Genomic DNA, 1,153,433 nt, shown 5'->3' with positions numbered 1-1,153,433 from the left:
TAAATGCATCAGGCGTGAGCGATTTCTTTTCACGTTATATTCTTCCTGGATTCATGGCGGCATCGAGAATCTTAAGTAGAGCGCGTTGGCGTCTTTTCCTTTCGCTTCGTGAAAAAATGAATATAATTATAAAATAAATGTATATAATTGTAGAATATAATTATAAATGTATATAATTGATAAATAAATGTTATAAAAATTTAGGACTCGGATAGAAGAACGACTTAATATTTTTCATATATTAAAAATAATTTTGTAGATTTTATGTATTTTTGTTTAAGGTTAATTTATTTGTTATTGTGTGATAATTTATTTATTAATTTATTTTCTATGTAATTTAAAAAACAAACTACTGTCGTTCTTTTCAGTATTTCTGAAACTTCTATAACATCCCCCTTTGTTGTAGAGTAGGCGTGTTCTCGATGACAATCATCTTGGAAAATAATAATTTACTAACGAAGACGATTAGACATTTTCCCTCGCGGCACTGTGCCATGCATATACAATCATCATGTTATCACAAATGCGAGAGCGACCAAGGAAAAATGGCTGGAAAATCTTTACCGTGGAAATTACCCATCCATGCATAATACAATGTTTCCCGAAGACATAATTATATATACGTGTGTATCTCAGAAGCGATAATTAAGTTTATACAGTGCGCCTTAAGTGAAAATCAATTGCATCTTTATGAGTGATATATTTAATAATATATATATATATATATATATATATATATATATATATATATAAATAATACAAATATAAAAAATTATAATGGGATAAAAAACTTTTATAAATTTTTAATAAAATAATAATTCTTATTTAGCGAAAGAATCTGTGATATTTGTTAATATTTTTAAAGTTTGTTTTAAGGATGCATATGTCATATATCAAAACATTGACAAAAGAAAACAAAACAAACATTGACAAAAGAAACAAAATAAAATTTCTACTAATTTTCTGCATATCTTTGCAAAATCTGAACACAATTCTCTTAACGGTTTGTTAAATTATTTAAGCTTAAAGTTAGTATTGATTAGAAAAAATCGTGTATTGTAGCACTTATTGATAAGAAAAAAAAAAAAAAAATTGCCGTTAAACAAATTAAAAATTTTCATATATTAAGAAAACTTTAACAAATATTTGTGCAAAAGTTGATTTAGATCTACTTACTCGTTTATTTATTAAAACTTGTGTACTAAAAATATTAAAAAATATCTCTCTCTCTCTCTCTCTTTCTGCAAATTATTTGTTTTTTCTGTTCCGTTCAGTTGATTTCAGGAGTCACGATCAAAAGCATTTGTCAAAAATTAGAAAAAGTATAAATTACAACTATTTTCTTTTACGAAAACGTCAAAAATCATTTCATTTTAATGATATTTTAATTTTTTTATAATCCAGATTCATTTATTTAATTTTTTAAACAGTATAAACGTAAGAAATGTTCTCTTAATTTTGACAGTTTTTTGCTACTATTGTACAGCTAAAAATCTCTAAAAAAATCTCTAAAAAAGTCTCTAAAAAAATCTCTAAAATTCTCTAAGACACCCTACTTAGTTATCAGAGTATGATGATACAAATACAGATATACAGATATGATGCGAGAACCTGCACGGTGAACCCGTACATCGGCATGCCGATTGCGGCCGACACGAACGGTAGCTTTTAATCATCGATTAGAAGCGGTCGTTATATACGCGATATGCGTAATTGAGCTACCGCCGCGCCTGTAAATCGCTCGCATCTTTTCTTCTCTCTTGCAAACGAGATCTTTCTCGAAGCGACGAGCGCTTGCAGAGAGCCCGTAGATTCGCGCGCAAAATAATCGAGCCACCTGTGTTCGTTGACACGCGTAGCGTACGTGTAATGGACGCGTCATTGAATTCTTTTAAATTATATTAAAAAAAATATATATAATATAAACAATAAATTATATATAATATTTAAATACTCACGCGCATCGTTGATAATAAAAAGACAATTAAAATGCGAATAAAACGTTTGTATGAATAATCAATAAATACATAAACAGCTGTTTACTGTCAAACTTTCACGTGACGTTATGGTACGCACGTGCGAAAATACACGCGAGAAGATTCGATATTTGAAAATCCACGATCCGAGATAGCCGTGTGGAATAACGCGTGTCGATTATACGCCTCGTCGAGAATTCAAAATTTCAACAACCACGAGCCGTGGTGACGGCCGACGAGCGGCAATAATTATACGGCCGATGAGAGAGGGGGGGGGAGGGGGCGAGGGGGAGATGCGTACGATTTGGGATGAGCTGCGCAAATACTGCGTGGGAGATAACAGGCGCGCCGGGATACTCGCCTAAATTAACCCTCTATTAATCCGACAAGAGCGAGGGCTCGCGCTCGGGACATCGTAAATTATCACCTACGACCCCCCTTGTTTGTGTGACGCCGTATATACGCCGGCGCGTGTGACTGGCCGACTTCCATTTTTACGCCGTTTAATTGAATCCTATTGTTTGCAGGCCTCGGTAATATAATTTACCCGCGCTCGACGACGCGAGCTTTATTACTGCGAATCGTTTAACTAGCGCGAAATAAATCTCAAGTGTTCTCTTTGGGGGCCCAACGCGTGTGAATTAAAATATCTTATATTTTTTTTTTACGGGGGAAAAGAATTTATGTATATCAATAATTTGAATATTACTCCACGTATTCAAGTTTTAATAATTCAGCTTACTTAATATTACGTAACATTTTCATAAATAATTAAGTGTGATTAATAAAAATATACTTTTTTATTTATTAGCGAGAATGTTTTTAGAAATTTTTAGAATTTTAAGATCATGATGTGTGTAAATTTGTGACAGATCTATTAAATAAATTGAATTTTTGATGCAAAAAAATTATAGTATTTTGTATTTAATACTAAATTTATATTACTTATATTATTTATTTAATACTAAATTGTTTGGAATACTAATAATTTTGTTTATAATCGAAGCCATAAAAAATACAGTATTTCGAAAAAATGATTGAATTAAATCTGAATTAAAAATCGATATAACCTATAAACTAAAGAAAAATTATTATGCTGATAAAATTATAAATGAAAAAGTGTAAAAGCGAATTTAAGATATTTTTAAAAATTGACAAAATTGCATTTTATAATTGCAAATAATACCTTTAATAACAATAATACAATATAATATAGAATAATACTTTCAAGCAGCGCAATTAAAAATAAAAGAAAAAAATCATCATGAATAATTATAAAAGACACTTATATTAAAGACATAAATAGTATATCCTATGTTTCGGAAATAAAAATACTATATTATTTTATTTATGAATTTATTTTATTATATTATATTTATTTATTATATTATTATATTTTTGAAGCAAGGACGATACATTATCTCTGGGGAATTTTGCTTTATCCTAGGTAATGTAATATTCAAAGTGAAAAATCGTTCCATTTCTTACGCGGATAAGCTGAAATTAACAGTCGCACTTATAATTATTCTCGCACGTAAACAGACTGAATAATAAGTAAACCTGCCGGATGATTATTATGTGTAATTTTCATTAGTAAGAAACGCGCGTTATCCCGCGAGGAGAACGCACAACGTACATTTAACTCATTCGTCATTCAAATTGGTAGTTATTATCATTTGGCGTTTATACTGGCACGGACCATCTGATGTGGGTTAATCGTACAATTTACTCGAAATTACATATCCACTTAAATTTTCGTTGATGCAAACATAGTTAGCGCGAATCTTAAATGTGCAAAGAAATACGAAAATTCGAAAATTATTTGTTTGACAATAAATAAAAAAGAAAAAAGAAAATTTATTATCCTCACCCTGTATTATAAATCGTTTTCCAATGATTCATTGTATTTATTTGTACGTATATTCTGGCATCGCCATCAAGTAACAATCAAATCGCTCGGGATAAATATTCCTCCTCGAGTCTCGTCATGTCGAGAAAATCGACTCTCGAGAAGAGTTTCGGAGCTCTCGACTCGAACATTCCTCCGTGACGGCGATCGGCGTCCTTCGTGACTGCAAATAATAACACTCACGCGGGGATCGTATTAGGGGGTGGCTATCTAATTACAGACATACAAATGAGCACGGCGGGCCGTCTCGTCCCGAGCGTTCCACTCGCGGCTGCTAGCGCCTGCGATGTGGCATCAGGAGTCTCTCTCTCTCTCTCTCTCTCTCTCTCGCCGCCGCCGCGATAGTGGGGCAGGGGGGAGGGAAGGAGGGGCCCGTGGTTCGCGTCGATGGCAGAGGGGTCCGAGGGGGAAACCCCTCCCCTCCCCTCCCTCCCTTGTCCGACGAGGTGGCTCGCGCGGCGCGGGGAACGCGACAGGGCCCGCTGCCGATCCGGGACCACCCAAGACGAAATTCACTATAGTTTCTTCGCCGCGCTTACGATATTCATTTCAGACTCTCTCCCAAGCCTCCCTCTCTCCCTCTCTCTCTCTCTATTTATCTCCTCTTCCTCCCCGTGGCCGGTTGTTTCGTCCGAGACAGCTCCCGCTGTCTCTGTCTCTCTCTCCCCGGCAGTGCCGCAGTCGCGGGAATTGAACGCATAACGTAATTTGGAAGTCGATCGATCAATTTATAAACCTCAGTGATTGTTTATATAAATGTGTTTTTTTTTCCTCAGCTTACAAAGCATTTGAAATCTTAATGTATTTCCTTTCTTTCTACTTTTATTCAAAATTTATATTAAATTTACTTTTAGGTATTTCTTTTTGTTTAAAAATCTTCGTTGTCAATTATTATTGTTTATCCGGAAACGGAGTAATTGTTCAAGAAAATTTACGATGATTTTTAACTGGACTACCGGAAGAGGATATTTTATAAAATATCGATTCGGGAATAAAATCTAAGCTCGTTGCTCAATTTTTTTTTGTGCGAAATCAAAGCCAGATCTCTCTTGATCGAAGATCACAATCGAGCCTACTCTCTCTTCTATTTTATAAATGATCTTCTGAAAAAGTGATAAGAACCAAGATCTGTCTCGATGATAACGATGTCCGTCGCGGGAGTGAATTATCTCAAGCAGTGCTTCTCGCGCGAAAAAAAAAAAAAAACAGGTAGCGAGGGGCGGACGCATTAAAATACACGACATGTATATATGGCGGACGACAGTTTGACAAAAATTCGCGCGCGCAAGTAAATCGCCGAAAGGAAAGTGCCTGGAGAGAGGAACGAGAAGGAAGGAGGCGTCCGGGAAAAGTCGCGGCTAAAGTCGAGGCGGGCGAGCCAAACGACCTGAAATACGATTATGGACGAATCGCGTGATTAATACGTACTGGCTGGCCGCGAACACAGCTGCGGACACGCGTGTCACACATACTGGCACGCGCGTGTAATCCGATGAAAAGGAGAATCTTCCTCTCCTACCGATCGCCAGCGCGTTCTCAAGAGAGATATTTCATTCCCGCGATGTCTCCCGTTCGCGAATCCGGCCGTCGTCCCCCGAGGGTTGTCAGCCTTCGAGGCGAAAAAGGGGAAAAAGAGAGAGAGAGAGAGAGAGAGAGAGAGAGAGAGAGAGAGAGCGCCGCGCGGCAATCACGCGAACAGCTCTCGCGCCAATCGTACACGACCGGAGGCCCGCCACGATCTGCAATTCTATGATTAAAATTTACGGACTGAAGATTCCTTGGAATTGGAGAATCGGTCAGTTACCTCCGCTGGCGAAGAAGCCGGTAACTTGGATAAATTCGTTCGACCTTTATCTCTCGAATACCATCGTGAATGCCGCAATGAATGAATTCTTATGGGGTAGAAATTTGACGAAATTAATTCGACGATACGAGTTGCACGCTTCGAATGCTTCTGATAAGGATAGTTCGATAGTATATGCAAGATATAAATTTTCATAAAGTTTTGCATGTACCGTTTAAAAATATGGCGCATGACAGTTTGCGTGAAAAATCGATTGTGCATTAAGGATGTGTGACATGTGTGAAAGATTGGAAATTTTAAGCAAAGGTATGAAAATTTTATAGATTGTTCTACTATTTCTACTGAGTATCTTTGCAAAACCTAGGCACAATTTTCTTAAATTGTTTGGAAATTATTTAAGTTTAAATTTAGTATTAATTCTTATGAAAAATTGCGTATTGTAGCAGTTTATTCAGAAATTTGACAAGGAAAAAACATTGCCAACAAGATAAAAATTTTCATATATATTAAGAAATCTTTAATAAATATTTGTGCAACCTGATTTAGATCTGTTTACTTATTTAAAAGTTATTTACTAAAAATTGTAGAAAAATATTATCTCTTTCTCTCTCTCTCTCTCTCTCTCTCTCTGCAAATTATTCACTTTTTTTGTTTAATGCAATTGATTTTGCAAGATTCACGATCAAAAGTTTTCGTCATAAATTAGAAAAAATACTAAAATGCTAAAAAAAAGTATGAAAATAAAGAAAAAAATACTAAAATTAATTACAACTATTTTCTTTTACGAAGATGTCAAAAATCATATTATTTCGTCACACTCAAATTCTTTATATAATCCAAATTTATTAATTTATTTAATTTTTTCAAAAAACAATAAGAAATATAAAGGTATGAGACGTTCTTTAATTTTGACAGTTTTTTTGCTGCTATTTATTTCCTATTCTCGTTCGTCTCTTACTTTTGAACGCCGTCTCTCTCTCTCTCTCTCTCTCTCTCTCCGATCGAACCTCATTACGAGTAATCGCAATATCGGGACACGCATCTCCCGTCGAAGGATCGATACTCCGGTTCGATCCAGCCTCGATGCTCTCAGCTTAACAAGGACAAAACGGGTGCGAGCGAGGCCCCATAACTTTATCCGACGACCGTTGAAGACGATGTCGACAACAACGCCAACAACAACAACAACAGGCCCTTGTCTTTGTCCGGATCCGTATAGCAGAATCTCTTGATATTCTCGTCTCCGTGCAGTCGCCGCGCAGGCTGCCGATGGTTGGCCGTTTTCATCCACTTGCCCCTTGTCGGCCTTACCATCTCTCCCTCCCCTGCCCTCTTTTTAGCCACGCGATGGAGGGGGGGGGAGGGGAGGGGGAGGGGATGGAGGGGGAAAGTGGTCTCGAACGAACGGGAGGGAGAAGGGTCCTGATCTAAGGTCCGGCCTCGCTCGCCTCGTCCCGGGCTTAGATCGGGCCCCGGAACATCCAAGAGGCGCCGCCCATTTTTTTATTCCACCCATCAAAGGAAAACCAGCCGATTCCAGTTTGCCGCGTCGCGTCGAACACACGGCGACCGCGGAATTTCGCGGGGTCGCAAATGCGGGGACAACGTCTTCTAGCCGGATTCTGTCATCGTGCTGACGCTCACTCGCGCAGGAATGTGAGGAAGGTCCCATCGCGCACAAAATTCCTCATCCCGTGCTTCGGGGATCCTAGAGTCTAAACGAGATTTCGGGCGCCGAATGCGTAAAGGAGTCGGTCGTCGCGAATTTTTTTTTCCCTAAATGTTCCTCTCTCTTCTCTCATGATAATGCAATCGTCATTGCTGAGACTAAGATGGCGAAAGAAATTACAAGTTGCTCATGCGTTGTCCGATTATGTGTGAAATTCCGGTTTGATTATATTTTTCTTTTGCAAATTATTAATTTTGAAATTTGTCGAATCCCTTAATATAAATATTAATATTTTTTAAATATAATACTGATGTTTATGTAATAGTAACGATGCAACAATATTGGATTTATGATTTGGATATTATCTATATTTATTATTAAAATTTTATTTTTTATTGACAAAAGATTAAGAAATAGTATTAAAAAACATGAATGTACCTTTTTAACATTTAATCATTAATTTAAAATTATGATATAATTCAGTTATATTTAATATATAATCAAATTATGATAAATATAATGTATTATTTGAATCTTCATTAAATTATGCAATATATATTTTGCATATATTTAATATATACATATTATTATATATTTATAATGCATTTATTTTTTTCATTTTTATGAGATCTGATAAAACTAGAATTTATTAAAAAAAAACATTAAAATAAATTGTAACATATTTGTCTATATTAAAAAATTAAAAAAATTAAAAATTAAAAATAAAAAAAACATTAAAATAAATTGTAACATAATTATCTATATTAAAAATTCAAAACGACAAGATCTGAAGGAGATGACGGTTGGATCTTAATATTGGATTTATGATTTGGAAATGATCTAAATTTATTATTAAAATTTTATTTTTTATTGACAAAAGATTAAGAAATAGTATTAAAAAACATGAATGTACCTTTTTAACATTTAATCATGAATTTAAAATTATGATATAATTCACTTATATTTAATATATAATCAAATTATATATATAATAAATATAATGTATTATTTGAATCTTCATTAAATTATGCAATATATATTTTGCATATATTTAATATATACATATTATAATATATTTATAATGCATTTATTTTTTCATTTTATGAGATATGATAAAACTAGAATTTATTAAAAAAAAAACATTAAAATAAATTGTAATATATTTGTCCATATTAAAAAATTTAAAAAAATTAAAAATTAAAAATAAAAAAAAACATTAAAATAAATTGTAACATAATTATCTATATTAAAAAATTAAAATCGACAAGATCTGAAGGAGATGACGGTTGGATCTTAATATTGGATTTATGTTTTGGAAATGATCTAAATTTATTATTAAAATTTTATTTTTTTATTAACAAAAGATTAAGAGATAGTAATAAAAAAACATGATTGTATTTTTTTAACGTTTAATCATTAATATAAAATTATGATAAAATTCGCTTATATTATTGTAATCCAATTATAATAAATATAATGTATTATTTAAATCTTCATTAAATTATGCTCTACATATTTTGCATATATTTATTATAATATATTTATAATGTATTAATTTTTTTATTTCTATAAGATCTGATAAAGCTGCTAAAATTGATTTTTAAAAAAACACAAAAATAAATCATAGCATTATTGTCTATATTAAAAAATTAAAAATGACAAGATCTGAGGAAGATGACGGTTGGACCCTAAGATTGTTTCATCAAGCTGGACAATGGATCGATTAGCATTCTTTTTGTATACCTGATCGAGGCGGTGCGCCTGCTGGCTAGTAATAATCCTTACCTACGAAAACGCGTCTATAAATGTATCGCCCGCCTATCTGTCCACATCGGCAAGAGATAATTATTTTCCTTTGTGCCTGCTTTACGATGGGATACCTTACGGTGAGACCACGCGGAGAGAGGCCGAAACCAGTATCGTTCTTTAGATTAGATTGACCGAAATGATATTCCAAGGCCAACAAAAATTTTTTTCTGTTCTGATCAAGTCCTTAAAATTTGAAGAAAAAATATTTAATTGAAATATTAAATCAAATAATAACAATATAGCTTATCTATTTTTAAACACGGCAAAAAAGCTGTATGCAATCTAATGCTTCGTGTTATTAAAGTAACTATTTGTAATTGGAAATATACTTTACTTTCGTCTATTATTCAAATAGGCTTCATAAAGATTGATTTGCATCTTGTTCTGATCACGCTCTATTATTATCGATGCTGGATTTCTACCAGTGCCAGGAGAGATGTCGCAATTTTCTGTCGATTCTTCCGACTTGTTTAATAACGGCGTGGCATTTGCCCGAGACAGGCGAGCTGTCGTATCGGTAATTCAACAATGATTTATGCGATTTTACGCGCTCCTTTATTATTGGCGACCGCTTCGCGTATTTATGGTCGGTGAAGTTTTCGGATAATGGTAGCATTAGAAAGCCGCATATACCTAAGGGTCGCTTAGGTATTCGCCAATGCTTGCCTTATGGCAAATATATACGAGTCTCGAGGCCTCGGAGACGATGAGTCCATAAAATAGAGGAGAGAAAGGGCGAGAGAGAGAGAGAGAGAGAGAGAGAGAGAGAGAGAGCGCCGAACATAGAAAAGGGGCAACGAGAGGAGGGTGAGACGGGAAGGACTGAAAAGGGAGGAGATAGGGAAGACGGGTGCACATCTGCCGCTTTGCTATAAGGTGATACCAGAAAACCGCTCTCGGCTCTCGATGGCGGCCCGTAGATCGATCCTGCCCTATACGAAACGAGAACGCCTTCCACGGCGTGCGGTGCGCCGCAATTCGTGCCAAGAAACGACCACTGACGCAGGAGGATTTTGTCCCCGCGAAAAATAGTGCTCTTTCTCGTCAGCACAATGATTCAGAATTTCCTTTCTGCGCATTATTATGATGTATTTGACGAGTTTGTATCGCGGACACACGCCATAAAAATTCATCCTTTTCACTCTGACAGCACACAATATTTATAAAATATTTTGTCACAATTATTTGAATGTTTTATAAACATTTATCAAAATATTTTATAAATATGTTTTTAGATTTATCAGAAATGTGATAAAATATTTATAAAAATATTGAGAAAGTATTTACAAAGTATTACTATAAATATTTATTTTTTTCTTCCCATAAATATTATATAAAATATTTAGTCTATATTTTAATAATATATCAAATAAGATTTGTATAATTTCTCTTCTTAATGTATATGAAATCTGTATAAAATATTTATATAATATTTCAAAAAATAAATAGTAAGAAATATATTTTAATATTTATCATAAATATTGTGTGCTGTCTGAGCATCCCTGACATTAACAAATTATTTAAAAAAATATAGAGTAATGAGAAAATATATTCCAATGAAAATGAGAATCCATGGATATTTCTGTGTGATAACGCGTCAAAATATCCCAATATATTCTGTACGTTTTCTTCCAAGATCTCTCTCGAAGGATTCGCCGCGTCGTTAAGTTTTGATGTAGTCGTGAGTGTCCATCGCACGATAAAAAGGATACCGGTCCGCGAACGATCGTTTTTAAGGCGGATCGGCGCCGTTGCACTTTGTAAACGTGTTTCTTCGATGATAATCGCGAGTTCGAAAATTCCATGCCACTCTCCTCTCATCTCGTAAACAAACCGTTAAACGACTAACCAGGCAATTAGGAGAACTACCTGTCGGCAGTACGTGCGCGGAAACTCGAACTCGTCTCGATTTCGCAGGTGAATAAATTACCTGTCAACGTTTCAAGCTTGACACATCCCGCTTTCGCTGCCGCAGATTGCGCGCCAGCTTTACTTGTATGTACATACGCGATCTCCCAGAAATCGGTATTTTTCTCAGCTGTAAATAATAGTCAAAGACAGCGCACAATGTTTACAAAATATGTATATATTTATGAAATTAAATATATTATAATTGAATATATTTATAAAATATTTATAATTATTTGAATTTTTATAAATATTTATCAAAATATTTTATAAATATTTTTATATCTTGAATTTAATAGATCATAAAGATTTATCATTTAAAGAAATTTAACAGATCATAAAACTTTATCATTTAAAGAAATATCATAAAAATATTTATAAAAGTATTGAGGAATATTTACAAAATATTATTGTAAATATTTATTTTTTACTTATTATAAATATTATATAAAATATCATAAATAATATGCCTGGGACTAAGAAAAATTGCTGATCCTTTTCCCTATTGACACTCTATAGATTATAAGAATTAAAAAGATAAATGATTTTGACGATTAAGTTTTAAGGAGATTAAATAAATAAATATACATATAAATATTATTTTCAATTAATTATATACATAAATAAAATTTACCTTAGTCAACCTTTAATTGGAGAGGATATCAATTAATAAAATAAATCTAACATTAAAAAATTAAAAAGAATATTCTACTAAATATTTATCAAGATCGATTTTAAATTTATTCCGTATTTTATGGGAAAAAAAATTGACGATTCTTTGAGACACACTGTACTTGCGCGCGTGTGCTGTACATCCGTCGCCAAGATTGTGCAACCTGAAGAGTGTCAGCGGGTTCGTCGAGGTTCGTTAACTCTCAATTTTGCGGCAGGCCGCACGAGTCGATCCGATCGTTTCGTTCGACTTCTCTCGTCGTTACGTGCGTACGAGCGACGATATTTGCAAGCGCGTTTCAGACCTCGAAAAAAATTTACTCCGCAGACGCGCAGTTAACGTCCCAGCGATAAATTATAGCCGCGGTTTACCCCAGCGATATTCACTGAATGAAAATTAATATTAGCTCTATTGTTGCACTTGCTTTTATATATATATATATATATATATATATATATATATATATATATATATATAAAAATGAAAGATTGATATGGATCTACAGCTTGCTTACAATTTTGACTTTCAAAAAATTTGAAACTTAAAGTTTTTTAAATGCAATACAGATAATAAATATATATTTAAGTATAAAGCATGATTATATAATTCAACATAATCTATAATAATTATATATGTCTTTTATATTTGTTTTCTATAAATCGAAACTTAACCGCATAATTCATGGAAATCTAATCGAGAAATTTAATTTTCTCGAGGATACATATAATTTGCATTGCTTACCAATATTATTGTTTTTCCAAAAATAAAATAATTTATCAAATTTATTGAATGTACAGAATATTTTACGTTAAAGGCACCTCACACTTTTACGATATCCAGCCACATTTTTATGCAAAAATAAAAGATATAAATGCAATTGAAACTATGGTGCCACAATAATAAGCCATTTTAAAAACTATTGTTTTTATAATTATTCATAAATATTTTATTCATAAATATTTTTTCATTATTATTTTATAAATATTTTCTATTTGTATATGGAACGATATTGTTTCAGACATCAAAAAAAATTTTTTTTTATATATAAAAACGCATTAACAATTATCAATTGTATATTGTAACTTTTCTTTATAATGTATCAAATTTATCTTATTTTATAATTCATCTATCTTTATTAATTTGGCTTTACATCACTTAAAATTATATTAAAATAACATGAGATTTAATAAATATTCGCGGATGCTTAAGGACGGGAAATAATTTTTTCTATAAATTATTTTAGAGTCAATTTTTTTACTCGTTAGTTGTGTTAAAAGAGATTTGATTTTAAAATATATACATTTTATGTATCATATCAAAAATAATTTAAATGCAAACAATGCGACGCGTATAGAGAATGTAATAGATAACAATATATTAATATATCAAATGTAAAATATTATAAAAGCGTGAAAATAAAATGTTTATAATTCACAATGATGTTGGTGGAAATTTTTTATCTCTTTTGGATCTCATGTCATTCATTATAAATATCTCACCTGAAATAAGGATTATACAGCAATGGCTGCAAGCAATAAAAAGTTACGGCCTTTAAAAATATATTAATTAACAATATTAACATAAATTTTCAATTTACGCTAATGAAGTTCGTTCATTTTTTTAAATAAAGTTTTTTTATAGCTTCATACTCACATCATATATTTTAACTTCGGACGAAATACACTCAAAGTTCTTTTTATTAGAATACTTAATTGTCGTAGAACAAAATTTAATTATTTATAAATTTTTGCATCAAAGTTACGCAAAAAAAAACACCTTTTAATTAATAATTTAATAAATATTATTGTTGGACCAGCATCACATCTAAATCAGTCACATGATTTTTATAGCGACTACATCAATAAAATACACAGATAGGATAATAAATATTTATATCGGTATGAAAATATGCCATTAAAATTATATTGAAAATTGTATTGAAAAAATTATATCTAAAAATCTAAAAATGGCAAAATTCTTGCCATTGAAAAAAAAAAATGAAATATGCATAAATATAAATTTCCAGGCAAGAAATCGTGACACGTGTCTGTTCTTTGACCATATTTTTGCGGTGAGTTGCATTTAACATCGTTCGTATAAAATGTGAGATACTACACTTGCGTGATGAATTAATGACGATATCAGCAATTTTAATTAAAATTCCGAATTTATTGAAATAACAGACGCGCGCGTACTCCAGCTATTAGAATTTCTCGTAAAATATATCATAAATGGGAGGTCGAAAAATTTTTTCATACGCAAAATACATTATCTTCCATTACTGTACGCTTTTTTTTTCTCGACAACGACGGTGACGTTTAAAAACCTGTCGCTTTGCAATATACATTCCGCGCAATATGTATGTTGTCCATGAATACTAAATTCAACAGATAATGATGTTGTGCATCATTCTGCGATAATTATACGTCGCAAACGAATTTAACAGTGTAACGTTTGTACTTTGTTGAGTGTCGACGATCATAAAAAGCGCTTGCATTTTAATCGAATGATGGAAATAAAAACGGTGGGAAAACTGAAAAATCTCGATCGTGCGTCCAGAGCAAATAAAGGCGACAAAATGAATTCGCGACGAGCAAAAGAGGAAGGGGAAAAAAAGGGGAGGGGGGGAGGGGGGCGAACGATTAAGAGAGTAAAAATAAGAAAACATGACGCACTCGCGTGCCGGAATCGACCATATTTCGACGGACAAAAACTAATGACTTTCACGCTAACCACTTAGAATTAAATAAGGCAAAATGGCGCGAGCAATTATTAGGAGCGAGATTTTGCGCGCTTTTTTTCTGGCCGTATTAGCATAAAATTTGCGTGAGAAATGGCGAGCGTGTGTCTTAAACATAAAATATAATTAAATAAATAATTATATAATTACCAATAGCCGAAAATAGCAGAAACATTTTCAAAATAGCTTCATTCTGTATCGTGCGATAATTATTTGACACTTTTATTTTGTGTCACCTTTTACACGGAAAGATAAAGAAAAATATTACAAAACCTTTTTGTAATAAAGGGAGAATGTGCGAAAGGAAAAATAAGATGATAATATTTCAGCTCAGAATTTAGAGGCGTCATGTTAGATAAAAATTTACTTGAATATCGCCAATTCTCCTCAATCCTGAAGCCCTCAATATGAAATGACTTTATATCCGTGTTGTGGGTGCTCGACAATCAGTTGTTCGGGACGTCACGATGGCTATGGTACGCGCGGATGATCCAGACAAGTCGGAGGATTTCCAAGGAAGACGAGTCACGCGACAGCTTGACAGACAGACATTAACGATCCACGATTGATCCGCGTGATTGCCATCGCCCGATCACGCATACCGTTGTTGTATCGGCTTCTTGTGGACTCGCGCGGGGCAAGATTCGAAATTCGAAACAATCCTCTCATCGTCATTATCTTCTCGCGTCTTCATGCTTTATATGTTATAATAGATAGAGAATATTAAAAAAGAATGAGAGATATTCATTACACATTATAGAAAATGTCAGCTCATTCTAAGCCTCAAGAGCGTAGAATTTTTTTCGGATGGTTGGAAGGGGAGGGAGGGAGGGAGGAGGGACGTGACATAAAATGTCACTCGGATTGATTTAAATTTATGCTTCGATATTTATACATCTTTTACGTGTTTTTTTAGTATCTTACATTATTAATATATAATAGAATTATGATTATGAGTTTTTTTTTATTTTCCAGGGAGTGGTCCTCCTTGCCCTCCCCCTTTCCCCCCCCCCTTGTCATGCTAAGATTGTTTTAAGCAGAGTGTATAAAAGTCAAGAAATATATAGCATTTTTAAAGGGAATTTTTCTTTTGGCGAGAATATCGATCAATGCTTTTTAAATTAAATTTAACAAAAAGATAGAAGGGAGAAAAGTAGAAATATTTAAGCGATATTTTTTTTTTTTTTCCCCCAATAATTCGAATCGCCATAAGCATTGCACGTATATAATGAACCTGCTTTAAATGCCGATTACCGGAATAACGCTAATACGTTGCGATTACGCAATGTATAATTACACGCCGCCGACAAAGAGGATATCATCTCGGGTAATTGCTATTGCAATAAATTACACATATTACAATTTCAGGCTCCATTATGTCTCCCATTATGCGCCGCAATTTTAGTCGGTTATAATTGTGCTGCCGGCGTCGTTAAGATATTCAAACTCATTATATTTTTATACCCGTGAACCCGCTCCAAATCCTTCGACCGATTCCTCTACGTCGACTTGAAACTTTACGATAGATCTAGGCGTATTTTTTTTTTTTCTACCAAATTCATCCGGAATCGCATTTGTTTCCAAAATCGATACACTTATTTGAGAATAAAAAGATACGCGAAAAATATCGATTGATCTTCTCCATGATCTTAATTAGCATTATGAAAATATGAATTTAAAATCTTATAGAAAGAAAAGGAATATACGGCGATCGTATTAAAGCGCGCCTGTCAAATTATCGAAGCGCCGAAGAAATCCTCGAAGAAATTCATTTCCATCATCGTCGCTCTTAGCGAGGTGATCCCGCGGGATGAGACGGAATCCTCCTCGCGCGAATCTTCGTCCTGCGAACGGGCCCCTTGGTCCGCTGCACGCATGCGCGCGCGCATACACACGCGTGTCTCGAATGGCGCGCACCTCGCATGGTGGTTTCCACACGCGTAATCACCTGTCTCGTCCATCATAAGGCCCGCGTACCCGGTTAGATGTAATATGCCGCGGCCCACGCAAAACCCGTCCGACATCCCAACGTTTCAACACACGCCCACGAACGGGTCGGCTCGCTTTCAAAATGTCGTAAGTCAAATTGCCCTCGAGTGCACCGTTTCATCATTCGGACGCGGGTGCGCGTTACATTGCGCTGCGCGCCAGTGCCACGCATCGCAGCATCGGGGGCCTGATTCGCGCGTGGGCGTGCGGCCAAGTGTATTATATGTACACACGTGACAGGCATATCCGCGATATCAAATGTACGAGATTGCTGATTAGCCGCCGCAATACAACTCGCGAAGTTGATATTTCTAGCATCGAGAAGGAGAATCGCTCGGGTTTCATGGCGCGCTTAGAGTCGATTAAGGATGTATCATGTGTCAAAAACATTGACAGAAGCATGGAAATTTCGTAGACTGTTCTATTTTTTTTTTTTTTTTTTTTTGAGTATTCTATGCAAAATCTGAGACAATTTTTTTAACGGAAATTATTTAAAATTAGTATTGATTCTTATGGGGAAAAAATCGCATATTATAGCTATTGACATATTTGACAAGAAAAGAAACATTGCCAACAAAATAAAAATTTTCACATATATTAGAAAGCTCTAATAAATATTTATGTTAAACTTGATATAGATTCACTTACTCGTTTAAAAGTTATTTACTAAAAATTGTAGAAAAATATCTGTCTCTCTCTTCTTACTTATTTTTTTGTTTCTTGATTTCAGGAAGTATTCACAATTAAAAGCTTTTCGTCATAAATTAGGACAAATATTAATTACAATTACTATTTTCTTTTACGAAAACGTTAAATACTATATTATTTTCTGATACTTTAATTTTTTTATATAATCCAAATTTATTTATTTGATTTTTCAAACAGTATAGATGTAAGAAATATGTTTTTTTTTTAACTTTGACAATTTTTTATTTATATAGATGTTTCTCATTAAATATATTTATTTAATTAAACTTCTTTATTTCTTCCAGAAAATTTATTATATTTGTAATTTAAACAATTAAATTAATGCTATTCCACTCTTAAAAAAGACATGTTAAATCGATACTCGCAAGTATTGTTGCTTTTTTTCTGTCATGGCTGCGTATTTGACAATTCAAATATTATATATATATATATATATATATATATATATATATATATATATATATATATAGTAGACGAGCATAATTTTATGCTCATTTATGACATGACAGTTTTTTCATGCATCGTTTCAATAAATTGCAAAATTTGACATACGAATAATTTGACTGAAAGTCAAATTTAATAATTGATTGTGAAGTAATAATATTTAATGGTAATAAAATAAAATTAAATAAAATTATAAAAATATAATTTTATTTTATTTTATTTTATTACAATTAAATATTATGACTTCACAATCAATTATTAAATTTGATTGATAATTTGACTTTCAGTCAAATTATTCAAATTATACGACACATAAATGTTTTATTATTTATTTTAATATAAATTATATATTATAAATATTATATATTTTTATAAGATTAAATAAAATTATTACTTCAAACAATGATTAAATTTGATTAATAACTTGGCATTAGATTGACTAAAGTAAAATTATATTAAAACGATGCATGACAAACTGTCAAAGCTTTCATTGCTATGATAATAAAGATGGATGGGCTATAAAAAATTATGACAAATTGGCGCAATATCACATTAATTATAAATATTTTATATAAGAAATAAAATTATTAACGTCTATTAAATAAATTAAATGAAATTTCTATTGAAAAAAATATTAAATACAAAATAATATAAAAATATAAAATATTTTTGTTTTAATTTATATTTTAAATTATATTTCTAATGTATTTTAATATATATTTAAAAAGTCTATTAAAAGTTATTTGATTGCATTTATTCTAGCCCATCCATTTTGAGGCAACGGATTTATTTACAATCTACAATCTACATTTGCATCTACAATATCTACGGATCCGTCACCTCAAAATAAAATAAAATTTATCACTCACCGGCACTGATGCGCAACAGCGGAGATTTGATCTTGAGGCTACGTTGTCTGCAACACACAAATATAAAATCCAAATTATAGCAAGGTTTAAAATAATTATTAATATTTAAAAAAATTATTATTGTGCGCATCGAATTTTATATCCGATGCGTATAATAATAAGAAGATATATAAATATGAAATTATTTTATAAATTCTAAAAAAGAAAATTATTTTAAATAAAAACTTTTATAGTATGAGTCTCTCTTGTTTAAACTATTCAAACAATGATCGAATTGAATTAATGCGTGTACGGGATTTATAATAATTAATATAAAAATAATAATACTCACCCTTGGGTTGCTCCGCCGATGTCCGATGCCTCTCCTAGGCCTCCTCCTTCTCTCAGGTTGATTCACACGCGTGATATTTTAAACGACACTCCCGCACTTTCGGCATGATCGAACCCCGTTTGACACGAAAATCGTATTGCGAGTCGACAAGTACTACTTTATTGCTCGAGCGTTGTTGTATGAATGATAACAAGGCTATAAGTCGTAAGACGTTAACAGCGCGCTAATGTTTACATCGCCAAGGCCGAATACAATGTTATTGTTTTCGCGGTCGAAAATATGTTGCGTATATACGGTGTGGAATATTAAATAATACAAGTATTTTAAACTATGGATTAATTATTTAATAAACGATTAGTATATCATGGAGCTTATTATTATGTTAATTATTATTCGAACCTGCAATTTGACTATTTTATTACGCGTTCTCAAGCCGAATCATATTTAAATTATCAAAAAATCGAATAATCGATAAAATATCGGATGAAATATAATTATAAATCAAGTATTTTTAAAGAAATAATTATTGTTTATAAAGAGAGAAAAAGAGAAAGGGAGAGAAAGATCGCGATAAAAGAATAATTTATAATTTTCATTCTAATCATTTTGATTCTTGATTAAAACGTCACGCAAAATACGCGCATCGAAATTTATCCATTATGATATAATTACGTGTATAATTATTCAAAATTTAAAGTGTATGAAAGATAATTAATTATTTATGATATCAAATTATTTCCCGATACTTGTCATGATTAAATAGAAAAATTTTGTGGAGTGTTTCGCCTTCCTTACTGCTCGAGTGTCGCCGTGAGAATAATAAAGCCGTAAGCCATAACACTGGCGCGCTAAATGTTTACATCGTCAAGGCCGTATATTATGTTATGTTTTGATTATTCATTGCCGAAATATTTTCCGTACTATGACGTATATACAAACGGAATATTAAATTATACATGTATTTTAAATTATAAATCAATTATTAAATTATCAATTAATATATCACGGAGTTTATTATATACTGGCAATATTGTTACCTCTTTTTCGCGATGCTGATTGGTTATCTCGACGATGCACTGAACATTATTTTATATTAATAAAAGCTTGTCATAACTGACAATGAGCGACACATTTGATAGTCTAAATATTAAGTGTGTGTGTAATTTTTATTTAATTTATTTTGAAAAAGTAGAAAACTAGAATTAATATGTAAGTAATTATATACACATGCACAGAAAATAAATGGCGCGCGCGTTTATAATGTTCTAGTAATTTAAAATTAGTTTGGTAGAATTGATCTTTATTTAAGAAGCCAAGAATGTATATTTTATACCATTAAGAAATGTATATCCAAATGAATGTGATTAATCAACCATCGCGCAGACAGTACATTTAGTCTGACATTCAACCTCGGAAATGTAACTTGCCCAATTAACATAGATTAGACCATATCAGAGAAGCGTGGAATTGTAAGGGAGACCTGAGATCTGGCTTTACCAGAAATATGATACGTATCGTATATCTAAAGAGACACCGACGCCACGCTTCATTAAGTATATTCAAGAGTGCTACCTCGGTTAGAACGATCTAACGACTAGTAGTAGCTAATCATCTACGATCTGACATTGCATAATCGCATTGCATACGATATTTTAAGGAAGAAGAAATGTAAAAATGCATGATAACAAAGTTGAGATTATATAAAATCAATAAACATATAAATGATGTATAGAAAAGTATGATATTAAAGGAATATAAATTGCAGATGGAAAGAGCAGTAAAAAAATGAGTTTTGTTACTTTCTCACATTTTTTGAAGCCCATCTTGTCAAGAGCCTTTTAATAATCTTGTGATGATAAATGCACTCGATTGCATTCTTTGCAACAAAAAATTTTAGTAGCAATGCGTAGGAAAAATAGAGTTTATAAAAATCTAGCGATTAATAGTAGCTCACGCTAATCACCTACAATCTGACATTGCATAATCGCATTGCTTACGATATTTTAAGGAAGAAGAAATGTAAAAATGCATGATAACAAAGCAAAATAACGATAACCATATAAATAATATATAATAAATGCACTCGATATTGCATCTTTTGTAACAGAATTTCAGTAGCAACGGTGCGTAGAAAAAGCAGAGAGCTTATATAGCCTTCCTTCTACTTATCCGCTACCCTCCTATGTAAAATACATCGCGTTACACTAGCGTCGCGCGTTTTTCACCCCAACGTACAATCTTCCATCTGCCCAACGGGGATTAATCTTTCATGTTAAATAACTTCGTAATTCTTTTGCTTCGCTACGACATCGAACGTGGAAATAACCGTTATTTTTTTTCTTTTCCCCCCGGTTGAACCTTTCGTACAATTGAAACGCTGTATATCCAGCGGATATTCGGAGAGAGAGAGAGAGAGAGAGAGAGAGAGAGAGAGGGAGAGAGAGCGAGAGAGATTCCACGGACGCCCACGGACGCGTATGTAAAACGGCGTTGAATCGCGCCGTTGCGGCGCCTAAAACGTCCAAGTCCCGCAATAAATTGTCGCCGAGGTATCAATAACCTCGATATCGCGCCTCTTTAAACGGCCGGTTGATAGTCGCGCCGCATCTCCCGGTTCTCGGACTCGTCGCCGCCGGCCGTACAGGCGCGTTTGAATAACGATCCGTGACGAATTCGACGGACAAGCCCCACCTGAAAGCCGTCTCTTACACCAGCTGGCATTTATCCGACAGCGGTGCTCCATTTACATGAGACGTGATCATAGATACACAGGGATGTGTGAGGGAGGGGGTGGAAGGGGGTTGAGGGGGGGGGAGGGGGGGCGGCGTACATTGACGGGGGAGAGATGTAACCGGTCGGTGGAAGAGCGTGAAAATTTCGAAACTCCGGTGTAAACATCGCGGGTGGGCCCCTACCTCCCCTTCCTCGGATCTCTCTCTCTCTCTCTCTCTCTCTCTCTCTCTCTTTTTCCTTTTCTTTCCTCAGCCGGGAATACACCTTCATTGTTTTCATGGCGAGTTATATCGAGTCCGGCGGAGCGCGCGCGCTCAGCGCAATTCATCAAAGCCGAAGCCGAGGAGGGGTAGAAGTCGTTTCGAGTATCGATACCGTAACTAAGGATTATGCCGATAACGATCGCCGCCACGATACGCGCTTCGACCGCTACGTAATTAATTGCGCCGACGTCTTTATAGCGATACGCGCGTATATTCTACGGCCGGTTCTCTGCCGTCGGACTTTCGTGCCAACGGCGGCTCGCCGAGCAATTTAGCGTGATCTATCGGTGAAACGGCCGGGTAGGCATTCCTATCCTCTTTGAATATCGCGCTATCTATAATGTGATAATTATTGATATTACTCCGCGATTTTTAGCAATTTTATCGGAATACGTCATTTTTGCAAGATGTAGTTTAATATATTGTATAATTTATTTATTTTATTGTATAATATATTATATATTGTTTGTTTATATTATTTATATTGTATAATATATTATATATATATATATATATATATATATATATATATATATTATTTATTGTATAATATATTATTTATAATATATTGTATATTAATATATATAAATATATATGAATATATAATATATTGTATATTAATTTATAATATATAATATATATTGTATAATTTATTTATAATATATTATTTATATTATTATAATATATAATTTATTTATAATAAAGAGCTGTTTGGATAAAAAATTTTCAATATGCCTCACATTAAGTTCTTGTATTTATTGCTTCCTTATAGAGGAAGCTTTGTTTTCGTGAAAATTTTTTTTTTTTTAATTTTAATGTCAATGTATTCAGAATGTTCTAAAACGTCGAAAAAACGAAATATTTTTACAAAATATTCGTATGTGTGTATGTAGGAAAAGGACGTGGTTGCTCCAACTTCCGCAAATTTTGAGATATCGATCTAAATCTTTTTACACGAATAGAAATATCATTAAAGGATGGTTGGCATTGAATTTGATGAGAAATTCGTGCGAGAGTTTATTTATTATAAAATTTTGACTTTTTCAACAAATGCCTGTGCATGCTTTAATTTCCACAAATTTTGAGATATCGGGCTAATTATTTTTACACGAGTAGAATATCATTAAAGGATCGTTGGCATTGAATTTGATGAGAATATCTTCATTTTTTATAAAATTTTGAATTTTCCTTAGAAAAAGAAAAGGAAAAAAAAAATCATTCATTATACCGATGCGAGACCTAAAGTAATTATCATCAATTTTTTAAATAATCCGTATTAATCGGAATGCTGTCGGTATTCGCCCTTATGGAGGAAGCAGTCGCGATGAGCTCCGGCTCCGGATCGATGTATAAAAACCATTTCCGCAAATAAAAACGTATAATTCCACCATAATTGTACGCGTCACTTTTAAAACTACGCCACGCGTTACGCCCATATCCGGCCTCCCGTTTCCGGTCGCGAGAAGCACCGGATTTCGCAGAGATGAGTCGCGGTGGAGTGTGGAGGGGGGAGGCGGGGGGAGGGCGAGTGCGCTCTCGGAGAGCGAGTGAAAAAAAAAAAAAAAGAAAATAGAGCCCAAATGCAAACATACGTATACGGCGGCCAGCCGGCAGATCTGCACGGGTAAATATCGCTCCGAACACGCCCGTCGCAATTACACGAGTGCCTGCAAGTATAATGAGGCGTGCGTTTCATTGTGATTTATGCAACGGCTGGGCCCCCGCCGTTCGTGTGTGTGTGTGTGTGTGTGTGTGTGTGTATACGTACGTGTGTCGTACGTTGGAAAGAACGAATCTCGCCAGCGGTAAATTCACGGTTAAAATAAGCGCGCGCGCGAAATTGAAGTGCGGCCGAAAACAAACGTTGTTCGATTGCCGATAAACGACTACATTGATTTTACGTTCGCACTTTCTTTGGCTTGTTGAGATTGAAACAAATTGCCGGATAAGATCCATTCATCGATTTTTTTTTTTTGCGAAGGCACGTTGCATCTCTTGTCAAGAAGAATTTATAATTTATTTTTATTTATTTTAATTAATTAATTTATTTATTTATTTTAATTAATTTATTTTCATTAATTAATTTATTTATTTATTTTTATTAAGTAATTAATTTATTTATTTTTATTAATTATTTAATTATTTTATTTTTATTTATTAATTAATTTAATTTTTGATTTATTTATTATAATTATTTAATTAATTTTTATTTATAATATTTTTATCGCACTCTTGGTTGAAATTGTACTCTAAACAGTGGCATAATTCAAGTTTTCCAAATTACCAAAATGTTCCTAGAGAATAAGCTGCTTCTGAAAGGAGACCTTAAGATTTTATTACGAAACAAGGTCTTGTTAAAATAGGGAATCCTCCATTAAGATTTCTTCAATCTCTATGATAAGGACCACCTATGAATACGAGTATTGAAGACTCGACTTTTTTGAGAAAGAAATTATTTTCAACTTGATATCCTGCTGTGCGATATTAATCTTTATTGACTGTAATAAAATATAAATCACACCACTATTATTATAGAGAGCAACAATACTTGGTGATTTCGCAAGAGATCAAAGAAATATAGCGGTATACATATCATGTGTATCCCTTGAATATGTATATATATTCATGTATCATACCATAATTAAATGTAAATTTGCCGTCCCCTTGTCTTGATTGATTGGCAAATGTCTTATAATGGGACGGCTAGGAAGGTCAATTCCGCTGGTCGCGCCTTAAATATGCAATCTCGTGGATCATGATGGTCGGCTGTCGAACGAGGAGGTTTCGCATTACCGGTGATTTCGTTGGTATAAGGCAATGATCGCGACGCGAAGAGAGATATTAGCCCTAAATGATTGTAAATATCAATGCGTAATAAATAACGCTGAATAGGCGAGATTATAGGTGGCCGACCGATGGAGTTTAGCGGTAATTTTTGTACACACTACGACCCCGGGTCGTAATACTCTGTTATTAATACTTATTCCTTTCGCTCATGCGCGTCGAAATAATAATATTTTTCAGCTGAGCCCGTAAAATTGCATCCACGCGAGATCTTCTCCGAAGGATGCACTCGCGCGCCTAGGAATTGTTGCGTACTGGAACGCAAGAGTAATGAAAATTATATATTATTCAGTACTTTGACGTAATTTCTCGGCCGCGTGTAATAGACGCCGGCAATACGTAGAGCTTTCGATCAATAGCGTTTCATCCTCTGCAAAAGTATTATAATGAATAGCGAGGCAAAGGCTTATCTACCTTTTAAACTTTTATAATGGAAGAGATGTGGAAAATTACGTAAGAAAATTCTTTAACAGTCGAGCGACTAGCAGCTGACATTTTTCGGCATCACGAGACTATACGAGACTGATAATGTAAATAACAATTACGAACGCGACGCCCCAATCGAATAGTTTAGCTAAACAGCTGATATAGACATGTAATAGGTATAAAATGATGAATTGATAGTAGACAGCTTTCATAAATCCGCAATATTATCTTACATCGCGTCGTTAATCGTGCTGAATCGGCTCACAGATACAGGCGCAACATTCCATTCCACGTATGTATTTTAAACGATAAATTGATCGACCTAAACAACTCGTCAAAATGCTGACGCATGACCTGCCCGACATGACAGGCGTCATGGACTTTGCGTGTCCCGCTCTCAGCCGGTTTAATACTATTCGGTTACATGTATTATTCAATCAGCCAATAAAAAGGAAGACACGCGATTTATGCAATCTACCACGGGTGAAAGCTGAGGGACCTTAACGTGGGTGGACACACCGCACGTGAATCATCTTCTTTCTGAAATTATGAGTAAAGACGTTTGAGTATCTATAATAAAGAAATGTCGACAAAATAAATTTCTTAAGGGGAATAAATTGGGAAAAATAAGTTTCTTGAAAAATTAAATTAATTAAATTAAATATATGCTTAAAAATTAATTTAAATAAATTGGGAAAAATAAGTTTCTTGAAAAATTAAATTAATTAAATTAAATATATGCTTAAAAATTAATTTTAATAAATTGGGAAAAATAAGTTTCTTGAAAAATTAAATTCATTAAATTAAATATATGCTTAAAAATTAATTTAAATAAATTGGGAAAAATAAGTTTCTTGAAAAATTAAATTAAATATATGCTTAAAAATTAATTTAAATAAATAGGGAAAAATAAGTTTCTTGAAAAAATAAATTAATTAAATTAAATATATGCTTAAAAATTAATTTAAATAAATTGGGAAAAATAAGTTTCTTGAAAAATTAAATTAAATATATGCTTAAAAATTAATTTAAATAAATAGGGAAAAATAAGTTTCTTGAAAAAATAAATTAATTAAATTAAATATATGCTTAAAAATTTAAATTTAAATAAATAGGAGTTTATTGAAATAAATTTAATCAAAGGAAATTAAATGTACTTGGTAAAGATGGAAAATTTACATTTAGAAAAGGATCATAAGTCATACTTTTTTTTTTACAGGAATTAACTTAATTATGCAAAATCGTGATATATGGATTTTTAATTAATTTTTAAAATTATATTTTTATAAAATGTATTTCTTTTTTAATTAACACATTTTTAGTTTCCATTCGATAAAAATTTATAACAAAACAGCATTAAGATGTTTATAACAAATACATTATGCGCTTGGGAAGACTGAATTAAGATTTTTTATCACACGCAATTGTCCAAGCGATTATTCATAAAACCCACAAAAAATATCCTAATCAAATTTGACAATCAGCGTATTAGTCTCGTTGTCAGCTGGATGTCTTTGATTGTTAATAAGCGTCGTAATAACGAGTTCTTTACATCCAGATTATATGCGCGGCTTGGTAGAGAACTGGCTTACAAGCGTTATAAAGCAATAAAAGTCCACTCGCCTTCTGTATACGCAATGATACATCGCTATTTAGCGCCCACGTAGACTACATAAGACTTAGACACCAAATAATCAATCATCAAAGAGCAATTATTTAGATAAAATTAACATCTTATTTTGAAAACTTATATATATATATATTTTTTTTTTAAACTCTTGTCTCTTTACTTCCAATTTATATTTTTAATCAAGATTTATATATAATTTAAACGACAATATTTTAATAAACGTTGTTTGCTAATGCTTGAAGTTTCTGATAAATAAAATTGATGAAAACAGATTCCAACTTAATAATAAGTAACAATCTTAAATATACATAGATCATGAAAAGCTTAAAATTCTCGAGCCATTTCGCTTACACTAGACGTGGTTGAAGTGTCGCTAATGCCAGGATCGGCCATTGTTAGATCGTACGAATCGTACGAACTCGGCTCACCGAAAACCATGCTCTCCTTTTTACAAGCTCTCGCGCTACATTCCATTAAGGTACTATCGCATTTTTTCAAATCGCATTTGAATCCTAATGCTCGCCTCCTCTTGAAACCTTTGTAGAAGGACTTCATCCTTGCCAAGCTTTGTTTCGTCGTTCTCCCGAGAAACGGCAACACATTCTGTCAAAAGATACCGTTTATTGAGATTCTTCGATTCGCGCAAGATTATTTCAGAGGCGACGAAGGGGCAGTGGAATAAGACCTGCAATTTTTCTGACGTTCCTTTTATTGTTGTTTTTACTCGATCGGTCAGCTCTCCCGCGGTCTTTCTATCGGATTTCCTTTCACGACACGATGATTCACGCAATATTTGCGATTTGCAATCCGATGTTTGAGCTCTGAAATATATATATATATATATATATATATATATATATATATATATATAAAATATTATAAAAGACAGTGCGGTCAGGCCGCATCTTCAAATTAATTGTATAAAGATAATTTCTTGCTTGTTAATGTGTACACATAATATTTCCTATATTTTTATGATCTATCAAAATAATATATGATTATTTTATATATAATTTATATTTAGAAACATTTTCTTATATTTAATGTTATTATTATTATTATTATTATTTTATATACTATTTATATTTTGTTTATATTTTATATTTTTATTATTATTTTATATTATTATATTATATTATTATTCTATATTATTATATTATATATTATTTTATATTTTATATTATATATATATATATATATATATATATATATATATATAATTAAAAATTAAAAGTAATTAATGAATTATATTATTAATTGCTTAAAATATGTCGTTTATCTGAATCTTAGTTTAATTAATTATTTGTGTGTTGTTACAATTATAAAATTTGAAAAAAGACAATATCATTTAAAGAAAGATTAAAAATTAAGTATTGGCAAAATCATCAATCACCAATTTAACTATTGTATATACCTATCTTCTTTCTCTCTATAATGCACGCATGATTTCGAACATCCCTTTTTAGAAGAGAACTTAATCTTCTCGACAGGCTTGCACGATCCTAAACATTGCTTGTTCTCAATTATCGATATACTTTTCTTTCGCCTGAGAAACGTTTCGGATGATTTAAAATTCAAGACATAAACGGAGTCATTGAAAGTTGTCAACTTCTCCTCTTTCCTTTCCATTCTAAACTTCACGATATTTTTATAGATTATTCCTATTATTCCGGCTTATTCCGACAATTTTGTCTTCGATCGTTTGAATGTCTCGCTTCATCGATTGTAAATACATCATCTTTTTGAAGCTTTCGATCATTCCGATCTACTCTATAGTCCGATCTGATTTTTAATGTTGTCTTCGTTGTCCTTTTTAATCGGGTAATTGTGCTTGCAAAGTTCTTGGTGTCTAGCTCATACTTTTACACGAGGTGCTCGGAGTCGAAAGCGAAGATCTCAGTATCGCTCGTTCGCGAAGAATCACAAAGGTTTTCGAGTCCATTTTTAATCCGCGATAACTAGCAGGAGCTGGACTCCTCGCTATTATAAGGATTTTCTCCATTTTACGTGTCTGAATTTAAAATTTAAGAAAAAAAAAATTGGTTTTCTGGCATTTATGTACACGTAAGTTTACAGGATACGCAATGATTAATAAATGATGAATAAAAATGAACGAAGTGATAACCTAATTTAATGTCATATGATTGTTCACCTTGTTATCATTATTCGACGAACGTCTACATACATTCCAAAGCCTTTTTTTGAAATTTCTACAGAACCTAACAACACTGCGATACGCGGTCGAAATTATGAAATATTTTACTTATGGTAAAGTCGCTTTGTAAACGCAGACATGAAATCAACAAGCTGAATTTGAAAGTTGAACATTGCAAGTCTCGATAAGTACAATCGATACATCTATAATATCTGATAGCATCGAGAAGTCACACAAAATGCAGAAATATATAATTGTTATATATTTTACGTAAAAATCTTCGTACAATATCAGTAAAAAGTGCTTAAATCTTTGAATAAAATGTTAATCAATCCCTGCTTTTAGTCCTCGCCATTTTTGTTGGCAATTTTTGAATGTGACTAAGGCCTTTTTCAATGATTGTTTTCGTTTTGGGTTTATGATTTGCCATATTTTTGGATGAAATCTCCTGAAAAAAAAAAAAAAACAGCAAGAAAACAATAATCGACAAATAGCAGAAAATACGATTTGTGTAAATGAGATAAAAGTTTGATTTACCCTGCTTAAATTCACATTTGATTCGAAATCGGCAGTGGCAGCCTTCCTGCTTCCAGTATTCTCGCTGCTAAATGTTTCTCGGGGCTTTAATCTGTCGTCGAACGTTGTTTGTGTATTTTGGCCGTACCACATTTCTCTCGGTGGCGTGACTGAGAATGACACAAGTATCAATTTAATTAGACCAATTTAATTAGATAGATTATTAGATGGCATTGCATTATTATTAGGAATTTTTTAATATTAATAATAATTTTCAATTTTAATTATATATTCTTTTTCTTTTTCAATATTCGCGTTTTACTATTTGATTTGTCGGTCCCCTTTTTCTTATCTTGAAATTGAATTTTGTCACATGTTTCTTTGGATCTAGATGATCTGCTTGGTGTTTTTCCCTCGTCGCTTCTACTTTCCTGCTCTTCTATCCAAAATTCAGGGTCCAAAACACTACTCTGTTTACTTGCAACAGTTCTTTTAGCGTGTCGTTCAGTCGACTCGTGTCCATCGGTACTAAAAAAAAGAAAATGTTAATTATCCTTTTCCAAACATCTTTTCCAGAACATTTATGTGTTAAAATTTAATGGATTCTACAATCATATAATTTTATATCAATATAATTTTTGAATATAATTTCTTCAAAATCTGTCAAGAGGAATTAATGGCAATATAAGTTACGTTAATTTAATAATACATTTATTAAGCTATTTAAAAAATCGCACAAATAATTTGAAAAGAAAAGAAAGAAAAAATTTACCTTGCAATCTTGATCATCGTTGATTTTACATCGAGACTGTAATGTGGAACTATATAAACATCTGAGTATTCTTCCGTATGCTTCTTCCAAGGATCTGTAGATCTATCCAATTCTCTGGAGGAAGTTCTGAAATTGGAATCGGTGACGTCACTTCTCTTTTGCGATTTCAGTATCACAAAATGACGTGGAAGCTACGAAAAATTAGAAATGTTTATTATAAATGCATACTTCATTTTTAAAACACAGCAATTTGAAGACAGTACATTTTATTTGATTTTTAATTTACAAAGTTCTCGGCGAAAGTGAGAGATTAAAAGAAATCTTCGTACCTGCTCGGCCCCTTCCTCCAGCAATATTAACGTAACCGATGACCCGTCTAAAACCCCATGGAGATGCGGCAATTTTTGTTGGCAACAGTCAGTGGGACGCGCCTTTAGAAGTTTCCACCAAGAATTTTCACTTTCCAAAAATGTCTTTATCTTTCTCATTTCCCATAAACACTTGTCTACTGTTTCGTGAACGTTTCTCAAATCAGTTAGCCCGTCATTCGCCGATGGCTCCAGCACATCTTCCTCTTGAAGCCTTCTCTAAATTTTAATATTACAACGAATATATATCGTGCACGCCAAGTTATCCATCGTTTCATATTTATTCAAGGCGCTCGCGTTATTAATAAATTATCACTTTGTCACGCTTTGAGACATCGATATCCTGAACAATTCTCCTCGAATCCTGAATCTTCTTTACAACGTCATCGTAGACACGCGAATCATATTCGGATCGCAAATCCGTACCGACTTTCGCATTAGATCTCCTTGCCTCACAGCACTGCCTTCGTCTCCTGACAGGCAATTTATAAAGATTTTTCGAAGTGCGTGAGTTAATGGCATACGGCGAACTAAGACCAGTACAAAGCTTGCACGGAAGTTCCTTCGAAAAATTAAATATTACTTTTGGCGGAATACACACATCGTCCGAGATATTCTTGTAATGTAATCACATATTTCGAGCAATAAAAAATTTTTATCTGCCGATCTAATCTATGTCTAAAGCGGCATAACATTTACGCGGTTGCATCAATTATAATTTGCACGTTAATTCAAAAAAAATTTTTTAATGTGGAATAAATTACGTACCATTCAGGTTAGAAATTTTTTATATTTTTTTTTTTTTTTTCAATATTTTTTTTCAGTTTCAATGCGTTTTATAAGGCATCGCCATCTTATATTCTTAAGTTACATGATATTTGAGCTTGCATGTTTTGTTATCTTTTTATCGGAAATTTATTAATGTTACATTATTTTAAAATTTGAAGTATGGTATATTAAAAAAATCTGGACAGGTGAGATGGTGTAATTGTTTTTGTAAGAGAGAGAAACTTCAAGCGGTTATTGTGAAATGATAAATTATTTTAAAAAAATTCGGAATGAATATGTCATTTTATTAAAATAAATATACATATTAATCTCTACAAAATTTTAAAATTCATTTGCATTTAAATACACACACGCTTACGGATTACGAGATATAAATTTAGCTCTGGCCGTGCGGGAGTTAATTATAGATTCTTATCGATTAAATTCACTTTTCATTTTTACGAACAATAAAGATAAAAAGATAACATTGCCTTCCGTCTCGCGTAAGGATCTTCAGCCATATACGCTCACTCTAATCCGGATAATCTCTTTGAAAAATAAATCAGCTGACTCATACTGAAAAATGAATCAACATTTGTACTACTAACGACGCAAAGTTTGTCTTGTGAAAATTGCCTTTTGTATCCATCTCAATGTCAAGAATCTCAAAGAGCGTTTCTTTTCGCAACACAATGTAGATGCCCACCGTGCATGATAATAACTCTTAATCCTGCTTATTCGTTTTTTACGGACAACATAATATAATACCACGCTCAACAAATTACCCAGTATTTTGCTAACAGAGTTCTCAGACTTCTCCAAATTCTCTAGCTTTTCTATAATACAACGTATCTCTGAATATATTTCGATTTTAATAGATTATATCAAATATTTAAGGCAACGTTCTAAAAAAAAATTGAAGCTTTATAATACAATCTATCTTTACAATCTATCCTTAGGGGATGCATCGCAATTCCATGTTCCACGAAGTGAAAATGCGGGTTAGGTTAGGTTAGATTAGGTTAGGTTAGATTAGGTTAGGTTAGGTTTAAGTTGTGGGTGAAAAAGTCGGGTATTGAAGAGGCAAGCTTGTAAACGCTTCGTTTACGCGACAGCTCAGAAATCGGGCGCGTTCTCCCTTAAAATCTTACGCGACCCGCATAATTGCATTGTGACGAGAGGCGCAAGTCGGATTCACAATGGGTGAAAATAAGAAAGTCAACGAGAGATCGTCAGCGGGATAAAATCAGGAACTTTCCGAAGAAAGAGAAAGTGTCGGCCGTCCATTCATCTGCAAAGGAGCGTGGCGCGCGGCGGCTATTGACCATCGTATAAATAGGATCTACCTTGCCTACAAGCGCAGGTAAGTCGCGGCTTGCAATATAGCGCCGAAATTGGATCATTCAGGTGCAAAGTAGGGTAAACCCACAATTCTTTTCTAATCTTAATATTCCACTCGATTCTCTCCGTCCACCCCGGTGTGTCTGTGTGTGTGTGTGCGTGTCGACCTCCTTCAAGAACGGATTTTCGCTGCACTGCACCGTGAAATTCATCTCATGATCTCGTTTCCCTCCCGCCGTCGCCCTGACCCTAAACTCGGCCGTGCGTGTAATTAAGTGGTAGAAGAAAATTTTTCACGGTATACATACTTATCCTGTATCCCTCAAGCCGAAGATCGCGCAATTATCTTTACGTTATTACTTCGAAATTGTAATAATCTATATATGTATAAAAAGATAAGGTGTCTGCCACGTAAGACATTAATAACATCTCCGTATTATTGTATCGCAAGGAGCGTATCCACGACGAATGTGGCCGTGCCTTTCAAGAACTTATATCCCCTTGCATTTTTAAACCCACTTTCATCCACGATTTTCTTTCTTTTAAGAATCTTCGGGGGGAGGGGGGGAGGGGGAGCGAAATAAAAGAAAGTATGACCGCGTTAAGGAAGTTTCACGGCAGGCACGTATGTAAGGGGCGAGGAATGTGAGGCGCGCGCGCGCGATAAAATTCAGCTCGTAAATCTTCGTCGAGTGGATTGTTTGCGGACGTGGCTCCGGTGGAAATGCTCCATCCCGAAATTGGGTTATTCAAGTGCAAAGCAGAGCGTCGATGGCGGACGAGAACGATTCTTCAACGTCCCCCTCCGCTCCGAAGTATTTTTTCTTTTTTTTTTTCCGTAAAAAAAAAAAAAGATACGGATTTCTCGGCGACCGTGAAAATTGAGGGGTTTAGGCGAGTTCATGAATTTCCATGTAAAACGTTTCTCTTTTCAGAACTGGTGTATCTTGCGTTAATATCGTATTGTAGCGCATAAAACGACGTGACCATTCGTATTCTTCTAGATTTTTTACGAGCATGCCTCGAGTGTCAGATGTGCTGCGCGATATCGCCCAAATAATTTTTAAAAATCTTTGAGTACAGCTACGTTCTATACGAGTCGTCCTAAAATCATGAAGCCACTTGTACAACATTTTGTGTACATATTCAGCAAAATTGCTTTTTTTTTTCACACAGTCATTATACTTTGCATCTGACACGCGTTGCATTTTCCTGTATATTGTTTATACCATAAACGAAAAAAAATTATAAAAATGACTGCTTTTTAATTAAATAGTTCTAATCATTGATGAGTAAAATGTATAATGATTATCACAATATATTACACTCTACGAAAAATAAATGGAAATTATTACGTGAACCCGTTTGGTATCGTCATGTCGTCCTTCTTTGTAGTTTCTTTGTAGAAAAAAGGAAAAAAGATCCAACTTTCCGTCGTAAATTTGAATCGAATTGAATTGTTGGCAAACACACATTGTGTTGTCAATCGCGTTTGCATGTTTGCGGGGAAAAAAACCTGACCAGACTTTCGAGATCAGAGCGCAAAGGAAGACCACCTAGCGTACTACTATAGAATGCGGTGACTGTAAAGAGGCTTCTCCACAACCATTTGTCGCGATATATGAAAGATTTCGTCGATTTTCTAACCGAGTTAACAGGTAAACCAAGAGCCAGATAAATGCACTGCGGGATTTTTATATACTGGCTATACATTGTATACATGCTGGACAAAGCAAAAAAACCGATCGTCTCTTATATCAGAAAGCGAAAAGTCGGTCAAAAAGTCAAAATGGACTAATTGTTGCCTTTGTTGTAGTTTTTTTACGCCTCCTCTTTCAGAAACTTTTCTCCATAACTAGAATAATATTCGGGAGAAAAAAAAGAAGAATTTTCTCTATCATTTTTTGGTTTCGTTTCATATTTTTCCTCGGCAGTGAAAGTTTCGTGTATCGTTTAAAAATTTTATAATCAGCAAAATTAATTCAAACAATGTAAGAAGTCAAAATAAATCAAAAATAAATTCTCTTTTTAGCTAAAATAAATATAACATAAAACATTAATTATCATTTTTTCTATATTTCAAAGAAACATGTGATGAAATATTCAAAGAACTTTTTATAATAGATACGATATTATACAGGGTGAGTTTTTTTAAATTGAGACACAATTTTAAATATCTCGAAAATAACGCATTTTTAAAAGAAAAGTTTAAAACAAAATTTGTTTGGTTTTAGAGCAAACAATAGCATTATTTATTTCTGATTCGGTGGATATTTTCAAGGTCAATTATTTTTTTTAATGAAATCTCCTATTTATATATTCTTTATTGAGATTTTTTCAAAACATTATAATAAAGTATTTTTTCATTAAGTATTTTATATCTGACATATTTTGATATAAAAAATAAAATATCTTGTAAAATATTTAGTTTTCGATAATCTTGCCGTAATACTTTTCTATATATAATAATAAGACAAATCAATTGATATAAAAAACACAAATAATTGTTTAAAAAAATACATTGTAAATAAATTACTTACTTTCTTAAAACAATTATTTTTTTTATATCAATTGATTTGTCTCATTATTTTGTACATAAAAGTGTTATGATATAATTTAAAAAATTCACCCTGTATATAAATATTTTATGATATATCTCAATACACACACACACACACCATAAATCTGAGCTTGAAATAAGTGTAAACTTGAATGCTCTGAAAGAAGACAAATTTTTTCAGGGCAGCAATAAAGATATTTGTATCTGATTTTTCTTCTTTGATACGAAATAAAACGAATTTATGAGCAGATGACTTCCTTCCGTGCATCCCGTGAGTTTGAATAGAGGCGACGCGGATTTCCAAATTGCCTTTTTAATGTAGCCGCTTTTACAATGCCGCCATTTCCTTTTCTCCTTTTTACACGGGACACCCGAATTATATGCGTCACGCTCCGTGTGTTCGAATACGTGCTGCTTGACACCCTTTCACGGCTTTTCCAAGAGATCCTCTCGCGCATCAAAATGGAGGACCTCCTACGGATTTATTCGAGACAAAGTTGGTATATCGATCGCAGGTGATTCGCGAGATACACGTGAAAAGTGAAAAACTTGCGATGACACGAGCATCGCTATTTCATGCTAAGGCTAGTACGACTTGGGTGGTCGCGTGAAATATGTCGCCGCTATTGAAACATGATTTTAGCATGAGTGCATAGAAGCACGGCATTATTCGTATCATTTGTATTCGCGCGTTTTACGAACACACGTGCAAAGTATATATGCAGGCTCCCATAAGTAAGGTTTACATGCGCGAGAAAAGAATGAAAACAGATCCCGTCGCAGCTGTCTGACTATCATCTTTCGTTGAATTAATTACTGTGTATAATTCCTATTTATAAATTGAACTACAATTTTTCTAATAATTAAATTTCACATACAAGACGTTATATAACCTACTTTTAGTATTAATTTTTAAAAATTATTTAATAATCAATAATTTTCATTTGTAATATATTTTTCTAATATTAATTAAAAAAAATCATTTAATAATCAATACAATCAACTTCAAGATTAATTTAAAAAATTATTTGAATAATAATAATCTGCAAATAAGGGGAGAGCAAACAGACATGTGTTAGGAAACTGTCAAAGAGTATCATATCTTTTAACAAGATCTCTTTGTGCCGTGTATAAAATCTGATCACCCTGTTCGTAGGTCACGACGCGAATGATTTTGGGCGATGCTGTACGAGTGTCATCGCACCCTATGCAATCGTCCAAGCATTAAGATCGCTCAAAGTCAATCGGGTCGCACCCGGTAGACAAGAAAAGCGTGCGCATTCTGGGTGGCCACTTCGCCGCATTGTTACGTTACTTAATATTATGCGGACCACGCAGCTGTACGAGCTGTTGTTCCCCAATTGGGCTAGCACGAAAAAAAAAAAGCATCGGCGAGAAAAATCGCCAAAAGAAGGCGAGCACACCATAAATGTCTTCTCAAAGCTTAAGCCGTATCCATATCGGGTAAAACTCTCGTAAAGAGGCGAGTTTGTTCTTAATCAGGACTAATATCGGCAATTAATTTTATCATAATCAATGCAGTTTTGTTGTAGTCGTTACGTGTAATCAGCGCAACTGATAACATTATAATTTTATTTATGCAAAGAGAAAACACATAATTATTGCTATTTGGACAGTCATATTTATTTTGGATTTATTATTTTCGGTCTTTAAATAAGATAATGATTTGACTGAGATCGAGTGTTAAATTTAGAACAATCTGGGATCAATTTTAAGACACGTATCCTGTAAATCGAAGAAAACGATTCCAAGAGATTTGAGCTTCTTCGCCTTAAATGGGGTATCGCTAGATCAGGGCCACCCTGAACGCCAAAAAGTCTTTGACTTCTGCGGTGCGTTTCATCCCAACACGACGAATGCATAGATCATCGGGTGTCGCTCTGTTTATACCACAAACGTCCAAATAACGTCGCCGACTATTCGGGATCTATTAAGTGCGGGTCTTCTCAAAAGATCTATATGGACGGAAGGGAAAAAAGGGGGCGCGCGCTCGAATATACCTGAATCCAGCGCGTTCTAAACCGCCGGCCATTGATGTCACCGCGCTATATAGCCGGTGTCTCGTCTCTTGTTGTCTAAATATTTGAGCCAGGATACAATTTTCGTGGATCGCCGCATATAAGATCTGTTACGGATCGAGGTGCGATATAACACGCGCTTTTATTGTCAGCTTCCGCAAGCAGATGTCAAACTTGGAGGCATTAAATATTTATGACTGATGTATTACGGGGGTCTTGTTTTAGATTATATGCAGTTCATTTAAAAGGTATATAAAATAAATAAGAAAAAAAAAACATATTTATTTTCCATTAACATTAGGTCATCATATTAGTTTTATTTTACATAAAGTTCCTTTAAATCAAACATATAGATGAAATTTCTTACGCAAGATACGATTTACATTCAGCGATAAAACAAATGCCAATTTCCAAATATTCGGCCATTTTAAAAACGTTTGAATCAAAAATAAAAAAAAAAAAAACGATTGTCAAGGGGCAAAGAGAGAAATGGGCCAAGCTATACCTGGTTTCCGAAACCTAGATCGAGACTGTCAACCATTAATGTTACCGCAGAGAGTTCCGACAATGTCTTTGCACTCCGCACCATCCGGGGTGTGCCTACAACGTGGCGCATAGTTACACGCTGCCCTCCTGCCCTCGAGAGAAAGAGAGAGAGAGCCCCTATTGATATCTATCTGGCGACACCGTAACATCCTTCTCTTGATCCGCCGAACGAAATCCTCTCGAAGGCCGGGCCGGGTCTTTTTCCACAACCGGTTCGACTCGGCGAACGCTCGCTCCTCGTCACCAAGAACCGCCATCAGTACGTCTCATTTTTGGATTGTCTTGTCCTTCAATCCCTATCTCTCGGTGACGTTATTATCAGATGTATCAGTTATGCGAGGAGAAACATATTTTATTTTTAATAAATAAATTCAAAAATTCGATTTTTCTCATCTAACAGCCACAGATTTTTAGCTCGCGTGCTTTTCTCGACGTGACAATTTCAATACGCGACTGAAGGAGGCATCCAAGAAGCGAAGCGCTAATATCGCTTGCACTTATCACCCTCGAGATCGAAACATCCTCGTCCATGAGATGATCTATCCGCTCGTAACATGCGTCACGCACACGCACAATCCCTCGCACGCTTGTTCTCCAATGCGACGGCCGATCAATCCCCCTCCTTTGGACGCTATGTATTCATTATCGCATGCTGGGGCGTACACTTCTAATGATTAGCAATTGTTTGGTCACGCCCTGGCAACGGCAATTGCGAGAAGCAGCGACTTGTTTATCGAGTTCGCATTAGTACAGAGTGCTGTTGCATTTATTCGTCACAAGAGATAAATATAAATATTGAAAAATAATTCAATGCTTGTAATACGTTCGCGGATATATAAAAGTGAGCGTATGATATTGACAATACGATCTGTGCATAGTGACAAGGAAAACTCTGATAAATTAAGATTAATGAAGATTAAGATAAATTTAGGATTGAAGATACTAATTTTATCTCCTGGCAATTTTTTGAAGGCGTATGTAGAGATATCGGAATATAGGAGTGATTAAAACGTGGCGCTTAAAAATGTATGTGCCATGTGTCAAAACATTGACAGAAGTATGAAAATTTTGTAGCCTGTTCTAGTTCTTCTAAATATCTATGCAAAACCTGAGCAAACCTTTTCTTAACGATTTGGAAATTATTTAGGTTTAAAGTTAGTATTGATTCTTATGGAAAATTGCGTAATATAGCATTTATTGATAAATTTAACGAGGAAAAGATATTGCCAACGAAATAAAAATTTTCACATATATTAGGAAAATTCTAAATATTTATGCCAAACTTGATTTAGATCCACTTACTTATTTAAAAGTTGTTTACTAAAAATTAAAATATTATCTCCTTTTCTCTCTCACTTTTTGCAAATTACTTTTCTTTTTTTGTTTCTTGCAGTTGATTTCAAGGAGTATTTACGAGCAAAAGTTTTTGTTACAAATTAAAAAAAAATTATAACTACTTTCTTTTACGAAGATGTTAAAAACCATATTATTCTAAATTTAATTATCTTAATTCTTATCAAATTATCCTAATTCTAATTATCTTAATTCCTCTTGATACTTCATTCTTTTTAGAATCCGGATTTAGTTGTTTGGCTTTTCAAGCAATATAATAAAAACGTAATAAAATAGACATAAGAAATATTTTTTTTTTTAATTTTGTATTCTAATCATACAGTTTATTGATTCCCTGCTCCTCTCCTCCTCCTCCTCCTCCTACCCTCCATTCATCATAAACAGTCGTTAATCGCGCAACGTCGTTGATCTTTCGACGAGAAATACGCTCATTAAGGTATTAACAATCCTTTTCGAACAAGAAATGCGAGCGTTACAGATCGATTCCGCAGTCGCTTCCCGGTCACTTAATTTGCTCGGAATTAGTCTTGTAATGAGAACTTGCGAAAGTATATATGCCGGCGAACAGAAACACTCGTCGATATTAACGATCCATTATTTCGCAATAATGAATATAAATCATTACAATCATTTATAGGCGTGCGTCCAATTCCATTGCGTTAAAGAAACTTTTTATTATCTTAACTTTTTATCATCTGTTTTTTATTTATTTAATATTATTAATTATAAAACTTGCGCTTCCTAATTATTGTAATAATTACTCGCTTTTCGTCCTCATTCCTTTTTATTTCCGGACGAATACAAACGAGTTCAGGTTTCTTCAAGCTTGAGGAGCGACGTCAGGATCGACCACGAGGGTGCAGCAGTGACAGGAGTCGATTCCTCCAGCCTCGAACGAGGCATGGAGACGAGCGATTGGGAAAGCGACAGATGTGTTTTCTTTCTGTCGCCGAAGGGAGGGAAGAGAAAAGGCCTCCATCGCCGGGGGTGATGGCGGGGGGGGAGAGGAAGAGGGGGTGGGGGAGGCAGAGGGGGAGACCATACATCAGCGGTCCCGTGTACTCGCTTTCCCACGCGACGCGCATTATGCGAGCGAGGAATTCTCCCTGCCGTTTATCGGCTGTACGGATACCTAATGTCATCACTTTTCCCTGGCCGACGAAATCGAAGGGTGGAGCGTTTCACCGCCAAAGGCGGCGATGCGATGGTGATGCGACGAAAGCGTTTCTACTCCCTCCCTGATCATGCGACACTTACCGCGAGAAAAGTTGTAGACTCGCGGATAATCGAATTTGTCAGAAATTAATTGAATTATAAAATTATTGTTTTTTTTTTCACGCAACCGTCTGATATATTCTAGATTCTAAAATTTAAATTAAAAATTTGTATATTGTTTCTTTATGATTTTATGCCACTCACGAAGCACCTCCTCAGAGCAAAGGGATTTTTCAATTTTGGCTTCCTTATAGAGGAAATCTTTGTGAACGAGACAGAATGATGGAGAAGTATGCAAGTTTCTAATTTGCTTTTTTTTATTTTTATATAATCGTCATGGAAAATTAGAGCTCACAGTATAAAGATAGACAATAAATAAAGTAATTTAATTTAGAGCGTGCAGACATTTTTCAAAAAATTCAAAATTTTATAAAAAATGAACCTTTTCACCGATCCTCGTCAAATTCAATGCCAACTATCCTTTAAGGATACTATATTTATTTAAGAAAAATTTAGTCCGATATCTCAAAATTTGCAAAAGTTAGAGCTGGCATAAAGACATTTTTGGAAAAATTAAAAAACTGCCTTAAAACATTGTATAAATTTTTATAAAAATAACAGTAAATAAAAATGTTGCACTATTTACTTGTGTGCCAAATTGCAGCTTAAGCAATTCTTGAATTATATACATTTGAATTTTCCATCAATCCGTATATACATATGGGAGATTTAAAAAAAAAATGTAATTTTTCGACATTTTGAAATATTTTGAACTCATTGGCGTAGAAAATTAAAAAAAAAGAAAAATTCACGAGAACAAAGCTTCTCTATGAAAAGGCAATAATTTAACTTTTGCATCATTTTATTCTTGCAACATAAACATCACTTTTTTGTCTAAAGTCAAGAGAGTCGAATTTTTATGAAAAATCTTTTTTCAAAATAAATAAGAATATAATAAATAAATAATAATAATAAATTAAATATAAGATAATAAATAAAGTATAAGACGGGAAGCAAATGAAGAATATTTTTACTCGGCATCGAGTAAAGATTTCAATGCTTCTTAGTGATCTCGAGTGAAATCTTGTCAGTATTTTAATCGGTGACATTTAATTGAAAAGAACGCCGGAATCATTATCCTAGACCCGGTACCAATCACAGTCTTCCATCAAGGGTGTGTTTCGCGGGATCGACTTTTCTCCCTCGAGAAGCGCCCATGTAGGTCGCTTCTAAAGATTCAGAAAGGTCGCCGCCGCTAATACTTAAAGCGCCTTTGGGTTTCGTTACGGGTATAATGGCGCCCGCGTTTGTCAAAACACGTCAAAACACAATCCCGGCCACGAAATCATCCCGCCGGCATCCAGTCACGCCCTGCGATACATCCACGTCCCCGTGGATCGTTTAGGCGGGCTTCAGGTATATATATCGAGAAAGAAAGAGAGAGAGAGAGAGAGAGAGAGAGAGAGAATAAAAATCGCCTTGTTCGCGCGCGCGTACGACCCTTGTTGCCGAGTCATTCGGGCAACATTATTCTCCTACGAATTCGGAAAGTAAAAATCCTCGCGCTCGCTCCGTAATGATTCAGCTCGATGTCGACGAAGCTCACGTTGCTGTCCGCCTTCTACGATTAGATTCGTGACAACAGAGCGAGCGCGAGCTGTACGGCCACGATGATCGAGAGATCAATCTCATGTACAATCTGTGTATATAATGACGTCGCGACATTGGTTAGAATATTATTGACATGATATGAATAATATTATCTTCTTCTTATTGAGAAAATTATTTTTAAAAGCATTGAAATTCTCTGAAAAATATAAAAATCATTTTTTTTTAATATAAAATAAAAATTAGTTTAAATTGTATTAGTAAAAAGAATATCTTCGTGGATCCTTTATGTGTGTAAAAAAATTTGAAAAACGTCATCTCTTCAAAAAGTTTATCGATAAACTTTCTGAAAAATATAAAAATATATTTTTTTTTAATATAAAATAAAAAGTAGTTTAAATTGTATTAGTAAAAAGAATATCTTCGTGGATCCTTTATGTGTGTAAAAAATTTGAAAACGTCATCTCTTCAAAAAGTTTATCGATAAACTTTCTGAAAAATATAAAAATATATTTTTTTTTAATATAAAATAAAAAGTAGTTTAAATTGTATTAGTAAAAAGAATATCTTCGTGGATCCTTTATGTGTGTAAAAAAATTTGAAAAACGTCATCTCTTCAAAAAGTTTATCGATAAACTTTCTGAAAAATATAAAAATATATTTTTTTTTAATATAAAATAAAAAGTAGTTTAAATTGTATTAGTAAAAAGAATATCTTCGTGGCTCCTTTATGTGTGTAAAAAAATTTGAAAAAGTCATCTCTTCAAAAAGTTTATCGATATAAAAAATATAGCTTCGAAGAAAATTAAACATAAATTTAATTTCTTTTTATCATTTACACTAGATAATTGATCCCTCCCTGAAGTAATTATTAACACACTGGTAATTATACGTGTAGATTGATAACGAGCCATAATTCAGTAAAAGAACACACAATGTGTACTCAATATGGAGTAAAGAAATTTCAAAGGCGGTGATTAATCGTCAATAATTAATTTACTCTAAGATAATGCAGGCAAAGCCGTATCAACTTGTCCAGATTGGCATCGTCGGGCGCATTAATATTAACAAGATTCATGAAATCGCAACTTCACGCGTCGCTCGAAAGGGGAGAGAAAGTTAAAGAGCGAACGCGAATTTACAACGGACCGGTTTGCATGCTTAATTACGGGCGAAGCGCGTTAATGATAATCGCGGGGCTCAATCGGGCTGTAACTTATAAGTTTATAACGCGGCTCGCGCAATTTGACGTAATCCCTCCTCGCGTGGTTCCACGACAACAAGCCGTGTTGGCCGCGCGTTCCAGCCGCGCGCACACACGCACGTGGGATCTTGACTTTATTTATGCAACGACACTCGCGTGTCGTCTTATCGGCCGATTAGGAGGAGCGTTATTAGGTGACAGGAGATCGCGTGGTTAAGCGGCATGGTAGTCCGGCATCCAGTAATGTCCAGCAGTCACGTTACCTTCGTCGAGGGGGGGGAGAGGGGGGGGAGGGGACCGGGAAAATTCACGAGGAATCGAGCGCTCGTTATTCACCGACGAGAGGCTCGGCTCGGCGAAAAATCACGAGCCTGATAAGGATGAAGGACCGCTTCGACGAAAGGATATGTCGTTTTCATTCCGAAACTAACGGACCTCGACGTCGTCGGCGAGCTTTTCCTTCGGGAAGAAACGAGAATATACCGCTCCTACCTTAATCGCGCGTTTAATTACTCGGCTACCGTTGCACGCAGCTACCGGTCGAGAGGTAAAAGCCTTCCTCGCGATAACTTGCGCCGCGATCGTGAAACGCGATACGGATCCACCGCCGCTCGAGTGTAAAAGGGCGAAAGAGGAGTTGGTTTCCCGCGCCCTGATTGTGATAAGAGCCTTTCGCGCCCCTGTGTTCCCAGTAGATTCAGCTCTAAAACGTACATACGTATTAAGCTCGACGTCTACAAAGGCCTTACGAGAAAGATTAATCGGCGCGTCCGAGAAGCACGTGAGCCGGAATGACAAACAAGACATCTGCCGATCGAGCAATTTCAGATTCAATTACAAAGATCTCGATTAATCAAACTAATCAAAGAGAGATCGGACAATAATTAGTGTGTTAAGATAAAAATTCGTACAGAAACAGAGCGAGCATTTATAACAAACGATGAAAAAGATATTTTTTATATTATATATACTAAAAAAAAAATGTTAATTTGACTAAATCCGTTCAATTAATTATAATTTTTTAATTGAAATCTATTTAAATATTTCAGTCATACACAACATATTAAATCTAATACGATATATATTTGACTTAACTATTTAAATATTTCAATTAAAAAATGGTAATTAATTAAGTGGATTTAATCAAATTAACAATTAAAAAAAAAAATTATTTAATAAAAAAAAATTCTCAAGATGCCTTCTCATCCTCGCTTAAGGTCGAATATTCTCCCTATGAGATTACAATCCGTGAAAAAAATTTATTTCATAAAGAAATGTCATAAGTCCACGGTAATATCGTACAATCTAAAATATGATAAGCTTTTATACAGATATTTTATTTATAATCAACGTCAAATTAAGCTTTAAAGAAAGAATTTAATCAAAATTTTATCGAAATTTTCTGAAATAATTCCCAACAGACATAAATGTTTTTTCTTTCTAATGGAAGCACGTAGATTCTATTTGGCACCGAATGCATCACAATTCGACGGTAAAAATGACGCGAAGGAAAGGAACAGAAGAGCGACGGCGTGATCAATACGCTAACGAGCCGAGCCGGTGCACTGAACACACACACACACACACACACACATATATATATATTGTTATGGCATGTTAACATTTCCGCGAGCAATCTCAGCGGTGAGAAAAGTGACCGCGTTTTATCGCCGCTTTTTTTCTCCCTCTCGACATAATAACTTGGCTGAGGCGCGCCTTGATTAGAAGAGGCGGAAGTCCGCGAAATGGCCTGCCGATGGTTTCTATGCCGCGACACTTAAACGTGGTTACATTAGAGAAATAGCGCGACTAATTGCTTTTTATTTGACACTTATTGGAAGATTTGTACAAAACGAGTGATACGACGGGGCTTCGCAGAAGCCATAAGGCTTTTATGCCTCCAGCGCTTTCTTGTTATTAGCGAATGCCATTTCATCGCGTGACACATCGATGGATCGCTCTCATATTTTTATATTTTTATATACTTTATATACTTTTATATATTTTAAATATTTTTTATTTTTTTATTTATATTTTTCGCAATAGCTTCTTTCTACAAAAATTATTATATACTATCAGAGATTTTATTTATAAATCATATAGATTTTTTTCTATTCTATATATATATATATATATATATATATATATATATATATATATATATATATTGTAGAAATTTTGTATTCAATTGCAATTAAAAAATAATTTCAAAAAGTACAAGTAACAAATGATAACAATTTATTATCTTTATAATTAAATTGTACAGCCTTATTGAAATTTCCTCTTAATTAATGATTGTAATACAGGCGATAAAATCAGACGGGAAAAAAAATGCATTTCTCAGAAGATAATTATATCAGATACGGTCAACATGTTTCGTATAATTAAGCGACGTAATTCATACGGCTGTGGCCACACGACTCGTCTCTTTGCAATTTGCAGCCGGCAATTTCACCAATTTCTCATAAGTCCCCTTAAATGCCGCAATATCTTACACTGTACAACGTACTCTCCGACGCACATACCGGAATCTGTACACTTCTCTTCTGTGCCGGACAAGACGGTCAGAATTCTCCGCCGAGTCACCAATAAAAGGACATCTGTCTCACCAAGTCCATTCGTCGCGCTAAACGTCACAAATGGCACGCGTTCCATCTGCCAACAATGACATGATGGATGCGTCCCGGTAGAATAAGCGCTTTAAGCCCATAAAAATATGTTACACGGACGTATCAGTAGCATTTCTAATGTAGCTACCTGAAAGAATTTATTCAAATGACATATTTATAATATTTAATAGATTTTTATTTATTTTGTAAAATATATATATAAAAAAAAAGTGATATATTATTTTTCATTATTTTTTTATTATTATATTATATTTATTATACGATATATGATGATTTTATTTGCCAAGCAAAATTATAGCAACATTTTTAATTCGAGTGATAATTAACGTTGTCCGAAAATTATTATACAAAATAATATTATAATGAAAAAAAAAAAACGTACAAAATCAATTATATAAAACATTGCAAAAAATATATCGTGAGAGAAAATACGTGTGAAATATTATATCTAATCGTTCTTACATGTTTCTGAATATAACGGGGCATTAAACTGCCTGCGCGTGTCTGAAATCGCGCTGTCATTAAACGGCATGCAAATTTCTCGTTCTTAGGCTGGAATTGCGAGAAAATCGACGCGCGAGCCAACGTAGTATGGCGACGAAATTCACGCGTCGGCCATGAGCGGCGGGGAGGGAGAGGGGTGGAGGGGAGGGGGCGTGAGTATGTGTACACACGGGGAAATTTGATTTTGTTGTCGGCTTACAATACTCAATTACATCCCCCCCCCCTCGCCCACCCCCAGATGGACCGAGACGCAACATCTGCCGTGGAGAATCCGCCCTATCTTCCCCACGCAGACCGTCCGCCACCGCTAAACTGCTCGTTTCTCCCTTGAGGGATGGCGAGACGAGGCGAATTCACGTTGGGCTTTAGGGCACGAAGTGACGGTGTATTCATCATTATCGGCGTCGACGAGGTCCTCCATTACGTGTACTCGCGGTGAAATTTCGGCGACTCAATCTCCCAATAATTTCGAAATTTTATTATCCATATATTATTTACGCTTAAATTTCCAGTAATGAAACATCGAATTAATAATATACAAATAATATACAAATTTTCATCGCACATTTTTTATCAACCTGTTTCTCTCCTTATTTATATTTTACACATTTTTACGATATTCTATACATTTTTACACATTAATTTTCATTTATTTATTCCATTAATTTTTTTATGACAACCGTATGATGACGTCCCTCCCCCCCCCCTCCCCATCCCCGGCAAGGTCGTTCCTTACGTTACTCGACGATCGGTACGAAAAACAAAAAGGAAGCGGACGAGAAGAAGGAAGCATCTCGGCGATTTAGCCGTCGAAGTGATACGTCTATGTTTAAGAAACGATTATGCGTGGGCAAGGGAAGGGGAAGGGGAGAAGGGCGGGAGGGGGAAGGGAAGGAAAGAGAAAGAGAGAGGCTGCCGAGAGCGTATGCCTAACGCAGTGAGGCGCCGTGGAAGTGTTGATCCCATAACAAACTCTCAATCCGGCCTGCGTAAAAGCTTCATTTAGCCGGCGCGGATGTAGCAGCAACAGCAGCATCATCTCGTTGCATCGCCGCGGCATCGTGCAAGGCTCGTCAAGGTGGTGCTTGGTGGAATCTTTCCCCCGTCCGGGGTGATCGGATTTGATGGGCCGATCGTTACGGGGATATAATTACTTGACGGAGAGCCGAAGGCGCGCACATGCACTCCGCTGAATACATATAAGCACGTGCCGGCACTTATGCAAACATGTACGTGTATGTTCGACGGTATTTCTGAATATATAGGCGCATTATTATTTTGCGCGGGATACGTATATTTGTTTTATAATGGCGCAGATACATAGATGTGCTTGTTTGCAAAATTAGATGTTAATTCGATTAGACTTGACTCTGTCAATTATTTTAATTAATATCATAATATTAATACAATAAATTTCTTTTGAGGATTGGAAGGTCCCAGCAATATATTTAACTTTGATTCTGAACAAAATTCCATCAATATATCATATTATCGCACTTACAGCCTGATAAAATCTATCGAAATAAATTATTTGTAAAAGGAATTACGAGAAATTATTATTTACTTCTCTCTTCCCTAGTATTGGAAGAAATTTATTTTTTAATCACGTTACACGATACAGAAACGTAAATGCTCATAATTACGTGAGGTGTGCAAACACATATACGCTCAAACGCACACGTGTGTTAACACGCATATGCGTGCCACGTAGACGGTCTCTCGGGCCCACATAACCGGCTCTCTTCGCCCTTCCAGAAGCCTCCCCTCCCCCCCCCCCTCCCCCTCCCCGCTCTTCGTTCCCACCGACCTTACCGCTCCTGCTCCCCTTCTGCCGTTTTCTTTTTATCCAGTCACCCAGTACACGGGAGGAAACATGGCCGCATGCCTCCTCACGTGGACCAAACAATGGCGGACGCACGGGCCCCAGTCCGTTATTTGCCCGCTCGATGAAGTAGAGCTTCGGCTACACAATGCTGTAAGTTCTCTTTTTTTCTTTTCTCTCTATATATACCGGCCTTCCTCTTTCTCCTTTGCACATTCTCTCTCTCTCTTTATTGGCTCCCCTTTCGTTGACTCGTTGCCTTATATACCATCTGTTGCTGAATTTCGAATGCTTGGCAATGAATTCTTCAATATTTCACATTCGATGATCGAACGAAATCAATTGTGTCTGATTGTTTATCCTTAATTATCGAAATAAAGTAATTATTATTTGAGAAGGAAAGATGATATAAATATTTAATATATACTCATTTGGTGCATGTAAGAAGACATATGAATTTAAATATATTTAACTGTCATAAATATATATCTTTATCTAAAAAATATTTTATTACCTGCTTTTTATTTATTCTACACTTATCTAACGCAAATCATTTGTGATATCGATTTTTTATTTTTATATTTTTGCATCATAACTTATGTTAATATTATTTTAGATAAAATACTTCAAAATTCGTGAAGTAAATAATGTTTTTACACAAATTGCAATCCACTTTCGTGGATAAAAAAATTTGAGTAAACTGTTTTGTGACGTTTGAAGATAATCAATTTACCCGCGGTTCGTATCAGATAATGGCGGACGTCACAGGATCCAGTCTGTCTGCCAACTCGTGTTTCCATAGAACTCGAGTCGCATAATGTGGCAAACCGTTTCTCTCTTCTTCCTTTCTTTTCCGCTCATTCTCTCATCCTTTTCTTTTTATTCCTGGCCTTCTGTATTCGCGGGGTGCCGACTATCACGAAGAACTCAGACTCGCACAGGCGCGAGTTAAGTGAGACGTGGAACTTATAAGAAACGACAGGACGAAGCAGAGCTCAGAGAGAGAAATTATGTCACGCGGTTTCTATAATTGAGAAAAGATTGTAAAATTTTTAGTACGTATTTCTGACTTTTTCTTAGCTTACTCTCTCTTTTGCGCGCAACTTTATTTAATGTCATTAATTCCTTGTTGTTTTGCAAATATGTATTAGCGTTAATATAATATATTAAAATAAATTCTATACAAATTCGTGTAAAATGTAGCTGGTATTTCGATATTTTCGCACCAATAAACTGTAAGAATTTTAACGTCATTGAAAAATATTTGTATATCTTGCTAACTTTTGTCGTAAAAAAGCAATAACAAAGCTCATCGAAGAGGATTTAATTCGCTATTTATTCATTAGCGTACCCGCTAATTTGATGATTAAATAATTTCCACCAGCTCGTTTAATTTAATCGATCACTGCTGGCCTCGTCGAATTGACGAGAATAACAGAGCGAAATATGTCACGGAACGCGCGATCGTTACGTAATGGCACGATGACAGGTGCGTCGCACACGTGTTTTATTGCATTCGGATAAGATCAGCGGTCGCCGCATATAACTTATACGAGCAATAAGTCGTTACAATTTAGATGACGATCTCGCAGCCCACGGCGAACCGAGCTACGTTCGCGGTGTGTTTGTCGCGATCGTACTTTCACACCTTCAATTATATTTATATCGCCGATCGCTCGTACAACCCTCGTTTCAGGGTGTTTAACGCAGCGTATCTAACGATTAGTTGGACTATCATTGCGCCGGTTAGCATGGCTACCTGCGTTTAATCCATTTCTCGAGTCCTCCAATTTTAATTGAAGAGTTATTCCCCGTGAGAAATATGGAAAAATAATACATTATCAGACACAAGCGCATCGCGTGAAATGTTCCCTTTATGTGTCTTATCTGATAAATGCGCAATTTACGCGGCAATTTTTTCTTATAGAACGAGGATAGATAATAATATAAAAATAATATTATAATAATTAAAATATAATAATAATAATATAATAATAATTATAAAATAAAAAATAATAATAATTATAAATGATAATTATAAATAATAATAATAATAATAATAAATAATAATAAAATAATAATAATAATAATAAATAATGATAAATAATATAAAAAATAAAGTTTTATGTGTGTGAAAGTATCAATTACCGACTTAGAAAAAAAGCTCTCAAGGTTTTGACTTTATAAATGTGTTATAGACTTGAATTGTTCCTTTATCATATTATCATAAATTAAATTCAGTTTTCAAGGGGCTTATTCTCTTCCGGCATAGACAGCAACAGACAAAAATTACGAAGCATGATTTATCGGAATATCGTGCCCCTTGCACGCGATTAAACGAAAGATACAGGCTGTCGCGTGAAATATTCACGAAGGCATATTCGGAGATGATGCTTATTCCAATATCCGATATAAATCTTGACGCCCGCGGTATATTAATATATTCCACGGCTATGTGGTTATTTTATAGGTGGCTTCAAGAAGGAGAACGTGAATTTTTTTTTATCCAACCGATGGACCGTACCGGCCCCCTCGTGAGAGCCCTCATCATGGTTTAGTTCCTACTTAACTCGGATTATATATGTAAACGCGACCAAATCGTTAACTATCTTACCTGTATTCTCTACACAGCCTACGGTTCAAAAGAAATTTAAAACCATGGAATGTGGCCGGATCGCCGTTAATAGCCTGCGAAGAATCATAATTCTTCGAGACTGTATTATTTGTATTAGCTATTTCTTGAAAGCAACTCGCTGAAATTAACTAGAAGATAGAATCGTCGAATTTCTTATCTGGAATCAGGCATTTCCGGAAATTTTTACGAAAACATTTCTAAGAAAAACTGCAACGATATGGTTGTAAGAATTATAGTTGAAATTTTTTAAATAAGTTGTGAGTGAAAAAAAAAAAGATTTTTACATCAAAAATGTAAAAATTAAAAAAAATTAAAAATAATTATATTTATTATTTATGTAAAAAACTAAAGAAAACATCAAAAATGTAAAAATTAAATTTTTAGTACACGTAAAAAAAATACTAGATAAATTTTTAATGAAAAAGGCATGTATAAAAAAATTTAATTCGATTTAACTAAGCCTGTATATATCATTAAATGATATCATTTTATTTTTCACTTCAAAATGACACATGTTCTGTTCTATAAATTATCCCTTCAATCGTAAGTTGACGCTTCACGTTCTCTCTCAATGAAGACCGAAGGGAACCGACGATGTTTGAATATCTGTCAATTTAAAATTGGACAGCAATACATGAAAAAAAAAAAAAATGTCCCCTCACCCCTCGCGAAGGGTGAAAATGGTGGGAGTGAAAAAAGCTGCTCGGTCCGCGCGCCGTACGACAGAGAGAGAGAGAGAGGGAGAGAATTGGACCAATCGGTGGGCCCGATGGGTTCCAGGACGCGGGGCACTATTAATCCCCGGAGAGGATTTGCCATGGAGTTTTTGCGTTCGTGATCCGAAGCCGGGGTGGCGGGTTTGCGGTTGAGGCTGCGGTTTGATTTATCTCCAACCGCTTCTCACGCAACCGCGATAACTCACCGGCCCTTAATTTCTATTTTTCGCCTCCCCCTCCCCCTCCACCGCTCGTCCCTTCTCGACCATCGTCACCCTCTCCCCTCCCCCTCATGCTCCTTCTGCTTCTTCATCGCGATCGCCGAGGTGGTGCTCGAGCTGGTTTGCGTTTACTCGATGCTGCTTACGTACAAGCGACCTCGATCCAATCGACCGACATGAATTAATCGTACCGCAGATTCTCTGCCCCCTCGCCCGCCCCTCTAATCACAGAATGCAACGATGGATCTCGCGGTAATGATATAGATTGACCCCCTCATTAATTTCCCCGTAAAGTTCAGCAATCGCGATACATGTTAGATAATTTCTGAACAATTGCATTCACAAGAACTCGCGGAGTAAAAAAATTTTAACTTCAAGAATTGCTCTTAGTCGCTGAGGTTGCTTTATATTTAAAAAATAAAGAGTGTCTTGCGATATAAGCGAGTAGGAGAGATACGAGACGGCGCGGATCCTTCTAATTATCTCTCAGACGAATAAAGAAGAATTAGATCCTGTAATTTTCTCTTCTATTGGACCCGCTATGGGAAAAGGAGCAGAAATTCCTACCGCAGAAAGTGGCGGCAAATGGAAAATCACCGGACGCGTTGCGTTATAGATTCTATATAACCGGAAGTTTCCACCATTTATTTTCCCCGGAAAATGAGAAATTGACGGATCGTGGATGGGGCGGCGATGGCGCCGCCGGAAAGAATGAGAGAAAATGCGAGCGGCGCGTTGGCGCTCAATGGAGGTGAATCGGTATACAGAGGGTAGAGGAAGAAGGGAAAAAAAAAGAAAAAGAGGAGCGGGGATATAAGTGAGAACTCGCAAATGACGATACGATGACGATGCGCGCGAGCTGTCGGTCATAAGGGAAATGAATAACGAGATGCCAGCAGCCATTTCGACGCCGCTCGCGTTGCCAGCAGGATGTTATCGATTATACGACGCGCGCTCATGGCCGATCGATCAGGAAACACGCTGAAATTCGATGTTCTGCTTACGTCCACTTGTCGGTTGCATTATATAAATTATTTAGATAGTAATTAACCATAATTATTAAGTAACAATCGAATAATAAATTCTTTTTGAATAATTAAATATTCAGAGATATATTTTTTTTTTTTTTAGAATAACCGATCAGATCTTTTTGTAATGAGATAAAGTAACCCTGTCAGATTTGCGATATTGTACGGAGATCGATATCTTTCGTTTAATACATTCATCGCAACAATCTGCTTGAAACCTCACCATCATCAATCTTATCGCCAGTGATTGCGTATTTCACTAACTTAATTTAAGAACCGGGCATTGTCGATGGGAAAATTGGTAGCATTAAAGCCGTCCGTGCTTGACATATTGCGCTCTCAAACTCCGCATTCATATGTTGAATTATGCCCGTTCGACAAAGAAACATAATTCGTAGATGAGAGAGAGCTGGCTGCTCTCCTCGGAACTCGAGGGACCTCGCCTAACTAGTTCTGGTTTCCAGGACCTTCAGGCAATTCGATCCTACGTAATTGCCTTCTCGGCTTCTCCTTGACCGGGACTTGGACTCCGACAACGTATCCAATGATTTTATCACGTCATTTTCTACGCTTAAATGACTCGATTCTTTGCTTTTCTTTATGCGAAACTTCTTTATGCGCCATCCTTCTTCTCATCCAACCTGGTCAGGGTACCGAGAATCGAATCGGCAATCATGATCAAGGAAATTTAAAATACAAAAAGATTATATTAAGATTACTTAATTCTTGGTGGCAAAATGATATAATAAAAGTGCCATACATAACACTGTTTTTCAGACTGTTAATACACGTCATTTTTAATATTTTAAAATTAATTAAGCTTGTGATAGCCAAGACGAATCATTTGTTTGAAATCGATTCAATCATGACGTTCGTATAATATTTATTCGATACACTCACGTGATTATGGGAACACAATTTGCACATGTGTGCCAAGCTTTATCTCTTTCAATTTGTCACTCTCGACATGACAGAGCCCAATTATTATCTCCAATTAAAGAGATCATGACGTAAAACAAAATTTCACTGCTAATTGCCCGAAAGAAACGAAAACCACGCTATCAATCTTTACAGCCGTCATCTAGCGAGGTACATCTTCAATCAAGTGCCACCTGAATTCACGTTTCTTGTCGCCCTCTTTCTTCTACATCGATCGCCAACCAAGACATCGATCATTTTATGCGGCAAATTATAAATTTTTCTTATTACTGTATGTACTACATACAATATTTGTAACCTAACCTAACTTTTACATTAAAAAATTTAAATACAGCGAAAATAAAATTTCTGTCACGCCTTGTAAGGCCTCTCTTTTAATTCGAGCATAAATCAACTTACAAGAGAGTACGCAGAGGTCCGTAAGAACATTTTATTTGAAAAATCACGGAGGTGTGTCGACGGATATTGCCACGCTATTAGAATAAACAGTTATCGATTAGAAAATGTAATCGCGGCGGAGGATCTTGGCGAGCGAGAAAGCGATTTCGGGAGGAGGTGGAGCCTGGCTGGCCAGGGTGTGGCCCTCGAAATACCCCTCGAGGGTAGTTAGCACATGTAGGAAACACGGTAGAGGGGGCTGAAAATGATTTAGGTTTCTCGGATGTTGCGGGGAGAGGGGTCCGGAAGAGGGGGAGAGAGAGAGGGGGGGGGCAGATGGTGGTGGTTAGGTTATTCGACGACGGGGGTTGGTTTCCAATATGAGCCAGCTGACGCCTCGCACGCGGATCATCGCTGATACCTATGTTCCATTTCGATGGAAAGCGAGTTTATGCCCTACGTTTTTGCTGCTGCGCCGGAAAAAAAAAAAACAACGATCTCTCGCACTTGATACCAGATTCGGGCCGCAATAACGCGGCGGCCAAGAGGCCCGGAATGAAAAATTGGTTCCTGAGGGAAACACGAGGCGAATTTTGTGTATGCTGCTCCCATATAATTCTAGAAATTCTATTGTCCAACAGTCATCTCGTAAATATCTGTTCAGGATGTTTTCAGTCTCGCGAAATTTCTTAATCAATTTGGAGATGACTTTTTTCTCACCAAAAGACTGTACTTCGTGTATCGCAAGTTTTAATTTAAAGATTTCTGTTAATCCCTTGATGATGTTATTAGGAGAACAGTGGGTGAAAAAATTAATTAATGCATAATTAAATATAATAAATATATAAATATATATAAATATATATAAATATAATAAATAAATAAATAAAAAGTGCATAACTCTTGAAAATTTGCAGTTTGGGAAACAAAATTTCAGTATTGAAAATTAGAAAATTATTTATTTCTATTACATTTACTTTTTAATTATTTATTTCTATTACATATGTAATAACTCTTATTTTTATCTAACGCAAATCTTGTTCTTCGTGTAAGTTGTGATTTTTAATTTTAATTTATGCATTACTATTTTTTATGCTTTGATGCATATCTCGTCCTATAAAAAGAAATTAGTAACTTAGTTTATTCTTCGAAGAGAAAAGTACGTAAAAAAAAGCAACAGTAACGTACAAAGCAAGACAAGTACAATGATATACCGGACACCACCGCAATTTTTCAAACTCATCTCTCTGCCCTTGCGAAATCGTCGGAACCGTGTCTCGCTCGAGCTGTCCAAATATTTCTGGTATAAGAACGAGCGGGACTGAATGGGACGCGCGTGTCATGCCAGCGGGACGTGGCGGAGTCTCTCTCGATCCTCGAGAGAGGCACCCATAGAGCGCCCTTCGGGACGACAATAAAAGGATCCGCTCGGACAAGCGGCCGAGAAACACGGCTACCGCCTACTCGATCGTTTGTAACGCCGGCATTGTCCTTGCCGCGATCGCTGTCGACCGCGTCACCGCAATGGTAACAAAGCACGCCAGCCGGGCTCGACAATGCGCGAGATTTGTCCGAACGACCATCACGATGGCGAACGCGTTGTAGAGAGCGATCCACGTGCGTTTGCACAGCTTTGAGTCCCCCGTGATCGCGGAGCGATCTTCTGCCAGGTTGGAAGAATCTGCGATTCTTTCATGTGATTCTTCTGCATGCATTATTTGTCGCCGCATGTGTACAGAGATACTTTACGATATCACATTGTGTATTACTTATGGTGGATTTATTTTTATCTTTTTTTTTTCAACACACATTTGCATCTAGTTCTACTTTTTCAAAGATTTATATTGAATCGCCTTTTAAGCAACCTTATGGCGCGTTTCCATTTCACATTTGATTTTGTAAAATCGCTGATCACAATGTGATGCGTTCCCATCGGAAATTACTCTGTCTTTATCTTTTATATGATGTCTTTTGACACACATACACATTTACAATTTAAGTCTTTATGATCCTCGTGTATATATGCGTCGTCTTCATTTTCCGTCGATGATCGCAATACACGTGCACGTCTCCACATCCGCTTCTCTCTTTCTCAACCTTTCTGACATCTCTTCTTTGGCTCTTCTTGACTTTCGTGCGAAAACACGCGAGAGATTGAAACTCCGGCTTAAAAAGCTACACACAATGAGACAGGCGGCGCGAGTCGGCCAACAAGGCCGGTTTCCAACACCTGGCAGCCCTGGAGCAATTCGCCTTAGAAATCGGAGATACAAATTGTCCGAGGGTGGAGTGAAAGAAGTGTGTGTCGTGTAGCTGGGGAAAAACCACAAATCACCTACCCTCCTGCCGTCTATATACATTCTGCCGTCTTGCCGCGAGAGTGAATCCAAAATGGCGATAACGAGCTCCTTCTTGCCTTCGACAAGCTGCTGTTGCACCGGTGAAAGTCAATGATCCTATGTCGTCCCACCGTCTTCCCATTGTCAGTTAACACGCTATAATGAAGCCCGCGTGAGGGCTTAAACGTCCATTTATTCCACGATTGTGTCGCTCTTGCGAATTTCGAACGTCAAACACGATTACGAGTTTGTTTCCCTTAAAATTGAAGCGAGAGATTTCTATGGAAGTCTTCTTTACATTTTCTTACAATTTTACGTATCTTTCGTACCCTCTGCCAACTTTTGCTTATCAATTTTTATTCATATTTTTTTCACACACAAATTCTCCGGCTTCACGCAAGGTGTTTGTACAGATGAATAGGCAACGTTGCTCGGCTAGCGCCGAAATTAATTACGAACCGTAACGATAACGCGCTTCCTCCGCGTTGGCTTATCCCCTTCGGATGCTAGCAACGATTACTCCGTTTCGCTCGACTGACTTAATTACGACGCTCGTACCGTACCGCGCGTCATATTTCTCACCGCAACTTGTTCGCCAAACGGACGAGGCCAATTATTAGATAGTATGTTAATGGGACGGACATACACACGCGCGTTTACGAGGTAATATATTAATAGGCTGAACGCGCGAGGCAATTATTTTCGCGTTATTATTCCTTGCGTGCCTCCACCTCCGCCCCCTCGCGCCCTCGCCTACATAGTAATTCGATTCCCTTCGCTTTAACGCGCGATTTCTCCTTTCGCGCCAAATTGAACGTCGCCTCGTTACTTCGCGAGCGAAGTCGAATTCCGCTCCGCGGAATAATAATCGTACATCCCTCGCTTTATGCCCGCATCGCCTGCCATTCAAGCCCCTCTCACAAGCGAGATCTCGAAACCGTTACATCCTTGGCACGCCAATTAGCACTATGGCCACAGCGGATATTTATTTCAATCTTCGTCGAGTATCGCCGTATTTGCGATATATCTTTCCCAGAAATTGCCGGATTTGTCTCCAGCAGCTTCCCGGATGACGTCGAAATTTTTGCGATCACGAAAACCGCGTTTTATGAAACTCGATCTGTAAAGTTAATATTTAACTTAATTTTTTTTTTTTTTAATCGACTGGAATGAGAATCAATCTTTAAAGCTTGACATTATAATTATAATTATAATAATAGAGTAAAATTTAATCCTATTTTATTTGTATATTGGATTTTATTTTTGTTACTTATGTTCTTAATGAAGTTTAGACTTAGATTTAAATAAATCAAATTATAAATTATTCTATTAAATATAACATAAATAAAAATTTAACCTGAATAAATATTCAGATGGCATGAATTATGAATTAATAAATGTAAAATAAAATTGTAAGGGCATGTATTTGTGAAAAAAATTCGAATTGAAAAAGCATTTTACTTTGTAAAGTTATTTTGAATTATTATATATTAAATTCGATATTAGATTTGATATATATTAAATTATTATATATTTAATTATTATCTATACAACAAATACGGCGCAGGGATCTTTGCTTGATCATGATACTTGTTTCTCTTATTTTATATATCTATGAAAATAAAATGAAACAAATTTTATGAATCAGCCAATCACGTCGATCGAGATCCACCGAAACGTTTCATCGATCGCATCCCAAATCGATCCCGATCGTTAAATTGATATCGCGATCGAGAAGAAATTAAGCTTGTCGCTCGGGCTGACACTGCTTCGAGTAACGATCGCGAGCACGTACAGAGAGAGAGAGCCGATTAGCACTAAGGCCGTGTTATATTCCCGCGGGCAAGGAAGCACGAAACGGACGATCGTACCCGAGGACATAATTTACGCCGAGAAAGGGCGGGTAGCGACAGCATTAGTAGCTAAGTAGGACCCTACGTTATCCTATATCCCCGCGAGGATTGCGCCTTTGTGTATATACGACAGAGAGAGAGAGAGAGAGAGAGAGAGAGAAAGAGAGAGAAAAGACAGAGACTCGGACGATCCTCTTCAAGGAGATTCCTATCTACCGCTGGCACCCGCCAAGTTGGAGAACACCGAGAACCATTCAGATTATAATCTTCCTTCCTATAACCAACCGAGCCGGGTCTTTAACGTGAAAAGGAGTCGCCCCGGCGAGAGATGCTGCGTTCGTTGTTGCTGTTGTGTCCTTGTGGTACCGCCGTGACTTACGCACCAGCGACACCTCCTAGCCTATCGTCCGCTATTATGCGCAGATGAACAGACTGTTATCATTTTGTCGAGCGACATCCCTCGGCATCCTTTTCTGAATTTGCGAGAATTCTGTACGCACGGTGTTCCACAAATATATATTTTCCAAAACGCGAGATTTATACGATATGTCAAAAGACACTCAATTGATATTAAAGAGAAATTTTTCCTTCTTAAGTAATTAATTTCTTTCATCCATCTTAATCTTAATAAAAATTTAATCTGCGATTTAAATTTGTCAAAGTCGCGTTATAAATAATATTAAGATGAGAAAAAAATCGGTTGAAAAATATACAGATAAGTATTGGGACACCCCGTATATACGAACATGTGTAAATATGAAACAACGATTTCACGAGGCCGCGTGCTCGATATATAAGGAGTGCTTCTGAAAAAAAATCATATCTCGGTCCAGTATTGTCGGCAATCATAACAACGGAGAATAACACCGGGAGAACCATCCAGATTACGATCTGGCCCCTTAACAAGGCGCGACTTTAACGAGAGGAGAAATCGATTCGGATTGCGTTGCCGTTGTCCCGAACGCGCTCGCGCATCCGTAAACGAGATGCGGAGATTATTACGATCTCGTGAGAGAAGTAGCCCTCTTGTAGCATCCGGTTCTGCATTGGATGTGTGTGCGTGTGTGTGTGTGTGCGTGTATCTATGTGTGAGTCAACCTAACTCTTTCGTCGTGAGGCGAGTATTAGGTTGCACTTTTTATGATTATTGATTGACAGATGTTTGAAATTTATTAAGATTATTATTGCAATATATAATTAGCATTTTTATTACTATTTTATTATTATTTTATTGTTTTTTTTTATTTTATTGGCATTTTTATTTCTATTGATCGCTGTGTTTAATAATTAATTATTATTAATTAGTCATTAATTTTATTTATGATAACAAATTTGGAGAATAAAAATCCTACTGACATTATCGATACCTGGCGCTCTCGAAGCTTGTAAGCGCGCGAGATTAACGTAAGATAGTCAACGTTAAGCACATTCATCGATCAACAGCGAGCGTTACAACCTCATCGATGTAAGCTGTAAACGCGAATGTCGGGAGGACGCAGCGTAGGCAGGTATCCGAATATATTAAAGGAACCGTCGGGGACATTAGGTGGCCGGGCCGGTGTAGTCGAGAGATGCAACGCGTCCCACCAATTAATTAGACCCAAAATGGCCACCGGCGAACGATGGACCACCATTTTATCTCAGGTATACCACCAGGCGGATTCGACGTTAAGCGTCGAATGTAGTCGCTCGTAAAGTAGAGATAAGTCGCCGCCTACCAGAAAGGATCGCCGAAACGGCAGCAGCTGCGCCTGGCAGATATTATGGCGCCGAAAGGGGGCCGGTGGAGGATAAATCCCGACGCAGATTAGATCACACCGGTCTCAAGTTTCCAACATTCGGGAACCGGGCTTTAACATTTAAACTTTCCGATATCTGCTGCCCGATGCCAGCACCCTTTTACGATAATATTGTGCGCATCCACCATTTCTCGAAGCCTACTTCCGGTAAGTGGCTAAATCCATATGTAAATAATATAATTTTATTAATTTTCCCCCATCTCTGTTTTTTATACAACATATAGCTTCTTTCATTAGTAAGTTCCGAAGAATATTTTTGATGATTTGATAAATAAATAAAAAAATTAAAAAGAAATAAAAAATAAAATTATTAAAATTATAAATAATAATTTTAATAATTAAAATGTATCACAAAGCTGTTAAATTTATTAATTTATCTTATATACGGATGCCTTAAAATAATTAATCAAAAATTGTTTAAAAAAAATTTTTTAAATTAAAAATAAAAAGATAAAGTACCTATTGAGTGCCTTTCCTAAGCCAGCTCTCACCCTTAACTGGCTGATAAGCTCTTAAGAAATTCGTAGCGTTTTGTAAGAACTTTATCGGTGAAGTTTAGAATCGACCGATCCCGATAATTAATCGCAAAAATTTTATATCACAAATGAAAACGTCATTACGAAATAATAGAAAAATACAGAGACACAATTATACGTATTTGTTATTAATTACATGTAATTGTAGCCTAGTTGCAACGCGATAAAATGACGATTTCATTTTATCATGCAGCACTAAATCATCCAAACTTAATTGTTATACGCGTCGCAGAAGTAAAGCGATCTTAAAATTTCAAGAAACTAACAAACAAGAACGAAATCGCATCCGCGATTATAACATTTCTTAGAAGAATCAATGTCCTTCTCAATTTTTCGCTCACAAGCCTTATTAAGGACGACTAATCCTCGCTTCTCGTTCACCTATGAAAGAATCGAAGGTATTTTTCAATTATCTCTTTTGTTATTACTTTTCGATACTGCACAACATACGTGAGATATACGACATATGATACGAACCCCGTATGGCCGGAAAGGGTTAAATCGACGCGACCCCACACCAGAGCACGTAGAACAAATTATTCCCGGGCCGATTTCGATGACGCGGCCGCGCATTAACGCTCTCCGCTCCGTTAAAGGGAGGCATTACCGGGCACTTTATGTACCCACCTCGACCTGGAGCACGCATTCCTGGAGCCCAGAAACGGCACGCACGATGCGGACGCGCGAGGGGAGTTTTATGACGAGCAACGAAAGGGGATGATGGCCTGTGTGCGTGCGTGCGTGTGTGTGTATACACGCGCGCGTTAATCACCGCCATGCTCGCCGTATTCGGCCAACTCGAAACAGCTCATCGAATCCGCGACGCGGGAGAGGCGCGAATTCTCCCGGTCCCCGCGCGCTCGTAATTATCGCCAATTACGGGCGCGGCGGACGATTAAAAGCGATTATCGCATGCGCATGCGCGGCCGTACATGCGATACGGCCGTGCGTTTTTCTCGCATCTCGCGATGCGGCATCGCATCGCACGATAAATGCGTCGTGATCCATAAAGCGAGGATTCCTTGTGCTGGTCTCCTCTCCTCTCCTCTCCTCTCCTCTCCTCTCCTCTCCTCTCCTCTCCTCCATTTGCGACGCGAATCAAGAGAGGAGTTGAAGTCAAACGATCATAACAAATTAATCTTGAATAATTGATTAAGGGGAGGAACCATTGTAATAGCTGATAAAAAAAAGTTATTTTTAATGATTTTTTTCTGGTAAATAATTTTTTTTTTAATCACGTTATTAACATTACATAATTTAAACTGTCTTTTGTGAAATTTTTGTTAAAAGATATTAATATTTATAGCTACAAATAGAGCCTATTGCGAGCAGTCTTAAAACAAAAACGGGCGCATTGAAAGCTCTGAAACAAGAAAAAAAAACAAATATTTTCTTAAAATGTGAGACAATAGCTTCAGTTTCACGTATGAAATTTTTGATTGAATAATTTGTTTTTTTTTTGTCATATTAGAAAACAGATCAATGTCATCAATTTTGGAATCAATTTTTTCTTCAAAAATCCATTTTGTAACAAATAATTTTGTATTTAAAGCCATACGTGGAGGTATTGTCTTATATATTAAGAAAATATTTTTGTTTTTTTTTTTTTTGCTTCCATTGGCCCGCTACACATATGCCTTTTTTTAAGGCGACTCACACTATTGGATATTGTAGCTATAAATATTAATATTTTTTTAACAAAAATTTTTCAAAAAGTTTCAAATTCAAATTATATACTTCGTGATGTTAATAAAGTGATTTGGAAAAAATCAATTATTTACCAGAAAAGAAATTCTTAAAAACAGCCTTTTTTGTCAGCTGTTACAATGGTTTCCCTTTGTAACGGCTCTTTCATTTTTTTCATTTTCTTTCCTCAACTTCTAAAGACATCAAATACATTTGCAATAATTTGAATAATTAATAAATAATCATATAGCTCTCTTATAGCTATCATGTAGCTTCTATAAATAATGTTATATGTCATATATAAGTACAAATAACGTAATTTTCACCGAAGATTTGCGTAGACGGAATCGAGATAGAGACGCAAGCGCGCTGAATGAGAAATATGTAGATTCTGTTGGTTTTGTCCTTCGACGACTTACAAGATAATTAGTGTCCATAACCGGAAAATTGCTAGCGGCCGCGGTATGCCGCGCATGCTTATCGAAATGCAGCGCGAACAAGAATTTCCTCCCGACTCCTACTGATAGTTATCGCTAATTACAATACGCTGAAAAAAAAAAACAAAAACCGAAAATTAAAATAGTGTTGTACGCGCAATTAAAATCCGTCGTGAGGGATCTATAAAGTAAATAAAATATTAAATTTATCTTATCAATTAAGGTGCACAGTTCCGACAATGCGTGCAAGGAAAAAATGCGAGCGCATAATGCGAAACGTAATGGAATAATAGCGGAAAACATGAATCCAGAAGATCTAGATATCTAGACTCTCTCTCTCTATTATAGGTTTACGCGCCGCAGAGAGATTCAATTAAGATACAAGCAATTATTCTAGCTACTATTAAGGAGCTACCGCTACACTAGTTCATTAATTACAAAGCATGTAATATGATAAACTCTATGTGTGATTCCGTTCTGCTTGATTTTTTTACAAAAAAAAATCTTGTTCTGCATTCAAATACACAGCAGATTACATATGATACTTTGCATGTATTTGAAACCAGAGATATTAATTATATACGTATTGATTAGATAAAGTATTAGTTAAATTATGCATATTGATTAAATAAAATATTAAAAGATATTAATAAAAGATTTATTGTTATGTATGTAGAAATATTAATTGATTATATATATAAAGAGAAATATTTTGATATTTGATATATTAAATTAGCGTTTTTAATATAATATCTTAATTACTGTTGCATTTTTTGTCATGACGTATATGTATATCAATTATATCGTACGTTTAATGTCTATTCATTAATTAGACAGTATATAAGAAAACATTAATTTTGTTGCAACGTAGCCAATCAGAGCATGTCATAATTATTCTTACAGTACTAATTGCTATTGGAAATGTAACATTGATAGGAAATTTTGTTCACGGAATGCACACATATATTGCATAAATACAATATAATATACATATGATTTAAATAGATTTTTTAAAATATATGAGATAAATTGGAAATTTTTTCTATTTTTTTATGTCATTAGATAGTTTTTTTTATATCATTAGATAACTTATTTTTATTTAATATCATGAACTTCTTTATTTCAGATAAAGTTTCATGAATTATTCAAAATCTTACAAATCAACTTAAATTGATTGAAATTAATAATTATTATAAAATATTTGTATTTCTGTTCTTAAATTGGAAAGTTAGTGTTAACCAACGGTTCTTTCGGTTAAGGTCCTATCTAAAACTACTTCCATCTCAACTGTCATCGCTAAAGTTTATCGATATCTTACATAAATGCATATTGAGCATGCACAAATGCACAAAATGACAAACCGTCGATTGTAAAAAGCCGCATGACATTTAGTGGAACATTATGCTCTGATTGACCAGTAAATACATCATGAAAGCGAAGGACACGTGTTATGCACGTGTTAACGTATAAATTTGCCACACACAGCCATACTTTTCGCATAATTTTCTTACGTCGATAGGAGCGCTGATGCTTCACTGAATATCTACAGTTTTATGTAATTGAAGCATATTAACTTGCAACGGGAGGAAACGAAATCAAAAGTAGATTGCGTGCTTCTGTAGACTTTCTATATAGGCTGAATTTAATAACGTCTGGAAACAGAAAAGAGGGAAAGTACGCGCGAGCGCGTGCAGTGGCCACGAAGAGAGGAAAAAAAAAAAGAGTATTATCTCGGGCGAAAGAGAAAAAATATTATATTGATATTGAAAATTTTCGGAAACTTAAATCTTGTCTCAGTCTTGATTGGATCTTCATAACAAAAATCTCGTCTTGTATTGCCTCGTCTCGATTTTAGTAACAATTCTTTATTTAATATTGAATAATTATTTAAAATAATATTTAACAATATATAATCTTTATATAATACATAATAATTTAAGATAATTATTACTATTTATGTCATTTGTTTACTTGCCAATATTATTTATTTTGTTTGCATTGCATTAATTGTTTTTAAATTTGTTAATATAAATAATTTTTATTTATTAAATAAAATCTTTTAAATCTGTAATATATTTTAATATTTATTTAAATAAATATCTATTTAAATATTTTTAGCTTTTTTTAAAATATCCAATAATCTTGACAAGACCAATAATCTTGACGATCTTAGTCTTGCTATTGTCTTGAAGAATTAATTAAAAAACTTGTATTGATCTTGCTTCGAATTTCGAGACAAGACAATATCAAGACTAGTCGTGATATCTCGTGCAATCTTACGCAAGATCGAACCTCGCAAGACAGGAAACCTCGAGGGTGGTAATTTCACCATTAAAAGGGATAAGGTAATAATGCAATTATGCGCGTCCGCCACGATTCTTAGTAGGAGGCAATATTTTAATCCCAAATTGAATCTAATGATCCCGGTAATTCGGCCGGCTTATTATTCCTTCAGGCAACGGCGAGATGAAGTAGTGCGGACAGCGCAGATGGAAATAAAGATACTTGACAAAAAGTTACTCTCTCTCTCTCTCTCTCTCTCTCTCTCTCTCTCTCTCTCTCTCTCTCTCTCTCTCTCTCTCTCTCGAGATTTTAATATATTATAATATATCTTGAGAAATGTGTCCGTGACGTATGCAGCGATTGGCGTTGCTTGAGAGAAGAGAAAAGCGTCTCTCGGTCTCATACGATCCGGCCACAAGCCGAGAAAGCTTCCTCTCGTATACTCATTTCGGTGAGGCCTTGAGGGCGTGACGAGACGCGAGGTGAGGCCGCCTCGAAAAGAAATGAAAAAAAAAGAAAAAAGGACTGATTACAGATACCCACGCGCAGCACTCAATTCAGATAATGGAATGACTTGATCGTACCACCGCCTTCATCTTCGCGCGCGTACATTCGTCCAGCACCAGCCGCCAAGGCCGCTTACCTTGACGGAATAAATTGACGCGTAGGGTGCGTCACCTCCGATTTTAATAATAAAGCAACAGCGGGCATCCGGCTCTCGAGTCTGCCCTCCACATCTCTTTCTCTCTCACTCCCAAGTGCATCGACTTAATCGGAGGATTTAATAGGACAATGATTAATTACGTTTATTAATTACGATTAATTAATTAGGATTTTCTTTTTGCAGTAATGATGGAAGATTGCTAAATAATAAGTGAATTTTTAATGGTAGAGGATAGTAAGTAAAATAAGGATTAAAAATTAAATCATACTTTTAAAAAATTGGGATGAAATAACTATGATAGTAGTTTATAGTTATTTAATAAATAAGGATAAAGAGCAATATAAAATTTTAAAACAATAAGTTCAAGGCGATCAGACAAAAAATAATTCCTACGGTATTTTTATTCGATTTCTATCGGAATAATATAAATATGATAAAAATAATATTCTATTCGACCTCTGTAAATGTAAATAATAATAACGCAAAGTAAACGATAAGGAGCAATATGTTTATCAACATTAACGTCAAGATTTGTCAGTGTAGGATACGTCAATCTAGATTCTAGAATATCAAGATTATAACGGTTGTATAAAATTGTGGGGCCTTAATTAGGTACGCGATGCGGCTAGTTGGCGCCAAATTGCGTGCACCTTTCACGCGAACGAGCGAAGCCGTCTCTCGTTCAATCATTCCGAGATGAATCACCCTGGCGAACTCTCCTGAGAAGACAAGACATTCGCCTCTCTAACAGGCCACTCTCCTTACCTTCTCTCGTCTCTCGTTCTACCTCGACTACGGCAAAAGGAACGGTAAAAACAAAACGGCGTCGTCATAACAAACAGGACGGATTACATACCCAGTAAGAACCGAGTCGCTTATCCACCTATAATTTCGAGACGCAAGCGATCATGCGTGGCAATCGACATTAAACGAACATCCGCGTATTTGCATCTAGAGAAGCTAATGGCTGCCTACTTTTTGCGTGATAAACAAAAAAAATAATTAATAAATATAAATATAAATATAAATATAAATATAAATATAAATATAATATTAAAACACGATTTTATTATTAAATTTCAAATATAAAATAAAATATAAAATATACGATAAATGTAATAAAAATAAAATTATATTAACAAATTTAAAATCATCTTGTCTGGTGGTATTAATTTGACGCGAATATAAAAATACAAAAATGATTTCTCGTACTTGCAGATAAAAAGTAACGCAGACGCGATGGATGCTACAGCTAAGGAGCACGCGGCTAAGCCGCAATATGGCGAGCGAAAAACGATCTAGCCCGACTCAACTGCATAATCACTACACCTTTCTTTTACACGTTTCTCGCACGGCCTGCGGCGGCCTTGTACCTCTTGGTGCTCTTCACGGCCCCTAAGTGCTTCCCTTACCCACCACCTATCCGTCTCTGCCTTCGTCTATCTTCCTGTACCTTCTTCGCCTCGCGCCTATAAGCTCCATTCGTTCTCGCCCTTTCTCAAAGCGCCTTAACACAGGAGACGCTCTTCCTCTCAAATTACGCGGGGCGTCTTTCTCTTAATTTATTCGATCCTTTATTCTTTACATATATCACTTCAGCCCTCTCTCAACCTCTACATTCCTCGGATCTTCTCGCTGACTACCATATCATCTACCAATCGTTATCCGATAATATTCTTATTTCTTTTCTAACAGAAACTATTAGAAAATAAGAGTTGTTAGCGTCAAAAATTTTCTGCATTTATTAATACAATGTCACAATATTTAAAAGAATATAGTTGAATATAATCATTATATTTTAAGTATAATTTTTAACAAATTTTTATATATCGTTATATAAATAAATATCATAATAATATTAATCATAATTAATTATTTGATATATGTATATGTATTGTATATATAATCAATAATAAATAATATACAATAAATAATATATATATATATATATATATATATATATATATAATAATATATAATATATATAATATTTAATAAATAAATATAAAATGTTTTATTAGATTATATATTATTTCAGACTTTTACTGGTCAAAAATTAATTACAACTAACTAAATTAATAAAAAATAACATGTTATAAGAAAAATATTCAAAAATGTTAAAATATATAATAAATTTACTCTTTGTTGAATTTGTTATACAATTTTTTATATCTCTTTATATTCTCTTTTTATCAGCGACGCAGAGTTCCGTGATCTCACTATGCTAATTAATTTAAACACAATCTCTCCACTATCTGTAAAAGTGCCTAATTTCTCGTCCTATATATACCACACGTCCGTTCGCAAATGAAACTACTCGAAAACCATCGTCGATTAAGATTATCCATTTAATTCTGTTATTTCATCCAGCACGGCCCGATCTCCGCCTTATCTCGCCGAATACCTCACTTGCCCTTCACCGCATAAGAGAGTATTGCCTTCGCCCCCTATCTCCCCGCCCGTTTATCTCTCGCGCATTCCCTTCTATACTTCCCTCCGTTTATCTATTCGCTCTTGCCACGCTTGCCCTTCGTAACCCCAAGCGATTCTCTTTCTCCGACTATCTGTCTCTGTCTCCCGCGATACGCTTCGCGCACCACGGGTCTCATACTTGCCCTACGCGTATATGTATATCGCTCTTATCGTATCTCCGCATCCAATCGATTACATAATCAATGCACTATACTACGTTCCACTTGGTGCTCGGTTTATCTCGATATCTCTCGTCGCAGCGACGTATCTTTTTTATTACTTCTCTAGTTTGAAATATACTCCTCTCGACATTCTTCCTTTATTCTTTAAACTTTATCCTCATCTATCGTCATTCACTTGTCTTCGGCCTGTACACTGCGCTTAGGCCGCGGTCGAAACCTCTATTCCACCCTTTTCTCCTTTCAAGCATGCTCAGATTCCTCTCCCTCACGCCTTCCCATACAAGTCTTCTCAAATCGTCTCCCCTCTGTCCACTCTTTTTTTATATATCCCTCCTCACGATCGCCCCCCTTAGCCGCGCCTCGTTTCCTAAATCCTATACCTATCGGACTTCTATTCTATTTAGATCCCTAGTACATGCTCGGGGGGTGGGGGGGGGTGGTCCCCCCGCAGCATCATCCTTCTATCTTCGATCCTCCACGAATCTTCGTCTTAGTTTCAACTCGTTTTCCTCTCTCGCTTTCTCCTCTGCTTTCTTTCGGCCCCCCCCCCTCTCTCTCTCTCTCTCTCTTTCTTCTTGTCCCTCTCTCGCCGTCTTGTTTTCACACACACACACACACGCCGGCGTCTTCGACTCTCTCTCCTTCGCGCACCGCCTTTCTCCGTCGCGGTACGAACCGGCAGAGCCGCGCCGCTGGCGGCACGGAAAAAAGGCGGCCCTAAAAGAACTTCATATTTTTTATGCTCTGACAGCGACTTGGGTGGTCCAAAATGGCCGCCAATGATGTAATATAGTGCTCTCTCGCCGCGAAAAGCTCTCCTTCTCCCACCCTTTCTCTCTCTCTCTCTCTCTCTCTCTCTCTCGTCTCTCACAACGCGCCAGCATATATAGAGGTAAATCCACCACATCCCCCTCCCTCCGCTGAAGGAACGTTTGAACGGATTCCCTCCGAACCACTCTCTCTCTCTCTCTCCCCCACATACACACCTAAACTCTTAACTCTCTACTCTCTCTTCTAACTGCGCGTGTTTGTCGGATCCCATTGCCAGACTCTCCCGGGGCATGTAATTACTCGAGGCACGATGTCTTTCGGCTCTCTTTCGCTCCTCGACCTGTATTTCTTACCACTCCCCGTGTGTCCGCGTATGTGGGAAAACTGCGGGACGGCGACGTATAAATTTGTTGCCGTGTATGGCGGTTGACAACGGCGTCGGGACCCCATGAGATGCGCTCTCTCTCTCTCTCTCTCTCTCTCTCTCTCTCTCTCTCTCTCTCTCTCGTACGCGTGTAATTTACAAAGCTCGGAGCTACCTGCCCGAATCGATGGTCGAGCGAGAGCGAGGACCCTCTCTCTTATCGCTATGTTGTAAGTCGTGGAAATCCGAAAGGTAATTTAATCTCTCGCGCGCACGCAAATTAGAATATTCACGTCGGAATACTTTCTTCATTTTACGCGCGTGCCAAGTCGCAAAATATAATTAGCTTTGAATTTTAATTTTTTTTTTTTTTAATTCTTAAAATAATATTTATATCGCTATTATAGCTTATATATATATATATATATATATATATATATATATATATATTTTTTAATTCTTAAAATAATATTTATATCGCTATTATAGCTTTTATATATATATATATATATATATATATATATATATATATATAAGCTATAATAGCGATATAAATATTATTTTAAGAATTTAAAAAAAAATTAAAAATTAAAAATATATATATATATATATATATATATATATATATATATATATATACAATACACTTGCTACTATATCATAAATATTACTAGTTAAATGCTTAATTGCTTTAATTAAATAATTAAACGAACAGTGTATCAAGCATTATCACGAGTCTTGCTTTAACGATCTGTAACAGGCCAAACTGTTAACGTCGAAAATCCGTCAATCTTTGACATATCATCTTCGAACGATCGTACAGCGTGCATCTTCTACCCTATCCTGACCTATTACCGTTCGCATCATTAATTTTTCATTCGTACATGACGACGACTCAATAGAGTCGTTCGCGATGAACTGGAGACACAATGCCACCATAAATAGCCTCGACGAAAGTGCCGAATTTTCCTTCGGGGCTTATCGCTATTATTACGATCACGAATCGCCCCGGAGCGACAGACTGTAATTGCCGGACGTGCGAGAAGACCTAATGGCGCCGCCGAGGCGTACAAACTGGATATTGATAACGCAACACAGATATGTTAATCTAGGATCTATAGCAGATGTCATACTTTTCGTTGTCTAAATTGACAGTTCATCAATTTTAGATGCCCGCGTATAGATACCGCTATAACTTAGTTGAGACATAATAATATAATTTATTTCGAGAGACTATTAAAATAAATATTATAATATAATAAAAAATGAAATCTTATCTCAGCTAATTGAATTAAATACAATTAACAAACTGTAGAAAAATTAGCTATGTATTATCAGTAATTTAAATAGAATGCTGAATTAGATATAGAAATAGGTGCAGTAAATTGATAAACATAATGTAGCGATCAATTCTACAGCTGTATTGAGATTTGACATTTGAAAATCTTAACTATTAACCTTATACGCTATTTTACGAAAAAAAAACGTTTCTATAGAGTCTTCTTCTGCGAACAGTTTGGTAAGGTAGAAAAGAAAAGTTTGACCTAGTCTTCCTATAGTCTAAAAGAAAGATAGTTATTCTTTGGTGATATTTTTTTTTGTGCATGGATAAATATAATAGATGAAAGACGCCGCCTGTTTTGAACGGATAATATTTTAAAAGGTCAGTGAGATAATTATCTCGTTTTTCGCAAGAAACGGCGGGACTTAAATATTGTGATGCTCGTTATATTAGACATTTCCTGGGGCGGACGTTCACAAACAATTCGAAGGATAAAAGGTAAGTCCGACAAGGTCCACACGGTACATTACGCAGAAATCTGTAAAATATACGTTATATAATGTCTGCGATAATATGCATACAAACGTTTTCTTATTCAAGATAATATTACCTTGAATGCAAAAAATACTGTCATCTATTTACATTTACAATTTTGTTGATACAAGATATTGCATGATGCAATATCTTGTATCATCAAAATTGTAATTTTTGTAGAGGAAAAAGAGAATTTTTTTTTTAATTTGCGATATATATATCCCTTGTGATATTATATTCTGAACTGCTATTTTATTTTTGCTATTATAATGGCACAAAGTTTTAACATGAAGATAACATATATGTATATCAGTCAATGCCAATTGTACGCATGAAAATTTACTTTCATAAAAGTAAATATAAAAATAGAATTTTTTATAATCATTCACTTGAGAAATCGTCCACATTTAATTATTGCGAACATCCAAGAAAAAAATTTCTATGTATGTGTCCTTAAATTCATCATATTACAAATCAATCTACCTTGTGAAAAGAGGCATTTTCGAGATAATTACCAGAAGAAATAAGTTATATATCCAATTCCAACGAACGAACACTATCATTTGCGGTAATTCACTAATTTATCCGCCCATCCTGTTTTCTGCGACCTTCCAAAGATCATTGACGTTTCGTTGAAGGAGCAAGTGTCTTATCTGTGTTTATATCTGCGGTGGAAAATTTCGAGAAAAAACGCGGAATAGAAACCAATATCCCGAGATCGTCGCAGTTATATGCTAAAATAAGAGGATTTTAAGAAAATGGACAATTCGCACGAATGATGCTCTTCAAACATGCACATATATGTGCTAAAAGCAGTTATGAAATTATTAATCTAAAAATTAAGTAATCTAAAAATTTGCAGCTGAATAAAAGTAGCCTTTAGAGAATTCTATCCATTATATAACGCGATCTCTACATAACATCTCTACACGTTGTCTACCGGCGTAATAATGCATAATAATAAGCGTTTCGCGTTCGCGTGCACACATCGCGCGCGTTGCACAATCGGCAGGCACCCCCTTCCGGAACTCTGAGGCGCGTAAAAATGTAATAATGGAATAGTATAGTTTATTGCCTGTGTCAAGATCGTATCTTGTTCGTTATTGTTCGAGAAGTTCTTTGTAGAACGGCAGCCGAGCAAGGAGCGGAAGAATGAGGTGCCGCGACTCCTTGAACATGGCCGATGACGGTCTCTCTGTAAGGGCGAAATTATTCTCGCTTGGAAAAGCGAAAATTTTACCTCCTTTGTTCCTCTCGCGTAATTTTGTACCCTCACTACGAGATATGCTTTCGCAATTTGACATATGTCCTGCGATATTTTCTGCATTTTGAGCGCGATATACTTCTGAGAGATGTCTAGTCTCTGGAAAAAACATAAAAAATCTGTAAACAGGGATTCTTTTATACCTTAAGAAATCAGAGAATTTTCAAGGAATTTTATTAAGAAATTAATTATCAGAAAAAATTTTTTTTAATTCTTTTTTTGATTATTTTGCTTTTATATTGTAAATTGTAAGTAGTAGACAATCCATTAATAAATTAAGTGATGAATTATAAATTTAAAATATATTTTAAATATATATCTATCTCTTTCTATTTATATATGTATATTCAATTTTTATCAATTTTAACAAATGTTTTAAATATTTTAAATACGAATACATATTCTTTATTTTAATTTTTAATTAAAAAAATGAGAAAAGTTATGCAAATTAAAAATTTTTATCTTGAGGGTTCATGGAATTCTCGTGAAATTTTATTAAGATTCAAGGAATTCCTTTTTTTAATTCTCTCTTTAATGATTTTGCTATTGTAAGCAATTTGTCAATAAATTAAGTGGTGAATTATAAGTTTAAAATATATTTTAAATATATATCTATCTCTCTCTGTTTATATATATATATATATATATATATATATATATATATATATATATTCAATCTAACAAAAAATATTGAACATACATTCTTTATTTTAATTTTTAGTTATAAAAAAATGAAAAAGATTATGCAAGTTAAAAATTTTTATCTTAATAACTATTCAGTTTTTTTCGATACATTTGTAAAATTAGCATGTGAAACTTTATGTTTTTCCTTTATGTGAATATAAAGCGTTAGAAAACGTGTATCAAAAAATCCTTGAATATTCTCTTGGAATTTTCAACAAAAATACTTGAAAAATAGGGGAATCTTTTTATAAGATTTGAGTAGATATCCTGGCTAAGAAAAATCACAGCTAAATTATGGCCGATTGAAATTATCAGTCAGCCCGTAGTCGCACGCGAGACACGTTTACTTACCGGTCCAATTACTACGTCATTAAATTGATACGCGCACCACGGGATTATAATGGTCGTTATCGCTCCTTCCCGCTTCATCCCCGATTCGGCCATAAAGCAGATTCCGTCATCAAAAACGCATCATTTACCGCAGTCGCATCTCTAGTATAATTTTCTCGTTATAATGCAATGATTAAATCCGGCGTCCAATCTCGTCGAATCTACCTCGCTGTCGTTTCCGACAGATATTCATCTGCAATGTCGAGAAACAGAAAAAGAACGAAAGCCAGCCACGCGATACACATTCCGAATAATGATGCGGACAATGATATTATTACGCTCGGGCTTGCTCCTAATGCATCGCAGACTCTCGTCGAACGATGCATCCTCGACTCGATCGAAAGACAGATGTTGACACGCGAAATCGCGATATACGGCTAACGATAGTATATTACTATCACTACTTCTTGCTCTTTCCCTCGCGAGTGCATGGGAATCCATCTGATCGGGCGCAGAAAAATATCATTTCGCAAAAAAAAAAAAAAAATAACGTTCTCAAACTATCAATTTAATATTTTGTCTCTCTCTCCAATCTCGAAAGATGCCTCATCGATCTTACGATGAGCAATCGGGATGCGGATAATTGATCGTGCAGTCGCCCTATACTTTCGTAGCTGATGATGCAGCGGATGATTCTTACACTTGATACACAGGATCTCTCAAATAATCTTGTCTGCTTATTTGTTAGAAACTCTTTGACGAAGTTGGAAAAAATATGACCAGAAACACCTTCTTTTTTTTTTGCGATATACCTTTCAATGTGGAATATCTCGATAATGAAGCCGTAAATTAAAATTTTTCCTGCAAAGTGCATCTGAAACGAGATGAAGGATATAAAATTTGATCACCCTGTACATACTGTAATAATATATCAGCTGCCTTCACTGATCATTAGCGATTATATCCTGTACGCTAAAGCGCAAGCGAGTAATTTTAATCGTGCATATCGTGCATAGAATTTATCACGCGCCTTATGTTTCCCTTTTTTTTTTTTAAATGAGATCTAGATCAATCTCTTCCGATCTGCATCCCGATCTTTCTGATCGAGCCACCGTCTTCATTACCATAATGCACGAAGATAACAGTGCACTATTAACCGTGAGAAATTGAATCGATTTGCCTAATAACAAGGTGCTAAATAAGGGCCGCATTGATTATTATTGCATTGCTAATCGATCGTAGCATACTCGGCGCATTAATAATTTCCGTGTCGCATAAGACAGGACTTATCACCTCGTAATAATGAGATTAAACAAATTTCCTTCATTACAGATAGCGCAAGTTTCACACACTTGAAGTGCAAGTATGCAAAATAACTCGTTCTCTGTAAAAAAAAAAAATTTCCTCCATTTAGTTTTATCTACGTCACATAAAAATGTGGAAATTTTTACCGCGTATTTTTCTCAAACAAACGACTAAAAATACAAGTGCGAAGAGAAAGAGAGAAAGAGAGTAGAGAAAATTCAGATAGTAAAATTTTAACAGCGCGGAATGCTCGTTACGTGTCGCGCGCGTAATCGGCTCGCGCTTATCACTATCCGAATTACAATCGCTCGTTATCACGCCAACACGCGGCAAGCAATTTTTCTCGCACGCGCGACCGCACGATGCAATTTACGATTAATGCAACATTTTTTTCGCAGCTGTGCACGTATTCGCCAGCGATCGTTTTCATCATCGTAGCATGTGCCTCCCTCCTCCTCCTCCTGCTTCTCCTCTCCGAGATAAGAGAGGCTGCGCAAAGTATTATATCTTTTTCACGGACATCAAGTTGCACTTTCAGTATAATTTTGTCATTAACTTTCTTCTTCTCTTCGTTCTTTGCGTACCCTTTTTGCCTCCCATCGCGTCACTTTTATTGAAAAGTTGACGGTAGGCAAAAATAACACAGGGAAGGAAGAGTAATAAAAATTTTTTAGCTGAAACTATTTTTCTTGAGAAATCTGTATGTATACAAAATTGCTTTATACAAAAAATTGCGCAAACTATCGCGCGCGATAATTCAAAATTTTTCGAATTTTCTCAGAATAAGAAAAAAAAAAAATCACAGCTCGACACTTCAAAGGTCCACGCTCTTATATATCTTTGTCTCATATTCAAAGAGATTGACAAATAATTCCGAACAGGATTATCCCGCGACACAGGGTCGAAGCTTAAGTCTTTTCTCATTAAATCTCATAGAACCGCCCCTGACAAGGCAGAGACAAGAAAGACGAGAAGCTGGCCAAGCGACGATGGAGAAGAACGAGGACCGCGGGTCCAGCGATGATAATGATTCCGACGATGATAGACGGCTCGTTATTACTATACGCGTTCGCGCGAAGTGTGGAGAGAGAGGGATGGTGGGAAGGGGAGGAAGAGGACAGGACGGCCGGCGCTGTTCGTGTTTTAGAGCTGGGAGCGATTGGTCGACGCCATTACTCACACCGTTTGCGCCTGCCACATGGTCCGATAGGTCTCTCTTCTCATTCTTACCTTCTCTTCTCCTTCCTCTCCCTCCATTCCTCTCTTCACGCTCGCTTCTGTCCACCTCTCTTTTTAACCCCTTCGCCCTCTCTCTTTCCTACCTTTCCACCGTTCCCTTCTCTCTTCGATTCTTTTTCTCTCGCACGATATTCCTGTTTACTTCTTCTTCTTCTATCCTTTATGCCCTCCGGTTCTGACTTTCAAGCAGAGATCTGACGGCTGTATCGTACCTCTGTTTCTCTCTCTCTCTCTCTTTATCTTATCTCTTCTCCTTAGGGTGCGTATTTTATTTGGCGCGCCCTTCAATTACCTCGTACGCAATTCGAATGAAGAAGAACAATTGCTATATTAGATGCACGCTGGGTGGGTGTGTTAATACATTTTACTCGTGACGCTCGCAGCCGCTTGATGTAGCGATTTATTATTTTCTCCAACGCATATATATAAGCAGAGATACAAGCCTGTTGCGCCGATAGACGAGTCTTTCATTTCTCCATGCACGTTCGAGAAACATCAGTTTATTAAAATCAAATTTGTACCCAATTATGTATACCTACAAATATTTATAAGAAAGTTATAATGAATGTAAGAATGTTAATTTCAGAATAAAATGTAAAATGAAATTGCGATATGTTTAATTAAAATAATTAAATTCGTTAAATTATTAATAATACGCACACCGATAAATCGTTAAATCTTCCTAGAAATGAAGAAAATAAAAACTTGTGATTTTTGTATGAATCTATTAAAATTGTATCAAATTTTTTCTCGATGAAAAGTGAAACGTTCAGAAAATTTAGCTATAAATTTACGCAGATCAAAGAGCTACATTAAGGATCTATATGTCATATGTCAAAACATTTACAAAAGCATGAAGATTTCGAAGATTGTTTTGCTATTTCTTCTGTGCAAAATCTTGAAAAAATCCAAATCCAAAAATCATGTATTGTAGCACTTATTAATAAAATTCTCGTTGTTTTTTTGATTTTTTACAGTTGATATTCACGATCAAAAAAAGGAATAAATTAGGAAAAATATTAATGACAATTATTTTCTTTTACGATGACGTTAAAAATCATATTATTTAGTGATACTTTAATTCTTTTTATAATCCGGATTTATTTATTTGCGTTTTCAAACAGTATAAACGTAGGAAATGTTTCTTTTTTTTAATTTTGACTAAATTTTTTTGCTATTGTACAACCAAAACATCCCCTTACGTAGAACGTTTCACCTAACACGAACAGCCTCAAAGAATATCGATTCGAGATCGGGAGTTTCTCTCGTCGCATTGGCCGGCTTCATTACGATGTCGGTGTTTGTTTGAGGCATGATACGACATGACGGTCGGTTTGTACGCGACATTATGAAGATGTCCCCGACGTACGGCGAAACGGCGACGACGGCGGCGTGCGAGGCATTTACCAATACATTTCTACGCTTGCCTGTGTACGTGCACGCGGCGATACAAGATGCACACGGACGTGCCGACGCGAAATCGCACGCGTGTGCGTGCACACCGACGTTGCACGCATTATTTGATGGCACTGACATACGTCTTCGCTGTCAGCCGATCGTTAAGGAAACAATCAGAGTCGCTCGAACGGATCTCGGCCAAGTTGGTCCTCTTCCTATCTTCCTCTCTCTCTCTCTCTCTCTCTCTCTCTCTCTCTCTCTCTCTCTCTCTCTCTCTCTCTCTCTCTCTCTCTCTTTTTCTTTCTTATGCCGTTTATATATAGACGCGCTCGAATGATCGATATCCATTGTCAATATCTTGATGCGAACTATAAGCAATATATTTGTCGGTATATCTTACTTATGAAAAAACATCTTATGAAATGTGGTAGTGATAAAGAGTCAATACGGTGTTCTCTCGTTTGTCAAAGATATGAAATCAAATTGCGATTTTGTACTCACTCTTTTGTAGTCACTCGAATATGTAGTCACTCGCGCATATGTGTGAAAGGAATCGAAGGGACCTCTGATGAAATCTGGAAAGAGACGGGCGACGATCACTTTCGGAAAACGCAAATCCTGCAAATCGACAAAACTTTCGGTTACACTCGATATATCTCAATGATTTGGTGATTTGAAGATTCCCAGATTTGATTTTCCAATACGATCGTGTATCCCATCGCACATTGCGAGATGACGAGACCGTTTACATATGATCCCAGGTGCTCTCGCGGAACCGCTTCTTTATTACGTGTCAATATTGCGAACGTTTCACGCGGGCAATAATGCGCCGTAAGATCCATGCCAGATGTCACCGGATAGCGGGTCATATACGAGACCGAGACCTCAAATATTAGAGAAGAATCCCGGACGTGGGGGGCGCGTCTCTCCTACGCGGCTAATATCGCGCTATCCGACATCGTTCTCCTCGGCCTCGCCCTCGCGCTCTTCCATCCCGCGGATATTCGGCGACGACACGTGCGCGAAACGGCTTATAAAACTTTTCACGAACATTGCCCTGCCGCGGTGTGAGATCACCCTAACCGCGTTTATTTTTTTTCACGATCACATTAGAGTACCGTAGTAAGTGCTATATGCGATATCAGCAAGATACGCGTTATATCTATGATCGAAATGTCGCAAAAATATTTATAATAAAATGTTTCTATGTATGTAAAAATATATACATAAAAAGAGAGAGAGAGAGAGAAAAAAAAATCCTCTTTGTTTCGAAAATATAATTATGATACCTTAGCATTAGAATGTATTGTAAAATTAAAGCTTATTATAAATGTGTAACATATCTCACTCTCTCTTTCTCTCTTAAGCCAACTGTAAAATAAAAAAAAATATAAATCTCTAATAATATATTACTATATGATATTGTATAAAATATTACAACACACCTGCACAATAATTATATTATAACACAATAAAATATAAATATATTAAGTTATAACATATAATATATTAATTAAAACAAATTATAATAAATCATAAAATAAAATGTCAATACATTTTGTGATAAGAGAGGATAAGATTACAATTTTTTTTAAATCAAGTTCTTAATTTATACAAATTCATAATATTTTGTATCGTGTTTGCTTTTATCTATTTTTAAGTGTACAAAAAGATTTACCTCTCAAGGTACAGGGTGAGAGTCCAGAATCGAATCCAAATCTGCGAACTATAGATAAGTCCTTTCTACGAACCACTCACACAACCTTTCTCTCGCCCTTTGACGACACGGAGCTTGAAAATGTAGAGAAAATGCTGCTCGTGCTGCTATCTCATGGCAACTACGTGTATTATTCCGCTTAAAATGTATATGCCTGAAATAATGATAAAATTTCTTTTAAGTATATTTTATGTCATTTATATATTAATTTCAAAATTACGGTTATCGCAAAAATAATCATTTTTGTCATATTACTTGTCTAATCTTATTGATAGTGTAAATATGTCAGTTGCCAATTTGATTCATATATTATTATAATGCTAATTTCATAATAAACTATATTATCAACAGATGATTTCTTTTATCGAATAAACATTTATATCTTTTCTCTATTAAACGCACTTGCAATTTTTAATATTTTAATATTCAAGAAATATTTTATACGTATATCCAACCTATATTTTTTATTTATTTAAAGTTTTTATTAAAACTATTGTAAAATATTTATTAAAAATATTGAATTATGAATTAGACACTTGTAATATTAAAAATCAATTATAAAATATACTAAAAAATAATAATACTAACAAAAAATTATATATATTATATATAATATTCATATTTGATTATACACATATATGTGCAATTGCAGCACTGCTCGATAGCTTCTTTATAAAGCCTTATAAAGCCTATAAAATGGCGATCCGTTGTGATTGGACCATGGCTTGTACATATAATGATCTTAATGTATTTATTTTTCTTTTCTTTTACACGAATTTTGTATATACATGTGAATTGAATTTCTCGAGACAATTACAAGTGTATCCAGTTTTCTCGATGTCATAATCTCTTTTTCAATCGAATAAAAGGAAGAATGGCATTTTCTGTGATGATGTGCGTACGATAAAATTATGATCTCGGAACGTCAATTACTCGCAGTACAGCCTACTTCTAAACAATTTCATCACATTGTCAATTCCTGAAATAAGAAAAAGAAAAAATATTTATTCTCATTTTCTTGTGTGTTCATTGAACATAGTTTAGCAATAAAAACTGTCAGTCTGCCAAGATATTCAACATAATTTTCATTCTGATAGAAATATATAAGCGAAACCTTTGAAGCACAATCATCATATCATATAATTATGTATAGAAATATTAAAGCATGTGAGATATAAATGCATACTTTATAACTTACCATAATAGCATTGACAATGTCATTTTGATTATTTTTAAGAGCTTTAATAGCTTTCCCTCGTGATACATTAGCTTGACACATAACCAAATCAACGTCTTTCTCCTCTACACCTGTTTCATCCACTTCTTCTTCCGATTCTTCTTGTATAGGAGCAACAACCTTGTATAACAAAATGAAGAAATAACATTATACAATATTGCATACTCTGGCTGTGTTTTGATATTATTATATGTATTGAAAATCTATAGTTTATGTCACATTCGTTATAGATTTTCAATACTGGCAGTAATATTGAAATACAGCTTCTCTTTTTCTGATTAATTTTTTCCAAATAAATGTATCTCAATTATAATTAAACATATCTTACCGTAGTACTGCCACCAGCTTCAGTCGCTGGTATAACTGGTGGTTCCTTGAATTTCTCAGCTGCTGCAACCTGAGCTTGCTGGCTGAGATCTTCAATCTGAAGATGAAAAAATTGGTTGCAATGTAAAACCTATATTACTTGAGATTAATACAAATACAAATAATTATTAAATATCAGTCTGCCAAGGTATTTGTCAACATTTGTTTTCTGTTTAACAATATGTGAAACCGTTAAATCATCACAAAATAAATATATAATGTTTATTATTAAATAATAAGCCCGTAGGTTAAATTTCTTACCTTGGCTTCACCAAATACTATATATGTATCCGAAGCTGGATTTTTCAAAACATCTGGTTTATTTATAACAAATAGAATGTTCTTTGATTTGCGAATAGTCACTCTATTGACTCCTTGTACCTATGCACACATAAGAAAAATAAAATTATTATATATGCAAAAAAGTATATTTGTTAGAATATTGAATATTTTAATAATTGATATACCGGTTTCAATCCTAATTTGCTCATAAGCTTCCTGGCCTTTTTTTCACCGCGACTCTGCTTAGCCTTAGATACCATATCAATGGGAAGTCCAGTGACAGTTGTGCCAGGAAACCCGACAGTGCCAGGAGTACCTGCATCTTCTAATTCTGGTATAGTATCATCTGAATCTGAATCAGTCGCTGAGCCGATACCTACCAACTCTACCTTGGTAGGCTCTGAACTAGCCGCCTTGTCAAGTTCTGTTAACTCTGGCATATTTACTGGCCTATAAATGGAAAAATAAATGTATCATTAATTATAATTTCTACCTAAACAGAAGAGTTAAACTTAGTATAAAAAATATACGGAGCCCTTAAAATCTATCCACGTGCCGATATAATCATGTCTTATCTAAGGCATGTCTAAGTGATTTTCGAATAAAGGTATATTTATTCAAGAAATTACACATTTAATTTTTCATGGAAAAAAATATCGCATATGGACAATCATCGTGAATTTTTCGCACGATTATTATCACAGAAATCGGATGGTAATTATGGCGTCCGACAAAGCTACCCGAAAAATAGTTCGCTAACACGATAATTCTAATTTTTACACAACTATCATAATATGTTACAGCGTATCGATATCGACTACGGATCTCACGCTGTCGCTAAAAATCGTAACCGAAATGACTCTGCAGAAAGATTCTACATCGTTATGTATAAAAGGTAAAAATTCACAAATATGGGGTTTGTCGTTAAAACATCGATGCAACTCGTGTCGATAGCAGTGACAATAAGGTGTATCATGCGATACTATTAGTGCGGATATCAAGATCAATACCTGATCTGGCGATATACGAATGTTTTTCGTAAGATTATACAGTGATGGCGAAAAAATCGTCAGATTTACCTCAAGCTACAGTCCGCCGACGAACGAATATTATTTTTATCGCATAAAATGAGGTCGATTTACACGTGCGTCTCTGCGAATACAGCCTTACTTTTTTGAGAACGCCATCGAACGATCATTCTTATGGCTCTTACACATTGCTGCGGACTGGTTTTTTGCGCATGCGTGCGGCACATATTGAAATAAAAGAATTACTCAATATATTATTTATCTATTTTAATAATTCAAGTATGGAAGAAAATATGATTCTTATATAATTCTTAGAAACGTGACGAGAAAACCAAACAAAATACTTTTTTAGTCTGACCAAACACTCTTCAAATCGATATAACGCAAAAGCGGAAAATCTCGACCGGATATCCGGTTATTGACTAGTAACATATCCCGCGCGATAAAAAAAAATGTCAGCCAATCATTTTCTGTTGTTTACAATTAAAAGAAGCGGGAAAATTAAATAGATAGGTAATAAATACATATATAGGGATTTCATAAAAATATTTTTATGTGTGATAAATTCAATTACAAAAATTGAGTATTGCGTCACGTCTCTATTTTATCAGATTCATTTTCATTTAATTCCTTAGATTCTGATTCTGGAGAGTCAGACGTTTCGCCTGGTCTTTCAACTACTTCAATATCCGAATCTATAAAATAAAAAAAATACAAATGTTATATTTATATTTATATTAATATATTGTTTATACTGATATTGTTTATCTATGTGTAGTTTTTTTTTTTTTTGCTTATATTTTACTGGAAATAAAGTGAAATAAAATTGTTCAAATACATATAGATATAAAAAATGTATGGATATAAAAATCGTACGAGCCTTAAACACAAATTTTAAATTTCTCAGGCTAATAAAAGTTAGATGCAATGAATGCCCTTTGGCTTTTATTAAATTGCAAAATTTAAAAATATCATACCTGTATCTGATTGTGTACTTGTTTCCAATTCAGCAAGTTTTATTGGCTCTTTATCTGTATTAGAAGTGGGTTCGGATGTATTCCAAGTTACAGCACAACTATCAAACTCTAATTTTGGAGCAAAAGGTTTCTGTTTTCTTGCAGGATTCCAAAAACCACAATAGCAACATCTGAATGCTGTAAAAATATATGTAATTTTTATAGTGTAATGTAATTTTAATAATATATTGCTTATATTAGAGAGCTATATTTTAGAGAGAAAATCTCTATTCTTTTGAAAAGAAGCATTTTACTAACCGATATATTCAAACTCTTCTTTCAAAGCCATTCCATTATGTGAATTGCATTGTCGACAAATTAAAGCATAACGATTTGAAGGACCATCACCTACTAAATAATCCACCAAACGATCAATCATAGTCCTTTCTTGTGGTAACACAGGTCGTGGTAATGGTAATCCTAAATTATAAATGCATTCATTTATTATTTCTATATAATTAATGAGTTTATAACATATGTGCCTAAAGCATATATGAGTAAAATACAAATTTTGTAAATATGATTACATATTGCATTTACTTACGGAAACCTATGGAGGTGGGATTAATTATTCTAGCATTAGATGAAAAAGAAGTATTTAGAGATTGATTAATTGGTCTAACATTGAGGGTCACTACACCAGGACTAGTTACACCAATTCGTGCATTGTGAGTTGATATGGGCCTTCTTCTTAATTCTGAAGATCCAGACACAGGAGATACAGCCTGTGTTATAGGACGCCGAGGTGTTTCAATCGGCGTTGACAACTTTGGAGTAAGCTACAAACAGAATTATTAATTTCATATCTTTTATATATCACATGTTATTATATATATTCATACATAAATAGTATATATTTTTTTAGGGTAAAACTATCTTTGAAACTGTCTTTTGCAATTGTCATCTTATTTTACTCTTACTTCAGACATCTTATATATTACAAGTTTTGACAAATACAAACCATTGGACTTAACTGTAAAGAAAAAAAATATAAAAAATAATGGTATAAAATTATACTTGAAGGAAAGTGGAAACTTGGAAGGAAACTTGGAAGAAAAGAATAATACAAAATAATATAAATTATGTAGTTTTTTCTAACTTATTTTAAAAACTTTATTTATTATTTAGTATTATCATTGAATAAGTTGAATTGATTGACCTCAAACATGATTTAGCTGATATTTCAAATAACAATATATAACAATAACATGTAAGTCTACTTACAGGCGTCATGTTTAATTCGTCTGGTGCAAACTTTAATAATATTTCTTTAGCTTTCTTATAAGTTTCTGTTTCAGTAACTTCATTTAATATTTTCTTTTTCTCTGAGACAATCGTAGATAGTTTTTCCTGATTGTTAGTAATTTTACAATTATAGTACCATGAAACAATTTTCTTTATTACAAATATTCTAAAAAAAGAAAAATGTATATTTGATTGTAATTTTCTCTATATAATCTATATTAAATAAAAATATCTCGTAATTAAATTTTACAACATAACTTACAAAATTGGAAAAGATAGTAATAGTGTTATAAAAAAGAGCTGATTGTATAATGTAGCAGGAAAGAACCAGAAATAAAAGATGAATGCTATCATGATACAAAGAACAACTCCATAAATGATGATAGTTCCCACTATCTTTTTATGTCTCCGTTCCATAATCTGTGCATACTGTTGGGTCTCTTTAATTTGCTATAAAAAAAAAAAAAAATGCTGTTTTACGATGCTATTTCATAATATTACATATACACATAACAAGATTAAGATAATACTTACTGCATCGAGATCTTCTAAAATTTCAATTGTTGTCTTCTTTTTCTGAAAATTATAAATATTATCTCACAATGTATATTACAATTTATCATGTATACTTATCATAAAAGTATTTTTCTACTTATCGTAAAAGTATTTTTTTCACATAGGATGTTCACCAAATTATGGCACAATGACCAAAGGCATTTGTTTTTTTGTGAAAGAAATGATATAATTATACAGACTAAATTTTTTTACAGTGCATTTTCAATAAAATATTAAACTGAACATATAACGTACGTATAGTGTACAAATAAAAATTATAAAATTGATAACTTGTGCAATTATAAAATATAAAATGGTAATTTATTTTAATAATTGATCTTAAATAATGTTATTATCTATAAAATTTATATTTTTATATTTAAGTATATTTGATAGACCTTTAGTTGCAATTAATATTTGTGACTAAATTTAAATAATAAGAAATAAGAATAACAATCCAATATTTAATAAATATGTTGTAAAAATTTAAATCCGATTTTTCAATTTATACATCATATTAATATTCATGCATTCGTTTCTTTGGTGACATGTCTGAATCAGAACAAAGTTCTTCATTGAATGTTAATGTTTAGTTTTTACAGACTCACTACAGAATAAATTTAACAATCAATTTTTGTTTACTCATGAAAAATGGCGGTAACCAAGACATTACATTGTATGACGAAACTTCAAGGACGAGAGAGAGAAAGATTTACAAGATTTTTAAGCAAACAAAATATATATTTTCATTCATATATAAATAAGCGATTACGATCTTTTTTCGTTCGCAGCGACGTTTAAATAAATTCTTATTTCGCGCCAAGTCTAACACAGCCTTTTGTGCCTGTCGTCATCCGGCATAAACGGATGCTATAAATAGACATGAATGACATTTAAAAATATTACTCAGCGATCGTCTATCACGGTTACATCCGCAAAAAGTTAAGCCTGCGGGAAATAAATAAGATGCCCTTGTCTGACGTGTACATTTAACGAATTTATGATACTAACCTCAAAAGGACACGAAATGTCAAGAGAGAACAACAATCCTTTAGGACACGGTACTCACCCGAAATCTCGGCAGGATTATCCCCATTTTAAATGATGTTACGGCGAAGACGGGCGAGAAGGTATCCTCGAAGATCGTCGATCGCACACGCGTCGCCTCGCACCGAATCCGTCATAAAAAGGATCCCTCCAATATTGTTTTAAAATAGCCCTCGTCCTATATGCCTCGTCGAGCCGGCTGTTCCGCTCGATTACGCTCCAAATTTAAATCCCGCCGCGCGTTTTTATCCCGATATTTATAGCACGGATCGCGCCTATGAAATCGTCCGGCGCGTAGTCGCCCGATCAACAATCGCTGTAACGCTCGGCGCGAAAAAACAAGGTACGAGAAGCACGGTGCTCCGACCTATCTGTCACCTGCCTGTTCACGTTTGGAAGTTCTCAGCGAACTACAGGCTGTCGGCTGTAGACGCATTCGATATTCGATCGTGCTCCGCTCCGATTCGTATGTACGTGCATACATACACTACTACCGCATACAGAGGCGAATGTTTTTAATTATGGTAGTAGATATTAAAATGTGATAGAGATAGATGACAAAATGTAAGCAAATAAAAAGCGTATTTTAATAAATCCGTAAATTCCGTATTTCTGATTTTCTTAATTTATAGGCAGCACGGACACGCACCAAGTGGCGATTTAATCGACAGTATCGAAAAGTGAATATAATGGCGCTACCATATAGAGGAAACGTCAACGTCCCACGAGGAACGTCCACATGGCCTGTCGCGCGTAGGTCACTGTCTCTTTTCAAGGCTTCTCATTCTGACAATAAATAAAAAAAATTTATTTATTGTTGAACGCAACGTTATTTTGAAAGTGAATATTTTTTACAAACACTCCAGTTATGAGTTTTTCTGTATACGATTCATGCGTAGCCTTGTGCAATAACGAACGCGTGATAATACACAATATTGATAATAGCACAGAAAATGTAATAGTCTTGCCCGATCTGGATAAAAACAAGAAAATAGACGTGCACAACAATGTGGATATTGAAACTTATCATATGATAACGTCTGTTACATTCTCGAAGGATGGAAGATACTTTGCGGTGTGCACAAACCGCAAGCAGTTGTGCTTGTACGAAACAAGGAACTCGAGGCTTCTGTCCAATCGAACGCTCGCCAGAGCCGCGAGCAAAGTGAGATTCTCTCCGTACAATGATATTGTAGTTGCTGATAAGGCTGGAGATGCTTACCTGTTTTCCACCAGCTCACCAATGGAAAATGGAGTTTTGATCTTGGGCCACTTGTCAATGCTACTCGATGTACTCGTTACAGAGGATATGAAATATATCTTGACAACCGACAGAGATGAAAAGATCAGAGTCTCCATGTTCCCAAATTGCTACAACATTATATCTTACTGTTTGGGCCATACAACATTTGTGACTAATATCTCAGAATTACCTCACAAGAAGAGTATCTTAATATCGTGCGGCGGTGATGGAGTTTTTAAATTGTGGGATTATAGGCATGGAAATGAACTGATGTCTGTAAACTTTTGCGATAAAATATCAAAATGTGACATTGAGAAATTTAATCAAGATCTTCATGACAATCATTATGACGAATCTGTAGATATATTGCCTGTTAAGCATTTGAGAGTATCTTATCTTAGTAAGATGGAATCTTTAGTTATAATAAGCTTTTATAGTAGTAAAGTACTATTAGTTTATAACATTACTAGTAACAATGAAACACAGTTTGAAGCAAATTATTTGGAATCTCTAATTATTGAGGCTGAACCTATGGAATGTCTTTTAAACAAACAAGATTTATGGATATTAATAGATGCAGGATTACAAATATATAAATTTGAAAACAATAGATTTATAAGTCATAGTGCTCTGAATCACAAGATGAAACATCTTAATAAATCCTGGGAAACTCTGAAAAATAGTATTGTTAAACAAAATTTGTTTCCAATTTTATATAAAAGAAAATATGACAATGTACAAGAATATTTAGAAAGGAAAAAAATTCGACTTGCTAGCAATATTGAATAGATTATATCTCATCATTACAAATGTTATAAATACAATGTGTATTAAATATTTCATAAAATATATTAACATTGCAATGATTGAAGCCAGAAATAAAAATATATATTTTATATTAATAATTTTGTGTATTTGTGTTACTATTTGTATCATACAAAATTCACCAATGTTAATATTAAGTAAACTTTTGCAGAAATAAAATTTTATCGAGAAAGGGAGAGCAATATAGCAAATAATGAATAACGTGGATTATATTGAAATTAATAAACATCTAATGTCACTTTTGAGAAATAAAATAGTAAATCAATTTGTATTGAATTACACAGGCTTATAATCTAGTTTGGATTCGAGTTTCTTATTATCAGAAACCTTTCTGACTGCTTTCATAAAATCTTCTTGTATTACATATTCTCTTTCTAATCGTATCGCAAACAGCCCAGCCTCTGTACACACATTTCTCAAATCAGCACCATTGAATCCATCCGATAGTTTGACCACTGCCTCATAATCTATATATTTATAAATAATATAACATATATTTATATTTTGAATATTACAAAATATGTAAAATAGTAAAACTTGCAGCTGACAAATTTCTTACCGATTTCACCATGTTTTGCAATTGGCAAGGCATGTATCTTTAAAATCTCTAGACGAGCTTGTTCATTAGGTAACGGTATTTCAATTTTCCTATCCAATCTTCCTGGCCGTAATAACGCGGGATCTAAAGTATCAGGTCTATTTGTCGCCATTATCATTTTAACTTGACCCAAAGAATCAAACCCATCCATTTGATTTAACAATTCCATCAAAGTTCTCTGGATTTCTCGATCAGCACTTGTTCCTTCCGAAAATCTACGGCCACCTATATATATGTAGAAACAAATATTAATATATATCCATATAAAATTTTTTCAATTTGGATATCTCCTTGTTAATTGTAAGTCTTATATGTACCCACCAATGGCGTCAATTTCGTCCATAAATATAATACAAGGCTGATGATCACGAGCATAATTAAACATCTCTCTAATTAATCTAGCAGATTCTCCGATATATTTATCAACAATAGCACTTGAAACAACTTTCAAGAAATTTGCATCTAATTGACTGGCAACGGCTCTTGCTAATAATGTTTTTCCAGTACCAGGAGGACCATATAACAAGCATCCTTTGGGAGGAGTGATGCCGACTCTTTGGAAAAGTTCAGGATTTAATAACGGCAATTCAATAACCTCACGTAATTCGCGTATTTGTTCACTCAAGCCACCAATTGCAGAATACGTCACATCACCAGGATCTTCGTGAGACATATTGTAAACTAGAGGATCAACCTAGAAAAAACAGCAACACAACAATAGAGTAAATTTTCAAGTTAAAAAAAGAATTAATTTTTTTTATTTAAAGATTAATTAGAAAATTTCTCTTTACCTCACGTGGTAAATAGCGCATGATTGTAAGAGTTGTCATATCTAAAGCAACTCTAGTTCCAGATTTTAATTTATTTTTATCCAACTGACGCCGACATCCAACAACATAACGTGGACCATTTGTGGCTTTTACAATGACTAAAAATAATTGTTCATTATCTTTAATTAATTATTTCATCATTTTTCGCTTCATATATTATAATTTGTAATTTATCTACATATTTAGTATAAAATATATCTGTTCATAACATTAAATACAATTTCTTTTTTCTATTAGATATGAATGATGTTATTGCAATAAAGCTCAAAGTATTCATCATTAACATTAAATGTTTAATCAAAATACAGATTCTTACTTTTAAGTAAGTTTTTTTTTTACTTACATTTTTCTTCCGTAAGTTGTTTTAATACTTCCCCAACAATCTACAAAATTGAAAACTCATGAAATAGAATAAAGATAACGATGAATTATTGATTGTTGTATTTTTGTTAAAGAAAAGGAAAAATGACAATACTTGTCCAACACTTTGCAATGCCTTTAAGTCATTTTCGGACTTGTCATATTGCTTTGTTAAATCTTTAAGATGTTCTCTCACTAGAAAAATATAAAATATAATATAATATATATAAATATATTTTTATAATCATATAATCATATTCTTTTTAAACTTGTAAAAAATATAATGTGATCAAGAAGTATATTAATATATTGATATCACAATAAAAAGAATGTATCTATAAAATCGAATAAGAAAGGTTCAATGGCAGGAAAGAAAATGAGGTTATAAATCTCGAATGTAATAAATATATAAAAATAATTATATATAAAATTCACGATATCAATTTACTTTCTTTGAGACGCGACTCGACTTCCTTGTGTTCTAGAAGCTTTTTTCTGTAATCTTGAAGAGCTTTTTCTCTAACAGAATCCACGGCGACCGACATCTTTACTTATTTTGCTGTCTAACTGTCATCGAAATAAAAAGGCAAAGATAGGACGCAGACTAGAGAGAAATTTTGCTGCGTCTTCCAAGAGGACGCAAGTGCACCGAATAAATTTACATGAGTTGTTCAAACTATGCAGTGGAGTTGACGATCTTCCATGACGTATTGTCGATGGTAGATAGCGGAAATTTTCAGTCGCCGCGGTCAGCGGAGCGGACGATCTCGTCTATTGTTATAGCGTGTTGTATGACAGACCGAACTGTCACCAACTGTCACATCATTGTAGTGCATTGTTGAATCCTTGCCGCGCGTAACAGAAAGACATCGTCGCGCAACAATGGCGATGGGCAAGGGTTTTCGCGTCTACGAGAAGCTAGACTCTCCTAAGCCGCACTCGATCATACTCGAACAACGAAATCGCAAGGAGACGCTGCTGTTCGAATCGCAAGCGGTCGCGGTCCTTTGTAAGTAAAAACGCTGAGATGATACTTTCGGATGCCCCGCGCCCCGTTGATGTCAGTCTGTACGCTTGGATTATTCCACAGCAGCATTTAACAAAATACATAGATTAAAAATTCAATAATTACATTGATATATAATTTATAGCTCCTGAAGAACATGAATTCCTCAAGCCGAAGTACACAAAATTGTTGGATGCGTATGGATGCCTGGGTGTTCTGCAGCTAAACGCAGGAGAGAATACACTGTTGTATCTTGTTCTGGTTACTGGATGCTTCTCCGTGGGAAAAATAGGAGAGTCGGAGGTTTTTCGAATAACACAGTCGGGTTTTGTACCGCTGTTCTACAGTCAGGGGACAGAGGATCGTGTGTCCGAAGTCAGAAAGGTTCTGAATTCAGGAACGTTTTACTTCTCCTGGTCTTCCGGACAGCAGGATTCACTCGATATCACTCTATGTGCTCAAAGAAGATGTAAATCGACAACTACAGATAATAGGTTCTTCTGGTTAGTACACATCATTTTTTTAATTATTATATATATATATATATATATATATATATATATATATATATATATTATATATATATATATATATAATTATATGTAATTATATATAATAATATAAAAATAATATATAATTATATAAAATAATAATATGTAATTATACATATATAATAATAATAATATATAATTTATGAAAATATATAATTATTAAAATACATATAATAATTATATCAATTTTTTTAATAAAAATCTTCATAATTTTCATAATTTTCAAAATTAATTTTCATAATTTTCATAATTTTCAAAAATTTTCATAATTTAGATATGATTTTTATACTATTATTCAAAATTTTATATCATTATACAAAATAGAGACAAAAGAATAAAATTTAATATAGTAAATTATATTATATTTACAGGAATCGAATGTTACATATTCATCTATTAAGATACGGTGTAGATACAAGTCAGTGGTTATTAAAAGCAATGTGTGGTAGTGTAGAGATTAGGACTGTCTATGTTGGACACAGACAAGCTCGAGCAGTGCTTATGTCTAGATTAAGTTGCGAACGCGCTGGTACTAGGTAAGATTGCTTTCCTTTATTTAATGAAAAAAATGTAAGCTATATTTATCTTCTTACTTGTTAATGTCAGGAAATATATTTATGATAAGCTATATCTATATATCTTGATAAGCTATCTCGCGAAATAACATATGGCTAATATACATAATCGCATGCACATATTGCAAGTGTTATAAAACAAGATTGCTAGCACATATGGCCTGATTAAATACGGCATTTCGTGCTACTCGACTATTCGGTTGTTTCTACTAAAATCGTATCAAAATTATCATTTTGTTTAGATTCAATGTTAGAGGAACCAATGATGATGGACATGTGGCGAATTTTGTGGAGACAGAGCAAGTAATCTACATAGACAACGAAGTAACGTCTTACGTTCAGACGAGGGGTTCAGTACCGCTGTTTTGGGAACAACCTGGTGTACAAGTCGGTTCCCACAAAATAAAAATTTCACGCGGTTTCGAGACCTCCGCGCCCGCTTTCGATAGGCATTTAAAGATGATCAAGAAACGATACGGCAAGCAGGTAATCGTCAATCTTCTTGGCTCTAGTCTAATCGGCAGTAAGGAAGGGGAAGCGATGTTGAGTCAGTTATTTCAAACCCATCACAATATGTCGGAGCACAAGGATGTTCCACACATTTTATTCGATTATCATCAAGAATGCCGCGGTGGAAACATGAAAAATCTCTCAAAGCTGAAGGCGAAGGTGGAAAAATACTTGGAATCGTTCTCTATGTTCTACGCGGCCGGTAATACTGTGATTCTCGAGCAAACCGGCACTATCAGGACCAACTGTTTGGATTGCTTGGATAGAACCAATTGCGTGCAAACATTCTTTGCGCTCGAGATGCTGGGTAAGCAGATGAGCATGTTAAAACTGATGGAGAAACAGCAGATGGTGTCAAGATTCGAAGAGGTGTTTCGCCAGATGTGGATTAACAACGGCAACGAGGTCAGCAAAATATACGCGGGCACTGGTGCCATCCAAGGCAGTTCTAAACTGATGGACGGCGCGAGATCGGCAGCTAGAACGATACAAAATAATTTACTAGATTCCAATAAGCAGGAAGCGATCGATATTTTATTATTAGGTTCGACATTAAACACAGAACTTGCTGATAGGGCACGTTTGTTATTACCTTCCAACATGTTACATGCTGCGCCAAATCTTCTACGAGAGATGTGCAAGCGCTACAACGAATACGTGGTTACAATGAATCTTAGAGTGAGCGTCGGTACTTATAATGTTAATGGAGGGAAACACTTTAGAAGTGTAGTTTACAAGGATGTATCTCTATCTGATTGGTTATTCCTTGGATCGCGTAAATCATGTAAGTATTGTCTTGCTGTGAATCATTGTAAAGTACTTAAGAAAAAACATGATATCGCAAAGATCTTTTTTTTATAATTAAATCTTTAATAATTTCTTTCTCCAGCCTTAGTATCCTTAGAGGAAGACAATGCAGAGAATGATGTTCCTGTGGATATATTTGCGATTGGTTTCGAGGAGATTGTCGATCTGAACGCCAGTAATATCATGGCCGCCAGTTCGGACAACGCGAAAGCTTGGGCCGACGAACTGCAGAAGGTTTTATCCAAAAACACAGAGTACGTTCTCGTGACATATCAACAACTAGTCGGCGTCTGTCTATATCTCTTTATACGACCTGTGCATGCGCCATATCTGCGAGACGTGGCGGTAGATTGCGTGAAAACGGGATTGGGAGGCGCAACCGGTAATAAAGGCGCTGCGGCAATTAGATGTGTGCTTTACTCCACATCCTTTTGCTTTGTATGCGCGCACTTCGCCGCTGGCCAGTCACAGGTGAACGAACGTAATGCCGATTATGCCGAGATCACAAGAAAGATAGCGTTTCCCATGGGCAGAACTCTGAATACACATGATTATGTGTTTTGGTGCGGTGATTTCAATTACAGAGTCGACATGGATAAAGACGAGATGAAGGAACTGATTAAACGGAAGGAATTGGATCAAATATTGCAATACGACCAATTAAAGGTACTGTATCATATTAAGTTAATTTAAAAAATTCATTCTCTTATTTACTAATGTCAGACTTATGTAGGAATAAAAAAACAAATTTTTTGATTAATTTTATATTTAAAGATGTGTAATTTCTAATAAATATATACTTATGAGATTTCCAATTTTAAGGTTCAACAAGAGCAGGGTAATGTTTTCAAGAATTTCTTGGAGGGACCTATCAATTTTGATCCTACATATAAATATGATCTGTTCTCGGATGATTATGACACTAGTGAGAAGTGTCGTCAACCCGCATGGACGGATAGAGTTCTCTGGAAACGTAGGAAACAAGTACCTGATATTGGTTAGTTTTTCTCTACAGTATTACATCCTACTTATATTTAATATATCAAATATAATTATATTTATCAATTATATTTATCAAATATAATTATATTTATCAATCATATTTTAGATTCGCCTACAGATTGGAATCCGGGAAAGCTTATTTATTACGGTAGAGCGGAATTGAAACAGAGCGATCATCGCCCGGTAATCGCAACGATTGACATAGACGTACATTGTGTTGATCCCGAGAAACGCGAACGTGTGTTCAAGGAGGTGATACAGGATCTAGGTCCGCCCGATAGCACAATAATAGTCAAGGCGGTGGAAGATATCGAAGACATGGATAGCGTGTTCGACAACAATCTCATGTTTGCTTTGATACAGGATCTGTCTCATATCGGCGAGGCGATCCTGGTCCGTTACGTCGGTGAGACCATCTGGGTAACGTTCAGGGACGGTCAGTGCGCCCTGTCCGCGGCGAAGAAGGGTATGACGCAGGTATGTGGCCAGACATTGAAACTGTCGCTGAAATCGCCCGATTGGGTAAAACTGATTGAGAAAGAGATCGAGATCTGCAGCAATAGCACGATAGCGCAATTCACGGCGAATTCGCCGTTGCAAAGTCCCATGCAACGATTGGAACAATTGGAGATGGCCGAACGATCATCTCCCAGCAGAGGCAGTCCCGGCAATGGCATGATTCCACCCCCGAGGCCGGCGCCACCGGGACGACCATCTCAACCACCGAAGAGTCCTGCTCATGAACGAAAGCAGGGACCGCGTGCGGGTGTCTTCAGTGTAGTTCCCAATCAGTTCCCACTTCCCATGACGCAACCGGCCGCAGATAAAACGGCAGAGGATCAACATGACGAGAGATTGTCGCCTGATTCGGTCATCTATGAAGAAATACTGGACGGATCGCCCAGCTATCCTATACCAAATCGGCCGCCGCCGCCGTTACCGCGCATGGACGGACCGCAAGAACCATCAAACAGACCTTCGCCTAGCTCGATACCTCCCCCCTTGCCGCATAGACAAGCCCCACCTCCTCCGCAACATCCACCGCCGAGCCTACCTCCGAATGTTCCGCCACCTGTTCCAGCGAGAACCACCGGCGGGCCGCCCATTCCGGCCAGAAATCCTCAATAAGAAATGGATGCAAGATATATTCTCGACACCAAGTATCCGGTACATTTATTTAGCATTAATCTAATACACGTGATTATTTATGAAATTAATAACGAGAGTCAACATAATTGACGATGAAACCTCGCTTCCAAACTGAGTTTCAGATTCGCGATAGATAGGATACTTAGAAATTTGTTCTGTGATTATTCTAAGAATGGAATCATCAAATCGGAAGTAATTATTTTTGATCTCCGATAATGCGAGCATAATTAATTGATAGATTTGTATTTATAAAGGCCATTCTTGAGCTTGCCAAATCAATATTCCGTATACTCGTATTTTTCTTGTTAGTGGTAACATATTAATCCTCCATATTATACATATTAATCCTGTTGAGTATCATTTCACATTGATGATGCAGGAAGCTGTTGTTTTTTCACTCCGAATGTTTAACTAGAGCAGATAACTGTTGTGTTTCAAAGATCCAATTGATATATCTTGTTGATGTGACACAGAGATTTAATATGTATGTTCGTAATCTGCGTTTTGAAAACGTTATCAAATTGGATATCAGGAAATTAGTAATAATCCATCAAGTTTAAATGGCAAGATACTTGCGGTAATAATGTTATAGCTGTCGCTGCTTGTATCATATATTGATATAATTTAAAATGTAGTTCTTGATGTTAGTACTGCTTCTACTATATAAAGTTTTAGGAGTTTCTTCGCTGTATCTTAATAGTTTAAGGGTATCAAGGAAACTCCAAGAAGCTTTTAATTTTACAAATAATTATATATAGCACGACAGAAGAATATACTCAAACGCAGCAGTATTTTCATAAGTAAAATGTATATACAAGGTGTCCGGTAATGACGGTAATTACTTCTCGTGTGCAGAACGATAACGTGATTCCTAGTCGTGCGACGCAGTTTTGGGAAGAGCACTCTACAAATGATAACGATTACGTACCAGCAGTAAATAAAGATGGATTCTCGCATCTGACTGTATATCAGTAGACTGTCTCTTCTCACTGTGCGCTTATACTCAAATTGGCCGATCTTTTTTAATTAATTTTTCAATTACAAAAATCATAAAATGGTAAAGATTTTTTCCTCAATTTAACTTGTTTTACCTGTATATGAGGATACGATTTTTATCGGATACCCTATATATATTTCTTATAATCATTCACCTGCATGGATTGCTCTTTTTTTTTCACAGAGATGCTAGAATGATTATCTTAAAGGCGGCTAATTTAGATATAATCTAAGATCCTCTTATGCATAATTTTATTTATTTTTCTCCTAATTTTAAAGTTCCTACATTTTGCATTCCATGAACATTTCGAAAGCGTCCGTCCCGATGGGTCCAACATACCCACCTAATTACATTTCTTTCCTTAAATCCTTTCGATTATTTTTTCAGGAGACATAATATCATGTTTTTTATTGTACGATACATAAATGTCCTATTTTGACTGTCGTGTTACACATAATGAACAACGAATGCGAATGCAAATTAAACAGAAGATAAGAGCAAAAGTTGCTATCCATGATATCATAACTCACAGGAAAATACTTACGATGTGACAGTCGAAATGTTAATTATTATAAATTGTATATATTAACTATATATTATTTTCTCTCTTAATTTCCATTATTTTCAGCATACTTACGTAAAGGTGGCTCTAATAGCGGGAAAATGGACGTATACATATGTGTAAAAAAAAAATTAGAATAACAAAAATGGTATAGTGATATATGTAATGAAAATTCTTTCTTACATACACTAATCTATAATATAAATTTAGTCACACAGCACCTCAACTGTACGCGTTTCTTTCACATTCATGTATAGTTGATGCGTTTTATTAGTTAGATCAATCCTCATCTAATACACAAGATGTGAAAAATTGAACATGTATATATGTATTGAACGATCTACGAATAATAAAGAGATCATACGGGAAGAAAGAAAACCCTTAATCTTAAAAAAATTTATTTATTGATCTAAAACTGTATAAAGAGATTTGATTTGAACTTGCACTAATACTAATATTGTCATTTCATCGGTTCAACAAATCGAGGAATAAGAATAATCTCGGTTTTATTACTTATTAATACAAGTATAAAAAACGAACCTTGTACAAAAAAAAATTGTTTCTCAAATTGATAAATATATACTGTAAAAAAAGAAACACAGAGAGCCGTGTCTGTCGTTAAGATATTGAATTTCTGTTTGTCATAATGCAAATGGATATGAGCAGAAATATGGAAATGCATTCCCATTTAGCATATAGTTGTTTTTAGTGTATGTAATAAATTATATACAAGAAGTATTACTAAATTAATAGAGCTATTTAGAGTGCTCGGTTAGTATAGTTAAATACATTTAGCAAAAATAAAGTAGCACTTTATCTGCTCTTCTTAATCGGAAGTAAATGTATGTATATTTATATATTTAACATTATTGCCTCAACTTTTTTTCTGCACATTGTCACACATAATTATATTTATAGGAAAATCGTGCATATTAATAAGATTAATTAATATAATTTATATAATTAATTTCATCTATAATATATATATATATATATATCTTCAAAGCAAACTTTGTTTTCGCGTTTCTCAACAAATTAAGATTATTAAGATATTTTGAAAAGATACACTTTCACACACTGACTTGTTGCAAAAATAAAAAATTTTTTGAAGGTATAATTAAATAATCACATTGCATACTATTTGATTTCCTAAAAATATAATTATTACAGTGTTTTAAACAGTGCGTAAAAAAACGTTCTTGGCGATAACGTGAAATGCTTCACCTTGACATTTGATTCCCGAGTATTGTGAATAATTTGTTTGCAATTTAAGAATACTTTGTTATATCTAATCGCCGAATGTAGAACCAATAAATTAAGAAATAGCATATGCCTATTAGAAATCTCGACAATTTACGAATTTTGTACAAAGGACAGTTCATTAAAAACTAAAGAATCGAATAAAAAAGTTACGTCATACTGCAATAGAATATTTCAAAAGCCTAATGTGTGAATAAAATAATCGAATTATGATCGAATATGTATTCGTATTTAAACGTTAACGCTTATAAACGATACGCGGTACACTTTCAGAATTTTCGATCAGTCTCTTTGTCATTCCCCTATGTTTTTGTAAAGATCTATGAATCGTCAACACGTGTTGAGATATACGCTTTCTGTTTTTCCAACAGTTTTCTCTGATCGAGTATTTGTATATTTATTTGAATACTTAGCTTAATAAACCGCAATTACTCAGGTTGTTCTTGATTATCACGTCTGTTACAGCATCAAACACGAATTGTATGTTGGACGTATCTGTGGCGCACGTAAAGTGCGTATAAATCTGCTTCTGATCCTTTCTCTTGTTCAGATTCTCGAATTTCATCTGAATGTAGGAAGCGCACTCTTCATATGTGTTGGCACCCTTGTACTCCGGGAAGCAGATGGTTAGCGGACTTTTAGTAATTTTCTCCTCGAACAGATCTTTCTTGTTCAGAAACAGTATGATTGACGTTTCGACGAACCATTTGCTGTTGCAAATCGAATCGAATAGCTTCATCGACTCTATCATACGATTCATTTCTTCATCCTCCGCCAGCACTAGGTCGTAACCACTCAGAGCGACGCAGAAAATAATCGCAGTCACCCCCTCGAAACAGTGTATCCACTTTTTTCTCTCGGACCGTTGACCACCGACATCGAACATTCTGTGAAAAAAAAAAAAAAAATACATTATAAAGTAACTATTACATTATATTGATTTTTTTTTTTAAATTTCTAATTAAAAATATTGTATAATTTTAATGAATATCTTTTGTTGCGTAAAAAAGTATATCTATCAAGAAGCGATAACTCTTTATATATGTATATTAAAATGTATATTAAAACGTAATGCTTTTTGCAAAAACTTTTTGTATGCGTTTAGAAATGATTCAATGAATGACTCAATATCATCAATTAACATAATACTAGATTAAGACATTATTATGTAAATATCTTTGAGTAATAAATAAAATACATGTCGAACATACTTGAAGTGTAAACCCTTGAAGGAAAAATGCGTCTCCACGATTCCCGTAGTCTTGACACGCGTTCGCAGAACATCCTGCTGCGTCGGGATGTAATTGTGTTGCGATATGCGGTCAAGTGCGTTAAGATAGTACGCTGCCGAATCGTTGAGCAAGTATTCTCTGTTACGCGTGAAACAGAGCTGCACTCCCGCGTCCTGCCATAATCGCTTCATTAATAGCGCTAGATCCCCAGTTAGTTCACCTTCCTCTGCCGCCGATGCGAGGGTGAAAAATTGTCGCGCCATATCCTGCAACGCAAATACAAGGCCGATATTACCTAATGTCAGTGGGGCACAAGTAAAGTGCCATTGATAATAAGCAATGTTGTTGAGTGTTGATGCAAAAAAATTTATCACCTCCCTGTTAAATTCTATTTCAAATAAAACTAAAGATGAGTTTTTCGAAAAAAGCAATTATAAATTTACTTTCTAGATGTGAAAAAAAAATTAATTGGAAACTATGTGCAATATCAATTTCAAAATTTTATTCTTTTGATGTATACAATAAATTTTTTTGCACCAATTTAATAGAAAGATATACTTTACCGCTTTATTGGGATCAGCAAAATCGATCCTAAGCTCCCCCATAGCTCTTATTATTGTCATTAGACTCTGTATTGTATTGCTGTATACTACTTTTGTATATTGTTCACATTCCTCTCTACTGTAACCCGTCTCGTGAATAATTTTCATTTGTTTCACTATCGTAGACTTGCCAGACTCGCCAGCACCTTGAATTTTAACACATTAAATTTGTTACATATTAAATCAGTGATCATTGCAAATTTATATATATATATATATATATATATATATATATATATATATAATGATAATAATTATTGGATCAAATATAAATGGGATTGTCATTCTAGTAAGAGTGACATATGATCAAGAAAGTTGCAAGCCTTCCTTGACATAATAATTAAAATTATTACCACGTACAATATTAATATTTATTTGACATACAACTGACAGCTATTTTTTAATCAATGTAAATCTATGCAAATACGCTCGTACTTGAGAGATTCTGTTAGTCGTACAAACGAATTTAATTAACCGATTAATCATCGACTTTTTCATTGTAAAATTTCGTTCGATTGATCCACGATCCGGCCAGTCATTCTGTCAGAGACCATTTGTTCTCGTTCGTGGAAGAACAATATTTTTTTCCTTAAGTGAGACGAAGATATGTGTATTGTGTCTCTCGGAGAGACGTAATCTCGTGATTCACACACGCGGCCGATGATTCAAGTTTCCCGTAACATTGCACGCGTTCTATTCATCCGCACGTTCTCGATCAAAACTTGTCAAAAATTTTGAAATTCTTCGATTGACAGTATTAAGCAATATTAAATTACTCATTATTGTCACTATACAATATCGAATGATTAAATATATGATATTTAGTGATTAATAAGTATTGAAGTAATTTTAAATATCTGAAATGTGCTAAAAAATATATGAAATCTTTAATTCAATCTAAAACTATATTATATATTGAATATATTTATATATTTCAAATAGTTCAAATAATTCGCATTTTTTCGAATCCATGGCATCAAATAAATTTAATGGATTCAAAAAATATATGATCCAATAAAATAAAATATCCAATTTTTTAATATTTTAAAACAATATTTTAATACAAAATATATAGATATATACCTAATTTTATGACTCTCTCTAATTAATAGGATGAGTAATAGATTTGGAATGTTCCGTAACTTTTTTTTTTTTAGAAAACTCTCTCTCTCTCTCTCGGGGAAAAACAATTAAATCGCAGTTGTGATGAACAAAATAATGTTTTATAAGCATAAAAACATGACACACGCATACACATAGGAAATTAGGCAATTATTTTGTACTAACTTCTTTTGATTAAAATATTCTTATAAAAGTTAATTTTTTTTTTTCAATTGGTATTTTTGCTATTTTTGATATCACATTATTTTCGTGGGATATATTTGAGACAATTAAAATAATTTGTAGAACAAATTTTTACGGTTTAAAATCACACTATTTTCTGCAAATTAAAATAACTGATTTGTAGATCTTCAAATAGAAGACGTGAAACATGACACGTACATTGCGAGAAGAAGCGCTCGCGAAAAAGGAGACCGCGGAATTCATGTAATCGCGAAAGCGTATTATCCGAAAGACACCGTGTCATCACGTCAAACGTTAGGAAAGCGCGCTCTTCGCCTGAATTAGGGCCATCTGCTCTTATAAACCGTTCGTAGCTCCTTTTTCCTGTACAAACACGAGTCTGCGATTCGGGAAAAGTTAGTTCTTTCCTTTCCACAGAATTCTTGTGTGCGGAGTGAAATAAATTCAGCCATTTTTGGAAAGAAAAAAAAAGAGAAGAGATATAAAAGATATTACTAAATTAAGTAGGATCTAGTCGCGGAAGAAACACCGAATCTCCCGAAGCGATCTCGCGTGCCATCAACGTACACACCGTTTGCGGTCTCTATGATTGCATCGAGAAAGGAGATATTAAAAACGTTATCTATTTCATGAGAGAATAGGAAGCCAAGAATTTATTCAATATATAATAAACGTCAAGGAATATTTATGTACATTTATATGAAGCGAATATTAAATAATAGGCTCTAAAATAATAAATGTCTAACTTACAGGTACACTATATTACTCTCTACTTTAAACGAAAGAAGGATACATCTGCGATTGTCTTTTGTAAGAGGAAAAGCCGACAATATAAGCCAAGAGGAATGAACTAATCACGGTTTACGCGGCGCCTTCGGGAGCGTTCGGCGAGCGTATATCCAATACACGATACGAGGCGAGGTGCGAGTAGAAAGAGAGAAAAGGAAAGAAAGAAAGAGAGAGAGAGAGAGATAGAGATCGCCATCAAGTAGGGGATGCAAATTTGCCATCGTCTTGCGAGAACCGGAACCGAAAAAGCGGGATCGCGCGTCGCATCCGTTCTCGTGCACGAGTCTCGAGCGAGACGGGCACGAGATATTCCGAATTCCAAAAGGAAAGGGGCATTTACCGAGTAGCAGGAGCTTGACCTCGCTGGCGGTTCGCTCGCCATCAGCTCGGAGGTCCTTGTCGATCTTTTTGGACCGTTCGGCGGCCTCCTTCTCGCCGGTGGTGCTCACGGCGCAGCCCATCCCGCGCCCTTCTCGCCGGTGACGAATCCTCTCAGCACGTCGTGACGACGATAAAACGATGATGACGCGACGATGGTGTTGATGATGGTGGGTCGGTCGTCGCGAGATCCGTCAACCGATCCGTCACGCACACCGATTCACGAGCACCATGCACAACGTATTCCACACCACCGTACAGTTGAAGCAAACCACCGCCGCCGCCGCCGCCTCCTACTCCTCTTGACACTTGTTGCACGGACGACGTCGTGTGGGAACCGCCCGCACGCGGTCGCGCTCGCATACACGTACGCGAGAACGCCCGACGATCTCACACACACACGATACACTTACACATGCACATACGCGCGCGCGCGCGCGCGCGTGCGTGCGTGCTGTCGTCGCGCACGCAGCTGTGCGGATGCGTTCTCGCGGCGTCAAATTCTCGACGCGTCGACGCGTTCACGAGGAGAAGCGATGTTCCGTCGAACGGAGTGTCGAGAATGCTAGGATGACGCGGAGAAGAGAATCTGGCGTTCCGGATAAACTGACCGCTCTCCGCTTCGACGATAGCGGCGTGCGAGCGATGAATCGTTCGGCGCTAGCGCGTGGTAATTAAAGCCGCCAACTAGGTCGCGCGAGTAGCTATTGTCGAATCGGACCGCGGCTGTGATTCGTCATTGCGTAGCGTTACATTCACCGCGCGGCCAATCGAAACGCTCGACGCCAGCTGACGCGCATGCGCGCGCTCCCGCACATTGCTCGCATCTGTCATTATACGGAATGAAGATTGATATTCGTGCGATCTACGTTTTGTTTCGATCGATGGCGATGTTCGAATATATTGATTAGAATGCAGGAGAAGTTTGAAGGAGAATCTGTCGCATTTTATAAGCGGATTAAATAGTTCTTTCTCTCTCACCTTTTCTTAGGTTCTTTCAGATTATTGGTATTTATTTTTATGACATTTATGATTTTTAGTTCTCTAACAATAACATATATGTCCAAAAGATGTTCTTTGGATGTTCTCTGGATGTCTTTTTGACATGTGTGTTGTTATTTAGTTTTACATTGAAATTCAGAGCACAAACCAGATGATTTTTCTTTAAAGAATATATATTATATATTATATAGTATGAAAAAGGCTCATGGTAAAAGGAAGATCTAATTAGTATCTATACCTGTGAAGAAAATTGAAATTTTATTATACTACTAATTAAATAAATTGTTTTCTATTTATATTTACTAAGTTATGTTGACACATACACAGTTATATATGATTACATTTATAATAGTCACAATTCTTTTCATATACAATATATTTCAAGACAATTTTAAAAGTAACAGAGAGTAGTATAATAATAATTTTTTTCTAATTCACATACAATTCTTAATTCATATAAAAAAATGTAAAAATATATAAAACATATAAAAGAAAAATCAGAAAAGAAACAAAAACGAAGAGATCAAAATAAGTGACACTAGTAATAATCAGAAACTATTGATATATAGTGTTCAAATTAAAATTAAAATAATATAAATTATAACAAATATAAAAATCAAGGTATTGAAAAGATTTACAATTGATTATTAAAGAAAAAATAGCGCAATAAAATCGCATTTTTTAAATTTCTTGATTTAAAATTTTTAACTAATTGACTATTTTTATATGAAATTAAGACTTTGTTTTTCTAAATGTTTAGCCAAACAAAAATATATAGAGTGATTTGAATGTCAATATTCCGATGACATATTTTGTGATTGATCGTAAAACTCGAAATCTATTATATCGAAAAACACTGTAATTTATCAAACAATAAACTTGCAATAATTATATCTGTCCGTTTCATATCTATGCTTTCTTAACACAATGGGACATATATATAAGCTGAAAATATTGTTAATTGTGATTATATTATCTCATCAGTCATTAAAATTATAAATAAATATAATATATAAAAAATTATATATGTTTACAATATAAATAATTATAGATAATAAATAGATATGTGCATGTTATAATTATTCTTCGTAAGTTTTATTGATTGATTAATAATCTTTTTATTTTACTTATTTATTTTTGTGTTTAAATTGAAGAGATTAGCATACATTAATATTTGTAGCTCTATCTCATATTATTGATTTATCTGTGTGTATATTTAGCATATTTACATCTATATATACCATATTCATATTCATTCTTTGTATACAATGTGATAAGAAGGTCATTCAAATATCGCAGGCTGTTTCCGAAATCTCTCAATATTCGCACGGCCTTTGCTGGTGAATGGTGGTACGGTAATTGAAATCACAAAACCATGAAACTCTTTTTTCTATTTGTGAGTATATTATCTTTTCTAATATGAATACAGTGAACGATAAAATGTAAAGAAATTTACATTCTTTTAATATATCTATTATGTTGTAGGTGGCAAGCTATATCTTTATCCAGTTCTTTTCTGTAGACGCGACAAATGTGGACGAATATCTGTACGAGAAATTGCGACAATCTAAGATAGAATTTATTAAAATTCACATTCAAGAAACATCGCCGGGTAAGTTTGTAATAAATTTAATTTAGGATAAATAGGGTTAATTAAAATAGGATTAATTTAATAGAATATATTTTCAAGAAATTTTTCTCAAAATCAATTGTATTAAAAATCTTTTTTTTTTCTTTGATAATTTATTTTTATATATATATAGGCAAATTAAATATCTAATACAATAGTATTATTTAATAATTTTTTTAATAATAGCGATAAGATATCAAACAATCTCTTTGCAGTGCAGGAAACATTGTATAAAGTACAATGGGATAGATCATGGCGAGTGCCTTTAACGAGCGAGCATCGGCCATTTGTGATAAATATGTTCGATGAGATTTTCATCCTCGATGACAATCGCGTGATGGCACCTTTTCTTAACAAGACCTCTTGGAACGAAACTTACGAGGCGTTTCACCAGGTTGATTGGATCGGGGAGCATTCCGCCGTTAAATTTGTCAGGGTACTTCCAAATCATTTTTAATAATAATATCAATATCGATATATAACTTCAATTTTTATATATCACATCTCTTGTAGAAAATATTTTTTGATAATTATTTTCTATATATTTATTATTTTTATATTTTATTCGTACATATTTCCATATCTATATAATATGTATATATTACATTTATAATATTTTTTTAAAATTAATTTATAATAATTAAAATAACAAGTCGTCCTAATTGCAGAGCATTGTGTGGAAGGATACCATCTATTTATTACTATGTTACGAGTCCGATTTGTGTAATCTTTATACAGCAATGCAGAAAGACACGTTACGATTCCGCCATACCATCAGACACAGAGGGATCCCCGTGGACGCTAAATTTTTCACACAGGATAATCATCTCCATCTGGTCATCGCCAATTATGCTGGCAAATTTTCTGTGCCATCAATGTGAGTCTCCTACATAGCTTAATTAATTTCAATATAATATATTATATATACAAATTCTTCGTTTGTAACTGTTTTATATTTTTATATTTTTTACATGTAACTGTTTTATATGATAGCAAATGTATACACCTCGAGATTAAATTCTTTTTGGATTTTTAATTATTTTTTTTTTCATAATCTTCTATTGAATATAGTATCTATCGATGGAGTGGTACGTACATGGACGTAGTCGACGAAGTGATGACAACTGGCACAATATCGGTTACCGCGTTTGAGCAACGGCGATCGACGATTATCGTGTTCGCACAGTACGATGCCGACAACCCGCGGGTCGGTTCCGAGGTGTACGAGTTCAAAGACAGTAACATCGCGAGGATACAATTTTTGTCTACCATCCGACCGGTTTCGATGCATCACTATGTCCATAGCGGCTTCAACTTCGTCTTAATGATAAATGAGTTAGGGCTAAACGTTCTCTGCTGGGATGGTATACTTCTCTTGAAAATATAAATTTTTTTTTATTATTTTAAATAAAACATTAATTGAAACATATTATTATTAATTCTAGGACAGGAACTGTTGAATTGGTTTAGTCTTTCCGAGATTAATCCTCATAGCTTGATGAGTATCTTCTATGTAGACGGTGATACTTTTATAGTTGTGGCACATGATGTAAGTATTAACAGATTAATCAATCATTTTTTTCAAATATAAAAGTGAAAAGTGATAATATTGTAACAAATATGTTCACAGAATATCATCCAGTTATATAAATTTCATAGTACATCAGATTGGAAAAGTGAAAACATTAAACGATTCAAAGATAACCAAAAGATAATCGATATGATGGTATCGATAAATAATTATACAATGACTGTAACATTGATTATTGAGGAAAAGAATGTATACTGGGTGGAACAGTGGCAGGCTGAAATGACTTCTTTACCAAGCGGTAAATAACTGTAATTGCTAATTTTTTCTTTCATGAAAAAGCAACTAATATAAAAATAAACTTACATTATCCATTTTATATTATTTTAATATTTTTTTATTTATTTTTTGTAGAATTAAGAATGTTGAAATTTTTTTCTTAAGATTTATTCGTTAATTAATCTTTTTATAGTTATGAGTCTATACATACACATTAAACAACTTATTAAAAATTTTAATGCCTTATATCTTATATTTACATTGTTGTAAACATCTCAAGTTTAAAGATTTATGGAAGAAAAATTCGAAAAACAATAGAAAAAATTTTTAAATAAAATATTTCTATTGTAGATAACGCTGTAGAAGATGTTGATGCAACAAGAAGATGCTTGTCGGATCTGATCGAAATGTTGCAAGCAAGAATGCCGGCTATAAAGGAAGCCGAGGCTTCTTGGAAATTTCTTTTACCGTCCGCGCAGAACTTGACGATTTCGGAGCCAGTAAAGTTTGAAAATTTAAATTTGCAATCCGGTACAGTGGAGAGCATCGAGGTTGTGACTAAAGAAGACATTTTATCACCATATCAGATTGAAATATCTCTGGACAAACTTAATCGCAGTATCCACGATGTCGTAATACAAGGACTATTGAAATGGCAAAAAGAAAAGACTACAATTGCGTTGAAAACATCGGAAGACACAATTATCATCGACGATGCATATATAGAAGAGTTGGAGATCGATCAGGTTCACGTAGATTTCATAAACGACGTGAAGATGCAATCAGAGAAGATAATTATCTCGGAAGACAATCAGAATTTTACATATCCGTTGCGAGGGGAAAATATCATTATACACGAACTTGAAGTTGAATCTCTCTGTGGAATGCCATTCCAATGTAAGTTGAAGTAAAAACTGAACAATTTCTATAATTTATCTTCTATGTATATTTTTTTATATTTTTCTGTTCTAATATGTAAATGATGCGTTGCAGATTGGATGTTACAAAAGGATGAAGGAATCAGATTTACTGCTGCAAATAGCTCCATCGAATATTCAAACGACACTGTTATATTGCATTCCGATTTGACAGTACCAAAGTTGAAAATAAAAAGCTTGAACGGGACAATCGTCGATCAATTGATCGATGATTTATTTCGCATTAATCATACTCAGAAAATTCAAGGTTGAATATAACAACTTGTTATTCTATGCTATCATTTAATGATGTAGAAATTAATTAAAAATATGTATTGACAGAGCTTTTATTTATTTTTTTGCAGGTACAATCACATATAAAAATTCGTTGGATATTATGAATCTTACGACGGAGATATTGAATGGTATTTCTACCGATAAGCTTATGACAACGACAACGAATCAGACCTTTGATGATTTCTATATACAAGTTTTGCAAATTGACAATCTGTTTGCTGAAACAGTTAACGGGATACCAATTGAAGAAGCTGCACGAAAATCTCGCGAAAATATTATTAAGGGTAATTTATGAAATAATTTGATACATTAATTATTATATAATTTACATAATTATTTTAATAATTGATAAATTTAAATTGTTATACTTTATCTTATACTATATCACAATTATTTATACATATATATTTTATATTAATATTAATATAAAAATTATTTTTTTTATTAAAATATACTGTATGCATTTATTAGAATAATTGTATAATTAATTTTTTTTCTAATATCAAAATTTTTTTTATTTTGTTTAATGACAAATATTTATGTAATATTCCGTTTAATATTTTACTACAAAATTTCGTTTTATTAAAGGCAAGTTAAAATTGGCAAATCTTCACGTCACCGAGAATTTCACGATTGACGTGAACACATCTATGGTGAAAATGTTCGACGAACGGTTTCTTCATATTTACGAAAACGTCACAATATTGGGTGATTTACATCTTCGGAACATCAAAATTGAAAATACAGCTGCGCTCTTTGTAGAAGATGTTCTAGTAAATGTAAACGACATGTTTAACAACTTCTGGACGAAATCCAGCAATCAGACAATCTCGAAAAAGATTGCTTTGGAAAACGGTCTCACCATCGACAAACTTAATGCAAAGTACCTCAACGGTTTTGCGGAAAGCGACTTCCTGTACACCACAATGGAGGAGATATCGAGCGAATTTACTAATTTACGCTTCGAAAATCTCCATGTTGACGAGTTCTTCCCTGAAGACGGTCCGAACGACAATCTCTTTCAGGTTGAATCAAATCAATTAATTATTCGGAAACAATTGCATTTACAAAGTCTTCAAGCGGAAGATATCATTACTTTAGCTTTCAACGGCATCGACGTGGACGACATCATGAACGGAGTTCGAGCAAATATCTCGGATACCGCAAAACTTCCTGCCATTAAAGCGCGCCGCGTATTCGTCGACAATCTCGATGTCCACCTTCTCAATAATCGCGAGATCCTCTTCGAAGACGGGCTTCGCATCAACGATGATCATCAGATAGCGACCTTAAAGACACCGCAATTCAATGTACAAAAGTTAGAAGTGGAAAGGTTGAATGGAACCGAGTTGAATTTTCTGACGCAATTAAAAGATCTGACGGATTCTGACTTGAGTAGAATCGTCATTGATGGAGACTTGACGGTGGAGAATCTGACAGTCGGCCAAGTGGACGGACAATCAATCGAGAGTTTCTTAGAAGAATTAGGGCAAAGCGATATTGTGATAACATCGGAAAAGAGCATCGAAAACTTGATCGTAGAGAACATAACATTGAAGTTTCTTCATGGTCAAAATTTTGATGAGCTATTTGCCAGTATTCTCTCGAAATCGGGGAAACAAACAATACCAGGACACTTTTCAGCTCACCTTATCACTTCAGATAACGTCACAGTCGACTTCATCAATAAACAGAACGCTTCACAGCTTATGTGGGTGGACGAGCCTTTAACGATCACAGGCAACGTGACGTTCTCCGATTTATTTGTCGAAGGCGACGTGATTAGTTCGAAGTTGAATGGACGTGACGTGCACGAGGTAAAAATAAAAATCATTCCATAATCTTAGACACATAAAATATTTATTAACAGTTTTAGTAACCATTTTTATTAATTTTTATATTTTTTCTATGAAAAATAATTTTATATTTTTATTTATTTATTTATTTATTTTTTTTTTGTTATAGTTATACGACAGTTTATTATACATTCCCGTGAAAAATATCGATTTCCTGAAGGTAGATGAAATTTCCTGGGAAACACCCTTGACTAGTCCTACCTCTATATCTTACTTATTGAAAAACGCTGTGACCAAGACTGAAGACCAAAATATCACGGGCAAAGTGATCTTTATGAAAGACGTTCGCGCGTGGGCGGTCACCGGCGCGTTTAACGAGATCAACGAGATTGGACGCATAATATCGGACACCGTGATCGACAACGGGAAAGAAATTGAGATCAACGGAAAGAAATTCTTTGAGAATGATTTCGTCGCGGATAAATTGTTGGTGAACGGTGACTTGGGCATTGCCAAGGTCAACGATGTAGATATTCTCAAGTTTAATGATTCGGTCGCTAGAAAGGATCGCGAGGAAACGATTGTCGGTCCATTGACATTCCTCAAAGACGTGACAATCGAGAAACTCCACGTGAACGATGCCGATCTCAATGCGTCCATCAGCGGCGCTGCACGTTCCGACGACGCTATGCCGGATAATATCTTCTTCGAGGAGCTTGTAGTGATGAACGACGTAAATCTAAAAAATTTGAATGGGATAGACTTCAACAAGTTTGCGAATGATCGTGTCACTCTCACCGGAAATCACAGTATTTTGTGCGACTTGAAATTTAATGGTGTCATCACAGTAACAGGTGTGAAACAGTTATACAAGTTAATTTAATTAATATAAGAGTCAGAGTTCTCTCAATAAGAGATAAAAAAAGTAATGATCAATAATTATTTAAATTATCTATCCATTTGAAGCAAGATTAATTTAATAGCATTATGTCGTTATTTTAGTTTGTAATTTAAAGTTTTGATAAATTTTAATAAATTTTTATATAATCTTATACAACTTCATTATATTTTATGTTATAATAATTTTGTTTATAGGATTAAAAATATGAGTTTATAATTTAAAGAATATGAATTTAAAGAAATGATGCAAAAAATATTTTTATAAGTGCTTTATCCTAGAATTTTACAATATAATTATTTTAATCATTATTTTAAAAAGAAGGATTAAAAAATATTTTAATGTCAAATTTGATAAAAAACATTCACATTTTTTTTTCTACATGATGTTTCAGGTAATGCACAGGTAAGGAAAATCAATGGGATTCAATCATCCGAGTTTGTCCTCAATAATGTTAATGAGATGCAAATGATATATGGCACGAAAACTTTTGAAAAGGATTTGATAATCGAAGGAAATGTTACTGCGCCACGAGTCAATGATATCGAAATAATAAAGGAATATAACGACGGTGTACAAAACGATGAAGATGTTGATATCTTTGGAAACCTTGTTAGTATAACATTAACAGAATCTTTTCATTTCTATCAGGATACAAAAAATTTATAAGGCGAGAATTTACAAAGACGAGAAAGAAATCGAAATTAATACAAGCTATAGTGATTTAACGCAAATGTTAAATATTATAAAATTAATTTTAATATATGCTTGAATTATCTTTTCCACTAGATTTTTAAGGCAAACGTTCGGATTCAAAATATGAATATTTCCGGTTTGGTGAATGGCATAAACTTGCGTTCCATTATTAGCGATTCCCAAGAGATGGTGAATAAGACTCTTCAAAGTCTAGAGGAAAGCTGGAGGAGAATCGAACAGAATATCGAGTATAGTTCATTAATGTCCGAAACCTTGCGCAATATCTTCTTTTATTTGGAGACGGAAAAGGATCTGAAGATACCTGGGACCAACGTCAGCAAGATCGACATAGTGTACTTCAACGAAAACACGATAAGATTGAACATGTACAGCGAACAGCCCGGAGGATTTTGCGGGCTACCAGACAATTGTTCGTGTGCGTATCAGTTTGTGGTAGAAATCGTTGATAGAAATGTGCGAAAATGGCAAGTGAATCCCGGAGAAATCGTAAGGAATTTTCACGATCCAAGCGGTATTTTTGGCGTTAATGTAATAACGAACGCCATTTCGAGCAGTGAGAAATGCACCTCGACGAGAACCAAGGAAGAATACACTACAATTTCCTTGATGAAGACTGAAGATTCTAAAGAGATTCACGAAGAGGTTTTTGATAAAATAGAGGGACACTTGAAAGATGCCAGCATTTTTAAACACGATGGTACGCACATTATGTTAAAAGAATCCATCGTTTAAATTAAAATAAAAAAAATAAGATAGTTAATGTAAGATTGCAAATATTAATATAAAATTTAATTTACAGATAATGTGTATATAATTTTGGCGATTTACTATGATAAAACACGCATGACGCATCGTACAAATTCTTTGCTTTATAGACTACATATAACACAGAGAAATGCAACATTAGTTCAAGAAATTCCTACGAACGGTGCCTGGACCATCCAGATTTTCAAAATCAATCACGAAGTATTCCTTCTTATCGGCTGCTTTAGCGAATCTTCGGAATCTTCGTTATACAAATTTAATCCATCAACTCAAAAGGTAATAATTATTGAGAAAATCAAGAACTAGAAAACAATCTGCATATAATTTCTTGTAGAATATAAAAAACTAATCTCTATTTTTTTTATAGTTTGAACAGCTGAGGACATTCGCAAGCAGAAGTCGTTACGTAAAGAATCTATCGCAAGGAAAGGATCATTTTATCCTATTGGATAATCCTGATATGAACGCCGTGAACATTTACAAATATGATCCCACATCTGGCAACTTTTCCAATTATCAAAATATTTTTCATGTCCGTCAGATTAATGGAATCGAATGCTTCTACACCGATGGTACGAATTTCAAAGTGATGATAATTTAATTAATTACAAGCCACATTGTGTGTATATTTTTATTATAATCCTGTAACGATTGTAAAATTAACAGTCCATGATTTATAATTGACGGTTATTACAATTAAGATTTTATTTTTTATTTATTTGTCATTTCCATTTTATAAAGTTTATTCTTTTTACAATTATTTTTTCTTACAGATTTTGGCAACAGCGATGTGTTTGTGATTGTCACAACACAAGGTGGACGATTTTATGTTTACGAATATATGTTTGCCGGGGTAAGCTTATAAATTATTATATTTTTTTCTATATGTTGATTCTTATTTTCTTATACGTGAATATAAATAAAAAAAGAAACTTTTTGATGATTTTTATAAAATAAAATATTTTAAAGTATATAATTTGAAGATACATGTACTATATGCGTGTGATTTCACGATTATTTTCAGAAATTTCAAGTAAAACTGCAACACACTGTGGATAATTTACGAACGATGATGCCGTTTTACCATATGGATCGTCATTATATCTTGATTGGCACACATGACAACAATATAATCTTTCGAATTGTAAAACAAGGTCCACATTAATCCTACAAAGAGATCATCATAAAAATGAATTTTGTATATATTATAATTTTGCTTATATATATATATATATATATATATATATATATATATATATATGCGCACGCATGGATATTTTTATATATTTCGGTATATATTAAGACTCGATACAAGTATATTTATTACGCCGTTGAACCGATAGTCAAGAAAAATACGGTGATATTTATTATTATTATTATTATATATTCTATTTTTTTCTATTATTACTTATTTCTATTATTGATTGTTATTGTTTCTCATTAATGCATTTATTGCATTACATATTGTTATATTATTTATTATGTCATGCGAATAATATTAATGGAGTTATTTGCGAATAAAATTTGCACAAAGCAAAATTTAATTACCATAAAATATTTTGTATATCTCACAATTTCTCTCTTATTGATATCTAACACTCTGTGTATCAAATTATATTTAATGTTCTTTCTATTTTTTGTGTATTAACTGTTTAAAATAAAATTTAAAAAGGCGATTTTCGCGAGCACTTGCGCACTGACAACTTACGAATTTCAAATCATTGTCATTCTATGTCTATTAATTGTCATTAGACGCATTTTGTAATATATGCAAAAGCATGAAAAACGTATTACGAATTACGAATATATATATCAGAAAATTTCTGGAAGATTCGATTGATATTTGTTTTATATATTCTAGCTGTGATTCGACAAAATAAAAAATGGCAAAATTCGATAAAATTTAACGGCAAAAAAACGTATTTTGCTTGCAAACGACATAATAATTATATATAATTTTACATTTTTTTATTAATATATATTTTCTATGAATATATTCTCTCTCAAGTAGATAATATTTTTGAAAATGTGTTCTTTAAAATTTTTTAAAAATATCTTTAAGAATATTAAAATAATGGGTTAAATTCACTTTTAATCAGAGGTTTATATTAACATTTGCTATTTTAAACAAGTATTTTATGTAAAATAAATAAGTAATTAATAAGAAATAAATAAGTAATTAATAAGAATTAAATAAATATTATTTTTACAATCAGGTGTACACTTAATGAACAATAAATATTAAAAATACATTTAAAAAATATTATCTGGTCATGGGATCATTTTTTCAAAAGCAACGAGAACACGTTCGCACACCGGAAGTCATTTGAAGTTTATCCCGCCGGTGGTGCGCGAACTGAACCGAAGTTGCAACTTCGGAACAGACTTCAAAGTGCTACGTGCGCGCGAGCGAAGGAACTCTTCTCCGTCTCTGTTTCACTCTGTACACATTCGGCTTCGTTCCTGCTGAGTTAGCCGATCGAGAAAAAGGTGCGACCCTTTTCGCCTTTTCTCGCGATCGCCTAATCGTGAACGTTTCATCACCGCTCTCTCACGTTCCTTCCCGTCAGCTGTCACAAGAGCGCGACGTCCACGAGGATTAGCACAGATTAGCAGAGTTCGATGTTGTTAGAACATCGTAACGCGTTTACAAAATGTGATATCATCGCGATTCGGAAGAATAATCGAGTCACTAGAAAACTTATCCGCGCGATAAAAGAATCTACTTTTAGCTCTTTAAGAACGTTCGGCAAAATTTTTTGGTTATGTCAACCGATGAGAGATAAATTAAATAATTGTGCCTACATCATCTTCTGGATTTTTCTAAGCCATTGCTTCCGGCAAATAACAACGGCATAACAAATAGTGAGACACTTTGACGTGTCTCGATTAGCATTTTTGCGATTTAATTTTGTTTAAGGAGAATACAATAATAAAACTCTAAGTAGATGAATGTCAATAATAAAAGAGGGCCAGATGCATGATGAAGGAGCAAATAAAGAAATTAATAAAATTCTAATTAATTATAGGCATTATTTATTAAATTATTTTTTTTTTATTTTTTTTCTGCTTTATTTCCGTTAATTAGATGATTATGATGCTGCACTTGATAAGACATTGCATTCTCACAACAAACTGTTTCTTCTTATTTGCAGAAGTAAATATTTCCTTATTGAGCACTGATGGCTGTCAAAGGATTAATTTCGGCGATTGTTCAGTTTTTGACTGATCAATTGCAAGATGGGGACATAACTGCTGACTCCCGTGAAAGTTTAGAAGTGGCAATCCAGTGTCTGGAAAGTGCTTACAATGTGCAAGCTTCTGATGCTCCGGCAAATTTTAATCTATATCAAGTTTATAAGAATACTGTGGAGAACGCAGCGTCTAATTTAGGCCCAGAAGCTACAGCAGAATCAAAGGCTGAGGCGGAAAGATTGAAAAATGAAGGCAATGCACTTATGAAACAAGAAAAACATCACGAAGCACTTGCTAACTATACAAAGTATTTTTACATAATTTCTCTACTTTTATAATCTGTAAAATATTCTTCTATTTTGATTAAATCTACTTTTGTTTACAGAGCAATACAATTGGATGGTCGCAATGCAGTATATTATTGCAATAGAGCTGCTGTTCACAGCAAACTTGGCAATCATGCCTTAGCCATTAAAGATTGTCACACAGCACTTTCCATCGATCCCTCATATAGTAAGGCATATGGTCGGTTAGGCTTAGCATATTCTAGTTTGGAGAGGCATAAAGAAGCTAAGGAAAGTTATGAAAAAGCTTTAGCAATGGAACCAGATAATGAAAGTTATCGAAACAATTTACAATTAGCGGAAGAGAAATTGGCTCAATTAGGTGTCAATCAGAATCTGCCTAATATGCCTGGTGGTATGGATTTGAGTGCTCTTCTAAGCAATCCTGCTCTAATGAATATGGCACGTCAAATGTTATCCGACCCAACTATGCAGAATATGATGTGTAATCTTATGTCCGGCAATGTGGAGGAAGGTGGTCGTATGGAAGTACTCATAGAAGCGTAAGTGTATTATTTATTATCATTTTATATTTGATAAAATTAAAGAGTAATCTTAATATTCAATTTTCTCGATAGCTCGATACATTCATGTACCTTGACTTATATACTTGTGCATATGTACATAAATATTTCAGAGGTCAACAATTGGCACAGCAAATGCAGAATGCGAATCCTGAATTAATTGAATCGCTAAGACGACAAATGGGCGGCAATCCGAACGATCCAGAACCACCGCAGCAAAATTAAAATATACGACTGATTATATCATAGGATTTGAACATTTTATGAACATCATTTTATTTCTCACTCGTTACGAGACAGTGCATCGTATCGTTTTTTAAAATATCACGAGGTGAGACTTATGGCTTCAATGGCAATTATTCTGTCATCATGTTTAAAGCAAAACTAACACGAAATACCATAGAATTCTTTTCATAAATTAGTAATCAATTACGGGTGCAAAATCATGTTTCTGGGCTTTTCCTCTTCTGTTTCTCTCATTTTTCTCTCTTCTTTTTTTTTCTCTCCTTCCTCCCTTTTCTCATTCTATGTAATATTTTTTATGCATACAAGAATTGATGGAATGCGACAAAATATTTTTGTCGCATTTTGACAATTTGAATAATTGTAAGCAACTTACTCCAATTTACTATATTACTCAGAATATTGTTTCTCAGATCGCATTTGAATGCTGAATTGCACTTACAAATTTATATATGCAATTTATATAATGCAATTGTTTACTATATGTCCTGATTAAGTGATTGAAAATTTGATTAATACAAAATATATGTATATTTTATTGATATACTTTTGAATTTTCTCTATATGCATATTATATATAACAGAGAATTGTCAATATTTTATGCGATCATTATATATATATATATATATATATATATATATATATATATATATATAAAAATTGTTTATTGAAATCTTTAATCTTCGTCTTCAAACAGAATCTTATGTTCATAGTTTTGAGTATTTTGAACATACTGGTTTCTCAATACATATTAAAAATAAAGCAATGTGCTAATTATAAAAAATAAATTGTAATAAAAATTGCATGATAAAGAGCATTATTTGAAGATATTTCTTTTTAATTATTTAATTTCTTCTATTTGATAATTGGAACATTATTATTCATACACGTATACAAACTCTGAAATATTATTAATAAGCAATTAAAAAGAAATTAAGAACAAATCGAAGTGTGAACAAATAAAAAATTTCTTCTATTCGATAATCGGAACATTATTATTTACACAAACGTATATACATTCTGAAAGATTATTAATAAGCAATTAAAAAGAAATCAAGAAAAAATCGAAGCGAATAGAATTGAAACAAATAGAAAAATATCTGATAAATATTTATTTCTGACAAAAATTGCCGATTATAATCCTTGATTGTACTTTTCAGAAGCAAATATTACATATACCTATTTTTTTCTTTTTATTGTGAAAAGTGTTTTCGACATAAATACGTTTGATTTTGCAATGTTAGAAAGTTTTTCCGACTCTTAATTTATCGGCATCTTTGTAATGTTAGATGAACATGTTCGCTATGCGATGATAATCAATAGATATAGTTCCTCTCTGCGAGCAGGATACGTAAATTCCATTAACGATCGCATTCCCTGTATTTCGCGGGATCGGGCATAAGCGCTCGCCAATTCCGCGTGCGTCATATGGTGACATCATTCTTATTTGGCACGTACTTACGTACCACATATATATACATACATGTATACGTTCTTACATATTCGCTCTCGAATACGCACACGCAAACAGTATATTGCAATCTATATTCGTGATTTGCATACTCGAGTATGTTATCTACGATTAAAACCAGATCACGTTCGCGCATACTTTAAGATCAGCTGACTGTCATAAAGTTCATTCAAGAATGAAAGGCAGTTTATAAAATGAGCGATTTAAAAAAAACTTGACAGTTTATTTGTCATATCAATAATTTCAGATTATTTGCACATTGATTTATTAGTTCGAATTCTTAATCGTACAAACATTGCAGGAATTTATTTCTTAAATTTTTATATTCTATTTTCTATAATCTGGAACTTAAAAAAATTATATGTGTATAGTATAATACTTAATAATAATTCAAATATATTATATTATCTCGAATGCGAATCTAACTTATCCTGATAAAAGAACTTTATCATGCTTAATGCTGAATGCACAACGAAGAATACGGCTATAAATGTCAGAATGTCTCGTGTCCTTGAACTTCTTAATTAAAAAAAAATATAAGTCCAGATTATTTATTTTGTTAATAATTGGAGAATATTTTGACAATGGTATTTATTCTATCTAGTCAATAAGTTGTTTAATAACATGTGGATACTATAAACATGCATTGCGACACGATGTGAAATAAATTAAAATAAATGAAAATATTCCACATCGTGTGCACAAAAATAAATATAATATGTGTATATTTTTGAAGTTTTGTAATTTTCTGCAATGTGTGTGCGTGTGTATGTGATATTCATCCATTCATTATATATTACCGAACTTTTCGTAAAGACAAAAAGTTAATATCTATAAATATACACGTGTATATATTTTGTATTTTATAAAATTTTATTCAGCATTTTTTTTATCATTATTAAGTTTCATTATTAAGTTTCATTATTGTCTATTATTATTTTACATACAGCAAAATTATTTTTTCCCGGTATATATCGTCATTAAAATTAAATTTTATATTAATATGTCAAAACAAATTAACAGACTACTTCCATGCAAGCCGGTCGAACATTTTTGTTCCTCTAAATCGGACAAATTTCACATCTCTCCGCGCGTCGCAATAATGGTAGGCATTCGCACACGCATATAGAGAAACGGCGTGGCCGTTATTTACATATTTTCCAACCCTTTCCGCCGCACACATCCGCCCACAAACAGAGGTGGTGGTGGCGGCGACAGATACGTGCGAGGAAGCGCGTTTGCGGGTGCGCAAACCTCTTTACAGGTCCATGACGTGCGGCGCATGATTCGCCGGTTTCACAGCGTATATAGCAGCACTGAAATAAGATAATTTGCCGGGCGCCGGCAAAATTTCTGAATCGATCTCCTAATAAACCCAATACGCAGCGAACTCACGTGCCGCGCTTCTCCATACGATCGATGATTATAGCTTTACCACCTGTCCGCCGAGGCATTTACGAGATAATTTATGTGAGCGGCGAGATCGATGTAATATTCGTTATCTTTTGCAGTTTTTTTTTTCTTTTTCTTTCTTTATGATATCTGTATTTCGGGTGGGAATGTGCAAACGGGATGTATACAAAAAGAAAGAAAGAAAATTTATAATTTATATTGAGATGAAATGGTGTCTCAAGGATGTATATATGTCATATGTTCATATGTCAAAACATTGACAGAAGCATGAAAATTTCGTATTTTTCTAGTATTTCTTCTGAGTGCAAATTTGAACAATTCTCTTAACGATTTAGAAATTATTCAAGTTTAAAGTTAGTATTGATTTTTATGGAAAATTGCATATTGTAGTACTTATTGACAAATTTGACAAGGTAAAAACATTGCCAACAAAATAATTTTTACATATATTAAGAAAACTAATAAATATTTGTGCAAACTTTGATTTAGATTCACTTAAAAGAAACTTACTAAAAATTATAGAAAATATCTTTTTCTCTCTCTTTCTGCAAATTTTTTTTTTTTTTTTTTTGCTGAATTAATTTCAGGGGATATTCACAATCAAAGCTTTTAAATAAATTATAAATGAGGAAAAGTAATAATTACAATTACTTTCTTTTACAAAGACATTAAAAATCATGTTATTTTGTAATACTTTAATTCTTTTTATAATCCGGATTTATTTATTTGATTTTTTAAACAGTATAAACATAAGTAATATGTTGTTTTTTTTATATTTTGAAGTATTTTTTGCTACTATTGTACAACCAAAACATCCTTAATATTTGTTTCTACATGAATGTTGTTTATTTTCGTTGGATACAGATAATGAGATACTATAAATTCCTTTGTACGATCGATCGGAACCGTTCTACGACGCGAAAGTTACGTTATCACGAGGATTATTAATATTGATGTATCGCGAAATCAATGTGTGTCCATTCGATCTAATCAATTTATGAATGCCGACCCAGTTTGACAGCGGATGAACCAGAGACGCGGGCAAGTCACGCGACTTTCGGACCCCGGCATTTCGACGTTCTCGGTGCATTCCTGAGATGTGTGTCCGTAAAGCATCTCTCGCCCTACCATCGCGACCGAACGCCGCACATTCGACCAATGTGGAAAGATTATGGGACAAACCCGCGCGTGTGCAATAGCGCCTAAGTAGCGTATATGCTTCACCGTAATAAGGGTATCGTACTTTTCACGGCAAAAAAATCTTGAAAAAAGCAAAATATATATATATATATATTAATGTAAACGCATTGTTTATTTATTTTTCTTCCAAAAACGTTATACAGATTATAATTTCCTATATAATTTTTAAAAGAAATTACATTGAGAAATAAAACGCTTGTGCATGCACTTGTCTCTATAGATATGTAGTTTTATATTTTTAATCAATGCGAATAGTATAAAAATAAATTTTCAAAAAGTTAGTTTCTTATTTTTGAAACACCCTATGTATCAAATTAATACTTATATACTATTTAATACTATTTAAGATTATTTTATATATCATTATACATGTAAGAAGCTTTTCAACAAGAAAGCATAGACACTATTAAATAGAGAATTTTTAAAAACTCTAAAATTTTTCTATTTGACAGCTAATCATATGATTTTGTATTTACGTGTGTTTCTTGCTGGAAGACTTCCATAAATATTAAAACATTAGCAATAAAAAAAAAATCTATATATATTACCAAAAACGTCCTATGTGACATCTAAGCACGAGTCTGCGGAAATCGGTCACGTGGGAAACGAGACGTCACTCGCGCATGCGCAGAACGGTCCCGCCGGTGGGATTTGTCCCACGATCGTTCTACACTGCACTCAACAGATCGAGGTGTGGCCATCGAGGGCAGCCATTTTCTTGACTTTCTGTCGCTTAAGATTTCAGGTAAATACGCAATTATATTTTAAGTTAGCGCCGGCCGGAGTGGTGCGAGGGTGCGTGGTGCGCTGTGCGTGCGGGCGTCGCGTGAGTGTCCGGGCACGTAGGGATCCCGCCGGGACATCGGGCCGGGTACGGTGCTAAAAGAGGGAAAAAAGGAGCCTGCTCCTCCTCCGCGAGCTGAGGGAGTGAGGGAGAAAGAGTGAGAGAGAGAGAGAGAAGTGTATGTGTGCGCGCTTGTTGTGTGTGTGTGTGTGTGTGTGTGCGAAGCGGGGAGATAGGTAGGCGAAGGAGAGCGAGAACGGGTCGCGCGAGGAGACTTCGAGGGAGTGTCATGCGTCGCGAATCTCGTCCGCACGGCATCACCGCGCTCTGAAGGCTCGCGACGGTTATCTCGTATCCGCGTCGTTCGTGCGCATTCTACGTGACTCGTGCTAGTCTACGTCGTCGTCCTCTTCGTCTTATCGTCGCAGCCGCTGTCGCGAAGCTCAGCAATCCGCACGACGGATCTTTTGGAATGCTTTCGGGCTCTACCTGACACTACGTGGCCGTTTAGTTCAGTAAGTAAACGTCTCTCTCTCTCTCTCTCTATATATATATATATATATATATATATATATATATGTATGTATGTATGTATATATATATATCACATATCAGACACACACAGGCGTATCTCTCCGCTCTCGCGACGATTCCCTTGCGTTACGCACCACGCACTTCTCATGCCGCTGCTTCCACCTTCCTTACCCTTTCTTTCCCCTTCGACAAGTCTGCCCTTTTCGGCTGCAATAAAAACGTTACATTCCCCTGCTTCGTAATGACGTTATACATCCGGACGACGGTGGAGGAAAGAAAGGGGAAGGAGGGAAAAAAAAATGGAAGTGCGGTTAAAAAAAGGAATTAATTTCATCGCGCTCGCTTTTCATCTCGCTTTAATATCGCACGGGTGAGAGATGCACTTTCGGAATTTTGCCGGAAAAAGCCGCGATCACCCTCGGCGCATTTTCCGTTCATTCCCGAAATTACGGCGGATCCATGATCGATGATAGCTCGCTCGCTCGCTCGTGACAGCGCTCGTTCCGCAGGAGCCGGATGTCTCGCTCGACGACATTTATCTCCCGCCCTGCGTAAACAAATTCTGGGGAGAATACGTGCGCGCTTTTGACGTGTGACGCGATTGTGCGCGACGTGTCCAAGCATCGTCGGGAGCAGCGCCGATCCCGGGTGTCCGGGTCTCCTTTCAGCTGCATTCAACTTTTCACTTTCTACGCCTAAAATACTCGGGATTGAGAATTGAGTGCATTAAATTTGTGATCGATATTCATAATAACGGACGAGACGGAGAGAAAAAGGAAAAAGATTAGAGGAAAAATATAACAGCTAAAAAAAAAAACTTCCAACGACATGACGTTATCAACGATGATTTTGACGTTTATTAATTTTCAGTTGCACTCTCTACACTTTGTTTCTTTCTCTTTTTATTTTTTATTTATTTATTTATTTATTTTTTTTGCGAAGCATGTAGCATTTTAAAAGAATCGAATATCTTCTGCGATATCGATAGCGTCTTTAGAGAACTCACGTCATCGTTAGCGTCTCCTGAGCACTCGCGTCATCGATGGCGTCCTGAGTATCCGCCACGCACTCTCTCTCTCTCTCTCTCTCTCTCTCTCTCTCTCTCTCTCTCTCACGCTCCCCGACCTTGGCCGATGCGCACTATCTTCGTCGTGAAGGAAAGCATAGGTTAGTTTAGCCAAGACGTACTCTGGTCTGTTCATTTTAGTCGCACTCTCTAAACTTTGTTTCTTCTCGCCCCTTTCAAAGTCCAAGTAAACATTTTAAACGCAGAAAGCGTAAAAAAGAGTGTACTTAAGACTCTTAGGTCTTTTCTTTTTAATTCTACATTCTAATTTTCCACAAGTTTTCTCTCTTTTCCATTTTCCTCTTCAACCAAAATATCTCATTGTTCTTTCGAGCGCGACTAAAAGGAACGTATCTTTTAGTTTGACATTTCTATCATCGCGGAAAAACGACTCATCGACCGGGTTAGGAGTTTATCAGAAGTGACTGCCATCGATCGATCGTGTTCATCATCTTCGGGAATTCTATATTTAACAGAAGATACACAATAGGGAATTAATTTAGCTCGATGTATAATTTTTTTATTCTCTTGATATCTACTCTATTTATTTTCTTTTTTCTCCAATAAATTGTATATAGGATCCAAATACATATAAATCATAAAACAAAGGACTCGTTCCTGCGTGTCAGGGATTCGCGATATCGACGACATTGTCGTCTGTTGCTCGAATATTTTGGCCAGTTTTGTTTGTACGACTTCTGTGTATTGGAGCAGGAATAATACTTGGTCTTTGTGTCATTGCGAAAGGATTCTCTATGGCAATTTTTGTACACCTTATAGATGATATTCCATGTCGATGCTTTTTTTTATCTTTATGCGACTTTGCTGAATATCATTACAATTTCTTATAATGAGCTATTGTTGGGAATAGGAATATGTAAAGGAATGAATTTTCGCATCAGAAAGCTTTCTCTTTCGTTGCTGTCAATTTATGTAGTACTTTCTTCTCGATTCTAGAATCAATGAGATCTTTTCTGCTGTGGGCAATTGTATTTCAAATTGTTATAAACATTTAAAGCCACATTAGAATAGCCTCTGAACTTCTGTACAACATATTGTTGTGTTTGTACAGCTTGTATGACATTTTGGATTTATGCCTGTCAGATGGTTCTTCTAATGTGGATACATACAGTGTTTGATATTGCATGTCTAACAAATAATATACGGGCTTTTGTTTCTTTTCTCTTTTTTTTTTTTCTGCATGTAATCTCGACAGATTATTATTTTATCCTAATGCATAAGGTAAAGTCTTTGATATATAACTTGAAGGATAACTTCTTGTTAGATGTATGCCCTTATATAAATGCGGTCCAAATGTAAGTGTAATTTTATATATTAGTCCATGTGGTATGATGATGTGATAACTGTTTTTATGGATAAAATATTAAAAAGACCCTACCTTATGTAGCCACACAAATTCCGTATATTTTGATTTAGATATGTATATAAGGTCATCGAATGCGATGAGAATCATACTTAATCATTGACAATTCTGTTGAAAAAAATAGCATATATATATATTTCTTTTATGTTAAAAGGGAAGAGTTAAGAAATGGAAAAAATATTGCAAAAATTTTATATAATGAAGGAGATATTTTCAAGCTTTAATTATATATTTATAGAAACTTTGTTTTATAAGTTATAAAACAGATAACATATATATGTATATATATATATATGTATATGTATATGTGTATATATATGTGTATATATATATATATATATATATATATATATATATATATATATATATTGATATTTGTTGTGTGGTATATTGCATTCATCTCGCAGCTTCCTACCTACATCTAACATATAAAATGTCCACTTAAAACAGAGACGCTGAAAGAAAGACTAAAAACATGGGATGCAATGCGGGCCGATGCCTCGGTCCAGACGATACGGGGTACCCTGGATCAGGTACGACCCAGTCAATATCCTTTAAAACTTCAGCCCTCGTAGGTCCTGCTTTATAAACCGAGTAGATCACAGGATTTAGAAATTTCTCTTATTACTTATACAATACTCGCTTTACGAGAGTAGCTTTGGAATTATAGAAATAAATTAGAGTATGATAAATCGAAGTAGCCAAAGGGGACACTGTACTTTATTCTGTGCAGGGAAAAGGATTATTTCATATGCTGAAAGATTAGCTCGAAGTAAACAGGCTACGAAAAAGCTCTTTTTGAAAAAAAAAAAAAAAAAAGAAAATTGAATAGCCTACGAGGTTTGAAAATAAGAAATTATTTATATTGCGTTCTCCCAAAAAAGGGAGAGATGTATATAATGACTTACACGGTCTCTCTCTTTCTCGAAGGTTTACCCTGATTTCTTCTTCCTAACTCTGTCCTGATGAAGAACGCTTCTTAGCCTCATCCGTCACTTCTTTCGTATATTTGTATCATACACGCTTTTGTGAATCTGTTGAACTTAAAAAAGAAAAAAAAGTTTGCCCTGCTCTCCACTCAATTATAATTTATCGATGCTGCAAGAGAAGCAAGTTTAGTACTGATGTCAATACTAACTCTTCGATTTTTTTTCCAGCTATCTTTTGCATTCCCGGCGTATTTCATTACGTTTTATAATATAATTCATTGTATATGTCGCAGTCTCATCACACCGCATGCTTTTAGTTTGGATAATTTGGTAGTGTTCTTCATGCACAATGTCGCATTGACTGAAATTCTTTATCGATATCAATTTAATATTACTTTTTAGGTGATAAGATACGCTATATATCTGTATATGTATACGCTGACATTTAAAATATACGTTTTGAAAGATTAGAATTTGCAGAATAGAATTTATCTTCTGTATCTATAATAGTTTAAGACTATTTTTATTGTAGATAACATTAGTAAGATTACATCTCTTATGTAGGAGGAAAATGTATTATACAGTATATAGTATGTGTGTGTACTTTGTATAAATGAGTCACGATTAGTGAGAAACGCGATAAAAGCACGGCTACCGGATATTATCGTCTTAAACGTTGTGGTACGATGTGATATCAAAATTAATTATATAAAAAAAGAATTTATATGACTAACTCTCTCCATGTAAAGTAGGTAAGTTAGCTTGGTAGAGAAAATGTTTATTTTTTTGGAAACTATAAATTGTTATTTTGTGAAATATTCTCGAGGCATTATCTCTTTCGAAATTTTAAGATAAAACAAATTGATAAATTGAAAACAAAGTATACCTGTTTGAGAGAAAGCTATACATTTGACCAAAATTTTATATATGATACGATAAAAAGAATTGAAAAATTTTAGCACATTGATTTGATTGCAATTGTGAAATGCATCACTAACTTATAACAAATGTAAAACACATGCTTTTCATATTAATTAATCAATCGTATTTACATACATCTTAAAAGTGATAAATGTTCTAAACAAGCAAACAATGCCAATTGTACATCAGCTCACCAATTTACTTATCGATTACTTAGAAATAACGTGTATTCTTTTGATTTTTAGGATTCATGGCAGCCATCAGGAAGAAATTGGTTATCGTGGGTGACGGTGCTTGCGGAAAAACATGTCTTCTCATAGTATTCAGCAAAGACCAATTTCCTGAAGTATATGTACCCACGGTATTCGAGAATTATGTTGCAGACATCGAAGTGGATGGTAAACAGGTGCATGTTTTCTTCAAATTTTTCTTATTCTTTTTGTTGAGAAATTTTTTTTTTACACTTTAACAAACGACGATATTTATTTTGTGAACAGGTGGAACTGGCTCTTTGGGACACAGCTGGACAAGAAGATTATGATAGGTTGCGTCCGTTGTCGTATCCAGACACGGACGTCATCTTAATGTGCTTTTCCATCGACAGTCCCGATTCCCTGGAGAACATTCCCGAGAAGTGGACACCAGAAGTAAAGCACTTCTGTCCGAATGTGCCCATTATCCTTGTGGGTAATAAAAAAGACTTGCGTAATGATCCTAATACCATCAAGGAGTTGAGTAAGATGAAACAGGAACCCGTTAAGCCCGAGGAGGGTAGAGCCATGGCGGAAAAGATCAACGCTTTTGCCTACCTTGAATGTTCTGCTAAAAGCAAGGAAGGTGTAAGGGAAGTCTTTGAAACGGCAACCCGAGCTGCGTTACAAGTATGTTTTAATTAATAATATAATGTGTTATGCTTGTAACAAAAATTCTTAAAGAATAGTAATCTTTAAATTCAGTTGTGCGAGTTAACATAAGAGAAACGTTCATTGCGAGAAAAAATATTAAGTAAAATAATAACATTAATGTCGTAAAATTTCAGGTAAAGAAGAAGAAGAAGGGCAGATGTAGGCTCCTTTAAGATGTTTATCCCAAGTAAACCCGATGTAACACGGGCGAAATAAAGGAATTGCGGAACTAGCTGCAACAAAGCTAGTCGTAATGTCGCAGATCCCGCGGAAACCATCTTTAATTATTTTACATAATAAAATATACAACAACAAAAAAAATGAAAAAAGGTGCAACCGCGTCAAACCAGAACATTATTATTAATATTAATATTATTAATATTATTATAATTATTATTATATGCATTCTACATCTTTTTTTTTTTTTTTATCGTAGTAGCTCTTTATTTTGGTAATAAACAAAATGAAAGAAAAATCGATCGAGTTGAGAAAAAATATAGATAAGAAACGGAGAATACAAAACAGTGTAACACACGAAACGCAATTAAAAAACAATGTAGGAATCCAAAAAGGCGATTTGAGAATTCTGAATTTTTTTTGCATCAAAGTTTTATTAAAATCGTCGCGTTATTGGCTCGTGAACGAAAAAAAAAGAGAAGAGTAACGGACATTTATTATATTATAAACGCGCATAGATAGACCAGAGCAGGTAACTTTACTCTTTAAGATACCAATTAGATTAAATGTGTGTATTATTATATATTTTATTATTATTATTTGAGTTATATTGTATCACGGTGACACACTAACACAACGGATTATAACAGCGGCTATATAATATATTTATATATTTCGGGGAACGCGTTTTCTTTGTGTCTGACCACGCCGTAACTGGATTTGCGGCTTGCGCATTTTTTTATACATATGCATACGCCATTGATATCTTTAGCGTATAATGTACTCTTAATCGGAGATTATCGGTCGTACATAATTATCTCGTAACGATATGTCCCGAATTGATTTTACCGTGTGTGCCACAATTATATTGAGTCAAGCTTACTTCGCGAAATTGACACAGATTTCCAACCTTGTTGTTTTCGCCACAAGTTCTTCCTGTTTCGCTTGTGCTACTCTTTACGTCGAAGTGAAAAAAAAATTGATGTGTTACTCGTCCTCTTGTGTAGAGATCCGTCTAATCTGTGTAAGATTCATAATAAAAATTGTGTTACAAAGACGTGATGTTGAATTAACGGCCGCGTAACGCTTCTCTCGGCCACTAGTTCAACGTTACTTGACTGCGGAATTGTGTTCACTAAGTTCTCTCTTTGTTTCTCTCGAACGCGCGTTTAGCGGTAGTATAGAGATCTTGTTATATTACACGCTTTTAACTGGAACTTTTCAAAATCGCGTAATAGAAAAAGAAAAAAAAGAAGCTTAGCGACGAAAACTTAAGATACTTCCGCCACGAGCGAACGCGCGCATGATGGATTCGTGGAAAGCAAAGAAAAAAGGAAAAACAGATGGCAAGAAGAGAGAAAGGGAGATGTATATTAAGCAATTAAGCGTGCCTGTGAATTAATGAGTGCTTTGGGAAACACTCGGATATACGCTCTCCACTCCTCCTGTGCAAGTTCGCGCGTCGCTCGAAAGTGTTCTTTTTATAATGAGTTTCGTGGATATATACCGCGCGTTATATAAATATATATATACATACATTACTTATATAATTGTATCAATTATGCACCCGATATTGTATATACATATGATATAAACTCTTTACCGTTCTCTCATAATAGACACGCGCGTCGATCGAGATTCGAATACCATTTTTCCAGAACATATATATATATATATATATATATATATATATATATATATATATATATATATAAACATATATATACACATACACACTTTACTCTTGCATGGCATAAACAGAGAGCAATAAGCAAAAGTTACGAGAATGATCCTGATCGTTTAGATAGATGCGAGTTCTCCAACATTATAAAATATGATAAATACGTATTTGCATACACAATATGAATGAGTCGCGTTTTACTTCTTCGATTGAAGCTAACGCTGAAAAGAATACGCATGTATCTTGTATCCCCGTACACGTACATACACACGACACATACAAATGAAATACTTTTTCTTAATGGGCCCCGTGAAAAGCTCGAGTTATCGATAACGCGGTTTTAATCGCCGTAAGTTAACTATCTTCTTCACATAAGTAGACATATTTTGAGACTCGAACGTGATTAATGGGGTTTGTATACGCGAAGAAAACAAAAAAAAAGATTTATCAGCAGTTCCGATGAATAAACCAATTTTTTATCATCAAAGAAAAGAGATCGTCGATCTTGACTTCCGAAAAATTTCTACCAATTCACATACACTCTCCTCCCTCTTTCTCTCTACAACTACTAACTAGCTTTTGTATGTAACTTCTGTATTGTATGATTAACCTATGAACGCTATAACAAATTGTAACTAACAATAAACATTTCTTATGAAGATGTATAATCGGTACTACTGTTGGATGACACCCGCGAAAATGGGACACGCGTTTATTCGCGTTAATTTCTAATATTTTTTTTTATATAGTATATTAATATACATTATGATACTTCTAAAAATTTATATATCATAAGTGGGTAATATGGTTTATACATGATTGTGTTAGGGGAAGAAGTCTTACGAAAGTTTTGTACAAAACAATTTATTTTGACTCGTATAAACAGAAATCGCTGCACACATCTCTTAGTATATAATCGAAACGCTAGATTGGAATGGAGTGTATGTGTGTGTGTGTATTTCATATATATATATATATATATATATATATATATATATATATATATATATATATATATATATTTTGTAATAAATGAAAGATGAAGATGTTTGAATAGACAGTATTTTATATATAAAGATAAAGAATTATATGCGGATATATATCTATATTTATATCTTTATAATTCTTTGTTCATGAAGCACATTATAGAAAAAAATTTGGAATTATTTCTGTAAGCCGCATTATGTCGTTATACAATCGTTACAAATTAATACATGACAAATATGTAAAATTAATACATACTAGACAATTCTAAATACTAGAAATACTCCTTATATGACGAATATTCTTCATCTATCACTTATTGCAAAATACGCGATGCGGGTACGCATTATATCTGCACTCACAGCGTTATTTTTTTCTATGTTTATGCACATTTGCGCGTTCTTAACTGTACTCGTGTATTATATGAGGAAAACTCACGGATCGTCGATCCGATTGAATTGAATCATTCTGAAACGAGCTTCGCGATCGTTTTTTCCATAATGTCTTATAGCTCGTCGATTCTAGACTTGCGCTCATTGCCCTTACGATCATAGCCCTTGAGCTCATCAGTGGCATGTTTGGCAATGTAGTTGACGAAATCATCGAGTTGGCGACCGCCTTCATATTTGACCGGGCTGTCCTTGGCGTCTTTGGGCACCCAGAAGAGGGTCGGGAAACCACGTACCTCGTACGGAGCCGGTACGTCATTTGCCGTCGCGTCAAACTTGACAATCTCGACATCCTCGTCCGCTAGCTTATCACCCAACTCGTCAAATATCGGCGCCAATTTCTTGCAGTGACCACACCAGGGTGCATAGAACTCAATCAGCGTGTCTTTGCCATTGTTGGTGACCACATCATCAAAGTTTTTGGCTACTGCGACTTTTACGTTGCCCGTATTGCTCTCCGGGATCGGTTCGGATTTAAGATACGGCTCCAGAGCGCCGGCCTGCAAATCCTTCAGGAACGCTTCAAACGTCTCCACTGAGAATTCGCCCTGAAGAACAAATTTTTGATTTTTGGCATCTCGTGCTAGAACAACTGGCTTATCGCCTTTTGTGTAGTCGATACCAAAGTCGTTCAATTCGTGCTGGAAGTCATCCTTGGAAGCTATGGCGAAGGAGTATTCGGGGAAGTCCTTGGCGACTTTGATGATTCTGTTGCGCCAATAATTTGTGCCCTTGGCATTCTTCACATAATCCACGTTGTAATAGGCGATCACTAGAGGATTTTTGAAATCTTGTGCATTGTCGCGAGTGCGTACGCCAGCGATACCGTAGCTGTAACAAAGTTGGCATTATAAGACAAATCCAAAATCATGAAACTTTGATAAAAAAACAATACTCACTAGTTCTTGGTGACAAAGTCGTTTACATCATTGATAGAGTCGCCACCCTCATATATTATACTTTTATCTTCGAATTTATTGTGGAGTATCTTTGGACGATATAAAACAATATTATTTCTGAAACACAAAATATTTTAGTTAATTATATAATTTTAGTTAAGTATATTTGAGTTACAATTTATTCTTTTTCTGCAAACAAGCACACAGAGAAATTTTATACTCTTTTATATCTTTTATAAACACATACTTATGGGACACCTTGTCTAAAATTTCTTTTGTCGATGTGTGAGCAAATCTGACTTTTTCCCTGAGTTTTTTGGAAACAGTATGGAATGCTGCGGCCAATGGAGAATCATCCTCTTCGAAATAACCTACCACACTGACATCGTCAGCGTCCAAAAACGTCTTGTGAGCCTTTTCACTAGTCAATTCTGTGGATGCTGGTCCCACTTGAGACTGAAACAAATATAACCAGACACATAGAAAAATTGTGCTACTGTATCTAACAAATGTAATGAAAATTCCATAAAATATTACCTTCATGTATTTAACAATGCCGGCTGCATCTCTGGGGCCATTATAATCTGACCTGAACTCGTTACGTTCGAAAATCTTGAGAGTTGGATAACCACTGACAGAAAACTTGTTGCAAGTTTCCTTTCCAGATTCTGTACAATCCACCTTAGCGAGAGTGATCGGTGGCTCGTTGCCTATGAGCAATTCTGCAGCCTTGGCGAAGTCTGGCTTCAACCGTTTACAATGCCCGCACCTAATAATAAATTAACTTAATTAATTTAAGCTTTTTTGAACAAACTTTATTTAGATATTTGTTGCCAGGGTTATTTTATATAAATCTAAGATTTAAATAAATATGAGCTACAGTTTTCTAAATAAAATAAATAAATAAATGCTTTTTAAGCTATATTTTTTATGCCATCTTCATTCAAGCCAAAATAAATTCAGATGATGTAAGCAATTCCCTTCTAGATTTTTCTTTTTATAAATAATCTATTAAAATAATTATGTGCTCATTAAAGAAGAAAAAAGAAAAGGAAAATTGAATAAATTAGAAAAAAAGGAGAAACTTATGAAGAAAAAAAATAATTAAAAAAGCAGGCTACATGCTTTAATCTTCTCTTATCAGATATCAAAAAGAGATAAAAATCACATTTGGCAAACTTTAAATTGTTCAAGATTGGAATTCAGACTCGATAATCTGAAACGTCATCAAATCTATCGAAAAATATCATATGCCGGCATTCAACGACGTCGACATCTCAGCGCGATTTTCGGCTGTAAAAAGATATCTCTTCGCCCAACAGATAAAAGATCCGATTGCTTTACTTTCTCTCTCTTTTTCGACATGAATGATAACGTAAAAATACAAGTAAATTCCATTATGATAATCGCCGGATGCTTGGATAAAGAATTATCCAAGCATCCGGCGATTAAAGATCATGCTTTTCACTTGCATTTTCGGTAATTTTTTATAAATATTTTTTTTCTCTCTCTCTCTCTCTCTCTACCAATACTTCATTTTATCTTATATGCAGAATTTCAAGCAATAGGAAAATGTAAGATTGCGCGATTAAAGAAGAAGAGAAGCCCGACGAGGGAGAAACGTCTATCTCACCATGGTGCGTAAAACATGACGAGTGTGTTCTCGTGGCGCTCGAGCTCGCTCTCGAAGATCTCGTCGGTGAGCTCCAGGACATCCTTCTCGTCGGCGTAGACGCCGAAGAGTACCAGCGACAAAATAGTCAAACACTTTAGCAGCATCTTCGCGGCAACTCTTGAGCCTGTGATCTCGTGCGGGTCGTAAGTAAACTCTGTCTCTGTCGGAGCGGTGCGTTTCGTCGATCGCAGACGTGGCTCTTTCACGGCCAGCGGTTAAAGAGACGCGGCCCGCGAAGTGCTGTCGCTTGCCGATTGGCTGGCCGGTCTCCCGTTCGCGTGCTCGCGTGTACCCGTTGTCCGGAAAGCAAGCGCACCGTCTCGCATCTCCGAATGTCATTACTCCGCCAGAGATTCTCCCGTGATGAAAACTTTTGACATTTGATATCAATATCGATATTCGGATTCGAAGCTTGATTTCGATTGTAAATAGAAATCTACAATGAATTGGATCGATTCGAGATGAATCTTTTGTTTCTTATAAAGATTTTTTTAACTTATTTTTAATTTTTTAATTAAGTGACAGAACGCACTATATCGAGGATCAAAGTGTCAGGATAAATGAACGGAGAAGATTAAAATCTGCGGAAAAATGATTACTGGATTGTTTTCAGAGCAAATTTAAGTTTCGCTGTTTATGACATATGTGTGTTTTCTGGTACACCCTATATATTGATTTGACGGCACAGATGCCATCTCAAGGCGACTAGAAGACAATGTTCTTGATGTGATTGGAGGGGTGAAGATCTTTCTACAATGAAAGAAATATATATTCCGTTAGCTTATGTCAATTATGTCCTCAATGAGCTAAACAATATTTTTGAAAATGTTTTTAAAAACATTTTCAAAAACATTAAAATAATGAGTTAAGTCCCTTTTTAATCGTTAAAAAAAAATGTTAGCATCCAATGAACAGACAATATTTTATAAATGTATTTTTAATATTTATTATTTATTAATTGTATTGTTTATACAATTAAGGAATAATAAAAATATTAAAAATACGTTTAAAAAATATTGTCTGTTCACTAAATGTTAATATATAAACTTTTTTTTAATGATTAAAAGCGGACTTTTAACTCATTATTTTAATGTTTTTAAAAACATTTTTTAAACATTGTTTAAAACATTTAAAAAAATATTGTCTGCTCATTGAATCATGAAATTTGTTTTATGCGATTTTGCATTTATAATATAATGTTCCTTTTAATCTATTAAAAAGACGCTTCCCATATTTTCTTTATCGTTTTTAATTGAAAAATTTTTAAAAGTTGATATTATTTTTTCAGTTTCTTCAATTTCACTCAAAAGCATTGACGATAAATTACAAATCAATAAAATATTGTAATATTTATCCTATAATGAAAAATATAAGATAAAATAATAATTAAGTAATATATATATATATATATATATATATATATATATATATATATATATATAAAACATAATCACATCTGGCGTTTCATCTTATAATAATTATTATAATAATATAATTGTAATGTCATGGCTGAAGAAAACTCGTAATCTTTTTACTCTAGGAAACTTTTAATAGTCAAAAGTCCCTTTCCGTTCATATACAAGTCTGATATAAGACTATCGATACAACAAAGACAGGTTCCGTCCATTTACACGTTTTGTGTGTTTTTCATATATATATAATTTATATATATATTTATATATATATAATTATATTTATATATGTATATTGATTATTTACAAAAATCGTTACATGTATATAAATGACGACATTTATAAACGCGTAATTTAGGAAAGATGGAAAACGCATTTGTGAAGAGGTAGGAGGGTGAGGGGAAAGGGCGAGGGCAAGGGCGAAGGAGGGCACGTTAGAAATTTCAAATTGAGAAATTAGTGAACTTCAATGTAGCCGGCGATTCAGATGCATTAGCTCCAATACTTTGCGAGCAACACTGATATTCTTCCTTTATTTTATGAGATATAGACAGTTGGAATTAAATCGGCGATAATCATTAGATTCTGAACTCCAAGAGACTGCGTGTATGTAAATCTGTTCTTTTCATCCGCACTACATTATATTTTGTCCTCTACTTGCATTCGAAACGAAATAAATATATATATTTATTAAAAAAAAAAAAGAAAAGAAAAGATATTGCGGAAAAGTATGGAAAGAGTGCGGATAGAAGGAACAGAATCCCGAAATATTCGAAACCGGAAAACTTGCAAGATATTTACAGATTTTTTAGTAAAGTAGAAATTGGCAATTTTATATATCCTTGGTCATATTTGTCAGTTATTTTCAATACACTTATATATCTTATACACAATTAAATTAAATATTATTTACGTATAAAATACTTCAATTCACATTTATATCAAAGATTCTTACAAAACTTTCGATCCAATTTCAATCCTTTTTTCGATTGATTAGAAAAAGAGATTGATTAGGAAAATGCTGTTGCGAGATATATATCTAACATATTCTTTTTCTCATTGACGAGTCTCATTAGCTTGCATTGAATCATTAATACTTAATATTTAATCGTTATCAAATCTGTATTATTCTCAGTTCATACTTCAAACGCATTCACACTGTCAGTTTAATTTACATTCCCATGAAGAAATGTAGTTTTTCGCAGAAGAGAGATAAGGCCAGAAAAGGATTTTCATAAATCTACAGGTGCATCAAATAATTTGAATATAAAATAATATATATTATTATAAAAGAAAATATACACAAAAATATATAATACTGTATAAATATGTTTGTATTTTTTTATTGTATTTCGTTATGGAAACGTCAAAGTATAAAATATCGCAAAATGCGGCTAAATTAGTGTGTGGACGTGCTGATACAAATCAGCATAAATATTTCGACCCGCAAACAGCTAAAATTGAGATCCTACTTTATACTTTATCAGTTAAACGAAAATTTTTATCGCTATAATATCAATTAATAATTTAAAAATACTTTTCCTACATTTCTTCACGATTCATCGCCCCGATATTTCAGAGATGCTCGCATAGTATACCGAGTTTACGGAAATGACGGACTTTCGAAGTTGGACGAAGCTCGCGAAGAACAATAATGATGAATAAAGGAAGAGACAGATAGAAAAAAAAAAGAAGAGAAATGTGATGCGCGAAACGCAAGGAAAGCGGAGCTTATATAATACACATCATCCCGATGCAACTGTACAACTATAATACATTCGTACATCAGCCGATGTTAAAAAAAAAATAAAAAGGTCCATTCGCCTACATTCTTATCACAGGCTGCGATAATGTGTAAGAATTTTTGTATTCAACGGGAGGGTGGGGGAGAGGTCGGTCGCGGCGTCGGACCGTCCTCAGACAGTGAGAAGAGATAAGCGGAAACCTTAACGGACGTATCGTAGAAAAGTGATCTTTCTTCTTAGGCTCTTCGCGAGAGAAAAGACGCTCGATGGATACGTGCCCGAGGACGATATATGGACGTGATGGTGACGATGGCGACGATAAAGATGATAATAATGCTGTTGCGCGAAGGGCGAATCTCGTTACAGAACTTGATAATCGTTCGCTCTCTATACATGCTCGTCATCGAGTACTTTCTCGAGTACTTACTCGCTAGATTCGTTTCTTTGCTATTGCTTACCCGTTACATTGTGTATACGATGAGATCATAATTGAAAAATTCGGTGTAATAGTATTGGTGTAATAATATTCAAATCGTATTTCTTTGGCAACTTATAAAAAAAACATAACTTTTAATATAAATTTATATTATATATTATATAAATCATTTTAATATTTTTTTATTACACAGCGCGATAATCAGTATCCTTTAAAAAAAGTTTGAGAAAGGTAAAAGTAAGTTTTAATTTATAAAAGTAGATAAGTACTACTTTAATTTAACTCTTCCAATTTTAGGACTCGTTTTTATTTTTCGTTTTTAAAAAAATAGCTTGTGTATGTAAACCACACTATTGCATTGAATCTTTCAATTGGTCGCAATGTATAATTCGCGCTAAATCCTTGAACAAACGATAGTTATATGAAAAATGATTGTAAATAGTTGAAAAGAGTATATTATACGAAATACACCCAAGAAATTTGTGAATAAAGAAATTGAGATTGCACCAATTTCGGTTAACAAATCTATTTTGTTTATCTATATATTTCTCTATAAGAAGCTCTAGTAATATCATAGACAGATAGACAATCCAGCTACTCATTAATGCTGATATATGCAACATTTAAAGATGAAAGAAAAAAAATGAAAGAATTGGTGCAAGCAATTCTCAATGTATAACAAACGTGATCTTATACATAAGAAAAACTTCTTTCGATGGAAACTTTATAAGTGCTTTAACTCAATTATCCCGATTTGATTTATATATAAAGTAGACAAAGATAGCAAGAGTATCGGAATATCTCCTCTGAACGAGCGCTCCCAAGTGCTTCGACACACGCTATCTCAGCATCGCCGACGTCACGTCGTTTTATTACGCGATTTTTCGATCGCTCGAGATCCCGTAAAACATCGCACATCTTATCCTCTTCCTATTAAGAACATTATACAATTATGTACGTACGAATGTATAAAATCTGTTTTACGACTAAATGGGAATGTACGATCCGTTTTCTCTCTCTCTCTCTCTCTCTTTCTCGTCACACGCGCGCGCACGACGATCGTAGAAATATCGTTACAATGTTTCCTTACAAAATAACGTGTTCGCGAGATACGCATTTTTCTTAAAGAGTTCGTAAATCGAAGAAATCTCTCTCTTTCCTGCTCTATTGAAATTTACTCGGACTCGCTTCGATCAAAATGCGTCTCTCGCGAGACCAAACATCAAAGTTCCTTAAGGGAATGTTTGCGGTTAATCTTGCGGATTACAAAAGTGTATTATTTCGCTTCTTCTTTTCTCTTATTCATAGTGGCTCCAACATTCAGAGAAGCGATATTAAGTATCTCTTTCTCGGCGATTCACCATGAATACTCGCTTGTTGGTGCTTAAACGACGCGCTTACTTTCGAATGTTGAGCCGCCGAAAGGCATTATATCTGTCATTATGATTTTTAACATTGAATTATGGCACACCTATAAAAAAATGTCCCACTAAATCCATCATATTTGTACAAATTCAAGTACAAATTTAAAGGACAAATAAATCGACGAATTTAAAAGTACGTTTCTAATTAAATATAAAGTTGGATTTTTTTTCTTTTAGTACATTTCTTTCTTTAATTAAACTTGTTTATCCTGAACTTCACGCGCTAATGAATACTTTCTGTGTTTTTGCGAAAATGCAAACGATATAAAATATCAGCTCTAGCGAGAAATGGATTGCTTTCATTCTAAAAAAAAAAAAAAAAAATTTTATGAAAATTTAATGTTCTTCGTTACGAATTTCGTATCTTAAATCGTTAGTTCTATATACATATTTGCTTTAAGAAACCTTAGTATTTCACGTTTGTAATTCTAAATATTTCTTAATAGTTATTTCGATTCGATTTTTATACGTGTATATATTGTGTGCGCAAAATTCTGTCGAAATATTCTCTCTTATATCTCCATCCGTGCTTTCCTTTGCATTATCGCTATTTATCAAGACATGTTGTGGAATTACATGTAACACGCTTTTTCGTAAGTGTCTCTTTCTCATTTTTACCTTTTTAGATGGAATAGAGAAGATATATGGATTGTATCATCGTTTAAGTTTGTTCGGTTCTGCCACGATAAAGATTATTCAAAAATTCCTATATGATAATCTACATCAATAGAAATGCAAAAGTAATAAACACGCTCGAGAGGCGATTTGTGCATTTGTGCCAAAAAGAAAACATATTAAAAACTTTTTTTGATATCGTTGCTATATGAGATATATATATATATATATATGTATAGATTATTCGACGATATACAAATCTCGTTAACATTTCGTGTTTTTTCGTAAATGAGCTCTGGATACACCCTCCTTTAAATATTAATAACAACCTCTTTAACGAGGCTATATGTTAGTGTTATCAACACTTTATGATATTTTCATTCTTTGCAATGTGAACAAGAAAATAGAAGAAAGAGAGAAGAAAGAGAGAACTGAAAGAGAGAAAGGCAAATAAAAGAAAAAAAAGCAACATTGATCTTACCTTCTTAACTATATAAAGCTAATCGTCATTATCAAATATCGAGAATCTTATATCCCTAATACAATATCAATAAATACATCGCTCTGAATACATCCAACATGATACATGCATACTGTTATGACACACATGGATTGACTCTTATTACTCTTGCGTTATTAGCTGATCCACGCACGCGAACAATCGTCTTAGGACCATCGAGTGATCATTCCGCAAAGAAAGATCTTGCGTGTCACACATTCCAAAAATGAACAAGTATGAAATGACTAAACATAAATAGAGACTTTGTTTGATCGTCTATGCGCCTTATGTAGGACCTTGTGTAATATTACAAGTGTGTGCTAAAGCGAAGTTTAATATCGATACAAATTATATTGAGACTAATCGTTTACGTCTATTATCGTAATCGGCGACAACGTATAAAAAAAACGAAATCGAGTTACCCCACGAGACGGATGCGCCGCTTCTATCGCTGTTGTCCGCGAGAAAAACTGCAGTCCCGTTGCACTATGCACTGCGTAGCAGCGTGTTTGATCACTACACCATCACAACGGCATCTTCGCCACAGAACAGGAAAGGATACTGATCGATCATCGTCTGAACCACGTCTTCCAGATATGGCCTCATAGCTTCGAATCTGCCAAGGTCGTTAAATTCGATCGGTAGTAACGTAGGCCACCAGCAGATCGCCAGGTTCTTACTATCCATACTGTTAAGTTTACAGTTCTCTGCAACTCTAAATCGCATAAATTTAGATTAGAATAAAAAAAAGAAGGGAGGATGTATAGACAATAAATTTATAAAAAATATTTATTATTTTTACGTTACTTACTTCACAAAATGTTGGAAAATAAACTTGAGAACATCGAAATTAACTGGATTTAATTTCTTGAGCATCAGACGCAGGGCTAACAATCTGCCACTTCGATCTGCAATCGTATCAAATTTTAGAGCTTATGTTAATCTCAAGAATTTGAAAATATTTCGTTCAGTTATCTATGATCTATAAAATAAAAATACTAACCTTCCATGTTCATGCAAGTAGCTGACATAGGTTTGCTAATACCTCGTGCACCTGATATAAATAAAACATACATTCTTAAAAGTATTTTGCTTTTTATTAATTTCACTATAATTAAAATTTAATGACATAAAATAGGCATCTAAAGACTTTAAAAAAGAATTCAAATCACGAGATTCTATTCTACAACTGCTAAATTCGTTTCATGTTAACTTACCTGATATATCTTCAAGTTCACTCATACGTTCTTTGTCAATGAGTGGTGGTAGCCTCTTGGAGAAGAAATCTTTCAAAGCTGTAGCAACAGCATTTACAGGAATATCCAAAGAATGTATGTCGACATTACCATCTATATGAGAAAATGGGAAACATTGATTTATATTATCCATCAAACAAGATTTATGAAAAAAAAAATAAATTATATACTACAAAAGAAAGCGACATTGAACATTGCAATAAGTTTTAATGAATGATGTACCTTCTTCAAACTTTTGAAAAAGCAATTCTACGTGTGCGCGATTACCGGGCACCCTATATATCCCTTCCGAATCCAATCCCTCGTCCTCGATAAATCGCACGCACTTCTCTAGAAATAAGGGTATCCGATTCGTTTCGCTCTGCGCAAAATCCTCGATTAAAGGTTGCTGCGATTGACCCGAGATCGGTGTCCCACCTGGACCTTTGGTCTGTTTTATCTTCTCCTGTTTTTTTTTCTCTCTCTCTTTTTCCTTTTCGGCGTGCTTTTTAAGCTTCTCCTCCTTTTGCCTTCTCTTCTCTAATTTTTCGTCCTCTTTTGCTTTTTGCTTGTCTTTCTTTCTGGCTAACTTGTCGCCGTCTTTTGACTTATTCAATATACCAAACTAAAAAACGAACAAAACAAGACATAATTATACATATGTACTTCTCAACATTCATTTGTATTATGCGCGTTAAATACTTACACTAGGGGAATTAATTTCCCGTGGTGAGGAGACATCCAGACTTGATTCATCATCTGGAATACCAAACGTATTTTCACTCCTTTGCTTGGCTAAAATAACAGTTTCATGCAACTTAGCAAAAGAATTGAACACTGCAACTTAATAGAAAACTTTCTGATATATGTTATGTTTAAAAAATGAGAAAACCAAAATTGTTATTTCAATCAAGAAGCCTCAGATTAAGTCAAAATCAGTCTTTAATCGCACATGCATATGCAAAATATTGCTAAATTGTTGAATTATATTTTCTCTTTTTAAATTTAAATATATATTACATTGTTACATAATTAAGAAATTATATTATAATTACATTATAACAAATCAAAAAAATTTTTTATTTGTCGCATTTATATAAATTCTCATTAAACTAAAATCTGATTACTTACAGGAGGCGCTGAACATTTCCTGTGGCATATGTTTTACGTTAAACGGATGCTGCAAATATTGTTGTTGCAATGAATTTCCAGAGAATCTCTTCCGCAAACTAACGGCAGCATATTTATATTGTTTCGATCTAGATCGCGAAGTATGCTCTGGATCACTCGATTCGGAAGTATCGGGCGTTTCGCTAGATACTGAAAAGATGAAGATATCGTTAAATATATCATCAATTTATGCACGTCGAAGTCTATATAATTATTTGCTAAAAAAGAAAGAAAAAAAAGCAAACAAATTTTTACCTCTATCCGCTGAATCGACGCGCCAGTTTTTATCGTCTTTTATATTGTAATTCAAGCCGACTATACCGTCTCCGCTTCCCATGCTGGCCAATGACGGTACTTTGGGCGTAGCGACCGGTATTGCAGTGCGTTTTTTGCGTATTCTTTTATGCGACAAAGACTTCTTACTCGTTTTGTTCAAGACGTCAGTCGCCCTTTGCCTTTCCAAAGAGCTCCATTCCGAATCAGAATCGCTATATGCTATGTTTACAAATGATAATTAATATAAATAATATTTATATACAAACAACACATCTTCATCTTTATCTCCAAAAGACACATTATCATAAGAAAAAAAAAACATCTTACATGGCTGTCCCTTTTCACGTCGGTGGCGCAATTTAGATTTGTTGTTGCCAATAGAATCCTGCACCAGAGCGTACATATAATCGCCGTCGTAGGCAGAATACATACTCGGAACGACGTCTTTCACTTGCGCATATTCGGAGCCGAGATCTACCAGTTCCGGTGTGGCAAGAGGAGCGTGGCCCATCGTCAGTTTCGGGCCGTGTTCGTCTTTCTCACCGATCGTCATTCTGGCTATCGCGTCTGTTACATTGGAAAAATCTTTCAAATTGATTTTTCCGGGTTGTTTCAACGTTTGACTATTTCCCTTCGGTCGCGGCTTAATCTGGGAAATGTATCTTCGACCTGTCGTGAAGGCTCTATGTGGATAACTATTGGTAACTCCATCTTGATGCATAAACGTATCCTTTACCCAACCTGAAGAAAAAAAGAAAAGTTTATAACTTGGAACAAATTTTAAAAAGTCACATTATGCGACGTTGTATTTTGCAATGAATTAATTTCCAGTTACTAACCAGATAGTTTGTTCGTGATATCTTCATTCTTCATTAGATCTCTTTCCCTCTCCTCTCGATAGAAATCAACTTGGCTATAAATGTCACTATCGTCGCTCGGCGTGGCTCTATGATCGGCAAATTGTTCAGTTAAACCGGTGTCACCCAGATCACCGTCAGGCGTCAACTGCTCGTATGATTCGGAGCCGCTTCTAAAAGTTACAGACATACTGCTTCACATTAGACTTTTAAGTCACAAAGAAATCCACAGATATTAAGTAGATCAATTCGCTTTATTCGCTAAAAAGATGTTTCTAGAATAGTTACCCGTCATCCGGCGTTTGAAGATGATAGCTCTCGTGTCGCGGTGGCGGCATCGGATGTAAAGCCGAATACTCTAAGGTACCTTCTCCGCTATCATTCAAATTCCCCGGCTCCTCCATATTAAATGCCTGCTCGATCTCCGGTTTCTTTTCCCATACCACTTTGAAGAAGGGCGTGTAAAATGCGGCTGCAAAATATAAAACAATTAAAAAAATTAAATTTGCCAGAAATATGTCAAAATAAAGTTTCGAATTTCTCACTTTTCTGTTGGCAGCTAGATGCAGATGTCATAAAATGTGCTTCCAATTTATCTGCGATAGCGTTTCCTTCCGTGATAAGTAGATGACTTAAGTCGTTGCTAAAGAAAGCATTCGCACCTCCAGTATCAGTCACAGCCATTATTTGTATCGGTAGATTTGGTATGTTTGTGGAAAAGGCACTGTAAAATAAAGAAAACATATTTGTAAAATGAAATAAAATACTATTTTCTTTTAAGTACGCCAACAATGCGGTGCGAGTCATCGGTATATACTTTAGAGTTGCGAGAGAAGCTTTCCTCTTTGTAGAATAAACGAGTATAAAACCGTGCACTAATTCGTCTCTGAATGCATTGGCTCCATGAAAACTCGAGATAATGACTTCGACTCGACGTTTGCATTCTCCCAGAAACGTCTCCAAAACTATAGATCTATCTCCACTGAGAAAGCAGCATTGATGATTCAATAAAGGACCAAGAACGTTCTCAACAGAATAAGGATCACCACAGAACATACACATTATTATCCTAAAATTAAATGCAAAATAAAATATGCAATTATAAATTAATCATGAAAGGTAAACGCCATAATTATTAATTTACCTGATATCAGGCTCTAAGCATTCAATAACACTCTGATATATGTTTAAAAAACCAGCTCTGTGATTTATGGATTGTATAAGTTGCTGCAAAGCATCCTTTACCAACGAAGTGGGAAATCTTTTGTGCTTTTCTTGTTCCAGTTCGTCTATGCACACATCGATAAATGGACACTGCAAACTGAACATGCCAAATTGATAAGAAATTGATAAGAATATCACCTGCACAGATTTCAATTCGATTATAATTATTACACTGAATATACCTATCAGCAAGATTCTGTCCTTCTTCTCTGAGCTTTATGGCTTCTATTTCATCGATACCGGCTTCTGGCACAAACATTATTACAATGGGCAATCCTTGAAATGGTAGCCTGTCCTCTTGCTCTAGATTCGACAACAAAGTTTTCTCTAAAGAGGATCGAATGTATTCAAATGAATCCTCATTTGAATAGATACAAAAAGATCCTAGAACACACACAAGATATATCGTTATCTAGAAAACTTCACTTATAAATCACATCAAACATAAACTGACACTTAAAGAAATATTTACCATGTGGCATGAAATCGGATGTGGTGAAAGAGTTATGCGGTAGTCCCACATCACCGTCTATAATGCGATATCCGAGAGTGTATAACTGACAATCTATCTCTACTTCGTCATCCTCCGTTTGTGCCCTTATTTCACGAGCAAATTCTTCGCTCAGTCCATTACTTCCGAGTATGACTAAATTTAATTGATTGTTATCCGACGTTAACTGCCATTGACTACTGTGATTCCATGAGGAAGGTCTGTTAGAACGGTTTTCAGATTTGCGTTACGAAATAATTCCATACAACTGTATCAATTCTCTCCATTGATATAATGACATTGATTTCTTACCTATGAGCTTTTGTTCCGAGTATCCTTTCTATTAGTGCGTCCATACAATTTGGATAAGCGGGGCAGTGCTCCCTGATGGGACAATGCACAAATCCCAAATGTTGAAATAACATTAATTTTCGATCTTGATCTAATCTATCTAGCGCTTTATATCTGGAAAAAGTTATATTATAAATATATTTATGATATTATTTTCATCTATAAAATATCGTATTTCAGAAATTTAATTTTTATTTTGGATATAATGTATATTCAGTATGATACTACATACCTAAAATCGTCCACTAAAGCGTCCGTAATTTCCTTTATATCGTCTTGCGTAATAGTTCCAGATGGAGCTATACTCTTAAAGTGATAAAATAAATCTGCATGTTCCAACAATAATTCCTGTAACACATCCCAAAATACTTATTGCACATATTCTTTGTACATTAAAAGTACATTAATGACTATTATTTACAAAAAAAATACCTGGAAATTGTGTTTTGCTTTTTCAATAATTTCCTTTTGATGCTGATCATAAATTTCTTGACAATCATGATGAGAAAGCTCTTCAAAACATTCTCTACCCATAAATAAAACTCGAACTTCAGATAAATGTTTTCCAGGCGTAACATAACCAGTTTCTTCCAATAATTGCTTAAATTGTTTCTTCCATCTAACAGAAATCAATTACATTTGATGTAAAAAAGAAGTTTGTTCAAACAATGTTCCATATTGCAAAATAATAATTGAATAAAAACACAATTTTAAGTGACTATAATATTTAATTATTGTTAATAACATTTCGTTATTCTGAAAGTTTGCAATATATTTAATATTAATCATTCTTATTCTAATTATTGCAATATTAATACAATGTGTTATATTTCACTACATCTTAAAAATATTTCATTAAATTTTATCAAACTATTTCATTTTAATTCATGCATTGTAAGTAAATTATTGACTTATTAGACGCCAACAAATACCTCAATTGATTTTATACAATATATAAGCACATATTATTATGTAAAGATTAGCACAACATGAACATTGAACAGATATTATTATTTCTGTTTCAATGTTTTATATGTTCTACATTATAGACAAAAAAAGCAAGTAAAAAAAATAAGCATATATTACCTTTTCGGAAGTCTGCACAAAGAAACACCACCCAAAATAAAGCAAAGCATTAGTGAATTGCATATGAATATTACCTTCTAGAATATCGAATGGAACAATACAGATTTAGCTACTACAATTAGCTATATCAGTTCTATATGAAAAATATATGTGAGAAAGATTCGCTCTTTTCTGCAATATTTATTTGTTGAAGTGATTCGCAATTCGGTTCTGCATCAGAATACTTACTCTAGTCGCCGTTGCTCTTGTTGCAAGGCATTTATGTGATTTTTAAATACGGTCTCCGCCTCGGGGGTCTCCAGCACGTCATAAGGTATTTTTGTGCCGGTGTTGTCAAAGTCACAATCGATCCACGGTATATCCTCAGGACACTCGTAGAAGTACTGATCGAAATCGGGATGCGCCTTTATATATTGTTGTACCGCCGACCATTCCCTGCAAAGTATCATTTCCATTAATTCGCACGATTTACAAGGCGAAATTCGCGCAAAAAACTTACTCGTTAATTAAATTCGATATATCCGGACAAATCTCGTGAAGTATATCCGGCAACATGTCCAAGTAGCCCTGTATCTTCTTTGCTATCTGCTCGTCCTTCAGTTTCTTAATATGCCTTCTGAATAGCCTCTGCGTCGCTTCGATACCGAACAATTCTACGAAAGTGGTGAATTCTTTGAATTGCGCGAGTTTCTTCGAAGCCTGCGACCATAAAGCGCGATAATCGGTCACATGTATCCGGATCAATCTTTGCAACGATTCCGTCGACGCGTCCAACAATTCCTTGCGGGCTCTGGCTGCCTCCGCGAACGGTATTAGTTTGCTGCGCATCTTCGTCTTGTCAATCAATTGTGCCAAGATCATAAAAGCCAGATCCACGTTGATGTTCTCGTGCGCCGATGTCTCAATGATCAAAATCGATCCCTTATACTCCTTTCGCATTATCAGTTTCTCGGCTTCCTTGACGAACTGCTCATTCGCGTCGTCATTCTTAGTCGTCACCAGCACCACTGGTTTCTTCGTCTTCATCAAATTATTCAAGATATTCGCCACAATCTCGACTTGCTTCTCTATCGCCCGATTCGGTACGAGACTCACATCAAACACGCACAGAAAGCCGTCGATATTCAGTTTACCATCGGGCAGGACCTTCTGCTCATATTCTTTCTCTATTCCTAACTGATTTTTGCAAATATACATGAGTTTCTCGGCGCTTGTGATTTTCGTGGCCGCACATCTCTTCGCATACGGCTCCATTTTACCGCCTTTAAACGGCTGAAACGATGCATCATCTATAAATTCCGTGTGCTCGATGACTTGAAACTGAAACTCCGTTCCATCCTCCGCCAGTTTCATCACCTCGCCCCAATACAGGAAGTGATCGTTGTTCACCACACGCCCGCTGAAGTCAGACTGCAATAGAATTGTATTTGATGTTCTTATTAAAATGTCTCATCGATTGACAACCAACAAATTTTGTGTAGAATTGCTTCAATTACCTGCGATAATACTGAAATGTGTTCCACATTGTAGTCGTCGCTCATGGAACGCATGAAGCGATTGCACAGGCACGATTTGCCGACGCCGACTTGTCCCTTGTCCTTTTCTGTGCCAGACAATCCGACCACCGCGACATTAATGCTTTTAGCATTGTCACTCTTTCTCGCCATGTTTGGTACGCAATGATTCGCTTACAGCAATTGTCAAAATAAATTCTCCCTCCTTTACGAATTTGCTCAAGACATAGTGAATGGCATGTTTACCAAAAAAAATTTGCAACTAGTACAAATTTATCTTTACACCTTTGGTCATTTTACTTCAAATCTAGAACTTTGTGTGGTAGAAAATTAGTTCAACCTCCCTTTGGTAACATCTCTGGATGATTTTAATCACAATTTGCTTGCTCGCATCGCTGAATATTAGATTTATGTACAAATATTCGATTGATCCTCTTCAAAATTCTCATTCGTGCAAATATCTCTACTCTAGTGTAATAAAGTTCTTATGGGGTAGAGATGCAATTTTTATATAAGTTATTCGATATAAATAACACAAAGCTTTTCAAGATCCTTAAACACTATCTATCATTATGCGTAGCAATTATAGTTTAGCACAGCTGTGAGCAATGGTTCTTTGGAATGGCACTGTGTATCTGAAAAAAAAAAAAAAAAAAAAATTGCAGAAAAAGATACATAAATTGAAAACGTAATTGATTTATAAATTATAATTTATGAGGTCTATAATTCTGCTTAGTATACAGTATACTATCGTAGATTTACAGCGCGACATGTGTCTCTTAAAATATAACTATGAATCATGCATTACGCTGAAAGAGATATTCACAATAGCTCTGTCTCATACTAATTGCATCAATAAGCATCAACAAAGGACAGACTTGTAAAAAGGTCAGAGCATAAGTCCCCCGAATAATTCAATCCACTTGAAATCGATAATAAGAAATAAATTATGAGCATTAAATTATGGTTAGAGCCTTATTTCCACGATTCTCAAACAGCGATCGTAAATCTTGCCATATATATCTCGTTTTAGATGCGTCAAACGTTTTATGCTAGCCTTACTTGTGCTTTACATCGCAAGAAACTCGGATTTCTTCAGCAGGGGCGGAATCGTCCCTGCGTGGTATACCCGGCTGTCTCGTCGTGACTATACTTTTCTACACTTTCGGTAAGTTTAGAACGGAGATGGATATATGTGCTTTAATCTGTGGAAAGAGCGAGAGAAAATAAATAAAGTGTAGAAAGTGCAATTAAAGCGAACGGAGTCAAGTTTGCTCCTTTCTATGCTTCCGCAAAATTCCAAATAAAAGCTTGGCATATACCGTTTCTTTTATATTATTCATGCATTGGAAGGAAATAGGAGAGGGCACAAAAATTGGAGGAAGAAAAGTGCGACTGAGAAAGGTAGATTTAACGAAAGCGGAAACGCGACGCCGAAAAAAAAAAATTCAGCGAAACCCCAATCCAGCATTTGATTGACACGATTATAATTTTCGATTTTAAGCTCCTTTTAATTGTTCGAGTTAGATTTTATGCACGAGACGTGTATATAATATACAGAAAAAGATAGAAATTAAAATACCAAAAATAGAAATTAAAAATATCAAAATTAAAAACGATCGAAGGAAATATCACGTTTGTTGGTTCCCGCACCTTCTTATACTTCCGGAAACGAAAATGTACATTTGTAAAAGAAACGGAACGAACGCAAAATCTTGGTCGGCACGCGACGTGTCCGAGTGACAGCCACGGGTTTAGATCGATATGTATCGTATACAACCGCGCTTAGGTCTCGACGCTGGAGACTCTGCCTCGGAGACGAGGGGAAAGACGAATAGCACGAGGGATCGTTCATCGTCGTCGCCGCTGCTGCCGTACAAGACACGAGGGGATGAAACACGATGGGTTACCTGAGTGAAGGGAAGCGCTGTCGGTGGGCTGTCTCCTCTCGGGGGGGGAAAGGGGGCGCTGACTCGATTCCCCGTCGCCGGAATACGGGCCGTGTCGTCCGGTCGTGTATGTGTATGATTCGGCGAACAGGATCCGCGTACACCTCCTTCTCGGCGAGCGTATCCCCGTTCGTTCTCGGCTCCGCTCGGCTCGGCGCGCCGCGAGCTGACGTTGGGCGACGCGACGTGACGTGACGTGACGTTTCGTTGACGCGCGCGACCCGTGACCGTGAAACGTCGCTACCTCCACGCTCACGCGGCACCGCGACTCATCGACGCGACGGCTGGCACACGGTCTCCCCGGGGGGGGGCAGCGCGAGATCCCAGGTGTGTAAATAACTTCACGTTAAACACCGAGTGTCGCCCCGTACAGGAGCCATCTTGCTGGGTGGGCACACGCAGTGTCGGCAGAGACCGATGTTTTTCGCACGGTTAGTGTACGCTGTCATTCAGGTCCGGATATTTTTAGCGAAGGAGGTAGGGAGTGATGTGAAATGGAAAAGCGAAAATATTCTTTCGAGATTTTAGATGGATATATTCTGCGTTTTTTTTATCTTTTAGTTTTTTATACTGATAACTCAAATTTCAGCTTTCGTGGAAAATCTCTTCGAGGAAGCAAGTGTTTCGTTATATAAATATACTTGGTAATAATTCATTCGCTTGTTACTTGAATTTTTCGCGTATCGTTCCTTCTTTTCAAGATAAAAATATATCATTTTTTGCGTGAAACTTTTACATGTATATCGACCTGATGCTGAGAACAGCATCGAGGAAAGCTACGAGCCTGATCAGCGCGCGCGAGGCGACACCTGGCGGTCGATCGGCAAGTCTCGCGGACGTGCATTCGAAAAATGGCCGACAGCGGGGATGGTGTGAACAGCACGTCGTCCGGGAAAGAAACGAGAAACACACTTGCCGATGGCCCGGTCACCGATCCGGCGTCCAGCATGAAGGTAAATCGAGTCAGGCTTTAATGTGACATGAGACGTTGGATCGTCTTGCGCGCTCGGGACGACATTCGTGCTAATCTAACAGCTGTATGCCGTAACTGTTGTATTTGCCGCCGTATTTCTTACGATGGAGTTTTTGGTGAGCTCGGAGACCCGCGAAATATCGTCGTCAACTGTGTTCCCTGAGTGTCGAGCGTTGCTCGTTTCGAAAAAAAACGAGAAAATTAAATGTTCGTTTCTTTCTTTTTTTATTTATATTGGTTTTCCTCTCTTTTCTCTCTCTCTCTTTTTCTCCCTCTTCCTCTCACTCTGTCAATCTCTTTATCAGTTCCTCACCTGTATTTCTATTGTGCATCACGTCTTGCCCAACCCATCAAAGTCTTGTGATCACAAATGGTTGTTACGTAATTGGACACATTGTATTAATTGACATGTTCATTGATGAATGGGCGTTGGTTGAAAACGACTTAAGTGTCTATTTGTATACCATGAGGATACCATGGGACTCCTGTTTGCAGCTGACTGGATTAAAAAAAATTGTTCAAGCTTTATTTTTTTAATTTTTTTTTATTATGTATGATTTATTAAGTGAATTGATTGAGATAATAAGACACTTTACTTTATCATAGGCAAATAAACAGAAATCTGACACAAGTTTGCTTAATGTACAAGAAGGACAGCATCAAGATTGTTTAGCATATTTTTTAATTAAAAATTATATTTTATATTCTTTTTTTTATGCAAATATACCTTTCAGACACACTTATATAAGAAGCTGTTATTATTAATATATTAAAATAACAATAGCAACTTGAACGAGTGAATGCATGCATTTAAACACATAGTGCCTATGACTTGGCATTAACAATGCTTATATATTATTTTACATATAGAGCATTATTCACACAGTAGTCCGTAGGTTCGGTACCAATCACTCATGCATTGCTCATAAGCCTAGACACACCATTTAGACGTGGCACAATTAGCACCACGTGAATTGAATGTAAAAAAAATAGCATCTCAGAAGCACAACACAATGGGATCCATATTTTTTAAAATAGTTCTCTTGATTGTGCTTGAAACGAGTGCTTTGGCTGATTAAATGGCAAAATTATAAAAAAAAAAAACAAGAAAATAGATTTACAAGCATCATTCTTAATTAATTTAATTTAAAAAACATTTTATATCATAATGTCTCTTATTAATATCTCTTTAATATTATTTTAATTGTTATATTCTGATTTATATATGAATTTCATTTTTCAAAAATGTTATTCGCTGCAAGATAATTATGTGAGATGCAAAAACGAGATGTACAAAAATTGAGAATCGACGAAAAATTCCTATACATATTTTGTGTATAATCTGTACAATTTTTTTGGGAGTTTTGTACCAAACTACGGACTGTATTGCGTATACTTGATGCATCTGAATCATGATATGATGGTTGTTGTGATTTCAGAGCCTAGAGGCATCAAATAATGCCTTTCACGGCGCGAGAACAAAATTAGTAAGTAAGAGTATATATGTGTATAAAACATGCAAAGTAAACTTGTACCCAATATTCATGCCATCCTTGCTATTCTTCCTCAGGACTTGGCTTTATATATGGCTTAATACATTTATCTCCTCTCGCCATATAATTGTCATACGTGCTGGTCAGAATTTATCATTCTCGCTTATCAATTAGATAATACAGACTAATATAATGAGACGATTATATAAATATTAATAAACATAATTACAATTTTTTATATATTGTCAGGATCTTTTTCATACTTTCCCCTGAAATGTATTTTTATATTCAAGAAATGTGAAAAGATTTACATCGCATACGATGTAGTAATACATGAAAAAAATTCTTTTGAAATATAAATCGTCTATGTATATATTGATCTGTGAATGCATAATGCAATAAGCTACAGCTTTCACTCTTCAGTTTGTAGTTTATCGATATATTGCGGGCCCTTTTAGAAAAGAGGCACACATTTACAGTGAGGATTTGAATTAACTGTATTTTTCAATTTTTTAGGATTCGAAATCTGGAGCGCTAAAGAAGTCCAGCCGTTACCGGAGCCGCTCCTTGTCGGCCAGCAGCACCGATAGTTACAGTTCTGGTACGAACGTGTTCGTGATAGTTACATGATAATGCTTTTTCGTTTGTATTTCGCTTTTTGAAAAAAGAATAGAGCTTTTTTTGTTCTATTCTTGTAACTAACTATTATTTTTATTCTTGTAATTAAATTCTTAACTTTAATTTTTATTTCTATTGCAATTATCACGAGCATTGAAACATTTAAAGTGTTAGGCTGGTATTTATAGTCCATTCTTATACTCAAAATAGTTTTAAGTATGGTCTTAAGATGCTGTGCGATTATTTCATTAATTGAATGGGATCTTGAGATGACTCAAGAATATGAAACCATCCTTAGATTCCACATTATTATTCCATAGTACTGTATATATTTGTAGCTTTATTTTGTGCTTAGAATTAGCAACAGTTGTAATCTCAAATAACGCAGGCAATTGCATTAGCTGCTTCATTAGGATATTCTGCACTGGCACTTTGATGTGATACTAATAATCAATGTTTTTCGGCATTTTGTGCTACCTTAGCCTCTTATACAGGAAGTTCATCTGATGAAGACGACGTTTCGCCGCGCGAGAAGATCCAGAAGACGGAGAAGGGCTTCACAGATTTCTGTGTTCGCAACATCAATCAGCATGCTTTCGGTCGCAGAGAGATCGAGATCGCCGAGCAGGAAATGCCAGGAATCATGGCGCTGCGGAAACGCGCAGCGGACGACAAGGTGTATCTCTTCTCTTTCATAATGATAATGGAAAGATCATTTTTTATTATCAATTTTACATTCGATTTAATTTTAATACTCTGCCTATAGCCATTGAAAAACGCCAAGATTGTGGGATGCACTCACATTAACGCGCAGACTGCCGTTCTGGTTGAGACACTAGTGGAACTGGGCGCACAGGTGCGGTGGGCGGCGTGCAACATTTATTCTACACAAAATGAAGTGGCTGCTGCGTTGGCGCACGCTGGATATCCGGTGTTTGCATGGCGTGGTGAAACGGAGGAGGATTTTTGGTGGTGCATCGACAAGTGCGTAGCAGCTGAGAATTGGCAGCCTAACATGATACTGGACGATGGCGGTGACGCTACCCACTTGATGCTCAAGAAATATAACGCTATGTTCAAAATGATTCAAGGTTTATCCCGTTCTATTATGTTTGTTTTAATGTTACAATTTATCATAGTTTTGCTTAGGAAAAATTCTTAACTTTAAAAAATAATTTAGCAATATAATAATCGTATCAATAGAAAAATAAAAATAGAAATTTTTAAGGAAAATGAAAAATATGATGTGAATGAATAAATGATAGAATGGTGAGAGAATGTGTTCTTGTAGGAATTGTCGAAGAGAGCGTAACAGGTGTACATAGATTATATCAATTGTCAAAGGCAGGTAAATTGTCTGTTCCCGCGATGAATGTGAATGACAGTGTGACCAAGACAAAATTCGATAATCTGTATAGCTGCCGCGAGAGCATCATTGATAGGTGAGTTATATAAGTGAGTTATATAAGACGTTTCGAGAAAACCATCTGGAACTTGTTTATTTTAAATGATGTTTATCAGTTTTCAGTTCTTATAAAAAATTTATTACTTACAGTTTGAAAAGATCCACAGATATCATGTTTGGCGGTAAACAAGTTGTAATATGCGGTTACGGAGAGGTTGGGAAAGGGTGTTGCCAAGCTCTCAAAGGTTTAGGTTGCATTGTATACATTACCGAGATCGATCCCATATGTGCTCTGCAAGCCAGGTAAGGAAGGCAAGCTTGGATAAGCAAATTAATTTTTGCATTCGTCCGTCGAACAGAATCACACATATGTTGTTACATTACAGCATGGACGGCTTTAGAGTGATGAAACTCAATGAAGTCATACGAAATGTAGACATTGTCATTACAGCGACGGGCAATAAGAACGTGGTCACGCGTGAACACATGGACAAAATGAAAAACGGATGCGTCGTGTGCAACATGGGTCACAGCAACACGGAGATAGACGTTGTATGTCCCACTTTATCTACTTTATTCGGTGCGCGTAATTTCGCGACCGAGAGTTATAGCGACTCTCGATTTTCTCGAGCGATCGATTCGATATGACGATTCGGCGCTCAAGGGAGATCGAGAGGATTAAGTCCCCTTAAATATGTTCTTGACAGAACAGTTTACGTACGCCCGATTTGACTTGGGAAAAAGTGAGATCGCAAGTGGATCACGTTATTTGGCCGGATGGTAAGCGTATAATACTGTTGGCGGAGGGTCGTTTAGTAAACTTGTCATGCTCGAGTATTCCATCCTTCGTGGTGTCGATTACTGCCGCTACGCAAGCGTTAGCCCTCATCGAACTGTTTAATGCGCCACCGGGACGATACAAGAGCGACGTTTATCTGCTGCCTAAGAAGATGGGTGCGTACAGTAATCATAGTACAGCAACAACATATCAAATTAATTTTTTACGTCGTATCCGTAGGTAAAACAAAAATATATATAATTTCTAAATTTTTATTTACTAAAATAGTTTATCATTGGCTTCAGTATACTTTTTTTCCTCAATTCCTCAACATTTCTAAAATATTTAAATGGCTTGAGAAAATAAAAAAACAACAAAGCGTTTTACACACCAATTTAATAATTTATCTCTTGTTTATCTCATATTTACTACGTTTCTATCAATTTATTTATCAATTGTATCATAATATATTATAATGCTAAATCATAATGTCGATTTATACAGATGAGTACGTCGCGTCACTGCATTTACCCACGTTTGACGCGCATCTAACGGAACTGACGGACGAGCAGGCAAAATACATGGGCCTCAACAAGGCTGGTCCGTTTAAGCCTAATTACTATCGGTTAGTATCAAGCCACAAGTTCTGTCACGATTAATTGATTGTGTGTGTTTTATCTGTGTTATCTACCTATCTGTGGATCTGTTTCAGCTACTAAAAACCAATGGACGAGTAATGTGGCATTGACTTAGCACATGCGACACTCACTCAGCATTTGACACACTTTCACAAGTATTAAAACAAAAAAAAAGAACTACCCTTCCCCTTGACTTTGTATCGAAGTTGGCTTTCTTTTTACCTCATTGACGTCCATTCTCTGTTGTCATAAAATCGATAAAAGATTTTTATTTATGGTTCAACCTTCGTCGAGATATCCGCGCGACTTGATTCCGTTGTCATCGTGCTAATCACCCGCAAGGAATGCGTTAATAATGTCATGAACATATTGATCCAAGCAGTTACCCAATAATCAATATTAGAAATCATTATCGGGGCTGGGCAAAGTATATTTGAAGAAAGCATAAAATATATAAGCTAGTTTCAACATCTTGATATCTTATATATTTTTTAAAAGTGTGTGCTTCAAATAATGTATCTCTTGAAAATACTCTGTCCAGTCCTAAAATTTAGGTTTGAATTTATGTATCTGATTAATTTTTAGTTTTCTTTCTGAAAATGTACGAGTGTACAGTGCATTCGTCGAGATGAATGGAGAGAAAAAAAAAGAAATGTTTTGAAAAATTATCAGACGGTGCACGTCAACAAAACTATGTGTGCAAATCGTTGGACGAATATTGTAGATACAAATTCTGTATAATTTGCAAGCTGGTGCGATAAATAAAATTGCATCTGTCCGTTAGATTTTACTTCCAGTAAACTGTAGCATTATAGTTTGTAAATGATACAAATGTTTTTAATAGTATATATACATATATATATATATATATATATATATATATATATATATATATGTATATGTATATACATATATAACACATGCATAGGCAGAAAGATCGAGAGCATTAACAGAAAAATAATTATAAAATAAGATTCAATAAAAGTTTATTGTTTTATTCAATTTTTTCTAGTGAGTTGATAGCATTTTTAAATAAAATATCTCTGAATGTTTGTATTCTGTCTTGAACATCTTCTGTACGTGTTATATATAAATTTATATACATATATACGCGTATCTATTCTTTAGCAGTGAATATTACTGCATATTAGTCAATGAATTTATTGTGTCCTTATATTATAGTGATGAATTTACACATACGGATGTATGTGTGTATATACGTGAGTGCGTGCGCGCGCGCGTATGAGCCTGCCTCGTGAGAAACGATAAACCATCCGCTACTATTTATACATCATTCTTTCTTCGAGAAAAAGATGCCGAAATGCCATATTTTGTAGGCAAATAATCCAAAAACTCCATGTATATAATTATTTACGAAAGGAGAGTATACTAACACACGCGAAAAATAGGCGATAAATTATCATATAGATTATAGTCTGTTAATCATTGTTACCTTTGCCTTGCGTGCAACACAAGAATTTGCATACTCCACGTTTATTAGAAAAAATAAACGCCTATCACATTTAGAAGGAATTGACTGTATACATTATTTGTTCTTTTTTGAAATCGCACCCACCTTTAATAGCAATTGCAAACCAAAATCACAGCTTCATATATTGACAATATATATTAGCCGAAGAAATGTACACAAATAATATATATTAAATTATTAGATAATTAAATATATATTAGATTTTATATCCTTCATGAAAAGGACGATTTCGTCTCGATTCATACTTATTTCATCCTGATAAATCAGGATCAAAATGAATCGGCATCGTCGCAGAAGCGATCGAAATAAATTTATTATACAGATTTTCATAAATAATGTTGTAAATTTTCATAAATGTTTAATATATAATCGCGAAAAGGGAGATTATATATAATTGTTTATAATTTTCATAATGAAATATAATAGTTAAAAAAAGCAGAACCTGTATAACGAAAAGGAACTGTGTAGATGAGAATAAGTTTAGGATAAAAAGAGAGAATCTCTCAATATAGAGTAATGTTTCTACGAGATCAGGAGAGTCTCTGTTGTAAATATGTATGCATGTAACATATATATATATATATATATATATATATATATATATATATATATATATATATCATAGAAATATATAAAACTGCGCTGACTCGGCATTTTTCTTTGAACACGGAAATAAATTGACATTAAAAATATTATTCTTTATTATTACTAGAAGGGACTCGTACGAAACTCATATCGATAAGTTGGAATGAGAACCATCACCATATGTTATATTCGAAAAAAAAAAATAAATATAATATCCATATATACCTATATGTATATGGACACAGTTTGATTTATTCGTTTTTTAGATTCTTGTAATGAAAAATATTTAATACAATTGAAAAATATTTAATATAAATGAAAAATATTTAGTACATAACATGATGATCAATATTTTAACATATAGTTTAAAATTATGACAGTGCTTTTTTGAAAAATTGGCATTTGCTATATATATCTTTTTTTATTTTAACTTATTGGGTATGTTCAGTATACATGCACGCACGCACACACATACACACGTACATACATACATACACATACAGTTTGAAAAGATCTATATATTACACTTATAATATTAACAAATATTTAATAACTTATGTAAATAATTGAAACATATGTGAAATAAATAGACGAGTGTTTATACGACCAAACTGGCAATTTATTGTTTGATTGTTCTATCACGACGTTTGGTCCTTTAAAAGATACAGAGAATTTAAACAACATATACGATAGATTAATAAAGGTCGTTTAGTCGTTCTCAGTATTCCAAATATAGTGACACAATGTTAGTTTGACATTTCGATTTTTCTGTTTCTACTTTTTAACTATAACGCAGGCACATAATTCCGTTTATTTCATTTGTAACGTGACTATCATTATTTATAATATTGTTATTTTAGTTCACTTGATAAGGACCAAAACCATATGATCGAAACGTCGTGATTGAACAACCAAACAATAAATTGCCAGTTTGGTTGTATAAACACTCGTCTATTAATTTATCTATTGCGACATTTTAAAATTAAACATAAGAATATGTGAAATATTTGAATAAAATATTTGTACAATTCAAAATCAAGCAATTTGCAGTTTTCTGGTTCCAAGTATTAATAGTATAATTACATTTGACATGTCTGATAGATTGGTCATTAGACTAATTAGATTAGAAAATTTATTATATTATTATAAGAGAAAAGTATTATATTTATTAGCTTAGTAAGCAACAAGGAAAATATTTTCAAGTATAATATTAGTAATTAAATTAAATATGCAAACACGAGTTAATTTTAATTATATATCAATATTATTATCGAATATCAAGTAGGAATAATTGACCGGCATATAGCACAGAATAAGTATAATATATAGTGCAGTTTGTTTACAAATTTACACAAGATATGAAATTTGAAATTGAAAAAAATATCACTTCAGGAGCAAGTGGTTCTCGTAAAGCGTCAGAAATAATTAAAATGATAAAAGTGTCGCAATGTTGAATTCTAATATCAGAACAATAATGGTCTCCACATTTTGTTGAAATTCTTAATACTTTTATAAAAATGAAGGCAGAAATAAAGAATATGTATTATATGTTAACGTATGATGTTTCTGAACCTTTTTTCCTCATCAGATATAATTATTTTTTAATTTATAAATGCACACACATACGAATTATAGGGTCAACAAATATCAGTTTTTTTACACAGGAAAGATACATATAATTTAGGAAGAAATATACAATATATATATTTCGATATAAATGTTATATATTTCAGCTTAATGATTATAAACTAATAGCTCTTCCCTCTAACGCATCGACAATGTTCATTGTTAATTACAGAAAACTTGTCCTGCGTGTTCAGCGCGATCCATGTGTGAGTATTGAAAAAAAAAAAATAAAAATGATAGCTTTGGGCTCGTCTCTGAGAACGAATAACGAATGGCAAGGCTCGACGGCATGGCATTATACAATGGCAAATATAACAGTATTAATTAATAATACGGCGATTTATACAATTACGGTAGAGAAGCGAGAAAAAAAAATTGTGTATGCTATATAAATAATAAAATATAAAAAAGAGAGAAAAAGCGGCAAAAATATTTTACAATATTCTGTACAAAATCTATCCTGGGATAAGTAACGATTTAGCGCCGATATTATAATTAACAACGTCATTGATTGTACAAAGTAGTGTATCTGATATGTGTATTAATAAAATAGCGGATTGCACAGAATCTTAGGATAATTCATGAATTAACATCAACAATGGTACGAATAAATTGTATCAACGATTCGGTAAATTAGTTCTACAAATTAATTCGACAAATTATTTTATCCTAAAATTGAACACTAAAACTAAAGAAGAGCTCGGATATAAAAAGATCATATATATATATATATATATATATATATATATATATATATATATATATATGTTCGCATCGCATGCTATATAAGCAATGTATTTGTAATTGACAGTGTATTTGCATGTATGTAGGTGTGTACAGAATTATATTACACGTAAAATCGCAATCTATAATATGTACATAAATTGATTACGAATTTCGTCATAAATCATTAATCGTTGTAGTCAGTATATGATTACAAGTTGAAAATTTATCTCTTGTTTATCCGCATTACATGAATAAAGGTGGATCATATCATTAAATTTAAAAGAGAAGAAAGAATCAATAAATTATCGCCTGTGTACGTACATAGTGCATGCGAAATTTAAAGACGGCCGAATAATTCGAAAATAAAGCACATTTGCGAGAACAATGATTCAAATAAAAGTTAAATGTTTCAAATAAAATTTATAAAAGTGATCGAATGATGATATTTATTTTGCTTTTGGATCACTTTGTAAAGATCACTTAAAAGTCACTTCGAATTTTTTTAAATAGAAGCCGCCATTTATTATATCTATATTATATTCTTATTAAATCATCTTTAGTAAAAAAACTTATGCTACCACTGATATTAGCATGATTTACATTTCCTCTTGTATGTCTTGTATGTATGTGTGTCTGTGACGTGTAGTAGTGTGTATGTGTCGTGTAGAGATCAGGATCTTTGTCATCCCTACTATTTAATGACTCCGAATTCTCTCCACAAGTATATCAGTCACGCTAACAATAAACTAGTATTATACCATCATTTCCGTGGCTCATAATTTAGGAAGTTCTTCGCAAAATAAAATTTGATCATATCATTTTGAAAAGATCTGATATCAGCTACAAGAATATAATATATAAAAAATGAGTTTTTATCTAAAAAATTTGAGGTGATCTTTATAAATAATTTTTTCTAATCTAAAATTAAAATAAACACTATTCGATCAATTTAAACGCTATATCATTTATTTGAAACATTGTTTTCACAAGTGTTTAATTTTCGAGATATTCGGCTATTTTAAGAAATTCATATTTTATTTCGGCTATTTTTTAGTCTCTCTTTGTATATACACCTTACTGCAGATATGCATCTCGCACTTTATAAGCAATGTATTTGTATTTGCCATTTATTTACGTGTGTGTAAGTAGGCATAGAATTATATTACACGTAAAATTGCGGTCAGTAATATGTACAAAAATTGATAAAAGTTCTTGTCATAAATCATCACTAACTAAGATTATAGTTAATTGCGTGCTCGTTAATTATAAAATTATAAAATTTAACCACCATTTATGCGCGTTACATGAATAAAGATTACATATGAATAAAAATAATGATTGTTACATTCAAAAGAATCAAAAACAGAAAAGAGCAAATTATCATCTTAACAAATATGCTTTTGCTACACATGTAATTTTATCATTTAATTTCGTCATGATTATATCGCTCATTCAATTTAATTTGTGGCAACCTCCCTCATCTCTGTTATTTACTAACTAATAAATTGTAACGTAAATGTAATAGAATATACATTAAATAATCAACATAAGGATCGTTTGATTATATTTAAAAAAAAAAAAAAAAAAAACATGAAATAGTCTCTGCATGCAATTAGATTCTATCAGGTAAATCTGGTAAATTGATGGGGATATACTAATCAACAATACATAATAATAATTCTAATTTATATAAATGGCCGATAGAATCTTTATGCAATGTACTTAAATCTATATCTCTTCCTAAAATCTCGTTTCATACGTTACAATCACGGTATACAATGTAGTATATCTTTTTCATTTACAAATATGTAACAAAAATAGATAATCACATATATGTGTATGTATGTATGTATGTATATGTATATATATATATATATATATATATATATATATATATATATATATATATTAGACAATATTCTTAAAAAATTATGAGGAAATATATTTTGCTACATCAATTTATGAAATTTTTATCTTTATAGCACAAAATTCATTATTTCGACGCATGAGCAAGATTTAATCGACAATATGTTTTCGTTCAAGTGTTCCATCGATCAAGCAGTATATGAGATGTTTTACAAAAATAATGAGAATGAAATTCTTATGTTCAAAATGGCAGCTTAGAAGTAGAGGAGCCATTAATATTGGAGGGATTACAGATATAAAGGTAAACTTAATTCAGTCAGTTCTGTGCTATCATAGCATCGAGATCACATTTATTGTATAAAGTTGTGATCTAGTACCTCGTCACAAACAAAATGCAGATTTTTATTAACTATAAAAAGTTATAAAAATAAACAATTTTGATATAATAATTAATAAAAATTTGTAATATATGATATTAATAATATTTAATAATTATTATTAATATTTAATTATTAAAAATTTTTATTAATAATGATATTAATAATATTCAATAATTAAAGTTTTTAAGAAATTCAATGTTTAAATTTCTAAAAATTAAATAATTTTGTACAACAAATGATGTTGATGATGAGGACTATGAGGGCACAGAACTGATTGAAATAGGTTTGCCTGTATTTGTACGCCCTTCAACACGGCTCCTTTATCTGCATCTCGGACATAAGAATTTTCATTACTTTTGAGAGACATCTCATATTACTGTACCGTCAATTGTACTGCGCTATCGTTTTGTTAAATATTTTAAGTATATTAAGAATTTCCTCATTTGACAATCTTAAACAGTGTACAAGATATACATAATGCATTAAAATTCTTACGTGTATTATGTATACGGATTTCGCGTAAAATATGAATTTCGAATACAATATTATATCTCGTTTTAGTTGCACTTTTTACAACTTGTGTCTTTTTCTTGATCAAAATTGATACAATATCGTTGATTTCTTTATCTAGTTTATCTATAACAAAATTATTATAATACATGTGCATATAGCTATTTATCTCGTGATAATGATTCTTACTCGTAGATATGTACAAAGTGTACCACAGAATCTCGAACTCGCTGAAAAATTATGCTTATTTAAATTCTTCAAATATTTTTTTTTTGCGATTAATGTACACGTATCCGCGATGTCTATGCATATGCAGTTATTTCATCTTAAGCTGCAAAAAAGTACAACTAAAAGCAAACGGATCTATGCGTCATGTGTAACATTGCAACAAGCCATTTCTATCAACTCCAATTTACAATTCTTCATTATGTTTATACAAACTTAATATCGTTATAGACTAAGTAGCCATTTTACATAATGCATTAAATATTTAAGTGGCATGTCTCTTATATAGTAATAATAATAATGTAAGAATAAGCTCATTTTTAATTGGGAAACTTCGCTAATATACAATCGCGAAATTTCGTAAGTATCATTTCGCAAGAACAAACAAGATAATTTCATTTCTCTTCATCTCAAAATTGCAACAAAATCTGACCAAACGGCAGAAATTGTTTGAACTTGCAAAATAACCATAGTAAATCAAAGTAACACCTTCAAAATGATCCAGGCCTTTCCATTTTGCATAATTTAGAATATTATAATTCTTATAGCAAATTTTTTACGGACGTAACTTCGGTGGTTGCTATCTCTTAATTAAACTATATATGTATGTTACCTCTATCTCATTAGATTTACATTATCTCTTTTTTCTTTTATTAAAATTTGTCATTGTTAAAAATTGAAATATTACCGCTTACAAAATCTCATTCTATAACAACGATAGACAAATATCCGACAATTTTTCGGCAAAGCTTTTTTTCTGATAAATTCTTTTACGCTCAGCAAAGATCTCAGCATGATGCTGTTATAAAAAGATACTATTCGTACATGCTGGATCAAAATAAATCTTGATTAAAAGATTATTCATTACTTCTTTTCATTCAGCGATGTGAAATTAACGGAGAAAAAAAAAACAAAAACAAAAAAACTCAAGAACAAAACAAAAAAAAATAATTAATTGACAAGTTTGTTTCTTCGCGTATATTATCTGATAAAAATTCTGTAAATCTCAAAATCTGTGAAATGAACGCTGAAAAATTGCGGATTGTAAAAAAAGGTTTCAAAGGAGATTGAAAGGTTTGCGAGCGAAACAAACTCGTTTCACTGACTAGCTTAAAGTACGTGTATACGTGTGTACACTATACACGAATATATTCCTCCAGTCCCGATATAATATGAGAGTGAGACCAATTGCCGTTTGTGCATCATTCACACAATTAACTTATATGCCCGAATATACACGAGTTATATAGGTACTTTGTTTGATGTCTCACACACAATTAAGCGCGTTATTCGGGATCATTGCAAAGCATGGACGTCCTTGTTAACTTTTTTTTAAAGAGATCAAATATCTTTTCGTCTTTCGAGCACATGATATTAAAACAAATTTTAAAAGCACTTATCCCCCATTTTGTCTCATTCTAAATTGGGAACAATAAAAACGTTTTATAAAATTAATAATATATTAGGAAATCACTAGTAGTATGAGTGTATATTAATATATTTTATGTTCTAACGGGGGTTTAGAATAATTTACAGCTGCCTTGCAGCTTACTTTGTGACGCCCATGAAATGCAACACTGGTATGCGCTTCTTATCATTCTTATTTTATCATCCCTGATCCTGTCCTTGCTTTTATACTGTACATATTATAATATATTGCTATTATAAAAGTTTCTTATCCTATTGTATACAATTTTACTTGTGATTGATATTTATGATAATGAGAATCGAAGGCAACAACAAATAAATCATATATACGAGCGAGGGAATTGAATCCGTTTTTGAACACACTCAACACTTGTAGATGAAAAAAAAACTTCATCGAAGTCTTTCGCGATGTGTGCGTCTGAATTAAAAAAAATGGAAAATTTATATAAAAAAAAATTTGATGTTACTTTTGTCGTTGTAGTTGCGCGTATTAATTTCAAACGTATCACTTTTGCTTCTTTTTTGAGCAATCATAATTCTATAACACAAAATAAATGAAAATATCTGCAAGTGATGATGCATTGTAGATGTTTCATTAACAGCAGCATCGAGAGATCGTTCGGAAGAATATTTTTTTACATTTGTTGTTTTCATAGTGGCGATGATGGACGCAATAAAGTTTGAGTTTAATCATCGATAAAAACAACGTTAACCCTTAATTATTTGTATGTAAATAATTTTTGCTGGGTTAAAGTCTTAAATATTTGTATACACAAGATGTAATCAAAGAGGAGCACTATCTCAATAGAGAAGCACTAACTTGGGATAAGGGGAATAAGAAATCTAATTCTTAGAAATAGATTCCAATATATGTATAGAAAAATACTTTGCTAGATAATTTTATCTTGAAATTACTTTTAAAATACAGATCATATATTTCTTGCATATTTTGTTATATTTTTGTACATAATTGTCTTAGATAATAACTTTAAGGAAGAATTTCTTCAAACATTTAAGTTTATTGGAACTTTTTTAGCGAGAAATGAATTTCCTAATTGTACTCAAGCATCCATGAGATACTATTAAAGACCGTTGACTTTAGATAAATTTTCGTGACTACAAAGTGGGTCCAGTAGGCCTGGAGAATATTGTTTATTGTTTATTTTTTTTTTATGACATTACCGGCCTTTTCGACTGCATTAAAGATAATTGTACGAGTTATTTAAATTCATTCAATTATTTTAGTTCATTCAGTTATTATTTTATTATCAAAAATGTATTAATCTTTTATGTAACTGCTTCAAGAACGACAAAAATAAACATTTAAATAAACATTTCATTGTATTAAATTACTGTTTTACCGAAAATACAAAGATTTTTTTAATGTAGCGTGCAGCTAATTTTTTTTGAGTCACAATTCTCGGTTTAAAATCATCGGTCTTTAATATCTTGTTGATGTCTCAAGCCAGCGTTCTCTTATTTGATAATATCTCATCTTCATTAATCTCGATCTCGATGCAAGAAAAGAACATATCATTTCAAAACAATGATATTATGAATCTACAGAGGATTTAATTTCCTCCAAATATTATTTTCTTTGGATTGCATTAAATTCGCTTCCCAACATCCTCCTTAACTTCTTTTATAATTGCAAAAGAAGTCATTGCTATCATCGCATGCATTTTAACATGCATGCAATATTGCAGTCTCCTTTTGTCGTATAATCTTATGTGCAAATATCTTATCTTATTAAATCTTATCTTACTATTGTAACTTATTTCGTTCACCTACGTAGTTGACAAAATCATCTTTACAAGAAAAAAGAAGGAAACAAAGGTGCATCCTTTTCTTCATTTCACTGCATCGCACTTGGTACAACCGTCACTTTGCTATACTGCTCATCGGACTGATTAGTTGTGTTTTTTATATTGGGGTCAGCGATGACAACATAGTCAGAGTTCTCTTTGTGCTTTGTAAGAATTGGTTGTATAATTCGCCTTGCAATCGGCGCGGGATCTTCGTTAACCTCCATCTCTTGGATCTCCTTAACGGATGAAAGCTCTATATTCTCTTGTGGTTGCTGTAACATCTCATGCATGGAACTCACAGATGATTTAGAGAAGCTTTCACTTGGCGAGGCGAGAGACATTTTCAAAGTTTCATCATTATGCTCCTTACAATGAGTCATCAAAGATTTCGATGTCTTAGGGAGTGCCAATCTTTCATCACTGACATGTGGATTCTTCGAGGTCAATGTCGAGGTAGGGTCAGTTGACGAGACAGGCAATGTCGGACTCACGAATGACGATACAAACGACTCATTGGAAGAATTCGGGAAAGATGTCGACGCAAAAGAACTACTAATGTTACTCTTCTCGGGCTGCTCGATTGAGCCTAATAGAGTGAACGGTTCAGAGTGCACTATGTCTATCAGATTAGGCTGAAAAAACGATTTGGACTTCATTTTCTTGTCGAAATCAGCAAGATATGCCATTAACGCAGCTTTCTCGGATTTGTTCGATTCCATGAAAGTGCTCAGCTTATCCAAATTAAAAGCGTTAATTTTCGATGGCATTTCCTTTTTGTTCATAAAAGGTGTACACAGATTATGCTTCATTTCCTGTTTGTTCGATATCAAGGTGTCATGTACGGTTTCTGTACTCTCTATACCATCGTCGCCATCTTCTTCAGATGTGGTTTGTAAGGGCGCTCGCATATCACGTATACCAATAACGCTGTAAGCACCGATAGAGTTGATAATAGTATTCTCTCGCAACGTAGGGCTCGGATTACCCGACAAATCGGAAGATTGCATGCTGATGTGACTGGTACTTGGCCATGTCTGTGGCGTCATTGTGTTGCCTGTACTGTCTGCCAAATTTGGAACGGATCGCGCTAAAGATATAATCTCATTGAGATTTGAGTCGCCGAGTTTAACTGGAACATACGATTCCCTACTGCGAGACGTAGTCTCCGATCCTCGTGAAACAGTCCTTTGTCGCAGACTGGCAGAATTCGACTCCCAGGTTGACAGAGTATCAAGCAGCTTATCGGGTGACACTGGCACTGGATCTACCTCAGTACCGCTATCGCTGGAAATTTGAAATTCGGTCGTTGTGAGCGATGAGGTGACAGATTCCTGGCCGCTCGAACAGCCGCTCGAATCAGCAGATGGCTGTCGTGTATGTGGTGCGTCTTTGCGAAGCAGCTTCTGTGCAATGAACAAAATCGTCATATTATAATTTTGAATATAATTTTTGTATTCGTAACATCAATCAACATAGTACAAAACAATCTTTCTCACCATGTTTGGAGTGAGACCAGGCGGTAATTTTACTTCGATATCTTGCATATCTTGATATTTCAACCACATTCTACGAGAAAAAAAGAGAGAGTATATAATATAAAGTATATTAGTTAGTATCAGTTAATCTTTTAAACTATAAAATTAAAACAGCTAATTAAATATAAAAATTCTTGTAATTTTTAAAAATTATAACTATACAATTATATAACATTGTGTTTTAAAAAAATTGCAATTTTTTTACCTCTTCGTCGCACATATGCAGCACAAACTGAGCGCTACTGCGCCGACAACTCCAACAACCCATATAGTTATTGTTGCTGCTTGTGTTAGTCCTGTTACGCAAAAAATATTTATTCATAATAAGAATAATCTTATAGAATAATATCCACACCAAGAATGTGAGTTTGCTACTATTGCATTCACTAAATTAAAATAAAACAAAAAATCACGATAGCAAGAAAAATATATACTTCGTTAAAAATGATAAGAATAAAAGTTAAACGTTAAATAATCTGGACAATGAGTAATATTGATAAATTATTGAAATAAAAAAAAAAATTTGATACAATTTCTGATTCAAATCTTTTGTTATTTCAATATTTCAGTTAAACATCATGCGATCACAATTTATATCCGAAAATGAATATATTGACCATTTTTTTTTGTTATTTTAAAAAATTATTTAATTTTATAAACATATAATTCTCGCTCGTTAAATAAATTTTATCTTTATTTTATTCGCATGTTGCTAATGTATGCATTGTGTATCTGAGTATCGCAAGTATCGCAAATGTAATCAATTTTATAAGAAAGCACACATACAAACATTTATTTATATATATTTATATAACATTTATTTATATATATTTATATAACAATATGAATAGTCAAAATTTTGCCTTCTTGACAAATAAAATACTTACCATTATTGTAACAATTTCCCTCTCCTGTTTCAGACCAAGGTCCTATCAAATGTTCATTATTGGGACCAATGTTAACGGCTCTAACTCGAAACTTGTTCAGTCCCTCTTGACTCGTCTTGCAATCAGGGATGGATAATTGTGCTTCTGCAATACAAATAACAGCAATATATTAAATATTTAATATTCTTCCTTCCATATTTTTTTCATTTTTCTCCTTTTGCACTGATTTTTCATTATTTCATCACACATTTACACCCATAAAAAATAACGGAAAAAAAAAATTGTATAGAAAGCAAAATAAAAGAGATTTAATTAAGTTAAATAATGAGTGTTTAATAGAAATAATTCTCTCTTAACTTAATTTAATTTAGTTTAGCCATAAATTCTTTTAGCCGCAAATCTTACCCATTTTAGTAACATTATATATTTCGCCAGAAGTATTCTCTATCTCGTAATAAGCTATCGGACCAGCAGGATGTTGTAGTGGACTCCATGTGACAATCACTTGGCTGGAGTTCATGAAGCGCACTTTTGGTATGCCAATCTTATCGGGAATACCAATCTTCGTACGCTGTGTTATCATCGATGATTTCTTGCTACACGCCACAGTACAGGCGGTAACGCTAATGTTATAGTCAGTGTATGCCAACAAGCTCGTCAATTTAGTAATACTCTTCCCTTCTTCCACTTTTTTCATGAGACCATTATAGTAAACTTCGTAATATCTGAGCACGCCGTTCATCGCTTCCGGTGACTGCCATGTAATAAACATCGTCGTGTTGGTGACATTCATGGCTTTTACGTTCAAAGGCGAAGAACTAGGTGCCGCCTCAAGAGTAGTGTTATATAAGGGCTCACTCGGCTGACTCTCGCCATTCTTGGTCACTGTTGTGACTTCCAGCATATACGTAGTGTAGGGCGTCAAGTTTTTGACAATACCGCTTATCATGGGTGGATAGGATTTGATGGTGACGTTGAGCTTGGGTCCCTTGCACTTGGTATCTAATGGTGACACGATGGGACAGTAATAAATCTTGAATCCTTCGACGATCCCAATGCGATCTGAACAGTCAAGCTTCCATCCGACTTCGATGAAATCCGATCCGATACGATTAATCCATACGGATTTCATTTTGCCAAGGACCTTTGTATGAATCACCGTGCAAGACGACCATATCATGCCACTGCTGCCCTTATTCGTGTTAGCGGAAATCGCGAATTGGTATACTTTGTCCGGATCTACGGTTATATTGTAAACTGTAGTATTGCTAGATACATGCGTCCAGTTCAAGTAACCCTATAAGTAAATACATATCGTTTTAATTCGTGCGCAAAGTTATTCTGTAAATAAATATTATAACAAAGAAAACAGATACACACTGTACACTGATAAGGACGATCGCGTTCGTTATCACACCAAAAGATGGTATAATTTACGATATTTTTATGCACGATTGGCGGCTTCCAAGACAATTCGTATAGTCCTCCTTCGAAAGCCATTTTCGTGAACGCTATCGGTTCATGAGGCACTGCGAGAGAAATGTTTCATGTTAACTATTTGATATACATTTAAATTTTACTTTTATCATCTAGCCTTCTTGATATACTTACTCTCATCTCGACTAGGTATTACTATTTCCGTATAATTCTTATTAATGCCAACCGTATTCATCGAGGTAATCTTAAATCGGTAGTTATTGAAGCTAAGCCCTTTAAACTTGGCATATGCCTTGGTCGTCTCAATCGGTTCGATAGTTATTTTATGACCATTCTCTTCCACATAATTGATCTGATATTTAAAATTATCACCATTTTCTAAGTATTGCGGTATCATTTGCCAATACAAATATATGTCCCTGTTCCCATTGTTCTCAACAATTTCGAAGCTACCAATATCGGTTCGCGGAGGAAAGCTAGGTACTAAAAAAGAAAATAATAAAATAAAACAAATATGTTATTTAATTATTATCTATTTATTATAATTATTATATGTTAAAATATATTCATTATTATAATATAAATATAAATAAAATGAAAGTAAACCGAAATTAATAGACTCTCTTCCTTTATAAATCTACTTACATATTGGTAATGTCCTGAATGTAATAACACTGGGCTCACTATACATATTCTCTCCTATGGCCTTGGCGCTTTTTAAATAAACGCGAACATCGTACACGGTATTAGCATATTTCAATCCGGTAAGATTGAAAGATCTTTTACTCAAACGAGGATCCGTATCAATAATGATAACCTATAGATGAAATATTGCTCAATCAAGATTACTGTTATTTCTTAAACTACACATAATTACAATAAACCAATGAATTGAAAAGATAGAAAATAAAGAAAGATAGAATATACCGCTGATGGTGTAATAAATTGATCGTACCTCCCAATCTTTCTTATAATCCCACTGATTCTGATACATAATTTTATGATTTATACCAGGTGGAAAACTTTGCAACGGGAAAGGAAGTTCCCAATACAATGTTGCACTATTCGACGTTTTATTTATCACCGAAAGGTTCACTGGTTTCGCCGGAATAACTGAAAATAGTAAAATAGTTTTACTCTTAGATATCAAAAATGCATACTTATATTTCTAATTAATTATTACATATAACATTATTCTATCACATAAAAAGAAATAGTACAATGGTTAATAAAAGATTTACAAACCTTGAGCAAAATGATCGATTCTATGTACGTCGCTTATATTGCCAAATTGATTATGAACAAACATTATAAACGTAAAATTTTCGTACGTTTGCCTGTACATTGGACTGCTATATTGAGTCCAAGAGCATGAATTTTTCTTCGTATTTTCTGCTGGACAAGGATAATATCTTCGCACTCCTCTCCTACCTCCATTGAATTTAAACATTAAATCATGACTTGTCTGGACATAGTTTTTCTCTGTTTCCCATGTGCATGTAATATTCTCCCAATTATAGGATGTACAAGTAAAGTTGCTTGGCACTTTAGGTTCATCTGCCAAACAAATAAAATAAAATAAGTCACATAAAAAAAGAAATATATATCTCTTATAATTACATAATCAGTTCTTAAATATATCCTTCAGTATGTGTATATACTTTAATATATCTTCGTTAATAGATCTTGCCGATTATCATTATTGAAATTCGCATTCACAAATATTCATGACTTGTTTTTGTATATCAGTCCTATCAGAAGTCCTATTAGTTACTTCTCTCTATATAAATCAATTTTTATCGTTTCTATATTTATACAGATACATTGTATATACAATAAATACAATTTGATGCAATATATACAAAATATATTACATGAAAGAATTATAACTTTTTAAATAAATATATAAATCAATGTGTAATTTATCTGCATTTATGTCGAACATTGCTTTTTTAAACGAATAGAAATAGCTCAATATACAAATTCTATAAAATAAGGAATTTTTTTTAAGAATTGAATAACTCTTAATATTATACAATGTCTCCTTTTTAGTCGATTATCCTTATCGTCGATGATAGCAAAATGATTTCTAAGACATATATATGTCAAATGGTTTACTCATAATTTTGATGAAAAGAGAATCAATGCACTGTATTGTTTCCACAAAACATCATCGAATGTCGTGCTCTGATAAGGTTGGACGTATGCATACTTTTACTATAGCAATGAAAAAATTTATATTTCAGATACATATAATGATTGTAAATAACACAATTTCTATATTTTCTTCATGAGAAAATTTCTCAGATTACATATCAAGTAAATGATAAAATATATTTTCTTTTATAGAAATGGAACAAAAATAAGATAAAGATAGTTTTTTAGATAGTATATAACCGGATGATTGATAGTATAACTAAAAAGGAAACAATTCTTCTTAAAAAAATAGATAACTCGAAAATATATGAAAAAGATAATTTACAAATCTTACTTACATCCAATTACAACTTTATTGAGACAAACACCTACGTCCTTGTTGGATAGATTCAATTGGCAATAATACATATTATCACCAGGTGGTGGTAGTTCATTATACAACATTATTGTTGTTCTATTGATTACAGTAATATATTCTGGTTCCATTTTTTTATCATTGCGAAAGAAGATGAGGTTCGAAGAGTTTTTACCCGGAAAATGTTTATTTACGTATGTTTCATTTAATACACACATAATTCGCAATGGATTACCATATTTGATAATGATGTCACCTCGCGGTACTGTCCCTATGACGAAAAATAAAGTAACATTTATTAAATATTCCAAAATATTTTTGAAACATTAAACATTATAAACAATAATGTTTACAATGTTTACTTACTTAATAGTAGATTAACGCGAGAATAAGTGAGCTCTTTAAAAAAATATGTATGATATAACTTTAATAAATTTATAGGTCATTCTACATATAATATATAAATAATATTATCACATATTATACCACTTTTATAACATTATAACATTATAAAATGTAAAAATATATTAAAGAGAGATGATATATGTTATATACTTCAATCATATGATAAGTTAAGTATCAAATATATTGCTGGCGTTAAATATATAGATGTATGCATTTAGTTTGAAACTATTGTTAGAATTTTATAAAGAAAGATAAGAAACTTTATTTTATTTATAATTCTAGCACACTAGACACGCATGCGGAAGAGGCCGAAAGCAAATAGTTTATATGTTATCTCTATTTTATAATGCACACGTGTAAATTGTAAATACAAAATACAAATGTATGCACTGCCTTGAAATATGTATGTATTATATATTTGCATATAACATGATAAAACAAAAAAAAATTATCTTTAAAATAATATAAGTTGATAAGTTACTATTCGTGTGTCGCATTATTTCATCAATTAAACTCTTATATGTACAAAAGTATACAGACAATATATATGATTTATCTCCTATTTATGAGTTATACAAAATCCAAAAATACAAAATTATTTAAACTAATAAAAAAATTTTTTTTCACAATACTTGAAAGTTATCTGTCAAGTTATATGGAGGATTTACCGTGTTATAGGTGGCAATTTAATTATAAAAATAAAATAAAAGTATCGTAGCTATACAAAAAATTTATCTTATTTCAATGAAACTCACATCCTGGTGTTTCGATTCCAACGGCGCATTCGTTGGCTGTATTTACCATCAGAAACAGACAACTCAATATAATATATATCCATATCCATCTAATTCCCCATGAACAGTCTTGTTTTCGTGCAATCGATAATCGAAATACTTTATTGAAACAGTAATTCATTGTCGAAGATATACACAAGTAAAGGTATCTTCTCGCACTCTTCTTCTTCTGTATATGATTTTGATTTCGGTGATTTATTATACAATTACAATTACATGTAGGACGATCATTCTCTTCACTCGACGAGCACTGATCAACTGGACAGGCACTAAGAGACGGCAAAGTGTTTTGCGACAAGCGAGCCGCGTTACTTGTTTCGTTTTCTGAAGTCGTCGTGATGATTTCCTTGTTTTCAAACAAATCGACACTATCGGTCCTAGATGCAATACAATTGTCGTTGTACATCACGAAATTGCCGAGCGGAAACGGCAATCTTGACATACTAGACACACTCGACGCACATCGGCATCCAACACGCCTCGACGCACTGTCTTGTCCGTGGGATAAACATTGATTCATTTTATCAGGCATCCCTCTCATAGGGCGTCCATTGGAGGTATTAAAGAATATTTTGTAGTTTCACTGAAAAATAAAAGAAACTCGATTAGAATAAATCTTAAAATCTCATGTATATCAAACATTATTAATCGTGACTAAATCAGTCTAACTCCCTTTTTAAACATTTGATATTTTAAAATTTAATAATTTATCGACAACAAGGGAAGATCTTTCAAACGAAAGATGATAAAAATCTTTTGATTATAATTAATTCCAAAAATCTTATACTGAAGTTTCAAATAAAAAATATAAAGTTCACATCAAGTTGTTTATATATACATCTACAACGAAATTAACGAAGTGCAGGAAGGAAGGACAGTCGCGATGGATGTGACTCGTATTCGAGCTATGGTACAACTAAACTTGCCAGTCTAGGAAACACATGAGGAATGGGGATGAGCATGAGGGAAAGCATACATTCGTTCATTAGCGAATTTATGAAATCGTGACACATGAAGAAGCGACATTGTTGAGTTCCGATAAATCGTTATTACATCCCATGGTGTATCAATGATAATATAAATATATAGCATCCATCTCTCTCTCTCTCTCTCTCTCAACGATTGACATTTTTATGTGAAAAAAAAGAGATTAAAGAGCAGGTCGTTAAAATAATTCCTCAAAGCCTTTAAAGAATAATCATCAGATTTAATAAAAATTTTTAATTTTTTCCATTATATATCTTTGGAAATAATATATATCCTTCAAACTAGTATTCTCTATTGAAGTAAAAAGTATGTTTTGTCAATCTTTAAACTTTAACAAGATAGTTTGTGAAAAGTTTTTTTTTTTCAATCGCTTATGACTAGAAAATTATTGATTCCTCGACATTTTCGCTAACAATAAAAGAAAATCGTCTTCAAATTTGCTCGAAATCATTAAAAACTAAATTATACATGCTTGCATAAGACACTGCAATAGAAAACAAGATTTTCGCAAATATGCAAATGGCTATTTACAGATAGGTGTTATTAATGACGGAAGAATACAGCAGGAAAACTCAGCATTTTATTTCTTTCCAATTCCGTTTTTTTTCCTCTTTCGTACTATATATAAATAATAAAATAATACGGAAGAATTTTCTGTTGGCATAAAAATCTGTTGGTTAATAGTAATCTCTTTTCAAACGTCCCGTAGAAATTACGCAACACATTGTTGGTGTCGCATAATCTACCTACTAAATTTCCAAAGTTTCGTGTCATCGAATAATTTATTCTAACAGAATAATTCAAACTTCAATTTTAATGGGAAAATTAGGCACACCGCAAAAACGATTCTACGAAGATTAATTGTTTAATTATGTATGTGTGGAAGTTCGGATATTCGCTTTAAATAATTGCTCTTGTGAAATTTGTAAGACGTATTAATCTTTTAATACAGAGTTTTGTAAGAAAAGAGGATGTGAAATAAAACTTTATTCTCGAACTATTGCAAACCACGAAACAATATTTATTTCGAGTTACACCCTTTGAATCTCGCGTCTTCGTGACCCAGCTCTGTCCATAATAATAATAGCGTTCCGAATTGAAGCCGAGTTTAACCGCTATCATGTTAAGGAATATCGAAATTGTATGCTATGACCGTTTTATTTTTTAATAGCATAAAAATTATTTTATTCAATATAAAAGTTTCAAAAGATAATTGTCTTAAGAAAAATTGCAATTCTTATTATAATAAATTAAAGTTATGTCAGGACATAATAAAAATTCAGAATTAATTTTATAATCCAGATATAATTTTAATTTATGAAATTATTAATATGTCGCGACATAATATTAATTCATCAAATTATTATTATATCAAAATATAAATTTATTGAATTATTATTATGTCAGAATTATTATGTCATGATAATGATAATAATATAAATTAATTTATCTTCTGATATAATAATAATGTGATGAATTAAAATTATGTCGCGACATAATAATAATTCCATAAATTAAAATTATGTCTAAACATAAAGATAATTCCGAATTTTTATTATATCTTTTTAATTTCAATTTATTAATCGCAATTTTTTTTAAGATAATTGTTTCTTGAAACTTTTATATCGAAATAATTTTTATGCTGTTAAAAAGTAAAACGATATCATGTCACAGTATATGTTGTAAACCAGAAGTCACGGTCTTGAAATCGATAAAACAATAAAAAAAGGAACAAATTCTCTTGATAACTTATATTTTTAGCCTGAGTAGAATGTATGCTCCTTCGAGGTGAATTTCTCGCGATGATTTTTGCTCGCGAGGGAATCCAACGACGATCACGTAACGTAGAGACGAACAATCGATATCCTATCGTGAAAACAACAATCGAGTGTCTTATTTGCGGAGTTCGAAGCACAGCGAAATCAGAGAACGGTATCGCCGGTTTGTCGCCGGCGCGCTTTATCTCGCCGATAAATCGATCGTCCCCGCTCGCTGCTTCCTCGCGACCGGTTTTATCCGTTCTTCGCAGCTGTTGATCTGCAATGGCATCGACAAATCGTAGAATAATAGGGAAACTGATAAGGAGCGGAGAGGCTCCTTTTAATCACGTCGCGCCCGCCTTGTGATTGCGTCTCCGATTCGCATGTACGCTTTGCTTAAAATGACAATATTTTGTTGTTACGGTTGTTACTTCGTACGAAATATTGTCATTCGATCATGCCGTACAAACGTAAATTTTAAGGATATTCATTGCGATTTTCGTAATTAAATATATTCAAGGAAAGCCATGAAAACCGTGAAAATCATGTTTGTCAAAAAAGAATCATTGAATTTAATTATAAATAAAAATCTCTCGATACTGCTTCGATATTTTTTTTTATTTTCAATTTTCTATTTTCAATTTTTCTTTATATATTAATATGATGGCAACAAAATAGAAAAATTAAAAATGTATATATAATTTAGAATATTTGTTGTCATCTCATATATTAATATGTACATATTAAATTATATATACATTTTCAATTTTTCTATTTGCCATCTCATATTAATATATAAATAGAAAAATTTAAAATAAAAAATAGAAAATTAAAAACGGAAAAATGTATATATAATACATAATATATATATCTTCAATTTTCTATTTTTTATTTTCAATTATTAAAATATTATTAAAATTTTCTATTTTCTATTTATATATTAATATAAGATGGCAATAAATATTATAAAAAGAGACAAGTAAAAAGTTACTATCCTCGATTCTCAAATCGTCGCTTTAATTGTAAGAAATTCTCTGGTCATGCCATCCACTTTTTAAAAAATAATAATGCAAAATTATGCAACGTTTTGAAAGTATCTTTGCGTGCACATGTAACACATGCTGACAATAATGGCGTTGATAAGAAAATTATAAGGAAGACTCCGTGCGTACATTTATAATTAATTTTTATTATCATCAAACTTATTGACACTCGTGATTGATAATATTGCCTTACGATCCTGCCCTCAAGTTGAACGGGCCGTTGACGTATTTCACACAAACTTAAGCTGATAAGAGCCTGCTGTTGTCGCGTGCGTTAAAAATGCATATTTTTAGCGAATCTATCTCTCTCTGTTTACAACGAGACACCGTGTATACACGGACATGTAATACGTGCGTTACCAAATATGCAGATCTCGAAACGGAAATGTATTTACCGGAAGTATTCGGATTTCTCGGAAAGATGTGAGAAAGTCGCACACGTTATACATGCATGCGTGCATAAGTTTATAAAATCGAGCAGGCAGGTCAGCTGAGAGAGAAGCGCGGAGTCGTCGCTCGCGGCGGATTCCGCTTTCCGAGGAACGCGGCGCCGCGGCCGTCGTCGTCGTCGTCGCCGCGTATTTATATCTCCGCGCGCGCGCGCGCGCGGAATGACAGATCTCTTTAAAAAAAACGACCAAGACGTGAGTTTCGCGGGAATACGCTCTTCCGTGGCTGGGCTCGCTTAACAATACCCTGAGGATACGAAGTACATACGCATATCGAAACAACCGATAAAAAATAATACACCGTACTGTTATCGATGCTTGTTTGTTCGCAAGTATCTTTTTCTTTAATCGATTTAATATTAGAGACGATGATATCTACGTATGAATCTCTTTTAAGGATATTTTGACTACATAATAATAGCAAAAAACTAAATTCAAAATTTAAAAAACAACATATTTTTTAGTTTAAAAAATCGAATAAATAAATTTAAATAATAAAAAGAATTAAGGTATCAGAAAGTAATATGATTTTTTCTTTGTAAAAAGAAAAAATAGTAATTAAGATTTTTCCTAATTTATAATAAAAAAAATTTTGATCGATTATCTCCTAAAATCAACTGCAAGAAACAACAAAAAAAAACGAGTAATTTGCAGAAAGAGAGATAATATTTTTCTGCAATTTTTAGTAAATATATATGTGAAAATTTTTATTTCGTTGATAATGATTTTTCCTTGTCAAATTTGCCAAGAAGTGCAACAATACGCGATTTTCCATAAGAATCAATATTAACTTTAAACTCAAATAATTTCCAAACTGTTATTGAATCGCGCTCGAGATTTTGCACAGATACTCGGAAGAAATAATAGAATAATCTACGAAATTTTCATGCTTTTGTAAATATTTTGACATATGACGCGTACATCCTTAAACAAGTGTAACATCGGTACTGTTGCAACATTTTACCATCCAGGATTTTCATTGGCATTGTCGAGAGAGGATTAAGAAGTAGGAAGTTTGTTTTCGCGATTGCTTCGGTGCCCTTATAAAGCACCTATATATCGATAACTCTCCTCATCGATCAGAAAATCGGTCACTGGGTATAATATACCGGACTTATGTACTATCTCAACGCGAAGCTCTACACTTTTCTCAAAGCGAGGCATTAATTATTGACGCCAGCAATTGCTGAAAATGCTTAATGATCATTTAGTGGCATATTACGCTTCCCTGAATACCGACGACTCGTTAGAAATCATCATATTTCCTTCAATGCGATAGTTGTTCCTAAATGATTTTAGGATCCTAAGAATCACTACAGATAAAACGCCTATTGCGATCGTATTTTTCTTTGAATACACTGATACCGAGTAACGATAGTTAGATATTGGATGATTCGAGTGACAACAAGATAGGATACAAGAGCGTGGATTGAGTTTTAAGACTTAGAAAATTGGTGGCCGTCAATCTCTTATCACGATAACGATGATATTATATAACGATAATATGACATAATAATATAATATGATATGATTATATATATCTCATCGCACATACATATATATTGTGAAGTGTCTGTGTTGTCTGTCGGCAGACGAAAAAACGAGTAATCTATCGCGTAAGACGCCCCCCGGTCTATCACGGATGTACACTCTCTCGCTACGTACAAGCTAATAGCGATAAATCGCCGTCCGATTTTCATCCCGTGTTTACAATCCGCGTGTATTGCTTGCATACCAAGCGAGACGAAACCCGTGTTTAAGTCGGACTGCCACCTAGAAATTCATCCGAGAAGATTGTTTCTCAAAAAGAATTTATAAACATATATGTATATAAATTTAAAAGCGATCGCGTAGTAACGATCATAATACAAATATTGCAGTCGCAGAAATATTTTATCAAGCAAAACAATAAAATTATTGTTTTTTAAATTTAAAACGTTAGGGATACATTAATTTGACTAACATATATTTAGCAGCGTTTTTTTTTTTTTAATTAAAAATTTTTTATACTCAAGTATATTTTACTATTTTAAAAAATATGTCTGCATGATTTTGCAGAAAAAAAGGTGTAATCTTTCCTTTAATTTTTTGTGTGTAAAAATTTCCCTGATTTTCTATTTTGTTCAAAATTACAAGTAACGACAATGCTTTTTTGGAGCAATTTTCTAAAATAAATTTTTTTTATTTTACGCGTTTTCTAATGCTTTACATTCACATAAAAAAAAAACAACAAAAAAAAAAACAAAGCTATTTAAGTTTCATATGCTAAATTTACAAATGTGAACTGGAAGAAAAACTGAATAGTTTTCGTTAGGATAAAAATTTTTAATCTACATATTTTTTTTTTTCATTTTTTATTACTAAAAGTTAAAATAAAAAATATGTATTGCATATTCGATATTTTTCTAAGACATTGAATGTATAAACAAAGATTATGTATATATTTTAAACGCATAAAATTTACTTGACTTATTGATCGCTTTACAATATAACAGCAAAATTATCAACGACAGAATTATTTTAAAAATTCCACAAATTCCAATAAAAGTCAATTAGAATTCCATTTCTTAAAAAAAAAAAAAATCCCTGGAAATTCCACATTTTTCCAGGAAATAAATCAAGATTTTAAGGCATCCTAAACAATACATTTTCAAATAATCAACAATAAAATTAACGTAGAATTACAAAATAAAGCCAAGCATAAAGCATTGCATAAAATTGCAATTCTATAAAATGTGTAGCCTGGACCGCGGTAAAAAGTTGGGACCTGAACCCCCTTAAAGTTTCCTCTTTTATCCGAGGTCCGGGACTCAACCCTCGCCTCCTCGAAATTCGAGGAGAATTAGCGATCCTATTTTTAGTCTTTTTTGCCTAAGCTATACAATTGACGAAGGCATTCGAAAATCGTTGCTTTTCGAAGGATTATATACATCTCGGTTATGTATATTGGAATACGAAAACGTTCGATTTGTGAAACACGATCGCCACGAAGAAGTTTCGAAGGAATATCCCAACGAAGATCCCAACGAAACCCAAGGAGGACGCGGCATATCCCCGCTAGTTCGAGCCCATTTTGCTCGATCTATACAAATCCCAAACTTTCATTCGAGGCACGAAGAGGCTCGATGCGCAAAACACACGAAAAGTTTCGAAACGCTCCTTTGCATACCGAGAGAGAGAGAGAGAGAGAGAAACGAAAGGAACAGCGCGCGGTTCCTTTCGATGTTCCAAACACACCTCGACATTTTACGAGCGGGACGTCATATCTTGTTCTCGGCGAAGGTCGCCGTGCATCTTGCCTCGGTGAAGATTTTAAATCTTTCGGTTTTACGCGCATTGCCATGCGACACGCGTGATTCGAAAAGTTTCGAGCTTGTACAGAATAATCTTACCCATCCTCGGAATGCAGTTAGCTTGTTTACACGCTGTTTAAGTAGAAGCGAGAGATTTGAGGGATTCAAGCGCGATTGCGCGACTACTATATATTTTTGATAAAATTATTAAAAAAAAATTAAAATAAAATTTTACTTCTTTCTTTTGAAAATTAGACTCTTACAAGATGTAATATATGGCTAGAAAATTGACCACTGATTTACAATTTGTAAAACGTTATTAGTTTCTTTCTTTTTACATTATCGATAATTTAACGGAACGTTCGTGTCCTGCTCTAAAAATAGTTTGGGAAACCTCGGGTCAAGATATCTTTAGAGGAATCTTTACCTATCTTATGCCAATGTGAAAAAAGGGTGTGATTAGCGTGGAAAATAGTATTTCCTGTTTACCCTGGGAGAGCCCTAGCGTTTTATGATTTTGGAATCTACAAAGAAGGAATCTCGAATTCGTTGATTTTGGTATAAAAATCCAAGAAAAAGAAGGAAAAATCTTCGAATCTTTGGTTCGAACAATAGCAGATAGATCAATGATACTAATCATTACTTCTCTTTATTTTTAATTTATGTTTATGGTACTATTACCTTTATCATTACTTTTCTTTATTCTCTTTAAGAAAAATAATATATTATAACTTCTAGGGTATTAAATAAAAAGGAAGCCTTTTTATGCAAAAATGTAATTTTAATGATAATTTTTTATGTTGTAATAATTATATTACTGCATTCGAATTTTTTATATTTTATAGTAATGTAATCATTCATGCTACATTTTCTGGAAAAATAATAACTTTATATTCTTTAAAAAAAAAAAAAATACATTCGAAATGTAATATATTTTTCATAATACGCTCATCTTCTTTTTCAAATTGTTTTTTAAAAGACTTTTTAGGCAAAAAATTAACATTTAATCTATCTTATTTTCTATTCCTGTTATTTACTTTTTTAATAAAATATTTATATTTTGATATTATTTAATAATTTATTAAATGTGTATTAATTACTTACCAAAAAATAGAGGAATATTAACATTTAAAAAAATGTTATTTTTTAGTAGCAATATTTAAACAATATTCAATATTCAGGAATTAAACAAGGAATGAAAAGTATTGCAAACAACGTAGTTAAAACAAATTTTATTATTTTGCATTCGCCATTTTCGATTTACATGTGAGAATTTACATTTTTCATAGAAATTTATTAGATAATATATTATTAAATAATATAAAAGCTGTTCCAATAAGGCTTTAGTCTACATTCTCGCTATTTATAGATACAGGTCAGCTCCGTATTAAAATTTATCCAAATATGGTCTTCTAAAAAAAAAAAAAAAAGAGAGAGAGAGAGAGAATAATACAAAAAAATAAAAACAAAAAAGGAACCGCATGCATCGTTAGCAAACTTGGGAACGCGAGCAATGATTAATGGCACCTTGCATAATATCAAGCTTTTTAAATATACATAACACAAGGAAACAAAATGAAGTATATGTGACCCGAGTGTATAAAAATCCTTCCTTCCATTTTCTTTCGTTCAAAAATTTTCCTTTGCCTGAAGATTCGCGACCGAAAATTGATCTGGCAACTCAACAATATGCAGCTTTCGACCGCAGGCCCTCAGCGAGGTTCTTTAAGAGCGGCAAACATGCCGCTTGAAAAGTACCTCGGTTTTCGATTTACAAACGAGCGAGAAAGAGAGAGAGAGAGAGAGAAGAAGAAAGAATATCCAAGTCAAAGACACGCACACGGACTCACTCGTAAATAACGTACGCAAAATAAGGGATTCAGGCTGCATTTGTTCCAAGGGATTCGATAAATAGAAAGAACATGCGACTTTTAAAAGCTTTTTATTAGCGCGATTTTAACTTTAATTATACAGGGTGTTTCAAAAGTGAAGTTTAATCGCTCGGAAGGTGATTGGGAACTCAAATGTAAGAGGAAAAGTTGGGATTAATATAGATCCGAAAATGCATTGTTTTCGAGTTATCGCCATTTTTATGTTGAAATTTCAAACTGCCTTGCTTTCAAATTTTTTTGTCGAAAGAGGAGATGGCTTTTGTGAGTTTTATAACATAATTGCAAATAAAAATTGTGCACTGCTTTAGCACTAGCTAGAATAAAGAAAAAACATAATAAAAAATACAAATAAAATAAAATATAAATACAAATAAAAAAATAAAATAAATAAAATAAAATAAAATAAATATAAAATCATTTTTCCTTTCAATTTTGACAAAGAAATTCGAAGGCAAAGCAAAAATGAAATTTCAACATAAAAATGGCGGGAATCGAACCTATATTCAAACCAAATTTTTTTTCCGTTTTTTAGTCCCCAATCCAAAAACCTCCCGAGCGATTGACCTCCACTTTTTAAACACCCTCTATTTCTCCAAAAAAATTTGCTCTTTAGAATCAAATGTTACGGATGATTCAAATTTCGATTATATTAAATAATTATATTAAATTTCGTTTATATGTGCGATTCAAGTTTCTTTCACACAATATATAAACGCACACATTCACTCGCGCGTGTTTGCACTCGTGTTGCATCTATCAACAGAGGGTCAGCGGAGACCAATAAAACTCGAAGAAGAAGAATCCCCCAACATTTTTATAGCATCGAAAGAAAGCGATAATCCTAAACGTATGACGTATACATAAATACAGCGGAATCATTCTCACGAACGCAGACACGGACACACACATATATATACGTACACGTACATGAGCGCGGCGAAACTAAACAATTCACGCGAGCGCATTAAATTAGAATGGACCGACAAAGATTTAATACGTGCTATTTAATACGTCTTTCGTGTAACGGAAAAGAAAGAAAGAAAGAAAGAAAAAAAAATAGCGAGAATTAAACTCCAAATTTATTGCTCCAAAAATCCGCGATGAAGGAACGATGGTTTCGCTCGCGTTGTCGCGAGGAGGAGAGGTAAGGAAGGGCATAAAAGTGAAAAAGCACGAATTATCATTGTGCATTTCCGGCCCATATTCAGTATTTCTCACATTCACGCAAACGTCAGGGAGGAATGTGTCAATAACAATGTCAGTGGAGTTTTCATTACTTACATACGATGTAGTTTCGATGCCCGAGATCTCTCATCGCCAACCGAAGCCAATGCACGAATGCACAAAACTGTTGGGCGATTCGCGCACGCGAACCCGTCTCGGGTATCGGGAATATCCTAGGCAACTGTGGCGAGCGCGCTCGCGCATGACAGGGAAAAACAGAGACGGAGGGAAGAGGAGCGGTCGGCTATATAAAGAGAGAGAAAGAGAGAGAAGGAATGCGAACCGCACGCAACGGGCCCGAGCCTGGAGCGCCGACCAATCATTAGCGCGTTCGCACTTCGCACAGTATCCCGCACGCACACCAACTCAGCGACCGGATCCGGATCGAGAATGCGACACGGCGATCTTACCACCGCGGTTAGGTTTTATCCCCGCTAACACGCGCGCACGAATCTCGCTGCTAACCGCGGCGACTCGTGCTCTGAAAGATCATCCACCGAGACACGCCGCCACTTCATATCGCGAGACGGAGAAAAAATGTTCTTGTTTACGTTTCGGCCAAGATCGCGCGGCACGACGAAGACCTCACGACGACGACGACGACGACACAACAACACTATACGCGATGCGCGCATTCTAAGGGAAACACATATGTGTGTACGCGAGATCAATCGCCAGTGTTGTAAACCTGACGGGGAACGACCACACGACCGATGCACAAAAGGAAGATGGCGCCGTGGCCCCGTGGCGGGGGTGGGAGGGAGGGAGGGGGAGAGGCGACGGCGGGCGGGGAGGCCAGCGCGTCGAGATCACATATCGCCGCGACACTCGCGTACATCAGATTCGTGCGTGGTCGAGTCTGTCGGGCCTCCTCTCCATTCTACGACGCCGGGTTTCTCGTCCCGTCCCCAAACTTCCGCTACGTTTTCAGCTTCCTCTCGCTCTCAACGCGCACGATCGTCGCGATCGCGATCCCGGGAGATCCGTGCAATTGCAAGCCGATCAAGCGACTGACTGACGTCACGTTGGTTGATACGTCAAGCGCTGCATTGTGCATTCTTGAAAACAAAACCGCGTGAATCTTCTTCTCGCCACCGCCAGGTGGCGCTCGGGTGGCGCCCTTTTCAAAAGCGATCTTTCCTTCTTGACGAAAGCTTCAGTTTCAGACGTAAGAATTTATAATACATTTAAATAATATTTACTCAATATTATTTAATATTTACTGGCGTATCTATATTTTTCTTCAAATTATTTTTTGCTTTAAATTCTCGTTAAGTAATAAATAAAATCGTTAATTAATTAATAAAAACCAAAGAAATTAATTTAACTGGAGTTTGATCGAAGCGACCTTTAATCTCGAATCAGCGCACGCGACAAAATTACGTGACTAATATTACTAATATCTAAAGAAAATGTTTTGCGATAAATCATTTACGAGGAATAGACAATGATCAATGACGAATGCGCGTTTGTTTCGCGAAAAATGAATGTCAATAATTGACACATTAATGCCAACGTGTTAATAAAATGCAATAATCGATCTCGGTTGTGATTAACGGGAAAAATCCGACACGCGGTATTTTCAACGAATCATGATCTTAAATAAATGTATCGATAACCTTATTTGCTTTACGATTCCGCGGAAAATACGTCGTCTTGCAATGCGGAAATGTTTAGTAAGATTGTAGGCTAACTAGATTGACATCATTATGATAAATCCTTCTATGGGAAATTGAAAGGCTGTTTGTTTCTGTTTTACTTCGATAGTGCCATATTTCAAGAAAAAGTATCGATATGTCTCGTATAAGAGCGCATATATCATATATGTACAGTGTATTATATTTCTCATTCTTTTATAGCAAAATATTTTTTTATAGAGCGTAAAATATTTTTTTCGTATATTTTTAACATATTATTTATTATATATAAATATTTATTATTTTTTATATATTTTTTATAGAACAGAAAGAGCGCTGATTTTGTTGAATTAATCTTATTGTTAGATTAACACATATAAAATATAAAATTTTTGATATTAAATATATTTTTAATACTTAAATAAATAAATATATATATATATATATATATATATATATATATTTTACTTATAAAAATTTTCTATTAATTTTCTATTTAATAAAAATTTAATAGAAAATTAATAGAAAATTTTTTTAATAGAAAATTACCTATATAATAAATAATATTTCGCAAAAGAGAATATTTCATTATTTTTCTAGTTGTATTTGTAATTTAATTTATAAAAAATCAGAGTGCTATATATCCTATCGCACATTGTGAATTCAGTGTTAAGGAATCTTGAATTAATTTTGACAATGAGATATATATACATATAAAAATAAATATAAAAATATAAAAAATATATGCTTTCTTGATTATATATATATATATATTTTTTTTTTAATTTTTTGAGAAGTAGCATTTATTTTATCTCAGTATATTTCAACAACAATATATATAATTGGTAGTATATTATACTCACTTAGTAACAATATCAGTTTTTTTTTTACTTCGGATTACTCAACGACGATTATTAAAAATGTAACGGACATATACAGAGAAAATTCAGTTTACATATGTGTGAATTATACAATAAATATATGAAGCTCGTCAAAAAAACCTGTTCGATCCAGTTAACTTGTATCAATCGTACAATGTATATATATAAAATAATTTTTATACGTGCGATTAAATCTTAATGAATAGTGCTATCTTTACTACTCGAGACAATAAACAATGTTCGTAGAAACACTGCAGTGCTTTTTTCAATTAATCCTTAAATTATTCAATATAAATGCATATATTTGCGAGAAATAGTCTATAACTCATGGTATATCGCGTTAGAAAATACGAAAAGTACAATGTACCTGCAGTTTTGGCAAGAGTAAAGCTAAAACGAGTAGTAAAGAAGACTCGGATTTTTCGGCAAATAAATTTCGAACCGGGAAAACAATGATTGACGCGTTATTGCTTCTTATAGTAGCCTTATAAATTATCAACATTATCTTTTAGAAAAACAAATATGTACACATTTATATTAAACTTATTATATCCTACATGCTATACAAATATTTTATATATATATATAATTATAAAAAATAAACGCGATGATTATAAATCTATATATAAAATGGATACTATATGATCCGATTAAATGCGTTTGCTGTTGCTTATCACCTATACATTGTTTAATTGTTCGTTTAAGTTATATATATATATATATATATATATATATATATATATATATATATATAATGATAAACATATCATTTATAAATATACATATATATGTATATGTGTATATAATATATACATTCATATACATACGTATACAGTACGTCGCGTTCTTTTTTTCTTATACACCCCAATCCTGAGATCTAGAAATATAATCTAGTATTTACCTTTCCTTTTTTTGTCGCAGTACATCTTGCTAGACAATCTCTACAATCTCTCATTTACTTTACAAGTAAAAAAATATATATGTTGTTCTCTTTCATAAATATCGAAAAAAGACAGGAAGAACGAAGAAGAAATTTTTTATTAAATTTCTTCTCCATTATAATTTTGCTCCGTTCATCGCTCGAAAAAGAGAAGATTGATTAAGTAATTATAATAATAATAAATTTGTTAATATTGATCTCCCATCACACACTGTACCTCAAAACAAAATGGCTGATAAGTGCATTTACTTCTTTGGTTGTACGAGTCCTTAATTTTAATTACTGACATACATGTACATTTCATATAAGTGGTAATAAATATTTAGGAAAAAGAGAAAATAAGATAATGATAGAATAAAATCTTGATAGTAATTCAAAACAATAGAATCAGATAAAAATAATTAAATAATTGTTAATTCTTTTTTGTATACTTTTTGCCAAAAAGCGTAATATCATCATCAAGGCCACAATTAAGTCACTATATAAAAAAAGTTCACAAAATGGTATTTATGATAGGAGTCTAAGTTTTAAAAGTCTATGTTTGAAACATTGTTGAGAAGAGCAGATAATAAATTTATATATATATATATATATATATATATATATATATATATATATATATAGATATAATTGCCAGTCTACAATATCACCTCGACAGCATATGGATATACAACTGTCCCTTGTGTTATGTTTCTATATAACATATCATATTCTGAGATTCTTTATATCAATGCTACTTGCATTAATAAATAGATAGTACTTGCAATTTTATACTCTTGACACTTTACACACTCTATGCCATTTTACATACATCTCTATATGCTAGTATAAATCATTCATGATTTATACTATATTCACATTTTTGTATAAATTAATAATTTTTCTTTAAAAAAAAAATTACAGCAGTCTACGCTTAAAAGCGTTTCCGAGTAAATGCATTCTGAAAGGATTACTCTCTCCGTAAAATAAACTTTATTGTTCTTATAAGATATTAACTTATTTCATACAATTCGCGAGAGATGTAAAAACACGTCTAAAAGCGCTTAAGAGTATCTATTTTTGGATGAACAGCAGTTCAATGAAATGGAAAATCGAACTTTCTGACGTTTTTTGGAGGGCACACCCCTCTCGGGTAATTTCGATAAATGCTTGCCCTCATCGTTCGGTCGAATACTTATTTGGTCGATTGTGAGATTACTCTATAATGAATTTCAATGTACGTTTATAATCACTTTTGAAGGCTGTGATATTTGCTTAATAATTTTCATTAAATATGGAACACACGTGTAACAAGGCACAATACTTTCAAAGCTATCACACATGTTAGGATGAATTACATTTACTCTGCAATTAGAGCAATAAAAAAAAAACTAGGTTAGCACCAGCCTAATTTTGTTAGGATGAGCAAGTACGATTGTCCTTATATTAAAACTTTTGCAAGCTGCGTAATGATAGCTGCAAGAAAAAAAGTCATCTGTGTGTTCCTTATCAAATATCATTTCTCTCACTAGAGAATATTTAAGACATTTATCTGCATGCACAATAATTAAAGAAATTTTTTTATCGTTGCCGCGCATTACTTATCTTTGAAAGTCATCATTTGGTGTTATTAAATTTAGCTTAGTGCTATTTTTAAACAAAATCAAGTAGACATTTTCGTTCATGACAAAATTTACATTAAGTCCATGACTACATCACTGAAAACAAGTAAAAATATCACACAATATATTAATTGTAAAAATGAGAGTAATAGTATAATTTTCACAAATAATATGCCTCTCGTATTTTATTTCTATCGATTTAGGAATTGCATAAGACTTTGTAAGAATTTATGCGATATAATATATCCTTCTCATTGATATATCGATATCAAACATATTACTATTTTCATTATAATATCGAATTATTACAGCAATTGGAATTATCTATCCGAGATTCTTTTTTTCTTGTATTGTCTTCGATTTTTTTTTTCCACTTAGCATAGTACCTAATGTTATATACCCTGAAGCTCTCTGTCTTCCAGATCATCAAAAAAATTCTATGTAATACTAATGTTAGCATTAGTATCATCAAAAGAAGGGAAAAAATGTCGTTAAGTTAAAATTAATATGTTATTATCAAAAGGTTAATTGTCTATATATTCATATCGTAGAGATGCGGAGGAGCACCTACCACTGAAGGCATTTGGCAGCCACGTCGTACTAACAGACGAACAGATGGTCCACCGTTACGTATAATTTCAATCGCTTCTGTATGCGTCATGTTTTTGGTATTAATACCGTTTATCTCGATTATCTGATCTCCAACCTAAAAGTAATATATAGATTTGCTTATAATATATTTATAGCTTATATTTATAATCTTTTGATATAATGGAATTACTTACTCTAAGCCGATTGTCAATAGACGCTGGTCCATTCTCAGCGATCTGTAAGACAAATAACGGCATGTTTTGAAACTCGCGACCACCTCGTATGCTGAAGCCAAAACCTCGGGTACCCCGAGTAAGTTCTACAGCATGATACTGGCCCCCATCTCCGTCTCCTGTAAGTTCATCCTGCAAAAAAAAATTAAATAATCTATGATTATTCACTCTATTATAATGGTAAATAAAAAAATATTATTTTTTCATATTTGTATATTTTGCTAAATTACAAAGTCAAGACAGCTTACCTTTTGAGAAAGAGATGTATTGCTACAGCAATCATCAAGCGGATATCCAATCGTCAATGTAACAGAATAACCAGAATCTTTGATTAAATTGACAATGTCCTTATGGCAAACATTCGTAATATCGATGTGATTGACAGCGAGAATATGATCTCCGACGTTTAATCTCCCGCATCTTTCAGCGGGCGAGCCTTCAATTATCCTGCCAATCGTGGAGCCGGCTTTATTAACGGACGAGATTATCACAAAACCGAATCCTTCATTCTCCATTCGAGTGACGGTAACATCATATGGATACTGAAGATTCATCTGCCGACTGTAAGAGGATTGAAGATTTTCTTGAAGATGTTCCTGCGTATTGATTCGACGTCGTATTCCTAGAGTTACTCGTCCGTTTTGCGCCGCTGCTATCATTAACTGCACCACGTGATGATGAGAAGAATTCATGACGCTTTCCCCGTCGACGGACATGATTAGATCGCCAGTATTGAGTCTGCTATCAAGATCGGCCGCTCCACCGGGAACTATATGACCCACCGAAACCTGCTGGCCGTGATATTTTTAACGTTTCTGCTTTCATTAGTGCTGTGATGGCTTTTGCAATGCATGAAAATAAGATCTTTAAAAATATCATAAGGATTAATATGGATCATTAAAAAACCAACCTGAGATCCTTCTTCTGTACCACCCACTATTCTGAATCCAAATCCAGTATCTTGTCTGACTAAAGTTACTAGAGTTTCTATCCATTCTATATCAGGAACCATTGGACAGACCAATTCGCTTGGGTATTGAGGATACCTATAATTAATATCATGAATAAAATGAATTTAATATAATATATAATAATAAATATTTATTTATTTTTATGTATGTAGTTTTTGGAATATATTTAACGATCTTCAAACATATATTTTACCTATCTAAATGATTATAATACGAATGATGAAACAATATACGTACCGAGGTATAGAACTGGAATGTGGCTGTTCGTGTTCAAAACTGGTTGTTTCTTTTCTCTTATCCCAGATTTCACCGGTATCAACGTTTTGCTCCTGTCCAATGGAATACATACTATAATCCTCGTTATATTGGGAATGCGATTGAACAGGATAAACATCCTTGTAATAATCGGAATGCAAATATCCATTTTGCTTGAGCATATTGTCGTGATGCGAGATGTCGATGGAATATACATCATTGTTGATATTCAATTTATCATTTGCAATCCAGTCGCGTTTCGACACATTCCTAACGGAATCGTCGTCGAGATTCATCACCGTGAAATTGTCTGTCAAGTTGGCCGTGATGTTGGCTTTGTACGGATCCGAGTAATACATTCCGTGTGAATAATCAGCATATTTATAATGATTATCTAGCGGATTCAATTCGTTCTCTCCCTGCTCGTCATTCCAGTTCGATCTGCTCGCGCTAGTTGGAGATTTAGGATGAGTCCTGGTGTCGATCAAGGGCGTTTTTGGTCTACTAGGTATTATCGTCTTTGATTGAGTGCTATAAATATCTGCGGTGGGCGTCTTACTTCTGAAAAAGTCTTGCATATTCTTCTCTTTCTTCTCTTTCGTCGACTTTGTTGTCGTTCGTTGAACGTGTATCAAAGCCTCCTCGTTGCGGGGGCAATTCTTCAATACTTGCACTACTTCCGAGTGGCACATATTTCTGACATTGATCTCATTTATATTAACCAGTATATCGCCCTCCATTAAATTCTTGCAACGTTGACGATCCAAGATCTTCTTGACTTTCTGACCGTGGGCAGAATCTGCTATCGTAAATCCAAATCCCATAGCTCCCTTCACGATAGCAATGCTGAGAAATTCCGGCTTGGAAGACACCGGCGAGTTTTTACAGTCGTTCAAATCGCTGCTCTCTGATAGCAGAATGTCTGTGCTGTTCGGTCTCTTAATCGTGTTGATTTTATCCGAAATGCAGAGATCGGGCATCGAATTAACCGACGTTGTGGCAAGATTCTCGCCGTTTTGAAGATTGTGCACTGGCAAGAATGTGGAATCCAGAAAATTGAAACGTCCATTATCTTGAAGAGACGAGTTTAGATCCATGTACATCGCGGGATCTTCTGTTAAAAGAAAAGATCAGAGTTAATAGTATTTAATTCTTCGATGAAAAAAATTTATTAATTATTCTTAGCTCTTGCTTTACCTGGCGCATTGACGGCGATCGTTGTTACCACTTCCGTATTAGGATCGTTGGGGTCGAAAGGCAACGGATAACCTCGACACACTTCCAAACTTACTGTTTCGCCGCTACCGATAGACTTGAATACATTCACCATTTCGTTATGGGTAAATCCTAGCACGCAGGTGTCATTAACATATACTAACACGTCTCCTGAAATAATAAATACAATTGTGAAGACAGAAGCACGGAAGCGGAAGTGAATCACGCGCTTGAGAATTTTAGCGGTATCTAGAAAAAAAATTACCGGTTTGTAGTTTCCCATCCAACCATGCTGGACCGTTTGGCACGACGCTTTTAATTTGCAGAAATTCTTCCACGGTGTCATCACCACCGACAATGGTAAATCCCAAGCCCCGTGAACTCTTTATCAAGGCAGTACGTATCCTCTGACCTTTGAGTTTGTCGGGATTTCTGGTGAAGTTGGGACTCTTCCTCTCGAGCATGTTCTGTTGCGCTCTCTTCGCTTGCAAGACCGGATTTTCGTATTGTGTTCTACGATTTACGTGATCGATAAAATATGTACCGTAAAGAGTGTCGTCGATTTTTTCCCAACCGTAGGGTAATTCGTCATCGAGACATTCTTCCAAAGATCTCTTTTGAAATTTCGACAGACGTGGATCTAGCCAATGAGATGTGCCCGTGTTGTGGCTGTGATATAATTTATAAAAATATTTTTATATTTTAATCGGGACAAAAATAAATAAATAATAAAAATAAAAGACAATATTAATATTTAAAAAAATTATATTGCGTACACATGAGCATGTTTTTGTACTATATATATATATATATATATATATATATATTAATATATATTAATGGGATATATCTGTAATTCTTATAAATATTAATACAATTAATATACACAAAATAAGAAGAGTTTATCAAGATTATTCATAAGAATTACTTATTTTTTTATTCTTCTTATTATCTATATAATATAAAGTATACAATAGCAATATATGTATATAAATATGTATACATACTCTATAAAATAAACTTCTCCTGTGTCCGTGTACGCCTTCTCCCAATTAGTTGGTAACGGACCTAATTGATCCTCGTTGGCTGGAGTACGATTTCGAATGGTTTGTTCTTGGTCGGAGGTTCCTGTACTTTGTTCCGATCCCGTATTATACAAATACGTCGGTGGAATTCTTGCTCCCTCGTTTTCACCGATCATCAATATTTCTTTATCAAGACTCTCCCCTTTAACATGAAGTATTTTCACGTGAAAAATTTCGCAACTTTTTGTTACTTCAGTACTTCGAAAATGATTACTGTACCATCATTAGGATTGTCGATAGACGCTGCGTCGTCAGTTTTGCTAGCCATCTCGAAGCCTTCACGTTTGTCTTACAATCCTGAATAAAAATTTACGATGCATGAATATTTAAATATTGATGGAGAAATACATTAATATTTCAAGCACAGAAAATTTATTTCAAGATTAATAAATTTATGAAAAGATTCAAATATCAAATGCATTATTCAAACTCGGATCAATATTTGTTGAAGTTGTTGAAAAAGAAAAATACATTTTCGATCAATAAATCTACGCTGTCATGTTCTCCACGCAATAATCGCGCTCTTATATACACAGGGTGTTTTAAAAGTAGAGATCAATCGCTTGATGATCGCTCGAGTTTTGTATTTATTTATTTTATTAATTTTTTTCTATTTACTTATTTTTTTTATTTTACTTGTATTTTTTTTATCGTGGTCTTTTTTTATCTTAGATAGTGCTAAAGCAGCCCACAACTTACATTACATTATAAAATTCATAAAAAAGATCTCTTCTTTCAATTTTAATAAAAAAATTCAAAGCAATTTAAAAGTTCAACATAAAAATGACAATAACTAGAAAACAATGCATTTCCGGATCTATATGCATACCAACTTTTTTTTTTTGGATCAATCTCACATTACTCAGGATTTAAGAAAAACAATAAAAAACAATACAAATAAAATAAAAAATAAATAAATACAAAAAAATAAATAAAATAAATACAAAACCCGAGCGATCGACCTCCACTTTTGAGACACCCTGTACATTATACAAAAAAACACACGTAACAATCGTCCAACGCGTCGCGTAATTAAGAAGAATCTCGTCATTACGAGGCACAACAGCCGTGCCGTGCATGCATGTATCATACACCCATGATATATCACGTTGCGCGCGTCACGGACTTGCGATCTCGCTCGCCGGTGTTGTAGCTCTGACAGCTTAGAATGAAAAGACGCGAGAACACAAAAATGAAACGACTTAATTCAGGACCGCGTCTGTTTTCTCTCTAACAATAAGTCGCGTCTTCAATAATGTAGCCTGTCCCTGCACACGTTTTGTTCCGCTCGCCGCATATTAAAATGAGAGATAGCCAGTGCATCCAGATTTCAGAGTTGCAGCGGAGAAAGAAAGACAGAAGAATGCGAAAGATACGATCGAAACGAACGGATCTTTCTTTGAAACCCGAACCTCCCCCCCCCATCCTGCTCTTGTTTCGACAAATTTTTTAATCGCTTGCAATCTCGTTGAACGACGAGAGACTCGAGAGAGACGGACAGGTGTCCGCGAGCGCAATTACATAAAGCGAGGTAAGAGGAACGCCAGTGCGAGAGATCGCGGAGGTGAGAGAGGAGCTGAAAAAGAGAGAGAGAGAGAGAGGGGGGGGAGGAGAGGGAGAGAAAGAGAGAGGGTAAAACGCGCACGGCGCGGACGGGCCGCACGAACGTTGAATGCATTCTTACGAATGCATTCACCCGTGCGCGGCGCGCGCGACCGTTTACATATGACTCGCGTCATTAGGTCCATTCGTCTCGGAGTCTGGAGTACTTTCCTAGAGTACTTTCTACAATTTCATGCGAAGGAGCAGGGAAGGGAAAGAAACGAGGCGTACGCGAGACGAGGATCTAATCGGAACGCTCGTCCGGTATTCGTTTCAGCTGTCTTCTCCTGCGCTTCCTGCATTTAAGTGAGCGCGTGGCTTCGCAGGTTTCAGAGAGAGAGAGAGAGAGAGAGAGAACGGAGCTGCAGAGAAAAAAGGCTTGTCGGATGCAGCTTTCTAGCCGTACGTAACGTAAATAATGCTATGCGGGAGGCGGCTTCACATCGCTCTTTCTCTCTCTCTTTCTTGTTTTCTCTTCCTCATGGTACTCCCGCATCGACGTGGCCAGGCACATGCACAATCCGAACGATGGAAACAATGGCACGCGATCTCGCGTTTTTTCCTCCCGATTCGCATTCAAGATGCTCGATCGCATTTTCGTGACCGTTATTATAGGCTACAAAATGATGCATCGACGGCGGACCGTTGTAAGGGAAAATCTCGAGATACTGGATGTTTGTCATAGAGAGAGATGGAAAGTGAGCAATTCAAGAAGCAGAAAAAGAGAGAGAGAGAGAGAGAGAGAGAGAGAGAGAGAGATGCGCGTATGCATGGCGTGCGCTTTTCCTGCGTTTTCTCTCGCGGCTCTACGACGTAAGGGACGGGATTATTACTCACGTTGCGTTCCTTGCATGATGACGCGTTCGCCAGCACACGTAACCGTCATGATCCCAGTGGCGATGTGGGCAGACAGGCGGGTAATATCCGTCGGCTTTCAATCACTCGCGGATCGCGAAAACTCTCATCGCCCAACGGGGCGATGATAGCGCGGTCGCTCGTGACAGGTAGAGAAAGAGAGAGAGAGAGAGAGAACGCGCGCACACACCACTCGCTCGTACAACATCGACTACATTAGGACCACGGCGCACCGCGCCGCTCGCACAACAGATGTATGTACTGTACGTGCGTACGAGGCATTCGGAGGCAGAGGCATTTAACCGACTGCCACTGCCGTACGTCGCCGCAGCAGCTCACGCGATCGGAGCCACGTGACCGCGTCAGCGCGGGAAATTTGAAATCGGCGCGCAGCATCCGTGCGTAATAGCGTTTTCGAATGAAGCAAGGTTTGATCATTCTTATATTGTGCCCTACGCACAATGGGAAAAATATTAGGAATAGAAATAAATATTAAAAAGAGCAATTTGGAATTATTTTACTTTCGAATAAGAGAATGGAATAGATTAAAACTAATAAATTAAAAATTAGGAATAAAGCCAGCATCTCGTTATCATATTTGATTATAAGTTTATATAAATTTTTTTTTTTATTATTTTAACGTGGAATACACTCTTTGTCCAAGTTTTTATAAACATCTTGTATATTACATTCAATAAAAAAATAAGAGGTTTTGAATTCTGATTAATACAAATAATATATTAATACAAATAATATGAAGTACATCCAATCTGACGCTATTTTGACTTTAAAGCACAAGATTCTTTGCTCTGATTTATTTTATTGATATATTTAATCTAATAATCAAAATATTTCTAGTACCCAGGACGGAATTTGTAATGTGTTATGATGTTATATTAATCATTTTAAAGCGATTAAATTTGCTTCACTCGAAATAATATAGAATAGCGTATAGCGAGTAATATACTTGACTCTATATTAGATTTCTTTACAACGAGAAACGACATAAACATATACATATATTTCGTATTTTCTTCTATTAGAATTAAACTCTTTTTCAAAAAGTCAAATAATGCACTTATAATTGGTATCATTAATGGTTTCTTGGAGTTGTTATTTTCAGCTAGTGGATGTCGTGTCTGAATATTCGTGGAATTTTGTATGGAATTAAGGTAATAATGACGCCAAGTATGCTTTACATCATTTATAAGAAAATTCTTTTAGCTATTCATTCCCAGAAATAATCATCTTAATTACATACATACAAAGAAGTAGTTTGAAACGGCGCACAATTCACGTCTAGAAAAGGACACTTCCAAACATGAAAAAAGATTTTTTTTCATCTATTCATAAGCATTAGCAGACGTAAATATTTTTTCCATAAATTGTGTATGTACAAAAAAAAATAGATTTCATAATTGATTGAAAAATTATCCAGTCTCATTATACAATATAAACATTTGATTCTATTTCTATCACTCTAACATTAAAGCTGAACGAAATTGTAGTCGTCGAGGATCTTGTAGCGGTCCTGCCGATAGTGCACCAGGTCGTCCAGGAAGCGCATGCTGCTCTCGTTGTGGAGTTTCGTCAGCACGGACGGTAGCGGGGCGACGCCCGCGATGCTCGCCAGGTCATCGTAATAGTGACCTTGCTCGGGGCCCATCATGTGAAAGTGTCTCTTCTGCAGGCCCCTCTCGACGCGTCTCGCCGCTTCCTCGGCCTCGGAGCGCAGCATATCCGCTCTCGCGGGAAACTGCCTCTCGCCGTGCCAATGTCGTAGGACGAATCGCACCTTGAAATTGCAAGTAATCGCATTGTCATTATATTTACCGCGCATAGTCACGCCGTGGTCGTCGACCACGCGATCGTGGCTTTCTAGCATTTTTCTGTCGCGTATGCGCGACCGCGTTTCTTCGTCAGCCATCACGCTGAAGAAGGCAATTTTATACGCTCCGAATGACCTGTGCGCTTGGAATGCTATTACACTTAAACGGATTATATGTGACTCTCGTGTATTTCTTTTATTTTCCGATATATATTTTTAAATATCGATTTAAAATATTATAAAGCACATTTCTCACGATATCCAGTGAATATAATATAACAGCGATTAGAGATAAAATTAAAAAGATACCATGACAAAGATGTTATTTAAATGTACTTTAAATTGTAGGTAAAAAGAGATAAGAATATTTTATACCTGCAAATCAAACATACTGAAGGCGCAAACGTAGAACGGAAGACCCACCAGTGCCAGAGTCGGGTTTTCTATGGACACCAGATGCTTCCAAAGGGGTGTGACCATGTTGGAATCCGTCCGAACTCCGCAGGATTCGGCGAGAAAAGGAAAACTATATTTGTATCCTGTCGAAAAGGAAACATGTACTTTAATCATCTCGTTACACGAGAACGAGGCTCATGAGGAAGATTATACCTGTACAATAGAAGACGACATCGACCTGCTCTTTCGTATCGTCTGCAAAAACCGCCTCGTGCTCCGTCAGTTGCACCACGTCAGCTTTCTAAAGAGAGATAACGCGGTCGTTAAGAAGTATCTTCAAGTTTTGTTTGATTTTACTATTTTCTCTCTGAGCTCGCGTGACGCTTTTACCTGTACGACATTCTTGGGGAACACGGTGAGTATCGTCTCGGTCAAGTGATGACTCAGAATTACGCGATTCGCGTTCTTGGATATTTCCAACGCCAAATCCATACCTGGATCGGAGGACAAAGAAACGCATTTTAATTGTAACGCAAGTAACTTTATCGAAGGTATTTTTATCCAATAATTCTATAGATAAAAATCAAATATTTACGCAAGAATATATATATATATATATATATAATTTTATTTATCATTAAAACCTTAATAAAATTAAAACAAAAATTATTAGAAAAAAAATGTTTTATGATTAAAAAAATTTCTTCACGATTATTCTCACATTAATAATTACACGCTAGAGGATTGCAAAGAAAAAAATAAATGCTAAAAAATTTGTATTAAAAAAATAAGCGAACTATTTCGTATTAATGTTGTGTGTACCGGAAGGACCAGCTCCCAAAACGACGACAGTCTTGCCGTCGAAGATCTCGGGGACCCGGTAATCGTGGCTGTGCATCTGCTTGCCTGCGAAAACATCATGACCGGATATCTTCGGGATCCTGGGCTCGAAATAATGACCGTTGCACACCATGATTGCGTCAAACGCCTCGGTCACGATCGCGTCCCTCTGCAAATCCCTGACCTTGACCGACCACTTCCGATCCCCCACGGCCGGTTCCACCAGTTCTACATGATGCAGCAGCTGCGACATAGAATATTTATAACAATATGTATGTAGCAAAATTTAATTTGTTTTATTAATTTGCAAGCTTCGCGAGCATTGCTTTTGATCGACAATTTTATTTTAATAATGTATTTTTGCGTAAATTAATTTTTAATGTGTAATTCGTATTAAATATATATATGTATATATATATATATATATATATATATATATATATTAATACGAATTACACATTAAATATTATTAATTATATTTTAATATATATATATATATATATATATATATATATATATATATATATATATATATATATTAAAATATAATTAATATAGACGCGATTTTTTACGCTGCATGATTAATGCAATTTTATACACTCACCCGAATGTAAGGACGTAGTTTAAAGTGATCGCAATATGCGTTTAGAAAATCCAGTATCTCTGTTCGCGACAGATAGCTCTCGGGTCTTTCCGATATCGGAAAATCCGGATAGCCCATTACTTCTTTCGGCAGATTAGTCCTAACATAAGTGATATAGTAATTTTTAGAAATCAAATCAAATAATCTCTATAATGTATTTAAACATTTATATATAATAAGTATAAAATTTTTATCTAGGATTTACTGCGTTAGGAAGTGAAGATTGATACTAAATCTCTATACAAGATTAAAATACTAATTATGATGGATTTATAATTAAAATTCGCTTTCTGTGCAGGACTGAAAATTGTCTTGAAAGAAAACGAGAGTTGTGCCTGCATTCGTACCTGAGGCTTTTGTACATGCTAGTATGAATCGGTAAACCGTATCTATCGGAACCAGTTTCCTCTCGATAGACCCAAGTCCCGCCGATTTGATCCGTTTTCTCGTAGCATATTACTTGGTCGTCGTAAGTACCGGAAATGCATTGATGAAGCGCAGCGAGTCCTGCGGCTCCGGCACCGATCACAGCAATTTTCATGATCGTTCAAATTTCACAGAACTCAGCGAAAATGATCGATAAACTATTTTGTAAGTTAATAAGGAAGACGATAATAATATTTATTTTATAATAAATCCCTAACAATACACACGTTCAAAAAACGGCCAGAGACCATCCAAAGGATGTTTTAAATTCTCTGCATGACCTCTGGAAATTTTTTAAACGTGTTGTTTTTAGGTATCTTGGACCTGTAACGCTTATATTATCATATCATTCTTGACCAATCGGAAAGCAACTTTTTAATAAAATTAAATTAATGTTGAATATTAATATCTTTTTTTTATTTATATACAGAAAGATCTCCATACTGGCTGAGAATGATAAAAGTTATCTGTTTACTTGCAATTTAGTTCGCGAGAAGCCATTCTTTCAATTATTTTAATTGGAATGAGTATTATTTTGCTAATTGATCGCATGAAAATTGTTACAGTAGTTTAAAAGAGCTGTATAGTTGCGAAAGAGGTCACACTTATATATATAACTATTCCTGTTTGAAATTGTATAATTCAGAATAAACGATTCGTTCATGTAACTTTTTCTTTTTCAAGATCGCAGCTCGGTTGCAGCGACTCAGATTATTTTAGTTTCGCAGAAACTACTGATTAGATTCACAATAAATTATGATAGATTCGATCGAAGATCGAGCATTCAGTCTTTCTTTATCCTAATATAAAAGCATATTCATATATATTTTATTAAATTTAAATCTATCTGCTTAAAACTTTTCACACTTAATTTTTTTATCAAATTGGTTGTAATAACACATTGAATTTACAAGAAATAGATATGTTCTATATCACGTTTGATTAAATGTGATAAGACGAGATAAAGATAAGACGTCACAATGTTGATCAAATTTAAAATAACTTTCGATAAAATACAGTATAATTACACTTTACTCATGCAAACGGGAAAAACACAAAGTACTCGCACCAACGAAATCCAATGGAATGAGTAATGTATGTATCACAACTGAAGCAGAATATAAAATGATCGAATGGAGTTCGTTAAAGTGATCGTATTAAGGGAAGGAGAAATGCAAGGCTAATACCGATAACGAGGTCATCATGTATTCCACGCGTTTACCAAATAAATGCAAAGCTTGACCTTCAACCTTTTTTTTACAAATTTGCTTTACTATCTTGGAGTCATTATCAATACATTTTTTTTAGTTTTACTTTAGACTTTAAAAAGATTGATATATATAAAGGAAAAATATCAACAACATAACAATTGAAATTATATATACTATATGAATATACTTAATTTTATATACAGTGAAAAACGTGTATTAATATATTTTATTATATAAAATACGATTCATTTTATTATACAGATTATAAATATATACATTACAAAAGTGTACTTAACTTATAAAGATATTTCGTAAAATCTTCATGGATCGACAATAATTAATTGAATAAATGAATCTAAGTTCCATCATGTCGCTTTCAGGTTTGGTACATAATTGTTTCATTGTTAAATAAAAATGTGTTTCGAAATGGAAGTTCTTTTTATGAATATAAAAGATTGCTCACCATCGCCCCTTTTTTTCCGATTCCCATTTATTCTTGTACAACATATATAACTGCATTGCCGCTCTCGCGTCTTCCACAGAACTGTGTTCGCCCACCTGTATCTCTCTACCTAACAATTCATGTGCAAGTTTTTTCAAGCTGGGAGTATTTCCCTTTGATATTTGACGAAAAGGTTTATATTTCGAGGTGTCTCGCCAATATCTTCGCGGATGCGACAAGAACAATACGTTAAGATCATGCTTCAATGCATGGCCCACGAGAATTCGACCCTTTAACATATCTGCTACTTCCTTCTGTACAGTGCTAAAGTCTTCTGCATCTTGCAAATGTTCTGGTCGAATTCCACTTACTGCTGTTCTGTAATCTACAACTTTCTCTCTTGGCTTAACATATTTATCATATAAGCAAAAACCATGCTTATTTACAATTGATATTCGAGCTAGCATGCTCTCCGTGCCATCACCAATTCCAACCATCTCGCAATCCATAGCAATATGTTTCGTCAAAGTCTTATTCTCTTTATTCTTGATATCATTGTATGTTTCAGTGTTCTCTTCTGTTCGATTCTGCAATTGACATAAATATCAAGAAGTATATTAATAAATATACATACATATATATATAAATGCAATATTTTAAATATTTACCTTATGTAACGAAGCAACATGTCGTTTTTTAGGTTTTGGATACCTATTTTGTAGAGTATGACCCTCTTCTATGTTTGGTTTAGCAAACAAATTCTTGTACGTCTCCCAATTAGATCCAGACGCTTTACGTTCAGTGCATGGAACAACTTGTTTTATAGTTTTGTTCTTCTTCTTAGGTCCCGTACCAGTTGACATATTATTGTTCATTCTAAACAGATGTTTCCTTTTTATCACATTTTAATTTTTTTCTAACGAGCATTGATAGCTTATGATTTATAATATAAAATAAGATATTTAATATAAAAAAATATGTCCATATTTATTGTTTCTCTAATAACCTAACCTCTCCCACATATCTTATATTTTCTCCGATATTTTCATTATTTCATACTTATATATATCTAATAATGTATATATAAAAGCATATAAAAAAATACGTTTTCAAAGAAAGCACATGAATTTATTACTAATACTAATACTATAACTTAACATACATAATATTGTCATTCATAATTGATAGTGATAATCTTCAATATCTTCAGAGATCTTTATAAAATATATATTATAAAAATGCGCGTATAAATATAAAAGAGTTATATTTATATATGAAACACTGATCACAGGTGGCAAATCGACTCATACCTGATTAGCAACCAATAAATAATAATACACACGAAGATTACATAAAGCATATTATTCCATATGAAAGGTTTGTTGCTTTCTATTCTCTATTATAACTGAACTTACTGCACTAATGTGCATTAAAAATGAGATATATATATATATATATAGAAGTTAGAGAGAAAGAGAGAGGAAACTCAAAAAGTGCAAGAAGTTCAGTCACAAAGAATAAACTTCATATGTACCGTAAGATGTCGCGTGAATGCCGTTTGACAACCGCTTGTGCAGTGAAATCAAATGCGGCGCGTGCGGTACAGTCGGTTGCTCATAAAGTTTTAATTATATTATTTTTTTTTTAAACAATTCGCGATAAAGCATGAACGATGATTGCAACACAAGTATCAAAGAAACGTTTCAGGAACCGCGGAAAAGGTTTTGGCTGGTGAGTCGGCATATGTTTCGCGAAATGACATCTTTCGCGGCTAATGTAACCGACATTCGAATATCAAAATATCATTAATGTTAATCCGAGCAAATTTCTCTTTTTTTTTTTCAATTTTCCAGGCTTTGCTATTGAAATTATACTAACGTCATATACGTTGCAGCGCATTCACGTTTATTCGGCCTACCATTGTTCAATTTGTACACTGATCGACAATAAAATTGTTTTTGTTGAACATAATGTTTAAATGTTATTTATGTATCGCATTGTGCAATAGAGATCAAGAAAACGACCAAAGAGCGACGCAATGAGCATCAGCTCAATGGACATATCCATGGAATCTGATATAGGAAAGAAGAAAAAGCGCCGCAGGATTACAGAGGTTGCTAGCAGTATTTTTTCCTCTTCCATAGTAGGAAGTAAACTGGGAAACACTCTGCACAGATCTTTCACGACCCAACCAAACTCATCGGATTTATCAATTATTGAAGATGAAGTAGAAACTGGAACATTACGTAGAAAGTAATTGTCTGACACTTAAATATCTCGGTTTAGAAATTAAATTTGTTTCTCAAAATATATATGCTAATTTCAGATTGAATAATGTTGCTGAGAGTTGCAACAATTTAACAATCAGGAGTTGGATGTTGGATGTTGCACAGTTACATGGTAAAGAGCGCTTAAACAGTATATTAAGTCGAAGTGAAATTAAAAGACAGGAAGCTATTTATGAATTATACTGTGGTGAAAATGTCCTACTAAATGAGCTCTATGTGCTAAAAAATTTTTATTATGAACCAATGTTGTCTACTGAAATTTTTACATCTGAAGAGTTATATACCCTTTTTGGTGATCTTACAAATCTTATTGAAATACACAGTAACTTAAGGGATGAGTTACTTGAACTCAGAGATAAATCTGGATTTACAAAAACTATCGGTCCAACATTATTGAATTGGGTCAGTTTTTTTTTTATTAATATTTTATAAATATATATTATGTATATGATATTTTATAATTTCCTTATTTTCGCAGTTGTCTACGTTGAAAAAACCGTATCTGGAAAGATGCAGAACATTAGTTTGGGCGAGATATTTACTGGATGAGAAGAAATATAGTAATAAAAGATTCCAATCATTTCTGAAAAAACGATTAGAGTTACCACATTCTGTCGACTTGTGGACTTATTTAGATGTGCCACGTTCAAGGATCGTCAAATATCCATTATTGGTGAAGGAGATTTTAAAACATACTCTTAATAGTGATGCAGATTATTTATTGCTGAAAGAAGCAAGTAGTGTCCTTTCCGATTTGCTAAAAGATATTGATTGGATCATGGGTGATGCTGAATGCAAGGTCGCACAATCGAAAATAAATGCAAAAATCGAGTATGATCCTGACAAGTGCATCGTCAATGCCATAGAGTTAATCATTGAAGGTCAGCTTAAAGACACACGTGGAATAGTAAGTTCTATTTTACACTTTATTATCGATATAACATAACAAATTCATTTAAATATGTTAACATTAATATTTTTGTAGAAATATTACTGCTTTCTTTTCGACACATGTTTCGCAATAACTCGTTCTACACGGCGTGCTATCAAAAAATACAATCTGTTCTTTCCCGTCATACCTAAAGAACAAATATATGTACAAACAGACGATAAAAATAATGCGGAAATTGGTTTTAAAGTCCGAGAACATTCTTTCATGATGGAAGATGAACATAAAAAACGGCATTGGATTGATGCGTTCAACAAATTGTACTCTAGAATGAGTATTCCGGATAAAGTGTTTAACACTGACGAGAAAGAGAACTTGTTGAATAACACAGAATTATCAGAGTCGAATAATCGCGTTACACGGACATCAATGTCTAGGAGAACTTCCACAAGCAGTATAAACGATAATCATTTTTCCTTTTCTATAAGGAAAAGTTTGCTCAAACAAAAGCGCAACAGTATCGGCTATATATAATAAAAGCTCATTTGCGAATTTTTGTATTTTTGATAAGAAGCACATTCGTTAATATATTATACAAAAATGATGAAATATTTCTAATTAGTACAAAAAAGTTAGGGCAACAAAAATTATTCTTATTAATGTTGTAATTTTACTTTACAAAATCCTTAGCACTTTAAGTTTAAAGGAATTTTTAGTAATTACTAAAAATTTTTGAAACATTATGGCAGCACATTCCGTAATATGTACAATAAATGTGATGATATAAATTTAGAGAGATTTGATTTATAATTTTTGTACTTACATATAAAACAGTTAATATATTACATTCATAATCCGAGTTCATCTTGTGCTAAAAATGAATTAATTTATATATATATCACAGAAATTGATCCTAATTTTCAAGGAATTTAATCTACATTGATATTTTTTTCCACTTGAATAATAAGTTTCATTAAAGAAGAGTAGCTTACACACATATACGTAAGACATACATGCTAAATAAAGCATAGCTTAAATATAATGTACAATAATATATACATATACACACACAAATGTTATCAACTTTAAAATATAAGATATAAATCGGTTTTCCTATATTTATAATTATGCGTTTATTTTATATTAGCATATATTTAAATGGTAAATGGAATTTATATATATATTTTGCAATAAATTCTAACAAAATGTGAAGTAGTTTTATTCATGTCAACATTATTCTCATATATTGTACAAAGAGAACAGATTTATGGTTTAGCGGGCTTCATTGAATTTCCATCGGGATAACGTTTCTTGAAGGCTTTGATGAGTTGCGGATCGATTAAATGAACACCGTCAACTTGATTACCTAGAGTGATCCAGTTAGGTTGCACATTGTGCGGTCGACCGAACAATTCAATCTTTCTTGTGCCGGGACTCATGCGTTCGATAATGCCGTAAATCTCGTCGGGCTTGTGACTAGTGGCGCGAACTTCGGCGACGATCACGTCGCTGTCCAACCCTCGATTGATACGAGGATTGCCCTTCATGCCAACTAAACAATGTTCTTTACCATGATTCAGCCAATGGCCCGTTCTACCGGTCCGTATTATTCTTTGCAACTGATTGGTTTTCACCCAAATGATCTCGTCAACTCTCTCGTAACCCCACAACTGTAGGCATTCCCTTCCCAATTCCATGGCTCTGCCAGTTACCCATAAAAACAAGAGTCCTTCATCCTGAAGCGCTGGAATTCCTAATTGTCTCATCTCATCATCTGACATAGTGCCATAAGGTAATTCCATATGAATATCCCATGGTGGATCAGCCATGATTACAGCAAATTTGCCAAGAACTGTCATATCGAGATAACGTAAGTCACACTGAATCCATTGTGGTGGATACAGAGTCAATTCGCTGCCTACATTGCTGCTCGTACTGCTACCGTTTTTATTATCCAAGTTCAGCGTCTTGTTGGGCGCGCTATTGTTTAGACTATCGGAGTCATTGGTTTCCTTTGGTTGAGCTGTAGGACCATCCACCTCATAGTGAACATATCTGCATGAAATAAAAAAGTGATAAAAAAACTTAGTTTTTAAATACAGAGATATTCAGAGAAGTACATTGCGCAGTTTAGCTAATATCTAAATTTATAAAATCTAGATTAATATATGTTGTATATTTATTTGTATGAGAAATGAACAGATTTAATCATATATGGATTTAATCATATATAGATTATAGTGCTTCTTGGATTCTTACTTGCATGTGTCCATGTGAAAGCAGGTATTTAGAAAGCTACAGTCGCCCAAAGATTCATCCGTGTGACTCTGTATGATCTTCTTAAAGTGCAGCTTTTTGCACTTCTCTGCAAATCCCGGACCGCCGTTCAATTTTACACAGTCAACTCTTGTACCGTGCGGACAGAACTCCATGACTTGAGCGCCTCCCTGAGAGCGAAATCGTTCAGCGAGCGATTTCTCTTTCGAAGTCTGCTTTGACAATAAGTCCAAGATCTGCTCGCCAACTTTTTTGCTCTCCTTCTCTCTGATAGTCGGCATCGAAATTAAGGACATGATGTCTTCAGTATTCTTCTTTTCTATCTTTGCTTGCTTTTCTAGAGGTACATGGTCGTTTGGATCGGACGTAGATGTTTCTACGCTTTCGGGATTTTCTGTGTCGTCAGATTGGGATTGACATGACGATTGGGATTCTGTTACAGATAACACTGTATATCCAAAAACTCCATTCTCTGTAACTTCTTTGATCCTATAAATATATATGTGTGCTTCATATTAAATAAATTACAGGATAAGATTATACATATTACATCAAATGATATAATAAATTGTTACTAACTTGACTATATCTTGGGCAGCCAGTTTTTCTAGAATCTTATGAATGTCGGAGGAAGATACATCGGCATTGAGATTTTTGCGTAGCTGATCTATCAAGTCTGCAGACGTTATCGGTAGATTAGGCAGGCATTCATGCAAGATGCAAAGTACATCTCTCTCATATTCGCTATGATCAGAGCGCGAAGATGCATTAGCATCTGCAACAGATTTATACAATAAAATTGCGAATAAATTTTTTTCTATAAAATTTGTAATGCAAATGGTATTCTTCAATACCAGGACACGCTGATTCCGCTGTCAGGGTGGATGAAACTGGCGTTGAAGTGAGCGTATATAATTCATGGCGTTCGCGTTTCCTCTTCTGTAGCTTCTCGCGATAGCTGTTCCTCTTTATTTTGATCGCTTGTATCTCCTCAAATGCATCCGACATGGTTTACGTAGATTGAACGTAAAAACATACTTTAAATATGCAGACAAAGCAATTATAATTTTGTTGATAAGACGGAGTTGAAGGTTAAACGAAGTAGGAGATCTGGTTCTCCAGTTTTCTTAATATCTTATTAATTAGATTATTATTATCATTTAATGTAATATTATACACTTTATAGTTTTATAATTTTTTAATGTTTCACATATGTTAACATTTATATTTAACTGTCACATTATGTTCTTACATATTTGTATACATACATATACACATACAAGACTTGACACTACTAACAGTACTAACCTAACTTTATTTGACTTTACGTATTTCGTAAAGCTAGATTAGCTTGTAGCACGTGTGTGAGTAGCAAACTGCGTGTACAATTTCTGCGTGTACAATTTTTAACATAACGACTATTTTTCATTCTTTATCACATAATTTTCATTTGCTCACATCAGCTCATATTTGTGTCTAATAAAATCCAAAAATAGGTGGCCGATGTATCCTGGTGTATTTAAATCAATTTAAATTAACCTCAAAATGGAAGACACTAAATCATTTTTCTTATCGGTTACTCAACGTATTTTTAGTAACTGGACAGCTTTAAAGGTGAGCTCACATAATCTTTCTAATCTCATGTTAACGTTAATAGAATAATTTTTTTGTATCAAAAGCAGAGTCTTTTCGTTTAGTTGCACTTTTTATGCGGTGCTTATTTTTGTTTTCATTCTATCAATTTTAAATATAAAATTCTTTGATTTTTAAAAGTTAATTTTTTTAAAAAATATAGAGTAGAAAACAATTATTACTTTATTTAATTTAAGCATGAAAAATGTATTGCACCATATAGCTGAAGAATAATTTTATAATCTTATAATAAAATTTTATCTATTTTTTAGTTGGCGGTAGAACATGGTATGGGTTCAGTAGAAAAAGCAATAGAATTTTGTCCATATACAACGGAAGTACTCTATATGAATGGTTAGTTGTTTTTACTATTTCTTATTACACAAGAGTAATATTATAAATTATATTTCATTGTATTTTTTTTGTAGAGGGATTGACCAGTGATCAGATTGCTGCCGAATTAGAGGATTATATGGATGAACAACTTAATACAATATTGGAAGATAACAGCACTGTACAAGTAGCAGAGGAATTGTTAAGGTTTTATCGATATTGCATAGAGGGCAATGAATCTACAGCAAAAACAGAACTCGAGAAATTACCACCGCTACAACCTTGGCTTATCTGTGAACGACCTATTCGATCTACTCGTTCTTTGCCAGTACAACAAGATAGCAGTTCGGATGAGGATATGGATGTAGATAAAAATGAACAAGAAGACGATGGATGGACAGTGGTTACAAACAGGCGAAGCAGATAACTCTCAACTTTGTATAAAAGATATCTTTACTTAGTGCTTTTCTTCTTCACACATGTGTACATGTATGTAAATATATATACAATATATATGCATACATATATTACAATGTAACATGAGTGCACTCATTCCACAACTTACAAATTCCAGCACTATAAAATAATCTAGAAAAATGTTTACCTAAGCAGCCTTTTGAAGCATTGTTAAATATCATTTAGCAAGAGCGTCTTCTATATCTACAAAAGAAAAATAAAAGTTATTTTTGTTCTTGAAAAAAAAAAAAAAAAAAAAGAATATGCTTAATAATATATTGATATTTTAAAGATATTACTTTTTTCGTTTTGGGACAGACAGACAGTAAAATAACCGTTTTGGTATATATCTTGATTCTTTTTCGTGCTAATTTGCTTTCTCGCCGGGTCCCGCCAAACTCAATATTACGGGTAGAAATAGCAATCCGTGAAACAAACCAAATAGTACTACTGATGTGAAGAGCTGGAACAAATACAAGATTATTGTATTTCAATTTCTTTTGCAGCAATTATATTTTTAATAGAGAGCATTATGATTTATACCCTGAAGAAAGTCATGAAAACGTAAGCTTGGCTGAAACCTAGCAGGACGAAGGCGAAGAATGTGCTCAGGCCACCGTTCAACACTGCTGGTCCGATAACGTTGAGCGTTGTCAATGCTCGTTCTATGAAATAAGAAATAATATAATAGTTTTCAATCTAATGAGCATTATTGAATATTATAATCCTCTTTACAAAAAATATCACAATCAAGAAATATCAATTATCTTATTCAATGTTAAAAGATTGAAATAATATCTACTTAGCAATAAATTTTTAATCATATAATCTTTAATCAACTTGAATAAAAGTTTTTATTTTAATTTAAATTGGTAAAAAAATCTTGTGGAATAAAAATATATTTTTGTTCTCAATCCATATACATTTCTAATATGATTACTAGTGACCTTGTTTGCTGCCGCTCGAGCGTATAAACTCCAGACCGATATGTGCGGCGTAATCAACTGCTAATCCTGCACAAAGCAGGATCATAATAGTCGACGAGATTTCAACGGTCAATCCCAGGAAGTACATCGAACCCAGAAGGTCGATAAGTGTGAATAATACGCAACACATTACCCAAAACGACGTCAGTAAGTTTCTAAGTAGCACCAATGTTACTATTCCTACCGCCATTATCTCCAGGCTCAAGTTCCTAATTAATTCTTCACCGATGATCTGCGCAAATTTATTAATTATTGACATATTTGATTGATGAGATAAAAAATTTCATTTACCTTATTCGATGTCCATGTTACGTAATCTAATGAATAAATCGCGATGTGCTCATATCCCTGAGTAAAGTTCACGCATTTCACGGCGTCTCTCAATGATTGCATAGCTTTTATTTGATCGGATGTCGTGCCTACGGGAACGTATTGCACTGAAATCTGCGAGGTCTGAAATCATCATGCATTTTTCCGTGAATGAGAAAAAAATGTTTTACACTTGAAGGCATATAGAATGTTTTTTTTTTACGTACTGTAATGTTATAATCATTGAATGGCAATTTGTCAAATTTTATATCCTGAATATATGCTTGGCCCTTTACCGTAAACAGGAGATATTCCGTGAGAGTATTGTAATATTCATCTTTATCCTCAATATATTGTGCTGATGAAAGATAATATTATATTAATAAACAACATATTTATAATAAAAGTATATATAGCTATACTTTACTAAGGCAAAATTTATAGTTCAGTTTCTTTTCGCACGATTATATTCTTTCTTATCTAGATTTTGATAATTAGATCGCATATCGCATATCGCATATTATGCTATCGTCTCACTATGTATCAATTACCTTTGCCGGTAGTTCTCAACCATTCTTGGTACGCCATGAACCATGGGTCGAGAGTACGATTGTTGACGTACGGATTTTGTTTAAGAATGTCCACCAGCTGAAAGAGCGCTTGATGATCCTCGTAATAGTCCACGCCCGTCAAATATATGTTTATATGTTTACCGTACTTGGGAAAGTGTTCCTTCAATTTATTGTGAAACTGTATGGGGTAAGATTCCTGATTCAGGTATGCGAGCGGATCAAAGTTCTGGCTCAACTGAAATATCGCCCATACGTTGAGGGACAACAAGGAAGCGGTAACTAATAGAATGATCGTTTTCACGGACGTTTTCATCACACAAGGTCCGATGTACTTCTCGAAGATGAGCCGCTGAAAGTTCCGTTTACTGCATTCGTTTGGTCGCCAATTGGTACGCGGCTGGCAACAACAACCGTCCTTTTTCGCTGCCAATCGTCTCTCGTCGTACACCAGACAGCTGACGAAGAATGTGATCTCGTAGATATAAAGAAATAGTATACCCATCGCGGCAAACATGCAGAAGGACCTCAAGAACGGCATCACCGTCGTCATGCCGATAGCGAAGGCTACCATGTTGGTCAAAGATGTCACGGTGATGGACATACCTGCAAACGTAAACAAAAGTATCAATTGAATTATGGGATATTCTATTTTAATATTAATGATAAATTCTATCATTTCTTGTATAAGCTTCTCATATTTTTATTTGGATATATATTTTTAATTCAACAGGCAATACGCATTATTTCTGTTGCGTATTATTTCTGTCCTCTTTAATACTAAGCTTGCCGAGTACTCCGTCGCACCTGATACTTGAATACACTTTGCGATACGAGTGGAAATATCTGAAGACTTGTCCGTCTCCGATATAGTGTCGAGACTCTGCATGATGACGAACATGTCATCGACGCCGATGCCAAGTAACAGGAATGGCAGAATTGGATGCACGGGTCCGTAGAAAAACCCTATGTAGTAACACACCCCGTAGGATGACAGAAGAGCCTGACCGACTACGGAGATGCCCATGAAAGAAAGATATATCCGTTGTTGCATCGCATTGCACCGACCAATCATCACGATCACGTAGATTGTGATCAGCGACATGCCGCAAAATAATACGGTCATGTTGCTGTTGATCACCTCGTGCAGCATGTCCTGATAGCTGCGCAGCGTCACCGCGTAGATCTCCATGCCCGCCGGTAGAGTACGATTCGAATGTAGTACTCTTTCGATGAACTCGATCTCCCATTCCGGTGAGTGCGGATTACTTTTCTTCAGCAACCAGTACATTAACGTCGCCTTCGCGCTCTTTACCTTCCCATTCGCGTCGTATTCAACACCCGCCAGTAATGGCGCAATATTGGACAATACGTCTTTGGTATTCCTGCATAAAGTGAATTAAAATATGAGGAATAAATAAAAAAAATGTATGTATGAGCGCTCTTAACTATGTAGCGTATTTCATCCAAATAAAATTTTAAAAAGTGCGAAATTAATTGAATCAATATTAAAAGCTATGTAATTGTATAAAAATAAGAAACTTTTAAATAATAAAATATTTTTTTTCTCAAAAATGTAAAAGGCATTAATTTACAATGTATTATATAATTAGTGTATATTAAATTTTATCTTGGAACGATTCAATTGTATCAATTTTGTTATGTAAAGATTCAGGAACTCACTTATTTTGCAAAGTCATGGTGATGTCATTTAGTATTTGTGGCTTCGTTAAATTATCAATTTTTTTTTTACCATCCTTCTGCCATAACTTCAAGAGCGATTTATGAATACAAGGCTCTTTTGTCATTGTATTATTTATAATAGGCAGATATTCTTCGGGAAACTCAGATTTATCCATAGTTTCCCATTTATCGTCTTCTTGGAACCACGTAAAGTATCTATAATATAATGCAAATGTTTCATTAAGTTCATCCAAAATAATCTTCATATTTTGATGTATGTAAAAACATACTTACCCAGCGCACACATCTTCCCAAGTGTTATTCTTTACAACTATGCTTTTCACATCTTTCTCGATGTCTTGAATCTACAATTAAGTAAGCAATCATTATGATAAAAATGTGATCGAAACAATATACTTTATAGCATGCCTTTATCAAGAACATCTATTTAAAAAAAAAAAATTACTTAAATAAATATTAAAAAAATATATACATGTATACAAACGGAAGGATCATAAGCATCAATGTTAATTAGATTAACTATATACATTACATAAAAAATGATTTTGATGTAATATAGCTAATCTTATTTTAAAAAACATATATGAATAGATTAAAGAGACGATCCTTTGATAGCAAATGAGATGACTGATCAATTTTTAAACATTCTAAAAGCATAATAAAGACTGTGCTTTGTTGCAGAAATTTTATAAACAAATATGATAATAATTGTTTTAACTACGCGGAAAGAATTGTGCATTAATATGAAAAAGAACCTTCGTTGATACTCGTATAATTCATGATCGCCTATGTACCGATCGCAGCACTTCGGGCTCCAGCACATTAGGGGCAACGATGATGATGCTTTCGTGCCTGAGATCGTCCCGAAAATGCTCCTTTACCCAGGCAGCATCCTTGCGAATTACAGAATCCATTGGCATGTAGAGCTCAACTTCGTCAATCTCCTCCTTCCAGAGTAACATTCCCAAGCCACAAACGAGATTTAGGCAAAGGGATATGATTAGCCAAAGCCATGGCTTTGTGGCTATACTAAGTCCGATCCTGAAGAAGATATATGAAAACAAAGATAAAAAAAATAGAAGATAAAATCAAATAAAAAGTAATATAAACAATTCAACTATATTAAACTTATACTTAACTTATACATAGCTTATGTAAAAATTAAATATATAAAAAAGTGAGAGAATAACTAAATAAATAAAAATTAATTCGATAAAGCATCGACTTTGTCACATTCGTCAAAAAGATTGTCATTAAAATTGAATGCAACGCCTGTCTCAGGCAACTTATATTAAATTATATAAATTCAATCCGTGATCATATGATCGTGAGAGACAATGGTAATCGATAGAGGTCGGAGGCAATGATCTCCGAATCAAATAAGAAACAAAAATACAATCGTCCCATTGTCAGGATTGATATATTAGCTCACATGTGCAATTCAATTATCGATATTTTGTTATTTCTACTATCGGTGCATATAATATATGCGTCGTTTGTATGTTCCTGGCTCATTATTTTTTTTTCCAATGATTATAAAAAGAGTATATATTTTTATTAATAAAAATATATACATATTTAAAAGTTGACAAAATCTTACACAGCGTGGACACAAATCATTTTTTTTTTATTTTAAAGTAATAGCTAATAAGACATTTGTAAACACTGTATTTATTTTGAAATTCTTAGCGAAACTAAACGGCAATCTCAAAACGTACTGACAATGACACAATAACAAACAAATGTAAACAAAAAAAATGTAAACACACATGTAGGATATAAAGAAAAGATGATGATAAATAAGTACGAAAATTATGATATTTCAGAATCGCATATCTCAGAAAGAAACCGTCGAAAAATTCAAAGCGTTTAATTATTTATTGTTAGGAATGTGCTCTCTACAATATATATCAAAAGGAAAATGGTCCGCGAGCTGTGTTAAGTTTTTGTCAACTTTTACCTATATTTATAAAAATCAAAATAATGATCAAAAATTCCAATTAAATTATGTATAATTTATATATAGATATTCATTTAATTTATATAGATAATTTAATTTATATATAGATATCATATTTTTATTAATTTTCAAAAAATATTTTTCGAACCTTTTAAAATTAGACCTTTTAGAGTTTAAAAAATTTTCAAAGACTTCGAAATCTGTTTCTAGTTATGCGATTAATTACTAATTAGATGTATTCAAGATAATTTCAAGGCCACACGCAAACAGATTTTCTCGAGATGAGACTTAACTTTTTTCTTCTCAAGTCAACTATCATTGAAGCCACTTAAACTACTAATTAATCGTTACGTAGAGACCAAGAAAAAAAGCTATTTTGCACGAGAGTCGACAGAGTTGTTTAGATTGTTTTGCATTGCTTTATAAATGAAATCTTTGATGTTCTAAAATATCCTAACATCAAAAAAAACTTCGCACAAGAAGAGTTATGTAAGGGGACATACGTTAAAAATTAACAGTTTCAGTAATCCTACACAGAAGTGCTGTAAATGCAAAGAAAAAGATTAGATATTAATATAAAAAAGTAAAAATACAAATACAAAATACAAAATATAATATTAAAGAAGAATACTTGATAAGTATTTATAACAGATTATTAGAAAGTGGAATTATGTGAATATTGAGGACAGTTGTTAAGACAATGATACTGCAGTACACCCTCATAAATATATTAATCTGATAAATATTTACAAGTTAGCTTAAAAAAAAGCGGAAACGATTTATATAAAAATTAATAAATTCTAATATTTCATAAAATAATATTGTTTAGAAACATTTCTATGTACATAAAAATTGTTATTTGTATATAATTATATAATCTCCTTGCTCATTTAATTACATTTCTTCTCACATTTAAAATTTTGTAATCATATATATAATTTTCACTACACGTGTACAATTTTATTGTTTAAATAATGTTTCTTTAGGAATTCAAGAAATATAGCAATATTAGTGTCAGATTTCGAAAAGTTAAGTTCTAAAGAAATGATTAAAGAATTTTCACGAGATTTTTTTACAAAATAATTTACTTAATGGAATTTTATTTCTGTGGAATTTGTTTGATTGACAAGAACGTGAATAATCAAGCGCAACAATCTTACTGTGCTATTGCGAAAATTGGCTGAAACCAACTTACTAACCTAGTAACAGTTAATATACATGACTGTACCATCTATTTCTTCCATTTGAGATTGATTATCCCAATGACTCGAGAAAGAGATTTGTAATGTCATAATGTGGAAAAGCATTTGAGTCTTTGACAATCACATATAATCATAATATATTAGATATGATTTACGAATTGAAATAATTTTTCTGATATTTTTTAAATATAATGAAATATGATATATTCAGATAAATAATAAAAAAGAGAGAAAAAGAATTATATCAAGTTGTAATTATAAGATATTACACAATATTGTGCGCGATATGTGTTATATATCAATATTGTGGTAATATAATAAAACTTAATTGTGTGATTTAATTATAAATTTATAAATACATATATAAAAATATATATGAATAATGTAAATGATTTAATTATACAAGATCTAAAAAATATTTTGTAAATAAATATTTTAACAAGTATTGCAGCCAATTCATTCTTTGTCTTTCAGATTTTCTCCGAATCACAGATTGATAAGATATCGGGATTGCACCTGGTCATTTTAAAGATGATCGATAACGCAGTAGATATATAACGCATATTCAAATTAGTGTTTGCATTGCGTATCTTAATACTCGTAGATAATTTAATGTTTCTTTTCTCGAACAAAACAAGTTAAAAAAAATATTAGAATAAAATTGTAGGTAAATGAGCCATTTCTTGTAGCGTATAACTTAAAAGATTAAAAAAGTTTTCTTCTCGTTTCTCTGTGCGTATTGTATAAAACGATAGAACTCTATAATACAAAGAAGTTCTCTTATCTAAAACGATCTATTTGACTGGCGTGCCGTCATTTTTCATTCATGAATTCTTCTACTGATCTGAAGAGTTGATCTTGACAAATAAGCGTATAATTTAAAAGATTTAAAAAATTTTCTTCACGTTTCCCTGTGTGTATAGAACAATAGAACTCTATAATATAAAGAAGTTCTCTTATCCAGGACAATCTATTTGACTGGCGTCATTTATCATTCATGAATTCTTCTACCGATCTGAAGAGTTGATCTTTTTGCAAAGTTTGCAATTTTCAACATAAAAATTTTTTTGTCTAATAAATTTTTAAATTATATAATAAATATATAATAAATTTTTAAATTATATAATATTTAACATAAAGTTTACTTGGAATTATAAATGTGAAAATTCTACTACTATTCTCTCTCTCTCTCTCTTTCTCTTCTCTTCACTTCTATTGTATTTATACTTTCCGTATTCTAGTTCTTTGTTCTTTCTTTCTCTGAAACTAAGAAAGAGAGAAAGAACCTTAAATATATATTTATTTCATTCAAGCTACAGATAACGAGCAGGTAGTACATTCAACTTAGAATTCTTTTCAAGACTACTCTTCTTAGTTCCGCTACATCACCAGTCTTTGAACTCTCGAAAAGGAGTAGGTACTCAGTAGCACGCATCCAAACATCGAAGGAAAGAAACGAGAGGGATTAAGGATCGAGAGTGTAGCCAAAGAGAACAAAACTCTTAAACTCCGATGTTTTGTAAACAAACGTGGAGACCGATAAACAACACGTCCTTGCCTACGAACGGTAGTTAAGAATCGAGCGGGGAACCCTCTTTCCCAACCGCGCTATTGCGGGCTTCCGGGGCGGAGGTGGGAAAAAGGGGACCCGACTATGCGTACTTCCGCACACTCACCGGTAAAATATTCGATCGGCGTTCAAGTGAAAGTCAAGCAGCAACTCCTTGCAGCGGCTCCACGTGACGATGGTTGTTGCACTCTGTTCGTTGTCAGCTGTGGCTGTAGCTGTCGTCGGCCGACCGCCGTCATCGCACGTCTCCATTTCGGCGATGCTCTCGCTACCCGCGTCCGATTGTTAACTGACGCTCTCGCGGTCGCGGTCGCTCTTTGTGTTGCCGACTGACTGACTGGTTAGCTAACTCGCTCCCGAGCGAGCTAGAGCAGTAGCGTCGAATGACGAATCCGGGATTGAGCGGCGGGATTATACGCCGTGCACGTGCATTACGTTGACATACGCAACTGACAGTACATTGACGACATCGTGACAGCGATATCTCTGTCAATGTTTTGCGACTTAATGATATCTTCTTGTCGGTATTTAATTTATATTTACAAATTGTGTATAATAGGGTTCTCTTTAAATATCCGTCGTACTCCTTCTCTAATTATAATATTGCAAGCGATATACATTCTTCGCTAATTTAAGGTACTGTCGGAATCACAGGCTTACGTAATTATTTGAAGAGATGTCTTATTTAGACGCTCTCGTTTTTCAGTCGTCTGGTCATAAACATACTAGAACAGTTTCTGAAACAAATGGAAGATTTCGATTCAGTTTCAATAACATAAACATATATACATATGCCACACCGCTGCACATAATCAAGCATTATGTCAAACACTAATATACATATGTAAAACTATTCCCCTGCTCGACAGCTATTAGACTTCAAAATTAACCGATGTCTAGTTCTCTATTGTCATTATTGCTTAATAGCTGATTCACATATGCAGACACGGTGGCTCATTTCGTGCGCAAGTGACATAAAATCCGAGAGAGCCTTGTACTTATTTGTGATCGTTGAAAAGTTTAGAATGTATTTCAAGTAAAACGTAATAAACTTTTATATTAATTTCTTAGACCTTATATATATATATTTTTTTTTATATAATTTTAAGATTACTACTATTGCTTATATTATGGAAAATCCGAATGTCGAAAAATCTAAACATTGAAAATCTAAATATCAGTGAAATTGTACAATGACATATGTGCAATGGTGTATGTAAGATATGAATATTCGCCAGATAGACGCAAGTACATGTGCACCGAGATGTGCACTTACTGTTGCTTCCGAATATGCGAAGAGAATGGCGGAAGAGCTCTTGGTACAAGTGCACTGAATGAGAGTACATAAATGAGTGAGTAAAATGTTAGAGTCTTGGCACAAGGAAGTCCTCTAATGCGATGCAAATTCTCATTGTTCTAGACATAATATTGACGTCAAGTTACATCAAAATGATTACTTTTACTATCTAGAATGATATAAGAATAAATACGAACAAAGAAAATATTTATAATTCCCAAATTATGATGGTTTTCTCTTATTATCAGTAGAAAATATAAAATATGACGGTTGGAATAGAATAAAATATTTTTAAATTTAATCAAAATTAAAAGTCACGTTTTTTTACATTTTAATAAAATTCCGATTTTATTTAAATTTTGAAAATTTAATTTTTTTATTTTTTAAACTTACCTTATTTGAATGATTAAATTATGAATCCATTTATTATAATTGTTTTTGTTGGCTTTTTTCAGCTACTTTAAAATAAAATAAGTACGTTCAATTTTTTTTCTGGTGTACAAAATATAACTTTAATATTCCATCGCAAATGTTTAGTTTCAATTTAATGCCAAAATATAGAAAGCATCTCATTGAGTGCATATGCTCCACAGCAGGGTCAAATGTTATCTTTTACGAGAATTATTTACGAGGATTATTACTTTTTATTAGAAATTTTTTTTCTTATGAAACGTATAATTAGATTAAATAAACAGCATGTGCGAAAATAAAGACGCGTATCTGAATAAGTCAATTTTACAAAAATAGATAAATATCGCGTTCAATTTGAATAAAAAATTGCGTATTGCGCGATATCTTACGTTTACAGGATATTAATAATTTTATATAGAGATTGTTGCCATATATACATATATCTGATGTTACGCGTGTGTAGCGATTTAGAGAAATATAATTGAAGGAAATATCTTCTTTAAACGGATAAATCACTTTAAGCACTAATGAAACGCAAATGTCAGGTCTATTCGTTTTAGTTACATTTTCTATGTTTATAAAAAAATTGAACGTATATATCAAAGCAGAATTAAAATGAGCCAAAGAAAGCAGCTTAAAATGAGCGAACCTATCTGTAGCGGTTTGATTGATTTAACCGCCCGAAATAATCGCCTGTGGAAAGTTCGCGACCCTGTCACCGTTTTCTCGTACACTCGCATGGTTAGATGTGTCTGAAGCCACATGATGCTGTTGCATAAGAGTCTGATGCACTAACGAACAGCTGTTTGCGTGCGAATGCACCGACGTGTCCGCGATTGCGCGCACTGTTGCGACGATGATTAATCATTTGCGGTACACCCACACCGAGATTACCTTCGGAAACAATGGAAATAGACTTCTCTCTCACGCTTTCCTTTACAGACCGACTCTCAACTCATAATTTGTATTCAGCAGTATAATCCTATAAAGCATAATTAATAATACAAATATTATTGTTAGTCAAAAGATTGATTTCTATCTTGATTATGATTATGATTAATTTAATTTATTCTCTCTTTGGATGAAAGAATCGGATCCTAATTTGGAATTAATTTATTATTTAAGTATGATATTTATATATAATTTATAATTAAGTTAGAATCTTAGATTTAATTAAATTATTGTTAATTAAAAGATTGATTATAATTAATTTCATTCTCTCTCCGGGGGATAATCTAATATTAATTTGGAACTAATTTAAACTTATTATTCAAGTTTGATATTTATATATAATTTATAATTAATTATAATTAATTTATAGTTAATTTATAATTCACTTAGAATTTCAGATTTAACTTAATAGTTAATCAAAAGATTGGTTATAATTAATTTTATTCTCTCTCCGGGTGAGAAATCTAATTCTAATTCGGAACTAATTTAAACTTATTATTTAAATTTGATATTTATATTAATTATTTATATTTATATTTATGTTAATTATTTATAATTTATAATTATATAATTAAAAGGTAAAATCTCAGATTTAATCTAATGATTCACATAATTAGAATTAATTAATTATGTTTGTGATAAAATGTTTTTGGGCAATAATAAGATGAATGTGGCAGAATGTGTAAAGTAACACACGTGGATAGTTTATGTTATCGCGTATCTGCACTTATAATTATAAATTATCTGATAATTTGATTATGATAAATACGCGGTCATATCTCGAAGCTGCTTTTGTATCTATGATGTAAATACATATTTATAGAGAAGCGATGAAAGACGCGTTACAAAAGTGATGATACGCTCCAGATGAATGTGAATGAATACAGGATCATGATCCTAAAGTTCGAAGTCTTATATGATAATGTTATCTATTATCAAATTTTGTCAACACGTTGTCGCTCCGCAAAAATAAAATCTGTAATATTTATCGCATTAGTTGTAACTGTTGAAAGAAATTACCTCGGAATAATAATAAAAGCAATATCCGTCCGAAAGATTAAATTCATGGTCAAATGTTATTGTATTCGGCATTAAAAAATGCAATTAATAATGAGTTAATTCGCTCACAAAACCGGACAAACAAGTTTTCATCTAACAATGAATCCAACATCGATGACGAATACGCATCCACTTTTTCCGTTACGCTCGTTACTTGATACCAAAGAGTGTGTCTTTCAGTGTGAAGTTGAGCGCATCTGGACATCTGGAATCTGGAATTTGGACTTTGAATGAACGCGCGGTTTGAATCATAGATATGTAATAAATATAGACTAGCGTATCTCATCTTAAGGTCAGGTCTACAATAGCTGCAGTAAGCCTGAAGTTTAGCCTTCTACTTTCAGCTCTAAAATATGACATATAATTTTCAGGCATTGACGTTAAAGAGCTGTATGCAGTTGACACTTGACAAAAAAAAAGAAAAAGAAAAAAGTGACATATAATTATATAATATAAGTGACATAATTTTCGGCCAGAAATATTTCCTGCATTGCCTGAAGTTCTAATCTTTAAGCGACTTGGTCAGATCCGACCTCTTAAAGCTTATGACTTAAAACTTTCGATATAATTCTAAAGGTTAAAGGCTTACTATACACCTATTGTAGACCTAGCCTAATTCTAAGCAATGCGTGTGGCATAATTAGAATGATGCTCACGAATGTATATAAATAACTTACGTCCATGATCCCTCCTTCCTATTCTTATATATGAGAGGATAAGCTACATTTTCATTCGTTGACAGCTTTCTTTCTCTTCCTGAATTTCGATCACGTAGCGCTTTTAATCGAAATTACAAGTACAGTCGCAGTCTATATTTACTGTGTCTATGGTTCCCAAATCAAGTTGCACCAATTATCACCTGACGTATAGACAAATTCTCTATAGAAGCAGCCAGAAGAAGAAGTTGCCACCAATTCTGGCGTAATCTCTGACGCATGCGCAGCAGATCTAGATATCCATGCTTAAAAGCCTCAGCTCTGATATTTCGGCAATCTGTAAGTATCGAGATACACGTGTAAAGTATATTTAAACATAAAATTAAATAATAAAGAGAGTATATAATAATATCGAGCGCGGCTCAATATAAAAATATAGTAAATATAATTTTAAATATTTTAATCAGCAATAGCGCTGCGCACAACATCGAGAAAGAAAAAACGCGCTATATTCGAGTATCTCGTGGAACACGCGCGCTGAAGTTTGCGCGGGAAGGTACTTCTAGAACACATCTCTTCTAGAATATATATCTGGAGGCGATGTGCGCCTGTCGAATCGAGGCTAGACGATGAGCATCGCACGATTAGCGAACGGTAATTTTAACGTTTTCTTCCTGCTGCCTTTGTGTCAAGTCGATTTTCAACTGCACTCTCGGCCTGAATATGTAATTCATCTTACATTAAATTTGCACCCTTTCAGGAAATATAATTTCACATATCATTACGAGAACCACCAGGCGCCTCCGGGCGTGGCAAGAGGATTATGACTTCTTATCATATAGCGAGCGCAAAAAGTCGCTCTATATGCAGATTGCTCATCGCTTATCTGGTGTATGGTACTCGCTACACGCGCGTGCGAGAAGAGAACCGGAATTAAATTATCGTCCAACAAGAAAAACAAATGTCTTTATTCCTGCTCTGCGCACTTTGCAAGAAAAAGACGCCTTTATCGAGTAAACGTCTATCGGGTAAAAATCTTATTTAGCGATGCGTGCAATATAATTGCATAGAATTTCAACACTGCATAAGAGGAGATAAGGATACCCAAAAGTTTTGAAAAATTTAAATAAAGGTTTTAGGGCAAGGTTCTTTGATCGCAGTTCTTAATAATAATATGAATAGTATTTTAGAGTGATTTATTAAAAAGTAAAAAATATATTAAAAATTATTTATTGAATTAAGCTTCAGAAAAAAATATACGTCACTAAATCATATTCTTCACTCGATTAAAATTTTTTTTTTTTTGCTGCATCTTTTTTTTGACATTTAAAATGCTCTTTACAACATGTTGCACTCATCCTCAGATTATAAGTGGTTTCTGTTTTCAATATTTCTGAACTCGGATATGAAAACATTCAAAGAGATATATTATTTGGATAAAATTTCAGTTTAAAAGAATTTCTGTAGATCGTGGGATCCAGCCTTATTCAAGATACTTGTAATACTTTGATATCGGCAATCTACGCGGATAATATACCATAGATTTCTATACTAAAAAATTCTATTGGTTTGACCTCTGCATCGGTGACGGTAATTCGCATTTGTCCCTGTTTGCAGCGTTTATAGAGGCTAAACAATTTGCCGGATCCACCTGGGCCTATTGACTTCAGGAGGGGAGTCAAAAAGACGAATCAAGCTCGAGCCCCTAAGTAGGTCTTTAGCCGTTCAAAGACCGTTATCTGGCTCGCGACCTTCGGCAAACAATCCGTCTGCGGTCGTTTGTCCTCGTGCAACAACGGCACCGCCGTTGCCCGGATCTCGCGACACACTGCGCTCGTCCAGCTTCCCATATATCAGTTGGAGCGAACTGATCCAGAAGATATCGATTACGTCTCGTTGATTCGAAGGATCATGACCGCGCAGATCAGCTTGCACAAGAAAGTTTGCATAGTTCAATTAATAATTATTAGATTTGAACTTTATTTTTATTCCACTGATACTGCGCTCGCCTATCTGCATCATGCTAATTTGCAGTAATAATTAGAAAAATTTAATTCACCAGAGATAACTAATCTTAATATTGTATAAATACAAATCTCTAATTTAATTCTATTAAATTTCTAGATAAAATCTAATTAGATTAAAATCTAATGATTAAAGGATTTTTTGTGGAAATAGTATAGTATAATCAATTTTAAAATTTAATTTAGAGATCAATGTTTTGAAAATTTTCTTTCTGAAAAAATAAATCAATTAAACATTACCTGATTTTAGAAGATTATATATATATGTATATATATATATATATATATATATATATATATATATATATATAAATCTTCTAAAATCGAGATAATGTTTAATTGATTTATTTTTCAGAAAGAAAATTCTCAAACATTGATCTCTAAATTAAATTTTAAAATTGATTATACTATACTATTTCCACACTAAATCCTTTAATCATTAGATTTTAATCTAATTAGATTTTATCTAGAAATTTAATAGAATTAAATTAGAGATTTGTATTTATACAATATTAAGATTAGTTATCTCTGGTGAATTAAATTTCTATTATAATTATATATATATATATATATATATATATATATATATATATAATTAATATTGTTATTGAAATATTAAATTAATAATATTCAACTTTTACAAACAATATTTTTTTATTTTCTTATTTTCTATTTATCTATTTTTTTCTGAAAAAAGAGAAAGAAAAGGAACTCTTATTATAAAAAAGAAAAAATATGAATATAGTCTTCGCCTTCGCACATCATTTGCATATATATCTATAAGATCTAAAGATTCATCTCCCACGCGCGGATTCCTGTTCACTTTTCGTAATCTTTTTCCGGAAATCCCGGCCAACCGGTCGTCCTTCGACAGATTTGACAGAACCGAATTCTTTCAGCTAAATCGATGACTTGTCGCCGGTTCCTTCGTTCCAGTGCAATATATATAACAGGTCCGTAACAAAACCGGCCGGGAAGTCGCCGGTTTCTTCGTTCAAGCGAATGTGACCAGGTAATTGACGAGGTAAACCGGCCGAAGGTGTCAAGGTAGGGAGTTCACTCCCGAAGCGAAGTGAATGCCTTTCCCAGTAGCTTCGTCTCGACATTTCAGTGTTCCTGGTGCTGCACCGACCGATGGAACTTGTCGTCTCCTCGCGCGCGCGGTCGCGATCAAGAAATCTAAACTTAGAGAAATACCGGTAGATCGGCGAGATCAAGTTCAACGATCGACGAGCTGATCGATCGCGTGATCGGTTAATCGCATCGTCGATCCGAAATTGCTACCGTGAGTAATATGTTCGCGAGGCGATTTATTGCCTCGAATAAATGTCAAATATTAATTCAGAAACGTCAAAATAAATCGGATACTCGCTTGCATCTAATTTATTACGCATTTATGGCCTTTGATATTCGATGTAATAATTGATGCTGGATATCGTCCATCTAGCCTAATTAAAATGGTCATTAAAGTGTAATCAGAGTTTAAAGTCCGTTGTGCAAACATTTCACGTGTAAAGTTCGTGAATTGGAATTTTATTAAAGAAATATTCGGATTAATCTTTTGTAATTATAATTCAGAATATTTGAATAATTTCGGAAAGTATTTTGCGTTTGAACTAGTGGCATTAAGGTAACATTATACTGCTGAATACAGTGTAAAAAATATGTGCTAAATAAATATCTTTTCTAGTATTATCTAATATTATAAATCTGATCATGAAATTGTGAAATTTTCTGTCACTTTCTAGAAATAAATAAAAAATTATAATAAAAATTAATTTCTAATTTAGCAACATACAATGCAATAAAAAGTGATCATAAACGCACTCTCTATGCGACTAATATACATATTGTATGCACGCTGAACAATATATTGAAATTGTAATATATGTAAAAATTTTCTTAAGATGAAAAGATTCTTTTCAGATCATTAAACAATATTAATCTTTTATAGTCGGAATAGTTCAATCTCTTTGGAAAACTATTACTGTGATTTATTATTAAGCAAAATTGTTAGTTATCATAATAGCGAAGTAGATTTAAAAGTAGAATAAATAATAAACATGCAATCGTTTTACAGTCATAATTACTATTGAGCTATAATAGAAAATTTGATCAGCTTGTTACTTTTTTCTCTGTTAATAATATTTTTCTCATGGAGTTTTCTCGTGGATAAATTTAAATAATGAGATAATAAATCATATATGAAGATAAACAGATTAAAGAAAAAGATTTAATAATATTTTAGATATTTTTAATATCATATAAATAAATCATATAATATATAATTATATATTAATATATATTTAATATATCATATAATATATATGTATATATATGATATACTAAAAATATCTAAAATATATATATATATATATATATATATATATACACATAACATAAACGAAATATTAAATATGTTCCTGTGACTATTGCTATGATTTATTATTAAGCAAAATTGTTAGTTGTCATCGACGTAGATTTAAAAGTAGGATGAATAATAAACATGCAGTTGTGATTTAGAGATGCGACCGAATTTGAGGTCAGTCGTAATAATTCAAATGGCTGGGTGCAGTGAATATTCGTCGAATACTGAATTCTCAATGGAATTAACGGTTTTAGAAAGCCGTGAAACAACTGATTGAACAGGAATCGTGCATAAAATTTAAAAACAATTTGCATGAGAAATTAATTTCCGAATGAATATTTGCGCGCATAAAAAGTTATTTTTCTCTCACGTTATTTGTATCAAATGTAAATGTCAAATTGAAATATCAATGCGCGGCAAAATCAATGAACATGTATAAAGTAGATATAATGTTAAATTTTTGCAATACGATCAAAGAAAACATAATTCACTCGACATTTGAATAATCAGTCTTTTTAAAAATTACGGACTATTTTTTATTTTTCTTTTTTTTTATTTTTCCATCATTGAAGTGATTATTAACCGAGTTTAGAATTAGTAACTAGAACTGAACGAGTTGACAGAAAATTTCACACGTATAATGGCTTTACTCAATTAATGAATAATTGTGAATGTGTCGTGTGAGCCAACTTTTAATTGTCGCTTCGCCTACATAATTCAAAACACTGGATATAAATAATTGAAATTTTTATTTATCAAATTTGATTATCCTGTCGTTATTGAACTTTATTACAGCCAGTATGTGAATTAATTCTTAAAAGAATTATATCATTAAATCGTCGTAGAATAAATAAAAGATAGATTAAAAAAAATGTAATTGTGTATAATCCGTGCCAATAATAATGGTTAATTGTTTGTGAGATTCAGAGAAATCGAACGAAGAGAAAATTGTCGAATTAGAAAAGAAATCTTTTGCTTACTCTATTAAAGAATAAAAAATATTTATCGCGTGAAGTGCAGCATCACGCTCTCTAGCATGATGCAGCGCATCATGCTACGTACGTACGCACTTTCCAGCAAATTGTCTAGTAACTTTAAATAATGTCTCTTTCTCTCTCTCTCTCTCTCTTTCTTCTTGAGGTGTTAGCCAGCACGCACGTGGTTAGCACGCTCGTCACTCTCTCCCGGAACGAGGCTTTTCCCTTGCATTTCGGGGTCACGCTTTAACATACAAATACTTTCAATGCGATGAACCTTCCTATCTTTCTGACCCAATAATTCGATTCTTTTAAGAAATGTAGTCCAATAGATATAAAACATCAATTCCATGACTATCTTTTTGACAATATCTCTTTATAAATTCTGTGTCAAATATATTTTAATTTTCTAATTAATATGTCAATAGGTTTTTAAAATTATGCCAATAGAAGTCTCATAGAGAAATCTTGCAAATTTTTTAGCTGAAAATATGATAATGTATAAATCAGAATAATTAAATATTTGCAAATTATAAAAATCTTTTCTGCTCTTAAAATGTTTATTGGCTTTACCTTGACTGACGAAAGTATTACGCTGTCACTGCGAGCGCGAACGTGTAACAAATTTTAATGAGCATTGTCGCTACATTTATATTTCGCTCCTATTTATTTGATTATGAGGTCGCAGCTGTTAAATCCAATCGCTGAATGAGATACTGCAAAAAATGATAAAGAAGCCATTATTCCGCTCACATTCGTTCTATTGCAATGAACAAGAGCAAAGAAGAGTTCACGTAAGAGAGCACGAATATCTAGACAATCGCGATTACGTGCGCGGAGCCTGCAACCTCCTGTGAACATTTTTCTTCTCTTCTCTCCGTTACAACACGCTAAAAATCCCACGCATTCGTTCCGCTGGAATAGCGGGAGTTCGACTATGAGCTCTTACCGAGGCTGTAGTCATTAAAATTCGTTACGAGAAATTACATCCATCATAGAACGAAAACTTGCTGAGATAGAACCTAATTAGAGATAATTCTTATGTCTGCAGTAAATAAGAAACTATTGTTTTATATAAACTTATTACTTTATATATATATTTTTTACTATTTTTAAATTAAATTTATTTTTAAGCTTATTTTTTTTAATTAAATTTATCTTAAACTTAAATAAAATTATGTTTCTTGTTCAGAATCATGATCAGACTCGCGATTCTCATCCTTGCGATTAATCTGGCGAATGGCCAGCTCAACTACGAGGGAAACCCGTTCACGGAATACACCGAGTACATTGCCGAAGAGAGCAATCTTTCTGAAAAGTCTGCCAGGAAGAATGACGCCTCATTCGATCTCTCGAACTCCGAAATATCATCGTCTTCCCAGAAGCTGTATCCGATCGTAGAGTCTGAAATAGACAAGCGTCTACAAGTGACTGAACCGGATAATCTTCTCACAGAGAAATCGCAAAAACAAACTTCCTTTTCGGTCCAGGCCTATCGATCGAACGACACGGGTGTGCCTTCTGCTCGGCAATTACAGATTTCTTCTGATCAAAATTCAGCAGAGATCGCGTTGAACACGTTCCTGAACTCCAAAACACCCGAAGAGTCCCGCTTGTCTCTCGAGCACTATCTCCGCAGCCAACACTCCCCGAACGCTCAATCCCGATCCTCGAACGTAATCATCAGTCAGAATAAAAAAGCGATCGAACCAACGCTCGATGCTCAACGCTCATTGAACTCCCAAGTCGCACAACAACAGTCATTGATGGGTCCTCAGGTAAATCAGCAACTGACGTCGCAAGTAAATCAGGGACAGCTGACGTCGCAGGATCAGCTGATACCGCAAAATCAGATGGTATCGCAAAACCAGCTGGTGCCGCAAAACCAGTTGGTGCCGCAAAACCAGCTGGTGCCGCAAAACCAGCTTGTGTCGCAGGGCCAACTGTTACCGCCCACCGGACAGGTTTACGACTACGTGGGACAACCGCCTCCAATTCAGCCGGTAATCAGAGCACCTGCGGGAGTCATTATGGGACAGGGAATGATACAGCCAGTACCGTTTATGCCCGGTTTTCACACCAGGAACGATATGATAACGCCAACGATGTGGCGAGAGAGGATGAGGAGAATTCGCGGGCAGCCGTTCCCTTTTGCGCAACCTAGACTGGCACCAGGATTGTATAAAGGAGCGATCGCAGGTAAGTCTAAAAAAGAAAATATATGATAGTGCTTTTGAGCGAAGACAACCTTGAATGCGAGACAGAATAACAATTTTTTGCGAGTTGATTCAAGATAAAAAAAATTCATCTTCTTGACAAAGAGTTTAACTCGTGCTTTTGTCTGAAAAATAACACAGTTCTTCACTCGCATAAAAATATCGCTGTTCAAACTTGTTTTGTGTTTAACATTACTTGTCTCTTTTAATAATCGATATTTTATTAACAATAAGAAAAAACATTGAACTGAGATCATCAATTAACTAAGTATTTCAATTCATCAAAATTCTGCGAATGATAAGGTCGTGTCTTGAAATTATTATATCTTAGAACAGAAAAGTTTTCATTTAAATTATTTACACAATGTAGGATTTTAATTACTTTAACTATAAAATATTTTTTATATTTAATTATAAATATAAAAAATAGCTTTTATAGGAGAAATAATTTTAAAATTCTTATAGAGAAATATTCAATTATTTGGTTTGCATAACAGATAATAGTGTTAATAAATAGTTTTAATAAATAGTTTGAGCTGTGAAATTCATGAATATCGATTTGATGGAAGTAATATGACTTTTATAGCTATAATGCTATGCGGATGTATATTATATCGTATGACATCTGGACATATGTTTAACTTTATGCGAAAATTATATCATGAATAAACTTTCCATCAGAAACATCTTTTTTAACTCGATCTACGTTTGCGAATTTATGAATTGTACTGAATATATAACTAACTATTATCTAGATATATGACTGTCTTTCCCTCTTATAATCATTTACGAGCTATCGCATATATCATATATTCCAGCATCTAAAAAAAGATAAATTCTTAAGAATAACAGAAGACTCATACAATGAATAATTTTACGATAACAAATTGACAATTCTTCCTTTCAAAGATCACCTATGACGCATATTTTTCTTGTACTCAACAGTTGAATAGCATTAAATGTACATTTGCATTGCAAAAATAGGCGCGGATACAGAATATATTTAATACATCACAATAAATTGTATAAATCTTCTTCTACTAATAAATAATCTATTGGTGATATCTTCTGGATATCTATCTTCTAGTTCCCTTCAAGCACAAGGCTCCGATCGAGGTGATTTACACGAAGCCACCGGGTCTTCATCGAGGTCCGCCTATCATCAGTAATCCACCGATTCCTTACGAGGATGCGAGCGCCTGGTTCCCCGACACCGATCATCCGCCGTCTCACAAGGATATCTACTATTCGCAGCTGTATGCGCAGTCCTACGATCCTCATTATTACAATTACATTGCCACGACCGGGAAGATACGACCGTATCTCTACGGCAAATTAGGTAAGCGTGAAGAGGAGAAGGACGATGGCATCTGGTCGGAATTGTATCGCGGCTTTACGAAGCACGGTCTGAAGAACATCATGACGCCGACTTTCTTGTTGAGCATGACGTTACCAGTCGTGACTCTAATGCTCTCCGCCCTCGTGCAAAAACGATCTCTCGGGCGATCGGACGGGGCGAGGGAGTTGGACCAGGACGCTCTACAAGAATATCTCGAGAGGTTGCAGAGGGCGATGGAGTGTTACGCCCGTAGGACCTCGCAAGACACGAAATTAGACGGATGTTAGAATTAAAAATGCATTCTAATGCTGAAGGAGCCGTTGGACGGAATGATGGCGCGACTTAAACGAGATAAAATAATCCGGTCTAATGTCAATGTTGATAAGAGTTGGATTAATTATTTAATTATTTTAAATAAAAAACGAGGGTAATAATCTTAAATTATTTTAATATTCAAACAGAATGTAGTATGTCATAGTGAATGTAATAATCTTTGATTACTCTTTTATTACGAATAAGACTATTTATTATCGACATTGATACTAAGACCGGACAATTTTTTCGCATAATATTACTGTGTTTCTGTTTCATTCGACGGCTCGAATGTGGCCATTTGATTCTAAGATTTATTTATGAAAATCTATCCTATTAAAATAAAAATCGAATAGCCACATTTTGCAATAAATATATGGTGAGAGTATGGATTATTGGTGCTTAAATCGCAATAAAGAAAATTAATATCGCGCGTGCTTTGTGAAGGTAAAATTCTTTTAAGCGGCCATGCTGACTAACAGGTGTGATAGTTGCAGCCTATCATTTTCTGATACGTCACATCTAGATATTATTAGAAACAATTTATGAGAGATTGCCGTTCAATTCTTAATATCATGAATTTCTAGAAGTTGCATAGAAACATAATTTATATGTGTCAAAGACATCTTGAAATGGTAAGAGTTTGTAAATGACAGTGCGAGAGATAAGGAATTAATTATGTTACTAAATTATAAGGTACAAGTCATATAAAATGTAAAATGTAAAAATGCATTTAAAATCAATAATTTTATAAGCGAAGAAAAAGGATTCGTACAAACAAATTTAATTTCTATCCAAAGGAACGATCTTGTTTCCGATAATTCGCGCGGAAAATACATTGTTTTTTTCCGCACGAATTATACTACACTCTCGCGAACACAGGCCTAATGATACGCACAATGTATTATTAGTATTATAAGAGCGGCGTCTCTCTTCTGTCTGTCGCAAGTCGTTGCTAAAGAAAAAAAAACTGCTAAAACAATTCTTCGATACTTGCACAATACTGCGCAGCTTAAATTTAGGAGAATTAAATATCACAAGGCAAGTCTCTCAAAGATTTGCATGAATATATCGTGTATATACATGCATATAACGTATATATGTAAAAATATAATATATATATTGACGTTTAACTAAAGCCGGTATATATACCCGATGTATATTGTTTACTGTTCCTAGCACAATAAATATTCCCACATACTTCGTCAATTCGAGTAAAAAAATCAAGCGTGAAAGTCTCTCTCTTTTCATTTTGGATATGACAGAGTGAAATCGTGTGAGAAAACTTTCACGTATCTTATTGTCAGTCATCTGTTTCGCACAAAGGATACAGAAGGAAAAAAAAATTGATTATTATTCTCTAACATAATATTAACCTTTTTAGCCTTTATTTAAAAATCAATGATCAATATAAATTATTTATAGAAAATAAGAAAATATTAAAGAAGAATTTATTTTCAAGGAGAATTTATTCTCAAGGTCCGTTCTACAATAATATGCGACGTTAAATGCAAAGCAAGACTGGCTTCGAATTCTAATCTTGCAATCCACGTCTCTTATTACGTATAGGCCCCGTCGCCTAATTTACGGATTCATTAATATATGTTCAGGCTAACGTAATTGACCTTGTCGTCAAATTGCTAATCCGGCATAGTTTGCTGGAATTGTCGGTACGTGCATGCGAATTGTTGGAAATGTACTATATGGACAAAGCATAGAGTTATATTATGTTAAAATATCGTATGCAGTAAATTGCATTAAGAAAAAGTTCGCTAAAAGGCTTACAATAAAAATGCAGGGTTATTTAATTTTTCTGCGCACATATATCGTGAAATAGTATCCTTTTGGCTTGCAAATCGTAGACTTTCTTGTCAATTATATAATAGTGCAGCTATATCAAATTCATATTTCATTGTTATTTTTATTATATTAGTTAATACAGAATGAATAAGATGTAGATAATAAAATAATATATAATAATTAATATATATATATATATATATATATATATATATTAAAAATTTTATTTCTACATATAATATAAATAATATAATAAAAATAAAAAGTTTTTATAAGAAAGATTATAGAATAAATTATTTCAATATTATTTAAAAAGTTGTGCTCACGCAATTTAGAAAGTAATATTATTAATTAGATCGACATATTTTCAGGATCAGCCGGTTTTGCCGGTTGTGTCAGATCTGTTATTATGATAGTTTCACAGTACAGTGACCCGATCTGAAATATTAAAAAACCTGCCCGAGTGCAGAAATCATTTAATAAAATGTAGGTCACATATTAACGGTATCTGTTTGTAATTTTAAATGTACAAAATTATTAAATGGAAAAAAAACCTTAATGTATAGTATTTATTTCATGTTTTTTTTATATTTAATATTATTGTCAAGAAATTATATATATATATATATATATATATATATATATATATATATAAATTGATAAAATTATAATTATCATTTTTTAAATCCCTAAGAAAGTGATCAATATTCCTAGAAGATTCACTAAAAAAACATCTCATGTAACATTTATTAATTAATAAGCCTTACTTTGTAAATTATTTAATCTGATATTTTCCGGTTATTACTATGTTTCAAAAACACAAAGTTCCGGACAGAAAAATTTCTTGGAAATGATTTTGGATGTTAATAGATTGAATCAACCCTCGTGTTCGATCGAATTTTGGATCGATGACTGATATCAAGTTGGAGAACGAGCTTACTTATGTCGCACAGGCTTGTTGCTAGATTGATTGCAATCGAATTATTTAATCGAACATTTAATGGCTCAGCTCAAAGGTCATGAGACTCAGCTGTTTGTGTTCTCTTGCAGCATAAATAATCACATGCCATTATCAGATCCGCTGTCCTTGAGTCGCTAAGTCGAATATGTGATCTGTGCTATATATATATATATATATATATATATATATATATATATATATATATATAAAATGATATATAGATAAAATAATAGTTGACATAAAATCGAGAGAGAGAGAGAGAGAGATAAAAAGAGAGTGTGCCTTTAATAAAGGAATGAGGACGAGAAATAAATAAACGTGCCATTTATTAAAATAAATTCTAATTTGCTCCATAAAATTTATAGACGCTACATCAAAAAAATTCTACATTTGATATATTATAGGAAGGATTATATTATAGGAGACACAGTGTATTAGTATTGCCTTCGATGAAACACATTTTTTTTATATAACTACTTTTATGATATATACAATAGCATGTACTTTAATATGATATATCTTTTTGCTGCTAGCTAAGTGTTGGCAGCGGAGGCAGAGCTTTTATTGGCATGTGATCGTGTTGCAACTTCGATCATTGCACGATACAATCATTGCGAATAAATGATAAGCCAATTTGTTCGATTTGAATTTAAGTTTTATTTACATAATTGGTCAGTCTTTATTTTGATGAACATTGATGCATTAATTGGTATGATTAAATCTTTGATTTTATCGCTATGCCAAAATCGCTCTGTACAAACGACAAATACAAAATATAATATAATGTGCGCTTTAGATTGGTGTGTCGATAATTTTCATGCAATTGCTTAAACATAAAAAGTTTCAATGCGCACAAATAGTATCTCAAGAAAAAGAATCTCAATTTACAGACGATTTTCAGCGAAAATGCCGAAGAATATTAAAAATTATCTGTAAATTTTAAGATATCTTAAAGAGAAAAAAATGAATAAATTAAAAAAACGATTGACAAGAATATATTCCATGGAATTAGATTCCTAATCTCAAAATTGGGAGAGCCAATCTTAAAATTTTTTAAAGAACTTTTTAGAAAATTTATTGGAATTTTTAGCCAGTGTTTTCCCGACTCCAAAAATTAAAATCGTATGTTCACGTAGAATGAATTCTCGTCAATTGTTTCGAAATTTATTCATCTTCGTTGATTTATTTTTGCAACCCAGATGATTATTTGAGCCTTGGCCTATTCGTAACAACATTAAAGCAAATCTTTAAGCGGATTGCATTCGGTTAACGAGCTGCATTTCAAGAGACTAGACATATGTATATATATATATATATATATATATATATATATATATATATATATATATAATGCAGCAGTTGCAAATTTTAGGAGCAATCAAATCAATATTATGCTTATATCCATTAAGGGAACGTTGTGCATATCACTTTGTATATTTTACATTGCTTTCGACTAAGCAAGGCGCATTTTAATACAAGACAATTTTGCACTTTGCACATAAAATACATTCAGCTTAGTTCACCTACGATGTAGCTACGATATATAATTGTCTAACGTGTATTTAGAAGTGATTAACGTGCAGCGCGTTACGTCGTCTAATAAAATCTTAGTGTTAAACAATTATAAAGTTATGTTCAAAGCATGTGCATCATACTTGAACAAAATTTTACTTGAGTGAACATACTGAAAGTTATAATAAAAATTCTCTTTATACATGTTTGTTGTCTCTCAATATATATACACAATACACAATAATATATGGCAATTTATATATATTTTTTTAATTATTCTACCTACAATATATATATATATATATATATATATATATATATATATATATATATATATTAATCTGAATCTTGCAAAAGTATTCTTTTCCAAAATCTTGATATTCTGATTGATAATTTATTACACGCATGTCTTTAATCTTTATCCCAATTCTTTTCATCAATTGATATAGTCTGATTAATATAATTTGCTAAATAGATTAGTTTTGAGGATCGTTTTTTCATTAAAGAGTCAGTTTAAAAGAATTAAAAAATATCGAAAAAAGAGCAAATTAAATATATTATGCTTTCATAACATATTATAGCCTCTCCTGCTATTTTCTGTTACTCTGCTTTGGAACATTGTCTAGTGATGTAAGCTAGTACTTTCTAAAGAATTATTTATTATAATACTCACGTCATTTTATGCATTCCTTCTTTTTTTTCCTCCTTGTCTTCTAAAGATGTAAAGGCTAGTGATATCTAACTACTTTGTGTATGCTAAATTATTTAAACTTTTCTTCTTCAAACGCAAGATTGACAGCATGTCCAACATCCTTCACGATAAACGCCGGCTTACACAGGCCATCGTCGACCGGCAAGAAATCTCTAGGGCTATGATCAGTTCTGAATTTGGAGTCTGGCTGATACACGCCGGTCTCGACTAAAATACTAATGCAGGCCTTTGCGTTGGGACTCTTCATGTTCTTGCCAAGAAGTTTTTCCAGACTGCGGGACTTAGTACCTTCTCCAGATTCATAACGGGATAAATATTTGTCGTATAAATTCGCGCCAAAGATGTCGGTATTGACATTGTCACTGTAAGAAACCAAATGCAAATTACTTTTTCACGACATGTTATAAGTTAAATATATTCATAAATTATATTTTTATCTTAAACACATACCCAATAGCATAAATCGTATCGATGTTTTCGATGCCAATGCTTTTGGCGTGATTTACGAGCATTTGATTGGCATGATAATATGTAATCTCACTAGGTTTTCCGACTAGAGCAGTATATGTCATGTCTTTGCCTGTGACCTTCTTGTATAAACTTTCGAGGCACAATAAGAAAGCACCATGACCGTATCGGGGAATTGGCGCCTCCGATGCCCATAACAAATCCATGTTGCATGCCAACACTGGAATGTGCGGATAAGGAATAGTAGTAGGCAATCCTGTGGGCATCCCATTGGTAATTAGGAGGTCTACCATTAATTGCAACGACGTTTCCCAATTTATCGGTTCACTCAGAAGCACGATCCCCTCAATTCGTGGAAAATTTGGATCAACTGGACCACAAATTGGATTTCTCTTCTTCATATTTATATAATCTAAGCTTGGAAAATTCTTTACTAATTCCTCCATAGTTGTTGTCTTCTCGAAACCCAATTCTCGGGCTATATCCGATATTGGACCTTGACCCGATAAGAGAACTTGTTTATTGTGAAGATAATTGAACATTTGCAATGGTGAATGTGCCAACACAACTTGAGATTCCGCGACTTCAAAATCTATCCATTTTGACAGATCTGCTGCTTTCTGACTGCGCAGAGAATTTCCGCTGTTAGTGACAAACAATGTAGGGATGCGAAATTTCCCATTTTCTCCTTGAAGCCGCTTGAAACACTCTTTTACTGGTGGCAATACTTGTTTTCCACGTACTATCACACCGTCAATGTCAAAAATTAGACCAAATTTTGGCTTTGTACTTAAATGCTGTGCAAACAGAAAAAAATAAATGTATGTTATTCTTAATATTATTTAATTAATATTATTTATACAAAGTTTTTTGAATATAATACACAAAAGATACAGAAAATTTTATAATTATATTTATAAAACCAAATTATTTATGATAAATATGCATAATAAATCACACTTCATTGATTTTATTGCCACTTATATTAAATACATTAATATAAGGAAAGTTGCTCTTATTAAATTCCTGTAAAAATCAAATATGAAACAGCATTGATTTAAGAGATATAAGAAATTGAAGTTTGACAGTAAAGTTTGTATAATAATCGTCATAATAATCTATTATTTTTTACCAAAAAAGTTTGTAAACAAACTTACTTGTTTGTTTACAACTTTTATGCTTGGAAGAAAAATAGGTGTGAAACCAATTGTTCACAAAATATTTATGATACCATGTAGCTATCCTTCAAATAAAGTAAACAAAAATTTTTTCTAATTAGAAGACAACAAATAAATTATTAATATAGCAAATACAAACTTTACTGTTTCTAATATCAGTTCATAATACCTAAAGAAAAGCTTTAACATTGTCAAACTTTAATTTATTACATCTCTTAAACCAATGTCTAGTTGATTTATGCAGGGAATTACTTAGAATCTCTTTTACAACATACCTAAGTGGCAAGATGATATTATGTACATTTACTTTATTTATATTTATCTCTTGAACTGAAAGATATAAAAATATCTTTAATTTAAAGATACGATAAAAAGATTAGTTTTTCATCATAGAAGAAATACACACAGTGTTGGAACTTTATAATATTTATGTAAAAAAAGAATTAAGCAACAAATATTTTCCTACATTGTTATTTGTCCATATTTGTCTATAATAAGCAAAAAAAAATTGATGGGTTTGCAAATAGGAAAAAAAACGAGATCTCTAATGAATATTTCAGAAGTGTGTAACACTTCCATGCATTGCATATATAAAACTAAAAATAACAATGACAAAGTTATGAAACTCCCCCGAAGTATTATATAAAACGCGCATAATATAATAACGTTCTGGCGATACATATACAGTGTGTGCGTGATGGGAATAAATAAAGAGAAACGAGCAAGAGGTCATGAACAAAGGGAGAACTTGTCAAAAAAATAAAACGTCATTGTCGAATGATATTTAGAGATGTAAAAGAAGAAATGGTAATAAAAAAGTCCTACTCACTCTGACTCCGGTGAACTTCGTCCCAACGTCCAACCGCAGTAAGATATTGGCGATCGCCATGTTTTTATTTTTATTTAATTGAACGAAGCGAGGCGAGGCGACTTAACTTGCGCGTGATCTAGTCACGACCTCAAAACGCTCGCGAGCCGCCTGTCGCGGCTCGATTATACATAATGATGTGCTTTGAGGTTATATTGACCCCGCCGCACACATCTCATCGTTTGTTCGCACGTGCCGTAAGATGACACGACGCATGGAGACACACTGACACAGGCGTAGAGGGGAGTCTAGAGAAAATCATCGCCAAGCGATCTCTATCCATAGACTAGAAAATACATGACAGCAATGAGGGTGCGTTAAAAAATCCTACCCGTGGGATAGAGAAGCTTCCAACTGACCAATCAGGGCAGGAAATCTTTTATTCTGATTGGTCAATTAAACTCTACTTTATCTTACGTTTTCGAACGCATCCTGGTGGAGTCTAATTTAGAGTTTTGATTTTTGATATAGGTAAGGACTGTGCCATGAGTTGAAAATTGAAAAGCCATTTGACTTCGCTTTACACGATAGGAACGTCCACATTGATATAGTACTGTACATTCGTCGACCGGCAATTGCGCTAAAATGTTTATCAAGCCGTTCAAAATCAAGTCCAATTATCAGTTGAAAGGAACTGAAAGGTTTGTGGAATTTTTCGGTTCCATAGTTTTTAATATGTTCCAATGTGTTTAAGTTTTTATAGTACATCCTGTATATCTATCAGATCCTGCAAACCAAAAAATATTTATTTTTTTTTTTTTAATAGAATTTTAAATTGTATAGAATTTTAAATATTTTATACAAATAACGAAAAATAAGATTAACTGTTAAATTAACTGTAATATCTTAAGTTTGATTTGTTTACATAGTACATATTTAATATTTAACTATATATATTTAATATTTAAATATATTAAACTACAGTATATTCAAATATAAAATAAATAAGATATAATTATTGTCATATTTGTTATTTCTAGAAAAAAATTATGCGAGGAGGTATTGGCAGCATATCCGAGCTTGCTGGAAGGTATACAATCGCTGTTGCCTAAAAAGGAATCCATCAGCCTTATGAAAGTAGTAACACATAGTGGGCAGATAGGCAGAATATACTGTGTTGCAAAAACCCCCATGTTTTTTCAATTAGATTCATATAATGTGTTATTTCCCACGATTTATACATTATGGCACCATCCATGTTTGATAAATACTTTCACTATGCATTCGGGAGTTTTAGCCAAATTAGTAAGTGGTGCAGATCTCATGTTGCCTGGATTGGTTCTCAAGGAGCCAGTAACATTGTATACTTTTGGTAAATTGCCAAAAGGTTCTCTAGTATCCATTAACACTGAAGAAAACAAGGTTTGGATTTTTATTTTCTTGCCAATCGAATATTTAATCGAATATTAAAATATTGATAAGAGAAGGAGAATGTTCTTTGTGTAGGCTGCAGTTGCTGTAGGTATCACAGCGCTTTCCAGTGAAGATATGTATATGGCTGCTGGACATGGGAAATGCGTAGAAGTTTTTCATGTCATTGGCGATATGCTTTGTCAATTAGGCAAGCCACCTCTAAAGCCTGATTTGGGATCACCAAACGATAATCTTATGAGCATGTCAGAAAATACTGAATCGAATAATCAACAGACAATCATGGATCAAGCCAAAGTACTACCCATTAAATTGGAACAGCTTGATATCGGCGAAGATTCAAACGATGTCACCGAAGACGAAACTATTTCTAAGGTAAATATGTCGGCGAGTTTCTTGACGCAAAGAGATGAAAACAAAATAATTGCTTTTATTATATTTAGGAATATTTGGAAGAAACAGAAAATGTAGAAATGGAAAATGAACAAAGTTCACACACACTCGAATCAGAAGTAGTAGATCCAGTCCAAGAGATGGATCAATTACTGGAATATTGTTTTCTGAAAGCGTGCAAAACGACGATAAAGTCTAGCGATCTGCCGATGCTGTCGTCCAATTTCTTTAAAAATCATTTACTGGTTGCTTGTCCACCAGGTAAAAATGTCGATGTGAAGAAGTCTCGATACAAAAAATTATCGGTTTTTCTGGCGGAAATGAAAACTAAAGGAATAATCAATACATCCATCACGAAAGGTGTTGAGTCTTTATTGTCGATCAAGGTAATATTTTTATTTTAGCTTTTTTTATAATTGGAAAGTTATTTAAAAATTATTTTAAGTCAATATTTTTAAATAATTTTATCACATGTTGAAAAACTCTATACTTTTAGAAATAGTCTTTTGATTAATGTGTTTGATTAGAATAGCATGAAATTGTAATAGGTTCCATTCTTTCACTCTTCAGTTCGATCATCCGCTTGTGAAGCAATTGATCGTTAACGAAGAACCGGTTGTGGCTGAACCAGTGGTTTTGAATAGCGCCGTCGTGTCAGAATGTTACAGAGTGACCGCTGACGTTCTACCAATTCTGTCGAAATTTGGTTACGAGTAAGTACGATAGGCATGCCGCTTGCCGAGTAATACCATCTTACATTTGCGATGCAGTGTAATTGCTAAAAAGATGATTTTCTGTGTAATAACAAGTCGCTGAAATTATTAAACTGTCGTATATTTGTATACATAAACGTTCACTTTACACCGAATGCATGAAATCAATGCATTGATTGCAGAAAGGGCGATGTGATGAAACGAGCTGACATCAGAAAATGTTTTACCGAATACGCGAAAGCGGAGGATCTGCAGAATGGAAAGTAAGACGATGATGCTTCACTTGTATAAGCTTGATCTAACTTCTTATACTGATGTGGCTTCTTTGGATTTCTAGAACGTTAAAACTGAATCCCCAACTAGCAGGCATCATGCGAACCAAGGCTCATCAGGAGACAGTGACGATGGAGGACGGAATAAATAAGTTTATCGGACGTATGACGCACATGCACGAGGTCACTCTAGCGGGGAATACTTTGTTGCACACAGGAAAACTGGAACCGATTGACATGAGGGTGACAGTGCGATCAGGCGGGAAAAAGGTAAAAGCAACAATTTGAGATATGGAAATTATTCTTTTCTGATCGTATAAATCGCAGGTGACGTTGGTTAACAACCTGGAAACATTCGGAATCAATTTGAAGGAATTCAGTAAAGAATGCCAGAACATTGGGGCGAGCGCGACAATCACCGATGATCCCGGCAAAAAGACGCCTAGTGTTCTTGTTCAGGGAAATCAAATTTTATATGTATACAAATTACTTACAGGTGAGTCACTTCGGTTTTAATCTCTAATATCTTATAGTTTCGCGAATAAAATATGTAATTTGTTACTTGCAGAGAAATATCAAATTAAAAAGAATTATATAAGAGGTTTAGAATTCGCTCCAAAAAAGAAAAAATAATATCTTTGTTTAAACAAAAAGATATTCTTATAAATTCTGTAAATATAAATCAGGCTGTTCTTTCTTAATATTATCGCGCAGAGATGACAAACGCGTGATGCTCGTGCTCTTCATGTTTATGATTGTTCAATAATCAATAATGAAGTTATTCTTCGTTTTGATTTTTTGACTGAGATTTTCTCATAAATATGAATATTTAATTTGGACGAAATAATTTTAATCAAAGATTACAGAAAATCGCTGCCACCATAATATATCACGGAAACATTTTCTAAGAAATATTATAGGCGATTAGAAACTTGACGATATTTATCGTCATTCTAACAGAAAGACATACGTTATAAAATAATTATTAAATTATTAATAAATAATTATTAAATAAAAGAAACTTGCAGACAGTATGAATTCTCTCTCTTGTTATTAGCATATTATTCCGACCTTTCCGTTTCCTGTCATAATATAAAGCAAATAGAAAAGAGAAAATACCAATGTGTCGAAGAATAGGTAACGTTCGTGCGAGAGATGACAGGCGATCAATGTTTGTTAATATAATTTATTATATATCGAGGTTTCAACATGGAAAAGTACAAATATTGCAATATAGGGAGGGCCCGCGAGCTCTCCTCGGGTGGGAGGGAGGGAAAGGGGGGAAGGGGGAGGGGCAGGAGAGGGTTTCGATTGCACAGAAGGGAGAGGCGACGCACGTAAAGGGGATGTGTTCCTTGCGGGATACGGGGATTTTGCGTTCGGGTAAAAACCGAGAGCGAACCGCGTATACGTGTATAATGTATATATAATGTATATGTATATATAATCATATTTTTCACATATATATTTATATATCTTTATATCGCATTTTTTTTTTTACTTTTGCCTTAAATTTATCTCTTTTTTTTCTCCCTTTTTTTTCTCGAGGTGCGATGCCCGACGGACGTCGCGGAAAGGAGGATGTCCGTCGGGATTTTTTTCTCTTTCTTTCTTTCGGATAAAAGGAAGGTTCCCTCCTCTCCACGGCCCCCGCATATATTTAATACTCGTTTTGTTCTTCAATTTTTTCTCTTTTTTTTTTCTACCTGTACGCACAGGCGCGTCACGAAGAGTCGCGACGCGCGCGTGCGTGTCTCGTGACAGTAATTATTTTTTTTCCCCCCCTCGCTTTCTCTCTTCCTCTTCCTTCCTCTCAACATAATTGCCATCGTTAGCCTTATCATTATCGTCGCCTTGCGCCTTCTCTTAACTAACTGCCTCGCCGCAGACGTACGATCGATCGAGACATAGCGATCTATCTCGCGGATTGTCGTGCGCGTTTCGCCGAAGCCATGGATCATCATTACGTGTCATCGCAATGACAGTGTATAAAGAAAACTTTCTAAATACGAATTACAAGAGAAAATTGTGTCATCTTACGCGACTTACGAGTCTTCTCTCGATTTAATTACTTATCTTGCCACATGATGACTATTCAACTACGATGACAATGTCCCTTTCAATTCGTACCATTCGCGATTTATTCAATTCTGCGCCGACTTCTGAACTTGACACTTTAGCTCGCACTCATTGCTAATCCTTTCGTTCCTAAAGAACCCGATACTTCTCTTATCAATTATATTTTAATCACGATGCTTCGTGATTGACGCGGCCGTAATGATTGACGGATTCGACGAACGGCGCACGGAAAAATTCGTCTAAATCGTCGATTAAGCCTAAAACGCGCGCGCATTTTACTCGTCGACCAGGATTATGTCATCAGTCTTCTCAGTTTAAAGCATCGAACGACACGGACTTATTCCGATCGCCCTGTTCTCCTAGCGCGATTCTCGCGCTCCCGATCGACAAGAATCGCGGATCCGCGAGAATCGCAGCGAAGGCTCGATAATTTCCTAATCCGAACGACGCTATGATTCGATCGTTATCGATATTACTCGGGCAATCTCTCCTCTCTACGTCTGCGGAGGAAATCTCCATACTCGCCCTTTCTCTCTCTCTCTCTCTCTCTCTCTCACGCATCTCTATCACGTTTCCTTTTCTCTCTCTCTCTTTCATTTCACCTCGCATTCTCTCATGGGATACAACATATTGTACTACTTGCCGTTGTTGCCATAGTAAATAATCATCTCCGTATCAATTCGCCTAAGTTTGTCATCACTATAATCTCTCTTTTGTTCTCTATCACTCATTCATTCTTTCTCTCTCTCTCTCGTTTTCTTGCTCGCTCGGTCTCATTTGCCTTCTGAATTTTCGTAATTTTTTTTTTCTTTATGCAACACATAATGCGACTAGGTAGTACAGATTAATTAATAATTAATATCGTGTTAGTTATACAATAATAACGTATGACTAGACAATGCAAGATAATAATTATATCGTAAATAGTAATAATCATATTATGTGGATCGCAATTTATATCAACAATGTGGTGGCGCGCACGTGTTTCGAATAATGGTAATACGTCTAATTACCGTTTTTCCGTGTATGTATTTGCCCTTTGTGTGTGTGTGCGTGTTCCCGTGTGCGTGACTATTTCCTTCCCGCTTCCTACATACGAGATGTAATGTATGTGTGTGCAAGATAATATGTGTACGTGTGTGTTCCTCTTTCCCCTCGAATATCAAGTGTGGTCCATTGTTCTGTTCCCCTCGTATGCTACATCGTGAATGTGGGATTAAAGAAGAGGGAGTTGAAATGAAAAGATTATGGAAAAGATTTCGCAAAAGAAATTTCGAATAAGTGGAAGGGAAGGATTCCCGAATTCGAAATCTGCGGCTGACGCGTAATCGTAAAAAGGATCCCTTTCTTTCGTCCTGCTCTCACGATGCAACATTCAGTTTATACGTATATTTGTTTACATGTATATAGTCCGCATGTGGAAGCTTTCTGCGCGTTTATAGTTAACGTCGGTATCCCGATTAATCTCCTTAAGAGGTATGCGAATAAATGCGTCTATCGCGCGATAACGTGCGATTTCCGTCGAGAGAAATATTAATAAACTGTAAATACACGTTTATAATCCTTGCGCGCGATCCTACGTATACACCTCTACGGAAATAATGAAATCATTAATATATATCCCGATGAGAGAGATAAATGAATTATAGTATCAGCTGCGCGCGACACAATATCCCGCGAATAATCGACGCTCGTTAATCAATTATCGCGTTCGTCGCACGCCCCAATTATCTCGCAGGATAATAAGATATACGCAATGATGCAATAATAATATTCATACGATTGCATAATGTCGTTTACTAATAATATAATACGTAATAGTGTGACAATAATAATAGCAATAATAAGAAGGATAATAACACCAATATGTACGTGTGTATACAAAGTTCTGTCGAAGATACAATACGATAATATCTTTCTTTCTTTCCTTCCTTCTCTCCTTCTCTGTCATCACAATCTCAATTTCAATTACTCGTTTTTCCTATACATTGCTATACGTAATGGGAAAGTTTGTTTTCACGATTGCACAGGTAAATTAAAATCCTCGAAGGTGTAACGAGGAAAAAAGATTCGAGGCTCTCTCCGGGAGATCCTGAAAATCTATTCCTCGAGAGATTAAAAAAAAAATGTATCTGGAGAGAAACTCTTTCTTATCCTCATCGTTGAACGTCATGTAATGTCGACGCCCTTCGATGAATTTTACGGGAAATCATCGACGGACATCAATCTGCTCAGAGCTGAATTCAGGGTGCGATTTTGGAATCCAAAAATCGTGGATAAAAAAAAAAAAAAAAATTGACTGAAAGGATCTTTAGAGAAGGCGAGACTCTTCCGTAATATCCTCCTCTATCTTATCGCGAGATGTTCCACCAAGTGACTCAACACGTCCGGAGACGTATCGTTGTTTATCGGTTCTTTAATTATATATATATACAATATATATATACAAATAAAATATACAATATTTGTATATGTGTGTATATATATAAAATATACTAGTTGTGTGTAAAGATTTCCCGGGATGGCGCCCACGGGAATTTCGTTTAACCCATATTAATCCGATCTTGTCGCGTGACTTGCAACGTTCATTAAATTAATTATTTCAATTTATTTATTATTATAATTAATCTAGATATCTCCAGATTATTAAGGGTTAAGCTCTCCGTAAGTTTACAGATACTTTGAATCTCGTTCGATGATTAATCTCTGACGGTTTTATCAACAAGTTGAAAATACCGTATGTCACTGACTTTACAAACTATAGAATTAACAATGCAAAATGCTCCTTTTAGTCTGCGCGACGATCTCTTGCACAATATACAGAAGCATATTTTTTATATTCCCCTTTCGTTGAGCTATGATGTCGCGAAGCTAATTGCAGTAGTAAAATCGTGATACGGTCAGACATATTTGATAAGCCGTTCGCTTCCGTCCCGATTAAATCAAATCGATCTCCCCTCGTTCGTTTTTGCTTCGTGCGAGGCCTAAGGAGTAAAACCTATTTTTGAGAATCAATCTTGGTCATTAACGCTTTATTCTTATTTTCCGATTATCAAAAATTTCCTCATGCATCATTACTCACTAAATAACTTCATCAATCACACGTAACATCGACTTTTTCGACAAGTTTATCGATACTTGTTACTGTTTCAAAATTGATATCGAATCAATGGAACAATTCTCTTTAATTCTAAATCCTAATCCTTATTCTCTTCATCCTCGGTTCGTTTATTATAATCATTACGCCTTTTTTTTTTTCTTTTTTTTTTGATCACCCGTTAAACATCGAATATCGCAAAATTGGAAATGCTTAGGTCTTCGCGATACTATCGCTATTATTATCACTTGGAGTTTTTATGCAGTCCTTAGTGCGAATTGTCCGATTAGATTGGAAGCATCAAGAATTCACGCGAGATCCTCTTCCCCTCCCCTCCTTTTCGAAGATATAATCTCTCCCCTTCCTTATCTCCGTGGTCCAAAGCATCGATTGTTATTAATCAATTTAATGTGCAAATTTAATTTATCCTTTAATATGACGAAACGAAATGCTTCGTATTTTAAAATATAAGATTATATGCGATTAAATTAAAATTAAATTAGAGATAAAATTTAGCGATAAAATTTATAATTTTTTATCAAATTAATTTTTTTATGACTTTAGTAGATCTCGAATTGAACAATTTGTATAATGATTAATTTTCGTAATTAATTTTAAAGGTACAACATCAATTTTTTAAGAGAAACGATCTCATAATTGGAATGGAAAGAAATAAAATTTTACAATAATTTTGTGTGACGTTTACAGCAGAATAGATTAAATCCTATCGATTATTGAACAAAGACTCTCCGATCGATCCTTGTTCATTTTGTTTGCTCACTCGCGTTATCCTTTTTCTCGATATTATGCATGTCGCATAATACCTAACGTTATCGTTATCCTTATTATAATGTATAGCTATCGCGATTCCTCTTCCTTAATACCGCTCTTATTCGGTTACAGTAAATATCGCTATTAATATAATACCGTATAAACCCGTCATAAAATACATTACTTTATTTAGATCCGTGTGTATCTCTCTCTCTCTCTCTCTCTCTCTCTCTTTCTCGCTTACGGCATCTACAACGTTATCGTTTCGCTTTTTTTTCGCTATATACGTCGATTAATAGTTACTAGGAGTTGCGATAAGAGCATACCTAGCATCCAGCGGCGATCCTTCTCCCTCGATGCGTAAAAATCGAATAACCGCTTGATTCTTTTGCCTAATTGCCTAATTAATATCGAGGCATAGAATTTCTTTTGCATGCTGATGAAGAATTGGCATCGATCGATCGTTAAGTCGACTGATCAGCTGTTAGGACATTGCCAAATAAATTTCAATGAAAAATATCCAAAAAAAGGAATAATTATACGATTTATTGAAATTCACTCATAATCGAGATCATGAATAATTCTATTTAAATATAAGTTACACAAAAAGCATTAATTCATTTGTAAGTATACGATAAGTGTACGTCGGTAGAAACAATCGCGCGGAAAACACGTAATTAAGGAAACAATTAATTCTCATCGTAATCCGTTTATCGACTCGGGTCAAACAGCGGAAAAATAATGTCGTATTAAAGTCTCTTTAATCTTAACTGTTCGGCCTAAGTTCGTCCGTCACTAAACGAACGATCAATTATCGCCATGTGAATTTAAACTTTGTTTTTCGCAACAGTCTATTTCTCCCAGTACAGCGAGAGCCTTTCAGCAAAATTGATTTCAAATTATTTTTAATTATCATTATATATACCATCGAGATATATAAAGGATGTCCCAAAATTCTTCTTTAATTTTTTGCAATTATGTTTATATTTAGTATTTTTACTCAATATTATTTAACGATGAAATTTAAAAGATATATCTTAATAAAACTCTATAAATTTTTAAAATACACGCACACACACACACACACACACACACACACATATATATATATATATATATATATATATATATATATATACATATATATATATATATATTTATATGTACTGAAAAAGATAAAAAATTATATATAAATTTTTAAATCATTAACATTCAAAGAAATTATTGTAATTCAAGAAAACTCGACGAAAATCGATGAAAATCAGTGTTAAATTAAAAAAAAAAATAGTCTTGTTATTAGCGTGTCATTCGTCTTTCGGAATACCTTGTATATATCTCTTATCACATTATTCATTACATTGTGATATCTCACATATGTCGCGCCAATAAACAGACTGAGACGCAAGAAACTTTCCAGCGCACGTTCTGGAGCGATTAATTAGTCACGTAAAGCGACTAATTAAGCGGATGTTTAAGATCGATAAGCGAATCTATCGAGATGTTCATCGTACGTATTTTGCATATGTGCGTGATTAATCCATCCGTATTCTTGTCTCACATTAATCCTCAACTGATAACGCGGATTTTTTTTTATTTTTGTAAGCATTGCAATCAACATTAAAAATCTTCAAGGTATTTTCATAATTATTTCCGAAGAGAGGGTTGCTTTATACATTTTCTAATTTCTGTTAAAATATTATAAAATATTGTTAATCAATTATTTAATTGATGATTCACCAAAATTATTGGAAAAACTTAAACATATTGTGCGTTGCTCTCTTCGTCACGAGTCAAGGATTAACATCGTGGATAATCGTATGTGCAAATTGATCAGATGATCAAAGAATGGATAAATTTAGAAAAACAAAATTGACATTGGAATTTCCTTCATGACCATCCGTTTATAATTCGTTCGTGTGCGTGATTAACTTTCCACGTTTCTTCGTCTTCCGTTACGACTGATCGATGAAAATGTCGATGTTTTTAAGAGAAGAGTATTGAATATTAAATTTCAAAGAAAAATTAACATAAAAAATTCATTTTTTTTTTTTATAGATATTAAGAGAAATAATGGATATTAAGAAAAATAAATTTTCTGTGGAATTTTAACGGATATCATTTTACACACCTTAAATTAATTGATTTTTTTAACGACTAAAAGACATTGATTCAATTATGGAAGAATAATGAATTGTGCTATGATTCGAATAATATTTTCCCATGAACATTTTTCCATATCATGTCTATAATTTTCGTGTGTTGGCACTCATTTTCCTTCATTGATTGATAATTTGCAATTACAGAAAAGAGTAAGATATTATAGAATTTAATAGAAAGAATATTAAACGGAACCTATTATTTTACAGTGTGCGTGTTTAATTCCTTCCATTCTCTTCTCGATTATGTATCCATCGATTGATCGACATCGAACTGTCGGTTGCAACAAAATAACGAAACAAATCTTCACGTGAAAATGATTAAAAGTGCTGTGCGTGATTAAAGCCGACGATCTTTGATACTTTATTAATAACTCGATACTTACTAACGAAAACGAAAATGAGCAGATTGCACAAAAGTCTAAATTATTCAAGGAATCGTATATATTTCGTCCAAAGTTGCATAAACAGGTCATTTGTCTATTTACAGTTACGATTACCGTCGTATAGATGTAATTTACGAACAATCTTGAATTCTTCGGCGAGAAACAGTCTTATCGCTATCTCGCTTTCGCTCGCAAGATCGTGCGATCGAAAGTAAACAAAATTTTACTCTGTGCGTCTCGATCAATTTCTTTTTTCTATAATTTAGCGAAAAAGAAAAGTGTCTTTTTCTTTCTCTCTCTCTGACTCTCCCCCTGATTCATGCTAACCATAATCTCGCTCACGATTCATTTGTATGCTCCTCTTTGCTTCCTTACTCATTTCTTTTTTTTTTTTTTTCTTATAACATGGTTCGCCTCTGTTCGTCTATGTCGCGATTGGAAATATCCAAAACGGTAGTATTGCACTGCGTTAGCCTGCCTGACAATAATTTCTATGAACACTTATACATACAATGTTATATAATATCGTAATGGTAAAGTCGCTGGTAATCGTAATAGTAACACGAGGTCGTTGTGACGAAAACGACGACGACTACAACGACGGCTCGTCAATGTATACATCGGAAAATATCGATCGTGTCGACTATCTGTTTACACTGGTAACTGTCGGCTTGTTTATCTGGACGTTCTCCTTGAAACGTAACTCGCTCGTTGAAAAGTCAACTTTCATTTCAGTTATAGGCTTTCAATATTTTGGAATTCCGCCTGGCATCTGCATAAAATTAAACTGATATGCACTGATTGCATAAAACACTTGCTAGTGTTTTATGCAAATTAATAATCGTTGTGGATTAAATAAAAAAAGACGCTACTTAATTTAATAAAATTTAAAATCAAATAAATATATTATATATATTTATTATATACATAATTTATTTTCATTATTTAATATAATATAAATAGTTAATTATTTAATATAATATATTCAATATAAATTAATAGATAAATTAAATAAAGATTAAATAAATTGATTATAAATTATATATTTGAATTTAGAATTAAATTAGCTTTTCGATATTTATTTAAAATTAATATTAAAGGTGACAGATATAACTTTGTTACGTTTGATCAAGGAGGACTTCCTCGATTCTACTCTTCTTCCGGACAATGCCATTTTTACTCGAAAAGAAGAAATGTTTTTATCTTAACACTGGTGATATTCGTCTAACTTTCATTCGAACCCGTGTCGAAATATATGCGTTCTTTGTTATAAAGAGGATATCTTTGGCGGTAGTACGGTATATAATTCGAAATCGATAATCAAAAGCGCGTATATATATGTACATGTGTATATATATACGATATTTTCGCGCGGTTTTTTTTTTTTACGCAGAGGATTAATTGCACGCGTTATGGAATGTGCAATAATGTGTGTGTGAACGTCTCGTCTATTTCTCTCGAGCGTTATACGAATAAAATTAATTCAAATAATAGCAATATTATTCTGATAGAAACAATGTGAGAAATATGTGAGTAGTCATTAAAAAAAAAAAAAAAAATAGAAAAATAAAATCGTTTCAAATTACAATTACGATAATTAATCTGTTTGGAAAATCGTTTGCGGAATAAATAACTAAAATAAATAAATAAAAAAATGGAATCCGAGATCGTAGACGAGAGAAGGAAGTCTTTTATGTCGCGCGCAAAAATCCTCAGGATTCGGATGGAATGTTTCGATAGATCGATATTGGCCTCTGATCTTACTTATACAAGCACCTCGCAAATATCCCGTCGAAAAATTAGATACATCAATCCCATCCTTTCTAATGAGTCCTATAACTTTCGAAGTACTCTCTATATATTTTTTCTCGCGATAGTGAAGCGATTGATTTTCGGTGAAAACGCCGAAATAATCGCAACCTCGCAATTCGATCTTTCTCTTTTTAACGCGATTATACGAATTACAACGTTCCTTTGGAACCATTTTTCTTTTAATTATTATTCTATAATTCGCGATACACATGAGCTATTTGAATGAAAATAGGATCCGTTATCGATTCTCGCCGGTAGAATAAGATCTTAGTAGAGAATGCGAGATGAGCAATATATGCGTTCATTAAAAAAAAAAAAAAATGTCTCGATGAAAAATTCTAATCCGCGCAAATGATATACGAATACTATTTTCACCCATGCCTAGCGCGTCGGGAATCCAAGCGAGTATCTTGAGGACAATTATTCTACGCATACATCTCGAAGTAATAGAAATCCGTATGTTTTCAGCGTAATATTTAACGGTAAACGTGTAAACTCTTCGCTTTATAATTTATCGATTATCACGCGTAGCGTGATTGAACGGACTAGAGAACAGTCCGTGTTCAACGTTAAATCGTACGCTTCGATTGGGAACAAAGGATCGCTGCCGGGCTTCCTCGAAGTGCTCATGAGAACGTTCGTGAAGGAAGATTATCTTTAATTGGCTTTCAATTCTCGCGTTCACGCCAATAATAAGCATTCTGCTTCGAGTAACCTCGTCCACTCCCACGACTATGTGAATCGAAGTAAACCAGGACAAGCTAATCCCTTAATTTAAATCAGCCTGCCTAGAAGACAGAGTGATCGAGCATAATTTTAATTATCCTTGCAGCAACGCGATAAATCTCGTTTCGTTCGAAAAAGAAAGTTTCCTTCAAAAGAGACTTTTCTCTGACATCTGTCAAAGCAGTTCTCCCGCCATTTATTCCAGCGAGTCGGCCGAGATCGGCAGGAAAGCGAAGCGAAACTTTCATTTTACAGTTTTCTTTTTCCTCCCTCCAATAAAGCTTCCTTCGAATTCCATAGTCGACGAATATGAGTCGCTACGCGTAAGTAAACACATTGATTGTGAGTATGAGTAACCATCTCTTGTCGCACGAGCGCTTAACTAGAAACGTGAATTACGAAAATCGGTCGTTATGATACGAGATTCGGTAACAGTCTTATCGATGAGCGAGCGAATCTCGACGTCATCGTGATTCGGAAAGAAGACGATGCGATCGCATCGATTACTGATCGAGATGATCGCGCGATTAAAGAGTGACATAATAACGATATATGTCAGCTGATCGTTGTCACACGCACATGCGGGCTTGTCTTTCGTCATTAGCGACAGAACGATTGCGATCCTGCGAAATATATTGAATATTAGCAGCGTAATTTGCGAAATTACAATAATTTTGTCAAAATAGGGAGTGTTTACGACAAAAGCATACACACACAGCGGCGGCAAATTATGGCTGTTGCGTAAAAACGATTTAATTAGACCGCAGGGACGTGTGAAAACTGTGAGGAAATGTTTTTCGTCACGGAGGAGGACCCGACTTTTTTAAATAGAAGATTATAAATCGGAAGAACTCCCTCCCCCCTTCCCCCCCCCCCTTTTCTCCTCTTCTAACCCCGTGATGCACTGTGAAACTTGTCCCATTAAACGTACAACGAAAATCTTCGGGACACTCATTAGAGAATCATTTATTTTCGTTTACCTCGAAATTATTCGTGTTAATATCCGCGCGCTTGACTTTCCGTCTTGTAAATTTGTGTGCTTTTTTTTTTCCCGTTAAAGTTTAATAATTACATTTATATTTTTATACTGTTTATTTGTACGCGTGTGTCTGTCTGTGTATGTGTGGGTATGTCAGCGTGTCATATATATTGTGTCATTCTCGCCTCTTTGATGCCTTCTTTCGCTTGCGCTTCTCTTAATAGCCGTCAATCGTTTCTCTAGATTCTCTCCCGCGCTCTCTCATCCTCGCGCAATTGATTTTTGTTCTGTTTTTAGTATCACTATAGAGTTATCGTAATTAAATATTTATACACCCATTGACAGACTAGCTACCACGTTTTTTTGTCGTTTAAATATAGTTTCATAGATATTCAATTAATTTAATTAATTAATTAGTTATTATAAGTTATGAGATAATTAATAATTAGAATAATATATCAAAACATGTACAGAAGATTATAGATTACTTCTCTTTTCTCTCTTTCTCCCTCTCTCTCTCTCTCTCTCTCTCTCTCTCTCTCTCTCTCTTTCTCTCTCAACTCTTTTTATCCTTATGCTCTCTGTTTCATTCTCTAGACTGATGTGTTTCCTTCCTTCCGCTCTAATCTGTCTCTATTTTTCCCTTTTTTTGTTACAGAGTAGTTATCAGTTTTGTGGATCGTTGTGGCTCGCCTCGGAATAATTTCTCGAGTACTTTAAATATTTTCTATCTCATTCTCGCTCATTCTTTCGCTCGCTCGCATTCGCTCTCTCCCTCTCTCTCTCTCTCTCTCTTTCTCTCTCTCTCTCTCTCTCGCTCTCACTTGCACTCTTTTATTTGCATAATATCTGTTTTTTCTATCTCTCTCTCTCTCTCTCTCTCTTTCTTCCATTTCTTCGTCCGCATTTTTTTTAAATTAGTTAGTTTAGACAGTACATAAATACTTTTCATTTTTTTCTTAGTTAGGCCTACGATGAGCTAGAGTTGCTTTTGCTGTTTTTCCATCATGACGCCGTTCCCATCTCACGTTTCGCCGCGTCACACGCGCACGTTTCCGCATATACGCATGTCAGAAGTGCGTGCGTGCGTGCGCGCACGCCCGAGTTCGTACAAAAGTCACGCACCGTCCCTACTCCATTTCGCATTATCCAATTTTCAATTACCTACCCCTTTCGCAATATCGTATTGCCGATGCCGCAAGTGCCGCTTGCATGCTTTACGCAAAAAATCATTATAAAAATTTAATTAAATAAATAATTAAATTTATCAATCGCGTCATAAAATAAATTGCTATTTCATTTCAAAATAATTAATAGAAGATCAGGTTGTCGCACATTATAACTTGTAACATGAATGTGCAATTATCGAAACTTTTACGAGAATAGAAATTAAATCGGAATTGAGGGGTGTTAAAAAAAAATGCAAAAGGCGCTCGCGGGATCCACAAAGATGATGATTAAAGTTCGTGGATTATATATAATTCTCATTCTTTGATTAAATGAGAATTATCTCTCGAACGATAAGAGGGTGCCTGGATCGGAAGAAAACTGTCCCCTTTAGGGCGAGCGATGTTTATTCGATCATTAATGACGATATAATGATGGTACAATTACTCGAATGATATCTTACTCTCTCTTTCCCTTATATACGTTACATCTGTTTTTTTTTTCTTTTTTTCTTTTTTTTTTTTCTTTTTCGTAATACGAGGGAGGACGATTAATGATGAATCATGACGATGGGTGAATGAATCAATGACTGTGAGTCTTGTAATAAATTTATTATGCCGCATTTAATGTATGAAATGGAATAATGATTACGAATGTGTGTATGCGTGTATGTGTTTGTGATGATGTGTGAATGATTTGATGAAACATATCGTGGCATTTCGATGAGAATACATAATGGCGCGATGAGATGATCAATGGGTGAAAATCGAATCGACGAATGAATCTTTAAGCGGAAGTCTGAAATGATGAATGCCACGATTATGATGGATGACGATGCGATATTAATGACAATGATTTATGGACAATTTCGTGATTTACAACTAACAAACAAGTCGCCGTCCACATAATGACGACGTATTGTGCGTATTTTAGCATACAGCGACGCTACTTTGTTTGACATATTGGAAACAGTTTCGCTGAAAATCCTCGGACGAATTTTCCATCGCACACGCGCGCCTTCTCGGGTTGAAAATTACGACGGCCTTGAATTTTCAGCAAAACCATTCGCAAAACGATCCCATTACTGGAATCCCATCTCTATGACCGATTAATGTGGTGAAAAAAAAAAAAAAAAAGTCGGTTTCGTTGTCATTCGAAAAATTTCATTCTCAGCTTCGGGCGACTAATTTCGTCAATGACTGCCGCGATTGCGCTTAATTACATACGATTGGTTTCCATTAGGTTTAAATCATTCGGGCTGTCTTTTCGACGAGGCGCCAGTTCGCGAGAAAAGCTAATGTTTTTGACTACAGCACCACTTTTGAATTTTTCCCCGGAGCCACACCTCGACGAAATACTTTATATTGCACAATGTGAGGCGAATAAACATCGCGCCCGCTTCATTTCGATTAATCTCCCAAAATTTATGTATCGTGAAATATCAGCAATGAGATATGAAGAAAATTATGAAAAGATTAATGCGGCGAGTGATTAATGCGGCAGATAATTCAAATAATTATTATTTAATTTTTAATAATTATTAATAATTATATTCAAGCGAAGAGAGAAAATTAAGCAGAATCCTCTTTCATGAAATCCAACATCCGCGCATTGCTAATATTTCCAGGACGATCTAAGTACGAGGGTAAGAAGAAATTTATGTCATTAAAAATTTCGTATTTCTTGTATCAAAGAATATGAAGATTCTCAACGAAATTAATGGAACTCCCGAGAAACGGGCCCCTTAAATCTCACGAGCACGTAAACTCGAATCACACGATTTTCGGGGCTCTCGATACTATCCGTTTCCTTCGTCACCGCACCACCGTCGTCTTCCGGTCGGTTTGCCTTCCATCCGGCCAAGCCACCTCTCATCCCTCACTGCCGTTCTCTCCGCGAACAAATCCGCGCTACTCCCAAAGGATCCGTCGTCGAAGTGATCCCGAGGATCCGCTCCTAGAATCGCGCGCATCCCTCGGGGATTCCCCCGTCGACGACAGCAAATCCGGCCACTTCTTCGCTGACGAATCGAGCACAATAGGAAGTTCCCGCGAAACCGTACTTCACGAATACCCCGAAGAAGTCACGCCCAAGTTCAGTTCAATCGGGATACGTTAAAGTCGCATGGCGACAAAATCGTGCGAATCCAGGACGAAATCTATGAGATGAGACTCGGGACTTTGCAACGCGGCTTTACACTTCGGCGTGCGCATTTTATTCGGATACGATGCCGCGAGAACGTCCTAATAATAATCGCCATTAATCTTGCGATATTAATCTTCCGCCTATCCTGCCAATTTCCATCATCGCGCATCCGACAGACTAATTTTCCAACACGCGTTTTTCCGTTTCTCTCGCAATCTCTGCCCTTTCTTCCTTCCCTTCCTTCTCCTCTTTCTTTCTCTCTTCTTCTTCTTCTTCTTCTTTTTTTTACGAGTATAAGAGGGTACGAGCGCTAGTTAGTAGTACAATAATATCGATAATGCGACTAATGGTTAAATGTAAATCGTTTAATAAATGTAATATCGTTCGTCCATCGCAGAAATCAGTTAGAAACCGCGAATGTACCGATCTACTTCGAGGCTCTCGTCTCTTTCGAGATGTTGCAGGATATCCTTGATCCTGTGGTCGGGAAAGTCCTCGCGTCCTACGAGCGTGTCTGTGCGATCGACGAGATGCATGAGAGATTCGATCAAACTGCATTAAGAAATATGCAGAGCATGTATATCATTATCAAATCTTTTTACTAATTTTGGGACAAGAAAAAATCTTTAAAAAAGAAGTTTTTAACACAGACAGAAACTTGTTATATAAATTAAAAATTTGATAATCATGCAAATTAAAATCTTAAAATTAATTTTCAATTGAAAAAAATCTCCCTCACGATTCCTCCCTCAACAATCGCACAGATGAGGCTCGCGCGCGTTGCGTGTGTGTGGTAGTATACGTACTGTGTGTATGCGTGTCTGATTCCGCGTGTGTGTGTTTTTTTTTTACTTCCCCTTCTCCGAAGTCATCGGTAATTATCATACTCATTATCATCATCATCATCATAGCGATATAACTAACAACGATTATTGAGACATAAATACAATACACATAATGTATATCTAACGTAATAATCGTATGTAATATATTATATTTAAGTAGATTAGCGTGCTCATTCTCTCTTTCTCTCCCTCTCTTTCTCTCGCACTTTCTCTCTCGAACTCTCGCCTCTATCTCCTCTCACGTCCTTCACGCCAACGATAGTAAAATCTCATCCGAATCGTTGCGAGCGAGTCTGCGTCTCCCCTAAAAAAACGGGGTAGGGCTCGCACCACTTTTTCGATCGCCGCCCTTTTTTCCCGTCAAACGTATTTTCGCTTCCTTCTCAATCGCCTTGGTCCTCGCATCCGATCTCCCTCTTTATATCTTATGCCTTATATGTATCTCGAGCGCCTCTCTCTTAGACGATCGATCAAGATCGAGAAAGACGCCTTTCAGATTTTAATCACAAAAGTACTCGTCGATACTTAAAACGGATAAGTCGCTTGTTTATCCTCTCTGAATTATGTGATCGCGAAAGATACGCAAGTAACTTACTGCTTGACATCTTACTGGATTTGCCACAAGTTCGAATTCTTTTTATCCGATGTGAATCGTTCTCCAACGAGGATCCGTGAACCATATAATGCGTTTCATAACTTCGATGATCGTATCCGAACATTGCCCTTTCGTCAAGCATATTGAATCGATTTATAGAATTAATTTATCGAAGAACTACGTCCCCTCGCGAAGGATCGATATCGCGTACTATGAATATGTAACGAAACTATATTTATTTTTACAGTATCGTGACACTGAACTCGATCTGATTTTTTTCCACTTTATATGTCATCGAGTCATTCTTCTACAGTGCAATTATTTCGGTCGCGGGTCTTTTTGGAGAACATACATACTCCAGAAATATTAAATAGGATATTAATGACTAGATTAAAATTTGAAATTTATATACATATAATAATCTCTAATGCTAGCGTCCAATTATGCGCGTATTCGCGATTTGTTTATAATTCATAAATAGTATAAATGGAAGATTCATCTAACTCAACCAATTTCTTTATACTATTCACAATACACGCATAGTCTGACGCCAGCATTGTACGCATTATCGTGTGAACGCCGCCAAAGTTTCTAAAATATAAATTTTTCTTTCGTTCTGAAAAAGATGCCTGACGCGATTGTTTCTAATAATTATAATAAACAATTCGCGGCTCGCAAATGATCTGGTCGCATCATGGCGGTGTTCGCGAGATTCTACTAAATAGTAATTGCTATAATAATAAAGACGCTACGAACCAGGATCCATAAGCGTGACGCGTGCATCGAGATCGAGCGGCTCGTCGATTACATCGCTAATTAAATCAGTCTGTAACTCGTGGAATGCCGGAAAGAAGAGATCGTGGAATGTCGATGAGAGTGGGGTGGAGGGATAAATCGGTGATATAACGGGAGATGGGGGGGATCCGGTGAATGTGTATGGCAACTGAAACATTTTTAATAGAAATAAAACAAACGACTTGTTTGAACCAAACACAAATCAGTTTAATCCTTAAATAAAACATAATAGTTATGTTATTTAATAATTTTAATTAAATAAATAAATAAATAGTTGGTAAGTATAGTAGTATGGTGGTAACAGCAAGTAGTAGCAATGTAATAGTTATAGAGCGGGTGGTAGAAAGTGGCGACAGTAGAGCGATGTTAAAGTGAGCAAGTGAAGAGTGACTGTAAAGTATAATATCTTTATAGCCTCTTCTCTACAAGAATTAATTAAGTAATGAGGCGTTAGAGGTTACACGTAGTTACTAGACAAGAGACACAGAAGATATACACGATCATTAGTAATAATAATAATTAATAATAATAATAATAATAATAATAATAATAATAATAATAATAATAATAATGAGAGACGATGACGATAGCGATAATAATATAGTAACCAGAATAATAAGTCTAATCATAATACGGTAATAATGAGAGAAGGAGAAGAATAATTGTTATAATGGCATATATATATATATATATATATATATATATATATATATGTATGTATATATATGTGTATAATCGTACACAATATGAGAAAAACGTCCGGAAAAATGGACGCCTCGCTGATATCGAGAGGATGCTGCGAGAGGATGTGTGAAGGATACGATTCATCTCTCACGTATCCATGCTCGTATTATATAGCTACCGGCCATATGCACATTTTTAAATGGCATTAACGCATGTTCGTCAGCATTCGTCATTTAATTCTAGTGGCGACTTATATGCGCGACAAACACACAAAGTGTATCTCAAATCGCTTATAAAACTCACTGTTCGCTTCTTTTAAATAACGCAAATTAAATCGAAAAACTACTTCGTACTATTCGTACAAACATTACCGCAATATATTTGCAACACATCCATATAATAGCGTTGTAATAATCAGAAGTGATGAGGAGGAGACCAATCGTCGTTTCGAACATCCTCTGATCAGCGAGTTACTAAGTTTGCGTGTATGCGACGACGTTTAAATGCTTGTCGACGCTTCAATTTGCACTAATGTTCGAGATCCTGCCGCCTCTCGCCGAGACCCGGCGTCCTTCATCGAGCAAGGATTCGCGCGCGAATCGACGACGGCTGTGAATAAATAAAGCAATATCTTAGAAAAAAAAAACCACAATGCTCGCGTGTGGGAGCCGCGAGAGAGACTTTTTCTGAGAAGGGGGTAGAGGGGTAAACAGCATCCTCCGCACCCTCCCTCGCATCTTCCCCGACTCCCGGACTAGACACAAAAAGGTACACATAAATAGAGAACAATATACATGTATTAACGCGCCCCGTTTTGGTTTCTTTGACTAAATCTAGCCCTTAATCGAGTGTCGCCTCGCTTGCAATTAAGTACATGCGATCCGCGATATTCTCACGCTTGCTGTTTCGCGCATTCAGAGATCCGTCAATCGCTTAAAAGTCATTTCGTGAAAATCACGATCGCGGTCAAGAACTATCTAACAACTGTGAAAAATCGCTTGCGGGAAAAGCGGGTATAGGAAATCGCTTTGGAAAAATAATCTCTTTACGGTCAGTGATTATCCACGTGATTGTGCGTGGAAACATATCATTGGATCAAAGAGAGTCATTTTGGGAAAACGGATTTCAGCTATTCACAGTTGTAGAGAATGTCCTTGAGATGCGCACAGAATGAGAATTAAAGTACTTTAATAAGAGTAGATAGAATCGCTTTAAGATACAATTCTGTCTAGATCATCCGTTCATAATAAATCTATTCACGATGAAAATAGACTGGATCAATGATTACGCTGCGCTAAACAAACGTGAGTAACCCGCTCTTGTGTCGTTTCACTTAACCGCACTCGTCATCGCGTTCGCCTCCAATTTCCCCATCGTTCGCTGCTAAGCATTTATCCTCTTTTGCGCGAAGAGAGCACGTAATATCGCGCACCAACGACGCGTCAGTTTGCATATAGACTAGATGCGTAGTTTTTTTAATCTGACCTCAGATCATATGTTGACCGATTCTGTCGTTAATCCGTGTATCACATACTCGTGTGCACCATCCTCGAAGAATATCTGCAGAATATCTTTCCCCTTTAGATTTCAAGAGTCCGAAGAAAATTAAATCCACGCGCAAATATATAATTGTTTCTTCGATAATATTGATTCTCACACTACTTTACAGGATAGAAACGAAATGACGAATGTCGTAAGTGTATGTATATATATATATATATATATATATATATATATATATATATATATGTATAAGTGTATATGTTTTTTTTTTCTTCTATTTTAAAGAACATTACCATTTGCATTGATGATCAATTGCATAATGTCTACATTTTCCATCGAAACGTGCAATACTGATCGACGACTAAAATCAAACGTGATGCTGCGATTATGCGCTTCAATATTTGTATCTGACATATCATAAATGTAAAAGTTATAAATATACGCGAAGATTAAAGAAGTATTTTTTTTCTTTAATTTTCAATTGCTCTTAATTTCTATCAAAAAGACGAGAAACCCGTTCTTGAAAGATCCATCGCGTTCGCGCACAAGAATCTCTCAGAGATTGTAAAAGGATCGATAGCCGTGAAGCTGCGAAACGTCGTAAAAAACATCCTCTAGGACGGTGCACCTTTGCGGAGATTTGTCGAGGGTTAGAGAATTCGATTCTGCGAAAGAGCCTTTTTACTACCTAATAAGTACGTTTTATAAAAAGAAAAGAAAAAAAAAAATAGAAGAAAAGGAAAGCGACACGTTTCGCGCGTATCATCGGCACGTATGAGCGGCGATGGACACTACCTGAATACTGACTAGCACAAGTGTTTTACATAGTTATTAGCACGCGGTATCGCTTCGCGATCTCTTCTCGGAACCGTGCTTTTCGCATATTCTATCGATCACTCCTTGTCATCCTCGGGGAGCACATTACATACAGCCCCGGCCTAGAAATAAATACGTCTCTCAATGTTCTCGTCACAAACGGGGGCGGGGGTAACATCTCTTTTAATTAAACTAGGCTTACCTTAAAGTTATACATACAAATCGTGTTCCTTCGAACTCTGTGAGTGCGAGCCCTGCCCCAATATCTTATATATATATATCATCTCTTTCTACTGTTCTTTCGATTCCGCATGCTATCGTCGTCGGTACACCCACCTGCCCGCGTTTTACACCCTCAAATCCTCGATCTTTTTCACGCGATTAATTCAGCAGTCAATTAATTGATATCTTTGCGAGCCTCGATAACAATCAGACCCGTTTCTCGCTCTTACGGATTTCAGAAATAAATCGATTCTAATCTCTTTTCCTTTCCTTCGTTAGTACTTTCTCTATATTCCTCATCTGTCTCTCTCTCTCTCTCTCTCTCTTTAGTTCTCATCCACACGACGCTAATACTCTCTAAAACTTATACATAAAACGAGTATGTATAACCACCTACTACTAAGCACTGTGTGTGAGTGTTTCTCTGAGGTTTCATTCTTTTATACTCCCCCTCTATCTTTCTCTCTCTCTCTCTCTCTCTCTTTCGCTCTCTCTCATCCATTCACTTTCTTTCATATTTCGTTCGCGACCAGGAAGCGCGAGGTGCTGTCACGTGATCCACGTGTTCCCCGCGACGAGTCTTATCTCACGTAAGCGCGTCTCGAGAAGTCCGAAATATGTTCGTTTACGACAGCCCGCCATTTAATACCGCGCATTTTATTGATCGTTCTTCTAAGTGTACGTATACGTGTATGTGTGTGTGTGTGTGTGTATGCTTGTGTGTTTGTGACGAGTAGTTCAGTCTCACAGCCCGATATCGTCGTGACTAATCCGGTCATGGATGTACGTTAAGTAAAAAAAAGAAAAAAAAAAGAAAAAAAAATTGGCCAAAGTGCCCAGCGGTGGCATTCGACGCATCGTCAAATGTCATAATATAAGGAAAGTCATTTCTCTCTCTCTCTTTCTCTCTCTTCCTTTCGCATCTCGCTCTCTGCATTTCCTCTTTCCTCGAGCTATCCTTTTTTTTTTTTTTGTATCTTGTCCCCCCCTTTTTACGCACGCGGACACCACGTGGTCCACACAAGCGCCCTCGCGTACATATACATATAAATCGACAAATATGTATATACAGGACCCGCGACCGGTCACTGTGCGAGAGCCACGTAAGACTTAACACGTGCCTCGTCTCGCACCCTTCCGTCCCTCCTTTTTTTACTGTTTTCTCATCTTATCCTCCCGAATATCCTCGCGAGTCAAATAATTAGAGGACTTTATGTCTCAAAGTGACTAGGAATAAAATTTCCTATTCTCGCGGCGTCTATATGGATGATCGTAGAGAAAAACACGAGCAGGCAAAAGCGCGGCTTCGATCTCTCTCATCCTCTTTGTCAAATTTCCTTCAATTTTAAGAGTGTCAATAAAGTACACCGAGGATGTCTTTCGCTCTCGCTTTCCTCGATCGCGACCAAGCGCAAGCACAGAAACGCGACAGAGAAGAAGCGCGGGAGGATGCAGCGAGCGTAGCGAGGAACGGAAGGATAATGAGAGGACTCGAGACGGTCATTAATATTGTACCTTTTTTCCTACCCTTCCTCTATTTCCCTTCGAGCTTTCTACACGCACAGTTCCACGGTTATGTATCGGACAGTCGAACGATTCTACCCACTTTTTCCTAATTATCTCTCGCGCGACCTTTCTCTTTCCTCCCTTCCTTCATAATCCCTTTTCTCTTCATTCATTTTCACACGTATACGCTTTGTTTCTTTCATCCTTTCTCTCTCTCTCTCTCTCTCTCTCTCTCATACGCACATACACACTCCTCGCAACTACGCTTTCTCGCTCTGTTGGAGCTTTTTGCTGCCGGCCTGACGATTGTTGTTGGGCTTGCTCTTCAGAGAGGTCTGCTTGGCTTGCGCGTGCTGACGTTGCTGTTGCTGCTGCGTTGCCGGATTCGCCGCACCCGAGACGGCCATCTCGATCGCCCGAGTGAGATCGTGTATGCGCGACGGTAGACGTTGAAGGAACGGCTGCCGTTGGGCCTTGGTTCCTCCATGAAAGATGCCACTGCCGCCGCCGATGTGACTGTTGATGTTGTTATTGCCACCGATAACGCCCCCCGGTATCTGGCCGGGTCCCCGCTTGTTGTAAAGATGACCCGCCGGTATCGGCATCGGCAGCTGTACCACCGCCGCAGTACGTAGCAGCCGATGGCGACGATGATGGTACGGCGCCGCTACCGCTGCCGCATCAGCTGCCGCGGCCGCAGCCGCAGCCATCGCCGCCGCTGCCGCCTGTTGCTCGTCCTACGCCGCCTTGCTCTTGTTCGTCTTGAAGCTGACCTGGAGCACGCGGTTGCCCAGAGTGTAGCCGTTCAGGCTCTGTATGGCCACCACCGCCTCCTCGTAATTGGTCATCGTCACAAAGCCGAAGCCCTTGCACTTGTTCGTCTGCAGGTCCCGTATGACCTTTACCGATTGGACGGCGCCGAACGGCCCAAACAGCTGCCAGAGCACGTTCTCCTCCGTCTCGGGCGCGAGGTTGTACACAAAGATGCACCAGCCGGCGCCGTTCATCGTGTTACCGGGCAGCATCGAGTTCGCGAGGAGGTCGCCCGCCAGCGGACTGTACCTGGAACACGGTGGCCGGGCCGATGATTAAACGGACATTGTCGCGGCCCGGTGGCGGCTGACAATGAAACGGCCGCGGAGGCGACGAAGGTGGCCGAACGAACGATGCTAAAACGTGATTATTCTTCGAATAATATTTATTCATAATAATATCAAAATCGAAAACGAATTGGTCGGTCTCTCGCGGATCGAAAATATAAAAGTGCATTTCCTAGCTATAATAATTTATTATTAGTATAAGTTATATCATCAGAAATGTTTCCTTCTTTTTTACAGAGACCTTTATATTTATAACAGGGAAAAATATTTAAGATTAGAATTTAACGCGAATAAAGACATTTTAATATATAATAATATGTGATTTAAATATTTTTATAATAATACTTTTAAATGTTTTGCTTTATATTAGTGTTCACGTTTCATGAAAAAGGCACGCTTGAGCACCGTTCAGTTCAAGTTATAAATATACTTGCTGGAAATGTAACTTCTTTTCTGAACAAAAGATATATAAGAGAGATTTACATTATACGCTACTCGCACAGTATATCGCAATCCCAATGAAATTAAATGTGTGAAGATGCGAATATATCGACAGAAACATTTACTTCGCGTCTTATATTCGATATTTATATTTACATAAATAGTACTTTCGCAGACATTTACATATGATACTAGTATAAAAAGATGAAAAATTGTATGTAAGATTGCGTGACAATTGATTTCATATTTTCTATAATTTACATGAGAGATAATGATAGCATATGAGAAATAGGATAACGTGCAAATCTCGTTTATACATGAATGTCTAGAAAGACATGCGTTTTATATATAAAATACTGAAGTATTTGTTTTAGTTGTATGTTTACTATAGAAAATTGAAAATAAATTAATGTATGAATATAAAAAAATTAAAAATAAATATTTTTCCAATTTTATATTTACTTATTTCTCTAAAGGAAATATACTTAATTACTTTAATACTAAATTTTAATATTATTGTATTTTACGTACAAAAGAAGACAATGTTATAAAAAGAGAGCGACATTTATTTCAGATTATTTCGAAAATTACATTTTATCGTACTTTATTTTATATCGAACACTGAGCAATCATATGCAAATTTCTATGTGCGGGTATAATAAATTTGTGCTATAAGAAATAGGAAAAATGAAAAAAAAAAAAAAAAAACATTAAGAAAAATGCAGACGAACTTAATGACGATTTGTTTAAACTTATAAAAATAGAAGAAGAAACACAAAAATTAAGTAGCAACATTACACAAAATCGAAGAAATGTCACTCATTCATATTTTGCATAGAGAAACAAAAATTATACAAGTACATCGCGTTAACCAAATATCGATTCTCTAATCAACCATAATTAAATTTTTTTTTTAACCATGCATTTTTATAAATAAAATATAATATATTCAGTGGAAAAAAAAAGCAATATTGGACAAAGGTATATTTATTTCACATTCATGCATTCACATGCGCGGGATCACATTATTAATGAACGTGTTTCTTGCAACGCAAGCCAGTTCCTTGGATGACATTCTACAGTAAAAATTAACGTTAATTCATCATCAATGTGCGACAGTATTATTCAATAAATAAATGAGATTTTAGAAAAGAGGGATTAAAGTTTATACGTCCCACACGTGGGCGCTCATAAAAATTATAAGATATTTACAGTTGTAAAAAGTATCTACGTACCTACTTGACGTCACAAGCCGCGTTAAAACAGGGCACATCTCGGTGAGTACTCAGTATAATGCCGAGGCCACAGTAATTACGTATGCATTCGTCATGAACGTTTGTTTTGCTTGTTAACACGTTATCGCGAAGTAAACATGTATTTTTTTTTTACGTACGTGTACGCAAAATTGTGTGCATTGGTTGGTTTTACGACCGCGTGCACATGTTTGATTTAAATTCTGTGTGTGAATGTAAGTTGTGCGAATGTGTGTGTGTGTGTGTGTGTGTGGTGTAGAGGATTGGAAAAAAAAAAAAAAAAAAAAGAAAAAAAAAACAAACGACAGGACCATAAGGACGAGGAAATGAGGACAGTAACATCACGTTGCTTGCGTGTAAATTCATCCCGTTATTCATGAAGCATATGTACATATATGTACACTTGCATAAGTATCTGCATCCGATTTCTCTATTTAATATTATTATCTACAGAAATTCATATTTACTCTCGAAGATGAAATCGCGCTTATATTTACGAAACTTGTTCGTGAAGAGAATGATTTTTTCCATAAAAATATCAAGAAATTTTCTTTTTCATTACATTAGTATTTTTAGATTACAAGATTTTTAAAAAGTTAATGTAAAATCTATATTCTCTGATTATCATTAAAAAGGTATGCCAATTCGACAATATGTAATTACGTTTTCTCTCAAAGTTATTTATAAATGATATAGAAAAACAATAAAATTCTAAATAATCTATAGCTATATAGTCATTGCAAATACTGCGGCGGCAAATACTGCTGCAGTTCAATCATTACCAAAGAATTGCACTATATAAATAGATAAAAGAACGAGGGGAACCAAGGAGACTTGGTTGCGAAACTCAAGAAAACGTGATGTCAATATATCTACCATTGTGTTTGCAGCTGAATCGAACAGAAGTCAAAGCAAAAAGGCGTGAAAAATGCATAAGTGATGGAAAATACAAAGAATATTGGGATCCCGTTACGAAATTATGATTGCATGAAAGAAACAAATCTGAATATATCTCGAAAAATTTTCCACGTAAAAAACACACAAGACCGAACAAAGATGATTTAAAAAAATTTAAGCAATAATCATTAATAATTATAAAAAATTCGAATTTCGATTACTTCGTTACTTCGCTTTAATAATAAAATAATTGCACCTTAAATATATTAAATTCGTAACGAGTCGAAGATGGAGAAGATAGTAAAGAGAGAGAAAGATAGAACAAAGCCACACAACATAAAATGTAAATGAAAATCAGGATTGGAAAACGTAGTGGTAGTAACGAAAAAAATACTGACCTCTGTAAGCCTTTGTTAATGGCAAGCATGGCCTTGCCAGTGCTAAAACAAAAACACAAAAAGAACAACGTAAGAAGAGAGATACTCCGGGATCGAGCCAAAGTCGGGGGATAAGTCGGGCGCTTCCTGTGCCATCGTATTTCATTTTTCTATTCCTACATAGCGGTGCATTTTTACTCTGAATGAAACACAATGGGGAAGATACGATGCGGGACAATAGAAAAGCGAAGTGACTTGCGATAAACACCTATTCTACCGATAAGAATCTGCTTTGGTGCAAAATTAATTCCGCGATATTAGAAAAAAAAAATAATATACAATCTTATGGAATAAAAGTAATATTAAAATGTATAAATATTATAGTAACATTTTTTAAATTAAATCCAATTTATGTTATATACAATTTTTAATAAATAATGTTTACGCGATCAGACTTAAAAAAAAAAAAATAAGTTTGTTTAAATAATATCTAAAACGAAAAAGATTTAAAGATTAATTTTTCACATAATATCTACGGTGAAATTAAAATAGAATTCATCCTTTATCAAACCACTTCGATTCTCTGTCGGGAAAGGAAGCCAAGGGATTATTGTTTGTCGCGGCAATAAGATAAGTATTGTTCAGATCAAACTTAAATCGTATTTTCCAAACATCAAGATGAAAAAATAATGCTAGAAGAAATATGATAAGCTCGAAAGCGTTACCACAATTTTCAAGACATTTACAGAATGTGTTCAATTCATGTGTTGTCTTAACAAATTAAAAAGATGTTACAAAAGCGGAGATATTAAAGTTTGTTAAGAAAGAAGGAAGAGCATTTAATGTTAAGTCTAACGCTTTAGATCTAATCGTAATAAGCGAGAAAATGATACATTTTATATGTATTGTAAAAATTGTGGGAAATTAGCTTCGCTCTACTCAAATCTAAAATCGTCAACGTTTTGTTTAACATTGACAATCTAACAACTGTTCCCGCACGCACTTTGTGCCAGAAGAGAAACAGGATAATAAGAGAGAAAGCGATAGCAAAGCGTAGCTACACTCGGTTAACGCTTTGCACTTGATAAAAGAACCAAACGATCAATGTCTGTCGCGTTAAGTCGTACGAATGTGAAGAATTTCGGTAACACTGTAGTAGCTCGAGTCTGACATACAAACGGACCTAGCGTGTGCGATCAATGAAGATGTGCAATGCGTGTATATCGTTTTTCTTCGCAACGAAATTATGCTCAATAGATATATAAATATACTATATATAAGTAGACATCGGTAGCGAGCATCGTGACTTATGCGTATTGTACGGAAGGCTCGAAACGAAAGAGAGATGTAACTTGTGAGTGTCATTACAGTCTTTGATTTTTTTTTTTCTATGATTGACATTTGTCGTCAATATCAAATGGTTAATATAAAAATCTCTACAGCGATCTTGTAACACACATATATAAAATATATATATAATTATTAATTTATCAAAACAAGTAATATAAGCTTGACGACAAGTATTGATGCAGAATGTAAGACTGTTGTGCGTGTCTTGCTCCTCCGTGTTTCCAGAATGGCCAAGAATCAGCTTCGTTTTCAAATCAAACTTGCATTATTGCATTATTTCTCCGCATTCGATGCTTCGATCGGATATTATTGGATTGTACATATTTGCCTCGTGAGATCTACTGATCGCTGGCCTTGCAAAAGAGAGAAATAAAAGTGGGATAGAAAATAGCACAAATCAAGAATCGTATAATCAATTAAAGAAACGTAACTGCCGAGTGTAAATAACAAAGGGGAGCCGGGCAATGTTTTTTATTACGCGCGCAAATGTTATCGAAGATGGATATATTATTTGGTAAGGCGATTAGAGTGCCTCCCATCCCATCGGCCTCAACAAGCTTTCGTTTCATCGATATGCAAGTTTGATAGAAATGTATCGATCGCGCGAGACGGAAAGGCCTTTTTAAACGGAATTAATAAACAATCCTTTGCTCCGAAACACTTTATACTTTTTCGCGAACTTTTGCTCGTCCATCTTTCATCCTCCGCCTTGAAATTTTGTTACTCTAGTTGTAAGTAAAAATTAAAAATAATACTAGTATTTATGTATTTTGAGCGATAAATAATCTTGATAGAAAAAATATATTCTGTACAATTATTATTTCGTAAAACGTGGCGTTTTCTCATATAACTCAATAAAGACAATATCGAACTTAAGGATCACCGTGTAAGTAACACAAAAGTCTAATAATTTCGGCGAAATCATAGAGCGTGCTCATCAATCACAACTTAAAATAAGGGACAGACATGTTAATGCGCACATAATTAGAATTGTCGCAGGAGGAGCTTTGTGCCAAATAACTCGTACGATGTAGAGATAACGTTGATTGTTTACAATCGATTGATCGTTCAATCGGCAAGGGTATCTGTTATTAATATACTTTGGTTTCAATCAACTCGCTTTGATCCATTAATAAACAATTAAAAAGTAATATAATAGAATAGACTTTTATTATTATATAATTAATTTATTAATTAATATAAAGATTGTAAATTATTTTAAATATTATCATATATCTCATATATATATATATATATATATATATATATATATATATATATATATATGTCATCTATGAAAATTTTCAAACCAAAGCGACTCATAATATTGCATCGTGCATTTTCTGTCAGTTATTTTTCCTCATGTCATGTTAAAAATAACAAAAAACTATATTATGTTTTATGATGCTAGGTTATTATCAGAATAACAAAGTTTCTAAGCGAGTTTATATATGAACGACCGATCGATCTATAATCGAGTATTTGTGTTTGCGTGGTGTCTGTGTGGCGTGTGTCAAGAGAGAGAAAATAGAAGGAAAAGACAAGTAGCGTCCAATAGATATAGATAGATAAATAGATAAGTAATGAAATAAATGGGAAATTGGATAGATAAATGGATGAATAAGGATAGATCCACGGACAAGTAGGTAAGTAGCTCAATCTATATAGAGAGAATTCAATAATCTATAACTAAAAAAGAATCATCAGACAAACCAATCGATAGAGGAACAGAAGCGAATGAAAAGAAAGAAAAGCGAGAAGACGATGCGCGATCAACGCGGTATTTAATCCAGATATAATACATTCGTGCTAGACTTTACCGATCCAGATAACATCGATATACCGTATTAGCAACCGCATTAATTGATCGCACAGAGTAATCCTTAACGAAAATCTAACGAAAGATGTAAAAATAGAATGGGGTAGAAAGAGAGTAAGAGATAGAGAGCAGAGAGACAGAGAGAGTTAGAGAGATAGAGAGAATCCTTGGGTAGAGCGAGTAGAGGCGAGTAGGTACCTGGATAGTGGCGACAGTGGAATGTACCTGAAGCGGCCGGTCGGATGGTGGATCGGCCCGCCGAAGCGCCGCGTGGCCTGTGGTGCGAGATAAGCGGCCAACGGCGGTATCGCCTTGTTGTTGTTGCTGGGATTGTTGGCGAACTTGACGGTGATTGGCTCGGACGAGCCCTTCGGTATGGTGCCGTTCAGCTCCTGGATCGCCCGCTCGGCCTCGACGCGCTGGTCGAACCTTATGAAGCCGACGCCCTTCGACAGGCCTATCCGAGAGAGGTCGGCGGGACACACAAGATCATACTGATTATTGCGAGATGACGTTTGACATTTAACTTGACAGTTGACTTGAATCGCGCCGGATGCTTTCCGCCGCATCCCATCTCTGTCGTATTTTTCTTTTTTTCCTTTAATGCGAGATTAGGATGATATCGTGAAAGAAAAACAGCGAAGATAAAAAGCTATGATATTTAGAGCCTAATTGATTCTGAATACTTTTGATTCGTGACTGTCATATCCTCGCGATATCATCTCTGCGTTATGTTTATTCTCTTTTAATTTATACGATACTATTAATGTGTCTTCAGTTAGTTCAGTTCTTATACAATGCAATAGTTATCACTCCATTGCACCTGTGAGACTCTCTATAATGTTATTGATATATGCAGAGTGAAATGCGTAAAACGTGATGGGTGAATACTTTGAAAATATTGATAAGAATATGTTCCAAACAAAATTGAAGTTTTTAAAGAAATTTTCCTTTCAAATATATTAATTTTTTTTCTACGTAAAATTAGTTATAAGAGAATTTTATAAAGTCAACTGATAATTTTTAAATAAAACTATACTTTTAAATAAAAATATACTTTTTAATAAGTGCAATTTGTTCAATAAGTAAATACAATTGCTACAATCATTTAATGCAAATAAATAAATAAAAAAAGAGTGTGATATTCCTAAAAAGTTATTCTTAATTATAAAATTCACTTAGCGGCTTTACATAAAAAAAAAATAAATAATAAAAATAAAAATAAAATAAAATAAAATAAAAACAAATACCTAAAAGATATAAAATACTTCACTTTTCCCTAATAACATATTTTCATATCATCAATATTTTTAAAAACTTTCATTTGTCACGCTTCCTGCATTTTCCTCTGAATATGACATGAATAACATCATTCATCTCACAAATTGTACTGCATGTCCTCGTGTATTCGCATATCGTTAATCGCGCAGCGATAAAATGCGGATACAATAGCTTATCACTTGTAAAAGTTAAAAAAAAAATATGTTATTTGCGTGCCTTTGCAGGCGCGCGCGAGAAATGCCAATAGTTTATTTAATCGTTAAGTATAAATCAATTTATTTGCAAATTGTATACACGCGCATCACACATACGCGCGCACGCACGCACACGCATACACATACAACACGCAAAGCGAGTGGTTCGGTGCGCGCAGATTCGTTTCTTTACAAACACACTGACAATTATTGTCGTGTGGACGTCTTTTTGTCTTTCTTTCGAATCTCTACTTTGCTGTTGTATCTCATCATCGCGATAAAGGGTAGACAGAAACGGAAAAAAAAGAATGAGAAAGTGAGAGAGAAAAAAAAAAGAGTGATACAGAGAGAGAGAGAAAGAGCGAGTATATTCGATTGTGGACGTATAGATATAATCGAGAAATCGTAATAGCAAATCATAATCATAACGAATGACAAAAAGCGTAAAGAAACAAAAATGGCGCTCGGAGGGAACATTTGGATGCGCGCGTCTTCCGTCATTGCACGACGAGAGTGAAAGACGCATCTTTCTCTCCGTCATCTCTCCCGATATTTGACGGTCGTGAAACTTCTTTCCAAAACGCATTTTGCAAAACGCATCGTTTCAGAGATTTTGTATTTCCAGTTTCATGAAATTTACACTTCAAATTTCGAAGTCGTTCGCCCGAAATGCCGCTAAAATTGGCTAAAGTTTGACGCTATTAATTTTGACGTCGTTGTTAATATAAGCAGACATGCTTATTATTTTATTTAAGACACGATGTTTACCCTGCGCGTGTTATAAATCGATTTTCGATTCCGATGTACCGCGTTTGTGCTTTGTGTTTCATTAACGACGACGATGACGATGACATTGACAAAGTGTATGACGTGAGGAAAAAGAAAAAAAAAGAAAAAAGAATCGAGATCGCGCAGACGAGAGACGCACGCATCGCAGATCGGAAGAAACGGCTGCTTGTCATTTTTTTTAGCTAGAAGGACGTAATGAGGGAAAAGAAAAAAGAGATTTGTGAATTACGTACCGGGCAAATTGTCTCCGCCGCCGGTCACAAACTGTCGTACTAAAAAGAAACGGAAAAAATCATATCTCGTTAAAATTCAACTGGCAGCACTACACGCGATTCGCTCGCCCCTGATTCGTCGACGGTTTGGGGGATAAAACGTGTTCGCGGTAAGACGAGGTGACGAGATTAACGTAAGAGACGCAACAGAAGCAAAATAAGAGCAACAATAATCGCGTTCGAATGTAAGAAAAAAAAAAAAGCAACATCCACGACTTGAACTAAAATATTTAATTCTTCTCTCAAAATTTTTTTACAATAAACCAAATATTGCACAATTATTTATTTCCAATAATGTGTGAAATGCAAGAGCTTCGATAAATTAATCTAAATAATTTACACATTTAATAAATCGATAAGAAGTATCACAAATGTTTTTTTTTTTTTTTCTACACATATATTTATGTGGATAATATAAAAAATATAAAACTAATATGTCGCAAAATTAAAAAGATTTAATAAACAAAAATAAGAAACTCTAGACATTAAGAAACTCAATACATTAATAAACAGATCTCTGTTATTCTACTTTGACTATATTAAGTAACGCTTTGTTTATCGTTGCTAGATCGGTATAAGTTGCTTTCGCAACTAATTCGCCTTCGTGCCTTGAATAAAGAAAACGCGATATCGTTTTAAATAAAATAAACATGGAGCGAATAAGGGGCGAGCGGACTGCGTGTAAATTACGCTATTTCTCATCTCCTTAATCATATAAAAAGCATGAGTGTCAAAGAGGGAAAAATTTGATGTATCGCGCATGTTCACTTTTTGCTGGAGGGAAACGAAAGCGAAATGTTTATCTAACGTAAGTCTGGGAGATGATGGAGCAAGCCTGGTGGTCCGGATAATAAATTAACAATGATAATGCGTCAGAACAATCGACGCAGGTAAAATAAAAAAAAAAAACGTGTCGGGATGTGAGGATAGAAGAATGAAAAGTGAGCACGATGAGGAAGCGCGAAATTAAGATCGAGGTGGTGGCCATGAGGCTTCGTTCGTGCAATCTGGACTGGCCAGAGAGGGGCGTTTGTCACAGATAAATTAAAAAAAAAAAAAACGCAAATGAAATATAATATAATGAATATCCAGCGCGGGAAGGATCAACTAAAAGCGAAAGACGACGGGAGGGTGGACACTTGATTCGGTATTCATCGATAGATATGCCTCCCCTCGAGAACGAAGTTGCGTGTACATATATGCGAAGCTGTATACTCGTGAAATTGTTGGTTTGTGCTCTTCGAATGAGGAAACGTGAGAAAAAGTGTGTATACAGGCGAAAGAAAACATAATGAAGTGAAACTGATACGGTTGCGGTTTCATTCACTTGTTCTTTGAATATTTTTATCGTATCGCTATAACACACATTTCATCGAATTATTTACTCGCACTTTCGTTGTCATTTTCGTTTATGGCGCACCGACCCACCCTAAATAATTCTAACCCCATGGCCTACACACCTGTGATCTGGACACAGTTTTATTTAAAATCATCGATGTACAGTTTTTATATATATATATATATTTTTTTTTTTTCGCTGCCTTAAATTGTAGGTACATCGATTTTATTCTTGTGCAAAAATTTATGCCTCAGCGCGAATAGAAACAAGTGACAGAAGTCGAAGTTAAATCATGATAAAAAAAAATCCGGTACAAGAGAATTCAGACAAATCACAGAAAAATTTCAAATGATAATTATGTGCGACAATCCGTCCAACTTTCGTTATTCGCGTCGTCGGAAAAATTGACAAGCGATCAATCGATTCGTAACGGAAATCCACTGTGAAAAGCTCTCGCGAAGAAAATCGACAGACGGACTTGCATGGGGCTTACCGGTGATGTTGTCGCACAGTATTCGCGACGTGATAATTCTGCCGTAAGGGCTGAAGAGATTCTCCAGATCCTGCTGCGCCATATTCTTCGGCAAGCCGCTGACGTACAAATTCGCACCTTTGATCGCCTCGCTGCTCGGTCTCGCATACGATACCTAAAAAAGAAACAAATGCATCCGGAAATATAATCTCTTTATAGTTTCGACAAATATTAATCGCGAATTTAACTGATATTAACCGAACGATATTAACTGATAAGAGATAAATGCTATTAAAATGATTTGAATCTTAGGGTAAGAACGAAAAAAATGTGCCTGCGCGATAATCATCTCTTTATTCTTGTTCGCGCGCGATAAAACCGAATCCAGGCCAATCTATTTATGTTGCTGCATTGCCGTCTTACACTTTCGCATAGATGCATTTAGCATTCTAGAAATTGGACAGATTGCTTTGCAAACCAGTCAACTATTAAAAAATAGACTATTGATTTCAAATATACTGATAAAATTAATGTTGAATTCGAAATTCGATTAAGAGATCTCTATATAACTCTTTTTTGTATTGTAAATTAAGAAATAATTATGATTTTAATCTTTGAAGAAATATAATGGGAAACCTCTTATGCATTATTACAAGGATTAGGGATAAATAAAAGAACGTGTACTTAGGACTGCATTAAAGACTCTACTCACCTTGATGGTTTTGTTCTGTAAACGAAGACCATTGAGCGTGTTTATAGCCTTTTCGGCATCTTCAGGCCGGTGGTAGTTGACGAAACCGTAACCCAAACTCTGACCTGCAAACAGAGACACGTGACTCGATAAATTTATCGTATACATTTCGCCACATCGGATTTATCTTAGACAAATAGAGTGATCGAGCTATGCGCGTGTACGTGATTCGCGACAAAGAAGCGACGGAAACATTTCATCGCCGACAATATATCTCGATAGCTTTGGCTCTTAATGCGATCAAATGTTTCTCTCGATGTTGCCAATGGATTTCAAAGTCCGCTCGTTCGTATCCGCACGTCCATCTATTAGCTGGAATAGAATCGCATTGAAGAAATAGTTGAACGTGTAATGTCGACTTTAATTTCCTCGATACGTGCCGGAATTAATTTTATGAATGGCGTGGTGGCAAATATATCAACGAGTAGTTGGCGAAATGCCTGAAACACGCTGCGAGAATACAGTGAATTATTTTTTGGCTTTATTCTGCGAGCAGAGAATAATATCAGTTTTTCTCATCCTTCTCTAATATCTTCATGCTAAGATTAAGTTTTAACTAACTTTAAAAATTCAATTCGTCACATTGCTTGCATTCTACTAAAATATCAAATCTGAGAAAGAGCTCTCTTCCTACATTTAAATTTGTATATAAATTTTGCTCATTACAATGATATTATTCTGAATTGCGTTCTCGACGGGATATAAACAACGAAAAGTAGAATACAATTACAGTTTTTTCAGCAAAAAAATTGTCCCGAATGTGATCAAACGACACGTTTAGTGCGAGGTAACAAGCGACGAGGCACGGTACTGCGATTCCGTGATGGCGAGGTCGAGCATAAAGCGGCAAATCTTCAAACCAAACGCCGCCCCCGTTCTCTTCGCGGCGGCTCGAAATAGCGTCGCAACGTCTATACACGTGCTCGTCGTTGCCACTGCACGGAATATACCCGGCATGCACGTACGGATCCGAATTATGCTAAGATATGCATACCCGATATGACGGATCAATACGAATAGGCTGCGCAAAATACTGTAATCAAAAATTTATAGAATAACATTATATAAGCAAAATGATTTAATTTATCTGCACAGTACTCGAGGATAAAATACGGAAAGATATTTTATAGAGGAAAAGAATCAATCCTCCAAGTTATAAGCTAAAAATATTAGTCGTCGAGTTTTCATTTTTTTAATAAAATCATTTTTTATACAATATTTTGCGACATCCTTTTACCACTTAAAGTCTTAAATTTATGTCCCTTTACAATTTTAAGTCGGCCTATTCAAACTTAATTAAATGAATAAAATGTAACGGAGTTTTTTGGTTTAGAAAATCACCAGGAACCGTCGATTTTGAGAATGATGCAAATTCAGTATTCAAAATTTTGTTAATATCGATACGTCGCGTACATTTAATCAGAACTCGCAACATTTCAAAATTAAATTTACATCATCCTTAAAATAGACGATATGTTTGCCGACTCGAGTCTAAAGACTTAATGCGAAAAGACAGGATGTAATAAGAGAGTGCTGCTGATCTCTTACCGCTAAGCTTATCACGGATTAGCTTGCAACTCTCGACTTCGCCTATACTGGAGAACAGAGAACGAATCTCATCCTGAGTCATGCTCTGCGGCAAATAATTTACTATGAGATTCGTCTTCGACTCCTCCTGCGAGGTCTGTCCGAGGGTAGATCCTCCGTTTTGTTGTACGACTGTGTCCATTCCGTTCGCCATCATTGCAATCCTCTAACGAATCGTCTCTAACTATGTACGAAATCTGCAAGTAAAACACATTACATTAGACTCGCAATCTAAATAAATAATCGTCATCGGAATTATAATAATATTAACAACTCACATACACGCACACATTTGTATATTAAAACATATATTTCCATGAGTAAATATTATTACATTGTGAATTTCCTGGATAATTATGATATCATTGGGTCTGCATATTTTATATTAAGACATTAAAAAAAAATTCCAACAAGTTTCACTTTCAAAATACCGAAACGCCGAATACGAGTTTATCGCAAAACGAATATGGAAGAAATTATATAGCACCGATGTAAACACGAAATATCGAAGGACGTAAAAACACATAACATGAAAACAATGATGCACAAGACGTTCTTTGACATTTGAAAGTCTAAGCGGCCTCGAGTTTTTGTATAATCTATTCGCGTGAACTCGATACAAGAACAAGTGCCTTTATTGTATAAAGCACAACCTGCGATTGGCATCAGTCGAGGGTAAAAACTGACGCAAATTGTCTTAACTTTGATAGTTATAATAAAACAATAAACTATCAAACAAGTTTTTCTCATATATGTAAGTACTGTGTAATAATTAACATACATGAAAATAAACTATATTGCAATGAATAAACGTCAATCTCGTCGATTGATTAATTTAAATATTTTTATATCGATTTTTCTAAGAAAGCGAGCCTGCGTTTACTTACTTTTTTATTTTTATAATTAATAAATTGATTGAAAGAATACTTTTAATATTATTGCAATGAAGAACGTATGAAAATTATATAAGTTTTACTTTGTTAATAACCGGAAAAATCCGATTTTTAAAGCTGCAAATATTGTGAAGAAGGAAATGGAACTGAAAAAATTTGTAAAACTCGAAATTCAATAGTGTAAATCTGGACGATGACTTTTCAAACACCCAAGTATAAAAGGAACAAGAGCTACGGTTGGGAGAACTTTTGGGGTAACGTCCGATACGAACTCTGGTAATTTAAAGGGGCCGACGACCCCCGTTGTCATTTAAAGGGCCGGAGGAGACCCTTTCCAAACTACGAAGCACACCGAGTGCTATGAAAACCTACATACATGGTGTCCAAAGCAGATTGTTATAAAAGGTGATCCTGAAAATTTTTCGTTAACAAAATTCTGATTAGAAACTAATCTAACAATCTAATTAATGCGGTAACGAATGGCAGAATCATTAATTTTTTTTTTTAACCACAACCCCTCGCTCACCAGCACGTAAAATAAAAGCGGGAAATGCTGCACCACCCGCTGCATTTCTAAATGAATTATGAATTCGAGTGGCAGTCGGCCATCTAGAACCTTATTACCATCTAAAAACAATTAATTCCGAATTATATCTCTAATTAAAATCGCGTCGCTAGAATGCGACTTCGCAACGAAACTATATTAACATAAAAATGTCGAGACAAATATCTTTAACAAAACTCGAGCACGTAATTATGCATCTGGAAAAATCTAATTCCCTTAATTAACTTGTCAACTAGAGATACACGTGCTCGATAAAATTCTCCATGGAAAAAAAAAAAAGTTTGCAAACACGAAAATTATGCAAAGAATAACAATAAATAATTTCAGTCATAAAAAAAAATTATTGACGACTTAAATTCAAGATCAGATGATCCGATCAGCTTTTTCAAGCGGTACACCCGGTACACGCGCACACAACAGAGCGCAAAGGGAGAAATTAGAGCGAAAGAGAGAAAGATAGATAGAGCGAGGAAGGGGAATTACTGTGGTGGCTATTGTAGGGTAACGCTATGGTGTTCATGGTTAAGGCGAGTACACATACGCGCACATACACAGAGCTACAGCGACACATTTATCAGTTGGCACGAGCCACTGGCGTATATTTTAATTCCCTCGCTCCTTTTTTTTTTACGTTCCCTTCTCTACACGCGTCTCTCCATTCTCCTCTCCCCCTTTCCTTCCTGCGTAACGATCAGCTGTCCTTAAAGTCTCCCTTTCTGTCACTCGTGGTAGCAGCCACCCCAAAGCGACTTGTCCGCAATGTCGTGAGGTAACGGATAGCTTTTATTATGCGCGTTGCGGAGAGTAACCGGCCCTCGAGTTTCCAAAACGAACTCAATATGCGCTATCATACATGGAAATACAATTTGTATGTATGTATGGAACAGTGATATGTCATGCTTCCCTCGTGTGACGCATTGAACGCAATGACGGTTAGCGGTTTGATGTGTCTTATTAATTTGCATATAAGTCTTAACTTAAAAGTACTTAACTTATATGTATCTCGTCGATATAGAAATAATTAAACGAATATATGTACATAAAAAATTTGCTTACATGCATTTTAATAAATGTATGCAGTTGATAATCAATAAACAATTTAGTATTGTATTATTAAAATTGTATTATTAAAACATACTTTCACTTGGATTTAAAAATAAAAAGATGAGCCTACATGTATGTATTTTTTTTTATTTTTATAATAAATTTTTATTGAAGAAATGCTATTTTCAATTTTATTTGGATAAAAAAAAAAAAAGATATGGAAATTGTATAAATACAAGAGATTTAGATTATTAAAAAAAATGATTCACAATCACAAACATTGTGATAAATGGATCTAATTGAAAAAATTGATAACATTCGAGAGATTCGATCATTATAAAGTCAGACGCGATGACTTTGCAAATACAATGTGGCACAAAAGAAATAATACAATTCAATTTTCACGCATTGATAAATAATCTCAAATTATTTCAACATTCGTTGTACGAATAAGATACGAGAAAGATAAACTGTTAGACCTTATTTTTTTATATTCTTCCGATAAATTTGAAACACATGGTATAAAATTGATGAAGTTACGAATGTAAGAAGGTTGGTTATTTTTTATACGTTACAGAAATGACTTTACGAAAGAATTAGTATCTCATATATTCGGCGAATAATAAAAAGTCGCGCCGATTATCCCTCTCTCCCTCCCTCCCTCCCTCTCTCTCTCTCTCTCTCTCGTTCGCGTCCCCTTTGTTTACGAACGCAGGCGATAAAAGCGCCGCTCGCAAAGGCAGAAAAGTCGCGGTGCGCTTATCGTAAGCCGGCATCTTCCTCGGTATCGATCCGCGCTCGGCACGTTCGCCATCGCGATATATTTTCGGATCCGACAATACCGGAGGCATAAAAGAGAGCCGCCGAGCTGGCCGGATTATATTTTCGCGAGTCGAGAAAGTATCGCGCGACACCCATCCAACTTTTTTCAGACACATCTCCGCTGTCATTATCGGATGACAATGGATGGCGGCTACGCACGCGTGCACGCGCAAAAGTACACGCAAGGAGAGAAAGGGGAGGGGGAGGGGGGGGGGAGGAAGCAGGCAGCAGTCGTAAAACTTCGAATATAACGCGCACCCTATAAAAGGACTGTCGAGCAAGAGAGATCAAGAATTTTAAATTGAAATATATTTTCATGATTTAAAGAATAGTTTGAATAATAGAGAACAATTTTATGTAACTTTTTAATAAAATCTCGTTATAATAATTTTGATCTGTCACGATAAGTTATTGATACTTTAATTCGAAGTAGTTGAAAAAATTCAGCGAATCGAAGTTGTGTTATATTTATATGCCTCATCTCCAAATTCCTTTGTTTAATTAAAAATTAAAAATTACACACTACACATACGTGTGTGTGATTAATTATACTTATATATTGATATTTTGTCAGATATTTCACAAGTATAATGAGGCATGACATTTAAAAAATCACGCAATAATAAATAAGATTTTTGCGAATCATAAATTGAAGTGAACGAAGGGAGAAAAACTGGATGGACGATGAGTTATTTCGAAACAGCCCGGGACTATCGATCTGGCGAAATCGATACAACGGAAATACTGTTTTATTCTGGTAAATGCTACCTTGTTATTTCAATTTAGCAATCGTCCCTATCGCATGGCAAGAGATAGCAACATCCGATTATTCATAAGAATTTTATAACTGCCCTCGATTTCGACTTTACATCCAACATTAGCTTTTCCTTCCAAATATCACTATTAATTCGAATTACTCGACAATTAATAATAATCGAAATACAACAATCATATAATTATCAATTAAACGCGATCCAATTAAGATTCCAGGAAACCAAGCATATGCGACGAACCATCGAAAATATTCCGACTTACGGGGAAAAGTTGCCCTTCGCGAGGGCTCCTCTCCTCGACAGCGGTCGATGGAGAAAGAAAAAAAAAAAAAAATAAAAAATACTTTACCGAGGCCGAGAATGTCATCGTCGTGGCGGCCCACGACAAGGACGGGCATTGCGCCTAAAGCCTAGTCGACGGGCGACCTCGCGGGTTAAAGTTCGATTAGCACGTATACGTCGCGAGATACGATCTTCGGCCGGTGGCCAGGTGGCCATGGCGACGGATCGTGAAAATCGCGTGGCCGGGGCCGATCAATACGAGCGCCGCGGCTCCTCGTCGGTCCCTGTGCCTCGCGCTTGCTTTCTCTCTCTCTCTCTCTCCCGTTGCTCTACGAGAACCCCCTTCCTGCCATCGCCCCTGCGCGTTTCAGAGAGTGACCCCTCCCGCGCGTACGCCCGCAAAAAAGCGGCTCGGCTCGGCTCGGCTCGTATACGCAAGTACGAGCCGCGCGCGTAAACGCAGACGGCGAGTTTGCGAGAGTTGCGTCGAGAGGGGTATATCAGCGCGGAAAGAACCACGTACGAACGCACGCAACGTAGGCAGATGGGTATTAAATGAGGGGTTGAGAGGAAAACGAGACACGATGACACGTGCTTTCGCGACACCAATCCCGAGAATGCGACAAGTGTATTATCTCTTCCTTTGACGAATCGATACTAATTCTCTCTCTCTCTCTCTTCGCAATAATCGATACATTCCCGGGGGTTCAGATGCGCTTTCGCGTCGTCCATCTATATGTCTACTAAACGCTAACTTTTTCGCAGATCATTTTTCCTTTGATACCTGTTAGTGTCTTCTATTCTCCCTCTCTCTCTCTCTTTCTCTCTCTCTCTCTCTTTCTTTCTCTCTATGACGTGCGCCTGTCACTTGTTCTTCCTCTCCTTGTCACACGCGAAACCGAGCACCGTGCGAGCTAGTCAGCCCCTTACGCGAGCCTCCGGCTCCTTTCTTCGTTTTATCGCTCCCACCACCGTCAATGTGTGCACTGTTATCACGCTACTGCTCTCGCACCACCGCCCGGAACAGAAGGGGAAATCAATGAAAGAAAAGTACGCCGCGAGCCCTCGTAAATCGGCATTTATGCACACCGCCTGATCGTCCTCGGTGCACTTCGACGTGACGGGCGACGATCGCGTATCGACATCGACGGCGGCGGCGGCGACGGTGGCTGCTTTCGGCGTGAGAGGCCTGACGCGACGAGATAATGGGGGAGGTGTTGGGGATGGAGGGGGCTGAGGGGGAGAAGAGGAGGAGGAAGGACGCGAATTCGGATCGGAGCTCCGGCGTGCAAATATAAACGCGTGCGACGCGCGCGCGTTTTGTTCGGGGACGGAAGGGTTGCGCGTGAAGATGGCCGAGAGAAATTAAAGTTTGAAACACTAGACTAAGGAAACGGAAAGAACGACGCGAAACGGGCGGAGGCTGCGTAGAGACTGGACGCTCGCCTCGCTTCGAAGCGGCTTCGGCTCACGGCTCGCGAACGCTCGGCCGTCATCGGCCGACCTCGGCCGCGCTCGGCGCCACTCGGCTCCGCTCGGCTCGGCTCGCGCGTCAACTGCGCCCGCAGATGCGACGCGACGCCGCGAGAGCGTATTACGGACCCTTTTTTCGCCCGTGATTCTCCCCTGCGAGCACGAGACGCGGGCTTGCTAATCGAAATGCATGTATTAATTACTTGGAAGTACAAAGGAATACCCGAAGTATTTTTGAATTCTTTTGATTTATCGATTACGAGGAATATTCGCGGGTCCCGGCTCGGCTTGAACTTTGCGAGCATCCACACATTGCTGATAACGATGCTTATACGAATTGTCAAAGTAATTCGCGAAAATCATGTCTCGTTTGTTTGCATATATGGATTATTTCACGCGATTTTGACAGATCGATCGCGAATTACGTTGAAGCAAACTCGATGATAAAAATTGTGCGCATCAAAAAAATATAAAAATTTCTTTTTATTATTACCGTTAAGGCCTGTGTAAACGTGATAAGATTCATACTAAAATTCTCAATAGAAAGATAAAACACATATATACGTAGGTATAACACTGCAGATATACCCGGGCATTACATATGCAAACGGAAATTGAGAATTTCTTTAACATGCAAAGTTTGCATTTAATTGCAAATCTTTTCGATCCAGTTTCATCAACCCAGTTCTGCACGAAAGGATGGTGTACACTTCAATCCCCAACTGCGCTTTCTCTTACCGGCCCTTCAGGGTTTTTGACCCCCTCCCCTCCACCCTCCCGACCCACCCTACGGTATCGCATCGAGATAAGGGTCTCCCTCTTGTCTTTAACACCGTCCGTACTTGATCAAGCTCGCAAAAAAACCGCACAACTTTTACACGATATCATGCCAGAAAAAAAGATTATCCTAGATACATATCAGAAAATAAAGTATGTTAGGAAAAAAATCCTTTTAATTGATAATATCTTTTTAACCGCAAATTTATATTAATAATTTACATATAAATTTGTTTGAAAGATTAATTGTATAAAACGTATGTAAAATAATTAAACAAAATATGAATATTAATATTAATTATATAAAATATCAATTATATAAAATAATTATAAAATAATTTTTATATAATTAAAAAAAAAAAAAAACAGAAAAGTGTGGAATTGCCGTTTGATAAAGATAATTTTATGGACTTTTTTCTTGTTCACGAACGTTGTGCAGGGATCCATTAATTGCAACTACGTCGCTGCGAGCTTCATGACCACTTTGTGGTTGTACATCCGGATAAAAATAAAATTTGTTCAGCAGGAGAGTTACCATTCGTCTCGCTCGCATGCGAGAGCGCGTAATCGTGGGAAACGAATCGAAGTAGCTGCATCCCTGACCTTAGATCGAGCCGGTCGGTCTCCAAACGATTACAGCCCAAAATTATACGACTCTGACGAAACGGAGCGAGTAAGACTTGGCGGCCGTGCCAATAAACGATGATACGTATGCGTTAATGTTTTCGTGAAATTTATTCGTGCTACGCGGAGCTCAACGAACGCGAATCGGCACGAGCGAAAATCGGAATATGTGCTTTCGGAAAATATCTCGTGACACGACATTGCAGGATCAATTGTGTAAATAGAGAATGGTTTTATCCTAAATATAGGGCAAGGGAGTTGGAGAGCAACGAGATTGAGAACGGTCGAATGAGCACTCGAATCGCGCCTTCAGGAAATTCGCAAAGATAATCTACGTTGTGGACCGTGACAATGAGATTTCTTCGAATTTATCGGGCACTTTTGTAATCGCGATCACGGAAAAGAATGGGAAGAAATCTCTCGAATCGCGCCCATGACCATACCTAATGCTGAGCGTCGTCACCGGGGAATCTATATAGCGTTTGGTCAAGATGGAGAACAAAAGGGGATAAAGTTTAGACTAGGGCACGGTTACTAACAGATGCCAGACATATGCAGAAAAGAAGCAATGTACATCTATTATTACACGCGCATGCAAATTCCCCTCGAAATAAAAAGCTTGTCTCTTTTTAAACCGTTCAATGGCAACTAACTTAAAAAGAGAGAGAGAGAGAGACCCAATCCTTTATCCCGACAGTCACGCTATTAATAATTGTTAAATATCGAAGAAATGTTCGATTAAATTTTTTAATCGAACATTTATTAAATTAACCGAAGAATTTCTTAAATTTTTTATGTGATTGACAACACTTTTTATATTCAATAAAGATAAAACATCTGATCATACGATGCTTATTTGAATTCACTAGCTATTGATACGCACTGCAGTCTACAGCTACACGTTATAATAAAATAGTCAAGCAAATATTAAATCAGTATGAGATAAATACTAGGATTATTCAAAGGGATACTAAAAAATGCGAAAAATACGCCGGTCACGTGGCGGATCCGTGAATCATTCCTGTCGACAAACGCAGACCTCACCCTCTTTAGTTTAGTCACAATCCAGCTGTCGAAGCTACGTTTTTCGGGGGTAGACCCTCGGCATCATCGATCTGGCACGGCGGGCACGAGTATAATTCTATACGGGGTTATATACCTCGGGAACAATAATTCCGTCCGGCAACTTTTTCTGGGGTCATCGAACCTTTAACAAGATTCCGTCGATACCTCTGGCTCGAAATCGATTTGGCCTTACATCAGGCAGGACAAAGTTATTTAGAAGTACCGAGAACACACTGGCGTGTGAATATAGTATCACGCAAAATGTTTATTGATTTAATAACGAGATAGTTTAGCTTCTATTTCTGTAAACATAAGAATTACCTTTCCGAGAATAATATTTAAATATTTCTATGCAATTCATATTTTAGGCCTAAAAATATTTTTATTTCCATAACTTTTAACATTTACAAGCATCGAGTTCCACAAAGTAAACCATAGGATAAACATTATGGATCGGTAAAGATATTTTAGTCGCGTTGATATCGATCGAAAGATTATAAAAATATGAATACATAATAAGAGTAGCCTGCTGCGTGTGCAGAAAAAAAAATAATTACTACATTCTTGCGATTAGATGAGAATTTTTTTTGACTTAATGATGTGAGTAGTACGTTTATAGATAATAACTAGCGAAGAAGTTTTAACATCGATGATTAGAAAATATTTAGAGTATTTAGATACCGTACAAGTTCTATAATAGCATGTTAAGAGAGCAAACAGTCTTTTAGCTTTGACTCGCTTTGACATCATTTTTCTTTTACTCTCCACAAATCCTGCATAATAAATATAAAGCAGTTAAATATTTATGAACTGAAATTATTTTAATGAAGAATGAGAATAAATTTTTTTCGACGTTTGTGTATTTAGATTTAAATTTTTAAACTGTATTTTTAACTTTGAAATTAAAACTCTGCGCTCTGAAATATTAAAGAACTTTTTTGCATTTTTTTTTTCTCAGAGAAAGTTCATTAATTCATGCAACGCCAAGAACATCTGGTTAATTTCTCGTTAAATTATCATTTTTTTGCGCAAAAGAAATCGTCGCTAAAGCATGAAGTGTGCTTTAATTAAAACCGCAATATATTCAGGAGTAATTTTATGTAATTAATCACGAACACGATTTGGCACTTATAATGATGGACGACTTAATATAAAAATTATTGATAATTAAGTTTAATTTCAATTAAGTTTAAATTTAATATTGTATATCTCATATCCTGTAACAGATCTGCATAAATTGACGAAAAGACTATATTATTCCTTTCTCTTTACTTATCCGTAATTCAAAATTCACGGAGTTAAATTCAGCGTGTAATCGATCCAGGATATATCAGACGTGATAAATTAATTTTTCAATAATCATGCAAAATTCATCGGAAAGCAAACAAGTTTTGCGAGCGATTGCGTAAAATCATTTATATATTTTCATGTCTCGAGTAACGCACGATTACGTGGTCGTCGTAGACCCGCGACATGTCATATCGTATCAGATATATACATACGCACTCACATATATGCGCGTACATCACGTATGCGTACGTGCGCGTTTCTGCAAGGCAATATTGTACACATACAATGTGTGGGAAGCGTCAAAGAGAGATAGATAGATAGATAGATAGATAGATAGAGAGAGAGAGAGAGGGAGGCGCGGAGAAGCTCCATTGATTGGTCGGTGGCACGGTGGAACATTGCAGCTATCCTAGGGGTATATGAACCCCGATATACGCTCTTCTCTCTCTCTCTCTCTCTCTCTCTCTCCGTCATCCCCTTTCTCGCCCCCTTTTTCCTCTCTCTCTCTCTCTCTCTCTTTCTCTCACTCTCTCGTACTCGTCTCTTGTTTACCCTCGCTACGATTTTACCCCCCGTGGTAAAACGCAGGCGCATCACATGGACCCAGGAACGATCAATACGAGGTTCCCCAACCAGACCTAGTCTTTCTCTCTCTCTCTCTCTCTCTCTCGTTTTCTCTCTTTCTGTCTGCCTGCCCTCCGTTTCTATTTCCGTCTCTTTCTCCGCCTCTCGTGATTCTCGCCACCATCTTCTAGCCACCCTTTGCAAAATCGCGGCCAATCTTTGATATTTCAATGCTCGTCCGAAAATTCGAACGGCGTGAAAACGAAGCCAAATTTATTATCAATCGTGATGTTTCTCCTGCATTTTTCATTCATTCACCTTGCCCTTTGCACTATCTTTTTTTTAACTCAATTATTAAATTATTAAATAGTTTTTGATTACCTAATAGCTTGGTAAAAAAAAAAAAGGAAGCGATATCAAATCGATCTTCACCGGCTTTATCATCTAACTCTCCCCCGGCTCACGCACCATTGTAATCGAGGCCGTCGCGGACGGAAGTGTCCCTCTCGAGACATCCTGCTTGTCCTCGACAAGGACCCGCAGTGCCGGTCCCCGCTCCATCCCGGATCTGCTTGACGCTTCATCATGCATCGCGAAAGCTCGACGTCCTCTGAGCTATTTCAATTTGTCGTTTTTCGGTCGGGGGGTAGGTTGCGGGATCGATAAGGGGTTGGATGGAGAAAGAGAGAAGCAGGAAGTTGTACGCGTATATGTGTTTATGCGTATTAGGGTTGCGTGTGCTTGCGTCTGTGTGTATGTATGTGTTCGTATGTGTATTGCGACGTGGTGCTCCCGCGACAGTCGCTTTCTGGTGCCACGCCCAGAGGGAGAGAGAACGATCTGGTGCACACACAATATTGCGCCGTGGTAAGCGTCAGCTGCTGGACGCGATGGTCATGGCGACTGATCGACGTTAAATGCAACAACTTTGCCTCGTTTAATAAGTTTTTATCTCGAACGCGCTCCTTGCATGAGATCACGCAATTGCTTTCTACACGGCGAGGTTCGCGTTATAATGAAATATCATGACGTAAGAATGACATTTTAAGTATTTAATGACACTTCTCGATCGACGCAAGAAATTATAATTTTGATAAAATAATAAACATTGATATAAATTTCTGTTATATTTTATTCTATAAATTTGTAATATCATTACGAGACTAATTTATTCTAAAAGCATTAATTGTAATTAATTATGAAACAAAAAATTATGATTCTAATGGCAATATACATATATAATTTTACCTTAATCTATATTTTTGTTATTCTCATGAAATATATTTTTCTAACAAGTACACAATTTCCATTTTAATTCAGTCTGCAATATATTTATAATATTAAAAAATTTTCCGCGATTTTAATTTATATTTTATATTTGTGTTATAATATTTATAAAAAAGTTCGGAAAGCAAATACGTAATAAAAATTGCGAAGCACGGGAGCACCACAGGGAATCTTTGGAAAGGTCAACCTAAGTGGTACCGGAAGTCTCCTCACACGAGGAAACCCAGTGCAGAAGACGAACTTATACGTAAAGATTGACAGCCGATCAGTGTACGATGAACGTACGCAGATCCGCTGATGAATAGTCAATAATTATAACGGCAATAATAACAACAATAATATAACAAGATAATAATAACGATAATGAGATAAAGATTTATGAAAAATCACAGAAAGAAAGAAAGTAAAGAAACAAATGAACATACCGGTTAACGATGAAAATCAGTGGTTGGAGGATGCCGATATCTGGGCGCAGAACGGAACGACGATGGGTTTTATTTAATTACTTTTATTTTCTCTCTATTTATGCGTGTCCCTCTCTCGATATTGATCTCTTTTTAGCTCGGTCACGATTTCAAACGTGCGTGTGCGTGTTTTTTTTCCGTCGTAATCTTTGTACAATTTTCTCTTATTTTCTTTCTTTTTTTCAACAAATTTCTCTATTACAATTACGCGAGACTTGAAACATCCGAACCGAGGATCGCGCGACGATCAATCATCTGGAAGCCAGTTTTCGATCATCGAACGAGAATCCCGACATTGAATATCGCGAAAACGCGCGTAGATCGGATAAGCGCGAGCACTTAATATAACTCGCGACAGGAAATAAATAAATCTCGCGCGCGATTCCGCAACACACCCAGTGTCTCTCTCTCTCTCTCTCTCTCTCTCTCTCTCTCTCTCTCGCTCACTCTCTCTCTCACACACTCCCACTCCGATCAACTAAAACGTTTTCCTATTTGTCCCTCTCTCTCTCTCTCTCTCTCTCTCTCTCTCGCTCTCTTTTCTTTCTTTGCCGATGTCTCTTCTGCCGATTAAAGAATCTTCCAGCTGACGATCTTGTGGCTCGAATCCCTAACGTAATCAACTCCCATTTGATTCTCCGTTCACGACCGAATTCGTCTTCGAGATATCGCGACGCGTCGATCGGAGAGATCGTCGATCGAGATGGATGAATGATTCGGGACACGAAAAAGTGCTCTTTGCGGCGGGACGAGTCGGGAATACGAGATGGCGGAGAACACAGGGTCGAGGATAAAATGAAATTATAAGATTGGAAGAACGCGGAAGTCACTCCTCTGCTCTATCTTCGATAAGCCGATTTCCTCCGATGAACTTATCTTCTCGCAGAACGCTCACGGGATCTTTGCCTGGCTCTTCGCGCGAATTTTTCTCGCGACGTTGTCACCCCGGTAATGACAAACAGCGACGAGATCGAGACACGTGAACGGGAACAAAGCAGTAGGGGACAACTGAATCGTTTAGAGGACAGCAATAACGGCGACGATGACAGCGACGACTGTGCTTTTTACGATTACGAACGATATACCGAACCGAGTGTTTTCTTCTTTTTCTTTCTTTATGCCGAATTGAAGGGTCAGAAAAATTAGGAGATATGCAAGCAAATAGTAAGAATGTTGCGGGTATAACGGTGTCTACAACGCAATGCCTTTATGTGGTGCGGTAACTAAACTGACGAGGCCGGCCACCGATGCTGATGGCTGCACCCTCTGGACACCCGCCGCCGCCCCCACCGTCTCTCGATTCGTCGGTGAAAGGAGGGGGGAGGGGGAAAAGGGGGGAGGGATAGGCTCGGGGTAAAAAAAATCGCAAAAAAGCTCGGCCGAGGGAGATTGGTAGCGCGATGTACGCAGACGCCGTCGTTGCTGTTCAGCAAAAGATGAAGGAGAAACACCGGGAGGGATGTGTGTGTGTGTGTGTGAGCAGTTAGAGAGAAGAGGAGAGACGGATCGGGGACGGATTCGAAGACGGAAGAAGTGCCAGGGGATGGCGACGCAGAGGAGTCGGTGATGACGGTAAAAAGGTGGAAATTCGCGCAGACGTAATAGGCGGCCCTGCACCCTTCGCATACCGACCGTCGGGGGGTTGCTCGGGGATTGGTACTGGTGTGCGTTACTTCGATGCACATATTTCCCAAACCGCGCGCTGCAGCTGTGGAGAGAATTTTTTCAGTCATTATGCGCGCGCGACATCCCCGTGATAATTGACGTGTTGGGAAAGAGAGGAGAGCTATTGATTAAAATGATCGGCCCCGGGAATTACGGGAAACAACTCTCCCCCTCCCCCTTCCTACCCCCTCCTCCCTCTCTCTTCGTGTCGGTCATTGCACGAATAAGTGCAGTTATACGGGGAAGGATAACTGTTCCATCGATCGGTTTCATTCCGATGCCTCTCGGAAACGATCTTTAATTCGGGTCGACGTACCTAGTAATATTTTCTAGAAGGTCTTAATTTAGATCCTTGAGCGCAATGCGGTTAACTCTAAGCCGTGTCCTACGAGAATTAATATTATTTGATTTATATGCTAGATGGAAGAATGGGAAGGAAGCAGCTTATCACCAAACTTTTCTGGAGAGGAGTGTACTATCGAGGGAATATATGAGTAATTTAGAAATATAAATAATCTTCAAATAACACCGTCGCGTTTGTTTACGGGGATCGATCGACAATTATAGGAAAATATGAGCCGACGTAGAAGCGGGATATTGCACATTCGGATGATATTTCGCAGGTCTCGAATATCTTCAGTGCAAGAATAGAAAAAGGTCGAGAAGAAATAAAGAAAAAAATGTAAACAAAAAAAACTGAACAAAAAATTAATCGAAAGATGGCGATAAAATGTTAAACGAGAACGATAAAGTTCTAAATTAAAAGAGAAATGAAAAAAATTGTAGAAGATATAGAAAAGAGGGAGAAACATCAATCTTCTTCTCTCTCTAGCTCTCAAGAGAAAGAGAAAGAGAGAGAGAGAGAGAAAGGAAAGAGACAGACAGAGAAAGAGAGAGAGGGAAAAGAGGGTCTCTAAGATAATAGCTACCAACTTTCAAGCTGCCATCGACAGCGGTGGATTAAAAAGGGGAGATATAGATAGGGGCTATACATGGGAGCAAGAAGAGCGCAAAAACTTCATTCGTTTTACTTTCAAGCAGATGAACTTTTAAAGTGTAATGCAGTTTTAGCTGCAGCATCCATCATCACGGGCTCATCCCGATCGATCGGCGTGCATTACGACGTCTGATCTTCGCGGCAAGTTGCCATGATTAATATCGCGAGTGCACATGAACTTTTGAACAATTGTACATCGCCTCGATTATGGAGGGGCCAAAAGAGAAAGGGGAAAGATACGGACAGGGGTGAGAATAGTAGTGGTCGGCGGAAGTACGCACGCGCCAAATGGGGTTCGTGAAATGGAGAGGGGTTGATAGCGAAAGACAGAGAGAAAGAAGGAGAGAGAGAGAGAGAGAGGATTGATGAAGGAACGGATAGCGCAAGCGCCGGCCGGTCAGAGGGTGGAAAAGCTCGCTCGTTCCCTCGGCAAATGGCTTTTCGGTAACGCGAACGCGGCCAAATTTCATCATACGATGTGAATCCCATATTCCGTTTGATCAAATGAAATTGCGCTTCTCAAAGCCTTATCGCTTATGGCGACTTCACTGACACTCTCGATCATGAGAAATAAATATTGTATGAAATACTGCAAAAAAGATGTCGAATCTTTTCTATCTTTATTCCATTTACTATAAAAAATTAATATGAAAATTAAATAGTATTATATAGAATATGTCTAAAAGAATCATACAAAAAAAAAATATTAATCTAATTGTAGGCAAATACAGGGCGTGTCACTTCATAAAATTGTATTAATTAACAATAGTATAAAATATAATTACAAATATAAAATTATAATAATATTAATAATTAACAGATTATGTCCATTAATTAAATCTATTGCGTCAAAGCTGCGATTACATGTGTTTCTCTTCCATTTTATTTATGTGAAAACTGTACTGTGCGTTATCAAGTTAATATCAAATATGTGGTTTGAATTCAATATAAAAGCACGACGTGTGTATTAAAAAATCACATGTCATGAATGACGAACGCGCTTATCTCGCAACAGCAATCTCATCTGCGATCAGCAACCGTGAAGTCCGTGAACAATAGTGCTAATATGTAAGGTCTACCGAAATCGATTTTTTAGATGCGTAGGCTTATTTTCTTTTGTGCTGTCACTCACGACGTTCGTTAACGATAACCTTGTGGCAAACGATTTTTTAATGAGTCATGTCATGGATAGAAATGAGAATCGATAAATATCGAACGCGATGATATGTACTAATTGGTTTCGTCAGCATCACATTCTATGTACATTTTTTATTACGAAATACGAGAGATAGACGAACGATGCGTGGAGCAGAGAAGTCGCCATGGCAGAACAAAGAGAAAGGGAGAAAGGAAGAGAGTCACAGGGGAGAGGCAGAAAGGAATAAGGGAGACAAGGGGTGTAATCTAATGGTAAATAGCACGTATGCATATAAGGGTCAGTCGAAGTGCGTCCCAGTGGCGTAGGAAACTGAATTACTGATTACCAACATATCGAAAATAGGCGATTCTTGTAAAGGTCTCGGCTAAACGTCTTATGACATGATAAAAAATATAGAGATATAATAAATACGATATAAGAATAGTCCAGAAGAGGAGAATCTCTTAATTCGATGCTAATAAGAATTTCAGTATTTTATAATGAAAGAGAAAAATATTATAATATATTTCAAAATATTACATGTTGATAATTTATATTATTAAAATTATGATTTAACATATACAATATTACACATTTCAAAAGAGAGAGAGCTTTTGTGTAGCTAATTTATGTTATTATAAAATAATAATTTTATTATTATATTTTATTATTATATTTTATGCACACGCGCTTTTAAATTATGCAAAAAATCTGGCGATGAATTTAACATTTGATGCAGTTGCTCTTTCATGCGTGCACGCTATATTCTGTATTACATTAAATAATTAATTATTCGTTTTACAATTTGCGGACTTATTCATATATTAAGAGAATAATCCATGTAAAAAATCTCGACATATTTATAAACGTCAGCTGAAAATAAATAATGAGCCGATCGCGAGCAAAAAATTGCTTATTCTTGTACGTTTCAATCTCTCTTAATTAATTTTGCTGCAATTATAATTTCGGGAAATAATTCACCAATTATCGTTATACGTTACAATCGTGACGTCTGTATTGACAGATACCGTCGTGTCGGCGCTCATAAAACTTGTCGATCGCCAGCGATCGATTGGCACTGGTCGCGCCCACTCCGCGTGTCTTAATTCACCAAAAGGAGTCTAGACACCTTCCAGAGGAGGTCGCATAAATTCCAGTGAGAGAACGGCGTGGCGGATAATTTACGGGGCGCGCTTGTCCTCTTTGTGCTTCCGAGTGCTTCCTGGGGAAACCGGCGCGCCCATTCCACCCCGGGCGCGCCCCCTACCTACGCCACTGGGAGGGTAGACCGAGGGGTGCCCAGCGTCAGACGGGGCCGCCGGCCGGGGTTTGGACGGTGGGAAAAAGGGGGTTGGGGGAATTCGGGGGGGCTCTTTCGAATATCGATCTCCCCGCGCGTTCTCCCAGTCATTCACTCTCTCTTCCGTGCAGCGCCATGTCCCTCTTACCACCCGTTTTGCGCGCACCCAACACTCTCCCGGAGAGTGGAAGGGGCCGCGAAAGGATGGGGAGGAGAGAGAGAGAGGAGGGAGCGCTCCGAGGGGAGCTTCACCCGGCGGTCCCAGCCAAAGCCCGGAGGAGGAGGAGGAGGGCATTCACCAGGGAATGCGCCGCCACCAACTACCGTCACTACTACTACTACTACTACCACCACTATTACCACCACTAACCGACATCTAGAAAAATGTCCTCGGGAAATTGGTTTATCGGAACCCGCAGCAGGAATTACCCTTTTCCCCACTTCCCCTTCTACTTCGCTTCTCCATCTAATTTGCATCCTATCTTTGGAAATTCGTTACATCGTAGCTTCCTTCACAGTTGTCTAAATTCGCAGAGAAAATGAGAACAAAGTAAAAAGATTCAGTTGACATATTAAAGCGCGTTTTGGATTTTTCGAGAGCCTTGTAAAAATATCAGTACCTTAAGTAAATCTTTATCCGCTTGATTTTGTTATAAATTATTTTTTTTATTATTACTTATGATAATTATAAGTTTCTTCCTTCCTCCATAATAACTAATTCAAAAATTCTTTCCTAAATATTTTATATGACACGTTAAATGCAAAATGTGATGTATTGTCTTATCTCTTTATTATACGAATTTATCAATAATAACTATTTTCTATTATTCTATCTATAATTCGATATATGCTATTCTTGAACTCATATTGACGTGAGTAACAAAAAATCACCGTTGTTCTCCTTATGTTCTCTTACTTTGCCAAATTTACGCGTAATTCCTTGCAAGGGAGAACGTCCTATACGTCTTAATTCATTTATCAAGCGCAAATTTGTCGCACGGCAAATGGAGGAGTGAATAAGCGTCGTCAACATCTCGTTTCTGAAATTATTCGCGGAAATGTCACCACGAAACGCTCGAAGAGAATCGCTACCCTTTGTCCATCCCCCCCCCCTTCACCCCGCCACCCTTTTCCGTCGTTTCGCAACCCGGATCATCATCCCTCTTCCGGAACAAAGCCTGGCCCGGGATAGGTAGATGCTTGCACACCTTACGGCACACACACACACACACACACATACACACGCACACATGATGCATGCGCATTTAGCGGATGTACGAGAAGTTTCGTGGACTTTAAAGCGAGGCGCGTGCTGAACAAAGATTATATATGTATCTTTTTTGTCCTTTATGGCGTTTCTGACTTTCGTGATGATTAAATTTTACGCGCGCAAATTATATATCTACCCCATTTCTGTCTTATCCAGACGTTACATAAGCACGCCAACTTGCGAAATTACGAATAGGTCGTACGAGCGATGAGAGTACGAATCGGAAATGACGTGACTGGCTGCTAACTAGCGTCCGATTTAACGGCTGTAAAATGGTAATTTTCAGGGCTAAGTAAAGAGCTGATTAATATTCTAATTGGATGCTGATTAATAAGGATTACGCGCAGAAAGTAAAAAGCCTTCTCATTTATAAATTTTTTTAAATAAAATTATTTTGAAGAAAATTATGTTCCAGTTGATCTTATTATAGATATATGATTATTTCACAAATTTTGTCACTCAGTTTTTTTTTTTTTTTGTTTTTGTTTAAGAGACAAAGCTAAATCCTATTCTCAAAATACTACTCTTTAAACATTCAGATTGTTTGAGTTTTCAAGTTATTTGCGAGGCAGATAATTTTCTGTTTTCTTAAATAAAATTTGAAAATATACCTTATAAAAAAAGAGAATGTGCGTTAGATCGCGAATTAAATCTGCTTGAACTTTCACCTTGTATATTTAAGCAAGTTTATTTCATCTACAAGCTTATCTGGAACATTGCAGTGCAAGATAATCGCCTTGCTCGAGACGCGTATACATATCGATTCAACAAACCAAGGAAACCAGGATGGACTGGGCGATTAAGTCGCCCAGTATACAAAGTCGCGGCCTGCGTGGTCCAGTCAGAGACAATTCCCATCAAGTCCCGCCGACATGTCCGACGAAGAAACTGGTACGTACATATATGTACATATTGTATACATGCATTCTTCATACATCGTCCTCGAATGGACTCGCGCGAAACCTTGTTTGTGATTGCGCTATCGCCGATCTAGCTGCAGTCACGCGGAACGTGCCCGTTCTCGATGAATCTCGCGATCCGTCAAATCGATCGAAAGGGATCACGCAAGGATCAACACGCGCTCGCCCATTGCACCCTGACATTTCCCATCTCGCAACCATCGCATCGACGGTTCGAAACTCCGTCTGGAAAAGCGGCGTCACGTACGCGAACACCGCTTGTCAATCACTCGGTCGGACAAGTTGAGGTTGCCTTTAGGAACATCAACAATTGACGTTTCTTTGACCTGTCTCTCACACACGCCAAAGTAAAAGCCGAAAGTTTCGTCAGTTAATCGAACGCGCTTTACATGATGTGTACGCAAATTATGCCGCGAGTCGCAAAAGCGTATCTTGAAGTCATATTTTGGTAAGTAAGTGAAGTTCTATTTTATTCTTATTATTATATTTTTATTCTTTTCGTGATATTGATTTTCTGAATTAGCAATGACTGTTGAAACAAACGACGATGTTTGCTCTTGAATTTGAAATTACGTTTCTTGGTCACAATTAATTATTTACTACGGATTAATTGTTGCGAGATAAACTGTGTCACTAAAAGTGATTCATATCACATGACGTAAGATAATCTAATTCCTTGAGAATTCCATGACTCTATTTACGGACTAAAATAACATTTATTGAATTTTAACTCGATTCTATGACACAATAATTAAAATAGCTTGAATTGAATGCGAAAGATGATTCTTGTTATTTTTTTCAAATAGAAATTGTCGGAAATTTTGGCGTGAGCTCGTCGATGTATTTTTGTGATGATTGTATGACCGTACTTTTTTTTCCAGTTTTATTTGATTATATAAACTTGAATACATTTTAAACTTTTCGCAATATTTGTGTTAATCGCTATTCGGATTTTTCTTTTAAGAATTTTACGATACTATTCTTTGAATAAAATCGCAATAAAAGGCGGTCATTTATCCCGGTAAATTAAAAAAAAGTTATACTTCATCTTTTTTAATATGTTTTTAATAAGTAAAAAGTGTGTCGACAAAAATATTACAGCGCTTAATTTTTGTAAATAATTTATATTAATATAAGTATGAAATATAAGTAAAGCAATAATCAATTTATATTTTATTAATATAAATTTCTAAATGCAATTATAAATATTATTGAAAATAATTGAGTCACAGTTGAACTAGTTATAAATAATTATAATCTAATTTATTGAAACTTGTCATTGTTTTGAGATTTTTAAATTCCATATATACGAGAATCTTATAAGTTCCCTAAAGTTATTTTTTCAATTTTATAAATAGTGAAAGATATATTTTTAATTAAAATAAAATTTTATTATCGATTCTTCAAAATTTAATATTCTTTGTGGAGAAAATTAAATCATTTAAAAATATTATTAATAGAAAAATTATATATATATATATATATATATATTTATTTATTTATTGGAATTATTTGCAGGATATGTTGATGAATTAAAACAAAATCTCTTCAAAATGTCATGAATGTTCTGATGTTACCTCGAATATTGCACGTGACGCTGTAAGACGTTATTATTCGATAAATCATGTATTCAATGTCTCTTAAAAAAAAATACGATGTGTAACTTTTTATTTCCGTACGCTGAATCATTGATAACCTGGCTATATCTTGATGTAAAGTCAGTACACCTTTCTTGTTTGTGGCAGAGAATATATAGTACTTTTAGTCACAAAGCGCGACATTTATATTGTCGAGTCTTGGATGCGATGAAAATAGATATCGAGTGATCTGAATTTAGATCTGTATTGCCGTACAGAACGGGGCTGTGTATTTCTATGATAAGAAGTGCGATAAAGGAAGCCGATTCCCGGTAGAACTTTGTCTTGTATATTACATAGGCAATGACGGAAATATCGCGGATGTCGTCATTTTCCCCTTCTTATATTTTAGCTTCTGTATAGGCAATATTTTTTTCCTTGATTGTAAAAATTCACAGAGACAATTTTTTTCCTTTTTTTTTAGATCATGATAATCATATATTTCTTTGAACAAATGACTTAAAATAATTTAACTGAATTGTGAAAAAAGAAAATTGTATTATTTAACGACATTAATAATATATTATTAATTTTTCCATAATTATTAACATATCTTATTAAAAAATCAAAATCCATCAAATAATTATACAGATATTATGACGTGTAAGAAGTTTTATTCGAATACGTAATTCTTTTTCTAATAAAAAATTTTATTCGATAAAACTTTGTATAAGTAACGTAATAACAAAAAGTTTTAAATAACTTCCTCAATATCATGGTCTCTAATCTACAGTTAATCAGCTTATAGGCATCAGGCTAACGTGAGTATCACCTTATTCTATTTGCCAATGTTCTATAAAACTATCGCGATTTTCGCCAAGTCTCTCAATCACGCTCTCCTCTAATCTCAGTTCATCTCTAATCGAATCAATGAGAGAGTCATGCTAGAATTCTTGCAGGGATCTCGTGACCGCAAATGAGTTTTCCCGGTTTATAATCGAAGCTTCCAATCGTGGGCGAAAGAAGTGGGCAACGTGGGAGGAGGGAGAGAAGGGGGGGGGAGGGGGCTGTCGAGAGATCGCACGTACGAGATCTTTGACAGCCACGCGAATTCCCTGCGAGCCGATTCCCCATTTCTCTTGCACGGAGTTCGTTCGTTCGTTCACGCGAGACTCGCGAAACTGGGAGATCCTTCACGAAGGTGTGCCGAATTGCTGGGGAATCCGCTTTTATCACGTAGGCGGTAACACACCTACCGACCTAGTGTAAAGCCGGTCGTCTCGCATGAAGCCGTCAGTGCTTCATCGTGTCTTCCGCCCGATAGGTCAGAGTGTGTCGTTTGCTTTATGCTTGCTCTAGTCGACCGTTCGAGAGACTCGACCGTCATTCGTCAATGGTGACGGACCACGTCGTTCCATCGATAGATCATTTCGAATCGTTTGGGAAGTCATGGCCTTCTCTTCCGAAGGACGGGATCCTCTGGAGCACACTAGTCTTTATCAGCGCGCGGGTCAGATATCTTTGCCGTTCCACTTTATGAATCATCACACGTTTCGATATTTTACTATGAAATTTGTATTTTAAAAATCGCAAGTCGATAACGGCGATTAATCGATACGCCCGTGAGACGATAACGCGTTATTATCAACGTTATCATCGTTTTTTTTTTTTTGTTTTCATGCGAATTATCCCGAATATATCGTTATATCCTATGTTTATCTTTTCGTTTAACTTAATTTGCCGAACCGATACTCTTGCAGAAAGCGAGGATAGCGATGCCGAGGGTGGTCTAGGTAACGTGAACAAGATGGTGATGCGACCACCTGGACATAGTGGCAAAGCTAAGAAGGGCCACATCTGTTTCGACGCCACCTTCGAGACCGGCAATCTCGGTAGAGTGGACTTGATCTCCGAATTCGAGTACGACCTCTTCATCAGACCTGACACCTGCGGACCTAGATTACGCCTGTGGTTCAATTTCACCGTAGATAATGTAAAGGCGGATCAACGAGTGATCTTCAACATCGTGAATATTTCGAAGAGCGCGAATCTCTTTCGGCAGGGAATGACGCCGTTAATAAAGAGCAGCAGTAGACCGAAATGGCAAAGGATACCGCGGAAACAGGTAAAATTTTGTCAATAATTCATTGTCCCTATGGCTGTGATTTATAAATTTTACGTTGTTGTATATAAAAAAATCTTCAAGTTCAAGCATCGACAAAGAATAATGCTTTGATTCATGAAGCTGAGCGATGAATAAAAATTCTTATATTAATTAAAAGTTTAAAGGAATGTCAATTTTAATAATCAATTTTCTCGTCGATCATATGACTAATAAATTATATGTGAAGTTCGCGATTATACAATATGCAGATGCATATTTACATCGCGCGATTGATATAGATGTTCCAATTGATTGGCAATATTGTCGATTGAAATATAGAGAAACTGTGTCAGAGCGAGTTCCAATATCAAATTACTTCATCAAGCACCTGTAGTCTTTTAAATTAGAATTATTGACATCGTAAATCGATCAATGATTGCTATCGCTGACTGACGTGATTGATTACCATTATAAATTTAATCTCAATATTTTTATATAAAAATATTATGTGAATAATATTATCATAATCTAATCTTAAAATAAATTTTTATTTCTCACCTAAAAATAAATTAGCACACAAATAAATTAGCATTTAATTATGCCTTATACACGAATTTTATTTCTCGTGTCAAATTAACCGACACCTCTAAGTGTGCCACAACGCGACTCATACAAACGATTCTAAAGCCAACTATAAATTATTATATCTTAAAATAATGCAAAGTGACACTCTATTTGCAAAGATAAATGTGATTAATTACTTTTATAAATAACAATTAACAAAAATTTTTGCTTACCGTATGCTTGCTCCGCTTGATATCTCTTCTGACGTTTTCCTCTTTCTTGTTTGTAACTCGTTACTCTTTCACGGCATTTACATTACATTCATTCGCGAAAACACTATTAATTACGATCTCGCGCGCATTAATCATCAATTGCGACAATCCTATTATTTTACAAACTACTCCTACTGTTAATCGCACATGACATGTACTTTATTTTAAATTGCGACGGAAAAATACGAAAATGACAGTTATATAGTACGCTCGGCGTATTGGAATTTACGATAATTGATAATAATTAAGATATATAATTAAATGTAACTGTATTAATCAAACGCGTAGCGTTTGTCGCTCGATTTGGAATTGAGTTGTTTTTTCTCTGAGATATTTTGTTAATAATAAAGAAACTCAAGAATCCGTAACTTTATTGCACAATAAATGCGAGTTAATGGCTAGTTAAAACATAATAATAGCGGAAATTAATTAATTACGTGAATTGATAAGCAATTGATAATAGTTGTAATAATCAATATGTTCGTATTTGATATCTTTTAATACTCATATTTTTCGTCACAATTTTTAGAGATAATACGATGACATGTAGGAAATGCTTCGTGAAGTTGTCTGTTCGGTTTGACATTTCTCGCGTGAATGACAACAAGATTACAGTATGTAAATAACAGTGCGCTATACGCCGCCAACTATTAGCGCGCTATTATTTACATATTTATGGAGGGGGGATCTTGTCATATGCGATGAGACACGAGCGATGTGAAGCGCGTTATTATTTATATATTTGTAGAGGGGAAATCTTATTATTCTTACGACGAGATTCGAGCAAAAGAATATTATCATCGTATTATCTCTCAAAAGGCGATCATATATTCCTGGACTATTAAAACAATTACAGATTATTATCATATTCACGTGATTGATTAACTTCTTCTATTATCGTATCTCAATTAGCCTTAACTCGTGTAATGTCGCGCGTTATTAGAATGAAATTGGCGAAATTTTTCAATTTTTCAGTCAATAATGAATATCGCAAACGTATACAAAACGGATTTGAGCGTTATCGTGACGCGTTTATTAATTTATATGTTTAGTTTTATTTATATTATAATAAGAGATAGTAAAATTATTATAAAATATGTGCATATATTATCCGTTAGCAACAGAAATAACGTTGTGTAAATTTTCAATGATGAGCGAATCATAATTCTGCTATTTTTGCGTTCTTTTCCATCGCGATATAAAATAAAGAGCGCGTCATTTATGATTAATGTTGGAAATGCTACGTAAAATAATCGCGCGATTATTGTATTTTGATAAGTAATGCGTGCACGATTATAAATTAATATTGTTTTCACAAATAAGTGTCGTATGAGTACTCTGAAAGAATAGCAAAGGGCAAACAAGAGAAAAGGAAAATTCGGAGCCAGGAAACATCAAACGGCGACGAAACAACCATGGGGTAAACATTTTTGTTTATTATTTTATTATTTATAAAATTAATTGTCCATTTTTACCTTCGAGATAATGTCTTATTTTACATCATTTCGAAATGTAAGAATTAACTTAAAAAGAGATAGCGTAAAAACTGACTAATAACAGATTACTTTTAGACAGTCGTTTATCTGTGAATCAAACGAACAGTAGATAAATAATTGTGTGCTTTGAAGTCTCCTTTAATTTATAGAGAAATTAGATATGAATAAAAACATAATTAAATGCTAATTTATTGTTAATTTATTTCTCTAATACTACGTTTATTGCTGACGAAATAAATTTAAAAAGTAATAAAAAATGCTCCAATGCCAATCATATCGTTAGATGACTAAATTATGTTAATATAATTAATTGATTCTTCGATTTTGATATTAAAATATTTCGCCAATTAATTACTCTCGAGACATAATGCTGAATTTATTGCTCATCATTAAATTAAATAAATGACGATCAGGGATTATGAGGATCCTTTATAATAATTTGCTCCGTATAGAAGTGAAATATATTAAAACAATTAATTGTTGTCTATTTTGGGCAAAAAAAGTTTAAATTTTAATTTTTATACAATAAGCTAGAACCACATGTTTAGTCTGTTTTTTTTTTAGTTAAATAATAAACAATAAATTTGACATTATTTCGGAAAAAAATAATTCGAGAAACATTTTAATATTAAAGTCAAAGAAATAATTAATTCATATTAACGTTTACTCTGATAATGAAGCATTTTTGATTATTTTTTTAAAATTAAACATAATTATAATTTATTAAATAGACATTCAAAATTATAAATCCCTAATATAATAATTTTAGGTTTTATATAAATCATTTTGCATAATTCATTTCAATCTATTTCTTCATGTTACAGGTATTCTATTACAGATCTGCGCAGCATCAGAATCATTACGTATTAAGCTTCGCTTTCGCGTTCGATCGCGAAGATGAGGTCTACCAGTTCGCCCTAACATATCCATATTCGTACACTCGTTATTTGGGACATCTCGACAACTTGTGCAGCAGATTGTTATATACAAAGAGGGAAACGTTGGCCGAGTCGATCCAAAAGAGGAATGTAGAACTCGTGACTATAGCCTCCGACCTCGAAGACACGGAACGACCTAGAAAGGTGGTCGTCATTCTCGCCAGAGTTCATCCCGGCGAATCGCCGTCTTCGTTCGTGTGTCAGGGATTGATGGATTTTTTGGTCAGCGCGCATCCTATCGCTCAGATTCTAAGAGAGTATGTGATCTTCAAGATAGTGCCGATGTTAAATCCTGATGGTGTCTTTTTTGGAAATTACAGGTACGAACAGATCCGAATATTCCCGAGAAATAATCGACTTTTAATCATATCCGTTTTTAGTAACTATTTTAATAATTCGATATAACTGTATTTTAATATATAATATATTATATAACTATATTTTAATATTATATTATATAACAGTATTTTAATAATTTAATGAGATAAATTAAACGTTAAATTAGAAACCGATTAAATAATTTTATATATATATATAACTGGTACTTGATATATTTTATAACCGGACAAATAATTTTGTTTAAATTAATTTTGAAATAATAATATTATTTATATATATGTATTTCCAATTGTAAGTAAAACACGTGTTTATTTTTTATAAAGACTGTATAGCAGAACAATAATACATATAAAACTTAATTATTTGACATATTAAGGTCCACCGTGATGGGATTAGATCTGAATCGATCCTGGAATCATATCTCCGAGTGGATTCATCCTACTCTCCTCGCGACCAGATCGATGTTAAAGTCTCTCGATAAGAATTCGCACACACCATTAGATTGCGTATTGGATCTGCACGCGCATAACAATGCCACGGGTGTCTTTGTCTACGGGAATACGTATGAGGATGTCTACAGGTAACTCTAATCTTGTTTAACGGTGAGTCGAGTAGTATTAGATATTCCGTTAAGTCGAATTCGCGACAAAACTATATTATTCTAACGAGAAAATAGAAAATTAATGAATCAATCGAGCTTGTAATCCAATCTGACTCATGGCTGCCAGCCTCTCAGGTACGAGAGGCATATCGTCTTGCCGAAATTATTAGCTCAGCACGCGGAGGATTATGAACTAGGCAACACCATGTACAATCAAGATCAGAACAAAGCCGGAACCGCTCGACGTTATTTGTGCTCGATCCTGAAAGAGCACGTAAACTGTTACAGCATAGAAGTCTCCATGTATGGTTACAATAAAAAAGGGATACCCGATATAATGCCGTACACCGAAGAAGGATGTATCCTTCACACGTAATCATAGACCTTATCATTATAAAAATACAAAATATGAGAACTATTTATTGCGCAAACGAATGTTAAAAAGAATTGTTTTTTTAAGTTTCGTTAAACCTTATTAAGGACTTCATACATGAAAGTAGTAATTATACGCGATTTATACGTCAAAGTTTGGCATCAATACGGACCTGCTGATATCTAATTAGGAAAATTTAAAGCCTTGACTATCAGAATGGAATACAGATTATAGACTCGGTCGAAATTTGGCTCGCGTTTTTCTGGAATATTACAAGCTTACTGGACTTATCCCGTCGGGGCTTCCCGATCAGCCATCGAATAGGCGAACGCGACAATCTCGGCAGAGACATCGATTTCCAAGAGAGCCTAGACCGAAAACAGTGAGAACTCCAGCGACCTTACATCTCGCCAGCATTTATGAGTAATTCTTTCAATCTTTTCACATTTATATATATATATATATATATATATATATGTAGTAATGTAGAAAAAAGATATAAAGAATGACGATTTGTTTTAACATTAATTTATCACAATAATCAACTCTCTTATCTTTCAAATATGTGTATGAACAATCAGGATAAACAATCGGGAACCAAACATTTTTGTGATTGATGTAAGACAAGATGGAGAGCTTTTTCCAAGCAAAAAGATCTTCATCATTTATGTATAAAAGTCAGTTTAAATTCAAGAAAGAACGACGCATGTATTGCTTATCGAGATGCATTACAAATCGGCTAATCTCGGGTGGAATCGTCAGGTACTTTCGGGAGGAAGCTGAGCCGCTCCCGAGCTCTCGTTACCGATCGATGAGCGGTACGCGGATGGGACAGCAGCCCGGAACTGGAATCGCGAATGAAACTGGAACGGGCGTCGGCGGCGGGTGCAGGGGCCGGAGCTACAGGTTCCGCAGCCCCGGGGCACCGCTCGACAAGGTGCAGGCCCTGACGGAGCGGCCTGCCGCCGAGCCGCGGCTCACCATTATCGATTTCAATCAGCTGACGCGGGGTGGTTTGGAGCTCGCAGCCATCAAGAACAGATCGACGGTCTCACGCAAAAGCGTCAAGTCGCGCAGATAACGATCGTCTCGCCTCGGACTTAGTCGTTTGTAAGAAGATATCCTCACGGCGCGATGAACCGCGAGTTAAAAGTCCTCCGACCACTCGGATACTTTTATCTTCTAGAGATGGGAGTGATTAGGAAATTATCTTTATATCTTAATAATGACGATATATTGGTTTAGATTATAGATATAATTAGTTGAAAAAAATGAATCATTGCATCGATTCACTTTTAGTTACTTTTAGTGACGAAAATGGAATTGCTAGAGTACCGAGAATGCATCTCGGAGACTATCCATCTAATAATGATTATTATTATTAACTCTCGATTCTTTTATATCGAGAATTTTGAATCTAATAATATTAACAAAACACATAAATATAGTGTTTATCTCCCGTATTACACAACATTTATTTAAATGCATGTGAACAATCAAATTTTCAACTTTCTCTTATATTATATTATATTACATTATATATACTCTTACCTCTCTTCCTAATAATAAATAATTGTTCTAATTGTTAGATTTTATCAATGAAATTTTATGTATATATATATATATATATATATATATATATATATATATATATATATTTCTATCTTACTGCATGTCTACAATTTCTAGCAATATATCTGTTATATTTCTTACAGTTTATAACATTGTTGTTAATATTATATTGTGTAATAATAACACTTTACTTCTATGTTTCAAAAATAAATGAAATAATAAAATAACGGTAATGATATTGAATATCAAATAAAACATCAAGAGAGCATGCTGTTATCGGTACCATTTCCGAATTGCATCTAGAACTACTTTAGACACAGACCTGTAATATAATTACATATGTTGTAATAAATCGCCACACAATTATGAACTTTATTACATTATAAATTTGTAAAATTTCAATACAATTTCACATTATTAAATAATATCTTGTTTTATTATTATTATTATTATTATTCATATCAGATAATTAAATGAATTCATTATTTCAAAATAGAATAGAAAAATTTCATTCACGGTCACAATAAATTAATAATTTTTCAATTTACATAATTTTTTGACCTTATAACTGATTTAGTATAAGTGTTCACGTATCGGAAAAAAAAAAATCGAGACACAAAATAAGACTGGTTCTATGGAGACACTTTGCTTGTCAATCCAAATCTTTATCAACACACACGTGGCAATCGATCTTACGCTCCGGATGCTTTTCGGAAACGATCGCGATGTTCCGCCAATGCCCGGCGATTGACAGTGATTGCACATACCTGAGAGAATGCGACAATTACGTTTCCTAAAACTCAACGAATCCGCGCTCGATGCACGCGCGCATTGGATGGACAGAAGACGCAGGTACTACGCGACGGCCCGTTACACCTGGCCGGATACGGACCTAAGGATACTCCGGATACTGGACGCGGGTGTGTCCGTGCATTTATAAACGACAACGACGGGAAGGTCGGTATACTAATCGTGCTTGCGAATTCAACCACGAACAACGAACAAACGAATTTACCGTGTGCGTGTATACATGGATGTGTGTGTATGTGTGTATGTGAGACGTAGGTACGTTGTGCGTGAGAGAGCGGCTCCCTGCGTGACGGTGTGTGCGTGCGTGTTTTTCGGATATGTGTGTATATAAATATATATATATATATATATATATATAATATATATATATATATATATATATATATATGTATATATATGTACGTGTGTGTGCCGATATTTTGCGATTATATATTATACGTGTATATGTCAATCAATCGGAACTGAAGAGGAACTAAAACGGAAAGAAATGAAACTATAGCGAAAGAAGGGAGCAGACAAGCGGCCAGTAGCTCTTCTACCCCTGGGCTCGAGACGGAACTGGCCCGTGGGCCGTTCCGGCGGGCTCGCCAGACCCCCATCTACGCGATCCCCCTTCACTCTCCCCCCCCACCCCTCTCTGTGACCCTCTTCTTTCGCCGCCAACAACCACCACCGCCGCTCGCCCCCTTTCACCCTCCTTCTCCACCCCTTCCTCGATTGGCGCCCTCGTTTTCGCGCTCTTGCCGCCAGGAGTGCGTTTCCCTCCCTTCCGTGCATCCCCCTCGAGCTGGGCTGGGTACTTCAGGGTTGGACGAAAGCAGGGCGGTGGTCGTTGAACCAGCGGTTGATGTCTGCGTCGTGTCGGTTGCGCAGCAGCAAAACGTCCCTTACTACCGTCAATGTTGCACGTCCCCGCCAATCCCCTGCTCGTCCCCTCGTCGACTCTGTGCACGGGGGGGTTGCAACCCCCCCGTGCACCCTGTCGCTACAGCGCAGCTCTCGGACGGTTTCCCAGGAGAAGCGACTAACCTCCGCGAACCCGGGCGAAGGGAGAACGGAGTGACGATCGGGATGAAAATGCGATGGGAGAGGAGGCATAGGAGGGACGGATCTGTGCAACGGAGTCGACGTGTACGCGGCGCCAGTGAATTAATATCGGGATTCGCCGGGGCCGAAATGATTTAATTCCGGATTTTAATCCGGGCTTTTATCTGCGCCTCGATACCAGATTATACAATCGTCGGCTCTTTCTTTTTCGCCCTTTCTTTTATCTGCCGCCCACGGGAACGTTGCCAAGAACCGGCGACTGAGCTTCTCTCATATTTTTTTACTTTCTCTTATAAGGTTTAAGTATTTTATTGCCTCTGCGAGAGAAAAACATTATAACGGGATTGCTAATTACTCGCGTCCATCTTATCCTTGTCTTAATATTAGTTTAAACTTAATTTGTTGCTTTATTTTATGATATTTTATTGTTAATTGCTAATTTAAAAAACATTGTAAATAGTAGATTTTCATTCTGTTCTATTTTTATGCATTAAACAGAAATAAATACGATAATTTAATTAAAATGAAAGACACTTCCGTATCTAAATGCGAAAGATAATTAATAATGAAATAATCCCAGAGATCTTTTCATTGTTTCCTGCCAGAGCATTGAAATAATCAAAAATAATGTAATTTCAGATAGATAAAACGTAAGAAATTAATGACTTTTTTTCTATCTTTTTACCGAAATATAATAATAAAAAAATAAGAAAAAAGAGGGAAAAATCTCAAGACTTTAGAAAAAAAGTGCTAAAAAAGATAAAAAGTGACAGATTAGACTTATTGAGAGGAAAAGAATCGAATTTTTTTGAATGTCGACGATTGGCTACGTGATCAGCTCCCCTTTTAAGGGATATTTTCTTAGATCAATAGAGACTCTAATCCCATTACTCGTTCTTTTTTTTTAAAAGCTTATATAATTATACTTCCATGCTTTAAGCTGTTAATAAAATGAATAAGGCTATTTATGTAAAATTTAAATTTATCTGTACAGTAAAACAAAATTATTGTTGTTTTATAATATTAAAATTTTTTATAGAATCAATACTCACTTAAAAAAAATTTTTCCCTTTTTTATTAAAAATTTTTATATTATGTTGAATAAGAGAAAGAGAAGCAATCTATCCCTTATCTTCATTATGTATTCACTCGCCAGATATATACTGATACATATACTGATATACATACTTATATATATTGCACATTGTGTGTATGTATGTGTGCACGCGCATGTATATTCTTTAAATTAAATATTTTTTAAAAAGATATTAAATATGCAATATAATTTATACATTAATAATATGTATATATATATATATATATATATATATATATATATATATATATATATTAATTACATATACAAAATATTGTTTGCGCGCGCGCATAATATTGGTATATATACGTATACATATACGTATATTTACGAAAAGGAAGATCGATGAACTTTTATGCAGCGACGAGCAGTTTATGAACAATGTGCTGCCATCTAACGTAGTCTTTCAATATCACGTACACTTAAATATCATTTTTCTCTCTCTCTCTCTCTAAGAGAATTCCGTAACAAATGATAACAAATTTTTATAAAATAATAAATCATCATAGAAATATATTATATAGAATAATAAAAAATTTAATAAGTTTTTGATTGAAAACGCGCCATTTTTAATAGCGCATTATTTCGATATGTTCGAATAAAGTGCTTTTAGTATTATTTGGTTATATGGTTTATTTATTAACATATTTTTTACTGTGTTAGAGGCGGATGTGCGCCCAACGTAATCGTAAAGAGGAAATATGCCAAAATATTGTATTTAATACGCGAAATCTGTTGTCATGGTTTTTTTCGTTGATGTTTTATGTTATACTCGCAAAAACAGCGTAATATATATATATATATATATATATATATATATATACATATTATAGGCATTTATAAAAAAATTTACTTACCAGATTCCAGTACATCGCGCTTCATTCAAAACGACGAATACAGCATTACTACATCCCTTTTTTCGTTGAGGAAACACTATTTTAAAGCAATATCTTACACTCTCTTTTTCAGCAGATTATATTCCTCCGTAGTTTCAATTTCACCTCCCTATTTGATCCACATTTTATCTTCGAAACAAGGCTTCGACCAATCCGTCCCACCAGCCGATGACGCCAAGCGCGCCGCGATGCGCGCATGCGCCCCATCGATAGCCGTTATCGGCGCGAAGTTGGCGTTGATCGCACACGCGACTCCGCGCGGACAGTTGCGAAAGCTTCAGTAGCTCGCCATGTTTTTTACTGAGTGGAGTGTGTAGAAGAGAGGCCGGGGTGAAAATCATCTCTCGAGGCATGCAGGTACGTTGAAGAATTTTGGATTTATCATTGTTATGATTGAGATGATCGTGTCGAGATTCGTACGTTAGCGCGACCCGTTGCGATTGCCGTTCGCGAGTGCTCGATAACGTCGCGTTTCGTAACGTCGTCACATCGCACGGGCTCATGCCGTTCCGGGCAAGAGGTATGACTCAGGCAAAATTCTATAGCGCAATCGACAAGGTTATTTGCATTACACATATCCGATCCTTTGCCAACAGCTCGCGGACACGCAATTGCATCGCCCGCCTAAATTTGCGCTCGTTTTTTTCTCTCTCTCTCTCTCTCTCTTTCTCTTTCCCTCGTTCGCTCGCTCGGTCTCTCTCTCTCTCTCGCTCTTTCTGCGCGTCGTATATTCGCAAACCTCATGGCGAGATAACTCCGAAGAGATCGATGTATATATTGCGTTTTGTTGCACACGTCTGCATATCTATAGATAAATAGTACGTCTCTTTGACAATGATCACAATGGTCTCGGACATGCGTAACATCGCGATGTACGATTCTATTTACATATGCGCTGTATGACTTCTGGACCTTGGTCTTTGTTTCTCCGTCTTCTCGATGCACGCGTTGGCAAAATTTATTATTATTCTGTGCACTGTGGTGTACACACTGCAGGTTGTCTATATATGACTACTCTGACGTATTTCTTTAAATAGATACAAATAAATATTTAACAATATGTTAAATATAGTAAAATAGCATATTTTATATAGAATATATTGCAGAAATTTACAATGATGTGGATAATGATCTAATGTGAAAATATATAAATAAACTTATGTGTAGAGAGATATTTGTGAATCACTTCTATAACTATAATTTAATTTCTTTGATTGCATTTATATAACAAACTGTCAAATCATAGAAATTAATTGTTTCTGCGAAAAGTATAACTGTACTAGATAAAAAATATTATAAAAATTTTTTCAAGATCAACAAAATAATATTATTTGGACTTTGTATACAATACTAAAAAAATATTAATTATAAATGAAACAATATGTTTTTTCTAAGTCAATATTTATATCATTTTTATTTCTTAACTTTCAGTGTCAAAATGGGAAGGAGACTATACATGTTATCCTTCACTAAGACCTGCCAGCCTCACTTCAATGATATATCCACCACCCATGCACAAGAACTAAATAATTTTTGAACAACGTAACAAATTCTAAGAAACGTTAATAATATTTCTGGACAATTAAGAAACTTAATGTGAGAAATTTATAACAAGAAGTGAAGAAAAAGGTTGGATAAGTCACGTTGATAAATCCAAGCGTTGTGGTGGTGGATTCTATAAAATTGAAAAATTAAAGGACAATAATAAAATACCTTACTGTACATACGTGAGTTTAAATTTACATAAATTTTAAATATCCTTGTTGACTTTATGGCTTTTTGTTATGAAGCCATGACATAAAATATAATCCATGAATAATGAATATAATTTTTTAGGAGAGAAGATGATCACCCTGGAGGTAGTGGAGTTGGTTAGAGTTTCTGGGTCTAGGAGGAGATTCATTAAGAGGGAATGAGGAATCCGGCATTGCATTTGGTCGGGATAGCGGCGTCCCCTGGAGGAGGTGAAGTCTTTGGTTCGCGGGCCGAGGAGGAGTTGCGCCGGTGGCTCGAGGCACGCCTGGACGCATTAGGGATTGACCCTGTTGCGTACTCGCGATTTGTGCTCAGCCTATTGCGCCGCCCCGACTCGGCCCTAAGTCCTCCAGAAGAGGCAATTGAGCTAGGTAGAGGCACAGGACGTCGCATACGTGCCCGATCTAAAGCAAAGCTGCCAACACATGGTGACGGGGAGCAACGACGAGCTGTTGTGCAATGTCTGACAAGTGCCGCTGATGATGTGAGTTTTAAATAATAATAATTTTTGTTAAGAATATATAAATCTCTAATTTTCGTTTTCTAAAGTGATTTATTATGTTTTATCTGCGTATAAGAAAAATATTTTTTCTGCATACAGAAATACGGAGTGGAAACGCTGGTTGATGAGTTGTGCATAAAACTAAAAGAATTGGAAGGAGGAAGCTCGCATAATGAAAATGAAGAATCTAAGAAATCTAATAGCGAACCCAAAACAAATTTAGAAGCACTCACACCTCGTGACAGAGCTCTTAGATACTACGCAGCATTCCCAGCCTTGCAAACTGTATCCATCAAAAAGTTTTCTCCGCAGAAAAATTTTGCCAAAAGCAACAATAATAAAAACAACGGAATTAATTTGCACAATAATAAAAATAAAAGCGCTTGCAATAAAAAAAATAAAATGTCTATTGTAAGTATAACGTTTTTCTATTTGTTTAGCGTTTGTAATGTTTAGCGTTTTATATAATTATCAATATAGTCAATTATTATTTTTTTCCCTTTTTTCTTTTTTAGAGCATTGAATCACAAAGATCAGAAGATAAAGAAAGTTTTGGATTTGCTAAATCAATGGAACGAGAAAGAGAAAAGGAACGTGAATTGGAACTCGATCAATTAAGATTAGCGCAGTTAAAGGCAAAGTTTAATGAAAACTTAGAGGCACTTTGGAATTCAGTACCAGGCAATGCACAGGACACAGCTTCGATATGGGCAGCTCCAACACTTTCCATTCCTTCTGGACCTCTATGGCCAACAGACACTACCAAGACAATCTTTACTTTACCTACTTCAAATAACGATTACGCTACTGACACACCAAATCAAGACTCAATTGTTGACGAATCACCGCTTATCCCCTGGGATATAGATCTAATCAGCATTAAAGATAATGCAGATGAATACAGCAATAAAAATAAAGCAGGTCAGACATAAATACAGCTATTAAAAAATTTTGTTTTTCTATTAGCAAAGATTTTTATATACTAATGTAATCATTATAGAATACAATATAAATTGGTCGGATTCAGTTACGGATGGACCCTGGTGCTGGAGAGGAATTGATAGCAACTTAGCTACAGGCTTGTATTGTCACAATCCTCAGACAGGTAGTTGCTTCTTTCCAATGGCATCATGTAAAACTCCAATTGGAACTTGCAAACAGTCTCGTTCGAGTTTGAAGGTAAACAACCTTCCCGAACCAGACGAAGATTTATTGACTTCCATGCGTACTCACTTTCGTCCGATAAAGGACGATGGTCACTGGGCAGATGGAACAACATTTCCCGTGAACAATACAGTAGAACGAGTTGCCTATCGTAGATCCGAATCAGGAAATTTGCTGTATCTTCCTGGCGGAGAAAGCCCTTATATGGAGTACCGGGAGAGCGATGCGGTGATGCCGCCAGTGTCTACGAATTTAACGTTGAAGTTTCGAGTGCGTCAATGCGATAAAGGCGTCCAAACTGAGCCCGTACGATCTCCGGTCAAACGTCGCATTCTTTCCGAACAGGATCATTTTCGCTATTCTCCGATCGGAGCTGAAGATGCTGTTATACATGAACAAGAAAATCTCGAAAAAGATTCCTTTGGTTTGGATCAACTTGGCTGGGTGCAGTCAAGTGTACCTCTGCACAATGATAGAAAAAGGTAATGAATTTAGCTATAAGACACATCATATATGCATTGCAAAAACGTCTCAGTTACATGACAATTGTAACATCGCGTTGTAATTGCAAATATTGATAAGGAGGAGGCGGTTTTAGAGATTAGATAATTTTTTTTTATTATTAAGTGAGTGTGGAATCAATATTGCCAAACTGGAATACGAAACTTGCAATACAACATATAATCATTACAATCCAATTGGCTAATAACAAAAAATTGTTATTTATATATAATTTATATCTATTGTGAAAGATAAATATTGATGTACATGTGATTGTCCTAGATAATTAAGAAATTTTAATAGATAGAATAAGTTAATCTAATCTAAACATGCAATTATAATAAGTACAATATTTATCATTGGAAAATATTTGAATGAGTTTTGATCCTTCAAAAAACCTGGAATAATTTTTTTTTTTAGAATAGGATCACATGCCAAAAAAAAACGAGCAAAGAGTTATAGCAGTGATTTTTCTGCGAATAATTGTTCTGAATTCAGTTGCAATACCAAAATATTGATAATGGATTTGGATAAAAGTTTTACGGACAATTTAGTTTTGTCACACTATAATTGTATCTAATTATATAAATAATATCTTTTTTCTAATAGAAGGCACAGTAGCAGCTTTGGGTGTCAGCCACTGACGACTTTGCGCCCGTTGACCTTGTGAACTGGATAATGTAAGCTGCTAAATAATTCTATATGACTGGAGATTTGAGGTTTAGCTATATATACTTTTTTTCGCAAGATAAAGAAGTGAATGATAGGTGCGTGAATGGGGGTCCTCTTGGCATGTGGAATTTGTTATGCATGTAACCAAGAAGGCACGAGTAAACCCCATCGTCACTCGTAATAAGCAACATGCAATCGAATACAAAACGAAACGCGAGGATATTAATTATTAATTTAGATAGTTATTATTAACCCTCTTTGTGAGATGAGTAAAAAGGAAAGAAGTAAAATGAGAAAAAAAGAAGTGTATACCTTATACACGGTGTCTCACGTTGCAAAAACGTTGAAGACATAGTCTACGTGATTTAAGTTGTAGGTTGTTGATTATACTTTGTGATTTTTGAGGAGAGAATTTAGTACGCTGATTTTCTAGAAAATTGTAGCAAGCAATTTTGTTTCTCGCCCGACGTGCAGGCCAAGAGTATACTTATTCAATTCTTATTGAAAAAAGGGAAAAAAACGGATATTAAAGTTGGGAATCAGACAAATTCGAGAGAATAGTTGAGTACTTATTTTGAAAACTGCACGTTTTGCAAATCGGGTATTTAATTAAAGTGCTGTTCTATTTTCTTGTTGTTTTTCGTAATTATTAATGGATTATCTTCTTAATCTCATATTCTCCTAATTATAATTTAACTCCCTAGAAGATTAATCCTTCCCCCCCCATCTCCATCCTCTTTTTCCTCTCCCCATCTTCCAAATCTCCTTGTATCCAATGCTTTCCCTGTGCTCACCCTAAGAAAATCGAATAACTGAGAATGTACATGTAAAAAAAAAACGTGTAATTTGAAAACACATGCTTACCTCGCGAAAAAGGTACGCAAGAAAAAGAAAAAAAAATACAAGAAATGTTACTAGCATGCAAATGCCTTAGGATGGAATGTTGGAAGATGTTAATGTCGAAAAGAAATGTATAACTTATAATTGATTTTGTCTTTGAGAGAAATAATTATAAGAAGGATATGCAAAAATCGAATGATGAAAGATGCCAATGAATGAAATGTGTCACTTATAATTGACCCTTTAACTTCGAGAAATGGTGTAAAAAGATGTGCAAATAAGAAAAAAACGGAAGCAAAAATATCTTTGCACGAAATAATGTATGGAAAAGGACAAAATAAAGGCATTGCGAACATTACACATAAATCTAAATTTTTCCATCTCTTCACAAATTTATTTATTCAAAAATTCCGAGTTATGTCCTCTCCTTTTATCCGGACAAATTAACTAAAGCCACAAACACATGTATAACATGATACATGCTAAGAGCATGCAAATTGAACTACAAAATTACCATATGTATATTACAATAACCGCTTCACTAACTGACACATCAATATGAAGATTATTCATGAATCTGAAAAGTATCGTATTGAAAATCTTATAGAAAATTAACACATTGTCTAAAAATAATTTCATATTTCTTTGTGCGATAACTTTATACTTATTTTTTTATATTTCACTTGTATATCCCGAGTAACGAAACTTAAAATCTCGATCTAAATTGCACTGGTTTATTTCCATGTGTGGGAGCAGGATATAAATTGAATTTTATCGGCTTGATTGTCTTCATCATCTTAGTTTTGGGAGACGTATCTTTACGTAATTCCCTAACTTTTGTACGATAACGATAATACCAATACTCGAATGCTAGTGTGAAGCAAGCAAAGACGATGCCCACGAAAATTACGAGAAACACACCGCCAATATTGTGAATACTGATACCGTCGCTCTGATCATTTTCTAAATCGCAGTTTTTTTGCGCAGGATTATGTTTCCACCATCTGTCCTTTAACTTTTCCAATCTTCTTTTATTCAATAATATGAGGATTCTGCAAGAAAGATCGATTTTAGAAAAAGACTGTTCTTCATGAAAGAAGATAAATACATTTCCGTATACACGTACGCGTTATTAAATTGATCCTTCAATGGTGATCCTTGTTGGACAGCTATAGCGTACGGTTTCCTCGAAAATTCTTCCCCGACTTGAATCAAATCGCAATTCGTCAAAATGAGATACTTGATGGTTGAGGCATCTCCGATGAAAGCGAATTCGTTATTCGCGTACGGACCCTCGCGTCGAACTCGCTTCAGAGCGTCGTCGATATTGCTCGGGAAGCCAGCCTCTTTCATGGCTTGAAACATTTTCGTATACTTATCGCTAACAGGATAATCCCACACGGCTAGTTTTGCCCTTTCCACATCCGATAAACTATCATTCAGGCTCATATCTTTCCAAATACTGCAAAAAATTGAAATAAGTTCAATAGAATTTTGGGCGCTCATGAAGCTAACGAGAGAGAGAGAGAAAGAAATGACAAGCTACGAGATGAAAAGATCGTTTACTCGTAAAAGCGATTCTCGATGTTTGCCATCCTCTGGAAATAGATGTACGCCGGCGAGTTTAGTGTAGGCGCGTACTGTATCTTGTACTGTTTGCTAAGATCCTCCAAAGTTTCAATGGGTATTTCCAGTCTGGACACTGTGAGGAAAGCCGCCAGGTTCGCTGTGTAGGATGCGATGATGATGAATCCGAAGAGCCACCATGTAGCCGCCACCAATCTGCCGGATAAATTTTTCGGCGCCTCGCCGCCGCCCTGAGGAGTCAGAGAAGTCATGCAGAACCAGAAGCACTCCCTGAGATTGAACTCTCTCTTCTCGTCGTCGTCCTTGTACTTCTCGCGATTGTTCTGGTAGCTGTAGGGCGACCAACGATCGAACGCCCACATGAGGAAACTGGTGAAGAAGTAAGCGGCCAATATACAGAGCCAAACGTCTCTCTCCAGCACAGTGAGAAACTTGAAGAGCGACGTCGTCGTCTTTGTCTTCTGCATCATGATCGTTAGACCAACCAGATCGTAATAAGGCACGGTGAAGTCCACGATCTTCTCTCGCTCTGCCATCACCCATAACGATCCCAGACCGATATCTGCCCGCTTATCTATCAGTTCCCTTATCATACCATTCCAGCTGCCGTTCTCGTTCAGTGACCCATACTGTCGGTCCTCCACCTCGCGCACATCATATTCAAATGGCACAGTCTCGCGGATTGCATTCAGTAGGTCGATGCAGAAACCATACCAACGGTCAGTCTCGTTGTCGTACATTATAAAAGGCGGGTGCTGAACGACAACCACCCTATAGCTTGTCACCGCGCTTTTGTTCATGATCTCGTCGTTGGTAATCTTTATGGAAAGACGTAAGAGTTGTAATTTCTCCCTCGTGTGCGTGGACAATCGACGATAACGTTGATTCACATACAGGATGGACAATATCGTATCTGGTCAGCGCCGGCGCCGATGTGTGAAGAGAAGGTGGTGCGAAGCGAGTGAAACTAAATACGCAAATAAGGACGACGGGGGAGAGGGTGCGAACTTGTGTGCTTTCGTGACGCGATATGTGAGTAAATATAAGTGCATGTGACCATCCATTCTCTGACCACCTTGAACTTTTTCCAGGGCAGATAAGCGATCGTCGTTAGACGACATCGATGGCGAGGCAAGATACGCGATGTGGTATTAATAAAGGAAGAGCTTACGTAAAAAGACATCTCTTTTTTTCTCTAACGTAAGTGTATCTCATTTAATGGATATTATCGCGTTTGCATTTATTAATGCGCAATCCCTTTGAGAAGAGTGATAATACGAAACACATGCAAATATTTTACTTGAGCGTTTCTGTGTATATGTAAACGTTTAGTATTTATGAACGTTCATTATTACGCTACACTTTGATGCAGTTCGAACATTTTTCGCAAGTGAGCAGACGCTTGATATAGAAGTTTAAATACACTACAATATCGTTTTAATGCAATTTCAATTCAATACGGCGATCAAATTGGCTTTTTTTTGCGAAATAATTCTTTGCGAATGAATTCATGGTATATGGAAAAGGATAATACAATACGGACAAAAAAATATGAACGATCGATCGGCATAAATGCCGCTTGGTCAGTCACGATGGTCAAGTGTGATCAATAATCCTTGTATATGGCACTCGAGAGAAATGGAAGAAAAATCGAAAAGGCCACACGCGATATTGAAAATATCCTCGTATTTTTTTTTTTTTTTAGTCGAAAAAAAAATTTAGAATATATCGTATGTGTGCATGCAAACGTATAATCCCTTCGCTCAATTAATATCGAATCGAATGAAGGAAAAATATATATATAAATATTAATATTATAATAAATTAACGATTAACACATGTTTCTCTATACATATCAGCTACTCTCAAGCTTGGACTTGCCTGCAAGGGCATCTCGATGCCGGCCTGCCATTCTCCACTCTGTATCTTGGACGAAATCTTTTCCTGCTCGATGTTCACTATGTACATGACCATCTTAAAGTCCGCACCGTGCTCCCCGTTTTTCTTACCCCAATGAATACCGGCGTATGTCGGCGTTATATTCTTCGAGGTCGCCATCAGTTTAGCCAAAAAATCCAGACCTCTCGTCGGTGTGTTCGTCTCATTGTAGATGTTGCAATCGATTTGACGGGGTTCTAAAGGCCAGTCACCGTTATCCAAAGCCGATTTCATCGCGCTGACTCCCAATAAGGTCAAGTCGTAATAGAAAGCGGATGTGATGAGCGGTTTTGGGAGTATTGTCCTCGCGACAGGCTCCGCCTGGCTTTGATTGCCCATCATTGGCGATTGCGGCTTCAGGAACAATATGGTGATATTCTCGCATGGACAGCTCGGCCATAATTCGTCATTCAAGCTCAAAACGAACCAGGCATACTTCCGTCCGGTGAAGCTCAACGACATCCCAGCGTCCAATACCATATCGATGGATTTTTCGTCGCCCATTAAAAAGTAATTAACCACATCCAGATTTCGCAATCTCGACAATTGCTTCATAACTAACTCGGTCGAGTTTTGCAGACTGCTGATGACGTGTCTAGTCGGCACATTCAACAACAAACTCTTATACTTGTGATTCATGATGAAATTCTGATCGAAGAGAATGCCGGCATTAGTAATGTTCATTTGGATCGCCAGCTGCCGAATCACCTCGGGCACAAGATCGCCCGGCGTCATTACCTAAAGTAAAATTCCAAACAGCACGGAACTTAAAAAGATATCTAAAAAATATTTTAAGGATTTTTTTCTAAGAAGCTGAAAAAAATTTCACAGATTTCAAACGAATTGATCGGGTCTTTTTGAACTGGACTTTATATGTATTTCTGAAACTATAAAACAAGATACGTAAAATTATAATACTAACAAAACACAGGAATATACTATACATCTGAACACTTTAAATATATTAATGAACACATTATATTCTTTGCTATAGATTTTTTGTGCGCGCAGCTAAATACATTCTAGTACCTGAATCAAGTAATTTTTCTGATCAAGATCCAGATTTCGCCAATAGCGGATATCACCCTCTTGGCCATATTGGGCAGATAAAGTTGGGATTCCCATAGCAGCAGTGAATGAACTTGACGCTTCGGCGCCCAAGCCGATTTTCGTTACATCCAGGACCAGATCTGGAACGGCGGAGCCGCCTTTGCTGACAGCCGAGCCCCAGACATCGCATATGGTATCGAGGCTCTCGCTGTAATCACTCTCGTTGATCTGCACGGACCACACATTGCCTAGGTGACCCGGATATCTTTCTCTCAAAGCCTTCAAGGCGGCGGTCACGCTCACGTTGGCCGCTTTGTTCTTTGCGCCATTAATTATAACTAATTGGGGAAAAAGCATCGCGCCCCAATGTGGCATGCAAAAAAAAAAAGAAAAAGGATGAAGCCGAGTCAGGCTTAATTAATCTTAAGAAGTAACACCCTTTTAGGGTGCCGGACTGCCTTAAATAACTTATTAATGAGAAGTTACATTCACGCTTCGAGACAAAAGCAATTATCCCGCAATTAATCATTCCAAAAGCTTAATGGAACGGTTTAAGAAGCTGTTTCTATTTTCGTAAAAATGGAAGTTCTCTGTATGTACTCAGTATCTATTAATGACATTACTAGTGACATTTTTTTCTACATGATAAATGTGCCGTTATAACAATATGTCATGATATCACATCGATCATAAGTATCGTTATCGAGTTACACAAAAAATATTCCAATCAAAACTTTCACGGATGGAAACCTACAAAGATTCACCGGTCTTGATCGCGTCGGTTTCTGTTTATCGCCTCCGCTCGACGCATCTCCTACTCCGTGGACCGTACAAATCGTCATTATAACGTACAGCATCATAAAAGTCTTCGCGAAGCGATGATCGAAAATCATGATTATGATCAAGTATTCTCCGACTTGAAAATTAAAAGCTTCGAACAATCGCCGCGGGATTCGACGTTTCCAAGAATAAGCGAAAATATAATCAGCTTAGTCTATCGAAGATATTTTCAGCAACACGGATTAAAACTTGGAGTTGCATATATCACTTATGTCAACTCTTTCGTTCGTTCTCGCCAAGGATATCGAAAACGCATCGAGAGGAAAAATGCGCCAAAGTTAGTCGCTTCAAAAAAGTGCTTGGCACGCTTAATTCCCCACTTGATTAACTGCAACTGTGTTTATATCGAGCTTAATAATCGTCAGTTCGATCTCGAAGCCGGCATCAAAGTATAGAAGTAGGACGCCGGGTCGGCAATACGGCCTTCACGGTCCAGTTATACGAATCGAGAATGAAAGCGGTGACCATTGTTATGCAGCATCGTCGGGACGCTTCCTCCCGAAATGATCTTTCCTCGAATTTATCATACACGTCCGAAAATTCCAAAACGGATATTGCGCGGTCAGCTGTCTACTGGCCACAAGGTTCGCAGGCGTTTCGCTCCGAGGTGTCCTGCGGTTTATTTGTGTTTGCCCATCGGTTGCCGCGGGGATGACCTCAATCAATCGTCCTAGCGCATGTGATCGGTAACACCTGTCATCTCTTGCTTTAACAAAAATTTGACAGGTGTATATCTGGATTTCCACGTGCGTTTGTCGCGACAAACTTTCGAGAATCGAGAACACGCGAGCGATATAATTACGAGCCAAATCATCGCTTGTTTTACAAATCTTATCAATAATTCATTGCCGTAGGGAATATTCTTTTAATGTCTATATTAGTCATTTCGAATCTTTGAAGTATTTACTGAAAGTAAAATCTTGATAACTAAAATGTTATACAGCCGAGTTGCTGTATAAAAGAAAAGTGCAATTATTATGTGCTAATTGGAATAATCAAATTATAATTAACTTATTATATTAATTATGTTTTCGATTCTGGATGTTTATTTAAGCATATTAGCAACGATGGAATTAATACAGTTGAATCAGGTCGGGAAATTGTATTCGCTCAAGTCAAATTGATCGATGTCAATGATTTGCACGCGATGAAAGAGTGATCGCTCGTGTGCGAAAAAAGGTACGAATGCTAGAGGATTTGCATTTACGCACTGCTTGCCGGGTCGGTGCAATCGATCACTTCCATTTCATTTATTCGGTGTTTTTCTCAAATCGACTCAGCGAAAAGAGCTCTGTTTAGTCAGTTAAGTGCGCTTTGATTAGCCTTCATTCTTTTCATTCACTTTCCATATATGAATCTTTGAATCGCAATAATATCGGTGATCTTAAAAAACGGGACGCACTAAAATTTAGAAAAAATTATAGCCTTAGAAATAAAAGCAGAAAAAGCAAAAGAAGAAGCAATTAACGTCACCTAAATAAATCGTGATCGTTATTTTGATGTGCATTTAATTGATGGTTTTATATGTATAGATATATGTATATGAGAAAAAATATAGATTAGAAAACTTCTGAGATGAAAAAGCAGGAGATGTCACGAGGAGAAGCACGAAGAAAGTTTTTATGTGTATTTAGGATTGAATCGAAATACGGCGAATATTACGCGACATCGTATTCCATTTCCATTAGTGTAAGTGCCATCGAAATAAATCTCTGTTAAAATGATTTATAATTCATCAATGTGCATTTTTGCTCAAATACTTAGTTTATATATATATATACATATCATAAACTGGGATTACTTTACAGGATGGACGACTTTACTCTGCCATACACATTTTCTTTCCATTTTAACAGCATCTTTTAAAGATGAATCAAATTTTTAGAAGATTACTGACGTACCACGTGATATTTTTCATAAAACAAATATACATATATTATATTATTTGCACATATAATTTTTTTCGATTTTCTTGACAATTAGAAAACTTTTGAGACCGGCTGTTATATTAAATCACGTCACGCGAACTTATATCAATCGAAACGATTACCAAGCAATTCTTACACGTAAAGCGACCGGTTGAAAAAAGAAATGTTTATATATAAAACTACATTCCGTGGTCCAGTAATTCATAATTGCACGATAGGAACTGAACTCCGTCCTTGACACACATGCTACCGTGATTAACGAGTAAGCGGGGATTAAAAATCTTAAGAAACATATAATTTAAGCACAATCACTTCGTCAAGGCGTCAGATACACGCACAGATATCGCGTGTGACAGCACTATCGAACGATATGTTATTACAAGGTGATTATTATTATTTTTGTCATTAAAATTGGAGATTATCTTGGATAAGAAGTAAATATTACGATCGAATTTATACTTTACATATCTATTTATGGATATAATTAACATGGCAGACATTAATTTTTGCTCGCTCGTTTTGATGGATATTTAAGAACACACTAAAAACATTTTACATGTGTTGAATCAAAATATAATTATATGTGATTATATTATATATATTATTTATAAATTTATTATTATATTATATATTATTTATAATATATATTATATTATGTATATTATTACATGTATATGATTGATTATATGTATTAACGCAAAATTATATATTTTTCTTATGCGAGCTTTTTAACATCTGGATGTCGTTTTTCAAGGAATATAATAATAATAATAATAATAATTAAAAATTATATTAGTCGGTAAAAAGAGAAATTGCAAAAATAAAAAATACGCTAAATAAAAAAAAAAAAAGATTGTTGTTTGAAAAAAAAATTTTTATTTATTTTATTTTTTTTTTATTTAGATTTTGCCAAATCACGGTTTATTAACACAAAGTATTTAATTGATATAGCCTATATAAATAAAATTTCAGATTAATTTTTGGTACATTTTTTTGGCTTTCTGAATGTTGGCGGATTTTTTCTTTATCGCGTTATAAATCTTCGTGTTATCTTCGACCATGCAGTTAATCCATTCCTTTTATAAACCAACACGCTTTCATACACAAACTCATTTGTCTCTACAGACTATAAAATTTTTACGACTATTTTCAAGACTGTCTGACTGAGAGTATCTCTACTATAATTGATTTGCTCTTTTGCTGCAAAATGAGAGATAAAAAAGTTACTTAGGTCTTTTACGAGATTAGTACTTAAATTGGTAATTACGCGCGCGCACCGTTCACTCTCTTATCAATTTTATAAATCGTATGAACTTTTAATTGTTCCCGCGCGTGAGGGATGCAAATACGTTCTATAATCGCCTTAATGACGGTGCTAATAAGGATTACATAAATATGAAAGCAAAGCTTATCCTCTGAATTTTACACGTCAGTATGTCAGCGCGAGACTTCGTAAATAGAATGATTTTCGGTTGTGAAATAGTTCATTAAATTCGCCAAATATTAACATTAATGCTTTTAAACCAATCATCATAGAATACATGTATAATTTAGCTTTGTGTCATATCAAACAATAATTTATTAGAACGAAATATGGGACGCGTACGTTCTATTTCGAAGCAATTTAATACAGCGCGGATAACTTGATCAATCGTGTATACATATTATGCATAATTTAGATAAATTGATTATTTTCTTCCTCGTTTTTGCCGAATAATAACACTAATTATACTAGAAATATGCCATTAAATACGAGCAAGTTATTCTCTCGTAAATAAAAAACATATAATTTTCGTAACACAAATGCATAAAAGAATAATCTCACGGCAGATCTTGTAGGTTCACAATCACCACTGTTGTTTCTTATCAGGGTCCCCCCATAATTTTTTGTCGAGAGATTTTCTCTGTCCGCCGAAAATATTGACTCGGCATGGCCTGTGTAAATTTCATCGTGCCGCTATATCCCTCCATTCGCCTCTGCCAGTCTTATATCGATTCTCTTCTAGGAATCATAAAAATTCATCGCCTCTTAATCGAAATAGTATTATACTTTTCTACAGGGTTATTGAAATCTATATACTATTAATCAACGATGAAATAAATTGTTGGCTAGCAATTTAGCATTTATCATCTCAAGATTATCGTTTCCAAGAGACGATTGATAAGAGATATGGGAACATATACACGACAAGATTTGCGTAGTACAATAGTTTCCGCGAACAAGACTCATCTCGGTTATCTATTATTCAAAGGATATCATCTTTGTGTCTGAACAAACGCTCGCTTATTGTTAAGCTTATCTGCTACATCCGGCAAAGGGACATCTTTGATAATAACTCGCCCTTGACGAATTACCAGCATGGTTCACGGGTCTTTCTGAAAGATAAACAGATCCATATGCTACCAATCAGTCCCAACCTATGTACATATTTGCGAAAACCATTGTACACTGACACGAGCATGTGAACATGAAAAGTTTTCAATATATATACCGACCTATATTTGATAGTCGCAATCCTGATCGATATCGGATTAAATCAAAAATACTTTCTTAAGCTGATAAAACGCACAAATCCGTCTCATCCAGATATCTCTTGGACATGTTTCTGTAGGATAAACTGATATGTCGGGATCGATGTGAAATGCGATAGCGAAATTCAATCAGTTACGCTGATCGAAGACTGTACGATTTTCACATCACAATTGTGGTATTATTATCCTTGTATAAGAATACGATGTAATCTACTTAGCAAGAGGATCTTCAGGAATGTAGGTCTTGCATAAATGAAGATATCAGGAGCTGTTACTAGACACGAAGATATAATATCAATTATATTGATAATTACCAAATAAATTTCGCGTTAAAACATAATTTGAAAATTTTACAGAGAAACTTGCCAGTCTCTTTTAATCGAATTGAAAAAGATATGATATATCGAATTAATATATTTGTCATCAAGAACATCAAGTACATCACCCATTAATGGCTTCATGACGATGTTTGTTCTGTGTAGGTTTTTTGTCGTATCACTTTATTCGACGCAATTGAAGTCTTTGTCGCTAGCTTCTTCTACGACAAAGTCGAAATTCGAGATCTTCACCGTCGTGTTTAGAAGATCGATATGGTGGCCGTAACAGATATTGCCACTACTGTTGTACGAACGACGCATTGAAAGACGTTTCTACGTGATACCGCGGTCTCATAGTAACATTCATCTTGCGAGCTTTCAAGCCGTTAATTACATTGCGAACATTCGCATGAGATATCTGCTGCGAGACTCTGGTGAGACTTGCAATTTCATACGATCCATCCGGATAATTGTATTTGAGTTAATTCCTATTCATACAGATCTCTATTAAAACTGATCAGCGATGCATACCAATTTATAGGTAGACAATGACATATTTTTTAATAAATAATAACATTCTATACGTGTATGTGTACGTGTAGAAAACCTTTCTTTAAATTAAAATATCCAGCTTTAGAAAAATTTGATTATTGATTTTTTTTTTTTTTTTGATAAAGAGTTTCAAACATAAGACGATATATGAATGAGCTGATTTACTGATAAATAATTCAGAATAAAGACAACAATTTTATTACACACGCCTTATAAATTGCAGAGCAGATACGTCGCACTAATGTCTACATTTGAATTGGTATCAAAAATATAAATTTATGCGGAATGTGAGACTCCCAAGGAAGTAGGTCAATTTTAGAACGTGATTAATGCAGCCGTTATTTAAAGCCGCTTCGCGAGTTGATCATTATAATGCGCATCACTGATAAAAAGCAAAAGTTCTTTCTCATGTTAAAAATTACCAAAATCATAATAAAACGTGCGAGACACACTGATACCGCGAAATTTTTTCCCAACTTTTCATCGCGTATTTTCGCGAAATAATACGCAAAATGAACCGTGGAAAATGAAGACATGTTAGTCGTAGAAAGTTTCACTTTCAGAGTAGGTAGCAACACGAATCTCCACAGAATAGTGATCCTTGCGAGCATCGCTTGTGTTTCGGTTGCCTCGGGGATGATATCGGCTTATCTATACTATTCTTTTTTTTTTTTACAAAGTATCCCGTTTTCCACAATACTTGATGCTATAGATACGCGCACTTTCCAATAGGAGTATCTATTTCTAGTACGTATTTCCGCAAATTGGACCACGAATATGTACATATATGTTTCCTGTAATACATGCAAATTAGTTTGACACATTGCAAAAGAAATCGTAAAAATTTTGCCGATATTCTGCATAGATGATCGTTGAATTTTTTACTCGATTCCATACAATTCGTGGTAATTTTTACGCATCTGACAGATCTGTGTCTGGGAAATTTTTTCTGAAAAATTAATTTAAATATTGTATTACATTAAAGAGTTAAATAGCAATGATAAAATAAATGCTAAAAATGTATCATTTAATTTTTAATTATATTTATTTCAAATTTGCACACAAACGCGACTAGAGATTTCAAGATTTTTCATTTCCATTATGAATTTAAAACACCGACATCGAGTAAAAAAAGCAAAAGGTATTGTTGCTTGAGAGTAGATTGCATTAGAAATATAACGATTGAGAAATATGGAGAAATTTAAGTTCTAGGTCGTAAGATAGCGAAATTATGCTTATTGTGTGTGAATTATTATAAAGGCGTATAAGCTGAAAATCAGATCTAGTAGACGTTAAAAGTCAAAGCATGGGCAATGTCGTGGCTAATTGCATTAATATCTCGCGTGTATCATATATATAACGATATATGTATATTTCATACCGACAATTCAACGCGATTTTATTTGTGCATTTATATAAGAGTCGAGTCGAATCTCGCGAAATCTCGTAAACGTCTCACAAATCAGGGTTTGCACAGAATTCATTTTTTATAAAAGATAATTATATAAATCTCTGTTTTACCGGACTATAAATTTACAGAATTGCGATAAATAGAGATCGTAGATTGAATTTTCTTCAATTTAGAGCAATCTCTAGAGAAAGAATAATGACGTACTATTAATGTAAATTTTTAGTTTCAGTCCCTTTATTTTACACCAGCTCGCTCGACTGCAGCTAATTTTTTCATTTAATTTTGATTCAGCATTTTACAATTAAATTTTACAAGTATAATTTAGTGTATAAAAGAAACACATTACAATATTCATTACACGAATAATATTGTCGCGCTTGTAATATAATTCATTTTTGTGTAATAAATTTAATTGAACTTGTTATAAAGTTTTGTGCGATCTTCTTCGAGTTTACATAGTAAAACTGGTTTATTGAATATATTAATGAGACCGGGAAATTGCGAACTCTTAATTACTTACTGAGAAACTTGTCGATCACTTCATGTTGACTTTAATTAATTATGAAATTCTGTCTTTGAGTTTAGTGAACCGAGAAGAACAATTATTGAGGATGAAGAATTTTTCGTCGCGATCGAAACATCATGACGTCATCCCATTCATTTTAAAACGTAATTACTTTCAAATGATACGTAATTACTGAATACGTGTCGACATGTTGTACTAAATATTTAAAATTTATCCAGATATGGATACAGGATGGAAACGAAAATATTGCGCGCAAAATAATTTACGAATTTAAGAATTCATAATTCAGTCTAACTGGCATAAATAAGAAGCAACGCGTTGAGCATCGAACTTTTCATGCAAAACAGCAATAAAGAGAGCTTTAAATTTCTTATATAACGTGATAAAGAGAGGTATCGCGGATATTAAATATTCAATATCGGACTCGACTCGATTTAGGATTCCTAAATCGTGATTTGCATAATTCAGACTACTTTATAAAGTCTGTTATTCGAACAGGATGCTGTTGCATGTCGATTCGCGGCGCTTTCTTTATCTATTAGCGTAATTAATTATGCTAATTTTAAGAACAAAATTTTTTAAAAAATTTTTATAATTATTTAGAAAAAAAAAAAAATTATTGTTAAATCTTATAGTTACGATTTACTAATTATTCATCAGCGATTTTTCACGCAGTTAAGCAACACGTTCATTGTAATTATGAAAAATTATGATCGAGATCGCATGCATATGGACATAGAATAAAATTCAGAAGACGCCTTTCATTTAGGAAATAATCATAATAATTAATTCCTATCTCGCCCCGCGAGCACTCAGCGGTTGCTTCTGATAACGAATAGGCGGAAATCCATTAAAGAAAATTCTTCCGAGCAATTATTCGCTCGATAAAAGCGTATTTATCCGTAATAAAATCGTCGGCGATGATGAAAGGTGATACCAGCTGCGGTAAAATTTGCATGCGGACTCTCCTTTGAATTCGCAGTTATATAGAACGAACCCGGAGAAAATATAATGCACGAGATCGGCTCCTGTATCTCCCGAAGCTGTTTTCACAGATAACGTTTACGCAAGCATCGCGCTCTCTCATCCCGTATCGCTATGCGACGCGAAAGCTCCTTTAGTCCCTCTCACGGCTCATAAATCGCGCGAGGAAGCAAGAAGTCAGAGCAATTAACATAAAATGTTCGACTTATAACCAGATCGATTTGCATGCCGTCTTGCTCGCGTGTCCGCGGAAATAAATCCTCGAGGACACAAGCATGCGAGTCCGAAAGAGGCACGTCCTATCTAATTGCGAAATTTTTCGCGGATTTTTACGTAAGCTGGCTCTCGGGGGCGATGCATTTCCAGATATAGGAAATTATTTGATAGGGAAAATTATTAACGACGATAAGCAACGCGACATCGCGTTCATGCATATGAAAGCATCTACGTGCACGCGCGTATGTTTCTCTTGATGAAACAAGTTAGATTGTCGATTATACGAGTACGTATGTGTTCCAACGCGCCTCGTCAACTCGAAATGAATTCTTTAAAACGCACGAAAAGCTAATGCAAAAAGAGTTTACTGCACCACCTCGGTGATATTTAAATTTTATGCACGTACACGTGCGCAGATAATATCGTAAAGTTCATATATCTTTACTTGACTATTTAGCTATGTTTTACCGGAATTTATGATTACGATATACATCTCATGCTCATATCTTTTGCGCAACTATTTTTTTTTTTTTGTTTTGTTTTTGTTTTATCGAGGAAATTGACATTCTGCAACATCCGGGCGATATATCTGGCTGCCGGAAAAATCATCGGGATATAAATTCAAAATAAAAAAATATGTAAGCATTTCCGCCTTTATTCGTGATAAGAATTTAAGCTAATTTTTATCCGCTTGGGCTTTTATTCTTCAAATTTTTTCATTCTAATATAATCATAACAACTAAACGCGTGTGCAGTGAATAACGATATATGGGGAGAAATTTAAATTATGTCAACATACTTCTTGTGCAAAGTGCATACATCCGCGAAATCTGAAAAATATTTTTTTTTAGGATATTAAAAGAACGCTCTTTGCGCCAAGTCCATTTTGCACTCGCAGCTCTACGTGTTATTTTTCGTTTTACGTTGTATATGTATGTAAATTAAATTTTTCAAATCCGGTAAAACACACTTTACGAAAAGCCCTCTAGTACGTTCTGTCATTGATGTTATTTCAGTATGTGGATTATGCATGACCATGTAGAGAGAACTGCCATGTAACACGAACAATGCGCGAAACACTTGGCTCTTGTATCACAATGCTATTGCGGACGATTTGCGATTGCATTTTCAACGTCGCGTGTAAAATATACTTCGCATTTTGTGGTCCGCTATAAGAGCGATTAAAAAAAAACAAGAGCGAATGCACCTTCAAGTCGCCAGCATCCAAACTTGCATTTATACGCGAAGTAGAATATTTTATATTTATTATTTTTTTATAATAATTATTATTTTATATTTATTTTATATTTCGAAGAAAGAATTATCTCTGTATAATTTACATTTATAACCCGCATTCCGCATAATAAATAAAAGTACGAGATACTCAAAATAAATAGAAAGAATGAACGCTTTATTGAAAATTCACCCCTTTTTGTGAATTGAAATATTAATATTTTATTATCTTAAAATAAAGTTTTTATTCCCTAAGTCTAGACTATACAAGATAATCCATAATTTTACGATACAATTGACAAGAGATTAATTCTTCATAAAAAAAGGTAAGTTAAACTTGCAGAATAAAATTTATAAATTTTATTTTTTTAATTAAATTATTTTAGAAAATTTTAAATGGAAATATTGTATCTCATTTTAATTTATATATCCTATGTTAAAGTGCGCATTGGACATTATAAACAGAAGAATAAATTCTGCAATTTTGATTGATTTTTTTCATGAAGAATCATACAATCTCTTGCCGATTGTATCACGAATTACGAACCACTCTATATATATTAATAATCAGTCGCAAACTCTTTAACCGTTGTAGAAATATTTTGTTTCAAAAAGTTATTATCAATAGAGTTAAAAGTTATTGTCAATACAGTCATTGACAATAAAATATAGTTACAGTTATTGTTTATAATCTTATTAGCTATAGTTGGAGTTATTGTTTTAAAAGTTATTGTCAACACAGTTGGATGCTCGTCGCCACGATCATTTGATACTTAAGTTACGTTTATGGCTGTCGCATTTCAAATAAAGCTATAATCAATTCGCATTCAGAAAAGAGATGAGGATTGCAAACGAAAATGTACATTTTTCTAATTTTTAGTATCTTTTGATTGAATAAAACATGACGTCATTTCTCGATGTGCGTTCTCTGTGTTGAATATTTCTGCAACAAGAAGGGAGTACACTTTCACATCTGATAATAATAGTTAGGGACCTAAATTTTAGTTTAGGCATCAAAAAAGTCTTCACAAAAAAAGGGGTGAAAATAGGGGCATCACTTTTTGTAAATCAATAATAAGTTTTGCTAGGTATATATATTTCAGGTATATACCCATACATACACACATACATGTACATCTTATATACATGTATATATGCATATACTGGTTTTATATTTTTCTTTTCTACTACTTGATCGTAGAAACAAAAAAATTCTGAAGGAGTCCACAGTGAACATTGCGTAAAGTCCATAACACCATACAACATTATTTATTTCAATATTTCATTAGTATTCGTACATTCATATCTCACACATAATATCTCGTTAAAATTAACGACAAAGTCTATCGCACACCTATACGAGAGAATTAATACATTTTCCATAGTATGCAAAGAATGCATAATGAAAATTAAAAAAAAAATATCGGCTCAATCGTCGGCATCAATTCTTCTACAGTGGCCGGAAGTTGATTTTATCGCGGTGTCATAAAATCGACCAAAGTTATACATTCAGCGCGAGTTACAATATATATTTTCTAAACGATTTATTCGACACTTGCGCAGAGATTTCGCGTAATCATAATCGTCGCCGATTCGAAATAAAATCTATCTTTTTTCTCGTTAAATCGTTTCATCGGGATATAGATGGAGTCGATCGACACACTTACCACACTCTCGCACACTGATCACTCACTGTGTATACACAACGTACATCAATCTTGTCCTTTTTGTTCATTAATTGATTTTACATCCACACATTCAAGCGACAGACTCACGTGAACGCTCGTTCGATCTGCGCCCCCGAATGCGGGCGGAGCTCCTTCCCAGATTTTTTTTTCCCTCCGTAATTCTCGTTGCGAGATCTTTTTCTCCAACGCGAGAGTGATTCTGAAAGTCAGTGTCACAACTAGTAAATTTTCTATTGGCTGCATCGCGCGTCTTTCGTGTCTGCTTTTTACTAAATCAAACAAATATCGTATACACATTTATCTTAACGCTGATATTTATGGAATCAACAAATATCTATGGAATGTAAATATAATTCTAAAGAATAAGAACGCTGTAATAAAAGGAGAGTTATACAAACATGCCTCGTGAAAGCTTTAAAGCTTGCCACTTTGACATTCGTGACATTGATAGAACTTCCCCTTCCCCCCGATAAAAAAATATTTCAGAACAATTGTTTAGAACGCAAGATAGAAATTTAATAATTTGCTTCACTTACAAAAACTCTTCATATATTGTACGGATAATATTTTCTTTACTTATACGACAGTCTTCTCTCCAAAGGAAAATTTCTTCCTAAAAATCTTTGTATGTAGATTTCGCGGATACTGACAGCTGTATGTAAACAATCTGGATCTGTCATTTATGAGAAAGAGAACATTTAATGAAAGTAGCGTGGCGATTTCATTGACATTGATTTTCATTAAATTACTCTCTAATATCGAAATAGCGGATACGCTTTGTGAAATACCGAGCATGCTATATCGAACTATGTATTTATTTGTTTCTCTCGGTGTATACGCGTAATCCTAGATATTGTAACCGGTATCTATTTCCCGTTTCCGTTTGAATTCAAAAATATATTCCTCTCATACACGCCCTTCCTCTCCCGAGCGCATTTCCGTGCCCTATAATAAAATATGATTTCCTTCTCTGCAGTATCACGTATCATAAAACACGCCCGTATTTTTTTTCATCTGTAAAATACACAACGTGAAAGATTCGAATCTCGCCTCCTTTTACATCAAACGAAAGATCATGATAAATACACTATATATATTTAAAATATTAATAATATTGAAAATCAGTTTTATTAATATACGACTAAAATCACAATAAATAAAACAAACTATAGCATCACATCATTTTCAAATGAAAAGTTACGTTCCATAAATTTTCCTTCAAAAATAGAACCCTATTTCTGGATTTGCAAACACGAAAGAAGTTTGAATTCGCGAGAAAAATATCTCTGAACTAGGGAAGGAAAACTCCGCCAGCAATTCCATGCCACGCGCAGAAACGAGAATATCTGTATTGCTATACTTGTAAATCACAACCAACGGAGTATCAGTTTATCAACTAGGTGTGTTGTGTATATATATATATATATATATATATATATATATATATACTTTTTTATTTATCATACGTATCTAGAATTGTAATCTTTATATCGAGCGACCAGGCCCGATCACAATGCAGGATTCTCAAGCGTCACGGATCGTTTCGCAGCGCCCAAAATGTCATCTGGCGAATTATTTTTTTTTTCACGTCTTTTTCATTTAAAAAAAAAAAATTGCACTGGATTTAGAATTTTCAAATGGAAGGAGATTAAAGGGAGCCGCGCGCCGATTCGCGAAACGCTCACCGAGAATCGAACTGCTGATACGTATATTATAGTGTAATATGCGATATAATATATAATATATAATATAATATCATAAACTATATATATACCCATATGAAATTCCTACCCAAGTCATCCGAATAGTTCAACGTTACCTTCTGGAGGAGAAAAATGAGAAGATCGCAGGTATTGCAAAGAGAAAGAGAAAACCATAATAAAGTTTCCTTATGCTGAAGCAAAATACGAATACTTTGGCACTTATTCATATCTTTGCGAAAGTAATATTAAACGAATTTTTCATCACAAGCTCAATATAAATTCCATTTTATATTTTATGTAGAAGATAATATCGAGATAATTGTATATCAATGTATAACACACAGGACTGTCGTTTCTACGACGATAAAGGTCCTGTCATTTTATTTAAAAGGGTTTGTTTACATTTGTATACGCCATTTTACGGGCTAGATTTTACATCAAAGGACATGAGCTATAAATTCCATTTAAATAAAATTAGTGCGAAGCGAGCACCGGCGTTTTTTCAGAGGGAAAAATTTATGTATATTTTATGCAAATGAGATTCTCATGTGGCAGCTTGCAGGAAATGTAATTCAGCATCTTAACCGTGTAAATTCAAAACTAGCTTTTTACAAAACGCGAGTTGCAAAGGAAAAAGCTCTAATACTCATCTAAAATTGATCCAGCCTCAAGACATTGGTCTTCCTCTTTTTCTCTTTTCTTCTCCCTCTCTCTCTCTCTCTCTCTCTCTCTCTCTCTCTCTCTCTCTCCTTCTTGGGTAGGAAACAACATTGCATTAAAGAGTATAACTCGAGTAAAGAAGTGTTCCCTATCTTAGTAATTAAAAATCTTATGTCGTTCGTAGCACGGCTACGAACGTGTTCTCACAACCTTATCACAACCTTATTATAGAGTGCCCTGGTGACGAGATCGAACTATCATCGGGTCGTCCGATGATCTAATTTTTTTTTTTTTTTTCCTTCACCCTACCAATTCACCGTTTAATCCATCGTTTGGCGCGGCACTCGAGGAGATGGCGGTTTTTCGCCGCCTGTTCCCTCGTGTTTTTTTATCGTTAAAGATACTTTAAATTGTATTCTGGTCATATAAATAGTACTTCGCGAATGTATGTTACGTATGCGTAAGTGTACGTGTATATGCATGCGCGTGTGTATCTGTGACTCTATACAGGATATCTCGAAATCACCGATACATATTTTATTGACGAAGCGACGAAGTCGCAAGAGCGGATGGCTCGCTTGGGAGTTTTACTCTCGAAAGCGGCTCTTAATAGTAAAAAATGCCTCGACAAAGACGATCCGAGAGTCACTTCCAATTTCGTATTCATCGAAGGATTCTCAAACGAATGTGTAGCCTGTTTTACGAAATGATGATAAAAAGCATCAACCTCGCCGATGTTCAATGAATAATACAAAATGCCATTCTATTATCTTGTCGTTAAGCAAGAAGAATTGTAAATCAGATTTAGCGATCGTTGGATACGAAACGATGATTGTACATTCGAGAAAAGCCAATTATAAATAAATTGAGCGGCTCTCGTTGAAACTGATAGCGGTGATTTTCCGGCAGACCGTGTAGAGACACGTGACTGGTGTATATGATTTAAAGTGTCATTTTAATGACTATAATTCGCGGTCGTGATTGAGCGCGGGGGGGTGGGGGGGGCGAATCACGACCGTCCCGACGATAATGACGAACGATGCCTCTTACGTTTGTTTCCTTACACGCTACACGCTCCGCGATTGAGATAGAGAGACTTATGGGCTGAGTAATTAATTATTCACAACCGTAATACTTGTTAACGATCGATAGGCACGCACGTGTCTACCGATCGAGTCTACTTAAAATGTACGCACGATTATTTCTCCGTTGTCGTTGGTAAGAAAAGCACGTCCCGATTTTTCTCCCACGCGCGTTCCGCCAAACCGACATATTATCCAAAGGAGGGTTTTTCAACCTCATCCGGGGTCGGAAATCCCTCCCCTCCCTCCTCCCCTCCCCTCCCTGGACATCGCCGATTGTCGCGCGAGGGATGAAGGAAAGAGGGTGGCTTCTCGCGAGATCGGCGAGAACGCGAGTCTCTCCCGCGAGACTCATGACCTCAATTCCGGTCTACAAATCCGGTAGTGAGCATTGTTGACCGTGATAGATCGTACTTTTATTACGTTTTCTCGAGAGTGCTAAATTCAATATCATTAATCATTTTCTAACGGCTGTAGATTAATCTCTGAAACCGCGCGAGATGAGAGATTCGTGGTGTGAAGCTGATGGAGCCTCTCGCGATGATGTTAGGGGAAGATGGGGTAGCCGGCCAACACAAGGGGGGAGGGGGGGCATAATTTCCTTTATTGCACCCGCGAAAAATTTCGCTTCGCAACTTTGTTGCCCTCGGCAACTCTTCAGGGACGAATTAGCGCTGGCCCGGCTGCCAATCTTGATTGCGATGCACCGCCTGCATCTCTCGGATGAAGCTACATCCATTTCCTCCCTCAACATTCTTCTTGAAATTCTTGATAAATTTTCGCGAAACTTATATAGATAAGTGCACGTTGCTCTGTTAGAATTTTCACGGCAATCCGTTATGTCAGTTGAAGGAATTCAGATTCCTGGCGTTTTAGTTTTTGTTCGAAATTTAAATTTACTTTGAAAGTCGCGTAATTCAAATTAAAAAATTTTCTTTGGGTCCACGATATTAGGAGTCTAGATTAATCCTATCAATTTTAACAATTTTCGCGTAAACAAAAATCATTCATTTTTCCCTGTCATTCTTGAATATGACAGAACGAGAATTAATGAAACTTGCGCGCAAATTTCTCTCTTTTTCGACATGAAAAACAGAGATTTCTTCTACGCATTGCTCTCATTAACACGAATATTGCTGCTCGCGCTAAGATCGATATCTTAATTAAACGCTTAGTTAAAAATAAATTACCGCCTCGACTCAAGTTTCGTAGGATCGGTTCGTAACTTGTCGTGAAAGGATAATAATTCCATCAATTTACGATCCGGTAACTTACTTGCTCCGGGTTCTCTCGTTTCATCGTCGTCTTTGTGCTGACTGCGTTTAAGTTTTTACCGCATAATATAACGAGCTGTGCGGGCAAACAAGCAATCTCGAGGTAAGCGAGGCGTCAAAATTTCCGTTAATTGCGACGTGCGGCTACGCGCAAATAATACGCTTCTCCCTGGACGAAGAACTTATTTAATGACTCTCGACTTGATTAGCGGACGAAAGTCCCGCGGGTACAGAGCGGCGACTCCTATCAATCGATCACCGCGAGATTCCGCTTCGCTTGCTGTCACTGGAGCAAGAGATTCGAGAGATCGGCCAGTCGCGAGGATGCTCCGCGTCGACAAATCCTAAGAACCTCAGCGCATTCGCAGCAGTCGCCTGAACGCTCTTCTATAATCGAGATTGAAGATCGTATATATGAGGGGATTGAGAGCGCTATTGACATAACCGAGCCACGTGATGAAGTACACCATCCGATCCGATGGGCAACAGGCCGGACAGAACGGCACGATGACGTACATGAGGAAGAATGGCAGCCAGCAGACAACGAATACGCCCATGATGACGCCCAGGGTCCTCGCCGCGCGTCTCTCCTTGGACAACGAGATCCGCTGTCGTTCCTCGATGAACTGGTAGACGGTCGCCGAGGTGGCCACAGCATCACCGGCACCGGCGGCACGTCTGGTAGACGCGGTGGTTCCGCTACCGCCTATCGTTACCTCGGTAGGCTCGTCGTCGATCAGCGACGGCTTCGCCTGCAAACGGGGCGTCGAGCGCTCGTTGTGATTTGTCTCCGAGCTGACCGATTCCTCGGCGTCGTCGGTCTCGCGGTGTCTCGTGGACTGCACCGGGCCCAGCCTGCTCTGTCGAGCTCGTTCCCGCAGTCTCCTGCGCGTCGCCAGGAAGATCTCCAGATAGACAAGGCTCATCAACAGCAATGGTATGAAGAACGAGCCCAGGGACGAGTATACGACGTAGCCCTGGCGTCTGGTGAGTTGGCAGGGCGTACCTGGTTCCAGTTCCTCCGGCCAGTCGTTCCAGCCGGCTAAGGGCGGCGAACTGATAGCACCCGAGAGGATCCACACGCCGGCGATCGTGCCGAGAACTCGCTTGAGGGTGCGCTTTTGAGCATAGTTGATTGGATCGGTGATCGCCCAGTAACGGTCCATCGCGATCGCGCAGAGATTGAGGATGCTGGCGGTGCAACAGAGCACGTCGCACGTCAGCCACAGTTTGCATAGATGAATGCCGAAGATCCACTTGCCCAGTAGCAGGTAGGTTACGTTAAATGGCATCACGAGTATCGCCACCGCGAGATCGGCCACTGCCAGCGAGACGATAAAGAAATTCTGGACGATCCGTAGCGGCCTGTACGTGAACACGCTCAGGATCACCAGCATGTTGCCGAACACTGTCGCGACTATGAGAAAGCTCAAGGTCAACGTGGCCACCACGGCCTCCCACGTCGGCAGATTCGAGCCTGTCTCCTCTTCCGGGACACTGCAGCCCCCCACCTCGTAATCGTCGGACATCGTTCCGCCAGACTCTCCGCTTGAATTCATGTCGTCCAGGATACCCTCTGCGAATCAAATCGTTCTGTATAATGTCATTGTTGTTGGTAAGTCTATTTCTCTCTTTTTCTCTATCTCTCTTCTTTTGCTTCCTCATAGAGGAAGCTTTGCTTTTGTGGATTTTTTTTTTTTTCAAATTTTCATGCTAATGTTCTAAAACGTCGAAAAAACATATTTTTACAAATTGTCCATATGTGTATATGTACGTGTGCACAAAAAGGACGTGGTTGCTCTTATCTTCCATAAACTTTGAGATAACAGGCTAAATTTTTTTTATACGAATAGAGTTAAAGGTTGGTTGATATTGTACTTGGCTAGGATCGGTGAAAGGGTTTATTTTTTATAAAATTTTGAATTTTTTTTTTCAATAAATGTCTGTGCATGCTTTAACTTCCACAAATTTTGAGATATCAGTCTAAATATTTTTATATGAATAAAATATCATTAAAGGATGGTTGGTATTGAATTTGATGGGAATTGATGAGAGTTTATTTTTTGTGAAATTTTAAATTTAAAAAGAAATGTGGTTGCTCCAACTTTCGCAAATTTTGAGATATCGGGCTAAATATTTTTACATGAGATATTTTTACTGATATTAAAGAGAAGGAAGTGGAAGGAATTTGCACAATTTTCTACTTATTTTTTTCTTTCATTCGTTGAACGGCACCAATGTTTATAAAAGGGCGCTCGTTAACTTTGATATTAAAGAGCTCTGATATAACGTGATTAATTTAAATATGCAAAAGTTAATTTGACTTTCAAACGCACACAAAAACGTATATTTAGTTTGTATATGAAATTTAAGTAGCATTCAATATGCAAAATATAAATTCCGACTGTACTTTTCTAGTAATAGGTACGATTGCGAACTAAAACAGCGAAACGTCATCTCAAACAAAAATTAATACGAACTTTGTGTTTCTTCGTTGAAATTTTCACCTTGCGGAAATGTATTCGCCAATCCAATTTACTTATGTCAACCAAACTTTTCAGCGTCAATCTATAAGGCTGATCGAAGAGAGTTAGGTTTAGCCAGACCATGTCGAATCGCTAAAAAGACACATACCGCGCGAGCGTGTATGTGTAAAAGGGTTTGAAAAGTTTCGGGAAGATTGCAATTTCCCCGAGTTGTCGAATCACTTGCGATGTATCGATCAAGATACATTTCAAAAAAATATCATCAGAGATGACTAGAGCAAACACTTTAAATTTGCGCATCTCAGTCTATATTATTTTATAATTCACTTCAAATACTTTTTAAATAGAGTCTACATTATTTGTTTTATAATTATACTTCAAATACTTTTTAAATAAAAAATTCAAACTTTACCGTCGAATAATTTTTGTAGATTTTTCATTCAATTTATCTGAAATTATAAATTTTTTTTTCAAACAGCGTTTAAACCGACTAATTAAAAACGGGCTCCGGAGTCAAAGGGTTAAGCAATTATAATTATTCACATGCATATTCAATAAAAACCAGACGTTATACAGCTAACTGCTTTGAAAACAACGAGTAAAATTATTAACGTCGCTAATAAATCGCAACGTCAAGCGTGGCAGCGACGCTTTTTCCTGACGTTATAAATTATCGAGTCGCAGATTGCGGCGCATATACATTCGGCTACACGCAGCAGGTATTATTTTCTGCACGAGAGAGGCCGCAAGAAGGGTCCCAAAGCGCGGAAAATGTTTCCATTTTCGTGCGCCACGACTTTGTCACGCTCTCCTCGGCTCGACTGGAAACCTCGCCGATAAAAGTATACGGTTTAACGACACACGCGCGTAAATTTTCTCTCGAGAAGAGAAACGTGATGAACGTCCCGTGAGACGGTGAAGTAGGATTTTCCGCAACGAAAAGGATTAGGATTGATGAATCACATCAATGAATAGGATTCTGGGCACTCTCGCGCGGTTTTCCGCGCCGTTTGAGGACGACGATATCGCGCCGTCCGAGAAATCCGAATCCTCGCGAATCCTTTACGACTGGAATTTCTTTTTCTTTCTCTATCGAGGAGAGATTACGCTCGACGCGCAACGCAAGGCGGAGATATTTTTCACGCCTTTCGTCCTCTTTCATTTCCGCAATTATCACGTGGAGATTCGCGAAAACATCGCTCCCTACGTTTTGTTTGCCACTCGTCATGTCAAAACCGTTCGGGTACTTCATCATCCTCGGCCCTTCTATCTTTCTCTCTCTATCTCTCTCTCTCTCTCGTCTTGTCCGCGCCGACTAATCTGAAGCACGAGAGAACTGTCAAACTTCAATTATTACACATGTTCAGCTAGAAGGCAAATATTGATTTACTTAATGCCGAAGGGCTGATGAGAGCATCGCCAAGTACCCGGGAGTACTCTTCAGAGGGGCATGCAAAAGGAGTAGTCAGCTCGGCGAATCAGTGAACCGCAAAGTGAAAAAAAAAAAAAAAGATATCGCGCGCGTTGAGATGTTAATCGATGGAAAAACCACGGCCAAATTAACGCTAAAAGCTCTCGTAGGAATTCAGTTGATGAAATATTCACAGACTGAAGCTACCGTATCGAGCCGCTGGTATTTGATTAAAGCAATCAGGGAACTTTCATAATACCTAACATCCGTTTGAAATCGACTTTGTTAAGCTCATCCGACTCGACCGCGCTGATTTCGTCGTGCTTCGAGCGCGTACACAGGAAGGTTCTGCATTCCGAAGGCTCGATGTTTGTGTAAAGAGAAGGCATCGAGATTGATTCTAAAAATCGACGATAACGCGTGCCACTTACCCGCGAAGCTGGATACACGATTGATTAGATTGAATTCTTAAGCGCGGAGGTTATTAATAACGCAGCGAATTGCGGTTAACACACACGATACAGCAACCTTTGTATATCACGTTTCAGTTGTCTCGCATGCAAATCTTCATGTAGAAACACACACACATACATCATCTCTCTCTCCTCGCATGCAACGCGTTTATAAACTTTCAAGAAAATCACCGCGCGTGTAACATTGAAACTACTCATAATAATTAATGCGCAAAAATCATTAATCACGCGACTAGGACGCGACGAGGATGGCCGGAGTTGGAGAACAATGCATATTCTGTCGCGAAGTATTTCGAGTTGAACCACGACGCAATTTCGCTCGTAACAACTCGGTGAGTTTCACCGAGTTACAAGTTTGCATTAAAAAAAACAGAAAAAAAAGAAGAATAGAGAGCTCCCTCCTCGTCACCGCAACATCGTCCATGAGTGAACGCGCGCCCTAAAATTCGATTATAACTCCATCATTATCCGAGTTTCACGTTCAACCGGATTATAAGCTAAACAGAAAATTTAGGAAATTGCAGCAGCGTCGAAATTCTCCCGAAAAACATCGCACAGTTCGCGCAAATATGTTTTATCAGAATTTTTAGGGTGTGTTTTTTAAAGGGAGGAACAAACAGCTGAAAAAAAATCTATTTTTAACGATTTTTTTTCTGGTAAATAATTTATTTCTTTCTTTTTTTAAATCACATTATTAATGTCACGAAGTACATAGATTGAACTAACTTTTGTGAAATTTTTTTTTGTTAAAAAATATTAATATTGATAGCAATAATAGCTTATATTGTGAGTAATTTAAAAAAAAAAAATGGGCGCATTCGTAACGGGGCAAAGAAACAAAAAAAAACAAACATTTTCTTAAAATATAAGACAATAAGCTTTAGTTGCACGTATGGAATTTTTGATTGAATAATTTGTTTTTTTGCAATGTTAAAAAACAGAGATCAATGTCTCACTAATTTTTATACTTTTTCCTTCAAAAGTCCGCTATTTTGCAACAAATGATTTTTTATTCAAATCCATACGTGCAACTAAAGCTATTGTCTTACATTTTAAGAAAATGTTTGTTCTTTTTTATTCAGAGCTTTTATTGGCACGCTATGCACGTTTTTTTAAAGTGACACTATTGGCTATTGTAGTTATAATATTTCTCAACAAAAATTTTACAAGATGTAGTTCAAATTATATACTTTGTGATGCTAATAAAGTGATTTTAAAATCAATTATTTACCAGAAAAAAATTCTTAAAAATAAGTATTTTTACAGTGGTTCCCCCTCTTAAGGACGAATCTGTCCGTCGTCGTGTCTATCGCGCCGATAATAAATTGCTGTCCTTAAAATTCTGCGAGGCGTGGATTACAAATGGGGTTGCACACTTTTCGTCAGTATCACGTGGGATAAATTTCGCGAAATCGATAAATTCTGTTTTACGTGCCGCAGCCTGGATACGATGTAACGTTACGTGACGGTGGCGAACTTTCTTATGCGCTTTTGCACACGAATCAGAAGTGGCTGGCGACAATCTCGCATTCTCAACCGGCACATTACACATTTCTATCGCCTTTTAGAATCAATTATGCGCACTGTTTCGTCGAAATTGCATTATGGAAAATTGCACGATGGAAAATTTTATCAATATAATTCTTTTAAACGCGCGACTTTCCAATGTAGGACGTTCCAATTCCTTTAATTTTACAAGTTTCTTAATTTTTCGATACGTCAAACGTTATTCTACTTTTGTACTTTGCAATAATAATATTAGTAATAAATTGAAAACCCTGGGAAAGGAAAACATTTAATTTCAAGAGAAACAGATCCATCTGACTCGCTCATGTTGTCTGGTGTAACTTCACTACAGGATTTTAGTTTGCTTAAGCTTATAACTAGAATATCCCAATTAAAGTACGTCAACTGCAGTGACTCTAGCAGTTGCTTCCGAGTTTTCATTAGAACAGAAAGTTCCCATCGACTTCAATTCTAAAATCCGGTTTAAATGGCGCATGGCTTTTTTGTTACATTGCAATATTTACTGCTCGACTTTATTGAGATATAAGCCTGTTAATTCGCACATTATAACAATTTATTATGATTTCCTCTTGAACATTCAACGCTAAAAGCGCATTTCCTTGAACGTTAAAAAACCGTAGTTTCCTCCTCTTAATATTCTCCTTAAGGCAAATATAAAGTAATGTTGCCTGCATAAAACTGACTCCTCATTATTTCGAGCACCGACACGAGAAGTAATCCATGTATATAACATCGATTGATCTCGTTTAACGTGAGACAATAACAAGAAGATAATACTGTTAGAATTACACGCTTCGCATTAGCATGCACCGTTCACTTCATTAGTTGATCCTACTGTAACTCATAACGTTTCGAGTACAGAGCAGCGGAATGCCATGCCTCTGTCTCTCGATGGCAATCGATGAGGCGTAATTGGCATGAACGCGAAAGGGCACTTGTCGAATATTCGGAACCTATCCTGACTGATTAATCACAAACCGGGTCAGCTGGCTTTTAAATCGCTTGCGTAATCATAAAATTATTTCAGTCTCAATCAATACACGATTCGATTTGCAGCAACAATATCTAAAGAATATTTATCATAACGAGAAGCGGGAAGAAAAAGAGAGAGAGAGATTATATTCCCTGAATAATTGCAATCATTGTAAATCAAGTGTGAAAATATTTGGCAAATCCAAATAAAGTAAGGCGGAAAGGGCAAACAACTTTGAAGGAATAAACAGAAAATCGGCTTGGCCGTTTCTAGCCATACGAGATATCACGCTATGTAATGGCCGATGCACGATGCAAGAAAATCACCCTCGATTGTATTCGCTGCAAATAAAATTAAGGTACAATTGGCTTTGGAAGTAAGCCAGAAATCGGAAGAAAGTTCCGGCAAAGTATTCTGAAATAATTGAATTTCCACGGCAAAGTCGTGGCCTTAATTCTTTGCCTGCGAATCGTCTATCGTTATTTTTTTTTTTTTTTCCATCGAATGATTTTTCGATTGTTACGCAATCTGTTATGCAATCTCCTCGCAACAACGGCAAATCACTTACTATCGAGTCCAGCGCTATACGCGTCCGGTCGTTCATGCGAAACCGTCAGAGACACATCGGACGTCACATTTTGATCCCCTGCCTCGCTTTACGACGATCGATCAGCTGATTTCAGCAAGGATCACGGGTCAAGTCGATCATCGGCTCCCCGGATTACACCGCCTGCAATGAAAAGCACACAAACCATTATACTGTGAAACTTATCCTAAAATTTCACGCGAGATAAAAAATTCCCATGTAATTCGAAAGGAATAGATTTTCGATAAAAGCGAATGATAATCTTTCACCTCCGATAATATCGGAGAAATTGAAATAAAATCCTATAAATTATAAACATTAATCCTAATTTATTATATCCTCTGTTATGTCAAGCGTCACTGATTTTTACATTACCGTTGGTTTATATGCACGCGACAAATAAAAATAGAGTTGCGTTCGTACCGCGACACTCGCATTGAACAAATGCAATAAAATGGAACGCGTAAATACACGGCAAATCGCGCCGCATCGAAAAGTTTACTTCCACCTTTTTTTCCGCCCCGAAGTGGGTTTTATCGCGGTGAGGGAAAATTTAATTCGAGAGTTAACCCAGTTTCAGAAGAATGTGCGCGAGAAGATCTGTCCATATATATACATAGATACGCATTTGTAAAGTGAGATGCTTTGCAGCAGCAAACTTATAACAACCGTGAAAGCAGACGCGACAAATAGTACAGACCGATCGCGTTCAGGGAGAGAGAGAGAGATTGCTTCGCAAGGATGTCGTTTTGCGAATTTCAAGCTAACGCGAAGTGATAAAAGTTTTCGCGCGAATCCGGCGAAGTAGTAAAATCTTTCGCGCAATCTTGTATATAATCGCTGTTATGGCGGGAAGAAGAAAGCTTCTCGCAAATTCGAGTGCTATAAATTAAACGGAGAAAATGATTTTAGAGAACAATGTGTTTTAAAGCGCATTGTAAAAATTATATTTGACTTTTTTAATTTTTCAAATTACAATACGCATTTTATTCGTAATGTTTGCCAACGTCCTTTTCCTCTCTTTTATCAGCAAGCATTATTCATTTATTTATTCATTTATTTATTCATCAGCGCTTTAATAATATTATATAAAAAAATTATAACAAAACTATTCAAATAATAAATAAAATTGTTTTCAGAAATAATAAGGAAAATTCATGCCAGAATTTATTATCATGCCAGCGTACTAAATAAATTTTTACGCTATTCACAGTGCTATAATCGCGAATGGGGTAATGAAAAAAAAAAAAAGGATCAGATGACAAATGTACATTACGTAATATTTTTTAATTAAAGTAATGAGTATAATCATTGCTCGTTATTTGAAGAGAAAAGTTATTACGATTTGCAGAAAATATATACTCTCTCTGTACACGAAGATCTTTCTATGCGTGACAATACGTCGCCTTAAGCAGTTAAATCGACGTTATGGCACGTTCTATATTTCGTCTGCAGCAAATTTCCACTTTGAAAAATGTTCGATTTTTCGAAAAGAGGACAAACGTCTACGCGCATAAAGATCGAGGAAACAAAGAGAGAGATTTAAATCGCACGACACGGGATGGCACTGTCACTGCCAAGTTTCTGTTGCGAAATGAATTTCGACCCTACAACTTGACAAAGTAGAGAGACGCACTTATAACAGATGTCGAATATCCTTGAGAAAAGTGCCGTGACGTGTAGTCGACAATGAGAGATAAAATATATCGTGCAAAGTATTATTTGACGATAAGTTTTGAAATACGTCTTGAGTGAGATTTAAATTTAATTCACGACATAGTCTATTTCCCATAAAAATTCTTATACAATTAAAATTATAAAAATCTATTAATATATAAATATTAATATAAAAAAAAAAATTATAAAAATATATTATATAAAAAAATATCTTGAATCGAAAAAAAAGAGAAGGTAAGGATACTTTGCGAACAGGAAAAAAAAAACATAGATAGAATAGGAGGGAATCTTGATGAAGAAACATTAAACAAACATAAGGAAGAAAAATAAATAATAAAAAAAATGTAATGTATTGCAAAAAAAAAAAAAGAGAACACGGAAAGGTGTTTCTCGAAAAATATATATATCTGTATTGTTCCCGTCGTAAATTCGCATTCTATTTATTATTCCAGCAAGATTTCGCATTTACTACTCACGAAACTGGCAGATCGATTCCTACGGGATTCATTTCTCAGTCGAATTTGCTCGTAAATGTACACAAGAGATCGCAAACTAGCGATTGACTTGACTGAAATTTATGATACCCGACAATTTCATGAAATAATCGTCTTCGACTGTTCATGCGAAATGCAGATATTTATAACTTTACCATTAAATGAGAAAAATAAATGAATTGTGCCATAAAATGCGGGCGTCTTTCATACTTAATCTTTGGAACAAGCTTTTAAACTTGAAGACAAGTACTTTTCTATCACTTTTAAATAGCCAATTCTCGGCTGTTTCGGCTTTAAAGCTTTACTAGGTATTCTAATCGTTTCACTTTACGCGGCATGCTAGTTTGATGGAGTAGTTGTAATCTGATAACTGTTTCGCCTTAATCACTTCATTATCTGACATGCGCAACCTGCAATAGATATCCTTAATTTTGAATAAATTCAAACAACACTTTGTCTTCATTCCTTGTTATATAATATTAATATACAGTGCATTACACATATGCAGTCTTTTAGAAATAATTTAAATTCTACGACGAAAATATAAATCCAAAGATCTGGAAAAGATTCGGAGCTATACAAAATGAAGCATAATACATTCTTAGGAAGTTCACCGTACGGCCATTCTATGCATACGTCGTCGAATATATTTCACATTTCACAGAACGAGTTTTACGCAATAAGAAGGAGAATTGAACGTGATATTATCTCGTGCCGCACACACATATAACCGTGCTCTATCGCATGTATTTCCCTTGCCGGATTTCGCTGATGGATCCCTCTTGTAGGGAAATTGCTGTTCACTCTAAGGAAGCTTATTTCGCTATCTTTTCGGTACAAAGATTGTAACGCTATAAGCAGCTGCTGCTTGAAAGCCTCGTAATTTTCATAAATTGAAATTCCGAACGTATATGTATAAACCGAATTAAGCAACCACCAGAAATACATGCACGCTTCATTCGGCTTACATATCCGTTCGGAATTTTAATTATTCATTCAATATATATATATATATATATATATATATATATATATTGAATTAATAATTAAAATATATAAAATATATATATATTGAATATATATATATATATATATATATATATATATATATATATATACGCATATACACACACTTTCTCAACTTGTAGTCAACTGAAGGCCAACAAAAATGTAATCTTGCCGGTTTAACGTTTTTGGCTGCAATTATAGTAAGTACTCGCATAATATCAAAAGCAGCTTTTAAGTAGCGCAACGTTATACGTGCCACACTAATTTGCATATTTTCATCGAACATTCTCCTTCAGTTATTCCCAAGCTTTAACGTTCCTAGTTGTAAATTACTTTTCGATTATTTTTTTTTATTGAAATCGCGAAATTTTATCTTTATAATTCAAACCGATAGGTCTCGACATATTCCTCGTGCTCGATATATTATATCAATCTTTGAAATGTCCTTCTTCGAACTGTGGTCTAAAATTATATGCAAATATCTTGGCTGAATTAGAGCGCTTAGTGTGTTCGAGGTATAAGCTTTGACATAATTAAATTTTGAGATGAGAAATATAAATATAATACGAAAGAAGGGAAAAGCATTATATGAAGCAAATCAAATTTTTTTTTCTACGCGAAAAGCAGAAAGAAAATATAGTACATAATACGAAACTTTTAAAATATAAATGTAACTCGTGCACTTTTGTAATATACAAATTTTCCTATTGACTATGCTTGCTTTCAAATGTCTCTGTGAGTGAGTCCCGGTTCGATTTTTAAATTCTCTATCTTGAGAATTCGAAATGTGTACCGTAAAAGGTCGGCAGTTCGGCTTCATGAAAATGAGAACAATCGGCAAGAGGAGCAAAAGGGATTCTCGTTTTCGATACATTTCTTAGTTACAAGGTTCTCTCAATTTTATAACGTTTGCAGCAATACAGGCAGCGCAAGCGGACGCATTGCCTGCATTTCTTCTATGTTTTTATCTTTAGTTCTTCGTATCTATGACCGCTATCAACCCACTTTTTATAATACCTACAACTTCCATGCTGATGATACTTACAAAGATACAGTTGTTGCAAATACAGCGTTCAATGTTATCGCGAAAATTTATATAACGTGCAAGTTACAAATGTCTTTCTGCATTTTGGATTAGTATAATTTTCAGTTAATTGCGTATTAACTTTGTCTACACAGCTTAGATTTTATGGATTTACTAATCGTTTCAATGCCTCAACGACTGATCACTGGTACATTCATTTAATATATATATATATATATAGAGCATTCCGGGGAGAATTAAAAATATCCTCCCCCCTCCCCCAATCAATTTTTCTTCTTCTTCTTTTGTCATTTTTCTGTCATTTAATTATGCTTGAGAATGTAACAAATGTACTAAAGTAATGAAGATGTAATAAAGATCATATTTTTTCGAATAAAGAAATATTTTACCGTTAACATTACTGAAAGACAAAGATGGGACGGAAATGCGTGGATAAATTAAACGAGCAATTAGGATCCCTCGTCAATCGCTGATATCGAGACAGAGACACCGCAAAGTGCCCTATCAAAGACCAATTCGAGGTCCATTATCACAATGGACAGGCTAAAAGTTCGATTGACACGCAGCCTATATATATATATATATATATATATATATATATATATATATATATATATATAAAGAATCAGGTGACGGGTATTCGATACGATGAAAGTTTTTATTTCAAAGAACTGTCGTTACGTTAAACGTCTTTGAATGTCTTTTACCGATGAATAATGGCGATGTATTCATATTATGTTACTACGTTGAAAATTGAACATTACGCAAACCTCAATATTTATCGAAAATTTAAATCATATTTACTGAGAATGAAACCAAATATCATCGAATTGTTTGGACACGCAAGTTTCAACGTTATTCGTTATGTAAAGACGATTAAAAATCGACCGAGTAAATCTATACTTTCATGAAATTTCTAGCTATGCACGTCGTTTCAACATCTCCGATTCATTTCAGTCCAAAGAATTTATGTTTCGATCGAAGTAATATTTCTCGATAAAAGTATTGCCAAAAAAAGTTTAGTTTGCTTTCTCTCTCCGTGTTAGAATTTATTCAGCGTAAGTTATAACGAGTTTATTCGTTAAAGTTAAAGAAAAAGAAAAGTTGCTTGTGTAATTGAAATAATTATTTGTCTTTTTGCAATAAGTTCAAGCTACGTTCCAACTTCCTTATAACCGACAATTTTATTTCAATATTTCAATATTTTAATAAAATTTATATATATATATATATTGCAAAATTCCTTTATTAATATTCATTGCAGAAATGAAAAAAATGACACGCTGACATTTATCGAGTGATTATATTTACAAATAATAAAATGTGATGTCATTTTGAAAGCGCGGGCTGAGATACGTGGGACGTCTCAATTTAAAATGATATAATCCTATTTGGTGTATTTTTAACACATAGAAAGAGAGAGAGAGAGAGAGAGAGAAAGAGCAATATTTAAATTAAGCTCATTCCACATTTCAATGTATACAAATCCGCATGTAAAGAAAGAAATCACAAGTTTTTTTCTCTACTGACATTTTCACGTCGCGATAGTTAATGAAAGCGTAAACCATGTGAATGCAATTTAAAATTGCCGAAGAGTTATATAAGACTTTTATGATTTTTTTTTTTTTACATAAAATCTCGCATCCTGTTGAATGTGTTTATTGTTGAGAGTGTTTATTGATGTCCTTCGTGCATCGAATTTCTATCTCTTACGTGTGAGTTTTTTCTAATCTTTTTCTAAACTCTTGAATAAAGCGTCGATCGATATCAAGGCAAATAACGAAATTTATCGGCACGGGTAGCAATAACAATAGAAGCGCGTGATAGGGCGGATAAACCTCTTAATATCGAGAGAAAGACACGCATTAATAGCTCGTCCATCATCGCATCATACACGGTAATTTTCATTTATCAACGGTACTGACCGATATACACACGTACTAGAAGATTATTCCGTGCAGAAGAGATACCGCACGAGTGTACAATGAACGGACAACTTGCTTCCGGTCAATCTATTACTGCCGTCCTATATATTGCGCATCGTTACCTTCAATAATTTTGAAAGAACATCGTCTAATCGATTACGATATCCAACCATCCCACAAGCATAGTTACCGAAAAAAAGGTTCAAAAAAATTACACGCAAAAACTTATAAAAGCATCCAGCGCTTTATTCATTTAATTTAGATAAAAGATAATGTAATCTTGTAATTCCTTGATGCATTTTCCGTAAATCTTTTCTACGTAAGTATTGAATTCCTTTTCCGACACACAAATTAACAATGAAATGAAATATTTAATAAACCTTCGTGGAATACATTTTTGCCGGATAAAAAAACAGATTTAGATTAAATTGCGCAATTATTCGTTAATAAAGCTCTCAATAAAAAAAAAAAACACCTGATATTTTTAATTATTACATCGCGCGCCAAAAGAAATTATTTATAGCCGACATACAGATATTTCGAATGCAATTTCTGATTATTTTTTTTTTTTTTAGCTTATAGATTTAATTTCGCAGAAACAAAGTATCCTCGCGATCCGATTTATCTACTTTGATTTGCAGGGATTCATTTTCCGTTGATAAAAAATAATAATTTTCTTCCAATATCGAGAAAAAAAAAGAACACGACTTAAGATCTTTCGCGATGCAAGCATCGACGCGATTTCCTCGATCGAAAACAATCCCGATATCGCGGGGCATCGGAGCGATTTTAAAGAACGAGTCGTCGAGCGATATTTACGCGTCTCCGACGGGTGCTCCTACACGATCAGTTATTTATAAAGCCATTCACGATAATCAATACCCTATGCCTCTTTCCTGCGGCGAAAATTCACTAACGTGCCAGCGCACGTCCAGCATCTCCGTCATCACCGAGCGCGCTCTGTCATTGTAATGGACCTAAAAACCGCCGCAATCGAATTACGACACATACATATATATATATATATAGGGACGGATAATCTCGATCGCGCGTGAACAATTTTTTTGCAAGAGAGTAGAGATATTTAATTGGAGCGCGTCCTCGCACACATATATATACCACCTACGCGTATTTGTAAACAATTGTAAATAACTGCTTGTTGCTTGCATTGAGAAAGAATGACGAGGCTTATGATAACAAGTATTTTGCAAACAGGCATAAACGGAATAAAGAAGATCCCTGCAAGATAAATAAAAGATTTGTTCTCGCAAATAAATACAATGAAGTTGAAATCAATTTAAATTTTGAATTGCCCTTTGTAGATTTTTCTTTTTTTTACTCTTGTAATCAATAATTTAAATGGATAAATTACGGATTGTACATGAAATATATTATGGATTACAGATAAAATTTTGCGCAAAAATGACAAATATTAAGCGCTGCAAATTAATATTATCTATATACTATAAATATAGATACGCTATAAATTTCACATATTTATTTGAAATCTTTCCCGATTTATTTAAACCATAATTTTCTTTGAAAATTCAAAATGATTTTCAATTATTATCCGATTACAGGATTAAAATATGTAACATTTAAATGATGTAACATTTAAATGATTTAAATGTAAAGGAGAGCTATAAAAGAGATATATATATATATATATATATATATATATATATATATATATAAATATTTAAATGTTAAAAAGAAAGAAGAGCTCTACTCTCGATATAGCACGTTTCTCGTCCCTCGATTTCTCTCATAAAAATATTAACAAATATTTGAACGGCGCCGTGCGACTGATAGAAGATACCACGGACCAAAGTGCCTGGCTGAAGATACGCTCTAATCACTTCTCTCGAGGAACATCTTAGCGCGATAATCATCGCGTAAAAGCTCTCACGAGACGCGTAATGTTTCTCGCAGCCTCCCCCCGCCCCCTGCCCCGAGTGTATGCCCAAAACACGCGTACTCCCCTAACATTTGCCTTAACATTTGCCGAATCATACGAATACGGAGAAATTCGCGATGAAACATTTGATTTGATCCGAGGAGGATTTGTTTTCCGCCGGCAAATAGTAAATCATCTGACGTTGATATCAAAGATGTCAAAAGAAAGATGTTTATAAATAATCTAGAAGGGATACTTCCGGGAATACCTAAATCGAATTGTAGATTTTCAGAACATTATATGGCGAGGAGCTTGAAGATTAAAGAAAACTAAAGTCGAGGGCAGACCGATTCTCGATCATCTTCATCATTTTCCGGAGAGAAAACATTCTCTTTCCTTTCCTAGCAAAGTAGATATATTAATTTATTAAAGTCGCGGATATGGACCGCCGACAACGAGATCGCAGCATCCCCCGGGGAAATTATGTGGCAAATTACGAAGGAATGAGGACCCATTTTCCCTCGTTATTCCCTACCTATACACCCCGGGACAGCCTCTCGCGTATTACGAGCAAGAGATACGGAAGCTCGCGGCGGAACTCGCGGGAATACGCGATACGCGCGTTCTATTTCGCGAGACGCGGACGGTTTTCCTCGATCGACGACGAGGAATATCGAGGATCGTAGAAGGAATTTCGCCGAGAGACCGGACGGCCGCGTGAGACATCCGTGAAACTTTCGCGGAGCACGCATCATGGAAGAAGAGATGTTTCCTCTCGTATTTAGTCACCGTATATGCGGAATATCTCCGTCCCTGACAACGGACGGTAGGTTGACGCAACCAAACGAGGACCGAGGCTCTTCTCGGGAGCATTAAACGCAAATTCTTGCTTCACGTATATACTCTCGTAAAAGTAATACAATGCACCCCGAAGGCAATTGCGTTCCGCGCACGCGAGACCCCGCGCTCGTGGTCTCACCCCGCGAGAGATCGAGTCTCTCGCGCGAGAAACCGCGGCTCGTCGCGGCGACGACCTTCTTACGCGGAGGCTGACGCCTCCGCTCGCTAAAGAGAATATAGATAATCCCTTTCTCTCTCGCGTACCTGAGATCGGTCGATCGGTGGCGCAGGGCGCGGCGGCATGATCCCGTCGCAGCGCGGCGCCGTTCGACGAGCACTGAGCAGCTATTCTGCGCCACCCAGTTGCGTCGATGTCGAGAGGAGACGCGCGTGCTCTATATATATCTCGCTCTCGCTCTCTCTCTCTCTCTCTCTCTCTCTCTCTCTCTGTCTCTCTCGCCACCCCTTCGTCTCACTCGCGCCGCGCGCCGTCGCGCCTTCTTTCTCTCGTCCGCTGTCCGCAGCCTCTCTTGGTCCCTTACTCCCTTACTCCCGCCGATGCTCTCCCACGCTTTCCCGTGACAACGACGACTGACGACGCCGCCACCCGTTGCCCGATGCCTGCTCCTCGTTTGAGCACCACGTCGCTCTGCGCAAGCCTCCGTCGAACGCTCCGCGAAGCTCTCTCTCTCTCTCTCTCTCTCTTGCTCTCCGGGGGTTGAGAGAGAGGGAGATCCGGCGGAAAGGGCAAAAACGAGATAGTTAAAGAGACCAGCGCACGTCGAAGAGGATGCTGCGCTCGCGGAAAGGGAGGGTTGAAAGAAAGGGGTGGCGTTTTGTAAAATACCCCGCGCGCCCCTCCGCTGCTTGACACCTGTCACTCCCTCCTTCTCTCTCATTCTCTCTATCCCTCCTTCTCTTTTTCTCCCTTTCTTCTGTATTCCGCCGCGCGATATCATTCCACGCTGCCGGTGCGGAGACTTCTTGTCGGATGTCATTAACCTCACGCCCGGTCGTCCGATCGTTCTTTTTTTTCTCCCCCTCGATGGCTGGCTTTTTGTTCGTCGATGTATCGCGCCGCGGTTTAAACAACGATCGCGAACATCGAGATCATTCGGTAACGTTACTCAGAAATGTCAGCGATGCCATTCTTCACGTTGAAGACTGCGCCCGAGCTTTACTCTTATCTGGGCTTTTAATTACACGGTGGCAGACACGGCGGGAGCCTAAATAAAGATGCATTATCTTTATTGCGGAATATGTAAATGATGCATAGGTCGTGCTAGAAGTAAGATTAATATATACGAAGCTTCTGGCCACTTTAAAATAGATTTATCATAAATGAAAGTATAATTAGACGCTCTCGTCTCTCTTCCGCGACTTTTTACAAGTCAACATTGAGATTAAATATTCCCCTGCGCGGCTAATATTTAAATTAAAATACCGTGTTGAGATAAAAACCTGTTTGAAATTAGTCTATATTGTGAGTGCCAGGAGCATTTGCGCTACGATAATATTTTTAATTTCGCTTACATCAACGATGTAATAAGATCTATTTTGTGCCGTGTCAAGAACTTTCTGATTACCGTATTCATATTTAAGAACGATTCATATCGCTATATCAATACTCCATAAAAATCCAGGCTATTTATCTCAGGAAATTTGTAAATCATTTTTAAAAAAATTTTTTCAGAGAACATGATACAAAATAAGATTCATATTTCAAAAGAGAATATAAAATTATCTTATGTCTTTATAGCTTGTATCCTTGGCTAATATACATGGCATGCCTGACAATCTTCATTATCTAACAGACGTCGTCTAATACAGACAAATCGATACGGACCAAGTAAACTATCGAAGGTATTCAAATGCTGCAATATCAATCGAGACAGATCGCCGACAATAACGAATAGATAGTTCCGCGCATACAATACGTTTGATGTGTATGTATAATGAGAAGGATGCTCTATACACAACTGCATATTAGCATGCGAGATATATTGCCGTGTAATATGATTTATAATCTATCGTAAATTCGTTGAAAAGTACGGTAACATACATGCACACAATGCGCGACTTGTATTACACACATGTATCGCGTTTCTTTTTTTGAATAAGAAAAATGTGCATGCGAGAATTCTATTTTTGTGGCGGACAAAAATATTACGGCCATTCATCTTAAAAATCATCGTTTCATTTATTCGCTGCGAAGAGAGAAAATCTGATTGGAGAGAAATATCTCTCTGACAGAAAAGTCTATGTAATACCGATAAGCTGTTAGGTCAGACAATATGCTGCAGTCTGGCAAAATGCAAGTTTGTTCATTGGCCATTAGCGTGTGTTTGTTAATAAATAAATAACGGAGATTTGCGTGAAAATTTGTTCGGGAATTATGTTATGTTTGCAGAAGAACGCGGTTCAAGGGATTTTATCGGGCAGCGTTGTTGAAGTATACCACCATTGTATATTTTATCTATGAACTTTCATTCGGTGTGTGTGTAAGCTGCTTGTGACAAACGGGATCCGAAAGAGGATTATTTATAAATTAAGCGTAGAAAAAAAAAGAAATAGCTTTTTCAATTATTTGCTTGTCAGGCAGTTTTCTGACAGGTCTCGTCACCAGATTGATTTCTTTGATAAAGGATTTCTACTCCTCGTGTTCAGAGCGAATTTAATTCTTCTCTGTCCATCTTGCAAATACTAATTTACTAACTAGATGTCTAGTTAGATAATGTCGAAACATTCTGTAAGACCAGTGTGATGTTATCAACATTTTTGATAAAACAATCAAGAATTAAAAGAGAAAATATATATAAAAGATTATTATCCAGAAAAAAAAGAATAATACTTTTATTTCATATATTTGATAATTTTCTATTATTTATAATAAAAATTTATAAATTTTTATTTATTATTTTTACCACACATCACTTGTATTTATTATAAAGTGCACCGTCATTATAAGTTTACGTACAGAAGATAAGTTCTATCTAAGTTTCTAAATGTATCGAAGAGGAAATGTGTTCTTATCTGGAAATAACCAAAGTTTTTCATCTTCCAATTTTTATCGCTGTTTAATGATTTTTCCATGAGAAAAATTCTGATCTTGTAAATAAATAAGTGGAAACTTGTTTGCGATCGGCAGAATGTGTAATACTATCAAAATAATCACTTCGTAAAGAAGAACAAAGTTTCATCTGCATATCCGGAGAGCATAAAAAGTAAACAAACTTTGAATAAATCATGATGTTTGTATTGATGCACGAGTAATATACATAAAACATGTATATACGATCTATCACGTTATGCATGATGTAATAACACGGTGTCGGTTAGGAATCTGAATCTTGATAAGAGTGTTAAAAGACGAATATCGGACTATCTTTGTTGCGATATACATATACATATATATATATATATATATTTCGAATGCGATAAATCTTTCTGTATCTTGATTTAAATCGCTTTGGATTCCGTGATGATTAGCAATATTTTTTTTAATTGACGTCATTTAGCACTGCATAGAAACGATCACATGCGTATAACATATTTTGATCGTATGTTACACATGCGTAAAGATCGCCTTATCGTGCAACGATCAATCGGTTATCGGATACGAATCGACTCGCTTACGTCGTGGCGCAGCGTTGAAAAAAAATGGGTGACATTATCAGCTGTTTTGTTTGTTTGATTTGCAATTTTTAAAGTCAAAGTTCGTCGACTATCCGAGCTCAAAGGCGATTATCACGCGTGTAAACTTGCGCGGACTTTGCGTAGCCTTGAGGGATCGCAACCGGGAAATGTCACGAAAACGATATAATGCAAGATCGAACGTATATGCAATGTCACTTGACTGCGTCAATGCTTGATCTCCGCGGAAGACATTCCTCCCTCTGGTCCTCTCCCGACTTGCTCCGCTTCATCGCTCCGTTTACCCGTCAGAGTCTCTAATCAAGCCGCGATAACGATGTCTTCCAAAGTGATTTTACGTAGAAAACAGCAGTAGTGTGTCGTTGACCATCGTTACGGCCGCTCTGTCTCGGTGACAAAGTACGAGATCAATCGCGAATCTCATCTCCGTGATTTATTTCTTTTGTTTTTATCACCCTCTCTATTTCGATTCAATCAGAAAAATCGCCAATTCAATCACACTACTCGACGTTGCAATCAACATTTTTCTCCCAATTGGTGGTGATTCATATCTGCCTTCCGCGATAAATAAGCATTCCTCCTCGTGTGTGACCTGATGTCTCTCGGGATAATCGAGAGTCGCAAGAAGTATTCGATGAGCGTCATCGAAGTGTGATATCGAACGCAAGCGACGAGGATCTTCCGGCAAGTAGCAAACGACCGATTAAGGTGTTCCTTGCAGAAGAGACCGCATCATGTACTCGATCTTGTTATTAGCGAGCACCGCCCGATACGGGCATTTATCACGGAGATTGTCTTCGTCGTTCGCCAAACTACGTTTGTCACAGCTAACAGTACGTAGAGAGTATTATACATATGTACGTGTGACTTTGCACTTGTATGCATTTTCGTATTTATTTATCGTCGAAGAGGGTACATTGATAACATTGTAGGCGAATGTGCGACCGGCCGTAAATCTGGAAAATTGTGATAACGTCATCTTACGTGAAATATACACGAAGATGTTAATTAACAAACTTTATATAGATTGATTACTATGTTTAAAGATTTTTTTTCTAGTAAACTACTTTTTTTATTAACATCACAAAGTACATAATTTAAATTACTAACGTTTTAAAAATTTTAAAAATTAAAAAGTTTTAATTAAAAAATATTAATATTTGTAGCTACAATAGCCAATAGTGTGAGCCACTTTAAAAAAACAGGCGCACGCATAGCAAACGAAAGCTCTGAAACAAATAAAAAAAAACTAATATTTTCAAATCTTAAAATATAAAACTTCAGTTGCACGTATGGAAAAAAAAAATTATTTCTTAAATGGCGTAACTCTTGAAAAAAAGAACTCAATATTGGTGAGAAATTGATTTCTGCTTTTTAACACTACAAAAAAAAACAAATTATTTAATCGAAAATTCTACAAGTGCAATTGAAGCTATTGTCTCATATTTTAAGAAAATTTTTGAGTATTTTTTTTTTGTTTGAGAGCTTTTGTTGCCTCGCATGCGCCCGTATTTTTAAGGCTCACAATATTAACTATTGTAGCTATAAATATTAATATTTTTTAACGAAAATTTTTACAAAAAGTAATTCAAACTATATACTTTGTGATGTTAATAACCTGATTTGAAAAAAAAAACACAATTATTTACCGGAAAAAAATTCTTAAATATAGCTCTTTTTTAGCCGCTACATTCCCTTTTTTGTCAATTATCACCCGATATATCCGTCATCTTTTTAAGATCATAAAATATACGACGCAATTTCGAGATAAGGAGAATATAATACAAATCGACGTGTAATTCCATTGTTATTGTACTAATGATACAAATGTGCAACAGACAATTATCTGTTAATGAAACTTCGTGGTATCTAATAGTTTGTGCATTCGCTATCGACAAACGCGTATGCAAGCTTCGAGCTATCTCGAAAGATAAATGATTCATATAATACATATGATTTATGTACAAATAGTTTATAAAAAATGCATTGTAATACAGGTATCGATACGTCATGCAAGTACATTACACAGACCGCTGATAATGCAATACGTGCACCGCGGCGATAACTATCAATATTGAGTAATTAAATATTGATCATATATATCAAAATTAGATATTCAAATTGGATAATATCCTATTGAATGATACGTTATAAAATATATATATTGTCAAAATTACAATTGTAAAAGATAGAAACAAAGAAAAACTGGAAAAACGCAAAATAAAAATATGTTTGATAAAAATATTCGTACCACATCCCGATCATAATTTTTCTACAACATATAATAATTATATTTCACGCAAAAGTAAATACCGGGGGTATCGATCACAAGGAAAGTTTTTCTGTTTAGAAAAAGTCTAAATAATGTGTGCAAAATCGATGATAATAATAATAAATTAGAGGCATAATATCTTTTTTCCGGTTGGAAATATAATGAAAAGATTGTTTTATAATTAATAGATATATATAGATTCTATATAAATATAATTAAATTTTTTAAAATAAGGATAATAATTATCTAATTTGTTTGATTGCCTATAGGCTTAATAATAAAATGCATAATTATTCCTTTCGGTTCATTATAGACACGCAATTGTTCCTTTGTATTGTTGCTGTGATGAGAATATTTTTCTGACTACAACTGTGTGATACGATTATGGAACTATGTGAAAACTTCTGCGAAAGTTTGTTTGTGTGCTCACCAATTTCCGTAAATGGAATATTGCGTATCGGCAAATGCACATGTGGAAAAATGCACTCTGCCAAGCTCTCTACAGCCGAGAACTGATAAATAAAAATAGAACACATTTCTTTCCCTCCCTCTCTCTCTCTCTCTCTCTCTCTCTCTCTCTCTCTCTCTTTTTCTCGGAGGAAAGATAAGAGGGTTACGATATGATTTACAATGCGCAATCAGTAATCGCACAACGGAAAACGATTGCGAAAGCCGAAGCTTGTGTCACGAGTAATCCGAAATTGTATTTGTTATAGAGAAATGACGTTTTGTCTGAACGCGAAAAATGCATAAACGATCTCGGTTGTCACCTTTCTCTTGTCCATATATACTATCAAATTAATTTCGCCTTATCAACTATATTCGAGTGGCAAGAAAATAAATGATACGAAACGCGACACAGCTAGATCATAAAGATCGATAGATATTTCTGATACGAACATTATCACTGGTTAATATACGATAAATTTATTAAAATAACTTAATAATGTGTAAAATTATTTTGTTGTGCACGCGCACGATCACACGATGTGAGAAAAAGATACTGAAATAAATTTCAATACAGAGTGATCCATTTAAATCGAGCATCTTGAATATCTCACTTGTTTTTGACGATACGAAAAAATGTTTAAGAAAAAATTGCATCATTCGAGAGAGCAATTATGATGATAGAAAAAAATGTCATTTCTTGATCTTCAAATCTTTTAAAAAATAATCTTGAAAAAATCTTTTTTTGTCACCATAATTGTTTCTTTGAATGATGCGACTTTTTTCTTAGATATTTTTTTGTATCATCAAAAACAAGTGAGATATTTAAGATGCTCGATTTAAGTGGACCACCCTGTATATATCTTAATTAATCCTATCGTAAAAACTTTTGGATAACGTATGATAAGTCTATCAAATATATCTGTTTCTTAAGGAGATACAACTACGATAAGCTTCAACATTCAATTCAACAAAGTTCTTGAATTAATTAAAATTTGGGTTCGTAATATCATAAAAGATATATATAAAGTGTCCAAAATAAAATTTATTTTAGATTGTATATATTGCATGTGAAAACATTTTACAGACAATTAATTAGTAGCATCCTGAAGTACAGAGATAAGACACGACGATAATTCTACGCTCAAATAGCAGGTGGAAAAAAAATAAAATCCTACACGTCATTTATCTTGCTTGATATAAAACGATTGGAAAAAGAAAGACCAGTTGGCTCACAAAGTAGCAATATAATTTTTAATATTCTCTCGCGAAGTAACTCAGAATTCTGTTAAAGATTTATGGTATATATAAATATATTGAAATAAACGATCCACTTGTATAAACATGAGAGAGAGAGAGAGAGAGCAGATTGCTTCGCTCCAATACAGATATTAAATTCTACTTGCGTCTACGTGTACCGTTATAAATTCATAACTTCTTGCAAAGATTCAGAAACTCTCCTTCAATATTGCCCAAATCCTTTTGCATGAATATTAAATTTAATAATTCAGTAATATATTTATTTAATAAACATTTGTCGGATATTTAATATGACAGATCTGTTGTGAAATGTGACAGATAATTCATTCGAAGCTTTACTTCATTTTCTTGTAATCATTTTTCTCATTTTTTTTTTTTTTGCGATTTTATCTCTGACCTGTAAACGATTTTTCAAGATGGTTAAAGATGCGTCGCAAAAGTACGTGCGAAGACAGCTGCAAACCTCGGAGAAGCCACGCAGCCAGCAGACCTTTACGGAGCGCTCCGAATTACAGTACGCCCGTCGACTAGTCATCAAGCTCGGCAGCGCTGTTATAACGCGGGAGGACGAGCACGGCCTGGCTCTCGGTCGTCTCGCATCTATCGTGGAGCAGGTAGCCGAGTGCCAGATCGACGGACGCGAGTGCATCATGGTGACCAGCGGTGCGGTTGCCTTTGGCAAGCAGAAGCTCACTCAGGAGCTTTTAATGTCTATGTCGATGAGAGAGACCCTCAGTCCTACGGATCACACACGGGAACACGCAGGTACATCTTCCCTATTTCTCTCTCTCTCTCTCATCCCTTTCTCGAGATTTTATTTACATTAATCGATATCTTCATTCCTCGCCAGTGGAACTTTATAAGATATAATTACTCTCTTGCATATAAACATATATAAATAATTATACATTAATTATATTATTATATTAAAGATATTTAATTTTTTGTTATATATATTGTGTATTTATCCAAATAGGATAGAATCCTCTATATAATTATTTTTCGTATTATAAAAAAATATGTTATATAAAATTTTGAAAGAAAATAAAAAATATATATATAATATAATATTTTATATAATATATTTTTTTATAATACGAAAAATAATTATATAGAGGATTCTATCCTATTTGGATAGATTGGTTCGGGACAATAATTTTCCCTTACGTCTATATTTTTTCAATTTCATCGGCAGTTTGATATGATGCTGAATCATAATCATATAAGAACACATTCCATCTATCTAGACGCTACAGATTCCCGTGCTCAAAGGCTATTGATCACAAGTCCCTAAATTCAACTTGACCTATTTCGTAAGTAATAAACCGTCCTTGGTTGCTTCCACAAGATACGTTCAGTGTTGAGCGCGATAATTAGCACGGTATATATTATATTCCTATGCCAGGTTTCACATACTCTTCTTCGTCTACATCAAAGGCAATATCAAGAATGCGATTCAATAGAGACGTACGCTTTAATTAATACCTTCATGCGCGACGGAAGGTAAGAGGCGAAGTTCGTATGTAAATACGAACCGAACGCAGCTGAACCGCGATTAACATAATTGAACCCGGAATATGATGATCTTGTAGCGAAGCGGTAATTTGCGTTAATACCCTTTGAAAGATTTCCGGTCGAATAACGTTTCTAATAGCGCTCTCGTAATTCTAATTAAGATCGGATATATGCCGCGGATCATGTATAAAGAAATTATGCGCCGTGAATTTTAAAAATATATAATAATTATCCATGCAATTTTCGCCGGAGGTATAAATCAATAGCACAGGATAAAATATACAGCACGCATATAACTTTAACTACGTATTACTGTCAGTATGGTTCGCCTGAAATAGAAACAGATCATTTTTTATATTTTATGACATGTAACGTTGTTATAAAATAGCTTTTTCAAACAGCATTAATGCGATGATAACAGCATAATAGTAGAGATTATTTGATATTACATACATATAATGCATTAGCTTTAATGCATGCTGACATCGAAAAAGATTTTTATTCGTTATTGATCTACTTGTAAAAATAAGAAATATTAATTGAAAAAAAAAAAAAATGAGAGATGTAATAAAATGTCATTGTAGATAAGATGCGATATAAAAAATTAATTATTTATATATGGAAAAACGAATACTTTTCGTGGCAATATTTAATATAAATCGATTTTGTGAAGATAATAGTATTTTTAATTTGAAATAAAATTTTCTCTTTATTGATATAATGCGAACAAAAATTCTTTTATTGATATTATAATCAGGATTATTTTTTACTAATGATTCATTAATTTAATATGGTAATAACACGTTCAAAGAAAAAAATAATAGCAAATCATTCTCCGACTTTACATTTTATTATTTTTTCAATCAGTTATTAAAGAATTAATTATAATTATTAAAGAAAAATGTGAAATATACAGTCTTGAGCGCAAGTAAAAAGCATACCGTCTAACCATTGAAGAGTCATTCTTTCTTTTGAATAAATTTAAAAAAGTCTGGATCCCAGGATGCAATCGATTGTTCGTAAATTTTTAACTCCGACGAAGCACCTAAATGGAAGATGTCAATGTTTCGACAGCAGCTCCGAATATCCGTCCAGGCAACCTGTCAAGTCGGCAATATTCGGTCTGTCTATATGGGTTGAGCCAACAGCTCTACCCGGCTACGAATTCCTGCGGGATTCTATTTGTCCGAGAAATCACGTCGAGTATAGATCTTCCTATCAAAGCGTGCGTCAGTAAACAATTCTCTTCAATCTACCTTATTCAGTTATCTGTCGTTTACTATTCTCTTGACGTAGCGTCAAGTCTCCCCAAAAGCAATCTTTAAATATATTCCAAAAACGATCCTCGTCGCGCCGCAAGTCACGACTCCCTGTTTTCCCCTCGAGACATCTTCTCCTCCGAAGTAAAGCGTCTTACTCGATTCTGTATTGAAGGAACCATGCTGGAACCCAGAGCGGCCGCTGCGGTGGGCCAGTCGGGTCTCATGTCCCTCTACGACGCGATGTTCGCGCAATACGGAGTCAAGATCGCCCAGGTGCTGGTGACCAAGCCCGACTTTTACAACGAGGAGACCCGTAAGAACCTCTTCAGCACCTTGAGCGAGCTGATCAGCCTGAACATCGTGCCGATCATCAATACGAACGACGCGGTGTCGCAGCCGCCGCATATCGATGACGAAGTCGCCGGCGGTAGTGGTAGACGAGGTATATCCCTCAAGGACAACGATTCCCTGGCGGCGATGTTGGCGGCCGAGATTCAGGCGGACCTGCTGGTTCTCATGACCGACGTCGATGGGATCTACAACCTGCCGCCTTGGCAGGACGGCGCGAAGATGCTGCACACCTTCAGCTCCGATCATAGAAGTACCATCAAGTTCGGGGAGAAGTCGAAGGTGGGCACCGGCGGCATGAGCTCCAAGGTCAACGCCGCTCTCTGGGCGATGGATCGCGGCGTCGCGGTTGTCATCTGCAAGGGCACCCAAGAAAAAGCCATTAAGAGTATCATAACCGGCAGAAAAATCGGAACGTTTTTCACGCAGACCGCCGTCTCGACCACTCCCATCGAGGTGATCGCTGAAAATGGTAACTTTTAAATGTTAAAATTTCCTTGATGGAGAGGAATTTCGAGAGGATTTTATAATACATACAATATGTATAATACATACAGACAGACAATTTCCGTAATAAGTTTTCTCGGTGTTGCGTAGTTCGTTGCCTGATTATAATCTCTCCGCTTTGTGTAATTAATGTTTATTAGTTTTACTAGTTTAAGTTTTACTTTATAATGATTTATCTCTAAAATGCGCGGTAAGCTATCGAAATGCTGGCTGCATTAGCGCACATATAACTCCGGAATAAATGTAACCACTAGCCGAATGCTTTGCATATATTGCTAATCCTCTTTCGGCATTAAAAGTTTTATTTATTCGCTATATGTTTATTCATACTGTACCAGAATATTATTATGACACGCACCACATTTGAGATTTTATAAAACAAAATCGTCATCAGAAACGCGCATGGCAGATAAAAAAAAAAAAATATTTGAATATCACGATCGCGGATTCTAAAAGAAAGACTAATCTACTTCGAAATCCCACTCGCATATTAAGTCACGATTTATTGTCTATCATTGATAGCGGCTGGACAATTTCGCATTCATAAACTCGCGAATAAAATTGCAGCTCGCCTCGGCAGTAGAGTATTGCAGGCGTTACGCCCGGAGGAACGTGCCGAATGTATCAAAACTCTAGCGGACTTGTTGGAGTCGAGACAATCCGACATCCTCGCGGCGAACGCGCTGGATCTGGAAGCCGCGAGCAAGAAGAACCTCGCCAAGGCGCTGCTCTCGCGTCTGTCCCTGACGTCGGCGAAACTCAAGTCCCTGAGTTCCGGTCTGCACCAGATCGCGGAAGATTCGCTCAACAACGTGGGTCGTGTGCTACGTAGAACGAAACTGGCCGAGGGCCTGGAATTGCAGCAGATAACGGTGCCCATCGGCGTGCTGCTGGTGATCTTCGAGTCCAGACCGGACAGTCTGCCCCAGGTGGCCGCTTTGGCCATGTCCAGCGCCAACGGACTCCTTCTGAAAGGTGGCAAGGAGGCCGCTCATAGCAACAGGTACCTGATGAAGCTGGTGAAGGAAGCGCTCGAAAAATTCGACGCCTCCAACGCTATTTCGCTCGTGTCTACGAGGGAGGACGTGGGTGATCTTCTCTCGATGGAGAAGCACATTGATCTCATCATACCTCGCGGTAGCTCGGATCTCGTCCGCACGATCCAGGAGCAATCCAAGCACATACCCGTGCTGGGACACGCCGAGGGTGTCTGTCATGTTTATGTTGACAAGGACGCGGATCTGGCGAAGGCTTTGAAGATCATCAGGGACTCCAAGTGCGATTATCCGGCCGCGTGCAATGCGATGGAGACCTTGCTGATACACGAGAGTCTCATGAGCGGCAACTTCTTTAATGACGTATGCAACATGCTACACAAAGAAGAAGTGAGTTAGTTTTATATCCTGCAATGATATATAAAAAAGAAAAAAAATCTAATATTATTTATTTCGGAACGATTAATTTCTAACTTTTAGCTCTTAGTTTTTTTGAAAAGAATCTTTTTTTTGATTAAATCAAAAGGATCTGCCGGTAGTAACTCCGCAATTTAAAGGAGATTAAGAATTAAGGGCAATGTTTTTTACTTTCTCCCTGTTTCGTGCCGCGCTGCTGCAACTTCGCGTTTGTAGATAAAAGTTTTGTCGCAAGACTTTCGCTGGGATATCGTAAAAAGTCAAAAGTTTCTACTCAAGTTACGCCGAGAAGTATTTATATATTGGCTTCTTCGGCACGAAGCAGAAAAGAGATTCTTTTCCTCTCGTAAAAAAAAAAAAAAAAAATTACGCGTCTTATGAATTTTCATGACACATATATTAATGCATTTTATTAATTTACATTAATTCTAATCTAATATTTTTTCACAAATTATTTGCTCTTTCAATCAATACTCTTTTCTTGTCATGACGATCAAAACTTTACGTCACGTTACATACAAGTACACCTTTCAGGTGAAAATCAATTCTGGCCCAAAGATAAGAGAGCTATTGACTTTCGGTCCACCTGCCGCCAAAAGCATGCGAACCGAGTATGGCTCACTCGAATGCACCATAGAGGTGGTCTCCGACATCGATGACGCTATCAACCACATTCATAAATACGGCAGCAATCATACCGATGTCATTGTGACCGAGGACCCTAACACAGCCACGCACTTCCAGAGGGAGGTGGACAGTGCGTGTGTGTTCCACAATGCCAGCACTAGGTTTGCGGACGGCTACAGATTCGGTCTTGGAGCAGAGGTGAGATATTTTCTAATTGAGAAAATTTTAATTAAAAATTAAAAAATTTTATTAATAATAAATACAGTTTTAATTCGCATTTATCGCCAAGTTTATCATGAAATCGTGCTCTTTTTATAATGTGAACCGTACAATTTCTCTAATATATGTTCTTACAAAATATATCTTGCGCTCATGTATATGAGTTGCAAATTATAAATGACATAATTTTTCACCTTTTCATATTTCTTTAAAGGTCGGTATTTCGACGACACGTATCCATGCACGCGGTCCGGTTGGGGTGGACGGATTATTGACGACGAAGTGGATTTTGAAAGGGGATGGACACGTGGTGGCGGATTTTGCTGAAGGAGGCAGTGGAACCTACCTTCATCAACCTTTACCTCTTACCGAATCAGCGTGACTCGATCGCTTTTTTGTTATCTCGAGATCGCTTTGTTATCTCGAGATTGTTAGATGATACAAAAAATAATTTTTTTAACATTTTCTGGCCGTCACTGGCCATATCAAATTATGAAGTGAGACATCATACAAATTTTCTATTGCGAAAAAATGTCAAAATAAATTAGTTTCTTTTTTCTAATATGCCGTTTAGATAGATATATTGTTAAAGATTAACAAATATCTATAAAATAAAAACTGTCTATTATTTTTCTAAAGGCACACATAAATTAAGATATCAAGTGTGTATTTGTTAATATGTAGAATAACAAAAAATCTTGGGTATATCTTACCAATATTATCGAATGTTACAATGATAATATAAAAAAACTAATTTATTTTTTGAAATGTATTTATATATAAAAAATGTTTATAGTGCAAGACAAAAAATTGCATTTAATTTCTCGCTTCTGTCATAATTTATAATCTGATTATACTACAGGATTATATCACAGGACATTCTTTTTGGGAAAAGTACGATATACATATATCAAATGTTGAAAAATATAATACATATAAATCAGAATACCACATAATGGACTATAGCTATATTTAAATCAAAAATAAAAATTATAACTTTTTTCCGATTACTGCCGATACATAATGTATCAGTAATCAAAATTGAAATTTTAATTGTGTCGGTATCGCTTATTGACAAGAAAAATATAACACAATAAGAATATGTAGTTATATCATTTAAAATATAAATGTAATTACTAGTCTCTTTTAAGATAATAAATCTTAGACTCCTTTCCTTCCTGATATTAATAAATTGACATTTAATAAATTATTATAATTATTTTAATTTCTTTAAAAAATATGTTATATTTTATTTTTATAGATAAACATATTCTGTGAAATATCAAAACTTGAATGCAATTTGAAAATAAAGAAAAAGTGAATTACATTTCTCAAAGAGAAATTTTGTCGGTATAACAGCGTAAAATCTACAATGAAAGTTTTAAAGGATGCTGTTTCAGAATTTCATTGAAAGTTTGTTAATAACATAAGAGTAGCGCGCGAAGTCTTCCTCTTTTGATACTCTCGTCTTGAAATGTACTCTACAAACCTCGGCATGAGAGTTCGGATTCTGTAGTTAACATGTTCGTGACTCTGTCGAGGACGGTATAAACATCGACAGTGCTCCTATTGAACGGGCAGCTGCCCCAGTTATAAATAACGTCAAAAGTTTATACGCGATTATAAGACCTATTTCACGGCAGACATATTTTTGAAATGCGCAGTACAAGCGTCAAGAATATTTCCAATTGTAATTTCAAGTATGTTGCATATTTACAAGTGAAAATAAAGTTTTCCCAACATAAGCAATATATTATTACTTTTCTAAAAAAATTAATTTTTATTAAAACTATTGTATACAAAATTGTATGATTACACAATGAATGAGTGCAAAGTGAATTCCACAAAATTGCTATAATTAAATGCTCAATAAATAAAATGATTTTGTTTTATATAAGTATATTATATTATACTTCGTTACATTATATTAATAAGAAACGCCAAAATAGATTTTTATAAACTACTTGACACAATCTTAGGAGGAGAATTCTCTCAGTCGATTTATTCTGGAGCCCATAATCTAAAAGTTCTATCGTACGAAGTGGTCGCGATATACTTATGATCGGGAGACACATCGACGGACATGACTTTTCCATCATGACCTGGTAACACCTTGAGCGGTTGCCACGTTTTATTGGACCAGATTTTGGCTGTGTTGTCGTAAGATGCGGTAACTAAATATTGTCCTTCTATTCTCTGGTATTTCACATCGGACAATAAGTTGGTATGCGCCGGTATAGTGTATATGCAGGTCCTCTTTCGCAAGTCCCATATCTTGCAAGTGTTATCCTCACTCGCCGTCGCTATATGAAAACCATTCGGCGAGAAATCGACACCATAGATGGATGTTAGATGACCCTCCATAAACATTATGCATCTACCGGTACGCAAATCCCATACCCTACCGAAAGAATCGTGACTGCCTGTAGCGCAAACGCTTCCGTCGCACTGAAAACTAAATAAAAATATATAATAAAGATCGATTTGATATACAAGAAAAATCAATTAAGTCAATCATATATAAGAGAAAATATACCTAATACAATGTACAGCTCTAGAGTGACCTTCTTGATGAAGTACCTCTGCTTGCTGCTCTAAATCCCACAATCGCCAAGATGCGTCGTAGCAACACGTGCCAAGAAATCGTCCGGACGGATGAAACGCTATCCTGGAAACTCTATGAGGCTCGTGTCCTTCTACTTCCGCCAGTGGTTCTTTGCCATTTCCTCCGCTCCACAGTTTCACAGTACCTAATTGTAATATTTATATCAATAAAACGTCTCTCTTATCTGATAATCTTTTATGTAATTTATTACAATATACATACCATCTGCTGCGCAAGATGCCAGCATGCAAGTCTGTCCTGCATTATCACCTATCACATCTTCGGTTATCGTAGCTTTTGGATGAAAAACAATACAGCCAACATTACAAGTATGTCCTTTTAAAGTGCGCAACAGAGTACAGTCAGGTACAGACCATAATTTGCACAAGCCAGACCATGATGCAGTAGCAAGAATCTTTGAATTAGGGCTAAACTGGCAAAAAGAAATCGGCCTCGTGTCCGCGAATTGAGAGCGATAACCGCTCAATGCTTGCAACTTCTTCAAAAGTTCTTGTCTCTTCGCTGTACGAGTCGCAGTTGGTAATTCTAAATCTTTTCTCGCCTCGTTCAATCGCGCCTTTGCTCTGGGCAATGAATATGCTGTAAATATATAAATATATAAGTTGTATAATGTTTATAAAATCTATAAATAATAATATAGCACAGTTTATACATTTTAATTTTTTTAGAGAAAATTAAAACAACTCACATGCTATCCACGATCGTGCAATTCGCAAAGATTCTGGGCCCTCATGATACCAAGTTGTCTCCGTATCCTTTTCAACTGTATGAAGTGGCTTCTCCTCTTCTTCGTGCTTCTTTTTTATAGCGTCCTCTCCTACACTGGCTAACAATTCTCTTAATCTTGTTCTTCTATCCGCAGGACCTTCGCCAAAGAGACAAATTGGTTCACCCAATTGTCTCAAGTGTTTCTTCACCTCGGAATCATCCGTAGAAACATTAATCTGTCTGGCCTTTTTCCTACGTTCAAATTCTTCCAGCAATGCCTGACGATCTTTGGACATTTCATCCTCCAGTTCCATATACTCGTTTGAAATGTGCACATTGCCAGCCAAGTTGGAAGCACTGATGATATCATTCGCATTTGTAATATCTTTCTCCTCGTCTGTGGTTTCGATAGCAACTTGCAAAGCTGCAAGCCGTGCACGTTCCGCCTCTTCCAGGGAGCCATAATGAACGGTCTTCTGTTTCTTTACATAAACCAGATCCTCGTCGTCGGACATTTTTTTAAGGTTAAGAATAGCCTACGATCTTTCCGTTATATTCAGAATCCGTTTTATTAATATGGATTATTATTAAACAGTTAAATTAAAATTTTAATTTTTTTTTACAAGCGATGGAACATCACGAGAAACAAAGAAGTTGACTGAATATATCGTAACGAGAGAAATATTCTTACACAAATAAAAAGCACTCTGTCCTTGCACAAATAAAAACATAACCTCTATGAAGCATGTATCTTATTATACACTCCGACAACTTTTTATATATGTATGATCGAAATTTTATCACTTAAAGCTATAATTATATTTGCAATATTTATATTATATGCTTTTAATATAAAAATGTTTACGTAAGTTTTTTGAAAAATATACACATGGCACACATTACCGTTAATTCTGCTTATCCCCAAGTATCGATCGATTTCGAAGGCACATTTAATTATGAACCGGAAATTACCTGAGAGATCGCCTTGTAAGCGAATATATTTAACAAATAAAATAGAAAACATTGACAGAGAATGTAATATTAAAATTATTTTATAAACGTATTGAAAAATTATAAATGGACTAAAAACCTTTCTACTTTTTTTTACTATAAATATAATATACGTTGTTTCAAATTTAGGATATGAAAAACTGATATTAAAATTTTTTAATTATGTCCAATATGTGTTAAAATTTATACAAAATTTACTTATATAAATATATTAAAGCTTTCCATTTTATTTATCACATATTCATATTATTCATACTTGCATTTCTTTCGTAATGATTATTAAAAAAATACTAATGATACTCTATTCTTTTATACAACTTGTATACTAATATTTTCAGAATTAATTTTATCATTTAAAAAAAAAAATAGTAAATAAGATTCTCAAAAGCATCGAAAGGGCAGAAAAAAATAAAATATTAGAAAGCAATTTTAATCGATTTTGCATTAATATGTTATCAAAAAATGAAATTCTTCTTTTACAGATATTTTGTTAGCAAATCAAAGGGCAATTTTCACGATACGACAACTTCCAATGTTATATTATTGTTGGCCCTGAAAAGGGCCGTTTACGCAATACGTTCACTTTGAACTGGTGTACTTGGTGACCGCCTTTGTTCCTTCGCTAACAGCGTGCTTAGCCAACTCGCCGGGCAGAAGGAGCCTTACAGCAGTTTGAATCTCACGAGATGTAATCGTGGAACGTTTGTTGTAATGAGCCAATCGCGACGCTTCGGCCGCGATGCGCTCGAAGACATCGTTAACAAAGCTGTTCATGATGCTCATAGCCTTGCTGGAGATCCCAGTGTCGGGATGAACCTGCTTCAACACCTTATAGATGTAGATAGCATAGCTCTCCTTCCTCTTCCTCTTCTTCTTTTTATCGGTTTTGCTGATGTTCTTCTGCGCCTTCCCGGCCTTCTTCACGGCCTTACCGCTAGCTTTCGGTGGCATAGTCGATCCTTCGTACGCCTGTATCGAAGCGAGCTCAGAGACGGAATGATTTTCACGATCCCCTACACGCGCGCTTATATAGCGACAAGCGGCAGTTGGAGCGCACCAATCACCTGCGAGCACGCTGACTCCTGCTCAGCTGCAGTGCCATTGGTCGACACTCGAGCTGTCAAATGATGCACGTTGTATCGCTGTAAAATTCTTTTCCCATCCAGTAGAATTATGGAGAATATTATTTTAATTACAGTTTTATATTAATGCATTATAGTAAGATAAAATTATATCTCATTATATATATATATATATATAATAAATATCAAACAGTGACTGTTAAATTTTTTGAAGATTCTATGAGAGAGAGAGTACTAGTATCGTTATTTTATATGCAATTAATGCAATGTTAGTTAATATAATGTAATTAAATTTATGCCAATTTCCTGTTTATTACAATTTATCACGCAAGAAGAGTTTAGGGAAAATCAGACTTATGAATAAACATAGCGATAATCCGGTATACATAATACACTATATCACGCTAACTTATAATTAGACAAGTGAAATTTTCCATACTCTATTTTTTTCTTCATACTTTGCAATGCTTATCGAAAATAAATATAGATATGTATATTTTTTATACTTATAGTTAGTGAATACTCATCTTTTTACTCTTTCTTTCTTTTCCTCTAAACAAATAAAAAGCTTTAGCAATTTCTTTATTAATAAGAATGTAAATTATATTTTTATATATATCGTTGACAATTGTTTCATATTGATTGACTCAAATATTATCATAAAAAATAATTCTTTATCGTCTAGTGTGCAACATGTACTGTACGTCAGTTAAGGAACAAAAGGAGCGCTCTGATTGGTCAACGTCGACGTGGAGGGGAGGAGCTAGATCCGTCCACTATAAAAGGGCGCTGCGGAAGGACCCCATCGTCATTCGATCTGTTCTTTCGTCTGTGTGTACTTTGATCATACATAGAATCTCAAGATGACTGGTCGTGGTAAGGGAGGAAAGGGATTGGGAAAAGGAGGTGCGAAGCGGCACAGGAAGGTTCTTCGTGATAACATCCAGGGTATCACCAAGCCGGCCATTCGTCGTTTGGCGCGACGTGGCGGTGTGAAGCGTATTTCCGGCTTAATCTACGAAGAAACTCGCGGTGTCTTGAAGGTGTTCCTCGAGAACGTGATCCGCGATGCTGTCACCTACACTGAGCACGCCAAGAGGAAGACCGTAACTGCCATGGATGTCGTATACGCCCTGAAACGACAAGGCAGAACTCTGTACGGTTTTGGAGGTTAAGAACTGTGGATCGCTACAACATTATCAATCGGCCCTTTTCAGGGCCACAAATGACTCAAACGTTTGGTACAATTTCTATTCGCTACATATTTCCTTTCCCATTAATATAAAGTAAATTATATGATGTATCATTGGAGTGTTCATTCCCTGAAAAAAACAAAATCTAGAACTATGAAAAATTTCTTATTAAAATTCTCTAATAATTTTGCTCTTATACTGTAATCAATGTACAATGTGAATTGTGTTTAAAATATATATCTCTCAATTTATATATATTCAATAATAAACTGTTAAATATGCAATATACATATTCTTTATTTTATTTTTTAATGATAAAAATTTTATACAAGTTAATTTTTATTTTGACAAACTAGTCAATTTTTTTGCAGTACATTTGTAAATCTAGCACTTAAAATTTAAGTAGCTGTATTTTTCCTTCGTATGAGAAAAAAGCATTAGAAAACGCGTGCGATAAAAAGTCATTTATAAAAAACATTAAAATATTCTTTTTACCTGAAATTTTGAACAAAAAGAATATCTGGAGGACTAGGGAATTTCTTTATAAGATTTGGGTAGATTACTCGTTTATACTAAAATTGATAAAAAAAATTACTAAAAAGAATAAATGTTTAACTATACATGTAAAAATAAAAAGTACTCGATAAATTGTATTTGTTTGCGATGTTAATGTTTCAATTCACTATATATTTGCATATCAAGAAATCAGATTTGCAATTTATCTAAAGAGAAAGATATTTGTCAATGGAACAAAGTATAAAATGAAGAAATAATTTCCACTTTTGGAAGTTAAACTTTTTGCACTTAATAAAGACAAATGTCTCTTAGAGTATTTAGAGAATTCACAAAATTTATCCTATTTTTCTCTTTATAAAACAATTATCTTCATTTTAATATTGCTATTGTTTTTAAAAGAATACTAACTTTACAAAAAATAATATTTAATTTACAACTAATATATCGATAACTGCATATATATACAGCATATACACAATACTGTAATATATTTGAAGCTGGCCTAAGCATATTCAAGTAAAGTTAATAAACATTGAAACACGTGTATGAAGTAATTAAATGATTAAAAATTTCTACAAATTCTTTGTAGGTTATGAGAAGGTTAGAAGCCTCGAATGACACTCTACAGATAAAACAGTCTGCAATCAATAATGACGTGTACGATTATCTTACATATCAAGATTCAAAATTATTAGAATTAAATAAGAATTTTTAATATGTAATAAATAAATAAATAATATATATATATATATATATATATATATATATATATTAAATCAGTATTTTTATTTAATACGGTAATAAATATCATTTGTAAAAATATTAGGATGTTCTGGATGTACAATAGTAACAAAATTTTGTCAAAATTAAAAAAAAAAATGTTTCTTACGTTTATACTGTTTAAAAAATTAAAAAAAAATTCGCGTTACGAAAAAAATTAAAGTATCACAAAATAATATGGATTTTGATGTCTTCGTAAAAGAAAATAGTTGTAATTAATATTTTTCCTAATTTATGGCAAAAACTTTTGATCATGAATATCCTCTGAAATCAACTGCGAAAAACAATGAAAAACGAATAATTTGCAGAAAGAGAAAAAGAGACAGATAATATTTTTCTACAATTTTTAATAAATAACTTTTAAACGAATTAGTGGAGCTAAATCAAATTTTGCACAAATATTTATTAGAATTTCCTTAATATATGTGAAAAATTTTATTTTATTGGTATTTTTTCTTTGTCAAATTTGTCAATAAGTGCTACATAAGCGATTTTCCATAAGAATCAATAGTAACTTCAAATTTAAATAACTTTCAAACCATTAAGAGAATTGTGCTTAGTTTTTGCACAAATATTCAGAAGAAATAGTAGAATAATCTATGAAATTTTAATGCTTTTGTTAACATTTCGATATATGTCACATACATCCTTAATAAATGTGTTTCTCTAAAACATTGAGGGCAGTAAAGAACAAAGATTATTCACATACAAATATCATTTATTTTATAAACCAATTTTAAATACTTTTTTCTCTTTAATTGAATATTTTTTTAAAAAATTGTTAAATTTTGTAGCGATTAAATATTTCATAAAAAAATGCAAGGGGTTCTGTCATTTAAAAATTTAAACTAATAATGAAATACTGCAGAAATATTCATGAAATAAAAAAAATATTCAAGCGAAACTGAGATATGATCCTTCGAATAATCGATTGGTGGCCCTGAAAAGGGCCGGTGTTAAAATTTTTAAGCACGCTCTCCACGAATACGACGTGCCAGTTGGATATCTTTAGGCATGATGGTGACTCGTTTGGCGTGAATGGCGCACAGGTTAGTGTCTTCGAAGAGACCGACGAGATACGCCTCGCTAGCCTCCTGCAACGCCATAACAGCAGAGCTTTGGAAACGAAGATCGGTCTTAAAGTCCTGCGCAATCTCACGAACGAGACGCTGGAACGGCAATTTACGAATCAGCAGTTCAGTGCTCTTCTGGTAGCGACGAATCTCACGAAGAGCCACGGTACCGGGCCTGTAACGATGAGGCTTCTTCACGCCACCTGTGGCAGGCGCACTCTTGCGCGCCGCCTTGGTCGCCAGCTGTTTTCGCGGAGCCTTGCCTCCGGTAGATTTACGGGCAGTTTGTTTCGTACGAGCCATTATGCGATCCAATAGGTATCAACACGCTGGTCAGCAGAATAGTGCCGGTAGGGTGCCTTCCGCCTGCTTTTATAGACCCAGCGTACAGACAACTCGACGGTGATTGGTTGCAGGACCGGTGGTGGGGAGAGAAAACGCGGCGCTCTGCGAGCTCAGTCAGTGGTCGGTGGCGAAGATGCTATTCTCCACTGGGTGCTTCGACAAACAACATGCTTTGCGTAGCGTATTGCGTATGAGATATAGAAAAAAAAAAGTTTTTCTGTTATCCTGTAATGTAAAAACGATTGCAAATTACAAATATAGATAAGAAAATTTGCTTCAAAGATATGTACGAAGTATGTATATATGTATAAAAAAAGCATATTTCCTTTATAGTGAAAAATAAATATTTGTAATCTTCATAAACCTATTAAAATTCTAACGGAAGTCGTTGTGAGAGATAATTAATTTCATTCAAATCGAGATTTCGTTTGAACATTGAGTTATTCGTATACATATAACACGTATGATTCAAGTTCGAAGAAGTTTCGAAGATAAATGAGATCAAATATTCAACATGGCTAAAATTACAGTCAACAAGTCAGTCTCAAATAATATCTTCTCATTTTAAATATGTGAATACTAAAGCTTGATTCACAATTTATTGCAAATATTCGTTTATGCCATAATGCTACGTAAATTAGCTTCCCGAAGTTAAATGTAACTGCGTAATCATTAAAAAATATTAAATATTAATATTAGTTTTAATATTAAAAATGCAGGAATTAGGAGCAAATGTCACATTTAATGTCAAACGTGAGGAAATATGAAGGAATGTCATTATGCGGCTAAAATCAAGTTTCCTAATAATGATGTAGATGTAAAATATTTTCTATAATTGACGATATCTATTGTAGAGGTTATGCAACAAAATATTTTATTCCACACGAATATCAGAATAAATTATTGAGTCATAGTAATGTTTTTTAATATATATTATAAGCAATACATATAAATCATTTTTTAATGTATACTCAAGTTTTACTTATTGCTTCAAAAAAAAAAATTAAAAAATTGCTCTAATTTAAATATGAAACTTAGGATTGCAAAATGTAATACGTACTGCACTTCTGTTAAAAGACATTGCCAACTTTTTATTTTCTTTTTTATTTTCCATGAATTAATCAATTAAATAATTAGAAAGCAATAATAATAATCCACTACAACGTCTTTAGGGTCGAAAGAAAATATCGATCATGCATGTTATTACGTACTTACAGTATAGGAATATACTTTGAGATGTATATTGTTCAAGAGATTACAAATAATTCATATTAAAAATCGTCACTCTTTGCAATTGCATAACATGATATCAAGAGACTAGTATTAATGATTACCATATATGTATTATGCATTAAGAGATTATAGAAGTATTTTAAACAAACTAACCTACAAAAAGGAAATCAATGAATTACGGCTTCTAATATTATTTTATTTTCGAAACTGATCTTTTTTTTCTATCAAGTATCTATATGCATGTTATATCTATATTTTTTCCTGCATCAATACATCATACAGTCTCTTTTAAATAATATGTATATACGAAATATTAACTCGTAAAACTTTGGAAACGTGACATTATATCTAACTTTTAAGTCGAAGTTTGGTTATGCGATTAATACAGACAAATTAATTACTATAATAATATTATATATAATAAACAATATAATTATATAATAAAATTTGTAATAAAAATTAATTATATAATAAACAATATATATATATATATATATATATATATATATATATATATAAATATTGCGATTTTATATTAATTGAAACATTGACAGCACGGTTAAAATTGGAAAGTGGCACAGAAACCTCGTTACTCCCAAAATGACATTAATTATTTGTAGATAAAGAGACGATATTATTTTAGATCAACAAAGAACATTAGGATTATGGTAAAGATAGCGTAGTAAGATAAGGCGGAATTAGGTGGCGTTTTCTTTGCAACTTTCTTTGTAAACGGGTTTTTCTAGTTTTTATGATAAAAGTTTAAATTATATATTCGTAAATAAATATAAAACGTCGCGTTATCTCAAGTTAAGCGCCTTTCACGCGACTACGAGTCTTCCGTTAACTTGGAGTCACATGGCTTTTGAGTGATACGCATAATTTGTGCGTACCTAGGGATTAATTATAAATATTCATTGTACGAAAACAATGAAATGATACTTTGAAATGCAGAAACATATCCATGAAAACACTATTTTGATAATGTTAAATTAGATATACCGTTGGAAAAAAGAAATATTTAACTGACAGGTTACAGATAAGCCTTTAAAACGTCGCTGCGACATAAAAATTTATATGAGAGGTATTTATTTTTCGCCTTCAATTTTGTCGACGGATTTTACGAACGAGAATCGAATTACATTGTCGATTGGCTTAGTTTTAGGATACAAAAGAAGCCATCATTTATGAAATCGACAATATTTCAATCGCAGTTCGAGTCTCACGTTCTCCCGAGATGAGTTCGAGGATGAGAGAAGTGAACCCTGGCATCAATTTCCATGGAGATTTAAGAATTTTAAGAAGACAGCTATATATATACATGTATATATATATATATATATATATATATATATATATATATATATATATCATGGTGGTTCGTGCTTTATCTAATGTTATTTTTCATTAGTACCACTCGTTATATATATTTATTTCGTTATCCTGTCCCCTAGATGATTTATTATAACAGCAACGTGTAAATGCACGGATGCAATCGAACGCTTTACAAGGGATCGTCTGGCGCATATAGAGTTTTTTTCGTGGAAATTTCACGATTATGCGTATAATATTACGACGTAACGATATCCGCACTCCTCCCGATCGATAATGACATTTTACACTATTCCATAAAATTGTCTGCAAATGTACTTTGTAATCGGTATTCACATTGTGTTGCGCCGACGCTTGTATTCTGCCACCCACGAAAGTTGGAATATTCAGCGTGAATCTGCTATCACGTACGAAGTAAAGAGCTTCGAGCAGCTAGCACAGCTATCACGACGTTTCGTTAACCGCCCAAACGCGCCGTTCGTCGATAATTGTATTGTTTATTAACTTATTTGGCTAGTTGAATCGACTCTCCCGAATGGATCAGCTGCTCGCGTCGCACGGAACCGAAGAAAAATCGATTTATATCGCGCGGAAGTGCGCCGAGACGCCCGTCAAACGAAACTAGCTACTCGCTTCTACGTTCCCGCTCATCCACCCAACGACCTTTATTGTGCAAAATATTGTTTAAACAACGAACAATTACCGAGGGCTCTTTCATTCCCAGCGGCATGTTACTCGCAACATTGGGAGGGCCTCTCTCCATGGTCCGCGCTCACAGTACAAGTAGCGCGTCGAACGACAGTTCGTGAATAGCGTCATCTGTGAGCGTTTAGAACGAAAGTTTATATTTGTACTCTTCGTCTACGAAGTACAATCTTCTCTCTCTCCATCTATCTATCTATCTATCTATCTCTCTCTCTCTCTCTCTCTCTATCGCATATATCGCCATGGAGGATAAGAACGCGTCCGGTAATACCGCAGCTGTGGAGAACGCAGCTTCTACTCCGGCAGCGAAGAAAGCAGCGAAATCCAAAGCGAAGACTCAGCGGCCGAAGTCGACGCATCCGCCGACCGCGGAGATGGTCACGTCCGCCATCAAGGAGCTGAAAGATCGCAAGGGCTCGTCCGTGTTGGCCATCAAGAAGTACATCGTTACGAATTACAAGGTCGACGGCGAGAAGTTCGCCCCCTTCATCAAGAGATACCTGAAGGCGGCGGTCACATCCGGCGCCGTGGTGCAGACTAAGGGAAAGGGCGCATCGGGCTCGTTTAAGCTTGCCACCGCCAAGCCCAGTCCGAAGAGCAAGGTGGTGAAGCGCGTTGTGAAGGAACGGACGACGGCCACGAAGAAGGCCGCCGAGAAGAAGGTCGCGAAGAAGGCGCCGGCTGCGAAAAAAGTGACGGAGGCTAAGAAAACAGCCGAGAAGAAGCCGGCGGCGCCGAAGAAGACCGCCAAAACAGCGGCGGCGAAGAAGGTAGAGGCCGCGGCGGCTAAGCAAAAGGCCGCCGCGCAGACGAAGAATCTTTCCAAGACCAAGAAGGCTACGAAAGCCCCGGCTGCCAAGACAAAGACGCCCAAGCCGAAAACCACCAAGGCGGCGGCTACCAAGAGCGCTAAAGCAGCAAAGAAATAATTTTCTGACACTGCTTCTGCTTCTGATATACAAACTGGCCCTTTTCAGGGCCCCAAACGATCATACGTTGAAACAAACCTCACTATGTTATCTATTATAACCTTACTTTTCCCTTCCTTCTATTTTGAAAAAAATATTTTTTTTAGAGAAAAATATCAAGATATCTTGCCAATTAGTAATATTAAAGTTATATTATTATATCAACTGATTTGCGCAGCTTTAAGAAAGAAAAATCATTTTTTAAATTAATCATTTTTATGTTCTGAAGTAGCAGTTTTTCGACGATTAATGAACAGTTTCAGCTTGTATAAATATTTATAAAACAATATTTTTCAATTAGAGTTTCTCAACCATAACCAAATAGGCTTCAAAAAATCACGTTCTTAAGTTTTCGATCGAACTTTTTTTAAATAATGTACGGGTGAGACGTTTAGTCAAAATTATGAAATTTATTATTATATTTCTTAGTATTTCAGATGGTTACTATTTGAATGCTTTCTAGCCTCCGAAAACGTGGGGCACCAAGATATTCAATTGCAAGTAATGGACATATTCGAACTTGTCCATTACTTGATATCACTGGCAATAGACACATGTAAGTATCCGCGTATCTAATTAACCATTAACTTATCTTACTCAAACAGAAAAAGTGCCTTAAATGGCACTTGCCTTTTACGGTCTTGTACGTTACATACATATTTTTTCTTTGCTCTTTGTATTTTACTTTTTGTTTGTATCTCATATTTCCGTACGCTTATATAAATATTATATTTATTAAAAAAAATAACCTCTCTTTCACGCAGGAATACGATTTAATTGTTCGATATAAATCGTTTATTGGATAAATACTTGCAAATATTCACACAAATATCGACAGCAATATTTTTCTATGATTATCTTAAAGCCTTTCGACAATTAGAAAAATATTTTCTTAAATTTCCCCCAGACGCGTGTGTTCGGCTAGGCATGTGTAAGTTCAACAATGCACTGAGGAATCGGGTAGCAAATCCGCAGATAGTTTTCTCTTTTGAGAAACAGAGATTTCTCATCATTTATGATATCGATAAGGCGTCAAGAAAGCTTAAAAAGTAAACTGCTCATGCAATATGTACCGTTAAGTGCAATAAGTGGCGGATATAACGAGCAGTCTTATATGCCGACAAGAATAAAACAAAAAAAAGATAGTAACAAACAAAATGTCATGCGATTCGCAATCTTTTTCGAGAAAAGATTGGAATGACAAATCGATTTTTCAAGCTTACTTTTCAAAAATATTGAATAAAATAAGATTTTGGACTTGCATTTTTTCAGATTAAGATCGCAGAAGATTCCTCGAATAGTGTACAAATGTTTACATCATTCTTATATATTCGTGTTAGTTTTTGTCTGTTCTTATATAGTGTCAGAGATCTTCTTTCTTGTACATTCTAAAAACATGAATGTAAAAATTATCCAAACATTATTTAGGACTTCCTTGCATAGGTAGTTTAGGTTAGCCTAAACTCGGATGTTGAATCTTCCTGAATGATCATTCGTTGTATGAGGTCTGCTTTTTTCTAAGATTTTATTGATCTACGTAATGTAATGTAGATGTAAAAAAGATTAAATCTAACCTAGGTTGTTAATTATTATAACTATGTAATAGTCCATATTAATAATTGATATATTATGTTTCTTCTCTTTTCGTTATGCGAGAAGTTCAAGTGTCAAAAAATTTCAGAGATATCTATAAGTGCAATGTATACATGACAGATGACAGATGATAAAATAATATCTTAATAAATGGAGAATTTTAGGTTAGGTATTGATTATTTTTAATAATCAATTTGCATTTATATAAAACCGAGCTGCATACATACAGTAGAATATCACATTATATATATATGTATATATATATATATATTAAATATTTTATCACACATTCACGCATGTCGGTAAAATCGTTTCTTTTTATACTCAGCTGATAAAAGAACGTAAGAGAATAAGGGAGAGATTAATGTAAAAAATATTTAATTAAAAATTTAATCAGAGTTGTATTAATATGTTTCAACATAATATCGGCTTTATTATGACTCTAAATATGTTTGAATGATAAATTTATTCATCGCAACGATTGGTGCTTGTCAATAATGTTGCACCGCGATTGTACCGATATTCCTTTTACTTTCGTATTTTGTATATTTTCGCATAGAGGACAGTGCACGGTCGAAAAGACACTGAATTGTATCAATAATACGAATTTACAAAAGTTGCTGTCTACTTTTCATCACGCTCATAATGCGGAGTAAAAGCTTATCATGCTTAATGAATGAACGAATCAATGAATAGACAGAGAGAGAGAGAGAGAGAGAGCGTCCTAGCCAAGCCTCATCAAGACTGATGTAAGAGACACAATCGAATAAATAATGCTCTTCGAAATTAATTTCCAATCAATTTATTAACTCATACATAAAAACTGATTGATTATTATTTTATGAAAATATCTTGGATTTTTAAAGCTCTTTTTATTCAAGGAAAGAAAAAAATACTTCTACGAAATTTATTTCATACTTATATGTTTTGTCAGTTTTTTTTGTCTCCTCGTAAAAAAAGAGCTTTAAATCCAAGATATTTTCATGAAATAATAATTAATCAATTCTTATGCATGCGTCAATTAATACAAATACTCTTTCCTTCTCTGTCTCTCTCAAAGAGAATAAATAAATTACGATAAAAAATTAAAAACAAAATATTTATTTCGGAAAAAAACTGACTAAATAAAAATACACGACATAAACCGAGCCTATAAAGCGCAATAAATATGTATTTAAAGGAGACATCGAGTGACGCGTTCCTGAGACAAAGTTTTCGGATACGGCTCGTAGATGTTTTTTTGCTAAGAATTTACTCTCGTGTACCATCTGTCAGTCATATGCGCACAAATCTGACATATTGCCGAAGCGCTACACGCGTCCAATTATTATTCTTCTTCAGCAAATAAGTAAAATCACATCCGAAGGTCATCTCACAAGAGCGATGAACTTCTCTCTCCCTCCCCTCCTTTTTTATTCCCTCTTTCTCTCTCCCTCTCCTTCTCCCTTCTCTCTTTCTTTCTCCCTCTCCCTCTCCTTCTCCCTTCTCTCTCCTTTTCTCTTTCCTTCTCCCTCTTCCTCTCCTCTCTCTCTCTCCTCTCTCTCTCTCTCTCTCTCTCTTGTCGGAGAAACGAATGCGCGGTCAGTTAAATCGCTCCATGTGTTCATCGCGAGATACGCAAATGATGCGCGTACGTGTCAGTAAGTCCGTTTACGACTTCTGTTTATAATGCGCGATATCGGGTATTGTCGGCTAAAACATATGTATAATTGGATTCTTCTGGCATATATCTTTTGTCGGAGTTTTTTTCGCGCCAATCATCGGAGCAGTCTTTGTATACCTGTTGGCATTCCGTCAGGCGATAATTGCGAGCGTGTAATATCATTCGTCTCGGATTTATCTCTGCATGTAATGCTCGCGCGCGCATAGACGTACAAATCGAAGCGGGCTGTAAATTTGAAAACAATTATGCCGAGTATGCAATTTCTATTTTTTTTTTCTTATCTTCCTCGTATCTAGAATTTTCTCGACAAACTTGGCGGAAAAATGTAATATTTGAAATTCGAAGTCTTCAGAGATTGGTAATTTTGAGAAACGAGAGCGCGAGATGCATCCTTTTTTATATATCAAACGATTTTCTAATGAATACTGCCAAAAAAATTGCATCATTCAATCTTCATTTAAATATGTGTAAAAATAATTTCCCTTCTCTTTCCTCTATCAAATATTTTATAAATATAAAACGTAAAAATTGTATGCGTGGAGAATCATCACGAGAATGACATTTCGATTTGGGAATTTGGCATAGATACAAATTCGAATGGGCCTTGACCGCAATTACGCAGGACTCGAATTGCGATTTCTTTCATAACACCTTTTTATTTTTTTTTTCTCTTCGCGCATTGTCAGAAATAATCGATCATATTTGTGCGGAAAAAAAAAAAATGATAAAATTTTCCACTCCGATATCAAATATGTTTCTTTGTTCAACGTTCACAAGCGTACGTCAGTGCGCTCTAAATGCCACTCCCTGCCAGCTGGCCAGGCTCTTTGTTCGCCCCTTCGTTGAGCAAGAGAGCGCCGCAGAAGCGGGCGCTAGCGAAAACCCGTCAATGCCATCGGGTTGACACGTGTGCGTGTAAGTAACCGGGTGATTTAACGCGGCCGCCTAGCCGGTATTACACGCCACTGTTGCCGGTCTTAAAAGAACCGGAGGAAAGGGAAAGCCCGCCCGGAGATTGTCCGCGAACTTTAACGCTCTCAGTCCACGTAAAGCGAGCGCGCGTCTGCTCATGTCGCGCGCGGATCGGCCAAGTCAGCTGTGATTTTGCACTGCCACGCTACGCGAAATAAAATAAAGAAAAGAAAAGAAAAGAAAAAAAAACAAAAAAAAACAACCAAGTGCGTGCATGCGGGCGTGCGTACGTATGCCAAGGAATTGGCTGCGGCACGCGGCGCTTGTTCCATGTCCAGTTGTCATATTTGACGCGTAAACGACGATGCGTCGCGACGCGAGAGGATAAAGCGCTTTATCTCGACGAATCCTGATGACGCGATGCAGCCTGCTGCGAGTGTCCTGAAGCCGTTGTGATAGCGGAAGGTAGGGTGGAGGTGCATAAAAGCACACTTATCGCACACGTCTGGTGTTGCATCTCGTCGCCGATTGATCTGCCTGACGTTAATCCCGCGGTTAATTGCAATTCTTTTCTTCGGCCAATAATTTTGCGGGGAAAAGAATTTGTTGAATAAAGTTGAATTTTTGATAATGTTACTAAGCGTGATCTCTCCAGATTCTTTCTAAATATATTTTCGATTCACGTATAATTTTCGATTTAATTATATTTTATATACTTGTAAATTTTCGAAATTTACGAAATTCACGATATTTTTTATTATTATTATGTGCATTGCCGCCTGTACATTATCGTGAATAAATGCAGATGGCTTTTGTCACGACTGTGCGATTATTCTTATCGTGCAAAATTATATTATTTGATATTTCTAGCAGGTAACACATACAGTCTTATAACAAACTCGAGGCAAGTAAAAGGCGATTTGACGTAACCGCTTGATGACAATAAGAATGTTACTCCACATCCGTGATGTAATCTAATATTGTATATATAAACACGTTGTTTGTTCTTTGCAGAAAAATAAATTTACAATTATATGTAATGCGAATATATTATATTCTAAAATTTTTTTTTTATTTTGTTTAACGCAATTTTATGATGGATAATTATATATATATAAACAATAATAGATAATACAATGATTAGAGTATAGAGAGGACAATGTCGTATTTACTTAAATTGCTCTCATCGAATTAAATATACATTATCAGTTTATGCGCTCTAGTTTTTTCCGAAGAAGTTGCTGGCTTACGTAAATTTACGATTACTGCGCAAGGAGCAAGCTACTTATCTCGTTACGCTTGATCATTGACATTACGTTGCGCATTTAGATTGCGTTACATGATGACGCCGCGCTGAATACTAGGTATTATACAGCTCTTACGCAAACGTGAAAATTTCACTTTCCTCGATGCACGTCGAACGACCATCTGCAATATTACATGTGTACATACGTCACAGAGATCGGAATCATTTTTCGCATCCAATATTTTCCCATTCTCTTCATTTTACTTTCTCTCTCTCTCTTTCTCTTTTTTTTTTCAACATAGTTTTGCCTTCTTTGATTCGCGTTGTTACGCAAATTTGTACAACATTCCTGTCATAAGGTGAATTTACCACACTATCTTCGATACAAGGACAATCGTGTAGTTTCGCCAGAATAAGAGAGGGAAAGGAAGGAATATGGAGGTCGCGCAAACTCGTGAGGAAAGAGTATATCTCTCTGACGAATCAATATACGTGATTTTATTGGATTTATTAGGATCCAGATAGCACAAACCTATTCTATAAACATTTTATAATTATATACTCTTTAGTGAATATTTGAATATTCTAATAAAGGGAAAAAAATGATTTATGTATTTGCAAAGAACTTGAAAATGAGATCGTTTTAAATACAATATGTTCCAAGAAGATTTATGAAATATTTTTTTTTAACACGAGAATATTCTACGAAGATTCAAAAATAATTCTCTAAGAATATCCTCAAAATAATAAGTATAATATTTGAGGTCAAATAGAATAGTTAAAGAATATATTGTGCTATCTGGGAAACAGTGTGCAATAGCTCTTCAAGCTGTATTAATGTTGTTGACTTTTCTATTTGATATTCGTTGCTTTTATTTGAGATGAAAAAAATTAAAGAACAGAAAAATGTACCAATAGATTATTATGTATACTTCATTCTGTTTGAAAAAGATTTTAACACACGGTTACTTCAGAATTAATATTTTTGAGCGGCTTTAGTACATTGCTGTCACGTAATACGTAATACAACTTTGTTGCATAATCAATAATCGATAAGTAGTGCATCCTCAGGATTGATATAATCAATATTGGCTAGCACCATTTTCTGCTTTAAATAGATAATGTTATCAATTTTGTGTCACAATGCTGCGCAAAATTTGCATTACAAATGTACAGACGCGTTTTAATTAACATATATAGTTGCTTTAATATTATGAAAATATAAGCACATCTCGTATGCATTATGCAACATCGTATAACTTATTTGTATGTTTACCTTGGAACTTAAACGAGACATTAACAACGAAAAATGACGTTTCGAGGCGCGATGTTACATTACACTTTTTAAATATTAAGTTTACTTGAGTTCTCTTGTCTCTCTTCTTTTTTTTTTAATGTCTATCATCGAAAAGATTATTAAAAAAATTCTTCTCTGTGTTTTCAGGCCGCGCATCACACAGCCTAAACAACCTAACGACCATGGTCGGGAAGTGTTTTATTTTCTCAAAACCGGAAAACTCGCGAGTGCCTTGCTTCCACTCGTATTCTCATACGTTCGAGCTCTTGACCGGTGGAGGATCATAATGCTAGAGCCGGTTCTGGGAACGTTGTCGATCTGGTGGTTGGTGGTGTACGCCAACATTCTACTGCTGATGTCGCCCTTGGTGCTGCTGATGATCGTCTTCCTCCCGAATTTCCCGATTCTGCTGCTGCGGAGAATCTGTTACATACCCATCGAGTCGATCTGACCGAGACATCGATCGACATATCACATTTACAATACGATTATATACTTTTTGTATTATCGCGTACAGTAATACTGTCGAGAATATAATCAAACTGAGTAATATAGATAGTAATATGTAAGAGCGGTTTAGACTTAAGTCGTTTATATAGCGTCGGTTTTAAGCATAGCGCGGAGAATGTATACGTGATTATTATGGCTAAGAATATTTATGACGCATGTTACGGTTTTGCTGATATGGATCAAGTTTCTTTGCTTATGATCGCGCTTTCCACGTCGTAATCAGATGTAAAAGTGCGTTGTTATTATGTATAGTGTAATGCGTTCGTTAAGCTAAGTGTCACCAGCTATGCGCTGGACCAGTGAGGACCTCTTACTTCCACGTATGTACGCTGAGCCTCAAATGTATCGATTTACCGAACTATAATACGATGTCGCTGAATTCGAATGAGAGACTTTTTTTTTCTGCCCCACCTGCCGAATACGCGCGCGTGGAATTCTGAATTCTCTTATTGCGCGATTTACGCAAAAATTCTTTCGCAATCGCCGGCGTTTTGTCTCCCATTCGCCTTTCGCATGCGCAAATACGTAACGGAATATATTCATTATATATAAACGAGAGAAATTACAATTTCGGAGTTTTATTCGAGAATACGCACACGTATATATACACGTTAATATTTGATAGAAAGTGTTAGACATAAATAAATTTTATCCGAGCGTAAACAGTATTATATAAAGTTACAATACAATAAAAATTCGTATTTATTTGTATTTATTTCGTATTCTCTTTCTCCTGGCACAACATGTTATGTCAGGAGAGAGAAAATTGCGTAATAATATTTTACATTTTTAAACATTAATTAGACTTATATATCTTGCGTTATGTGTGCGTATATTTTATCTTGCATCAAAGATAAGCGCATAGCAACTAAATATCCGTAGTTGGAAAGTGAATTTAAAAAATAAAATACCAAGGCAAACCACTCTGTTTTCCTGGCAAGATTGATGCATTTTATTATCGGATTATTTATGGATTTATAAGTGACAGAATGCGCAAATGTCAGCTGTAAAGACTGATGATTAATATATGTCACCTTGTTCTCTGGTCGTCGAACGTTTCGTCGCTAGGATAACAGCTCAGATTGATGTGTCAGAAATGATTGACAAATATCCATATGTAGGATAAAATAAAAGGATTTTATTTTTTTACTTGTATACGCTCAAAATTTGATCGATAGTGATTGATTGATAAATTCCATATTATTTGACATTACGTGAATATCGTATCTACATATGTATCGTATAATACCGTTATAATCGCGACATCTGTCAGATTACAACTTTTAAAATTTTATTCGTAATGTATATGAAGACAATTAGGCTCTACTCTTGCTATAATTTTTAGCGTAGCGATACATTCGAGATCAAAAGTGTTAACGACACACATACTATAATTACGGCTTATTGACAGTATTATATAAGAATAGTATGCCTATTCTTCAAGTATCGAATCATCTGCGCGTGCCTACATAATTTTAAAGGCGACGCGCAATTTTCCTGGACGTACTTTATCTTTCTAAAGAAATCATTCGCGATGGTTCAATGCACTCGATGAACTGTTGAAGGAGATGCGTTGCAAACCGCTGTCCTTCTACAGTTCTACCGGTATAATATAGGCTGGTCTCCCAAGTTGGACATTATAGTACGGATCGGAGAGTACTTTCGCCGAGAATCGTTCGTAGTGGGGGAGCCGGGACTTGAACCCTGGAACCCCATGGGCCATATATACTACATGCTCATGCAGTGCTCTTGCTACTTGTGGTGTCAGCTTCTCGGAGATCCCCACAAGGAAACGCGCAGGAGAGAAGCTGATAACAACGCGACGCAACGGTGAGTACAAGCGAGTACACTCCGCTTAAATGGACCGCCCGTAATTTTGACGAAGGTGAACGCGAATAGTGGACTTTAAATAGGTGTAGGAAGCGATACGTGCGATGTAATGCTAAATGCTGATGAGTCACATGGTGCAACGTGGTTATCGCGTGATCTCGCTTACTCACTCGCTAAATTGATAAACTAAGTACTAAGTCAATTGTTTTTTTTTTCAACTTTTCGTTTGCTATCTATTTCCTGTTTGCGCGGAAAGATTTTTTTCTCAGAACACACATATATATATACATTTCTAATTCGATATATGTCTCGAATATAAATTTACGTATATGTTATTCGAAAAGTTTCTATTATAATGCAAAAAGTGGCAAAAGAACCAGAAGTTGATGAAATATTTATGTTTGATTTTTTCGCAGAGTATTAATTTTTCATCTGTCATTAAAAATTATGCGCATCCTCAGATTTATGTTGATTACAAAATATTGATTGCAAATTTATACACATACACACACACACACACACACACACACACACACACACACACACACACACACACACACACATATATATATATATATATATATTCATAATGTGTGTGTAGCAGGATTAGAATTTATAACATCTTTACTCTAGTTGAATTCAATATCATTTGGTACACCGTGTCGCGGCCTTACAATGCACTATTACAGCCGTTACTCTGGGAGCTTGAACTTAAAACACGATAGGAATCCGCTACAGACGCTATAACTCGAGTACACACCCTATGAACACGACCGGGATAATATTCTATGCACGTGTTTCGACTCGTTTATATGCGCCGTTTCATGCAAGTTGCTTGCGCCAGCGTTCCCTTTCCAGAAACCGATAACGTCAGCTGTTTCTTTGTAGAAAAAAATCTTATCTTCATCCTGGTGTTGTTCTTCAATTTGCATATTTTTAATTATTTTTTTTTTTTATTAGAAAGCAATAAGACATCGATCTCTAATTCTGCGTTTCTTGAGATAAAGAGATTCTTATCGTGAAGTTTTCATCATAAATTCGCTTCACTTTTTTTTTTTTGCTGATATTAAAATAATTTTGTCAAAATTAACGCAAACCCTTGTTTTAGATGAAGCTGCTGATCACGTGCGCGCTCATGACCATCGCGGTCGCCGCCCCGGGTCTCCTCAAGGTGCCGAAAGTGTACAACGCCGTGATCACGAGCAATCAGAATTTGTCGCCGTCACGTGCATTCCCGGTGATACAACCGATCATCCATCGAACCGCCGTCGGTTACGTGCCGCCGTTCTATTATACCGAAATAGCGTCTCATTTCGCCGGACCGGAAGTGGTGCGTTATCCGGCGCTCGGTATCGCCGGGAACGACCAGGCCTCGTCCTCGACGTCGCGTCTGGCCGAGTCGACCAGTTTTGGCGTGGGAAAGGAACGCGACGAAGATCGCAAGACCGAGAGCGACGAGTCGAAGAACAGCGATCCGCCGAAGAACTCCCCGAAGAAGGATGAGCAAGTGCCATTGAGCTTCTACCCAAACTATCAGTCCTTTTATTACGAGCCGTACATCTATACGTACAACGGCTTTAATCCGCACCTTGTGCCCGGCACTTATTACGTCGATTATCAGCCTTACGGATCCCTGGAACCGATCCCGGCCACTACGCCGGGGAACATCGATTCCGATCATCTGTTGCCGAGCTTCCACGACGAGAAGAGGGATCGGACGAGGAACGGTAAAGAGAAAATACCGAATGTACCGCCTCCGCCTCTTCCGACATCCGTGCCGAAGAAATCTTGAGCCGTAAAGTTGAGAGTATTCCTGAATCGTGATAAGACGGAGGGAGAAATTTTGCGAAATTTACGAACGTTACGTAAACGCGATTAGCTATGTCAATATTTAAACGATCATCGTTTTTCTTCCCTTTTTTATCTTTTTTTTTTTTTTAAGTTAAAGAGGTCTTTGTTGTTACGTATTAAAGAATAATTAATATGTGGGATGTCGCATTGAAATAGTTGTGCAATCAATTGATATTTAATATATTAGTCACGCTATTGTATTGAACTTTGACTAATTAATCTTGAATTTTTTTCACATGACGCACGTTGTCCGACAGAGTTGGAGAGTTTTATCTGTGTTAATGTTATCGTCTATACCTTATGTTAATGTTGAATTAATAATAGAATAATTAGAGATTATTTTTATAATATATTTACATAATTATCTTTTTTTTATATATAGAGAGATAAAGAATGAGAGAGAGAGAGAGAGAGAGAGAGAGAAAATTTGAATTTTTTGTGATGTATTTTACGTACATGTTTTAGCTTACAATTAGTCTTTTTATTTGTGCTTTGAAATTACTCGCTTATTATCATATAGTAAGAATACAAGATTAAATCTTACCGACATTATATACAACATATTAATATATATATTTTTTTTATTAAAAAAAATATAATTTTTTAAGATTTTTTATATGACTGGTGTAGAGTTGTTATTTGGCGAGAGATGAGCTTATTATTTCGTGTCTCAACTAGTTATCGCAACTCTGATCAATCTTTTTGACACCCCAAACCTTTATTATATAGGAAAATCCTTCATTCTCGTAACCTTTTAGCCTAATTTTCACGAATTCGTGACCACGTCCGCCGGAATCTAACGTCACCATCGCTCTAGTTTCATTATATCGCAACACCTCCACGCAGGTGATACAGACAGGACCTTGAATGATTACTTCAAAAAGCGTATCGAGATTCGAGGGACCCTTCAACCCTAGAAGCAAGTTATGTTGATACACGATCTTCCCTTCGCACGTTCCCCAATTTTGATAGTCGCCAGTGGAATTCTGGAAAAATATAATATAATATATAATATATAATAAATTATTATATATATATTTAAAAAATCAATTATGGGATATAATGACAATTTTCTTTTTCAAATCACTAAAAGTGTTAAAGTTTCATAAAGTTGAGGGCTTGCAAAAATTCTGTAAAATTATTGATTAACTTACGTTATTATTCGTGCGATTGGACTTCTGCTCTGTTTCCTGGGTGCAATTTATAGCGTGTTTGGTGTGTGCTTTAGGCTCAAATGTACCAGACAACGACACGTTGGTGCACGGTGTGGGTGTGACGTAATAATCCAAAGCGTTTCTCTCGATGTTATCATTATTTCTTGTTTGCGACGAATTCGCGTCGAATTTGAAACGCAGGTTGACCCTCGGCGCGATATCTCGTCGAATCTCCGGCTCGAACGATATCCCGTTGTTCCACGATCCGTTGCTGTACATCGGCTGGATCCTTATGTACGGATAGCGAAGGGTCGCGCTGTCTTTCGAATCCTTAAACTCGTGTCCGAGATTAAGGAGAGTGGCGTTCCTCGTCACCGGCCGATGCTGCGACGCAACGTCGTTACGTTTCGATTCCGAGATGCTGCTCGTTCGATTAGCGTATCGCGCGTTTATCTCACGCTGTCGCGCGTAGTATCTTTCCATGACGGCTCTACGCTCCGCGTAATAATCGCTCGCGTTTCTTCGCGCGGTATAATCGTCGTCGTGGCTTCTTCTCGTTCTGCTCAAATAATTCGACGGAATCCTGATTCGCGTGCGATTCGATAATGCGAAAAACTCATTATCCTCGCGATTCTCACGTATCACTTTTACGAGCGTAGGTTTGGCGCTGGACCGCTGTTGATGCCAAACTTCCGTCGTGGGCCTGCTTCGTGACTTTACAGACGCCGAGATACTTGCGAGGAGAACGAGCACCGCGATTATCCATAGCGCTCCACGACAAACGATCATCCTCGTGTCATCGATGTCAATGCAATGGCGCGGTTACGAGGAGATCGGTGCGCTGATGCACCGACTCTGAAAACGTCTCCTCCATCTTTGATTCCGCTCTCTATCGCGGATTCTCGGGGTGAGGGACCTCGGCGTTCCTTTGTAAGCAAGATAAATCCGTTTATCGGCTTCAAGTTATTGTCGTTACCACCCCGCTATGATACCGAATCATAATTCGATTCTTTTGTTCTTCAAATATAGCTCCTCTATTTTCTCTCACAAGCAGATCTTTACGAATAATACTATGCGCAAAATTTGCAGAAAGGAAAATGACGCGTTTGATAACAATTCCAAGACAATTGTCATAATTAATTTTCAAATGACAATTCGAGACATGTAGAGATGACGGCAATGAGAATAAAGTAAAATTATTATAAGTCTTGATTTATTATCGCACTTTATTTTTACATATAAAATTTTTAACTTTATATTTTTTATTTTATTATGTATAAAAAATTATATATAATTATTTAATACAATATTGTGTATGTGTATGTATGTATATATATATATATATATATATATATATATATAAAATTACCGTTCAAAGGTTTAGAAGCAGTCATACTTTTTAATTAAACAAAAATAATAATAAATAATAAAAATAATAATAAAAATTAATAATGTATAATAATACATATCTAATCCTTTGATTATAATAAAAAATCTGCAAACTTGACATTTGATAATTAACAATTCCTAACTGCTCCCAAACTTTTGGACAGTAGTGTACATATAAGAAAAAATATTTAACGTCTTGAAATTTATCACGCAAAATAATATATAATATATAAGACGAAATAAGGAAGTAGACACGATCACGTATCGTTCAATAATTAAACCTTCATTCGTTCCACGTTTGTATGAGCTATGTACGTGATGAGCAAAATAATTTCCCTCATATCGCTTCCACAGTTATGGAATCGTCATCCTGCTCGTCGTTTCCCGGTTTCTTTGTTTCTGTATCGACTGTGTCGACTTTTGTATCTAATTTCTCGATGCCGTCGTAATCATCATCGTCGGAAGGTCGTTGCGTGGCTGTTGGTGGAAGTGCTGGAGGAAGCACTCCTGGATGCGATGGTGGTAGCATGGGATAAATCTGTCAAAGTACAAATTGCTGTAATACAATTCATACCTAGTTGTAGCGATTTTTCTAAAACAGTAATTACCGGATTTAATGGAATCCGAAGATCGTATATCGGCGTCCCGTAATAAAAATTGTAAGCAGGAACGTAAGAAATTTCCGGTTTACCGCTGACGTGAACAGTGCTCGGTATACCTCCTGCGTTTGTATAGATCTAAAAAAAAAAAATTAACAACATGGACGACGTCAGTTGTTGTATAAATATTTCACATGTATATATACATTGTAAACATAATAGGGAGAATGCGTATCTTGATACGTAGCGAGATAGTGTGCGTTGACTTCGGGTACGGAATATATGTCATTGTTATCGATTATAGTCGACCATAACGGTTTCGATATCGCTACTCCAACCATCAGAGCGAGGAAAATTACGAACGATGCTAAATCCTGTAAAAACATTAAGATTGAGAATTAATCGTGTAAATTATATTAATATTTTTAATATTTTTTTTTTTAAGTTTAAATTGGAAGAAATTGAGAAAAATATTAAATTAGAGAGAGAGAGAGAGAGAGAGAGAGAGTGAGAGAAAGAGAGATTAGTGTTTACCATTCTAGTTTTTTTAACTGATATCATCGGAGTATATGTTTGTTTACCATTTTATCATTTCCCAAAGGCATGAACAAAGAATGCGCAGCGCATATTCGGCTTTTTGGGAAAATGATGTTGTCTGCGACAACCCGGTTTCAAAGTTTCACGAGAGTTGCATGCGAATGATCGCCGAGTTGGAAACAAAATGAAATTACCTTCCCCGAAAACATCACGATGAAGTAGTACATGATAACGATCTTCGATCAAAATATATCGCGACTTTCTAAGAGATATAAAGCTGCGATATATCGAAGAGTTTAATCTCTTCTTGCATTATTCGCAATTTTTATAATAATAATTAAATAATCTCTTTAATTAAATAATAATTAAATAATTATATAATTATATAACAATAATTAAATAATATCTTTAATTAAATAATAATTAAATAATTAAATAATTATATAATAATAATTAAATAATCATATAATAATAATTAAATAATCTCTTTAATCCTAAATAAAAATAGAACCACAGACAAAGACAGATATTTAAGAATCACACTGTCATTGAGAGAAAATAAATAAAGAGCATTCCGTTGTCTGTTATTCGAATGTCAAATGAACACTAGAGATGACGAGCAATATGCAGATGAACGAGGAACGTCAAAACAATCTCGTTCCGAGTGAATCACGCCGGCAGACTCACCCGCATCATCGCTCGTCCGCAGATCACCGATAGTCCCAGAACGTAATCCGTACTAACTCGAATTTCAGCCCTACCTGCGATTTATATATTCCTACCTGGAGAGCAAAGTCTTTCCCCACCTCGTCGAACATCATCCGCGGATTGTTTTTTACCTCCTACGGACACTTGCTCCTTGCGTATCGTCTCCTCCGCCGATCGTAGTAAAATACGACGTACCGCTGTTCTTTTTTTAACGCGGAACTCGCAGCGCGATTCACAAACGAGAGCTAGCGAGAGGTGACTGGTCGGCTTCAAAGAGGCGATAGGAATCTTTTTTCAAGAGATGAATTCCATATCGGCGAGTACAGTACCTAAACTTGTTATTGTTGTCCCATTTTTTTAAAATTTAATTATTTTTTTAAATTTTAATATATATTTTTAGAGTTTATATAAGGAAGGCTTAAAGAAATTTTTAATTTGTTTTTTTCTGATTTTTGATTTCCAAAAAAGAAGTGAAAATCTTGATCAGGGCTCCTGTCTATTCAGAGCCGGAGCTGGACGGTGACCAATTTTTGCTGACGACGAATTCTTTCGTGTTCGTCCTATCGGAAGAATTCCATATACACGATCGACAAGATCGATAAATATAAAATCCTGCAAAAGCCCATCGTGCAAGTTTCTCAGCGATCGATAAAGTATCATATATATCACAATCGCTGTGTAATCTTACAACATCTTTGGCGAAGGGGAAGTTGTAGGACTGCGAACGGAGTACCGTAGCTCCGGAGTACTCCGGATGAGTGAAGTGGCGCGAACCGGTTAAGATCGACGGTTTCCCGCTTAGAATCATGAATAAAGGGCGTGGCGAATGGAGAGGATGTTTTGCGACGTAGTCGAATTTGAATTTCTAATGTTCGCCATCGGGGTCACGTCGCCCTTTTTATTGGCTTCACGCCCGACACAATCTCGATCGATGGTTATTAAGATCATAGCGCGCAGAAACATGACGTTCGAGCTGCGTGGGTGTAATACCGCCAAACAACAGTCACCTTGATAGCGGTCAAAATTTATATCAGATCGTCGTTGATCAGATAAATGCACAATGGCCGCTAAATGAAGTTAATATGCAATTTTGGATAGCAAATATTTTGATGAGGATCGTGGATAACGCGGGGAGTCCCTGAAAAACACAGCGACAATATAATCTGGACGGTTACGACAAATTGTCATTGATCAGAAAAATAAATAATGGATGAAAAAATGGCTATTGTATTAAGATGCAAGTTTGCATGGATTTAAATAAATTTTTCTAAACGATTCTAAGTACGTTTTAATTTAGATGAAACTTTTGTGAATATTTTTTATCTCGTCATAAAAAATTGAGTGCTGTTTCACATTTTGTCTTCCATCTTAAAATTTTTAACCTTCTCAATAATGACTTTACATCATAAATATTTCTCTGACAACTTGTCATATAAATGTCAGATTGCGTTATCGTTAAATGTTACATGCAATACAGGATTTTAGATCTTAATCCTATATTATCTTTATTTCGCGTCGCGTAAAAATATCTGATTTATTTCTGAATTATGAAAGATTTTGTATTCGATTTTCATTCAGTTTATCGATAGTTTTGAAAGTCCATTCATCGTCAAGTCAGGTTAACAAGCAAAGAATTTGCAAACGTTCGTGTTTTAAGAGATTGCAATTTATACAATACTGGTAATTAATAATAATTTATATTATACTCTAATTAATCTTTATATGGGATAAACAAGGATTAACGTTGTATTTGCAATTTAGACGAAGAATAGGTTATCAATCATCAACAGATTTTCATCTATTATACACACGACAAAGTTTATTGCCCGAAAGTTTGAATAATATTGCATATTTATTCCAGGATTATCAAGTTTCTCGCATCGACTCTGAGTTTGAAATCTCGCAGGATAATCGCGATGAGAGAAGAGCGTGGACCAGCTTGAACCACAGCGCCCTTTAAGCAATCGATAGGGAGCCTCGTGAGTAGTCGACTACCCTCGTGGAACTTCGCACGTTCGCTAATCAATCCGTTCTTCGCGCTTATCAACAAGTGCCGCATACAAAATCGGCACGCCGATGCTGTTCGGTTAGTCGTCGTGGGGGTTGTCCGGGGTCATGTAACGTGTCGACAGTCAGTGGTGCCAGGATCGTCGACCACGACGGCGCGTTTGTAGGAGATGAAGCCTTAAAAAAGCGAGTCAGATCGCGACAGATCGTTCTATTGGATCTTCGGCGATCCTTCGACGATCTCTATTTCTCATCTCTCACTTAATCGATAGCTTTCCGTATCAATAAAGCTCCGTGTTGTTTCGTGACGAATGCCTTCACACGCCGACGAACGTGCCGCACATGGACAAATACGTGCTAGCGTGACAGCCGCGCACGCGACTTCCTCCTCCAGCGAGTCGCTATTTCCTAGGAGATTTCCTCGCCTAATAATTAAGTGAATCCCCAGTTTCTTCCTCGGTGTCTTAATAGCACCGAATAGTCATGCACATTTTATGTTTCGAGAAGAGAAATTTTTTTGGTTGTAAATTAATTCTTCATACTGTCAAATTTGACATTTGCGAAAAATCAGTGTTTTAATTTAGCGATGCTCTGGCAGACTTTTGACACATTTCATCTAGTTATATTTATATTTGCTATAAATCGTCTCGTACATCACAACAAAAGTGGAGTCCGCTCATTTTTTACGCTATTTCGGTTACTAAAGTGATTTTTCTCGAATCTCAAGGAGCGTCGCTTATAGTCGAATAAACCTTCATCAAGCGAGTTTACTTCGAGCGGATAGTTTGTTTTGGATTTAATCTTGATATTACCTCATCTCTATATAATTCTGTCAGATGAAATTTTGCAATGTGTTTGCAGTGTTCACCTGTTCGTAGCGATTTATTTTAATATCCTTTTGCGTTCTAGCGGAACTGATGACGTTTAGAAAGACTAGATAAAGACGCGGAACGTAGAAGTATTTCTCGGATTTTGGCAAACGAAAAACGATCTCATAATCTCTGACGATACTTGGTGAATAAACAATTATCTTTTCGAAATCTCGTGTTAAATCTTGATGTTGCGGAATTTCAAAATCTAGATGTTCCATCAGATAATATTTTATTTTGAAAATTCTGGAAATATACATCTATCTTCTGCTATGTTCCAGGAAAATTAATTTTTAAACACGAAAATGTTTTATTGTATTATGAAAAATGCAAACTTTTTTTTCTAATAGAATGGTTCAACTACTGTTGGGAAATTTGTTTTTTTTTTTTTAAATATGCCAATTAAAATTCTTGCGTTAAATATTTAATTAACACATTTATGTGTTAATTTCATATATTGCTGTTAATTGAATTTAACTCAAATGTTAAATTATTAAAACAATTAAAAAATAAGTGTAAAAATAATACAATATATTTTTAATTTTGCATGATAGATATGTTCCGTAATAGTGACAAGATTTATCTGTCAAAATTTTATTTTATTTACTTAATTTTATTTCACTTTGCTTAATTTAATTTTACTTCTTTTTATTATTATAGAAGTGAACGTGATTACAGATCGTCAATAATATTTTTCCAAGTTAATTTTATTATTAAAAATTTGTGAATTTTACACAAAATTTATTTCAAATTACTAGTTTGCATTCGTTTGTATTGAAATACTATTAATATCATCATATTTATCATATCAATATTATGTTGAATTAAAACAAAAATTTGTGTGGATCGTTTGAAATATATCAACGATGTTAAATTAACAGGTTAAATTTAAGTCAAATTTTTCAACAGTGTTCTATCGTTCTCTTTGAAGAAGTAAGAAAAGTTCTGCACTGTCTTATCACAAAATTTGCATTGCCGCGCATCGGTCGATGATGACGCCGATGTGCTGGAAGACGTGAGGGTGCTATCGCGGATGGGAGAAAGGGAGGGCGCGATTTTCGGAAAGCGCGGTCACGTCGCTAAAAATAGACGGGATCCTCGTGTGTGCGTGTGCGCTGGATGCTTTTAAACATAGTTTTGGCAGACAGAAACGTCAAATCGCCTCGGAGTAGCAAAGCGCGAGAATCGTTCGTTTCGCAAATTTCGCGAAGAGAGCGTCTGTTCCCCGCCGAAACACGATTATCGTCTCAAAAGAATCTCGGAAGATCCCGTGTAAATTTCGTTCTTTCGTCCTTTTTTAAGACACTCGCGATATCAAGTCTCGATCCGTTAATTAAAGGGAAGAGTATGAATGGTGTATCGAAGAAGTTTGACAAGGAGAATCAGAGGCCGATGGCGACAATGCAACCAGACGATAAGAACACAGCCGACGTGCAGCAGGAAGAGTAAAGAGCATAGAGGACAGAATCGTGTGTTTCGTGTGTATGTGTGTACATGAGTGTTTGTCGTCTCTGTCGTTTCGCGTTTCCGGTCATCGTTGTCGCTGCGATTACACGCGGTCTCGTTTGCTGACACGTGGTCGATACGAATATTTCGTTCGAGATATTTATTTCGATATATTTCTCTGACAACCTGCTAAATTTACATGTAAAATCAAAGGCTTTTAATTTTTATCCCTTGATATCAATGAAAATCGTTAAAGTAAAACTTACCTGCTTGCAAGAAAGTTGGGAAACTTAAATAGCAGAAAAATTGATTAATAGCTTCATTTATTCTAATTATAAAATATATCTGATTATATGCTAGTTTAAGTACTTTTAGCCAACTTTTTTTTCTCGTGCGTAATAAATCAAGATAAATAATAATCCTGCACGTATATATTTGCGTGCATGTGCTGAATTTATCTTATTCGATATTTTTTCGTTCAAGTTCCTTCGGCTTGACATATCGTCGGCGTGGCGATTTATTGTTATATGCTTCGAAACGGTATTTACATCCCAATTAAGCTGATAGCATTACTGGATGCGAATATCAAGTATTTGCAGTAATTGTTTACCACTGAAGGAGCTTATAGAATGATGTTCATTAATTATTTCGCTTAATGAGCTAAAGCAAAAATTTTTTAATCATTGCGGCTTTTCTTGTTAACGCGTCGATGCAATAATTCACACATTTTGCTTTAATTCTTTGAGGATATATGCATCTTAAATTACACGCTCTATAAATTGCAAAAAAAAAAGAAACATATAACTCGAAATTTTGTATTTTGTGCTGACAATAAATATTTTTTTATATTAGCAATTTTTTGTTCTTATTTTTGTATCTGCCTATTCAAGAAGAAAATTAAAGCAGCTTCGCGTCAAATATTTCGCATGATGTCTCTTGCTTTTAGTTGCTTAATATTTTATATGTAATTAGTGTCAACTGTATGCAATAAAACTGTGTCATCTGAGTTTATGACGAGTAGACGAGTAAAGTCACAGAATATAGAAATATATAATTTCAAAAGATACTTTTAACATCATCTCACATCACATATGATTAAATTGAATATTTTTTAATATGACAACGTTGCCAATTAATAAGCGGTTGGACGCCTAATTATTCGATAATAAGATTCCTCGAGCTGTTTATCGTGAGATCGCGGCGGATTATTTCGGAATGTCGCATTTTACCTAATTACGTTAATTACCCTTGGCTCCGATGCGCCGGTTTTCCAATGGTTGACTTTAATTCCCGCGACATTGACTTACGGCGACCAGCTGATTGCACAAATCGTGATTAATAGTATTTCCTGACTGTTACTGTTGGCGGAAAGCCAATGTCAGGAGATTCATTGATGCGGCAAACAGCTCGTCGCATTGCTGACAATGCGCAAGGAAACATCATTGTCTCGCCTTGTAACGAAAATTGTTGCTTTTACCTCTACCTATATTGATAGATTTTAAAACGAGTTAGATATAATATTGATGGAAATTTTGCAAGCCATTTTTTGAAGTACGAGAAAGTAATCGTTGATCATTCTTTTCAGGTATCAATCGTATGAAATGTTAGCTCGCAGTCTCTAATCCTTGCGTCTCATTCATCATCGTAGACAAGAGTCTCGCTTTTGCAAGTTTGACATTGTTTATTTCGCAGTAGACCAACACCCGCGAGAAAACGATGGCTTGTCATTAGTTTCTGCATCGTAGCTCGATCGACCAGCTCGTTTCTGCTTACTGGGGAGAGTAAATGACAATTTCTCGTTGTTTTGCGGTGCGGTTCAGTGTGATGTCAGCGGGTAATAAAAGTGCGGACGAGGCTGTGAACGATGCGCTGTTGGAGAAGCTGCGAACTCACGCGGCTAAACCGCAGGAGGCAGGCGACGCGCTCAGGGTGATCGCGGCCAAGATTCACGCACGTGTCACCTCGTCAGGTACGTTACTCTAGAAAATCTCTCCGCGTCAGATGTGGTATAATTCTGTCTCTCTCTCTCTCTCTCTCTCTCTCTCTCTCTCTCCCTGGGGGGGAATTCTCTTGTGCCAATTTGCGTTTTCTTCTTGTACGCTCTGGCACTTAATGTGGCAATAACACGAGTTTCTTGATCGCTCCTCGGTTGCCGAATAATATTTCGTGAATTTTATTTCGTCAACAGAAAAGATACACGCTTTTTTATGATAATGCCAGATCTCGATTTCGATTATATCGAATGCAATTTCCCCTCTCATTAGCGTTTCGCATCGCGTGTCGTCTCCCTTAACGTTGCCGTATACGATAAGCGTATGCGAATTGCGCGCGAACCGCGGCAATAAAGTTTTAAACGGATCGGAGGGAGAGATTGGACACTTCAGGGAGGAATTCGTGACGGTATATCATTACTCTCGGCATGAGCACGCGAAATCACGGATGGAACTTGCGCGATCTATCATTCTCCGTGTGATCGCGAAGAAACGATTTCCTTCCCTATCCGCGTTATTATTGTAAGTCCACTGGTGTAAAAGTTAAATTAAACGAACATGAGACTATATAAAATTTTTAGCAAAGCGCCAAATATCTATGTCAGAGAGATTTGCGGAAATCAACAAATATGTTACACAATAAAATTGTATTAATAAAATGATTGCGTATGCATGCGATCGTTTTTGCAGTTTTTGCTTTTTCATACAGAAAGCTTTGTTTTCAAATTTTGATGCCAATGTGTTCAGAATGTCCTAAAACGTCAAAAAGAAATATTTTTACTAAATGTATGTGTGTATGTATGTGTATATATGAGCACAAAAAAAACGTGGTTTGCTCTAACTGCCATAAATTTTGAGATAACGGGCTAAATTTTTTTATGCGAATGGAATATTATTAAAGGTTAGTTGATATTGTACTCGGTAAAAGAGTTTATTTTTTATAAAATTTTAAATTTTTTAAAAATAAGGCTGTTGTTGCACTAAGTTCCGCAAATTTTGAGATGTTGGTCTAAATATTTTTATATGAACAGAATATCATTAAAGGACGATTGGACGTATTGAACTTGATGAGAATTTATGAAAGGATTTATTTTTTATAAAATTTTGAATTAAAAAAATTTAATTGCTCTACCTTCCGCAAATTTTGAGATATCGGCCTAAATATTTTTACACGAGATATTTTTACTGATATTATAAAGGGAAGAAAATAAAATTATGAGGAAGCAAATTTCTAATTTGCACAATTTTTTATTTGTTTTCAATATTATTAATTATCTGTTTACTTTCACTATTTGTACTCTAATTAATATTCTTATTACGTTATCGCGTATGTTTATCAAATGTTGATTCGCGCCAATCAGTTCATCTGGATCTTTGAGCAACTTGCGAACAGGTGTGCAAACAGAGTAGTCGGACGCTTTACCGTTCGTTTTTTTTTAGAGTAGGAGAACCGCCTGTTAATCGATTGCGTAATGGCTTTCGGCTGATGGCAGAACGGTTGGCCGTCGTCCAGAGAACCTACGACTCCGAATGATACACACTCGGAATCGCGCCGAGCGCATTGAAGACGCGCCAATTTGATAAGGGCTGGCAAACCTTTCTGGCTGATATTTCCGCGGCATTTACTGCAGTCGGATTTTAGTTTGCACATTGTACGTTACTGCAGTTAAAGTTTCGCGACATAATTTTGGACAACTTTATATTAGGCGTTCTAACTGAATCTTCGTAGGTCACGCTTCTATATTTCTATTATGACATTAGAAGCGAAGATTCGTATTATTTTGTACGCTCGCAGTGCAAATATGTAACGATATTTGCACTGCGAGCATAAGAGCATTGATTTAACGTCATGTAAATTTTATAAACATTGTTCGTGACATTGATTTCAATTGGCGCTACGTCAAGTTTGGTGTAAGAATACCCAAGTGTCGTGCCAATGTATCCCTGAATTCTTAAGGAATATATTATCATATGTTTGTCAAGGCCGATCTTGACAAGTCAATATCACATCTGGCGCTAAATTACTATACTATAAATTACGATTTATAAATTTGATATAAAGGGAAAGATGCTATATATGTTATAAATTTATTTATCTCTTTACTCGCGTATTTTCCAGATCGGCGAATACGCGAGCGTACATTGGAAAAGCTCTGGCGCAAGAATTCCGGTACGATGGAATCGTTTATTATGACACTGGAGGTAAACAATTTTTAATTTAAATAATCCTTTGTATGTGTGACAAGTCTTTACTATACATTCTACGCTCTCGTTTAATTGTAACAGTTATCTTATCGGCGCTATGGATAAGCTACGAGCCTCTCGCGTGTTAATAGCTGTCGATCAATATGTATATATATATATGTGTGTGTGTGTGTGTGTGTGTGTGTGTGTGTTTGAGGAAGAAAATTACGAGATTACGGTCATTCTTGGCCGGCACATTATATTGACACAGTGTGGAGCAAATTAAGAGTTTATGTAACCGCGACAATTAGCACTGTCGAAATAGTGTGATCGCATCACGCGACACGCTTGGGAAAGCTGCAAATCAAGGCTGATAAAACTAGATATCCGCTTGTTTCAGTTCCCGACAAGTGTCGGCGCGCATGTAGATTAGAAAATAATTGCTCGCGTGCTATTTAGACAACTCCTTTGTAATTACTCGCCGCTATTATTGCAGCAGGGTTTTCATCTTCGTTACACTAGTGTAAACAAGAGAGAAGAAAGAATTAGTGTACGTATATGAATTAGAAAAAATAATGAAGATAATCTTGAACTTTTGTTTCAGAACTGTAAGGATCACGTTGTCAATTGCAGTATCACCGGTATACTTCGCGAATGCATATCACCTCGAGTGTTCAAAAGCAAATCTAAGGAGAAGGCGAGCAAGAACAAGAACACTACAAGTAATGTTTATTGTGGGAAAATTTGTTTTCACTCGCTATTTTATTGAAAATCTTCGCGTATGTTCATTCTTTGGGATCGTCTATTCTCTTTTTTATTTTTTTTTTTTTTGACAGGAACCAGTAGTCGCATGGCGGTCATTCAACTGATCAACTTAGGTGTCACGCAAGTCCTAGTTAAACATTTAATTACTCTGCATCATGCAGACACTATCACGAGCGAAGTACTCACTCAAGACATTCTCTGGATTTTGGGCCAGGTGATTCTTTCACGCATATTTCTTTTTAATTTTATTTTTGCAATCACACAGAGACGATTATATTGCTTATCGCTCTTTCGCTACTTTTGCAGAAAGATATATTTTTGACACGGTTACATAAATGCACAACAAAACTTTTATTGATCATACTGCGTATATTCTCTATCTCTATTAACAATATTTTTTCAATTGCAATTTTTCTCGTATAAAAAGCATTCGTTTCAATTGCTTTATATCATTACATTTCTTTTTGACGCGTTATTTTTTTTTTTTTATTTCGCAAAATCATGAAAAGATTTGTAAAATATAAAGCAACAAAAAATAAATAATATATTGTCGAGATTTTGCAATCTTTTTCAGGTGGCTCCGAGGGACCAGAAATTTGTGTCAAAAATAAAATTGCTCAACTCCGTAAAAGTGTTCCATGCGTTATTAAAACAGCATTACAACAACAGCAGGACATTATTGTCGCTACTGTTGATTGTCAAAACTCTTGCTAAAAACTGTAAGCAACCATTTCTTCAATGTATAATTCCTTTATGCATTCGAGGACAATATAAGCTGTTATTTCTTCGGCAGCTTTTTCCTTACAAATGCTAGTGAAAGACGGCATTACTAGCACCTTGGAGAAAACGTTCGTCAGTGTCGGTTATACGCCACACTTGAAGTTGAAGATATTGTTAGAATGTTTCAAACATTTAACAATTAATAGTACGTACGTTTGCATATAATAACATATATTATTTTTTTTTCCCTCCTAATTAGATTGTGCCTTCTTCCGTGACATTCGATTGTGACATTTTACTTGCAGAACTTTGCTGCAGCAAATTCGTTAAAATCGGAATGGTATATCTGCTAATGCGTATCTTCGAAAGGTGGGACAAATTCGACGGGCAGATGCGACTGAAGATTTGTAATCACGCTCTTAATACGCTTCAGCATCTCTGTGTTATAAGTAGGCTTACTAGTGCGAACTCTTCGTAGAAAATTCTGACGTTTCTTAAAGAGAAAGAGAAAAATACTAATTGCGTATTATATTTAGATCTATTGTCCTCACTAACGTACTCTCAAAAGCGTGTTTTCTTTGTCCCATTACCTTCTAGAAGCTGGAAGGAAGGCTATCAAGTCGAACAATGGCCTACTGCTACTGTATCGGTTTTGTACAAACTGTCCTGAGGACAAGGCTTATGACTGCCTGCTGTCGCGTATCTGTGGGATAATCAATCAGTGTCTGGAGAAGAGGGAGCTGCCGGTACCCGAAATGTCGCCCGCGAGGTGAATGAAACGTTCGAGGTCATTTTGACCAGTTTATCGAATGATAATTGAAATACGTTTGTTATTATTTTGTATATATATTCTGCAATGCCTACGCAAAAAGTGCCTTATTTTTTAATACTGATTTTATTATATTATTATTATATATTTATTATATTATTATTATTAAATATTAATTTAAATTCTGATTTTATTATATATTATTATTATTTTCGCAAAATTATATTAATTGATTAAAATTGATAAAGAGTCATGTGTATTAACGTTGTATCAAATATGTTTTTTTTTTGCTTGTATTTTCTCCCTTTTTTAATATTATTATGAAAATAATATTTGGCGATTTGCATAAGAGGGATAATGGTAGTCTCGTTACGCAATATTAATGGACTTAAGACTAATGCGTTTTGAAATGGCATGACGGTGTCTTGTTTACGTTATGACGATCATTGGCGGGCTAAATTTTCGATCAGTTTTTTTTGCATGCAGATTCGTTTTGCCCGAAGCGAATGTCAGAGCGAACAGCGCTGAAAGCGGTAGCGACATCGACAGCCAGGTGTGTATGCTTTTTTGCAACAAAACGTTACGAGACTGAATTAAAATATGCGTTCGTTAATGTAGCGTGTATTTTATTACGCTTAACAATTTTTGCTTTGTTTATAAAATCATATGCTGTTTCTTTCAATTATTTTACATGATGATAATAATAATAAATATACGTGAATATTTTGATTTTCGGGCAGGCGAACAGCGTGGCTTCCATCGGTAGATTGTACAGCGATCTCGATTCTGGTGATGACGAGGAGAGCCATGACTCTAGAAATATGGTAGATAATGCGATTCACGTGGGCGATCAGGTGGACGAGAGTAAATTCTTCGCTGGGGTCTTTACTACAAGGAGATCCGAAGAGGACCTCGTTGGGTATGTAAAAAATTATTTTCTCAAACGCGTGGATTCCAGTATATAAATATTCTTTTATTCTCTTATCAGATACCATACGTTCTTCAAGGAATTGGGCGGTTTGCAATCACAATTACGTATCGGGCCATCAAACGTTAAACTGGCCGATCTTTGCTCGGCAGAAGATAATCGAATCAACTCTCAGCTCACGAAGAACGGAAAGGCTTCGATCAAAGAATTTTCGAAATTTAACGGTGCGACGAGGGTTCGATCAAGCGACACGCACGCTTTGAAGATCTTACGAGACGTATCGAGAAACGTCACGGATCGACAAGCGTACTGCGCCGTGGCGAGCAAGGTGAGAAGCATTATCGGTTTCGTCAAGGTCGCCTATCCGGACCTCATCGGTGGCGACGGTTTGGGGAAAGCCGAGCCGCTCAATGCCAAGGATAGAAAAGTTTGTCGTGCGAAACTGCTGACCTGCGTGGAGAGGGGCCTTCACGCCTCTACGACAATTCAAGAAGTCGTCTACGATCTCGACGCTCTCGCGAACGCCGCTTCCCAGCGAACGTCGAACGATGAGCGGCTTTTCGGCAACTGGGACGAGAGCAGGATCACCGGCAAGCGCAACTCGATGGACGCGAGGCAGTTGCAGTTCGAGTCTAGATTCGAAAGCGGAAATCTAAGGAAAGCTATTCAGGTATAGTCCGGTTCGCTACTCACGCTTTATGTAATCGATTATGCTCGTGTTACGCAAGATTTCTGGTAGCTTCGCGTAGGACGGATCATTCCAGGATGTAGAAATCCTGGAATCTTTAATTTTATTATTTTATTTTTGATAATATTATTTTTTTCCGCCTTCCAATTGTTATTCTTGTACGCAGATAAACCAACGAGAGTACGACCTCATCCTCACGCCGGATGTCAACAGCGGTTCCAGGCATCAGTGGTTCTACTTCGAGGTCTCCGGCATGGAGGCGAACGTGCCGTACACGTTCAATATAATCAATTGCGAGAAGGCAAATTCGCAATTCAATTTCGGTATGAAACCGATATTGTTTAGCGTCACGGAAGCGCTATGCGGCAAACCGGGTTGGGTGAGAACCGGCGTCGACATCTGCTACTATCGGAACTGTTACCAACGACCTGCCAAAGGGAAGGCGTATCTCACAACATCCTTCACGGTCACGTTCCCGCACATGTACGACGTCTGTTATCTGGCATATCATTTTCCATACACGTACAGTCGGCTGATAACCAACATCTGGAAGTGGACGAGGAGCGTCTCCACGAAAAACATGTACTTTCGCGCGGAGACGCTCTGCGAGACCTTGAATGGCAATGAGAATCCCGTACTCACCATCACGTCACCAGATTCCCAGACCAATCCTATACAAGTGAGGATTCCATTCTCCCTCGAATAATGTAAATTTTGTTGTAAATCGTTCTATTCTTGCAATAAATATTTAAAATCGCGTGTATCGACCTATTTCCAGAATCGAAAGATGATCTTCTTAACGTCCAGAGTGCATCCTGGTGAAAGTAACGCGTCTTGGGTGATGCATGGAACCATGGAGGCCCTTCTAAGCAACAGCCAATACGCCAGCAGTCTACGTGACGATTATGTGTTCAAAATAATTCCTATGCTAAATATAGAAGGAGTCGTGAACGGCTGGTGAGTTAACGATTACATATTTCGTCGCTTTTTTTTTATCAAACGAAAATCATGGCGGAATATTTCGAACTCTTGCTTAAGTCTAGAAATTTCTAACTTAAGAATGGAACGGTGTAAGGGAACACGTGGCCGCGCGCCACGTCGTAAGATTGTAATTGTATCTTTATTAAAGTTTAGTTATACAAGTCGCACATTCGCGCCGCTGTACGCATAATTAATGTGGAAGTGACTTACCGTAGCAATTAGAGAACAACATTTCATGTTGATAAAATTACGCCAATCATCATACGTCCGAATGACCGAAACGTTAAAAGATTGACAATCGTGATCCTTTTAATATCCATCGTTCCAAGAATATCGAGGACTGTTGGATTATCGAACGTTTCGTCTTGCAGACGTATAGATATACGTTAAATATGATGATGATTATTTCCTTACGAAGATATAAGACGCTGGCGGACGCGCCGGTAATTTAATGTCAATAGTAAAATCTGGGGGCCACGTGTTTTTTTTTTTCTGAGTTTTTATATTGATATTGAACGTAACAATTAATTGTTAGAAATGACAGAATCTAAACAATGAATAAATTGAGACAATGATAAAACAGATTCGTCCGCCGGCGTCATCGGTGATTCAGGATGAAACTAAATAATCGTGTAAATGCCCTTGCGAAAATGTACAGCTTGTCGAGTAACGTCGGCAGGAGAATAGTTCGTTCTTTCGATTGACACCAATCATGGCTTCCATCTTTCCCACAGCTTTGACAATATTATCATTTTCGAGCCGTGTTCGTTTCAAAGCGCCGAATAATTCTAACGGATGATCCGAAATCATTCATCTCTACCTGCCGCCGACCGAGAAAGCTGGTATAAATCATGCCTCTCTTTCTCTGATCCAAAATTATCGAGCATTGTACCAGGGATATACATCTTAAGTTAGAGCTATACGGCGAGCGACGACAACGGCGGCGACAGCTCGCCGTCCGTGTCACGAAACGAACTCGTGAGATATACATATATATATATATATATATATACCTAGTTCCTCAAGAATGTCGATTTGTGTGTATGCATGTGTATGTGTGCGTATGTGTATTTGTCACTTATTACGACGCTAGATAACGCGACGTTGTCTAGGAAGGAATTGAAGCGTTACTTGGACGGAGGGTCTAATACTTTGCCGTTGGTGCGCACTTTGATGTTGTACCTATAGGCCGGTTCCGCCTCTGGCAGGATCGTGCTGCTGTCGTCGTCCTGATCCTTCATCATCGTCGAGTCCGCCGCCGGCTGGTCGTTGACGTAATCCTGCATGCTGTCGTACGGTCCGATCGTGTGGGCGTCCTGGAGACCGTTGTTGGGCAGCTCGGTCTCCGCGGCCAGGTCGCTGTAATCGGGCGATTCGCGATGCTCCATTCTTATCTCTGACGAAGAGGAGGGGACGACAGGACGGGACGCCGATGGCCGCAGAATCTCGCGGGTCTCGAGACCGTCGAAGACGCTGTCCTTGCGCGCTTGGGACGCGTGCTCGGTGAACAGGCTCGCGATATCCGGGATGTGTTCCGGTCGAGTGTCGTCCACGTCGTCGTCGACGACCGAGCGCTCGTGGTCGTCGTCGAACAGCGAAGACGTTGCCGACGTCGCCGTTCCAACAGCCTGTTGCTGCTGCTGCTGATTGCCAGATGCGGAAGCGGCCGTAGTGATCAGCCTGCTGACGACCGGGTCCTCTAATAGTTTCTCGCCAGCTTCCGGTGATGTCGTCTGCTCGTCCTGGTCGTCGATATCCGAATGGTTATCGTCGACGTTGATGTTGTCTTCGCGATCACTCGTTTGGTCGTCGCTGGCTGGCGCCGAGGTGGTCGTGATGTAGGGCCTGTGATTTCTGAAATAGCAAGGAACTCGTTTAGAGAATGATCGTCGTCACCTTGTAATTTACTGGAATTGAGAAAATCTTCGTGTGAATCTCTTAGGAATATTTACAATATCAAATTAGCACGTTGTTAATATTATCTTTACTCAAGCGTTATATTAACAAGGGATAGAAAAGCTTCACTGTTGCCGATAGATTACAATGATTATATGTAAGCCTTTTTACATAACTGTTCATCAGCATCGAGAGAGTGGAACCATACTTTTTGCGCATACGTGCGTGTATGTGTGTGTGTAAGAAGTATATATCGTTTGGAAGTACTGTGTGTCAAGAAGCGAAATAATGGCTACTGAAAATAAGCTAAAGGCATTTGCATAGAATTTCGTATCAACTGAGCTATTCTCAACCATTACACTCTTATTCCAAAGCTATTAGTTGCGTAAAAGAAGGACTGGCTCATACCAAAGATCTCGTTAGCGTTTCGATCGCCATGTAATGATCGTTTTCCACTCTATCGTAAACTGCGAAAGTAAAAAACACCTGTCGTTTCAAGCTTTTATATCTCTCACTAGACTGCAGGGAGGAAAAAAAAAATTTACCCCGCCGATCAAGTATCGCAGCTCGTTTCGCGTTCTCGTAAATTCGATGCTAAAAAGGAAATAGTCAAGTTTTAATCTTTAAGCTAGATCGGAATTACAACGATACAGTCGAGACGATACAAGCACGTAAATACATATTTGCATGTAATAAAAAATTTAGCATCTGCATATATTTCAGTAGCACGACGAATAAACACATTTGATTATCGCGACGCATTTGCATATCTTATCGTCGGAGGATGGTTTACTTCTTGTCGGTGCTAAAGCGAGAGTCATCCTAAGTACATCGGCATTCCCGAGAACCCCTTTTCTCCCATTTTTCCCTTCTCCCTCTCTCTCTCTCTCTCTTTCTCTCTCTTCCTTTCGTGTGTATTTTTGCGACAAGTATTATCTCACCTCTTACCCCTGAGTCGCGGAGACTGGAATGCTGCCGTAGTTGTAGTAGTAACATCTTGTTTGCTCGCAGATAAAGTCCTTCACGAGGGTGCAGTCCTGCGCCTCCCAGGCTAACGTAGGCGCAGCCATCGCGACGCATCCGTCCGCGCTGCCGCTGTCGCCGCTGAAACGGGGAAACTAGCTTTTTGCAATTTAAACGAGACATAATATGTGACATTGTCGTTAGCTATTCCATGCACGAGCTTCCGAGTGTTAAAGCAGATTGCGGTAGATTGCGGAAAAACAGCTGACAATGAGATAATCATTACTCATGATCGCGACACGGTTGAGTTAACCGTATACGATGTCTTCTCGCGATTGGGAAAAGCTTTTTTTATTAAATTTTGTTAAATAAATTGCTTTATTTTTTCGAAAATGCGTGATACAATCAATCAATATTTTTTTCAATGACAGATGCTTATAATGCTTTATTAATTGTCTGCAGATATATTATCGAATTTTTTAGACTTAATAATTAATATAAAGTATAAAGCAACATAATTAAAATGACGTACTTGTATACTTTTCAATTTTGTATTTTTGATGGATTTGTGGTAATAATAGTTGAATATAATTTATTTGCTGAGAAATTAAAAAACGTTCAAGTTTCTCATTAATTTTTATAATATTTAATATTTGATATTACTTTGATACGTCGATTGATATATCTACTGAATTCTTCTTGAGACAAAAAAAAAAAGATTATTATCAAAAATTTATTAAAGATGTTACCTTTCACGCGCCACTCTCTGAGGTTCGGTGCCGGGTGGCACATCGGCGGGTCTGTTGCCAGGTCGCTTCAGCATGTAGTCGAAGGTGACGTTGAACGGCAATCCCGTGCTCATCCACAAAAACATGTCGGTGCCCAATTTGTTGCCGGAGGTCCAAAAGTCGTATTTCGTATAACCGGCGTTTTTCAGATATTGCGTCATCGTGTCGGCCTTCTCCTTCGTTTCGAAGGACGCCAATTGAAGGCCCAGCGAACGGCAATACTGATACGCCAGGAAGTAATTGAGTTCCGGACTGTAGGGATTCATCCGCGAGACGAAATACTGTATGCCATCCAGCTGAATCGTTGTGATTCTCTGGGCTGTAAACATGTTTACAAGATTTTAATACGTTAAGAGCTCTCTATTTGCATCATATTTTATTTTAAGTCACGTTGAAGTCGTACTACATCAAGGCATTCAATTGTATGGCGCGTGCGAAATTAGGACACTCTAGTTGATATAATTCTCAGGCTAATTCGCGTGACAATTTTACTGCACATATGTGGACTATTCACGTGCCAGACTATTAAATTAACGCAACGAAAACAGAGAAATATTATAATATATATACATTTTTGTGAAAAAAAAAAAAAAATTAATTTTAGACACAAAATATATACTCACATTTTATCATACAATATATTTTACATTTTTATATTTTTACATTTGCGCGTGTTTCAATTATATATTTTTTATATTTTTTCTAATCTTTAAAATTATATATTTCACATTATTTAATATTTTATTTAAAAACATGTCTTCCTTTCTTACGTAGAACATTTTATCGAGCACGTGTCTGTCGTTGAACAAGGCCACAAATGGCAGTGGGGATGCGGGAAAATGCGTTATGTGAATTCTAATGTAGCTGGTATCCCATTTTAGTATCATCGTAGTGCGTGTCGATCAAGAATCCCGTTACGATTAATAAAAACGTTCGCATGTCATTCAATGCAAGACTCGATCGTTATAAGGGAACAATAGAGCATCGAGATTATTGCAACTTAGAGATTTTTAGATAATTTGTATACAGTAGTGATCTATCTGCCTTTTTTTAGGGACGATAAATATTCCGATTATATAACGCGCAAGAGAGTCATTTAAATTTATATGCTAAGAAGCGTGTCATTTATATCACACTCTTGTGCGATACAATAGCGATGTAAAACGTGGCAAGTGGCACGAAATTAAAACGATTATTTTAGCGTCGCGTTCATGCCCGTCTCGTAATACGATTTTAATTTCACTCTAAATGCGTACCCCGACGCGGCGCGTTTTTTTTAACCGGTTTTACAATGACTCGAAGTTTTATGAGAAGGACAGTGTTCACGAGATGTATCGAGTTCATTGAACCGCCACGGTTATTTGGTTTAACTGTATTTATGAATTATGAAGTGCCTCCCGAGATAGCCGAATAGATGTACGAGTGTCGCAACTAATGCAAGTCCCCCTCATTGTTTCTAAGTCGCGATTGTTCTCCGCTCTGCTACTTTATGGCTGTGAGGACTATCGAGATCGTAAGAGTAATTTTTTAAATTCAAATTTGAAAATATAATTTTTTTAAAAAAGAACGACGATAACGCGCGCGTAATGATGATGTCTGAAATCAGTGAACCGAGAGAGATATCTCTTTAATTTCACATACGCCAGAGAGTTATGAAATTGAAGGCTTTAGTACAAAAAGACGACGAATTTATATCATCGTTGTTGGAGAAAAATTCAAAGAAGATTTAATGATTGAAAAATCGAGATAAGAAATCAAAAGGCCAAACATAAATGAAGAAGTGCAATGCGAAGGAAAATGAAAAGAATGGGAAAAAAAATCCATATTATTACTCGTTAAATTTTCAAAAGGACGAGATAAGCTCGCGATATTTTTATTTGCACCATTTCGTAGAACTTTGATTAAAAATCTCTCGATACCAAGGGCGTAGGGCAGTTTGGCGTGCACGCAAATTGCATGGTTTATACGGCGGAGGCAAGACCGGAACGAGATGGCCGATCGGCAAAAGTCTAGTCACGGCTGCGGATACTTCGTAAGAGGCGCATCCGGGGCAAAAACGTTCCGGATCGTGAAGTTGAACGTGCAGGTGGTGGTAAATGACCCGAAGGCCTTGAGACGTCTGCCGCCGGTGTGTGAGCGCGCGAAAGAAGAGGCGACTAGTCGCTTTAACTACAGCTTCGTTCACGTAATGCGTTCCCGGCCGCCGACTTAATGATCTTTCATGAGATCCCACTCACGCAAGAAACGAGATCGCGTACATAAACGGAGCTCGAGCCTCGGAAAACGATCTCGATAAACCGTGAATCCGTGTATAATTCCCTTCTTTCTTTTTTATTCTTAATAACTGTACGGATATCGTCATCTATAAGACCATTTTGAGAAATCGTTTTTACTTATAAACATTCCTATATTTATATCTTTATGTATATATATATATATACAGATCATACATAAATATAATAAAATTTATCTTCTTCAAAAAAATTATCGTTTTCTTTTGCAATTTAAAGATAACATAATTTTTCAAATTTTGAAGATATTTGTGTAGGCTCTATACATATATATATATATATAAATTTCATTATATAAAATAGAATTTTAAAAGGAAAGAAGAGAGACTTTGTCAGAGCATAATACATGCAGTATGTCATTTGCCAGACCCATCGGTTATTTCCGGTTGAAACTTCAAATGCGTCGGCAGTTGGTGCACAGTTTTCTTTAATGACAGGAAAGTGCAAGGCTGAGAAACGTCAAATAATATAGAAAGATTTTGAAGTACATGTTAAATGAGAAAAATATAAATATCAGAGCCACGCGCATCTCGAGTCAAGTGGAAAGAACAACAAGTCGAATCAAACTTTTAGTGAAAAAAATTAAAAATATGATACAATAATATATTAATATTCTCTCTAATAGTCTTAAAAAACGTATCTCTCTTGTTTGACATAAATGAATTTACAGTAAAGTTTTATATAGAGGAATAAACAAAATATTTAATCCAACTGAAGAGAATATTTATAACACAAATATTTAAAAATCCGAAATTTTTTTCTCGACTTTACAATTTCATCTCCTTCTCGCAAACAGGATAAATTTTCCTCAGCGCTAGAATATGAATTTTACGCAGCAGTGACGAACGTTGCTACGCGCAACATTTAGATGGACGGTCAGAAAGCTGCGTAGGAGACACTGACGATCGAACGGAAGGGTGCATCAACGTGATGAGATTAACAGAACAATCATTTCATAATAATGAAGATGCGTATGTCACACGGGTGTTGAAGTCAGCACAACCGAAACGTGGCATTGTGTCGCGATTTGTAAAGGGTTACTAACCTGAGGCGAAGGCCGCCACGACGAAGAGCAACAGGACGATCTTCATGTTGGCGTGCCGATTGTACTAATGATCAAGCAGTCAGTCGTTTCCGTTTCCGATTCTCGTCTCCCTCTCCCTCTCTCTTTCTCTCTCTCTCTCTCTCTTAGAATACACCGGATGTTAGTGTTAGGGTCGCGTTCTCGGACTGGCCTCGCGCCGCGCCGTGAGCCCCCTTAAGAGTCTTCTGCCCGGATCCCGGAGGAGGGGGTCGTTGAAGATGATTCACTGGCTAACCTAGAGCAGGAGAGCACCAACGCGCGAAGGGGACGGCGGCGAAAGCAGCGGATGACAACGATGACGACGACGACGACGACGATGACACAGAGACAAATCGAAAAGTGATCGACTGGCGTTGCGGAAAAAAAAAGAATCGCGGGTTGCAAGGTCGAAGGAAGGAGATGCGATGAAAAGTCTACAACGAATCTGAAAATATATATTGTGATCGATGACGCCAGCACGCTTGATTTGGCATGGGTCGCCCTCCCCCTTCCTCCCCCTTTCCATTCTCGACTACGAAGATGATGTGCAAAATCGAGGATACATATTAGAGCCTGAAGAGAGGATACTTCTCCTCGCGGCCGTAAAGTGTTTGAAGAGATAATCTGTGTGTTTGATGGCCATTGTCGACAGATGAAAAGATTTTTAGATGAAAGTATTTTTAGGCACTCTCGACCTGACGTTTTTATCCGATTAAATATTTAGATTTACTTTCGCGGTATAATAAATTTTAATTTAATTTTCACAGTAAAATTTTAACTTGATAAATTTTAAATTAATCATATTCACAAATAATTTCATCTTTGTTATGAATGAATACATCGAGCAATATATATTATACATTCTCATTCGGGAATAAATTATCGCGCGATCGAGAGAGATCATCTATCATGAAATAATTATTTTTCCAATAAGAATCACGGTTGTTTGCTCCACTTGTCTTGGAAGCCTGTTAGCATTGTTTTATATATATATCTTGCGTTGACGCGATTTTAAATTAACAAATAACATGTGATTGCATCGAGTTAATTACATTAACTAGCGAAGTCGTCGAATGAATAATGTTTGCCCACTTATAATTCATTTGCTAGTGGCGTATCGCGTGGATGTGAAATAGTGGAAGGACGAGTAATGGCAAAAATCATCGTCCTTATCCGCGTATCGATCAATGTAACATTTATGTTGATCCCATTAATAATATCCACGCGCGCGAACCCGGTTCTCACTTTGTGCCGACACCGTAAGTTCTCTCTCTCTCTCTCTCTCTCTTTTTCTCTCTGCCTCTCTTGCCGCCTTTTTTCGTTCGCGGTGCGGAATTTTACTTCGCCGCGTCTTCACGGTTCTCCGTGGATTTGTATCGACGGCGAGCGGCAAAAAGACGCCGGTTTCAAGGCAGACTTCATTTCTGAGCGTCTTCTCTCTCTCTCTCTCTCGGAGGCATCTTCGCGAACGCCCCGATTATCATCCACCCCTAAAAATCGCCTCGCACCATTCGTCAGCGAAACAACACGCACGATCGTGCCACTTAAATTCAACGCTAATTGCGACAAATCGCGTACCTTTGAAAAGAAAATCTGTAAATTATACCCTCTTGAACGTATAGTACTCGGCTCGCATACATTATGTTTCTATGCCTCGAGTTTTTAACGAATAATCAACGGATCATCTGACGAAGAAGACTCGGAGAGATTGTCAAGATCTACGTGATCTCGCAAAAGTGATTTATCTAACGAAGCTTATAGATTTTACTATAGAATCGCGCGAGCGAAGCATCTCGGTGGTCGAGGTTTTCGACACGCTTCACTCTTGTAGAAGAAGCGACTATGAATTTTCTGCCAGCGTTGAACCGGTTCGCTTCTTTCGAGGCCTTTGGCGCCGTCTATTCTTACGGCGCTTCTTCTCGCGCTCGATTTCTCTCTCGCGGGAGCGCATCGTCATCTTGCAAATGCATCTTCCCGCGAGATCAGATGAAATTCTCGCGCACGCTTCGCAAGATATCGGCCGTGCGGCGCGTGCGAGGACTACCGGGGTGCGTCTCAATTAAGCTTTACGCTCGTGATTAATGACGCGAGATCGTATCGTCGAGATGGTCGCCGTCGTTCGCAAACGGGGCGTATCGACGACTTATCGAGTATTTCACTAGCATCCATTCGCATATATATATATATATAATGTCTCGTCGATGCTTTTGCCGCGTACATTTCGCCATTATCTCGGATTATCTCTGACATTTTGTAATCTTGAATGAAAGCAGCGATATTTCATCGTTTGCGCACGACGTGTATCTTTTTTCTCGATCAAATGAAATTTCTAAATATATTTCGAAGATTTCTTTCGTGTACTGTTACAATTATTTTTTCCGATCGAAGTTTATTAATTCGCAGATATTTTGATGCGTACTGGACCAATGATGCTGTATCGCCGTTATCGAAATGCGCGGCTCTCGAGTGGCTTATCGATAACGTGAGTCGCGAAAGGGCTCCCAAGGTAGACTTCCTTTTTTATCCTCGTGTGTTCTCTCCGTTCGAGCGATCTCCGCGCGGACAATCGATCCTTCTCTCGTCCGCTCTTGATCGTTTGATTACGATACGGGAAACCGGTACAAGGGAAGGCTACATATGTATCCCTTGTCTCCCTTGTCCCCTATACGGTATTATCTTTCTCATTTTCTCTCTTTCTCGCGAGATACTGCCCGGTGGCAGAAGGCAGAATCGCCTGCTGGATCAATGATCGGATACGCGATGTGTTATTTCTGGCGTACACGACGCGCCGTGAGCAAAAAGCGCCTCGCGTGACATCCAAGACCTACCGCACCACGGAAACCATCCTCTTCTCCAGGTCTCACCAGGCGCAGCATCCGCCTGTTGTATCCTTTGCCGCACCGCGAGCTTAATGACAGGGTAGCATAAACCGTGCCGGTTACCTTCGCGGACACGATTCGAGAATGCAGATGAATCGGCCGGACGCGGGCAGCGGAGTGGCCAAGGAGGCATTTTGCGGTCGCTGTGTATTGCGGCTTCTTTTAAATTAAATGCATTTTAATGTAAGACGCGATTCAATAATCTTTCTATCAAAGATTTGCTGCTTGATTTATTTTAAAAATGGATTTACGCTCTTAATACATTATTTATTAAGTCATTTTGACATAAATCAGCTGATTAATTTGCTCACGATGAGATTCTTTAATCTTGTTTTTTTATATCAAATTGTATTATATTAATTATATTGTATTGATAGATATACTTTTTAATAATATAAAAAATTATTTTTTTATCTTTAATAACATAAAAAAATGTTATAAGAAAATAATTTATTCAATGGTTGCAAAATAGATTAAGGTAGAATTCGGTTTAAAGAATGTTTGAATTAAAGAATAAAAAAAAACATTCTTAAATTTTTGTACATAGGGAGAATGCGACCCGAACTTGTACTTCGCTGCAAAAGTCACGTTTCGTCGGTTACCTTGGTATAGGTCAGTTTAACAGGTTGAGTTCCCATCGCGGTATTCCCATGGGAATGCAACGCGTCCGTTCGAGTACACTTATTGTTAGATCCGGCGACGCTTACAGAGCGTCTTCTCCTCGCGAATCTCTCTATGTGGTAGTGGACAAGAGACGAAAGAAGAAGCTTCGATGCGCTGGATAAACAAGCGATCCTCCAGCAGCAGCATCACCACAGCCGTTGTCTCTTCGTCCTTTCGTTCTCTCTTACCGCCACTTTTTCTCCCTTTCTCGTTTTGTTTTCTTCTTCCTCTTCTTCTTCTTCTTCCTCCCTTCTTTTGCTTGATCCGTTCCACGCGAGGGAGAGACGCTAGGGAACAACTTCTCACAGCCGCGCCGAGGGACTTGGTCCTTTTTTTCTAAAACAAAAGCAAAGACCGGGGGTTCCAGCCGCGGTGGCCAGCAACGGCCAGCAAGCGACCATCGTCGGCCGCGCGACGAGGAGGAGGAAGCGTGGAAAGTGACGGAGCAGGAGATGCGAGAGGGAGGATGCCACAGGGGGATTCTTGCCGAGGTCTATTTCAGGCTCTCTGCCAGCAATCGCGCTATGTAAGGCCCTCTTCTTTCCTTCCCTCGCTCACTCCTCCTCCTCTCATCCTTTTTTCCGCTCTGCCTCTACCCTCCCTCCCCCACCTCCCCCACCGCCCTCTCGCTCTTGCCCCGGTGCCCCTACGTCTCCACCGTCCGGCTCTCTTCTTCTCCTTTTTCTCTGTGTACGGAACTCTCGGTTTTAGCTCGCGAACCGAGCGTCTCGGACCGAGACGATCCGAGGAGCCGTACTGCCCCGAAGGCTTCGACGATGCTCGTTCCTCCATTTTGATACCTCTAGGACAGTGATCCTCATGCGACCGCTTCTCGAATATATATTAAAATTTATTTATTCGATCAAGATATATCTGGAATCAATTCCAGGTAGCAAACTAACGCGAAAGGCATATTTCGTATAAAATTAAAATTAATCGACAATTTTATTACATTTTACATTCTACATTTCACGTTATTTATTTATAATATTTACAATATATCGTCTTTTAAATTAGCAGGATACGTTTTGATTTAATGTTCGTTTCTTAAAAATCGTGAAGCAACGTCGAAGAAGACCCGACACGATCGGATGGGGTACCGACGCGTAACTATTTATAGAATTCGGCTCTATCCCGAAAGAATCCAATTATAAGTGCGCAGGAGTGGTCGAGCGACTTCGTAAGGGCCGTACGACCTTGCATACTTTTTTATGGCTCACTCTTTTGGAGCCATAATTCAGTTAGTACCAGGGCAGCTTATTGACTTGCTCCTTTTTCGAGGAAAGTCTTAAAAACAGTGTTTCTCACCGACAAGTGTACAATTGCTGTGACATACAGATCATTTTATCTATTTGTCAAATTATTTAGTGATAATATATCTGGAAGCTTTTAATTTTTTTACCAAATACAATTTCAAGTAAACATAATTACAAAATTATTTTGATTTCTATGCCAATAAACAACCAGAGCTTTCAAAGTGATTATAATCGTAAAACAGCATTTCGAGTCTTGTTTTTTTTTTTTTTGCTAATTACATTTGTCTAATCAATTATGCTTTACGACGTAGAATGGTATGTGAAGATCCGAAGTTGAGAACACACCGCCGATCGTTTCTCCGCAGCGCTCATCGATTACGTACGCGGCTTATTATGTAGTCGCTGTGGTCCTGTGAATATATATTTAGATAGTTTCTGGCGGAAAGGGGGATATATATATGTATAAAATTATAGCGGGTGTGCGCGGAATACATAATAGGCGCGATATCCTCGAAAGCATTGTATCAAGCTGTGCGCGTACCGGATTCTCTTCTTACTCTCAGCCCGTATATCTTGCTCGCAATTAATGACGAAATGACTCGAATGACCGCCGCGTAATAACAACGAGCGCGATGATTGCGGATCGTTAGGGACGTCATCCTGTGTAGCATTGTCACGGCCGGTTTTACTCACTCCCTTGTTGCGGTTACGTGCCTCGGGGAAGGGCCCTAAGAGGACGACCTAGAACCTGAAACCGTGAACTCTCGTCCGTCCGATTACGGGGTCGAGGTGAAGAGGTCTTGACACGATCGGACAGCTCGGTACGGTGAAGAGAGGCCGAAGCGTTTTCGAGAAAAACGTTTCTCCGTATGTAGCACGAGGTATTCACGCCTTCTGACCTACGCGACTGTAAAAACAATGCGTTATTATGTTCATGTATACATACACAACATAGATACACAACAAAATGTACGTTGTGACATATGAGTTTGAAAAGTAAATGTATCATAAAGTCAACTTTTTAACAAATTTTTAACTTTACGTCACATTATAATAAGATATAGAATAATGGAAAGTATAGAAAGGAAGGAAAAGAAGGAAAGAAGAATAAAAATAGAGGAGTTTAAATACAATGAAATATATAAAAACGTAATGACGGAAGAATTACGAGCATATTTGAGAGGAAGAAGAGGAAGGAAGGATAGAAATCTGATAGCAAGATTTAGATGTAAAAACGAAATGAAGGGAAATCAACACTGGAGGAAGGAGGAAGAAAGAAAATGTAGAGTATGCTGAGAAAGAATAAAAAATAAGATACATGTGCTAAGAAATAAAAGAATGAGAAAAGACTAAAGATAAAATGCCAATAAAAGAGCTCTTAAAGAGGGTTGAAAAAGGCTGTGAATTAATGAAAAGGATAAATAAAATTAGGAAGGAGATAGAAGAAGAAAAAGGAGACCAATGTGGAGGAAGAAATAATATAAAGAAAATAGATGAAGATTATCATAGCAAATAAACTGTTGTGGAGAATGTTGAATATTTAATATTTTATGTGCATCAGATAATTTAGAAAACTATTTTAGACTCTGTTAGACTTTATTTATTTTAGAATTTGTTATTCGCGTATTTTATTTTAATTTTAATTTTAATTTTAATTTTAATCTTTAAATTTTTAATTTTTGATTTTTAAATTTTAATTCCCAATTTATTGGGAAAACACTTAATAGAAACACGCAAAGACAAAATAACAAATGTAAAAACTGTGCGACCGGAAATTGCACCGTATATTACTCGACCGCTCTAAAAAAATTAATCGTAGAGGATCGTGTATTAGAAGAAATTCTATGTTACGACGGACAAGTTACAGCCACTTAAGCCTTGCGTCTCTCGAGTTAAAAAGACTAGGATGAGGGATAATAAAAGTCGCTGGTCGATATCGTCGAATCATTTCATCGATCCATAAATCTTCATTAATATGATCATACCGGCCGATCCGCTTCTGGAATAATTTATCCAGGGCTCTCGCCATCTGCAATAGAAAAATTCTCAGTCTCATTCGCATCGGGTCCATATATTCATAAAACGTCTTTTCTTATCAGCGTGTTAAACCTCGTAGGACATTCTCGATGCTGTGAGTGGCTTTTGCGAGCAAGAACACGCAAGAAAGTCGCGTTTTGTTCCCGCGAGAGGAAATCGCGCGTTATTCCAACCGGAGAGACGAGCGTCTTCGAAGAAACGATCTCACGAGAGCGAGAGAGAGAAAGATAGAGAAAGAGAGAGAAGCATAGAAGAAGCGAATGGATTTGCTCGCCCTTTGCCGTCCGTGGAAAAAGGGTCGGCTCGGAGACCTTGGGTCTCCAGGAGGAATGCAAATCGAGACCGGTCACGAATATTCTAATGTGCAGTTAGTCGGCTACAACCTCGCCGTGGCGAGGGAATCGTCATTCGTTTCCTCCCATCGGCGCAGCAGCCACGATTGCACCCCGGGTACTCGCGCATCCAGAACAACTGGCGATTAGATACTTTGCGTGCCACCGAATGAGCCGTTCCGGCTCATTCGAAACGCAAATGACGGTGTCGAATCTCGTAACGATGACGATATTTTTAGCCTCCTGCCGGACAAACAGGTTGTCGTTCTTTAGACTCGCAACGCGATTTCCGAGATGTTGATTAAGCTAGATGTATCGGGGAATGACCGGTTGGCAAACATCGTTGTAGATTGTTGAACTTCTCCGCTAAATTCAAAACGGTATATTTGTCGCGTATCTACGTTCTTTTGCTTCCTCATAGAGGAAGCTTTGTTTTCGTGAAAATTTTTTTTTCCTTAAATTTTGATGCCAATGTGTTCGGAACGTTTTAAAACGTCAAAATAACATATTTACAAAATGTCCGTATGTACGTGCACAAAAACGACGTGGTTGCTCTAACTGTCGTAAATTTTAAGATAAACTTTTTTATATGACTAGAGTATTATTAAAGGTTGGTTGATATTGTACTTGGCTAGGATTCGGCGAAGGGTTTTTTCTTATAAAATTTTGAATTTTTCAAAAAAGGGTGTTATTGCTCTAAGTTCCGCAAATTTTTAGATATCCATCTAAATATTTTTATATGAATAGAGAGTATCGTTAAAAGATGGTTGGTATTAAATTTGAACTAATGAGAAGATTCATTTTTTATGAAATTTTGAATTTTTCCAAAATAGGTTGCTCTAATATTTTTACATGAATAAAGTATCATTAAAGAATGATTTGTATTAAATCTGAACGTCTTTTAGAAATAAAATTATGAGGAAGCAATGTGCAAGTTTCTAATTGGCACAATTTTTTAATCATCAAACAATATTTAGAATTTTCAATGATTTCGATAATTTTTCTATTAAATGTAATTTGATGATGATATAAATAAAGCGCTCTTTTACATAACGCATAATTTGTAACGTACACTAGCTTCTTACACGAGCTTCTTTGTGCATAGCGATGGCAGCGATGCATTACGAAAGGACGCTACCAGGCTCATGTATTCGCGATATTCAGAGACGTGGAAAAGACGTAGCCGAGATGAAAGGGAAAAAAAAAAAAAAACATCCAACTACGAGATGGTTGCACGATCGAACCTCGGGATAACCCCGGGAAGAAAATGCCTCCAGGCTCGTAGAAGACGGGACGGAGATAGATGCGAGGGGACGCGGATGGTAGTAAAGTTCACGGAAGAAATACGCGATGCACACGTGGAGGAAGGGCCTTAAGGAAAGCAGAAGTTCCCATAACACCAGGAGAGAGAATTTCGCTTTACGATCGCAAGAACGTACCCTTCCGAGTCCTCGCGCATTCCCGCTCTCATCTCTTCCTCGATTTCTTTGTCGGTTATTCCAAGAATTCTCTCGCTAAGATCCGATATCTGACGGTTGTTGGTTCGAGAAGCTGTTTTTATTTTTCTACTAGAGATTTATGTCTCATTTGTGTGGAGATAACGAGCGGACTTAAGTCGACGAACAGGATAGATTAATAAAGATTTAACGATTATTGGTTATCATTTATCATATCTCGGTGATAAAAATCTCGACCTTTACATGAATAGCCTACACTTGTAATTGATTAAAGCGTGTAAAGGCAATCGCGACAATCAATTGAATCTTCGATCAATTTCAAATTAGATAAACACGATAATCTTAATTATGTTATATATGAGAGGATTCGGCGCGTGTGTGTGCCTTTGCTTATTCCGAAAAGTTTATTCGCGATATATTACGTACGAGCGGTAATCCTTTGACACGAAGCGCATGTCCGAGGCGAGTCGGTCGGTTGCATATAATTTGTACAGAATCTCACGAGAGGTGAGAGAAGTTAGCAGTCAAGGCTTCTTCCTCGCAAAGTCATTGACATTGGCGGATGGCACGAAGAGAGAGACTGATGCTGCCCATTACATCGAATGGTTAATAAAACAGCGACACTCTCATTGTACAGACATTCAATTATCGTTTCCAAACATATGACTCATCCTCGTGAGTTCTTTCTACATTGGAGAACCTCTTTACCCCCTCAATAAGAATTGAAGAGGAGAATTCTAATATTCAGAAATACTTTCGAATTAAAATGAGCTCTTCACGGAGCAGTCATTTTTATTTTTATCTTATGTAATCAATTACATAGAAATTTAAATTTAAATTTACTATTATGTTCATATCCTATATATGTATGTATATGATATATGTACATAATAGTAAATTTAAATTTAAATTTCTATGTAATTGATGTAATTATATAAAATAAAAATAAAAATGACTGCTTCATGGAGAGCTCATTTTAATTATAAATAAATAAATAAATATATATAATAAAATATTATATATTATAATATATAATATTTTGCAATTTTTAAATAATATTTGAAATTAATATTTGAAATTTTTAGATAAACAACTTTATTCCGTACAGACAGAGACTTGTTTTGTGGATGTAATGCTCGCCGTCAGATGTTGAATGTTCTTAATAACATTACCTGACGAAGCGCGTCTCCTCGCGATTTCATTTCGCTGCGCGTTCTGAGACAACCAATCGTTTTTTTGGCGTTGCACGATAAAATATATTATCTCGAATGACTGTCCTCTTTCGCCGGCTTCTGCGAACGCGGCGCGCCGGTGAACGTCCTCTCTTTCCCTCCCGACGGGATTGTCATCAGGTGTATGTACGTCAGCGTTAGCTGTCACTCTCGCCATGCGTGCTCATTTAAATCGCGTTATATATAAATAAATATATACATATAATTGCTCCATTAAATGTCAAAGATGCACGTGGAGAAATTTTTGAATAATTTCTCGGAATTTCTTTCTCGTTCGAGGAAGGCTTTAAGCATTCAATACACAATTATTTCAAAATTCTCAAACTTGACTTTTCTCATTGGCCATCTTTATGCTGAGGAGAAGAAAGAAACGAGTCTGCTTAATATTCCGTGTAGATCGAGATATTAGTGCGGGACGATATGTGCGGTGTCAAGACAATAGCCATAACTCAAGCGACCGTCTTCATCGGTTGTCACCTGCCATGCCCCACTATTAGCTATGCGCGACGCGAAGGCGTCACTTCCTCCGACTCCGGCTTCCGGCCGCCGGAAACGTCCTTCTAACCGCGGCTGAATCCTTAAATGAAAACGATCTCTCGCGGGTCCCGCCCCTCTTCGATCGCAAACGATATATTGAGATGAATAGTTAAGTGCATTATTGCATAATTTACCTATCGTACACACATCTATACATATAGATGGACACATTTTATAAATAGATTCCGGGAAATCACCGGATATCGTAAACCTGAGAAGATGTCTTAGGAAATTGGTCAATAAATAATGCTCGCAAATTACTTGTCTCGGGGGGGACGCATAAATATCTCGAAGCTTGCTGCGTAAACTTTCGCAGACATTAAAATTATTTCATCGTTTGAAACGTACATGCATTCTTCGCCGTCTAGAAGAATATCGAGATGCAACGGAAGAACCGCAGAAGCGAGCTGAAAAAAGAGCTCGTTATATGATATCAGATCTGTTACATCAGCTAAAAAGCTAGTTTGGAATTTCCGGACTCGCATAAGATAACGAAACGTGATACGTTTATGGTACCGCGCGAGCGAACATCATTCCTGATAATTTCAGCATTTTAAAGGTTCGCGATCGCACCATTCACGACAAGATATCCAAGCTGGAATCTAAATGTTCTGTCTCTTTATGTATATAAGATTCTTCGATATATGTGTCGTCTGATTTTTAATCATCCTAACGTACGGCTTTCGTTGTCGACAGCAATCGTTACGGTCTGACGAACGAAGACCTGAATCGACGCTGGAGCAATCCCAATCAGGTGTACCACCCGGTGATCTATCACACCAAGGGCCTGATGGAGTACTGCGCCAGGGTGCTTCAGAGGCCGCCCCACGTTTTCGTCGACTACCACGGCCACTCGCGAAGGAAGAACGTGTTTCTGTTCGGTTGTTCAAGGTCGGGTTCCTGGAGCGCCGCTGACAGAACGAAACCGGACCAGCCGGTGCAGTATTTGGTAAGGGAATCGACGGAAGAGGGAATCGGCTACAGGCGATATATTTTTAGATTCTCCGTTCGCGTGCGGATCATTTATCTTGCATTTACTGGTCCGATCCAGTGGACGTTTATCACTTTCAGCGATTGTCCTTCGCAGCGCGAGCTTTCGATTTACGCGATTCATTTCGTCTCGCCCCGAGAACGCCCCAATAAACGATACCGCGAAAGAAAAATTTTCCTTCTCTCAAGACGTCGGGATTTTTATCAGAATTACCGAATGCGACCTCGTAATAATCCTCTCGCGCATTCCTTTTGTATCAGATGTTACCGCATCTCATGCAGAGGACCTCGCCGGCTTTCGCTCTGCCACTCTGTTCCTTCAAGGTTGAGAGGAATAAAGAATCCACTGCCAGAGTCGCCGTGTGGCGGCAGTTGGGTGTCTCGAGGTAGGACTATATTCCGATTCGCGATTCTTTAGCAACGTCGAAGTTATTCTTCGAGGCAGTCTTTGAAAAACGCATTTCATATGAAAGATCTTTTTTCGGAATTTAAATTATAGTTTACGATCAACATTAAAATTACTAGCTTGATGGAACATTTTTGTTCATATTTATATAAAAAAGCTAATATAATATTTATATATATATATATATATATATATATATATATATATATATATATATATAATATTGTATAGAAAAGCTAATTTTATATTTTTAATAAAAAATGCAATTATATGAATATTACAAAAAAACTGTCAGTTTTAATGATTAATGTTTCATTCAAACAGAAGTTACACGATGGAGAGCAGTTTTTGTGGATGCGATCAAGGCATATTGGCCGGTTTGCATCTCGATACAGGACATCTTAAAGCCATTGGGACAGATTTCTGTCAAGCTCTATCCATGATGAAAGACGGCGGTGACAATTGGACTGTCGGAAAGTACGTGAAACTTTATCTCGCTTTATCTTTGTAAGAGTAAATCTAATTAAATATAAATTCGTCACGATTGATGAAATACTTCTAAAGCTTGCTAAAAAAAGAACATTTGATAAGAGATAAAAGGGTTTAATATCTTGCGGTGAAAAAAGGAAAAGCATCTCCGAGGAGCATATTGTTAGTTTGCGAGCTATTTTTTGAGATCTAAATTTTACTCAATTGTTGATTAAGATGAGAGATTCTACAGATTGATGTTATTAAACGTAGCTCGACGGAGCAGGCCTGTTGCCCGAGAAAGTGCATCTTACGAAAATCGCGGAAGATTTCAAAATGTATTCAGGATAAACACGCTATACATCATACTACGGCACTATCTTAGCAAACGAGATAATTAAACAATTGTGATTTTAAGGCAAGATTTATGTATGATTTGTGTACGTGTGCCAATTTAACGCTTTCACTAAATTGTTTCATGTTATCACTGGCTTGCGTTATTATCAATGTCGAACTAACTTGCCTATACTGACGATAACAATTTAAGCAAAGAGATTTGTCATTTTTTAAGTGTATGGTCGAATAATCATTGAACATATGAATGTACTTATTGGTTTTTAAGTCAACGCACAACGTTTGCTCGTTCAGTCTATCGTTTAATATCGTTACGTTCAATATCGTTTTAATTTTGTTTCTTTTTAGAATTTCTATGGAAGGACATCTCCTCGAGGAGACAGGCTGCATAGACGATGAAGAATGTTCTGATAGCGGATCTAATGAATCCGATTTTCAAACTTAGGAGGTTCCGCGCTTTAGTCAAGGATCAGAGAATTAAGAAATTCATTATTCAATTGTTCGCACATAAACTTAAAAGTTAACATAAAAATTATATAAATTTCCGTTCTAATAATATAGCACCAAGTGTGTTGCACTTTATCAAGAGATACATATCTTAAACAATGTTCATTTAAAACTAGTAATAAAGTTTAACCTTTATGAAAATACTATGTCGCATATTTGTGTGTATTTTAGAAATTGAATATATTTCGAAAATTGAATTTTACTGTATAAATAAAATTATCCATTCGTTATAGATTTAATACGCGTGAGAGGGCTACTTAAGTTAGTTATACATGGCTGCGTATAATTATTTAGCTAAAAAAAATAAAATTTGAATAAGAATTTGATATATATTATTAAAAAAATTATCATTTAAATAATAATAAAACATAAAGTTTTATATATTTGAGAAATTTAAACATGAAAAAGGCAGATATTAAACGATATCAAAGTTAAGATAAGGGAGTTGTATCCACATTCCCTCATATTGTACCTCGCTCTATACTTTGTACACTTAACGTATATAAATATAGCAAATAAATGTTATTGAACTGTTATTACCTGAAAATTTACGAGACCCTGACTTGATTATCTGCATTCATATACGGATTACGATATCTCAAGTTCTTGATAAGGCCTTGTATATCAATATTAGTATTGCAAATTTTATAACGAAAATAATCAGAACAATAATCACAATGAAAGAATTTAGAAAATCAATAAATTGTTTTTTAATAATTTAGAAAATAAAAATCTAATTTATGTACTAGTGTAATAGTTTCAGAATCTATTTTATTTTGTTTAAATGTGCTGAGTAATATTGGCATAAATAGTTATCTTGCATTACGTAATATGCAATTTTAAAGTAATTATAAATACAATTACAAAAAAAATATTGCAACATAATATTACCAATAAATTAATTTTAATCAAAACTCAAAATTAGATGACAGGAAAAATATAAATTACAATTTGATTTTATATTTCTATATTGCAGGGATTCATGATGAGATCGCTTTCTCTATCTGAAGCATTTTCTTTTTTAATTATTTCTCAAGCAAATTAGAAAATTTTTGATATAAGAATACACCTTGTAATTAAGCATAATCAGTCATGTAATGCTCATATAGTATACTTATATATGTCATTTTAAGATCGAACACGGTCATCGTCATCAGAAATCGGCGATACATTGCAAAGAGCAAATATATTACAAAACGACATTTTGATATTGTCGTCTTATAAAAGTTGGGAATGAATGTATTTTATTACAAATAACGATTTAATAAAGTATGTAAAATTTGATAATAGAGGATTTTTTTTTAATGTTTCGCTCGCAGATTAAATTATTTAATGGCAATGTTTCGTCGATAAAACTACAATAAAAATTGTGCCCTGTATAATATTAATTGACTGAATCGAGATTATATTGTACATGCAAAAAATTGCGCGCTACGTATGTGAATTAATTAATTAAAGCATTGAAAATAGGATTCGTTATAATTGCAAATTCTTTGTGAGACTCTAGCTATTTTAAGCAAAGATCGCAACGATCTTTTATAACATTATTGTCTGTTTCATTAATGATGCCCATGTAATCATCATTTCTACCTCGCTGAAAAGGCCTAATTGCTTTATTATAAGTCTATAAAACTGATGCTTAGCCAAACTTGGTTGCATACAAACTAAGAAATCTCCACTGTCTTCTAAATACTTGTGCACATTTATAAGTAAAAGTCGCATCAGTAAATCAATATGAAATTATAGCTCTATTGCTATCATTTAAAGATATAAATAATTTTTGTTTTAGAATTTGATTAACGACCAATTAAATATTGACTAATTCAACGATAATACAATTACATATAAAAAATGTAAAGACTAAAGAAACAGTATGAGAATATTTTCCATCATCATCAGCCATAATCATATCTTAAGATTAACACGTACTTGCTGGCGGAATAAGAATTTCCGATTTATCTACATTTACGCACATTTCATCTAAGTAACCGCTAATTCTCTATTGAACATGTGAATTTCGATAAAATAACTCAATATTATAGGATTACATTGATTTTTCACTCCGACTTGCAAAAAATAATCGGCGAACAAAAAGATCTTTATTCGATGCCATGCCATTTCTTCAGCTGCAGTTTCATTTGTTCGTATGTCACCCAGAGTACGATATTCCAGGAAACTAGGCGCGAGAAACTCGGCACGAAACCCTTGTAGAATGCGGATGGGCCCTCCTGGACGAAGGTCCTGATGGCACAGTCTATCGCGCCCTTGTACTCGCCGGCTGCGCTGTTCATGTAACGCGTCTTCACTACATCCACAGGACTCGCTGCCAGAGTGGTGCAAAGTCCCGCGGCCGTTGCGGCCGTCAAGTGACACGGTATCCCGTCGTGGAGATAGCCGCTGACCAGAATGAGATCCTTGATGACATCGTAACAGACTATCTCCGCCACATTCACGATAGCGTTCCGCGAGATGTTCGGCATGGTTCCTGACGAGATAGCGTTTCAATTATTTCAGCGATATAAAAAGATATGCTTAAAGGCTATTTCGAATAATTCTAATAGACATGAAATGAAGAGAGAAATTTAGCAAAATTCTGCAAAGCGCGGGCCCGTATGACGATTATTTCTCACCTTTCCAAAGGCCTCTCGCGCCTTCCACGCTAGCGATATTCTTATAAGCCTGCAGAGTGGAGGTATACCTCACCGTCGATCGCCCATTATTTCCAGCTTGCAAGCGGACCTTAACAACGTCGGTCGGCTGAGCCAGCAGCACCGCCAAAGCACCCGTTGTGATTCCTGCAGCAATCCGCACGCCAATGTCTATCGATGTGCAGCTTCTACTATTACCTGCTGAAATATAAAAACGAACGATGAAGAGCTATGGCGCTGTCATGGAGAGGATTCGATGGATAGATTAAAAATTAATAACAGGATAGGACGGACGCGGGTTGCGCGTCGGCCGCTTCTTATTGATTCATTAAATGTTCTTCAATTATAAATAATTTTTTTTTAACGAGATGTCCCTATTGTTCTTAAATTTATATTTTCTTAAAGTTTTGCCATTAATTAACAAATAGAATGTATTCATCGAAAAAAACTGTCACGTCGCGATCAAAATAAAACTCTTTAATGTAATCAAGACACTAATTAAAACTAATAATAAATAAATTTCGAAAAAAATATGAAAAAAATGTGATACCATGATTTAATTTTAAACTTGATATTAAAAATCCGTTTTCTTTCACTTATCGAAAGCATTGTCTCATCTGTACATGCCCAATTTACATATAAAATGTATATAAATGATGAGATTATTATCAAATAAATATATAAAGTTTACAAATTTACATTCAAGAAAAATTCTTATCGACAATTACGCGAGTCCAAACCAATTATCGCTTAAAATTATAAGAGAAAATAATGTTCAGATATGTACGCGTGATATTGAACATGCACAAATTGTAAATAATCCGTAGAATTCTGCGAGTTTATTTTAGCAAACATTTTAACAAAAATCATCAAAGATACCGTAAAAAACATGTATAAAGATTAAAAATCAATAAATATATTAAATCGAGCCAAAATCGGAAAAAGTTTCAGCGATTCGTAAAAAAGACGGAGAAACTATCTTTGAAATTATTACATCCAAATAAATATATTTTACAAGTTTACGGTATTTTTTATTCGAACGTCATTTTGACGAATCGAAACTTTTGCCGAACGCAAATGGAGTGAAATGCATAAATATGTAATAATCTCACACTTTTATCCAATACAGCGAGTTACAAAAGACGTTCGGATCCCCATTTGATATATAAAGTATTCCTTCATTGTTAATCTATTATTAATCTATTTTAACTTTCTCATTCCCATTTCCTTACTGTTAATTATCTTTCGCTTTACCTCCTTTGCTTTCTCTCTCAGCCTCGAAAATGATGAAGATGAAGAAGGACAGTTTTGACAATCCCAGCCGAGGCGATCCAATTCGCGCATGGAACTTGTTGAAAACTTTCACCGTGATAAAACGAGCGGCCGATATGATAATTCACCATTCGTGAATATGTGTGTCTCTGTTTATATGTATGTCAGTGTTCGACGACATTTGAATAAATGAACAATTTATTCGGTATTTAAATTTGCTAATACTTAATTCTTATCATTTTGTCATCATTAATAACTTTTAATATATAATATAAAGTATATATATATATATATAAAGTTCGTTTTTGTGTGAATTTGCTTTATTTATTTTGAAGACTTTCTCACAAATGTAAAAATCTCTGCGATTGTTATACATATAATAGCAAATATTTAATCAAATATAACTTTCATCATTGCAACTTTTTTTTTGTAATTTCGTCCAACACTGTAATAGGTGTATGCATTATATATGTGTACATGTGTGTTCAAATATGTGCCTGTGTATGTGTGTGTGTGTGTGTGTGTGTGTGTGTGTGTGTGTGTGTGTGTATACACGATATACGTGTAATATTATGCAAGTGGGATCCTAACGCGCGGCTACTTTCGTATATCGCAGAAGTTATATTAATGAAAAAGTTAGGAGTTTTACTCGATGTACCGTCGAAGAATCCAGCGTAGAGTGACTTCACGCTGTCGTAGAGGCCCAATCGTATGCTGGCGAAACACATCTGTCTCTGGAGTCCCGCGGACAGACCTCCGTACAGGCTCCTGTAACCACCCTCGCTCAAGCTCACCGCCCTCACAATTCACCTCAAGCGCATATCCCCAGGACATCTTTCTTTATATATTTCTCTCTCTCTCTCTCTCTTGCTCTCTGTTTCACTATCCTATGTCCTTTTTTTGCATTATTTGCCTTTTATGTATAAATATCGCGTATTTCTTTTTTATCTCCCCCTTTTACCCCTTTTTTTCATCATTGGCGCAATTTTGCTCCGCTTTTCTTTTATAAGGATTATATAATATTTCTATATATCGAATGCGCTTTGGCGAAAATCAATATTATTTGTTAGTGAAGTATAAATTGGAGACGCGCGAGAGAAAAGAGAAGCGGCCCGAGAGCCGAGAAATAAACGGAAGAGAGCGTGCATTATTGTCAGCTGATCATAAATTGTAAAATTGTTGTATGACAAGATTCAAGAAGAGGAACCGGTGATTAGAAAAGTAAATTACTAGATAATGTAAACGATATAAAATCAAAAAGAGAAGCTGAGACAAAAAAGAGAGAAACTGCGTGAGAACTTAAGAGAAACATATGATGTAAGAGAGATAAGAGCAGATTGTCTCTCCCGGCTATTTCATCAGTGACGGTTACTGAAACGTAGACACGTAGAAAAATTTTGTGATATTTCACGTGTTGTATAAAAATATTTATACAAAATGTCACGTATTTCATATTATATCATGACTCGAATTATGCTACAAAAATTAATAAAAAGGAGTTTATAAATATCTTATAAAAGAAAGGCAGTAAAAAATTAATTCGTCAATTTTCGCGAATACGATAATCACGAGATATAAAGGAGAGACAGTCCACGTGTGAAAAAAAATAAATAAATAAGAATAATAAAACGGTAAAAAAAATTCGATAAGAGTATCATCGACAAGGCTTGCTGCATTTATTTCATTATATATTTTTCATTTTACTTTCTCGTAGAATTACTGATAAATTTCTGAAAGCTGATTGCATTGTTTCAACTATCTTATTAAATTTCTTTATATAGGTGAGAATCGGAAGCACTTGTCCATGACATCTGATTGAAAGGTAAAATTGAAAATCATATTTATCCGGAAATTGACTTTCTAGATAAACTTCCCAGAATTAGCGAAAAGCATCATTATGCATGTGCCAGATATCGAGCAAAATTTCGATAAAAAGAACGATCATCAATTATCGCGATCATTTTACATCGATTCTTCTTTTACTGATCTATAGAAGATGAAGTATAAACTATTGAATAATCGACAGATTTACATTTACGTCATAAGGCTTAAACAAAGGCATTCTACCTGACATGGCAAACTTGCATCATAAATATATAATTTTACTGGAATCATAGATTTAAAAAAAAAAAAAAAAATTAATGTGACAAAAACAAGTTGCTTTTTATATTTTAATCGAATATTTAGTTTGTAGCTATTGAAATTTGACTAGATATTTAATATTAATTTTTAAATTAATTTTTATGCACATACTTTCTCTTATATTTTTAACACATACATATATTTTATATCCATTCTTAATTCAATGTTAATCAAATGATATATCCATTCTTAATTCAACGTTAATCAAATGACGAAAGGATCGATCAGCTCAATCTGGCACACGCCGGAACAAGAAGTCTGGTTAATAATAGTGGTCTGTGTGTTACGAAGTACCACATTATTATTTCAGAGAGATTGATACTTGAATGTAAAATAATTATTATATCAACGAGCAACAGCTCTATCAGCGGTTTCAATTTAAATGGAATCATCGCAGGCAAGAAACTTATATTTATAAATCCATGTATATATACATACATAAGTAACGCGATATTTTATACAAACGTTAATAGATTAAATGGTGTTTACCTACCATCGCGTCTCTTAAACTATCTTTAGGATAATGAACGTACCTTACGCCTTCGAATCTAACGAGGTTCCCGATGGTCTGGAACAATCCCGGCTGGCTCGCTCTTACTGCAAAAACCGGACCTTCCGCTGACGCCAGCAATAAAGCTTGTCCTGCCCCCGCAATCTTAAAAAAAATTATGGTTTCAATCGTGGAAGAGTGAAAGAGATTTTATGGAAAAACAAAAAACATGAATGATAGCGAGAATTATTTCTGCTTACCTGCATTCTGACTTTGGCGGTATCCAACGGAAAGGTAGCTAAATCGGCGATGCAGGCCGCCGTGCCGGCGGTAAATAACTTCAAGCCAAGTGAAAAATCTTCCGACGTTCCTTGCTTCATGATGCTTTCGATTTTTTTCTTTCTCTCCCTTTTATTATCGCTGATGTGTGTAAGTTAAAAGGTGCACGGTACGTGTAGGACGGTGCAAGATTCTTGGATAACTTTTCCCTCGCGTGACAAGATACCGCAAGCTTGCTCGTCTTCCTCCAGCAGAAAACTCCTTTCGTTTTCGTTACAGACAAAAGATACTATGTACACTATATACAAGGTCCTCCAGAGGACGACAGGAACCTTCAGATGTTCATGAACGGTGGTTTTAAAGATACGGTTCCCTGAAGTGATCGGGATAAGCGTGGAGTCCTCCCGATCGCGAGCACTCGTGTTTAATTTCCTGATAGTGAACTTCTTTATACATACTATTCTCCTGTGAACAGAAGCGATGCGAGAAAACGCCGGTATAGTATTCCGATACAAAAGTCAATCGCGGATCGATGCGATCGAATCGAGCGCTGCTACTTTTATTCTACAAACGGATATCGTGTCGGTCTTTAATAAAATAAAACGATCGATAAGCGCGAAAATATATTGCATATAACGTAATCAGCTGAAAGTAGCAGACTCGATTGCTCGTTATCAAGACTCATCGATCGTTGATTAGCATCGAAAATCCATTGCAAATTCGTTCATTTTCGAATCGCGAACGAAGTACGCGCGACAATCTTGGATTATCTAGATAAGAATAATTAAGTTAATATCGTACTGTAATGTTAAACACGATCGATTAATCGGTTTCCATTTGTTATGATGGTACTTGTCTCACGACTCAATACATTTCTCACAAAATTATAGAAGCGAACATGACGCCGCGTCGAAGGTATCTCTGTTTCTGCGCACGAAAAAGTTCCGGTACACCATCGGACACTAAAATAGAACGCCGAGGATGAAAAGAGAACTACGGTCGACTTGGTCGTTCGCCAATAGGAGACAGGCTTTATTTGTAATGATTGTAATGATCACCTAATGTTTTTTTTTTTTTTTAAATAAATATGTTGTGGTTTATATCATCTCGGCCTTCAAGTGTTTGAATAAATGTTACGTAAGCGATCGGAACTTGAATCATTTTATACGAAAAAAAAATCGTAATGATAACAATTGTATACTTTATATTTGGGAGATACTAAATAAGTGGGATAAGGTGACGCGTCCAGAGTTCAAAGAACGCTTCAAAAAGCAATTCGCAGACTTTGCTCGATCGTTTTATTTTGCGTTTATCGAGTCATGCGACTGATTTGTTATTGAACTTAAGTAATCAATTATGCAATGACACGCGTTGTCTACATACAGTTGTATACATACAGTTTGTCGCATTCCATCAATTAAAGAAATTGTCGTCGGACTTTGAGCCTCCGCATTGTTTTAGAAGGTAAACTTGAAATTAATACGATGTTGTTTAGTATCAATAACGGTGCTCCATTTCCTCGTTCGACTTTGATGCTTGTGATAAGTTAATTAGATCATTCAATTGAGTACGACGTTGCTAAAGTATGTAGATATCTATGCGATTACATTAATCACCTGTGAAAGTTCTAGTACGTAGTCCAAAATAATCATCGTGCTTCTCAGAATTTACAAACACAAGCTCGACGCAAAGGAATGAATGTCATCGGTGTTCTTAAAGAGCATAGTACAAAGTCCACGTTTGAAATATTTTCTCGCCGTGCAAATTTGCGTCAATGCCGTGCCTCCGCAACGTCACGTGAATTTTATTACAACGCTTCTATTATAACGAAATTTAATCTATATTATTCTTAAATTCAAATTTGCAGAAATTAAAATTTTTTTTACATCTCAAGGTTATCTTTATCATAAAACTTAAATTTTGCACAATTTTTTTTATGTCGTTAAAATAGAATGCAATAGAAAACAAATTTAATAAAAAATTATTTTCCTCTAATTATAAAGTATAAAAAAATAATCGTTTCCTTGTTATTCTTCTTTCAAAAAGACAGGATAGTCTTGGTAACTCGGAACTTTACGCAATATCCTTGCGAGAATACGTCGATGCGAAATGAAAGGTATGTATTGATTGTTCCCGTCATTGTGACAAAAAAGCACAGAACACGCGCGTGAAAAAGATTTTAAAATATTATCGGCTATTTTTCAACGTAACAATATCACCGATATTAATAAAAAAATATCTCTCTCTCTTTCCGTTAATCTTAAAAAAAATTTTTAATTGTATTAATTAATATAATTAATAATAATGTAATAATTAATATAATTACTTAATTTTTTTTCGAATTAGCCACCATAAAATTATCATTTATTGATACAGATTTCGACGCGATTTAACACAGATGATACATTCGCAGTATGTCAAGTTGGAGCTTTCGCATTATTTTTCCGAGAATCTCGAAGACTATCGCAGGAAATCGAACCACCGCGACGTCTAGTCACGCGAATTGACATATGACTCATATGCGATGAAGTAAAATAAAAATGGCAATCGAGTTGCACGCAGAAGATATCACTCCTGGTATTTGATATATACTTCTCAGTGTGGGTGTTTAAAAAATCAATGTGGCGAATTCTCATCAGTCCCGGATAATGCAGACACGCATACTATATGCGTTCTTCCATAAAACATGCTTAGCTTCGCCGACAAATCGGCGCCGTTTCGTTTATCGCAGCGCGACTTCCATTTCGTTAAATTGCTCGCAATATTGCCTATACCAGAATGTGTGTGTATGTGTGTATAATACGTATGTATGCGAACGATGCCGGCTTGCGTGAGAAAATTCTTCGATTGCACTGCGCAATTGCAGTCCGCACAACGCATGCTCGACGAGTCGATTTTTCCCTGTTATAACGTCGGTCAATGATAATTATAATTAGTTAAATAATATATCATTATGTCTATTTCGTAGCCGTTATTATGATCTAGAAAGAGAAACGTATTCTTGAAAAGAGAAAGTTAAATTGATCGGTATTGCTGACTTCGAAAATACTACGAGTCACATTTTTCGAAAATTTCTTATGGTTCTTTAATCGCGAAAACGATCAAGTATTAAAGAAACAATATCGTACTAATCATAAAAATGAATTTTTCTTTAAATGTTGCAGAATCTAATGTATTTCATTTACAAAGTTAATTATTGGTTCTCTTTTATCGTTATACAGTCGAAAAAATCATAAATTAGTTGAATCGTATAAGAAATTAATAATTAATAACAAAACTGTATGTATACATCGCATATGAGTTTGTGATCAGCTGTCGCATCTCACGAATTCGACATGATAAATAATGTCATGAAGCGTCATTTACAATCCAAATGTCACCGGACATTGATTTTTTGCCAAGTGGACAAGCCCTAATACGAAACAAAGAATGTCACGCGATATATGTATATCATTGTCACTGATAATCGTATCTACCTTTACACTATGACCGACGTATCATAAGCGACCTTGAAAGAATTATATGAAATGTAACGAATTAATTAAAATATTTCAAAATATTGAGAAGACCAGTCTCAGCATGTACAGAACATTTAATAAATAACATATTCAGAATATTTAATAAATAGTAATATCTTTAGAAGCACAAAAAAAAAAGAAAGAGAAGATCGTTTGGTTTTCGAGGAGAAAAGTAAAATATAAATGGAAATATGAAAGTAGATGTAGGTATAAATGTCACTTCGTGATATAAATTATTTGATATAATTATTTATAATATATATTTTATAAACAATGATATAAATTATAAAATAAAAAAGGGAAGAAAGAAAAATTGCAGATCACTTACCAAGTGTACAGTGAGTGAGTAACAACACAACTGAAAGGAATTTCGAGAAAGCACCGTTTATACCGACTTGCCGACCAATGGCGGAAGTTCAAAGTCGAAATCGTCCAATGAGTAGTCGTCCATGGCGTCATCTTCCACCAAGGAACAATCTAGCTTACAGAAATCGATAATTTCTATAAGCGCGGCTACAGTCATATGACCGGGTGGATGTGCGCTCTTCGCGGCAATAAGCCCGCATCCCTTTATTAGGGTGTCGAGAGTGTTGCAACATTGTGAAGTTTGGTTGCGTAAAAATTGAATCTTAAATCAAAACAAACAGTTGCAAAAAATTAAGAAGATAGATGTATTTTTCTCATTTATTTCATATTAAATATTTTTAATAAGCTTAATTACCTCAAGGTGCATCATTTATACTGTGATATACAATATATATTTATTCCTAATCGAATTTATACCTGCATTGAATATTTTGACATTTCGTGACGTCCAACTTGCACATTTCTCGCTTCATTCGGTGACATAATGTCTGCTGATGATATACAAGTTCTTGTGTAATAAATAGCGTTATGTCAGTTTTAACAGATAAAAATAGTACAAGAACATTTCAATTCGATTAATTATTTTGTTTCATCTTTTTGCCATTTTCTTATTCTTTACACATAACAACGTAAACTCGCTTTTTTTTTATCGAAGAAGTGAAAAATGTGTATCTAGAAAAATTATTAAATATTTGAAACAAATTTGTCATCATACAAAAAATAGTTGATTAGGAATTAATTCATTTAGAGACAAGTGTTCACATATATGTATACTATATATGGCAATGATAGAAGTCGTATAGGTATATGATAATTTTCATTTAAGAACTACTTATCGGCTGGTATCTTTTAATACGCATTACGGTGATTTTTGTACTTTGACTTTTTGGGATATCTCGTGAAACTTATTAATGTTATACTGCTTTGTCATTCTGAAAGAATGTAAAGAATTCAAATATGAAAAAAAAAATTTTCAAATTTCATTATATTGTAATGTAATGATAAAATAAAATTTAAACATTTTTATATTTGCTGTATACACAACTCAGACAATATCGACAAAATTTAGATATATAAATATATAATAATTCATAAATAAACAAGACATATGTAATTTAAACGTTGGAATTATAAATGAGATACTATAAAATCACAACAAAAGAAATACTATACTGTGCAATATGAAAATTTTTCTAAAATTTTCAGAATAATTTTTGCGAGAAAAAGAAAGGGAGAAAAAAACCATAGACATAGGAAGATGTATTCCTATGTATGTGTTGTATTCACATGCATTTGTTCATGTATGTATGTATGTATGTATGTATATATATATATATATATATATATATATATATATATATATATATCGTTCATATGTCCTATGTCTATGAAATAAAACTTGATTGAATTTAGCAGATTATCATAGATCGTGGCATCTCTTTATGACTGATCACGATTCAAGTATCAACAAATGGCGATAATTATCGCCATGTGGCCCTCGCCATGTGTTTGGCCATCGTTATGTACGTCGTCACCGGGGCATTCAGTATAATCCAACAGTTTTTCTCGACGGTCAGCGTGTTCCTATTAACTTTGCTAGGTAGAGCAATTTTGTTAATTGGTCACATGACAGGAGATATTCCCAGAAGACGTCGAATTGTCAATGAAAGACAGGAATCGTATACCGATTCAGAGGAAGATCGCGTCACTATGAATAGAGCATCCTTTAAGTCGAGGCATTCCTTCGAACAAGATCTGTCATCGTAAAAACGAATCGATCCAAAAGACGTCTGTCTCTGTTTAATACGTATCAACATCTCAATCAGCGTTATTTCAAGTAATATTACATAATTCAAATTTGTATGCCAGTATGTGTATATGTGCGATATAAATTCTTTTACTTATCATCATTACAATTATATTACTTCTAATATCGTAAATATTTTCTTCACATACAGATATTGATTGTATGAAACATTACGCAAGAAATGGACCGAAAATATTGTGTATATCCATATTTCAAAAATACAAGAATATAAATTATATACTCTAAACATGCATTTTTTTTAAATGTTGGTGCAAAAATTTAACTGTCAACATAGAAAATTATACTAAATAAATAATTGCAAAAATTTAAAATTTTGATGTAATAACATAAAATTGCGAGATATTACAAATAGTTATGTTTAGAGTGCACCATAAAAAATTTATAATTAATATTTCAACTGCATTTATCGGTAAACTATCGCTTGTCTTTTTCTTGATTGATAATTTATACAGATCAAAAACAGTGTATGTTTGGATTATTCATTTTAGCCATGATGCCAATCTTAAAACAAATTTTATACTCTTGTACTAATTTGTGTTTTATATAATATTTTTCAAATATTAATGTACAAAAATATAACTAACTTAAACTTACAATAGAAAATTATGAATTTTTATTAAATACATTAAATGATTAAAGCCTTATTCATATTCATCATTTTTTTGGCTTGCTTGGGTGATATTCATTAAAATAGCTGTATATATTCTTATAATATATTCTTAAAATGTAAATATAATATTAGTTTTTTAATATCATGTGAACACTTTGGATAATATAAAGTCTTAGCTATGAGAATATAAATGGACGGAGTACATTAATTATGTCATAAAAGATAGATATATATATATATATATATATATATATATATATATATATATAATATAATATAAATCTAATTCTTATATATGGACGGAATCATATAATATATAAGTTCGAGATTATATCTACTAGTAAATATCTCATTGTGCTGTAGCAAGTAAAAATCTATATAACTTATTATATATCATTATCATATTGATTAATTTGTTTCTTGTAAAACTTTAAAAAAAGCAATATAACCACAAAAAAATTGCATATAATTCTTTCAAATTCTTTGTTATCAACTAATCTATATACAAAGTTGTTAGTGATCTTTGTTAATCGCAATTATTTTGTTTCATTGTATATATATAAAAGCAACAAAAAGAAAAAAAAAATATATATATATATATATATATATATATATATAAAACGATGGTTAAAAAAGTATTTGTGTACTCTATCCTTTAGAATAATTTAAAAAAATATATATATATATATATAAGAAATTTTTTTTTACCAGAATACATTTCATTTGCATTAAATAGAAAATAAAGCATTTTATAATATATTTCTTCTTTGTATAAAATTATCTCAAGAAAAAAAGAAAAAAGATAGAGTACCCAAAAAAAATACCATTTTTATCCATTCTATATAAAATTATTTTATGTATAGATTATATATATAATGTTTACTTAACAGGCAAAGTAGATACTACACTATGAGGCGTTGTTGGTCGAGAACCAGCAATAGAATGTGTCGTTGATGCATTTAGAGACTGCATTGTACCAATCTAAAAAATAATAAAATTTCAAATAACTTGGCAACTCATAACGATCCTTTGTCATATATAATATAATTACAATGCATTTAATATGATAAAGTAAATATATCATACCCGCAAATGAGCAAGATCTTCTAATCTTGTTAAATCGCGTAATTCAAGATATAAAGAATACACGATAAGCCAACCATATGCAGAAATGCAAATAAATATTGTCCATAGGAAACATATCAAGATATTATAGGCAAATATCATATCATTTACAATGCTAAAAAATATAAAAGCAAATAATCTGAAAAGAGTGAATACAGCGAAACTATATAGCCATGGTATTATTTTCTTTTCATGTTCTTTCCGCAGAGCTGTGATTAACATCAAAGAAGTTACAAAGACGACTATTCCACCCAACATGGAGAACAATGCAAATACGATCAACGCATTACGAACTGAAAAAAAATAGATCAATAATACATATTTCTATGAACTATTCTATGAAATATTTCTATGAACTAACTCTGACTATTTGAACAACTTTTGAAATTATTTCTGTTTATATACTGTTATATCATGTTTAAAATTAGAAATTATATTTACCATGCTGATTGCCCACATAAACAAATTCATATGATATAATATAATATCCATAATGTGTGGAACCAGGCGCAGCTTGTGACAAACAGTAGATATCAAAAATAGCTGTACACACTGTGAAAAAGGCTAGACACTGAAAAAATATTTCATATTTTTTAAACATTTTTCAAAACAAATGTTATCTTCATTAAATACATACCAATGAAAATATAGCGGTAAACATAGCACCTCTTTGAATATCGAGTATAAAAGCATGTGTTAGTCTCGTTTTCTGATACCATGGAATTTTTACGCTGCGTACAGACCTTGATGATCTGAGATTTGCACTGCTGCGAGTAGTTACATGAGAATAAACAGATGGTGTTCCCATGCTGGGAGACTTCTTTCCATAATGCATCTTGACTCACTTGCAAACAAAATCAAGGCCAATTAATCAAGTATCACATATAAGATATTCATTGATTCAATAATTTATTTATACTTACAAGTTATAGAGATGTATAAACAACAATGCGACGAGTTTCTTTATAAGTTGTGCGTGTGTGTTATCGATGATATGTATTTAATAATATATAATTCTTCTGGAATACACACATATACACGCACACATCAAATAAATAGAACAGCAAATATTGCAAATGCTCAAGCTTGCTTCTGCATGGGTTCATATATTTCATTAATAATTACATTACGCCCATAAATGCAATAATAACGATTAAATAACAGTGATATAAATTTAATTAAAAAATTTATATGGATATGATATATACTCGCAATAAAATTTCAGGGATTAGAAATTTACAATTTCTGATATTGCACGAAACGCTTACAAATTATATACACATATTTCCATATGTATGTATTCACTTATTCAACTTGCATTACTGTAGTATATTGTAAAACTTTCGTGTAAAATCACACACGCAATGGACACGCCTTGTCAAATATTCAAAACGTTGTTACATCTATAGTATAGTTGTGTATGTATCACCACCACTCGCTTGTATGCAATCATTTCTGAGCAAGGCTAAAGAGCATTAAATAGAATGGAAAGTCTATCGTTTAATATTACCTTGACACTCCAGCCATTCGTTGCTACGGATTAATCGTACATCGACCAATCACGTTGCGAGTAACGCGTTACTTTTCAGTTCTGGAAGAATCTCGACATTCGCGGTAATAGCCGTAATGACGCTATCTCGATTGTCGCATTCATTTTCGGAATATATACAAGCCGAGGGGTGAATGCGACAAATATAAATAATGTAGTGTGCATCTAGTGTGTATTCTAGTTAAAAAGTCGTTTAATAATTAATGATTTATCTATATGTGCCGTAACGTCGCGTACCGTACGTTGCGAATCATGCTCGCTCGATAAAAAATTGTGCCTTAAAAAATTCGTGACATTTCAATCGCTCGAGTTGAGTGAAAGACAGGGGTTTGTTGTTACCTGTGAAAGAGGACAATAGGGTAAGGACTCGCAGTTTCTCGGTGTTTGTAACCAAAAGAATTGACGCAACCTATTATCCGAGAGAGAAAGAGTACTCGGTGATGTTTTATGAAATGTCAGTTTCCACCATGACAAGACTATACGCGCTAGTGTTGTGAGTACTATTGTGATATGAATGTCAATCCAGTTTGAGGTTAAACCCCACAACACTCCATGTATCTCTCATTTTATCCCGCCTACATTGGACAATAGAATCAAATGTGCTAAGGCCAGCCCCTAACTTGTCTACCCTTTATGCCAGAGGAATGGTATGATGATGCAGACTGTTGGCAAATAGTTCTTGTACATTGTGGTGATCCATTTTGGTGCATCGTCTATATGCATTGATGTGTGTATACCATTTGTGTGTTATGTTCCAATCTGAGTGAATAGAGAACGTAGAATCATGTAAGTGTACGTCCATCTATGTAGCAACTAATATAAATTAATATAACATCCCCTCACATATATAAAAAAAATTTTAAACAATATTAAGAATATATAATAAAGAATAGAGACTTTGTAGCAGTGTTATTTGTAACAATGTATGTGTTTCTTACAGGGCAGATCGGGATTATGATATGGGTCCTGCAACAGAAATGATGGTAAATGATTTTGATGATGAACGAACATTGGATGAAGAAGAAGCGTTAGAAGGTAGTGAAGATTCTCACAACGAGTTGTCCAATTTGCAAAAGGTATATCTCCGCTGATATCTAAGACTGTGCACTTTGCATATATGTATACACATTTGTCACTCTGTAACAAAGTTCTGATCCCGACTATTCTAGGATCAAGCCTGAGAAATGAAAAAATCGAGCCCATAAATAATTACAATTATGATAAGTTTCTGCAACACTTTGGACTCAAAGTGCGTTCTCGTAGTGAGATTCCATGTTTAGCCAGTAAAATATGCTTGATGTAATAATGATCTATTTTTCTCTGTCTCCTCGTGTAAGGAAGGTGACATGCCACTGAAAGATCTACTTGCCATGTACGGGTACGGTGATCCCTCGACGGAGAACTCGAACAGTTCCGATCATATGTTACTGCCATCTGGAAGTGGTGATCCTGAGACCGAGGAGCGTTACTCGGATAAAGGTGACAACGATGCGGACGACGACGATGATGACGACGAGGCCGATGCGGCTAGCAACGAGCCGGATCTCAAGCAATTCTATACAGAAATGCTGGTGAAAGGAAAAGATAAGGCATCATCATTATCAGGATCAACAATGAAAAGCAATAACAGTGATGGAGTAGGCAGCAGGGACAACAGAAAGCGTAGGATCGACGATGACGAAGATGATGATGAAGATGCCGAAGCTGAAGAATGCTCGATGACTGGCACGCGAAGTGGAAACGGAAAGAAAACTAGATCGTCGCCTACGATAGTGAACGCTAATGCCGTTACATGCGACGGTATAGTTAATTTAGGTACAGCCAGTGCTGCTGACAGTATTGTCGAAGAAAGTAGCGCCAGTGGTGCGATTGATGGTCCAGAAGATAGGATAGTCAGTGCGGGAATAGGCAGTGGCAGTTCGAGATTATTACGAAGTGTTTCGAGGCCGCAAAGCGAGGAAGAAGAGGACGATTGCGACTACAGTCCGGATGAAGAAGAGTGGAAGAAGACAATCATGGTTGGCACTGACTACCAAGCAGCAATTCCAGAAGGCCTGTGTCGTTACGACGATGCGTTGCCGTACGAGAATGAAGATAAGATGTTGTGGGATCCCAGTCATATATCCGAAGAAGATACGGAAGAGTTTTTGGAACGCGCGCAACTTCCGGTCGTAAAGGGTGGCTCATTACCGGCTGGATCTCATATTAGAGATGACGAGCAGGCCTTGTATCTTCTACTGCAATGCGGTTACAATCTCGATGAAGCATTGCGAAGACGTCGAATGAATGTACTTCCTCCTACGGATGCAGTGAGTCTTTGGTCAGAAGAGGAATGTCATAATTTTGAATCCGGATTGCGCACTTATGGGAAAGATTTTCATCTTATACAAAAGAATAAGGTACATAATAATCAAAACTTAATGTTTTCACAACAGAATTGAATGACAAATTATTACTATCATTGTATCTATAGTAAAATGCTACGAATATTATTTTTTTGTATATAAAGGAAAAAAGACATGAAATGAATAATATTTATCACATCACACAAAATTAAATCATTCGTACAAATTATTATAAATTATTTAGAAATTATTGAGATACTTTATTGAGTGATTAATGATGAGTTGTATTACAAGTGACTTATAGTAAGAGAATTTTTTGTTTTGTTTGTAGGTGAGAACGAGATCTGTCGGAGAGTTAGTGCAATTTTATTACTTGTGGAAGAAAACGGAGCGGCATGATATATTTACGTACAAAGCTCGATTAGAAAAGAAAAAGTATGCTCTGCATCCTGGTATCACGTGAGTATTTTCTTTATCATAATGGAGCTTTATACCAAAACACAGAAAATTTTATAATGAAAATCACATATGATTGCAATTTATTAAAAAAATTGAGCCTGATACAATAATATTTGATAGTACACCAATTAATACACTTTACAATGTAATAGTTTTTGTTAATCCAATTATTGCAAGCATGAATGACAGAACTATTAAATCGCAAGCAGGGACTATATGGACCGATTCCTCGAGGAACAAGAGGGAGTGCGAGACCGTAGCAGTTCGCCTAACGTCCACTGTTTGCTGTATGGTGACGCCAAACGACAAAGATCTAGCACCAACGTGATTAATAATGACGAATCCAAATCGACAGAACCTTGGGATGGAAACGCAGTCGACCCGTTGGCAGAGATCAATGGTCCAACGGCGCCGCCACCACCACCACCTCCACCGCCACCGCCCTTGGTAACATCGGCCGCAGTTACCATATCTTCGTCCATGTGCAATTCCAGCGCTTTAACTACACCGACATATTGTTCGTCGACAATTCGTCATCCAGATTGTCCTTCGTCCGAATCGGGTTGTGCGCTAGCAGAACGCTGGAGCGATCTAGCGTCTCGAAATCAGCCTACCTCCTCAGTCATCACGACGATAACGATCAGTACTACCACAGCTACTATGTCTACAACAATGGTTACAGGCCTCGGCTCGACAAATACAGTTACTACTTGTTCTACCGCCTCTGCCCCTGCGGTTTCCAATAATTACTATCATCAGCGAGTAACATCATCTAGAAGCAATGATTCCCACGATACACCCTCACCTGAGAACATTTTACCTCATTTGCCCCCTTAGCGTCTAATCCGACCTTCAGGTGTTCAGCCTGAAAGGCGGCGGATGTCTTTACGCGGTGTGCCTAACTCGGCACTCACATCATCACTCACATCGCTAATGTCTTAACGCATAATAATATTCATTAATATCAAGGATTATATTTTTATACTATATCGTAATTATTCATTGTCCTTAGCACATGAGTGCGTAATGTTATATATAGTGATGCGGAAGTCGGAGGAATGTGCATTTGCGAGGAAAAGAGACTAAAGTATATATATATATTATATATATATATTATATATAAGATTCAAGATAAAAATTAAACATAATTAAACTGAGCGAAAAACGGGAATTACTGTAGCTTTCTCTATTTTTCTTCTTCCCGTTTCTGAAGAAATATTTCTAGAAAAAAGATGTATTTCAATTGAAATTAATATCTCGGTTGAAAATGTAATAGTTATTCACAGTCAGTGGATTGACAGAGAACTGAAACGGCATCACATGCACCATTATTGTAATTAATGTGTAATTCACAATTTATCCAAAGCACATCTCTGTCTTTGGATTGGCAATAAATTTGTAAAAGACGAAATCTCGTGAAACTTGTCAGTTCAAACCAAAATAAATAAAAAATAATAAATGTTTAAATGATAAAATTTAAATGAAAGTCAATAAAAACAGTTGTTATTATTTTCATGTAAAGGATACGCGTAAATAGCTAGATCCTTAATAAATAGATAGATCCTAATAATTCGTTTTGTCCTTCGTTAAGTAGTTGGCTGTGTATAAAATCGTATATTTTGTATTTTGCACATTTTTCTTAGAAACTATTTAAGAAAAACATGAAGTATTTCTAATTTACTGAATATACACATTACATTATGTTTAATCATTCATAAATAGTGATATAAAAACACAGGCTAAATTAGAAAAAAAAAATAGATTTAATATGATGTTTTTTATGTTTCTTTAATTTTTTTTCCTCTTCCTTTCCCTTTAAATATTAGATATAGACTATTTTAATACGATTATAATTCTCACATTGCGTTGTGCACAGTAGAAAAATAATATATTTATACGATACATATATGATTGGTTAGTACCAATTAGTTGTGACATGCATACAAATGTTCAATTATACATATATATATATATCACACAATTTGCACATTTTGTACAATTTTGTACCAAATTTAAAAAAATGATACATGATACAAAACACAGTCATAAATATTAGAATATATGTTCATTTTCACTTTATATATTGGAATGTTAAGAGAGATAAACTCTATTCCAAAGTGATAATCTATATATTAAGATCTAATTATAAAACAGTTTCACAAACTTTAGCGAAATTGTGCCGAGTCCAACGATTCGACAACTGTCTTGAGCAGTTTCCCCATCAACGGTAAGAATTGCACGCTGCTAACATTCGTTTTGAAAACACCAGTTGTAAGGATACTATCATCAAGTCTTTTCTCCGGTGTCTCGGTTTGAATTACTTCCATTGAAGAGTCTTCGTGATCGGGTGAGCACACTGGCGCTTTGTCAAGGGTACTGTCCTTCTGGAGTCTTGCCGGTAAATTCATTTGTGTTAGATCACTGGTATCCTGAATTGTCCTGGAGCTCCGTGTATCCACGTCTATTAAGGAACCCTTCACCTGCCAGATATCTGGTGTGCCGCGGTGCTCGAGAAAATCGAAGAAAACCCCCAGCTCCGTAGCAGTCTCTCGCGCTATAAGTTGACGATCTCGCAACGCAAGTCTAGGACTCTTTACACCTTCCAATGCCTGAGACAATATCAGAATAAGATTGATTTCCAATGCCAGACGTGTATTGTTCTCGTCCATGGACTCGAACCACGGATCGCAGAACCGATGATTTCTTGCTATGATTGGACTACCGTTGCCGCCGGTGCCGCTGCTCTTCGCGACGTGTCTACCAGTCGCCAAAGCGGTCGCTCTCGAAAGAATAGTGTTTTCACATATCAACGGATCGTACGGACGACGTACGAGTCTTGGACTGCTAAGTAATGGTACGGTGACATCCAGGCCACTTACGGGGTACCCCAGAAATTCTCCGGAACCGATGTTAGATGTCGACGTTCTGGAAATTGAGCTCGAAGCGTGAATGATTCTTCGTAAATCCTTGCTCGTGTGCATACGCCGGAGATTGTCTGGTGCAGCACGTTCCCATTCCTTCTTCGCGGAATCCGTTTTATCTTCGCGTCCAGTTGCGTGCGGGATTAAAGACGCGGGCAACGAAGTAACGGGTTGTGAGCGGGAGTGAAGAGCCTGTGTGAATAACTGCGTTGAACTGATGATTGTGCCGTAGGTGAGCCGAGGACCGGAACTCATGCTCATCTGCGGTGGGCCGAAGTTCATTTCGGCCATCGGCGTATACCAATAATCCTGAGTATATATTGTGTCCACAAGGGTGTTCAATTTTGGAGAGAAATGGACAAAAGTTAGCGCACAGGTCGTGTTTATGACAATCAATTTGTTCACGAGAAGCTTCAATTCGCCACTAGGCAATCGATTGTCGCAGGACTCAAGCTCCTCGGCGCTTTCCACGCTGATGCCATCAATGATAAACTTAAGTATCCGTGGTCTTAACAACAAGTTTACCGTACTGTCGTACACCAGATATGTGCATTTGATTAGAGTTTCACGGACACTTGGCTGGATCGCGTTCCAAACATATGTTTGCGTAGCTATAGCATGTATAAGAGCAATCAGCGATTGTATCAGATCAGCGGCCAACAAATCGGCAGTGTGTCTCAGTAAAGTGGAGACAACCATTAACTGATGTTCATGAGAGTTTAAGAAAAGGATTACATGATTGATGTACACCATGTGCGTCTCGCTAGTCACCAAACCTATTACGAACTCCAAGCCCAGGGTATACAGCGGCCACCAATCCTGGCAACGCCATCGACCGTTCACCGAATCGTCGTACAATGAGTCGAGCATACTGTTGGCGATGTCTTCTGGCGGGATCAGACTGAGCCAGAGTTTTGCGATATCGTTGTCGCTGATAGGGTGCGGACAATACGGCGAACGCGATATGACACCCAGCAAACTCAAAGCTGCTATACTGAATTTAAGATAAGGATACTTTTGTAGCGTGTAACCGACACATGCCATCAATTCAGGTACCATTTGACGCAGCTGTACGCAACTGGCTCGTAAACGATGCTTGAAATTTGCATTACGTTCGACATACGATCGTAACAACTGCGTCACCATGCACACAGCTAATGTCGCCGGTAAACTTTCCCGTATACCACGGAGGGTCTCCGCGCTGAAATAGTCAGCTTTTTTCTGCGGATCTTTCTGCTCGGTCTTAATGAGATCGATAGAGATTTGTTGTTTTCGACGTTCTAGCTGAAAGGCAGCTTCCTTCAGTTCTTCCAATTCGCAAATAGCGATCGTGCAGGAATGCGCCAAAAGGTACTCTAGGCTCGCTGAATCTTCGGCTAAGGTACTTTTCACCAATTGTACGCATCCAAGTAGTAACGAGATCATCGTTTGGCGCAGGGCCTTTCCGAAGCCACGGTAAGTCTGCGCTATCTCTTGCGTGAGCTGTGACAGCCTAGTTTTGAAAATCCTCGAGTCGCCAACGCACATCTGTTTCCAAGAAGTGATGCATCTCAAAGATAAAGAGGCCAGTAACATAGGAATTTTACCGCTACTGGTATCATTAGATTCTTTCACTCGCTCCAATAAAGAATCCAGAGCCAGCTGAGTCAGAAGATGCGCCTGCGTTACGTTAATTGGATAATGTTTAGCCGTTCGATCATCAGTGAGCATGACAATAAAATGATACCAAGACTCTAAATTAATCTCATATAACGGATCGATGGTTTTGTCCTGTTTTATATGCTCTTCTTTAGTACTCTCATTTTCGCCGTTTGCAACATCGAGAACATATATGGCTAATTTCTTCCAATGATCTTTAGTTTTGTCCAAAAGTTCTTTTAGATTTTTTGAGAAATTATCTTCGAGTAATGGACTTTTATATAATTCTAACGTAATTACATCTAACAATTGGGAATAACCTTTTACACCCGGTACCAGAGGTTTGAAAAGCGGCGCGAATAGATGGCTCCAAAATTTCTCTCGCTTCCGGAAGAAATTGACGAGAATTTCGTTTCTGTAATACCACATGGCACGTAATACCGCCATTGTGCTGTCGTATAATTTGTCGCACACAATGCCACTTTCTTTGTACATTCGTTCTAAATACGAATCCAAGAATTGACTGCAGCCCTCCGTAAGAAACTCATCGGCTGGACGCGGGAAAATTCTCTTGCGTTCCGCTTGATGCATAATGTTGAAGAGGGCTTCCGTCAAACCGGGCTGTTTTTCCAGGCATACGGCGACCAATTCCAGAATAGCAACTTTTACTTCAATCGCGCATGTCGGTAGCGTCAATCGAAATGCGAAAGTTTCTCGTATAGAGGTACCATCCATCCCCATACAAACGAGTAAAGACATAGAAAATTCTTCCGCAAACTTCTTCAGTAATCTAACCGCCATTTTTTGCAATGAAGGACTAAACCAAACATATAAATAATTAACAATGGTCGGTACTATGAGAAGTCCATTAGGTACTCTTGGAGAGGAATACAAAGCAATCTCGAGAGGTGATCTATCACTCAATTCGAGACCCAAAGACTTTCTAAACATTAAGAGGCGATTGACTATCGACAAGGCTAATTCTACAGTTTTGGTAGTCTTGAATCCTTTTCCACTAATCCAATCAGTCTCCGTAATCATTTTATTGTGTAATGTGCGTTCGCCTGTTCGGAGTAGTTTCAACAATGCGTGACGTGGCTCCAAGTAGAGCAGACTATATACTACAACAAGTTGCAACTCATTGCGGATATCATTCTTGGATAGAGTAGATTCTAGAGCCCGATGAATGCAGTACATGCTTTTCAGCCATAAATCAATTCTTTCAGCGTTGGATTTAAAATACCATGAGTCCAACTTAGGTAAAACAGCTTGTAAGAGAAACACCATACCCGGTATCTCAATGGTATACATAGCCTCTTTACTGTGCTTGAAGATTAGATAATTGTATAAGGTATCTAAAAATGCGCGTAGAATAGGGTAAGTGTGTTCGATAGTTTCTATTCCTGAAAGCCACGACGCAATAAGACCACCGTCGAAGGAGATTGCTTCAGCGAAGTCTACCGGTTTCTGATACCAATTATTGAATTTCGGGTAAATACCCAATCGCATACGTGAGAGAATATCTTCGGGATATCTTAAAACCAATTTCGATGAGATACCGATGCACACGGCGACAATTTTGTATAAATTTGTTGGTAGAACCGGATATGAAAATCGGTTAATGATTTCGAAACTCAGCTCTGTGGGAATGACAATGCTTGATGGTATTTCAATGTCTTTGGCTAATAATGCTTCCAATAGTTTGAGACCATGACAAACATTTTCCGGTAAATCTATCTTCACCACGCTGATATTCGCAATTCCGCCATCGGCTTGAGAAAATAACTGTTCTATTTTGTGATGTAAGGCATTCCAGTAACTCGCTTTTGTACGAAATAAAACCACTTCTTTCTCCGTAGATAACACGGCAATGTTTTCACGTGCACAATTACTGGGTATAGTAAACGAGTTCTTCTGAATTATACAATCCGCTTTGTATGGCTGTAATGATTTACTATGATCTCTTTGACGGGGAAGCTCTATAGTCACTGTTTGTAGATTATCCAATTCCAATGCAATCTAAAATAAAAAACAATAATTGTAGCATGTAATATTAAATATTTAATATATAATGAATTGAATATATATTAATATCATATTACCTTCTTGGCACTTGTAATGGTCGTGGATGCAAGACCAATAGCTATACTGGTTAAAGGTTCAAACTTATAGGGATATAATTCTACAGCAACTTTATAAATCGGCCATAAACCATCGTTTGGTTCATTCCAAAATCTAGTTGCACATTCTGGGAATTTGATTGTAGCAGCCATGGCGTCGAAAATACCATTTAAAGCACTTAGCCGATCTTCATCGATAAAAGCGCATAGTAAAGTGAGAAGATTATAAACGCTGCTTCGCACAATTTCAGCATAATAAGTCTCTTCTTGAAAGATTTCGCAGTTCATTAAATCTTGTAAATAATGAAACACATCGAGTTGTATGGCTTTAACACCAAATGGTCTGAAGCGATTTAATGTGTCTATATTATCCGGGTCAATCGCATAATTTGCTAACATCCAAGATAGAAGCAATGGTCCATCTTGTGGTGAATTTTCACGAATGCATTTATGTTCAAAGATTTCTTGCATACTGCTTCTGATGCCATCTATCCAATCTTCCATAGCAGCACTGAAACAATACATATATAGTAAGAAAATAAAAACACATACAAATAAGATTATTTATATTAAAATAATTTAAAATATAAAATCATGTATATGTATATATATATATAAAATCATGTATATATATATATATATATATATATATATATATATATATAATATATATAAAATCATATATATATATATATATATATATATATATACATATATATACATAAAATCATATATATATATTTTTTTCTTTAATAATAAAAAATTTTCTATTATTAATTTAATGTTAACTTACTGCTTTCTCACATCCAATGCTACAAGTAATAATCCTACTTGACTATATTGTATCTCTTCAATTTTTTTAATGATAGCTTCCTTATCTTCGTAACTTTTTGTACTTGCTAATCGTCTAGGTTCACCCTAAAAAATTTTATTAATATGTATTTGAATAAAATTTGTTCTTAATATAAAATATAAAGTATAAAATAATAATATAAAATTTTTAAAGGTATGCATCTTACCCCAATGCTTCCATAGAACTTAACAAAATCATAATCAGCAATATGTACATCATGCACAATCACAGTTAATATATGAAGCAGCTCTCGCATTTCAATCAACGTGCTATTATATAATCTATGCAAATAATCTTCAGTACAGAATTGCGAACGTGTAGGTGGGTTTACAAATTTCAATGCTTTTATTTGCTTTAGTATAGATTCAAGTAGTTTGCCCATCAAGATTTCATCAAAAAATTTTGCAAATTCCTTGTGATAAGGATGTCTTTCATTATCTTTATATTCAATCATAAGTTTGAGACATTTTATTAAGGTCACTCTCTCAGAGTAATAAAAGTTCCAAATATCATCAATTAAACTTTTTATAGAAGTGAGATCAGTAAGCTGTGTTGCAAAAGTCTCTGCGCAATTTCTATATTCGTATGACACAAAATTGCATACGAGATCCCAGGTAATTGTGGCATCTAAGTTCTAATTAATAAATTAAAGATATTAACATTAATATATTCAAAATATATTAAAAGAAAAATTACTTAACTCATATATTTGCAAGAATAGAATAATATATACTTACAATAAGTGGAGCAAGTTTACTAATCAAATCATACATCTGTTGAAGAGGAGGTGGATCTCTTTTAGAGACGCTTTGCAATGATGCATCTGTATATGGCTTAAAAAACTGAAGACCTTCCTTGAGTAAAACAGTTCCATTCTTTATTTCATCTTCGACAGTCTCTTTTGCACAATAGCATGTTGTGCCAGATATTATGGACCATAAATCTTTGCTGCAACTTTTTATTAATCATTGTAACAGAGTAATTGCTTCACATAAATTAATGAGACTTTATGGATTGTTACAAAAAAGGTAATATTGAAACAAAGTAATATTAAAATAATATTATGACAGATATTTCTGTTCTTTCCAAATATAAAATACATTTCTTTTTTAGATCAAATAACCGTGCAAAATTATAGAAAATATAAAAACTATTGTTATTATATACTTACGGCAAGTTGCCCATTGGAGACACTTCCATGTTAAAAATATTCTTTGGAAATATATATCGTTTATAGTACGCTTATAATATAAACGAATAAACTACATGTATATTTTCAAGCAATTTCTATTTCACAATTCTAATGAGATTATTTGTCATAAATACACAAATATTTCTGCTCTCGATAACCCTACTTTCGGTATTGGCGGGTAATGTCAGATATTTGTATAAAACCGGTAACCATATACGTTAGAGGTAAGAGCCATTTTGCAAAAGTTAGTAAACCACGCGCAGTTATCTACATTACCAATAGAAAATTAAATGACAAAATAATGCAACATATTATATGAAGATGTCACTATTGAAAGCTGAAAAAACTGGATTAACGGATATTTTTGAATTCAGTCGGTTCTCGCGCCACGTAACGATAGGATCTCGCCATAAATATCCGTAGATTAATTTATTTTACGAGGTAAGTTTAGCCATAATTAGCCATAATATTTTTATTTTTGCAACAGATTCCAACATATATCTTTAACGATAACGATAAGCTGATATAATTGTCGTGTATTCGTAAACGATTATCGTTTCTAATCATGTTTTCTCAAAGTCTGCAAAAGAGAAAATGGCACTGAAATCTTACTTTTTGTATTTTTACTAATTTGTATTACATGCTTTCAGTCGTTTCTTCACTGCGGATATTCGCTTTCATCTTCGACGACGATGTTCTTCGATGACGAGCGCACCATGTCTGTTAATGAGATGGAGATTTGCAGTATGGGATTTTAACGAGACAGAAAGCAAAGGAGCACTTTGCCATACAAACGGCCAGCAAGGCCGTTAAGAGTTAAAGCGATCATAGGCAACTAAAAGCAGATAATCACAGGTAATGCAAACACAAATAAATATGAAAATAGGCGAGAAAAAATAATATTGATTCTTTAAAATATCAGTGGATCATTAATTAGATGATTATATAAGAAGAAAATTTTTTAGAGAGTATTATATCTTAAAATATTATTAAATTATTGATATTATTTTCATGTGTTATTTAAAAAATCTTCATGAGTCTTCTTTCATTACTCGCTATTAACAATAAGATTAGAAGCTATAAAGTGTTTTATTTTTGTCGTTTATATTTTAATGACAAATATTTTTGACCATTTTATATAATTTATTAAATTAAAATATTTTGTCTTTGTTAGAATTTAATGAATTTACGATATTAAATATAAAAAAATTAATGAAATTTGCATGCAATATCAGTTTAAAATCGATCGATCAAAATACTCTTAATATTTATAGTTACTCATAATTACAATTTTCACTTTTTCATAATTTTTAGATTATTCTTTTTTTTTGTTAGATGTCCTTAAATCTTAAATCATAGCTTACAATTATATATACAACTTATATATTACAAGTAAATTATTATAGTAATAATTAAAAATATTGTCAAAAACATCTGAAGAGAGAGAATCACACACAATCAATAATAATTTAAATAAGAAATTAAATAATAAATAATAAATTAAATAATAATATTAATTTTTTTTATGAGTAGAAATTATAATCTAATTCATATCTTTTCCTTTTATACATTACACCTAATACTACGTATATTGTTTTGAAAAAGGAAGATCTCGATGATCAATGACCATCATTCAGTAAGCATTAGGGACGAGTTATGGCGCGTACACGCGCGCGAGAAAAATTGTTCGCGAGAGCGCAAGGTGAAGAGGGCGAACACCACCGTCACAGGTTTCGTCGCGGGCATTTATCACACTTAGGATCCGCGACTCGGCCAGAAGAACGTTGACAACCGGTCTCATCCGCGAGATATTACCCGGTATTAGACGACGTGTAAAGCGCGACTCGCGCGAAAATGCTATGAGCGAGGATGTACACCGTGTTTTGCACGCGTGTTCTCGCACAACGGGCGCTTCTTCGTTGGATAACATCTGCCGTGTAATTCTCACGCATTCGCTGTCAACAATTTGTGATATAGAAATCCGCAACACATTCTCAGAGTATTCCTTTTTTTTGTTAGACATCCTTAAATCATAGTTTACGACTTATATGTATATTACAAGTATAATTTTGTCGAAAATATCTGAAGAATCACAATCAATGATAATTTCAATAATAATTTGATATTAATTTTTTGTTTTTATAAGAAATTCTAATCTAATACATTTTTTTAAATATCTTTGTCTAATTTATAATTAAAGTAATGTTAATTTGCAATATAATCAATATATATAAATAAATTGAAAATTATAATATCATCATATTATATTATGATATTATAATAGATATTATTATCTAGCATATTTTTTTGTTATTTGTATATAATTTGTAATATATATATATATATATATATATATATATATATATATATATATATATATATTATAACTTACAAAAAACAAAAGACTGTATTTATTTAAATCATTGTAACATATAATTCTTTAGATATTTTTAACAGAAGTATAGAAAAAGATATATTAGGGAAAGATTTAAAAAAAAATGAAGTTGAAATATATTAATGCAGACCAATTGTTGGCGATTGTTAATAGTTGCGACGCTATTGTTACAGCGTTCCGGTATAGTACATATAACAACAATACCGACGGTACAATATAACGAACGGATAAATTCGCGAGACACAATCGCACAGCGTTGCGTTAATTAACTCTTTACAACACCACCAATTAAAAATCATAAACTGGGCAGGCACAGTCGCGGAAAGTTTACCTGCGGCGTTAGAGCGCCGACGCAGTCGCGTCGCGTCGCGGCGCCGCTTCGGCTTCGGCATCGGAGTCGGAGACGCTGATCGTCGTTGCGGCCGCGGCCAGTGCACGTTCATCTCGAACGCGGAACGCATCGTGTGTATTACATTTCGTTACCGAGTGTTTCATCGAGCGATCCTGTCGTGTGCACGATGTCGGTACGGCGTACGTGACGAGGGGGAGATCGGTCGCGATTCTATTATGCGAGCCAGCGTTGCGTCGAGGGGAAAAGTTTTCGCGGAATGATCGAATCTTCTCGTTCCTCGATACCCGGCAATTTTTTCTTTCCCTTGATACTGCTCGAATAATTTTACGCGTCTCCTTCCCTCCGAATTATTCCGATTGCTTATACTAATCCTAAGTTTGTCGGAATATTTTTGCGCGAATATCGAATGCAAATTTGCGTCGACGAGTGATCTTTCGAGTCGCAACTGGTTCGATATATGCTAACTGTATATTTCGATCTGTAACGCAGTTCTGTAATACAGGTGATACGCTACCTCTTTAAAAGTGCAATAGCTTGTTTGTTACAGATTTAATTAACGCGAACGAACGAATGAATGAACGAATGTCATTCCGATTTCTTAAAGAGAGCTTAAAGGAATCCAGGTTTATCTAACTAAACGCGACTTTTCTTCGGAGATGCGTATCTTCACAAAGGTCCTATTCACACTTGTTGCTATTAAAATTCAGTTTTAGAAATCTCCAACCGAAAGAGAAGATGACATCTCTTTCTGATGCAAAACAAAATATCTAGCAAGCAACTTTGAATATTTCCCATTCTAGTCATATTCACATGTAATAGCATAATCTTATGTCGACTCCCATTCGCTATCGATGTACATATATATGTAAAAAACACGCGTATAATATTACATATAATAATACATATAAATAGACGTGCGCCCTCCTTGCATCTACGCAAGGTTCAAGACATTTTCGCGCTTTCGTCGGCGCAATACCTACGGCAATATCTACCTGCATCGCGTATTTACACGGCAATGCGGATGTTCGAGATATCTCCCTGCCAGGATATATGTATCCGAGTAATTTGGGCACGCCGCAAGTTTACCCGATGCTCGACAACTTTTTGATGTGTCCCACTTCATGACTCTATCCTCTGGGATAAACTGTCCACGGTTGATACATACACTTCGCAGTGCGCTATTATAGTTTTTGCGCTAGTATAGTTTTTCGACGAGCCATTCTCCGTCCAAGAGTTGATCGGGTTTACGCATCTCTCGTTTAAATGTCATCCAAGAAGCTTGATACGGTGTTTCCTGTCTACGGATCTTTTAAATAATTTTATTTACCGCAGACATTAATGTTATGGAGATACATAACATATATTTATAGTTTGTAATATTTTGCTATATATATATATATATATATATATATATATATATATATATATATATATATATATGTGTGTGTGTGTCTGTGTGTGTGTGCACGCGATATACACACTTTTTCAATTAAATATACATCTTATTAAAAACCATTCTCCTTTATACAGATATATTTTTCCACGTTTACAAATCTCATTTGGCATACACGATTTTGCAAGATTCTCGTTGAGACGTAAAGAAAAATGAGAAATGTCTTAAGGAAGCTCTGATTTATTTCTGATTTTAAGGATACGAAGCTATTTCTCTTCTCCATTTGCTTTTAAAGCGCATCTAATTTGTATCCGCATTGTTTGCGAACATTTTATTTTCACACATACAATACAAAATTGGGATTAATTTTTACCGTCTGACACGACGCTATTAAGCAATTTACTGCAAAATTGCGAACACATCAAACGCTTTTGTTACATTATTTCTGTCTTTTTTTTTTCGCACAGTTTAATCTCCCTTGAATCCTGAACTTATCATTATTAGCGCCGGATATTTTCGGCGAGATTTACTTCCGCCAGCGCGATTGTTATCCTTTCCATCCGGACGATTATTCTGCCCGCAAAATGGACGTGCGCGATATTCCAGCGAACTGCAAGCGATAAAATGTAGATCGACACATCTCTCTTTACGTTTCTCGGGACATTATTCAACGGCTGCGATCACGTGCGTCCCCTCGTGACTGTCTTCCTCTTCTGCCAGTGAACATCTCCTTATCGCGCGCGTGTGACGAATCGAGAATCGAACGAATTCGTATCGTCAAACGTCTCGCAAAGTGAAGGACATCCTTGAGCGCGATGAACATCCCCGCCTCGTTTGGCTTGTAATTGTGCGAGATCGAGGATATTGTAAGACCGAGAAGAGGGAGAGGAGAGAAAGGAGAGGGCAGAGGAAAACCGCCGACAGGGCGGCCGTCGAGAGGGACGAGAGCAAAATGAGGGCTCCGTTGCTCCTCTTGGGCGGCATTGTTGTACTGTCGCTCGCGGTGGCGAGAGCTCTCGTGTGTGTGCTCGCCGCTGGAGTGCGACGTTCTCACCGACGAGGACTGCCCCGGAGGCCTCACCTGGGATCCCTGCAGGTACAGACACCTGCGTTTACCTATGACACCGCCCGGTGGGAGCTCAAAGCAAAGCGCGGCTCGATACCGGCGATGTAGCCGTTCGGAATGTAGCCATTTGTGAGCGTTTCCTATTCCTGCCGAGGAATCCTTTAACCTGGGCAGGATAACGCGGCGGAAACACGGGTTTAATATTCTCACCCGGTGATTTTGTATCTATAGGCTACCTATTTCGCAATATGCGAAAAAGCTGAGCGCGCGCGGGAGGAAATTTATCGTCGCGAGAAATGGTTTAATAAAGTTTGAGAGGAAAAATACACGTATAGGGAATTTCGTTACGCAACTCGCATACGATATTTGCATAATAATTGCCGCTACATCTTCTTCACCGCAAGGATGATCCATATATCCCTTGTGCCGCGCGAAAGCGTAATTTTCAATTCGCCTCTCTAAAGCCTCGGACTCTTTGTGCTCCCCTCTCCGTTGTAGCGGTTCTGTTCTAGCTACGCCTTGTAATTAGTTCCGAGTATAGCGAGCAATTAAAACACACGGCTACAATAAGGCCCGCTACCTGCGCCTTTTTTTTTCTTCTCTCTCCGCGCGGCAAAAAAATGCCGTCCTTTGTTGTTCGTCCACCTTTGTACAACGCGAATTACGTTTTCGCGTTAGCGAAAGTCATTGGTGGAAAAATCGCATAGACAGGTATAAGGGGGGTGGGGGGGGGAGAACGGGTGAATCCGCGAGATAAACCGCGCATCGGGAAAGGAATTGAATGCGTTTAAAGAGCGGCGTAGCGTTCAATCGGAAATATTCTGTTTTGCGATAGCGTTTATCATCGACATGTTCGATGATATCTATACGGTCGACATGCGAGATCTATGCCCTTGGATCTATTTTCGCCCGTTCATGCAGACAGACGCACGACCGATTGTTACGATTATTTTCTACACACACACATACATACGTAGTTCATATACCGTGAAATTCGAATAGGGGATGAACGCACACCTGAGTTTCAAATACTTGGGCGCTGTATTTCATTTGGCTCGAGCAAACAACCTGGTGCAAAACAGGTCATCCGCGCTTGTTAATGCCGGTGCGTTAAGAATAATATATAACGAAGTTAATAAATAACTAGACGCGCGAAAGAAAGATTTAAAAAAAAATTCTGTATTCGAGGAAATAACTTGCGCCAAGATCGTAAAGCTGTATAGTTATCGCTGAGTTTCATTATAGCATATCGTAGCAGTTTATCTTGCATTCATTTCATGAATTATCTACTTTGCGAAGAAATATAACGTTATAATATCTTGTTAATTATTATTATGGAAGTCGCGTTTATGTCGTAAAATATATACAATCGTATCGTATGATAATGTTACATAATAAAGTGCGTCGTGCAAACCGCAGTCTCGCAAATATTATAGCCTTTTTAATGTTTAAGAGTGAGAGAAAGCACCAGAGATACATCGTCTTTAATAAATATATTTGCGAGAATAATACCGAAAAAGAAAATAAATTCCGCTTCGAGCGAGGGCGTATCGATGAGTGCAGATCGATGGCGATTTTATTTCAGTTTACGATAACAATGGATTGCAAAATCAGATTGACGATCACGTCTATGCGCGAGTATGAGTATTTATATATGTAGAGCAAAGAGAGAAAAAAAAACAGCGTATGCGTATGCTATTAATACACAAAATTTGAATTTCACATTTGTTGCGCAAAAATGAAATCTGCCAACTAGATTTCTTCCGTTAAAATATACGTGAATGCGTGCCGCGTGTATGTGAACATATATATATACACACATATAAAATGATATAATACACATAAAAAAAAAAACTTAATCTCTACATCTGGGGATCAAGTTCTTTCAAACACTTAACTTATGTACGAAGCTATCGCGTGTATCGTAAAAGTGATAATATCTTTATACAGAGATACATGTATCCATGTAGGTCAATCTTGATTATAGATATCTCTGTTAGATACTTATATGTGTACTTAGAAGGCAGCTTCGATGACTCAACGACTTCATCCACACACATACACACACACACACACACGCACGCACAGTTCGGCCAGGTATATATTTTGTACAATACGCAATTAGAAAGCCTTTCATCTTGCCTATATTCACGAGTTAGGTGAATAAGACAGGTCTTTAAACCTGTGGCTGCTCGAAGCGTTAGAAATGTGCGGTGAGATCGAGATTCATTTTCTTCCTTTTCTCTTTCGATTCTTTACGATCAAGAAAGTTACTCGTAAGATGAACAATTTCAACGTAATTGCTTTTCAAGTGCGAGACAAAGATTGATGCTCGTGCGGGAATCGAATAAGAATCGCGTCGGCGATTGAGAAGCGTGAATTGAGATCGAGCTGTGAATTATGCGTTAGATTAAATCTTTGAATAAGGGACGTGAAACATTTCGCTTGGGAAATAGATACGGGGATAGATATACTTATACATTATCGGTAACTGTTTCCTTACGGTCTTTTAGAGACGGACGGTTTGCTTGCACCATCGCAAAGGCGGATTCTTTACGAAATTCATACGAGACCTCGAGAAATCTTCATGCGCAATCTTATGCGAAAGCTTATCTACCAAACGTTCCGTTTCTCAAACTCTCTCTCTCTCTCTCTCTCTCTCTTTCTGTATCAGTAGCGTTATTTCGCTTCGTATTTCTACAGTATTTCACGGTACACACGATAATACAGTCACACACGCGCCTCGATATGTACGATATGCTGATTCGAAAATGTTGGAATTGAATTTCAAAGGGAAGCGACGCGCCCGTTTGCGGAAATAGAGAAAGAATTCTTTCGGAGTAGCTTCGGACAGTTATAGCATCTTTCCCGAGGGCCCTTTGCGAATTCAATAGGTGTAGCTAACGTTTATTGCGTGGAATTTCCGGAAGGAAAGTTTTTATACGAAAGAGTCCCGGCGATCGGCCATCGAAACGGTATCGACGCGATAGCGGAGGATAAAGTCCGGGTGTAGTTTCAATGACGGCGCGGTAGTTCGAGGGAAGAAAAGTTATACGCGAGTCGAGTTCTCCCGCACGTACAGCAAGAATATTGCTTTATGCAAATTTTTTCCAGTATCCCGAGACGAGACGTGTCGTCGCGGTAACAGGCAATAAATACCGTGGATCGTGTCGACGACACGTCGGTGAATTGCTATCATCATTATGAACGACGTTGACATTATTACTTTTTTACGCGTGTCCATTTCGCGTCATTTCGTTTGTAAGTATATATATATATATATATTATATATATATATATATATATATATATATATATATATATATATATATACACAAGCGATATCGAGCGCGATATAAAAGAGGGAGAGGACGAATCTCGTGTAATTTTTGCGGACGCAAAACTGTGTGACAGTGCTATTATGTATGCGTAACGCGTTTCAATGTGAAATCTCTCGCGTTTCTCGTAAACTTTCAGTGAAACATTAAACACCGGTTTCAAATCATTTGGAATCTGAATCTCATCACCCCTCATTGCTTTCATTGCAGCTGCGACCGGTTCAATGGCACGATCGGACTAGCAAATCTCATCGAATGTAATCTTATCGTCGACTCACGACAGAAAAGACCGCTTTATTACAACTACGGTGAATTGCTGTAGAAGTATATTTTTATTTCCCACCTTTCCAATCTTAAAGAAAAATCCGATCGCATTCTCGATTTTAAATAAATCGAATAATACAGTTTGATGCATTTTATGATATCTTTTTCGAAGAGATTGTCATTGACATTGTATTAATCAAGCAATAAAATATTAATAAAATATTTTTTCCCGCATTCGAGCAACAATCTCTATATTTTTCTTTATTAGAGATATCGAGATTATGTATTTTAAATTTATAATAAGTAAAAATATTTGCTTTGTATTTTTTCAATCTTAAAGAAATTAAATTTTCAAATCGTCAAAGGGAAACTATATAACATGTATTTAAAATATTATTTTTGCAATTATTATATGGAAACAATGGTGTCTTTTTTTACCAAACATTGCGATTGGATTTAAAACTCATGCTTGTTGGAAACCGGCAATATACCGTTGCTTGCATTCTTCCATTAAATAATAACGGTATATGAAAGGATACGCGGTGTACGGAACGGAAATCCTACACGTTCAGCTACGTATTAAAAATTTATCGGAAAATATTTAGCATGCAACACCATTATTGGCCGCGGCTGTTGCGAATTAGAAATCGCCAGTTGAAAAAAAATTATCCTCCTTTTGACGTGCGCAGAGATAAATGCATTAGCTGCGAGCGCTTCATTTTTCAAATCTACTTCGGTGACATTAGTCAATGTAAGAAATCAATATAAGATAAATTTGCATTGTTTTCTTAAACAAAATATGCAACCATATTTTCTAAATCGATCATACATTTTTTTAAACATTATGCAAATCGAAAATCAATTACGTTTACTTACGTTCGATGACGTACAATTTTATTTCATCGCCATGTATTATCTCTTAACCCTTTGATCTGGTTATATTATTTTCTTCCCCACGAGCTTACGTTCTTGTGTCACATAAAAATGCGCAGAACTGAAAGGTATATTAAGGGAAGTAGATTGTTTAGCGCAAAAGCGACAACGAACATGGAAGGCTCGCTTCTTCGTCCGCGCTACCGAGACAACGTAATAAAATTCTTGGTCGCAGTTGACAATTTTCCGCGAGATTATTTTCCGCGCGATGCACCGCAGGCTGCGCCTTGAAATTCCTCCCATACTTTTTTCCACCGCAACTCCGTAAGACTGCTCCGCATTGTTGAGCATACTACGCGCCAAAGTGATATGCATTCGCATTAATATCGTAGCTTCTCCAATCTCTTATATCTCGATCCAAGCCAAGTTTCTTCGGGATAAAAATGCAAGTGTCATCGCGACAATTTACACATCGGATTGTAAATTCTACAACGGTGTACAAGCGCTGATTCTAAAGTTTCGTACAGATAAAAATTTCCAGTAAATAAATGTTTCATATAATTATAAATATTTTTCATTAATATTATATATTAATTATTTAATTAATAAATTATAATTAATTATTAAGTTACTTAAAATATTACATTAACGGAAGGTAGTTAATATTATTTGTGTTACTGCAGTTTATTCCTAGGAAGATTTTGAAGCGCTTATCAAATATTAATAACTGCTAAACTTTTGAGCCACACGTAAAACTGATAATTACAGCTGATATTTACATTAAAAGTATCTTGTGAATATTTTTCTCAGCGTAAAAAATGTGTGTGCATTTCTCTCCAGATATGTATTTATAATATATTTATAAAATCTGTTTTATTTTTTTTTGTACGTTCACACGGGGTATACTCCGGGATTTTTCGCTAAATTATTGCAAGACATTTTTATTCGTTGACAAAGCTGATAATATGGCATTAGATCATTTCGAAGTTCATGTCATTGTTCTCCAACATGTAACCGTTGTTTGAAAATGGACACAGACAAAATCATACCTTCTCGTTTTGCGAGCGTAAACAAAGATATAAGACCGCTTATAAGAAGCGCTTTATATCTTTTAAAGCGTTCGTATCCCTCTCGTCGCCCGCAGGATTTCTGAGAAGAAAACAAATGGTCGCATTCGAATCGAAGCAATCTGCTTGGCTGCGATGCACATGTATCCACCGTCGCTTGTTCGTTTCGACTACCTTATCGTTTTATAACAATTTCCCGCGCAGGTCGTTTTTCGCCAATAAAAAAAAAAAGAGAGAGAAAACAACAGATTGAGAGGCCAGGCATGCGAGAGCTGAATATATTCCTCTATATATTTTGCCGGCGAGCGACAACAACAACAAGGAGAAAGAAAGAGCTAATAATACCATTTGTTTATTTAGAATAGAGACATTTTTTTGTTTTTATTGTTAATACGTTCGAAATACAAATTGTTATAGGAATAACAATGAAATTAAAGATCTTTCTAGATAAAAATATGTATATATAATCTTACCACAACGCATGATACGCAGCTAATTATAACTTTCCACTCGAGTGATTTTATTGGCCTCAAGTTTCTCGTCGCGTAAACTAACTTTATTTGTGTATCGAGCGTATGGCTATATTTTTTCTCTATATATATATATTTATATTATAAAATGATTGAGCGTAAGTTTTTTATGTGTTTACAGGTGTTGCAAAGTATGTGCGCGTGTCGAAGGCGAACCTTGCGGCGGTCTCTTCGGTTTTTCGGGCAGCTGCGCCGTCGGTCTGCAATGTGTAATCACGAATCTACTACCCCGCAGTCGAGAAATGGACGAGGGCGTGTGCACGAGTGAGTATTTACGTGAGCATTTTGATTTAAATTGAAATTTTTGAAAACGACCAAAACAAAATGGATCCTGTGTAAATTTAATCACTTATGTTGTTCGGTCGAGCGCGCGTTTCGAGTTCTTTCAATCGATGCGATTGCAATGCCGATAGAAATGCTAATAGGGACGCACGTCGATGCGATCCCTTTACTGCACTTTTCTCCTTAGCGTACTCTAATACCAATCGTATCAATAAAATGTGGGAGATTGTTCTATTCTTTATCTTAAAATTAAATTACGTTATAAAAGTTTCTTTAAAAGACGCCTATATAATGTTTAATCTTATTATATTTTCATTAAATTTAAAATGATTTTAAATATTTATATTTTTGTGAGATTCACAAGAGATTTCTATTTTTTTTAACAACGATAAAGCTAATTTTGTTACAATTCCCGGAATAACGAGGATTACTCGTATATTTTTCTGTGTTATATTCGCGCTAAATATATAGAAATAATGCGACGATTGTTTTGTCACGAGTAAAATGCAACGCATTTAATAAGCGTAAAATCGACAATAAATCTTTGTGTAAAATGTTTCCGTCGTAACATACGCACACACGTTGATACGATTATATCGAGAGCGTTATTTCACTGTCCCTTTCGGTTTATACTCTGTGTGGAATTATATGCCATTCGGAGATAATTGGACAGCTTGGCATTAGAGAGAAACTAATCATGAGTGACAAATGACAGTTATGCAGTTGGTATTTCAACATTTTTATCCGCGTGAACGATTTAACAGCACGCAAGCATTGATTAACTCATTAGCATACACTGTTTTGCATTTAATAATCGATAGTATAACCGAGAGGATAATAATAAATATCTAAGAGATGCGCCGCGCGTGTATCGAAAATTTATATATAAATTATTCTACATAAAATGGAAAAGTCATAAAAAAGAGAGAATATATATATGTATATATTAAAATCTCGTTAATCTCGTAATATCGGGTTACATATCTATAATTTTCATCGAGCGCGATACCTTTTTTTTTTTTTATCTTTTCCAATGTATGACAAGGTCAAGTAAGATAGAGGCTATTAGTTATCTGGAGTAGCATAATGATAAAATCAATAATTACACTGAAATAACGAGAAAATGCAATATTTATTTAACGGTTTTTTTTTTACTATACTATTTAAGTTGATGTTTTTGCATAGTAATATCAATTCAAAGCAACTTCGAAACTACGAAATACCGTGGTGTTAATATTTCACGATATGCAAACCACGCTTACAATTTATATGAAACAAGCAGCAGCATGAGCATAATACACTGTGCGGTATCACATGTGTTTATATGTGTTAAAGATGTACTAAGACCGATCGGCAAAGGCACTTTAAATCGGCGAAGTCGTTTTTATCCGCGTGATTTTTCTCCGCTTGCTCGAATTAAAAAAATATTACGGCGGTCGCGGAGAAAAAGATTGCACCGTCGTAGTTTTCTGAAACTCTACTGTTGGGACTCTCCAAATGGAAAAGTTAGTTTTAGGCAAAGTCATGTTTGCGTGAACACATTACTTTTCACTTAGGAATTTTTCGCCGCGCCTTGTACGTGCCAAGTATTTGGCACGTATTTCTGCCCCGAGAATACCGGTTCATTGTATGCGTATTCGTTCGAATTTTTGCGAACACGTGCGCAAATCATTTAAAGAGATTTTTCTTCTTATTTTAAATATTTAATTGTAGTGATTATTTAATTATAAAAATATGATATATATTCACTTTTTTATCGTTTGCAAAAATATTACGCTAAAGCTCGCGATTAAATTAATTACGACAGTAATCCATTGCGAAAATTCTTTCTTTACGATCTTTTTTTCCTTTCTGTAACTAGTGATAAATTAACTTTCCTTCGTGTCACATGGCTGAAATAGATAAGCCACGTGAAGCGCTTTAATATCGGTCGTGCGTTTTGATCAACGCATTGATATTTATCGCTACAGGAAATAAAAGAAAAATCGAGAATGAAAACTACATATTTTAACTTTGAAACTTCATACGTTTATTTGTACGCGTTTAAAGGAGTTTGAATGCGATGAAACATCCGGTATACTTTTTAGAGAAGTTCTCTCTACGACTTTTTACACGGATTATTACTCGAAAACTTTTAGCTCTCGTTATGTATATGAGAACTTGGGTCGGCCAATTTTTTTAACGATCCTTTGATTCGATTTCCGTTTTATCAAATAATTAATTATAATTACTTCGTAAGAAGATGTTTGCATTTTTCAATTCATTATCGACTCGCAGATGCGCGTTTTCTTTAGGCGCGATCGTTATTCACAATCTGTTTCACTGCGAATCTGCGTAACTCCTCTCTTTCCCCTTTACCCGCTGTCTCTCGATGTCCTTTGGCTCTTTTGAAAAAGTTTTTAACGCTTCGAATAGAATCGTGTCGGCGGATCTGAAAGTGAACGATCCCGCACCACTCGCGAATCTAATTTAGCGATTTTTCAACTTGTTATAACTCGTATTTTCCAAACTTTAGCCAAACGACGATTTTAGAAACTGGAAGAGGAACTAATTAAGGACCATTGAAATTTGCAAAATACTTTGCGAAAAAAATATTCTTCGGTCTCAAAGACTGAACTTTTCAGTCCGATAACTTTGTTCTAAGAACAAGGTTTAACTATTGTTCAAATTCAAAGCAATTCAGGAATTCAAATATCGAGTTTCTTACTCTCGAAAATTTGATCAAACAATTATGTAAACAAATTAGGGAAACACATCGCGCAATTAATCTCTATGTATACAAATAATAATACACAGCCGTATAGAAAATAATCAATAATAAATCAAAATTAGTGTCGCAATTTTACGATTATAGTCTATTTCTAAATTAATTAATATCATTCTTAGCCGTTCAAAAATATAGATTATCACACATTCTGCGTGTAATCTTTCTGTTTGTTTACGACATTTTAAAATAACTGCAATAATTGTCAGAAACGAGACGGAAAAATTCCCAAACGGCAATGCTCTATGAGTGCGTTTACAATTTCGGATTTTATTAACAGGCTCGAGAGAGCGTTGGGGGTTGCCGTTTCCCCGTATGGCGACGTGCCAATTCGGTCGCGCGCGCAACAATCATCACAAATTTTCGCTCGACCAGGACGATCCCCCGTCGGACGATCCTTTAAATTGACGAGCGGCTCGAAATACGAAATATCGTCAATATTTGGACTGCATTAACAACGCGCGGACGGGATATACATACATCCCTTTCGCGCGATGCGCTTTGCGATCACGCGCCGCGCCGCACCGCGTCCGTCCGTCCCGCATTTCGCGCCGAAATATACGACGACGTGCCTAGATTTATCGACCAGCATGGGAACAAGTGTAGCTGTTTAACGGGAGGGGAAGGGGGGAGGGTACGAGGTAGGGATTTGACTTGGAAATTTCCATGGATCATCTCGATTTCCAAAATTTCGAGCCACTGCACTGGGCTGCATCGCGTACATACAAGCGCGTTTTTTCTTTTTTTTTTCGCGTCAAGCGATAAAGCTTTTGTTCCGCGTTAGGAGGGAAGCGAGATGGGGATAGACGCGGAGGGGGGAGGGGGAGAGGGATAATTCGTTTCGCGGCGTTTACGCTTCAATGATGGTGCCGGGGCGCGTGAAAATGGACGCACTTGTGTGTTTCGAGAGTGATACAGCTGACATTTATGATACTTCACGTTCGCGTATTTTCATTGAATGCTACAATATATCGCTGCGAATTAATTATATTTATTTGATGCCAGGCCGCTCTTTTGATGTGACGTTGTTGTTTGAATGGCTGCCGCATAAAAGCTATCTATGCGTCGGCTTTAATAATTTTTCAATTGGATAAATTCTGAGAGAGAAAGTGAGAGAGAGAGAGAGAGAGAGAGAGAAGCCTCGTATTATTATTCTGTCAAGGTTGAAGTACGTAATATTACTCTACGCGCATAATATTATCGTAATTAGTTTGATTATAGACACGATACGTTACATCCATTAAAGCGCGTTTATTTTGCAAAAGGCACGCACAAACATAATTACATTATATTCTCTTTGGCGATATCTTTACTTATGCGCTTTACTTATCCGTTAGGCAAATTTCGGAAGCAATTTGCAAAATAGTTCCACTCTCGCAAGGCCATAGTTCTAATAATATATTCACCTCTATTCCGGTTAATATGTACCATATAATACGACGTCATTATAGTGCTTGATGGCTGTGTTCGCACAGAATCAGTACTGTAAAATTAGTTGCGCTGTTCTCTTGTCTCAAAGCAAGAGAAATTCTCCCTATTTCATGCGCAGAAAGATAGTAAAGGGTCGCTTTACTGTCGCGGAACTCAAACTCGAAACTGTCTTCAACTCGACACTTCCGACGAACTTCGACACCGGCATTTTCGAACGCTTCAATAATAACTGCTCCTGCACATTATCTTCTCATTATTATCTTATCTTAGCGGACGGTAATTGAGTTAACCCGATCCGATTTTCTGTGTACTTCTATATGACATTCGGGTCTCTCGTTGATACTCTCGCCCGTTTTATTTCTTGAATGAAAAGTTTTCCAATCTGCGTTATATTTCAGCATCTTGCTCTCATTATTAGTTTTGCTTCATCTCGTTGAAACAACGGAGAGGAAATAATGAATCCACAGGAAAAAAAATTAAAATAATTATAAACTTTACAAACGTCGAGAGCACTCTCCTATTTAGATCGTATTATGAAACTTAATGCGTCAATCATAAAATTACGCGGTGCGAATGAGGTCAAAGTTTTTCAACTTCAAAAGAATAGAATCAGGGATTCCGGCAAATTCCTCCTATTCTTATTTAGTTCTCACGAACAGGACATGCTTTCGCACTCAAATTTTGTTCACGTTACGAGCTGCAGGGACCTGGCTTTAAGGACGAACTCGTGTACGTGTCTTTGGAAAATGAAATTGCTTTCGATTTCGCTCTCGCTTCTCGTGATTTCGCGCCGCGGGAATAGATTAGTCGACCTGCCAGTGAGTTCGCATGCAGCAAAATCGGCTTAAGTCGTGGCGTGGACGGTTCGTTCGGCTGGAAATTGCTCCAGACTTTGCGGAATAAATGACAGGTGAAAACGATGATCTGGGAGCTGTGCATTTTCACTTACAATCTGCCGACACATTCTACGAAATCTGCATTTATATGATGTTGCATTGTTTGCCTTATCATTTATTCATTGACCGATGATTTTTTGCCGACAAGAATTGCTCGTGTGATATCTCCGGTACATTATTGTATTTACGTGTAATATAAAAGAGCAGATTTTTTTCTTTCAGTAATTATGCTTGAGTAATTACGCTTTTTTCTACGGTATAATTAAATACTTTTTTTACGATATAATTTAGATTAGGTTTGTTTAATTAATATTGAATAAGCTACGTGGAATATTAAAGAGCAATTGTATGATGTGTAATTACACATGTGTAATCACAAAAATCTATAGAGCTTTGTTATTATTTATGTATGTTGCTAATAATTATTTTTATGTGATAACAAAAATCAAATTTTCATGTTTTTACAATTTAATGTATAATTTAATATAATTATAATATTGCTATTTACATATACATATAATTGTACATATAATACAGTACAATAATTGTCTCTACAATATTTATTCACTATTTTTATCTGGATTTTTTTCATTTGTGTTATTCATTTTCAGTTTGAAAAATTTACAGTTTCAAAAATTCTTTTTTCATGATTTGTTTGAGCATACTATATATGAGTAATATAATTAATATTTACTTGGTAACGCATCAATAATATTTATAAATCATAACGAGTTAAATTCTCAGCTCTCTTTTCATTTCCCATCACGAAGTGTGTTTGCAACTTTTCTTTATCTAGAGATTCTTTGACCAATTTGCAACTGAAATTATTACATCAGACCGCGACATAGCTGTTGTAGTTAAATTAACAATGAAATACTTTATTAAATTAATTTTTATGGCAGAGAAAAAGAAAGAAAACGCACGTATTACAAACAACGAACGAAATGCGGGACAGACGAGAAACTTTGTTACTCGTCTTGTGTAGTTATTCATGAGAAAGCAGAGCGAAGAGAAGCGCAGTTGATTCAGCCGTGTGACTCGTTACAATACGGTACACCGAACCAATCCACGTAAAAGAAAAAACGTTAGAAAAAACGTTATCATTCGTTGTATGTACGTATGTTGTGTGATCGTGCAGTCGACGAATCAAGCGGGCCAGGGAATTTCAAAAACGGACGTCAATCAGACTGGGTCACCAAACTGTCAACGGGTTAATAGTTTTGCCGGTGACGGACGCCGGTAGTCGCAACAACATGGTGATTGGTGGTGATCGATTTCTTCGTGCATCGACGACGAGCGCATCTAGGCGAGTAATCCCTATACACGTAGGCACGAAAAATATATCCCTTGGATAGAGAGAAAGAGAGGTGGAGTGTGTATGTGTGTAAATTGATTCGCTTTGATACGCCAGCCAGTCCTTTCTTAGATCTTTCGCGCAGCAATGGACTCGACGATGCTGCATCGTGTCATCCAGACATGGCAAATCGTGAAGTGACTTTTCTGATTCGATCGCACGATAAAACATTGCGGGCGTAAAGGTCGTGATTACGTGATTTCGATGGAAATGCATTGACGTCACTTTGAATATAAATCGATTCATCATGAATTGCGTTTGTATACAGGGTGTATCAGATGTCTCCGATGTTTATATCATATATCTTATACAGAATGTTTACGGCTTTTTTGTGAATTTTTCAAAGTACTACATTTATGATATCATATCAATGAAATAAGTATATTTATAATATTATATGAATAAAGTAAATTGTACATATGATAAAGAAAAATTGAGAACCTATGTTGAGAGATATTTATTTAAGTTGCAAAACGCGATCATGCGTAGGTTTATAAATAAGAAAATATTTTCCGTTACACTTAAAATATGAGCTTAACACATGATATGGTCTCTGTATATTATAAAATTTTTCTCTCGTGACACGTGAGTTGAAATACGCAAGGCTGTTGTTACCGCGCTATCATCACCGTAAAGCAAAATTATTTTTGCACACATAAACATCGTGTATCGTGCGAGGTAAAGAATATTAAGAAATCAATAAAATCTACATAAAAATATGGATGACGCAATATTTCCATTACATTAAGATTTAGATTTTGAAAGTGAAACGCTGTTACATTTAAAAAAACTAAGAAAGATCAAGAAGCGTGATCCTCGCTATCGCGGAAGATCGCATTCGGGGAGTTGATATTCCACGAAAATTTTTAATCAATTTCCATCCATAACCGCATCTCAAACAGAGCTGTTCGCAAACACGTACGCAGACACCTACACGCACCCTCGTACACCTGCTCGACTTAAGCCAATGCATATGCACGGTTGCCGCTCCACGTTAGGAGTCAGGATGTTCAGTATTCATGGAACATCGTTGCTCGAACGTGGCGAGTTGGTAGGGTACAAATTAGTTTAGCCCCCTTCGCGTATTTGCGTTGCATCCCCGCCACGGTGACGGCAGCAACGGAGGCGTATAAAAATATTCCCGCATGTATCGGAAGCTTCCGCGTCAGGTACACCGAGCGCGAACATCCCGGGCGCATCTTAACTCCCGATCCGACACCTTTCCCTCCCCTTCACGTCGCCCCCCTCTCCCTCTCCCTCTCCCTCTCTCCCCCCCCCCTCCCGCTATCGCGCGCACGGCGAAGTTTTCGGATGCTCTGCGGCGCTTAGAAGAAATTTCGCACTGCCGCTGGAACGGAGGCGAACGCGGCGACAGTTTTGCCGATAACGCGTTTATAGGATAACGATAACGTGGTAGAGTTTGACAGGACTTTGCGTACATTGCTTTAATGCTTTCAGTGAATTTTGGAACGTGATATGTTCGAAGCGAGAGGAAGGGAGAGAAAGAGAGACAGAGAGAGAGAGAGAGAGAGAGAGCAAATTCTATTTCCCGCAAAATGTTTGCAAATATAATTCATTCATTTTCATTTGGCGTGTAGTGTTTTACTGAAAATTTGACTCAGTCGGCAGTTAACAAATTACCGTAATATGTTGACTGCTTTGTGTGCGGAATGCATACGAAGAAATTTAACGCGATGCCCGCGAACATGGAGGCGAGCTATTTAATATGCATATTTCATAATTATCATGTCGCGAAAGTAGGTTATTTGACTTGCGTGCACGCATGTCGGATACATCCATTGCACAATTGTAAATATGTCTAGTGAATTGTTTGACACTCGGCAATGAACAAGATTATTATGGGATATTTTCCGTGGGAACGATCGTCCAAGTGCCACGTGCGAATATATTTACATAATATACGCATATTGCGAGAGACGTTGACAATACATCCATTCGATTAATATAAAATTTGTATTTGACGTGATTTCATAATTTCCGTTACAAATGCGATATACCGGAATATTGCTTGATTAGTCAATAATATCATTATTAGCTTTTGCAACATTTAATTGATTACTGTCGAAAGGATTAGAGACATTTATCAATTCATTTCAATGCAATTAAATCGTTTAAGAAATTAATCATCTTTAATTACACGTCCCATCAGTATTTTAATACTGCAACAAATCTTAATTAATCCGTTTATTATAAATATTATAAATAACTTAATTAATCCATTGTTTAATTATTATTTGTTTTTGTATCGTTTCGCTTATTTCTCGAATCGCGTATATGTGTATTTCGTTTCTATCGGAATTTATTTGTACATGCAAAGCACGCCGCTTTATATCCGCTTATACTTACAGATTGCTCGACGTCAGTCAGTATCCGTTTCTGATATGAATCAACATTTATTAAATGTCGATTTCTATAACATTTATCTTAAAATGAAAGCGTAATTTATTTTAATTATAATGCCCTGAAATCATATTGATTGCACGAAAATTTCACATTTAACTTAAATGATAATTCCTGCAATAAAAATAAAAAAAAAAGAAAAGGGGATAATTTTAAATGACATTTAACATTGCGTTAACATTAAAGCCGTCTTCGTTATCAATTTTTTTTCTTCGCTTGTTTTATAGAGATATTTTTAGTAATTAGACCGGACAGCGCCGTGAAATTCTTGTAAAAATTTTAAAATACACAAATGATTGTTCAAATATTTATCAAATATTTATATGCGACACGACACTCATATAAGTATAAATTGCTGCATCTTTAACTCTCGGTATGTAATTTTTCGAACGCAGATAGTAACTGGGGGATTTGCTAAAGAAAACTGTGTGTATCGTGATGTTTAAATGCAAATGACGGTTTATCATAATCATAGCGCAATATACGGAAGTCACTCGTAATGCATTTCGCTGCATTCAATGAAGGAAACTCCATGACAAAAAGGGTGTTATTGAAAGAGCTGCCTTATAATTTATGCGATATCGGAGTCGAAATTCTATAAAAAATGATTTAAGCTTTAAATCCTTAATTGTGTAAGGGCTCGATAGAATAATTTCGTTCAAACTTAAATTGTAAATTTCGTCAAGTTACATATATAAATCCGAAGAAAACACTTTTTTACTTACCTGCTTTTTGATTCGGTTATACATATTTCTCTGCTGAGTCCCCCTCTTTGTTTATCTCTGAACAATAATGTGAAATGCCATTTCGTTTGGTTTTGAATTCGTACGTATACTTGACGAGGTCTTGAGATCGAGGATTACACCGATACATCGTTGAAGAAATAGGCTTCCTTTTCGGGACGATGTATTTGCAGAAAAGCCCCTCTCCTCAGTCGCTAAAAGCCGAAATGTTATTTCTCTCCCCGCTTCCCTCACGGAACAATTTCCTGAACACCGCGCGCGCTCGCTCGGCCGACAAGCGGTGAGACTTCGAGGGGAAGCAATCATTATCCTATGAAAGAACGCGGGGGAGGTCCATTGAGACGCGACAAGGTAGCTTCCAAGGATGCTATCGTCGAGAAATAGGAGAAAGGAAGACACGGGGAAAAAAGAGAGGGGAAACGACGGAGGTATCTGAACATTTACGGGCCATTTCCTCTCTCTCTCTCGTCCGCCCGTCTCCTCATAATGACGTTATTGCCTTCTCGAAGGGGGGGAGGGGGGAGGGGGCGGGCGAGGGTTGAATGGCGGAGAGCTCTATCTTCGAGTCGCTAACCGCTGTCATTATTGGTTTTCGCTCGGTGCACTAGGCATGTAAATTCGCGGGAGTCAACATCGCGGTAAATGTCGCGATCTGTTTCACATCTTTTCGTGACAAATACGACGATCGGCTAGACGACGTACTTTATGGCATCGGCAAATTCTGCGTCCCGAAATGAATTCTTGTTCACGCGAGGAAAAAGTTCTCACATTTTTCACAAGTCGAGAACGATACGCGCAATTTGAATAACGGACGGCTCCCCGTTTCCTCAATTTCATCTTTAGCTTCTTGATATTGAAGGTTTATTGAATAAATTATGGTGTGCTAAAATATGTCACTCATACCTTTTGAGGCAATTTCTGTACGTGCAACAGTTTTTTTTTTTTTATATTTTTATATAAAATGGTGTGAGGAAAAGGTGAGATAAATTTTCTAATTTAAAATATGAATATTTCTATTCGATAAAGTTTTTATTTAATGCTTTTGAAAGAACGTTATGATTAAAAGAAATTGAAATTTTCAGCGGTGAATAGCGCTCTTATCAAAATGCGAAAATCAATATTATAAGACTGTGCTTAAGTTTCGCCCGTTATATTAAAATTTTAAATGCAACGATGAGGGAGCGAGTCAAAATTGTTTTTTTTTTACACTTTTCACCTTAAACATACAAAAGCTTTAATTTATTAATATAGCTATCATGCTTATACTCGGACTTTTGCAATATAAATAATACATTGAAGAGAATAATAAAGGAAAAAAATCGAATCACTTTGATACTTTTAATATGTTTCATCATTCTATCGCGCTTAAAAGATATTAAATCTCTATAACACACACTGTTACCATTATATGAAAGTTGAAATGAATAGTGAATGACTAGTGAATGAACTAAAATGAATTGTTCGCTCTTCATCAAAGGACCAGGTGCTTTATTTTTTGTTTGCTTTGATATATACGCATCAACGTTTCCCATTTTTTTTTATGAGAATATTCAATTACAACTAATAAAACAATGTGTCATTTTGTGTTTCATTATCTGGAAAATATATTTTCATCAAAGGAATTTTCATTTCGGTCGCGAGGACTGAAATTTAGATTGACATAGGTCAGAGAAGACTCGTATATAACGCGCATTTTGAATTTTTTACAACATCATGAATGCATATGAAGTTGCTATCCGCACAAATATGAAATTACATCTCTGACAATACATTATACATTATACTAAAAAAAATCTTTTTTTCCAACGCATCTACATTTGTCAGCCAATGCATTTCGCATAGAAAGCAAAATTTGCGTCGCGTTTACAGTGACGGATTAAAAATGAAATTACGTATAGCTGCAGTGAAAATCTCCTGAAATATCGACGTGGCAGCGCTATCTCGACGAGCCACACGTATATAAGGGTGCGTATGTACGTGTATGTATCGCTTACCGAATGGCGAGGTAATATCGGTAGCGATTAGCGAACGCGAGCGCGTGGATTTATAAGCGTCGTCGACTCTCGAAAGCAAACTCTCCGCGAAACAACAGGCACTCGCATAATAAATTAGTAACATATATTACGTCACGAGGGTCATTGTGTAATATTTACGCTGTCCTGTGTGCAGTACTTGTCGCTTGCAAACCTTCTCGCGCGTCTGTAGATTCAGTGAAGTGGATTCACTGCCCCCCGGGCAGGAAAATGTGCCAACTTTTACTTGGGCGTTAAACGGTTCTAATGCAAATCGCCAGGATACAGGAAATGCGTGTAAAAGCTCGACGATACTACGAGTGGTCGTATTTTTCTTCTGCACCGCGCGCTTTTATCTGGATGATATGAAAAAGTTTGTGTGTTTGTGTGCGCGCGCGTTTTCCGTTTTCAGATACTCTTATCTAAATGCTGATATTTTTAGCTCACTGGAGTTTGTAATAATTTTCATCTATATGCGTTCTTTTACGTTATCTTTTGCAAATGATAATTTAAGGGCAAGATAATTGGGGCCATTTCAGGATAAAGAGGGAAAGGTAAATTAATTTCTAAAATATAAACATGTTATATATTAAAGCTTTTATGTATTATATAAAGAATGATTTTCTGCTATTAAAATATTTATATGTATTGCATATAAATGCTATAGAGTGTGTATACATATAATAATAATCCATACGTAATAATTGTTATTATTAATACATTTTAAAAATATAAACATCTTTAGATATATATTTTTGATATTCGGAACAAAAATAACACAGAAGATATAATTTTAATATTCGGATATTATTTTAAAATGTAACAAGGGAATCAGGCGAGCTTTTAATTTGCTTATAATTTACAATAATAATTATTTTCATAAGAGTATGATAAAAAATGCGAACACGTGAGATCTTCAAACGTCATTCTTCTTAAGCGAAGATATTTTCCGTTAATATCCATAAATTCGAAAAATTGCTGCAATATAATTTCATCTTTTTATTATATCATGGTTGAATTTATGTGACATATATTCATATATGGAATACTCATTTAGTTCAGATCGTCTACGTATTCTCACATGATATACGTTATTGGCGCCATAAAAAGATACATCCGTGTAAAAAATGTATGATAAAACAACGCAAAAACTTTGCTGTCGTTTCTCGACGAGGAAATGATGGTTATTTCAAATATTTCAACTCACGTCAAAATTGATCCTTCTTAATTCCTACTTCGGCTGTCTCATTTCTTTATTTTTATTTTTTTTTTTTTTTCACGACGACGCTCGCGGAAACGAAGATTGCTACCGCGTCGTCGATCGATCGAGTGTGATGTCACGCGATTGCAAAAATGCAATGGCTATATTAAAATTATCATTCCTGCCGGAGATGAGAGTATGGACGTAATCCGACTCGAGGCTATCAGGATGAAAATCTGATTAGCGCCGTCGTGAGATTGTCGTTAATTGAGACGATTTTCGCGCAAAGCATCGCGTCGTTTAAAGATCTTTTCACGATACAAGTCGAGTACAACAGGAGGCTTGTAAACGGATCGTAAAAGAGCGCGAAATGACATGCGCGCGTAGATATTTCCTCGACTAGGGAGACGAGTTCGTTTATATCGCGCGGTGAATTAAGGAGCAAGAATTTTATTTCTGTTTTTCTCTGCGGTAGAGACGATAAACATGATTGCAGAAAGTAAACTTGGTTTTACTGGGCGAAGGAATCGTGTCACGCTACCCCTTCGCGATATGAAGAGACGAATCGACGATGTTATGTTTTGCGAGCAAGTCCCGCAACTTTTCCTATTAAATTGTATCTCGCGTGGAATTGTGCCAATTGTAAGCGGAGAGTGCTAATGGTGTGACGTCACGAGACTCGGTAATATAACTTCTGAGAGAGTGAGTTTAATCGTCTAATGTCATGTAAGAAGAGGGAGCTAAAATCACCCTCGCGCACACGTGTTTAAGCGATAAGGCGCGAGACAAACAAAATACTGCAGTTATCTCAATTGTGGTATGTTAATGGCATTACACAAGATATGTCAAATGTCACGTCTTTCTTGTACACAACATTGCACGGAGATTATAAGCAATTTCGCTTTTTATGCGCGCGTTCATCAAGAAATATATGTGTAATTATTTGCATTCCAGAAATGTCGCGAGTCGCGAGACGAAAAGTACATACACTCATTAAAACGATGATAATTCTTATAAAAGCCTTCATCGTTATTAATACACGCTATTAATAAACGCCGTTATTAATACACGATCGATCGAGGCAATCTTGGGAACATCAAACTCTAGAATGCAGGAAAGAGCTGTTCCATAGGAAGTTGCACCGAAAGATGTTGACCTAAAAACCAGCATGGCTCATAACGAGTAAAATACCAACTTTGCGCCAAAAGGCCGTTGGAGCTGCCATGTAATAAATGCGCCGGTGCTCACAAATATACATATATATGTATACATACATACATACATACATACATACATATATATATATATATATATATATATATGTATATTGTATTTGTATATGTATATATGTATGTATGTATTGGAAGAAACTTGCGCGCGACTCGTAAAGCACAAACGCTCTAGGCATTCTGCTCTGACCCTCTCCTCCATTGTGCGCCTCCGTGCTTTTATACTGTGAGAATTTCTCTCCTCTCTCTCTCTCTTCTTTTTTCTTTCCTTCTTCTCTTTCATACATCCAGCGGTAATTGTCGTGTGTAAAGGAAAAAGTCGTGCACGCGGCCGCTTTTACGCGTGTTTCCCTATCGTAATCTCGCTATCTCTCCATTTCGGAGTAGATTCGCCGGAGAAAAAAATCTCGGCGCACATACCGCTACCGGTATAGGAAGAGTGACGTACATATTTACGTGTGCGTGCTCATGGTGCATGTATGGAGCGCAAGCACGCTCTCAACATGTTTTATGCAGCATTACAGAGGGCTCTCTTAAAATAAAGGTTTCTATCGCAGTTTTCTCTAAACTAATCATTTTGCTATAAAAGGATAGCTGTAGTGCAGAGTTTACATAATATTCGTTGAAGATTGAAAAATAATTTTTCATTAATAAAGATAAACTTCAGAATAATATTTTAACTTAAGGGGTTACATACATTTGACAGGCCTAAAATTAGATTAAAATTTAACAAATTTTTATTATGGATTAAAATTATGTTTTATTAAATAATGAAAGTATATATGTCTTGTAAAGTAATCTTTAGATATCTCGCCAAAGTTTCAATAAAAAATATCAAAAATTAATATTTCCTGACAGCTATTTTCCCGAACTGTATTTGTAAAAAACGGATACCAGAGATATCTCTGCCCCCTCTCATTCGAGACAGAAAACAAAAATTTTCCATTAAACTGGATGAATAAAACTAGAGCTTTTTATAGGATATTTTCGATTTATGGCTTAGTTTTTTTTTTATAAATAAAAAAGAGACCTATTTTTAGGTCGAAAACCACATTTTTCGCTATGAATCGCTACCATGCTTTTTTGCAAAATCAATATTTTTTAAATCGGCTATGACAAGCACTAGTCTTATTCATTTAGTTTAAGAGAAAATTTTTGTTTTTTATTTTAGACGAGAGGGGACGGAGTTATCTCTCTGGTACCTTAAACGCCGTTTTTAAAAATACTGTTTGGAAAAATAGCTGTCAGATCTTCATTTATGACATCTTTTATTAAAATTTTGAGGAAATATTTTCAAAAGACTGCTCTGTAGACAAGATATGTATTTTCCTTTTTTAATAAAACATAATTTTACCCACAAAAAAACTTGTTAATTTCGATCTAATTTTAGGTCAAATGCATGTGTAACTCCTTAATTTAAGAAAGAAGACGAATTTTCTGAGCGTATAAAAAATATATATTTTACTGAGGAGAATGTGTTTATATGTTGCGAATATTTTTTTAATATTTAAAAAAACGATGAAAAAATTTATAGTAAAAGATACACCTTTTGGTTTAAAAGAGCAACACAATTGTCACGTTTCATCTTGTATTTGTCGATCTCACGATGCAATATTCAATTGAACGAGTAGTACGAGATGGACATACACATTTGCGGTATCGGACGGTGTGCTTCGCTGAAATATTCATAAACAAAGCGATGGCTTGCGGTAAATCTGTTCGGCGTGTACCTCGATACTACCGGTGTTTATCGTCGCTTCCACAATTGGCGAGATTTGTTACGGTTCACGGGGAAATGCATTAATTAATTAGCCCGGATGCATGAGAATTGATCGGCGATTGGTGCCGAGCTGGACTAAAAACGCGTCGCATATGACGAGAATCGATCATGTGCGCTTGTAGTTTCGTACAAATTAGTTATCTAAATTTAATAACATAATAATACGCAAAGTTCATATAATAATTTTATTTTTTTTTAATTCAAGGTTTATATAATATAAAGAGAATTTAACAAAAGGCATTATTGATATAATCTCGGAATAATTTTAACGAAAGCCAATAATGTCAAATTTCATTTTATTAACGTTATATTATTTAGTTTATATACGTATAAGGGATTAAGAGCAGAGAAAGAGAGAGAGAGAGAGAGAAATTTATTTTATATATATTTTCAAATATAATGTATTGGTCATGTTAAATAAATTCTTTATTATGTCTTACATTTCAAGTTATTATTAATCACGTAAGAATAATTAAACAATTGCGAGCAAATTAATTTACTCAGCATAAATCCGTTTTTACAGCAAATACAATTATCTGTGTTTTTATTCGTAATTCTGGACGCACATAATTTTATTCTGTGTCAAAAAAGAGATAAAAAGAAAAGAAACACTAAAAGGCGACGAAAGAGCGCGAAGAGAAATCACTAACTTCGCTCTGTAATGTATTACATCAAGGTAGACCGGCTTTAAAATTTTATTCTTGTCGCTAACATGCGATAACATTAAGTGAGGCCAATTTCGAGCGAGATGCAAGACGAGGTTCCTCAAGCCAAGTTTCGATCGGTGTGTACGCACGATACGAGCACCCGGCTTAATTGACGATGTCGAAACGATGCCGTAAACCCCTGTCGACGATTTACGAGTCGTTGCAAGTCGAATATTCGATTTCCGTGGATGTAAAATTCGCGAAGGTCGCGAGGAGAGGAAAATGGACGACTTTCGCAAGCGACAAAGCTCATTTTCAATGGATGAAATGGACCGACGAGGGGAGAGCCGGTTCCAGAACCGGAGTATATAGATGTTTTACGCGGGACACATAATAGCCTGATATAAACGGCAGTTTCCGGGCAACACGTTTTGGCACCTTACATAAAGATACCTTATATAGATCCCTTATATAGGGATACACAACACACTCACGTCCCCTATTAATCTCATATGAATCTAGACGCGTCCTTCGCCGAACTTATTGTTAGTGTGCGTGACTGCTGGAGAGAAGTGTGCGAACGTGAAACGATTATCACGTGTCGCAACACTTTACGAGTATCTTTAGTTCTTTTCTTTCGTCGAACTTTCGCCGAGAAAAAAATAAACTTCGTGTAAATCCGGTAAGACCACCTTCTCCAGCGTGGACGATCATTTAGAGGTATTTGCGTAAGATTCTACTACTTTTACAAGGCCAGCTCGAGAGATTGGATAAAATCTCGAGTCGCTCCAGACGAAAGCCCACCGTGTAGTCGGGATTAACGCGAGTACGTGACTCGGGCGTGATCGAGTCTCGGCGAAGGTGTAGCTTAGCACACTGCGTATTTTTCGGTGGACGATTGTTGCCGCTGAGAGCTGTCCGACTCCGCGCATTGGCAGAGGGTTATATACACTGTTAGCAGTTACGGCGAACGCCACTTTCTCAATGTCAAGCAACAAATCTCCGAGAACTAGCCGTTTAAGTAGGTAGGTGGGTGGGTGGATAGAGTGAATCGCGTTCTCTACAAACACATTCGCTACCACGCACATCGATGTCCACGTCCACGTGTGTACGTGTGTACATTGACAATGACTATATACGCATAGATCACGGTTCCTCCTCACGTACACCCACAATACATGAAACCGTAGAAGCTCCAATATACAGCCAGCCGCCGGGCTACAGACCGAATACGTGAGCGCGATCGAATAGTAGCTATTCCGAGAGAGGAAAAAATGTGTAAGTATCCTTATTTCGCGTGACAAGACCACCATCACCACCACCATCACCACTACCAGCGCAAAATATATGCACGCGGCTAGCTACGCCGACGGCGTATCGAAACCCATTATCGTTGTACACCTCGTCGTCTTGCGGGGAGTCTATAAACGAGCCGGAGAGAGAGAGTCGAGTAAATGTCGCGCGATAAATAACCGTCGCGATGCAAGGCAATGTTCTCTCCGCGATTGTACGCGGGAGGGTAAAGTAAAGTCAAGTAAGTCGGGGTGGATTTTGTCGGCGGCTGTGCGATAAGACGCGCGCCGCTACGGATTGAAAAATTGAACCGACCCGGGAGGGCGCATAAATTCGGGGACGCGCAACAACCTTCCGGCACGCGCGCTCGCGAAGATAACGCATTCGCGCGGAGCGAGTTGATGCATCGTGAAATAGGCGATATAACGCCTAAAAATCAGCTGTAACCTTGTTCGCCCTTGTGCGATTTGTTATCGTCATTTTTATTATTCCGACAATGATAGTGAGTGCAGGAAAAATGATACGCGATTCACGATGAACATTGTATATGCACGAATGTGCATGCGAGAATTTGCGTTAATTTTTTGACAGATGTATATTGCATATCCTGAACGGTCTACATGAATTTTTCTGTTAATTTGACGTAATATGGATATATTATAAATGATGACAATAATATTATATTAATATTTTAACAGAAAATGAATGCAAATTTAATAATAATTTGAAATGAATTTTGTGTAAATTAACTTACAGCTAGGAAAAAAGTTATTGATAATCACTTTTATATTTATATAATAAAATCAATACTTTTTTCTCCTATTAGAATAAACTTGACGTTAAATTTTAACAGATAAATCCTGTTATTAATACTGACAATAATACGGAACATATCTATTGTGTAAAATTAAAAATATCTGCACATTATATTTTTATTCAGTTGTTTTAATAATTTAACATTTGAGTTTAATTAATACAACGGCAGTCTGTTAAATGAATGCATGAGTGAAATATTTGATACAAAAATTTTAATTGGCATATTTTTTAACAAGAAAAGATGAATTTTCCATCTGTTCAATTAGTTTGCACGGGGTTTCATTAGCCAAAATCCATCAAGATAAATGTTTAGAGAGAATGAAACGAGAGATCTTTATATTCTTTGATAATTACTTCCTAGTGTAGGATCGATTATATTGTCGTTTTCGGTTCAGTTGAGATGCCGCGGCTTTTTAATCACGCGCACAGACGAGCGAATAACACACGCGTAACGCGAATTGTTAAGCTAAATAGTCACGTTCTTGACGTACACATACACGTAGCTCGAGATAAAAATGGATATACGAGGGGATATAAAACCGGAAGTCGGAAGAGAAGCCCCAGTGGTTTATTTTGCCGTTGCGAACCGCAAAATACCGGGCCCACCATGTTACCGCTGGTGCATTACGTCGTATCCCGCGGGGCGATGCTGCAACCGTTGGAAAATCTATAAATGCGCCGCGGACTCGCGTGTGCATCGCGCCGCATATTCTGTTTTAAGCTAAGGATTCGTTTTACATCCCGCAGGCAGTATATACGGCGGTATACGCGGATACGCGGTGTATAAAATATATATATATATATCTTAGTTGAAGCTAAAGGAATCTCCTTTGCCTCGAATTGAGCTCTCCTCGGTTCGGTGACGAGACGAGACAAACGTACGTACGTCGTCTGCATGCCAAAATTGCTAAAAAAGAATCCGTGTTTAATCTCTAAAAATATTTTCTTTCCCGCACACAGCGGCACACGCGCGAGACATAATACGGTCGCATTGTTTTGTTAGGAATGTTAATTAAAAAATTTTATTCTCAGGTACATACTCGACAATTGTTGTTACATAGATTTTTTTAATGAAATACTCGACCCTTTTTTTTTTTCTCAGATTGCCTCTCTACGTCACGGTGAAAACGGTGCTCGCGTATTTAATTGCTCTCAGTTTCTAAAGTTTCGCGATTAAAAGGGAAATTAATACTACGGTTGAATAGAGAAGGAGAACTTTAAACTACTCGTCAAAATATATATCAACATTTATCTAGAATTTCATATAATTTAATTACTTCCTCCTACAAACGTACATGTTTGGTTTTTAATTCTATTCCATCAAATATACTCAATTAAATAAATCTATATTTCATGTAAATGCAGGTAAAGTGATATATTAAATAATATTAAATTTAGTGATGCAACTTAGTGATTAAAAAGTTCTGGAAAAAAGATAGAAGTTTCGTAAACACAGTACTTTTCTTTTTGAGCAACTGACGCACATTACATTCTAGCATTGTTCGCGATATATGATTCACGTGTGTGTGTGTGTGTGTGTGCGTGCGCAATCGATTGGCTGTTTTATTTCACGCGAATCGTTGGTGCTCCAAGCTGTGCCGTATATACACCGACCTGTATTGCGTTTTCGTGTGCGTGTGTGCGATACAGTCGATTCGTGAGTTGGTGTGGGACATGGGATGCGACGTGACGCATATGTTACAGCAACAGCGTGCACGCGCGATAGAAAAGAGAGAAGGAGGAGTAGTCCGCGTGTGCATCCGGATGGATTGCCGAGATAAATCTGATAGGACGCTGATAGGCCAGTGGCAAAACGGGACAAACTGCAATTTTTGTCGTGAAAGCGCTGTAAAAGCGTATAGGATTCAGTCGGATATGGCTGCGAGTGGAAAAAAAAAAAATGCGTGCAATCTTTGCACGAATGTACTCCCGTGCATCGAATATCAAGGACAATATTTGAAATTTACGGAATATTATCTAATCCACTCTCTTTCCTGTTTTCTAAACTATATGCAAGTTAGTTGGTTTTGTGTGAGCGTGTGTATGTATTACGGGCTGCTGAAGCGTTGGAGAATAAAAAATATAGTATGATTAAAAATAAATAACGAGTTGTATTCTCTTCAGTAAAATAATCTGAAAACATATTTATTGTGACAGGCATATATCAGAAATGTAGTGATGATAAAGTAGCATTTTGTACAAAAATGTGACACAGTTGAGAAATGCTTGGAATTTTTTATTCCGACATCCGTTCAAAATCGGAGAAATAAAATGCAAGAAATAAAAATGTTTATATAGTCATATGCGTATACACACACATGAACACAACGAGTATAGAATTATATAACAAATCAATATGTGACCTATTTCGCAAAATAATTGTATCAGATGTCTCACATTAATTACGCTCTATATTAATTCCAATTACAAATCCATAATTTTTTTATCGTTTTACATTGTTATATTAAATATTACTGTTTTTTAATTATGCAATGATTATTAAAATAATTACTGATTAAAAGACCCGTAACAGGTGGATAAATATCAGCTTGTGGAAAGGTTCATTACATTGATTGTCAATCAATGTAACCGAACGGAGTGTCTTGTTGTGGCATTTTTTGCTTGACCACGCGATAATGAAAGTCTCGTGAAATCGGATAGAAATCACTGAAATTCGATAACGCTGTCGGAAAATCGATGAATGGCTATAATGATAGGGATTAGCGTGGGCAGTTACCATTTAATGACGATTTCGCGATGGGCGAATCTCGCATAACTACACTCGTAGGTAAACCTCGATTTCGACCAGTTAATTAGGATGCAACGCTGCAGTTTCCCAGAGAGGATCTCGACAACCGCATTCGCGAAAATCCTGCTGAATGTTGATATCCGAATGAATGCTAATTTGCCGAAATTCTCGGATATCGAGCTTTTAACATTTAAAAAATTCTCAAGGTGAAAGTGGAGAATATATTAGTATTATATTTATTTATATTATATTTATTTCTATTAATCATTAAGGGGAGGGAACCAGTGTAACAGCTGATAAAAAGCTTTTTTTTACGATCTTTTTGCTGGTAAATAATTATTTTTTCTTTACGTTATTAACATCACAAAGTACATATTGAACTACCTTTTGTGAAATTTTTATTAAAAAATTATAATAATATTAATTTATTAAAAAAGCGCATTCGTAACGGGGCAATGAAGGCTCTGAAACAAAAAAATCAAACATTTTCTTAAAATATAAGACAATAGCTTCAGTTGTATGTATGGAATTTTTGATTGAATAATTTGTTTTTTTTTTTGTAATTTTAAAAAACAGAGACCAATGTCTCATTAATTTTGATACTTTTTTTCTTCAAAAGTCCGCCATTTTGTGCGCCTCGAAATTTACCGTATAAGAAATGTGGAAATAAAATACACGTTACTCGCGCGATAGTGTCTTTTGTCACCTTTTTTTTTTTTTATCTCTGTCAAAACGGCATAAATTGTTCAGTCGCTTTCAAGCGCGTTTACAACGTTTGCGTAAAAAAATTGAAAAAGAAACTTGGCGTAGAGAAAAATATCGCGCTTCACATTATGCTTGGTGCTGTGTTCACATCGAGACGAAATGAATATCTGCCTGCAAAATGTATTTGCAAGCTGATAGTACCAGAGACACCAGAGAAGATAAAGCATAACCGCTCTGTGTACCGAAACTTTGAGCAAAAATTCTATTGGCAGGAATAGCTGCTGGAATTATATAGAAGAAGACAATCACGAATGTAAATACGAGTATGTTGAAATATAAAATCCCGAATGTTTGTTTGTTTGTGCTTTCGTGAATGTCATTTTTCGAGTTATAACAACTGTATCGCTTTACGGATTAGACAGAACGTGCGTGTCGTACGATTATATAAAATTTATTTATCAATTAAAGAAACCTGTAATTTTTTAATCTAAAATATAAAGATATTTTATATATCATTTTAATCATATAATCATATACATAACATTATATTTTAATCACCTAATAAATAACTACTACGTTAATGCTTACACTCTATGTTACGTGATTGCAATACATAGACATATAAATGTGCACATATTGAGCAGGCCTTTAATATTCCATTATCATTTAACAGGGGCAGATTGATTTTGAGTTTGCCAAAGCTGCGCTTCCATTTGTTATAGAGCTACTCTCCCAGTTTACTTTTGTAAGCCGATACGATACACTCAAAGCTTATGTAGTATCTATTCTATCGTGAAAATAATTCTGTAAATATTGATCACTCGACGCAATGCGCGATGCAATGACGCTATCATTGCGTTTGAGAGAAAATGAAACCGCACGGGCGAACACTTGTGAGTACTTGAGAGAGCGTAAGCATGCACTGTCAAAGGTATATATATATATATATATATATATATATATATATATATATATACATACAGATGAGAGATATACCGTTTTCATCGACACAACGAGGTCGTGTCGTATCCATTAAACGTACCATAATTTTCTCAAGTGTCATACATTACGCATGCTGCAGAAACAACTGCGACCCACACCAGAGTTTCTCTCTCTCTCTCTCTCTCTCTCTCTCTCTCTTTGTCCTTCTATCTCTCTTTTTTTTACTTTTTTTTTTACTCGCTTTGCTCTCGCGCTTGGAAAAACAGACTACCCTTTTTTCTCGACTAAAGCACACAAGCGCGCATATGGCGTTATATTGAGACAGATTTATTTTTTATTTGTAGAAAAGTATTTTAAAATTATTAAAAGTGCAACATTTTTTTCTTCACAATAGTGTGACTTGAATGCGTCTTGAAATAATTTGCACTCCCTTGTTATTCCATTTTTAAGTTAGATAGAAAAATCGCCGAGAAGAGAAGAGTGTCAAGTTATTTTTCATCGACATAGTATTTTATTAATAAAAACAAAATTATAATTTCGAAAAAAGTTTAGATAATACATGGAGTGTGTTGTATTTCTTCAAGGTTTTTTTATTGTTCAAATTTATTAGATTATTTCGGAAGTTACGGAACTCGTGGCATTTGAGGACACTCGGGATCCAATTTAACGAGATAGACCTCAGACAAATACCGAAATGCGGGGACGTCACGGGGTCAAGCAATCTCGAGATCCATCGTTGTTCCCGATCGCGAACGCACTCGAACGACTTCCATCGACTTTATGTTCCACGTTGCGACACGAGAAAATATTGAAGCCGAATAGTGGCGTTTTAGGACTACTCGCATTCGACCCGTGCATCTTTTATTCTTCTTTCAAGACTTCGATGATACGGGATGCACTTGTTCTTTCGGGTAGATGAGGAGATCTAGAAATAATAAAAAGATATTCTTATCAGAGTACAGTTATACGGACGCTGTTTTTACGATTCGATTCGACGTGATCGTTAAGGGAAAATTGCGCAATCTTATTACGTGTACATACACACGTGTAAGAAGCGTAAAACTAAAGAAAGTCACATCGACAGATCCGGTTTTTGGGTTAACTTAAAACATAGCTTCAAGCGCAAATACAAGTTTTACTTGTACATGAAGATTCGAAAAAAAATTATATATATATATTTTTTTTTCATTTTTATCAATCTATATACAATCTATTACAGTGTAAACAATATACATACTTTTATTATTTTCACGTAAGAAATGCTATTATATACATTATTATACATGCAAAAAAAAAAAACAAGTGTACTCGGGCAGGAAAGTAAATCATCGTCATTCGAAGGAGCGCATTCTGCCGCGTCATTTTTCCGCGTTACGTTATGCAGATGAAGTTTGTAAAAAATCTAGGCATGTACCCCGGTAACTTTGCCTTCTTTCGACAGCACATGATTCCTTACTGTCGCCCTTAATACATCCGGGTTGGTTGATTAAGCCGCTCCTCTTGTCGAAGTTATTTACCGGTGACGGGATGGCGAACATCATTATTTTTCGTAACTTTATTTACTTTGGAAATCTGCATTTCGCCGCACGCCACGTGAAACGTCATTGTGCTCTAAATGGCCCTCTGCAGCAGCCCTATAACTTGCGTGTCACTCGCGTGTAATGAGCGTATAAAATGTCATTTCATTATACTGTACGCTTGTCGTTGCGGCAGTATTTCAGCAACGGGTTTCTTGCGGCAGCTTAACCGATTTGAAGCATATCGCGTGTATATCAGAGTGTAATTATCGAAAATTAATGCAAAATAGATCTGCATAAAATGCGCATTTATTTAGCAATCAATGTTATTTTCCCCCAATCATCACAGATTTATTAATTAATGCGTTGATTATTTTGCAGTTAAAAAAAAGAGTTACTGGGCTAATGTTATTTACATTAAGTCTGAATATATCGCCCTTAAATATTCCCGTTCTAATGAATTCACATATATTGCAGTAATAATAATTAATATATATTATGTATATATTGTTCTAAGTCAATGAAATTTCAGGATCTTATAGGAAATTGAAACAAAATTATAATTAATTAATACTTTCTTTGGAAGAAAAAATTTCCCATAAACATAGGTCCGAAAACGCTTCGTTAAAAAGCCTCAAAAAATTACGTTTTTTTTGGTGATTTTTAAAAATAATTTTGAAAACTCTATTCATTTGAAAAAAAGTAATAAATAATAAAGAAATATAAGAAATAAATAAGAAAGAAGTAACTTTGAAAAAAGTGATAAATAAAAAAGAAATAAATGTGCTGAGTAATTAAATAACACATTCTAAACTTACATCAATTTTACTTAATTTTGAAGCGTTTAAAAGAAAATAAGCTCAACGAAAAAAGCAGTAAAGAACCACTTTTTCTGATGATCTTTGTGTAAACATTATATTTGTAGTGAAAATATTGCAAATGCAAATTAAAAATGTTTTTATTACTTAAATTTTGATCATAACTAATTACTTACAGAGAGCTTTATTAGCTATAACTTTTTAACGAAGCCTTTTCCGGATCTATGTTTACCGAAACCGTTTTTTGTTTCAAATTCAATTTCCTATAAGACTCTGGAGTTTTATTGACCAAACATGAAACATCCTATATAAATTTATTTATTTATTTATTTACCTCTCAATTATATAAAATAAATTGAGCTTATTAATCAGATTAAGAGAGAGTCGGATCATTTAAAATTTTTAAAAATTGAGTTTTTAAAAGGCAGTATGTTTAAAATAGAAACAATAATAAAAAAATAATATTAGAATTCATTAAATTTATTAAGACTTTTTATGCGCGCACATCGACACGAAAGTAATCGGTTAGAAGTCTATTTTATACGTAAACATTCCTATGAATGTATAATTTCCTCAAAGAAAATTTAGAGAGAGAAATGTAAGTGTCTCACTCAGCACACATTGACGATTTAACGAAGTGGCTAGCGATTTAACGGATTACTAACGCCGGGACAAGAGATCAAGCACACCTCCACGTAAGCCGATTGCATAGAACAACCGTAATGCATTCTGACTTCTCGAATTTCGTCGTTATTCCGGAAAGATCGACAGCGTAATGTACGGAAAAGCGGAAATGTGCATTCCGTCACGGCCAATTGATCCTCGCGTGCACAATCCATTAGCTCGAATTGAATTTGCATAAAAAGTGACGATTTGGTTTTTATTAAAATTATATTTTTCACGAAGAGAAGAATTAATTAAATTCTTAAAAAAAAAAAAAAAAAATGAACAAATAATTAGATAATTTCATATTTATGAAATTATGAATATATTCTTGTGCAAAAAATTTTTATCTCCGATATTTAATCGATTGTTTACCTAATCTAAATGTTTGTACATGGTATAAATTAAATACCGACTTTCTGATATTTTTCGTGTAACATAGTTAAAAATTCTTGGCATGATAATATTTATAAAGTTGCCAGCGCGATAGAAAAGACTACGTGATCGAATTAACAATAAGTCTATAAAATACAATTACAAATTCTCTCTCTCTCTCTCTCGAATATTTAAAACAAATTTGACTGATACGAACCATACTGGTATTTCTAAGGTATTATCCTGAGAAAGAAGCGTAATTCCGCGGTGAACCTGACCGAGTCCGGTCGCTTTAACGGTTCATCCTTGAAATACTTCCTCGCGCGACACCATCCTCGATTTTCTTAATCGAATACCGTCGCGGTTCGGTTGCGTTCTCGGCTTGCGAGAATTCGCAGCGTATATCTGACCCCGCGCTAGTGGGCAATTAGACGGGAGCGCATTCCCAGCCATTAGCTCGAAATGAATTCGTATTTAGCACGGCCCAGAGGGCAAACCGATCGGCAAATTCGATTTTCTTCGCGCGCAGGTCGTCTGTGGATTATTAAACTTATCGATCGAAACGCGGCACGGTCCGAAGGTGTGGGTGGCAGCGGCGCGGGAAGGTCATCGTGGCCACGGAGAGATCAGGTTATCACGATAGGTCGTAATCGCCCTTCGTGTCCAACAACTCGACCTCGATTTACCATCCGGTTGGTTGATCGTCCCGTCGTTTCCGTTTCTGCCCGTTCTATTGCATTTATCTTCTCTTGTTTTTTTTTTTTTTTTTCTTCCGCGAAGTTATTTTGAGCGAACGGTGAAAATTAACTGCTGCTGCCCTTTCTCTTTTAAAGTACTGACGACGTTCACGCTTAAATGCTTTTTCTCTCTTCTTCTTTCTTCGTATTTTTCTTCTTCTTTTCCTCGGTCATGTCTCTCGGTTATTGGTAAGCGACTAGTACAGCGAACGCAATTGAATTTGCTTTTGTCGTCCCGGGTACACACCACGTCTCATTAGGCGACCGCATTATACTCCCTCGGGTATATCAACGGAGCTCTCCCTCCTGATCCGACGACGACGACGACGAGCGATGTGTGCACGATGTCCGGTGATGTTGACGATCTTGTAATTGCGCCGTTATATCGATGCTCCATTTGCTCCACCGACCAATTCGTCACGAATGCTCAAATGATTAAGGAATTTTTCCCGCGTTATTGTGCTTTACAAATTCCTATATATATATAAACTCGCACACATTGCTTCGCTCATGTTGCGTAAAATTTCTCTCTCGCAATTGCTCGCGTAGTTATATAAATCATGAACTATAATATACAACGCGGTGTATAACGTAGGCGAAGAGGATTTTTTTTTCTGGACGAGACGTGGCTCTCGCGCCAATCAATGTTATGCAAATATTTCGAGTATTATTCATCGGCGATCGATGCCGGTTTTTCAATTTCACCGTTTGATGCGCGCAATAATAATCTGCCGATGACAGTGCATCACGCTATCATGATGTGAAATTAATTCGATCGTTTGGCATTCCGCGATAAACGCGCTTATACGCGCCGATAACAAACATCGCGCGTAAACACGTTGTTTATATCTTCACTTACGCATGCCGAAAATCACGTCGTTCGTCAAGATTTAATCGCGCGCGAAAAGAGAAGTTATGCGATAGCATAGGCCGATAATAAAGTTGCACAGTCACTGTTGCACATTAATTAATAAGATCGATTTAGTCGGCACAAAACGATCGCGCGATGTTTTATCCGTCGATTTCTACGATCTCAAGTTTACGAATGTTTCAAATTAATTTATTACAATTATTCCTGTAAATATTAATAATTAAAATATCAATAATGCAATAGCAATAATAATCAAAATCATGTTAATCTTTTTTTATTTGTTTTTAATTATCTTCTCTCTCGTATCGAGATTTTGATCCTCTTTTTTGCTTGTCCATGTAGTCAGATATATCAATAGATTGATCCCGAAAATATAGAAACCCAAACAATAGAGTTTGTAATTTATAATTAAAATATACACACACACACGTAAAAATAAAGCGATTTAGTCCGAGAATTAAGAAAGAAAAATGAAGAATCTACATTCATATGCTATTCGGTGTGATTAAATTTTTCAAAGATATCGGGCAGATGGATGAGCCATTGTCTAATAAATAATAAAGTTGCATAGTCACTATTGCATATTAATTAATTATTTCGATTTAATTGGCACAGAACGATCGCGCAATGTTTTATTCGTCGGTTTCTACGATTTCAAATTATATTTTATGTACGTTTCAAATTAATTTATTAAAAATTATTTCTGTCAATATTAATAATTAAAATCAATAATGCAATAGCAATAATAATTAAAATCCTGTTAATTTTCTTTATTTATTTTTAATCATCTTTTCTCTCACATCAAAATTCCGATCCGCTTCTTTGACTCGTCCATGTAGCCAGATATATCAATAGATTGGTACCAAAAATACAGAAACCCAAATAATAGAATTTATAATTTCTAATTAAAATATACACACATTAAAAATAAAGCGATTCAAGTTTAACAACAATCCCAAAAAAAAAAAATGAATTTATATTCACGGTGCTATCCGGTGTGATTAAATTTTGCAGAGATCCCGGGCAGATGGAGGAGGCATTGTCCGCACGGGCCGATGATGTCGGGTCCCGGCTGCAACCTGGTCGGCGAGGGAACCGCGGCGGCCGAGACCGGAAATGCAGCGACCGCCGGCAAATGCGTTTGCGGTCCGTCGGTGCCGTGGTGCCCGGGTGAGCCGCGGCCCTACATGTACACGACGCGGCACGAGTGCAAGCTCAATTTGGAGGCGAAAATTGCTTACGGTAGGACGCATTCATTCCATATGCTGCGAGAGATGTACGCCGCGTGATACACGGTGATGCTGGGGTCTGGCGCGCGCGTGCACGCGAGATGCGATCCGCGAGAGGCGAGCGGACGCTGCGGCGGCGGCGGCGCGATAATAATGCGCGTCAAAGCGCACTAATGGCTAAATTAATTTCACGCCCGATTCGTCAAATGGGGCGTGAATTACATGCATGTATCGGAAGGGAATGGCTCGTAATGTGCGTGTAACGCGGAGTTATCAATTTTAATTATCCCCCTCTGCGTCGGTATCACGGGGAGGGCTTGTGTAATGGGTGAGAGTTTGTGTGTATATCGCGCGTAACGATTCGTTCCGATCCATTGCGTCCCTTTGGAAGCCGCGGAGATTGATGATTCAGCTATTAGACGGAATAATTTTATATATCGGTAAAGATAAAAATTTGATATCTCAACTTTTACGTTTATAATTATGCGATGGAAGTGATAAAAATTTTAGCCTCTTTTTTTTTTATAGAATCGTAAAAAAGTGACTACTATAATTGGATCTCATAGGCGAAGGCTTCATGCTTCTGAAAACGGAGAAAATGTTTTATAGTCATCATCCATTTCCTCGATTATTGCGCCGGGGAAAACGATGGCGGTCTGTACATCCGGTGTTTACCGTGTTCTCAAGTATCCGCGACCGCATAAATTCCTCGGCCCTTGTTCCTCCTCCTGAATGGACAGTATTCATATCGTATTGATAAATTCATGAACTGATCGAAAATATCCTCGGCAAACGTCGCTCGTGAGTTATGTCAATGTACAATATGCAAAGGTCAATGTTTATTTGCCATTATGCTTTCCCTCTCTCAGAATATTGCCACAAAGTTGCCGTTTGCTCCATCATGTTGTTTATCTATCTGTATCGAGCACCGCATCTTGCGATAAAAATCGCTCATGTGACAGAGACAAAATCGATTTCGCGTAAAAGGGAAGGGCGACGACGTGTCAAGGAATTTATATTACGAAATGTCATTGTCGTTGTGATTTCCGAATGAGTCAGAGATAGAGATCGTTCACGCATTGCGCCGTGTGTGAATATATATATATATATATATATCTTGTACCACCGCTTGTAATAACCAAATAAAATTTTCATGAATATTATTATCAAGTAAACATTTATCCAGCTCGTGAACAAAAGTTAGCCGCCTGTTTTAAACTCGAACTGCTGTCGCTTTTAACATATCGCGAACGATTTATTGAACACACATCGCGATTCTATTGACGCGTTTCTTTAATTACGGCAAATAATTATGATCGGTTATTTATTTCGTTATTGATAATTTTTTATTTTAGTACAGATTATATTTGTTAAGAGAGAACTTTGTCTCTTCTTTTTTTTTTACGAATATTTCTTGCATGACATCACTTTTTAAAAACGTTTAATTGAAGCTTGACTTATCTACTTGGGAGATGGATTTTATTGTTTATTGTTTTTGTGTGCTACAAATAAAATATGAAAGGTTGGTCGCGATTAGGAAGAAAGGAGTTGAGAATTCATAATCAATATGCGGACTATGTAGTCTTATTGTCCGATATTAATCGTTGTATTTTTATCATCGATTGTTACTACAGAGGAACGTGCCTTTTCGCTGCCTTTGTGCTGTCGTCTTTCCTCTCGTCAGCGAGCAGACAACGTCCGAGCGCGGATGAAAAAGAGAAACAGTAGCGAGACGAATGAAATACGCGCGAAACTATGTCGGGCGTGCAAACGACGGCTCGGTGTTAATGAAAAGAAAACACAAATAGTGATGAAGGTGAGGACAACGGCTAAGAAAAATGGGAAAGCCAGACTGAAGGGGATACAGACGGTATAGCGGTGATGAGAAAAGGACATAGCTAGGAGCGCGCCACGTTCATTCGTTCCTTCATTATCGGCTCTGTCGTTTCTGATTAGAACGCATAAAAACAACCACGTGAGGGAGAAGATTGTGTTACTTGGAATGACTTTTTTTTTTTTATAGATTTCTCAATTTATTATACAACACGAGTTCTAGAAACGTCATTCATCTTATAAGAATTAATTGAACTTTTTTACGTAGTCAATTATTTTTCGCGCCCGCATCATTCAATTATATTATTAATATTAAATTTCTTGAATTAACGAATATATTTGTAGTCTCTTAAATTGGTAACATCAATATATTTATCATCGGGAAATAATTAATATTGGCATCACAAATATTATTAAATTAATAATCAAAAATAGATTATTCATCTGTATATTATTTCATTGGAAGTGTAATTATATTTTGGATTTGTACTTTACGTATATGTATTGCATTAATATATATATTGTATTTGACGTATAGCATATAGCAAACGATTGTCAGGCGTATATTCGATTCTTTTTATTTTCCGATGGATAGTTTTGTTCATTTCGAAAGAAATGAACTATGTGTACAAACGACTCCATAACAGTTATGATTAGAGCTCTCATCTAGCTGCTGAGAATCAATAGTTAACTCGTTCTCCCTTCGAGTGCAACTTCCAGAAGTCCATCTCGGCACAGTGCGGTGTTCAACGTGTAACGAGGTTGTTGGCGAGCGAGTAACAAAAGTAGTTACCCCGACCGGCGCAGAAAGTTAAATTCGATTCGTTGAGAAAAGTTTAATCGCGTACGTTCTATAAGGGCAGACGGATTGTTCCTTTGCCGGGTGAGTTAAGTACACGAGTAAAATACCTAAGTCCAAAAGACGAACAAAGGAAGCAGCGAACCGAGTTCGTTTCGGTGTACCGAGGCATACGCGAATGGCACTTTCTAAATTAGAATCATGAATTGTCGCGCAATATACTTTATTCTACATTTCAACAGGCGCGCGTTAAATTTAAATTAATAAATAATCATTGATTGTATGACAGTAATTATTGCAGTAATTATTGTCGCGATTTTTTATTTCTCGCCACTTAAGGGAATTTGTCTTAATTATTGTAACGTGCTAAAATTATTACGTACTTAATTATCAAAAAGAAAAGAAAACTTTTAAGATTAAAAATAAATATTAGAGCGATTGTATTTAATTAAAATGGAAAATCGTCAAACTCACGTCTACTTGATATTTAATCGACATAAAAGTTTGCTTTATTGCTTCGCACGTTAAATAATAATTATTTTTCATGATTAATATTTCACGATTTTTGCAAGTATTTTTACAATAGACGTCATCTGATACATAAAATGGATTTGAATAGAAATATTTTGGCGATATCGCCTCTCGCAATGAAATAAACTGCTGTCTGAAACGTGCCGCGAATTGCATTGAACCTCATTGAAAGTAATTATTTTCCGGTTAATTGAGTGCAATGCCCGATATTGTTCTCTGACCGAAATAAAAAAAAAATCATTGATTCTTATAGCGGACATATTATACTGCGTAAATGCAATACATTTAGAGGGAAAAGCGTGAAATATCACAGAGGCAATAACAGATGCGTGTGTATGTTCGTACATGATCAAGCCACATATTACGTTTCTATTATTATTATATCGATAAAATACTTTAGTAGAACGGTAATTTTTCCGCATGTGAATTTATTCCAGAAAAATAAGATAAATATATAGTCAGATATTATTATAATAACTTGTTAAAATAATTTAATTATTGCTTTTCCTTACTAAATTTGAATTTCCTTAAGTGCACTAGTTTTCAAAAATAAAGAAAATTGTGAAAAGCGAAAATAAAAGCAATTAAAAAATAATTTTATCCTTTGAGTCTTTCTAATTTTTGCGGAAATAAAAGTCTATTATTTTATCAATAGAGACATCAAAGCTTCCTTCTCTCTCTTTCTCTTTATAAAAAAAAAACTTTTTTTTTACGAAAGTATTGATTTGTGTAAACAGTTTTGCACAAGTATCAACAAAAAATTTTTTTTTAATACTTTTATCGTTTAAAATTAAACAATATATATATATATATATATATATATATATATATGTATTTTTTAAATATAATTTTTTGCATATTGTTATTATAATAAACACAATAATAATAATACGCTTCCAGAAATGATTAACAAGTTGATTTATATTCAGCAAATGTTCCGCAAACATCTCTTATTCATTCGTTAGAATCTGCGAGTAACAATGGGTTCATAATGAAGCTGCCTTCGATGTAATGTGTCTACGTGTACATGTATGTGTATATATATATGTATATATATATATATATATATATATATACATATGTTGCTAAAATTGGTCGTTGCCGAGGCCGACCTGTCATTAGCAGAAATTAATTCGTTTAATAACGCGTATGACGCGAATTTACGCTCGGTTAGAAGTTTGACGTCGACATCGACTTTGCAACACCTTCAATTTCAGTTGCTGTTAGGCCATTATGCCCGATTCATTTTATATCGTGGCCTAAGCAACTCTAGCCGTTCGGGCGTCCCCATGGCAAACTTATTCGACGCGCTAATTTACGGAATATGAAGCAAATTGCAAATCGCATTGCGAGAACTAATAAAACTTTGCTGATGCTTAGCGAGCGTAAATTAGCGCCACATGACAAGAATTCGTTCGAGTGGATTTTCACTTTGCGGGTGGCGATGTCGGGAACGTTCAAAGCATCTGGTTAATAAGTTAAATCTCTAATTACTAAAACAGCAAAAGGATTTTACGTATCGTCGAGAATACGGTGAAACACTGTAGGTAATTATTATTCATTCTTTAAAACAGAAAAAGCTTTAATTGGTTTTCTATACATTAAACTTTAAACAATGGCTGTTACGCACGAGTTGTTTTTTCTTACAATTTATTAGAACGAAAATAATAGCGAAGAGATATTTTGAACTTTATAATTTTAGTATCCAAAATCATTAATAAACTCTTACACACGCCCTTTCATTTTATCTATAAAACTAATGATATCTCGTTAAAGTGATATCGAGTTAAAAATTAATATATTTTTTTATTTTTAACAGTAAAAACAATTTACACATACTCTGTGATTTAGCCTTTTTCATTTCTTTCGGAGAAAGAAAACACGATTGAGATTATTTTAATACTTAAAAAAAAAAAAAAAGAAAGCAGAAGCAGTTTTCTTTCTCACGCGGCGAGAATGCAAAGGTGCATTTTATCGCTTCACTGCTTCATTTCCGGACACGAAATATATTTTGGTCCGTTCGCCATATGTCGAAGAACGTAACATTGAAGGAAAGCGTTTATGAAACATTCCGGGACATCCCTCGATCCTTTATACCCGTGGCAATTTTGTAGCTTCGTCTTCGTTCATAGATACTCCTCTCACGTCTTGAATCCAATCGCTTTTTACTCTCTCGTAGTATAGCGAAACAACGCAAAGTCATATTGTGTCAGAAGTGGCTGGCTCGGCAAGGTCTTAAGAAAAACCTTTGGATCTTTACTTTACTACGTGTAGAATTTCGAAGGGCGCGCCAACGCTTTCTTTGAGAAAGCCCGGCCACGGTTGATTTTGCGCGCAAATTCTTCTTTGCGTTATGTAAAATAATCTTTATGATATATTCAAAGCGACGACTAAGAATAGCGTGACACAAGTATTCCGACAATCGATGCAAATTTGATACAAAAATTAAAAAAAAAAAAAATCAGTGTTATACGTATAACAGTTCTCTAATTTATTAGAAGAAAAGGAAGGGGAGAGAAAAAAGAGAACGAATTAAGTATGCAAGTCAAAAGGTATACGAGTATACAGAGAGAATTGATTTTGTTCAGAAAATACGGTTATATTTGCGGTGATTCTTGCAGATGAATCGAATCACGATGTGAAATTACTTTCTCAGAATTTTCTTCTTATGATAAGCTCATGGATTTCTGATATACGGATTTCTGGGATATGTTAGTGAACTAAAAACAGCCTGCTTGGAATACCTATTATTAGATATTCTTTAGGGACATGATACATCTATCTTTATTTGACCGAGTTTTCGGTCACTAGAGTCGCACGATCGTGAGAAAACGATCCCAGCCTGGTTTAGACATTAGACCACGCAATCGTGTCGATATAAACACGAGGTCAGACGTGATGGAGTGACGTATCACCAATCATTTTCATACGCGGTCAAGTCCAATCAAAAAATGTCAGACGTCGTGTCCGCTTGACGATTTAATTGCGAGGAATGGATGTGCGATATTTTTTTATACGGATATCAGTTTGGTCGCGCAGTGTCTTAGGATGTTTAGCGCACTTTAACTTAATAATTGGGTCATTACACAAACGACCTATTGATTCAACTTAATCCCCGGGGGAGATCCTCGAGAGCAGCCACCGTAAGATAAATTACAAAGTTATTTTGGAAACAAAGATGAGATCGTTAGAGCTATTTCGTTAGAGCTTCTCGTTTACAAATTAGTGACACGTGCGAGAATATATAGTAAAATCAGCACACGATACAAGTATAATTAGCAACATCGACGCGTGTGAGTAATCTTAACGTAAACAACTTGTAGAAAACAGGACAATATTAGCTGACACTTTCTTGTTATGTTGTGTGCGTATATATATATATATATATATATATATATATATATATATATATATATGTGATCGTATTTTGTAATCTATTAAAGTAACCTGAAATAACGTAAATGTGGGCGTAGTTTAAAAAAAAGCAGACTAAGATTAATGATAAATTCAAATTTATGATTTTAATAATTTTGCAATTTATATAAAGATGCACCAGTTTCTATAATAGAAACATTTTGCATTCAGTTCGTTATGGCAAATTTAGTTTTCAGATGAAAATTTCAAGTTACAGAAATACTGCATTTTTCTAAATAATTGAACTTTTTTGTATTATTGAATATTCTTTTTATAATTTACATACACAAATGTATCTACAAATAAATATATAAAATACGATCAATGTAAGAAGAACGGAAAGAAAGAAGAATGTGTCATAAGAGTGTTATAAATTTCTAAGGAAAATTGTCAGCGTCGATTTAATGTTTGTCACAATGGTTGATTAAGAAAAAGAGCAGTTACGGCGGGCTAAATATCATAGCGAGCAAGATTATTTCGCGGATTTGCTTGCACTTTTGGGTAATCCGATATTTGGCCGGAACACTCGCGTCGATGTTGTGCAAAATTTACTCGCCATATTAACTGCCCGGCGGCAAGCCATTCGGATATTTGTATAACAAACGTTCGTGGTCGCGCGAAATATTGAATTGCTCACCCCTAAGCAAATTCATAATCTATAACGCGTCGGTGGTGTCCGTAATGGCGACGATATTTAATAAGGCGAGGACATTTATAGAGCTGGCCGAGTCATTTATCAGTGCATAAATACGGTCGAGGAAAAACGAGCGTGAAATACTTTCTTGGCGAGGAATATTTTCAGGTTCTGAGGTGCCATAAACTTTTAGGCATTATTTCTTTTTATCGAACTAAATGCAGCGTCAAAAGATGCAATAATGTCTAACAATAAATCAATTTAAATATATATCGATATATCTTGGCGCAAGTATATTTTGACATTAGAATTCTAGAGTTAAATATATAAATGATTATTTTCAATACACTCACATACACAATTAAATTTGTCTTTTTCTCTGTATTAATTTTTATTCTACATTTCAATTTACTTTGGGCATATTAATATCTTTTCTTTTTTCATTTTTCTTATAATTCCATTACTCTTTATTCATTATTAAATGATTTTGCAATTTTGATTAATTGATTAATGCAATCTCTTATGAGAATTCATCTTTGAATTAATACCAATTACTTCGCTGCATGATATGCGATTTGTTATTTTAATAGGTCTAAATCGCATTTATGTCGCTGATCATTACGGAGGACGTAATTACAAACTGAATTACTTTACTTATTAGGAGTTCTCGATGAGAACAGAGTCGCTCGGGCATCTGCGATCGCGAAATAATGGCCGCTTTCGCCAAGAGCGCAAGTTTAATCAAATGAAGTGTTTTGCAAGTAGCCGTTAATTAATTCATGCTCAATATCCATCTCTACCAAGGAGTGATCACCGCAGCTGATAAACTTCCAACTTCTGTTTCAGATGACCTCTTTAATTCTGGAGACACGCCGAACAGCGCTACCATTGAGGGTGAGTTACTTTCAACCAATTTCGAAAGTTTTCGCGAACGGGCGGCTTTAATTGAGTGTGTTTAGTATTCATCCGCTATCGTGTTTAAGGGATTAAAGGGAAATTATACGAGCTCGCGTTCCACTACGCAAACTACGCGCCACTCTTCCTTTGATACTGTATCGTGGCTTGAACAGTGTTCAGCTCGTAGCATTAATACGTGCTCGCCGTTAACAAGTGTTACTAACTCGAAACTTTCAGCAGTAGACAAATATGCAGCTGTCATGTTGCTATTGATCGGCAAAAAGAATCCGACGGAATAGCGCGAAGATTACCTCTATTAACTTTGATACCCTTGATCAAACGAGAAATAATGCCGCTACATTATACACTCGCTTTGAAAGCAACCACTATATCCATTAACGTAATGTTCCATCGATCAAACTTTATCGTATAGCATCGCTTCATTCATTTTTCATAAATGCTAATAATAATTCGTCATTGTCCTCGATCTCGTTACAGACAAATGTAATTACATATGATAAAAATACTTGATGAAATTCATCAGAAAAATATACTCCAATTTGACCGATGTTTAACTGACCGTATGTACCGGCTTATACATTACGCAAATTAGTGAAAAATTACTTCCGTCAACGAAAAATTCTCATGCATCTCTCTTTAATTCTCGCGTTATCTCTACGAAATAATTGAGCGAATTTTTGCTGAAATTTTTTCGAAAATCTTTCATTTGTCTCGCGCACAATAGATCCGTCAAAAGTGTATACGTAAAAAATTTTAAAAGTTATGAAAAATTACTATTGATTATTTAAATATTAAAATTATATTATTGAGTAATTTTTCATCGTTAATTTGGGAAGATTTGTGGAATGTTAGAGATACTTATAATCCAAATTTGCCTTCGCGACTCAGAGAATAATGTCGAGATAATATCGCGATTAAAGAGAAATTCTTCGCGTCACTTTCCGCGATATCAGTATAATGCTCACGCCGCTACTAATTACACGTCTTATCGGCGTCACGCATCTACCACGTTCTTCGAGCCCGCTAGGTGCAAGCGGATAACAGCGGCCACTTCCGCTAATGTAACGGCGAGGTAGTCACACAACGCGATTCGGGGCATCGAATTGAATTATCTCGCAGAGATCGGGGAAAGGATTCGCGGGTGGGTCAAGCAGTCGGCACTCGAGATGCACGGAATGGGGGAGGTCTAATTTAATCTGGTAGGCGAGAGTATATCTCTCCTCTTTCTCCCTCCCATCCTTTGCGTAAACTCTACCTCTATATGCAAAATAGGAGGAAAAGTAGCGTAGGAACTTTCCTTTGTACACGACTAACAGTTTGCTTCTTTCGCGCGGCGCGAATAAGAAATGGCAGGAAAGGAGGGCAAATTTTTGGCGAAGCGGCGAAATGGCTGTAACAAAAGGGGGATCCGCGGCGTATTTGCGGCGAAACTTTTCACAGGGAATTTCCGACACGGCGAGGCGTGTTAAAAAATTACACTTTAACGTATGTACCGTGAAATTGAAGTGGCAAGATCGTTTTCCATTTTTTTACTCGGGTTTCGCATTGCGCCACTGCTCGCCGGTTTCGCGTTATACACTTGTCTGTCTCTTTCCAGCTATTATTTATCATTGGAATTACAAAGAGCTCTATCGATCGTATCGACAAATTTCAGAAATAAACAACAGTTTGACGGCCGAGAAGAAAAGTGGCTTGATTATTATCGAATTTATAAAGTTTTAAAAAATGTCTTAATTCATTTTTTTTTTTAACTCAAAAAGAGTTTAATCGACGGTTTTTTTTTAATTTCTCTCTTTTTTTCTCTTCTCTTTAAGATTAATTTTTTTTTTAAATTTCTTAAAGAAAGGAATGAACGGACCTTTGATTGTTGTGACTGCATTCTTCAATTCTTTCATTTAACGATTCTTATATTCGCAGTGAAAAAGGAAAAAGAATTGTCATATATATTCACCGCTGCAAATCGCGCCCGCCGGTATTGTTTCAAAGGCAACAGGACAATTACATTATTCCGCATAGTTGCGAGGAATTTAATTTGTCGGATAGCCCTTCGCAAGGATACGAGTGATAAAAACTTCTCTCCGACTGCGTAGTGCCGTCGTGGTTACCGTCGGACGGCTGTCTCCAACGTGTTTTCGCGGAGAGAGTTTTCATGGGGTGGTTGCGAAGGGGAGTAACAAAGAGTAATCGCGCGTGGCAAAGTTCGTCGGCGCGATCGTATATTGCTGTGGAACGACGTTTACAACTAAAGCCAATGTGAGAAGGCATATGGCAAAATACGTACTTCATTAAATTCAACGGATCCGTGAGTGGAATTCCTCGAGGCAACTCTTCCCTCGATCGTTCGATTTTTTTCTCGACATTGAAGATTACGATCGCACCATATAATACATCAGTGATAATGAAAAATATAAACGAAACGGACGAATCTTTTTATTTAAGTGTTAGTTAATTATTTTTAAGCCGCTATTTAGATTATAAGGGTATAACTGCAGATATTGTTGAATACTTTATAATGCGAATAGTTGCTCGTGTCGCCTCTCAATTTAAAATTGTCTTGCCACGAGCATGTTTTGCTGGTGCTTCTAGATATACGCGATATCGTAATCTCAATAAAGTTAATAAAAACTTTAATGCAAAATTTGCATATTTTTATAGCAAAAGTTGCGTGCCGTAAAAGAGCGAAACATGGGATAAGCTTGTCCTTTCCATACTTCCATGCACGAAATGCATTACTCTAAACGATATAAATAAAATAAGTGATTAAGAGGACATATCAGTAGAAATTTTACACGCTTTAATATAATAAAAATATGTTGTAATGAACGGGCAGATTCCATAAATTCTCCTTTTGAATGCCGAGACGGCTCGTGGCTTGCACATCATCCTATTGAAAATGTTCCCCTTGAATAGAGTTTTGCCCTGCTTCGTAATAATGCGGTATCACTTTCCTCTCACTTGCTTCCGGACAATGTGCTTCCTATAATAGGGAAGCCATCGAGACTTGTGCCTTCTTTTCCCGTGCCATCGCTGAAAAATTGCTCCCCAACATTCGTCGACTCCGTTAATCCTTTCGATATGTCAAGTTTTTATTTACTAGACTAAAAATCTGATTATTTCTGTGCAATTATAGAAATGTTTAGGAATCCTTGAGAAAATTTTCAGGAGTAATTTTAAATGCTTTATAAAACGTGAAAACCAGACAATTGATGTAAAATTTGTAAAATGTGTAATGTCGATGTGCAAACATCGAGAAAACTAAATTTATCGAAACACCTAATATTTTAATATTATAAACGTTTAATATTTTAATACAAATTAAAGAAAAAAATTTATATGAGTATTTCGCGCAAATTCCTGTAATATTTTCTTCTTCTTTTTTTTTTTTTAATATTGTAACAAGTTTCGCGGGTGCTATTAGACAGAGCTCCGATTACCAGTGTAAGTCTTTTCCGAGCAGAGGAAAAATAACAGGGACTTGACTTGACTTTGTGAATTATTATAGCATCGGATGAGTAGAGATAGCTCTCACTCAGACGACCAATAATTGATATTATTATCTAAAGCTTCAGAGTTTTCTTAAGAAGAGGAATGACACGCGCATGTGTTCCGTTCCGTACACAAAAAAGGGAACATTAATGGAACTTGAACAAGTCTAGAATAATTCTCCTTCATTGTCTAATGATTAGGCATATTTGATATTTTTTTGCAACTTGAGAGATGAAGTGAAAGCATTAACGCACGAAGCGAAAACGTGACAAAAGCGATGAACAATATATATATATATATATATATATCTTCTCGAATTACAAAAGTCTACGAGATGTGCCTTTCACGAACTTTTCTCGAGGATCTCGGATATCTTCGAAGGGCGCGTCTTGTTGTGGTTTCCTTTTGATTTCAGTTTCTAACCGGCGTCTATCAGAAGCGTTATTTTGAAGCTTTTCTTTCGCCCATGATTCTTTCTCCTCTCTCTCCCCCCGGGCGTTGCTCTACGCCGTGTTATTAAATAAACTTGCTCGTTGTCTCTCTCTCCTTGGAAAAGAGATTTTCCTGCAAATACTGCGACGTGCCGGCAATGTGCAAACATTGGCGAACTTTAATATTGTCCGCGCGGGCACATAATATAATATATTTTATTAAAGTGTGCACTGTGGGAAATACCGCGCCGTTATGTAGACTCCGTCTCGAGAAGTCGACAGTTCGGATGTACGCGTTTTTATTTCAAGCGACGAAAAGTTTTAATAAAATTATCCGCGTGGCCAATGATATTAGTTAGAAATTTTCTAACTCGATTGATATTACGATGTAAGGTGAATTTTTATTAATTTGCGGCCTCCTATATCGTATATATTTTTGAATCAAAGTCAGTAGTTTCTTTGATAAAACATGGAATTAATTTCTTTAGAGAATTAAGAGCTTCTATGAGAATACGTTTCATATATATATAAACGTTTGTAATTAAAGCATTAATTAATAAAGATAATTTAATTATATAATAAAGATAATTTAATTAAATAAAGGTAATGAGAGCATGACGATAATTTAGATTAATTTCTTCATGCAGACATCCCGCCGCCATTTCCGTTTCCGAGAGAGGCAGAGGATAATTCGGGTCGAATGTAATAAGAGATGTAGAGCGTAAGTTGTTGGTTGTAACGTTTATAGCGTATGCTCTCGCCGAGCATCTTCGGGATTTATGTTTTACCTATTGCGGCGACGAAAGCGAGTAATCCGCAAGGAAGAGAGGGGAGAAGGAAACGCGGACGGAAAATGGCATCCGTGCGTACGGACCCCGAGCATATTTGCTTCGATAAAACGGATACGTTGTCTCGTGGCAATGTCTCTGTTTATTCGCGCCAACCGTGCTTGTGGAGGAAAAGACGCGATAGGGCGAAAGAAACTCGGTATCTCTTCGATATAGGGAAATAGAAATGAACAAAGTAACAAGACGCCCGGGGCCACGTCGTCTTCTCCAGGATAGAAAATGCTACATTCGCTTTTTGGTTTTTTTTTACGAAAGAGAGAAGAAGAAGAGAGAGAGAGAGAGAGAAACGTCACAGATAGTGGTTTATAAAAATGATATTCCATCCTTTTCCCCCGCGCGATTTCTGGCAATGAGATTAAGTCGGCTTGTCGATGCGCGTCAGACAGATATTTGTCAAGAGGAGGCGTTTCATCGAAATAAAATGCTCTGCGCTTCTCTCAACGTCGAAATGCCGCGTTGACATTTGAGCGCGATAGGCGTCGGCAATAGATACAAAAATCGATATGAAAATAAAGGCTTGTCGCAGATTTATTGCATTTGCAAATTTTTTATTTGTCAACGTGAGGTATAAATAAAAATTGATGGCAACGTAAGGTTAATTTTCGCCATGCAAAATATTTGTCCTCGCGACACAACAAATATTATTTTTGAGATACGTTTTTAATAGACACGATTAATACGGACCGTTAATAAACACATTTAATAGACACGTTTACGAATGAATGTAAAATCGAATATGGATGCATAACCATCTCAATTGATTGAATTTTTTTAACAGATTCAGCGTTTCGTATCCGATATTTGGCATAGAATAAAGATCTTAAACAAGTCGGCTGTAAAATTTGATTTGACTGAATTAATTTTGTTTTTTTTTTATTTCAATGTTACGAGTGGAATCGCGAAACTCCAGCTGACATTTTAAAGAGCGATCCAAGGAGTGTGGTCGGGGTCGAGATTAAACGTGGATTAATTTATTGTCCCCTCCCTTTTCTTGATAGAAACTATTTCCTTACAAGAATTGATTTCATTAGAAGCTTGTTCCCGCTTTAAGTGGATTGTTAAAGTTTACGGTGATTCAAGGGACGCAGCACGTCACCGGCCGTGTATTAATTTACCGCCTACATAGAAACTGCTTTCGCAAAAGAATTAATTTTGTCCGTAATTTAAAATTTTCCCGAACTTAAAGAATCTCTACGAAGGCGAGAGCGATATATACTACAGTCGCTTATGCTTGAAATCTCGCTCCATTTTCACGAGAAAGCTTACAATAAAAAAAAAAACGCTCGAACGCAGTTACAGCGACTCGTTTACTTAAAGATAGCGTGCCACAATGTACGACGATTATGCCCATTTATAATTTAAGTTGGAACTCTTGTATATAAAAAACTTTTATATATAAAAAATATTAAAAAAAAAAAAAAATATTAAATTGAAGACATTAACAAATAAAGTTTTTATCCCAAAAGTCGTTATAATTCCAAGCGAACTGTAACTGATAAGTAGAGTTTCCTTCATTATAAAGTTGTTTGAATTGAAACTTATTCAACTTATTTAACTGATTCGAGTTGTGAAACTTCAGTGAGTATTCGCGGAAAATAATCCAAGAAGCGCATTTAGCGGCGTTGACCGCGTCGTTCCGGGCAGCTCGAGGAAAATTTCGCAGTTTCCTAGAGGCACTTCAATTGTCCGGAAAGAGGGCAGGTCGACATCGCCCCCCATCAGACGCATTATGCAGCAAATCCGTTTGTTAAAAATTTGCCGTTTCCGTTCGACTTAATCGCCAAACAAAGTTTGTTTTGCGCCTAGAGACGAGGAGGAGGATTTCGTGGATTTCGCGAAATTTCCGTGATGTTAATCCTTTCCGGGATATATTAACGAGCGCTGTCACGCTCGCGAAACGAAGATACCGAAGAATGTTACCTCAAACGTGAGATAAGCGACAAGTCACAATCGAGGATATATAATTACGCTGTTTAAGACGTTGATTAAATAATTTCGAGGAGGGATTAAGGTCTTAACGCAGTCTCAACGCGAGTAACTTTTGTCTTTAGGACGTGTACGTAGACAGACATGTTTCAATGTTGAGACATTTTAACAGGACGATATAAGTTATTCACGGTATCTGTCTTTGCCATCTGATTTTCGTTTGCGGAGAGCAGTTGAATTAGTAATCAAGTTTGTATTATTAACACATTAATAACAACGACGTCGTCCGATAGGAAACTCCCATAGACAGCCGACAATGTATGTAGTTCCTCATCTTACGTCGTAACGCGTACGTAACGTTCATCGTAAACGTTATTAATCCATAATGTTTATATTTTGTCCGCGTTATATAAATTACAATGGAATATTCGCGGCAAGAGCGCATAACAATATCAATTAAAATCTTATCCGAAAACATTTCTTCACGACAAGTGCGTCGATCGAGCCTCGCGACGTGTTATCTTTTCTTTGCGCGCACGCTGGAATTTTCTTAACATTATTCTATGTTTATCATTCTATCTTCCTCTCCTCCTCATTTCTCATTCTGCTTTTCCTTTCGACGTGGTTTGCGAGTAATAGCAAGAGAAGCGACGAGGCCATTCCATTCCTGTAACTTCAGAGCAAACGTAAAATTATACGCTTGGGTCCCCGTTCGCTGGTTTAGATGGCTGGTTGGTTGACCCAAGTTCTCGACTTGCTTCCATCAAGCATGGGTGGAGAGCATTGCGCCACTTTGCCAACTGTTGTAATAATTCCCGGTTATGGGCTACCTTGCCCTCCGTCGCCGCCGTGATTTTCGTCACGTGGCATGCCACTTGACAAAAATAGTCGCAAAAAATCTGGCAGACTGTCGCTCTCTCGTCTCGAGATTTGATCATTGCTTCTTCTCAACTGCAATTTCTCGCCAACCGTAACGTAACGTCGCTCTTACGTCGGTTACAGATATTCGTCATCTTCTCACTGTTATCGTTGCAAGTGCGATAACATTTTACGCCTGTGTGCTTTTATTGAAAATTGTAAGGAACGAGTAGTGTGCGCTCTTATATCTTATATTTAATTAAATTATAGTGAAAAATTTTATTATCGTCGTATATATGAATTTTTTATCGAAGTGTCGATACCGAGACGGATTTTTTTTATATATCCTGTCCGACTTTGATATTCTCAAATAATCATGACTTTTATATTATCGAAAGCGATATCCAGCGGAATTAGAACTTTTTGAAAAGCATTCTGTCGCGAACGAGGGTTTCAGAATTGATGTCCTATTCTCGTATGATCTAGACTGCATTGGCATTAGATTCTAAAGCTTATTTCTGTAAATACATTAGAGGAAGTTCGATGCGCATCCGTAGAACGGTACTGATAATTCGATTAATTGATTCATTTAGTAACAGCCGATGCTTCGCCCGTAAGCACATTGAATTAGCACGCATATTTGTCCCTTTTAATACAATTACACGGTCTCATTAAATGCAACAATGCTTGACCAATGTAGCGTTATGAATATCTAATTTCTGTTTCACTTAAAAATTTATTGCACTGGAAATGGAATCCTGCCTTTGACAGAATTGTATAATATATCGAATGCACTTTGCGCTTGATTAAAATATTAGAATTGTAAGCTGCGCTCTGAATTCTCGGATTTCCAATTAGCTAAAATAGCGCATACTAAAGTAAAAGCAAGTTTATTTTTTGAAGAAAACTGGAGAAGGAAAATCGCAGAGGATGAAATTTTATGAAGAAATTTGCCGGGTAATCTTGCCTCGGTAAGGCGTAAAAAAAAAAAGAAATCCGAGATTTCTGGATCTGCGGCACGTTTCTCTAATTACGACGCTCCTGCGAAACGATCTTCAATACCCGATCGTTTTATGTCATTAACGACCGTAAGAGAATCGGCTTGCGGCAAGGAATTCAAGTTAGATGGGAATACGGAATTCGATCTTGGGAACGTTCTGCCGCATTTGATCAATCGTAAATTCGCCTCAGAGTGCGGAGGAAGACCGAACGATTACTTTTGAGATTAGTATAATGAATTAATTATTGGGATAATGAAATGGGAATGATTGCGTTAATAAGGGATCTCGCGAATTAAAGTACTTATATCTTCGTATAAAATATTGTGCAATAATTGTAGTCACTGAGTGAATTTTGGCAAATTATCTACGTACATGTACATATAACTAATTAAAAAATTTTTTACGCATGATAATATTATTTTTTAATAATTTTTTTAAATACATATTTGTGTCGTATCGGTAAATTACTAAATTTGGTTATGACAGATCCAATTGTATTATTAGAGATTCCAATATTTTTCAATTTTCATATTAATAAATTTAAAGAATTTTATTACAATAAATTTTTTCATTTCAGTTCAAACAAATACATTTAAACATAAAATATTAGTATGAACCGTCTTTCGTCTTCTGGCTAGAAAGGCAGCCATCGTGACTTAAATCTCGCATTAGGACTAACGGCACTAACGATCGGAAGGGAACGGGAACGGAAATCAGAGCTCGAGACGATGGGATAAAATTCGATCACAAGTCACGAAACGCGGCCCCTCCTACAGCGAGATCTGTAGTTCGTCCTTGAATCGGCAAGGGATAAAAGAGCAATCAATCTGACCTCCGATGTGCCTCGAATCTGCCTCTACTCTTTCTCTCTCTCTCATCGTTCGCTTACTACGGTCGGCTGCGGTAGTAGTTCTCGCGATTTCTTCAAAAATCTCGGTGAGAGTCGTGAGAAAACGAGTTTCGCTTCTCGGGGTTGCCCGGACACGTCGCGCGAACAAATTTCTATTGTATATCGACAATAGCTCCGGCGGGCCGTACGTCGCGGACATAAATAACGCAGGAGCCAAGCCGGGGTGGGGGTGGAGGTAGGGGAGGGGTTAGGGGGAACCCGCAGACACCCTGCGCTACCCTTCTTCCATATTCGGAAATTCAATTTTGATAACGCTTGCCAGAAGGTAAGACTCGGGATGGCCGATTTATATCTTCCCTCTGGTCGCCCTCTATCATCGCGCGAGTCCCTTTCCCCCGCGCGTTCTTTCGCAGTTTGTATCCCCGTCCTCTCGCTCGCCCCTCACACGCTCCTTTTCTACTTCTCTCGCATTTCTCTTGTATAATCGTCGATGATTTGCGGCCTGAAAGATCCGATATACGGCGCGCTGAAAGCTGTTACTTTTATGTCCGCGCTATCGGTAAGCGTTAGCGAAATTGAGCCATTTGAGCGGAATAGTGGCGATTCAGTGAAAATAAAGCTTCGCCATTTATCAGCCTTCATGCACAAAGTTTGACATAATTTTATGTTTGTTTTTTTTTTTTTATACCATAAAAAATTAATATGCAGTATAAGAGTTGTTGAAATTATTAGAAAAAATTTTTTAAAAATATATGTGTATATAAATACGGGATTTTCAAATATAATTATTACTATACATCGAGAAACAATGCATTGATTTTATGTAACAATGATATATACCATCACAAGCATCATTAATACCTTCGCCAAGTGACTAGATAGTATTAGATTCCTAATTCCCACCGAGGATCCTCTTGGAGGAGCTTTTACGCATTTTCGTTGCTTTCCTTTTGTTTTTCTTTCTTTTTCTTTTTTTTTTTGTCCGTTTTTCTCGTGAGTAACCTTCTTCGATTTCTCGTTTACACTCCGCGGGAAAGCCGGCAATTTGCCGAGAGCCCGGGGGATCTCGGTAGCAAAGCTTGTTTTATTAACCCTGAAGAACTACGGAGCGGAGATTTACCGCGATGGTAGCGGACAGTCGGACGTCGATAAAATTTGTTTCTCGCCATTAATCCGGGTAAAGAGTTACGTCAATTCCTTCGATAGATTTGCGCGGATTTACGTTCCGCGAGGATAATTGGAAAATATTTTTCCTACCGCGTGCGCATTTCGCGTAGAGTTCAAGGGCGGCCGCATTTTTTTCGTCTGCGCGCGAGGAACAGGACGTTTTTATTGATTCCAATTCGGAGAGCAAAAAGAAAAAAGAAAAATACGAGAGAGCCAGTCGGAAAATTGCCACAGGGGTTATATTTGAATAACGATATCTAAGCGTTGCTCGAGTTTTCGGCGAAATTTTGATAGGTTAGCGAATAGTACGCAAAATAATGATTGTTCGTTATTTTTAGATTGTAATAAGAATTAAGTTTGTGCTCTAAGAAATGAAATTTGCTTATATATATAATATATATTCTCACAAACAACACACGTATAGAAAAAAATGAGTACTTGTCTCAAATATTTAAATATAAATATTGGAAGCAAATTGCATTAATTAAAATTTAATTAAAAAAAAAAAAATAATAATATTAGAAAAGTAAAAACGCGCGTATACATGGCGCGTTATTTCGCTTTAGAAACGCCGCGCATTATTCCGGCATTCGTTTAGACAGTCTCATGAATGTTGCATCGAACGCTTACGCGCCGAATCAACGTACAATACCGTATACCGTGTATACCGTCCGAATTTAATTCGCCGGTAGAGTTTAACCAACTGAATCGGCGCGACCGGCATGACAAACGACGGGCCACACAAATCACGTACGTACTCATTACTGCGACGTAATGTCCGACACTTTCAATACATTGACGTTGTTATTCAATCGCGTCGTCGTCGTCGTCGTCGTGGTACACCGAGCAGATACCCACGGCAGACTTGTCCGAGTGAGTACGATGAGCCGCGGCGCGGTTCATACCGCTTGACAAACGTGATCAACATGATTAATATTCTGCCGGGAGCCATTTTTATCGCCCGCTGCACTCGAGTTGAGCGAGCGAGCGAGCGAGCGAGTTTTATTTAGCGCTCGCGAGAACCTTGTCAGCTGACGATTCAACATGTATAGTATATATCACAACTTGTCACGTATATATATATATTACGTCAACGTTGCGCATTCGCTTTTAAATATTCACCCTGCCGCTCGTAAATCGCAAACGAGATCCGAACGTCGTTAACGGTCGCATCACAGATAAACGCGCATGCGATAATATTCAGGTGGGATTGTGTGATAAAGCTTGAGCGACTCTAGCATGATTAACGTTTAAATAAGCTCGTTCACTATTCGCGAGTCGCTATACGAGTGAAATACGAGGCGCCGCCAGTTTAAGTCTTACCTGAAAAGCGCGGGTGGGGGAGGGGAGGGGAGGGGGAAGGGATATTAAGTGCAACGCGTATATAAGGTCTTGCGCCGTCGCTCGTTTATAAGAGAGCGGTAGGGATGAAGTTTGTTAGGTACTAGCCACTGGTAATATTTACAACCGACATATACACACGCATACAATAAAAGCGGCGATTACGGCGCGGTCGTAATTCGTACCTAAAAGTAGCGCGAGCCATTTAATATATTCCGTACGCGTTGCTCGTTTGTCATTTAACGAGGCTAACGCGCAGCGCTGCGCGATGCATCGCGTATACAGCCGCGACTAAAAAATCAGTTCCTGGACGATGGATAGCAAAGATTATGAAAAAAAAAAAGAAAAGGAAATCGAGGACGCGACCGCGCGGCAATCTATCTATTGATGCACATCTCGACGTTGCATGCCTTACGTAAACGCTCGACGCTAATGCACTATGCGGTGCATTCGCCTTTGGTGCCACAGGAAGTATCCCCCCCCTCTCTTTTCCATCTCTGTATTTCTCTCTCTCTCTCTCTCTCTTTCTTTTTCACGTTCGTCTCTTCTATTTGCTCATTCCATGCAGCCTCCGCATATGAACATATTTAACGCTTGTTCCAAAAGCTAACAATAAGTCTCTTGTACTCTCTATACTAATTGCATAATATTAACTGAAGATCTTTATATATTTTAAGAATAGTATTGTCTGCGTGTACATATGTGTGTGTGTAACAATATAGTGTAAATAGAATTATTTGTCAAATAAGAATTATTATGAATCATTTTGTTTGTATCTTATAAATTTTTACTTACTCGAGAAAAATGGACTTATCTAATTGTAGAAGGTCATATATACATATATAATTAAATGAGAAATTTGGCGCGATATAATTTTAACTTATATAATTATTACATTCGGCTAGATCTGATTATATATAAAAACAGATCTATAATCGAATATGATTATATAAAGATATAAGATCAGGTGAAATTGCGGATAATATTATATGTGATAATATAAAAATATATATATATTATCAGATCTTTTCATAATTATATTTCTCACATCTGATGATATTGTACCATTTTTTCTCGGATAAGTATAAAATTGTTTTTTTTACTTTTTGTTATCAATTTTACATAATCATCATTACTATGGTCAATATTTTTAATTGACAAGGAACGGATCCTAACATATGAAATCAATTTTCTCTCTCTCTCTCTCTCTCTACCTCGGTCTCTCTGCCTTTCCTTTCTATCTTATTTGCCGTACATCATATATAGCTCGCGTACACATCGTTAAATATGAAACATACAAGCGGAGATAGAGACTTTGCAGCAATTTTCATGTACACGTAAAGAGCACAATCTTCGTTGTCATACAACGCATTTTCTCGTGTCATCTGCTTATCGCAGATATAGATTAAGATGACTATTTTATAACCGATTTTGTCGCTTAAATGTGTCGCGTAAATACATAAAAAGATTTTTGCGCGATAGGATTCGAATTCTATTCTCCGATATAAATCTGCCGATAAAATATATCTAATTTGTCTAATTCTAATTTACATGAGATATTTTGCATGTCGGAAATCAATCTGTTGCATTATTTAAAGAAAATTGCATATTTGATGCAAGGAGATTATATAAAATATTCTTTAAATCTATGTGTAATGTTTCATTTTAAAAATGAATTGTTTGAGCTTCAAATTTGATGAGAATTTTTTTCAAAATGATATTTATATATGATCACATTTTCAATTAAAGATTTTCTCATAAAATTAACAATTAGACGCACAATTTTAATTTTCAAGATATTTGTAAATATTCGAAAAATGCAACATATTATGATTTCTATAAGAACTAATAAGAACTTTTTAAATTGGAGAATCATCAAATGATCCGTTCTGACACAACATTTTGTTTTAATATAACAAAAAAAGGAAGAGCATAGACACATAGGATTGCATTATTAATTATAATAAATGACGTTTATAATATCGTCTGAATACTATAATATTTTTTCTCTCCGAGACTTTTGTAAATACATATGAATTAATATCTTGATTGAAATGTATTTTCTTCTCATAGCAGCTCCTGACAAAAGAGCAAAAAGAAGTTTCCAACAACGTAATAACAAAGCCATCGGTGTGGGTGTCTTTTACTTTGTTGAATTTGCATCGCGGGCTTTCCCGGAGATTCTCGAATATGAATAATAATTCACTAGCGGCTAGAAAGATCTCCGTGCGACCTTTTTTTTTTCGAATTTTCTCGCATTGTCGATTCTCGGGTTTGCACGAACTCGGGCGTGGGGTATGTTTACGGGGACATTTAATCGTTCACCGTGTAAATAACATCGCAGGACGACGTAATTCTACCGCAAAAAACGGCTTTGCCTTTTAACATTCCAATCGTCCGTTTATCTTTCTCTTTTTAATTTTTTTATCTGTATGTACATAGTATACATGCATAGCATGTATAAAATATATGTATTTATGAGATCGAGTAAGGTAATTGAAAATGTCAGAAAACTTTAGTATTAACATTATTTATCGAATAAATTAACCTATTTTTTCCTTTTTATTTTTCAATTTATTTTCTCTCTCTTTCGGAGGATAAATTAATTGTAATTGCGATATTCCGCATCAATATAAATGTTTGCTTGTAAACATTAAAATTATTTTATTTATGTGAACAATCGATTTATCTTTTGAATTATTACTTTTTGTGGAGAATTTTTCCAATTATCTATGTATAAATATTCACAGATTAACGACCTGTGCCTGTATAATTTATGATTTAAGACGATACTTTATCATCTGCTATCGCAAGAAAATCTCAGATGATACTCGCATTGTGGTCAAGAGGGATTAGTGTTGAAACGAAATGAGCTTTGGCCTTTCTCTCTCAGTCTTTCTCGTGATCCTTATTCGCTCCATCGCGAAAACACATTCCTCGTTTCCCTTGATTCCCGTTCACCGCCGCGAGTTTTCGCATACGTTTTCGCGTGAATTTTCATTTGAATAGTTAAACGCTTGCGCTCGGTCATTTAGCCACGGCATAAACCACCGTGATTTAAGCGACGATCAGGTCGGACAGATATGTTACGCCAATTTAAACGGCAGAGGTAGAGGTAGTTCGCGAAGAACGGCCTGGTAGCGGAAAATTAAATGTGAGTATGATTTTAGGCGGGCAATTTATATGTAAATGACATTGCTTTCTCTCTCTCTCTCTCATTTCGCTCCGTTTCATTTCTCTCTCACCTATCCGTTAATATTTCCTGCACCCTCTCGGTTCTCGGCATACCATCCATGCCGAATATTTAATAATGCCCATTGTTTCGCCGATAACGCCCGCTTACTATGGCTCGAAAACACAGGTCAGTCCCGGGATATCCTGCGAGGCCCGACGGCATTTAAAGCACGAGATTTCGCCTGGATTTTCCACGAGGGTATAAATGGCTGCCGACCTCTTACCCGCCAACAGCAGCAGCAGCATCCGATTTCCGAGATGGGCGCGAGAGCCAAGCGGGAGGGTGGGAGGACTAAAATAGCGTGGGTCATGAATAAAGGGCTCGCACGAGAAGGCTTTGACTCCGCTACGAGCATCTATCAGACGCGGAAGAATAGCAACGCGCGAGATCCGTCGCGCTTACAACATACATACCTCGCACGCTCGCGCATCGTCTTTGTTAACCTCGGGGTCGCGGTTAAAGCGCCGGATAAAATTGCGGATTATAGGAGCCGCCGCACCGTCCGCCCGCGCCACTCGTCTTCGATACGGCGGGGGATCGCGCGTATTGTTCCCGCGCAGTCAATAAATTATTCCCATATGCTCCGCGGTAAGGGAAATGAGCGAGGGAGAAAGAAAAACATCGTCCATTTATCTCTAATCCATTCACGCTTCGAACAAGCGCTTGTCGACGTCAATCTGCTTATCGATACTTATATTACGTATATATTTATGTATCTGGAATAAGTTGTCGCATTGCTGGATAAGCGATTTTGCCAGATGTTAATCGGCGAGGCCACACAAGTGTAAGTCTATAATATGTAATGAAATTTAAATCATTTGCTAATTCGATTATGATATTAGAAAAAAACAGCTGCGTCAAAACATTAATCCGTGATTCGCGATGCTTGTAGGATATTTTATAATCAATCATCACGTGTATTAAAAAAAAAAATTAGCGATGAATTATTTCCATGTTTACTCAGCAACTACTTTGCTCACAGATGCGGAATTTCATTATTATCGCAAAAGTAAAAGAGAGAGACAGAGAGAGAGAGAGAGAGAGAGAGAGGAGAAAGGACTGTATTAATGTCAGAATCATGTGTACAACCATGCAAGCTTTTGAAAGACATAAGGCAGTGTTTATGCGATAGAAACAGAGGGCGGTCGACTACGGAGATAGCGCCCAAGGCTTTTCCGTTAATGAGATTGCTCAGCGCAACGAGAAAGTGGCATTAACGACCGCACGACAACTGAATTTATCGTCGACCATTCATTTGATACGCGAAAGAACTGGTACAGTGCGATACGTCGTAATGCGATTCAAGACGATTTGATGCTGGTTACCGCGAAATGTATTTACCGCGAGCACAAATAAATGAAAAAAAAAAGAATATATATATGTATACATATTATAGAGGATTATATCATTACACTTATATATAGGATTATATATTTTCAGAAACATCAACTGGAAATAAATATGTATACATATTTGATAGATATTATTTTTTAAATATAATTTCTAGATAGCTTGTTCGGATGTTGAAAATTGAGATTTTATCAATGGCTATGGAAATCCGCTGGATTCACCGTATAATGTTTGCAAATCGCGAAATATTCGAAAATTATTACAATCTCCGTCTGGTTACGCCGGCGGCCTGTGGTCGCCTGGTTTTATGCACGCCCGCAGCTGAAATTAATTGCATTCGCGAAAGTTGATTATGTCTATTTAAATAGCCATGATCGTGGGCGTACGAGCGTAGAGAGCGGTCGACATCGTGATATTCGCTGTATCCTAAAACACCGGCCGGTTTGAAGACTCGCGCGCGCTCAGTTTCCCATTAATTAAGTAAAATTACATTTCGTGTCCTATCCGTGCGTTTGTTTATTTGTTTGCTTCTCGTTTTATCCATGTTTGACCGCGAAACAGGAATTAATTATTATTAATTCCGCACCGGATGTCATCTGCTCCGCTTACCGCATACTCTTTCTGTCGCAAATACTTGAATCCATAAAATCATATGAGTTGCGCACGATACGGTATGATAGTAATAATTTCTACGTTTATTGGAATCGCGACAATTGCCCTTTATTAGTAAATTAGACTACATAATTGTAACCGCGCAAATCAATATGATTTTGAAACGATCAATGCACGAGCCATTTAACTACACTAAAGATGACATTATGTAAAATTAATAAGCTTTTGCGAAATTGCGATTCGTATGCTGCTAGCTTGATTACGCATTAAGGAAATTCATTTCATCGCATGGCTAATTTTCAACGCCGTGCATAATAAACCACGCGAACGTATTCTTTGTTAAAATGAAGATATGTCACAACACGTGCTATTTTTAATTAATTCTGGTCACTGTTATCAAGTGACGTATCACAAAGAATCACAGCGAACGCGGTAGAAAGGCAACGTTACGCGTGATGTATTTTTAATAAAATCTGTTACTCTCTTTATCATATGTAATTACTATATTATTTTGATGGCGCGAAAGCAACTCGTACATTCGTAACAATTTTTACATCTTCGTTATATACAAAATGTCTCTGAACCGTGAGATAATATTTTCATTAGTTTTACTCTTCGTTGAATTTGGGACGGATTGTGGAAAAATCGATTTCAAATTGGTCAAAAAATTTTTTCGAAAAAATGCCCAGAATGTTATCTGTGTTGTCACTTTGCAATAATTGCGTAGTCGGATCTCAATTTAATAAAAATGCGTTTAAACGCATTTTTAGAGCAAAAGCAACCGTTTTATTTTTATTATTTTAAAGGGCGAAATATTTCTGACGCAAGGTCGGCGAGCGACAATTATTCGCGTTACCGAGGACACGTGGATGCTGTAATACGTTATTTCAAAAGCTTTAACAAAGGTTTAGCAAAGCGTGTTACACACGTACCGTGCACAAAGATGGGTCGCGAGCGAGCGACAGTTGAAGGGCGTTTTATTTTAGTCCGGCATCCGCGAGGGTGCCTTTTCGCCCAGGCGCTCTTGCGTTCTAATAAGACGTAGGATTATGCCGCGCTTTGTATCGGACGAACATGATGCCATTCTGTGTTACAGCTATGCACTTATCTCGATTTATCCTCGCACTTAATTTACAAGCCCGGTTGCGTAGCAGGTCATGTTTCCTTTCAGACTTGCTTCGCCTATAATTCACTTCATCCTTTCATGATTTAACGTGACCTCCGCTTCGCATAAATTCTACACGATCAACTTATATCGTCTAATGATGTCCACGTAGGTCTCCACGTAGGTACGATGTGTGCATGTATCGAGTTTTCTTGCATCGCGCTTCTAAGACTTTCGTGTCGTCGACAGATAGAACGGAGAAGCTGACAGAGACGCTGGAAAATAGAGAGAGAGAGAGAGAGAGAGAGAGGAAAGAGGAAGAGAGACGAGCGAGAAAATGCGCGCGATCCGCCTTTGAAAATCCCCCTATAATTAAATTGTCTTTTATATTCAGACGAGGGCTGAAAATGAAGCTGGTCCGGGATAAACCTGCCGAGCCGTTCTGCCGGTTCTGCCTCTTTTTCTCTTCGCGTCTCCGTGCGTGTCTCTCTCTCTCTCTCTCTCTCTCTCTCTCCCTCTCTCTTCTTCGTCTCCACCTCTCTCCGATACTTTTCTCTCAATCTCCATTCACTCACCCCTAGTCTTTCCCCCCACCTTCCTGTTTCCCTTTTTCTCGTAGATCCGGAGGGCAACGACACATTCTCCTCGACGGCTGCCTCCGTTTTTCCATACTCCATTACACCCTTCTCACGCAAAGTGACGATCCGTCCTTCCACCATCGATCTCTCCATTTTTTCACAACGCCCTCCACACCTCCTCACCGCGTTTCGGGACTTTTCGAATCAGGTAAACTCCGTCGAGATTTCGCCCTTTCCCGGCGTTTCTTCCTCGTGCGATCGCGCACGGGGGGACTCCTTCCATTATTTTATATACATACATACATGTGTACATATACGTTGTGCAAAATATGTATGTGTGTGTGTATATATATTTCCACCATCTTGTCGACTACCTCGTTTGACTTGCAAATGTAATCACTAAGAGCACCCATTCGACCTGATCCTATTTCTATGAGCCGGGGACCGTACTCGCTAACCTGGTTCCTAGATCCCGATGAGAAATATGTACGGCACCGTGAAGCACCAAGCACCCACGGTCAATCGATTCTCCAGCATAATCGTCGATTTCTACTCGTTTCTTCGGGGAAAAACGATGTCTCTCCGATTAATACTGGGAATCGTTTATATTGTTTCGCCGATTCTAAATTTGTCGCGGAATCCACGAGAGCTCGGGTACATAAACTCTCCCGTATATACACCGGCGACAATTACAATTTGATTTCGCCCGTAGCGTTGTAATTTCCTCTATTTCCATATAACTTCCTAAACAATAATCATCCACTCCCGTTACTGCATTCGCCAGAGCGCAGCATGCGTGCTCCACTTTGATTTCGAAATATTACGTTTCATCGTGCAAATCTACACATGTATATTAATATCGGACGCGAATAACGCATACGTTTGTATACCCACGGGCCTTTATCCGCATTAAAAATGCTCTATTGATTAGCGCAAACTAATTACGTGCAATTAATTAACGGTAGTACACATTGTAACGATGATTACGAGAGTGGCAAGTGGGGGAGAAGAGCGGGAAAGAGCAATCGGTGTATTTAGTGTCACGTCGCGTCGCGATATCCGAGAGAAACTTTCACGCGGCTATTAAAGTCTGCCGGTTATCCTTTTATTATCCTCGCTAACTCTGCATTATGGCGGTAGTGACTCGCGATCCCTTAGTAAGGAAGGGCAACCGCTAGCAGCAGCGAAATTTATTTTATACGAGCGAGCGTTATTTGTCCACCAGTCGTGCAAGTGTTTCGCGAGCAAACGTCCTTATCGGGCCGTCTCGTGTGTACGTAAATATTTCAGATTCCTTTCGCCCCGCGAGAGAATCCTTCTACGTCGGACTTGGCTGCCAGCGATTATACGTAAGTCGTAAATAACGGGATATACGCCTTTCTTTACCCGTCCGAGAGAGTACACTTGTTCAGAGGTACACTTGGAAAACCCGTCCGACGATAGGTTCGTTTGCAAGGGGAGTGCTACCCTCGCCATTACCCCATTCGAGGGTCAAATTTATTGTTACCCGCTCGAAATCGTTCTCGAGAGTCATTCGACCGCATTTCTAACGATCTCCATCGCGTTGTAAAACGTAAGTGGTCGTTCGCGTCATTAGATATACTCTAGAGCGGCACATGTGACCTAAGCTGAAAGGAATTAAAAGCTCATTTTAATCGGGAAATTGCTTGAACGATTGCTCAAAGAAATGTGCGACGAGTTTTCGCAATTTTTTTTTTTTTTTTTAACAATGTTGTCATTTAAGTAAAATTCTTCTACAGGAATTAAGGGAGGAAACCGGTGTAAAAAAACTATTTAAAAAAATTTTTTTCTGGTTAATAATTGACTTTTTTCAAATCACTTTATTAGCGGCGCACATAATTTAAACTACTTTTTGTGAAATTTTCGTTAAAAAATATTAATATTTGTAGCTACAATAGCCTATAGGGTGAGTCGCTTTAAAAAAAACGGTCGCACGCGAGTCAATGGAAGCTCTGAAGCCAAAAAACCAAACATTTTCTTAAAATATAAGACAATAGCTTTAGTTGCACGTATGGATTTGAATAAAAAGTTATTTGTTACAAAATGGCGGATTTTTGAAGAAAAAAGTATCAAAATTAGTGAGACATTGATTTCTGTTTTTTAACATTACAAATGAACAAATTATTCAATCAAAAATTTCATACCTGCTATTGAAGATATTGTCTTATATTTTTAAAAAATGTTTGGTTTTTTTGTTTCAGAACTTTTATTGCCCCGTTACGAACGCGTCTGTTTTCTTTTTTTTAAGACTACTCACAATATAGGCTATTGTAGCTAAAGATATTATTTTTTAACGAAAATTTTATAAAAGGTAATTCAATCTATGTACTTTGTAATGTTAATAACGTGATTTGAAAAAAAAAATTGTTTATCAGAAAAAAAATCGTTAAAAATAGTTTTATTTTCAACCGTTACATTGGTTTCCTCCCCTTAATGCAGTTTCTCGCGTTTAACGTGATTAATAGATTGAGTGTACATTAAAAATCTAATATTCTTTTTTATATTTGATTAATCATCTGAAAATTGTTTCGACATTGATATAATCATATAATCATTTTACACGCAACCAAGGATACGATAAAATTTCGTTAGCCACTTGTAGTAGTTATTTTAAGACTATCACGAAACGTCACGCGCGTTACCAATGTTAACACCATTAACTCCAGATAGAACATTAATCGATGTAGTTTGACAGTGGGACATTCCTAGCGACGTAGACTTAATATATCCCATCGGTAAAGCGCGGCTGTTAATCTTAGAAATGGAGAGGCTCGCGAGAAAAGTAATGGCTTCTCCGGCCAGCGGGATCGCTATTGTTGACTAAAAAAGAAGGCGACCGGTCGGTGCGGAACAGAGCCGATAGCTCCTCGTGGTACGCAATCGCTCTCGGTGGCGGGGAAAATGGGAGCAATCCGAAGGAGGACGAGTGACGAATAGCCCGTGCCCGAGTTCTTTGGACGCGGTCCATTGCCGAAGTTGCCGCGCTTGTTAAGCCGTTCCGAGCGTGCACTTTGCGTGCCTCCGCGTAGTTTCACGCCCCGTTACGAGCGCGCCGTCGCGCTCCAATGCGACTGCCAATTCGCGGTACGTCCGAAACCGGGGCCACCGTCATCATGCCGTGGTATAAACGAGCAGCCGCGTCGTAAACGAGACGGGAATTTCGCAACACACGACACGCAATTCGTCCCTTTTACGCTCCGACATTTCGCCGCGTTTCGTCCCCCATTCAATTTCGTTTTGCCCACGCGTGTCGGGCAAAACTGCCGAGGTAAAACGCGACCATGCGTATCGCTCGATGTATTCGCAAAATTTTTCAAAATGTTTTGGATGACTTTTTCTCTCCATTATATATGTATAATAGAAAAAAATTCTTTTAGGAAAAAAAAAGTCAATTTCAAACGTATTATAACAGTTCAATTTGAGATTTGGATTAAGAGATAAATAAATTCATTAAAAAAAATTTGAGATCTTGCATATTTTAGTTTAAAAGTTTATGAGTAAAAAAGAGCAATACATATATATAAAACATGTTTGTTTTATGCAATTATTCATATTACAACAATATCTCTGTAAGTGTCATGTTAGAAATGGAGATTAATTAACGATGCCGAAAAAAGATCACTTAATGAAAGGCACACAAGGATTTCTTGCTCGCGGAATTCAACAATATGCATTTTTTGCCATTTCCCCTGATAGCTTAACGCTCTCGAGTGGAACGTGACGGGCAGCAATATGCTTGCGTGATAGCAGCTAGTCCATTATGCACGTTTATAAATGCAAATGGGTTAAAGATGGCCATGAACGCGCATGAGGGACGTAAAGGTGAATATACGTATATGCGTTCCTAAACATTTCAACGGCAATTTCTCGGCCCTTTTTGCGTATCTAACGGCACGAATGATGAATGTGCATTTAGATTACAGTATACACTCCACATAGTTGAAATTTTCATACGATAATCATAAAGTGATTATATAATAATACATTTTGCTTTACACATGGGATTTTTTAATTGGCGAAATTTTTATGCTTAACGGATGTTCATCGGAGATAATTTTTTTTTTTAATATAATGTATAAAGTATATATCATATGCTGCTCGTGGAATAAATATTTTGAAGTGCGTTATATCGCAGTATCATATATATTTCCTTTTACCATTATTAATTAACATCGAATTAACATCCTTCGAAATCATTCTGAATTCTTTGAATATTTCGCAATGCAAATTTCGCAATAATATTTCGATGAATTAAACGTCTCGACGTGTTCGCAAACACAACGTTAATAGTCACCATATAACCGAGTGCGGTAAATTCTGTATGCACGTAATTATATAAAATAAATCTGCATTCCTCGATCGTGACGATTAAAGCCGAGTTTTTTTTCGCGAATAAATCTGGTCAGTGCGGGTGGATTTACTGCGCGTAATAGATTCGTCACCGACAAGGTAACGCTCTTTCGTGTCACTGTTCTTCGTCACGTCGACGTCCGTGTCGACGAATCGAGAGAGCAATACGTTATACGTATCGTGCTGGAGAGAGAGAGAGAGAGAGAGAGAGTCGGGGTCTCTCACTGATCCGGAAAACAAGACAATCCACTCGGAAGTTTTAACCGTATGTGGAGCGAAGGAAAGTATGAGCGCGCGAGCGCGATACAGAACTACTCTCATTCCCATTTTCTGTACTCTACTGTGCGCGTGGATCCCGGGATCTCCTAGATCCCTCGCAAGGAGATTCGGCGAACGCTCATGGTCGATCGCCTGCGTCACGTGCCGCGAGAATCAATGAGTTCTACGTGTACGTATCTCTCTGATCGAATGCAAAAGAAAGGGGGAGCGCTCAGCTGCTCGGCGACTTTCTCGCCCTAAAGACACATCTCGACGTGTGGGTCGTCTTTCGCGACGTTTAAACGGACGCGTGTGTCTCTACGGAGTCTTTGCTCGCGGGGCTTTCTCCTATCGGGCGAGTATTTAGCTAATAGCTGCGTCGCTTTTAGCCCCCATCCTCAACGTCTCTCGTTCGATATTTCACGGATGTCAAAGCGAATTTCACGTTGGCTTGCTTATCGATCCGCTGAATTCCAGCGACTACGAATTCTATCGCGACGCCCGTCTATGCTGGCTACTTTTGTGTCCGAGATTAAGTCTTCGTCTAATTTTTTTTTCTTACTCCTTTCATTTATTTATTTATTTTTTTTTTAATTGTAAGAACGATTTGTACATTGTTCATTTTCATAAGCTATTTTATATTTACTCGCGCGTATGTTCATACGTCTGTCAGATATATTCGCGGTGTAATCCTTCTGTTGGTTTCACTGGAATAGGATGCTCAAATAAATTTGGCTTGGAAACAGTGAGTTCTAGAGACCAAGAAAATATTCCACGCTCGCTCGGAGAGTAACGTTTATTACAATTGTTTTGTGTACCTCCTCAAGGAATAGCCTCGCTTCTCCGTAATCCGTTTTACGAAGTTTTCGGTTGACATCACCAGAGAATGCACTACACTATGTTGCACGACTTAGAAAATAAACCCATGCGTATCACGTAATTTTATAAAATTTTTTGATATAAATGACATAGAAAGAATTTTTAACGAAGCGAAATATATATATGAATTTAAAATACTAGCGATAATATTCGCGATATGCAAACGTAAATGTATTTTAATGGGAAATGCAAGCCGAGATTTAAATAAAAAATGTATGTAATAATATGAAAAATAAACAAAGAATCTCGTATTTCATCCGTTTTTCCAGTTTACAAAACTTTTGTCGGTTTGATTGAAATCAGAGGCAACACTGTTTCTTCATATTTGCATATTTGCACATCTTAGTTATTTTCGAACGTTATTAATTTACTCGGCTGTTAAAAAAATATGGATAATAATACGATATATTTTAAATCGATAAAAATTAATCATCACGCATTTCTTCTTTTCATAAGCATATATGTTAATCACATACATTGATTGATATATTTTTCTAATCCCTGAATAGTCATAATGTAATATATCGCAACAATAACAATTTTAATAAAACAATTTTTATTCGATTGATAAATACGACGATTTATTGGGGCGATATTGCGTGACACATTTGGCTTTAAATCCTATTTTTTATACTATACTGTCGACCAGATAGGGAGACTCATATCAAACGCGATAATTATATCTGAGTTTGCAAATATAATAAATAACGTTTCCTTTCCATTACATATGAGGGAGGGGGTTGGAAGAAAAACATTAAATTGAAAATAATATTCGGAATACTAAAATGGAGAACGTTTTTGCCAAGTCTGCGATGTCTACCAAGCGTCAAAAAAAGCCTCTCGTCATCTCGCGTGACGCTCTTCTCGCCGGATGAACGAATGAGGGACAAAAGAATGTTTCATGCGCGAGAATGATCTCGAAACTTTATATGGGCAAGATACAACGTCGGCAGCAATCGATGATATCGCGGTTCGTCTCTCATTCTCGCTCGCCTAAATTTGTAGCTGCAGAGAGAGAGAGAGAGAGAGAGAGAGAGAGAGAGAGGGCCGCGTTGCGGTTTTAGAAATTGCAAAGTGAGATACTGGCCTCTCAACGCACTATCTGGCTTCGGCTTTGTAAATCAACCCGTATTCGCGAGTGTCCTTTGCATCACGATGCAACCGCACATCGGCCGATTCTACGGCCGACCATCACCAGCAGCGGCTTTGCGTTTCCAGCGTGCGCGCGAGTGCGCCGAGTGCATCTATATACGCGCGTACGTTGCGTAAGCGGAATGCAAACTTGTGGTCAAAATTCCCAATGATTTCGGCACGATTTCTTGCGCACATGTTGAGGGAGAACTAAAAATACGCGTTACGACGAGTCGTCGAAATCCATCGCCCTTTCTCTTTTCGCGCTTAAATGACAGTGTAAGAGTATATTTAAAAAAAAATATCATAATTTAATTTAATCTTGACGTCGCTATGCAATTGATTGCCCGCTCGGACCGATACTTACGGTAGTTAATAAATTGACAGTTTTTTGCCCGATTAATCGGGGAACGGCAGTTTTACGTAATGGAAATATAATTGCAGGTTGTCCCGAGATAAATTACAACGATTTGTGTGGTTACGCTATAAAGTTAGTCCTTGGGAATTGGCGGTAACCGCGCGAGGGATCGAGATTAAATTACAAAATGTTGCTGCGCGGATTAGAACTCGTTCCGCATGACGCGATCAAGGCTCGCGAACCGTATCTGCGTAACCTTTGTTGTGAGCGGAATCGCGCATGAGTTCATAAACAAGCGCATTCTAAAACATACCTACATAATTGCACGTAAATTGTATAGCGCGGATTAATTAGTTCTCAATTAGCCGTTTATTTGACATTTGTTAGCTGCCATGATTTAAAACGTGAAATTTTACTCGAGAAAAATAATAGTATCTCTCTCTCTCTCTCTCTCTCTCTCTCTCTCTCTCTTTGAAGTGTCTTGTATACACGTAGACAGAAAAGCAGCCGGCGTTTCCAGGAAGTACGATGACTTAGAATCGATGTTAGAATTCAGTTTGGGATCTTGTTGCCTCGTATTGATCCCATCTGCCTCTCTCTCTTTCTCTCTCTCTCTCTCTCTCTCTCTCTCTCTCCTTCTCTCTCTGATCCCCTCGTTCTTCGTTCGGATGGTACGCAAGACTTAGCGAGGCTTAGCGAGAGTATCGAGTCGAGTTGCTCTCGTAAGTTTAGTAGACCCAGTGCATTTGGATTGATAGGAGATTATCATAAATTGCGCATTCCCGGAAACTCTATATCGTGAATCACGCTTTCGCGTTCATACGCGAATCATTTCATGTATCGGATATATTGCTATATTGCGGATAATACATTCGTATATTTATCGACTTTTCGCTTGCCCTAAATCGGAAATAAAATCGTTCCATTAGTTGAATAGTATTTTAAGAGACACTTTATATTTGGATTGAATTTTTTTTTTTATTTTACGACATTGTAAATGCGGTAGACACGTATTCAATTACCCGAATGACAAAATATCACACATGTGACAAGTTGACAAAGTTAATGACAGATGACTATTCTTCTGAGAAACGAACTAATATTTATTCGTTGACTAAAGCATCGACATGGCTATTTTTTTTTTTTCCACCGAGAAACGGGGACGGATATATTTCTGAATAAGTCAATATATTAGCGTGAAACTGTGAATATAAAATGTGCAAATTTGAAGTATCTTAGAGATATGTGAACGATTTATATACCTTCCAACGGATTTACGTCACTCGCGGGTGCGATAACCTCAAGAATATGTCAAGCGTGACACATACGATTACGATGTAGCACGTACGTTTCTCTCTCCGCCTTCATGTATATGTTAATTAACCGTATACAAATAAAGGCTCGGCCAGACTCCAAAATCATATGTTTTGGGAAACGTTCGCTTCTCCATCGCGTTCCTCGGATAGGAGTCTATCATTAGCGGAGAAACATCCGGTACCATCGGGACACTCGATATAGAAGCTGATTGCTTCATGCGGACGGAGATTCGTCCTGAGTCACGATTCGGATCGATAGTAGGTGGTTATTTATTCTCTAGAGCGGCGTAGGTTGGCCTCCTTTTACATTACGACGTGCTACGTCGCACTTCCACGTGGAACTACGCGTCGAGATCGGACGTATTGGCTGAGAAAAACGTGTTTCTCGCATGAATACGAATCGTCGAAATGCATAGCGCACGTGCTTTTGACGAATGGATCGAGTAAAGATCAGAGATTATTGAGCCTGTTCCTTTTAGCTGCTGCGCTTTCGCCGCACATTTTCTACATGTAGGATAAAATATTCAGCCTTTCGGATGGAGGAGAAAGGAGGATTGTAGCAAAAGTACAGAATGAAGGCGAAAGGTACAGGCTTATTATGAGAAATTTTTTTCTTTAATATATTTTCCAGCTTGGTTATAGCTTTCGCTAGCAAACTCTAGTTGAGAGAATTTTATAATAAAAATTATTACAAATATGTAGATATATGATAAATTATTACAGATACATAGATATAATATTTATATTCTTTTTCTGTAAAGATTTTCCGAAATATTAGAATATGGGGCGCGACGTGGCGGAAAATCTGGAAGCCGCCGGTTCGTAGGATTTCGAGACAGTACGTTCATTAGTCCGGGGACTCGACGTGGGTACTCGTCGGCGAAATACGAGTCTCGGCTGCCTCTCATAGTAATATCACGTCGACGCGCTCGTATCGTGTAACGTGTTACGTTTCGTCGCGTAATACGCTCCGGAGTTGCATTATGCGCGCTAGCGCCCGCGCGCACATCCACAGACGCCGCGGAGTTTGCGATAGTATTGCAATATGCCGTGAATCCTGACGAACCACCCAAGATGAGATTGGCATACGAAAGGAAGCTCAGATATTCTTTTAGAGATATGACGGACTCTATTAAGAGAAAGATCTACCATCTAAATCTCGCGTTTATTCGTCATTACGTGGATGACAAATAATTGATAGCGTTCTCCTGATATAAGTACACAATGCGAAAATTAAAGCGAAAAAAATTGACACTAGGACATTAGTAAAAAGAAAAAGGCGTATAGCGTATTATTTTGCGCGGAGACATGCTGATGCTTTTTCATAACGTTAATAAATGCGCTCGTATACTCGACAAATCATTCGCGAAAACATCAACTCCGAAAACCATGTAATTATGACGCGTTCAAATATGTATTTAACTGTAGTACACACGTATTTCCTTCGTAGTATTTCAACGTCGCGTCGCAAAGCCAAGCATTTCCCTCTCGTGCTTGTCATTTGGTGCGCCGAATTTGGGAAATTCCACGCCAGCTCTCTCTCCCTCTCTCTCACTCTTTAATTTGTCATTAAATAGGCATCACTTCTCACTCGCAAGTATATATAGACCGTGATGTTCCAACAGATTCGAGAGTTATTATTGCTCTCTCTCTCTCTCTCTCTCTTTCTCTATATATCGTTGCTTTTGCCGCTACAGGTCGAGATAATTTTCTGCGAGCAAACGTCGCATCTTTGGAAAACTCTGACGTGCGTTATCTTACGAGTGACGTCCAGGATGGGCGGTTAGACCCTTATGTGAATGTGGCGGTGACAGGATCTTCTCTCTCCTTCTCTCTTTTTTTTTGTGTCGGTTATAGATTCGAGCACTTCTTGCCGTGGCGATTCCTCGAAAGCGGAGTAACAGTGTGGTGGGATCTCTCGCAATAAGGCGTCTCGTCAAACTTTTTTCTAATATCCAGTCGCACGGATTCGCCTTGAGCTTAAAGCTTTGATTAAATAAACTTTTTTTATTCATACTTTAAATATACGACGCTGAAAAGCGCGTGTTTCAGTTCTACTGCTAAAAGTTTAATTCAAAATCATATTATTTACCATTATTTGATATAATATTTTATATATTAGTTGATATAATATTTTACGTTGGACGATATCTAGATCATTTGATAAAGCTACTTTTCGATGGAAAATTAAATTAATTGAATTTTAATATTAATTAAATATTAATATGATTTATACGCGAAAAAAGGTTAACGATTTTTTGAATTTTATTATTTATTTTATTTTATTTATTAAAAAGAGAGAGAGAGAGAGAAACGAAATATTTTTCACCAGCAATTTTTCCTCTCGCATGAAAACCTCTTTGTAAGCTCATCGGATAAGAGATGGACGGAAGAAAATGCCGAGGATAACCTGGGAGGGTCAAGTGTGGCATATAGCTTCTCGCCGGAAATTGTTCCGGTCTTCCCGATCCGATCGACCATAGAAATCCTACAACAATATCAATAAAACGGCGGATTGTTGTGTCAGGTGGCGTTCGTTTCAAGTGACGATCGTAACTTGACCTTTACATCGCGCGGGAGATTGTGTAAACAAATCGACGTAAGAACGGAATCAATTGAATCCGTTGACCTTTAGTCGTTACCGTCGCCTGCTTCTGTTGATCTATCATTCTCTTTCTTCTTATCTCACTACACGCAGAATTCGTAATTCAAATCGAGAAACGACGCATCTTAATACAAAGTCAGATAAATGTTAAAAAAAAAAAATAATAAAAACATTCAACGATAACAGAAGGAAAGAAGGGAGGGAAGGGTCTCATGAATCGAAGGAAGGATAGCGAGTCGTCGCTGATGTGTCAGAGATCTTTCACGAGGGGGAACGCGAATTTATTGTGGCATTGACCAAGATCATATGTCGCGAGGCTTGCCAAATTCGCGCGCGCGCGCTCGCGTGAAGTAATGAATGTGAAATCGCGAAGCGCAACGCGATATAGGACGGAAATAGGACCGCTGTGTACGAATTGTCAGGGTCGTCGAGCTCAGATGCATCAGATGCATCAGGACGTGAGTCACGCGACGGGCGACACGCGCGAAGTTTCGTCTCCCGTGTTAACTTGCGCGTTAATTTACACTTAGCGACGCGTGTGACAGGATGCCTCGTGGCTAATGGGATATCGATACTCACGCGCTTCCCTTCCGTAAGAAAGTTCGTTGCGCTAATAAGTTAATGCACATCCACAAGGATAATGATTAATATGTATTATAAAAAGATATATTGGCTGGAAAGTTGCGCTATCGATATTCCACGTGATATCGATACTCTACAACGAGTGACTCATGAAATACAGTGGCCACATCCTTATTCATGAGAACGTAAGATAGCCTGGGCTAGAGAGCTCAGATAAATTTTTTTTTCTAGCTGACCACACAAGAATATTAGATGAATGCCTTTCGCGCAATTCCATTACGTAACTTCATGATTGTTTGCTTGCTCTTTTGCTTTTTTCAGAATTGTAATCAGAGTTGCTTGCACTAATGATATAAATAAACAAAGATAAAACAATGCTAAATTAAGTTTTAATAATTTAGAAATTTAAAGATTAAATTTTTTTTTTTAATTTAATAATTTAGAAAGATTAGATATAAAAAAGATTATATATATATTTTCCATATTTTTATTAATAAATTTTAATAAATTTAATAAATTTTATTAAAATTAATATTAATATTTAACATATATTTTATTTTTTAATAAAATTTAATTAATATACAAAAGAAATATTTTATAAAAATTTTGATTTTTATATTCAATATCATGAGAATTTTAAGAGAGAAAATATATTTTGTATTTTAAAATATTTCCTATCAGAACAAATATATATATAATAAAACAATGCAATTAGTTTCTATAATTATGATGAATTATTATTAATCATATTTTATTTAAAGAGCATTAATAAGCATTCATGCGGAAACTCATACTCATAGCTCTCTCCAGCATATTTATTAGATAAATTGTATTCAAATTAATTTTCTATATCAGTATAATATCAACAAATTATAACGAGCAATGTATAATTATCGTGCACGATAGTTGAAATATTTACACACAAGCCCGGATATGACACATCAGAGTTATAACATACATCAAAGCGTTCAGAAATATTCGCAAAATTGGCACGGCGCTCACCGCGAAACGTCTTATTCTCGACGCCTCAAAGATCGTATCGCATCATCATTCGCCTCGCGAAGGTATGTAAACAGAATCTCATTTCGGTATCTCGACACGCCGGCCTTTTCACACGACTCGCCGTATGTTTTCTGCGAAATTGCTCGAAGATCCCGGAAAAGCGTAGGTAGATAGGAAGTGCTCGGCCGATCGAAGGCGTTTGTTACGTTTGTTAGAACTCGTCGTTGCGCGAGCTTGTCGACGAAAAGGAGAGAGAGAGCGAAGGATAGAGAAAGAAGAAGGAAAGAAAAGCAAAGAGGGGAACCGTTTCTTCGCGAACGATTCGACGATTCAAAGGCAACTTTCAACGGCGTCAAATCAATGTTTTTCACGAACGATTCGAAGCGGCATCGTCCAGGGCCAGGTAGCGTCTGAGCGGCCCGGTGGCTGCTCCTTCGGTGCGTACATACGCGTCGTGTGCCGCCGGGGGAAGGCAGTCTCACTCGTATAAAACCGACGGGCTAGTCGCGCCTCGAGTCAGTCTCGGCTCGCGCCTCGCGTGAGTGCTTGGCGATTGCTCGTCGCGCGCGCGAGTGAACGGAGCGATAAGGGGAGAGGAATCGTGTTGCGCGAATCGCGATTAGCGCGACGCGTTAAACCACGACGTGTCCGATCGGACGTTGAGACGAATAATTCGATATAAGCGTCATCGAGTGCGTGCGTTTCGTTTCTTCGAAAAAATTCTCGGCTGAAAAAGGGCACGTTCGAAGAGACGAAGGGCCCTTTACAGTCCCGTCTAGCCTGCGTGTTCGATCGGAAGAGGCTCGGGTGAGGGCCTGGACGGTGGTGTGTGGTGGGCCTGCAAGAGAAGAGGAATCTCTCGGTTGTTGTATGCGTATATTTCGCGAGATGTTTTAGCCGGCGGTGCGCAGTAAGTATCAACGGAAAACACGACGCGTCGACGTTGCCGGTGCCGAGAGCGAAGAGAGATCCGAGGAGGCGGGGGGGGGGAGGTTTACATACGTAAAGTGCCCGAAAATTGCGCACGTGCAATATCGTCGTCGTTTTTACGCGGCTCATCGATGACAGCCGCGCGTGATACGCGCGTCGGCGACTCGGCTAATTTCGAAGTGGTAAAAAAAAATGCGAACGGGCCAAGTGAGCCCCGAGAGCCTTGTATCGTGTTACATAACTGCTGTTTTGTTGTGCTATATTTATTTACGTACGCTGATCGTCGAGTGAAATAAAATCGAATTCTTCGCGCGATTTTATTTCGCGGCGATTTGTGGCGAGAAAATATATCTCTCGTCGTTAACGTCAAACTGCAAGTATATATAAAACTAAAACTCTCTTAATACGCAGTTTTCCGAAAAGGTACACGCTGTATTTGTACATTGTAGTTCTACAAAAGATTCATCGTCGTCACTTCATCGATCTCTCAAATGACGTTCACGTCACGATAATATGGTAAGAATGCGGAGAGTACTTCGGATATTTATCTATCTTTATTATTCTGCGTATATATATATATATATATGTCGCGTGCCGTTTCGTTCACGTATTTTGTGCGATATCACCGACGACCACGTGCGGTTTGTCGCTCGCACACTCGGTTTGATATTGTTGGCCCGTCTTACGTAGCTCTGGTAGCGCTTCAACTGACAGCGCCGGTGTCCATCTGTTAGTCCGCTGTCAGACGCGAGAGATCGATTGATCGTGAGACGTCGTCCTCATCAACAGTGGGCGAAAGTAATTGCGTTCCACGAGATAACACTTTTGCGCGAGCGCAAGAGATAAAGCTAATCTTTCCGGGATCTTTTGCCCGTGTCGTTTTAAAGTCTAGCAAATGGAAAGGCAATAGTAGTCGCGAGATATTGCCAATCTGCCATCACTCCCGATACTCTCAATATTTTGCCCGAAGGGAAATTATCTCGTCTTTCTCTGCTCGTCTTTCGGAATGGCAGTCTATCGGGAAACTTCCTCGAAGCGATTACTCGATTAAGCGCTACGCGACACGCGTTGCGTGTATTTTGTATCTCAAAGAGAGAGAGCCACGTTATCACGAGCCGTCATATTATCTCCAAAGTGTTTTATAAACATTTCGGTAAAATGCGTACCAATTAATAATTATAAAACTTTATAAGAGACAGTGATTGCGAGGCAGAGATATTTAATGTTTTTTTTTTTGTTTTTTTTTTGCAATTCTTACGTGCAATTGATACGCGAAGAATCGAGGAATAAAATTTGTCTTACACAAACGATAAAACATAACAGCTTAAAATAAATAAACAATAATAACGTATTAGTTTTTACAATATTTGAGACGTTATATCAAGAAAAAAAATTTCCTTAATTATTCCGTGATTTACATCCGATCGTTGCCCCTCTCTCTCTCTCTCTCTCTCCTTCGCTTCAATGTCTCTTTTGCTCTCTCCCGTTTTCACATCGATCGATCCGGAACTGGAATTTGGGATGACCTTGGGGACCGCGCGCGTCCGCTTCTCGCGCTTATCGCGTCGCAGCGAGATGTTTATTTTTCGCGAGGTGCTAACTGCGAGAACGCGGCGGCGCCGTGTGTGTTACGTCTATTCATCGATACGCGTGTGCGTGTGCGCTTGTAGCACGCGGCTTTTCGAAGGCGCTCGGTCGACGACGTTATAGGAGAATTCGAGGTGGCCGTGAAAGACGCCATCGGCGCGCGAAGCCACAGGTGGCGGTCAGAATTGACTCTGGAAACGCGGAAGAGGAAAATGGGGCGCGCGCGATATCCCGGAGCCTCCTTTCGGTCTCTTTCGTGCGGCAGCACGAATAGGGCAATAATATCGCCGTTTTTATATGTATACGTCTGCTGAGCGATTTTTACGATCTGTTAAATTTATGCCAAACACGCGCAACGCAGCGGCTCTCAAACGCAGTTAAGCTTAACCGTTCGTCTCGTGCGCGAGACCGTTTTCGCCCGAATATGTCTCGTCTGTCTTTTTCATAATATATACCGAGGACGGTAAAGCATTGGAGATACGTGGGTTTTTGCGATAAATGATTGTATATTACTTTATTTTTTATCTTACAATTTTTATGGAACTTTTTACGAGTTACAAAGAATCACGCAATTGCGTTTTCTTTTTCTTTTTAAGATTAATAATTTAATAAAACAAAATCACGTAAAATAATTTAAAAACATTATATAACGAAATGGTGGTATTGCTGAAGAGGAAGGGAAGTTTTAAGCAGGTTATAAGGGCAAAACGGAAGGATGAATGAAAATAGAGCACACGTGCAAGGCATCGCATATATTTCGGATACGATGAAAGGCAAAGGTACGAAAACACAAATAAATTTTATGAAGTAACCGCTATGACCGGAGATTGTTTACAACCATTATAATTAAGCGTACGACGTAGGATGAGAGTAACGATAAAATGATGTAAGCGCGTCTGAAATACTTCGTTATCAATTTCGTCGCAGTCAGCACATGGCATATATTTAATTTTGCTCCGGTGTCATCATTCTTTTGACAAATATCAAGATTATCCGAATCAACGATTAAATTCCCCAGGAATTTGCGGAAATCGCATTTTATTTTATTAATTTTTATGTGCCACATAAAAAATAATTGTAATAAAATAAAATTAAGTAAAATTAAATTAATTATAATCAAAGAAATTAATTCTAATAAAATTTTATATATTCTTTGATTAATTTTTTTATAATATTAAGTATATATATATATATATATATAGTTTTGATACACGCGAAAGATTAGAGTATGTCGAGTAATTTTCTCATCTTTATAATCTTAAGTGAATCTGACACTAGCGCAAGGCACACTATTGTGTATCATGTATGTATATAAATCAGCTGACAGTGAGCGAATTATGCGCCGTCACGTTCTTGGAATTGGACGGAACAATTAGAACATCGATGCTGATGTAATTTTAATAATAATGGGCCGCCACAAGCCGACGCCGCTTCGCGGAATGTCTTTAGAAGAAATACACAATGAGGTTTAGAATTCTTTTTCATTCTGTGTTAATTTTATCTAGCGGAATTTTGCAATCTCTCTCTCTCTCTCTCTCTCTCTTTTATTCTTCTACGCGATTTTTCTTTTTCCGTGTAATTTGAGTTTCCTTGTATTGATTCGCTTAACATTTAATCCGCAAACCGGATATCGCGTTTAATCGAAGAATATCAAGGATTGTCATTGCTTAAACATCGCTATTGGAAACGGCAATTCTTGTGCTTTACACGATAAATTAAGTGTGAGTATTCAAACGAAACGCGTGGTACGTCGCTTTTACGTAATTGAAGGCGTCGATCATTATTGAATTTATGACGCGACGCAATAACAATAAATTCAATCGTTTATTCACGACGAGAACACCGTGCAAATTTTCCGTTTCTTCCCTATTTGCATTAACTGAAAATAGCTTGCTGCTTTGATGAGCCTTTACATCATGATGCGCAACGAGATGTAGAAGATTAAAGAGAGAGAGAGAGAGAGAAAGAGAGAGATGGTGGGAAAGGGCAAGGTGAGCAGATGGAGCGAGAGTATCCGAAGCTTCCCATAGCCCCTTTCTGTGAACGTCCCATGAACAAAGCGTTGGTCGCAAACGGAGAATGGTCGGAGAATGCTCGGCGATAATTGGAGCGTTTATGCTGGTCGCCTTCTCGAAATAGTAAAGGTCGATCGTTACAATGGCGTTTTGATCCTGTCGGATGCTGTGTATTGCGGTAGACACACACACACACACACACACACACACACACACTCTCTCTCGTTAATGTTAGCTTAGGTCGGAGGTAACGTGGGTGGCATCGCGAGTTAAATTATTCGCGACGTAGATTTATGGGATCTGGCAAACGAATTGTCTCAGCTGTTTGCTTGTATCGATTCGCTTTTTTCCATTCGTCGAAAAAGACTCGATCTAACGAAATTCCGACAATAAAGAGGAGATAACAATCTTTTACATTTTGAAACGCTTCTGCGAATAGTATTTATTTATTTCGAGAAGAAAAATTTCAATTCAATTTTTGCAATGTATATTTTATATTAATATTTATTTAAATTTCTATGACAAATAGAAATATACGTTTGCGTTCAACAAATATAAACATTTATACATACCAATCGATACGACATATCAACAGTCTATCAACATCTATTCGATTGAAATAGTTTTAGTGACCGTAGCTTATCGCTGACCCTGAATTCTATCTTAGGTAGGTTAATCTCGAACCAAGAGAAACAGCTCAGTTTCAGAATTGATTCGCATTTCCATCCGTTACGTAAAAGGCAGCGCTTGCGTTTTACCGCGTAGACTCTTCGATCGAAGTACACGGTTAGATTTACGCGTTGAAAGTTAGTATGTGTCATAAATCAAACGACCACCGGCATTCGGTGGCTAATCGGCGGACAGACCAGATTTCCATACATCGGATATCTTATCGGGCCCCGACGCACTTTCGAGAATGGACCTTATCGCGATTCGCGCTATCGCGATACAGATTGGCCTTTCGCGTTTGCAACGCGAGTCGGTGGCAACGTAATACGCGATCGCTAGGAGGATTGTTTTATCGTTTAAATAAACAATCACCGGATGCATAGTTTTCGCGAATCACCGAGAGTTCGACAACCCGATGATTAACCAGTGACTCGTTAATGAGGAATTTACGCGCAAGCATCCGCGCAATAACGTCTGCGAATTTCTGCGTGAAAAATAATATTAAAAAACAGGCGGTCTTCTTGTCAGAAGTATTGAGGGGAAAAAAATTAAATTTTTCTCTTTGCGTGTTTTTAATTAAATTACTGATTAAATTTAAACTTCTTTTTTTTTCGAACGTATTTAATTTTAAAAAAAAGTTTCTCTGACTAAATGTAAAATATTTTAAAGTTAACATTGCTCTTTTCTATTAAAAACAAATTGAAACGTGTTACAACGCAGACATCAAAACTGATTTCCGAACGTCAATTATGAGAAAATTTATTTTAAAAATTAATAATTAAATGCTCGAATTGATGATCAAGTTTCAAGGCGAGAAAATTCTCTCTGCAAATTTGAATTTAGATAATTTATGTATGATGCAATATATATATATATATATATTCACGCTTTGCTTTTGCCTATTTTCGAGAGAGCATCACATATTAATTCTGCAAGAACGCAACCAATAGCGTACTTTTTTTTTACGACTCGATTGTACGTAGGGTTGCCAAATTTGAAAATTCCGAATAAAGGACATGAAGCAGTTTTAGCAAAAAAAAAAAAATCATTGAATGGACAGATGAAAATAAAAATGAATAAACATTGCAGGCATAATTATTAATTTATTTAAAATTATATCTATTAACAAGATATTTACGTAACATTGCTCGACGAAAAAAAAAGGAGGAAACATTTTTGCCGAAATTGGAGAATAAATAGCGTCTTTCAGAGGACAGAAAAAATTTTACTAAATTAGAGGACTGCCCTCTCGATTGGAGGATGACTGGCAGCCCTAATCGTACGCGAGTTAATATACAAGAAAAATGTGCATGTTTCCGAGAGTGCGGTGAGAAGAAGGAATAAATAATAATTTCGTCCGGCAGATAAATGCGCTGGCTGTGTTTCGTATCGAGTTTGCACGCAACTTTCGCGGGAGCAACGAAAAGAGATGTGAGACACGGAAGGAAGGAAGAAGGCGAAAAGACATTCGCTCGGCGAAATAAAAAGTATCGACGTGTTTGCGCGCTCTCGACTCTTGTATTCATAACTCACACTTTGTCAGCTTCTCGCAGTTTCGTTGTGTGCGGGATACGGAAACTAAAGAAAAAAAAAGAAAAAGAAGGAGGAGGAAAACGGCACCACGCTCTCTATATTCGTCAAACGAACGTGTGTATATACGGTATTGGGAATTCTTGATAATCCGAGTTGCAGACGTGATCGACGATACTCGGTAATGTAAGAACGTGAAAGGTAGATATGCTTGTCGATCGAGAGACCTGATGCGAATGACGAGTGCGTTCGCTTACCGTTCTTTGAAAGATCAACTCTGTGTATATTTTATTGCTACCGGAATCACGGAGAAAAAAAAAGAAAGTATTTCTTATCAATTTCATTTTTTGAAAGGAAATGGCCGGATATAAAATCGTTAAAATTTGCACATTGAATTCTTTTATCTAGAATTTTTTTTGATTATTATATATATATTTTACCATTATATGTATTACCAATTTTTTTATGAATTTTTTTTCTAATCAAAACGTTCAGAAATCAGTTTCAATGCCTATGTCATGATTCATGTTAAATTTATTTTTAGGGAGAATTTTTGTTCGAGACTTTATTATATCAATTTAAGAAAATTTATAACATTATTTATCCTTTCATCACATTTACGATATAAAAGACTGCTGTAATCGCATCAATAGTATTCATTCCAAATTCGTTGAAAGATCCACGTATAAAGGACGTATGTGTGTGTAATCTCTATGGCGTACCGCATACATTCCGGAAATAGATCGTTCATAAATCCGCAAAGCGGAGGCGTTGAGGTTTCGTTTTATCTACATCTGTCGGCGGAATATATTTCCGTGCCAGTAGGTTTTTTCATCAAACGATGCGCGAATATCGAGAGGCCGACGAGCGCGCCGCGCGGTCCTATCGCGCGGTTCGAAACAAATTAGGGAGAAGACCGAGTGCGCGCGCGCGCAGCGATAAAGCCATCCCGATGATACCGCCGGATGCTGATTGACGCGCGCGCGCTTGATGTTATCCGAACCTTTGACGGCGGGCGTCTACCGTGGAAATGGCGCAATTTTTTCCGCCACTTTCTTGCGCGCGGTAAACAGATCACGTTTCACAGCTGACATTTGCTCCTCTCGGTCGCGATCGCGGTTCAACGCATCCACTATACGGTTTCGGTTAAACAAGCAAGCCATTTGATTTTCTCCCTTTTGCATGCCCGCATGTTTCTCTTTTTCCGTATTGTGTTTGGTTTTTTCTCCCCTTTTATCCAACCGTGAATCAGAGAGAGAGAGAGAGAGAGAGAGAGAGAGAGTGAATCGGATTAGGAATTTTCCGCCATTCCGGATTTTTGTTGTCAACCTTATCGCTCGATTAATATACGCACGCGTATTGTTTGAGTTTTATATTTTTGCGGAAAAATTGAGTCGGTTTATCGGATTTTCCATCGCGTGATAATGACGCAGTAATAATTAACTTGATAATTAGAGGAAACTGTATAGCACAGTAAATAGCTATATTTTGCACGCGCATCGATTTCAAATCGAAAATGCACAAAACGAATTGATCGAGCTCTTGCATAAATCTGATCGCGATGCGTAGCGAATTGGAATTTACAAATTGGATTATTGCGTTTTTCGGCAATAAAAGAGAGAGAGAGAGAAAAAGCGCGGAGATAAAAATGTCCACAAACGTTCGGGCTTGTCGTTTGGTCTTCAGGTGGCAATCAACGGTATGTCACGTGCAGAGGTATTTTCGATGACAAGCTCGAACCAAACGGCGTGCGTGACGCACAGCTGATATCGGGCAAAGTTTAGAAATGCGGGTTTGTTAGGCACCCCTCGAATGTGAAATGCGAAACTCGGTGACTCGTATGACGGCCCGAAGCGCCATCACTTTACAGGATACGCAAGCACCATAGCTCGTGAACGATCGATGCGAATCAATAATTCAACTTCGTCGACGATCGAAATTCTTTCCTTCTCATGTATTTTGTGTAACTGAGAGAGAGCACCTCTTCCTTCGAAAAAATCACGGCTGGAAAAATTGCGCTAACCAGGCGTGAGCCTAAAATCATGTTTTTCATGGAAACAAGACAAGCAAGTTATAACAAAAGACGTTCATCTACGAATATATTAAAATATAAATTTATTGAAATATATATTAAAATATATATTTATGGTAATAATAAATATATACAATTAAAATATATATTTATGGTAACAAGATTTAATTTATCGAAAATACTTGTCGCGGCTAAAATCTGGCAAGCTCTTTGCTTGAGCAGACGGTCATAAATTGGACTTTGCTACATACGGTCGTTTTAAATCACGTAGTAGCGGTTCTCTCTTGAGGAGTATGATTTCAAGCACGTGTGCAAATCCGTCCGCGAAGCACGACGCCCCGCGCTTATACAAAAGCTAATGCTGCAGCATCTCGGGGCTGATGCAGCCGAGGGGATTACCGGATGAAATGGATCAGTCGTACGCGGAGACGACTCTCCGTGATCGCGTTTTAAAGAGTCTTCTTATGGAGATTAAAACGGGCCGTGGAGTAGATGTGGGCGCGCAAAGATTTGTTATTGCACTTAGGCGCCAACTAATTTTTTATTCATGACACCGCAAGTCGCGTCTCGAGCACGAACCGAGAAAAGGGCTGACGAGCGCGAAAGGGGAATATCCGATCGCAAGTGTGGGGTCGTTTAATTTGTAAAAGTTGCGAAACTGCAGACTTTGCGAAACGAGATGATCAGATGAGCAGAAAGAATCGTGCGGTAATGACTTTGTACCGATCGATTCATAAATTAATGTGTTTCATCTCTCTCTCTCTCTCTCTTATGGCTTTCTCTTTAAAATTCATAGTGATTTTATTTTGTAATAATATTTCTTATATGCATTTCTTTTTTATGATTTTTATGACATAAATAGTAAAGGATAGATTTTTGTATTATATGTGAATATAATATGACGAACGTATGAATATTTTTTTATTAAAAATTTCATATTTAATATCGCGATATTTTATATTCAACAAAGTTAATTGTAGAATGAAATTTTTCATTTATTACTTTTATTTAATTCGAGGATTAAACACGATGATTTTCATCCGCGGCATTTTTTGCTGTCACAAAGAGCTTCTCGTGTCAGAGCTCTCTGGTTTATTTCGACGATAAGCCCGTTTTCCTCTCGTCGATGATAAGAGCCTCGCTATATATTTCGCGCGAACGACGAAATTAGCTTCGTTTTTGCCGGCGTAATAACATACTTTCGCGACAACTCGAAGCGAGTCGGAGGTGTATATGTGTCGTGGAGGAGAGAACGTCGCGGGCCTGAAGATTTATTTCAACGACGTCATGCCCGATAACGCGGACGGGGAAGAATCTTCGCGCTCGGGTGCATTCCATTTCTTTCGCTACCTTCCTTTTTTCCTTTCTCTCGCTCTCCCTCTCTTTTCTCTTTCTTCTCCTTTCCCCCTCCCCCCTCCCATCTCTCTCCGCTTTTGCTATCGTTCGCTTCTTTCGAGCCGGCGAGTGGGCTGACACTTTTCATCCCCTTGCGAAATAGGTAGAATGCACCTAATATTTCTCTTTGATTAAGACGAATGCGCGACCCTCGCGTCGAACATTCCGGCTTTTCACCGTTTTACGGCGCGCTTCCGACGTCCTGTCAGCCGTCGAGCACGGTAAATGCGCCCGCATTGCCGTAACTTATCGCCGGCTTTTAATATCCCTCGTGCGGATTATCGCCGCTCTTCGCCCTCTCCGCCTTTCTTAATTCCGTTAACAAATTTCCGGCGCTCCCGATCGCGGCCCCGGTCGCGGTCCAAGCCGCACCAGATGATACACGATGGAATTCTCGCCGGTTTCGAGACCACTAATGGCGTCATATACTTCGTATCTTTCATCGGCTTAGCTCGCTCTCGCGGCTTTTATCGCGGCGCCGCCCCGATAGCGATGCATTCTCTGAGACTATACACACGGTTTATCAGTCATTATTGAAAACGCAATACACATATTATGTTAATACGCGGCGCTATCGTAAATTCAGATGATTATCTTTATTTTTGTATTTCTCTTTTTTTTTTTTGCGCAGCATTTTGCTGTGCGTTCAATTGAAAACATCGATAATATTCTTCTTTAAATTGAAAATTTTACAACAGTATGACATTTTGAAATAGAGAATAGCAGTATTATCAGTGAATAGCAGTGGTTGAAATAGCGTAAAGGTCCTATTGGTTACGCAGCGTCAGTACGGCATGTCGAAAATTTAATATTGGAATTTAATATTTCGCCATCAGGTATACGCTTCATAAAAAAAATTTCCATTTTGCGGCGCTGAAAATGCGAAGCGTCGTCGTGCACCCGCAATATTATCGAATATATCGAATTAATTTTCTCGCCATATGGGATAAATTTGGTACAATGTAAATTTATAATCTTGTTTTTTCTCTCTTCTAACAAAATTTATATACTGTGATAATCTGAGCATTAAAATAACATAGTTTTGATGAAATTAATAATATCGTTTGTCTGTCTTATCCGACAAAAATTAATAATAAAGAAAAAAAAATGCGCCATTTAGTTATGCGAAAATTTTCATATCTCTCTCGCTTTACGATCTACGTTTGAATCTCGATCTCGCTCGAGATAATTGCGATCGATTGACGCATCACGCTGCGCGATATGGGAGCTCAAGGACACGTAGTTTTGCCAGACCGATCGATTCGACGAAACGAGAGGACGTCGATCGATTCGATTATTTGAGCCGCACGCTCGACGAAGATCGTCGAATTGCGCAGGATTTTCTGGACAAAGCAGGAAAAATCGCGACGATTATTTTAATCGATGGAACCTACCCGTCGTCGACAGTGAATCGCGATGCGCCGATTTTAATCAGCGAGAGGTGCGGTAGCTAGCTAATCGTCGATTCGTCGAAGCGACGAACGATTCCGCGGTTGGTTTGTACGTCACCGCTAGCTTCCAATCGAATGGACTGACTCGATTAATGTTAATTAAGTGCGTATGTGCTATCATCCCGGTCTCTCTGTGCATATCGAGTAGCAAAGGGCGATTTACTGGCGGGGCAGTGCGCTCCGGAATTTTGTGAAAAATTTATGCCCTTCTCTTTTCGAGGCTTTCGCTTCATACAACAGATTAAAATCGAGATATACCTAAGAGAAAAATATGTTTTTTTTTTTATCCTGGTCGATATTGTGTATACTATTTTTACGTTACAGTGAAAAAAAAAAGTTATTAATTTGACTAAATCCGCTCTACTAATTATTATTTTTTGATTGAAAAATTTAAATATTTAAGTCAAATATATGTCATGTTAGATTTAATATATGTTGTATTTTTTTAATATGTCGTATTTTTTTCTCAGTGTAATGTAATGTAAAAATAGTTTATATATAAAGACGATTATGGTGTTGAAATAAATTTATTAGACGAGAGTTTACATGTAATGACTTAACTTATTATTAAGAAAGTTAAATTTAGATGCTAAACTGTGTTATTAAGAGAGTTAAATTGATGGATCATTAATTATTTATAAAAACATCTTAAATTTGTATAACATTGCATATTTGTGCAAAATTTAGTGGCACAGTTAAAAATATATCTTTTGAGATTAATTGAAAAGTTAAGACTGCACAAGTTTAATTGTTAACAATATCGTTACGCTGTTTAATGACCTCCTTTACGATGTTTTGTAATTTGCTTGATGTTAAATTAGTGATCAACTCTCTCTCTCTCTTCCTCTTTTTCTTTCGCAAAAAAATAGTCGTCCAATTACTCATGAAATTCATGAATAGCTCGCGTTTAAGTCGACTCACTTTCCGAATGAAACGTCATTAATCATTCGTAATAAAGCTCGATGCATTCTATTTATACAAATTGATACAGGTCTTGAATTTAATATAAGTATGTCATGAGAACGCAAACTTTATTCAGAGTGGTTACCAAAATTGTCGATAAACGAGGAAAAGAGATGGACACTAAAAATTGTATTTCAATCTCACTTTATCGTCTATTTACATTAAACTTTATAGAGAACAGTTTCTTTTATACTATGTAATTGTTCATATATATATATATATATATATATATATATATATATATATATTATTTATTTATTTAAAAAAAAAATATATATATATATTAAAATATATTTTACCATAAAAAGTTTTGAACTATATCAATATTCGAAGTTCACTCTTGGACGATGCTGCTATTCGATGTCTCATAAAGTTCTTTAAAAGTCGCATTCGCCTGATTGTTTCGAATGGGACGCGTATATGGACTCGTCGCTTGGTGATATTCCGGAGCGTGCTGTGGAGAGTACATCTACGTAACGAGGTCACTTAATCCCATCGAGACTTTGCGATCGCGTCGACCGAGTAAGATATCGATCTATACTCATGTAGATGCGATTATCTAAATTTCCAATTAGCGCTCGAGCTTGTACAACTGCGGAGCTTATCGCGGCAGCGCAATCAAAATTCAATGAAGCGCGTGATGGGCGATCCGGCAGATACCCGATCTTGCTTTCACGATGCAGCACAAGCGGCGTTTGTTCTCTAAAAGAAATTCTCCCGCATGTGCGCGCACACACACACACACACACACACACACACACACACACACACGAGAGGAACGAAACAACGGGGGTAGGAGGGATTTGGGGGGTGACCGTCATATAAGGGAAATACACTTCCACTTGGGAGAGGAGAAGCGACCGTATCTTACAGAACCTCGGTAAAGGCAAGATGATACCGCGTGAGGTGTGTTACCGACACGGTATAAATTCATACGGATGAATATCTTAGATATAATCCACCGGCTGTGCGTATACACAGGTCGGCATTTATTTCGCGGCTTACGCGTGTGCGCAGTAGGAGGACCACGGATGCGATTTCTAAACAATGGATGGATCGTTTGTGGCGAATTTTCACATCGTTTTACCGCGAAGACGACGGAAATATTTTGTGGTGCGATATCATTTTGAAATCGTTAATAGTAATATTAAAAGCCTGGGCGTCCGCAAGAGGGGGAAGGGGCAAGGAGGGGCACCTTCCCTCCCCCCTAAAAAGTGAAAAAAAAATCATAATTCTTATTAATATTAAAAGATGTATATATATCAAAGCATATATTTAAATCAATCTGAATAACATTTTATGCCTCTCTCCTGAAAAAAATTCTGCGGACGCCTTTGATTAAAAACTAATATTTGACAGCTTTATTTAATTAAATTTAACATACAAAGGACGTTAAAGAGGGGAACGAGAAAAAAAGGAGAAAAATTGTATATCTAATTATTTTCAAATAAAATAATATTTGAGATCTAAAACAAAGTAAATGGCGATTTGATCGATCCAACGTTCTCCTCTAAGGATGATCCCGCGCGTGCAGAATGCAATTCCCGCAATTGCCTCCGTCCTTTTTCCCCCGACCTCGAGATGGATACCCGTTATATCGTAGGTTATATCCACTGCCGAGGCAGTAAGAGGGCGAGACTGTATCCTGCAGTCTCGACGGTCACGAGTTCATACCCCCAAGTGCCATAAGTATCTCCTATCTGGCAAATGTATCTAGCTGTTTAGCGGACGTGCTTAGACACCATCCTAGCCCAGTTCGCTTAGCGAGAGAACGAGCGGGAGTATCGGCTATCTCCTTGCTCCGAGAATTGATAGAGAGCATAATCTTGATTTTGCTCTCTATCTCTCTTTTTCGCTCTCTCTATCTTTTTTTTTTTTTTTCTTTCTATTATGAATCGTTTAAGCTCTATCCTGAGCCTCGCGCAGTCAATTTGTTTGTAAATTGCGAGGCGATCTAATAATAATATTTGGTTTAAGAGAATTGCGCTGTCTCTCACTCTTCGATAAATATTAGAGCTCGAGGCGTGCATCGTTAGTGAGCGTCATCTCGCTTGTCTAACTAACATGAGTGTCTTTGAAATCCATTCTTACTGCTTGCAAGTGTATTTCGCGAAATTTATCGTGCGAAGAGAAAATTGTAAAAATTAATTTTCTCGTTAAATGTGATTTTGTCGAGATGTGGGATTTATAAGTAACTCTTTCTCTCTCTGAAGAACCTTGATCCGTATTTCGCGCGCAATATTCGCAGATATTCCGTACACAAAGCGCTATAGTCACGGATGACAATTGCGTCGGGAACAATGTCCGTTTCGTACAATTCAGGATTTTACACGTACGAGTTAATTTTTATGCAGTCGAGCGAAGAGTGTCGGCTGTGCAAATTGACTCGACGACAGGCGCGTTTACCTGTCGGAAATAGGATTCAAGTGTCGCGGATCCACGTCGGGTCCATCCTCTCGTTGTCGATTCCCTCTCTTGTTTCTCCGCTAGAGTTTAGTGTCTCTTTTCTTGTTGCATGCAGGTATCAAAGGGAGCATTATGTGTGAAAGGAAGAGAAAGAGAACGAGGGAGATCTCGTCTCCCTCGTTCGCGCTTTTTTCCACCTTCGATTCTGTGTGTCGCGACGCAAAGAGGATCTCGCGCCGCGTTTGAGTAAAAACGCGCGCGCGCTCATCACGTGCTCGTGCGATATGTCGCCGTGCATTCGTGTGCATGCGTGCAAGAGCGTTTACGTAGGCTAATATAATACGGGTGGTGATGTCAACGAAAGCGGGCGCTGGCTATGAGGTGGCCTCACTATTTATTTTATTTTATTCCGAATGCCACTTGTACCACGCGTGCGCAAAAAAAAACCATTGCTTTTTCGGTAAAATTGTTACACCGTCCGTCGCCATTCGCAGGCGACAGTGTATCGCAATCCTATGAAACGGCCGGATTACATGCATGCAGATACGAGGACTTGCCGCTTCGCATGTTACAGATTATAAACACCATTGGAGGCGAAAATAGACTCTGCGATGTGTATTTTTAACTTTCGAAAAGTTTATCGCACTCTTTCGGTAGGAAATATTGTATATAACAGCGCGAATATAAAAGATTAAGTTGCGAAAGAAAATTGACAGAAATCCATAAATCTTATCTTTCTTCCTTATCTTTAAAAAACTGTGTGATTAATAGGAAAGTTTTTACTCTTAATTAAATACCGTAAAATCTTAAAATTATTTTATCAGCAGTAATTTAACAATAATTATATACATTATTATAATTTATGATCTGCGATTATTTTGTTAAAAATAAATTTACATTCACCGATACGATGTGCAAAGGTAGAGTTGTTAATACGCAACATTGTAACTTGTAAAATATAAATGTTTTGAGATTATGTATATAGCAGTGTCCAAAACTTAATATTTCAAAAAATAATTATTGCGCATAATAAAATTTTTGATTTGTCCTTCAAACAAATTTAATAATTAATAAATATTTAATAAAAAAGTTACATAATTTGCGAAAAAGGGCTATTTAATAAATATAAACTGTTATAAAAGATATGATGAATAAAAATGTATACTTTTTTTATAAATAATATAATTATAATTTTATATCTTATTTTAAATATTTTTGTATAAAATTTATTTTATACAAAAATTATAAAATTTATTTTATATACATTTTATTATAGTGATAAGAAAAATTAATTATCACAAAGATAAACAATTCATTTCATAATTAGAAAATAATAAATTAAATAAGTTATAAATTTCTCACTTTATGTTGCTTCGTCGATGCCTGATGCCATCTTGGATCTCCTTCTTTTCTCTCGTTGATCCTTTGTTGCTCATTGACGGCACTCACACTGGGAAAACATGATTAATTATACTCGCGTACTTATTAATTAGCAGAATGCTATCATTGCGCGCCACTTTACACGGCACTCCCAATGTTATCGCACGCAATGTGCACTTTATTACATTGCGACAAGAGAACAATTTGTGAAAACGATATGTGCTTGAAATCACGCGATTAAATTTCTGCTGTATTCGTCACGACAGTCTAATATTTATACATTCGCATTTTTCAGCATTTTTATTATTTCTTTTAATACAAGAGTATATAATTAAAAATATTTATATTTTATAATATATTTGAAAATATAGATTTGTATCGACCATTTCTCGACAATAGATTTAGGAGATCAAATCAATATTGCAAAATACGAAGTTTAATTTTAACGATGTTATAAACATGGACTTTATGCGATGTGCAATTAATAAACATTAGAATATATGCGGATTATAATTTCTTATTAAACGCATTACAATGTTAATCGATTCATATCTATATCAGCAACGTTCTATTAGTGACCGAGAAACATGAAAATGACATCGATTTTACTATGATACTGCGCGATACGAGTCGAGTTAATGACTAGTTTGATCAGAAAATACATAATCGAGATTCAAATGTTGCGAGCAAAGTACATTTCCAATATACAAATCCCGAGAAATACATGTATTGTTAAGAATCAATCGGTACTGTTATGACTTTTCGTTACTTTGCATCGAATAGCCGCCGTATTATTATGCGTCGTTTATCGAGAGTTTATCAATTTTATGATCTAATAATTGCTAATTATAATATTCATAGAAAATTATCATATTTTACGTTTCGACATTTGAATCGCCTTACATTATAATATATCACCTACCTTCTCGTACGAATTGCGCTGCGAATGACACAAGGTCGTGGCCATGTCAACTATAACGTGCTGTATATAAAGTCATGTGTCAAATATCCTCATTTCTCGTCGCGAAATACTTCATATATTACGAAATAAAATAAATTGGAATATTCTCTATTTCTTGTCTCTTAATTTAATTGTTAACGGTTGATATATATATATCACATTTTTTTTCTCTTGAATCTCTCGATCTTGCGATTCGTATGCATTACTGATTCTCAATTCGAAAATGATTGAAAAGTCGCATTTAAATTAGTGAAAAATTTAAAGTATGAAACGAAATGTATTTTGTAAATTTTAAACTTTAAAATATTTAAAGAAATAATTATCATATGAAATAAATATTGCAATGAAACAATAATTTATTATTCCCATTCTCTGTCATATTTTAATTTCTTTTTGAAATGAGAGAGAGAGAGAGAGAGAGAGAGAATATATTGCGAGGAAAATATCTGCTTTGATAAATAATTGTCGTAATTATTTTCTACAAGAGAGGGAGAGAATTAAAGATTATCAGCATACACGATTAATTAATTCGATTGATAAACTCAATGTATATCGAAGCGGCGTATATCAAAGAGAGCAGATAATTTTCGCGATGGTATTCATTTGGTGCAGAAATGAAAGTGACACGGAATATGAATTAAACATTATTGTTTTATTGCTACATTTGCGGCGTTAATTATTTCTTTAAGTATGTTTGAAATCAAATATATTTTGTTTCCAATTGTTTATCCGTGCAGTTAGAATTTATTAATTATATATTAATTGTTATATTGGGAATGCGTTGTTATAACACGAATCGCAAGAACAATTAAAGTAACATAAGTCGTGATGAGATATACATCCATCATTTATTAATAATAATCAAACAATTGAAAAATCAAGAAGTACATTTTGTAGACATTTGTTTCTCGTAATTTTTTCTGTTTTAATTTAAATGTTCGTAATTTATTATGTTATACACATTCCGTGAGGGGATGGGGAGGGGATGTCAACACGTTGTTCGGCACTTGTGGCACGTAGCACGTAGCACGCTGTTTACATACCGCGTGACCTTGCTATCATTCACGCGGCGGGACTCGGGCAAGACAGTCGTGATGTGTGAGTCGCTCCGTGCGTATTATCATATTGCTCTTAAAACGCGATCATTCTCTAGAATCATAACAATTAACGATTATCCGTTTACATAATCGATAAATTCTCGTTATGTACGTACGTAGAGCATCGCAGCTATTCGACTCAAGTAATAGAAAGTTATTAATATTTCGAAGGCTATTCGAAATAATATACTCGCGATATGGAATGTTGATTATATGTATATTCGCTGATAGTTTATCGCGTCTTTATTAGTCATTAACTCGACTTAAGTAATACTATTCTCAATATTAGAGTGAAGCGGATATCATTTTTGTTTTTTGATTACAAAATATCACGAATAGTTCAGCTCAAAACTGAATAAGAAAATACAATCGTAATTGATTCCATGTCTTTAATATCTAATCGTATTTTACATAAATTTTTTACATTATACATTTTACGTAAAACGTGTATTTTGCGAGATTTAATTGACTTAATCTATTGTGCGTTCAATCGGATTTATTTTTTTTTGTTATTTATATATCTCTATTCATTTATATGTTATAACGCGAAATAATAACATTGCTTTAAAATGCGAGTGATATATTTTTTGAAGCAGCATTGCCGCGACATGTGATTTTAACTAATTTTTGACTGTCGAGTAAATTATAATTTTCACATTGTTCTTCGATCGCAATATAAGAAAGTGCGTATCGCTTATCAACGATTAATGAGGAGTGCCTTATAAAGTATCTCGTAATCATCGTATTTGGCTGATTAGTGTGCGTGCGATTGTAATAATCGTGTTTTCGCGAGTGAGTGTCAGTGCCATCGATAAGCAAAGATCGTGAAGAGAGAAAGAGGCTCGGGGTGGCATCAGGTGACAGCGGAGCAACTGTGGGGTGAGTAAAAATTTGTTTATTATTTAATTTATTTATTAACTTGTTATGAAATGGCTTCATTATCTTTGCGGCAAGAAATTTTTTATTACTATATAATGATATAAGATAGATTTTCGAATTATATAATAAAATATTTATAATAATTTATGTACATATATATATTTTAAAATTAAATAAAATTTTTCTAATTGTTTTATTATTATCTTATTTTATAAAAACTTGCATTTAATAAAGACTCTTTTGGTAATTATGCAATTTTTTATTAAATATTTGTTTGAAAAGTGCGAATAAAAAATTAATTTTTTGCGCAATAAATTTTTAAAATATTAATTATTTTGGACACTATATACATAATTTGAAAATATTTGTATTTTACAGATCACAACGTTATATACTACAACTCCGCTGTTACGCATCGTACCGGTGAGTGTTAAATTAATAAATTTTATTTCATAGATTCGAAGTGTAATCGAATTTAAAGAAGATTATATATATTTATAATTCTCATAAAAACAAGCCAGTATAAATAAGTCCTTGTTTTTGCTACTGAATTTATTGCGCGTAAACTTGTTGCGATGTGTGATTTCGTTTTTTGGCTATTAAACGAATTGAGCCAAAAACTTTTTATAATATTAGCAACAGTGCTTTTATAAGCACTTTATAATGGGATCATCAATGGCATTATCTCTGTTAATCATATTTTTTCATCTATTAAATCTCTCTGTTAGACAATCGTATATTCGAATGGCTATTGTGGGTTGATACACTAAATTATTTATTTTTATTTATTTTTAACATGTGATAAAACATTAAATGTATATTAATATAATAAATATAATTATATATTCACCTAACTTCCGTAGAATGAAATCGATATCCTTTGCAGAAAATTGTTCGGTATTAAATTAAAAATTTTTTTTTACGCGAAAGCTACATTGCCAATCTGATGTTTTCGTTAATGGAACAGAATTAAATGCTGCTTCCCCGTGTAATACATTTTCGGTTAAATATAGTCATACACATACATGTAACGAGTAAATGCAGCTGAATCTTTTGCATAACGGGCGACATATTACAATCTTTAGGAGCATCTTGACTGGCGAGATAAATTGAAATTTATCGCTCGAAATGAGGAAATTTTCTGAAAGGGAGAAACGGGAGCAGGTTCGCGTACGGAAGCCTTTCACGTGTCGTTATGTAGAAGATGCGTGCAAATACACGCAAAGGAAGGAAAAGAATGCCGCTTTCTTGCGTGCGTCCTGAAAGATATGTATTGCGCGCGACGGCGTTTTTATAAAAGCCGTGGACGCGATATGCGTGACGGCCGGCGGCGCGTTTCAATCATTTTCCCACGAGCATAAATTTCCGCGCGCACGAAAGCTTTATTCGGACGCTGGCGACTCGCTCCATCTTCTTTCAATTTTATTATCTTCCGTTAGTTTCCGATCCTGGCGGGACATGCGATGCGACGCGTTCTCAGACTTCTATCGAGTCCTTTTTAATGACTAAAAATAAATTTACGCGTTTACAAATTTATTTATAATATTATTATTTATTATTTTTTCTATTTATTTATTATATTATTCTTTTCACAAAATATAAAATACCAAGAAAAAGAAATTTCTTTTAAGATACGAAACAAAAGTACAGTCTAAATAATTAAATAAATAGCTAATCTAATCTCGCTATATATAAACAGAATATTTGCCTTCAATTATTTTCGAGGGATTATATTACGCGACTTTATCGATAGTCCTCTTCTATTATAAACGCAGCTTGCGCACGTAATTGATCTCGACTAGCCGATTTTCCCTCGGAATGCCAATACGAGCGCATTGGACGGCAACGTGCGGTCGTTGCTAATCTCGGGTTGCTGAACGGACGCACGTACATCGGTATCTTGTCGGGACAACAACGGCAATCCGCTACGGATCTTTGCGTGGACGAGCTTTCTAGAACGTACACATCGGGTCTACACTATCCTATCCCGTAGCGTCTAATGGCTCCGTCCCCAACCTTCCTCGCGTGGAAACTCGATGAATTTCGAAACAGTTGGATGTGTCGCGTCGCCACCGCTCGCTCTTCGACTTGCCGCTAAACTTCGGCACTTCCTCCTCCGTCGCAATAGTAATTGTCATGCGGTTCTCCTGCAGAAGTCCGCGGCGTTTAACGTTTTAAGTCATCGGGAACAATCTGTTGATGGAATTAATGGATGATCTTGCCGTCTCGAGAAGTGCCCCGTTACGTAAAATAATTCCCTTTAGCATTTTAATCGAGCAAATTAAATTGATTTCATTCAAATAATAATCAGATCATAATTTGAAGCGATTTATATACCTAGTAGATTAATTGAACGATCCGAAATACGAACGTAGCTCTGAGAACTTGAAATTTCGCGAGATTTCGTGAAATTGACTTCTTTTCCAGGTCACCTTTGTTGCATGAAACGTGAACGGATGCGACTCTCATTTGCATTACAGTTTAGAGAACGGACCGCGTTGATTAATGATCCCGTCCGGTACCTCTTCTCGCGCATATACAGGTGCTCGTACAGATCGTTTGAAAGGTACCGTTCTCGTGTCAGGCTAACTTAAGGCGCGTTCGCGTTTCGCTGAATTAATATGTCGGTATTAATTTCTTTTCGACCGCGTGTATCTATTGTTTGAAATTATATACGTGCTGTCAACTTCTGATAAATGCGTCTCTATCGCGCTAAAACAGAGCGTAGCTACTGCACAGAATGGATAAATTGCGAATGGCTCGCGTGGGTCAGAAAAAATCTCGACTGACACTAATGCGGATTAATCGCCAGGACGAAAAAATCTCACCTGCCTGTTGAAAAAAAAAAAAGAAAACCAAAATAGTGCCTGCATACATTTTATATTTCTGTATCTTATTGATTACTCACTCGTCGACATTTAAATGCTAATTAAAATTCTTAATAAGAGACATCGATGTGTATTAATAAGCATTAATGCGCGCTTGGAATGTACTTTCATTATCTTCATCGTTGGTTCACGCGATAACAAGATCTGTTTAATTGTTCTCGCGTGGCGCGTCGACCACGATCGTAAATAATTCGAGGAATCTTTTACCTGCCCTTGATATACGCGACCCAATTTCAGGTGTTACCTACTCGATAAGACGTTCACGTTTAAAAAGTGCACCTGAATCACCGGGAGGGATGCTTACTCGACTGACATCGTATATCGTTTCTCGCGATAGGGCACGCTTAGAGAGAGTTATAAAGATAAACTGCAGATATAAAGATAAAGAGAAGGAAGAGAGAGAGAGAGTTTTGGTCTCTCTTGTTTATTACCCGTCGTGAAAGAGAAGGAGGAGGGGGGGAGTGGATCACCGTTAATGCGTCAAAGAAATCCGTCTTAGATTCCACGGTCGATTGTAACTCCGGCTCCTGCAAGATAACGTTATAGGCCAACGTCGGAGGTATAATTACGATGATTTATCGATTGGTATACGAGCCATTCGTACTACGCGAGCCGAGCACGACGTGCGGGATGTCTCATATTAATCATAGAACACAAAAGCCCCTTCAACTTCGCGAAAGAGTTTACCTGAAGCGCTGCAGGCGGCTTGGCGTAGCAAAACTTGCTTGTAACTTTGTTTTCCCGACTCGAATTGTTGGTACGGCGAAGAGGCGAGTTTCCCGCATCCTCTTGCAGTATTTTCCATATAATTTTGTCTCTTGATTATAAATATTTGTCCTTTGAAATTATGAGTCAATATGCGTTAAGTACACATAGGATATAACCGCGCTCCTAATCGTTAAGAATTCATGACGTTTAATTTGAAAATTTTCCGAGATTACGCACCAACGTGGAACGTAAAATTTTCTTATAAAAATAAATATTTATTAAATATTTATAAGTTATAAATATTTATTTATATATACTATATATTTTTTCTTGTAAAAAAAATATAACAAAAGCTTTAAAAAATTAAAAAAAAAAATTGGACGAGCAAATTTTACGGAATAACTCATTGCTTTTATATACACGGTACGTAAATAAAATTTTTTTCATCGCGTTGCTCAGTCACGTAATGCGAAACCCGCGATCTTGGACATGTCGCGGATTTTTGATGGTAAAAAAAATAGAATTACACGCGCAAGAGCATATATTTCGCGGATTATCCATGCACGCGGAGATATCCGATCAGGTCGATAAAGTTTCCAATCGCGGCCCGTTATACGAGTCCGCCTTTCGTCACGATCGCCGTGTAGCCCGGATTAAATCGAATTCGCCGCTCGTGGCATCGTAAAGCCTCTGATCTAGGCTCCGTTTTGCTTGCGATGAATAGGAGAAACAACATTCGATTGCCGTGCACGAGCGCGACTACCATAAAAGGATCGATCTTTTCACCTCGGTCGGTTGATTGCGTGTAAAGATTATTCTACTTCCGTCTAGAGGGCTTGACGTCAATGGCAAATAATAGAAGGATGTTGAAATATTTGCATGATAACATTACGTTAGTCCTTTTTTCTATCATCGACAAATAAATCTATTATCGGGCACTTAATATAAAAGTATTTCTATCTCAAATGTGTATTTATAATTTTATTTAGAAATGATTACGCCATTTGACTTTGGAAAAATTATATAAGTTATTATATTTTTTAATACATAAATGCAGCGCGATATTTTATGGAAATGGGGGAGCAGGGAAGAATAGAATAGAACAATGTTAAAGATCTTGATATAACGTTCTCTATTAGAAGCGTTCTAATTATCAAGACTCGTAGAACCTATTCATTCTACGATTGTTCTACGATATCTTTGGAATGACGAATCGCCTGAGATTTGATGTAATACTTCGCGGTCGTGCGATACGAAGGCAAGCACGTAGCAGATAGTGAATTCACGATCTCTCGGAAGGGTTTCGGGTAGTTCTCTCGATTTCGAGATAGCGATCGTAGTTCGAGAGCTGTAATAGGTCGGTCTAATCGGGCGCTTCTGCAACCTTGTAACTCGGGCACCGGCAATATCGATGCCTCGCATAACCCAAGGTATCGAGGCGCGTCTATATTTATTAGACCGTGTGCTCCAACTTTGTTAGGCAACAACAACGCTGGATACCGAACGGAGAAGGAGCGGTGGTTCCCAGGCTGCGAAGTAGGCAGAAAGAGGGGGAAGGATAGTGGAGAAGAGAGATAGAGACGAGCGAAGAGGAGGAAGATCGGCCGCGAATCCAGGTTGCGTCGAACGGAATTACCGGCTATCGAATATTTTAATTACCAGAGCAGAGCGATAATTTTGTTCATCAAGGTCTATCCTTCGCCTCCGCGAGAATCGTTCTTTCATTCCCGCGGGGAAGGGACGGGGAATAGCTTCGCGATCGGCTCGGGATGACAATAGGAGAAGGCGCCGAGCGTTAATCAGCTGCTGAACAGCTGATCGGAAGTGTCTAAGTTTACTTGAAAAGTATTCCAGCTCGCGTCCTCCATTGATCGCGAGTGTCGAACGAACCGAAAGTAACGCCGAGTGTAGCGCTCTGAATGTAGCGCTTCGAGCCGAGTGTGACAGTTCGCGTCGCGCTGTCGTGTAGTGACAAACGAGTCTTGACGGCGGTAGGTCATTAATGCTAGTCTCGCCGGCGCAGACGCATAATTAGCCGCGAGTCGTGTCGCATTGTTAAACGAAAGAGGAAGGTCACTCTTTTACGCGTACTTTTGAAAGGAGTAACTGTTTTCTATCCCGCGGCCTCCTTGCAGGTTAGGTTAGGTTAAGCGACGAGGTATCGCGCGATTCGTTTCGCGCGCTTTTGATGTTGATGAATTCGATGTTATTTACGAACGTCGACACGTTATCTCGAAGGACAGATCAAAATGCAAAAAAAAGGAGAAGTGAAATAAGTAGAGATATATAACATCAAATCGAATATTCGTCTCTATTTTTATTCATGAAGCAGATTTCAATCGCGAGTGCGTGAATTTGTAACTGTGTAACTCGCGCTGGTGCAACGGAAAAGGCAATAGACTGCTAACGACGTAACAAGTTCATTACATTGATTGTGTCCGCGCTTTTGTCATTCCGACGTTTTCCATCGTCGCGACAGTGTCTGTAACTATTCGCGCCTTCTGGAAAGAGAAAGAGAGAGAAAGAGAAAATCAGCTGGGGAGAAGAAGAGGAAGAATAACGCATTTACGTTCGCGCGCGTAAAGTGATAAATACTGACGTTGTCAATGGCGATCGTATAATGGAAATTTATTGAGAGGGAGGAAGAGAGAAGAAGAGAAGACCCGCCATATATACGATTCTGTTTCGAAACGCCGATTATGACATGACAAGAGGAAAAGTTGTATATATATATACAAGTCGGCAAATGTGTGTTGCGTGATCCCGAAGGCGAGGAAGATACCATGAGGTCGTTACGAGTAATGGTCCTGCTGCTCTCCTGCTGCATCATCGGTAAGTCGATCATTCTGTTGTTTATTGCCGATCGATCGACGATGAATCGATCCGATATCCTTATCGCGAACTAAAACGACGGTCGCTCGTCGTCGCTGCGCGTCGTTTTGTTCGTTCGCCGAACGATGATGCCGTTGAGAGATTGCTTCTTCGTTCCATTATTGCGAGATTAATTGAATTGGTTGTCTGGAAACGATAACACGCATAGTGGAAATTAAATTTTACGCGCCGCGAGAGAACGATTTATTCTGGGATGAGAATAGAAAAAGTTGGATTTATTTGTCCGATCTATGTATGAATAAAATATTGTCCATCTCGCTCTACGTATATATCGTTTAATAACATTTCCAACTGGCATGAGAATTGTTTGAAAATGTTTTCAAAGTGTGTATGTGTGTGTGTGTGCGTGTGTGTGTGTGTATATATACTCGCGAAACTATAGCAGATATTCATACATTCTCCATCGCAGTCACACGTATACGTCGTATTCCGAAGCGGTTTGACTTTTGCTCTTTGCCTCTTAGAAGACTATTCGCGCGAGCGAATAAATTAAACAGGTATCGCTATACATGTTTGTAACGACGATACGTGGATGCGGTTTTTCTGCGCAAAGACGGAGACCCGCACTAGGCAAGATTAATTGCGCGTTTGCAGTGTATCGCGACCGCGAATGCTTTTTAAAAAATTAACCCGTGATTTATGTGCTACGCTCCGCCGATCTCCCGAGTGTGTCACAATCCTTTTATGGTTTTTCCACCATCGCATCGTCGTGTACACTTTCTTGCCGATGAAACGAAACTGAAGAAATCTGTCGGTGCTTTTTGAAGAATTCATCTCTATTCCCATAGACGCGCGAGGTCTATTTATATAATTGTTTCGTATTATTGTTTATAGATCGAAAAATCCTTTACGGGCGATGATTTATTCGATATGTCATCGTTGTTTGTAGACGGGACGTCAGAACGTATTTTCATTCTGTATTCAAGTACATTGTATAATCAGTATTATTCATAGTACGCTCTGCTCGGTTCGCGATTATGTCAGTTACACTGGTCGTTATTCGGCGTTTTACGAGCGTAACTCCCTCGACGATATAACGGGATGCAACTGAAAAAGTGCACATGGGACATTATATCATATTGTTGAACAATTTTGTCTTTATTAAGCGGAGCTGCTAAAAAGAGAGAGAGAGAGAGAAGCGAAAAGTTAATTTAATTCTTTTATGATCGAAAAGCGTGGCCAAACAAGCCATGTCGAGCTAATATTAAACTCACGACAGCATGGCAAAGGAAAAATATAATGTAATTGAATAAAACGTAAAAGGGACAAATAAATCCTTTGCGCGAGATAATCGCGAGTGTATCGAAAAGTAGGTCAGACAGAAGAAAGCGCGCGCGCGCGCATAGTCGCGAGATAAAAATCTTGGTACTTTTTAAAACAAGCAGAAATACATATAACGGATGACAAAAGTCGCACTAGCTCACTCTGCGTAATGACTACGTGACGCGAATTTTCTCTCGTTACGCGTTTCGTAACTATCGAGTCGGATAAAATGGGTCACGATGATCCAAACGGAACACAATCGTATAACGAACGTTACATGAACTCTCTGTCTCTCTCTCTCTCTCTTTCTTGTCTCCTCGTGCGATCTGGCCGCCTGCTTTTTCTTACTCGAGTTACGTCCAATACAGTTTCGTTGTTACGCGCGAAAGTTAGTCGCGCGACAAAAAAGAAAAGCTCGCGACGAAAGATATATAAAATCCATTCGGTTCGTGCCGATTCTTTGTCTTTTCTCGCTTCGATTAGATCGTTACGCTCCCGCGAGCAGTATCGGCCGATTCGATAAGATCTAAAAGAAGGTGGAAAAAAAGAAAAGGTGAACGGTCGATTGGAGCACCAGGAAGAGAACCGTGCAGAGGCTTCGAAGTACGAAACGAAATACCGTGCGAGTACGTCGCTAATTAACAGCGCGAAGCATGCAAAGCCTTCTCTCTCTGTCTCTCTTCCTTTTTTCTTAGGCTTATTAGTCGTATGTGTGTATCGCGTCGAGCTCGCTCGACTCTCGGCGTCGAATGCATCGATGACTGGTTTTTCGTGTCGAAGCACGGAGGGGAAAAGAGAGAGAGGGGGGGAAAAAAAAGATTACTAAATAAAAAGTGTCGTTTTGGCAAACGCGTCTCTCACCGTTGCGCGAGCGTTATTTAGCTGTTCTTTGAGATCCTTCTGCATTTATTTAAAAGAAAAGTTTTCGCCGAGAGAGAAGTACGGTAAACTCGGCGACTCGTTAAATACGGCCAAGGTCTGCCCGGGTAGAAGGATGCGTGCGTACTTTTTGCCCTCTTTCAGTATCAAGTGTACACGCGGAGGAAAAAAAAAATGGGCATTTTAATATATATATATACGGCAGGTGGTACAGTTTTGATCTTTTTTTCTTTTAGCGCGAAAGACACACGAGAGGATATAAATTGACAGGACTTATATAATACATTTGAGAGTTGCGTATATATTTTTATTATATTTGTGACTCGTCTTATTTCAATACTTGTTTTTTAAATTGCGACATTTGTACCTGTAATCCGATATTTATTTATTTTTTTTCACCTTGTTAGCGCGCACACACACGTGATTTACATTCCATCTTGTTTTCTCGAACCCGTCCACATTCCGCTTTCGTGGAATTCACAATGGAATTAACATGCTAATGCTACATAGTTACTGACTCTTGCATTTCTTTTGTCTCGTGATTCTCGTCCAGTCCCCGAGCGTAATAGCCGTCCACCTCCGTCGATGAAAACAGAGCTGACGAGTAGGAACGGGAACAAAGTCCTCTCTCCGGTGTACGATGACGTATATGCGAACGTGGCGCGGGGGGAGGGGGGAGGGGGGACAGGAGCGAGAGCGCGCGCGGCTCGATAACGCCGAGCGAGCCCTGGCGCGCGATCTCGGATTTCGCTTTCGTTCGCACAAGCCTGCGAAGATGGAAACGGGAGATCGTCGAGGAAACGCTGAGACGCTTGCGTTTAATCAGGGAACGGCACTTGAAATCCCTCGAGAGATTTTCTCCGCGCTGCTGTAAACAGGACTGCGGAGCCTGGGATTCGATACATCGTCGTCGTCGTCGTCGTCATTTCGCCCGCGACACTTTTTTTCGAATTAGACTCGCTTGTACGATCGGAAGCGAACGGAGGCGAAAGCCGGTTCCTTCGCTCCTCGATGATCATCGTGAAGAAATGATCGTGCGATAACGCGTTTTAATCGAGATGTTATCATTGGGACGAGAATGACGATCGTTTCGCTTTTTTTATCCATGTCAGCCGCGTTCGGGTACGATTCATATTTTTTTATTTATTTTTTTTTACTTTGGATTACTTATCCGCGAGTGAAAAATGTAAATTTGTTGCAATCTTGCAGAGCCTGCTAATGAAATGTTTCAATGAACGTCGAAATGTATCGTTCTTATTTATCCGGCCTACCTCCTTCTTATTCTTATTGGACTTGATTAGGCGCACATATATATATATATATATATATATATATGTACACATATCCGCGCGAAAGTAATGCGTGGCACGTTGAAATAATGTTGAAACAACGTAACGAAATGCGAGAATAATCCGAGGTAATGTATGCATAAACGCTGGAATAACATGTAAATTGCGAGGCACGAGACGCGCGCGCAGCATCTTGGGGGCGCATCGAGCAACCTTAAATACATACATTGCCGCATCGCGCCGTCACGCTAAATACGTTCTGGTAGTTACAGATGCGCCGCTATTAAGCTGCGCAAAACCTCGCGAATGTTAAATGCGTTCGCCGTATTATCTTTTCTGTCTCGTTAAACAGCCTCGCCTCGGAATAAGTCCGAATTGTAAACGCGGTGTGTTCGTGAAAGTTATTAAATCGCTTTCCGGAAATCCAGTGCACGTTTGCAAAATTGGTCGTAAACCTCAGCATTTTCGAGAACGCCGGCTCTGAAAAGATGTCTCATTCCATTCATTACATAAATTTCTTGTCTCATGTGAGCGCAAAATGTTTTTATCTTAACGAAGTAGACGCGTCGAGCCGGAAAATCATAATTGCGTCATTTAATTTCGTAAAGATCCGGATCGGCGACTTATATTACGCGTGTCATAATTCAGGTATGGCGAAACTTTCGTGGCGTGGGTTCGTACGGATTGCCCGTGTCGGGACCGTGAATCAATTTACGATGAGAATAAAAGGATATTTGCGCGGCGGGGGGTGGGATTGAGGGGGGAGGGGAAGAAGAATGGACACGGGTGATGGTGGGTGGGCGGCCCTGCAGAAACGTGCCAAGTCGATCCGCTTCTCTCTCTCGAGAGGCGCTGAAACTTTCTCGAGCGAAGTACGAAGAACGGCTGGGCGAGAGGAAGGATCGTAGCTCATGTGAAATCGCGTAAAATCGCGCGTAAGGAGAAAAGTTCGATCGCTATTCCGCTATGAATGAATTTTGCTGCCCGTTGTAATTCTCGAGCGAGTTGCTCGTCCCGCGACGAAAAGTCGCGATACTCCGCGCGATTTGCAGCCATTGTTCTGACCCCTCTCGCCGCTTCACGATTTATAGATTTGTGTCCTTTTTCTTTTTTCTACGTCCGGAAATGTTTGCGCTTGTTATGACAACTTTGTACAGATAAGATACATTTATTCCCGATAAAATACATATTTTTTGCGATATTTAATGGCGAGGCAAAAAATTTTGCATTTTGACCAGAGCAAAATATTTTTATCTCTGTTCACGTGTCCCTTTGATTACTCGAACTCGATTTTTTCGCTTCTCTCTCTCTCACGCAAAACTTTGTATTTAAAATATATTTTACAAAAAAATGGGAAAATATAAAAAAAGTGCGATTCAAACAGCATATGTATATATAACAAAATCGAATTGCAAAAAATGTACGTGAGTGTATTTAAATTTAATACGATTGGCTGGTATCAATAAATATCGGATGTTATCGTATTAAAAGATCGTAATATTGATATATAAATAAATTTAGTACCTATAAAAAGATTTATACAGCTAAAATGCGCGCTAATTAAGCGTGATGCAAAAAAAAAAAAGAAAATCAAATCAATTATATGTAGCACGCTTATTTGCACGTGCACGTTCGAAACTATTCAATCTGTAGCGAATATACGATATATGCATGTTCTTAATGTACTATCGCATCGGAAGGCAGGGACGGTCGTATATCCAAGTTGCCAGTTGCTCTCATTGTCAAGTATGATACGATAATTAGCGGATAAGCGCGAAATTGGATTAATGTGCGTCGCTTGTACAATGAGGGCGAATCTTGGTCGAACTCGGTATCTTAATAGCTTCGAGTGTCAGGCGCACCTATTAGTATGAAGTTTCGTGTGCACCCCGGAGTGCATGCTGTTGCATTATGTTCGCGAAGCCGTTTAATTGTCGCGGTTTCGAGTTTCTCCGCTCGCGCTACGAAATAAAGCAACGAGCACGATCGAACATTCACAATGTGTGCATAAAACATCGTCACGCAATGCTCGGATAATACAATATAACGCGCGTGTTATTGATTCGGTTATTATTAGTGCGCGCTAGCCAATTTGTTATGAATTTGTTCTCTGCAAAATAATTATTTCTTTTCGCTTCGATAAATTTTTACAAGAGAGATTTATTTTTAAGGTTAAATTTATTTTTTTATTTTTTTTTTTTTTTTTAGTTGAATAAAATAAAAATCTGTATTGTAATATTCAGAAAGAATTTTTCAGTTTTATAAATAATGCAGTGTTTTGTAGATCTCGCAGGCTACAAAAAATGCATTTTTGTTAAAATATTCGACGAGCGAGAATATTCTACCATCGCTTTTTGAAATACGCATATACATTTCGCGCATTATATACATTTCACGAGACGCGGATTACTGTTTAATACCTTAAAAACTTTACAAGCTATAGTTATGAAGCGTTGCAAACTCGTTTACGTCAGCCAACGCGATGCTTTAATAATTACTTGCAAGTGCGACGATGTTTTTCATATTCAAGTCCGGTTGCACCGGCTTGAGCTGGTATATGCAAGCAGAGAAACGTTATTTAAATTCAACTATTGATCATATATAAACTGTGCAATTATATTTATGATTAAAATGAATATATTGCATGATCGCTAATGCACCATTATTGATTGTAATATAAACATTTAATGAATATATTTATTTTATAAATATATTTGTTAAAAATTGAAATTAATTTTATTGTAAATAATAGCAATGAATTAGACTACATTTTACTCTCATTGTATTCACTATCGTCTACATTGAAAGAAACTAGTACAAATGAAAACTACATAAAAACTAAATGATTCAACATTGGAAATTCCTGAAACATGTGCAGAGCAATCTCCGAGTTTTTGTTTCATTACAATAGATTCTGTGTAACGTATAATTAATTTAAATGCCTTGAAAGTACGTGCAAAGTATGCATTCACTATTATCATAAATTAGGAAATTATTTGACTTATAATTAAAACATAAGATTTTACATTAAATTTGTTTGATATAAATAAATATTTATTTCTCTGAATGACATTAAAATGCGCGCTTAATAGAATCGCTTTTATTTCTGCCATTTAATTATAATTAAATCATACATTGCATATAATTATAAGTAAACCCGTTACGTAAGTAACATATGTATATACAATTGTAGGGAATATTCGTGAGAAGCAATGAACCATAATTCTTTATAAACACAATTTCGCGCGTTGTGTTGTCTATTTCGCTTGCGTGAAATCTGACTCTGATTTTTAAACGCCGATTGCGTCGTTTAGAGCCGATCGCATTTGCAATTCCACGAGGAATTTGTAATGGGCGGTTATCGTTACCGTGGAAGGCCACGAAAAACATAGCCGAGTTTCTCGAGTTGATTTCTGACGAGTGCGATAGAGAGAGAGAGAGAGAGACGCCCTTTCACACACTCGTACGCAGCGCGAGTCGCGTGCGATTGAGTAACTCAATCAGCGTTAAATCGTCGAGGAGATCGTATCTCTTAATTAAGCGGCCATAAAAATCGTCGTGCGCGCCGAGTCACAGATTTTGTGCGGACTGAACGCGCTCTTGCGAGCGCGTACGGTGCATTTTAAGTGCCTCGGCTCTTGTCGCTTTTTAAATTCTCGCGACGCCGCGTGTTCTCTTCATTATTGACTACGCGGTTACGTAGATTCGGTCGCATGCGATTGGAATATATGATCGCACATATGAAATCTCGAAGAAGACATATACGTTCCAAATGGAATCAAACACACTTCTATTCAGTGCCAGCATTTGTCAAAGATATCGAATACTTTTGAAATCTCTGTTCCTGATAAATGAAATTTTTAATAAATGGTATTGTTTCTATTCTCTACCATCAATATGTTAATTTATACAGGGTATCTATTTCCTAAAAAAACATGGAAAACTCTTAGACAATTTTTTTGTATCTGCAGAAATTAGAGAATTTTTATAGAATTTTAATGGGACTCGGGGAATTAAAAAAAAATCTCTCTTTAATAATTAATAATTTTGTTCTTATACCATAAGCAGTGTGCAATCCATCGATAAGTCAAGTTGAGAATTATGTATTTAAAATATATTATAAATATATATTTATCTGTCTTTGTTTATATATATTTAATGTTTTAAAATATTGAATATACAGTGCATATTTTTTATTTTAATTTTTAGTGATAAACGAAAATGTTTTGTAAATTAAAAATTTTTATCTTATAACGAAAGTTATTTAGTTTTTTCTCAGTACATTTGTAGATCTAGCATTTGAAAATGGTTTTATCTGTTTCGTTTGTATAAGTGAAAATGCATAGAATAAAAAAATTTATTTTAAAAAATTGGATTTCAAAAAATCTTTATTATATACAATATTCTCTTTATCTGAAATTTTGAACAAAAATATCGAGGAAGATATTTTTGTTTAAAAGGAAGATTAGGGAATTTTTTCAGCGAATTTTTTTACAAGATTTGATTAGACACTCTCTTATAAAATTTCCATAACATAATTAATAAATAATAAAGACAAACCAAAATATCAATGCTATTTATGCTATCGAAAATTACAAAGGATTTGTAACAAATTGAGCCTGAATAGCACAAATATCTAATTAAATCCAGTTTTGCGATATAAAATCTCACATCAGAGATTTTAACTAAAGATTATCTAGAATCTAGACATTTAATATCGACAGTCGTAAAGCTGTGACAGCTGTAGCTTTTCAATTTTCAAAGAATCTGTGGTTAAGGGAAACTGCGATAGCTCGGATTAGTTTTCGCCTGAATCACGCTCAACTAACAAACGCCGCTTCCTGTGCGATGACAATGCAAATCTGCAGATGGTTCTTATTATCCGAATACGTGTCATCGGATGATACGATCGAACGCGGAGAGGCAGCTGCGTCGGTTGCACTTGATTCTCGTATATACGAAGTCGCAGAGGTCTGTCATTTGCCGAAAACGGTGCCGTCATCCTCTTCCCCTTTCCCGCACGTGTGCCACGTGATCGCGTCTATTTCACGTTTAAAACGTACGTCAGCAGGCGCGTCCATTAAATCTTGACCTGCTTGTTAGGGCGACTGCTGCCATTGTCGTTGCACCGTCGCGATGCTCACGTAAGCTCTGTTACTCACTGTAACATGCCGCGAAAATTGTGTTTCGCACAAACCCTTTTATGAGTTTATAAACGCGAGATGTGCAGAGATGGAGTTTGCGCTGTCGCGCCCGTGCATGATTTAAATTGACCGAGTTTGCTCACCCTGCACGATTTCCAAGTGGCGTCCGCGACTTCGATAGCGATTTTTTTTTTTTTTTCTTTTTTTATACACGCTTTTAGTTTGCACTTTTAAGCTGCAGGCGGTTAGAAAGAATGTTAACTCTGCAATATAATAGCAGACATGTATTTCGAATGTCTAGCAAGAATCTTGACATCGAGAACTTTGATGTACAAGAACTCTCTATAATTTATATTATATAATACATAAGAATATGCACGTCGAAAGGAATTGAGTTCTAAGATGAAAGTTTTAATGTAAAATTTTTACTAATTTTAAATAATTTTATATAATTTGTATTATATTCTGATAGTCTAGGATTATCTTTATGAGTGATAAATTAATTATTTATAAATTTATGATATAAATATATATAAATTTTTATACAGATTTTGTTAGAGAAAGTTAAAAAAGACCTACTCTTTACACACGATTGCGACTGTCAAAGAAATAGAGAAAACCTTGAGAGAATACTTATTGTTAATAGAATTTCAATGATCCATTCTTTCGTAAGATCAATTGCCAATCGCTTGGCAATTGATCTTACGAAAGAATGAATCATTGAAATTTCTATTAATCAGGATTAATAAAAAAAAAAATCAGGATAAATTTCAACTACGATTATCCATGTATGTATCGCGTTCATTTTTACGGACGATTGATACGATTTTATGGATGACTTTTTTTTAATCTTCATTTCTCTAGAGATAAAGTTTCGAATAGGCAATTGCGCGACACTTTGGAATTTCTACGTGTATTCCCGCGACTCGGAAACTTTGAAAGCGATTACGTGTATGGACGGGCGCTATGCATACACGAAGAGTCGCCGGAGCGTCGGTTTTATTGCGAGCAGTCGACGAAAGATAAAGAACTGGCGGGGAAAATGCGAAAAGTTTCGCGCGATGTCGAGCACGTGGTGATAAAAAAAATCGCGAATTATTCGCGAAAATATTCGACTATATATATATATATATATATTGCGTTGGCATTTTTGCCGATCTTTCGACGAAACGAGACTTTGCTTGCGGCGCTATAAAATCGTCTGACCGAGAGCTCGAATCAGTCTCGTAATTCTCGGCTTCCGTCGCGTTCCGTCAAAACGGCCGCGGTGGAGCCCACGAGATTACACGAGTCGTTTGTTTCGAGAACAATGTAATACTAGGTTTACGTCTCTCTGACGTTTATTGCATGGCACTGCTGTCTGACGCGCGTACAGTAGTGTGAATGTAATATAATATCCGAAAGAGAAATTCTTTAGAACATTTACATTCGCTTTCTTGAGATCCGACACAAAAGTAATGTAATAAATTCGATGCAAAAATGTATCCGTAAGCCTTCTCTACACTGCATCAATTTAATTTATATTTTAATGAAATTTCTAACGTTAATTTCTGGATATTTTGCTTTAAATCTGTAGGCATGTTTATTTCGGAATAAATATATTATGGGATATGCTTTATAATTCATATATAGCATTGAATTGGGTTTTAATAAAAAAGTAATGAATTTTTATTTTACTAAGATTTATTATACAATATATGACACAAAAGAGAGAGAGCGTGAGTTTAGATGAAAAATATCTCGGTAAACAGAATTGATAATTCTGTAAATTGTTGCAGAGCGAAGGACGATTATGTAAAGTGTAGTTTTAATCGCGCTTTCGCGGCCTCTATTTATTGTCAACAATATGATCGTACGTTATACACATGACTCAATTAGCTCTGTTTACAAATTGCGCGGAATTGGGACAGCTCTCGGCAAATTTGCATATATTATGTGTTAACGTCTATCGTATCACGCGCTTTTTATGTTTATTTAATCGAAATTTGCATATCGCGCATCCACGCTCATTTGACGCAATTGCGATTAATTGTCGACCGATTGATCGCATCGTACACAGAGTTTCACCGCGCCTGTCGGCGAAATCCCGTTTAAGGTTCTCTCTCGACCTTGTTAACACCTGTGTGGTCTTAATCAAACGCGTCGCGCGCGCGCCGTTAGGATCGTGTATTGTCGATCGCGGTGAGAAGGAAACGAAAGTGAAATGCCGACGACTTTTCACGACACGCTCCGCACCACACGTGACACGATCTATCGGTCGTTCGTGTTCCCTCGACGAAGAAGGCTGCGCAAGGAAACTTGCTATTATGCTGTCGCGAACGTGGAATGCGGACGACGGAATGCGAGTACGAGCCGACTATGCGCTTCTTCTTACTCTTCACCTCCTTTCGGTATCGCGAGAGAGTTAGAAGTTAGTTGTCGTGATTGTCATTGATGATTGAATCACATTTACGTACATGCTAATATATACGAGGCATATATGCTATTACAGTAATTCAGTTTCATAAATAAATCAACGATAACAGATTTAAATTTGAAAAACCTTTTGTTCTTAATTACATTCTTGTTTTACGAAACACAAATATATATATTATTTATAAAATATGTATGTATCATTTATCGTACATATTTTCGGCTGATTAAAACATTACAACAGAAACGATAAATACTGTTGTTTTTGCTGTCACTGATAAAAGCGACATGCGTTTATTTACGATTAAAAAAAGAACATATGTTTTCGTCATAATTTCTATAAATGAATTATATATATTAATATTTTTTATACATAACAATCTCTCTCTCTCTCTCTTGTATATATTTAATATAAAACAGAAATTTATTGGAGAGCGAAAATCTTTTTTTTTATTTATTCCTATTAATTCATTATATATAGGCAATTTATTATATAGCACTCTAAATAAAACATCTTTTCAGTAATTGTGTGATAAATAAACAACTTTGATATCTCGCTCATTACGTTTGTATTCATTTAGCTTATGCTATGCGTTCGCTCGAGCGGGATCAGGGCTCGAAATGAAAATTGGTGCACATTTTCGGTTCATTAAAATATTTGATTACTCCTTTCGGACCGACCTGACGTTTATCAAGTTCTAAATTGATAGCCGGGACTGGCAACGAACGAATGCACGAACGAACGAGGTGTACTACTTAACACGTCTCCTTTATTCGCTCGAAAGGTCAATCCCAGGATACATTTAGATGCACTTTCTCGAATAAGAGAGATTGCACAGTATTTTGTGGCTTGGAGATATTCGCGCGACAGACTAGAGTGACATTTTAAAAAGAGCAAATTATATCACTTTGCACATGAATAAAGATTGCGATATTTCGTCAAAAATTCTCGATCATATTGAAGCACGTTAATCTATTTGGCGATTAATAACGCGAACAAAATCCAGCAGGATTGAGATTCATTTCCATAAAGATGAAACACTAACAGTAAGTGGGACAAAACGGCGCGTTAATCAGGTCGTGGAAACAGTTTTTTTTTCGTGAAATATATTCCACGTCATTCTGTATATCGGAGAGAAGATTGAATGGAGGAAGAATGGTAGATAGATAACGGCGTTTATCTCACGTTCGATTGAAATGTTTTTATCGATAATGCGTGTAACGCGTATGATATAATATATATACGATACATAGTAAGCATTTGCATCTGTTTATACGCTCGCGCCGAGTATATTTAACTCTAAATGTAGCTATTCCTATCGCGCTTACACGTCGACTACATTGACTGCATTTCATGCTACGTAAATGCGATTCAGGATTGGACGGCCGCGTTTATGGTTAAACGCGGTCGTCGAATAGGGAGGGATGGGTGCGCGCGAGAATACGGACTTTATTTTCCCAAAATATTCGCATAAACGCCGGAAGAATATTATCTGTTAATGAGTTAGCCGGAGCGCAAGGAGATTCGGATTTTGGAGAAAGGATTTTGCGCATGCACGACTCAGCTCTAATGCCATGGCGTTAAAGGCTTAACTGCTAATTACACTGGGAGCTCAAAATCTGATTATCGCGCTCGTTGATGAGTAATCCATGCGTCGCTTTAGAGGATGATGATGTGCGCGCGCGCGCGAGCGTACTCGGCGAAAACGCCGTCATTCTCGCTCGCGTTTCGTCCGATTAAAACGCAACTGTCGAGGCATCAAAGGAAACCGGTATACCCGGTGCACGCTGGTATTGTCGTATATGCAAATTGATTCATCTGCATATTCTGTAGCGATGCTTGGATAAACACGCCAGCGAGATCCAGCGTATTACTGTATCATTAATTCTTTTCGCAGACGTAAGCGCTTTTCCTCTAATGGAATAAATTTGTTAAACAAGAGAGAGAGAGAAGAGCAGAATATTATATATAAAATCATAGAATATGGTTTCATAGATCTCTTCTTGTGTACTCATTATGTTATGCGAAGATTGAATTAATGTCAAGGAACGTAATAACATCGAAAGTTTCGTGCTTTTGAATGACTTTAATATGAAAGCTTGGCGCATATAAAATGAAAGAGAAATGTGTATGCGTATGATGACACACACACACACACACACACACACACACGCGCGCGCGCGCGCGCGAATGCGTACGAATAATACACTGGGTAGGCTTGTAGCAAATCCCTCGGCGGGCGCCTCTCACATAAATAAACCTCAGCCTTGACACCTGATTCTCTCTCGCGGACACCATTCTGTCAGTCACAGTGAAGCGATCCATCATCCGCGATGCGAATGTATGGGTGCAACCGAAGCGACTTTAAGTAACACCATCCGGCAAGGGACACTCGTATCGGAATTAAAATTCCTATTCAAGCGGCACTTGAACATTGAACACGCAAGATCATGTTTAATTTTTAATTTGCACTGTCGTTTTTAAATCGCGAAATTAAAAAAAAAAAAATGTATTTACGTTGATATTTTTGGATGGATCTTTTCGACGCATTTCATCTCGGAAAGGAGGTCGTTTTACATTTACATCGAACTTGGCTGCCTTTGTTAAGCAGCGCATATCTCGATGTGAACGTACTTATATTCTTGGTACTTGACGATATTCAGTTAATCCTAGAATTCTTTGAAGTTTTCTAAAGAACGTATAGTTGGCGCGGCGTACGAGAGGAAAGAAAGTTTCCCCAGTTAAGAAAAGAGGCGAAGGACTTAGAAGCGAAAAGAGTGTGGACTAGAATAGGATCGTGCAGGGGCGCTCAAAAGGAGAGAGGCGGATAAATCGGAGTAGCGACTTAACGACCGAAAGGAACGATAGGCGTTACCGCCTATCGTCTCGCGCGAGAATTGGTTTCTCGTCCTCTGTCCCGGAGCACGATAGCATCTCGGCTATGGAGATCATCTTCGTCACTGGTCTGTCCACTTTTTTTCCGTCCCCTTCTCTCTTTCTCTCTCTCTCCCCCTCTCTCTCTCTCCTTCCTTCGCTCTCTAATATCCATTACCATTAATCGACAGCGTTGATCTGTCATTCGCTAACGGTTTTTCAATGCTACGCGACGAACTCGAGGACTCGCGATCGTATCTGCGTGCTTATATGGCTATAGAATTCTTGATACAAAATAAATGTTGTATTCGTTAGTCAAATATTTGAGTAACATAATTTAAGATGCGAATGGACGATATAGTTTTTTTTTTCTTTTATCAGCAGATGTTTATTAAATATTATTTAAACGAAGGGGATTCATAGCTCGGGGCCATATATATCTTCTCGTTTTATCTTTGGCCCGATGCTTTTTTGTACGAAATATACGTTACATCGCATTTGTACCACGTCGCTCACTAACGTATCATTTGCTACCCGCTCGCACGCCGAGGTAAAGGTTAATACCGAGCGATTTATCGCGCCAAGTAAACGTCACGGTGCATTACCGTGTCGTACGAAGATAAATGCATGAAAGCGACTTATTTAATAGTAAAACGCACCGCGGCACACATGTCGCGCGCGACTCGTACAAACCGAGATATACAAGACGAGGGGATTTGGAAAGAGCGTTTCGCAGCGCGCGCGCTTGCATCGGGAAAGCGATGAAATGAAGAAAATAAAAAAAAAAAAAAAGTATAATAGAAACGCAAACGCGACGTAAATCGGAAGTGGACCTAACGGAGGGAGGAAAATCGATCCGTCTCGCCAATCGCCGGATCGGACGTGAATAGTCATCCCCTTACATTCGTTCGTCCCGTCCCTATCGAGGTGGACACATCTGACTGATAGAGATATCATCTGTTCGCGCGATTCTCTGTCAGAGAATAGTCAGTCAACGGGACCTCGGCAGGAAATTCACGCTCGCGCGCAACGAACTGTCTCGTCTCCGCGATTCGAGCGTGGCGATAAAGTTTTGCCTCTCTCCCCCACCCCCAAGGCGCTCGTTTGCCCTTTCTCCTTGTGAGAGGATATCTTTCTGTCCGTCTTCTCTCTATTTCAAGCAGATCTGTCCTGGCATTGCTGCTATCGACACATTCCGTACATGCACACTATCCCTTCAGTCCATTCTACCGCTTCCATTGAAATGCGGCACAAACGTAATCTCGCGGCGCTGCAATTACGCGCGACAATAGGACTTACTGAGATGATTGATGGATTTAAGCAAAATATATTTTTCATGCGTGGTGAGAAAAGAATAATTAATAAAGCATTAGTGCTGCAGTCGTTTTTCTTATCGTAGAAATAATACGTTAATTATTATTGTCGTTAAACATGTTTTGTGTACAGGTTGCAAGCTTCTTGTAAAATTAGCTTTTTCATAATAAAAATTTAGTCTTTTATTTAGTTTTTTTATTAAATGTCGAATTTTTTTTAGAACAGCATTTTATAAAAAGTTTAGACTTTTTGCGAACCAGCAGTCTGTGACATATGTATATAATATTAATTATTTTGTATTATACTACATGATTAATTTTTTGAATATCTTTATATTCGGCATTTTTCATTCATATTAATAAATACGAATAAAAATATATCGCGTATTTTATCTTTTGTGCTCACATTACATTCAGGATTTCATTTTGCTCTATAGAAAATGTAACGGAAAGGCTGGATGTACTTGAGTATTATAAACATTTAACAAACTTGGAGAAACAAGCGGTACATTTCACGCATTTAAATCGCGGATTTAAACTTCTCGGACAGTTGCTCGCATCTGCCTGTCTCTCTTCCCCCCTCCCCCCTTCTTCCCTTTTCTTATCACCGAGCTCTTTCAATGAAGCGACTCTCGATAATTCCCGCTATTTCGCTTCGCGCGTCTTCACCATTCGATCGACCTTTTATCGGCGTAGGAACGGACGAGAAAACGACGACAACGAGACGATGTTCCCGGTTCTCTCGCGTAAATAGAGATACTTTGAGAGAGTAACAGAGAGAGAGAGAGAGAGAGAGAGAGAGAGAGAGGGAGGATGTGAATGAGAGGGTTTTCGAGGTCAGACGATGGTGGAACGCGTATTGAATATCGCGGAAGCGAGGCGAAGGAATGTCGATGGCATTTAGTATCCATCCAGGGCCGGTATTACCGCGGCCAGGGATGCTGACCGCGTTGGCGCCGGAAATCGGAATATCGATGCCGATTACGTCGATGATATGTAACGCGCGTGTACAGTTTACATTTACTTGTTTACGAATTTCGAGTCTCGAAATGGCCAGATGGATTACGAGGACGATTAACACTCGCGAAGAATCTACGATTGAAGCAGAAACTTTTATCGCGTGGATTCTTCTTACATATTGTTGTGTCCTGCCTTTGAGTTTAAAGATATATTATTTTCAGCTCTTACGACCTTAAAGATTGAAAATTAGAGAAAAATTGCATAGGAAGAGATATATGTATATCGGATCTTTTGAACTGGATAATATTCAGGTTTGCACATTTATCACATGATATAATCATAGTTGTGACGTTAGAAAAATATCGCCAACCTATCGCGGCAATTTTTGAAACGCCACAATGATTTATCGCGTGCATATGAATATCAGCATGAGACGGCAAAATTCGTCGTACGACATTGCGAGCCGTGGTTAGGGTATTAAAAATTATATTCTTGCAACGATTTTATTCAAATCTCGCTTGTTGCCGCGAATTATTATTAATAATAATTTATGCAATCTCTATGCAATTATTAGTTCGTTAAGGGATACGAAGAAGGGAAGAGTACGATGAATAAAATATCGCATGCAATTTAATCATCGAGTTTCGATGCTCAAATCGCGGCCAATCTTTTCGTCCTCGTCCCTTTTTAATCTCGTTAAAATCATCTCTTTTAATCCTATGTAAAAAATGAATCGAGATATGCGATATCCATTTATCTATGCGCAAATGCGATTAGACACATTTGATTTACAGAATAATCGGGATCGATTTACGGAATAATCACGTATAACAAACACGATCATTCTGATCGACGATTACCTGTGACGAACGTGCGTTTATTCACTTAATCATGTTACCTTATCCGACGAGTTTGCACTAATGACGGCAATTACACATGCGTAACGAGTTGCCATCGTCTTACACGCAAACCTGTGATTAGGAAATGTATCATAGTCATGCAGAATTACATAGAGAGATCACGACTGTATCTATTATTATACGTATTGAAACCTTCCGTTGTGTAAAGCTCAGCATAATTGTATGATACGATAGATGGATCGTTCATCAATTATTAGCTTCGCGTCAAATAGTGACACGTTCGAAATCCAGTAAGCCTGATATTATAACAATTCTCTTGAAAGATCAAATCAAATTGATAAAGTAAATATCCTTAACAATTGTCGCATTTCGGTCCAAAATTATTTCGCGGACGAATAATGAGACGAACGATATTTTTTTTTTTTTTTCGCCGATAGAACCGTTAATTATCAACGATTTCTTTGCAGAACGGGACGAGAATCGCTTGGTATATATTAATTTTTACGCTATTTTTCTTTCTTTCTAACTATGATAACGTTCGGAGAAAATGGCGAGAGTGCATTGTTGCACCAACAGCAACTCTCCGCAAAATTCCGCTCTCGCAGACGGTTGTCTATATACAAACACATATGTGTATATATGTGTGTATCTACGTCTGTCCCACACATTTACGCGCACGTGCAGCAATATATGTCATATGTGTGTGTGTGTGTGGCGTTGAATTCGCTTTATATACATGATGAATGCAATTTCGGAGACGTACTCTTTCATTTCCGCAACGTCGCGGTCAGTTGTGATGGACTTCTAAACATTTGTTACCGCCATCGAATGCGACAAATATGAACCGTCCGCAGTGCGGTGAGATCTATTTCTTTCTTTTTTTTTTTTTTATTAGTTACACGAATGATTGCGCGGGATGTTTTTCAAACGCGGTTGTCTTCATTAAATTTTATTTTACATTTAATTAATAATGTAACGTGAGATGTAAGAATTCAAAAATTTTTTTTTTTTTTTTTAATTTTGTCATCTCTCTTTCTCATTCGCGCGCTTTATATCACAATACGCGCTGTTAAAGTAACAACAATCGGATCCTTGAGATATTATTACTTTACGGTATTAATTTATGCGCGAATTCCTAGAGCGAAGTTTGGCTAAACTTACTTAGCTGCCGGATTTGTCTCGGCGCGGATGATGATAACACACCTTCAATCTCAACGGCTAATGTAATTCTTGCGAATAAATTTGAGGGACATGTTGTGATAGGAAATGTGTGGTAGCGTGTGAAATTAATTCGTGGCTTCTTCAAAATTAGCATATGTTAATTTATTCGATTCTGCATGTTTTTGTAACGTGACTGATTGTGCATTCCTGCAACAGCTAGCGTGACGCCGCCGGGTCGTAAGAAATAAATGCATATTCGAGCGAGTGATAAAATATTTCTTTTCCCCATGTCGTATGTAATTCCTTTCTTCATGAATGCCCCTCTCCCTTTATTCTCCTTTATATCACACCGCGTATCTGGTCACCAACCCACTAACCGCCACTTATTGATTTCCATCATTATCGGGATTATGGACCTCGTCCATGATGCATCGACGTTAATAATATAGATGGCCGATAGCGACCGCGTTCGATGGTTACGCTCGCGACCCGAAAAGTAATCGCGTTAACGCGGCTTAACAAAATATATCGCTAGAACGAGTCATCGAACGTGAACGAGATAAAACCGGATAGAGCCGTCCATTGTCAAAAGGGGATACTAATTCATCGATTGATTTTCCACTCCGCTTGCGCAATAAAGTCCATTTTATTTCGCGCATCGCCGACGCGGCGCATCGAGCACAGCGAGCCATCGCGCCGATTTACAATTTCAATATAAAAGGATCGGCTATGTGCCATGTGTGTACATGATCACTAAAAAGTTTGCTTTATCCTGCAGCACAAACTTTTTATATAAATATACATATTTAGAAATTTAAAAATGCTGTAAAATTTTATTGAGGATATTAATATTTTGATAACGCTCTTCTGCGATCTTTAGTATCTTACATCCGCTTTAATAGATTGAAATCCTTGACGCTTACAGTTAGGTGCAAAGGTTAAGAGTTCGATATTGCGAATGAAACAATGATGGAAAATAAATAATACATCATTTATCAATTATCGACAATCGTGAGTACAACAACCAAAGTACATGCAAACGCGCGCGCGCACGTGTCGAGTCTGAATTAAAGTTGACACTTGTCGCGCTGAATTAGTGGGTCAAGGCTCGTGCTCTTTGCATCGTGCTGGAGTTACGAAGTCTGAGCATTCGTCAATAGATGCTTGGGAATAATGAATCGCTCAAGATCACGATCACAAAGTATACAATTCGTTACATGTATCGGAATATTATTGCCTATTAATAATTATAGAATTTTAATTAAACTTTTGTTTTACGAGCGATAATTTCAGATTAAAGATCTTGTTATTTTTGACCTGCTATCGATAGTGAAAAAATAATAATGTAAATATGTTTTTTAAAAATTATAAAATTTTATAAATGTCAAATAGACATAATAAACAAATGGAATAGCCATTTCAAGTCTGATGTACGGGGGATGAAAATATCACCCGAATATACCGACCGTCAACGTTCGCAATCATGTGCTACTTGATATGAAAATATCGAAAAATGCCATATAACTTTAAAGCTCTCGATGTTTTGAGCAGGATATTATTTATGAATTTCTTTTCTACATCTTTATTACCTTCATTTGGAAATAAAATCCAAAGCTTTGAGGTTGATGCAAATATAATTGTGGTTATTGTTGTTATTACCAATTTCAATTGTTTTTAGTCGTTATGTGAGATTTTTATTGTTTATCGATTATTTTCGACTAAAACGGGAAAATATTTGTTTCACAAGAATACTTATCGCAATATGTGATTTTTCCAGTTTTTAAATATTGTAAATATTGTATTCAAATTATGTTTCCGTAAAATTAATAAATATTTTAAATTATAAATACATATACAGAGAGAGAGAGAGAGAGAGAGAGAATCGATTGTTATTATTCCAAAATTTATCACATATATATTTTTGTTTAGAAAAGATTCTTTATATTCTTTGCTTTAGAAATGAAAAAAATTGCCGGATAGAAAAGTTTTATTTTCTCAAGTCTAGTAATTCAGACACAACTGTCAGCGAATGTCTTCGCGAAGCGTTTACATTTTCGTTACGGTACACGACCATCAACTTGACTTTCATAAGTCGGAGTCATCTCACGGGTGTTAAATATCCCATCTTAACTTTTCTATACAAGTTCTCTTTCCGCAATCGGACTTTGCATTTTCCTCTCGAAGTAATTTGCATTTCACTTTAAAAATTTTTCTTTTTCCATTTTTCAAATTTACTTGGCTAAAAAATTTAGATTACTCTTTAATACATACGTACTTTTCTTGTTTTTTTTTTTTTTTTTTTTAATTTTAAATCTAGATTTCTAGATTTCTATAATTTCTAGATTTTTATTATAAAAATTATTCAATTATATGAAATTTATAAATATAATGCATATTAATATAAAAATAAAATCTACGAAATTGCGATATGATTATAGCTATACATGTGGCTATTTCTTTTGCTAGTAAATCGAAATGGGTTGTTCCGCTCTCACGATTACGGTTCATCATTGAGCTGTTAAGTAGATTACCGGAGAGTGTGGGGGAATTTAGAATTTCTTTTGCCACGGGGTGCATTATAGCGACGAGTGTATATTCCAACATTCTACATAAAATACAGCTCGCGCTTTAACCCCGCGCGCGAGGTGTCGGCCCAAATTCTCACGCGAGCTGGCATGTGAACTTTACTACCTCATTCAGTTACAATCACACACACACGTGCGTATCGAAATTTACAGATATTCATAAATATTCGTTATTTTTTATCTGTATAACATTCCTAGATCACTTCGTCAAAATAAAGGAAAGGAAACTTTTTATTTTTTGTACATAAGAAAAGCAGTTATTTAGATACATTTATTATTATTAGATACCTGGGCCACAATTATTTTGCATCGCATCTTTGTTAAGAGGTAACGATTATAAATCGTATCATCGTGTGTCGCGTCTCTTGCGAATTTGAGTGAGAAAAAAAAAGAATTATTTGACAATTCTCAATTCGCGATAAATTCAGATATATTTAACGAATGATAATTAATCGTTGAATAAAACATAGCGAAATAGTTCGCGTCGAGTTAATCGTTAATGTATGAGAATAATAATAGGGGCGGGACACGCTACGTGCACCGCCACGGGGGTTGTTAACATCGGCACGACCGCCATTAGGCTGTGTAGAGACGTGTGACAGAAACGCGCGCCGCGCAGCTCGGAAACGGCGGCCGCGAAACTGCTGCATTATGCATCGCGTGTGCGTGTTTCGTCGACGAAACGCGGGGCATTAAGCTAAGGGAGGATCCGGATAATATCAGGCGTCATGATGTGCTGCCGCATCTCTCCCTATATCGCTGGCCCGTTTCGCCAATTTTTCATTCGCCTTTTTAAGTGACACCTGTTGTCGATGACTTTTCCCGGCCCGGTGTAGCCGGCAAATATCGGCCAATCAAATTACTCGCGCGTGGTATTCAAGTTTGATTCAGTTTCCGGCTGAGCAGTTTGCGAAGAAGTAAAAGTTCGCTTTGCGGAAAGTCGGGGAGGCGAGCGAACGAAAAAATATGACGAGTTCGACTAACCGGAGCGGAGGATAGAAAGGGTGAGAGGGCGCAGAGAGGTGGTGGAGGAGGGGGGGGGGAGAAAGAGCATTCGCATAATCGTCGTGGGAAAATTCTTGTGAAAAGCCGCGCGCACTTAACTCCGTGATTAGCTCAACTCTTTGAACCGGTTAGAATATTCTCTCTCCTTCTCTTTCTTGGTTAGACGGATCTGTTCTTTATCTTGATTTGCCAAGTAGTGCAAGATACCAAGTCATTATTCTACTTTCCCTTTCTACGCTTTTTTTTTTATATATATATAAATCTTATAAAATTTTGCTTCTTAGCTTTTCTACTCCAATTCTTTTATTCGAAAAGTATCTCTGAATGAGAACGATATTATTTTAGCAAGAAATCTTTCAATATCTCGTCTCCCATTTTTGATAAAATATATTTCAGGAAATGGCAGAGAGTTGTGATTCCATTATTGAACTTTTATAATCTTTATAATCCGACGTTCTTTAAAATATATGGACATTTTCAATCATAGAATACATATTAGCAGATTTAGTAAGTAACTGACATTCTTATTGTTAGAGTCGCCTGTTATATGCACTGTTTTTGCAAATCTCGCGCAACGGAATATTGATTTATTGATTGACATATATATATATATATCAATACATATACAATATATATACTCGGTGAATCAGGAAAGAGGCAAATATTTTGGGAGACGATAGTATGGGTCATTATATATATATATATATATATATATATATATATATATATATAATTATATACACGAGAAAAATTGATCGCATTTTGAATTCTTCTGGATAACCATGTATAAAATTTTTTTTACTATGACCCGTATTATCGTCTCTTGAAATATTTCTCTTTCCTCCTGACTTACCCTATATGTATATATATATATATATATATATATATATATATATATATATATATACATACATATACATATAGGGTAAGTCAGGAGGAAAAGGAAATATTTTAAGAGACGATACTACGGGTCATTGTAAAAAAAATTTATATATATATATTGACGAAATATTGATTGAATGACGTATATTCTGCGTGACTATGAAATATCACTTTTCGATTCCAAGAGTCGATACTTTTGTATCATATTAAATGTTCTCTATCGACATTACTCTGTGCGACGGGATTGACAATAAAAGCCGCGTATTCGCGATACCAATCGAAAAAATATATAACTAAACCGTTCTTTCTCTTTTTTCAATAAATATCAATTTTTATTCAATAAAAGAGAATATTCATCTTTGCGTTTGTGGAGAACTTTTGAAAAGTTCGCTCGGAGACGCTCCTTATAGTTCATGCGAAAACGAGAGAGAATATTGGCGTAAGGCGTAATGCGCTAAGTTTCCACACAGTGATTTTCCCCAAAACTTTCATGCAGGTTCTGTATCACTAATTGACCTCATTTCATCGGTACCTTCCGGACGACCGGTCAGAGTTGAAGATGGGGCGGGGAGGGGGAGGGAAAGCGATGGGCAGACGTTGCGGGCATATCGTGTCGACGTCACGAGCTTTGCGCAGCCGGTTTCTCATTACATCATTCCATTATCCTATTGCCGTACGACGTTCACTCCTCTAATCTGATCCGAGGCGTGTCGCAGTCAAGACTATTCACGTTTGTCTATCCGCGGTTGTCAAGGATAGATATCTCCACTTGTCATCGTCGATCCGTTAACAGTGGCTTAACGAGAAATACTTGTGCCATGTCGCCATCAATTCTCCACAGGTGCAACGAAATTATCGAAGACTTGTTCATTTTCGATAAGCGAATAATCACAAGGAGAATATCGTGTTTCGCTTGTCAGTTGTCTTATTATTTTGTTAATTTTTTCATATATATTTATTGTATATGCGCTCTCTCTCTCCCCCTCTGTCATTAACTCCTGCCATGTTGTCTTGTCTTTCTCAATGCTATTCATATCTGCTTTTATTGCGTCGTTCGTTTTGCGGCTAGCTATATTTTTTAGGAACGTCGCAGTAAAACTCGCGATTAATAAAATGGAATTTTGTTTATGTAATTCAAGCTGTTATTAAAAGCCGATTTGAAACTTCCTGCACAATAGTGGATGGTTTGGAACTTTCTCGATAACAGACATTAAAACTGTACGAGTTTCGCAAAAATGGCAATTTTTCAATAAAATGTTTCCATTATTTTTTTCCCAATAAAATTCATATTTCTTTACGTAAATATAATATCGTTTTGATTCGCGGCGAATAGAGAAGAGATTAATTTGTAAAAATTCGGATATCGACTCTTTGCTGCATATAATTAATGAAGTAATTTCATTTTAAACCCGACACGTGAAGGAAGAAAAAAGAGGACAGATAGCTCTCAACGTATATCTAGCATTGCGGTGCGCAAAGGTGATTCGCAACCGCAATAATTTTCTCAGGTTCTGCACAAGTGGCAGTAAACACGAAAGTAAGATTTATTATATTATTACGTCGCCACAAACTTAGTTTCTCAAAAAAATTTTGGTTTACCGTGTTATACATATCTTATGTGCGTTTTTTTTTTAATAATTTTTAATTTTTTAAAACATTTTTTATAACGCGATTATTCTAATCTTTTTTTTTACGAAAGTTGCAATGCTAATTTAATTTGTTCACGGAGATATTTTTGCGCAGCGCACTAGAAGACTAAAGTATCATCAAATCCATGATACAACTACAAAAAAAAGCTTCAAAAATCTGACAGAATAAAGAGAGAAAAATAGCACGACATATTGTCATACTCGGTATGACAATATATTTGCGATGCTAGAAATTGCAAATTTTATAAAATATATGTCAACGTAATATAATGCAATTTTTTACATCGTTATACAATTAGCTGAATTGTAGCTTTAATATCTTACATGTACCGATGTTATTATAACAGACTCAATATGGCTAATTCAATCAGAGTTTGCAAACTCGCAATATATTTCGCAAATTTTGAAAATGACAACTGAAACAATAAACTCTAAAAGCCGCACGTCCATTATTTATCTACGTGAAAATAATACAATTTTGCTTTCCATGTGTGTTTATGCAGTACTAGTATAAAAAAATTATATTTTTTTTTTACTTCGTGAAACTAGTGCGCAGCTTTATTAAATCGCAAACATCAAGCATTAGTCATATTAATGCAATTTATTCAATTTTTAGTTTGTTCTCTTCAAACTGATAGCTTCAGTATTTTATCTACGTGGTGATAGATCGCGATGTTTATTCTGCAAATATCCCTTCGCGGACATCGCCGATTGTTCGAGCGAAGCCCTTCTTCCCGAAATAGGTGGCATTCGGTGATGAAAATCCAAACGGAGGCAACGTTTGGCCGACAATACTTTGGCGGTTGGTCTCGCGCGTATCTCGGAGCGGCAGTGGAAGTATCGCCGCAAGAGGCACGTCGAATATTCCGCTTGCGATAGGATTTCTGGCAAACGGCCTACGTCGAATCTTCCTGACGCTCGTGTTGTAGAGCGTGTGTTTGCGAGTCACGAGACACGAAAGCTTTACTCGTGTTGCTCGCCCCGCGCGGATTTTCCATTACGAATAACCGAGATAGAATCTTTGAACACAAATCCCTCTTCACACACGTACACTTTCGCTGCATATTAGATGGCTGATTTTGAAAAACACTGCAAAAGCTATTGAAAAAATACATTGATATTGTTGACATTACTTTTATTAAATTGTTGCAAATTAATTTGATTAAATTATTTGTTTGTCACATGCAGTTACGCTATTAAAGGCTAATCATAATAAAGTATAATAATAATTATTAATACATGTATATATATATATATATATATATATATATATATATTATTGAAATAATAATTTTATATAAATATTATATAAAATATATTTTATAAAAATGTATAATGATAATATTAAAAGATAATAATTTACAATCAATTTCAGAGGTTTAATATTAATGGCATCGCATTCTTCATATTTTTCACGTTATCGTTATCGTAATAATCAGAAAACGTTATCGTTAATAGTTCCTTGATTTTCAAGACGAGGAGCGTTGGCTGTGTTAAGGGAATCAGATTAGATGGTTGAAACGCCACACACGTGAGATATCGCGTGCAACGCTTTCCGATGCTCGGAATTTCTCTCGCGTGTCACGGGAAACACAATAGAAAGATCGGGTGTTTCTCGTCGCCGAGAGGAAGAAAGAGTGCGGGGGAGAGAAAGATTGCGCTGGGCGGCCACGCGATGACACAGTCCGCGAAGGATTTTTCCGGCGCCTTTTCCCCGGACGCTTATTTTTTAGCCTCTCTCGCATCGGACGCGATAAGCCGTCATCGTACAAAGGGAGGGTAGGGGGAGAAAGAGAGGATTGCCGCGTCGACGAAGAGGAAATGGGCATGTCAAAAACGGGAAATTAAACAGAAGACGGATAAACAGCCGACCCAAGATTAATGCCTTGTACGTGCGCCGCGCACACGGCCACTTTTGTCCCAACGGAAAAGCGACACTCGCATTCCGCGCGTGTACACGCGTGACGATTCGCCGCGACGCGATTCGCCAAGATTGGATTCGCGCGCGGAAGGTCCCCGCGGGTGCGATTGTGCGATCCCGAAAAGAAACAACACGGGGGACTTGCATAGCGAAGGCGAACGTCATCGCAAGCGAATGTGGATATATACATGTATATTTAAAAAATTCAAACACAAATTTAATTGAAAAACAATTGCAGCATTATTTTTTGAAAGCTTCTGAATTGTAAACGAATTAATTTATTAATCTTTAGAAAAGATAACAATATAAAAAGTTAGTTGTTCAATATAGTCGTTCTGCAAAGACATACAAAATGTAACTTGTGTAAACTGAAATTAATTTTTAAAAAATCGAAAATTGTATTTTGACATGTTAATATATTTGTTAATTAATAATAATAATCGGTAGTGTTTGACTGAATACAAATGAATATGTATATTAGTAGTTCTGGGCAAAATGTATTATAATAGAAAAATGTAAAGAATAGAGTGATTGGAAAATTAATGGAAATACAATAATAAAATAATGACATATCTCCTACAAAGATAAATCTCGCTTTATATATAGAAAAATGAAATTTTTATAAGCTGAAATTAAGTTAAATTAATTTAAAAAAAAAATCGAAAATTGAATTTCTTGACAATCGTTAATATATTTGGCAATTAATAATAATAATTGGTAATATTAGAACGAATATAAATATATTATTAGTTCTGAGCAGAAAAATGTAAAATATAGAGTGATGGGAAAATTAATGGAAATATAACGGGCGTCCAAAAGGGCCAAGAATAACATACATATACGGCGTACAGTACATAATGTAGTACGAATACAGGTGTGCGAGAGTGGCCAGGAACTGGCGAACGACCCGGCAAGATTGAATTTGCAAAGAGCTCTCACGGGCCAAGCGCATAATTCTTTGCTCTTGGGAAGTGAAATTTCTCGTCGTGAACTTAACTGTTAAGGAACTTTTAGCCGCTGGTATTATTTCGTGTTCGCCAGACGGTCCGTGTTATTCTCCCTTTTTTCTTTTTCTTTCTTTCTTTCTTTCTTTTTTTTTAATTACCGCCCTCGCGCAATGACTGAAAGCTAACAAGAGGACAGGTGATAAAGAGAGAAGAGAAAAAGAATGGATCTCGCGAGGGGATGGGACATAATTTTCTCGTAGCAAGTATAACTGGCTCTCGTTCGCTAAAAGTATTATAACATTGCAGCGGTGAGTTTTCCCGCAACCTTCTATTTTAAATTAGGAAACTTTTCACAATGATTTTTCGTAGTTCCGCCCCAGATGTGTGACCGAATTTAGCTGCGTTTTAATTGAACATATACATATATGCTGAAGGAAAAATGGAATTAGATATTCTACAGGATTTTCAAAACTATTCGCGTTTTTCATTATTATACATATACATGTAAAAAGTTTTCTCTAAAACAATTGGTTCCAATTGTTATACTTGAAATAAATAAGCCACTTTCTTCGCGCTCCGTTTCGAATACCGGTCGGTTACCGTTTAACACTCGTTTTCTCACCGCTAAAAATGTTGTTCACTCGTTTGATATACACGAAAAGACGGAATATACGGAGGAGGGGGACGATCAAGCTACCCGATGACATCGCTGATGATTAATAACCGACGCGCGCGACGCACGTGAGGAACCGTACGTGCTTCCGATTCCGCACGTGCAGCGAAGAGAGGATCATCTCTCTCGTAAGGTCCACGACGTGCCTCGTCGCGCGAAGTCGAGGTCGCGGCTAGCGGTTTTCGGCGGCAACCGGTTCTTCTCCACCGTGGTGGTGGCGGCGGCGATTCCACCTTGAACGTGACGTCATCCTGCCTGCGAGCGATTTTAAGGATGTCGAAGGACGAGCCGCGGTGCGCGACGGGCAGGTGAAAACGTTTCGTCGTCGTCGAACGTAAACACGAACGAAACTTTCTCTCGGCGATGGAGAAGCGAGAAAAAAAAAAAAAAGAAAGAAAGAAAACCCTCGCTCGCAATTCTTCGCGATGCGAGTCGGCTCGTTAAAGAGGGACGAGTAGCGATAACTCGGCACTCACGAACCAACCATCGCCGCATTTATCTCATTTATTCCGTCCTTGGCGCGTATATGTGATGGGTCTTTTTTAACCCGAGAATGGTAATGCGTGTATTTATAGCGTAAATCGCGTAACGCGCGTATGCTTGTACAGACCCTCACCTATATATTTTCGACATTTTTGTTATTGGAGGTTTGAAGACGCGAATAAATTTTGCAATACTTTGGTACGAGAATAGGATTTGATAATGAAAACTTTGAGATTTTTATTAGATCATTCAACGGAACCATAAAATAATTAAACATAAAAGGTTTATAGATTCAACTTTTTTCAAATTTTTACAATATCGAGAATTCGATATTTCAATCACATTTACATTGTTATGCCCGTTCGATTTTACGCTTGTGTCAGTTTTTGATCCAAGAGTGTTTAAACACGAAGGCTCACCTGATTCGGTTACCTTGTAACCGCTCGTGTTAACAAGATCCTCTGGAAGCTCCTCGTATTCAAATCGTGTGCTTTATGCATTATTTATCGGATCTATCGACTACTTTGATGGAGAAGATGGTCAAGGCGGAGAGTGTCGATTCCCCGTACGTCAACTTTTCTCGTCTAAGGATTCGAAGATACCGAAAGTTTCCCAATGGGGCTTCGATATACGCTCTTGTACGCGTGAACTTTGTCAATTTCCATCCGATATCGCACGCCACAGAATATTGATATTCTTTCTCGCACAGATCGCATACGTTCGTCGAAATCTTTTATGAAGAATCGAAGAATTGGCGGTGCGCGAAATAAATTCTGTAATCTAAATAAAAAGTGCTCGCTTTAAATACGGAATTGTATCTAAAATTTATCCTCTTTCTACTTGAAATTTTTCACTCGCCATGATAATTTAATCGCGAATTTCGAATAGTGGTAATGGATGATGCTAAAGCGCTGGGAGCTGGATATTCTGCAGTCATTTTGTCGCGGATACGCGGTTCGTTAGCGCTCGCTCGCTCGCTCTTGTCTCCGATGCATTCCGCTATGCTTTGGTTCTCATGATCTTTCGAGTAGATAGAATGCCGTCGCGCTGCCACCGACAAGCTAGAATGAGAGCATCCTACGTCAAAAGTATAAGATGCATTACGTACGTCAGGTAGCTAGAGACCAATCGATCGATGATGCCTCGTTGAGCGGAAAGTGGATTGCGATTATGGGGCAATTCCCCGGCGCTTATACCTGGATACTGGTTATATCTACTTAGCTAATAACACGCTTAACATTTATATTAAGGCTCGACATCGCCGACTGGCCGCCGAGTTAAATAAAAGGCATCGTACTCGGCAATCACGCGAGTGCTCGTACCTTGAAAGCTTTTCTCGAAGAGAGAGGTAATGCATGGGATACCGATCTATGTTTCGCGTGATGATGATGATGAAAATACCGCTCGAATTGATTTGCGTCGCATTACTGGAAATTAAGAGCCACGAGGAGGAATGAATAAAATCGGAGCATTATAGGAAATTAAAAATAAAACTATGTATCTTGTATTAAATAAGATTTATCGCGCGCACAAATAAAGTTGATATAAATATATTTAAAGAAAAATTGTATTTAAATATTTTAAAGAGCATTCAAGGCGCATATAGGCGTACATAGGCGTACATAGGCGTGCGCATTTCTTTCTCGAGGAAAATTGAGAATACAACGTTGCGCTTCCAAGAACTCTCGTTGCCCCAGAAAGATCCATGAATGCGGGTACGCGCGTTACGCGAGGAAAAATTAAACGTAATTACACTCTGTTTGCCGGAAGGGGTTTGCCGCACGACCACCATGCAAGTAACAGTTTCATCAAACTCTTCGTGAAATAGCCGGTGTTTCTCTAACCGCTCGCTTCTCGTGCAGCGAGCGAGGAGAGATAATAGTTCTCCGCACGCTTAATGGACTTTGAAATTATTATTCCAACAATGCCTCGGCAGTTGATTGTCGAACCATAACATTGAGTTTATGCAATTCGAATGTACGTGTGCACCTTGCATTTATATTATTTATTCATTTTTACCGCAACTTATTATATGAGACAAGAAGTTCTCGCGACGACACTCTTGTCGCACGATGTTTTTCGCAAAAACGCGCGCGCGCGCGCGCGAGAGAGACTCGATCAGGTCGCGCTCGTTTCGTTAATTAACGACGCGAAGCGGCACTTCCGCTTAAATCAATCATTGGTTCGCGTGCGTGGCGATTAACAGCCTAATTAAAACGAACCGGTTGCGTGCTATCGTCGTGAAAATCTCTCGCGGCCTCTCGCTCCTTAACGTTCTCCCGCCGCGTGAACTTATTCGACCCGGCTATCCATTTTAATTACGCGCGCTTAAAGTGCACCGAAAGATAAATGAGAGTCACGAAAGAGGGACAAGAACGGTCGAGAGGACACGTACGCGAACAGGATCCTCGAATCGTTCTCGAATACGGAGAGGCCGAGTAGAAATACGGAGGATTGCGTAAGGACGAAAGAGGACGAAAAGAGGAAATTCAAAGTACGAACCGAGAGAGAAAGAGAGAGAGAAGGGATACGATAGGGGAATATATTAACAACGAAGTATTAGCTATACGTCCGATATCAATTACGAATTAATAATTACATTGGTAGATCCAATTACAAGATTTTAATTACGCGCTAATTAATGGATCTAATGTAACTGCGAGAATTTAACCGCTCGGCGGCTGGCCGAATTCGCAGAAAATTCGATCGACCGACGTTCCTGCCCGATTTGCGTTAGCTCGCGCAAAGTTAACGAGAGAGTTACGGAGGAGGAGAATGAAATACGAGAGTAATTAGTCGTGCTCGTCACTGACCGCAGCACAGGCGCTCGACCTTCTTACGTTACGTCGTGCAAGTTTAATATTAAGCGCGGACGAGAGTTTCGAGCGAGAAGGAAGCGTGTTGTACGAAAAACGACGGAAGCGGAACAGGCGGGAGAGAGAGAGAGAGAGAGAGAGAGAGAGAGAGAGAGAGAGAGAGAGAGAGAGAGAGAGAGAGCGGGGGCAGGTGGTGCGGATGCACTGGGAGGTGTATAACAAGGATTCCTGAAATTCCGGTGCCCCCTCGGGGCCGTCGACGCCCAAAATGAATTTTCTAATTAAGATTCAGTCCCGTTGGCTTAGTGGTTTGCGCGCCGCCTCGCACCGCAGCTCCCTGCCTCCTCCCTCCCCTCCCCCGTCCTTCACCCCGGCCCCGTCTATGAGATAATGCTCCCTCGACCATTTTCTAATGAGAGTAAATTATGCCGGCGCTGTGCTACGCCGACACATTGATACATATGCATGAATAATGTGCTCCGTCGAATTTTGACAGCTCGTGGATGACTTGATTGCAAGTCCTGCGCTTCGATTTGAATCCGGGAAAGATTTACGATGGGATAGATCCTTTATACACATACATTTTGTTTTATGTCTGAAATATTTTGATGCTTACAAAAGTTTTTCATTAAACGCGTGCGCCTTTACGGTGTGAAATATTTTTTGCATTTTATAAATGTTTTTTTGTCCAAATTTTTTTTGTTCCTTTACTGCGCATCATTATCTTTCGTTTTTGGCACGATATAATTTATTACTTCATATAACGCGATGCATAAAATAAAATAAATTTTGACAAAAGTGCGATGAGAAAGATCGATAGAATATTTTTTCCACTTCGCGAAATTTATGCGCTCGTATCGTTGGTCGTAAAAGGCAAAGAAATGAAATGAAATAAAATAAATTACGGTATATATTGTTCGTGCGTTTTTTATTCAAATCAGCGCGATGGCATTTCGCGATAGAATGCCAGTGGACTAAAGTTATTTATTGCATAATCGCGCACGGTAATTAGAACGATTCATTCGGCCAATTAGTCACGTTTCTAGATGCGAGTTTACAGCGTTTTGCATTTCCAGGAGATTAATGCGCAATAGTAACGGATTTCTTTCTCTTAACCATTCTTGTACATATAAATAACATTTAATTGCCGGACACAGATGCGACTGCGAGATTAAAATGAACTGACAGGAGACGCACTGCTCGCTACTACATTCCCGGAAGAGAGAACGGAGACAGAAAGAGAAAGAGAGAGAGAGAGAGAGAGAGAGAGAGAGAGAGAGGGAATGAGAGGAACAGTCGCGCATTGCAAATATTGAAGAAACGAGGCCAGGCGTATCTCGTCCGCGTCGATGAGATACTCTGGCAATTCGCCGTTTGTCTTCTTTGCCGTTTATATTCCGACTACAATTTCTCTAATTATACTCGAGAAAATACTTCTTTGTGTTTGTACCGAACAAGCACTCGTAAAGTCATCGCGGGGATGATAAACAACGGGCGATCGTCGACGACAGTTTCTGCTGCTCTACGACAAAAATGAATGACTTGGTGGATCGCATTCCCAAAACACGCATATATCATTTCAGGAAACGTTATTAAAGACGTCGCAGATTATATGATTATCGGCGCTCTGTGTTTCGATATAGATGCACAACAGGCAGTCGATCGGCAAACGAAAATCTGTGTCGCGCGGAATCTGTACGCGAGGAAAATCAGGAAAATTTTCCCGATGCTAAAGTACGAGGAAATCGCGGAGCGTCGAGGGGGATAGAGGGAACGAAAGCTGTGGCGCGATCGAATCCGAACCATAAGCTGGCGAAACGAGCAGTGCAATGTTTCATCGCGCATCCTTTTTCCGGTCCAGGGATCCGGCTTAATCTCCGTTTGCGAATGCGCATATAATCTCGAGTGTTACACACGGTCGTTTGCTTTTAGGACCGCACGCTTGGAACGCGATCGGCCGTTCGTTTTCGCGGATGCCGCCTGTTATTTTGTACAAATCACCACTGATTAAATATTTATTCGCGATGAAGAGTGTGAGGAAGAGAGATAGATAGATCGATAGACAGAGGGCTTCGCGTTATTATGTTCGGTGGGAAACGCGGGAAACCTATGGCGGACAGGGCTGTACATTCAGTTTCTTCGCCATTGTAATTGATTCGTTATCGGAGCGCGCGAGCGACGAAGCGTTTATTTTTGAGAACGGCGATTGATGGACGATTGGAGGTAGGAGAGGAGATTGGTGCTGGCAGCAGGTGGCTATCGTTGTCGTGTTAACGAAGCTAATGTACGGACGGATTATCGGACGCTGTATATCGCTGCGGCAACACGATCCCGTTAATAGTGTCGGGAAAAGTTGATTAACCCCGTCGACTCGTGCGTCGCGCCGGGACAGAATTCCGCCGCCTGCGGTTTTGCACGCACACCGAACATAAATTGTCCTGATCGAAGTGTGTCGTGAAATTTATTTGCGCGAGCTGATTAATTTTCATGCATAATATTTCCAAAAAAGAAGGAAAGAAATGAGCAAAATGAAAGAGAAAGATATGAGAGGCATCTTCCATCAATTTTATTATCGTTGGCGAAGAATTTGTTTTGCAATCGATGCGGGGATTATAACCGCGATATTTGACGTAAATAAAATATATTCCTTTTTATCTTTACGTCTGTCCAAAGCGTCCTTTTATAGCGGAAAACTTATTCAGAACTCAGAGAAAATAATGCGCGAGAAGAGAGGCGCCGAGAGATGAGATTCTCGCTTTTGGAAATTCTTTTTCGAGATCAATGCGATAATGCGGCGTCAGCTCCTATTCGCGTCCTCGCCACTTTGATGTGAGAAACGTGCGTTTTTCATTCCAGTCTCGGTCTAATCTCGGATTTTCTACACGGCGGCATTTTTTTTTCCTCTCCTCCTTGGCGTGCGTGGCTCGGAAAAAGGCGACGAAGGGCGGTTAAGCGGGATTATTCTCATCGATGGTTACGGCTTATGTACGCCAGACGTCATTAGCCGCGACACAAAAAGCGTGCTGCCGCCGCGGCTAATACCGAATTCTACTCGTCTCTCTCTCTCTCTCTCTCTCTCTCTCTCTCTCTCTCTCTCTTTATGGAACCCCGGGGCTGCTACATCGCTTCGATGAAGCGAGACTCGCGTGCCATTAAAGTCATCATTGATTCATGCTTTCCTTTCACATTTTTCGCCTCAAAATTCACAAGTGTCTCGCAAACAACGTTATATAGATTATTGCTATGCAAGCTCCTTCTATTCTATGCATGCTACGGAGTTTATTCCAACAGAGAATTGAAAAAGAGTCGAGAATATAGATTTCTTTCTCTTTCTTTAATATATAAGTATTTTATAAAACGAACGTATATATTATTTTGATAGAAATAGAGGTAGGGAAGGTGGTTTTTCATTTTACGTTGTTTAATTTATCGTTGAATATATATATTAGAGAGGAGCCGACAACTGCCTTAACGGCGACGCAATTCTCCTCGCGCGTACAAACTTAATTGAAGAGAACCGATCGAGAGTCTCGGTCTGCTTACCTTCTCACACCCGGACTATCCGTCTAGCATCCTGATACACCGTCGGATTACGAAGTCTCGTGTAATTCCGGCGCCCGTCAGACTAATCCGAAAGTAATTCCACGGTCTGATTCCAAGTCTGATAACTATAGCTAGCCTAATGAATCTCCTTCGATAATTGTAAATCTGTTGCATACCCGACGAGGGAGTTGGAACATAACACTTATCGCATTGTCCGCGACAAGAGTCGCGCGCGATCGATCGATCGTCTCGATCATCAAATTTACCAGGCGATAAAGCGATTCAAATTCGATGCGCGAGCAATTTTACCAATTTAACTTAACTACCGTTTTCTATATAAGCATTGACGTATTTATGGACAAGCTTCTTGCGGCATCGAACTTCCTTCGCGAAAATACACGAAGAGAAAAATACTATTACGACTGATTAATTATACGAAATACTAAAAAAGAAATTCAAAGTAAGCAGATATTTTTTATAAACATAATGATTACATTCACGAGAAAAATAAATGTATACTGGAAGATACATGATTAATTGCCGTATATTAGAAAAGAATTTAAGAGAAAGACTTTTTTTAAAATTTTTTAAAAATATACATATAACACTTTTTTCTATATCATTTTGTATTTTGATATGTCTATGATATTTCTTTGATATCTTGATGTACGCAACATCAAGATATCGATGTTTAAACGTCATCGGGGAGCTGGTCAGTCGTGTGTTGTAATATTTTCGCACTGATGCCACCGATATGATGATAGAAATTCCGACTGCGAGGCGTGGAACCGTGACGTTTGAGAACGTGGCGGCGGCCGGCCTCTCGCAAGGTAAAATCTAGCTCAGCTGATCGGCTCCGAGCACTTGTGGCGTACGTACATACGTACGTATGCGATGTCTATTAATGGACGCGCGATTAAAACGGGTGGTTACGCGAGCATGCTGGACGAAAATAGATGCCAAGAAACATGCAAACCACTCCCTCGTCCTTCTGTCTGTGTGTTCTCTTCGTCTGTGTTGCCTCTCTCGCGAAACCGACGCGAACTGCGTCAACGGGCGCCAATTATTCTTCTCTGCATATCGGAATTATGTGCGTTTCACAATGTATTATATATTGTATTTTCAATTTATCGGGAAAGCCGATACGTTTCTAGAGAGAGAGAATAAACACGCGCCGAAAGGAAATAGCTTGCGATCTGGAACATGTGCATTTCTCTCTCTTTATCACGTTTTATCTCGATAATTATCATAAGCTTTTATACATATATATCCATAATAATAACTGAATCAAAATTGTAAAGATATGTTACTACGATCGGTTTTAGTTTATATTTGAACGAAAATCATCTTTTACATTAAAAAGATATCCAACATAATTTCCGAACGGAATCGTTGTCACGTCTCATGAGATCGAGTGTCTCGAGAGTCGACGATGCCTAAAGTGATGTCGTAATAATTATATTATTTTGTGAAAAAGGAAAAGAAGAGAAAGAGAGAGGGAGAGGGAGAGGGAGAGAGAGAGAGAGAGAGTGAAGCGGCGTCTTAATGCTCGAATAAATAAATACACTAGCCATTTCCGATGCGACGCAATATTCGAACCCCTCGCGTTGTCATATATTTTCGGTTTGCTCGTTAAAGTCACGCGGCTCTATTTTTGCTTCTTCAAGCTAACCCGCCGTCTCAGTGTCGTTCCGCTACATTTTACAGTGCCTCCCCGGCGTACTTCCGGTAGTCGTGCCGATTAAAATTACAGCTGCGCTACATATCATTCCTTGTTATTAGGATTTTTTTTTTTTTTTTTAATTGACAAATCTGGTCGTATAATCGGCTTTCAACGATTGATCCGCTTCAGTGCTTTATCCGATTGTTGAAACCGCTCGATGTGATTGTGTTTAATTAGCTGAAATCTGTGCTCCGATTTATTCGCGACTGCACATTTGTCGATGCGCGCCTCGACATCATGTTCGATCCATCTTCGTTAAGAGAGGAAATCTCTGTATGTTTTGAGACAATTTCAGTTGTGTAAGAAAGACAACTGGATATTGCTTGTGTCAACATTTTATCCGACGAAACGAGTTTTACCGGTATTTCTCTCGCTGAAAGCGGTAATGAAGTAAACTCTGCGATCTCTTAAAAGTTGACTTTTGTTCCGATCGCTTTGATTATTATTTACATCGGCATTTCAATTTTAATTGTTAATCAAATAAGCGTTTCCCACGGATCTCTCTATTCCAAATAGCACGATTCCGATTTCAGAATAAATTAACAGAAACCGATAACTTATCCGTCTGAATGTTTGCGCTGTATTTCGCAATTTCGAATAGTTCATCACACGCTTCGAAGTTCTCCAATTGCTGATAGAAGGGCCGCTGAAAAGGGAGATGAAAAGTTCGAGACGGAAACTCCACTGGTCTGGCGTTAATAAAAGACCGGGCGAACTTGGACAAAGGGAAAAGGTGGCACGGGGGGGGGGGGGGGGGAGGGATAGCGTAAGGACTGATCTGGCTTTAACGAGCCTGTCTCGTCGGTTCCACGGAATCGATGCCGCGAAAGTTTTATTCCTTCGTCGAAAGCCACTTCCTTGGACTTTCGACGAAGGAACCTAGGCCGGGGAAGACCCCGGAAAGACGGGGTCTCCCTTCCGTACCACTGTTGTCGCTTCCATATCCGGTTTCTGAAATTCGATTTGCGAATTCCTTTCTTCGGGGGCTCGCATCTTTTCTCGGCGACGGCGTTATTACCGCGGGCAAAATCTGTTACGCGTCGTCTCGATAAATCGGAGATTAGGCAGTTGCGGGAGCGCGTTCGGTTTGATAGGATGACGAGATTGGAAGGGAGGAAAGCAATATTAAACTCACCGCGGATTACCTTGGCGAATAAATTTCGCGCGACTTTTTCTCGAGGATATATTGTAGGATATAAAAGTATTTTATACATCCTTCTTATCTCATGAATGAATTTTCTTGGGAAATAAAATAATAACGATGTTCGATTTAAATCAGAAAGAATGATGAGGTTTTTTTTTTTTATAGATTTTGCGAGAAGCGCGCAAAGGAAATTATTTAGTATTTGCAAACTTCTTTACATCTATAGCAATCTCGTGATGAATTGAGAGAAGTTCTGGTGGATTTTTATTAAAAGGTTGTTGGAGGAATCTTCTATGAGAGAAAATAGCGTCAACAAAGTTTCAATTAATTTAATTGAAATAAACAATTATTTAAATACCGAAATGAGTTAATTATTTTCAGTATACACGGTAGCAGAAAATAACGCGCAACGTTATAAATTTAAAAGAATAAATTTAAAAGTATGACCTCTCTCTTTCTCATCGATTATTTATATTTTAATTTATACGAATGAAGGGGAAATGTTATATAAATTAACTGTTATCATACACACACACACACACAGACATCGAAGCATGTTCCTGAAATCTCTTGCGCTTCGCTCCTTTACATTACTTCCTTTTTCGCGTCTATAAAAATAAAAAACTGGCTGCCTATAATTCCGTAAACGAGTTCGTTTTACCATCAACTAACTTTATTCTCGAGCGAATTCGATCTTTTTTTTTTTTCCTCTCTCGTGCTTTCAGGCAGCCTTTCTTTTTTTTTTTCCTCTCCCAAGTAGATGCAGAATGTTTACGCGAGGACGCAACGAGCTAACTAGATACCCTTCAGATGATAAAAGAGCTTTGACAGTAGGTCGCACGGCTACGGAAAAATAGAGATGAAAGGCATTCTCCGCGCCTATTGTAAAGTATTACCGGTAACATTCACGACAGCGTTGTACTTCTTTGGTACTCATTATGCATGACGTAACAACTTGCACGATGCGCGTTTTATTATTTTCGCATCAATTTGCGCGTGGATGAAGCTACGGAAAGATTTTCTTTCCCGACTCCCAAGAAAACGATCGCGAAAACTTTGTATATGCTTCGTGGATGCCGAAATGGCTGCTTCGTATGTCGAAGATAATTAAAGCAACAATCCAGCGATAAGGGGAAGCTTTTTCGAACTTGTTGCTTTGTTGCTCGCGAAACTTTGCCAATTAATGTAATGAGATGCCGCGCGCGACTTGTCGAATTTTAATCGCGTTCAAGATAAATCGTCTCTGCACGAGTGTTTACATCACGGCATGACTTACTTCAGCAATAAATCCACTCAGGCGTGGAGCATCACAGCGTAGAATGGGACGATTTCCGCTATCGGATTCCGCTCCGCTAAATACACCCCAACGTGTTTCTAATTTCTCTGCCGCGCATTACGTGTTCGCGCGGATGCGAACTCGCGCCATCCTAGTAATTCCATTATATTTCCAATACGGTTCATAGTATCTCTCATAAGGCCACATATCTCAACGTTCACAAACTTGGAAGTTGTAATTGCAGTTCGTGGAAATTACTTGAAGTCATAAATATCACTCGACCAGAATGTAGCGTTGTTGCGCGAGACACCACATATTAGCTTACGGTCCGATATTTATCGCGCGTGAGAAACTTGGATCGATTATCACCGAACAAGCAATTACTCAGATTCTCTTCGGCGATCCAACCGCCGAATCTTCTTGAAAAATGCGAAATCTTCCTTTCTACAAACTGCGCGTATTGCGTTCTCTCACTTACTTAAAGATAGAGTGTGATGAAAGGAAATAGTCTCTCGTTCATATTTATTTTTTATATCAACGTCTTTCACACACACACACATACACACACATACCTTTCGAAAAATATACTTTCAGGCATTCTCGACAAATTTATCGCCATGTAATGAAAGTACAACATCATTTATGACAAGATTTATGACAAAAGATATTAAGGAACACGACTTCTTACGCCGTTACATCATTTTACATCGTTTTTAAATTATAGGACGATTATGAAGTCGCTTTAAAGTGAAATTTTAATGTAACGGGACAGTGTATTGTGCCTTTGTGGGCACTCTTTGCCGAGTGCAGCCATTACTGCACGGTGTCGGTGTATACATATTACATAATGTATCAAACTTTGATGAGTTATTTACTCTCATCATCATTTTTTATTATTTATCGCATGAAAAAGTGAGTTGCATGATAAAAAAAGATAGAGCTTGCATTTTTAGAGTTGAAAGTTTGCTCGTGATTGTCAGCGAAGCTTTAATCAGTCCATGCAGATCAACAAACTGTTCATACTCTTATGAAATGGAAAAGCTATTTTAGCATTATTTTTTTAAATACATTTGTTTGTTTATCTCAATAAGATTATTTTATTTTACAACCATTGACGCTTTTAACGCTTACAGTTAATGCAACTAATTAAGTTACAATTATAATATTCGTTAGTCAATGAGAGAAGAGAATTGTCATTTGATATGACTTTGTAGATGATTCTAAAATTAAGGAGAACACAATATATTTGTTAAACGTACTTTTATAATTTAGAAACTCACATCGCAAAAAGTGATAAGATGAAGAATGTGTTTTGTTCACTTTGATCGTATTTGCGAAAAATGACAGTTAAAAGTAAAGGATATTATTTCAATATTTCATTTGCTGAAACACGCGAGATTCTCACAAAGACAAAAAAAGCCACGTGATCACAGGATATGTTAAAGTTATTTCCATCGACATTTCCATCGAGCTCGATATAAATGTCGCAAATGTACAATGGCGGAGTGAGGTAATAAATTTTTATTTGTATTTATCACAAGAGTGAAACTTAAACGTTCTCGACCTCGACAATTTTAAATTATGATTAAAATGTTATCCATTTTTTACGCGAACATCTCGTTCAATATCGACAACTAATACACAATTGTCAGAGATAAATTGTAAGATTGTCAAAAATTAAAATCGAAAAAGAATATTTTATGTACTCTGCTATATTTCACCTCTTCATTTATTAATGAGAGATATCAATGTTACTATACTGGTATTATACGTGAATGATTTAGTGAAGTACGTGAGAGCTTTGATATTAAATAGATCAAAGCGATCTATTTGGTCGAATGCGAATTCTACACGAGCCCTTTGTCGCATCCCGGTGTGCTATTGATAGTGATTTTGCGGTTAATTTTAGATGGTACTATAATGAGCAGTGATATTCGCGAGATCGCGCTATCGATATTGCATTGGAAGATCAATCGAGGGAAGAATACTTGGTCGAGTTTGCATCAAGAGCGCAATATACACGAGATAAACATCTGCATCAATGTTATTAATACGGCATTAAAGTATCCGCACCGCGGAATATCGATTACGCGTCAATCGACCAAGAGTCGACATTTCCATATTTATGATATGCCCTGCGTGCATATAAAGCCGTGTAATTAATTAGCGCCAAGTTGGGGCGCGCGCCGTGTATAATGTTTGTAACGACGCAAATGTTTATGACAGGAATCGCGCCACGGAGATCCAGGAGAAAGGGGATAACGAGCTAAACAGCGCGCGACTAATTAAATTGTCGCCGCGGGCGGATATCGTTTTTTTATTTTCCGGACGAACACGCGGGCAAAGAAACTCGGTCGCGATAGAGGCACAACAGCGTATTGATCTGTCATCGCGTGCGCGATAAAAAATAATCGAAATTATTTAGTTCCATTTTCCAAATCGGCTTTCTCGTACCGGCACCATCTCTGTTATATCTTCCGGCGAGGGAGGTCTTTAAACGCGCACGCGCGCCGATTTAATCCGTCTATCAAAAGCTTTAACGAGCAATCGGTGGGACTTCCTCGTCCCTGGTCGTAATTAACTCACGGATTGGTAGCTTTCCATCCGAGAGAGGAGCGCGCACACACTCCCGTCCTTTCCCTCGCAATAATTGTGCTGTTGGTTAACTCGTCTCTGGGAGTAGAGAATCGTCCTCCCGAGACGGGATTAATGTTGATGTTCACTTGGAAACTTCAATTATATATATATATAATATGATACCGAATAATCCTGGTATATCAAACTGATACCGTCAATGACATCGCGTGTGATAAGGATAGAAAAGTGGTTGTTACATGTGTGTATAAAAATTTGCAATATAAAACATTCGAGGGGAGATTGCGATTGTATTGCGGATAGTCGTGTGCGGGACGCCTCGGGATTAGTATAAATAAATCGTATCTTCATATCTTTTTTTTTCTCTCTTTTTTTTCTCCCTGAGAGTATACACTGGAATAGCAGTAACTAACGCGAAATACATCAATGCCGAGGAACATATCGACATCCTCTTGCATTGATCGACTTTTTGCACTCGTGTGTGTTACACGTGTAAACAGTGTCGAGAGAAGTACTTTTAACATACGTTTAAGGTAGTCTCTTAACTAACGGCAAATGGACGATGCTTCAGCGGGAATTTGTTTCGATGCTTGTACATCTCGTTCAATTGCGAGAGGAAGGCACGTGGGAACTTGTACACCCTTTAAATACTACTATCGCTCTCGAGCTTTCAGCAAAAAAAAAAAAAAATCTTATTTGCGGAGGCAGAGATCGAGATATTAGACAATGAAATCACATCACACACGGTTTTCTATAAAATTCTAAAATCAGTAGATTACTTAAATTAAGTAAATATATTGTAGTACACTATGTTAAAATAATAATTAAAATTTCTCATATTTTAAATTTTACCCAGTCGTTTTTCAAAGTAAGTTTTTGCAAGTGAAAGATTAATTTCACCTTTCTCTCTTGATGAAGTAATGGAGGAAAATTTAAATCTCTTTTTTTCTTTTATTGTGTTTTTCTCTCTTAAAATTCGTTTATTTTTTAATAGATATATTAAATTTTTATTAATAGGAAAATTTACATCTTTATTTTCATTATAAAATTTCGCTATGTTAAATATTTTACATGTTTGAAACGAGCTTCTACCATATTTTCATTATCTGCTATTCTCGCGATGTGATACACAAAACTCAAAATATAATTTTACATTAATTAAATGCATAATAATATTAATTAGAAGAAATTAAAAAATAATTTTAACAATAATATTATTTGAAGAAATTAATTTCTTCTTAATCATGTGCATCCTTTTACGGCGATAACGTAAATAATCAGCCATACGAAATGACAGAATTTGATTTATAATGATCGCCGTGTTCATTTGGCGCACTCAGCCGAAGCGTCATTTTTAACGTCGAAGCGTTATTCTTCGTGAAAAGTATATTATATTATGTTTAAGCAACGAGAGAATCGATAACAGCCGTTTAAGTGGCGATCGATTTTCGATGCACGTCCATCTTTGAGTCTCGATACTCGCGCCTACCTATATCTACGTACCTTTTAATGCCTCGGTTCTCCTCGACGAAGCCGAGTTTAATCCGACTATTAGATACTTAGGGAGACTGTCGGCTTTTCCCGGACGAAAGTCAACCAGGGGATCGATAGATTTAACTCTTTGCCATTCCGTCTTTTCAAAGATCCCCCCTCCCCTTTTTATCTTTTTATCTCTTTCCTTCTCTCTGCCTCTCTTTCGTTCGTCGTAGTCTCGTAATTGGCACATGTTTGGATCGATGATGGCTTGTTCTAAAAACAAAAGCGACTCTTGCAATGATGTTTCTTTCCCCGATTTCCGCAAGATACTGTCTGCTGAATCGTTATCTCGAATTCGTTGATATTGATGATGAATTGGAAAGCTTGTATTGTAATCAATTTTTTCGAAGGAAAAAATTTCTAGAAATCCGGGAAAAAAATGTAGATGACAAACTGATTTATGTTCGTTGTATTTGTTGACGATTGTCACCGAGCTCGTCGTTTCATAAATGTACTGATTTTATTAGTTACGGGATTATCTGGTTTTCGCAGATTTTCGACTATAACTATGATTGTAATTTGAAAATGAATGAAATTGCGTGCTCATGTTTCTCGCAATAATCGGTCGAAAGGAATCCAGAAATCCAGGAAAATTTAAAAATGGACGAAACTATTAAAAATGCGCAGAAAAGCGCGATTTAATGATCATCGCAAGGCGCGCACCGCTCGATAACCGAGACGCGATTATAAAAAAATTCTTGCCTTGCGAGAGAGAGAGAGAGAGAGAGAGAGGGAGAGAGAGCGCCTCGCATTTGCGAACGGTATGAAAATTGCAAGCGTATCCGCGGAACGTATCCCGCGAATTCCTCCTGCCGTGTTACGCAACCGCTACAGTTCTATTCCCTTCCAATAATCTGACGGGGCGAGCTCAATGGAATTCCAACGATTTCGCTGGACGTCGTTGTGCGATATAACGACGTGCGGGATTTGCCGAACGAATGCTAGAAAAATGCTGGAAAAGAGCAAGCGAACGAGAGAGGGAGAGAGAAGAAAGGGAGAGAGAAGAAAGGGAGAAAGAGAGAGAGAGAGAGAAAGAACGAACGAGAAGCGTATAATTTTTCACAAGCGTCGCGCGATCATCGATTTCCGATGACATTATATCGGCGATGTGATTTTTTAATTAAATCAGTCGCGTCATTGCATTTGAAATACATGTTGTGTGCTCGACAAAAAAGAGAGAGAGAGAGAAAAAAAAGAAAACAGGTAGATCTTGATCGCCGATAGTTCGTCGGCGGACAGAAAATTAAACAGAAATCCGTCAGTAGAAATAAAATTCGCCCGCGGCTGCTCGATTTGCAGCGTTATGTCATTTACAGAAGGAAGAGAGGAGCGAGCGTAAAAAAATTGTATTGTACTGGCGTAGAAAAAACTGGGATACATTTCTATAAAAACTTAAAGCGGAATATGTGACGATTTCTCCTGCAACGTATCGGATAACATACACTACTACATAGTTAATATCGATTTCCAAATACCTTGTGTCTTTTGCGGTCGGACTTTGAACGAAAAATGGAGAACAATATTTTTATTTTTATTGCGACGTACATCAGCAATATTTTAAACTCGCGTAAACTTCACATAGGAGAGAAGACCATGTATTCCAAAAATGTTTATATTTGACGATGATTTCAGCAGTATTGTTTTTTTTTTTTTTTTTTTTTCTTTTTACTCGTTTCAGTAACGAAAAGCAACGGTTATATTCCGAAGAGAAAACGACAGCCAGAAAATGAATTTTGCTCGAAGGCCGGTGTTCTCTTGAAGTTCGTTACGGTTTACACAGTTAAATCATATCTAATGACCTAACCGGTAATAATAATTATATGTTTAGGTCGCGTAGCTCGAGTTGTCGAGTTTGTTGCCAGATGGTTCGGTTTGAGAAGCGCGCAGTAACGGTTTATCGCGATTCGCCTAATAAAATGCATTAATGCATTTACCAGCTGCGCATTTGCTTACTGATTTGTATTTAATCGTGAAAAATGCAACGACATTCATAAATTGCGTAATTCAATTTACGCTATTGCATCATGTATCATGCGCTTTTATTCGAGTCTCGATAATGCACTGAGTAACAAATATTTCTCCACAATTTTTAGAGGAATTAGAAATATATTTTGCAAGAAAATTTCTGGCATTTTATCTTTTTGCAGAAATATTTTCCAATATTTTTTTCCAAGCGTATTTCATTTTTTTTTTAAATTTATGATAATTTAATTATCAGTAACCTAAGTAAATTAACTAGTTTTTCTTATTATAAGTTATAACTGAAATGTAAGCAGCTTGAAATTTTTGGGAAACTCATGATTGACGATTGATATTAAATTTGCATAGAGAGAGAGAGAGAGAGAGAGAGAGAGAGAGAGAGTTAACTTCACACATAGTATATATTATAAATTAATACGAAAATATTGTGACCTAAGTTAACTAAAGCGTTCGTTAAGATTTAGAGTTTTGAAATTTGCAACAACTTTGGAATTATGTCGTGAAAGCAAACTATTAAGCTTCGATAATTTTATCGTGTTTGCGAAAAGGTGCTCGATTTTTTTTTTTATGAAATTCAATTCGTTTAGCTCTCTCAGTTATATTTATATATGCCGGCACGCGCGTGGCACAGCGTGACACGTAATATATATGTAGTATATATATATATATATATATATATATTTTAACTGGACACGCTTTCAATAGGCAGGTTAAAGTCGTTTATATGCGTTATATGCGTATGCTATTTTTAATTGCAACATCGCGAACCGATTACGACACACACTTGGTGATTTACATATGATCGTGCGCGCGCGCGCGCACGCGACACATCATCGTTCAAAAGTTGGCTTTAAATAGGATTGCGCAACGTTCCGCCGCAAGCACGGAGGCAATTCCGGATTCTTTCCTCAATTACCGGAGCTTTAGATCCCGCGGACGATTAGGCGCTCCGATGTTCTTATCGCGTGACTCCGTGCGGCACTTTTGCATAAGGCGAGGACGAACGGATCCCGGCAATCCTGATGGGATAAGGATAGAAATCCATTCAAACTCAATATATATATATATATATATATATATATATATTTATTTATTTATTATATGTTTTCTTGTATAAAAACCTATTTGATTGTCTTAACTGGAACGCCAACATTACCGGCCCGCTTGTCTAAGCGATCACGTGCGAATTTCTCTCAGTCCTTGTACTATTAATTATTCTCTTATCGATTTTTAACGAACGCCGCGGCACGTGATAATTACTTCGCTTATACCGGGCGGGTAACGATACGAGGTTCAATGTCCCTCGAACCTATAATTTCGTCGTTAGAGATCGCAACAATGTTAAACGAAGAGAAAAGCGAACATTAAACAAGTGAGAGAGGGGGAATTAGGGCGAGAATTATATCTTGCCTGGGAATTTTCCGTCCTGCATGATCGAACATCGTTTGCGCGACGGACATCTCGACGTATGATTCGCCGAATGATCGATGATCCCGTGGTAGGTAGTCGTCTGAAATGTGTATAGGGGGACTGTCGCGTAGAAAAGATATATATATCCTTTGCGGCGACTGTATCGCTCGCGAGGAAAATCAAAACTATGGACTGTGTCCACAATTTTCCCGTCAGAATCACACCGTCGCGAAATATGAGGTTCATTCTCGCGTGCAGATTCGCGCTGTCACACGCTGTGTACACCGCATGATATGTTGACCGAAAATCCGATATCAACTCGTGTTAAATTGAAACCATCGAGCGCAGAAAATTATGACGATTATATTATCGTTTTATTGTTGTGTGAGAAATACGTAAAATATAATTATTATTTTTGAATATTCATAATAATAATGATTGCTGTAATTATACATAGATATAGATATATTAGAATATTAGAATAAATTATTAACGAAAAGCGGAACGCACTCTCCTCTCTCTCCTCCTTTTTTCTTCGCCATTATATAGTTTATGATATGAAATAGGGAGAGGGTCAAATATAAATAATTTCTCATATATATTTACGTAATTTAACGATATTAATATCACTTGTTAATTTTCTAAAATATAACAATTGTGAGACTGCGTGCGTCGAATCATAAACTACAATTATCACGTTTTCTTTGCTCTACTGTTTTTTTCAACTTCAGATTAGATGGTTTTATTTTTCCAGACATTTCCGCGGAAAAGATAGAGGAGACTCGGTGGCAAAAATCGTTTCGGACACTACGTCGACCTACGCATTATCGAAATCTGCGTGTTGAAAATTGAATTCTTGCGAATGCAAGAGCAAATTTGCGCGCTCTCTGGCAAGCTGCTTGCCACTTTATTTTGCCTCACCCGAATGAGAGCAGCGTTCGTTCGTTCGTTCATTCGTTCGTTTCATCGTCACCGTATGCAAACGCGGCAGAGCGCAAAACCCTCTTAAAAGGCGCAACGAACCTTTTCACGAGCAGTTTATTCCCGCCATGAATTTTTACCAAGCGCTGGTGCTATTAATTTAGAAAAGTGTCGCGCGCATCTTCTCCTCATTCGTGCCATAAAAAAAGCGTTTTTAGATGCGCCTCAGTCTCGATCGATTTTTACGCAATTCGCTTACCTCGTCTAATTGCGTTTGCGAACTTATTTTCGCTCGTGCGCTTGTATGTTGTCACGTTGCGTAGACATGTGCAAGGTCTTAGAATGCGTATGTCACGATTTATGCGCGGCATTACGCTGTCAAGCCGCGACATTTTTCACGCCACTCAAGTTGATTAAAAGCAGGTACATAGCAGTGTAACAGGCTACGGTTTCAAGAGAGGATAATTCCCCATTATAGTTGTCAGGATTTTCCCGATATGGTAATTATTTTCTTACGCGAGAGGATAATCAATATAATTAACATAATTGAGGCTATAAAAACAGCGTATTTATAGAAAATGATGGGGAAGTCCAGTCAAACGCAAATATCGACGCGACACGATTGATGATCGGTATCGAGCAATCGGTTGCCGAAGCATGCGTCGCACAATCCGATGTTTGTTTTCTCTTTGTTTTCCAGCGATAAACCTGTCCGCGGCGCATCCAATCCACTCATTCTATAAACATGAAAATATCGAACATGACATTTGACGCACACACGCTGCGTCAGGATAGAAATCCATCTCTGAATTCGAATTGCCGCGGCCGAAACTTTCGCTTCGGGGCTTTACACATTTTTCCCTATTTTTTGTTAATTTTCCGCATCGAGTGGTCCCACTCGATCAACCGTTTATCAATCCGTTTCATTGTGATCCATGTTACTTCACACGTAGTATTCGGGCGATCGTGGTGCATAAAAGAACTCCGCTACACAACAGGATCATTCTCGATTGATCTCTACGAATTTTTCATAGCATAATTCCACAACAGTTTCAGATCAACAGAAAAACTCGTAGATTAAATCATAAACTTTTCGCAAAATAAATATTGTTAAAAGTATTTAAATCATAATTTTTTAAAGATTAATTGCTTAACTAAAATATTTAAAATATTAACATTTCAGCAATACTAAAAAAAAAATTCAATGGCGACACAAGTTTGGGTTGATCGTCTTTTTCGAAAAAAAAAAAAAACAATTGCTTCAAATTTCTTTCGTCTTATTAATTACATATGTACGCGTAATCGTATTGACGATACTCATTCCTGAGATAATTCGGTTTAGCTACGTGCAAATGAAAATAAGAAAGAGACGGTGTCAGGGAGACCGGCAGCAATTGACAAGCGAGAAAAAAGACGAGACAAAGGGGAGCAAGCGGCGGAAAAGCGGGTAAAGCGTGCGAGAAACGATCGTACTGTTTCACGAATGTAGGGCCATTTTATGCACACTGTTCCGTAGAATAAGTTCCAAGGGCTTGCAGAAGCTTGCAGAATGCAAGTTTCGACGGTACCAAGGGATTTCGAAACGATAAAAAGGGATTGGCTGGAAAAGGGGACGGGGGTCTCGACTCATCGAAATGATTGTGCCGATACAAAGTTAAAGAGGATGGAATGAATATATGTATGTACAAAATTTTATATATTTCAGTATCTTAAATTTATCGAATACGAACGCGCAGTTAGATTGTGATATTTTTATAATTTTATGGATCGCTATATATTTATCTTTTTATGTTGGATATATGATTTGTTTAATATTATTCTGTGATAAAAATGAATCTTCTTCAATATCCTATTTTTTCAGTTTCCTTCCGTTACCTTATTCTTATATAAGGAAACTTACATTTTTTATTCATTTCGTACAGCTTATTGCGACATAAATTTAAGATGTTAATGTGAAGGCATCGTGTATGAGTATTATCTTTTATCGATGAATAAAATTGTATTTTTTATTTTTTATTTCTCATCGCGATATTTTTTCATTATTGATGCGATACATGCAGTTACAGGTAAATTTCCTAATAAACACGATTATATTTTCGTGATAATTGAGAGCTAGTCATGTCACGTAATCTATTATTATCAGAAACACTACGAGTAAAAGTGAGTTCGTTTTAAACAATAGGAAACGCAATCCCAAAGATATGAGACATAATCACGAACAAGCACGAGAGAAGTCATTTATATTTGGATGATTCGTGCAAAGAATGCGCGCAAGAATTTAAACACTTGCGTGTGAAACGAAAGGAAAGAAAATGACCATCGTCGTGAATTTTGTTTCTGCGGGCGATGCACATTGCGCATTCCGCGTGCGTTAGGCCTGCGTGACGCACTCGCCGAAATGCGCCAGCCCCTCCCCGTTCATTCATCCTCGCGCACGCATATATGCGTGACTCGCTCGCGCGATTCGTTCCATTCATCACCTCCGTAATATGCGATCGGCGATAACGCGAGCGAGAGATTTTCCGCGCGTGTATAACGGAATGTGGCCGCTATAATCGATGCGGTGTCGATAGTTCACGCGTCACTCATCGTGAAAATATTCTCGAGCATGGTAGCTGTGTGTGTGTTGTCGGAGGCTGCGGCGGCGATAAGTTGATTTATGGAACGGCTTACGGACGGCCGGCATGTTTTTCATCGCGCGACACACGCTCGTCGGACGTATGCTTATTTATTTATTGTATTATTGTTGCGCGCAAACCCATTCTGACATCTTTATATTTCGATAGGAGCTTATATCCCCGCATAGGAATGCGAAGCGGAGCGACATTAAGATGATTTATCGCTTTCATTTTGGGTATCATTTTTCTCGGAAGAAAGGCGTGCCGTCGTCGAATTATGTCAAAGTCTCGGATTCTATAGCATTTGATCTGCGCCACGAGCTACCGTTTCCAATCGAACAGGTAGCCTCCGTCGTTGATAGAGAGCGCGCCGAGTAAGCCGATTTGCCGTTTTTATTTTTATTCAAGCGGGTTTTATTCCAATCGATTCTCGCAATTCCCCTGAGCTCTCATATAAGGATGCCTCTTCCTGCGGGGGATATTATTTTACCGGTAATTGCGCTGATCGATAGCGCCGTGCAATATCGATGGCTCGAGGTTATTCTTTGTTTAAGAGTTAATTTACGGAGAGCAGAACTAGACCGTACGAGGCCGCGAGAGGAAATGTGGCGATCGAACAGGTTGGCGCGATTAAAATAGAACGGGGACAACCGTCACGAGAGCGAAACTTTGCTTAGGTGCCTATAGATAAAATTGGGAATCGTGCGCAGATATATTTCTGGCACTCGAATTCTCTCTTTCTCCTCTCTCTCTGCCAAAATAACATTTAAAATTCGAAGCAGCTCTACAAGACACACGCAGTTTTCGGAGATGATGAAAAGTAGTATACATATAATATGTATAAACGCCAAAACATGTTCTATCGAATTTTTTTGTTTTTTTTTTTTTTGTTTAATCATGACTCTTTACTCTCGTCAGAATTTAAGAATTTTCTGCGATATTATAATCGCTCGCCTAAAATTAGCTAATGACGCATTTTATGCTATCACGCTATGACTCGGAGGATTCTTCGTTGATAGATTCGATACGTTGAAGAGCACGTTCTGCATCTGAATCTGTGCTGTGTCAATGTAGCAAAGTCAATCCTCCGAAACATCTCTGATCGTGGCAACGCGTCGGCGCAATTCTTCTCGATAAAGGACAAGCGATCGTTTCTCCTCGCGAAAGAATTCTAGGCACGCGGCGGGCGATTTCGACTCGCGTGTATCGCGCAGTCGAAATGAAAAATCGCAGCAGTCGCTTTATCTAGATTGCACGAGCGACAAAACTTTGTTTCGCGCGTATATGCACCGACCACGTAGAACCCGGGGATCGTATAGCTCCGCGAAGCTAATCATGAGGATTTACTGACGGTCGGGACTTCTCGAACGTGACCCAAGCAAATGGCGCACGGCTCGTTTTGGAGGAAAGGGCGCGTTCGCGCAAAATTAGAGCTCGCGGCATGTCTGCGAATTCTCGAGAACGGAAGGCGACTCGAATTGTCGATTATTTCCGCGCTCAATTAATTGCCCGTCGAGCGACGAAACCGAAGCTTCGTCGCTTTGTTTACCGTCGTGGAAAGCGGAAAGCAAAGCTGCCTGATCGAAATGGCGCGATTACATTGCGTTCGCGTATGTACACATTTATATATAACGTGTATGTATGTATTTTGTTTATAGAGAAATATTGTAAATTAACACGTAAACCGCGTGTAAATAATAAATCCTTTCATATATTTTATATGAATCAACAAAATATATTGGCCATTATTGCGACGAGAGAGAGAGAGAGAGAGAGAGAGAGACATATATTATTTATTATATTTAATTGTGAAATAATATACGATTGTTTGCACTTTATTAATTTTCGTTTGGGCTATGATATCGTCTCGGGCCAGTTTACACTCGCGTTGTAATGCGGTTAAAATTAAATATACAGTAAAATACAGTAAAATCAGATCGAGCCAGTAGTCTCATTTTGTTAATGCTATTCAGATCGTAACACGCACGAGTGAAATATAATATTCGATGTTGCTTTCGATAAATGCTCAAGTTATAAATCGACAAGCTACAAGTGCATCGATACTTTTTCAATTTCAATATCGCTACGCGCTATTACGTTATAACGCTTTAAACGTTAATACGTCCAGGGCGCTTATAAATACGGAGCGCCGATAATCGATTGTACGTTTATTGGTTGTACCGATAATCCAGATTGCCCTTAATCCGTGTTCGGATGTTCGGAAATACGCGCGCGAGGGAGAGTATCCCGATTGTAAGTAATATTTTACTGTGATCATGGTTATCCTTTATATCATTTTCCAACTGAAAACACGAACGCGTGTGCAAAAATATGGAAAGGTACCACAATGCCTATGTTATCCCCGTTCCCGGGGATTAATTACGTCTTCAAAGAAGAGATTGAATCTCAATTTAATATAGTCGGTAAAGTTTTAATACAAAAAGTCATGGCGTCAAAGGGCGCTCGTTGCCGCATCACGTAACTTATTAATTCGAGTCGAGAGAGATGCATTGGAAAAATGCGAGATTAAATCTGTCGTTCTAATTCACTCTTTCTTTCACATTGCGCGATTACGTACAAAAGGTTATTTAAATTTCGATTAATCGAATGAAATACCCGCGATTCGAAAAAAAAAAGTTTATAAATAAATTAATGAATTTAAAGAGTTGCGGCTGCGCAAAAATATTTTCTTAAATTGAGCCAATGAAAATATTTCATTGATTAAAGACAAAATTTCACCGCAGATTAAGAAAAAACTCTGCTTCTACGTTTTATGTTCCATTGATTATAGCAGTAATATTTCACTGAAAATTAATAATAATCATATATATTTGCAGATAGAGTTTTTAAAGCTTCTTTTATTTATTTTTGACTTTTATTTTTTGGAATAAGTCCCTATATATTGTAGAAATAAGAGAAACACTAATATTATTCAAATCTGAATACATATATATATTACAATTTTTTATTTTTGAATTGTAATAAACGCATAAAAATTAAATAAGACTTTTGGTCAAGTATATATATATGAGCTAAATTTAAAATATTATATTTTATTATAAATTTAGCTCATAATATTCTAATTAAAATTGTTTTTTTTTTTTTTTAAACAACCATTTCAGTGTGATTTTATTGATTTGCAGTGCTATATTTATAAATGAAAACATCAGTTACTATTTATATTGTAGTGATAATATATTGATTTAAGAGAGTGCGATCATTGTTTCGAAGGCCATTTTGATATTGAAAAGTGAATGCTGAAAGAGAATATAAAGATTTATAAAGAATACAAACAGCGTTTTTGCTTATATTACGCGATTATCGAGATAGAGATGCGCGATTATCTCGCGTTTATCAAGATAGTTGCGGGATGATTTAAAGGAATTCAAAGGAAACGATGTTTATTCAATTAAATTAAATTTATTCGTGTCATGATGTGCGAGCCATGATTTCAAGATAGGTCTTTTCTTTTCGAACGTACGAAGATTTTAATGATATTTATTGGCGTGAAATATTTATTATGTTTTCCGCAGATGTTTATGCACGTAGAAAGATCTCGTTCACTATTTTATCACTTGCCGCCGATGCGTTGTGCGATTCTAATCTAGATCTAGACCGCGAATAAAGCGCACGGGGAAAACGTGCAATAATACATACGTCGCGTGAATTAACCGAATAAATCACGGGGCGCGATGACACCAATTATTTATACGACAAGCCGCAGCGCGTCCGCGATGACTTTCCTCGAACCTTCGCGCATCATAAATGTTTAATTTGCATTTAATGTCGCGGTTACGAAGCTGTATTTGCGCAGTTGCACTAAACAACCTGGAGCCCGTTCAAAATATTACCGTTTGTGGCTGCGCATTGCAGCAGTGAGTGAGTAAACAGTGCGAAATAAATCGCACCGCCGACGAAATTTATTACCGATTGCTGCTCGAGATCTCGTCGAAAAGAATTGCGAAAATATAGAGACGGTGTATAAAATTGATATAGTTGAGATCTCTCGGATTAAAAATTCTTACAATATTAAATCGTATATGTATTTTTTTTCATTTTTTCAATCTCGGCATTTGCGAGTTGAAACAAAAACGCGAGTCCGACAATTGACAGTTACATACACAAGCTAGTGTTTGCACTCGAAATTATATTTAACATGAGTAAACAAATTTTGTACGTTGTTTTCCGTGTTCTGAAAAAGAATTCGTCGCACCACCTGGTCCCGCCGCGGTTTTGGACCCGGCATTCCGTAAATAATCGTCGGCGCCAAAATTCACCGATGACTCGGCGCATCCCCGGCCGCCCACGCGCGCCGTCCGCGCTAATCGGCTACGCAAATACACAGAGCCGACGCGTAATCCCCGCGCGAGTAGACTCTGGTATTTTAATTGACGGATTCTGCGGACCGCACGCACGCGCGCGCATCACGCGCCGGTCGGGCTACTCGAAACCATTTTGCGTTATCATAGTCGAGCACTTTCTTCCGAGAATGAAGCCACACGCGCGTGAATCACCGCGCCGGCACGCGGCGCGGTGATGTCAATCTTTGCTCAGCTGACTGACGTGATCGGCGGGGGCCTCACCTTCTCGTCGTCGGCGCTTCGTACGGTACGCGATCTTTCCTCTCCGACCTCGCATTCTTTCGCGTTCGGTGTAAACGGGATGAGGGGGCGCGACGACTGTATAAACGATGCATCTCCTCTCACGCGCGCGTCACACCCTGATGCGTTATCATGTCACTTCGAATCTGTCCGTGTCGCGAAATTCTTGAAATTTATGACCGACTTTATCCGCGATGTTGATGTTTCGCTGGAGTTATCATCCTTTTAGTATCATTTTGCACGATGCATTCTTTGCGACAATATTTTTCAACCTGTATTTTAAAGAATATTTAAATGCATTCGCGAAAAGCAGGCCAAGAGACCGTTTTACGTAGAGAACTTTTATCGTTTCACCAATTCAACTATTTATTATCCCGCGAATGGGCAACATAAAGTTGCGATAGGGAATCGATATCTATATGTTTCTCTGATAAAAGATGCAATGCACTTTTTTTTTTTATCGGAGTCGCTCGTTTTAAGCTCGAAAGTTCGAAATTTCGTGTATACCGTATATTTTTCAATGCATTATTATTTGGGGCAGCTGTTTGAGTTACATTTCTGTGATATTTCTTTCCGCCGTTTCGACGCCAGCCACTTGAAAATTCGCCTTGCAATATCGCGCGATTGCATCTTTGATTATCGAATAAATAAATTTACCAGACGCGTCGCCCAGTTTTTCACGTCAAGTATTTTTCTCAAACGTAATGCTCGTATATATGTTCGCGTAATACAGCTGCACGCGTCGATTATAATTGTACCCCCCATGATGGGCGAATTCCACGACGCCTGAATCATCGAAATAAAATATCATCGATCTCCATTCGAACGTCAATCTCCACGACTCCATTAACAAAGAAGAGCCATATTCTTATTTGAGAGCCGTGACGCATCGGCGATGAATTATACGCGGAACACACGAGCAGAGACGTTACACTTGCATTCATAGGAATGCGATAAGACATGTGACTTTTGATACGATCTCGGCAACAGAGTTTCTTATTTAACTCAAATCTTTCATCTTCTCTCGGTGTCGCGCGTATAACGATACAAATCCGCAAAAGGATCGCGAATGGAAAATTAAAATTTAGGTGCTTACGAATTAAGGGAATGCAGAATTGAAAGTTAAGATGCGTGGATTTCAAATTTGAGGTTTAAGAACCCTAACTTAAGCTCACAGATTCATGCATATGCGCTATTGTTGAATTGCAAATTTTATTTATATGTCGGCGCTTATTTATTTTCCTCTTATTTTTGCTCTCGCCCTCGCGTCCCACACTTTTTTCCCGAACAAAGTATCGAAGCAATAAAGTTCTGGAGAGCTACGATCGCCGAGATTAATATCCCACGCTCGTCTCAGCGGCGTTTGCAGTTGCGACTAATTGGCAGCCGGTATTACACACAGGCGCGACGGCTTCACTATCGTTGAATCGCTTGCGTAACGACGTTAAATCATTGCACGTTGCGATCGAATGCACGCATGGCAGACGAAAAAAAGAAGGAAAAAGAAACGAAGAAAGGCGAGAGGTGAAAGAGAGAGAGAGAGAGAGGAATAAAGCACGCGAGATTGATCGCGGGGAATGATGCGGGGGCATACGTTGCATTAATTCTAGCCCGGCACTACCGCGTAGACATTTCGATAAATCTCGATCTCGTTCTGCACCGAGACGGAAATGCAACCCACGTGTATCTACGTGTCGCTCGATTTCAACTTGCTTCGATTGCACTCGCGGCGATTTAACGCACGATATATCGTCCCTACGTGTTATTCTGTGGATATAAGGTTATCCGTGTAAAGTACATAGAGTGACGACAAATATGTTACATATGTAAAACTGATGGATATTGAAATCGCGGAATAAAGGAACGTCATTTGCGAAATTGGCGCGCTCTGTTTCGGAGAAATAAGTTTTGATATTCATTGCACGCTATTTTGACATTTTAGCGTTGGCTATAATTACTTTGTAAGAAAAAAAAAAAAAAATATTTCTACATCACAGATTTTATTATACGCGTTTTATTAAACGCTCAGATTTTGCTCTGACTTTACAGATAAATCGATGATAATTTTCATAATTTTTCTCGACTTTAATGCAATAGCCGTCAGAGTAAATTAATCTAAACGGCCAACGGCTCTCGCGCGTACATACACGCTCCCATTTTAAACGTAAATTCACGAAGCATCTCGCGCAAACGAAACGCGAGCTCTTTTGTACGAGCGGAATACACTCGGAAAGTTGCGAACTGTTTCCGCGCGTTTATACGTTTTTCGTGTAAGAGTCTATTATACGTACAAGCGACGGCATGCCTTCTGCAGAGGTCATATGCCGGTCGCGCACACGCTGCTTTTTAATTACGGCCAACTTGAAAGCACGATTGCGTGTTCCGGGAAACACGCGGCGATTGCTTTTACGAGAATATGCCTCGACTTTACGATTTCGCCTATCGTTCTTTGGCAAAACGATTTCCGCGTCAAATACCCACGGATTTTATAGATTGAAGTTAATTTAGACCATCCATAATTCGCGACAGGTTATATATAGATATTTTTTATTAAAAATTTATTCTGCATCTTTATTGTTACAAAACTCTAACTCTTCAACGTGCAATGTAATAATTTTTTTTATTTTGAAATAATAATGTTATTTTTTATCATGTTACATTTTTATTTAATTAATGAAAAAATGCCGACTAAACTTTCAATTAAAACTTATTGATTGAATTAAATAATAAATTAACTGCTCATTAATGATATCAAAGATACAAAATTTTTAATAGAATTCTATATAATTTCATATACCTATATATCTTGTAATATAAAAAATATGTAAAACTTATACATGTATTAGAATATATATGAAATAAAATTAGATTTTTATTTTAAATTCTGTCGCAAAATCATCTAAAATGAGCTTTGTGTTGTCGACAATACTGTATGTTGTTCGAAAATTTTTTCTGATATTTAATTACGATATATGTTTGTGTGTTTTTTCTCTTGTAGAGAATTTTTATATAACATTTTTAAGGAAGCTAACTCTTGCTATAAACTCTTTGATTTTTTTTTGTCGACAAAACCGACAATAAATTCATCGCGCATCGTTCTACAAAATTACAAACGACAATGTAATTAATGGGAGATTCGATTTTTCTTTCTCCGCAAAACTTCATACGCCACGCTTCGGCGGCTTGACGTCGTCGAAAATTCACGTTCTCGCTCAATGGACAGTTTTCGCGATCGAGCGCTTTAATTAAACCGTCGTCGCGGTGGTGGTGGTGGCGCGCGAAAACTTGGGGCAACTTGGGGCGAAAAGTGCAAGGACGCAGAGAGAGAGAGAGAGAGAGAGAGAGATTGTAATACGATTTAATAATTTATTCCAGGCACGTCGTTCGGCGAGTCGGCAGCGGCGGCGCGGAGCGATTGGGAGCAGATGGGCGAGGGAAAAGAATCGAGACGGAACGGCGACTGGAAGGACGACGAGAGGACCACGGGCGGCACGCGGTTCACCAGCTGGACAGGTAAGAGGGAAAACCTGTTGAATTAATGTCACCCCTCTCCCTCTGCGGCGTCTCGCGTTCCCTCCCCCTCTCGCCCCTCTGTTTCACCGTCTATTTCTAATTCGCGCGGCGCGCCTCATGTATACAATCTATCCGATACAATACTTATTAATTTTGACGTGCAATTGAAACGGCGTGATTAACGGATCGAGAACGACCGTTGATGCGTATTATCCCGATGGACTTTGGTATGTTACTCTCTCTCTTTTGCGGTGTTCCCTCTGTAATTACCGTGTTCGCCGATCGGGCATGTACGACATTTCCGCCGATCAACGTGTACGTTGTCCGTAATTGAAATTGATCGGGAATTAACGTCGCGCTTTAAGCGACGCTCTCTCCGGAATAAAAATCCGGAATAAAAATCCGGCACAGACGTGATGTTCGGGAAATACCGAAAAGATTTAAAATGGTGTGTGTGTGTTTGTCTCTAAAATTAATTGAATGTACTTGGATTCATCGTCGCGTGACTCGATATACTGCTGACAATGTAAATTTAAAGAACAGCGTATTGTTTACTTTGAAACAAACATAAGCGCGCTAGAAAACAAATATTTCTTCGGAAATAATATCGTAGAGAGATATATAATCTCACATCAGAAATATATAATATTTATTGTTTAACTTGGCGAGAGCAGGTAATTGCCAGATCGAGGAAGGAAATGCGAGTATTGCATCTCGTTAATTTAATCAGCTGTTTTGGCAAGGATGCCGCGGACGAGGTGTGCATCTTTGAAATTTTCAATAGCGCTATCAGCGCGAACTTTACGAGCAAACTATATATAAAAGGCCTTGGCTTTCTCCCGATATAAGCGCGAACAATGGTAACTTGTTTCCAAGTCGATAAAGCTCACGTATCTATACACGGTGCAAGGATAATACGCCCTGTCAAACAGGTATCTCACCGTGGGACGCGTTGTTTGCGTGAGCGCGGCAGATTTATACGGGTTGAGCATCGTTAGCGATTGGCGTATCGGTCCTATCTAACCACAGAATAACTAAAATTCTGTGGGCGCGCATAACTTATCGAGGAACTTTATACACGCGATCGAGAGAGCGAAGCTCCGAGATATATCAACTTTATATAAATATTCCAATCATTAATAATATCCGTAATATTGTACATTATTCGCTCTAAAGTAGTACGGCCCTATTAATGATCGGCTCTTCATCGATAAATCAGATTGCATCATATTTAAATAACAGGCAGCTTAAATGACGACTGTTATTAATATTAATTGTACTAATTAGAGAACTAATTGCGGCGCCTATTTACGTAATGATCGTGAGTAAACGTTAAAATGTGATAAATAATATTGAATTCGTCATCCGTTAAGCGCGTGTTGCGTTCTCCTGTGTTCAAAATATGAAACCGCATATTGGAGATGTTATAACATGGAAATATATGCTTCGATCGCGCCAGGTGTTTAATATAGGGTAAGCGATCGGGAGGCATAACGACATAATCCGCCGCTGTGGCCGTGGTATCGCGCGTACTGCTCGGCCTCTTCCAAGTTTCGCGCCTAACTTTAGTTAAATGAGAGTTGGATCAGCGACACCGATCCGGTAACTCACGCAAAATCGTTTAATTCGAGCGGTCGCGCTAACGATAATATTTGACTTTATACCGACAGTTATGAACAAACAGCTGCATTCAATTTTAAGCGGCGATTATTTGAGCTTCTCCCCGGAACGGTGGCGTTTCTCCCGTTCCTTTCTTCGACATATCGTAATTCGCCTTCCTCGAACATCCTCGCCCGGACATCTCTCTCCCAATTTTTCGATACCGTCGGCGTTTTTTTTTTTTTTTAAACCCGCATTCCAATTTGAATTTATCATCAGTAGCCTGCAACGAACGGGCCGAGCGAAACGACCGTCGTTGCGAATCGCGAAATATGAGAGATACGGGCATATGCGAAAGATATTTCGCGACAAAATAAAATTCCGTCTCTTCCATGGAATATTACTCGCGAATTATTTATCGCGCATCGAAATTTTACGCTATCGTTGATCCGTTGAAACGTTTGAACGCGGGTCGTATCGTGTGGGTGTCGCTCGAACTTTTGTCGCGTAGAATATACGCTTATCCAATTACTTTATTCGCCTGATGACTGGGCGAAGATCTTTCTTTTCGCTTCATCCCGCGAACGAAATTTTTTTACGCACTCATCATCGGATGTGCGCATTGTTTTTTTCGCGTACATGTTTTTCAATCTTTCTTTCTCTTTCTCGCCGTATCTCTCTCTCTCTCTCTCTCTCTCTCTATCTATCTATCTATCTCTGGAGATTATATTTTCGCCTCCGTGAGATAAGCGCTATCTTTTCAAGCGCCTGGAATGCTGATATGTACCTCAGCGCGATGGAATGTGATCTTATCGTCGTGCCAACTAACAAATCTTCCGCAGTACGATTAATATGTACAGTTGCGGTGCGCATTTGAGAAAGCGTGAGAGAGAGAGAGAGAGAGAGAGAGAGGGGAGGGGGGGAAGGGAGAGGGAAAACAAAAAATAGCGAGAGAGATTGTTGTTCGCGTTGAACGATTGCCGTGCAAATATTTAACGAAATATACATTATTCTTTCTCCTTGCCTCGTCCGGTATTTGACGTAGTCCCGGCGGATGGATTTTCCCTATTGCATTAAGAAATCACGCGAGAATATAAAAGGGACGGTAAAAATTGCGAAAGAGGAGATGACAGAAAGAATAACATTGGCTCCGCAATATTGTCTCATTAAACATGACAATATACGTATATAACGTTTGATTATCGAAAACTTTTTTTTCGTTGTTACGGAGCTTACGCAAGCTTGCGCGAGCACGGATATGACGTCGTTATTGTTACAGCGAAAACCATTATTGTTTGTTGTTCGAGTTTTACGCAAAAGTGCATCCTGAAAATATATATCCTGTATTTTTCATATAAATATATGCATTTTTCGCCGATGCGCCGATAATAATCATATAGTATTTATAAATTATGTATTAAATTTTAACTGATTCATTCAAGCAAAAATAATTTGTGATTTATATAGATTGATGGGGATTGATGTAATTTTTATTTCAATCCTTTTTTTTTTCATTTGACTGGCAAACGAGTTTACACTTACAAAAATAATTCCGCATCAAAGTATTGGAAATTTATTTAAAAATCAATGATATATAAAAAATGCATGACATATTAAAAAATATGTATAATATTATCTTCTTTTTTATAAATTGCGATGCTGATGAGATTTTATTTTATATAACACGTGCTGATTTAGCTGACCGTTTTGTAGATGCTGTTTCTTTATTTTATTTTTAATATCCAACGGATTCTAAGAGTACATTATGAAGAATATATTATGAAAATATGCGTTCGGAAAACTAGTTTAAAGTCGCGTCGGCCGCGGACTTTGTGCCTTCATTAAGGCATACTTGCGATAAGACGCGCGAATTAATCGTTGTATCGTGATTCGGAACGCCAAATGATCAATCGCGAATAAATCGAACGATTGTCTAGCTATTTTCAAAGTATTTAAAATGACGTAATTTATCTTGCGATAAAAAAATAACTTACGTATCTCAAATTTGAGCGATATCAATCGGAATGTATTTGAGAATTTAATTAAATTTTTAAATAACACATTTTTCTTTGCAGTGAAGTTTCAACGAGTCGCTATAATAAACAACAATAAACAACAAATGAGTCGCACGGACAAAAATCTGTAAAATCTTTTCGGGTGAGTGAAGCGAACTCACTTTCTTCTTTCGTGTCGAAAATCGTTTGCGAAGAACCACGTTCGTGTCTCTATTTATTATGTATCGATATTTCAATTAAGAACGCCGATATGTATCGACTCGGCTAGCGGGTAGAAAATTGTCCGGCCGTCTTTTGCGCCGGGTAAAACACCGATAAAATTAATAATTGACGTTAATTAATATCGAGGGTCGCGCGCGCAACACGGCCTTCTCACGGGACGGTGCATCGCCATTAAAGTAAGTTTCAATTACGAAGCGAGTTGTGCCGTTGCGTCACATCTCGTATATACATATATGCGTCGCTTTTCGTCCCGGGTCGCCAATTAAATTTGTCTCTTCCCGTCGTCGATCGGCCGTTAATCTCCTCGCGCAACGACGTCTCGGGGCGGTGACATTAATCACTTTTACTCGCCGGCAACCGTCGTCGTCGTGGTGCGATAGTTGTCGCATTAACACGCGAAAGTTGACGCGCGGTGATTTGTCTTAATTAACGATTATTTCATGGATTTGATTGCGTTATCGCGCCGAGCGTGACAGTCGCGCATTAAAACCGCTACCGGAACCGCGTCGTACATTCGAGTTTGTTCGCGGAAATCGCTCAATTAGTCAAGTCGCCTCGCGTGCGTCGCATTTACGCACTTTGTGCTTGCTTTCACGAAAACGCGACGCTCTCGAGAAGATTGGCCGTATCGTCCGATTTAATCACGTTATAGATCTCTGCGACACTTGTTGGTATCTGCGGAATTTAGGTTTGTAACAACACTTATCATTATCATTTATCAACATTGGCTCGACGCGTTTAATTTCGCGCCCGCGCAACTATTTTTTTCACGGCATCAAACGGACGAATATCTCCTTCGAAGCGCAACAGTCGCATTCGTTACGCGTTACACGGGTTATAATCGTTACGGAATCATCGCGAGTCATCGCGATATTTCATTGCGGTTAATTATAGTTGCGCTCGCGAAACGCTTCGCGCTCTCGCGCGCGTTAATCATAACAGATATAAACTCAGAGTGGGGATCATTCTCGGCACGCGCGTTGCAGTTTTTAAATAAACTCTGCTTCATTATAACATAGATTACGTGGAAATGCAGAAGTCGCTGTGTAACGCTGTAATATCCGTTGAATCGGCCGTGCAAATAATGTTTTATTCCAGATTATAATCAGCTGACGAGAATTGCGCGAAGTAAACTTTTCCGGTCTGTACTATAATATTTATATACATATATATATATATATATATATATATATATATATATATATATATTTGGGATAAAATGGTCGAAAGGAATGATTTTTCAGCGCAAAAAAATAAAATGTGAGTTTATCAGAGCGTTGAATCAAAATATTAGCCAGAGATTTTTTTAACGAGTTTATGTAGTAAATATCTGGCTATTAAGAAACTTATTAACTGTGGAGAAAAAGAGGAGAAGGAATGTTAAGCAAGTTATTGATTCGAATTTTTACGTCTTTGCATTCCGCGAAACTATTTTCTTCAAATAAAAATGAGATAATTTTTTAAATCGAGTTTCGTTACTTTGTTAAATATGATCGTGTATGGTCGTTTTCTTCATTTACCGAAATTTTTGTGATGCTGCTGTTTCTTTTGCGTGCTGCACACACACGCGTAATCGAGACACGCAGATAAACGGAAAAACCGCCTTTGTTTACATCGAATGTTTGTACATCCGAATATAAAGATAATAAAAAGAAAAAAGAAAAAATTGTTTGCGGGAATGTAATTTTATATCTCTCAAAGAAAACCACGCTTCTGTCCGAGCATCCTGACATAAAGCAACACATTGTCGTATGCGAGGTCGCGTATCATACATATATATACACACACACATTCACATACATATATATACGCTCGGTAGCGCGCGCACGTGAAAAGTGTCGCGCGTGTCAGCCACATGGGACGTAAAATGAGGAGGCGAGATCAGCTGGCCGTACGATAAATGTCATAATACGTCTGCGGCCATTGTGCGTTAACATTAAGCTGGACGGGACGACAGGGCGACGAGGTCGCCGAGGCGAAATATTACAAGACTCGTATTGCGCGCATATAAAAGCTCACCGTTCCCTCCGCATTCTTTCGCCGTGGAATTTTGTTAAATGTGAAGGAGAGAATTTCAGAAAATTTGCGGAAAAAGACATATATAAATGTAGCTTGACGAAATTAAAGTAGATAACGGTAAAAGTGTACACGTGAAGGGAGAGATGTTGAAAAAGATTAAGTTTGCACACAAACTTGTTATACTTCGTAGTGTAATCAAGCGTGAATTCGTGCTTGTCGATTAGATTAGCGCGGGTTAGAACTCTGACATTATTCTCGCGGCTGCGAGAGAGAGATTCAGCTATCCTAATTTTGCAGTCGCAATTAGAAGTCAACCGTGGAAACTTCGACGCCGACCGAAATCAAGGAAGCGGCGTCTTACCACAAAAATAAACCGCCATTAATTACGAGCTAATGAGAGATCGCGGGTGGCGGGAAAAGTTTACGGAAGGTCGCCCACTTTCAGCAATTTGCGATCTGAATTCGTCGACTTTTCCAACGTCTCGCCTCTCCACGGCAAAATTACGTAGCAATAATCTCGAGCTTCCCCGAGCTGTCTGCTAATTGCGCTACTCGTTCCAAGTTTTATCGGCGATAATCTCTCGTTATCGGTATCTCAAGTATAATTTGGTAACTTGGACAGGTTTGAAATATTTACAATGAGGAAGATAACATAGTTATAGTAACTTTCATTTTTACATTTTAATATTTTATTTAAGTAAAACAAAATTACTTAATTTTTGTAATAAAAAGATGCTAATATATAAGAAATTTATTTATTACCTTGGGAAAAAAAAAACAGATAGATCGTGAAAACGAGTTTCTTAATAGAACTAGATAAGTGAAGTCAAGTAAACATGAGATCGACAAGCTGATGAATGTTCTGGTTATTCGCACAAAAAAAAAAATAAATTGCACGGCAAACTGAAAAGAAAAAAAAAATCATTTCTATCATTAATCATTGCTCGGATCTGATCGCGGGAGCACGCAAGCTGAAACAGATTGTTGTGCAACAAAGCGACAGACGTTCGGCCGGCTAATGGCAAAACGGGTTAACCGATCTCAGGGACTACTCGTTATCGCCGTCTCGTAAATTGCCTCGTTACGACTGCATTTGTAATCGTGCGTTATCGTCGGTGTCGCTCGCGCGCGAGCGAGCGAGCGAGCGAGAATCCACGGGCGTGAGACAAACGTCTATTAATAGGCGGGTGCGCAGCTCGCCCAATTCGAATATGAATCAAGAATACGTCGATAACGGCCAGCTGACTCTCTCTCTTTCTCTTTCTCTTGGAACGGAAAGAGAGAGAGAGAGAGAAAGAGAGGAAAAGAGAGAATCTCTCACTCGAGAGAAAACTTTTTCCGGAACGCAGATACATAGTATCCGATGCACTTTTTTTTGCACTCGATCGAAAATACGATACCTGCCTGTGCCATACTTTTCGCAAAAACATAATTTACATTTTCCGTGATTTGCAACGATGGATAGCAAACGCGTATATTCTCTCTTTATTAATGTGCATTTTACTTTTTTATGGAGCCGCCGAGTTGACTCTTTCCGCGATATAAAGCTCTTTTATGTCTGTTTACTGCGGTTTAGTACCATTTCTCTCTCTCTCTCTCTCTCTCTTTCTCTCCTCGTGTTTTGCATTTCTGTAGAAAATGAGAAAGTAACAGGATGAGTTAATATCCCGGCTCTGTTAGTTCGGTAAACTCGATGAGACGCGCCTGTCACATTTCAATGATCCACGCCGTCAATTTTATATTTTAGGATAGATCTCGACGAGAAGAGTGTCTCGTGACACTCGTGTGTTTCATAATCCACACACACACACATAGAGAGCGCGGAGATGAAATTTCAGTGAATAACGTTTTTATCCGACTGTGTCGTGAAGTAATTCTTTGTGATTCATCGGCCGTATCGTCTCTCTTAATATTGACCGTGGCAAAATAGCGAACAAGTACCGGTTATCAATATAAACGTTGACGCGGCGGCATGCCAACGTGTGCGTCACGTTTGTCTGTTTATCGCGGCGTTACTCCAATCTCAGCTCCGAGAAGTTTTATCGCGGTTGAAAAGACGCCGCAAAGCGCGCTTCGATTTTTCAACTAATTTAAAGTGCTCGTAAGTACACCCTCGAAAGTTTCCTTCGCTCTATTAAAAACGCTCGCTCCTCCGGCCGTTTGCTCCAATTTCGCGACTACCGTATATCCGCTTTTAAGCGAAAGCGAGACGAGCTCTAAAGGACCGGCTAGGCACCGTTGGGCAAATGTTTTATTAGAACACGGCGCTGCACACTCTCGGAGATTTACATACATTATAATAAGCAAACAGAACGCGCGCGCGAGTGTAATGTCGTTTGTATGTTTTCAGCATACCTAATTAGCGGGGAGTAAAAGCTGCTCGCGCAATCTGTTCAAGTCTTTACCGCCACCGCTAATTGAGAAATCACCTTTGAACCTCGAATAGTACGCTTCCTGGAAACGTCTTAGGCGATCAAAGAGGACGCTATGCCTTCTCGAATTTGAGTCATCAATATTGATCCGCGCGTCAAGTATTTTTCTAGCTTTAAAAATCTCTCTTTATTCTTTTCTCTTTCTCGGAATAGAATATTTTTCATTCATAAAAAAATTACAAGGTTTGTTGATTTTGCTATTAAAAGAGTTTGATATTTTTTTTTTAAATTATAATTAAGATTCTTTGAAAATTGAGATCCCAAAGTGCCTACGACGCGATATCGATTTGACAGATTCTTCGATTACATACGACTTTGTCATATATTTCCTTTGTAAAACGATAATTTCCTTCGCGCAAAATTATACTCGACGGACTTTGTGTCAACAGGTGGAGGAGAGAGTGAAAGCTCGAAACAGCGTAAATCGGCATTTTCGCTGACGGCAAATGATTTATCACGGATCGTTTGTGCGCGACCGGCCATTAAATCTTCCACCTTCGATAGGTGGCATACCGACGCGTGACAGATGGCAAAGGGGACGAGAGTCTAGCTCTCGCAATAAAACGCGCGCGCGAGGTCGAGGCGCGTCATCGTAACCCGACTTAGGATAGAAATTAACCGACGCGCAGGCAGCGGGCCTTCATACATACATCTCGTCCTTTTTCGCGTAACATCCGCGAGAAGTACACGTTTCTTCTGGAGAGACGCTCTCATTGTCAGATGCGCCACTTGAAATGCTCGCTCACCCTCTGGGAGCGCGCGCCGATGACTCGCTGCTGTCTCACCGTGATTTCCAAGTATAGTCATTGACGCGATGCCGTACGTAGGCTAAAACGCGACGCCGTCACTCGGCATGCCTTTCGAGCGACGATGATCTCGTTTGTTCTGCCGGATGGCAATTTATCGACGTTAAGCCCATACGTGTGCCGCTCGTTTGAAGAGCCCGTCTTTTTTTGTCGCTTCGAAAAAGAGCGACCGCTCTCCCTCAATCGCTCTTAAATGCGGAGAAGCGCTTGTCATTTTTCATTACCGCGTCGCGTCACGCGCCATAAGTCGCGCTCATCACGGATGGTTAAATCCAGGCAACAATTATGGGATTGTTTTGTCATTGATCGCGGTCCGGTCGGGGAACATTAAAGGGAGTTTCGTTAGGACGTGCCGCCCGTGGACTAGTTCATTAACGGTTTATTAACTCATTAGTGCGTGATGGTTGTTATGGGAAACTTGAGTGTTTCTCTGTTTTTTTGTTTTTTTAATTTATTATTATTGATAAATTTGTTATTATAGCTAGTATGTCTATTTCGATCTACTTTTTTTATATAAATAATTTGCATATAGTTTTTAAATATTCCATTTTATTTATTTTAATATTCTATTATAATATTCTATTTTAATTATAATATAATTTATTATATAATTTATATATAATATTATATAAATATATATAATTATATATTTATTATATAATTTTAATTATAATATTCTATTTTAATATTCTATTATAAATTTATATAAATTGAAAACATACAGAATATATTTCATAAAGTCAAGTTTCATTTATATAGTAAGGAATAAAAATTGCGATACGAATTAAAGAGAAAAATATATAAAAAATATACAATATGCGGAAAAATCGCTGCAAACGATGTATCGGATTTGGTAAACGTATTTTGTTGACAATTTAAGGTCGATTTAATCTATACGAAACGTGAATAACTTTTTCCATTTGAATACGATTGACAGACGACGATGCACTTCGTGAATCGAATTTATCGGGCCGATTAAACTTATTCGCAAATATACTCAACGTTTCGATGACAATCATAATAATTGACGAATTGTGACGCGAAAGTTTGCATACCGTACGGAATATGAAACATATACTTTCCTCTACTGGCTCTCGCTGTATTTGTGTATCACTCTCTTTAAAGCAACAATTCTTACGAGCTTTCATTCGAACTTTTATCATCGCAAAAAGCTTCTCATCTCCGGACATATATATATATATATATATAAAAGAGGAAAGGAAGAAAACTCATCGCCGAAATTTTTCCGGTCCACCGAAGCTGCGTCTGCCGTCAAGAGCCTCGATTAAAAGCGATTCCGCTGGCTTATGAAGCGCATCGACTTCCATCCCGTGATATACGATTCTCGAGTGCGGAAAATGGACTTCTCTCTTCTCTTTTATACGACATTTGCCGAAGAGTAATCGAGAATGAGAGAGAAAGAGGGATCCGGGGCTGGATTCCAATTCTTTTTCTCCGTCGCTATTCGAAGCGCCGCGCGCGACCGCGGAGCCGTGAAATGACCGTAATTAAAATAGATGTAATCACTCGGCCGCACGATAGCCACGTGAGAAGGTGCGCCACCAGCGCGCTACGTGGGCATTATCCAATGCACCAGTGCTTTGTTCGCGCATAGCGGACCGCTTGTTAGCACAAGACCCGGGAAACAATTTCGTTTTATCCATTCAAGCAGTTTTGTTATTCCCCGCGCTCCATTGCTTTCGTATTCGCCGAGTAATATTTTAACGTCGTTACTGTAACAAAGTTAAACTTTTGCACGCTTCTTGAATTTGCTGCATTACAACCTTAAAATTAATAACTGCATGTAACATCATCGAGTGGTAAATAATGATTGATTACTCATTCACTCCATTAGATTAATGTTGCTAGATTAATTTCCAAAGAAAGAGAAGGAAGGAGGAAATATATGTCGTAATAATTCTAATAATATTTTTAGTAATCTGTTTTATTTTGTCAGGGAGAGAAAATTTTTTTTTTAACGTTTGAGCGAACTATTGGCGATTCCCGATCAACTATGTATGTCTGTAGTCACACGCGAGCGTGCGACTGGCCGTCGTGTTTTACGATAGCAACTTTCGGCGGGCTGGTTTGGGGAGTCGGTCGGACCCAAGACAGAAGGGAGAAAGGTGAATTACCATGCAGGTACCTTCAGGGTGGCCGAGAATATTCTTCGTGATTTATTGGCGACGTAAATCCGTGGCAAAAGGAAGGGTGCGAAGGAAAGACGAACTGTGAGATCGAAATGGTAAAAGAGGGAACAGCAATGGGGATGGGGAGAGCAAAGTGGGTAAGGCGGTCGACGGGTAAGAGACTGAGAAGGGGAGGGAGAAGAGGAGAGGAGACAGGAAATCTTTTACTGGAGGACCTGCTTCCTCTTTGCGCTCGCTACAGAAAGGGGACCATTATGAGGATCCACTGGGGAAAAGATTCACGATCGTTCCGCGAATGTATATTGTTAAAATGCAGGCGAGTGCGGCGCATTCACGAAAAAGGGACGAAAATGCGAAGATTGGTGGAGAATGAGGAAACGCGTTTTCTATGCGTTTCAATATTTCCAAATAAGTAGAGTAATTCTAAAAGCGCGGAAAGACAGCTGTTGATAAAAGGATTTTTAATTAAAACGCAACGTGACTGATATCATGTGACGTGTAAATGCGAGGCAAACAAACAATGTGTTAATAATATTTTAAAAAGATGCAATATTGCATATATTTGCAATTTTATATTTTATACTAATTATATATTAATCAATTATATAACGAGATTGAATAAAGTCACAAGTAATGCTTAGATACAACGTGTACTTTTTTCTAATCGACCCTCAACATTGCTGAAAATGTTGTTGATGGCCCATCAGGATTGTCGTAATTTAGGATCCGAAAACCGTTACGGGTAAACGTTCTCCGCGCCAGGGAAAAATGGCGGAAACTCGAAGAAGAGTTACGTCCAGTATCTGCGACCGCCGAACGAAGGACGAAGCCGTTGTCGCTGTAACGGAGAGTGACTGTGAAGCTCGAGAAAGTAATCTGTCCCACTTTTCACCCTTAACCAGCCTAGTTGACTAGGGTCTTTTGAGAAAGAATTTACGGTGCCCCGTAGAGATACGCTCCGCGTCTCGCAACGTGATTGAAATCAAGTATATATAAAAGTGATAAAAGAATCCACGACGTAATTTGATTTTGCAGATTTACGTCGCAATACGATATATTTTGACACATTATTAAAGAGATAGTATTTATCAATTATTTTATATTAATTATGGAGAAAGGTATATTGATATTTTAGATTAATTATATTTGAGATTAGTTACATAATTATAATTATAATTTTCGACGAACATATATAGTCCTTCTGACAATGTGATGTACATAACCAGCGTTTTAATTTAAACGCGACTCATTATAGCGGGCCTTTTATGGGTCGCGCGCCATTCCTGCTATTATTATTCGCGAATTTCGTGTCATCTTTAGCGACGCGTTTTATATATTGCTTGTAGACGCTGCACTTTGTTGACGCTACAACTACGGTTAGTTGTGTCTGAAAGCATGAACCTCTCTTATCACCCCATCTCTTGCATATCCGCTTATTACACGTTGTCAAGGGCATTAATATGTCTCGCTGAAAATGACACGAGAACGTCTCGTTTGTGTGTTTGCATTTTTGTTCGCTTGTTGTAAAATTTAAATATTTTCTTTTGTCGAAGAATATTGCGATAAATGGGAAATCTGGAGTCGCTATAAAGTTATTATAGAGGAAGAATTTTTTTATTACCTTTCATGAAATACGAGTTTCAAATTTATCCATCATATGTTTTTCTTACGAAGTAAGTTGCTTTAAGTGCTTACGGGCAATGGCAATCTGACAGGCTGATATTGGAACCTCTCTTATATAAGTAACATTGAGGAAAATAACGTGGTCGTATGTAAGCATAGCAAATCGATTTAATAAGGGAGGAAGCAATGTTCTGCATAATCGATTATTCATGGATCTTTAATGATACCGATTACCTTTTTGCGACGTCTGAAACGCTTAGTGCTCTTCGGAACTGGTTTCTTTTTTTTCCAAAGAATATAACATGTTTCACTAGCGCGCGTATCAAATGATCGCTCGAGATTATACCGTCGAAGATTATAGTACAATAATACGCGCATCTCTCAGAATTAGAAAATCTTGTTAAATAAACTATAAAAAATTTTCTAAAAATCCATACAGATTTTTGTCTGGAATTTTCAGATCTTGGTGTCCGAAAGTAATTTCAGACAATCTGTCTTAATCATCAGCATCGTTTTTCTGAAAGTTCAGCAGAGTGTGTTTGCAAAAAAACTGCAGACACTTTATCTGAAGTTTCAGTTAATTTTTTTAGAGTGTAGAAGGGGAGATTATTAATTATATTTTATAATAACACATCATATTATAAACATTTTAGAAAAGATATCTTTTCTTTTTTTTAATAAATATTGATCGATGAAGATAAAATTTTTGTTTGGTTACGTACTTGACGCGATACTTGAGTGCATCGTGTCAGTTGCATGTTGCATGACGAATCGCGGTTCGTTATGTTCGCGAGAAATGAGAGGCGCAGAAAACGAGTCGTGCAGAAAACTCGTCGCAAGTGTTTTTCACGCTCGACAGCGGCCCGGACTGAGCCGCTTCCTCGTCGGACAACTCGTAACGATAACAAGCTGCCTTGAAACAAGCGCGGTCATTCGCCATAAGTAAGAAAAATCGAGCGAGGTTATAAGCTTCCACGCGCGAGTATGTACAAATTGCCAGTCGCAATGTCTCGTAAATACGACATATGCACCGAGTAATGAACAGCTGTAAAAGCTGTTTAAAGCTATAGATCTTTTATTCTTTTTTAAAAACTGACAATGAATAATGTTTAGTGAGTTTCGTTGATATTCTCGTTTAAAATTACTTTAAACGAACATCTTCAAACGAGCAATGTCGATTTTGCATTTACATTTATTTTACAAAATTAAAATTTACGCATGAAATGTTAAATTTTAAATATTATATTTATATAATATAAATAAAAGAATTATATGATAAAATTATAAATGATTCAAATATGTGTTTTTAAGCGAGAGAGAGAGAGAGAGAGAGAGAGAGAGAGAGAGAAATTATCATTATGACAAGTGAAACCAGGATAATTATTTACAATTGGATAGAATATAAAGGCTGTCAATCGATACTTATTTTTGAACGAAAGACTGCAATATTGATATAAAAATTTTGTATAAAATTTAATATAAAAGTTATATTAAATATTTCACTTTAAAAATAAATATTGATTGACAGTCTGGTTTTATTCTACCCAATTGTAAATAGCTATCTGACACACTGGCTGTTAGCAGTCTAGATATAATATAAAAGTCTGTGGTCCTGAAATATTCACGTATGTAATATACGTGGAACGGCTTCATTTATTTCACGGTGAAACGATTTTCCTTTCTTACAACGGCATTAAATTCTTGTAATACCTTGCGCGAACGTTCGCGAGCGTCGCAAAACGTTTAACGAAGAATTGCGGGAAGTGCGCGGCGCGCGGCTGGAACATTGTTCCGCCAGAAACTTCACCGATGTCTTCCCAGGGACGAGTTCCAGGGGTTTGGCCGACTTCCGGCCACGATCGCCCGTGAGTCCTTGTTCACGCGGAATCCACCTCCGTCCGTATTCCGCCGGATTCACGAGACCGGTGGGATATCGTCGACGGCGCGAACGGGGTCATGGGGGGCGCGCGAGGATTTTCACGATAACGAATTAGTTACGGCGTAGTTGTTAAACTCGGATGATAATTTTATCACACCCGGTAGGTGGACTTTAAAATTACGCTTCAAACGCGCGAGTGAAATATGCCCGTTTTTCGGAAAATAATCGCTTTCATTACAGGCGCGTTCAATTTGCCGAAAACGCACGTCTGAATTCAGTTGATGAGAAAAAAATTTATATCGCGATATAATTTCAATGATCAAGCTCAGTAGAGCGTTTCAAGCGATTTTTAATTATAATGTTCTTTAAATGCTATTTTTTTTTAAACTGATATTTACATCTTTTTTTCTCTATTTAAATTATATGAGCGCGTAATCCGAGATTCTTTTTCCGATGGCAAAAATTGTAGAAGAGATTGACGATGTCGCCGTACCAACCATTCGTCAATTTGTAATCCATTTGCCATCCATTTGAAATATTAAAAATTCTTTGCGACTATTGTTATTAATGATTCCCGGCTGTTAACTGTATATTCCTGGACAGATTTATTTTATCAATGTTTCTTTTTTAAATAACACTCTGGAGTTTTGCAATTTTATAAATGCGGTTATTTTTACGTCATATTTCTCTTTTTCTCTTGCGAGTAAATAAGTACATGCACATCATTAAGGGATATTGTATTATGCCACATACGCGACGTACACAATGAGCTTATAGCTCTCTTTTTCACTTGCATACACAACGAATATGTGAAAAGTAATCTGGGAAAGATCTTGCCGATTCCGCTTTATGCTAGAATCTCCTTTGATTACTCTTTTTCTTCTTCTTCTTCTGGATATACATGTGAGCAAGCACAGTGTATAGCCGAGCAGTATAATCCTAGCTTTTTTCCCCACGTTTTCTTTCATTTATGCATTGTTGGAAAAATGTGTTGAAATTAGATTTCCCTCACGTGAAGCACGTTTGTAGAAAACGTTCGCGATCCTAGTGCAAGTATCTAGTGCAGTGGTTTTCCGGATTATAACGATCGCGTATACCCATCAACGTCACGATACGAAACGATGATTGCTGCCTAAATTGCAAGCTTGAGGCACGCCCGGAAGAAAGCGTGGTAGCTTAATTCTCAAGTCTCAGCAAATTTTGATGGTGTTGCCAAACGGAGAGATGGAAGGAGGAGGAGGAGAGAAAGAGACAGTGAAGGAAGAGAAAGGAGGAGGGGGAGGGGGAGTTAAACCAGTAACTTGGATGGGCTCGTAAAGCTGGCAGTACATAGTGACTCGCTGTTTCGACGAGAATTGTTTACACCCGTGACGTTCAGTCCCCCGGCGCACTCGTGGGCCGGAGAATATTGTACCCTGGAGCAAATCTTCGGGATACATAATGACCCCCTGTTCTTTTAACCTGGCCCGGAGAAATTACCACCTCAGGTACACCAGAAGAGGGATTTAACGAGCGAACGCGAAAGGAGCGCCTCGTAAAAAAGCAGGGTGACAGCTTGATGGCTCGCTGTCTCACGACGTGACATGGCCGATAATCACATTTATATATCGAATTTTGATCCGCAAAAGTTGTTTAGATACGATACCATAGCTTTATATGTACTTGTTAAAGACGAGTTCTCTAAATGAAACGACGAATCAAGCGCACTCTAAGACTTGCTGCAAAATTTCGTGTAATATTACTTCCACAATTTAGGATAGTTTGATGGTCATATATATATGTATATGTTTGAAATTCATGATTAAAATTTTTTAATTTTTTTATGCGCAATATTTAGCATTATGAATATTGTTAGCTATATGAATATTACTATATGATTTCTGTGAGCATTTAATTCGTTCTTGTCCTTTTTTTAATAATAGAATAATATTATAAATATTATTCTATCTATATATTTATTGTTATAATTAAAATATAATAATATTATTATTATTATTATATTATATTCTATTATTAATAATAACAATATTAAAAATAATATTATAAATATTATTCTATTCGGCTTTTCTTCAACGAGTTTATATAAAGCGAGCGTCTTTCGCTGCTCCAATATCAATGCGCGATTTTCAATAGAAACAATGGAAATTATGCGACTATCGGGTTAACTTCCGGCGACACAACTCGCCGCCGAGTACTTCTCGCGACGGTAAATATTGGTCCAGGACATAATGAGATTCATTCGGCGGCTTGGCGTTTTGTAAACTTCGATTGAATATTTGATGAGGGGGAACGATCCGGCGTCAGTCGCACCGCGCCACGATAAAAATGATTCACGCGATCGCGAATTCAATATCTCGAGAAGTCATCGTCGTCGTCGTCGTCGTCGTCGACGCCGTTTCTCGGTCGCGAAGAAATCCCACGGTTATTCACTTTTCGAAAATTCATGGATTCCGACGAACGACCGTCTGGCTTGAGCTTTACTTTTGTGAAAATCTTCGCCGCTTAAAATCCAGTCCTTTCCAGCAACGATCGATGCGCCGGATATCTTTCAATCTATCAGCTTAAAAGGATAAAGTTTGCGAATCCGATCGCCCGATAATCGCACACAACGTTACAAACATATTTGTTTAAATTACAGGAAAAACCTGGAGTTTGGTCAATTTTATTTATTTTTTAATTTATCTCGAATTTGTTGTTAATTTGAGAGAACATTATCTATGCGGGAGAAGTCCTTAAATTTTAACCGATTATGAATATAATTTCGCAGATTGCGGATTGTGTGTACGAGAAATTGAACAACATAGTGAATTTATCTCTCGGCAAAGTTACGCGGAATAACTTACAATCATAGAGTCCGCAGTATGAAGGCCAAGACTTACGATTGAAAGACAGAGAGAGAGAGAGAGAGAGAGAGAGAGAGGACAAGTCGGTCGACTCTGTTGTAACTTAAACAAGAGGAGCACAGTTTATCGAAGTTCAAATCGTAAATGGAATAGAGTTGATCTCCTCCGTGGCCAAACTTACTTTAGATAGTTTGCTTGTTAGGCGACATTAAGTAATCAATTTTGTTGCACAAGCGATGTCTTCTTTATGTCGATTGGGAAACGTCTAATTAATTAACTCACTCGTTTTAAAATATCTCTCCTCTCTCTACCTTATCAAAGTATAGAACAATCTCAGAAAGTTTGTTCACTCGAATTCTTGCAAATTGCTGTCGTTTTCCTATTACAACAATCGCTTCATCGATAAATTCGTGACTTATATTTCGTTTGTCGCGAAACTTTTACGTCAAAAAGTTCGATGACGTTCCATTCCCATCCCACTTCTTTGTACTTTCTTGTAATTATATTGAAACACTTAGCAAGTAAACATTAAATTGAAGAAAATTATGAGAGTCAACTCGAACGTGGCGTGGTCTCTTAATTAAATTTATAATTACGCAAACGCGAATATGCTTTCTGTCGCTCTTAATTACTTGAAAATGTTTCAGAAACTTTATTGAAATCGCAGACGTGAGAATAATACGTGGTTTAATTTATCGCGTAGATATTTGTCAATTTGTTTAATTTTATACATCGCCCAGGAACATTTGTTCGAGAAGTAACGAACTAGTATAGTTAACATCAACGCGGATAGTTTTCCAATTTTGACAGAACATAGAACGCAATTTTTCCTCCCTTTTTTGTTGACCTATTTCGCAAAAATCAGGATGCCCGACTTATCCTTCGCTTTCCCCTTTGACCTGCGAACTCGCGTACGAAATACCAGTAATTCGTCATTCGTACATTTCCCCTCGACATAACGTACCGAGCAGCATCTGCCGTTGATTAATTCATTAATCTGCTTTTATCTGCCGAATCCATCTCGCGGTACAGCGAAATTTCGAGGTCCAATTTGGTAGCTCAACTTTCGCAGGTGCGCGGTGAGGAAGAAGGAGGAGAAGGAAGAGCAATAAGAGAAGTAGAGGCAAGAGAGGAGAAGAGGATGAGAGTGGGAGGGGGACGGGGGGGGTTTCTGAACACGGAAGACACCGACGGGTGTATCGCCATTTGTTGGCTTGTAACATTACGGGCGCAAATGGGTTTGGAAAGGCCGAGACGTGCGCGCCGTCGATGAAGCGAAATTAGGGGGACCAGAGGTCGAGGCGGGGTTTATGTGCAGCGGCAAGAGAGAAGAGAGAAACACAAGAGAATGGCGCGACACCTTCCTCTCCTTGACGATCCACGACGAAAAGCCGTCCGGCCTCTCAGGAGGCGCATCGTCGACAAGTTTAGTGGGCGACGGTGGTACGTGTCAGCGCGATTTCACGATCCCATAGAGCTCTTCCTTCCTTCTTCCCCTTCCTCTCTTTCTCTCTTTCTTTCTCTCTCTTTATTTCCCTCGTTCGTGCCCTGATTTGCAAGTTAGTTTTATTTTAGTTGACTGTCCTTAACTCGCGAAGCAGGTTTGACACCTGTATACGGAGAAATAAAGCGCTTGTTACGGACTGGATGTAGGTAGACAGATGGAGATTGATTCGAAATCCTAGGACGTGTAATCTCCTAATAGATGTTACGAAATTGACTGATTATTTAGCGGTACAACAGCGTTCTCTCATGAGTTTACTCGTGGTAGTTTAATCTTGCCGAAACTAGGTAGATCTCTCTTAAATTATATGCATTATCGAGCGAAAGATATTATTTAATCGTGTAATTAAAAGGAATTGGATTGTAATATAATTCACATGTCGTTTAATCCTTTGTATCAGGTCGCATTGATGTTGAAGCATTTATGCGAGATTGTTGTTCGGCTGTACAGGATTTTTTTGTCTCCAATCTTTTGTTTTATTCCGTGCGAAAAATTACAGAGTGAATTTTCCAACTATTGTCTGTTTAGGCAAACGGGTATTTTTGTTGAATTCTGCGTGCAATGGTCGATTTTGCACAACCACGGTCTGTGTTAAAGCGTGTTAAATAAATAACGGGTCAGTCACGCAAATACCGTCTATATCTCGAGCTTTATTAATAAATGGGTCGAACATTGATTGTATTTTGCAGCGAAAATTTCGCCTCAAGCCCATAACGATAGTTGAATTATTACTCTTGATCCGATAATTGAAGTCAGTTAGGCGCAAATTCTCCATAAATGAGATGAACGTACGAAATGAGAATCATTCCGCTTCCTCTTCGCACGACCTTCTCCTTAACTCTGACCTGACCCGAATCTCAAGATTTCGAAATCGTCGAGGGGGACATTCGGGGTATTTTCCCCCGGAGACAGAGGGCAAAGGGCGTTGCCGATGAGGACGGCAAACTGACGCATCGCGCGCAAGAGAGGTCGAAAAATTTAACATTACGATTCCTACCGTCGGCAATACTCGACTGTTATACGAGATAGAGGAGGTAGAGAACGCGCGCATTTCCATATATAAACGGCAGGATTCAGCCCGAGTCCTCTTTTCTCTCCCCTGGGTCCTGGCTAGGCTCCAACGTGGATCGTGGGTGGTCGTCGTTCGTGTGTTTGTGCGCGCGTGTCGTAGTCAGCAATTTGAACTATCCGCTTTTACTCTTCGCTAGAACACCCTATCCCCCCCCCCCACGCGTTTGTACACACCCGTAATCATACGCGCACGGTTACACTTTTGAATCTACATCGATAGAGAGAAAGATATGCACGGAAGGCGAACGTGTCGACCCGCGGCTACATATAAAGAGAGCGTCTCTTCGAGATTAGCGAGAGAACGGAATTACAGGGACGTATGTGGAGAATGATACAGAGCGAGTCATTTAGAACGTAATGTAGGAATTGAGATAGCAATGTTTCTGGCATATTATTGTAGAAAAGAAACAAATAAATCGTATTTTATATGCGACTATACACACACACATACACAAATATACATATATAAGAATTTTATACTTTATTAATGGTTGTATAAAAATATTGTAATTTCCTTCTCCAGATCCTTTTCCAATTACATAATGTCAAATATAATGGAATATAATAATCCATTTCGTGGAACAGCCTCGATCTATGCACGACCATCGATGAATAAACACAATAATGTGTACGCCGCTATTGGCTGTGCGGTTATAATCGCACATATGCAGTGTTTGAGATAGGCAAGATGCACCTGCGTTAGGCTCGCACTTATCTGACTGCAGGTGCGCTAATTAAACGATAAAGTACGATAAGCCATCGAACTTTAACAATATTACCGGGCTATAACCTTTGCTTCGGCACAATGCACCATATTGTACAATTTTACTGCATCATTTTCCCGCCAATTTATGGCAATGTCATCTCATTGAAAGAGTACAAAGAGAACAATGCATAATGTGTGCATGCTTTCTATATTATTACATCTATATATTTGTAATGAAAATATGACACATGCAGAATGCCATTTATCATAACTTTTTAATATGTAACGTTAAATTGCATTATTTACAACGTAGTGAATATTGAAATTAAGCTTTTAATTATAGCAGTAATATATTGGGTTACAAAATATATATGTACCTATATAATATTTTCGAAATAATGCAGCGCACACATTGTTCATTCGTGTGCTCTTACCTATGAAAATAATTTAATAATAAAAGTAATTTACCGAAATTTACCGTCTGATTTCCAACATCAAACAGCTCGCTAATTAATCTCTCATCGCGCTTTCGCTGATGTCGAAGCCAGACGAAATCGTTAACTTGTTATTAACGATATTATACATTTATGTATATCGCTTTCGGAAGGAGAGGGGGGGAAGGGAGGGAAATTTTATCGCACGCGAATTAGATTCTTGGGTTGGGCGAATGCGCACATTTATAAGTTTCCGCGCTATTACTGAAACGCGGCACTTTTACATCGGTCGCCGCGCTATTAATTAACCGACGAAGCCCGATAACGCCGGGAACAGCTGATTTTTTGACAGCATGCCTCGATTTGACGAGTTTTAGCATTTGATTTTGCGGTTCCGAGCCATCAATATGTGTTAATATCCGATCATGTTTCCGCTTATCAGCAACCGGCGATTATTAATCATCGGTTAGACTCGTTACAACCGGAATCTCTATGCCGGAATTACGTCATGTCAGCGGACCCACCTACACGGGATCGCGCTGTCTCGTAGACAGCGTCAGCGCTTCTGTTTTTCGGTAATTGATAAAAGTTAACTTTGCACGATCGCGATAACGACCCATTGAGGCGTTAGGAAATTAGCGCTCATTAGCGAAACATGGAGGGCGACAATGTAATTATCGGGTCGGGTCATAATTAGTAATAAATCTTGACGACCCGCCGCATTTATCGCCGCTCGACCGCGAGCGTGACGGAGTCGGCAGCGAGTCAGTAGTGAAAGTCGATTTATCGTCGGCCTTGAAAGAACGTCCGGAGGATAACGTCTTATTTCGCGTTTGTTGTCGCTGTTGTTGAAAATTCGATGTTACGATATTTCATGATATTATTAATTAATTAAAAATAAATTACGCGCCGGATTTCTCTTAATTATCATTTCTCCACAGACATTACGATACCAGCTATACCTTTAGTGACTATGACTATACGACTTAATTAAATGCATTATATAACGAAATATATTATTAAATATCAAAATAAAAATTAAATATAGGTGTCATATATATATATATATATATATATATATATATATATATATATATATATGTCAAATAAACGTGTTAAAAAAATAGAGACGTTTTATCATAAAAGAATGCGAATTATTTTCATATTCCGATACGAGAGAGATTGAAATTCCAATTATATATATTCTCGCTTCCCATGTCTATTCTTGCGCATATAGTCAATATCCTGGGAGAACATATTACATATTATATACATTCGGATCGATTTCCGAATAAATCTAACTTTTCTTCGTAGCTTGTGCTTCGCGCATGATTTAGATATCTCGGGCACGACAATTTCTTTCCGTTGAATTTGTATTCAGGCGATTTAATACCATACATCGTAATGTATTTCTCCTAGCGATTTTGCGCGAATAATAAAGTCGTAGTTGTGAAATCCATTTTATAACTGAAATGCGCGCAACGTTTTAAGCGTCATAAGCGTTTAAATTATGACTTTTGCGACAAAGGAGAGCTAAATAGCAAACGATATTATCGATAAGATTATATTTTATCGCGCGAATGCGTGGATGTAGCGTTCTCGAGATTTTTTCACGTTATTATTGAAAATTCTAAAGGATTCTTGCTCGTAAATAAAATCTTTTTTTCGCCGAAAGAATTAATGGCGTCTTTTATAGAAAACGTATAAATCATTAAATAGGATGAAAAATGAAAAAAAAATCTAATTCATTATCATATAGCTTATATTGGAAAGATTTTACATTATAATCCAATTTTTATACAGATACTTGTTTTGGCATCAGGTTGATATTTTATCTTTATTATGCGAATTAGTATTGTACACATTCTATATGTATATTATCAAGAGACACGGTAGTGTCTCGCGCCAAGTCTGGAGAGAAGTATTATATACGACGATATATTAAATTAATATGCGTGAGCTGGAAACGGCGAGCTTATTAATTTTACATCACCGTGTCTCTCTAGGATGTGATTTATATTTAAGAATTTACAACCAAATGTAATTTTATGGAAAATTGCGGCTTTCGCACAGTCTAAACTATGCTATATTAAAAGCAAATATTATATATGCATACAGATCTAAATTCTACATTGTCTTATGAACGATTCGTCGATAATGTTTATCAGATAAACGAATTGAAATTATAAATATTTTAAGAATATTTAAACAAATATTTTTTTATTATTAAATATATTATTGATATTATTAAATATGTTATTGAAATATATTATAAATATATTATTGAGATGAAATATGTGAGAAATAACTAGGATTTTAAATTTTCATGAACATTTTATTTAGCCAAGGAAAACTTTATCCTAACAAAACTGATCATGTAATTAAAGCTAATTGCATTAATTAATAATTCTGTGACTTAATTTAACCGAGTTCCATGCCTGTCTTTAATGCAAATCTGGTTTAAGCAATCTCTCAGGCATCTTACGTCTCATGCATAAAAATGACGTTGTCGCTTTTGCAGACACAACCGGGGAATCTAGAATTATCGTATAAAACATTTATGGTTATCAAAAAGCCGACATCAATTTCAAATTAATCAGCTCGCTTTAAAGTAACTTATTTATCTCCTCAAAAACTGCTATGCATTTTTAGCAATATAACGCGCTGCTTTTGAAAAATTTTGTAACATTTTTACTCGGCGAAATATTGTCTCTCTTTCTCGTATAAACCTACACGCAATTCAAAGATGATAACGCCACGATTCTTCCAGAATCACTATGCGGAACGACTCTTAAAAAAGGGCAAACTATTGTCGAACCATTGTCACGTAAAATAATTTTATCGGATCTCTATTCGTATCTGTCAGATACACGCCCATGAAGTTTCTAACCGAACGATTGCGCGATCACAAAGATTTTTCTCCTGCGGCGCCGGATTTATCCGCGAACACGCGGTTGAAATTGATTCGTTCTGTCGATGCTAATAACGGCATATGACAGTCGATAGTTTTAGCCTCCATTTTTATCTTTATTTCATGTCACACAAAATACCTAATGAATTTGATTTTAGTTTTAACGATTTGAAAATGCGATACGTCTTTTTTTTTTAAATTCTCATACATCTCTCTTAATAATTGGACGTTTTGCAATCGACAGTGATTGCGAAATTAATTAATATTATTAATATTCCGCGATTTAATTCTCGTTTTAAATCATATACATTTAATCTGCAAATGACAAGGTAATTGTCATGAATTATTATGAAAATATTATACGTGCGTTTGTCTTTTTCGATCCTTAAATGCTGAGGTGCTTTAGCAGCACACGATGTGTTCTCCGAACGCTGCGATTTTCGCGACACAGCATGCGCTTTTCGCTTTTTCCTCACGTATGTGCTTTCATTGATTTGGATGCTAGTACAGCCTGCTGCCCCACTCGGTAATCCGCCGCCACTCGATCGTGCGTGCTCATAATAATGGCGATCCTGACATTTACCAGCGATTTTATAACACGCGCACGTTCGCGCGAACGACTGTCGACGGTTTGCCGGTTTAAATGGAACAAACGTACGCGCATCTATTTGACGATAATTGTGTATGGATTGACAAGTCGAGTGCGTTGCTCCAATTGATTCGCCGTGCCGTTTCAACGATCATTTAATTTGATAACGGATTGCGGTGCCTGGCATTACACGCGAGCCGCACGCATTTTCGTAGACGACAGAGTTGACAGCGCGTCGAAAATGTTATAAAATATGGAAAGCGTAAATTGAAATGGATTAAAAACGCATTCACTGGTGAACCATCAACATTTACTTTTTTTGTCACTTGTATGATCAATTGTCATGTTTACCTATTCGATTATTACTCTACAACTGTCAATATTAATTTTTTGAATGTGAAAGAGAAATAAACTGTTTTATTGCATTATTATATAGACGGGAACGTATCGAATATCTCATCGTCGATTTTAAAAAACAAGGAAGAAATTATAAATCTATGCGCTAGAGAATTGTTGTTAGTGAAAAGAAATTGTGGATTTATGCACAAGAGATCTTGGCATGCACAAGAGATAATTTCTTTAGTCGTTTTATAGCGATGCATTATCGCACAACACGTAAAAACCTACGTAAAAACAAACGTGGCGACAGATAATTCCGTCAGACAGCTGATGACTGGGCGACGACTAGCAAGCGTGTTGAAACCTCATTTTCGGGGAAATTCGCGTGAAAAATGGTAGGTTCACTGACAGGCGCGTATAACCGCGGAAATAATGGAGGTGAAACCGCGGCGTAATTCCGTATGCCGCAAAAATGTTCATAAATATTATGCGACATTACATTCACGCCATCGGAGATCTGATTAACGCGTTTATCGCGTTAACCCTCAAACGGAACATTGGAATAATTTGCAGATACATATTTTACGAAATGAGATGAAAATTTCAAGCTCGCTTTAAACGATCTCTGTAAATTGATGATAAAAAATTCAAGATAGAATTATATTTATAATTCTATTTACACACTTAATTGTTGTACAATACACGGAGAAGACACACATTTGAAGAAATAGAATATACAAAGGAAATAAATTTTCTCGCAAATCATAGATCGTTTAAAGTGAGTTTAATCTCGTGTATCATTTCCTTCTCTTAAATTATAAAGCATTTTATTTCTTTCGTATGGAATTTCCAACTTATATAGGGCAGAGATACTCACTCAACGGTATTTAACGGTAAATTATACATTATTTTCTATGAATGTAGGAGGATCAAGGCGGCAACGTGTCGTGTAATGGAGACACGGAGCTCGGTACTTATTAATACGACTCTGATACATAGCCGTGTCCGCGTACGTGGATATTGGCCGCGCCTCGGCGAACCCTTAATGACATTTCTCGAGTTGCTCGCGGCAATTCGCTCGGTTGATCGTGACGCTGTGTCACGAAGGATGTACGACACACCTTAATAGATGTAGGCTTAATACGTCTCTAGCGGCGCAATCGTCTCATCCCAGCGTTATACGCATCTCCGTGTATCGGTGTCGCTTACACACACACATACACATATATTCCGTTCGTCAAATGCAAATTCTATGCGTCTGTTTGTTACACGCTTTCCGGATAGTTATCTGCGACACGTTACAACGTAAACGAGTGCACCAAATTATTGCTACTACTTGTCGACGTTATATGCATAGGGTGAACAAAATATACTCACAGGGATAAAACAAAAAAATTATGATTTTAAAAAAGGATTATTTATAATTTCAAGCTTAGACAAAAATAGCGCAGCGACCATCAAATATTCTTCGTTCCAAGTTAGCGAAGAGAATTTAATTCCAAGCTGACGAAACGGTTAATCAAGCGCGGCAGCTAATTCGCCCTAGACGTTTAGCCGGAAACGATACGGCAGTTCGCCGAGAGGGGAAGGGGGAATTAATAGATATCGGTTTAACACATCCTAGACGTGGGGCGAAACCGGACTTGATTATCCCCATGCGAGGTTCGTGTGTATAGGTACGTGCACATTGGGCGCGCGCACACACTCGGAAATCGGAAGTACCGTACCTATATACATGCGTGCGATATACGGGCCCAGCGAAATCGTGAGACGGAGTTAAATCCTTGTTAAGCCGAGATTAACGGGACACCCGGTAACATCGGTAACGGGGGTTAGGTCGTTCCAGAGGGACTTCAAAATTCTCTCCGTATCGCTCTCCCTCTTTTTCTCACCCCGTGTACATTGATCTCACCCTTCCTCTGTGTCTACCTCTGTTCTGCACAAGGCTGATTATAAGGCCAGTAATTAACAGGCGAACCGTAGAACGAGAGAGTTCCCTTGCGTCCCTTGTCCCATCCTTCCTCCCTTTCCCTCGCCTCTTCTTTTCTCCGCGATGTTTTTGTTATTTTATTTTCTTCCTTCCGTTCGATGTGACGCAATGTGGACGACATTGTCATCCCTCTCGTTCCTTTTGTTATCGCATTGTTCGAAATGCATCTCCCTGCTCAACCATATTTTATAATTACGCGGAAAGAATTGTCATACAGCTAATGATTTAATCATGTATATTAAATATTTTTTTGAAGAAAGAAATTTTTTTGACATTATTAATAAGATAATTAATAAGCCATTTTTTTCTGGTGTACATTCTACATTAATTCCGTAAAAAAATATCAATGTACATTTCCTTTGGATTTTGTACGTATTGATAAACAACGAGCCGACAAAGGGAACGATTATTCGCCTCCCACGAGGCTCCTTAATGGCCGTGATCCGTGCTGCTGATTTCCAAATGCGAAACAGTCGCAACGTTTGTGTCTGTAATTCTCATTCGCGTGTTACGCCATCGCGCCGGATACGACGCCGAATGCGTCTATCCGATCTTCTTCGAGGATTTTACGAGCGCGCGTAAAGACACCTACGTGCGTGTGATCGGCGTCATGGGCGACTCCTCGTAAACCACCCACGCGATGATCCGACCGATGGAGTCGTTCGGAGGTACCCGAGGTCGTGTAACCGGCGTGTAAATTATCGGTTATCGATCCTCCCCGGCAAATTAGCCGGTAAGCCGCTTAAGTGTGTCCGTAGCTCAGGTAAGACGCGGCGGGCTCTCGTCGGCGAGGTGGTTGCCTCAAGGACGCGCGCGAGTCGCTTTGAAACTTTTAACGGCGTCATCAATACGTATGTATGCGCATCGCCAGAGTGATTCTGCGACAATCGAGGAAAGTGTGATCGCCAAGCCATTCCCAGTCTCTTAACTCCTAGGAGAATTCAATTGATGCAGCTATGATTATTTTTGTGTCGCGGTTAAAAGGGAATCTCTATGATATTGTCACGTTCTCATTGTCACGTAATTTCACGCTGCTTCTTAATGTGATAAAGAAATAATCTTTTTTACGGATTAATAATTTTTTATTTATACGATGTCACTCTCTGAAGTGGTCAACAATAGATAACAACGATAGATGTATAACTAGAAAAAATATTATAGAATTATACAAGTCATACATAATTCGTTTATTTTCAGAGCCGCATACTCGTTTTCAGAACAGAAATATTTATGATCTAATAATCTGGGCACGAAGGAATATACAGTTAATGACTTCATTCGTTTGCTATTTATTCTAGATTGATAACCGGATTATTGAGGCACTGCGTCTATGACTGGCTTATAACGAGGCGATCTACGTCATCGCGTTATCGCGCGATAGGGCTGCAACATGCTCCATGTCATGCGTGAAGAATCTAGATAATAATAGTTCTAACAGCTGCGGATAATTCGATGCATTCAATCGTAGGCGAAGGACGGCTCTTTAAAAAATAAAAAAAAAAAAAAACATATGTATAATCGAGGACAGTTATCGGACGTTGACTCGGTGTTAGTGTTACTCTTAGACATTGGGCCTATTATATGAGAAATGATAGGGCTGCGAGATATGACATAACGTTTGAGAACATCAGATCGTAAATTAATAGTAAGTGACCGGCATAATCGTAAATCATGGTTTTAAATATAAGTTAAGAGAGTTAACACATCATACTTTTGGACAAGTATAGCCGCTGGAATTTTTTTCAAAGATGTAATTTTTTTTTTAGCATAATCTTTACTTAGAGAATAATTAACTGCGATACAATATTAATTTTATATTTATATGCTATGTAATGTATAAAGATTCCTTGAAAAGTATATATTACGTGATGTAGGTTGCACGTGACAGATGTTACCAGTGAACTGTCATTTAAATGCAGTTCTTAGAAGCAGCGTTGGCATTTAGTGTCGCGAACAGTACAGCAGTATATTCTTGCCGTAGATATAGATCACACCGGCGATCGCGTAAGAAGCTAGTTCTATTTTGTCCGCTCGCCTAAGAGAGCGACGTAACTCGGTCGTCAATTAGTAACAGATCCAGTTGCTTTAAAGTGGCGGTACGTTTCATCGGTATTTACGAGGTCCAGTAGTCGCCGTTAATTGTGATATGGTCAATGATCCCATTGCGCGAGCAATGATTGCGCAATGTTTCTCGAACCAACATTCGGATTTGGGAGTCGCATTCTTGCGACTGGAAGCGCCGAATAGTTGGCGACGAGTTCCCGGAATATCTCTTATTTTACGATTGATCTCGCTGCGACGGAATTTGAATTTCCGAAAAATTTCCATTCCCTTACAATTGTTCCGATCACGATTCGCGGAGCAATTTTCTTCGCGACGATATTGTCTGTCCGGGATCACGCAATCTTGTCGCGAGTATGCGATATTCACTGAATATTGAATTTTGTCAGTTTGCGATCTTTTTGAACTTTACGCGCCGCTTAGCATTACCAAGTGATATCCGCTTCTAAGTGATTTTGAAGTATTTTTGCACGATAAAAAGCAGGAAAGAGACGAATTTTCGGAAAAATTTCCGCATTTACAATTTCCTCTCTTCCTTTCACATCGTAGAGAGAAATTGGAAATCGGTTAAACTACGATTACTTGATGCTTAGGTCAAGACAGGTTCATCGGTGGTATCTCGGGCAATTTTCAGCCGATCGGCGTTCTCTTCAACTACCGTAAGTGATAACATTGTTACGCGAAGTAATAAAAAAAAATCGCGGCGTCTTTCCCTACAAAGAAAGAAAGAGACAGAGAGAGAAAGAGAGAAAGAGAGAGAGAGAGTGAGAAAGACTTTCCCGAAGGTGGTTGGCCACATGCCAGAGTCGGCTATTTCTTCTCTAGCGACACACTGACCCTGGACACATAGCCGAGTCCTAGTTTCTTGGACTTCCTCCGACGGTGCACGATGAATGGACCCGGGTCCGTTCTCGTCGAACTGTTTTCCACTCCCGTGTCGTTTCTACTACGTAGTAACAGGCCCGAATCTGCAGTCCAATATATCATTTTCCCCATGGATCTTTACGGACATCGAGTAATGTCCAGTTGGATCATTGCATCCGACTTTTGCGAGAAAATAATTTTATCAATAATTAATCCCCAAGATATAGCTTGGACATTTCTTGAATTATTTAAACTACGATTATATTGCGAGAATGTTTGTTATCTTGAAATTTCATTAGTTTTATTTTAGAGCCAATAGGTTTATTAAAAGAAGCACTAAATTAAAAAAATTTATATTAAAAAAAGTATTAAATTTTAAAGTTCATATATTTTTCACGCAAAAAAGGATGAGAGAATGGCTGCATTTTCGCATTTCAGATACGGATAATAAATTACTTTTATCTCGTAACAAATTTATTAATACATTCTCGAATAGTTTAAATATATGGTTATTCTTGAATCACGTTCGATGCCATCGCTATTCGCCGGTTGTCCCAATTCATCGAATTCGCGCGCGGTACTTGCGTTAAAATAGCTCCCCCATTGTGTACTCATTGCTCAAACTATGTTTCCACGCTCTTATTGTATCCGCATGCAGCGTGAATCCAAGCACGCGCCGAACGGACGAGTAGCTTCGGAATGCACCGTCGGGCTTTATTAACGTCTCGATCGGATTTGCATCTATTTTCGCGCGATGTTGTTGCAGCCGCGCAAACACAATCGGGTCGAACGAAGACCCAATTTTTCGATCCGTATGTATATTTTTTCGACGCCAAGAGACGTGTTTCGCGCTGGGTCGAGAGGATAAACGTCTTTTATTTTCGAACCGCGAACTCCTCCCGGCTTTTTATTCCGAGCTGTTGCATTATCCGCCAAGTTGAGCCGATGCCAGACACTTTGCCTCGCTCGAATACGAAGTACATCTTGCTCTCGCGGACACCATCTAAGAAAAAAAAAAAAAAAACATTCCCCGCGTTCGGAATGATGCCAGATGGTAGTTTTCTTGTAGACAAATTGTGCCTCTAAGGTTACTTCTTTGTATGATTAAACACGCGCCATTTCAAACATGTGCATTATGTCAAATAATATTCGCACAAGACATTTTTATTTTTAAATGCATTTACAGCAACATTAATAATTTCTCACACATGTATCTCCAACGTGACGTATAAATTTTTATTGTTAAACTCTTATTGTTTAAATAATGACATTTGTCTCTAGTTTAAATTTAAAGCTTGCAGAAATTCAAGACGTCTCATTGTTTCGATTTGCGCATTAAAAATAATATCGAATTTTAAAAATAATATATCGAAAAAATAAATTATATATCGAATTGGATTTAATTATTCGAGATATCTCTTCATAGATATTACGGGGTGGAAAACGACGTTACATTCGAAAGTCACATCCGACTCGTTGGCGGATACGAGCCTGGGATAGAGATTCGGTATTTTCCGCCCGAGATGAAAGGGAAGGGAGGGGCCTTTTTGTATGCAGCAGCTCTCGGAGCTGCTGCAGCAGCCGTCGATCTGAGATCGAATCCGGAGAGCAGTCCTCGCGCAAAAGGTCGCGGACGTGCGAGAATGCACGTTACCGGAAATGCGCGCACATCCGGTCGGCCAAATTTCTCCAAAATTCGTCGAGAACCTCTTCCTTCTGCTTCTTCTCCTCTGCTGATCATCGTTGCTCTTACTTACGTTGTTTCGCGAATCATTCCCCTAAACATCGTCGCGATACACATTCCCCCAGCAACATTCCAGAAATTCCAACGTCCCGGTAATTCCGCGTCGTTACACGAATCGAGAACGACTGAACGATAATAATCCCGAGCGAACGACTATTTTTTTACGTAGGTCGTCGAACCGAATTGCGAACGAATAATTAAATATGAGACATCTCGAAATATGCGAAATAGAAAAAAAAAAACAGTATACATAATAGTTAGGTAGAGCGACATGTTTATTAATTATGCACGGACAAAGTGTTTCGGTCGGAAAAGATAGGCTATATTTGTCTTCAAAAAAATAACAGAATAACTGTAAGCGAGCAGTAACAAAAAATTAATAACTTTCGTAACTCTCGTAATTTTTATCTCGTAATCGATCTTCGAAGTTTGCGTTGATTTCTCCAGGACTTCGGTTTCACGGGGAAAATCCTCCCTCGCACAATCGCGAAGAAGACGAGAGACGCGTAGATAATCTTTGCCACCATCCTTAAAGGACGTCTCGGTGTACCAGCGCGAGATGAAACTTCCGGTGAAAATACTGTACTTCGACGTTTACTTCGAATTGAGTTCGGAAGAGTATCCCTCATCTGGTTCGCTCTTCGCGTTTTTTTTTTTTTTGTTTTGCCACCACGAGCGAAGTTGTTCCGGTTTCGCAAAAAAGTTCCGGAACGACGACGACAGGGACACGCAGAGGTCGAGAATGTTGCTGGTCGCTGCCCGGATCGATTCTATCCCGGTCGCTTCGAGAGGACAGGATTCAACCACTTAAAGTCTTCGTTCAAAATGATCCTATCCGACGTCTTTCTGTGGCGGAGGAAAAATAAGAATGGCTGAATGGACAGGTGGTCGAGTTCTAGACTGTTATCTTTTATCGGCGAAGAGCAAGATAAATAGGGCGGACGATAACTCGCGGTTTAACGGAGAAAAGGCGATACGAGAAATCAATGGAAGTTGCTTTGTATGTATTGCAGTTTCTCTCGTGAATTTCCATACGCACGTACACGTACATTGCCCTGAGGTTATCAACTAACTTTCCGATTTTTTTTCTTCTGTTTCATTGAAAACTCGCGAAAGTAATCGAAGATCGTCCGAAAGAGTGTAATAGATTTGACCACATGGAAACCATTCAATTATCTATTCGCGATAAGACCAACAGATTGACGTTGCATTAAGGAAAGAAAGCAGTGCAAGAAAGATATTTTTAAGAATTTTTTTTCTGATAAATAATTGATTTTTTTCAAATCACTTCATTTGCATCACGAAGTACTTAATTTAAACTATTTTTTATGAAATTTTTGTTAAAAAATGTTAATATTCATAGCTACTACTACTACTAATAATCTAATTAATACTAATAATTAATAGTGTGAGTTGCTTTAAAAAAATGAGCGCGTTCATAGCGGGACAATGAAAGCTCTGACGCAAAAAAACCAAACCAGTTTTCTTAAAATATAAGATAATAGCTTCAGTTGCACGTATGGATTTGAATAAAAAATCATTTGTTACAAAATGGCGGACTTTTGAAGAAAAAAGTACCAAAATTAATAAGACATTGATCTGTTTTTTAACATTACAAAAAAAAAAACAAATTATTCAATCAAAAATTTCATACGCGCAACTGAAGCTATTGTCTTATATTTTAAGAAAATGTTTAGTTTTTTTTTTTTGTTTGAGAGCTTTCCTTGCTCCTTTACGAACGCGCCCGTTTTTTTTTTTAAAACTATTCACAATATAAGCTATTAATAGCAATAAATATTAATATTTTTTAGCGAAAATTTCACAAAAGGTAGTTCAATCTTTGTACTTTGATGTTAACGTGATTTGAAAAAAAGAAAAATTATTTATCAGAAAAAAAACCGTTAAAAATAACTTTTTTTCCAGCTATTATACTGGTTCCTCCCTTAATCAAACAAGATATTTTTTCAAACACATATATCAAATAATTGCCACAAGGATGAGGACAAACACTCTTTTATCCCGTTGTCCATGTCTGCGAAAACGAACACTGCTTCGAATTCATATATAATAGGCGCACGCAAGGGGATAAAACACGGGCGCGATAAATATGAATGAGGCGGGGAATACGAGAGTAAATGAGGACCCCTAGAAGAGCGAAAAGCTAAATGAAAAGAAGAGGAAAAGGCGCGCGGAATATTGGCCCGGACAAAACCGTAGGTAGGTATTGCGTCGAGCCGCGCGCGCTCTCATCCGGTGAGGATGCAAACGCTTCCGCTGCACCGCATCGCACGAGCTGCCGGTATATTTTTCAGCCGACGGCCGGAGGCCGGCATAAATTGCTGAAGAGCGATGGGCCAATTCTGCGCCGGAAGATTGACCGGGCCCCCGCCGACTCCTATCCGTCCTCTATTCTCTCTTTCGTCCGCCGTGGCGGCCCGTCTCTCTCCCCGTGTTTCTCTCCCCGACGCGCCATTATGCATGCGAAAACACTCGCACAACGAACGACGATAACATTTTCGAGCCGGGTGCCGCTCTCGCAGATTGACTAGAATTCTCGTTTAATTTATCGCGCGTTGTCGCGCCTGGCGATAAATGACGCGGCCAACGTAATTGAACAGTTCGCTGCGCTGGAAGGACCCGAAAATGTAGAATTTGCGCGCGAACTTTTTATCAAAAGTGTCGATTATAAATGTAATCGTACGTTTTGGATCGAATCATTTTTTTTTTTTTTTTGTTAGAGGAGGAGTATACAATAGATTATATATATAATCACAGCTAATTGATTTTAATCTGCAAGAGCACAAATAAAGTTTTTCTGGAATAAATTTCTAGAAGCAATTTTCTGTTTAGCAAATATTTCTGTACATATATTGCATGAAATAATATTATTACAATACAATTGCGATAAATATTGAACCAAACTCGAATAGGTGCATTTGAATAAATTTTTCAGCAAAGCTTTTCGACAAAGTTTTTCGACAAAGCTTTCACCGAGAAGTCTGTGATTTTTCGCGGCGTTAAATTAATCGCAATATGGTTATTTGTGTTTTAATTATTATTACAACGCCAGCATGAGAATGCAACGTGCATACAACAATCGAAAGCGATATTTGCAGATGGAATAACAAGCCGTACTGTAAATATGTTTTCTCTCTCTCTCTCTCTCTCTCTCACACACACACACAATCTCAATCTCTTTCTCTATTCCCCAAAGATTCTCAAGTCATAATTAACCAAATTAATTTACGGCGAACAGAGCGGTCAGCAGTCTAGTTTTATTAATGTCACCGCGAATTTCGTCCTGCTGACCGCATAGCCGTGCATAGGACGTTTGGAGATTTAATTGGCAAAGGGATAGCTATCAGTTACAGCGGTCACATTTACAGAATAATCCGCGCATCTTGTTTCAAAATTGTTAATAAAAGAAAATCAATTTAGTTTTCATAATTAATTTTATTCCGAGCAAAGATAATAAAAATTTTTTAATTTCGTTTATACGATATTAATGATTATCAAATATAAAATAAGCATATTAACGTCACGCTCAAATATCTAACAATAAGATAATCAATTTGAAGAAACATTTGAACGAAAAGTAAGATAGGTACGTTATTAAAACTTATCTATCTTCGTAATCGCGGATTGATAGAAGCTCTCGAGGAGAGAGGCATGAGCGTGCGAAATGTTAAAACACATCAGGCGTCTCGTGCACGTTGCGAGAGATCGACAGCATTATTCCCTCACGCGAGAAAAGATTGCTCGAGAAAGGAATAATAATCATTGGCCACGCGAGAGTATAATCGATCGCCCGGAGGTGGAACTCGGGGCGGCCAAGTGGTTCTCTCGGATGAAGCGATAAAAACGACCACGCGCTCAAGATGAGGAGGCGGACGGGAGGGAGCGTTAGCGAGATCCCCAAGACCTTAAAACCTAAAAGGCCCCCTTTTACCGCGAGGTCCAAGGAGGACGACGATACACTCTTTCTCTCGCCTTTCTCATACGAAGCGGCTGTTACGAAAAAGGTGGATAAATTACGTCCTCGCGCTGATTTCGTCGCGGCGCGGCGCGAATTCACGCCGAGCGGAGACGATCGGGACGCGAGATAAATAATCGGCGCTCCTCGTGAGAACGCGTTCTCATTATTTTCTTCCAGTACCGGTCCACCTCGGCTGTGTATTGTACGGGCGCTTGCGAGAGGCACGGCGTGACGAAATTTGAAACCTTGCTGGAAAGAGGCCCGCCGCCGCAGAGAAGGCGACCGCACCGCGCCAAATATGTATATCTTCGAGATGAATTCGGCCGTATGTACCGGCCGAGGTCGAGGTCCTCTTCCGGTCAGAGACGCAAAAGCAAATCTTTTCTCCTCCTCTCTTTCGGCCTTCAAACCGACTGACGGAGATCCCTGTTTGTTGGACGCGCGCGCTTTACCTTGCGTCCGTATTTGCTTTGTCATTTTCTGCGAGTAAGTGCGTAAAGGTAATTAAGAATTGAGAGAATTCGGCTTTAGATTTTTATTCTTTTAAATTCATACGCGGTTGAATTGCCTTTACAAACGTATATTTTTTTAAAGAAAAATCACTTGAACTTTTATAACTTTAAAAATTACAAGTTACAGTGCAAAGTACTCTAACTAAATATAAGGTTGACGTTACAAGCTTGGCGTATTTACTTTTCGAATATGTCTCTGTAACACAAACGCGATATTTCAATGACATTTGCTCGATTGTCGGGACGTGTGTCGTTGGCGTTTCAAGTGCGAGAAACATCGTTTCAAGATGATGAGACTCTACGAGACTTGCAGGATGCATTTGATATATTCGGGACAATCTAACCAAGGCAGATCGTGCATTAGCCCTCGGTTACGTGTGGATATCGATGTGTCGTCGGCTACGAATCGATATTCCTCCTGCGTGTATATATGCGTTCGCAATTGAGCTCGGATATGTGAATGGGAATCAGGAAGTGAAACTGACATATCGAGATCCTCGCTGCGCCTGCGGGCGCGTATTAGCAAATGCGCTGACGTGTGTAAAGTCATTTTCGTAGGGACGCATATTCACTCGCGTCGCTATTCAACATCACGAGACATTACTTGATATTCGCGAGAAAGCATCGCGAACCAAAGTTGACAGATTTGCTTTTTCACTTTTAATATTAGGAATATTAATAGGATACTTTTTAATCACAGATACATATTTTTTTATTATCAACTAATCTCGCTAGATTAATTTACTATCGGTTCTTTATATATCCGGTCCTTGATTCTTTATCTCTAAAAAAGTAGAAATAATCAGCAAAGAAGCCCGAGGCTAAATATTAACGTGAACGAAACCGGCCGGTAAACGGGCCATACAATTTCAGCGCGGAACACACGAGACGAAATGACATTACTTTTTCGCCTCCTCTCGTAATGACTGTTACGATAATTCTTTTCGCGACCGAACGACACATACATTCCGGTCCGGAATCCTCATCCCAACAGCAGCGTATACAAAAACTGATGGGATGTCGTCAACAGGACACAGCGCGACGGCTGCAAAAAGTGTGTTGTTGTCGATGGCAGTCGAATACGGGACGCAACCTCCCCTTTAATTTGTATGCAAAACGGTCCATTGAGCATATTGTTATTTTAATTGGCCGGGTCGACAAAACCACGCCCGGGACAACGGCTATTCGATTATACGCGCGTCCTCTCGCAATTTTGCGAGAGGGACGATCGCGGGTCAGCGAGAGCAGCGCGCGCGGAAGGCGAGAAAGATTTATTCAACGCGTCCCTCGTCCTCGTCGCGTCATGCGTTGCAGTTTTATTGCGCAAAGTAATTTCTTTTCTTCCTCCTCCCCCTCATTTGCTCTCTTTGTCTCCCCAGCTCGTCGTTCTGCGCCTTCCACTGCTCGCTATCGTCCGATCGATACACGCCCGACGTGAACGCATCGGTCGGCGATCGCGCACGCGTGCGAAAACGCGTGTAGGCGATATTCGGCGCGTTTGATCTCGCGACAGCGCTCTTGGCGCAATGAATTATTGCAATTTATGATAATTAGCGCCGCTCGATCATCACATATCTGAATTTCTCGAGGCCTTAATAGCGACATCGCTACTCGTCTTTATTGACGCGATCGGCCATGTTTATGCGAAAAAGATCTTTCCCGAAGATAACAGATATCCATTATTGGAGTTGCACAAATTTATCTGTAGTATAATGATGATTTATTTTAAGACATTTATTTATTTATTATTATTTATTTAACGGGAAGAAATCCTTTTGATATACAAAAGTATAATATACGTAAGTGTGAAAAAGAAAAAGAAAAAAACAAAAACATGTGCATATCTTATTTTAATTTTTAATACTGAGATATTGTATTATGGACGACGATGGCTTTGTAAAATCTATTTTAACAAAAACATCCACATACAAGCAACGAAATATCGTAATGTTCGATTGTAAGCTGATTCCCCTTTCTCCCGCTTCGTGAATCCTCACGTAGACGTCGGCGAGAGACATTTCCTCCGCGATGCGACGTGACGCGATGTGTCGCGGTCGGATAGACTTCTCTCGCTCTTTGCGTTTCGACGTGGCGCAATTTATGACTTTCGTAGCAGATGACAAGAGAACAAAAAAAGGGACCGGAAGAATATAGAGATATATCGACGAGGACGATGGGCTAAGAGCGCGACGCCAATCGCAAAATGCAGTCGCGTCTCGATCGAGAAAAACTTGGAAACGTTTTCGCTCTGTCACGCGAAGGATGCACGTATTTACGCGAATACGGCGATTGACTATCTCCGGGGGAAGGGCTAGAGACAATGTGAATCGAGCGATACGAGAGCGAGACACGTGTGTTTCGGTCCACCGACTTATTTGACAAAGCTATTCAAAGCGATCGTTGTGTGTGTGTGTGTGTCTCTCTGTCTCTCTTGTTTCGTCCAATTTTCGTTTTGTCTCTTCGCGCGATACCTCGCTCCAATCTCGATGGAGGAATGGAATGAACTGTTGTTAGAGATTGATTTCGGCCTTTTTGTCCGAGATTTCGCGCTGGAAATCTCGTAGTTACCATTCTCGAATAGTATCGTGAAAGTAGAATATCTGCAAATTGGATATGTGTGTAATTCTGTTGCACTCGGGCTGCAACTCTTTTTTTTACAACGCAGTCACCGTTGAATATTTTATAAAATTTTAGAATGTGAATTTTGTAAATCTGTCAAAGTGAATAAATTTATAAACTCGAATCTTGCTCTTAAATATTAAACAATAAATTTAATAAATCGCTCACATTTAATACACATTTAATTATCATTTAACTGTAAATGATTATATTGCATATGTATGTGCATTTTTAGATTTACTTTCTTCTCCCGTGTGTATATATAATATTAAAATTAATTGAAAACGCTCTCCTATAAATGCGCACACGCATCGAAATCATTAATTATCACGCTAACGTAACCACGCTTCCGTCGCTAAAAATACACCGGGGCGAGAGCGTATAATACGCGGTTATTAATACGCGTCATGGGGCGCGTACGAATCGCTCGCGTACAAATGGACCGATCCGGCGAAAATAATCGAACGGCCGAAAGATTAATCGATCGACGTTGTTGCGACCTTATAATATCGGCGTTTCGTGAACGCCTAACCCTCGCGCGCGCGCGAAACTACCTCCTCTCCTCTCTCGCCCTAAGATGACGACGAGTATCCGCGAGAAATGAGCGGGATAAGTTACGGAGTTACTGCTCTGGAGGAGAGCGACCGCGGCGCTGTAAGATGATTTCCCAAGTGGTTCTCGCCCCCTCCCCTCCCCTGCCCGCGCCACTCCTGTATCCTTCATCTCTGCCATTTGCCGCCCCCGCCTATAGTTGCTACTTCCTCTAATCGTCGATTCTCTACGAGGGGGGTCGATTGCATGGAGGTATATCCCGTAGGCGATGCTCCTGTTACGAGGATATAAACATGTTGCGTTAATGAGCATGCCGTGAACCGTGTCTGGAGCCGTGTTCGCCCGGACGTGTTTAAAACTGTTCGGGGAGACTGTCGACTGTCGCTTCTGCGGAACCTTTATTCGCAGATCTTCCTCGATGAAAATTCGTTTTTATTTTAATTACAACATAAAGCATTAATAAATTAATAAATGATTTGCCATTCGGAAATTTTATTGTCTCTTCCACGATGTTTTTATCTTGAAACGTATAAATTTTTAATTTTTTTTTTTTTTAATTACGCAAATCTAGATGTCGATAATTGAAATATCTATTAATTATAAAATTTAAACGAAATGACAATCATCCAAGATGATCCTGCCATTTCGAGGAAAAAAAAATCCGATTTTAGCGGCGCAAAAATTTGTCGATCAGTTCTTATAAAACGCATTAGAAGATTATTCGCCGCGATGAATCCGCGAAAATAATCCGGTAATTCGATAATCGAGTTCCCCCCGATCGTCGTGTAGACGGAAACTCATCGCCGTGGAAGAGATGAGAGTGGCGAGATAGCGGGACAACGGAAGAAGCTCCTGTGGAAAAATCGCCGTTTCCCTTCTCTCCGGTAGATGCTTCCATCTACTGAATTAGATCGCATAATTTTATCGATCGCTTGCCGCTTGAAATTTATTGCGCGAGCTACGGCCGCAAAAATAAATTGGAGAATACATTCGTCGTCGAATTAAACGCGCATCGCAATTCTCTCTCTCTGTCTCCTCTCTTTCACCGCTTTATCTTTACACGGGACGCTTTTACATGTAACTGGCTCTCGAGAGGAGAGACGTGCTCGCGCTCGCCGTCAGCGGATGGTGCAATTTTTCGCCCAACATTCGTTATACGGTCACGTAAACGCTTTCTCGTAAACGTCGCGCATCCGTAACGTAGCCCGGGTATTATCTCGATTCGCTGGGAGAGGAGCGCGGAGCTTTTAGGAGAGATAACCGGTCGGATGTGCCTTTCTTCCGCGCCATAAGTTGGCCATCTCGCAATCTGCTTTTATTGGCTTCACATACGGCTTTGCTCGCGAAACGATCCTACCGTCAGAATCAGTCCTGGAACGCTGCAAGGGAAATGTACACAGATTTGTGATGCCTCGCGCGTGATTATTCGCAGACGCGTGTGTGCATACGTGTCTCGTGTAAACAATCCTTTACGCTAAACGAAATACATCGAATGCGTCGGAGGCTGACGTCTCTCGTTAGTAGACGAGCTCGTTATCCCGTCGCATTACGTAACTACGCCCGCGCCACGCGGTTACTATCTGTTAATTATTCGTTTTTTTCCTCTCCACGCGCAATGTTTATTCGGTCTCGAGCAACCCTCTATTTTGGCGAGACTAAAATTCCCGTTTCTACCGGTCGGGCAAAATTGAAGTAATTATTTCTCATTTATTTATCATGCGTTTTGGTGAATTTTCCTTTTTGAAAGAATATATCTCTCCTGTTTTTTAACGCGGGCGCGACATTTTCACGTTCTAATACGCGTTCAAAAATAACGAAATCCCTATTGCGGTGATTAGAAATATTTTTCAGTTTTCGTTACAACGGAAATCGTTCGCGTTTCACGATGGAAATGCATTTTTTTTTTCGTCGTTTTTCGTCAAAGTTTTTCATTGTCGACGATTCTGGTTGGAACAAAGTTGAAGCGCACTCTCTCTCTCTCTATCCGCAGGGGGGTGCATCAATATAACTGTGTGGTTTCACACACACACACACACACACACACTGCTTATCGAGCGATTCGTGATATGCGCCGATATTAAAGCGCCACGAGCATTCGTAACTCGTCGTCGTGTTACGTTTACGCGCAAACACTCCTCGGAATGCATTTCTGAGAGAGAAATGACGCGATTCTCCTGCGAGTTTTCCGCGAGTTGGCCGCATGAAGGGTGATCTGGCGCGCAGTTAAGAAACTGCGCCGATAAAAAGTTTCTTGGCGAAAGTGCGGTGCCGCGGAAGCGCACGTATTCCCTGAGGTAAAATGTATGGAACTACGAAGAGAGCGAAAGAAAGAGAGAGAGAGAGAGGTCCGGCGCGAACGAGCGGACATTGTCCTTTTTCCTTCTGTTTTCCCGCAGATGCTCACTTTTCTTCGCCATTCTCTCCTTCCTTCTCTTCCTCGTTTCCCTATCTTTGCCACCTTCTCGCACTACCTATCTTCCGGTGATAATTGCCGCCTCCGTCAAATTTATTTCGAGAAATCTTCGCGCCATTCTCACCATGGTTCCCCGTGATTCTTCCCCCCATAAAGCGCCGATGCTTCTTTTAGTTGGAATGAGTTATCGAGCAAATTATTCTCTGACGAATAATACAAAAGAAAAGATATGTTAAAATATGAATTATATTTTAGTAATGATGTACATTATTTATTAGGATTGTAATTATATAAAACTAATTATTCGATCGATTGTAATCAACGCAGCAAAATGTATTGAAAAACAAGATAAAGTGTATTATAAAATTATTCAAGAGTTCGACCAAATTTCAACGAATTTTAGAAAAATAGAAAGAGAGAATGCAGTTTTAAATCGTGAATTCGAACCGAGGCTGTCGAAATCGCATGTATTTTTCATGCAGGATTAGACGAATCGTTTTCGATATTCGCGTTTGATAAGATCAATAACTCTCGTCTAACAAGAATTCCACGAACATATAAAGGGACGAGGGAGACTTAGCTTATCATTCTGTGACCACGTGGATATCGATTCTCGGATACGTTCGCATCGCCTTTACAGTACAGTCTGGATATACATAACGTGGATATACATGCGCCAGCAGGAAGGAATAAGATGTGTGTACGTCATTGCTATCCGAACGCTTCGTAATCCGATTTCGATGAAACATGTCTGCTTGGCACCGTCTGCTATGTGGGATTCTTTATGTTTCCTGTCTAGCGACGATACATCCGAAACACCGCGATAAACTCAATGTCTGCGCGACGTGTGTCCTTTTTCGGATGATATTTTACATATGAAAATAATTTTTATTACATTTAGTTTAGTTCAAATTCATGAATAACAGCAATAGCCTCAGAGTACAAATTAAAATTAATTTAATAAATTACTCTTAAAATTTGACTGCAACAAATATTGTGCGTGTCAAGTTTTAAAATTCCAATTTAATTTTTATATTTTATATCCATGTTGAAGATAGAAAACGGGCCACAACGTATATTTTTAATGCACTTTTGTTAATAAAAATTTAATTATAATAAATTTGCACACCAGTGCTTTGGCTCTTATCTGTATTCCCACTTAATTATTTTAGTTTAGCGTCATATAATCGATAATTGTCGTATAATTATATTAAACGAATTACATTCAAAAGAAAATATTATATCCGTTTATATATCTTTTAAATATTTTTTAGCAAAAGATATAGAGAGGCTACTAATTAAAAAACATTTATATCAAGTTGACAATTATTATCATGGCGTTGTTGTGTATATCTATTTAACTTGTTGACGGCATCAATTGCGCACGGGAGCTGAGAGCTTTTTTGTGAAATGTTTTTATATACGCGCAAAACCGTTTTCGAATGCGAACACTTGGCCGTATTTGCGTTCGTTTGCCAGTCGCGTCCTCGAAACATTTATTTCCGCGTTGCTGGCCGATTCGTTATCGATCGCCGCGAGTCATAAAAATGCCACCGAGTACGCGCAGTAGTAGACATGGAATCCCGTTTTTGAACGGCCGTCGCAAATCCGTCGTCGGCATAATGCATCCTCGACCGGAGCCGTCACGCGTCGGTCGTCGAACTCAAAAGGCCTGGCTTGGACGGCGGCCGAGTGAGGATCCTGGTTAACGGTGCAGCTCGCGAACATCGCGATTTCCCCGCGAGTTTCGCTATCAGATCGCAATTACGAGAGATGCATTGTAAACGAGTCGCGGATGTACGAGAATGTAGTACAAAATTAACGACTGTATTTCAAAACGTTTGAGAGTGTGTAAGAAAAAGGATATGTGAATCAACATTATAATTTATGATAATTAATTAAAAGAGCAAGTTACTTGAAATAGTAACGATTTTAATTAGGAATTATATTTTATTTAAAAATAATACATTTTTTACATATTTTTTTCTTTTTTTTTTTTATTCTAATAAATGCATATGTAATATGCAATTTTTAAGAAAATATGCTCTTTAAATGCTTCTTAAAGAAAAATATTTTCAAGAATCTTTCGTTTACATCGCCGTTCGCTCGATGCACCGTTTTTTCGCATCGCACCTCGATGGTTCACCACGTAACTCGCGAGGCTGCGACTTGACGGAGGACCAGCCGTACCTGTAACCGCTGCAGGAGACTCGAAGAATCGCGATATGCATTATCGGGAGAACGTTACGACTGTCACTCTTACTTTGCGGCTTTGGTGTCGTCGGGTACGAGACGGTTGTGCACTTTCAACGGGGGGGCTCCCCCCCTCGCGATTCGTGCATCTTATTCTCTGGCGCGAGAGCGAGGTGACGCCTCACGCTATTTCGTAACGTCAAAAAGTGCATCGCACTCTGGCGAAGCTCCCGGATTTCTTCTTGCATTAACACGACCGGCTGATAATATCGAACGAGTCGATGACGACTCGTCTGAATCGTTTGAGTGCTGAAGTGCGCCAGTCAACGTTTTAAATCTTCACGGTTTCGAACTCTATTAGAATGACGTTTCGCGAGGCTTTGCATCTCGCCGATGATAATTCGCTATGTTTTAGAAAATTCCCGCGTTTGCCAAGCAGTCGAAAGATCTGAACGAGAAACGACGCATTAAAGTTTCATACGCGAACGAGTGATTGAGGAAATAACTTTTATATAAACACAATTGGAAAATTTATGTTTTCTTGTTAAAAAATATGTCGATTGAAATTTTTGTGTTAAATATTTAACACATTTATGCGTTAATTTAACATATCGCTGTTGTGTCAATTAAACTCAAATGTCAAATTATTAAAATAACCGAGAAAAAGTGTAAAAATAACATAATATGCACATATTTTTAATTTTTCACAATAGATATGTTTCGTGTTATTATATTATATGTTAAAATTTGCAGAAAAAAATGTTGATTTTATTATAATAAGAGTGAAATTTTTTTAAAAATTAATTTAATCATTTCTAAATTATATTAATTTTAAAATATGTTAATTTTACACAAAATTTATTTCAAATTCCTATGAAGTGCATTTATTCTATATTGAAATATTAACATAATAGTATTAGAGTGTCACCATTTAATTTTTAACATATCCATATTATGTTAAATTGCTGCAAAAATTTGTGTGAACCGTTTGGGACATGCATATATATATATATTAAATTCTAACCCAAATTTTTATCTGTGTAGTATACATTAAATAAAATAATAATTATTCACGCGATATTCTACGATATTTAATGTGAATTTCATGACGTTAAAAGGAAACCTTTTATTAAGCAATTACATTTTTTTTTTTTTCATTCTTATCGCGCTCGAGTCTCGCTCGAGCGGTGAATCGAATTAACAAATCAAATTAGATTATTCGCAGAGAGAGTCGCGAAGAAAAGACGCTCATGATCGAGCACAGTTACGGGGGTCCGCTCGGAGAATTGAAGTAGAACGATAAGCGTTAGACGTAGCCGTTTGCGTAATGGAAAACGTCAAATAATCCGATAATCGTTCCACGGAGTGGCAAGTCGAAATCCAAATTGAATTCGCCGCTGGAGGCGGCTTTAACCGGCCGATTAAAAGCGAGGGAAATTAGGTTAATGCCGACCCGGAAAGCCGACGCCGCGTGTCTGCCGATGCATCGTGTATATGCATACACACGCGTTAAATGCAGATGTACGAAATACGAAATGATGATGAGTCGAGAAAGAGAGAGAGAGAGAGAGAGAGAGAGCGAGCGAGCTATCTTCTCTCAAAATATAACGATTCGCGCACAATAAAATTATTGAAAAAAAAAAAAATGACACAATTACCCATTCGATCGAGAGTTTCTCGAATGCCTGCTTTTATTTTGCAGGCGATTTTACATACGTTAATGAAGAAGAACAAAACACTGTAGATGATACAAGGACGGATAATTTCTCCCTAATTAAATCCAACATCAGCTTCGAAATATTCCATTGATTGACTCTAATTCATTCTACTTTGTGCGCGGCATTTCGTTGAAATTTATTCAACCGTTGCGACCGGTGATTGCAATTTTCATGCGACGGAGGTAGGGTACTTACGAGCGGTGCGCGCATTTCTCATTGGAGGTCTATTGTATTCGGATTACCGCCGTTCCATAAATTCGTTTTATTTATTATTGTAACCGTCGGTTAACACAGTGCTTCGCTAAAAGAATGTAATGAAAATAATAATCACGCGAATATAATCCTCCTGTATACTCCAGTGTATCATGTGTACTAGTCAGAAGAGACAGAGACAGAGAGAGAGAGAGAGAGAGAGAGAGAGAGAGAGAGAGAGAAGAGGAGGAGGAGAGGGGAAGGGAATACAACAACACAATAGGGATAATACAGGAAATATTCGGAGCAGTTGGAGAAATAGGAGGGGTAGAGTATGTTTTCATGAAATCCGATCGCGAGTGAACGGAAATGATATTAATATTGTTTTTTTTTTGTTTGCCGATTGATTTTATCACTAAAATATATTGCATCGCGATCATACAGCGTACAACACCCATCGCGCTAAAACCAATCCCCCGCCACCTCGAAATATTTATACATATATGTATATGTATAAATTCGCTTTTATCAAGATATTGCTCGTTCCGTAAATTTCAGAGAGTTCGGTTTATGGAAAATCGCAGCACAATCCATTATCATATGCTCGATTACAATCGTAATAAAGTGAAACTTATTGCGCGTCGCGCAATTTCCTCCCCAACGTCTCGCGACGTGATACGCCCGTGTGTGTGTATGTGTGTGTGACCACCTAGGGGTATTTCCTGTTCGGAATATCGCGCAATCTACGTATACGACAGACGCTCGTACCTTCTGATTTATTCTCGTAATATGCGCAAACGAGTGTTGTTTATAACATTAGCGCGAAACGGCGCACAAACGCGGTAACTTTATCTGCGAGAGAGTCGCGCCTCGCCGTCTAGCAATAGTTATCGACCCACCCGGTACATTCGTCATGTCCCAAGGAGAAATGAAGGAACGGCTCTTCCCGTACCCTAAAGTGTTTGTTGCGGGGGACACACACGACGCACTCTGAAACGTCCGCCCACCCGTGCGCATCTGAAAATTTCCCCGTCTCGAGTCTCCAACGTTGTTTCGCGAGACTTCATTAAAATCCGTGCAAATACTCGACTCGATGAGTCGCGGATGTATCTCTGTCGGGAAAGTAAATCGAAGACTTACACGAGAAGTAGCGGGATCTCCCTCCGGACTTTCGCCCGCGGCGACAATATCCTTTCTAACCGTTCCTAAGAGAGCTATTTGTCCGTGAGAAAACTTCGACGATACCGAACCAACACACACACACACACGAACGTGTGCGATTGTATAAGCAGATATTGCCAGAAAGTTGAATCGGGTTAGGGACACTTGGACAGTATCGACGCGCGATATCACGACTCGAAAAACTACGCTACAACATTACAAATAAAAACGTAAGAAAGTGTAGAGAGGATCCTTAAGATCAGTCCCTTAACTTTTAATAATACTATAACCGAAACTGTGTGCCCGGTTTCTTCTATTAGCTTGGAGATACAATACAGACTCTCGCTATCGACATCCTCCGAGAGGACCCGGCTCTGATTATGAATTATTACAGAAGATACATCTCTCTGGTGTAATATTTTTCTTTTATTAAAAAAAATATATATATAATAAAAATATAATGCCCGTTGAAGAATATAAATAATGTGTTTCTTTTATCAATTCGCTATTGAATCAATCATCTTGTCCCGAAATAGTTAATATTCACGAAGTACCGCAAATTTACATTAAGGATACGCAGGTGCAAGGCATCCCGGAGTTTTGCATCACGGGAGAGAGGATCTTTAGACGCGGCAATGAAAGTTTCACGACGTCATGACGCATTAAAGTTAACCGACTCGCGCTTACGTCTCGGACTATATTTATCTTCGGTGAACACACTTTCGAGACACGCTTCTTCTATAGGCGTGGTTATACGGTTACACGCGTAAAGGGGGATGCAGGGGGAGGATGCATTATGGATTCTGGGACAGAAGAGTTAAGACAACCGCGGCGTATGGCGGTCAATTATTTCCGCGTTACCGGGCAAAGGGGGATCCGCGAAGGAGAAGGCGATCGACGCCGAGAACGGCAACGGGAAAAGCGAGACGAGCCGGACGCGGAGAACATTTTGTCGGCCATATATATTGATCTTTCAATACTTTGCACGTGGAGCGTGTCGAGGAATAAGTAATCGGAAATGGGATTTCGGGATACGCGAGCGCGGGAGAGATAAAATCCTACAGTCCCGCGACCGCGTAATCGCCGGGGGTCGGTTAATTATTTCGCTCGCTCGGCTTCGTCGAAAGAGGAAATTCGTCGAAACGCGAAATTAAAAATTCCACTTCCACTTCCTACTCATTCCGGCCGGGGTTTTTACGAGAGAAAATTTCTCTCTTAAAGCAGAGTCGCTACGGCGGTTTTTATACTTGCGGGAAAATTATCGCGACGTAAAATATCAATCTCTACGTACATTCCTTGGTAGGATTTTTCGATCGCATTGTACGGCTACATTTTTCTCTGCTCCTCACACTTTTCTCTCTCTCTCATCTCGACCTCACGTGTATTCGCAGAAAAATCCTTTCGTTACATATCTCGTGAAGGAGATATTCTTTCGCTTCCGCAGGAAACGACATTCCTCTCGTAGACGCGATATTTCGTCCACTTTGAAGCTGGCAGCCGCCGCCGAGAGAGAGAGAGAGAATTCCAGGTCACAGATGAGAGATAGATAAGGAGAGACGGAGGGAGAGAGAGAGAGAGAGATAAGAGACGTCATCTTGCAACGTCGACGACATGCGGATACCAAGGCGCATAATGTACTCGGCTAATTATTTCCGCGATTTCGCGCCGAGCACACTTGGGTAACTATCTCGGGTGCTTTACATTGTGCTCGAAATGTTGCTGCCGCTTTTGCCGAAAGGGACGCTCTGTCGAAGGGACGAGGGGGGTCGTGTGTTCCGATAACTTTCACGATTAAATCCCTTAATTACGACACTCGTCGTCGCGTTAAGCGACGTCCAACGGATCAGAATTGCGAACTCCGTAGCGTGTTTTAGAGGCGATAATTATATCCGGTCCCAGATGTGGTAGGAATAAATAGTTTTTAAGAGAAACAAAAATAATATATATAAAATTAAAATATGTAATTTCTATATTTCTATATTTTCTATATCATCTCAAATGGAAAGAAAAAAGCTCTTCATATCGATATAATCAAGGACCCATACGCTTTTTGTAGAGCGAATTTTAATAATCGATATAGAATTCTTTCTCTTCCTCTCCTTCTCTCTCTCTCTCTCTCTCTCTCTCTCTATATATATTGATATATTGGAATCATATGAGTTTGAATACACGTGACCCGGTCACTAATTTGCCGCCAAGCTATGTATGATATCGCCGCGAGTTGTGCTTTGGCCGCGTGCAATTCTCGCGTGTAATACCTCGCTTAATCGAACTTCATTGGCAGGGAAAGAGAGAGAGAGAGAGAGAGAGAGAGGGAGAGGGGCTTAGGGAGCAGGCACTAATATCGCGATAAATTGCTTCTAGGTTAATTTCCCAACGATGTCACCCTCTAGCGCTAACGCGTTATTATATTAATTAGTGACTCGTTAACGCGCGTAAAGCGATGCCCTCCTCTCGACTCCGGACAACTAAGTTTGACATGCACACGTGCTGCATCAGTGATAAGATCATGTCCTTATCAGGATGAGAAGCCTCCTTTCTACTTTCTTTTTTTTTCCATTATATTTATGTAATTTGTTCTCTTCACTTTGCTAATTATTTTGCATATTAATTAAATGCGCCGTATGTTGTTGTATATATGAATGATGCCAAGAGAGCAACGTACGATTCGAAGGATGTTGCATTAGATTCACGATAATTAACGGCTTATTAACGTGCCAACATACGCCTAACAGTCTGGCGTTGGTAAACATCTTTGTGTATTGTACCGAGAGGAAAGAAAAGCGAATCTCGTATAATAAAACGTGTAAAAAAACATTTATTAAATTTTTATAACTAGCAGCGTTATTTTTGGACCTCGCGTTTGTCGCAGATATTTTATTAAGCCTCCTCTTTGATATAATGAAACAGTAAATTCTATAAATTATTACGTAATCTTTTCGTATTTTGAATTTACATTTGCGGGTGTGTATGTTGAGATATATATACTGTAAAAAAATTTTCTAAAAATTCAAACACATTTTTGTCTGACTTTTCAGATCTGAGTGTCTGAGAGAAATTTCAGACAATCTGTCTTTAATCGTTTTTTTTTTAAATTCAGAAAAGTGTGCCTGAAAACTCAGACATAATTTTTGACAATATTTTATCTTAAAATTCGGATTATAGTTTTTCTTTTTTTTTTTTACAGTGTAAACTTTCACAAAAGAACTTCAAATTTGTGTTGTGAAATTCCAGTCACACTTAAGAGCGGAGCGATTTTCTCCCTATATATACGTATACATATTCTTGATTTCTCGCTATATGTCTCGAATATCTAGATGTACAATCTACCGCATAAATTATCCAAATTACCATCTCTCGCGCTTAATCCGAGAAGACAGGGAACGAAAGGTTACTTATTGCTCGTTCACTTACGTTAACGCGCGAAACGACGATGCAATAATTCTACCCGTCGTCGTCTCTAAACGTTCCCTATTGCGTTAGAGACAATCCGCTAATTGTGCTGCCACGGGATCGTGGAGAATTTCTCAGACGCGGTTGAAAAGTTCCTTTCCCCGTCCAATTCCTATATCGTCGTCGACTCTCACTCGAGTAGTAGGAAAAAAAATCGCGCGATATTTCAACGCGATATTTAACGCATTTGCGCCGCGCCGCAATTACTTCGTATTTTAATTAAAGTTTCCAACAACTCATCGACCGGCGGGGAGAAGGGGGGGAGGAGAGGGGTGGGGAGGGGCTCTTTTACGTGCACGTTTCCTTGTGTGTACTTTGCCGGAGTTACGCCGCATGTCGCTAGGGAACTTTGCACTCGCCCGGGGGCCGGCTACGTGTGTACGCAGGCACCTCTCCTCCGGGCTACGACATACAAATTAAACGAGACTCGGAATGTTAATTACTCGATTACCGCGGCACACACGTGCCACACAGCTGCACGCGCGATTTATGACAGGGACGAGAGCGGGCCGCGCGCGCGCCCCGTAATTGAGGCCTCGCATTAATGACCGCGAAAGCGAAGAGCCGCGTCGTCATTCGGCATCGGGCATTCGATACTAATTGAGAGGACTTTATTAAAAGTCTCTCCCTCCCTCCCGTTATTATCAATCACTTAATAGCGCCGTGTCTCGAGTGCCGCTCAACATCCGCGCGACATCGTCCGTCCTTACCTCGTTATCGCATGTTAATTTCTCTTACAACGTTTCTTAATCCTCGCATTAACGAGCGAGGTACTTTATTAATGAAGAAATCGGATTTCTCGATGCTTCGTACACGTATGTGCGCGACGATGGAGATTTCGAAGAGAAATCTACCGAAGATTATTGCATGTAACATTTGAAATTTTGCCAAATGCGGGAGAGAACCGAGAATTGTCTCTCTGCTCGTGAAAAAAATCTCGTGAAAATGTTCCACGGATAAAAATCAAATAGCACGGTTTCCTAATGGAATCCGCCGCGCGTTTTGCGGCGCGTCCACGTGGAAATACTGGTTAATAATAACGGGCAAAATTTGCGAAGCACAGATTCCATTTGGCGAGCGAGCTATCGCGGTGACGTAGATAGGCGGACAAGCGCCGCTTCCGTGACGCTTCTCGACGTACAGGTTTTATTAACGTTCGCTAACAATAAGTTACTTGTAACATTATATACATATACATACATATATATATATATATGTATATATCTCGGCTTTGCATCACTATAATCGCTCGAAACGCCGCACTTAAACGCTTGATGACTACGCGCGCGCGCGCGCACCCGCTGCGCGCATAATTCTCCGTTTAATGGCCCGGTCTTCCTGACTAATTTCCCTCAAACTCCGGCGCGCACGTTGTGGACCACCTGCCTGGAACGGCCGCCTATAATCCCGGAAATTCGTACGCCGTCTCTGAGCAACGCCGCTCAATCCGAACGAAGTGTTTCTCTTGCTATTTCTATAAGAGATTTCTTGTAATTCAAGAGACGATATAAGTACTTGTACTCTTTATATAACTATTTTGAAGAAAATCAAATATTGTGCGTAGATTTGTATCTAAATACTTTTTTCTGATATTATATATTATATATTTTTTTTTGATATTATATATTATATATTTTCTGATATTATATAGTAAAAAGAATAAAAAAATATATTCAAACATGAATATATTTATGAATATATTCTTTTCTTTAATTAATAGAATCTTGAATTATTCATCGCCATGATATTTATACACAGCGATATTCAACTCAATATTTAAACTGTTAATTTTAAAGAAGTTAAGTTTTCTCGTTTATACTATTATACTAAAAATCTCATTTGCTTTAATCTTTTTTCATACCGCGTGCCTGAATTATTTCGTTCAGCGGGGAAGGGAAGCATTTGCCCACTTAAAAATAACGATCTACAATGTTTTAATGTTTGCCCCTTTTATCAGACTCCAACAGTAGGGAACTTGGCGCCTTTACTGCCGCCTAAGATTTATACAACGATCGCATTGCCGTTAATATATTCGTGATGAATGCGTTAATGAACAAAGAGACTAAGTTTCAAGAGCATCCGTTTTTCTTCATCTTTCATCGTGCGTCACGAAAATCTCTGAACACACTGGTAGCTTTCGTACGTAATATCACCGAAGGCGTTTATTTGACAGGCAAAGAGCGCCTCCGCTCGCGCCCACGCGCGCGCGCTAATGGATAAACTTCGTCAGCAAGCCGCAAATTAGCTTTATCAGAATTCGCGAAGACGGCGCGACTATTCGAATGCTAACTAACTACAGTGGCGGTTTACCCGCGGGGGGCGCGTAATTGCGCCTATGCAGACGCCTTCGTTGGCGCGCGCGACGTTCGGCGCGCCGCATAAGTGGATTAATAAAGGCGACGACTCGCGGAAAGGCGACAATAAAATCTCTCTCGTCTCCGGATTAAAACATCGCTGAAACGACTGTTCTGATAAGAGGCGTAATGGCTCTCGGGAGCGCGATCTCACGGGGAGAAGTAACGTCAAACTTGTCCGAGACGGTGCGTCCTCAAACGACGTTCTTCTTAGAGATATGACAGGGGAAGGCTCCTTCTACAAATCTGACAAGCAATTGGAATATTCAAGCTCTAGGCATTTAAGAGAAGAAATCAATCAAGATATTCTCATATATGTATATAAATTTATTTTATTCATTTTATTTTGTCCAGAGTTGGTTTACGGAAATGCAGATATCATATTTATCGCAACGCACCTCGGTTCAATGAGCTGTCAACGATAGATAAACAGTATCGGGAATTTTTTACGCGACGGATGGTCCTCAAATCTCGTTTTTACGAATAATCTTACGAATGTATAATTTTCACTTTATCGGACTTTAAATCCCTCTCATGTGAATTGACAGCGCACTTTTTTACCGCCTACGACATTATACAATACTTGAGAGAACTTTCTTAAGATTATGAGGTCTCGCAGGTATACTATATTCTTTTCGAGCTTTTTTTCATAGTACAAAAGTTTATGATTGAATTAATTGGATTATTTGGACAATAATAATATTTTTCGACTTTTAAATATAGTTTTAATTGTAATATTTTTACTTATAATGTCACAAAGTGTAATTTTTCATTATTTTAATTCCGAATGTCGCAAATGTAACAATCGTAAATCTTTTCAAAATTATAAAAATGTTATTAATAAATAACAAAATATTTTGCTGACTTTAGAAATTTTTTTTTTTACTTTGAAGTTCTTCGTAATAATCATTCGACTCATTATTACCATATTGTAGATAAAGAAATATATAAAGGAAAAAAAATAGTTTATTAAGTTTAAATTGCCGTTACAAGAGTTATACTTATTGCTATTTTATACGCGATTTGCGCCGATTGAGCCTTGAACAAAGTCACGCCGAGCGAAGGATTGCCTTTCGCAGTCGCTCAACGTTCGCTGTAGGATACACGAAGGAATAAGAATCGACCAGCGAGGGGTAATCGTTCTCGCATCGGCGAACCGCCATTTATCACCGAAAGAGTCCTGACGAAACACACAGCGGGGGAGGTGGCGCATTATCGCGCGTTCGCTCACACACGCACTTTCAGGCGCACGCACGCACACACACGCACGCGGCGATCTACGTGCCCGTCACTCTCTCCGGGCCCCTTGGTAGCCTCTAGGGGAACGATCGTGTCCGCACAGACGGAATGAACGGAGGGAACTACGAGTCGCGAAATCACGGCCGGCATAAATCTTCGTCCGTCCGGGGCAGCGAAGAAAAAGACTTTCGAGAAAAAGAACGGAGGAACCGGACGCGAGGCTGAGCCTTTACCTCACGTAGGACAATGGGATTAACGAGGGGCACCTGGCCGTGGCCTTTAAAAGTACGGCCTGTCACACAGCTGTCACGGCTTCTACCGAGATCAACGAATTACTCCTCGATCTGTGGCAAAGGGCATCAGCCTTTGAAAAATAGCGCGCTATTATGTAAACGGATAGTCCAATTGTAAGATCGAATTGTAATCGCATTTGTATTTGCGTAATTATTTAAGCTCATCCAATCGTGATTTCACTATCCAGGTAGCAAAGGTATTTTTTTGACATCATCATTTTGATATAATTTGACGTTCAAATGGCTACTTTTGCTAGCTGAATATTTTTGCTTTCTCTCGATAGTTTCACGCATTTTTTTTGATACTCGAGCGTTTACATTTTTTTTAACAATTTTGATCAGATTTTGATTACAGCTCTCGCTCGGCTATTATTCGAGAAAGCGGACGCATATTAATTGCCGGCGGTATCAACGAGTAAATCCTTTTGGGAAAAAATTCGTGCTCTATTCTTGCGAATATTCTCGTGCATGATTTGCCGTTCGCCGCACGTACAGAATGAAACACATCGGCGGCGCTCGTTAAAAGCGCAGTAACCATAAATCGATCGGCGTAATTCGAAACGTGAAAATCGTAATTCTCGCGGTCATCTCTCTATGCTTTCTATACGTTTCCCTATGACCTGGAAATTTTCTGCCGCTGGCACGTGACATTTTCCGAGAGAGCGAGAGTGCCGGCAAATGGGACGCTATCTGTTAAAAGAAATTCTACAGTGTGATCGCACATCACCCGTGTGTGTTATGGCGAATCGGATGAAAGCAAAGTACCAACCCGGCGGACTAAGCGCTTTGTCAGCCGTTTTCACATCGCGCTTCTCGCCGAATCGCATAGACTTCTTCATAGGTTCTCCAACGCCGCGAGAACTTGGTTGTAATCTTCCTCTAACGACCAAGAACCGCAGAATACCTATTGATTAGATCATTAGATGAGAAACGAATGTTTTATCTTTGCTCCTCCGCTGGGAGAGTTTTATTGTCAGAAGGGGCGAGCACGAAAGGACCGACTTTCTCTCTGTGGAAATCCGTGGAATTTTACAGTTCCAATATACGTCTAATATATCAAGAATTAAACTTTGATTTAAAACAATTAATAAATAATTTTTATACACACGCTTCATATATCACATTGAGAAATGTTTTAAGAATCTATTTTGACGATTTATTTAATATAATTTTTAATTCCAAATATTAATTTTTTTAATATAATTGTAAGATGATTTTTAATCTACAGATATTTTCTATATACATATAAAAATTAAAAAAAAAATAATAAAACATATTAATCATTTTTATCTATTTAAAATTTTTGTGGAGGTGTTTTATCGAAATAGATTTTAGACGGCGTTGATTTGAAAAAGAGATAAATTTTTGCGTTTGAAAAGTTTATTCGCGATCAAATTGATTGTTATTTATTAAAAGAACGGGATTTTTTAATATGAAATAAATTAATTCAAATGTTTATTATCGAGAATTTCAATATCAAATTTATCACTGAAGCTGTTATTGAAATTTATGACATGATTTGGGAAAATGCGATTTTAACAAATTGACGTTCATGATTGTAGACATTTATTAGAAATCGTATCGTGGAAATTATGTAATGCGATTTGTGCATTAAGCGTGTTGAGCAACAAATTGATTTATCAAAAACAGTTGTGACACTTTTGACACTCACATGAAATATTCAGTTGTTGGGGTAATAATATCTCGTATAAATAAAATGATACGATAAATTGAACAATGGCAAGTGAGTTTTAACGCCAGAATATTAAAATATCGATAATCGCTCGTTGACGATGCTTTCATGATTTCAAGCATTGTCAACATCGTGTCATCTTATTTTATTCTCGTATAAAAAGATTTTAGCATCGCTTGTCCGTATTGATCTCGAAATATTTCGGATTCTCTTTGCATTCGTGGCGCATTTGCTGCGCTGTTAACTTGTTAATTGTATGCTTTTAATTGCCTTCTTCTCTCTCTCTCTCTCTCTCTCTCTTTCTCTCTCGATCTGCTTTTTGAAGACGTGACACACAGTCGAAGCGACTGAAACACGATTTAATTACTTATCGTCCCGTTATTTAGGCGCCATCAAACGCTCCGTTAAATACAGTTCTATTCCTCGAGTCTCCATCATCCGATTAAACTGGCAATGAAATTTTTTTTATGTTTGAGGAATAGAAAAAGTCAGATGTTTAACATAAATAGTTGAAAGTAATTCTTTTATAGCATCGCGAAAATTGTGTTGTTAGCCGTAATATCGTGTTCTACTTTCGACAAGTTTGATCTTTGATCTAAATTTCTCGCAAAGTTGCGAGGAGAAATTTAACAATAGATACAAGGCGTATGCTCCTTTTTCCGCGAAACTTGCGAAATCTCCCACTTGATATACCGTTTGTTGTATATTGAACAAATATCGTGGTTCTTATTACTATCTCGATAATTTAAATTTATGGACTTTATTACAGTCATCATCATTACAAAACCATACTAAATGAATTGCTAAAATTAGGCGCGCGAGAAGAGGTTTTAATCATAAATATTTTTGAATTTTATTTATTTAGATTTTTACTTTATTTATTTAAACTCTACATATGCGGTTTCTCTCCATTCGTTCTGATCACCTTGTCTTCTATCGCGAAGGAATGTACGCTTTTAAAAATTAAATACTCATATCTCGAATCCTAATTACATCGCTTGACGTGATGCCGCATAAAGACCGCATGTAAGTGGCAAGATGTCAACGTATGGGGTACGCTTGACAAGATCATGGCTGGCATATCAAGAAGCTCTTCAACATTTTTCTTCCTCCGCGATTACCGCTCGAGTGTCGCGGTCTTGTTAAGACGGTTAATGCTCTTTGACGTTTTTTCATCGGTCCGCGAAGAATTCGAAGCGTTTGCAGCATAAAACCCGCAAAGTAACGTCGTATTCCTTCCGTGATGTAAAAAATTTTTTAATTAAGATTCTTAAAATGCGCAAGATAAATTTTCTAAGATGATATAAATTAGTTCATGGATTAAGTAAAATTGCCGGTTAATTTTCTATTTCCTTGGCGTATCTCGGCGCGTATTTCTCGCGAAAAATGTTAGAATGTTATTTTTTTCCGCGTCATTGTTACAAGCGCATTATTCGCCGTGATATAAGCCAAGATGAGAATGAGAGAAAAATATTCTCTCTCTCTCTGAAAGAAATCTATTCTCGCAATTGGCGTAAAAGGAATGGTAAAAAGCCGTCCCTTGCGGTACGTACGTGCCCGATTATACTTTCCTTTTTCTTTTATCGCGGCGGCGGGGTTTTTCTTGCGAGAAACGAGACGCGGCGGAGATGATCGGAAGCGAATCCAGAAAATCGGATGCATTTCCACGCGCATCCAAAGTAAATCGCACGATCGATGGACGCATGTATACGTAATCGTAAGTCATTGTTTTTGACTACGGGCGAATGTAAAATGTTTTATTCCGAACGATATTTTCCACGATTCTGTAATACTCAAGTATTACGAAGGACGTCGAGGACGGTAAAGAACCTTCTACGTTCGATAATCGATACATCGTACAACGGAGCATAAATATATCAGGAAGCGCGACGGGGACGCTAAGAGAAGCATTATCGACAATCGTGAAATATTTCATGGAGTTTGAGAATCTCGCGGTCGCGATTCTAGATCGCGTTCATTTCGCCCTGCTCGCGAATTCTCGCGTTATACATTCCGCGATCGTTTATTTGCATAGCTTTTCTCTCATTTTTTTGCTCGCGCCACTTTAAGCGGTATGTATAACTCTTCAATAAGTAGCGCATACTGATCTACTTATTACGCGAGCCATAAGCTGTGCTCGGAACTACTTATACTTGCGCGCTACGTCGTCGTGATATTATAATGCTTTGTTATTCAATCTTTCTGCGTCGTGCTGCCATGTCGCGACGACGCGTTCCTGTCTTCGACTTTTAACCTTATCTTTTATTCTTTATTTTCTTCGCGGAAATTGAAGAATTCCATCAGGGAGATAAACATTGAGACGCTCGAGAAAATTAATATATTGTTAATTGATCATTTTAATCACCCGATGGCAATTATAGAATTCACGAACGATGAAAATTATCTCTGTCGTTTTTTTTTATGTCTTTGAGGAATTAATATATTTAGCAAATTAATTGCTCCATTTACATTAATGATGAAATTACTTATATAAATAATTAATAGATATAATTAGTATTTTTATTTTAATTTTCTATTTTTATTTAATAAATTGAAGCAAATAAGCTCGTTATATTAAAAGAATTTAAATACAAGAATAATAGATCAATATGAATAAGAAAAGGTGATTAATAAATAAATTTTTTTTCCTTTTATTAAAGTAGAAAATTGTCAATATATCGTATCAATTTAATCATCAATATATTATATTTTTTAATAAATTAAATTTATTTTATTAAATAATTTTTCAATCTAAATTTTTATTCATAAACTTATTTTATTAAATAAAATAAATTTAATAAATATGAATTTTATTTGTTAATCATCTTTCAGCTCGAATTGCCTTATTATTTTTTTTATTATTCTTATTGTTTACATCGCGCCCAATCTTATCCTCTCAGATGTGCGTTATATATAAATTCATTTATTTCGTACAATTACTGCGTTATAATCAAGATTGTTGGGACGACATCGTGCCGGCTCTTTGTTACGAATATCTAAATATGTAAGTTTCACGCAAACTAGCCCGGAATTGCCGGAACATCCACATTACCGCAACAGCCGCGTTCGCCCGTACAATTTACCGGAACGCATTTATTCCACCGTATTACGTCCATTGCTGCGAATTTCAACCAGCACGCCACGGACAAGCGTTCCGGAAGTATTTTCACAGACTCATCCCTTCACCGAACGTCCCTGACGCGAGCAACGCGTTTCGAAGCGTTTACCTCATCCTCGCTAGAGGATAAGCTTTCCAGCTTCGTTGATCAGCGCCGTGAAAAGCGCCGACGAGAGGCATGGGAGGAGGGAGGAACGGAACGAATTGAAAACGAAGGGAAAGCTAATAATGGAGTCCTCTCTTTCCGCGTTCACGTCGGCGGCAGTAATCGCCCGCCTCGGCGTACACCGTTGATTTGAGGCCGGGCAAAATTGAACCTCGAGTTGAATTTATTCGATTTTATTGAGAAAAGGAGCGAGGGAAAATCTAAATTTGCCGCAAGGAAGCGAGGACGGAGAGTTGTGAGAGAAGGATGGAGCGCACGTAGTGTAAGAGTTTATTGAGTCTGAAGAGAGGGGAGGGACTTAATGCCCCGTAATGCGGATAATGGATAAAAATATATATTACAGGCAGATAAATTTAATCACGACCGCGGGCGTTAATTTGTCGTTGATTGCCGCCAGTTGACGTCGTTCCATTAGCGATAATTGTCGGCTTTCTTTTTTTTTTTTTATCTACACGCGAAGAACGCGGTTGCGTGCAACTTACAGATCTATTGAGAAGATTACACGAATCACTTAAGTAAAAACTTGAGAACCGTATCTGATTTATATGATGGGAGCATATATACAATAAATATATTATTAAAAATTATTTTTAAATTTATGAGTAGTAATATATGAAAAATAATCACAAGTCTGATAGATTTTCTTTCTGAACAATATTTTTGGCATTCTATATAAAAAATCTCTCATTTATTTCTGTTTAAGAAAAATAGAGAGAGAGAGAGAGAGAGAAGCGACAAAGAATGAGCTTAAGTGCATATCATTTCTTTTAAAAATTCGAGAAGGAAGCTGAATAGCATACTTCGCGAGCTCGATGCATACTCCACGGTATATTTATCGCGAGGGGAAAGGTATTTTCAAGCGAGAAGATTTACGTCGAACGTTGCGCGGAGCGGCCGTAACGTCCCTTCGAGGATCCGAGATTGGGAAGGGGGCAAGGGGAGGAGGGGGGGCGGAGGGTTTGCATGGGAGTCAATTTCGCGCTGTCGTACGGTTTCGTACACACGTGTAAAAGCCGTATCCCCGCGCTCTGCAGTATTTATCGTCGGCGTCGCGTGAAAAATCCACGTCGATGCGCGAATATTCATCGCGCTCACGGCGGCCGCATTTTTCCTTCACTCGCGCGTCGCGGGGATTTACGGCCGCGCTTTCGGGGACCAGCATATATCCGGCGGGGGCGCGAGGGCCCGCGCGCGAGGGGATGCGAGCTCTCAGCTTCCTTCCTCCACACGGGCTTTTGACAATTCGGTCCGGCCATTGAGGTAGATTGCCGTCGGCGCAAGTAGCTGGCGAGGACTCGGCTTTCTTCCGTCGTCCTCATCCTCCCTTCCGTATCCCACCTTAATGGTCCCCCGCGAAGCCGTGCAGAATTCGGAGACGGACGCCCCGAACGCGCCGTGAGTGTCGAAACTGCCTCTGCGGAAAGAAGCGTCTTTACCGTCCGCTCTCCAGCGAGCGACAAACAGTGAATAATCTCGGTCGCAGTCAACCGAGGGAGCGTCTGGAATGACGTTTATCTTTGCAGCGCGAGAAATGGCACATTGAATATCGGTCGTTCGCCTGGAGGGCGGCACTCTTGCATGCGCATTTTTGTTGCCTCGATAACGAAATGGCTGCCTACGTTATGATGGATTTCATATCAGAAAAATGTATGAATATTTTTTTTTTTTGGACGCAAAAGTTTTTTTCGCCAATCGAAGTGCACTTTAGCTTGCCAGTTTAGCGTATAAAATGTCGTTGATGTTAATAATTCAGAATGCCAGATGTATCTTCCTATGTATACAACGTTTCCTCACACACGTCCTTCGCGAATCGGAGGAACAATCAGTCAAGTTAATACTAAACTACGTCAAGCATGTTACTCGCGCATATCCGATGGCAAATAACCGCAGTCTAAAATACACGGAATTACAGGGTCTGACTGAAGTCGGACTGACGCATAACAGCGGCAAGGCGGAAAGTCCGATCGAACGGCACCGACCTACCTATCCTACCTATCCGACGTTGTTGGAGTTTAGTTGGGAACCGAACTGTCGGACATCCGTGTCGACCGAAGGTTTCCGATGTAACGCGTAAACCGCAACCGTCTCGCTCTCTTGACGCATACATTGTACATCGCCGCGAGAACGAAATAACCACATATATCGTGCACGTTTACGGGGCTTTCTCACCCCGTCTCCTCGTCTCCACGCCCGTCGTGTCCCACTGACACCTTGCGGTGTTCCGCGTTTAAACGACGCCGACGGAAATCTGGCCGCGAACACAAATCGCAAATGCGACACCGCTGCAACGCTTTCCCCCGATGCTTCGCCAGCGCGAATCGTCTTCATTTTGCGAATCGATCCGCAACGGGGATGGAGCTCTCCGAGTGTCTGCTCTCGAAAAACGTACAAAATATGGAATTGTCAGGGAATTTTTTGTACTTGGAGAAATCAAGGAATTCTCATAGAATTTTCTTGGGATTTGGGGAATTAAAAAAAAATTTTTCCCTTTAACAATTTTGCTCTTATATTGTAAGCAATTTATAATCCGTCGATAAATCAAATTGTGAATTATATGTTTAAAATATATTATGAATATATATTTATCTCCATCTCTTTATACATGTATATTTAATATCTTAATAAAATATTGAATACGCACATATTCTTTAATTGAATTTTTATTCATGAAAAATGAAAATATTATTCAAGTTAAAAATTTTTATCTTAACGAAAGCTATTCACTTTTTTTTAATACATTTATAAATATCTAACACTTGAAACTTAAGTGACTTTGTATTTTTCCTTCGTAGAAATGAAAAGCATTTGAAAACGCATACAATTAAAAAAATAACTTATTCTAAGAAATTGCCTAAAAAAAATCTTTAAAATATTTTCGTTACCTGGAATTTTGAACAAAAATATTTAAAAGATCAGGGAACTTTTTTAAGATTGCAATAGACATTCTGAGAGCGCGAATCTCAGCCTCTTCACTTTCAATTGATGAAAGTAACTTTTTTGGTTGTATTTTCGCAACATGCCATTACGAGCGTTTTCGTAGCTTTTATTTTCGAAAGTACTTTCGCGCATAAATTCATTAATATACATAATCATCACGTATTACGTTTCTTTTGTTTCTATTCCCAGACTACTAGTGGCAATGAATGCCATTATATATACGAGATTGGGTTTGCATTATGAATATGCAAATTTAAATTTTATTCTGATGCGTTTTTAAAATAATTTTGCGTACTGCTCCTGTGTAATTTATTAACGCGGCTAATAATAAAACTCGCAATTGTTAGATCCTTTAGTGGATTAAATCTCTCATTTCGCATAATTAAACTCTGAATAAAGCAACGTCTTAATATTCTTTCTTAATCGACATACATTTTTGAATCTGCATTTTTTCTAGGTAAAAAAAAAAAAATAATTAATCTTTTTCTTTGCATTATTTTTTCTTTCGCGATAAATCATCATTATGTCATTACTTCATCTCCTCTTTCACATGCTCTCTATTACGTTATCTAATTTTTTTGATTAAGTAACTCTACCGTTGGAATGGACATTTAACAATATTATGTGCGGGCGTATAATTCATCAGCGCATATCACATTTCCGATAACACGTCGACGACTGTGACCTGTACTTTCCCCGCATATCATCCGTCCATCTGTAATATCTTCCTCCATTGGTCCTCGCGATAACCGTAACGACCGCGCGAGCACAAGATCGTATAATGCCGGAACGTTTATTGAGTCGCTTGTGAGACACTTTATGGAATCTGGGAGGTCTTCCAACAGGCGATCGCGTCAACTTCCGAGAGGGGGACCATTCATGGAGTTTCCGTCGCCCAGCGTTAGCTATCGGAGAACGAACGACTGGCGATCATTCCGGAGTGAGGGGGGAGGAAGGAGGAGAGGAAATAGGTCCAGATAGTTCCGCCACCCTCCCGAGATACCGTATCTCATTTAGCGCTCGAGGTTCATCGAGAGCTTCTGCGAGTGAAATGAAAACCACCTTAATATCGTGTTTCCTCGCCCGACGATCTTTCAGTTTCCATCCTCGGCAACCGAAGGTGAAGTAAAAACTTGCCGAAGCGGACGTCGATCGTTTTCTACTCTCTATGATGATATCCGCGAATATCCTCGGCGTAGCTGTATTACGTATCATTGAGCGCTCGCGTTTTACGAGCGATCGTCGATAGTCCAAGAGCTCGTAAAAGAATTTGCATTAAATTTCATCATTTGTTAAAGCAAATATTTCCTTGAGTTTGAAAAAGACTCGAAGGTACGTAAATGGTATGAAACAAAAGTAACCGCGGTATATTTTTGATTTAATTTAAAGTTTATATTTTTACATAAATAATTTCATACAAAGTTTAATTGGTCACAATTAAAAAATTTATAAAAGAAAATATATAAAAAAAAGGGATTACGGAGTAATTCATCGGGGCACACAGCAATCATTGTGAAAATTCGCGAGCTATTTTTATCGTTAAATGTGTATGGATCGTTGCATTCATGACGTATTTATCACAAATGATCGTACTGCAGTGTGATATCATATAGTGATGCGACGAGGTTCTCGTTTACGACTGTCAAGTATGTCGTTACAGCGTTTTTGCGCGCAGCTGCTACGATAATCGTGATCGGAAAGACGTTGCTTTTATTTTAAGAGCCACACGTGGCTCCGGAGAGATCCAAACTTTTTGCATGAACCTTCGGAATCCAATTCTTTTCCACTTATGGCGCTCTCTCGTATCGCGTTCCACCCGACAACCATCCGGCTCCTTTATTCGATAATCCCAATCAGATGTTCGATATCTTGTATTGGAATTCGCGATCCCTTGTGCTACTAACGATCGAGATTTTTCTGATACACTGATCTTGAATTAACGAAAGTTAAAGCAGCATGAGGAGCTTTCCCGTGCATTGAATAAGCGAGAAAAACAATTTCCGACGTAATACAAGTTTATATTAGAAACTGTTGTAAAGTCACTGCGAATACCTGTTTTCACAGTATAAAACCGATACTGTCTTTTTAATTTAAAATTTTTCTTATGTAAATAAATTTTGTTTAAAAACATTTTTCCCTGTATTTAATTATTAGGATTGTTAAAATAATAATAAAATCGAAAAGAGAAGCACAAAAATAATTGCTTAATATTATATGAAAATTTTTTAAGTATGTGAAAGGGAGAAATAATTTTCATTTTTAATTATTTAAACATATATCGTTGAAAATATATTTTAAAAAGAATTAAAGTAAAATTGTTTTTCTCTTTTTTATTTTAATGAAAATAAGAAAGAGAAACATATTATAAATATAGTTATTTAAGAATAAATTTACGACACTTTTAATAAGTCTCAGCGATTTCTCTGAAATTTCGACATATATTTCGCGATTATATATCAACGACATGCGTTATTATTATGAATGAATATCATTCATATGTAAGTACCGATAGTGCAGCGCAAGTAAGAAGCTTTTCATACTTTCGCCGGCTTTATCCAGTCGTTCTCATCCGTTCGTGTTTTCCCGCGATACATTCTCGACACTTTTTTCTCCCCCTTTCCTTCCCTCACGTCGCTTGATATTCACGGAAGTTCCACGGTGCGGTCGGTGCGGATGCAGCTGCTGCTACACTGTCGAGTTTCGTTCCTAGAATTCTAGATCCTTTTTCCGAAAATTGAGCTTTCAGATGTTTATAACGGAGATCACGAGAACACGCTTGTTATATGCATCGAGCGCGTAACTTGTTCATCCGCGAGATGAAACATCAGTGAAATCGGGGAACCACCGTCGCACCTTTAATCTACGTATTTTACGCTCGCCTAACTTTGGATCCAATTTTACTCGGTAATATTTTGCCTTCTATTCCATACATTATTTTATACTATTTAATATACATATTTAAACTATTTAATATATGTTTTAATATATTTTCATTTAATATATCACAACAATATTTAATACACTGTTTAAAGATGTTTGTTCTCTGTTGACGTTAACAGCTCTAAAAGTAATGCGCTAAAAAAAATATTGTGTGCGTGTGTCGCTTATATCACAGCAACTAAGATTCTTGCAAAACAATTCAAAGTTCATGGCTCGACGATTTTTACTTATTACAATCTTTTTTCTTTTTAAATAACGTCAATCATATGAGAGAGAGAGAGAGAGAGAGAGAGAGTAGCGAAAGAGAAGGATGCGCCAGTGCATCTTTGCAGTGCTGTTTTAATCTGGGAACGCGAGGGAGAATAACGTCATGATAGAGCGAGAGGGACGGTTACAGGAAACTAGGTACCGAGATAGGAGCAGACGGTTCGGGTGTATAGCGAAAGACATAAAGGCAACCTGACGCATTCCATTATAGTGATGTCTACGGCGTAGCTATCACCGGTAACGGAGCCAGCTGACGCGACGGCGGTGGCGATGCAACCAACCACGGCAGTTTCCACGCAGCAACCCTCGCGCTCACGGTCTCGCTCTCGCTCTCTCCCTCCCTCCCTCCCTCCCGCCCCTCCCCGGTTATACATATATTACACGGCTGATGTGGTCGGATGTGTGCACGGGCGCGCATACGTCCGTGACGGCACCCCCATACGATGGCGGCACCCGATTTGCATTTTACAACTGACCGTGTAGAACCCGGTCCCGGTTTCATACGTCATCTTTGAGGCGCGGCGGATGCGATCCTCGATAAGGATTCGCGGATAACGAACGTTCTCGTTCCCGCAACGGTCCTCGGAAATGAGACCGCGTCGCATCGGAAATGCACCTCGCTGAACAAAAGCCCCTGAACAAAAGACCCTGAACATGTAGCATCGGTGCACGAGAGGATCGTGGACGGATAAAAAAAAAGGATCTCTCTCTCTCTCTCTTCGATGGATATTATATTTCGGCGTTATTTGAAAATGTAGAAGGATGAAGGCAGAGATTTCTTCGATGTTACTGCGGGCGATTTTTTGACGGACTCGTCGTCACGTTCCATATTTCGATTAATTCCTAATTAAAAATAAAATTCCTGAATTTTTACTTTTTTAATGCAAAGTTCAGATAATTTAAACTATCATATTTAAAAGTTAATATCCTAAAAAAAATATATTTTATTATAAATATTTATATTTTTAAAGTCAAACTCCTCTTTAATTCTCAGTAAATTAATTAATTTAATTATAATTTATAATTTAAATTACATAAATAAATTTGCATAACTTCTCTCGACACATTAAGATTGATGCTCTCAGATGCGCATCTATATTGCATTTTCAGTATGTGTGTACACATATATGTCAACAGGCTTTTAAATTTAAATAATACACGAAGCATGCAAAATAAACTAATAACCGTGCGCTTTTGTTTTGTGACGCGAAATGCAACATCCATAGACCGATCCCGAGGAATGCATACATCGATAACTATTGTAAATAAATATCCAATAAATCTTTACCTGCAGGTATGCAGCAGCAGCAGCAGCAGCAACGATCTGCGCGAGCTATCGTTTAGCAACTATAACTCGCGCGAATCGTTAGGATAGTGCGGGAAGCGAAGTGCGAAAAACAACGTATAGACAAAGGCAATCGATCGTGTTTCAATCATTGTTATTGCACGAACTCGTATCGGCGCGCTCTACTACTGGCTCGGTTTTCATCATTCTACTTTATTTACGTCATATGCAGCGGCTCCCCTCGCTCGCGACCTATATAACGGGCGATCTCGCAATAATCTTCCCGCGTTGTGAGGCAAACTCGAACGTTAATCCTCCTAAATATTGGAATGCGGATATTTATTCTATTCATATATATATATATATATATATATATACACACGCACACGTGCAAGTAAAGCGCGCATTTTATTTGGTATTTTAATTTTCACACATTTCCGGAAAAATGTCATGTACTATATATATATGCGTTCTATCGAACGAAGGAAAATTATTATTATTGCGTTAAACATATTTCGGATGGTAGCGCAAAGTGGAGGATTTCTGTCGACATTACCAATGCGGATCTCTAGCGTGTTTCAAACAATGATATGCGAAAGATAATGTTTCATATCTGTAGATATGAATATCTAAATCGGAAACTCGTAATCCACAATAGAACCTCGTAACGTAATGAAACACTGGCATATGTAGAACGGACTTTGAAGGATACAATGCAGGATAAGTTTATGCTGGATGTTACCTGCATTTCCTCCTGTTTGTACATCTTGTCGGCATGTAAAATTTAAAAAAATATTGCGTTCAGAAATATTGAACTCTTTGAGAGCATTAAATATCACCATTTTGTCTTTTTTTATATTATCGAAACTTTATTTTTCAACAGGAATTTAAAATATATTTTTAAAATATCTCCAGAGAGAGAGAGAGAGAGAGAGAGAGAAAAAGAAAGAGATTCTCAGGATAAATAATCACGTAACCAGACAGTAGATTAAAATTTTATATTTTGCCGCTTCTCTCTTTATTTATCCGAGTGAATCTCGCATTTTACCGAGTCATAAATACACAAATTAATCCATCTCCATCTTTAGCTTCTTACAGTCTTCGTAGACAATCCTTCGTGATTGATCACGATATTCTTCAGTCTGACACAAGATGCAGATCTTCGGTTAATCCGTCGTCTTTCTCCTTCTACTCTCTTCCCCGCGTCTTATCTACAAAGCGCACGATAAATCCACCCTATATCCGCACATTATTGCAATCTTCAACAATGTCCCTCGGTCGGAGAGAGAAAGAGAGATTCGCCGTAATCCGTTAAGTATTTCTCTCTCTTTCGCGCGCTGGTGAAATGGAGTTTACCGCGCGAAATAAGGCGGCCGAATGGATCCGTGCCGCATCTCCCGCGGCTTTGAGCACCTTTGTGGCGTCGCTCGCGCTAACTCGTCGTCGCCGACAACGTAAATTCGACGGCTACAAAAGATCAAAGCGGCCAGGCGGGTTTCTGTACAGTTGCCAGCGCGGTCCACCTTGGCGTCGCGCTCGATCATCGGGAACGGCGCTCTCCTCTCCAGAGAAGCACCGACCTCTCGTGCTCAGCGGAGCCGAGAGCTGCATTATTCATGCTTAGCGCACACATCGGCAACGGCACGTCGTCTCCGCCTCTCTTTACCCTGACCCGCGCGTCGTTAGTCCGGTAGCTCTTCCTTCCTCCCGTTCTCCCGAGCGACACCATCCGGTCTCGGTTATACTATATATACGTATACCTGAGAGTGCCAACTTTCTCATTAAGCCCATCGTGCTAACCGCGGTCGACCTCGGAGAGGATCATGATCCCTCTCCCCGTTCCTCTCCGGGCGACGCTGCTGCAGAGGCGCCCATTATCTGGGCGCGCCAGCGGCTCGCCTGCCTGCTCCGCTACTTCGGCAAACGGGATGTCTGTTTTCTGAATTAGTTGGGACGCACTTAACCCCGATTGCGTTAGTTGTGCCCACAGCCTGTTTCCGCGATCAAGTCTTCGAGAATCGGTTCACCAGGCAGATCGCTTCCTCTGATTATACCCGGATTTTCAATTCAAGTATGACGCGAAGCTCTTTGAAAGCAAGAGAATTTCGTAATTTAATCTCGAGAAACAAGAATATAAATTAGAGAATTAAAGAATATAAATTAAAGAATAATTGGAAAATTTCAATATCGCGTATGTATATTCTCTCTCTTTGCGGAGATACAATATTCATTGAAATGTTTATATCCCTTTACGAAAAAATGGAGTTTCGCAACACGCATGAATACGCGATTCCGAGCCGTCCGAAAAACGTCGATGGCTTTATATATCGTTCCGTCTCTCTCGCGATACTAATTTAAACTTTCTTTCCAAGTGCATCCGAGCGGATTTCGCGTTTCCTATCGATCGGCGTAACTTTTATTTAACGATATATCGAAACGAGAGGGTGTGGCACAATGACAGAGGTATGTTTCGAGAATGGCCAAAGCGTGGAAACTCTAAGATAGCATAAGAGGGCATTCGAGCGGAACTGTCGGGCTTGCCATCAGCGGGTAGCATCGAATCCACCTCTCACGAACGATAGTAAATATTTGCGGACCAATCCAAGATATAAGATAGCGAGCTAAATCCATCAGCGATAATATTATCCTCGCCGTTGCGAAACAGGATTTATTGTAAAAGCTTCCAGGAAATCCGTGTAATATTTCTTTAGTTACCGACGTTCTTGAAAAAAAAAAAAAAAATCTTTCCTCCAATGTCTACGTATTTACTCTTTTCTGCATATGATTCTGTATCGCGTGATACGTAAATGGAAAGCGTAATATTGATATTTTCATCAATGCATTTAAATCTCGCGATATTTTATATCTTAAATTATAAATATTTATCAATATCAGTTTTAATTCACTTTTAAGGGAGATTTAATTATATTATTACATGCGTTTGTTTTAATAGATGCTGTACATTTTAAACTTTAATCTCTCTCTATTTTTTTTTTTTTTTTTAATTCAAAACAAGTTTTAAAACTAAAAATACTTTTGCTATTTCTCGAAAAAAATATAACGCCCACGCATACGTTCGATGTAAATCGTACAAATTATATTCTATTTTGAATAAATGATACTAAATGCATAAATCATATTTGGAATACCTGACCGAATAAATGTCAGACAAGACAGACGGTATAAATGTCAGACCGTTATATTATTTTGTAAAAAAAAAAAAAAAGCCAAATATGTGGGTCACTTGTGAAATATATACGCGAGATGCATCACATGTACATTTAGGTGAGTTGCGCACACGTGTAATATTAACTTTGCGCGAATCGCGAAAAACAATAGCCGCTTATATACCTTTGCATAGCGAGAATGTCTCTATTCACGCGATCGTGCGCCGTACTGCAAAATAACGTACTCAATGCGGTACGTTGCTCCTTGCTCCGGCCGCAGAAATCAAATTTTCCCGTCCAATTCCATTTTGTTCGCCCGGCTACGTGGATTAAAGCCCACCGTCCCGTCCCGGCACGCTCAACAATATCGACCGCAACAATCGGGGGAAATAATGTTTCTAACCATATGCACCGCGACAGCATGCTCTGACAAGTGCGGAGATGATGACTGTGTGTATATATGCAAAATGTCGTCCCCTCGACTTAACACTTGTCGCGCTCCTGGACTATTTCAATTTCCCGTGGCTTTCAATAATCTTCGATCTGATGATAACATATCGAATAAATGCTTTTGCCAAACACAGCTTCTCTGTGCGCGAGATGAAGAAAATTAAATAATATCTTAAATTATGTTACATATATACGATAAGAGAAGAAGATTGAGCGCGGACTCTATTAAAAATGCACATTTCGATCTTTTAGAGACGATACAAGAAAATGTCCATCAATCATGCAACGATCGTATAAGCGAACTTGGAGGTAGCATCTATACATCGATCAACGTGTGTGGCTTAACGGTCAATTTGTTCCTCACAATGGGAAATCCTGCGTACCTCGGATTTCCCGACATACATTATCGATGCCACGTAACGAGGAACGCCGTCTATTCGAGAGAATTCGATGATTCCCTCTCCGTTCAAGTTTCATCGTAGCTGAAATGTAATCGAAAAGGGCAACTCCCGGAAAAGAGTGGGACGAGGAGAAGAAGTCATAACCCGCGATGCTGCGGCGAGTAAATAGAATCTTCGAATAGGTCGTTATCTTTGGCGGATGGAGACAGCCAAACACACGAGCGGATGAACAAACCGCAAAGCGATCAGGAATCAGGAAGGGAAGCTGCAAGAAAATGGACGACGAGTTGTTGAGGGGGGGGGGGAGGTAAAATAGAATTGGATATAGAAAAGACAAAGGTATTTTCAGTATGAGCGCGATCCTATTCAAATGGATATTCAACATTCTCTTCTATTCTTCTTTAACATGTACCTTCAACCAGAAATGCCATTTCTGACCACATTGTCTTTATTAAAAAAGAAAACTTCCATCATTTTAAAGAATATTATTGTATGGTATTTTTTTTTTTACCGGCTAATAATAATTAATTAAATTTTAACTTTAATGAAATTTTATCATTGAAGCTATTTCAAGCGCGCGAGATGAATCCAGATAGATATATACACAATTTTAAATTAGGTTAAATCACCTCGCCCGTTTATACATTCGTTTAAATCAATACTCGCTGCTTTCCTCGAACTTTTCTCTTGATTATTTTTATTAGTCGCTTTCTAACTTCAATAATCTATCGGGAGGCGAAAGTTCGACTTAAAAGCCCAAGCTGAGTTACACAAGCTCCTTATTTTATCAGGTATTACATTTTTGCCGTTCCTCAATTTTCTTCAGCAATCTCTTATCCCGGATTACAGTATTACATCAAGCTCTTTTGCTATGATCTTCGTTAATATATCTTTACGTGAAGTATATACATATACAGTGTAAGAGTATATGTATTAGAAACATCAATAACAGTACGAGGGAGGGAAAAAAACAGAGAAAATTTTCACTCTTTATACTTCCGAGAGAAGAGAGAGAGAGAGAGAGGGGAGAACGAGTTGGTCATCTCAGTTACACAATACTTTGATGGAACCTATATATAACATTCTAAACTTTATCGCTGTCCGAGGATCTTTTCCCAAGAGCGCCGCGTGAAGAGGAGCCCTTTCAGTCGCCGGCGACTCAAGTGCTGGAGGAATTCTATGATATTAAAGGTGCACTTTGAAGAATTTCCCTGGACGATTCTGATAAATGGTACAAATCTGTCACTATCGATGAAATGACGAAGTGCTGCCGTCGTTTCCTCCTGGCCGTCGTTCCGCCAATCTCTAGTGTGGATCTTTGCGCTTCCGCGATCGATCCGCTCGCAAGCATCAAATACAGAGCTCTATTTTAGCAAGTACGGTTAAATTTTTCAGCGAAGAAACACTCGGGGCAACGAGCTAATTTTTCCATAAAATGAACCGTAAGATGTCTGTTTGTACAGTCAATTTGATTACGTGAAAGTTCGCGGCGGTTTGTAAATGAAATTTTTTTTGCGCCTCTGAAATTTCTTGGACACGCTACTCTGGCAGATACGTATTTATTTAGGAACGAATCCGCTGGAATTGGCAAGATGATAATAATGTATTTCAGCGTTTTCGAATACCCGAGATAAACAATCCTATAGGAGAGTAATTACCATTGACCGTGATATTAATCTGTAATCACGTAATTACGTAGTATCATTGACACGGCTTTATTCGCAAAGGACGCCTCAAAGAGCGATCATTTTATGTAAGCGCTCTATCTAATCCAGAGAGGAGCTCCTTCCTTATTTCTCCGCGCAAACGAAAATTAAACGCGCCTTTTCTAAAGTCCGCCGTTAATGAACGCCGGGACTCCGGGACGAAAAACCGGAGGGAAATTTCACGCGCGAAACTAGTTTTGTGAAACGAGATACGCGCAGCGATAATCAGTGACGGCGCTCTTTGAAAAAGCCCCGGGTAGCTTGAAAAACGATTTTCCGACTAACGCGCATCCTCGCGCGAGGGATAAGCAAGCTCCGGGCGTGGTCGCATCTTCGAAATACCCCTCTTTTGCAATTTCTTTACACCCGAAGAGCTGCTTTCTCTCCCCTTCTCCCTCGCTCCCTTAAAATTCTTAAGTAACGAAACTCGCGGAAGCAACTTCTTGTGCCCGGGAATGAATACCGAGGATGCGAGAAGTGGGTGAAAATGGCGCTCGCTCTTTTTCCTTCATGACGCGCTGAATTCGCTCTCGCCATTCTGGAAAAGAAAACGAAGGGGACGAGTTTGGCGTGTGTAGGAAAACGTGCGCAGCTAAGAAGCTTGCCGCACAAGGCAGCCGCTTCTCTTCCAGATCGGCGGAGTGTGTACGTGGAGATAGTGGTAGTTATTGAATCCACTTCTCTCGCGTGTGTTGCCGCATAATGTAATCGAGCTAGTCAACGCGGAAAGGTAGCGTTCGCCATCTATGATAGAGGCAGATTCCTTTCCAAAATCGCGCGGAATCGATTTCCGTTAACCGTGCGCAGCACATATTAAACGCAACGGTTGAATATCGCAAGCACTTTACGGGAAATAAACGAGCCGACACTTCGGTGACAGTTAGTCTTTCTCTCGCCATAGCGTATTAATTTAAATGCATTTTTTGCTTTTATATTAAACGAGGTTTTTCTAAATCGCGGCAAAATTCAAGACAGAAATTTTGTGTCACATTCTAACATACATGTGTACTCTGTATAACTTTATAATTGTTTTTCATATTACATGATATACATGATATTAATAGAATCTGAACTCTTGAATTATAGATCGTCTAAAGCGACTTTTTGATTAGACGATATATAATTTGCTGGGAAATTATAAAAGAATAGATATTTATTTATAATTTCATGTTTTATATGCATACGCAATATATGCATGTATTTCTATATTTATTTTGTATATATGTGTGTATATTTTAATTCCTTAAACGTTATCTCTGCTACATATAAGATGATTCATAAAATAAGAAATGGAATCTCTTTTTATCTACGAATTTATTTCGGAATAATAAATTTCCAAATCTCACGAATAATACTTTTAAAAAGAAATTACGAGGTAGATACATCTCGCTTGTTTGAGAAATAAATAAAGAAATAAAATATAGAAATAAAGAATTGTCCACGATTCATCTTTCTATCGAGTCCGAATCCACTCTCCTCTATTCGCCTTTCAAAATATGTCACTGTCGATTATCACGATTACTCGATCGAAATACCGCAGAGATTAATTCAGCTCGCGTGATCGTGGAATTCGGTCGCGCGATTACAATCCCGCGCACACGGTAAAAGTTAAAGTCGCGCACGATAGATAGAAGAACACGCAAATTCCCGAACGAAGGGGAGGTAGGTATCGTTAATGCGTGTCCCATTATATGCAGATCCGACCGGTTCCGTGATGCGATTTTTAAAATTCGCACGCGAAACTTTTTGATCGCGCCCCGACAACTTTCATTCTGCGGCCGCCCAGCCCGGGAGGGATATTTCTTGCCGAACAAATCCGCGGATCAAGAGTGTCCCATCGAGAGTGGTTCTCTCTCACCGCGACGTAGCGTTTCGCTTGCCATCGAGTCACGTTCGTCCGGAATTTTCGCGCAAAACGCATCGCGGAAAATTGCGAAACGCGCTGTAAAATCCACTCCGACAACGATCGGGATTAACAACGTTAATTGACGCGACATAGAATCTCATCCCTCTCGCGATGTTGGATATTAAGATTCGCAAATGCATTCGTTAACAGTTTTCGCTCGACGGGGTGAGTGCACGTTGCGCGATGTGTCAGAAATGACATGCGGAAAACGGCGCGCTCTCTTACCGAAAGAGAGAGAGAGAGAGAGAGAGATGGAGAACGCCGCCCGTGACCTACTTGAGTGAATTTGCGACGAATGTCTGTAACACGGGAATATGAATAAATATGACGTGTATTAACACGCGCGCGCGGTGGCGGCAAATGCGCCGCCTGCTTTCAATGTATTTGTGATTTCGAGAACACTACGATTATTAGATGTATGCAGTCATACGACTTCCATATACAATGTAAAGAACTTTCGAAGCAACAACAGATGTATGATGTAATATCCGCAGGATGAATCAGAATTATATTCGTCGCGCACACATGACACACATTGTTATAGATACACATTGCAGATCTGTTTAGCGAGGTAAATGAGAGGGGTCTATGATTGACGACGCCTTAGCGTATGAAGGTCACTTTACTCCAACAACTCCTTCGTATTATATCTACGCGCATATCGGCATTGCGAGAGATTGTTGTTATAAGCGGACTATGCCGCATCAACGCTGCTACGAATAATGCCGGTGATATGGGAAGAGACGAGCGTGAAACACTAAGCCGCACTTGAACTCGCTACAATACATCTGGGAGCTAGTCTACATTCAGCTTCAAGTTTACGTAGCATGTCGGCGCAACACGCGCATTATTAATTTTCCAAGGAATTAGTTAATTTAGTTAATCTCTCTCCCTCTTTCTCTGTCTCCCACGCGTTTCTTACCGCGACTAAAGAAATTACGTTTGGGAGCGATAAAAAAAGGAAATCTATTCTAAAATAAAAAAAAAAATATAAATAGAAAAGTAAACAATATATTTTGCATATCAAGAATACGAAATATGTTTATTATAAAATGAAAAGTAAATTGCAATAGATCAATAAGATTATTTTTGCGTCATAAAATAAAATGAAGCTTAGCACGAGACCGATATACCATACATTGGTGGTCGCTGAGAACTGAAAATTACAACATAACGCGTATACCATGTTAATTTATTATACCCTATTTCATTGTGACGTGATCTCTCCCCTCGTGCGCCAACAAAGTATGTGTGTGTGTACGACTCTCGACGTAATATCGTTGAAAATTATGCAAGCCGCAGTAATACGTTCTCATCAGCGATATACGCTGCGTCGCACGTATCAGGTGGGGTCAGGCAGCAGAAAATCGAATGAAATTTCCGTCATTAGGTTCATTTCACGCGTATATCCAATTCCAATTAGGCTAATGATTTCCCAGCATATTTCGTTCTATCCCGTACTCGTCGTCCTTTTTTTTTTCTTTTTTTTTTTCGACGATAATGTCCTCGATGCGGATGCAGTAGTAGCACTTCATTAGACTCTGGATTCAATTTGCCGAAAGTTTTGTCGGATTTTCAATTGCGTGCCGCGCGCGCTTGAATGCGCCTGATAGGCGGCCCTGTTGTAAATTAACAACGCCGTTGCTTTTTAAGCTGCACGCTTTTAACGAAAGCGAATCGAATTATCGATGTTACCGTTCGGGAAACATTGTTTCCGATATTTACGCATCACCGACTTTCGCATTCATTTTATATTCCAATTACTCCGACGGAATAAGCTTCGGACAATCGGGGTTCGCTTCGGTGAGAAAAGATGTCGATGCTGCGCAGCCGTTAGCATTTAAAATCACCACCCTTCTGGAAAACGGGGAATTTAATGAAATTTTGCTAGAAAACTCACAGACAGAATCTCGTTTTAATAATTCACAGACTCTCTTGTATGTGTGTTTGCATGTGATTCTTTTCATTTTAAATTAATTTTGTTATTAAAAGTGAAATAACAGAAAATCATATCCATATTTGTATAATCTATTATTTAAAAGCAATCTGATTTTTATCATTAATTTTTTTTTTTTTTTTGAACCTTTATTTTTCCGAAGAAAAATTTAATTTTAATTTTAATAAAGTTCTAATTTCTTTTTTTTTCTTTCGTCACGGATGGTACATCGACTCCCTGCCGTAATCCCTGCCACGCGTATCCTTTCACGTGGATCCCCATCGATTTGATAATGAAATGCACGGCTGTTTACGTCTTGCGAAGCAGCAGGCGCATCTTTTCGCTTCATCACTGCGTGAAATGCTTTCACGTAATTGTGAGAAAGCCGTCGACGTTGACGCGACGCGCATCCCGTCCCTTCATTTTCTCCTCTCGCTAACGAGAAAGCTCGGCGCACCGTCCGTTTTTCGCGCCGCTTATTGAAATGTAGATGCAAACGCGAGCTCGCGATACTGAAAGCTGCAAACAGAGAGATAGAGAGAGAGAGAGAGAGAGAGAGAAAATCGCGTTTCACTGAAGAAGAACGCGGGTTTTGCTCCAGGCGACCGCGCTCTCGCGTGCATAACGTGACTCGAAGCGCACGTCCGTTCTGTATAACTGGCAAGTGCATAGCGCGCCGACATTGCGGAACAGCGGCCGAGATGCAATCCAGAGGTGCAGACAAAAGGGCGGAAAGAATTAATGACGGCACCGCCGGCGTGCCTCCCATTTCGACCCCGTGGTAAAACGCGTCTCGCTCTCGTCGCGCTCCTCGCACTCGGACGTGACTCAATCTTTGTCTCTCTCTCTCTCCCTTTCTTCCTCCCTCTCTTCGTACGAAATACGTATTATCCATAAATGAGTTAGCGAGCGCGCCGACACGACGTTAACATGTCAAGATGCCGACGGAGAGGACGGGGAATGGAGATTAATCAGTCTCGCGTCATCCAGTTGCTACATGCAACGAGATTTTTCTCGCGCTCGATCTTTGTCGAATGCGAAAAACATTGTGTCTGTATGCGCGAAGTATATAGTGTCATCATCCTGTTATTTTAATAGAGATTTGATTTTTTCGCGGATGTTGAAGCGGCTACATCTTCAATCATAAAATTCTTGCAAAATTACTCGTATCCGTGATTCTCTATTTATTAATATTTTGTTTATTTTTTTATGTATATATATATATATTTGCGTTATCTATTTGTCGAGAATATTGTCGAGAGTTTCTTTCAACGGCTGTTTGTTCGACAGCGTGTCGGAGGAAATCTCAGGGAGCTTTTACGTTGACAAATGAATTACGATAAATGAGTTACCGGAATCCCGGCGACTTCTAAAAAGGAAGACGCGGTTCTCGAAAAAGAGATGTGGAAAAAAGTACGCTGAAATGGCGAAACGAAATTAAGTAATTTTACATGGTCAACTTGCTGCTTCTGTCTACTTTTTTCCGGTCTCATTATATCGCATAATAGAAATTATCTACGTTAAATTAGATTTGTAAACGGATTTGCGTGTTATCACGTTTTTCTTCTTTTTATCTTCTAATTTAAATTATCACAGAACACAAATGCAAGATATTAATAAATGTCACATAACGCGATTTGATATACAAAAAAAAAAAAAATGAAAAATAAATAAACAAACAAAAAATAATTAAAATAATTAAAGAAAATAAATAAAGAAAAAAGCGACGCGTTATTTGCATTCGCTGATTACAAAGAGATTGCGTGAAAAACTAGGCCAGCTTCCAATACACCAATCGCAGCCGCCTATGGGTATACTCCGTCGTATGGGAATAATAGATTAATTAACTAGCTTTATACTACGTGGTCGATTAATTTAGCGTTAATCTCAATCGACGGGTTTCATTGGAATGGCGTCGCGATCGATAGGTTCTAGGCATTTTCTGTCTATTTGAACAACCTAAGGAGGAAGAGACGGCACCGAGCTTAATCGAGGTGCTTTCTCATCAATCTCACGTTGCGAGAGAACGGCTGCTTTCTTTTCTCTTGGTTTTACAGAATCGCGTCTCATTTATCGCACAGACTCGACGAAGTGATGGCAAATTGCTTTTACTGCGAATTTCCCAATCTCAAATGAGAGAGAATATTTAATTATTTTAAATAGATATCCTTCTTTAAGATAATATTATAATTATATTTCTTTAAAAAGATATTATCTATACGTTCTTTTGAGATTTATATAATTATTCATATAAAAAATGAATTATGTGAAATCATATAATATTTTGCTCTATATAATTTTTTTGAATTAAATAAATTTATGTTTAATTGAATGTGTAAAATTATAAAAGACTAATTTCAATTAAATGCGAGTCTCTTGTGCTCTCTCTCTCTCTCTCTCACTCTCTTTCCCTATCTCTCTTGAATCTACATTATGTTCTTACGGTCGCAAACATATCGGATCGGGCGTTTCCCCATCGCTCTCAATTTACAATGTAATATAGTCGGTCGATCTCCACCTTGCGTTAATATCCTCTTCCGAGGAACTCCAAATTACACGTATCTCCATAATAATTCCAGCCTCTTCTCGAGGAGAAAATCGTCGGCCCTTAAAACCGAATGAAAATGTGAAAATAAATTCAAAAAGCCTCTTACACGCGCGCGTTAAGGAATTTGCTCGTTTATCTATTCGCTTTTCGTTCACGTTTGTCGGAGAAAATCGTCATCAAACTGCCGATTTTTTTCGGCCGGGTCCTCGACGGTTAGCAAGAAGAGATTCGGCCGACGCAAAGGGATATCCGGTCGCGAGTAAACATTCGGAGACGAGATTGCTGTTTGCGTACGCGATTAAAATGACTGGATTCGCTCCAAATCGGATTACAAAGCGCTGGAAAAACGCGCCGCGGAATAGTCGCGCGAATTTAAATAATGTCGCGTCGTCATTAACGAACGCTCCGCGTCTCCCGGAAAATCGCTCATCGTACGCGGCCATACGACTCGTATAAGAAAACCCGAGAGAGCCCCCGTAAATCGCGACTTTCGACTCGGTGTTTTTTTTTTTTAATTCGTGGTTCAATGGTTGAAGCTATTCTTCCTACTTTTTCATATCGACGAGCCTCAAGAGACGTTAAAACGAATACGCGAAATTTACGAGATGAAGATGGATGCTCGCTCTTTCATAAACACCGTGGAAACTTTTGACGTATATATTTAATGGCGCTTCTTCTTTTCAGATCTTTCCCCTAGTAACGGTACTTTGTTGATGTTTCTCGTGTTTCCTTTATTAAAAGATAGATTCCGGATCCGGAAGGTTTATAATGATATAATAATAAGACAATTACGAATCTGTAAATTTGTATGCTGGTAGAAATATTTCTAGAAATAAAATGTCACGTATTTATAGAAGGCGTAGAAAGCACTTGTTGCTCTCTCTGTATTGATTTACAAGGTGAGTGGCGCTTTCGATGTTTTCAAGTTGAAATCTGTTGAACTATTGAGGTAGAACGCGATGATGAGTTCGAGTATAAATATATCATAGATCGAGATTCATCTCGACCGCGATTATCGCTAGCATTATCGAATACTCGAGCAATTACGAAAGTTATAACGACCAGTGAAACTTAATTATAAGTAATTGCAAACACGATTGTGTCTTGAGAGGAGGGAGGAATGCTTGGTTGGAAGATTCGCTTCTCAAAAAGTTGCCGCATAAAGTTTACTCGTTACAAAATCGACATTGAAAGCGAATCTATAATCGGGACAATGATAAACTTTTACTTTTGCGAAATAAGAGATTGTATAATATCTGCCGCAATATTTTCTTCGGACGAACTTCTCGGACGCAATCTTTAATTAAGATGTATATACTTGGTTGCGCCGCGCATCCCGATTATTTCTAAGGCTTTTTGCATATTGTTCGCGGGAGAATTTTAAAGAAACTTAAACAATGGTTACTTTTAATTAACTAAGTAGGACTTGATTCGCTCTCTTTAGTATAACAAAACAAAGCTGTTTTATTAATAAATTATATCACTACAAAGTGTGCAATTCTCTCAAAGTTTTTGTCAAATATATATATATATATAATAGTAATTGATAAAAAAGAATGTAAAACCTCAAGTCTGTAAATTAAAGGGGACAAGTGCCTCATGAAAATACAAATTTAATAATCTCTGTTTCTTTTTCTTTCCATTTTTTTCATTTTTTTCCAGATTTTACTTATCATTTTTATATGATAAATAGATGTAATTTTACAAGTTTCAATTTGTTAAATAACGTATGAATATTTATAATTATTTGATTAATATAATTTGATATAATAGTTATTTTTTCAAAATGTCTTCGCTTTTCTAGAGGCGCATGCTCAGTTTAATTGACAGACTTGAGATTTTTTTATCAATTATTACTCTTTTAGGGGATAGCAGCAATAATTTTTTTTTTTTTAAACGACTACCCTAATATATACATATATGTATGTATATAGTAATTAACTTTAGACAGTATTTTTTGGAATAAAAACAATTTTCATATACATGTGTGTTTATTCATATATTGATAAAGATTGTATATTAAAAGCCTAGTTTTGAAAAAGAGATAATCTACATCTTGAAGATATATATATATATACACACACACACACACACACACACACACACACACACATACAATATCAATATATGAATATTATATAAAAATAGATTTTTTTCCAAAAAATACGCCACATTTCACAAATAACGGTCGTTAATTCGTCTAGAGCCGATTACTGGACGACGACAATGAATAGAAGATTCATTATGTCGGGAGATGCGATGAGAGAATGGAGAGGAGGATCTGGAGATGTAGAGAAGTGACGGATTGTATATTGCGCTTTTCTCCCATTATACACGGCTGTGTGCCATCTTCGGCTGTGCTGCTCCCATCCCGTGTTTGTTCGCCCGCGCGAACGTCTGTTTGTTAATCTCTTCTGTGCCAACATCCACCCGCCCACCCATCCCATTCTGATGCGTACCGCGGCGCGAAATCCATCTCATGTCACCGAGTCGGCGAAAGATATCAGCATGTGCATGTACCATCGGAAAACAATAATCGGACCTGCCGCGCGGGGGAGGGGGCGGGGGGCGGGAAGCCTGAATCGATTGATAACTTCGTCGGATAACGATCGCGATGTCAGACTTGCGCGGCAACACAAGGTCAATGTGCAGTTAACCCGTTGCAGAGAGCAGAAACGGGATTCGAAGTGGCTGATGTAGGCTAACGAATTTATACTTTCTAAATGTCAGAGGTGGTCGAATGCAGTCGAAGGAAGAGACGCAGCTAAGAGACTGCGAAGATGATCTCGAATGTATTGTTCGAAGCATTTGTATGTGAATCTTATAAATTGTCGCTTTATCTTTTAACGTTCTCGCGAGTTTCTAAATGTCAGAAAATATATTTTAAACGCGTAAAATATGTGCTTTGAAACAAATCTGTGCAAAAATGCACAAGAAAATTTTTCACAAAATTATATAAAAATAGGACATTTGTATACATAAGAATTAGTTTAATATAGCAGCAGTAGCAGCAGTTAATATATCGCGGTGAATAATTAATCATCCCGAATGATATAATTCTCTACGGATTAATTCTCTAATTGAGCATGCAATTTATCACGCAATAGATTCCGCGGGACGAGCCGACGCGAGATTCTGCGGTCGCCGAATTCTTGGTCGCCCTTTGAATAATAACCCGACGTCCAAGATAATCACTTCAAAGCATTCTCGAGCATAGTCGGACATTCAGGTTGTGCATTCCCCTATTCAAGAACGCATAACTACTTTGTATTATCAAGTTTCTGGCTCGTTCACCTGCACGCTTAGGCGATCTCAAATCACCATTTATTCTGTTCAAAGAACAAGTATTGTCAAAGATCTCCGTTCTTTGTTTCTTCTTATTTTTATAGAATTTCATAGAATGGAATAGCTACTTTAAAGTTATAAAAGAAGGATATAACGTATTATATTATAGCTGCGATATATTTAGCAAATTGGAAATGGTCATTTTTTTTTCTTGTACTTTCTTTTTATTTTTCTGTCTTTTTTTATCTTTCTTTCAATCTTGTTATTAATTTACTTAACATTTTTCTTACATTAATCATTTAATAGTGAAGTTTCGTCTGCGATAAGAGGAGAATTAAATTTTCAATAGATCAATTTGCACTTTCGAGAGGTCGACAAAATCTAGAAACTTTTCACTAATGTGCATATATATATATATATATGTGTGTGTGTGTGTGTGTGTGTGTGTTCTGTGCTATTGTACACGTGCGCGCAGCGTTTACTCGGCGTGTACCGTGACCGTTTGCTTTGACGTCATCGGCGAAGGACGAGGGTTTCCAGCAAGGCAAAGGGTGCTCCGTCACACCGGAGGTAAATTAGTAGCTCGAGTGTGTGCATCTTGGCGGAGCCCGACGTTAACGCGTTAACACCGTGACTGGTTGCGGCAGATTCTGCAGCAGGCTGCTACGGTAGTTGTTGTCGACCGTTGCCAGCAGCAGCAACAGCAGAAGGGAAGGACTCGACGAGAGAGACACAAAGAGGAAGGATCGGGATGCCGGGCACAAATGCCGTTCTTCAGCTTCTCGCTCTTCTCACTGCTTCTCGTACCTCTCGAGTGCGACTCGCGTCGATTTGTTCTTGCGTCAGTCTCGTCATAAAGATTACGATATACGACAGGAGGAAAAGTGTCTGGAGGTGATGAGGACCGCCGAGCGAGACATTCTCATGATGAGCTTTTTATCTTTATCGCACGTTCTTATTCCGAGCTTTAGTCAGTCGATCGGTTTCGAATAAAATCACAACCGCCGAACAACAGGCCGTTCACGTCGCGCAAAATATGAAAATACATTCACGCCGCGATTCTTGTCGGGATAAGCCATGAATTATTAAACAGAAGCCATTCGAGTTTTTGCTCAGCTAGTTTCTTCATAGCGTCGCTTTCTTATATAAACGCCTAAGAGCGTCGATATTTCTGAAAACGGCGTCACGTCGGCGGTCTAATGAGAACACGTGTCACGCTGTGACAGTGTCACGGCTGTCAGTGACGCTAGCGTTACGCGACACTAATCAACCTCAAGATTAATGCGACAATTACACGGCTCACAATACAAAAGTTTTGCGAACGATGGAATCAAGAAGCAGAAAAAGAGAGAGAAAGGACTGCGCCTCGCTCGGAAATAAATTTTCGAGTCCCGGGTAAAGAACTTTTCCAATAATAACAGAAATATAAAATTACGAGGATGGGGCGCAGGCGGGCGCGATAACGAAGCGAGAAGGAGGAAATACACCGGGGCGCGTAACGAGAAACGAGAATACGATTGAATGAAACAAACAAAATGAACGGGATGCAGCCGCGGTTGCCCCGACCCTGGCAAGCGCCGAATCGGTGCAACGATTAGTATTTCGCTGGCGGTGCAGCGTCGCGGGATGTAAGAGAAGAAAGGAAAGAGAAGAAAGAGAGAGAGAGAGAGAGAGAGAGAGAGAGAGAGAGAGGCAAATGGAACCAACATCTGGATTCTGCCGAATATGCTGGCATAAAAGTACGCACGAAGAGAGTCGACGGCGAGAACGAATGGTTTCGCATACACATGGAAGATACGTATTACATTAGTCGGCCTCCTGACCCGACTCTCTCAGCGGCTAAGTCCTGAATACCGAATGAACTTATTGTTGGCGCGAGCAAACGCGGCTGCTGCTATTTTCCCGATACTATAGGGAGTCTGCAGCAAAACCGGCATTGTTTCGACAACGCGATTGTTTTACGGCGAATGGTATCTCTTTGTTCTCTAATTGTAGTAGCGCGCGTTACTGATGTAATATACACTGCATAAAAAATTGATGCAAACATTTCCTCAATTCGAGCGCGCGATTATCGGTTATACTCTGTTTAGATCGCTTCAAAATACCTATATACGGTTGGAAAATTTGACTTAAATTTAACACATATTCTAAATCGTCCACACAATTTTTAATGGGATATAATATGAATATGTTAAATGATAAATGATGATAAATGATAAATGTGACACTAGTACTGTTGTATTAATATTTCAACACAAAATAAATGCAAACTTTATAGTAGTTTGAAATAAATTTTGTGTAGAATCAACATTTTTTTAATGATAAAATTAATTTAGAACAAAAGTTATTGATATCTATAATCACTCTCTTCTATTGCAGAATAAATATTTTTTCCTGTAAATTTTAACAGATAAATGCCACTGATAATACGGAACATATTCATATCTATTGTATAAAATTAAAAATATGTTTGTGCACATTGTGTTATTTTTTTACGTGTTTTATTAATTCAACATTTGAGTTCAATTAACACAACAACAATACGTTAAATTGATACATGAATATGTTAAATATTTAATATAAAAATTTTAACCGACATTTTTTTAACAAGAAAACAAATTTTCCAACTATATACGGAATGCAAAATGATGCGATAAAACTCGTTCTCCGTATAATTTTTTTTGTCGCGGAAAAAATGACTCGAAAAAATTGATCAAATAAATATAGATACTCTATATGCAATTCTCATTCTTTTTTTTTTATCCAATAACACGCTCGATGATATCAGACAATAATGTATATCCAATCGAGAATATGGTTCGCGAGGAAGATTGTGAGTATTCGTGATTATTAAAATACAAAATGAGTCTTCATCAGTTATTCATTACTATTTGCGAGAATAGCGGAAGTGGAAGAGTAGGAGCCCGGCGATCGAAACTTTTTCCTCACAGAAGGACATCTCTTTGATTCGCGCGTGACGTTATTTATCGCCGGAAATTACCCACTTTTTTCCTCGAGTCACCTTGAGGTCGTTTCACGAGGCACATCACACGCGTAATCGTCGCTGAAATAAATCAGCCCGACTGAGATTACGATCGTATCGCAGCGCGAGTCGCGATTTCGACGCGCGTGGATGGACACTTGACTTGGTTTTTTTTTTCCCGAAATCATAAAGACCCGAGAGGGGACTAATCTTCGCTCCCTTTGGTTTTTCTTCTCTCCTCTTATCTTCAACCCTTGAAGTTAATTTCGCCGCATATTTCCCAGTCTATCCGACCCGGACATCTTTACGGCGCGATTTGCGTCGATTTACGCATACCTGCCCAAGGACGAGTCCGCCTAAAGTACGAGAGGGCATTAGATAAGAACGCGTCGATCGATCCCGCGGGCAAGGATCCTCGAAAAAAAATAGGGGAATTATAGGGAAAAGTAAGAACAGAGGGGAAACTGCGTACAGTACTATCGCATGGATCGACCCTTTCGAATCGCTCTTAAACAACGGGTTCATTCTTATGGGCACTTGAAATTTCGTCTATATTTTCCGAAAGTTTATGAGCTCGATCCAAAAATAAACCACAAGTCTCTATTAAGTCTTCGGGGAAACCTTTGACTGAATATTATCATATCTTGATCTACGAATCGTTTTATGATTAATACAAATCCATTTGGATTATAATAAGAAATAAAATTGTGAAATAATCCATTTGAAAAGATTAGATAAATTAATATTGAATAAAAATTGAGTAATAAATTATCGTAAAAATCTTTCTATATAATCTGTATTATAAATAAATCACATTTTTTAAAGATAAAATTAATAGCGCTTAAGTAATACATCTAGCTACAGCATCTTCATATATTCTTCTTATTTTATTATTTTATTATTTCTATGCAAAAATTTAAATTTACTCTATGCAATTAATTTTATATTAATTTTATTTATACGAGATAGACATATTTATATAGACATTTTTTTCGTAACAAATATTGATTACAAAAATTTTTAATAATCTTTGATCTTATTTTAATCCAAACCACAAGACGAAGCAAAATCTGGAGTAAGAATGAACATAAATCTGAAATACGCCTTTTTTCAAAGCGACTTCAAGCAATCCAACCGCCAAGCGTTAAATCTCAAAATTGTGACTTCAACAGGCGCAATAAAATCCACCGGATATCGCCCTCTGATCGCTGAGGGGGATATCACGTTAAATTTCCACGAGTCGAGGAAGAAGGAGACGAGAAAAGAGAAAAAGGGTTCCTTAGCCCTTCCTTTAAAGAACTCGCCGCGGCGTAATCTTTGACCGACGTATTTTTCAGTCACGCCAAAAACCGAAAAGCGCGTCTTATTCGCGTTTCTCTTTCTCTCTTTCCCTCTTTTGTTTTATCCTTTTTTCCCTCCTTCTTTCTCGTGAGAGGCGGCAACGAGGATGGGGGACTTATCCGGCCCCGAAATCTCCGACGCGAAATTGCGAAAGCCGGACACAAAGAGGCTGCATGCAACGAGTACCATGAGAAAGAGAAGAAGATTGTATCTTCTCGTTTCTGTCATGTTAGCGGCCGAAACGCAAAGAACGGACAGACGGATGGAGGACTGGTCCTGACACGAGATGAACCGCGAGTGCATCATGCAGACGGCGCTTTCGTTGTTAAGCCATCGATCTCTCCTCTCGTCCGGCTACAACGGCGCGCACGTTCCGGAAGATGTGCAAACTCATCCACGATATACACCGCGATCACCGATTTTGATGAGGATCGGGGCGTATGTGTAGGATGAGAACCGGGGGGAAGAATCGCTTTTTCAGGATAAAAATCGGCAATTCTTGCAAAGGTGAAAGTGCTTGCTTTTAATCCGTGTAATACTTTATATAAGCTAAAAATGAGCGAGATATTTGATGTAAAACTTTCGCGAATGGAGGAGGATTAAACTCTCTATTAAGCTATGCAAATAAAGTTTGGAGAGAATCCGTTTTCTTAAATCTTTCTCTCGCACTCTTAGAAAAGAAAAAGTTCTAATATAAATTATAAAATAAATTATAAAATATTCCTTCGATCGTTCTAAACCGCTTTTTTCGTCTGCCGAACAAGTTTTCCCTACCAAAAATCATTTTTACACGATAACAAAAGTTTTACGCGAAGAAACTTTCGATTCCTTTCAGAAATTCACGTCTGACTCGTGAGATTTCATTTAGAGTGTGATTTCAAAAATTCCTACATATCGAATATTTCGCTTTTCTTAACCAGGAAGGAACTGTCTCCATCGGCGGATATATAAACTCCACTTTCCAGAATCCATACAAAGAACGAGTTTAAATTTCTTCTATCTTCCCCGATATATTTCTTTTTCACATCTGCTTTTTCGTTGTGATATCACATAGCTGAGAGATTCGCTTATAGTTACGTATATCCGTGTTCTTCTTTATCAGAGTGCGGCGGGTTCGTGATACATCGGCGGTATGTATATATGTATAGGATCAATAATAATGACCTATATAGTAAAATAACTTACACACAACATACGATACTTTAACAATGTATCGTATAAAAAAAAGTGGAGAATTTTTATGTCGAATTTTCTAAAGTTTTATAAAACGACAACATTGATAATCAAATAATTAGACTGCATTAGACTTATCAATAAATAGTGATCATTTCGCTAATAACGCAACTCGCTGCAACTCCTTTCAAGATTTTTGGCGAAAATGTAAGAGATGTAAGAAATTTTATTTCGATACGCAAAGATTTAGCATATGCTATAAACAACAATGTTGTTCACATTACGAGCGCATTTATGTTACACGAGGATTTAAGATCCCGTTTCTGAATATTTTGACATCTTTGAAGCTTTAGTATCGTGATGTCTGTCTTCACATGAGAGACAAATAATTCGTTTGAAAATAATCAGGTGCAACGATTCTCGCATCGCATGACGTGTAATATGCCTCGATTCGGTTAAACGTATCAGAAGTGGAATTCACCGTGGGCGCCCGGTATCTTTTTACCTCGCTTTTAATATTCTTTATTTGTCAGCGCGTCGTATATACTTTCGAGATTCCCGGTGATTTTGACATCCATCGCAGGACTCGCAATTTTTTCCGATTCGCATCTCCGGTACGCCGACCTCCAACGCGGATCACAATGCGCGTATCTCTTCGGTCGAGATAATCCATTGAATAATCCGTAAAATAATCAATTCTCGTCGTATGTCTGACAAGGATATATCTTTTTCTTTCGCTCATTTGGGAATTTATATTAATGTCACCGGTACCGCGTAATCCATGGTGTTCGCTGGTCCGACAACTGACATCTTTCTCGCAGAATCGCACGCGCACGATATATATATATATATATATCTCCACGTAATTACAGAGCGTTTCCTGTCAGGTTACTAATGGGGAAGAGATTTAAAAGATTCATTAGGGACGACTCGGGGAAGACAGCGTGTCCGCACACACACACGCGAGAAACTTAGTTTCAAGAAATTACTATCGTCATATCTTGGAAAAACGGGAAAAGAATGAGGTTAGCTATCTGACATTTAATTATCGAATTTAATAATAAACATCGAATGGATATTATATCTGAGAACGAGACGTCTACCAATAATATATGTTATTTTCCTACTTTATATACTATATTATTATATCGAAAAGGTGATCATTTCATTGAATATATGAAATGTCATAGAATTAGCTGTCTCAAAAACTAATGGACTCTCTAGTGTCATTTTCGTTAATGACAAATACTCGAAATTGCTCGAGAAATATACAATAAATTATTGCGACATACTGTTGATAATAAAGTACACCGAATAAAAAAAAAAAAAAAGAATTTTATGCAATTTCTAGAAGAATATATCCAACATCCGGGGATATCTCTTTCGAGCGTCTTTGGAGCGCTTTAACGGCGCCGTCCTTCCGTCATTCGTCTCTCCGGGAATTGCGGTCCCAGACGTTAATCTCGCTGGCGATTTTTCTGTTTCAAGGAGGGATCGCCGACGACTGTCCTCAGGATAGCGTGCCGAACGAGAAGGACGGCGGTTGCAAATGCGCGGATTGTCCACCCCGCAAGTGTCGATCGGGTCAACGGCCGGTGTTGGTGAGAGGCACGTTTTCCGGGACCCCCGGTAATTGCTGTCCGCGCTACAACTGCGTTCCCTCAGGTAATGGAATCCATAAACGCGAACCGCGATGGGAAATGGTGTTTGCCGAGTACAGCGATCGGCCGTGCGTGGAAAATCCGGGTCTATTACGTAAAACCGAGAAAATGATATACGCGATTGTTATCAGCGCAGTAATATCACGCTTTTCCCTTCGGTTAAATCACGCCGTATCGTTCGAGAAACGAATCAAATCGATAATAAACGTTGATCTTAGACGGCCAAAGTGTGCTTTAGTAAGAGAATACTTTGTCTTATAACGTTTATTGAAAATAAAATAATATATATTTACGTTATCTTTTATATCTCCCCTATTTTATTAAAATTAAATAAAAAATTCTACATAAAATATTGAAGATATTAGATATTGTATAAAGTGATTAATATATATATATATATAAAGCAGTTAATATTGAAAATAAAGATTCTAATTAAAACGAGTTGCAAGTTTATGATCTCGAATCCGCATCTCTTTCGGTTCTACAGATCACCATCACCGGATTGAGTCATCGTGTCCCGAGGACAGCGTTTTAACGGATGACGGTACCTGCAAATGCGTCCCGACGTGTCCACTGCCCAAATGCCGACCGGGCCAACGGCCGATTCAAGTAAGAGCAGCCAAACCCGAGACACCCGGTAGCTGCTGTCCCCTTCACGACTGCAGACCCTCAGGTAATTACGAAAAGTCGGCTGACTTCTCTCAGCGATAGAAATACCATATATTGGATCGATATCTCATTGATATCTGCTTTCTCTATCCCTTCTTCTCTTTACCTGGCTTTCGTACTCCAATGCAGCCTCTCTTTCTCTCTTTCCTTTTCTCTTTCTCTCTCTCTCTCTCTCTCTCATTCAAAGAGCTCCAATTGCAATCTGACGAGGCAAGCTCGTTCGTCGAGCTTGTAGCTTCGATGTACTTTAGATATCAGCACGAAGAACTTCCAACTCGATCGTAATCAACGTTTCCTACGGACGACATTCCATTACCGAGAGAAAGGAAGAAAGAATGAGTGTGAGAGAGAGAAAGTCCGCCGCTTACATGTGAATTAAATATATGATGAGAATAATGAGATCTTGAAAGCCAAGAGCTTTGCGATGAAACGAAGAAAATGATTCTCGTCGTTTGACATATACACACATCCGCACATCCATGGATTTCAAATTTTCCAAGTTTTCGCTCAGGTTCAGTTATCGCGAGATAATTCTTATCTCATCTGTCTCGACGAGTCTCACTTTCCTCAATTATAGACTAAACGTATGAAGACTGTTTTATTAAATTTCGTATATAGTCTTAATGCGAATTCTCTACGAGAAATAAGTGTCTTTTAAATACCAATGGGATCGCAGTGTTTGCTAAATTTGGTTTTAAAATCCGTATAACGGCTTTATAAAGTCGCGCAGATTATAAGCAGAGATAATGCTCAGATGCGATGTATTTCAACCGAGCAACGAGCGGCGGTTTTTAAGTTACAACATTTAAAGTTATACCACCCGGACGCCCTCGCTCTGCAAGAACTTTCGATCTACCTGTTGAATTTTAATGAAGTCATTCTTATCTCGCGAAATCGCGAGCGAGCATTCTCCCTCTCTCTCTCTCTCTCTCTCTCTTTCGCAGTTGAAATTTTATAATATTCCGCGTGCATGTTTTAAAATTTAATAACATTTTTACTACGAGAGTACACATTATATCGATAACTACAAATCATTGCATTAGAAATATTATCACTCCTCCCGAATATTTTAATGATATCAATTTATTGAACTCTTATTAGCCCTTCAATATAATCCAGCATTTTTGCGCTTAGATCTGGCATTCCTTTCTTTAATATTTCAAATATACGAGAAGCAACAGCTTCTGCAAATAATTAAACTATCTAATTGCGTGGAAGTATTAAATAAAATACACGTGCAGAGTATATATTTAAATACATTACAATCGATAGGTATTATAGATCGTCCCCTTTCAATCTAATAGATTTCCGGCAATTAAATATCATTTTATGTTATATGGCAAATTCACTTTGGTTCTATGTTGCGCAGAACAGTGTTTAAACAAGCTACGCGACAATTAAACAGGATTCTATCTTGTTAACAATATTCATTAGCCCACAGTCCGCATTATCGGTCTCGCGTACACGGTTGATGTGTCGTTTAATTAATACGCTTTTGTCGAAAAGTGCACGCGATAATAAATATTGACATAAACCCTGATACTATAAATAGCGATACAACCGATTTAAATTCTCTCTTTCTCTCTCTCTCTCTCTCTCTCTCTGTTTTTATTGCAAAAGTACATTTTACTATGTTAATTACAAAAATAATTATTTCCCGATCGTGATTTGATATTCTAAGCGAAGCTGCAATGCATAATATTTACAATTGATTCGTAGCGTTATCGTTTTATTTACATTTACGTGATTATTTTTCGTTTGATCTTGAATCTAGAATATTAATTAAAGCGAGTAATTTTTAAAGGGAACCCCGCGATATTAGACATCAACTTGTTTCTTACATCTCGTAAAGGTAAATCTTACGAATCTTCATTTAACGCGCCTTTCTTTCTCCCCATTTTTTTCGGACCTTCATTCTCTCTCTACTGAGAAATTATACCCTTAATATTTTCTACCCAAAGCGCTTTTATTATTGCTTCCAATTTGAACCGTCGATATCTTCTTCTCGCCACGATGTGCGGGGCAACAAAGAGTAATGAAACATCGCGAATAATGAAAATAGAATAAAATGGAAAAGCCCCGAGCGCATGAAAAAAAAAAGGAACGAACACCCTTTCATATTTCTTGTAAAAGCTCGCGAATTTAGCTTTTTTCCGACACGGCAGGCTCTGTATGTGAAATAGCGGGAAAACGTATTACGTACGCGAGGGACAGGCCGGTTAACCAACGAGCGACGTGCGCGTATATCGGATGAAAAAAGTTCGTTCGAATTTTTGCCCTTTCAACGGGAAACGTATGTTACGCGTACGTGTGTAAGGACAAGGAAATAATGGGAGCTATGAACGCTGTACGCCCGCGCGTCAGCGGTGCGGCTCTCGAAAATTGTTTTTGCCCGCTGCGTTATCGCGGCGGATTTTTCACGAGAATGAATGTGCCACTTTAAAGTTCGGCAAGCGTTATGAATGAACGCTCGTAAATGAGATGGCTAGGGGATAGGTGCATTCGCGCACGTTCACTTCCCACCGCTTGACCCACATATTTCTTTTTATGGATGCGAAAAGCATCGGCGTTAAGAATCGACGCTTCAAAGGCAAACGCCTTCAATTGAAAAACTTGTCGGCAAAACGATACGAAACACTCTTGACTCGTATCCGCCAAGTATGTATCGTCAAAAGAAATCGCGAAGGAAATTGAATTAAACTTTAAGTTGAAATGAGAAAATAACGCACACCATTTCCGAGGTGATGACAGTTCATTTCATCAACGGCGATTTGAAGGAAGTCTGACAGTACGTGTCGTCTCATGCAGAGAAGATCAACGCTCAAGAGTTTACCATCCACGGAGTGTACTTGGCATGTAAATTTCACGTACAGATTGTATAAAGAAAGGAAGAGAAATGGAGAGGCAGCGAGCGTATAAATAAATTCGCTCTAAGCGATGCCTGCGTGAATAGCGAAGTCATCAATGAGGAGCTTAATCGCATGATTTCGCGTCAAAAACGCTCGACAGTTTTAATGACAGCGATACTAACCCGTAATCGTTCATCTAACAAAATAATGACGCGGATAATCAGATTTTCGCGACATTGAAAGAGGCGTAAGACAACTTTGTATGTATGTGTGTGTGTGTGTGTGTGTGTGTGTGTGTGTGCATTTACGCGTTAAGGGCAACTATGAATATTAAGCGAGATTGCAAATCTTTATGAGATTCTGCAATTTCCGTCGCTTTGATGATTACCAAGCGCTTGTCGCCGCTAGAAAATTGACGAATAATGACTTGATCGTCGAAGAGGAACGTCGTAAACGCGCGCGGTCGACGATAATACGCGCGCTCTCGTAATCTCGTATGCATAATTAACGGCCGTTCGTCTAATAACGCGACGACTCTCCGTCGTCGTCGTCGTCGAGGGAAAATCGTCCGGCAAGATTGAAGAACTCGTTAAAAACGTAATTGCACTTTTGTGCGAGGCCGCGATTTTTCTTCAGGGACCGAGCGAGGTCGCGTCGCGTCAAAGGTGCGCTCGACGTCGAAAAATCCGTCGCAACAATTTTATGCAAGAGTTTGCAAACTCGGGAAACATCGAGGTACTCATTCTCTCTCCCTCTCCTTCAAGTTTTCCTCGTTCGCTCGCCAAACTAACATATTTGGGTTAGCGATGCTTCCCGGCGGCGATGCCGTGTGACTTATTTATAAATCGCCTTAAAAAAAATATCTTTTTCTAATGTATCGCAAAAATCTCGGGAGAAAAATCAAGAGAGATATAATCGAGGATGCAGCGTTAAATGGTCTAATAGTATGGTCAAAAAATTTATTTATTTATTTATATTTATAAACGGGAAAGAGGTATTAGTATAGGCCTTTAGTATAAAGAAGAAAGAAAATATAATTGCAATTTCAACATCAACAAAAACTCTGAATAAGATGCTGAGAGAATAAATGAGAAAAAGACAGATATAACAAATTACAAAAAAAAATAAATTAAAATAAAATAAAATAAAATAAAAATAAAAATAAAAAAATAAAAGAAATAAAATAAAATAAAGTAAAAATGTTTCCTTTTCAAATGTTTTTACAATTACTAATCTAAATGCTAGCGATTCTTTAATGCACTTGGCGCATTTTCTTGTTGCTTTTTTTTTAACAAATAATAAATTAGACTTGATTTTTTCCCATACTATTCTTATTTTTCTGAGTTCTACTATATAGATTCCAATCATTAATTTTTTTAATTTCTAACTAACTATCGTATTTCTAACTAATATCTAACTAACTAAATATTTCTGTCTGTCGGTTCTCTTAGATCCGATCTCGTGGGTGAAACCCGAGGAGAAGCCGCAAAACTGTATTCATGAGGGTGTCTCGAGAAGACTCGGCGAGGAGTGGAAGCAGAGCGACTGCATCATTTGCGTCTGCAACGAGGACGGAATCGCGTCCTGTCAAACTACCATGTGCAAGTCCTGCGAGAACGCGATACCGCCCGATCCCGGCGAGTGTTGTCCTCATTGTCCACCACCGACCAACAGTAGCACCGACTTGGATCATCATTCTGATAGCGAGTCTTGCGAAACGTCATTGGACGATTGCAAGATGAAGTGCTATCACGGTTTCCGCACGGACAAGAATAACTGCCCGATTTGCGAGTGCGCCGACGATTTGGTAAGAAAATGAAATAATCGCGGATACTTTTCAACAGATTTACAAATAAACTAAGCGATTGTTAAAGCTTTTATTTAATATTGGTAAAAAAATATTATAAAAGATTGCTTTGCAAAACAATTATAATTATATATAATTAATATTTCCCTTCGATAAATTTAATTTTGGAAATGAGATTTTTTCTTGGATTAATATATATATATATATATTATGTAAATATAACATCTAATGTAATAAGGCAAATATAATTGATGCGTGCACAAACTAGGATACGATACAATAAATAAAAACTGCTCCGCGTTGATCGACGTTTATCTACGACGACAATTTCTCTTCTAATGTCTTCTCATCCATCACGAAACGTTTACTATCAACCCTAGTTAAATGCAACCGTCTCGGCAACATCATGTCGCGCGGATTTTCAGTCGTGACCCGGATAAGAGAGGAGACATAGTTTCTCTTATCTGTACCCGAAACGTACCTGTGCAGCTGGTGTGTAAGATTTCTTCTCGCAACTATCGCGCAGGGCGAAGTTCGCGGATAAGAGAAATTCCGGGGGTAGTCTCCTCTCACCGCCACCGTGCGCGTTTTATCTCACGACGACCTGACGACTTCCGTCTTCTCCCTTCAGGAGGTCGACCTCGTGCCGGATGTGCTGCCGGAGGATTACAAAGTTTGCCCGGAACTGCCGCACTGTGGACTAAACTGCGACCTCGTCAAGGACGAGGACGGTTGCACGGTGTGCGCCTGTCAGACGCCGCCGCTGCGTTATTATCCGCCAACGAACGACACCGCCCCGGACGCGACAAACGACAAGAGGATCTGTCCCGAGGTCAAATGCGATCTTCACTGCGAACGCGGTCTCGTCATGGACGAGAACGATTGCACTTTCTGCGAATGCAAGCCGTCCACCGCCGGCTGCCCGCCGCTTGTCGGATGCAGGAAAAGATGCAGCTTCGGTTACAAAACGAACAAACGCGGCTGTCCCGTAAGTATAACTCCCGTATACGCGTCATTACGCGGCTGTTTAAAGTATCGCCGAATAACCGACCAAGATTTCTTGCAGATATGCCGCTGTCAAGCTTCGTGCATGGACCATTTGAACGAGACGCATCCGGAGGGATCGACTTGGCATCCGAACAGCTGCACCACGTGTACTTGCGAGACCGGCGGACGACTTAATTGCAAAGAAACCATCTGCTCGGTGGCCTGCAGTAATCCGCTACCACCGATACCAGGCACTTGTTGCCCAGTGTGTCCGATCACGGTAAATTTCGTATTATCGATTTCCTTGCCGCTGCCATATACGATACCGATACGCATTTTAAATAAATTATTTTTGATTATTTTTAAGATATTTTTGCAAACACGAAATCTTTTAAGGTAGATTAAAAATTGTACTTAATAGGTAGTAGCCTAAGCTAAAAATCGCTCTCACGTGTGTGTTTGTTTCAGACGATCAAGAAGAATGACACAATTAATCAGATCACTAGCCGAGGTTGGGGCACAGTACCGATTACGTTAATCGTCGTACTCGCATTACTGTGCCTACTGCTGATAATCCACATCGTGCGCAATCGTTTCCGTGGCCGTCTGTCACCTTCGGAGGCCTCATACGCGTCGTATCCACCGCAATATTACAAGTGTGTGCCCGCCTATGACACCCCGGTTCATCGGAACGAGAAGATCGTACCTTTGTAAAAGACTGTTGTGTTGATTCCCAAAGAGAGCGCGCGATTATCGACAAACACAATTTTGCGATTATACGCGCAAATACAAGCGATTCGCTAACTGTTTCATATATACCCGATCGTCGACAAGATTCGGCGACCTGGGACTTTACGATCGCTATTACACGATATTAACTCTTAAACAATGGACCTTTTATTTGCAAATTATATTGTAAATTATAATTTATTGTTCATAGACAAAAAAATACGATAAAATATGTAAAAAATCATAGAATTTTCTCCAAAAAATCTTTTTAAAAATTATACAACTCCATCAAGTCAGAATTTCAAGTTTGAGATAAATTATTCTACATGATGAATAGATAAAATGCCTTTAAGAGTTAATAGCAGTGAATGATTTATAACTCATCGAGATAGTTTATTAGCAGACGTAAATCTGTTATTAACATCACGCTAATTTAAGGATAAAACGAATATCAGAGGAAAATCAAATGTCGCGCATGAAATATTGCATAATTCTCTCTCTTTGGGTCCGGCTGAAAATACTTTACGTAGATTCAGTATTATCTGTAAGCGGCAGTGAGTGTGTGTTACGAACTTTAAAAAAGAGAAGAAGAAAGAAGGAGATGAGAGAGAATCGCCAATTCGAACCAAATTCATAAAATGTATTTGCCGAGTCCTCTTGAATCTTAACTTCAAATAACACGCACCGTATAACTTGTAAATTATAATTAAAACTGTAGCGTAATTACGGTTAATTAATATAGATATAAATGTATTAATGTTAATCCATCGTAGGGCACTCTAACTTAAAAAAAAAAAAATCGTAAAAGAGACAAGTCTTCACCGTAGTATTAGTTCCCTTGATCTCTGGACCATCATTATTATCTCGGGTTAATGAACGTTTATATGAAAAAAAAAAAGTATTCCTTTTTCCTTTTTTTACATGCGGATATTAAAATTCATAACAATCCGAAGCGATTATCAAATCATGTCTTTTAAGAGATAAAAATAATCTTTTTCTATTATTTTTATAATTTTTATTATATTATATATTACGAAAATTTATATTATTATCAAAAATCTTTTTACGTCATGGTAGCATCATTTTGTTTTTCATACATTTTTGTAATATATATTTTGCTTTTTATGCGATATTAATTCTATTAATTTAAGATTTATTTAAATCACCTTGCGACGGTTGATTTGTGAGAACAAGTTTATAGACTTAATCGTAGGTTAGCTGTTAACAACTGTGTTATTAGACTGTTCCTATATGTTTTACCTTTTATTATTAATATAAAGTTTCTCGTAAAATAAAATTAAGTCGAAAATTAAAGTCTCCCTTTTATCACTAATATAAGTCTTGCTCGCTGCGAGTACAACATGTAATATTTATATCTAATGAGAATTCCTAATTGCGTCTTATTTGCGCGGAATGAAGCACCTTGCGAAGGGATGAAGTAGGTACGTGTACATATACCGTAAAAGTTTAGATTAAGATGAAACTGAAGCGATGCTGAAAGCTCTCGTTTCCTTCGAAACTCTGTCGCGATCGACTTTAAGATTTGCGCTCGGTGCGACGTGAGCAGCAGATATCCCGGTGCGCGGATCACGATAGCGTTACATAATACACGATTACGTTCCGTAACTTCTCGGTTGCTTGTACATACACACCCGGAAGTTTGTTTCTCCGGTGGCTTGCGAATTCTCGGGTGGCGAACTCGAATTATTTTCAGATGCTAACTAACCAAGCTTAGATAGACGCATCTCTCTTGTTCATACATATTTCACGCTATGATGGAACATGCGGCAACAACACAGTAATGATATAACGTAATACACGCAACGTGAGCTTATAAAATGTGGAGATAAGAATGAATACGATAAATGAAATTGCGAGAGACGAGAATCGAAAATAGTCGGCGAAATCAAACGAGCATTCTCATTGACGAGGATAAAATGGAAGAAATTTAAACGTGATTTGAAATTCGAAAATTACGTATTCATTTAACGAAAGAATTACTAATATTTTGAACGAACAACCGGTTCCCCGCCAATGAACCATACATATCCATGTGCTTATACAAACGCACGTAGCTTTTCTTCATTCTTAATTAAAACACATACATATATTTTTTCAATGTGACTTGTCTTATATATCTCGTATGTATAATCGTATAGCCTATACATTAGACTTATTTATACGTACACGTGTAATCGTGCAAACAACCCATGCGCGCATAACATACATTTACTGTCTATAAACCACAGGCTGTATTTCCACACGTGTGTGTATGTACTTCGGAGACAATATATACGTAGTATACCGACGAGATAGAGAGACCCGGATAGCGTATATAAGGATGATTTCTTTTCTTGTTGTATTGTATACAATATGCACGTCGGCAGTAACAATAACAATTAATGATAACAATAGAATAATAATATAATTTAGCACATATGCGCGCGGTTCTTGACGATGAATCCAATTCATAACGGATAGTGTATACAATAAAATTTGTGATAGACGATAATCGGACCTTTGTATGCGCGCTTTGCAAAAAGAATTTGTGATTTTTCCGAGAAATTTTGTAACATATGAATGCTCACAGATTGTGATCTACTGTTGCGATGCCGTATTCGATTTATTTATGATTTCCTGTTTCAACTTTCCGATAAAAAATATGATTAAAACAATTGTATTGAAAAAAAAAATTAAAAGGATTAAATTTGGCCTGCTTTTTTTATCGGGCTTGTTTTCCTAAAAAGTGAGACAAGTCGCGCTTGTATTTGTGGTAAGAATTTAAAAGGAACGCGAATGTCACGTTGTGACATTAATCGCGATTTTATCGATATGAAATCTTCCCTTTAAAATTGAGGTAAAATTACACAATTATTGTAATTTATATAATTGAGACAAAAATAAAATATATTTCCTTCATCTTCTAAAAAGATTGAAATACGTCATATTTATAGAAAATTTGTAATTAAAACATTACATACAATATATATGATGGGAACATATTTTATATCCCGCGCTATAGATATCCAATTATTCGTATCGCAAGAAAACAGAGCCTAATGTATAGGGTGTCCCGAGAAAGATGTACAGAATAGTCTAAGAGGCAGATTTTTTATTATTTTGATAAAGAAAATATGTAGAACATCCCTAAACTATCGAATGAGTAGTAGATTTCTTGGCCAATTTGAAGTCCATTTTTTCTCAATAAAAATATCAAAAAAGGGAATTATTTTTGCAAGATTCTCATTATTTTTTAATTATATATATCTTTATAAATAAATCTGAAATTTAAATTATATTAAAATAAATTACACTTGAAAATAACTGAAGAATGTAATTTTGATAATCTTTTTTAGCTTCACAAAACTTGGTTTATGAAAAATCCTTTTTTTTAAATCATTTTGTTAACAGTTTTATCTGCATAATTGGAAAATTATTGATACTTTATTTTTAAAAAATGTCTTCAAATTGGTCAGAGAATTTGCTATTAAAAGGAAATCCGGTGGTTTCCGCTATTATTTCGTATATGTTTATAAATTTCTAGAATCAATTTTATCTCTCAGCGAAAATTTAAAACAACGTGTTATATCTTGAACGTTTTAATCAATAACGTTTTTTCAATATTTTATTAAATATGTATTATTTTAATTAAATATTTGAAATGAATGGCACGATCAAAAGCATTTTAATTTTAAAATACGCTGAGAGTATTTTTCTCATACATTTAATTTTTCAATTATAACATACAAATAAGAGGTTTAGAAAAATAAAACTGCTGTGTACACTATTCGTAAGCACTTTTTCGTAGTTATCTATATGCGTATAGCAGGACACGAGAACGATTATCGAGATACACTAGAAAGTAGATGAAAGAAACTAACAGTTTTTGGAATCAAACCGATTTTTGAATGCAGTTACGAACAAATCGAGTAGTGTGTTGTACTTGTGCGCTCTTTGTACAAAAAAAAAAAAATCCTTGTAACTGATCATATCAGTGTATAACTTAGATTTACCTATAACATATACGTATTATACAACTGGATGCGCAATGTTGTGAAATAGCTCTTGTATGTTAAATAAACCGAGATTATAAATAAAATTGTTAATATGTGAACAGACTAATTTTTATTATTGCCTCATGACATACATTTTCTTCTTTTTTGGCGTTTACTGCTTTTATTATTATTTTTTTTGTTATTTTTCCTATTTTTTATTTCTCTATTGTCTGATTATCAAATTTCATCAGATAAAGTTGCATTCAGGATACACATGAATTCCTTATCATTGCCTACTTATGGCTTACTTAATTATACATGTGATTTACTTTTTTTTATAATCTTTTTATAATCTTTTTTTTTATAATATTAAAATTATAAATTCTTTTATAATTTTTTATAATAATTTTTATATATTATAATTTTCCTCAAAATAAATTTAAGTTGGTATTATTATACATTTTAATATTATTTTTAGCTTTTTTCTTAATGTCTTAATGATCCCTATAGTCCTACTTGCTGGCTAAACCAGCGGAAATCCGAGATTTGGAGAATTCCTAATCGCTAATATTTTAATTATGTACCCTAATCCTTAATCACGTGTTCTAACTGCGTGCCCTAATCGCGTGTCCTATTCGCGTGCCCTAATTATACCTTATGTATTTCTCGTTACGCTTTTTAGCCGGTATTGGCCACCTATTTTGCGTAGCCTATATTCTTCCGGCCATATTCTTGGACTTACCTTTCGTTGCTCCTGGCCAATTTCTGGATTGATCTCTAATCAGAAATCAAAAAAGGAGATACGGACTCCTTTTGTCGCCGGTTATTTATCATCGGCGAATAAGCGCAAGATTTTTCTTGCGCTGATAAGAAAATAAACTCCTTTTGCTGAGTAGTTATTGTCGCCGGTAGATGAGCGTAAACATTTCACGCTCGTTGACAATTGCGATTTTATGATCGTTCGTCAGACATTTATAATTTTATTTTAACTGAGACAAAGCCAAATTAGCAATAAAAATTTTGATTGAAAATTATAAATATATAAATTTGATTCAAATTGATATATTTTTGTGTATAATTCATATAATTATATGACAATATAATAATATAACAATATATGTAATAATAACATATAATATTAATTTATATAATAATATATAATTTATAATAAAATAAGATTAACTTACAAAACATTTATTATTATAGGTAATTTAATTGATTGATTATTTGGTCTTATATCAGTTAAAACAAAATTTAAGAACAGTATCTAGAAACAAATTCTACGATATGGATGAGCTATAAGAAATTAGGATAAAATCGGAGCACGTTATAAAAATAAGTCATCATTAACAAGATAAAATCTATAAATTGGAAAAAAATGTTTTTTTATAGTCTTCCTTCTTTAACTTAGATTTATTTTTTTTTTTTTTTGCAAAAGATGTAATACATATCAAAATTATTAGGTTATTCAATTTAATATGTTTCAGCTCATCCATTTAAAAGAAACGGATTTATCTACAATATACAATATACAATCTACAATCTACAACCTCTACAAATCCGTTTCTTTAAAATTAAATAAAAGTTCGTCACTCACCGGCACTGATGCGCAACAGCGGAGTTGTTGGTCTTGAGGCTACGTTGTCTGTACAAATAGAAAATTCAAATTATAGCAGCGCCCAAAATATAATTAATATTTCAAAAAATTATTCTTTTATGTGCCGAATTTTATATCCGATGCGTACGATAATAAGCAGATACATAAATAGAAAACAATTTTATAAATTCTAAAAAATCTTTTTTTCACAAAAATTTTTATAAGGTTTATTAAAAGCTTTTCTTTCTATTTTTTTTTTGTTTAATTAATTCAAATAATAAGATCGGATTAATGCGTGATTTGTAACAACCATTATACAAATAATAAATACTCACCCTTGGGTTGCTCCGCCGGTGCACGATACCTCTCCTAGGCCTCCTCCTCCTCTCAAGTCGGGTTGTTACGTTGATCTGTAACATATAAATAAAAGATTTAAATTAAAGTAGCGCACAAAATAATTATTATTTTAAAACATGTATCATACGAATTGAATTGTATATAATAATAAGCTGATCAATAAAATAATTTTATAAATTTTGAAAAAAAGTTATTAATAACTCTAATAATTTCATATAAAAATTGTAATCTAAAAGTGAAAACCTTTTTCTCTAATTCTCTTTTCTTTAAATCATATAATTACAAAATAAAATTACGCCATTAATTGTTTAATTTAAATTGCACGATATGTAATTAATAAATAATTAATATACAAATAATAATTTACTTACCACAGGACTGCTCAACCGATGCCCGATGCCTCTCCTAGGCCTCTTCCTCCTCTCAGGTTGATTCACACGCGCGATATTTTAAACGGCACTCCCGCACTTTTATTAAAAAATACTTCCACTTGTACGCGCGATACTTTGGATGATACTTTGATTATTTTATTATGCGCTCTCAATCTGAATCATATTTAAATCGAAAATTCAAACGAAAAAGCACCGGACGAAATATAATTGAACTTTAAGTATTTTTAAAGAAATAATTTTTGCTTAAGGAAGAGAAAAATCCCGACAAATCAATAATTTACAATTTTGATTTCTGTCACTTTGGTTTTTGATTAATTAAATGTATATGCATTACGCGAAATATTATTTCAGATATGTAAAAGATAATTAATTATTAATTATATTTAATTATGTTCCGATACTTGTCACGATCACATTTAAAAAAGGAATTTGTGACAGTGTCCCTCGCGCACTACTACTTTATTGCTCGAGTATCGTCGTGCGAATGATAACATGTGAAAAAGAAATTTAAACATCTCGCCCCACTATAGTTCTATTCAAATGTCTCCGTATAAATAATAATAGCAAAGCCATCATACGTAAACATTAGCGCGCCAATGTTTACGTCGCCAAGGCCGAATACCATGTTAGGTATTGTTCGGTGTCGAAATATTTTACGTTATAAAATATATATTATAATATAATATTTGCGAAATATTATATAATATTAGTATTTTAAATTATAGATTAATTATTTATTAAACGATTAATTTATCAAGGAGCTTATCGGTATATGTTAATTATTCGGACCTGTGATTCGACTATTTTATTATACGTTCTCAATCCGAATCATATTTAAATTGTCGAAAAGTTAAACGAAAAAGCATCTTACAAAATATAATTGCACTTTAAGTGTTTTTAAAAAAATAATTTTTATTTAAGGGAGAGAAAAATCGCGACAAATCAATAATTTACAATTTTGAATTCTGTCACTTCGGTTCTTGATTAAATATATGTATACATTACGCGAAATGTTATTTCAGATATATGAAAGATAATTAATTATTTATTATATCAAATTATTTTCCGGTACTTTTCGCGATCGCGTTTAAAAAAGGAATTTGATGGAGTGCCTCGCGCTCTACCACCTTTCTATTCGCGTGTCGCCGTGCGAATGATAAGCCATAAGTCGTAATATCTTAATAATAGCGCGCTAATGTTTACATCGTCAAGTACTCCGAGTACCATGTTATTAATAATTTGTTGTCGAAATATTACGTATTATGACATAGGTATATGAATATACGGGATATTATATTATAGAAGTAAGTTAAATTATAAGTAAATTATAAATTAATTATTTCTCAAATGATTATATATTACAGAAGCGTTTTGTTATATTAATTATTTGATCTTGTTATTCTATTGCACGTTTCCAATTTGAATTATATTTAAATTATTGAAAAGTCTTGTACGAAAAAGTATCGGACGAAATATATTTAACTATAAATATCAAAATAGGAAAATAATTATTGCTCATAAAAATTGCAATAAAATGATAAAATTATAAAATTTAAAATTTTGATTCTTATCACTGATTTCTTTAAATAATTGAACATTACAAAATGTGTGCTTCGAGATTTATTGTCTCGATATAGTTATGTATTATTTTACACATATATAAAAGATAATTAATCATTAATCATAAAAATTATTTCCTATTTTTCGTGATCGTATTTAGAAAAGGAACTTAATGAAGTGTCTCGTATCACTATTTTCCTGATCGATTATCGCCGCGCGAATGATAATATATCTCTAACATTAGCGCGCTATTGTTTACGCTTTTACAATATTAAAATATATTTTTCAAATCTTTATTTTTTTTTTTATCTTCTTCTCTTCTTTTTCTTTTTTGAACATATCTATTAGAAATACTTTTCATATAGATATCACTAGTGTTATCTATGAGAGATTGTTCGCATTATCTCGACTCATCATGTCTAGATGGTGAGTTTACCAACTGCTGTACATAAGTCTTCATTGAAGATATTTATTAATTTAACTATTAATATCGACATTTTTATATATTTCTTTTACATAAACGTTAATTTGATAAATTTTTAACGTGATATTTATTAATAATTATTAAATATGTTTTTTTTAAATTTTGTAGATAAAAATAGATATAAGAAAAATTAATGAAATAATAAAAAAAAACACAATTTTATATAAAATAATTTGCTTTCTTGATTTGTCTAAAAAATATGAGATTAAACAAAATGCACAAAAATGTTTATAGAAATATATAGTTATATGCATAAACATCAATACATAATAATATATACATAAAATATAGCTTTATGTGCATTTTTTATAAAACAAAATAGGAAAAGAGAGGAGTAAGGGTGTTCACGTATGAACACAGGTCTATTTATTAAAAGCCAGTGATCCATAATACATCGTTATTTCTTGACATTATATACATTACATACATAATCCGTTTAATATCGTATATGTATCTTTCTCGGCTATATACAATTAACAATGAAAAGTATAGGTAGCACAATTTCTCTCAGCTGCGCTACACGCTAATTGCTTTTTCTCTGTTACTTTCCTTTGCGTGAAACTTTGCCAGAAACATTACTATAAACGGATTTTGCGGATTTTCTCGTAGCAATTTACAATAGTACGTAATACACCAACATCTTACATGACGTCAAAAATATATCATATATCTGATGCGAAATAAACATCTTTCTTACATACATTAGGGATAGGAATCCTGCATACATATGTGTGACCAATATTTTATTATATAAAATAAATCAATTAATATATAAATTACATAAAATAAGTTTTTTTTTGCAAAGAGCTTAATCTTCGAAATTAGAAATTGATTTTATAATAATATTTATTATATAGATTTTAATAAATAAAAGATGATTTAAATTTATTAATGCAAAAAGAAGTATATTTAAAAAATCAGTTTTAATCAATCATTCAAATTTTAAATTACAAGTATTTAAATTTACAAGCATTTAAAAATCAACTCTATGCTTTAAACCACAGATTTTTCATGAGATTATAAAATGTCTGAGAATACAAATATATGAAGTAAATATTTTTGCATGTGTGTTCTGAAAAAAATTAAGAGCACCTGGAGCGCGCGTATCGCATACGGAACACCTTGAAGAAGGGTGTGCGAAATAAAACCAGTTTTTTAGCTCCTCCCAAGTCTTTTAAGTATATTCTCGTCTTCTCATTGGTTAAAACGTGCCCATAGTTTCGTGACATAACATTTGGTTGCATGAATCTGTACGATTAACATAATCATCTGTGGGTTACACGGTAATTTTCATTCAATATATTTCGAATTGATATTAAAAATGAAAAACGGCAACGGATTAATTTGATTCGATTTATATTTCATTTCAAAAAGTAAATTCATAATTTCATAATTACAATATTTTCATATAGTCATATATTAAGTTCAAAAATATTTCCTGCTTAAAAAGAAAAATTTATTTAATTATATTTTTAATTTATCGATTTATAGATAGTTCATTAGATTTTCTATCTGATGTACATGTGTATGTATATGTTGTGTGCATGCGTTTGACATATAAATTTTCTATCTTTTCTTTTATTGCATCAATACACATACAAGTTAGTTATTTTTAAAAAAAGTCACCGTGTGTTTGCCCACCTTTTGAAATAGATTCAAAGTCAATAATTTTCTCTAAATTGCAGAACCCAAGAGACCTACATTCACTTAAGAATCGTCAGAGCATATCGTACATTTACACTGCATGTAGAAAGTTTCGACGCTCTTGCAAGTAAATATTTTAAGGGAGACAATGAGAGTGCGTTGAATGATCCGAATTGTAGAACGGCTGTTTTTCTAAGTTTTCATCCACTCGATTGCCGTTCTTTATCTGCGATACGACTTGGATAAAGTCGAAAGAAAAAGCCGTAAGATCAGGCGAAGGCGTGTATACGCGCGAGCCCGTCGTCACTCTGGCCGTGATGAGCCTGGTTACTTCGGTCACTCTCGTAATCCGTTGGTCACATGGAATGTTGAGGCGGCGGTAGCATGATCTCGTAACCGGCCGGTACGCTTTGCTGATGATGGTGATGATGATGGGACGTGGACATCATCTGATGGGTCTGCTGGTAATACTGATGATGCATGCTGGAGTGGCTGGAGTAGTAGACCGAGCTCTGCTCCGAGCACGCGTCTTTTCCTCGGGTTTGAAATATTGAAGATTAAAATAGTGCATGAAGTATAGAAGTCCGCGTATATTGATATCGATCGCAAGTTAATTCATAATTTTTTCACTCGAATAATTAAAGTTAAATTGAATTGATAAATACAAAATTGACGAGCTAGAAATAACGAATTTGAAGTCAAGTATTAATATCTGGTGTTAAAAAGTAAATAAATATATAATAATAAATATATATTTTGATAAAAGGAAACATATTGATATTCTTTGATTGCTTATATAATATACCTGTGTCGTACACGCTGCGTCCGTAGCACAGAGCCTTAACATCGTTCATGGGGCTCAATCCGCCGTTATGGGGATGCGCGGTATGAACGGACGACGGCGTAACGGGAGTAGCGTAGCCATGATGAGGCCCCATGGGACTCATACCCATCGGACTGCACGGATTCATGGCGACTGGGGACATGCCCATAGTCGACAGAGGTGACATCGTTAGATTTGGACTATCGGAATCGATGCTCTGCAACGACTGGAGGCTGCCACCATTGCTCACCGAGCTACTAATTGTGTTGTTAGTCGTGCTTTGACAATTCAACGATAACATCTCTCTGTAAACAGATTATGTTTTACGATATTAAAAGGTATTCGAAAAAATAGTCTTTGTATATACAAAAAAATATTTTTTTTTTTTTTTTTCGTCAAATATATTCTTATCATAGGCGTCATTTCTGAAGTCTCCAATTTAATTGCACAAGTATTACATTCCTGCTTTCCATTCAAATTTTTGCATATTTTGATGTACAAAATTATATAAAAGTATTTTCTATCGAATATTTTCTGTCTTAATTAGAGATTTGTTCTTTTTAAGGTTCTTTGTTTCATTTTACCAAACCGTTAAAAGTCAATAGATTGTCAAGATGCTTGTCAATGATATTTTGAAGAGGGCAAGTGAAAATCGACTCGAGACAAATTAACCATTCAACAGAAACAAAAGGGACTAAGGCTTACTTGAGAAAAAAACCATTTGAACGCACTATTGAATGACGATCATAAATCTTGTTAAAAAAGTCGGGAAATTTTTGTTAAGAATCATACTGTGTGTATATTGTCTTAAAACTGAACAAAAAAATTGTCACTATAGGAAAAAAAAGCGCCGATTCTTTGAACAGTCCGATGAAAATATATTAGAACATAACATATGCATGTGGAATATACTGAGAATTTTTACAAATTTTTTTTTTCTGACAATTCTTGCGGACGAAAGAGATGAAAGACACAAAAGGTCGTCCAGTCGATGGCGCTGACGAGAACAATAACGACGAAGGCGACGACGATGACCATCTTATTCCGTCGAGCATTATTGTTCTATATTCGCTGCCGTCGTGGAAACGAACCGCGAAGCCGACGCGCTCACGCACTCGCGCGTGCGCGCGCGTGTGCGTCACGCACGGTGGTCCATGTGCGAGAGCAGCTCCGCCCATGACCATGAGTCGCCTTTGCTCCATGTTCCGCGTTGCTCTCCACATCGCACTCGCTCGTTCTCTACGAACGTCGAGCCGCGCATTTTTATGGTCGCGTCTCAAGGTCTGGGATTTGAAGAAATACGCCCTGCGCGTAACGCCTGCTTACCCCGAATCCCTTTCTCCGGCCTGGCGAATGGGAGTCCAGTCTCCCAGGGACAGGTGGGGAAGAGGGAAGGAAATTTTAGGGCTCATTTCGATAATATTTCGGGGAGGCTATTAAGGTCGCTTGTGTTATGTCGTAATAAGTGGACGCATAACTCTCGGAAAACTTGGAAATTTCATAATGACTTTTTTCCTTTTTTTATTTTTTTCAAATACATGAATGCGATAGATCAATTCGATTATCAGCAATTTTGCGCGCATGATTCAATAAATCTGTATTAAAGTTAGCCGTGGAAATTTGAGTGACACAATGACACTTAGAAAATTATCAGATGGAACCGCATTTATAATCTTCGCATCACTCCCGTTGGCGACCCGGTGCTTCTCCTAACGAGGAAGAAGGCGCGTCCTCGTACTTGCACGGCACACGTAAAGATAAATCGAGGTAGCGGCAGAGGGCCGGCCGTGGCCTTTATGTAGTAAACTATTGGTAGTGCGAACAGCTCAATGGTGAAACGGGAGATGTAACCGAAGCTGCGTCATAAAACGGTAATGGGGCGTCGCGTTTCCTTTTCCTAGAGCCTTCGGCGAGAGGCGGGAGGACGCTAAAGGACGGGAAAAGGGAGGAAGTTCGACTTGCTTCTCTGCCACCAAGAATTGTTTTCTCGAAAGCAGGAGAAACGATGGTAGATGCTGCGAGAAGTTTGCGTAGAAGGTTGCGAAGGGTGGATAATATCGTTTGAAAACTCAAAAATTAATTTTTAGCGGGAAATTATAACTCCTTGGCCCTCTTAAAGCTCAGATCCTCAAGTTTGGTAAACTCTTCTAAAATATTTTCTAAATAAACAAGATCTTTTTATCAGTAGATAGAGAAACTTATAAATGTAGATTAGCGTAAGATAAAATTTAAATAGCTTTGATCTTCGTTAATTAACTCTTGGGAGGCTTTGTAAAAGCTCAGCAGAAAATTAATTTCGATAACTTTAAAAATATTTGTATATTCTGCTAAAGAATAACTGCGAGAGATTTCTCTATAAAAATAATTGAGAAGGGAGAAAATTTTTTTATTAAAGTCGTTAAAAATATTTCATTGAACAAATCCTCCCTTTATGCATTCAAGAGATAATAATATTTCACATATTTTCATCGCGCGCAAAAATATTTCAAATTTAACAGATTTTACAAATTGTTTATAAGAGAACGTGTTCTTTGTTCTCATTCAAAGCCCATATTTTATCTCTAAAGAATATTACTAAAATATTATTCACAGAGTGAAGAAAGAAATTGAGATACGAATGACGGGAGAGAACAGTAGCGAGATCGATCAGAGCGACGGAGTAGTCTTGGCTGGTCAGCCGAATGTCTCTCGATGCCAGAGCGATGGCTGACACCGCGCACACACGCACACATATATATATATATATATACACGCAAGTATCCCTTACGCGCACAAAGGAACACGTATGCGTGTGCTGCGTGAATTTCTGGCGGCGCGTTATGCGTGCTCGTGCGTGCGCGCGAAGAAAGGAACGGACCGGAGAACGAACGCAGCGTTGTTATGGCTACGCGACGGTCATGGCCTGTTCTTTCTCTCTCTCTCTCTCTCTCTCTTTCTTTTTCTCTCTCTCTCTTTCTCCCTTTGCTGGGCCTTACCGCTCTTTAACGGACCCACAAGAAGCCATGCGAATTTCGTCCCTTTCATCGACGGAAAAATATGTTTTTAACACATTTAAGCTTATTATATTTTTTCTAAGTAGTACAAGTCAATATATTTTATACATTTCCAGATACAAGATTTTTGTTAAATTTCCCAGCGAAGAAGTCTCGTCAAAAGATTCTTTTGAAAATGAAAGTTATGAAGAATATAAGCAAAATTCGAAAATAATATTATGTATTGATAATATTAAATGTATATTTAAGGGTATATAATATATAAAAGTGAATATTTTTTTCTACTCTCTCTTAATTGAAATCAGTATTATCACTGATAAGCAATGGTCTCAGTTATAAGTATATTAAGTATTGCAAACAGTAAAATTGATTTTTAAATGAAATCTTATTGCCATAATCAATGAAAGCAAAGAGTGTGTTTCACTGATCCAATTTAAGAGAGTATGCATTAAAATTTTTTTCATTCTTTTATAATTTTTAAAAATTATATATTATACATACATCAGAGTCCAATTCAATTTATCTAATATTATTATTTATGTAACTAAAATTTTATTACGATACCAAGTAAGCGGACTTCTCTTTGAGCGACGGATTTTCGTGCGTCGCTCCCAAGAATTCCGCTCTCGATCTCGTGCGTCTCGATCCCAAGAGATTAAGTCTACGTTGCCTGATCTTATCGTAATTTGCTCTACCCCTGTTATGTCAATAAACTGGCTGAACACGCGTCCGGCATTATCTAAGCGTGACTCCGTCTACGTTTCTTTTTTACGTCTCTCCCGCCGCTTTTCTCTCGGGTGTATCGTTTACCAATGAACCTCGCGCCTAACATAACAAGCCCCAGTGTTACGCATAGAACTGCCAGACCTCATTCCCCTCCCCACCCCCTCCCGCCCTCGTAATCACCACAAAGGACGTCAACACGACACAGACATTAATTAGATAAGCCCGCGGATTAGATAATCACACGGGAGAACCGAACAACACCGGATCCCTGAAGAATGTTTCACGATTATATCATCGCTCGGTTATCGTTTTCAATTCGGTAAATATTTCTGTGGCTGCAGGACGAAGGAATCTATGCCTTGAAGATTAAATAATCTAATTTTTGATTATAAAGAAAGAAATATTATGCGTGCTCCGCGTTTGTGTTTCTTTGAACGTACAATATAATTATAATTTTAATATAATTTTTATCACAATTTTTAATACCATTTATTTAATACTGCAAAAGGACACTTATTGGAACACTTATCGCTGGAAAGGATAAGGATTTCCTCCCTCGACACTCAATATTTAAAAAAATAGCTAGTTTTCCTAATAATAATTTTATTCTTATTGCAAAACATTCTCGTATTTATGTCTTGAACTAATTTCATTTGATTTATTTTTGTTCCGAGCTAATGCTACTACATTATGTCACCGCTCATGATAATTGAAAAAAAAAATAAAATTTATTTTTCTTCAAAAAAACAATGGTCGATAATACCGGAGAGCAAATAAAATAGAAGTGATTTGTATATCCTGCATATTTGGCACATGCGGCACATTTCGAAAAAGAACACTTGTTGCTGGGAAGAATAGGGACCCCCCGTCGACACATGTGTTTTCCATGCATCTGACAACCACAGGATAGAAATCGAGGTTCGCCGTCATTAGTGAACAATCACAATTTTCATGGGAAAATAAGAGTGCGGTGACGACAAAATTAATTAAACAAAGTACATCCTTGTTTATATTGTCAGATAAATAAAAACCGCTGTATTATCAAGCAATATGAAACCAATTAATTTTATCAATTATTCTCCTTCTTTCTCTTTTTTTTTTTTATGCGTAGAAAAAATGTTTTTGATTTAAATACAATTACGAGTATAACCATCCCCACGTAAAATATATTTGCAATTTAATTAAAAATTGACGAGCTTAAATTTTTCTCATGTTTTCACAATAGATGTGGGTGAAATTTATTTGTAATACGAAATACTTACGTTCTCGTTTGCGGCGTGCGATCTCGCTGCCGGCGATTCTTGAACCAATTTGACACCTGGGTCAGCGTCAGGCCGGTCTTCTTCGCGAGATTCTTCTTCTCGTCCGGGGTGGGATATCGATTTCTCATGTAACATTCCTTCAAGGCGTTTCTCGATCGTTCTTTGAAGCAGTAAACGGTCTCCTCGCCGTCCCAGATCGTCTTCGGCAGCGGATACTTTTTACGCAGTCGATACTTGTCGACGGCGCCCAATGGTCGACCGCGAATTTTCTCAGCTTCACGGTAGTGCGATTTAAACCACATTTGTTGAAGTTCAGGGTGACGGCGTGGCGAAAAGGGATGGCTTTCCAGAATCGAGTAGAGTTCGTGGTAAGCTCCGCGGTGAAAGGCAACGGCGGCACGTGCCATCAGGACACTCTCGCCACCACGCAGCAGTTCTCCAGGCGGCAGGGACCAAAGAAATCTAATATGAAAAACACAGAGTTTTTTTTTTTTTTTAATATACCTCGCAAGAGAATAATTTCATAATTCGGGCAATTCTATAAAAAGAATAAACTTTGAACAATATTTTTTAAACGAACAATGAAAAATACGGAAAATATGAAGAATATATAATATATAAAGTACGATAAAAGATTTTTTTATACATCTTACATAAGGAATAACGCGCCCTTCGAATTACCTCGACAGCTTCTCGATGTCCTGACTCTGCGAAAGCGCTTCGCACATGCAGGATATTTGCTCGGGCGTGAAATTGCTGGTGCTGCTGAGGGAGAGGCTGGTGGTGCTGCTGAAGGAGAGGCTGCTAATGTTGGTGATGTTTGTGCTCACGCTGGCGGAGCTGCAGGTGGAGAGCTCTTGCGGATCGGTATCCGCGGGAGCTCTCCAGGAGGGACTGCCGTTCGACGTAGGCGTCAGATTCTGGGGATGATGAGTCAACCCGAGACCGGACATCGACGTCGCGTTGCCGTACTGCGCGGTTGCATTGCGATGCACGACGCCCATCTGACTGTTGCAGTCGCTGTTCGGCGATGACAGCTGTTCCGAACTGTCCGACATCCTTGGCTGGCGGCTGCGTGGCTCTCATGAACCGAGGTGTCGGACAGAAGACGACAGGGTTCCGAGCACATTCGCCGGTCCCGGAGCGCGGGAAATATAATAGAACGCAACAAACGCGAGCTTTCTCCGCGTTTTTCGAATCTTGAAAACCACTTGTCTCGATTAAAAATGCGATTTCCCGCTCTCAAAATTGGAAATGAAAAATGGATCAACACTCTGTGCCGCGCGACTTGTTTATTTCGAAAATTCACTGGCAATTCTGTATCACTGCGAACGTTCTTTCATTGTCTATATATTATATATTGTCACTTGTAGGCTTTTTATCGTCGAGTGTTTGCGAGGCGTACTTTTCCGCTTCTGCTATTCAGCAGTTCGGGATACTATAACGTTGTGTCTTATAGATCAGCCGGATGAATAACTGATGACGAAAGTAAGCATCCGCACGTTCAAGTGGACGCGACGATTGTTTAATCACGCACTTTCATTCATAATGACGCCGACTACATTCTCATTCATCAAGACTTACTCCAATAAAGCCTTGATATTTTTTTCAACAAAAAATGAGCGTATTTGCAAGTTTTAATTTTGAAAGATTTTACAATTTTTTTACGAGATCACAAAAAATCTATGAAATCTATAAAAGCGTCGTTCTCTCATGATACATCCGACGGTCCATGTACTTTATCACAAAAGAGTAACTCGAATGCTTAATAATTATTTTTCAATCATTACAATGTCACAATAATCCACATAATTGTCAGTTTTTACCTTTGCGTTTAACACTTTGAAAAACGCGAGCCTGTAAACGATAATCATTTTGCGCTTTAAATCTTTGATAAAAAAAAAAAAAAGCATATAATTTCTAATATATATTACGCGTGTGTAATTATTTATTTGTCCTTGAAAATAGTATTTGATTTCCGCACTGTAAGCAAATAACTGCGGACTTGAGTTCCAGTAGCTGAAACCAAATCTGAACTTTTAAAAATATTCCGACGACGGTTCATAATGAATTATGTAATCATAATGCGATACTTGACGCATCCGCAATAATCCTTCGCGCGTGCAAAAGACCTCGATCATCCTTCTTCAAAGATATCCATTGTCGGTCCACTGTCCATTCGCTGTCAAGTGCGTGTCCGCAAATTTCTGCTACCTGGGCCCTTAATCCTTGCGGCCGATCATTATTAGCTGAACCACCCGCAGCGAAGGCATCGAACTCGCGCGACGGAAGTGTAAGGATATTTTTCTCAGACACCAGCGTGGTAGCAGCGACACTATATCGGATCGTCTCTGTCCCGAGACCACCAGCTCTTGCGTTACCGATTGACCTTCCCGGTCGCGATGCGATAATCGCGCAAACTTGCGGATCGCGCGAACAGATAACCGATTGCGCAATCGACACTCGTCGAATGGAATTGCTTTTTGGCCGCGATAGACCGCGCTCACACTGATTGATCAAGTCACCAAGTTAGTAAGGCGAACTCGACGCTACTCGTTCTCGTGGTGGAAGCCGCCGTCGCGCTGGCTTCCGTCGTTGGATTGTGGTCGTGCGGCCGCCTCCATCGACGGTTGTGGTGGTGCGATGCTGACGATGCCGTCCTTTCTCTCTTTCTCCTCCTCTCTCTCCCTCTCTCTCTCTCTCTTTCTTTCTCTTTCTCTTTCACTCTCTTCTTCTCTCCTTCTTTTCCCCTCGGTTTCCTGCTCGTCTTCCACTTTTTTTTTTCGGCAGCAGAATCGCGCGATGTGCGAGACGATTGGTCGCCGTGCAGTATGCAACGTCATGCCATTGGTCTAACTCGGGGGCGGTGCGTATTTTCTACCCCCAAACGATGACATCATCCCCATCCGAGATCATCAGCCGCCGCCACCGCTGCTGGTCCCGACGCGACGCTTCCTCCGATACCTCCGTACGTGGTGCTGGATTCTCTCACCTGGCGATCTTCGCGACGGACCGATTACCTGGATATATCGAATTTCAACGATTTCCCCTCTCGAGTCTTTGGCTCGCGTAATTTTTTTTTATTATGTAACTGCTGTGCCAAATTATGCTATTATGCAGCCAGATTTTTTTTTCTCTTGATATTAGACTCTTGTTTTATTTGCTTTCTCGTCTGACGTACCTTTGGGCCTTAATTTTAATCCTTAATAATCCTTAATCCTTAATTCGTGCATTTTCGTAAACGTATATCTTAAAATAATTATATCTTCAAATCTGAGAATAGTAAGAAATTAATCGATAATTGAGATCACTTTTTTACTATTTTGTTTATTTTGTAAAATTTATTTTAAACTAATTTAAAGCGCGTAGATGGCAACAGAAATTTGCTTAAGAAAGATTTCGTTTTTTATTATGTGCTTACCGCATAGCTTCCATTTTATGATATTCAGCAATTTTTGTGCGATTTTTGTTTCGCGTGGTAGATACTGTTTTCCACTATCGCGGAGCCAGCCGAGGAATCACGGAATATACGCGAGACCAATAAACACCGGAAATGGAACGTGTCAACGTTACCGTACACCATGTTGTGATTCCACGCGACGCTATCACACCTTGCGTTCGACTAATTTTATAACAACCGGCAATAATCATCCACCCTTTGCTGATAGATTTGACAAAAGAAAGTCTGTCATAAATTTTTGTTTATAAATTATTATTTAAACGTTATATTTCAAAACAATTTATCAAGCGCACACACGCGTAACATGAGATTAATATAATAAGACTGAACAGTAACATAAAATTTTTAATTTGTCCCGCAATTTAGACGATAAAATTACTGCATATAAAATGTATATTAAAGATAAAATAATCATCAATTATTTATTACACCTAAAATTATGCATAATATTATACTAAATTGTTATGCTATTTTTTAAATTTTATTATAAATTAAGAGAGAATGATGATTTCGAGGAAGACTTTCGATGCAGGATGACGTATCGAGGAAGGCGGCTATCATTTTTTTAGAATGTTTACTTGTCGCGATAAGATTTCCACCCTCTCGCGAAGGTCGTCGGCTCATCTCTGGAGTCGTATTATGATACACATTTCTGCAAATATGATCCAACGACAAACGTAACTTTAGCTGCAGATCGGTCCGAATACGAACTCGTACACGCCCAAGGATCGGTTTCGTTCATTCACAACTATCATATATGTTTATCGTTTATCTTGCGCGTGTGCATTTCGATCATTCGCTCTCTTCTGTAATTTCAGTGAAATTCGAAATTATACATAATTAATCTAATTAAGTATTATCATACATATTTTTCTTTTCGTTTCAGAGAAAAAAGATTTTCATACAAAATATAAATACAATATTTCTTAAAATAATATCTCTACTAATAAAAATTAGTAGAGATAAATTAGAAAAGATTCTTATTAAATAAAAAATTTGTGTCTACCTATCTTATGAAAATATATGTATGAATAAAGTAAATTCTACGCCAAATCGTAAAATATTTTAACACTATGATATTATCCAATGGTCTGAAAATATCTAAGGGTTGATTATTAACACGTCAAAGAATAATCACTACAGATTTAGAGCGTCACGTGACGGAAATCTGGCGGTTGAAAATAGCGAAGTGTCTGGCAGACCACCGGCGTTATGTAGATCAATGAGAGCCGATGCACCGGTGGATGAGCGAAGATGTCTTTCCACGCTACGCCTCGCCAATCCTTTGAATCTGATCCGCCTTTTTCGACTAATTGCCGCTCGTACGTCCTGCGATGCAGACGTTACGTGACGATGTCTCAAAGATGTTAAGTAAAGATGTTTTGTCAAAATTCAAGCAGAGAATGTGTGAACTTGTTAGAAAAAGTTAAGAAATAGATGAATTTTAATAACATGAGATAATTTAATTTGCAAAAATTTAAGATGATTTTACGTAAGTGAATTAATTGATTGCATTCCCTACATAAGTTAATTATACAAAACTTTTATAAATTAAATTTTGTAGAAAAGATAAATTTCGTTTGATGATTAAAGTTTCTGCAATTTTTACTTTATTAAAACTTTTTTATATATTTTAATATATAAAACTTATATGGGGGTGGATTTTTTTGTCAATTTAAAGTCAATCGTTTCACGAACATTTCGTTCAGTATTTTTCCCAATTTTTGCATATTCTCAGTATTTAATATTTTGGTCATTAAAATCAAAATTCTTTAAAAAAATAAGATATGCTTTTACGAAAGAAAATTTAATTTCATATTCATAATTTATTCTTGAAATGACTTCCTTCTATTAAGATGCAATTTCTATAATCTTTCAATCAGTGAGCAAAGGATTAAAAGAGAAGAGATTATGAGATGAAAACGTGAGAGAGAGAATTATGACAATTATTCCGATTCATCAATGCAATGCGGGGATGACACCGTGCCCAAAGCCAAGATCCAATGATAAAGGGGCGGCGCCGCGCTTTGCGATGGCGTCTCCTTCGATTTGGTGTCGGATTTCTCTCCGGGCCGCCATTTTCTCTCCTCCTCTCTGTCTCTCTCTCTCTTTCCCTCTTCCTCCCTGTGTCCTCTCGTTCCCGATCCTTGGGACAGGGATGATGCTCTTCCTTATCAAAACGAACCCGGGAACGACCGACTTTGCCTTCATTCCCGTTGGATCCAAGAGTGCACTTGACGATTCGATATTCGCACGAATCTACCTTATTCGACGAATACTTCTCGAAGAGATAATTGTTGCCGGAATATAACAGCGTCTATTAATAGAGGAAAGGAAATAAGATTTAAAAAAATAATCTTACCTGTAAAAAATGAATTGTGCAATTACAAAATTAAATTGTACAATTAGAAATTATGATGTAAATTTAAAATGATTTATTATTTGAAACTATTATTTCTAGCTACAAATTGAATTTATTAAGCCTTAAATTAAAATTGTATTAAACTTCAACTAAAAGAATTTTATTTTTTAACTGAATAATGTAACTGTGTTAATCTTTTAACTCTACAAAGTTTAGTTTGCGGGAGATCTTTTTTCTTTAATCGCTTTTAACTCAAAAAAATAATTGATGCCCCAACATTTTTGCTGAGGAAAAATCGTCTTCAAATTGATCGGAGAATCTGCCCTTAAAAAAAAAAATTCAAAGACTTTAGAATACCTCTGTATATATTTATTTGTCAGAATATACATTTATTGGTTGCATATTAAATGCATATTATGTGCATGTTATCTGACGTGTTTTCGCGTCGATTGATTATTAATTGTATATTTGCGAAACGAATATTTATTCGCTCACCGTAATCTCGTGCATCCGGAGTCGCATCGAACGGCGGGTATGACAATACTGACGAACGAAGCAATTCCGGATTTAAATTTGCTCGGCACAGCGAGAGGAGCGCTTTGAAGCGACGAGAAACGCATTTCGTCGGAGACGAGGCGCGAATCCACTTTGCGCCTTGTCAGAACTCGACCGTTCGGAAAGCACCCTGTTTGTTGTACCTGGGCACATCAAGGCATTCATGTACGAGGCAAAGAGCACAGGCAGGTGCTACGCGGGAGGAAGAACAGAGGTGTGTGTGAGAGAGAGAGAGAGAGAGAGAGGAGGGAGACAGGGAGACAGAGCATAGCAGGGGTTGCGCGGAGGAGGGAAACAGCAGCAGTAGCAGCGGCGGCGGCATCGTGTTTCACTGTACTGCGTTTAATTGCATTCCAAAATGGCTCTGTGCAAAATCCTCCCCCTCCTCCTCCACCTACCACTCTCGCAATCCTCCTCCAAACGGGCACAGACGGCGAGGCATCTTCAGCGCCGTAAATCCAGATAAATTAAACCGGTACTGGCGGTTCTCTCTCTCCCTCTCTCTCCATCTTCTATCTATCTATCTGTTCCTCTCACACTCTCCCCCCCTCCCCTTCTCTCTAACTTTCTCTCTCTCTCTCTCTCTCGTAGATTCCAACGCGCCCTTGTTTCCCTTCCACCTCGCTTCTGCCGTTTGTTCCGGATCGTCCTCTCGTAGTCGCGAATGTATCTACGGTTTCACGGTAAAGCGACGTAGCAATAAAGAGCCGACGAGCCGTTTGTAATGACGGATTCGCAAGTGCCATGAAATCGCACGCAAATACCGGCTTTCGTAGATGTACAGAATACATAAACTTTCTTGGGAACAGCGGTGTGAAATAGTATATTTCGGAATAACACAAATAAGTGGAGTCTCATCGAATTTTCCGTATTTTTATCATTATTAACGACAACAGTCAAAATATTCTTTTTTTTTTTAATACAGAATTTTCTCATTTTTTCGATTTTATTATAATTCGTTTCTTCTTTAGTCTCATAAGATAACGCCATTTACAAATATGGTTTAAATGACAGATTACAAGATCTGCAAATAAAATTACAAAATTATAAATTAATATGATTAATCAGTGCATATAATTATAAATTAATGTCATATGTGAAAGGGACGATGGCCACCGCGGAGATACCCCGCTCCGGTCAGTCCGAGCAGTCCGGTGACGATGCTGCACCGCAGGTGCAATCTCGTATTTCCGCGGTGTCATCGTCCGGTGCATCTACGTGCTGTTAAAATTAATATCGGCGAACAATGAGCCGGGTTGAGAGGTGACGAAAGGAGCCGGTTCGCGGCACCGCGCATCGTGTTGGTGGCCGAACGACACCGGACACCGTCTCCGTCCGCCGCCATCACCGCCGGGCGTGAGATAGCGGCTATCTTGGTGCGCACGTTACACACGTACGCTGCCCTCCGTCCCCGGGACTCTATGGCTCGCTGACAATCGGCGGTGTATCGCACATGCGACCGGGTTTATTTTTAGCGACCGGCATTCTCGATGCGCACCTGAGGCGAGGCGACGTCTCGGATTGTCGGGACGGAAATACACGCGCGAGATAAACGACGTAACTCCGTGCTAGGCGACGTAATTCCGTGCGATCGCGCAACTGTCCCCCTCACCCCTCCCCAATCTTTATAACCGCGAATCTTTTCGCCGATGTCGCGAGTAGGTAAGGAGACTAAGTCGATCTCGATGATCGCCGATGATCATAATCTCCCGAAAAAATGAACGGGACGAAAATTCTCGTACTCGCTCGATCCCTCCTTCTTTCTAACGCGATCGCATCGACGAGGTGAGGATTAGGCGACATAATCTGTCGGTTATTTTCCCATTAGCACCATGGTTCGATGCGAGAGATATCGGCGCGGGAGATCTTTGGTCCCGTCCGAGAACGAACGGCGCGCGAACAGGCGTGAACACAGGTAGCCATTCAGGGGCCCACGAGAGGGTCTCCGGCCCTAATACCCGAAAATATGCTCTTTATGTGTCACTGGCCACTTTATGCTGCGGTTCGCCGTGTCAACGGGCTCGCTCATAGATCGAGATAGGCGTAGAATACGATAGGCTGCTAGCTTTTACCTCTCGTACGTGATGCTAACGAAAATTATTTATATCTATTAAGCGACAACATTTACGAAATAAGACTAATAATCTAAAGACATATATATCAAATATATTAATATTTGATCAAAGACATTTTCTCTATCAGCACAAAAATAATACTTTATTATACAAAATTACTTGCTTTGATATTACATTTACTGAGTTGCTAATTTTTTATTGAATTAACAATCTGTAATAGACTAAATTAGTAAGTCGCGTAAATAATAATAATAATTATTATTTTTGTCCCACGTGCCTAAGGCGTCTGTATCTTATTAGGGCCCCCATAGCGAGAAGGGCATTGTAATAGGACAAATTTGTCGATTACACGGTTAGTTAGATGCGCCCCGTGATTTGAGGGTAGCGTACGAACGGCGTACTGTCATCATCCCTCCTGTAATCGTTTGTATGCATATCCTCATATCTTCTTAGGTAGCGTCTCGCTTAGTCCACGTGTTTCAAAATTAAAGAGAAGGTAAAAGTAGAATGTCACTCGCGCGCAAGTACGTATATCTGACAACACGTGGCATCAAGAAAGACAAAAAAAAATTTCATAAGATGCATATAGATGCATGCGGCGAAATAATGTATATGTAAAAGAAAAGAAATTCTCTTGACAGATTTTATATAATTATCTCACTTATAACTTTATAGCCTTTAATTTGAGTTATAATTTCGATGGTTAGCGTCGAAAAAGATTTCTGTTTAATGATGCTATTAATATATAAGGACATTATTTAATCGTGATATACGAAATGGATATCAAATGGAAACATAAAAATCGCATATTACGTAACGACCGATGGACGCGCGCGACGCACATGAAGGATCATATTGCACGTTACTATGCGACTGCATACGCCTGGTATGCATACGACGCAACTCTCATATAAGATCGGTCAACCGGAAAATTTACTTTACACACATTCACCAATGTTTCTATCAAATTATTTACATATTTGTTAACTGATATCGCAACATTGCTATTTCACAAACAAATCGTTACAAGATATGCTGGAACGTTGTTAGCTAAAGTTTTCATTGCACAGTAAAATAAAAATGAGAGAAACTTGTATCAAAATCATTAAAAAAAGAACAATTTTATAAAATAAAATAAAAATAAAAAGCACTATAATTTTTAGTCAGTTATTTTGAATACAATTTTCTTCAACGTTAAAAAAAGAATTAAAAAGGTAGCCAGCTAGTATTGTAACGTTCGATATCGACGAGCCAATCAAGAACATTCCACGGATTTTTTTTACACGGTTTCATCAGAGGTGCGAAAAGGTTTCAAAAACCGCGCGTAAACCTGTATATTCTCGCTGTAATAAATAACGATGCATTTCGGTTTCGTAAAAATTGGATAAGCGACGAGGAGTGAGCTCGATGTTTAATGACGTGGACTGCGCCGCGGTGTGCCGAGATTTATAGCCGCGGCTAATTATTATCGAGATACGAGGGAAGAAGCGTGACATGTGCTCGGAGCAGCTCGTAACCCTTAAGAGAGGGTAGATAGGCAGGGAAATGTGGATGTGACGCCAATTATGACGATCTCTGATAGATTTGCCGAGGGCTGATACAGGCGATGCTTATTAAGGTCTTGATGCTTCGTGATAATGGATGCCACAATGTATTATGCGGGAAACTTTCACACTGCGCATGTACTACATTATATAATATAATAGCAAGAAAGTTATTTATTTCTCTTGAAAATATTTAAAGTGCGTTTCAATTAATATATATCGATAATTATTTATTCGATGAGTAAATTTGATAAAAATATCTTCAAAAAATTTATCAAATATTTCTCCAGGCATTGATAAAATTATTAAAATAGAAAATGTATCAATTTGTTTTTATAATTGAAACAATTTTTACTGCATTTTTACTTAATGCAGAAAATTAATATATTTCAGCGAGTCGAGAAATATTATTGCAATCGCAGACCGCTCGTTATTTGGAGATATCGTGAATATTCCTCGTACGAGAATCTTCCTAATGTGCCACTTCGCACTTTCTTATGTTCCCTTATCAGCGGAACCTGTGTGTCAGGTGAGTTTTGTGGGAAAAAAAGCTGGACAGTTTCGCGCGCCGGATCGTCTTACGCTAACTCGCATGATTTATCTGCAGATACATCGCGACGCTCGCGAATCGTTGCGAAACCGTTGCAGTGCCTGCAAGGGACGTTCTCACAATCACTTTACGTAATTCGATAATAAAAAAGAAAAAAAATATCTTTAAACTTTTCAACCAAACGCGAAGCGACGACGCGAATAGCTTTTCTATGAAATCGACCCTCGGAGATCTCTCTCGTCCGATTAGAAATTAGAGAAGTCGCGAGAATTTTCCCGGCTCGGGCCACCGGCCCGAATTTTCCGTGAAAGAATCTACAATTTCTCTCTCTCTCTTTCTCTTACTCTTTTCTATTCTTCTCTTTCACCGATCTGAAAAAAATCATAGTTTTTCCCACGTGATGCTTCACGCTCATAATATATGTATAGTAATATTTTTATAAGAAAAATTTTCAATTTTCGATAAACAGAAATAATGTTATTAAAAAATTAAAAAAGGATTGTTCAACTGTTATTTTTGTTTCTATTATCTACTAAAGTAAAAAAAGTGAATATAGCCGGTAAAACCTTTGAACATCGATTGCCCTTTGTATATCTTATAGTTAAATAAAAAAAATAGTTAAAACAACGTATTATTTTCATTGAATGTTTTATTCTGGTGTTTATCTAATGATTGAAATAGTTAGATAGAGAAATAAAATAGTTAAAGAGACGATAATAATTCATCTGAATTCAAATAATTGGATAGATAAAATAACTTAAGAAACGCTTATAACAAGAGTAATATTTTTCAACATGTCACTTTAATTCTTTCTTCGATAGTTTCGTCGTGACCGCGTTGCTTCATTTTTCCAACTTCCGCCGAAAATTCACATCCCGCATTTCCTATGTGTGCCCACACTCCCACAGTGTAATACCCGCCAATGAAGGGCTTGACGCCATAGTGCGGCGTCGTGGCACATTGTATCGACAATATGTTCCGGATCCTTAATAACGACAACAGTGAAGCGGTATTAAGAGGCATTACAAAGCAGCGGACACTTGAATGCGCGTCGAGGAGGGTTCGCACTCTTGAAAAGAGCATCTGAACACGAGGAACGCGCTGGTATCCCCTCTCTGTCCCTTGACGTTATTATAAACGCCCTTCTCTTTTCCGTTCCATGCACACCGCGCGTCTTCGTCCCACTCACTCCTGTCATCTCCGGTGACACTTTTCTTTTCCTCTTCAGCTGAGACACCCCTGTTCACGGCACTATTCGACCACCAAATAGTTTGCGCGCCTGTAAATCCGTATATATACGTACTTTTAATACTGCTTATTCAATAATTGCGTAAAGCTTCTTCAGTTTTATGTACAGTTATAGAATTATAAATTATTATATATTAATGTTGTACATATTTTTACCTTATTTTAATCGTTTCAAAAATTTTATTTATATTTAGACTTGCATTTATGAATAAATTATTTATTTGGCATCAATTTTAATTAAAGATTCGATGATTAAACAAATAAGGCTTAAAGGGCCTTTTTAATTATGTTGTAAAAATATATTAAAATTCAGACAAGTTGTCTCGAATATTTTATAAAATGGAATCTTTTGTATTATAAATATTTTTAATATTCTTTGATAAATATTGAAACATGTGCAATAAACTTGCAATATGAACAAAGCTTCGATTCTCTACGTTTATGGCGAATCGAAAAAGAGAGAGAAGAAAGGAAGGGAGGGAGGGATGAGAAAAGTTTTGCAGGTTTCGCGTTACATCATTGTCACCCCGTAGCACCCCAACAGGCAGCTATACATATATAGGTAGGCGGTGGATGTGCGAAACAACCCTATGAAAATCTCCCGTTTACGTGTCCGTGTCGTCATACCCCCTGTTAGAGGGTGGTTTTCAAACGATGAAATCGCCCGAGCCGCAACCGAGATTTATTCAATTAGAGTTCTCTCTCAATTCCTTCTGTGCGTGCGTGTATACCGCGCACAAAAATATATTTGACGTAATATTTATAATATAAAATGTTCTTATATTAATTACAATTGTACAAGATTTGTGAAAATTATATTTACTTATATATATAATTATATTTACGCTTTCGATTTATCGTCACAATTATACATTTTCGTTTTTAAACAATCTCGGAAAAAATCACAATAAAATATGAAAATTTTAAATTTTTCGAGCATGAGAATCTTTTTCTTTCTTCTCAGACTTTTTTGATATTTTTTTTTTAATATCATATCAAATTTCATGTCTTTCTGATACCTTCGATTTTTAAAATCAGATCTAGGCAGAAAGATTTTAATTATAAATTGAGAATTTGAATGCTGATATTTTCAGAACGTTACTTCGGCGAAAATGATGCTCGATATTAGTCGGCTAATTCTTTCACGGTACACACGTACGAAGATGACGTTTTCACGAAAGACGAAGACGAAACGCTGCCTACGACGATTCCTTGAGCTGACCGTGCAGACTCGTCAAGGCCGCGTCGCTTTTTATCGGCTTATCAAGACCGCGCCGAGCCGCTCGTGGTTCAACGCTGTGGGAACTTAGAAATCATCGCGTCATACATCCAGGAGATGTATTTATAGCGTCTCCAGGAAGAATCTCCTCGGCAAATCCACGTGCGAGGCTGATTATAGCGCGAATGAGAGTACGGATTTGCTGCACCGATCCTTTCCCGCTAACAGCAAGCTGTCATTGCGATAAAACGCGAAGACTATTTTTAAATTATGTTTTTCAAAACTGATATACATATATAGAGATGTATATTTAATTACAATAAATTATAAAATTATAAAACTTTATTTATATACAAAATATAAAGAACAATATATTTTTGTTATTTTTTAATTGACTGACGAGTAAAATATTTAAGAATTTCTGCTCTTGCGTTTGAAGTAATTTAATTGTATTTTTAACATTGATTTTGCGTATTGCAGTGTTCAATGACTTTCATGATAAGTAATGTATATTAATTTAAGTTTAAAGTACATAACATGCACCAATTCTGCAAACTATTCAAGCGGCACGTGGCAAAAGTCAACAGAAAGTCAATTGTGTATTCTATTTCAAGCTGTTTGATGTGCGCGCTAAAATAATGTTTATTTAACCGTAAATCCCTCCAGGTACCTATGTACAAAGCCACTAACCTGTCAAAATATACGTGCAATTCATCACTTTCAACCTTTCCTGAACACCCGTAGGGATATTGTCCAGGTAGACCGATATTCGCCCAAATGGATTTTACACTCGCCCGCAAAAAGGTAGATGTTGGCTCTTTTATGCCCAACAAGGTGTGAACTGATGGTTGATGAAAAATACGATGCTTATCTGCGTAAAATCGTCGTCGTAAATCATAATTAAATAGTGATACATAGTTATTGATAAGTTTGTTGTAAAAATAAATAATTAAATCTTAGAATCTAAAATTTTTGTAACACACTGTATATAAAAAAATATGTATATATATATATATATAATTATTATATAATGATTATACATAATGATATAATAATATAAAAAATATATACATATGTGTGCATTTAAATACGCATTAATCAATCATGATTTTGTCGATTGCATAATCGATTTCCGGTCTAATTATTTTAATCAGGTATCTTTAACGAGAATATAATTTGATAAACAGAGGGAAAGAAATATCGGTGGAAAAAAGAAAATTGTCAAATCATCTATCTTTCGGTTTAAACGACATTTCGCTCGACATTTTCGCCGCTAACGAGTTCAAAAGATGAAAGGTGACGGCGACGGCGACGGTGGGCGCGGGGCGATTCGCTGCAACCGCGGTCGTTTATTAACTCAACCCCCGACGGGGTTGATATCACGCGCGACATAACTTACGCTTGGACAGGGCTGCAAACTATACTATACACACTATATAGTCGGGCATAACCGTACATAACGACGCTAAGGTTATGGTGTTACGCGCGGATGGTGGAGTGGCACCGGTGTCCAGTGACTCCCATGTCGGCTTGTTATCCGGACCGCCCCGTCGTTATCTGCAATTACCCCAAAACAGCCCCTAGTTTATAAATTATAGGCCATCCCCGCGCCCCTCACCGCGCCACCTCGCGTACCCCCTTTGCTGCCGCTTTCCTGCCTCTTCCTGGGCGAACCATCCTCACTCTCTCTCTCTCTCTCTCTCTCTCTCTCCCTCCCATCCCCTTCCCTCTCCCCCCTTCGTCCTTCCGAATCTGGCAGTACACATCTGTCATCAAACGCAGCCAATTACATTCAATTATCCCGGTCAGCACCGCTGTGTTATCGTCCCGCGAGCATGTTATCATACGATGCGCGATGAATGAATTTCCGAGCAATTAAGCAAAATATTGTGTCGTGATAATTGCTAATTAAACGCGTGTCGGTCCAATTACAGGATGCGCGATAGCAAAATAATTTACAAATATATCGACTACGGTTTAATTCGCGAGCGATTTTTTATGTTTCAACACAAGACATATTATTATTATTATTATTATTATTATTATTATTATTATTATTTGCTGTAAATGCGATTGCAATTGAAATTTGTCGCTCAATTAGATATGAAATTGGTGGAATAAACGCACGTTGCTATACGAATAATCCGTAATCCGGGAGTTGCAATGACGTGAGCAGCGATCTTTCCGATCGCTCGTAGGCACAAGAACCCGAAATGCCCTCGTAGGCGACAATGCGATCGCGCGCCATTGTTACGAGAGATTTCAATAGACATTGCGACAATGAGCCGACGACGACGGTGTGGCGCGTTGCGCAAAGGGCGGGCAGCCCCCTCCGGCCAGCATAAGCCTGCTTGACTGTACTTTTCACCGCCCTTTCCACAACGCAAGATTATTATGTCTCCGCGACCCTCCGTAGTGAATAGACATCTGCTTTGGAAAAGGCGTAATGCCCGTGTATATAAAATGAAACGCGATTACAAGGTATATATTTTGCTTTCTCAACGTTAAGTCTCTTCTTGTCACTCTCGAAGATCTTATTAATTGAATGGTCTTTCATGCGTTTATAAATATTAAAAAAAATTGACAAGCTTCGTTATTTAAAATCTTGGCATAGTTTAGCAAAGTGTAGAGTAGAATTTCCGATAAACACTTAATAGATATTTTATATTTAAAAATATAGCTGTATACAAAAACGGTAAAAGTAAAAAAATTTTAAATTATTGAATTAGCGATGTGTTACTATTTCATTTTGTTTAATTAAAATTACAAAAAGATGTCATATAATTTGTAGAAAATTCTCTTGTAGAACATCATGAATGCAACATATATGTGATGGAGTGAATTTGTATAACAGCCTTTATTTTATCGTTATGATACAATTTTAATTAGATATATGTCGCTATGCATCACGGAAATTCGCCTTCCCATTCTGACGGTCTTCGCAGTTGTTATGCATTATTATAATAATCATTATAATAATTATATTATAAAATAAACATTATACAATAATTATTATAATCATTATATTTGTATAATATGTATTAAGATTATTATAATAATTGTTACAAGACTTAACACGCTGCGGCTATAGGTCAAGCGATATGATTCATAATTTGACGTCATTTCATCATTGACACGCGATTCAACCATCTACGTCATTGTGCTTCGCCGTCGCATCGTTTCTTATACAATTTTACAAAGAAAAAAATTAAATCGCATAGAATCGTTAAGTCGAGATCCATCAAATATCCTGCTCGTTGATTTACCGAGACGCAAGCCGCAAAATCGCACCATTAATTTTCCCCATCGCTCTCCTACTATTCGTTAATATCTATAGTAAGATTGACTTTAGCACAAAAATACAATTCCATAATTACAGCTAGACCTTTCTCGTCATAGGATCACGGCATACGCGAGCATACGTGATGCGTTCATCCGATCTTGCCGATTCGAATCAATTCAGTTGGACCATTATGCGATAACAGAAATTCCGAAAGATATGACAAATTGTATGAACTATATAGTAAGTTTTTTTTTTATAAATAATATATTTATCTCGAAAATAGATTTATCTAGTTTATATTAGATCGTGCGCATCTTCTTTCTCTTTCAAGTCGAAATAGCGTTAATTATCTCCTTCGAATTCTTTCAAGATCTTGAGAATCGTCACGATACTCGCTACCGGCCACATCTACGAGTCGACGATTGACAAATTTGTGGAAATACATTATATGATATTCGTAATATATATTTACACACGAAGTAACTTTAATATGCATTTGGAAGACAGAGGTTTATATATATATATATATATATATATATATATATATATATATATATATATTATATGTGTATATATATATATATATTTATGTATATTATGCGAATATCTCGATAACGTTTCTCTTTATATAGATATGTATGTATATGTATATATCTATATAACGTATATGTACACGCGTAGATATGAATATATTCCTAATGTATGCACGCGTGGACGTATACATCTTACACGCTTAGGTACTTCATAACTTTCTCGCTAATAATTATATTATTCATCACGCGCCATCGCCAGCGACTAGCTATTTTCGATATATAAATAACCTTCTATTATATCGCAAAATCGCGTTTTTTTATCTACCATATGTATATCATAACTGACACGCAATCAATAACTTTGCAAATTTACGACACCTTTGAATTCTATATGCTAAAATATAATTCCTAAAACGAGCGCGTATTTTTACCAAAATTTTTAAATGCATCCAAGAAAAATGCAGAATAGAACGTAAGAGAAAGAAACACGAAGAAGCTTTTGAGATTGTAAAGAAAATATGATCATGTCGGGGTTAATTTGAAAAATTTCTGTGTAATCTTGTAATCTAAATGCGCGCATTATGCCTCATGCATAATACATGCGTGATGTAGCTTTATCTCGTTTATGTATTTACATAATATATTACATAGTATACACACACATACGCGCACACACATATATAAAGAATTTATAAGCCGAATGAAAGAATTATCCTATTGTGGCATGCATTTGTCAAAGCCACTCTCGATATGAAGTGTATCACTATTCTGTTAGTCCTTAAATTGACATAGTTATATAAATATTTCGAAGAAGATATTTGAGAAACAGCCTTGCGAGAGATACACACTCTTATACAATTTCTCTTGTACTACGTAATATCGAGCGAGAATAATGTTCGAGATCAAATTACAAACTCTAAAAGTCTGGATCACGATTCACATTCCCATCCAAAACATAAATAATAACGGATATACGTGACAAACTAATTTAACATTATATTTACAGCTAAATATCACTTAGACTTAAATTTCGCAAATCGAGAAACTTACGAGAGGCTGTACATTGCGAAGAGTAAAGCATGGTAAAATTCAGTACAATCGATGTAAAAAATTGGAAATAATCTATCAGTAAATTAGAGACGATTGCTATGTACAAGATAATTTAAGGCGCCACATCGAAATGTATTAATACACTCTCGTTAATTAATCTAAGTACCTATCTAATATTGTTAGCTGCCAAGAAGGACCTCTCAAATCTTTCGAGGTATCGGAGAACCTCGTTTTTGAAATTTTTAATTTCGAATTATAATCAAAGTTGTTATTACACTACATATTTTTATCTGTAATAATGTTCAAATGGATAAAGATATATCGCGAGTTTTTTTATGCCGAAGGAAACAATTTAATATCATCTCAACTGTTTGCACGACGCAAGTATCCCAAGGGAAATTAAAGTAACTGTGTTTTTCTCATGTATTTCTCTAGAAAATTAAGCAAACTCCACAAAGATTTCATAATCAATATAATTCTTGTAACGAGAAAAAATTCGCACAAATGACATTTTTGAATATTCCTCATTAAATGCTGATACAACGACACGTAGACCAAGATCTACAAATTGAAGAGCCTATTAATACAACCATCCGAGTTTGCGAATACGAATGTCATTTTTCCGTTAAATTCCGAACGAACCGATTGACATTCGATGTACGCGACTAACAAATGTCGCGTATACACTAGTAATTCCATCATTGCATCATATTCGTCTCGACACTTTTATATTAGTAGTTACGTCATAAATCGATGATATCTATCTATAGAGTGCATATCTGCATAAGAGTGCATTAAAACGTGATCCAAAACTGCTCTAATTGAAAAAAAAATTGACGATTTTCTATTTTTATAAGCAAATATTTCACATGAAAAAACAAAATAAAAATAATGTTATAATTTAAAGTTTTTTTCAAACCAATGTAAAAATAATTGTAATTTAATTTTTAGAAAATTGAAGCAAATAATGATAAAAACTTTTTCAAGAGATAATTAAATCATAATATTAATCAATAATAATTAATGTTACCTTTATAAGTATTTATATATTTTTTTTTAAACTTTATTTGATTAAAAAACTCGAGTTTATTTACTGATGTACCTGATGGAAATTCCTTTCATATCCATTAACGTGTGTTTACGAAAGTCTCTCGAATTTTTTTTCTTTTTTTGATATTTCGCCCCACAAAACATGGAGCCTGCTTTAATTGAAGTCGCTTTCAATTTGACTGTTCAATCAACACGTTTAATTATATATCTCCGAGGATTTAATTGTGGATCGTTACGTGATAATTACAGATCCGGTCGATACAGATTTGCGTTTAATTGAAAAAAAAAAAAAAAAGAAAAAATGCTCGACGGAAAGCGGAAACAAGCCTTTTTTCCAGAAATGATTAACGTGGGAGGAATAAAAAAAACTACGAGTCATGATTTTGGCGATACGCGCACGCTTTGGCATCGTCATGATAGTGGAGAATTGATTCGTCCCAATTCTCTTTACTCCATCGTGTCATATTTGACCTTCTTCACTTTGAAGTATCGGTAGGCCGCGTAACCGGTGATTGTCAGGAGAACGGCGGCGGCCAGCGTGGAACCGACCGCAACCGGCGCAGTCTCGTCCCTAGCAGCGCGCGCGCTTAGCGAGGTGCACGAAAACTCGGTGGCGAACTCATTGTTCTTGAACTTGAATGGCTGCAGCTTCATATCTCTAAAATTTTTTATTTTTTTTTTTTTTTCGATATCAATCTTCTCACAGATTGCGTCCAGTAGTAAAAATTTCTTCAAGTACGATATATATATCTCTGTGCGTTGAATTTAACTAAAAAATTTAGCTAAAAATGGCTGAGATTTTGAGATTTAATTGTGTAAAAAATTGTTAAAATTAATTAGATTGGTTAAAATCTATACGTGTCAACATTTAACTTTAAATATCGAGGGAAATAATATTTATCTCGATTATAATTCCGGATTATGACTTATTTATCATAGTTTTTTAAGAGACAATTTTTTAGAGTGAAATTGGTTCGATAATATAATAAAATACCTCAGAAGTACACTGGCGTGGTTTTTGCCATCGGTAAGCGGAATTATGGTTTCCTCGGAGCAAGCGTACGATTTTCCAACCGGCGTAGGGAACAGCATGAAACTATGTTTCTGCCCGGTGCTCACTCGAATAGTCTTGTCTGAGATAATAATAAAACAATTGATTTAGTATTAATAATATAACATCAAAATTTTCTTAAAAAATTAAGTACATTTGATAATTTATAATAAACTCAATCAATAGCTTATTAATATTTTCCGTACATTTAGTTAGAAATAAAAAAAAAACATGCAACATTTTAAAACAAAAAATCAATACGTTGAACCAGTTAATTTGTCACTAATTGCACTTACTTGGTTGATCAACGTGCTCAAAGTGTTTGTCGCTGGAGTTGTAGGTCAATTCAATTTTCTCGACATACCAGCGTTCGCCACCAGGTGTCTGGAAAATAAAAATCATGTATCTCGAGAAAATATTAGGGGGTTGATCATGTTTTTACTTTGTGCAAGAATTAGATTATTGGTGGAGGTTAAAAACAGTGTTCTATATTTTTCAGTGCACTTTTGCTGTTGCATGTGTAAGTAATACCATATCATTTGTCGTGTACGAATTTTTTATTCTTAAAATATCATTGAGTTTATTTTCGATAAAGAGAGCTTATTTACCCCGTTTTTATCCCGCAAAACCTATAACTATCGTTCGGGATATTATTACGGAAGCTACGCGCTGATGGCTTCTAGCACGCAATCAGCCAACGATACGAAGGTGAAAATCAAATAAACTATATCTCGGTAAAAGGGTCACGTATCGATTTTCGCAAAAAGCAGCCCCGTGTCTGGCACGGTTCAGATGATTTATCCTTCGTATAATTGCCGTTTGCACAACTCTCCATCGGAAAACTTATCTCTCCAACAAAGTTAAAGATTGGAATAGCGTAGTGTATGCAAAGAAGATTACCTTGGCGAAACTCCAAGATAATACAAAGGCATTCCACTTCAAGGACATTGTCGCCGTATTTTCATTGTCGCAATTTCCGGTCACGGTCGCATCATCAGGTACGTATATATCCACTTCCTAGAAATATAAAAATTCAGTTATAATTAATTTATTCCATTAACTATGCTATTAATATTTGAAAAAAAAAAATTTTTTTTCATCGAAATTTAATTTATATGTGCTTCTTACCTGATCCTCGCCATATTTAGTGCGATATTTGACGGCAATAATCGCATCTACTTGAAGAAGAATACAAGCTTGTCCGTTGCTTCTGTCCAGCCGATACAAGGGTTTATCCATTGAGACCGATCTATGCGTAGAAGTCGTAGAAGTTGAGGGCAGGATCGTGGTTGTTTTAATTTCGGAATTGACTATCGTCTGAAAAAGATGATAACGACATAATTAATAAAAGAATGATATATCAATGATAATTATTTATAGATTAGAATCGTATAATAATACTGACTCGTGAAGAGAGAGAAAAATTTTTTTAAAAATTATTTTTCTTTTGATAAAAATTATTTGACAGCGATAGAACTACGTAAGCAAATTGCTTAATAAAATCTATCTAGTTTATTTTGCTACAAAAGTAACTTCCGTTTATAAACAGATTCTATAGAAGGTCACCTGTTATTGCAACGTAAATGTAACGAGTTTCGTCATAGCAACTTTTTTTCTCGTGTGTATCGAATCGTTAACGTAAAGGCAAGTGATTGTAAACATGTGTGTTACGTTATATATATAAATCCGCAATTACAAAATGTAAAGAAACACGTGGTCAAGTTACCGCGGGTGATAATAGTAAAAGTTTCCACAAGAATGACACACAATCCTTGCACAATGAAGTCACATAAATATCCAACATCGAAATGTCAAGGAGCGCAGTAAAAAAACCAGCTATTAGACGTTGTAAGAATTTAACACTAAAGAAACTCATAAATGTATTATAAATATATCGATCTTAAGGTTAAAAGACGCAACCTTCGAATTAAGTGCAAAATCGAGAAAGCGCGAAATTATGATAGTCGCAAAATTTGCAAAATTTAGGATCTTCAAAAATTAACACAATAATTTGATCGTTTTAATATTAAAAAATGACAACAATTCTTTTTAGATTAATTGATCATTTTTTAAACTAATTGATCATTTAACTCTGATTAAATAAAAAATGACACGTTACTTCATAATTTAATTTTTAATTCGGATATTTACGTTTTAATATTTTGTTAATAATAAATTATAATTTTTGTCATAATTGTGAAAAACAATTTAAGGAGAATGTCTCATAACTTTATATCACAACTTTATGATTTAATGGCTGAAGTAATTCCGGCTTTATAAGCCTTATTAAAAAGACATTAACTAGTCTGAACAAACAAGTTGCTCGACATACTTAACATTTTATCGGCCGTTTAGAACAAGTATATTTATGAGTACATATAAGTTATGTCAGATTTAACAAGCTATTTTTTGCTTATACATTATCCAATCAATCTTGAATCAATCTTTTTTTTCGATAAAAATTTATTGTATTCTCGTTCAACTTTTAACAGTTAATATTCTTAATAACTTTTAACAATTAAATATCTTTTTAATTAATATGGTTCACACAAATAATTTTTTACACTTTAAAAGGGGAGTGTTTCGCTTTTAATCCCGCATGAGTTACCTTGATGATCGCATTGCAAATTATCGCGTCAGTAAAATCTTTGTGCGCTGTCGTAACGTCCAGTGATATTTAACAGCCGGAAATTAATACGATTATCACCACAGCGATGAGGTGTAAATTGGCATGACACGTATTATTTAGCAATACATTTTTGAACAGCAACAGGCTACGAATGCAATAAAGGGGTTAGTATAAGGGATCACGCTATATCGAGCAATTATGAGAAAATGATGTATAAACACTCTCGACTGAAAAGAAATATATTTTTAAACTTCTATTTAAAAAAAAATTGTAATACTAAGAGAATAAGAGTATGTAGATATCATAAAATTATTTATGATAATATTTCAAAAATATAACATTATATATTATAACATGTAAAAAATTAATTTTCTTCCAGAATTACATTCTTGTCATTTTCAACTTTTTATATATGTATAAATGCTTTTTGTATATATAAATTTAGACAATATTTGGGATAAAACATTTAAGACAATCTCTATTAATAATTTTATATGTCATATATATTTTAATATAAGCGTGTATTTCGATACAGATTTTGCATATATATTTTTTATTTCTTCAAACGTTTCTTTTTTCCATATTGCATGACACATAAAATTATAAATAGAGAATACCAAATAATATAAATCTAAAGTAAAGTAAAGTAAAGAGATTTAACATTTCAAACTTTGAAGATCATAATATAAGAAAAGATATATGAAAGACGTAAAGCAAATAAGAGGCCAAGGTTCTAGCCAAGAGCTAAAAGTTTTAATAAAAAAAAAAAAAGAAATATTTATATATATGCAGCACATAATGGCTCCTTTATAAATTTCACGCATTATTATACATTATAATGTTGACATAAAATCATTATTGTTGCGCTGATGGAAGATCAGCCTTGAGAAGAACCTTGCTACGATGAATAAATCTTCAAAGTTTCCTACAAATTGTACACGTTATCGCGTCGTGTCATATAATCATATAATGATGCCTTTCCTTCGTCAGACCATTAATTATCGGATTTGAATTTTAGGGTTAAATAAGCGCTCGTAATGAATGATAATACGATTACGCGCGGATTTACAGTAGAATGTAACTCGTGTTGTTAGGATCGGTCGCCGCCCACTGCTGTTAGAACATTAGCATGTATAGAAGTGTGTACACAGATATACTATACATGTACACAAGATACAACTTCTTGCTTCTATAAATATGTGTATTGGTGCGTTCCAAGAATCCATTTAAATAATTACTGTGTACAGAAATATAAATCGTTGTATTTCTAAAAGAGCGCATATTGATTTCTACTACACATGTTCGTTTGGGCAGCATTGTAGTTACAAAGAAAAGAAAATATTGAAAAAACTTTTAGTCGGTCATTCCGTACACGATAAAACTTTTTTTAAGTTTAATTGCACAAAATAATTAAATAATAAAAGCAAAAAATATAACTGTGAAAAGAACTTATGGAATGTAAAAGATATACATATATTGTGTATATATATATATATATATATATATATATATATATAAAATTAATTAATGAAAAGGCTGAAATGTAACCGGATCAAATGTTCTTACCAAAGGCAATCTCGTTCTTTGAGTAGGCATCTCTACATAGACTTTTAGCGCTCTACGTGTGGTGTAACGTTGCTCGTCCACTTGTCGTGGTATCGGCGAAGGGACGGGGATACTGAATGCTATTCCCGAGACACACCCTGTCAAAAATTATTGCAGTAAAATACGTCGATGTTCCACGTAAATGCTATGATATATATTTTTTGTAATTAATAACGATGAATTAAGAGATGAGAATCAGCCCCTAATTCGACAAAATAAAATGTAGACAAGACGTTCAGAATTTTAATCATGTTTAAAAACAAATCACAAAAAGAGTGATAAAAAATGCGCAATTAAAAGTCTGATTTTGTCTGTTCAATGTCTACATATCACCTCAATTTAATTTCTTACTCGTTTAAACAAGTAAGACAGCGCCACTCACTTGCGCTCTCCACAAATTAGATACGAAAATTAAAGAAAAATAAAGTTGAGCGCGCACAAAGTATTCTGGAAAATATTCCTTGTAGCTTAAAAGAAAATAGTTTTCTATTTAAATTTCTGGTTATAGAAAGCTTTGCGATTACATAATCTATCTAAAGACTTCGCGAAGTCTTTTCTCTAAAAATAGAATTTCTCGTATCAAAGCAATCATTTATCTCTCTTCAACCTTTCAATATATAGTGCTTGTAAAATAACTATAATCTCAATTGTAGGTTTGCCAGAAATATCAAGTAAAGAAGAAAAAATATCCCAAGAAAATGACTATTCAATTACGTACTATTATATATACGAATGTTTCGTTAAAATATCAAATGCATATTAAAAAATATTTCGGGATATAAATATTATATGTTATAAATAATTCTACATATTTTAAAATGCGCTTTAGAATATAGATTTCAGAATATAAATAGTTTTGACGAAATATTTTTGAAATCTAGTTATCGACAAGCTTTAACCCTTTTATGAGGATCATAATAATTCTTCATAAATTTTATATCATATTTTACACATATTTTTACTCTGTTATTAATTTTCTCTATTTATCGGAATACTTTTGAGAGCAACCGCGGAAAGATTCACTTACGTTATGTAAAACTTTCCGTTCGAATGACAACTCTCTAACGCATCTATGGATTAAATGGCGTGACCTGGCAATTACATTCGACGCAATTTTAACGATCGCGAATAGATCACATCTCCTTCGCAAAAATATCAGACACACCTAGTGACTGCCGTTTAGAAACGAGAGATCGCACAAAACTCTCTCGGAAAACTTACAGAGTAGGAAAATCGCCCTGCAGTGTTCGCCTTGTCGTGCCATAACGTTGCCGATGCTTGCTCGTCTTCTCGTCCTCCTGATGACCGTTTGACAGGACGCGATAGAGACGAAAAGAGAGAGAGAGAGAGAGAGAGAGAGGGGACACGGATACTGTTATACACGGGAATAAGAATCGCGCCCGAATTATTATAAGATTGTGCCGGGACGATTGCTCGGTAGCGACGTTCACGAGGCTTGTGAGGAGAAACGAGAGAAAGCTCGGGGGCGCGGATGGATCGATAGCGGGGCGGCTATCAGCATGCGCTACTACGCGCTGCCGTTCTGCACAACGTGGTGGAAGAGACGCGACTCTCTCCAGCAATTTCGCCGCCGATGACGTCGTCCTCGTCATTGCCGTCGTTCTCGATGTTGTCGCCACGTAGACATCAAAACCGCCCCATCGCCAAAGACTGTTCATTCACATTATGCGCGCAACCAAATATATACGACTTTGCCTCCCTCGCGTAGATCCGACGTAGATATACAACATTAACATTAAAAACTTTTTTTTATCAATGTAGAGATAATTTAATTATTTTTTCGATATATATATCGCAGAAAATTATGTAATATATCTAAATTTATTGTATTAACTTTTAACAGTAAAAATTGACATTTATTATAATCTTTTTAGGTTCCGCTATATTTATATTCTAAGAAACTACTTTGCTTAGAAGAAATACATTGAGAATATTTTGCTTTTTAATAAAAAAATTTTCGTACATGAAAAAAGATTAGAATATATTTTATTTTAGAAAAGAATTTTTTTCAAAGGCAGTTTAAGAAATTTGTCAAAAAAAAAAAAAAGTATCTTTTTTTTACTTTAATTTTTTTTATCTATTTATGTAAGCAAATCATTGGAAAGGGAGAAAAGATAAGCAACCTTAAATAAGTTTCATAAATTCACGTTGTATTTTACGATATACTTCAAAAGTTTCCTAATCATGAACATCCGCAGCGTCACATAATAACCCGTGTGCAAGCTCTTACGGAAACTTTCGTTGCTTTTTCATTCCGGCTGCAAACGTGAACGTGATGCAACGAACGCAACGTTGTAATGCAACTGCATCTCAGTCAGCGCGCACGACACACATACGGGATCACGAAGATCGTATTTCGGTGACCCGACCGTGGGCGCCCTCGTTACCTGAAAGTTCATGTGCCGTCTCATCGTGAAAATCTTTCCTTCAATAAAGCCTGCAGTTAAAAGGACAAGAACAAAAAAGAAACAAGAATACTGTCTTGAAACTTTCGCGATTAAGAAAAACTTGTAAAAATTGCACGCGATAATGTAAATCCAGAAAATTATGTTTGTACAGTCTATTCAATTTAAGTCAGTTTAGATATTTAGGGATGTGACTGCGGAAGGCAAACTTTTTTTCTTTTTACTCTCGCGTAGTATTTAATATGTAACTCTACGTTGAAATAGAGAAGCTATAAAAAATTTAAAGCAAAATTTGAATGTAACGTGACACGATAATTTATCAATAAAAAGAATTCTTTTTGAAACATATTAGAAATTAAATGTTTTCAATAATACTTTTATCGATTAAGAATAACGCAACTATATAGACACATTTTTAAATGCAACCCCTATTATCGAATTACAACTCTTGTAAATTCAATTTCACGAAGTAAAGCGAAATTCTTAAAAGAGAGAATTTTTACCTTGCCCGCTTTTCATAAAACATGGGATTTTCTTGAGAGTAGTTCGGTTTGACGTAATATGGAGCGGAAAAATGTGGCATTTACGTGACTGGCAGGAGCACTTTGATAAGCACTTTATGGCAGGTTAACGTCTCGCTGAAGGCGTATTTTCGCATGAACGCCCACGAATTAATACGCCTACGCAAATCTCGATTTACTCAAATTTTATTCATAATCGCATCATCTGCATTGTCCGCTCGTGTCCGAACTGATATTTTATAATTAGATATCGCGTGCTTTTTCACGTCATATGTTAATCTGTCATCTTTTAAATTAGAGTGTTATTAAAATAAATTATAACGACATTTGATTCATTAGAAATGATATTAATCTCTATTATTGCAAATAGATTAATTTTTTTTTTTCGTCATCTCGTGCAACAATCATTTTCCTTTAATGCCTTTTTTTTCCTTTTATTGATCTCTGTAAAATTAATATAAATGTTTATTTGAAAAAAAAAAAAAAATTTTTTTTACATATAATTTATTATTAATAAATTATATATAATTTGTTATTAATTAGATTTGAATTACTATATTTTTTTCTTTTTATTAATATTATATATACTCCTCTCTCTTTCTCTTTGTCGCTCATATACACAAGTTCATATACACAAGTTCATATACTATTTAATAATTAATTCCATTTCTCTGCGCATATATGTGTTACTTACCTAAAAAATCTTTGGAAAATATCACTCCATTATTATCTTTTTTATGGATTCCTCTCCTATAATTATGAAAAATATATTACTATCTGCAATTTTTCGCACAAAATTCTTGGAAATATATATCTCAATGCTGCTGCCATCTCTCATGTAGAAAATGCACGTGTATCGAACGCAAGTGCATCGACGCCGCGAGATGACGACGGCTGTCTTATCATTGGCGAATTACTCTCACATCATTGACGTTTTGTCCAAGAGGGTTAAATATTCGTTATCGAAGAACGCGAGCAACAGACATAGACGAGACAACAACACTTTTGCGGTGAATCGCGCGACCTTATCAACATTCGCGGTCGTGTGGGGATAGCGAAATCCGCAACGACATATTGTACTAAGCCACAAGAACGTGTCATTGATGACTGACAGGACTCTTCACAGTGATCTTCGACGCCGCGGAATATGCTGGCTCTGAATGTAAGGGACAAGAGCGTGCCTACTTTCTCGTGAGTTCTGCTGCGAAAACTGCTTTTGGTTTCTAGGCGACCGTCGTTAATTGCTCCTTTAGGCGAGCTCGTGTTCTTCAGAGTTTCATATCGAGACGCAATTCAGCAGCGGCTTCGATCAAACCTGAAGGAAAAATGTCGTTTGAAGTTGAGAAACGTAAGAAATCGAAGTTCAATCTAATGTCATTGATTGATATAGTAATTGAATGAGAAACAATGAATAGACTGTGATATTTCTATAAATATTCTATAAACATATATCATCTCCTTTCTCTTATTTCTGTATTTAGAGAAATTTTTAAACATGCCACTGGCGGAGAAAAGAAGCTTCTATAAATCAGAAGCTATAACTGTGAATGAAATCCCTACGTGGCCAGAATATTGGGAGAAGAACAAGTCCAACATCGCCAAGACGCTTGAAAAGACTGAAAAAGTTGATGAAGTCATAGCTAAGAAAGTATCAATATGGCAAGGAGATATAACATCACTTGAAATAGATGCAATTGTCAATGCTGCAAACTCAAGTCTTTTGGGAGGAGGTGGAGGTATAAATAATGTTATTATATATTAGAAAATTTAATACATAATATCTATATATATATTGGAAAAAAAAAAATTTATATTTTTTAGTCGACGGAGCTATCCATAGAGCGGCAGGACCAAATTTAAAAAAAGAATGTGCAACATTAGGTGGATGTAGGGTTGGCGAAGCTAAAATTACAGGAGGTTACATGTTACCGGCTAAATGTTAGTAATTTATTTTTTGCAAGAGCTTAATATAAAATATAATACTTTGTATTAACGAAAATAAATATTTGAATAATTGAAATTTTTCAGATATTATTCATACAGTTGGACCACAAGGTGAAAAGCCAGAAAAATTACGAGAATGTTATGAAAATAGTCTAACTCTGGCGAAAGAGAATAATTTGCGTACTATCGCATTTCCATGCATATCAACTGGAATTTATGGATACCCACAAAGACCAGCAGCCAAAGTAGCTTTATCGACAGTTAAGAAATTCCTCCATGAAAATAAAAATGTAAGATTACACATATTTATTTATCGAGAACTACATTCTTCTAATATTGATGCTCGTTTGTAATATTTATAAAATTTTTGTGATTTTCAGGTGGATAGAATTATCTTCTGCTTATTTTTAAAAACTGATAAGGACATATATGAAGAACTATTGCAGAAATACTTTGCTCTCGATTGAATATCTATTGGCAGATTTTAATTTTGCAAAGTCATATTATTTGTATTTCATAAAATTGTACTCTGAAGCTAAATTAATATAGAATATAACATTAATATAACATTGAGTATTTTATACTAGATAATCTTATCATTACCTAATTTTTAAAATCTAACTAATAATTTAGATGTAGAACTTGGAAAGTTTCACAAGGAATAAATTTAGATCATTTTATTGAAACTTCAAATTTAAATGACAGATTATACAACATCTATTGACACCTTATTCGAAAGTCGATTTTTAAAATAGGGATTATACAATAACTATATATCGCGATAAGTTACAAATTTGTAGTATTGCACGATTTTTCAAAATTAACATACCAAAAATTGATAACGTCAAAGTGAAAAAAAAAGTGCACGAACATCTAGATGAATGAACGATGCTGTTGCATGACAACGACACATAATCGATTATTTTTAAATAAACAGATAGTGATCAATTCAACTTAAATATAAACGCCAAATCTGTATGTAATTTTATATTTTGACTTTTAACTGTTTTCGCTTTACCCTGCGACAGCAATGCATAGGTTACGTTCGTAAATCACTTCGCCGGAGTAAAGTAGCATTTGATTCACTAATCAGGACAAAGACATCCTTCTGGTTCGTATTCTCATTGTTCTTTTACCGCCCGTAAAAGAGCAAATAAATATATAATAATTGGACTAGGGCCAATTTCACCACCTTCGGTTAAATTAATCGACGGTTAAAATCAGCAGGGTGGCAACAGAAAATAGAGGTGAATGAAAACCAAGCATTCTTATCATTTCAGTTGCCACCCTGCCGTCGGTTAATCTAACCGAAGGTGATGAAATTGGCCCTAACACAGATTAAAAGCCAAAGGCCTGCATGAAGGCGCGACCGGCATTTCCGTGCAACACACTTTGTCCCTTATCGACTCACTTTGCCCTTGGTTTAAGTCTGGGCTAAATTCTGTTGATTTTATCAAAAGACTTTTGTCCTCATTAATCTGGAAAACCCTGTATATATATATATATATATATATATATATATATATATATATATATATATAATTGATATTAATTTTTACTTTTTGTGTAAAATAAACTTCAAAAAATATATAATATATTTGATTATGGAATAGATTTTGTACGATAAATAATTCAAATCATGTTTTTTTCTGCCTAATTATATTGCATAATTATATTATTTGTTTATTATGAAATTATGAATAAAATAATTAATTATTAAAAAAGCAGTTTTCCAAACTTTTCTAAAACAAAACTCATATTCCTTGTTGCTTTCCATTTACACGTGGATATTGAAGAAAGACAGAAATTTTAATGTAAATATTTTTTAATGTTTTTGATTAAATGGAAAGCATTACTATCGTGTTAACGACGCGACTTTACTTTGGGAAAATAATTACTGCTTTGGCCACTACTACGGTATGGCGCTGAAACCAATGAAAATACTGGTCTCGCCTTCATCCGGACCATTGACTATCTGTCTACTAATCTGTGGTATTAACACTTAAATAGTAATTAGAACCATCGAAAAACGTGCCAATTTTACTGTACTTCTCACATTCGGTTGCATTCCGTTTGACGCTATTTTCGCTTCGTGGGGTTTAATGAACCAATCGGGACGCGTAATCTTGCGTTTACGAAGCGAAAATAACGCCGAGCGTAGCGTACCTTTTATCACAATTTGTACTTTCTGCGCTCTATTTACACCTCTGACGCGAGATACCGAGAGCGGCGCATGCGCATCCATCGGCTCTATGGCGGCGCGTCGCCATCTTGAAAAATCGAAGTTGCCGTGATGTCTGTATGTGGCGGCGGTAGGTGGGGGACGGTCGGTCGGTCGTTAACGCGGTGTATCTCGGACGAGAAATCTGTCACAAATGGGCGAATATCTCTGAGTGCATACTGAGACTCGGCACGAACGCGCCGTTTGTAGAATATCTTCCACGTCCGTGACACGGCACGCAGTGTTTGCAACGACCACGGTCGTTATCGTCGTCGTCGCTGCCGTCGCCACAGCCGTCTCGTCGACGCCTCGAGCACACCCAAGGCGCCCCGTACAGTCGCTCGAGCTTCTCGGCATCCGCCGTGGCGAGGGTGCGCGTTGTACTCGCCGAGTAGAGTAGAATAGAGTGAAATAAAGTGTGCGCGTCGTGAAAGAGAGAGAGAGAGAGAGAGAGAGACAGATAGACAGACAGAGGGAGAAGGAAGAGCACAGTGTCGATAGTAGAGCCGTGCGGCGGTCGCGATCGTGCGCCGGTCGGTATTGTTCACAGCTCGAGACTCGAGCGGACGCAAGGCCAAGTGTGTTCGAGCATCGCGAGCGTGTTCGTCGTCCGTCGAAGAGGGATAGTCGCGCTATCGTCCTCGTCGTCGTGCCAAGAAAGTTGAAGCGAACCGTAATGGGCGAACGGAACGTGCGTGCGCTCGCGGCGTGAGCCCAGAGCATCGGTCTCTCCGCGTCCGATCTCGGACGCGCGAAACGCGAGAGGGACGTGAAAAAAACGTGCGCGGGGAGCTCTCATCGGGTGAACGTGAGTGAAGGATTGGGTCGGATAATCGTCGCTTGATCTTGACGAGAAGCAAGACGAAGCGGACGTATCGGAGGTCCCGTAATCTTGAATGGCCGCCACCGCCGCCGCTTTCTAGGTTACTGGCCAGGACAGGCCAGGAGAGCGTGAGAGAAAGAGAGACAGAGAGAGAGAACACGATACACGGACATAAGTGAAAGAAACGGAAGAAATAAGATCGCGAACGGGGTAAAGAAAGGGAATAGGAAACGAATCTGTGGTCGCGTGAGTGAGAGCTAAAAAGACAGTTTGGGCGAACGAGGTGAGAAAGAGAGAGAGAGAGAGAGAGAGAAAGAGAAAAGGACATCGAACGACTGCGAGCGCTCTCGCGCGGGCGCGCGCGCGCACCCGCGACTCCGACACGACTCCACGACGTCTAGATCGTCTTCGCCGCCGATGTGCGGCCGAGGAAGCAGCACGCCGCCAACAACGTGTCCCGGACGTATCTCCCGTGCTCGCCGGCGTGGTCCCATCGTCGTCGTCGTCGCCCGCGACTCGTCACACGCGCCGACAGAAATCTGAGCCGTCGGCGCCGCGCTACCTAGTGCTCCGATCCTTCTCGCAACGATCAGTGTATCCGTTGATATCGCCGCGCATCGTTTATCACCGTCGTCGCTACTATTACCGCCCCCGACGCCTGCACCGCCGTCGCCTTCGTTCTCGTACGTCCTCGTAGCCGCCGACGTCGTCGCCGAGGCTCAACTCGCATGTATGCATCTCGACGCGTAAGTATTTATTAAAATATAATAAATTTTATATATATATATATATATTCTTTTATATTCTTTATATATATATATATATATATATATATATAGAGAGAGAGAGAGAGAGAGAGGGGGGAGTAGAGTCGTACGAACGAGAGAGAAAGAGAGAAGGGCACATATACTGACGTAGGTTACATACAAGAGAGTTGCGTGTGCGTAGGTGAGTGCACGGTGTGGTCCAAGTGTCGAAAAAAATTGGGTGGGGAGAACGGTTAGCCAGCCGGAGGAGTCACTCCGCTTTTCTTGCTGGTCCCTTTCTCTCTCTCTCTTTCTCGATTTGGCTCCGTAGAGTTGTTTCCTGCCCCCGCTCTCTATTTCTGTCCTCTTCTGTCTCTCGGTGCGCGCAACTCGTCCCCACGTATTTCAGCCGGTACTCTTACGGCTTTCTTAACCCTACATTTTCGTCTGTCACCAATTCAGTTAACGGGAGGAAGGAAGATCCTTCTTCTCTATCTCGCGAGCGGCGATTTTGAAGCTCGTTGTAATATATGTATATATGTCGAGAGATCCTTCATGATTTTGTTAATTTATTTTTTATTAAGTAATAATCGATTTTTGAACCGCAAATCTTTTTTCTTTTTTTTTAACTCCGATTAGAAGGGGAGTTATTTAATAATTACCGCAAATTTTCTTTCATGTTGAGGTAGCGCACGTGAGGATTTTATTGTCAGAAATCACGGCGACGGATAATAAAGCATTAAAATAGCTGATTTTGTAATAACATAATTTTATGTCATCGGATATTCACAATATATATTTTAGCTTTAAAACGTAGTTGCTCTATTATACGAATGTTGACATAAAATTCACGTGCATTTTTTATCGTCTAAAATATGAAAGGTTCTCAAAGCCTTCGCTCGTTCGAATAAAATTGTCGTTTACATCGCGTTGATTCATTCGATCTCTGGAATTATCGAACGTTTCATATCTCGATTATCGCGGTTACGCGTTGCCATATCATTCCGGCGTTTGATTCCGAGGTATTTGCGTTAAAAGTACTTGTCAAATGTTATCAAGAATTCAATACGTGACAATTGGTGCATCTTAAAAAAGATAAAAAAATCGGATTGTATTTTATAAAAAAGAGAAGCAGCATTTTTGCGGTTGACTTGTTAATGTGACAAATTTTCTAACTTAAATTAATTTTTTAAATGCAACTAAATTTTTTAAATAAGATGCTTCTTTGACACATTCCATCTGGGTCACACTATTTTTATAATAACTGAGATAGTAAGTAAAAAAAAATTTGCCATAAAAATTATTGAATGTTTTGAAATATTTTATAGATATACTTTTATTTTTATTTATTTATTTATTTTTTTAATATGTATTTTAATCTATTTTCTTACTCAACATTCTTATTTATTAATATTCGTAATTCTAATATATTAATATGTATCGTAATATTAAATATGTGTATGTGTATATGTGTGTAGTTATGTTATGTAGTGTATTATAATTAAAATTTTATATAATTATTACGCCACTTTTTTTTATATAGAACTTATCAATGAGAATACGAGAAATGCAGGTTTATAAATTTTGATATCATTATCTTTCTTTGTAGAGAATGAAAACTTTGTTTCGATTTTCAATTCTTAATTGCGAGAGAAAAATAATGATATTAAAACGCTTTTTACTGCAATTTACGTGTGTTCTGCAATTAATATAATAATGTAATATTAAAATTAAAAATTAAATTAGAGAAAACTTTATGAGTGCATTGAACGATCACACGTTTTGAAATGTAACTAATAATATGTTATAAAACAGATCTTTTTGCTACATACCGGAGGTAACGAAGCGTCACGTGTGCATGGAAATGTGTCAACGATAAAGAATAAATTGCAGTCATCTCTCTCTGTCTCTCTTGTTAGCCGTAATTATGTAGAAAGTAGTAGTTTAGACCGTTCGCTCATGTGCTATTGTTTACGCATTGATGCTCAATAATGATTATCGTATAATCGATGCGTAGTGACGTAGTTTCGCAGAGTTGTGTTAGAAAATAAAACACTTTACACTTCTAAAATAACTGAAGGTTAATCAAATCTATAAAATCGCAATTATATAATAGACAAAATTGTATTCTACAGTATCTCCTAATATGAATTTTGTTCCCCGAAACAAATAGAAATTTATAATTTTAATTTATTTGATTTTAATTTTAATCATAATTTTAGTTTTTGAAAGAGAGAGAGAGAGAGAGAGAGAGAGAGAAAACAAGAATTTTTTTATAAAAAAGTTTTTCTCCTCCTAAGTCGTACGATATTTTTATCTAACAATAAGTCCGTTTTACCAAACTTTATGCCTCCTATTGTCATTCATAATATACGCGACTTTGCGGTGCTTATTCTATCAGAAACACGTTATTGCAAAAAGTTTTTATTATGGCAACACGTCGTCCCATTGAGTGAGTCACGGAAACATTTTCATGACCGCCCATTTCTTCGTAATCGACGCGTAACAACATCGGCCATCGAAACGGTTTTTTTTTTTATCATTTGTCTTTCTCTGTCTATTCTTTTCTCTTCTCTCGAAAGGGTAAACATTACTGACTTCCTTCAAATCGGTTGATCGTGAAAAAAAATTTACCTTCTAGTAACTATGTCTTATTGAATATCTGTTGATCATAAAAGAATTCTACGATGATCTATATTTATTATCCAAGTATCGACGATATTTAATTTTATAGCGTGTTAACGTATCTATGTTACCTTCAATATTGTAGACTCACTGATGTGTGTGTTGATGAAAAAAACTTGTTTACCCTCGCGGTTGTATTATTGATCAATTAAACATCAATTAAAAACTCAATTTATATATAAATTGCAATTGAATATAGAATATTTTTTTATCATAATTTTAGGAGAAAGAGGGAAAAATGACGAGACAAAATTTCATTAGAAAAAAAAGGTAACAATTTTCTGTGATACATAAATCTGCGTCTCTCGTATTCTCGTGTTAAAAGCTTCGTGCATAAAAGCGGCAAAGTAATTGCACAAAGATTTGCAGTATGTATATATGTATATACGCGACGAGAATTTGTATTATTAAGAAAAATGTATTCTTTGCTTCAGTGCGCTCCGCGCACTTTACGTTCTACTTTAATTGCCTTTTATACTTTCACGAGCACACGCGAACACCGCGTGTGATACGCGACACCGCTCGCGTTACGTCGTCATTGTTCTTCTAATGATACAACCTAATGACAAACCGACTCGCCGGAAGAACTCTTTAAAGCTTCGTCCCCCGCAGGTATCGCATCGCGCGCGATACAAAGCAATCGCGATGATTACATCACTACGATTGCTTCGTATCGACGTAAGGGGTTTGAACAGCACCCGCAACTTAAGTCATCTAACTTCGATTAAACAATACCGCGGCCTTGCTTCGCTCATAACTGCATTTAATAAGGAAGTAGAATTCAATCAATTATAATAATCACAAACTCTTACGTGCATATTATATAGCTAAATATTAAATTTCTTATCATGAACAATGGATTTTTTATTCTTGAATATTTTATTAAATAAAATAGTATATTTTTATTAAATAAAATAGTATATTTTCCAAAATAATTACGTAATATTAAAAAAATATGCATCAGATATAAAATATAAATTTAGGTACTAATTTTAACTCAATATTTTATTATAAATTGTTAATATACTATTGTATATTAACGATAGTGTTGTGAATTTAATTACATAGAAAATGTTTTTTGCATTAAATCACATTTATATCTCGCGTAGTTTTACTATAGATACAATATTACAATTTTTTAAATTTATTTGTAGAAATCTTTATGTAAAATTTATTCTAATAAAAAAAAAATATATATATATATAATGTGACTTTTCAAATGTTTAATTAAATACATTTTAATATATTGATATGTCTCTTCTCGATGTTTGAATGTTTAGTATTACTTCACACTTAGTAGACTTATTCTATACATAAAATGTCAATTGATTTATCATCGTGTACTTAACATCGTGACTAAATGTAGAAAGCTCGCTTTTTCGGTCCGACGACATCATAGAGACGCGGATAGAGAATAATCTTCTTAGTGCGTGATGATTCGTCGTCCGGTGACGATTTATTCTTGGATTACGCTGTGGGAACCGGGCTTCTAGCTTTATGTAATACCTTTCCTCGTTGTGTGCTATCGCTTTGTTCTGTCCATCGACAGAAAGCCGGCAATTGCTCGAGAAATGCACACGTCGTTGGCACAGCGGAACCGGCAACGTGTAGCCCGATAACGGCGCTTGTTGACGGCGTTTTGACACGTAAATCGTCGCGGACGCATTTAACAGCCGGCGTGATAAAATAACAACTATAGTATATCTATACTTGATACGATGTCGATAATACTAGTCATAGCTTGTACGAAAATATAAATGTTTGATAATGTAAATATTTTTTTCGGATAATAATGAAAAAAAAAATAAAAGTCTAACATATTGGAAAAATTAAAATAATTAATGGACATTTATTAGAAAAGGATAGATCAGACATTTATTAGAAAAATATATATCAGAACTATTATCAGAATTTAATAAAATAAGGAAAATTTTGTATGGAAGAAATATTGTATTAAATCTTATACGAGATACTTGGATAGGAAAAATGGCAAGACATTTCACATTTTCGAATCTTGCGCCAGTTTCTATGAGACTTGTGGCCGCTCCTGGCCGCATGCCCTAACTGCGCGTGTACCGATGACCTAGATCGTAGGGATGGCAGTCTAGGACCTAATTTCGCGTGACTTGAATATCCTAGATTTCTGCTCGCACCTGTGAGCGCTGTTATCGCGGGCATTTTATATTCTGATTTTTGTTCTACAGGTGGCTCTGATCCATCGTATTTTTGTATTTTAAATGATTCAAGACGGTACTTATATTGATCTGTGAGAACGCTTACGTATAAAATTATATCAAAAACTTAAAATAACTCTTTCCCTCTTTTTGATAATGAATATATTTTAATACTTTTGAGCAACCGATCGGTCTGTGAATTACAAATTTTTACCATTTTCAATTTTACTTAGTTACTTAGTTATTCAAGTCTCCCAGACAATGAAAAGAAGATTTTAACGAAGTTGATATTATGACATTTGGCTTAGTCATAACACGCGTGCACGATTACACATCCTATCATTAACTGATTGCAATTTTTTTCATTTTTCATCACACATAATAATACGTAATTACAATATACGTAATTTTACAATATTTTAAAATTATTGAATTTGCCAAAGGTACGAGCTATAAATTTTGTGCACAATAATTACAAAATAACAAGTTGCCTCTGTCCGCGCAAATATTTCTGTCTTATTATTTTTTCGAAGTTTACGATATCGCGAGTCCACTTTATAATTAGCGATTAATGTCTCGCAGCTGGCTGCGGGAAACGAAATTATATTCGAAACACCTGTTCGCACACACAACGAAGCAAACCGTCACCGCGAACATTTCCTTAACGCTGCGACAATTCGTCCCGCGATGTCCTGCAGCTGTTATCACCGACGTTGCCGACGGTCATCTATCAAATGGCCGTTTACGTCATCGTCGTACACTGCACGAACGTTAGCCTCCGCGTGAGCACGCATTTCCGTGATTCTCGCCGCGTAATCCTTCCCTCCGGTCGAGATTTCGTTACGCTTAATCTTGAAGATACGTTAACATAACATGGCGTCTTCTTAATTAAGCGCGAATTCGCATTCACAAACATTCCTTAATGCAATTATTTTTAATAGAAGAAGGAATATTAGGAGAAATGCTCTATCAAAAGGAGAATAGTAAAATTAAATCATTCTTTCTTAAAAAAATAAAACTTTGAATTTGTCAAAAATTCCGTGCTACTCATTACATATAAAATCGGTTAGAAAAATAAACCGAAGTATATTCCATTTTATGCATTTTATATTGCACATTAAATCATTCGTCATGTGTATTATGATGCGAATTAGCTACATAAAGTAATGAGGCAATGAAATTATACATTTTTTTTTAATTGACGAGAATAACGAACCGAACCGACTCCGTATTTCTACAATCAAATTTCTAGCCTTATCCATTAGTTGTTCGTGTTGCACACCTATAAAGTAGCACTACCGTTTAAATCGGCGATAATTTGAATCTAGTCGGAGAGATAATCTCGCACGAAAGAGGCAAGACCCGGAATAATTAGCGTCAAATATAAATTACACGAGTATAAAACACGTGTCTTTAAAATATTTTCTATCTTCACGCTCGTGTTCAACTGTGTGTTGTCCGCCGGTGAGCAGCCTTTCCGCCGGTTGAGCGGTCGATGGTCAAAGGCGGAAGTGTGTCGGTCCTCTCACTTTATGGCCGATGCTACGGTGCTTCACAAAAGGGTGTAGGTATATACGATCGTGTGCTGATCGTCGTGATTGCATCAAACGCGGTCGATTGTATATTTGCCCGACGTGAAATTTGAGATCCGAATGTTGCGTTAACGATTCTCGGAAGCGACGATATGTATTCTGCGCTTTTACGTAATGTGTCAAGTTGCTGTATTTAATTACGTTTAATTGCGAAGCAACGCTCGCGTCCGCTTGCAAAGAGATGCTTACTCCGTTCTCGCAAACTTTACAGAGTCGGAGGAAGGAGAGGGGACGGAGGGGGTTATTTCGCTTACATTTCCGCACTTACATTCGCGATTCGTCGTTATTTTCGCCATTTCTCGCTGTTTACATGCATTTGATAGAAACAGCATCGCGCTTCTCATAAATATATATATATATATATATTAATTCTTCTTTAAGCTCGCTCTAAATCAGACCTGTTTACGACTTGACGAAATTTCTCTTATCTCTGACAATTTAATATTTTTTAATGATGATTATTTTTTTACATCATACAATTTAAATTATTATTTTTTGTTAATATATAATTGGGATAATTATTTCTTGGTAAAACATGGATTCTCTTAACTTAGGAAAGTAAATACTGTTTTTTCGTACTTTCTTTTCCAATTTCTTGTTCCCGGTCACGTGCCGCTGCACAAGATGTGCATGAAATATACCACGGAGAGACCATCTCACTTTCTCAAACAACCCCTTCCCTCTCTTCCCGCCCCCGCATTAGTTTATTCGTCAGTTTCTACAAGCGCGCGTGCGATTATTGTTCGAGAAATGTGTGTGTGTGTGTGTAGAGAGTTGTGGTTGCCGAAGAATTTGTGGGTTCAAATTTAGCCACAAACACATCGGATCGATCGTCATTCTTTCGGAAAACAATAGCAAACTGAAGGTACCTTGCCAGGGGAAACATCCCCCTCTAATTTGGCCATTCGGCGTTAAAAATTGCAACTCCCATATGTTTGTGGAAAAACTAATAAAAAAGACTATACTAGCATAGATATATGCAGCACTTAACGAAATGACGATTTAATCAAATTATTTGTTCTGCCTTGAGATACATGCACACATTCAATTTTTGCTTGTAAGATAGAGGGAAGGAGAATTGCGTAAATATTGATTTTATTGAGTAGAGACTTTGTGTCAAACATTGTCATGTATATCCATCACGAAACAATCGATAGTAAATCCTTATAAAAAAACAATGTGAATAAAAAATTGAAAATAATTATTTCAATTATTAATTATTAATTATTTTTTTAATTTCTATTCTTAAAATATTGATTCTATGTATTAAATATCATTTTTGTGCGATAATTTTAAAGAAGATAATTTTAAACGTACACCATGTGTACGTTTCTTGGATAAATTTTTTATGAAAATTAGTAAATTCACGATTTATTCTGCTATTTAATCTGACTTTAAAGCATCGCTATTTAATCTGAGTTCAAAGTATCGACTTATATGAACTTGACATTATATTTTTAATAGATTAAGTTTTTAACATGAAATAATATTTCATTTATTGTTGTTCTACAAACAACCACAAATAAAATACAATTATTTTCTTGTATTATCGAAAATTTGGTTTATTATGAGTAGATTACTAAATTCACATAAATACAGTATTGATTGTTCTTGTGCGGTCACGTACAAAGCGATAATATTTACGATAGTATTATAGTATTAATCTCGATACCGAGACGACTTTCGCCAATCTTGTTTCATCCAATCACGAGAAACATGGATTCTGCACGCTTACGCCAACAAATACCTGGACAAAGTGATCCACTTAACATTACGCGCGATCTCGATCTTCATTTAATGTCGGACACGAGTAAAAATTTAAAAAATTTTTTATAGCGGCAAAATGCAATAGCAGTATCTTTAATTTAGTATATTATAGATTTATTCTTAGAAATTTTTATTATTTTTTGATGCAGGAATCAGCACAATCATTAAAAATTGTATTGGAAGATAAAAACATATATATATATATATATATATAGATCTTTTTTTCTTTCTTTACAAATATTTCTATTTTAATTTGCTATTATTGATGATAAATTTGCCATACATTTTTGAATTTTAATTCATAAATTGTATAAATTACTTAATTAATTTTGAAACACGGCTATTTTTATACGAGAATATTTTCGAGTATTATGTTGCACAAAAGATCTTTGCGTCATACTTACGTAATGCCTGAAAATCACTGTCATGAATAAGCGTGGATATATATTTATGTATTTTTTCCTTCGTTCTTTTTTTTATAGCTGACATTTTTTCCTTTCAGTCGTTTCCGTTTCTTATTTCGCTCGATTAGATAGAAACTTTAAGTAAATCTGAGATCAGAGAGAGAGAGAGAGAGAGAGAATGCTGTAGGATTATTGATTCCGTTCACGTCTTATGATATAACGCGATAATTAAACGTACTTTTTCAAATAAATTTTTTCTACGTTTAGTACATTACGTGGATATTTTATTTGTTCAATAAACGAATGACGGAAACCTATTTATTTTTACGTAATTAAAAAAAAAACTTTTCGTTTAATAAAACATTTCTGGCAAAATAAACTTTAAAGAGAAAAAGAGTTTCTTGTTTAATTAAAGCTATAATATAACGGGCACTCTAATTATATATATCGATGACGTCAATAAATAAAGAACGGAGAATCTATATTTTTCTCTAAGGCGTTAATTTTAAATCTTTTTTTGCCATGATTGCAGATAATTTTACAAGACCTATAGTTCGTATCGCGTGGTGCATTTTCGATAAATCTCGAATTTTTTCTTCATCGGTATATACGATTTAGCTATCACATATTGAGATAAATCAGGTATGAAATATTCAGTATTGTGTCTAACGCTGTGGTACAAAGCCAAATTTGTTTTTCCGACTCGTGCAACTCGGGATATGGACATCGGTGGCGTGTTTTGCGCGTAAACACGGTCGCGCTTGTCGCGATATATAAATAGAATCGTAATATATGAACGAGATGTATGTGTGTGTGTGTATGTATCTTGCCCGCCGTGGGTCAGCAGACACACCAGAGAGAGCCCAAGTTGGTTCGACGTTACATTCCGTCCGTATCCGTTGCTACAAGGTATGATTCACGCTCGCCTACCTGTGTAAAGTTCGGCCTGTGTGTTCCGAAGCGAAGGATTCGTATCCTTTTTATCCCTTTTCCAGACAACCGCGCATGTGAAGCCAACGTGAAAACTTTAAATCGAAAGGACAACCTAATATTATTTGTCAATCGGCTTGTTCACCGAACGAGTTATTAATTCGATACCTCTCGTAAAGTTTTACGATCGATTTAATACATAATTTAATATTGATATAATAATATTGATATCCTTCCAAAAATATAGTATTTGAAAAAAAAACTAAATAAGAAGACTTAGAGAGTCAATTAGTATAAATGTAAATATATTCTAAGAAAATATTTATACACGTATTTTAGGAAATATATTATTGACAATATAAACAATCTATCTATGTCAATTGGAAAGGATATAATCGTGTCCGCGCGATCGGAATGTCAAATAAATATGACACGTGACATGTTGCGATGCGGCTAATAATAATCGCGGCACGCTCTGTGCGTGACGATCGCGAAAACTCGTTAGCGCGGAGATATTTTCACTTGCGGCCGGTATTTTCATTTGATTACTTACATTGTGCTCCTCCCGCCGTACATAAGCACTGATCTCGCGCGCGCATTAATGTCCTTTCACGGTTTGGTCGGTCGGTCGTATATTGCATATGTATGCGCGCAACGGTCGTCGGATGACGACTGGTATGTGAAGTGTGCGTGCGTGCGTGCGTGCCGCTGGCACCGCATATACGCGGATACCATCGGCCGTGCGGTTAATTGAAGCCCATGATTTGCCGTGCATGCCAATTAATAAGGTGTGCACTTCGTCAATCAGTGGCGACTGCGTCGCTACATCGAATGCCGTATCGATCTCGCACTAAAGTAGGTGAAAAAGAGATAATCTTAGCGACCGTCCGCGGTCGCGGAAATTGGTTCTTTAATCTTGAGAAATATATCGATGATTGTTTTTTTAAGAAATTATTTAATTCGTAATAAGACATTACTATCGCATAAAATTAATATATTAAATATAATAATAATTATTGTAATAATAATCTTTTTGTAAATGTACAACAGATAACATTCGAATAATCGATTTTGTGCGTTTGTAACAACAGTACGTTTGAAACTGCAGTTTATACAATATTTAGTAATAATTTAATTTAAATAATAACAACAATAACTTAAAATAATAATTTGAAAATTTGAAAAGATGAAAAAAATTGAGGTAGAAATAAATATGTATTTATTCAAAGATATAATGTATATCATAAAAATAGTTGTCAATGTAATATCTAAATATTTTAGATATTCTAAATATTCAAAATTAATAAGATGGGCAGAAAAATAATTATTTATATATATAGAATATTTATACAAAGTATATACAGAGATTTTTTATTTAAAATAATAAAAAAAAAGCTTGTTTACCTTGTTTAGCGAAGAATAGGAGAGAAAGTGTATAATTTGCGGCTTGATTTATTCTTTTTTCCATAGGCATTACAGAATTTGTTACGTTAAGTCTCTTGAATCATTAGTGACTCACAGAGATGACCTCACCTTTCGATCGCATCACGCTGTTCGTTGCGAGAGTAACGTTCTCGCTTTTAATCAGTCCCCAAAAGGGCCGAGAAAAGGGCTTGTCGAGATGGAGTAAACCGGTCTATTTAATCCCAACGGGCTCAACGTTGCCGTTCCTCCTTTGTTCCAGGCGTGAGGGGAGAAGAGGGTGCGTCGACACAGCGTTGGAGGTGGAGGACGAGGGTCTGAGGCTGGAGTGAAACTGGCTGGCCTACAATGTCCGCTAGCATGCGGAGCACCCTGCAAACCGTTCCCGAGTCCGTGCCGGCCGACCACGTCACAAACTCCAAAGTAAGTCCGCCCGAAATCCGATTTACAACTACCTATCTCCTTCCGCGAACAACCGCGGCAAGGACCGTCGTCCTTTGTGCATAATCTCGCCTCGAACGATCGCGCGATCCTTCCGCCTCGGAGACAATGAAAGACAAAGCGTAACGGATATGCTTTGCGAGATGCTAATCTAATTTGGAAATAGAGAATCTAATCTCTCTTACAGATTAGAAAGTATTAATTACGAAGTATATATATATATATATATATATATATGTATAAGTTCCCCACATTTTTATTACTCTTAATTAAGGGTTTTCTATTATTTATCCCGTGAATATAAAAACACTAAGACAATATTATTCTGGTTATAATAAAGTCTTAATTTTAAATAGCACTAATTATTTCGAGGCATTAAATGAAACAAAATCTCGTTTTATAAGGAAATTTATAATAATTTAATATTTTTCAATGTGATTATTTTTCAATGTCTATACAAACTATGAACTGTATAAGGCTCTAATATACCGCTCACTTAAAAAGCATTAAATATAAAAAAAAAATATTAAAGATTTTATCTTTTCTTTGCTTCTAATTAATTGACGGTAAATGACCGGCCTCGTTAGAAACTTCCTCGAGAAATACAGTTGAAAGCGCAGCGGAGTTGAACGGGCTGGTAAATTAAAAATGATTCGGAAAAAACGCCACACATCTCCCTGTTTTAAAATACTGCGTGCTATATACGCCGCAGACATTCCCCGACCTTTGAACCTTTTCTTACCGAACGGACGGGGGTTGAAAATGTCACGAGTGCATCCGGATACTTTAAGTACGTTCACGGCTGACCCTGGCTGATCGAAGACTATACGCGCGGGATGGCATAACGTCATTCGTTGAATTTACTCGGTAAATTTGATTTGTTTCACGACACACGAAATGGACTTTCTTTACGTGACATTTTTCTAATTGCTTATTATGTAATATAGCACATTGAATTATTGAAGAAAATGTACTAACGGTAGCATAAAGTCCATTGGCCATGGAAAAATAACGGAAAATGTTGATGATGAAAAGTTGATGCGAAGCTCTATTCTTATAGTTTATAATCACGATCATTGCTGCATTCAAGTAGCTACACTTTGATTTAACTTCGATGATACTAATTCGCAATCCCAATAATGTGTAATGCAAATCGCATGCAAAGGTCGTTTATTTCGGGACTTTTATTTACAAAAAATTTATTTATTCGCAAAAATTAAAATTTTTTTTTATCAAATAAAAGAAAAATATGCGGGAGTGTTCAAATTTTTGTATTTTTGATATTTTTATATACTTCTCCAGCTGGTAATAACATTTAACAATTAATATCAAAGGTATGAAATTAATTTAGTCGACAAGTTCACAATCAAAGCATAAATATATGTGAGAAAAGGATATATTATTTGCTTCGAGGTCTCTAAGACAGACGGAATTACTGTCCTGTTATGTCTCATTGTCTCCAGGCCTGGAATGTTTCGCTGTCGTTCGTAGGTCGATCGACATGTGCCTCGTCACGCGTAATGTTATAAAGCTATGGGTCGACGCTCGCGAATGGAAGAAAGCGTCCGGACCGAGGTAGCCAGGAATCGCAATTCTTAAGATCGAGAATAGTTTGGAAGGTAATTAACTTAACTAAGCAGAACTCCCGCGAATCATTCCTAGTCGATTGTTATTCAGCCGGCAGTTAATCGCCGACATGGTTCATCGAACCGTATTATTCTTGCGACTCCCAGATACCTCGAGTACGCTCTTCCTGTGTTATGCGCGTCCTCCTTACATCGTTCAGAGAGCGAAATGTTGTTCTGTGATATCACACGTATTGCAAAGCTTCGTGACGTCTCTGGTACAGGGTGATCGCTTTGTATCAACGTCAATGCTTTTTTTAAACTAATTGTAAGACGTCGATGCGGCACGTCTAAAGATGTCATTATAATTCGCGATAAAATTTAAGATTGAATTTTATTTATAATTTCATGTAATATAAAAATGTTATATAAAAAAAAAAAAAACATTTGAAGAAACAATACATCTATATACAAAATGCATATCAGGATGCGACTGGACACAAATTATTATTACTGTTTTGAATTTTGTTGCGAATCATAAATCGTCTAAATCAAACTTAACAATTCAACAGATTTAAGCATCTTAGGAAATTAAATTCTGTTATAATTATCTAGACAATCATCTAATACAACGAATTGAAAATTTGCGAGAGATTTCCTTATCTGAAAATTTTTTACTACATCGTAGTATAATGGTATCTAACAGGTCTTATGAATACTTTATATGTGTTTTTATCATACTTTTTATCACGGACACTAAAGTTTTACATTCCATAAGAGTAACTCTTGTTTAAACATCGGAATATGATTCGGAAGGCATGTATTTGTAAATAGGCCGACGAGTCTGGTAGATCTCTTCTTTTTTTTAATACGCATCTAGACCAGATTTCGTCTTGAATGGAACAGCCGATGACTTAGTCGAACGGGTTTTCACGACCGCGGCGGCTTTCGAATTTTCTCTTGGCGGTCTCGCCGATGCTTTATCGTCGCTACTGACAGGAAGCTTTCACGTTTTCACGCTCGCGAGAGCGTCGATGAGTTATCGAACGGCCAAACGAATTAATTCCTCATCCGCGAGATAATTAACGGCGCGGTTATAACTTTCGATTGGTGCTGCCTGGTCCACCGCAACTGTTAACAGACGGCCTACAATCAAATTATCTACAATACGTTGACTGCAATAGGAAATTTTATTTTTCTCAAATATAAGATGGGATTTATTTTATTTTTTAAACAAAGTTATTATTTTTTATGAATTTATAATTACTATGAAATTATTATGGTGTAACAAAATAGTTAAGATACATCTCTTATATATTAAACGATATTAAAAGGATATTAAAATCGAAATTCATAGATTTTCTTTGTTAAAATTGGAGAATAATATCTTAATACCATCATAATTATTCTCCAATTTTAATAAAGAAAATCTATGAATTTCGATTTTAATATGCATTTAATATCGTTTAATATATAAGAGATGTATCTGAACTATTTTATATGAATGTTGTTAAGAGATACTTTTCTCCTGCACGCAAATAACTTAACCTCTGTCGGCTTAATGTGACCTCATCTTACGGTATATTAAACGCTGATTTATACTGTTAGCTACGAACGAATACTGACTCATGGTGTCCCAACGACGGTTCATCGTAACGTACTCGCTCGACCATTGCAGCTATCGCCGCTGGCTCGGCGACAATCGTACGGTATATCGGCAATGATTTAAGGTCATCGGATCGCTGGACCTTGAACAGGGCTCGGCTACCAAAAGTATACGGTTTCGGCGGTCGATGACATTGGATCCATTTTTCGACCATGTCCGGAATAAATGCCCCGAATTGACAGCTATTACGTACATACCTGTCACGGCGCGCGCTTTGTCACAAAAATCCACCGGACTTACGTCACGCAAATCCAATCATACATCGCGCGTCATATAAAGATAGAGAGAGTATGTTCGCAGCCTCAGGCAAATGCATATGCGCCTGCATAGATTTACATAGCACCTACATACATCTCTTTTGTCGTATAAATAGATCGTTTATCAATATACACGTTTACTTGTTAATACATATACACATAAGGGAGTCTCAGAATCCTTGCTTTTAATATTAATAATATAGATTTTTTTATCTTAACGAATTTTCCACTTTTCATAAATGCTTATTTATTTTTATCTTGTTTCAATTTTTCTTAATTTGCAATTATTTTTACCGAAAAAGTCCGTTCATTTTCGTCATAATTATTTCGCGGTCAAATTTTTTTTTAAGACGTCATGCAGACTCTGTATCTCGAATGTCTCTACGCCCAGATTACGTAGCGTGCTAATCTCCGGTCGCTGGATATAAAGTTTCGACCGTCTATTTTCCACGTAAGACGAGAAGAAGTGGTACCGAGCTTGTTCGATGAAAAAAAGTAAGTGATAAAAATAACTGTGTGTAAAAATACGAAAGATAATCATCCACATACATTTTGCCTTGCGCGATGCTCCTTCCTATTCCAACTATACTTTCCAATACTTATTCCGTTCGATAATTAGAGGTCTATCGTAGACATATCTAAAAATAATCGATATCTTTATTTGATAGTTACATTTTTTTCTACTTAAATGTACGTTCGGCACTGAAAAAAATTCTTTATTTTTCTCTAACAACAAAAATTGCAAGAAAAGATCTCTAATATAATTATAAAATGTAAATATTAAATTTTCTAACTGTGTGTTGAGAGATGGAATAAATCGCAGATGCTGTTATCGTGCGTATCGTAGATTTTATTCAATCAAATGGCAAAATTTTACGGTCCGTTATACGCGCGTTACGCCTCGCGTTAGTAATACAAATCGCAAAACCGAAGAGCTGCCTGAACATCCGGATTATAAGATGTTAAAGCCTCTTCTCTGACCTTGAACAGTGTAACGGTACCAAAGTCATGCAGAACGACGTCGATAAGCTTAATTAACCCGGTTAACACTCATGCGGAAGATGCAAGAACAGCGACGAAGCAAGGTCGTTTTTTTATCTCGTACCAGCTACTTCTACTAAACATTCTGCCAAATCGTAATAGCTGCTCGACCCAATTAACATTTATATCAAGCGTAACGATTTATATTTAAATTGTCCCATTGATTTCCAGACATTATAAAGATGATTTACAGGCATATAAAAATTTAAGAACGATTCTCTTACTTTGTTAGTCTCTGTTAAATGTATGATTATTGGCAAAATAATTAGTGGGCAAATCAAATTTTCAGAAATCATTTATCATAAATTAATCACGATAATTTGTCAGAAATATTAGTTTGAATACGGCACAGACTACGCGACACACTAGACCTAAGTTTTTTGTATTCTTGAATTTGGCAAGAAGAGCTTGATGAGAACATCGTAAAGCGAACGTTATTTAAGCGTTAGTTATAATTTGTGAGATCGACGAAAATTACTTTCTTCAAGCACGTGTCTTTTCGATAGACTCGATGACGATAATTTATGTGTCATCAGACAAATTTACTTTATTTATAAACGCGACTCACGCTGACTAATAAACTAGAAGTAATCCATTTTTTTCTGTCTGGATACGCTTTCTCTACACATTTGTCCGACAATCACTGATGAAGATGATTGTGAATCACGATGTGCCTCGTAATCACATTTATCGAATGTAATTTCCCGATTGCATTTTGCCGCTAATAATGTCCTCGTGGGAAAATCAAACGAACGCATACGCTGCAATCACTTTTTTTTGCGAGAACAGGAAAATAATAATTTCCACGATGGTAAAGCAATATTTATGAAAAAGATTTTTATATTTTTTTCTCGCAAAGACACTTTGACAGATAAAAAAAAAAAATATAACATAACAGAGTTTGTATGACAAATTTTTAGCGAAAAGTCTGTAGGTAAATATGATTCTCCAGGCCTTTTCTAGTTTTTCCATATAAATACTTTTTATAACGAGTTTATATTGGAATAATACATTTTTAAAACACAATTTTTTTATATATGCAAGATTACGACAACTTTATACCGCTTCTGCTCGTACCCTACGTAAGTCCTCATGGATTGAAACTTATTGTATTATTTTTAACCACTATATTATGGATTTTTTTTCTTTTGTATCACGGACTTTGGAATTAATATAGATAAATTTACAGTCCTTGTACAGTTAGAAATATAACTCGTCGTTGATTGAAATTATTGATGATGGCTGGATATTTCATTTAAGAAAAGACCGAATCGTTCGTATATTCTGTTGTGAAAAATTCAGATAAAATTTATGTTAAAAATATTATAAATTAATAAAAAAATGTTGATATATATATATGTACACACTATAATAAAAGCGGCTTTTATTTTTTAATAAGGAGCGCGCTATGCTGATTAGAAACATTATTCTTTTAGGATCGCTTTACCATCAACGTTAATTACTAATTAGATCGTTTACATATCGCGAAAACATTACATCATAGATTGTTCTTTCGTGTACGGGAAACGAGAGACGCTTCTTTGACGCGAGGGCGGTTGTTTTTCTCGATTGCATCTCGGATGCGACATTACCGGTCTTGTCACGAGACGCGTGTTCAATCGCGATCAATTAGACGTCAAGCGGAATTGCATGGGCGCTGAGTTGTTTGCGGACTGTCGTGTGCGTACAACCGAGCTTAACCCAGCCCTCGTTCTCTCTTTTCTGTTCTTTCCTCGCGAGCCACGCGACACAGCATAGATTGTTTCTATCACACAATACACTCACACATATACACGTCATAATTGTTCATTGAGCTCAATTCCAATCCGAGATATCGGAGCTAAGTGACATTTGAAAGAAGCAACGTCATTCGGCAATCCATTATAAAAATTGTGAATTATTTTATAAACTGATTATTTTATAAACTTGAATTATCGTGAAAGTTTCACATTATAAATGAGTCAATTTGTACATCAAGCGGAGTAATGAATACATCATCTTCAAAATTCAGAATTTAATACATGTAATTCATTTTATTTTCATTGTTTTCGATAACTCGTTTTCGCATTACGATACTCATTTACGAGTATTTCTCTTTTGGAAAAAATAGAATAGATTGCTTTTTAAATTAATTATTTGATCGGCTCTCGGTCTCTCACGACTTTAGTCAATACTTGAAAGTTCAGAGTTAATAATAGGTATTAATAACTCAAGCATTATATTTCCTGTTTGTGTACCGATTGTTAATAAAAGGTGATTTTTCCAATGAGAAAAAGAAAGTTGTATCGTCATTCGCGTTTACCGGCTTAATTCAGCAATGAACCAAAGAACAGGCCCGTTCACCTTGCCTCGATCTCGCCTTCTCGGACGCGCTCTCGAAGCACGGCATAATGCAGTCTTTCGCGAATGGTATCCAGTTTTCGCGCCGGGTACTTGGATTATGATTGACCCAAATGTAGTAACGGCCTTGCCGGCCGCATACCCGCCGAGAGAAATGCGGATAAATATAAGATCGAGCGCAAAATATATGACGCAAGATCGCCATCGCAGCAGCCGATGTTAACTTAATGTGTTAACGAATTTTTTTTTTTTCCGTGATCTAGATAAAGTGTGATTTAACAAAGTAAAGATTGTGCAACGAAAATTAATACAAAATTGAATTAATAATAAAAATTAAGAATATAATTAAATTAATGAAAAATTTGAAATACTTTGCGTCTTTTTTTTTTAATATTTTATTGTTAGTCAAATAATTTAAATATATTTCGCGTTTTTATTAACTCTATACTACTCAATGAATCTTTTTTATAGACTGATTATTATCCCAACAGCTTTTATATACATGTGAATAAAGGTCAATCTACTAACAATATGATGTATGCATGCATCGCGAAGCTTATAACTTCGTTAACCAGGATGCTCTTTGTGGATACGAAGAGCTATTAGAGCGAAAAGTTTCATTCCAATAGTACTACCGTGAAAATTGAAATCCTTTTTAAATCTTCATCCGACATAACAGATTTCAAATGTTCAACAGACAAGCGCAACAAATAAAAACTGTTATTATATTCTCTCTCTCTCTCTCTCATACATTATTTTCCGTAATAGACATTTTGCCAAACTTTCCGATAGAAACTTTGTTACCATCCACGCGATCCGTAAATGTAGCTTTACATCGAAACTAAATTTCGCAAGACTCATGCGAGTTTGCGTACAGCGGCGTCCTAACTTTCGATCCCCTTTAAGTCACGCAGTTTCACTTCGCACACATTCTACGCTAAATGTTTTTTTTTTATCTTTATTCCAAAATCCGTACACGGATAAATTGCAACTGCAGGGATTTTTCTTTTTTTTTTTTTTTTTACACACCATGTTTAACATTACACTTGTATTTATATACCGTGTGTTCTTCAATATTCTACGATAAAATAATTTCCGATTCACTCTAACAATTTGAAAGTTTCAATTCATTGAACTAACCGTGATTGCGCACAAAAAAAAACCACCACTATATTTATTAGTATTTACGTTATTATCGCAATCAAATGTATGGATTCCGCGCGTGGAAATTCCGAGATCGGAATCAGACTTGCGCATCAAACGCATCTAAATCCGAGCACGTATTACCTAGATTATGCGCTATAGATGTAGAGCATCATCATCTTCTCGAATGTCACTTATAATCGTTCGGATTTAGTCCACACGGCATTTCGCCAATGCAACTATCCCGCGGCATTAGCTGGCACATTTAGCGACGCTCGCCCCGACATCGAACTGTCATCGTGACGTCGGCGTCGGCGTCGGTGGTTTCTCCGAGACAGTAATAATCGGATCGATACTCCGCTTTATCTGAACTAATAACGCGAAATCGCCATCACGATGCGACACCGGCAGTGCTCTCTTTCGCGAGATCCGGTCACGTAGAAAACGCTTTCCTCATCAAAACAGAACGAGGTTTAAGAGAAGTCGATGCATTTTTCCAACGTAGAAAATGCATCTGAAAATGACCGTTTTACTCGCGTGCCATTGATTTTCGAAAAGATCGACGAAAGTACGGGCAAAATAGGCTTTAAAAACAATGTGCGACGTGTAATATTATTTCGTATTTAGAAAATTTGTTCGTATTTCATATTCTTTTTTAACGTTAGACAAATATGTCTAGTGCTTGATTTTCGCATGTCTTAATAATAATTAATTTCCTTGTAAGTCACTTTTTTTTCTTTCTCTGTTTTTGGTCATATATGAAACAATGTATCTTGTCACAGTTTTAGCTGTCTCAAAATGCTTTAAAAAAATCTATAAAAATTTATATAAATATTTCTTTTTCACATTTCTGTATAATAATCTGTAAAATAATTATATACAACAAAAGTTAAAAAATAAATTTTAAATACTTTTTTATTAGCTCTTCTGAAACATTTTATTATTAAAATATCGATAAAGTCAAAATGACTCATATAGATCTTTAAGGATTAAAGCAGAAACGGTTATTATTTCAAATAAAAAGGAAATATTTAGCGATAGATAAATTGAGAGGGTGTATTTTTAACGTCAAATTTCAACAATATTGCGATAAAAATCATGCGGCACATCGATGTCAATGCGCGGCGGTTAATTGCAGTACCATGGAAGATTTTTCAAGATCGTATCACAATGCGGCGCGTAAAAAATTCCTGTGTCACGAGAGAGCGAGGCGCGCATGCTGAGCACGCTAACGCGCGTCTAATTAATAACCGCGTTAGCGATAAATAGTAGTCCACGCGAGCGTGTCACGCTCAAATGTCACGTGTCTCCTACTTTAAAACCTAAAGTATATAATAAAAAATGATTACATATGGATTCGATTGGAATTACGAGATTTTTGGATACTCAAATGCGGTACTATTATCATGAGAGACAAAAAAATTTTTTTTTGATTAAAATTAATTGATTTTAAATTAATTTTAGATTAATTTTAAATTAAAAAATTGCATTTTGTTGCACATCTATAAAAAAAAAAATTATTTTATTGCCAAAATGAATTTGAAATTTTTTGGAAAAATTTTACCCGAACATATATTTAATTTAATATTAAAAAAAAAATTGTGTTTTTGAAAATTGCGAGATACGAGAAGACTCATCCCTCTCTATCTGAACGCATCGTTGGTTTTCATTTTTTAACTCGGAATGTAACGCATTTTTAATTTTAATTATAACCGATACGCGGATATGCTGTCTTACTACCGATGGAGTTTCGCGCTTGCTTTGCGAGCAGTGTAGAAAGATACGCCAGATGGCGACCGCAGTCCTTCCGTCCAACTTGGCGTAACACGAGGAGGAAGACAAAGGCGCTTGACGTCGTTTTATCAGTCGCGTGACACGTCAGAAATACGATACGTTCGCCGAATGAAGCCGGATGATGCCGGATGATTTTTCTTATCATCGACGATCGGTTGATTTTCCCGGTCGCACCGGAGAGAATATTTTATTACGAAGTGTGGAACGTATTTTTTTTTTTATTTTTGAAAGCTTTTTTATATCGAAAAAAAGAAGAGAAAATTAAGATATCGTTCGTGATGATGTATACAAGAAAATCCCTTTGTGAAAGGTAAAATAAAATATATTATAATAAATTCAAAAATTAAAATAATATAAACTCTAAAAATTATAAATAAAAATTCATGTAATAGAAAGGCATATATAGGGTGTCCCATAATCGTATCACCTTAAATCTCAAATCGTCTCAAATCTTTGCGAAATTTTACCATTAGTTCGATGTTCTTTTTTTTTTACGAAATTTTAACATCAATTTAATGTTCTTTTTTGTGCTCGTCTGACATTTTTATCGTTCCCGCCGTTTTCCAAGTCGAGATAAATAATATAGTCGGCGATTAAGTGTTAAACTATTGATGCAAACCGCTTATTCGCAAACCGCTCACAGCTCGAGGACAGGGACGACCGCCTGCCTGCCTGGCGACCATAAATGGCATCCTCGATCGAACACGGGGACCTATTGTCCTCAACGCGCGCAATGTCGCAGTCCAAGTGCGCGAGGAGTCGATTGTTTCGAAGCGAGTCGCCGGTTTCACCTACGAGTACGTGCTTCGGTCGATCTTAAGCCTCATTCAAATGGAACGATACCTGCGTGATGTTTTTCAGGAAACTGAGAAAAAAGCAGGATCCTCACTCACGAGATAATTAGAGCATAAAGAGAGATTTTCTTTTCGCAAAATCAGAAACTGATAAGTCGCGTTGTTTCTTTTTTTTTTTTTTATTAAATATACGTAGTTTTCTTAATATATTTTTTATTTTTTTAAATACATTATTACATAACATTTTGCAATGTGTTTTTAGAGATGATTTCGAGAAAGATTTAAAATCGCAAAGTTTTTAAAATGGAAATATATGTCGAACAAAAATTTTATAGCTAATAATTAAATATCTAAACTATAAAAATTTATTATAGTTTTAGTTATATATTTATGACGTTCAGATTTAATTATTAGATTATTCATTATTTAAATATATTATTTTTTATAAAATTGCATATGCTACTATTTTCCGTCTAGTATTTTAGGATATAAGTAATAAGCAATTATTAGATGTAATTTGAGAAAATTATAGAAGAGAATCGTTATCCGCGAATGTAATTTAGTCAACAACAAAATTGTTTTACGCGTTCTTAAATGATTAAATATTAATCGCAATAATTAATTATAATTTTCGAAAATTTCTAAAAAATAGAAAAATAATTCTAAATTAGATTGACATTTCATATTTCTCTCTTTTTTTTTTTAATAAATTTCTTTCTTTGAATTTTAATACTCAAATGTACAACCAATATCTGTATTTTTTATACCATCATTGCCAAGCTTATCGATTTAGGTGATCCGACATAGCATTATTAAAAAAATTACATTAAAAAAAATTTATATTATATAGTTCCCTATTAAAACTCACGTTTTAATATGAGTCGACTGAAAATGCTCTATTGAACTATGCATTACAAGAGATTGTTCGTTTGCATGTCAAAGATATCGTTTCATCTGAATTTTTAGCCACGCTTTAGCTACGATAGCATATCTTAGTATAATATATGTTACATTATTCACAACTGTTCACACTTTATTATATCATGTTGTTGAAGAAAGCTTGATTCTTAGTGTGTTCGGGAAATCATAAAAAAAAGAAAAACTGTTCTTCGATCGCGGAATAATAAATTAAAATTTCTAATTGGTCATGGATTATTCGATGACACTTTTACCGCATTATTCGATGTATTAAAAAATTAGATTCAAAGATTAAATGAATTCTATTTTCGTACGCAAAGAGTGAAATATTTAAATTAAAGAATTCGGAATTTATTTGCGTATTTATTGCACTATCTTGTTATATAATATTATTTAAATATCTCTAACGTAGTATATCACTTTTCAATTATGTGTCAGCCGCTGTTGTGGCGGTTTTTTTTTTTTACACGATTATAATTCGTCGATTTAAGGCCTTCGTGAGAATCGGTCGATCGTAAAGTTTCGTTCCATTCAGTTTCGAAAGTGCCTATCTCGGGACGTGGCCGTGCTTAAACGGATTTGCCGAGATTTTGCAACGATAAGCCCGACCGATAGAATTATGAACGGATAGTTGCACGCGGATATACACGAAACCCAGAAAATAAGGAGAACAGAAAATATGAAATCTAATACTTTTTGCTCGTGCATGTAAATATAATTATTAAGAAACGTATAAAAATAAAAAAAATAATATTCTTATATTATGCAAAATTGATATATAAAATATGCACGAAACTTTTACAATTTATTTTGACTTTAATAGAGGATTTAATAAAGCCGCTCAACATATTTGTTCAATAAAATAATAATGGATTGCTAAAAATATCGTCAAGAAAATAACAGACAACAATGTCCTTTTGTTTTCAATAAGATAGAAAGAAATAAAAGCGTCATACTTTGAAGCGCAATTTCCGGAGATTTTTGTGGAAAAATACAGTCGCATGAAACTCTTTTGCTGCTTTCTTTTCATTCTTTACTCTCTGTTGAAAATGTTTACTTTAGAAAAGTGTATTTTTGCAGCTGCATTTTTGCACTTACGTAATCACGTGCACTATCGATCTCCAGATTTATTGTTGTCATCACGGTGAGATCACGCCAAAAATGATGTCATATAGTCAAGTGAAATATCTGACTCTTGACTAAAGATCAATGATTATGTAAATAGAAGATTATACTTAATATTATATAATATAGAATTGATGTATATATATATATATATATATATATATATATGTATATATATAATGAATAATAAATAAAAAAAAACCAAAACGAATTTGCAGTTCACAATTTGCACACGAAGATAAATGGTTCGTTTCTTATGATTGAACAAAGAACGACACGATTATCATAAATTATGTCAGTATGAGGATCTATTTGCATCTATTATTGTTGCTATAAATTTATTTTGGGATGATTTTAACATTGATACAATGCCGAACGGTAAATTTTCGGTCAATTTCAACAATTACACAAGTTGCACGGATCGATAATTCGATGGCCACCGAGGCAACACGTGCGTGAACATAATTTTTGTCATCGAATGTGTAATCGTATAGAAATTTCAGTTTATGAAAAAAATAAAAGGAGGAAAATTTGTAGATACTTTCTAACAGCCTGCAATATTTCTCGGATAAGTGTACACCAACGTAATCAATTAAAGTCAACGTAATTAAATAAAATTAAACAGGAAATATATAATTTTATAGAAATGCATTGTATCGAATTCTTTTGTTGCGAAATAATTATCGATAGTGTATATCATTTAATTGTCTCCCAGCGTCATTTTAAAAAGAATCAAATTTATACAATATTATTAAGTGTAATTAAGTGCTAATTTATTACACTAATTCTAAATTTATTGCTTTGAATAATTGATAGGAAATTGAGATAATAAGAAAAGAATATTGACTTCACCAGCACTTCTATTTTCGCAAAATATTCATAGTGAATCATAAATAATATAGAATTAATTGTTTAAAGAGTGCTATTGCAATAGATTTTAAAAACATAAAATTTTTATAAATGCACTAAAGTACGGAATATTCATATAACACAACATTAAAGTCAAAAAAAAAAAAAAATTAATAATCTTAACTTGATATTAAATTGTTTTTCGAATTGCTATGGAAATATATTCCGAGAGAATTTATTACTGACAAAATAAATTATAAATTTAATAAAAAACGAGTCGCTACAATAATGAATTATATTAATAATTAATTGCATTCACAATCAATCAATTTTATTTGCTAACGAGAATAATAAATTAGAAATTATTATAGAACAACAAATTAAAAATAAATTGCCATTTAATTATGTCATGCATTCGATTTTTTTTATAATGAGGCCGCCACGTTAACGGAAATTTATAATCATTCTGGAATATTCTACTTAAAGGTTATCACTAAAGATGCCATTTTGAGATTTCACAATCGTTCGTCACTGCAATCAAATTTCTTGAACAGGATATTTGGATTTTATTGAATTTTCTTTATTTCTATCTTCATTAAAGATAAAATAAATATTCTTATCTCTATTATGCAATCAATTAAATTTTTCTAATGTCAAAATACACCTACATACGCACACTAAACGCTAAAAATATAAGTAAAAAAGAAGATTCTAATGTACATTTGCTCACTTATCGAAGATCTTAAGAAATAAAATATTTTTATATAAATCATATATATATATATATATATATATATATATATATATATAAATATATCACGTAAATGTTCACGCGTTTGCATCTTCTATAAAATGCTCCAGAAAACTAGAGATACACGAGAGCGTATGGAACACGTGACACACATCACTGTAAGGCTTAAGAGTGAAAAGGGGGCATTGGTATAGAATTAATTAACCGATACCTTTCCAGCGCCGAGATGGCGATGCTAATCATAGCCTGTCTCCAGTCTGGGTATAGTTATTCGAACGGTAGGTGCCTGGCAACGATAATTCTGCCAGCGTTATATTCTGCCTCGTGAATCATTAGTCGCTCTCAGACTTGCGCAAGTTTTATTAGAATACCGTTGCACAGTCGATCGTTTGCGGCCGCAACTTCGAAAGTTCCATGGAAAAAAAGTCAAGTTAGCCGGCGTGTCTAGACTATTACATCCTCGCGCGTCACATGTGACTCACAATCGTGGAACGATCCGCCCCCGGGCCCCGCTCATCGGGAAACGGACCAGACCAGTCGTAAGGTCATCGGTACGAATCGTACTTCTCGTGTACATGTGCAAATTATTTAAAAAATTTCACGTGTTTCAAATTCGTACTTCATTCTCGCAATTTTAACGAGATTTAAAATCCCCGGCATCTTTTGATCGATATTAAAAAAAATCTTGAATATTTTCTAAAAACTATATTGTGGGATAGGAACATAAAAAAACTATAGAAAATTTATATTAGTTGACGACAAGAGAAGAAGGCTTTTAAAATATATTTACCAATATCTTGTAAAGGTTTATGCGCTGTGACTTTTATAAATGTGAAGTGTATTTTCTACTAATTGCAAACATTTTTAGCTAGTCTAGCTGAGAACACATATTTATTATTTTTTTTTTATATTAGCACATGGATATATTGAATAGAATTTAGTATAGTGCTAAATTCTACCTTCTTATTACAGCAATAAGAATGCATCTTTATTTTAGATTCATTTTGATTTTCAATATGATATATCGCGCTTTTACTCGAGATAATTATGAGATAATAAAAAAAAAAAATCAGAAAAGAATCTTTATGAATTTTTTATGGTGCACTTAACCCAGAATCTTTTTCGTGCATAACCGCGTGATAAAAATGTATTTTTGGATATCGTTTGACTGAGATCGACAGCGATCCGTACCAAAAGGCATTTATATATTTTGTTATGCTCGAGACGAGCGATACAGTTTCCAGTAATATATTCTCGTGTCGTCAGCTCCGAAAATTCTAATTTATTTAGACTATCCCCTCGCGGCACGTCTTTTCCGCGTGTTTCATAAATTACTTGGATCTTTGCCGGACTAATTTACATCCAGGTGCGAAGGCACGGATGAGTTCCTGGAAACGCTTACGTCATCGAGACAGACTCGGAACAATATTCCGATATAAGTTTCGCAGTCGTAAATTATCTTCTTGTGAACAGATGATAATTTTTCATTGTTTTCCATGATAAAATTTAAGAAACGCAAAACGACAGCAAAACTTATGACAGCCTTATTTATAGCGAGAATTACAAAAAATATATAATAGTTTTATATTCTTGAATTTGATAAGAGTAGTGCATATATAGAAAATAAATATAAGCAAATTGCGTATGCAATGTATAATTACATAGCCTTAATTAATTGTTTTCTGTATCTATTTTTTTTTTACATTTTTTTTTACATCTCCATACATAAGATCTTTAATCACGAATGTCTGGCATTTTTTATTCACACATGTAACTTCCGGATATGAGACGCGCTAAATAATTAAAATGCTAATAAAATCTCGATGTTACCTTTAATAACATCGCCTTTCATCTTTGATGTTACGCAACATTTTCCGCTCGAAGAAATTCCGCCATTCAAATCAAAGTATATGCTGTCGCGCGTTAAACATAACGGTTAGATAATCGACGATCGGGTTAATTAGGTTAATCTTTATGCACTCAAAGAGTGAAACGGAGAACTCGCACACACGCGTCTCGCTGTAAACTTTTTTTTTTTCCCTCAACGACCTATGTGCCTTCATACTTGTTGCACGATCGGCGAGCAAAGTTAATCGAGGTTACGAACGCAGTTTTAATTACAGTTCGTGTAACTATCGAGTATTAACTAGGTTGATTTTCTTCGTGGATATAAAGGGAAGGTGTCAAGGATGTTCGTGCAAAAAGTTTAATCGCGATCAATGGAATTGCCTTTTCACTTCAGATCCGATCACTTTACTTTGGTGACTAAATTGTAAGGAAACAAGGAAAATTTGTATGAATCTAAAAATATTTCTATTTGAGTAATGACGTTTAATTCATTAAGATCTTACATTTATTAATTATAATTAATTCTGCACCCTCTACAAAATATAATTTGCGAATTTATTTGACTAAACATTAATCAATTTATACATCGAGAAATATAAATTGAAAGTAGCGAAACAGAGTTGTGAAACTGTTGATGACACGGTCCACTTGGCAATTGATAGTTAGTGTGACAGATCATTGGTGATGCAAATGGGTTAATGACCATGAATCTTCGTGCACATGTCGAGACGGTTTTTCCATTAGATCTTTATTGCCAGCTTAGTGCTCAATGTCGCGCCGGTGAGTATATATTTTCTCCTCCGTGCAACATCACTTTCTATCCGCGAAGATATATTTTCATCCATATTCCGAGAAAGTTCCCGACCTCAACTTTTCACTTTGAACCTTCTTCGAAGAGGGTCACACAGTCTATCGATCATTGATGTTTGAGAAGAACGGCTGTTGATCATTATCAATGAGAAGGCTCGCGATAAACTTTGAATCATCATAAATTAAATCGACAAAATAACATGTTTAATCGAACAGCTAATAACTACGGGACACATTGCATACTCGATTTAATCGCGCGTATATATTAATGAAATTTAAAAAATACCTATAAGTATCGCATACATGTATACGCAAGGTTGACAAGTTGTACCTTAACACGATGTGTCAACTGTCATAAAGCGAAGGAGAGGATGCTAAGTACGGCGGAATCTCAAGTGAGACCGATGTTTGTAAAATAAAACACGTCCATCCGAGGGTTATAAAATCTACGAGACCTCCTCGCGCACGCGAGGTTCTCAGCTGCAAAGGCTCGCCTCTCGCTCTATGTTACATGCATCAATTCCCAAAGTCAATTAATCTAATGGATCCGTCCGCTCGTTTCTCCGATCCCCCACCGCGCCCTCCCTATTCCCCCCCCTCCTTCTCTCCCCGGTGTCAGAGGTTCCCCCGCCTGCACCCACTCTCTCTCGCTCTAAATGCGTTCGTTGTGCAACGAATGCATCTAGGAGCGGTTGCGCGGCGTACTTAATTTCTATTCACTCGGCTCGACTCGACTCGGCGCGTAAACGTACGCGGAATTCACGCACAGCTATGCGAACACACCTACATGCCGCCTTAGCCTCGACCAGGTGAGAAGCGAGAACGAAGACAATGGCTGTTATATCGTATACTTAACGATCGAACATCGGCGATACCTTGAGAGTTTCTACATCGGCAAATATGTATGTGATGTCAAAATTTGAAAACGAAGCGTTTTGGTAACTGAAATCGTATTCGGAAAAACATATATAATTACAATTAAATTATATATTTCAGAAAAAAAGATTTAGATGATTAAAAAAGTTGGTGTTTGTTGAATTCCTTTAAAGAGGAACTGGACGGATCAACTACGTCAAAAATAAATAAATCTAATATATTTAGTGATTCATGAATTTTTGATAATGCGTAAAAAATTATTACTTTTAGTCTTTTAAAATATAAAATTAATATTTATGAATTAAAATAAAGATTTTTTTGTAGAATTAAAATGTTTATTTTTATGAATTTTAATGCATAATCACTATAAAATTTATGTGGTACAGTCACAATAAAAAAATTAGATTAAAAAATTAAATTCAATATATAATATTTACTATTATTTAATATAGAATATTTAACATTTTGAGATTAAATTATATTTTACAGAGCAAATACTTTTTTATTTTCTCATAAATTAATTATTAATTTTATATTTTAAAAGGCTAAAAATACTTGTTAGCAATTAAATTCATGAATCTCGAGACTATTATTCGATAATAATATTCGAGAGTATTAGATTTATTAACTTTTGACATAATTGATTTGTCCAGTTTTTCCTTAATAATATAATTCAATAAAAAAAAAGAAAATAACAAATAAAACTTTCCATTGTTTTTCTTACTGAATACGATTTCGATTTCGTGCTCCCTTATATTTTGACATGAGATATATTTAAAAATTTTTAAATTTGAATAAACATAAATTGAAAACTATTTGGAAAACCTTCAAGCTTTTTCAGAATAGATTATATTTAATCATAAATATCCTATTAACTACAATCGACGCAAAAGATTTCTTTTGAAGAGAAAAATGTTTTTTAAAAAATTACGAGGAATGATTATTCTCTTTTGTATTGGAGAAAAAGTTATTTTTAGCTGAGCTATGTCAACAATCTTCGTTCTTCGATATTTTTCACGTATATTTACAAACACGTTTGGATAGTTAAAAACATGTTGCTTAATAATTATAAGCATAGCGTAACGCTGACAGAGATAAAAAGCTTCTGCTTCATTTGCTTCACGAGTTTTGCAAATGAACACAATTTTTTTGCCATATGATATACATATTATGTAATATTCTGCGTGCAAGGATAACCCAGCGATTCCAGAAGTCGCGATTCGAAGTCTTAAAAAAAATCGTGGTTATCGGAGGAACATCACGCGGTGTGATGGATTGTCGCTTTAATTAAGTGTGGAATGTAAACGCAGGCTAAAATTACGGAGATATCTTCGCGATCCCCGTTACTCGGCGACACGTCTCTCTCTCTCCGCTAGATGCAACACTTTTGCAACAAAGTGTTACAGGAGTACATTCACGCCCGCACACGCAATTGTGTTCTGAGAGATTTCTCGTGCATTTTCCAAGCGGCGGACTTTGTAGGCGAATCAATTATAACTGTGCAGTGTGTTTAACCCGCGATTAAATAGCGGGTTGAATCCCCGCGCGTGGAAAATTTTTTTCACCCGCTTAATCGCATTACAGATTCGAGATTAAACAAAATTGATTAATTATAATTTAATTAGATGTTTGAAAAGTGATAAAAGGCATACAGAATTTGTGCATGCCGTGCCTCTATAAATCACGAGCAAAAGCAAACGTCAAAGTGTCGATCATTTTTCAGGGGAAAAAAAAAAGTCCTCGATTTACATGTGGCCTTTCTCACGCGTGCTATTTCAGTCGTGCGTATGATTACCGGTCGCGCTCCGAAGATGATCGTAAACGCGTATCAGTAGCCTTTCATCCTCCGGTGCGCCCGATTATTACGATGACGGATCGATAAAAAAACACGCACGAAGAGAAAAGCTCTCAAACGAAAAACGAATATACGCCACGCACGCACATGCGTAGTGCCAATCGCGTTATAAACGCATAAACAAGACTTGAAAACCGGTATAACACGTTGAGAGTTATTTTCAGTGTACGGAAAGATAAATCTCACGCATATGATTGTGAGTCAAGAACAAGGATTAATGATTGATGATGAGAAAAAAAGTTATATTGTTTTTTTTAAAAATAAGAGTAAGTTTAAAAAAAATTTATATTGAAACGTCTCTCTTTCTTTCTCTCTAATACGATCTATCAACCTTTTTAATTCTTGATCTTGATCCTTCAATTATTATTTGATACCACTATCAAAGGGAGTAAACGCATTAGATTATTTTCTTGGATCGAAAAGAGACATGTTTATTCCGTGCAATCTTCTCAACAAACTTCTCCCGACACTTTTCATCCTCGCAAAAATCTCTCACATGGCTCTCATCCAACAAAAACTCATCGTTGCGTACTAAAAATATCATGATGGAAAAATCGCGCGATAGACGGATTTCCACGATTCTTTATACGACATTTTATTATTCTCTTTCTCTCTCTCTCTTTTTGGAAAAGAATCACGCGACATCACTCTCGAAATTAAAATATTTTGATCGTATTGATCTCCCGAACACCTCGCGCGACCTCACGGAATCGAGAGGATGGCATGCGTACATGTCGTACGCACGCACACATGGCTCGTGGCGGGGGAAGAGGACGAGTGGGGGAAGGGGAGCGGGGCACGTATCGCGCTCGCTGGTAAGATCCAGTAACGAAGAGAGCTCGCGTGTTCTCGCTCGGCGCTCGGCGCGCTCAGTTAGCACGAGACTCGCGATCGGGCAGCACAGAGACGGAGAGAGAGAGAGAGTGTCTCTTCGTTTTTTTTCTTCTTCCCCGCAATCTCTGTCTCCGTTTTTTCCGCGCTTCGACCGGAACGGTACTTGGTCGAATTCGAAGATCGATTGACGGCGCCGTGGGACGTCGACGAAGGGGAGAGAGACCCATCGAAGGATTCCGCAAGCCTTCTATTGTCTTTCTTCGTAGTGACGAGCACGTAATAATAGTACATACGTTTCATCCCTGTTAAAAATTATTGAACTAAACGCGTTCTCGAAGTTTTATCCGCGACGTGACATCGTCGATGAAGTGTCACGAGAGTGTGCGCGATTCGATTACGTGTAATTACGTGCAGCTTCCCATCTGGCTGATTAATTTCCGCATACCATTCTTCTTTTTTTTTCCTCTCGACTTCGATCGCACGACGAGCATTCGCGGTTCTCCGAACCGTGGAGAAGGTTCTACAAACCCCTGTGTGTATCTCTCTTTCTCCCTTTCTCCGCGAAAAAAGACGGTAGATTTTATCGAGAGATGGTGAATCGTGAGCGATCTCTGAGCAGATTCGGTTCGCGATGGCGGTCTCGCGATAACTGGCGGCTGTGTGTGCTCGCATTTGTATGTGTGTGTGTGTGTGCACGCGCGCAATGTGTATTCCGTAATTCCGCGATATGTATCATCATGGTTTTCGATAACCGATAGTGGGATGATGCTGAAGCCCGCTGGAAATTTACGCGCGTGTATCTAAACGTGACGTCACCAAGGGGTATAAACATAAACATATTCGCGTTACGCTCGGCGTAATATTCCGTTGATATTAATACCGACGATGTAAACATTGTCCCCCGACACAATTGGCAGGCTACGCCACTTCTCCTGACCACATCGTATATTCGGGAATCGTATGCTGATTAAACACAGGATGAAATATCCGACGATGAATAATAACGCATTCGCCGAATGACTATTCATCGAATAGGTATACGCTTCCTTCTTTAGTCGCGTGCGAAGGAAAAGGATATATTATAGTATTCTATCCGTGTGAATAAAGGTTACGTGTCGTGCAACCGGACTTTAATCATTCTTATAACGTACTTTCTGTAATAATGACTTACTCAGTTGCCTCGTGTGTATGTGTGTTAGAATCGAGAAAATATTAGAAATGCGAAAATAATTCTTGAACAATAACATTCGGAATAGACCAACTTTAAATATAATGAAGAGTACGTGATCTTCAAAGGACAATGTAATTTAAAACCCGAGAAAGAATAGTAAAAGTAGAGTAAAAGTTCAAATGAACCAAAGGCGGAAGAATAAAATAAGACGAAGGAGACGCGATGTAAAAAAGTATAGAAAGCGCACGATCTCTGCGATATCGTGCGGAAGGAAATAGTTTCTCTTCTTTCTTATGCATATTCCCGACATACACAATTGCTGGATATTATATAAAAACGTCTGGTATATAGTTTCGGGCTTCAGTTGAAAAGACAATCGACCAGCCTCCGATACGCGATAGTTATCGGTCCATTCTCGCGCGCTCGCCAAAGCGGACGGCGTTGCAAAAACCGGAATTGCATCAAGTCCTTTCTTTTTTTTTTCAGATTGACGTTTCGAATCGATGGCGTGTCTCTGACTTGCGAGTTTTAGACCGATTTAAACGGAATGTCGTAAGCGGCATGCGGCCATTGTCGAGATGCGTGACGCGCATACAGAAGCAACGCGAACGCTCTTTAATTCACGCAACTCGCTCGTAGGTGCAACAGGTTTCGTCCGAGGAACGTTATTGAGACGTGCGCGTATCGAGTGACCGCGATGATCTATCGATCGATCGATCGATCGATTGATTGATTGACGGATCGATCGAGATAATAATCTGAGGCTCTTTATGCGCGCGCTCGCTTCATTAACTCGCTCGATCGTCTATCAGCCTATTTCGCTGCAAACGGCCAGCGTCTTGTTAACCACCTAATCGCAACCCTGTAACCCTGTAACATTACATTGTTATCTCGCAATGATTATTTTTAAATCGCGTCTCGAGATTGAAATGATCGCTGCCGAAACTTATCATCTGAGGCTTTCAGAAATAAAATTAATCGGCCTCACTTTTATAAATTTTTTAATTTTAATACCAGAACACTTAATCATGTGCTTTGATGCTAAAATTAAAAAATTTGCAGAAAAAATAAGATTGATTAGAATTTGAATTTTGAGAATTAAGAGCTTTATGCTTAGAATAAAGGCATTTAATTAGATAAATAATTTTACGATATATCGCACACACACGCGCAAGGAACGTCGTTAATAATATCGTTAATAATTTCGTTAATAATATCGTTTCTTTCTGAGTAAATCTAAACGATCTATGTCTATATCAGTCTAACTGAGCTTTTACGGGTTTCTCTCTGTATTTCTATCGGAGAGTAACGCTAACTCATTTACGTTAATCACGTTAGGAAGTCGCGTATCAGTTTCGAAAAAATCCGCGGTCTTGTTTCTCTGGTCAAAAGTATATGAATAATTTACATTATTATTGTATTCAAAGTAAATTATTAACTGTTAAATAAGAAAATAATTACAAATTAAATATGAGGAAAATTTTTATAATATGATATTATAATTCTATTAGGTGAGAAATTTTTTTCTTTTATTTGTGCGTAACAAAAAATTGAAGCCTTAAATTGTATCAATTGTTATCAATAGTTATCAGTCTGAAAACGAATAATAAAATAAATAAACAAATAAATAAATATATATATATATATATATTTATTTATTTATTTATTTATTATATATAATACAAATGATATATACAACTTTTTCAAAAAAAAACTGTATTGATTAGTCACATAGTCATAAATGTTTGATGATGAGGATTATGAGCTGTTCACAGTTGAAATATCATGCGTATGTCGATGATTCGGGGATATGTTGCGCTTATAATACTATCGTTTAAATTTATTTGCACATCCAACCCTCTCAAGCTATCGATCTCAACCCATGTATTCCATGTTGACACTTGACACGAGCGTACAAGACTCGTTACATGATGATGGGTGGTGACGGTGTGATGTTCCGCGGTTGGTTCAACACGCCCATTGCGTCAACACACGACGACGAACGCGATCCCCCGCAATTTTCGAAAGAATAAATGCTTTTAATAGCGATATACGCGATCAAATTTCTTCATATTTTTAATATTAAATTTTTAAAAAATTTTTTCTTGCCAGATATTTTATTTATTATTTTATTTTTATTATTATTATTAGAATAAAATTAAGTGTAAATAAAATATCTAGCGAGGAAAAATGTAGAAAAAATTTAATAAAATATGAAAAATATGAAGAAATTGGGAAGCTTTGTTTTCAGAGAGATATAAATGAAATAAATAAGGAATTATTGAATTATATATGAATCACGAGATCATATATGATCGACCCTCGAAATTAATATTTCTTCTTAGCAACCTCGTATATTTATGCAGTCACCTATCGCTGAAATTCTCGCGCTCGATGATCGTAAAAGCGAATTCTTCCGCGCAGAGGAACGATATCGCAAGGAATTCGCCTCGCCTTGCCTACCAAGCGTAGGCAGCGAAAGAGAGTGCATCGTACAACGGAGATATGCACTACTGAGCTCAAGGAGACCCGCTCGCACACACGTACACGCACACATATTCAATAATGCGCAATACACACGCGTCGCTGTCCTTTGCGACTTCGCCTGGTGCATCCACGAGGACGCGTTGCAATTTCTCTCACCGGCGAGAAACCGCCTTTCCTCCTTGAACGTCGAGCGAATAAAGTGAATTTTCGATTCGCCATGCGTCGCTCATCTGATGCATCGCTCCCGTCGTCTTTACATATATCGTCCCATTAATCTGCGATCTCAAGGTGATCGGAGATTTTTATATCTCTAAAAATGATCTTTTTAGCCGCATTTTTTGAAATATATTTTGCGTAGACGATTGGAAATTTCACGAAGTTAAACTAGTATAGAGTGTATTCACTGTTTCTATTTCTATGCAGTTTATTGATTTAAAAAGCTAAGAAATATATTTACTTTTTTACAATTTATAAAGATCTCATAAATTAAACATTTTTTTATCTTTTCAATTACTTTGCGTCAGCGAAATGGAATGGCAAAATAGAATCGCAATATCATATCGTGAATTTATCGAATAGCAGCGTATAAGAGATCACGAAATGAATCGCGTGTTTGCGTTCGCCAGTATTTTTTTTTCTTTTTCTCGAATGTCTAGGAAACCCGTTTCTTATTCTATGTTTACACGAAAATTATCGGTCTTGTCGTGTCTTTCTATCGTAACCGGATGATTCATACCGCGCGCCCAGGAATGTCGACCTCTCACGACTATGCCCGAAGGAGAAGCTCGTCGCCGTTCGTTATTCGGGACACGACCGGATATCCGCTGTAACACTATCTGCGCGAGTGGGGTACGCTCTGTTATCTATTTGAAAACGCGCGATTCACAAATTTGACACAACACAGCTCACATATACTATATAAATTATCTTAATTAAAAATTTTGAACGTATTTTTTTTTAATTGGATATCGGAATGCAATTTCATCAATCAAACCAAAATTTTTTTAATTTCTTTTTCTGAGTATTAAAAAAAATTGCCAATATATTTTGCGGTAATAAAACTCCGGGGAGTATTCCACCTTGACCTCGTAAAAGCTTTAACACTGAGTGTCGTTTTATGCTTAATTCCGACTGACGGTAGACGATTAGTTTAATTGGATTGTTCACTTTTTGACATAATAAACCATCGGAGACCCAAGCGAATTGACGTTATTGAAAAGCTTTACTTAACTCTCTCTCGCTCTCGCAAAGTAATTTTCTACAGGTCACGCGAGGTTATATAATTTTCGATTAGACAGCTTAATGTCCCTGCGTCTGATAGAAAAACGAGCGTGGCAAAGGAGATGATTGCCAGAACGTTTTAAGGATATTGCAAATAGCGAATTCCTGAATCCTATGAGCTCTCGCGATTTTTCTCAATAATCTTCTTAGACGCGCTCGCTGAAAAGATTGAATTTCTGCAACGTGATTTGTCAATGGTTTCGTCGCGATAAATTATTAAATCACTTTATCACTTTGACTGTGATGTTTACGTCGTAAGGCATAGTGATATTTCACATCCTGTCCATCTAGCTAATATCACACGAACAAATGCGAACACGGAGTATCTTCAGACATTCACGGGCGTGTCGGAAATAATAATAACGAGATTGCATTTGGGATTAAAATAATTAACGCAGCACAGACAATTATCTTGCCGTTAAAATTCATATTACGAGAGTGATTATTATTATTAAATTAATTTTGGCGAGTAACGTTCATTCTAAAATGTATATAAAAAATCCTGGATTTTTTATGCGCGCGGGTACGTTTCTCTCGATATGTTATTTAACGCGCGGTAATCAACTTTATGCTCGTGTTTCGCTCGTTTTTCACGCGATTATCTTATAATAATGCACAATAAAATTTAACGACCAAAATTATGCAGGATATTTAATCATATCGCACTTTCCACTTTGACGAACAAGATGAACTTTCGCTTCGCGACTAAATTCGTTTTAAAACTATAATTAGGACATATACCGAAAGTAGGTTTCGGATTTACTCTGCATGAGCTGTATGAGCTCGGAATTTCCCTTTGCATGTCTCGCGAAAATAACATGCTTTATCACGCTCGCATGGATGGAGTAAAGTCTATACTAATTATTCCGCTTATATGGAAGTTGCGCTTGCGCTTCGACTTCAACGAATTCTCTCACCGCGCTCGTTACATTAATCCCGTGGCTATATAACGTCATCAATTTCCATCTCAAGTGACGTCATCGCGTTTACGGACGCATTTCATCATGAAACTATGATTTTGAATGAATATCTCGCGGTGAATCATGCTATTTAATCTTATTAAAAAATTGTGTGAGAAAGAATTTATATTTTTACGGAGAAATGACATTACGCTAATTGTGAAGGTATAATTTAACGATACGCCTGACGTGACTGGAGATGTTTCGCAAGAGACGGATTAATATTTCACGAGGGGGACGATGACCCCGTTCAGCGAATAGGTTCCGAAATACAAATACGGGCTCTGGTAATGCAACACGTCGTGACTTTTCGGGAAGGGTTCATCGGGTGCAGTAACCCTCCCGCTAATCGCGCCGTAATATCCCATCCATTATGAGCGGGGGATATTTTAAGGAAACGAGATCGTTGAACGTAACGAGCGTGCACCCAGGTGCGTTTACGATTTGCATTTAAATTTTCTGCGGGGAGGCTACGTACTTTCGATTTTTGCGAACAACGGAGTGCTTTCGAATAGCGGAAGATATTCATAAAATATACAATTTTAATTCGATATATATATATATATAAAGAATTTTTTATTGTCTCTTATATTCCTAAGTAAGTACTTATTCAATTGACATTTATTGATTTATTTTCGCATATTAGGACACAAAATTGAAAAATTGAAATAGAAAGAATTTTTTTATTTATAAACTCTTATTCTCAGCCACCAAAGAAATGAGATATTCTTATGATCTTAAATATTTTAAGAAAAATGGATCTGAATTATATATACATATATGTATTTACATTTAGTATTAAGGATCATAAAATGTTTAAAATCATAAGAATATCTTATTTCTTTGGTGGCTGAGAATAAAAGTTTAGAAATAAAAAAATTCTTTTTATTTCCAATTTAGTATTCTAATACGCGAAAATAAATCAATAAATGTCAATTGAATAAATACTTACTTGGGGATATAAGCGATAACAATAATTCTTTTCATAATATTTTTAAGTATCACGAATCTTTTCAAGTGTCACGTTTCCATGACAAGAAATATATTTCACACAACATTTATTATATTGTTTTAAGAAATATTACACGAAATTGTAGAGAGATGACCTTTCCATTTCATTCTCAAAGACACTCGGAATTAAATCTCGCGTAACGAGATGCGCTCGTGGTAAGCCGTTTAAATATTTGCGAATCGCGATAAAGGCTTTCGAGCCAGCTGCCGGGGACGTCAACCTCGGCGGCAACACCTGCACCAGCAGCTTGTATCGCTCGCGCCAGAATCTGCCGGCGTCGAACCGAAATCGTGCGAACAAGCGAATTGGCACGCGTGAGAGGCCATCCTTGAAGCCGCACCAATGGAAAAGCGTCGCGCACAAATCTAATTAATCACTGCCGCTCCAATTGAAGGGGGAGGAAGCCGCGTAATGTCTCGTCGTCGCGTCGCCATTGTCGTAATCGTTATTGTCAATCGAAAGAAGTCCCCCTTTCTCTTTCTCTCGTTTGGGTTACGACATTCGTCGCAAAGGTGCCGCGAATCGCAATCGCCAAAGTGGCGCATGTCAATCCGGACGACTTCTTTAACCGAGTCGACTCGTTTTCGCAGAACGTCACTGAAGTTTGAACGAATAATCCGACGAAAGCTCGGCACGCGAGAGGGTTTACTGCTGAATTAGTGTAAACGGGATTCCCGAGAGTGTTGAAACAACGTCCGCGCGACAGCGGACAGCCCGCAGAGTAGCAGTTCGCAACTTTGCGCCACGATTAAATCGTATGAAAGTTCAGCCTGGATTTACCGCGACGAATGAGTTGAATTACCGTTGAGACTTGCACTGAGGATCAAGAGGAAACGCGCGTCAACGAAGAATCGTTTTACCGCGAAAAGCGATAGGAACGAAAGATCGCTGAAAGGAAAATCCGAGAAGATTTTTGGAAATTTATCGGATGAAAAAAATTCAAGTTCCATCAAAATTAATCTCAATCCGTAGCCTTTCGATTGCGACATCTTAGAGGCGTGTTGGTCTGCTTTCCCGTCGAACGGATAAATTTTGCACATCTTGTGGAAGCAGCTTAAGTGCGCGCTGCGCCTCGAGTTACCGGATCGACCAGCAGCTGCACTCGACATCTTGTCACTTAGGAGGCATCGAGATCTCGCGGTAGATGTTACAAACGAGCCAAGAGAGTTGCGTTCAAGTATCGTGAAAGGAACGGAAGATCAGACTTTCTCTCGTCGTGGTAACAAAGACACTTAAAACTGCGCGATTAGCCTCTAATATACGATTCACTCTTAGCTTTCCGAGAAGAAATCGTGTTTCGCAGCCGAAGAGCGACAGGCGCGAACAAAGCAGAGTCATCCCTGAACTCCGTAGAAAATATTATATTGTCAAGATTATTAAGAGGAAAGGATATTTTTCGAAAAGAGGATATTCTTCCCGAGAAGACAGAATACTTATTTTCAGGACAAAATATTCTCTAATTTCGAAATTGCACGAGGAAACTCTAAGAAAATTAACTACAAGAGTGGAGTTTCTTTTTAAAATCGTTGACCTCGTCTCACAAAGAAAAAAGATCTTAGAATTCTGATACTAGTATGGGACGGTGAAGTTTATTCACGATACAGATTTTATTTTCGGGTGGAAGAAGAAAAGCTCTGTATTTAGAAGTTTATCGTCGTTGAAGCGGCAAGAAATCCAGCAGGATTGCTCCACACGTGGACACAATGTACGTGACGGAGACGGGCGGCCACAAAGTGGCACCCGCGCCCGCGTCGACGCGTATGAAGAAGGTGGACTACAACAAGTCAGTGATCTATCAGCAGCATCATCATCATCATCCGCAGCAACATCATCATCACCACCAGCATCGTCACGAGGGTGGCGGTGATCGCGGCGGCGGGACGCATATCGCCGCGACGGTGAAGAACACGGTGCGCCGATTGTTACGTCGCACCAAAAGCCATCGTGACACACCTTCGACGAACGCCTCGACGATGACCCCGGTCGTCGCCAATGGCCACGCCGTCGTATCGCCGCCCACGCGGATACCCACGTCGAGGAACGACACCTGCAACGCGCCGCCACCCTCGTCGGACATCTACTTGAAACGCTACTCCAGACAACGCACGAGACCTCAGGTAAGAGATAAAGAAAACGAGAGATCCTTGTTGTAAGAACCTTGAGGGGGCGGGTGTATTTGCGAAATTATGTATGACAAGATTATCTATCTCTATGTTTCTTCTTTCTAATAATAGATTGATATATTCGAATTTTTTTTTTATGTTTGGCTAAGTAAAGTCTTTTTAAATTTTAATTATGACTTGAATAAAATCGATATCTCTGGCAATTTTTAATAAAAATGAATTTTTCTTTAATCGATTAATTTTAAACCATTTATATATTTTTCTTTTTTTTTAAACAGATTAAAAGAAATGATAAAACAATTAGATCAGTTTAAAAAAAAAAGTACACAAAGATCGCAAGGATTTTATATAGTATTTTAATATGATTTGATACCTTTTTTTTAAATACTTATTGTGAGATACATTAAAAAATTATTTTTTTATATAGCTCAAAATATTCAGTTATTCTTTTTTATTAAAAAAAAATTCTAATTATTATTAAGTACACCCATTATTTTAATCATTTTTAAGTACACCCGTTTCCCTTGAGTATATCTCTGTTACAAGCGTTTCTCCCGACCTTCATAAACCTTTTGTCACAGGAAGTGACAAGAATTCTCGAGGGCTTGTCGCAATTGATTATCAGAGCGACTGTAACTATACCGAGGCGCAGTGAGCCTGCACTAGTCACAATATTAAAACAGATATCTATTGATATGAATTAATTCAACAGCGTAAAGTTATTGTTTCGAATATAATATCTGCTTATTAGAAAATTTAAAAGGAAGACAAATTATAATTAATATATTCGTTAGGAGATTTTATCATTAATAATTGTATTTTAATCGATCGGACTGAAAATATACCTTCCATTGCCGTGCCTTTTTGAGACACGTAGAATTCGCTGAAAAAGCAGCTGGAACCAGTTCGCCGTCTGCGAATAATAACGGACCAAAAAGGACGATCGCGAGACTCGCACGGGCGAGGAAGAAGTCGGGTAAAAGTGGCGGTGATATCAGTCATTTATTTGCGGCAGGTGCGCGAAATATGCCGCGTGCGGAGATTGCAAGACGCAGTCTGCGTCGAGTTTAATCGGCCATTGGGCTTTCGATAATTAGGAATGGCGAATGATTGATGATACTTGACGCGAGAAAGCGGCGGCTTCTCGCTTTCCACAAAGAAGCGTATCTTATGAGCGTCTTTATAAGACGAATATTAGCGCGATGGATTTATTTTATTAATGGTCTTTTCTGCGTTTTTCATCGATCGTATCCTTGATTGTTATAAAATCTTTTTTATTACCTTCACTGATTTTCGCAGTCCGCTCGCTGACCGTTTCCGTTATTCGTCATTATTTCGACGAGTCCGATTTTTTTGTGTCGCGCGAAGCAAAGATATGTTGAAAGAAAGAATGAGTTCACTCTTGCAATACTGTTTGTTATTCAATGTATAATGCATGCGCGCGATCTCTAGAGTGAGATCATCAAAGTTGTCTCGGAAACTTCCTTTAGTTCGAGGAAAAATAATTTCGTGGTTTCACACTTTAGAAAGCATTACGAGTGCTAATTTACGGGCTTGTGTCTTGCAATTAGAGTCCAGCGCAAATTTTTTACGTAAAACTTTACTCAAAGAGTTGCACAACTAATTATATATACCATCAATTAATTATATATAAATTATATTATAATTAATTTTTATCAATTAATTATATTGCAATTAATCCGTAAAGGAAAAAAAAACAACAATTATATAATGAATAATTTAACAATTTATTAGAAAGGGATTATCTTTTGAGAAATATTTAATTTAAAAAAAAAAAAATTGAGAATTATATAAGATATATATTTATTTATACGATTTTTAAAAATTATTTATAAAGTGCAATAAAACACGAAAATATTCTCTTCTCCTTTATTAAAGATATGAATATCTTATTTTGTTAAATCATCTATTATACATTCTTCATCATAAAATCTTACTTCTAACATATTTTCATGCACTTTTTCGGCGGTTGTTTTAATTGATCTAAACATTAATACCAATTATCATGCACGTATAATGCTGGTGTATTTATTAAAACATTCGTCGAGAGGAAATCTTTTAGATAAAGTTTCTCCGAAGTTATTTTAAAATATCTCCCGCAAGAGAGGGAGAGAGCAATACGAAACTCGACCGCTAATTGCATAATTGATCTCGTAAAAACGTTTCTCGGACGAATCGGTCATCGAATGTTTAACTCGCAAACTGTGTCGAGTGTTAGTACGCTATATATAGCGACAACTATTAAAACAAATCGATGATTGTCAAAGTTTACTGATTTAGCATATTTTTGGTAGCCTGAGAAGAAAATAAAAAAAAAAATTCTTTACGTGCTTGAGATAGATTCGTATAAAGATTATCTAAATCTATTTATGACATATAAAAAGACATGAAAAAGAATACTTTATAATCTGCAAAAAAAAAAAAAACTTTATAATCAGCATCGAGATAATCACATCTTGTTTTTTTTTTATGAGGATAAAAAAACTCAATATTTGCGGAGATAAAGATTTTTACCATTCAATGATGAACGCGAGGCGTTAAGGCGAATTAAATCGGAAACCTAACGAGGTTATTATTGTACTTTGGTCGCAAGGGACAATGCGCCAAGTACTTTCCAATATTACGAAAGCCATGAGTCTCCGCCTTCGTGAATGAAGGAAAACTTGTGAGAAGTAATTGAGCCGAGCTGCGCGTCTTGTCAATCGCGTAATGTCGCGTTTTCACTGCTGGTTTCCTTTCACTGTCGCAACTCGAATCTGTGTGCTGTTTGTGTAAAACATCGATATAATACGCGTATGTGGATCGCGGACACAAGCTGCACGCTACCTTCGCATCATGCACAGGTGCGCGAGTTTCTATTGACGTGGTTATAAAAGCGAAGACTGCTGCAGTTTGCACCTGACTCTAACGCATTTGTCAGAGCACAAACGTCAAGGTTCGAATTCTCTCAATGCGGTCTGTGCCTGGTTGCTAGGAAGCCCCGTGTGTGTTTGTGTCAGCCTCCGGTTCATATTTCAATGCGACTCTTGCCAGTATAGAAATTAATAACTCATATTTAAAAACTGATAGTTTTATCAAAAATTCTGTTTGCACTCCAAATAATTCTACAGTTTCTGATAGATTTTAGAAAGTGTTCCGGGGAAATCTAAAAAAATTGTATCTCGAAAATATGGAGCGCCAACTTCCCGTGGCACTGCAAAATGCGAAAAATGTCATTTAACTGTAGAATTATTTAAAATGGAAACAGAATTCTTGATAAAACTTTCGGTTTTTAAATATTTAGAATAAAATATTTCATAATACTATTGCTTAAAAATATTGGAAAAAACGCCAACGAAGGTGGAAATAAATAAAATTAGTTTTTAATTATGTCGAGTACAACTATTGTCAAGAATTTCAACTGAAATTTATATAATTAACGATAATTAACGCTTAATTATCTTCTATACCAATTTTTATCTCGACATACATATTCGGGTAAATCTAATTTTATTCTCGTTTCCTCGATTCTCGAGTTCCATGAATCTTTTTCTCTCGAACCTTGAAGTACTTCAAGTATTATCTAGAAAGGTCAAGCATAATGGCTGGAATTTGCATCCGTTACTTCGTGGATTTTTTAAATTTTTTATTAGATTTATTAACTTAATATCCTAATTATTTATATACATGGAAATGTGGAAGGTCTTATTATAAATTTGTACGTCGTAATTTGTATCTCCCATAGTAAATTATGACATTTAAATTTACTCTGGTCGCGGCATGTTGCTAATGCAAATAATGGAATGTCTGAAGGACTTGCTCTCACGTTACAAATTCCATTATTACTGTTTACATAGTTAATGTATACTCGAAGGACTTTACATATGGTGTTACAAAATTATCGTCGCTTGTATTACCTTTCAAATTCTTAGATTTTTCAAATTTCTTAATAATATTGATAATTGGAAACATTTATCTTATCGCTACATTAATCTCGTATTAATTTCTATAAATACGAATGAAATTTAAAAAAGAAGCTTTTGGAATATTTTTTTTTATTTACTATAATTCTGACTCCTGTACGTGCTGCAGTATGGTGAAGGTGTAAGGAACTCTTATTGCACTTTGTCTATTTAATGATCTGTAAGACGTAAAATATGTTACTGTCTTGCAGCGAAAGGGATTAATTCAATCTTCTTAATTTACGTCTGAAAGCTGCACAAAAAAGAAAGTCTTATATTTTTTATACTTAGATTAATTATACAAAAAATCCTCATATTTAAATTTTTATTAAATATATTAAATAAAAAGAATTAATAACACTATAATAATGATACATCAGTTGTGATTTAAAAATTATAATATTTTTAGCAAATATATATATGATAGAAATATAATTTTTTTAACTTAAATTTATATATTTAATTTATGAAATTAATTCTATCATCACAGTTTTGTTCTTGCGATAAAAAAAAAAAAATATTTGAACGTTGTATTTTTATCCACACATATTCATATCAGTATTTTATTATATATATTATCTGTTTCTACAGAAAAAGGGTCCCTACCCTTCATTGCGCGACAATGACATCTCGCGTACTGATCCATTGTAGTCTTGGGCGAATTAAACCGGCGCCGAGAGTGTGCTCCGCTTCCTGTACGTGACATGTCGGGACCCTCGCTATTTTCAGAATGCAGAAAATAGCGGGTGCTCGCTATCAGGCAGGCGACCGTGTTTTCCTTTCATTTCGAACAGTATCGAGGAAAAGAGAGAGAGAGAGAGAGAGAGGGGTAGGGAAGAAAGAGAGAGAGAGTGGCGTGACGCATGTTGTGCGTTTAAACGCGTGTCTGCTTCTGAAAGGATGGAAATGAACCTCTGTCGCGACGGTATGGATGTATTCGCGATTTTTTTTTTTTCCCCGTTAGATCGAGAAAGATGGCAGCGCGACGAGAAAAGTATCAGCGGTATCGGGTTTTATTAGGATCGTCGTGCGCGAAATGTTTTTACACCGGCGGAGGCAAAATAATCCAGCGATGGATTGAATCGTATCAATCGCTATAGACGAAGATAGTGTCTACTGTTTGTGCGTAAATAGCGTGACGTATTCGTAAACAATCGCGAACGAACCGCGCCTCGGGGGCACTCACGATATTTTTAAACCGCTCGTTATTCTCGCGAACTCGCGATAATTTATTAGCGACATTCAACCGTGAAAACAAATCGCCATCTCCCTCTTGCCGAAATCAATCGATTCTCGTTGACGACTCATCTCGCGGATCGTTGAGTCTATATGAATATAAAAAAAATTCAAAAGATTCTCGCAGTTGTAACAGATCCACTTTTTATTCTATTAAATCAGAAATCACGTCGCTAAACTGCCATTAAATTTGCATGGCATTTATTTACATGGTACTCCAGCCTTGGAATTTATTCATAAGGGTGACGAACAAATGATGATCGCGGCTTATAACAAGAATTTAGAATATTCATGTATTTTCTAAAGCATGTAAATTAAAAACATGATTGCTAATTGGAAAAATTGAAAAAAGGAGACAATAAACAATACGTATTATTGTTAAGATTAATGTTAATGTATTCAACTGACAAGATGACTTATATAGTTACAGTCATCATTATTACGCGCGAGTTACGTGTAAAGTTAGTTAATATTAATATTGATATTTTCAATGACTCATATTAGTATATTAAACGTAAGCTAGGCAAAGAAAATGAGTGATGTACAGACGTTCTCAATATCGTCTGACAGCTTATCTTTTACATTCGCGAAAATGATGTTAAAGCAAGACTGACGTTGATTGGGTTATTACAAAACAGCTAATTTATCGATCCATTACAGAAAATTATTGCGATTCTTTGCTACAAAGATTTTTGCGCAAACTCTCGTACGTTGCTGTTGCTCCTACAACGAGTCGAGAATATGCTTTAAACGATTCACTTCCGCGAGATAGCAGTCGAGGGATCATACGACATGCGTTTAGGCCGGATTTGTACGAACATTGGATGGGAGTTTCATCAAGGCCGTGTCTATCAAATAATTCAAGCTTCCCCTCCACTGCGAATTTGTTAAGAATTATTCGAGACATTCGGGTGTTTTGAATAAAAAAATGTAAAGCTGATTGAGGCAGTGAGAAAAAAATTTGTTTCAAAATTGACGACAGATACGTAGTAGAGAAATATATTAGCATATTAATCGGAGAGAGGAAGAGGATGGAACACATCTCCTTCGCATTTCAAGAATTTTATTGGCCATTGAAACTTGACGACGGACACGTGATGTCGTCACTTCCCTTTTTTCCAAAATGTAACGTACAAATTGTAACGCCGCGAATTATATTTAGATCGTGTTCTCTCAAGATTTCTAATAATAATGCCGGCTACTGAAGATTATTGATTCAATAGGTTGAAGCGACCCATGTGTAAAAATAACTTGTGTTCGCGTGTTATCGATCGTGGGCGGTGTACGTATTGACTTTACGCGTCATGTGTCGAACTTTATAAACATTTTGTGTTAGTCGGCATCTGCATCGAGATCACAAGATTAATAAGTTCACTGGTCTATAGAAAATACATATCATTGTAATTTAGATGCGACGTTCGTGCTCCGAAGTCTCTCTCTCTCTCTCTCTCTCTCTAATTGCCGGAGCGATTATACTCGAAACGAGCGTGCGATAGGACGCGATGCGTTGTGAATATTAATTTCCCCGGAAACATCATTTACTTCGAGTCTCTTGAGTATTTTGTACGATAGGAATGTAAAGTGAAAACCTCTCGCGGAAAGGAATATTCGTTCGTAATATCGTAAATTGCTTAACTGACATATATATATATATATATATATATATATATATATATATATATATATATAACAGCGCAACTATAACCGCAAATATTCAATCTTAAACTTTGCTTTGCAGGCTTAACAACTTTTAGCTTTTAATATAATCTTTATATTATTTTATGTTGATCAAAATTATTCGTGCAGAATAAAAATTAATTAAAAATAAAGATAAAATTGTCATAAATACTGGATTGTATAAACAAATAAATATTTTATATAAATAATAGTTATCCGTAAAAATAAAATATTTTATTTATATTATACTTTTTTTTTTTAATTTTATATGCGTATAATAGATTTGAATATACGAAGATTTATGATTCTCGAACGTTCAATCTATCTGAAGTATCTATTATTGATGTTCATATTGTTTATATGATATAACATAATCGTCTTATCTCGCTACTTTCCTCATGTAGTGGAAAATATCACGCCAGTTAATGTTTACGCACTTGCGCGCGTGACACGTAAATAATATGATTAATCGACCAAATTTCGTATCGCGTTTTTATTACGACAATATGGTTTCGATAAGTATATACGTCAACCGCGCCTGGTTTTACGACATGGCGTTGCCAAGATAATGCATTACGTCATACGAATTTATCCGAGTTTCCGATGACAAATAAAAAAATATTTAATCTCAGTCTCGGTAAACAATAACAATAAACAATCCATGTAAATGAATCGTCGTAAGATTCCTAGTCTCGTGACAGAGTTTTAATCTTGACTCACCGTTTGTATGCAATATCAATAATGCATAAAAAAAAATTTACAAAATATCTCCAAAGTTTAATATAGGATTCGAAAATGTGCGTCGCGTACATAGCATTGTAATAAAAGTAATTCGATCATGTAATAAGAATAGATTCCGATTCACTTCCCGAATACAGAGAAATTTTATTTACGATATTTGTTGATAGCGATTCATAAATATTTCGCATACAATGATAAAATAATTTGCAAAAATTGCGAAGAGTTTCCTTGTAATGACACAATGATAAAATTAATCATTCATATATATAAGAACGAATTACGTTTGTTGCTTATTTAATATGAACCTAATTAATGTAATCATGTAATTAGGCGTACCTATTTACTTATCTTAATGAATTTTTACATTGCTTATATTCTTCTTATCGATTCCCTCGTAATTTATCGTCTTTCTTGGCAATGTGAAAAATATAACGCGCAAAAAATAACTCGCGGATGCCAAAAATAACTATGTTTCAGCTTACAAATGGTGTCGATAATAACGTACGAAGGAGAAAACGTGTAAGAAGTATATCGTGGTATGGCAAAAAGAAAATAAAGTTTTCGCGAAACTCTCGTTACGTATTTGATTGATGCGATTTTCCGGTCGCGGGAGATTTTCTGGGAGAAGGATTATAATGATGAATGGATGTATCGCTTGTCGGCGATTTTCCCATTTTTGCCGGCCTGACGGCGATTCATTATCCGGTCGTTATAGCTGTCTCGTGGAAAATGCTCACGAATCCCCACGGGCGCAAATACAGACAGGATTTTAAACTGACGTCAGCATATGACAAGCAGCAAGACGGCAAAAAGCGACTTGAGAAAAAGATTGATTTATGTTATTCATGAGCAACAACAAATATAGAGCATATCGAGTTCTTGTTAATGGAATGGCACGACATGTCAGATATTTATTGATATGTATAATAATCACTTACACAACGATATATATCGAATTGACGCAAAATGATGATTTCTACGGTATAAAACTTGACATTTTGATATTATTTTTCTGGACATTTTATGCTATTTATTTTTATTGCTTTAATTTTTAAAAGTTTATATTAAAAAGAAAATATTAAATAAATATAAAAAATAATTTTATTTTGAAGTAATTTTTTATATCCTATACTTTTAAAAGCTTTTTAATATAATAATATTAATTTTTGATAATAGTAACTTTTTTAAATGTGTATAATAATAATAAATTTTGTTTACATCGACCTATTTCAATATTTATGCTGATAATAATAAAAACTATCGAAAGGAGAGCAGTTTGTGAAGGAACTGCTGCTGTTGATATGGAAGAATTTTGAATCTTAAAATAGTCTGACTCTCTATTTGAATTTATTGCTAAGCACAATCATATTTCTATTATCTTGAAGCACGTGATGAGAGAAATGCACGGAAGCATTTTATTTACGCTACATGCTGGCCGATAAGGAGGAGTCTGTTTAAAGGAGCTTTTATAGGCACATAATTTATGGCGTGTTCATGCATCAGAAGTAGGTGCTTTATACGTTTCTTTATTGAATCGTTTTTTTTTTTATCATCTTATATAGAAGTTTATCGTTATTAATTTATACATAAGCATAAATAATTTATGTATGTCACACACGATATATTCCTCGTGAATCATTTTATGTTATTTTATTAAATACAATAAGATAATATTTTTTTTTATATATACTCATGCGTTATTTTATAGAAATAGAAATAGAAATCTCTCTCAAAAGAAAAATTTATCATTATATAAAGTTTTTGCGATTTTTGTTTTGGCATTGGGAAAGGCAAAATCGGATTTCCTCATTTTACGAAATGTCTATAACTTCCGCAACACATTACGAGTGAATATTAAATTTCAAAGCTAAAGCGATTATAACGGAACACGTGTAATCATGTTCTTTGATTTTGAACGCAAAAAGTGGAAAAATGCAGTTACGTGGAAATCTTCTCTTTAAAGCATGCAACGTTATTGAAATACGCGAAATTATTGTAGCGAAAAAAGTATTGCGATAAGGCGCGAGACTATCGCAAGAAGCCAGAATAAAATTGTCTACTGGGCTAGAAAGAAACACGAAATCATTATTTTCATGTTCGTGAGAGTGCTCGATGAAAAAATTCATTGGCCAATCCCGTGCCGAAATAACACGTGTACGTAACGAAGTACGTGGTCGAAAATAGGTCGAAATCGATCTGATACGCGCGACCTTCTTGTAAAGCGCGAAAAGATCGAGTCGTATATTTATAATCGATAAATTTCGTCATTTTGCGCGGCAGCATGTGCCTTTCAAAGAGCGGCTTCCCCTCGAACAGCTGACCCCCGAATGGATTTCGTACGGGTTTTCGATGCGGGTCTGTTTTCGCACGATGAATGGCAAGATTTAGCGCGCCGATACGAGTGAAACGGAAGGCGGAATAGATTCTTGCGAAATCCATCGGCAGTTGACTGACTTGCGGTAATCATGCCATTGTCGCGTTTTCTACAAATAGGGCAAATTAATTTCCTTCACGCGAGAAAAATATTTCGTACTATTGTATTCGCATTGTCAATCTTAATTTTAATTTTTATAATTGATTGAAATATCATCAATCACTTCCTACTTGAATTTTATTCTCACTATTTATTGATTTATTATCGCTTTGATGTTAGCAATGTGTCGCAATCGATTATTACGTCTTAAGATATGTTGAATTTATACTGATTGTGTGACAAAAAAGAATGATGTATGTACGCGAGATAATTATCGCCGGAAAGCGGCCGATTTCGCGAAATAGAAAACTATTTTTGTCTCGCACTATCCGTATAACGTCAATCACGTGTTGTCACGCGCATTTGTAAAGCCATAAACGCAGATAAAGAAATCTAGATAGCATCGCACGATATATCGTTAATCAACTCTTGAGACGCATGAATGGAAATTTTTAATTCGCCGACGACGATTGTGCGAGACGCTTTCATATAATTAATTTCGTGCAAGCAAGAAATGCGAAAATAATAGATCTATTTTTTTTATACTTTCTTGAGCTGTCTCAAGCAAACATGATTGATGTCAGTACTGACAATGCATCAATAAATACGGTATAATATATAGTAATTGCGATCGATTGGATCGTCAACTGCATAATTAAACGGAAGTATTGTTTCATCGAGAGATATTTGCATTGCGAGTTCGTGGTAAATACAAGCATCCAGCTTCCCAGCTTCGAAAACATGATTATATTATTTGAACCAGAAGAATCATTAAGAAAGAGAGAAGTAGAAGGATATTTCGAAATCGGGGCAGCTTTCTTTAAAAAGATTATATATACGCATGGTAAAAATAACATCTTACTTCTTTCATTTTTTTTTTTATACCACACGCATGCATACGCATATATTTTTCGTCAATTCCATCGAATGATATTAAATAGCATGGAATACGTTGCGAAGTTTATTATTTTCTTTACATGTTGTATAATGTGTGAATAATTATTCAGAAACGTGTGCATTCCTAATTCGGCTGATAATTTAGAGACAATTTACACCGCGCTCATTATCTAGGTATTCGAAGCCGGCATTAATTACGCCATTTACCTTGCAGTTGTTTGCATAGGCGCGTAATTGTTTGGTTGATGATGTGAGGACAATTAGTCGCTAAATAGCTATTGAGCCTGAGGCTCCAGTTATGACGAGAGAATGTTCTATATCTCACTGTATATATACATATTATATATACACACATACATATATGCGTACACATATATATTTTTCTATTTATTTATTTATTTCTACAAGTAATTGGTTTTTTTAGAATTATCTCATAAGCAATCAATCGCAGTTAATCGAGGTACATGTCTAGCATACATTCTACACGTGACGTGCGATGGAATTGGGGGTGAGTACATTCAAGTGTCATAGGTCACGAATAACGAGGAGAGGAAATTGCGAGTCGATAGTTTCGTAAATTGCTTACAGCAGACGCGAATTTTTCCGAAGTGGTTCACCCCGTCAAAGAGAATTAGAGAGAGAGAGAGAGAATTGATTTTCCTCGACGATCTTTGCGAATTCGCTATTGCGGAAGAGAACGAGAAATGTTCGATCGCTTAAATTTAAATTCACGTTTCGAAATCGCGATACGAAGATCGAGAGAGATTTACTCTCCAATTTCTTACGATATTACGCGCAACACGAGCGCGTTAACGGCGGCAATTCCCGTCCTTATGATCTTATTTCATTCCAGGATAATTCTGATACATGCGTGAGCGCGAATCTCGAAATAGCGATAATTATTCGCATAGAGAACGTACTCGCGCGAATGCAAATGCATTTGTCATGGAAGAAAATGAATATGCCAAAATAAGATGGCGAACGTGAAGGCCGCGTTATTTCGTGACTAAATAGCGCAACGGAGTAAGCAAAAAAAAAAAAAAATATTCTTAGGATTGCGTCGTGACAAATTTTTAATTCTAGCTTCTCGTTTTTACTCGCATACAATGATGCATTTAATAAAATATAATTTGAAAATAAAAGAAAATTGGTGGAGAAGAAAATATTCAAAATGTTTGGAAATAAGGTGAGAGTTCAAGTAATCTATAAATGAATATTTTAATATATTTTTGATTTATAACGATTTATAACGATTAACTCTCTTTAAATAAATATCTGGAGTTTCTAACTCTACGCTGCTATGATACTAATCTCTTCAATTACGCTTGCCGTGATACATCATTTGTAATCGACGCGACTTTAATGTGCATATGTATATGCGCGTGCATGTACATTCGCCGCGACGTGCATGCAAATGTATTGTGATTCTTTCTCGAGCTTGTTCGGAAAAACGAGTTCGCTCTATGTATGTAGCACTTAAGAGAGAGATCCTTTTAGCTTTTAGCTCTCCTTGGAGCTTCTCTAACCGTTGTTAAGAACACGCCGATGCTAATTGCATCTAATGTATGGGAAAGTTGCATTCATCGCGTGGGTCGCGAAATAGCATCCTCGCGTCAAGTTTTCTCGCTTCAAGAAGCCCCGATCTCTGCTAATAATCGCCGCTCTAAGGGTCGGGATAATCTGGGAGAATCTTTCGAAGAATCCGCTCACACGCCGTGAAAGACATTCTCTCTCGATAATATATCGATCGCTGTAAATCTATTCTCGTTCCCTGTAACAAATCAAGCGGCAACAATGCGCGATACTTTGCCCTCGTTCGAAATTGAGAATTAGCGAATAAAAATATTTCAGTCCCATCTTCTTTCGCGACGTTTTAAATTTTCTTAGGAAACTACATTACTTAACAAAAAAAAGTTGATAATACCATTACTCGCAAATACTTTTATCCATGAATGTATTTTATTATTATACAAATTTTATAGATTAGCCTACTCTAAATTTTATGAAAAATTACACGGACGTACGTACGCGTGTAGTAAGCAGCGAACTTTAGTTAGGGGCCGAAAAGTTCATTGAGGAGCTCATCAACCTCGCGAACTCGCCGCACGCTTGCTCGCACGAGGTCAACCGTGCTCGGTCACGAGACAAGAGGGATGATAATGACGTAACGCGATCGTGTGACGTATCGTCCCGGCATATGTAATATTTATAAGTTTCACAAGCATACACTTTTCTACCTTCACTATCCTTCCCCAACAGCTGCTCAACGATACCTAGATTTAATCACGTGCGCGCCGATACTACTTTCGCCGTTGCCTCATGATTATGCATTTGGGTGCAAAAGACCGCAAGTGCATTAATTATCGACTGGTTCCGCGGAAACGCCCGCGTTAATCGCACCGGTAAAGTACCGTTACAATCGGCATGACTCACCGCTCGAACTGAGCGACAACTCTATTATGCAACCGAAAAAGTTCATACGATTTTTTTGACCAGTGCATTTTTAATCTCTCAATTTTTTTTTATCTATAGTATATGTACGTATTTTTTCAATGTTTTTAATTATATATATATATAACGTACATATTTATTTAACGAGATAGAATTCTACAATTTTTAAGATGCAATTACTAGTGTTTTTTATTTTTAACGCGATGTTTTTCTTTTTCTCTCTTTTTTTTTATTTCCCAGAAAAAGCAGATTTTCTTAAAAATTTGCATGAGAGAGAGAGAGAGAGAGAGAGAGAGAGAGAGAATACGCTTTCTCGAAATTATCTCTGATATTTTTTAATGAGATATATTAAGGAGAATGTAAATTCGATTACATCTTTTTGCGCTTTCTACCTTATGTTTCATTCGGCGAGAAAAAGTAAGTGCGTATCTGAAGTCGCTTATGTAATTTGGTTAAGCCTAAGTGGTAGAGCGTACTTTCACAAGGACTCTATAATAAATTACTTATTGAGAACATCGAGTGCGTTTTCGTAGCATTAAGGTAAAGAAAGTAATAACGAGAAAGTATCTGGCGGAAAAACCTTTGCTTTACTCCATGCCGTTTCTTTTATGTGTTTCATTCATTGTCTATTTCTCGCCCGCGGAGACAAAAGTCTATTGTTTGTAAATGACGTTACTGAATAGACGGTGAAAATTTAACAGACATATTCGTGTCGCGAATGTTTCTTGATAATTTAAAACCTTTTATACGCATTTTATATCTTTTATGCACACAGGGTGTCCAGTAATAATCATATCACTTTTTGTGTGCGAGTAGAGCGAATTAAATTGAACAAGATAGTCCTTTATCTGATTGTGATTCTCGCGATAATTAAAGAGAAATTAATTTTAAAAAATCGACCAATATACGGGGGCGATTTTTTACAAGTGCGCGGCGAGAAAAAAATATCCTATTGTTACGTGTAATTGTTAGGCATAATATATAATTAAATGCTTGACGATTAATAATCCCAACGCTTCATCGTGCGCTTAATAACCACGCAACAAAATGGGCTGTCTCTTTTTGCCGCGCGCTTATACTGGCTCAGATTGGCCTACTTTTTTAGATTAAATTTTCATTAATTATTGTAAAGATCGCAAAAAACGATAGAGAATTTTCTTACACAGTTTAACCCACTCTACTTGCACACGAGAGGTGATGCAATTATTATCGGACATCCTATATGTGTGTATGTATATATATATATTGTACAAATTAAGATTTAATTGTTAATTGATTATTAAAAATAATGAGATGAAATAAGATCGAATAATTAATGTTAAATTATATAAGACAAATGGCACGTATAAGTATATAATTGTCCGTACTTTAATTGCGGCTACTTTAATGACATACCGCACTCATTAGAGCTAAGTTAGTGCCGCCATCTGTCGGCAAACAGTATTGCCATAAGCGGCGAAGCCCATTATAAGTATTTTGCTTGCCATTAAAAGAACAAGACGGAATTTCTTCCTCTTATGAGCTCGCTACATATGAATTATACAATAAATTATTGACAGAGGCATAAAATGAAAAGCGAACATTTTTATCATTTTTTAAAATATTTTTTAAATTTTTTCTAATCTTTTTTAAAATATTTTTACTTATTTTTTCTAATCTTCTTCTGCGTATTCTACTTTTCCATTTCTTAAATAGCCTTCGGGGAATCTCGATGTATTATTAGGATCTCTATTCAGCCACGGCTCTCTGTTCTTTCTTTTTTTTTTCCTTCCTTCTCTTTCTCTCTTTCCCGTGATTCGCTCGGCGATGCAAACTCGATGCTCGGCCTGAGACGCAGATAATTGCGCCGCGTGAAACCCTTTGGACGCGCCGGAATGTAAAACTCCTTTACTGTATGCGGACGGAAGTCAGAAAGAAGGAGGCAGCACCGACCGAAGAATCTCACGCGATCCTTTGTAACGCGAATCATATCGCGCGATAATTGTTCCCACGATTCCGATAGCCGGTTGATTCCTGAGTGATATTATTGGCGTCGCAGCATATGATTGCAAAAAAAAATTATTTATCGCTCGAAAACTCAATTACCAAAGTAATTCTCAGCTGCGTATCAATTTAATGAACCTGCATATCTACAGAAATATCTATTTTCGTTCGATAATCTTTGATTCATAATTTCTTATATGTGTATGTAGTCTGTGAAATATCATGTATATTTCGAATAGAAAATTGATATCTCATTGTCAATCGAATCAAATGGATGTGATTGGTAGGATCGAATTCGTAGACTACGTCTGTTAATGCGATGTAGTTATTTGAATTGTATCTTCAAATCCCTCTTCGATTTATATCTCCTTTGAAGTAAATGACTTGTATAAAGCAAAGAACAGTTATACGATACCTGCGATATCACTCGACGTGTCTGCTCCGCCACTTGTCGTATATAGTTTCATAAGATCCCCTTGCTTCTATGGACTGATCGTGGAGATTGTAGAAATGAGAGATAGAGTGAGGTTCATCGACGTTAACGCTTCGCCTGCAATCTGCCGAGGGGGAATCATTATTAAAGGAATCGAGCTCAGCTCGAAGCGCGAATAGATCTACGTGCAAAGAATACGCTTGCCATGCATGAAAGTATATATCCGTATTTAAGCTTGTATTTGTATCTTATCTACATTTTTCTTATCTTATTTACATTTTTAGATTTTTATTTTTTATCTCAGTTGCACATTTCGCTAGATATCGCCTGCGATATGCTACGTTGGGATTGATATAATATTCCGCTGAAAGATAAAGCGAATTGGGAGAAAACTGTGCAGCAGATTTTTCTGTTGCACAGTCTTTGAAAAGCGATATCGACGATTGGAAAAACACGCGAGTTTCGCGCTCCAATTATTTCGGCCTTAGTCATCGCTCGAAGTCACGCTGACCCCGATAATACCACTTACAGCAGCAGAAGGAACCTGTGTCGCTACGAATTTCGTAATTGCCGACGATAAGCCGCGCAATTAATCCTCGTGAATAAATCTCAATATTCAGAATAACTCGAGATTCGTAGAAAGCAAAGCTAACAAACTAGATCTGACCAAATTTCAGAGTTTTAAATTTTCCACGTTCTGTTTGTAGAAAAATTTACTGCGCTTTTGACAATTTCTACTCTCTAATTTCTAGCATAAACGTTCGCCAACGATCTATGTTATTTTCTCCCTTTTACATTTATTTTATATAATTTTTTCCAATAAATATTTATTTAAGAGATTCGAGTAGAATCTCTTAAATAAATATTTATTGGAAAAAATTATATAAAATAAATGTAAAAGGGAGAAAATAACATAGATCGTTGGCGAACGTTTATGCTAGAAAAAAAAAATCTCTTCGAATCGAGGATCTTAGCCTCTACATTCTGAACCTTCTTCGAGATCTTCGAGATGAGAGAAGCTAATCAACGCGCATACCGCGGGTGGTGGTCCATCGTTGCGGAAAAAAGCAATAAAAAGCGACGACGGCCAATAATCCTTGTAACTGTATGCTTCCGCCGTATTCTCTCTTTCTCTCTGCCTTTTCCACGGTTCAGCGAATCCCAAGTTGCTAGTTTCCTGGCGAATCTTATCGTATATTTACCCGCGAAATCGCCGTCCGCCAAGAGGAAACGCTCGACGCGCCTTTTCCTCTAATCAGCTTCCTAAAAAAAATCCGGCTGAATTAGCTCCTGAATTTTATGGGCACGCTATCAACGTGATGGAGTGCTCGATTAATTAATCGTTTTATTATTTTAAAATGAAGATACGTATATCGCTACCATGTGCCGATAAATAATATCGATTAAAATCAGTCAATTTTTGTGGTTATTCTTTTTTGCATTTATTTATATCCGGGTATCTACCACGACTCGGTGCAGTCGTTGATCTTTGAATAGTGAAGAGAAAAACGTTATTTCTCTCTTCGTATTTTTCTAAGCGTAACGATAGATATCCATCGATGCCAAATAGTTACACCTCCTTGCGTTTCAACGGTTTCTGAACTTAAGAATCGATTCGTTCCACGTCCATTCATAATTATTTACGTTGTCGAACTTTTATCGAATTTACTCTGATCAGCAAAAACGTCCAAGATTCGCTAAAAAAAAAAAATTTGCGCGATAATTTAACGCCAGATAGGCAATATCCTCGCGCAAGAGAAACATAAAAGAATTCATTAAGAGAACATATATTTTTTTTAATTTATTGTTTTATAATTAAAGGCAGATACATTTTCTACGTGATACCTACCTTCCCGAATTAATCCTGGAGTCCTATCTATCTCGAACCCGAGATATTTACGCAAGAATTCTCCAGCCCGTTTCAGAGATTATTGCAAGATTTTTTTTTTTCCGAGGCTACGAAAGTTTCGCGCGGATGCTTGAAAACAATAATTCATAATTAAAGGGATTAAAATTGACCGATGAGATAACGAAACTGCACGACGTAACAATAACGTGAAAAAATAACGAGCGTCGTAATTATTTTTTTTTTTTATTCTTTCCGTTATCCATGGATCGATGATTAATTTCGCGATTGGCTTCTGTTCCGATCGATCGATCGATCGATCGATCGATCCCAGAGCGGGGGAGTACGAAGGTCGCGCAAATCGCGCAACTGCCGGGATAACGCGAGCGGGGCCCGAAGAAGTTCCCAGCTCTCGGCGATCAGTCTTCCGCGAGACTTCGGGCCCGAGGTCAGCCGGTAAGAGTGTGTTCGTCGATCCAAAAGGGGAGACTTACTTACGGGAACGATCTCTCGATCTTCGTGCGATCCGCGCGTGAGCGCAAGCGCGTTCCTCTCGCTCTCTCCGGTTTTCGGACTTTTTGCACACGCGAGATCGTCGCAGTTTGTTGCGTCGCAAATGCAGATCGGGCTGCGAACTGACGGGAAAAATCGAATACGCACATGGTGATGCATTTTTCGCACGAGGGAAATCACGAACGCAGTCGGTCGTGCTCACGCAGAATTTTCTCTTTTACTTTTCTTTTATTTCTCCGCCAACGTGCGAGGATTTTGCAAGTGGAGTTACAAGCCGATGAATGATATGATATTTTGTCGAGATGTGTTTATTTTCTCATTCGTGAAATTGAATTTCAAAATGCAGAATAATTCAAATTATAATGAAATAAAATTTAAACTCACATTTATACCGATTTAATAATACTGATATTTCCGTACTAAAAGTCTTGTAAGAGAGGATTAAAACAATGAGTCAATACATAAATATCGCGAGACATACTCAGATAAAGACACGAGATATCACTTATATGCAACTTGAGGAATCAACCACGTTTAAAACATATTAGGACAAAATTAACTCGCCATATTGTCTAACCATTATAATTTTTTTAAACCGAAAAATACATTTCAATATTCTTTATTCAAAAGGAAGGATAAAATTATTTACTCTTTTAAAATATATCCAAAATATTCCCAAAAAATACTTATACATTACTCTGTGGAATTTTCTTAATATCATTCAATCTGTCAAGTTAAAAAATCGGTGTCTTACAATAATATTATACAATATTTCACTTAAATATTTTCAATCACATAGAAATGAAAGAAACCGGGCAGCGTTAGTGGTACGTACGGTCCTGCTATCGGCACTTACACTATCGGAGCTCGTCGTACGGTAGTAGGCGCTCGGAACGGCTGTGGCTGGTTGCTTCGTGAGTCACGAACGTTGGCCGCGCCGCCGCTCGCTTTCGCCGGCATCGCGGTGCGGCAGTCCGGTCGTCGTCGTCGTCGTCATTGACGCGCGCGCGAACCCGCTTTCGGGCCGCTTTCGTATATCTCGCCGACCGGATGGAGAGACAGCCGAGCCGAGCTGAGCCGAGACGAACCGAACGACAAGAGCGCGCACCGCATCTCAGTGCGTCACGCCGCGTGTCACGAGTGCTAGTTGCCACGCCGTGTGCTCCGATCGCCGTTTCTTTTTTTTTCCTCTCTCTCTCTCTCTCTTTTTTTCTCTTTTTTTCTCTCTCTCTCTCCCTCTCTTCTCCCGCGTTTTTCGGCAGACTCGTTCCGCGAGTGGTCCCTCGGGTCCTTGGACCCTCGCGAAGACCCGCGATCACGCCCGAAGTTCTTTATCAGCGGGAGAGCGATAATGTGATGGTGGCGTAGCAGGTCGACGAAGGAGATATCGGAAAAAGTGGGCGCCGTTTCTCTCGCGAGGAATACCTCGCATGGAAATTTGAAATTTCTTTTACTTCGACGACGGTGGCGATCGTAGTAAGTTGTGATAATAGTGACACGGTGTGTTTAGGTGTGGCTTCGTTAAATTGTGCTCCGATTGAGCTCTCGCAATGTGTATCTTTGTGTGCGACGGATCGTGCAGGATAGACAGAGGGAATTTATGTAATTACGATGAGAATATAAAGTCCTTAACCACGTATAAAATATTGAAAGAGAATCTCGTTTTTATATTTATTATTAATAATTATTAAAACCTAACACAATTTTTAATATTTCATCTAGTTTCGTAATTCGATAGAATTACATAACACGCAGAAAAATGTCTGGAATATACGAAAAGTTGAATCAGCCTGCAGATCCTTGCTAATACAACAAACAAACTGTGTCCTTAGCAAGGTTAGCTCGCGCCGAAGATTCCGCGTGTCGACCTCGCCGAGCCAACAAGAGAAGAATAAACAAATTCGCGCGATTTTACGGCGTTACATCACGCCGTGTCGTGTTCAAACACACAGAATCGCCCGATTTACCTGAGTAAACCACAAAGGCGCGTACTCGGTTTCATCCGCGACACATAAAACAGCTCATCTATTATAAACGATCTGAATGATAATTCCGCATTGTTCCCAAAAAAAAAAGACCCACGGACGCGTCCTCTGCGAATTTCGCGTAACGAATTAATTTCACGGTACGGTGGTGTTAATTGCACTTAATTTACATTACAAATCAGATTTACAAGAGTAATCCACACACACACACACACGATACATATTTATATTCTATTCTTATCATTTATATAGATCGAAATTATCTCGCTTCGAAAAACGAGAAAATAAATAAATAAATAAATAAAATTAAAAAAAAATAAAAATAAAAACACCTTTAAAAATTAGCGCAAGCAGCGCCCGAAAACGTTTCGCATTATTACCATAATGATTCTAAAGGCCATTTCACGTTAAAAAATTTTAGTCGTAATCATAAGGCCGTAAGAAAATTGATCAATCACAATCAAACATTTTAAAACATAATAAGAATGTTTGAACCGTGATTGGTTGATTTACTTACGGCTTTACGATTACGATTAAAATTTTCTCGCCTATGGTTAAAGTGATCTCTTCTTTCTCTGTCTCTTTCTTTTCTCTTTCTCGCGCGAATTAGAGGTGAACGAAAGAACAGACAGACGGGGAAGCACGTGGATAAGAATTAACGGTTTATATAATCACTCATATTATTCCACGTGTAATTAGAACGAGAAATCTGTTTATTACCCTCCGTGATATTACGCATATCGCGCGCGACTCTTCGAAGAATTTTCTTTCCTCCAGTGATTCGGCTCTTTGTTCAACTTAACAATTTACCCTCCCACTAATAATGTGTAATCTGGATTAATGGCCTCCCGGAAAATGATGCAAACTTTATCGCTCGGGAAAATAATGATTGGACGATCTTACGCGAGCCGCGTAATCTGAATGAAATTTGAAAAGTGTGAAATCTTTTCTCACTTTACGCTAAACTTGTATAAGTTTATTGCAGTGTTGAACTGTGTGATAAGAAAGATATATTATTATGTTTATCGTAAATTTTTTTTTTTTCATCATACACGGTTTGATGATACATGAAAGGAGGAAAATTTTTTATAAAAGTTGCAAGGTTTTTCTTAGAGGAAGAAAATTGATTACGCATGTTATTATCACTTTATCATGTCTGCTATTATGTTGAGTATATCATCGGACGCGATAAACTTATTGAGACATAAATTAGCTGTTTATCATTCTATCGATTATTAAAGATTCTTGTGCGCTCGAGAATCCTGTTCTGCTTATGTTAATTGAAAGTAATACGTTCTAGCCAGCTCGGTGTTTACACGCATAATTCGCAGCAATTGATTTCTTGTCAAGTTAACGGCGACCGTATTCTCGGAGATACAATGTGTAAAATGCTTTTTGTCATTTACATTTAATGGAGCGTTGCTATCACTTTTTAATTCAACAGAATGTGCGCGATTTTGTCTTATCGAAAGCAAAAAAGCGCTGCGACTACTCTCAGATTGCACCAGCGCCGCTTAATCATAGTTATTGTCTGTGTGCATAAACCAATAGCACGTCTAAATAACACGTTATAGCTGATCTTTTCAGGACGAAGTCCAGTGTACGCATTGTTTAACATAAATTAACGTTGCAATCTTCCTTGTGTATGGAATTCCATGCATTAAAATTACAGATTTCTATCGCGTATAAGTAATCATTCGTATAATTTTTTTTTTTATAATGAAAATTATTTGATTAATTTATTTTAGCGGAAAAGTTATAAAAAGACTTATGTTATATAAATCAAATTCTCTCTTTTTTTTTTTTATTTATAACTATACACAATAAAAAATGTTCTAAACATTTGAACATGTTTTTGTCTGAATTTTCAGATCTAGGTGTCTGAAAGAAATTTCAGATAATCTGTCTTAATCATTAGAGTTTCTTTTTTCTGAAAATTCAGAATAGTGTGCCTGAAAATTTAGACAGCATTCTATCTGAAAATTCAGACAATGTGTCTGCAAAAAAGCAGACACATTGTCTGAAGTTTTAATCAATTTTTTTTTTTACAATGTAACGATATCTACAATGCGAAGAACACTTGGTATTGCTGTAATATGGGGAGAAATTACACTGATCGCGCTCCGAGTAGCATTAATCAAGAGTCGCTGGCGCAACCAACGAGCTTAAGAGAGATGCAATCGTGGCGATGAGAGTTACTTGAACGAAAAGAGCGACGAGCGCCACAAGGGTCTTGGGTTTATCGCGCTCGTGAACGACCCCGGCGTATATATCAGCGGGTTTAATTGCAGATTCGGCGGGGAAAGTTTGATTAAGCGGCTATTATTCTCCCCGGCGAGATAACGCGCAATCTGCGAGTCAAATGCCCGTTCGCGTTTCCCGTTTTGCTCGCGCGGAACAAAGGGAAGTTTGTTTTTCGGTCGCGAGGGCAGCTTTGTTTCTCTTCTTCCAGCGATGATGCACGCGCGTTGTCCAAAATAAGGTATCAAAGCGAGCGAAAAAACAAAGAAAAATGCACGCAATAAATCACAAGCGATTGTACCTCTGCTGTAAAACTCGGAGCGTTATAGTCGTGGACTCCATTAATTAAGCAACTGCGATACGCTTAGAGATATATCCCTGCAATAAGATATTCTTATCAATATTTTTATATATATGCAGATATCGTGTTACCGGAAATTTCACCGCAAAATGCTTTGAAAATATTTTACGTTCATTTGTAGAGCTAGACATTCGAGAGATGTAAGCTGATGTGAATAGATTTGCTCGACGGGATTCAGTTTCTTTGTTCTTTTTTTCTTTTCTCGACGACATAAGGCGATTTCTTCTCGTGAGAATTTAATTGTCACATCGTAATTACCCGCTTCGTTTACTCGATTCGCCTAGTCTTCTTCTCGGCTGACAGAAGCGACGCGCGAGCTACTCGAGTAGTATTTTATATTTGTTACGCTCGACAATAGAAGTCTTGAGAATGCCGCCGTATAGTAAAAAGACAATAAAATCACCACGCGTCTTTTCCATTCGCATCCTCGACCGCGGGTCGACCATTAAAAGGCTGAGTGCGCGAAATATCTCCAGAACAATCAACTTCGACTATGGTACTCGATGATTTGTGTATCGAAGGATTTCGTGATGCAATAGTTATATAGCTGATACGGTTTAAATATGGTTATAATTCGCAGAAAAGGCCTACATGTCACAATAAATATTGATGACAGTTTTGTGTTGACACACATTTTGCTTTGTCGTTCGCTCCAAATGGCATTTCCATTATCTTGCACAATGTATGAAATTAAAATTTCTTATCAGCAAATGTGCATTGCTTAATAATTGTTACGATCGATTTATATATGCAATGCTTATTTACTTACGCGCGAATATGTAAGATCGTAATTTTTCGAAATCTTAGATTCACAATAAAGTTCATCGCGTTAAAAGGCACTTAAAAAAAGAAAAAAAAAAAATATGCAGGAAAAGTATTTCTTGTTTTTTATGGATCATAAATATTCGCGGATATCGTTTGTTAGCGTTTCGCAAAGCCATCGCCTTGGCATATAAAATATTTTGCAATGAAAAATTAACCTATGTGAACATGGCATCCTGCTTTTAAGGAATTAAATTTTTAATACAGAAAAATATTGTATTTCGTTTACAGTGGTTTGTAGTGACAATTTCATTTGTAATCAAAGCCATAAAAATACAGCATTTTGAAAAATATCTCAAATTTGTTTGCAATATGTTTTTCAAAATTGTTTGTGATTGTTGATTTGAAGTATTTTTTAAATTGACAAAGTTAAAAAGTTTTACTAATTCATGATTGATATCTTTAACTTAAGATATCAACGATTATTTTATCTTAAATCGAATGACAATTATTTTTTCAAAGCACTGTATTTTTTATGGCTTTGACTACGAACAAAATTATTGTTATTACAAACTACAAACAAAATAATATATAATAATATGTAACATAAATAATGTATATATAATAATAATAATATAAAATAAACAATAATTATATATATATATAATTATGAGAATTTAATTTATTTAGTTTATTAAAAGGATACAGTAATTATATAGATAAAACATTCTTGAAATATGTTATATTAGAACATTTTTTTACGTTTTTGACGATGGAATAAAAACGATTTTTCCAAATACGAATCTGCTCGTGTCAATTTGTCTCGGTAGCCGCATATGTATGCGAACATTTTCCCGTGATTGCAAGTATTTGTTATGTCGAACAAAAGATCTCGCGCCTAGCTATCGCGCTAATCGCAGGTCGCGCATCGCAGCACAACTGCAATCCTTTATTTTTTTTTTTTAACGGACGAGGTACATTCACTGGCGCGGCATTTATCGACATTTTACATTTCATTTATATATATCTCGAACGAATATACTTTAAATCAGAAATTAATATTGAATACACAAGAGGATCAATGCAAGATGTTAGAATTGAAAAGAATGAAAGACATTTTCATTATACTTTATTGCGACGCAGAAAAAGCGAGGCTAATTTATTTCAAACTAAAATCATTATCAGATTGGAAAAAGTGCGTAATCCATTACAATTAAAAGATTAAACTAGACGCTGCTCGCTTCGAATGCCCGTACTCTTAACAACATCATTCGCTCGGAAATTGGTGATCGCGCGGTCGCACTTTTATAGCCTTCGTCGACGCTTTTAGAATTTGTTCCTTCGCTGCGGTAACGGGGCCCTGCCGGAAATGAAGACGTTCTCCATCCGGCTGGTTTTTCCGAGTGCAACGCGCGCGCGAGACGATGGATGGGCCTCGTCTCGCTCTCCATAAAGGACATTGTCAAGAGGCGGTGGTTATCGCGCGCGAGACAGCGCGAGCGTGGGCGTCTCGAGGAAGTGCCTTCTTCGCTTGTTTGGACGGCGGCATCATTCTCTCACTTTTAACGTATTTCTTTTTTTATCCGCCCGGCAAAATACCGGAATGCATTATTACCAACATGGGGATACGCGTGCATTCTTTCACTTGATCAATCCTCATGCGTATGCCTTTGAAAATAATCTAGTCTTCCGTTTCTTGGCTTTTCTTTGGGTGTACTTAGCTAGCGGAATGAAAATACCGTAATCATATGAGAAAATTTAACGAAGTCAATGATGAAAGGGATGTAAAGAAACCATTTTTTTAGTAGAAAAATAAAAGTTGAAAAAACCGGTTTCTTTTATTGAAAAAAAGACAAATTTTGTTTTTTTTTTCCATTATTTTTTTTTAATATAATATTATTTTTCTTTATTTTTTTTGTCGTCATAAAAAAAACTAAAGTTTTATATTCTTAATTTATTTTTTTTTTTTTTTGAAAATACTTTTAATGAGTTAATGAGACTTTTGTGGCAACCTCGACATGATTCGGATGATTTTTAATTAGATGCAAAACAAAAATTTTTATTAATTAAAAATAATAATTACACAACTGTATAGTCAATTAGAATGCAAGCTACATTTAAAATAATAATAGTTAATTCAAATCTATCAACCAAAAAATTAAAAATAATGAAAAATCAGTAATCAAAATATAAAAATAATAAATATCTGAAAGATACGAGGCTTGTTTTTTTTTTTTTTCTATTTGTATCTCTAAATGAAAATAATCGTTATCGTTACATAACGTTAAGAGGCTTAGTAGCATTCTGGGATTCTCGTGAAATTAAATTAAATCTTGTCGTCGATATAACTTCCCCCTATATCGTTAAAAAATTTCTAAATTACGGTTAGAACGCGCCGTTATTAATTTACACAATAAAGTTTACATCGTCGGAGTATCCTCTGACCATCCTTAACTCGCGCTCGGGCCACGTCATACCCCTGCTTTCTCGACCGCAAATCCTCGTTTGCTGAGGCCGGTCATTTCGTCCGCGGACCTCTAACGAAGTCCTTCGCCGGTATGCACGCGGCGCGACGGCGCATTGCGTGTCGCACGCGAGAGTTTCGAACAATGCCAGCTCTAACACGCCGAAGCCTCTACTTACACGTTAGTGAGTCTCTACTAGACCACACGTAGTGTTGGACGAATTTTTTTTATCTGATCTAAGAAGAGGAGAAAATTGAAAAAAAAAAAAAGTTTTTAGACACAATTTTTTTTTTGTACGCTTACGTTAAATTATAGATCCTTTTACTTCTATTTCGATTTGAATTCGGACCATGTTACTTCGTATTAATCAGGTATGAAACTGCGTGACACACACGTTTCTCCCATTTGCATAACAAATCGGAATTTTTTATTTCTCGTCGTTTTTTCGCCTGGTGTGCCCGACAAAAACAGGTTTCCTTGGAGCATTCTAACGAGGAACATGGTGCAGCCGTGGTAAAGTTCACGTCCGTCGCGGCGACGGGTCAGCGCGCGATGTGCCGTCATTCGGTGATTAATGACTCGCGCTTTCTTGCCCGCTTGCTTTTAACGCGCTGACACTGACATTATGTCTCGAAGAAAGGCGCTCTGGCGAGCGCCCAAAATACTCCCGAACACGCTTTATGACACGGGACTTTTGGAAACACTAAGCTGCTAAATTTGTTCGCTCGTACGCGAGGCAGGTTGGAGTATCGAGCCGCGTTCTCGAGTGTCTCCTCCTGAACCGTTTCGATCGGCATAAATTATCCGGCTGACTCGGCTTGCACGTATAAGGATTATGCGGTATAATATTCCACGAATCGTTGTAAAGAGATTGCGGAAAATGACTTTTCTTTTATATAATTTTATTATGTATGTTATATTTTTATGGCGAATTTCAATCTCGAATTTTAGCAAAGTTTTCTTTAATTTTAATCAATTAGTCAAATAATTAGTGGATAAAATAATTCCGATGAAAAGCTTAGAATTAATAAGAATAAAATTAAAATATTTAATGTGTTCTAAGTAAAATACACGAAGTGCGAGATGCTAACTTTTATAATTAAATTTTTTTTTTTTTCGGAACAAAAATTAATATGCTTGTTGCGCGAGGTGTGGCAATGAGCGAATAAAGGCGCGGAAATAGTATGAAACGTGCGTACTTGAGTTTATTAGATAAACGAGAAACGTACGCGATTTAAGTGGCTCGGTTAATTCGCATGCATCTGTGCCTCTTACGACGCGTATGCAAATTTCGCGTTTCTATCTCCCACTTGCCGTAGCTCCGTATATAGATGGCTGCGTAATAGATTTTGCCGCAATTATATCGACAATCATATTAAAGCTTCAAAATATGAATATATATCTTTTTTTTTTCATCTATACTTTAGAAGGATTTGAAAGAAAATTGCGTTATGTTAATGCGAGAAGTAATGTGACACATATAAATAAATCATATCGATTTTTGTTTGAAATTTTAAGAAATTGATAAAGGAATAATAAAAAATATATTTGATGAATATATATATATATATATAATATTTATAAATTATTATATATATATATATATATATATATATATATATATATATATGTATATATGTATGTATTTGCAAATATTGTTTACTATTTTTATATTATTCACTTTAAATTTCGAGAAAAAAATTGATTTAATTTATTTACACGTATCACACATTTCAGTGTCTCGTTAACAAACTATCAAATCTTTCAAAACAGAAATGAAAGCATTAATTAATTTTTTAATGGCTCATTTCAGCATCGATTAATGTTAGATATAAAATTCTTATTATGTTGAAAATTTAAAATTGTGCTTTCATACGGGAATAAGATATAATTTACATTTCATCGTTGTCCTATTTCACATTCGTACCCGGGGATATCGATAAGAAAATTAATGATTTGCGCCATTTTTATTACACTTTTAACGTTCATTTCTCGATGTATTTTATCATTTGGCGATTTTATTGTACCTATATATATATATATATATATAAGATTCCCGGTGCGATGATCGCAGAACCGGGTCTTAGATGGACACGCTATCGCTTATCAGCATCTACCTCTGATAAAAACGATGTAACGAAGACAAGTAATGCGCGGTCTCGGACCCCGCTTATCGTTGCCGCTTAAGAAATGGATTCAGTCCTTCGCAACCGGCCGTTGTTCACGCAACTTTTCGGATATTGCTTCTCTTCTTGTCTTTATTTCGCGCGTCTGTATTTTTCTATTTTTTTCTTCTTTTTTTTTTTAGATGTTCTTGTAAAGAGAACGGATGCAACGAGCGGGAGCTTTCAGCCGAGTCGTTTTTCGGCGAGATTTCGTCGTTTTATCGTTCAAGGATAAATTCGGTGCGTGACTTATGTGTGTGTGTTTGTGTACATGTAGCGATACGCATTGCGTGTGACAAACTACTGATAACGCATGGCCATCGAAATCGACTATCGAAATTTGCGTCACGGTTTCTCCAACAGCAATTTTCATTCTTGTGAGAAACACGCGTGTGTTTGACATTATCGCGCATTACTTGCCTTCTACTAAGTATCACTCGAGTTTCGGCATCACATTCCGCCCGTGAAGGGAATTTATCGAAGTTAGTCTCTCGAACGTGTAGAGAAGCGCTGACGTTAAAGTCTTCTTAACGGAATGTTAACGGCAGTTAATCCTCAAGTATCAAGTACATTAAGTGTACTCAATGTATCTTCGATATATAAATTTTATTTTCTCGGACACTATTTTCAGAATTTATTTCAGATTTTTGTTATTCTTTTTTTATTCTTCACATTTTATCATTTTATTATTCTGAGAGGTCTGTTGTCATATTTGTGTAGTCGTGTTTAATCTGATTCGAATAATACAGAATTTTGATAAAACTAAAAGGATCAGAACATCTCGTTTGCGGAAAATTCTCGCAACTTTACTTATTTTGTAAAATTGCTTCTGAAGAAGTAACAAAGTCCGCATTGTATTATTGAACATATTTATCTGATAATTATTACTTTAACAGAATTTTTAGAATTTTAATGAAATTTAAAATGTTATTTGTCAAAAATTTTCAAAGAAATTAAAAAATGCTTAAGAATCTATAAAATTTTCCGCAGTTTGGAAAAGAAACTTTAGAGAATCTGAAACATCCAGTATTATAATGGCATCGGATCTATAAATCTCTCCGCGTTCTGTTCCGTTCGTTCGCGATTTATGACCTTTATTGCCTTCAAGTTGGAAAACATCGTCGATGCTTGTCGATCGTTCGACAAGTCCTCTTCGATATCATTCAACGAATTGGTCATATATATCACCTTGACGAATGACCGGAAATTTCAATCGATTTGCACCATTAACTGACCAATCAGTTTCCAGTTTTTAGAGTGAATATTATTGTAGATCCATCATTCAGATCAATTCTTCTTTCTCTCGCTAATCGATAATGTTTTCTTCTCAATAAAATCTCGTTTATTTTTAGATATTTAGCAATTAAGAGGAAATCGTTATCTCGTTTTTTAATCCATCGTATGATGTAGCGTTTGCAAAGAAATTATGAATCAGCTGATAGAGACTGCGAAAATAAATCTTGCTGCAAACTTTTTATTTAGAATATGTGAGCTCTAAAATAATCAGAAATTATGTCTTTTAATCACAAATACAACAATCATCAATGTATCTAAAAATTACAATTACCATCAATATTTTTTTTTCGCAATAATAAATAATTGCGTTCGTATTACTGAAAGAAAATTCACATATCTATATCTACATACACTTTAATTATTAAATCCAGACAAGGATCGATAAATTTATTATACACTCCTGTATGATCAGGCTCAATCTGATCGCCTCGCGATCGTATTCGCGATAATTGGTCGATCGTCCGAAGCATTAATTAACGCTGCGGGATAATATTATTAGCGTAACAATTTATCGTCGGCCGTTCCTTCATCGAGTCTTTCAAATTGCCAATAAGCTTTTCGTCGAAGATACATTAGAAATGGCCCGTTTCATTTCCCATTGGTGAAATGGTTTGCCGACCCCTTCCGTCGACATTATATAGGACTCGATCGGGAATGGGAGTCGCTTTACCTCTTTCCAGACTTCGTCTCCATTCGATCTCGGAGCAAATTTCCGCCTGGCTATTCCACCCCGGAGAACGAACAGAAAAACCGTCTGTAAAACGCAAAAATTCGCGTCGGTTGTTTTGTTCGTGTTCCTTTATTCCATTGGCCACTTTATTCGAGGGAAAAAACACGACATTGTGGAAAAGGAAATCAATATTTAAATAATCGCATTTTATATTCATGTACCACACCATTTTTAAGGAGTTTAATAATAATTTCATATAATTGAGTTAATAAAAATAAAAAATAAGAAGTGATTTGTAAATTATAATTCACGAATTATAATATATATTTTTTTTAAATATTTTTCCGGCAAGATTGATTTTGTGACGACACGCTGTTCGATTGATTCGTATTTTGATTCTTATTCCACAAATTTTTAACGTCTGATAAAATCGACGTTAAATGCTAATGGAATTTTTTTTCATCTTACCGCTGTCGAGTTAAGTCGGATTAAGAGGGAACTCGCAGATACTTTATAAATACGCGCGTATACTTATCGTCATCTTAGAGCTGCACGCGCAAGTATGACGTGTATATAGTCTTCTTTGCTCGATATCTCGGCGTGTCCTCGATCGTCTTGCTCGATAAAAATAGTAAACCGTACTTTACAACATCCGCGAAAAGCGTGTCTTTCTTACGTGGCTATTTCTTTAATAAATTAATATCGATTAATATTGTCTCTATATACATTTTGCTTGGACGACTTGGCAATAAAAATACGATCTACATCTTTGATATGGAATACTTGAAAAAACTTGTACATTAAACGTTCAACGATCATGTTTTATTATCGAAGGTCATTATTTTCGTCGCATCATATAATGGGAGATGATTTTTTTGTACGATATATCGCGCCAAAATTTTTCGATACGCTGACGCATCTAACTTAACGGTAATCCTGTTCTTGGAGTACCATTATGTAATAGACATCTGTATCACACACACACACACACACACACACACACACACACACACACACACACATTTACAATTCTCCGAGCTTTCCAGCCATCATCTACTCCCACTAAACCGCGGTAATCCGCGAGATTGCGAATCTCCTTGTATATCTATCTGCTTTATTGCCTGCAATGTTACGAGTGCAAAAAGAGCCAACGTTCAACAAAGCTTTATTTCTTCGTCTACAGAAAAGTCATATACACATGTCTCGCTTGTTCGCTTATCGATACATGTTATTATAAGTCGAAGAAAGATTATGAAACGAGGATCGATTGGATTTCTCATGTTTCGTTCTCGGGTTCTGTGTGATCACTTGTATGTTCAATGATAATCGTCGCGGTGCTCTCGCCTTCTTTAAACGAAAAAAAATATCTTCTTCCTAACAGAAACTATAAATCTCTCGAGTAACAACATCGTCGGCCGGTTTCTACCGTTGAATCGATGTTGAAGACTTGTCAGCTTGATCGGCACGATTATCCGTCACGAGCAATCATCACGCGACCAAGATCGAAGAGAAGAATCCGTAGAAGAGCGGCAAAGTGAAAGACGATCATGGACGATCGGGAGAGTCCGTTTGTGCGAGCGCAGGCCAGCAGGAGCCTGATTCGGCCACAGCCGCGAAAATTCACGTGCATGTCACCGTCGCCCGTGATGCGTCAGATGACGAATCGATCGCCGATCGCGAACCGCGAGCCGTCGAGTCCAGGTGGTGGTGGCACGCCGCCGAAACGGCTGTCGGCGTCGCACACGCCCTTGGAGAGTCTGAAACAATGGGAGCTGGTGGAGGATGACAGAGGTCTGCAGGTGGTCGAGAAACGCGCCGGCGCCCTGAATCCGATCAGGCCCAAGGAGGTGGCGGTCTCCGGTGTTGCGGCGAGCGCGTTTTACGATCACTCCACTCCCGTCTCCGGACGGAGATTCGTCGGGACGAACGTGGACGCGAATTTGGAGGAGAAACTGCGGATCTTCAATCAGTCGAAGATCATTCAACCGATCGGGCTGCCGCTCGCTCCGTCATTGGCGGAGACCAAAGCTCAGCCGCTCAGTCTCGATCTGATTCTGAAGCAGCAGCAGCAGCAGCAACGTACGTTGAGCACGACTGCTGAGAGTACCGACATGTTACAACGCTTGGAACAGCAAGTCAAGGCCATCGAGATGGGTACAATAGCCGCGAGGACGCGTCAGCTGGAGAACAGTTCGGATTTCGGGCCGGAAGTGCAGCTTAGGTACCGGGAGCACGAGGACTTGCTGCGAAATGTGACTGACGACGAGGCCGAGGGGTAAAAATACGTACACTCTGTTTACATCGATCGTTTCCGCGCACTCGTTAATGCCATCGTTGATATTTCTTTCGCCATAAGCATCTTATAACCGCGTTTTGAATTTTTGATTTTTTTTTTTTTCTTTAAAATCTGAAATATTGAATTTTTTATCATCAACAGAACTGTCACATTTCACCAATGACAGAAATGTCAGTCCTGTAAAAAAAAAAAAAATTGTATGCCTACAAAAGTTCAAAAGACTCGAAAGATTAATTGGCTTGGAAATTTAATGTCGTTCACCCACGCGGCTTTTCAATCTCTTCGCGTTAATCGTCATCAGAAAGTTTGACATTTCAATCGGTCAATATCCGAGAATGAACATATACACATACACACGTGCACACACGGACACTCGTATAACGCGTTACCACATTTATACACAGCGACGATAGCCTTAGTGATAATTGAGGAAATCGCCGTCCAACCTCCGCCTAATCCACCTCCTCGTCGTGTCTGATCATCTACAATACTACACTCTTGATTCGCACAATTGATTGTTCGCTTACGCCCACGCGTGTGTCCCTTTCTTCGACACAATTGGCATTTAATTTACGCAACGTCGCAATCGCGTACGATTTACTCCGTGATTTCCCGTCACCCGGTTCATCGCTATTCATTACACGCCCAACCGGGAAAGATCGGGGGAGCAGAACGGAATGAGACAGATGTTTCGACGGATAAATATACCGGGTGTCACTCGGATAGCTTGCAAATATCGCGCGTAAACTTTTTTTTCAACAATTTACAATCGATCCTGTATTTCGATATAGTTAGCTTTTGAAAGTTGTGAATGATTAAAAATATATATCGACGTGAGACTTTTTTTTTGTACGCGAATTACATATTGCTTTATCTGCATAAGTAGATAATAAAATGTTGTTCTCCTGTTAAAAATTCGGGTGCCGCGCGAGATTTAATATCGAAGATAAAGGAGAGATTGAATCGTATTTCCGCTTTAAATGAAATTAAAGTGAAATTATTCTGCTTGCCCGATATCTATTCGTTATCGTCTACAATATTATATGCGAATTAAAACAAATACACGTTCATTTATTAATAATCATCACATATACACGACGTCGTAATCCGAAAATATCAAAAGCATCGTAAAAGGAAGAAATGTCATGACAAATGAATCATAACGAAATACCAATAAAAAGGACCTCGCTGTTGCAACGCGGGGATGCGACGCGGAATTCCACCGGAAACGCCGGAATCGCGCCAAAGAAGCCCGCCGTTAAGTTGTCCAGGACTGCCTCGGACACGCGGCGCGGACAGGAAGCGGAGATGAGAGCGCAGTCCAGGATGCCGCAAACTCGCGCGCTCGTTCGGCCGATAGTTGCCAAGAGGGATCATCAGCAGCGTCATCAGCAGCAGCAACAACAACCACAGCAGAATAACGCGGCGCCCAGCATTCCGCTCAGACCGCTGTCAGACATCATGCAGAAGAGTATTCAAAACGAGAAGGAGGTAGATATAAATATATATACGTATAATAGGTATCACACATTTATACGGCGTTAAGCATTCGCGTCAAATAATTATCAGAGGCTATCGACGTTTTGTCGATAAGACGAGTTTTTGTCTAATTTTATCTAATTTTCCTAGAGAAGGGGAAAAAATCGTATCACTCTCCGATCATGCAACGATTAGAATATATAATATTAAGCGCAGTTATAATTTTGTTTAAAAATGATCTCGGATCGATATAAATGCGAGATAGTCACCACAAAATAGAAAAATATTTGATATTAAAACGGGATAAAATCTTAAACAAGGAGAAAGGACATTAGAAACGATGTACAGTCGGCATTGCGAATTTTATACTCTATGTCCCTCTCGCCCATATGTATTACATGCATATATATATATATATATATATATATATATATATATATATATATCGACGACGTGGCACCCTCGTTAACGAATGCCGACTGCAACGTAAATGCATCTCCATGCTTACGTCACACTATGACTCGTCAGTGTAGTCTACAGCTCATCCGTTCGGCCTGAAATAATCCGGATGGCTTCATCGGTTGCGCGACTCGACAATCTTAATGATCGTGTAACCTGTCGAAGCCAATTAATTCTTAATTCAGGATACACTTGATGTGTCTCAGAAAATTCAATGATATTTTACCTCTTTATTTTCTTTCTGAGAAATTATTTATTAATGACAGAGAATATATAATCTCATACAAACTACAAAAATATTTACGTGCGAGTAAAATACATTTTTATTTTTCTGAAAAATATATAAATTGATTGGAGGAAATATATATATATATATATATATATATATATATATATATATATATAATATATAATATATAAAATATTTTAATTATTTAATCCAACAACTTGAATTATTGTCTCGATGCTATTCATGAGCAAGTCGAACAGATCTCAATTATAAAACTAAAACTAATTTTTCTAACAGAGCTTTGTATATAGGGCGATGTTAAAAAGCAGTCGAAGATATAATCTTTTAATATCGTATGTCATGTCGAATCCTATAAACCAGACATTTGAGACGCGACTTTATTTTATGTCTATCTATTATTTTATATCAGCTTCGCGTCGCGTCATAAAATAAATTTCACATGCACCCCACGAACGGAAAGTCGGCTTTGTTTCACTTCGTGTAACTTATCATTTCCCATTTCCCCGCTGTATTATGGAGGGACGCATGAATCATAATCCCCGTAGAATATTCGCGGCATCAGTAGTTTTTGTGCAAATATCTCGCGTGTTTTAGTGAAACTGACGATTGTCATCTTTTGAATCGATTTAAAGTGGATATTCTTCAATATATTATTACATGTGGAATAAAATATACAGGATTATAATAATACGATTAATGTGTGAGGAATGGAAGATAACTGATTTGTGTCAATAAGATTGATTAATCCGTGATACATGCAATGATTAGATTTTTATTGCAATTAGATTGACTGGCTGATAATTTTATTTTATTCGCGGTAAGAGTTCTTCGCAAAAGCATGTTTATTTATTTATTTATCTCGTAACAAACCGCATTAATAATTTTGAATTTATTGAAGAAGATAAAGATAATGCGCTAATAACGTATTAATATAATTTAATTATATTTGAATATATTGAATTATTGTAATTGCATAAGAGAAGAGCGGGAAATAACGCGTATCGATCAGCTGGAAGAGACATTGCTGGCTCTTTTATTTAATAGAACAGCGAGTTTTCTGCGATTTATTTTCCAGTTCATGTGCACACAGGTTTGTTTTCGCGATGAATTTGCATCAACTTGGATCTTCTTTTCTTTTTGCGCGGAATGGATGTCCACAACTTTTCTCTTGTCATTCGCTTTCTCGGACGATTAATCAGCTGATTGAACGTTCTCCTATTATTATTCTTTTCGAAAACTTTGACCTACCATCTTCACTTATTTTGAAGAATTCCGCGTGCTTAAATGTCATTAGTTGCTCGCTGGAAGATAGATTAACGTAATTTTGTCTCTGTCGTATGAACAACTTGTTTTTTCGCGTAATCGCCGTGATTGAAATCAATATTGATTAATTGTGTAATATTTCGCAAACCTGTTTTTTTTTCGCATACAAATATACTTTTGTATGTAAAGTAAATCCTCGTGGAAATATTTCGTAACCTTTTTGTATTAAATTATTTCTTGTATATATTATTTTCTACATAAAAAAAAAATTTTAATGCAGAAATTTAATTGACAGCAAGATAATTTAATGATATAGGTTATTGTTTAATGTGTCAACCGATGATACTGAGCATATTTATTAGTGAATTTATACATGTGAAGATGAATTTTCTTGATATTTATCAGTAGTTGAATTGATCAGCTGACGAAGCGAAAGTTCGTCGTTAGATAAAAATATTGTTAAAGATGAACATGTAGTAGTTCATCCTTATAGTTCACAGATATGTGTGCATTATTTAAAAAAAAATATATATATATAAAATTTTTTAATATAAAATTTGTAGATAAAGAACAAAAAAATTATATCATTTTTCTTTTTTTTTTAATTGCAAAATAATATTATCGCTTTTATATCTTTTTTTTTAATTCTAAAAAGTTAATATAAATAATCATCTTTCTTATAGTTCCAATAATTGTAAAAAGCCATACTTCGTACAATTCACATAAAAAATTTTCACATTTTTTTCTCCGAAATACATCTAAGCGATTGCATTCCGCTCCTTCCAGTCCGATCAGCTGGTTAGCCTCAAACTCTCTGTTATCTCGGCCGCGAGCGACACGCTCGAAGGGGGCAGAAGAAGCCGCGTGTATTGGTGTGTTCCTATTTTCCATGGCGCATGCGTGCGAAAAGGGGTGGCAAGAGAAAGAGAGAGAGAGAGAGAGAGAGTAAGCTTAGCTAAGCATTCAAGGGTGGTTCGCTTGCACGTTTCCACCAGGGGTGGATGGCGGTATCGCGTATTGATTCTGCCGTCACATCCCTCGGCTGTGCGGTCTCTCCTCCCGAGGGTGGCTCGTTTCGAGGGTGCAAAAGGAGAGAAGGCAGTCGCGCACGGTTGTCGTCGACGACAACCGCTATCGGAGCAACGTCATTCGCATTTCTCGTTGTTTCTCTCGTGAGAGCACGATGAGATTGGTGTTCGACGGATTACGACATGGACGAACGAGGAAGATTCGCGAACGGTGACATTGCTTTTGCCCTTGACACACCTCCCTAAGTACTTGCGACGAAAATGGACATTGTCATCGAGAATTCACTTCGGTGACTCCTACCGGAATTCTACAGCATTGATAAAGGTCTTTCACGAAAGGTCTCGTCTTTCGTGCATCGCTAATTGATTGTGTTTCGATGAATCGTTGGCAAGCTATTGTCAGTGACGGATCGATGTTAGCTATAGACGGTGCTGGTGAGGGACTACTGACGTCCTTCCTCACTATCGTTGACCTAAGGTCGACGAGATAGCGATCGGTGTGGTCAGTGACGTCTTTGGAAAATATCGCACATATATGACAGTTTTTGTCTAACATTATATATTCTCGGATATCTTATATATTCTCGGATTATTATCAATTTCGAGCAAATTTATCGATAAATATCAGAAACAATTTATATATTGAAATTTTATTTTAGTGTTTATAAAATAAATTTTCCAGAAATTGAGAGCTATTGTTTTATTTTTTTGCGAAGTGTTGTGTTCTGTGGGAAATCAAATCTCCGGAAATATGTACGAAGAATGTTTTACTCGAGTACAAACATTGTCTTCGTGGAATCTATTTACAGTTCAATTGTCACTACTAGTACAAAGAGTGGTGCCTAATGTGAAATATATCGGGCAATGATGTGGAATTACACGCATTTTATCTCGCGAAGATTCTCGAAAATACATTTATTGATCGATCTGAGAAAGAATCTGATTTATCAGTGAAACTTAGTTGAAGGGAATAATTCCAGTGACTCTTCGAATATATCACGCTCCTTCATTTCTTCATCGAAAGTCGAAGTATTCGATTTTTTGACGACACACAATACAAGCATACTACTAATTTATCAGTACAGTGATTTTTATATGACACCGTGTATATCCTGATAAAATGACCCAACGCGGCGATACGCTTCGTGAATTGACTCATCGCTCGACTTTCCAAAACGATCGACCACGGCAACTACAACATTAAATCTGATCGGAGAATCGGCTATCGTTATTGAGGGATCGAGGAAATTCAGTAATCCTGAGAGTTAATAAAAATATTAACGCACAGAGAAAAAAAAGGAAATAATTGCGGCTGTCGAAATCTTATGAATAAAGTGACAGAACGAAAATCAAATGACAGAGAATGACAGAAATCGCTGATCAAGGTCACCGAATGGCAATCGAGTGGCCCGCATGATCTGTATCCTATTATTGAATCTTTTGCACGCGTTCTTCTCGCGTTGACAGATCAACTAATCCACCTCGGCGGCTGTTTTTTCACGCGCATGCGGGCACGCGATCCACTGTCGTCGGATCCCTCGTCGATCCATCGTTCGTTATCGATCGTTCCGCTGAGACGCGGAAGAGATTAGTCAAACTGGCAGCTTCCAAGGTTGCGGCCACCTCCAGCTCGCGCAAGATGGTCACGCGTGGCCTCCTGCGGGTAATGACATACGAAAGAATTAATCTCTCGCTTGATTTGTTGTTTTTATTTTATTTTATTTTTAGGCAGGTATAAATTCTAGACGTCTTTTACACAAACACGTTCTCTTTTCATCGAGCATGGCTCGTATTCGGATATCCCGACTTTATAAATTTTCCTCTTCCTTCTTCTATTTTATTCAAGGTAGCAGTGAAAAAAATTGTTCTCGCGAGTAACGCGAAAGAGCTCGGCCGCGTTTTTCATTCCAAACAATCCTGTATCTGGTGCACTTTAACGAGGTTTAATTAATTCCATTGACAGTGGCCGTCGCCGACGCCATCACCGCTATGCATCTCGAATATGTCACGTGCATATACGCGCGTTACGCGCATAAATGAGCGCGTGGAAAGAGATTCGCGAGAGAGATTCCTCGCATTCTCGAGGAATGCACGCCGTGCTTTTAACGAGCATTTGCCCCGTATTTCCCGTATATCCGTTCCGCAAATTTATAAACGACCCGCGCCGAGTTTCTGAAATAGTTGGCTATTTACAACACAACTTCTCATACAGCGTTCTCTCATTCCTTGAAATAAATATAATGTGTATAAATAATATTAATGTGCACGTTACGTACAGCGTTCCAAATAATCTCTAGTTTATCAGATTTAGATTATCCGCAGTATTATATTATGTCAGCTTTAAATTTTTTTATGTAACAATATTGCTTGTTTCAAACATATATTATTAACACATATTTAATCGTTAATTTTACTTTGTTAAGAATTAAAATACATTTTTGAGGGATTAAATTTTATATACATACACATTATATATATCACACACACACACACACACACACACATATTATTTTTCATTCTTTAATATGTATAATCGATATTGCGCAGAAATATAGAATTATATGAGAAACGCACACAAATTGAAAAATTATGTTTACAATTTATTTAAATACATTTGTGTATATATTGTGGCATCTGTATATAAAAGGAAGCACTCGCTGCGTCTCGTGTGATGTAAGAGCAACATTTCGCGAAACAGTTTTACATACAATCATTGTTCTAGCAATAAGATTGTCCGCACAATTTATTAACGTGCGATTTTTTACTTGTTACAGACTGGGGATGGCGTAGGGGTGTCGAGTACCGGAGGTCGACTCTCTTCGAGGAGTCGAACCTCCGAGGAGCCTCACATCGGCAAGTACAAATTACTGAAAACCATCGGCAAGGGCAACTTTGCCAAGGTGAAACTTGCCAAGCACGTACCCACGGGAAAGGAAGTAGCTATCAAGATCATCGATAAGACTCAATTGAATCCTGGTAGCCTTCAAAAGGTAACATTCTCGCCGTTGTATTTTTTGATTTGTCTCTTTTGCACAAATAAAAAATAAAAAAATAAAAAATAAAAAAAAAATAGGATTAGACAGATGTAGCGATAGAAAATGTGCGTAAATATATATATATATTTTTTTATTAGTCATTATCTCTTAAATTTATTATTACAAAAAATATAAGAACCGCTATTCTAATTATACAATTATGTCGGAAAAAAACAAAATCGTATCTTTTAACTTAATTGCTAATAATTTCATAAGATGATCACATACACATAGTCATTGTTCGAGTCATATTGTATTATCATAATTTGATAAAAAATGATTCTTCATAATACACACACGTATATTTCTGTAAATTCAAGTACGTGATTCATGTTAATGCATATTGAACAATTACAGCTGTTTCGAGAAGTCAGGATAATGAAGATGCTCGATCATCCGAACATAGTAAAATTATTCCAAGTAATCGAGACTGAAAAAACTCTGTACCTGGTAATGGAATATGCCAGCGGCGGCGAGGTCTTCGATTACCTGGTCCTGCATGGTCGGATGAAGGAGAAAGAGGCAAGGGCGAAGTTTAGGCAGATCGTTTCTGCTGTGCAATACTGCCATCAAAAGAAGATTATTCACAGGGATTTGAAAGCTGAGAATCTGTTGCTCGATAGTGAAATGAATATCAAGATCGCCGATTTTGGTTTTAGCAATGAATTTACACCCGGTAACAAGTTAGATACATTTTGTGGCTCGCCGCCTTACGCCGCCCCGGAGCTCTTTCAAGGTAAAGAACTTTCCCCGAAAAAGTGACATTTCATGCGAGTTTTCATACGAGCTTTTTAAATTTAATCTACACGCAATCTATTCTCGTTTTGCAGGAAAAAAATACGACGGCCCGGAAGTCGATGTATGGTCGTTAGGCGTAATCCTGTACACACTGGTATCCGGTTCACTGCCTTTCGATGGTTCGACGTTGAGGGAATTGAGAGAAAGAGTATTAAGGGGGAAATATAGGATCCCATTTTATATGTCTACCGACTGTGAAAATCTTCTTAAAAAATTCTTGGTGCTCAACCCGACGAAGAGAGCCTCACTAGAGGTATGTGATGATCAGGTTCGAATTGTTTTGCTTCATTTTTAAGTTCTTTTTATCATCTCACAAAATAATATTATTTTAACGATGCGATATCTATTTAAAATACGCTTGTATATTACGCTTTAATATTACGATAATTATATGATTTATATTCGAGAAATAAAATTGACCATCTCTTTATTATGGTAGAATATAATGAAGGACAAATGGATGAACATGGGATACGAAGATGATGAATTAAAACCGTACTTAGAACCTGAACCTGATTACAGAGACCACAAGAGGATAGGTGAGTCTGCCAGTATGTACATAACACTTACTACTTACCGTTTTTATGTTTAATGCACTCGTTATGAATGTTCCTACTTTGCGCGAGATTACTTGAAAGAGATTATCGTTTCTCTTTTCTACATAAACAACAACATATTTTAGATATAATAAGGTAAATTGCACATCAGCTAAATAAAATGAATTTTGATGTAACTTTTTAATATAGGAAACGTTCATGATTGGGTGTTTTTTGTAGTTCAAGATATATAATGACTGGTAGTATTAGTATAATCACTAGTATGTTAATGAAATGTCTCTTACTTAATATTACTTAGATAACTTACAGTGTGAGAACACCTGAAAGTTTGTTTTTTGAATCATTATTTGATCTGATATATTTACATTTATATATGTGTATCCGTGATTAGTTATCGTATAAAACAACTTAATCGTGAAATAAAATTGTGTAATTAATATTATAACATTAAAGACGAATTAATACCGAACTACGAGTCCTTAACAAGTACCTAAATGCAAAGATTGTGCATCATAAAAGCCAAGTAATTTTTAAGAGTTCAATGTATTTCGAACAGTATATTTGTTATGATAGCAATATATAGCAAGCTTTTCGACTTGATTCGTTTGCATTTTTCTAATTAATTTTGGCTGCATCAATGTTGAAAAAATGTGCTAGTAGATATGACTATGCCACTGCGTCGTTTTATTTCAGAGGCCCTAGCCAGTTTGGGATATACTCGAAGCGAGATAGAGGATTCCTTAGGACAAGCGAAGTACGATGACGTATTTGCCACGTACTTGCTTCTAGGCAGGAAAACGACAGATGTAAGTACACGATATATTAACTTTATAATAATATTATAGCAGCGTTTTTCTAAATTCTTTCTTATATCAATCTCACGTGGATTTTTCTGTTAATAGCCTGAAAGTGACGGATCACGGTCGGGTAGTTCATTATCGCTGCGTAACATTCCACCACAAGTCAGCTCGGGTGGTGGAGGAGGGAGCAGCGGGGGAACAGGTGGCGCGGTACAAAGTCCATCGCACAGAGGTGTTCACAGAAGTATTTCTGCTAGCAATCCAAAACCCAGTAGACGGGCCTCGTCTGGTGGTGAAACTCTTCGTAAGTGTTATTTACCCGTGTATTTTAACCGTAACTCTTAATATATGGTATGGCAGTCTATAAACTTTATCGTCAGACGACAAACATGGATAAAGGATATTTGCCAAACTTCCGGGTAAGACAAAAGACAGCTTGTGCTCCTTGTGATTGAAAATTCTGTGAATTTTATGCAACAAACTTTTTGTGTTATTTACGTTGGAAAGAGATAGTAATTGTAGTTGATAGTTGTAGTAACATGTGAATTACATAAACTAAATTTGTATATCTTAATAGCCGTCAATATGTCATTGAATGGTAACAGAAAAAGGACAAAATTGTTGTACATCTATTAATAATATAAATGCTGTGCATGTCTGAAAATAAAGACATTTTTGTTACATAATTTTCTTTCTTTATCAGGAGGCGCGCCAAGTCCGGGTAATGCAACGAATCACAATCACGCGACTGCGGTAACTGGCGCAGCTGTAACTGGAAGTGGTGGTAGCAATTTTAAACGACAAAATACCGTAGATGCAGCCACGATTAAGGAAAATAGTGCTCGTGTTTCTGCAAGCCGGCCCTCTGCACCGAAAAACAGTCAACCTCCAGGGCAATTAGATACCAGTGAGTTCATTTTGTTGTTGAACTAAACTTTGGGGAGCTCTTGTCAACGAATATATTATTTGTCATGCTATGTTCATTTCGTGATGCTTTAGCGAAAAAATACTCCTTTGGATGAGGTTGCTTTAAATAAGGTCGCAGTGTTCCTTTCAATAGCTAATATTTATCGAGTGTACAATTAATTTCATCAATTTGTCCAGTTATTTTAATTACTCATCATTCAATGTTTACAAATCATACATTCTTGCATATCGATAAAGCTATGTTGTCGAAGATTCTAATTCTATATGTTCTTAATGTCAAGTCGGTCATGTTTGTTTTTTATATGTTTGCAAGATTGAATACAATCTTTTTGTCACAATTTCATTGCTGTATATATCTAAAACATAGTTATGGTCTTTGTTACACGTTGACATATGCAAAAAGTCATACAATCATTTAACATTATTCTTTATTCTAAAGTTTTCCTTGTAATATGGAAGCAAGTTAGGCGTTTCACGCATTTTCAGTTTATGATCTTTTTTAATAATTTGTTTTTGTGTTTGTTTAATAATTTGAAGTATGTTGCTTTCCGTTTTGTGTTGAACCACATCTAATGAGGCTTGCAGTGACAATGTTCATTCTAGGCGTGGGTACAAGTCCCGGTGGTAAAGCGAGGGTAGGCAAGAGCAACACAATGAATACAGGAGTAGGTGGTGGTCGACCACTTACCTCACCTGCTCCTGGTTCTGTTGGTCGACGTAGCACCATCTCCTACGATCAAGCGAAAACATCATCTTCATCTACTGAAAGAACCAACGAAGTACCCAGGTATAGTGGTATCCAATTATTTTTACTCGAGAAAAACAGTCTTTTTTGCGCAAAAAAAAAAGGAAATCTAGATATTATTAAATTTATAGAGGAAATCTAGATATTATTAAAAAGAAACAATTTTATATAGTAAAATTTTCTTAGTTACATTTTTTTTATCTGTATTCTTATTTCTCATGGGATATTGGATGTGTGCTTGGTTTTCGTTTTCATTTTATATACTTTATATGGAATTTATTATTGATTATTAAAAGATTGAGTACACTTAGAAAATGATTAAAATGATCAAAATTCTTTTTATTTCAAAAATATTAGATAATTTTCAAAGACATTTAAAAATATTACAAATACTTCTTGAATATCTCTATCGATAAGTGTCTTTAAAAAGGAATATATAAGAATGGTGATATAAGAATGAAATCATTGAAAGATTCTTCTGTAAAGACATGACTCATGTGTTTCTTTGAAATCCTTGTCCAATTATTATCATTTTGTTTTAATCTGTTCAGAAATAATTTAAGATTTGATTTAAAGAGGAATTATAATTTTCAAAAATCAAAAATTGACCAATCAAAATTTTCAAAAAAGTTAATTTTACTTAAAACATAATTTAAAAAATTCAGAAAAAGTTTAGTTAACAAAAAGTATCGATTATAAGATGTAATCATATGGCGAAAAAGTAAAAAAAAATTATAAATATATTTACTCAGTGTTAAGAAGAAGAAAAAGAAACAAAATAGTTTTGTCATATGATTTTGCAATTATACCTGACCGTTTAATCTGTATTTGCGAATCAAATTACGATCCAATATCTCATATGCGAAAGTGCGACATTTATATATTTTTATATATAATAAGATATTATATGATTAGAGTGCATTTATAGTGTGATGATATTTCTACGTTTTCTATCGACTTAACACTCTTTTACTTTCACTAACCATAGACAATGATTATTTATGTGTGTCAAGTGTACACTAAAACCATGAATACAACAAAACAATTTCGTAATCGCGAGTGAATAATAACAAAAATCTTTGTCATTAGAAGCCCCGGGGAAGTTTATTTGTTTGTTGCATCGCTCTAGCATGTTTGGCTGCTGCCTGCCAATCGTTCATTGCGACATCACTTTCTTTATGGCTTGACAAATGTATCGAACGGACAGTCTGATTTTTAACGTTTATACATGTATAGACGCTTGCTGAAACGATGTCAAATAGTCACATTCATATATATTATCTCAGATATAAGACATCTAGTCGAAAAGGAAGTTTAGACACATTCATTAATATCATCATACATTTTTTCATCTTTATGTTACAGCATCGTATTTTCTCGTTTCTCTTATCGTACGAGTATTTCGCGAGATTGCATTAGCTGCAGCAGTTAGTATTTTCATTCTCCTTCTTCTATCCTCATGATTTCCTTTTACATCCCTTTCGATGATAGTTTCTGTTACAAAAAATGAAAATTTAATGTTATTTATTTATTTATTTTAACAATATACGATAAATGAAAATAAATAGTACTATAACTTGAAACACAAGCAGAGGACAAAAAATTCTTAAGAAATACTAATTCTTTATCTTTATCTAGAGGTGAAAAATCTATTATCATATCATAAATATATAACAAAATATACTTTCGATGTCTGAAAATTTTGTAAATCTCAGATTTCGCCTCATGTTGCTTCTCTTTATATAGTCTTGAGAAAATTCTATTCTGTTATTATTACTATATAAGAAGAAACAAAGAAAAGAATTAAAGTGAAAGATAAGGCAATCCGGCGATTTGCTGATTAGTTTTGTGCACAGCCTGGGCGAGGGCACTAGACCGACGCGGGGTCACACCAAGTCTGCGAGCATCAGCGCAGGTCACCGTTCCTCAAGTGGTGTACCCCCCAGCGACCATTCACTACTGGACCCTCAACCACGCAACGCCCACAACTCCTTACTCGCCACCGCTGACCCCCTTAGGCAGAGGTACAGGCCCCCACAATGTCCCTCTAATACAAGAACCAAATAACCTATGCATACTCTTATTCCTGCATATTTATAAAGTATATTTCAGATATATGCGTTTCTCTTCTTTCGTTTATGTTTACTTCTTTCTTGGGCCATTAACTTTCTTAGGGTAACCAGGTATCTCAGGTATCGCATTAGTTTTCTCGTGAATATAGTCGGAGCGCTATTTCTTTGAGTGTGTTCTACTTAAAAGATTGTCCACATAGGTTCTCTAGGATAGTTTCTGGTCATTTTCTCATTTCTTTCTACTCTTTTCTCTCTCTCTCTCTCTCTCTCTCTCTCTCTTTTACGTTTATCTCTTCTTTCTCTTTATTTGCATGATTAAATTTTACTAAATCTTTAGTAAATTATTACATCAATTTTTTTCTTTATTTGTACATGAATCATCTAAGCTTGATTAAGACACCGTTAAACAACACATATCTCATTTATTCATTATATAGTTTTATGCTTACACTCTTCACTCACTTAGCAATTTTTAGAATGACTTTGATTATTTAGAGTGAGTTTAATCATGTAGAATATTGCAACGATATATTTTGAGAATTATGTCGTCATAATTGATTAAGAAAGCATTTAGTCTATATTGATTATTTTGATTTAGTTTATGAATAGGCATTTACATATATTTTCTTTTCTACATACTTTTCCGTTATTTTCTTTGAAGAGTCACTATATCATAATAAGTATAGTTTATTAATTAAAAAATATTAAAGTTATCATGCATAAATCACATTATATATAAATATTTATCGAATATAATTTGCATATAGCTCAATTATATATATTTATAAACCATTCATCGCCATTTGCGATTATAATCTCGCTGCTAATCACGCGATTGGTATTTTCAACTGTATTTCTCTCGATAACAATCATATTCTTGAAATCATCTATTTCTAAAGCATGTGCAGTTATATTTTAAAGGATTGAAATTTATTGCGTTCGTCTGTAACTTGCCGCATATTTTCAATATAAACTAATTTCTCATGAATTTTGTTTCGTCTATATAAGCTTCATTATTGAACGATAAATTGCTTGTAAAAAACATCTCCAGAAATAGATACGCATAGCATTTGAACAATATATCTTATTATACTTGTTTTTCTGCATCTTGACGCCACAGCTTGTTTTAAATTTAATCAATTGGGTACCAATTGTAATGTATACGCTCTCCGCAAATTGCCAGTAGAACACGTAAAACTATAAGCCGTCGATTAGTCTCAATCTTTACATATTTACGCGATTGTAGCCTGTACTAAAACAAAAATCATTATCTGTTATTAGTTTGGGTGTATGCGCAAGCAACAGACTGGCCACAGCCACTACGCCAGCATTTCCACGGAATGTACCGAGTCGCAGTACGTTTCATTCTGGCCAAAATAGAGCACAGCGAAATCACACTCAGGTGAGTATTTGTGAGATGAAAAAAAATAATTGAACAACTAAAAAAAGGAAAGATTAATAAGAGGATTTGGCTCGTCATATCTATATGCTAGTGTTGTTAATATCCTGGTATTTCGGAAATTAGCGAGAATACTCGAGTGTAGAGAGATAGCTCGGTTTATATCAACAACACTATGTATTATATATATTTCATACCATTAATTTAATACAAATATATCGTGCTTTCAGGGTCACACACAAACACAGGACACGAATGCGATTAGCCCTCTAGCAAGGCCGTCCTTCTTCTCGAAATTATCCTCGAAGTTCTCCAAACGGTAAGTTTCACGATTGTTTGAACTTACAATTTAGCGTTACCGATATTTGATAGCATGCCAATAACGTGTACGATCGAAATATTACTCCACCGTCGTTCAATTACGAATATTTTTTTTACGGTTAATCCACGTATATTTTACAGTCTAAGCCAATTATCACATATAAGACATACACGATTGGATTGACTTTTGTAATTTTAAATTTTGTTTCTAATCAACTATTCTAATTAGCTATGAAATTTCTTTGAAAATTTATCGATGATCAAATACTTTCAAGACAATAATGATAATAATCTAAAAAAGAGATGTGCGTTAAAAGAGTATGCCGATGTCATTAGAAGTACCAATCTCAATTTTTTATATAATTACTGCATGCGTTTACTTTATGAAGTAATCACAAGCCAAAGAAGATCTATAAAAACCAAAAAGTTTATTTTATGTAAACATCGTTATGCCTTTTTTCCATTTCTCTTATTTCTTTCATTCTCCATTCGTTGAATTATATTTCTCGATATATGCCAAGTAGATTAATAATTTCATACTATCACGTTATCCGTTATCTTATACGCGGGTACAGACTGAAAATGCTAGCATAAACATATCGCAGCTTTGCAGTGGACCCTCAGTGCATGCTTAGCATCTTAAACATTTCAGTGTTGAGATTTTAATACATACTTGAATATACTATCTCATACTGACATAGTTTGATAAATTGTATTTATTGTTTGCATGAAAAAAAAATGAAGTTTCTGTTTTTTAAGGATGCACAATGACTATGTAATTCTGGAAATTCTATATTGAGATGATTACATATTATATGTATATATATATATATATATATATATATATATATATATATATATATATATTCATGATATTATTAGTTACAAATCCGATGAGCCAGCAGCGACCATTATCAATGAAAGCCGCAGAACATGTAGCTTATGCATTTTGTTTGTAGCTTTATTTATACTTATATATATACTATTTTCATCCTCAAGCATATCGCGTACTTTATCTATTGATATTATTTGTTTGTCCCATAAATTTGCTTGACAGATTGTACCCTTTTTAGCCGAATTCTAAGTAGAAATATATATATATATATATATTTTTTTTTATCTCTCTTCTATATGCGTAAAGAGATATGTATAACACAACGCTTCCTCGTACAGAGTTTTGATTTGCTATTCTATACCGTGGATTAAAGACCGTATCGTTATAAAAAGATTCGCCTCTAAGATAAATTCTCTCAGAGATTGATTGACGAAAGTAACACACATACATACATATATATACACGTGCACACATTGCTCAGCTGAATTTAGGCCACCTCGCATATTCATTGTGCATCCCTTTTTCTCACTCGATTATAGCGAGGCATATATCTTTGATTTATTATATATATATATATATATATATATATATATATATATATATATGCATACATACATGGGACTTTTAATTATTATCATATCGCACATTCAATGCAAATTGACAGCGTATACCACACACGTACATGTAAAGCGCTTGGAGCTGAGGATGGAAGACTGCAGAATAACGAGAGTATACATACAAATCCGTTGTATAAAGAGTTGTAATAAATTTTCTCACTTTCATGATATGGTCACTGTACTCATCATCTCCCGATGTACATAAGTAACGGAAGTAACAGAAATGTTGCGGAATTGACGGCATCCATAGCCATTGGTGCATCAGAATGATTTCCCCTTGACGTTTCTACATTATTAATTAATTCATACCGGTTATATATATTATATGCTGCAGGCCGTGAACCATATAAGCTTCGCTTCATCTCTCGAGTTCCTTCCGACAAGCGAAAGGCCATAGAGACACGGGTTTTAAACACGACCGATGTGCCGACCAAAATGTCGTGAGCAAAAAAAAGAGAACGGTCGACTGCTCAACGGATATTGTGTGATTGCATATACAACATATGTGTATGAGAAAACTCTCAGCTCCGTTATTCTGTGGTTCTCAAGATAGTTTTCAGCGTATAAATTACATTTTTTAGGAATTTTTTACATATATATATATCGTCATACATCGCGCGTCATCTTCGAGCATACATATGATATACGTATCTACGTTTATATTCAGTTTCACATCGTTATATATAACGCATATACGTATATACACATGTGTGGTATTATATAATTATTAAAAAAGGAAAAAAAAAAAAAGAAAAGTGACGTCTTCCTGAAATCACGAAACAGGAGATCGCCTTATGCACTTAGATATATGTAGCACTGGAATCTGTGCCTTTCCTAATTCAGCCTCTGCCTCGTAACTATATATACTTTACGTCGTCCGTTTAAGGAGAGAAACCCTCGATATATATATCTTGTGTATATTTTTGTACCATTTTTCGCGGAGATTTTAGCCTATGTTTGTCTCGCTTTCGTTTGTAAAGTAAAAGAGTGCAAAAAAAAAAAAAATATCAGTTTTACGAGATAGATAGCGATGATGTAGATGCCTTCCCCGACGTAAAGTATTAATAAATCACTAAAATGTTTAAGAATAAATGTCTTCAAAGACACTTATTATATTTTTTAGACGTCGAGAATATTTTTACGTAGCGGCGGATGTGCGACAGGCATAGATCGTTTTCCCGTTAGTTTAAATAAAGTTAGCGATCCCGCAAATGTGATGAGAAACGAGTTTTACTTGTATAAATCATACGACGCATACAAAGTACGCATACAAAGTAACGCGAAAGTCTTACACATGTCTCTGATTAAAACTTGAATATGAAATTCTTTATCTCTCTGCAATATTTTTTATCGTTGGTGAGAAAGAGACGTTTATACATGTTCCTCGTTTTTTTTTTGTGTTTTTTTTTCTTGTATTACTTACTGTTCTAAGTATTCCCTTTTCTCTCTATATTGTCCTCAAAGGGATGAAATCGACAGAAGATGCCTGTTAACGTGATCAAAGTATAATAAATCCGTTACACGACACTAGTGAAATTTCACGCGCGAGTGTGTGTGAGAGGAAAAAATGTTATAGTTATACTAACACTAACGAACGAACAGACAGATTTTTCTAGCGATAACAGAGTACATATATGATTGTTCGTACTTTGACAGATTTTTTTAAGTGAAGGAGGAAGTCTCGCCTTGTTTCCCACGAGCTGAAATGAGAGCGAGTCCCGCATGCAGAGATATATCGCGCCATGGCAATCGCACCTTCTACCAATGTATTGTTTTATTTTGTTTCGATCTTTTCTCTTAATTCTTTTTTTTTCGCGGATTACAATGTGAGGAATATAGAATATAATGTTGTATACCTCTTATAAAACAATATTTAGTGCCCTTTTTCTTTTTTCTTTTTTTCCCCTTCTTTTCCTTTTCTTTCTTAGGAAAATATGTTGGATAGCAATAATAACATTTACAGTCATAATACGTGTAGAATCTGTGTCGTGTAATAAGACTTTTTTTTACCGCCAACGATTGAAGCGTATTCTCAGTACTGCACTCGATACTGCATGCTTTTCATATTTTCGCGTAATATAAAAACGTTCTATGTCGCTAATTAAATGATACAACGTTGGTACAACGTATGGTCGACCAAGTTTCATATGTACACTATTTTATTTTTCTTTTATTTTTCTTCTTTTTTTGGCTTTTTTGTTGATATCCAGCATAGATTCCTTCTCTCAAAGATAGCGTGGAATTCATGTCTGGTTTTTCTTTTTTTTTTACATTACTGTTTATAACTTCATAAAATATTGGCTTCTTATTTTGATTTTTTCACTTAAACGAAATTCAGAAGGAGATATATTCTTTAAAACGAATGGATATGTATGTTATCATATACATATGAAGTCTGTGTCTGTGTAGAAACTGACATATAGATAGAGCTATAATATTTTTGTCTTATAATAGATATTTTGTGCGGTTTTCCGCGTTATTTACAGATAATTTTCAAATTATAATAAATAACGCATTTCTCTTTGCAAGAAGATGAAAAAAAATCTAAACAAACAAAGCTAACACAATTTATACTTACAATATGAAAGAAAAACAAAACCATAGTTTTGCAACTTGACTTATTTCATACATGTACACATTTCTATATTACTTTCTGAATTAATTTTTCTGCGTGTTCAATCTAGCACGCGAATTTAAAATTGTCAGTATAATTGCATTTATTATTTAAAATAAGTTGACGTAATTTGCTAACTATAAACACATTACCATTGAATAGAAGCACATATGGAGATGTGCGAAAAGTATATATCAGGCATTCCACTTTATCTTTCCTCGATGATTAATATACATGCTTCTCAATATGCGATTACATACAATTTTTTTTTTATTGGGAGAAGGAATTCCATACTGTCGAGATTTTGTAAACAAATAGCAACAGATTGCACACACAAAAGTTTTTTTTTTTATATTTAGTGTTTAGTGTATTAAAACTTCTTTCTCATTTCTCTGCGTCAATAGTTATAAATATTGTTCCGATGTTGATCTCAAAACTGACTAATGAATTAATCTTAGAGTGCTATTTGATTGCAATGAACGGCAATTTCGATTTTTTATCCATCTTGCTTTAATTTATTTCTATTCTATTGATAAATATATTCTTTTGTAAAATTGTATAAATTATTGAGAACGCGCTACACACAATAGAACATATTATTCGAACAAGGCAGGCCATAATTGGTACTTGATTTATTTGTATATTGATTAATGTATCCTAATCTACATTGTATATCATCGTTTAATTATTAGAAATATACAATATTCGAGCACGTATATTATGTCTTTGATAATCTTGTTGTATAACACAATAAAGATAAATATTAATTTTAATTTACTTGGCAATGAGCGATACTGTGCTTAGTACAATGTGATATAATGAATTTAATTAAAATAATTGTTATTTATATAGCTTTTGATCAAGGAAGAAGGAAATTAGCTTTTATAAATTTCTTTTATTTAAGTTATTTGTATATCGTAAAAGTATAAATATATAATCTTTTTCTATATAAGAAAATGTATATTTCTTGTAACATATTCTTTTTTTTTTTTAATTCAGAAACAAGAAAGCTGTTTGATGTGTGGACGCAAAGTTTTACAGTGTAACACGTAGCCATTAAAGTCCGGAATATGACATCTTATCTCAATACTAAGTGCAGATATTGACTTTTGGGTAGATTATAAATTTGAGAGTTTGTGATCGCGTGTGTGTGTATGTGCGTTATACTTTAATATGTCGAAGATACGTGCCTTTTCCTATACGACATATTGTGTATTTCAAATATCTCGTTATTACACGGTAAATCTCGATGCATTAATCCTTCCACCAGTCATTGCCAATATAGCATTTATTAAATAATATCTGGTCAACGCAATAGTATCTACACTGTTATATAGCGAATAATAATAATAATAATTACTATTATTATTATTATTATTACTATATATTTAATACGTTTATTAAGACAAATCACGGCGTATCCTATAAAGTGGCCTTGGGCTGCTCGAAAGTATATGTTATCTTGTAGCAAATCAGAGAAATCTTATACTCGTCTCTGATCTTTTAAGACATTGATGATTTTTTTCTATTCTTTTGTATAAAGAATATTAAAGAAGTCGTATTTATATATTCCTGTTGTATGATATATAGAATTTTTCTCTAATTAATGTTTGTTTTTTTTTTTTTTTTATTTACATTTCGCGAGATTGCACAATTAATGTATCCTGATATATTTAGCATTTTGATATAATATATTCCCAACAAATGTTTGAAAAGTCGTCATTAGTAGAATTTGTTTTTGTATTCATCATATTTATCGATGCATATAAGTGATATTAGAAGATTATAAAGATAATAAAATATGTAATAACACCTAAGGCCACCCACAATAAGCTAATGTATATGAAAATGAGAAAAGCGAAAAGAGAGAGAGAGAGAGAGAGAGAGAGACCACGTCATATATTAAATACATCAAAATATATATATATATATATATGAGATAAAAACATTTGTATGCAAATTATATAAATATAATGTGTTTTTAAGCGATGATGCTTTTTGCTGCACTCCAATTACGTGCCCGTCCAAGCATCCACGGAGGATATCCTTAGGATATTATCAGTTATATATATAGTCAATCTATTATTTAAAGAGAACCTAATTTAGAAATTCTAATTTAGATATCTTTTACGTTATGGAGGGCAGTAAATAGCTTACGTAAAATTAACAGGATAGAAATATTATTTAATAATTTTAAGGAGCAATAATAGTAATAATTTCGCATTATAATAAATATGTCAAAAACTGTCTTGTATATGTTGTGTATCAATTTATTTCTGAATCCTCGTATAGCATAAAAAAAGGAATATTTAGTGCGAAAACACACGAATTTATACATTATTTATATGATGCATGTAACTCTGTTAGGAATGTTATGTGTAAAAATTGGGCTCTTCTCTATATTCACGCAACATGGTAATTTACATGAAAGTTTGTCTCTTAATACATACATACACACACATCACGATCAGAAATTATAATTTACCTTAAAAAAGAAAAAAGACTGTAATCGCAGTTTATATAATTTAATTAATTTAACATTTATCTTCCTTCCAACAATAAATGATTGTATCCAGAAAAATTTCAAACAACATCACATTCCATGTCTTTTTTTTATTTTTATTCCTATATTTGGAAAAAAAAAATATATAATAAGAATACTATATTATGTCGAAAGAAATTCTTTAAAAACTCATTGTATTAATAATTGTCTATGTGCCATAATCAGTGTGCGATGGTGACAGGATGGTGATGGTTGTTATATTTGACAATTTGATTAATTTATCATGTTTAGTGTGTTTGTTAGCAACTGCCTTTGTTTTGTTATTTCAGCCCCATGGACCCATCCGTACCCCCCAAGCACCTAGTAGTGAGGTACGTTGTCGCATACCGTAAATACCACGATCCACATGTTTTAATTTCACTCATTCGTTCCTTAATTTCTCGTACCAATCCAAATTTTTTCCGTTCATTGTATCATTGATGAAACGCGCGTACTCACCTTCATTTAAACAATACGGTGTATCGTTTTGTTGCATGCCTGTTCATCTTTAAAATGATTTCTACATTGAAGCATGCATATCTCATTCAAAATGGCTCATTTCAAATAATTATTTGACATTTCAAATAGCTACATATACATAAAAATTGTATTCCAATTGACTATTGTCATGATTCAGAGATAAGGATAAGGGACAAATTTCAATTGTAATAATGTAAGATATTATCTTTTCATCTGTACAGAAAATGTTAGATTAATTATTGTGATTTTTGTTTTTTTGTAACTAATTATCAGTCACACACGCTATTTCATCAATCGCATGTAGAACTCTGTGAATTTTTATCATTATAAAAATAAATCTCTCGTGAAAACATACATATTCAAGGTGTTGCAATGGTTCATGCATAAATTTTATAATTTTGTGTAACACTCACTTTAAATATGTTTTATTTATTACATAAATGTAAAATGTATGCAGCACTGAGATTGTGATTAAATTTACAATGGCAAATGATCTGCATGTCACGCATGTATGTTATAATTCTATATAATTTGATTCTGAATAAATTTCCATTTCCACACACGTTTTTCAAACATTTTCTATTGACAGCTTGCAAGAATTCTTTTTAGCACAGCATATCATCGTAAAGTCTCTCCTTGTAAAACGGATGAAAAGTTTATTATTATCCAACCGCAAGCTTAAAGCTTTAAATATATAACATATCATTCTGTAAGATTTGCATTTCATAGCAATCGATATATTTTATAATTTCTAGCTTGATATTAATATATAATTTCTGATAATATACGTAGATAAAATTTGCTAGAAGGAATGTACGAATAATTGTTATTTGTCATTTAAAATGAGATAGAGAGAGACATATTTGCAAAAGAGTTGAAAATTCATATAAATTACTTTTAGAAAACACATTTTACCCCCTCTCCCTATAAATTAATAAACAATTATATCATTGGAATTTTTCTTCAATTACATAATTTGGACGGGTTTAAGATATCTTTTTGTTACAGCGGAGCTACCACTAACGACGAACAAGTTAAGCCGCGCAGTCTACGCTTCACGTGGAGTATGAAGACTACCAGTAGTCGAGACCCTAACGAAATTATGTCTGAGATTCGAAAGGTATCGAGAAGAGAAAAGCACATTTATAATATAAAAGCACACATATCACGCGGAGTGAAAGATGATTGCTCTTAGGCAGACAAAATCCGTAGCGGATATAGATAAAGAGCTTATATTCATCATTTTTGTATGAGATAGAGATATAGACGTTATTATTATTTATTATTATTATTATATTATGTTATCATTTCAGGTGTTGGACGCTAACAAATGTCAGTACGAGCAACGCGAACGATTTCTCTTGCTGTGCGCGCACGGCGAAGCGGCGACTGACAGCCAGGTGCAGTGGGAGATTGAGGTCTGCAAACTGCCACGACTTTCTCTGAATGGGGTACGGTTCAAGCGTATCTCCGGCACATCGATCGGTTTCAAAAATATCGCCAGCAAGATTGCGAACGAGCTCAAGCTGTGACTGTCGGCTACGGGCGCCCTAGCCGCCAATCGCGTAAATCCATAACGACCTCGTGAACGTAGCCACCAAGTGGCGGTGGTCACCGAGGAGTTTTACTCTTGTTTCTTCTTCTGGGACTCCGACTCCGAATCCGAAACTCAAGAAATATTTGTTTAAATGATTCTTCGCCTCTCCCCCTCCCCCTCCTTCGAGATCGACGAGTGTCGTCATCGGATGAAAGAAAAAGGAAAAGGAAGATTGAGTGAGAGAAAGAGAGAGATGCCCTCGTCTATGTTGGAGGTGCCGCTGTTAACGGTTCATTGATAAAAATTCTAAACTGTGATCCGTGACGGCTAATACGTATTTAAAAATACTCCCGAGTGCCAAAATGAAGAACTAGGTCGGGTCCTAGTGATGCCTCGAGAACGAGAAAAAAAATAGAACGAAAGATAAGAGAAATGGATGGACCTGCTGACCTGATTTACGAAGAAGCTGGCGTTAGACACAATAATCTATTAGTTTATTAATTTCGAATTTTCATTGTCGATAACACAGAGAAACGTGCATCCGAATGAAAATAATCAGTGTCATGCTTACAGGTCGACCTGCCCTCCCTATTCTTGAGCAATCCATCTATCATAAACTGTCGCTTCATTTCTAAACAGTATTATATGTCTTGTGTTTATTCTTGATGTTGAAGCTGTCTGCATTCGAATTAGTTTCTGAAATGTGGAATTGCATGCTATTGCTCTGCTGTGAAAATGCTGAAAGATTTAAGTAGAATTAGAATGCGAAGATTCCAATCGGATCATCAAATGTGCCTAATGAAGCATCTCTCACATAGATTATGTCTTTCATGGGAACAATGTTCCTTGTACTATAAAATAACATGTTCTATTTCCGTTCTTGCGGAAGAAAAAAAGATCGAAGCAGTGCATCTACAACGTCAGGAGAATAATTCTCCATAACTTCCTGTTTTTCTCCGATCTTACGTTTTATATAGAAAAAATTTTACGAGCGCGGTTTTTGCCTGTAAACAATTTGACAAAACCTGATCGAGGGATACGCGTAGCGTTGTGTCGATAAGAATCTACCTTCATTTTATTACACATTAACCGGAAATAATTCAATTTACGAATTGAGCTATTTTAATTTCTGTTGCACAACGTGTGTGCAGTATGCTTATTTTTTCGAACATTTTTATGATACTTTACTTCTTTTTTTATCTGTAGAGTATAAGTTTTTGAAAATACACAACACTATATAGACATTAGCCAATTAAAGCGTATAATAATTATTATTAATAATATTTTTATTTCTATCATAGAGACGACAAGTATATATATAGTACACACAATACTATATGAAGGTAGAGAAGCAGAGAAGTTATTAACATAATTTAGGAATATCATCGAGTTATTATCACTCGCATTTCATGTGAATAATACACGCAAGTACTTCATCATTCTTTAAAGAGTTGAAATTATATCAGAGTAAATAACCTTAATTACGTCAGAGTAATAACGAGATCTGTTATTTCTACATGAAGGATACGATAATATTAAATTTAAGTATTATAATTGGCTATATTATATTACACACATTTAAAATCCTTTCATTCGCAAAGATGTTTGCAGTTGAATGAAATAAAATTAGGAATTACACTATACACTAGAAGCGAACTAGAGAGACTTGGTGTATGTAATATATGTTACGAAGGTACTAAATTAATAGAGAGAAAGAAAGAAAGAAAGAGAGAACCTCACACACACCAAGATCATACACTTTGGAACTCGAGTATCGCGAACTTTTTATATTTGCCTAAGATTAATGAAGTATGTTATACTAAAAAAAAATAGGCAATGACTAATTTATTTACATACTATATAAACTCAATGATTTTTCACATTTCTAACACTTGCTACACTGAGAAATACGGATTAACTTCAGCGCACCGACACAATGTACAATCGCGGTACATCGTGTTGCGAATCGTGAAACGACTGATAGCAACTAAGTATCGGCGCCAATTGTCTGTTACCGAACATCTTGATAAAAATTCTATGTGCTACGTTGATTAATGCAGCACTGGCATCGGGACTTACCTTCTTTGTGTATAACCATACCAATTTCGTGTCGTCGGATTACTCCATTTCAACCAATAAGCAAGATAATGTAATATAACGATATAGAGTAATAGCGATTATAGTAATTATCAAGATTCACAAGGAGAGTCACGTTTAACGCAAACATTTATACCCCTCCAAGAGAATGAGAGAGATCCAATCACTGTTATAGAAAATTAGATTGGAGAATATAATGCTCGAAAGTTTCGTTTGTTCCTACAGCAATCAGAATTAGTACTACAATATTGAATCATTACCATCTTGTAAAAAAGTAAAAAAGGCATGTAATCCGGAAGCGGTTATTGTAACAAAATGACTCTGTAGAGATACATACACACAGACATACACATCATAATAGTGATTATTATTATTAATGTTAATGTAAGATCCTTCAGATAGCGTTAATGGTAAATTCCTCCCTCCCCCTCCCCCCCGGCATATAGACGAATTAATTATACACCGTAATCTATACATAAAACCCTTCGCTCGCTTGCTTTATGAAATAAATGTATAAATTAACAATCGAAAGAGAGAGAGAGAGAGAGAGGAGATATAAATCTAAGGACATTTATGATTTTAACACACGTGAAGAAAGAATTTATTAAGAAGTCGATTAGAAACGCAGAGCTGCACGGGCGACATTTAGAATCCGACTCTACGTAACGTCGGAGAGAGAAGCTTCTTGTGATCTTTTTTTTTCATTCTTTCTTTTGTACGTAAAATAAGCGCGCTGTGAAATACACATTTCTCCCGCGTGCGTGTGTATGTGAATTGCCCGTACAGCTGTGCACCTCTACTACTCTGCACGCACATGTACACATACATGAATACATACATACATACATACATACATATATACACACACACACACACACACAAACGCAATCTCTGTAGATAGATACATACATACAGCTTTGCTAAATGTTTTCTGGTGATCGGTATCTAGCCAAAATGTAGCGAAACGTTTATAATAAAATGGTAACACGCATTGTTTCCCCGAGATTCAGATTCCTGTCAAAAACACACGTGCGTTTATCGACACAAAAAACTGTCGATCATTTCTTTTCTCTTTCCTTTTTCGCCGAGATCTTTACAATCCGATTTGATACTACATACACAGAATTTGAGATAAATTCTATTTTTTTTTTTTTCTAACATTGTCAATTTATGTGTACATATAATTGCGATGTATAATAAATACGAAAAATATTTCGCTCGAAAGTAAAGCCGTCGGCGTCGCATCTGATTATATACGCTTCTTAGAATTAGACGAATTTGTTATATGACAAATATCTAGTCGATAAAGTTTTCAATGTGCATATAAGTTTCACTTTCACCAAGTCTAAATTATAAATTCGCAGAAAAAAAGAAAGTACAAAGGGCGGCTGATAATTTAAAAGAGGCAAAATGAATATCTATGTTGGATAACTATATAAATATTGCTGATACAATATCAATGTTATAAAATAAAGCTGCATTCCCTTGAACACACACTTGAAGACTAACTTGCTTGAAAAAAAAAAAAGGTGTATAAGAGAATCACAAGAAACATCCATTAGATTGCACAAATGGACGAGGAATAATATACGCATGTGGTATGTATTTTGAATTAATTTTTAACAAGTACAATATTTTCAATCACTTGCGCACACTTTGATTATCAAAATAAGTCTTTTTATTTAATTATATATTATTATTAAATTAATTATTATAAAAAAAACGTGTACATTTTTATATCAAATTAATCTGATTAGTCATCATCTGTTGCTCTTTTAAAAATTATGATCCTATAAGATAGAAGTGGAGGAAAATTTTTTTACTTAATATTGTTGATAATCAATGTCTTATTATCTTATATCCGCGTCAGTTGTAAAGATTGTACGATTGTAAATATGGGAAAAATACTTGATTACATTTAGAAAAGAGAAATTTAATTCGCAAAGTTTACTAGATATTTGTGTACCTTTTTACTTACCGCACAATTCTTATAATTGTATACCTATTGTCATTGGGGGGGGGGAAGATTAAAGGTCGCGGCAAATCATTGATTGAGATTGAATATTAAATACTTGCTCCGTTTTATCGCGAGAGTGTTATTTCTTTATTCTAAAAGATCTAAGCAACTGAGGCAAAATGTAACTGTCGTTTTCTTCACTCTTATTCTAATGTGTAATCAAATCAAATGGCAATGTGAACAATGGGTGGGGGGGATGTACAATGTGAATCTTAATTTAGAGAAAGACAGCTGACTTGAAATATAGAGGAAATATTTAGAATAGAGATTCTTAGAATACAGAAAATCGTCAATCATGCAACGTGCTTGCGGTCTCGTCATTTTCCGCCGGTCTCAAGACACCATCCAGTTTCTCTTGATGCAGACATCATACGGGGAACATCACTGGACACCGCCTAAAGGTCTGTATCCGTTCGTGCATCCCGGTGCTCTTCGTTCTTCACTCGACCTGTCAAATGAACTGATTAGAAGGCTTCGAAGCCCCGCATCGATCGTGTGCACTTAATTGAATCTTGACAGTCGATTGATGTCTCTCCAGGTCACGTCGATCCGGGCGAATCCGACATGGAGACGGCGTTGCGCGAAACCGAGGAAGAAGCTGGCTTCACGTCGAGCGATCTCAGGATCTTCGAGGACGCGAGGCACGAGATGACATATCAAGTAAAGGGAATGCCGAAGACTGTCATCTATTGGCTGGCGGAACTGCTCAATCCGGACAAGTCTGTAAGATTGTCAAATGAGCATCAGGCATACGAGTGGCGTTCGTTGCGCGAGGCTTGCGATCTCGCGAAATATGCCGAGATGCAGAAAGCACTGAATGAATTTGACAAGTACATATCCCAGAATCTTGCATAGATTTATGATTTATTTATGATTTTTTTTGCATTTGGGACTAATTTCTGATTGGTCGAAAGGCGGCCATTTTTTTGGACGACTGCGCATCTATGGGAATGTTACACCTATATCATTACATCATGTACTAGGTTACAGTTGATTTTTGATAAAGTTTAAGTAATAATCACTCGTTAATCATAATGATTAATCCTTTACAAAGCCTACTATCTTTTCTAAAGTATTGGTATTTCCGATATACCCTTGTCACCGAATTATATATGGTAGAAGAATGGGAGAGAAATTTTATCAGTATCCTTTACAATTATAACTTACACTCGCATTTGTATGGTGCAATCATTATGAGAGTAGCCGTTTCTCATATTACGATATGAATAGAAAAAAATATTTAAATATTAGGATGATATATACGACACTGAATTTTGCAATTTTGTGATAAAATCAAATGTGTAAAATATATAAAAAGTAACTCATAACCTAACTCTTGAGAGAAGAATCTCAATATTTTTCCTAACAATAATATAATAGATATCTTTTCTCTAGCATTATTCTCTCTGCTCTTCGTCTTCAACTACAAAGTACTGCTGCCAATCACACAATATATGCAAGAAAGTTAACTGAATGTTATATTTTTCTGCAGCGCCTATATAAAAGATATATTGCTTTCAACATTCCATACATTTTTAAAGCAAGTCTGCAATAGTGAAAATATTATTAATATATACTAAAAATAGAAACCTTAAAATAATTAATCGTGGTATTAAATTTAACACGAGATTTAGATATAAAGATACAGCAAGAATTTATTTTGTTAAAATAAAGGATTATATATGTGTGTATATCAAAATCTTCGAAATAAGTTACCCACACTTATAATAAAAAAAATACTTTCTTATTCTATTTGTTATAATGATATAAAAATATAGATTATAAATCTGTAAAAAAAATATTTTTGTCAATATCATTATCTTCGACAAATTAATGTTTGACAATCAATTTATCCCATAGAATGTTTTGTTTTTATGTGTAATTTAAGATATCTTATTTAAGAAAATAATACAAGAGCAATGTTAAAAATTAACATATTTTTCACAAGTACAACTCTTCCTTAAATGCAAAATATAATCATTATATTAGGTATTAAAACATTAGTAAAATTTGTACACATTATAAATATTAAATTTTTATTAATACGAAGTTTTCATTATATGAGTAACCATTAACCAATACTTTTAACAATTTCATACTATAATATTATATACTTTGCAAATTTATTATTTTAATGATTTGCATTGTTACTCCAGTTCAATTCATTGTGTCTGATATCTCCTCCATACGCGCGCGCGCGCACGTTTCAAAATTTAAAGAATTTACACAAATTAGACTTTTTTTTTTTATCTGCCAATGATGAACATCAACACAGACATGTGTTCATCTAATAATATTTAACATTATAAATAGGCACAATAGGAGTAATACGAACCAGATCTTGCAATGATTTTGTAACTAACTTTTTTCAGTTACATTTAGTTACGTATAAAGGTTAAAAATGTGATGTGACATCATAATTTTTATAATAAAATTTCTAAAAAACTAAATTGCCACGCCTTTTAAAGGCATAAGTTTTGGTATCGTTCTATAAAAATTATCAATGTACAAACTGTTCGCATAAGTTTAATTAACATTAAATTATACTCGAGTATACATACTCGAGTACATAATCAAAATAACAATTAAAAGATAAGTAGTCAGAAATAAAGCAGAGAAATAAAAATAGCAGTAATAATAAGAATAATAGCATTGAGATATTGAAGTTTACATAAAACAGTAAACAATTTCCATAATATGCTGTGCGTGTGTATACAAAGCATTGTCATTCTGATGTATTTACATGGGATTATTTCTTCGAGAACATAGGCACCTGTCGCGCACAAGTTTTGCACAAGTCCCACTATTTTTTTTCCTTTTTTTTATTTTAAATTAGAACTACGCTGGTTTTCCTCCATGGAAGCTACTATCATTTAAAAGTGGGTATACACTGAGCGGACATAGAGCAAATACAAATTTTCATATTTTATTGTATTCATCCCTTCCTTTCTTTATACCAAATATTTGCATTGAACCAAACATTTGTATTGTCATCTATATCGCGTGCAAGATTTCTTTGATGCTCATCACCTCATAAGCGAATTAAAGACTGACGAAGATTCACAATTATTACAGTGTCTTCCAAACTTTAACAGCAAACATTCGCATTTGCTGTTGGTTTGTTGTTTCCTTGCTCAATGTATATCCACCTTAAGAATATAATGCTTTTATTGCTAATATTGCAATAATATCTTGTGTAACTGTGGATCGAAGTCATGGTATTCCTGATATTACAATGCATATGCATGCATACCGCATGCATTTGATACAGCGGTGCAGAATGTCGATAAAGAAATGTAATTACGCAACATATGATAAAGTTTTATCAATACGGAAAGACTCATATCGGCAAGCATGATATGGATCTGCAATCTGTCTGTAGATCGTTTTCCGTGTCTAACCGCCTGACTCGCACTCTCTGCTTATAATGATACTCCTTGAGATAACTCTTGAGTGTCTTTGGCAATTGCAGTTTGTTTATGCCATCGTATGTCGTTCGTGTGGTTATCACCGCTCTACACAGGTGCTGCAGCGGAAACGCGAAATTTCGATGCAACGGTATAGTCAGCATAGGCTCGAAAAACATACAACACGAGGGGTCCTTATAGTGTTCGATTAAACCACATACCTGTAAGGAATTTACATAAACGGTGTATAATCGACGAATCGTAATTGTTCAATATCTGTTATTTATGAGAACAAATTTTAGAAACTTTTTAAATATACGTACTGTTTCGGAAGCGTAAACTCCTGGATCGTGCGAATCGAAGCTAAATTTATGGTTCCATTGCTCAATCCGCGCGTGCAACGAACGTCCGTATTTGCGAAAGCTCACAGAAAACAAAAATTCCTCCTGCGCCGAGTCTCGTAACAGAAAGGTACCCTCTTGCTTGCCCTCCAATAAGCGTTCCGCCTCATAACGATCCATTTTACCCCAATAAAAGGAACAAGCTGTAATCGACCTTAAGTCCGGCACGAGACAGTGGACATAATCGACCTGATATAATAAATATTCATGAATCACTTTAAACATGAATCAAAGAAATCTATAAATTACGTAATTAAATGCATAAAACCGTTACCTGCGTATGAGCGGGTCTTTCGATATTTGGAATTAATGTAAAGTCGATCTGCGATAAAGCTGTGAGAGCGGCAGCTTGAATACCGGCATGTGCTTGGAACAATGCCGCCAAACTGTCCACCGTTATTCCATTAGGATGAACTTGTATTCCCGTAGGATAATTAGGCTTATAACCAGGAGGAGGTTCGACACCCTCCTCCATCTCTCGAGCGCGTTGCATTCGCGCGCGTTCGTCACAATCCTTTAAAAATAAAGTATGTTGATAGATTTAAATTATGTCTTTAATGTAAAAATTCTCTTAAAAATTGTTAAAAGAAAAAAAAAGAAATAAAAACATACTTCCATAGGAAATTCTTCGGGATTAAATCGCGATAAATCAATTACGGGGCTAGGTGGCAGAGGCCCGAGAACGGGACTTTGCGGAGCGGATCGACTATTAAATACGGTGCCCGCTCCCATAGGGTGCTCCTCGGTTCTCCTGTAACCGGTACATACGCAATCTGAATTACTATTCCCTTGACCAGGAATGTCCGTGTTTTTGGAACTTTTGCTCTTGGCGCAATTAAATTTCAACACCCAGTTGCTACGCTTCTTCTTCGATGATAAGACATGATTGCATACTGGACTTTGATCCTTGTTACGCTGCTTATCTAACATAAACAAATATATCTTAATTAATGTCAATAAACGACAGAATTAGAGTATATATGAAAAAAAATCGATTTAAGATACATACTTTTTCTCTTTCCAAATGATAAAGTTTTAGATGATCTTCTCAATGGTGGATTAATAGGACTATCTTCGGAACTGCTACTACTGTTGCTACCACTGGAACTACTGCAGCATGCTTCCTGCTGTCTAAACGATGCTTCACTAGTAACATTGCCATTATTACAAACTTGCTTTGTATCCTGAGCTTCAACAGGTTGACTATACAAAGATTCGAATTTAGAATTATGGTTATCTACATCTAAGTTTAAACAATCGTTGTCCAAATTTCCTTCTAGTTTACAATCTAGTCTGTTCGGCAGTATATTAGAGTTCATTACAGGTACATTGCCATTGGTCTCGTTTTCGGACAGACTCTCGGTGACATCTCGATTCACCATTTCCAGGGGCAATGGTTGGCTGAGCGCGCTAGCGCATATCTCAGCAGTTTGTCTTTCACCATCCATTCTAAAGAACTCTCTGAGACTAGCAAAATGCTGTCCCATTATTAACTAAACTGACAGGCATTTTATCGCCTTAATGACCCTTTGTCTAAACCATGATTGTAGAAACTACAGAAGACACATGGTGCAATCTTTCTTTCCTCAGTATGATGGCGATGGTAACTTTTCAGATTTTACATCCACCTAGCCATTCAGGAGATGTTACGTCAGAGAATGCAGCAGGTATATCGCATTTTCACCTATATACAAGAACAAAGCATTGTGTAACGTTTCTATTAAGAAATATGTATTTGTGTGACTGTATATATTGTATACACAAAGTATCATGTAATAGATATTTATATTAATAATCTAAATATGAATAAAGCACATTTTTTGATATCGAGATAGTTTTACAAATAAGGGAAGTTGATATGTTTCTCCAACCATGTCACTACAAATTATATTGTTTCACATGCATGACAATTTTCGAGGCGAGAAAATGACAGGTCAACATGAAACCCCGGTGGTCCCGCACGAATAACACACTAATTATATATATTGCTCACTTAATAGCAACGCGACTTGCACAAGATCCATAGGGGAAAACAATATTAGAAAGAAAAAGAGATTGATACCAGCTTCTTCTCGGAAGAATGGTATATTTCCTGACAGTAGTGGCGAATAATGAGAAACACGTTTGAACAAGTTATGCACGAGATAAGAGGACGATGATTCGCGAGACGCAAACGCACGGTCGGATTTTAACATCGCGATGACACTCGATCAAGCAATCTTGTAGAAATTACTTCTTACCGTGACGTAATTCTTCGTGAAACATCGGGACTTAATCAATTACAATTGTCAAAACATGTTTCGACGAATCGCCAGCCATTTTCCCTAATTACGACGGACCGCGGATTACACGTGTGCTATAGAATCGCGACCTACCCTTAAAAAAGTCAAGCCTGAATCTACTCTTGCGTAATACTAGACTGAATCATCGGGATAAACATATATAAAATATCTTCTTTATAGACTGTAATAACGATATATGCATGATTCATTTTTTCAGGAAGGGGAAAAAGAGGATATATATATGTAAGAGATCGTGTACAATCGCAATGCACAATTATTCTCGCAAAAGTCACGTGAGTGCATGTTTCCCAAATATGATTGGCTGGATATTATGCGATCATCAACTTGCGCTTCTAACAACGCGGTGAACCGCGCTTTAATCTAATATTTAAATGGCAAAAGCTTCTATCCATATACATATATCGATACATTTTTAAATTCAGCAAAGTTCGAAAAAAGAATTATAAAAAAAAGAAGCTATATATATATATATATATATATATATATATATATATATATATATATATTGCAAAAATAATAAATAAAATTAATGACTGAAAAAATGTCTTTAAATTATACTAAAAATATTAAACATAACATTATTGTTGTGACAGAGTTTGTCTTGATTTAATCTTTAGATCAAATATCTTATGATTAAATATCTTATATATCATTTCTACAGACATGAGAGTAAAAAGTATATTTAAATTAAGAAAGATAAGATAAAATTAAAAAAAAAATTCGATCCTGCCAGGATTCGAACCTGGAATCTTCTGATCCGTAGTCAGACGCGTTATCCGTTGCGCCACAGGACCTACTTTCACGATGTGATTTGAAAATAGTATTTTAAATGTCCATATATTATTTCATAATTATAATATAATTTATAATTATATTAAAATTTTTAATTAATAGAATTTCTCTCTCAAAAATGTTCTCCGTTATCACAATAAAAATTATTCTATATATACACATAAAATTTCTCTCTCTTATAATATGCTAATTAAACTGAATCCGACAATGAGAGCATATTACAATATATATATAAATTACATATTAACATAATTATTTTATAATACATCGTATACTCTAGATTTTATAATTCTTTAATTAAAAATAAAACAAGTTTATATATGTATGAAACATGAATTAGGATAGTATTGTACAAAAATAATCTGATACATCATATTAATATAAAAGTTGATTTTATTGACATGTCTGAAAATTAAATTGAAATGGAATTTGAGTTTTATTACTGTCAATGATAGCTGGCTTTGTATCTTGCGTATGATCATTTGCCTGCTCTTTGAATTCCTGTACATCATGTTGAATGGCTTTCCTGACAAACATTGATCTTTTATTTGTCGAAGCAGGATTTGTAAACTTAACAGCTGTCACAGTTCTACTAAGTTTTCGTTCGTCCTCGGCCATCTTCTCTCTATAGTCCCCCAATGCATTTCTCATTATTTGTCTTTTCTTTATTAATGGCGCAGTGTTACTCTTTAATGAATTTAACTGTTTATTGAGATCCTGCGCCTGCTTCTCCTGCAATTTGCCACTAGTTAAACTCGCTTCTAACTGTTGTATACACCAACATAACTCCAATTCAAATTTATCCTCCACTTCTGGATTTAAACCACTTGCGCTGTTCACATCTACTGCTTTAGGAGGAACACATGTTTGCGCCACACTCTTCTTACTTTTGCTACTGCGCTTATAATTCTGAAATAAATTTTATATTCACGTTTAATGTTGCTATTATTGCGATTTCATTTCAACTTTCTTCAAAAACAAACATATCTTTTCAATCAAAATAATAAAATGATGGATCTAAATTACCATTGAAGGTTTTGGTGGCATTTTTTGTTGAACGCGATAAAATTTATTTCTCTTATATTATTACAAAAAAATCACAATATCATCCATAAATTGATCTACGACTAAAACACATATATATTATACTTATATTACATTATTTGGTAAAAAACATAAATATTAGGTTATATATGGGTACAGGACGACGATGGTATAGCCATCTTTCGTACTTAAAGTGAAGCTCATGCAACTTTCAATGATATAAATATATAAATTAAAATGACAGTTGTAAATTAATCGTCAGGCGGAGGAAGAAAAGTTTAAATTTCAAATAAGAAGAAAGATTTTATAAGAGCGCATAGTGAGCATTAATTCTTATTTCTCTTGTATAACAAATTCATTTTCAAATTATTTCTTGTATTCCATATGTTATTTATGCAAAATTTAAAAAAAGTTAAAACATATTTATATAACGTGTGCATTTGACTTCGCGTTTATTCTATCGCTTTTTTTCATCGTTCAAAAAAAATCCACGATCAATCATCTTATGGTTTTGTGTATAAATTTTAATAACGCTCGTGCTGAGATGATGTAATGCTGGAATAGAAAGATATTATATATGATTACTAATGCTATATATATGTATATTTGAAGGGCTTTTTTGTGTACAATCGGAAATGGATGTACAGATAAGGGAAAATAATTACACGGAAAGAAAAAGAAAATAGCTTGAAAAAGCGAGGAAAAATGGAATTGGATTACGATTATAATATACATGCATCAATAACGAGAACACGAGATAATTTGAGAAGAGAAACAGAGAATGTGGTGATCTTGTAAAAAGAAATGAGTTAAAAGGAATTACTAGAAACATGCTTGATTAAAATAAATTTCTAATCCTTTAAAATTTCTCTAAATCGAATGTTAGAGATTTGACATTACAATTAGATATTATATTTAAATATTTTGTAATTAACTCAAGACATTTGTATTGTCATAAAAAAGTTTTATTAATTTTTTATGTAATCAATTATATATTTTATTTTTCTACGTGTAATCATAAATTGGATGGATATAAGAATAGAAAGGATAATATAATATACTTAACAGTTTATTGATATAATCTCTATTAATATTGGAAATTAAATATTTTTTCTAAATATGTAAAAAATATATGTACACATATAAATTTAATAAAAAAAAAAACAATATTTTCAATTTAATTTTTTTTTGCAGGGTGATTTTTCAGACAGACACAGGAAAGAGAAATATCTATGTGGTGACTTGGTGAGTAGACAGAAAGCGGTCGCAAAAACGTAAATATAAAAGAATAGTATAGAGAGTATATATATAGACGACAGGATGACATTAATTCTCCAGAATATATTTACAAGAGCAGTACAAAGAATAACTTGATATTACACATATATATATATTTTTTTTTTTTCGTTATATAGACTAACGAGTAGTAGGTATAAGCAGGTGAACAGTTTAAATATTAATTGAGGCACGTGATAATAAGGCATTTCTACAGAGGATAGACACCCGGTTGTACGCACGTAAGATAGAGCTTTTCAAAAAGTTAAAAATAAAAAAAGAAATATTATATCTACGCTATTTCTACAGAATTTATGGTATAGTCAAATGACATACTTATATTCCTTGATTTTTATGGAAATAGAATTCTTTCTCCTTTTTTCTCTCTGTGAATAATTAGAAATTTTTTTTTAACGTAATCGATATAATACTATACAAAAATATTTTTAAGAGATTCCGCCTTCCCAACACAGAACTTGGTTTGCATCAGTTAAATAGAATTCAAATCAACAAGCTGCGTTAAAATTGAACTAGTAAGAATTGTTGTCCTTTTGTAAATTTATAATACTAAGTTATAACAACAAAACAATCCAAAAGTAATATAATTTAAAGATATTTTTAGATTAGATCTTTAAGATTTTTTTCGTCTTTTATGTTGCTTCAGGATTATCTAAATAAGAGTATTACTTGCAAAACACTCCCCTAGTTCAAATAACTAAAGTATTAAACGTTTCTTCCTCAGTACAAGTGTAAAAAATTTTTTCACAAATGCGCGAATGCTTTTCTAAAATACATTCTATACGTGTATTTAAGTATCAATAATATATATTTTTTAGGATATCAATAAGATATGTCTATTCGCAGTTTGTCTTCGATCCTCATCGAAAAAATTACTCTCCTTCGTCTATCTTACGTGTTTACAATCGTTGCAAATTACATTAGTGGACGTCACAATGAAGATTGGTATTCAGTGCAAATCAGTTGTGCTACACTGAATAACATATCGATTTTTATCTTAAAGTGTACGTGTCTTTGTGTGTTATGTGTGGTGTGCATTTTCTATGTGCACAGACGTGGTCGAGATTCCTAAAGTTTAGAACACATAGCTAACTGTTCATTTTACAGTCCAGAGAGGAAAGAATGAGTCAAAGATTGAAGGACACATTATGTACATTATGCGGAAATCATTAATATAAAGTTATTAATGAATAAAACGGAAGAAAAAAATCTCTATGCTTGATTTGTCTTCCCGTTAGAGCGATATCTGTTAGATGATACTTTTGTATATAACGCGCGAATTCATATATCTGTATATAGATATTTAATAGATAAAAAAAATATCACACGTATGGCGGCCCAGATTTAAGTACAAGATTATATATATAATTTTTCTATAACATGAAATAGAATTTTTCGAGTTCTGCTATGTGATTAGATGACAACGTAGAGTTTAATATAAAAATGCGTGGATGCAGCTCTACTTGTAGATTGCATATTCGATAAACCAATCAATATATCCAAATCAATATATATATATAGTCTTTGTAATTTTTCCCATCATTGTAAACGCATATTTTTACAAATATATGGATTCAAAATTTCGAAATATTTTTGGCTTATTAATTTCATCTTTTGAAATATTTAACATAAAACACGTACTCATATACATATGACATTAAAGTCACTCGCAAAAAATTTGCAGTCGCGCGTCAAACAAGATATTTCTTAAATTATCGATAAAAAAATTTATTATGTAGTATTTCAAAATTATGTCTTATCCTTGTTTTTTTTCTTTTTTTTTTCTTTTTTTTGAGATACAGACTTTCACTAGAATCAAATTATCATAGAGTCCTCAGTGTTACAAAAATATCGTAGCTTACACAAACTTTCACGCAAGAAAAATGTATATTAAAAATATATTACACAGCTTCTCTCGAGAAAAACATATTGCACAATATGTATATTATCATAAATAAAGATTAGAAATTATATTGATCAAAAAATAATAATTGAACATTGAAGTGAAGAAAATAAGTAGATAGAAAATTTATTTTTTAAAAGTATATCATCGGACTATATGTTTCTTTAATAAATGAAACTGTCAGTATAAAAAAATGTCTGATAAGGCATGTTATATTATTAATCATCATCATCAAGTTATATTGACTTTATAATTATTCCTAATTATTATATTTTTGCTGTATAAATATGAGATTAGATATATTTCGATTATTATTTATAGAGATAGTTGCCTGCTATGGTTTTTAAGCATAATGAAGTTATTTTGATAAACAATAAATCACATATATATATATATATATATATATATTATAAAAGAGATTTTAAAGAAAATACAATATAATTAATATAAAACACAGCGTTATTCTCATATGTTAACAATGCTATACAGTTAAGAAAAAAATTATTTAAATGATATTTAGTATTATGCATTAACAAGCAATATTGATAAGAAACTATTTATAATCGAGTAAGCGTGTAATGTTACATATATCAAATTAGAAAAATATCGCACAAATTCTCGACAATACAAATAATCGCGAAATAAATCTACAGCAATTGCATGCGAACAATTACGATTTAACGAGAAACAATTGCAATGATTTCTCTCTTTGTTAAAGTATAAATAATAATAATAATAATATACAAAATGAATTCATATCCTCTACACGTACATAAATTACAAGAGTCGAGCGTTGAAAAAACTACACAGGTGGACATATATGTGGAATAATACTAAAATAAAATACTGCCAAATGTAAAAACCAAGTAAAATGTATATTCTATGGGCAACATCGTAATAATCATATTCATTATGCTGATACACTGAAATATAACCACAATGTGTATGTGTTTTACAATGTTGTATGTATGTTGTGTGATGTACACAGAGCGTTATCAAATAATCATTATTTATCGCTAACTCTGAGACGATGATGATTATACTGACCACAATAATAGGCGATATGGTAGCATGGTCATACAGATTCAATAATAATAAACGTATAACAATAACTAGGTAAAATGTCGAGCACCAAGGGTATATAACGTACAAACGAGATTTTTTTTTTTAAATTCCGCCTCCTTTCGCGAGTGTTTAACGCACACTCAAGTACTATTGTGTCCGGCATTGAATGTGCATAAAAGGAGATAAAGTATGTCTTGAAAAGATTTTAGTACATAAAATATCTCTCAATGGCTTCGTACTTATGTAACAAACTTGGCAAACATCATTAATTATTATTATTACGAACATAAACCGAGTCTTTGTCTTGTAACGTTTTGTAAGTATTTCTTTTCTTCAAATATTCTCTAGTATACGACATACTCTCTACTTAAAACGTAAAATCGGTATTCCCTTAATTAATCAGTTACGATGGCACTATATGAATTACTTTCCTTTATTCTCGCAATTATCAGCTAACATAACGCACGACTATAATATTGTGTGTATATGTCATTACTTTCTATTACATAATATTATATAATAGTTTTTATACATATATATCCACATATGCATACATTTGGTGTATGCACAATGCAAATCTGCTTTGTGTATGCGTGTACATGTGTGTGTTTATGTATGTGTAAATATACATACAGTTTCGGTTAAAATTTATACATTGTACAATGTGTAACTGCGTCTTGAAATTTATCGCAATAGTACGATACGCAATTTGAGGAATTGTTAAACACAACCTCTCTCTTTTAAACTGTATTATACAAATACATGTGTATATGCTACATATAATGTTTAAAGTATATCTCCTCTCTCCCTTTCTTCCTCCCGGTCACACATACTTCATCTGTTTACAGAGTGCATTTCAAAACTAAGTGAGAAAAAAAGATCAATATGATAACAATATGTTAAAAAATATATATGTAAAAGATCCTATAACTTTTGGTGTGATTGTGTACGTATCAAACAGGCTATACCGTTTTCGTGTATAGTTTCAAAATGCACAAATACAGATAGTAACAGTAAAATGACGTTATTGTTATGACGTTTAAAAATGTGATGCTACTTGGCTTTACAGATATGTCCAGTACTTAAACCTGTATTAAACTCTTAATTGTATATATATATTTATTTATATATATATTTATTTATTTATTTGTGGTGACAACAGTTGTGGCTAGTACATATACATTTTATATTTTATTTTGCTACATTGTTACAGTGATCTCTGGTACTTGTGCCGTGTGCATTGCAATTCGATTATTTGCGAACATTTGCCTAAAGCCTATGATGGCCTTGCTCCAAAACAATCTTAACTTACGTTGCAATATAAAACGTCTAATCATCCGTAGATCTCGTTTATCTTACGCGTATGGCTCCTCTAACGATGGTCCATTTCGTTCACAGCGTTCCAACAATTTCAATAGTCTTTGAGTTTTAACTACAATAATTATCATTATTTTTTTTTTTTACGTATTAAATATCCGTCGAAATCTTGAGGCACAACTATACGATCATAATTCACAGTACATAACTAAAGAGTATTTAGAATATACAATGTAAACGATCATAATCTTTTATAGATAATATATATCACACAAATTAGCCCAATTTTATATAAATAAACAATGTTTTGAATTATCCTCCCTTCCCAAAAATGAAAAGAGACAAATTATTTAGAAGAATAGAGCTTCTTAGATCACCGGGAAGTAAAATTTCTCTAGGATTGCTAACAAGTTTCTCTTTCATTATATGTTCCAAATAAAAATAGTCCCCAAATATTCATAAATTAAATATGAATAAGGGCTTTTAATCCTTATTTCTGCAATGTTGATAACAATTTATCTTTCGTCATTAGTTGTGCCAATCAAGACAAATACATCTTTAATTACATCAACGTATTTTTTTCTCACAGATATATATAACTTATGTATTCCATATTAAAAATATACATTGAAGTGTACGTACACATGTACTTAACGTACATTTAACAAATTGTTTATTCTTACGGGTCGCTATGCATCATCTTATTACTGTATGTTATGGTAAAATAGATCAGATAGCACATATATAAATCTTGCATATAAAGTACTGCTCATACTTTTCACATCACACTGCGACTGTTATATAAGTGTTGACATTGGAACACCCAAATGATCTTATTGTTAGATGGACTATTATGCAGAAAGATCATGTCAGTTTCAATATCACAATAGGGCATTTCAGAGAAAGAATTAACAAGTTCTGTATTCTTGTGTAGCGTTCTGTCAAGCTAATTTGAATTACACTCTGTGTGAGATAAATACAGAGGAATTTTAATATTAAATGCGATATGCCAATACAAAACTGAAATTTTAAATGTTTTTCTTATCTTTATATCCAAAGTTAAAAGAAAACATCACAATATAGACAATATAATATTCCTGATAAAATGTCAAGAAATAGCCTTTGTGTTCCCATTTAATGTATCAATCAAATGCATATCATTTAAATGTAATATCAAATTTCAAAATATAAATTTATTTGTAAGCATTTAATGCGAATTAAGTATACGATTATCTTTTTTGTAATATATATGAATAGAATATATTACAATTAAATATCAATTAAATATAATAAATTTTGTGTCAATAGGAAAAGTTTAATAACTAGTGGAGACATTAATATATATGTATATATATATATATCTTTAATACATTAAATTTTACTTCTTTGTTATGAAAAATAACAATTTCTTTATATTTTTATTTGATAAAAAAGTGTGTTGGCTAAGAGATTGCACTTTGTGATCATTTTAAAAATTCGTGATTAAAATTAGTGACTATACGCATTACATTTTCCGCATACTGATTGTTCGTACAGTCATATGAAACATTTCTAATATGCATTAATAAACAAAATGAATATATCTCGAGGGTTATATGTATATCACTGTACAACCTTCGATTACAATATAGAGGTTGCCTTCCCATCAAAAAGTCACATTATAAAGCTTACAACATCATATATTGTTTTCTCATATTTTATATATATATCGCGCTTAAGTAGAGCTTATTATTTTCAAGATTTTATTAACAAATTATACTGCATACACGATTTGGGAAAGCATCCTAACAGGAGGGCCACAAATGGTGCCAGGCACTATTCATTCATATACCTGCGTATTCCATTGGTATGTTAATTACAATAATTTATCAAACACAACTCTCGAGAAAGAGAGAGCGATTCTCATCAGGATACATCCTGAGATTGTAAAACATACATTGAAACCATCTTGACACATTTCATTGATTTTAGGAAGAAGGTAATTCTATGTCATTACATAATTGCAACCCTGTTTTGCCAAATATTTTTTAAGTTTACATTTAATACATTTGTATTAGCCGAAAAGTCAAGTTTTTATAATATCGAAAAGAATAATCTCTTCTACAATAAATTCTTGTATATCACAGAACAAATTCGTGTGCGATAAAAAATTTCTATGTTCTTAAATAAATCGTTTCATATTCCTTTAATTAATTATATTCTGAAAAATTTTAATTGTGTATATTTAAGAAACTATAGATTATACATAAAATTGATCAAATATACAAAAAGCAGTATTTTTGTAGATTAATTTCGGTTTCTTTAAAAATTTACGATTAAAGTTATTAATATTAGTATCACTCAATCCTTCTTACAATAAATTTTGTTTAATCACATTTTTAGTACATGGCATATACCTGTGGCATATAAACTCTCGTTTACACATTTTTAGGCTTCAAGGGTTGCAAAGTTCTTACAAGCTTTCTTCCTCCACAATTTTTCTTTATACAAATGTGCAAAATACTTGTGGAAAATGTATATAACGTGTGTATATATATATATATATATATGTATATATCTGTACGCGCGCTGTGTATATCTTTTTTTTTTATTAATCAACACTATATATAATATGCCTATCTATCTATTTCATATTACTTCATAACTCAATATATATTAATTTCGAATCTTGTTCTATAGAATATCATGAATAATTTGAGTACAGCAGCCGATTTCCGCATGTTTGGAAAGTTAGCCATAGACCGTTAATAAGTTCATGTTAGCATTAAAATTAATTAATTCAAAAAATAAAAATTCAAATATTAAATAAAATATGAAATTATCAATATAAGTTCTATGATCAAATAGAAAAAAGGAAGAAAGTTTGCTATGTTAAGCATATCTTTGTCAAAGACAAACTAATTATTTTCAAAAATAAATGATCATTGCATGAATATATTTGCGAGATCATATATATTAACGGAATATGGCATATATTCTGACTACTATACCATAAAAAATAACAACGAATTGCAATGGTAAAGATTTTCTGGTCTTTATAAATCTTACACTACGTGCAGATTTCTTCACAAGCTCTTTTAGACTCTCTCAGAATTACACTTTCAGAAATTTCACAATTGCGTACTGTGTTATTTCCTAAAATATACTGTTTCCCTTCGCATAGATTTTCATACGACACAAGCATCGTCGACGTTGGACACAATGCCATATCGCGAAAGTAATTACGAATTTTATGACATATATACAAACAACACTTCATATTATATACATGAAAATATATATATATATGTATCTATCATATATATAATATATATAAAGTTTCAACATTATGGCACCGTATTTTCTTTTTTTTTTTCTTTCAAATAAATGTATATTCATTTGTATGTGTCGGTTTCAAAATATAAACAGATTTTTCCACTCCGCACTAGCTACAGCGGGGGAAACATACCACCCCCACAGCTATCATTATCGCGATAGTACACGTGTCTCAAAGACGTTTTAAAAGGAGTTTGTTTTTAATTATACTGGAACTCACAAGCACTATATATGCCGTTATACGTCGAGGAGGTATCAAACAACTGATGAGTGCAACAATTCGATTGACATTAAGTCGCCCAACCTTCCGTGATTCTCGAGCGTTTCATGAGCGGTCCGTTCTCGTAGTCTGAACTATTTCCTCCGCCGCCACCGCTAGAATGGTTCGTTCTAATGTCACCAACCGTACCACTACCCGGGGACGGTAGATTTGTCGGCGTTATGCTACCCGAATGGGACGGAGGTGGATTACTACTCGGTCTGTTTGATACTAGATTCAGTGTCTGAGGGCCCACTGGATGGGACACGTGATGTGGCGGTGGGGCACCGGTACTGGACGAAGGACCGACGTTCAAGCTCGTATGATGTAGACTGCTGGCATTGCTAGGTCCGCCATTGGATCCGCTATTACCTCCGTGCGGATCTCTGGGTGGACTTATCGGTTCACTTTTTATTTTTACGGGTAAAGGCGATGTGGATGGTGGTGGTGTACTGCTTGATACAGCTAGGTGAGGAAGACCACTGTAATGTCGAAAAAATTTTGTAATGCTAAGAAAAGAAGATACATACATAAATAGTTAGAAATTAAGAAGAAAAGTGTTGTATGCAAATGCTCTTGTAATATAATAATTTAATCGAACAATAAGCTGCAACTATTTCCGATTTTGTCTTCTAATACTATATCTACTTGTAACTATGTTGATAAAGTACAAATAAAAGTTATTCAAATCATGATGCAAATCATGAAAATGTATTTTTGATAAGCTATGCATTATGACATAATAGTTTGTATTAATTATGCAAACAACATAAATATTTATAAATGAAAATGAATATACCCAACACTCACAATGTAATATGACATGCCAAACACTATTGCAACTGAAAAAAACTATAACGCTCCAGTGGTCAAGATATTTTATTATTCTCTATTAGCAATAGATAAGAATACAATGCGCGAATATTATTTCATATTAAGTAAATATATACATATATGAATTGAAAATAGATAAGTGAGGAAGAGAAAAAAAGAAATTATATATAATATATAAAAGAATTATGAAAATAATAATAAGAAAACAAAAGCTAATGTTAAATCTGTTTGTTATAATATATACTTAGATATATGTCTTTTATACAATTAGATTCATTATATACAATCTATATTTAAATATGCATAATATTTTATATGCTTATTGTGTATGCTTAATCTTTAAAATTATACATTATATATCAACTAGTATGAAGAAAATAATTAAAAATATGTTTTACCAACTGGATATATAGCTTTCTTTCAAAACAATAATTGAATGAAATATGATTTACCTGATGCTGGACATGGTGGCTGCCGAATACATTGATAAGTCATCAACGTACCTCTGATGAGAGGACCAGGTTGCAAGACTTCCGAGATCCGAAGAGTAGTCTGTTGGTCCAAAACTGGAGTATCCGGCTGGTACTGTTGGAGTTTGTAACGCTACTACCGGTGTATTCAATGCGGACTGCGTATGGGCATTCTGAAAATAAATAATTAAATGCGCAATTTATCGTAAGCTTAAAAGCTTAGCTAATACAAAATTTTTCTTATTTTAAAAACATCATTGATAAGAAATAAAAATAAAAACTTATTTCTTTAATTGAATTTCTTTTAAAATCTAATTCTCAACTTAACATTATTTTAAACTGAAAGATCTTTTTAACTTATAAATACCAAAAAAAAAAAAATTGAGTGATTACAAAACAAAAGGTGAAATATAAACTTCTTAAAAACCAAACTGATTAAGTTTGTTGTTTGAAAATTTTAATTTTAATACCAGAGCATTAATCGTATACGCTAAAATTAAAAAATTTTTAAAAACTAGTCGATCAATTTGTGATTTCTGAGAAATTTATATTACGATCAGGTAATAATTATTTATTTAACACTTGTTTAAAGCCAATATTAGTAAGACAATTACATCGTAATTAGTGTCTTCAGAGAGAGATTGTGTGAGCGGTGTCGGTATAACCACTCGAAGATTAGCCCTGTGAGGATGGGGCGGTGGTGGCGGTGGCGGGGGCTGAGGCGAATGCCTAGACGGATTGCTGCCTTTATTTCCGCTACCTCCGCCGACCCCGAGCGCAGGCGAATGTCCTGGACTAGGCGAATTACCCAATGGTGATGCTGATGGAGGATAGCCGTTGCTCATCTCCAGTATTCCTCCCGGAGGATACACTATACAGCGAAGAATTAAACGCGTTAGACGTGAATTTCATACGAAAATGTCAGAAATTTGCTCCCTTTTGGCTTTCTGTCTCCAATTAAAGCTACCTGAATCTGTCTCGGACGATGACGGACGTGGAGAGATGCTGGTATGTGCCATCTGTGGACTAGATCCAAGGAGAGATTCGCCGTAATTATTCACTGGTACAGATACTGGTAGCGTGTAACTCGATTGTCCGATTGTCTGCAATGCACAACCGACACAATGCAAATTAATAATATGCAGTAAAAATAGATACAAGCACTACCGATCAGTTTATAGCACATTTCCAATTTGATAATGAGTATGTTTTACTACAACGTTATTATGTTACTATAACATAATGAAATATATTTATATACAAATATTATATAAAGACAATTGCGATATAAGCGATTAAATAATATTAAATAATAAACAGTTTTTATATTTAATATATTATTATATATAATATGTTTTTAAACTTTTTAATATATATTATGTACATGTGTATGTACTTTAAAATAATAAAGCGTTTAATAATTACTTTAATGTCTACACACAGACATACATAAACTTTTCATGATGAGTTAAAAAAAAGATATTTTCTCTTATATCATATGTATCTTATTTTGCTCTGGAAAAATGAGTACAAAAATAATTGCAAACCGCATTTAGAAAAATTGATCTGTGCCTTTTATATGACAGGCCATAATAAGATATTAAATAAATTATATATATTCACATGTCAGTCATTTTGACAAAGATGAATTTAAGGGATTATTTTATTTAGGTAGTCTTAATTTAAGTGCATGGCACCACAAATAATATAATTTAAATAATACTTTTAATATATTATTAAATTTCAATGTGACATTTGATGCGGCTTAAAAATCATTATATAAAAAATATCCAAGTACTATTTATATCCTTCTTTTGTAAGAATATGAAAATATCGGACACATATAGCTCGTCAACACACGCATCGTGAGTTTTATATATATAAATATATAACAAAAAAGAGGAAGAAAGAATAACTTTTGCATAGGTATAAATTTGCCGACTGACATTTGAAATTTGATATTTACCCTGCTGCCATTGTGTTGGTGCCTCTGCATCATCATCTGAAATTCTTCGTCGATCTTCGTGTATTTGGCCTCGGTGCGCGGGGTAAGATTGTATTCGATTGCATCAGGTTCCGGGCTCTCCGGAGACATGGCACCCTTATGCTCCTTCTTGTTGAGCGCCTGCAAGTGTCAGCAGACAGGTTCACGTGACCACACCGCCCGAGGGCACTCAACCTTCACATGCACATTAATTTAACACCAAGCACGCGTGTATGTGCGCGTGCGCTTCTTACTCTGTACCCGGTTTATCCAACGCAATTATGTTCGTGCATGAAAGAAGGAAAAAAAAAAAACGAGATTGCATCTCGCTCCCCCATCAAAACGAGATTGTATTCAACAAATGTAATAATACGCGCAAGATACATGACTACTTCAAATGTCGATAATTCCTTTTAAGATCTATTAACGTGTAAAAAATCGGAGATTTTTAATAAATTTTAAAAATATATATGTAAAGGAATTAATCGTTTAAAGAAAATTGTTTGATCATTTAACTACGTTGCTTTAACTACGTAAAATAACGAATTAATTTGTATGCATAAGTAAACCTGCCATAAGATACAGCATACTTAATATATTTTTTAAGAACATTTTATATTCTTTCTCATTGTCAATTTAAAAAAATATATCTTGATATCCAATAGAATAAATCAATGTCTATAAGTATATAAATAAGTAAAAAATAATAATTCATAAATATGTATATAAAATTAATCTTATTGTCTATTTGTACTCGTATATCTTTGAAATTTAAATTGGATTTCTCAAAAAAATTCTTTAAAAAATTTGCACACACAAGAATCTATAATCCAAATATATATATATATATTCATATGTTAACGCATTAATAGCATTGACAATCTTTTCAATTCTAGTTTTATTCAAACTCTTAATACACTTTGTATATTCGATATCGCGATGACCTTGGCATATTTGGAATCACGAGCGTAAGGTGCATATTTCCTTTAATCGGGATCTTAACGAAAAGACTTTTGATGCGAAAAATTAGCGATAAATATTTTTTGACGACGACTCGATTCATGTTGGCGCGCATCCTCATTTCATCCTGAGAATCCGTAACGGATAAATGGACTCACCTCGATGATATTCTTGTTGGTGAGGGACTCGTGGGGTTCGTTGTACTCGGTGTACTTGAGGAGAACCTTGTCCATGTCGGTGCTCGCATACTGGTACAGCTTGTTGCTCGAACTGAAGATAATCAGCGCAATCTCGCAGTCGCACAGTACCGACAATTCGTACGCCTTCTTCATCACGCCGAATTTCCTCTTGTTAAAGGTCACCTGTCGCATATAAAGGAGAGAGGGGCGCATCGAAGGTGAACTTCAGCGAGATCTTAAGCTATTAAGACTATTAAAGAGGTAGATTGCATGCGGCGAATACTTTATATTCGATAATTAATTGATTCCTCGGCGTTTTAATTACCTAATCAATTACATAAGATTCTATCAATAATTATGTGAAAATTCGTCGAGTGTGTGTATATTTATTTCAAGTATAAAAAATATACATAATATAATTATGTACATTTTATTCAAGTAATTTGTAATTTATAAATTGTCATATATTTTACGTAGAAAAACATAAAATACATACGTATTGAAAAATTTAAAATATTAAAATATTGGTATATATAGTTTATATGTGATATTTAAAATTTTTTTCACATTTTTTTTATAAAAATCAAAGGCAAAAGATCCTTAAAGTTCATATCGAGTTACAACTAGCACTAATCGCAACTAGCGTTAAACTATATATAAATGAAGAGCCATTGTCTGGAATTACCTGACGATTTCGTTCGTCCGTGATACGTGAAATCTGAATCTTTTTTCGACCCATTGTGGCACCACGTCTTGAATAAGAGGCAAGTCTTCAAAATCACTGGATGGAATCTTAAGAACACTGTAACAAAAAAATAAAAACATTCGTTGAGAATTTAGAATTAAACAGCTTTAATTTACAATAAACTATAATAAATTGAAGCTTTTACTTTTTTGTGTATAATTTTTCTGCTATATTCATAAAGCAGAAAATATAATATCATAACAATATATACATCGGGGAAGTAATACGTAAATAATATACGCCGTCAAGTTTAATTTAAATGTACGATTCAAAAAAAAATTTGAGAAGGTCTATACGAGCAATATTTTTCTTTTTTTTTTTAAGAGATAGTTATACATTAATTGACAGAGACGCTTCGTTTCAAAACAAATCTCGCTCTCGGTTTCTGGATTTAATGCGCTTCACGCATAACGCAAGAGTTATGGGTGAAGCGCGATAATAGACAAACACGACAGTATGGAGAGCGACAGAACTGGACCGCGCTTTAAAACCTAATATTCAATGGAAACTCTCGCGCGCGCGTGTCACTTTTATATATCGATTCCGGTGCTGTGCGTACGAGAGAACAAGTTCGCAAAGCGCCGCGTGTGCTTCAGAGCCCACGGACCGGCAAACAAAGTGTCGAATCGTTTACCACTGCGAGATTGCGGCTTTCAAGCGGAATAAAAGGGAACGATGTCATGCGCGACGTTGCATTGTGTGTGTATGTGTTTTTCAATTGAGATTGATAATTGAGCACTACTAAGAGACGAGCTAATTCGTGTGCAAACTGTAAATTTTTAATTAACGTAATGTAAAAGTCGGACTAAAAAAAAACGTAACTTCTCTTTAGTCCGCAGTAAACACATACATAGTATTCTGATTGAGAGAGAACATTTATCTTGGCTTTTGAAAAAAAAAAAAAAAAAAAACACTATAAGAAAATTCTCAGTTTTAGCGAGATAATAATTAAGGTCAGATATTGTAGAAAAAATTCTTAAGATAAGAATAGATTTTTACAAAGAAGGAGACGTCTCAAGTGTTGAGGAAGATAGAAGTTCTTCGCATGCCATACTGTGTATGAAGCGTTTGAGCAAACAAAATTGCGTAAAATTCTCGCTTTTGAAAAATAATTTTCTTCCCTAGCTGTTCAATTTTAGTTACTTTTCCTCTACGCGTTAAAGTATTAGTCGCTATACATTTAATGTCAATATTTTTAATCGAATAATAAATATATTAAATTAATCAAAACTTGAACTTATTGTTGATATAAAAAATATTATTATTAATAAACTTGTAAAACTTGAATAAAATTTGATTATTCTCATCTATAAATTGTAAGTATTCTCCTTTTAGCTATTTGACACCAAATTGTCATTTACGTCAATCTTCGGTAGATTATATAAAAACTTGACATTAATTTTGCAATATGTTCTCTAAAATCGCAATGATATAGATAATCGAAAATATTGATAAATGAAAAAGCACGGTTCTACGAAACATTATGTAATATTATAAATACGGGACTAATTTGATATGCAAAATTAGCTACAAATGAGACCGAATTAAATGTGTCAGGCCCACAAATAAATCACTAGTATTTCGAGGGGAAAAGAATTAATTTAAGTCGTTAAAGTGTTTTTAAGAGTGAAAAATAAAATCTAGATCAAATTAATTCGCGCATCACGAATATAAATCGCAATATTAATTTTTTAACTTCACGTATACATATTTTTCTTTTGAGATTTTTTAAATTTAAAAAATTAATTTAGATTTCAATTAAAATTCTTTTCAGTGTGTACTTATTTTATTAAAGAGTATAACAAAACTCATTTAAAAAAGCGAGATTTATGTATCAGGATTTTTTAGATGTATTAAATCAATACTGAATAGAGTTGAATATAAAAAATGATTTTTGAAGTCTCATTAATCATTTGCCTTATTAACCCGAGATAACACATTTTGCAGATACGGATATAAAAAAATTATTGGAGATCAATAATTAACGCGAAAGAGTCCAAAGGCAATGCGTATTGTGGCGGCAGCGCATCGAATTAAAAAAGATCTTATCTTTTTTCCCGCGGCGTAAAACGATACGGCAGTGCGTGAGAGAAGAAATGGTCCATCGAGGCGAGGAGTTTCGCAAGGAGCAACCCGCGCGAAAACTCGGCGCGCTAATCGCTCGACGACGATGATTCATCGCGTCGCGCGTTACATATTCAAATTGCTTTTGTTTTCCTCGTGGCAAGTGCCCGCGAAATGTACTAAAACATTCGTCGCATCTACAATTCTATTATCGGCGATTGAAGCGACAGATTAAGCGCGACGTACGTTCACCTTTGACACACACGGATGTTAATCATTTACGAATGGCATAAAGTTTTGCACGCATGCATCAACTTTGTATTTATTTCAGGGAAAAAAAAAAGTCAAACCTACGCCCCCGTTTATTAACAAATGGTCATGTATTGCATTAATAACACGGTTTTGGTCGAACGTAAAATTTTTTAAATGTCAGAATAAACGAAGCTATACAAAGATATCGCAATTTAAAAATAAAAATGGGTCAAATGTGGAACAGCAGAGCTAATGAAATTGATTCAACGCGCTATGAAATAACTTGATATTTAATATCAGATATATGGATTTTGGGATAAAAGATAAAAAATGGGATGAACCCGATTCTTATAAATGATTAAAATGGAAAGATAAATAACGCTTGGGACAAAATTTTTAATTAAAATGTTGGGCAAAAATGGCGACATTTAAGTACATTTATGTGTTAAATAAATTCTATTAATATCTCTTAAATGATTTTATCAGAATTTATATGTGAATGATAAAACATCCACAATTTATCGCGATTATAAAGAGCAATATTTCGAAGGTAAATACAAAATCGCGATTTTGTATACTACAAATGAGATAAAAAAGATCTTTCTTTCTACAAAGTTCGTAAAGCATTGATGCTTGAGTAATTAAAGTAATTAAAGGAACCCCTGTATTCGTATACGCAGTACGCTACAATTGGCAGTGACGTCAGCTGAGAAATAGAAAGCGATTCCTTTATCTCTCGCAACCATATGCCGTATTGAAGCAGATAGCGTTAATTGCTTCGATCCATCGCTAACGCGATGGAAATGTAACGGTGAAATGCGATTCCTTCCCCTCTGCCTCTCCAACCCCTAAGAGAAAAGCTCGTAGACGCCTTATACTCGATGATTTATAATACTTGGCCAAATTCCTCGATTTTATATTTCTATTCAGTTTCGTTGCAAAGTTTCAAGAATTCATGTTACAATCAGCCACTATTATGTAAAAACGGATTAATTCACAGAGAATTAAAAAAAAGATGTACCACTGACAATATGAAATTTTGCACCCTCTAAATTTAATCTTTTATTTAAAGCTCTACTTAATGGAATGATTCATTATATTTTCTTACAACGTTTTTGAAGCATATTTGATTAAATATATATGAAAAAATATTTTAGATTATATATATATATATATATATGAGAATCTATATTTTCTCATATAGACGATTAGATTCGTGAGAAAAATTCGACGGGCGAGCAACGCGTCTCTCGATGAAGGAAGGAATTATTACTCCAGTGCCTTATCGTGTCCTGAATATGTAAAACACGGTACCTACTGTGTCCTAAATGCGGAATACACGATCGATGCGGCAGGTACATTCCACACGTCGCCCGAAACTTTCTCTCTTTTAATAATTAAAGACTTCCCTTGTGTCCCGTTTAAAACATATGGCATCACAATTATGCACAGCTCACACTCGATGCCAAATAAAATTTGAGAAGATCCCGCGAAGTGAATATAAAACGAAACAAAATTTAAAGTCCAAGCAGTTTATCGAAACGAGAGCATTGTAGACTAATAATTCTTTACGTCACAACTATATTTTATTTTTGATTATTATAATAAAATAGGACGATTAGCATTTCAAATATCAAGTGCATATAACAAGAATAATAAAAAATACTCAAGAATCCCCTTATTTCTCATGCTTAACTTCGCGTATAATATTCTACACGTGACAGAAACATATAAAATTTATAAGAGTTCATTAGAAATTTTATATCCAAATATATTCACTATCGATGCAGTGAATATATTTTTGATAAGTAATAAAAATATATTTTCACAAAACAAGATTTCCTTTTCTTGTGACATTCAAAATACATGTGAAATTAATGTTCCGAGAATTAAAGCAAGACAATCCTGTGATATAATGTAGAGTTTCGACTTATTATCTCATTGTGCAATTTACTGGCCGATAAAGTATTCAGTTGGCAATGTTGCGGCTCAAGAATTTTATCTCTATTGATACGAATGAGTCGTGACGAAGGTCAGGCGCGCCGGTGAAAGGATTTTTTCTTTTTTTTAAGTTTGTGAAAAATATAAATATTCGCGAGACTGGAAAGACACTATAAAATATGGCGTACGTGTTTGTAATTTGGTTGCTAAATGATATTACTATGCAAACGATGAGCCGCAGAAATGACGATGCGAGTACGTAATGTAGCTGCTGATAACACCAAGAGGTGTTAGTTGAATAGCATTTTTTTTTTTTTAGTTCACTCACATTTTTTTTTTCAGACACTTTAAAAATCCCTAAGAGCCGTTAACAAAACATTATTTGTAAGAAAAATAGAAATAACTAATATTGTGTCTAAAAACTTAGAAATAAGAGTTCTTTATATTTATAATTTGCATTACATATATATATATATCTTGGAAGAAATTTAATTCAAGCTCAAATACATATGAAATAAGTTTAATTTTTTGCAAGCAGAGTTATGAACAGATTCGATTGTTCAATAATAACTCCGTGATGAATAAAATAACAAGAGCTTCAATAAAGATAATAACGATATTCTCCCATCCATCTACAAAATCCTTGATCAATAGAATCTCGCGTGTCTTTACATAAAAGACTAATTAAGAACGTCGATTGTTTGATTCGACGCGTTTCACGCATACATTAATTTTTTTCTGCATTAAAAATTATCTGTATTCTTCATTTCTTTATATGAATGAGAAGCAAAACGATTGCTTTATAAACAATATTTCAAGTATAAAATACAGTATATCAGTGGCTTGTATTCCGCGTGCGAGAAGCTAATGAATAAGTCAGCTCTTATTCATACGTGGCGTTAAATGTATACGCGCGTTTGAGTGCTTTGCGGCATGCGATGCAACGGTTGAAGTGATACGCGGTGACGAAGGGAAAAAAAGCTCTCGGTAGAGAGGGATCCGATTATACGGGGTGTCCCACCACCACCACCATCAATACCAATACCAATACCACTACCCCACCGCCGCCACTACCACGTACGTTCGCCGTCAGCGATCTGCGTCAGCGGATCGATTTCTCCGCGCGCGGAACGGCCGGCTTCGATAGCGGGATTTGAGAAACGACGGAGAACGATAATCCGGGATGATCACAGTACGGTCGGTCGGTCGGTCGATTGGTCGGGGATTACACGCCCTAAAGTTTTCCCGTCGGTTGAGCGACGAAGAGAGAAGGGTTGCGCGCCGGTAACGCGAACAGGCGGCGCGTTAACAGGTTGCGACAAACAAGGAGTGGTCGTGGTGTACTCTTCAACCTTGCACAGGTGCTCCCTTTACCCCTAGAGCAAGCTGTCCTGCTGCGCGGGAACCATAGCTGTGTCTCTGTGTATGGGGCAGCAGTACACATGCAGCACACACGTGCGCGTAGGCACAGAGCAAGTAATGTCTTGATGATAGAGAAGCGCGATTAATCGAGGCGTGCGAACGGAAGCGAACGGCAGACAGAACTTCATTATAACTGATCGCCAGTTCTGGAATTTTTATTTTCCGTACAATCGAATCATGTTTTCCTTCGGCCCTGAGTAGCGGATTGATCGACTTTTATCGAACAACGGACGAGCATATGATTGACATTGTAAGGCGCGATTCCTAAATATATATATATATATATATATATATATATATATATATATATATATATATATGAGCGAAAAGAATGTACGAAAAATAATCATAGAAATGGTTTATATATATGTGTATATCTTTTTAATTTATTAAATGGTCGGAATTAGATAATTAAAAAAATAACTACCGTATGTTATATTATTTTATACATATCATTTTTTAAGTGATTAATAAAATAATATTAACAATTCCACAAATCCAATTATCGAAAAGATCCCTCAAGAAATATTACAATATTAAAATGTTCCCCTTACAATGTCAATCATCCTACGAGAATCTTTTCATCATTAAAATAATTTAGTTAAAATGGTCACACTATTGTAAACAACTTTGAGAATGTTTTGCTTTGCGTGAGAGAAAGACATGACAGAAAAACAAAACACCGAAGTAATAGAGCGAGAGCGAGAGCGATTTGACGAGGCAAAAAACATCAAATCGATTTTCGCTCATAACGTCACGAAAATTTCGGTGATGACTGTGGTTCAATTACGGCATCGGTAGCTTCGACCAAAAGCTGTTTAAATATTAATGAAATTTGCATACGTTATCGGACGAGACCACGCGAAGGTTCGACATATTATGCCTCTTCGCGCGTACTTGATCGCACTACGACGTTATGTAAGAGAAAGAGAGGGAGAGAGAGAGAGAGAGAGAGAGGGAGAGAGAAAGAGAGATAGTGTACACAATGCTGCCGCATATGTGACAAAGCGCTCTTCGAGTCATCCCCGGCGCTTGTTTCACGTTGCCGTCATACATACGTTCGACATTATATATACATATGACATGATGCATATTCGACATAAAATTACATATAACGATCACGTCGTATGTCTAAAGCATATGCTACGAGAGAGTTGCCTTTTTATAAAGCTTCAAAAAGCTTGAAATAAACCAGATAAGCTAATCTCTTGATGTAAATAAATAAGAGGAGCGCTATTGTTTATGATATGATATACCTACGCGAGGACTGTCAAAAACTTATTTAAATTTAAGAGAAAATTGAAGTTTTTACAATCATTATTACAGAGTATATGATTAAATATATGGTATACATATTATGTATTTTTCAATGTAATTAAATAATTAAATAAATTCGCTTTTACCAGTATAAATTATATATATTAATAATTATAAAAATTATATATAATTATATATATTAATAATTATAATAATTTTCAATAATTGTAAAATGCGCTCGTACATTGATGTTTAAAAAATTCATCGAAGTCATATTATTTTAATCGATATTTTATCTCAATATTGTAATTTTATATTATTAATCGTTATATATAAATTATAATTATTAATAAAAAGGCATCCTTATTCATATCATTCACACCGATCTTTATTAATGCAGATCGGGAGAAGAGAGGTAAATGTCACGACCGCGATTAGATCGCGGCATTCATGCCTGCGCGATTACGAAACGCGATCTTGATACGAGTCGCGATGTAAAATGAAGCGCGACGAAAATAATCGGGGGAGGGATGGAGGGGAAATGAAGGGGGTGTTAAAACGGTGCACCGCGACGTGCCGCGTTAATTCACGTAACGACACATCGCGTGTTCGCAATGAATGGGAAAAGTTTCAGTAAATATAGTCCCGTGAAGAGTGGGGGAGGAGTTAGAATTAGAACGGCGAGTTAAAGCCAGCGTTTTTACGTGTACATCCGATTGCCAGACGTTATACATATAGCGGGTAGAGGAGGGAGAATTATCGGTCGCGAATCCCGATGTTTACGTTTATTCATAGCGTCCGATGATTGTCAGCGAAAAAAGCTTGCCGATTCTGACATTTCAGTAGTACAAATAGAACACACACGTATAAATAAAAAAAAAAAAAGTTGACGTTCAATATTTGTATTTCGATATATTTAATATTTCGATATATTCAATATTATATTTAATATTTAAATATTTTATTTTGAAATAAAAAAATAAAATAAAAATCTGCGAGCAATTCGATACATGCGACTCTTTCAATTGCAAATTTTGAAGAATAAAATAGTGCGAGTTGTTCGCTCCTTCTCATATTCCTCAATCAATTTACGACGTAAATATTTCTTCATTGATCCAAGTTCTTTATAATTTATGTATAATTAATATTAATTGGCACATTAAAATTCTTTCACGTTCTTTATGTAAACTAACTCATTTCCACATGAGTATAAGTATTTCCTCTTGCAGAGAAATAAGATATCGAACATAATACATTCCTTTAATTAACAAAATCTTCACTTCGAGAACAATATATCTCTTTCAAAATTAATAAAGCATTATTGTATAGTGTTCATCGTTGATTATTAAACGTATATTATTATAAAATAACGGGTGATGTCGGAATGATTTTAGATTAAAAATTTTCGAGAGGTTCTCAAAATTCGAGGCTCGTCACATAAAGAGCTGATACAATTCTAATTTTTTCTAATTTTCTAAAGTAACGACAATTTAATTATTCATTTTCTGGCATATTTGCAGATACTATCCATGAGCACCGGAAGTATTCGTGAAACAAATGAAATGGACTCGCGTTTTTGAGATGTCGCGGGATAATAATTTCTCAAATATTGCGCGCGTGCCATCACCTTGGCGCTCACGAATCGACGTTCCGTGTGTGATCGATCGATCGACATGTACGTGTTTTGCTTTTTCTTAACCGGGAGGGGGGGGGAAGGTGGAAATTATTACGCGTGCGCGCGCGCGCGCAAGTAGTGAATGAAAAGCGACATAGCGCTCGCTATATACTGTAATCTCCGCTATCTTTATCGGCGATATACACGGCGGAGAGAGATCTAGGAAAAGTTCGCTCGACGTGTCTCTCGCGATCGAATTCGGTCTATTATACAGGAGCGTACATCGCGCATATCGCTCGCGAGTGAGGGTCAGCGACCAGCTGGCCGAGACTATGCGATCTTAGGGTTACGAGACACGGTAAAATACGGGAATATACGGCGGCATCAGGAATGAGGAATATAAGTAAGCGTAATATTACAGCGGTATGAAATAAGGTAATACCGGGAATAAATTGTCGGATAATTTCGATGCGCAAGGTCGAGGGATACGGAGAGAAAAATCGTCGGTGAGAGTTTCGTTGCGCGAAGTTGATTAATCGAAATAAGAAGATTTTAAACTTGAACAAGATATTATTTAAGAACACGGAACAATCAAATACTAATAATAGACTAATTGCTTGAGCTAATTATTCGCTTTCCAAACTTCTCAAAGTTTACAGCTTACAACTCACGTATGAATATAGTTTACAAGTTATTAGTATCAGTAATCAGCGTATTGGAAAGAGCCGAAAACAGTATGTTACTAAATATTATACGTACAATGTATTATTAAATATTCTACAATATCGATAAAATGCTAGAAAAAGTTTAATGAGCGAATAAACAAAAATTTGTAAACGAGAACGCAATGCTTGTGACAAAAAAAATGTATATCTCGATTCTCCTCTTGTGTATCTCAATACAATACCATTTTAAATTCTCCGTATAATGTATTCGGCCTTCGCTTCAAAGTAAAAAAAAAAAAATTATTTACTTCTTATCAGACGCACGTGGAGCAAGTTCCGATCGAGCGAGCAGGCCGTATTTAATCATCGCGTGTTTCATTGGTGAAACGCGATGACGATGTCACACGTGAAACTCATTTGCATCTCGTTAGAATCGCGTCGATTAATAATCGGTCGATGGCGAAAGACGTGACTCGAGAGATTGGAGGAGCCTTGGCATTCGACGAAGAGAAATATTTGTATATCAATATGCTGAGAGCGCTGCGCGATAACACTCGTCTTCTTATCGTATCCGAGTGATTGTCTTCGTGACCGAGCCGTCAATATCGAATTTAAAGGATTATCGCGCGAGATGCTGGGGTCGAGACGCACAATGAAACGCGAGATTATCCGTACAAGGAACAGGGAGGCACATAAGGATCACGGTATACGTTCAAATACTAGTAGGAATTATTTGAAAAGAAAGTATTATGTAATTTTGATGTGAAGGTAACTCTCTCATTCATATTTTCATCAATGATTTATCTGTCAAATATCTCGATGGCAGAGAAATGACATGTGAGTGTCCTTGTTTGAGGTGACATATAGGTGAATATACCGGGTGTCTATAAAGTCTGAGTCTCAGCCCCATGGATCTTGGAAACTTTAGATATGGTAAAACCTTTCAAAACTTAACTCAAATATTTTCATCATCTGTCCCCCTTAATATCCTACAACTTTTGTCTGAAACGTTTTTCCATATCTAAAGTCGTTTCCGAGATCTAGGAGGTTGGATCAGACTTTAGAGACACCCTGTATGTCGTAAAGAGATTATCTATTGCAGATAAATTTTAATAACACACATCGTGTATATATCAGTAAAAATTATTATCTAATACTCGAATAGTAAAAAAACTCTAGCGTAAGTATTAATCAGACGCTCATACTGCATCTCTTTTCGCTTCTGATTAAAATCATAAAGCAATAAAATTTTATACCTCTACGCCTTATTCTTTATATCTTATCCTTGTGTAGTTGATAGCTTCGTACGTGGGTGTATGTGTATGTGTAATATGCGCGCTCGCGACTCGACGGAATCTTCGCTCGACTATCAACTATGCCGGCTCGTTAGGATGTCGCTTTGTCGGATCGCTTATGCGTGCAAACTTGCGCAGATTCCGCACCGATGCTCGCGCACTAGATAGCGAACCGATCAAAACGATCATCGACGATTCCATGGTATCATCTCTCGGGTGAAACTAATCTTCCGTAATAAAACTTGAACATTTTTATATAAACCGCCAATACGAAATCTTTTATGTCAGAGATACGTGGACAGAAATAAATTTTAGGGATATACATTATCGATTAGAAACATAAATATTATACATTTTCCACGCAAAAAAGACTTACAATTTCGAAATTATCGTTCATTTATGTTACGAAATACGAGAATGTTGATTATATCGATTGATTATTTTGCGACGTTTCGACAAATGCTCTGACAATAAAATTAAATAATAAATTTATATTAAATAATTAATTAAAATTAATTCACATTTTGCAATTAAATATGAAAATTTTTCTTCCTTATATTTCCATTCCGAATAAATCAATAAAACAATATCGTATACGCGCGCATTTTAAATTGTCGAACATTGTTTGAAAGATCTGATCAAGTCTCGTCGCGGGTAAGAGATATAATTTATCACAGAGGCGTGATCCGCGGATTACACGGTGCGAGGATACCAGGCGTACTCTTTTCTCTCGTGTGTTCTATTACGAAGGGAGGGCGTCTTTAATCGGAGCGAGAGAAGCGAGAGCCGGGTCCCCATTATTTTCTCGGTCAACCTAACAAAGTCGATATTAACGACAGGAGGAAAAAAAAAAAAGAATTGGTGACCTAACAATCGCCACGGATGATAATCTTAAATAACATGCCATTACGTAATTAATTTTTTTCGCTTCGACATATGTAACGCGCTTCTTCAACTGTGCGTAGTTTATAATTAAGATTTAAATGCTTCGTGAGAGCAATTTACATTATGATTTTTTTTTTTATAATAATTGAAGAAATAATTATAAAAATTTATATTATCATTACTGTATTAGTATGTTATTATTGCGATGTAATGTAATAATTATGTCTTCATATGTTGTAACAAAGTTGCATTTGTTTGGAAGTTTCATATAGCGATAAAATTAGCGTAATTAAATTTTTCTTTATTGGCAGAAATTTGATAAGATACTAAAAGATTTCAGTGAACATTCGTTAACGAGTTTATATATATAAAATCGCTGTCATACGAATGTAGATGATAACAATTACTGTTTCGAGTTTTGTAAAAGTTATAATCGAAGAAGTTGTCGCAACGTTGACTTTTCGAACAAAAATCGCGTTCTCAAGATAAAAAAAAATGTAGATTTTTTTTTTTTTAATAAAAATGTAGATATTTCGTTGTGGAACCCATTATTTTCACGAATTCTGAGAAATTTCACTTTTATATTTTATGTCTATCATTAATCTCCTTATCCCGGTTATAAATTATGTAATATGCAAATTTTATGTAATCCCTCCTTCGCTTAACACACTCTGGCTATAAATTAAATAATGAAATTACACTACTGTATGTCAAATGTATATGGTATATGTAAACATTGTAATTACTGAACACACGTTTCTCAGACAAGTCTTATCAGCCTAGTATTAATTACAGTTCGAAAATGATGAACCGTAACGAAAATAAAATTATGAAAAATAATTTTATTTTGTCCATAAAAATTTATGATTTTCCAAATCACCCTTATATTTTACACTGTCGAAAATAATAATGAATAAATATGATATTTCCCTGGAAAGGATTATATCTTCATCATCGGAATTATATCTTCATTCAAATGAGATATTCAGGTCAGAGAATATCAGATCGTGATAAATCTAATTCCGAATATAGATTATGAAATTACGACGCTTTGAGCAGAAGACAAGTGCAGATATCGAATTAGAAGCAGAATACCGGAGATATTAAATTAAGAGCGACGATTACATTGCTCGCGATTATACTATTCAGCGTCGTCGCAAATTGATTTTATGACGGTTCTCTCGAATTTTAATAACAGTCCAAATCTCGTAACAAGACGAGTCTTCGGAGGAGCTTTAATATTTTATCTTCGAAATTAATACGCTACGTACGTTTACGTTATCTACGATAAGTTTTAGAGACGCAAGGTGAAAAGTGCGCGTCAAGAATCAAAAGATTATCGACCCGCGAACGGTCATCTCGGACCAGATATCTTCGCGAATTTTCTACGTCTTTGCTGGTCTTCGCGAGAGGATCGCAGAGACCGCCGAGAAAAATATCGAGACCTGGACGGCGTCCAAGAAGACTCACGCATACCTAACGAACTCCGAAAATGGGAAGGGAGGGGAGGGGAAGGAGGAGAAGTCTCGACGGATATTCACCGTGACCGAAAGAGTGTTTCTGCCTACCCTCCCACTCTCTCTCTCTCTCTCTCTCTCTCTCACATATTTCTTTTCTCCTCGTCGCCGCGCTACTGCGTTTGGTAAACTCACCGGGTCGAGCAGCCTACTACTGGATCATCAGCGGGACATGTCGACGACGGCGGAGTCAGGTCGACCCGAGTCCCTTGCTCGAGTCGCGTATCGATCGATCTCACCCCGCGTGAGCGTCAACGGGAGCGAGGCCGAGCGAGCGGACGATCCTCGGGATCGGCGTCGCGACGACTCGCACGAGGCGATGAAGGGCAACGACGAAGAAGGCGCGCGGCACTGACTGATGAGATTTACGCGCGAAAAACGCCGGCGATGGATGGAAGATATGGTCGTTGTGGTCGTTGGTAGTAGAGACGCGTGTGTCGCGCGTCCCTCTTTTCCTTTCTCCTTTTCTCTCTTTCTCTCTATTACAACGGTTCGGCCGTTCTCCAGAACGACGTCAATGGTCCCGCGCTCGCGATCGATATCACCCCACACCGCCGCGATACGGCACCCCCGTTCTTGCACACGATGACAGAGAGCGAGAGAAAGACGGAGAAAGAGAGAGAGAGAGAGAGATGCGAGATCGCGAGACGGCGCGCGATCGTTTGCCGATCAAAACAAAACTCGCCGCTGCTCTTTCCCTCCTCCTCCTCCTCCTCCACCTCCTCGCCAGATGCGGATTCTCGCACACTAATTCGCGCCGTCGCTGCTGATACCGCTGCTGTACCGACGACCAAACGAACGTACGAATCAACCAACAGGCACTCACGGCTCTTTCTCCCGTCGTCGTCTCTTGCGTGTCTCTCTATCGGCCTTTTTTCTCTTTGGCACACTCTCTCCAAGCCGGGACCCTCTTCTTCCTCCTCTTCGCGCGTGTATGCGTGTGTTGTACGCGATGATCCGACTGGTAGTTGCCAGTTGATTCTCCACGGCTTATGTATCGATGAAAAATGAAAAGGATCTATCGCGCTAACTTTTTTTCGAATCGAGTTCCTCGTCTCCTTTTTTTTCTTTCTCTCTGCGCTTCCTTCACGCTTTGTCGTCAATCACATTCGCAAAAATTATTATTTATAGCACGATATTATAGGATAATAATGTCGCGGCCGGCGTGAATTATTCTTAAGTCGTTGTGCGTGCTTGGCACACACGCGTGCGTGATTGCACTCGCTCCGTTCGTGGCGCGCGCGGTTAGATAGGTTAGTTAGCTTTTATCCGCGACGTGTGTATATCGCGGGGACTAGATAAGTTGACTAGAGATGCACACAGCAGGAGCGTGCGAGCGTCTTTCTCAAAATATACTTTTCACGCGCGGCAACAATAAACGACGACGACGACGACGACGACGACGACGACGACGACGACGACGACGATGATGACGGCGGCGGATGAACAAGAGAGGCGAAGACGGAGACTCCGACGGCGTAACAAGCGCGAACGGCACTGCTCCTCCTCTACGCTGCCAGAGCGTATTCAAATTTAGACACGCGTCGTCTCGCCGCGACGGCGGGTGCTGCCCTGGCGCACATACGTCGCGCGTATATACGATGATGCACGACGGCGGCGGCGGTGGCGGTAGCCGCTTGTGGAGAGCTTGCCGTGAGGACGGTTAAAAAACCGGGGCGGTCGCGCGCGCTTCGACCAGTTCGCCCCGAGTTCGCGGTCGAGCCTGAAATAAAGATTTGAGGAAGTCGGGCTGAGAACCGAGCGAGAGGAGTATGTGCGTGCGTATGTGCGTGCGAGCGAGACGGACGGAGGAGCGCGGCGCGGGAATAAAAAAGAGGGAGAAAGAGAGAGAGAGAGAGAGGTAGACGGAGCGATACGAGAAACGGCGGCAATGAGCGAGAGGGGGAAGCGAATCGCCGCGGCTGGTAGTCGCGTACCAGTCGGTCCACCTCACCTCTGAAATTCGCCTCGGTGAGACGAGATACGTCGCCGCGGCGCGCCCGCTCATTGGTCGATAACGTCGCGGACGTCAGTCGTCGATCGGCCAATCGCGTCGCTCGTCGCGCGCGCGCCACCTCGCGCCATTCGCCGCTACTTGTCTAGACGTCACTAGACTCGGAGACGTATCTCTGTAGCCGCGTCTCCCTCGCACTCGCGGCGTGTCCCCCTCGTATTATTCGCGGCGCATGTCCTCGCAGCTGATCGGTGCGCGCGACGCGTGCGCGACGTGACTGTTTCTCACTCGCGTTGGGATGCTGTTGCTGTTGTTGTTGCTACCGCGAGTCTCTGAGCGCGAAATTGCTCCGAATGATAATACAGCGCCAGCAATTCGTCCACATAAGTTGGACGCGTTTTTTTTTTCCATCGCTTTATTAATTATTATACTTTCGGTTTGATTGATGACACATGATCTTGTCAATTTTTTAAATTTCTTTATGGATATTATGTTTGAGTTTATTTGCAATTCTTATATACAATAGATAAATAGAAAAGATAGAGAATTATGAGGAAAAAATTCCTATAAATGTTCGATATTAATGTCTATAATTTTTTCAAGATTTTATTATGCGTAGATTTCTGTCGCAACAAACGGTAAATATAATTAACTGAAAAATTTGCTTTTTGAAAAGTAAACACTACGGAGAATCACCTCAAATTTTTATTAACAATAAATTATGTTACGGCAATATATAAGACAAATAAAATCAAATATTTTCTTATGATCCACATTGTGTATGAAACTGCGATTCAAGCATATGTGCTTACGTAATATAAACTAATATAGTTAAATGATGTAGTTAGATCTAATTAAAATATTCTGTAATTTTATCTTCTTGTTTGAAACGATAAAATCGAGATTTTTAATCGATCTTTTGAGAAAGATTCACAGAGATGATAAAAAAACATGAACGCTATTTGCAGCGTAGATAAATGAAGAGAAATCGAACACACAAGACTCAAGGCGGTAGTAAATAATCTGCGATTCCAGGCAATCATCTCTGAATGCAATTTGCAACGTACCTTCGCGACGTACATGTCAAACGATGATTAAATTCATGGCGTAGTATTTTCCTCAGGCAGATACGTGTGGCAAAGAGCGAAAGAATCTGATCGCGGCTGGAAGATTACTTCATGTATCGCGAAAAAGAAGCGATTACGAAACGAGGAATTAACAACGGAGATTACGAGAATCGCTCGTAACGATAGAGAGAAAAAAAACGGAATTGCTCTGTGCATGAGTTGGCTTGCGTATGTGTGTGCGTGTCGCGTGTGCGGGAGAGGAAGAGAGAAAGAGAGAGAGAGAGAGAGAGAGAGAGAGAGAGACTGATAGAGAAGGCAATGACGAATGCACTTGGACGCGTGCGTCCAGTCGATGCGCGATTCGGTCGGCGGATAAGCCAACGTGTTTACGCAAAGATGGCATCTTTACACCTTATTAATATTTCGCCCGCCAGAAATATAACGGCGGCATGGTTCAAGAATCGACTTACGTTTTATACGGAGTCGCCGCGCGTCGTTACAAAGTGTGTACACCCGAAGTCGAGACGAAAATAACAATTGTGCTATAGACTGACCGACCGCGGCGGTAAACCTAAGCTCATATACATCGCGTGCGCGTTATGCAGGTGTACGATTCTATTTAAGGCATTATCCACGTGTACGATTTCCGCGTAAACTTTTTGTCGCGCATTGTATATTTTTTTCCCTCCCCTTTTTCTTCGTTCTGCAAAAAAAAAAAACACATCGCTTATTCGGGAAGAAGCTTTGAGATATTCATCATAATTCGAATAACTCGATTTTCTGATTCAAATTTATATGAGCGTAAAATATCGGCAAAATGTAAATAAGAAAATTTCATTGTTCACTTTTAACTAAATTTTAATCTGCAGAAGATACGAAGACCAAATGTTGTAAGGACGCGAATGTCGTCCAAAAATTTCTCCGGTCTAATTAATTATCTATACGATATAGAATAGAAAATTCATAATTCATCTAAAAGATCTGATGTTTCCATTTTCAGCTACGTACTCTTAAAAGGCACTCTTTAAATATAGAAAAATAAAACGTAATAATTAATTTTATTAGTCACATGTCCGCTTAGGGGAAGGATTGAATGACGCTATCTAAAATCGCTCGTTGACAGAGTTTTCGAGAAACTGGGATCGACATTTAAAACCAACATTCCGATTTTCACCGGATGCACCTGAAATTGTCGATGCGCTAAGATGATATCGAGTATCGCGGTTATACGTCAGTCGCGAGTCACCGACACTCGCGGTCCATCCATCGAAGGTAGACGGCCGATGATAAAATAAGTCTGTATGAGAGAGAAATCTGCTTTGACAAATATATCAAATCCTGAAAATACTCACACGCGTACCTTTTCGCAGCCAGATTTTACGATACGTCATTAATATCTTGGAATTGCGCTCGCGAGTAGCCAAGATTGCATTTTTTTTCCCTCTTTTTTTTTTCATTAGAATAAAACGATGCGAAACCGAAAGAAGAGACACTATATATTAAAATATATTAAGATTCGTAATCAAGTAACAAAATAATTAAATCTGGCTTCCTCAAAATCCCACAGAAAGTATTTTATCATAATTATCATAATTTAACAATGATACGAGTTATGTAACAAATTATTCGTGGGATCTCAAAAAATCATGACACGCAGTCATATAATGCGAGATTATTCAATCGATCGTATAGCATTGGACAAGCTTGATTTAGGCAACTCGCGTACACAACTGTTGCACTCTCTAGCCTGGATCGTACGATATAATAAGATAATAAGACGGAGATTCACGGAGAAAAGAAAAGAAACAGAGGGAAAGGGGAAGAGACGCGCGCGTCCCATTCGTATATCGAATATTGTGTCGACGTAAAAAGCTCGTGCGATGCCTGTCGATATTTAACGAATTATCGCCAACAGCACGGGGGTAAATATAAATCTACTCCAGGTCGGATCGTAATACATTATGCATGAGCTGCAATGTAGCTGTCCCCCTACAGGAGGTCGGACAACCTAACCCGTCGAGAAAGAGAGAGAGAGAGAGAGAGAGAGAGAGAGAGAGGCGAGTGCTCAATATGTCCTGGCCTATCGATCTCGCGCCGAGAGCGACCGCGAGAAGACACGAGAAGCGGAAGACGGATTATTAATAATTAATAATCCCTAAAACGGACTCGCGGTCGACGATGATCGTTCGCGCCCAGAAATAATATACGTTCATACGGAGAGATACGCAACGCGATGTCGTGCGCTGCGTATCTCTCCGTATCTCTCCGCGGATAATCGGGTTGCTAGGTTGATGTCACACGTGTCAGTACGCTGAATGATACTTAGACTTGTGATCAGTTGTCAACTAGCGAGACATAATTAAAATTTCTTCAAAAGTTAATTATTTTTATTAATGGCTTTAGTCCGCGAAGTAAGCGTATTTTTACCACAAATTATTCCGAGTAATATTGGGCTCTAAAATAATTTTATTAAAAATCAAGAAGATTATTCAGGGATAATTTATTTCTCTCTGTCTTAATCTTTATTCGGCTTGTCTCATCACTTCTGATAAATATCGATATGAAAATATCCTAATAAACAGTAAATTATTAAAGATATCTATATCAACATATTTTATTATAATACTCGTTTAATATTTTAATATTTTTCAGATTTAAAAATTTTGATCAAAATTCACGGTGTAATAGCCAGGATCCAACAAACAAAAACAAAAAAATTATATATATATATATATATACTCCCGTACGAGTGCGCACCATATAAAATATCGAAAAATGTCAGCCGATGCTTGGACGAACGGAGATATTTAATTAAGCGATATATAAGTTATGCATGTAGCCGCCATGCGAAAGATGGAGTAAACCGACCGATGTGCCAGATGGATCGACTGCATATGTACATTATAATGACAATTTCAAGGAAGAAAATATATCTATCCATTCAGTTGGAAATGACAAATTAAGAGCGAAGCATGGATAATAGAGTATGATAACTCGGTTATCAAGCATATTCGGGAAAAGCCATGCGAAAAGTAACGTCGCTTTTGCTCCGCAAGTCGACCGATATAGATTTCGATCGAGAATTCTTTCTCAGATTTTACGAAGCGCGCGACTGACATTATATTATTTTAAGAGAATATATATTATTTTAAGAGAATTATTATTCTGACATGTTTGCACGAGCATGACCGAGATTAGGCGAAAAAGATGTCACTCTGTCTCAATATATTGTCGTTTGCTTTGAAAATTTCAAAAACTTAAAATTATTCCTCGCGATCGAAATCGATCACTTTGAACGCGCGAATCCATCTACTGCGATTCGCGAATAATTTTGATTCTGCATGGATAAAATAATTTTCTCGAAAACTCAATAAGAGATTTTCTCGCCGCCAGTCACTACCGAATTTCTTCCAAATGCATAATACCGAAATGCAAAAATATGGTTTAAATCTCGTTATATAATATAATATAATATAAGGTAAAATATTTATTATATATATTTATTATAATATTTAAATTATAATATTTATAATTTTCTCTCATAATTTTAATATCACTTATATTATTTATGAATGATGCGGCACACAAGTAGCTATACTTAAATATAATATTAATAAGATTCATAAACATAAAACACGAATTTTGCACAGAAGATTTATATAGAACTAAATTGTGTGCACATATTACATTATGTACTGCTTATTTTACTTTATAATCCATTTTCTTTAGGATTGCTGTTTTACTTGTTACAGAAAATTAATACCCTTAATATCCCTTAACTATTTATTTTAAAATTTCTTCATTATGATAAACTTTTTAAAGAAAAATGCATTAATTTTTTCTCTTGATTTTTTTGCCCCTCGTTAAATATCTTTTAATAAATCCTTTCTTTTTTATACTATCTCTCTTTTTCTTTTGCTCTTTCGAATGTAACACGAGCCGCTTTTCGGTGTTAAAATGCCACGTAAAGAGAGCCGAGAAAGTAGGCAAAGAGGGAACTCTGGCGGATACAGAAACAGAAGGCCAGAAAAGGGAAAGGACGAAGAAAAAGGGGGACAAGGGATGGAAAAGAAAGCGTAGAAAACGGGTGGAGATGATGGACGCGGATACCTTAGCTCTGTAAAAGGGACGCCTGGGGCCCTCGTGATCTCCTTTTGCTCGACGGTGCGAAGGAAAAACAATGAACGTAACAAATACCTTCCGACCGGCGGGATCGATAACAATATCGGGGCGATATGGTATAGTAGCATCCCTCTCGCTAGTCCCTCCTCCTGTATCTAACATCCCTCCCTCTCTCTCTTTTTTTTCTCTTTCACATACATATATATCTCATTTTCTCTTTCTCTCTTTCTCCATCCCTTACTCTCGTCGTTGAACTCGCAGCAGCAACCAATGGTAGCAATGATATTAAATTTTTCAAGAAAATCTAGGAAAGTCCATCTTCATTATCGGATGAACTGCGCTTAACCGTGTGACCTGGTCGATCGAGCGGCGAATCGAAAATAGCAGCGCATCGAAAATGATGGGGAGTGAGACAGTTCGCGAAACGAAAATAGACGTTGGACAACGGGGTTGTCGAAATTCAAGCTGCAAAACAATTATTCTTTATGCGAGCTAACGCCACTTGCATCGCACCAAATCGATCGATGTGTACCTGCCCCGGCTAGCGATCCGTATGACGTTATCAATTAAACGTTCATAATTTGGTGAAATAATTTATCATCTTGGTTATTCGACTTATTGACAGATACGTAGATAGATTCTTTGCACATTTAAATACGTCTCAAGTGCTTTTCGCGAGCGAGTAATGTAATAATTAATTTTGTCTCCAATGATAAAATCTTTGCCATCGCAATGACATCCGCGAAAATGATGTGAGAAAAATTATGATATCGGTCTTATATTATTAAATAGTTAATTGTATTAATTCGACAATTGTGCTGAGTCCGATCAAAGTTACTTAGCTCACCGATATAAATCGTATTTTTAGATTTTTTGAATTTCTCTTGTGATTAAAACTGAAAAGGAAGCTTCTAACTTACAATGAATTATACGTAATACTTCTTAGAATATTGATGTGTCCAAATCTGAAAGAAGGTTTCAGATTTCTACTCGTATAAGAATCCTCGCTATCTGAAGAAAAATATTAATTAAATCTAATTTTTGATATTAATTTTAACAATCCTACATCTCGAAAAAAAACTGGAATAACGTATGTCACATTTATGAAATAAATGAAATAAATATGCTTAATTCTACTCTCTTTCTCTCTGAAAAATGTATATAAGAAAAGCCAATATCAATCACTAATTTGAATATTGAGATACAAATTAAATAGCGGACTAAAATCTAATATTAAAAAAAAATCATATAAAGCCTCATATATCAATTCTCCGATAATTAATAATATCGTGTATTCTAAGAGAAAAACCGAATCAAATCATCGTGCGTTGTTACACAATACATCTCCACGATATAGAACTATATATATATATGTAATCTCTTCCTTTTTCTTCAGAGATTTTTATGCTATAAACATATAAAAAGTAGGCGTGATTAAAACATATTTAATTCAGCAATTTCAATACTTAATTTAACACTAGCTTATTCGAACATATCACGATTTCTCGATGTATTCTGAAGCTCAGTTATATCTTAAATGGAAAATAGATCACACTCACGGATAATTCAGTGGAACGTAATTTTTAAACAGCCAGAGCAACGAGATCGTCGCCAACCACGAAATATTTCTAAAGAGATATTTCGAGGAAAAAAGAGAGATTATAAGCTGAGCGTAACACCAGTAGGATAATTACTGAAATCTAAGAGAAAAAAAAAGATAAACAGAGAGAGAGAGAGAGAGAGAGAGAAAGAAAAAGGGTATGTAGCAGGTGCGATATATATAAAATATCATGACATCATGGCACTTCATATTATATCGCTCTGTGCATTCAATCAGATCGACAATCAATTCACATTCATTGATTAGCAAAACCGCAGAACGAAATAATTTTATCGAGTCTGAATTTATAAAAGTCGATGTGGAATCACACATATCAGAAAATATAGATCATTGAAAGAGGAATTCAAAGTCGGAAATTTAAAATCGAATAAGCAGGTAATATGTTCGGTGTGAAAATAATTATGACACAATTCGTGTAATTAAATTTCTTACATTTTTCCTAGAGATAAGACTACCAAATCCTACATTTCTTCTCAAAAACGAATGTAATCCATCGTGAAAAAAGAAAAATTATTTTCTCTCTCTCTTTAACTCGGTAAAAAAAATTATTTTGAGGAAACAATTCTGAATCCTCCCTATTTTATTATTATATACTCTGATATAAATAAAAAAAAAAAATAAATAATAATAATTACGTCTGTGCTTCATATAATAAAACTTTTTTATTAATTTAGAGCCTATATTTCCTCAATAAAAATTCAATTAGGTACGTTTTTATTACAATTTTCGATATTAAATACCGTTACGAGATTAATGAATCATATAAGAAAATCATTTGCTGAGCGATTCGAACAGCTCGGCGGAAAAGGCTCGCGCTCTAGACTGGGTGTTTGTATCAAAGATCTCCTTCCGGAGAAGCAAAGAAACCTCGACTTCCCATGGAAGAAGTAGACTTCGAAGGCTCGTTGAACGAAAATACCAGGTGGCGACCATACTTCGCATTATCCGTCCGAGTAGCAGAGCAACAGCATTAACGAACGACTCTATCTTTCCCTCTCTCCGCACGACACACTCCAACTCAAGACGTGCGTCTGTTGCCATATACCGGATATCCGCTCACCCTGCCTGCCCGTCGTCTCGAGTCGGGTCTCTAAGGGACATCTTGCTCCTGCGAGGAGCAACGGCTGAGAGGAGGAACTCGCCGAGGGTAACGAAGGGAGTTTTTAACGAAACGATATATACGGTACGTGGGCGGAATGTTCACATATTGTCGGTAACGCGAGAACGTGTCACGTGTGTTAAAGCTAGCGCGTCTGCCTACGTTTAACCCTTCACTGCGTTTTACTGCGATAGCACGCAGTGGATGATGCGAATCAAAGAGTGATCGATTTTCTCGATTAATTTCCATCTCATTGTGCCGTTGCGATGAAAATAGAAGCGACAGACGCGCTACTGAACATAAATATACGTATAACATAGATTATTCGTAAATAATCACATACAAGAATGCCTCAAACAAAGCACAGACAATATTAATCACGAGTCGTAGAACGAGGAAAATATTTTGAAAATTTATTTTCTGCGAATAGCCTTTTATTATTCCTCTTTCTATATGTTTCGTGCAAGTATATATAAACTTGAGCGAAACAATATGTATACTGTGTTTCTCGCCTTTACTTAGTAACTCTAATGATATTTCGATGTGAAAGGTATGACAGGCATGAAGTCATATAGCGAATCAACTGGGGAACGAGAAAAATTGCGAGACAGAACAAGGTAACGACTATAAATGATCTGACGCTAGGCATAGAATGTGTATGAATTATTACTATATATCAATGATTAACGCGTAAAGATCAATAGGAATTAATATCTTTTGACGGGAATAAAAACAGATTTCGTCCATTCTTCGTGAATTTTAGAAGGTTTTTTTTGTGTGATTGATTTTCCGAGTAATCATGCTTCATTCACGTAATATAATTCATTTTGCATATTTGTAATAAAAATATAACACGGCATTTAAATAATAATTAACACGGTGAATATATAACAAATGCAAAAAAAGAAACATTAATGCGTACTCAATGCAGAAATATATGACACATGAATAATAAAAGGATAGCGTGATTTAGTAAACAACTGTTCTAATTATACTCTGTGCTTTGTCTACATGATTGTTTGACATTTCAATAGACGGATTAATTCCAAATTATCAAGATAAATGTAACATGATTATTAGAGTATTTCAAAAACACGCATTTCATTAATAATTGTCTAACTCGAAGATAAAACTTCGTTATCAAATTATTAATTAAATTAAAGAAACTTATCTCCAATAATTCGCTGATTATCAATCCATTGATTGAGAAACTTCAAAATATGCGCGCTGCATCTCTCATGTAAGATAGCAAAACAAGTTACTGTAATAAGACCAAAAATGATTCGATTTCATATAATTTTATAATGTCTAATTTAATATAAACGAGCGCAATTTTATTCTTGCAATCTATTTATAAATTTAGCTTCAGGATAATCTAATCATCCGGCGATTTTTCATTTTTCAGGAAAATCTACAAGCAAATTTTACATCAAATCGAGGAATATAAAATTTTCCATCAAAATGCAAAACCATTTTTTTTTTTTTTTTTTTTTTTTTAAATATCGACGGATGAAGCTTTTAAGAAGTGCGCATCTTTCGAATCTTAATATAGATCGTCTAAGATGTCAGACCAAGTCCCATCTCTGTCCCCAATCCCTCAGAACTTTTCGTTTCGCAAGCGTCTTTGAATCTTCTCGAACGCGAATCACGACGTGAGGTTCTCCTCAGGGTCTCGGCAAAAGCGCGCCGGCCATTCGGTCGTGTCGGCACGCATTTGGCACTTGGTCAAAAGAAAAGGAGCAAGACCGGGCGGAGTTTCGTCGACCGGGACGATGAGATCGGTCTCGGTCGCGCGCGCGTCCGTGCATGCGATCACCAAAAGCCGAATCCGCTTCGACGTAATTTACGACGATATAGCTATCAGTCACGGAGTAACGAGCAGAGAGAGAGGGGAGAGGGGAAAACGAGCCGCGAGAAAATGTCACGAAAAAATAAAAAACGAAAAAAATCAGATGAGACGTTTTATTATCGAATGTGACTCGCGTTATTGATCGCGCACCGAGTATCTAGCAAATTCACACGAGCGTATAAATAGCACCGGATGGATTTTCGAGTCATCACTCTTCATTTTGCACGCGCACGGGACTTGAAAACTCTGTCACGTATACACATCTCGTGCATTTAACGGCGCGCGATGTCAACGAAACGCATCAGATTCAATTAAACGCGATATCACTTCGCCGACAAACCGGTCTGACCCCGCGGTTCATCGTTCATATGTAGCGTTTGTCGCCGGGTTATATAAAATTTCATAGAAATATCGCTGATGCCGGATATATTCGCGCTGCGAGCGAAAAATCTCCGAATCTCGAAATCATAAAATTGCCAAACATCAGAGAATTATTAAGAGATTGATCAATTTTTCTATGATTTTAGTCCACGCGATGACTATATTTGAAGTATGTGCTTGTCTCAGAGAAATATTAATGCGTCTCAAGAGCATTACAGCAAATTCTACAGCAAAGTAGCTTAGACACAATTTCTCTGAAAAGCAACTAATTAGTAACGTTTATCCGTATTATACGTATATCTTTGTATATAAATCCGAAATATCATTCGCAAAAACATGTATGTATATATATGATATAAAATAAATTTTTCTGATAGCATCAATTCATATAAAAAAAATCATCAACAAGGAATTTAAAATATTGTACGACAAATCCGCGTAAAAGATGTATTTGACTATCCTATTTAGTACTTTACGACAAAGGTTCATAATAAAAAAATGAAAATTACATTTTGTTTGAAAAACAAAAATCTCGTCTTTAGCGAGAATCATCGTTATCATCAATGTCGAGTTGCAAGAAGTTAAAAAATACTAACATAAGTCGAGCAATAAATATAATGGATTAAAATAATATAAGAAAATCGAAATAAATCTTTACGCCAAATATATTTTGCGAAATAATTACAAAAATTTGATTGTATCTCAGATTGTATCTCTGATGACCGTATCATAAAGAAAAATAAAGATAATTTAACATAAAATGATATCAATTTTTCTCTCTCACACACACACACACACACACGCATACGTAATACTTTTAGAAGAGAAAAAGCGAGAAAGAGAGAGAGAGAAAGTTAACGGAAAGTTAACAAGATGCGTGTTACGTGAAAACTCTATTATTATATCGAAACTAATTTATCGAATTCGATTATGCGGGGATAATAATAAGCAATCGATTATAGTTAACGAAACGCGATGGAGCACCGAGGTGTGCAAAATACGCACGAAGGGTATACTTTGGTGCAGTGTCTATGCATGGCGTGCAATAGCACGCTGTAAAATAAAAAAAAAAGCGGTAAACCAGGAATAAGTTGTACGCCCACCAACTGCGTTTTTTTCTGCATTATTGGCTCGTAAAAGAGAGAGAGAAAGAGCTAGGTTCAGATAGAATCCAGTCAAGGTGACTGCGGTAAGAATTTATCGATACTATCCACACTCGCTGATCTATGATCAAAGCGAGGTCGTCACGAAAAAATAGCGAGAATGATATAATATCTCTTTATAATAATCACCATTAATTCCGTAAACAATTTTATAATAATATAATAAATATTTCAATATATATAGAAGAATTTATGTATGTGTGCATTGTAGAGAATTCATGTATATATGTGTGTAGAGAAAAAGCAGACATTAATGAAAAAAAAAAAAAAAAATATATATATATAAAAGAGATAAAAAATTTATCTCCTTTTTAAGAGAGAGATCAGCAAAAGTGATAGCAGCCATTAATTTATAAAACTTGGCAAAATATTCATGAAACTTTTGCCAAAAATAATACAGTAGCAATCTCTTCACTCTACGTGGGCAGATCCTGCAAATAATTCTCCAATTAAAAATACATACAATGGTTCTCGTATCAAAACAAATAATTCGATCTATTGAATAATATAAAATATTTTCTTGTTGAAAATTTAATTCTCATCAGATTGACCTTAATAACTCTATTAAAATATTACAAAATATGAACGTACTCGTAATATTAAACTACGCAGGAAACGTTAGATTAAATTCGCATGCCGATTTCCGGATTTCCTACCGTGGAAATTGGAAATTGAATTAGGGCTCGCATAATGGTAATATGAGAAATTTCTATTAGTACTCCGCAGAGCGCTTTGTGTTCCGGTTGAAATTACTTGGAAGTAAATTAAATTAAACGATCGTGCCGCGCGCATATTTGCAGCAAATATGGACATGTAAATTTGCAAGTTCAATCGGATCGCGAGCTGATGAATTTGCAAGCTTCAGAATTCTATGGCTTTCAATCTCTGAATTCGACACAGATATTGCTTTAAATTAAGCTGACAATCTCTTTCACCTATTCGAAGAAATATATATATACATAAAAACAATTTTTTTTTTTTTAAATTATCTGAAAAAATTTTTTTCACATAATAACCATAAGCCACATTAAGTTGTCCACGTCTCATGTGATACCACCACGCGTCTGTAACACTAGATTTATTTAGACCCGTCGGGATAAATGGAAGCTACGACGTCATTAAAAATGACACGCGTAAAGAAACTTTCGACTTTAAATGCAACATTTTTGTATCGATTACAGAGAGAAATAAAGTTCGATGTTAAATATCAAAGGAAGCACGTTATAACAAAGAGTAAGGCATCTTGGGTGCAGCACCCGAGACCTCTACATCTATCGAGCACGACGACGAAGCCCTCTATATGAAACTTCAACGAGCTAATTCCACTTCATCACAGCTTCCGAGAACCAATGTCGAAACTACGTAGCGATGAAGCAGCGATTGTCGAGGATTGTTAATGTTGCGACGTAATTCGTCATGATGAACAAAGATGAAGAAAGAAAGAAGGTAGAAACAAATGGCTGTCAATCAATTTTGGATGAACTCGATGGAACCGGATCTGCAGAGCCGGTCAGACTCGATCCTTGTTGATCGTCCTGTCGGATAGATTAAAGTGCAATGCTCACATGAAAGCGACTAAAAACACGAACCGCAGATCGCGAGATGTGTCGTTATAATTTTGACGCGAGAAAGAGAATAATCACACCGATGAGTAACATGATAGAGTACACGATGACACGAGAGAGAGAGAGAGAAAGAGAGGACGAAGGAGAAGTGGATCGAGAATGCGAGCCACGCGTATATTAACAAACCACGGGAAAAGACACCAAAAATAATTCCCGCGCGTGAAGAAATAAATCCGTGGATAACCGGGGATGCGCAGGGCGAGAAGAGACGAAGCGAGCAAGAGAGGCAGGGTGGTGCCTAAAAGAAGGTTGAGACCGGGTGGGTTCTGGGTAGCCAGCGGCAAACTGAATTAGTAAACCGCCATCGGAAGCGCGAGAGCGGGTGTATATTATAAGAGGAGCGGCGAGACGATCGCCGCGGGTAGTCGCAAAAGTGCCGCGGGCTCGGTTTTCCATCAAAAGTGTCGCGGTTTCTTCTATTCGGGATAAAGAAAGAGCGAGGGGTAGGAGGGGGGGAAGAATGAGAGACGTTCTCTCCGAGAAAGTAATCACGGCGAATTCGCGCACGACAAGGATGTCCGCGGCAATCACGAGGGCGCGATATCAATGACGAGGACGACGAGGCTGTCCCGAGATGAAGACGGTACCGAGAACGCGAGAGACCGCGACGCGTTCGTCGTCGGTCGACGACGATGAGGACGAAGAGGAAGCAAAGCGGGCAGCTGCTGAGCAGCAGCAGTAGCAGCAGCGGCACACAGGCAGGACTTACCTCTGCTGTTTTTAGAACTCCACTCCCAGAACTGCCGCGGGCCGAGCCGAGCCAAAACCAAAATACCACCGATATAGTAGCGCCCCTTTTCCCCTTTTAAGAGGGTGGAGGGACGCGGCGAGAAGAAGAGATGGAGAGTGTATGTGTACATGCGTATGCTGCTTGTGTGCGTGCATGAGTGATCGGTTGTGTGAACGCAACAACGGTCCACCTCTCCTCCAACGACACCCAACCAACGGCGCGAGCCTCGACGATGGCGACGACGAAGACGATGGCTAAGCCTAAGCTAACGAGCAAGACAATCGCGAGCGCGAAGACGACGACCGCGATGATGGCGGCGACCATGAAGACGCGACAACAACCACGAGGAAGACGATGGCCGCGCCATAATGGCGGCTACTCGTCGTCATCGAGAGATCAAGGAATGAAATCGATATAATCTCGGTGAGTTCAGCTTTCGATGTTGCAGATACAGAAGATGTATCTTTGAATTCTGCATTTTCAATAGTTTGGAAAATAAGAATGGAATAGATACACAATTTGCAAGATTCACTTTGAGCGATTGATTGGATTTAGCAGATTATAAATTGAATTATATGTGAACGATAAAGAAAATAATTCAAGAGTTTGACATAATCAAAAAAAGCGCATAATTTTTATAATTCTCGCTTTTAGTAAAAACTGCTGTCTGAAATTCTAATTCTTACTACTTGTTTTTGTTGTCACAAGCATAGAGATCTTCGTGTATCTACAGCATCGAAATTTCAACTCATCGACATCATATTGATTTCATTTTGCTAAGGAATTTATAGTAAGAATGGCAAATAAAAACGTGAGCGAATGAATTGATAGTGGCAAGATTAGATAATTACATATCATCATAATAATATAATTTGTCAAATCCTAAGAAAAAATAATAATTTCTCATAACTCTCATGATGTTGAATGCAATTTCGGCCTTTAAAATATTTTATCACAATTTTGAGCAATTTGATGTTAAAATTATAAAAAAGCTATTGTATTTTATTATGCTACGGCACATAATACGTTACTAAAGTTTTATTTTATTTAACATTAAATATATTGTATTAAAATTCACAAAAAAAATTTATTAATTTAATTTATTAGACTCGCATAACATCACAGGAAAATAATAATTAATTTTCTACAGCTGCTATATAGAATTTGCCATATAAGGTCAAAATGGTATTAAACGTAAAAAAAAAATTACAAAAGCAATTATTCTTTCTTTTGAATTCTTTGTTGAATTGTAAATTGAAATAAATTTCAACGTGCCACATCGTAAAGCTTCAAAGGACATCACAAGACTGTATGTATCTCTCCGTTAAGCCCTTTTTTCAACCCCAATTTTTTAATTACGTCTACGTATCTTCGTTATCTCGTGCGAGTTATATTCACCGTGCAATATGACTCGCACTTAATTAATTCGACATTATAATTTTTTTTCCGATAACACGAGAATCGGCGATAAAAACACGTGATGCACAATTTTTTTCCAAAGAGAGCTTGTTATCTGCATGTTTTCTCACGAGCATAATATTGTACCGCGAAGATCCGCAAAATCGTATTAGCGATCCAGAAATCTCGATCGCGGCCTCGATCGAATCGACGGGGAGTTGGGATTGTTTAATCAGGTGCCGCGCAAAATTCCCGAGTGCGTTTCCAACCAGTTTTCTTCACAACGTATCGGTGAATACATTTCGTGACGTTAACCATTTCCTGCCTGGACGATTCCCATTAAAATCGCGCGCACTTAATGAATCATACGAGAGCAAAGCGAAACGTTTCTTGTGCAAAAATTGAGAATAATATTATTTCCGTTTTATATATAAATAATCGAGATTATGTAAAACTGAAGAGAAAATCAACATTCTATAATGAAATTATATTCATTGGACGTGATTCAAAAGCTCCGAAAAAGAATCACGCGGGAAGCATTTCCGCCGGAGATCCAGTTCTAAGAAAGAAAACTTCGAGAGAGAATTTATAATGGCATTTTAACGGCATGGAACGTGACGCGAAAATGACATCATGACGCTCATTAATGGCATCACTTTCCGCGTCGATTAGTAATATGCGCTTCTTGAGCAATACATTGAGAGTGACAGTTCAAAAAAATACTGCTAAAAATTATAAATTTAATTCGTCGCATTTTACATTGGAATGTCTACAAATTTTCGTGAAATATAAAAAAGGCAAATTTGCTTAATAACATAAAATATTTACGTGCTTTTCTAGAGTCATAATTTTTGTAATGGCACATTTTAGAATTTTCTACCACCGTTTGCTTAAAATATTCTTGTGCTCTGTAAAGTTTCCTTATTATATTTGTACATTCTTTAAAATATTTACACATTTAGCTTGATTATTGTCCGAAATATAATGATTTATGTATAAATTCTAAGTAGAAGAAATTTAATAATGTATTAGGAAGACAACGTGTATATTGCGATTTCCATTGCATTATATCACCAATCGACAATCTGTCAATTTATATCGTTCAGTAGATTTTACATTTAATCATCACCGTGAATCATTAACTTCTCGTAATTGCGGACATATGCATTAACAAAGAAAAAAAGCTCGAGGAGCTTTGTCTACAATATAATCATCGCAATATTTAAATTCTTCAAGTGACTATCGGGTGTCATGAATGCTATAAATTCTGCAATAGTTGTCTCTCTAAAAACTATATCCCCCTAAAATTTCATAAGAGACCAACATTCGTCGCAACATTTTAATTTTTAATATTAAATATCTCGTCAATTAACTGTCAAAATTAAAGTTCTGGTAAAACGTCGACCATATCTATTAAAGTAATTTAAAGTATTTTGCAGAGATTCATAAAAATAATCTTCAATTTCTATTAAATAATTTTCAATTAATAAGATGCTAATAATAAATTATTAATAATTAATCGATAATATACTTAAAAATTATGAAGCAATCATTATTTTTGTATTTTATCGTCATTGCGGCTTTAATATCGACAGCTGGAGAATCAACATCCGGTATAAATTCGGGATCACTCTGCATAAATACAAGATTACATTGGTGATCGCGTGAGAATCGATTGATGCGAGCACAAATCACGCTTCGCGCATCTCGGAGAATAATTGAAATAATCGCGGCACACAGAAGCTTTGCGAAAGAAAAAGAGAGAGAGAGAGAGAGAGAAACGCGACATGATGTCTTCGCTCGACAGCGTTGGAAGACGAAAATGACGTCGTTAAGTGACGGCTAACTGGCGTTAAGCGATGAACCGAGTTATTTTATTTAATGGAGCCACGTTGTATAAATCAGATCACGCGCGATGCAAGAGAGAGAGAGAGAGAGAGAGAGAGAGAGAGACATATACCGATCCGTGACTGACATGACATAATGCGATTCGCGATACTGAATCTACCGCCCCTCGGCATCCCTTCGCAGCATCCCTTTCGTAAACGCGAAGGTGAGAGAGAGAGAGAGAGAGAGAGAGAGACATATATCCGTTCAATTATAAAGGCTTGACGTAACGTCGAAGCTTCCATAATTACTGCGCCACTACCATAGCCAGCAACAGCCAGTCACGCCGCGAGATCGGCCGATGAATTACTTATGCCCGCGTTATCTCTCTCACTTCGCTCTCGCCGCTGCTGCATTCGTTTGCTAATCGGGTTAGCGGTGCCTGGAAGCGACTCCGAAATAGCGAGCGTTATTAATTTAAGTCACTCTTAATACGCTCTCGCGTTCTCTCCTCCATCGACAAAGTCTTTCTCGTGCTCGTCCCCTCTTTCTCTTCCACCCCTTCTCGCCCCTTTCCCGCCGTACCTTTTCCCATTCCGCTCGCATCTTGGGCTCTTCCGCTGGTTTATCACTGACATCATTTGGTCCGTGGAAATATTAATTCGCGTGCGAGAACGCGCGATTTCCAAAGTTCATCCCACCAATTATCAGAAATCGATAAAATTCGCATCATCGGCGTCGTCGCCGACATAAACTTTGATAAAAACTTGGAATTTGGCAGATCAAGTCGAATCCGGCTTAATGCAATCTCCAGTTCAAACTTGCGGATACGTTTTAATTGACACGTTTCTTCGCTGCTCTTCGATAAATTCGCGTCGAGATTGCAAAGACGAACGATCGATCGCCGAAACATATCTATTCCGAAATCACATCTTCGAGTGCAATGTATTCCATTTTACAGTATTAGTGCGGCAATTTTTAGAATCTTTCAAATAAAAAACGAAGAATATAATATCGCGAATGTTGTCCTGAATCGATCGTGGAATACGACTCGTATCGGATTTATTACGTATTGAAAATAGTCGAAAATTTAAACTATGACAGTTTTATACCGCAAAGTGGCAATTGAGAAGTTGTTATTCTTATACTTATAGGTCAACTTTTGAATGTAATTTACATGAGTTATTGGATTTTCATCGTTACGAACGAATAAACGTAGATAGAGCATATAATATACGCGTGTTGATAGCATTGAAACTCGATCTCTCGAAGTTTACAAGAGATATCCAGGAGATTCTTCGCGACAGAGAGAGAGAGAGAAAGTGAAAGAGAATACTTCGTTACAACTATACGAAATATGAGTATTTAATTTCTAATTTCTATCACCTTGACATTTTAGCTATATGTATATCTGTATAGCGACTACCGCCATAGTCCCTTAACGTTAATTAGAACCGTCGAACGTACGTCGCGACCAAAAATAACCGCACGCATGAAATGCGTCACGTTCACGTAGCGCTAATGGCATCTTCATATAAGTCTCTCGCTCTCTCTATCTTTCTCCTTCTCTTTGCCAAGCTCTAGGAATCCCCGAGGATCATCGAGGAATGTCCGAAGCGGAAGAACACCATCGCGTCCCGACAATGGGCTATCCGATCGCATTTACGAGCGGGTGGAAGTAAGGGGGAAAGAAAAAGAGAGAGAGAGAAGGAGAGGAACTAGAGGATGGAGGAACGCGGAGAACCCAACCGACGACAATCCTACCGGGACTTTTTGCAGCCCTCTCGGCGGCGAGGCGCTGCTCTCTCGGCCGAGAAAACAGAAAAGTACAAAACGACATTGCTCCAGATCGGCACGTGCCATTCGATAAATCTGTCGGCAGCTGACGGCGTGGCCGGCTGCTGCGAGCCACCTTCTCCCCCTCTACCCCTTCTCTTTCTCTTTCTCTCCTCATTGCGCGGCTTTTCTCTCTCTCTCTCTCTCTCTCTCTCTCTCTCTCTCTCGTTATTCCTCTCGGTTCACCCGCATACGCGCTCTGTATGGCTTTCTTTGTTCCTCAATACTCTCACTCTCCCTCTGCGTACGCATCGACAGTCCAGGAGGGCCAGCATCCCCAACCGAGCGCGCGCACACGTGCGACCGTGTCTTGACTTCTTCCTCCGCTGAATTATCGCCGTTTCGTTCGCTGTACCGATGACTCGTATCGGTTAATCGAATGTAAAACTTTATCGCGGGTTTTTCGGGGTAAATTCTTACAAAATTAAATATTATTATAAAAAAAGAAATGCATGTGTATATAAACTCTTGAAAATCCTGTATTTTGTGTAAACAGAATTTGGGATTAAAGTTGATTAAGTAGTATTTGTTTTTTTTTTTTCGCGCTGGATGGAAAAGATCATCGTTAAATGTGACAGAATTGAATTTCACATCTTGAAATTCTATTTCTATGCAAAATATATTTTTTATTTACTTTTCAAAGATTATTTACGTAAATTAATTCTATTTTTTCTCAGAATATCATGTTAAAACAATTGAAAATATATCGAAAGAAACAACGATTATAGTTTGTTAATGACTTCAGAATTTATACAAAGACAGAACTTGATTGTACCCGTAATAATTGAAGTTTATTGAGGTTTCAAAAGTAGATATTCAAACAAACTATATTTCGGAGTATTGGCGAGAGCGCTATTCCCGTTGTGCACGTGCTCTTTTAATTACCTAGATTTTAATTCAAATAGCCGATAGCTTTCACGAGTAGCAGCGTAGCGAGAGAAAGAGAGAGAAAGAGAGAGAGAGAGAGAGAGAGAGAGAGAGAAAGAGAGTTTTCCAGCTGGAATTTCCAACGCTCAGCCGCGAGCGTTACATCTCGCTTCGTCGAATATACGTAGCTACTTTGTGTATACTCAGGCGCATATACACGATGCCCTACGTGCTCCACGTGTGTCTAATCGATGAACGCATGCATTATCTACGTCATCGCCTCTCGCATCACAAACTCGATATACCGCGCTTCGGCGGCGAACTTCCTGACCGCGCGCAATCGCGTCGGAAAACAGGAAGTTGCCGCTCGCGCGAAAAATCGCCCGCGAGCCTCGTCCATCGCCTTTCGGAATGCGAAAAATCTGTATCTATGTCATCGTCGAAAATATCAAGTATGTTTATGCTTCCGCGCATAAGTAATATCGATCAGCGCGATTTCGCGGCTGAGAGATATGTAGAACGTCCAATATCTTCGCGCTTTCATACTCAGATTCAAGTAAAATTATACGTATAAGGATATTCTTATATTACATAGCTGCGTTTTCCAATCTCACAGAAAGTAAATTCATTTAGAAAGCAAAATTAATACCGATTACGTCTCTCTGTGCAGCGTAAAAGAAAATATAATGATATAAATTAAATAAATTATGATACTATATAACACTTGTACGCGTCAAAGAAAAATGCCTTGCCTTTCTGCCGCTAGTATTGATCAAACGAGAAGTTCAAGTCTGACGATATGATTATATAATTTCTCTCATCGCGAAATAAAGCAAGTTATTTGCAATAATATTCTTCGCTAACAATTTCATGAGTGTTAATTTGAAATAACATTCATGAAAATTAGAGACGCTACTACCTCCCGAGGCTTCTAGCTTTTTAGCTTTCAGATAACAAAGCAATCCACCTGCCAACGATTAAGAAAACTGATACACATATTTCCGAATCTCTCTCGGTAAAATGTTTCCGATATCTTCGCACAAAGAGCTTCTTCCCTTCAAGGTAAACATAATTGATCGTAAATTCATCGTAGGTATCTCGCGGAATACGCGGACAAAATGCGCGCATGTCGACGAGAGGAGGCGAAAGACGACGCGTCGCGACGAGACGCAAAAGGGAACGCAAAGAGGGGCGGGAGTGAGGGGGGGGGGGACTCGAGGGGTGGATATTGGCGCGAGTGCAACGCGCCATATTCTTTGTCCTATGACACGGCGAAGTTAAAGCTTCGCGGCTAAAATTAAACCGTGCAGGCAGCACCGCCAGGGCCGAGTTTCTCTGAGGCTGAGCAGGAGCAGCCGCCAGAAACCAGAGCACGTGCTTCAAGTAAGTGACGCGCGCCCTCCCTTGGCGTAGCTCTTCCCCCCTCCCCCAACCCCTTGTCTTCCCATCGTACAACCTCTCCTCGCTGCCCTTTCCTGCCGAAAAGGCTTCCACCTAGCAGCGTACAACAACCGCTAAATTCTCACGATATGAAATGCAGAGCTTCAAGTATTGATATTGAGAAATTGAAATAGAGATAGAGATAGAGAGAGAGAGAGAGAGAGAGAGAGAGAGAGAGAGTACAAACGAGTCAATAATCATTTGTCGATAATAATTTTAAAATTATCTTGCATATTTATATAATATACATGTATTTGTTTATCATCTTTAGTTGAAAATTTTTAACTAAAAATTGATTTATGTCTCTCTTTATTTATTTTCAAATATTCTCATCAGATTAAAACTTTAAATAAATTAATTGATAACTTAATATCTAATAGTCACAGATCTTACTTACATACAAAAATGTATTGTTTAAAAATTATATACATGTATAATGACATCTAATTTAAATGGAAATTTTGTTGCTATTTAATTTCCATAAACTAATTTAAACGAGAACTTAATGAAAACTTTGAGAATGGAGATTCATCCTTATGTAAACTTTTACTTTCAACTTTCAATTCTCGTATATTATATGCATATTTTATATTGTTAAAATTGATAAAAAAAATCATCAAACTGGTAAAAAAACTGTACAGAAATACAATTTACCTTACTCGCTTTTACAACAAAATCTTAAATAAAATTAAAATATAATAACATTTTAAACGCGCAGTAGCATTTCCGATTCTTGCCTTGCGTCTGATGAAATAAATGTGGCAGAGAATTCCAGAGATTGACTATTATACTTTCTATTTGCAGCAGCATATAACATCATTATTTTCTAACGTAATATTTCAGATTATTACCTCAGTTCTCTCTCTCTCTCTCTCTCTCTTTACTGACTCCTTACGTCTTCAATATTCTTCTTTATTAAGTGTCTAATTTGAATGATAATCTCGTTTATCAACTGAGAATATCATTCATCTGTATAAGCGATCAGCATCTGCATTCAACGACCGAAGTGTAGAGCTGTATCGGAAACCACACTGCGATACGTTCGCAATTAACGAGATGCGCGCCGATCAAGTGGATTATCTCTGAAAAGCGGGTCGTATCCCTTGGGATTATCCTGTCTACTATAGCGTATAGGGCAATGTAATGCGCTTTGAGATAACGAGAAGCCCGTAAGTGGAAATGTAAACTCTGTCGTAATTCTAAGTAATTAAATTTCATTAAGTGATATCCTTAAAGTTAATAAAATAATTAATTTGAAAAAGCAACGAGAGAGAGGCTCCAGATTTTCACAAAGAAAAATCTGACACGTGCAGTATAAATATTAATCATGCACATTTCTCTCTTTTTCTGGGAAAACATACTAATTAATGAAATTGCAGCTGCGTAATGCAACGAGAAAAATATGGATAGAAAGTACCAATGTAATGCAAAAAATTACAATGTAGTATGTAATTTTCGTTAACTTATAAAATGCGTGTATATTTTTTCTTCCACAAAATAATTTCTCAATTCGCCATTTTAAAATCGGAAGATTTTGAAGTTCTGACTCCTTTTCAATATATCGATATTCTCTTTACGTCGATCTTTAATGTATCGAATTTTTCGATAAAAAAAAGCAACAAAAAGTTTGAAGACAAATTTCCGGGGAGCAGAAATAAATTTGATATATTATCAAGATTTTTCGAAAATTATGCAACATGCACCTGATTCATTATAATTTTTATTTTCTTGTCCCAATTACTGTTCTTTTTAATAAACATCGCTTTACAGGAGAAACTAAATGCACGCGATGAATAAAGCATCGTAATTATCGGAAATGTTCCCTTATCAGAATGATAAAACCCTTTTAAGGAAAGGATTATTGGAGCAACCCTAACCGCCGGATTTTATCCCGGAGAGAAATCTCTCTGTAGGAGACCGTGGAACACGTGTCTAGCACTCGGATAGCAATGCCACGTGTGGGGTGATACGATGTTTAGCGCCAGATTTTCATGTTGCTCGCACATCGATCGGTACAAGGAAGAATGTGGATCAAAGGATTCTTCTCGTACGAGCTTTCATGTACAAGATAGCTGCGATTTTATTCTCTTTCTGACACTTGTGTCGCTATATGCTTCTAATTATATTTTTTTTCTATTTAAGCTTAATAGATGGCTTTATAAAATAATTAATTTCTAGAGTGCAAGTAGATAAAAAATTCTTCAATATCGATAGATTTCCTACCAAAATTTTATTTAAATTTGAATAAAAGTAAACTTCACTTTGATTTAAAAATTAGATTCGTGTGTGAATACATTAAATTTATAGTCATATTCAAATTTAAATGCACACATTTCGTAACCGCATTTATAAAAATTTATTATTTATTATCAAAATTTTTGAACGAGTTTGACGAAAACTGGTCTTACCCAGTTAATGAATCATCGAGAAAATGGAAGGACAGCGACGCGCGTAAAATATTATTCTCTAATTTACACATAGATTTTTCGTAAATGATCAGTCGCCGCTCGAATTCCTGCACATGTTTCACATCCGGAGCACGTGGCAGTTATCGCGTTGTTACGCACATTCCCGCTTTGCTTATCGAATAGAAAATCAAAAATCTATCATCCTGGCAGAAGCCAGATAATAGATAGAAAAAGCAAAGAGAAAGTACAAAAATATTGAAATATTCAATATGTAGGCTGTACATTATATACATAGTAAATAATAATAATTGTTCTCAAATATATTAAAAGATCAAAATAAAAGTTTTTAAATGAAATAATACATCATTATTAAATTATAATGCAAATAAAAAAAAATTATTGAGAATAAAATTGAAAGATGGATGATATAAAATAAAATCATATAATTATCTAAGTTCTTAAATTGCTTTTCTTCTTAATTGTAAAAGGAATAAACAAAGCTAAAAGATAAAAGAGGTAAAATAAAATCATAAAAATTAAAAGTAAAAATAATATATGTGTGTATCACGCGTGCGTTCTCCAATATATAATATATTCGTACACGAATTTTCCTAGTCAAAAGGTTAATGACATAGTGCCACTACAATGTGACTGGCTGCAGTGTCGCTTCTCAAGCGGGAGATCATCTTGAAACGTAAAGTGCTGGGGACACCCCTCTTCCTCCACACTCCCCCTCCCCCCCCCATCGCCCAAGCAACCAACGGGTGGCACAAAGCGAGAGAATCGAGGGTGAGAGCAACGGGGATTGAGGCCTGCCCAAGGGGTTTCGAGGGCTGCACAAGCGCATCGGCATGGCATTTCGATAACACGCTGCGCGCGTATGTATGAATCGCGTGTGTGCGCATGTTTCTCGCTGCCACGCGCTCGAAAGGTGCCGGTAAAATCTTTGCCCTTTATTTGCCTTTGTCCTACTTATTCGGTAAGTAATTCGAAGCTCTTTATTAGCGTCCTGAATTTTTTTAATTGAAAGAAAGATGACTATTGTATCCTTCCGATAAATTTTGGACGTCATAATGTAAGGAGATAAAATTGTAAATGATAAGATAGGTGTATCTGATTTTTAGTGATAGTTGCACCTAGAATACTAATTATATAATTTTACTTTGTTTGTTTAGAAAGCTTCAGAGATTTTTGTTTACGGATAATCGAGTCAACAGATAGATTTAAAAAAAAATGACAGTCATTTTTTCAAGTCAACACTTTTTTTTTATAAATATTTGCTTTCTTTTAATCAATATTCGTCAAATTTCTTTACGGTATTTCCGCAACGTATTTACAATCAAACTATTTAATGATTTTTTGATGGCTATCTTTGATCGCGCATAAAATTTATATGCGCATTTTCGCGCACATAAATCATATAACAGTGATGTTATAGCAATGAACAAATGAGGAAAAATACTTTAAAGCTGGTTTCCTATAATGAAATAACAATTTTCTGCAATAAAAACATTTTCCAAAGAAATACGATCTTTCGCAGTACAAACAGGAAATAGCATATTAGATATTGGAAATTTATTTGGAATTTGATTTAGTAAATGATATACACTCGTTTCTACTAATATTGTAAGTTAATGTTTAAATGTAAACTTACTTTTGACCTAAATCCAATTGGACACATTTTAAATGTAGACTCTATGAAATTAATTTTATTTAAATTTTATTTTTCAATAGTTTCATTTTTAAAATAAAATTATTTAAAATAATTTTAGAAATAAAGTTATTTAAAAAATTTACTTTCCCTCATTGATGATAGAGATACAAGTATAAGAAATATTTATATACAAATATTTATTTGAAACTATTTCAAAACATATATATATATATATTTACATATATCATTAAAAAAATCTTATTATATTTCATAAAATTATTTCAAATATTACTCTTCGAATGTTACGGTAAGTGTTTTAAATAAAATTAAAATTAATATAGAGAATAATTATATTAATTATTTCATTAACTATTTTATAATATGAGAGAGAAATAGCTTATATATAAATATAATTGCTTTATATTTTAGATATACTATTTTCTCTTATATCTGCCTAAAACCTTTTAGTTCTAAAAGCTTTGCAATATAAGGAAAAGAGATCAGTCTTATCGCTGTCTTATCTGCTGTCATATTAATATTAATATTATTATTAATTTATGCATTTAAATATTAGATATTAAAGATAAAATTAAGATTACGCAGACATAAGACTTACATCCCGCTATTCCAAAGATTGTCAATATATCATTTTATGTATTTTCACATTTCTAACTTCTCTTGCGTCACCACGAGATCTCGAGACAAATCTAATCTAACGTGATCCATGTCATTTATTACGAGTTAAGTAATTCTAGCAATACTTATACAGACAGAATGTTTAGAAACAACCCGTTTTGAGTAATCGCGTTATTAAAATATTGAAACACGTACACCACTACATACCAGTACAATTTTTAAAAATTGCCTGTTAGAAAGGATCTGAATAAAGAGAAGAAGAAGAAAGAAGATCCGCAATAATATTTTGTCTCTTCTTTTTCTGCATAATTTATATATTTTATACTTTTTTTTATTGTGCTGGAATATATATTTATTCGCGTTCTTTTATTTTAGATGGACTTCTCGATTTTTAAATTTAAATTTAAATATATTGTTTGGAAAAATTTCGAAAAAGTCAATGTAATTAACTTTTACGTTGCCATACGTTTGGGAAAAAGAATTTGAAGGAAGAATGATGAGAGGCAGATTCGTGCGTGATATTACCTTGAAAATTTAAAGGCGTTAAAGGAAAAAAAAACACCTGAGTTATCATCATCATCTAAAGATCAGACTCTCGATCTTTGCTACTGCCGTTACCGTCACTCCTGGTGCAAACGTCATGCGTGAATCACGTACACGCGCGCTTGCCCCTCCTACCGAGCGCGCGACTGTATTCTGTCTCTCTTTCGCTCACTCTCGCTCATGGTACTTGCACGCTGCCGCGTTAACTTGAAACGCGATACTCGCCGTCGTGGTCCAAAACGCGAGGGCCGAGCGTGACGAGACGAGAGGCGGCGGCTGATCGGCGGCGGCGACGACGACGATCAAGGGAGAAGACAAGATCGTGGAAGGAAAAAATTGAGAAAATCCGCGACACCGTATAATTTGCCGAGATAAGATAAGAAGATTAGAAAGATACGGAAAAGGATAAGAAGAAAAAAGATAGATGTGTGGAAAAAAAGGTAAGAAGTAACTTGAAAAGCGTATTCATTGCTGCTGCTAACGCAGAAAGACAGAGAAAGAGAGAAAAAGGAGGGGGAGATGAAGGAGGAAAAGGGGAAGGAAGAGGGGGAGAGCTGGCAGCTGCTGGGCGCGTGCGGCGTCGGACCTTTTAAGGCGCGATCACCGGACGCCCGGCGTCGCAACTGCCCTCCCCGCGTCACTCCCACCCCATCGTCTATCCCGTTACTCCTCTACCCCACGTAGTTCGCGTCCTCCGCGTGCTTCCTCTCCGCCGCCCCCGACACCTTCTTGAGAAGAGCTCGAACCGCGTCGCGACGACTGCCTCTATGAAATCTCATCTACCATGCGTCTCTTCTTTTCTTCTGCCTAATCTCTTTTTCTCCTTCTCTTTTCTCCATCTTTCTAGCCTTCTTCGAGGATACGTAAAATATATATATATTAGTGCGATATTTAATCAACAATCAAATAGATTTATCTTCAGGGACTGTGCCATTTGCGCGTAAATTTAATTTATTTGACAATACATATATGTGTACTTTCATATTTTTTTCTATGTAATAAAATATGGAATTCAGAATTTTCCTCGTAAATATATTTCTCGATAATATTTTAAAAATGCAACTCTAGTTGTATAAAAACTTTGAAAAAATGTGTGTGTGTGTGTAAAATTGTGTGAAATCTTGTGCACAATTGCCAACTTAATTATGATATTAGTTTATCTATCCATTATTTATTAATTAAGTTATCGTATTAAGCGTCACACATATAAAATATTTACTAATCTTTAATGATCCGAATTAAAATTAATTAATTAATTAAAAATGACAGATTTTGTGTGGGATTTGCATCGAAATTTTTTTCTGAAAAGTAAAATATATCGTTTTTATATATACATATATGCTTGTTATATAGAGTTATAGTATACGTGTTATATAGAGTTGCGCTAATCTTTCCTTAAAAAAAATTTCTTTTACAGATATATGCACTGATTTTATTAAATTTGCAAAAAAATATCTGTTCTTTTTTTAAAGTAATATTATTATGCAAATATTGTATTTTCTATCCATCTGAATATATAAATTATTATTGGGAAAATATATTTTATACAATTTCAATTTTTTTCATTTATAAAAAATATTATGAATGAGGGCTTTTCTCTGCTTCAAAATTAATACTGAAATATCATAAATTATATTTTCTATACTATTATTCAATTTTGCAACCGATTTTTGTATGTTATTACATTAAATAAAATCAAGCGTATTAATACAATTTTCGTTTTCTCTCTCTCTCTCTCTCTCTGCGTGTGTAATAAAATTGAATAAATAAAATTCAACAAGTAAAAATGCTGGACTGCATGCGTTTGCTGGTAGCTGGCAATACGTAATAGTATATCTGCGTGTTTTTCATAGCATCCCTCCTTTTCTCCCCTCCCTCCCGCTCTTCTTTACCTCCCACGCGTCTTTTATTTCTCGTTCACTGCCGGATATCGCCCGGCGCCTTGTCAGCTGACCGACACGACTCTTCTCACGTATCGATTCCTGAGAGGTCGAATCACGTGTTCCAATGTCATTTTTCTCGTCGCGATATCGCGTCACTTCGTTTCACGTGGATCATTATGATCTTGCGAATGTATCCGTATGGTCCGTTTACATTTGAAACACGAAAAGAGAAAAAGGGGAAAAATTTGGCTTCGATTTGATTACTTTTGGCTAGTCAATTTCTCTTGAAATTTCAACTAAATATCTATTTTTTAATGCAAAGTTTTTCTGTCACTTTTCCCTATCATTTCGCTAGAATTTCACGATTTCAATACCAATTGACTATATTATAAACGTTATAGTGTCAGCAATCAAAATTCAAATAAAAGCAGAAATGACTCGACAGGATCAATAGATGCCCAAAGTAATTTATTTATGAATTTCAATTTTAATGATTGCGTAAAACTTTGCTCTTGAAGATTATTTTTTTTTAATTCTAGAAAACTAAGTAGAAAACTATTACAAAATAACTTTGAACAAGGTAATATTATTTGACAGTATATTATTTATATATTTCTTACTTTTTAATATTGTTTTCATTCTTCAACAAATAAATTATTTGAAATTGAACAAGTAATTTATTTGTTTGCAATTAAAACTAAGAGTTGCAATAATTCGCAAAAATTAAAAAAAATTTATGAAACAAGAAATGAAAGAATCCGAGAAGTACACAATCTAATGCAACTTCAAAATATTTCATGTTTTATAACAATCCAAAAACGATTATGAGCAAAATATATTTTTGCGCTAATCCCGACATACAAACTTCTCTCTACGCCAATGAGAACGAAAGATATACAGGGCGGACAAAGATAACCTAATACTCGAATTATCTCTTCTCGTTTGATGATTTAAGAGAAATCCTTGCGGCCATCGTCAAAGACTACGTAAAAGACGTTGTAATTCTTTAAATTCGATCATCAATACTGTCTTATCTGTGTTGCTAAATTTCATGTGCATTCAAAACTGTCTAATTACATTCGTTATGTATATGACGTTATCTCGCGCGACCAAAAACAATTCCAATCGTTATTGCTTTATCATTCTGATTGCCGTGCTTTTATATTTCAGGCAATTACTCGCGATCGTATGCAGCTTTTATATTCGCAGATCATAATAACATATATTACAAACGTAAATATACGGCAGATCAACTATCTTGAGAAAACATCAAAGTTTCATAACACCAAAAACGTAATATATGCAGTGTAAATAATTTTTTTCTAAAGAAACAAATGCTAATTCGCAAGAAAATTATGGATTGAACTACTAATTTAAGTCAAAATGTTATTATAATTAAAAAATGAATTAAAAATGTTTATATGTTGCGATGATTCTAGAGATTACAGAGATAATATGATAATGAATGATAATTTTGGATAATGAATGGAAATTATACAATTTAAGGGGAATTAAAAAAATAAAGTATTAAAAAAAGTGCAAATTAAATTAAAATTATCTCAAGCCTGTAAAAAACGAATTATGTCACTGTTATAATAAGTCAATAAATTGCATATATTTATGATAAGTTTTTGCCATACATATTTGCATATCATTGTTATTTCATTCTTATTGCAAGAGAATGAAAAAACTCCTCACTTAACAACGACACAATCTCAAGAGCGCGTATATGTCGAGGATAATGTGTGTATCTCTCTTATCTTGATATCGAGCGCGCGCAATCCATTTCCTTCGCCTACCTTCTATACGTAATCCACGCGGTAGTCGCAGTAGCGGAGAAAGAGAAGAAAAGGTCGAAAAGAAGAGAGGGGAGGATACCCTATCCCGCGCTTATCGTAGGTACTCCTCGCGCACCTACGCGATGGCATATATATAGCCGGAAAGGTGTATCATACATGCGCGCGGCACGGCGTACAAGTACAGGTAAAAGAAACGTCGCTATGGAAACGACCATGGCCACCCTCAATCAATACACTCGACGGGATGTCGGTTCGTTCGTTCGACCGGCTGGTCGGCCGGTCGGTCGGTCGGTCGGTCGGTCGGTTGGTCGATCGGTCGGTCGGTCGGTCGATGACGCAGGTGAAAAGCCCACGTGGTCCTATCGGCCACGTGCGAGAGCGCTCTTTCGCACCGCGATTGTCGTTTTTCCGCTTCCCACTTCCTTCTCCCTCTCTTCCTCCTGCTCTCCTCCTCTCCCTTGTTGTTTCGCGCGCGCGATCTGTCATTCTTCCCTTCCCCGCGGCCGTGATTCGCGTTTTCATTCGCGCGTTCCTTTGGCGAAGCCGCCGTTCGCGACCGCTCGCACGACGAATCGTAGTATGTCCTATACCTGTAGAGAATTATGTGCATATAATTTGGGAGAAAGAGAGGAGGAAAAAAATTTTCAATCCATCACGGGGATTCGTATCGAACGCGTTATGCATCTCACGATAAGTGTCGTTTTTCAGATGATCTTTCTAATGATATCATTAAAGGAAAAAGAATGTATCATGATATTTATCTGGATATTTATGAGTAAAGATTGTCCAAAGTAAATTCAATTTGTTATGTTTAATTAACAAGATTTTAATAATATGTTTAGAAAAAAAATAGCTGGATATTTTTAAACATATATACATGTTGTTGCTATATGCGAAGTATCTCACGATTAAAAGTGAACAAAATAATATTTAAAATAGAAGAAATAATAACTTATTTACGTAAAACTATTTCTCCTACTAGATTATAAATAGTTAATATAAAATAATAATTTATTTAATTGAAATACCTGTTTAATTTCAGGAATAAAATAAATATTTTAAACATTTATATTTCTCCTCGCGGAAAAAATAAATTTATAAATATTTTATTTTTTTTTAATGGAACATACTTAATATTCTAAATTTTGAATATGTATGCTCACGAATTTTTGCATAAACACTCAAACAGTCGAATAAATAAAATTTATCTGGAGAAATAGCTAAAGAAATTTAATAAAACGAGAATTATAAAATGGGGTCAATATCTTTTTTTTTTTCCGTCGCGTTGTTGATATCACAATTAATTCCCTTGTCTGTCTTTATTAGCGTCTTTGTTGCGGAGTACATTGTATTTAGATTGCGATAGCGGCACGCGTCTTTCGCTCTATTTTTCTGATTCGTAGTGGCACGACCATTCGTGTAAATGGATAGTTCTTTATTCGGATGTAGACAGCTCGCATGCTTAAAATGCAAACGACGAATATATTACACTGACATATGCACGTACACATATCGATCGCGCGTTTGAATTTTACGATCCGTGATCTTTCAAGCCGGTTTTTATCGATTGCATCTTTCTATGCATATCTTCTTCCATCTGAGACAAAAAAAATGTTTAATACTTACATAATTAATAATTAAATTTATTTAATTAATAATTAAATTATTTTAAGCTCTAAAAAATCCTTATTTCTTAAAAATAATTTAGTAATATTAATATATATCAGAGGTGTGCAAATCCGGAGCTATATTATCGTTCTAATAAAATTCGGTCAAAAATACAGCCAAAAGAAAAAAGGAATTAAAAATAATATTCCATCTTTAAGTGAATCAAATATTTTGATTTATTAGAATTATATATTATATTCATATGTATTACAGTCACTTTTAATTAAATATCCCAATATATAGAAAAATATTTTATTCTGATATTATTTGTTTTATCCCTTTATATATAATTTTTTTATTTAATTTTATTAAAAATTTTTTTCTAATAAGTATATAAGTAGATATGTATATTTCATATACATATATTTTAAGCAGGATGCCATATAAAATAATCGTAGCATTTGAGTTTGTTATAGAATCTATCGTTAAAATTAAGGCAAATTGGAGGACATTTCTTTCTCCGTGTATCTATTTTCTATTATATTTTCATTCTCGTTAGATACATTACATAATTGAATTTAAAGGGCCGTAAATTTTCTTTTACGACTACAGAAGATTCACGCGACGCCGGAAAGTGAAATCGTGTTGATCTCGCTATTCCTGCGGACGAGCCGCGCTCGACACACCCGGTGCGCATATATATTCCTTGAAAGTCGCAGTATCGTTCGAGAAGCGAGAGGCGAGGCGCGCGTTCGCCGTACACGTGCGAGCCGCACGTGACAAAGGGTAAAGCCGGCAAAGGGAAAGAGAGAGAGAGAGAGAGGGTGCACCTTTCTCTTGCTCGAGTGCACCGTGTCGACTTACGTCATTCGATAATGTTCCCTTTGCACCGGTGACCGATGCAAGCACGGCGGTGAACATCGGCAAGGTGCACCGGTGATGGTAACTCCTGCCGGGTGAACGGCGCCCTTACAACAGGCGTCGCCTCACTCCGCACGTTTCACACGCGTGAAGGAGCGAAAAAAGGGAGCCGAACGAACGGACGGATGGGCGAGAAACGGGCATCTTGCCCGCAATTGCGCACGAGAGCCGATGGACTTGCGTCATTTGACGCTCTGTCTCGCTCTCTCTCTCCCTATCCCTCTCTCTCTCTTCTTTCTTCCCTACACGGCGAACGGTACGCGCGAACATCGCAATTTACTCCTCTTGCGACGCGATGACACGTGCACACCGTTCACGGGGGTGGGCGGAAGAATGCACTTGGGGGTTTGCGCCAGCACACGCCGAAGATTTACGTCAGTCCTGACCCGACGGAGCGACTCCCAAGGTCGGCCGAAGGCGCGCGCGCGCGATCGTCGCCGAAGGGCGCCCGCCAAAAGAATGTATAATAGAGAAACGATCGTCTAATGAGCATACTTACAATTAGTCGCGTTGGACCGTCATCAATGTCCCGGATCCTTGATGAGACATGAAATGTTAATCTTACGCGACAGAGTCGTCGTGTTCCTTGATTCTCTCCCTTTGACCCTTAATTGGTCTCTTGAAATAAAATCTCATTTATTGTTCGGTATGTTTGGTCCCTCTATTATGTAAATTATTGAAAAATTATGTTTTAATATTTTTTCCCGCAGAGTAAATTTTTAAAGAAAGAAGATAAAGCTTTTAATTTTATTTAAAAAATCTTGAATATACATACATACATACATACATATATATATATATATATATATATATATATATATATATAATGTCCAAAATAAAAATTTGCTACAGACATTTACAGGCAGTTTAATCGTTATTATAAAATCTCTTTTGAAAAACAAACTGAAGCTATATAAAAGAAAAAAATTCTATTTTCAAATGTTTCATCGACTTGAACAAAGTATGCTTCGTGGTTTTATTTCGATAAAATATATTGTGAGTGGCCAAAATTAGTTTATAATTTCTATCAAATTTCCTCCTAATATATTTATCTCATATATTCCCTCGCGGATTTCTATCTCGCTATCCAAAAATACGAGCAAACTGAATTATTAAAATGCGCGTCAGAATTCTAGAATATCTGGATCAAATAAGTCAACGCTTCGTCTTGACTAAATCACATCGAATGTTTTAATTACTGCTATTATATATAATAGTCGAAGCGCATTTCTCATTTAAAAAGCCATGATCGTTATTATAAATAATATTTATTAAACATATTATAATATAATACTTTTTACGAAAAATCTAAGGAAGCTGCTTTTTTGCCAATTGATTTGTGACGTGATGAAAGATCACAGTCTAACCAGAAATCTAGTTTTGCGGCATTCATATCAATAATAGTATAGAACATTTATTTTTACCAACGCATATAATGGCAAAATCTCTTTGCATTAAAAATACAACATGTAGAATTTCAGGACAATTCACGTATAATTAATTTTCTATCTAATGCACGCCAACATAATTTTGTAATATAAAGCCATCGTCTAAAAGTACGTGTTATAGCAATAAAAAGTAATAAATAATAAAATATTTCTTTTTTTATAGCATACCTCCTCTCTTGTGTGTTTCTTAATAACAATCTTTTTATCAATTCTAACGAAAGATGCAAGATCTCCGCGTTAGTCTATGAAATTTCATAATTATATAATCTGTAATTATCAGAAATTTTATTTTCGAAAGTCAATCAGTGCCGCCGATATAATAAGATTATACTTTCAGACGCGAAAATATCGATTTTCTAGGGAAGCAAATTCCTTTTTTTAGTTCTCGCGCAAAACTCGTCCTACATGTTTATTAGATCTCGATCTAGAAGCTTGTTTAATCAGAGTGATCAGCGCAAGTACATATTATAAACGTAAATCGAGGTTTATTTAGCGCGATAAGAATTATTTCCCTTCGGAAATCCTTCATTCGTGACACATCGGGCATTTGCGGCGGGCTCAATAATGTAATAACGTTCCCAAAACGCCTGACGTCAGCAAAATTGGATTCCCGCGGGAAAATGATCGATGGAACCGTTCCTCGTCGTCGTCTTCGTCATCATCGTTGTCGTCGATAGCGGTGCAAATCGATCGCGCAAACCGCGCGACATATACAACGGAGTTTCTTCCTTCGTGGAATTTTTATGAATCCGCGAGCTTTTTCGGGCGCGACGAGAGAGAGCAAGAGATCGAAAGAGAGAGAGAGAGAGAGAGAGAGAGAGAGAGAGAGAGAGAGGAGATACATATACTAGCGCGTCTAAAAAAAAAACAGGTCTCCGTGAAATATACATTTATGCGCAGTGCAATTTCCAAAAATGTCTACGGATAATTCCGTCCAGTTACACATTTCGTATATGTGACAAAATCATTAATGATCGCAACTAAAAAATTAAAGATACAGGAGACATTAATGATGCAGGATACGTGCACGGCTAATCAGATCATTTTAATATAGCGCGGGACGGTAATATTGGAGAATGAATTTTTAATCGCGGCTCAATATGAATATAAGTGCGCCTATAGAATTAAAACTGATTTTACAAATACTTTAAACCAGTCGTCTTAAATTGTATCGACAGAAACGAAGTTTCACACGAGTGTAATTCTTTAGATTTAGGTTCACACGGATAATATCTTCAAGATCTGAGAGAGAGAGAGAGAGAGAGGTTTTCCCTCTTTTTTTTTAGATTATATTTGCTGATATCAAAAAATACATACACACATAAATTTAATCAAAGTCTATTATAAAACTATATTTGAGATCGATCTAAGTCACGTCCTTTAAGCATCCAAAAATTTTGCATCTCGTGAACGCATTTACAGGCTTGAGCAATAATAAAAACGGCACAACGAGTCTTCCGCGTTATTATCCGTTGCGGCCGGCGTCGTATCCGTTTGCGGGAAATAGTCATCCGACTATAATCTCGTCGTATGTTGCGTAACGCACTGCTATAAAGTAGCCGAAGTGTACGTTAGTGAGTTTACGCGGCAGATAGATATAGATACATCTATTCTGTATACTAATTAATTGTGTTTTCGTGTTACTTGGCAAACAGGTAAACAAAGTGCGTCAGCTGGTCGATACTTGCGCCGTGGTGATGAAATACGCAATTTAACTTCCGTCTTGCTTTCCATTAAACATTCAACGAACTAATATAGCAATCCTATACGCGGTGTCAAATAAGAGAGAAAAAAAATATAAAAAAAGATATATATATATAATACATATATTTTTTTTTTAATATTGTTATTTCATGTAATCGTATCTCTAATCGTTTTTCAAAAATCATACTTAATGCGTAATGTATGCGAATATCAGATTCAATACTGACTGAATCTGTTAGTCATAATGCTGATGTCATTCCGTACAATGTCGACAATATAATCGACGACTAAAAGATGTTAGGGTAGTGTAACGCATAAATATTCTCCTTATCGCATTCGCTTCTTGCTTGTTAGAATAAGAAAAGAATATCTTTGACTTGTACTATAGCGAATACTAATGCTGATAAAAGATATATACAAATTTGTGCAAGCCTAGAATGTACTGTAAGATTATACGCGCGATAGAGATACCGTTCTCTTATGTAATTGAAAATTGAACGCGCTCTTCAAATGTTATTTTTTTGATAGCGACGTACTAGCATAGCACGCGAATAAAATATATATTGCAAAATCAATAAAGTATTTATTTGTATAATATTTAATCGCTCTTAATTTCTGATATATTTTATTAATCAATTTGTTTTATATTAATATTGATCTTTGACAGATCGACATCATAAAAGTTATAATGATATCCTCGGACGAGAATTTTCCTCGAAAATGTACAAAAGCATTTCAGATACTATCTTCGTTATATAACAAAGGTATTACATTTGTTTCAACGTAATATTTTTCATTAACATGTAAAAAAATGTAATCATGTTTTTATCTTTCATATACGATATTTGATGTTATACACCGTTTTTTTTTCTCGAATTGCGTCATAATTTATTTAACAATAAAAAAAAAACATGTAATAAAATATTATATTTCATAAAAATATTTCCACGCTTCTACTGAAGTGCATTTTTTACCTATATATATATTCATGCATTCACATATTTTTCTACACGATTTGTGTTGCTAATATAATCAAGGGACCTTCATTGCATCACAATACATTTTAATTTCACTTTGCGTATTTATTCCGATATTTAAGTATCCACATATTGTAGTAAGAATTTGACGAGCAGCTGTCAATCATTAGAGAAGCCACATAATGTATGTATAATCATAAATCCCAACATCATGTATGATAACTTCATGATATGCATTTCATATGCAAAAAAATCATTCCATTATAATTATTAATTCCTGACATTATTGCCTCGCTTAAGAATTGTATAATCAAACCAGGACTTTGCGTTTTAGCTACCAACGTACTTTCATCGTCGAAACTTACAAGCACCAAGTACTTATCCGACGGTAATACTCTCATTGCTCTCTTGAGCATTAATACTTCTTAAGTGACACTTCTCTCTCAGGAATTCGACTCATCGCATGAATGGTGCATCATTATCTAAATTATTAGACTAATTATTGAAAAATTCAATGCTTTTTTTCGTGATCTTCTTGCAGTTAAAAATTACACAAAATCTTACGTGAATGGAGACAAAAAATTTATTTTAAAAATTCGTTTTTACTTTAATTTTACAAAGAGTCCAATAACAATACAGTACAATAAGATAAAATTATTTACCGCCCTTGCGAAATATATAGAATGGATTTCGGGTTTAAAAAAAAGAATTGTAATTAATTAATTATTTTTTGTATATAAATATTTACAAAATAAAATTATAATAAAGCTTGGATTTATTAACTGTTAACTGCTCTTTCGATTAACAGTTTTCTTTTCTAAATTCTGGATATTATATAAACATTCGAATGGCATAAATATTAAAATAAAATGCAAAAATTATATCAAAAAAATTAATTACACATATATACAAAGCATAATTTCTTCAAAAAATGTAATAATATCAAAGCATTTCAACTTACTGTATTCGAAATTAAAACATTCTTTTCTATAAGTAACAGACTATAGAAAATAACCTTGAAAAGAGAACACGCGATAAAAAAATAAGAATTTCGTACAATTATAATGTTACATACGCTTTTAAAAATGTCGAGACCAATTGTTAGCCAAAATAAAATGCAATATGTAACTTCTTTTTTTTTTTTTTACAAAAGTACCTTTGCCATTAAGAGACTTCGCTTCGTCTTCATTCGTTATGACTCGATACGCTCGCGCGAAGCAGACCCGGCCCGTCTCTTTACGACTGCTCCCACGTAAACGGCATTTTATCGCCGTCTGGAGTAAGTTCCTCCGGAGCGATCTCAAAAATTCAGCACGTGCGCCGCGTTACACGCAGCAGACACAGACGAATAATTTTCACTAATACACGTGGAAGCAGGTCGCAGTGATTCTGCCTTCCCCTAGAGAAGTAATGGAAGCGACTCAACGTTTAGGTCACCACGCGGATTTGCATAGCTTCGAGGATCTATATTGTGATGTGCTTTGTGCCACGTTGAGGTTCATACCAGGGGCCGCCGCGGTATTGTCGCATATATTATGTATATATATATATATATATATATATATACATAATATATGCGTTGTGTAGGTCTAGGTTTTCTCGTGGACGAAGGAGAGCGGAGGGAGGGCACCGCGCACGATGCTGCGATAAACCGGTATCCGATAAGGTTTACCGAAACGCGCGTAAAAGGTCGAGTGCATACTCCACATTTTCCCGTACCTGTTTTTCTCCGGATATCTTTTAGCGAAAGAAACACAAGCACGCGCGTGCACGTATCGTTTCTATTAAAGATTCGCGCGGTAGCGTGCTACGGTAAACGATAAAAACTGGTATAATGAATGGTCCAACTAAAGTATAATTTCATATGTCATGTAATACAATGGAATTAAAAATTATGTTTTTATAAAATTAGAACGTTCTATATTTACGTGAAAATGTGGAAGGAAACGTGCGTGTCAGATATGCATGTACGTATGTAATGTATATAGTGCACTGACAGATTTGTAATAATAATAATAATAATAATAATTCACGACTGTAAATTTTAATTAATGCGTACATTAATAGTTTTTAATAGCAAATCGCGATTATCAAATTCTGTGTGTATTAATAAAATATAAAAATTAAATTTAATCTGTATTGAGTTATTAAATTATTTCAAAAACTTTTCAAAATGTAGTTATGAGTTATTATTGAGGGGGACATCGCAATTTGTTGCATTCATATTTGTGTGTGTGTGTGTGTATGTGCTTCATATATATTCATTCAGCTCATAAATCAACTTGGACACCTAATTATCGTTGCACGTATTATCTTTTTTCTTGATTCTTTAGTCACATTTTTCTATGATTAGATGTTATTGAAAAAAAAATCTTATCATACTATAACATCTGATATATTAAATAAGATAAAATTAAGATCTTTAATTAAAGAGGTTTAATATATTTTTCCAGTGAGAAATACAATTAATAATTAATTTGATATAAAATATGATAAAATTAATAGTTAATTTTATTATTGGAAAATTATTACGTTATCCCGTTTAATCAACAAATTTTAAATTACCCTTTTCAATCTTATTGGAAATATCTCTTCGTATTAAAAAAATAGAGAGAAAAAATAGAGAGAATAAAAAATACTATATAATTAAATTTTAAGATCTTTCCAATTTAATTCATTATTTTTTTAATAAATCTAAAAGAAGCAAAATTTAAAAAAATCCTCTACACAAATATAATTGTAAATTTTTCATTTTCAACTTATTTTTCTTCTTTTTGAAAAAATGTGTACTTAAGCACGTGCGCGCGCATGCACACACACGCACATAAAGAGAGCAATGATCGAAAACGATAATATATATTAATAAAACAATCTCCCCTAATATAAACTCACCGAATTTATCGATATTAATAAAATATGCGAGCAACACTCGTTTCTATCAATTCGATTTAATCCTTGATTAACTTGCAGGATAATCAAGATTTCTATTGATATAATTATTATATTTAATATAATAAATATTTTTTTAAATTTTGCTGTTGATTATTCCGCAAATTAATCAACAATTAAGTTTAAACGTTGATAGAAACGAGTACAAATATAAATATATACCCTTCTTACCGTTTTTGTAATTTATTTTTTTTAATTTAATATACGCTGGATTTTGGGGATCTTAATATTTCTTTTATAAAATAAATCGCGCAAAATTTTGTGCATCAAAATAAGATCGGATCGAATATCTCAAGAAGACACGAGTGCATTGGCGAATAGATTTCTGCATTACCGGTCATGATTTTTTTGCAAGGACAAAGCTCGAGGTGACTGTTGCAGATGGCGGTAGGAAATGGAGTATGGCAAAATAACATCGCGTGTTTTATAATATTTAATATAATCACACCATGTGTATGTGTGATAGGGGGTTCGATATCTAGGATGCTGTGTCTTTATCGTTCTTACAACGAGCGAATTTACGATGAATTTATGTAGCTCCACTATCGAAAAATATGTTTCTCCGTATTTTTTTATTAATTAAATACGCCTTTGCAAATATGACAGATTCAATGTTAAACATTTTATGCATCGCAGTAAATCAATAATTAATACACGATTTAACGAATGCACGACAACATGAGATTAAAATTTTATATTGCAAAAGTGCAACTTTTTCAATTGTAGACAGTTGGTTGTAGTCTGTTATACGAAAAAAAAAGATGCATAAAATTAATCTACACTGACATTTGGCTGTTACATGTATCTGTTATTGCTCCGATCGTCTTAACGATTATGAGACACAGCCTCTATATACGTGATTTCATATTGACTCGGAAAATGAATTTAAAAAAATTTTTTTTTCTATCAAAGCATTACGTCACATTCGCATATACGACATTAATGATCTTTATGTTAATATGTTATGTGCACAGTTATAGAATAAAAACACAGTTATAGCATAAGAAGATTAAAAAATAGTATCTAAGAATCAATGATAATTATCCATAAATCACATATGCTGACATAACAAGTTCGCGAGAGTTTCGCTAGTTAAAGTAATTAGCTACTCGAAACTTAGAGAAACAATTCTTTACCGTATATATTCTCGGGTACTATACAATTGACAATAAAAGATCTCATATGCTCTTGGAGCATCAGCTGATTCAAATCTCCCAATCGCCTTACAATATTCGATCTCTCGTCACATACGCACACAAAGATTCTAGCGTTCTGTCATTCCACTCATCTCTGTTTGGAATCGCATTACGTTTTCATTTGCGGAATCTGCGATGTACCGGTATTTAAACTCCAATAAAACGCGACTTGACCGGTTTTTCGAAATATAACGCAATCGCAAAAATCATCGAGTGCCTTCTCACTCCCCCGACTATCGATCCGAAGTCACCGCAATGAGAGGATCAATAAATCTCGCGACGAGGCGCGCGTCGCGATGCATATCCTGATACATCCCGTCTGAAAATTCTTGTTCGTTCTCTCTTTCCCTCTCGTGTCTCTCGGTTTCGGTCCACCGAAATCGGAGACCGATGCGAAGTGCGTGCCTGCGTGTGCGTGCGTGCATGCGGCGGCGACGACTGCGCGCTCGCGAGCACGCTCTACGTATGGATAATGTGTATGTGTGTGTGTGTGTGTGTTACCATGTATATATGCGTGTGCGCGCGCGGGTGTGCGCGTTAAGCGAAGGCCATGTCTGACAGACTGTACGGATGACTTTTGAAAAGGTAAACAGGCAAAGCACAAGTCGATTTGCTACTCACGGTTTCTTGCCGGCGATCCCAGCCGCTCCCACACGATTTCCCCCGTCGACGTGCCTCGATGATTATTTGATTTTGCACAGCAACATTGTACGTCCAGTACAAAAAAAAAACAGAGAGAAAGAGGGGAAAGAGGAAGAGACAGAGAGAGAGAGAGAGAGAACGAGAGAGAGAAAAGAGAGCAAAAGGGGAAAGACACAGACGGAAGAGACAGAGATTAGCGAGAAAGGAGAGAGAGAGAGAGAGAGAGAGAGAGAGAGAGAGAGAAAGAGAGAAAAGTTAAAGGGTGAGAGGAAGGGAAGAAGGCACACACCGAGAACGCTCGTTTGATCAAAAGCGATTTTCGTGACGTCATCGGCGGTCGGGCATGCGCGAATGGATTTCGGTGTTTTTCCATGCACGACGAAACACGTGCGACGAGTCGGTTGACGCCACTACTGTGTTCACGCACTCAGCACTACATATCGCTAAGAAACACGCGGCATTATCGTCGCGTCGTATCGGCGGCACAGCGAGCTTCCACAGATACCGTGCGCGATTCGCGAGGCCCACCGCGGCTGCCGACATCTAACTCCCATCCACTCCCACTTGTTAAGTGACGTACACTGACGTCATCGATAGTTTACCTTGAGCCGCGTGACATTGAGTCGCAGAATGGCCAACTGCGGCGCAGCGAAATTTCCTGCCCGCTGCGGGGTCGATTTTCATCGCGCGCGACGACCATGACGATCGTTTCACGAAAGCACTCGACCATCTTACCCGAATCTTCAAGCTTCTTCCCGTCTTTTTATCTGCGTAAAATCCTCGCGAGCGCGAACGATTATCCTTTGTAACTGAAAAATTATTAAACATTGCAATGGTCATTGATTGATGTAAAAGTTAAATATTATAATATTTAAACATTACTAGCATTTGTCAAATAAATTTAAAAATCATGTTATGTATACAAACACGTGAATATACATAATGTGAAAACATAATTGATAATATTAACAAATATAAATAAAAAATGTTATCAATACACATATATTCGCGCATATACCAATAATTTAAAAACTTTATTTTTATTATATTCGCATCTTGCTTTTATTATACCAATGAAATATAGAACAGTATTATTTAATCTGCTTGCTTTTATTTTTAGTTTTAATAAAATTCATTAATTCTATTTTACATTACGATTAAATTAATCTTTATAATATTTTATTGTTTATTAATTGCCATAGTTTTTATTTCATGATTATTTAGCTTGCAAATTAAATATATTTGTTTTTTTAATTAATAAAATTGTTGAATTGTACAGAGATATGGAAAATTATCGTTTTAACCAATCACTCATATCGATCCTAGGAACTAGTAATGATCGACCTATCAGAAAATTTTAACCAATTAACAATGTTTTTAATCGGACGCCAAAAATTTAGAACATACACGCGCAATACTTTAGAAACAATCTCATGCAGTAACATTTTAGAACAGACTTGCAAACGCGCCTTAAAGGAATCTCTACGAGTGAAGGGATCATGCTTCATGCCGTCACCCCGCCCCGCCGTTTTTTGTGAGATTATGCATGGGTGATGGATGATAGTGATAGGTGATAGATGATAGTTGTATGATGCAAGTACTTGGAGAGAGTCTAATAATTATATATAAATTTAAATTTGTAAAGATTGCAAGAATATAAAAAAAATAACATTAATTTAAAATTCAAATGTATATATGCTGGATAATTCTCTAAAATTGAAAGCCTAAAAAAAAAAATTAAATATTTTTTTCTGATCAGTTTTGTTCATATCTTCATGTTTAATTGGCTAACAGCCAATTGCATTTAATTTGTTAATTCTATTTAAATAAATTTTCTCATATTTATGTGTTACAGTCAAAGTAAAATGTTCAAATACAAGAAATTTTGAAAAAAAGTTAAATAAACTAGCCTATCTTATTTTGCAAGACACAGAGACAAAACTTTAACACATAAAAATTTCAATTGTAATTCAAAATATATTTATATATAATGATCGATGCAAGTGTTGTGGAAACATCGACAACTAATGTTAAGAATGAGAAGGATCCATATGCATATCTTGAAAGAGATGACTTCACATCTGAGAAATACAAGATAGAGATACGCGGTTTACCTAAATATTATGGAATCGGTGAATTCAAGAAATTGTTAAATGAAAAGTTGGACTTACAGTCATGTAAGGTAAAACCGCCCAGGAAGGGCAGTGGTTGGCTATATGTATGCTTCAGAAATGAGGAATGTCGTCAACGAGCAATAAGTACTATAAATGGAATTTCATGGAAAAATAGTAAACTTACTGCACAGGTATTTTTTATTCATTAAAACTGTTTCTTTGTTCAAAAGTTATACATGATAATATTATTAAATAATGCTATGTACATCAAATAATATATTTTAAATATAATTAATTTAATTTTAAATATAATTAATTTTATTCTATAGATGGCTAAACCAGCTCCGGATCCATTTGTAAAAAGAAAATTAGAGGAAGAGTCTAGCAACAAACGTTTAAAAACTGATGCTGAAGATCTAAATTGCTCTCCTATGGATAGAATCAAATTTATCACTACTCCTTTGTGGAACATGCCATATTCAGATCAAGTAAAGAATTGTATTTTGATTTTTATTGGAAAATATTAAATCTTTGCTATATATACATATATTTTTTTTAGTTAGAACTTAAGCAGAAAGAAATGAAATCCATTCTGATTAAAGTTGGCCAGCAAATGATTAAAGAAAGTAAAGCAATGACAGATTGGGTGAATTCCCAACAAAAATTATATGATGGATTGCCTTGCAAACTGCAGAACATACTTTCAGCAGACATTACTGAAGCATACAGAAATAAGTGCGAATTTACAGTTGGTAATTATTGTTACATTTTAATGTAGAATTGAATTATACAAATATGAAGATTTTATCATATTCGGTTTTTTGTTTATGACACAGGTAAAGACAGCGAGCAAAACAAAATTATGATAGGGTTTAGATTATCAAGTTATGCTTCTGGTTCTACAGCAGTTGCACCTATTGATGATCTTTGCCACATTCCTAAAAGTATGAAGACTGCTATAAAGGTAAATTTCTATCATTGATTTTTTTTCAGATGTTGAAGACTCTAGATTTAAAATTTATTAAGATTTCTATGTTTCATATATGTTTATATTTTTAGATACTAGAAACATTTATATATGAGTCAAACCTAGAACCTTATAATCCAGTCTGCCATAGTGGATACTGGAGACAAGTTACTGCTCGAACTACTCGTGCCAATCATTTGATGTTAATAGTAGGAATACATCCTCAAGATTTAAGTAGTGACGAATTGGAAAAATTAAAATCACAGTTGCACATATTCTTCGAAAGCGGAAAAGGCGCCGATGCTAATGTTACTTCGTTGTACTTTCAAACGCTAGACAGAAAGTAAGTATAATATGTATAAACAAAAGTAGCAGTATATTTTTATTTGCAATATTTCAATTTGCAGAAATGTAGGCAGTGAAAGTAGTGACACATTATATCATGTTAGCGGTACAGAATACATAGAAGAAACGCTACTCGGATTGAAATTTCGAGTGTCGCCTCAGGCATTTTTTCAAATCAATCCATCCGGAGCGGAAGTTCTGTACAAGGCGGCGATCGATCTTGCCGAACCAACAATGGACGTGGCAATACTTGATGTATGTTGCGGCATTGGAACCATAGGTCTCTGCTTTTCAAAGGTATTATAATCATAACATAATTTTCTGAAGATATATTACACACATATATCATAAACATAGCATTCGTTGTTGCAGCATTGTGGCGAAGTATTAGGTATAGAAATTATTCCTGATGCTATAAAGGATGCGAAAGAAAATGTTATTAAGAATGGTATTACCAATTGCGAATTTTTTGTCGGAAAGGCGGAGGATATTTTATCGCCTGTCATTCAAAGGACGACAAAATCCAATATCACTGCCATTGTAGACCCACCACGAGCTGGCTTACGTAAGTTAAAAATAAGATTTATAATATCTTTCACAATGTAATAGAAATGTTAGAGAGAGCTTACCTGCATGTTGATTTTTTTTTCTAGATCAAAAGGCTTTATTGGCACTACGCAAGGCAAAAAAGTTGACTAGATTGGTGTACATATCGTGCGATCCTCGTGCTGCCATGAGAAATGTAGTTGATTTAGCACGACCTAGTTCAAAGCAATATCTTGGTGAACCTTTTGTACCGGTAAAGGCCATCGCGGTAGACATGTTTCCTCATACTAAGCATTGTGAATTAATATTGTGCCTTGAAAGGTTATCGAACGCGATAAAATTGAGCGAATGTAGCAATCAAAAAAATATAGAATAAAAACGTTTAAATATTTCACCAATCTGTTTGCATATTTTCTTTACTGCGTTTCATATTTTATATTGATTATGTATATTTAGAATATTTTTTTGTAAAGAACGTGTATAAATAGAGAGAAATATTAGAGAACGTTTTATCAGATAGCCAATATAATTTCATATCTTAAAAAAAAAAATATTGGTAATAATTGCTCGTTTTTTCAGTAAATTATATATATAGTTTATATCTAATTAATTTTCTTTTTTGATATATTGAATGATGTGTTGTATATATGAATATAATTTAAGTAAACTTTTAAATATTCTTTTTCATATGCGAATTATTTAATATATTTGAATAAAATACTAAATGACTATAATAAAAGAACATTTAAATAATTTAATATTTGAAATATAAAAAGATTCAGAGAGACAACTATATAACAGTATTAAAGAAGAGAAGGAATTAATATATTATAATATTATTAATATTATATTCTGAGTATTCTTGCAGCATTTAATTTTTATGGAATTTATGTTAGTAATGATGTTTTTTGTTCTATATTTTTATTTTTCCGGCATAGGGTGAATAATGTTCCTCATTGCGTTTCAATTTCATAGCGATACACAATCGTAGAAAAAAAAAGTATCCATGCGAAAATTTATATGTTTCAATCTTTAAAGTTTACAAAATAAAGCATCCGTTTTATATCAGCAATAAAACGTTATGAAAATTGTATATTTTTTTTTTCCTTAATAAAGCTCATCAAGTAACATTAAAGACAGAAAATAGTAGGACATAGAAAGTAAGGATAACACCCAAAAAGAGTAATCGATTTGCACAAAGCAGAAACTAAGAAAACCTTTATAAGATTTAGGTTTATATCCAACTATTTCATTTTAATTGGTATGCTTGAAGAAGTCATTTAATAGGAATAGGCCTTCATTCATTTACTTTATAAGCTAATAAAGAAAAAGTAAATATATATAGGTAATTCTTTCTCTACGTGTGTCGCTTGTGTGATCCGCAATAGAGGAGACAGGACGGTGATAGTCGCTGAGAGAAGAAGGACAAAGATATTTGTTTGGCGCGCCGGAAGAAGAGAATCGTTGACTCAACATTCGACAAATACGAGTAACTTCGCGAATCTGTGTTACTGTATGTTCTTGATCTTCACTTAATTACTTGACACTCTAGCCGGGGAAAGCACTGCTACAATCTCGTTGTCGTGTTACTGCAATTAAGTCGAGAAAATGATACGAAATGGCGCACTTTCTTTCGGTCTTCGGGATTGAGGAGAATTGACGGCGGCGTGGTCATTATCACTTCCTCTTGAAGCACGTAACAGCATTGAAATAACAACGCCAATAAACTTGACCTTTGGCTTGTCCGCGTCGTTGTAAATCCATCTAGAAACAAAAAGAATGATTATAAGGACCTGCGCGTTAAGAAACAATTTAAAAAAATTCGCCTATGCGATTAAATTATCGTATGAGTCAATTTAACTTTTTTGTAAAGATTCTTGATGAAGGTTTTACATCCAGACTTATATTGTATTTGACTCGTTCAAACTTTTTTTTATTCTATTGAAAACGAAATTTTTTTAATACTAAAAATATTATATAATACTGTCAAAACAATACAATACTTTCAAAACAATAAATATAATATATATATATTATCATAAAAAAAACCCTTAAAATCTAGTCTAGATATAAGAACTTTCTCTTGAATAGAGAGCTATTTAAAAATTAATATCGAATTTATTACCGTTTGGTCATCCGTCCCAGGAATTTCCGAATTAGCTATAAAACGTGGAGCTGACGATTTGCTTACGCCTCTACTTCCAATCGCACCTTTTCCCTGATTATCGACGACCTTTTGTAGAGCTACCATCAATTGATCAAACAATAGCGCCGCCCTCTTTGGCACTATTACCTGTAAGAAAATTAAGAATTAGAAGAAAATTAGAAGTATGTAGAAACTTTTTATACATACGAATACTGTCATACGAATAGAATTAATGGCTAAGAGAAGATTTTCGCTAAGAACTAATTATGCAAATAATTATTTCTTTTATGATTAAAATAAACCACGATACATTTGGGTAGATTAAAGTTTGTTGTGCTTGTCTCCAGGCATCAAGTCTAAGAAAATCTTGCTGTAGGTAAAAGGCATCAACAGAATTAGTGACAAAATTTTTTTTAAGAGGAAAATTTTTAAGTTATCGGCATAAAGTAATAAATTAGAGTGAATAAATACTTGGTTTAAGTCGTTAATAAATAAATTAAATAATAAAGGATCCAAATGAGATCCTTGAGGGATCTCTGAGAAAACCACGATATTCTTAGAAAAAGAATTTTTGAATTTTATAATTTGAGATGTATTTATTATAAAGCTTGATAGAGCCAATCCAAGAAAATTTCATCTATACCAAGAGCACGAAGCTTTTTAATTAATATCATATGATTAATGCTGTCAAATGCTTTTTTAAAATCAGTATGAATAACATCTACTTGGAATCCATCCTCCAAGGCCGTGACAGAATATAATCATAATACAACATGAGATTAATAGAAATTGATCTACTTGACTAGCAAATTTACAAATTATATATAGTGATATTTAGTTTATTTATGACGTTCAAACGTACTATTTTTATTTGTATCGTAGATTAAATTGTGACAATTTTCTTTGTGTCTCAGAAGCCCTTAATTAAGGTTTATTTCTGTACATTCTATTTATAATTTGCGGTTTCTCCCCAATGAACATGTTAATAAAGTATTTTACAAAATAACACAAAGATAACAGTCCAGTAGACCATGGATTTATTTTTTTAATACTATTCTAATTGATTTGTCTAATTGATAAATGCGGAAATACGTGCATTTCTATTGATTAATTAATTAAAAAATTAAAATAAAAATGGCAACTTAAATAGAGAAAATTTTATCATATATAATTATTCTATCAAGAATATTTATATCCGGATACAATTAAAAAAATATACAACAATAATTTCGTCTTAAAATATATATTTGGTTTCAATTCTTTTCTCTCTTTCCTTTTTTATTTCTGAAATATATAATGAAATAACATTTAATATATATGTGTGTGTATGTAAATATAAAGTTCGCAAAATCTTGTTTTTCTTACTCACATCTAACTATAATAAATCTAATTTTAAATAATGCATCTCTTTAAATAACTCATCATCCACTGGATAATGAGCGAATAATTGCATTGCAGAAAGTTAATTAGAAGATATCGAGTTGTAGTGAGTTAGTCGGGCAAGGAAGCGCGACATTCTCGAAACCGAGAAGAAAATATAGGAGTCGAACTGTTCGGTTCGTCGTGACGAGAGGGACAGTTTGTCTGTCCTATAGCTTAACAGGACGAAAGATAAAATCGATGATAAAAATAATGAGCGTTCAAAAGAACCCAGACGAGATTAAAGATACGCCCCGATGCTCTTAGCTTTTTAGGTACAAGGTAAGAGAATAACCAGGGCGTGAAAGTGTCGATTACGAATTTTACTATCTATCTTCGAGACATAAAACATAAAGCAGTCATTATCAAAATTATCATGGCCGAGATTACAAAGATTATATTAACAAGAATAAAAAAAAGAAAAAAATTGAAAATCAATCTCTTAAAAAAAAAAAAAGATTAAAAGAAAATGGGGAAACAAAAAGCGTACGCATCATACATTAAAAAAAGAAAAGAAATCCATCCTGAAATTTGTACAACTTGAAAAAAGTTGAAGTATTCAAATATATTTTCGGATAACAATCATGAAAAATAAAAAGGTAATGAAAGAATAAAAATTAAATTCAATACATTGAAATTATCGACGATTTTAATCGTTTTCGCACCTCAGCGTTTTCGCAGGCTATCTCGACAGTGTACTTCTTTGGTTTCCATTACTGGCTTGACATTCGACAATCACCGTTTCCGTTGAGAGTGAATCCATACAGGCAGATATTATTCTCAATACTACATACAACTGTTCTTTTGTAAATTTTATAGACTCTCTCTCTCTCTCTTGTCAACTCGCTTTCTTTTAGTATCTCACTACCCTGCATTCCGAGCTCTGTTTTCTTTGCATCGCTTTCCTTTTGGAATGGATTTTATCTTTCAATTCAACTATTTTATTTTCTTTCTCATGAAAAATTCTTTCTAATATCGAGTCGCATACTTCTTGCTTTATTCGCTATCTTTTCACTGATATCAGATTAAGAATATACAACTCGAACACATGAGCCAAATTTTTTATTGAATGCAGTTGTATTTTCTTCGTAATATTTGCGAATAACGTTTTCGATTATTCATCGATATTAAACTGTGTTTGCTTCATTTTCATAAATGCTTCAGGCGCGTAATATATTTGAAATTTCGATAAATCACGTACTACGCGTATAAAATCAGATTGATATATAAATCAGTTATCAATTCATATTAGCATGTTTGATTATATGTTTTTGTAACAAGATTAGCATAATAATTTTTCGATCGATTAATACGAAATATAATTAAGAGAAGAATCAATCCGATTATCAATATTATTGCTTCAGGCCATCTGAAACTTCTCAGACGGCACAAATTTAATTAATTCGTTTATTACGCGTATAGGTCGTTTATTTATTAGGTTTAATCTTGAGGTGACAAGTCAAATGATATCTCATTTACAATATAAATTTTTCTCTAAATTCCTACTCTTTATATGCTTTCATCTCTATATACAGGATATATCAAATTAACTCTCCAAATTAAACTAAAAAATTTGTAGATGAAAAAAACGATAAGAAACCTGGAAATATCTTGATTATTTACATACATATAATAATCTTCAAATATTCACGATTTTTGCTCGTAATTTCCTCGCAAACGTTCAGATTGCCATGTAGGAATCTTTGTTCCACATATTATATTTACCGAAGTAAACAAACAATCAACGTCATACACAATCACGTAATACATTTCACATTGCATCCTAGTTAACCTCTCTAGTTTATTCATTTTGGTCGATTTCCCAAAGGACACACCGCCGGACACTTTTCTTTTATTACCTACGACGTTTTCTAGAAAGCGCACCCACGCAACTGGGATTTAGGTCCAATGAAGATTAGAATCGTAAGAGAACGGCTTCGCAAGAAGACGTAAATCGCTTACTCGATGTAAGATACACTCTGATCTCTTCTTCCGTGCGCAAAGCAACTTTCTGCATTCAAATAGCATTCATTCATTGCCGATACACATACCGTTTAAAATACGCAATAAAAGTATCTACGATATTCTTTCGGCAAAAGAGCTTGGTTTTCTCGTAAAGCTTCCACGCTTTAAGTTTACTATTGAGGAATCTTTAATTATATATATTGTACAAATCATGCGCTGGATAAAAATCTTTTGATCCTAGTTTAATTCAGTTCAGAGGAAAAGGTTTGAATTAATATTTGACGTCATAATGAACTTAATGATGACATTTAAGATTGAAATGAGAATAAAGCTATTTATCAATTGGTAAATAAATTTAAAAAAATTATCCGACCATAGAATAACGCCAGAAAACATAATATAGTTAAAATTTCTATTTTCAGCAAATGTCAATATTAATTTTTTGATAATGACAATTTAAGTATCAGTTTAATAACTTGCAATCGACTTTCATTTATTATTTTTTTACATCATATTTAGAAAAAGATTATATATCAATAGGAATATCAAGAATGATCTTATAAAGCAAGAAAGAAAATCATATAAAATCACGCTTTTGTCGAGGGAGTATAGTTATGTATTCAAATGTATTTTATTGTAAGAAATGAATAATGAAGATCTACATTAAAGAGCGTTCCGCAAAATTTAATTGCTCGGACAGTGATGTAATTGAAATTCCGATAAATTCTAACACTTTATTTAATTTTAATATATATTAAAAATTCCTGTACAGCCTACGAGAAGGATAAAAAAATCTCGTAAATGAGATTTTTTAAAAATCAGTTTGATAGTAATTATTTGCTGAACAAATTAAGAATATAAAAAGTGCTTTTAATTATATAGAATATTTTCTAGATTTTTATAAAATGTCTTTTCTCGTTGTGTTGTTTTTATTATTAATCTAATTGCGATTTTTTATTTAAAATATCCAACATTGACTATCGCAAATTATCAAACGGCGAGAATTTTTATATAATCTAATTGTGTTTATCTCACAATAAAATAAATATTTATACGTGTGTATATGTGTTTACTAAAAATGGAATATATTATCTAAAAGCGTATGATTCATATCAATAGCACACGATTATAAACATTCCGTAATTCAAACTGTTACGGTGAGCTTTTGATGAACCGCCGAATATTCCAATCAACGAACGAACGCGAGCATGCACTTGGCGGAATAATTTTTAGCGGGAAAAACACGTCGACAGCGATCCGTTCGTGAAAGACAAACGGGAAAAAAAAAAGTGAAAACGATCGGCAGTGATGCCGGACTGGGCAATCAACCGCCTTTAATTGCGACATTCACGAACGCTTAAAAGTGTTATCGGCGGTTGCGGATTTTATTATTACTGTCACGTATACCAGATAAATTGTCGAATTAAAGAGAAAAGTGAAATAGGATGTCCACAGACGAAAATATCATCGCACGTTTTTAACTTCTCGCGGTTTATTCATAGAGACGAGATCCACGTAGGTGCGCACTTGTAAAAATGCGTTCGGCCTTGTTTAAATGTGCATCTCGTAAAACTACGAGCAGAGAGGTACCAAGCGAGTTGATTTGTTCATTCGCAAAAATAACGCAGATTTATAAAGTTTAGGCTCTATTCTTTGAACGGCGCACTAAATACGAAAGCTATAAAATGATAATTTTGGATTCAATTAATTCTTAAATTATTAGAAACATACACACACAAACATATATATATATATATATATATATATATATATATATATATATATATATATTGTAATATATTTATATTAAAAGTGTTTTTAGCTGCAGTCCCATTATGTAACCAATGCTGAATAATAATGCATTTGATTTATAAAATGTCATTCTGTGTAAAAGTATTAAATCAATTTCTATATAGCGCGCAATTTCTAAATTTGGAGAATTAATGTGATATATCATTCATATACATCATTTATATATATTTATCTGACATAATTTAAAATATTCTAGATTTACAGATTTTACATAAAGAGAGAAATTTAAAATAAATTGTGAATTTTTTCATGTTTACACAAATGTGAGACAAATACATTAATTAATTCGATTGGTTGCCTATTTCAATATAAAATTTATTAGAAAAGTTTAAAGAATTATTTTACATTCAAATATATGGCCTGTTTTTCTGTAAAATATTTTAATGTATATATAACTTCTTTTCTCAATTATAAATCATGTCATTTGATAATGATTATAATACAGTTTGGTATTTTTTTTTCAATCCGTCAAATTAGATCCATTAATTTACTATAACAGCGCGTAATCATTTTAATTGCATGCGTTGGATTATTTTATTAAATTGATTTCTCCTTTGAAATAATTGTATTAGCGCTTTGGGTCAAAGAAACTTTAATTACAATCCTAATTACGAAATTACGCCGATTACGCCACCATTCGTCACGCCTGCACTAATTTCATTGTTCTTAACAAACAACATGCAAATAGTGTCATTAATGGAATATATCAGATATCGAGATACGACTGTTGTTAGCTGAGGATGATTTTCTCTCTCTTACAAGCGTGAATCTTAACTTATTGCATGAAAAACATATAATTTGACATGATGAGATGTCATAATTTTCTCATAAATCGATAAGGCTTTAAAAGCACAACTCGTTTCTTAATTCTAATTATTATTAACTGATAAATACTAGCATTTCTCGGTACAATACCACATTTAAAAATTGTTCAAATTTTAATAAGAATCCAAACAAGTTCTATGCCAAAATCGAAAATTAGTCTCTCTTAACAAGTAAATTTTCTCAACAAGTTCTAACATTCATAGATGCATTTATAATCCGATGCATTTACGTTGTATGTTTTTTTTATCGTGAACTTATCTCATTTCGTCGACGCACCAATCGTAGGAAAAAGGAAAGATTAAACCGCTGGCGATGAAGTTGCCGGAAATAGAAACCTCAGAGAGTTAAACGTCTGATTTATATTTTGTAGAATCAACACGTTGTGAAGGACAAATACTGAGATGAAGCAATTTCTTGAATGAGGAGGAAATCAAGAAAAAAAAAGAAACCTAAATACACCTGAATTTTACTACATAAAATGCGCGAAGAAAATCTCATAACATATTCAATAAATGTTCGCCTTAAAAAATACAATGACATTTATTTAAAAAAAAAATATATGTTAACGAAATTTAACTTTTAAATTAAGAATTAACACCGTATTGTTATGGAAAATAAAAATGTTTTTATTGAATAAACTGAGAGACGCAGTAAGTCGCATAGAGAAGATATAAACAATTTTACGTTTTTAGTAAATCATGCTTAAAGAAAAGTGCTAAAGATAAATAAGCAATAAAATTTAATAATATTATAACAATAATATAATTTAATAATATAACATTTAATAACATAACTTATTGAGATAAAATTAAAAACAAATCTATGAAAATAAAAGTCATTTAAATCACAAATAAACTTATTTATCTGTTCTGTGGATTGCGAGAACTTGCAAAAATATTAAAGTAATTAAAGATATTAAAGTAATTGCAAAAATATATTTGGGCACTTTCAAATATAGTTTTTTGAAAAATTGAGGCAATCGTAAAATAAAGTAACGCTTTAAATTTCAATTTAGATAGCAAATATTTAAATAACGCAAAAAAAAATGAAATAAGAGAAATATAGAAGAAAATTGTTTTAGATCTAGTTTATAGAGTCTACTTTTTCGGGTTTTATCGATATGTTGAAAATAAAATAATTAAATAAGGTGTACACAAATTATTTTATTATATGTAATTATACATCCATTAATGTATGTATGTAATTACGTACAATAAAATAAAAAATCACAATAGTTCCTTAGCAATTAAAAGTTCTTACAACTTAATGTAAAGCGCGCAATAATAAAGAATATTGATTACTTATTAAAATTATATTACATGCTTCAGAAAATAGAATATTGTTACTAAGAGAGTGAAAATTACAATTGAAGTTAAACTTGAAGATAAAAGGTAGAAGGCTCTCGCTCAGAAATCGTGTTTTAAACACAACAAGAGGAACATAGTATAGTACGTTTATAGACGTATGTTAATAGACGTTTTCAAAGTAATAAAGTAAGTTAAAGTTCAAGAACTTTAACTCTTTATTGCGAGACATGACAGAACCGCTGTTTCAGGGCAGATTTTATAAGAAAACAATAGTGAATATATCATTAAACTTATATAATTTTTCAATATATAAAATGAGTGTCTATAATGTGATAAAATAGTTTTTTACAATAATAATTATATTTATAGTAATTTGTTATTATAATGTCGCAATAAAACGTATATTAAAATGCGATAAATTTACTTTCATTTTTAATAATGTAAGTATAATAAATTTGTAGTTTGTTGAAATGTGTGCGGCCTGCTTGTAACCACACATATTATATTCTGAACGAAAGCGAAAATTCTCAACTTTTATTCCCGTTAATCGATGAATAGTTTACTAACTCTTTTTCAATGTTAGAAAAAATACTAATAAAAAATACTCTAGAGCTATTATAATTAAAAATAACTGGTAAATAAATCACGAAATACACTGAAAAAACACATTTGTGACTTAAAATAAAGGGCTTTTCGCATTACATGATAAAATATGTTGACTTGTTTTGAGAGAACACGAAAACGTGAAAAAACTCAATTTCATCTGATAAAAGTATAAAATAGAAGCATTGTCTTACATGCTTTGGCGTCCTTTTATACGTTTCAAATTTTCATTCGTATCCGAAAAAATAAATGGAAATCCTCGAAGAGTTCCTTTATGATTTCTAATGTATACATTATCACTTAAAAAATATTTACATATATATTGTACATGTTGTAGGCTTAAAAACTGAAATACATTTATTCGAGATAAAGCTCGCATAGCAGAATCACTTCGTCATATAAAGGAAGTAACTTTCTAAAAAAAGCTCACTTTTATGCCGTCACGGAGAAACACACCTCTCTAAATCTCCAGGCGAAATAACTATAAACATATTTATGACCATCTATAGGTTGGTCGATTCCAGACCGAATCAATGACATTATTGATGCAATAACGCGATTATCACCGGATGATATTTTTATCGACATTTTAACAATCGTTTGCCATCTCCCGTTCCGATTTCACGTGTATATACATTCGCGCGACTAGAATAGATTTAACGATGATTAGAATCGTGTTAGCGCTAACTGAGTAAGCACGAGGCTTGAGAAAATCACGAGAAAAGTGGATCGTTTTCTGGACAATTTGTAACAATTCTAACTCGACGTATTTAATTTGCTGATAAAACCTGAGGTTCGCGCGAATGATTAGCTGCACATAGACGACAAAATTTATTATCGCCAATGACGCAACTCGTCATCGTGTGTCCTTTACCGACAAAGATGAGAATTAATTGAAACACAGCAGCAAACTCGGAGAAACACGCGTATCAAAATGTTACTAGTTGCAATCACGTATTCGTGCATTTGACATCCGCGCGTAACAGATTCGCGATATTAGAGTACCATCAGCGTCAGATATGCTGTTGGAAGTACATGTGCCATTCGAGTGAAAACTTTTCCAATTTCGAGTGAAAATATTCCGAGAATGCGATTCAATTAAAAAACACGTCGCGTTAGATCATCACAACTCTGGGATACATGAAATTTGCATAAATCCCACATTTGAAACGTAATTACTTTTCATCACTTGCGGTTTAGCACGTAAATTGCGTGATATTTTGCAAAACATATCATGCACAATACATTAAATAAAACATTATAGTGAACTAATCGTTGTCGGACTTTAGTAAAGTTGTGCCAGATCAATGTCGAGATATTTTTCATACGGCTAGCTGTTGAAATGAGAAATGAAAAGAATGTAAGAATGCATATTTATTTTTCAGACGCGCGCAACGTAATATGAGAGACTTCAATGCCTGATATATAAGCGACGTCTTCAGTTGCACATACTCATTCCTTTATTTAAGGTCGTATGTTCTCTTTGCCGTCTCTCCCGACCTCCTCATAGATATATATTGTCGCTTCTTCGGATACTGATAAGTGAGAGATTTCAAAGTGAGTTATACCGATGTTCCGCGATGCAACTCACAAAACAATACAGTGAAACTTGAGCAGAAATAGCGAAACAATGGAGCTCGCGGCTCTTGACACTATCGAGTTCGCTATAACTAACAAGGGCACAATCTCACGCCTGTCTAATGCTAGTTACCAGTAATATCACTTGGTCCGTTTGGAATAACTGCAGAATTATTGTCGTATTGATATCGCATAAGAGAGATCGTTTGCGTTCTCTTTAAGAAATTTCTTAAATAGAAAGTACAAAAATATGCACAGTATATTATTAAAGTAATTTAAAAAAAGAGAAAATTGTCCACATGTGATTAATTGTGACAAAATGTTTCGTACATTTTCGCGCGACCTCGCGATATTTTCACGTGTATTATCGATAATGTAAATGTGTCATATATCTATATTATAATATGAGACATATAAATTTTTTTTTGTTATAAAAATATGTCATTTAGCCATTTTTGAATTTTCACATATTTTCATGTATTTCCAACGCGACAATAATGTTAGCAGAATATGCTTCAATAAGTCACGCGCGATTTAATTAACTCGTCAAGCAAAATTAATTATTTGTTGCTCGATCAAGTACTTGCTAACATTATAAGAACTATAAATATAATTTATATTAATTAGACATATTCTAAAATAATTCATAAAATATATTCATCAAAATAGCTTTAAAGAAATATTGTTTCACGTATTAATTATAATATATATATATATATATATATATATATATATATATATATATATATATAACTTAATAACAAATAAAATAAATTTTATATGGACTTATATGGATTAAAAATTAACTTGCATATTATATAATATGCTGTTATTTATTTGTAAGCAATGTTAAAAATTTTAAGAAAATTTAGAGAAAAAATATATTAATAAATTGGTATATTAATTTTAATTTTTAATTACAAAAAATGTACAAGGCAATTATAGATATACGTATATTTAATATGTATGCAATATCATGAATGAATGATTGAAGCAACAATAGTAAAAAAAGATAATTTTATGATAATTCCATTTCTAACAAAATTTAAGCAAAAGAAATAAAAATATTATTGATCTAACTAAACTTAATTTTTTGTAGTAGCTACGTAAGAATATGGATTAATTTAAAAATATAAATTACATCATATCTTTATATATATATATATATATATATATATATATATATATATATATATATATTAATTTCGATGCAAATTATAAAAATTGTTTAAAAATGGTGATTTTGAAAGTCTTTTAGGATTGATATATAATCTTTATATCCCAAAAAATTAAGTGAATTAAATAAAATTAATAAAAATTTCTGCGAAATTAAATTCCCATTTTTTAAAATTAAAATTTAATTATATAAAATTCTCGAATTTTTCTCTTGTTTTATGTATTATCAAAATACTAATTTATTATGTTTGTTATAAAGATTTAGAATCTAAATTTTAGATAAATGATTTTTTCAAATACCCATGCCTCTTATCTTATTGTTAATGACGAATTTTTCAATATTGCTGTTACAATTATAAGTGATAAAAAAGATAAATATATTTTATATAACGTTTTGATCTGTAATAACAATAAGGGTGTCGCGACTCGATGAATGAATTAATGCATATCCCCAAAGAATTCGTTAACTAATCGAAACGAAAGTTAATTGAAAAGGCGATCACGGAAATGAACCGCCGACAAAGCTGCGCGACAACGTGTCTCCGTCTAAACAGAAGACCATAAGTCGTAGCTGATTGAATTAACGAAGCGCGATTATTAGCAAGTAATGGAAACGTCTGCGAAGTTAATAATTCCAGAGCAAGTGGGACGAGGCAACGAATCATTGAAACGATACAGTATCACAGTCATCTTCGTTCGACTTTCTTCGATCGCTTTGCAAATTGTTTTCGCAAAATAAGCATAACTTGGAAATACATAATATTCGCGAGAACGAACGACTGTGATTAGATATTTTATTATTTTAGTCAATTATGCATGAAAGATACGCGATTAATTAACGTGACATTTAATTTAATTAAGAAGACGAAGCGTGAGATAGTTAAGAAGATATTATTAAGTTTGCTCCAAATTAAACGCATTACTGTTTCTCTAATTGCGAGCTAGCAAACGATGTTTATCGAGTGTTTGTCATAGCTCAGTTAGATCTTAATATTAAGTAATATTATTATTAGGTAATATTAAGAGTAAAAACAAGACATTTTACTGAGTATTAAAGTAAAAAGGAATATAAAAATGTATTGCCACGAATATTGTAAAATCTAAATACTGTCAAAAAGTTAACGTGCAATTTTATGCTTAAATCAAGTATAATAATTTTGCAAAAATAATAATTTTTAAAGATATTTAATAAATTTCTAAAACATGAAAAATTATATTCTTAAAGAAAAATTTAATGTATTTTTATTGATAGAGAACAGTAACGTTAAATTTAGTATCATTTGTTATATCTTTATTTTTAAACAAACCTATTGTTACATTATTGAATGTTCATATAACATTATATGCTAAAATAAACTTGTGAGAAAGAAAAAAGAAAAGAAACTTTTAATAACAGTATTAACGAAATAAAGAGTCAACGAATCGAATCGTGATAAAATCATACAGCTAGAGAATCGCAATTACTTGAGACTTTTTAACTAAATTCTTTTTCTTTTCGTAATATTTTCTCGTTATCTCATGGCAATACTTTTTTTTTCTTCTTTTTTATAATAATCATAGATATTCGATAATATAAAAAATACTCCAAACATTTATATAAAAAATCGCTATAAAAAAAAACTATGCAACAAATAATAGTTTGCGTATTGTATTCGCGATATTGTATCGAGTTTCAGATATCGGCACATGATTTGCAAAATATATTTTGAATAAAAGATGTATTTTGTACATGTAAATATCAAATTCATTGCGACATGATTCAAACTCATTAAATGTGGGATATAAATTTTAGCAACAGAAATTTATTAACAATAATATATGGCAAATATTTTATGATACGACATGAACATCGTATAATTTTTGATCTAGTAGGATTAATCTCAGTAGCTGAGTTGGCCGAAATGACTTACAATATGATCTATGTTGCATAGGGATCGTAAATTTACAAATTGCCAATCTTATGCGTAAAAAATATACCATATAATCCCTTAAACGGTGATTGCATGAACTGTCGCAAGTAACTGCGAATGTATATATATATATATATATATAGTTAAAAAAAGAACGTGTATAAAGCATATTTGCGAGAATTCGAAAAACCTTCTTGATTTGCTACCGAGACGACAGGAAATATAATAAAAAATATTGTAATACGGAAATTCTAAAAACGCCGAACAAGAGAAAAAAAAAATAAAAATCGAATGATGGCAAAACGGATGCGATTATCATAAATGAGCATCGGACTATCTCTTTTTAGATTCAAATCTGTGTCGTAACGCAATTATCAAAGGGGAAGCAACGGTTTTCAGATATTGACGAACAGAAAAAAAGAAAAAATCGTTGACGGACAATTACATTCGACGGATTTCTCACACAATTGCCTTCGTTTCTCTCGCTTTTTTTGAGAGAGACTCAAAGAAACAGTTTTGCATTATTGTCGTATGGTCGGATTCTCTTTCATTTCTATTCATAGTAAAATCGATCGTATTACAGTTTCTACTAAATTCTATTTTTACTAACCATTCAATCTTTTTATTAATTATTCGATCCGGTATAATAAATAAAAAAGCAAGAAGTGATATAAATAAGAATTAACATAAAAATAAAAAGAGAATGTTTTCAGCTATACCTACATGCATTTGTGTAGTTTTATATACATACACATACACATATATATATATATATATATATGTGTGTGTGTGTGTGTGTGTGTGTGTGTGTGTGTGTGTGTGTGTGTGTATGTGTGTGTATGTATAGAGGTCAATAAAATTATTTTTATTAAATTTGTATAAGAAAAGTTTGTACAAAACGTAATGAAACTAAACTCGCGCATACAGTTAATAATGATGCTTATTTACTTACCGGATAATCGTCGTATTTGGCAGAGTAATCGGGATAATCGACATTAGCAATATCGTTGCCCACGGAATTCCTCTTCCCCATGACACGCTGTCCAAAATTACCGGTGATAATCGGTACTATAGCTAGCACGATCAACGGAAGGAAGCTGATGCCCATATTAATCGCGCGTGATCCTAGATCCTGTCGCCGGATGTACGTTCTTACCGCACCTCGACTTACGACATGCGAGAAATGTTTTCGAAAAAAGAATCTTTCGGATATCCGGTTCCCGCCGGCGTCTTTTCGACGAAGATATCGTCTCCGGAATTGCTTCGGATCTCGATCGATCCTCGATATCAAGCAGGAAGCCCGGTGTCTTCAAGAAGGCGCTGATCTGTTGGCCTGGATCTGGGGTGCACCGACCGCCACTCAAGTATTCCGAACTTCAGTAAAGCTTGATGAACATACGTTCGGGGATGCAATGTGACGCTCGCGGTGAGCAGTCACCCTCTATATACTTGCACGCGTGGTTGACATTACGCAGGCGCTTGGATTTTCTCGGCCCGCGCGAGAGACGGAAGAAGACGCGCGGCTGATCGCGTGTCCACCGCAAGTGTCCTATTCGCGCCAAATTAGTAAACATCAAATTATTAATTGAACAAGCACAATACTTGTTTATTTCTCTTCAACAAAACATAATCATAGATTTCCTCTTTTATAAGAAATTAAATGGCTTGTATATATGAAGTCAGAATATAAAAAAAATAAGTTAATTAACAAGTAACAAATTAGTTATTTACCTTTGTTGACGGAAGATATAATTAAAATTTCTCGTCTTCCTTGTAAGATAAAGCACGCTGGAGCTTTGAAAATGGCTTGGATAAAGTTATCTTCTAGTTAGTACGAAGGAGATAAGTCGAATAGTTAGTTGTTTATCTTTCCTAAATCCTTTGATTATTTACAATGTGTTTCTTTTAAAAACTTGAACAAAATATTGATAATGCATCTGACGTTTCTTCTTTCTAACATCACATTGCTTTTTACACTTTTATCAGTTAATAAATAAATAAAGTCAATACTAAAATAAAGAATTAAATAAATTAGTAAGTAATCAATTTATTAATAAAATAATAAATTAATTAATACTGATAATTATATGTATAAAGATTAGAAATGAGCTTAATAAAGAATAAAATTGTCTTCTATCTTTTTAAATATAAAGTACATATTCTTTTGTCATATATTCTCTGAAATTGATTTACATAAAGCTAATAAGGACACAAGTCGAATAGTACACGTTACTTTCTTATTCTTTAAACAAAACTTGAAAAATTTTAAATTTCGTTTTAAAAACAGTTCAAAGTTGAATTCGTAATTGAAACTAGTCGGATGAAAGTCAAAAAAAAAAAAAATAGTCGGTTGGTTATCTTTCCTAAAAGAGACATAAAGCAAAGTTTTTAAGGAACAATTTTTGTGTTTTTGAAAGAATAAAAATTTTGTTCGCAAAAATAAAATATTTTACGCTTGTTTTATCCTCTTTAATAAATCTATAATATCTTATAGTAAAGCATAACTTTACGTATTTCATCCGTCTGTTTAGTATGATATTATTACTAATACAAATTATATAGTGTCACATGAGTGTCGTCAAATTACAAGATAATTATCACTTTCGTTTTTCATTACTGCATCTGGGTCGATGCCTTGGAAGACTTCCTGTAATTTATAGTTCATATTTCAGTAGACATGTACAAATTCCTGACGTTTTTAACAGATATAGCTACGAATAGACGCGTGATATAAAGTCGATGATTGAGTAGAAGAAATAATTCTAAAATGAGATAGAAAAGTTTATTTTTATCTCTTCGCATGTTATGACATCTTATATTTTATAGTATTATCTATCGTTGAGTGTAACTGATAAATTTTAACGCATTGTATCTCTTTTTCAGCTAACAAATTATAAATAATTAAAGAACATTTAAATAAAAAATAACAAAATTTTATTAGCTAATTTTTTATTTTATTTAAAATAATTTTCAGCATTTATGAGATATTTAATTAATTTAAATAATTAAATAATTTTTTTTTTTTTAATAAAAAATTATCTTTAACTTAAATGATTTTCAATCAATTGTAAGAACTACAATTTAATTTCTTTTTTAATTTAACTACTGCAAACTAAAGCGATATTTCTCTTTCTCTCTCTCCTTCTCTTTCGCTTCTCTCTTTTTCATTGAGATATCATTGTATTTTGAGGAATCGGGGAATCTAATTCTCTAGAGTTACGAAAGGCCCTTATCGCCGCCGTGGTAAGATTCTTGGTGCGTATCCGTCTCTCATTAAAGAGATGGACGTGGTGATGCGACGTGTCGCTCGCAATTATCTGCAAAATGGCAGAGTTTTTATCGATCGTCTTTCAGTGGAGTTATAAACGTGAGTGGGAGTTATTGCTTGTAGACGTGAGTAAGAATTCGAAAAAGCGCGAGAACAGAAATGAACCCCGCTTAAAGAAAGGTAATCGTTTTTTAGAATGTGCGTGCAGTGACATGCGTACTATTCTTCTCCCGCCGTCCTTATCGAAATTATGCAAATCAGTAATTTTTCCTCCGAAATTCTTACTATATTTTTAACAGATACATTCTTCAACTCTCTAACGAGAAATCAAAGCCGTTTTATCTTTATGTAAACATTACATAACAACTACGTTGCAAAAAGTTTTGAAAAAGATACTATGTTTCTCACAAAAATAAGAATTGTACCATAAAATTTATATATTATATATTATACGAATTATATCATAAAACATCAATATTTTTTTTTTATTTTCAACTGTTATTAAATTATTATTAAATTTCGAGAATGTATTTATTAAGTTTTATTTTCCGTTAATTGTCTTCATAATAAAAAACAAAAAATTTATCACATTAATTATAAAATTACAAAAGTATTATAAACTGAATATTTGCGCATTCCTCCTGATCGTTTTGTATTATTGCGCGTGTATGCACATGTATGTGTGTATGCACATGCTGAGAGGTGTTTTCAAAGCGTACACGGTATACGAGCATCCCGGTAATAGCGTTCTCTTCTAAAAGTCATCACCGGTGAAAAATCGCGGATGCGACAGGTGTTTTGCGACGTACAAAAAAAATCGATTTAATTAAAGCTGCCAGTGTCACGCACGGCCGATAATTAACGACTAATAACTTTCGTTTCACTGTCTTCCACATGATAAACGGTCGTTTGTGTGTGTGAACATTCTTAGAAATGTTAAAATAAAACATTGTTTTTCTCTAGAGAAATCATTTTTTTTTTTTTTTACGTTATTGAGTCACAAAATGACAACTTTTTTGACATCACGTACACATCATTTTTTATATATTTTAAAAATATAGCTATATAGCTATAAATATTAAATGACGCATTATGGTGATTAGCAGCCGCACGATTAATTAGCTAATTATGATCAAATCTGTTTAACTCACTCCCTCGTGTAGGCGATACGATTTTGGCTTTGTGATTGTTGCTCATGCGTAAGCAATGAACTATTGTGACAAATAAAGCAACAAATTGGCCATCTCGTAATTTGTAATTTTCAACAATTTTATCTCTGTTGCACGTTATAATGTAATCTCGTTTTGGTAGCCATAATATTGTGTATCATTCTGATCATTATTGAATACGTCTTAATATTAAACAAAAAAAACGCAAGATTAATCTGATTAATCTGATCTGTAAAAAGAATTTAAAGAGAAGATAAATATATATAAATGTAAAAAATAAAATATATATAAATGAAAAAAATATAAATGCAACACAATTAATTTAATAATTATTTATAGTAATTTGATGCAGAGAGAAAATAACTAATGGTTTTTAAACATTTTTTTACCTTTCTTTTAATTTCTTTGTCTGTACTTTTAGATTATTACACACAGAAGTTTAGAACATTCTTTAGTCCCGGAAATATATCAAGACATGTGATCTTTTGATCTACGAAAATCACAGTTTAAAGTATTGTTATATATCGCGTCAGTAAACATAGTTATTTCATAATATCTATTTATTTCGTCAAATTATTTTGTAGAAATCAAAATAATAAGAATTCTCTAAAACAATTGTTAATCCAAAACAAATTTATTGTAATTTTGAATAAGAATATCTTTATAAATTTATTTATTAATATATCTAAGAGTCTAAAAAAAATATTTATAATTTCATATTATTTCTTAAATTCCTTGTTAATTGGCAGATGTATTTATTTCGATAATGTGGAAAAAAATATTATTCATTTGATAATTATGATAGGAATCTATAATATCAAGAGAAAAAATACTCTCTTTCTCTGTCTCTCTTTCGATTTAATTCTTTTAATAAATTAATAAGAAAATAGTCAAATTTAATTGCAATTTTAAATAAATCATTATTTATGTAAAATATCTGATTTCAAAAAAACATACATATTTTTGTTATCATATTCTATATCATATTTTCTCAGCTTTTACTGCGATCATATAAGAGAAGTATCACTGATATAGATTATTGATAACACGCGTTTGATACATATCGAAAGGAAACAAATACACCAAAAATTACCATGATAGTGAAAATTTAGTAGTTGTAAATTTTTTTTGTCTAACTTTTTATCTCAAAGCTACAGTCTTTTATATATTACATCTAAACTGCTAACATATGTGTAATAAGTGAAGCCAAGATAACCATTTACATTTGAGCAAAATATATATACATGTAAGTTGGGTTAATACATTCTTACACTTACATCTATACTATACATTCTACATGTCTAATCTGTTCAACTGTAAATAGCTGCCTTTATTTCACATATTACCATATAATATAGCTATTTGTCTTAGCAGTCTAGGTATAATATTATACATATTGTACAATATTATATATGTATATAGAAATCCGCGCTCAAAATCCATACAGCAGAGACCATTGCAGCAACATTGCGAGGATGTTCTGTGCTGTATTGTATGGAAAATGCTTAAGAAAAATGGCATAATACAAAGCTTACTCCAATCTTGCTCAATTTTTTTAAATAAATATTTACACACCTTTATTTATAATAAAAAAAAAATTTCTTTATAGCTCTATAGATATATTATATTTTTATCTCTTCATTTGACATTTTTTCATAAAAAATATAAAAAGAGTATCTTACCGCAAGAAATAATAAATAAAATATTAAAAAAAGTGTGTAAACATGAATATAGATCTATAAATCAGTATAGTCTTAATGTCTTTATTCTCAATTTTTTCCCTTTGCAATTTTTATGTATAGGTATGGTAGAATTAATACGTAATTACGATAAAATTAATATGTAATTTTTTCCTTTCTCTCTTTCTCTTTGCAATTTTTGCAACTCTTATTATCCTATTACAATATAATAGGAAACGTTAACAAAGATGGAAAATACAGATGAAACTTTGACTCGCTAATAATATATTACATAATAAATTATGATAATGCACGTATATGTATATATATATATATATATATATATATCTAGCAAAGTAATATATATACGAATTATCAGATAAGTTTATCTTTTTAGTCGTAACGACATTTAAGATATAAAGATACGACATATAAAATTTACATATAATAAATGTAACACAGATCGATATATAAGAGAAAATATATTCCGTTAAAATTAAATTTTATAATAAAACATATAATACCAAATGCGCAGAATTAATCTTTGAAATTACATTAATTTAATTAGCCTAATTTATGTTAATATAAATAATTTATATTAATAATTTATGTTAATAATTTATGTTGATAAGCATGAATTTTTTTCCTTACATGAATGATATCAAAATATAATTAAATTTTAAAGAATTTTTGCAATACGAGGAAAAGGAATATTTCTTTGTCTCTGAGATATATAAGAATACAATATTATATTAATATAGTTAAGAATGATATGTGTGTGCAAACATGTATATTAAATTGGATAATATATATATATATAAATGTATAATTAAATATATCAAATAATAAATGCAATTTTTCTTTCTATATTAAAAAAAAAAAGAAAAAGGTATTTTTACCCGGCTTACTCGTAATTTGCGATAGTATTATAGGATAAAATTGTTCCTGTTAATTATATTTTCATCGCCACACACACACTCATCGGAAAGGTTAAAGCTAGAGATCATTATTCTCCATAGTGCATATTTAGCACTGTGAGCGCGATATTCACGCGACAAATAAAACTCGATATCGGACGACCACCGCATTTAGCGCTAGATATGTGACGAGAATATCGGGGCCAAATTTTGCAGTCCGTATTCGCGCGCGTAATCGATGTGTTTCATTATTGTAATATATCGATTTACGATGCTATGATTTTTATAATTATAATTTTCTGTATTAAAGAACGTGCTAAAGAACCGCGCGATTGTATTCCACCAGCCGCGAAAATATCCTTGTTGACGTCGTTGTCGGAAGTCGATGGGTGTTCGGACTCTGACTTAATGGCGGGGCTTGGAAACGATCGGAGCTCGCGAGCGAAGCGTTAAACTGTCCTAAAGGTTTCCCTGGTAGCACTTAACCACCCGCTGATCCGCATTTCTTTCCGTCGTAGAGCGACGAAATAAACAACGTTGCATTTACCCGACGACAACGTGGGCGTCGCTAAACATTCTCGCCACTTTCGACGATTTTCGGATATATTTTCGCGTATTGGCGATTTCGAGTTAATTAATAATTAATAGTTAATTAATAATTATAGATCAACATATTAAATATAATTATATATTTAATATATGTAATAAAAATAAAACCTTAAAGTTTTCTTTCTTCCTCTCTCTTTCTCTCTCATTGTTAGTAAATACTTAAATTCTTCAATCGTCAATATTTAAGAAAATTAAAATAAAAATAATTTATTCAAAAATTAAAAATAAAGATTATTTCTGTGTATGATGAATATGTTCTGTGAGAATGTGGCTTGCGCATAAAGTAATTCAAAGCTCCAAAAATCTAAATGCGTCATTGAACACCGTGTCTTTTTTTATCGTTTTAATCGCGCCGTTACGATCTGATATAGAGGATAGTTCAACGCCCACGAATTTATCGTTCGATTGACGTCCCTTCTGCATTTTATCGATACCTTTTATCGGAGAAGAGGAGAGAAAGAAGCAGATCGGCTTATACGAATAAATAGTATTGGCCATCAATCGCTTTCCTCTATGTTCTTTCAGTTCGTATAATCGCTTTTATAATTGCATTAATATGAATAGAAAATGCTAATAATATCATATCCATCGCGTAGACTAGCGCACAACGGATACATATAATTACTTTTTGAAATTTTTAATTTTTAATTGTTATAAAATCGTAGTATATATACATTCAAGCTACTGACCTTGTTGAGAAATTAAGATGACGGAAAATATACGCGTCGAAACTCCTATGATGTAAAAAGATGAGAGCGATGATCGCATGTATGTTGCACAAGGAAAGCGGGAAGCAAGTGATTTTGAAATCAAAAAGAGTGAATGTAATCGCCCTCTATATTTTTTCCAATATTGTATCGGTTGATAAGAAAGAGCTCGTCGACATTATCTTGCGTGATACCAGCTGAAGAAGGAGATCTTTTATATCAACGACAGAGTAAAATATTTATAGCAATAAAATCTTTATCTCTCATCATCTCTGTTCTTATCTGTCATCTGACTTCTGTCACTTTTGACCGATTAATAAGACATTCAAAAAGTGTGATTCAACACATATTGTTTATTTCGAAGAGCTATCTATTCTGTTGAGAAATTGCAGATGCTTCTACAATTCCCGGTGCACTTTGAGCGCGTTCAGTCTGAAATTTTTTAGAATCGTAATTCTCAATATTTCGCATATTATATATAATGCACTTGTTACCTTTGCGTCTTCAAAATAATTGATAGGTTGAGATAATTTAGAGAGTAAAGCGATTTTTTCCGTTTTGTTGATTAGAGTTGACCTGAAACATGAGAAAATATATTAGTAAAAAAATATATAAACATCAATATAGTTATATTGTTTTCATATATATCTAATATAAACTAAATTATTAAATTTAAATGTGTGATTAAACATTAAATATATATTAAGTGTATGTATGTGTGCGATGACATTTGCATGATGCTGGGCTTCTAATAAAATTAAGTATCTTTTCGGATATATATAATTTCCATATATACTTTTCATAACATACCTTGTATTGTTTTGCATTGATAATTTCTCAATAATCTTAGCATCTATATTAATCTTTTTTGGTCTTTGTATCTGACTTTTTAACTTTTCTATGCTCTGTGTAAGTTGCTGAACTTGTACCTTTAATGTCGCATTTTCATACATCAATCTATTATTTTTTTGTACAACCTAACAATTCACGTATAATGTATAATATAAGTGGTCTAATTCAAAAGTTATTGGATTGGATAACAATACATAAATATATATATATTTATTTATTTATTATTATTGTTTACTTGTAAAAATTTAGCTTTATTGAGGGGCAATGGTTCCTGAAATTTCTCTGATACAATTAAATTAAGTTCTTTTCTCGCCTCATCTAACTTTTCCATCATTTCTGCTATTACTAGCAGATGCTCATGTAAAAGCTGGTCCAATTTGTATCTTAATGTGTCCTTGGCATGTTTCATACGAAGAAACTTTATACATGTGTTATATATAACTTCATTTTTATTCACCAATTCCTCTTCGAGTCGCTTATTTTCCATTTCTAACATATCTTGCGTATGTTCCAGTTCCTTATGCTGTTGTTGCTGAAACTTTGACATGTTACCAGTATATTTAGTCCTATACCGTTGCATTTCTTCAATAAAGTGGTCTTTCTCCCTTTGATAAAAAAATCTCTCATCATCTAACTGTTCTACAATAAAAATGATTAATATATTGCTTTAAAACAACACTTTATACATATTTATTGAATAACATCTTTTAAAGTTATTCCTGATAAATACTCAAGTTGTGCATAAATTTGAATGAAGATATGCAAAGAGTTTATTTACATTATGGTAAATAACTTAATCGAAAATGATACTAACTAATGCCCTAAATTAATATATATTTTATATATATATATATATATATATATATATATATATATATATATATATATATATACTTTGCAAAATATTAATAATGATCGAGTCTTACGTTTAAGATTTCTATTACATCTTTGTTGTTTCTTTAGTTCTGCCAATAATCTTCCTTTCTCTCGATGTGTGTTTTCTATTTGTGTATCTTTTATTTGCATAGCATCTTCTAAATTTACAATAGCTTTATTCAATTCTGTTATCTTGATGTAAATAAAATTAAAAGAATCAATTATTAACAATATTATTACATTGTTAATGATATGAGAGATAACATAGATTAATTATTTAGAGTTATAAATGTTTAAAATATATAAATTTATCTGTATCGTCTTATCAATTTATATAAATACCAAATCTAATAATTAACATAGATTCCATATATAAATCATTAATTACTTACAAACGTGTATATAAAATATAACATACTTGTTGCTGTAAAGTTACTACTTCATCATTTATCTCATATTCTGCAATGTTTTGAGGATCTTTGTTCTCTGTGATATTAGTAGAACATTTATTCAAGTGAATATTCTGCATATCACAATATATAACTCCAAAGGCCAATCTGTAACATTTGTGAGTCTTCTATTTGTTATTTTATTGACTATATCACATTACACTTTGTGTGTGTTCAATATACTTTAATTAAATATCCGAGATTTATAATTTTTTTCAGACTGTTTTTGTATAAATAAATCTATTTAAAATTCGAAGATATGTATGCTAAAAGAATATTCTTCTTTCATGTAAAGCTATAAATGAAGGAACATGACATGTTGCACAGATTCTCTAGAAATAATGCTTATATGCAAAAGTTACTTGTCAGATACATGGTTAATGAGACACATATTAGACATTAGATAAAATTAAACAAATAAAAAACGTTGAAAACGTCATAACGAATCTTGAATATAATCGTGAATATTGCTTTTTATATTTATGAATCTGAAATAAATTTTTAAGATAATTTTTTTATGCTTTACATCTCAGAAATAAAGAAAATTTTTCTTTACGATATATATAATATTGAAAATTGCTTTCTGCAGAACAGGTTATACTCAAATGAAGATTTTTCACCCAAGCAATACGGATCTTAAAAGTTGTGAAATTTTTTATTGTATCGTATATGTACAAAATAGGTGTACACACACACATACTACTTGTCAATCGCACATACGTGTTTTATACACGTGTCACTTATGCTTTAATTGCATATGACATTGATGTAAGAGCATTTCTTTTTATCTAGTACACCTGTAACCCCCATTTCTATTATCTTTTATCAAATGGAATGAATGTTGAAATGACATATGTTTTCTTTTTTTTTATGCAGATATCTGTAGAGACACAAGTAAAATTGTGGCATTATGACTGATTAATAAATCTTTCCTCATCTTGTACACATAAAAATAATAAATTATATTGGAATTATATGGATTTTTTTTCATAATTTTTTTACATGAAACTATTGACAAAAATCATATTTAAATGAATATGTTAAAATATATTTTTCTTGTATTTCTGGAAGTGTATCGTGTAATATGAACATGGTCTTAAAGAAAACAGAAAATACAAAATACTTTGCTATATGTAAATTCTCTCTTGTGCTTTCCATAAATTTTACAGTTTAACAACAACTGGGCCAAAAATTATGTAAATATTGCTTTACATTAAAATTATATAAAATTGTTAAAATTATGTCTAATGATTAATTTATTCTAGCAATAATTTCGAAAAACACCTATGGTACTCTTTGTCTTTAGAAGTTCCCTCTAGTATCATTTATATAAAATTTTATAAAAAAATAATTTTAATAAAGAATTTTAAATGTTGCAATTATTCCAATTAGAAGGTACTTCTTGAAGACAGACAAATTGTCCTTATAAAAATCTTGTCATAAAAACATTTTTTTAAAAAATTAAATTCTAAATATGCATATATATCATTTTGCAAAAGCATCTTAAAAATGTTATACTACTGAAGTTATGTATCATAATAAGCTTTAATTTGCTTTACTTTACAGAAATATGAAAAGATTACGAAAATATTTTGAGCCAATACTCTTTTTTTGACCAATAATAGACACAAGCACTTTCTGAAATAATAATTTTTCATAACTTAGAAAACTGCGATTCAATCACTTTGAAATTATATGCAATGTAATTACTTCATTTTGTTGGTCCAGTTGTGTTTTAGAAAGATGGAAGGCAACACTTGTAATAATCTGATGAAATGATACTAGATTCGCACAAACGCGGATGATATTAATGATGGACTTATGTTTAATATCCTAACTTAAAAGTTTTATTTTCATAACGTTAAGGCTCGTGCTTATTTTTTCTTATTTTTGTTAGCCTGATTTTTATATTTGGCCGCAGTTGTTAATTTGGCATTCTTCTTCTTAGGTTCATCATCTTCATCATCTTCATCTTCAGGATCCTACAAGAAATATAAAATGCAATCATGCAATAAATTGTACAAGCAAACAAAATCATATATTTTGATAAACTTCCATACTTTATAAGATTCAAAAATTTGATATTGTAAATCAATTTATAAAAATTTTAAAATAAATATGGGGAGGCCTTACATATATTCATGCATTTTTATTTAGCAAGTTTCGCAAAAATTAACATCAAACTTTATCGCACTTTATAATCAAAATTCCATTGTATTAATATTTGAATTTTTCCGAAAATGTATTTTGCTTTTATTATTTAATTAATGCATATGTTAATATGTAATAATTCTTGATTTTTAAATACAAATTATAATTCAAATGCATCATTTTGCAATAGTGGAAAAAAAGGAAGCATGATTAAAGAATAAAAGCAACTCTTTGCAAAATATGATTTATTTTACAAAAATAAAACGAACATGGAATGAGAACACAGATATAATAGATCAAAGATACATTCATGACTTTTTACAAATGGATCACTTCCACTTTTTCAAATTCGTCAAATTGTAATTCCTTGCATCTTAAAAATATAATAAAGTCGAATAAAATTTAAATTTTTAGTGCAATGATATTTTTTAAAAGACACATTAATTATAACGCAGTTATATATTGTTTTTAATCTTAATATTCTATTTGTCTACATCTTCATCCGTTTAAGGCCGTTTTTTTTATCCCCTGCTAAAGGAGGATACATCTCTCTCTTTCGTTTCTTTTGCGGTGCCTGAAATTGATATTTCTAATATATATAATTGAAATTTGCTATTAATTTTTAGCAATATACAAACTAAATAAAGATCACGAGATGCATTATTAAATTCTCTACAGTAAATTATAATTTGACATTATGAGATATTTAAACGTATTTTGTGCATTTAAAATATTTGTCATGGTTTTAGAGATGCATCCTGTATAAATTTCTGCTATTAATTTAATGTAATATCTACATGCCTCACCCATAATTATCTTTATATAATATTATTTATAAAAATGCATTTTGGCGAAATTTATCACAATAAATATATTTGTTATCTAGAATACATATTTATATTCTCGATAACTTTTTTATAATATATATAATATAATTCACATCCAACATACACATACCTTTTCATCATCCTCATCATCGATGTTTTCTTCCTCCATCTCATCATCTATATCGTCAAATTCTTCAATATGTGCACCTGGAATATAGGCTGATTAAAAATAATTAAAGCTAATTAAAAAATAAAAATTACAGAAGAAACTATCTGGAAAAGAAGTTTGTTACTTAATATTGTTATAAAAAATATATATATCAATTATAAATAAATATTATTACTAAAAAATACTTATTATCTATTTTAACTATTCTAATCAAATATGTTTAAAATAAAGTTACAAATATATTATAAATATTTTATAAAAAACTTTTACTTTATAATTTACTAAGAAAATATTTTATAACTAAACTTGTATGACATTTTTTAGAAAGAGAAAAAATTTCATCATAACATTAAATCAAATTTAGTTATGTTTTAATATGTAGATATATGTGTAATATATAATAAGATTTATTTCAGATTTAATCTTACTTTAAAAATGTTGAATATATACAAAATAAAATATTATATATATATATATATTAAATTACAAGCATTAATAAAAAGCAACAAGTGTGAATTGTACAATTATAAAGTTTTGCTATAAAATATCAATACTATTAAAATAACAATATTTTTTTCTTCTTTTCCACTGTATCTTACAAAATTAATTTTTTGTAATGTTTTTAAAACATATTGTTTTAAAAGAGGCGTCCAATTTTATTCATATCGCCTTTTTATTTAATGTAGCTTTATAAATATAAAAATGTATAAACAAAACATAATGTGCAATTTTTAATCAAAGTTACTAAAAGATGCATATCATGTATAGCATTTTGTTTTGAGTTGTGTGCAATACAAGATTGTATATAAGTTATAATGAATGTAATAAAATAAAATATGACACAATAAAATGTGTGTGGCTACAATTTATCAATAAGACTTTTCAAAATTAATTCTAAATTTCTCTAAATCTAAGTCATAGATATATTTATACAAAGATTATGTACATACCAAGGAGATTGTGTCCTACTATGTGAACAGGCCCACTACCCTTAACCAATGTAAACGTAACAGGAGGATCTGGAAAACTGAGATCAAGAATAATCTGTGCTGTTTTTCCCATTTCCAGCAAGGCAATTGGTGTTTTGATGGGTCCTTTTAATCCCATTGCCTCTACCTGCAGCACATTGAGCTCACCAGGCTTGGCCTCTGGTCCCAGCAGAGCCTGCAAAATTTATATAATAGCAATTATGTGAGTAAAATAAATGCATACAATAATGTGCAATAACATTAAAATATTTTAGACATAATTGTTATCCATAGATTCATAATTTTAATATAAGATAATTAAAAGAAGTTTAATAACAGAAGTTTATTAACATGGCTTATTCAAAGAAAAATATGTATAATTATAAATGCATCTTATCTAAAATATTTATTTGTGTTTCAAAAATTTTCTTTATAATAATTAATTTATTTAGTGACTAGCCCTTTATAGGTTAGAAAGTAGTGTGGCTCCAAAAAGATAATTATATACAAATAATAATTCATATACATAAGAGAATAAACAAAAAAATGTTTGAAAAATAAGTTTAAATGTTTCCATAAAATTAACTTTGAATTTAATGTTTAATAATGAAAACAGCAAAAAATGCTGATAATATGAATAAAAGATGTTCTATATTATGGTTCTTACTTATCAAAATTTAATTAAAACTTCAATAAAAATATAGATAAGAACAGCATATAATTCTTACAAAATTACTTAACGATAAATGTTTCAATATTTATTATTTATTTTGTGATGCCACGCGGCAATCGGCGCGCTATAGAATTCTGTAGTTTCCCACACATCGCGATCCATTAATTAAATTATAGATCCGTGTCCTCTAAAATTTACCTATTCATAAAAAAAATTCCGTTAAAATCTTTATTCCGATATAATAGTACTCTACCCATAGTAAAATGGGGGAAGGGCGAAGCCGTTATTAAAAAATGGCGCCAAGCATCAAACTTTCACAGTGGTCAGAAAGACCTCCAAAATTAGTCACCTTTTACGCGTGGAAGATTCGACTGCATTTACAACGTCACAGAACGGAAGTACATCGTTGATAGAAAAAAAAATGGAACAAAATGTTTGCACTTAATCGGAATCCGCGTGCTAAAAATAAGCAGTTAAATGTCTTGAATGTAAATGAACATCCGGAAGAAAAAAAAAACTTAATGATCGTCGCGAGCGTTTCATCCTGATTTATATATCCTCGGTGGAAAAAAAGTTTCTAATTAGAAAAACAAGAGGAGACATGTTCGCGTCACGACATAGCGATTGAAGTTTCGCGCGCAAACTTTCGTTCGAGATGATGACGAGATTGCGAGGAAAAAATCAAGAGTAGATAGGTATTCCCGAAAATGTGACGCGACGATCGAAATTCCGTCTCTGATACGATGAAGCGGAGAGGATACCGCGTTACATATGCATCGAAACTGAACATTGCCATTGTCGTTGTAATTTGATAAACGCATACTTATCTTACGTGCGGTAAGAATATGATGGAATGAGACGTAACATCGTATCGCGCTACCTCTTCTCGTCGATGAGGATAGGAGAAAGAATCGTGGAATAGCGGCTGCGACGAGACGAAGACGATCTCGTTTTATCATACAAGTCGACGACATCGCACTTACCATCTTTATAATGAGCTTTTGATCGGCGCCGATGTGCTGAGCCGCACTGTCCGAATCATCGTTCTTATGCTCTGGGTCCCATACCTCGCTCGCGTTCGGTCCCTCGAGGGTGACTCCTGAACACACAAATCACAATCGTGTACACGTGTATGTCGGAGATGTGCCATCGTCGACGATGGCGATGGCGACATTATTTTCGCCCGTCTATGCCGGTTCGTAGGAGACAATGGGGTCGGTCGCAATGGCCGAATGCCCAGCCGGCGTCTCGGCCAAGCGCATCCCCCTCGCTCTCGAATGGCCGACAGTGCGTAAGTATCCCCGCGAGACGCTAAATAACGGGCGGATGGTGATCGCGGCACCGCAGCCGATCATATTTACCGTACAGATACTCCTCTGCCATGGCGATCGGTCCTGATATTAACGGATTCTCGTCAGCGTGATGTGCTCGAGAGACGTATGCGTGCCGTACACGGTGATGAAGAAGCTAAAAGTGACGCCGCGTGTGCGCAACGGTTACTGTGTTACTGCGCGAGGGAAAGGTCGCCGCACGTGCCAGTCGCCGGACGAGCGCGTAGTAAATGAGTTTCGCGTACTCGACCTTGCGCGCCCAGACTACGTACCGCGCGCTGATTGGTGCAACGCGACGCGCACGGCATTGCCGCTTTTCTGCTAGAGACATCAGGAGCGATGCGCTTTAAAAATCCCTAATTTTTTGTCGAAAATTTTTAATTTATTTTTTTCCGTGCAATAACCTTGATCGTACTTGATCATCTTTTGTGTTAGATGATTTACCTAATTTTCTGTAAAAACTCTGTATCTTTCAAAAACGATTATATAAAATATGATATTAAGAATAATAAATTTTTATAGAAAGTGTGTGTGTGTGTGTGTGTGTGTGTATTTGGATATTATATTAAAAAATATTAAATATAATACAGCAAAACGGTACTGCAGTGTTGTTTGATGTAGAGAATACTTGTGTGATTGACAAAATTTTGACTTTAATCTAAAGAATATGAAATTATAATTATATATAATTTTATGCTAATAATACTTTATACTTAAGCATACAAACTGATTCACTATAATGTCTATAACACGCTAAAAATTTTACATACATAAAACTAAATAAACAATTTTTGAAGTATATATGAGAATCGTATAGTAATTATAAAATTAATTTATAACAGGAATCGTGAATATATATACGACAGAATTTTCAAATGACAAGCATGGCAACATCGTCTCTATCGCCTATTGGTTGAAGTCGGCTCTGGTGGCGAACGCATCTAACTACTGTCGGCACATTGGTCCACATTGACGCAATAAATAACGGACGCAACACGTGAATAACGTTCAAGTCCCGTGATAAATGTCGCAGAATAGAGTTCTGAAAATTTGACATTGCATTTTATTTGTCGGCCGATGATAGGCAGTTGCGGGCCACGTGCGCTTCCGTGAAGATTCGTCCGCGTGGACTGTCGCGAGAAAAATCCTACGCTACGGATACGAGCTTGTTAGAAGAATGCGTGCCGACACATACATCCTGCTGATTTACCTGTCGCTCGCGATTTTCGGTGGTGCCGAAAAAAATGACAGCGCCTTCGTAGCGACGCACGAGTGGCAAACGGTGAAGAAGGGTAAGTTTCTCCGGATCATATATGAGCATGTAATGTGGGACTACTTTATGTCAACCGAATCCGTCTCTTCTTTCAACACCACGTCAGTCAAATCCGTCGCATGATTTTTTCGCGGTACTCCGCGAAAATGCAACTTCCAGCACAGTTTCTAAAGAATGAGACATGTTGCATAAGACGTAGATTTTTTGGGGAAATTACTCGGATTTTGTGAAATATAATAAAATTGAAAGTAATGCAAACTCAGGTTGCAGATCAAGTGTTTCCAGTGACGTATATTCACATTCGATTACGTGGTGCAATTTTAAGCAACCTCGAGATAATTTAATCGTCTCGAATTGTATTAAAATAATTGCTTTTAAATAATTTTCATAGAACTTTATATCGATAAAAATTTTAAATTTATATTTAATTATCTTCACGAATAAAACTAATTTTATTAGATAATTGCAATTTAATATGAGAATTATGAGGGTATAGGATTTAAACTTTTCAATTAATTTAATATCATAAATGTAAATACTGATAAAAGTGATTTAACCAAATATATTAAAGATTTATATAATTTACTGTATATATAGGAACTCCTATCCCCAAAGGGCTTCATGTAAGACATAATTTTGCAACTGGAGTGACGGAGGCTAAATTAATGGATGATACAGAGGAAGTAAAAGAAGATGATGAAAATACAAATCGTTCAAATTCAAAGTCACTGACATTACATCCTGATAAGTCAGTGTTAGAAAATAAAGAAGTAGATCCTGTGAAAATAAAGAAAGATTCTGAATCTTTAAAATTTCCCATTGATGAATTGAAAGCAAGATTAAAAAAACTTAAACAGGAAGAAGAAAATATATCCAATGTGAATGTAACTATTTTTTATTATTAATATCCAATATTTAATAATCAAATTTGTAATTGTATTTCTTTACAAAGAATAGAATAAATAATTTTTCTCTTATATTAATATTTAATTTTTATAATATTATTTATATGATAATTTTTCTTTTATATAATTGTTTTAATATAATTTAGTTTATATTTAATATTTCTTTAATATATTACATCATTTAATATGTCATCTTATCAATTATATAATTAGTTTTTATTATTATAGTTTTAAATTAATAAATTTTATAAAAATTTAATAACATCTACTGTAATTTTTTCTTTTTTATTCTAGAATGGAGAAATTAGGCCAAAAAGTGAGAAGCATTTCAAACGTTTTTATGAAACCTTAAAAGAGGAACTTAATGCTCTCAAACTCAATGTTACAAGCGATACTGAATTATTAAAGAGATTTCTCCAGAAATTCCAATCTTATAAAAGTAGTGTTACTACAGGAACATTAACTAGCATAGAGATTGAAGAAGTTCTGGATCTTTTGAACAATTTAGAATATCTTCTTCATCAAATCGACAATGCTAAAATATTCTCAGACATGGATGGGTAAGCATAATAAATCAATATAGATATTTGTTTTACGAAAAGAATTTATAAACATTTCTGTTCTTTTTCATTTCAGGCTAACTAAGATCATATCTCCATGTCTCAATGGAACTAATAATGAAATAAAATTGGAAGCATTACGCCTTTTGGGAGCAGCTGCGCAATCAAACCCAAAAGTACAAGCTAAGGCATTAGAAAATGATTTTATTCAAAAAGTATTGCACGTTTTATCTACGAATAATAAAATTGAAGTAAAATCCAGATGTCTCTATGCTCTAAGTGCCTTAATACGCCAGTTTCCTGCTGCTCAGAAAGCTTGGATTGATCATGGTGGTTTACAATTATTTGGCAAGATTCTATATGATGATCAATTACAGATACAAATGAAATCAATAAAATTAATTAATGATCTAATAATTGAAAGACAAAATCTACAAGAGATTTATGATATCGAACAGCGTCAGCAAAAAACAAGAGAATATGCTATTACAGATTTTGAGCAAAGATTATTGAGACATGATTACTGCAAGCTACTAAGCAACTTAATGATAAAGTGCTTCAATGAGAAGCTAACTAGCCAATTCAGCATAGAAAATAATGATTTTCTCGAAGTAGTTTCAGACAGTATGATTACGATATCTCCTGTTTGTAGAACTGAATTTAAGAACATTAAGCTTTCGCTTCTACCTGTTATAGATAATCTCTTATACTTTTATCAAAATTTGGATAATCTTAAATTGACTGTGGATGAAACTGACGTTTTACAAAGTTTAATATTACTAATTGAAAGATTAAAAGTTACTATTTTCGAAGCATCTCATGATGAACTGTGAATATTTCGATCGGCATTTAATTGAAAGAATTAAAGACTACAAATTAAATTCAAATCTTGTAAGGACAGATGTGAGAGTGCAATTATCTGTGTACAATAGTAAACATTTTTAATAGCATAGAGCTTTCTTAATACACATTTGTTTAAATTGGAATACAAAAGTTGTGAAAAAAAAATGGTCATCATTATAATATAGTTTTGAAAAAGAAAAATATATCTATGGATAAACAATTAATTATAATTTTTATAGATCTTAAGAAAAATCCATTTATAATAATAAAAAAATATTTTATTATTCTAAATGTGACATTATATTGTCCACATTCTAAATAACTTATCATACTTGCACTATAAGTCAGTGCAGATTCTCGTCTCTTGCATCTGAAGTATAAAGTACTAGTCATTACATATCAGTTAAATTTTTATTCACTGTTTAAATGTGTTATAATTGTTAGTGATTTTTATCATTGTAGTCCATTTTTACTGTTATGATATGAGTTTTGTTTTTATTGGCCTATTAATAATTTAACGCTCGAATATTTTAAGTACAGGAGACGGGAACTTGATTTGATCAATCAGAGCTCAATCAATATTCCATATAAATAATTCACATTTCTCTTAGTAATTAAGAATATTATTTTAAATGACTGAAATATATATATATGTATAATATGTCAGTTGTTTGCTGTCAGCTAGCAAGTGTATTGTTTATGCAAGCATATACAACTGTTATGTATTTTCTGTTTTAGAATTATTTAATAAATTATTTTGTACCAACAAAATATATTCGATTTAATTGTCCGAAACAATTTCTATAATATATATTTAATGTGAAAGAAGTAAAATGTGTGAACATCACAGAATAATACATTTTATTTACAAATCATAGCAGATTAGAGATTACATGTGATTAATTTCTTTACTTACATAATCATAATTTATAGAAAATATTTTTGTAAAAGATGTTAGTTTTTTTAACCAGTTCCTTCTCTGAATAAGGAATATCTATTTACACATACAGAAAAAAGCCTTCTGTATCATGCATTCAAAATGGTATAATACCTTGCTTTTAATTGTTAAGTACAAGGATCATTTGTTTTATGCCTCATAAAATATGGATATTGTGCATGATACACGAGGCTACTACTGAGAGAAAAGAACAAGTCGAATTCTTTTCAATACTCCACTCATCTTTACAAACTGGAAGTATAACAAAGTATGTGTATTTTTTATAAGTATATAATATCTATATATTATCCGATTTTTTTCTAAATTATTTGAATATATAATAAAGTGAAGCTCTATGAAAGATACTATCGTACTAATGTCTTTCATGTGAGTATATCTCTATAGGTATACTTATTATTATGTTCCTTTTAAAGAAAATATAATTTTTCATAATAATATCAGTAAATATGCGCTATAGAATATATATTAAAAGTTCGAATTTTTTTCTGTTTTATTTATGAATAGTTGCATCAAAATATATGATATATACTTTATAAATATGTAATATCAAATAATTAATATTATTATATAATAGTAAAGTTGTGCAGATGAAAGAAACATAATTAATTTTCTTTGCTCTATGTGTGTATATATTTATGTATAATCGATTCACTTTACTCATTAGATATTATATGATCTATTAAAATGTAATCTATTTCTATGCGCAATCTTATGAAGTTTTATCAAATATGCCCAAAAAGTTACTCTATCTAAATCTGGATTTTTTACAAAATTTGTACGCAAATGTTATTTCATGTTTTATCCAAATTTGTTTAATTATAAACTCAGAATGTGCACAATTTCTATTTCCCAATTCTGTACAAACATAGAATACTTTCTTCTTATTTTTATCATGTGAATTTTTTCTTAAAAGAAGCTGATCTGATTATGCATTATTTATAATTAATTTTAGGAACTGAACACATACATGTATTCATTAGTATACTCTAGAGAGAGAATTTCTAATATGTTAGTATATACTGAGTGCAGTTTTACCAGACCTATATATTTCGATATATATCATCAGTACATTACTAAATGCATATAATGTATATAACATATCTAATGAGGATTTTCATTCAGGAAGTTTTCATTGCAATTCTCACATATCTTTATACACAAACAAATAGCATAAATATCATATAATTAATTCTCAAATTTATTCAAAATGTGATAATTATATGTCAATATTGACTTTAGATTTAATTTTTATATTAGTATTACAGTCCTATTATCAGAAAAAATAATTCATCACATTATAACACGTCGGAAGGTATCAGTACTGATTAACTTATGAACATACATATTAATACATAAATTATAACAGCAAAGTTTGTAACAATTTCTCGAATTATTTTGTCATTAATAACATGATAGCATTGAAGTAATCTAAATGTAATAAAATAATATACAAATTATATTTTTTATATCTATATTATTTATTGCAAGAACGCATCTTCTCTCATTATTATTATTTTGGAAGGTTTTCGGTAAACCAAAAGATTCAAGCTGTGAATGTAATCTCATTATTTCCAAAGATTATACAAGAGCGGAAAACTAACGATAATTTTAGACTTTATAATAAATATTTAAGTGTATATTGGAGAAAACATTTCTGATACAAGATATTATAATATAAACTAGACTAAGCATATATTGGAGAAAACATTTCTAATACAAAATATTATAATATAAACTACGCTAAGTCGATTATCTATCATATATAAATTTGGTCAGTCTTTTATCGCCGCTAGTTTTCCTTCCTTGAATATTCCATCTCCATTGAGCAATAAGTAATTTTATGGCAATTTTGGAATAGATATGTTATATAGATGCATTTAGTGCAAATATGAACATATTAGAAATTCTCTTTACTAATCTCTAATAAAATTATTCGACTTTTATATATTTCACTTAAACAAACATCAGTGCAGCCATAACAATAACTCCAAAAAGTAGAGCACCAAATTGCTTTAATGACTCTTTTGTATTTGTTTCTTTTAATAAATCAGGCAAGATAGTTACCAGACCAATATGTATAAATCCTCCTGCAGTCAATGGCAATATCCAACTGATTCTTTCCTCTGAAAATAACAGACACATTATATATAACTTCCTAAATTCTATTTTATAAAAAAATAAAATTTTATATCAAAAACTTATAAATATATTATTTATACTTATATTTATTAATATATTATTATATACTGTACATAAAAATATTTATTATTTTTTATGTGCAGTATATCATATAACACATGCAATTATTTCAGTTTAATAGTTTACATAAAACAAATTAGAAAAGAAATGTCATTTTAATGCTAATAACGATAAAACAATTAGTAGTTAAGCTAAAAAAAATAATAATTTACTATAATTTTAGTTATTAAGTTTCCTGAAAGCTGAATTACATGCGTTGACACTGTAAATTTTTGTGATTATTTACCTAAACTACCAGAGAAGGAGAGGGCAGCTAGAGCACCAACGATTCCACCACAGGCCGTGATTAACTGCGCCCGCGCAGCATCCCATCTGCTAAATCCGCTTCGTAACAAAATAGCGAAATCGCCAATCTCGTGAGGTATTTCGTGCACCAAAATAGTGAACGTGCTGAGGGCACCCATGTGGAAGGAAATAAGGAACGAACTACCCACAGATAAACCGTGGGTAAAATTGTCGAGGAAATTCATCAAAAGATTGAGGTATCCAGGAAAGGCCTTAGGATTGAACAATTTACGAAATAAATTAGATGTGAATTTTTTTGCCCACGCGATCAAACGCATATTGTTTGATAGGATTACGTGTGGAGGATTAGCGCGTGAGATTGTCGATGTGAAACCGTTGCTCTTCGCAAGTTTCTTCAAGCAACATTTCGCTTCGTTAACCAATGGGCCATCATTAGGACATCCGTTTGACAAGGCGGATTTCATAATGTCAATGTCTTTAAAACCATTCTTTCGCAAATCTTTGATATGATTTGGAATTTGTCTATTTTTGCGGTATTGTTTCTCTAAGAAAGATTGTACCTGTAAATGGTGTTTGATCATTTTATTTACATATCTATATTATTAATTTAGATAATATATGACATTAATTTTAAATAATATATATTACATTACAGTAGTTTTAAGTAATATAAAAAATTTACCTCGGTCGAATTTTTGAAGCATTCTTTTGCGAAACCGTTCTTCTCCGTGTTTAGCATAATACAATTATTATTATCTATTTCTTTTTCTTCACTTGCATCATTAATTGGAGTTTCATCAGACTGCTGCTCTGGAATGATTGCTGCTTCCCCGTTTATAGTGGTGACGAATTTTTCGATGATCACGAAGAATAAGAAGGCCAATAATACCGACAAGCCCGGTCGCATGAATGAATGATTATTTTTGCCTGTAAATAAAAGTCAACATGCAATGAATAAAATATCATCATATTTATAAATGTTTCTTGAAGAAAGAAGAAATAATGGTTAAAAAAAGAGAATGGAATGAGTGAGTAAATCAAGAGAGTTGCAATTCATAAAGTTTATCTCATCTACGATATTATTTTCTAAATATAAATTCATTCATATGCATACGCAAAAGTCATATTTTTTTAATATTTCGTTTATTGATTCGTTAATATTTATGAGAATATTTAAGTTATATAATTTAGTATTTGACTTTTTCAAATCATCGATAAACGCAACAAATGTAAAATCAAGGCTAGAAAATTTGCAATTCAAAAATAATCAATTTACACGGCCATTACTAGTCTACCGATCATCTCGAATTCCTAACGTGATTCAGTCGGGAAGACATGCAATTTACATGGACGCAGCTGGCAATTCAAATCTGCAACTGATGCACAATAGAGTTCGAAGCCACCGCTTAAATCGTTCATAAAGCTCTCTCGACTTGAGAAGACCAGGAACGTATGCTACTAGGAGATTACAAAATGCATTCAGAGCATGTTATATACTTTATATACACGTTATATAAAAATAATATAGGGAGAAATATCGGATACATTATATATTCGCATCGTTATATAGCAGATTTCACAATGCTAGAAAGAAAGAAAAATATCAGGGTAATAATAAGATTCATTAAATAATCTAGATTATTCGGTTTTTTCTTTTACTAACACTTCCTCCTGATAAAGTTGCTAATTTTGCACAAATACTACTCTATTTATTAGTCATTGCAATTAAATATTGTATGAATAAATAGAAATTGTATATCAATAAAATCCGTCTCTCTTCCATAATACACCGAAATTTCTATAATTTTTCATATGTGTGATTATATTTATCTGTATTGCTGTAATCACTTTTTTTTATTTTTATGATAACAATGTCAACCTTATCTCATAATAATAGGCGACTTTTATGATATATTAAAATTTTCTTATAAGAGATAAGATTAAAAAAATCCTTATCTAAGTAGTCATGTAAGATTAAGTAAAATTACCTTTTGCTTGTAATTCATTCTGGAATGCTTCTGGCAAAAGATGTAGAAAAACATCACCCAATAATGCACCCACGGCAAAGCTCAAAAGAATCTTTAAAGAGCTGCCGGTTTCTGTAACAAAAAAATTAAATTAGTATATATTCATTTTGCACACGTTAAATAACTAGAACGTTTATAAATTGTAGCGACTCATTTTTTTGAGTATGCATTAGTAAGAGATCTCAACAGCTTAGGCAGGAAATAATTATTCGCATATATTCTTTTACATTTGAAAAGAGCGTTCGGGAATAAATTCTTCGTCGACTTCATTGGAATTAGATGCGAAAAAAAATTATTAAACAGATATCATCGCATTAGCAAAGAAAAGAATATACGGTAAAAATAACTGTAAAATGTGCGTAATATATTTGTACAATATAATCGATAAAAGAAAATATAAATCGACGAATCGTTTACTGACGTTTATCGTTGCGTATGGCAGACGACGATAAGTTCGAAGCGAGTTCATGCAATAAAATAAGTTACGGATGTTATGCTTTTTCTGCGCGCAAATCACGGAACTAGTGTGCCGATATATGTAAATACATTGACTCATATTTGTGTCGAATATTTATTTCATTTTTTAAACTTCATAAAATGATGTGTGAAAAACTTATAACAAATTTTTTTTATAGTCCTGTAAATAAATCTCAATTGTCAACTGAAACGTATAAATCTTGATTTGTGAGTTAAATGTATTTACTATTTTTTTTTTTTTACATAATTATATATTGTTGCCAATTAAAGCATATTAATCGAATACAAATATATTGTATATAACATATATAATGTATTATTAATGTTATAATTAATATTCAAAGAGTTTGATCAATAATAGAACTGTTGTAAAAAAATAATATATCGAGTATCTAACTTTTCGTGATAAATAAGAAAGTCCAATGTTAGGAAATAATGTGAAATATAAATTTTGTTAATATAATGTTTAATGCACTGAATAATCGCTAATAAACTGCAGGTCATATTTGTTGTGACAGCAACAGTTTGCAGAATAGGTCATCTGATGATAATTGCTATGATGTCAACGCATGATTCACGGGGAAAAGAGAGGAAAAGAAATATAAATAATGTGGAGGCGAGCCTTGATCCCATTTTGGATTAGACCGACAGACGCTCTTCTCTCAATTGGTAAATTCATCAACTGTAATCTCAAGTAGTAAAAGAATGTCGCAATTTATTTAATTTAAAAATATATTTTCTCAACTACTATAAGTTGCAACGAAAGACGCGGATATTTGTTTTTACAATTTCAGACAAATTTTTTAAAATATTTAATTTAATTATTTATAATATATTCAAAAAATTAACATAATTATATACACATGTTATTTATTCAATAATATTTTAATTATATAATTCTCCATAAACTGCGTTGCGTATTAATCCTGTTCATTAAATAGAAAACGCGGTTGTTAATTTTGACTAGAATATCTTTAGAGAATTAATTATTATGATCGACGTCAATTTGTAGCTGCATAGAATCAGAACAAAACAAAAAAAATGTAACCAGTTTTCGAAATTAGCATGTTCTGTATAGCCAGTTACAAATCGCTGTCGACAGATCGATGAGTTATTTAATATCACGATCTATTTCTAATCTATAGCATTATTTTTATTATTAGTATTATTATTACAGCGTATCAGGCATGAGTTGCATCAGTTTCAATAAAAAGAATTTAATTGATCTAGTTAGCATAATCGGAATAAAAATAAATATGCATCATGTACGACGATGCAAACAAATAAAATAGTTAAATAATAAAATTTTTCTGTTTTCCAATAATAAACAATTTTTAAGAATGTTACATTATTTGTACAAAATATATTTTTTGTCAAATACATTTTTTGTAAAGAATTTAACTTATTTTAATAATGAGAAAAGTATGATATAAATATGTATAAATTTTTTGTACATAGAAGATTTTTTATATGTGGAAGATTTTTTTCATATAAAGTATTCTCTCTCTTCAACGTATATATCGATAGTATTATCGTTGTCCAAAAATATTTTTCTATAAAAATCTAATAGTGAGATATGAAAAAAGGCATTTATTATATATATCGATTCGGTGAAAAATTTCTCTTTAAGAGAAGACCAGCTGTCTTCCCACATGTTTTATTTAAAATTTGACATAGATAAAAATGTGCATCGTGTATGTAGTTGGCGATGTAAAAATGTGGTAAACACACTTTTAACTTTCCTCTTCAATGAATAATTACTCATGGAAAAGCATCGCATTTTTAAGCTTGTAAACATAATCGTTGTGTTCAAAATTAAAAAAGATATTGTTATGCTATAAACAATAAATATTTAAATTAAATATTTGTGTCCGAAACATATCATTATGATTCATTATGAATCATATCGTTATAATTAAAATATCTGGACTTAATCTAATGTTGAAATTCAAATTTGTTCGAAAATGTAGGAAATTATCATATCACACAAATACTAAAACTTGTAATAAATATAAAATTTTAATAGATTAATCATCCAAAATTAATATAATCCAAAATTATACTTCTAATTGAAATTTCAGTTTCATTAAATTGTTGCCTTATAAGAAAATTTATTTTGCTTACTTCTATATTCTGTTATTGAATTGATATGTACTTGAAAGTTATTGCGTCAAATATTTCTTTCATATTTCACATACATAGCAATTATATGCATAGCACAACCTGGCTACGCAATTTATATTATCTATTCCTAGAAGTCTGCCTCCGCAATTAATTCTTCTATTTAAAATAAAGCTCTCTTATCATATAATACAAATTTTTTTCTTCCATTTATTATTCATATAAATATTACATATAATTCTAAATAATTTAAATTATGATATATAATTATAAGATATAAGTCTATAAATATAGAACACGTCTTGCATAATCTCATGATTATAAATTAAAAATGAAAAGAATTAGGACTCCTGGGATATTCCTAAAATGTAAGAATAAAGAGATGCAACAAAAAGAAAGATAAAAATGAGCGTATCTACAATTAGTATAATAACGACATACGGTACGCGTTGCAAATTCACAGCAGATGTACTGCGATCAGAATCCACTAATCCTATTGCACAATCGAAGACTAGAGATTGCAAAGATTATATAATTAAGATTTTGTACCTCAAGATACTAAGAACCACAGCATAGAAAAATTAATTTTTAGGAAAATAGAAATTTATTTTGTAGATATAATACAATACAATTATTGAAATTAATTAATTTCAAAGCAGAATCACGATTTGTTTAAAATATACTGGATCTTAAATTGAAAGAGTAAACTATTATATAACATCTAAAATGAGAATCTGATTTCCCGATTATTTACATTAGTAAATTTATTTTCTGTTAAATAAACTAAAATAAATCATAAATCAATTCAAACGATAGATCACAGACACTAGTACTATTTTAGAAAATTTCAAATCAATTTTTCAATCAAAATTTATAAAATAAGGGCATATCTCCGAATCCTAAGGAATTATTTTAGATGATTTCATCTTCATTTTATAATATGTGTATAATAATTATTAATTAAATTGTTTCCCCTTTGCAAAGCTTACGTAAATTTACATCTTACATAATTGCTATAGTACGGATTATGTAAACTAATTTTTTGCATCAATAGATCATGCGCGTTCAATGCACTTGTATGCAGGTTTTTCCCAATTGCACGAGCATACTAATAAATATCAGCCACTGATGCATCGCGTCACACATGTGACTGATAAGTAAATATAATATTATCCCGAGGGATACAATTAGCATGCGCAGCGATTCAACTGTTATCGTGAAGGCGATAACACGTTGAAAGATCGTGACAGCGAGTCGTAATGGCGATTTCTTTGTGGACTTCGGAAGATTAAAATGCATCACAGCGTAACTATGCAACGACGAATGTTGAGGTTTTATTTTTTACTGGGTGTTTCAAAGAAAACGTATATCAATAGTGATTCTTCTTCATAAAATAAATTAAAAATTTGTTGTGATTTTTTTATTCATGCATATCAATGATAATAAAATGTAATGCTTAATTATCTCGACATTTAATTTCAAATACACGCTTCATATGCTTTGTCAGCTCAAAAATCAATTATATAACATTGTGACTTTTTATAAATCAAGTTGAGGTAAAATTCTCATTAGCATAAAACAAAGTTTTCATTAACAAAATAATTATGTGTTAAAAGAAATAATAATTATTATTAAAAAAATTGTATATAGTTAATAAAGCCAGGAGAGTTAAGTTAATAAAGCCAAAAGAATCAAATTATTTAATATTTAAATAATTTAAAAATTTTTTCTTTGGAATCTTTTTTCTTCCGGTACTGATATTGATTCTGATTATTTATCTTATATATATTTGAAAATTTTTTCTTTGGAATCTTTTTTCTTCCGGTACTCATATTGATTCTGATTATTTATCTTATATATATTTGAAAATTTTTCTTTGGAATCTTTTTTCTTCCGGTACTCATATTGATTCTGATTATTTATCTTATATATATATATATATATATATATATATATATATATATATTTGAAAATTTTTCTTTGGAATCTTTTTTCTTCCGGTACTGATATTGATTCTGATTATTTATCTTATATACATATATATATATATATATATATATATATATATATATAACCATATTATAAACATAGTCTATAAAATTACTATATATATATATATATATATATATATATATATATATATATATAATATAATAATTTTATAGACTATGTTGCCAAGAATTCTCTGAAGCAATGCTTGTTGTCTCATGAGAATACAGATATGACAATTGTATGACTATTTATTTAATTGAAATATGTTGACGTGTTTTCCAAAGTCTAAAACAACAATTCATTCTAGTAATTATATTTATGTTGCAGTATTCTTTAAACGGCACGCGCGTGTGCAAAAAAAAGACCTAGTACAATTCACAAGTTAGTGAAATTTGATTTTATATTTATTACTAAACGCACCACATGCCATGATTTATTATAAATTATAGTACAATAAAAATAAAATATAATAAAACAATAGTTGCACGTTTTTAAAGATTTAGTAATACCAATATTCAGCTCTGGTAGTCACGCAAGCGCTGTTGCAAAACTTATCGATTTTTAGATAAACGACGCAGTTATGCTTAGAAAATTTAACTTTTCCAATGAAAGTATTTTTTTTCTATTTTAATAACATTTAGAATAAGATATAATCTTATAAAAAATATATTTAATTACTTTTTATAATATTTTTTATTCTGATATAATTATTAAATTAATTATAATAAAAATTAAGAAAAGCTGTTGAAATAAATGATTTCAAAATCAAATTTAAAAATTTATATCATAACTAGTAATAAGTTTCAGTATTTTTTTTATAAATGGTATCGATCTGTTGTCAGATGACAATAAATTAGGTTTGATTGAAAATAATAAAAAGATTAGCAAAATGATTACAGCATCGCGTAGCCAAAGTTCCTGAAAAAAACTTGATTGTATTGCGATAAAGCATGGAAATAAATTTATTACATAACAAATAATAAATTATTAGTTAGTTTAGCGAATATGGAAATATACGCAAAATATATGTATAATTGTGATAGTAATAAAACTATTAGATTGTCGCAAAAAATTAGGAAGTATTTATTAATTTAATAATTAATATATTAAAAATAGAGTAATATACAATATTGACGACACATAGATAACTTAATGAACAAAGTTCACACAAGATCTAATAATATTCAAGTCAGTGTATTGATAGAAGATATAATTAATTCTGCAATTCTCATTTATTTATTAGAAAATAATTATGGTAGGCAAAAATAAGGTGATACAAGAGAATACAAATAATGCAAGAAAATATTGTATAAAAAGACAATTGTTTTTGCACCGCAATTCACAAAACTAATTATCTTCGATATCAAGACAGAAGATAACTCTCGATATGCAGTATCGAGAGATGAATCTACAGTACATATATATAAAATATAAATCATCTTGACGCTTATTTTTTTATTATTAATATATAAATTGTGGATTAGATTATATCATATGAAAAATCGTTACATGTCAGATAAAAAATGAAAAAAAGTTCAAGTGTGTCGTGATCAAAGTAATTATTTTTGTTCGATATCAATTTTGTAGAACATGTCATTTTAGTGTAATACGGATTTTTTTTCATTTATTGATAATAATAATATTAATAATAATAATAATAAATTAAGTAACACAGATTTAGCTTTGAGATTAACGCTTATATGATTGCCAACATTATAAGAATAATATTATATATATAATATAAAGTGATATATATAAGTTATTTCACAAACTTTATGATAAGTTTTATACACATATTTTTTGATAAAATTAAAATCGATCTTTACTAAATAATATATATTTAAATAAAAAATCATTATTAATTATCTTTTAAAAAATCATTATTAACTATCTTTTTATTTCACTTGTTAATTTTATAATAATTTTGTTGATACTAAAGCAAAAGTAAAATTTCTATTAAATTAAAAGTTAAAATTTAAATTATTTATTTGATTACTAGCTTTTATCAAAAAAATTTTTATCGAAAATTTTTAATATTTTTCGATATTAATTGTTACATAATATTTGTCTGTCAAAATTATATGATGAAAATTAAATTTATTTAAATTGTTTTAAAAGAAAGAATTCACAACATTTTGACATAAAGTTCGATATAAAAAGTTAATAAAATATTTCGAATTGACGCATGAGTTTTATTGTTGAAACGCGATTTAATCATGATAAAAAAAGTTAGTGTTGTAATATGAGTTTTTGTACATTGGAAAACGATTAAATTCTCGCAACTTTCTATCAAGTTTATACTATTAAAGTTTAGCGATATAGTAACATTCACCGTTAATCTTACTCGTATAACTTGAAATCATCACATTGTTGATTCGGAAAATACGAAATATACGAAATAATAGAAAAAGATGTGAGAAAAAAATATATACTGTTCCAATGAATAACTATATTATTCCTAAAATAAAAATAATGTAATGTAATATCTGAAATATTATAGACGAAATGTAAGCCATGTGCATCTGTAAGTGTAATTTGTTAGTTTTATCCATAACAGAAATATATCTAGCCAACGAAAATCACTTATTTAGCTTCTAGTCATTAATTGAGTAATATCACTTTACGATAGCATGTTTATAATCAACTTGGACGTCGGTAGATAATGACAACGATCTACGATTACGATCTATCATTACGAAAGAAATGTGACAAATATGTACAAATATTTATCTCTGTGTATGAGCATAGAGAATAACTGTAGAATAGATAAAAACGAACAAATTCAATAAACGCTTCGCACTGTCGTATCGACAATAATTCCATACAAAAGTTAATTAAAGTCATCAGTAACATTATTGATTCCTATCCCGGTATTATTACAGGCTTGCGGCCACAAAATTCACAAAGCGCTATAAACACAAATGGAATTTTGCCGAATATCGCAATATACGCAATATTTTGTGACAGTACAATTATTTATAATCGATAGACGATACTCAATAATGTCATAGCAATGTCAAAGAAATAGAAATTTTTGTGACCTTGTTACATATATGTATATGTATATATAGCATATAGCCAAATAACAATTTAAAATCTAGAGTACAATTGTATAATATTAAGGGACTACAATTTATATATTTTACTTTTTCAAAAATGCAAAGATCCTTGGCACATTTTTTCAAAGATGCAAATATCCTTGCACATTTTGAGAAAGTGTACGAGAACTCATATATAAACGAATATGTACGTTGCAGAATAGTTCCCTTTCTTTCCATTCAACTGCGAGTATAAAGTCTAGCAAAGGTCTGTGCGACAGCTGCTTCTAAAGTTCATAGCTACTTTTATAATCAGAAATGTACGACGGAAAAGAAACTTTCAAATGTTAAATCGTTAACTTTGCACGGCTCAAAAGTCTTCAAAGATATCTAAAATGCATTTTATCCGCTTGAAAATGACACGCGGACTATTTTATACCGCAGCTAATAGAGTGTAATTATTTTTAATTGATTTGTGAATAGCCAAAGATAGCAATGAGAGAGAAAGAGAGAGAGAGAGAGAGAATTCCTCAATAATACTTATTAAAGCAGCCATTTGGTTTTTAGAGGGTAAAAAAAATTGATTTTTTTTTTTTTATATTTTCTCAAATAACTATTCAAGAGCATTTTTCTAACAATTTGAATGCAATTTCTTGAAAATTATAGTAAAATTATAGTGATTTGAGCGATTTAATTCCGAGGTAAATTCTTGAACGTTCAAACACGACCGGCGGTTATATTAATATACCTGGACTTGAGTGTACAATACTTAAAATACAAAGGTTAAAACTGTTGGCAAATGTTTCCAGAGCAGATGTTTGTAAGCAGTATGAACTCTTTTTTGGTTTGGAAATCTCCGATTAAAAAAACTTATTGTAAGTACCAAAAAACAAAAATATGTTATGAAAATTTTAAACGTGTTTTTCTCGAAATGACTTTTTAATTTTGTTAACAGTGTAGAAGGAAAACAGTTCAATGCAATGACTTGGGATTTTGACATATAATTATTCTCTCCGTACGCTAACAATATAATAAATTAAAAAAAATTATATCCTTTCTGATAATTTAATTACATTTCAATTTATTAAAAACAATAATGATAAAAACAAAAATGAACTTTTTGATAATGGCATAATTTTACCAATTTGCAATTTTTTATGATAGGTTTTTATAATAGGTTTAGCATGTAGCGTTTATTTATCATTACTAATTACAAATCAATTTGGTTGTTTTATTTTTTTGTTTCAAACGACTTGTCTTAGCTTTGCAATGTCAGTAATATGACAAGATCAATGTGAACACTTCTGCTCCCATGCAAATATCTCGATTATTTTATATTGTTAAATCAAAATGGTATCAAAATTTGTGGATATTTTTTGAAATATAAATATATGTGTACAAACATGAAAATAGCAATAACTAGAAAAAAAGAAAAATCATGAAAATCTGAAAAAGTTTTTGTCGCTTTCACACACACGCAACCAAGCGGTCCTAAATATACAAATATTAATAACTTGTGTATATATATACCCATTTTATAATTATGTAACATTTTCATAAAAATCTTCCTTTAACTCTTCCTTTAATTCTTCCTTTAATTCTTCCTTTAACTTTTAAAAAATTGCTAATCATCGATAAAATTATGCGACGACATTGAGGCTATTAAAGCAGAAAATGTAAATAAGTGTTTTTCAAACGGATTTATGCAATATAAATGATGCAACAATATCGCATTCATTTATGCTTCATAGAGGTAAGCGCTCGCAATTTTGTTGAATATTCATATTCGTCTCGCCGATGGACAAGAAGTAAACCGTAAACAATGTAAATGTGATGAAGGATTGAGAAATAGCACGATTTTCTTTTCGAGAGTGTAGGTTGAGACATGCATTACAACTGGACCAGAAATTCCATTCAACATTCTGCCTACTGTACAGAACGAGTTCCATGACCTTCGAATTCCGTTCTTTTGTCGTGTAAATATTGTCGCCGATTTTAAATTACTTTCTTCTTTGCCAAAATTTTTCGCACAGTTTCGCAAAAATTGTATTTAATAAATTATTAAATTGTAATTATATATTAGCAAGTAAAAAAATACAGTTATTTGTACTTTCATAAATTATTCCATCAGATATGTAAAAATGTTTTATTGCATTTTATCAAGTGTTAATTCTCTAATTTCAATGAGCTCAAGCATCTGTTATTCTCTCTCTCTCTCTCTCTCTCTTCTCTCTCACTGTAATAATAAATATAATTGAACACTGTGTTATACTCATCAGACATTTTTTGCCACTTCGCAATTCTCAATGAGGAAAACTATACGCATTAGTTTTGTTGATAACAGATTTCTTCGATTATCTCGCGCGCAATTAAGTGTGATAACACGTGACGATCTGCATTTTTGCAAATGAATATGCAACTACATACCTATATGGTGTACGCTTTCTGTCGCGTGATATTTAACTGCATACATTACAATTAAAAAAAACATGTTTTAAAAAAACATGTTATGTTTCTTCTAACAAATTAAATAGCTTTAGTAAAATTTTGTAATCGAACAGAAATTGTGCGAATTAATAAAATCATACAAATTAATCAATTATCCAATAAATGTATATAATATCTATAATTAAATGTTTCTCGAATATTTCTTATAGCTTGCTAATATAAAATAATGGTAAATGCATAATTATATAATATTATACGTCGCCGTATTTTAAAATGTAGAGTAATATAACCGTATATAATCTTTCTTATAGTGATATATTTTATATATTGATTATTTATGAAATAATTAGTATACGAAAAAAACATATAAACAAAGAATACGTTATTTATGTAGCCTACAATAACATAATAAATATTATGCGCGTTTTACACGAGCAGCGTATAGTTAAATGTATTATAATTTAAATTTCGTATTCGAGAATTCTCGACGAAAAAAACCAACAAATAATCGTTCTAATCATTATAATCATTTTAATTATCATTAGCATAAGTAAACTGTAATGACTCATCTTTATTATAACGATAAAATATTTATATTGACCAATAATTGATTTTTGCAACAAGAGAGAGATAGAAGTCGAGTTCAACAACAAATTTACAACTTCCATTGTATTATTTTCCATGGAAAATATTAAAGCAATTGAACCAAATATTAAGCTTTATTATACGAAATATACGAATGAATATGAAATGCGCGGAGAAATCAATTATAGTTGAATAATTCGCTTTCTCTCTCTCGTGGCTTTTATTGAGTTTATTTCAATAAATTCCACTAATTGAGCGGACTATCCTGTTATGAGTTATATAGCATTGAAAACCGCAAGTCTTTAAACGTAAAGCTATACGTGTATATGCTTCGTCTAGAGATTATCTTGGTGATATATCTTTTATACCAAAGCTTATCTAATATTAACAATAGTAATTCCATCTATAGTATTAAATGACTGATTCGAAATATTGACGAGCAGAGATAATAATTGTCCCGCATAATACAGATCTTTCTTGTTGAGTGACAACAGTAAGCTTTAAGCTCATATCAGATTACGCAATGAAGATTGAAATTGAAGATACACGATTGAAATTTGACAAAAAAATTTTAGTCCTTTCGTTCTGATTAAGTTCCGAGTAACATTCCAATCTTCAATCTTCAATTTTTAATGCGCAGTCTGATACGGGCTTTATATATTTGCCCGCATATGTACTAATTGTCAGACTACACAGGATTGAAGAAAAGTTACGAGTCGGGAATTGAAGTTATAAATTAAAACGTTCGGAGAAAATATAATCGTCGCACATAGAATTGAAAAACGAGAATCAAGTTATAATACAAATTCACGTTTAGAAAAAAATATATTTCGCGGATATTCAAGCGTAACCATTTTCTGTTTGAAAAAAATAATGATTCATGTTCACTTATCGCTATTTTACATTAAATTAAGATATGGATGGAGCCACGAGCGAACAAGTTTGAGAATCTCTGCTTTTGTAGGCATTTTCACATAACTTTACCTTTAAGATTCTATCTCTCTCTCTCTCTTCACTGCTATATAATTTGGGCCATAATACAATAGTCTGGTCAATTAGTGGAATTTATTGGAATAAATCCAATTGAGTTTTGCAATTATCGTCACGTAATATAACGATATCGTACAATAATTTATTACGTAGTAATTCAATTTATACGTGGACAAGAATCAAATTACGACAATCTTTGTCGAATTTATTGTATGTAAAATTTTTCGTAACGTAGTATCATTCACCGTTATTCCACGATCTCACGATTTCTTACTCAGAAAAGTAAGAATGACATTATACTTTATGTCCGTGTAGCCAAATGTAAATAGATGATAATTACAATATATAACGCAATAGTCTTTTGTGTAATTCTGTATACAAGTACTTTTTGCTTCTGCGTGGTCCTTTGTACGTGTCAGTTCGAGATTGCGATTTATGTTTTCGCAAGAAAAAATTTTACAAATTTTTATTTAAAAAAAATGATATTTGTCCCGATAAGAAGACATCGGTTATTTAAAATCCAGGCCACATTTACTAATAATTTTACTGTAATTTGTTTTACTGTATTTATATATAATTTCCATACAATATTCTGCTTTGAATCTTTGATGAAAATCTAATAATTATTTAATAACGTTGTGCCATTTATTAATTTTTATCTGTTAATTCATTATACGATGTGTAAAGAAAATGTTTTCAAAAAATAGATTGTAATATTTTATTTAAGAATTGAAGTTTCATTATTTTTATAGAATAAAATTGTGCAATGAATGATAAAAGCAGACAAAAATAAGATTAAGTTGAGATCGTAGATAAAAATAATTTTAAACCATCGAAAAAGTAAAAAGAATAGAAAGAAAAAAAATCGAGTTGCATAATGACAAAAAAAAAGGTAATCAACAAAATTTTATTATGAAAATTAGAGTAAATAATATAGCAGAGATCAGATGTGATAACAACGTTTCTCATGTCACCCCCGTATCACCTGTAGATATGTGACGTAACGGATACCTACTACAGTGTATGTATATAAAAGATCAACATTACTTACCGCCTGTTTTAAGATCGACGCCATCTTCAATGGAGATGAGCCACAAGGGAAAGATGCCGGTGAGGCCGATCAAGGCGCTGCCCAGAAGTGAGAATATCCATGGATTGTAGGAACAATATTCGATGATCTCGTGCCATGAAGACCATGCGTCCGTTCTTCCGAAAATGTCATATAGAAAATCTCCCGCGTCCGTGCAGTTGTGAAGGCACGCGTATGATGCAGCAGCCATGTTTGTTGTTGCGTGTTGTTCCTCTCTTTCTTTCTTTCTTTCTTTCTCTCTCTCTCGTTTTATCAAGATCCTCGTGTTAACGCGGATAGAAACGCGAAATTGTCGTTAACGGCTTGACTTTCGAGACTCCTCGTGATTCGACCTTGAAAACTATGCGTGACAAGAAACCTTGAAATGCTACGAAGCCGATGATGGAAGCGTGCTCTCGCCGCTCTTTTCGGAGCTAACCTCACCGCGACGAATGGAGAGCCACTATTCAAAAGGGCTTACCACGTCGTGCTATATCGAGAGGACAATATTATCTCTAAACGATGATGTCGTAGTCCAGATTATGATAGAGATTTCGGCGCGAAGACCTCGTCATATATGCCTATATGTCATATGTCCATGCGTCGTGGATTCATCTGCGCGATAATGAGGAGTCGTGGTGATGAAATGTTTTGAAAAGTCGTGAGACAATGGATCGCCGAGCGACCGACTAGCCTACACTGAGGACTGAGCACGGACGCTTGGAGTTAGGAGGCCGCCGCTGTCTGCCTCCTCGTTGATTCGCTACGGACCGTCGTTATTTCATAGCGCCGGATCGACACAAAGGCACCGTCGACGCCGTGGCGTAACGACGCGGAGTAACGCGTAATGACAACGATCTCGGGGACGCACGATGCGTGCGTCCGTCCCGTCTCTCTACTTCCGTGCTCGATTAACTCGCGATTAACGCTCTTTTACTCCTTCGCTTTTCCGCGTGAGACTCTATCGACGATCCTCCCTCTACCTTGACAACTCGACGACTGACAAAGACTGACGCGCGTCGCGTCGTAAGCGGTCCCTTTTATAACTACGTTCGCGCATGCGCATAAACGAGGCGGACTGAGAGAACCCGCGCGCGACGAACGGAAGATAAATGCGAAGGGAGAACTAAAGGCAGAGTCAGCATGACGAGAGCTAGACGAAGAAGGAGAGAGATAGAAAGAGAGGAAGAAAGGATACAGAAACACGATCTGTATTGTATCCTGTTCGTTCGAGATCGATAGAGGCGCTACTTTTCGAACGAAGATATTTGTTTCTCAAGGACCGGTTCGCCTTCGTCGATCGAAATTTTAATACACTGTAGCGCTCTCCGCTTGCTTCTGTATTTAGAAACGCACGGAAAGGCGATTGAACCACCCAAAGTTCACACAAAGATGAACGAAATTTTGATACCATCTTAGACAGTACGACGATCGCGCGCTCATATATTCCTCTGAGCATCTTTCCTTTACAATTGCATTTTTTTTCGTATCATGGTCCTATATATATCCTAAGTATCTATAATAATCGACTATCTATATTATCGCTGATAAACGATTTATTCGACTGGTCGCAGATAACGCGCAATATGCTTCCCTCGTGATTCTGAAACGCGGAAAATAACAACTCATGTTATCTCGCACATGACATATCTGTGCTGTGAAAAACACAGAGGGAATTCACAATATGTTGGAATTGAAATTGTATTAAACCATTGTGTTCCGGTAACTTTATTATTTACGTATCGTAATTCTCTGTAACGTCCGAAAAGATATATATATCTATTGTTCGGATGTATCGCGTGATATTGATACATAATATTATGATTATATATATATATATATATATATATATATATATATATATCTGAACTATCTCAAATATGTATCAATAATTCTCGCAATTTAGAATCGTGCGAATATATCGTTATCTAACGCCGAAGAACCGTCGAAGTAAAACAAGCCTGTCATATGCTTTTCCTACACCGTCTTGGGATGAATTTTTTACAGAGCTTTTGATTTGATAAACATTCTCCCTTGGCAATAGAAAAGAATAATGGAATTCACGTCTCAAACGAGTAAATTTCAAAATAAATAAATAAACCGTTGAAACAACTTTGTTTTTCTTCTCCGTCTCTCTTGTTTATCTTCTTGTCTTGTTTACATTTGAGATTACACGAGCGATTTAAATCGTTCTGGCAAAATTCAAAGGGATGTGTGTATATTTAAAATCTTTATAATATATATTATTTTGAAGATATAATTAATATTTATAATTATTGAAGATAGATAGTTTTGAATAAGAAATATTGCAAAATAATTGGAATGACCTTTGATCATTTAGAGAAATTCTAATTAAGAAAAAATATAAGCATTATGTTGCATAATGTTTTATTTTAAAAAATACTTGAAAAGAATTATCGGGTATAACAACAATTAAAAATTATCGAACACGACAATCATCGTGTAAAACACGATTTAGTGATAACAATATTTTGTAGATGAAATGATATGTATTGATTAATTTAAATTTTTAAGTGGAATATTTGTATATAAAAGTAATATGAATGTTACTTATATATAATTTTTTTTAAGATCATTATAATATAACATATGTATAGTATATGTATAGTAAAACGTAATTTTATTTTCATTATTTTTTATTTATTTTCATATTATTAGTTTTATTAAATTAAATGTTGGGAGAAATACGTAATAAAATAATAAGAAATTGCGAAATTTATATACAAATTTTCCAAAATTCTGATAATATATATATCTCAATTCGCGTAATCAAATTTCATTACAGGTGATAAAAAATCTAAAAAAGTATTTCTTTTTTATATATTCATGATTAATCTATGAAGAGTATTGACATAACATTATCTAAGTAATCTTCGATTAATTTCTTTAATTTGAAAGTTTTAAAATTATTATCGAGTTATAATTACTTTCTCTTCGTGCGCGATAATAGTCGTAATTTTTTCAATTTACTAATCTTATCTATTTTGCGCCTATTATTTGTTACCCGCAAATAAGAAAGAGAGAAGCATAATTCATTGCAAAGTATATATGTATTAATGTCACAATCAAATGCGAGCCAATAATTAGACATCATTCTTTGAACAATCACCAAGTCAGGACGACAGAGAATCACGAGCGAATATGACATAAGTACATATACAGTCATACATCTAGTATAATGTTTATCGGTTTTTCCGATTCATCGATTCGAAAACACTGAGATTTATGTAACACCTTATTGTCCAAGTATACTAAAACTTCCTCAGTGTATATTTCACAGAAAAGATAATGAAAGATACCGAGCGCTCCCGCGATCAATAATTCAATAAATTCAACATAAATTCTTCTGCAACCATATTTCCTATACGCGAACAACTCTTTTGTTGTGAAATTTTACAATAGATGATTCATGCTATTTGTATCAAATGTTTGTAGATAGTTAATTATGTAAGGAAATTTTGAAAAAATGATTATAAATATACGCGAATACAGAACTCTAAATATTAATTTTAATAAGCGTTATCAAACACATAGTATATATTCGTGTTCATTACAATGGGATTGAAAAAAAATTAATATATGTTTTAAATAAATATAATAAGGAAACTTTAGGATCAACTTTATATATTATATTTTCGACGCTATAGTTGCGAGAATTTACAATCAAAATATTTGCAAATACGACATTCATTATATCATATTCATGAACAATTTAAAGTAGAACAGAAATAGTCTAATTATCTTATAAAAGACGATTCGACGATTGAAATATCTCCTAATACTTGGCATATATAAAGACATTTTTTATTATTTCGTTGAATTTTGTGCGGTTTATGTTGATAACAGAAATTGTTAGCATTATCTTCGACATGCTTAAATCGTGACAGTGTAAAAATTACATACCTCGATACATCTTGTTTAGCGCGACTTTAATTAATCACGTTAGAGACGGCAGGATGCCAAGGATTTCCATTTGGATCTCGGTCAACGAGAAATTCACCATTGATAATGTTGATATCCCCACGATCATCATGCAAGCTGGAATGAAAGAAAATTCATGAAAAGAATTTTACGAAACTTGGAAAGCAAAGTTATTTTCTCCATGAGAATTTGTTATTTAAATATATTTTCCATGACATTTTCTTGTTATGGCGGAACTACAGAAAATTAAAAATTGAACAATGCCAATAAAATTGCAGAAAGGATTAAAAAAAAATTTCAAAAATCGTGGACATAAAAAAAGAAATTATAGTTTTGTCGACAGGCTTTATATATATATATATATTGAAAATTTGGCTGCACAAGAGGAAAAATCATGTTCCTCCTTCATCTCATAAAATAACTGGTGGGAACTGTGTATATAGTATGAATCACATCAGTATGTATCATTAGCATCTTTTGGAACTTTCAAATTTTGCAAGAGGGATGAATATTTTAAAGAGCTGCACTAAATTTTTAAATACATCTCAATTTGACTTTTACATGATATAATACATTTGTAAATGATAAAAATTATTAAATCTATTCACCGAATATATTTTTGAGAAAATTAAAAAAATAACGCGTATATTATAAAATATCACAATATATTTGATGATATAATCAAATATATTTAAGTTCACATGTGTGAGAAAAAATTAATTCAACTCTTGACTAAAGTTACGAGCAAAATTTATCAGCATGCTCATGGACAAAAGGAACGGAGATACGCGCGGCTGGTCCATTATCTTATTTCTATGATGTAAAAATATGTAAACCTTTCTCGTAAGTCCAACAAATCGTACATATGAAAGATATACCGGCTCTTCTCCTCGCTCGAATGATTCGTCTGCACAAAATGCTTATGCTAGCGGAGCACTCCAGCGAGTCTATTTTCAGAAAGCTGCGAAAGCGAGAGAGACAGAAAAACATAGGATTATTTTAGTTACAATTTTTCCTCTGATCCGCAGAACGCGGGTGGACGTCTACGTGAATGTCACGACGATGACTGAGTATGCTACTTTTCGTCTATCGACAACGATCTCGCCTCTTCACGACTAACGAGCTAAATGCATGAAAAAGTGAATCGCATCAAAGTTAGAGATCATTCGAATCTAACGAAATTTCGTGATGGTGACAACAAACGTCTACAAAATGTGAAAATGCAGATTAATGTGCTTGGCAATAGTGAAAAAATTATGCAAAAATCGAGAATATGCATTTTTCCAATCGTAATATATAATCTAAATAATATTTGTGAAATATGTGTGCAAATTGCATTTGTTCTTTTATCGTTTGCATAAGTAATAAATCATCGGCAAGATTTTCTTTTACATATTGTGTGCGTTCATTATTACTAGGTATTTCACAAAATAACAGTGTCAAAACTGTCCTCTGCTTCGCATCTTCGTTTCTCTCCTATTCGAAATTTACCTAAGGATCTCTTTTTAATCGATTGTTTCGTCTTCATAATTTCGTCGTCATGGATATGCGAAGAATGTCAAATTGGAATGTCTTGAGCGTGGAGGCTGCCTTGCAACAACTCAACGCCTTCGAAGGAGATGATTGCGAGAGGATAATAAGACGTCCTAATACGGTAAGTAAACTTGCTTTTGCAATTTAGTGAGTCGGCATTCAATAAAAGGAGAAAAATAAAAACAGAAAGATAAAAACTATAGCAAAATAAATTTTCTGTCATAATATAAATATATATTAAAGATACAAAATGTAATATCAGCTTTATACGAGTTCTTTCTACGAGTATCTCCACACTTCGTTATTCCTCCAGACGCGTTTTAAAAATAAAAATTTCGAAAATAATTTACTTTTTGTGAATGTATCTGTTGGCTTTTATTCCACAAAAAATATTCCAAATCACAGATTTAAAAAATCAAGTTTCAAGTCTGAGTACGCATCAGTACGTTTGTATCTTCAAATACGTGAAAGATCGATATCGACTGATGTAGAAATTTTTCTTTTAAATCTTGGGAGGCGAATCTCGTCCTCATAAATATGCACATCGCCACTCGGCAAATACGGTTTAGCCGAGAGAAATCTCGCGACGTCAATATCGGCGCTTTGCTCGCACTTCTTTTACACTTAGCAAGTGTCACATCAATATGTCGGGGAATGTCAATAGGTCTCTTCCCATTCTGGCCTGCTGCCTGCCTGCCTGTCTGCCTGCCTTTATTTATAACTAATTAAAGTAGACCCAGTTGCAAATGCTGACTCTCCTAAGGCGGTCAAACAACGATCGGCTCGATAAATCGGGGCCAATTTTCGATTTTCCAGTTCAAACTATCGATACATTTTATTAAAAGATATAAACGCGAAAGGTCGCGAGAGTGAAAATTTTTAATTTATAACAGTGCCTCGTGTGGTTCTCGTGTCGTTTTTTGCTCGTAAGTTGCTCGAGCTCTAACAATGACTACTTGGACGCAACTAACCGTAGAACATGTCAGCGCAATATCCAAGGAAGAATTTAGCAAAACGCACAGAGGAAAATCGGTAACCCTAATCATTCGAATGAATTATTATATATTTTTAAAAAACAATTTTTATTATAATTCTTGAATATTTATTATTATTTTAAAGGAATGATTTTTCTCTTAATGCTTTAAAAAAATTAGAAATTCTCTTTATATTAGAAAAATACATACACGAAAAGAGGATTGATATTATCATTTCTTAAAATTAAAGATTGTAAAACATTCCTATTATTCAATGTTCTTTTGTTATATCTCTATTTTATAACCATAAAATATAAAATATGTTTTTATTATATTTCATTGAAACAATCAAGAAAAATATAAATCTTATTATAACAATTTAATTTCCCAATTAGGAAATAATCTAATTTCTTAGGTAATTGGTTTCCTAGGTCACTAACTTCGCCGGTTAACACGAAACTTAAACACTTTAATCATAACAATATATGCGTAACCTGTTGCTAGTTTAGGCTCATTAAGTATATCACATTGAAATCGTGCCAATTATTACGCCAAGACTCATTAGAAATACTATTTTCCGCTACTTATATTATTAATCTATATTTTTGTATAATCAAATTCAAAAAATATATAATTAATTTAATATTTATGGTTTATTATTTTCTTATATTTTAGACAATAATTTTTTTTTGCGAATATTATATAGCTATATATATATCTACATACATATATTTATATGTCCATATACATATAATATAAAGCAAAAAAATCTTTGTGACATTTGTCTAGAATGCAAGAGAATAATAAGTAAAAAATATTAAATAAGTAAATATTAAATTAATTAATTGATCCAATTATATTTACAGAAATTCATATTTTTAATACAATTATATTTATTGTCTTAATAAATTATTTTGTTTTCTATAAAAAAAAATTATAAATATTACATTTAATTCTAATTTGTTCATAAATTAGTGTGTAATAAAAGCAAATGTATAAAATCAACGAAATTATATAATTTAAAAAATATTTTTCATTAGTTTGATATTTATGTATTATAAATAGATATAACTTTATTGCACAACATAAAGAAATTTGGCACCCAATTTTATTATTTAATATATATGTAGCAGAAATTGTAATACACATACACACATCAAATATACAAAAATTTAACAAAAATAAACAATAAGAATTGGTTGAACAGAATTGTTTTTTTCTATTGATAAAGATTTAGGAAGATCTATATTAGGAAAATCTATCGCTTACAGTGATCGAATATAATCGGATTTAAATTCGGAGACTCTTTATCACAGAAAATAAACTTCATTAAAAATGTAAAACTAGTATCCCGGCGTTTTGATGTAATCGTTGGGGTTTAAAATAAAGTACAGGCAAGCCTTCCAAGTTGTATATTTAGGGCGACGCGCAAGCGCGATCCGATTAAAAGCACCGAAGACTTGTAGTTTCAGCTTCTTCGAATTCTGCTTCGTGTCGCGATTCTAATAGACCGAGTGTAACAACAAATAATAATTAATTTTGTGTTTCAACCAAATAAATAAATTTTCATTAGAGAAAACATTTAAATCCGCAAATTAAAAATTCACATTTGACATTTATTTTGTGAAAATCATGCTAAAATAAATCGTGATATGGTGTGGTGATGTTTAAAGAGCCAAGATGAAAGTGATCTCGAAATAAAAAGAAAGAAAACAAAAAATTAAATAGTATTTTTTATTAAATACAAAAAATAAATATACTTTCTATAAATTCGCACGTAAAAAATCAACAAAAGCTAAAATAAAATAAACGTTTTTATTCGAATTTAACGTCAAAAGAAGTAGCACCATGGATCTCGGTGGTGTAGACGTTTGGGGCCAGATTGCCCTGGAAACGTCTCAGATGTACGTTTCCGAGGGTGGTGCTGCTAAGAGTCGTACTGTAAGTTGTTGATTTATTTAATGTTGATGTAATAATGATCTTTAATCGATCTCTCGCAAAGCAGTGCGATTTAATACAAAATTCGTTTATATATCATCGTTGGATTTTATGGAATTCGAAGTGGATCATTAGCAACATTTATAAACAATTTATTAACATTTATATATATTTCTACTATATATTCTTTTTACTAAATCCCTTTTACTAAATTCGATTTTTCAATATGCTTTTATGTAGAGACTTTGCAAAAAAAAACTCATCAATGTCCAAAAAAAAATTGATAAATATAGCTTGATTAGCAAGAAGAAAAAAGAAACTTAATGGATAATATATATCTCAAGTTTACTTTGCTTTGATATTGTGCCAACATCTGAATATTACGCATTATGATGTACGAAGACAGTGATATGTGTGAAAAATTGTACGACTTAAACTGTGATAATATCAATTATTTATTATTTCACAAATTATTCAATAATCAACCATAAATCGTTAAAATTTCCAAAAGCGTCATTTAATTAATTTAATTAAAATGTATCTCATTGAAAATTTATTACGCGCTGATAATTATATACCTTTTTTGCAGACAATAGAAAAGCTACCGGACAAAGTTCTTCTAAATATTTTTAGCTATCTGTCACATCGCGAAATATGCAGGGTTGCTCGAGTTTGCAAACGTTGGCGACAAATTGCGTATGACACGCGTCTCTGGAAGCACGTGTCTCTAAGACCAGAAATAAGCGGGCTTCACGTGAGCTCTCTGGAAAATCTATTGCATTTAATCAGGTGACGTGAGATCGTAATATCTAATTATTCGCTTCTCAAATATTTCTTGACTTCCGTGCACAAGCTCTTTAGAAACGAAGAAAGTTCAATAGAATAATGAATAATTTCAGAAATAATATTTGGAAAATTCATTTACTTTTTTAATTTAAAGAATTCTTATCTAAAGAATTATCTAAAGAATTTGAATCTAAAGAATTCGATATATACGTAAATCAAAATTAAAGATGTACAAATGTTTATCTGAAAAATGTTACTTTGTGTGTTTATGAAATAAAATTTATTCTTAATTTATATACAAAATACAGTGTAAAACATTGACAATTTAATATTTACAGCGTACGTTTTGGACCGTCATTAAGATATATCGAATTACCAATAGAATTAATCACTCACACAGTTCTTCATGAGTTAGCTAATAAGTGTCCAAATTTAACGCACATGTTATTGGATTTTTCAACTGCTATGCAATTGCACGATTTCTCGGAAATGCAAGCTTTTCCTACAAAATTGAAATATATGTGCATATGTCTATCTGAGGTAATTTTCATGGAGGGCTTCATGCGGAAGATCTACAACTTTATCAATGGTTTAGAGATCCTTCATTTGATCGGTTAGTGAAAAATTAAAAATAAAATTGTATAATTTTTTTTTATATTATCTCATATACATACACAATATCTCAATATACCGCCAAAATCTAGAAAATTTGTTATAAAATTTATTATTCTCTAGGAACATACGAAAAAGTCGAAGAAGAGGAGGAGGAAATTTACGAGGTAATTAATGTTCACAAACTGAAATCCGCGACGCCAAATTTGAGGGTAATCAATTTATACGGGATCAACTTTGTGGATGATTCGCATATCGATGCATTCTCTTCTAATTGCATCCAACTTGAATGCTTAGCCGTGAATTTCTGTGCCAAAGTGACTGGTTCGACCATGAAGACTCTGTTTCAAAGGAGCAGAAGACTGAAATGTCTTCTTATGCAAGGAACAAGTGAGATATGATTATTATTATTTTTAATGTTGTCAATGTATGTTTCTCTTGCCATAGTTCATTTTTTTTAAGAAAATTTCTTTAATAAAATTTTTAAAATATTACTTATTTCGCGGATATTCGTTCAAATCGATTAATCTTTGTCGCTTTCTATTCGTTCTAGTTACATAAGTCAAGAGATGGATGAAATCTTTCGTCATTTTTTAAAAAAAGTATTACAATACTTTAGTCTTATTAGCGAGATTACATATATATCTCAACTAAATATACACGACATTTAGATCTTCAGAGTGAATACGTCATGCAAGTCGAATGGGAAAAATCCAGCATCCAAGAACTCGATGTTACTGCCACTGATTTGTCGACGGAATGCTTGATCGATATGCTGACCAGAATTCCCGGCCTTCGCTTCTTGAGCGCCGGTCAACTGAACGGTTTCAATGACAGTGTATTAAAAGCGTGGACCGAGGCCGGAAATCCGCGAAATTTGATAGCGCTGGATCTGGATAGTTCCGACAATCTAAGCGACGATGCCTTGCATAAATTTCTATCTAGACACGGTCATCAGCTGCACGGCCTTGCATTGTCAGGCATGCCGCATATTACCGATCAACTATGGCAAAGTGTACTACCGATTCTCACAAATGCAAAGTGAGTTATATAATTTCACTAACTTTATATAAGTATACTCTACAAACAAAAATGTGTGTGTGTGTGTGTTAAACGTGATTTATTGTTAAATTTCTTTGTAAATTATAGTAAGTTATACACTAATTAAAAATAACTAAAATGCTATTATATATAACTATCATGTTTCACATTTGATAGAATTTAAAATTTACATTAGCATCGCTTATTTTCTATATTTATTACAATGATAAAAATTTTATTCCTGCCATTATTATGCTAAATTTTTGTCATTTATATTTTTATCAGAATTTTAAAGATCTGATATGTATGTTCACATGTAATATTTCAGAATACTTGTAATGGGTACTCAAGAGAGATTAGGTGTTAACATTCACGTAGATCAGCTGATGGATGGAATTGCCAATAACTGTCTTGATCTAGAGCGTCTGGAATTACGCTGGGATCCAGAAAATTTGCGATTTTCCGATAAAAGTCAAAAAGCTATTGATATCCTACGTGTCAAATGCATTAAACTAAGATGTTTAAGTTTAAGGTAAGATTAAAAGTAAACAGAATTATAAAATGAAGTAAATAATAACACGCATACACGAGAAATATATGATTTTGTTTTAGCGATGGAAGATACTATGAAATCGTCAAAGCAAATTTCGAACGAGCTGACAGACTGACCGTCGTTAGAACAATTACTTGTTGCAGAGTATCAAACTATTATCTTTTGCAAAATTATAAAGATTTAATTTTTAATTGACGCGAATTCTGATGACCGATTCTCAGATCGAGTTTCATTGTGTTTCCGTTGATAAATTTAGACAAACATGTGCCTAAATGTAAAGCTCTCCGATATTTCTTTGTTACTACGGTATTAACATAAATAATACTAGCCCGATAAGAAAATAAAATTAATAAAAAAAGATAAAGAAGATAAAATTTATATTGTATATGACAATACAATGATATGATAATTTAATATTAAAAGTACTCTAAATTTTTTCTGCATTACGATATTTATTTTTAATAAACTTCCAAACTGTCCGGGAACATCCACATTTCAAAAATATTTTTTTTCTTCAGATGTTAAAGCCAGATGCAGGTGTGTCATCACGAGGGAGAAAAACATTACACACGTCAGTGTCAAAGTACCCTTCGTATTTAAAATTTACGCTAGTCACAAAGTACGCACAAATGGTTCGCGAATTATCGATTATTGGTTAATTTATTCATGCCCGCAAGTAAACGACGACGATGACGACGACGACGCCGCACTGGCCACCGCTGTCGGTCGATTCGGACTTCGTCGGCCACAACACGCGAGCCGCTGCTACATTATATGTCGTGCTATAGTTGGCCGAGGACCGCGTCCCGGTGGTCGAGCTATGCCATTATTCGCATGACTTCGTCAAAGGGCTGCCGTTAATTCATCGTGCACCTTCATGTCGGACGTCGAGACGGATTCGGCCGAGAAGCGGCTGAAAATTGTGCTCGTGGGTGACTCCGGTGCCGGTAAAGTGAGTTTCAGTCTGTCACGTCCCCGATCGAATGTGCGCGCCAAGGTGGATGATCCCGTTGTTTCGGTGCTCGTAATTTCCGAAAGATAGCTATTTATATTAATGCGTGCTGCATCTGGCTTTAAATTTGTTTGCCGATTGCCATGGTGAAAAGGGAGTCTTTCAACAGGTGACAATGTGAGCTTCGCGTTATTATTGAAGAGTACTTTGATAAATATTCTATTTTACGCGACTGTGCGTAGACAGAAAGATTGATACGTTTTCCATTTTTTTCTGTAAATATTTATTTAATTATTTATACAAGTTTATTATTGTAAAACGATTTTATTAATAATATATATTGTGCTTTATTGGTATAATTATATTAATAATCACATATGGTTTTCTTCACACAATATAAATATGGTTGCGTTAAACGCTATAATAAATGTAATGTGCGAGCTTGGATCGATGAAGTCTCTGATCGCGCGAGACTTCGTGTTTCTGGATCTAATGCGAAAACTTTTGCGAACATGCGACGTTTGCAGTATTGTTTTAGTTGCGAATGATATGACAATAAGGCCAATCGGCAAACACAAATTTTCTAATCGATGGTTTTTGAATTAATCAGGCTAATTATAAATCAAGCAAGAATTTATTAATCTTTTAAGCTATTTTCTTTTATATCGTTTCACTGGGTGACAAATGTCACAAGTCAAGAAAGCAGGATCGATAAATTATCGTAATATATTTAACATAATTAACGGGATAAATTTACTGTAAATTTATTTAAAAATAACGTATAAATGTGAATTTAATCTGACATTAAATAAATCCCACAAAGTTTATTGAGTAAACAATTCCAGTAATAAAACAAATCTTATATTATTATTACATATTCAATTTGTCTTCGTTCGAATTGAACAATCATTGTATAAATATCATTATCAGTTTCATTGATTGCCAGTCTTAGGCGTGATACTTGTTATTCTCCAATCGTCTGTCATTCTTGATAATTGAAATTCAAGGATCCTTCTTTAGACCAGCATCGTCCAGAAGTTTTGTAACAACGATTTCACCAGACAGTACGTACCTACCGCGGGCATCGATTTCTTTCTTAAAAACATCTCCATCGGTTGTTACAAGAATGTTAATCTACATCTCTGGGATGTCGGTGGGCTTGCTCTGCACGGGAACATGTTGGACAAATACGTTTTCGGAGCACACGTAAAGTCAATTTTTTTTTTGCGATTATAAAACTATCAAAATAAAATTTATTTCGTATATCCTCTAGATATTTTTTTTATTTGATTATATATCGTTGCAATTTTCTTATTTATATGTATCTTTTATACGAATCAGATTATTCTTCTGGTGTACGATGTCACAAACAGCTCGAGTTTCGATATCTTAGAAGAATGGCTCAATCAAATCAAGAATTTCATTGACACTTACGACGAAGCGCCTCTGATAGCGGTAGTAGGTAATAAATGCGATATGGAGCATCAAAGAACGGTTAAGAGAGATAGGTCGCATCGATTTGCCGCGGAAAACGGATTTCCATATCACGATATGTCCGCGAGAACCGGAGAATCGGTAATTTTTTTCTCTCGTAATATAACTTTGTAAAAGAACGCGATATATCTTTCACACATACATTATGATAAAAATTACAAAGAGACTATATTAATTTTAGGTATCTTTATGCATAGCAAATTTGGCGGCGCAGATTTTGGGTGTCCGATTGACAAGAACGGATCAAGACTTTCATAAACCTATAATTATTGCTGAAATTGGAGATACAGTAGATATGAGTTCAATACACAGAGTGGTAAAAAGAATTCCCAAGAAAAAACAACATCCAATTGTATTTAATCCACGTTTTCCTATCTCGAAATCCGCGGTGTGTGCATTGCAATGATGATCATCATATAGCTTAGAACGTCATTTCTAGTTGAATAAAATAAATATGAATTTCTCTAACGTAAATGTAAGAATCGACAAAAATTGTACATACTACGCGATTGTAGCTATAATATGTATAGATAATTATATTTATATACTATAGAACACTCTTATATTTCATATGTATTGTCTCAGACAATTCAATATTCAATCAATTTAATATTATAATTGATACATAAATTCCATTTATTTAAATATGCAATCGTAATAGAAAATAGTACATAACCATCAAGAATGTATTGTATGTTTACAGTTATTCCACTTGTATCAATGCATCAAATGATTTGTCTATCGTACTTTTTAATTTATTTATTATGTATATTAATAACAGATAAAAAAATAAATATTATATTTATGTAATATGGGGCCAATGAATAAACATATGATTATAGAATTTCTACCGTAGATTTAAAAACGGATTTATTAATCATTTCACTTCTCTCGTTAATTATGCTAATAATTACGTATAATTCTATTTATATAACAACATTAAAAATACTTTCACACATTGATAATAATTATTATAAAATAATAATAAAGCGCATAATATAACACAAAGACGAGTGTATATCTTAAAAATGTGCAGACTAATCTAAAATTGTTAGGAAGATTTATTAAATATTATGTTATTAGGTGCGTTCATCGAAAAGTTGTAACTAGAGATTGAAGACCCAATATAAATAATTCTGTAAGGTAGAAATAAAAATTTCCAATAAAGCTACTTTATTAAGTTATACTTTGGAAGAATATATAAAAGCACTCTAAAATACTCTCTTTATATTCCTTTTATACTTTACAAATATCATTATACCAGATATTTGAGCTTTTTTAATAAAATATTACTGGTTTCAATAGTATCTTTCAATTGAAAAAGTTCTCCTCTCTTTACCTCTCTCATAGAAAAAGCTTTTAATTTAAGTTAATAATTTCACCTTTCATTCATTTGTTTAGTATAACACCACAATTACTTATAGCATGACACCCTGCCTGCTTACATTAAAATTGCAGATACTGTGCTAATACATTTGAGCCAATATATAATAATTAATTATATTAATTTACTTTATTGTTAATATCTTTTCGAAGAACGTACCATTAAAACCTAATACTAATTATTATGTTGTTCATAGTGGCCATGCTTATAAGTAGAAGACAAAATGAAGAAAAAACAATCGGTGCGTATACATGACTGGAAAGGGCAGCTTGTATATGTTACGTATATAATAACAATATTAATTGAAAATCTCTTAAAATACAATAATTTGAAATACAATAATATTTGTCTAAATAACACTTTTAATAATTTTTCAATAAATTAGCATATTAAAATTCTAATGTTGCAAAATTATATATCGTTTAATACATATCTATCAATATATTTTAAATATATATCAATATTACTATCTACCTCTCTTTCTATCTACACCGTCTATCTTAAATTGTCCAGACCACTTTTGCATTTCAGACTTTTGGAGAGTTAGAGAGAAAGAACAATTATTTATATTTCTTTGAAAGCCTTTCAAAATTGTAAAACTGGTGATTTATATTAGAAATATTTATTATTAATCTACTAAATAATGAAATAATTTCTATAGAATCTTATTTATCAAAATAAGTAAGATTTATCTTATTTATTGAGATAAATAGAATTTATAAATTTGCGGACGGTGCATTTAATATGATTTGATTCCTTCCTTATATCAAATTATAAATTATCACATACTCTGTACAACGATTGTTTAAGATGTAAAATTACGAGTTTCAAACTTTTATATTTCATTGATTATCCACGCCATTTTTAAACATTTTAATTGCTAAGAAATTGTTCGTGTTCTTTTCTCTTATTATTTTAATAAAATTCTCAGTCTCTTACTATAAACCACAAAGAACATGATAAATATTTACTTACTTATTCAAAGAAACTGTTTTTCACTATAAGTCTGATTTTGTGAGAGGTCTTCTGGGCCATGTATTTTTTGCTAAAAGTTTCTCCTTAGTTTCCCACAATTGATTAAGCTTTTCGTTTAAAGGTGCAGTATATGTTTCTAACCATTCTTGTATTGTATAATTGTCATAAATGTCTTCCATGGCTGTACGCATTTCTTTCTCAATATACATTATTTCCATTTTATACCTATCCAAATCAGTCACTGCACGTTCTACATAACTAGGACTTGCAAAAGAATACTTAATATTATATGGTTTTAACCATCCTTTGTATGTATTATCTTGTTCCATTTTCATTATTTCTTGTGTTAAAGAGTAAAGACGTAACATGGCTGCATATACAGACATTCCATGAAAACTGCATTTGGTCCAACCATACTGTGGTTCTGGTATGCTTAATGAAATTACACCATCGCATTGTAAAATTTCAGATATATGACTAGGTAATTCTACAGGGAAGCCATTTAGATCTGATGCTTGTAATACAGCTAAATTAATAGCAAGAGATGGTAGTCCCACTGGCAGCAATTCGCAAAGAACACTAAAGTGATCGTATCTCTGCCATCCAGTCAACATGACACCTCTAAATGTAATTTGATTCGAGTATCTATGAATAATTTCTAACCAACCTTGATGGTTCTCCATATGATATGAAATATCTGTGTAATATCTATCTGGTGAAGTGGCTCCTTTAAATGCAGTTGCAACCCAGACTTGCTTCCAGACTGCAGCATAACTTTCCCATAGTTGATCGGTTAATGTCGTACCAGGATCAGTAGTATACTTCCAAATAACTGGTTCTATTGTCAAGTGCAAGCCTTTGTCAATGATTTCTTGCGGCGATATATCACGAAATTCATCATCCCACATAAGTACAGTTAATTCTGGATATTTTTCCTTAATATATTTGACTACTGTGGAGACATGATCCAGAAAGAGTTGTCGTTTCCCCCATTGCTTTTTAGACATAACATCTAGACATCTTGAGCATTCTCCTATTTGATAAACTTCATCCGCACCTATGTGTAGATATTTTGATGCTGGATGTGCGGATACAACTTGGTTTATCATTTCATATATCAATGGAAGCGTTTTATTATATGTAGGGCACAAGACTTGTGGATAATGTGGAACTTCCCGGAAGTCTTTATACTTATCCAACTTAAGAACAAACTCCATATGACCAAAGGTTTGTATCAATGGTATAACAGTTAGTTGATTATTCTTGGCTATATTTTGAATTTGTACAATATCCTTCTTTGAGTAAGAATTGCCAGCGCGAATGTCCTCAATACTATCTGCAAAGGGGAACATATCCTCGTACTCCACAAGTATACCAGTGGCTCCTAGCTTTCGTAGCAAAGGAAACAGATAGTTATAGTAGCTTATCTTCGGCGGAGCGCCTTTCAGATCTAAGTGAACGATCTTATGGCCCTTGAATAGCGGAATGCTATCTGCAAATGATTTATTGTAAGTTAATTCGTTAAACAATCTATTCCTACCATTTTTCAAATCTTGCATCATCTGTACTTGCTACCTACCAGAGGGGCTGTCTGTGAGTTCACCTGGGGAATACATATCCTCTGCTCTCAGTCGAGCAATCTTGCCTGATGATATCTCATCAATCTCGTTACTCAATATATGATATATGACAATCAGCAAGATGAAACTAATAGTCATGATGACCATCAGCGAGGCTCGACCTCGTAGACGCGTCATAACGTCGGGAGAATCCGCGCTCTAAACTCTCCGGAAAATCGAGTCGTCGCAAGTTTATCGCGCTGGCTGGTCCATCATTCGCATGATTCAAACGGAGCAGAAAGACAGGCACGATATCACTGTCGAGCGACGCGAGGAACGTACTTCGCGTTCCTTGTCGAGTTGTCATAAAACGCTCGCATTCCCGCTTCGCAAAGGGAGTCGTTCTTTGCGTTACAGCGCGTTTTGCAACGGATTACGCATAGGCGCGGTTTTCGCGGGAAAGATGCGATTCTTTATCGGCAACAATTACTAAATCGCTCTCACGAATAGAGGAGAGAAAGTGACTTGCCGGGATTTCAATTGGACAGGCGCAGTATAAACTACGCGCGCGGTCTGTCGGCGCCGCCGAGAGACAAGACGCATCTCGGTACACGCGAATGCATGAATGCTAGCGTGTGTAAATATATACGATAATTATTGATTCTTACATTTTACGCTACGTCGAGCGATAACATTGTCCACAATTTGAATTTTCAGGGATAAATATGGAGAGCAAATTGCAGTCTTTTATAATATCGCATATTAATATGATTTAGTATGTGCAAACGATTTAAACCGAAAAATTTTGCTTAAGGACATAATAGTTTTATTAATAGTTTTTTGATTTCTTGCATGCACTTATTACACTCGGATATCATATTTTATATATTGTTCTGTATCATCTTTTTATTGTTTCGTCTATTTTGCGTCTTTGTATTTATTTAAAAAAGAAAGGATAAATATTTTTTTTTTAAGTACAATACATAATTAATAAAAATGTTAAATAAAGAAATATATGTACTTAATTCTTTTTTTTTTTATCAGGTTTTAAATGATTGACTAACCTAATCCACGAATAACATTATTGTCGCGCTATTGTGATATAAATTCATATTCATATATCAATACATTTTGATAAGATATATAAGAATAAAGTATTGTTATTGTATAGTGTTATTAGCAATATTCTTTCTTTTACCTGTGTCTCGCAAGCTTTTGAAATGATGAATCGGATGCAGTTTTCTTCATCACGTTACTTTTGTACATTTTTTGTTTCCACACACTTTCTGTAATGAAAAAAGAATATACAAATATATATATATATATATATATATATATATATATATATATATATATATATAATTAGAGAGAAAAAGAAAGAAAAGAAAAACAAGAGACAAGTTAATTTATAATTAAAAAAGACAATAAACACACATTTATCACGCGTTCGTGATATGGATGATCAATTTTGATCTACTATTCAATTGAAAGACCATTCATCCAATCGATAATAAAATGGCGGAAATTATGCAAAATCATTGGTAATCCGCACCAGTCTTCTCATCATAAGTCGTCATTATCACCTTGCATTTCCGTCACGCGAATAGTATCAATCAAATACAAATTCGCCGGATGCGCGCACAAGCGTACGAAGTAACACGATATCATCGAAAACAAAAAGGTCGCGCCGATCGCGGTAGTAAATCGCACTGAGCGGGACTTTCGTGCGCAGGCGTAACACGCGTCATCGATCATGTGACCAACTTCGGCAGACCCATGCCTAGATGCGACATAGAGTGCTTCTCGGTACCCTCTACAAATTTTTTATAATTTTTATCAGTATGTATTTATGTTATTCATACATAAAATGTATTAAAGGTTACATTTTAAGCACGTACATCATTAATATTATGTTACAGAGTATTTCTAAAAGAGATTAAACTTTAGGAGTGTATTCTATTTATTGTATTAATTAACTTCTATTCCAAGAAGTATATGTATGTACGCTACTAATACACTACCTCACATTTGCATTATTGCGCAGGCGTGAATTTGTGTGAACGTTACAGTTACAACACGTTAAATTTCGCTTCACAGCAAATATCACATCACTGGTATTATGTATCATACAAAATTGGTAAATTAATCAAATATATTGGCCAAATATTAAATTATATAAATTCTGAATTTTTATAAATAATGTATGAAATCCTCTATATATAAAGTCACATAAGTAAACTGCATTAATGATAAAAAACATATTATTTACGTTAGACATTATTCGATAATGACAATGATTATTTGTTAAAATTATTCTATTTAGAGTCCATCAAATATATTTTTCAAATTGACATAAAATTGCTAAAATAATTCGTTTTCATGCTTTTATCCGTCACAATTAGATGATACATATATGTATTTATGAAATGTGTAATAAAAATGTAATATTTATCAGAAAAAATTGCTGGGCAACTATTTTAATGGCAGTGCAATTAATATTCAAACAAATATTGCAAATTACAAATGTACATTTCCTCATTTCAGCCACCATAAAATGATTACATTACATATCATGCAAAGTGCTCAGGAAGTGCATTGTATCATTAGTGGAGGAGAGAGGAACATTTCGTAAAAATCAAATCTCCGGTCGAGCAAGTAGACATAATAGCGGTACATGTAATAGTGCCGTAATACTATATCTAATCCTTATCTATATAAATATAGATAAAGGTAAGATGAAGGTAAGTTATCTAGAAACACATTAAATAATACAATAAATTTTGCCAAAATTTTACTATTTTACTCTTAATTTTTTTTTAAATTTATTATATTTTATTATTATATTTTAATTTATTTACTATATTTTTTTTTAATTGATTATAATTTGAAATCTCCTTTGAAAGAATAAAAATTAAAACAATTTTTGAGAAAAGAGGACACAAAATTAAATATAGTTAGAATTAAAAGTAAGAGCACACACAATGGATAATATTTTGATTTGGAGCACAGTCTTTGCTATTAGTAAATAATATATTAATGTGCCAAAACGAATCATGTAACTTGAAATGCTCTGTCCTTTTTGATATAATCTTAATCCAGTTCACTTATCCATTTCCACGAAACATAGGGACACCCGTTACACGAGCTCGTTGCATGAGTCATACATCTCTGTGGTTGTGAAGGGAAGCAGGGAAGGATGATTCTAGATAATAAAACTGTTTAATGATGGTACAATGTGTACAATTCGAAACACTACAAACGTCGATCGAAAAGCGCGAGGTCGTGAAAGGTACGCCAATTTATGTATATACGCAATATAGTGTAATTTATGCGTGTTATTTTTTTTATAATTCTTCAAGAATGCGTGAGAAAGATTTTATGGCCCTGTTTGAAGTTTCCTCGTTAGATTTTCTTTAAATAAAAATACTGCTGCGTAAAAGCACTTGTATATATTTTATTTTTATAAATTGTGTATAAATTAATTAATAAATAAATGGCATTAGATGTTAAAACCTACTATTCATACAATTTTAAAACTTTGAGAACGTATCCGAAATTAATTATAGTTAATTTAAACAATACTTAATATTTTTTTTAAATAATAAAACTAATTATTATTTAAGTTAACCAAATAACATTTATTAATAAACACGCATGTATGATTAAAAATAATTGATTACGTTAAAAAGAGAAGAAGACATGTTGATATTTCAATATCAAATTCTGACAGAAGAACCAAATCTATGTTTTATCTTTATCTTCTCCAAATGCATCCTAAAGATTCACATAAAAGTTCTTTTAGTTTTTGCTATATAGACCTTATACGCGTAATATATAGGTTCTTAACATAGGTGTACCTCTCTCTCTCTCTTTCTCTTTCTCTCTCTCTCTCTTTCTCTTTTTTTCTTTTTTCTTCTTTTTGAAGCACAAAGATAGATTATTCATAATGAATCCCGTTAAACATCATCGACATGCTAATTACGATTTTTGAATTGTCATTTCATAATATTAAACTTCTCAACTGATGTATAAAATGTCTCGGAATCACATCACTTATTTATTCTGAAAATTCAAATGCTTGCACATCATTTTTTATCATTATTGTGAAGCGAGTTTCTAACTAATTTTCAGGTCAAAATTTGATTACAATATATTTCACGCACAGAATTTAAATTAAGTCTTAAAAGAGAGAGATAAAATAAATAATAAGAATTTCTCTCTCTCTCTCTTTCTCTTTCTCTCTCTTATACATCCTTTCAGATTTTCTTAATAAAGCAATTTCTAGAAAAATAATAAAAAATATATCACCAAAAAAACTCACCAGAAAAAAAATATACTTTAATATTAATTAAAACTAAGTTACATCTTCTTTATGATAATTTGTGCGAAACTGCGACAACAATGCGCTTCCGTAGCGACTTATACGGGACAAAGAAATGCTGGAGGATTATTCAGAAATAATGACTCAACGTATACAAAGTATATTAAGCACACATACTTTCGCGATTCTTTGTATGCAGCTGCATGTGAGACTATGTGGGATGAGACTGTTATCATCATAATCATGCAGAGTTGCTGTTCGCCGTTATCTTACATAGAATTCTTCTAAGCTATGATATATCATTTAGGATTCGCACCTGTATTTTTATCGCAATTAAACCATTTGTTGTCGAGATAAAAGTTTTTATAGATTTTTATAATTTAAAAAATCGATCTTGTGGAAAGAAAGCGACATGAACACATCTGGAAAATGTTTTTAAATAAAATGGTGATAAATTAATATTGTGTTCTGTTTACAATAAAGATTGTAACAGATTTCACCTGACTTGATATTTAAATTAAGTTTATTATTCTAAAAATTGTTATAATTCAATTTGTTCAATTGTTATAATTCAATTCGATAATTTATTCTCATAAAGATTCTTATTTAAATACAATGAAAATAATTTATCGATAGAATTAACAATTGTCATTAATTTTATAATGAAAAGACATAATTTTATATATTTCATTATGTAGATTTAATTATCTCATTATCGATGTAATTTTTGCCATTTGTTGATTTTACGCAGATATCCGCACAACTCTATGCGTTGTCCTCTTTTTATGCTTGGCAAACGTTCAAATTCTTTCTAGATATTGATCTGTAAAATATTCTAGCGATTCTGCCGATAAATATATGAATTTTTGCTCATTATACTTGTAACTCTATATATATTTACTCTATATACGTAACTCTATATATGTCATTTTCTGTGTACTCAGCTGCTGAGAAACTGCGTAAATTCCTTTCGAACATGCGTTGAAAATATGCCCTGAATTTCGGATTTATTAAATTTTATTCGTATCGGAATATAAAAACAGATGAATAAAAGACTCTTTCCTTTAATCAATGAATGATTCAATCAAATGCAAAGGTCATCGGTCAATAAAAATTTTTGCTGCTTTGCTAAGAAAATACTGTTATTCAATGTTACTTTTAAAAAAGCATACCGTGTGATTCGCGTTTTGTTTATTTATTTTTGAAGCAAAGTAGTAATTTCTTAAAAAGTAAGAAATATAAAAATGTATAAAATAATATAAAAAAAATATCTGTGGCATTTGCATTTACATTGTCAAGTCTTTGAACGTAATTTTCTTTCTTGTAATTTTTATATTCGAAGTATATTGCCCTGAATAGATTTTTTCCAATAAAATTTGATTATATACTATCACTGCTCTCTCTCTCTCTCTCTCTCTCTCTCTCTCTGATTACATTAGCCGAATCGTATAAAACACACTACATCGAGTAATGTTACATGTCAAAAACTATCGCGTTGCACATTCTATGGAAGCATGCGTGCGCGCACGTCCAGAGTCGGCTGACTTTAAGGAAACTCTCGCATTCTCGAAGCTCTCTTTCACAGTGCCGCGATAATGTAACGTTAGAACGAGGGGAATCAGTACGCTTGCGAACGCGCGCGAGTGTGAACGTATTTCGTAGTTTCTGACCGCGACGAGTCCCGATGTGCTGAACGTATCGACAGATTAATTATTTTATCTTTGTTTAGTGGTGTATCGAACAAGTGTGAGTGTGATCTTTCTTATTGTTTGTGCAAGAGAGAAATATTTGTTATCTTTGCGTCCATCATTATTTTGAATGCAAATTATAATCACGACTTTTATTTTACAAGAGAACATAATGAGGGAGATAAAATGCATTTTATATAAATTTTTACGACACATTTTTCCCCCCTATTATATATAAAAATATAAAATAATACATTATAAACTGTACAATGTGATACAATCTATATTTAAAATTCTCTATCACGATTCGAGAAAATGTAATTCAATGTTTCTCTTCATAATTGATTCGGCATGTCTTAAATATTGATCTTCCTTCTTCGTTTATATTTGTCATTTTTCAATGATCTAGTGCTACGTATAATGAAACAAGCCGTCGTTCTTTAATGTAAAAGAGGAAAAGTGAAAGGACCTCTCGTGTTTTCTGATCTGACGTATGACTTCAAAGTTCATTATACGTACAATAGCGCGTGTACGATGTCGTGATCAATAATTAAAAGTCACTTGGGTCTTTGTTTTAAATTACTTTTATGAGTGAGAGTAAATTGATAGTCATTGAAGTAAACTGTGATTGTTATAAAAGAATGAAGTTTATATATTTTAATTGTAAATTTAATCGTGTTTAAATCGATTTTATATCACGTGCACATTCACAAAATACCAATATTCGAATGAAAATACTGATATTCGATTTATTTTATTTCATTTCTTGATATTCGATTTATTTTATTATTTATTTCTTATTGTTATATATATAGTATAAATACATTTTAATTTTGAGTAATAATAAAAGATACTTCTTTCACTAGTAACCAAAATTTGACATTTTACCAAATTTATCCATCGAGAGAAAGTTAGTATATAACAGAAATGAATTTAAAAAAAAATAGATTTTGATTTCCAAGTTGACAAGAAAATCTGCTGTTAAAATGACATTTGGCAGTTTTTATTAATATTAATAGCAACAACTATTAATATTGATAGCAACAAATTAAAAAATTACATGTCTATCAATTTATCAATTACCTTGCAATTTTTCAATGCACCATTTCCAAAAATTCTAGATTTATCATTCTTTCCACTATGAGTCATTCAAACTGTGAGATATATTTTATCTAGAAGCATTACTTCTTACATTTTTGTAGTACAGTGTAATATATATATATATAAAAGAAGTGATTTATCGATTATATTTTATCAAGCACTTTGCTTGCTACTCACTGTTAGTTTGCATTAATGTTGGATGCGCGCCAATGTTTGTGCGTATGTTTAGTATATAAAATTACAAAGCATATCACATACTATATCACAATGCAACGATCAATGACACTAGTTACACTGCAATGAGTACAAGAAAAACAAGTATTGCAAGTGCTAATCGATAGGAATAAAGTGTGCCTAATCACGCTATTTCAAAATACTTTCTTACTTTGGACATGGCATATTTATTTATATAATTATTATTTATATAAAAGTAATTCTTATAAGAATTTCCATATCTTCTCTGATAAATGTAATGTTTAAAATATTTCTTCATGTAATAATACCAAAGTTTTATACAGTTAAATAGTGATGAATTAAAAAATGAAATCTACAGTTATATTATCTTGTTAACCGCATCTCTTATTCAAATAGTTGCTTAACATTAAATAGGATTCTTATCTATTTTTTTTGTTTACATAAAACTTTATTTCTAAATATTTCTAAAAGCTAAAAGTATTTTCTTTTTTTTTTTTTAAGAGTACGTCTCTTATTCGAGTATCGATTTTGACACTGGGACGCCTTCCTTGCTTTAGCACATATTTAAAGGATAATTAGCGTTGAAAGAGCTAATTGATTTCTTTAAGAATTCTAATGCAGAGGGTTGTCTCTATTTTATTAAAGTCTTTTGTCTCTCGGCTTCGAACACGCGAATTTTTGCTAGACTTTCACGTTCGTGAGAAGAAGCCGTGAGTATAGGGGCGTTGACATAGCGGAAGTCAGAATGGTAATTATGCACGACATTATCGAAAAGCAATCGCAACACCTGGCGGCTCTTCGGTTAGGGAAAGCAGGCGAAACACGTTCGACCTACCGTCGACGTTAGTTTAACGATCGACGGGCCGCACGAGCTCTGACACAGACGCACATTACGACAAATTAACTTTAAATGGCCCGCGGGGGAGGCTCCCGCGAAGCTCAACACGTGCGACTAAACCTAATTCGAGTAAACTTTTGAACGAATTCTATTTTAGAAACTCGTGTTCCGGTAATTCGTATTTTGCGGCGAGAACGAACGCGAACAATGAATATTGCTATAAGAATATTTTTTAATCCATTTCCCTCTCTCTTTTCATATGTAAAATAACAAAATATATTTATAGAAATCTTTAACAATCAATGATTGTTATAATATTTTATCATCAATTAATTGTGTTATAATAATTTATAGAACATTGACATAAATATTTTTTTACGTAATATTTTTTTCTTGTTATTTTAATTATTTGATATCGATTTTTAAAAATAATAAACAACGCATTCAATGATAATTAAATAATATGATTTACTCCTTATCAGAACATATGTCTGGATATTCGTGAAATCCGGATTAGGAGCAAAATACTTTGACGTGGAAACTATTTTGAACTTGACTGCCAAATATATTTATTTTTAGAAATGTTTAATGTTATTAACCTTTATATATATATATATATATATATATATATATATATATATATATATATACGTATATATGTACATGAAGACAACTTTGGAATTTTGTATCTCCATAATTGACACTTGTCAAATGTCATATAACTTCTCAACGAACATATATCAAATGTATTTATCAGAGTAAATATTACGTTTCACATGATATTTAATATCATAATGGAGTCGTGTAAGTCGCTTGAAAAAATATATGGTATCAAATAAAATCATACAAATAAAAAAGTTTTTAATCAATGATATTGATAGAAAATCTTTTCTATTTCAATAATAATTATAATATTTAATGTAATGAAAAATTTTTGTACATCCATATAATTATTTCTTTTATAGATTTTATCAGATATCATATATATAATTAATTTATAAATTTAACACAAATAATACTTGAAAAAAGGCATAAGTCAGTTTAAAATACGTTATATTATTCTATTCAGGAAATATCTCTCATTACACTTCATTATTGCTAACAGCGTTAAAGCTTATTACCAAATGGTTTAACAAGTGCATTTACTTCCACAGTTGTGCCATGAATAAGACGGAATTCAACATCGTCTTGAGCACAGAGCCACCGAGAACGACTCCGAGTGTGATTCATTCTCACATTCCGGTGCCCAGAGTATCAGCTGCGATCAAGGCCCAAGAAAGATGTCCTCCAAAGCGCAGAGGATCCTTCGAGAGGCTCGGTCGCGGATCCGTTGCCGCTCAAAGAGCGTCCTTCGAGAAGCTCGAAGCTTCTGTCGTACAGCTGAGATCACGCAACAATAATCAACTATCAACTTCAAGCATCGAAGTGCGAGACTCCGAGGAGAAGACGACGCCTGTGAGCAATTACAAGACGAATGACGTCTTTAAGCTCAATAGGGATAACAGCTTCATCGAGGCCAAATGGAAGAATAAATACGAGGACTCGGAGAAGAGGCGAAAACTTTTGCTACAAAAGAGCGAAACTGGTAATTATTAAGCGTCAAATGACGCGATAAATAAGTTCAACAATCATATGGATGAATATATATTATAGAGATAATCGCCTGGCTAATTTTGTCAGAACTTAAATTTTGAAATAACTGATAAAGCAAATGTACGTATTCATGTGTCTTTTTGTTAATCCGATGTTTATGTTTTTGAATAACTAAATCTAATAAAAAAAAAGAAAGAAAACAAGCAATGATATCGATATTTATGAATAATAAATATAGAGTAATAGACAATAATAAAAACAAATACGGAATTTGTTGAGAAGATCGTTGGCTTAATGTTCATCGATAGGGTTTTAAATTTATTTATTAATATTAGACTGATAATCGAAAAATGTCTTGATAACAAATATATATCGATATATACATTAATTTCTTGTGTATTATTTTTTACACACAATTTTGTGAATTTTTAAATTATGAAATCATAAAGAAGAAAAGTTGTAATCAAATAATTTTATATTAGATATTTTCACATAAATCCTTATATTTCTTAAGAAGAAGAAAGTGACGATTGTTTTCAACGATTCATATATATGTAGAAATGTTTATACTTGAGATAAAAACAATATTTCTCTCTTACTTTTGAGATTTCTTTTGTAGCGTCTCGGTATGATAAACATGAGCGATGTTTTGGTGTCGATCTTTTTACAAGACTTTCCTTGATGGAAACTCATAAATAATGGAAAGTGCGTATATCACACGAGAGATTATAGTTTGATTGACTCAGAATATATAGTCAAATTATCGTGTTGTGATTCACTTCTGCATGTAAAACGAAGGCAATGACGTTCTTAGTCACACTGTCTATAACACGATAGAATTTTAAATTGACGTAGATAAAACATTATTGATACACGATTATTCGCGGAATTTGTATTCTTTGAACGATTTATATGGCATCGATTGATCGACAATCAGCGAGGCAATTGATCAAGTTTATGTGAAAAGGATAAGAATTGAAAAATAAACTGTTGTTCTGTTCTAAAACTTTTTTAAAGTCGTTTGAATATAACTCAAATAATTAAGCGACAAGTGTTTCACAAGCGATTCATGCATAATGTAACGCAATGCGTCAGAGATTAATCAAGGATGTTTAAAAATAATATTTGTAATACGCCAACAAGAGAGAAAAAGAAAAGATAAGTAATAAGTAAAGAAATACTAATCAGAATACTAATCAAAATATTAAAATAACACAAATTTCGATATACGCACTACATATATTGTACTAAAAAATTTCTTGTCTTTCATAATTTATTTGTAAATTAAAAGGTTATTATGTACACCCTATATATTTCTTCATAGAGTTAAATAATGGAATGGAATATTTTATCTCATAATACGAATTTTAAAAATGAACGATGACATCATCGATCTCTTCTACAGTTCTACATTCTTACATGACCCTAATCTGGTTGTCAGATGGCTTGATCATGATAGTTATTAATTGATTCACTTTGCTTACGCACATTTGCTTTTAATAATAAAGCTTTTTTAATAATAAAAAATAGATATATAAAATATTTAAAAAAATAATCTTTTACAATTGCATTGTGTCATTATCTGTTTCTATTCTGTATTAGTGAATAAAGAGCACGCAGATTTGGAGAAAAAATATCAACAACTGCAGAGAGAAAATAGTACGCTCCAATCGCAAGTTGAAGAGAAAGAGCATAAGCTGCTAAAATTGCGAACAGGTATGTATTTATTTATAACAAATTTTTTATAAAATTACTATCAATACACTTACGTGCTCAATTTTTTTACAGTTTCGGAAGCAGTGTGTAAAGAATACGAACAATTGAAACGTCAATATGAAGTGGAAACGAATGCAATGCACAAAGCTATGCAACAAGCGTCTCAGGTAACAGCGACTCTTATAATCTCGATTTTATCAATGTACTGTGGAGAATAATAGAGAGAACTATTTGTTTTCTAAAATAATACATAATTTTATTATTAGTGGTATCGACAAAACCGCGAGCTCAAACGAAGATCCCAAATCATTGCACAAAAGTTTCTACATAATAATTCAGAGCAGTTGGATTTTGATTTATCCGATGAAGTGGATAATCAGAGTTTCGAGGATTTGGATGACCTGAGACAAACGGTGAAAGGTCAGTGCAATTGATCTTGTACATTTCTTTCATAAGATGTGAGATTAAAACACATAGCTAAGCTATGATTTAAGTTTTAAATTATAGTTTTATTTATAAAAACAGTATAAAAAAAAAGAAAATATTTATTCAAAGTTGATAAAATAATCGATCTTAAATCAAATTTCAATCAATTTTCAGAACTGAGCGGTGAGGTAGCACGGCTTCAGACGGAACTTCATTCTGCTCGACTTCAAGAATTCGAAGCACAAGAGCAGGTGACGCAATTGACTACACAGTTGGAAGAAGAAAGAGCCCTTCGGCAAAAAGGTAAAATGTATCCTATAATCTTGTAATAGATAAATAAAATATATTAAGCCGGCTGGCATTCATATTTATTGTAGGAGAAGAGAAAATTAATGAAATGAAGGTTTACAAAGGAAATATGGAAAGAGTTACAAAAATGGTGACTGAAGAAGTGCAAGCCTTGAAAACGCAATGCGATCGCGAGAGAGAAAACGCGAAAATTCTGAAGATAGAAGCTGAAAAGGTCAGTCATTGATTCTTACAATCTTCGATTTAATTTTGTTAGTCACAACTAATGCACATTGCAGCTTAATTATAATTTTCCTTACATAATTATACATGTAATATTATTTAAATTATCACATACAGTAAATTCGAGAGTAAAATTCTCGTCAGTTTTACAACTTATGCGTTTATAAAAAAATTGTAGAGAAAATATGTTTTGAAAATCAAATTATATTAAAAGTTATAGTATTTCTATAAATCATAATGATTACCTTGATTGTTTAGGTTCAAAAAGAACGAAACGTCTTAGCACATCAAAGTGCTCTACTAATGGCTGAGGTTGGAGATGATCCAAATGGAAGATTATTAGCTATTTTGCAAGAAGTGGAGTCTTTAAAGAGACTATTAGAAGAAGAACAGCAGAATCATGCTTCCCAAGTACAGATATTACAAGAGAAACTAGAAGAGAAAGAATCGAATGTAGAATTTGAAATCGTCGAGGAGAAACTAAAGCTTGCAGAGTCCGAGTTAGAGGTTGTTCTTCAGAGAGCTGAAAGGGCTGAGAAAGCGGCGGAAGAGTTGGAGAATGTTGTCCGATGTTTGAAGCAGAAAGTCAACGAGTTAGAGGAGAAAGTCTCGAAACCGCCACCGCCACCGTTACCTCCTCCTCCCCCACCATTACCGATATCAATAGCTGGTCAGTCATCGATAAAATTGCTGACTAGAGAAAAATTGGTCTCGGAGCGTTCGGCTGTGAGTGATATGGAAAATATGCTTGGCATTACATCGAAAAAAACACCTGCGGTCGCACAACCTGGTAAATGTGCAGTTCATTATTTTGTTAGTTATAAATTATTCTATTCTATTATGTATACACAAATAAAAATGATCAGTCATCAGAAATATAATATAGAGATATAATATATATCAAATATTTTTAGCTATTGACGATATTATCAATGAAATTAAAGGCGGACGTTTCACACTAAAGCATACAGATGTAAGTATAAGGTCAGCCTATATAAATATCTAAAATACATCACAAATTTAAAGCATACACACATCGTTAAACTCTCAAACATTTTTTTAATTCTGATATCTGTTAAATATTTTTGGACATCTTATGTTCTCTACTGTTTTTGAATAAAGTATAGCATTACTTATAACTGATTTTAATATGCATATATTTGAATAAAATGTTGATTTTAGAAACAAAGAGAAGAGGAGCGGAAAAGACGGCAAGCGGAAAATACGTCGCCAGCAGTTTCTGAAATGTTAAATATTCTTGGTACTATGAGACGGAGAGCTAAACCAATAAGGCAGTCGTTCAAGTTTGCAGACGCATCATCGTAGTAATGGATATTGATTAAATGAAAAACAATCTGTAATTTTAGAAAGGTTTGAGTCTCAAAATCAGTCAAATCATACATTATTAATGTCTTTTTACAATATGATATATATCCTTGTTATTTCATTTGTACATTTGCGTTTTATATTATATTTATCTTGCTCAATCTAAATTTATGCATACAAAATCTATTTATTCAATTATGAAAATTATGTTTAAATTGCTATAAGGAAATCACAAATAAGAAAGTTCAATACAAAATCGATGAATATTTTGTTAGTGTAATTTATAAGAAAAATATAAAAATAGAAGAACAAAAAAGTGTGAAAGGGCGAAATTTATAGAAACAGTTTGTAGCATAAGCGCTGTGTAAAAGATATATTATAAAAAATTTTGTGCACATACCATTGCAATTACACTTCATCATATGTAGGTATCAAAGAAACTGTAATTGAAAAGCACATCTTCTGTTTATATTGAAACAAAATTTTGCAGTGGACTCAGCCATTTTAGCGATATTAATACCGTTTATAGAATCAGTTAAGAAAATTGATTCTGTATTTTATCAAATATGGATTGCAATTTAGAAGCATCGAAAAGAAGAACTCGTCTATAAGGTATCATTTCATCGTCTGTTTCAGTCCATGTTCCAGATAAACCATTGTCTGCTTCTTCTTCAACAGAGAATTCGAAACTAACAGTTGCATTTTCTGCAAAGATCTCTTCTTCTGGATTACTCCACAATATAGATGGTTCACTGCCAGTATTTCTATTTTTACTCTTTGACTTCTTCCCAATCTTTTTATCTTCTGACTTGTATAGTTTACATATAAGTATGTAATAGGAGAAATTAAATGGCATATTTCTACTAGTGGCACGTTTCACTTCGGAAATTAAATTTTCGAAGAGTGGCACTGAAATCTTAGCTGGAATGTTGATAAATCTCTCGTTTATAAGTAAACCCAATTGTGCTGCATCATTCTCCAACACATTTTTTATCATAGTGTTAGCTGCATCTGTTGCATGCTCATCTGCTAATTGCTTCAATAAATCCCTAAGCTGTTGTATACATGCAACATTCTGAAAAAAATCAATTTTTATTAGAAAACATTCACAAACAGAGATTGAAAATAAGTTATTTCTTTAAAAAGTACAACATAATCACATATTATTATTTTATGCACACACCTGTCTATCAGAAATATTAATGACAGTTGTAATACCAAATACATCATTAATATCATTGTCATCATCATCGGATTCATCTATATCATCAGACTGTTTAACAACAGACCCAACATAATTCTGAGATATTATCAAATCTGTTAATCCACCTAAGTCAATATGTGCTTTCAGAAAAAGTTGTTGCAATAATGTTTTGATTCCATGGTAATCTGGATCTTGTGGATTACGGCCTTCAAAATCCAATTGAAGCTCCATTCCCTAAAATTTATTACAGCATTTTATCAATTGTATCATTTGCAAGTATAACACTTGAAATCTATAGTCAAGGAATGTCTCAAATTATCTCAAATATATATCATCAAATATATTTATTAAAATATAATCTGATAAAAATTATGTATGCAATATTTTACTATATAGACTATATATTATTGAACATATAGCAGACTTAATATAAAATTTTCTTGAAAATATCTTTCAAAGATCTATACTACTCAGATTTTATTTGTTTAAATAAGAATATATTATAATATATTAAATCAGTGATATAATTTCTCGATCCGTCAAATGACGATCATTCACTCTAGTCAATCTAAAGCGATCTCATACAAGAGATTACTCTGTCGCGATTTATCATTTTCGCATTTCGCGATCGAGAAAATTAAGTGAAAATTGACAAATTGCCGATCAAATAAACTTGTAGCAGAAAGCGACCGCGTGTTCGAAAATGAGGTTAGCTCACTCGGTGTCGTGATATGTCGCGCGGTATAAACAATTATTTCTTACCTGTTCGTCCGCGACCTCATATTCTTCATCCTCACTGCTGGAAGAGACGCGATCCTCTTCATCATCGTGCATTTTTTGAATGTCACGCTTTTTCACCGGCGCTGCCATTATGACGTACAAATACGACGTACTGCGACGTACGTAGACACGTACTAATCTATTGATACTAACTACCAATACACCTTACATAGGACGATACGTCATTTGAATCACGTGATAAGTTGTCATAAAAAAAGAAGGAATGGTCGGAAGAATAGGAAGAATTTTTTTACTCTAAAAATTATATGTATGTAAATATTTATATATATGATGTACTGAGAGTGTAAAATATATGCGAAAGATTGTCAAAGTACAAAAGATATTTTACGAAAGATCGTGAAAGTATAAAAAATGCATGACCATTTTGTAATATGATTTAATTTCTAAATAATACAAATATTTAATCTTGTGTTTGCAGAGTCTGCAAAATTATTTCATAGATAATAAATTCGAGATTTTATAATTGTTATTTTTTATTCTATAATTCATTCGCTCTATTACAGGATCTCTGCGCATCGGTAAATCGTTCTTTCCACTCCGTGGATAAAATGCGAGAAGGAAATTCCAAGACACGCCGCCGAGTAGCGCTACTGACATGTCTCTTTTTTTTGCGCCAACTTCGCGCATTAGGCGAACGCAAAAAATTCACGCTTTCGCTCAGTTAAACATACGACAGTCGTGCGCCTGTTCACGAGTTGAAAAGTCTAGTGTTTGTATAAGTGGAAAGTGTGTCAGTACGGACGGTGCGAGATTTCGAGCATGCAGTCGCATTAGGTGAGTTGAGCATGCACACAATGACAATCGTATCTTTATGTAAGATCAAACTTTTAATATATACATGATAATCATTTGAATATTGGAAAGTTTTTATCTTCCGAAAGTATGTCGCGCTCATATCTGCCGCATTACCGTAGGCGAGAACAAAAACGTAAATTGCGGTAAATAAATCTTTTTTTCGTAAATAATACAGAGTTTTTGATAACGATAATATGTGAGAGTCTCAGTAATTATGTTTGACGATGTAAATCCAAGATGGAAAGCGTGTTTATAATCGAGAAAACCTGAGTCGCGAAATTATATATATCGATTTAATCAATTAAATTTTTTTTTACACGGAATAATCAAAGGTAGATTTATTCTCTCTCCGTGAAGGGGGAGAAGAGAGAGATGAAAGGCTGAGAACGGAAAAGATCCCATTAATATGTGGATTCTCTAATGTGGAGGGAACGCGTTCTCGTTGCGAGAACACCGGAAACGGGAGGCGCGGCAAAATTCAAATTCCCGGTGGCGGAGTCGATCACGTGCAGCGAAGCGAGGCCACCCCCCGCCGTTGTCGGCGCTGCAACTCTCCGAAATTCGATTAAAGTTCTCGCGCATGGGCCGAAGGAAATGCCGTTTTCTCGAATTTCCCGGAGTCTGTCAGGTGGCACCACGGCGTACGTCGGTCCGGGCGCTACGCGGGCGATCGTACACGGGAGAGAGAGGAGCCAGTGCTCTTTGTAGGTTATCGAAATCACGTCCCAAGGCGCCTATAGACACTCGCTAACGTAGACAGCAATAACTGACCGACATTGACCAACAATCATCGTCAATCGGCCAGTCCTTTTTGTTCGCGCTTTCCCGTGACGTTTAGTGAGTGCTTTGAGCTGTGGCGGGCGGTGAGATGGCTGTCACTCTCTCTCTCTCTCTCTCTTCATCTTTATCTTATTCTTTCTTCTGCCTTTCTTTCTCTCCTGCTCTCTCTCTCTCTATCTCTCTTTATTTTCTCTCAATTTTTTATTCCTCTGGTGTTTTATTCGGATAGATCGAGAGCGTCGTCACCTGCGAGCGAGCATGTTGCTTTTTTTATTTTTCCGATAACGTGCGCGCGGAGAGAGACGCGTGAAGGGCCACTTTCGCGCGATGTCGACATTGGAAATTGGACCGTACCGAGGGGACGACGTCTCGCGATCATAGCGGAGCTGGTTATCTTCTAGATGTGTTTCGGCTGAATAGATGTTTCGACACATTTCGTTAAAAACCCGTGTGGTACGCACACAACTTGCGTACACGCGCCACATTTTACGCAACACACACACACACACACACACACGAATACCTTTACACTTGACTGCAACAATTGCTTCTGGTTCTTGGCTGTTCGATGTTTCTTAGCGCTGTTTCGTATAGCGTAGCTGTCTCACCTGCCTTGGACTGTCTACTTTACGTTTTCTGCTTCCATCGGGAATACTCGTTCCCGCGAGGCATTTATCGAGCTCGATTTTTGTGCGAAAAACTCAGGAAAGAAATATTCTCTTTCTTGCCTCCTTCTATTTTTCGTGTTGTGATGTTTAGGTGATAATTTTACGTGTTGTTTACGCGCGAAATGGCACGATGTATAACATTGTTATATACATATGTATCGTATTTCGACAATTTTACTTGTGTAAATCGTCTGCGTTTAATTCGCGCAATTATATATAAAATGACTCTCGAAATACAGAGCACGTTTCTATTCACGAAAATCAAAGTTTTATCGGGTCCAAAATTCATAAATTGTATCTTAAATTTTCATTTGATGTCTTTGAAATAAGAATATATTATCTAAGATAATATTATTTAAGGAAAATCTGTGATAAATTCTTTTAGTGATTCTTGCAATCTTATTTGTTTTTGGTGATGAATTTATCTTAACACCAAAATTTGATACGATAACCGAGCGATAGAGTTAGATTAAAAAATTCAATATTAAAGTATCTCTAAATTTATACAGTATCTTTTCTATTTTATAAAATTAAAAGAAAAGATGTACAATAGATTAAAAAATTCAATATCAAAATATCTCTAAATATATACAGCATCTTTTCTAAAATTAAAAGAAACGATATAAGAATCCTTATTCAGGTGACTTTAAGCGGATAAATTTTGGCTCATCATATGACGGAATAAATATATCAGAATTATTAAAAAAGCATCATCGATGGATGAAGGAAAATACTATAATAATTATCAACGCGCGAGAAACAAACCTACGTTTATTTCTATTAGTTTAGGACGTAACGCGAATAAAGGTCTATCAATTCCCGCGGACCGCGTTTGGAGACATTCTGAGAACGATTTATTACGATTACCCCTTTAACGGCGCTTGGACTCCTAACTCCGTATACATCATCGCGCGCTTTAAGCCGTTACCGTGCGCATCGTAAGCTGTACGCTCAAACACGCTTTACATTAGGACTTACTATGCGTCGTTTCGTGTCCCTCGAGACTTATAGAGAAAGTGTTTATTTTATCTGAGATGTAAAGTAGCTAGCAAACAAGTGTGTATTAAAGATCGAGACGAGAGAAACGTTATTTCGCCTCTATTATGTTCAAAAATCATTCGACAATCATCATTCGAGTCCGATGCATTTTAAGCTCGCAATTTAAAAATTGAAATATATTTTGCATATCTATTTTTAATTTAAATTAAAAATAAGTCAATTTTATTTTGTCTTTAAAACGATCAGTTTTTATTTTAATAACTTTGAACAAATAATCGTTAATGGCAACGATACTGCTCGTGAATGATATATATATTTAATATTTTTATATATCTTATCTGATAAACATTTTTATAATACACATATCTATCACGCTGGAATTAAAATAATAATAATACATAATATAAATAGATAATTAAAATTATCTTTGTAGTGGGAAATTTTTTTTCCCGAAAGAACTGTTCTCTCTGCAAGAGATAATAAAATCAAATCCCTCAGACTCGCGTAAATCGTAAGGTTATTTCGGCTTTAATATAATATATCGCGGAATTCGCTGTTATTGGCAATTGAGCGAATATTGGCGGGTCGCAACATCGAGAATGTCAGTTTATCCGTTCGTACGCGCGAAACGCGTTTTTTCCCCCGATCTTTCCAAGTACCACACACGCGCTCTCACGAACGAAATTAAGCCGTATGGCTACATCGTAGGGGCGTGCTGAGGTCGATGCGCCGCGCAACTGGTTGATTTATCGGTGCTTTTCGCGTAGCGAAAACTAGCGAGAGGGCCGAATTGGATTACGGCGCGTGCACAAATTGCTTTATTCAAATGCAATTTTAGGTCGCGCGTCTTCCGCAGACTGTCAAAGAGGGCCGGTTACGTAAACGGAGGGGAAGGTGGCAACGTTCTTTTCCGTCATTCTCTTCCTTTTCTTCTCTCGTCGCGCGAGATCATTCGCGCGCATATCGCAACCGGTCGGGGATGCTGAGACGAGCAATTTCGCAAATAAATTACGAATTATTGTCTTACCATGTTCTCTGCGTAAATTTTCTCGCAATAATGATTGAAACGAGATTCTTGGTACAATCTTAGAGAAGACAAAATCTACGTATTCGCTGGTCCTCACAAGCGTTTTAATATCTATGAATAAGATATAAGTATAGAGATTGCTTGGAAAAGATTAAAACATAATATCATATTATTTTAATGAATTTTTTTGCCTCTCTTTTTATTAACTTTATTCTTGAAAGACGATTTATTCGACTAGAAATATCCCGATTTTAATTATAATGACGGATCTTCTAATTTTCTTAGGCTTTATTTTTCTTGAGTTATGTGAGAAGCCATCATTTATCATAATCTTCCCATTTTTGTTTATATCTTCATATCTTTCAGTCTCGGCCAAATTTGCATTGCCCAAGTGCTATGATTCAATACTTCCTGATTGGTAGTCAGGAAGTATGCTCATACGATTCGTTCCCTCGTGCAATATAATTCTAACTTGTTGATCAAAGTTGGCAAAGAGCGGAGGGTTCGATTTGAACCGACGTGAGAACGGGCAGTGTAAGTCTACGGAGACAGCAATAATGACCGCAATCGCAGTCGGAACGCGTAAATGGAGCAGCGGTCCACAATAGTTAACGCTAAATGTCAGTCTTTCTCTATCACATGCCGGCCGAGAGTTTCGTAACACGTGAGGATATGCGGGGGATGATGACACTGCCGTACGTGCGTCAAGTCTTGGATCTCGGTCCGAGTTTTCGCATCGGACACGAGACTTAAGAGAATTTTGTAATTTCTAGTCCACCTTTTGAGATACAAAAGAATTTTTTAAAATAATTTCTTTGATGATTTTAGAAACGAAATCATTCGAAAATCGTGTATAATATTATTTATTTTCTAAATTTCAACAGTAGACATTTCTTTGACATTGCCATGTAATTATAATTTTTAATTTTCCCGTAGAAAGGAAAGGAGATACATAATGACCAGATCCCGTTAGAAATTAATAACTAATTTTTTTTACATACAATGTAACATACGACGTAATATCTATCATGACGTTATATAGTAATGATGTTTCGAGAACATTTTGAAGCACTCGATTACGACACTGCGGAACGTGGAAAAAAAATGAGCAGGAGACAATTCGTTTTAGAGGCCGGCCTGGGAGATTAATTCTCGACACGTTCATTTTAGTTCGTTCGTATTCCGTGGCCGCCGTCGCATTTCAGTATCGATATACCCGGCAGAGAAAAGAGGAGATGTGGCAAGAGGGGGGGGTGGCAAGAGGGGGAATGATTTCTAAACCACGTCTCTCAAACTATATTTCATAGCTGTAGTCTTGAATCGCGAGCGGGTAAACAGTAAATTCATTTCGTTCAGTAGCGTCGACATCAGCTTCTTTCGAGTTTACGTCGAGGTTGCAGATGAAACGATCGGTGAAGGATGGGGAAAGGGGTGTGGGAGGGGATGAGGATGGAAGAGGATGGAAAGCCGGGGATTTATTGCACTCGCGAGCCCTTCTTTATCTCGTTTCTAAAGCTTCCGCGCCGGATTGGGAATATCGTGTTACTCCTTACATCGTAACATCCGCACATCCGCTCTCCTATCATTTTTCCAGCTCCCTTTATCGATGTTGTGTTCTCTTTGCTTCATACTTCAACGGCGGCTTCCCGAAACCATTTATTGTTCCTGACCGTTGTTACGTACATGTCTCGTCTCAAGAAGATATTATAGCGCTTGTGAACTATGGAGTTCCAATCAATCATTTAGTTCCTCATTTCTTATTGTTGTTTTTAAATGTAATGAAATGTATTACAGAATGTTTCATCGCTATCTTTAAAAAATAGAGAGAAAAGGACATAGAAGAACATGGAATTTTATCTAAAAAAAAAACTGGTTAGATTGTATAAAGATTTTCAAATTTTAAAATATTTTTTTGTATTATTTTCATACATATTTTATGTAAATCGAAACTTAAACTGACATAGTCTGTACAGTAAAAAATTATGCAAGAAAAAAAAATATATATATTTATATTTTAAAATAAAACAATTATATACAATTTTTAAGTCGAATTATATTGATCTATATATATATATATATATATATATATATATATATATATATATATTTTTAATTGCTCAATTCTATGTGTATTGCTTATGGTGGCAACATGATATAGTTACGTATATCAATTAGCGGGATGTTATCGAATTATTGAAAAATGCAAGAAAAAGATACAGTCTATGACAGTATGTGTGTCGAGTTAATGAAAATTGATGCGCGAGATCGAACTTACGATGCTTCCGTTGTTGTTAAATTTACCGCGGGAAGAATGGAGGGGGAGGGGAGGAAGGAAATGGTTAATAGCATTGTATTCTAAGAAACGAAGGATTTAATAACTAGTTCGGCAAAGCAGAATAGACTGCTACGATGAATGGAAGAAAGGCCATCATATAACGTCTTCGTATATAGCGAACACGGAAAGTCTTCTTTATAATGTCAGATTATGGAGAAGACTTATAACGTTTTGATCAGCGTAATAATAAAGCTATTAAAATTTTCTCTACCTAATATTATTCGACAATAAAATACTTAAGATCTCTCATTAATCGCTTTTTCGAATATTTGTTTCAAGTACTCGCGGAACACGCTAATATTTGTTCTTAATCGTTTCTAGTTTGTCGAATATAAGTATATTTCAAACTTTTAAAGTATCTGTATTCTGATAGAAGAAAATTATAATATAAAAAAGCAAGTAATATATTAATGCTGAAATAACATAAATAATATTGTTATTCTATAAAAAAAAATAAAAGCATTCTGTTTTGCTCCGCTTGTCTACTTTATGATACTCTTCTATAATGTGTGTACGGACGAAGAACACAAAATTGAATTAATTGAATAAATACTAATAATTTACCTCGATATATATATATAACATTAATATTTTTATTCTATTTTATTAATATTCTTATTCTTATTCCATTTTTATTTATATCACAAATCGAGACATGTCTCACATCATTTATCGCAAGGAACGTGTGTAGTCGATATAATTAATTCCGTACCGTTTGGAATCAAAACGAAGGTGCGAAGCGTGAGCCCTCGAAAGTTGCGTTCTAACGTTGCGGTGGCAAATGGGGAGGGAGGGGAGGGAGGGGAGAAGAGTCGCGCAATAAAAAGTAACGGATAGAATAAGGACCGGGCGGCGAGGCGGGAAAAGGAAGGGACGGATGAAGAGAGGAGGGAGGAAAAAACTCTCTCCACCGCGGAGAAAACCGAATCAATAAACCTACGATCTCATCTCCAACCTCCTGCCTTGCACCTGGTTATGTAACACGGGGGCCGCATCAACGAGCCCGCACGCGCCTCGCGAATTGCAATTATAATTAATTAGCTGGCGTCTTAAATGCATGACATGTTACGGCCGTTCAAAGTATAGTGATCCACGATTTTGCTTTTTTCTCTCCAAAAAAATTTTTACGGATAACAGATCGATTATCTTTTTCGCTTTTTACGATGTATCGGCGTAATAATGGATGAATAGAGATTGGTTGTAAATAACGCTCTTTTTTCACGCGTAATATAATCGACACGTGTGCGATCTCGACATGTTTATTTGTACGCGTATTCAAACATAAACAAAGGTATATTTATGCTGCAGCATCAATTCACATTCGCACACAATCTAACATGCCTATCATTTGATTTATAACATGCAGATCAATTCTAACTTAACTACACATCTTTATATTTGAAAGATAAAATTAATTCTAAAACATGAGAATATTTCTATGTAACACAATGTTGAATCTATTATAATTAGAGAGGAAAAAAAAATTATTATCTTAAAAGATAAGTATTATACAACAAGAGAGAATATTAGACTATTATTTCTTTATATATTTATTTTTTCCAACATATATTTTTCAGTTTTAATAGTATGGATAATCTGAAATTTGTTTATAAGTTTCCTGTTATGCTTTGATCATTATGTTATTGGTAATGTATCGGGGAGTTTCAATTTCCGTAAACCGCTCGAATCCTTAGAGACGTCGTCGCTCTGTTACCTCTACTTACGGGCCTTGTTAGCTTTAGCTTTCGCTCTGGGGCAAAGTAATTATCCTGAAGTATTCTCGAAGTTGTTTTCTCAGATAAATCTGCGCAATTCTAAGAAGAATTGCACTAAATACAGATAATTTAACATTGGCACTGTAATTAATATTTGCAAAGATTGTCTTAGATAAAAAAAAGTATTATCGGAAACACTTTGTACTTTCGAAGTGTATCGACTTTTGTGACTCTAATTTCTAACACAGCCTGAAGAAAAATTTTTCCTACACAAAAATTACAATGTAAAACTCAATCTTCTTAATCGAGTCAAATTAATTAGTGTATAAAAACATTTTTATGAATTTGAATAAAAATTTTCTTGAAATAATTTTCTTAATTCGTAGAGATTTGTTTGTAAGATAAAAAATTACTTATATACGCAATTTTTTGCGGCTGCGTTTTACTTACGCGATAATTGTCTACGAATCTTGAGTTCTGATTCTGGAATAATTGTTATCGATACCGAGGAATCACGTTCATTTACGATGCCTTAATGACGGGAAAACTGCGTTCATTTATGGCAAAATTGAAGAAAGGGATCAGAATATAAGGATAAAAAATACAATGATGTCTGCTCTGAATTTTGATCAGAACGTTCATTGTCTTTTATTCTTAATTATCTGTTTAATACAGCTTACGCGACTACATAGTATGATATATATATATATATATATATATATATATATATATATATATGTATATGTATATGTATTGTGGGCTCTTTTGTCTGTCTTTATGAGAACGGTATTCACGAATTTTCGTGTTCTCGTAACGAGAGTTAATTAGCGCTGACATTTAATTAGAGTTTAGAGCAGTTTTATGCTATAAAGAAAAGAGAAAGAGACAGAAAGAATTTCTATTTTCTCATATTTATATTAGCGCGGGACTTTCAGGTTAAATATTGAACATAGTAAAAATATCAATTCGTGTTTAAAGTGAAAATAATATTTGTTGATTTTCCTCAATATGACAGTCACAATACAGTATCTTAATTTTATATGAAAAATGTGTGTGTATATGCATATAATATTAATTCAATAAGAGAAGTTTAGAACAACATATGTGCCTAGTTTCTCATGCTAATATTAATTTTCTGTAATAATCTCGACACAGACACATACATGATGTAACTTTATTATTAATGATTTTCGAGCACACCTTACCGTTCTGAATAATAAAATTTAAATATAAATCGATGCAATTTTCCTCCAAATATATTATATATTAATTTCTTAAATTTTGTCTGTTCGATGCGAGCTGTTCAGTTGTTACGTCATCCATAGTCAAAGTCTATTGTATAAATCTATGGTCACGTGGCCACAGCGACTAGCTCAAAAGATCTCCCGTGGGAAGATATTAAACTTTTGATACAATGCGGCGCGCATCTTTGTAGAATACTAGCGGAAGGGGGCAAAACTTGCGAATCAGGAACGCGAAAATCACATTTAAAAACTTTTCATTGTTGGAAGAATCTCTTAGATTGCTGTGACGCAACATATAAATATCACGCGTTATTTACGCATCAAATTTTGAATTAATAAAATCCCACTTGATACATTTGCCTCGCCTCGCCTCGCCTCGTAATAACATGCTGCAGAAAATTGACAGTTCAATAGCGATAGCCCCAAGCACAGCAGCAAGAGAGGGGGAAGAGGACGTCGTATCGATTATTATTATTCTATTTTAATCGCGTGATTTCTCATAAATATTTTTGTTATAGTATACGTATAATAATTTTCATTCCTGTCTTTTAGCGAAATTTTTATGTACGATATGAAATTTACATTATATATTATCCAATAATTTCTTTTCTTTGCGATTTTTTAACATTATTGTAAATCGATGTTCTTCAGCGGGAAAAGTTGTTATTTTTTTTTCATATCTCTCTCGGATATTATGATAAGCGTCGGATTCAGAGATCGTTGCTGTAAAATGTACTTGAAAATAGATAAAATCGAAGGTTTTATTTATTCGCATCTCTGAAGGCTTGATCCTAAAACTCACTTTAATCATTCAAAGATTATATAATATTCTTATCATATACGAGATTAGAAAAATATCTATTTTCAGTATTGAAATCATCTTGTATAATTTTATTACATAATTTCTAACTTACAGATAACGGATGTATGCATATGTACAATAATATAAAATATTACTCTCTTCAAATCATAAGCGATAAACGTCTAGGATTCAATCATAAACGATTTAAATGTTTCTCGTGGCGTTGATTCGAGGTCGTCGCTCGCAATATATCGCGCGCATAAGCCGAGAAAAATCGAGACAAGTACTTGTCGCGCGCGCGTAAAAAGCGTCTCATTTTCTTCGCAAAGCGTCATTCTAGATTTGTCATCGTGCGTTGCAAAAAATCAGCAGCAAGCAAAATTGAAATAATACAACGCTATAGTATGGTATAGAAGACGGCCGAGAGGGAAGGATCTCTTCGTTTTCGAGGAATAAATAAGACAAAAAGCTCGAGTTTTTCAAAAAAGTTCGCGAAGTTCGCGTGTGCAGGCTGAGTTTAGTATAAAGCCGCGGCGCTCGAGCCTTTTTAATTATGTCCCGTCGCATCTGCATCTCATTTTCTCTCTTGCGTTGACCTTATGACCTGCAACATGGCTGTTACTTTCATCTTTCTTAGATCAGACGCTCCTTTCTTTGATAATTTTCAATCTGCTCTCTCCATCGTTTTGCTTTTGGAGAGCTTTTGAAATAAGCATAAGTATACGATGGCTTATAAAAATTGCAGAATACTATTTAATATTATATTATAGTTTTTATTATTTCTTAAATTTTTTAAATATTTTTTATTAAACTTTTTGAAATGTATATTTATGATAAATATTTTTATAAATTAAATAATTATTCATTGTTTTTAAAAATCAATATTTATCTTTAAGATAATAAAATACGATAAAATGATAAAATTGTCATAATAATTTAGATAACATTTTAAATTTACTGTTTCTTTCGTTTACAAAATATATGTACTTTGAATTTGAAATGAATCTTTTCTCAAGAAGAGAATCTTAATGACAGTTTGCAATTATTTAATTTGACGCGAAAACTTTTTTTTATTTTTTAAAAAAATTTTATTTTATTAATACTTTTGCTATGCAAGATTAAATTTACGCTGTAGATATTCATATTAGAAAAAAAATGGTTTCATAGAAAGTATTTTATTTATACTTTGTATTTTATTTTATTTAGTAATTTATATATAATTTTCTCGAAGATTAAGTATAAAAAAGAAATAAAACATTTAATTTTATTTAAATTAACGTATACATTCGATTTGATATTTCAATCCATCAATTTTATTTAAATCTCATAAGATATCTGCAATAAAATGATGCTTTTCGCAAATCAGAGCTGAAAGCGTTAATAATACTTAAGAGAGAAATATTCAGTTCTCTTACCTTATTTCACGGTTAACACATTTGATAAAACACGAAGGGTAGGATGTTAGGGAACGCTCTTCCCCTAATAATAAAAAGACCATGTATCAGTTGAGGGTTGAAATCAGGAGCAGGGTTTCCCTGAAACATCCTATGTACGCTGTACACACAGATCGGTGTGCTCAGCGAAGAAATCGTAGCGGGATCGACTAATTTGAAATTCAGCCCCGTATTCCCGGCGTTCGTCGCACGAACGGGCTTGATGCTTATTGTTGAGGAAGAGAGGAAGAGAGAGGGAACGAGAAAGATGCGGAAATGCGGAAGAGAGTGGATATATTATTGTTTTTTTTTTTTGGCGCATAACCAATAGCGATTCTGAGCGAAATGACGATACCATTTCCTCGTCGCGGAAATGAATTTACGAAACTGCAAATAATTCGCGGTCCGCGTAGAAAAGCCACGGATTTATCGATGTATACGCGCGTCCGTGCGTGAAGCATTTTGATGACGCGGGGAGCGACAGAGTGGACCCTCAAAGCTCTCGAGCTTCGAAGAAACCCGATATGACTTAATATGATTCTATAATTCGCGGGAAAATTTGTGAGAATATATTTATTAACGGTGTATCGTACGGCTATTCGGGTGCGATTTTATAAATCTCGTTCGTAGGTTGCTAGAAACGCGAGAATAATACTTGAACATTTTACGTATAAAATTGTATCCGGGTAAAATTTTTCTGTAATCAAAATTAATATCGACAATATTCTTTTCACTGTAAGTTGAGAAAAAATTTGAATAGAACATAGCAGAAACAATCTATGCTACCTTTTGAGATTAATCTATCTTTTCGTTTTATAAAAGTTATTTTATCGATTTATTAAGAATTATTAATATTAAATAACATATTCTGTAATACATTAAATTGATATTTTTTTAAATAAAAATTTACGATAAATTATTATATAATTTTTTATTAAAGTTTTTATTAAGAAGTCCAGTTTTCGGTGAATGCATAAAAAGTGCATCAGCAACGCGCGCGATACAAGCTCGTATATGTCGATCTAGCTCATAGTATTGGTAAGGGAAATTGCATATAGAGATTCGATATCACCGACCCGGACCGATGGTTTCTCCGAGTACAAGTTCAAAAATAACCTACAGTAGAAATTGAAGTAGAAATTCACGTAACGAATTGGTCGATGGAAAGAAAGGGGAAAGAGCGAGGAAGACGGGGGAGAGGAGAAAACGAGAGAGAATCTTCAAAATGTTCTCGTACCAACGAATCGGCGAGGCGAAGCAGCGAAACGGGAATATATACTCAAAGCATTACAGAGCAAGAAGTTCATTTCTCATTGAAATACCGTCATATTTTCAGTCCGCCCGCGTAACGCGAGCGTGCAGTTCGCCGAATCCACGATTCGGTGCCATTTCGTTGTCGCTAAAAAGTAAATGTGAAAAATGAGGCATTTTTAAGAAAAATAGGCCTGACGCTTTTCTCGGTAGATCGTGCTTCGAGCGTTATTCCTCAATTTGGTTCGCGTGAGAGATATCTTTCTGCATCATTTCCGAAATTATTGTAAAAATTACTAATACAGATATTTCCGAGTTCCGTTCGTGAATGGTTGCGTCGTAAAAAGGGATATTATTAGTCTTTAAATGATATATATATATATATAAAAAAATTTTTGCATGCTTTTATTAAATATACATTTATAAAACGATATATAAAGCAAGATATATTTATATCTTTCGTATAATAATTGCATGAGAGAAAAAAGCTCTTTATATGAACGCGCTCATTTACGGACGATAAAAAGACAAAAGTTTGATGCATGACATTTCCTTATAAAATAATACGATATAACTAAATCGTTTTTACAATTTTAATTTCTCGTAATTAAATACTTGATTAAACGCGCGTATCTTTCTGTCTGAATGTGATCGTACATGCACGAATGCCGCATATGCGGACGTAATCTCGCGATTGCATCTGTATATCTATCGCTTACCTGTCGTTCGAAGCGTAATGAAATGTTTAATTAAATTGCACAATGACGACAAGTTGATACGGTTTGTGTAATATTGCTAAAGCTGCCAATGCAATTGTTTAACGCGGCTGCAGAAAGTTTGACAGATATTTAGATGTTATCGTTGTTCCATTAAATTTTCTCGATATCGCTCGTTTATGATGTAAAGAGATCTATTTTTGACATTATATTTGATAATATCGATTATCGGATTTTTTTCTTTTAGCTTCGCGATCTTAGCAAGAATGATCGTCTCTGAAGTTTCTCTGTTTTGTTCCAGCATATTATTTCACTTTAAATTTATCTTTGACTTGATAAAAATAAATTAAAATAGGATAATGATAATGTATGAAGTTGATACATTATATTAACTAATAAATATATTGCAAAGCAATGATACTTTTATCTGTGTAAAAAATTAAATAATATAAAAGTGAAATTTACATTTTTTATTTTTAAATTTTTAGATGAATAAAAAAATAAATTTGCATTTATAGATTTTATAGAGATATATATTTAAATTTTTAATTATAAATGAATAATAATATAATTATAATTAAATAAATAAATATAATTGAATTAAAAATATTCCTTTTTTTGCTACATATTTTAAATGATGCATTCATAATTTAATATAATAATATTGCAAAAAGATATTGAAATGAAATTTTTTTTTTACATAAATGATGTTGCAAGAAGAAATTGCAGATTATCTTTAATGCTCAATAATTGAAGAAACTTCGTACAATTCTAATTGTATTGTTTATAACTATGCTAGTTCTATCGCATCCAGCAGACTTTTATCCGCAATAGTTGAACGATCCTTGGTGCGAGTTACTTTTCCAAAAATATATTTTTGTGATGCCGATATCGCGATTCGCCACGTTTATCATCCGTTCGAGAGCGATCGTGCGCACGTGAAGAGAGAGCAATCAAACAAATCGTTTATCGCTATTCACAGCGACTTTCATGCACGTCACATGACGTGATGATGAGAGCGACAAACTCGCATCTATTTTTACGCGACAAGACGTATTTTCTTCGCGAGAGATATATCTTTCTTTTTTCGTATCTACGATTTGTCTTTTACACGTCGACGTTCATACGCATAAATCACAGCAACGTGACATCAATGCCGCGCACAATGCTTCCCATGAGCCTTTGAGCACAATATCCACGAGTGCTGTTTGAACCCGTCGAAAGCAATAATTTCATCCGTCCATACGTAGCGGTCAAAATGCGCTTAAAAAACGCGTAAATACGAACGTTCGAAAAAGCTGTCACCGGCCGCTCGATATGCTAGTATTTTGCACGCATATTTTCGTTGAGAGGGGCTCGAGTGGATCTCCATTTTTACAAACTGCATCGTGCGATTAGAAATATTTTCTTTAAAATTTCTAGTATATATGGTATATATGTATATATATCCATATATTCATTTTCAAATCTTTGGATATATATATATCTAAATTTTTTTTTGTATTAAATATAAATCTACTTATAGTATTTATTAGAGTCTGTTTTATATTATAGTTATGATTTCCAATCAATATTAATTATAATTAAATATAATAATTTAAATACATTTTATAATTTTATGAATTATTTTATAGATGGATTAAAATAACTATTAATAGAGCAGCAAGCTTAATAAAACAAAATAGAGACGACTCGTCTAGGAGAATAAATTATTATTGACTAGCATGCGCATGTGTGTATTTTAGTTGTGGATAAACGAATAGTGGGAAAATAAAATTGCGTTTTAATATCTGAAAGAAAGAATGTTTTTGCGAAAGAATGTTTTTTGACAGATATTTTTCCGTTTCTTTATTCACGATTCATATGTTTAGCTATTCAGTATAAGCTCGAGAAAGAGCTCGGCACACAGAACTGTCAAGTAGATACAGAAAGTCATATATACAAAACTAAAATAACGAAAAGAGATATCGCGCTGAGCTTTCGAAAAGGCGTTGCATATATTTCGGAAACTCTGTGCTGTTGCGCTAACTCTCTCGATTTTCGCGTTTCGTTGCCGCACGCAAGCAAGAAACTGCAAGCAAAGAGAACGGGAGGATGTCCACTTAGTCGAGCAAGGTTTTCTGTGCATACGAGATTCAGCCCTTCTCGGTAAAAAGGTGCACTCGCGCGCGCATACAGAACGCCAAAAAGAACAGCGAGACAAGAAGAAGGGCGCTCGGTCAGAGATAACGCAAGAAGACGCAAGCTGCAAGCGTATCCGCAAAGCTTTAACCCCCCTCCCCCTTCTTCTCTCCCCTTTGCGTTTCCCGGATGAAGGAAACTCGTCGACTCCGTGCTTGCGGTCCGCTTCTGCTAGTCTGAATTTCGCCGGTTGGCGTTCTGTATCGTATTAGGATAGGAGTCCCGTCGGCCAGCGAGGGTTAGGGCGGGTAGAATGAGAAGCGGAACGGCAACGGGGACAGGAGAGTTGAGTGGGTGGGGGTGGAGGGGGAGCGAGGAAGGGTCGGGGGCAAAAGCTCGCAGGATGGTAGCGGCAATGGTAATGACGGCGGCGAGCGATGGCGAGAGGGTGGAGGACAGGAGGAGGGGAGAGAGCGCACCGCAAGCTCGAAAGTTGGGAAAAAGCCAAGGAAGGGGTTGGTGCACGGACTAGCCGAAGGGCGCAAGCTCCGGGTGTTCCTGTGGCCCTCCCATTCGGTCGCGCGATAGGTGGAGCTTTCCTACCCGCCAATACATGTCCCGGGGAACGGGGTGCGTCGTGCTCGCTCCCCCGAGCGGTGCGAGTAGTGCCGAGCGGCCGCCGCCGTCAGTCCTTCTACATCCACGCGAAAACGCGCGTTCCATCACGGTGGTGGCCTCCGTGTGGTGGGCCCCCTCGGCGCCGGCTTCGCTGCTGCTGCTACTGCTGCTGCCGCGCCGTGCGCGGCTGGTTGATAAGGTCAGGGTTGTCGGGCCCCAAGTCAAGAAATAACGCGCGCGCGATGAGGCCGCGATGACATAAGCGTCGCGAAGATCGAGTGCTGAAATATCGTAGGGATGAAGTATCGAAGGGGTTGCGCAGGGGAAAGTGAATGAAAATTATCATCTTGTACCGGTATATACTGGTGTGCGCGATGGCAGAGATGTCCGTGTGAACGTGAGAATAATTCTGTTAATGTTAACCGATGTGTGCGGGAAGGCCGATTATATGACGACGTGAAGAGAGTGAATCTCTGTTATTCGGGTCTGATAAAAACAGATTTTGATACCGAAATATCGCTCGTGATATAATTTAGCAATGATATCTTTACAATTATCGAGTCTAATATTCTCAATAAGATGGCTAGGAGAAAAATCTCCGTGTTGGTCTTCGTGTTGTTGCAAAAAAATGTATCTTGCAAAAAAGATTTTTATTATATAAAACTCTTCCTTCTTAATAAAGAGAAAAATTTCTTTTATAACGATTGAAAAGAGTTCGCATAACAATATTTTGCATAACACAATAAGATATGTATAATATCAATTTTGATTGTCAGCATATCTAAAGTTACGCGATTTTCGATTAATTATGCAAAAGTCTTAATAAGATTATATATCTAATATCACATAATAAATAAATGTAAGTTTTGTTAATTTTTTTTTAAATTATTTTCTACGTATTGTTTTACATGAGACAAATCAATATCACAGAATTATTTATCAATGTTTGTTAAACAAAAAATTAAATTAAATTTATTGGCTGTTTTATGTTTTAGATGCGAGGTAATTTGGTATATTTTTAATGTTTTTTTGTCAAAAGAATATATTTTGTTGATTGATGAATTTTTAAGAACAAATTGTTGATGTGTATCTTTATATAATAATTCAATCATGATTAGACATGTTGAGACGTTAACTAAGTGAATTAATTAGTGCGTGTAGTTTCTCGACGCATTCAAGTAAGCTACTCGAATACGCGCGGAATTCTGTAGGAATCAGGTTTCATCGATTACGATGCTGAATTTACGGATTTATTGATTACATGACGCTTCATTTTGATAATGAGAAACGCTTGTGAAATGAAGTAATATTACCAGAATTACACACAGACACATTGAGTGAATCATATGAAAAGTTTTATAATGGCGAAAAAGATATATTTAATTATATTTAATATATATATGATAAACAAGTTTATATATTTTATTATTTTTTGAAAGAGAGAAAAATTTCCAGAAAGCAAAAAATCAAGATGAGATTACCGATATGATGTAGTATAAAATAATATTTGAAATTTTATTTCAAATTATATATATGAGTATTTCCATTTATATATAAATATATTTTTGACATAAATATTTATCTCTCTTTTTATCTCTATCTCTCATTGATAAAACATTTAATATGAAATTTACGATATTTTATAATAAAAAGATAATGATGTGTGTTAATTAATGTGATATATTTAGGTGTTTTAATTGTTTCTAAAAAGTCTTTGTATAATGCAAAATTATCTCTTTTAAAGGCAAAGTAATTACGTATTTTAATAATGATTTTATGGACTTTATTCATAATTATTTTGAAATAAACTTTTTTTCTTTTTATCAAGAAATGTATCGCGATACAAAAATTATGTCCGAGATAAGCTCTATCAAAGTACCGGATGTCTATACGCTTTCGAGCGGCAAAAAGAGATTATGTTCGTAACGATACATTGCAAGAAATATATAGCCTCTGATACGCGTTGATACTGCACTCGTTGTTTTTTCTAGATAGTGGCACACAGCGCGAGATACATATTTTGGAAAAATTAAAAAAGTCTAAACAATGCTGAAAACAAATTCGAAATAAAAAGTTTCGATGCTATTATTCAATGAGCTGTCAGGATGGAACGTATCTTTAAAGAAAAGTTTTGAAAAATAAGAGATCTTAATATATAATATATTTAAAACGCGACATTATTTTTGTACCTTAATTTTTTATATTAAATTTCAAAATGTAATCCAAAAGTCAGAATTTGTGTATTAAAAATTGTGGAAATCTTATGGATATGTGTTTGGAATTTCAAAATTCAATTTTTTAACGAAATAAAGCAATGGAGCAAATAGCGTGCACAAATTTTACTTTGACGATTTTGATGATATTTTAATTGTTGCCTTGCGTTATGTTTAATTCTCTCTTACAATTTTGGTATACAACGTACCATGCTAAACGAAGGAATTTAGATAATGAGATTTTCCAAACATTTTAGCATGAATTCTTGTTTGCTAGATGCGGTAACACGTAAATTCTTATTTACCGGAACGTATAGTAGCTACGAAATATGTTATACATGGATGGATTTATATGGATAACACTATGCCCTCAAAGTACTTCAGAATATTTTATACATGTAGACTAATTTCTCTTATGTCGTATATTCTAAGCAATTTATGAATATTATAATAATATCTTGCGTGTATTATTTTGTTTTATATTAAATATAAATTTATATATACAAAAAATATAAGCACAATTCTTAAAATTTAATAAAACACTTAAAAAGAAACAAATAAGAATTTTAATAAACAAAATTCTATTGAACATGATCGATTAATAATTCAGAGATATATTCTGTCTTTTAATTTACAAGTCAACTTATAACTTTTCTAAGATTTCACTTCATTAGTTCTTAAATTTTTTGTATTTTAATTATACTTTTACAGAATGATTGATATATGAAGAGAGATCATTAACATAAAGTATAAAAAAGCGCAAAATTTGGAATGAAAATTGATTTAAAACGATTAATAAATTATAATTCAAGATATAGAGAACTAAAAATTCAAAGTTCAAAGTATAAACTGAAGTAAATTATAACAGGGGCAGACATGCATATTTTGGAATTATATATAATTGTCAACATGTAGTGACTTCCGCGAGAACAGTCATATCTCGTATCTACATAATAGAAATTTCTGAATTGTAAGACTCTTTCGTACGGCTTTTGTGCCTCAGAAGCATAATGTTCGAGTAACGGTAGATCGTACACGGCCGGTGAGCTGTGATCTCGCGAGAAAGGTGTGCCGCGCGATGTCGAATTTTCAGTCAGTTGACTCTGAGTCGGTGGATCGTTACCATCGAGCTTCGATCTCTCGTCGATCACTTCTCGTGCGTATTAAATTATCGTTTAAAATATCATAATTCTTCAAAACTATAATAGTTTTCTCATATCGTTTAATAATAAGAAAACACGCGTTTCTTCAAATAGATATTTTTCTCAATGTTATATTGTTATAATTCCGATTGCTATTTTTAATCGCCAATCTATTTCTATGATTATGTTTTCGAGAAAACTGCGCGATAAATTTTTTTCATTTACATGAATATATCGAGATTTTTTCAATTTGGATTACGCGATTATAGATAATAACTAAAGTCCATATAGTAATTTACCCAACGTATGGTAATATAATTATATTAAATATGAAGAATCATTGACGTGACTGACGGGATTTTATTGTGGGAAAGATCGGCGCGAAGCTTCACAGTGTTCTTTTCGAATTGCAGATCGAATATAGTGCGCGCGTGTGGTTCGTGTGTGTGTACATGTGCCATCATCGCCACCATCCGCAGCAGTGACCGGAAAAGAAGAGGACTCGACGACCCCAGCAGTGGCCGGAACCACCGAAAAATGGATGCGAAGTCGCAGCGAGTTATCTCCGGTTTGCTTTTGTTCGCCCTCGCCACATTGCAGCTCGGTAAGTCTTTCAAATTATTAACAGTCAGCCAAAGCATAATACGATCATCGAATATAATAAATAATAAATAAATAACATAATAAATAGATAGACAACATTATGCCAATCTGGAGAAATGATCTCATAATTTAGAGGTGGCTGAAGAAATTAAGCGCGATATATGCGCTTCTATATTTTTCACAATGATTTAAATTTATCGATTTTATTTCAAGTATAATGTTTTAGAAAAATCTTTTCAATTTGAATGAGTAAAATAATTTGCAAAATATTAATTGTTAAACTCTGTATGAATTTCTGTATTTTTTTTACGAATCTTTGGTTTTCTGTTCTAACAGTAATATTAAAAATATAAAAATTACAATTAAGGCAAGATAATGAATTAATTTTTTTTTTTTGATTTGTCATTTTGCCTCGAAATATTTTTTCAAATTTTACATTTCTTTTAATAATTTAAATAATCATAATACGATGCGTTTATAGATTCAGATACTATTCGAAAGAGATTTATTTTATTTATAAATATTAATTGGATTTATTATCTATTTCATAGAAAATATTTATATACAAATAATATTCGCGATGCGTGCGTGATTACGTACGATTATGATGATATATTATTAAAAAATAACTTTTTTCTCTTTTCTGCATATTATAAGAATTAATATATTATATTTATCAGCTCGTGATATATAGACGGATGTTGTATGTATTCTGAGAGATGTATTACGTCAATTTAAAATATGTTGGAATTTCCGACGAGATTCGCGTGTGGCACGTCGCGTTGTGCAAAAGTTACCTGCAGTTATTGTTATTACGCGACATCTCCAGTATTTTGCGGTAATATTCATATTTCGAATCTCATTGTTACACAAAGCAACATAAATTACGTGGCTTTCCATAGTACGGACGGATGCGAGATAATACTTTCGCGGAATGTTTGCCGGTCTTTTGACCTCCTGAGAATAACGTCATACTTACATGGATTTCACAAACAAGTTATTTAATTATTGAAATATTAAACAATTTAAATTATAACAAAATAAACACGAAATAAACGCGCGAAACGATTCAGCCTAATATATTTCTTTTATCATTTTCGTTTATTTCTTTCTAAACGTCAAAATACGATTCGTGTGTCACATTCATATCTATGTACACGAAACGTATTCAACGTCTAAAATACGATCTAAGAGCTCTCAAAACTTAGCATAAGTATGAAAGGTTTACGACTTCTGTCGAATATTGTCAGCTGGAGAAAGACGAAGGGGGACAAGATTCTTTCGACATGCTATTTATTCTTTCGGTTCCAAAGAGCGCGAAATAATATGTACTTACTTCATCTCCTACTATTTGAACACGATATTTTTTCACATATTTTCTACATTTATACAACATTGTTTTTGAAGTAATGCACATAAGAAGACGATCTCAAAATCTTTTACATTTCTACATATATATATATATATCGGATTGTTTTCCTCATAAAAACACATTATCATAGATCTTTGAATGCATCGAGGGATTATTACGGAATAAAAGAATGTGCTTTGCGCGTTGTAAAAAAAAAAAAACGTCAACAGCCTCGTTTCGCGCGGCACTCGATCGCAAATGGGGTCCTCGCTAATCGAGAAAACAATGTCGCCGCGACCGCGACCGTAATTTGAAAACTTTTAGCCATTTAGAACGCGTAAATGGTGCAAGAGAGAAACGGGGACGTGGCCGTTTTCGTCCCGACCAGGCGACGCGCAAGTAGATATGGCCGTGCAAATGCGTAATTGCATAATAGCCCCATCGGCGTGTGTGTTCGCGCGAAGATACGAAGCCCTGGCCTGGTTTTTGCCGGGGGACTTTCACTTGGTCTCGCTATCTTTCTCTCTTTCTCCCCACCTGTCCCTTTCTATCGATACCAAGTCGCTGCTTTTCGCGTCACGTCACCCCGGCTCCTTTTGCCCGTTTCCTCTCGCAAACGCCGGTCTCTCGTCGCTTTCAAACCAGTTCGCCGTCACTCGGTGAATCGAAGGGCTCCACCAAAATCGTTTGGATAATCCGTCTCAGCGTTTTCACGGCGGACACAAAAGCATGAATAAGTCAGCGTTATCTTATTGTTATACCCCTGCTAGAATTCTCGATTTGTTTCGCCGATTTCGAAAAGTTTATACTCCTTTTTTTTTTGGCATTACTTTATATCTGTCAAATAAAGTAATATATTAAGTTATCATTATTTTATTTCATGTTTAATATATAAAATGATGTAGTTATCTTTTCAGCATAATAAAAGATCTGTGAATATGATTATAAATTATAACGTGTAAATAGTTACAAACTAAAATTTTATTGTTAAACACAAATTTTTAATCTTATTATTATTTTTTAAAGTTAGAATATCTTTTTTAAAAATAGCATTTAAAAAACAAATATAGTTATCATTCAATGAAAGAATAAGCATTTGATTAAAGTAATGAATAAATGATTAATAGTTATTTGAATAAATAAATTTAAGAAATATAATACATTAATTTTTTTTATTAATTAAGTTTGGTATTATCTAAAACTGATAACATTGAGAGAATTTTTAAATTTGATATACAATATTATTCATTATAAATTATTATTTTTGTATGTATAGCACGTTGTAGAAATTGTAACTATTTTTCCATTAAACGTTTGATGTTACAGGAAATAAACGATTCAATATAATATAATATCGCAATACTTTTGTCATACTAAATCTAAATTACATTTAAGAGACATCCTGAGAATGCTACTTCGCGGTGGGATTGCTTTCTAATCAAGTTTTATGAGTCTCTTCTTCCTCTTTGTTCTCCTGCATCTCATTTTATCTTTATTCACAGAATGTATCCACTTAATAGATGTAATTTGTTGAAATTTCTTCGTAATTACAGTCAAGTTTTTCATTCTAAAATCCTCTGTTTTTATATATCATTTTTGGAAAAATATTTTAAGGGAATAACATATATTTGCAATATTATTTTTATAGAAATAAGAGAGTTTTTTTCACATGTGGAGTAGTCTTTTGAAAATTTTTTAACAATGAACTATAAGTATATTTCCGATTAACTTAATGATAAAAATTCACAATTGTCTAGAATTTAATTCGCAAGGGTACTCTTTTTCGTGACTTATAACTTATAAATGTTATTGATTTCTATTAAAACATGTGTTAAGGAGAAATTTCCGCGCGAGTAAAAAATTTCCGTATACAATATAGAATGATGATAATTATGTAGAAAGAGAGAGATAGTTATAAACAAAGATAATCTTTTCGTAAAATCGCCGTGTAAGGAGACGATTCTCGAATTAAACGCAGCGTGCGAGCACTTTTTCCGGGATTAAGAATACTCTACGATAAAAATTCTCGCTGACGATTGCCGACGTCCACTTCAGAGGAGGCACTACGACGGATCGTAAACGTCGAATCGATATACAGCGGACACATATCGGCGGGCGCGTGGTAGCCTTCAGTAAAGCCCGGTCGGAGCCGGTTCGATCGTGGGCACTTGACGAATCTCGAGTCGGACAATAGCCTCGGTGGCGCAGATACGAGATTCGTCCGTTCGGGATAACCCGCAAGGTCTCTCGGGCATATACGTACACATACACATGCATATTTTCGAAGGCAGAAAGACGGTAGAGTAATACCACACGGGTACATCCGGTTGTATACATAATCGGACACGGGCCAAGAGATACACATCGCTTTTCCCATTCTATCTCTCTTTATCTTCTTTTCCGGGGATTATTTCCGGGTCAGCGAGCCGATCGCGCGTTCTTACAGATTACAGAATACTTAATGCGCAAGGCGCATCGCGGAGCGAATCGAATCTCGGAGGGAGAATCAGAGTTGCAAATCCGACAATATTTCACGAGAGATCAACAGTAACAAAAGTCAGTAGTCTCAAAGTAAAACTAACAGAGATTTCAAGAATTTTTATTTAATCCTCAGATTATGTATATGTCACATTTTGATTGCTCTCAAAAATTTACTTTAAAGAATTATCATTGCTCTCGCGGGAGAGATGGTATTTTAAATAAATATCAAAATTTTTAAATAAATGTACGCGATGTTTATAATTCAAATTCGAATAATCCAATTTTTATTTGAGAAAGAGATTTAAATTTGTATTAAATATATTTGCATTAAATATCACTAAAGTATAACGAAGCAAAACGCACATGTCAAAATTATGAGACTAAGAGAACTTATGAGAGAGAATTATGATACTTTATCAGAAGTTTGGGTGCAATCTTTATTAATGTTATAAACAAGCATCCCATATTAGTTCCAAGTTGCATGCTAAAAATTCTGTTAAATAATTCATTAATAAATAACGTTATTATAATCGCAAATTGATATGTCATTGATAAAAAATGTCTGGCGCGGATAAACCTTCGTAAGGTATCGTGCATAGCGGCACATTTTCGAAATTACGAGCACTCATTGTACATATATACAAGTAATCGAAGTGCATATTTGTTTTATCCGTTACTTTTCAGTCTCGCGGGATTATCGCGAGCTTCAACTTACGGTCCAACAATGTTCGATGGGAGTACTCGTTTGTAGTATATGTTCGTAGTAATGCGTACACGCGCGCGTGAAGGCGCGGGTTGCGCAAGCGCACGGATATCTCTATGGGATATCTACATGTGTGCGTATAAATGCCTAAAGGATTTGCACGTACGTGAAACGTACACACGTTAGTATAATCGTCTACGTTTTTTCATGATAAGAGCTATACAACTGAACGGTTAATGAAACTTGAGAGCGAGATGGAGAAAGATTGGCGAACAACGCATCGCGGTCATTACGTCAAATTATTGTATAGTGATTCTCTAGACGAGAATTGCTTTTTTCGCTTTCTTTTTGTCTTTACGGCGAATAAAACGAATCGTATGGTGACGCGGAAAATTGAAGGAACATTCATTCGCGTTGATGCACGGAGACAACATGTATCAAACCAAAGACGCTTACGATGCTTATCGATAATATCGATAGCTTGCTTTGGGGATATTATTGGTATTGACATATTTATTGACATTAATACTTTAGCTTCGATATATTATGTATACTTAAGTAAGATGTCATGTGAAATATTGGACGTTGAGTCTAAAATATAGTTTATACATTTTTATAATACATGACAATTTTGTATGCGGAGATTTTCATAAATTTATTGTTACTAAATTATTTTCTTCATTATCACAAGTAATGTACTGATTATTCTTCCAACTTAATGTCTGGATTTAGTCTTTAATGTGAATGGTATAAGATAAGTAATTGTATTGTAGATATATAATTGTACAGCTGTTGTGTTGTCACAGTTTCATGATTACAAGTACGACATGATAATTAATACATCATTCTATGTAATAAGTTGATGATAAAAAATGATAGAGATTGTAAATTTCTTGATAATAATTTTGAAGCTTTGTCATACAATTATATTTTTCTTTCTTTTATAAAGTTAGATTAATACTCATATATTACGCGGTTCTGTAATTTTTGGAATTATTAATTAAGATGTAATTGTGATTTTATCGTTGCTATGAAATAGCAAAGACAGAACTTTTGTACAGAAATAATGAGGACACTTAAATTCAACTACTTTCTATTCTTATATAGGATAGTTATATCTTATATATATTTTATAATTTCAACCTTGCGTTCACTACGCACCTTGACACTAATAAAATGAATTTATAACATGCTACAATAGTCAAGTAGTTGTCTGTGGAATTTGAGTCATTCTTATATGCCCATGATCTCGATAAGCATTGAAACTATCACGGTTTTTTGAGACACAAGAGATAAATTATTAATAAGAAATGAATAGAGATTATTATCTTCAATATCTCTCTCTCTTTTCTCTCTCTTTTTCTCGCTAATAATTGATTACGGAAATTATATAAGGTGTGAAAAATTATAGAATAAATTTGAATTAAAAAAAAATATAGATAGAGATTATAGTATGATGTGCTATCCATAAAAAAATACAATTTGATTTTAAATCTATTTATAAATTTTACTCTAAAGCATGGAATGCATGGAATTTATTCGTATTAACAGATCGGAATCAATATAACGCATGATTTTAGAGTTGATTTATTTCTGCTTACATTTCGCACATCTCGCGATTTGTGAAGCAAGAAGAAAGCAAATATTATATTAAAATGATATATTTTTTTATGTAAAATATTTTTCTGTTATTCTGAGCCACGGGATGACGATCTTGGTGTGTTTCAAAAACTCGCGTACACAGTGATATAAAAATTGCAAAAGTTTCTTCGCGATATGCGTCCCATATGCACGACGGGGTGCACTTTATGTAATTGGAGTCGGTAAGCGGGCTATACATTTAATGCGTGTACTTGTTGCTCGATTGCCAGATGTGCGACTCCCAGCGTGGCGTTTATATGGACGTTGGGAAGTGATGAGCATACGGCATCGGCCATCCCCAAATTCTGCGGCCTACGCTTAATCGACGTAAACGCCCGATTCGAGCGGAGAGTGCGAGAAAGAGACAGGGAGAAGAGATATAACGAGAGAGAGAGAGAGAGATAACTGAAAAGCCTTCCTTCGATCGTTTATTTCCGCCATTAATCGCCACAATCTGTCATAATTTACCATCTGTGAACGAGCGCATTACCGGAATCGTCGTTCTTTGATCCGGCTTAAATCTCGAGCAAATCACAAAATTTGCGATCCTTTCCTTATACCGGATTTCCGTAATCGCCAAGACATATTTGTCTCTAATGATCTAGCGACGTATATGACTCGTAATTTTCTTTTTCTGATTCGAACGAAGGTCGGACGATTTGGAGAAGTAGATTCGGTGGCCTTGCGGTCTATCTTATTTCTTTATTTTGATTCTCGATCATCGTTTTGCTTCTTTCTTCTTTGCTCATTTTTTCATATGAGTCTGCTCATGTGTATATCGTCTTGTAATGCGAATTTCAGTCTCTTATCTACTATTAAAAGATTATTTTTGACAAGATTTAATTTTGTTTTATTTCCGTAAAAATTTATTCTTCATTCGCGAAAAGCTTATTTTTTCAACAAAATAAAACTGCTTCTCACAGGCACACGTAAGCATGGAAAAGGAAGGTATGCAGTTATAATCATAATTTCAGAGTTAAATTAAAATTTCTAGATTAATCTTTTTATTTGGACTCGTCTGCATAGTGCATAATATGTTGCAAAAAGAAGGAGACATTCGAAGGATTATTTCGCATATTTGCTATCAATACTTGCCTTTAACATCTTAATCGATATTATCTCTTACTACATATCAACTATGCTTCATATATACACTTTCTCCAAATAAATACAATTTGGATCGCGAGTATTTCTTCGGAAGCATCCACCGACTTTATGTAAATCTTATTCGATTCCCATGTACCTGCTTCTTAAATTTTTCCGACATACATTTTTATTTGGAATGTAAATTAATCGATTACATTGACAGCTGAGCGTTGTACCGATTGGTAAATGATCTTGGATGAATATCTTTCCATGACTTTCTTTATCCTCTCTCGCATATTTTGTTTCTTTCTATCGATTCTTTTCCTTTACAGAGAAATATACCTCGGCAATTGTGTCGCGTTTACCCATTTACCAAAAGAACAAAGCAAACCCGCGCAGATAAAAGCCAGAAAAGAATATGTTGAGAGAAACAATTTAACTAATGGAACGGTATCGCCTCTGAAAAAATATCCACGATTGTGTCCCCATATTCTCGTTCTACGTTATCGCAGTGAAAATGATATCTCTTCATGCAATTTATTTCGTCGTAACTTATATCGCGATAGAAATGATCCTAAAAAATTGAAATTTGTTAGAGATAAATGGAAATATACTGCATGTATAATGAACTTAAAAACAACATGACTTTCTTTTTGACGCGAACATTTACGAGCTCTCTATATTCTTTCTATTTTCATTTTCCGTGCTTGCAATACTCGACGGTCGTCGTTGTTGATACGCGATTCGAATTCCTATGGATACCGATATAGGTTGGCATTCGTTTGAGGTACAACGACAGGAATGCAGAATGAGGATTTGGGATAACGCGCGAGAACGGAATGACTATATAGAAGAGTTACCCCATTTGTAGAAAAATTTTTGAAACACATAGGGATAAAAAATAATTAAGAACACAGTTATGAAAAAAATTGCATTACTATCTATCTCTAAAAAAAATGTACTCGTAATTTATTTTACGTCCACATTTTTTTTTAATTCTATAGGAATTATATCTATATAAAAATTATATTTTTTCAATTAAAAAAATTCCAAATAGTTAATTTTTTTTTTACTTGTGATTGAAATGGTTGTATTTTTCGATTCTCATCGATTGTAATACATCATTGCACACTAATAATCGATGCTGATTAAAATTTATTTTATTAAGCAACTTGCAAGCGTCCCTCGTGAGTAATTAGCATAATTATCGCATCTGTCAATTGACTAATTATTTGACCTGCAATTGTCAATTGCCGAAATTATTTGGCCTGCGTCGCTAACTTGCAGCAACAAGTTAGCGACGTTCGAATTGATTTTCCCTCACCGATTGTACCGCAGGCAAGTGCCATTTGCGCGTCCTCAGGGTGCATAATGCGTTATTAGACGGGCGGGAGACACACGCTTCGTCACGACATCATTATCGACCAGCCGTCTTCCCTGCTTGTCGTTCACAAATAACTGCTTATTATGTAACTAAAAATAGCGTATTTAGTCGAGAGAAAATTATATTCTCTTGATGTACAATAAGAAATATGATCTTTATCATCATTAATAACTCCTTTTTGTACATATAATCTTTCATAACTTAAAAAAATTTTGTATTATAATTAACAACATGACTTTGTTTTTTATAAAGTATCAAAAAGATATTGTATAGCAAATATTTTTTATCCTTATAGACAAATTTATGAATAATTTTAATTTGGCTATAAGAAAATTTAAACTTGTTACAGCTCTAAACTCACTATTATACGGAAGTTATTAATTAATAATTTTTGTAATAATTAATAAATAAATAATTAGTAAATTAAAATTAAAAAATAAATAATAATTATATAATTAATAAATGTGAAAATATAAATCTCTTTTTTAATTAAAAGATCCGAGTCTCGGCAGATAAAAGTAGCATCGCTCGTATTGAGTCATTAATCAGTCGGACGCGACCTGCTGACTTCCGGGACACGCTCGCACGCCACGCTGTCGGCCTTGCGTAATGCGTTGTACGCGACTGCATGACAAATGCCCCGGCGCGATATCATTATCGTCCAGACTCGCGCCATTCCCCTCCCCCTTCCTCCACCGTCTCCTCATCGACGACGGGAGCCTTCGCCAGGGGCGATCAGCCCTCTCCGATCTCACCCCTTCCTTCCTCCTCCCCCTCCCCCTCCCCGAACCCCCGACAACCCTTCGGCGATTTCGGTTTCCACGAAGCACCGCTATGTTACGTGAACCTGCTTCTAACGGGACACGTAAATACGCCGTTCAATCGATATTATGCGACAGCACCCGCATCTGCGTGTCTTTGGAGTGCGTGTGCGCGCGGAGACATTCATATCGCGGTGAAACTCAAACACGAATCGGAGAGAGAGAGAGAGAGAGAGAGAGACGAGAACTGTGTAATATCGCTTTCTTCGCCTATACGATTCGCGTATCGATACGTGCTATGAATACCAGGGCATCGATTTTCGCCCCGATTTTCATCGCGTGAATTTTCTTGCTGGGAATTTTCTTGTCACCGTGACATATACGTCAATCGCGGAAATACAGCCAATTATCGAATATAATTAGGTTGTGTTTTATGGAATTCGATGTTTGTTATATCTGAATAATTTATTACGTGCAAATAATATCACTTTAGGAGTGTATATTTAAATTAAAATAAATTCTTGCAATTACACAATGTATACAATTCATAGATTCATCATAATTTCTGTACATACATATATCGTTTATATTTGAGAAGTTAATATAGTTGCTTAATAAGTTCAACAATTAATTTTGAGTTTAAATATTTCTTCTATATTTTTTTTTTAAATAAATAAGTAAATATTATTTGCAAAAAAAAAAAGTAGATATTATTTCAATCGCTTGCAGATTTTTCTCTTTATCAAATTTTTATTCGCGCTATTAATTTTTCAATACTCTGTGCATTACGCGAAGGGAAGAGGAAAGGGCATAACTCCACTTTTCTCGAATGAAAATTCGAGAGAAATGAAAGACGGAATAAATTTTTAAACCGCATAGTGACGCGACGTCCTAAGCCGACGTCTTTATTTCAGTATATCGGAAACAGCGTTCCGTGGCACGACTTAAGCCACCGACTTCGTCCTCGCGGCACGCGTTCTATTTCCTCGAGATTTCATTTCTCCCTTTTCCTCCCCTCGATTCCTTGGCGGCTACTCGTGCCGAATGTTAACCGATCGACCGGGAGGGATTTTCGCGCGTGATGTTTCCAGTACTCGAGAGTCTCGCGAGTGCTTATATCGGATGGCGAACGTGGTTACCCAGGAGCAAGGAGACCTTCCCGTTTCACACCCAACGAAGTGCGAGGGAATACAGCGTATTCGGGCCGCGCGCTCGCAACGAGTTGTACGATTCAGTCAGTTCGATATTGCGAGGGATGACGGGACGCGGTGTGGTCTTAATGCATTTGGCGAGGTAGCTACGGTACGCATCATCAGGCACCCTTTCTGCAAGCTCAGCACTCCCCCTGCTCTCGCTCTCGCTCTCTCTCTCTCTCTCTCTCTCTCTCTCTCTCTCTCTCTATGCCTTTTATTCTGTCCTTCTCCTTCTCTCTTTTCCTCTGTGTTCCTGTGTCTCTTCTTATCTCCCCTCCCCTTTTCTCCCTCGAGAGGGTATAATGGTCCTAAAACGAAGCGGACAAAGTCCTTGGCTTTAATCTCTTAACGGGCAAACGACAAAAAATATAGTCTTTCTCTCTTCTTATAAGATAGAAACCGTCGACTCGCACGTTCGATTAAGAGATTACCTCGTCTGTGATAATTATCAGCGACGATGCGTCTCTTGTTTAAGGTGCACTCCTCTTTCGAGTTTGTTGTCAATTTTCATTTAACTGACATTCGGAAATTGATAAAAGTTATTGTTGGCATTTCTTTTCTTAAAATTAATATTAACTTACAATTAGATAAGAGAGGGAATTTATTATTACGTATGTATTTTTACAAAACGAATATAATTTATATATTAAGAAAATAAAAATGCAATTAAAAATTATTGGTTTTATATAACTGTGCATGAACATTTTTATTACTATTCTATTTTTTTTTTTTTGTTACAAATACATAGAAATATTAATGTCAATAATTAATGTAATCATATATAAATTTTAGAAAGTCCGCGTTCTCGCGAGAAGTTATTTCAAATCGCTAATTTTTAAGCTTTATATAAATAACAATAAACATTATTTATTTAATAAATCAATCTACAAAATAGTTATGGAATAATGCTTTAACGAAAAATTATATAAAATAACTGGAATGTAAGTATATATGTTATCCTTGTTTTCTGCGTGAAACTGCCGAATGTTTTGTTTACAAATGCGAAACATCATGTTCAACATGTTGGCGAGAATCAAAACATAACATACATACAATGATAATAGAGCTTTCAAATGTCAACACAACACAAGAGTCAGTCGTCAATGAACAAGCGCCGGGACAAGACCGTAAGTAAATTGCTAAGTTTTTCGATAAAACATGAGAAAGAGATTAAGTTTAAAGCGCAATGTGTTACTGAAGTATTCTAATCGAGGTTTTTTATTATCAGAGACTTCTCGCTCATTAGTAGTGCTTTCTTTTTTATCCGTTTTTTGATTTTCGCTCCGATACTTGTTAAATCGTTGATACTAGATATATAATAACAACATTTGCTATTATTAATTTGTTACTATTATTAATTTTTTATTTTTTTATTTTTTATTATTATTAATTTATTACATAGATAGATTCTTTTTTATTTATAAGTATAAAAGAAAAATATATACGACCGTACAAGTAATTGACGCATATATGTGAGAATTAATTTTACATTTTAGTAATAAAATAATATAAATATTAATGAGAGATATCTTTATGTTTACTGTTTGTTTGATTTTTGCGACGATGACGCATAAATCAGCTTAAATGCAATATCTACTATACATATATATACATATATATATATATATATATATATATATATATATATATATATAAATGAATTAGTTACACACATAATTACGTATACTAGTTTTGTACTCGGTATCATTTTATGAAAGTGCCAAGAGGATTTGTTCTGCAAACTGCTTGAATTACGTAGTATATTCGAGAACGTACCAATTGCCCTACTAAATGCGCTTTGGAGTTACGATGTATGTATTAACGTTCGAATAAACTTTCCTTATTTGTATACTGTGGAAGTTGAACGCCAATCCGGACATCTTTATCGAATATTGCAAATAGGTCACAGTAGCAGTATTTTCGAGGTTTCGGTAAACTATCGTAAAAAAAGACGATCGATCGTAGCCAATATTTTTTCGACATTTTTTTTTAATCGCGCTAGAATTAACAATAGATTTAATAATTTGAAATAATATAAAATTATTGCTAGAAGAAAAATTATTTGGTTTATGTATTAAGTTTGTACGTATTAAAAATAATTTGGATTATGTATTTGTACTATGCAGGCTATTAATGTCTCAGTGAATTTATAATAACGAAACATAGAATATTTTACAGCCAGCTTCCTTCTGTAATATTCTGTGTGCTAATTTATTTATAAATAAAATTAAATCTTATAAATAAAATCCATATAAAAAACTAAGCTTATAAAAAACGTATAAAAAGATAGAGAGATTAATTTTACAATCGGATAATCAATGCAAATAATATATATTGTATTTTTTGGAGGAATCCTAGATCCACATGAAATATTCCGCGATAAATATTTCGTCATTCGTGGATAATATAATAAAAGAAACGAGGTACTTAAGAAAAGCCGAATAGAGATGATTGAGTGGACAATAAAACGCTGCAGTGCGCGTGCAAAAATTTTTCTTTCCGTTACTTTCAAATTCACGCCAATGTCAAGCGACGAGGACGGCTCTGTCGGTCGGGAGCACTTAGAAAATCGATAAGCCCCGGCTCGCTTGATCCGCCGTTGGCTGCTGCCAGGCCATATCTTGATTAAAATCAGTGCCGCCCGGTACTCTCCTTTCTTCGATATTTCCCCGCCGGTTCCCTCGCCGCCCCACGTCGTTGCAACCATCATCGTCGTCGTCGCCGTCGCCGCCGCCGCCGCCGCCGCTGCGCGATGAATCCGGTTAGTCTCGTTAACGTCCTAAGTCCCTGAGAGTCTCTCTTCCGCGCCGTCACTTTCTCTTTTACAAAACGTGGAAAAAGATGCGCGACCCGGGAAAATCATCCGGCGACGCCTCTTGCTCCGGGATGTTCGTTTGCGATCGAACGTGATGTCGGATGTTTGGCCGTTTCTGGTCGCTGGTTGACCGCATTGCACGATCTACGCTCGACGAAAGTGAAAGCTCGCATACGCTGCTCGACGCATAACCGGTCGCGTGTTGACCCCGGGCCAGGAATGCACATCTAGCCGGTATTAATTCCACTCGCTTACAGAGAGCGAACGTTGCTCGAACGTTTGAAATCGTAAAAAGTCCTTTCCCTTTTTTTTTTTTTTTTCTTTTGACGAGATCAGCTGATCGCGCGGTACGAAATTCAAAATTCAAAATTTTTTAACTCTTATATAGGCGACGAAGCTAATGTAAAAGCTTTTTGTACTGCGGACGCACGACATGATCACGCGATAATTGTTAGACGCAACGCACTTAGCCACCTTGCTCCGCGTTAAACGCCCGTTCGCACGGGTTTCGCGCGCGCTTTGCCGAGCGAAAAGGACGGATTAGTTCCGATCGATCTTCTCTTGAACGCGCGGCATAAAGGATCCATCGTTTGATCGAGATAATACCATCGTACCATCATTGTACGCTAACGAACCTTACCGCTCGCGGCGATGACACGCGCGTACATTTACGATGCACGCAATATACCGAGGATGCCTCGGGCCAAGGTATTCCCCGTAGAGGGGACGACCGTAAGACGACCGTACCTAAGATCAATGTGTGTCGGGGGACTACTTGAAGGACCTATGCGCAATCCGGAAGCTGATCGACGGACAGAGAGACGGGCAGAGAGATAGAGATATATAGATAGAGAGATAGAGAGAGAGAGAGAGAGAGAGAAATGAGGGATGGGTATTGATAAGTGGGTGCTGTTTACCGTGCTCAAATGTTGACCGAACTCCCTCGATCGTCTCCCAGCACCATATTCTGCTTTCAAACGAACCTCGCCTTCAAACGAGTCCATGGTGAACTCTCATTCGTGTGGTGGGCCAGTCAAACGATGCGAGTCGTCCAGCATCAACAAGGAAATTGTTGAAATTAGTTTTACATTTTTCTCTCTCTCTCTCTCTCTCTCTCTCTGTGAAAAACATCTAAATATTGTGGGTAAAATATATCTTTCTTTCTTGCGTAAGCGTGATATATATGTAGTACATCTTTCTATTTTTTTCTTTTTTTTTTTTTTGCGGAAAATTAGAATTGATTCAGTTGTTTTGGAAATTCAGATATTTCGAGTTGGTGATTTTGTGAGGATTGATGCATACAACTTGATGAATACAACTTGAGGAAAAATGAAAATAGGGAAATATCTTTTGAAGTATTTATAGAAGAAGATACGATTTAAATTCACGCAAATCGAAAAAATTTTAGTCAACGAAATGATGGCTTACATATTTCTCTACGTTTTTGATATTATAGGATATTCGGAATATGAATAAAAAAATGGGACAAATTTATTTTTTGAAAATTTTCAATTTTATCAGCGTAGAAGATATCGAACGTGGTCGCATATGAATATGATTCGTCATTTAATAGCTTACCATATCGTCGATTTTGTTGCCTTAATCGCTTGAAATCGATATTCGGTTCGAATGTCGAGCGATTTCAAACTTCGATAAAACTCGCAATCCTTTGAGTTGTTCGAAAAAAAGAGCGCAATGAATTTAAATCCGTGTAAAAATCGATCTTTTGAAATAGTAGAAATATTACTTATATCATGTGTGTGCGGCAATTAAATTGTAGTTTTGATAATAATTTTCATTAAAACAATCATGAAGCTATATATATATATATATATATAGTTATAGTTTAATAGGAATATATATTCTAATTTTTAGCTACATATTACAATTATTACATTTATTTTTTATTATTTGTGAAATTATATAACAATCGAGATTTAAAAAAAAAACATACGTATTCAATTAAAGTCTATTTAAATCAGACTTTAGATTTTATTTCTACATAGAATAAAAAAAAACAGGCGCATTGACTTGTTACTTCTTTACACATTATTCGTACAAAGAGAAAACACTTAATAAAAAAATTTAATATATAATATTAAAAATATTGACAGCAAGATATATTCGTACCTGTTTCCGTGTCTCGCGTTGCCATACATCGCGGAAGCGGATTGACGATCAAGACATTGTTGACGTGGCTGTTTAGAAATGACGCTGAAGGCTTTTATGCCACCCTTTTTCGTCGTTCCACACCGTTTGGTACTTTTGCGTCGACATTGACGGGGAACTCTGGATGCTCGCGCGGGGGGTTTTTCTTCGTCCACAGGCGACGGTACCGCTTTGTCCGTCCAATCTCCCCGCTATAGCAGCAGGATATTACGATGATGCGACAATGAACGCAACGATCGCTATTTGCGATGAGCGTCCTGCGTCGGGGGGGGGGGAGAGAGAGATGGGGGGTGGAGGGGGAGGGCGGGTCGAGCCACCCTTGCGGATCTCGTGAACACGCGCGTGTATCCGTGTGAATGCTCTCACATATACAAGCGCGCACGCGTGTACGCATATACATACATGTACGTATACACGCGACTGTATGCGCCACCAACTAAACTACCCCCGACTGACGCCTAAACCTGTTCCTCCCCTTTTATTATGGGCTGCGACGGTTATTGGATTGTACCGTGCTATTTGTTGGCTGCCACGCTAATGGATCCATAATCACCGGGACGAATTAACGCGCTACAACGACGCTAACGGGCCGCTACTTTAAATACAGAAACGCCCGCACGCCACTTATTCCGCTGCACGGCGCTTAAATGATCGTCGTTGAGAGAATTTTCGGATTGTTTACCACGCTATGAAACGTTTTGTTTCAATGCGAAAAGATATTAACCGATATAACGAATTATATTCTGTGTGAAAGTTATATTAAATAACGTTTTACGAAATAAAGCAAACAAAAAATCTCGCTTGGCTGCGCTTGACTTCTTTTATCGCGATTTTCAAATAATAAAATTTTGTTTCTTCTCGCATAGATATGTTTTAAAAGCCTTATCTATTTATGATTTAAAAACGAAATTAAATCTTAAAAATTACTTAGACATATTTTTATAATTACTTTTACATTTTATTATCCAGTCAAGATATGTAATTTATAAAAATATTTCAGTCTTGAAAGTTGAAAGTTTTTTAATTTTTAATTTTTCTAAGATGAAAATTATACAATCATACTCCCTCTTTTTAAATAGAACTATACATTATGCAAATATTTTTTTTGAAATAATATCACATACAATTTTGCAAGTTGTAAAATTTTATTCTATATTTTTGCACTTTTTTAATTAAACACTTTTTGATATTCTATTAAAGGAGTTTCTAAAGGAACCTAAGAGAAACGGTCTTTTCACGCGAGTTTCATGGCCGGTTCCCTAAGGATTATGGGCTAAGTCCTAATCCGCTAATTTCATTTTTCCTTTCCTTGAATCTCTATTTTTCGGAGATACTCTTGGTTACGTAGTTTTGGCTTTTAAATTTACTCTTTACCGAAGCGCGATCATCGTCGGGGGTTCTCGAGATCCCGAAGTCGAAACACACGCTCTCTGATCTTTACTGCCACGGCTGCTGGATCCTCCGACATATATATGTATATACATTTGCAGCGCGCCCGGCTTTACGGGCCTGTCGAGCAAATGAAATGAAATTCATGCAAATCGCGGAACCGCGCCGACTTCCCTTTGCGCTGTCGAGGTGGCATCGCATCGGTTTTGTATCGGGGCGACGATGCGTCCAACCTACATCACGAGGGTGAAACGTACTTCCTCCTCGGTCTCTCGGCCCGCTGCTCGTTTACATAAAATTTGCAAACCAGCTTCGTCTTTTGAGAAACTTCAGATAAATTATATTATCGCGTCGTTGAAAAATACGTAATACAAGTGCAAATTGTAGTAGAAAAAAAAAAAAATAATGAATCTAAAAATAAAGATTAAATAAAAAATAAAGATTAAAATAAATGGCAATATAAATTTTAATTGAATACAGATAATGGATATCATGATATATAATAATTATTAGATGATATGTGTATTCTTTCAATAGGCGCTATTTTATATGAAAGAAAAAGCACTAATCATCATGATGTAATTTTTAATTCCAGGTTATGCCAGGAATGACCCCAATTACTATGGCACATTGATTGGACCTTTACAAGAATACGCGCATGGTATCAAAGGTACAGTGTATGCCGTTGACGATGCAACGATGTTTATAAAAGGATTCTCGTACGATGGCACCGGTCCGGATGCTTATTTCTGGGTCGGAAACACCTCTCGGCCCAATCCCGATGGTTATATCGTACCTTATCCCGAGTCTGATAGCAGGTAACTGACTTACATGTAAAGTATTATATTTATTATACGTATTTTTTATCTGTGAAAAATTCTTTGATACATCAAATTGAGCATATATATAAAAAATGTTAATAAATTCTTCTCCATGCTTATTTGATTTTGAATATTATTCAAAGATTTTTAATTACTAGAAGTATAATAGATAAAGCCACACACATCTATTATATAAATAAAAGAAAAATAATATAAATTAATTAGTATTAATTTTCTATTTGATTTTGTTTTTTACTTATTTTATTACATATATAGCAATTAAATAATTTTACAGAGGATGTCTTAAAACTGTCAATTGTTCATTTAATGATGGTTTAATGAAAATATCAAGGCACGAATAATTTTAGAATTATAAACTATTTAAGAAAGAAAAAAAGACTTTTTAATTGAATTTTGTGAAAAAAATTAACAATTATATTCAGCGAATTTGAGATGGATTTATTTTAACAGATTTTTTGCGACTTAATTATGAAATATGATGAAAAAAAATTGAAAATTTACGAAAAACGACTTCCTCGACATTTTAAGCTAACGATAAGATAAAAATCGAAAATCCAAATTGGCCATCTGCTATTAAAAAAATATTTGATTAGATTTTGAAATACTCTGAAATATAGGATCGAGAATCAAATGCTCGTTTAATGCTCCCAGAAACGATAGTATACAATATACTTGTACACGTGACTTTTCGAACGCGAGCTACAGTGGACAGGAAGCAGCCAAGTAGAAACGTAATAAAGCGCTCGCGCAGATGAGATCCGGACGAGATCGGCGTATAATTCCCGTTTTATTAAAACTGCACTCTCCCGCGCATCACGACTCATTCGCGTTCGGCCTTCCTTCTGTTTTCATCCCCTGTCCTCCCTCTATTCCCTCCTTTCCGCATATAAGCATCGCGCCGCGTTACCCTCCGTCGCGCCCGCAATCGGGCTCTTTGAATTTCATTTCATCCCTTGGTTACGGACTGCCGCGCGCATTCATCCTGTATCATTCTCACTAGCGCACCCTTCCCTTCGGCCTCCTACATCCCTGACCGCATGCACAACCCGCCCAGCCCTCGGAAACTTCTGCTCGCTTGATCGTCCGCACGATACGCAGATTCGCCGGCGATATCAAAAGGCGTGAAATCAATCGAATCTTTGTAATAAAAACGGCGTAAGTTTATCACTTGCAGAAATTTAGATAAGCTAATGGAAGATGTTGTAAATGCGTTTCAAATTAGATTTTATCTAATTACAGCGCGATAGAAATTTCGCGGAAACAGTTAAAAATCGCAAAAAAATAGAAACACGTAATTCCTTTTTTTGTACCCTCCAAAGAAATTTTGACCCTTATTATTTTTCTGTAGTTCTTGCAATAAATGCTTGAATTATATTCTATTGCACAATCTATGCTTAAAATTTTATATTTTTTATTGCTTTCTATATTTTTTGTTTTTCTTTTTTTTTTTTAGCAGCGATCCACGAGTCTTGGAGGCGTACAATCACACGGACATTCTTCTAAGGTTACCCGGAGGAAAACGTATACGAGACATCAAATGGCTGAGCGTTTGGTGCAGAAGATTTACGGTGAGTAAATTGCAACGATCGATCAAGATCTCGAATAATATATTATGCGCGTTTTTTCACATATGCCGATTTTATTAGAGCAGGATTCGAGATTTAAACTTTTTTTATTGGCAAAATTTCAAAGATGAAATATGTCCTAGTTTCCTCTTTTGAAATATTATAAATATGTATATCATAGATATACATATACATGCGATATATAGAAACCTGCTATTACTAAATAATAAGCGACATCCAATGATCGTAAAAATATTATTAAATTAAAAATGTAAATTTAAAGTTAAATTAAAAGCAAAAATAATATTAAAAATATTATAATCACCCATCTTTTAGGCATTTAAAATTTTTTGTTAAATAACAATACGATCAATAATTTGCGTAAAAATTTACATGACATATTTTATTTTTGACCACACCGAATTCACGCGTTAAAGTTTCTTCAAGAATTCATTTTCGCGCGAGGCTCGTCAAGACATTCTCTGTTTGACTTCTCGATATATTGCGCGCGTTTTACTCCAAACGTCACGCGACGAGCAGAGAATAGAGATAACTTGATTTTTGAGAAGGTTCAGAGGGAAGCTCTATCGGACGTGCATTCGGGGTCAATGGTGCGTATGAGATGGATACGGAAGCCGAGTCTCGGGATCTGACACGCGGGTGTGCGCGTGCTACGCGCGTTCACACGGCGCGCCTATACGTGTATGAGTGGATAAGCCCTTCTCTCTTTTTTTTTGGCTTTCTCCGGGCTTCTCTATTCGGGTGCACACCGGTCGAAACGATTCGGCATCTCTTTATCTTTCGGGTATCTCTTTCACGTGTGTGCAGACGAGTAAACACGCGATACCATCGATAATATCGTATCGAAAAAATTGCTGAATCTGAAAATATAATTATTTTAATCTATGGATAATATTATATTCAAGTATAAAATATATCTCTTAATCACACGAATTTATTTTCTTTCTTCTTTTTTTTTTGCATTTAATTCGACTATAAGAAGCTCAATGTTTTTTTTTACTTTATTTCTTTTCATGGTGCACGCTTATTTTTGAGTTAATCCAGCTTAGCTCTTTCAATTGCTCTCATCAAGAAGTACACAAATTAGAATGTAAAATATATCCCCTCTTAAACAGATTCCACTCTTTCTCTCGTTTGAGTCGAAGCTTGAAAATCTCGGTGCACGCACGAGAATCTATACGTTTAAACGGGACTACCTTCAGTTTTGCCTTTCCCCTTTTATCGGACGCACACGTATGAATATAACGACACACATACGCGATATATCGCCTTTCGAAGGAAGGGGAAAAGGTTTGAGGCGAGCATATCGACGATAGAGAGCAGAGCTTTTGCTCTTATATTAGAGGAGGGCTTTAATATCGAAGTCTGAGGGGTGCTCCCGTACCGTGACAACCCTCCATCAGACACGCTCTGTCACCGCAAAACGCGCTGTCCGCCGCCTACGGTCCATTCTACCGGGTGTCTCATTACGATCGCCGCGAGACATTATTTGAGATTTGGCATAAATTGTTCTCGTTTATGGCCACCTCACCGATCGACAAGCGTAAATCCGGGAGAGAAAAGATTTTACGATAGAGGATTCTTATATCTACATTGTCCCGTATAAAAAGTACTTTAAGTAGCAGAAACGAATCTTCTTATTATAACGGCAAACGGTCGCCTATCAATTATTGTCAATCGATTGTTTTGGATAATGAGAGAAAAGAGATATAAGTATAATTCTTTTGCATTATATAATGTAATGATTTAATAATATAACGATATAATGATTTAATTATATGTATATATACATAGTAGGAAATAAAATAAATTAATAAACGTAATAAAAATATGCGGTTATAATATATAAATAGCATCAATAACGATTCATATTTTTTGTAAAAAAAATAAAGATTTTTCAAAACTATCTATATACATATATATATGTGTATACGCATACAATATATGTAAAACAAAATTAATTATATATATGTACATATACATATATATATATATATATATATATATATATATATATATATATACATAAAGATAAATAATATGTATGAAAAATGCTTTTCGTGAGAAATTCAATTTCATTTTCTTTTCTAAATTGTGCGGAATGTATTTCACAATTGAATATGCGCTATTTCACGATTTTTCTTTTCTTCACATCATATTCTTATTATGATGCCAAGAAAATGTGATATACTCAATTTTTGGTTTTTGTAATGTTTCGTGAAGATTGTCTTGAAACGGTACCATTCAAAAACGTGGAACGTTTTCGATCAAACAAGATACCCTTTGATTATGCGCGATCACAAAGGAAAATCATATAGTTCGCATCATTGAAACATTTCTAAGATTTCCGATTTCTACACATACGCTTCTCTTTCTGTGATTTGCGGAAGAAGTGGATTTTTCTTTCTCTTTCTTTTCTCTCTGCAGGCTGATACCATATAGCATGTAGGGGGGCGGGGGGGGGGAGTTGTAGGTTTTGCTTAGATATCTGGTAGACAGGAGCTGTCTATCAGTCAGCACTTCCTTGCGTTACGTCCGGAGAGAGGATGTATTGTCAGAGTAAACCTTCTTCCCGCTCCTTCTTTCTCCCTTTTCTCACCCTTTCCTCCTGGCTCTCGGGATCTCCTTCCGTTTCCTCTCAAAGGCACATCTCCCTTCCCCTCGGCAACGTATCCTTCTTCCTTCAAATCCGTCGAGCTTCTTTTCAAAGGAACAGAGATATCCTTTGGCAATATCAAACCGTCGCTCAATAGACCACTGATTCAGGTAGGATTTAGTAATTTTTTTCTCCGTCTATCCTCTCTCTATCTTTCGGCCGCCGTCCGAAGCGACAGTCATGCCACTTTTATGTATATGTATGTATGTGTGTGTGTGTTTATTACATGTAGAGATGTTGCGAGAAGGTGAAAACGATCTCCTATCCCTTCCATTGCGATTTTGCCTAGCAGCGTTGACGTTTCTAACGTCAATAAGACGTCATTAAAATGTTATTTGACGTCACCTTGCTGTTTGTGATGATCGATTTGTCATCTCGCTCTTCTGTTTTCCTTGTCTTCACGTTTTTTAATATTTAATATTTTCTCTCGATGATTCTTACTTACGATTAATCACGTTCTTACGTTCCGCATTGTAAATGCGTGAATAGAATGCTATCGATCGAGCGAGAATTCAGAGAGAATGTTCCATTTCCTTGATTTATAAATACCATTTATTGGAAAAATGTTGAATATCTCAATATCTCGAGTATATAACAATTTGAGATTTGATGCATTGCACACAATTAGAATGTAAATTAAGCGAGCTAAGATATATCGTTCTTAATTTCCGGGTTTCAAATGTTTTGGGGGTCATCATATTTCGCACGTAACAATGAAAGATAACACCTAAAAAATTATATAAAGTTTGATTATATAAAGTACCAGTTTTTACACATTATTTTTAAAATATTATTCAAATTACATTTTTTTTTTATGAAAATAATCAAATAAAATTAATTTAATTAAAAATATTCATATATGACGTAATAAGGACGGAATATAAACATTATATATAATTTTCAATATATATGTAAAAGCATTTCACTAATTCACATCACGTGTAATGCAAGAAATCAATTATTATATCTTTTTTTGGTAGTGTGAATCTTGCCGTGTTTGAGATTATTATTTTTACATGTATATGTATATGTATCTGTGTCTGTGTCTGTAAGAGAAAGAGAGAGAGAGAGAGAGAGATTGGGATTTTTATATGATTATTATATATACAAATATTGCAAGACTAAAACCAAAATAAGAAAATAATGAATAAAGTAGCTATACATATAACTATATCGACAAAATTATAATAAAAAATATAATGTATTTATTATAAACTATTTTAACATTAATATATTTTTAATCTTACATATAAAAATATAAAATAATATCAAAATATATTATTAGGAAAATTTATATATTTCAATAAATTTTAATACTATTCAATTTCTATAAATATTATATTTTATGCGTAGACCAAAAGAAAAGATAGTGATGAAGATATCTTTTAAGTATATAAAAATTATATGTAATTGCATTCACGTTGGCTGGTTTCTTTTACGGATATCATTTTTCGGTCGATTACAGCATTTTTCACTTTCTGGCTGACCTATGCGTGACATGAACCACTACGCGATCAGCGCGATTGCGTTTGTCGTTTCTCGTAGCATGACTCATTCGTGCATCCGATTAGCCCAACGACAAATCGTGTAAAGGCAGACACCGTGTTACACTATCTCACTGATCGTGCATTGTGCGCATTTATTGTTCGTGTTACATCATCATGACGTGATAATTCAAAATTATTTTAAAATCCTTGACCGTCTAATATATTTCATCGTAATGGCAAATAATTTCAGCGATTACATGATAATATTTCCAAGCGAAACTTTCAAGTCTCAATATAATGGAGCAATAATCCACTTCTTTTTACTTTTTCTTGTCATCTTTTTATCCTTGAAAAAAAAAAAAATAACGCTTTTTTTTAAGAAAACAAGACTTTCCTCAAGGGGAAAGGAAAAGACAATCCTTTGACGTCTCTTTTTTATTTCTTTTTAGAGAGTTTTCTTTTCCCGCTGAAATGACAATTTCCGAATGAAATCTAGCTCGCGCGAAGTGTCAGAAGTCGGTTGTTCGTTCTGCTAGCCGAGTTTCAGCTGGGAAAAGAAATGATTGTTCCATAGTCGTGTCACACGACATTTGCATGTGAATTCTCCGGTCTCTTTTCTGGGCGTCCCGGGTTAATTAAACGCCTCATAGTTTTCGGGGCGGGATGACGAAGTACGATTGCTTCTGGCACCAAGTGGGCGATCCGCCGACCCTGTGCCTGAGAGAGCGTCAATTAATAATCGCTTAGAATGGATTCCTGGCGTAGATTCCCAAAAGAGAGTACAAGCGAAGAATCGCATCTTCATCAAGCGTATGCTTATTCCGTGTCGATGACATGTAGAGAGAGTTTTTAATATTACTAAGTCTGTTAAAATTTTTAACATTGATTTTTTTTCTAATAATTTTAAATGCTGAATATAATTTATTGATGATAAAAATATATTTTTTTTTCATTCTTTTATACATTTTTTTCATAATATTTTTCTAAAATTGCACGTAAAGATGCTAAAATATTATTATTATTATTTAAACTGTAGTTATTATAGATTGTTTAAATGATCAGTGAATATATATATGTATGTGTTACAATATTCTTTTATATGTATATACTATTATTTTTTTATAGCAGTATTATTTTACGATTTGACAAAGTTGTTTCGAAATAATTGTTAATGGATCAAGCAAAAAGGAGCTATGGTAATAAAAAATATGTCGCGCAATTTACGATACGCTCTTTCTGGTTTAGTTTATTATTTATAAGATGCATTATTAATATACATCATGTCGTGTTTTATCATCGCTTTTTCATCGTATATCGGGCTAAATATTTGCATGTACCTCATGATAAAATTCACCGGTCAAAATTCCGCCGGTCATTTCAGCGGAATAATAAAATTTCGTGACATGTGGGTGATTTTGCGATGCCGTCAACAATATGAAACATAAAAGCGACGTTGATAAGTTCACGGATGGTGTGCGTAAAAGCTTGGAAACATTTTTTCTCTATATTGACATCATTCATTGTATTGGCGCCGCGAGAGCTTTTCAAGCACGTCGTATATAACTTTGAAAGCCGCTCGATGCCGTTGGATCTCGCCGATCCTTCACCGAAGTCAATGTTAATAATCGATTTCATATCGGGACACGGGGTGTCCCGCGATGCCCTCTCGCAGAGAGGGTATTCTCGTATTTGGAAAAGGGTCTTACGGGGGATTTTAGTTGGGACGTATAACGCTTGAAATATCGTCTCACATCTTTCACACGATCTGCGTCACGTATTTTTTCTTGTTATTATATTTCTACCTTTTGATATAACTCACTGACACATCTCTCTCTGATGCATCCAAGATATTTTCCTGCAATCTGAACACCTTGAATAGATATTTTTTCATGCGTGTTCGAGAAGTGATATTAGCATAAATTATATATACTGAAATTGTCATATATTTTTGTACTTTCTTAAAAGAGAGACAACATTTTTCATACATATCGATTCTTTTTCTTACTATCGATCTTTATATTAATATTTGTTATTATTATTATTATTATTATTATTATCCTTACTGGGATTCTTTCGTTGAACTAATTTCGCTGAAGTAGAATAACTCGCATGACGAGTACAGTTGGATGCAAAACATCTATCCACTGATATAACCATTAATAATCTTGACAAATCGGCAAACGACTTGTCACCGGGTGATACAGTAACAATCGGCGTACGATTCGGTGTACAATATTACAAATAGATGGACAAATTATCAAATCTAAGGCATTTATTTACGATTGCTATAGTCTATACAATCGGAATGATAATAGAATAAATTATAAAATTAAATTTATTGTAACGGTTCTAAAATTTTTATTTAGTTTGGTTTTGAAGAGTTAATGCCAATTTACAATATTTGGTATGGACAAAGATAATCTTAAAAAACACTTTAAATCTATAACTATTTTTATTTTTATTTGTTAAAAATGTTTTATATATTTCAGGGTTTTGCTTGGAAAAAATATAGAGTTTTTAAGTTTTTAACTTTTTTTTGTTGCCACAGCATTGATAAAATTATTTTAGAATATAAAATCCCACGAAATTTTGTTTAAAATATATTTTTATTCTTATGTCAATTATTCAAATTTATATATCTATTATTTAAATTTATTTGATGAAAAAATTTGTATGCTTATTTGTCTGCTACAATAAATAACGGGTTATGTTATTTTTTCATTATTATACCACAAGCTTTAACGAAACTTTAGCGTAGCGCGAAGTTTAACGTTCCTCTCGATAAGCAATCGTTTCTCCGATAACGCGTTTCGGCTTTCGGATATTTGGAGGTTCATCGATCACGTAGAAAATGACTATCCACACATGAGAAATCTCGACGTCCATCGATTCGACGTCGAACGCGATCGCGGCCGGCGCGTAAACGCGTCGCTTTCACAGGGGGATGATACGCGCGACTTGCGCGGATACCGCGTGTCCATATACATATATATATATATATATATATATATATATATATATATATATATATATATATGATACGGATACACACGTCCACTCAAACATATACATACATACATATACATACATATATACGCATACAAATGCACGCTCACGTACAAATCAATCGTTCCATACACCAGTACGAACGTGAACGGGGACATGGAAAACGGACGATCAGGAATTGAGGCAAGGTTGATAGTCCTGGATAACAGTGGCGCAAGCGCAGACGCGACAATACCCGGTCGATGTTGGCCGGGGCTGGCTGACTGGCTGGCTGGTGTAGCCGAGGATGTTGTCTTTCTCTGTCTTCCTCTTTATTATTCTCTCGCTCCCTTTCTCTTTCTCTCTCTTTCCACCCTTACTATTCCGCAGGTATCGCCCATCTTCGTTCTGTCTCGTTCCTTTCTCTCTTCCTCTTTCGTCGCGCAACCCTTTCCTTTCTGCGTTCCCGCATCACCTCCCCGTCCTTCTTGGTCGTCCCGCGAGTCTGACTATTCGTTTTACCATTCGTTTCTACAAGTTGCTTCATTTTTTATTTATCCATGAGTCCATTCCTGAAAATGACGCGATATTTTCTCGATCTAAAATCCAAATCGTTTTTGTCCCTTTCACTTTTTCGGACTGTGTCTGGCGTGTCCTCCCCTTACTCTTCGCGCAGGTATCGTCTCGCTTCCTCTCTTTCCATGTCGCGGTATTCTGTGTCCCAAGCGCCGCCATTTTGAACGGGATTACATCCCCCTTCCCTCCCCTCTCAATGGTCTCGGTGTCGAGGTCGAAGGCCAGGAGTTTGTTTCCGAAGGTCGGAGCTTTTGATCGAGAAGACGGCATTTTCCGGAGGAGCAAACAATTTCGATTGTACCGTTTCCAAAGTCGATTGACAATTATATTTATCGTTCAAGCTGAAACTTGTCTTTATAATTTTACACGCGGCACATATCGCTTAAATTACAATAATTTGATTTCTGTCATAATGTCTATTATTTTATCTTAATACATTATTTTCTCAATATGTCTGAATCTCACTTTAAGCGTTTGAATTGAATAAATTGCGATTTCAAATTTCATATGTTAAAAAGGTAATAATTTTTATATTTTTATTTATTATAGTTCTCGTATCCGATCACTTCTACATTTAAAAAAGATGAGGGAATATTGTAATAATGCTTTCTTCCACAATAACGCATTTAATCTCTGGGTATGATTAGAACCATTATATTTAATTTAGTAATTTTTATACGTGATCTTATCGCGTGTAGGAACGCGTATTTAAATTTATATTTTATTTATATATTACTATTCTTGATTATATTTTTCGCGTTTTTTTTTTTTAAATCTTTTATTACATATTTTATTAGTTATTTTTTATGATTTTAATAATAAATGGATACGCGTAAATATTTCGAGAAGACTACAATTTGAAAGGGTCTATAGAGAGGGAAAGGGCATGTAATAAATTGAATCCCATTTAATCAGATATCAGCGACTTCAAAGTCAATTGTGCAGAGTGTACGTGTAATCTCGACGGAAAGGTCGAAGGGCATTAAATATCTCGTGCGCCATTTTAACATCACCTACGTGTATTGACTCGTCTTCGTGGGTGTATATTTCAGCTGATGTATGCCGATGTATCAGATTGTGTATCTCAAATATACAGCGATGCACTAACGTACACACGCCCATGCAACGCTCAATGGAAACTCAATGGATAAATCGAAGTAACTGACGTATAAACCAGTTTCGGAAGATCTTCCAACGCGGTAAATAACAACTGTCCGTTTAAGAGATGATCTTTCGCGTAGTTATTATTCACCATTTTTTACAAGAATATCCAAGAACGTAAAGAAGACAATGATATTTGTTACGAAACTTTGTTAGCAAAATAGCTTTCAACAACAACAAATTTAAGTAGTTTTTAATTATATGAATATATAATTATAATAGTATATATTCTTTTTCCACTTTATTTGACAAGCAGATATGTATTTTTTTTTTTTTGCTCGAGAGTCTCTAATTGAGAGAAAAACGCTACCTCAGTAATTAGTATTTGAAACAATCATTATACTTTGCTATGCTATAAATAAATAGTTTCTTTATTATGTGGGATATCGTGTATTATGTTTTTGTTTGTACTAATGTGAAAGCTCTATTTGCATATTTCCGGATTAATGAGAAATTACGCGCGCTGTATTATTAATAATGTTATTACATTATTTATGTTAAGCGAAGTAATGTTTCCAAAAATGATACACACATTGTTGTTGACCTATTTCTGTAAACAAATGTTTATTACGCACATTGAATAGATTGCCGGCGCGAGAATTGCGCAAAACGCTCATATAAAGTTAATTGAAAACAAAAAACGAAATCACCTAAGTAAAGCACGTTTTGCGTATCTATAATCACAATTGCGTATTTCATAACGAAAGTTATCATCTATTATCTTTTATCCGGCGAAAAAGCTCTCTGTTTCCTCAACCTGCCAGGGGATATAGTTCCTCTTCTGCAACCCTCTTTATATCCTCCAGCACTGTCTCTCTATCTACCTTCCTCGCTTTCCAACACGCCGATTGGACGAGAGCTTGCGAAAGTTCCAGGTATCCCGGAGGACCGCCCACCGGTCCTTCTGTCGCCGGGAAAGTTTCGTCATTCGTATTACAGAGGGATGGATGGGCAACTGTTACTAATATTGTCGTAGACTACCTTGGGGCTGGGGAGAGGGTTATCTAGTCATATTTAGAAGCTGCGAGAGAAAAATGTTTTCGCAGAACGCAGAAAAAAATCACGGTTATCTTGATCATTTTTTGTGCATTGAAATTGCTCTGAATATTTAATATAAAAATTAAATTCTTTGTCAAACTGTCTCGCAGAATAATTATATATTCAAAAATCGTTATTTTTTTTTTTTTTTATTTAATACGTAAGAATAAAAGAAGGATGGCATTTTAATATCTACTTGCTTTTGCTCAAAAACTCATAATTTAATAGATCCCGATAAATCACCATTTTTATTTTCTTTTTTTTTAGCACGATAATTTTACGAGAATTTTGGTTTTAACGTTTAATTCATTTTAAGCTGCTTAAGCTTGAAATTAATAAACGATATTTTTTTGACAAAATGACAAATAGTTAATATTGTGATATGAAATATAATTATTGGCATTTTGATATTTAATCTTTGACTTTTAGCTAATAAATGCGTGACATTTCATTGAGGTATTTTGCAGACATTGTCTTTGTAGATGAAAACTCAATTTATTCGTTATATACTTTCTCGAATATCCCTCTGGAAGTGAATTTTTGAACGATGCTCGAAATCTACGTAATTAGACTGGCCCAGCGGAACATATTTAACAAGAGCTTATCCGCGGGATAGTAAAACTCCTGGTTGAAAAAAACTCCATTAAATCTGACGGTTAAGATATAGACGTATTACGGAGAGAGGAGGGGGGGGGGGGGGAAGGCGGGGAGGGGGAAAGGGAGAAGGATGCAGAGGGCTCGTTTAATTTATCACCTACTTAAAGTTCAACGATCTCGCGAATAGAGGGCCTTTTTTAGTTCGAATTTCAACCTGCTATCTCTATCTGTCTTCCCTCTTTCTTGATTCGCCTTCTTGCCAATTGCTCGTCCTCCGACTTTGAATTGGGATTCTATAGAACGCTCGTAAAAGGATACGTTTCGATCTTGTTAAGCAAGATGATACACGTTTACACAAAGATCGTGCTTTCAATGTGAATTTCACCCTTATCGAACGATGATATCATTTGACACCTTTCTACATAATTCGTAAAGCGTCTTTTCATCTTTTCAACAGGTACTGTCGTAATCACGAGAGAGTATTGTTGAAAATGTTAATAGTACGATAATGCTGATAGCTGTCTTGACAAACAAAACTTAAATAAGATGAGATAAGTAGAAAAGTACGAGATTTATTTAAGAGAATGACAATTTAGAAAATGTATTACTTTAGTGAAACAGCTTTTATCTAGCAAAGAAATTTTAGCAAGCAATATTTTTTTAACTGTCTGTTAATGTTGATTTTAGGGGGAGTTAGCCCAGAATCAATAAAAATGTAGCATACGCTTTTTATAAAATTTGATCAGATTCGAAGTTACATGTACTTTTATACATATATTCAATATGTCATTATCTTTTGTTAATCTATATTAATTCTAGTCTTATTTTTAGAGTTCTAATTTAATCCTTCTTTTTTATTGACTTTTTTTATGTAAATATTTTTTCAATTTTTCTATCTTCTTGTCTGTATTGTTGTGTTCTTGTTGTATTATTTACATCTCGCTTTTTTTTATACTTTCTTTGCACGCTTTTGAAAAATTGATTTTAGACGATTATTAGCACTATTATTACTACAATCGTGTAATAATTACCGGCTCTTGAAAAACAATAGTTGAAGAAACTATAAATACCTTGTCACACGTCTTCGCTGCAGTTATACGGTGGAATGATCGCTATTGGATGAAACTGTTGCATCGTTTAACGAGCACCGATGTCTCAATTTCCGAAAGGACGTGTGTCTCGCGACAGGGGGCGATTATATTATGGGGGACGACGCCCCTGTGCAACTGAGGGATAATACACGGATCTGATAAGGCGCTAAAATAATATACAGCTTCGGTTCGGAACTGGAATCTTCGCGATACGTAATGCTGCCCCCTTCCCTTCTCGTAATCATCCATTCTTTTCCCATCATCCATTTCTTTTCTCATCTCTGTTCTCCCTCTTCTCTTTCTATTTCTCTCTCTCTCTCTCTCTTTCATCGACTCGCTACCCCGCTTTATCTCCCTTTCCCCTTCTCCAATTGTTTCTCGATGCTATCCGTGACTCTCCAGTTTGTTAGGGGGATTTATTTGATTGAATATCGACTGCTCGAGTAGCCACCCACGGGTTATAACGGGTGTATCAGCAACGCACAGATCCCAATTGCGTGGAGGGAAAGACGAAAAAATGTATTCCCCTGCAATATGTACGCAAGAGAAAAGATAGATATGCATTATATATTTTATTTTATGTTCCCGAACGGAGGCGGATATTGATGCTTGTTATAATGTTTCATTACTTTTGATTGGTAATATCAATTAAATTGGTTTTTAATATTTTATGCTTATAAAATAAATTTTGGTATGTAATTTAACGAAATGTAATAAATAATATAATTGCATTTTTATGTTATTTAATTTAAAATAAATATATATATATATACATGGAAGTAAATGCGTAAATTATTAGTTTAATTGAATATTCGAGTAATTTTTAAGTGGTTTTAGCATAAAAATTTAAATTCTCACACACATACACACACACACACACAGTATATGATTATTTTTATAATATAAAAAATATATAAAATAAGAAGTATATAAATATACAATATAGTGTTTTAGTTCTCGTTGTACAAAGCGTCCTGGTAAACGCACACACGATCTCTTACGGAAGCTTGCATAATAGCCCCTAATCCGAATCTAAATCTGAGCTTACGAGATAAACAGTCTATTAGGAGGGAGCGTTGCGACTTCGAGCTTGAAACCTCGGGGGCCGGCTACATCAAAGGTATCGGATTGACGAGGAACCCCGCATATCATCGCGTTCCAGTTTATAGACCGAGAGATACGCATCCCCCTTGTAATAGTCGCGGGCAATTGGATCAAAACCAGTGCCAAGTTAGCACTTTCTCGAGAAAATCATCCCGGAAAGATTAGACGGCAGGTAGTCAAATAAAATTTTGAGAGGTCATTTTTGTTAAATTCTTCAAAAATGCTCTATTCTTACCGATCTAGTCAATATTTTCGTGTCGGTCTCTTGTGAAAACTAATGGAACGTCGATTTCGCAATCAAGAACCGAGTTCTGATCTTGATTGATTATTCAAGAAGCGGTTTAAAAATTTTTTTTTTTATAAAAAAAAAAAACGAGAAGAAATTTATCTAATTTGATTTTTGCAAAAATTTGTTTTTGCAACTTTTTTTACAAATTTTATTTCCTCAATTTCTCTTAAGAGAATCAATTACACTATTACTTTGTCTAATGTTGTAACTTTCATTTAAATGCATATCTATATTTACGCGAATTTTTAAAGCTTTATATTAGATTGAATTAGTAAACCGATAAATTTGAATTTACAAATTTTATTCGGGCAGAAAATAGAATAAATTGAAATAGAGTAGAGTAATTCAGTTTTATACGAATATTCTCATTCCATAAATTTATTAGTCCGCTTTTCAAGCTGTATGAAAATTACTTTGCACGATTATATAGTCATCATAATATGAATTATAATTCGCGTCGATATTTGCGCAGATTTTTTTGAGGGCTCACTTGACTTGAGTGCCGCTCACTTAATTATTGGCAATATTTAGTTATCGAGTGATACCATGTATTCCAATATCTAGACAATTGAATCTGTAGCACAAGTGGATTTAAAATTCCGGTAACAATCGGTTATTTGATAATCTGGTTGTAATATACGAATGTATCGTTACGCTTTCTACAATACAAAAAGAAATATACACGAAATTGCGTACTGAATAGTTTCTCTCGTTGCTAAATATTTTTTTTTTATCTATTTTATGTAATACTTATTGCACAAATTATATATATATATAAACCTAAAGAATAGTCGGACAAATGACAACTTATCGATCATCAGAAAGTTTTTTTCTACCGACTATAAAAATGTTGATTTTATTGTTCCGAGAAGCGCGAATTAGTTCCAGTTTTATAAAAAATTTTCGAATTGCACAGCATTATTTCATGTCCTGTAGATCGTTTAACATAAATAAAACTATGTCAAACAAATAAAGAATAATCGCGAAATCGTTGGAATTAAAAGTAGAAATATTGCATTCTTCCGATATATTCATGTCTCATTTTCAATGCCGAGAACTTTTGAAACGCATTGTGTTATCCATGCGCTCGCGAGACTATATTTTATGAATTATATTTTATTTATAAAAAAAAGGTTGTGACGTAGAACGGGAATCAGCATGTCGTCAGGTGGGCGTTTATTTCAGTGAAAGGAAAATATTCGTGTATTCATTTTATCTCACCGTTTAATATCAGTGACTATAGATAATTCAGAAAGGAACTGTGTAGATGTTATCAAATTTATTGCCGATATACACGTCGACGCGTAGGATGTTAATGTCGCTGAACAGAGTAATTTCTTGTCATTCCGTTACAAAGACCGATTACCAGTCTCCGGAACCAATTAAAGTTCTGCCAACATAAATTCAGTTTTGAACTTGCAGTACTCGTGATTATTATCAATTATATATATACTCTAAAATTATTGGAGAAATTATGTTACAAACAGATATAATTCTGCAATAAAAATAATATAATATATTATATTAGTTTTCTCTGTTGGATAGTTTGACAAATACAATCATCAAAAAGTACAATTGTTCTGCAAAATATTTGTATAAAATGATATGCAATGATATCGCACAACATTCTTTTTTATTATTTTTAAGTCTATTGATATCAATTGTTTATAGAATTTTTATTTTATTTTATTTTAATTTTTAATTGATTTTATTAATTGATAGATAAGAAATGTCATTTACTTTCTAGATAAAAAAAAGTTTAAATTAATCTCGAAGTATTGTAACAAGATTATTATATACCTTCAAATGCTTTAAAATAGTATTAGATATACGTATAGTCTCTCTCCGATTATAATAAAGGAGTATAGTTGGAGGGCCGATTTTAAGTATGGCTCTATTCAAAATGCCATTAAGCCATCTCGTGGCTCATTCGTATAGAACATTTCTGGACTCGTACACTGAACCATCAGCTAGGCGAGGGAGGTATGATTGACGAGCCCTTAAACGAAATGGGATTAATGCGCATGCAAATTTTGCAGTCTCGTGGGAGTCCGTCCCAACTCGTCGATAATAATTATTATTAATGATGAAATTAGTGCGCGGCTGCGTATGTTGTTGCTTAGCTTCAAAACGATCTGTGAACAATCGAGAGATCCACTACTTGTAGAATTGTTGCCATAAAGAGCCGCGTAAAGTCTAGAATTGATTGACCGTGAATTAATTAGCTTATATATACTTTATATATAATTATGCATTTTATATAATTATATATATAATTATGTATATATTTTATATATATATATATATATATATATATATATATATATAATTATGTACAGAGCGAAATTCAAATATATATGAAAAAATATGTGTTTAACAAATACACTTAAATTATTGTTTATATGTATATTGAAATTATTAATTATACCTCATAATTATATGATATGACATTAGAGATATTTTATTATTAATTAACATTAAATTTTACTATAATAATTTAAAATTTTGTCGACGACAAAGCTCCATTTGGGACATGCCTGATAATTTATTAAGGAAGGTAATCTACGTCGGTGAAAGGGAATTAATTACAGAATTGAGGAGCTTCTAAACTTTATAGGATGCACAAGAGTAAAGTATTCCTCGCAAATGGAAATGTAAATTATGGCGCGGGTGCATGCAAATGTTAAATTTTCCAGCCACTTTGCCAGTTGTGCCTGTTAGAGATGAAATTGCCGCACGGCCGTACATCGCACAAAGAGACTTCTGCAAAACCGAAGAAACTTGTGCGCCTTCTGTTGATTTGTATATACCGCACGCAGAATTCTGTAAAATGTACTCCGTATAACTTCCAGAGCATATTCCTCGCGAAGCTGTTTCCAGAGAAAATCATGGCGCATCGCGATTTCAAAGACGTAATCTTAGTTAGCGAACTATTTACCAGCTCCTACGGGGCTCCTGTCTCTCTTCTAGCATACAACATCTTCCTGATTTAATTTCTCGCGGAGCCACTATCATTTATCCAATTTCTGTTTCAGCAGCCCACAATTAAATCCATTTTAATTTTAATTAGCCAATTACTGATCATAATTGGAATGCAGAATTGTAAGTGACGAGATTCTTAACCAGTGATTACGACATTTCCATTTTAATTTACGTGGATGATAGCGCATAATTTTATTACGATTGATTTATTGAAAAAATTAGTTTTGAATTTACAAAGTCAAGTATGCAAAATATACAAATGATTACATAATAGATAATAATTTGTACACACATCATTATATGTAATTCAACTTTGCACATACACAGAATTTTTCTCTTTAAATATACAAGACTTAAATGTATAAACTTTATCTAATATTAATAATGACAATTATTAAATTTATACTAATCTCGAAAATTTTTAATAAAATGTTCTTAATATAAATTTTTTAGTAACAAAAAAAAGTATACAGTACAAATTTTTTATATAAATAATACTTTATTGTAATGTGATTTTATTGGTTACATAAGAAAATATAATTTTTATTATTCCAAAAAAAAATTATGCACTATATTTTATTAATAAATATTGAAAATTTATTATCTTCTAAATAAAAGATTTGATTTCGAAAACTTGATAGCAAAGTTTGCTTATGTAGGAAAATTTTTGTAAAAGAGGATTTTCTTTTTTTTTTAATAGAAAGACTCAATTACATTATTCTCGCGAGACAGAAAACGAGGAAAATCCGTTCGAGGATGACTGGATATAATAGAAGCTCGCTATTTTGCCATTCACGAATAGATTTGTTCGAGGTTTTGGAATGAGTTGAGAAATCGTCGCGTGAACGTTGAATTTTCTCCCATAAAACGTTCCCTGGTGAAGGAGAACGGATGCAGCCCCCCGTTCGCTATACGAAGGAGGGTGGAATCCGTTTCTCGGATTTTACGAACCTTCGACCGATAACTCGCTTCTTTACTTTCTGTCTTTCTCTCTCTTTCCATATTTCTTCTCTCTTTTCTCGACTTTCCTCTTCTCAGACGTTGAGACGTTTGACGGAACTTGGAATATAAACGAGCCGAAACCCCTCATCGGTACGTCAACTCGAACGCCGGGGATGATAGATCGACTCTTTCGACGACAGTGCGGGGTGTAAATGCATATCTTCAGAAGGATAAATTAGCGAGTTTGTCAGGATGATTCTGATAAAATAGTTCCAAAGACTAACATTTTTCAATATATAATCAAAATAAAATTTAATGTTCTTTTTTAAAGTAAAAATCGCTTTTATAGTCATTACTATATTGTTGTATAGAGATCCACGATCTTTTTTTGATTTTATCCAGGATTATAAAAATGCCTTTTGCAAATTTTACTTATAGTTAAAATACTTATAGTTAAAAAATTTTAATTAATAAATTTATTATAAATAAATGATAAATAATAAATCAATAAATTAAAGTTTGAGGATGTAAAAAACTTAGCAAAGCTGCAAAAGTAATTTTAATTGTAAGGAGTTAGTAAGCTTTTTTTATGTATGTATCAAATAGATATGCAAAATAAATATCTGTGTCATATATTCCAGGTCGATTTTGGCGACGTCTTTATACCACCCGATTTGAAAGTACCGAAATTACAAGTACTTCCCGAGTTTTCGAGATTGGCGCACGGTCTTCGCAGCGGTAATATCAGTATTCTCGACAGTAAAACCATCTATATTCCGAATTTGCATTACGACGGTGGCGGCCCAGACGCTTACTTCTGGGTGGGCAATGGCTCGGAACCCAATCGTTTTGGTATTAAGGTCCCCAATGAAGTGGGCAGGTCAGTTGAAATATAAATGGTAAAATAAATGATAAATAAATTATAATTTGCGCGTGAAATTTATAAATATTATCATTGATTTTTAAAAAACCAATAATTTTTTTAAAACCAATAATTACTTATGTTTTGAATAAATTATACAAAGCGTAAATAAATGAATTATAAGTTCATCTAATAAATTTCAACCAATTTTATTAATATATACGATATTCTTTTCGTTTACGTTTTTATATATATTTTGAGAAAATAATATCTTAATCATTAAATTATATTGAAAAATGAAATATTTTGATAATAGAGAAAAGTAAATTGGGCAGATATTTTAATTTAAAATATTATTTGACTTATCGAGATAATTAATAATTATTAATCTCGTCCACGGACAGCTTGGAACCACTGAGAGGATATCTAGGGGAGGACATTGAGATCGTCTTGCCGGATAACTTGACAGTATACGACATCGACTGGCTTGCGGTGTGGTGCGTTGAATACAGACACAATTTCGGCCACGTTTTAATTCCAAAGGACCTCGATGTTCCTCCGGCTCTCGGCCAGACGAAAATTACGGTAAACTAAAATGAGTTCTCCAATCCGTCGGCTTGATATACGCTCCGAACTTTGGTACCTTACGTACCCTCATTAATGTCCAACTATGAAACGATAATAAACGCGACTTTGAGCGACACGACGAAAAGCTTCGTTTTATGTTATACAGACGTATTGAATACACTGTGAAGAGGGACATTTACGTTTTTACTTGATAAAATACACCTGATAATTCTACCGCTAATATTTAAGGTTTAATGGAACTCGTGTTAGCTTTTGCTTTTGGTTATTTTTAAACGGCTGCGTATCTCTTAAATAATATACCAAAGGATCGTAAATTTTATTATAATAATAACTCAATTTGTATATCTTTTATCTGTATAAAATTATCACATTTACATTATTTAAATTCGCTCACTATAACACTACAGTAAGTTCAATGATCTTATTTTGTTAATAACATTGTTCTCGATTTTCAAATGGAACAGCCGCCATGGTGGTACAATCCAGTAAGTACAATGCACGATCGATGTACGGATGATTTTGCTATATGACGGATGATAATTCGCCGATAATCATAAATCACAGGTTGCGATTTCTCCTCTTTCAGACGAGCAGTACACCGACGCCCAAGCCAGTGAACAATTGTAAGGAGATGCTGGGGGGCCGTGTTCAAGTGACGTGGGAACTGATGGGCGAGGACGTACAAATACGGATCTCGGGCCGCATCAGGGAGGATCAGTATGTAGCGTTCGGGTTGTCGGGTAAGGATGGCCAGGCCGAGATGATCGGCGGCGATGTCGTCGTGATCGGGTACGATAATAGAACTGGCAAGTTCATCGCCGAGGATTACTACATGTCGGACATCGCTCAGTGCGACGGCAAGAGGGGCGTGTGTCCGGATGAGAGGATCGGGGGAAGGAACGATGTGATGTTCGTGCACGGAGAACGAAAGAACGGCATAACAACTGGTACTGTCTATCGTATAAACTTTATAATTTATTAGCGATAGAAACAGAGAGAATATTATTGCGGCTAATTGCGCGTTTATTCCCTTCGATATTTTATTTTTTTGTACGGTTCAATATTGATTTCTCGCATGAGAGATATAAGAGTTAATATTACCTAATTATAGTAACAAAAATTAATCATAAGTAATTTGTGCGCTCCATAATTTTATAGAGTAATAAAACGGCGTCAAATAAGTGCATATTTGTAATTTTATTAAAAGATTTGTTTTTCAATAATGCTTGTATAATAGTATATATTGATTAATCTTTAATATTATTGACGACTATATTTAAATGCCATTTGTCTATCAGTGCAAGATTATTTTTGGAAGCATTCACGTTAAAATTGAAGAACTTATTATATAATAAAACAGAGAAATAATTATTGCTTTTCGTGCGATTTATTTTAATTATAGTTACGTATACGCGACCGCTGAGGACCAACGAGCCTGTGCAGGACAAGATGATTCCGGAAAGGGAAACGAGCGTGATTGCTGCCATCGGACCACTGAATGCACGGGGCGAAGCCAATGCTCATGAGAGATTCGATAAGACCACTGAGGATATTCGTATCGATTTTACGTCAAACAATGTCCACGAGTGTACAAATTCCCTATACAATATTCCGGACACTCCTGAGATCGAATCCTGGAAACCGGCTGTTATTAAGGATAAGGATACTTTCACAGCTAGAATTGGACCGACTGGTTCGAAAAAAGGATATTCGCGAATAACAGGTATTGTGTTCATGATGTATATTGTATAATTATGTATTTTTATTTAATTTTTATTTTATATCTTAGTTTCTATTTAACAACTAAGGCTATGTCCTATATTAATTGTATGTAAAATTTCTCGACAGTGAAGACAGATTAAAATTTAATTTAAATATATATATATATATATATATATATATATATATATATATATATAATGTTCTTCTTTAATCAAATAAATATAATTTATATAAAGGTTAATAAATTTACTTATGTATTTTTTTAAATATACGATTTGAATACTTTCTGTTTATATCTGATTTTTAAATATTTAAATTATGAATGTGTTATAAAGCAATTTCTAAGTTTTTTTCTGTATATAATCTTGTAGGAAAAAAATAATCTCACAAAGAATAGAATTTATTTATACTTTTTAGAATTTATTTACACTTTTGTCGCTTAAAGGAATAATGTTAAAAAATATTAGTACAAACATTGTGATAATCTTAAAATTGTTTGTGTGTACTTCGTTTTTTATACATAAAATCTTAATATAATAATGCTTAAAGTTATGCTGAACTTTATTGTAATATAGGTACACCTTCTTGGGGCATTGCATGGTATATCAATGACTTGTTGATCCCGGAGATCACCGTCAAGCGAGGTCAAACTTATACCTTTATTGTAGAGGGTGGAAATGATACTTCCAATCCTGCTAAGTGAGTTGTATTCTGATTCGCGATGACATCTCAAAGTATACGTACATTTTAGATCTATATCCCCGCTACAACATTGATACGTAATGTTCATCGATAGATATCATCCCTTCTACATAACTGACAGTCCGGAGGGTGGTTTTGGACAGAAATCTGAAGCGGAACAAATGGAGCAAAAGGTATTTGCTGGCGTGAAGTATGATTCCACCGGATATCCCTTTCCGACTGCAGCAGGCCGTTACTGCGAATGGGTCCGCACCACGGTGGACAACGCAGATAACTATGAGACGTTTGAAAGCTTCTTTAAAACGCTCGAACTCAAGTGCGAGAAGGGTGAACCTGCCAAGCTCATATGGACAGTAGAAAAGGATACACCGGATTTAGTTTATTATCAGGTATGTGAATTTTTATTTTAAGGAAAAATTGAAGGACAGAGAGTCAACCAATTATTTGCATAAAGATCAAAATTATTTCAACGATATAAAAATAGCTTTTTATTAAAAGTTATTTGATTATACATTTTTTTAAATATGTTATATAAAACTTTTTATTAACTTTTATATATCTTCTTCAGTGTTATACGCACAATCATTTGGGCTGGAAGATCAATGTGGTTAGCTCAGCCCTGTCGCAGGGAAATATTAACAGCATCAATCAAGTTTTGTCCGGGTTTACAACGTTTGTAACATCTATCATCGCATTCCTTTTATTCTCGAGATGAATTGTTAGGGTTTCTTCTTTTTACGCGGAACAAGTGATGGAAGACGAAGATAATGAAAGATGGTCGATTTAAGATCACGAAAATTATACACACGATTATTAAATCGACGAAACACATACAAGGTTGTAAGAAAGTATTTAGCATGTAAGAGATTTACTTTTAAGATAAAAGATTAGCAAAATATTTTTAAGACCTATCAGATTCAAAATATTTCATATTATATGATATATATTATATATAATATATACATATACATATACAAACACACACACACACACACACACACACACACACACACACACACACACACACACACACACACACACACACACACACACACACACACACACACACACACACACACACACACACACACACGCATACATGTATGCAGACATGTACACAGAGACGCTAAATTTCAATATTCTTTAACAATATAAAATCGAACTGAGACAATAATGATGAATTGGGTAATCAATGAGATTCTGACAATAATTGTGATCAGATCTGATTAATCAATGATATATTCTGACAATAATTACGATCAGGACTGGATAACCGAAGAAATTCTGACAATAACGAACGGGCGTTTATTATTAGGAGAAGGATAAATGATATCCAGGGTTGAGCTGATTAGTATATATGATTACATCTACATATAAAATTTGATGCAGGAAAGATGAAAGCATCAACAGTACATGTACAATGTAAATTTTGCACAAAGCTATAGTTGATCTTAATGTAACTTTAAATCGACAATAGTATGTAAGAAGTACATTTATAAATGCTGTCGACTTGACAATAATACGTAGCATAGTCAATGGGAGAGGATCGCTAACGAAATGTGAATTATGTACAAGAAAGTAAAGCAAAAAAGTAATATTTAAGGGTGATGCAGGTTACAAACTATCCCCTATACGTGTAACAATGCTATAATATGTATATACTATATAGAGTGTGGACCTTCCTAAAACGGAATGAAAGTATAAAATGTGCCTTGGGTACAGATAAATAAATGTCTCTTTACAAGGATTAGGACCCACTCGGCAAAGGGACACCGTGCAGTACTTTGGAACTGGTCTCTTGTGCGTGAAGCGTATAGCATATAGGTAAAAAGCTATAGTTTATATTATATTTTTAGAAAATATTATAGAAGAAACTCCGTTTTTCAAAACTGTTTCTTCAAATATTCAATACGATTTTAATTAAACAGTTATTTATAGAGTGACATAATTATAATTGCACATTTGTATGTGGAATTAAAAAATAATTTTCCGCAAATTATATAAATTATATAAAAGTTGCGTGCGCGTATAAAATTGTTAATAAAGAAAAACGGTCTGTGGCAAATCTACTTATAATCAATAATCGCGAAACGTGCAAGGGATATATGCAACCAAGAGAAATCAGTGGAATATATAATCAATTTAGGGTAGTGAATTTAGTGTAATGTTTCTCGCGTAAAAATTTTCAATATATGTCCAGCTCCTAAGTGCCGAGGTGTCCACAAAATTTACAGCAGAAAATTATTTGCTTACACAAAGACCAGTCTATTTAATTACATGCGCATACATATATATATATATATATATATATATATATATATATATATATACATACATATATACACAAGTATCATACACATACAGAACAGAAAACTCTGAAACTTAGATTATCTATAGCTTTACGAAGGGTGAGACGTAAAAAATGTTAAGATCATTAAGTAGGGCCTCGTACTAATTACTGTGTACGTAAATAAATGACAATAATAATACACACTTAATCTCGATGTTTGTGTCGCTGAATTTTCAATATGACAATATTTGAGAGCAATCTTTGAAAGATCAATAACGAAATATCTTTGCTCGAAATGTAGATTATCGCTATATTTTTCATTCTTTTGTTTTCTTTTTCTAAAAAATCCTTTGAAAGTAACAGATTCTAGTTTGTAAGCGGATAAAACTCCTACTTCTGTGAATGACAATAATAAAATATCAACTTGCAGGATTTTCAATATTGAAGCGGGCTGCTCCCAGAAATGGCTGTGTGTTTTACTTTTTTTGATCATTATATATTTAAAGCTCGAAAATTTACATAACGAATTAAACATGTACGGATCAATCATTCGATTCTATAAATGTACGAAACAAAATATAAACCGTGTACTATATTCTGCAATAAAGAATAAGTCGTAAGTCACATAGGTGAAGTGTTCCATATTCGCATAATACATGTACAGATAATATATAGAGACAATAACATACATACAATATATAAATAAATATATCATTCGTAGAAACTGTAGGTACAAATAAAATTTTATTATAATTTCAACAATGAATAAAGTTAAGCTGAAACATTTAATAAGCTTTACCTCAAGTATAAGTACAAATATTTGATTCTTTTCTCAAAAGTTTTCTTGTGTTTTTTTTTAGAACGTTACTTGTTTAAATTTTGTTTTAAAAAATTACATTTAACAAAAAAAGAAAAAATTTATTTCTAAAATACAGACAAAAAGTTAATAATTTTTATGTACATCTTTTAAAGTCGAATTTTATTTGCTTGTTCGAGAATTTTATTTGTTCTCCCAATGATGATGTTTAGCATTCAATTTATGTCATTTTTTCTCATTCCCATTTTTCCAGGAGCAGCCCGATAACGTCCCAAGTTGTTAGTTCATAAGTGACAAATAATAGCTTAGATCCTAAGAAAACTTTTCAACTATATTACTGTACATTAATACGTATAAAAAGGAGATAAAGGAAATGTATTTACGAGAGCATTTTCTGGAGACTAAATTGAAAATAGTCATCCGGCATGGCATGCGAGCGGCTATATCGTCAATGTTGTACAGTTTCAAACGTGATTTCGAATTGTAATAGCGGTAACATTTAGCATGTAATGTTCTTACAGTTTTAGTCTTATCTTTAAATTAACATATACTAAAACGGTCTATTTATAAGCTTCCATCCATGCACGATTACTATATGTATAAGGTACGTGCAGAGCGACAAAAGTGTGCAATGGGATAGAATGCAACTTAAAATGTATCTCACATTATCACGTATGGATTATTGAATGTTTATGCAATTTTCCATAAGTAACGGAATTCCGACAAGAATTAAATATATAATCGCATTAATAGGCAGATTTTACAAAACAGTTTCGAAATGACATCTTTAGCATATTTTCCGTTATATTTCAAATTTATGCCCTTTTTTTTAGATTTTATACTTTCGCTTTTTGAAACATTTTAAGCAATATTATTCAAGTATACTACAATTATTTTATGATAATATCGATTTATTTTTAACACAAACACTAATACTTAAACTAGGAATTATATTATTAATTATATATATAAGTTCTATTATTAATATGAATCAGTTATTAATGATTGGTATTGGTAATTAATATGTATTTTATAGTTATATTGCCATTCACTCGTAAAATATTTTAACGTTTAACGAAATTAACGCGATATTGCAGAAATTTCTTATGCATTTTCGTTTTATTTTTTTTCTTATTACTTATGCATTTCAAAATTAAACACAACTTTGCGTATACTTGCGCAGATTAATAATTTCGACAATATATTATAAAAACAATTGTTTAAATACGAATGGTCTTGTAATTCCTCGGTAAAAACGAATAATTATAGTTATAAGAGATCGAGGATAATTATTTTAAACTTTGCATTTAAGCAAAAATTGAGAAGCATTGTTAATATGTATGGAATAAGAAAAAGATGAATCATATTACGCTCAATATCTTTGCAAATATTGCGTTTCATAAAAGATTTTTTTTTGTGGTGTGCAATGTGTAAAGTATGGCAATTTTGGGACGATTGCAACAACATAAGCGATACTTATTTTTTTCTTTATATCTCTATGTTGTACATACATAGCTACATCTAGAAGAAAATGCGAGATATCATTAGGCCGAGTTAGTTAACGAAAAGAGAAGAATCAAAAAGGAAAAATTTATTAAACTATGATTTTTCAATCTCCGAGAAAAATAAATAATTGTGGACTTCATAATTTAAAGATGTTAAAACAAATCTTGAAATATTTTTTTATGATTTTAAAAAATTAGATCTCCAATTTACGACAAAAAGTAATACTTTCCGTTTAGTTAATTCTTTACAGCGCTATCAATTAAGATTTTTCAAATTTAGGTACTTTATATAGCTGATAATTCTATTAGTTTTCTTAGTTTCTTATTGTCTTATTGTCTCATTGTCTCTTTCAGTAAATTCAAGTTTTGTCAATAGATAAAAAAAAATTGACAGTTTAGTAACGCTAACGGATGTTGATATTGATATTCGATTCTCGGAATGAATCAAAGAGAATTATTCTTACGAGAATCAATGATTTTATTGGAAAAAATCTGATAAGGCGGATAATGGTTATCTCGAAAAGCACCTTTTATGTACATATATCATTACACGCAAGAAATGCATCTATTAATATTGTAGGGCGTTTCATGATTAGATTGGAATCGGTAAACAAGATTGATCGTCTCACACGACTTGTCGCCGCGCCAGTCGAATTGTATCTGAAAAACATTTAAATTGTCAACCTTTTGTTTCTCTTCAACGTTTATGTGTTAGGCTAGCTTGTAACTAACAATTAACTTTCACACTTAATCGTCTAATCGTTATTCCCTCTATTCGAGGAGACAGGACACTCCCGTCTCGAATAAATACATGATTCGTTAATACGCGTGCAAAATTACTCGCGCCGATCTCCCGATGCGCATCAAGTTGTATTAGGGACGAATTTAAATTCGAAATTGTGCAAATAATTATGGAAGCGAACATTTGCACGTGACACTTCTTTTATGGAAATAAACGTCAGGATAACTGTTACGTAGCATCGCGCTGAAAGATGAAAAATAATAATCTCGTCGACTGACATTATTAGATAAGTCCATTTAATCAATTTCGTAAATATAGAAACAACAAACATATGACTAAAAAATGTCGGAAAATCCAACAAAATTATTTAAACATGCTTGAGCATTTTTTGTTAGCCATTTTTTAGACTTATACTCACAGTATAGAGCTTCGCAACTCTTTAAGATTTTGTATCTTCCAGCGCGGACACATACGTGATATTGAATACTTTTTTGTCTCTTCAGGCAACGGTCTCTCCGTTTGATGTATTAATCCATAATGCTTTTTTCTCATCTATATATATATATATATATTAGAGAAAGTTATTCTAAATAATATCTATATCTGTTTATTCATTCCCTTTGAGAGTTAACTCGTCTAGAAGGTATTAAGATATCGAAGCGCACGATTTTCCCTCGTGTTGCGAGCAACCACGTAAAATAATCACTTAATAAGTCAATCCTTACCGTTTAAATCGTAATTTGACATATCTTATAAGATAAAAGAAAAAGTATTGTCGTGGAGTATTACGTGAACGCTGTAAAATTTTCGGTCATAATTTAAATAGGAGATACTCTGTCGAAAATGTTAATTTTCTTTATATAGTCTATATGTAACATACTGTTTCGTAAATATCTCGGTTGATTTATTAGCGTTATTTGAAAGGCGCATGCTTGTGATGTGCAAAATTACGTTAAACGTTTGAAGGAAGATAAATTCTTTTTTCAAAAAGAATATTGCTCTCGCCGACAAAAGAAATGCACATCGTTCTCTTTGACAATAGAATAAATTATTTAATGAACCGTTCAATTAACGACTTTTTGATATACAATATTCATTTATATGAAATGTAATTTCTTATTTCAGAATATTATTCTTGTATTCTTGTATTGATGTTAATTCGTTGTCGTGCGTGAATTTCTATATTCGATGATATTGTGTAATTTGATCAGGATACAAATAAGTGTATTAGAAGTGTCTATCAACTGTCATCGAGTTCTAAGTATCGCTGCGAAATGTATCTCAGGATGTTTCTGCTCTTTTTTCATGAGTTTTGTCACGTTTCATACATTAATCTTAATGGCTTTGATAGAGCTATATTTATTAATATTATTGGGTAAATGGAACATATATAAGTAATCACGAAGTATATGATATATTATGATTATGAATTATTGAACATTATATCAAATTTTATATTCACTTCTTGTGGTTGACAATAAACTGGTTTTATAAAAAAGAAAAAGGTTGAAGAGACTTACATTTAATATGTCTGTTTAATGCACGATGGCTATAAAAATGTTCTATAATATAAATAACATATCACTGTACACATATAGTTTTTTTTTCATACAGTAAATGTACTAGACAAAATATATTATGTATTTAAAATCTATTTTGGATATCCCCAAGGATCTTTCTTTTGATCCATTAGAATGAGAGAAGATTCACAGATCTTTTTGAATATTTCACGTAATCTTCCTTTTGAGAATACCTATAGGAAGATATTAAGTTAATACATGTATATTTTTGTAGAGTTCATGTATAAATATATTTCAAATGATTTATATTTTGCTGTTAATACATACTTTGTATAGTTGATGTTGCTCAGAGGCGAGTATGTCTGCCAGTTGAATACAGCCGTCATGCTCGTTCATTTCTGACATAACCGAATGTAGTAAAAGTGTGACTTTAGGAATGCAAAATTCACGCAGCTTCTGCAACTGATGTTCTCTGAGCTCGCCTTCAGATATGCACGATTCGCCGTTGCTGTTTTTGGAATCGATGAGCCAACCGCCATCAGGGAACAACAGAACATTAAATAATAACTGTTTCACAGCCTGAAAATGGATATCCATAGATATTTTATGTTTCTGTTATATTTTTTCTTAATATTTCTTACCTTTGTGTGATGCTGCATCGTAGATTTCCATCTTTCCAATTCTTGATTATACTGTGTCTTTCTATGATCATATGCAACTTTTTCTGTAAAAGTGGCATATGTTGATAATTCCTCTGGTGGCACAGGTTTACCATGATGATAGTGAGAGAACCATTCGTCGAAACCTTCCTGGGCGTCAAGGTACGTCTTATAACAGAGATACTCTCTTATCGAAGCAGCCGCTTGTTTGGATAAATTATTAGTTATTGTAAGATTCGTGAGTGTGCATTCCATACCCGAATATTCGGCCATAACCGATTCAATTGAATCTGATGGTATCTATAAAACATAAATAAATAAATATCATTTAATTATAAATTAATCAAAGCAATTTACATAGCTTATATTGTGTATTATTTCTTGATTTGTACCTTATTAAACGCTTTCCGCGCTGCATCGAGCTTCTCCTTAGTTAAGAAATATCTAATGAGCGCGTTTGTCTGCCGTAAAGCTTCTTCTCTCTGATTTTGATAAAAAATCAGCCAATCTAATGCATTAATCTTATCCATATCTGCATCAGTTATAGTTCCTTTCAGATCCATTGGTTCGGATTCTATGTCTTTCTTACGTATATTTTCCACCACTAATTTCGTGATCGCTTCTATATTCAAATTTGCATCCTCTGCTGCGCGTAAACATCTTTTGCGCTGTTCATGCTCTTTAACATCTTCTAAATAACGGGCATAATTAGTTATTTGTTCCTCTTGAGGCAGTGTAGCTGTATAGAACGCGACTAAAGTCGGGTCGCCTATCTCTATAAGAACACAAACATATGCCAGTAATACTTTGTCTTCTACTTTATCTTTTGTACTTCGCCCGATTTGTCTAAAGAATAATATTAGATGTGCCAGGAATCTGAGGAATTGCGAATCACAAATTCCGACATCAATCATAGTTTCAATTTCCTCCATTAGTTTTGGTATTTGATCTAATATTATATATTTTTGTATTAAATGATCAGGTTTATTAGATTGGGCCCGTATTACTGAATTTTTCGATGCATGCAATCCCTTGAATGCGTCCTCTAACGAGATTTCGTTTTTCCAATATTCTTCTGGCATAGGACTATACATTTTCACCATCATTGATCTCAATGCTGATTCGACTTTGATATCTAGAAGAGTCTTCACATATGCCCACAATGCATCTTGCCAAGATGATGCTATCTGTAGTAGTAGTTGGACATTTCCACAAAGACTTGCAAATATGGCACGATAAAATATACCTGTATAGCAGAAATCTCTTATTTATATTCATGTTATATTCATATAAATAAATATAAAATTAAATTTATAAGATGCATTATAAGTTAGTATTAATTAAAAACTGAATAATATTTATGATTAAAATTTTTATAATTTCTTATTTAGGGGGGATAATATAAATTAATATAATTTATATATATATATATATATATATATATATATATATATATATATAAAAGGATGTTTTGATAGTTTTTATATTAATAATTTATATTATTTTTTATAATGCATACAATTGCACAATGACACACATTAGCATGCCGAGATAAGATTTTCATATACAAATAGAGTGTAGCAGTTAAAGAGATATTTACCTATGCGTTTATCTTGAGACAGTTCCCAAGCACACATCTTCCAAAGACTTCTATTGGGATTCCCTTCAATTGGTAATTTAATGTCTGTAGATGGATTATTGTAATTTGGATCATGATTAGGAATCCAGCCCAATAAACAAGCAGCTCTCCAAGGTTGACCACAATGCATAGCTAATGCTTGTGCTTTTTGAAGACGTCCACAACGTACCTACAATAGATAATTTTTTAAAGTACAAGACGATTATACTTTATTTCTTCTTCCAAATTATACTTATGGCTATATATTTTTGTTGAAAGTGTGCAAATTTTTATAACTGATTATATAAAAAAAAAATATAGTTTATTTATACCTCTATAAACATTCTTTTTTCAAGTCTGGCATCATCTTCTTTGTCTAGATCATGTAATTGTCTACCTTCTCGTATTGGTGCATCAGGATCAAGAAATGATACTAGTGGTCTGGATGAGCTAAATGAAATTCCTAAACTTTTATTGTGCAATTGATGAACTGTATTCTCCCAAGCCACTGTCTTATCGGTAAAAAGTTCTACAGTTGGATATCTATCTGCTTGATCTAGAGCATTCTTCTCTAACCAGTCAATAATCAATTGATATTCCCTAATATAACTCTCAGATTTATACAAATTTTCTATAACATTCTTTTCAGAAATATAATTATTATTTATATGTCCATCGTGTTCCATTTGAGTAGATAAACCGGCACTACTTATACGGTTTTGATAAAGGCAATATATTAATCTCCATGTATTTCTCTCGCTCTCTAAAGAAATTTCCTCTTGAGCTATTTCCATATTTTCAACTTTTGATTGCATATCTATCAAGATAAATAGTAATATTGTTTCAATGAAATTTTTAATATGCACAAAACGCTTGCTATAATTATTATAAAATATAAAATATAATTGAATAAAGATATATATATATATTTTTCTGTACCTCTCATTATATCCAATGTGTCTGCACAATTCTGTATAAAATCTCCGATCGTATCAAAGATCTGTGTTTCAGAAAAGTGTGCTTGCATGCTCTGCAAGAAATCATAATAGAGTTTCGCTTTAGCTTCTCGCCACGGTTCATTCGCTTTTAAAATTGCTCCAGTCGCTGCACTATCATCCATCATTTCTCTGATAGTGATATCATTTTTTTCCAAGCGTGCCATTATATTGCAAATTTCGTTAATCTTGTGGTGGAAATGCAATTATTCATAAAACCATTTGTACAGGCAGTCAGCCGGTATACGCGTTTCAATGAAATATTGTTGTTTGGGCAAAATTTTTCACGCATGCGCGGCAATGTAATGTCAGTAATGGTGCTTTTACATTTATCGTACGACAAGCTTTGCTGGACGTATTGATTGGTTGACGTTGCGAGCAACTTTCGAAACCATAGAAATTTTCTATCTGATAGCCAATCAACATACATCTGACACATGTGACTAAACTGACGAATATAATGTCCTAAAGCGCAGACACGACATCTCTCTTTCTCTGTTTTCTGATACATTATTCAAATTCAACTTCAACAATTTATTTCGACAGTAACGGTAGTAATTGTCAGCTGTCATTTTAAGATTAAATCAAAACAATTGGATAACAATGATGGATAACAATGAGGTAAATTTATTTTTGACAAGTTTTACTTTTTTAATATTAAATAAAATAATGCTTCAACTTTATTATTAATTGTTGATGATATAAAATATAAATTATCAATAGCTATTATTATTAGATGATAATAATTTCGTAAGATAATGCATTAATTATATTAATTAAAAATAGGCAGTATCACTTTCATACAATGATTCAATTTCTGCTGCAACTGGTGTCATAAAGTGTCAGAATGGGAACGTGTCTGTTGAAGAGAGCTTGTTGCTTCGACACTTGCAAAGAAGCATATCGGAAACAACAGAAGAGAATGTTACATTTACAAAGGAGATTACTAGTTTGTTATCCAAATTACATCTTGAAGTTGAGATGCTGCCAAATGATGTGAAAGAAGGTTTGGAGAAATTGTCTTTGATTTTAAATGCCGAGAAGTTATTTGAATTTGATGAAACTGCGCTACGTGTAATTAGAGAACGTAAGATTATAGAGGAAAAAAGGCGACAACGAGACGAGAAACGAATGTCAGTGATATATGATAAATTACTTAGAAGTTCTATGAGATTACAGACAAAGCTCGATCATCTGCAAGATGCAGTTGATTCTCTCCAGAATACTATTGACACTACAGAGAAGGATAAAGACACTTTATACTGTAACAAGGTTCTATTATCTACAAAATTGAAAGAATATCAACAAGCTGTGGAGAAATTAGAAACAGATTTAAATGATATGCAGATTGATGAACTTTATCCCGAGAAGATATTAAATAAATATAAATTATACTTAGAAAGCACAAGCAAATTGGCAGATGTTAATCAATCACTTGCTCAATACGATGAGTTACCGCCTAATTTATTACAAGCTAAATTATTATTAGAAAACAAAAGGAAAGAGTATAAAAACTTAGAACAACTGTTTTTAGAAAAGACTCAATGATTTTGATTTTTGTTCTTAAACTTATTTGTATATTCCAGTATCTATAATACATTTTTTTCTTTTCATAAATTATTACTTTGTAATTATTAATATATGTTATAAGTAAAAAAATTATACATGTGCCACACATAATTATAAAAAAATTTTACAAAATTCTTTTTTATTTTTAGAAACCATATTTCGATTTTGTTTGTTTTCGTGCCATTCTATTCTGAGACCATTGATTTTTCAGTTCTAATTCCATAGCTTTTGCTTGATGCGCTAGATAAGTTATTTGATGTTTCTTCTTGGATTGTGAATTAATTCCACAACTTTGCATAGATACTGGCCTCTGCACAGGTTCCTCTGTCAATGCCTTCACTAACCACTCTCTTTGATCTGGTTTTATATCTTCACCATTTATTTCAATAATATCTGATGTTGTCATCTCTTTGCGTTTTGTACCTCGTTTTCCACAAAGATACTCGATTGCTTTTTCATCAAAGGCTACATTACCTTGCATATCAACATTATATTCTTGCTCAGGGACAGGTAGTTTTGGACCAACTTCTGCTTTGTTTTTTAATAATATTTCTTCCTTAGGTAAATTTATAACATTACTTGTTAACGTTTTGCTTGAATTACTCGATTGATTATTTGTTAAAATATCAGAATTAATGGAGGAAGAATTATGTATTGTATGATCTATATGTTTTACAAGTGAGGCTTCTTTAGCACTCGACTTATATATAAGATCATCTGAAGATAACTCTAGATCTAGTAATGCTGATACAGAGTTGTCCAATATATTTTTATTTGTATCTAATCCAAAGAAATCTACTGATGTATCTTCTTCATCATCATCAAAACTCGATTCATTCGATTTATCTAAAGTTTGTTTTTTTATTTTAGAATCATTCTGACTTGTACTAGATTTCCTTGTTATTTCTGATTGTTGAATATTTGCTCGTGCTGTTGCATTCTTGACAGTTTGAGGTATTAAAGGTTTACGTGTAGTCTCATGTTTTGGTGCTCCTAAGATTGCAAAAAGTCCACAGCCTTTCTAAAATAATGAGCAATTCATGAATTTTAATCTCATCAAGTAAAGTTATATTTGAAGGAATCTTTAAAAACTTACTTGTGATGACTGTATCATCTTAGCAGGTTTTTCTTCCCTCTCTTCCTCAAGATCCTTAAACTAATATATCAAATAATGTAGATATAATTTAACAATTTATATTTTGTATTTATGCTTGCTATATCTATGATGCATACCTCTGATAAAGAAGGCACTGATATTTTCACAGTCTGCTTTTTTGTTGGCTTTATGAATTGATTTTCTGTTTTATTTTGCAACAAGATATCATCCTCATTCTCTTTGATATTCTTTGCGGAACTTAAATTTCTAGGTTTTGGTAGCATATTGAGTAAATCTTTCACGTTATGTTCTGTATCGTCGTTTTCTTCTTTCTCATCCTTAAACTAGTATATTATTAAATAATATAGATGTAATATTTATAAAAAAAATAATTTATATTTTCTATGTATTCTGTACAAATACCTTCCCCTCGTTTTCAGAATCCTCATCACTGCTGTCATATGCTACAAGACTCATCTTTAATAGACTAATATAATTTACACTTGCTTGTGTACACTCACAGGCACTGTTGAGGAGATACTCAAGGCTCGAAGAGTCGAAAAGTCTCGAGATTACTGGATTTAGGATTACTGGATCACTCAAGTTGCTGCTGCTGATGTATATCTCGTTCGCGTTATGATTGTATACTTCAGAATTGACTAAAAAGATTACTAATTTATCGACATAGTTGATTATCTAGTATCGGTACTTGTAATAGCTGATGTATGTACAGTAGCGTCAACTGGATTTTAAAGCCGTGGCGGAACTGCATGGCCAAGTTTATTTTTTGGTGCTACGGTAAAACGGCCGATTAGTGTGTATCCGTGATAATCCATAATTGTGGATCAAAATTGCAATAAAATATTATGGATTTATTAATGTTTTATTAGCTGCGTGCGTAATGTTTTATTATTTTAATATATACTACAGATTATACTATAGATTATATATATATATATATATATAGATAGATATATAATCATCATTAAATATTAGACAGAGATAGCATGCTTTGCATTCTGTCTCCGTCTTTTCATCCCCTCTTCTAAAGAAGCCTTCATTAATTGAGAAAAGAAAAATAGAGGGACTGAAACGACAAAGATAGATGATGATACAAAGCATGCTATCTTTGTCTAATATTTGACGACTTTCATTCTTTAACACTGGATCTAGATACTGTGTCATAGTACATAAAATATTTCGGCAACGAAATATCAACCACCATGTATTATGTATTACGCGGCGTAAATACTGGCGCGCTGTCATTTACATACTTCGACTTTGTTATCATTAGCGCGACGACACTCGAGTAGGAAGGTGGTTTTGCGAGACGCTCCGACATTCTCTAAACGCGATCGCGATCAGTATCGGGAAATTATTTGCTATTATAATTAATAATTAAATATAATTAATAATTATATTTAATTATTAATTATATTAAATATAAATATTTATAAATAATTATAAATATAAATAATTATAAATATTTTTTATAAATAATATGTAATTATATCCCCTCATATATATATATATATATATATATATATATATATATATATATATATATATATATATATATAGTGACAATAGGTCTCGAATCACATATTTCGTAATTTAATGAAATAAATTATTTTATTAATTTAATCAAATAAAAATTAAAGTAATAGGAAACCAAATAATAAATTATTGTATCGTTATAATTTTTACGGACAATAAATATTTTTTTCTAACAATACATAGAATCAAATATATTTTGTCCACGATGCTGTATCATTTGACTTTTTGACGATCTAAATATAATTTAAATTAAGAACATCCTTTAAAATGATTAAATCGAATAATTAACATAACGATGATGAGCATGATACATTAATCGTTTAATAAATAATTACTTTATAATTTTCAAATACTTATATAATTTAATATTTTGTCATAGTGCGTAAAATATTTCGGCAGCAAATAAGCACAATACCTAATATAATGCCTGGCCTTGGCGATATAAACATTGGCGCGCTATTGTTTATCACGGCTTTGTTGTTATTCATACGGCGACACTCGAATAGAAAAAAACTGTGGTGGGGTGAGACGCTCAATTCTTTTCCTACGTATTATCATTCGCTCAACAACTCTCGAACAATAAAGTAGCAGTGCGAGATACTCAAATTTCTTTCCTAAACGCGATCGTGACAAGTACCGCGAAATAATTTGATAAGATTAATAATCAGTTATCTTTTACATACCTTAAATAATATATAATTATATTACAACGATAAATCTCAAGGCGCATATGGTGCGTGATGTATATACGTTTAATCAAGAGTTAAAGTGATAGAAATTAAAATTGTAAATTATTGTTTTGGCGTGATTTTTCTCTTTCTTTATAAATAATAATTATTTTTTTTAAATATTTAAAGTTTAATTATATTTTGATTGACGCTTTATCGTTCGATTTTTTTTGTGTGAAACGGGCATTCGATCGTGCCGAAATTCGAAAGTGCGGGAGTGTCGTTGAAAGTATCGCGCGTACAAGTGCGGAAGTATTTTTTAATAAAAGTGCGGGAGTGCCGTTTCTTTAAAGAATCGCGCGTGTGAATCAACCTGAGAGGAGGAGGAGGCCTAGGACAGGCATCTTGCACCAGCGGAGCAACCCAAGGGTGAATATTTATTATTTGTATATTAGTTATTAAAAATCGTGTACGCGCATTAATTTGGTCTTATTATTTGAATGAATTAAACAAGAGAAAATTAGAAAGAAAGACTTTTATATAAACAGTTTATTATTAAAAAAATAGTCTTTTTAGAATTTATAAACTTGTTTCATAGTTATGTTTCTGTTAATTATCGTACGCATCAAATATAAATTTCGTCATGTAAAATAATAATTTTTTGAAATATTAATTATATTTTGATCGCTGCTTATTCAATTATAATTTTATATTTGTAATTTCATATTTGTTACAGACAACGCAGCCTCAAGCCCAACAACTCCGCTGTTGCGCATCAGTGCCGGTGAGTGATAAACTTTTATTTAATTTTAAAGTAACGGATTTGTAGAGATTGTAAATATAGATTGTAGATTGTATATTGTAGATAAGTCCGTTACTTTTAAATGGATGAGCTAAAAAACGTATTAAATAATGATAACTTAACTTTTAATAATTTCTTTTGATATGCATTACATTTATTGCTTTTGATATGCATTACATCTATTGCTAAAGTAAATTAAAATCTAAATTAAAAAAGGAAGATTATAAAAAACATTTTCCTTTATAGATTTTATCTTATTTATTGAATAAAGAATGTTAGTAATTTTATCGATTACATACGTGTGTTGACTAACTTATTCTTATAACATGCGCCGATATTATCGTAATTTTTTATAGCTCATTCATCGTAGAATTTGTTTCTAGATACTATTCTTAAACTTTATTTTAACTGATATAAGACCAAATAATCAATCAATCAAGTTATCTGTAATGAATAACATAAATTAATGTTATTTATAAATTATATATTATTATATATCATTCTATAAATTAATATTATATATTATTATTATATTATTATACAAATTTTAATCAAATTTGTTTGTTTATTATAATTTATCGTGATTTTATAATCAAAATTTTGCTCGATAACTTGTCTCAGTTAAAATAAAGTTATGAACGTTTAACGAACGATCATAAAATTACACGATCGACAACGAGCGTGAAATGTTCACGCTCATCTGCCGGCGACAATAATTACCCGGAAAAAGAAGGAGTTTATCTCCTTATCGGCGCAGAAAAATCTTGCGCTTATTCGCCAGCGACAATAAATAGCCGGCGATAAAAGGAATGTGTATTTCCTTTTTTGATCTCTGATTAGAGATCGATCAGAAGTAGCCAGGAGCATCAAAAGGTAGGTCCAACTGGCCTGAAGAATGGATATAGGCTATGCAAAATAGACAGCCAATATTGGCTAAAATGTGTAGCGAGAGGTATATAAAGTATAATTAAGGTATCGCGATTAGGACACGCGAATAGGGCACATGATTAGAACGCGCGATTAAAATGCGCAATTAAGGATATGTTCTCAAAATCTCGGATTTCCTTTGGTTCAGCCAGCAAGTACGATTATTAGGGCTAAAGGGACTATTAGGATATTAAGAAAAAAGCTTGAAATAAAATAAAAATAATTAAATAATAAAAATAATGAAATTAAAATAATAAAATAAAATTAAATTAAATAAATTAAATAAACTAATAAAATTAAATTAAAATAATAAAATTATAATAATAAATAATTAGATTTATTTTTCGGGAAATTTTGAAAAATAAATCATAATACGTTATCATAACATATTGTAATATATATTTTGTGTTAAAAATTTTACACGTGTATATGTATATATTATGCAAATATGTGTAAGTTCAAGTATGTTAATGCTCTCAGTATCAAATTATTTGCATTATTATTACAAATATTTGATTAAATTGAATATATAATTTATTTGATAGCACATTATCAATTTGTAAACTTATAATTGTATTTTAATTATAATCTAATATTATAATTATAATTGTATTTATAATATTTTTTAACGTTTAATTAATGTTTCGCGCTTATAAACAAATATCAAAGCTTCGTAGAGAATAATATGTAAAAATATTTTTAATTTTTTTTTTAACTTTAATAATAACTTATTATCGCTGTCCGTAATATATATTAAATGACATCGTGCGCAATTAATAAAACATTTATAAATTTATAATATTTTATTGAAATTTTAGTTCATAATTTAGTACGGATTTAGTACGGACACGCACCAACTGTTTTATCGTGGCAACAAAAAGTGAACCTGACCATGTAGTTCCACTAAGCTCTAAAATGGATTCAGTTGGCGCTATTGCAGAAAAAGCATCTGACAAAAAACGGCGGTGTGACCCTCTCAGGCTTCTCTCTGTAATAGACTTAATAGATATTTAATCAAAAATTTAAATTTCTAATTGAAATGCGCGATTAATAATATGCCGTTCTGATTAACTGATTATTGGAAAATTGGATGGATAGATTATAGTGGATGCTTGTATCTGAAGTGCAAACATGTATTCATTTAAAATTCTTTCGAAATTTATTTTGTAAGCTTGATACTAGATGGCAGCAGATTGATACTCAAACAGCATGAGATGAATAAGAGAACGGTTTTGGCGCGCGTTCAGGACACACATATTACTTGGTGCAAAATTTCGGGCAATCGTGAAGTTTTCGACTGCTTTTACGATCCAATGGTTGTGGAGAGAGATGCTATAACCTTTCGTTACTTTTGTGTAAACATTTCGTCGCTCTCGAATCGGATTAAAGAAAAATTTTTCATTGAATGAATGATTAAGAAGATGCAAAGGAGAGCACTCGCGGGAAAAGGGAAGGAATCGTAAAAGGTACAGTGTCTCTATTTGCAATAAAATATTTTATGAAGTATAGAAATCACGCACACATATACATTTTAACGCACAAACATGTTATTAAATATTAATTTTGCTAATTAAAATTCATAAACTTTGATAGAATGTTTTTGTTTTTTTTATAAATAAATAGTGCATATATTATATAGAAAAATATAATAAAAGTAAAGAAAAAGAAGTATATAATTCTTGTAAATTCTTGCAAATTTTTGTAAAATATTTGCCATAATTGCTAAATAGAAGATATTTGAAATTTTAATATTTTTTTTAATTTTTATTTCTGTAATTCTTATTAAATTACGCTATATATATATATATATATATATATATATATATACACAATATATTATATATTATATATTATATGATAAGTTATTGTTTTGATGATCTTATCGCATTTATATGATAAAAATATCTCGCTTCTTCGGTTGTTTCTCAAGAATATTATTTTACAATTTTCCGCAAGATTATTTTTTATATTTATATTTGCCATTTAATAAAATGTAATAATCGCAAACACAAATATTCCGTTGCGGTTTTTAACCGCTCACGGGGTATTTGTATACGCCGTCTACGTCGAGATACAGGAAATCAGCCCGACCCTGATTCGCTCGTCTGAAAACCTTGCTCTTTTACGCAATTTTAGCGTTTATTAAAGTTTGCTCGCAAATGAAACGAAACCCATATAACCTACCTAATTTAGCGAGTAGCATTTTCAAGTGGGAGCCACTTCAGGAAGAGAGTGAGTGAGAGAGAGAGAGAGAGAGAGGCCGGGTACTATTGACAGCGGTTATTGCCTAACTGCGTACCTCCACCTAATATGCCCGCTTGGGGATTCGACTCCAGGGCCGCCTCCGAACGAAAACTGCGAAACACATCCGCGAATCTTTAATTCCGTAATCCGCCGACTTTATAGCCACTTCTGCCGCGTAAATTTTTGATTGTGCCGAGAGAAATTAAATTATATATATATATATTTTTTTTTTATATTGTACTACTAAATACTTCTTCTTTACATATATATTTTTTCTTATTACATTAAATTTACTTTGTCAAAATTATCGTTGTGATTATCGATAAATCTTTTTACAAGAGATTGTACTTTATTAAGATCGTTTTTATTCTGTGGATTTGTCGATGTAGTATGTTTTTTCGTTGCTTAAAGTTTATAATCGTTTCATGAAAAATACGGGACGGGGGGAGGGCACACATCAAGTCCGTCTTTTTTATTTGTACTATACTATTATCTCCGCAAAATATTATTTAACGCGGCGAATCGTTGCGACTTGCGAGAGATCTCCTCCCTCGGCGCGATCGGGTTTATCCTTTTTTCATTGCCTCGATACCTCGATGTACGTATACGCTCGCGAACGGATGCGGGCAAATAACGGGTCCTGCCTGCATTTGAAACTCTATTAACTCTCCGAATATTAGCTCGTCGAGCGAGATTAACCTCATTGTGCCCCGTTGAAAATGATGACATCACTATTAAACTCCCGTCGGCTTACGGAAATTGATTAAACTATCAAATTAGCTCTACTAATATCAACACATCAACGCCGCGAGAGCCGGGCCTCTAGCTTCGAGGTTCAATCCTAAATGACATGAATTTGCCAGGTCCGTACGATCGTTCGACGTGTATTCATCGCGACTATATCCCCTAAGAGAGAATGTGCACACAGTCATGTGACTGCAAGTCGAAACGTAATATAGTGACTGTCAACCGCCGTGAGTTTTAATTTTCACCGGCGCGAGTTAGTCGATCCGCGCTAATTAATTCTGATCGTTTTCAGCTTCCTTTCTTATCTTTTCTCGGAATTTATAATGGGGATAATATTCTCTTAGAATAGTTTTAGAAAACTCAAAAATCACCGTTTGCCGTTTTATATTAAAAATTAAAATTCTTCACATCAATTTCCGGACAGATTAAATACATTAAAATTGTCCAGCAAATCCAAACAGCACAGAAAAGTCAAAAGATATTTTCAAGATGTTTAAAAGACAACGAGACGTCTTTAAGTTGTCTCTTAATCATTTTTAGGGATTTATGCTGTAAGAAAGTTAAAGTGTGATATGCGATAAAATAATAATATCATAACTGATTACACGTTTAAGAAAATTGACGTATCTGATATAATTTATCTGATTTAGCTGTATGAATTTAAATTCGACTCTTTAGAGATTTGATTAATTTTCACCGATAGACAGACGCACATTCGCATAATATCTGCGCTCATGTCGTAAAAATGCAAATAGTAACACCGTTTCCCCTTCTCATCCACCCTTTTCTACCCGGCGTTCAGGAACTACAGAGCGTTAGATGTACTGTCAAGGGAAGTGTGAACAATTTCGTGCATTGTCGAGACTATAATATGGATGGCTGGCAGGATAATTATTGGAGGCCGTTTGAATCTAACTGTTTCCTTCATTAGCAGTCTCAGTTCGCCCGTTTATCCCCTTGTCTCTCTCGGTCTTTCTACAATACTCTACACTCCCCTCGACCCTCGCTGTTCTCTCCTCTCCTCCGGTTTCTCTCGCTCTCTCTCTCTCTCTTTCTCTCTCTTTCTCTTTCTCCCTATCTGAATTTTGTGCAGAATTACCCGCCATTATCATAATTGCGCTATTACCGATAATATCTACGACTCCGCTTCGAAACTGTACCTCGATGCTCTTAATCCATTTTCTATTTGGACAGCGGGGGCTTACGGTGGACGAGAAGTCGCAAATTCCGTTGCGTAATTTCCGCCCCATTGAATCGCCCCCCTTCCTTCTTTCTCTCCCTCTCTCTCTCTCTCTCTCTCTCTCTCTCTCTCTTTCTTCGGTGCGAGATTATATATTTTGCAGCAACAGATTCTGAATAACGCAAAAAGCAGAACGTATGTCAAATTTCCCTGATGGCGGGAGCGAAAAGCTGTGACTATAATTATTTCTACTCCATGAGAGGCTTCTTCGTCGCTTCGTCGCGCTCGTGCTTTTCCTTTCCTTACATTTTCTTCCCGTAAAAGCATCATGCTATTTAACGCATGAATTTAATAATGCTTTTCATGTAAATATACGAATTAAGATCGTGATATTAAATACTGAAAAAAGATAAATAAGCTTTCTGAAATTATATTTAAGTGTAAATATAATATAAACGTAAAATGTGTAAAAAAAAATAATTTTATTATTTTTTTGAAATATTATTACACCTCGAGTTATAGCTACAAAATCGAAGACCAGGATTTCGAGTGTTTGACATTTCGACGCTTATTTTCCGCATCCGTCTTTAGGATTTTATCCGTTATTAGGCTAGGCGGCAGGTGGTATACTGAATATGACAGTTTTTAGAAGGGTAGAAGAATGGAGGGTTACCTCAATACCGCACATAAATTCCATATACATATTATTATGAGCGTTAGTTGGTATACTTTCACAATTATGGTCGGGATTTTGAAACACTTTCTAAATTTTATTTCTCTACTCCATTAAATATCGTGAATTAATGCTTTTATGTTATTCTATTATAATTAAATGTATTAACTATACAGTTTTCCCTTAAATAAAATAAAAATTAATGCAAGTTAATGATGAGATTAATAATAATAATGAGTTAATAATGAGCTACTATTAAATTCTATTGAAATTAAATCCTTTACCTGCTTTAATTCTAGAAAGACACGTCAGAAAAGTCATTTATTTTTTGACATATCTTGTGTTTATCTTAATAACTTTTATGTCCGTAATTATTTCAATTACATTGCTAGGTAATAAAAGCGAACCCTTAAGCAATCATCAAGCGCTGTCTGGCATGAACTCGCTTCGTTCAATACGGAACCGTTGGCGGATTTTTTTTAGCAGTTGACAAAACGAAAAAGAAAGGAGAAGAAAGACAGATATCGCGATGACAACTTATCTCGTTAAATCTCGTTCTTCGACAGGAGAAAAGTAACGTAGGGAGGGGAAGGGGGCAAGAAACATGCCCCGGTCAAGGCAGGAGGAGAGGGATGAGGGAGAAGGGGCGACTAAGGACGGCGGGTGGGGATGTGGCATAATTACGAATATTAATTGCGTTTCCAACGAGCTGCTGGAACCGGAGCTGCTGAGTGCAGATGTCAACCTATTATCATCCCCTGCCTTACAATGGGTGAGATCTCGCTTTCTCTCTGGCGTCGCTTTATCCCCCTTCCTACCATTCTCCATCCGCGCCGTCCTGCCTCCCCGCCCCCGCGTCGCCCCTTTCTCCTCCGTATTGCAAAGTTAACAATGTTACTCGCTCGTGAATAGCTGCGGAGTATCATTATCAACGTGTCATCAGCAGGGCGGGGTCCTTCTACTTTCATAAAGTAAGATACTGCAAAACCGATGCGAGCGGCATTCTCGCGAGATATTATGGCCGTTTCCTTTGCAAGGAAAAATCTACGATATGTGTATTCATTTTTTCATTATTTTGAAAGTGTGTTCTCTTAATCCTCTTTTATATAAAGTATCGTTGTTATGTTTATATCGTACGATTTGTGATTTTTAACACGTACTCTAATTAAGAAAATTATACCTTGGCGCTGCTATGGGAATAAATAATAACGTTTTGACCAACAATGAATTATTATTAATATGTATGTCCAGCTATCGTGTTAAAAAATTTAAACACAAGTTAGATATAGATTAAAATACACAGGAAAATTATTCTACATAGCAACGCCAAATTTTTTTGCATTAAATTTTATTACTTTTAACATAATAGATCGCGACATACAAGTATTTAGGAATTTACGATCTCTCTCACGATTTTTCTATTGGTTTCGCAAGATTATTAGAACGATTTTACATGAATTATATGTATATGTAACATATACATATACATATATTAATTAATTTATGCGGATTAATCGATGAGCAATCATATTTATTCTAATATTTTTGCGGATTAATAGAAAAATTATCGAGATACTCCGATATATTCCTAAGCATGAATCACGATTTATCAATACATTGGCCGTCGATTGACGAATCTGCACGGATTAGCTTACATATACATACATATATATTTATATATGTATATTGACTCTGCACAGGCTATATGTATACGATCCATTATGTTGTTGTTGTACGTGACTTTTGCGCACGACACTATCTCCTGATTGCATTTCGAAAGTAAGTGTTGGAACGGAAAAGTGTTCGAAGACGTGGACAAATGGGGCAGGGGGCGAGGATAAGGGGGCAGAGTCAGTCAGAAAAAGAGAGAGAAAGAGAATCGTTTAATAAAAGTATGAATATCGTCAATAGCTCGACGCTCGTTCCCGAATAATTTCCACTCTATCGGAAAATAATTATACTTTATCGGGCCGGATCTGTCTCTCCCTTCCTGTCTCTCCGCCTCTTTTTCCCCTCTCCCACAAGGCGGCGTCTCAAATCGCTCAATTATATTTCCTCCCCGTACCTCCGACCATTGTCTCCTGAATCGCACGCTGCGGCGTCACCCACCAGAGAAATCCCTTCGAGAGAACGATCATCTCCTCTCCTGGAAGCCGATCCTTTGCCTTCTGCTTCCTCTATCGGCTAGCTCAAATGCGTGTCTGCGGATTTTGCCTCTATTCTGTCCGATTAAGCCGCTAAAAGGTATATCGAACAATTTTGTAAAATTGTCTGTTCTGTTGTAAGCGGGTGGTTAGACATCCCGGTTTTCAAACACATGTCTTTTTTCAACGATTAAAGTTTTTGAACCTATACGTGATTATACGTTTTGAAATGATAAAAAATTATATTAATTTAATAAATATTTTTATTGATAAAATTTTTCATATTTTTACCGCAAAAATATGAAAAATTTTATCAATAAAAATCTTTATTAAATTAATATAATTTTTTATCATTTCAAAACGTATAAATTTTATTATGGCTGCATTGTGGCTTTCTTCGAAATTATAATACTATTGATAACAGCTTTAATTGATTAAAAAATTTCCGCTACTTTACATTTTTTTGATGCAACATACACACACACACATACATTGATTTTATAAAAGTGCCAAACCGAGCAATTTGCATATATCGTTCTCCAGACGGTTTTTGTAATCTAATAGGACTTACCGTGGCAATTTCGCATACCTCAAAGGACAATTAGCACGCGACAATAGAGAGAACGTCGGACGCGTTCGAGATAATTAACTAGGATGATTCGTTGTTACTCCACGCGACTAAAAGGAGACCGGACGAGTACAGAAAAAAGGGGAGTAGCATAGCACACGGGATGGATGATAGTCGTTGAGAGGGCTTGATCATTTCGGGGATTACGCCCTGAAAGAAGAGAGAGGGACCGTCTATCGTCCACCAAAAGAGCAGAAGGAAGAGGCAGTGACGGATTAAGATATTTAGAGACCCAAAAGTGCAAATTAATTTTAGGCTTTTCTACTAAAAAAAATGTTAAATAAATAAAACGTGAAATATTAATATTTTAATATTTTAAATATTAATATTTTTAATAATTAATTGAATTTCGAGAAATAAAGATTCAGACTTTTGTCGTACCTTAAGTAGGAGTTACGAGACCAGGTCCCTCCCCCATGATTTTGTTCGGTAATCCGCCACTGGACGAAGGGGCGAAGAGAGCGAGTCCTTGACGTGCGTAGGGGCAGAATCGCGGGATGGCACGCGTGAATGCGCCTTTATAAAGAACAGACAGTGAATTGATATAAGTGAGCGGTTATTTCGCGATCATTTGAAATTCCCCGTGAATGTTAAGGGAGGAAGGGAAGCGGGAAGGTGGCTTCGAAGAGAGACGAGGAGAACGTTGAAGAGACCGGCGGCGCGTTCCCAGAAATAGGGAGAGCGTTCAGCCACGTGCGAGATATACGCTATATCTGCGTAACAGATCAAAGGCGATCGGGACTTCCGAATGTTCCGTTAGTGTCTAATATTTCTGGTTGATCTACGACAATCTTCGACGATTTTAATTCTAAGACAAATAAAAAAGTCTTTTGGCTATACAGATTCCTCGTTGAATTTGTAATCGAGTTTCTCTCTACTAATTATAACATTTTAATCACATACGTCATCTCTTCTCTTATGATTTCTTAATTTTTTCAATGATAAATTTTATTTTGACGGTTAAGCTTTTAATCAATCTTATCTCGTTGAAACGAATTTTGTATCTAAAGATAAATAGATGAAAAAAATAAAAAAAAAGTTACTTCAATGTTTTGCGAAGTGACGACACACGGTAGTCTGATAAAGATTGGGTATCGCGAGGCGAGAAGAAGGCAGTGGAGATGGCATGGGATGAGGGACGGATCATTTCGAGGGACGAGCCAGCAGCGAAGAAATAAACCGGGCACAAACATAATAATTACTATCTCTTTATTTGGCTGTTTGTCGGGGTCGAGGTCTGCTCCGTTTTCTCTCTACTCCGAAGCGAAATGTGCGGCGCGCCGCTGTTGTGCAGAAGTTAATAAAATCCCCGCAGTCACGCCGGGGTGTGCAGTAACTCCCCCGACTCCCCCTTCCCTCCCCCGTCCCACCCCTTTGCAACCCTCTCCTGTCAACCCCGGATTGCTGTACAGAGAGGAGGCTTCAGTTTATTTAGCAGCGGCGTAGTCGTCATTCGTTGCGTCCCGATCTCTCTTCTCTTTGCCGATCCTTGTGTATCTATCCGCGTGTTTCCTTCGAATCCTTTGCACATGTGAATCTATATTTTATATTTTTGAAATACACAGAGACTCCGCGTATTATTATTATTTTATCCCGTTTAGTGCCTTTATCTTATACTGCGAGAGGTAATCGTCTCTCTTAAGTTTAATGCTATACTAATTAAAATGGATGAGCTGTAGAATAAAGGAAATAAGTAAAAGACGTGATATTTTTGAATAGATAAAAAAGAATGGAAGGGATACTTATTTGACTCTATATAACTTATTAAAATATTGGCTTTTCATCCGTTTATAATTAAGGTACTTGTTACACGTCCGTATGTGATAAATTGTATTTTACATTTTAACGTATTTCTCTTTAAAAATTATTTTTATACGAAGAAGCGCTGACAAATCGCTTCTGAGTGACATTATTTTCGTTCGCTTAGCCGAGTAGGCGTTAGCATCGGGGAAAGAAAAGGTGTCCCTTTGACGGCAATGATCTTGGCGCTAGGGTGATAACTCGTGGGCGTAATTGTTACATCATGGATCCGTGGAGGACGAATAAGCGGTACTCCACGAAAGGACGGATCGAAAGAGAGAAGAGGGGCTCGGGGGCGGAGGAAGGAAACGAGAAAGGTATGCAAGGCACCACCGGTGGCCCCTACAATAGACGGCATTAAATCTGCAAAAGAGGTGGCTCGCTGTGCTCGCGGCGCGGAAAGCAATGAGCTGGAGCCGGAATTCAGGCGCAAAGGAAGCAGATACAATTCACAATAGAGTCGGCGAACCGGCGCGGAGATCAAACGCCACCCCCAACGGGAATTACCGACGTCCATAACTGACGTGAAACGGCGAGTGTTAAAAGTTAGATCACTTCGTGCGTCTGTATTTGCGTTCAGCCTCTCGTCGCTCGACGGCGAAGCGCGTGCCGACGAGAGGCTACGATGTTCTGCGTTTACCTCGCCGGCGAAATAGATTTATAATATAAAAAGATATAATTTAGTTGTCGAGAATATAAAAGAATGTGAAAATTAGATTTATGAATAGATTATCGAGAAGTATATGATTAATATATTTTTTGTAATAGATATCTCATATATCATGTTCTTTTTCTCTCTATATTTTTTTTTAATTAAATAGATTTAAATTCTAACAATAGTTAATTATATAAAAACAGTTTGACAATCGAAACGGTTAGATAAATAGTTTAAATATATTTTTGAGGGTGAACGTGAGCGTAAATTATAAAATTTTAATAAATATTTTTTGTATTGTTTTAACCGAGTCGTCTAATACGTTCTCGGCATTATATAATCGATTGAGACACATGAGTCAAATGGCAAAATTAATCTCCGACGGTGTAACGCGATGAGATAATGCCTCAAATTGACGCGAGCTTCCTCTCAACAACATAAAGGGGAATGAATCTCAACGCTGATTCTCTAAGGGAGAACGGGATATCCAAGGACGTCGTTATTGGCCCCTGAGGCCATACCGCGTATTGTTGTCGCCGGATAAAACGAAGAATCACTGAATTTTATGAGATAAACGAGGCGAATGTAGTGTGCGAGTAACCCGTATAGTTTGAATTTTCACGGCCAAAGGGAATAAAGAGTCTTAAGATTATGCGCGTAAGCGGATGACACACAAACGAGATAGAAATGCTAATTATATATTTTTTTCTATATAACGTTGTACAATATATAATTATATAATGTGAGAGAAAATTTATATACAAAAAAGTATTTTTCTAAAATTATAAATTATATATGAAATATTATATAATTAATAACGCGATTGATAACGTGCCCGTTCTGATATATATTTTTGAAAATTACTACAGCAAATTGAAAATGATTGAAATAATACAGTGCAATTTTTTTAAAAAAATTCTTTTGAAAGTAATTTTGGCGATAACATAGATTTTTTTTTTTTAACATCGATTCCAGTGGATCGCCACTCTTTTTTTCGGTTTCTACGGGCATGGATCTTTTTCGGAGATGACAACGACGTAATTTAGTAGACACGAGAAGATCGCCACGCGACGACGACAAGGGGTAGCGAAGGGGTTTGCGCCGCTCTTTCGTGGTTGTATCAGGGGCGTCGCGTTATTGGCCCCCCAGGCTCAACCTGGCTTTGTCGACTGACACGCTTTGCGCCGGATAAACCGAACTCCAAGAGCTAACTTTTATACGATAAACGAAATAAAGAGTACTTCTCTTGCGAGTGTTAATATAAATTTTTATTACATTTATATATATATATATATATATATATATATATATATATATGTGTGTAAACATAATAAAAATTTTTTTAATAATTTTTTTTGCTGTTGAAAATTAACTTTGTGGTGATTTGTTTGCTGCTAATTTCGATGTTTTCTTTTTATCTTTTAATTTTTTTTTTTCTTATTTTTTCTTTATGTTTTTAAACAACAGCATTATTTATAATACTGATGATTTAAAAACGTCATTACATCCACAGTTCAATTTTTGAAAGCCGATAAGACGATGTTTCGAAAATTTTGAAACATAAACGGATATATATGTTTCCGAGACACACGGCGTTGAATGATTATAATAATTTTTGACAAGCTGAAAACGCGCTGTTTCTTTTTTACAAGCTTATCATTTTTTAAAATTTTTTTCTGCCAAAGGATATATTTTTCTTTTCGAGATATATTTTTCCTATCATATATTTTTCTGATTTTATTCGACATATCAGGAAGTAGCACTTTGAGAAATCTATTTTTTATCGTATCACAACAACCGAGTATCGATACCATATTTGCATGATAAAGCCGACTATGAGGCAAGAGGAGATGAGATCAAACATGCACGCTTTTATACATATGGCGACGAACATTTTGTACGATCAAATCAATGCAGAGATTCGACATCTCGTTTTATCGGGCAACTAAGTCGCATGAACTTAAATCGCATGTGTGTGAGCAATAAAACGAATTATATCGCTATATCTTTAAACAAAAATGTCAATATTCCAAAAGCGAATTGTGTGCCTCAACAATTTTTTTATATACTATATTTTTACTATTTCTTGATAATTAATTCTGCTAATAAGGCATGGATTAAAAATTCCTCGAAGACAAATAATTTATGATATATTTTATGATGCATGATTAAAAAAGTTAATAATTTGTAATTTGTGAATCTTAAGAAATGCAAAACTATTTTTTATAAATAATAATATTAAAATAAAATTTTGAAAATGATAATATCACATTCCTTTTTAATATTTAACACACAAAATCATTCATAATACATGTAATATCTCTTTTCTATAAGATATTTTAAAACTATTAGATCTTCTTTAATAATTTTTGTGATTGACTTTGAGATAATTTTTACTTAGCAAACATATCATCATTTATTAAGATTAATTTTAATATTTGATAATATTATCTTTCTATCTCAGTTTTAAATGAAAATTTTATCAAAACAACTCTAAGTTACTTATAAAAATTTAAGCTACTTATGAAACTAATAAAAAAATATAATATTATTGTTTTAAAGAATTTTCTTTAAATTACTGAACTATATACTTTTAAATTAATTTTAAAATTAATTTTAAAACTTGTATATATCTAGAAAAAGAGACCATTCATAAATTTGTCATACGACGAATCATATATTGCGAATGTCTAACGAATGCCTAACGATTAAACTCGAGAAATTAATGTTATTTTAATAATCCTAAGTCAATTATAGAATATGATTACGAATGAATTGTATAGAATTCTATTGTATAGATAATTGGATAGAGATAATAACTGTCAGTTAACGTCGGCTGTTAACGTCTTTTCGGATTAGTGGCTTAAAAAGGACGAGACTTTGTAGCCATTGAGTAAAATGGTTTTAAGATTAGAATATTGATTTAGGGTCTCTGCATATTCATAAGAGTGTTGTTTTAGAATTAAGAGGACAATCGTTAGTGCATTAACGAGGCCTTTTATTGTATGCAAAAATGCATCTAACATCCTGTTTGTCGCAAATTATTTTTTCTCGGAAAACAAAGTTCTTTAGGTATTCTTCTCACATATACGTGCAATCTGTTCGGCTCTGTATTATTGATACAATTTGACGTATCTTTAAAAATTTTTATTAACAATATCGTAAAATCTATTATCATTGTTTGATATTTTTTTTTAAACATTGAAAAAATATTCGGTATAATATAAAAATCGAGAAAGATTAAATTGAAAAATATATTAGCAATATTACAATTTTTTACATTTTCCAAAACTATAAATTTTATTTAATTAAATCATGTTCTAGTCATTTAATTAATAAGTAAATCACACAATACATGAAAAGAATAAAAGCACTATAATTATTTCTTTCTAATTTTTTTTTATAAAGAGTTTAATAGTAAAATTATTTTTTAATTATTGTACAATTTTGAATTAATAAATAAAGCAAAGTATGTCATACAAATTTCATCACACAAGTGGCAAATTTACATTTGCAACATCGAATAAAACTAAAATGCAAAATTTTTAAGAAAGTGCAATTATGCAATGACATAATTATTGTTGAATTACTCGTAATTATCGAAATTCTCATCTCTAAAGAGAAAGAAATATAAAGAGAAATACGTAAAAAGAAGTGACAGATTGAAGGGAAAGGGTGGAAACTAAGAAAAGACAAGGAATAGAAAGAATATGATATGGAGAACGCAAGGGACGAAGAAAGAAGAGATGGAAGGAATGAAGAAGATGCACATAGGTCGATGGATCGAATGTAGAGGAACAGGAAACAGTCGGAAGAGTGAAAAGAGACGGTAAGAGGGCGGGCGGATAGAGAGGGAAAGAGAGAGAGAGAGATGAGTAGGGGAGCCAGAAAAAATCCGGGGATTTACGCGGAAAGGGCAAAATATTCCCCGCCCAGGCTTCATTCAGCCTCCGATTACGGGGTGGCTTTGGGTGAAAAGCACGCGCTATCATTGGTCGAGGGGCTAATATGGCGGTGTTAGGGGTTGCAAGGTGGGGCGGGTGTACGCGATATTAAGGGCTGCTTTCATGTCCGACGAGCCAGTTCGTGGTGCGCCGTCGATTGACGCATTTTCCGTCGAGAAGGTGGAGAACGAAGCGTGGAGCGTTCGACAACTTCCTGTGCCTCTCCTCATTCTCCATCCTCTTTTCAGATTTTCTCACTTTCTTTTTTCGCGTACTTTCTTCCGGCTGGACCGCATTCGGAGGCACACGCGACTCGGCGGGAGATTCAATTTGCGCGCGTGTGCCACTCGGGAGAATTTATGATTTGCCAGTGATTTTCGTGGATCGAGGACTGTTTGCGTATTTGTTTGCGAATATCGCGAAACTTTACGTCGGTCAGTGATTTTCGTGGAGAAAGACTTCTTTAGAATGGCCCAGACCTATAATCAGAAGAGAAATGTGTACAGCATCGATCAGATATTGGGTCATGGCAAAGATGAAGGTATGATAAATTATTTTCTTTTTTTTTTTTAATTCTTGTCAGCTGATCGAATTTTAAACATTTTTAAGAGATCTGTGCGTATAACTATAATTTTCTTAATTATAGAGATATTAATATGTATGTTATTAAAATGTGACGAATAAATGCACATGAACACATAATTTTAATTTATTTTAGATATATTTACAAATTAAAATATATTAAAACCTTAATTCAAAATATTTAATATTCCATTACTGCGTTATATATAATATAGTATGATAAATTTTAAAATACAAAAAAAATAATAAGTATAATAATTTCGATAAATGTGTAAAAACATATGTTTAGTAGACCATTAAACTTAATTGTAATTTAACATATAATTTTAACTTTCTTCGTTGAAAAAGTTTAATACAATCATCTTTGATAATTATTGCTTTAGATAATCACATGAATATATTTATTATAGATTTATTATTCCTTATTATATATTTATTTATTTTTTATAACGAACTTGTATTATGTCTGAATTACTTGTATATTGATAATAAGATTCCAAAAAGTTATTCAATTAACTACAATATATTTTATAACTCTCCTTTACTTTATCGCATTCATTGTATCGTATTGGATAAAATCAACTTTTAATTGCATTTATAAATTAAATATTTCTCTTCTAAATAATTTATTAAATTATATATATACATATACCGATATATGTTTAATATAATGGAAACAATCATATCTTCATTTACGGAACAATCGTGTGCAATTGTATAATAATTATCTGATCGCGATAAGAAATCTGTTAAAACTCTTATTACCTTCATATAGATCGATCGCAGTGCGATAGTGACACGGGCATATTTTTTTTTTCCTACTGTAAAAAAATAAGTTTTTTTGAAATTTGAGCGGATAAATAATAAGTGAGCAGCAAATTGTAATTTTCATTATTAAAGTATTAAGATGCTTACATAATGAATCCAAAAGAATACTGATTAAGATTCAATTTTGCTTACATGAAGCGATATACATTACACGCATACACACACACAAAGAAAGTTTTAAATAAATTTATTTGTGTATTTATGCACAGTTTTCATTAGTTGTTTATTTGCTCAATGTATATTTATTTCAAGATAATGTATCGCGAGTAAAATGCGAGCATTATCTGATAAGATTCATATCGTTCGATAATTTCCCAAATGACAGCCAACCGCGTATTCGAAGTCATTAAGGATGACTAATCGTTAATTTTGATATCTATTTGTAATTTGCTTCATAAATATGAAGTCTTTACGGGTTTTTAATTTAGAGTTTAGAAAATTAGAAAATTTTTATTCACGGTTCAGAAATTAGAAACATTTTTTTTTTCAGAAATTTGTAAAAAAGAAAAAGATATAAATTTAAAACATTATATATAAATTATAATATATATAATAGATTATTAAGATATGTGTGTATTTGTTCTAATTATAAGTTATAAGTTTCTAATTTTTTTAATCCAGAAATTAGTGAAAAATGTTCAAAATTCTTTTTATTATTTTCTTTTTAATGAAAAAAAATTTAAACTCGCAGAAAAAAATTCAAAACTGATATCTATATTTTTCTAAAATTTTGCCGTTTATGAAAAAATACTTATAAATAAAAACACACAAGCATTTCATCCGAATTTCAAAAAATTCAGAATTATAATTTATAAAGAAGTTACAAATTTTGACGATGTGGGAAAGAACTTTGTGTATCTTACAGCTCACATTGTCAATTTTAGGATTGCGCGATTAAAGGCAAGGTAACGTAATTAGATCGTCGTAGGTTACAGAATCTGTGGCGACGATCGGTGTAACGTGAATTTACTACACGGTGTTGTGCGACACGCGAGTGCGACATGCGCGCAGTTAGGCTGCGGAGAGAGGCGCACGAAGAGGCGGATTGTTTCGTTGCATGCGCTTTGCAGAATTGTCACGGCATGATAAATCGTGTTATCGAGTTTATAAAGAACTACGTTATTACGTGTACTCGCTAGCCGGTTTACAACCGTGGCTTATAGGCAAACAGAACAACGCGGCGATCACTATCCCATGATTTTATTAAACGCACGAACCAACTATCCTGTCTTGCTTATTGTGTCTATTGATTTGAGTTTAAAACGGTCACTGAATCTCATATATATTTGATCTTGTGATAAATAATGTATTAGATATATCAATATGTATAGTTGACTTTTTATCTAGTTTCTCTTTCAAAATTAAGTACTTAATTAGGTACATATTATAATTAAATGAAACTTAATCATTTAAAATTATGTATTTGTAATTAAAATTATGTATTTATAAATTATATATTACATTTTTGTATAGAATTTGTCCCTAAATCTGCTTAATTATCACATTTTAAAAATCATTATCTTAATACATATATTCCTTAAGAGGTCAATAATTTCATTTACAAGCAATTAATAATGCTATTTGAATATTAAGCTTTATATAAGTATAAGAGAAGTAAAATTATTTAAAATAATTTTTTAATTACATTTACAATTAATTTAATGTTTAATTTTAAATATATGACTTTATTTTTAAACAAAATTATAACTTAAAAGTTAATTGGAAAAGTATTTATAAAGGAAATTATTAAGGCAGATAATGATCTCTCCCTTGACATTTTTATTAAAACCAAGTTGACTTTAAATACGTCAAAGTATACAGATCCAAACAAAAGGTCTCTCATACATTAGGTCTGCATGCGTATACAATTACTTGTATACATATGTCATGCAAATATGCCATTATTTTTAGATTGTCAACTGCAATGATTGAAAAATAGCATTGGTTTCAATGTTATAATCTGAAATAATCGGCTCAACGATGCTTTTATCTTGAATTGCTTGCGATTTTTTTTTTTTTTTTTTTTATATAAAAAATACATTTTATAAAATGAGGATTCGCTTAGTCTTTAATTTATACGCGATCAGTGATAACTGCTGTAACGTGAATTTACGGCACGAAGTTACGACATGCAAAATTGCGTGGATATATCAGATGCATGTACATTGTCTCTTTGTATGCGTGTGTGCAATGTACAAATATAGAAATGTTAGGCGTGACGTGCGAACGCTGGAAATTGTATCAACAATGTTGCTTCACGGCTATCATAAATATATAAATTATTTGAAATATAATTTATGTATATTTGCAATGTTTGTATATTTTTTTCTCGAACGAATCTATCTATTCTAATTCACAATTAGTTTTAAAAGAACATTGCAGCATTATACATATTTGTACTTGTCATAATGATTATATAGCCATTTTGTGCAATCGCGAATATTTTATATTTTTATTTTTTTTTTATTATAATTAATTTTTTTATTATAATAATGATATCTGAGATATATCTTTGTAAAGTAATATTCAAATCATATTATCAAATTAAATCTTTAAATCAAAAGGAGATTACTGAATATTAATATAATATATTTTATATTACATAACTGTCTCTCTCTTTCTCTTGTTAAAAAAAAATTGAAATATATGTATGTACTTATATTTGAACAATGAAATGTGTTCACATAGCTTATATCTCTCTTTTTCTCCATACAAAAAATATTAATAATAATAATAATAAGTTTATATTTTATTATGTATTTTTATATATAAGATAAAGAGAGAATATTTCTCCTTTTTATGAAGCTTGTATTTTATAAATTTTTATAAACGCGCGTTCTCCACAACATTTTTTTGAAACGTGATCTCGTCGCATTTCATCCCGTGGAATACGCGGCTGGCGTATTAACGTAAGTCCTCTTAAGGATTTTATTAGATTTTCAGCATAAAGTCCTCAGCTACTTGTAATCCGCTCCTGTCTCACGAAAGTATATTTCACCGACTGGACAGATCGCAAATCCTTTTTAACGCTTAACGCTTAGACGCATAATCCGCATAGGCGCACAGGCGCCTTGCCGGAAAAACGATCATTCCTGGCAGCGACCTGGCTGCCAATGCTTGAACATGTACGAACAATTTTCGAATGTTATTCCTATTTGAATAAATATTGTTTTTGCATACAAAAATTCTTCGTATATGTCCAAGAATTGGGACCCTGGATGCAAAATTTTAAAAGCACTACTGTTATATATATTCTAATTATTGCGAAAATAAGCGGAATTTGTTGATATAAATATACATACGTCAGAAGACACTATTGAGAGAAAGATTTTTTTATTTTTTGTAATATTGATTTCTTTTATAGTGGAAACTTTCCGAAGAGAAACGACGAGATTAATTATTTAGAGTTGTCAAGATTTTAACTGTATTTGTATCAGAGGTATTGTTTTGAAAGATCTTATAAGAAATTTTATTGCAAGAAATTTTGGATAATCTCGAGAAACTTTGTTAGTAGAACGGATCAAAGTGATAATATTGATTTTTGTTTTTCCTCTGATATTCTTAGCTGCATTATTTATTTGATATTTTTAGATTTTTTCACATTATACACAATATAATCTAGAAATAAAATAAATAATAATTGATAAAATATATAAATAATTGATATATAGTTATATTATAATATATATTTCTATATATTATAATGATTTTTTCATATAGAAGAGAGGCTTTGATTCATCCATAAAGTTGTCATATATCATAAATGCTTGAACGCTTATAAACATTATACATAATAAGAATGACACTTTAAAATAATATAATTTTCTAGGAAAAAGTGCGTGGGCTCAGGCGAGAAAGTTTAAAGAAATATAAAGTATCTACTATAATGCAAAATGAAAAGTTTTGTCGTAAAAACAGGTATACATTACCGCTCATTTATTATTTTCATGATTAGTACATCCTGTCATAGTTATTAATTTATATCTATAAATTGCTTTTTACGAATTATTTTGCCGAATTTCTCTAATTCTCCTTATAAGTTACCAATTAAATTATCTAAAGATTCTTATCGCTAATTAATTTTCTCGCTGATTTCTTCGACTCTGTCATAACGGAATGATTGGTTACATGTGCCCGCGCGATCGACACGGTAAATAAATTTTTAATTTCGCTGCTACGAGAGTCACCCTCTCGGCTATCCCTACCTACCCTACCCTACTTTGGGCCTGGTCCACATCAGGCGTCGGCGCACCGTAGATTTAATAAAAAGCAGTGGAGAGCTAAGCATCAAGTGGGTACTCCATTGTGCCCCGGCATAAAAACATTGAAATCTCTCTATTCAGCTTGGATTAGTACGACGATGCCTCTCTCTCTCTCTCTCTCTCTCTCTCTCTCGGTGCACGTATGCGTGCGAAAGCCCGTGCGTGCATACAGACATAACGTGCGTGTAATGTGCGCCGCCGGGCAATGTGCACGCTTACGTTTACAATCATTTCTCTCGGTTCATCCTATCACAACTGCTCGCTGTGTATCGACACCGAAAAGTAGGATTAGCATTATTACGCACGAGTAGTAAATGCTTGTTTAATTAGCCCGAATGGAGACGCGCTGGGCGGGATGTGTGCGCGCCACACAGGGATGGATAATTTGTAATCTTACGGTCATTTGAAATGGTTACCTCGTGCTGCTGGCTAAGTAAATTGAAGCCCTCGGAATGACATAAATCTATTACGAGTAAAAAAAGAAAAAAAATTGAACTAATTGGAAAAACTAACATACCTGATCCGGATATGCCCCAGCCGTCAATGTGACTCATTGGCGCCTCCTTTCTCAGGAATTTAAATATCTAAAGTGAGATCTGAGCTGATGATTTTGACAAATGTTTCTCACTGAAAAGGGATCAACAAAATATTTTTTTAGGACTATATTTATTGTTAGATCAGACAGCTTAAAGGCTGCTTGCGCTAAATAAACGAACTGTTTTAGAATATTAATATTTTTAGTTGTAAATGGCTTCTTGGTAAATGGAAAATTATTAGAACTACTTTGTAGCATGCATGTACATACAAATTAAATAGATTACATTTATCAAGCTAATACATACAAATTAAATAGATTACATTTATCAAGCTAGATACTATTTCCTAGAAGACGTGGCATAATATAATATGAAGCGATTTCGCGGAAACGTACTCTTGAAGCAGATTATAATTTAATGTGAAATTAGTCGGGGCATGTGCGCATAAGCGGATGTAGACGAAGTCGTAGCGAACCGTTGTAACTTTGTAATTGCTGCTTCGGTCTCAGGTCCTTATCCAATTTATATGCATTAATCTAAAGCGCGATATGCAGTTAGTTGAGCTTAATTAGCCCAGTTCATGGCATTAATGAGGATGCAATTCACGTAAATGTTATCAATAAATCACTGGGCGTTGTGGTTGTAAACATCAATATAAACCTAATCATATCTCAATAAGCAATAAATACATGCGATATATATTACATTTATAGTTTCTTTTCTGTTTATATTGAAATGTATTAGACTCTTTCTATTATTTTTTTTAGTGTTACTTAAAAATTATTTTATTGTGATATATATATATATATATATATATATATATATATGATTATAATATATAATTTTTTAAATATTTTATTTTTTTATATTATTCTTATATCGATTTCTTCTTTTTTATAATTATACACATATACAATTTTTTCTTTCTAACATTCCTATTAATATTTATTTATTTTTTACTTAAAAATTTAAGCAAGATATAGAAAAAATATATAACGTAAGAGATATATCTAATAAAAAAATTCTAATACTCTTAAATCACAATCAATATTTTTTTTCAAACAGGAAAACGTATTAGTTTCGTCCCACTTGAAGATTTCAGTAACGAGTTTGACCGCATGAAAAGCTAGCTGCTTTTTGCAAAAGATGAGAAAATCTGAGAAAGGAAAATCGCTCGTACCGCTTTCAGGATTACCGGCGCGACAAAAGATTCAAAGGGGAATAATAAATCGTAGCGGCAATTTGTGACGCGCGTGTGTATATATATATCAGTTCTTACAGGTGTCAAAGAGATGTAACAAGGTTTGTCGCGATGCTCGATTTTTATCACCCGTCAAGTTTTGCCGTGGCATTTTTACCGCGATGCATTTTTATGGAATCCGAGAGATATTTCTACTACTTTTCGCTCGCGCAAACCGGTGACAGTCCTTGCGACATCTCGTTAAGCGCATCAAGTGTGATGGTTCGTTCTTTCTGCGTTCGTTCCTTTTTTTTTTTTTAAACTCGTTAAATCGATGGATTTATTTTTAACGCGTCAAGTGCCTTTTGAAATTACATGCAGATCAACCGAATTGTTATTATTTGTACGTTCGTACAATATCTCGCGCGAATTGCACGAGCGTTTTTCAAACATTTTTGCGCATATCGATCCGATGTTGTAGAGTCGTCACTTTTATAACAAAGTTGTTGAAAAATAATCGCCGCATATTAATCGTCAATTATTTAAATTTTTAATATAAATGTAAAAAAATTGACACAATAGATATGTATATAAATAAAAATGTCATGTAAACTTTCAACATACAATTCAATTTAGTAATCAAATAATTATTTCTCCGCAAAGATTCTATTGCGAGATTCATTTTATCGCAAATCTTATTCGCAAAATTTTAAGGGCATTTTGTGCTCGATTAACTGACGATGGTCGCGAAAAGTTCTCGTTATAAAGTCGACATACGGCGCGATTTGATTTCTCGCCTAACACGAATCGAACGAAATACATATCTTTTCTACGTGTAGTTTACTCTAATAGGGCTTTAAGCCCTCGTCGATGTTCGCGCAAGGACAGAACGAGTGGTCATGGTAAAAAATATGACTGAGGGAGGACTAGGCGGGATGCGATCGCCGGGAAGGGCATGTGCTGCACAGGGGGTTATACAGCAAGGCTGTTGCTGTATCGTGACAGGGAGAAGAGGAGGAGAAGGTGGAAGAAGGGTGGGCAGAGTGTGCACTCGTGATATTTGCTAATCACTGACAGCGACGGCTTTTAAGTACTGTCGATCACATATACGTATAATGTGCGCACTTACATTTGTAGGGTATTTCGCGGGCGTGTACACGCGTGTACGCGCGGGCGGATGTATATGGAGCGGTGAAACGAAAACAGAAAAAAGATGAAGCGAGGCTTAAAAATTGGCAAATCCGCGCCGATCGGACGTCATCGGCGTATCGGTTATATCGGTACCGGTCGTTGTGCGGCTTAAAAATGAAATTGCGCCCGTATCTCCCCGCTGTTGCCGCCGCCGCCGCCGCCGCCGCCGCCGTCGCCAGAATCGGTATATCAGGCAAAACGACAATTTCGTTTTGGCAACGCGAAGCGATATGGTTTAATCGCCTCGATCGTCTCCCCGCGCGCTCAAGTATCGGAGATACTGTTTGACGTATTTGACGTATTTAACAAGCGGAAATGCGCCGATAAATGTAAAGGGTCGGAAATTTTCTCGCGTCTTACGGGGCGGAAAGCTTGATCAGTTATGAATGATTCTGTGATTTTATCTCAAAAGAGATCTTAAAATCTTATATTAATTGCGTTTGACGTATGAATCTATAGCATAGAAAAAAATAAGTGTTTTAGAAATTTTGTCTTGGGGAGCTATTAACGTAACTATTTACGATTTCGATAAGAAGTGTGAGCTTTCGACTGACAAATTCCATTGCAATTTCGTTTTTTTCTTCAGGTTATTATGAATCTTGATCGAGATCCGAACGAATTCGAGCCAATCACATTTCGGTTGTCAACGATAATTTTCGTAATCTTATTCTGATCGGAATTGAGTTTCCACTCGTTCACGAGGTGTCGGAAACATTCCGATCGTTTCGGGTATTATTCGCATGTTTATAATAGCTTAAGTGACGAAAATCGGAGTCACTTCAATCGAAAATAATTTCAAACAGATAGATAATAACTATCCTGGATAGCTTGAATGAGAAATATTGATTTGATAGAAAAATAACAATAAAATTTAGAGCTTTATGTGCATTATTCAACTCTTTTGACTCGAAAATTATTATTACAGAGTATATAATTATATTTCAACTTTATTGGTTTTCTTTTATTTAATAGAAAATTTATTTAATAAAAAAAAAAACTAATAGAACTAGAATAGCAAGCACATTTATAAGAAAATCACTTACTTAATCATTTACTTATTATGAAATAAGATCTATGGTATAGTCATATTAATTGGATTTTTGTAAAATAAAGTAATTTTGCGTGGCATAAATTTTTTAATTGTTTTATTAAATATAATATATGATTTAATATAAAGCTTTTATTTAATAACTTGCTTATTTCAAGTTACTATCTATTATTATCAGATTATTATATTAATTTTTTAAATCATATTTTGAGAAAATCGTATTAAATAAATTAAATGGATGAAATCGTACTTCCGAAGTTGTATATCATTAATTTTAGATCACGCGACATCATCTGACGCCGTGGTCGATGGCGGTGACACGGAGCTCGGTCATTTGAGCGATCATCAGATCAACGACGGCTTGCACGATCCTTTGAACTTAGGTGAATCCGATCGCCCACGCAAGGTGCGAAGATCCCGTACGACTTTCACGACCTATCAGCTACACGAACTCGAGAAGGCTTTCGGGAACACGCAGTACCCGGACGTGTTCACCAGAGAAGAGTTGGCAATGAGATTGGACCTCTCGGAAGCGAGAGTACAGGTACTTGTAATAAGCTATTCAATTATTATTATTATTATTATTATTATATAGAAGGGATGTGTGAAAAGAGAAGATATTTTACGGAAATGAGAAAAATTTTTATAAATGTTTTAAAGTAAGTTAAAAATTTGTTGCCTATGCGATAGCGTGCTGCTTTAATATTTTTCAAATAAAATATAATATATATATATATAATATATTTTTCAAATAAAATATATATATATATATATATATATAAATTAAAGGAGTCATAAAAATATAATAAATGTGCAATAAATTCAAGTTGTCTAATATTGGAACAATGAATATCTGTATCCATATTGTCTTTTTTATTCTTATTAAATACCGTTTTATGAGAATAAAATATGTAGTCTCAATACTTTCGATCATCGAGTACTTTCAAAAGATTAGCTTATACCATTTCCGCGCAATGATCGGCTTGAATATTTCAAGCGGCTTGAAGAGAAAGAGAGAAAGAAGTCAGACTAGATTTCGCCAAACGACGAGACAGTTGCAGAAGCATAATTAACCTTTCACCGCTTTAGATAGACGAATTCACAAAGCCTGAAAGGCACGCGTGTGTCTCTGAATTTCACGCATTTGATAGTGGCATTCGCGAGTTTTGTAAGTAATTTGAGTGACGGGCTTTCGATTCGACCAGCACGATGAAGTTTAAAAGGCTATCTGCGTGAGCTCGTAAATTTCATATTAAATATAGAAAATATTGAAAAAGAAAAATCGAAGCACAATATAATGGCCTAGATAAGTCATATGGATCAATAATATTTATAAGCAAATTTGTTTGAAGCAATTGCCACATGTTATTATTTATAATTATAGATTTAAATTTGCGTTGTATGAATAAATATAATGTTATCATAACATTATATTGCGATTAGTTATATAGATATAAGTAAACATATTTGATAAATATAAACTGATTTTCGCATGCAGCAATCGTCATGCGAATTAATTCCCGTATGAATCTCACATGAAGCAAGACGGATTCTGACGAGCGTCAAGCATCCTCGAATGTTTGTAGGATTGCGATTGGATGACTCAGCTTCAAGGCGCGAGTCACTTAACTAATTAGCGACTATTGTATTGCAAAATTTCCCGTTACCGTTTTTCATCTGTAATTTTGTGAAATACACGCCCCGAATTCATCAATGGTTAATTCCACAGAAAGAGGTTACTTCGTATATAGAGAGCAGTGTAATCTGCTTTGGAATTACTTTAAAGCAGCATCCTTGAAAATTCGAGTACGTTGCAACGCTGGGGTGTATTTCAATCCACAATAACTGGTAGACATCTTTTCCATATGCGCGCAGAGAATTACGTTCTTTCTCTCTCTCTCTCTCTCTCTCTCTCTCTTTCTATTTCTCTTTTTTTGCCGAATATATATTATCTTAAAAATAAATTATATTTTTCGCGATTACATACATATAGATATAAGTAATTGTGCAAAAAATATTTTAATTTGCAGATAGAAATAATTGAGAGACTTGTAATTAATTAAATTTACAATTATTATATTTGCAACATGATAATTCGTTTCAGCTAAATTAATACTGAAGAATGGTAGAGAAAGTGAGTTATACACATTATATGATGCGGTAATGATTCTTGGCAGATGTTGGATAAGAAAAGAACCTCTTATTGATTTCCTCAAAGAACCAATATCCTCGAATCAGTGCGTCCTTGGAATCGCCCCGATTCAATTGTTTGATTCTGATGTACGACAAAGAAACTGTCGACACACAATTTTGAGAGGAGGCGCACACTTGTACGCATTTCTGCATATGTGTGTATGATATATATTCTATATATATATATATATGTATTGAATATTGTATACATGTATATATCCATATGGATGAAAGAGAGAGCGAGAGAGAGAGAGAAAGAGAGAAAGAGAGGGAGTGCGAAGGGTTGTGCGTGGGGCTGCCGGCGGAAGGGTGGCGATGATGCTGAAAAGAGATAGAGAGCATTCCGATTGGCCCATTGTGGTACAGCGAAGCGACAATGCCGGCAATTGGCCGTCGCTCGACAAAACCGCTAAATGATCCGCCGCGGCGCAGCCGGTGTGCCACGGCCACTTTATTTCAATCTAGGAAATCCTCCTGTTTCCCACCCCCTTTTCCACCGCGTTTTCTCCCCCTCTCTCCCTCTCTATCTCTCTCTCTTTCTTCCTCGCGTCGATTCTAGATGCAAAATTACCCCATTTTTCGCTATTAACTCGGCTGGCCGATATATCGATGATCGCGCGTATGGTAATGCAATCGCGAATCGTTTCTGACGTTTCCTACACCCTGACAGGAGATTCGCGATCGCTGGACATTTCGAGGAAATTTTCACTGAGCTTTTATGAACATCGCGACGATTTTATGAAATTTTTACGAATTACTCTTTACTGCGTTGTATCTATTGACTCTGCTATATATTTTGGAAAACATTTTTTTTCTCTATTATTTAATATTTTTTAATCAATTTAGGAGGGCGGATTGACTTTTATCTAACGACATATTAAATTATCACGGTTTGAAAACTTTAGGAACTATATTTTTCGTAATCCTTTCTAAGCATTATTGAATATTTTTTTTTTAATAAACAATGCATTCATTCTTTTCATTACAGTGAAGGAATCTAAATTTTAAAGACAGTATACTTTTTTTTTAATTTAGAAAAAAAATAAGAGTAAGTTACATATACTCTTAAGAGTTTAATAAAGAGATGTTGTTAATTTAAAAAAATATATTTATATTTAAAAATTTTTAATTCGACAAAGAATCTTCAGATCAATGCGTAAACTGTGGAAGCATTAGCGACCGCCATGGTAAATGATTCGAGAGATTAATAAGGCAGTTATGGAAACGCGTCGGCATTGCAAACTTTCGAGTTCGCGGTGGGTCGCTTAAATAGCGCAAGGTTTGCGAGCACTTAGGCGTTGAAGGCTATTCAGAAGCGATTAAATAATTAACAGCAATTAGGCAATTAAATTTCCTGCCCTCGTCTCGCAACGTTGACCACTTTCCCTCGCTTCAAGTTATTCCTCTCTTCCTCCTCGATGCCATTTGCTTCTCTCAGCTTGCGTTCCCGATTTTCCCACGTCGCTTGATTTTATTCTGCTATCCGACCGAACTAACTCGCTAATCTCTTTCATTTAAATTGGCTGTAAGTTAGAGATTTATTTGATTTTTTTAAGTTAATTATAGTTAATGTTATCATATATGATGAATCGTAATCTCTTACATCTTGTATGAGAAGAAACTAATAAATTATGCAGATAAATTATGCAGAGAAGGTTATATCAAAATTTTATTATTATTAATAAATTTATTTTTGCATGTCTTATTCGTTTAATTATAATAGTAATTATTTAACACTGTTTGGATATTATTATATATATATATTGTATATTTATGCAAATCTATTCATATATATATATAAATTTTTTCGTTTTCAATATTCTCTTAAATATTTTTTTTTTATATTTTTTAAACATATCTATTATCAAATCTTTAATGTTTAAGATGTGATAAAAAAAAATCTTCTTTCCTCAAAAATCTCTCCTTTCTTCTCTCTTTCTCTTTTTTTTGTTCCGCTGCTTCTTTTAGTACCCACGAAAAATCGGAACAGCTCGAGCGGAAAGCGAAAGCATTTATACGGCAACCGGACCAGCGATAGGGTCGCCGGGGGTAGATGAGGATAGAACTGAAGGCAGGGGTTGCTGGCACTCAGGGGTACGAAGGAAATCAGGATAATTGTTAACAATTAGCTTAATCAACCTCGAGAGCAAGCTTTTGTTGGCCGCTCTGATACGCGCGCCTGGGGTTCTCATGCGCGTCCCTTTTCTGTCAATTTCGGATTTTCGTAACGAATATCTTGATATTTTGATAATTCCTGATCAACAATACTAACTTGAGTAAATGAACTTTAGTCTCTTAACAGATTTATTAGAACTAATATATATTAGTGATTATAATTTTTTGTTCAATATCGTAATAGATTATTTTTCAATTGCTATATAATATTTTTTAATGTCAACACACAATAAAATTGTGTTGAATGTTGATTGTGTTAAGTATCTTTTTTTTTATCTTAGGTGTGGTTTCAAAATCGACGTGCAAAGTGGCGCAAGAAGGAAAAGGCGTTGGGCAGAGATACCAGTTTCATGCATGTCGAGCAAGGCGGTGAGTTTATGAAGGATAATAACTTAAATCGATTAATCAAATAATTTGAATTATGGCATGAATGATTTTTACTTCCTATCTAGATAAAAAAGGGGAACATTTTTTAATGAAGCAAACAGCTTTGTGTATGTGCAATTGTTGATTATATTAGATATTTTATTTGCCAAATTATTGCAAGTGAGATTTGTAACATTTTTTATTACTTTGTAATTTAGGTAATTTAATGACGCGCTTTAGGTAAAAAAAAAAATATTTCTTTGAATCATTCTTATATATAAAAAAATTGGTTCGTATCTAGGATAATGGACTGATTTGCCATGGATCAATCGCGAAAGCTCGTTTTCATCCACCGTTTGTGCTTACTCGGTTCATTGTAACGTAGTAACGCGCGTGTTACGTCGCTAATACGTGCAGGAGAAGGCCGCGCCGAGGCCCGGAATTACGAAGGGTAGATGCAATCGGCGACAATTACGTCTAATTTCAGTGTCGGCCGTCGCAGCCATCACGCGCGAATGATATAGAATAGAAACCTGGCTGATTAATTTTTCATGAAACGCTCTGAATGTAAAGCTTGTACACGGCGAGCCGGATTGGTGATGAAGAAAAAACTCCACTAATGACTTTGCAACCCCGTGTGACATCTTTAATCAATTTCATTAATTACATTTAATCGCAAAAACTCTTAAATTCTTTCTTTGCGTTAATTCATATGTGTTTGTGTTATTAATCAAATGCTTAGATAAAAAAGGAAGGAACAAATGTGTATCTCATTCATTCATATTATTTTGATAAAACAGAAGAAAAATTAGAAAGAAGATGGAAAGGCAGATAATTAATATTTTAAATTAAAAATAAACATAGATATATTAAAAAAAATATAAGTTAACTCTTTGTGTTATTAATGAATGCACTTTAGAATTTCTCTAAAAAATTTTGGAGTTCTATTAATTTAATTGATTTATATTTAATACATAATAGAGAAAAAAAAATTAAAATGCAGTGATAATTAGATTATTAAAATATGTTTTTCATAAATGTATAGATGTAAATTGTAAAGAAATAAATTAATTTAATATTACATAAATATGCGTGATAAAAATAAATATAGATTATCAAGGTGCGGCAAAAATACTTGGAATGCAAAAGGCAATTTTATCCGCAGAAGAATGCGATGCGATATCCGTCACAAACTTATGTTCGCAGGTGTAAACGAATTGTCCCTTCACGCGCGGCTCCTACAAACGGCCGGCGGTGTCCCGGGCGCGGACTCCTCCGGTCCGCCGACCGGCACGTTTCCCTGGTTCATCCCGCCGGTTTTCCCGCCACCCTGGCCCACGAGCGCGCCCAAGTTGCCGCCGTTACACGCCATCCTGTCGCAATACATCGGACTGCCGTTGTCGCAGAATCTGGCGTCGCTCGGTACAATACTGCCGGTTAACTGTCTAAACCCGAGCTCGTCATTGAACCACAGTAACGGTCACTCGCTGGGGGGTCATCTGCACGGGCATCCCCTGAATCTGGGGGTGCAGAGCATACCGCAGAATCTGAGCTCGAAGAATGACAAGGACGAGGACTCGGCGTCGTCCGACGACGAGATCAGGAAGCAGAGCGCGGAAGTGTTGAGAGTGAAGGCGGAGGAGGCGCTACGCAAGGCGGACAATTAACTGTGAGAGCTCTTACGGACTTTTTGTAAATATCAGGAACTTGTCCGTGTGTGTGCGTGTGTGTATGTGTGTGTGTGTGTGTGTGTGTGTGTGTTCCCGAGAATCTCGTCCACATATTTGATACCAACGTAAATGTTTCGCACGCGGCATTAACCTGCGGAATGGGCGAAAAGCATTCTTTTGGTTATTAATATCAGATTTAGAGAAATTTACTTTGCGTCGTACGCACGATTCGATATCGACGGGCATTTTAATATGCAAAATATTTCAGAAGAAAACGCACTTACTTCAAATTTTAAAGTAAACTCTGAAGTAAGTAAAATCTTGAAAAAAAAGAACATCAGGACTCTTGGTACTCTGTCAAAGAATTTATCAATAATTTATTTTTGCACTTGCATCCGGGATACTTTGTACGATCAAGACTAGGAATCGAGTGGCACCGAGTGTTCCAGCAGGAGGTAAATAACATTTAATATTAATTTGGTTATTCGTTGCGTCATATTGGTGATGTTAATTTTAAACATATTTGATCAGCGTAGCTTGATATTGTTGAATGATTTATACGTTTTCAATTTTAATTAGCAATATGTGTAAGACGCAATCATAAGTTTATTATTATAATATATTAGTATCAATATATATTAATTAATTAACTGCTCATCAAATACACTGCTTTTTTAATTTAAAGATAAAACAAATCAAAGAACACAATCATCTTGATCATCGTGAAATTATTATTATTTAATGTACCAATCTCCAAACAAAATATATAATCTTAAATAATATCAATAATATGTGATAAAACAGATATTGAACAAATCTGAAACATAAGAAAATAGTGTCTTTTTTCCAAATATTAAATTAAACTTAAATCTTGATAATAAAATAACTTATGTCAGTATAATTTTTAATTAATCACAAAAAGAAAATATATATTTTATTGAAGTTATAATTTACAGAAAAGAAATTAGAAAATTTATTATATTACATGTAATATTATTTATATTCTCTTCATCGAGATAACAAATGATTAACAAAATTAGAGAATTACAAAAACCACTAGAAGTTTATAAAGAAAAAATATTTTCTTTTATCAAATTGTAATTCTAATTAAACACATATGCATTTATCTCTTTTTCTCGCTGTTAACATCGTCAGTTTTCGATAAAATTAATTCGCTGATTCTATCAGCGTTTCCGCGAAACGTTGAAATGAAATTTCAGAAATATAGTGTTGCACATAGCGCAGCGTTATATGATATTATACATCGTTATTCTAATTATTTAATATTTCTCGCTTTGTTATTCGACGATGATATAACAAATCTGTTTCATCGATATCAAAAACTAATTCCTCTAGGTGAATCAGGCTAATTGTTACGCTAAAAATATGACACTAGAATATATATTATTTAATGTGTAATAAATAATTTATAAAATTTTGAAAGTGAGATAACTTTCTCTACTAATTTAATTAAATGCTGTTTAATTAAGTGCGTTGTTATTTATTTATAGAAATCAATAAGAGATTAATATATTTAATTTAATTTGATTTGATTAAGAAAATATTACGAGATGTCATATTTATTCTGTGTCACAATTGCCTTTATCCTGGATGTAAAAAGGTAGACGTGAATGCAATCGTGTAGAATTCCTTCCAAATGCTGTACAGAATCTCGCCTGTGTATGTTTGTATCAGATGAAGTGTATCACGCGCGAGAGAAACTTTTGTAAAATACATGTATTATATTAACATTAGATATGTTATATATACATATGTACCATATATATATCAACTGTAGACTTTGTGTAAATATGTAGGCTATTCATTAAGTTAAAGAAATATATTGCACTTACGAAGAATCATGCAGAACTATATTTCTTCCGAAACTAATACTGCTTGTCAGCACAATCTGACAGTTTCCTTCAAATCAATCTTAAAAAATTAAGAAATAAATCTCGGATAATTATTAATATAATTTTTTTTAATATAATAAATATTAATATAATTATTAATATAAAGTAGAAAAAAAATTAGTTGATATTAAGTATTTGGAATTAATTGAAAAACAATTTTGGCGGCTAATGAAAGTAAAATATAAATATAAAGAGCTCAGGAATCATCAGGAAGCGCCATTGATAGCACGCGATCATTTTTCGATATCTAAACATTTCGTGTATCGTAGCATGGAAGATGGTCTTTGCTTGCGTATCACGGTTAATAAGCCGCAGGTGCTTTTTTTCGTACCCGTGCTTGAGCCACCCTAATTCGTCCTGTCCGGAGGCAATTCACAAGGGGAAGAGGGGGTGAGCGGACGTGCTACAAAATCGCTTCCGCGTCATTAATCATGAAAAGATTTGGCGTATCGGCCGCGTCATTACGACGATTTCCTGAATTCAGCTGGCAGTGCACCCACACGGACCCCGAATTCCCACGGATCCTAAACGCCCGCGCGTTTAATCGCGCCCCCTTCCCTCCCCTTCTTCCCTCCGGACTGCACGCATTTTCCGTCGTCGAAAGTGAATTTCGTTCGGGAAGAGAGGCGGTAGAGGGATGGATAGCGGGGGAGGGGGGAAGGTTGCCTGGGACCAGGCGCATCCCGGCGTGAACGCCGGTAACACGCACAACGGCAATTACAATCCGGCCAATTTATCCGCGTTATCAGAAATTTATCTGTCGCGCGAAGGGCGAAGGCTGCACGGCGTACGCGTGAATTATCGTTATCGTTGGCGTTATCGCGCGGGAAGGTAATTATTGCACCACCTGCTTGGCGGTCTCGATAGAACGCACGGATAACGAATAGACTGGTCGAATGATATTTCGTTTTATGAGGCTATTCATGGAATCTTACAGGTGAAATTTTATTGACGTGGTGATACGCGCGAACGCAGCTTTTTAATAATTTATATGGAGCTAGGAAAGAAGGAAAAAAAAATTATATATATATATATAGAAAGAGAGAGCGAGAGAAAGTCGACAGAGACGCGAATGCCAACCCACGAGATGAGTGGGTGTATATATTTTCGTGAGTTTTTAGGCAAAGAAAGTCAGAGTTGGGGCGCAGACATTTTGCATTGCTACATTAGGACAAGTACGCGTATACGCTTTCGAAATGCGCCGCTTGCGTTTTAGCTCAACGACCGTATCGCATAATGTCGCAAAGTAGATGCTGCGCTAAATGGAACCACTAGATGTAGAAAGAAACGCTCGACGTCCACTTCGCTCCGATTTTATTCGTCTCACTATATATTGCTAAATTTCGGTTTCGGTTCTATAATCTTTTGACATCGTTTTCAGAGGAGAAGGCAGAAGAAGATATAGAGAAGACGAATGTTACTTGATCAATTTATAAGGAAAATGGTTTTTTTTTTTCCAAATATCTTTTATTTTGTAAATTAGGGTGACTTTTATATAATTGTGTGAAAGCTTGGATCTCAAAAATACATTAATAATTATTGTAAAGTGTTATTATTATGACAAAACTGAATGTAATATTGTAGATTATGTTAAAAATAATTCGAAGGAAAAGTTTGACAAAAAGTGTCACGCACTTTTGATAATTATATTAAATGATTTTTTATTTATTCATACAAAATGCCTGATTTTTTCTCATCACAATGTCATTTAATGTAATCAGATGAGATCAAGTAGAAAATGAGAATCAAGCACATTTATTTTCAATGTTTTATTGATCTTCAGTCTTTTTTGTATATGTACATAAAATAAAAATTACAAAAAGTATATTTACTTTAGTTTCTAAAACATTAAAATATTTATCAGTTAATATAAAATTATATTATTTTTACATTAACATATTGAAATGTTCCCCTAAATTACGTACTCTACATTAAAATATATTTGTTATAATTATAATTATAAATGTTACTGTTAATCAATATATATTGAATATGTATTAAGACGAAATTAGAAGCACAGTTACCAGAGTTTTGCATATTTATCTTAAAATAATCACGGAGAGTCGATGCTTCTCGGAAATCTTTCTCAATATTTCTCTGCACGAGACACAAATTACACCCACATTTTCCGAGGTGGAATAGAAAGGAAGTTTCCGGCTTTAAGCGCAAGTGTATCCCAACGGATATCACGGGCCGTTTTTTCTTTTTTTTTTCTTTCTTTGCCAGGATGCTGCAACATAGATGAAGGATCACAGTTGAATACCACTGATCGCGATCGTGGTTGCTATGAAGAACAATTAGATTAAAAGCAGCGCCTCTCGCGGCGGCTTGAGATCCATTAGTGCCCATTGTACCACCCCATTTGCACCCCCGCCGTCCATTCCCAGTCCGCCCTCTTCTCCGAAGTAGAGTACCCGTCTCGAAGCCAGGTACTTATTCTCAATAGTAATATGCTCACTTTATACTTTTACCTCTTCGTCGTTCTTCGCTTCCGTCTGCGTCTCTCCATGAAGCCTCTCTCTTTCGCTTACCTTTCCTTTCTCTTCTTCCTCTACATTTATTGACGTAGAAACATCACAAACGTTGTGTGATGTCATTTAAAGAGATCCCTTTCGCTTGCAAAAATTACTCGCGATAATACACGTGCGAAAACTGTCGTTAACGATGACAGTCCGGACGACGTCTATTAGTCCATCTATCGAGATAATGACCGCCGTCATTTGTATCCGTCATCATTGACACTTATCTTTCTCTCGAGACTCCGCCCGCAATTTTTCTACGCATTCAGCAGTTAAATGGAACTATTAAAAAATCTACGGTTTAATTTGTCTAATTTAAATGTGCGCGCGATAAGCGCGATAAAATTGCGTACAATCAAAATCAGATAGATTGAAATAAATGTTAATTTTACTTGTTCCCAATATTACGGTATAATATATGTTACGAGATTACGAGCGAGTATTTAAACATTAATATTAAAGTTACAAATTTGCATATCAATTTATAGAATTTATGCGTAACTCAATATCTCTCTTTTCATCCGACATTCCGCTCACGTAAACGTCGCAGCGAAACATTATTACGGTTTCTGCATGAACTTCGCATAAAACGGCTCATGTAAAACCATAGATTAATTTGAGTGTGCTGTCGAAATATTCCTAAGCATGCATGTAATATAGCCGTAAAAGCTCGCGTTAACCGCAATGATTTCACGTATACGCGGAGAATATACGAAGCTTAGAAACGCGTAGACGAAACGCGTTGTGATTTTTTTCAACGCTAATAATTCATCGAGTGTCCGATTATCCGAGATTAATATTGCCTCCGCCAAATAATAAACGCTCTTATGCAAGCACGCTCGATTTTCTGGGACTCATTTGAAATATTGTATGATATAATAAAACAAACATACAAGTTAAATTTCTATTTAGTTTATTTATTTTAGTCTGCTGCGTCGGCAATTAACAGCATTTATCTGTTTAATGTTCAGTTAACTCACGATGTAATTAATTGACAAGTGTACTTTATAGCAAATAATTCGGTTCGAATCGTATAAGTATCGTTTCAGAGATAAACATATATATATATATATCTAAAATATTATTTATGTTTTGATTTAATAACAATATTTTTTGTACGCGCGAAATTTTGTTTTTAAAAAATTCTTTGAACAAGTTTAGTCAGAATAGAAGATTATACTTAAACTTAAAAAAAAATTGGCTATTTTATATAATGTTACTGCAAATATCTCTGAAAAATTTTTTCTTTAAATCCAGAAGAAGATGATGTATAATAATTGTGTAAATTTAATAAAGTTAAAATAATTTTGTGCCTTAGTGCATAGTTTTTTTCATTCGTGAAAATGTGAGAACGCAATAATTGGCACACGTAATTTTTATCTTTCATACTTGCAGCATCAGAAATTGGGCTACTCGAAATTAACCGGTTCGAATCCCCGATTTCAAGATCACCCTAATTTGCAGCGAAAAACGTGAAATGTCCCGCTGCGAGTCGGGAGGGATCCCGCGCAAAGGGATACGTTCTGCGATTCTTGGCCTGGACCTTTGAGAACCTCACTTGTTCACACGTTGTGAAGCTGGGTGTACGGTTATGCTTAAAAATTAGTGTCGTTATGACACGCCGCGCCCGGCTCTACATACACACATTAGGTGTACACACTTCATTAAGGCTATTAGGGGGCATCAGAGCATCCAGAAGCGCGCCCAGCAAGGCGACGATCGACGGTCTCGAAACGATCTCTTTCTACTCGTTGTCGTCTTTTCAACCTCCCCCCCGCTCGAGGGGTGATCGACAATAATGGTTTCTACGCTGATAGGCTTACGCTCAGGTTTTCTGAGCTCCGGCTCTCTTGAAAAGTGATATACCTGCAGCTTGCCGATTTGGTCGGATTCGTATTACAGCGATCTGTGACGCACACGTACACACACACACACACACACACACACACATATATATATATAAAAATATGCGGATCACGAAAAATAAAATAATTTTTGCGTATTAAGAAGAAAGTTTACGATATATATTCATATAAATGGTTTTGCAAATGTTCATGTTACCATTAATCTAAATTGTTAAAAGAGAATCGATATCAAACCGACAAATAACAGTGAGATGTAACGAGGCACGTGGAATTAAATTTTAAGAAATCTTTCACGGATAGGATAACGCTTTATATAAATTGATAACGCAATATCGCGCGCAAATTAATCCAAAAAACGCGTTTGAAAGAATAAAGCCGTGTGAAAAAGCGTTGTTTGGTGATTTAATTTTATTGTACTCGCGTTTGATTCCCGCAAAAAGCGCTTTTCATAAAAAAAAGAAGGGTAGCGGAGAGAGATCGGATACACTCCGGCTCGTTGAAAAGATCAAAGCGCATGGAATTCTAATGGATCATGGAACGAGGCCTTTCACACTCGATCAATTTTCTCGAATGAAGCGGTTTTCGTGGGATAAAAGATGCATTAAGGCGTACTCGCGTATATGCCGGGCATCGGGAGTTCCATGAGTGTGATCTTGCGCGAGGTCAAGAGTTCCCTCAAAAGAAAGTTTAGTAAATGCGAGATAAAAACTGATATTCCTCAACTTTTGATAAAACGAGAAAAGTCATTTTCTGGTGAAAAAAGATAAATATATAATGCTCTTTTTTATAATTATGAAATATAATCACTTAGATGTATCACTTATGAAAATATCAAATACGATCAGATGATAGAAATTAGAAAGCCATCATCGTAATTTTTTTTTTTTTTACATTTCAAAAATATTTATAATTTTTATTTGCAATCAATATATATTACAGAGTTTAAAAATATGTAAAAGTTTTACTATGACAAATTTTATTAACAATTAATAAATGTAATTTTTGATTTTGATTTTTGCTATTGCAGATAAATTTAATTGTTCCGATTTTAAGCGTCAGACATTTGCTATTTTATATATTTTGCAAATTTATAATTGTAAAAAATTTTATTTATCTGTTAATTTTATTTTGTATTTTTCCGATGATAACTGTAGCATTCGTATAAGACTAAACACATATTCAAATTATAAAATAAAATTAGAAGAATTAATTTAATCTATATAAATATATACAAGCGTTAAAAATAAAATTAATAAAAAATTAGGAACGATAAAACTAATCCTAAATATTAATGATAATGTAAAACGTAAATATTTTATTTCTTTTCTTAAAAAAAAAAGTTTCGATCATGAAACGATCAGTTTCACTTGAACGAATTGATTGTAAATTAATCATATAATTAATTTCATTCTATCGATATAATCTAATAAAGCGTGGGATATGAAAGGCTGCGTGCAACTGCCTTTGATAAAAACACAACCAGCCGGCTTTTTTCCACATGTTTTGCCTCGCCGTTAATATTACTTTGTATTAAGCTGATTATCTATATCGCGCTCGTTTGTATATATTTTTTCCATTCAGAAGTAGTTCTGGAAACTAGCCACCTGTGTACATCTTCTTCTAATAATTTAGAAAGCCAAAAGTAAAGTGTCATTTAAAAAATTATATTTAATTGAATAACATTCAGATAAGCATGCATGATTATAAAATAATTTCCTAATAATTATATATAATTTCTTTATATAAAAATAATTTTATATAATAGAATATATTACATTTATATAAAATGAAATAAAATTTTTAACAGTTTATGAAAGATGAATTAATTTATCTAAGAAAATAATCAATAAATAATTAATTTTCATCAAATTTTATATAAAATATATATGTCACATGTCTTATATTTTATGAAATACTTTTTTCAGTCAGAAAAGTAATGTGATCGTGTTCTAAATTTGCAGCTAAGGCATTTGTGTTGTCCACGTAACTACTTATCCCGGTCATTAATTTCAGGTTCGGAAACTACGTCATCGCGTGTCACAAAGGAATCTCGGGCGATGAAGGACCGAGAAGGTGATTATCAAACCGTTCTCCGCAATCCGAAAGAAGGCAAGGAGTTGATGCCCGCCGTCGTATCCGTTTAGCCCTAAAGTGCTTTCACGGCCGGCATTCGGAAGGGTGGCTTTAATGGCCGTTTAAGGGGATTTCGGTGGATAATTAGCGGGTCGGTACGGAAAAAAAGGAGAAGCGCGTCGCCGCCTCGTCGTCGCAGTGTGTAACGCGCGGCGTCTCTTGGTGTGAAAAGCCGCGACAAAGGAGGTCGGTTACACGATTAAACGCGATGGGGTATGCGCGGTATACACCGACAGTAACGACCAGACTATTGGTCGTCGAAGGACGAGACCGAATAGCCCATTGGCTATGGTACTCGGGCTCGATGCAATACCCGGATATGGCTACACAACGAATTCGGCCGCACGGAAGCGGTCCCGGGGACCCCGAAGGAGAGGCTCTCCTCTTTCTCTCTCTCTCTCTCTCTCTCTCTTTCTCGAGGGCCCCCGGTCTTTCCACCGGAGAATAGAATCTCCGCCGACCTCCCGCGGCGACCGCAGGCAGATGCGGACACCCGGTACACCATTTATATAGC

General features: G+C 35.4%; 68 protein-coding genes, 6 long non-coding RNA genes, 1 other non-coding gene and 1 pseudogene across 189 annotated transcripts; 32 read left to right on the top strand and 44 right to left on the bottom strand.

Moving 5' to 3' along the window:
- Window positions 1-66,309: 66,309 nt before the first annotated feature.
- Window positions 66,310-66,976, bottom strand: LOC126857893 (uncharacterized). Its single transcript, XR_007688554.1, has 3 exons — window positions 66,853-66,976; window positions 66,497-66,614; window positions 66,310-66,432 (listed from the first exon to the last, which is right to left on the bottom strand). It is a non-coding gene; the product is annotated as an uncharacterized LOC126857893 (long non-coding RNA).
- Window positions 66,977-79,916: 12,940 nt separating this feature from the next.
- On the bottom strand, window positions 79,917-82,307 carry LOC126857873 (nascent polypeptide-associated complex subunit alpha). 3 transcript variants are annotated; one of them, XM_050607722.1, is made up of 6 exons: window positions 82,147-82,307; window positions 81,253-81,517; window positions 81,047-81,166; window positions 80,748-80,843; window positions 80,381-80,539; window positions 79,917-80,161 (listed from the first exon to the last, which is right to left on the bottom strand). In XM_050607722.1, exons 2-6 carry the CDS (start codon window positions 81,505-81,507, stop codon window positions 80,147-80,149), a joined length of 645 nt encoding a protein of 214 aa, XP_050463679.1. In that variant the 5' UTR covers window positions 81,508-81,517; window positions 82,147-82,307; the 3' UTR covers window positions 79,917-80,146. The 3 variants fall into 3 exon arrangements, with proteins under 3 accessions (XP_050463679.1, XP_050463680.1, XP_050463681.1); XM_050607723.1 differs by having other exon boundaries at window positions 82,078-82,240; XM_050607724.1 differs by lacking the exon at window positions 82,147-82,307 and adding an exon at window positions 81,869-81,996.
- A 323-nt stretch (window positions 82,308-82,630) lies between these two features.
- Window positions 82,631-86,394, bottom strand: LOC126857851 (endoplasmic reticulum junction formation protein lunapark-A). Of its 2 annotated transcripts, XM_050607674.1 has the most exons (9): window positions 85,981-86,394; window positions 84,891-84,932; window positions 84,619-84,806; window positions 84,336-84,522; window positions 84,073-84,084; window positions 83,656-83,890; window positions 83,370-83,531; window positions 83,073-83,249; window positions 82,631-82,790 (listed from the first exon to the last, which is right to left on the bottom strand). In XM_050607674.1, exons 1-9 carry the CDS (start codon window positions 86,005-86,007, stop codon window positions 82,687-82,689), a joined length of 1,134 nt encoding a protein of 377 aa, XP_050463631.1. In that variant the 5' UTR covers window positions 86,008-86,394; the 3' UTR covers window positions 82,631-82,686. The 2 variants fall into 2 exon arrangements, with proteins under 2 accessions (XP_050463631.1, XP_050463632.1); XM_050607675.1 differs by lacking the exon at window positions 84,073-84,084 and having other exon boundaries at window positions 85,981-86,383.
- On the top strand, window positions 86,384-87,997 carry LOC126857850 (tRNA (guanine-N(7)-)-methyltransferase non-catalytic subunit WDR4). The gene is made up of 2 exons (XM_050607673.1): window positions 86,384-86,522; window positions 86,591-87,997. Exon 2 carries the CDS (start codon window positions 86,827-86,829, stop codon window positions 87,988-87,990), a length of 1,164 nt encoding a protein of 387 aa, XP_050463630.1. The 5' UTR covers window positions 86,384-86,522; window positions 86,591-86,826; the 3' UTR covers window positions 87,991-87,997.
- Window positions 87,998-88,092: 95 nt separating this feature from the next.
- On the bottom strand, window positions 88,093-90,407 carry LOC126857849 (26S proteasome regulatory subunit 10B). The gene is made up of 7 exons (XM_050607672.1): window positions 90,263-90,407; window positions 89,930-90,009; window positions 89,798-89,837; window positions 89,416-89,552; window positions 88,946-89,318; window positions 88,586-88,849; window positions 88,093-88,493 (listed from the first exon to the last, which is right to left on the bottom strand). Exons 1-7 carry the CDS (start codon window positions 90,357-90,359, stop codon window positions 88,303-88,305), a joined length of 1,182 nt encoding a protein of 393 aa, XP_050463629.1. The 5' UTR covers window positions 90,360-90,407; the 3' UTR covers window positions 88,093-88,302.
- A 134-nt stretch (window positions 90,408-90,541) lies between these two features.
- Window positions 90,542-97,351, top strand: LOC126857804 (synaptojanin-1). Its single transcript, XM_050607542.1, has 7 exons — window positions 90,542-90,823; window positions 90,966-91,323; window positions 91,743-91,907; window positions 92,189-93,240; window positions 93,346-93,929; window positions 94,086-94,260; window positions 94,372-97,351. The coding sequence occupies exons 1-7, from the start codon at window positions 90,697-90,699 to the stop codon at window positions 95,391-95,393; spliced, it is 3,483 nt and encodes a 1,160-aa protein (XP_050463499.1). The 5' UTR covers window positions 90,542-90,696; the 3' UTR covers window positions 95,394-97,351.
- A 7-nt stretch (window positions 97,352-97,358) lies between these two features.
- LOC126857856 (guanine nucleotide-binding protein G(i) subunit alpha) lies at window positions 97,359-103,195 on the bottom strand. Its single transcript, XM_050607695.1, has 4 exons — window positions 102,502-103,195; window positions 100,029-100,213; window positions 99,445-99,731; window positions 97,359-99,120 (listed from the first exon to the last, which is right to left on the bottom strand). Exons 1-4 carry the CDS (start codon window positions 102,620-102,622, stop codon window positions 98,643-98,645), a joined length of 1,071 nt encoding a protein of 356 aa, XP_050463652.1. The 5' UTR covers window positions 102,623-103,195; the 3' UTR covers window positions 97,359-98,642.
- Window positions 103,196-103,529: 334 nt separating this feature from the next.
- On the top strand, window positions 103,530-113,917 carry LOC126857798 (uncharacterized). Its single transcript, XM_050607518.1, has 19 exons — window positions 103,530-103,547; window positions 104,841-104,937; window positions 105,027-105,153; window positions 105,387-105,607; window positions 105,840-106,048; window positions 106,243-106,535; window positions 106,617-106,720; window positions 106,802-107,000; window positions 107,330-107,875; window positions 107,972-108,163; window positions 108,261-108,476; window positions 108,781-110,009; window positions 110,158-110,842; window positions 111,281-111,498; window positions 111,676-112,300; window positions 112,403-112,644; window positions 112,736-112,940; window positions 113,142-113,221; window positions 113,393-113,917. Exons 2-19 carry the CDS (start codon window positions 104,917-104,919, stop codon window positions 113,531-113,533), a joined length of 5,553 nt encoding a protein of 1,850 aa, XP_050463475.1. The 5' UTR covers window positions 103,530-103,547; window positions 104,841-104,916; the 3' UTR covers window positions 113,534-113,917.
- A 783-nt stretch (window positions 113,918-114,700) lies between these two features.
- Window positions 114,701-117,216, top strand: LOC126857864 (small glutamine-rich tetratricopeptide repeat-containing protein alpha-like). 3 transcript variants are annotated; one of them, XM_050607707.1, is made up of 4 exons: window positions 114,701-114,858; window positions 115,524-115,870; window positions 115,949-116,410; window positions 116,545-117,216. In XM_050607707.1, exons 2-4 carry the CDS (start codon window positions 115,551-115,553, stop codon window positions 116,654-116,656), a joined length of 894 nt encoding a protein of 297 aa, XP_050463664.1. In that variant the 5' UTR covers window positions 114,701-114,858; window positions 115,524-115,550; the 3' UTR covers window positions 116,657-117,216. The 3 variants fall into 3 exon arrangements, with proteins under 3 accessions (XP_050463664.1, XP_050463666.1, XP_050463665.1); XM_050607709.1 differs by lacking the exon at window positions 114,701-114,858 and adding an exon at window positions 114,889-114,992; XM_050607708.1 differs by lacking the exon at window positions 114,701-114,858 and adding an exon at window positions 114,891-115,024.
- A 2,885-nt stretch (window positions 117,217-120,101) lies between these two features.
- On the bottom strand, window positions 120,102-121,460 carry LOC126857886 (uncharacterized; annotated as a pseudogene).
- LOC126857875 (ras-like GTP-binding protein Rho1) lies at window positions 121,391-129,808 on the top strand. 4 transcript variants are annotated; one of them, XM_050607725.1, is made up of 5 exons: window positions 121,402-121,504; window positions 124,978-125,060; window positions 126,623-126,783; window positions 126,875-127,258; window positions 127,417-129,808. In XM_050607725.1, the coding sequence occupies exons 2-5, from the start codon at window positions 125,003-125,005 to the stop codon at window positions 127,453-127,455; spliced, it is 642 nt and encodes a 213-aa protein (XP_050463682.1). In that variant the 5' UTR covers window positions 121,402-121,504; window positions 124,978-125,002; the 3' UTR covers window positions 127,456-129,808. The 4 variants fall into 4 exon arrangements, with proteins under 4 accessions (XP_050463684.1, XP_050463682.1, XP_050463683.1 ...); XM_050607726.1 differs by lacking the exon at window positions 121,402-121,504 and adding an exon at window positions 121,573-122,058; XM_050607727.1 differs by lacking the exon at window positions 124,978-125,060 and having other exon boundaries at window positions 121,391-121,504.
- Window positions 127,697-133,382, bottom strand: LOC126857834 (protein disulfide-isomerase A3). Its single transcript, XM_050607639.1, has 5 exons — window positions 133,106-133,382; window positions 132,010-132,241; window positions 131,720-131,928; window positions 131,473-131,589; window positions 127,697-131,404 (listed from the first exon to the last, which is right to left on the bottom strand). Exons 1-5 carry the CDS (start codon window positions 133,249-133,251, stop codon window positions 130,630-130,632), a joined length of 1,479 nt encoding a protein of 492 aa, XP_050463596.1. The 5' UTR covers window positions 133,252-133,382; the 3' UTR covers window positions 127,697-130,629.
- Window positions 133,383-137,250: 3,868 nt separating this feature from the next.
- On the bottom strand, window positions 137,251-149,533 carry LOC126857801 (rho GTPase-activating protein 190). Of its 4 annotated transcripts, none has more exons than XM_050607524.1 (24): window positions 149,392-149,508; window positions 148,544-148,686; window positions 147,464-148,116; window positions 146,467-147,377; window positions 146,196-146,402; window positions 145,314-145,500; window positions 145,114-145,229; window positions 144,843-144,995; window positions 144,513-144,751; window positions 144,223-144,424; window positions 143,961-144,137; window positions 143,634-143,885; window positions 143,362-143,540; window positions 143,105-143,288; window positions 142,799-143,007; window positions 142,287-142,700; window positions 141,939-142,178; window positions 141,645-141,833; window positions 141,220-141,308; window positions 140,757-141,138; window positions 140,496-140,627; window positions 140,282-140,332; window positions 140,090-140,186; window positions 137,251-139,993 (listed from the first exon to the last, which is right to left on the bottom strand). In XM_050607524.1, the coding sequence occupies exons 3-24, from the start codon at window positions 147,632-147,634 to the stop codon at window positions 139,795-139,797; spliced, it is 4,980 nt and encodes a 1,659-aa protein (XP_050463481.1). In that variant the 5' UTR covers window positions 147,635-148,116; window positions 148,544-148,686; window positions 149,392-149,508; the 3' UTR covers window positions 137,251-139,794. The 4 variants fall into 4 exon arrangements, with proteins under 4 accessions (XP_050463481.1, XP_050463484.1, XP_050463483.1 ...); XM_050607527.1 differs by having other exon boundaries at window positions 141,220-141,272; XM_050607526.1 differs by having other exon boundaries at window positions 142,799-142,989.
- A 191-nt stretch (window positions 149,534-149,724) lies between these two features.
- Window positions 149,725-156,868, top strand: LOC126857826 (adenosylhomocysteinase-like 1). 8 transcript variants are annotated; one of them, XM_050607617.1, is made up of 13 exons: window positions 149,725-149,861; window positions 150,020-150,074; window positions 150,195-150,383; window positions 151,843-151,890; window positions 152,413-152,497; window positions 153,009-153,190; window positions 153,281-153,605; window positions 153,806-153,956; window positions 154,070-154,222; window positions 154,306-154,471; window positions 154,627-154,873; window positions 155,202-155,322; window positions 155,410-156,868. In XM_050607617.1, the coding sequence occupies exons 3-13, from the start codon at window positions 150,282-150,284 to the stop codon at window positions 155,414-155,416; spliced, it is 1,587 nt and encodes a 528-aa protein (XP_050463574.1). In that variant the 5' UTR covers window positions 149,725-149,861; window positions 150,020-150,074; window positions 150,195-150,281; the 3' UTR covers window positions 155,417-156,868. The 8 variants fall into 8 exon arrangements, with proteins under 8 accessions (XP_050463574.1, XP_050463570.1, XP_050463576.1 ...); XM_050607613.1 differs by having other exon boundaries at window positions 152,997-153,190; XM_050607619.1 differs by lacking the exon at window positions 151,843-151,890.
- Window positions 156,869-159,114: 2,246 nt separating this feature from the next.
- LOC126857802 (cytokine receptor) lies at window positions 159,115-184,898 on the bottom strand. Of its 2 annotated transcripts, XM_050607529.1 has the most exons (14): window positions 184,257-184,898; window positions 173,996-174,134; window positions 173,513-173,928; window positions 172,336-172,623; window positions 171,086-171,397; window positions 170,796-170,953; window positions 170,486-170,657; window positions 170,015-170,323; window positions 169,784-169,932; window positions 168,809-169,700; window positions 168,404-168,547; window positions 167,722-167,812; window positions 167,478-167,547; window positions 159,115-167,384 (listed from the first exon to the last, which is right to left on the bottom strand). In XM_050607529.1, exons 3-14 carry the CDS (start codon window positions 173,670-173,672, stop codon window positions 166,029-166,031), a joined length of 4,101 nt encoding a protein of 1,366 aa, XP_050463486.1. In that variant the 5' UTR covers window positions 173,673-173,928; window positions 173,996-174,134; window positions 184,257-184,898; the 3' UTR covers window positions 159,115-166,028. The 2 variants fall into 2 exon arrangements, with proteins under 2 accessions (XP_050463486.1, XP_050463485.1); XM_050607528.1 differs by having other exon boundaries at window positions 173,513-174,134.
- Window positions 184,899-188,257: 3,359 nt separating this feature from the next.
- LOC126857807 (membrane-associated guanylate kinase, WW and PDZ domain-containing protein 1-like) lies at window positions 188,258-196,412 on the bottom strand. Of its 3 annotated transcripts, none has more exons than XM_050607561.1 (11): window positions 196,048-196,412; window positions 193,828-193,905; window positions 193,531-193,750; window positions 192,789-193,192; window positions 192,506-192,694; window positions 191,291-192,422; window positions 190,993-191,128; window positions 190,331-190,873; window positions 190,044-190,214; window positions 189,830-189,964; window positions 188,258-188,856 (listed from the first exon to the last, which is right to left on the bottom strand). In XM_050607561.1, exons 2-11 carry the CDS (start codon window positions 193,874-193,876, stop codon window positions 188,701-188,703), a joined length of 3,135 nt encoding a protein of 1,044 aa, XP_050463518.1. In that variant the 5' UTR covers window positions 193,877-193,905; window positions 196,048-196,412; the 3' UTR covers window positions 188,258-188,700. The 3 variants fall into 3 exon arrangements, with proteins under 3 accessions (XP_050463518.1, XP_050463519.1, XP_050463520.1); XM_050607562.1 differs by having other exon boundaries at window positions 190,331-190,870; window positions 196,048-196,411; XM_050607563.1 differs by having other exon boundaries at window positions 188,719-189,354; window positions 196,048-196,411.
- Window positions 196,413-197,254: 842 nt separating this feature from the next.
- On the bottom strand, window positions 197,255-201,482 carry LOC126857845 (senecionine N-oxygenase-like). Of its 3 annotated transcripts, none has more exons than XM_050607664.1 (8): window positions 201,227-201,482; window positions 200,120-200,356; window positions 199,734-199,872; window positions 199,112-199,373; window positions 198,680-198,783; window positions 198,503-198,590; window positions 198,269-198,432; window positions 197,255-197,860 (listed from the first exon to the last, which is right to left on the bottom strand). In XM_050607664.1, exons 2-8 carry the CDS (start codon window positions 200,311-200,313, stop codon window positions 197,552-197,554), a joined length of 1,260 nt encoding a protein of 419 aa, XP_050463621.1. In that variant the 5' UTR covers window positions 200,314-200,356; window positions 201,227-201,482; the 3' UTR covers window positions 197,255-197,551. The 3 variants fall into 3 exon arrangements, with proteins under 3 accessions (XP_050463621.1, XP_050463623.1, XP_050463620.1); XM_050607666.1 differs by having other exon boundaries at window positions 201,234-201,482; XM_050607663.1 differs by having other exon boundaries at window positions 201,238-201,482.
- A 151-nt stretch (window positions 201,483-201,633) lies between these two features.
- LOC126857866 (RNA exonuclease 4) lies at window positions 201,634-203,262 on the bottom strand. 2 transcript variants are annotated; one of them, XM_050607712.1, is made up of 3 exons: window positions 203,162-203,262; window positions 202,520-202,727; window positions 201,634-202,438 (listed from the first exon to the last, which is right to left on the bottom strand). In XM_050607712.1, the coding sequence occupies exons 1-3, from the start codon at window positions 203,209-203,211 to the stop codon at window positions 201,869-201,871; spliced, it is 828 nt and encodes a 275-aa protein (XP_050463669.1). In that variant the 5' UTR covers window positions 203,212-203,262; the 3' UTR covers window positions 201,634-201,868. The 2 variants fall into 2 exon arrangements, with proteins under 2 accessions (XP_050463669.1, XP_050463670.1); XM_050607713.1 differs by lacking the exon at window positions 203,162-203,262 and adding an exon at window positions 203,014-203,161.
- Window positions 203,263-203,403: 141 nt separating this feature from the next.
- On the top strand, window positions 203,404-206,237 carry LOC126857831 (neuroepithelial cell-transforming gene 1 protein-like). Its single transcript, XM_050607632.1, has 5 exons — window positions 203,404-203,582; window positions 203,860-204,104; window positions 204,178-204,541; window positions 204,618-205,046; window positions 205,125-206,237. Exons 1-5 carry the CDS (start codon window positions 203,517-203,519, stop codon window positions 205,560-205,562), a joined length of 1,542 nt encoding a protein of 513 aa, XP_050463589.1. The 5' UTR covers window positions 203,404-203,516; the 3' UTR covers window positions 205,563-206,237.
- Window positions 206,224-208,760, bottom strand: LOC126857822 (N6-adenosine-methyltransferase subunit METTL3). Its single transcript, XM_050607608.1, has 5 exons — window positions 208,614-208,760; window positions 208,160-208,342; window positions 207,885-208,080; window positions 207,288-207,794; window positions 206,224-207,083 (listed from the first exon to the last, which is right to left on the bottom strand). The coding sequence occupies exons 2-5, from the start codon at window positions 208,311-208,313 to the stop codon at window positions 206,294-206,296; spliced, it is 1,647 nt and encodes a 548-aa protein (XP_050463565.1). The 5' UTR covers window positions 208,314-208,342; window positions 208,614-208,760; the 3' UTR covers window positions 206,224-206,293.
- Window positions 208,670-210,429, top strand: LOC126857880 (pre-rRNA-processing protein TSR2 homolog). 2 transcript variants are annotated; one of them, XR_007688547.1, is made up of 4 exons: window positions 208,670-208,919; window positions 209,210-209,291; window positions 209,366-209,759; window positions 210,233-210,429. XR_007688547.1 is itself a non-coding variant. In XM_050607737.1 (3 exons), the coding sequence occupies exons 1-3, from the start codon at window positions 208,851-208,853 to the stop codon at window positions 209,695-209,697; spliced, it is 483 nt and encodes a 160-aa protein (XP_050463694.1). In that variant the 5' UTR covers window positions 208,670-208,850; the 3' UTR covers window positions 209,698-209,808. The 2 variants fall into 2 exon arrangements, 1 of the variants encoding a protein (XP_050463694.1); XM_050607737.1 differs by lacking the exon at window positions 210,233-210,429 and having other exon boundaries at window positions 209,366-209,808.
- Window positions 209,706-218,757, bottom strand: LOC126857809 (patched domain-containing protein 3-like). Its single transcript, XM_050607565.1, is given in 13 exon segments — window positions 209,706-209,930; window positions 210,026-210,108; window positions 210,110-210,189; window positions 210,270-210,391; window positions 210,674-210,944; window positions 211,004-211,165; window positions 211,249-211,379; window positions 211,573-212,196; window positions 212,398-212,975; window positions 213,274-213,489; window positions 213,568-213,638; window positions 214,089-214,335; window positions 218,133-218,757. Coding segments are annotated over 13 exon segments (2,757 nt in total). The 5' UTR covers window positions 218,279-218,757; the 3' UTR covers window positions 209,706-209,904.
- A 1,034-nt stretch (window positions 218,758-219,791) lies between these two features.
- Window positions 219,792-224,382, bottom strand: LOC126857887 (uncharacterized). The gene is made up of 4 exons (XR_007688548.1): window positions 223,975-224,382; window positions 222,422-222,737; window positions 221,706-221,956; window positions 219,792-220,716 (listed from the first exon to the last, which is right to left on the bottom strand). It is a non-coding gene; the product is annotated as an uncharacterized LOC126857887 (long non-coding RNA).
- A 1,117-nt stretch (window positions 224,383-225,499) lies between these two features.
- On the top strand, window positions 225,500-232,774 carry LOC126857830 (uncharacterized). The gene is made up of 3 exons (XM_050607631.1): window positions 225,500-225,709; window positions 228,962-229,968; window positions 231,073-232,774. Exons 2-3 carry the CDS (start codon window positions 228,966-228,968, stop codon window positions 231,609-231,611), a joined length of 1,542 nt encoding a protein of 513 aa, XP_050463588.1. The 5' UTR covers window positions 225,500-225,709; window positions 228,962-228,965; the 3' UTR covers window positions 231,612-232,774.
- Window positions 232,775-236,217: 3,443 nt separating this feature from the next.
- LOC126857848 (haloacid dehalogenase-like hydrolase domain-containing 5) lies at window positions 236,218-239,403 on the bottom strand. Its single transcript, XM_050607671.1, has 3 exons — window positions 239,097-239,403; window positions 237,072-237,886; window positions 236,218-236,983 (listed from the first exon to the last, which is right to left on the bottom strand). The coding sequence occupies exons 1-3, from the start codon at window positions 239,154-239,156 to the stop codon at window positions 236,671-236,673; spliced, it is 1,188 nt and encodes a 395-aa protein (XP_050463628.1). The 5' UTR covers window positions 239,157-239,403; the 3' UTR covers window positions 236,218-236,670.
- Window positions 239,404-239,592: 189 nt separating this feature from the next.
- LOC126857821 (eukaryotic translation initiation factor 2D) lies at window positions 239,593-242,916 on the top strand. Its single transcript, XM_050607607.1, has 9 exons — window positions 239,593-239,776; window positions 240,116-240,497; window positions 240,582-240,881; window positions 240,950-241,285; window positions 241,470-241,612; window positions 241,795-241,875; window positions 241,950-242,154; window positions 242,212-242,380; window positions 242,453-242,916. The coding sequence occupies exons 1-9, from the start codon at window positions 239,721-239,723 to the stop codon at window positions 242,515-242,517; spliced, it is 1,737 nt and encodes a 578-aa protein (XP_050463564.1). The 5' UTR covers window positions 239,593-239,720; the 3' UTR covers window positions 242,518-242,916.
- A 7,750-nt stretch (window positions 242,917-250,666) lies between these two features.
- LOC126857852 (ELAV-like protein 3) lies at window positions 250,667-311,140 on the bottom strand. Of its 15 annotated transcripts, none has more exons than XM_050607676.1 (9): window positions 283,254-283,882; window positions 278,052-278,287; window positions 276,465-276,568; window positions 275,774-275,927; window positions 273,903-273,941; window positions 271,604-271,862; window positions 268,258-268,299; window positions 262,643-265,230; window positions 250,667-260,730 (listed from the first exon to the last, which is right to left on the bottom strand). In XM_050607676.1, the coding sequence occupies exons 2-8, from the start codon at window positions 278,245-278,247 to the stop codon at window positions 264,906-264,908; spliced, it is 1,119 nt and encodes a 372-aa protein (XP_050463633.1). In that variant the 5' UTR covers window positions 278,248-278,287; window positions 283,254-283,882; the 3' UTR covers window positions 250,667-260,730; window positions 262,643-264,905. The 15 variants fall into 15 exon arrangements, with proteins under 15 accessions (XP_050463633.1, XP_050463645.1, XP_050463647.1 ...); XM_050607681.1 differs by lacking the exons at window positions 250,667-260,730; window positions 283,254-283,882 and adding exons at window positions 307,907-308,114; window positions 308,352-308,471 and having other exon boundaries at window positions 264,906-265,230; XM_050607678.1 differs by lacking the exons at window positions 250,667-260,730; window positions 283,254-283,882 and adding an exon at window positions 310,950-311,140 and having other exon boundaries at window positions 264,906-265,230.
- LOC126857817 (cytosolic carboxypeptidase 6) lies at window positions 297,138-307,112 on the top strand. 2 transcript variants are annotated; one of them, XM_050607601.1, is made up of 7 exons: window positions 297,138-297,274; window positions 300,641-301,005; window positions 304,141-304,574; window positions 304,970-305,173; window positions 305,330-305,553; window positions 305,795-305,990; window positions 306,330-307,112. In XM_050607601.1, the coding sequence occupies exons 1-7, from the start codon at window positions 297,256-297,258 to the stop codon at window positions 306,646-306,648; spliced, it is 1,761 nt and encodes a 586-aa protein (XP_050463558.1). In that variant the 5' UTR covers window positions 297,138-297,255; the 3' UTR covers window positions 306,649-307,112. The 2 variants fall into 2 exon arrangements, with proteins under 2 accessions (XP_050463558.1, XP_050463557.1); XM_050607600.1 differs by lacking the exon at window positions 297,138-297,274 and adding an exon at window positions 300,039-300,390.
- A 66-nt stretch (window positions 311,141-311,206) lies between the features above and the next one.
- Window positions 311,207-316,788, top strand: LOC126857819 (uncharacterized). The gene is made up of 7 exons (XM_050607602.1): window positions 311,207-311,345; window positions 312,420-312,715; window positions 312,825-313,227; window positions 313,345-313,656; window positions 313,761-314,166; window positions 314,246-314,891; window positions 315,520-316,788. Exons 3-7 carry the CDS (start codon window positions 312,901-312,903, stop codon window positions 315,578-315,580), a joined length of 1,752 nt encoding a protein of 583 aa, XP_050463559.1. The 5' UTR covers window positions 311,207-311,345; window positions 312,420-312,715; window positions 312,825-312,900; the 3' UTR covers window positions 315,581-316,788.
- Window positions 315,926-322,516, bottom strand: LOC126857808 (ionotropic receptor 25a). Its single transcript, XM_050607564.1, has 6 exons — window positions 321,752-322,516; window positions 320,977-321,335; window positions 319,891-320,685; window positions 317,989-318,827; window positions 317,549-317,884; window positions 315,926-317,474 (listed from the first exon to the last, which is right to left on the bottom strand). Exons 1-6 carry the CDS (start codon window positions 321,888-321,890, stop codon window positions 317,129-317,131), a joined length of 2,814 nt encoding a protein of 937 aa, XP_050463521.1. The 5' UTR covers window positions 321,891-322,516; the 3' UTR covers window positions 315,926-317,128.
- Window positions 318,806-320,006, top strand: LOC126857889 (uncharacterized). Its single transcript, XR_007688550.1, has 3 exons — window positions 318,806-319,041; window positions 319,101-319,209; window positions 319,869-320,006. It is a non-coding gene; the product is annotated as an uncharacterized LOC126857889 (long non-coding RNA).
- A 14,427-nt stretch (window positions 322,517-336,943) lies between the features above and the next one.
- On the bottom strand, window positions 336,944-354,819 carry LOC126857846 (tyramine/octopamine receptor). 2 transcript variants are annotated; one of them, XM_050607668.1, is made up of 3 exons: window positions 354,762-354,819; window positions 345,382-345,543; window positions 336,944-339,519 (listed from the first exon to the last, which is right to left on the bottom strand). In XM_050607668.1, exon 3 carries the CDS (start codon window positions 339,500-339,502, stop codon window positions 338,297-338,299), a length of 1,206 nt encoding a protein of 401 aa, XP_050463625.1. In that variant the 5' UTR covers window positions 339,503-339,519; window positions 345,382-345,543; window positions 354,762-354,819; the 3' UTR covers window positions 336,944-338,296. The 2 variants fall into 2 exon arrangements, with proteins under 2 accessions (XP_050463625.1, XP_050463624.1); XM_050607667.1 differs by lacking the exon at window positions 354,762-354,819 and adding an exon at window positions 354,550-354,608.
- Window positions 354,820-358,200: 3,381 nt separating this feature from the next.
- On the top strand, window positions 358,201-369,553 carry LOC126857812 (delta-1-pyrroline-5-carboxylate synthase). Its single transcript, XM_050607573.1, has 6 exons — window positions 358,201-358,772; window positions 362,335-362,683; window positions 364,868-365,515; window positions 366,118-366,935; window positions 367,497-367,787; window positions 368,023-369,553. Exons 1-6 carry the CDS (start codon window positions 358,674-358,676, stop codon window positions 368,188-368,190), a joined length of 2,373 nt encoding a protein of 790 aa, XP_050463530.1. The 5' UTR covers window positions 358,201-358,673; the 3' UTR covers window positions 368,191-369,553.
- On the bottom strand, window positions 368,825-372,094 carry LOC126857828 (U4/U6 small nuclear ribonucleoprotein Prp4). Of its 2 annotated transcripts, XM_050607623.1 has the most exons (5): window positions 372,046-372,094; window positions 371,123-371,624; window positions 370,636-371,013; window positions 370,345-370,558; window positions 368,825-370,263 (listed from the first exon to the last, which is right to left on the bottom strand). In XM_050607623.1, exons 2-5 carry the CDS (start codon window positions 371,454-371,456, stop codon window positions 369,810-369,812), a joined length of 1,380 nt encoding a protein of 459 aa, XP_050463580.1. In that variant the 5' UTR covers window positions 371,457-371,624; window positions 372,046-372,094; the 3' UTR covers window positions 368,825-369,809. The 2 variants fall into 2 exon arrangements, with proteins under 2 accessions (XP_050463580.1, XP_050463579.1); XM_050607622.1 differs by lacking the exon at window positions 372,046-372,094 and having other exon boundaries at window positions 371,123-372,032.
- Window positions 372,095-372,580: 486 nt separating this feature from the next.
- LOC126857884 (histone H2B) lies at window positions 372,581-373,138 on the bottom strand. The gene has a single exon (XM_050607742.1). The coding sequence runs from the start codon at window positions 373,102-373,104 to the stop codon at window positions 372,733-372,735; it is 372 nt and encodes a 123-aa protein (XP_050463699.1). The 5' UTR covers window positions 373,105-373,138; the 3' UTR covers window positions 372,581-372,732.
- Window positions 373,139-374,053: 915 nt separating this feature from the next.
- LOC126857885 (histone H4) lies at window positions 374,054-374,689 on the top strand. Its single transcript, XM_050607743.1, has one exon. It carries the CDS (start codon window positions 374,099-374,101, stop codon window positions 374,408-374,410), a length of 312 nt encoding a protein of 103 aa, XP_050463700.1. The 5' UTR covers window positions 374,054-374,098; the 3' UTR covers window positions 374,411-374,689.
- A 1,793-nt stretch (window positions 374,690-376,482) lies between these two features.
- LOC126857883 (histone H3) lies at window positions 376,483-377,149 on the bottom strand. The gene has a single exon (XM_050607741.1). It carries the CDS (start codon window positions 377,098-377,100, stop codon window positions 376,690-376,692), a length of 411 nt encoding a protein of 136 aa, XP_050463698.1. The 5' UTR covers window positions 377,101-377,149; the 3' UTR covers window positions 376,483-376,689.
- Window positions 377,150-380,527: 3,378 nt separating this feature from the next.
- Window positions 380,528-381,394, top strand: LOC126857871 (histone H1E-like). Its single transcript, XM_050607720.1, has one exon. It carries the CDS (start codon window positions 380,655-380,657, stop codon window positions 381,339-381,341), a length of 687 nt encoding a protein of 228 aa, XP_050463677.1. The 5' UTR covers window positions 380,528-380,654; the 3' UTR covers window positions 381,342-381,394.
- Window positions 381,395-385,523: 4,129 nt separating this feature from the next.
- Window positions 385,524-392,725, top strand: LOC126857872 (uncharacterized). Its single transcript, XM_050607721.1, has 3 exons — window positions 385,524-386,013; window positions 388,239-390,431; window positions 391,540-392,725. Exon 3 carries the CDS (start codon window positions 391,540-391,542, stop codon window positions 392,221-392,223), a length of 684 nt encoding a protein of 227 aa, XP_050463678.1. The 5' UTR covers window positions 385,524-386,013; window positions 388,239-390,431; the 3' UTR covers window positions 392,224-392,725.
- A 23-nt stretch (window positions 392,726-392,748) lies between these two features.
- Window positions 392,749-394,602, bottom strand: LOC126857854 (uncharacterized). Its single transcript, XM_050607692.1, has 2 exons — window positions 393,437-394,602; window positions 392,749-393,268 (listed from the first exon to the last, which is right to left on the bottom strand). The coding sequence occupies exons 1-2, from the start codon at window positions 394,223-394,225 to the stop codon at window positions 392,957-392,959; spliced, it is 1,101 nt and encodes a 366-aa protein (XP_050463649.1). The 5' UTR covers window positions 394,226-394,602; the 3' UTR covers window positions 392,749-392,956.
- Window positions 394,603-394,759: 157 nt separating this feature from the next.
- On the bottom strand, window positions 394,760-396,881 carry LOC126857878 (uncharacterized). Of its 2 annotated transcripts, none has more exons than XM_050607735.1 (4): window positions 396,744-396,881; window positions 395,631-395,798; window positions 395,434-395,562; window positions 394,760-395,363 (listed from the first exon to the last, which is right to left on the bottom strand). In XM_050607735.1, exons 1-4 carry the CDS (start codon window positions 396,780-396,782, stop codon window positions 395,163-395,165), a joined length of 537 nt encoding a protein of 178 aa, XP_050463692.1. In that variant the 5' UTR covers window positions 396,783-396,881; the 3' UTR covers window positions 394,760-395,162. The 2 variants fall into 2 exon arrangements, with proteins under 2 accessions (XP_050463692.1, XP_050463693.1); XM_050607736.1 differs by lacking the exon at window positions 396,744-396,881 and adding an exon at window positions 396,649-396,694 and having other exon boundaries at window positions 394,833-395,363.
- Window positions 396,882-400,583: 3,702 nt separating this feature from the next.
- Window positions 400,584-430,672, top strand: LOC126857803 (cytosolic carboxypeptidase 1-like). 10 transcript variants are annotated; one of them, XM_050607530.1, is made up of 19 exons: window positions 400,584-400,990; window positions 402,812-402,960; window positions 405,102-405,184; window positions 405,771-405,888; window positions 406,003-406,145; window positions 406,506-406,650; window positions 406,725-406,856; window positions 406,957-407,100; window positions 407,249-407,420; window positions 407,907-407,973; window positions 408,161-408,339; window positions 408,409-409,018; window positions 409,203-409,715; window positions 409,815-409,993; window positions 428,108-428,360; window positions 428,663-428,787; window positions 429,132-429,284; window positions 429,549-429,693; window positions 429,978-430,672. In XM_050607530.1, the coding sequence occupies exons 1-18, from the start codon at window positions 400,665-400,667 to the stop codon at window positions 429,658-429,660; spliced, it is 3,603 nt and encodes a 1,200-aa protein (XP_050463487.1). In that variant the 5' UTR covers window positions 400,584-400,664; the 3' UTR covers window positions 429,661-429,693; window positions 429,978-430,672. The 10 variants fall into 10 exon arrangements, with proteins under 10 accessions (XP_050463487.1, XP_050463490.1, XP_050463489.1 ...); XM_050607533.1 differs by having other exon boundaries at window positions 400,584-401,027; XM_050607536.1 differs by having other exon boundaries at window positions 400,585-400,990; window positions 402,684-402,960.
- LOC126857843 (C-type lectin 37Da) lies at window positions 410,138-417,205 on the bottom strand. Of its 2 annotated transcripts, none has more exons than XM_050607659.1 (4): window positions 417,001-417,205; window positions 413,626-413,983; window positions 412,862-413,017; window positions 410,138-411,871 (listed from the first exon to the last, which is right to left on the bottom strand). In XM_050607659.1, exons 1-4 carry the CDS (start codon window positions 417,044-417,046, stop codon window positions 411,145-411,147), a joined length of 1,287 nt encoding a protein of 428 aa, XP_050463616.1. In that variant the 5' UTR covers window positions 417,047-417,205; the 3' UTR covers window positions 410,138-411,144. The 2 variants fall into 2 exon arrangements, with proteins under 2 accessions (XP_050463616.1, XP_050463618.1); XM_050607661.1 differs by having other exon boundaries at window positions 411,723-411,871; window positions 412,855-413,017; window positions 417,001-417,204.
- Window positions 430,673-431,018: 346 nt separating the features above from the next.
- LOC126857859 (mitochondrial uncoupling protein 2-like) lies at window positions 431,019-440,910 on the bottom strand. Of its 3 annotated transcripts, none has more exons than XM_050607698.1 (6): window positions 440,814-440,910; window positions 436,949-437,432; window positions 436,732-436,853; window positions 434,715-434,824; window positions 432,767-432,985; window positions 431,019-432,621 (listed from the first exon to the last, which is right to left on the bottom strand). In XM_050607698.1, exons 2-6 carry the CDS (start codon window positions 437,066-437,068, stop codon window positions 432,236-432,238), a joined length of 957 nt encoding a protein of 318 aa, XP_050463655.1. In that variant the 5' UTR covers window positions 437,069-437,432; window positions 440,814-440,910; the 3' UTR covers window positions 431,019-432,235. The 3 variants fall into 3 exon arrangements, with proteins under 3 accessions (XP_050463655.1, XP_050463657.1, XP_050463656.1); XM_050607700.1 differs by having other exon boundaries at window positions 432,767-432,982; XM_050607699.1 differs by lacking the exon at window positions 440,814-440,910 and adding an exon at window positions 437,769-437,914.
- A 143-nt stretch (window positions 440,911-441,053) lies between these two features.
- LOC126857890 (uncharacterized) lies at window positions 441,054-443,889 on the top strand. The gene is made up of 3 exons (XR_007688551.1): window positions 441,054-441,212; window positions 442,058-442,152; window positions 442,268-443,889. It is a non-coding gene; the product is annotated as an uncharacterized LOC126857890 (long non-coding RNA).
- A 113-nt stretch (window positions 443,890-444,002) lies between these two features.
- Window positions 444,003-445,865, bottom strand: LOC126857869 (uncharacterized). Of its 2 annotated transcripts, none has more exons than XM_050607717.1 (6): window positions 445,623-445,865; window positions 445,338-445,506; window positions 445,052-445,258; window positions 444,856-444,985; window positions 444,376-444,707; window positions 444,003-444,270 (listed from the first exon to the last, which is right to left on the bottom strand). In XM_050607717.1, the coding sequence occupies exons 3-6, from the start codon at window positions 445,247-445,249 to the stop codon at window positions 444,169-444,171; spliced, it is 762 nt and encodes a 253-aa protein (XP_050463674.1). In that variant the 5' UTR covers window positions 445,250-445,258; window positions 445,338-445,506; window positions 445,623-445,865; the 3' UTR covers window positions 444,003-444,168. The 2 variants fall into 2 exon arrangements, with proteins under 2 accessions (XP_050463674.1, XP_050463675.1); XM_050607718.1 differs by having other exon boundaries at window positions 445,683-445,865.
- Window positions 445,866-446,000: 135 nt separating this feature from the next.
- Window positions 446,001-450,546, top strand: LOC126857813 (mesoderm induction early response protein 1). 10 transcript variants are annotated; one of them, XM_050607583.1, is made up of 6 exons: window positions 446,001-446,456; window positions 446,904-447,039; window positions 447,133-447,212; window positions 447,301-448,362; window positions 448,640-448,767; window positions 448,974-450,546. In XM_050607583.1, the coding sequence occupies exons 4-6, from the start codon at window positions 447,310-447,312 to the stop codon at window positions 449,602-449,604; spliced, it is 1,812 nt and encodes a 603-aa protein (XP_050463540.1). In that variant the 5' UTR covers window positions 446,001-446,456; window positions 446,904-447,039; window positions 447,133-447,212; window positions 447,301-447,309; the 3' UTR covers window positions 449,605-450,546. The 10 variants fall into 10 exon arrangements, with proteins under 10 accessions (XP_050463540.1, XP_050463534.1, XP_050463537.1 ...); XM_050607577.1 differs by lacking the exon at window positions 447,133-447,212 and adding an exon at window positions 446,555-446,749; XM_050607580.1 differs by lacking the exon at window positions 447,133-447,212 and having other exon boundaries at window positions 446,001-446,322.
- Window positions 450,547-450,550: 4 nt separating this feature from the next.
- LOC126857796 (nucleoporin Nup188) lies at window positions 450,551-457,720 on the bottom strand. Its single transcript, XM_050607517.1, has 6 exons — window positions 457,471-457,720; window positions 457,037-457,253; window positions 456,466-456,933; window positions 456,240-456,364; window positions 455,429-455,957; window positions 450,551-455,345 (listed from the first exon to the last, which is right to left on the bottom strand). Exons 1-6 carry the CDS (start codon window positions 457,497-457,499, stop codon window positions 450,933-450,935), a joined length of 5,781 nt encoding a protein of 1,926 aa, XP_050463474.1. The 5' UTR covers window positions 457,500-457,720; the 3' UTR covers window positions 450,551-450,932.
- A 505-nt stretch (window positions 457,721-458,225) lies between these two features.
- On the top strand, window positions 458,226-722,017 carry LOC126857815 (cysteine-rich motor neuron 1 protein-like). Of its 11 annotated transcripts, none has more exons than XM_050607586.1 (12): window positions 458,226-458,346; window positions 468,891-469,033; window positions 498,030-498,257; window positions 506,302-506,349; window positions 557,337-557,381; window positions 621,286-621,423; window positions 710,690-710,866; window positions 711,350-711,535; window positions 715,832-716,187; window positions 716,819-717,175; window positions 717,254-717,454; window positions 717,643-722,017. In XM_050607586.1, exons 2-12 carry the CDS (start codon window positions 469,012-469,014, stop codon window positions 717,886-717,888), a joined length of 2,004 nt encoding a protein of 667 aa, XP_050463543.1. In that variant the 5' UTR covers window positions 458,226-458,346; window positions 468,891-469,011; the 3' UTR covers window positions 717,889-722,017. The 11 variants fall into 11 exon arrangements, with proteins under 11 accessions (XP_050463543.1, XP_050463545.1, XP_050463542.1 ...); XM_050607585.1 differs by lacking the exon at window positions 458,226-458,346 and adding an exon at window positions 462,082-462,727; XM_050607588.1 differs by lacking the exons at window positions 458,226-458,346; window positions 710,690-710,866 and adding an exon at window positions 462,081-462,727.
- Window positions 722,018-727,296: 5,279 nt separating this feature from the next.
- On the bottom strand, window positions 727,297-736,364 carry LOC126857839 (homeobox protein SIX2). Its single transcript, XM_050607655.1, has 4 exons — window positions 734,418-736,364; window positions 733,737-734,198; window positions 728,738-729,060; window positions 727,297-728,467 (listed from the first exon to the last, which is right to left on the bottom strand). The coding sequence occupies exons 1-4, from the start codon at window positions 734,792-734,794 to the stop codon at window positions 728,289-728,291; spliced, it is 1,341 nt and encodes a 446-aa protein (XP_050463612.1). The 5' UTR covers window positions 734,795-736,364; the 3' UTR covers window positions 727,297-728,288.
- A 13,213-nt stretch (window positions 736,365-749,577) lies between these two features.
- On the bottom strand, window positions 749,578-759,498 carry LOC126857860 (uncharacterized). The gene is made up of 7 exons (XM_050607701.1): window positions 759,172-759,498; window positions 757,912-758,048; window positions 754,845-755,033; window positions 754,617-754,733; window positions 754,013-754,100; window positions 753,660-753,798; window positions 749,578-753,323 (listed from the first exon to the last, which is right to left on the bottom strand). The coding sequence occupies exons 1-7, from the start codon at window positions 759,212-759,214 to the stop codon at window positions 753,113-753,115; spliced, it is 924 nt and encodes a 307-aa protein (XP_050463658.1). The 5' UTR covers window positions 759,215-759,498; the 3' UTR covers window positions 749,578-753,112.
- Window positions 759,499-761,790: 2,292 nt separating this feature from the next.
- LOC126857867 (macro domain-containing protein CT2219-like) lies at window positions 761,791-763,412 on the top strand. Its single transcript, XM_050607714.1, has 6 exons — window positions 761,791-762,059; window positions 762,125-762,245; window positions 762,379-762,633; window positions 762,719-762,835; window positions 762,926-763,131; window positions 763,222-763,412. Exons 1-6 carry the CDS (start codon window positions 762,045-762,047, stop codon window positions 763,306-763,308), a joined length of 801 nt encoding a protein of 266 aa, XP_050463671.1. The 5' UTR covers window positions 761,791-762,044; the 3' UTR covers window positions 763,309-763,412.
- An 11,212-nt stretch (window positions 763,413-774,624) lies between these two features.
- On the bottom strand, window positions 774,625-776,275 carry LOC126857892 (uncharacterized). Its single transcript, XR_007688553.1, has 3 exons — window positions 776,052-776,275; window positions 775,254-775,400; window positions 774,625-774,829 (listed from the first exon to the last, which is right to left on the bottom strand). It is a non-coding gene; the product is annotated as an uncharacterized LOC126857892 (long non-coding RNA).
- A 1,605-nt stretch (window positions 776,276-777,880) lies between these two features.
- Window positions 777,881-866,844, top strand: LOC126857805 (serine/threonine-protein kinase MARK2-like). 17 transcript variants are annotated; one of them, XM_050607544.1, is made up of 17 exons: window positions 777,881-778,028; window positions 839,084-839,977; window positions 841,180-841,489; window positions 847,252-847,467; window positions 847,870-848,248; window positions 848,343-848,578; window positions 848,750-848,861; window positions 849,561-849,673; window positions 849,770-849,971; window positions 850,371-850,574; window positions 851,180-851,381; window positions 853,184-853,363; window positions 854,693-854,813; window positions 855,041-855,129; window positions 862,030-862,071; window positions 863,228-863,339; window positions 863,533-866,844. In XM_050607544.1, exons 2-17 carry the CDS (start codon window positions 839,250-839,252, stop codon window positions 863,749-863,751), a joined length of 3,465 nt encoding a protein of 1,154 aa, XP_050463501.1. In that variant the 5' UTR covers window positions 777,881-778,028; window positions 839,084-839,249; the 3' UTR covers window positions 863,752-866,844. The 17 variants fall into 17 exon arrangements, with proteins under 17 accessions (XP_050463501.1, XP_050463516.1, XP_050463517.1 ...); XM_050607543.1 differs by lacking the exon at window positions 777,881-778,028 and adding an exon at window positions 826,801-827,233; XM_050607548.1 differs by lacking the exon at window positions 777,881-778,028 and adding an exon at window positions 826,804-827,233 and having other exon boundaries at window positions 848,750-848,849.
- Window positions 866,845-867,906: 1,062 nt separating this feature from the next.
- LOC126857881 (bis(5'-nucleosyl)-tetraphosphatase [asymmetrical]) lies at window positions 867,907-868,902 on the top strand. Its single transcript, XM_050607738.1, has 2 exons — window positions 867,907-868,271; window positions 868,409-868,902. Exons 1-2 carry the CDS (start codon window positions 868,166-868,168, stop codon window positions 868,723-868,725), a joined length of 423 nt encoding a protein of 140 aa, XP_050463695.1. The 5' UTR covers window positions 867,907-868,165; the 3' UTR covers window positions 868,726-868,902.
- A 987-nt stretch (window positions 868,903-869,889) lies between these two features.
- Window positions 869,890-874,120, bottom strand: LOC126857827 (uncharacterized). The gene is made up of 6 exons (XM_050607621.1): window positions 873,919-874,120; window positions 872,688-873,362; window positions 872,291-872,601; window positions 871,953-872,192; window positions 871,601-871,867; window positions 869,890-871,498 (listed from the first exon to the last, which is right to left on the bottom strand). The coding sequence occupies exons 2-6, from the start codon at window positions 873,163-873,165 to the stop codon at window positions 871,211-871,213; spliced, it is 1,584 nt and encodes a 527-aa protein (XP_050463578.1). The 5' UTR covers window positions 873,166-873,362; window positions 873,919-874,120; the 3' UTR covers window positions 869,890-871,210.
- A 582-nt stretch (window positions 874,121-874,702) lies between these two features.
- Trnar-acg (transfer RNA arginine (anticodon ACG)) lies at window positions 874,703-874,775 on the bottom strand. Its single transcript has one exon. It is a non-coding gene; the product is annotated as a tRNA-Arg (tRNA).
- Window positions 874,776-875,148: 373 nt separating this feature from the next.
- Window positions 875,149-876,689, bottom strand: LOC126857877 (UPF0488 protein CG14286). The gene is made up of 2 exons (XM_050607734.1): window positions 875,800-876,689; window positions 875,149-875,682 (listed from the first exon to the last, which is right to left on the bottom strand). The coding sequence occupies exons 1-2, from the start codon at window positions 875,818-875,820 to the stop codon at window positions 875,167-875,169; spliced, it is 537 nt and encodes a 178-aa protein (XP_050463691.1). The 5' UTR covers window positions 875,821-876,689; the 3' UTR covers window positions 875,149-875,166.
- A 3,180-nt stretch (window positions 876,690-879,869) lies between these two features.
- Window positions 879,870-947,128, bottom strand: LOC126857835 (myocyte-specific enhancer factor 2). Of its 6 annotated transcripts, none has more exons than XM_050607645.1 (8): window positions 946,381-947,128; window positions 890,082-890,198; window positions 889,376-889,579; window positions 888,240-888,383; window positions 887,241-887,376; window positions 886,888-887,144; window positions 886,256-886,446; window positions 879,870-885,451 (listed from the first exon to the last, which is right to left on the bottom strand). In XM_050607645.1, exons 2-8 carry the CDS (start codon window positions 890,133-890,135, stop codon window positions 885,001-885,003), a joined length of 1,437 nt encoding a protein of 478 aa, XP_050463602.1. In that variant the 5' UTR covers window positions 890,136-890,198; window positions 946,381-947,128; the 3' UTR covers window positions 879,870-885,000. The 6 variants fall into 6 exon arrangements, with proteins under 6 accessions (XP_050463602.1, XP_050463601.1, XP_050463597.1 ...); XM_050607644.1 differs by having other exon boundaries at window positions 888,240-888,386; window positions 946,381-947,124; XM_050607640.1 differs by having other exon boundaries at window positions 888,240-888,398; window positions 946,381-947,108.
- Window positions 947,129-947,813: 685 nt separating this feature from the next.
- On the top strand, window positions 947,814-950,771 carry LOC126857820 (tRNA (uracil-5-)-methyltransferase homolog A-like). Of its 3 annotated transcripts, none has more exons than XM_050607603.1 (9): window positions 947,814-947,971; window positions 948,406-948,706; window positions 948,845-949,003; window positions 949,075-949,267; window positions 949,352-949,479; window positions 949,575-949,825; window positions 949,890-950,124; window positions 950,200-950,392; window positions 950,481-950,771. In XM_050607603.1, the coding sequence occupies exons 1-9, from the start codon at window positions 947,955-947,957 to the stop codon at window positions 950,747-950,749; spliced, it is 1,746 nt and encodes a 581-aa protein (XP_050463560.1). In that variant the 5' UTR covers window positions 947,814-947,954; the 3' UTR covers window positions 950,750-950,771. The 3 variants fall into 3 exon arrangements, with proteins under 3 accessions (XP_050463560.1, XP_050463562.1, XP_050463561.1); XM_050607605.1 differs by having other exon boundaries at window positions 947,814-947,987; window positions 948,257-948,706; XM_050607604.1 differs by having other exon boundaries at window positions 947,814-948,090; window positions 948,257-948,706.
- A 370-nt stretch (window positions 950,772-951,141) lies between these two features.
- On the bottom strand, window positions 951,142-966,596 carry LOC126857882 (uncharacterized). Its single transcript, XM_050607739.1, has 3 exons — window positions 966,067-966,596; window positions 952,499-952,666; window positions 951,142-952,137 (listed from the first exon to the last, which is right to left on the bottom strand). The coding sequence occupies exons 1-3, from the start codon at window positions 966,220-966,222 to the stop codon at window positions 952,051-952,053; spliced, it is 411 nt and encodes a 136-aa protein (XP_050463696.1). The 5' UTR covers window positions 966,223-966,596; the 3' UTR covers window positions 951,142-952,050.
- A 7,233-nt stretch (window positions 966,597-973,829) lies between these two features.
- Window positions 973,830-976,137, bottom strand: LOC126858039 (centromere-associated protein E-like). Its single transcript, XM_050608045.1, is given in 6 exon segments — window positions 973,830-973,939; window positions 973,942-974,039; window positions 974,274-974,440; window positions 974,551-974,954; window positions 975,242-975,383; window positions 975,610-976,137. Coding segments are annotated over 6 exon segments (1,032 nt in total). The 5' UTR covers window positions 975,721-976,137.
- A 131-nt stretch (window positions 976,138-976,268) lies between these two features.
- On the bottom strand, window positions 976,269-981,994 carry LOC126857876 (nucleoplasmin-like protein). Of its 4 annotated transcripts, none has more exons than XM_050607730.1 (5): window positions 981,790-981,993; window positions 981,412-981,527; window positions 979,738-979,951; window positions 978,749-978,837; window positions 976,269-977,622 (listed from the first exon to the last, which is right to left on the bottom strand). In XM_050607730.1, exons 1-5 carry the CDS (start codon window positions 981,809-981,811, stop codon window positions 977,515-977,517), a joined length of 549 nt encoding a protein of 182 aa, XP_050463687.1. In that variant the 5' UTR covers window positions 981,812-981,993; the 3' UTR covers window positions 976,269-977,514. The 4 variants fall into 4 exon arrangements, with proteins under 4 accessions (XP_050463687.1, XP_050463688.1, XP_050463689.1 ...); XM_050607731.1 differs by having other exon boundaries at window positions 978,749-978,825; window positions 981,790-981,991; XM_050607732.1 differs by lacking the exon at window positions 976,269-977,622 and adding an exon at window positions 978,020-978,365 and having other exon boundaries at window positions 981,790-981,994.
- A 607-nt stretch (window positions 981,995-982,601) lies between these two features.
- LOC126857836 (nucleotide exchange factor Sil1) lies at window positions 982,602-986,230 on the top strand. Of its 2 annotated transcripts, none has more exons than XM_050607647.1 (4): window positions 982,602-983,051; window positions 983,630-983,910; window positions 984,232-984,497; window positions 984,574-986,230. In XM_050607647.1, the coding sequence occupies exons 1-4, from the start codon at window positions 982,937-982,939 to the stop codon at window positions 985,328-985,330; spliced, it is 1,419 nt and encodes a 472-aa protein (XP_050463604.1). In that variant the 5' UTR covers window positions 982,602-982,936; the 3' UTR covers window positions 985,331-986,230. The 2 variants fall into 2 exon arrangements, with proteins under 2 accessions (XP_050463604.1, XP_050463603.1); XM_050607646.1 differs by having other exon boundaries at window positions 982,606-983,051; window positions 983,630-983,916.
- LOC126857840 (zinc transporter ZIP13 homolog) lies at window positions 986,185-1,004,990 on the bottom strand. The gene is made up of 5 exons (XM_050607656.1): window positions 1,003,533-1,004,990; window positions 990,792-990,902; window positions 989,486-989,730; window positions 988,784-989,363; window positions 986,185-988,421 (listed from the first exon to the last, which is right to left on the bottom strand). The coding sequence occupies exons 1-5, from the start codon at window positions 1,003,759-1,003,761 to the stop codon at window positions 988,252-988,254; spliced, it is 1,335 nt and encodes a 444-aa protein (XP_050463613.1). The 5' UTR covers window positions 1,003,762-1,004,990; the 3' UTR covers window positions 986,185-988,251.
- Window positions 1,004,991-1,007,227: 2,237 nt separating this feature from the next.
- Window positions 1,007,228-1,022,966, bottom strand: LOC126857888 (uncharacterized). Its single transcript, XR_007688549.1, has 3 exons — window positions 1,022,728-1,022,966; window positions 1,022,492-1,022,579; window positions 1,007,228-1,007,609 (listed from the first exon to the last, which is right to left on the bottom strand). It is a non-coding gene; the product is annotated as an uncharacterized LOC126857888 (long non-coding RNA).
- Window positions 1,008,514-1,015,364, top strand: LOC126857829 (F-box/LRR-repeat protein fbxl-1). Of its 6 annotated transcripts, none has more exons than XM_050607626.1 (8): window positions 1,008,514-1,008,781; window positions 1,008,911-1,009,146; window positions 1,012,527-1,012,726; window positions 1,013,062-1,013,336; window positions 1,013,459-1,013,725; window positions 1,014,007-1,014,376; window positions 1,014,705-1,014,908; window positions 1,014,989-1,015,364. In XM_050607626.1, exons 2-8 carry the CDS (start codon window positions 1,009,033-1,009,035, stop codon window positions 1,015,122-1,015,124), a joined length of 1,566 nt encoding a protein of 521 aa, XP_050463583.1. In that variant the 5' UTR covers window positions 1,008,514-1,008,781; window positions 1,008,911-1,009,032; the 3' UTR covers window positions 1,015,125-1,015,364. The 6 variants fall into 6 exon arrangements, with proteins under 6 accessions (XP_050463583.1, XP_050463582.1, XP_050463585.1 ...); XM_050607628.1 differs by having other exon boundaries at window positions 1,008,523-1,008,562; window positions 1,009,047-1,009,146; XM_050607627.1 differs by having other exon boundaries at window positions 1,008,544-1,008,562.
- LOC126857870 (ras-related protein Rab-28-like) lies at window positions 1,015,483-1,018,682 on the top strand. The gene is made up of 4 exons (XM_050607719.1): window positions 1,015,483-1,015,881; window positions 1,016,902-1,017,087; window positions 1,017,223-1,017,456; window positions 1,017,557-1,018,682. The coding sequence occupies exons 1-4, from the start codon at window positions 1,015,807-1,015,809 to the stop codon at window positions 1,017,779-1,017,781; spliced, it is 720 nt and encodes a 239-aa protein (XP_050463676.1). The 5' UTR covers window positions 1,015,483-1,015,806; the 3' UTR covers window positions 1,017,782-1,018,682.
- On the bottom strand, window positions 1,018,269-1,021,861 carry LOC126857823 (hexosaminidase D-like). The gene is made up of 2 exons (XM_050607609.1): window positions 1,021,314-1,021,861; window positions 1,018,269-1,021,226 (listed from the first exon to the last, which is right to left on the bottom strand). Exons 1-2 carry the CDS (start codon window positions 1,021,489-1,021,491, stop codon window positions 1,019,758-1,019,760), a joined length of 1,647 nt encoding a protein of 548 aa, XP_050463566.1. The 5' UTR covers window positions 1,021,492-1,021,861; the 3' UTR covers window positions 1,018,269-1,019,757.
- Window positions 1,022,967-1,023,308: 342 nt separating the features above from the next.
- Window positions 1,023,309-1,035,425, top strand: LOC126857816 (shootin-1). Of its 3 annotated transcripts, XM_050607597.1 has the most exons (12): window positions 1,023,309-1,023,430; window positions 1,023,838-1,024,034; window positions 1,024,421-1,024,582; window positions 1,030,591-1,031,021; window positions 1,032,632-1,032,745; window positions 1,032,818-1,032,912; window positions 1,033,012-1,033,165; window positions 1,033,346-1,033,474; window positions 1,033,549-1,033,694; window positions 1,033,961-1,034,492; window positions 1,034,617-1,034,675; window positions 1,034,885-1,035,425. In XM_050607597.1, the coding sequence occupies exons 3-12, from the start codon at window positions 1,024,527-1,024,529 to the stop codon at window positions 1,035,026-1,035,028; spliced, it is 1,860 nt and encodes a 619-aa protein (XP_050463554.1). In that variant the 5' UTR covers window positions 1,023,309-1,023,430; window positions 1,023,838-1,024,034; window positions 1,024,421-1,024,526; the 3' UTR covers window positions 1,035,029-1,035,425. The 3 variants fall into 3 exon arrangements, with proteins under 3 accessions (XP_050463554.1, XP_050463555.1, XP_050463556.1); XM_050607598.1 differs by lacking the exons at window positions 1,023,309-1,023,430; window positions 1,023,838-1,024,034; window positions 1,024,421-1,024,582 and adding an exon at window positions 1,027,203-1,027,360; XM_050607599.1 differs by lacking the exons at window positions 1,023,309-1,023,430; window positions 1,023,838-1,024,034; window positions 1,024,421-1,024,582 and adding an exon at window positions 1,030,095-1,030,240.
- Window positions 1,035,061-1,037,179, bottom strand: LOC126857863 (protein BCCIP homolog). Its single transcript, XM_050607705.1, has 3 exons — window positions 1,036,995-1,037,179; window positions 1,036,212-1,036,466; window positions 1,035,061-1,036,103 (listed from the first exon to the last, which is right to left on the bottom strand). The coding sequence occupies exons 1-3, from the start codon at window positions 1,037,100-1,037,102 to the stop codon at window positions 1,035,564-1,035,566; spliced, it is 903 nt and encodes a 300-aa protein (XP_050463662.1). The 5' UTR covers window positions 1,037,103-1,037,179; the 3' UTR covers window positions 1,035,061-1,035,563.
- A 9-nt stretch (window positions 1,037,180-1,037,188) lies between these two features.
- LOC126857811 (protein Skeletor, isoforms B/C) lies at window positions 1,037,189-1,104,536 on the top strand. Of its 4 annotated transcripts, none has more exons than XM_050607569.1 (13): window positions 1,037,189-1,037,280; window positions 1,037,537-1,037,807; window positions 1,057,306-1,057,496; window positions 1,075,064-1,075,286; window positions 1,076,767-1,076,878; window positions 1,094,446-1,094,684; window positions 1,095,071-1,095,251; window positions 1,095,719-1,095,739; window positions 1,095,841-1,096,201; window positions 1,096,657-1,096,977; window positions 1,097,552-1,097,675; window positions 1,097,773-1,098,067; window positions 1,098,247-1,104,536. In XM_050607569.1, the coding sequence occupies exons 2-13, from the start codon at window positions 1,037,629-1,037,631 to the stop codon at window positions 1,098,391-1,098,393; spliced, it is 2,394 nt and encodes a 797-aa protein (XP_050463526.1). In that variant the 5' UTR covers window positions 1,037,189-1,037,280; window positions 1,037,537-1,037,628; the 3' UTR covers window positions 1,098,394-1,104,536. The 4 variants fall into 4 exon arrangements, with proteins under 4 accessions (XP_050463526.1, XP_050463525.1, XP_050463527.1 ...); XM_050607568.1 differs by having other exon boundaries at window positions 1,076,764-1,076,878; XM_050607570.1 differs by lacking the exon at window positions 1,095,719-1,095,739 and having other exon boundaries at window positions 1,037,196-1,037,280; window positions 1,076,764-1,076,878.
- A 12-nt stretch (window positions 1,104,537-1,104,548) lies between these two features.
- On the bottom strand, window positions 1,104,549-1,108,080 carry LOC126857810 (nuclear pore complex protein Nup107). Its single transcript, XM_050607567.1, has 7 exons — window positions 1,107,769-1,108,080; window positions 1,107,162-1,107,646; window positions 1,106,812-1,107,019; window positions 1,105,604-1,106,457; window positions 1,105,194-1,105,511; window positions 1,104,880-1,105,131; window positions 1,104,549-1,104,785 (listed from the first exon to the last, which is right to left on the bottom strand). Exons 1-7 carry the CDS (start codon window positions 1,107,989-1,107,991, stop codon window positions 1,104,684-1,104,686), a joined length of 2,442 nt encoding a protein of 813 aa, XP_050463524.1. The 5' UTR covers window positions 1,107,992-1,108,080; the 3' UTR covers window positions 1,104,549-1,104,683.
- Window positions 1,108,081-1,108,272: 192 nt separating this feature from the next.
- On the top strand, window positions 1,108,273-1,109,374 carry LOC126857868 (hyaluronan mediated motility receptor-like). The gene is made up of 2 exons (XM_050607716.1): window positions 1,108,273-1,108,445; window positions 1,108,611-1,109,374. Exons 1-2 carry the CDS (start codon window positions 1,108,428-1,108,430, stop codon window positions 1,109,370-1,109,372), a joined length of 780 nt encoding a protein of 259 aa, XP_050463673.1. The 5' UTR covers window positions 1,108,273-1,108,427; the 3' UTR covers window positions 1,109,373-1,109,374.
- A 114-nt stretch (window positions 1,109,375-1,109,488) lies between these two features.
- Window positions 1,109,489-1,111,149, bottom strand: LOC126857847 (proline-rich protein PRCC). Its single transcript, XM_050607669.1, has 4 exons — window positions 1,110,913-1,111,149; window positions 1,110,627-1,110,833; window positions 1,110,490-1,110,549; window positions 1,109,489-1,110,414 (listed from the first exon to the last, which is right to left on the bottom strand). The coding sequence occupies exons 1-4, from the start codon at window positions 1,110,964-1,110,966 to the stop codon at window positions 1,109,539-1,109,541; spliced, it is 1,197 nt and encodes a 398-aa protein (XP_050463626.1). The 5' UTR covers window positions 1,110,967-1,111,149; the 3' UTR covers window positions 1,109,489-1,109,538.
- A 12,669-nt stretch (window positions 1,111,150-1,123,818) lies between these two features.
- On the top strand, window positions 1,123,819-1,152,932 carry LOC126857862 (aristaless-related homeobox protein-like). 3 transcript variants are annotated; one of them, XM_050607703.1, is made up of 5 exons: window positions 1,123,819-1,124,176; window positions 1,138,364-1,138,629; window positions 1,142,735-1,142,822; window positions 1,144,026-1,144,488; window positions 1,152,800-1,152,932. In XM_050607703.1, exons 1-4 carry the CDS (start codon window positions 1,124,083-1,124,085, stop codon window positions 1,144,484-1,144,486), a joined length of 909 nt encoding a protein of 302 aa, XP_050463660.1. In that variant the 5' UTR covers window positions 1,123,819-1,124,082; the 3' UTR covers window positions 1,144,487-1,144,488; window positions 1,152,800-1,152,932. The 3 variants fall into 3 exon arrangements, with proteins under 3 accessions (XP_050463660.1, XP_050463659.1, XP_050463661.1); XM_050607702.1 differs by lacking the exon at window positions 1,152,800-1,152,932 and having other exon boundaries at window positions 1,123,823-1,124,176; window positions 1,144,026-1,146,338; XM_050607704.1 differs by lacking the exons at window positions 1,123,819-1,124,176; window positions 1,152,800-1,152,932 and adding an exon at window positions 1,128,371-1,128,999 and having other exon boundaries at window positions 1,144,026-1,146,338.
- The last annotated feature ends 501 nt before the right edge of the window (window positions 1,152,933-1,153,433 follow it).

This window comes from Cataglyphis hispanica, chromosome 23 (assembly GCF_021464435.1).
Source record: "Cataglyphis hispanica isolate Lineage 1 chromosome 23, ULB_Chis1_1.0, whole genome shotgun sequence".
In the NCBI taxonomy this organism is placed as follows: domain Eukaryota; kingdom Metazoa; phylum Arthropoda; class Insecta; order Hymenoptera; family Formicidae; genus Cataglyphis; species Cataglyphis hispanica.
This window is presented reverse-complemented; position numbering and strand designations above follow the sequence as displayed.

What these genes read in the sequence shown, in the direction of transcription:
- LOC126857803 (XM_050607530.1), top strand. Translation starts at nt 400,665, where the DNA reads ATGCTTTTAAACATAGTTTTGGCAGACAGAAACGTCAAATCGCCTCGG. An exon ending in TCAGCATCTCTGTGTTATAA is followed by an intron (nt 407,101 to 407,248) that starts GTAGGCTTACTA and finishes ATTACCTTCTAG; the next exon opens with AAGCTGGAAGGAAGGCTATC. An exon ending in CCCGAAATGTCGCCCGCGAG is followed by an intron (nt 407,421 to 407,906) that starts GTGAATGAAACG and finishes TTTTGCATGCAG; the next exon opens with ATTCGTTTTGCCCGAAGCGA.
- LOC126857839 (XM_050607655.1), bottom strand. Translation starts at nt 734,794, where the DNA reads ATGTCGGACAGTTCGGAACAGCTGTCATCGCCGAACAGCGACTGCAAC. An exon ending in CGCACGCCGCAAACGAGAAC is followed by an intron (nt 729,061 to 733,736) that starts GTAAGTATTTCG and finishes ATCTGTTTACAG; the next exon opens with AGAGATGTTATCGTTGAATT. An exon ending in ACGCAGCGTGTACGACACAG is followed by an intron (nt 728,468 to 728,737) that starts GTATATTATATA and finishes TTCAAACCCGAG; the next exon opens with GAAAAGACGCGTGCTCGGAG.
- LOC126857860 (XM_050607701.1), bottom strand. Translation starts at nt 759,214, where the DNA reads ATGGCACGACAAGGCGAACACTGCAGGGCGATTTTCCTACTCT. An exon ending in CAGGGCGATTTTCCTACTCT is followed by an intron (nt 758,049 to 759,171) that starts GTAAGTTTTCCG and finishes AATTTTTGACAG; the next exon opens with GGTGTGTCTCGGGAATAGCA. An exon ending in CACGCCAGTGTACTTCTGAG is followed by an intron (nt 753,324 to 753,659) that starts GTATTTTATTAT and finishes AAAAAATTTTAG; the next exon opens with AGATATGAAGCTGCAGCCAT.
- LOC126857881 (XM_050607738.1), top strand. Translation starts at nt 868,166, where the DNA reads ATGCAACGTGCTTGCGGTCTCGTCATTTTCCGCCGGTCTCAAGACACC. An exon ending in TCACTGGACACCGCCTAAAG is followed by an intron (nt 868,272 to 868,408) that starts GTCTGTATCCGT and finishes ATGTCTCTCCAG; the next exon opens with GTCACGTCGATCCGGGCGAA.
- LOC126857821 (XM_050607607.1), top strand. Translation starts at nt 239,721, where the DNA reads ATGTTTATCAAGCCGTTCAAAATCAAGTCCAATTATCAGTTGAAAGGA. An exon ending in CTGTCGAAATTTGGTTACGA is followed by an intron (nt 241,613 to 241,794) that starts GTAAGTACGATA and finishes CATTGATTGCAG; the next exon opens with AAAGGGCGATGTGATGAAAC. An exon ending in TGTATACAAATTACTTACAG is followed by an intron (nt 242,381 to 242,452) that starts GTGAGTCACTTC and finishes TGTTACTTGCAG; the next exon opens with AGAAATATCAAATTAAAAAG.
- LOC126857850 (XM_050607673.1), top strand. Translation starts at nt 86,827, where the DNA reads ATGAGTTTTTCTGTATACGATTCATGCGTAGCCTTGTGCAATAACGAA.
- LOC126857817 (XM_050607600.1), top strand. Translation starts at nt 300,330, where the DNA reads ATGGCCTTCTCTTCCGAAGGACGGGATCCTCTGGAGCACACTAGTCTT. An exon ending in AAAGGATACCGCGGAAACAG is followed by an intron (nt 301,006 to 304,140) that starts GTAAAATTTTGT and finishes TTCATGTTACAG; the next exon opens with GTATTCTATTACAGATCTGC. An exon ending in GCCGTACACCGAAGAAGGAT is followed by an intron (nt 305,554 to 305,794) that starts GTATCCTTCACA and finishes AATGGAATACAG; the next exon opens with ATTATAGACTCGGTCGAAAT.
- LOC126857812 (XM_050607573.1), top strand. Translation starts at nt 358,674, where the DNA reads ATGTACTCGATCTTGTTATTAGCGAGCACCGCCCGATACGGGCATTTA. An exon ending in TACGTTTGTCACAGCTAACA is followed by an intron (nt 358,773 to 362,334) that starts GTACGTAGAGAG and finishes CGATTTTTCAAG; the next exon opens with ATGGTTAAAGATGCGTCGCA. An exon ending in TCACACACGGGAACACGCAG is followed by an intron (nt 362,684 to 364,867) that starts GTACATCTTCCC and finishes TCTGTATTGAAG; the next exon opens with GAACCATGCTGGAACCCAGA.
- LOC126857871 (XM_050607720.1), top strand. Translation starts at nt 380,655, where the DNA reads ATGGAGGATAAGAACGCGTCCGGTAATACCGCAGCTGTGGAGAACGCA.
- LOC126857856 (XM_050607695.1), bottom strand. Translation starts at nt 102,622, where the DNA reads ATGGGCTGCGCCGTGAGCACCACCGGCGAGAAGGAGGCCGCCGAACGG. An exon ending in GGTCAAGCTCCTGCTACTCG is followed by an intron (nt 100,214 to 102,501) that starts GTAAATGCCCCT and finishes TTAAAATTCAAG; the next exon opens with GTGCTGGCGAGTCTGGCAAG. An exon ending in TTGCTGATCCCAATAAAGCG is followed by an intron (nt 99,732 to 100,028) that starts GTAAAGTATATC and finishes TTTGCGTTGCAG; the next exon opens with GATATGGCGCGACAATTTTT.
- LOC126857859 (XM_050607698.1), bottom strand. Translation starts at nt 437,068, where the DNA reads ATGAAGCAAGGAACGTCGGAAGATTTTTCACTTGGCTTGAAGTTATTT. An exon ending in CCGCCAAAGTCAGAATGCAG is followed by an intron (nt 436,854 to 436,948) that starts GTAAGCAGAAAT and finishes ATTTTTTTTAAG; the next exon opens with ATTGCGGGGGCAGGACAAGC. An exon ending in CTACGCTGGATTCTTCGACG is followed by an intron (nt 432,986 to 434,714) that starts GTACATCGAGTA and finishes TTTATATTTCAG; the next exon opens with CAGGTAATAGTAGAAGCTGC.
- LOC126857843 (XM_050607659.1), bottom strand. Translation starts at nt 417,046, where the DNA reads ATGAAGATCGTCCTGTTGCTCTTCGTCGTGGCGGCCTTCGCCTCAG. An exon ending in CGTGGCGGCCTTCGCCTCAG is followed by an intron (nt 413,984 to 417,000) that starts GTTAGTAACCCT and finishes ACATGTTTACAG; the next exon opens with CCCAGAGAATCACAACGATT. An exon ending in CCAGTCTCCGCGACTCAGGG is followed by an intron (nt 411,872 to 412,861) that starts GTAAGAGGTGAG and finishes TTGCTATTTCAG; the next exon opens with AAATCACAGGCCCTACATCA.
- LOC126857804 (XM_050607542.1), top strand. Translation starts at nt 90,697, where the DNA reads ATGGCGATGGGCAAGGGTTTTCGCGTCTACGAGAAGCTAGACTCTCCT. An exon ending in TGCGAACGCGCTGGTACTAG is followed by an intron (nt 91,908 to 92,188) that starts GTAAGATTGCTT and finishes CATTTTGTTTAG; the next exon opens with ATTCAATGTTAGAGGAACCA. An exon ending in CCTTGGATCGCGTAAATCAT is followed by an intron (nt 93,241 to 93,345) that starts GTAAGTATTGTC and finishes TTCTTTCTCCAG; the next exon opens with CCTTAGTATCCTTAGAGGAA.
- LOC126857840 (XM_050607656.1), bottom strand. Translation starts at nt 1,003,761, where the DNA reads ATGGCTGCTGCATCATACGCGTGCCTTCACAACTGCACGGACGCGGGA. An exon ending in GAATGAATTACAAGCAAAAG is followed by an intron (nt 989,731 to 990,791) that starts GTAATTTTACTT and finishes TTTTATTTACAG; the next exon opens with GCAAAAATAATCATTCATTC. An exon ending in CTCCTTCTCTGGTAGTTTAG is followed by an intron (nt 988,422 to 988,783) that starts GTAAATAATCAC and finishes TGTTATTTTCAG; the next exon opens with AGGAAAGAATCAGTTGGATA.
- LOC126857828 (XM_050607622.1), bottom strand. Translation starts at nt 371,657, where the DNA reads ATGTCCGACGACGAGGATCTGGTTTATGTAAAGAAACAGAAGACCGTT. An exon ending in GGCATCTTGCGCAGCAGATG is followed by an intron (nt 370,559 to 370,635) that starts GTATGTATATTG and finishes TATTACAATTAG; the next exon opens with GTACTGTGAAACTGTGGAGC. An exon ending in AGAGCTGTACATTGTATTAG is followed by an intron (nt 370,264 to 370,344) that starts GTATATTTTCTC and finishes ATTTTTATTTAG; the next exon opens with TTTTCAGTGCGACGGAAGCG.
- LOC126857866 (XM_050607712.1), bottom strand. Translation starts at nt 203,211, where the DNA reads ATGCTTTATGTAATCTTCGTGTGTATTATTATTTATTGGTTGCTAATC. An exon ending in ATTTATTGGTTGCTAATCAG is followed by an intron (nt 202,728 to 203,161) that starts GTATGAGTCGAT and finishes ACATCTGTTTAG; the next exon opens with AATGAACAATAATATGTCAA. An exon ending in ATGTTGCTTCGTTACATAAG is followed by an intron (nt 202,439 to 202,519) that starts GTAAATATTTAA and finishes TGTCAATTGCAG; the next exon opens with AATCGAACAGAAGAGAACAC.
- LOC126857880 (XM_050607737.1), top strand. Translation starts at nt 208,851, where the DNA reads ATGGAAGACACTAAATCATTTTTCTTATCGGTTACTCAACGTATTTTT. An exon ending in GTAACTGGACAGCTTTAAAG is followed by an intron (nt 208,920 to 209,209) that starts GTGAGCTCACAT and finishes TCTATTTTTTAG; the next exon opens with TTGGCGGTAGAACATGGTAT. An exon ending in GGAAGTACTCTATATGAATG is followed by an intron (nt 209,292 to 209,365) that starts GTTAGTTGTTTT and finishes TTTTTTTTGTAG; the next exon opens with AGGGATTGACCAGTGATCAG.
- LOC126857823 (XM_050607609.1), bottom strand. Translation starts at nt 1,021,491, where the DNA reads ATGACGCGTCTACGAGGTCGAGCCTCGCTGATGGTCATCATGACTATT. An exon ending in ACTCACAGACAGCCCCTCTG is followed by an intron (nt 1,021,227 to 1,021,313) that starts GTAGGTAGCAAG and finishes AATCATTTGCAG; the next exon opens with ATAGCATTCCGCTATTCAAG.
- LOC126857885 (XM_050607743.1), top strand. Translation starts at nt 374,099, where the DNA reads ATGACTGGTCGTGGTAAGGGAGGAAAGGGATTGGGAAAAGGAGGTGCG.
- LOC126857830 (XM_050607631.1), top strand. Translation starts at nt 228,966, where the DNA reads ATGATCAGACTCGCGATTCTCATCCTTGCGATTAATCTGGCGAATGGC. An exon ending in GTATAAAGGAGCGATCGCAG is followed by an intron (nt 229,969 to 231,072) that starts GTAAGTCTAAAA and finishes TCTATCTTCTAG; the next exon opens with TTCCCTTCAAGCACAAGGCT.
- LOC126857827 (XM_050607621.1), bottom strand. Translation starts at nt 873,165, where the DNA reads ATGGGACAGCATTTTGCTAGTCTCAGAGAGTTCTTTAGAATGGATGGT. An exon ending in ATCATTTGGAAAGAGAAAAA is followed by an intron (nt 872,602 to 872,687) that starts GTATGTATCTTA and finishes TGTTTATGTTAG; the next exon opens with ATAAGCAGCGTAACAAGGAT. An exon ending in CCGAAGAATTTCCTATGGAA is followed by an intron (nt 872,193 to 872,290) that starts GTATGTTTTTAT and finishes TTATTTTTAAAG; the next exon opens with GATTGTGACGAACGCGCGCG.
- LOC126857836 (XM_050607646.1), top strand. Translation starts at nt 982,937, where the DNA reads ATGCGTGCCGACACATACATCCTGCTGATTTACCTGTCGCTCGCGATT. An exon ending in GTGGCAAACGGTGAAGAAGG is followed by an intron (nt 983,052 to 983,629) that starts GTAAGTTTCTCC and finishes CTGTATATATAG; the next exon opens with GAACTCCTATCCCCAAAGGG. An exon ending in AAAATATATCCAATGTGAAT is followed by an intron (nt 983,917 to 984,231) that starts GTAACTATTTTT and finishes TTTTTATTCTAG; the next exon opens with AATGGAGAAATTAGGCCAAA.
- LOC126857796 (XM_050607517.1), bottom strand. Translation starts at nt 457,499, where the DNA reads ATGGAAGTGTCTCCAATGGGCAACTTGCC. An exon ending in GTAAACTTGCTCCACTTATT is followed by an intron (nt 456,934 to 457,036) that starts GTAAGTATATAT and finishes TTTATTAATTAG; the next exon opens with AACTTAGATGCCACAATTAC. An exon ending in GCATTGGATGTGAGAAAGCA is followed by an intron (nt 455,958 to 456,239) that starts GTAAGTTAACAT and finishes GTATTGTTTCAG; the next exon opens with TGCTGCTATGGAAGATTGGA.
- LOC126857808 (XM_050607564.1), bottom strand. Translation starts at nt 321,890, where the DNA reads ATGATTTTCGATCATCGCTTCGCGAAGACTTTTATGATGCTGTACGTT. An exon ending in ATCAAGACCGGTGAATCTTT is followed by an intron (nt 321,336 to 321,751) that starts GTAGGTTTCCAT and finishes TTCCCCAATTAG; the next exon opens with TTATAATTAATGGCGCAAAG. An exon ending in ATCGAGAATCGCTTTTACGA is followed by an intron (nt 317,885 to 317,988) that starts GTAAACGATCTT and finishes AATTTTTTGCAG; the next exon opens with TATTTGGAAAGATATGAGCC.
- LOC126857847 (XM_050607669.1), bottom strand. Translation starts at nt 1,110,966, where the DNA reads ATGAGTCTTGTAGCATATGACAGCAGTGATGAGGATTCTGAAAACGAG. An exon ending in CAGTGCCTTCTTTATCAGAG is followed by an intron (nt 1,110,550 to 1,110,626) that starts GTATGCATCATA and finishes TTGATATATTAG; the next exon opens with TTTAAGGATCTTGAGGAAGA. An exon ending in AGATGATACAGTCATCACAA is followed by an intron (nt 1,110,415 to 1,110,489) that starts GTAAGTTTTTAA and finishes TCATTATTTTAG; the next exon opens with AAAGGCTGTGGACTTTTTGC.
- LOC126857883 (XM_050607741.1), bottom strand. Translation starts at nt 377,100, where the DNA reads ATGGCTCGTACGAAACAAACTGCCCGTAAATCTACCGGAGGCAAGGCT.
- LOC126857805 (XM_050607544.1), top strand. Translation starts at nt 839,250, where the DNA reads ATGGACGATCGGGAGAGTCCGTTTGTGCGAGCGCAGGCCAGCAGGAGC. An exon ending in TAGAGGTATGTGATGATCAG is followed by an intron (nt 848,579 to 848,749) that starts GTTCGAATTGTT and finishes TTATTATGGTAG; the next exon opens with AATATAATGAAGGACAAATG. An exon ending in GAGGATAGGTGAGTCTGCCA is followed by an intron (nt 848,862 to 849,560) that starts GTATGTACATAA and finishes GTTTTATTTCAG; the next exon opens with AGGCCCTAGCCAGTTTGGGA.
- LOC126857834 (XM_050607639.1), bottom strand. Translation starts at nt 133,251, where the DNA reads ATGCTGCTAAAGTGTTTGACTATTTTGTCGCTGGTACTCTTCGGCGTC. An exon ending in GTCATGTTTTACGCACCATG is followed by an intron (nt 132,242 to 133,105) that starts GTGAGATAGACG and finishes ATTTATTATTAG; the next exon opens with GTGCGGGCATTGTAAACGGT. An exon ending in TTAGACAAGGTGTCCCATAA is followed by an intron (nt 131,590 to 131,719) that starts GTATGTGTTTAT and finishes TTTGTGTTTCAG; the next exon opens with AAATAATATTGTTTTATATC.
- LOC126857875 (XM_050607725.1), top strand. Translation starts at nt 125,003, where the DNA reads ATGGGATGCAATGCGGGCCGATGCCTCGGTCCAGACGATACGGGGTAC. An exon ending in TACGGGGTACCCTGGATCAG is followed by an intron (nt 125,061 to 126,622) that starts GTACGACCCAGT and finishes TTTGATTTTTAG; the next exon opens with GATTCATGGCAGCCATCAGG. An exon ending in CAACCCGAGCTGCGTTACAA is followed by an intron (nt 127,259 to 127,416) that starts GTATGTTTTAAT and finishes GTAAAATTTCAG; the next exon opens with GTAAAGAAGAAGAAGAAGGG.
- LOC126857872 (XM_050607721.1), top strand. Translation starts at nt 391,540, where the DNA reads ATGAAGCTGCTGATCACGTGCGCGCTCATGACCATCGCGGTCGCCGCC.
- LOC126857810 (XM_050607567.1), bottom strand. Translation starts at nt 1,107,991, where the DNA reads ATGGCACGCTTGGAAAAAAATGATATCACTATCAGAGAAATGATGGAT. An exon ending in CACATTGGATATAATGAGAG is followed by an intron (nt 1,107,647 to 1,107,768) that starts GTACAGAAAAAT and finishes TTATCTTGATAG; the next exon opens with ATATGCAATCAAAAGTTGAA. An exon ending in CGCGGAAAGCGTTTAATAAG is followed by an intron (nt 1,105,512 to 1,105,603) that starts GTACAAATCAAG and finishes TATGTTTTATAG; the next exon opens with ATACCATCAGATTCAATTGA.
- LOC126857878 (XM_050607735.1), bottom strand. Translation starts at nt 396,782, where the DNA reads ATGATGTTCGACGAGGTGGGGAAAGACTTTGCTCTCCAG. An exon ending in CTCCCTATTATGTTTACAAT is followed by an intron (nt 395,563 to 395,630) that starts GTATATATACAT and finishes TTTTTTTTTTAG; the next exon opens with ATCTATACAAACGCAGGAGG. An exon ending in TTCGGATTCCATTAAATCCG is followed by an intron (nt 395,364 to 395,433) that starts GTAATTACTGTT and finishes GTACTTTGACAG; the next exon opens with ATTTATCCCATGCTACCACC.
- LOC126857811 (XM_050607568.1), top strand. Translation starts at nt 1,037,629, where the DNA reads ATGTCTCTTTTTTTTGCGCCAACTTCGCGCATTAGGCGAACGCAAAAA. An exon ending in TCGGCCAGACGAAAATTACG is followed by an intron (nt 1,095,252 to 1,095,718) that starts GTAAACTAAAAT and finishes CAAATGGAACAG; the next exon opens with CCGCCATGGTGGTACAATCC. An exon ending in AAAGAACGGCATAACAACTG is followed by an intron (nt 1,096,202 to 1,096,656) that starts GTACTGTCTATC and finishes TTTTAATTATAG; the next exon opens with TTACGTATACGCGACCGCTG.
- LOC126857822 (XM_050607608.1), bottom strand. Translation starts at nt 208,313, where the DNA reads ATGTCGGATGCATTTGAGGAGATACAAGCGATCAAAATAAAGAGGAAC. An exon ending in AGCGGAATCAGCGTGTCCTG is followed by an intron (nt 208,081 to 208,159) that starts GTATTGAAGAAT and finishes AATCTGTTGCAG; the next exon opens with ATGCTAATGCATCTTCGCGC. An exon ending in GCTGCCCAAGATATAGTCAA is followed by an intron (nt 207,795 to 207,884) that starts GTTAGTAACAAT and finishes ATATATTTATAG; the next exon opens with GATCAAAGAAGTTACAGAGA.
- LOC126857877 (XM_050607734.1), bottom strand. Translation starts at nt 875,820, where the DNA reads ATGCCACCAAAACCTTCAATG. An exon ending in TGCCACCAAAACCTTCAATG is followed by an intron (nt 875,683 to 875,799) that starts GTAATTTAGATC and finishes AATTTATTTCAG; the next exon opens with AATTATAAGCGCAGTAGCAA.
- LOC126857819 (XM_050607602.1), top strand. Translation starts at nt 312,901, where the DNA reads ATGAGGAATCCGGCATTGCATTTGGTCGGGATAGCGGCGTCCCCTGGA. An exon ending in TGACAAGTGCCGCTGATGAT is followed by an intron (nt 313,228 to 313,344) that starts GTGAGTTTTAAA and finishes TTCTGCATACAG; the next exon opens with AAATACGGAGTGGAAACGCT. An exon ending in CAGCAATAAAAATAAAGCAG is followed by an intron (nt 314,167 to 314,245) that starts GTCAGACATAAA and finishes TAATCATTATAG; the next exon opens with AATACAATATAAATTGGTCG.
- LOC126857863 (XM_050607705.1), bottom strand. Translation starts at nt 1,037,102, where the DNA reads ATGGCAGCGCCGGTGAAAAAGCGTGACATTCAAAAAATGCACGATGAT. An exon ending in ATGAGGTCGCGGACGAACAG is followed by an intron (nt 1,036,467 to 1,036,994) that starts GTAAGAAATAAT and finishes AATAAATTTTAG; the next exon opens with GGAATGGAGCTTCAATTGGA. An exon ending in TTAATATTTCTGATAGACAG is followed by an intron (nt 1,036,104 to 1,036,211) that starts GTGTGTGCATAA and finishes GATTTTTTTCAG; the next exon opens with AATGTTGCATGTATACAACA.
- LOC126857813 (XM_050607574.1), top strand. Translation starts at nt 446,404, where the DNA reads ATGTTTTATGAAATGTCAGTTTCCACCATGACAAGACTATACGCGCTA. An exon ending in AGACTATACGCGCTAGTGTT is followed by an intron (nt 446,457 to 446,903) that starts GTGAGTACTATT and finishes TGTTTCTTACAG; the next exon opens with GGCAGATCGGGATTATGATA. An exon ending in ATCTTATACAAAAGAATAAG is followed by an intron (nt 448,363 to 448,639) that starts GTACATAATAAT and finishes TTTTGTTTGTAG; the next exon opens with GTGAGAACGAGATCTGTCGG.
- LOC126857807 (XM_050607561.1), bottom strand. Translation starts at nt 193,876, where the DNA reads ATGGCTAGCAAAACTGACGACGCAGCGTCTATCGACAATCCTAATGAT. An exon ending in CATTCCAGTTCTATACCTCG is followed by an intron (nt 191,129 to 191,290) that starts GTACGTATATTG and finishes TATTAATTATAG; the next exon opens with GTATCCTCAATACCCAAGCG. An exon ending in CTATTGACAATCGGCTTAGA is followed by an intron (nt 189,965 to 190,043) that starts GTAAGTAATTCC and finishes TATTACTTTTAG; the next exon opens with GTTGGAGATCAGATAATCGA.
- LOC126857835 (XM_050607640.1), bottom strand. Translation starts at nt 890,135, where the DNA reads ATGGGTCGAAAAAAGATTCAGATTTCACGTATCACGGACGAACGAAAT. An exon ending in CGGACGAACGAAATCGTCAG is followed by an intron (nt 889,580 to 890,081) that starts GTAATTCCAGAC and finishes TATATGCGACAG; the next exon opens with GTGACCTTTAACAAGAGGAA. An exon ending in CCAACAAGAATATCATCGAG is followed by an intron (nt 888,399 to 889,375) that starts GTGAGTCCATTT and finishes TGACACTTGCAG; the next exon opens with GCGCTCAACAAGAAGGAGCA.
- LOC126857846 (XM_050607668.1), bottom strand. Translation starts at nt 339,502, where the DNA reads ATGAATTCAAGCGGAGAGTCTGGCGGAACGATGTCCGACGATTACGAG.
- LOC126857820 (XM_050607603.1), top strand. An exon ending in ACATGCCATATTCAGATCAA is followed by an intron (nt 949,004 to 949,074) that starts GTAAAGAATTGT and finishes TATTTTTTTTAG; the next exon opens with TTAGAACTTAAGCAGAAAGA. An exon ending in CCCACCACGAGCTGGCTTAC is followed by an intron (nt 950,393 to 950,480) that starts GTAAGTTAAAAA and finishes TTTTTTTTCTAG; the next exon opens with ATCAAAAGGCTTTATTGGCA.
- LOC126857867 (XM_050607714.1), top strand. An exon ending in TTACATGTTACCGGCTAAAT is followed by an intron (nt 762,836 to 762,925) that starts GTTAGTAATTTA and finishes GAAATTTTTCAG; the next exon opens with ATATTATTCATACAGTTGGA. An exon ending in TCCTCCATGAAAATAAAAAT is followed by an intron (nt 763,132 to 763,221) that starts GTAAGATTACAC and finishes TGTGATTTTCAG; the next exon opens with GTGGATAGAATTATCTTCTG.
- LOC126857882 (XM_050607739.1), bottom strand. Translation starts at nt 966,222, where the DNA reads ATGGGCATCAGCTTCCTTCCGTTGATCGTGCTAGCTATAGTACCGATT. An exon ending in CCAAATACGACGATTATCCG is followed by an intron (nt 952,667 to 966,066) that starts GTAAGTAAATAA and finishes ATTTTCTTACAG; the next exon opens with GTAATAGTGCCAAAGAGGGC. An exon ending in CTGGGACGGATGACCAAACG is followed by an intron (nt 952,138 to 952,498) that starts GTAATAAATTCG and finishes TTTTGTTTCTAG; the next exon opens with ATGGATTTACAACGACGCGG.
- LOC126857826 (XM_050607613.1), top strand. Translation starts at nt 150,282, where the DNA reads ATGGCCGACAGCGGGGATGGTGTGAACAGCACGTCGTCCGGGAAAGAA. An exon ending in CGCGAGAGCATCATTGATAG is followed by an intron (nt 153,957 to 154,069) that starts GTGAGTTATATA and finishes TATTACTTACAG; the next exon opens with TTTGAAAAGATCCACAGATA. An exon ending in TCTGCTGCCTAAGAAGATGG is followed by an intron (nt 154,874 to 155,201) that starts GTGCGTACAGTA and finishes CGATTTATACAG; the next exon opens with ATGAGTACGTCGCGTCACTG.
- LOC126857854 (XM_050607692.1), bottom strand. Translation starts at nt 394,225, where the DNA reads ATGATCGTTTGTCGTGGAGCGCTATGGATAATCGCGGTGCTCGTTCTC. An exon ending in CCAATCGCACGAATAATAAC is followed by an intron (nt 393,269 to 393,436) that starts GTAAGTTAATCA and finishes ATATTTTTCCAG; the next exon opens with AATTCCACTGGCGACTATCA.
- LOC126857873 (XM_050607722.1), bottom strand. Translation starts at nt 81,507, where the DNA reads ATGCCAGAGTTAACAGAACTTGACAAGGCGGCTAGTTCAGAGCCTACC. An exon ending in GCAAATTAGGATTGAAACCG is followed by an intron (nt 81,167 to 81,252) that starts GTATATCAATTA and finishes ATGTGTGCATAG; the next exon opens with GTACAAGGAGTCAATAGAGT. An exon ending in TAGTATTTGGTGAAGCCAAG is followed by an intron (nt 80,844 to 81,046) that starts GTAAGAAATTTA and finishes TTTCATCTTCAG; the next exon opens with ATTGAAGATCTCAGCCAGCA.
- LOC126857802 (XM_050607528.1), bottom strand. Translation starts at nt 174,092, where the DNA reads ATGAGAGGGATGCCTGATAAAATGAATCAATGTTTATCCCACGGACAA. An exon ending in AATCGATCATTTTGCTCAAG is followed by an intron (nt 170,954 to 171,085) that starts GTTTGTAAATCT and finishes TACTATTTTCAG; the next exon opens with TTATTCCGGCGAAACCAGTG. An exon ending in ATCGTCCTTATCAGTGTACA is followed by an intron (nt 169,701 to 169,783) that starts GTGTGTATCTGT and finishes ATTTACTTATAG; the next exon opens with GGTTACTTGAACTGGACGCA.
- LOC126857801 (XM_050607525.1), bottom strand. Translation starts at nt 147,634, where the DNA reads ATGGCGAGAAAGAGTGACAATGCTAAAAGCATTAATGTCGCGGTGGTC. An exon ending in ACATTTCAGTATTATCGCAG is followed by an intron (nt 147,378 to 147,463) that starts GTAATTGAAGCA and finishes ATTCTATTGCAG; the next exon opens with TCTGACTTCAGCGGGCGTGT. An exon ending in TTTTCAAAAGTTTGAAGAAG is followed by an intron (nt 140,628 to 140,756) that starts GTACATCATTCA and finishes TTTCTCATATAG; the next exon opens with ATGGTAATGTCGACATACAT.
- LOC126857884 (XM_050607742.1), bottom strand. Translation starts at nt 373,104, where the DNA reads ATGCCACCGAAAGCTAGCGGTAAGGCCGTGAAGAAGGCCGGGAAGGCG.
- LOC126857869 (XM_050607717.1), bottom strand. Translation starts at nt 445,249, where the DNA reads ATGCATTATGGAAAGAAGTCTCCCAGCATGGGAACACCATCTGTTTAT. An exon ending in TTACCGCTATATTTTCATTG is followed by an intron (nt 444,986 to 445,051) that starts GTATGTATTTAA and finishes ATATTTTTTCAG; the next exon opens with TGTCTAGCCTTTTTCACAGT. An exon ending in TTATGTGGGCAATCAGCATG is followed by an intron (nt 444,708 to 444,855) that starts GTAAATATAATT and finishes ATTTTTTTTCAG; the next exon opens with TTCGTAATGCGTTGATCGTA.
- LOC126857849 (XM_050607672.1), bottom strand. Translation starts at nt 90,359, where the DNA reads ATGTCGGTCGCCGTGGATTCTGTTAGAGAAAAAGCTCTTCAAGATTAC. An exon ending in CGAGTCGCGTCTCAAAGAAA is followed by an intron (nt 90,010 to 90,262) that starts GTAAATTGATAT and finishes ATATTTTTCTAG; the next exon opens with TGAGAGAACATCTTAAAGAT. An exon ending in TGCGCTATTTACCACGTGAG is followed by an intron (nt 89,319 to 89,415) that starts GTAAAGAGAAAT and finishes TGTTTTTTCTAG; the next exon opens with GTTGATCCTCTAGTTTACAA.
- LOC126857798 (XM_050607518.1), top strand. Translation starts at nt 104,917, where the DNA reads ATGAAACTCTTTTTTCTATTT. An exon ending in AATGACTTCTTTACCAAGCG is followed by an intron (nt 107,001 to 107,329) that starts GTAAATAACTGT and finishes TTTCTATTGTAG; the next exon opens with ATAACGCTGTAGAAGATGTT. An exon ending in TGGTGTCATCACAGTAACAG is followed by an intron (nt 110,843 to 111,280) that starts GTGTGAAACAGT and finishes ATGATGTTTCAG; the next exon opens with GTAATGCACAGGTAAGGAAA.
- LOC126857864 (XM_050607707.1), top strand. Translation starts at nt 115,551, where the DNA reads ATGGCTGTCAAAGGATTAATTTCGGCGATTGTTCAGTTTTTGACTGAT. An exon ending in GCACTTGCTAACTATACAAA is followed by an intron (nt 115,871 to 115,948) that starts GTATTTTTACAT and finishes TTTTGTTTACAG; the next exon opens with AGCAATACAATTGGATGGTC. An exon ending in ATGGAAGTACTCATAGAAGC is followed by an intron (nt 116,411 to 116,544) that starts GTAAGTGTATTA and finishes TAAATATTTCAG; the next exon opens with AGGTCAACAATTGGCACAGC.
- LOC126857815 (XM_050607586.1), top strand. Translation starts at nt 469,012, where the DNA reads ATGGACGAGGGCGTGTGCACGA. An exon ending in CTACAACTGCGTTCCCTCAG is followed by an intron (nt 710,867 to 711,349) that starts GTAATGGAATCC and finishes TCGGTTCTACAG; the next exon opens with ATCACCATCACCGGATTGAG. An exon ending in GCGAGTGCGCCGACGATTTG is followed by an intron (nt 716,188 to 716,818) that starts GTAAGAAAATGA and finishes TTCTCCCTTCAG; the next exon opens with GAGGTCGACCTCGTGCCGGA.
- LOC126857845 (XM_050607664.1), bottom strand. Translation starts at nt 200,313, where the DNA reads ATGAAAATTGCTGTGATCGGTGCCGGAGCCGCAGGACTCGCTGCGCTT. An exon ending in TTTGGGAGCTGGTCCTTCCG is followed by an intron (nt 198,784 to 199,111) that starts GTACACACAACA and finishes CCTCCGATCCAG; the next exon opens with GTATGGATTTGGCGTTGGAA. An exon ending in TCCCCAAGAATGTCGTACAG is followed by an intron (nt 198,591 to 198,679) that starts GTAAAAGCGTCA and finishes ATCTCTCTTTAG; the next exon opens with AAAGCTGACGTGGTGCAACT.
- LOC126857876 (XM_050607730.1), bottom strand. Translation starts at nt 981,811, where the DNA reads ATGGCAGAGGAGTATCTGTACG. An exon ending in GGCAGAGGAGTATCTGTACG is followed by an intron (nt 981,528 to 981,789) that starts GTAAATATGATC and finishes TTGTGTGTTCAG; the next exon opens with GAGTCACCCTCGAGGGACCG. An exon ending in ATGATGAGGATGATGAAAAG is followed by an intron (nt 977,623 to 978,748) that starts GTATGTGTATGT and finishes TATTTCTTGTAG; the next exon opens with GATCCTGAAGATGAAGATGA.
- LOC126857870 (XM_050607719.1), top strand. Translation starts at nt 1,015,807, where the DNA reads ATGTCGGACGTCGAGACGGATTCGGCCGAGAAGCGGCTGAAAATTGTG. An exon ending in GTGACTCCGGTGCCGGTAAA is followed by an intron (nt 1,015,882 to 1,016,901) that starts GTGAGTTTCAGT and finishes ATCCTTCTTTAG; the next exon opens with ACCAGCATCGTCCAGAAGTT. An exon ending in AATACGTTTTCGGAGCACAC is followed by an intron (nt 1,017,088 to 1,017,222) that starts GTAAAGTCAATT and finishes TATACGAATCAG; the next exon opens with ATTATTCTTCTGGTGTACGA.
- LOC126857851 (XM_050607674.1), bottom strand. Translation starts at nt 86,007, where the DNA reads ATGGGGATAATCCTGCCGAGATTTCGG. An exon ending in TTTTAGAAGATCTCGATGCA is followed by an intron (nt 84,807 to 84,890) that starts GTAAGTATTATC and finishes TTTTTTTTATAG; the next exon opens with CAAATTAAAGAGACCCAACA. An exon ending in TCCCACCTCCATAGGTTTCC is followed by an intron (nt 83,532 to 83,655) that starts GTAAGTAAATGC and finishes TTTATAATTTAG; the next exon opens with GATTACCATTACCACGACCT.
- LOC126857848 (XM_050607671.1), bottom strand. Translation starts at nt 239,156, where the DNA reads ATGGCGATCGCCAATATCTTACTGCGGTTGGACGTTGGGACGAAGTTC. An exon ending in CGAAGTTCACCGGAGTCAGA is followed by an intron (nt 237,887 to 239,096) that starts GTGAGTAGGACT and finishes CTGTTTGCACAG; the next exon opens with CATTTAAGTACAAAGCCAAA. An exon ending in GATACGATTTATGCTATTGG is followed by an intron (nt 236,984 to 237,071) that starts GTATGTGTTTAA and finishes GGTTTCTTACAG; the next exon opens with TGACAATGTCAATACCGACA.
- LOC126857852 (XM_050607678.1), bottom strand. Translation starts at nt 278,247, where the DNA reads ATGATGGCGAACGGAATGGACACAGTCGTACAACAAAACGGAGGATCT. An exon ending in AATCCGTGATAAGCTTAGCG is followed by an intron (nt 276,569 to 278,051) that starts GTAAGAGATCAG and finishes CTCTGTTTGCAG; the next exon opens with GTCAGAGTTTGGGTTACGGT. An exon ending in ATTAACAAAGGCTTACAGAG is followed by an intron (nt 265,231 to 268,257) that starts GTCAGTATTTTT and finishes ACCGTGTTCCAG; the next exon opens with GTACAGTCCGCTGGCGGGCG.
- LOC126857862 (XM_050607703.1), top strand. Translation starts at nt 1,124,083, where the DNA reads ATGGATCCGTGGAGGACGAATAAGCGGTACTCCACGAAAGGACGGATC. An exon ending in GGAGGAAGGAAACGAGAAAG is followed by an intron (nt 1,124,177 to 1,138,363) that starts GTATGCAAGGCA and finishes CATTAATTTTAG; the next exon opens with ATCACGCGACATCATCTGAC. An exon ending in CATGCATGTCGAGCAAGGCG is followed by an intron (nt 1,142,823 to 1,144,025) that starts GTGAGTTTATGA and finishes TTATGTTCGCAG; the next exon opens with GTGTAAACGAATTGTCCCTT.
- LOC126857816 (XM_050607597.1), top strand. Translation starts at nt 1,024,527, where the DNA reads ATGTGTACAATTCGAAACACTACAAACGTCGATCGAAAAGCGCGAGGT. An exon ending in GCTACAAAAGAGCGAAACTG is followed by an intron (nt 1,031,022 to 1,032,631) that starts GTAATTATTAAG and finishes ATTCTGTATTAG; the next exon opens with TGAATAAAGAGCACGCAGAT. An exon ending in CTATGCAACAAGCGTCTCAG is followed by an intron (nt 1,032,913 to 1,033,011) that starts GTAACAGCGACT and finishes TTTTATTATTAG; the next exon opens with TGGTATCGACAAAACCGCGA.
- LOC126857831 (XM_050607632.1), top strand. Translation starts at nt 203,517, where the DNA reads ATGAACGATGATTGCAACACAAGTATCAAAGAAACGTTTCAGGAACCG. An exon ending in CGCGGAAAAGGTTTTGGCTG is followed by an intron (nt 203,583 to 203,859) that starts GTGAGTCGGCAT and finishes ATTGTGCAATAG; the next exon opens with AGATCAAGAAAACGACCAAA. An exon ending in ACTGGAACATTACGTAGAAA is followed by an intron (nt 204,105 to 204,177) that starts GTAATTGTCTGA and finishes TGCTAATTTCAG; the next exon opens with ATTGAATAATGTTGCTGAGA.
- LOC126857829 (XM_050607626.1), top strand. Translation starts at nt 1,009,033, where the DNA reads ATGGATATGCGAAGAATGTCAAATTGGAATGTCTTGAGCGTGGAGGCT. An exon ending in TAATAAGACGTCCTAATACG is followed by an intron (nt 1,009,147 to 1,012,526) that starts GTAAGTAAACTT and finishes CCTTTTTTGCAG; the next exon opens with ACAATAGAAAAGCTACCGGA. An exon ending in AATCTATTGCATTTAATCAG is followed by an intron (nt 1,012,727 to 1,013,061) that starts GTGACGTGAGAT and finishes TAATATTTACAG; the next exon opens with CGTACGTTTTGGACCGTCAT.